The sequence below is a fragment of the Puma concolor genome, chromosome B3 (assembly GCF_028749965.1).
Source record: "Puma concolor isolate L17-30 chromosome B3, mPumCon1.1.hap2, whole genome shotgun sequence".
In the NCBI taxonomy this organism is placed as follows: Eukaryota; Metazoa; Chordata; class Mammalia; order Carnivora; family Felidae; genus Puma; species Puma concolor.
In genome coordinates, this window is record NC_141672.1 from 104,605,223 (window position 1) to 105,758,655 (window position 1,153,433).

The following is a 1,153,433-nucleotide window of genomic DNA, read 5'->3' on the forward strand; positions in this document are numbered from 1 at the left end:
TGGCTTCAGTTACATCCATTTACAAACCATGTGAGTGCAAATGTTCTGGTTCTTGATATTCTGGATGCCTCAGCAACCACACCCCTGGCTCCATACTTTAACTTCTATCATTTCCACATTGTTCTAGCCTGACTCCAAGCACATACTCCAAGATACAGTTTCTAGTATTTGCCTTTGAACACCTCTCCCTTCACCAGAAAAATCTTAGGTAAGAGGACCTGGAAATACACCTAACAGACAGATATAAAATAGAATCTCATTGATCTGTAATTAGCAAAGACTTCACTACACAATTTAAGAATTTCCACCTCTGACATTTTTCTCATATATGGCAACTCACAGGCAGCTACTTGTATCACCCAATAAGACATAAGACTTAGAAGACAATGTAAGAAACAGAAAATAATTATTTGTAAGTAGTAGATTATTCTTTTATAAGTGAAGGTTATCTAATGTGCTTGAGAATATGTAAGAACGGTTTCATTCATTCATATAGTGTACAATGAAACAACATTTGTTTGCCATCTTTATTATCAGAGAAGGCAAGTTTGTTCACTTCAAAGGAAACTAGAGATAAATTGTAACTTACCCAGTTTTAATCACATTATGAATGGCTAAAGCAAAATTCATGAAGTCTTCCATATTACAAATTACCAATTACAAATCAATGTACAATTTTTAAACTCAAGTTAAAGTGAAAATGTATACAATACATTGTTTAATATAGAATGCTGAAAAAAATAGTTAGAGGAGTGATTTTCTAAAATCATGTAATTTTGTAGAACTCGAGACATAGCTCTTGATGCGCAATGCTTGGGCTAGGTTAGTAGTTCTTACCCTAGCAAATTCCTGTCTAGCTTCTCAAAAGTGAAGGCCTTATCCTACAATGAAAAAAAGAAAAGACCTTTTGTCCAGAATATTCTCAACCCCAGTTAGTTTTTAGTATGTGCTGCTGTAACACCTTAAAGCATCTTAGCAACAGTCTAATCTAAAAAAGCATCAGCCAGCAAAACCATTGTATCAAGTGGCTTTGGGAAACGCAGTCCATCCATTTGTCTCAAACTCTAGCAGAAAATGAGGCAGGCACATTTATTATCTGGCCTTTAAGAATGGATCCACTCTAGGATAAGACAAAGGTTCATACCTTTCTCAGGGAGTCAGCATGAAAATTCTACAGAGTACTTCACAAAAAGAGTGAACTAAATTCATCAGCAAAATATAGGAAATTTTCAATTAACCAAATTGCTTTGGGAATAGGTTGTCCTTAAATGTCTAAGACTGCAGGATTAGTTAAATAAATTATGGTGCATATATACAATGCACTACACAGAAGTCATTAAAAATCATGTTCCAGAATGTTAATTGACAATGAAAGTCCTGTTATATAAAATATTATACGAAAAGCAGGTCATAAAAAAGTAGGATCAATGTTTGTGTTTTGTAAAAATATATATACAAACTAGGGGTCCCTGGTGGCTCCATCGATTAAGCGCCTGACTCCTGATTTTGGTTCAGGTCATGATCTTGCGGTTAATGAGTTTGAGCCCAACATCGGGCTCAACACTGACAGCACACAGCCTGCTTGGAATTCTCTCTCTCCCTCTCTCTTTGCCCCTCCCCCTCTCACATGTGTGCATACACACATGCACTCTCAAACGAAATAAATTTTAATTAAAATAAATATTCAGACTAAAAAAGAGATCAAAATGTTAACAAAGATTATTTTACAAGGCTTTTTATTTTCTTTACCTTTTTCAGAATGTTTTAAATTTTGTACATTTATTATTTTGATCCAAGAAAATATGAGAGAAAAATCAACTAATTAAACTACATTTTTTGGTTAACTAAAAAGTAAGCAAAGCAATTTGGAATTGTTTAAGTATTTTAGTCCATCTCTTGCTTACTAGTCAACACAAACCCAATGATCTGATGATTTTCAGTGTAATCAGTCAGCCTATCAATTTGGCAAGACACCCTTAGCATGTTTTTAATGTGATGTCCAAAAGAGTTAAGTTTTTCTTTCATTCTGCTATTACAATGCTAAGCTGATAACGTGACACAAATTTGAAACAGATGAACACAATTACATCTTTCCTTATTTAAATATCTCATAGGAACTACAGGTTATAAAGCTAAATATCACTCACTAATCATCACCATATGAATGAAAGTATAGAGGGTTTAATATCTACTGGTTCAGGTATCACAGCTGGGAATGCTGTTTACTGACTAAATTTCTCATTTACATTTCTTATTTGTATAGTATTTGTTTCAAAAGTTAAATGCATTTCTTATTCTATCCAAATATTAAACTTTTACTCCCAATCTTTTTTACATAATGATGTACCCTAATGACCCTTCCAAACCAGTATATAAAGAGCATTCTCATTCTTTTTTAGTTGCATAGTATTCTTTTTTTTATGTTTATTTTTGAGAGAGAGACAGGGACAGAGCGTGAACATGGGAGGAGCAGAGAGATAGGGAGACAGAACCTGAAGTAGGCTCCAGGCTCCGAGCTGTCAACACAAAGCCCAACAAAGGGCTCAAACTCACAAGCCACGAGATCATGAGCCGAAGTCAGATGCTCAACCTACTGAGCTGAGCCACCCAGATGCCCCGCATAGTATTCTTTTGTATGAATGTACCATAATTTATCCAATGGCCCCTGTTGATAGACCTCCAGGTTGTTTCCAATCTTTTGAAAAACAATGTTACAGTAAATTATCTTGTATATAAATTATTAGACAAATGTAAATCTGTAAGGTGAATTGAGAGAGGTTGAATTGGTGGGTCACAGAGTATGTACATTTATAACTGTCATACAATTGCCAAACTGCCCTCCAAAGAGCTATACCAATTTCTACTCGCACCAGCAATGTATGAAAGTGCCTGTTTCCCCACAGGCTTACCAATATGATGTGTTCTTAAACTTTTATATTTGCTGAACGGGTGAAAAATGGTAGCTCAGTGTAGTTTTAATAGACCTTTCTCTCTTATTATGCGTGAGGTTGGGCATCTTTACACATTACATTTAAGCATCATTTTTGTTTCTCTTTCAGTGAAATCTCTAATAAGTATCTTCATGTTGAAAATACTTCATATATTTGGAAAATTAGATCTTTACAATAAGGGCTTAAAATATTTTCCCCATTTTGTCATCTTCTGATTTTGCATACAATTTTTGCCATGTATGCAAAATATACAGACATTACACATTAATATACACATAAAAACACACAAATGCACACTTCCATGTATTGATCTTTTTTTCTCTTAAGGCTCCTAAATGTTGTCATAGTTTACAAAGCCTTCCTTATTCTGAGATATAAATCTTTCATGCTTTTTCTTTAATTTGATGGGTTCATTTATTCATATTAAAATTTCTAAACATTTGGATTTTTCTCAGTATTCAGTGTGAAGTATGAATACAACTTTATTTTTTTCAGATGCTACCCTGTTGTCTCTTTACCATTTTTTGAATGCTTCATTTCATCCCACTCTTTCTGTCACCTTTTAATGTATTAAAAATATTACAGTTATTTTTTAAAAATAGGAAGTTTGAGGGGCGCCTGGGTGGCGCAGTCGGTTAAGCGTCCGACTTCAGCCAGGTCACGATCTCGCGGTCCGTGAGTTCGAGCCCCGCGTCAGGCTCTGGGCTGATGGCTCGGAGCCTGGAGCCTGTTTCCGATTCTGTGTCTCCCTCTCTCTCTGCCCCCCTCCCCCGTTCATGCTCTGTCTCTCTCTGTCCCAAAAATAAATAAAAAATGTTGAAAAAAAATTTTTTTTTAAAAATAGGAAGTTTGAACAGACCTATAAGCAACAAAGAATTTGAGTCAGTTCAATCAAAAAACTCCCAAGAGGGGTGCCTCAGTGGCTCAGTCAGTTGAGTGTCCAACTTTTGATTTCAGCTCAGGTCATGATCCCAAGGTCTGGGATAGAGCCCCGAGATGAGCTCGGGGCTACAGGCTCTATAGAGCCTGCTTAAGATTCTCTCTCTCTCTCTCTCTCTCTCTCTCTCTCTCTCTCTGTTTCTGTCTCTGTCTCTATCTCTATTTCTCTCTCCCTCTCCCCAGTTTTCATGCTGTCTCTAAAAAAATAAAATGAAATAAAGTGAAATAAATCTTTAAAAAAACAAAAACAAAAACTCCCAACAAACAAAAGTTCAGGACCAGATGGCTTCACAGGCAAATTCTACCCAATATTTAAATAAGAGTTAATGCCTATTTTTCTCAAACTATTCCAAAAAATAGAAGAGGAAGGAAAATTTGCAGATTCATTGTATGAGGCCAACATCAAAACCAGATGAAGATACCACTGAAAAAGAGAACTGCAGACCAATATCTCTAATGAACATACATGAAAAATTTCTCAACAAAATACTGCCAAATTGAATCCAACAATACATTAAAAAAAATCATTCACCAGGGGTGCCTGGGTGGTTCAGCAGGTTAAGCATCTGACACTTGATTTGGGGTCAGGTCATGATCTCACATTTGATGAGTTCAAGCCCCATGTTGGGCTCTGCACTGACAGCACAGAGTCTTCTTGGGATTCTCTGCCTCTCTCTCTCTCCTCTACACGTGTGTGCGCTTTCTCGTGCGCTCTTTCTCTGTCTCAAAATAAATAAACTTAAAAAAATCATTCATCATGGTCAAGTGGGATTTATTTGCAAATGAGTCAACACGATACATCACATCAATACACAAAAGGTTAAGAACTATATGATCATTTCAATAGATACAGAAAAAGTATGTGACAAACTATAACATCATTCATGATAAAAACCCTCAACAAAGTAGGTTTAGAGGAAACATACCTCAACATAATGAAGGGCATATATGAAAAAACCATAATAAACATCATACTCAATGGAGAAAAATTGAGAACTTTCCCCCTGAGGTCAGGAAGAAGGACAAGAATGCCCACTCTCACAACTTTTATTCAACATAGTACTTGAAGTCTTAACCACAGCAATCAGACAACAAAAAGAAAGAAAAGGCATCCAAATTGGTAAAGAAGAAGTAAAACTTTCACTATCTGCAGATGACATGATATTATATGTAGAAAACCCCAAAAGGCTTCACCAAAAAATTAGTAGGACTTATAAATGAATTCAGTAAAGTCGCAGAATACAAAATCAATGCACAAAAATCTACTGTGGTTGTATATGCTAATAATGAAGTAGCAGAAAGAGAAATTAAGAAAATGATCCCATTTGGGCTCCTGGGTGGCTCAGTCAGTTAAGCATCCAACTTCGGCTCAGGTCAGGATCTCACAGTTCATGAGTTCAAGGCCCGCAATAGGCTCTGCAATGACACTCAGGGCCTGGAGCTTGCTTTGGATTCTGTGTCTTCCTCTCTCTCTCTCTACCCCTCCCCCACTTGCACTCTATCTCTCTCTCCTTCTCAAAAATAAATCACTTAAAAAGTTTTCTTAAAGAAAGAAAATACCTAGGAATAAACTTAACCAAAGAGGCAAAATACCTGTACTCTGAAAACTATAAAACACTGATGAACGAATTTTAAGATGATACAAACAAATGGAAAAACATTCCATGCTCATTGGAAGAACACTGTTCAAATGTCTATACTACCCAAAGCAATCTACAGATTTAATGCAAGCCCTATCAAAATACTAACAGCATTTTTCACAGAAGTACAACAAACTATCCTAAAATTTGTGTGGAACTACAAAGGACCCCAAATAGCCAAAGCAATCCTGAAAAAGGAAAACAAAAAAAGAGGTATCACAATTCCAGACTTCAAATTATATTATCAAACCACAGTAATTATAACAGTATAGTACTGGGCCAAAAATAGACACGCTGATCAATGGGACAGAATAGAAAACCTAGAAATAAACCCACAATTATATGGTCAATACATCTTCAACAGAGGAGGAAAGAATATGCAATGGGAAAAAAGTTTCTTCAAAATGAAATGGGAAAACTGGATACCTACACACCAAAAAATGAAACTGGACCACTTTCTTACACCATATACAAAAATAAACTTAAAATGGATTAAAGGCCTAAATGTGAGACTGAAACCATAAAAATCCTTGAAGAGAGGTCAGGCAGGAGTAATGTGTCTCACACTGGCCAGAGCAACATTTGCTAGATTTTCCTTCCTGAGGCAAGAGAAATAAAAGCAAAAATAAACTACTAGGACTACATCAACGTAAAAAGTTTCTACATAGTGAAGGAAACCATCACCAAAACTAAAAGGCAACCTACAGAATGGAAGAAGGTATTTACAAATGACATAGGCATTAAGGGATTAGTATCCAAAATCTATGAAAAACTAATACAACTCAACACCCAAAAAACCCCCAAATAATCCAATTTAAAAATAGGCAGAAGACATGAACAGACATTTCTCCAAAGACATATAGATGGCCAATAAACACATGAAAAGATGCTCAATATCACTCATCATCAAGGAAATGCAAATCAAAACTACAATGACACTTCACACATCAGAATGGTTAAAATCAAAAACACAAGAAACAACAGGGGTTGGCAAGGATGTGGAGAAAAAGGAAACCTCTTGCACGGTTGGTGGGAATGCAAACTGGTGCGGCCACTCTGGAAAACAGTACAAAGGTTCCTGAAAAGCTAAAAATAGAACTACCCTATAACCCAGTAATTGCACTACTAGACATTTACCCCCAAAATACAAAAACACTAATTCAAAAAAAATACATACACCCATATGTTTACTGCAGCATTGTTTATAATAGCCAAGATATGGAAGCAACATAACTGTCCATCCACAGATGAATTGCTAAAGATGTGGTATATATAAACAATGAAATATTATTCAGTCACAAAAAAGGATGAAATATTGCCATTTGCAACAACATGGATAGAGCTAGAGAGTATAAAGCTAAGCAAAATAAGTCACTTACAGAAAGACAAATACCATATGATTTCACTCCTCTGTGGAATTTGGAAACAAAACAGATGAGCAAAAAAAAAGAGAGACAGAGAGAGAGACACAAAGAAAGAGAGAGAAAGAGAGAGAAGCAAACCAAGAAAGACTCTTAACTAGAGAGAACTGACGGTTATAAGAGGCAAGATGAGTTGGGGGATGGGTGAAACAGGTGATGGGGATTAAAGAGTACACTTAACAGGATAAGCACTGAGTCATGTATAGAATTGTTGAATCACTATGTTGTACACCTGAAACTAATGTAACAGTGTACATTAACTATACTGGAATTAAAATTAAAAACTTAATTACAAAAAAGAATTTTACCCCCCCCCCCCCCCAATTATGTATCTCAATTATATTCAGATCTATTTCTGGACTTTCTATTCTATTTCATTGTTCTGACGACATGCACTAATAACATACCAATTTAACAACTAATGTTTTACAGCATACCTTGCTATCTGGAACATCTAGTCCCCCTAGTTTTTGCTCGTTTTAAAAACCTTCCTACCTCTTGTTAGAAAAAAATATTCACATATGTAGCAATAAATGTGCCTGGTTCTGAAAAAAATATATATCTTTTGGTATTTTAGAGATACCATGTTAAGTTTATAAATTAACTTTGAGAAAACTGACATCTCTTTGATGTTGAATCTTCCTAACCTAGAACAGGATGTACTTTTTCCCACCTCTTTCAATTATTTTAAGTCAGGAATGTTTTAAAGTTTTCTTCAGTTACAACTTTTATAATTATTGCTAAATTTATTCGTAAATATTTTATCTTTTGGGCTGGTATTACAGATTTTTTTCCTTCATTTTATCTTCTCTAATTGTTCTTTGTGTATATGGTAACTATTAATTTCTGTTTATCAGTTTTACACACTATTTTAATAAAGTCTCTACTCACTTTTTGATTTCTTCCCAAACATGTATTTTAAGTATGCAACAATATCATCTGCCAATAATGTTTGCTCCTTTGTCCTTTTAGTTCTATTTTAAGATGTTCAGGAGTAAATCCAGCCTCCAACCCAATATTAACCACTCTACATCTTTGCCTTACTCTTGACTTCTGTGGGAGTAAATCTAGGGTTACCCCATTAGAAATAATGCTTGTTTTAGGGGTACCTGAGTGGCTCAGTTGGTTGAGTGTCTGACTCTTGGTTTTGGCTCTTAGTCATGACCTCACAGTTTTGTGGGTTTGAACCCCATGTTGTACCTGTGCACTGACAGTGTGGAGCCTACTTGGGATTCTGCCTTTCCCCCATTCACACGGTCTCTGTGTCTCTCAAATAATAAATAAACTTTTAAAAAATTTTTTAAAGAAACAATGCTTGTTTTGGGTCTGAGATATATTTTATGTTTAAGAAATACCCCATTTTAGGGGTGCCTGGGTGGCTCAGTCAGTTGAGCGCCCAACTTAAGCTCAGGTCATCATCTCACGGTTCGTGGGTTCAAGCCCCACATCGGGCCCTGTGCTGACAGCTCAGAGCCTGGAGCCTGCTTCAGATTCTGTGTCTGCCTCTCTCTCTCTCTCTGCCCCTCCCCTGCTCACACTCTGTCAATCTCTCTCTCAAAAAATAAATATTAAAAAAAAAAAAAAGAAATACCCTATTTTATTAAGCGTTTTCTATCAAGGATAGCACTGAATTTTCTCAAAATACTTCAGTATTTGTCATCATATGATTGGCACAGCTAGAAAACAATATGATTTCTTAGATTTATCAACATTGTGCATTATGGTAATTTATTTTCTAACATTCAAACATATGTTTTCCAAATCAAACTCCACATGATTTGTTCTTTAAACATGTTTCTGGATGATATCTATAAATACTTTACATAAAATATTTACTTCTAGGTACGCCTGGGTGGCTCAGTCAGTTGAGCGTCCAACTTCAGTTCAGGTCATGATCTCACAGTTCACAAGTTCAAGCCCTGTGTCAGGCTCTGTGCTGACAACTCGGAGCCTGGAGCCTGCTTCAGATTCTGTGTCTCCTTCTCTGCCCCTCCCCTGGCTTGTGCTTTCTCAAAAACAAATAAACGTTAAAAAGATTTTTTAAAGAATTTTTACTTCTATATTCTTTTTATTTTTTTTAATGTTTTTATTTATTTTTGAGACAGAGAGAGACAGAGCATGAGCAGGGGAGGGGCAGAGAGAGAGGGAGACACAGAATCTGAAGCAGGCTCCAGGCTCTGAGCTGTCAGCACAGAGTCCGACGCGGGGCTAGAACCCACGAACTGTGAGATCACGACCTGAGCTGAAGTTGGGTGCTCAACCAACTGAGCCACCCAGGCGCCCCATTACTTCTATATTCTTAAGTGAAGTTGGTCTGTAATGTTCTTCTTTTGTGTGTAATTTTTTTTTTAATTTTTCCTTAGCGTTTATTTATTTTTGAGAGACAGAATGAGCGGGAGAGGGCAGAGAGAGAGAGAGAGAGGGAGACCCAGAATATGAAGCAGGCTCCAGGCTCTGAGCTGTCAGCCCAGAGCCCGACGTGGGGCTTAAACTCACAGACCGCGAGATCATGACCTGAGCCGAAGTCGGACGCTCAACCGACTGAGCCACCCAGGCACCCCTTTTGTGTGTAATTTCTAATGGATTTTGATAACAGTTTTACACTGACTTCTTAAAGAGAATTTGGAGTTTTACCTGATTGATGTTCTGGACAAATGAAATATTAAAATGAACTATTCTTTAATGGTATTGTCAAATTTCTCTGTGACACCATCTAGTCGTAACACTTCGGGGGACTGGTTCTTGAACAACCTCCTCTATTTGTATGCTGCATTGTTTAGATTTCCCCTATATTTTGAGGTCTATTTTGATAAACTTAATTTGCATTAAATTGAACAGAGTACATTGTTATTACTTTTTCTTTTTTATTATTCTCGTTTATTGTTTCCTATCTTTTGCATTTGCACTTTCTTCTTTTACTGAATCAATAAGCAGATGCTTATTTTTCCAAAGCTTTAGGATTTAATAGTTCTACTAAAGTCATTATTTTGTCTATATTCCTTCCTTCTTTCTTGTAATTGTTTTTCCTTTTCCAACTTTTAAGTAGGATTCTTATAACATATATTTCTACTTTTACCATGTGTGTATATATACATTTCTTCTGAGAAATGCTTTAATTATATCCCATAGTTTGATATATAGTATTTATATTATTATTTTCTAGCTGTCCCAACATTTGATTTTACATATCCTCTTTGACTTGATTGTTGCTAAATAGAGGATGTATTTAAAAAAATAATAGAGGATGTATTTAATTACAGAAAGTCATATATTTATATATTTTTCTGTTATCCTAATCCACACATTTGCCTTACTTAGTCTTAATTATACTGTTAAATATATTCAGTGCTCCAATTCTTTTACTAATATCAACCTAGCCATACTGTGGCTAAAATTTGTCTTCTAGTAGTTTCCTCAGGAAGGGCTAAAAACAGTGCTGTGCCAAACCATACTAGAGCCTGAGGCAAAAGGAAAAAATCAGGAATAATGATCCTGTCTTTATTTAAAATGTTAATATTTCATCATGGATGTTTTCCATTAATTTTTAGGTTAATACTGCATTAAATATTATTCTTTATTACAGAGCTTTTTGGTGTCCTCTTAAGCTCATATCCCAAGCACCTAATATTCCTAGGGTTCCTGCATGTTCAGCCTTTACATCTGAAGAACAGCTCGGCTGGCTCACTCTTTCCTTGAGGAACTTTTAGGTAGTGCTTTATAACATGCTGGTGTTAAAAAAAAATACTGTAGAAAAGTCTTATAGCCGATTTTTTTTTTTTTTCATGTAAGTGAAATCCCATCCCTCCCACCCCACCCCTGGTCTTCCCAATGGTTCTTCGTCCTTTTTTGTAAATTAATTTATTTAAATTCAAGTTAGTTAACATGCAGTTTAGTACTGGTTTCTGGAGTAGAATCCAGAGATTCATCACTTAGATATGACCCCCAGTGCTCATCTAAAAAATCGCCCTCCTTAACACCCATCTGTCATTTAGCCACCCCCACCTCCCCTCCAACAACCCTCAGGTTGTTCTCTGTATTTAAGAGTCTCTTATGATTTGCCTCCCTCTCTGTTTTTAATCTTATTTTTTCTTCCCTTCCCTTATGTTCATCTGTTGTATTTCTTAAATTCCACATATGAGTGAAAACATATATTTGCCTTTTTCTGACTTATTTTGCTTAGCATAATACACCTTATTTCCATCCACATTGATGCAAATAGCAAGATTTCATTATTTTTGATCACCATATTCCACTGTATGTGTGTGTGTGTGTGTGTGTGTGTGTGTGACATCTTTATCCATTCTTCAGTCAAGGGACAGTCGGGCTCTTTCCATCATTTGGCTACTGTTGATAATGCTAACATAAACACTGGGGTATATATGCCCCTTTGATTCCGCATTTTTGTATTCTTTGAATAAATACCTAGTAGTGCAATTGCTAGTAAGGTAGTTCTCTTTTTAGTGTTTTGAGGCACCTCCATACTGTTTTCCAGAGTGGCTGCACCAGTTTGCATTCCCACAAACAATGCAAAAGGGCTCCACTTTCTCCACATCCTTGCTAACATCTGTTCCTTCCTGAGTTGTTCGTTTTGGTCATTCTGACAGGTGTGAGGTGCTATCTTGTTGTATTTTTCTTTGTATTTCTCTGATAAGTGATGTTGAGCATCATTTCATGTGTCTGTTAGCCATCTGGATGTCTTCTTTGGAAAAGTGTCTATTGATGTCTTTTGCCGATTTCTTCACTGGATTACTTGGTTTTGGGGTGTTAAGCTTGATAAGTCTTAATAGATTTAGGCTATTAACCTTTATCCAATTTTGCAAATATCTTCTCCTATTCCATAGGCTGTCTTTTAGTTTCATTGATTGTTTCCTTTGCTGTGCAGAAGTCTTTATCTTGATGAGGTCCCAAAAGTTCATTTTTGCTTTTATTTCCCTTACCTCTGGAGACATCAGTAAAAAGCTGCTGTGGCCAAGGTCAAAGAGGTTGCTGCCTGTTCTCTCCCCTAGGATTTTGAGAGTTTCCTGTATCACATTTAGGTCTTTCCTCCATTTTGAGTTTACTCTTGTGTATGGTGTAAGAAAGTGGTCCAGTTTCATTCTTCTGCATGTCACTGTCCAGTTGTCCCAGAACCATTTACTGAAGACACTTTTTTTCCCAATAGATACTCTTTCCTGCTTTGTCAAAGATGAGTTGGCCATACATTTGTGGGTACACTTCTGGATTCTCTATTTTGTTCCACTGACCTATGTGTCTTTTTGTGCCAGTACCATACGGTCTTGATGATTACAACTTTGTAATACACTTTCAAGTCCAGAATTGTGATGCCTCCAGCTTTGGGTTTATTTTTCAACATTACTTTTGCTATTTTCTACATTATTTGGCTATTTTCCAATAGTTCTTAATAGTCCTATAACTTTCCTAAGATTTGTCTTGGTGTTGATTGTTCTGGGTCGATTTTCCACAGCACACAGTATGACCTTTGCAGATTCAAGTCTTCTTCTTTCTTTAACTGTATTTTAAAATACCTGTTCTGGGGCGCCTGGGTGGCGCAGTCGGTTAAGCGTCCGACTTCAGCCAGGTCACGATCTCGCGGTCCGTGAGTTCGAGCCCCGCGTCAGGCTCTGGGCTGATGGCTCAGAGCCCGGAGGCTGTTTCCGATTCTGTGTCTCCCTCTCTCTCTGCCCCTCCCCCGTTCATGCTCTGTCTCTCTCTGTCCCAAAAATAAATAAACGTTGAAAAAAAAATTAAAAAAAAAATAAAATACCTGTTCTGTATCATTTTTTTGATTTTCAACTTTGGGTATTCCATATGTTTGTCGGATCCTTCATGTAACTTCCATGTCTTATTTTCTTGTTATCTTTTAAAATTCTTTTATTTCACTGTGTTCACTTTTCTGTCTCTATCAGGATTTTCCACTGTTAGTTCCAGTTTTGTCTTGATTTCTGCATTTGTATTTTCCCTCTACTTCTTTCCTGAATCCTAGTTTATATTTCTTCCCTGCCTACTGCCTCACTGTCTTTTCTTTCAATTCTGGATTTCTACCTGGTGGTAACTGTTAAGAAAGCAAATTGAATCACTGAGATTTTGGGGTTTATTTTTTAGACTCATGTCAAAATATTCATTCATACTTTTCCTCTACTGCATGACAATGTCTTCCTGGTGAGGGCTGATCATCTGCTAACACACTTTGATGCACCTTTTCCTTCTTTTTTCTTATAGTATCTCTCACAGACATGTTTCTAGTTCCTTTACCATTACTTATTGTTGAATGAGTTATTTTTTTTAAGTTTATTTATTTTTGAGAGAGGAAGAGCATGAGAGGGGAGGGGCAGAGATAAAAAGGGAGAAAGAATCCCAAGCAGGCTCCATGCCATCAGTACAGAGCCCAATATGGAACTCACAAATCACATCATCATAACCTGACCTGAAGTCACATGGTTAACCAGCTGAGCCACCCAGGCACCTCTCAAAGTTAGTTTTTAATGGACCAGCCATTTGCACAGGTTCTTATGGGGAAGCCAGAGGAGTATTTCAGACTAGCTGTTTTTTTTATTATTCAAAGGCTCTCTTTTTAGCGGTTTCTAATTTTTCTGCATGATTCTTTATGCAGCCCCATGTCCCCTGTGTTTCTGATCTGATCTGCATCCCCAGGTCTTCTGTCAACATCCAACTACCCCTATCTCCACCATTGCTGTTTCAGGTAAAGGATATAAATTCTGATTTAAAGAGGGTCTCACTTTCAGGAAGAAAGTGCAGAAGGCTCATTAAATGGAAATGCAACTGCAAAAGTCTCATTAAATGGAAGCATCTGGAGGTGGGAACAAAGCAGGGAATTAAATAAGAAATATTTGTTTGAAGACCATTTAAGAAATAGTTCAACTCCCACCCAGATCTGGGCCATGGAACAAGCCCCCACCCCAATAAAGGGCTAAAAGCTTTTTGTCTAATGAGGGTAAAGCAAAACCCTCTGGACTAAAGTATCTGGGCTAAAAACTACTAGGTACAGCTGATGGTAGATGTACATTCACAAAATAGGGAGAACACATACAACTGAGACTCTCCCCCTACCCTTGCCTTACCTAGATTAGAGGGCCCTGGCATCCAAAAAGTCACCCCAAGGCAGAACCTAGAAAATTCTACATGGCCTTAACAGACCAAGAGCAAAGACTTACACATACTGACCTCAAGGGCTCCTCACTGAAGGCTCACAGTCTAATCATTCTAAAACAAAGCTCCTGATCAACAAGTCCATTTATCCATTTATGTGTTCCAACCTTCCAATCAGATTTTTAGTCTCTGTCTTAGGTTGCTCAAGCTGCCATAACAAAATACCACAGACTGACTTAACACTTAAAAAAATTTTTTTAATGTTTATTCATTTTTGAGAGAGAGAGAAAGAGAGTGAGCACAAGCAGGGGAGGGACAGAGAAAGAGAGGGAGACACAGAATCTTAAACAGGTGCTAGGCTCTGATCTGTCAGCACAGAGACCAACACAGGGCTTGAACACACAAATCATGAGATCGTCACCTGAGCCAAAGTCAGATGCTTAATGGATTGAGCTACCCAGACGCTCTTGGCTTAATAATTTTTTGTAAGACTATTTTCTCACACTTCTGGAAGCTAGAATTCCATAATCAAGGTACCAGACAATTCAGTTTCTGGTAAAGGCTCTCTTCCTGGCTTTTAGACAATATCATTTCACTGTGTCACCAGGTGGCCTTTGCATGCAAACAAATGGAGACCAAGTGAGTGAGTACTCATCTCTTCTGTCCTAGGGACACTAATCCTACTGGGTCAGAGCCACACCCTACAGCCTCATTTAACCTTTTTTTTTTTTTTTTTTTGAAGATGCAACTGGCTTTATTAAGCAATCATGAGATGGGAAGCATCCCATGTAGCAAGTAGAGAGCTTCTCCCCTTAATTACTTTCTTATAAGCCCCATCTCCAAGTACTGTTATATTGGGGATTAAGACTTTAACATCTGAATTGGGATGGAGGGACACACTCTGTAACAGTTCTCCAAGCCTTTTCAAACCAAACAAATTGTATCTATGGGATTTAAATATATTTCAATTTATGAGATTTTAATATATTTCAATATATGCATAGTCCTTACCAGCTATTACCTCTTTCCTTATTTGAATGTTTCACCTCTTGTTATGCTCAGTGAGTTTCCATACCAGGGTGTAACAAAATATGGCAACACACTTCCTGTTTTAGAAGCAGGGCATTTAGAGCTGTTGGGTGTAGAGCAGAAAGGATGTGGTGCTGCCTCCTGTGGACAGTATTACACCTTCTTTTTGAGTTTTAAGTCTGTTGAAGTCTTATAAAACTGGTACAGATGGAGAACTGAGGAATCTAATTAACTCCTTTTCACTGACTATAAATGTGCTCAATTATAAGGTATTGTTCAGAAATATCTATTGATTAGTATATAGAAATATGCATCTATCAGGGGCGCCTGGGTGGCGCAGTCGGTTAAGCATCCGACTTCAGCCAGGTCACGATCTCGCGGTCCGGGAGTTCGAGCCCCGCATCGGGCTCTGGGCTGATGGCTCAGAGCCTGGAGCCTGTTTCCGATTCTGTGTCTCCCTCTCTCTCTGCCCCTCCGCCGTTCATGCTCTGTCTCTCTCTGTCCCAAAAATAAATAAACGTTGAAAAAAAAAAATTAAAAAAAAAAAAAAAAAAGAAATATGCATCTATCTACACCCTGTAAAAACTTTGTCAGTTTGTTGTGCATACTCTTCACTCTCTAGTAGTCCCCTCTAGTATGCACAGGTGGATCGCCACCACCAAGAGAGGCTACTGATGTCTTCATATTGGAATGGGTGAACACTGCAAAACAACCCAGGTGGGACATGCATATACCACTCAGTCTACCAAGTCATTCCTTCAAGGCACCCTCACTTCTACTTATATAGGTACTTTCCTCCCTCCCATCTGTCTACAGGGCCTGGAAGAAAACGCTGATCCTTCAGCAAACCCAGCTCTGAATAGTGAGTTTATGTGAGATATGTTGTCCCTTTGTTTGTTGCTGACAAGCGTAAAGAACCACTTTCACTGCTGGTAATAATGGCTAATTTATCACATCCAGCTGAGGCTGACCTCTGGGTGTCCCAGCCCCTCCATCACCTTCACACCTGCTCAAGCTAATTGTTAGAGCCAAGTGTAAATGAAAATCAACTGGGCTAATAATGAATGGAGCCCATTACTCGCAACAGCACATTGCTTTACGAAGGTTTATCAAGAAACATTATAACCAGTCCTCAGTCACAGTTCCCTGTCTCATAGATGAGAAAAAGCAAGCCAACATCGGGGGACCAGCATATGAAAACAAGCACAGCGACTGGGAACAACATTTAGCTTTAGCTTCAAGAACCTATACTTTAGCAAAATCCCATCAAATACTCCCTCAAAAAGGGGTTAAGATATTTCTCCCAGTGTTGTCGTCATGTTTCTATAAGCAAATGAGATCATTACTAGATATGAAGACCTTAATTAATATGCTAATCTCATTACTCCATCAAAACCATTTTTTAAGGTGGTTATCCCCATGGCTACTCCAGTCACTGCCACCTGCCTTAGAATGGCCTTGCTGTGGTGCCTGGGTGGTTCAGTCCGTTAAGTGTATGACTTCGGCTCAGGTCATGATCTCACGATTTGTGAGTTCGAACCTTGTGTCAGACTCTGCTGAGAGCTTGGAGCCTGGTGCCTGCTTCAGATTCTTTATCTCCCTCTCTCTGTCCCTCCCCTGCTCGCACTCTGTCTCTCTCTCTCAAAAATAAGTATTAAAAACAATTTAGAAAGGCCTTGCCATTCCCATCTGAAAGCAGAGATCCAGGTCCCAAATGCTTGAAATAAAATAACCAGATCTCCCATTAAAGGAAATTGTCGAAAGAAAATTCAGAAACCTTTACTTGATATGAATATTTTACTGAGAGAGAAATTGTTGAGGAACAGAGACTTCCAAGCAGAAAGTGGTGAAGACATTCAGTAGTTACAACTCAGTTTATAAAGCATGGATGAGTAAGTTTTCTATTGTGATTTGTTACTAAAACTTATATGCATCAACTTACTTGTTTATACTTATCATAAACTTACTTGTAGCTGATTAGGTAGGAAGCTGCAAAGGCCCCACAGACATGAAGAAAGCTAAAGTATTGTTGATGGTCAGATCAGCATTTTGGGGAAATCAGGGCAGTTTTAGGTTTTGGTTATGACACTGAATATGTCCCTAGACTGAACACTCACCAACTATGGCCTCCATTTTAATCTCTTTAATCCCTGAGTATCTTCAAGAGGGAGATAGGATACTATCAGGAGTCACCTGTAGTTTGAAGATACAGCCTTGACATAGTGCAAGAAGTCACTTCTCATTGCCAAATCGGGGTTTTAATGTATTTAGGGAATGTTTTTAAAGTGTTTTCATGTTCTTATTTGTTCACTTTTAATGCATTTTAAGCAGTTGAGATCCCCATGTTAAATCATAAGTCAAAAGGATCATTCATACCCCAGAAAATTCAGTGATAGCAGGAAATGCTGATAACGTTGTGGTAAATGTGTCTGAGCACACACTTTATGTGGATGTCTAAGTGATCCTTTGGACTTAAAACATTTCAGACCTCCAAATCAGCAATTTCAGACCAATTTGGACCAAACATGGAGTCATTCCATATTAGATTTGCCAGACTTCCCAGTGGATTCTTTTTAAACCTCATTGAAGATCCAGGACTATGCAATAACAAGGCCCTTAACAATCTCATGGAGAGATATACTCAGTAATTTCTGTGGTATCTGCCTAATAATCTTGAGTTTTGGGAGCACCATTCCAAATTTATACTGCACACCATTTGCTTGGAATATGACAAGGCTGGATAGGTGAGCACATGCTGCTGTGAATAGAAGTATTCACCAGTTCTAGAGAAACAAGGTATGAATTGTTCTTGAGGGGAAAGGGTTCCATGGTCTAGTAAGATTGGGCATATTAAGTTAAATAATATCTAGCAGGAGTTCATTCTTCAATGAAGAATTTCTTAGAGCTAATAAACATTATCAGTCTTCTTGTAATGTCCATGAATATAGAATCCTTAACTGACAGAACACGAGTAAACATCCAAAATAACACTAGTATTCAATAGGACATGAGATGGAAAATCAATTAACAACTTTATCTACTCATACTTCCGTGGTAAGGGTCAAAAACAGTGCTAGCTTAATTTAAAATGAATGAGCTTTTGGACTTCGAGTTATGCAGCTATTGTTGCAGTAAGCCTGTATAGCAAACAATCCCAAATCTTGGACACTTCCAATAAAATAAAAAATTACTTCTCATTGATAGGTCTCTGGGCTGGCTAAGAAAGTTTGCTTTCAAGCAGGTCAAAAGCCAGTGTACTCCAGGTGTCTCTCATTCAGGAATCCAGGCTAAAAAGCAGTGGCTAACTTAGTTGTGCTTTTCTTAAGGAAACAAAACTGCTGGTAGACATTCACCCAGCCTTTTAAGCCTCAGTTCAGAACTGGTACAATCTCACTTTCATCATTGTCCATTGACCAAAACAATTCATATGGCTAAGCTTGACACCAGTAGGGCAGGAAAATATATTCCACCCACAGAGAAGCCAGGCAAGGGCAATGAAGGAGGAAAAATTAGTGAGCAAATGATAGCTACCACACTGACCACAAATTCCTACCCAAGGTTTTATCATATGTATGGGAATTCAATCATATTTCTTTTTTCTTTAAATACAAATGTCCTAGTTAAAATTTCAAACATACAAATGATGAGACTTGGCAACAGGAATATAGACTCTATATGTATTCTTTATTCTTTTTCTTCCTTGGGACAAGTCAACATTCAGTATCTATGTCAGCTAATCCAGGGAAGTTAGCATACTACGGCATCTTCCAGTTGACTTCTGGGTGTATATCCTGAAAACCAACACCATAATCAAGATTTTAGGTAAGAACAATGACTATAATAAGCATTTTCTATGTAGTGTAACAAATTACCAGAAACTTAAAAGCTTAACACATACTTATCATCTCACAGATTCTTTGAGTCAGGAATCTAGGCACAGCTTAGCTAGGTCCCCTGCAAGGTTATGATCATAGGCTGGATTCTCATCTGGAAGCTCAGGTGGGAAAGGATCCACCTTCAGACTAAGTCAGCTGGTTGGCACAAGTCATATGCTTGCAGTTGTAGGACTCCATGGAATTTTGCTTCTTCAAAGCTAGCACAGAGAAGAAGACTCTAGTACAATTGTTATCAATTCTGCTAGCAAGAAAGAGCTTTACATAACATAATGTCATCATAGAAATGATATCCTATCACCTCTGTCATATTGTATTGCTTAGAAATGGGTCTCAAATCTTGCCCACACACAAGGGGAGTGGATTATACAAAGGCATAAATGATAGAAGGTAGACATCATGGGGAACACCTTAAAGTCTGTCCTCCACAACTAGAAACCTAAAAAATACATTATTTGTGTCCTATTTTATTCCAACTTTTCTCAGGTTCTCTCAGTAAAGTCACTCTCCACCATGTTCTAGAACTGTATTTGAAATTAGATGAACCCACATTCACTGGCCAATTCCATTTTACGTTCTATTTTAAGAACTTTTCACAGAGGCTTCTGGGAAGATGGTGGCGTAGAAGGACGCTGGGTTCACCGCGTCCTGCGGGTCACTTAGATTCCACCCACACCTGCCTAAGTAACCCAGAAAATCGCAAGAAGACTAGCAGAACGGATTCTCCGGAGCCAAGCGTAGAGAGAGGCCCACAGAAGAGGGTAGGAAGGGAGGAGAGGTGGTGTGCGATACACGGACTGGCAGGAGGGAGCCGGGCGGAGGGGCAGCCCGCCGGCCAAGCAGAGCTCCCGAATGTGGCTCGCAAAAACGGAGGGGCCGGACGGATGTGTTCTGACAGCAAGCGGAACTTGACATCTGGAAGGTTATAAGCTAACAGCTCTGCTCCGAGAACAGGAGGGCTGGAGGACAATGGGAGGGAGAGTTGCTGAGCCCCAGACAACAGAGTGAAGCGTGGTGGGGAACAAATGCGCTTGCCAGCACCATCTTCCTCGCCCATCCCCCATCCAAAATCCCAAAGGGAACCAGTTCCCATCACGGAACTTGCTTGCACCACACAAACACCCAACGCTGTGCTTCTGCGGATCATCCCTCTGGCGGGTCTGACTCACTCCCGCTGCCGCAGGGCCCCTCCCAAAGCGGATCACCAAAGGAAAAGCGAGCTGAGCCTACCCCTCCCACCCCTGTGCACCTTGCCAATTCACCCCAGCTAATACACCAGATCCCCAGCACCATAGGCCTGGCAGTGTGCAAGTAGCCCACATGGGCCACGCCACCCCACAGTGAATCCCGCCCCTAGGAGAGGGGAAGAGAAGGCACACACCAGTCTGACTGTGGCCCCAGCAGTGGGCTGGGGGCAGACATCAGGTCTCACTGCGGCCCCGCCCACCAATGGCAGTTATTCAAGACAGCACAGGAGAAGTGCCCTGCAGTTCCACACCACTCCAGGGAGTATCCAAAATGATAAAACGGAAGAATTCCCCTCAAAAGAATCTCCAGGAAATAACAACAGCTAACAAACTGATCAAAAACGATTTAAACAATATAACAGAAAGTGAATTTAGAATAATACTCATAAAATTAATCGCTGGGCTTGAAAACAGTATAAAAGACTGCAGAGAATCTATTGCTACAGAGATCAAGGGACTAAAGAACAGCCAGGAGGACCTAAAAAATGCTATTAATGAGCTGCAAAATAAAATGGAGATGACCACAGCTTGGATTGAAGAGGTAGAGGAGAGAATAGGTGAACTAGAAGATAAAATTATGGAAAAAGAAGAAGCTGAGAAAAAGAGAGATAAAAAAATCCAGGAGCATGAGGGGAAAATTAGAGAACTAAGTGATGCACTAAAGAGAAATAATCTACGCATAATTGTATTCCAGAGGAGGAAGAGGGAAAGGTGCTGAAGGTATACTTGAAGAAATAATAGCTGAGAACTTCCCTATCTGGGGAAGGAAAAAGGCATTGAAATCCAAGAGGCACAGAGAACTCCCTTCAGACGTAACTTGAATCGACCTTCTGCATGACATATCCTAGTGAAACTGGCAAAATACAAGGATAAAGAGAAAATTCTGAAAGCAGCTAGAAATAAATGTGCTCTAACATATAAAGGGAGACCAATAAGACTCGTGAAAGATCTCTCTACTGAAACTTGGCAGGCCAGAAAGGAATGGCAGGAAATCTTCAATGTGATGAACAGAAAAAATATGCAGCCGAGAATCCTCTATCCAGCAAATCTGTCATTTAGAATAGAAGGAGAGAGAAAGGTCTTCCCAAATAAATAAAAACTGAAGGAATTCACCACCACTAAACCAGCCCTACAAGAGATCCTAAGTGGGATCCTGTGAGACAAAGTACCAGAGACATCGCTACAAGCATGAAACCTACGGACATCACAATGACTCTAAACCCATATCTTTCTATAACACTGAATGCAAATGTACTAAATGCCCCAACCAAAAGACATAGGATATCAGAATGGATAAAAAACAAAACCCATCTATTTGCTGTCTACAAGAGACTCATTTTAGACCTGAGGACACTTTCAGATTGAAAGTGAGGGGATGGAGAACTATTTTTCATGCTACTGGAAGTCAAAAGAGAGCTGGAGTAGCCATACTTATATCAGACAAACTAGACTTTAAATTAAAGGCTGTAACAAGAGATAAAGAAGGGCATTATATAATAGTTACAGGGTCTATACATCAAGAAGAACTAACAATTATAAATGTCTATGCACTGAATATGGGAGCCCCCAAATATATACAACAATTACTCACAAACATAAGCAACCTTATTGACAAGAATGTGGTAATTGCAGGGGACTTTAATACCCCACTTACAACAATGGATAGATCATCTAGACACATGGTCAATAAAGAAACAAGGGCCCTGATGATATATTGGATCAGATGGACTTAACAGATATATTTAGAACTCTGCATCCCAAAGCAAAAGAATATACTTTCTTTTCGAGTGCACATGGAACATTCTCCAAGATAGATCACATACTGGGTCACAAAACAGCCCTTCATAAGTATACAAGAATTGAGATCATACCATGCAAACTTTCGGACCACAATGCTATGAAGCTTGAAATCAACCACAGGAAAAAGTCTGGAAAACCTCCAAAACCATGGAGGTTAAAGAACATCCTACTGGGGCGCCTGGGTGGCGCAGTCAGTTAAGTGTCCGACTTCAGCCAGGTCACGATCTCGCGGTCCGTGAGTTCGAGCCCCGCGTCAGGCTCTGGGCTGAAGGCTCAGAGCCTGGAGCCTGTTTCCGATTCTGTGTCTCCCTCTCTCTGTGCCCCTCCCCCGTTCATGCTCTGTCTCTCTCTGTCCCAAAAATAAATAAACGTTGAAAAAAAAAATTAAAAAAAAAAAATAAATAAAGAACATCCTACTACTAAAGAATGAATGGGTCAACCAGGCAATTAGAGAAGAAATTAAAAAATATATGGAAACAAACAAAATGAAAATACAACAATTCAAACACTTTGGGATGCAAAAGGCAGTCCTGAGAGGAAAATACATTGCAATCCAGGCCTATCTCCAGAAACAAGAAAAATCCCAAATACAAAATCTAACAGCACACCTAAACGAAACAGAGGCAGAGCAGCAAAGACACCCTAAACCCAGAAGAAGAAGAGAAATAATAAAGATCAGAGCAGAAATAAACAACATAGAATCTAAAAAAACTGTAGAGCAGATCAATGAAACCAAGAGTTGGTTTTTGAAAAAATAAACAAGATTGATAAACCTCTAGCCAGGCTTCCCAAAAAAAAAAAAAAGGGGGGGGGGGGAGATGACCCAAATAGATAAAATCATGAATGAAAATGGAATTATTACAACCAATCCCTCAGAAATACAAGCAATTATCAGGGAATACAATGAAAAATTATATGCCAACAAACTGGACAACCTGAAAGAAATGGACAAATTCCTAAGCACCCACACACTTCCAAAACTCAAATGGAAAGAAATAGAAAGCTAGAACAGACCCATAACCAGCAAAGAAATTGAATCAGTTATCAAAAATCTCCCAACAAATAAGAGTCCAGGACCAGATGGCTTCCCTGAGGAATTCTACCAGACATTTAAAGTAGAGATAATACCTATCCTTCTCAAGCTATTCCAAAAAATAGAAAGGAAAGGAAAACTTCCAGACTCATTCTATGAAGCCAGTATTACTTGGATTCCTAAACCAGACAGAGACCCAGTAAAAAAAGATAATACAGGCCAATATCTCTGATGAATATGGATGCTAATATTCTCAATAAGATACTAGCAAATCGAATTCAACAGCTTATAAAAAGAATTATTCACCATGATCAAGTGGGACTCATTCCTGGGATGCAGGGCTGGTTCAACATTTGCAAATCAATCAATGTGATACATCACATGAATAAAAGAAAAGATAAGAATCATATGATCCTGTCAATCGATGCAGAAAAAGCATTTGACAAAATTCAGCATCCTTTCTTAAAAAAACCCTCGAGGGGCGCCTGGGTGGCGCAGTCGGTTAAGCGTCCGACTTCAGCCAGGTCACGATCTTGCGGTCTGTGAGTTCGAGCCCCGCGTCAGGCTCTGGGCTGATGGCTCAGAGCCTGGAGCCTGTTTCCGATTCTGTGTCTCCCTCTCTCTCTGCCCCTCCCCCGTTCATGCTCTGTCTCTCTGTCCCAAAAATAAATAAACGTTGAAAAAAAAAAAACCCTCGAGAAAGTCGGGATAGAAGGAACATACTTAAACATCATAAAAGCCATTTATGAAAAGCCCACAGCTAATATCATCCTCAATGGGGAAAAACTGAGAGCTTTCTCCCTGAGATCAGGAGCACGACAGGGATGTCCACTCTCACCGCTGTTGTTTAACATAGTGCTGGAAATGCTAGCATCAGCAATCAGACAACAAAAGGAAATCAAAGGCATCCAAATTGGCAAAGATGAAGTCAAGCTTTCGCTTTTTGCAGATGACATGATAATTATACATGGAAAATCCGATAGACTCCACCAAAAGTCTGCTAGAACTGATACATGAATTCAGCAAAGTTGCAGGATACAAAATCAATGTACAGAAATCAGTTGCATTCTTATACACTAACAATGAAGCAACAGAAAGACAAATAAAGAAACTGATCCCATTCACAATTGCACCAAGAAGCATAAAATACCTAGGAATCAATCTAACCAAAGATGTAAAGGATCTGTATGCTGAAAACTATAGAAAGCTTATGAAGGTAATTGAAGAAGATTTAAAGAAATGGAAAGACATTCCATGCTCATGGATTGGAAGAATAAATATTGTCAAAATGTCAATACTACCCAAAGCTATCTACACATTCAATGCAATCCCAATCAAAATTGCACCAGCATTCTTCTCGAAGCTAGAACAAGCAATCCTAAAATTCATATGGAACCACAAAAGGCCCCAAATAGCCAAAGTAATTTTGAAGAAGACCAAAACAGGAGGCATCACAATTCCAGACTTTAGCCTCTACTACAAACCTGTAATCATCAAGACAGCATGGTATTGGCACAAAAACAGACACATAGACCAATTGAATAGAATAGAATAGAATAGAATAGAATAGAATAGAATAGAATAGAATAGAATAGAATAGAAACCCCAGAACTAGATCCACAAACGTATGGCCAACTAATCTTTGACAAAGCAGGAAAGAATATCCAATGGAAAAAAGACAGTCTCTTTAACAAATGGTGCTGGGAGAACTGGACAGCAACATGCAGAAGGATGAAACTAGACCACTTTCTTACACCATTCACAAAAATAAACTCAAAATGGATAAAGGACCTGAATGTGAGACAGGAAACCATCAAAACGCTAGAGGAGAAAGCAAGAAAAGACCTCTCTGACCTCAGCCACAGCAATTTCTTACTTGACACATCCCCAAAGGCAAGGGAATTAAAAGCAAAAATCAACTATTGGGACCTCATGAAGATAAAAAGCTTCTGCAGAGCGAAGGAAACAACCAACAAAACTAAAAGGCAACCAACGGAATGGGAAAAGATATTTGCAAATGACATAATGGACAAAGGGCTAGTATCCAAAATATATAAAGAGCTCACCAAAGTCCACACCTGAAAAACAAATAATCCAGGAAGAAATGGGCAGAAAACATGAATAGACACTTCTCTAAAGAACACATCCAGATGTCCAACAGGCACATGAAAAGATGCTCAACATCGCTCCTCATCAGGGAAATGCAAATCAAAACCACACTCAGATATCACCTCACGCCAGTCAGAGTGGCTAAAATGAACAAATCAGGAGACTATAGATGCTGGCGAGGATGTGGAGAAACGGGAACCCTCTTGCACTGTTGGTGGGAATGCAAACTGGTGCAGCCACTGTGGAAAACAGTGTGGAGGTTCCTCAAAAAATTAAAAAGAGACCTTCCCTATGACCCAGCAGTAGCACTGCTAGGAATTTACCTAAGGGATACAGGAGTACTGATGCATAGGGGCACTTGTACCCCAATGTCTATAGCAGCACTCTCAACAATAGCCAAATTGTGGAAAAAGACTAAATGTCCATCAACTGATGAATGGATAAAGAAATTGTGGTTTATATACACAATGGAGTACTACGTGGCAATGAGAAAGAATGAAATATGGCCCTTTGTAGCAATGTGGATGGAACTGGAGAGTGTGATGCTAAGTGAAATAAGCCATACAGAGAAAGACAGATACCATATGGTTTCACTCTTATGTGGATCCTGAGAAACTTGACAGAAACCCATGGGGGAGGGGAAGGAAAAAAAAATGAGGTTAGAGTGGGAGAGAGCCAAAGCATAAGAGACTCTTGAAAACTGAGAACAAACTGAGAGTTGATGGGGGGTGGGAGGGAGGGGAGGGTGGGTGATGGGTATTGAGGAGGGCATCTTTTGGGGTGAGCACTGGGTGTTGTATGGAAACCAATGTGACAATAAATTTCATATATTAAAAAAATATAAAATTTAAAAAAATTTAAAAAAAAATCTTTTCAGGGTAGGAAACTCCTCCAGTCAGCTGGCCAGTATTGTTCAATCACTGAGTATTCAGCATCATTAATACCAGAATAGCCAAGAAATCATTCCAACCAGAAAAGGCCCAAGTACCAATTATTGAACTGTGATGATTTATGTTTGTGACTGATGTGACTAACATAAGTCAACTGTTTATGTGTGGAAATGCAACCAGTGATTGACAAGAACTGCAGCATATGACTCATGCTGTGTCTACCCTGAGCCAAAGCAGTCAGTCAATTCTGATGGTATAATCATCAATCAAATAAATGATTTGGCAGCCTAAATATTTAACAACCAGATGATGGCTGAAATGTTCACTTTTCAATCAGTCATGCAAACACAGTCCTAGTAAAAGGAGTAACTGAAATTCAGAGTAGTTTTCCTTATCCTAAAAGTCATTCATCCCCAAATATTCATTGAATGCCTACTATGCTCTCAGTACTCTGGTGGGAATACAGAAATGGAAAACCGATATAAATGAGAATTATTTTTCAAACTCTTTCTCTTATAACCTTTTGCTACCTACCCTGCTAAGCAATTTTCTTAGTGGTCATCAGCCATCAGCACTCAGTGACCTTCTATATTGATCCTTCCTCAAATACTTCTTATGGCTAAGAAAAACCTCCCATTTAACCAAAATGTGCTTTGGTATGGCAAAACCTCAGCACCTATACATTTCATTGACTAGAGTAATTGCAATGAGACTGGTACTTCCTGGATAGAGAAAGGTTTATGATAAAAATTCATTACTATCATGCCCATTATATAATTCTTTGTGTTCTATAAGCTCTATAAGCACTGTGCTCTATAAGCACTGTGTTCTATAAGCACTGCCAAAGATAATTTAAAATAGCCTCAGCAGGTCCAATACAACTTCTCCACGTTACATGTAAAGAGGAAATGCCACACAGAAAAAAACAACCTCAGACACCCTTGCCTTTTCTTTCTCTATACTTTTTCTGGAAGCAAATTTTTACATTCCCATGATACTTATATGCTAAATCTGGAGACAGCATATAGATGACTACCTTACTTTAATAATCATTTATCATAAGCTCGGTATTGGGCGAAATATAAACTCTTGACAAACTCCAAGGACTCCTCTATTCTTAAGTTCCCTTTATTCTCAAGGACTCCTTTATTCTATTGCAATGGCTCCTGAAAAACTTCCCTTTTTCAAGGGTAATTTTTTCAAACACAATCAATAATCTACAACCACCTTTGTAATGTCTTTAGAAGCCAAAACCTTTTCAACTTTTGAGTTTTGGTTCTTTTTTTTTTTTTTAAGTTTATTTATTTATTTTGAGGAACAAAGAGTGTGTGCATGGGAGCATGAGTGGGGGAGGGGCTGAGGGAGAGAGAATCCCAAGTAGGCTCCACTCAGCGTGGAGTCCGACACCGGGCTTAATCCCACAACTGTAAGATCACTACAGGAGCCTCTATCAAGAGTTGGATGCTGAACCGACTGAGCCACCCAGGTGCCCCAAGTTTTTAAGGTAAAGTGCATGGCTGGACTCTACAAGCCCAAGATTTAAAGTTTTGCATTATGGGTTATTAATGAAGTTATTAATACCCTTTCTGCTGTTCATACATAATAAGAAATGCTTAATTTACAATTTTTTCTTTAGTCTTAGAATTTCAGAGTTGAAATGAGTTTTAAGGCATATCCAGTCCAGAACTTGAGTGTCTTCAGGAACATCCACAATAATGTTGTTCAGCCCTTGCTCTAACGGTCTCAGCAATGAGGAGGTCACTACCTAATGAGGGAGATCGTTCTATCTTATCACATCACCTTAGAAATGTTTTCCCTATTCTGAGTCAGGTTTTGTTTTGTTTTGTTTGTCCTGTAGGTTTAATCCATGATGCTAGTTATACCCCTGGGGTCTTAGGGGACAAATCTAATCCCTTTATATGACAGCCCTCCATATATTTGAAATCCCCTACCTAGTGCTGAACACTTTATTCTAAAGATGCCCTTGAATCATTCCTCATAGAATATGATTTTGGTTCCATCACCATCCTGGTTTCTGATCTCTAAATCAGCAGCTTTCAACCATTATTTTGTAACACAGTCATTCTTGTGATCAGTAAGAAACAAAAGGGTAAAATACTGTACCAACTACACCTAGAATTAAGAATAACTTACCTTCAAATTTAAAAGGTCACAAAGAAGTGGAAAAACATTCCATGCTCATGGATTGGAAACAAACATTGTTAAAGTGTCTATACTACCCAAAGCAATCTATACATTTAATGTACTATCAAAATACCACCAGCATTTTTCACAGAGCTAGAGCAAACAATCCTAAAATCTGTACAGAACCACAAAGACCCCAAATAGCCGAAGCAATTCTGAAAAAGAAAAGCAAACCTGGAGACATCACGATTCCAGTCTTCAAGCTTCAAGGTGTATTACACAGTAGTCATCACAGCAGTATGGCACTGGCACAAAAACAGACACACTGATCAATGGAACAGAATTGAAAACCCAGAAATGGACCCACAAACGTATAGCCAACTAACCTTTGACAAAGCAGGAAAGAGGATCCAATGGAAAAAAGACAGTCTTTAGCAAATGGTGTTAGGAGAACTGGACAGCGACATGGAGAAGAATCTACCTGGACCACTTTTTTACACCACACAAAAAAATAAACTCAAAATGGATGAAAGACCTAAATGTGAGGCAGGAAACCATCAAAATCCTAGAGGAAAAAACAGGCAACAACCTCTTTGTCCTTAGCCTCAGTAATCTCTTACTCGACACTTCTCTGAAGGCAAGGGGAATAAAAGCAAAAAGGAACTACTGCAACCTCATCAAAATAAAAAGCTTCTGCACAGTGAGAGAAACAATCAACAAAATTAAAAGGCAACCAAAGGAAAGGGAGAATATATTTGCAAATAACATATTGGATAAAGGATTAATATCCAAAATCTATAAAGAACTTACCAAACTCAACACACAAAAAATAAATAACCCAGTGAAGAAATGGGCAAAAGACATGAATGGACACTTTTCCAAAGAAGACATAGAGATGACTAACAGACACATGAAAAGATGCTCAACACTGCTCATCATCAAATCAAAACCCACTGAGATACCACCTCACACCAGTCAGAGTGACTAAAATTAACAACTCAGGAAACAAGAGATGCTGGTGAGGATGTAGAGAAGGGGTACCCTCTTGCACTGTTGGTGGGAATGCAAACTGGTGCAGCCACTCTGGAAAACTGTGGAGATTCCTCAAAAAATTAAAAACAGAATTACCCTGAGACCCAGCAATAGCACTACTAGGAATTTATCCAAAGGAAATAGTAGTGCTGATTCATAGGGACATATGTACCCAAATGTTTATAGCAGTGCTTTCAACAATAGCCAAATTAAGAGCTCAAATGTCCATCAACTGATGAATGGATAAAGAAGATGTGGTATGTGTGTGCATATTATATAATTATTTATATACTATAAATATTATATATATACATATATATATATAATATGTGTGTGTATACATACATACACACACAATGGAAAACTAGGCAGTGAAAAAGAATGAAATCTTGCCATTTGCAACAACATGGGTGGAAATGGAGGATATGATGCTAAGGGAAATAAGTCGGTCAGAGAAGATAGGTATCATATGTGGAACTTGAGAAACTTAACAGAAGACCATGGGGAAGGGAAGGGAAGAAAAAAAAAATAGTTGTAAACTGACAGGGAGCCAAATCATAAGAGACTCAAATACAGAGAACAAGCTGAGGGTTGATGTGAGGGTGGGGGAGGGAAAAATGGGTGATGGGCATTGAGGAGGGCACTTGTTGGGATGAGCATTGGCTGTTGTATGTAAGTGATGAATCATGGGAATCTACTCCCAAAGCCAAGAGCACAGTGTACACTCTGTATGTTAGCTAACTTGACAATGAATCATATATAAAACATATAAATAAATAAATAAATAAATAAATAAATAAATAAATAAATAAAATTCAACATCAATTTAGTGCATTGGCCATCTATGGAAATCATCTTAGAATGTCCCTGCAGTCAGAGGTAACTTATAACCTAAAACAAAGGTGCCTCCCCAAAAGGTTCTCTGCATCAATCTAGTAACTACTGTCAAATGATGTACAAACTACAACATATGACCTAAGACAGTGTATCTTAAAAGCTCTCATCACAAGAAAAACAAAATTTGTAATTATGTGCATAGTGACAGGTATTATTAACTAGACATACTGTGATATTTTTGCAAATATATACCAATACTGAATCATGTTGTACATCCAAATACAAAGTTATATGCCAAGTATATCTCAATGAAAAGAAGAAATGATTAAAGCTTCTAGTTTACAGTAAAATTATTGTCCACAAGATTGTGCTCTAAGTCCAGATAACCAACACTGACTCCTATGACTCATATATCCTCAGACTGGAAAAGAGTGATTTGAGCTATTGCACAAGAAAGTTCAATTCCCCTACTCAAACTTGGGACTCATCTAGCAACTTTCTAACCTGTAATATAACCTCCTGAGTGTACAAACCTAAAGCAGAGTGTGCCTGGTATGCAAAGCTGATGCCAGTCACTCTCTCTCACTGTTGATATATCATCACTACAGTTTGAGCATTGGTCTCCTTTGAAATTTGTGCATGTGAATTGATTTCTCAGCCTCATCCCTGCTGGAAAAATGAAGTGAGTTTGGTGCTTGAAAAGCTGAGCAACGCAGTCTGCACTATGAAGAATCTCACAGTGGTGCTAACTCTAACATGCCTCTGATCCTATATTGACAACACATATATGTTGGTGCCTCATCAAATGTGTAAAAGATGGGGACTCTGCAGCCCCTTTTTCCCACCAGACCTTCCTCTGCCCAACTTATCAGCCCTGATCCCTCTAAGGTGCAAGGAGTTGCTGCTCAGGTCAGATTTAGAGACTTTGTCAGGCCCCTGAGAGAGCAGGACAGCATGACTGTCCTTAGGAGCCCAAGTGACATTCTCCTTACTGTTTTTCCCCATTACCTGCATCCCAGCTAATGCCCTCTTCTCTTCACCCCTTCTGGGATAGGAGTATAGCTGGGACTACAGACCCAATCACCTTCCATTCTACTCCACAGGCTCAACCTACCTACTGGTACCAATAGTGAATTTGGTGATGACGTAGATAGTGGGTTTTGAATGGAATAGAATGTATCACTTGTCTTCAAGTCTAAGCCATTTTTTTCTTTCTAAAGAAATTTTTTAAATTCTTTCTTTAAATTCTTTCTTCCTAAAACCTCTGCTGGTAGAAAAAGGTGTCTTTCCTCTTGCCCTGCCTCCCTTCACAATTCTGTTCACTTTTATTCCCCATGTACTCCAGCATTGGTTATGGTCATGGGAAAGTAACATGTTCACCAAGGCACACTGAACATGAAAGCATATAAACTTTTTTTTTCAGAATAGCAAGAGCTTTAATGGATAGTTACTAACCACTTCTTAGCTGATGACAGTTTTCTATCTTTTTCCAAGGGGTTCAAGCTAGCAGCATTTGCTACCCCACTGGATAATGAGGGGCAAGGGTTAACAGGATAAGGAATCGGTGTAGTACCTGACTCTCCAACTCCCCAATATGAGCCATTAGAACACTGTTGTGTGGAGATAATGGGCCATTCATGCTGAGGCAGGGCTGTTAGTGCTAGGCCAGGGTCTCAGGCAGAAAAAAATTTTTTTTTCTTCATATTTTTGCCACTTTTTTACCTTACCCACTTATGCCCTAAAAACCTGTGTCAAATGGTTTCATTTAGGTTAGTCTGATTTTCTCAAATAAAATGTAATCTCTCCCTGAAAGCATGACTGATATTCTAGTTTCTTCCTGTATCTATTTTCTCCATAGCACCAACTACTAAATATTTGCTAAGTGAAATCATTTGCCTTTCACTTGGTATGGATAAATTAGTTACACCTTAAGCTTCCAATCTGTTCTCACTAGTCCAAATCAATAAACATACTTGGGTTCTTCCTGCCAACACAATTATACATACAAATGCAACATGGGTTCTGACATTGTGAGAAAAGAGCTAGTTACAAAATGATCATCCCAGTGACTCAAAGTATAATTATATTAATATTTCCTAAGATTTTCTGGAAAACAAAAAATGTAAATTCCTTAAGACATAGACTCCCTAAAATTTACATGGAAACTCCAGTTTGAAAAACATTGACTACTACACAAAATAACAGAGAACATAAATATAGTGGATGAAGAGGTAGCAAATATTCACACTATCAAAATATAGACATTACTTGACCTCCAAGGACCATAGTGAATTTTCATTAGGTAGAAAGAGATAGTCAGCTTGAGGAAGGACAAACCAGGGCAACAAAGGAAATCCGAGTCAGAGCTATTGACACAACTTCCCGAAGCTTCTTAATTCTTGCCTGAGTCACTAGTCTGGCCTCCCTCATAAAGCAGAACATGTATTCATAGAGTAGGCTCTGGAGCTAGACTGCCTCTAAATCCCAGTTCTATACACCAACTCTGGCCTTGGGACACTAACTGGACTTCTTTGAACCTCTCTTTCCCCACCTACAGAATGGTGATTATAATAATTCCTTTATGTATGTGAATGACACAGTGCCTGACACATGGTTAGCACTCAGAAAACTACCCTGGGGTCTTAATTCCTACTATTCATCCTAGTCTTCAGCCATTCTTCAGTACTCCCCGTCCAAAGAGAAGAGGATTCCTTCTCTTGCTTAGGTGAATTCATCTCTGCCCAGGACTCCACCACCCTTCCTGAACCTTAGAGACCTGCTCAACTGGTTGCCTCCTCCCTACTAATAGACACACCAATCAGCATCTTAAGGCCTTCTTCCATCTTAAAACCTCCTCCCTCAACACTGCGTCCCTCTCCATCTACTCTTCTACATCTCTCCTTCTTCTTCAGAGAAACTGATAGAAAAAGTGCTCTATCATTTTTCAAAGGCCAACTCATAAAAGGTGATCTCCAACTCGTACACTTCGATTCATTCTTCCACTACTACAGTTGAAAGTCTGACACACACATACACACACACTGAAATTGCTCTGAGAAAGGCTGACAATGCTTCTCTGATGCCAAATCCAATGTGATGTGTCACTGAAAATTATAAACTTGACAGCATGTTAGACTATTTTTTTTAAAGAGAGAAAGAACGTGCACACATCAGGGAGGGGCAGAGGGAGAGAGAATCTTAAGCAGTCTCAACGCTCATCATGGAGTCCAACGCAGGGCTCAATCTCATGACCATGAGATCATGAGCTGAGCTGAAATTAAGAGTTTGATGCTTAACTGACTGAAGCACCCAGGCACCCTGAACCCTCTCTCTTCTTGAAATGTTCTGTTCCTTAGGATTTTATGACATCACACTCCATTTATTTTCTTCCTTCCTCTTTGAGGAGTCCCTCTGAAGGCACCTTCTCTCTCCTTGTCCTCTCAACAATGATATTTTTCAGGACTCCAATTTCGGCCTTCTCATCTGTCTACTTGTATGCTGATTTCACTGCCTCCTGGAATGATGAGGATTCCTAAATTTCTATCTTTAATCTGGTTTCATTCTTGAACTCCAGATGACCACTCTTTAGCCCGATGCCTGTATATCTTCACCTGAACTTCCTACAAACATCTCAATTCAATACATCCCAAACTAAACTCATAATTTTCTTCTCCAAACCTGGTATTCCTCCTGCTTCCCTATGCCCACATCGTGCAAATTAAAACTCCATTTTTACATTTGGGAATGTGGTTTTTTGGATCCTAGGGAACACATGTACATACATACCTCAAAATCTTTAGTGGGCTTACTCAAAAGTATTTCAAGTGTTTTAAAGGGGCCCACAAAAGAAAGGAATCTCTTTCCCTTTACCTCTATCTAAAAACAGACTCCTTTTTGTTTTATTTTGGTTTGGTTTGGTTTGGTTTTCCCAAGAAGTTTATTTGGGCAGACCTGGGGACAGGGAGGCTCTGCATCTAAAAGAAGGTGTTGGGCCTCTTGGTGGTGAAGCATAGCTTGTGCTGGCAACGTAGGTCCCACGTGGGGCTGTAGGAACTTAATCTTACTGTCATCAAACTGCTTGACTGCTAGCTGGCAGCACTTGCTGGCTATAATCTCTTCCATCTTCATGATCTGGATGGAGACGGCCCAGTGGGCAGTGCCAGGTGCCCCATCTTGGCAGCACCAGGTAACAGTGTCTGCAGGGGTCAGGTCTGGGTACTCCCAATATGTGTTGTGGATGCCACTGAGGGAGTCATAATGCAGCCAGATGCCAAAGGGGATTTCTAGAACACCTGTCCACAGAAGACAATTTCCCCTCAAGATTTCTTCAGCTTCTTCAGCTGAGACAAAAAGTACCAGAAGCAGGACTTAGCAACAACATGATTAGGTGCAAAGATTCACATGTGATAGAGAGAAGGAGTGCAGCATCTGAGTGTGGGCAGGCAGTACCCCACCACCGTGTACTCTCGCAGTGTGCCTAACACCTTCATGGTGCACTCTCCACACTCGCCACCACCCAAGCTCAGCTCCCTTTTTTTTTTTTTAATATATGAAATTTATTGTCAAATTGGTTTCCATACAACACCCAGTGCTCATCCCAAAAGGTGCCCTCCTCAATACCCATCACCCACCCTCTCCTCCCTCCCACCCCCCATCAACCCTCAGTCTGTTCTCAGTTTTTAACAGTCTCTTATGTTTTGGCTCTCTCCCACTCTAACCTCTTTTTTTTTTTTTTTCCTTCCCTTCCTCCATGGGTTTCTGTTAAGTTTCTCAGGATCCACATAAGAGTGAAACCATATGGTATCTGTCTTTCTCTGTATAGCTTATTTCACTTAGCATCACACTCTCCAGTTCCATCCACGTTGCTACAAAAGGCCATATTTCATTCTTTCTCATTGCCACGTAGTATTCCATTGTGTATATAAACCACAATTTCTTTATCCATTCATCAGTTGATGGACATTTAGGCTCTTTCCATAATTTGGCTATTGTTTCAGCTCCCCTTTTTTTTTTTTTTTTTTTTTTAATTTTTTTTTCAACATTTATTTATTTTTGCGACAGAGAGAGACAGAGCATGAATGGGGGAGGGGCAGAGAGAGAGGGAGACACAGAATCGGAAACAGGCTCCAGGCTCCGAGCCATCAGCCCAGAGCCTGACGCGGGGCTCGAACTCCCGGACCGCGAGATCGTGACCTGGCTGAAGTCGGACGCTTAACCGACTGCGCCACCCAGGCGCCCCTCAGCTCCCTTTTTAATGAGACCTACCTTTTTACTGCAACACTCACTCCCACTTCCTCTAAGAAGGCTTCCTGAGACCCTGAGAACAAGTTGAAATGTCTCTCCTCCATGCCCTCAGAGTTCTCTGTTTCAACCACTGCATTGTTAAATATCTTAGTAATTTAGTATCCTTACTGCCAGTTAACAGAACTTTCTCCCTCACCAGAATTTGAGGTCCTAAGAACTCTGTTTTAGTGATCTTAGTAAGTCCCAGTGCCTGACACACACTAATGATCAATAACGTTGGCAGAATAAATGAATGGCAAATATTACTAATAAGCATGAACTAGGCAAGAGAGTAGAGGGTTTGAGTCAGAGGCCTAGCATGTTATCTCTGATTCTAACCATGTCTCACCATGTAACTTTGAGCAACTCCCTTCACTCCATAAGCCTACGTGTCTGAATCTTTCAAGGAAATCAGAACAGCAGTATCACCTCCCTCACAAGGCTTTTGACATGTAAAGTGAAGTCCATACCATTTCTTAGTATGTAACAGGTTCTAAAACACTCTTTGTTGACTCTCCTGAGGGTGGATAGAAGATAATGCAGCTGGGGAGGAAGGAGAGAGAGGAAACTTACAAAGGTTTACTTATGTGGTATAAATTCAAGTTCACATGTCTCCATTTTAAAAATGAAAACTGTCAAGACAATATGAATAATCTAAAACATGGTTGGCTAATTATATGTATATATATTTAATGCATATAATAACTAGGGATTAGTGGGGCACCAGTGGGAGGAGGCACCTTAGTAGAAATATGGAGAAAATGTCTTTTCAGACATTTGTGGAGGCTAAGCTTTTTCAAGAGGTGGGAAGAAGGCTTAAAGACCTTGAGCATTATAATTTGTTTTCCTCCTGATAAAGTAATGATGCTATAATTAATCCAAATGGAATGAAAATGGTTAAAGTCACCAAGCAGCTCAGCATTCATTAGGGATTCAGGCTAAGGCAATGCACAAGCACTAATATTAACTATGGTCCTAGCCTTTGGAGTTGGTAAGATGAACCCAGCCAGCTTCCTGCAGACCAAACACTTATACTAATTGAATAGAAACTTTCTGGGAAAAGAAAAAGAGGCAGCCAAATCTAAGAGACCTGTCAACTCCAGGGTCATCAGTGAAGTGATAACCAGAAAAGAGCTGAAATCAAAGGCTGTCTCTGCCTCCCCCTGCACACACTGTTCAGTGGGAGCCCATGGTGGTCACAGTTCCTTTAACAATATTTATAATGAAGGAACAACGTTGGAGATGTCAACCTTGATTATTCATAAAGCTTCCTCCTGCTCAGATCCACCCTGAGGCTAACAGTAAAAGTACCTGATTCCCAATTCTCAAACACAAAAGCATACAGAGCTTGAAAGAGGAGCTGACTAATAAAGTTTGCATATCCCTAAGAAAAAGAGCATACAAGGAAGAAGAAAAGGAATGGCAAGATTAAACAAAAACAGTAAGCTTGGATGGGAAATGATAAAAATTTTAAAAGGCAAGAACTTAAATCTGTTTTCTTTTACTTTTTTTTCTAATGTCCTTGTTCATTTACATTTCAGTATAAGCCATTTGGAGAGAACAGCTGTTTCATCTCTGGACTAGAAAGCTGAGGTGCTTTGAATACTTACTGTGGGAGCATAATGTTGCTAAACTCTGTTCTGCAGAGTGGTCTAGTGGCTTTAAACTGAGAGAAATGGCAGAGGAAAGCCTTCATTGCTGGTTCTATTAGACAAGGAGGTAACCAAAGCAGAGGCTTTGAGGACTCGCTTAGGCAGACTACACAGAGGAAGAGTCCAAGTCAGATCTGGAGTTCACATCCAGGCTCTCCTGTCCCCTCATTCTATGACCTAGTTATTCACTTAAGCATTCTTTCTCATTTATTTATCAGTTTCTTCATTTGTAAAACTGAAATAATAATATTACCTTCCTCCTAGGGTTACTGAGAACTTTTAATTAAATAAGGAAAATAAAGCCCAGAGTTGGGATTATAGTAGGTACTTAATAAATGTCACTTACTTGCTGTTATTACCAATCCTGACAAGATATGTCAAATACAAATTAAACTGTTTACCTTTGGATTTGGTGGTTTTAATAGAGGTATGGTTTGAGCTTATGGTAATAACTGATGTTGATTACAAAATATCCTAGCTCTCCTCTCCTGGCACATGCTAGACTAGGAGTAAGTATACTTCCTGGCCCTTTGTGGTTGGATGGGGTCACGTGACTAGTCTAGCCGTAGTTGTGAAAGGAAGTGCCGTATGTCACTTTGAGGCCAGAGTATTTAACTATCAGTGTAAAACCTTCCAGAACTCTTGTCCTATGGCCATGATAGTTGCAAAACTTCCAAATGATATCTATTCCATCCACCTGGGCTCTGAGGTGCACTTGACTTTTAGCTGACTTAAGATATTTTGGCAGTTCTGGAAACTCTAGGTTAGTAGTAGTTCTTCAAATATTGGTTCTGCCCCATTATCTCTTTTTCTTTTAAAGTTTACTTATTTACTTTGAGAGAGAGAGAAGGGAACGCACGTGCAAGAGTGCGCACATGTGAATGGGGGAAGGGCAGACAGAATTCCAAGCAGGCTCTGCACTGTCAGCACAGGGCCTTACAGAGGGCTCGAACTCACAAACTGTGAGATTATGACCTGAGCCGAAACCAAGAGTCAGTCACTTAACAGAATGAACCACCCAGGCACCACTGCCCCATTATATCTCTTGCACGTGACCACAAAAGACATGTATAGACGTATTCTTGCAGCAATTATTATAGTTAAAAATTAAAAACAATCTCAAGATTCATCAGTAAGAATATCATTTGAATTATATTCTTTCAGTGAAGTATTACATAGTTAAAATATGAAATATTATATAATAGTTAATATACTGAACCCACCATATATAAATAGACAAACCATAGACAAATCACAAAACCTAATAACAATTCAAAACTATATATACCTTTTTGTAAATGCTTTCATGTAAATGTATACAGAAATGCTACATATGTTTAGAGACACATAAACATGTAGTTACAAGTATAAAAAGTATGCATAAGATTGGTCAATAGAAAACCAGAATACAGAGGTTCTTTTTATTTTTTCAATGTTTATTTCTGAGAGAGGGAGACAGAGATAGAGTGTGAGCAGGGGAGGGGCAGAGAGAGGGAGACACAGAATCTGAAGCAGGCTCCAGGCTTTGAGCCGTCAGCACAGAGCCCAACACAGGGCTCAAACCCATCAACTATGAGATCATGACCTGAGCCAGTCAGACGCTTTACCCAACTGAGCCACCCAGGTGTTCCTAGAGGTTGCTTCTGAGGGAAAATGAGAAATTGGGCTCAGTGATGAGTGTTAACTCTAAATATAATGTCATACTACTTTTTTTTTTAAATGCAAAGAAATATGAAACAATACTATAAAAACTGTAATTGTGTATGTTGAAAATGTCTTCTAATTTTTTAAGTAAGTGTGATACAATGAGCATATAAGGGTACATGCCAAGGCATGTTTCTGCTAAATAACAAAGTTCATAATCTTCTTTAAAAAGATATTTATTGGGGCACCTGCGTGGCTCAGTGGGTTGAGCGTCCAACTTCAGCTCAGGTCGTGATCGCACAGTTCGTGAGTTCGAGCCCCATGCTGGACTCTGTGCTGACAGCTCAGAGCCTGGAGCCTATTTCGGATTCTGTGTCTCCCTCTCTCTCTGCCCCTCCCCTGCCCATGCTCTGTCTCTCTCTGTCTCTCTCTAAAAAATAAACATAAAAAAAATTTTTTTAAGATACTTATTATTTAGGTCCAGTCACTACAGAGATCCAAAACTACAGTAGGCTGACAAGACACAAGTTTGTCTTCTGTGATCACAGTCTAAGATCCAGTGGTCCAGAGCTAGTGGCACTGCTTTGCCCATTCTCAACCCAGGGTTTCCATCTCTAGGTACAAGGTAGATACTCTAACACTCTCCATCACATCTACAGAACAGCCAATGGGAGAGGAAGAAAACGTCAAGAACAGAGTGCTTCATTCTTGTCATGGAACAACATTAAATTGCCATGAACTTTAATGCAGGACTACATCTTGTATGGAAATTTGAGAAATGTAGTCTCTGGCTGGGAAGCCATGTGTCTAGCTAACATTTGCAGTTCTATTATTAAAGGAAGAAGAGAAGAATGGATGTAGCTCACCACTAGCCACCTGTGCCACAGGATGGACTACACAGAGCCACAACAGAGGTACGGTAAGAGCATTTGCATAATGGGAAATTTGTCCTTCTGTCTTTAGGGGATCCAACCCCACAAACAGTCCCTGCTAAATCTTTCTTTCCATAGCTTCCTAATTCTAGTCTTACTCAGTTGTTCTTCATTCTCCAAGCATAGTTTGTGGAGATTCAAAGATAGAATGACACAGACCCTGCCTACAAAAAACAAAACAAAACAAAACACCATTTTGATGTCTATGATCAGCATTAAAATTGCAGCATGCATGGTTTAATCTGAAAGGGAGGATCTTAATCTCATGAAAGGATCCATGAGTCAGCCAGGGGAGTCTACGAAGACTTCGTTATAAAGTCTCTCCAGGCTTCACAGAGAATGTGGCTCTGGAATTAAGACTTGGAGGTTGAATAGGGAGCTGTTAGGGAGACAAATGAGGTTCTGACCAGGAGGAAATAAGATATGCAAACCTAAGAGAATGAGAAACTTAATACATTCAGGAAAACAAAGATGTTCCACGTGCCTGTAAATTTACAAGGCAATGAGCCAAAGATGAAGCTGGTATGTTAGATGAGATCAGATCATGGTGAATCTTTCATTCATAAGGAGGAGTTCAGATTTCATCTTGCATATACAGAGGGAGCCACTAACAAATTTTGAACAAGGAAGGAAAAGGGGTTTATATTCAATTTGTTAGAGGACTCTGAAATCAATGTGGAGGATGGATCAGGATAGAGAGAAATCTACTAATAGTTAATAAAGGCAGAGGAGACAGTTCTAGGGGACAGGAAGAGTCCAAGTCATGACGTATTTGAAGTCCCAGTAAATACTGGGACACAGTTGGACACACTGGAAGCTCAGGAAAGAGGTTCTGGTGTCCACGGTGTGCCACTCTTTTAGTTTGCAGTTTCTCAACTGGATAAAACACTAAGCCCCAACACTCAATTTATGCTTCTCATTTCATGGTGGCTGGTCTACCACTCTGTGACAGTCAATAATTCTAGTCTTCTGTGATCACAGTCTAAGATCCAGTGGTCCAGAGCTAGTGGCACTGCTCTGCCCATCCAGCTTGTGCTTCCCCTCACCCTAGTTAACTGGCCCCCTCCTTATACAGCATTGACGATGGCACAGGGCTGGGAATTCAAATCTAGTTAAACACCTTACTAATGGAACAATGTCAGCCTGAAGGGAGACCTCTGGAATGTGTACCCAGCTCTGCATTTGGCCCTGTCATGGTTAGCAGTTTTATAAGACAAGATGAAGGCAGGCAAGACATCTTTAACCAATTTCCAAATGACATAAAGACAACAGAGTTATGTTTGTGGATGTCAGCAGGAGAATCCAGGGAGAACTAAGTATGCTAAAACCAACAAAATAAAATGGACAAACATGGAAAAGCCTGTGAAATAAAGTTGTTCAAATAAATAGACTGCGAAAGTAAACTCATGGGGAAATACTGTTAAAGGTGTCTGCTACCCAGAATACTTAATTTTTATAAAACACTCTGGAAAACTTAATTCAGAACACAAAGACCACCGTTTCCTAGTGCTCAGTCAGCAAAACGAACCTGAATCCCCTTTCCAGGGAGATGGCTACACCTTAAATCAAATAGTCAATAATCTTCCTAGTTACTGTTCTATTTTACAGGGACTTCCACATTCACTCACCCTGTATCCTCAGGACACATAGTTACATTTCTCTGCAAATGCCTTTCTAAGGGGCACCTGGGTGGCTCAGTCAGTTAAGTATCTAACTCTGGATTTCAGCTCAGGTCATGATCTCATGGTTTGAGACAGGCTCTGCAATGACAGCACAGGACCTGCTTGGGATTTTCTCTCTGCCCCTCCCCTGCTCATACCCTCTCTTTCTCTCTTAAAATAAACAAACATTTTTTTTTAAAAAAGAAAGAACTGCTATTTCATGTACCTGTTAATTTATGTACTTTTAAACTACTAATCAAGACTCAATGCAGTATCCAGACTATAATTTATCATCCTTATCTGATCACCCTTAGAGCACACTGTACTTCCTCAAAATTTTATCCCCATTGTCATTCATTATTTCAGTAATTTTCAATATTTATAACTCCATGTCTGATTCCTTGCTCTATCTCCAGTGCCACGTACAGTGCCGGCACTTAGTAGGGGCGGAAAAATTATTTATATAGGGAGTGAAGAAATGAATGAAAAAATAAATGACAAACACCCAGCAAGAATGGTAACGTGTTTTACTAACACAACATAATGTCGAGTATCTTTCTTGTCTAAATTTTTCATGATGGAAACTGAATTCTTTTGGTCACTAATTGGTCATAATCACTAGTGTCCATATTGTCAGCTGTTTCTAGTGAATTAAGCTATATACCTCTAGGCACCTGCAATAAATGGCTTGCCTATCAAAGTTGCCAAAAAAATATGTAATATTGTCACATTCCCTCCTACAATGCAAATTCTCCTTGTATAAAATAGATATTCCAGGGGAGAAAAACTTAGTTCCTGATTTCTTTCTCCTTATACTTAAGGCATGAAAAAATGACTATTTGTTATACAAGGCCTGATTTAGCTACGAATAGGATGAAAGGTGAAAATAGAGAAGGTCAGGAGGTAATTCAGAGAATGCAGAGAGAATATAGGTGAAGCTAATTGCATCAATTCTCTTTGAAGCAGCTCCTATTTTATTACAGATACCACAGGCAGCTGGTGATTTTGTTCTGCTGTTACACTCAACTACAGCAATCAAAAATTCTTTCTGCTGAACTTTCATTGAGGATTCCACATAGTGTAAGTGTGGGCCATTTTATTTTCACAGTGGTCTAATTAAGGTGTTTCCTTTCACATTTGTTCTGTCAACTGTACCATAAAAAGCTACCATTTAAAATTTTTGCAATCAATTCTACTGCCCTAATAGGAGGAAAATGTGATTTAGAAATTAATGTCATGCAGGATTGATGAACAAGTTGTCAGCAACCTATTTCAAAATTCATTTTATAGAAAACAACCTGGGTGCTTGCCCACTGAGAGATTAAAAAGAGAATTTCTCAGGGGCGCCTGGGTGGCGCAGTCGGTTAAGCGTCCGACTTCAGCCAGGTCACGATCTCGCGGTCCGTGAGTTCGAGCCCCGCGTCAGGCTCTGGGCTGATGGCTCAGAGCCTGGAGCCTGTTTCCGATTCTGTGTCTCCCTCTCTCTCTGCCCCTCCCCCGTTCATGCTCTGTCTCTTTCTGTCCCAAAAATAAATAAATGTTGAAAAAAAAAATTAAAAAAAAAAAAAAAGAGAGAATTTCTCCACCAATTAGCTAAATTTCATAATTCTTAAAAGGCCAAAATTTTAGCTTTCCACCACCACTATTCAGCAAATCCAACAAATGATTTCAGAAGATAACTAATTCTTCCCCTACAGACTGACATGGAAAGAGAGAAAGGAGCTGTTCTACCCTCAGGAGGATTAACTCACTAATTGAGCATCCAAAGCTGCACATAACATCCAACATCAAGCAAGTATCCCAGCTATTGCCACTCTTGGCAACATAAAGGGAGGACTATCTTACTTTCACTGTACAGTTAGTTTAGCATACCTTTCGTGTTTTGTTCTGTTACAAATATGGAAGTTGATTACTCTGTAAATACAGTTTTTTATTTTTTTAATTCATTTCACATTTGGGTTACTTTAATTCTTGATTTGTGAGGAAACAAAATTTTCAATATCATTGCAGTTGATTTTTGGTTTTAAAAACTCTCCCTCGGGGAGCCTGGGTGGCTCAGTCGGTTAAGCGGCCGACTTCGGCTCAGGTCATGATCTCGCGGTCCGTGAGTTCGAGCCCTGCGTCGGGCTCTGTGCTGACAGCTCGGAGCCTGGAGCCTGTTTCGGATTCTGTGTCTCCCTCTCTCTGACCACCCCCCATTCATGCTCTGTCTCTCTCTGTCTCAAAAATAAATAAACGTTAAAAAAAAATTTTTTTTTTAAAACTCTCCCTCACTTCTTATTTTCCTCTTAAAACATCTTTTTCCAAAAAAATTTTTTAATTTGTCTTATGTTAACAAGTAGAAACCACATTCCTAAGTAGATGGGCAGCAAGGAAAGTAGGTAAATCTTCCTCCATTATGTAAGTGCTAGAGAGCAGAGTTGTCAAGTGTTTCACCACTAGGGCAGGTCTGAATAGCCATAAACACTCAAGACAGAAAAAAGGATTTCAGGGGCCCCTGGATGGCTGAGTCAGTTAGCTCAGGTCATGATCTCATGGTTCCTGAGTTTGAGCCCTGTGTCGGGCTCTGTGCTGACAGCTCAGAGCCTGGAGCCTGCTTTGGCTCTTGTGTCTCCCTCTCTCTCTGCCCCTCCTCTGCTCCTGCTTGGTCTCTCTCCCTCTCTCAATAATAAACATTAAAAATTTTTTAAAAAATATTTCAGTTTGATTTTTCTATAAAAACCTGTCAGAATAATCCAAAATTAGGAAACTATACAAAGTTCTCAGTTATCACTCAAAAATAAAGTCCCAACCACAACCTAGAAAGGCAGACTTTTTTTTCCTTAAAGAAACATATTATGTGGGGGCACCTGGCTGGCTCAGTCAGAAGAGCACCAACTGTTGATCTCAGGGTCATGAGTTCAAGCCCCACATTGAACATGGAGCCTACTCAAAAATAAACAAATAAAATAAAGTGGAGATAAGCTATACTGGGATGGAAGAGAAAATAAGAATTTAGATTCCTTTTGACATCCATGATGACCTAGACGCCTAAAGGATGCTCTTTGACATTTTTAATCCCAGTTCCCTAGAAGCAAAATATAGAAGTATCCATAGAAGAAAACAAAGAAAGGGAATAAAAACAATCATTTCATCCCAACACTATTATCCTAAGACATAAAGTGGCTAGTCAGGAGGCAATCCACATTTTAACCACTTTTGGTAACAGATGGTTCTAAATGTGACTAATTTTCCTCAACATTTAACAGCAACATCAGAAATTAAACATGTTACAGAAACCATTAGGTTCCGTCCCACCCCTGTTACTATCAGTGTTGTGTATTAGGAAAATCATATCCCATTAACGTATTTACATTAATTGAAGGAAGAAGCTTGAAGGAAAGAAAAGAATTAGCTATCACTAAACATTCTCAAGTAAAGGCTAGGCTCTTCCTTTTCCAATTCAAACCCAATACCTGCTTGCTGACCCCACTTCCTGTTTGACCAAGAAGGTTGGTGGATCATGTTGGGGTTTTAAAGTAAGTTTTTGTAGCTAGTATCCTGATCCATTCCAAGAAGCTAGAATTCCACCTCAGGTGAATAAAATATCCTGCTTATAAATGTCTTAGTCTATTAAATATTAAGAAGGCTTGAAGCAGCAATTCCATCTCCAATCCTGGTTTTGTCTGAACCTACAGCAAACAGTTGAGGAAGAATGCAGATTTACACACGGAAAGAACTCCTCCTAGTGGCTCGCTCAGCCACGTTTCAATGTACAAGCCTAGGCAAGTACTGACTTTGCTGACCTTTCTCAACTAAACAGCCTGCGTGAAAATCATTTTCCCAAAGCCCTTTCTTCTGCTGTAGGACTTTGGATTCCACAAGAATGTGAAGCATTTATAAAGGCTTTTTCTGAAAACCTTTTCGCCAAAGATATGATCATTATTATCTCCTGTCCTTCCTTCTTAAGAGATATATTAAAGATGCTCTATGAGTAAGGAAATATATGAATATCATATTATCACCTCAAAACGTCAATCTCAAAATGAGCAAAGGAACTATGGTGTCACCAACCACTCTCAACAAGAAGTCCTTCAAGCGGCCCTGGGTGGCTCAGTCAGTTAAGCATCAGACTCTTGATTTCAGCTCAGGTCATGATCTCACAGTTCCTGAGTTTGAGCCCCACATCAGGCTCTGTGCTGACAGCACATACCCTGCTTGGGATTCTGTCTCTGTCTCTGTCTCTCTCTCTCTCTGCCCCTCCCTCACTCATATTTGTTTTCTCTCTCCCCCCGCCAACTTCTTCCCTTCCTCCCTCCCTCAAAAATAACATTTAAAAAAAGAAGTTCTTCAAGAAAGGACCACAGAAATACAAACAATTCTAAGAGAGTATTATGAAAAAACTATATGCCAACAAATTGGACAACTCAGAAGAAATGGATAAACTCCTAGAAACATCAACTACCAAAACTGAAACAGGAAGAAATAGAAAATTTGAACAGACTGATAGACAGCAAAGAAGTTCAGTCAGTAATCAAAAAACTGCCAACAAACAAAGGCCCAGGACCAGATGGCTTTACAGGCAAATTCTACAGTTAATACCTATTCTTTTTCAACTATTCCAGAAAATAGAAAAGGAAGGCAAACTTCCAAATTTATTCCATGAGGCCACCATTACCCTAACACCAAAACCGGATAAAGACACTACTACACAAGAGAATTACAGGCCAGTATCTCTGATGAACATAGATGCAAAAATTCTCAACAAAATACTAGCCAAATGAAACCAACAATATATTAAGAAAATTCATTTACCATGACCAAGTGGGATTTATTCCTGGGATGCCAGGGTGGTTCGATATTCACAAATTAATGTGATATATCACATCAATAAGCAAAAGGGTAAGAACCATATGATCATTTCAACAGATGCAGAAAAAGCACTTGACAAAGCCTAACATTCATTCATGATAAAAACCCCAACAAAGTAGATTTAGAAGGAACATACCTCAATCTGATAAAGGCCACATATGAAAAACCCACAGCAAACATCACCCTTAAAGAAGAAAAACTGAGATCTCTTCTAAGGTCAGAAACAAGAGACGATGTCCACTCTCACCACTTTTATTCAACATAGTACTGAAGTCCTAGACACAGCCATCAGATGATGAAAAAAAATAAAAGGCATCCAAATTGGTAAGGAAGAAGTAAAGCTTTCACAATCTGCAGATGACATGATACTCTATAAAGAAAACCTGGAAGACTCCATCAAAACCTGCTAGAATTGATCAATTAGTTCAGCAAAGTTATAGGATCCAAAAATCAATGTACAGATATCTATTGCTTTTCTATAATCCAGTAATGAAGCAAAAGAAAGAGAAATTAAGAAACATTTCATTTATAATTGCACCGAAAATAATAAGATACCTAAGAATGAGTTTAACCAAAACAAGTGAATGACCTGGACCCTGAAAACTATAAAACACTGATCAAACAAAATGAAGATGACATAAAGAAATGGAAAGATGTTCCATGGGTTGGAAGAACACTGTTAAAATGTCTATACAACTCAAAGCAATCTGCAGGTTTAATGCAATCCCTATCAAAATACCAACAGCATTTTTCACCACACTAGAACAAAAAATCTTAAAATTTGTATGGAACCACAAAAGACCCCAAATAGCAAAAGCAATCTTGAAAAAGAAAAGCTGGAGACATCATAATTCTGGACTTCAGGCTACCTTACAAAGCTATAGTAACCAAAACAGTATGATACTGGACCAAAAACAGACACACAGGTCAATGAAATTTAATAGAAAATCTAGAAATAAACCCACATTTATATAGTCAGTTAATTTCCAAAAAGCAGGAAAGAATATCCAGTGGGAAAAAGACAAATGGTGTTGGCAAAATAGGACAGCAAAATGCAAAACAATGAAACTGGACCACTTTCTTACACCATACACAAAAATAAATTCAAAATGGATTAAAGACCTAAATGTGAGACCCAAAACCATAAAAACACAGGCAGTAAGTTCTTTGACATCAGCTGTAGCAACTTCTTTCTAGATATGTCTAGATGTGCCTTCCGAAGCAAGGTTTTTCCCTAACACAAGCAAAAATAAACTATTGGGACTACATCAAAATAAAAATCTTCTGCATAGCAAAGGAAACAATCAACAAAACTAAAAGGCAACCTTCGGAATGGGAGAATCTATTTGCAAATGACATATCCAGTAAAGGGTTAGTATCCAAAATCTATAAAGAACTTACCAAACTCAACACCCAAAACCTTTTTCTTGCCTAATGCTATAAAACACGTTACTCACGTAAGTCTGAACCCTTTTGTTGCCAATTTTAAAAATGGGCAGAAGACATAAATAGACATTTCTCTAAAGAAGACATTCAAATAGCCAACAGACACATGTAAAGATCTCCAACATAAAATTCATCATCAAGGAAATGCAAATGAAAACCTCACTGAGCTATTACTTCACACCTGTCAGAATGGCTAAAATAAAAAAAACACAAGAAATAACAGGTGTTGTTGGCAAGGATGTGGAAAAAAAAGAACATTCGTACACTGTTGGTGGAAATACAAACTGGTACAGCCACTGTGGAAAATGATATGGAGGTCCTAAAAAAGTTAAAAATAGAACCATGTTATGACCCAGCAGTTGCATCACTGGATATTTACCCAAAGAATACAAGAACATTAATTCAAAGGGATACATGCATCCCTAGGTTTATAGCGGCATGTATAATAGCTAAAATATGTAAAGAATCCAAGTGTCTATCAAATAATGAATGGATAAAATGTGTATACACACACACGTGCACACACACATAATGGAATATTATTTGGACATAAAAAAGAATGAAATGTTGCCATTTGCAACAACATGGATAGAGCTAGAGAGTATAATGCTAAGCGAAGTCAGAGAAAGACAAATGCTGTATGAATTAATTCATAGGTGGAATTTAAGAAACCAAAAAAGCAAAGGGAAAAATGAGAGGGGGAGGGCAAACCAAGCTACAGACTCTTAACTACAGAGAACAAACTAATGGTTACGGGGGGGGGGGGGGGGGTAGGATGGGTAAAACAGGTGATGGGAATTAGAGAGTGCACTTGTTCTGATAAGCACTGGGTGTTTTGTGGAAGTACTGAATCACTATATTGTACACCTGAAACTAATATAACACTGTATGTTAACAGGAATTAAAAACATACATACATGCATATATGTGAAGGCACAGAGCTATAAAGAGTCCTGAGAAGGGAGACCGGATTGTGGGAGAGGACAGGGAGCCTGTCTAAACTGCCTGAGCTAAAGATCTTGAGATCTGAGAAGATGGAGAACTAAAGGGGAATGACCAAAAGCTTTAAATTCACAAAGAGCAAAGACAGCATAAACATGAGATTGTTCACAAAATGTTAGAATTGGGGAAGGTGTGAAAAGACAGGCAATTTTAGTATTACAGACACACATTTAGGATAAAACACTGCTTTCCACAGTAAACTAATGGAATTAATTTGTTCAAACCTCCCCCCACCCCTTTTGGTTATGATTAAATGGACTAATACCTGTAAAGTTCTAACGGTGTAGTAAGTGATCAATAAATACTTATTGTTATCATCATCAATTCCTTCCAACAAATTAAAAGATCCTTACAGACTGGGATGTTATCTCACTCCCATTTTAACTGCCCTGCAGTACTCAGCCCATTGCCCTGCACATGGGATGTGCGCTGGAAAACAGTGAACAACCAGTTCTCCAGAGGTGGGAAAACTCTTGATTTATAGGGATAGCCAGGTTCCATGGTGTAAACATGCCCACTGTGGCCAATTTCAAGTAACCAAGATGATGTCACTGAAAGTGGTGCTGGGAAGAGATGCACATAATCAGTTCTTAGAGGTTGTAAAATCAATCCAGCCCATCACTGGATGCACTCAGTAAGTAATTATGGAATTGAAAATGGATCCAGACTTCAAGTGATTTTATACCATGGCCAGCCAAGAGCCAGTAGCATCCATTCACCATCACCTGCACTATCAATAAAATAACCGAGTTTTTCTCCCAACCAAGAGTTTTATCTCACTGCCTCTCAGAGTACATTGTTACTAAGCAATTCTAAGTGTAACTTTATTAAGAAAACCCTCTAACATGATAAATGTAAAGTGTATGCACCAATAAAAAAAAATAAGAGTCATAGTATTTACTGTTGCCAATAAAATGTAAAACGTACTGTGGGTTAATAAACCAGTAACACTCAGGGCGCGTGGGTGGCTCAGTCAGTTAAGTGTCTGACTTTGGCTCAGGTCATGATCTCGTGGCTTGTGAGTTCGAGCCCACGTCAGACTGTGCTGACAGCCCGGAGTCTGGAGCCTGCTTCCAATTCTGTGTCCCTCTCTTGCTCTGCCTCTCTCTCACTCATTCTCTCTCTCTGTCATAAGCATTAAAAAAATTAAAAAAAAATAAACCAATAACACTTAATAACTAGTAAATAATATGAATCACTCCAAAGCAGAAACCATAAAGCATTAGAGCACTTTTCAAATTCTCAATTAATGTAGTCAGTTATCTTGAAGATGTTTTTCTTTTACACAGGCTTACAGCCTAGTCAGCCTTAACTAGTCCAGCATCAATTCCTCCTACCTCCCCCACTGCTGGTCAAGTCCTGCTTCCAGCCCTCCCCAAGACAAGCTGTCTCAGCCACTTGGGCCACCTGTGGAAGGTCACCCGTGGGTGGCTCTGTCCCCTGCCCATTGCTCACTGAGCTCTTTCTATCCCTATCAAAAGCATAGCTACTGCTCTGCTTTTAGGCTTAGTAAAATTAGTCTCTGAATCAAGTGGAATCTTTGTTTTATTTTCCTTCTCTTTCAAAATCAGCCTCAGTTTTAGTTGCTTTCATCTGAGAAGAAGCCCTGTTTTTTTCTCATCTCCATTTCAATTTGCTCAGTCTTTCAGGGTCTTTTCTCTCTCAACCTCCTCTCACTCAACCTCTGTCAATCTGTGAGTGTGTATGTATGACCTTAATCAGAATGCCTCCTTTGGCAAGAGCTGTCCTTAAAATAAAAAGCTTCTCGGGGCACCTGGGTGGCGCAGTCGGTTAAGTGTCCGACTTCAGCCAGGTCACGATCTCGCGGTCCGTGAGTTCGAGCCCCGTGTCGGGCTCTGGGCTGATGGCTCAGAGCCTGGAGCCTGTTTCCGATTCTGTGTCTCCCTCTCTCTCTGCCCCTCGCCCGTTCATGCTCTGTCTCTCTCTGTCCCAAAAATAAATAAACGTTGGAAAAAAAAAATAATAAAAAGCTTCTCTCAGTTAATGCCTCATTACCTGAACTCTTTCCTCCCTCTAAGAAAAGTCTGCATACATTTGGGAAGAAACAGTCATGGTCTGCCTGCATACCATGTCTCTCTTAGTTCCACTCACAACCTCTCGACACCTGTCAGAACATCTTTCTTTCTCATCCCAGTTAGAATGGCCCATACCTCTCCTACCCTTCAAGATGACACATAGCTTTCTAAGTCCAACAGACAACCATGACTGCAAAAAACAAACTGACCAATTTAATCAAATATAATAAAATGTTCATGAGCTGAGATTAATATCAGAGGCATTCACAAAAGACTGTGTATCTTATTTCAGCAAGTTTATTGTCACTAATATCAAGTGATGTGATGTTAACTAAGTGATGTGATTGTCACTTACATCAAGTGATTCATCAATGGACCTGTCTACAAATCATTCAATCCCATCAAGAAAGCTTCTACACCCTTGCTTTCCTTAGCAGAAATAAATCCATTGTTCAATGTATGTGTTGAGACATGAAGCACCTGGGTGGCTCAGTCAGTTGAGCGCCCAACTCTTGATTTTAGCTCAGGTCATGATCTCACAGTCATGGGATGGAGCCCTGCCTTAGGCTCTACACTGAGAGTGTGCATCCTGCTTGGGATTTATTCATTCATTCATTCATTCATTCATTCTTTCTTTCTTTCTTTCTCTCTCTCTCTCTCTCTCTCTCTCTCCCCCTCCCTCGCTCTCATGCATGTGCATGCATTCTCTTGCTCTCTTTCAAAACAAATAAACATGACAAAAAATTTAAAAATATATTTATGTGTTGAGGCAAATTAATTCTTCTCCCTCTGGACAAGTCCTGCATGAGAGCTCTATGATAACAAATATTACGCAAATGCTTTAAAATACAGTGTCTTATTTTTAGCAGTCATTAAAAGCATTTTTTTTAATTGATTAATTTTGGAGTCTGCACAAGCACGAAGAATAATGGAACAAACTTATGAAGAAGCTCAACAAGGGAGAATCCAGGCTTTATCAGAATCTGTAATTTGGGAGCCTCTGTTTAAGAAAACGTAATAAATACAAAATTAGGTACAAAAGAAAATATTTTAAAAGGGTATGTGCAGGGCCCCTGGGTAGCTCAGTCAGTTTAGTATCTCACTCTTGATTTCAGCTTGGATCATGATCTCAAGGTTGAGAGATCATGCCCCACGTCACTCTCTATGTTGACAGCACAGACCCTGCTTAAGATATTCTCATTCTCATTCTCTCTCTCTCTGCCTCTCTCTCTCCCTCCCTGCCACCCCCTAAAAATAAACTTTAAAAAAAATTTTTTAACTAAGGGTGTGTGCAAGTGAGGAATCCTGACATTTAAGTTCCATAAGCTTCACAGTAATCCACTTTCCAACTAGGTTTTCCTAAAAGTGAACCCCAACCAGTTCTTTCTTAATCTCATTACATAGGGAAGCCTACTCAATCGTACCAGTGTTCTGACAAAGGTACTAGTTTCCAGCTTCTTTGTGTAATTGAGGAAACCCTGGCCAAAAAGTGCTGACTGACTTTCCCAAGGTCATACTGCCATGGAGGACCAAACCAAGACCCAGCTCAGCACATTATGGTTGGCCAATAGACAACATGAAGTCCTAAGACCCAAAGAATATTTATAAATCTTACTTCTACCTTTTCTAAACATTACTTTTATTCCATCCTACATTTCTTAAGAAAAACAGGCATAAAAGTAAGAGTGTTTATTTTAAAGTGAACACAAATTTGGACCTTGAAGTTGCACAGCAGATACTCCATCATTAGGTCTTATGTTTTCATCCCCAATTGCTCCAATTCAATCCTCCCCAACAAAATGAGCTCCTTTATGAGTCATGACCAAATGGGTTTTGAGTGGATGAAAGTTATAGTGCTGGTTGTGGGGTTCTCCAAATCATGAAGTTCAGATCATTTCAAATGTCAAACTGGCACTTAAGAGGCAACAGCTGAGAATCTGACTTGATTTTATTTTGGAGTAAAATCCTCTCCAAGCTAAGGTATTATTCTATAATTCCTCACATTACCTAGAAGTGTCATCAAATAGAAAATAAAGATATTTTTCACATCCTTAAGTAATTCAGAAACATTGGGGATGATCCTTCTAATGTGGAAGGCTCAGGAATAAAGTTGCTCACTTTCAATGGGGGCATTAACTTCCTTAGGACTCAGAGGCCTTCAGGTGCAAGGAAATAGGTAATTTAACAAATGGATACCAAGGCAGCAAGAGTTAATGTACTTAACATATTTACCACCAAATATCATTTAAAACTGAAATTAATGCCACAAAGAACTGTGCATCCATTAAGCTAATCAAGAATGTTTACCAAGTGTACTGCACTTCATATACCACCCCCCTCACACACACACACACACCCAGTGTGACTACAGCGCTAGTACTGTTTTATTACAACATAGGAGAGACCTCAAAACTGGTTTGTCAATGACAACCCTATTTTCAAAACAATTTGAAAACAGCTTATTTGTCTGACAATTAAGATGTAATTGTTCCCCTCTCCTCAGCTCATGTGCACTCTCTCCCTCTCTCTCTCAAAAAAAGATGTATTTGTTAAAAGCCAGTAACTAGGAAAAAAGAAACCGAAGGAGAAAAGCATTGTCTTCATAAGTGCTGGCTGGCACTTCTAGAGAACTAAAGGCCCTACTGCCTTAGCTATCTCTTTCCTCTAACACACTTTCCCAGTTTTTGTCTAGAGCCATGCTCCATGGAACAGTGTGGGCCATCTAGGAGAAGAAACTCATGAATAGGGAACCCAAAGTCAGGCTCATGTAAACTTCTTTTAATTGAACAGGCCCCAGATGCAATAGAATCTCAGAAGTCCTATCACTCCCCTAGGACCTAAATTTGGTATGGTATGGGGATATTTTGAGCCTTTTTTTAAATTTTATTTTAACTTGTTTTATTTTTTTTTAATTTACATCCAAATTAGTCAGCATATAGTGCAACAATGATTTCAGAAGTAGATTCCTTAGTTCCCCTTACCGATTTAGCCCATCCCCCCCTCCCACAACCCTCAGTTTGTTCTCCATATTTATGAGTCTCTTCTGTTTTGTTCCCCTCCCTGTTTTTATTTTTGTTTCCCTTCCCTTATGCTCATCTGTTTTGCCTCTTAACGTCCTCATATGAGTGAAGTCCTATGATTTTTGTCTTTTCCTGACTAATTTCACTTAGCATAATACCTTCCAATTATAAAAGCCATTATTTTTTCAAGAATCCAAAGACCTCCTTGGAGGTCAATTAAACTCTTTGAGCATCACTTATTCTTTTCCTTCAAATATTTACTGGAAATCTACCAAGTCCCAGACAATGGGGTAGGAGTTCTATGTATAGACTGTCTCTAATCTTTGACTGCCATGTTTAGTCTTTTGACTCCAGGACCTAGTATAGTATCTGGCACATAGTAAGTGGCTCAAAAATGGAAGTCATCATCACCATCACTCTTGTTAATAGTACAAAGGTTCACAAATGACATAAAATTCAGCATGTTTTAAAGGTGTGCTCCTGTAGAGCTCATGGAATGCTTAAGTCCTGCTCCTGGCAGCTGTCAACCTCCAAAGCAATGGTTTAATGGTTTAGAGAGTAGGACATAGTGAAGGATTTCATCAGAGCTTTCTCCCTCACAATTTTCCACATAAGCAGTAAAAGCATGTTACCATGAAGCTAAAATGAGTTAAACTGTTAGCTCAGTCGGTTAAGCATCTGACATCAGCTCCGGTCATGATTTCACGGGTTTGTTAGCTCAAGGCCCACCTCAGGCAGCTCAGTGCCTGCTTCAGACTTTCTGTCTCTGTCTCTCTCTCTGTCCCTCCCCTGCTTGCTTGCTCTCTTTCTCTCTCTCTCTCAAAAACAAAAATTTAAAATAAAACAGGTTTAACTGTTAACAGAAAAATTATTCTTGTGTTTCTCAATGGAAATCTACAGTGCAAGTGTAAAGGAAACCAACATATTTCATACTATTTCTAAGTCAAATTTTAAAAGGAAATTTAATTAAGAACATGATGGTTTTAACCACGACATCTCTGAGACTCCTCCATGCCTCACTCCTCTGCATTAGACAATTCATATCCATCAATTTACTCAAATCTTACCACCCCCTCTTATGAGGTTACTGGCTTTATTTCCCACTTTACAGATGAAGAAAGAAGTCTCAGACTATCATGAGGCCAGGGAAGATGAGCAGGTAACATATGCCAAACCCAAAAAGAAGTCCTTCTTCAAGTAGGGCAGAGAGCTAGACTAAGTCTTGAGAGGGGCACTGGAATGAGGGAGAGGATTGGGAATTTGGTGGACTAAAAATTTGAGGGCACTTCAGCCTGGAAAGATGAAGAATCAAAGGGGGAAAGATTAAAGGCTATAAAGTCAGGAAGGTTAAGGAGAGCGTAAACATGGGTTTGTTCACAAAGTGACAGACTAGAGATGGGTTGGGGGGGGGGGGCGGGTATAAAAAAAAAGAAAAAAAATGATAGGCTAGAGATGGAAAAATGTGAGGAATAAAAATAGATAATGGATTGGATGCAATCACCTAAGAGAAAATTACCAAAAAGAAAAAGATGAAGGCCAAAATCAAGATGCAGAAGGACCCAAAGAGGACACATGTCCCCTAGACCCACTTTTATTGATTCCCTACTAAGTTTCAAGCTTTGTGCTAAGCTCCTTCCCTTATGATCCCATCTGATTACAATAACAACTCCTCCAGGGAAAATGATAAGTTTTTTCCTAACTGCTGGATGATCCTTTAAATTCCACGCTTGTGACTGCATGTCGTAAGAGTAGCTGGGTTATTTTCAAGTTTCTATGTCTCCAAATTCATGCTCATGGTCATTGAATCTGTTGTGTTTACCTATTTCTTTGTTCCGATTTCACTCTACTTGAATGTGGAATCTAACTCTGCCACTATGAACAATCCTGCTCACCCAGACTCTTCCTTCTCCTTTCTAGGGAATGCTCTAGCAGTCTCCTCATCTGTTATGAACTGAATGTCTGTGTCTCCCAAAATTCTGATGTTGGAACCCTATGCTCCCATGTAATGGTATGAGCACGTGGGGCCCTTAGGAAGTAACTAGGATTAGATAAATTCATGAGAGGAAAGCCTTTATGAGTGGGATTAGTGCCCTGGTAAGAGTCATGAAATAGCTTCCTTCCCTCTCTGCTGTCAAGTGAGGATACAATGACAAGTCAGCAGTCTGCAACCTAGAAGAGGGCTTCACCAAACCCAACCATGATGGTACCTAGATCTTAGACTTCCAGCCTCAAGAACTTTGAGAAATAAATTTCTATTATTTATAAGCCACCTAGTCTATGGTCCTTTTGTTATAGCAGCCCAAGTTAAGATATCATCTTGCAGAAATCCAGGGTTTCCCCACATAAACTCAAACTATAAGCCAAGAAAACTATTTCTGTGGATCCAATAGCAAAGTGCAATGTGGATGGAACCAAAAGAGGTCTTTGAGAGCTAGAATATGAGCTGCAGCTATTTCCTAAGATGGTATTTAGCTATGATAAACAGAAGTGTCTTTACTTTTGGTTGAAAAAATTGCACACATAAAAAAATTGTAGATGTATAGGTTTATCCTGTCAAAGGAAAATTTAGGAGATCTCATCAATAAATCTAATCATCAATTTAATATAACTGCCAGAAAAGATAATGTGACTTAGGCCTCATTAACAGCTATTATACTATAGAACCCAACCCACACCCACCCCTTACGTGAATATTGCTTTCACTTCTGGAAGCTACATCTAGAACAAGAAACTACAACTTGTTCAAGGCAAGTGGCAAGTGGAGAAACTCAAGCCTAGTCATGTGAGGAGTGATGCAAGTTAGTGGGAATATTTAGCTTAAAATATGGGAAAGGGAGCTAGGTCAACAAGTGACAATAGTTGTTTTCAATTGTGTGAAGGAATTCCAAATGGAGGAACTGGTTTGTGTTATACAACTCCAAGGAGCAAAATAAGAACAGTAGCAAGAATAAAAGCAGTTATCTTTTATTATGTTCTTTCTTTGTGCCAGACACTATGCTAAGTATATTATATCCATTACCTCATTTGTCACAACGATCCAGATATTAATGAGTGATAGTTGCCAAGAAACAGATTTAAAGCCCACACAAAAAAGGATATTCTAAAAATCAGAGTAACCCAGAGGTGAAATAGGTGGGACTGGAAGATTTAAAGCATTTTGTCAGTGGATATGACCAACTATGAGCAAGAACAGAAAACCGTAGATGAGAGGACGTTCTTGAGAGAATTCAAGTATAAGGTGGGCAAATGAGTTAGATTCTACTTCATGTCCCTTCTAGGACTTGGTGGAATAAAAAAGAAGATACAAATAAGTAAAGGTTAACAAGTGCTTCTGAATGAGTGAAACAGAGGAACATGAACGGACTAGGAGGAGAAATCAAAATTATTTCGAGGAAAATGAGATAGTATTAACAGAAATCAAAACATGTTCAGTAACAACAAATTCTCATCTCTATGGGATGATTTCTTTCTGATCCCTTATAATGCTAAAGGTTAGGGGGCAAATGAGCTCTAGGGGCATATGCATCCTCCAGGTTTTATAGAAAAATTTCAGATGAGGTGCTGCCTTCTCTGGATCCCATCAGGACTTGACAGCTCCCAAATTGTAGAATCCAGCAGAAGGGAAGCCTCCAACTCCCAGGGTATCTAACCACTTCAAGCTGCTATTCCTCTCGTTGTAAGGACTAAAAATGTAAGCATGTCAAAATGGCCTCAGTTAATCTGCTAGGTAACAGCTTTGTGTACAACTTTGTGTACAGACTTGGGACAATCCAAAAATTTATACCGCAACAAAGAAAACTTTGGGAAAAAGACTAAATTGCAACTCAAGAATAGTAGTGGTGGTATCTAGAATATTTAGGACAAAATACATGATGTCATCAAATTTTAGAAAACCATCTCCAATGCCCATCTTTGTGCTTCTTCCTGGGTTTTTTTGGTGTGCTCATCAGAGCAACTGGATATATTCTCTAACATGTGTTTCCTACCACATAGGGAGAAAGAAGGAAACATGAGAAAGTGGAATCGAATAAGGAGGGGAAGGAGAGAGAAGAGAGAAGAGGAAAGAAAGATACAGTCACAGACCAATGCAAAGGGTGTGGGGTTGCAATCCCTTAAAGATAAGAAGGAGCCAAATGGAATGATTACACCTGAACAATAGGAATGTGGGAGCCAGTTATACATAAAGCAGCTCAAAAGACAAGTGGAAGACACATATGTCAACCATCACCAAACACCGCTTCTGACTCTTACCTCAGAAACAACACAAAGAGGGAGTTAATATCAAAAGTTAACAACAAAAACCCTCCGAGACTAAATTGTTTCCAAACTACTACTGCAGCACATCTGTTACCCCCTCTTCACCGGGAAATGCACTGTCCTGGCCTGTAGGTTTTTCTAGGAGGACAGAATTCCTATTTGCTAAATGATGTTTCTAAAATAAACCCTTGCTCTTGAGCAGCAGAAAGAAATGTATGGAAATTCAACATGATCAAGAATCCTCTCAAAGCAGTTTTTCTGAGTTCCCTTGCATCAAGCAGGTTTTTCCCTCCACATAAACAACAACAATTTGTTTTACTTTGATAGGTCTTCCTAAATAATGGTTTCATCATTAAACATCTGGCTTCTTCCTAGCAGATTAGGCCTCCAATGAGGAAATTGTGTTTATAATTCTAATTTGAAACACAGCACATTAATATGCTGATTCTCATAATGTTTGCCTTAACCTGTTTGGAGAAATTATGACTACAAATATCTTGTACACAACACCTCTAACTACCAGCTTGTACAAACAACATAAGAGCCGGAGTGCCTCATCCAGACGATTGGAACCACTTCAGAGGCGATCATGATTAGTGCTTTGGCTGGAAGCCATATTTTACACATAAACTCAGCATCTGTCTCAGAGATGCTGTCCCAAGCTAACAGACCCACCTCTACTGTTACTAATAAGCACATTCAAGAGAGCCAGATGGTCTGACGGACAGAGCTCTGTCTTTTCCTGAACTAGGCACACTGGAGGGAGGGAGCCCAAGCAAGCTCCAAGTCATATTTCCTCAGGCTCCAGATTCCTGCAATGCTGTGTGCAAACAGGCACCACTAAAAAAGAATGTAAATGAGGGTGCTATTCATTATTTACAGCTGGCACCTTGCCATCCCCTCCTCCTCTGGGCAATGCCTGCCTGTAGGAACAGGGAAAGCATCTGATGAGAACAGGGCAACCCTGGAGGCATGGAGCCATTGCGAAGCAGTTTCTTCCCTTGTGCTGAAGAACCTGCCGGCTCAGCATTTCTGGCCCACAGAACAGCTGAGCTTTTCACTTCCTTCCTAACAAAGCAATCGAGTTCTTCAGCTTCCACGTTTATACCAAGGGTGTTTATTTACAACCTAACCTAAAAAAGCAGAGTTGCTGCTCTATTCTCATTCATAGCCAAAGTCCTTTACTCCATGCCTAGGTTCAAGGAAAGAAGGGAAAAAATGATTAGTCTATATAATGGAGAGAATTCTAAGAAAGTTCTAGACTCACCTGGCTAGAAGTTGCATCAAGAGAATGGCTCCTTTCTCTTGGGTGAGTGCCTATAATTCTTATCATGTAATACTTAAATATTTCATAAGTCTACATGATCTTTCACTGATTTTAGGCAACATGAAAGCATCGATCATACTTTATACTTATTCTGCATTTCCCCAAAGTGCCAACCTAACACAGTGTCCAGAAGATCATAATTAAACTCTTAAATATGGGTTTTAACTCTTTAAGTAAACTTTCTGATTCAATATAAAATGTGTAACTTACAATTTTGAAAGGAATCAAAGTTATCTCAGCAAAAGTCATAAAACTAAAGATTTCTTATTGTTGGCATTGATCCAAAGCAGTTCTGGGTTTCAAATGTCAAACCATCAGATTACTTTCTTTTTTTTCTTTTTTTTTTTTTAATTTTTTTTTTCAACGTTTTTATCTATTTTGGGGACAGAGAGAGACAGAGCATGAATGGGGGAGGGGCAGAGAGAGAGGGAGACACAGATTCGGAAACAGGCTCCAGGCTCTGAGCCATCAGCCCAGAGCCCGACGCGGGGCTCGAACTCACAGACCGCGAGATCGTGACCTGGCTGAAGTCGGACGCTTAACCGACTGCGCCACCCAGGCGCCCCCAAACCATCAGATTACTTTCAATCCCATCTAAGAGTCTTTAGCTTTCAATGATATAATCCCAATTGTTTAAAAAAAAATTAAGCAGAGGGTAATAGGCATGTCTGTATGCTCTCTTTCTTGAACATGGAAAAAATTCTTCTTGCCTAATGCTATAAAACATGCTAATTACTCACATTAGCCTGAACCTTTTTGTTGTCAAGTGACAAAAATCCCAATTCTAAATAATTTTATCAAACAAAGAAAGAGATTTGTTGGCTTCTGAATTCCAATGACAAAAAGGGCAGGGATGGAGCTAGGTCAGCTGGATGCAAAGGCTCAGAGGTCTTCGGTCCCTCCGCACTCCTCCTTTCTGACTTCTTCCATGCCCCACAGTCTTTCTCATCTCTCTATCTGCCTGCATATTTGCTTCAATTTATTTGAAGAACTAACTTCACACATTGGAAATATAGCTACAGGCAGCTCAGGCTTACATCCCTATAGCATGTGGACAAGACTGAAAAAAAAAAAAAACTAAACTAAAAATCTGCTCCCACCAACAGCTGGTGGAAATGCAAACTGGTATGGCCACTCTGGCAAACAGTATGGAGGTACCTTAAAAATTAAAAATAGAACTACCCTACAACGCAGAAATTAGCATTACTAGGAATTTATCCAAAGGATACAGGAGGGCTGATTCATAGGGGCATGTGTACCCCAATGTTTATAGCAGCACTTTTAACAATAGCCCAGTTGTGGAAAGAGCCTAAATGTCCATCAACTGATGAATGAATAAAGAAGATGTGGTTTATATGCACAATGGAATACTACTTGGCAATGAGAAAGAATGAAATCCTGCCATTTGCAGCAACGTGGGTAGAACCAGAGGGTATTATGCTAAGTGAAATAAGTCAGTCAGAGAAAGATAGATTTCATATGTTTTCACTCATATGTGGAACTTGAGAACTTAACAGAAGACTATGGGGGGAGGGATGAGGGAAAAATAGTTAGAAACAGAGAGGGAGGGAGGCAAACCACAAGGGACTCTTAAATACAGAGAATAAACTGAGGGTTGATGGGGGGGGCGAGAAAGGGGGAAATGGGTGATGGGCATGGAGGAGGACACTTATTGGGATGAGCACTGGGTATTGTATGTAAGCAATGAATCACAGGAATCTACCTCCAAAACCAAGAGCACACTGTATACACTGTATGTTAGCCCACCTGACAACAAATTATACTAAAAACAAACAAACAAACAAAACCCTACTCTTCTCCATCACTTCCAGTTAGAACAGTAAAGTATCCTGATTGACCTAACGTGAGTTAGGTTCCCATTCCTAGGCCAGTGGTATAACCAGAGGGAGAATGAATGATGATGAATCAGGTCAGGCTTGGTCATCTGTAGGCACCCATCAGTACTGGCTGAAGTGGAAATAAAGCCATTTCCCAAAAGAGAAGGTGTGATGTTACCAGGAGCAGGCAGGAAAAAGGCCTGGGCCAACTAACCATACCCTCTAAATTGCTTTAGGTGGGGGAAAAAAAGCTATGCAAAGGGAAATCAATTTAATCATTTCAGATATGTTCAGCATCAAACAAATTGACTTCTACAGCCTTGGAAAAGGAAAGACAATAGGACTCCTGAACATATTTTTAATCATCCCCCAAACAACCTGTCAGATATTAAGAAAGTCTGCCATCTCAACTAAGGATACCTCATTTCTAATATTTTTTGATGGTTGTTTTTATCTTAATCAAAATTACCTATATATGCAAAAAGTGTAAAAAGGCAAAAAGTTCTGTAAAGACTAGTCATCATGGACCTCTCCTCCACTCCAGTAAAGCACCTTTATTACTTATTTTGATATCTATCTCTAATAGCAAGTATAAACTTTTTCCTCGAGTTTTTAATTTTAGGTATTACCTGCTGACTTCCTCTATAGAAAACAGGTATTTTATAAATACAACTCAACACCAAAAACCAAAAACCAAAACAAAACAAAGGAACACAAATGATCCAATTAAAAATTGGGCTGAGGCTCTGAATACACATTTTTTCCAAACACACAGATGGCCAGTAGACACATGAAAAGATGCTCAACATCACTGATCACCAGGAAAATGGAAATCAAAACCATAATGAGATATCATCTCACACCTGTCAGAATGGCTGTATCAAAAAGACAAGAAACAACAAGTGTTGGCACAGACGTGAAGAAAAGCAAACCTTCATGCACTGTTGGTACAATGCAAATTAGTGCAGCCACTATGGAAAAGAGTATGGAGATGCCTCAAAAAAATAAAAATAGAAAGAACTACCCCAAGACCTACTACCCTCCTTACCCAAAGAAAACAAACAAAAACACTACTTTGAAAAGATATATGCAGCCCTTATTACAGCATTATTTACAATAGCACAGATATGGAAGCAACCTAACTGTCCATCCATGGATGAATTGATAAAGAAGATGTGGCATATGTAACAATGAAATATTACTCAGCCATAAAAATGAAATTTTACCATTCACAACAACATGGATGGACCTAAAGGGTATCATGCTAAGTGAAATTAGTCAGAAAGAAAAAGGCAAATACCATGTGATTTCACTTAAATGTGGAATCTAAAAACCAAAATGAAGAAAAGAAATAAAAAACGAGAAACACACTCATAAATATTGAGAACCAGTGGTTGCCAGAAGGAGGAGTCGTGGGTGGATGGGTAAAATAGATGGAGATTAAACAGTACAAACTTCCAGTTACAATTAAGTCACAAAGATGAAAAGTATAGTAAGAACACAGTAAATAACACTGCAATAACTTTGTACAGTGACAGATGGCAGCTACACTTATTGGGGTAAGCATTTTGGGTTTTTTTAATTGTTTTAATGTTTATTCATTTTTGAGAGGGAGAGAGAACGCTCAAGCAGGGGAGAGAGAGGGGGACAGAATCTGAAGCAGGCTCCAGTCTCTGAGCCATCAGCACAGAGGCCAACACAGGGCTCAAACCCACAAACCACAAGACCATGACCTAAGCCTAAGTCGGACACTTAACTGACTGAGCCACGCAGGTACCCTATTTTGTAATGTATATAATTGTCAAATCACTATGTTTTATATCTGAAACTATATGTCAACTATACTACAATCAAAAAGAAAACTGGCATTTTGCATTCTCTCTATCCCAACTCATACATACCACACAAGGGCAGGCTTTCCAATCCTCTATGCCTCCAACATTTTTTATCATAATTTTGGTTTGATCCTTATTCAATTTTGTATTATGATGATTATGTGGATGTTATTCACTGCTAAGCCATGAAGTATACCACAATTTTTTTTCTTTCTCATACAACTCTTTTTTTCCCCTAGAGTTAATACTTCCCTTTTTTTGTTTTGCTTAGTTTTCTGGTTTGCTTAGTTTTTTTTGTTCGTTTGGTTTACTTTTTGTTTGTTTGTTTTATAAGCTCTCACTACTTTATCTTCAGACTTACCCCTGATTATCTCTTTTTCCTTTCAGTACAAACACTATGGATTTTATCTTTTAGAATTATCTCTTCCTGAACTTTCTGACTTGCTCCAATCTTCTGGTTGTTCTCTTAGTCTGCTTCATAGATTCATTCAGGAATCTCCCTCCACCATCATCCCAAAAATTATCTTCACCTCTCTCTTAAATCTAATTCTCCTTTTCTTAAAATTTGTATCTTCATCATTAGGAATTTGCTTTTTTGTTCTGATAAAACACTTCTTCTGGTTGCTTTAGGAGAAAAAGCTGCAGGGGGCATAAAACATTTGAGGCCCTACATGTCTGAAAAATGTTATTTGTTCAACCCTTATACCCCATTGCTATTTTGGCTACGTTTAGAATTCTAGTTGGGGAGCACATGCAAAGTCCCAAGTGATTTGGATTCTTGACTGTTTGTATATAACTCCCACCCACCCTGGTCTCTGGAAGTTTTAGGCCCTTCTTTTTGTCCCAAGAGCTCGTAAGTACTATCACGATATCCCTTAGTATGGTTCTATTTTCATCCATTTTGGTGGGTACTAGGTTCTTTTCATTCTGAAATCACAAGTCTTTCAAGTCTAAGAAATGTTCTGGAATTATTTATTTCCTCATTTTCACTCAATATAGGACCCCCCAAAAAATTTTAGGTACTTTTCTAAAATTTACCTAATGAAATTTGGGCAAAAAGAGATTATTTTAGAACTTTTCTTCAGCATTAAAGTGAAGACACACAACCTACAATATGAAGTTTCCCTTTGTGCCAGGAAACATTTGAGAAAGTTCAATTGTATATTGGGGGTATTCTTGTCCATTTTCTTCACTTAGAAAAAATATATAGGCTTGATTCATTAATTAATGAATACACTAGTATTCATAAGGCCTGGCACCCCAAAGCCTTGAAAACTTATCCCAAATGGTAATTAATGCAAGTTGCAACAAAAGACAAATACAGGGAAATGAAATGCTTACCTCTTGCTCTGTCTAAAGAAATTATGCATGCTTGCTACTTAATATTTCTGTTAAAAAATAAGGTCCAACTCTCAATATCTCAAAATAGATAATATTGCAAATGATGTCATCAATGCCAATTAAGTAAGAGGAGGTACAGGTAATCCACAGACCTGGATATAGAGGAATTGTTCTTTGGTCCACTCCTCCTAATACATGGGTTTCAGCTGCTCAACTATTAGGCCATGAGAAACCTTTTCAGCAAAGGCCTGAAAAAACAGTGGGTTAGCTGGTATTGCCCACTGAGTAAAAAAAAAAAAAGGGGAGGGGACTTTTATTGTCACAATTTTCTTTTAATTGACTTCTGTTCTTAGGGTTTGATTGTTCTATTTTCTGACTTAAATAAACCAATTTAGAGAAAAGGGATATTTGCATAGCCTCAAAGTATCTTGCAAAATATTTATTAATAATTGTGGTGGTATTAATATATATCCATAAATTCTTTGATATTCCTCACTCCAGGAAGTAGAGTTTAATTCTTTTCTCCTTGAGTATGGGCTGGACTTAGTGATTTCCATCTACTGATTAGAGTAAGGAAAAAGAAAAATTTTAACATTACAGCAAAGAAACCTGGCAGATACAGCCTTAAATAAATGATCAAGGTAGGTTCACTGATGGTAAGTCATGCTGATAGCATCTACCCCTCACTCAATGTTATAAGGACACCTTCACTTCTGTGAGGTTCTTCCCAAAAATCCATAATCCAGTCTAATCCTGAGAAAACATCAGACAAACCCAAACTGAGGGACATTCTACAAATACCTAACCAGTACTTTTCAAAAAGGTCAACATCACGAAAAACAAGGAATAACTGAAAAACTTTCACAGATTAGAGGAGACAAGACAACTATATACAAATGGTATTCTAGATTGTGTGTTGAATGAAGGGCATTAGTGGAAAACTAGTGATATCAGAATAAAGTCTATAATCTAATTCTTAGTATTACACCAGTGTTAATTTTTTGGTTTTCATAACTATATCATGGTTGTATAAGACGTTGTTAGTATCAACAGAAGCTGAGTGGAGGGTATACAGGCACTCTACATCTTTGCAACTCTTCTATAAACCTCAATTTATTTTTAAATAAGATTTTTTAAAAGAATCAATTTATTAAATAAGTCTTGGATAAGAGAAGGGATCCCTAAAATATTGCCTTATAGAGGTATTTCAAGGAACACAATTAAATTCATGTTGTATCCCAATTTATGATCTGCATGTTGTTAACAGGGCTTAGCAGTGTTTTGCTACTCAGAGAGTCCATCTGTGTCTTTCTCTGTGTAGCATTATAAATTTGTGGTGTTTACACCCATTCTCGAAATTTGTGGTGTTTACACCCATCTCCAAACTCCAGAAGATGCATTGGAGAAAGACGCACATGACAAGACAGGTTAGTTCCCAAAATTTAGCTCCTCTGTAATTTGGGAAAAGATTATTAACTGCAGTTGGAAACCCATTCTACTCTGAGGTTTCTGCCTGCTACAGTCATAATTTCAACTTCATTTTCCAAGAATCCTTTCAAAAGTGGTATGGGACATTACAATTATATCACTCCTATCTATATCATTATTAAAACGTATCATACTATACCAGGCTAAGAGCCCTATTCTATCAGATCAAGCTGGGGGTAGAAAAGGTCCTTTCTTTGACTTTATTTCCCAGAGCTATTCATACACAAGGGCTATGGCATAACACCTACTTTATCATCTGTTTTCACTCAATGGTTATGTATTGAGCAACTATGTTTGGCATTCACTATCTTAGGTATTAGGGAAAGCAAAATAAAAAAGATACAGTCCCTGACACAACTACTTTGACAAATGTTTGGAAAAGTCTGCTAAAGGTAAATCTGCATATATATTCTACCCAGATGTCCTTCTTCCAAGTATACATTTCTAATGCCAATCCTATCTCTGGGCCAGAAGACATGAGCAAAAATGTTCACAGAAGCCTTGTTCATAACTGCAAAACCTAGAAATAAGTCATTAACAATAGATTCGGTAAATAAAATGATGTATTTGTAAAAGGTAATTTATACAATCATGAAAAAATGAAACATGACAACACATAACCAAATAAATCTTATAAACATAATAAAAGAAGTCATATATAGACACAGAACAATTCCATTTTATATAAAGTTCAAAACAGACCCTATTAAATAATGTATTGCCTAGGAATAGACACACACACACACGTGGCATTTTTCAAAAACTACAAAGAAAAGCATGTTAATAATTAACATAAAATTCAAAATACTCATTACCTATAGGAGGTGGGGGAAGCAGAGGAGACCAGAGAGGGACAAAAAGGGGATTTCTGGGGATTGGCAAAGTCCTGTATCTAAGGCTAGGTGATAGACACCTAAGTGTCTGATTTTATAGTGGTTGTTCTTTAAACTGCACATATATATTTAACACTCTGGTATGTATGCTACCAGTTTATAAAAATATGTTTAAAATGTATTCTTATGAAAGTGAAAGACAAAAACGGCTCTTAAAAATTATGTACAATATAGTACTACCAGTGCTTTAACATTGTCATACAAAGTCAAAAGAAGAGAAGAGTCAACTCTGCCTGAGGAGTCAGGTAAGACTTCAAGGAGGAGGTGAGTTTTGAGCTGAGAATAGTAATCCAGACAGAGCATGAGGGAAGAATTCACAAAAAGGCCCAGACAATTAAGGATTATGCTCCATTTGGGAGAATAAAGTAATGCATTCCAGCTGATTTTGAGAGGCCAATGGATTTAGCTAGAGAGGCAGGCAAGGGAGGAACAATAAAAATATTTTATCCCATGATAAAAGAGGAGTTTGGACTCAATTCTGAGAAGCAATGAAGGTTATGCATGCTAGCACTGTTTAGTTCATTCTAGGAGTTTGGGACAAGACTGACAGGGAGACTGGAAAGGGATAGCAGTAGGAGACTCCAGAAGAGCAAGGAATGTGGGGACAAGGGAGAGAGGCAATCTGGAGAGATTTGAGGTACAACCAAAAATATTTAGTGAATTGTTCCATGTTGAGGTGAGCAAGAAGGAGGGGGTCTATGATGATCTGCTAGAATCTGGTTTATATCAGGTATTCCTAAGGAAGAAATTCACAAGGAAGAGCAGACGTATTGGTGGAGAAGGGTATTCTTGCACTGAGGGGAAATAAAAGTAGAGAGAGGAGTCCAAGTCAGCATCTAATGGCTCACTTAGCACTGAAATTCTGTGGAAGCAGCCATCTGATGCTCATTAGCCTAAACCCAAGTGGAAAGAAGGAAAACCACCAGAGAAACCATCAGCTCGTTTGTCTTTTTATGTACAGTGAGGGAAGACACAACCTCATAGCAATAGGGGAGTTCTTAAGTTATCTCTGGTTTTAGGTGTCTATGTCATCCCTGATCATTTGGGTCAACCAGACAGAGGGGCAGCAAATCACTGAAGGGATGGCACGAGTCTCATCAACACCAGAAGGGTCTCTCACTGGGTACTAACAATGTGGTTATTTCCATAAAGTTGTAAAATTATATAGACCAAATTATGGTCCTGATTTCATGTACCTTTAATAAATGCAAAAACGTACAGAATCCTCTAAGCATTTGGAGTAAATCCTTCAGTTAAGCTTTGATGGGCAATATCAACTTAGTGTTTGCAATGCAGCTATTATCCGTTCACTCAACCCCATCCTCCAAAAAAAGAAAAAAAAAAAAACACAAAAAAACACAAAAAAAAACAAAAAACAAAACCTGCTCTGCGACAATCTAAGGAATGTCATCCTTATTACAAGGACTCTAAATAGCTGCTCAGGACCCTGGGTTGTTTTCTTGGTGGGAGAATAGATGGAGAGAAAGGAGGGCTGCACCACTGGCTGCTGCACAGGTACAGGAAGGTCAAAAGGGATGAAGCAATCAGGTCCTGAAGTGGTACCAAAGGCTCAAATATATAGAGCCTCCATTTTCCTTAAAGTCATCAGGACAAAGCAGCTGGAATTACATACGTTCATCTTCCTTTCATTCCTTAATGTTTACTTTAACATTTTAGCTGCATAAATAGTTCTGGATGTAGAAAAACACAACAAGATCTTGGCAAACGTTTGCATACATTCTAAATACTGCCAACTGATAGAAAGAACTTTGAGGATGAGCAGCTCTAGTGAGTACACTGAAGTAAAATTATTTTCCCTGAGCCCCATACAAATACAGATTCAATTTATTCCAAATGCATTCCAAAAGTGGGGTGAAAGGAAGATGGAAGAACCTGGAAAGAGGAAGGGAGATTCTAATGATAAGTTCATGAGTGCTTTACACACTTGCTTACACATATCCCTCTCCTCACATTGTTGGAATGCATGACCACCTACGAGGTAGTACTATTTTTGACATGGCATTCCCCATCACCCCCCAAAAAAGTCTACTTCAAAACATTTACTGCTCTGCAAATTGTGGCAGTACCATCCCATCCACTGTTTTTCTTTTGTTTTGCTTTGAAATCTTCAATACTGTACAGCGCAGATATCCCATGAGAAAAGGCAAAATTCCAAGAGTCCTCTCCTAGGGAGTAGGGAAAGCATTAAATAAGCATCAGAGAATAAACTAAATAAATTTGATCCACTGCCTAGGTATGCATGGGGTCATCCCTCAACACAGTAATGCTATTACCAAAGCATTAAGTTATGGCTTTTAATCATCACATCGAAACTCTATTACTGCATTATCCCTGTTTTAGAGATCAGGAAATAAGCTCAAATGTGGTTAAATCAAAAGCATGGCCAACATCACACAGCAAGTAAGAGACAGAAGCATGACTCAAATCCAGACAGCTGGTCCATGGTCATGGGCAGCCATAACCACCAAGCTTCATCCCCTGGGAGGTAGTGTTTCACAACCATGGAGAACCAGGGAGTGAGCATCAGGTGCACAGAAGTAAATCAATAGAGTGGAGGCAGAGGAGACCTACAATGTATCAAGAAATATTTTTCTTTAACCTAAACAATGGTTAGCATTGCAGAAGACTGGGAGTTGGGAGATTAACTTATATGAAATCTTCCAAGCCAGCAGCAGCAAAACTTAAAGGGCCAGACTCTCACGACAATAGGGCGTATCTGAGGAGCCACTTGTTCTCAGAACTAAATAGCACATGCGTACAGACCAGGAATCGACTAGATTTATTGGCTCAATACTAAGGCTTCAGAGCTCAAAGATATCAATAGAATCAATGAACTTTCCAAAATTTGCTTTCTTCAGGGGTAAGTAGTAGAAAGAATGTTCATCCAGGATTCAGAAGACTGGGTTCAAATTCCTGTTCAAATGTCACTAGCTGTGTGTCTTCGAGCCAAAGAGCTAAACATCTCTGAGAGGCAAATATAACAAAAGAAAAATAAAAAATTTTTTAAAAGCATGGGACTTCAGGAAACAGGCAAAGTCACAGCTGAGCCTTTTTAATGGGATCATAATGCCTACCTCATTGAGCTATCAAGGGGGTAACAGGTCAACAGGCACCAGGATAACTACAAAACCTACATAAAAAGACAGCACATGCCTCCACCAAAAAAAAGGGGAGGGAGGAGTCAAACCAGGAAATCCTTCAAATCCTTCTCCGAAATCCTTCTTGGTCAATCTTTAGTGGAGATCCTTTTGGTGAGGATCCTTTGCTTGCTCCTGTGGAGTATCTATTAGGTGACAAGCAGGACCACCTTCTGGGTGTTCAATCTGTGTAGCCACACAGTGACCTCCACTGAGAAGGGATTAATTCACAATTAAAGGGAATTGGAGTTAATGCCCTGCTGTCACTGTCTTCAAATTCTTAACTTTGAACAAAGAGCCCTACATTTTCATTCTGCACTACAAATTATATAGCAGGTCTGGTACATAGCACTATGCTCAGCATCCAGGACACAGCAATAAAATAGACCAGCACCCTCAAGAGGTTCCAAGCTAGTGTATTACTTTAGAAGCAAATCCTACAAAACAAAAACAAAACACTTAAGGAAAGATATTAAGTTGGGTATTTTATTCCTCGCCCGAAAGTGAGACTGAAACCTCTAAAAATTAAAGCAGTTACTTACCCTTAGGACAGACCCTGGTTTGTCTGCACACGAAACACACACCTACCCCTAAAGACTCACCTGGCCATCCACTTCTGAGGTGAGAAAATATCTTCCTTGGACTGTTACAGCTCCTTGAAGCACATCCACCTAGCTACAGCATAGACAACTGAGTGCCTAAAGCAGTGGTTCTTAAATGTGGTCTTTAAGCATTATCGGCATCACCTGGGAGCTTGTTAGAGATGCAAATTCTCAAGCCCCACTCCAGACCTCCTCAGGGAGAAACTCTGAGTGTGACATCCAGAAATCTGGGTTTTAACAAGTGCTCCAGGTGATTCTGATGTGTGGGCTACAGTTTGAGAACCACTGTCCTAGACAACAAAATAGAATCACTTTGAAATTTGTTTGCTATCTTTTTTCTTTTCTTTTCTTTTCTTCTTTCTTTCTTTCTTTTTTTTCTTCCTTCCTTCCTTTTTTCGTTTGTTTGTTGTATTTTGTTTTATTTTGGCAGGAGAGAGTATGTTGGGAAATTGATGGGGTTGGGCCCTCCCAGCATCCACCCCTAAACCACAATCACCAGCAATTCCCAAAGATCCGGATCTCTTTGTGTGTTTCCTGCAAAATTCAATTTAACTCACACACTTTGTTTTTGCCTGTTCATTCAAGACACAATGTAGCCCGGAGTCCCCTGTGAACAAATATCCCATTTGCACATGTCAAGTATCTGATTCATTCTGACTTATCCCAATTGCTTAATGTTTGCAACAGAAGCCTCCGTGATACTCTTCATCTACACAGCTGAGTTAATGCCCTTGGACAAAGGGGGCCTGGTGTTTGGGTGAGCTCCCATGAGCCTGACAGCCACAAAGAGAAGCTTGTTGAATGCACACATAAAAAAGGGAAGAGATAGGAGGCAGAGACTCTGATCTTTATGACCCTCTGATTATTCTATCAGTTAGTTAAAACATAAATCCATCCCCCAACCTAACAAAATACTATTTTACTTCCTTTTACTCCATATTTTATCTTTTATAGCCAATAAAACATAAAAACCTTACAAAGGTTATGTTCTCATCAATTTTTGCAGTAAATGACAATAAATTAAGTGGAGGTTACTGCAGTAGCAACACAGATGTCAGCTTGAAACTTTCTGGAAAGACGATCCTCCCCTCCCACTATTGATGTTCATAGTTGCTACTCAAAGACTTCATTAAAATTAAAGCCCAATTTTAATCATATTGCCATTCTATTTCCTTAAGTAGTTACATGGTGTCTAGCCTTTCTCTTGTATCTTAAATATCTGCTATGGGGATATTAAAATAGCAAATAAAAAAGAATGTGAAAACATGAAAACTTAAATATTTGTCAGGAATGAAAAAAAAAAAAAAAGCTACATTCTGCTGAATCACGTTGAGTCCAAGGTCCTCCAGTTCTCATTGTGAAAGACAGTCTCCCAAACCTCCACAACACTAAATAGTTCCCAGATGTATAAACTCAAAGTTCTTTTCCATTTATATCAAAATCATTCAACCAATATTTGCCAGAAGTTCCAATACATGAGTTAGTATTAAGCACCTAGAACACTACCTAGACCACAGTAAGGGCTCTGTAAGTATCAGCTATCATTCTCATTCATTGTTGTTGTTGCCATTATCACTACATGCTACAACATGCTATTATGTGCTAAGTATCTACAATGACAAGCAAAACAGATGTGGCTATCCTGCTCCCATGAAGTTCAAAGGCTAGTGGCAGAGACACATATCGATCAGATAATCACACAAATAAAAGTAAGTCACAAACTGTTACAATTAAGATACAACCCATTTGGGGCTGGGGTAGTAAGAAAAATCCAGAGTACTTTTATATCATTTTATGATTTTGAAACCTCTTGGATATATAATTTGGACCAAATCATGACCCTTCCCCAGATGTTTTTCAAGATCTTTCCATATTACTATGCAAATTCCAACTGTACAGCAGTCAAGAAGATTTCTAAACAAATGTTCATATTTCATTACTATACTACTCCATACCAGAAATATTTCCTCAATTTTACAGATTATAACTTATTTTTGTATACTGTCAACATCTAGAAATACAGAAAATGGAATATCTCAAGAAACAAACCATATATATTCAATGAATCTTCCATGAATTCTCTCATGACTTTATGAATTAAAATTAATTTATAATTAAATTATAAGCCAAATTAAAGCTAGGGTTTACCTTTAAGTATGCAAACTACCTTCTTGAACTTTATCGCATGTTATTACATGAATTACTTTATTAAAAATATTTTTTATTCTCCTAACATTTTTTTGCTATAAAATAAGTTTTCTGGTGACTTCACTTAGACCCAAGAGCAAGAAAGAAATTACCTGACCCACAGAAAGCGGAGACCCATTCTCAAATAGAATCTAACAAGGAGAACTGGAGGCATTCAAAAAGGCCCAGGGACATCTCCACAGGCAGAGTCACACTGAAGTGTATTAGAGCAAGAGAAAATCCCAATCCTCCAGCTTCTTTATAACATGGCAGGAGGGCCTGGCTCTGGGTTCAGGGCCCCATGTCTGGAGTCCAGCTCTACCTCTTTGCGTCTGAACTTCGTGTCTGAAAAGACAAGTAGCTTAACCTTTTGCAGTTTCAGTCTCTTACTCTGTAGAGTGGGTACTTCCCTCATAAGGAAGCAATAGGACTGGATGAAAGAATGTTTGCAAATGCTTCTTAGCATAATGCTGAAACAGAGTAAACACTAGTTAGCAATACTTCAAATCTCTCAAAACTCTGTTGCCTAATGAGATAAAACCTAAAGTTACAACTAGTATAATAAAACAAACAAACCAGGACCTGGAAACCCAGTTTCCACTGCCTATTAACTCCCACTTGGGCACAATAGCCTAGGATTCCTCATGGGAGTAGAGGGTGGTTGCTCCTGGGAAGCACACTTCCTCTGAGCCTTTAGAGGCCTCTACAGCCTGACCTCCTTACACACATTCAACCCTAGCCCACACCTCACAGAACAATTTATTACCAGAGTAGAAACTGCCTCTAAACCAACATGTCAGACAGAACTTTGCCCTCCATAGTTATCTCATCAGGCACACTACTTATATGCAATTGCAATCAATTCCAGCATGCTAAGAACTTTAAACCACTCATGAATAAAAAAAGTCTTTAGACAGTCATCTATTCGTTTATCCATTTAAAACACTTGTTAACTGCACGCTGAGTGCCAAGCTCCATGCTAGGCCTACATACAAGGACGCTAGAGACTCAGTCTTTGTCATCCGTGTTCACAGTCTTGGAGGAGAAAGACACTTAATAGAAAGTTTCAATATAATGTACTCAGCATAGTGAAAAAGTTGCACACAAGATGCTAAAATGTTTTTTTTCTTTTAGGAATGTAGCCTTGGAAGAGAAATATTCAACATTTAAAGAAAAAATGCTCTTCCAAAATAATAACTTTATCACCACCTTTGATTAGCTAATACAGGTCAGTTGTAAATGAGCCATAAAATGAATATAAGCAAAAAAGAAATATATAACTATAATACCCTCTGAAGTAACTACTGTTAACATTTAGCTTTATGGCCATCTGATTTTAAACTTATATACCTATTTCTAAACAAGATAGGAGACCATTTTATACAGAGATGGTAACGTGAGTTTTTTACTTATCAACAAATATATGTGGAGCACCCTGATGGCTCAGTCAGTTAAGTGTCCAACTTTTGGTTTCGGTTCAGGTCATGATCTCACGGTTTGCGAGTTCACGCCCCGCATCGGGCTCTGCACTGACAATGTGGAGTGTGCTTGGGATTCTCTCACTCTCTGCCCCTCCCCCACTTGCACTATCTCTCTCTCTCTTTAACAAAAAAACAAAACAAAACAAAAAAAACCTTTAAAAAACATATGTAAACAGATTGCTGGAGTATTAAATGCTCCTCTAATTTATTATCATTTAAGTGAATGCATAGTATTTCTCTGTAGGTTTCATAATTTCCTTAACTATTCTCTACTATTAGATATTAGGCTGCTTACAACTTTTCAAGCTATCATAAACATTACGACATTCTTACATATCTTTTCAAACCAGTCAATTATTTCTCCAGAGTAACTTCCTGGAAGGTGGAATTGTTGAATCAAATGGGTATGTAAATTTTTAAGGCTTTGATACCTATTACCAAATTGCCCTCCAGAAGAGTTGTATCATTTAGTGTAACCATTTCCCCGAATCTTCACCTTTACTGTATAGCATCACTTTTTTACTCTTTGCATTTTTAAATTTTAATGTACTCACCTCAGCTAAAAATGTTGCTTACAACAGTGTCTTTTAGAAGTTGTTATCACACTTGCTGAAATTAGGCAGCTTTGAGCTGCCCAATCATTTTAGCTGGTGTTTGGGGCAAAGTGCTCCTCAAACTCTATCATGCATAGAAATTACCTAAAGATCTTGTTGAAATTCAGAATCTAATAAAGTAGGTCTAAAAGAGACTGAGAAGGTGCATTTCTAATAAGCTCCAGGTGATGCCAATGCTGCTGGTCCATGAACTACACTTTGGAGAACAAGGACCATAATTCTCTGATCTCAAGGTCCCTCCCAGTCCCAAAAAGATGTGCCTGTTTCCCCAGAAGCTTCCTCCTCAAAAGTGCCCTGCAGGAGCAAAATTATTCTACCACTAACTCCTTGCGCTAACTTGAACAATTCACTGAACTTCAAAGGGCCTCAATTCACCCATCTGAGAAATGAAAAGCTTGGAGTAGCTGGCCTTTAAGTTCCTTCCCATCTCCAATATCGAAGGAAGTTCTCCTTTGCCCAAATATGACTAGATGTATCCTATATTTCTTCCCACTAGGACAATTTTGAATATCTTCTTCCCTTCGTGCCAAAGGACTGCACTTAAAAGTGAGGCCAACTGAAGAGCTGACATTCAAGCAGCTGGTGACATTCATTTCCTCACCCCCAGGGAAAAGCATCACTGGAAAGAGGGCATTCTACTCCAAATGACATTTCTCCTGGTGGTGCCTATTCATGAGGACATACATTATTTTCTCTTCCCAAAAGGAACAGGTTTAACAAGAACCTAAGGCTAATTTGTCCATTAAAGGAACAAAGAGTGGAATAAGGGAGGAGGCTGACAGAAATACTGCATCTGTAAATACCTTGCCAAAGAGCCTCCTGAAGTCAGGGGGAGTTCCACGGTCCTCGATAATATTTCACTTGTAATGGCTACTCCCTTCTGTGGTGTTTTTCCCTCTCGCTTTTCTGCAACAATGGAAGGTGGGCAGAAGCAGAACATGATCCTTGATACCTGAGTTGACTGAAGTGGTTGCCTAAATAACACAGAATCAATAGGCATAGTTTCTTCTTTGCCAATAATATGACAATGCTGTGCTTCTCATCCTGTAGGAGCATCAACTATGCATTATCTACCCTAACAGGAGACAGATTTTAATGTTAGTTCAATTAAGTTACTGAATAAGACCACAAATGGTGCTTACTTCAATTCCTTATTTCTGAAAGACTGGACCAGAATGATTTATTTTTAATAACAGTTACCTTTCCTCCCCACCCCACCCCCCCCAACATTTTTCTCCTGCTTCTTTCCATTTACTAGCAGGGAGTTTAATTCGTCCACTAATTTTTTTTTTTTTTTTTTTTTTTTTTGCTCACTTTAATTTCCTTCAGCTTCCTTTAAATACTTCCTCAGTTTTGTTTTTTTTGTGTGTGTGTTTTCTTTTTTTTACTCCTAAGGGAACTTTTAAAAAAAGGTATCAAACTCTTTTGCTTTTCTCTTACATGGATGGTATCCTGCCCTACTTTCCAGGGTCTCCCACAAAGTCGGGAGGCTTTTGTTTCTTAAGTTAGACCTGAATTAGGCATGTTGATCAACTCTAATCAAGGACATTGGCCAAACTGCCAGAACCAAAAATACAATAAACAAAAAAAAATCATCTAGCATCTTGCACTTTTTTTAATGTTTATTTATTTTTGAGATGGGGGAAAAGGGGCAGAGAGAGGGAGACAGAAGATCCGAAGTGGGCTCTGTGCTGACAGCTGAGAGGCCGATGTGGGGCTCAAACCCACAAACTGTGAGACCATGACCTGAGCCAAAGTCAGACGCTTAACTGACTGAGCCACCCAGAGTGTTCCTAATATCTTCCACTTTTAATATTTATGCTAGTGGCCATTCCCCTGAACCCACTTCCATTCTTCAAGCCCTGAGCCCCTTGTTCTGAGCTGTTTTAAGTCTCTTGCTCTCCTATTTCGAGGTGGAGCCCCAGCCAGAACACATTTCTCTGAAGAGCTGCTGCCCTAATACCTCCCCATCACTTTGCAGATTGTCAGCAGGACCCAAGCAACAAAAAGATCAATAAGAAAACAAATCCCACCTTATTAGGTCTTGTTTGATCTTAAACCCATACCATCCAAGATTTCAGCTGCATAATGCTGGCTCCAGACAAGAGGGGCAGAGTTTTCTTATGAAAATAAATTAGACAAGCACACAGAAGAAAGAGAAAATGGATGTGCAACTACTAAAATGTTCGAGAGCCTTAAATATGGTCAGCAAGCTAAGCAAAGGGCAACGGTTTCTTTTCCTTTCCTCTTTCGCCTTCTATCCTCTACTCTCTATTCTCCCTGCAACAAGACAAATATCTTTTCTTTCAATGTACATTTTTAAGGTACTACTTTTCAGGCAGGGATGGCTTTATTTCTTTTGTATGCTGGGTTTTTTTTTCCACACTGAAATTATAATGTATACTAAAGATGGCAAATGCAAGCCCTAGGAGTCTCCTTGCTACAATCCATCAGCCACGATAATAGCAAGATGAATATATTGTCAGGAACCTGCACGCAGCATTTCATTGATTCCACTCCCTCCCCTAAGAGTGGCTCCACCAGCGATTACATTATTATTCAAGCTTCCTGGACTCACTCCAAATGCAGGTTGCAACTACTGTTGAAAGGCAAACTTATAAAAAGTGAAAGAAAATAGACATTCTACAGAACTTAAAAAAAAATTAACCTTTTCAGACTTTTATTCCATCCTACATACCCATAAATAGACCACCTTTCAGGAAATAAAGACTAATCCAATATTAATAACATAAAGCTCAATTTCTCATTCCATATGATCATTAATATTGCTTTAAAAATCACGAGAAATCTCTTGGTCTTCTTAAGCTTTGTAATTCATTTCTGTACACCAATTCAAGAAACCTCATTAATTTAGGTGGCCTTTTTGTGGTACATCTGAGGCACACAAATATTTGGATTTTTTACCTTAGGTCAGAGTTTAAGAAAAAATTAACTTATTTTCAGAAAAGATTTATGAATGTGGAAAAATCGTTTGACAGTAGCATGGCTTAGTTTTCTAATTTGCAAATAAGATAGGCTACACAGAATATAAAAAGTAAAAATTGAAAGAAACATAAAGAAAAGCTTTATATAAATAGAGGAGGATTTTAAGAAAGAAAAAAATCTTATTATATCCTTAACATTTGTTCCTATAACCTAGTTTCAATATTCCAATCAAACAGAAGATGGAAGAGCTTTGATTTAGAAGGGGAAAAAAATCCTTTGAGCATTGATCGACATGTGATTTGTACAATTATTTTACCTAGACTTAACTCCCTATGCTCTACTCTCTAGTCAGTGGATTGACTGAGATGCTATTTCCATTGAGCTGGGTTTACAATTATCCTTAAACAAGTGAAACTTCAAAGGCTGCTCAATAGGTATTTTCTGTTCTTCATTAGAACTCGTAAATGTATAACCTGCACATAAACAAGTCACTCTACCTAATTAAATAGAATCTCTTCATCTCTATTAAAAATTTAGAAGTGCTGCTTAAGTATAAACATGTCATCTGAAAGTGGGGGGGGGTGGAGAACCTCATAACATCCGTGAATAACCATCTGAATCTCCTTTAGGCAAAACCATGTTAATAATAGTGCACATGCCCATAAATTTTTCTAATTATTTTATTATCAGTAAAGATTGTTTAAATGTAAAGGATATTCATTGTTGGCAATAATGCCCTCAAGTATTATCTGTCCACGAGGGAAATGCAGTCCGAGTGCTTTAATTTACTTCAAAGACAATCACATAGCCTTTCCCCTACTTCATTTCTCTAGTATCTGTATCCTGGAAGAGGTAACACAGCACTTTCTCTGACAATTTTATCTAGATTAGAGAAAGGATTTGTTTGGTTGCTTTTGTTTTTTATTCAATTACATATCTAGATTCCAAATTCTTAGGAAAATTATCCATAAAGGATGTAGTTTGGAAATGAAAATGCTCTTAAAGTGTTTTGACTTTGTGTTTTTTGGTCTGTTGTTAAAGACAGTAAAGGTTTTTGAACTCTTTTGCCCCCTTTTTAGAAATTGATGGAGGAATTATAAAGCATCTCCAGCTAAACCAAGTAGTTTAACTTGTGCTCAGGGTTTACTTCTCAGGCTCCCAACATTCTTCAGAAAGTCTCCTTTCATAAAATTTGAAACAATATTTGTGACACTGAGCTTTATGTCACAAGACCAGCCTGAAATTGTAGCACGTAAATGTTTGAGAAGGTCGATGTAGATTTTTGAGCTGTGAGGTGTTTTGTTAGAGCGCTCTCTTGTGGTAAAATGCCATCAGCATGATTTCTGTTCCACATTTTTTTAAAGGGCACATTTAGCAATCCACAGCAACATAATTTTGACAAAGATAAGATGCAATATGGGGTTGAACCTTCTAGTATCTTGTTGGATTTTGGACCCTTCTCGCCCCCCCACCAAAAAAACTTAAAGTGCATTCACTCCATCAAAGAGGAATGTTTTAGAGTTCTTAGATTATAAGAACTCTTAAAATACATGGCGTTAAACACATACGGAAAGCAACATTCCTTACTCATTTGGGGACATAGAAAGTCTTCCTCATGAAATGACACCCATCCTGAATGTCCTTTAGCTGCCCATGTAAGGGATGGTTTCTTTCCCTAGAATCAATACTACTGTCAGATACTGACAGCATGAGATTGATATAGTGGCTGGGTGGATAACGTCACCCATCACTGCCCAAGATGTCTTAAAATGCTATGATGTCAAGTGCACACATCTGCAAGGAAAATATATCTTCAGTGCAGTGAGGGCCCACCTGCCTCAGTCCCTGAATGGAATTGAGTATGGCTTTTCTCTGATACCTCATCCTGTAGGACTACAGGAACTCAAAGTGAGGATACCAATACTGAAGGAGTAATTACATTCAAGTATTTCCGTAATTTGTTACTATGTAAAATATAAACCATTTCCATGGCTTCAGAATGCTCTATCTACAAGCTTCACTAAAAATAAATATCTCTGTGATAAATCCCACCCTTAACCAGGAAACCTGGTTATGAATGAGACATGAGTCCTTCTCTTTGATAAATCAAATTTCAGGCCTTGAAGAGACCCTGGAGAAGATGTATTTCAAAGGTGTTATTTCACAGAATGAAGAAAAAAAAAAAAAAAAGAGGTGTAGGGATTTTCCCAAGGTCTCATAGTAAAAAAACAAAACGAAACAAAAAAACCAGTAAGCCTGGAATTAGAAGGGAGTGTCTCAGCAACAAGTAGCATGACTTGTCATCCTTGGCTCCATCCTGTCAAAGAGCTTTCCAGGATCCAATTCCCTATCCTGGCCTGTAGTCCACCATCTGACTCAGTGGTTCCTGAATTGCTACTAAAACTTCTGTCCTGTTACTGAGTGGTCTTTCCTGGTTCTTTGCTCATACTGATAAATAAGTAACAACCATACTCGTTAAGACAAGACTAGCATGGATTGAAAACCACAACCAAACTCAATATAATGATAAATACAAAACATTCTCCCTGGAAATTTCTGAAATTCCCATTCCATGTAGGTTCATGTACTATGAAACTTGTCAGCAAAACTTCTTATACAAAATGGAATTTGAGTATGTAAAGGAACTGATAATATGCCATTTTTTATTTTAAATGCCCCTCCATGACTGGTTTTATAGGTTATTAGGAAGTACCTTTTAGTCATTTATGAAAATAAAAGTCCATAGAATGATTTAATATAGGTAAAAGAACTGAAGAGATGTCTTTAATCCATTGCCTTCAGCTGATACATTACATACAGATGTGTTCCTAGGCCAAATGGTGCTCTAGGGTTGATGGACTTCCCCCAGGATCTGATGTGATTGTGGTAGTAACAGAGATGCCCACAAGATGGCACTCTTCTTTATTTTTAATTCATTGTAAGCAAAAAAAATAAAATAAAATAAAATAAATGTATGTCTGATTTTCACACACTCAGATAAACAGGACTGTGAAGTATGTAGCTAATTTCATGCGCTTTATGTTGTAACATACATCACAGTTAATGAAAATCTGCTCCCCACTTCCCTGAGGTTGAGGCATGTGACAATGGAGAGCTTCTGTCTGACTCTCTCCAAGACCTGGAAAAGGGTATTGATGGTGCTCTTAAAGTTAGCCAAGCTTTGGGAGAAAGGCTGTGTGTGGGTGTGTGTAGGTGTGGGTGCGTGTAGGTGTGGGTGTGTGTGGGGGTGGGAGTGTGTTTGTGTGCACTTGCGCACACACAGGTGTATGTACATACTGCAAAATTCTTTATTTTTCCTAAGAGATAATGTTTGTCTCAGAAGTATGTTAATTAAATTCTATCCATCTTGAGAGTTTTCTATCTTCAAGGATAAAGTAGAGAGTCTCCAACCACTGCCCCTTCCTCTACAAACCTCCCCTCCCGAAGGGACTTTACTGTCTCTCTCTCTCTCTCTCTCTCACACACACACACACACACACACACACACACACACACACACACACCAGTTTCTCTCCAGTGTATTGAAATAAGAAAGTTTTTGTAGTTATCTTCAGTAGGCAGCAGCTAGCATTTGATTTGGCAGGAAGATGGGTGAAAAGAAAATAGCATATGGAGGTTACAAGAAGACTTCAGTGACTGGGCCAGAGTTCTCAAAGCTTGATTTCAAAGAACTCTAGTTCCACAAATTGGACAGAAATATTTTTCTAATAAAATAAATAAATGGCTTTCCAACAAATGGTGCTGGAACAACTGAATGTCCATATACAAAAAAAGATGAACCTGAACACAGACATTACACCTTGCACAAAAATTAACTCAGAATCGATCACAGGCATAAATATGAAATGGAAAAATATAAAAACTTCTTGAAGAAAACATAAGAGAAAATCTACATGACTTTGGGTTTGGTAATGAGTTTGTAAATACAACGTCAATAGCACAGATTATGAGAGAAAAAACTGATAAGCTGGGCTTTATTAAAATTAAAACTTCTGCTCTGTTAAAGACACTGCTAAGAAAATGAAAAGACAAGCCTGGAAGACTGGAAAGAAAATGAGAAGATAAACTGAAAGAAAATATTTGCATAATACATGTCTGATAAATGCTTCATATCCAAAGTACAAAAGAACCTTAAAAGTCAGTATTAAAAAAAATAAAAGGCAGAATAAAAAGGAGGCAAAAGATCTGAACAGACACATCACTAAAGAAGATCTACAAATGGCAAATAAGCATATGAAAATGTACTCAACATCATTTGTCCTTAGGGAATCGCAAGTGAAAACAAGATACTACTATACAACTATTAGAATGACTACACCCAAAAAACTGACAACACCAAATGCAGGTGAAGATACAGAGCAACAGAAACACACATTCATTGCTGACGGGAATGCAAAATGGTTCAGCCATTTTGAAAGACAGTTTGGCAGTTTCCTACAAAATTAAACACAGTCTTAACATATGACTCAGCAATTGCACTCCTAGGTATTTATCCAAATGACTTGAAACTTATATCCGACAGAAATCTGCAGATTGGAAGCAACCAACATGTCCTTTAACAGGTAAATGGATAAACAACTGTGGTTCATCCAGACAATGGAATACTAGCCAGTGATAAAAAGAAACAAGCTATCAAGACACAAAGGCATGGCTCAACAAAAGAAGCCAGTCTGAAAAACCTACCTGCTGCATGATTCCAATTATATGACATTCTGGAAAGACAAAACTGTATAGATAGGAAACAGATCAGTGGTTGCCAGGAGTCTGGAGGGTGAAGTTGGGTACATGAATTGCAATGGATTCTGGGGGGGTGCTGAAACTATTCTCTGTGTTACTGTAAACTAGATGCAAATTAGAAAAAAAAAATTACTTAGGAGGACAGAAGATCCCAGAATGGAATACAAATTGTGACAAGCAACCAACTATATTACAAATGTGTGAATATTGTTCACACCTCACTGAACGGAGTGGGGAAAATGGTACTGACTGAAGCAACTTTGGAAATGAGCAGAATCTGTAACACCAAAGTAAAAAGGAACTGTACGTGGCACTGTGCTCCAGCTGATAAAGCTGTTTTCCTTGGGGATTTGGGTTAAAAATTCTGATACTGCTATACATGTATACTAGAATTAAACAATTAAGTAAATGGATGATAAATGTCAGGAACCTCATTTCTCACTGTTGGAGAAATCTGTGAGAATTTACAGATAAATGAGGGGAGAAGGCTAGAGTGATCCGTGTAGTGACAAATTAGAGTTGGAGATACTAGTATGAATGAACTCATGTTTAGTTTAATGTAGATACAGATGGTTACATATAGAAAAATTTAAAGATATGTATAACGCATATATTTTCTTGCTCTTTTACAGCTGAAAGAACCTAGAAGCAATATCCCAACAGCAATGAGCACACTTAGGGCCCATATTTTGGTTTCTAATGCTAATTCTCCAATGAAGGGAACCAGGGCTGCTTGGAAAAATGGCAGATTCAAGGACTGGGGCAGGAAATATACAAGATGAGCCTGGAGCATCTTGCAGCTCCAGAGAGAAAAAAAAAAAAAATTTAACTTGATGCATCACAGGGACACAGGAGCCATCTAAAAGAGCTCCCAGTAGCCAAAGCTAAAACAATTTGAGCAATAAAGTTATACTGGATAATAATCCAAAGTATGAAATAAATATCCATGATCCCATACTAACATAAATGACCAAATAAATAATAGGAATGAATAAATAAGGAAAAGACACAAATCCACCATGATAAATTCCAAGTTAATTGCATAGATACTCTATCCTCAAGGAGGTGGTGCATAACTTCCAACTCCTTAAGCGTGGGCTGCACATAGTGACCTTCTTTCACAGAGAACAGCATGGAAAGAGAAGGAAAGAGTAACTTGACAGGGGAGAAACCTGACAAACTCTACCTCAGCTAGGTGATCAACATTAACATCAACAGTGACAGGTCATGTTGATAGGATGACCCTTGATATAAAATGATGAAAATGGCATTTTACCTCTATGATCTTCCTTCAAAAAACATATTACCCTAATCATGAGGAAAACATCAGACAAATTCCAACTGAGGGACAGTCTACAAAATATCTGACAAGATAATCCTCAAAACTGTCAAGGTAACCAAAAACAAAGAAAGTCTGAGGAACTGCCACAGGACTACTAAATGTAGTGTGATATCCTGGATGGGAACCTGGAACAGAAAAAGGACATAAATAAAACCTGAGGAAATCTGAATGAACCATGGACTTTAGCTAATAATGTATCAATGTTGGTTTACTCATTGTAACAAATATATCATACTAAGGTAAGATGTTAATAAAATGAGAAACTGGGTATAGAGAATACAGGTACCCTCTGTACTATTTTCACAATAATTCTGTAAAACTAAAACTATTCTAAAATTAAACGTTTAAGTTTTCAAAGGTTGAGTCTTTTCCCATTAACACATAAACACACACACACACACACACACACACACACACACACACACAATTAATGGCAAGATTTTTCTTCCATTTTTATTAAAATTCTGATGCAGAGGCAGTAGAGTGAGCGATTACCAACAAAGGTATTGGAATAATATATTTGAGCTCTGCCTCTCCTAGCTGTATGCCTTTGAGAAAGCTGCTTAACCTGTCTGAACCTCAGCTCTTTCAGTCGAATGGAATCATGATAACCTACTTCTTAGGCATAACGCAAAAATTAAATGTCATAATCTGTATCAAGCACTTAACACAGTGCCTGCCACAGAGTAACTTCAAAAAATATTACTATTACTGGCTACCTAGTGTGGAATGATTGACAAAACAAATGTCCTGGTTTACTTAGAAAAACTCAGAATATGCAAAATCTTTTTTTTTTTAAAGTACTTTTCCTTGTGATGAGAACTTTTATGTTTTTTGTGGGTTTTTTTTTTTTTTTTTTTTGAGAGAGAGAGAGACACAGTGAGGGTGAGGGAGGGGCAGAGAGAGACGGAGACAGAATCTGAAGCAGGTTCCAGGCTCTGAGCTGTCAGCGCAGAGCCTGATGTGGGGCTTGAACTCACAGACTGTGAGATCATGACCTGAGCCGAAGGCGGATGCCCAACCGACTGAGCCACCCAGGTGCCCCTATGCAAAATCTTTATATCAAGTCCTTTATTGTGGATGTGAGAATGATAAATTCTTTTTTTTCATTTTTCAGTTTTTTCTAAGTTTATTTATTTTTGAGAGAGAGAGAGAGAGAGAGAGAGAGAGAGAGAGAGAGGCACAAGCAGGGGAGGGTCAGAGCCACACAGAATCCAAAGCAGGCTCCAGGCTCTGAGATGTCAGCACACAGCACCATGCAGGGCCCGAACCCACTAGCCATGAGATCATGACCTGAGTAAAGTCCGATGCTTAACCGACTGAGCTACCCAGGCACCCCGAGAGAAAAAAAAAATTCTTAATCTTACTCTATCAAGTACCAACATCAGTTCCAGAAAAATATTCAAACAGCTATTTACCCTAGATTCAACCGATATATTCTAACTAATAGAAAGCCTTTCTGGTGAGACAGATTTGGGGGTTTCTTCTCTAATTTCCTCAATCTGCCTCCTGGGCTCAGCCCATACAAATGAGTTTTTAGTCCCTAGCTCTGTGAGGACAATCTGAAAAAGGTGTCCTCTCTCCCTTCTCTTCACCATGCCCTTGTGTCTTCTTTCGCTCTGCCTTTTCTTTCGCTCCATCACTCCCCTTCCTCTCCCCAAACCTGTCCATGCCTCTCCTTTGATATACATGGAGCAAGTATCTTCTGTTCTATCTCTGCTCCATGTTCAAGTCCAAAGAATGGAGGAGAAAATGGAGAGGACTAAAACGCAATCAAACTCTATACCCAGAAATGGTTAACTTCCACTAGCAAACCTTCTTAAATGTTATTGAGCTAATAGGGAAGTCCTCCAAAGGCTTACTTCTACAACCTAGCCTCAGCAAGAGCCAGTCTCCATCCAGGAAAGGAGGTGAGGAAAGATACAAGAAGGACCATCACTATAGATGACATTTCCTAGAAATATTTTATGTGTAAATTTTTGAGACATGGAACCTGTACACATATGATTATAGAATTTTCAATCAAGAAAATTGCTCCTGGTTTATATAACACATGGAAGATGGGTCCTTATTCTGTGATGTCCCCAGAAGTGACTCAGAGGGACTTGACCACAAGAACAAGTCTGAAAGTCACCTCCTAAAATTAAGACTCACCATGCTGGTTTAACATGTTCATACAGAATAGAAAACATGTCTCTGAGGGCTTCCTGGCCTTTTCTATGCTTTCTGATCTTGCGGGACCAAAACTCCCCCAAATCTAGGCAGCTTGATATTTCCTACAGCTTTTACTACCGTAATTTAATTGCAGTCATTGTCACATGGTTTCAGAAAGTAAGCCCTTAACTCTTCTCCTTAAAGGAACTGGTCTGATCTTTAACAAAGGAGGCAAGAATATGCAATGGGAAAAAGACAGTCTCTTCAACAAATGGTGTTAGGAAAACTGGACAGCAACAAGGAAAAAATGAAACTGAACCACTTTCTTACAACACACACACACACACACACACACACACACACACACACAACTTAAAAAGGATTAAAGACCTAAATGTGAGACCTGAAATGACAAAAATTCTAGAAGAGAGCACAGGCAGCACTTTCTCTGACACTGACTTTAGCAACATTTTTCTAGTTATGTCTCTTGAGACAAGGGAAACAAAAGCAAAATATATACTGGGACTACATCAAAGTAAAAAGTTTCTGCATAGCAAAGGAACAATCAACAAACTAAAAGTCTACTAATTGAGAGAAGATATTTTCAAATGACATATCCAATAAAGGGTTAGTATTCAAAATATATTTTAAAAAATGATACAACTCAACACACACACACACATACACACACACACACAATCAAAATAGAAAACAGGCAGAAGACATGAACAGACATTTTTCTAAAGACATACAGATAGCCAACAGACACATGAAAAAAGTGTTCAACATCACACATCATCAGGGAAATGCAAATTCAAACCACAATGAGTTATCACCTCACACGTGTCAGAATGGCTAAAATGAAAAAGACAAGAAACAACAAATGTTGCCAAGGATGTGGAGAAAGCGGAGCCCCGATACACTGCTGGTGGGAATACAAACTGGTGCAGCCACTGTGGAAGACAGTACTGAAGTTCCTCAAAATATTAAAAATAGAATATATGTTCCAGTAACTCCGCTACTGAGTATTTACCCAAAGAATACAAAACACTAATTTGAAAAGATATATGTACCCCTATGTCTACTCCAGCATTATTTACAACAACCAAGATATGGAAGCAACCTAACTGTCCATTCATAGGTGAATGGACAAAGAAGATATAATGTATATATATATATATATATACTCAACCATAAAAAAGAATACAATCTTGCCATTTGCAACAACACAGATGGATCTAGAGGGTACAGTGCTAAATGAAATAAGTCGGAGAAAGACAAATACCATATGATTTCACCCATATGTAGAATTTAAGAAATAAACAAAGAAAAAAAGAGACAAACAAAAAACAGACTTTTCACTTTAGAGAACAAGCCGATGGTTGCCAGAGGGGAGGAGGATGGGGAATGGGTGAAATAGGTGAAGGATTAAGAGTACATTTATCTTGATGAGCACTAAGTAATGTAGAGAATTGCTCAATCACTATATTGTACACCTGATACTAACATAACACTGTATATTAACTATACTGGGACTAAAATTAAAAAGAAAGAAAATAAAATGATTTGTGCTAGGTCATCAGATTACATGATTTTCAGGAACAGGAGACACTGGCCATAACAAAACACTATTTCCTACCCATCATCATATACATATTCACCAACTTGATATGGTCCAAAGTTGATGGAAACTTAAAGGACAAAACGTGGGGGTATCTGTCTCGCTGCCAAGAAGATGAATGATGTTAGCTATAAAATAAATTCAAGGACATCCCATACTACAATCCAAACACTGTACACTTCCCTGATGGACTTGTACTGTCAGGTCTTGTGATTTGTTGACAGATAGGAAGGAATGAGGTAGAAGGCACATCCCAAGCTAACTATATGACAAAAAAAAAAAAAAAAAAAAAAGGCAAGGGGCACCTGGGTGGCTCAGTCAGTTGAGTGTCAGACTCTTGATTTTGGCTCCGGTCATGATCCCAGGGTTGCTGGATTGAGCCCTGTGTCCAGCTCCACGCTGAACATCGAGCCTGCATAAGATATTCTCTCTCTCTCTCTCTCTCTCTCTCTCTCTCTCCCTCTCCCCCCCCCCCCCCCCCCGCCCTTCTCTCCCACTCTCTCTCTTTCTGGAAGAAAGAAGGAAAGAAGGAAAGAAGGAAAGAAAGAAAGAAAGAAAGAAAGAAAGAAAGAAAGAAAGAAAGAAAGAAAGAAAGAAAAGAAGAAGAAAGAAAAGAAGAAAGAAAGAGCCAAGAGAACCATGGAAGCTAAATTCCCAAATGGACACAGGCCATAGAAGGACAAGCCACATAGGACCCCTGAAACTAAAGTCCACTGCCCTGTGCAAATACCATACAGTGGAAAGTCTCTCCTGTGTCTATGAGGGGCAACTCTTTAATATTATACAGTATTACTTATTTATATATTATCTACCTGGTAACATACGAAACTTATTTATTTGACTAAATACTTCGGCTATACCAAACACTATGCTAGAGACATTACCCAAATTATCCCTTTTAATCGTCACAACAACCCTGCGAGGTCAACAGTATTATTCCCAGGGAGGGCAGACCCATCAGGCACAGTGGGGAAACTCCCCGGAAAGAATTCAGCTTCCGTGAACTGGCAGGCATACGCTAGGGTTCAAGGGAAAGAGACCCGTGCTGGGGACGAGCCAATCATCCTAACTGCCCCCATGGCCGTCTCACCAGGGACTTGCAGCAGCAGAGCTGGATCCAGACACAGCCCAAACCCTGAGCACTCTCACATCTGCATTCTCTGCTGGGGGGGGGGGGGGGGGGGGGGCGGAGGGTATTTAAATCATCTCTGAGGAGGAGCCCTCGAAACAATGATATCTAAGTCAGAGTTCCATTATAAAACACACCAGAAGTCTGCTAATGGAACTTCCGGTTAAATGTCTTACTTTGATTTAGTCCGCAGTTGAGCGCCGCACGTTTTGTTAGGCTCACGCCTCCTTCAAGACGCTTGGCCCGGCTTGCAGCACGACGACGGGCGGCGGCACGCGGGGCGGGAGAGGCTTGGTGGGCGGCTGCGGCCCCGCGGCGTCACACTGCCGAGCCTCCCAGTGGGCACCATAGCCACGGGTCCCCGCACGCCTCGTGGTACTCGACGGCTGCCCAGCCGACCTAGGCCCCCTCAGCGACGCGCCACTCGTTCTCAGCCCACCTTCTCTGGGCGCGTTGGTAGCCGGCCACGGCGCGGAGTCTGCGCAGTATGTGCTGCCCCGTGGGGCGCCGGGAGAATAGTGACTGCGTGGCGGCCTGACGCTGCGTGGGAATAGCTGCGCATGCGCCTGGCTCAGCCCCCTAGCCCGCAGACCGATGGGTGTGATTCCCCAGTGGGGCGTGCGAGACTTCCCACTTGGAATGGCCTGTTACGTGGGTGTAAACCCATTTCAAGAAAGAAGATGGAAACCGGGAGAGCGCTCGGTAGCCAATGTGCACAACAAGTGCTGGACATCAGCCACGGCGGGCTGGTGACCAGGGCGGCCAGCTGAAAAGCTTACTGTCCTGTTGCTTGCAAGTGCCCACCGTGCATCCAAGCGCGAGTTGCTCGCCCACCTGCATGTCACTACCCTGCTGAATGTCTCACGGTGAACCTCTGAGGCCCGAAGGACCTACCGGCACAATAAATGGATCCCCGTGGAAGACAGCCACTGACGTTAGCTCCCACTTTCAGGAAGTGCTAGATTTCATTGACCACGTCAGTGAATTGGGAAGCAACGTCCTGGTCCACTGTGAGGCTGGGATCTCTCATTCATACCTTATGAAGGCAAAGCAGTTCCGCCTCGAGGAGGCCTTCAATTAGGTCAATCAGATGACTGTCATCTAGCCCAGCTTTGGCTTCCAGCTCTAGCAGCTCCTGCAGTATGAATTTGAGATCCTACCTTCCATGCCCACTCCACGGCAGCCGAGAGGAAGCAGCCAGCTCTTAATTTACAGGCTTCTTGCAGAAACTGAGCCCTGATGTGCAACGTTCCTACTGCACATTCCCCACTTAAATGCGGGTGCCGGTGTCCACTCTCAGAGCTCTCCAGGAACCCCATGACCACAGCCACATCCTGCTAAAACTGGAATGGGGGAAACAGCGCAGCCCCAAGAACAATCATGATTTTGTTTTTTAAACTCACGGACATTTCAGGGCGCCTGGGTGGCTCAGCTGGTTAAGCTGTGGACTCTTGATTTCAGCCCAGGTCATGATCCCAAGGTCCTGGGATTGAACCCCACGTCCAGCTTCATGCTGGGTGTGGAACCTGATTAAGATTCTCTGTCTCAGCCCCTCCCCTGCTCGTGCTCTTTCTCTCTCTCAAAATAAATAAACATTTTTTTTTAAATTAAAAAAAAAACCAAACTCATGGACATTTCCTATCTGGGGAGTACTGAAGACCTCACTCTCTCACACTGCCCCAATGGGATAGTGAGTGGTCACCAGGCTTGCAGAGAACTTCAGACTGACCTCAGGGATAGGTTCCTGGGATACAAGGAAGGCCAAGCCTTGAGAGCGCAGCCTGTCTGACTACTGTACTTGCAGACCCCCTGTCTTCTCAGGATTGCGCAGTCCTTGCACCTCAAAATTCGGTTTTTCATTTCAAGTGTAAGGCAATAAAACCTGCAGCAGTGTGGGAGAAAGAAGTTGCTAGACCAGGAGAAAAGGCAGTTTCAAAGCCAATCCATTTTGAAGAAAGCAAAATTTCCACCTTTTTTTCCCCTTAACTTTGGCAGTCTTGGTACCTGTCTCTGTTGCTTCAGGACATAAGCTGATCACCATCTAGTCAGCAAAGTAACCCTGTAGGGTTTGTAGGGACATGATACATATGCTGATTTGAACCCTCAAATGTTTTTCAGACTCCCTTTTGGGTACAATGGAAGCAGTTGGTTGAAGTAGCAAAGATGTTGACGTTTCTGGGTTTTCTTTTCACTATGTGTTCTTCCCTGAGTTTTGACTTTATTATTCGTGCTTTCTCATTGCACCTCTCCACAAAGCAACTCTTGTGTCAGTTGAAAAGAGTTCTTCAGACCATAGGCCCCAAAAGACCCCTTTAAGGTGGTGGCAGTGGGTGCCAGGAGAAAAAGGGTTCCTATTGTCTGGGTCAGTGGCATTGAAACAGTGACTCCCTCAGCTTACTATCCCTATATGTGCTTGTCTCATCTCTTGTGACACTTGTATTCTTCCCTGACCCTGGGGATTGTCTTCAAGCTGTTGATTTCTGGGATTTACAGATTTCACAATGTGGTACTGCTTTTTTGTCTGTTAGTTCTCCAGGGGGAAAAAGCAATAATTTCTTAAAAACCCATACGAATGTGAAGAAAAGCAGTATATTACTGGTTGTTGTTGTTCATAATACAAAATAAAAATAGTAAAAGGAAAAAAAAAAAAACTTCTATCCCACATCCCATGCTTTAAGAGCCACATTTTCTTTTGAGGAAATGATAAATGGCTATAAATCAAGTATGCTAAAGGATTAATTAGAACCACCCCTCCCAAATAGCATGTTTGCATGGAGACAATGTCTAGATGCAAAGACTAATGTTAAGGGAGGAGTTTCTGGCAGAGCAGTAGGTGGAGGATGAGAAAAGAAAGAAAGAAGTTATTATCTGATCTCTGAACTTATGTAGCATGTTTTTTGTGCCAAAAAATTGTGTTATCGTCTCTGAATTTATCAGTGCCTGGCTGGTTATTTAGAGTAAGGCAAAGCAAACATGAAAAATGTTTGAAGTACAGGCAAACAGTTACCCATGACAATGGAAAGAGCCAGTAAGGCTCAGAAAAGTGAGGGGATGTTCCAATTGCTGGGCAGAGCTCATTCTTCAAGAATGGCTGCCCCTGTTATGTGGACATTCATTGAGGAGGAACTGAGCTAAGTAGAACTGAGATTGGAAGAAATGGTTCCAGGGTACTGAGAAAAAGATCAAGCCCAGGGTTTAGGGTAGCTGGGAGATGAGGTCAGTTACCAGGGCAGAAGACAAGTTACAACAATCTCAGCCTCTACAGGGCCAGGGTTATCATAGCCAGGCACAGTGCTGGGGACAGAATGTGAGCCCCAGGAACAGCTCACTCCTCTCCAGAGCAGTATGGAGGCCACCAAATTCCCAGGAGCAGCAGGAGACACAGATGATTCAATATTCCATGCTCAGGCCAGCATAGGTCTGAAACGAGGGTCAAGCCAGGCCTTAATTTCCATGTGGGGATTTGTAGACCTTGGCTAAGGGGATAAACAAAAGCTACAGAGGATGGGAACAAGACCGACATTTCTTTTTTCGTTTGTTTTTTATTATTTATTTTTTGAGAGAGAGAGAGAGAGAGAGCACAAGCAGGGAAGGGGCAGAGAGAGAGGGAGGCACAGAATCCAAAGCAGGCCCCAGGTTTGGGCTGTCAGCACAGAGCCAGTCATGGGGCTCAAACTCATGAACTGTGAGATCATGACCTGAGCTGAAGGCAGACGCTTAAACGATTGCGTGACCCAGATGCCCCAACATTTCTTATCTTACTCTGTATTTGTCAATATTAGAGGTCAAATAGTAACTACATGGAAACCTCATAATTAAAAACTGGCAAGTGCACCTGAGTGGTTCAGTCAGTTGAGTCCGAATCTTGATTTCAGCTCAGGTCATAAGCGCATGGTTCATGGGCTAGAGCCCCACTGTCAGTGCAGAGCCTGCATGAGGCTCTCTCCCATTCTTTCTTTCTCTTTCTCAAAATAAATAAATAAACTGTAGGGGCGCCTGGGTGGCGCAGTCGGTTACGCGTCCGACTTCAGCCAGGTCACGATCTCGCGGTCCGTGAGTTCGAGCCCCACGTCAGGCTCTGGGCTGATGGCTCGGAGCCTGGAGCCTGTTTCCGATTCTGTGTCTCCCTCTCTCTCTGCCCCTCCCCCGTTCACGCTCTGTCTCTCTCTGTCCCAAAAATAAATAAACGTTGAAAAAAAAATTAAAAAAAAATAAACTGTAAAAAAAAAATAAACATAAAAGAATTGGCCATAATCCCACTGACAAGCTGAAAATTTTTGATTCTACATCTTTCTTTTTTTAAACTGATGCTCTGAAATCACTTTCTGTTTTTTCCCTGTTTTTCTAGCAACCTGGAATATGAGATCCAGAGCACATCCTTCATTTTCCTCTCATGTTTCATGACTCTAGTAGGATCCTGTTTTCCTTACTGATTTACAAAATTTAGCTAACTTAGGGTCTTCAAAGTACAAAGTTAGATCTAAATTTAGCGCTCTGAGGTGTCAGGAATACTTAGTATGATTTACCTGGGATAGATATTGTAGGCCATAAAATGAAAGGAAGGAAGGAAGGAAGGGAAGGAGGAAGGGAGGGAGGAAGGGAGGAAGGGAGGAAGGAAGGAAGGGAGGAAGGGAGGAAGGAAGGGAGGAAGGGAGGAAGGGAAAAGAGGGAGGGAGGGGCCCCTGGCTATTCTGGTGATTGAGAAGATAGAATCAGGTAAGGATTGGAAAAAAAGATTTCAACATTGGGCAGGGCTTCATTCCTCATTCACCATGCCCAGCCACTAAGACCTTTCCGGAGATAGCCAATTCTGTTATGGGCAGTTTTTGATCCCCCATAAGAGCTCAGGACACTCAGGCACTATGTGGGGGCCAGGCTCCATCCCTATCACCTGAACACTGTCCTCCTTAGTCTCTGGAAAGCCAGCTGGCCAAGGGATAGGCTACTTCCTTCTTCCTTTCATCCAGAACCATCACCCAGAACAATCCAGGCCTCTATCTTCTTGAACTCGACTTTGAAAAAGCAAAAGCCACTTAACTCTTGCAGCAAAGAAAGCCAGACTTTCACTGCCTAAAGCCAGCTCTCCCTTTTGAGGAGGAGGAAAAATTGTCTCTTTCTTTCCTGATGTGCTTACTGCCAAGGAAATAAGACCTAATTCTCAAATAGGTCATCCTGCCAAAATGTTAACAATGATTGGTTGTGGTTGAAGTTGCAGGTGATTCAGATTTTCTTCTTTACACTGTTCTGTATTTTCCAGCTTTCTACAATTATTGTGTATTCCTCTTGTACATCAGTAAAAAACACTGCAACCCCCTTTACTGCAAATAAATCCTGCTTTGAGGATTGCCTGTCCCAGAAACCTTCAGATGTTTCATCCTGGGTGAGATTAGCTACTATGGACCCCCAAGTACCTCACCTGTGCCTTCCTCAGTCACAGCCCTTTCATTCTACATGGTCAGTGACACCTTGTTCCTTAAATCTCCAGGGCTTAGGTCAATCATCAGCACATAGTAGGTCGATCTGTTGATTAAATTAGTAAGCCAATGAATAAATCAGTGACTGAAGCCCCATATTACCTGCTCAACTCTAGACTTTAAAAATCTTTCTAAGTCATAAAGGAGTTCATATCTATTAGAACAAATGTGGTCCATTAAGACCAAGTTGGTTCTCCAAAAACTCAAGAATCCATGGTAAAATTTGAAAACTGGAAAACTCTCCAACATAAAAACCTAAAACTTGTTAGAAATATTTCTCAGGGTGCCTGGGTGGCTAAGCCGGTCAAGCGTCCGACTCTTAATTTAGGCTTAGGTCATGATCTTGCAGTTCATGAGATTGAGCTCCGCATGGGGCTCTGTGCTGATTGCACAGAGCCTGCTTGGGATTCTCTCTCCCCCTCTCTCAAAATAAAAAAATAAACAGGAAAGAAAGAAAGAAGGAAAGAAAGAAAGAAAGAAAGAAAAAGAAAGAAAGAAAGAAAGAGAAAAAAGAAAGAAAGAAAGAAGGAAAGAAAGAAAGAAAGAAAGAGAAGAAAGAAAGAAAGAAAGAAAGAAAGAAAGAAAGAAAGAAGAAAGAAAGAAAGATTTCTCAATTCCTGATCCAAACCCTTCCTAATCCCTAAATTAATATTTAGAAATGTACTTGCAAGTATGATAGTCTTAGGCTATAATGGATTAAAGCTAGGAAAGTTCCATTTGTCATCACCACTTGTTTAAAAATAACAGCCACCCCACAGCCAGGTAGGGGACATACTATGTCTTTTCTGGTTTGTTTCTTCTTAATGGAAAGCTGATTGTTCAACTATAGTAGTTCAACTACTACCAATTGGGGAGGCGGGGAGGGCCGGTGAATATCCCAAATACTTAGCTCATTGCTTCACTGTGATTCTAAGGGTCCAAGAAAGTCCTCTTGCACCCAAACATTGTGCATTTCCTTAGTAACTCCTCTCCTTCCTGTGATAGGGAAACAAAAGCTTTCATTCCAAGATAAGGCTGACCCTATAAACACATGTCCAGGAAAGGGACATGGGCTAACAGCCATACTAAAGTTTAAACAGCATCTGTTTAAAGTTTAAACAGCCCCTAAAGGAGAGAGAGGCCCTGCAGAAAGCGAGGAAGGGAAGTTTGGAGAACTTAACTCCATCTGGACCAGCCCCCTTTTCGCCCAGAGCTTGCTGAGCATTTAGACTGGGTACACGCTATTTAAGGTTGGAATGGTTGGGTTTGGATTTCACCTAAATAAAGTGGCTTCTGGTTTACTCTTCCCGTGCACTCTACTGTAGAGAACAAGACTAAGCAGACTGATTAGGGACACATAGCTGGGAACAGCACAAATGCAAAAGAAGACTTGCAAAGGGGGAAAAGTGTGCTTTTCTGTTTTAGGAAACCTGCTGACGTAGGGAATGCTTCTGTTTTTCTGCAGAAATGCTGCCTTCAGTGGACAAAATTCAGCCACAATCAAGCTAATTGAATGCACAAATGTAATATTTTTCCAGGGCACCTCCAATTTAATGCTTGATGAAATCGTGTCTTTCGCATATATTTACAAAAGCTTTTCTTCATCCAGAAATGTCTGTTAAAATTGCTTATAGATGCTGAGATAGCAAATCACTCTTCTAATGTAATGAGATAAGTCATCTCTATAAACTTTGCTTGCTCAAATGTACTCGCATAAAAGAAATCAGGCTACAGGCTTTTCTCAATAAATAGAATGAACAACTAGAACTTGATGGCTATAGCATGTTCTGCCTCATTGCTAAGGGATGTTTAAAATTGCACCCTCTCTCTCTCTCGAAGCAGAGTTTTCATTTTGGTAGTTGATGGAAAAAGGAGGTCAAATAAACTGATGTGGATAAGAAGCCAAAGCCGTTTGTCAAAACACGGGGAGACGCCTGGAGATTGGAGTCATTTAAAGACTAAAAATTGATTTAAAGGAGTTCTGTCCTCAAATCATTTTTCTTGCTAAATGTAGCCACTCTGTGAGTCAGGTTTTCCCTGTTTTAGCCATCTTTACTAATAATTTACACTACAGGAACTTCACATGCTGGGAAGATTCATATGCAGAGCCGTTCGTGTATAGCCCAATAAAACGGATCCAAATATCCGTTTGGAAAAATCTGTATGGCAAAATCGAGGCCTTCAGAGGTTTAGCCAGTTGTTTCCAAATAAAATTTGTCTTTAATCTGGAAGCCAACTCTGTGACAAAAGACCTAATGGGCCATCTTACACATGCCTAGGGTCACCATATAGGGCTGTCATGTATGGCCACTCAGGTTGTGTACTGCATAATTCAAAAGGAGATACCATTCGTATAGTATACAACGTGAAGGGTGCCATCTGGAGTTGTACGATGTGACAGCCTTGCTTAGTTCCACAACACAGGTCAGAGGGGGAAAAGGTCATCCTCTTGTTCACATAGTTCAGTAAGTTTCCATGGCTATACTACATGCATTGCCTTTAACTCCTCAAAGAATAAAATCAAAGTTCTTATTATCAACTGACAAAATGTTAAAGCCTGCCCGGTGCTCTCTTCCTTCTCTTTGCAAAGTAAAATTGTTTGGGAGACTATTCAAATCTCCAGATGGTTCTTTATTTCAAGAAATGCTTTGGACAGCTTGACCGAGGACAGACTGGAATCCGGAAGAGTATGAGACCAAAGTCCAAGTGCCCTATCAGTTTTGGATGATAATAGACAACCATTGCTCCATACAGGGGAGAGACAGCGGGCGGTGTTTGGAACACTTCTCCCAGAGCCTTTCCGGTGCCAGTCTGCCTTTTGAATTTTCCCTCACGCCTGCTAGAGGATCCGACCAGCCAGGATCCGACCAGCCAGGATCCGACCAGTGGCCAGGGTGCCCTAGGCCCGGTGGGGGCAGAAGCCTTCCCACAATCCGGCTGCACAGCCTTACCTTCTCCCACCACTTGCCCCCTTGCAGCCTGAAACACACTTTATGATGGAAAGAAACAAAGCCCAGATACTTCTTGATATGAAACATTGCTCCTGACAGCTTCTGCCCAGCCCTATCAATTTTGAGTTCAATACCATAATTTAGGGTTAAATGTAAACATCCTGCTTCTTACGCAGTTCCTTGAACTCTGCCCCATGCACACAGAAACGTAGATTTTAGGATTTGAACATCAATTCTAATATGCATAGATGGATACATTTGAGAAGGCACTACTTTTGCCTCACATCCTTTTTCAGAAATAGTGTCGTGGGCTTACAAGTACATCAAGGGCCACACAAGAGCCATGCTCCACCCTGAGTTTCTACCCCAAGTTTGACACAGGTCAAAACGGCAAATCAATCAGGCCACAGATATATTTTGTTTGGTCAACACTGTGTCATTTTAATGGAATTTGAAGTGCTCAACGTGGGGCAGACCTTCTTCATTTCTCCAGCACCCCCACTCCCCACATTCCGTCCGACTAGCCATTTTACCTGTTTATTGCCATTACCTGCGGTCCCCGCAGACTACTGTGTCCTATGTCGGCCAGGTTCAGGAATTAGCAGGTGACACAGAATCCTCTAAGGAGGAGGAATAAATACAGCATAAGGGTTTGGGGATAGCCATCAAGTCCCTCTGCCTCCAGCCCTATTCCCAGCTTAGGGGAAGTTCCTGGGTGAGCAAGCTGTCCACAGTGTCCTGGGCTAGCAGCCCATGGACAGCATCTTGACATTATGAGACACAATGACACACATCATGTTTACTGCAGTCTTTCCATGAAAGGGGGGCAGACCTGAAACCAGGTGGTGCCAGGAATGACCCCTGGCTGCCGGGAATTAGGGGAGACAGAATTCTTTCTGCCCTAAGTCTTTGTGCCTATAGTACCTTTAGTGCGAATCACCTATTCGCCATTAGCAGAACCAAAAGAATCTGGTGGAGAGCTTTCTCCCTGTGTTAAAACTTCACCTTGGATTTTCAGGCAGAGCTCAAATGCTTCCTTCTCCTCTGGGTCATCTTTCCCAATCCTCCCCAAAGCAATCACTTTCTTCTCTGTGCTCTCAGTCCACTTTTGTTACACCTCCTTCCAAGAATATTGTAGCCTGACTCACTGACAGGTGAGTCCTTGAGGTTGAGACAGAACGTTATTTATTTCTGTACGTCCGAATGGCTTTAGATATATTTACAATATTTGCTAAATAGAGCCCACAATGCCACCCCACTCGTCTTCCCAGTTTGAGGCCATCACTGATCATTTGTTTTCATGTAATTTACCTGCAGGAAGATGAGCAGATGGAAGTCTTTTCCCGTAGGTACTATTATCCCCTGGGCATGAAGAGCTGCCCAGTAGAATTTTCCCTTATAATGGAAATGTTCTCTGCCTGTGCTGTCCAATACATGGGCTGCTAACCACATGTGGATACCGAGCATTTGAAATGTGGATAGTGTGACTGAGGAAGTGAATTTTTAATTGTGTTTCATTTACATAAGTTTAAATGTAAATCGCCACATCTGGATACTGGCCACCATATCAAACAGCTGAGTCCCAGAGCTTTATTCCTCTAGCGGACAGCTTTACCAGCTGAGCGATACAGCCCTGATGCATGTCTGATTTTTATTTCTTATTTTATTTGTTTTTACACGTGTTTGATTGCTAAACAATTAAGTTGAAAGCAAGGTCCACAGAGTACTTGTTTATAAAGTAAAAATTCAGTTTATTCATCTGTTTATGACACAGTACACAAGAGGCAAAGTGTTTCACATCATAGGCTTCACTTCCAACTCCTTGGAATGTTCATTTCTTTGGCTAAAGAGACTAGACATGAGAGGCAGGCAATGCTTAGGCAACTGAAATAAAGATGGGGAAGGGGCAATGCTAACGTCATCCTCGCAGGGATGAGCATAAGGGGGCTGTTAGTCACAAGCTATTTTCTAGAACTGTTAGCTGAAAACAAAGGAACACCGCTCCTGGCGCTCATGCTGTCATGGGCTCAGTCATCCCCACCGCACAGGTACAGCAGCGCTTTCTGGTAGTCGCCCTTCGTGTCTTGCTATAAATGGCCGAGGAGAAAAAAGAAATTCAGTATCAGCAAAAAGACCCAAGGTCTGCAACAACATACAAGCAGGCTCAACGCATAGAGAGCCTCCCTGAGCAGCAACAAAGACAAGACTCTGAGGGACCTGTCCAGGCACAAAGACCCAAACCATCATCAGCAGACCCTCAGGGGGTCTGAAACTAGTTGGGAGGGTGGGGGGCGTCAAGTGACATGATTACTGCGAGGGCAGAAAGAATGTGAGGTGGTAGTGGATTAACACAGCAAGGAACCAGACCCACAGAACCCAGCCTGCTCTTACTGCAGTGAGGTCCTGTATGCACCACCACTTTTCTCTCTGGCCTGCGTGCTTCCAGAGAAGAGAGGTACTTTCCTGCCTCACCGTGCTGTTTCCAGGATTCTTAAGGTCACGTGGGAATAAGCTAGTGAAGTGAGGAAATGATTACTAATGGGCTCATTGGTCCCTAAACTTTAAACGCGTGCCCTAACAAACCTGGGTGTACCAAACCCACCTCAAAATTCATCCTTTGTAACCACGGACATGCCTTTGAAATTTGCAGGGTCTTCTGGAAAGGGGGGCTGCAATGCCTGTCTGAAGGACACGCCAGGGGGCTGATGTGTGTGCAGCCACTCCTTGCATGCAAATGCTCCGTCTCTCCAAAATAGAGAGACTGAATTGATGGGAGATGGAAGTTCTGTGTAACCAAATGTTGCCAGGCCTATCACAGAGGATTTTCAAAAAATAGAAACAGTTGACCCTTTAACAAGGCCAAAGTTAGGGGCACCAACTCTCACCCCTGCCCCGAGCTGACAGAAATCCGCATATAACTTTTGACTCCCCCCAAAACTTAACTACTAATAATAGCCTACTGTTGACCAGAAGCCATACCTGCAACATAAACATTAACACACATTTTGTATGTCATATGTATGATATACCGTATTCTTACAATAAAGTAAGCTTTAGAAATGGAAATATTAAGAAAATCAGAAGGAAAATACATTTACAGTACTGCACTGCATTTATTGAAAAAAATCTATCGATTTTCAACCAGTGCAGTTCAAACCTGTGCTGTTTAAGGGTCAACTGCATAAAATTCAAAATTTAATTGATCTCGGGCTCTTCAGGAGGATGTCAGCAAGTCTTGCAGGATCATTGTCATGAACACCAATTATCACTGTAGAACAGCAGATGTGGGAAGTGTAAAATATTTGCCTGTCTCTGTAAGATTCTAGGACAAATCATTAATGGCACTTTCTAAATAAACCGCTGATACCTGAGGACTAGCATCTCTTCCCCAGTGAATTAGAAAACCACCACTCTGTCATTATTCTGACAGGCCACCAGCCTGGGGCTCCAGGGCCTTCTAGATGGCCAGGAAGGGCCAACACGTCACCACGGGGCTTACCTGGATGCAGTAGTACAGGGACTTGCCGTACTTCCTCTTGAATTCAGACCTAATTTTCAACATGTCCACTTCACTGCGAGAGACCATGATTCTAATCAGGACTTTGTCGCGAGTCCCCTTGCCCTGAAAGTCAAGTACATGTTCCAAGTTACAATTCACTGACAACATTAACCCAGTAAGTTTTCTTGCACATGGAACTCATCTGGGTTCTTGAGGCTGCCCTTTAAGAAAGTGCAAAGGTAATGATGAAACTACTCCTTTAAGAAAAATGAGCATCTTGGAATTTCAAACACTCCAGGATGACATCAGCACAAACCCCCACTGTGTGCATTCAATAAACGTGTACGGAGCATTAACTACTGCATGGTTCAGTTTAGTAAGTGTGAGACTTTACATATGTAACAAACAGCTCCTGGCTCTCGGGGCTTAGAGGACACAGGCCACCACACTTTCACTGTGGCTCTGTGCCACTGTGAATGGTGTAAACAATAAAGACCACAGAATCTACTTTGAGAGTCTCAGACCAGAGGCACTGAGGAACATGTCCTATTTGACCAAAACCCTAGGAGAGATGGGAGAGGTGGTGTGGGCAAGGGATGATGCAGGAAGGAGCGGGAGGGCCAGGAAGGTGGAAAGCACAAGGGACATCTGAGGCGCAGAAAATGGGATGGGATTGTGGGAAGAGACAGTCGTGGGGCCGCCTTTAGAGTCGGACAGACCTAAGTTCAGGCTAGTTATTTCAGGCTAGTTAAAGCTTTCTGAGCTTCAGTCTCCTGATGTGTAAACAATATGTCACAGGCCAAATGGGCTTTTTGGTAATGATTTAAGATGAAGTAAGTAGCACAATGTCTCCTGCACAGTGGGTTGCTTAATAATCTCTCCCTTCCTTGCCCGTCTTTGCTCTGGGGTAATGGAAGACCATCACTGAGAAGTCTGAGCAGGAGTCAGACACGATTACCATCTGGTACTTTATTTTCTACCTGCGCACAAACACACGTTCAAGAAGGTAGGAGAGAGAGACAGAGAAGACTGACTTGTGGTTTTCTCACCTGTCCGATACAACCACAGCTGACTAGTACATTCCTGCACCCAGACAGCAGTGTCCCTTTCACCAGCCACTAGTCAAGGAGACTTATAGTTCGGGGCACAAAAGAAGAAAAGCCCATTGTGGAAACATGGGCCCCTCAGCTGGCTGCCCTTACCTTCATGGAGTCGTACAGTCGGTCAGCAAAATACAGGGGCTTGTTCTGAATGCACTGGACTGTGGAGTGAAGAAAAGGGGTCAGCTACTCCTCTCCTCACCGGGGAGGAGTGAGGCCCTGACCCCGGGCCGCAAATAAGATGACCTAATGTAACAGGAACAGGCTGCAAAATGGGAAACACTAAGGGAAAACCTGGGCTCCTCTGAAACTCGGCTCCATGGTGATTTTAAACCAGGGGATCTTGAGGGCTACAGGATATGTGAGTTTCCCCAACAGGGCCCCTTTTGTTGTTATTTTATTCTTCCTGGGCAACTCCTCGCTCTACCAACGTAAGCGTGCCTCAGTTTCATACCTTACATTTATTCAGTGAAGATTATACAACTACCCAAGTCGTCTAAAGGAGCCACACCTCCCAAACACACTTGAATTAACAGGATGGCCGCTTGTTACTTCTGCTATGGCAGTTTACTGAAAGCTGATGTCCACTATGGATGGGAGGGGAGAGCCACATGCTCACCCAGGTTCAGGAAAGCATTTTCCAGGTCTCCCTTGACCTCCTTCTTGATGCTCTCCAGCATGTCATAAGGGCTGTAGCTCTTGTACCTGTCAAACACTAAGGAAAAACAAAAAATAATTACTAGAACAGAGAGGCTGATCAAAGCCATCAATGGTCACTCACATGGTTATGCACCATGATAAAAATAAACAAACACATGAGGATGATCACAGCATCTTAGAGGGTTAGGGGTTGCCATGATGGACCAGAGCTGACCCTGCACCGGTTGACCTGGGACAGCTGTACTGAATGGCACTGTCCTGAATGGCACGGCCAGACCACATTTTTTGACCATCTTCAGCTCTGAGTGGAGCCTTCTATTTGGAAGCAACGAGTAACAGTACATAGTGCCCAGGAAAGTCCATTTACTTCAACAAATACAGCATGATAAAATGATCCTAGACAAGAAGGGGCAGCAAGATACAGCACCAAACATGCAAATAGGAGAAAGAAGGATCCAAAATGGAAGGGAAGGGCCAATGGACTTGGTGATGGAAAAATGAGTGAGATTATGGGCTACAAAGTAGAGAGTGAACTTTGTTCTGGCAGACCCACACCCCAACACACATAACCAGCAGGCCTGGCTGAGAGGACCATCCCGAGGCTCTAGGACCTCCTCAGCACAGCACCCACCTTTCTGGAGGTGACACACACTCCGCTCGGTCATGATGCTGATCCACTTAGGCACGTCTGTTCCTTTCCTCTTCACTCCAGCATCATAGAGGTCCTACAAGCACAACCAACCAGGAAAGTTGACTATGTGGTCCAGAGTAAGGTCATAAAAACTGTCATGCAAAAAAACCCCCAAAAACCTATACACTGAAAATGCCAAATGAGAAAGGACAGTTGCACTGAAGACACAGGCAGCAATGTAGTATTTAAGTCAAAAGTTTTTCTTTTTAAAGGGTCAAAAGTCTTAATCAAGTCTTCACTAGGCACAAAGTATGAGACTAGATTATTTGTGAGGTGGGTGCCGTACACATCGATGTCCTTGAATGCCAAAGGGAGAACCAAGAGCTTCTATTCCTACACAGAAGGACAAGCAAATGTTCATTAGTACATCCAGCCCTCATTCCTTTAGTACTTTGGATGGCAAATAAGCTAATGGTTGTCTGCTGAAGACAGTTGCAGATCAGGTACCTATACCCGTGCTTCTTAGAGACTCAGAAAGTCTCATTTTTAGTTTCTGGAAAATTTAGGGGCTACAAATCATGCTAAGAATGGCAAGGAGGGAAGAAGAAAGATTCATTCAAGGTTAAGATACTCATTAAGTGACCACCCACCATCTGGGGGTTGTAAAACCTAACTTCTGTCACTTCATGTAAAAACCTTCTCTACCTCCTGCTAAAAGTGCTGTGAGAAACACACTGAATTTTAAAACTAAAATGAATTAATTTTCTCTGCAGCTCTTATAAAATGCTTTGAGATTAGCTGTTGACCCTCTGGAAAAGGCATGCAGCTCACAGTGATCTGAACCAGCTTAACAAACAGTTCTCGGTGATTCGCGACTGGAACCATCGAAAGTGCTATTCAACCAGACAAGAAGGGTCTCTGCCACCCTCCCCTTCTCCCTCACCACAAAGGACAATAAGCCTTCCTATCCCTGGCTGTGCCTCCACCATTTTCTTCCACTCTGCTATGTTGTTTATGTAGCAAGTGCACACCAGTGCACACAGCCTTAGCACACTCTGCAGAATCTGGTACTTTCATACAAGCAAAGCCTAAACAAGCATATGTGACTCAGGTATTGATCCTATAATTCATACCAGCATCAAGAGGGAATATCTTATGATAACTACTGTTCCCAGAGAGTGAAAATGAAGCCCACAAATTTGACTTTCCTCCCTTCCAAAAGTGGTGCGGTGCCTACTTCCCTTTGCACTAACTATAGGCTACACATAGTGACCCACTTCTAACGAAGGGTATGACAGAAGTGACACTGTGTGACTCCTGACATTAGGTGATAATAAGCGTTTGGCTTCCTCCTTGCTTTCTCTCTTGGATCACTCACTCTGGGGAAAACCAGCTGCCAGGTTGTGAGGATACTCGAGCAAGCCCTTAGAGAGGCCCATGTGGAGAAATAGTAAGGCCTCCTTTCGACAGTCCTATAGATGGGTGACCTTGAAAGGAGATCCTCCTAATGCTGTCAGGCCCTCAGATGATGCAGCCGTGGCCCACATTTTGGCCCCACCCTCATGAGAAGTCCTGAGCCAGAACCACCCAGCTGAGCCCCTCCCCAATTCCCGTCCCAAAGAAACTGAGAGATGTAACTTAGGGCTACCACTAGGTTTGAAGGTAAAGTGTTACACAGGATCGATAATTACTAAATAGACTATCTAGAGATTTTCTGGAAAACAGAAACTCAAACCAAGAAGCTCGCTTACCCGAGCATCCTGGTCAATCAGTTCATAATCAATGACGGAGCCATCCTCTGCTCTTCTACCCTACGGAAGAAAACAAAATTAAGAACATCAAATAGGTTTCTTTGTATATTTTAAAGTTGAAAATGGTATCTTCTCCCCAACTCTTGTAAGCCGTTATTTAATCTACTGAGCAAACACACACTTAAAGTTTTTCTTCACTTGGGATGCCTGGGTGGCTCAGGTCATGATCTCACAGTTCGTGGGTTCAAGCCCCACATCAGGATCTGTGCTGACAGCTCAGAGCCTGGAGCGTGCTTTGGATTCTGTGTCTCCCTCTCTCTCTCTCTGCCCCTCACCCGCTTGTGCTCTCTCTTTCTCAAAAATAGACAAACAAACAAATATTAAAAATTTTTTTTTCTTCATTTTGAAGTCTAGACAAGACTAAGGATTGGTACAACTGAGGTAATGAAGTGGGGGGAGGGGTGGGCCTCACCATCATCAACGCCCCCCCCCCCCCCCCCGGGATAGGCACTTTACAGAATTCCCTCTACCTCCAAAAAAAAAAAAAAAAAAAAAAAAAAACAAAAAAAAAACTACCGATATTTAGTTCCCTCCCTCAGTGAGCTTACAGTCCTGATGGAAAAATAGCATGGAACAAAGATAAAACAACACAGTAATCCATGGCTTAAGAAGACATGAAATGCAAAAGAAGGGAGAAATCTGACAGCATAGTCAGCAAAGTCTGTGGACAATGGGGTAGGGCTGAGGTGAACACTGAAGGATGTGTCAAATGAGGCTAGTAAAGGGGATGGGGAGAAAGGCACTCCTCGTGGGAGGAACAGCACAGGAAGAGGCTGAGCGTGGCCACAGGTCAGTGAGGTGCCACGCAGCTACAGGGGAAGGGAGGCAGGGGGGAATCCTAGGAGGATTAAATTAGGGAAGGGCAGGATATAGGGACCTTTTTATTTACTGTTTTTAATGTTTATATTTGAAAGAGAGTGAGTGCAAGCAGGGATGGGGCAGAGAGACAGTGGAGACAGAGGATTGGAAGCAGGCTCTGTGCTCATAGCAGGGAACCCGATGCGGGGCTCAAACTCACAAACCATGAGATCACGACCTGAGCTGAGGTCTAACGCTTAGCCGACTGAGCCACCCAGGCGCCCCTGGATATAGGGAACTTTTAAAGGCAGCGGAGAATCTGGATTTGATGTAGCAGAAATGCATGTGATCAAGGGAGTGAAATAGTGAAGGCAGCCTTCAACAGATGGGTGGTTGGTGGTACACAGGGCGAGGAGTCGCCAGGGAGGGCTGTATGGAGTTGTTACAGTAATGGAGATGTGAGTGGGCAGGATGCAGCATGCCAAACAATCATCTGTCATTAAGGTTCCTGGAGAAAATCATTTCTCTTCCCTCCCCCGGCACAGAGGCTTTAAATTGCACACTGGTCAGGACTCAGAGGGAAATGCCTTTCATCCACATTTCTGCGTTAACATTAACAAACAAAGACCCCCTCTCCAGACAAAGGACTACCTGGGCAAATCCTCTCGTAAGATGTGAGAGCAGAGAGAACGAAAGAAAAAACAAGAGGGTCACTTCCCATCGAGTCCTATGTGGCTATAGATAGAGGCAAAGTGACCTTCCCCAAGTCATGTGGCAAGGGCTGCCACATAATCCAGGCCAGGACTTAAGAGCTGCCTATTCCTCCTCTGGCCCCAAAGTCCACTTGACCATGCAGTTTCTCAGGATAAGAAATCCTATTATACAAAAATGACATCTCTGCAGTGACAGTGCAAACCCACTGTCAGAAATGAAGCTGGCATTTCTGATGCAGGCACAGAGGATTGACTTAATTCGCTCCCAGGTATAAAATGCGGTATGTGACTTGCCTTGGGAGGAAACAAGGACAAAGAAAGAAACCGGAAACCAACCTTTGCAAGGGCAACCATCAGCTTGCGGAAGTCACCGGATGTGTCAGAAATGATGTCTTTCTCCAGATCAGTCTTGTACACTTTGAAAACAACACATCTGGTTTTATGCTTCCTGCCTGTGCAGCCAGCCAGCCACCCACCCCAACTGCCCCCTGCCCCATTAAGCCTCTGAGAAGCAGAAACAGTTGTGGCAGCATGGATGTATCCACCCAAATGAGGGCAGATGGTCTAAGATGATTTTTAGACTCATAAAATCAGAGCTAAATGTTATTATCAGTGACAGGAGATAGGCAGGGCTGGATCCAATCAGGCATTCTCAAGCTCACCTTTCATCAGTGACCTCTTTTGTAGCTAAAATACTGGTTCCCAAACTCCTTGACTAGGAATAATCACTTGGAAAAGGAAAAAAATTGGAGGGCTACACACACACACACACACACACACACACACACACACACACACACACCTGTGCTTTGTTATCCACTGAATGAGAAACTGCACAATGGCAAAAACTTGTAGGAATTAAATATTACTCTTAAATGAATCTGTATTTTATTATTCAAATAGCTTCTACATTGAAACCTAGTAACAGATACACATGTAAGCTGCATCATTTATTCTAGCCACAGCCTCCTGTAATGCTTGGTGCACACAGATCCACATGCCTCTTGCAATAATTATCCACAATCCAGAGTTGGGAACTTCTTAAGCAGAGACTGGAAAGCACCCAATACATTAAGTCCACGTACGCTGCTTTCTACTTCCCTCACCAGACCCTTAAGGAAAAAAAATTGTTTTCTCGCCTTTCCCTCCTGCCTATCCTTTTATAGAAGTTCTAGCAGAATGTAATAACCAAAACCCAGGCCACAAGAAGGTAGAAAAGAGGGACCTGGACAAGGGCAAACCCCTGGACGGTCCAGATGGCATTTCTGCATACGTAATCTGGGCATCCTATCCCCAGCACTAGCCCAGGTAGCCATGACGGGGTTACAGAAATTGGGCTGACAAGCTGCATCACAGAGCGGGAGCTACTCACTTTCCTTGTAGACTCTGTTAATTTCCTGAAGCTCTTGGTTGGTCCTTGAGCAGATGATCTCAATGAGGGAGTCCTCATCAGTCCCCAGCCCCTGTGAACCAGGCAGCACAGACATCAGCAGGGGAAGTTCTCCAGGCCATTAGCCTACTTCTCCGATCTCAATCAGGTAAATCGCAAACATGGATTGGGTCAGTGAGCATGCTCCTTTCTACATTCCTACCTAGGGGATCTGTACTATATTCCTCAGCACAACATAATGTTATTTTCTATGTCTATTTTCTATGTGCGAATGTTAAAAATACATATATATGTATGTATATCAAATGGGAAGAGACAGTAATGGAATACACCAAAATGTTAAAAGGGGTTGCCTTTTGGTGATGGGTTTACAAAATGAGTAACTTTTTCTTCTTCCTATTTTTCTTTATTTTTCAAATTATTTTAATAGATGGGAAATTTTTCTTTATTAAACGATTCTGCTCAGTAATTTAAAATAAAGGAAGAGAGAGAGTTTGTTGTCCTCTGCAGCCAGCACCACTGGAAGGGAGTAAATCTTTTACCAGGGAAAGGTACAGATAAGATAAAATTTTTAGCTTCACTTCTTTGAAATGTAAAATTGGGTTAATGTTAAAAATTTCATTCTTGTACTTCCACTTTCGCTTGATTACTATGCACTCTTCAGGCATTTTAGGGAAGCAAAAGGAAATAATGAAGTGCCAAATAAACCTAGACACCAACACTTTATTAAGGAATAAGAATCTGATGGGTGATGTATTCAAATTTAATATATACATTTTTGAACGTGCCAGATAGCTTGAAAGGACTCAATGAAACATGTATTTCAAAGCTGGCTTCATGATCAAAGTCAAGATTTAATAATCAGGATTCTCTAATACTTGTCTTTCCGAATATGGAAATATCACTTTGAACTAAGTAGAATTACAACTGTTTAAAATGTAAATCAATTATAAGGTGTTAATACAATACGAAACTTCCTTATCCACATGAAAAGTGTGTCAGCTATTAATTAAACTTATTAGAGTTTATATGCCCCTGAAAAGTGGTTCATATAATATAAGCTAAACCTCAGGTTAATGGTTAATTTTGAATTTTATTCATAATCTAATCTACGAGCAAATGCCTCTTCTTCTGAGTTTTTAATCATGACGTGTAGAGGTTCTAGCAAAGCCAAACTTTCTTTCCATCTTAGCAAAAGGTCTATGCAACATTCTACACAAATGTTATAGAATGACTACTGAGTGTCTTCAAATATTTTAGGGGGTAGGCTTTCAATCTCGAGATGATAAAAATATAGACTAGAAATAATTCATGTATTGGAAGAAATGCCATATCCTGACACTGTTGAAATATAAAACAGGTATATCAACATAAGATGTTTTCTTCCATCGCTGATACGCCAGTGTTAATATCTGAGAATTCTAATAGTGTTTTTATCTCCATTCAAAGGTGACCTTGGCAATTTCCAAAACTTGGCCCAAGCTTTCCACAGATTGTCTACAATTCCTATCACAAGGGCAACTTCTACCGTAACATATGGCTAATATTGCCACTGGTATTGCCAGAAGTCAAAACAGATTTTTTTTAAGCATAGTTCAGTTAATGTCACTTCGAGCTTTATGGATTTCAGAAGGGTACTCAACTGTAATAGCTAATGGAAGAGCTGGCACCAGGTCAAAGATTTAGTCGTCAAAGCACCTTTCATTGGGCCCAATTACAGAGATTACAATGGTGACTGACAGCTCGAACAGGTCTATTTCAAGTCACTAATACCTAGTCATCGATACTAGTAAGATTGTATGAATTACAACTAAATAGATTTTTGACGAAAATAAGATAAACTGATCTGAAGTGATGATGGTCAGAAGAAACCTAGGACAGGCTGACTTCCATGACTCCAATAAACCCACGATTTGGTTTTCAGGAATGCTCTTTTTATCAAGCAGGGTCATTAAATGTTGTTGACATTTTATCATTTGTAATTCTACCTTCTCTGCAATATAGCCCACTTAGGAAACTCAGAGCAAGTCAGCTCAAATAAACTGAGTACAGGTTGGACTAGGCTGGAGAACTGAAGGAAGAAAGAGATTTCCTAACAAATCTTTCAGCAGCCCTGAGCTATCAAGTCCTGGGCAATGGAAGTGCCCGGTGTGAGAAGCCGCCTCACTCTCGAGGTGTTCTCTGGGGAGAGAGATGACATGAACCGTGACATCAGCTCTGGTGACAGGCTTACAGCTTGGTCCTTCATAATTCAGGAACAGGCATCATAGAAAACGCACTCGGACTTAGAATAAAAAATGAGAGCTATAGTACTCTGGAGGCTTTACCCAGTTTTATCAGCAGAGGGCAGTATCAGATTATTCAAAGTGTTACAGGCACACACCACATATAAAAGGGGTTATATTTTGCTGTAAAATGCCTTTATGTTTATGCATCTATCACATTTATATAATACTGGATGTTTTAGGTATGCACAAAATTCAGGGAGTTTCTAACCTGGAATTTTTACTATCTAATGTAACTGAAAATTCTAAATTAACTTTGCAAAAGCAAAAAGCAAACAAGAGATAATCTGTGCTACAATACTTTGAACAAAACACAGGTACCATTCACAATCTGAAACCACCCTTTATATACACTATGATGTTCTGATTTTTTCCTGAATTTGAATCAAACAGTGGGACTCACAGAAGGTCAGAAGAAGAAACACTCAAGACCGCATAGGCAGAATTTGCAAGCTTCACTTAACAAAAGCTATGAGTTTTACTTTTGCCTCAACATCACAACAAATCTTTTTTTAAGAAGGAAGTGCAATCAAGGAAGTACTTTTTCCAAATGGTAATTCCAATTGCCCAGGTGCCGAGCAGTAGCAGCTGGTAAGTGACTTCTCAGCATCATGAAATTTCTTTACAGTCTTAAAAAAAGTAATTGAAATATTTTTGGTACAAATCCTGAGACTTATAGCTCCAGTTCATTAAAAAAAAATGGTTCCAAATGAGAATTCAACAAAACTAAAAATCACCTAATTATACTTAGAAAGCTGTAATTTACAAATATTAATGGCAGATTTGACAAAGATTACATCTCACACATGTTTACCTTCATGGAGGCTTTCAGCTCAGAAGCATCATACTGAGCAGGTGTTTTCAAGAGGCCCAAAATCACGGTCTCCAGGTGGCCGGACAAGGCTGACTTCAGTGCTGATGTAAGTTCCTTCAGAAAAACGGGCAAGAACATGGAAAAAAAACAGGTTGGTAACCAATGTTCCCTTTAAAACTGGTGAATGAAACAAAAGTAAGTGGGATATGTTTGTAAGGCAGGTTGTGATTCCTTAGCCACTCTGGGATCTCAGACCAAACTGTCCCTCAACTGCATTCCCCTCAGTGGACCCAGATGTCAGAAACAAAAAGATCAGACTGCTCTGACAAAATCCCTTCACATCCAAGCTGAGCCATCTTCTTCCAGTCATTAAAAGGAAACCAGGGCAGTATGCAATTTCTCAGAAAGCTAGGGGTGTGAGGACACTTTATAACACCCTCACAAGTGATAACCACTCATAGAATACAGGGCACTTTCCAAGCTCAAGACCTCTGCTAAGAAGGAGGTGGTTAGACTAGGGAGCCCCCTGTAAAAGATGTTTATGCAGCTGCACTAGAGGTGGCTGCTAAAAGTCTCCAGAGGAACCAGAGGCCCCACCATGGGTGGAAGTTGGATCATGAAGTTTTCCTATGCAAAACACTTCATCCAGGACTGAGAAAACATCTATTTGTCCATACCAAACTGGGGCCGAGTTGACAGAGCCGATGGGAGACTGAAGTCCCTCTTTCTCACCCCCTTGACTTTCCCGCTCTGTATTATATCTTAAGGTTTTCACTGTCATAATTAATGTAGATTTTAAGTCAGAGGTCTGAGTCAGCACCAATGCATGCAGACAAATACACCAATTCAATGTGTCTTTTATAGCTGCTTCCTTGACGATTAAACTTCCTACACATTATGAGCATTGAGTGATGCCTGAACTCTCCCAATGTAATTATTTTCCTTTCTTTTCACTTTTTCCCTGTTCTCTCCCTTCTTTCTTTCTCCCCTGCTTGCCAGCAGCACCTCACAGCATCTATAATGGTGCCAGGAGATGATGTACAGTCTGCTTCTGGCAGAATCTTTGCAAACCATTCATAGGTGGTGAGAGCTGAGATGGATCTCAGCAATCACCTGGCCCACCCCTTCCAAACCTACTCTCTTCTGATTCCTGGTGTTCTAGTAACACACAGCACCTAGAAAGGGACTTGAAAAGCAACACCTGCCAATTATAACACCAATTTTCCAATTTGGAAATTTGAGGTTAGGGAATTCCAAACTTAGCCTACCCTTGACACTCCTTGACCCATTGTCTGTTCAAACTCAAATAGCATTTGGGTAGCTACTGACTTCTTCCACTTCTATTATAAACTCCTATTGGCATTCAACTTCCTGCTTCTCACAAGGTCTAGCACAGAGCTTTGTATGTAACAGATACCCCAGAAAAGTTTGATTAAAAAAACATTACCATTCCTTATACGGAGAAATCTGGCATCTGCTTGAACATGAAAAAACAAAACAGAAGACCGAGATTCTCCCCCAGCTCCTCTCCACTTCTATTAGCTCTGCCCATGGTCTTCAAAGCTCATGACCTAGGCAGCCTCAGCTCATATCACTAACATACTCTACAATACAGGGCTTTCTCCTTGACTATGCAGACAACTCATTCAAAACACTAAGGTTCTACTTCCAAAATCTCCTTCGGAAATTATCTCAAGTAATTTATGTATCTTTCTGCACACAATGACAATTTTCCTTAGCCCAAGACTAAGAGACATCACGAATCAGTAGGAGAGTGAACTGTCCCCACCACACACAAAGCCTGTGTGATCAATGAACCCTACCATAATTCTGGTAACATGTTCCTTCCAACATAGTATGTGAGGGCTTTGTTCATCTATCTACTTGAAATCAAGACCCAGGCATCTCTGTTTCCATATACACTTATGTGTACACATCCAAGTGTGTTCTAACACCCCACTCTGTAAGTGACAGATGAGGAAGCAATTACAGGCATAGTGTCCAAACAGGTGAGACTTCTGCTCCACCTGGAACTCAGTCCTACCAGCTCCCAGATCCTTTTAAAAAATTGGAGAAATAAAGCACTCCCCTCATGGCTCACTACAAAAGACTGTGCAAGTCTAGTTGGAAAAAAGCATTCTAATGCACATGAGATAACAGAAGCCAGATTCTTCCAATTGTTTAAGTGGGGGTTGGAGCTATAGAAGGCCTTGACCTGCAACTCTCAGAACCCTGGTGGTCATGTCAACCCCAAGAAAAGAAATGTCTTTTCCAGAAGCCTTCCAGCTCACCTCCACTGTGGCTACGAGTGAAAGCCGTTAAGTCAAACAGGAGCTGCAGGAAGCCACGCTTACTGCACTGTCCAAGAATAAATCAAAAGCTTTTAATAGCAAGAAGTTAAAAATAAAACATCCCGTCCTTAAAAATAAAATTTCCTAACACTGCAACAAAATAAAGGATGAACAAATGCTGGGTTGTTCCTTAACCACTAGAGCACAAGCAAGGAAAAAGCTCACAAAGGCTCTTTAAATAGTGGGAACATGGCATATTGAAGATAGCCTAGTAGACCAAATGAACTACTAACTAAGCGCAAGAATTCAAGTATATATATATTTTTTAAGAATGAGGAGAACCTACCAGGATCAATCCTAAATGAAGTCTAGGGTCCTCAGATTAAATTAGAAACATCTTATCAAGAGCTAGCAGAAGTCATAAAGATGAAATGAGTTGCTACATATAAAGAACTACATGCCTGGCACAAAGCAAACATTCTAGAAATGAGACATGTTGTTGATAATCCCTAGTCCCTCCTAACTTTCTGTTCCCAGCAGTGCTCCCTCCATACTCTCTGGTTGGAGGAGGGCATATAGTCTTTATGGTTGAGCTCCAAGCACTCCAGGGGGCCATGAAGTGTGTGAGTGATGACTCTTACAAGGATGTAAGAGGAAAACCTCGGATATCCAAGGAAAACCTGGCTCTTGCTGGGATGAGCCAGAATCCATTAAAAGAAAAAGCAATGGCTGAGGAAATGAAATGGAACAAGGAATGCCCTCCATCCCTGAAATTGCTTGTACCTTTTTGGTCCTTCTCTGGTAGGCGAAGGCAATATCCTGTCTCTGTTCATTGCTGCGGTTGGTCAAAATGTTGACAATGGTGACCTCATCCACACCTACGGAGATACAAGTTGTGAGTAGTTAATAACCCATGTGCTCTAGTCTTCTGGGCTTATATTGAAGGTTTCAAGCAGTTTTTTCAAACTGTTTTCCAAACTGTTTTCCAAATACTGTTTTCCAAACTATAATGCCAAGACATCAAGGTTTGTTCTTTTTGTCAGTATCCTGCACCCAATGTGTTTACCAAATTTTTATCCTGACAGCCTCAAACCTCAAGTCTAAATGGACCTTTTGAATATCTGCATTTAAAAATAAACTACTTTATTCATAAATTGGTTTCTGGAATCAACCGTGGGAGGTGTGTTTGTGGGGCTTTGGCAGTCAAATGGAACAACAAAGATTTAGGAGGATTTTAAATGAAGGTCCCCAAATTGCCATTTAACTGGGGATTTAATAGACAGTAACTGTGAACTGAATTAATTGAGACAATTATTTATATTTATTGCAGGATTACAGCTATATAAGCAGCTAGGTATAATTTCTATAATTATAGAAACTGTCATGACAAATGAGTCAGATTTAATATGGCAGTTGTATTTTAATAGCATAATTGATTAATGCAATCATACTTATTGAAGACTAAATTGTTTTTTAAGGAAAATAAATGTTCCACTGCTTTTAATCTTCAATAGCAATTTTAATAATCAATTTTATAACTTTATTAAAAAGAGTAAGTGGTTTAATCTAAATTAAATCTAAATTGGGAGTTATGAAGTGCCACCAAAATATTTTAGTACCTATTTTAATTGGAACATGTGTATTTACAAAGATAAGCAATGCCTTCTTGTATCTGAAAGTTTCCAATTTTATAACAGAAATACTCCTAAAATGCCATTTAACTTAAGAAAGCACGATTTTAAGAATTCAGAAAGTGAAAGGCCTCCCTCCTGACTGATTCCAAACTTTGTTCAGTAAAAGCAAGAGTCTTTTTGCCATAACTGGATAGGTAATTCTTGGGTGAGGGAGAGAACAGCAAAGCCCAAAAGGTCACATGCGAACCGCAAACAGCTTTGCCTAAAGGAAATCAGAGGAGCCCCAAAACAACAGAACTGTTAGAACTATAATGCTTTGAGGCAGAGGCAATAAGCCAACTGATAGAGAAGGAGTCCTCAACTCTCAAGCATATTAGATCAAAATGCATTAGGTTAGATTTTCTGGGTATAAAAATAAGTAACATTTATTTTTGTATTTATATACTCATTTCAGAGTGAGTTCATACCAGTACGGTGGTCACTTATCTTAAGTGCAGCATCTATAACTTTAGTTCCGATTTTGAAAGTACCAATGTCAACAGAATAACGCAACTGCTATAAATGAGATGCAGTTTTAAAGATGCTTATTTCAGCATTAGAGAGAGTATCAAAAATTAAGGGGGAAAAAAAAGCCCTATGTCCAATAAGAGATCTATTACATAAGTGTTCTTCTGTCCATACAATGGGATACTACCATCCTTCAAAATGATGTCATAAAATATTAATTGATGTGGAAAATGTCCACAATAAACTGTTAAGTAAAAAAAAAGAGAGAGAGAGAGAGAAAACACAGATGGCAAAGCAATATATACAGTGTAACCCAATTTTTGTAAAATGCATGTGTACCTACAAGAAAAGATCTAGAAACCTTTATACCAAAGTTTTAATAGTGCTCCTGTGGGTGGTAGGATTACAGCTACTGAGATGGGGGGTGGGAGGGAGGGGAAGGTGGGTGGTGGGTATTGAGGAGGGCACCTTTTGGGATGAGCACTGGGTGTTGTATGGAAACCAATTTGACAATAAATTTCATATATAAAAAAAAAAGGATTACGGCTACTGTAAAGTTTTCTTTCTTTTGATTACATGTACCTTCAAAGTTCACTATAATGGCATAAAAAGGGTTCTTTTACATACAGAGTAGTGACATGCAGTCATTGATCTAGAATCGACTAGTGACCTCCCATCAAAAGATCCCTAGCATGATTCTAAATACCTTAATTAGAATGAAACACAATATGCATAATAATTACAAACTTCATCTACATAATTCTCGTCGGTTTCTAAAATATCCTAACACAAACTATCATTCTTCACAACTACCCAGTGAGGATAGGTATTCCTCTTTCTAGTTTGTAGATGAAGAAGCTGAAGCTCAAAGACATTCCAACTATTACAGGTGTAAACATATGCCTTCTTTGGGTCTCAGTTTCTACATCTGCACAAGTAAGGCACTTGAAAAATGACCCCAGTTCTGCTTCCAGGAAATACTAACAGATACAATCTTGCGAGCCTACCCACAACTGTGTTCTCTCTCTCACTCTCCTTAAATATTCTATGGCTCTAACTTCATGTTAGGGAAACCATTGTTTACAAATGTGTTTTTGCTTTACATTCAACTTTCTTACCCAAATCTGAAAATGCTAGAAAACAACAAAATCCATCATACCCTCAAACCTCAATTCTAGTATTTCCTGAAAACAATTTTAGGGCTGCTGACCTGAATGCATGCAACAACACTGACCCATAAAAATTCTTCTCCCTTGGGGCGCCTGGGTGGCTCAGTCGGTTGAGCGTCCGACTTCAGCTCAGGTCATGATCTCACAGCTCGTGAGTTCAAGCATCGAGTCGGGCTCTGTGTTGACAGCTCAGAGCCTGGAGCCTGCTTTGGATTCTGTGTCTCCCTCTCTCTGCCCCTAACCCACTCACATTCTGTCTCTGTCTCTCTCAAAAATAAACAAACATTAAAAAAAAAATTAAAGAAAAAAAATTCTTCTCCCTTGGAAACAAATGCCAAGTTTATGTTTGTCGTCCTAAGCCCACGTGAATCAGAATCACACGAAGCACTTATTAAACACAGAGCCCCTTGGGCCACACCTGAGATCTACTGATTAAGACTCTCTAGGACTTTAGACCAAGGAAGCAGCATTTCTACCAGCTCCCTGGTGATTTTTTATTTGAGAAGCACCAAGAGACGGATAAGTGTGAGGAATGGAAAGATCTTTAGTAATCTGCTTATGAAGAAGACTCTTAAGTCACTGTACCGACTGCTTTTGTGAGGTACAGGATCCACAACAATTTCAGGGAAAGAAATGCTTACCTTTGTCCAAATAACCCAGGTAAGAAATAACACCTGACGAGTTCACTGCACAAACTGCAGTGCAGTCCCACGCTCTTAGTCAATGAAACAACCTTTTGCCTTTCTGTTCACAATAGCTAAGCACCCAGCCAACAGAATCCGAACTCAATCCAATTATTGGAAATCCCCGTAAAGAGCCTGAGTGGTTGACCTGGATCTCATGTAGGTGGCAGCAGCTATGATAGTCTGAAAGAATCTAAATGTATTTTACTGAAATGATTTATCAAGCAAACAGCCTGCTGAGCATCCAACATGCTGGGACCCCTTACAAGTGAACAATCTGATCTATTACACAAATGCTAATGGAAGCAACTACAAAGAAATAGAAGCTATTTCTGCAAGTGAAAGCCCCCTCTCCCTTCCTAGAACCTCACCCACGTAAGCCATTTCTCCCATACCTTTGTCTGCAAGGTTCAAATTGAACTGGGAAGAGGAAAAAAATATCATGGAGTCCAGGATCAATTGCCTAGTCAAAGCCACTTAAGGCATATCCAGTGTCCTAACACCAGAATACACATTTCTGTCAGTGGGATTTAACCATCTTATCTTCAGAACGCTGCTGCTTCCTCTCAACTTGCTCTCATAATTAGTGAGGCAGTTTATTCCTGTGGAAAATACTTCAGTGTAGGTTGAAGCTGCAAGGGTCATCCGGTTACTCACCATTTCTGCCCAGGACACGGCTGAAGGATGAGGACTGAGCACTCAGCTACCTATGTCAGGACAATCATCGTCAACAGTGCATAGCAAGTGCCAGTACACGAGGAAAGCTTTGAATTTAATACATTTAACGTAAGTGCAAATGCTTGGAAGATGAGGTTCTGCCCCCCTAGATTTGCACCTTCAGACCGCTTAGGTTCCAGTACGTAAGGAAGTGTTTGCTGGGCAGAAGGACCCAGGTTCTAATAGAAACTGTGTGGGCAGGGCAATAGCATAAAGAAAAAACAACAACAACAAACTTGAATAATGTTTCTTTTCCGTCCCATTCCTCTTGTGTTTCATGTGGAAGGTCAAAGAAATGGAAGCCAAAGGCTCACAATGGGAAACAGTGATGTGGGCGGGGGAGCCTACAGAATGTGGCTGAGAACACAGTACATTCTGTGTTCCACGCTGATTTTTTAAAATCTCTTTTCAAAACTAATAGAAGTTGAAAGTTTCAAGATTGGCTAAGGAACTAAGACACAAATTTATTTGGCTCCTGATGGGAAACACTACAGTAAATTTCATAAGCACCGATGCCATTCATGAAAATGGTCGGCTAATCTCATCAGCTAACTAACTACAAACATGTTTCCACTGCTCCTTAGCTGGGGCATCCGAAAGGTCAGTCACTGTTCAAAATGCCAGTCAACATGAAGCAGTCAGCATGTTGCTTACGAAGAAGACTTGTAAGTCACTTCCACCAACTGCTTCTGTGAGGTATAGGGTCAACGACAATTTCAGGGAAAGAAACGCTTACCTTTGTCCAAATAAGCCAGGTAAGAAAGAACACCTGAAGCTCGCTGCACAAACTGCAGCACCACGTGATGCCACAGGGAGGCGCCGCTGACGGCAGAGTTCAAGCTGGAACCATCTGCCATATTTTTTTTAAACATAAAGAACACTTGCTGTCTAAAATAATGGCCAACTCCAAAACCATAAAATCAGCCTCCTGGAGTTCCCTCCTCTCTGCGGGTAGAAACCCCAAGTCAGCTCCACATCTGGCATTCCATGGAAAATGTGGCTTTATTGTCCATGGCAAGGAACCAAGAGGCCATTCTGAACAGGATGCTGACTCACATCTGCCAAGACACATTGACTGCACAAAGAAAATGGATTTCATTTTGTTTGATGAAGGCTCAGGAGTCCCTCAGGGCATGGCTGATTGGTTAGAAAATTAAACTGCCCAGATTCCCTCCTTATCTAGATGTGGGAAAAACCATGCCTCAGCTTAGATTACTGGAGATATGGGTATCAAACCTCAGAAGAAATCACCTTTGCAACATGAAGGTCAGCGGCAGGCCACAGAGAAAGGAGAGGGCCACAGGTCCGTGGGTGTGGACATATTTTTTTTTTATTATAATAATATCAGCCACTCATTGAATACCTACCATGTGCCAAGCATGTTCCTAAGTACTTCGCACAATTCTACCATGTACTTTTCACCACATCCCTAAGAGGTGGATGTTATTGCGCATCTTACCGATGTGGAAACAAATGCTCATGCAAGGCAAGGACATGCCCAAGGTCACACAAGCAAGTCACCTGCAGAGTTGGAATTCAAACCAGGATTAAAGACCCAGGCTCACCGCATCGGGCTATCCTGCCTCCTGTTATAGAAAATTATCCAAAATTTAATAAGATCAGAGGAAGAGAGCACGTCCTCCCAGTGTGGCTAACAGGGCCTTCCAAGGTGCTTCTCCATGGCATGCTCACACTCAACCTGCTAGTTACTACTGTAGGGCACAGGCTCCATGGGGTTACACGTTAACTTGGGAGATTATGGTCCAAAAGTTAGGGCTTCAGTGCCCTGTAGGACACTAAAGGTCTTGTATCCAGCCCAGCAATCCTTATCCCTACACTCTTTTCTCAATGCCTATAAACATTTACCCAGTCTTTCAAACGTCTCTTTGAACTAGTCTTATCTCCTTTGAGTTAAATAAATATTTGGCATATGTTCATCCCAAAGCTGTATGAGTCATGTTGGTACCTTTTTGAAATTACACTTCAATACTTCTTCATATCACACTCCTCCATCTAGCTCCTAAAAAGGATATGGGACAGTATTGTGCCTATATGTCTATAGCACTGGACTTACTATTTAGTACATACAAATGTACACACATTTAATAATCTGTAGACAATGATTTGCCACCCACTAACAGTGCATGGCCACTGAAGAGATATCCCAACTGAGGTTTTTTCAAAAGAAAGAGCTAAAGACTCTCTCTTCCAGATAGCCATTACTAACTTGGGGAGAGAAGTGCAGCCCCTTCCCAACAGGGCTAATATGCCAAGTCATCTGTCTCCTGAAAGTGACTTCAGGGACAGAGAAGCACACACACATGTACGTACACACACACACACACACACACACACACACACACAGTTGCCCAAAAGTATCCTTCCCACCATCAGCCACAGTGTTGCCTGGCCCAGAATTCCTGCTCTCGGAGGCACCCCGTGGGATCACTCAGCAAACGTGAGCACTCGGTGTCCAGAGGGTCCTGCCAGGAACTGGACATTCAAGTGGACAACAAAGACAAAAAAGGGAGATATCTAGATCAGTGGCAGTGACATATGCTTTGGAAATTATGTGGGGCTCAGAACTGTACTATCTGGGGCATGTTAGTTATCTCCCTGGCCTCGGTTTCTTACTCTGTAAAACAGATCATGAGAACATTTAGTGGGATGCAAAAAGAAAGGACAGGCTGAGTTAAAGACTGGAAACATGTCTACTACCTTCTCCACTCAGCTTCTGTCACAGGCCTGGCTCTTGTCTGCATTCGGTTTTGAGTCGATGACAATAAGGGCAAAGGGAGGACAGGGAACACTTTTGCCGTTAGCACTCATTACATTCGTTTTCATGATAACCTGTGGCAGCTGCCTGAGAGAGGAGAAAGAAAACAAGTACAGGGTGGAAGGTGGATGGGGAACCCTGGCGCCTCTCCCAGCACTGGCACCGACAGGGAATGGTTCTGACTCAAGCAAAGTGTGGTTTAGCTAAGCGCCTAAGAAGAAGGTTTGGCCCCAAAATCAATTTTCTTCTATTTCCATTCTGCTCTGGTCTCACCTCTGAGGAGTCCCTTAGAAAGTATGTCCGTGCCATCCATTGGTAATCCCAGTGTGCATACACTTCAACAATCTAGAACCCTGTCTGCCTTCCATGCATAGTTACATTTCTGAAATACTCTACAGGACCAGCAGGAAAACACAAAGTAGGCCACCATTCCAAATTCAAGCCAAATCAAAATGTAAATGAAGGACGACCTGTCAAGTGCGAGCACCATCTTGTATCCTGCTACTCTATTAGCCTCAGGAGAGAAAATTTTAAAATCTGAACAGATGCACGAGGAACCAGCATACCCACCCTTAACTTGACTGATAGTGAAGAAGTCACTATTTACTGTCTTAGCATTGCTAACACCAAAAAAAATCTGGTTCCTTCCATTGTCTCTAGGTAGAACTGATATTTGGATTTCCTCAGGGGAAAAAAGTAAATTTTTACAAAAAAAAAAAGAAAAGAGCTGAGAGGCAGGCAATCAAAGCTAATGCCTATGGTTAGACAGGCACCAGGGACTCCTGCACCCATGTTTTGCAGACTTCTTGGCTCAGATTTGGCATCTATACACCCATGTAGACAAGATCATCTTGAAGAAAATCACAAAATCTGTGCTCAGAGTAAAGGTGGCCATGACTCAGCACTGGCGCCTCTTTGTTCCCAGTGCTGCTGTAAGATGAGAACTCAGCCGAAAGTAAACTTGATCACAAAGGGAAAAGTCCTCAGTGAAGGGAAGGTTCCCTTCCTCCTGTTTCCTCACAGGAGGGTGGGAAGGCCCTGGGCTGCATGGGTCACAAAGACCTTCCTCACGAGTACAGTCTCCCTCAGGCTTAAGGGTTCTTGTAGTTTGGGCCCTCACCTCCCACTCCCCTCTTAAGAGAGAAGCCACCTTTCACAGCCAGTCTGCCTCCTGGCATCTTCGAGAGACTATATTCCTAACTGCTGTCTCAGCTGGACGAATATCCCTCCAGGTGTGCAGGTGAACCAAAAATACACGTCCCGGCCTGCTTTCCACTGGCATGGAATGTTAGTACTTTGGGCCATGCTGGAAAACATGGTTCCTTTTCAAAAATATAAGAGAAAAATAAGTGCAAAAACTTGCTGCAGTTATGCTTCTCTATACTTGTTATTAGGAGAAGGGGGAAAAATCACCCGCTTTTGCATCCCTTCCGGAGAACACAAATACTGCTAAAATCAAAACTGGCAATAATAACAGGGCAACTCATTTCCCTCCCCTTCTAGAGAGAGAGAGAGAGAGAGAGACCGAAGCTGTAGCCGTCTCTTGGCACTTACACTAACTCTGGGGTTGTGCTGCTTCTAATTACAATCTATTTTATGGAGTCTGGATTCGTCCTTTTCTAATTTAGCTGACTTTCCTTTCTAGTTATTTGGACCCATATGGTAAACCATTCACAGCTGTGTTGTACACTCTATAGTATATATTTAACCCAGGGCCAATCTAGACCAAGAGACTCCTACAGATTTAAGTCTCAGAAACCTCTTGTTAATTAACCAATATTACTACTTTTGCACAGCCTTATTCAGTTTCTAACTAGACGTAAATTAAGGTAAGTAATTGCATAGTCTACCTCAAGCCAGAGTATACACAAAACAATCATGCATTTGGTTTAGGTGACATACTCAAGAGATAGTAAGATCCCTTCAAACTAAAAACAAGGCAGACTCACGAGCGTGAGCTAAATTCATTTTGTGAAAACAGATCAAAGCTCACTAGGGAACTGTTATCCTTCCTGGATACTGTCCAGATTCTGGAATTGTCCTCTGCTGCCTCATCTCGCTCCCTGCTCTGCACTCACCTGTGTGTGGTCTGGGATCTGTGCACATTTGACTACACTTTAAATATAGGTTAAATATTTACCTTCTCACACAGTCTCAGGGGCCATGTTAAATCAGATTAAATAAGTTTAATGAAATAAAGTCCTTGCCTTCAAGGAACTCACATTCTGGTCGGAGAGACAAATCCATACATAAATAGCTACAACACAGTATGACAAGAGCTGTAAATGACTTACATGAAGTATCTAAGACAAAGACCAAGGAATAATTGATTCTTCCTCCTCCTCAGAGAAAACTTGGAGAAGAAGCTGTGTACGGGCTCATGCTGAGAGGTGAGTGGGAGCTGCTTAGGGATAGAAGTGGGCTAACACTCCCACTAGATGGGGACTGCACACTCCCATCAGAGTAAAGGCTCTGAACAGCCTGGAGAAGCAGCTAGAAAGAGAATCTGCAATGGATGAGGCAAGGTGACCCATTAAGAGGACAGATGCCGTAACAGGCCAGGTGAGAGAGGATATGACTGAGGGGAAGGAAGGCTAATAACTGCTTCTGGTCCTCACGACTAGTCCAGACAGTAGTAGCAGCCCACTGTTCTCACCCAGTCCTGCCCCTCCCTCAAATTCCTCCAACTTCAGGCCTGTTCCCGTTTACCATCTTTTTTTTTTTTTTAATGTTTATTTTTGAGAGAGAGAGAGAGAGAGAGCACAAGAAGGAAAGGGACAGAGAGAGGGAAATAGGATCTGAAGCCAGCTCCACACTGCCAGCAGAGAGAGTGATGCAGGGCTTGAATCCATGAACCGCGAGATCACGACCTGAGCTAAAGTGGGAAGCTTAACCAACTGAGCCACCCAGGCACCTCTGCCATCCTTTGTTCAACAGCAGCTGCAGAAGCCTCCCCCACAGGTGACTTGCTCCCAGCTCTCCTTCCTGAGAGTACCTGCACTAAAGGGAAGTCTGTGGTCAGTCAGAGGGAGCAGAACACGCCCAGTGAGCTCGGTACGTGGCACACACTTGCACATGTGTGCACATACACTGAGGTGACCTGATCTAGGAGGGGAGGCCCAGAGAGTCATCTTGTCATGGTCCTTTGCCCTTTGTTTAGGTCAGCATTTGAGGTTTACCCTTTGTTTCCACTGATGTCAAGGAAACAGCAATTACGGAACATGGTGTCCTCCCGATAAAGGGTTTGAGGTGGGAGTGGGGTTAAGGTGTGGCACGAGCTTCTTAATTACACTTAAGGTAGAAGGTATTTTAAATGGGAAGCGCAACTATTAATTAGCTCACTTTTTAAAAGTAGTGTTAGTTATCTACAAATATCAAGAGGAAGGAGAAAGGAACAAAGGGATGTTACTTTCCCAACTACTGACTTCATTTGTTTGTAATTAAATGTATTGCCTTCCATTTATGAAGATGATGTGTGCCACCATAGCAAATTTGGAGAATACGCAATGTGCTGAAAGTGCAATAGAGGAAAAGAATCAATTATACAACTGACACCTTTAAGGTGAATGTATGTTAAAATGGGCATTCCAGGGGCTCCTGGGTGGCTCAGTTCGCTGAGCGTTTGACTTCGGCTCAGATCATGATCTCACGGTTGGTGAGTTTGAGCCCCGCGTCAGGCTCTGTGCTGACAGCTTGGAGCCTGGAGCCGCTTCGGATTCTGTGTCTCCCTCTTTCTTTGCCCCTCCCCTGCTCACGGGCGCACGCTCTCTCAAAAATAAGTAAACATTAAAAAAAAATTAAAATGAGCATTCTAAAATGTTGGTGATGGTTGCAAAACTCGGTGAATACACTAAGAAACTGAATTGCACATTTAATATAGGTGAATTGTATGTATGTGAACTGTATCTCTGTAAAAATTGCTCATAAATCTCATTTTTAACATTTCTGTGACATTCTACAGATATTCTAAGTAACACAGAAGGAGTTACCACAACTTACTAAGTCATTCTCCAACTAGAAGAGATCCGGGCTTTTCACCACCATAACTAATGCTGATATTAACATCTTTGGTACACTGAGCTCTACATGAATATCACTTTCTTTCTTCTCAATAGTTTCCTGGATTTAAGGTTCCCAAACATACTGACAATCCACAAATTATTTTAAGGGGCCAAGAGAACTAACACAAGAAAATTCAGTTACTTGGTAAAATTACTAGGTACCAAAAGTAAATAATTAAGTGGTCCTAAGTGGAATCACTAGGCATTAAGTCCGGAAGAGAAGAAGACAGGGGATCTGAACCTGGACCACAAATATGACAGGTATCCAATATCGATAGAATCCCAACTACAAAATGTTCTTCACGTCTGAAAATAAGTTATGGCAAAGAAAAAAAGTCCAATCCTTGCAGGTGGGTGGCACGAGATCAGGGTGTTTAAGAACACAGGCCTGGGGCTGAACAAAGCTGTTCAAACCCCAGTCTGAACCAAGGCCAAGAGACCTGAAACATGTTAACCCTAAATTGTGTCACCCATAAATCCGAGAGGATACAACACTATGTCAGGATCAGTTTGAAGTTCACCTAAGAAGAACATTCCCTAAAGTGCTTGGTGCAATGCCTTCCCATAATCAGCGCTCAATAAATAGTGGCAACCATATTAGTGATGTCAGCTGCTTTTGACCAAACTGGAATGCAGGAATCCAATTCTTAGTCCTCCAGACATTTCTGTTTAGAAACTACAGTATTTTCCTACTAACTCAGAAAGGGCCTGAAGGTATTTTTATTACCATGGGAGTTTCAGCTGTTACCAGAGTTCATTTGCACAATCTTTACATTCCAGTGTGCTTAGAAGCTTTCTCATGCAGGGATGAAAGCAGCCTTTGTCTCAAGCTTGTAAAAGGCACCATCTTTGTCAGATGAGTTAACTGTTAGGTGAGTGGAGTGTGTTTCTACAGTGGCCTGTCAAGAATCCCCAGGAATGTAGGCACACCCAAATAGGGAGATAAGGTGAGTGTTAGGACAGTGGATCCTGTGTGTTAAGGTAACATGTTTTGCACATTTTGAGCACTGTCTCTATGGCAGGCCCCACTCTTACCTCACAACAACTGGAGGAGAAGAAAAAAAAACCGTAACTGTGTGAAGTGTAACTTTGATTAGCTCTACTTTATAGGAGGAAACTGAAGCTTAAGGAAGTCAAGTGTTTTTCCGGAGTCAGAGAGCTAGTAAATTAGTGGCAGAGCCAAGGTGGTAAGTGAGCCACAATGGCACATGCACTCACCCACTACACACTTCAGCTCCAGCGAAGAGAAAGGTCTGTGGTGAGATTAGCCCTGCAAATTTTTTTTAACTGTTTATTTATTCATTTTGAGAGAGACCACTGGAGTGCCTGCATGCCCACGCACTTGCGCAGGGGAGGGGCAGAGAGACAGAATCCCAAGCAGGCTCCCTACTCAGTGGGGAGCCAGATGAGGGGCTCCATCTCACAAACCATGGGATCATGACCTCAGCTGAAATCAAGAGTCATACACTTAACCGACTGAGTCCCCTGGGAGCCCCAAGGCCTGAAAATTTTAGTCTCATTTTCTGATTAGTGACTTCCTGACTTCCCAACCCAGCCTTTGACAAGTATGGTCATTTAAAAGCATCAAGAAAAGAAGACTCATATTAAACGTCTAATTTGGATGCTTCTTTACTCTCCCTCCAGTTGTCCAGGCAGCCATTCTGGGAGGTTCCCAGTGTCCTCACACAACGTAAGGCTGCTTCAGGCAGATGGTGCAAATCCTTGTGTCCTGTTAGAGCCACAGGATGTAAAAGATTTTTATCCTCTCCATCCTGTCTCTAGAAACAAAGTCACCAGTTTCTCTGAGGTTTTAGGAAAGATGACCATGTAATTTATCCCACAAAACAATTCTGAGAGTGACAAGGGGCACAATCAGTAAATAACGTAGACATAAATAAGCCAGGTCATATGATCATCCTCGTTTTAGGTTCCTAGGTAATCCTGTTTGAAGTTCCCAGTCTGTCAGTGACCTGAATGCAACTTGTACAAGAGTGTCCCTAAGTTAAAACACTCTACTGTGAAGAGAAAACCACTCATCAGCACAGGTAGGAACCAGCAACTGCTCTGGTTGCTGGGTCACATCCACATTTCAGTCTAGCCCCTCAGGGAAAGGAAGTGCTTTGTCCAAAAGGGGGAAGAACGCAGTGAATCACAAGCATCACCACACTAATCACAATGTTCCAGGGATTTGGGGGTGGGGGGACCCCAAAGACACGTGCTTCATTAGCATAAGCCAGAGTCTGAAGGGAAAACAGCACAATGATGACCTGAACAAGTTCTTGCTCAGCTCCGCCCAATTAAATGCTTTATCTGCTGTATTTCTAAGGGAAGCTCATATGCCCCCAGCCCTCTCTTACTCATCCTAGAACTTGAGGAAACACTCATTCTGACAGCTTTTCTAATTCAAGCTCCAGGCAGAAGAAGGGGCGTAACTAATAGGGTTAAAAAAAAGGTCTGAATTTTTTGTTCATTAGATCAATCTAAAAGCAAAGCAGTAAAAATTTCCCAGCATTTTTCCAACAAATGTAACAAAATTCAAGGGGATCCAGGACAAAAAAGGCTCTTTCGGATCACCATGACCAACCTCTTCCTTATAAAGGAGGCGCTGAGGACTCCAAGTGAAGAGTTGAGCCCAAAACACACATGCAGGGGATCAGGCCTCATGGCTCTCAGCTTAGACCTATTCCCATGTTACTGGGCTCCTTGCTTAAAATACTTTCTCATGTTTTAAGTCTTCAAAGTGGGGAAGGAAGAGGGAGGGAGGGAAGGAGGGGTGGGGTGGAGTGGGGAAGGCTTAGATCCACTCCATCAAGGCTCGATGACAATTTCAAATGGGCAGTATATGGAGATTTGAGGGAGAATGAAGAGACAACAAAAATGCCTCAATCAGAGCCTGGCAAGAGGAAGACAAAAGTCACCTACCTTTGGTCTTGATGGCCGTTTCAATGTTCAGAGCATCACGCTCAGCATCAAAATTGGTGTATGCTTTGACCGACCCGTATGCGCTTGGGGGAGTGGAGTGCTGAGGTTGAAAGACAAACACACTCAAGTCATAAACATTTCAAACCCTCCAGCTGAAACAGCCCTAAAATGGACTTTTTTCCATTGTTTCTTTAAACAATTCAAATCATTCGTAAACTAGGTAACTAGGGAAGTATCAATGCGCCCATCACACAGAGGATAAGAAACTTCATCATTTCTAATGAGAATTTGTCTTGAAAGGCTCAGCTACTTTAGAATACACCATGTGTATTTCCACTTACCCTATTTCTGGTGCACACTCAAAAGCAGACAACCCAAAATTGGGCCTCCTGGCTCTCAGCTTAGGCCTATTCCCATGTTACTGGGCGTTTATCTGGTAAGGCTTTGGAAAGCATGAAACTAGGCCGGCAACAATGTGAAACAAGCTGAAAATGTGGTAATGCCTGAATGACAAGTGTGTTTAGCCAAGTTTTTGCTACAGGCATATGAATTTCCACTGGGCCTGTATCACTGGGCTCACAATTCTTTAAAATATAAATGTAAAATGCTGACCTGCTTATTTTAGACTATCAGATAAGCGAGGGAAGCCATGGCACTAAGGTGGTCAGGCCTCATGGCCCACAACCTCTTTCTGCTCACCAAGTTCCTGCTCCTCTCTCTCTCCGTTCCCTCTCCTCTGCTATCCTTAACACTATGCCTTGAACCCTATGTCTACCACTCTTCTTATTTTCTTATCGCCTTTTAAACAATACCCTCTCCCTTTTCTAATGATCTGATGGCCCTGCTCCCACCCACCCCACCCCACCACCCAGACTGAGGGAAGGACAGTAGAGTGCATCTACATCACTTCCTTCCAAAGCGTTAACTTCTCTCCTTCCTTGAGAGCTCTTGGAGCTTTCCTCCCTGCTACCTGGTCCCAAAGCAAAGAACAAGCAAAAGAAGATGGACACTGGTTTATGCTGTCAGTGGAACCATCCACCTTCAACATCAAGACTAGTCCATCCCCACCACCTACCCCAAGTACATAATAGCCATCATGATGTGATGACTTTGCCTTGCTTCGATTTCTGGGAAGAGTCCCAGACCGAGGTGCCCTGACTTACCTTTCCACCCACGGGCAACACATTATGAGGCATCCCAGCACCCATTTCACTTGGTTTTATTAGCAGTGAGGTTATACAGGTAAGTAACTATGATGCCATCCTCTCAAATATCTCCCAAGGCAAACCAGAAATCTAAGCTCAAGACTGGACAGAGTATTTCAAAATGTACTTGTGATCATCTTGGCCAAATACTGAATCCATTTAATATTTAAAACTCTGAAACACAATGGATTCTTAAAGTATTTTCCATCTAATTTTCCTCAACACTCCCGTAAGATTGTATCAATGGAAATGAAACATATATTCAGGAAAAGGTAAGGACAAAATGCTATTCTGAAGTAATATATTTATTATGGTGGCTACAAAATGTGTTTGGAAATCTAAGAAGAACATCTTAGATTATTAGATTATTATTATTATTATATTAAAACATTATTAACAATAAACAATCAATTATTTACATCAATTATTTCCAAAGGCAAGCAGTCTGGTCATTGAGCCATATCATATAAGGCTTTATTTCTCAGGTCCTATGCTGTCTTATTCCAAAAACAACAGTGAGTAGGGAAAAGTTATAAATAATTTATAAATTTTCTGGAAACAAAACTAAATGGATAATTGAACCTATTACCTGTAAAATCCACTTGTTTGAAAATCAAATTATTGAGGAAAAGTGATTTTTTTTCTTCCTTCAAAATATGAGGGAAATCGGCCCCTGGGTGGCTCAGTCAGTTGAGCAGCTGACTTCGGCTCAGGTCATGATCTCTCAGTTTGCGGGTTCGAGGCCTGCATCAGGCTCTGTGCTGACAGCTCAGAGCCTGGAGCCTGCTACGGATTCTGTGTCTCCCTCTCTCTCTGCCCCTCCCCTGCTTGTGCTCTGTCTCTCTCTAAAATAAAAAAACATTAAAATATGGGGGAAATGTAGGACATTTTCTATTGCAGGCCCATCTCTCCACACAGAGAAATGCATCATACTAAAGGCTACAAGAGAAATCAACTTCTGAAATCTGATACTAAAAATAATCTAATGATCAGATCCATTAAGGAATAAATTATTTAGCTCTTGGACTTGTCTGGACCTCAACATGCAGCTTGTAAGTGTTGCCAACAACAGTGTGCACAAGTTCCAAGAGGAAAGGTTAAAAAAATACACTATTGGGGCACATGGGTGCTCAGTCAGTTAAGCGTCCAACTCTTGGTTTTGGCTCAGGTCATGATCTCACGATTCGTGGGTTTGAGCCCCAGGCTGGGCTCTGTGCTGACGGCTCAGAGCATGGAGCCTGCTTTGGATTCTGTGTCTCAGTCTCTGCCCCTCCCCTGCTCTCACTCGGTCTCTCTCTCTCTCAAAAATAAATAAACATTAAAAAAATTTTTTAAAAAATAACAAACGTCTAAGTCCTTGTCTAGAACAACTTCCTGTACACTGTAAGAAGTCCAAAACACACAAGGATCATTTTCAAGATGGCTGTAGCTTATGACAGTCATTAATAAAATGCCAGGGCATGACATTAAAAGACATGTATCATCATAACAATTACTACCATTGTCATGCTAAGTATATAGCAAGGTAAAACTCCAGCCACTCCAATGTCATTAGTGTATGTTCAATTTTAATGTGATGCCCAAAAAGTTTCCAGTGCCATAACATTTCTACCAAATTGAACTACTAGGAACAGCAAAAGTAACGGGGAAGGAAAGGGGAACAAAGACGGGGAATGACTGTCTATATTTTGTCCTCATTTTCCCTAGATGCACAAGGAAAGAGAGTAGCACAGTTATCCAGAGAGATGTCCAATTTGCAAAAATTACACAAAGTGAAAATGATATACTTACATCACCCTCCAAGCTGAGCTTGCAGAGAATTTCGTGAACAGTAGACATTTTGAAAGAAGCTGGGGAAAAAAAGTACAACAAGAAAATATTTATGAAGAGGCTTTCCTTTCCCCTGAAGCGCAGTGATTCATTATACTAATCTCTATTTCTTGGACCATTTCATCTGAGGATATTAGAGTAATTTTTGCAAATAGATTCAATTCCTATCTTATGATTGGGCAAATTAAAGCTGGGAGATGGTATGCCTTAGATTTGGGATGGACTACAGAAGTAGCCAGTCTTTCTCCTGTTCTGTATAAACAGAACCTGGGGAGACTGATTTGTGAATATAAAAACATAATGCTCCCCAAGGCTAATGCAACCTGTTCAAACAGGATAAAACTGAGTCTTCCACTTCTCATAAAAAGTGATAAGCTTGTCAAACCAGCCAATGCTTCTGTATTTCTCACCAGTAATTTAACCTATTGAAAAGGACCTGAAAACCATGAGTGTGGCCTGAAATCAATAGCATTTGCACACTGGCCCATTCTATCCATACTTATTACTATCCATAATTATTTTCTTAGCTCACTGATGTTTAGAAGATATTAAACTGTTTATGAAAAAGACAATGGACAGATTTTCTAACATTAACTCATTCCATAAAAGACTGATCCTTGTATTTAAGATTCAAAATGGCTGAAATGAAGTCATCTTCCAATTAATACACTTAATCGGGCTGTGACACGATAGCCTGATGAATTGGCTTTCCAGCTTTGCAATCACACAGTTCTCGGAATTGATGCACCAACCTCTGCCAATGAAAAGTGCCCAAGTAGCAGGAAATTTATCTCAACTGAGACAAGAGAGGTCATTTAGCACCATCATCCCAAAATAAAGAAAACAGAGCAGAGCTGTATCCTGAAACAGTGGGATCGACAATTGAATTACAGCAACGTTCACTTTGATCTCTCTGTGCTTAATATTCTTTGATCAAGGAAATTATGCTTATGCAAATCCTGCTTTCCATTCTCTTCCAACAGTTAGCATGGTCTAAGTATCTTCATAAAACTGGCTTGGAGGCAGTGTTTGGCACACACATTTGTTAACTCTTCTCAACACTTTGGACGAAAAGCAGGTGCCAGGCTCTGTGTTGGGTGGAGGTGTAAGAAATATAAGAAAAGAGGATTCACCTTTATTTGTGCTTATAGATATATTTTTGCAAGATTTTCATCCTGAGCTCTCTCCTAGACCACCCCTCTGTCTTCAAGAAAACCACCGCTATTCCAAGTACCCCCACTCCCTCAGCCCTCAGACACCCCCACCCGCAAATATGTCCCACCACTGGGATAGAATCCTGACTGTAAAAAGTCTTGCTCTACAAATAAACTGTGGTACCCAGACAATGGAATATTATTCAGAACTGAAAAGAAATGACCTATGAAGCCATGAACACACATGGAGGAATCTTAAATGCATATTACTACGTGAAAGAAGCCAGTCTGAAGGGCTACCTACTACACACATGGTATGATTCCAACTAAAATGACAGTCTGGATAAGGCAAGACAAAGGAGACAGTACAGGGATCAGTGGTTGCCAGGAATTAGAAAAGAGGGAGGGATGAACAGAGGATTTTTAGGGCCACGAAACTACTGTGTAGGATACTGTAATGGTAGCCACTATACATTTGTCAAAACCCATAGAATGTATAGTACCAAGAGTGAACTCTTATGTGAACTATGGGCTTTGAATGACAGTGATATGTCAAGGTAGGTTCATCAGTTGTAACAAGTATGCCATGCTGGTATGGGTGGTCATGCATCTCTAACTGAACTGTCCAAAACAGTGGCTACCAGCCACACCCGGCTATCAAGCATTTGAAAACTGTCCAGTCCAAGGTGAGATGTGCTCTAAGTGTAAACTACACCCTGGATTTTGAAGACTTACTATGAGAAAAAGAATATAAAATATCTTTGTTTTTTATATTAATTATATACCGTATTTATAATATGTTAGGTACATTGGGTTCAACCAAATACATGATCTAAATTTAATTTCACCTGTTTCTTTTCCTTTTTTTTTAAACGTGGGTACTAGAAAGTTTACAGTTGCATGTGCAGCTCACATTCTATTTCTGTTGGGCAGCACTGGTCTAAAGGATCCCATGGTGCCATGGTCCAATCCTAGTCCAAAAACGTCTGCAGTAGCCAGGTTACTGGAAAACCAAGTTTGAGATTTCTTGTCAAGACAAACAAGTTTGAGTCTGCCTTGATAGAGCAGGAAATCTCCTACTTCTACTTGTGGAAAGAAACATTCCAGAGGGTATCACCAGTATCCATCCGCCTGAGAATCACCTAAGCAGAATTCCCTAGGACACTAACCACCCAATCCTGACCTTGACCACCACCCCCGAGGCTTAGTCAGAACTGCAATAGGTCTGCAGTAAGGGATGAACTGTTGTCACTCACCTGGAAGAATTCTAGTCCCAACCTTAAACAGCTAAGAAATAAAAACACCGAAACAAAAGCAAAACCTTGAACAGAGGACCGCTAAGTCAGACTTGCAGACAGAATTGTTTCTCCTCACAGAGAAGTGTGGATTAAAGTCCACTTCTTTCTTAAATCAGTTACCTCACATTGGTTCTGATGTTTAGGGAATCTCAACCACAGAGACACAGTAAGTTTTTATTGCATAGTTCTTCCTCTAAGTTGCCTTTCCGGCCATGAGCACTGGCTTTGCAAACAGCTGCCTAAGCTTGTCCCACGTGGGACCCTCGTTACCGTATAAGTCAAAGGCAATCTGATACACACTCTCCATTCCTGTTAATTCTTCTCCCACAGCCACAACACATTGAGGAGAGCCAGAAAATAGGGCTTTTTTTAAGCGCCACAAATCTTCATCTCCATTTTATCGTCCACAGTTGTGCTGTTCTTTCATCAAATCAATCCTACATGCTACTATCAATTAAATTCTTGGGGCGCATGACTGGCTCTGTCAGTTAAGGGTGCAACTCTGGCACAAGTCATGATCTCACGGTTCCTGAGTTTGAGTCTGGTTTGTGAGTTCGAGCCCATCGGGCTAGCTGCTGTCATCACAGAGCCCACTCCAGATCCTCTGTCCCCCTCTCTCTGCCTCTCCCCGCCTCTGAAAAATAAACATTTTTTAAAAAATAAAATTCTTCTATTTCATCCTATTGAAATAGTTAAAAACCCATCCTTCAATGGTATTCTCTTATTCCAGCTTGGGGCAGCCCTCAAAGACTGGCACAGAAACCCCATTTCGGCGCCCTCTATGTACTCCCCAGGAAAAGCGGACTTGAGCCCAATAGTTACTTGCTTCTCCCCAAACACTGTACTCCTTTCATCCACAGCACCCTGATGCCTAGTTCCTCCCCCATATCCTTACCTTTACCTCTTTTTCTAGTTATGGAGACAATACCCATTCCTGAAGTTACCACTACTCTGGCATCTGCTAATGGGGTGGCTGTAGCTGCCATCCCACATGCTCTCTCCCACCTTTCAATGCCAAAAGCACTTTCTGATGCCACCAGACTTCTTTGCTGAGCAAAACGTACTGAGTTCCTGCATGTACCAAGTATTCAAATGGCAAATGCCTAAGTACCATTCAGAGTGGCAGGGAGTATGTTTTACTTCATCTTCCTCATCGAGTCTTGATCCCCCGCAAATTTAAGAGTGCCTTGCACACTCTAGATGCTAAATAAACTTTTAGAAATGAGTTGGTATTTGGCACAATTAGCATTTATATTTGTATTATTTATAGCCATTCTGCAGAAAAAGCAAAAAGATCACAATAACCACAACAGTATCCATGACATTTGCTATAACTCAATGCAAGTTCTTTTCTATCCAATAAATATTTCCTATTTCGTGCAAGCTTAATAACAAATACATTTTTACCTTACAAATAAAATATGGCCCTTGTTTCTTCATCCGATCCCCTGGCAATGCAAAGCCATTTTGTGAACGACTGACTAGTCACGAGAAGAAACAGTCGGCTCTGCCACTTACAATGCTTGTTAAAACATCAGTTAGCATAGTACGTTTGATTGATGAGAATGTGTCAGTGCAGCGCTACTCTTGAAAGCAGAGAAAGTCTTGGTAGTGCTACTGTAGGTTACAAACACGGGTAACATGCAAATAATCAATAAACCCCTAGCAAGCACACACTTGGTCTGCACTCACTGAGGGCTATGACAGACACACACAAAACTGTGAAATGCAGACTCCACCCCCGCAGGGCTTTCCAGCTCTCTTCCCTTCCTGCCCCAGTGAGACGCCTGAGACATAAGCCCAAGTTACTCAGCTAATGAGAACGGAGGCAGGGCCAGAATCTGGGTCCTCTGACTCTTGGGCCTTCACCTTTGCAACTTCACAACAGTTCTTCATTCCAAAGACTAAGACTCAGGCAGAGAGAAAGATAAAAGTAATAAGGGTGGGATCAGGTAAGAGCTTTCTGGTGAGGTACTGACTAGATGGAGAACAGCATTCACTCGGGAAGGTTCCAACCAGAGAAACATGGGGGAAAGGCTAGGGAGAAGAAATGGAAGAGACGGTCTATCCCTGGGTGGTGGGAGAACCAAGAGGACAGGTTTAAAACATGTCTAATGTGGTATCCTGTGGGAGGCCTAAAATATTGGATTCTGAATGGTGCAAAATTAAGATTGGCTGTGGAAATACTGGAGAGCCAGAAAGCCAAAGTGATTTGTTCACCAATGCTTGCAGTATCTGTTCACAACATTTGCTGTGGAGGCTGAATTTTTTTGGGGGGAGGGGGTGGTGCAGGGGGGATGCAGAAGGGGAGGGAGAGAAGAGAGACACACAGACAGACAGACTCTTAAGCCCTAACGTGGGGCTCAGTCTCACAACCATGAGATCATGACCTGAGCCGAAATCAAGAGTCAGACTAAGCTTAACCAACTGAGCCACCCAGGTGCCCCTGGAGGCTGAATTTTCTTACTTAAGCTCTGCCTTAGTTTACCTAGTGCTTTGAGAATAAAATGAAGTCTACAAGCCATGAGACAATTCCACTCTCACCTATTCCACATCACGGTGTAAAAATTCTGAAGTGTTTTAAAAGCAGAACAACCACTCCTTGCCTGGCAGACTTCTTACAGAACATGAAAATGGCAGTCTGCATCACTCTTTCCAGCACTTTGACCTCACCCAGATCTCCAACTGGTTTCAACTTGTAAAACAGAAGGGAAAAAAAAGTCAGCAAATACCATCTGTTGGTGAGTTAGGATCTGCACGCACCAGTACCTTCCATTCCCAGGGAAGGGCTGGCTGACGAGACAAGATCATTAAAATGGCTCTTTATCAGGTAAAGTTTTTTCGTTTAAGAAAATAACTGGAGAGGTACAGAGTGACTTACTGAAAGAGCCACACCTACTTCAAACAAGTCTGAAATAATTCACCACCGGGGTGAGAACACAGACTCACTGTGCCCCTCCCTGCCCCAGCCATAAAGGGAACAGTTTTTTCCTCTGGCCTTGAAAATATTAATGAATGAAGACAGTTAACTGCCTGACTGGAAAAGCTCTTCGAGTACAAAGCCAGACATTAATGAAATCTGTGCAGCTGTCGAAAAACAATCATTTACATTTAACATAAGGACTGTCTTAAAGATACTTAAGGGAGCGCCTGGGTGGCTCAGTCGGTTAAGCCTCCAACTTCCTCCAACTTCGGCTCAGGTCGTGATCTCACAGTTCTTGAGTTGGAGCCCTACACTGGGTTCTCTGGCTGAGCCCACTTCAGATACTCTGTCCCCATCTCTCGCTGCCCCCCTTCTGCTGCTCATGTTCTCTCTCTCTCAAAACAAGTAAAAAAGATTATTAAAAAAAGATACTTAAGGGTTTGTCCTTTTTTTAAAAAAAACCCTACATTTTAAAAAATATTTTACTGTTTCACTGCAAACATGCAGTAATAAAAATGGTACAAGTGAAACAGGTTTAACTATGCCCATAAAAAGAAAATTAAGGGGCGCCTGGGTGGCGCAGTCGGCTAAGCGTCCGACTTCAGCCAGGTCACGATCTCACGGTCCGTGAGTTCGAGCCCCGCGTCAGGCTCTGGGCTGATGGCTCGGAGCCTGGAGCCTGTTTCCGATTCTGTGTCTCCCTCTCTCTCTGCCCCTCCCCCGTTCATGCTCTGTCTCTCTCTGTCCCAAAAATAAATAAAAAACGTTGAAAAAAAAAATTAAAAAAAAAAAAAAAAGAAAGAAAATTAAAACAAAATTTGCAAAAAACAAACAAAAAAAAGTTGAAACAGACAAAGCAAACCCAAGAGTCAACACTACAAATCAAAAACAAGTCCTACTAAAAGGAATTAGGAACCAGCTCCAGAAAACCCAAATACTAATTCACACAAACAAACAAACAAAACCATGTTGCAACAGGGCTGGTCTGCACAACCAAATCTGAAATCTGAGTATAAACCAGCAGTTTCGTGGACACACCCACTTTACAGTTTTTACGTGGCATGTTGATGTGTTGCCACAAAACACAGCCCTAGCAACCATGATGAATCAATCAGGAACTGGATGATACAAATGAGGATTTTTAAAGCAAAAATGTGTGGGGTTGGGAGTGTGGAGGGTTGGGTTTCCCCACCAAAACCTTTCCTGTGCAGAGTTCCAGGTCCACAGGATCAGACTGGGATTTTAAACCAAAAGTGGGGAGGAGGAATGCATGAGTGGGGCTGGGCGTGGAATTCATATTGTACTCCGTCCACTCTTCACCCTACCCCCCCAAAGCATCTCTACTGAAGAGAACATTCCTGAAAACACATACTTTTCTCCTTGGTTTTACGGTCTTGATCAATGCCTGAGTCACAGGACCAAGTCATTCCGCAGAAATCCTGGAATTTTGCCCAGTGGCCTTGATCTAACTGAGCAGGGCGGACACAATAGCACTTGCTCTGGCTTGCTCGTTTGCTGCCAGACCTGTATCAGGATGTGTCTGTTTGCTACCTACAGACCTACGTGGCAGCCTCCTGTTCTCAGAGATTCTCTGTCAGTCCCCTCACATGGGTTTGGAGTGGGTGGAAAGAAACTGGCAGGAAGAATGAAGTCAGCTGGCATGAAACACTTTCAGGGTTGGGAAATCAAGGCCTGCACATCTACAGTTCAATTTCAATGTTTTATGACCCACTTATTATATTTCTAATGGGGTCCTGATGCCTACAGGAAAGAGTCTAAACTCAGCATTCAAGATCTTGACTCTGGACTCTACCTACCTTTCCATAAATATCTCCTACACAGCCCCACACGAATGCACGCATACAAATACGTATGTGTGTGTATACACACATACACACACACACACACACACACACACACACACACACACACACACACATATATGCACACACCCCTAGCACTGCAGTCACACTGGACTGGTAATCCTTCTCCAAATACACTGAGCACAGTTCTACTACGTTTATGCCCAAGTTCTTCAAGTTCCCTCCTCTGGGAACACCCAATCTTGATCAGCTGACATCCTCATGAGACTTCAGGATACAAAAAATCATGTACTTTTCTCCTGCACCTCTCCCTGCCCTGTGCTCCTGTCTCCTGTATATGAAGGTGGTCTTCCATTGTATCTGCTCATAGGGTTTGTCACCTTCACTTCTGTTTCCTCACAGGTCTGAGAGCAGTGCCTAGCTAACAGTTGGCGTTCAATCGCCCTTATGGATGGTTTACACACACTGGGTCTTTCCAACTTATGTGTCCTATTTCAATGCACTCTTGCTCAGTCTTCTTTCTCTCCTTCAGACTAAACAACCCAAATGCAGTTCCAGTTCCATATATTCTGAGCTGGATGCTTAAGCGGCCAGCTTCTGTGCGAATCTTCTCAAAGCCTGGCAGAGGGGCGCCTGGGTGGCTCAGTCGGTTGAGCGTCCGACTTTGGCTCAGGTCATGATCTCGCGGTCCGTGAGTTCGAGCCCCACATCAGGCTCTGTGCTGACCGCTCAGAGCCTGGAGCCTGTTTCAGATTCTGTGTCTGCCTCTCTCTCTGACCCTCTCCCGTTCATGCTCTGTCTCTCTCTGTCTCAAAAATAAATAAACGTTAAAAAAAAAAAAATTAAAAAAAAAAAAAAAAGCCTGGCAGATCACTTCAGGGGCAGCCTCCTTCTCGTCTTGACATACAGCCCCTTCCAACCCGCAGCACGCCACCTCTGTGCTGTTAGGGTCACTTGGACTCTAGCTCTGTCCCCTAGACAATGTGGAAATGTAACCTGCATCTCCTACAGCATGGAATGCAAGGAAGGAGGTGGAAACGAGGACCTGCAAGTGGCCTCTGGACTCCCATTTCCTCTGGGTTAAGAGTGTGCACACTGGGTGTGGCCAGGAGACAAAGAGCAAGGACTCTAGATCACGGCCACTCCCTTGAGTCGGAACTTCCCACACCAAAACTGGGATTAGAACTCAGACTACTTGGATGCTACTGACTTCTCTCTCATAAGACTGAGAGCAGAGGACTTAAAGTTTCAGGGTGTACCCCAGAAGGGAGATTCAGAGGCAATCTCAGTGGAGTCACTCAAAACAAGCCTGGGCATCTCCTGACCCCTACTGATGACCTGCTTCCCAACAAAAGAGATGGAGACCGTCTCTGGAAACAGAAGGAAAAGTATACCAGTGAACGGGTGGAAAGAACTTTTTTAAAGAACTGGAATTTCCTGAGGTAGCCTCTAACTAGAACTGGGTGTGGCACCAGGGAAAATGAGGGAGGTGGAGTCCTATGTGCAAAAAAAGAAAAAAGAGGAGCATTCCATTTCTATTTAATTCTAACAATCAAATCCAGAAGGCAGGTTAAGTCACTATAACTTTAAAGGTCACTGCCACAGGCAAGCTAAATATGATGCTCAGGTTTGTGGAACAGCTGGATTAAAGGGGAAATGAGCTTTCACCAAGTTTGGAAACTAAATATTCATTTGGGAAAATGTAAAGTTCAAAATCCAACTACTACCTATATAATTCACTTATTTTGTCTGTTTTCTTTCACTTCCTGCCAGACTTGAAGTCTTAAGAGCAGAGTTTGTTTTGGTTTTATTTGTTTGTTTTTGTCTGTTTTGTTCAGTCTTTTATACCCAGTACCTATACCTGTGAGTAGAACATAATAGATGCATAATAAATGTTATGGAATGAATGGATGTTCAAAGCAGCCCAGAAGACCCTGGGACTCCTTTTTGTGACCCGCCCACTCTCCATTAACAAAAAATGCCTCTGCAAGCCCACAGCCTGCAAGAGTGTTAGTGCAAGATTCCAGTTCCAACGGTGCAGAAAGAGCCTACAGCCCTCAAAATCAATAACAATTATAGAAGGCTACCTACCTTGCCAAGAAAACTACTTAAATCAGAAATTAGTCAGGAAACTAATGGCCGTGAGAGCCAGCATAATGTCAATCAATACAGTCCTTTAATAGCTGAAAGACACAAAATGTTAAATACTGAGATGCAATCCAAGACCTAGAACCTAATCAAAGCCAGTGAGCAAGCAGTATTTCCTGGGCATTTGCCACAGATAGGCTGTTTGGCTCTGTGGGAAATTACAAAATCCAGGAGGTCTCCAAATCACAAAAATGCACATTGATGGTCACACCCTTTTACTACAGATGTGATGGATACTTTTGGAGAAACCCCTGAAGCATCTAGATAAGAGATGGACTCAGAAGAAAGAGAAGTGCTAAACTGAAATGTGTTAATGTCACAGGCCAGAGGACTCCTCTCCAGAGGTTGCCTCTGTGAACTTGGCCTCATCTGAGATCTTCCCTCACAACGCCTGAATGTTGTTATTATGCGGCTCCTTAATTCCACGGCCTCTAACTTTATAAAGCATAGATGTGTTTAGGTTAACAAGCTTTTCTTGGTTTTTAAATAATACAACTCCTTTGGGTTGCTGAGGATTTCAGGATCACCAACCACTCTTAACTTCATAAATATTGGTTCAATTTGCTAGTCTCTAGCTGGGTCTAAGTACACTGATGTGGGAAGACAGGCCTGGATAAGCCTAATGGCTTCTGCAATATGTCAGAGAAGGGGGGCACTAAGGACACAGGAGGTAGGTGGAAAAAAAAAAACAAATTGGGGGATGAGAGGGGGCAAAGATCTAATTTTCCAATTAAAATAATTAATCAGGGCCAACCTTAAAATTATGGAAAGTTCCAGAATGACATTTCAGTGATTTATTCTTCCTACCCACATACCCTCCTTTATCTTCCCACCTTTCCTCCTCACCATCACCCGCCACCAAAGTAAGCATGTACTATCAGTACAGAATTTAGATACAACCCATGTTAATTAGGAACCTAAGCACCTCTCTAACATTGTTTCAATGAGAAAGTGCATTCTGCATTCTAAATCTCCAAGTTCCAGACCGGCACAGCAGAACCCACTTTTGGACAGAATCCATCAGTAGAGTCATTCTAAGCTCAGGGGCCCAGACTCCATGACTCTAGGATCTTATGGCTTTAGGTAAAGACCATTTGTACCCATGAGGCCACTGCTCTTTTAGATTCAGAATACCCACAGCATTAAAATGGCAAATCTTAACCGAAAAGTGACAATCTGCAATTGTGGGGCACTTCGTGTTTTCAGTATGCTTTACATATTTACTTTTGAATGTTTTTTTTGTTTTGTTCTTTTTGTTTTGAAATCTTCAATGATAACCCTGTGTAGGTAAGAGCAAGCATCCTGAAGCCACTTTCATGGGTAAGGAAACTGATGTCCTCCTCCCTACCTTCTCAACAGCCAGTTGATGGAATCCAGCCCTCCACTCCAGGGGCTGAGACCGGCCTCCCAGCTGCCTGGAGCAGCCCAGGGGGCCACGCCCTTTTCTGTATCCTGGTCCCTGACTCACTGCTGCATCACCGGGAGTAACAGTCAAGGACAACCCTCTTCCTTCCCTTCCCCCAAGCTTGGGGGACACTTCCTTCCTGACGCAAAAAATGGTCAACCAAGATACTCTCCAGATAACAATGAAATCAAAAGTTGCTCTCCTACAAGATAATCTAGGCAAAGGAGAATAAGCGGAGTTTTTTTTTTCCTTCTTTGTTTCGTGTTATCGGGTAGCTACTACAAACTCCCACACCTCAATCTCCCCCCCCCCCCCCCCCCCCGCCAGCTGCTTTCCTCCTGCGGGTCGGTACAAGTTCCACAAAGGCGAGGTTTTGTTTTGTTTTTCAAGTAAAGTAACTTGAAACTGCTGGGGGTTACTTTTTAGATGGCCGTAAAGCTTTTGTTAAACGTGGAGGGAAATGCCCCCCAGACCGCCCCGCCTGGGAGCCGAGGCTACCCGAGCAGCCACACCCTGCCCACCGCCCGCGCCCGGCGCGTCTGGAATGTAGGGCCTCCCTCCGCTCCCCTCCCTGGCGCCCCTCTCCAAGCTTCCTGGGAGCACTGCGGGGGGGATACCCGACCCCCTCCCTCTGCCCCCCACCCCCAACGCCGGGGCGCAACTGGTCCCCCTCACCCCTGCCCAGACCACCTTGCTACTGGCGCCGCTCTCCACCTCGTGCGGACCGTCCCTCCAGCCCCCTCTCCTGGACGGCCTCCCGAGGCCGTTCCCGTGGCCCAAGCCTCTTTGCCAGGCCGTCTGCCTCCTTTTCCGCCCCTCCCCGCCCCGCTAGCGCGGCGGCCCCGGGGCCATAGCGGGCGGGCGGGGCGCGCCCCGCTTACCTGGGCCGGGCGCCGAGAGCAGCAAACGTCCCCAGTTGTGCAGCAGAGCTGGCTGCCCTGGGTGGGGCTTTTATAGCCTCCACATCCTCGCGGTGCAGGCGAGGCCCGCCCCGCCCCGCCCCGCCTCCCCCGGCCCGCTCCCACCCGGAGTCCGGGTGACTCACCCTCCCCGACCCGCCCGCCCACTGGGGCGGCCTCGCCCAGGAACGTTCCGGAGCAGCGCCACGCGGGAGCTGCCCCCGCGCCCACGGCCCTGCCCTCCATTAAAACACCAATGAGGCTTCCTTGAGGCCCACGTATCAGCTTGTTTCTTCTTCCCTCCTTTTACTTTTTTAGCGCCACGTCGAGTCCCCAGCCCTGGCTTAAGTTAATAAATTAGCAAGTCTTTAGTAGGCTCGGAGCTTGGTTAAGTCACTTTTTCTTTCTTTCTTTTTTTTTTTTTAGGCATCAATGCAATGGAAGGAAGAATTGTTCCAAGAAACATAAATCGGGATTCCCCTGAACAGGGGCCGTTGGCATCCAGCTCAAGCTCTCCGTTACCGTCTGCAAACATATTAGCTTAACCTCTGACCAGCAGTTCCCGGGAGGAGAGTGGGGCGGGCGATCCGCCGGGTTCTGCCCTGCAAAGACTGGCTCTCCGGGGCCTCGCAGCGGGCAGTCGGGCCCGGAGCCAGGGTTGGGGTGGGAGGAGCGGGTGGGAGGCCGAAGCCAGGAGCCAAGATCCCACCCCGCTCGCGCCCGGGAGGAGCCCGTTTTCCGGAGCGCGGTCCGCTCAGCTTCTCTCCACGCCTCGCACGACCCCGCTCCGCACGCTGCGCGTCCTCGTGGCAGGCCGTCCGGACTGGGTGGGGCCGGTGGCTTTGAGCCTCGAGTTCCAACAAATAAGTTCCTCCCTTCCCTCTTTCATAACTGCCGCTCTTCCGCAGCCTTTTTGGTTTTGCTCAGTTTCTTGCTTTTTCTCCCCTGCTATTTTCCACAAGCCACAGTGGAAACATGTAAGCAAACGTGATTTTGTGTGTGACTGCTCAAATACTGCATTCAAACTTCAAACTAGCAGGAATATTTGACTAAGAATCCCAAGGACGTCTCCCTGCACCTTTGAAGTACTTCCTTTCTCACCAGTCACCGAACTCTTCTCTACTCCTCGTGCTTCTGTGTTTTAATCTTCCATCTACTGTAAGGTCTATTTTCACTTTCCAGTTGAGCCTCATTTCACTCTTAGGAATCAGAAAATGATAGGAAAGCCAAGAGACACAGGATGTCATGCTCACGGTCACCTAGCAGGCTAGCCACAAAGGGGCTCTATGGACACTCACCCCTGAGCTGTTACCCAGTTCATTCCCTTGTAATTATACATAATAGGCCCTATCAGAAGGACAAATAGAAAATAAACCAACTCTTTTGGTACAATTTCTGATTTACATTTTTTTTTTTTAATTATTTCATTTTTAAGTCATCTCTACACCCAACATGGGGCTCGAACCCACAACCAAGAACTCAGGCTGCCGGCCAGGCACCCCCCACCCTTTACATTTATATACAGCTCTTAAATTTAGGCTGAAAGCCTTACAGGCAGAAATCGTGTTTATCTGCCTACTCCTCAGAACATTTTGGAACAGAAAGGGAAACAGACTACACAGGTGGACAGAATTCTACCTCTTTTCTATTCCTTTCAGGGCATGGTGCACAGCTTCTTATTCCCACCTGTGTGTGGTGGGGCCTCTACAGAGCATAAGATTAAATTCAAATCATGGAATACATTAAAGCCACCAAGTATCCAAAAGAATGTGTTTGTTTGTTTGTTTTTTCTTATCTTAGTTACGACTTCAGCAAATTCATAAAGATCTGGGCAATAGCCAGAGTTTGCTTCAAGCTACAGAAATTTACACTGATAGTATCATAAAGCTGAAGCTATTAGAAGCCATGGTTTGCTATTTCTGAGGAGCGTGGGACCAATTCTGCCAGTATAAAAGAACTTTTTAATCTCTTAGTGCAAAGATTCTCTTTTTCCTTTCTATTCCCCCCATAGTTGGGGAGGATGTTTACTACAAAGGATCTCAGATGAGGTCTACTGTTGTGCATACTGACCCCTAAAGCCTCTATTTTACTCACACTTTGTCTGCTGTACCTCAACACGGCTAATAATACCTACCTAGCAATGATAAGCACTCACAAAAAGGATAGAATAGAAGAGAATTATTTACACAGTAACAGAATGTTAGAGCAGAGAGGGATCTCAAGACCAACTTGCCCATCCTTAATTTTTATAGATGAAGAACCTGAAACCCAAATAAAATCTCCTACCCAGTCCAGAAATTAAATAATGCACTCAAGTTATTTATTGCAAGGCATCAAATTACCACCAAAACTTAGTGGTTAAAACATAAATAACCACTTATTTACTCATGATTTTGCAATTTGGACAGGATTCAGTAGGGACAGCTTGACTCTGTTGCACATGATGCTGGGTGGGGCAGCTTACTAAGGTTGGAAAATCAAAAGTGGCTTTACCCATTTGTATAGTGACTTAGCAGGGGTTGCTAGAATGTCTGAGAGCAGGCTAGGTCTCTCTGTCTCTTGGTCTCTCATCCTCCAGGTCCTCATCTCTACACCAGGGTAGTAATGGTGCTGGCTTTTCAAGAAGCAAAAGGTGAAGGTGCCAGGGCTCTTAGCTTGCAGGCTATACAAAAACAGCAACAGGCTGGATTGGCCTCATGGGCTGTAGTTTGCTGATCCTTGCTTCAATCCACTGTCTTTTCAGTGTTGGGCTTTGCTTTTCAGCCTCTAGACTACACTGAGACGTCTTTCCTTTTCCTTAAGAATGGCCCATATTTGGGGTGCCTGGGTGGTGCAGTCAGTTGGGCATCCAACTTCAGTTCAGGTCATGATCTCACAGCTCGTGAGTTCGAGCCCTGCATCGGGCTCTGTGCTGACAGCTCAGAGCCTGGAGCCTGCTTCGGATTCTGGGTCTCCCTCTCTCTCTGCCCCTCCCCCACTCACACTCTGTCTCTCTCTCTCAAAAATAAAGATAGATAGATAGATAGATAGATAGATAGATAGATAGATAGATAGATAAATAAGAATGGCCCAAATTTGTGGCTGAGTAGCGCTCTCAATATACTTCATGCCAGTAGAAACTCAAAGGTCCAGAAACTTTTCGTTTTGTCCTGTTTGTGTCCAAGCTGACAGTTCTTTTATTAATAAAAATTATCTTTAAAACTCGGTGGATTTTCTATAAATCTTAGTGACGTTCATTCCAGGCTCCAAAATTTATATCCAATACAATCTTCTCAAAAACATTATGGGTCTTCTGTAAATCTTAATGAGGTTTAACTCCATGCTCCAAAATTCACATGTATTATGCTTGCTAAAAACAGACCTCTCTCAGGGTGTCTGGGTGGTTCAGTCAGTTGAGCATCTGACTTCCGCTCAGGTCATGATCTCATGGTTCATGGGTTCGAGCCCCACATAGGGTTCTGTGCTGACAGCTCAGAGCCTGAAGCCTGCTTTGGATTCTATGTCTCCCCCTCTCTCTGTCCCTCCTCTGCTCACGCTCTGTCCTCTCAAAAATAAATAAACATAAAAAAAAATTTTTTTTAAACAGACCTCTCTCTCTACTTGGTGCTTGTCAGGCTGGACCAAAGCACTTAAGATTCCTAAAAGACCTGAGATAGTCTTCAAAGTATCGCATTAAATCTCTCTGAAATCTTAAAAATAAAAGAAGGTTTTGTAGCCACACATGATTTGATCTTTATCCTGAGGCCATTTCTTACTTTGTAAACCTTGTACTGGCTAACAATTCTGTTTGGAAACCAAACATCTTTCTTTAGTGATTTTCCCCCCTCTTATACTTAATCTTAAGAGGCAAAAAGATGACCATTCTCAGGATTCTTCCTGGAAACCTCCTTGGCTAGATTCAGAGTTCATTGGGCACATTTTCTATCATTGATGTTAACCATAGGCAACAGTGGTGTTAAACATTCTGCCAATACATAGCCTTTTTCTCCAACCTCCTCACTACTCTTTCAACATCCACTAACCATCCACTGTCTGGTTACTGCCTGGCAATAAGGTCAATGCCACATATTTGAGGTTTTTGTTACAGCAACACTCCATATCTGGTACTAAGTTGTTTCAGTTACTGATATTAGGAAATAAACCATCTCTAAATCTTAGAGGCTTAAAACAACCACCACCATTTGCTTATGATTCTGCAAAGGGCAGAATTCGCAGGGTCAGCTCATCTCTGGTCTATTTAGCAGTGGCTAGGGAGACCCAGATGAGTCTGGAAGATCCAAAAGGGCCTCTCTGCAGCAAGGTAGTTGATAGTTTTTAGGAATGAAAGTGGAAGCTTCCAGGCCTAGACGGTAACATTGTCCGTTTGTCTGTATCCCACTGTTCAAAAAGCAAGTCATTTAACCCAAATTCAAGGGGAGGGGAAATAGATTCCACCTCTTCATAAAGGAAGTGACATGTGTTGAGAGGGGTGGAAGGAAATGTTGGAAATCATTTGTGCAAACAATCTAACACAGTACTTAAACTAGTAAGTAGCAGAGCTGAGACTAGAATATATGTTTCTGCCTTTCCATTACACCATATTTTTCACATACCACCATTTTTTCAGTGACACAAAGGCTGGCTCCAAGTCCTCTGTTATATGGCTTAAAGTCTCTCTAACCATTTAGCTGTTATTTTTCTGAGCCCTGCTGCATATAATCAGTACATAATAATGGCTTGTATTTGAATATGTGGCCAGAAGAAAAGAGTATTTGTAAAATCTAACATTCAAATAATACGCGTTCTAGCAAGAATAAATAGGTAAAACAAAGGGAAGAAAATCATCAAGAAATAATCAAAGACAATTTTCTAGAACTGATGGCCATGAGATTTTACACTGAAAAAGTCACAATAAATAGAAAAAAACAAAAAAGCAACAACAACAAAATAACAAGCCTAACACACAAAGGCACATTACCATGAAATTTCAGAACACTGGATGGAAATGGGGAAATTCCTAAAAGAGTCCAGAAATTTTTAAAGGTCATACATGAAGGGTAAGAAATAAGAATGGCATTATACTCAGCATTCAAATCTTGGTTTCTAAATACTATGTTCCAGTAAATGAAACAATTCTGCTAGGAGAAAGGGCTGGTTCCAGAAATGGGGCAGAGAAAATACATGTGAGCTTTGTGTTAAAAAACTTATCAAAAAGACACAAAAGCCAATTTTAAGGGGCTCTCCTCGCTAAATTTTGGGATAATCTGAGCAAATGACAGGAACTGATGGAAAAATGATAGGAACTTATTATAGTACACTGAATTGTCTAAATTGATAGTTTAAAAAATACACAAAAGATAGGATAAGGAAGCTCTTATTTACAGAGGAATGCCAACTTATAAATGTATTAGGAAAGAAATATGAAGTCATTAGTTTGCAACTAGAATTCTATACCCATCCCACTGTAAATCAAGGATGCATGCATAAGAAACATTTTTCAAAAATGCTGGCTAACGGACACATGAAAAAAATGCTCAACATCACCCATCATCATGGAAATACAAATTAAAACCACAATGAGATACCACCTCGCACCAGTCAGAATGCCTCAATTAACAACTCAGGCAACAACAGATGTTGGGGAGGATGCAGAGAAAAAGGATCTTTAATGCACTGCTGGTGGGAATGCAAACTGGTGCAGCCACTCTGGAAAACAGTATGGAGGTTCCTCAAAAAATTAAAAATAGAACTACTCTACAACCCAGTAGTTGCACTACTAGGTATTTATCCAAGGGATACAGGAGTGCTGTTTTGAAGGGGCACATGCACCCCAATGTTATAAGCAGCACTATCGACAATAGTTGAAGTATGGAAAGAGCCCACATGTCCTTTGACACATGAATGGATAAAGAAGATGTGGTATGTATGTGTGTGTGTGTGTATATATATATATATATATATATATATACACACACACACACACACAATGGAGTATCACTCGGCAATCAAAAAGAATGAAATCTTGCCATTCACAACTACGTGGATGGAACTAGAGAGTATTATGCTAAGCAAAATTTGTCAGTCAGAGAAAGACAAATATCATATAGCTTCACGATACAAAACAGATGAACATAAGGAAAGGGAAGCAAAAATAATAGAAAAACAGGGAGGGGGACAAAACATAAAAGACTCTTAAATACAGAGAACAAACAGGATTCCTGGAAGGGCTGTAGGTGGGGGGATGGGCTAAATGGGTAAGGGGCATTAAGGAAGACACTTGAGATGAGCACTGGGTATTATACATAGGGAATCAATCACTGGAATCTATTCCTGAAATCATTATTGCACTATATGCTAACTTGGATGGAAAGGAAGGAAGGAAGGAAGGAAGGAAGGAAGGAAGGAAGGAAGGAAGGAAGGAAGGAAGGAAGGAGAGAGAGAGAGAGAGAGAAAGAAAGAAAGAAAGAAAGAAAGAAAGAAAGAAAGAAAGAAAGAAAGAAAGAAAGAAAAAGAGAATTTTAAAAATGCTATTTATACCCCTGGACCCTGTGTTTGTTTCCTAGGGCTGCCATAACAAATTATCACAATCCTCGGGATTTAAAACAACAGAAATGTATTCTCTTACAGTTCCAGAGGCCAGAAGTATGAAATCAAGGTATCCGCACAGCCATACTCCCTCTGGAGGCTCTGGGAGAGAACCTTCCTTGTCTCTTCCAGCTTCTGGTAGCTATCAGCATAACTGGTGGCTACAATATTCCAGTATCTCCCCATTTTCACATGGTCTTCTTCTGTTTCTGTCTTCTCCTCTTCTTTTTAAATTTTTTTTAAGTTTAGTTATTTTGAGAGAGAGTGCATGTCCACGTGCGAGAGAGCATAGAGTGAGAAAATGGGCTGGAGCAAGTTGGGGAGGGACAGAGAGAGAGGGAGACAGAATTCCAGGCAGGCTCCGCACTGTCAGTGCAGAGACCTTAACTGACCGAGCCACCCAGGCGCCCCTACTAGTGCAAAGACCAATATGGGGCTCGAACTCATGAACCATGACATCATGACCTGAGCTGATATCTAATGTTTAACTGACTGAGCCACCCAGACACCTTCCCTACCCCTGGCTCCTGTCTCTTATTAGAACGCTTGTCATTGGATTTGGGACCCACGTGGACAATCAAGAATGCTCTAATTCTGAGATCTGTAACTTAATTACATCTGCAAACATCCTTTTTCCAGATAAGGAAATAATCACAGATTTTGAGGCTTGGGATATGGACACATAATTTGAGCATCACCATTCATCCCATTACACATTACACACCCTTTCTTCGGAGGCTCCTGAATGACGTGCTCTACCAAAACAAGAGAATAAAGCAAAAATAGGAAGCACTGGATCTAGACAACTGGGGACTGAATGCAAAAATATGTGAAGAGAATTCTCAGAAAGACGAGGAGGAGAGAACTCAGAACAACTATGCAGCAGGTATACAGAGCAAACAGTCTAGACTGGAGAAGGTAAATGGAGGCTCTAGCAAGGAGGCCTCAAAGGAGTGGGAGGAAGTAATTGCCCAAGGTGTTTGAAGGCACGAAGAAGAAATGAATAGCTTTACTGAGTGGTTTGGGAATGAATTAGTGAGACTGTCAAGAAAAACTATCAAATAAAAACCTCCAGGAAAGCAAAAAATTATTGTATTTTATTGAGTGTTTTTCTCATCCCAAAACTCATATATTGCAACCTAACCCTCCATGAGAAGGTATTTGGAGTCAGGGCCTTTGGGAAGCAGTTGGGAAATGAAAGCAGAGCACTCCTATAGGATCAGTGTCCTTATAAAAGATGCCACACAGAGCTCCCTCACCCTTTCTCCACATGAAGTCACAGTGAGAAGACAGCCATCTATGAACTAGGAAGTAAGTTCTCAACAGACCTTGATTCTGGACTATCCAGGCTCCAGAAATGTGAGAGATTAATTTCTGTTGTTTTTTTAATAGAGATTTTTAAAAAATATTTTTATTTATTTTTGAGAGAGAGAGGAATGAGCGGTGGAGGGGCAGAGAGAGGGAGACACAGAATCCCAAGCAGGCTCCAGGCTCTGAGCTGTCAGCACACAGCCCCATGTGAGGCTTGAACTGAGCCAAAGTCGGACCCTTAACTGACGGAGCCACCCAGGCACCCTGTTTTTTAATAGAGATTTTTAAAAATGTTTATTTATTTTGAGGTTGGGGGGGGGGAGAGGCAGGGAGGGAGGGAGGGAGGGAGGGAGAGAGAGAGAGAGAGAGAGAGAGAGAGAGAGAGAGAGAGAGAGAGAGAATATCCCAAGCTGGCTCCATGCTGCCAGCACAGATTCCAATCCCGATGCAGGGCTCAATCCCGTGAACCATGAGATCATGACCTGAGCCAAAATCAAGAGTTGGACGCTCAACCAATTGAGCCATCCAGTGCCCCTTAATTTCTGTTGTTTACAAGCCATACAATCTATGGTAGTTTGTTGTGACAGCCCGAAGACAGAACATGTTATACTCTCCAGAGATAACCACAACAATATTTCCCATCCCATATGCTCTGCTAGAACCTTGCCACTTCTCCATCAAGGGGAAGAGTGTATCCCCATATCCCGGAACCGCATCATGAACTATTTGACAAACAGACTAACTGCAGAAATCACTCTGTGTGACTTCTGAGGCTAGATCATGAATGCATTTCTACCTTACATACTTGAGATGTTTGCCTTTGAATCCAGCCATCATGCCATGAAGAAACCCAAGCAGTAACCTGTGGAGAAAGTCATAGGAAGAAGAACCAAGGTCCTCAACTGACAGCCAGTACCAACTTGCCAGCTGCGTGAGCCATCTTGAAAGTGGACCGTCCAGTCTCCAGTTGAGCCATCTCAGCTGAAGCTTCATGGAGCAGAGATAAGCCTTCCCCAAACTGCAGAAAACAGGTATGACTAGAAAATCTTCAAGTTCTCTTTGAGCTCTAAAACTCACTCCTTAATGTGCAAATGTAGTATATTTAGGCCCATTAATCATGTATGTGCACATGGATGTTACTAGACATAAACAGGTTTTATCTACTCATTAAAATAAGCATAATAGACTTTCTAAATGCAAGTACTTTAACAAAATTGTAACTCTTTACAAGTAGATCACTAGATCACTTTTATCAAATATGATCAGCTTTCTTCTTTCCATTCCATTCCATTTCTTTACATTCCATTTTTGTCCAAATTGGGAAGAGTATCCCTTGTGTAATTGAATATATCCATATATAGTTGTTGCTTTAGTTCACACGCTGGATCATGGATCCCAGCACGTTTTTAGTCCTTAGGTTACTCAAATGTATAGCTATGGCTGCGAAAGAAACATCACTTTATAGTAAAATGAGTCTGTGTAGAATATTATCAAAATAAAAATAACAGGAAACTGCTGAATATCTCTAATGCTGCAAAGGAACTTAGATTTCTAATAATGTGAATGTGTGATACACTCAGGTAACTAGATAAGGGGATTTACCCTGAAGACACACGTATGCAGATGCTATCACTACTGACAGTGTACAAATATTCCTCCCCACTCTGTAAGGGGACATTAGCAAAAAGCAGTATGGAGCCAGTTTTGTAACCCAAGAGACCAGAGACGGTGCAGGATGCTATGGTGGAACATCAGAAGTGAGGTAGATCTAAGCTAGGTACCAAGGGAGGGGCAAAGGACACTATGACTTGTTAAAAAGTCCACAGGACAAGAGCAGATTCTGGACAGGAGATGAAGCCAAGGTTCAGTAGCTGAAACAATACAGAAGCAAGCAGAAGGGAAGCAAGGAGTGTGGTAGAAAGGCTGTAGGTGGGGCCAAAGTGGCATGTGCCTGCCTCTGTGGCCCAAGGACATGTGATACCTGGACTCGGTTGACATGAAGAGTAGGCACCAGTGGTAAATCATTCATGCCATTTCTTCAAGTAATGCGAAAGACAAGGAGGAGGAGAGGAAGATGATGGAGGAGAGCACTGTGAGGGAGGATCCTGGGCTATTCTGACACAAAGAGAAACAGATTGGGAGGCCTGTACTCCTGACCTAGGCATACCTGTAATCTCATCATTTCCATCCTAATTTCTCCATCTGGGAACTGCACAAGTTAGCCCAGACCATCTGTAAATCCTTTGCTAGCTCTTAAATTTATAAGGTCTTACTAAAACAGAGTTTCAAATTCTTTAAGACTCCATTAAAATAATCTTTGGAAGATTCATAATCCAACTTTATTACTCAGGCAGTACAATTTTAGTTCAGCTTCTTAACACTTTGGCATCTGGTATTCCTGGGGCCCCTTGGAAAGAATTCCTGATTGTCTTCTAATAGGGTAGATCCCAGGATGGGGTTAGAAGCAAAAGACAGACAGATGGGTGAGCTGCTCTAATCAGCTCTAGTTGCAGTTTTTTTTGGGTTTTTTCCCCCCTTTTTGAATGAGAGGTTAGTCTTCCCCAAATCCCAAGCCTCCACTCCCTAATTTGGAGATGAACCAGATGATTTCACTGGTCTTTCCCTTCTCTGGTTTCTATGACTCATCAGCTATAGCAACTAGGGTGGGGTAAAGAAAACAATTCTAATATTCAGGTTATGCTGTAGCTCCAAAGGAAGGAATCTGAGAAAAACTGTTAAGATTGAAACAGAATGAAAAAAAAACAATGTAACTCACAATACTCCTAATTGAGAAACTGTTCCCAGGATGTGTCCCTACATTGAGTGCCCCCATCTTTCCTCTGTAAATATCACTTACATGAATGTTTTTTTCATCAAATGTTTTACACATCTTTTCTATGAAATTGCTAAAATGCTTATTAAAATAGTACAAATAAATGCCTAGTTGATTTTGATTGTCCATGTCTTGAAAAAGCAGCCAGTGCCTAACTATAAAATTCAAGGAACTCCCAAGACAAATTCACTCAATTTAACAAACAATGAGTATTCACTATATGCCAGGCACTAGGGCAGGACTACAGCAAACTCATAATAGGAAAAATGGTAACTCCAACCTTAAGGTGTAGCAGAGGTAAATAAGTAATTACAATTTGACAAATGTATGAGACATGAAATCAAAGTACAGGGAAGCCCAATGTGAGAATGACGAATACAGTTAACCATTAGAGAAAGGAAGTAAGACATTCTGTCTTGGCCAATCCATTCAATTACTCATAGCTATTTGAAGTCATTGTGTAACCACAGAAGAGGAAATGTAACATATACCCCATGTATTCTATATCTGTGGACAGTGTCAATGCAGAGGTGTGACTGTTTTTAGGCAAACCATTCTGGTATAAAAACAGGTAAGAAGGAATAGTCACTAAGGACGGTATATATTTATTTGGTTGATGCCACTAATGTGAAAATTTGAAAAAAATTTTGGAACTCCTCTACTTAAGTATTTTCCTCAGAGCCTAAGGCAAATCTGGGTCTACTGAGAGGAGCTGAACAGCTAGAGGTCATTCTGAGCCAAGGCTCATGACTAAACGGGCAAAGGATAGTAGGAGTTTCAACTGGAGTTAAAAATACAGGAAACCATGATTAAGCCCTTACTTACTTACATTGTTTGATGGAGTCAGCAGTATTGATTTTCTGGTTTTAAGAAGTCTGATCATTCTGATACGAGGTCTGAAGTGAATATCTATCAGTCCAATAAAGTTTTCAGAGTTCCTGAGATACTACATATTCAAAATCATGTAATACAATTTAAAATTACTTTTTTGGGGGGTGCCTAAATGACTCATTTGGTTGAACATCCAACTCTTGATTTTGGCTCGGGTCATGATCACAGGGTTGTGAGATCAAGCCCTATGTTGGCCTAATGAGCCCCGTGTTGGCCTCCACACTGAGTGTGGAGCCTGCTTGAGATTCTCTCTCTCTCTCTCTCTCTCTCTCCCTCCCTCCCTCCCTCCTTCTACCCTTCTCCCCCATTCACGCACACATCCCCCCCTCAAATTAAAAAACAAAAAAGGTACTTTTTTGTGAGAATGTCCAAAAATATAGTGGACTGAAATGGAATCTTCAGTAATGACATACCTATGGTTGAGGTACTTATACATCAAAAAAAGTCTGAAAAACCAATATTCCATGGGCAAGGGACTAGCCAACCAAGCTGGTTACAGTTTCCAGTGAATGACATTGGCATGATGTATGTCTCATTCAAAATGGATTCAGTTAATACTGTCAGTCCCTTTCCTCTTCCAGAGCCAGGGGCATTGTAGAGTATTCTGGATGGCTGGAACAAACTTAGATATGACCCCGGACACCTGGAGAGGAAAAAGAGAAGGCACAGAATTAGTGGATGCACAGTCGGGCTAGAGATCCCTGCCAATCACTCCTCACAAAGATTGAGCACTCTCCGCGAGCGGTACTCTTCCTTCATAAACAGAAATCTTTCTCAGAATCACTAACATTGATTCTGTTAGTTTTTTAACAAATTACTCTATTAATAAGTAATGCACATAATAAAGTTAACTGTTCTGTATTGTGAAAAAAAAAATACTTGAAGTCTTCATACCCTTCTCAGATATGAAACCGGAAAGGAACGAGGGGCAGGAGGCATGGTAGAGACCCACATGAGCTGGCAGAACTGGTCAACATGTTACTATTTTAACTGATTAAGTCAACTTTCTCATTCAAGGATATAGTACTCGTGTTAAACACTTACCATTAACATAATTATCCCACAAACATTAAAATGTTCTGGGGAGGAGCCCATAGCATGACTTACCCGGGCCCTCAAGCCTCTAAAGGGAGGGCAATTTGGGTTTCAGTTTGGGCATCTGGGCTCAGCTGCTTGGCTCATTTTGTTTTTCTTTCGTATACCCCAGAGTCCAAGTTTTAAAAGGTTAGGAAAGAGACCAACTAGGTAAAAGTGGCATTTAAAGAGCTAACCATTCTTTTTTTTCAAATGACTTTCTTGAGAGGATACCAACATTTTTTCCAGATTTACAGCGTACTTCCAAACGATATAATTAGAGTTTAATGCCCCAAAGAATAATTTTTTTTTTTTCACAAAGAAATCCTTACTCCATGTAACTTGGGGCTGTGGAGGAAGGAGAAAGCATCTGACCAAGCTCGTGTGAGGGTCTGCCCTACTTATCACTCCATTTCTGACTTGTCCAACTCCAGGAGATTTAAGATCAGGCCACATTCTCCCAAACGTGGCAGGTATCATTTAGTACTGCAAAAACAGAGGTGACAGATGGCCAAGTAAGATGGATCATCAGAACCTTCAGTTTAGACTGAAAAATAGCCTTCCCAGATGTTCCTGCCTTCAGGCTTCCCTACGTTCCATTCTGCCCCCAAATCCTTCCTACACATTATATATTGCCATAGTTTCCATGATAGAAGTTCAACCGTGTTGTCCACCTCTACTGCCACCTCCATTAAAAAGCTTTTACTGGGGTGCCTGGGTGGCTCAGTTGGTTGAGCGTCTGACTTCAGCTCAGGTCATGATCTTGTGGTTCAAAAGTTCAAGCCCTACGTCAGCCTCTATGCTGACAGCTCAGAGCCTGGAGCCTGTTTTGGATTCTGTGTCTCCCTCTCTCTCTGTCCCTCCCTGCTCACACTCTGTCTCTGTCTCAAAAATAAATAAAATACTTTAAAAAATTAAAAAGCTTTTCCTTATTCCCCACCTCAAGGCAATGCCACAGTCTCTAAGGCAATCAAAGCTTTTCAGTGACAAGTTCCCCAGCATGCTTTCTTAGATCCTTTGGGTCCCTTCAACCAAAGGCACCCTGGTCATGTCTTAGCCATACCAATGACCTGCCATTCCAACATGCTTTCCATGTTTGCACCAACGAACATTGACTCTACTTTGTCCCTGAGCTTGAAATTTCCCTTCCGGTCTGGCAAACTCCTTTCAAGTTTTAGATCAAAAGACATCATTCATTGATTTGATCTGATGATACTTCACATTTATGTAGTGACCTGCAGTTGTTTTTTTTTTTAATTTTTAAATATGTTTATTTATTTTTGAGAGAGAGACAGAGCATGAGCGGGGGAGGGTCAGAGAGGGAGACACAGAATCTGAAACAGGCTCCAGGCTCTGAGCTGTCTGCACAGAGCCCGATGTGGGGCTTGAACTCACAGACCGCGAGATCATGACCTGAGCCGAAGTCGGACGCTCAACCGACTGAGCCACCCAGACGCCCCAATGTGACCTGCAGTTTAAAAAGAACTTTTAGAGCCATTTTTTATAATATTTATTGGAAGTCCACTAGAGCCTATAGAATATGCTGGGAAGGTATAAATATCAGGATTTTACAGATGAAAAGACTGAAACTCAAAGAGGGGAGAGAGAAGGCCTTAGCAAATGAAGGAGTGGAGACTCTAACTCAGAGCTCCCTACTTCCGCCTCCTCTCCACACCCCATGCCTCTTCCAACAAACTCTGACTCTGGGCTGCCTACTTCTGAGACTCAATTTCTCACACTTCTCTCTGAGTTGCAGCTGACAGTCTTAACATTCTAAAGACTCCCCCATCTGCTGGATGAGAATTAACTCTAGCACCGGCTCCTTGGAGGCAGAAGGCTTGGCTGACAGCAAACTCAGCACTCCCTAATATGCAAAATGACATTTTGGCCTTAGGCACTTAGTAAGTTACACAGTCCTTCCTCCTCAAGAGTAAAAGTTTTCAGGCACTAGAGTGTAGCATTAAAAAAAAGCCAAACTGAATTAGGGACTGACCCACCACTTTATTAGCCTCCCAACATGCACACATACACAGAGACATTCAAGTCTCATGCACTGTGATTTCACTTTCCCTCACCCTCTTCTTGAACTCAAAAGAACTCATTGTGCAATTCTATGAAATTGCATTTTGGAATTGGACAGAGACTCGTGCCAGCTGCCCGTTGTGGCAGTTGGGAAATTATAATCTGCATCACTTTTTGTGGGGCAGAGGGCAGACATTATACTTGCAAAATGCATTCCATTATTTATTTTTCACATTAGTAAAACTGCTGTGTGCATAGTGTTAGAACAAAACACAAACTTTGTAAAATACATTCTACATCTTAGTCGTCGAGAAATGTTAACTTTAAACAGACTGCAGTCACTTGATCATTTATTCTGGACTCATTTCTCACTTTGAGTTGCACACTTCAGGAGGAAATTTAAATAATATCTCATGGAGAATAAGGCAGTCAGTAAAACTGGTTCTGGACACAATATCCTCTTTGTTTATTTGGAGTCTAACAGGCTAAAACCAAAAAACCTTATAGTTTATTTCTGGAGAGTAAGTTGGGCAAAAGGCTTGCTGGAAGAACACCTCGAAAAACTGTGGATGTTTACTTGGCATCGGGGAACATTACCTGCAGATGATCAGACCTCAGAACTGTGTCAAAGAGTAGCCTTTTTTTTTTTTTTTTGCCGCACCAGGAAGAAAAATAGATTTGTCCAGACAAGTTTTGGCTGCCAGGTAGAATGTTTTCAAGAGGTTTTGATATACGGTTTCTCTCAAATTGTTTAATCTGAATTTGTATGTCTTTTGTTGATCTAAAATGAAATAGAGTAACACTGAGTGAGTCAGACAGTAATATACCACCTAAATAATGTTGTGCTTTTCTTGGTGCATAGTAAGAAACATACATTGGTGATTTGTCTCATTACTGATGACTCTAATTTTAATCTCTTGGTTAAGATAGTTTCTGCCAGATTTCTTCAGGATTAGGTAAACAAATAGGTATATTATACTTCATAATAAATATCTAATAGGGAGATTCTTTAAGACTATGTGAATATTTCTATTTGCCATCAAGTTTTCACCCACCATATTTAGCACCCTTCAAGGATTCTTAGATACATAATTATTTCTATAATTATTGCAAATAGATTTTTCTGATTCCATCATTCCCTCTGGATTTATTGATTGGCAATAAATCAACTGTAGAACAGAGTATTTCCTTCTTCCCCATTTATTTATTCCTTTATGCCAGGATGAGCTTGTGGATTACTATTTTACTTAAAGCATTATAAAACATTACTGTCATCATTTCATGCTCAAATGTTCCCAGACATAAGAACTCCTTTAAGCTAGTTCCTGGGTTCTTTTGGCATGCACCCATCACTCTTTGAGCACTTTCTTATTTTCTGGTGCAAGATGATGCTTCAGGTTCATCTTGTATTCTCCCTGCTCAGTCTCGGAATTAATAATTTCTCCAAGGAGCTTTGATTTCTTTTAGTGAAGAAGAGAATTTAGAAACCAAGATCTGGGCACTAAGTGTGTTCATTGCTTCTAGAGTATCATTGCTTCTAGGCTCTATCAGCAGAGTTAGAAACTATGTATTCATACACACACACACACACACACACACACACACAGCTGTATCTGTTTCTCCCACTCTCTCTGTATATTAAGTACCATGGATTCATTCTGATACTTCCAATTCCAGTCCAATACTACAGGGTTGATTCTTGCCTTCCCCTTCCCCATGATTCTCAGTGTATTTATTAGCTCAGTTAATCTAGTATATAACCAGACTCCCAGTTACTTCGCCCTAGTAAAGAGGAAGTGGGGGAAAGAAAAGAAAGAAAAGGCCAGCATGGTCCCAGACATGCCAGCCCCAATTTCCTGGTTTATCAGCCCAAAAGTGATACTTCTCCCCTCTAAGTTGTAGACCCACATTTTGAGTTTACAGTTTCCATAGGACATCACCTTAACTGTACTGCTGACATTTGGTTGAAAACATAACTAGTTGTCTTTTTGCCAAATCCACATTCTTCCTCTGATATCTTCATTTAAGTCAGTGACAGCACTCAGGCTAAAAATTTCAGCTGTCTTTGAAACTTTCATTTCATAATTCCACACACACAAGCTATTTCATGTGCCATGACCTTTAATTCATCTTTGTATTCCCAACACCTAGTGTCTATTACCTACTTGTGACTATATTACATGAGTGAACATTCATTTGGGGGATAGGGTCAAATCTGATAGCTGCTAACTAAATGACTTCCCAATCTACACCTTTTCCATCCACTTGCTAATTCATAGAGTTTCCACCTCCTCACTGTCTTTCCTCTCTCTAAATAATTCTTTATATTGTAAGTATCCTAAAATTGATGTCATCTTGCTCAAAAAGCCTTCAACATCTCCTCACTGCTTTTGGAATCAAATCAAACTATCTGGGAATAATACTCTCCACACTCAGGCTCTAACTTACCTCTTCCACTTTATCTCCCATTTATCTTCTTTCCCCCTCATGCTTGTCACATGAGCATATTTGCTATTCTTGAAAATCAGCACTTTTCATGATTTTTACTCATGATGTAATGCTTTGCTTCCTTTTTCATTTTATTATTTTTGAGAGAGAGAGAGAGAGAGAGAGGGCAAGAGCGCAAATGGGGGAGGGGCAGAGAGAGAGGAGGACAGAGGATCTGAAGCAGGTTCTGTGCTGACAGCAGAGAGCCCCATGTGGGGCTCGAACTCATGAACTGTTAGATCATGACCCAAGCCAAAGCAGATGCTCAACTGACTGAGCCACCCAGGTGCCCTTCTGCTTCCTTTCTTGTCCATATTAATATTTTACTTGTCTTTCAAACCAAATATAAAGGTCATTTCTATCATGAGCTTCTCTTATTGTCAAGTACCGCCTTTTCTTATTCCTATGCACTACTGTGCTAAATTCTGCTCTGTATTACAGCTAATTGCACACATCTATCTCTCCTACAAGATTAGATACTACCCTTAAGACCAAAAAAACCAATCTTATTTATCTTTAAATCCCAAGAAATTGGCATAATGCACTACCCCCAATAGATGCTCAAAAAAGCATCATCAAATCATTTCCAAGTTTTGCTGATCAATTGGCAATGAAGAATTTCATTGTTCCACCTCACCTTCTAGTTAGTCCTTAATGTTTATAAACCTGATTTCCCACTGACTGGCCACTCTAATGAAACTTCCGATTGGTGATAATAAATCCAAGCAGGTACAGCTTTACGTGCAAAAGCATGCAGGCAGGGACTAGATGGCTAATCTGTTGTTGGTAAAAGCTGGCTAAAGAGGATGTTGCATTAAAGCAGGGCTCGGGGGAGCCGCAATCCCTGGCATCAGTGTAGCACTGCCTTACTGCAGTGTGATTCTTATGATTAACATGCATATACTCTCCTGTGCTGTACATTTCTGGGTAAGCCAAACCTAGGATAGTGGATGGAGAAAAGATTCCCCCTCCCCCTCCAAGAAATGCAGGTGCTCAAGAAAAGGGAAGGAGGAATTCAACCTACTAATCACAGACTCTTTAGGTTTCTTCACTTTCAAAACACTGATTAATTCACACTGTGGCTTTTCCTCCCATTCCTTAGAGAATTAACCAGGCTACTCCATGCATGGAAAGCAATAGCTCCTTGCTTGATCCCTTTCTAACAATAGCTCATATATTGAAAGCCAACGTGTATGCCAAGGCAAACCCTGTACTGTTTGAATCTTCCTATTTGATGAGGCAATCTAAGCCTCTCATCCTAGAAATGGACATCTGGGCCTCAACTCCTTCAGTAACTTTTTCTTGGCAGCTCAGATCCAATCCCCAGATAGATGCTTTGTGTATCTGCCCCTACATACCTTGATAAGTTTAGACATTAGCCAAGGTAACATGGTGAGAATGGATCAATGAGATACATCTCCTTTATTTCTACATACATCTCAGTGAGAAACTCAATAAATCTTGATATCAAATACTTTTTTATGCTTTTTTTTTTTAATGCAGTGTGCCTTATTTGAACGAGAGAGAGTGTAAGCAGGGGAGGAACATGGAGAGGGAGGACCCAAAGCAGGCTCTGTGCTGAAAACACAGTTGATATCAAACACTTATACGGTTTGATTAAAAAGGTACCACGTACCTGTAACACATAACAAACATCTTAGTATGCGAATTAGTGAGACACTTCGGATTTAGTGTGTTCATAATAAAATACTAAAGTGTTATTTCCCTTCTCTACCCTAAACCCATGCCTCCTTGTAATATGTCTAAAATGTTTACAACGTCCAAAGCCATAATCCAAGGAGAAATGGAAAGGAACAGGTTAACTTCCTTTGCAGTTGCAAAAGAAGATCCAACTAATGAAACTATTTCCAAGTTTTGGTGATCATTTGGCGATGAAGAGTTTCATTGTTTCCATCTCACCTTCTACTATTCCTTAATGTTTATTTATTTACTTGGTCAAGTGATACTTTAATAGGCTATAAATAAAAATCCTGTCTTTGGAGAGTATCAAGAGCCACAAGTGGGCTAGAGCAGAGAGCAGAGGCAGAGTCTAGAGGCCAGGAAGAATCAACAGGCTGTGAAGAATCCTTGAGCTTGGTTATATTTAAATGGCTTCATCCTGCGGGGACCCCTGAAAAGCCGCAGACACATCTCCTGGGGAAATTCCTTGGGCTCCTCCACACTGTCATCATGGCTCTCCACGTCCAGGTAGACGTCCAGCAGCACACACAGGCACTGCGGCTGGTTGGTCAAGAGCTGATGGCTGGACTGAGGGACATAGCTCCTATAGCACACGATGACCTCACTCTCCATGCCCTGAATGTTGTCATCATTGCTACTGTTTTTCTCCCCTTTCCAGTTCAGACAGAGCTGGAAAATGGGTGGGATGGAGGAGTAGCTGGGGTTCAGCACCACGGCAGCCTGGAGTTTGGCTGTGCCCCTTTCCATGAGAGCCAGGAGTAGAGATTGGTGTCCTCAGCTAGTCCCATCTCCACAATGTCCTTGGTGAAATGTAGCTGCAAGTAATCCTCATGGGCAATTGTGTGACCCACTCCACCAGGCAGGAGACAACCTTTGCAGGGAAGAGGTACTGTCAACCACTGGTAACTGGTTCAATGCCATGTTCCAAGGATGCAAACTTTGGAGGGCCAGGTGGGACTGCACCCTAGTCTTCAGCAGTTTCATGGTGGTCCCCATGTGGCCGGCGCTCGGCAAGTGTTCAGCAATCACCGTGTGCTGAGGCTATTCTTTGCGGGAAGAGGAGGTCACCTAGCTTCTGTACCCAGAAATATGGGTCAAGCACATAGTCTCTCAAAGTCAGGATGCCACTGAAACTGATACTGAATGGTGGATTCGGAGTCTTCTTTCTGTGATCTCCTGGATACAAACAGCTCAGGACTGAGTGAGGAGACAGAAAGTCACCTGCACTGATGGGGTGATCAGCTCCGTGGTGGTCATCACTTTGGCTTTAATCATCATGGTGTTGAGGTTCATGAGGTAGTAGAAAGTCAAGTGAAGCACACTGTCATCTTTGCACTTCAGGTCTAGCATGACAGGCAGCAGGTGCCTCTTCAGCATCTCCATGCACTTGTCATCAAACTGAACTTCCAGTGAGGGCCACTGGCATTTTGTGGTCTGTTCCTCCTCAGCATCAGAGTCACTCTCATCATCTTAGGAGTCTTCAGGAGGCTTAAACAGAGCCTTGGCTTTGTCCACACTGCCTTCAATCGCCACAATGTCTTATGACAGGCCCGCCTACATGCAGCGGCCTGGACAAAGAGGATATAGAGGGGAGATGGCAGGTGTTTAGCTGTCTCATATTGCTTGTGAGCCTGGTCAAACAGTAGGAATAGGTACTCTTACACTGGGAGGGAAGCCTGCGTGATGCTACTGAGGCAAGCCTGGAGGCTGCTGGGGTACCCTTCTTTACCTCAGTCTCCTTGAAGATCTCCTACTTGCTGGACAGGCACTGTACGTACTTCTCTGTCAGCCTTTTCCTCTGCTGCAGCTCCCAGTCCAGACATGCAAGGGTTTGCTGGTGAGGGTCTCCTATGGTGACTTCAGCCTTGCTAATATCTGGAGGAGCCTCTGTATAAAACTCTTCTAAACTGACCAGATCAATTTCTTCAATGCTTCGACTTAAACTCCAGACATTTGGTGATTTCTTTCTGCAGGTGTATCACCTCATACAACAGGTTCTGGAGCTGCACATGACAGGCATCTACTTTCTACTTGGCCTCATGGGTCTGATCTCTTGCCTTCTTCAATCTGATATGGGCTGATCGATTAAGCTTCTTCAGAGTCATGAAATGCACACAGCTCTGGATCTTCTAATCTTCCATCTCAGTCTTTTTCTCATCTTCTTCAGCTCCCGGATCTCAGCCATGAGCCTCCACAACTCCTGTGTGTACTTACACAGCTCAGTCTCTGCCAGGGTCCCACAGGTCTGCCTCAGCCTCCTTGCTCTAGTATTTACCTTCCTGTTCTTTGTCAGAATGGTTATGCTTCCTTTCGGATGGAGCTCCATCACTTTGGATCACTTTGGGCTTGTTTTTTGCTTGATTCTGATGACATGGTTGTTTGGCAATGTCAGGAGGAGACAGCAGAGACTGCATGCAGCCTCAAAACTGTCCAGCAACTTATTCCTTAATGTTCATACACTTGATTTCCATACTAGCCACTTTAATGAAACTTCTCCTTTTACTGAAGTTATATGGTTTTCTCTGGGGCTCCTTTCACGATCCTCCTCTCGTGATGCTCATTTCTGCTATGTTACCTTATCTATTTCTCTCAGTCACCACAGACATACCGATTCCCAAATCCGTACTAATGAGATCAGGCTCCTGAGTTCAAAACTCAAATTATCAACCCTCTTTGATGTCAACTACCTCTATTAGATTCAACATACTGGTAATAAGACACTAAACAGTGTCCTTTCTTTTTTCTCCACCTCAAACCAAATTCTTCTTCTGCATCCCTAAAATGTTCATGACATTTGAGATAGTTAAAAACATGTTCACAATTTTTTTCCATAGTCCTCCTTTCAAGAGGTGGAGCTTGAGTGTGCACTTACTGACTTGTATCTCATGAGGAGAATATGCCAGATGTGACAGTATTTGACTTCTAAGACAAAAAGACATTGGGTGCCCTCTTTGCTCTTTCTCTTGGAGAGCTCACTCTGGGGTAAGTCACCTGCTGTCATGAGGACAGTCCAGGAGACCTATGAAGAGGTACAAGCAGTGGGGATAAGGCTTCCTGACGACAAATAGTGGAACACGGGCTACACCTTTTTGAAAGTAGATGCTCCAGCCCCAGTCAAACCTTCAGATCACTGCAGCCCCAGCCAACAGCCAGACTGCAACTTTATGAAAGACCTGGAGCCAGAGACACCCAGCTAAGCTGCATCTCCTGACCCACAGAAACTCTAATACATGTTTGTTGTTCTAACTAAATTTGGGGTAGTTTATTTTGCAGCAATATATAACCAATACTGCATCCAAACCCAGAATCCAAGGAACAATGAAAGGAAACGAACATTTTAACTGAAATCTTTCCACTCCTATCCACATTTGTCCTCCTCCCTCTAAATGAGTAACATCACAATTTACCCAGTATCCCAAATGAGAAATTGGGATTTCTCTGGAAACCATATTTGACTTTTCCTACCAACTGCTTCACTAAGTTACCATTTTATTTTCCTGTCACTTGAGCCTAGCCCTACTCTTATTGCTTTAATTCAGGGCCTTTACCATTTTTTCAATTATTTGTAACACAGCTTTTCAACTTTTCTCTTTCCCTACAGTCTTTCCCACCTCTATTTCATTCTCTAGACTGATGCCATCAAGCTTTTTCAAAAGACTACCTGCTCATGTTGTCTTTATTTAAATTTACTACTAGTTCCCAAATGGCACAACATTCAAATGTCATGGAATGGCATGTCTCTCCCTGGCCAATAGCTTTTTCTCTCAAATCCCAAGTTCAGAGCCTACAATCTGGCCATCTTTCACCTTTGCATATGCTTCTTTCTTTTTATGTAGAAGATCTTTCATTCTTTCCTTATAACCCTTTCTCACTTCGAAAAGACTCACCTCAGGCTTCACCTCAGACAACTTGCCTTAATTATCAGGTTCAGGTTATATGACTTTTTTATGTTACTTTATCAGAGCACTTACCACATAGTTTAGTATTATGTCCTCCACCAGAATGTGAGCTCCTGGAAAAAATAAAATCTGTCCTTGATACCTAGACCTTCATTTAGGCATCCATCCAACTTCTATCTATTAAGCTGAAACTATAAGACAGAATACCAGGTTAGGTGTTTGTGACATAGTATGAACAAAACAAGTATGCTTCTGTTCTTACACAGCTTGTAGTCTATTCAAGAAGAAAGACAGTAAGTGAAATAAACAAATACTATGGTATATGAAAAAAAGAATATGAGAGTAACAAGGAGGACCTACTTAAGACTGTGTGACATACAAATACACTCAGACATTTCCTGAACTAAATGTTTTCCAAGAGGTACGTATAAATTATACCTTCACCATGGGTGTAGGGAAACCAGGTCCATCGCATTCTTTCCAACACTGACTCTGCTTGACCCAGGGTTGCCACAAACCTTCAATTTGTAAAAAAGAAAAAAAAAAAGTACTACCTGCAAAGTGCAACAAAGAAAAGTGCAACAAAAGGAGGTATGGTTGTACAAAAAAATCAAGGAAAAAGCACAAACAGGATCAAATACATGCTATAAGAGACTTGATTAAGCACAAATGAAAAACTAAGGCTGGATTTATATATTTATCAGGGTTACTCAAATTTATGGCTAAGATAATTTCAAAATAATCACTTGTAGGACCACCCGTTTTACTAAGTAAAAAATAATATTAAAAATTGAAAGCCAAGTCTTTCTGGAAGGCAGCTATGCTCACCACTTGCCAAGTCTTTCTGGTATTTAGAAGTCTGAAGAAATCATCATCTAGTTTTTTTTAAAAGAGCAAATTCCAAGGGAATCCCTGCCTCTCCCTTAGTTCACTGCCAAATGATTCACAACTAAAATATGTCTGGGATATGGAAGCATGTGACAAAGTTGAAAAAAAAAAAAAAAGCTCAAGTCCATTAAAAAAAAGCTCAATGTTTTAAAAAGGGAATGGCAGGGGGTACGTGGGGGGCTCAGCCTGTTAAGCACCTGGCTTCAGCTCAGGTTATGATCTCGTGATACGTGAGTTTGAACTCCACATCGGGCTCTCAGCTGTTAGTGTGGAAGGAGCCCGCTTTGAAATCTCTGCCCCTTCCCGGTGCTCTTTCTCTCTCAAAAATAAATAAACATTAAAAAAAAAAGGGGAATGGTAGGATGAGGAAGTTACATATTAAAATACATAAAACAATTTTACTAATAATTACTCATTAAAAAATATTTTATAACGGATTATAAAAATCAAAACAAAACTTGGTAGTTGAGAATAAAAATATTCAACTGTTACTTATAATAGTTAAGATTTCTCGAACTAGTTCTTCTACTAGTTCTTTTACTAGTTCTTTTACTAGCATAAAACACATTTAAAAATTCCAAAAACAAAGCAGATATAACTCTGGATTACAAAACATGTATTTTACAAACAGTGCACATATTTCTGAAACTTTCACTGCACATTAAAGAACGAGATACAAAAATTAAATAAGTCCATTCCTTCTTAAGTCCAAATTGGTTACAGTAACATCAGCTGATGACGAGCTTTTCCAAATTCATCTCCTGTGGTCTTAGGAAATTTAATCAGTACAGATAAGAAAAAAATAGCTTATGATGTATCACATATTAGCCTTATCAGTTGAAATAATGAGAATTTTTCAGGAAAACATGATCATCTCTGCTTTCAGTAGCATATTTTAACACTCAGCTGAAATTTGTGCCAAGAGATAGAGGTATTCATCACCAAACCTATAACGCCACAGTAGGTTTGTTTTATTTATTTTTTATTTTTTATTTTTTGAAGGTTTTTTTTTAAGAAAACTGATGGTTGACCAACAAGAAAACTGTTAACTTGTGACTTTTCAGAGGCATGGAGTTATTTATTTTTAATTTTTGGCTTCTGCAATAAAATTGCATCAAGTTTTTAAAGATATTAGCTTTATTAACTTGCAACAATCATTTTAAAATAGTATATAAAAACTGTCACAATGCATCAGAAGCAAGGTTTATGTCTCAAAATTATTTCTGACAGTGCCAAGATTCAGCTTTTTGAGCCAATCTCAACAGATTGGTGATATAATTCAAATTGTTAACATAACACACAATGATAAATATTGCTCTTGAAAAAAAGCAAATGATTTTCCTATTTACAGTTTTTGGAAAAGGTCTACTATAAAAATATTTTTCTCCTCTATATGTTTCCCTGCCATGATAATGTTAAAACATATCTAGATTCTCTTCAAACATCAAGTGGTAAAAGTATAACATTCCATTTTAGCTGAAACATTCCTTTACATAGCCAACATATTTTTTCAAGGCACTCTAAGAACTCTCAAGGACACTGAAAGAAAAATGTTCATCTTGTCCAGTGATATTCTGGGTATATTTCCCCCTCCAACTTTTCTAAATTGAACATTGTTAAAACCAGTTTTTCTTCATTTTCCATGGCAGAGTCCTTAAGTTATTTTTCTTTTATTTGGAGCTTCTCCTTCATTTTCAACTTGCTGAGCAGGCAGACTTTTGGTTTCCATGGAAACTGGATTCCTGCGGCTGCGTGTAGGCATTCTTGTTCCACCAACCTAAGAGAGGAAGCAAATAGTTTAATATGTTTACAACATATTTATATACAGTCAACTCCATATTATTTATATATGTACTAATTACCTTGCAAATAGTCCTTTATATATTTTTAATCTCCAGCCACCTGGCTGCTTCTAAACAAACTTTAATTTGACACAGTGTAAAGTACTAAACTTTCAAATGCAATCACAGAAGGAATAGATCAGGGTAGGTGGAGAGAAGTGAAGGGAGAAACTACTCTGTGTGTTAAACCTGGAAGAGGATGAAATGTTAAATTAGAAAATGATAGGATGACAGGCTTTTTGAGCAACGTGTTTGCAATAAAGACTGAAGGACAGAAGAAAGGTAGAAATGAAAAAAACAATAGGAGAGAAAGGAAATACAAGAAAAAGGTCGGAGGTGGTTAAGAGGGGGAAAAATTGTAAAATGGAGAAAGAGACAAAGAGTAAGAAAAATAGCCAAGTCTGCAGAGAAAACGAGGGAAAATAAATGTGGGGAAAAAAAAGGAAGGCAAAAAAAGAACCCAAGTAAAAAGGAAAACTTGAGAAGCTGAAAGAGAAGATTCTTGCAAGAAAGAAAAATGGGAAGAAAAAATTGGAAGGAGGCTACAGAGGAAAAAAGGAAGAAGGGAAGTGGGAGGAAGAAAGTTTGGTGGGGGGCTGGTGCTACCTTAATATCTACTCCTCTTCAGCAAAAGTAGCTGCCCACCCTCACTTTCTAGTCCACACAGCCTACAGAAGAGAGAAGACGTATTCTTAGGACACAATCCCTTGCTAACTGTAGTCCTGCTGAAGAGGAGATCTGGAAATTCTGTCATCTCCTCAGACACTAAGAGAACATAGTTTTGACAAGTGGTAATGGAGAAACTCAGGCCTTGCAGAGAAGGGCCAAGGCCATACAGCCTAAAACCATCTCCCCAGGACCTGTCCATTTCTGCTTCTATTTTCCCTGGCCACCTTGCACCCTTTGTATCTTCGCATCTTGTCCAGTGAATTCCAGACCTGGTGGTGATGGGTAATATTGTTACTCCAAGCACACTCATATTCCTAAATATGAGACATATTATTAGCATTGCTCTAAGGGGCTACTGGCTCACTCAGGATGCACCAGACTCCAGCTTCCCTAACCTAGTATGTTATCTCTTCAGGGCTATTTTTTAGTTTACCATCAGATGACCAGAAAGGACAAACTCCAGTTGGGATTTGAATCTGCCAGTGTCTGTCCGAATCTGATGAACTTTTCAAATGCACTGATTAGAAAGGGCTGTGATTTTCAGATTATCTATACCACTCCCTACTCAGCTGATATTTACTATAAGAGTATAGTGATGACCCTAAATTGTATCTACTATATCGCTGAGGAAAGTAAGCATTGTGAAACTTCCATCGTGAGATTTTGTGTGTGTGTGTGTGTGTGTGTGTCTAATGAGTATCTATTACCAAAGTTGTAGAAAGAGAAAAGGGATGGGCACAGAGCCTCTGCAAAAGTACTGGAAGTGGAAAAAGTCAGGAGTGGCATAGGAAGCAAGGGGAATCTTCCTATGAAGCGCTCCTCCATGAAGCAAGAGGCAGATAAAGACTCCACTGTGGTATCTCTCAGGGTTAGTACTTAAGGCACTACACAAAGATGAGAACTGCAAGTGGACTAGGGACTAAAGGATTGTATCAGAGACAGGAATATTTGTTATATGAGTTTTTACACCATTAAATATGTGGATGATTTTTGTTTCATGTAGGGTGTTACATCCTTAGGTTTCCTGAAGCTTTAGTGTTTTCCTATTGCTGCTAAGGCTAGAAACCCTGTCTGCTTACCTTGACTTGGAGTCCCATTCCCATGGCCTGGTTAGGAGGAAGTAAGGGAGGAAGGTCAGGTAATTCCCACCAGACATAAAGCTAGATTGTAGCGAGATGTGTAAGAGATGACCAAAAACTTTCAAGGACTTGAAAACATATCAAACCAAGCATTAATTATCTAACTGGACCTAACAGCTGCGTCTTAGATAATCTCACTAAGGGTTTGTCCTTGGCACTGAATACATGAAGTGTCTTAAAAAATACAAACCAGCAACTACTCGGTCATATACATATAAGTGAACTGTTTACTTTTGTATTTATATGGCCAAACCCTGAACATATGGAATCGTATTGAAGTATTAAACCAAAAAGGAATAAGTTACCCCCATAGAGAATTGTATGTCACAGGTGAGACACTATAATCAGGACTTCCAAATGAAATGGAAATCTTTATCCTTGAAAGAACATAAATCTTTCAAAAGTAGTTTTCAATTAGATTTAAGTTGGTGAAGAAAATTTTGCCTTAGGAAGTTATAAAAATCACTAGTCAAATGAAATTTAAACTGGAAATAACAAACCAGAACTGTAGACAAAATGATTTAAAATGTTAACTTTATCCATTCTTTCACTTATAGCAACTAGTTAACCATATTTATGTTTTCATGGCCAGAGTTAGCTAAGAATGAGCAAGGAGTTCTCATTTCTAAAAAGATCTTCCCATACAGTAACATTAGGGTAAAGAACTGAAAAATATAAACAACATCATTACTCTAAATTATAAAAAAGATCCTCAATATTTGCATTCCAGCCATTTCTAAAAGGATTTGAAAACACAGATTAATATACCATGGCGGGGGGGGGGGGGGAGAGAAAATATCCATAGAATATGTAACTGATAGCTGTTCCAGGACACATATACTGGTAAGATTATGGAACTCAGACAATAATTTTGACTCAAAGATTTTTGGCAGCAGGGAAGGAAAATACACTCAGTTTTTACTTCCTGAACATTCAGATCCACTTGTACAGAACAAAACTCTTCCTACAACTAAACCCAAACTGGAGTATCTTAAATGATATAAAGAATGAGTGACATGGTGAAGAGTTTCTCTAGCCATGGCTTTACAAAAGTTTCAGACAGGGAAAAGTCATTCAACTGGTATTTCCAGGAAGGATTCTACAAAGAGAGTAATGTTAATTATAACTCAATAAATATGGAGTTATACAATACTTTGTAAACACAATTTAGTCCTTAACAGTTCAGCGTACATTTAATAAGGTGCTGCATTCACTAATGGCTAACACTTGCTTTTCTATTTTTCTATACCCTACTTATCAATTTTCTTTTTTTTTTTTTTTTTTTAAATTTTTTTTCAATGTTTATTTATTTTTGGGACAGAGAGAGACAGAGCATGAACGGGGGAGGGGCAGAGAGAGAGGGAGACACAGAATCGGAAACAGGCTCCAGGCTCTGAGCCATCAGCCCAGAGTCTGACGCGGGGCTCGAACTCACGGACCGCGAGATCGTGACCTGGCTGAAGTCGGACGCTTAACCGACTGCGCCACCCAGGCGCCCCCTACTTATCAATTTTCAATTGTACCACCGTAATTTTATCGTATATATTCTTCTGCAAATTGTCTCAAATATTTAATGATATCAAACAGTATAAATAAATAAAAATCAGAAAAAATGTAACTTTGCTTTTCATAGGAACACAGGGATTTAACTAGGTGGATGCTCCCACTGGACAAGCTATTAGAATTTTCTTTAGTTGACTTATAAACCTTACAAAAATAGAAACTTCCACTGATAATAAATGGACTCAGTAAAGCATAAAACTTTATCTACTCTTATGAAAACAGTTTTTAGAATGATATTGCGATTAATGTAGCAAATGTGGACAGGATGTTAAAATACTGTACTGTCAATGAACAGATAAACAACCTAATGGAACATTTAATTGCCAAAAAGATCTTACCTTTTGTTGTGGTGTGGGACCTAGTGATTTAGGTGGAAAAGTACAAGGTATTCTTCCATGATGGATATGATATGGTAGTAACAGACTGGGATCTAAAGGGACCCAGGGAACTGAGAGACTGGAAGGTACACCAGGAAGGCTGCAATGTGTTTTATGTAAATTGTAGGCTGTCCTAGTAACTTTTCCATCAGATGTCTTGTAGATCAGGAGTGAAGAATCTTCTGCTGCGTGAGACAACAAGTAGGAACCCTCCTGCAAGCTAAATCATACAAGGAAATACAACTCATTGGCTCACTGTGTCAATTTCAACAGCATTTTCTCAATCATGATCTATTAGTAAAATTGAAAACAATTATGGGAAGGGAATACCACCTCTAAAAACACTTCTATGACCAAATAACTTTTAGTAAGTCTTATTTTTGACTATTTTCATGATTTTTAGGCAATTTTTTTTTATTACATTTCTTTATTTTTGAGAGGCAGAGACAGAGCGTGAGTGGGGGAGGGGCAGAGAGAGAGGGAGACACAGAATCCAAAGCAGTCTCCAGGCTTTGAGCTGTCAGCACAGAGCCCGACGCGGGACTCGAACTCATGGACTGTGAGATCATGACCTGAGCCGATGTTGGACGCTTAACCGACTAAGCCACCTTTAGGAAATTATTTTAATTCTTATTTCAAAGTTCAGGATATATAATTACTTTCTTTTTACTGTTATCTCGATCAATTTTTAAGTGTTTGGTAATTTAATGGGAAACAGTCTAATTCTCTAATCCATGGATAACATATAATGAAAACCATTTCAGGAGTGTACATACACAACAAACACAGAACCTGCTTTGTATCCAGTAATATAAAGATTAAGAGATATAGAAGTGAATATGATATAGTTTAAAAGAAAGTGGAAGGAAAAAAATGGAACAATCACAAAATATGAGGTGCTATTAGAAAAAAAATAACAGCAGCAGCTGATAGGTATGAATGTTTATCATGAGCTAACTATTACACTGCTTAAAAACCATTTTACTATTGAATTCTCAACAACAATTCTTTAAGGCATAATTTTAATTATTCACCCCATATTAGAGCTAAATAGAAATTAGAGACACTAAACAATCTGCCCAAAGTTCTGAGTGCAGGGCTTAGATATACACTCAGGGGGTTGAACTCCATAGGCCATGACCTTAATTATGATTCTCTACCATTACAATAATCACTTCTATCAAACAACAAATCTACATTTTCCTTGTCTCCTTAGAAAGCTTTAAGGAATTCAGTATATCAACATAAAGAGCCAAAAGGCTATGATTAACATCCTGTGCTTTCTTGGGATTTTATATTCCTCTAGCTCAAAGGTGCTAGAACATCAGCTATTTCCCATATCATTTAAAATAAGGATTAATCATACTTTAGTTAAATGCATCTGCCTACAAACTTGGTAAGTTATGTTCCATTAATTTCTTTTTAGAAATTAAAAAAAACAATTTTAATGTTTACTTTTGACACAGAGTGCAAGGAGGGAAGGAGCAGAAAGAAACAGAGACACAGAATCGTTCTGAGCTGTCAGCACAGAGCCTGACGCAGGGCTCACACTCATGAGCCATGAGATCATGACCTGAGCTGATGTCGGATGCTTAACCGACTGAGCCACCCAGGTGCCCTGTTCCCATTAATGGGATACTTCAAGAAGAGTGTCTTCAAAGCACCATACAGTGCAATGTACATGGATGGGTACTAACCATGGTAGGCAGAACAATGACCTCCCAAAGATGCCTATACCTTAAACCCTAGAGTCTGTGAATATATTACATTACCTGGCAAAGCAGAACTAAGATGGAATTAAAGTTCTAATCTGATTTTAAAATGGTAAGATTTTCCTGGATTATGTTAGTGGGCCCAACGTAATCAGAAGAGTCCTTCAATGTAGAATAGGGAGGCAGAAGGGACTCAGCGGGGAGATACAACTATGAAGAAGTCAGAACAATGTGATGTGAGGTCTTAACCTGCCTTTGAAACTTTGAAAAAGGAAGAGGTCAACAAGCCAAGGAATACAGGTGGCCTCTAGAATTCACAAATGTCCAGGAAAGAGATCATACCCAGAGTCTACAGAAAAAAAAAAAAAAAAAAAAAAAAAAAAATCACTCTGGCTGACACCTTGATTTTAGCCCAGCAGACCTGTTAGACTTAACAGAATTGAAAGATAATAAATTTGTATTGTTTTACAACATGAACTTTGTGGGAATTTGCTATAGCTGCAGTAGGAAATGAATACACAAACTAAGATATCGATAATAAAATTTCAAAAAGCATCTGACAAATGTCATGTATAAGTACTGTGCTTCACATGAAGAACCCAGTACACAAAATAAAATTTCTGCCACAGAATCACAGAACTGAACAGTACCTACGAAATTAATAAACTCAACACCATCATTTTATAAATAAGGAAACTAACATAATAAGTTGCATAATAAGTAGAAGACTCAGAAGTTTGAGATTTTTTCACTTTTAGTTCAGACTCTTGAATTGTTTTTTAGTTTATCTTTAGTAAGGGCATAACAGGAATGCAAAGGTTCACATAATGAAACAGTCTGATAAAAATACTCAGGTGGGGAATCTATATTCAAGATTTCTCTGGACTTACTGAGTTTTGAACACCAGCTCTATGTTGCTTCCTTATCCTGAATATATAAGCAATATAGCTAGGCTACGCTCCTTAATGGCCACCAGAATATCCACATCTTAATCTCCAGAACTTTGGAATGTTACCTTCAATGGCTTTCCAAATGTGATTAAGGTGCAATGTGACAAAGGAAGCAGAAATGTGAATGATGCACTTTGAAGATGGAGAAAGAGGCCACAAATCAAGGAATATGACTATGACCCCAGAACCTCCAAAAAGAATCAGTTCTGCTGACATGATTTTAGACCAGTGAAAATGATTTTGGATTTGTGACCTCCAAAACTGTAGAAGAGTAAGTCTGCGCTGTTTTAAACCAGTAAATTTGTGGTAATTTGTTACAGTGACAACAGGAAACCAACACAACAGAGCCTTACAGAAAAATGTTTATTTACTAGTAAGCTGGGTACTATTATATTATCCTTTTATTTATATTTTCATAATTTAAATCTTGACAAAATAGAATAAATGTTGCATTTCTGTTTTTTTTTTTAATCTACCCCTAATAGTCTATATTCCAAGTTTCTACGAATTTTCACCCAAGAAAATCATACATATCAACGCAAAATGTCCAAAAAATACTTACCTACTCAATTTCTTTAGAATGTGTTGGAGGATGTTAAATAAACTTGAAATCCTATTAAACAGAAGAAATTCATGTAAAGTTAAATGTTAAAAAAAAAAGGTATTCTTAACAATTGTGGCTTCTCAGAAAGAGAAATACCCTCATTAACAAAGCAAAAAAAAAAAAAAAAAACAAAACCCATAAAATAATAGAAAATAGAGAATGCCAAAAATATGATTAAATTAAAAGACTTGGGGCGCCTGGGTGGCTCAGTCGGTTAAGCGTCCGACTTCAGCTCAGGTCACAATCTCGTGGTCCGTGAGTTCGAGCCCCGCGTCGGGCTCTGGGCTGACGGCTCAGAGCCTGGAGCCTGCTTCCGATTCTGTGTCTCCCTCTCTCTCTGCCCCTTCCCCGTTCATGCTCTGTCTCTCTCTCTCTGTCTCAAAAATAAATAAACGTTAAAAAAAAAGTTTTAAAAGACTTAAAAATTTACTTAATTTTTGCCATTTCCTGATTTCTCTTCACAATCATAAAGTATTTGACCTGTGTGAATCAGATGTAAAGAGATCACAATTTTATATTCAAATTATAAACTTTAAAAATATTCAGAAGTCTTCAGCAGAACTAATCTGCAAAGAGCTTGCCTTTTAGAGAAGGTGGTGAATTAGCTTCCAAAGTAACTGAGAGGTATTTTAAATGTGTGATGCCAGAGAAGCCACTGAGTGGCGACAGGATAGTTAAAGGGAAATGAAATATATTTCTTTTGTGTCTTTTCTAGACCTAAATTCATTCCTCAACTATTTATTTAAAAATAGGTTTCATTGGGAATGGTGGGGCAGGCAGTGAGTAATGCATGGAAAACATTTTTTATTCATGTAAAGAAAAAAAATTACCCCTCAAAAGAGGTAGTCCTTATAATAGAAGTGGACATTTTTGAGAACAAGCAGAGAATTCAAGACTGAATCTGAAATCCTTCAAAAATTGTGTCAAGTCCCAAAGCTGGAACTCTGCAACCAGTCTAAGTCAGGACAGTGCTTATCCTACTGGTGAATCAAACATCTTCACTACCAAGGTTATCACTCTAGCTTGGCTGTGTGCTCTGGAGCAAATCACTCTAAGGCCCAGCTTCCCAACATGTAAAATGGGGATAATACTACCACCAGTCTTTTCTCGAGAACTGTGACATACAAATTAGATAACGTTCTTAAGTTATGTTCCTTTGCATTTTGGTACATGGAGTCCTGAGCACAATAAACTCATTTCAATCTGATGTACAGTCATCCGTGGCACAGGGGAAACTTTTAGAAGTCGGGATGTCTAAACAGAAAGCTTGGAGCTAAGAGTCTAGGACTGTACTGTTCTTTCCCATCCCTGAAAAGGAGTGACGTGTGCTCTCATGCACTTCCCAGATGCTGGGCTACTACCCTCCCTCTAGCCTTCTCTGTCTGAAGTAGAAAGACTGGAACCACTGGTATTCCATTTAACTGGAAAATGCAGATGATTAATACAGATGGAACACAAGCTGGGTCAGGGGAAGCCTCAATGTATAAAAGGTATAAAAGTCTTGAAAATAAATGATTTAAATTTAACCAATATTTAGAGATAAATGAAAATTAGTGATCATATTAACAAGTTTTTAAAATCCCACCACAAAGTAAACTTTCTTACTTGAGTGCTGAGAGTTTTTCTTTTAATTCTTCTGAGGTAATTTCTTCTAGCAGAAAAAGCTTTGAAGTAAATGCATCAATATGTCCTAAAATAAAATATCAAACTTAAAAAGAACAATTGCAGTACTGAAAAACAAAAAAAAGTTATCCAGTCTCCTTAAAGATGTTTTTACAAAAATGTAACCCCTGTAACAGGAACTTTACGTTCTAAAAGAGAATTATACATTTTATTAAGTTTATTAAGTAAAGCTGCATTTTAAAATGACACTAAAGTCAGATTATAAAAGAAATAGATATTAATCGTAAAATGTTTGCTGAATATAGAAAAGTTTACACATATGCACACCAAAAACTAACCTCTAAGTCCCAAATTTAAGAGTAACAACTGATAAGGGGCCTGGGTGACTCAGTTGGTTAAGCGTCTGACTCCTGTTTTCAGATCAGGTCATGATCTCAGGGTTCATTAGATCAAGCCCCATGTCAGGTTCTGTGCTGACAGTGTTGAGTCTGCTTGGGATTCCCTGTCTCCTTCTGTCTCTGCCCCTCCCCTGCTCGTGCACACCCTCTTTTTCTCTCAAAATAAATAAAATTAAAAAAAAACCCTAACTTAAAATATTGGTGTTTCTATTTCCTATTAACGTTGCATTTTCATAGAGATTAAATTTTTAGAGAAATATGTACCTATTATCAAAGTAAGTGGATAGTCAGATTTATAGTTTGGGTATGTTCTCCACATCTCTAACACACACCTGATTGTTAAGATAAGAATTAGATTATAAAAATCCAGCTTAATTATTCACAACAGCCAACATATGGAATCAACCTAAGCATACATCAACGGATGAATGGATAAAAATGTGGTATACATAGGGGCGCCTGGGTGGCGCAGTCGGTTGAGCGTCCGACTTCAGCCAGGTCATGATCTCGCGGTCCGGGAGTTCGAGCCCCGCGTCGGGCTCTGGGCTGATGGCTCAGAGCCTGGAGCCTGTTTCCGATTCTGTGTCTCCCTCTCTCTCTGCCCCTCCCCCGTTCATGCTCTGTCTCTCTCTGTCCCAAAAATAAAAATAAACGTTGAAAAAAAAAATTTAAATTTAAAATAAAAAAAAATGTGGTATACATAAAAAATGGAATATTAGCCATGAGAAAGAAGGAAATTCTGTTTACAACAATATAGATAGACTTAAGGGCATTATGTTACGGAAAATAAGAATGAAAAAGAAAATATTATGTGGAGTCTAAAAATAAAAGTCAAACTCATAGAAACAGAGTAGGAAAGTGGTTTCCAAGGGCTGGGGGAGGAAGGAATAGACAGAGGTGGTAAAATGGTACAAACTTTCAACCACACAGTCTGAGAATCCAGTATGTAGTGCGGTGACTATAGATGATAACACTATACTGTATGATTGAAATCTGCTAAGAGAGTAGAACTTAAATGTAAATCATCAAAGGGAAGAATCCTTTCACAGTGTACACGTATATCAAATCATCATGATGTACACTTTAAATATCTTACAACCTGATTTGTCAATTATACTGCAATAAAGCTTAAAAAAGTCTGGCTATTGAAGCACACCATAAGATTCCCCATGGTTAAAAAAAACAACAACAAACTCTGCTTAAGGTCCTACTTTCTTACAAGTATGACATAATTCCAGAATTCTAAGAAACAACGTAGCAAAAGACAACACTTCCATTTTAAAAAGTAACATGTACCTTATACAACAAAATAGGTTGAGACGGACACTTAGGTTTTAAAATGTACCAAGGAATGGGAATGCAAGCTGGTGCAGCCACTCTGGAAAACAGTATGGAGGTTCCTCAAAAAACTAAAAGTAGAACTACCCTATGACCCAAAAACTGCACTACTAGGTATTTATCCAAGGGATACAGGTGTGTTTCGGAGGGACACATGCACCCCCATGTTTATAGCAGCACTATCAGCAATAGCCAGAGTATGGAAAGAGCCCAAATGTCCATTGATGGATGGATGGATAAAGAAGATGTGCAGGGGCGCCTGGGTGGCTCAGTCAGTTAAGCGTCTGACTTCAGCTCAGGTCATGATCTCACAGTTCGTGAGTTTGAGCCCCGCATCGGGCTCTGTGCTGACAGCTTAGAGCCTGAAAGCCTGCTTCAAATTCTACGTCTCCCTCTCTCTCTGCTCCTCCCTTGCTCATGCTCTGTCTCTCCTTCAAAAATAAATAAAAACATTTTAAAAAAATTAAAAAAAAAAAAGATGTGGTATATATATACAATGGAGTGTTACTCGGCAATCAAAAAGAATGAAATCTTGCCATTTGCAATTATGTAGATGGAAGTGGAGGGTATTTATGCTAAGAGAAATTAGTCAGAGAAAGACAAATATCATAGGACTTAACTCATATGAGGACTTTAAGAGACAACACAGATGAACATAAGGGAAGGGAAACAAAAATAATATAAAAACAGGGAGGGGGGACAAAACATAAGAGACTCTTAAATATGGAGAACAAACAGAGGGTTACTGGCAGGGGTGTGGGATGGGGGATGGGCTAAATGGGTAAGTGGCACTAAGGAATATACTCCTGAAATCACTGTTGCACTTTATGTTAATTTGGATGTAAATTAAAAATAATAAAATTTAATTAAAAATAAATAAATAAATAAATAAATAAATAAATAAATAAATAAATAAAATGTACCAAGGAAGAATGATATAAAAGATAGCCCTGGGGGCACCTGGGTGACTCAGTTGGGGGCACCTGGGTGACTCAGTTGGTAAGCATCCGACTTCGGCTCAGGTCATGAGCTCACGGTTTTTGAGTTCAAGCCCCGCATCGGGCTCTGTGTTGCCAGCTCAGACCCTGGAGCCTGCTTCGGATTCTGTGTCTCCCTCTCTCTCTGCCCCTCCCCGACTTGTGCTCTGTCTCTATCAAAAATAAATAAAATGTAAAAAAAAAAAAAAAAAAAAAAATTTAAAGATAGCCCTGAGTTAAATGTTACGAAATCAAGTCAATACAAAAACCATGCTTTGTACCAGAGTTAAAAACATCAATTAGTATGACAAGAATGTAACACTCATCAATGCTGAAAATATCACTTTTTGTCTTTATTTTTTAACTTGCAATATTTAGTTATCAAAACACATTACCTGGGAAGCTGACGTCAATCACTGGGACAACAAAAAGTGCACGTCATTTTTATATATAGCTCCCTTTCATTTGCTTTGTGCTCATAAAAAGAATTAGAAACATTTTTATCAGATGCTCTACCTTAAAACAATGAATCCATTTGTCCCACGTCCATTTGTTATTTCCTATGCCAAGTTTTAGTTTCAACTCTGCATTTCTAACACTCATTATACAGTGGCATTTCTAATAACTGCTTTAATAACTGCAGAAAGGGAGTATTAAATATAATAAAATATATTTAGACATTTACTAAATATGCCTTTGAGAAGATTAATAAGTCATATCTTTTTCAAGAAATCTCAGTAAAAAATATAGTATATGTCAAATATGGTCAAAGATAACTCTATAGAGAAGGCCAGACTAAGTGCTAGGAGCCCTACTTCTTCAAGGAGTTTACAATTCTCTCAATATTTGAGCATTTTCACCTGTGGGCCTCAAATGACTCCTGTGTACTTGAGATATTTATCTCCTCAGCCCTTGGGGCAGCCGAGGAAGGCTGGGCTATCCAAAGGTGGGAAAAATTGCTTTACAGAGTACAAATAAAGCCTTTGTGTAATACAACTAAAGGCTTTCTATACATGCATCAAATCATACATATATTCAAACACACCTATACATGCATACATACATACACACAGGCAATCTTTGCTTTGCATGCAGTATGGGATGATAAAAATAACCATACAAACTGAAACCATGCAAGCAATTTTAATGATCAGCTGGAAAAATACAGTTGTTCCATAACCATTAAAACTTTTTGTCGGGGCGCCTGGGTGGCGCAGTCGGTTAAGCGTCCGACTTCAGCCAGGTCACGATCTCGCGGTCTGTGAGTTCGAGCCCCGCGTCGGGCTCTGGGCTGATGGCTCAGAGCCTGGAGCCTGTTTCTGATTCTGTGTCTCCCTCTCTCTCTGCCCCTCCCCCGTTCATGCTCTGTCTCTCTCTGTCCCAAAAAAATAAGTAAACGTTAAAAAAAAAATTAAAAAAAAAAAAAAAAACTTTTTGTCAAAACATTATGAATTCCCCATCAATTGTAAATGTTTAGGGAAATGAAAAAGATAGTAAAATTAATATTTATTTATATATTGGAATTTACAACATAACAAACACTGAAGATTATTTTATTTATAGAGAACTTATCAAGAGCAGTTTGAACACTGCTTGTCACCTTATTTTGGTACAACTTATGATAGAAAGCAAGCATCTCTTCTATGCTGTGAACTGTCATACTCCTTTCTAAGTTAGGATCAGCTTCCAACATTGTATCCTCTATACTTCTGATGTCAGGAAACATCTCCAAGAGTTCCTTTAATGTAAAATCTTATGCTGGTGTCACTTTTTCACCCTTTACGTCACAACCACTTTCCTCATTTGTGTCCCTAAGTTGGCCTTCACTTCATTCCCGTGGCGACACATCTGTGGTCTCTTGAACAGCAGCGGTGCCGACATTCCCACGGTTGGCTATTTCTCCTGCAACCCCACTTCTGTTCAATTCCAACTGTACTTCCAGCAGTATCGCTGTATATTTCTTGGCTGTGCTTTAATCGTGGTCGGCCAACTATCTGTGTGATTATCCACTTTTGTAAAATGTCATGAGTTTATCACTGGGAGGCAAGGAAGGAACACAACGACACACTTTGTTTTCTGTGTGTGAACTCGGGACACAGGTACACAGTGACCACTGACAGACTGGAAAATGTGACATAACCGGTCACTGGTCATGATGTGCGTCTGTGTGGACTGGAGAGTCAGCAGTGAAGTCTGGAGTTTATACGATTAGTTACAGTAAATATACCAAAGTAACTGAAACTGGTGTATCTTAAAACTGCAAATTCACAGGCCTGTCTTTTGTCATTTATATAGAACTGATATATAAAAAGGATTAGAAGGTAGATACACAAGTGGTAAGATTACTTCAGGAATTTTCTTTAAGGAGTAACTCTTAATGTTTTTATGGGGTTTGAGGATAAAAAAAATACTACAATTGAGGAGAAGAGAACTTGTTCATGGTAAAGAAGCAGACATATATTAAAAAACAAAAAAAACAAAAAAAACAAAAAAAAAAACAGTACATTTATTCTACCTGAAAAAGAGACTATGAGATACAGAAGTGGTTCTCAAGGGGCAGTCCCCAGACCAGCAACAGCAGCAGCACCGGAAAACATGCTAGAAATGGTAAGCCTTAGGTCCCCTCCCAGCCCTACTGAGTTAGACACTATAGAGTCAGGGCCAGAAATCTCTACTCTCACAAGCCCTACTTGTGATTCTGATGAACAATCAAATTTGAAAATCACTGAACGCATGTCCTACAAACCAACGTGCTCTTCAGTTAAAGAAAGTAACTCCGATCTTATATCACTGTCTTTCTTGTAAGGTAAGTTTTATCTGAATCGCTCAATCATGCAGATAAACTCTATCCTCACTGTTTTCTCCAAAAGATCTAATGCACTGTTCCCCAATTTTGATTTCTGAGGAAAAATCATCTTAAATTTCCTCAAAATCTTGAGATCACAGGGTTGGATGTGGAAAAAAATAACAAAATGCTTAAGTTAAATAGAGGAGTGGTTAGCAATGGTCAAAAGGAAAACTCAGGCCACATCTGAGAAAGGACTGTGGTGCATGAGTGCATGAATATGAGCATTTGGAAAGTTTCTAATCAAGACTTTAAGAATTCAGTTTCTAGAACACAGTAAAATCAGTTGTTTTAATTTACACTGATTAATATTGTCACATACAAAGTACTTCACTTTTGTTACATCTAACACCTACACCTCCCTCCCCCAATTCTTCCGTAGGCCTTTTTAGTGTTATGGCAAAGTTATTAACACTTAAAAACTGAATGAATCCTGGTCCTGCCAACTGAAAAACTCTGTATCTATGAATAAGTTACTTAATTATTCTGAACTTTTCTTTTCTCTTTTGCTTATAGCAGTGGTCTACACATATCAAAAACTTAAACAGAGCACTTAAAACAGAGCAAATTATTTTGGAAAAGTTAAAATAATATACAATGTATGAATAACTATGCTTTGTTTTGAGAAATCTTGGTTTAATGCTGTGTGATACAACTATTTGAAGGATGGATTAAAAGTTCAATTCATTTTGGGGTGCCTGGGTGGCTCAGTCAGTTAAGCATCTGACTTCAGCTCAGGTCATGATCTTGCGGTTTGTGAGTTCAAGCCCCACATTGGGCTCTGTGCTGACAGCTGAAGCCTGGAGCCTGCTTCAAATTCTGTGTCTTCCTCTCTCTCTGCCCCTCCCTTGCTTGCTTGCTGTCTCTCTCAAAAATAAGTAGACATTAAAAAATTTAAAAAAAAAGTTAAATTCATTTTACTACAGGTCTGTGAGAGCTAAAAAAAAGATCCAATGATACAAAGATCTAAATGCAGCAAATAGCTCATTGCTGGGCTTGCTGAAGAGTGACAGTGATTGTTTTTAACACCATACACCAATTACACAAAAGTCTTTGTCTGAATTCTACTAATTAAAGTCCATCTTCCCTGTTGTTAACCAGTTTTTCTTACAAACATTACGACAGGGCCTGCATTCCTATCCTTGAGGCTCTCTGGAAGATTTCAAAAGAGGTTTCTTTTTTTTTTTTTCTAATCTGATTCCAAGTTTTTAAAGTATACAGATATGTAAGTTTTTTGTTTGCTTTTGTTTACAATAAGTGACACTTTGGGGTGCCTGGTGGCTCAGTCAGTTAAGCAACCAACTCCTGATTTTGGCTCAGGTAATGATCTCATTGTTCATGGGTTTGAGTCCGTGTTGGACTCCGCACTGACCATGGAACTAGCTTGGGGTTTTCTCTCTTTCTCTGCCTAACCCCTGCTCTCTCTCAAAATAAATAAACATTAAAAAAAGTAACATCTTTCATTTTTGGCAAGAAAATCATACTTAACATACCCAAGGATGCTGTACGGCACAACTCTTGGGGTGGCTGTTTACAAGGAAGGGATTGAATACAATGTCTCTCTAGAGGTGTGCTATGTGGAGATAATGAAGATTATTTTCAGTATTATACGTGACAGGACTGTATGACAACATAAAGACAGAGTACGATTTATTAATCCACATACTTAATAATATAAGTAATGTTTAATTTTTCTTTAGAGAACAAATAAATAAGAGTTACAATATTCTCTTCCTACATCCCAGTGGCTTATCTTATGCACACCTAGGGACAAAAAGAACAAAGTATACAAATTCAAAGGTTTGTTTTTTACCATTCCCCTTTTCCTTGACTTTTACTGTTCCTTCAACCAGTAATCAAAGGCAACCTCATTCATTCTAAACATAAGTGAGTATCTCCATGTGCCAGATACTGTTTGAGGAGCTTGAGATATGATCAATCAACAAGAAGCCCAAAGACGGGCATCCGATACAATTAAAGTACAAAGTTTACTAGTGGCAACCAGGAAAAGGGATTGGGAATACATTTGTGTGGGGAAAGAGTAAATGAAGCCAACTAGAGGAAAGAAACCTAGAGATGTGAGCCTGGTCTTTGTGGTTGCTTTTCTCTGGAAAAAGCAATGAAAGGCTAAGAAATGAACCAGGGCTTTCAATAGTCTTTCAGAATCAGAGGAACAAAACTGTATTTCGGGATCTATCAATGAAGTGAACACCTAAACTCTGAGTTGGGACCTTGTGTAAAAAGGGGTCCCTGGATTTGGTGATTCTTTAAAAGAACTCATAGGATTTAGCATATAGCTGTACTCATGGATAAGACGTATTACACCAAAAGGTTACAAAGCAAAAGAAAAATGACCAAAAGGAAAAGGTGGGTGGAGTGAGGTCCAGAGGAAACCAGTTGAAATCTATGAGTCTCTCCCGAATTTCTGTTTGGGGATGATGAAAAAATTCTGGAAGTGGACAGTGGTGATGGCTGCATAACACAATGAATGTACTTCATACCACTGAATTGTACGCTAAAAATGTATTCTGAATTGGATACTACGATGGTTAAGATGGTAAATTCTAGGTTATTCTAAAATATGTATATTTACCACAATTAAAAAACAAAGAGTCCCTTCCTACTGAAGTCACATAGGATGCACCTTAATTCTTCCAGCAACAAGTTTTTTTTTTTTTTTTTGTATATTGGAAAAGCTCATCAGAGATTTAGCACTCAAGGTTTTTATTGGAGGTTCATAATGTAGGTGCCCACTGCCTACCACATACCAAAATTCACCTTTCAAAGGAAAGCAGATGTTCAAGATAAGCCATATTGTCTGTACAGTGTGGGTACTATGACCTATCCTTATCAGTTAGACAAAGTCTTCTATCAGTATAGAGAATGGTTTACTAGCTAAGTTCCCACATATCAGCTAAGAGCCAGCCTTGCAAGGTCTTACACAGGTCTTTCCAAGACCTTACACAGGTCTTGTACAAGACCTTACACAGGTCTTTCCAATGATTGGTAGTGTCAGTCCTGCTACATCAACTCCTATCTACACGGACCCCGAATAGCAATACCTTAGCAGTAAGTGAGAAACAGACTGGACTTTCTAGGGTCCAAAGTCAAGCTTTAAATGATCTAACTCCCTATAAGTGAATTAGGGTAGATTGCAAGTAATCTTGTCTAGGGCCATCTGGGTGGCTCAGTCTGTTGAGCATCTGACTCTTTATTTCAGTTCAGGTCATGATCCCAGGGTGGTGGGATCAAGCCTTGCATTGGTCTCCATGGTGAGTGCGGAGCCTGCTTGAGATTCTCTTTCTCTCTCTCTCTCTCTCTCTTCCCCTCTCTCCAACTCACATGTTCTCTCTCTCAAATAAAAAAAAGTTTTCTTTAAGTAGTCTTGTCTAGAGGAAGATACATTTTAGCTTTCTCATTATCTCTACAATTTTTCATATATAACAGCTGGCCCATGATAAAAAACAGCCTGGCATACAATGAAATAACATGGAAAAAAAAAAAGAAACGTGAGATTAATTGTGTCCCCCACAAAAGATATGCTGAATCCCTAATCCACAGTACCTTAGAACATGACCTTCCTTGGAAACAGGATCATAGCAGATATAATTAAAGATTAAGATGAAGTCCTATTAAGATGAGTAGGGTGGGCCTTTAATCCAAGTGACTGGTGTCTGTATAAGAAGAAGACAGAGACACAGGAAGAAGATGCCTTTTGATGAGAGAAACAAGAGATAAGGGTGATGCATCTACAATCCAAAGATGTCAACAACTGCTGGCAAATACCAGATGACAAAAAGCATTCTATCTTCTGAAGGATTCTCTCCTACAGGTTTCGGAGGGATGATCCAGTGACACCTTGATTTTGGATTTCTAGCCTCCAGAACAAGAAATATCTGTCGTCTTAAGCCACTTACTTTGTGGTACTTTGTTACAGTAGTCCTAGGAAACTAATACATAAAAGAAAATAGAAAAGATCCACAAGAAATCTAGAAAACAGAGGCGCTGGGCACAGATTTTAAAATAATTTTACCTAATATGACAAAGGAAAGATTGAGAATTTCTATAGAAAACCATAATCTGTAAAAAAAGAAGCAAATGCAGGGGCCCCTAGGTGCCTCAGTCAGTTGAGCGGGTGACTCTTGATTCTGGCTTAGGTCATGATCCTGGGTCATGAGATCAAACCCGTGTCAGGCTCCACACTGAGTGTGGAGACTGCTTAAGATTCCCTTTGCCTTCCTCTGCCCCTCTCCCCTGCTCACCCACGAGCTCTGTCCCTGTCTGAAAGAAAGAAAGAAAGAAAGAAAGAAAGAAAGAAAGAAAGAAAGAAGGAAAGAGCCAAATAGAAAATCTAAAACTGAAAAATACAATAACTGAAATTAAGGACTCAAGTCATGGGTTAAATAGTGTATCAGGGACAGATGAAGAGGGAATTAATGAAGTAGAAAAAAAATATCAAACATGATGCATGAAGAGTCAAAAGGAAAGGTAAAGAAAAATAAATATAGGACATTAGGGTTACAATAAGATAATAACACTGCAACTAAAACCTTGGAGGAGAAAGAGAGACAATGGAAAAGCAATGATGGTTGGGGACATAATGACAGAACCCTCCAAAATTGTTCAAAGTCATCAAGTCACATTTTCAAGGAGAAATATGAACCCCAAAAGGAATATTTACAAAGAAAATCTAAACTAAGCACATTGTGGGAAAATTGTTCAAAACCAGGAGGAAGATAAAATTTTGTCTGCCAGAGAAAAGAGACTTGTTACTTTCAAAGGAGCAAAAAATTAACATGGACAGCTGACTTTTCAAGAATAAAGTTGAAATAATTCATAACAACAACAACAATAATAATAATAATAAACCTTTTAGATGAATAAAAACTGGGATTCTCTGTCACTAACATATCTGTAATAAAGATAATATAAAGGGTATTCTTCAGACAGGGAAAAATGACACTAGTTTGAATCTTAAAAATATGAGAAGAAAAGCAGTAAATCAGGTAAATAACATGAATAAATGTAAATGAATATCAAAAGTATATACTAATAATAATGTATACAAAAATAAAATACTATTGTTTGAGAAAAGACTAGAGTACTTTTTAATGGAGGTAAGTCAGGGATGCATGTTAAAATTATTAAAGTAGCACTCTCCAATTGAGCTTTTTGTGATGCTTGGAAATATACACACTGTCCCATATGGTGACCAGATGCAGGTTTCAAGCACTTGAAATATGGCTGGTATAAGTGAGAAACTGAATTTTAAGTTTTACTTAATTTTAATAAATTTATAATAGTCACCTGTGGCTAGGAGCTACTGTATTGGCACACCTCTAGAGTAACCTTTAAAAGAGGAGTAAAAGAGAAAAGAAAAAAACAAGTAGCAAAAGAGTATATATATATTTATGTTAACAAAGAACTATTCTGTTAATAAAGGGGAATAAATGGAATAAAAATATATCCAATTCACAAGAAAGCACTAAGACAAAGGTCTCTAAACCAATGAGTCAAATAGAAGTAATATATAAACTCAAATTTATTACTAATATGTGGTAATTACTATAGGTACTACAGACATTAAAAGAGAAGAGGATATAATGAAGACCTTTATGCCCGTACTTTTCAAAATTTAAACTGAAAACATTTCTTAAAAGCATACACATACCACAAGCTACGAAACTGATGCAAGAAATTAACTATCTGAATGGCTCTAAAACTAATTTAAAAACAGAATTGATAATTAGAAGCTTCTCAAAAAAGAAAACTTTAGGCTCACATGCTTCCTAAGTAAAATTTACCATTTATAGAATTAACACCAACTTTACAGAAATTCTATCAGGTAAGAAAAGAAGAGGGAATACATCTGAACTCACTTTATGACATAAACATAACCTTAATATCGACATCTAGGCAAGGTATTACAAACCAATCTCACTCATAAACACAGATGGCAGAATATTAACAAAATTAATATTAATATTAAATTAAATCCGCAAATATATAAAAAGAATAATATATTATGAGCAAGCTGGGTTTATGGCAGGAACACAAGGTTGTATTAACATTTTCTTTTTAAATTTATTTATTTATTCTGAGAGAGAGAGAGAGAGTGTGTGTGTGCGTGCGCGCGCACGCGCGAGTGGGGGAGAGACAGAGAGAGGGAGAGACAGAGGATCCCACGCAGGCTCCACACTGTCAGCACGGAGCCCAACATGGGGCCTGAACCCATGAACTCATGAGATCATGACCTGAACCTAAAACAAGATGGACACTTAACCAACTGAACCACCCAGGGGCACCAAGGTTGGATTAACATTTTAAATTCATCAACAGGATATGTCACATTAGTAGAATAAAAAAGTCACAGCAACACATCAAATGCGAAGAAAATAACTGATAGTTTTTTTTTTTTTTACCCATTCATGATTAAAATTCTTAAACTAGGAATACTAAGGAACTTCTTTATTATAATAAAAGGTATCTACAAAAACCTATGCAAAATACCAAACACAATGGTGAAATGTTGAAAACCTTCCCTCTTAAGATTAGAAATATGGTTAAAATGCCCATTATTCACCCTCTAATTAAGTGCTAGGTAATGAAGGCAAGGAAAAATCGGTATAAAGGTTGGAAAGAAGAAATAAAATGGTCATTGTTTGCAGAAGACATGATTGGTTACTTAAAACATCTAAATCATTAGAATGAATAAGTGAGTTTAGCTAAGTTGTTAGATAGAAGATCAATATACAAAATCAACATGCAAATAAAGTTTATATTTTAGTAACAAACCATAAGAAAGTAAAATGTCAGAAATACCATTTACAATAGCTTAAAAATACCAAATACCAACAAAATGCACTTAAAATATATACAAGATCTCTACATACAAAATCGTAAAATACTAAGAGAAATTAAAGATATAAATAGAGAAATATACAAAATTCATAGATTAGAAGATATGTTATTGTGAAGCTATCAATTTGCTCCACATTGAGTCAATGCAGTTGCTAACAAAAATCCCAATCTTCTTGCTGTTGTTGGTAGAAACTGACAAGCTGATTCCAAAATTTGTAAATGCAAAGGGCCAAGAATAGCCAAGAAACTCCTAAAGAAAATCAATTGACAAGATTCACTTTACAACATAGAACATTTTATAAAGCTAGAGTGATTTAAAGTGTTAATTGTCTAGCTAGAGTAGGTAGAAAAATTAAGTAATTACTCCAGGTGGAGTACTTAAAACAGGTACTGCCTGAAGGACATACAGGGAGTGAGAATTAGATTCACATATATGATTTATAATACAAGTAGCATTGGAGAGCAGCAGAGAAAGGGTGGTATTTTCAATAAAGAGTGCTAAAAACTGAAAATATGATCTTGATATTCCATGTAAAAATACCACATAAACTGTATATCTAAATAGAAGGGGTAGAAAAAAAAAAAAAAACAAAGATTCTAGAAGATAATATAGGAGAGTATCTTCATGATCTTGCTGGGGGATGCAGTTTAAAATAGGACAAAGAAAGCACTAATCATAAAGGAAATAGTAAGTTCAAAAGATAGCATTAACAGACTGAAAAGGCAAGTTACAGAGTGGGAGAAAAATATCTGTAACATTTAAAACCAATAAAGAAGGACCAAACAAACAAAAATGTCACAACAGAGAAATGAGCAAGAAGTTTGAATAGGCAATTCATAAAACTGAACATCCAAATGTTCAATCACATGAAAGAGTGTCCAACTTCATAAACAACCAAAGAAAGGCAAAGTAAAACAATAATGAAATAATACTATCTACCTACCAGCATGGCTAAAATTAAGTCAACTGAGAAGCCCAAGTATGGGCAAGAATGTGAAAAAAACTGGAACCCTCACATATTGCTAATATAAGTGTAAGCTGTCTCAATCATTTTGGAAAACTTTCTGAAATTATCTACTGAATTTGAAAGCATACATAACCTAGTAATTCCACTCCTTGGCATATGCCCAATAGCAATATGTATGCATGCACTAGTAGACATTTACAAGTATGTTCAGAGTTCCATTAAAATAGAAACCACCCAGACAGGTTCCTAAAGTTAAATGGATAAACTGTAGTATATTCTTATAAAGGAATATGTCAAAATAACAAAAGTAAACTAGTGTTACATACAGTAACAATATGGATAAATTTCACACAACATGGATAAATTTCAAAAATTATGTTAACTGAAAGAAGGCATAAGCAAAAAACTACTATTTTATGGCTCCATGTGTACGGAGTGGGAAAACAAGACTATCACATTGGAATTATGACTACAAATGGAGAAGAGGAAGAAGGCAATGATTGGGAAGGATCACTTGGGGATCTTCTGGGTCACTGGTAGTTTTCAGCTTTTTGATCTGGGTACTAGTTGCAGAGGTACTGGCTTTGTTATAATTCCTTGATTTGTACATTTATACTCTTTCCATTTTCTGAAAGTGTATTATACTTAAAAAGTTAAAAATGGAAGACAAAAACACATCAAGTCAATGGTGTACTTTACAACTATTTTATTTTCTTAGAATGGAAAGAGTACTATGTAGATATTTAAAAATTATGTGTAAGTATAGAGAAATTATTGCTCTTTGTTTTAGGCTGCTTTTAATTTTTGGATAAGAAATCCTTTAACTCTTGTATCATAAAGATGATCTTCCATATTTTCACCTAATTCTAGCTTACTAGCTTTTTCCTCAGCACAAATATACAAAATCTTCCTTCATTGTCTTGCAGTTATCTATTTTCATCAAGAAGTCTACTTTTGGGGCAATATATTAGGTAATAATTATAATAAAAAAGGTTTGTATATACAGTCCCTGAAGTAAGTTGAACAAAATATTATTATGTTCATTATGTATAAGTGAAAAGGCTCAGGCAAACAATTATAAAATACATAGTAATCATACACACATATCTTCTCACTCCCACATTTAGCATGATTTCCACTACTCTATTTATAATGGAAAAAGCACAGGCTGTGGAATCAGAAGAGATATGGATATAAATTCTGGATTTCCCAGCAACTGTGTACTCTTGAGCAATAAACACAGAGAACCTTAGTTTCTTCCTCTGTAAAACAAAGATAAACATCATCTATTTCACAGAATAGTGAGGATTAGCAATAATGGATATATAGTCGTCGACCCACATTACATATTTCATAAATGAGAGCTCTATTATATTCTTTTGTTCTATTGTTTTACACACACACACACATGCACACATGTGTTTAATAGTTTCTAAGGATGATTTTAGAGCATTTCAAGTGCATCTGATAATATACAACTTGGTTTGTGAGTGGTAGATACATAATAAACCGAAGAAGAAAAAAAATACTCAACAATATTCTATAAGCTGTACTTTGGGAGGCTGGGAGAAGTGTAGTGAGGAAAACTAACTTATTAACAGGGAGGATCAAAGAACAGAATATTTGAAAAGAAACACATTACAGCTTTTAAGGGTATACTGTAACTCATATCTAGCAACTCATTTCCAATTTAGTCTGTTACCTGGATGTCAAAGGGCAATAATAAACACTTCTGAAGTGGGATGTCTTAAGTATTTTCTACACAGCTCCTTTACCTTTTGACTATCTGCAGACAGACACTCTTCTTAAAACCAAAACCACTAAGTCTACATTATATTAGGTGTAACTATAAAGAGATTAAGTAATGAGTCACACAAACCACTTTCACAACTGATATATAACTTATTTTAATTATATTCAGTCATTCTAGATACAACAATAACAAAAATGACTGTTGCTTTCTGTATTTCCAGAGAGTAATTATAAAAAAAACTTACTTAGGAGCCCTTTCTCCTACACTCCCTTCCTGATGTAACATTTTTCTGAAAATTAAAAGAGTAATACAGCAACATGAAACAACAATAAAAAACAACCCTCTAACCCATAGATGCTTTTAAAACACCATTTAAAACATATTCACGCCCACATAAAAATTCAAACCTATCCCCAACCTCAAAGAAAACACAACCATGCAACATAGGTTTCTCATCAAACAAATGTCAGAGAAACCAAATACACCATCCCATTAAATTAAAATGAATGGCTTATAAGTGGGTAAGATTTACGGAAGATAAAGAGCACATAGGACAATAAACTTGGACTTCAAAGAATACTTTAGATGAAGTAAGCCATATAAATGATGGCAGTTTTACCTGTTAGAGTACATCAGAAATCGAACAAAAAAACCCCACCACTTCGTACTGTTTTCGTCATGAGTCTCTATTCTTTCCGTGCTTTAAACAGGATTTAAGTGCTCAGTTTTTGTTTCATCCTTTCCTAAAATGGATGTGGCTAGTAACTGCTTTCAAGTAGCTTACATGAAGACTGTTGGTATGTTTCATGGCAAGAGGTCTTTTGGAGGAACACTGCAATTGTGGTCAGTGGCTGAAAACTAAAAGAACTTCGGGCACTGAGTATGAAACAGGAGGAGGGGGCTAGTGCACTACCAAGTAGGACATTTAGCCACTTGTGTTTTTGAGTTAAGCAGAGAAAGCAAATCAGTTATCTTATTAACACTCTTACACAGTAAAGACAAAATATTGATTAACCAAAATATGGAAAAAATTTTCAGATGAGTCTCCTTTTTCTGATTAAGCAAGAAAAACACACTCGTAACAGTTATTTCACAACCAGGAATTACGCTAAGCACTATGAAAATACAAAGTTTCATCAGACACTGACCTTAAACTACTTACTGTCTACTGGGAAGATAGGATAAGTATCAAAAGGAACAATACAATACAAAGTAACAAGTCATAAAAGTGGTGAAAAAAGACTACCTTAAAACATCAAAAGAAGGAAATGACTTCACAGAAGGGCAGCTTGAGATATTTGGGATGGACTGAGACATATGGTATGAATTAAAACATGGGATGAGACATTCCACTTGGAGGGAGCAATATCAATAATGACTGGTAAGTAATCCTTCATGTGAAGTATGTTAACTGTACGTGAACCCAGATAACACAAATCAAATCCCTAACCACCCCCTCAAATAGCAAAACAGAAACAAAGTAAAAAAATGTTATTTGAAAAAATTCAAATGTCATTATAATTTTAAGAAAACTTCAAAATATGTTCACAGTAACAGTTTAAAAGAAGCTTGTTAGAAAACACCTCTACAGTTTTAGTTTATTATACTGTAAAATAAACTAAGTATTTTAAAAATAAAAGGACTATGTTGACATTCAAGTACAACTGAACAATGAGTAAGAGGGAAATGAAAACATTTGATCTCACTAGTCACACCCCACCATTTAAGTCTGCAGGAGGAATGCTGTTTTAATAGAAAAAAATGTTAACACAATAAGAAAACTGAAAACAAAGAGTACAGAATGGAAGTATTTATAATTGATTAACAAAAGTATGTTTTTACAAAGGAATTAAAAAGGAGAATAAAGCCTCCTGTGTAACTTACCAACATAAAACGAGCAGTTGGAATGCAATAAACTTTCAGTCCATAAGCGACACAGTTCACTTTCAGTTAGAGCTTCAACTCCATAACAAGCTTGATATTCCACTTTGGGTAGTACATAAACTGGAAATTGCTGAAATGCAAGGTTATGCTTTTTCAAAGCTCCATTAATTTACTTTTCATAGCAAATACATTTGCCTATATAGTTCTGCCACTTTCAAAATACTTTCACGTCATCTTATTTCATCCGTTCGGATACAGTAGAATTCGAGGTGGACAGGTAAGACATCCTGAACCAACAGCTACCTGCCCCCCATCTCCACCCCAAATCCACATACCTCCCTACATATGCACACATTTTATCAGGCTGTGTAAGTGACATTAGAAACCTGGGAACAGAGCCTATAACACATATTTGCCCAAAGGTTCAAAGATGGATGCTAGGAACCAAAGACTTATACTATTAATTCTCAGAGGATAAAAAAGGAAAAAAATTTTTGGCCCTTTAAAGCATTAAACACATGGTCTCAGGCTCAAATGCTCTGACTAGCTTGTTTTCATTCTATGAATGTATAGGCATTAATATCTACATTAACACCTGTCAGTGTCCTTATCTTCATTAATACAAAGGCTTTGTTCCAAACATTAAATACCTGGTAAATTATCCATTTAGAGTTTATTGGTCAGGACATTAAATAGATTAAGTAAAATAACTGTGGCCATGACTGGTCTAAACGAGTATATGCAAAGATATACATGCTTCTGAAATAGTATGTTAGTCATGTTCACTATGCTCATGTTATCTCATTTCTGTCAAAGAATATTCTACTTTTAATAGTAGTCTCTTCATTTGCAGCTGCAGAAGGAGAAATACATGATTCAAGAAATTTATTCAAAGTGATATGGCTAGTTAGTACTTTTGAAATTATACTAAGCTGTCACTATTCATATACTTGAAAATATTTCATAAATGTTTCAGAATTCCTGATTTTCGCAAAGTGGCAAATTTAGTGTGCTTGGAACAATGATGGTGGTAAGAACAATTCAAATCCAGTAAAATTTTTCTTAACAGTAAGCTTGGTTCATAAGATTACCTTTGAATGTTGTAAAACTCTTAAAGCAGTGTTTCTTAGATTTCAAAGTGCATATGCATAACCCGGGAAATAGCTTTTTTAAAATGCAGAATCCGAGATGAAGAACAAGGTTTTTCTTTTTTTAAAAATTGAAGTATAATTAACAGTGTTATATTAGTTTCAAGTGCACAATATAATATTCCAACAATTCTGTACTTTAGGTTTTGCATATTTAATAAGCTCTTGTTCCAGGGGGCCAAACCTCAAGTATAAGGCTCCTACGTGTCTTCACATTTAAAAACAAATTACACTGTGATAAACATAATTTTACTGCTAAAAGCGTTTTATTATATAATAATTCTTTGGCAATTGGTAGTCCACATTGACAGTTGCTTATAGTTGCAACTATAAGCTAGAGATAAGGAAGGAGAGGCTAAAATGGTTGAGAAATTTGCTCAGGGACAGAGTCAGTTTACAGCAGAGTTGAATAACTGATAGAGAAGATACTCCTTTTGGATCGTGAGTAAATTTTCCTTGATAATACTGCCGTATCTATAAAACTAAGTCCTGAATCTGGTTTTAATTTCTGTGTGTATTCTACTGCCATCTCCAGGAAGCCAAGGGAAAGAAAAGTCTGGATATTTTATGGTATTATTCCAAAACTAAAGTGAAATTTTAAATACAAAGTTTTCAAACTATAAAAATTAAATTTACTGGAGCACCCAGGTAGCTCAGTCGTAGACTGTCTGACTCTTGATTTTGGCTCGGGCCATGATCTCACAGTTTGTGTGTTTGATCCCTGCAATGTGCTCTGTGCTGGTGGCGTGGAGCCTGCTTGGGATTCTCTCTCTCCCTCTCTCTGCCCCTCCCCTACTCACGCGCATGTGTGCTCTCTCACTCTCTTTCTCAAAATAAATAGGTAAATTAAGAAAAAATTATATTTACTCTTCCTTTCTACCTTGAATAGTAACTCCTATTTTCCCCAAATGAAAGTTTTTATTGGTTCTGTCTTTCAGTTACTCATATAAACCTTTCTAAACTTTTACATGAATTCCTAAATAGATACTTAATAGCTAGTATCAGAGGTTGAAGAGACCTTTAGGTATTTTAAAGCTTTATCTAAACAAGTTGGTTTTTAAGTAGTAAATATTAATGAGAATGTTTTCTTACCTAGAGTTTAAATAGGGCTACTTTAAAACTTCTCAAACTAGTGCTTAAATTTCCCTGAAATAATTTCTTCCTTAATAACACCCTCTTCTCTCTCATCCCTCAATTCTTCTTGTTTATAGAATACCTGTTTATTGTGTTTCTAGGATATAAAACATTTGGGAGAAACAAGTAAGTCAGACATGATTCCAAGGGAAATGCATTCTACTAAGGGATTTTAACCATGTGTACTAAACTATTACAGATAATAAAAGGTACAATATGATAAGAATTCACTGAAAATTTTACAGTTTTACTCTGGTTTTGACATAATCAAAAATATAAGGCTATTTATATTCTATATCTAAGGCTATAGATATTCTTTGGGGCTTGACTATTTTGATATATTTTGATGAAGGGTGAATTCTTAACTATAAAGTTGTGTCTCAATATTTACAAATTGCATTTTAGTCAAGTGAATGACAATGTCCTTAATAGGTTATCTGTTTCAAGAATTAACTAGGTACCCAATATATCCCTAAAGCTATTCTTTCTTAAGAGATACTGGCCACCAATAGTTACTAACTGCTGGCAGCTGGGAGATCAATACAAAGTGCTAAGGGTACACAGGGTAGCAAGTGAAAGAAATGAGGTTAGCTCCCAAATAAATCAGAGAGATAGTAAAAATTACAGAAATAAAACACTGAAAACACAGTCCATAGCAATGACACATATTTAAGACATTCATGCTATGGCCATTAAATTGATCACAGTTAAGTATACACGAGAAGGGAAAAAAATAGCAAATAAGGTAAAATCTTTTAATTTAGAGAATATTAGCCTTTATTTAGGAGCAGACTAAAATAAAATTTTTAGTATTCTGTCATTCCTTGACTTTCTCTTATAAAAAACCCTACTACATACATTTAATTCAAAACCATTTGGTTTCTAAAATTTCAAGTCTTAACCACTGATAAAAACCAAATTATGAAAAGAATTAAAAAATTTATTCACAATCTTCCTTCTATTTAACAAAGGATAACAGTATCATCAAGCAAAAGATCCTCCAAGTCCACTAGATTCTGCTGGACAAAGATCCTAGATCCTGATGGGTTCCTTTTAGAATTTTTTCTTGATAGACACTGCTATTAGCAGCTTGGAAAGGCTGGCACTTCCTCCCTCCCTTTCTTTTCTTTCTCTCTCTTTCTCCCCACCTCCCTCCCTCCTTCCTTCCTTTTCCCAGTTCCTCCTTAATATGACAAAGTAGTAATCAGGGACTTGATCCACAAGGGTCAATACTAAAGCATCACTAATTTTGATCACCTGATTCCTAGCTGCAACTATAATGACATTTTAAAGTGATCACTAAGGATTCTTATTAGGAGGTAGGTTAGAAAGCAAGAGACAGAGACATCAAAATTAAAAAAAATACACACACACACAAAATGACAAATGTACACAACGGAAAAAATTCTCTTATGTAAAAATGAAAGACATCACTATAATCAGTTATAATATAGAGGCTCCTCTTTACCAGAATTCAGTGATCACACAAAAAACAAACTAATCTCAAAGACAACTTCAAATATCAAATACAGAAAACTATTTAAGAACCAATTACTCAAACTGTAGTAAGAACTTCTTACCTGAAAAAAATTTTTTACATCAACCCTCCTCCTCCTCCCCCCACCAAAAAAAAAACAACAGAGGAAAAAGAAGACCAAAAATGTGGCCTTTTAACAACTCTGGGAAGACTTCAAATGTGTGTGAAAGTGCACCTGTCAAGATGTGGTACTTCTAAAATGAGTCAAGAAGATCCCCAAAGTAAGAGAGAAAGGGGCTAAGTCGTAATGGAACTCCAAATTCACAGAAAGCAGGAATATATGTGCCAGCCTAGGTCAAATCTATGATGGTGCCATTTTTCATAAAGTTTATAAATTCCATGCAAGAATGTTACGAGCATTCATGAATTTTATATTTAACACTTTCCATTTTCCCTTGTTAAAAGTGCTTTCAGTATTTTACTAAAAAAACAATAAACAAAAAGCCTCAGCTCAACCTGGAAAAATTCTAGAGTGACCAACAATTTAAAATTAAACTTCATAACAATGGCATGTTAAATATTTGCTGATTATCTACTTATACTACCACATCCTAACTCCCGAGGTAACAACTTACTCTTCTGATTTTCTTCCGTTTTTTAGAACGTGGTCTGGTCTCTATCCTCTGGACACTGCATCGCACAAGTAACAACAGGTCTTGCAGGCTAAATAACTTGTAAACAAAATTTCCTTCCTGCGGAGCTACATATTCTGTTGTATCTTCAACATAGTCCTGAAGTTCATATGGCAATCCTTTAAAAATAATTATATTTCTCATTTTTATTTTAAAATACATTAGCTCTTTATCCATCATAATTCAAAATAAAATAATTCCATTATCTAATTTTAGGTTTCTATCAACTATACTTTCTATTTCTCTGAGTTGAACATTCACACTAGTACCATTTCTGTTTACTTTTACAGGAACTGCAGCCAAGAGCTGAAGTCAAAACTTTTACTACCTTCATTAACACCAATGTTAAATTAGTGAAACAACATATGAAGCAAGAAGAAAAAAAGTTTTAAAAAAAGTGATGTCATTTTCCCTAACCTGCTTTTCAACTGAAAAAAATTTTTTACATCAACCCTCCTCCTCCTCCCACCAAACAACAGAGGAAAAAGAAGACCAAAAATGTGGCCTTTTAACAACTCTGGGAAGACTTCTCAGGCAGAGCTGAGATGCAACTTTATATCTATCTCAGAATGTGAAAAAGTATAAAACTCCGGTCTGACACCACAAATTAGTCAATTTTGAACTCATAAACGTTGATGATTATTTTTGATCACTTTCCCTTCATCATTCCAGTGAGCCATATCACCTGCAGCTACAGTAGCCACTGTACATGTTGGATAAACAGTACACTGAAAAATGAAATCTCAATGACGATGTAAAGATTATGAGACAGGGGGTGCCTGGGTGCCTCAGTCAGTTGAGCATGTGACTCTTGATTTCGGCTCAGGTCATGATCTCATGGTTGTGACACCAAGCTGCATGTGTCAGGTTCCGTGCTTGAAGTGGAGCCTGCTTAATATGTTTTCTCCCTCCCTCCCTCCCTCCCTCCGTCCCTTTCTCTCTCTCTCTCCCTTCTTCTGACCCTCCCCTGCACTCTCTCTCTCAAAAAAAAAAAAAAAAAAAGAAAAAAAATATATATATATGAGACAGGTTATAACAGAGAAAGTGAGGGAATGCGGGAGAAAAACTGAAGGATAAGGAAGAGGCAAAACAGTTAATACAAAGGTCTTTGTAAATATTTACTTACGTCCTTTTGGCTTCTGAAACGCAGAAGGCCAAACAGATTTTGGCCAACTAGAGGCATCTGAAGGAGCAGAGGATTGTTCAGAAGGTGGAGTTTGTTTAGAATTTTCCAAATTCATTAAGGGCAATTCAGGTATTTTTCTGGAAATTGGCTTTAGGAGTTCATCCTGCATTTTTAAAATTTCTCCAACTGGATCAAATTTTTTATATACTCGTTTGATAGGTTTTTTTAAAACACATGACTCTTCAGGACTACAAGTAGCATTAGTCTGGTTTCCTACAGAAGCCTGTGTGGAAGAAGAATTGGGGCTAGCTGGTTTAGAATTTAAATTAGAATTCACATCGGCTGTCTTTCCATTACTATTATTTTGACACTCTGTGTCAATGATTAAACAGTCTTCATCTGTATCACTATTGCAAAGAATTACATCTTCACTTCTCACTGCTTCTGATGTAACAGTCTTTTCCTTTGAATTGTCTGTGTTCTCTAGAATATTTAGTTTTTCAGGGACATATACTGTATCAGTAGCTATATCATTTTTATTAGAGGTTTCAATTTCTGTAGAACTTTCTAACTGTAAGGAATCAGACATTTTCAAGTCACTATCTTGCACCAAAGACTTCTCAGGATTTGATGCCTTTTCACCACATGGTACATATCCCTGATCTTTATTTTTGCACTCTTCAGGGCCACCATCCATACCAGTCATGAGCTGTTTCTCCTTTTGCAACTGTTCCATCAGAATCTGAGATAAACTTCTAGAATGAGCAGAAATGTCTGGAGCAGTTGGTGCCACAGATGTGGTTGCTGTGCTGGGAGCTGTGGGGGTATCTGTTGTGTTGGGTACTGTGTAAGTGCTTGCTGGACTTGGTGACTTTGATGGTTTGGTGGTGTTTACTCCAAAAGTTTCAAGTTCTGTGACGTCACCATCAAAATCCAGGTCCAAATTTTCAAGGGTCTCAATTTTTCGGCACTCATTAACTTCATAAGACATCTTAAGAAAACATATTGGTAAACTATTAATAGATATTCCAGGACAGTCCTCACCTATCTCTTAATGCCTCTACACATCACATAGATAGTTCATGCTCTTTAAAAGGAGAAAGAAATGTCTAATGGCTTTGAAAGGTTCTTGCTTAAGAGGATGATAAACTACTACCAACTAACTGATTCAACCTTACTTTCCTACTGAAATGTTGATGAAACAAAGACAAATTTGTGAACCCCCACATCCCAAAAGCAATTTCCACTCATCGAAAAGAGAACCACAAAGAACAAATGTGGGGCCAAACAGAAATGCAAAGGATTTTCACTGATACCCACTGTATATACACTGTAATGAGGTGACCAGGAGGAAAGCCTCTTTGCCCCTATGAGGAAGCTGCTTTCTACCGCAGCTGGGGAAGCGTCACCAGCCTCCAATGCATCCCTAACATCAACAATGACTTTCTACACCTACTCAGAGAAAACAACTCTTCTAATATGGACAGGAAATGATTTTATTGTATTCTGGGACATCAAATCATTTAGGTTATAGTTTTTCATGTATTGTTTTGGTAACGGAAGAACTATAAACAGGTCTAATTTATTCAAAAATAAACTGTCCTCTCCCCAAGTAGCAATAGATCTCTCCTCAATCTGGCAAAGGACTTTAGATAAATACCATAAAAATTTGGTTACAAGCTATACATACCCACTAGCCATACAGGTTAGAATCTGAGAGAGAAATATTCTGACAGTAATCATGCAGTAAAAAAGAACAACTTATGTCAATTATTCAACTTCTGTGAACCTCAATTTCTTCATCTCTAAATAGTGATAAGAGGGTCATCTTCTTGGATTTGTTCTAAGGATTAAATGAGAACTTGTATATAAAAAGTTCTTACCATAGTCCCTGGTACATAGTAAGGAGCTTCTCAGTAAACGGTAGCTCTTATTAAAACAGGCCACCAGATTTAGTAAAAAAGTAAAAAGTAAACCATAAGCTATTTACATGAGGCATTCTTAGACAGAAAGGTTAAAAACAAAACAATGGGACAAACATCAAGAAACAGAGATAAGAGATAGCAATATTAAGTGTTCAACAAAGCAGAATTCAGTGCAAAAAACATTAGACAGAAAAAGGAATCCTATGTTGAAAAAAGATGAAATCCATTAATAATGATTTTTCACATGCCAAATAACTTCAAAATATGGAGTCAAAATTGAAAAATAAAAGGACAATCTGACAGAAATACAATTGTACTTGGTCAATAATATACTATTTCTAAGTAAAAACAGGGATATAGAAAGTACATATAATATTAAATGATGTATGAATGACTGAAAACATATACACAGACTGCAAAGATATACCTTTTCCCTCCCAAGAATCCAAGGGGCATTTCCAAAGATGGACTATAAATTAACATACAAAGAAAACATCAATATAGCACAAAGCAGAATCTGCTAAGATCTTACTCTCTGTTTAGAAGGAAATAAAATTGGAAATCATTAAGAAAAATGTAAATAAACAACAATAAACCCAAGCACCTAGACATTAAAAAACATTCCCAATTATTGGATAAAAGAATTAAAATAATTGCAGAATAGTTAAAAAGCAACAAAGAATAGAACACTAGAGATTAAAAATCGGAAATATCATTCACAGCCTTTTCAAGATATAGAAAAATAATACTATTATAATCATAATAATAAAGTGAAGAAATTTAGTAACTATAAAACAAAAAATCAATGAACTGAAAAACAATGGTCTCATCTCTAATAGAACAAACTTAGGTAAAATTTTAAATATCATTTATCTGTAAATACTTCAGTATGTAGCTGTAAAAGGATTCTTCTCTAAAGCATATCATTAATTATATCAATAAAAATTAATAATTTCTTAATGTCATAAAATAGCTAATCAGTGTTAAAACTACCCAGCCTGATAAATGTCTTTTACAATTGTTAACTGGAATCAGGATCAAGATCCCTACACTGTATTTGTTTGACATATCTGTCAGTTTTGATTTGTCAAATGCCTCTCTCCCATACTCTGCCAACTCCCACATCACCAGATATTTGTAGAAAAAAAAAAAAATTAGTTATCCTACAAAAATTTCTAATTCTGGATTTTAACTTCTGCATCTCCCTGATGTCACTTAACACATTCTTCTATCCCTTAAATTTCCTATTAAAACAACCTAGTAGCTTGATTAGATTCAGGTACAATTTTTTTTTTTTAATTTAAAATACATATTTATTTATTTGTTTTTGAGAGACAACTTGCGTGCCCACAAGCAGGCACAAGCGGGGGAAGGGCAGAGAGAGAGAAAAAGAGAGGCTCAAGCAGATTCTGCAAGCAGTTAGCAGAGAGCCTCACATGGGGCTCAAACTCACCAAATGTGAGATCATGACCTGAGCTGAAATCAAGAGTTGGATGATTAACTGAATGAGTCCCTAGGTGCCCCACGGGCAGTTTTTTGTTGTTTTTAACCTGAATATGGTAGTATTGTGTACTTTCTACTTCAATCAGGAGGCTAATAATGTCTCTGGTTGTCTTTCTTTTTGTGATACTATAATTGATCTATTGAGTCATCAAGGGTCCTCAGCTTAATCTACCCACTATGAAACACCTCACTGATCAATTTTAGCAGCCATCACTGATGATCACTGTTCACAAGTTTATTTAGTGTGTGTGTGTGTGTGTGTGTGTGTGTGTGTGTGTGAGAGAGAGAGAGAGAGAGAGAGAGAGAGAGAGAGAGAGAGAGAGAAGGGGGGGGAGAGAGAGAGAGAGAGAAAGGGAGAGAGAGAATGCCAAGCAGGCTTTGTGCTGTCAGCACAGAGCCTGGCACAGGGCTCGAACCCACTAACTGTGAGATCGTGACCTAAACCAAAATCCAGTTGGACGCCCAACCGACTGAGCTACCCAGGTGCCCTGATGATCACTGTTTAGATTCATTCACTATTTTATTAGCTGAAAAATGGTGACAATCACATTCTATCATTACCCTAAATATAGATTGCACTGGAAAGGCAAGACAAATATCTGGTATTTTTTAAACCAGTTTTTAGCATGACTTTATGCACTAACACCCTCCAAAGGTGACTAGTACTTTTTAAAAAATTATCATTATGAATTCATGGGTTTTAACATATTTTCTATGTTTTATTCCATTGCAGCCATTCTTTGTCATGTCAAACTGACACATCTCTGGTCAACAGAAAACCTTTCAGTGGCTCTGACATGTTTGTGATACTATTCCAATATTATTACAGGGCTTTTACTTAACTTCTTTGATTGGCATTTACTATCTCTCGTATCTCCAAAATTCTTGGTTCCTAATATAAAGGAACCATGGAAATTATCTAACATGCTCAAAAATCACAAAAGTAGTATCATTACTAACAATATGGTTACTAAATGCAGTTTAAGATTTTTTGGCAGCTCTTTTTGAACTTAGGATATAAATCTTTTGGGATGTATGGTCAAATTAATGAGTTTCAAATCATTTAAAATAATTCACTGAGTGGTTAAACTACTAACTTGATATATTGTGGATTAATTTGTTTCATTTCAGCTTAGGTTGGCTTTTATAACATCCTAAAAATTTGTTTTACAGACATATAAAACAAAAGTGATTCAAAAGTCAGAAGTATAAAACAAAGTACATTTAGAGAAATCTAGTTGATATCCTGCTTCCCCTACTTTGTTCCATACTTCTCCCAGTTTTAGGTTTATTATATGCAGGATTTTTATTCTTTTTAATATAAGCAAGTCAGTTTATGTGTGTATATATTTGTATTTCCCCATTCATAAATAAATAGTAGTACATTACACAAAATGTCGTCTTCTTTGCGTTTTTCACTTAACAATGTATCTTGGGTATCACTCTGTAGATTCCTGTCTATAGTTTTTTCATTCCTTTCAATAGCTGCACAGTATGCTGTCAAAGACATACAGTTTATTTAATCAAAACCCTTTTAAGGGACATGTGGATGGTTTCCAATCTTTTGCTACTACAAATAGTGCTGGAATGAATACTTTGCATATACATTTTACTCTTTTCCTGGTGTACTTTTTTTCTTTTTAAGATTTTATGTTTAAGCAATCTCTACACCCAAAGTGGGGTTCAAATTTATAACCCCAAGATCAAGAGACATACGCACTACTGACTGAGCCAGCCAGGCGCCCCTCCTCATTTACTTCTGAGCTACATTTTTGGAATTGAGATTTTTATAGTAAAGGATGAACCCATTTCATGTTTTGTGGGTACATCTTTCTTCAGATGATTGTAGAAATGTTATAGCAATTATCTTTTTTTCTTGGAATACCTTTGTAAGAGCTTCCATCAACAATCTTCTTCTGTTGTTCCTCTTTAATTTGGATGGATTCTCCTGTTCCTGGACAATCCCGTGTGAGGGCAGGCCAAGTCAGCTTTCTGAGCTTCATGGCTCTAAGCTCATGTTCCACTCCTCTACAAAGTATGTACGAATGTATGTATGTATGTATTTATATATAAGTGTGTGTGTGTGTGTGTGTGTGTGTGTGTGTATAAAATCTTAAGTACCTTCTGATATCTGCTTTCTCTATTCCCCTCGTCCTCAGCTATAGGAAAACTTCTTTTCCTTACCTTTAATGTCCTTGTTATGCTCAGTATGGACTGTACTACCAGCCTGAATGAAGGCTTTTGTCTGGGAAAGAACTTTAGTTGGTTAGTTTCTAGAGTTTTTAGGGCCCAGGTCATCCCACAACTCTCTTTATTTCCTGAGTGTCCCTGTACTCACCTACAGATTAGAGCCTATCCACATTATTTTCACTTTTGTTTTTCTTCATTCCCTCCTGCATCTTTTACCATGCTCCTTCTGTCTGGTATTATTTTCCTTGTGCCTGAAGAACATCCAACAGAGGCGATCTGCTGGTAGCAAAGTCAATTTTTATCTGAAAATATCTTTGATTTTTTTATTTACGGATATTTTCATGGATTAGGTAATTTTAGTGTAGGGGTTATTTTAGCACAATATATTGTTCCCAGCGTCTTCTGGTTTCCCTTGTTGTTACTGCAAATTACTTGCCAGTCTAACTCTCAGTCCTGTACAAGTAATGTGCCTTTTGTTTTTCTGGTGGCTTTTAAGAGGTTTTTTGTTTCCCACTATTGCTTTGGTCCAATTATCTCTGTTACAATATCTTTCTGGGTAGAACTACATGTGTTAAATGGTCTCACTATATCCTCTATATTTCTTGCTCTATTCTCCCTATTTTCTTTCTGTTGTCCGTGCTTTATTATGGATAGTCTTTTCAGACTCATCTTCCAGTTTATCAATTCTCCTTTCGGCTTCATCTAATGTGCTAATAACCCCACTTAGAAAATTCTTAACTGCACTTACTATATTTTTCAGTTTAAAATTTTTTCTTTAGTTCTTTTTCAAATCTACTCTTTCAAAAGTTTCTAGTTCCTCATCAAAATTTTCAAGCATGGCTTTAATTTCTTTGAATGCTGTATGTTAAACAGAGTTGGCTAATAATCTGTGACTGATAACTGTAGGATCTATTTTTCAGTCTATTTCTATGGTCATTGTTTCTGATGGTTCTTGCTCTTCTCCTTGTGGGTTCAGTTATCTTTAAATGTTTTCTTGGGGCGCCTGGGTGGCGCAGTCGGTTAAGCGTCCGACTTCAGCCAGGTCACGATCTCGCAGTCCGTGAGTTCGAGCCCCGCATCGGGCTCTGGGCTGATGGCTCAGAGCCTGGAGCCTGTTTCCGATTCTGTGTCTCCCTCTCTCTCTGCCCCTCCCCCGTTCATGCTCTGTCTCTCTCTGTCCCAAAAATAAATTAAAAAAAAAAAAAAAAAAAAAAAGTTGAAAAAAAAATGTTTTCTTGATGCTTTATTTAAAAAGTTAGTGGTAGAAATAATTTGAGGCCCAAAATGACATTATGTTTCTTTAAGAATTATTTTCATTTGCTCTTACTAGGTGTCTAGAGACACTAGCAATCCAAAAGCATTTGAATCCAAGTTGAAGGCCTGAAAACTCGGGCTACAATCTCTGAGAAGGTGAATTTATTTCTAGTTCACTCTTGCTCCTGGGGTGCAGCCCTGTAGGGTTCAAGCCCTTGGTAGAAAACTAAACTCTGACTTTTTTACCCTAGTCCTGTGATCCTGACAAAAACAAAGTTCATTTTTTGCTGCCTCTTCAAAACTGGCAGATAACTTTCAGGGCAAAAATGACTCTCTGAGTGACAGACTTAGCTCTCTGAATGTTGGTCTTCTCTAGTATCTCAGCCCTGTAATTCCTCACTGTCTTGTTAGCTCTTTGATGATGCTAAGAAAGAAAATTTTATATTGTGTCCAGCGGTTTTCGTTGTTATCAATAATGATAAAGGTCCAAAATACTTGGTTTGTTATTACAGAAAGAAATTATTGTTACTTTTTTTTTCCTCTTAACCTACTTCATGTTTCTTCACAGCACTTGTTACTTCCTGACACTCACCTCACACCAAGTATAAGGTAGATTTAAAAATGTGTAAAAAGAGGGACACCTGGGTGGCTCAATCCGTTAACCCTCTGACTTCGGCTTAGGTGATGATCTCACTGCTCATGAATTTGAGCCCCGTGTTGGGCTCTGTGCTGTCAGCTCAGAGCCTGGAGCCCACTTTGGATTCTGTGTCTCCCTCTCTCTCTCTGCCCCTTCCCCGCTCATGTTCTGTCTCTCTCCCTTTCAAAAATAAACAGTAAGAAAATATTTAAAAAATGTATAAAAAGAAAACTTAAGAAATGTTGGAAGTGCTTTATGATATTACACCATAAATATATTAAAGGCAAATGTCAGAGAAGAACATATAAACAAATATGAAAGACAGAAGGCCAATATCCTCAAGATAGTATGAGCTCTTAGGTATAAATAAAATAAAAAACATTTTTCAATTTTATTTTCCAATTTTGTTTGCTCTCCCACTTTATTCGGGTCTCTGTTCATATTTCTTGTCATTGGAAAAGTCCTGATCATCAATTTAAAATAGACACATTCCCATATGTTTCCCCTTACCCTACTCTATTTTTCTGCATAGGATTTATCACAACCTGCTTGTTTGCTATGCTTTTATCTGCATCCTCCATCACTAATGTAAGCTGTGAGAGAAAAAGAGACTTTATTTTTATTCACTGCTGTATGCTCAGTGCAGAGAACAGTATCTGCTTAATAAATATTTGTAAAATGAATTGGTAAAGTTTTGTCTAAACAGAATGTCTTACTTTAAGAATCATAGAAAATATTTTTAAAGACACAAAATAATAAAAGTACTATTTATGGAGAGGCAAGCATTGTCCTAAATGTTTTATGTGTATTAACTCATTTAATCCAAAATAACCTTATGAGTTAGGTACTATCATGAAACCCATTTTGAAGATGAGCAAACCATATACAGAAAGAAATTAGAAAGCTTGCCTAAGGTCACGCTGCTCATGAGTGTACTGAAAAGAATTAACAATCTGGCCAAATACTTTTCTGCACCAATCAAACTCATCTATTCCTTTTCATACTTAAGAACTCCTGAATATGAATGAAGTCAATTAAATAAAACCACTATCATGATTACCACCACCACTAAGTTTTTAGTACATATACACTAAAGACTGTGCTCAGCATTTTACATGTAATATCAAACTTAATCCTTGCAACAATCTTGTGAAGTAGGTATTATCATCTCTCCTTTACAAAAGGAGAAAACTGAGGCTGAGGGAGGTTAAATTAGTTGCTCAAAGTCTAGCTTGACTTGGGGTTCAATTTTAAGTTTCAATATAGTGCTTGTATTTTAACTATTAGATTTAAAGACCTGCAGTAAAACTTTATGCTTCAAAAGGATAAACAAAGTACATTTCTTGGGAAAAAAAAAAAAAAAAAAAGGAAGCAAGCATTACATACTTCCATTTCAGACATATAATCTTCTGGTTTGTCCATAAATACTGCAGAAACTGGAACAGATGTGTTTTTGGACATCATGAATTTTAATGGAACTTCATGGTAGATTTGATTTCTCTCTCTCATTGTCATTTTCTTTTGAGGAAGTGGTGAATTAATATAAATTACTTTAACAGGTTTTGAACCTTAAAACAGAAACAGAAGAAAGAGGGTGATTAGTTTCTAGTAGTTATATTTAAAAGAAACAAACAAACAAACAAGATACAGGGCAGAAAGATCACCAAACAAAGCAATACAGGATAGGAAAGTGGTAGCACATGTCTCATGTATTTGCCACTCTTGAGCTTGTGATCTTTAGAGATATAAGGCTGAGAGAATTTGGCTAGAAAAATGTTCTCTAACAGATTTTTAAAAAGCTTTTCTGCTTTTTATTGTTATACTTTTGCTGTCATTATTATTCAGTTCTTACAAGACTAGTTCCAAAAAGTGACGAAGTTTTTACCACAGATAATATATTACATTTAGCTCTAAACTGTAGTTTTTTCATTAGACACAGTTCTGTATTTACTACAATTGTTACACAAAATAATATTAATTCTAGAAGATATTAACTTGACTGTCCAAAGAAAGACTATCCTATGCTTACAAGTACAGACCTACTTTCATTCTGAATTCCAGTACCAGACACATAAGTAAGTCCTGGAAACTGACCCATCTGAGGCTATCTAATAAAGTTCTGCATTCCTTTCATTTCAGTGAAAGAAGAAACTCATTATTGCATGTATTTTTGGCTACTCTAAACCGTAATTATTTTTCTCTTTCACCCCACAAAATGAGTACGGGTTCTGTAGACCGAAGAACTCATGCAGGAGTATCAATTCTAGAGTAGCACTATTTAAAAGTTCTACTAAGTATAAATGTAAAATTCACATTCTCCTTAAATCAAAACTTAAGATTTTTTAATCTGACAAATGATCATCTATGTTTAGAGAGTTGAAATAGAACTGGTCCAACTCCGCTTTTGAGAGCGTTACTTGATACAGCAAATCACAAACCTGCAACAGGTATTACTTGAATACACACTGGAATTTCCCACTGTTCCCTGTAGTTTGGTCCATGATTATTTAATAAGGTAAATAATGATTGACTAGTTAGAGCTATCTGAGGGTGATATCTTGAAACAAGCTTCTCTGCATTTGGATCTTTACTAATATCCTGAAAAACAAAATACAACTTGTTACTTGATTATATTTATTGGAAATTTCTTTGAGGAAGTAACAAAAAGAAGGGAGACATTCCACTAGGGGACTTTAGAACAGTAAGATGGTTATGTACTTTATGAGATACAGAAGATTACTTAGGAAAACTCAAAAGCACTTTTCTACTTACGTAATGCATAGCTGCAGCTGTTTTTTCTGGTGTTTCAGTGGTAGATATGTTATCTTTTGAGAGCTGTAACTTTGCAGGCATTGAGGGAAATACCGTTTTCACGTATTTTACACTGCCCTAAGTAAGAAAAAAGGGAATGTCTTATTCCAAATATCTTACATATTTTTCCCCTAAGTCAGGTATTCTTTTCAGCATATGAAACCCTCAACTTAAAATTCTTCACTCTACTTTAGGACCTTCTCAAAGTCAAGACTTCCATGATTTTGTTGGAAAACCTGCATACATGGGTTTTTCTTTTCAAAGAAGGTCCAAGACCAGGGTGCCATGTAATCTTCCTTACCACTTTAAATTCTAACCTCTCATTTAATGAGGTACAAATATAACAGAAACTCTAAAATATCCTCTTTACCCATACTTACTTCCAATGATTGTGAATAAAAACCTTTAAAAGAAAAAAGGTTACCTTCTTTGCATTTAGGAACATTACAAAAGGTGGGAATGAAAAGAAAATCAAGAAATAAAGTTGGTAGTGACATTTTAAAAAATATCAAGGACTGTTATCCACAAAATAAAGAAGACCCATTTGTATTGCATATTTTAAAAGTTCTATCTCATTATTGTTCAAAATCTAAACATAAATATTGTCTGTGAAATACAGATGATGTTTCAGACAAAAACAAGTTTATACTTTCATTGGTAAACCTTACCAATGCGAGAAGAGTTTTTTCTAACTTTAATCCCATCTCTATTCTGAATGGGAAGAATCCCATTAAGCTGGTGACTTCATGGAGAGTATAGAACTCTGGATACTTTTTCACTTGTTCAATGCAAGCTTTTAAAATTTTCTAGGGAATAGAAATTAAGAGACAATCATTTGTATCATACGTCTGCAATAATAAAACAAAAATAACTTAGTTACATGTGACTATATAATTGTTCATTGAAATATTAAATTCATCTCATTAATCAAACTTCCAAAAATCAAAGCATAATGTATATTCCTTTAGTTAATCTCTTATTTTTCATAATTCTTTTTAACCTAATTTCTTAAAATTGATATTTAAAAATATTAAAACTAGCAACTGTATTAAAATTTAAAAATAGAAAAGATGCATATTTTCTGTGCTATTTAAGAAACTGTCAAGGAAATAAAGTCACATGAAAATTTCAACACACTTTCCTGCAATAAAAGCAGTTATATGACTAATTAGAAATAAGTAAGTTTAATACACTAATGATTCCCAAGCACAATAAATTAACAAAGAAGTTATCTCACAGACCACTATAATCTACAATCTAAACAAATAAATAACAGGGGTTTCTGGGTGGCTCACTCAGTTAAGCATTTGACTCTTGATCTCAGGCTCAGGTCATGATCTCAGTTCGTGGGTTTGAGCCCCGCATCAGGCTCTGCACTGAGAGGACAGAACCTGCGGAGGATTCTGTCTCTCCTTCTCTCTGCCCCTCCCTACCACTCTCTCTCTCAAAATAAATAAAAAAACTTTAAGAACTAAGTAAATAACAAAAGTTATAAATGATGGAGTATTTAGTATTTTCTTTTCTCCAAACTTTTCAAAATACGAATAACTTACCAGGAAATATGATCAACAAGGAAATAAAATTCACAGCTTTACTCAAGCAGAATGTATGACAATTGTGATAACATGTAAATAACTCAAACATGCACAGTACTTTCGGGTGGGAGTGGGGTTATAATTAAAAAACATATGTACATAGGGGTGCCTGGGTGTCTAAATTGATTAAGGGCCCAACTGCAGCTCAGATCATGATCTCATGGTTTGTGAGCTCGAGCCCTACATTGGGCTGTCTACTATCAGCACAGAGCCCGCTTTAGATCCTCTGTCCCCCTCTCTCTCTGCCCCTCCCCTGCTCTTATACATGCGCTCACTTTCTCTCAAAAATAAGTATTTTTTAAAAAACCCACAAAACACATGTATATCATCTTCTAAGAAACTTAGTTTTTTTCTCCTGTCAATCTAATCTGAACCTTTTAGAATATATTTTACATCATAAGAGTAATTAGCAATAAGCATATCTTTGTAATATCTTTATATCCTCTTTCACTTCAGACATTTATGAAATTTGTCAAGTTACAAATCAATAACTTTACTCCAGTCTATCTTTTCATCTAGTTTCATATCCCCTTCTCCTCTTATTTAATTCTTACTGCCCCGTCTTTCACATTTTCTCCCTCAATCCATGCTTTTCAATGCTGACTTTGATATTTTATTCAGGATATACTTGCAACTAAGGCAGATGTGGGTTAATATGGAAAAATTCTGTTTGTTTTTAAAAATCCTAGTCAACTGCAAAGTGAAATTTGCATAAAATCTTTGTTCCTTATTTATATTAGTTAACTTCCACCCCTAACATTCCCATCTTATGGCAGTCATTATAAGAAGTTGAACATACGGGCAAAGGTAAGCAATATATAAGAACTGTATGACACAGAAACTATTCTACTTGGATGTTCACTGGCACATCTTTCTTGGTAAAAACTCTACTGGATGTTTCACAGGGTTTTACTGAATTCACTAATTAGGGATTCACAGAAAATCTAACACAGTTTTACTCCTATAACGAGATAGATTACTATATATTATTGTTGTTGTTATTATTATCTGAGAGAGAGGGATAGAGAGGACAAGCTGGAGAGAAGGACAGAGAAAGGAAATCTTAACCAGGCTCCAGGCTCAGCAGAGCCTGACACGGGGCTCAATCCCATCCTGGGATCATGACCTGAACTGAAATCAAGAGTTGGGACGATTAACCTACTGAGCTACCCAGGGACCCCATTTTTTTTTAAGCGTTTTGTTTTTTTAGTAATCTCCACACCCAATGTGGGACTCGAACTCACAATCCCGAGATCAAGAATCACATGCTCTTCCAAATGAGCCAGTTGAGGTGCCCCCATTACTATATATTATTAAAGATATTTCATAACTGGTAGGTACTAAGCAACTAAAGAATCATTATTTGATACATTTAAGACGCTTTAATAATTTGTCTTTGAAAAACAGCTATGAGGTTAAGAGATTCAGGCTATTTCCCATCACCCAACCTCTGAATGTTATTTAACACCCTAAATATCTTGAAAACTAAATACACCAAAAGCATATACATGTACACAATACAGATTTATCATTACAAAGAAAGGTGAAAATGATTCAGCTCCCTGAATTCAGCTCCCAAAATTTTATTTTGGGCCAGAAAGGAAAAACATAGTATCATACATGTTTGAAACTTAAAAATTTAAAGGACACTACTTCTGGCAGTATGGTAGGGTCGGTACTTTGAAGAGGACTTCTACCCAAATCCCACTAGATACGAGATAAGTCACAGCTAACAATTTTTATGCATTATTGGACTTGGTACAAAGCAAAAAGAATCTCAAGGACCCTAAGTAAATAAATAACCCCCAAACACCTAGAGCGAAAAGAAACAGGAGCAGTGAACAGTAAGAAAACCCATGAAAACTGAGGTGGCTTGAGGGCAAATGCCTCCACCTGTGGCAAGATCCGGTGAGGTAAGGAGCTGAACATGTGATTCTTACACTTACGCCTTACAAAACAGAGATGTGAACAGATATTTGTACATCCGTGTCCACAGAAGCATTATTCACAACTGTGAAAAGGCACAGTAACCAAAGTGCCCATCAATGGATGAATGGATAAAAAAAAATGTCCAAATACTTACAATGGAATATGTATTCAGCCTTAAAAGAGAAGATTTAGAAACATGCCATAACATGGATGAATCCTAGTTGAGAGTTATTGTTTAATGGATGCGATAAAATAAGAACTACTATTGGGTCTTTGTCTTGGTTCCTGACACAGGGCACCTAAAACCTTGGAATTTCCTGAGTGATAAGAAGGAAGGTCTTTTGTATGCTACAGAGATGACTCATGGCTCCTAGATAACTTCAGGGTGGGGGATGTTTGCCAGGAAAGTCCAAGGCCCATTACAGGGCTACAGGTTGACCTACTCACCAACAACCCATAGTTTATTCAATCATGCTTAGGAAACAAAGCCTCCATAAAAACCCCTAAACAATGGGGTTCAGAGAGCTCCAAGGTTGGTGAACACATGGTGGTACTGGGAGGGTGGTGTGCATAGAGAGGGCATAGAAGCTCTATGCCTCTTCTTCCATTTCTTGCCAAATGCATCTCTCTCCTCCATTTACAATCAACTAGAAATAGTAAGTAAAGTGCTTACCTGAGTTCTATAGCAAATTATTGAACTAGAGAAAAGGGTCATCGAAACCCTAGGCCTACTGTCCTGAGGTGGAATACTGGTTGATGTGGGGGAAAAAAAACCCACATAGTTGGTATCAGAAGTGTTGTTAGAGCAGAAACAGTTCAGAAATAGGTATAAAGTCTCAATTTTGCAAGATGAAAAGAATTCTGGAGATTGGCTATATAACAATATGAATGTACTTAATATTACTGAACTGCACACTTAAGATAGTAAATTTTGTGTTGTATTTTACCACAACTAAAAATAAAATTTAAAAAGGGGAAGGAAATTCTGACACATTCTACAATATGGCTGAACCTTGAAGAAGACATCATTCTAAGTAAAATAAGCCAATCACAAAAGGACAAATACTCTACTTACGTGAAGTACCTAGAAAAGTCAAATGTCAAATTCATATAGCTAGAAAGTAGAATGGTGGTTGCCAGGGACTGGGGAAAAGAGGGAACAATGAATTATTTAGTGGGTACAGAGTTTCAGCTTGGGAAAATGAAAAAGTTCTAGAGATGGGTGGTAGAATTACATTCACAAAAGTATATAAAAGTATTTCATGCCATTCAACTGTCCTTAAAAACGATTAAAATAGGGGCACCTAGGTGGCTCCGTTGGTTAAGCATCTGACTCTTGATTTTGGCTCAGGTCATGATCTCATTGTTCCTGAGTTCGAGCCCTGCATTGGGCCCCTGCTTGGGATTTCTCTCTCTCCCCTCTCTCTGCCCCTTTGCCGCTCACACACACTTGACTGTGTGCATACACTCCCTCTCAAAATAAATAAATAAATACAAATTAAAAAAAAAAAAAAGATTAAAATGGTAGCTTTTATGTTATGTATATTTTACCACAGTTAAAAAGTGGAGGCGGGGAGGGAGAGAGAAGGAGGGAGGGTGGGAAGAGGAAGGAGACAGAAAAATGGAAAAGAGACGGAGGTCTGACCTAGGCAATATGGGAATCTCGGGAAGACAGGTTGAGAAAATGAAAGAAAAGCAATAAATGAAAATGGCTGAGAATTTTTCAGAACTGAAGAAGGAAAGGAATCTACAGATACAAGAAACATAATGAACCAAGCATCATTTAAACACACATACACTGTAATGAAACAGTAAACCACCTAATATAAAGAACAGTCAAGACAGAAAAGAGAGATTCCCTAAAAGAAATGACAGATAACACACCTTTCTTTCTTTTTTAATGTTTATTTGGGGAGGGAGGGGGAGAGGAAGAGAGAGAGAATGAAAGAGAGAGAGAGAGAGAGGGAGAGAGAATGAATCTCAAGCAGGCTCCATGCTGTCAGCACAGAGCCCAACACGGGGTTTGATGTCACAAGCCATGAGAGTATGACCTGAGCTGAAATCAAGAGTTGACACTTAAGTGACTAAGTCACCCAGGTGCCCCCTGATAACACACTTTTTTTTTTTCACACTTTTCAATAACAGTAACATTCACCAGACAAAGAATTATTATCTTCAGATAAAGAAACAAAACAGTCAAATTAGAATTATGTATGGAGTAAAACCATCTAATCAGAAAAACAAAAAAAAATATTTTCAGATGAACAAACCAAAAGACTGTTTATCACCAAGAGACCTTCATCAAACAAACATCTAGAACACGTAGCGTTTGAGGAACAATGAAGAGGATCTCAGAATGTGATTTGAGAAGAGATTGAAAGTCAAAAAAATTATCAAAATTTGTGGATAAAACAAATATTGCCCATATAAAATAATAATGTAGATAGGTTTAAATAAGAGACAGCATTAAACAATATCAGTCAGGAAGGGTGTGATGAAAGTCAAAATGTTCTATGGTTTCTGCAGACATATAGACTGATAAAACTGAATAGAACCAGGAAATTGACCCACACATCAATAGTGACAAGACAATTCAGTGAGGGAAAAAATTCATTGTAAAAATTCAAGTGTAACCATTAAGAGAACAGAAAAACAATGAACAAATTCCAAATTAATAAGGAGGAAAAGGAGAAAAAACATCAATCCCCTCAAAAGAAGTAAAAATAGAACTGTAGAAAAAGACAAAAAGAAATCACAAACAAGTCTGTGTACATCAATTATCATAATGAATGTAAATGACTAACCTTTCCATTTAAAAGGCAAGAGAGGTCAAGAGTTTACTCAAAAAGAAAAGGAAAAAAAAATCTAGCTAAACACTATTTTAAGAGATATTTGTAAAATACACGTTCTACAGATTCAAAAAACCCCATTAAAATCCCACCTAGCTCTTCTTTAGAAATTGACAAGTGGGTTCCAAAATTTACAAGGAAATAAAAAGGACTAAAAAGAGCCAAAAACAATTTTTAAAAAGAACAAAGTTGCAGGACTTACCCAACATGGTTTCAAAACTTACTAGAAGACTAGGTGATGCTGGCATAAAGACATATATAGATTAATGAAATAAAATAAAGTCAGGAAAGTAACCCACATATTGGTGGCGACAAGGCAATTCAATGAGGGAAAAAAGAGCTTTTTCAACCAATAGTGCTAGGCAGAGTTTCTCATCATTGACAGTTTCAACATTTTGGACCAGATACTTCTTTGTGGTGGGCGGGGCATCCTATACACTTAAAGGCATTTAGCAACATTCTTGGCTCTACCCACTAGACGCCACAAGAACTCGTTTCTCAGTTGTGACAATCAAAAATGTCTCCAGAAATTACCAAATGTTCTCTGGGAGGCTAAAGCACTCTCAGGTGAGAATCATTATGCTAGAACTAGACATCCATTCAAAAGAAGAATAAACTTTGATCCCAACATCACATTTTACACCAAAAAAAACCTTGAACATTCACACTCAAACTATAAAACCTCTAGGTTAGGGTTTTTCAACACAAGCATTACTGTCATTTTGGGCTGGATAATTCTTTGTTGTGGAGATGTCATGTGCATTGTAGTATGCTTAGCGGCATCTCTGACCTTTAGCCAGTAGATACTGGTAGCATTCTGCCAGTTGTGACAACCAAAAATGTCTTCTGACATCGCTAAAGTCCATAGGGGTAAAGAAGTAAACATGATCCCAGGTGAGAACTACTTGGGGTCGGCAAAGATTTCTATGCTAGAATACAAAAAAGTCTTATTTTATATATATATATCCTCTAGATTGTTTAAAAGTGAAATGACCTTAAGTGTCAACTTGAGGATATAGAGCAACAAAACTCTCAAAACTGCTGGGTAGACTGTAAATTGGTATAATCCTTTGGAAAACAGGTTAATATTATGTTCTAAAGTTGAAATATGCATACTTATGACCCAACAATTTCATTCCTGGGTATATACCCAGTAGAAATGTGCACATGTGCACCAAGAGACATGTATGAGAATTGTCACAGAAGCACTATTTAGAATAGCTCCAAATAGGAAATGACTCAAATTGTGATCAATAGAATACATTGTAGTTTATTCATACAATTAACAATGCACAGAAATGAAAATTAATGAACTGTAGCTACACACATACATGCATCTCACAAACCTAATGAGTGAAGGAAGGAAGAATTCTGTTCACTTAAAACTCAAAAAAAAAAGGCAAAAGTGAGCTTAAAGAAGTACCAAAATAAAGGGTATGGAAATTATCAATACCAAACTTGTATCACTGATAACTTCTCAAGGAGGAAGAATGTTACCATCAGGAGGGATACATAGGGCGCTTGTGGGTTACTGGAAATGTTTTATTTCTTAACTTGGAAGAGAGTTACATAGGTGTTCACTATATAATTATTTGTTAAGCTGTTTATATTTGGTCTGTATACTTTTCCGTAAGTATACTGCATTTCATAATATAAAATTAAAATTTTTAAACTGTAAAAAATCAGGAAAAGATCAGTGAGCCTTTAGAGTGGAGATATAAAATGTAAATTAGACAAAATATGTTGCCAAGTCAATCTGACTAAAAAATAAGACTTAACGCTGATTGTTAGCTATCAAATAATGTACTTTGTCAACAAACATTTTTATATTCATGTAGTTAAATTCAGCACTTGAGAACTGTGTGTCAGGCATTATTCTAGTCATTGGGAACACAGCAGTGCACAAAAAAGTACTTACATACAAGTTGTGGAGAAAGACAATAAAAAAGAATCAACATGGTAAAGGGAACCCTGAAAGCGATGCTATGTTTTTAGGGTAATTAGGGATATCCCCACTGATACTTGGCATCTGAACAGAGAGAGACTTTAAATCAAGACACTATTCCACGCACCTCTCTGGGAAAAAGCTGCCAGAAAGATGGGAGGAGCCAAAAGCCTTAAGGCAGGACCATGCTTGGAGTATTCAAGTAACACAAAGCCCAGCAGGCTGGAATAGAACAACTGGGAGGGAGGTATGTAGGAGATGAAGCAGGCTGGTGTGGGGGGGAACTGAGAGGGTGTGATCACAAAGGGCATTGCAGAACTCTGTAAAGACCTCTTTCTGAGTGAAGTGAGAAACCATTTTAAACCAGTGACATGAGGGGATGTGACTTAGGTTTTAAAACCATCATTCTGGTCCTTTCAAAGGCACTATTAAAATAGGAAAAGCTACAATTCCTTTTCTATATGGAAAGATATGATACTTGGTTTGAGTGTATCACATATAGGTTCGGAGAAAAGAAACACGTAATGCTTCCTTTTATTTAGAAGAATCATTCTTTTAGTTGATATTAATAGCAAAATTTCACCTTAAAAAGTGTTCAAAAAATGGTAAAACTAAAATCCTCTGCTGTCCCCCAATTTACAGTGACCAGTTTTTTTTAATTATGGTAAAATACACAGAAAACTTACCATTTTAAACCATTTTTTACATTTAAGAGTTCAATAGTGTTAAGGGTATTACAATGTTGTGTATAATGACTAATTTTAAAGACTTTAAAAAAATTCAGAGCAGTGTTGATGTTTTTAGATAAACTCCAGTACAATAATACATATTATTAATAAAAACAAGTATGAATATACTACAGTATATGATTTTGAGATGCTAGTATTTCCATTATCAAAATATGTGATGAATAAAAGACCTATTACACACAATTTGTTCTCTAAATTGGTGACATTTCCATATGATTTTGGCAGGATCATCACACATTTTAAAATGCTGTTATTGCTTATTTCTCAGCAGTTTAAATAAATGTGATTTTTTTTTTTTTTTTTTACCTCTGTGAAGAGACGAGCATCATCAGAAAGCATATTATAATCCTGTGCACATTTCTTTGCAGAATTCTGCAAAAACTTTAGGAATTCAGTAACTTCTTCATTCACATGTTTTTTCATATCCTGATTTTTAAAAAAGTAGACACGTCTTGGAATAAGAAGCTTAATTAAAAACAATCACCTCTCAATCACTGCTCTAATAATCTGGATTTAAAGACTAATTAAAGTATCACATCCAAAGCAGAAATCAGAAAAATAGTAAGAATTATTATATAATAATGGCAAACTTGTTATTAAAAACACTACATTGTATATCAATGTTAAAACACTATGTTGAACACTTGCAACTAATACAATATTGCATGTCAACTACACTTCAATTTAAAAAAATTCATAAAAATAAAAAAGCAAATGACTATTGTACTACCTATTTAGGAATCATTAAGCTTTTTTATAAAATGCTCTAAATTAACATAAAAAAAGACAAACATCCAAATGGAAAAATGTGCAAATAACATGAATAGGCAAGTTATAAAAAAAAAAAAAAAATAGAAATGGCTTATAAGCACATAGGAAAGACTTACTTTCATTACCAAACACTGTAAATTAATATGAAACAAGGGATCACCATATTTTCCATATCAAATTAGAGGCAAAAAGGTAATGTGCTGCATTAGTGAAGATACATATTTTTTTAAAGAAATTTTTCATACAATAGTGATACAAACTGGTTTAAACTTCTTGTAGAACAATTTACTCAGGTATAAATACAGATTGAAGCCTTAAAAACATGTATAGTTTTGATCAGGCAATCATATTTTTAAGAATTTATCTTAAGGAAATAAGTATAAATGTGAACAAAGAGTTTGCAACAAAGATGTTCAATACAGCATCATTTATATAATTGAAAACTTAAAACTAAAGAAATTAAAAACTTAAAATTGTTTGTGAGCATTATAAAACTGTATTGCTAGTACTTAAGATGGACTGGAGTGAAATATGCTCAGAACCAAAGGAAAATGCCTATTATAAAAGAACCAACAAAAGAATGAAAGCACCAATGCTCTGTCAATTAAACTCTTTAAATTTCCATTTTTGTTAATAGGATTGTACCTAAAAACATAAAAGCAAAGTTAAAATATTTTTTACTGAAGCTGAAGAATAGCATACATACCAAATACTGCAAGTAGTCATTTTTATTTATTCCCACAGCTTTGGAATTTGCAGGAATTTTTGCGTATTTAACCAACAAGTCCACATAACTCCTCTGCTCTCTCTGTGAGAAACGAGAGAAACGAGGATAAGGAACTCTTGGTTTTGGAAGAAGAACCATTCCAACTGTGGTTTTAACTTTTTCCTTTGCTTGAGTTGCTGAACTAACTGCCGGCTCATTTTCTACAGAACTTGCTGAGGCATTCAAATTTTCTCCTATACGTCTGGAAAAAAAAATACAATTTACAAATATGTGCTTTTCACATGAAGATTACTATCATGGAACTTCATGATTCTCAATCACCAGGGAGAATATAGCGTGATTAACATAGTAAATTCCAGATTATTATCTAACTCTGCCACCTGCATTTTGATGTTTAGCCATTTGGTGTAAATTAAGTATTCTGCAGGATACGATCACATTACAAGTTTACCTTCAATTATCTGATGGAGAGGGAGAGGCAAACTCCTTAGATAAGTTATTCAATTTGGAACTATTTTCCCTTTACTCAAGAGGGGTAATTGCTCTTTCCAATCAATTATATATGCAGATATTCCATGTTTACATTTTATTACAATAGAAGTTGTTTTTATTTTTTTTATTTTTTTTTTAATTTTAGTTTTTGAGAGAGAGTGTGAGCAAGGGACAGGGGGAGAGGGAGAGGGAGAGAGACAGAATTTTAAGCAGGCTTCCTGTTCAGCATGGAGCCCGACTCAGGGCTTGACTGCAAGACTGTGAGATCATGACCTGAACCGAAACCAGGAGCTGGATGTTCAACCCACTGAGCCACCCAGGCACCCCAACGATGCGAGTTGTTTTTAAAAGCTTAAATTCTTCAGTAAGTGACATCCATTAATATAAACAAAAGCCACTAAAAGCAGGATACGATGAAGTCAAAAGTTCACAAATTGAAATTCTAAATTTTCTAGTTTCCTTTGCTTTAATTATCTCAAGATTTAAAAAGAAAATTCCAACACTGTGTGCCATATTTTATGGAAGCAACAGTGGTTTTAGAAAAGCTGTACAATTCTCTATCACTAGTACATGGCTGAATCCATGGAAATGTCTTTATGCCTTGAATGAATGCAAAAGAGAAAATCTGGTATTATCTATGATGAAATGCACTAGACGAGAAAGTGGTAACTACAGAACCTGTTATCATATCTATGAAACGATACCTGCAATTTCTAAAAAACCACCTTTCTGCCCCAGGGAGGTATATGAACATGAAGTTCTTATCTTATTCATAATCTGTTTCTATTCCTAGTATTCAAATGTAGTAACGTACATTTAAAAAAATATTTGTTTATTTATTTATTTATTTTGAGGGGGGTGGGGAGGAGAGAGAGAATCCCAGGCAGGCTTGGCGCCGTGAGCATGGAGCCTAATGCTAGGCTCAATGCCACAAACGATGTGATCATGACCTAAGTAAGCTGTGATCAAGAGTTGGACGCTTAAATGAATGAGCCACCCAAGTGCCCTAGCAATCTACACTTTTAATAAGAGAGTTTTAAAGTACACACACATACAACTACACTTCCTTAGCCTCTATAATTCTATTTTCCATAGCAGTTAACTGTTCACCGTGATCTGGTTCCAAATTAAATAACAACAATAACACAAGAGGAAGGGAAACTAATGAGAAGGATGGCTGTCTATTGATTCATTCTTCATCTCCCCATTCATTAATATTTACTGAGTGACTATCATGTGCCAGGCTAACGCTGGACACTGGGGCACAATACAGTCTCTATTCTCTAAAACTCTGCAATCAAATGGATATGTACATTAATACAATGTAACTATGGAGATCTTAGGTTTCCAAACTGGGTACATACTGAATAGGTGATAGAGAAGAATCCTAAGGATAATGGGATAAGGGATTAAGAGGGAGAAAGGAGAGACACAAGAAATATTCAGAGCTGTGGCTTGCAATCATGACAGTATTAATTTCTTCGGGGAATTTTAGAAGCCTGTGGCTACATCCGGGTTGTCACAAAAGAAGGCATGTAGAGAGAGATTAAGGAACACTAGATGCCTGTAATGTAACATACGAGAGTGTACTACACAACTTTCAAAGGTCCCTTTAGGCTTTCTCTGATCATATACAAACAAACCTGGTCTGTTATTACTTATCCTACCAATACATTTTATTCTCTTTTATTTTTATGATCTTCTATGGCACAGTTTATATTAACCTCTTTTCAATCTAACCTTGTTCATTTTAGCTGGTGCATCTGACTACTGCATTATATTTTCTAGTGCAGTAGTATCTATGCATTTACATATTAAAATATATAATATGTATTCTTTTCTTTGATTTCACATTTATATATCTTGGACGTTACTTTTAAATATAGTGTCGGAGGCTAATTCCATTTCAGGCTAGTAAAGGAGGTATCTCATCTCTTATAAATATTTGTTATCAAAAGTGGGACAGTGTTGGCCTGATAAAGCTAAGAATTATCAACCTAGATCTGTATCTGGATAAAAGGTGAGCCCCATCTAAAACCACTGCTAATTTGTTTTAAATCAGCTTTATAATACTAAAGCAAATACAGTAAAAATGCAAAGATTCTTAGAAAAAAACAAAATAAAGCAAAATATTCAAGAGTACTCTTCTAGAGCTAAACTAAAGATGGAAAACTAATCAAAAGAGCTGGTTAGTGGATGGGAAAAGAATTTTGGAAATTAAAATACAGATGCTTAGACTGGCTGTGAAAATAATACAGGTGAAAGAAGACATACTTAGCTACTAAAGTTTCTCCAATAACTGTATAAAAATAAGCATATTTTAGGTTAACAAAATGAATATTAACTGCTGATCTTGGGAGAAATGTATTACAGCAAATTGATTTCTCACTAGAAAATGTCTTGAGAGCTATTCAAACCTAACGGTATTGTGTCCGCAACTCTTAACAATACTGCTTCACAGCTGTCTCTCTGAATATGAGAACATGTCTGTCCTTGTGGCACAAACTGGCAAATTTAATTAAGCTGCTGCAGCAACAAGATGCTGACTCAGATATGCCAGAGTAGGAATGTCAAGAAATCCTAGCAGTTTAAATTGGCTACATTCAGCAAAGAATGAAATGGCAGTACATCAAGATCATTTCCATGTGTAGTGCTGTCAAAATCTTCAACAGGGCGCAGGCCAAAAGCATCTGACAGGGTTTCTCTATGCACATTTACAGCATTATATTTTATTTCAGTTGATGGTTTGAAGTTTTTCCCCTTCATTTTGTCAACTACCCACTCTCCTTTCTTAAAGTTTCTATGAAGAAAAGGCAGAATTCAAACTTAGTTTCCTATGCTTTAAGTCTACTGGTTTAGGTGGCTTCTTAAAGTAGCATTTGGAAATGGTGCTTCTAGCCTCCATCTAAAGTCTACCTGTACCTTCTGGATTGATTTACTTTTCTCTATTCGACACATTAAAATTTCATAATTTTTTAAATTGGAAGCTACTTTCCCCCTTGCTGGTTTAAAGCTCAGTTATAAATATCTACAATCAGAAACTTTGATTTAAAAAAAGGTAAATGTTTACTTTTCAGTAGAGGGAGAAGGGCTGAATAAAAATCTCATATTACTGAAAGCAGAGTAATGAGAGTTACCAATATTTTCCTGAATATGATGGGAGAAGGCAAAACACACAAAATTATGGATAATAAAAATTTTACATTTTTTCTAATGTTTCCATCAATAAAACAGCTGTAAATTACCACAGTCTGAAAACCCATTCCTTACTGTGACAAAACTTAGTAAAATTTAACGTGAGCAAAAAAGACTAGAAACATGAAATCAATGTCGTGTCTTTATTTTTTCTGTGCCAAAAGGTAAGTTACACTAATAAATTGTTTTGTGCTATACAGAAATCTAAAGAAAAACAAGCATATCCTAAGAAGAAAATATTTTAGGAGCTGTACCCAACTGCCAGCAAGATATCCTTTCCCTTACGTAATTCAGACTATAACCCACATCTAGGATATGCTGACTAGAACCAAACTTGAAAAGAACCATTAAAATACGGTGTGCCTGGGTGGCTCAGTTGGTAAAGTGCCCAATTCTTGATTTTGGCTCAGGTCATGATCTACAGCCCTGCGCAGGGCTCTGTGCTTGGGATTCTCTCTCTTCTTCTCTCTCTGCCTCTCCCCTGCTCATGCTCACTAGTGCTCTCTCTCAAAATAAATAAATAAATTTCAAAAAAAAAAAAAGAAAACCATTAAAATAATTAAGAAGCAGGATAAAGAAGATGAATATTAAAAATTTTTAGTCTGAAAAGACGAAGGCTGAGATAAATGTACATAAAACGGTGAGCAGTGGTTTTTTTTTTTTTTTAAAGATATATGTTCATTTTACCTTTAAGAAAAGGTAAAGATATACCTCTTTACCCTCCTCTTCCAGGATATTACAATTGGTAGGCATTCTTTGATTCAAATAAACATGGCAATTCTTTATTTGATAGTAAGTTTTAAGAAATTAAAAAAAGAAATTAAGGTATCCTCAAGAAATGGTACAAGTTGAGTAACAAAATCAGCTTGAAAAAAATCCATAGATACATTTATACAGGATTTACTCAACCTTCTATAGCTGATATTAGCAAAGACATTATAATTATGCACTTGGCAAGAATGTTGCTTTTAAAATTGCCTCTTTAATACAACATCTGCTTGCTTTTATGTGAACTTATTTATTCATCTGATAATCAAAAAAGCATTTTTAAAATGTTTTTAATGGCAATCTGGCAGCATCTATCAAAATAAAAAACATACATACCCTCCTCTTATAGGAATTTATCCTTATATCAGCACATGTATAAAAAGGATGCTCATTGTTTATAATTGGAAAGGGATGGAAATAACCTAAATAAATATCAGTGGGGTCAATTAATTGATTCCAGAGTCATCCTTAAAGGTTTGGATTCCAAAAGCTGGGTTGAGAGTACAAAATCATTATTTCTTAAAAGTACCAGAGTGAGTCTAATGAGCCAATATAATGAGGCTGAGGCAAAAGAGACAGAAATATCACTATCACCAGAAAGCCAGGAGAGTGAGATGTCTTCATAGTCAAGAGCTCATTGATGATCCTGAGAGGAGCAGTTTTAGTAGACTACCGAGGGTGGAAGCCAGATTACAGTGAGATGTTCAGTAAAAGCAAAGGCAGTGGGATGTGCAGTGACGTGTTTTCTTCTGTTTTATTCATCCATTCTCCTAATCTGTCTTTTGACTGGAAAGTTTAATCCATTTAAAAAGTAATTATTGAAGGGATGGACTTATTATTATTGCCATTTTGTCAAATGATTTCTGTACGCTTTACAACTTTTTGTCCCCCTTTTCCTCCCAGCAAACACACACGAGTTTTTAAAGAAGTCTAAGTACAAATGAGAGCAGAAGTAAGAAAGTAACATGGAATCCAGGGATTGAGCAGGAAAAACTTGAGCACCTTTAAACACTGAAAGATGAAAATACAGGAATAAGAGCAGATGCTAATTGACAGAAAGGGTACTGAGAAGGCAGAACAGATGGGGGCCCATTCCATATACAGGCTGGAAATATGCTTCCTCCACTGCAAAATGAGTGAAGAAAAGATGAACGTAAATGTTGAACTCTAGAGAAGCTCCCCAATTCCTCACTTGGCGTATTTACAGTCCATTCTAGTAAATTCAATTACTTGGTTTCAAGATTCATCCACAATAACAGCCAATCACAAAGGAAAGGAGATGTTACAGGCAGGCAAGCAGTGAGAAGGGAAAATTACCACTCAACAGGCATGTTCATAGCAGAGAGGAATTTGGCAGTATCTATCAAAATATAAAATGCATACACCATCTGACCGAACAATTCCATTTCTATGAATTTATCTTATGAAAACTATTACAAGAATTTCATCAACACACTGTTTATAATTACAAAAAAAGAGGAACATATTTTGCAAATTCAGACTACCTAAATGAATTGAAAGTAAATCTATATAATGAAGTATTAAGCAACAATTAAGATTAAGCTATGTGTAGAGGCATGGAAAACTACACAAAATATTATTTTAAATGAAAAAAGCAAACTGTAAAACAGTTTCTTAGTATTTTACATTATTTATAATATGATCCCATTTTTGTTTTTATATCTACGTGGAGAAAGATCTGAAAAAATGTATACACACACACAAACAAACCAAAGACCAACCATCCTTGGGTACTGGGTTCTTCCATTTTCTAATTTTTACATTTCTATAATTTGAATGTTTAATACTGGACACATTTATAACACTTCAACTGCCAGAAAAATAACAATCAAATATGAAAACAAATAGCCAAATAAATAAATACATTACCTGTTAGATAAAACACATAGTTCTTTTAAACTTGGAGCCATGGAATGATCTTTATAATTTTCTTGAGAGAAAAATGTCTTAAGGCCATTTTTTGGGGAAACATCCCTGTGAAACAAAGTAATTAACTTACATTTGACAATTCAGAATCTCATGCTAGACTAAGCAGCACACTGGTACAACTGTAGTTTACAACTACTATTGCCCCCTATACCCTTTTCCAAGACAATCATTTCTTTATAATTTCAGTTTCATGTACCAGATGTTTGAGTTTAGATGTTTTACTTGGGTAGCTTTTAGCCTAGGCTCATTCTGAAATTCTCCAGTTCAAATAATCAGCCTTGCTCCTTAATACCCAATTAAATGCCAGAAATACTTAAGAGTCAAAGAACAGACTGAAGTATAATAAGAGCCTGTCAGGGGCAGGGCTCACCCCAGGCTCTTAGTTTTGTACCATGCATTATTGTGCCAGGCCAAAAGACACTACAAAGACTGAATATCTTACCTATTTTCATTAACTTGGCCAATGTGATAAATGGGGTGCCTCTGCTAAAGCCACTTCAAGGTCTTATATGATTTTCCATAACATCATAATTAGAGACTAAGCTATTATAGTCAATGCTTTCCATATAGAAGGCATCTAATAAAAGCTGGCTGAAGGAATTAGAAAGTTAAAAACAATGAGAACCATAATCTATAAAGGACAAAGATTATTAGGACTCTGTGGAAAAAGGGCTACAATACTGTGCAAAGGTTCACATTTGGTTTCACAATGTCAATGGCATTTTTTTTTTTAATTTTTTTTTTTTTTCAACGTTTTATTTTATTTTTGGGACAGAGAGAGACAGAGCATGAATGGGGGAGGGGCAGAGAGAGAGGGAGACACAGAATCGGAAACAGGCTCCAGGCTCTGAGCCATCAGCCCAGAGCCCGACGCGGGGCTCGAACTCACGGACCGCAAGATCGTGACCTGGCTGAAGTCGGACGCTTAACCGACTGCGCCACCCAGGCGCCCCTCAATGGCATTTTAAGAGCATCTGTGCTGCATCTGAATACATCTTTATGGCAAGGAGCATAAATGTACATGCCTTCTACAACTTACAGTAGAACAGTCTATCAAATGGTAACTTCTGGCTGCCCATTCCCCAAATAGGAAATCTTAGCATATTTGCTCCACACTAATTTCTGTTTTTAAAAGTGTTTACCAAAAAAAAAACCCACTGTGATTAAAGTACAAATGATAAAAATTAGAATGTCTTACTTGCTATGTGCCAATGTAGTTTCTTATGATTCGTTATGGTACTCTATCTGTGAAATCTCATTAAATTATAAGGATTTTGGGGCGCCTGGGTGGCGCAGTCGGTTAAGCGTCCGACTTCAGCCAGGTCACGATCTCGCGGTCCGTGAGTTCGAGCCCCGCATCGGGCTCTGGGCTGATGGCTCAGAGCCTGGAGCCTGTTTCTGATTCTGTGTCTCCCTCTCTCTCTGCTCCTCCCCCGTTCATGCTCTGTCTCTCTCTGTCCCAAAAATAAATAAACGTTGAAAAAAAAAAAATTTAAAAATAAATTATAAGGATTTTGTATATCATACAAAAACAAAGTCAGAGACTCAGGGACAGTGAACTCCCTGAAGGAAGGGAGTACTGTTTGCAACAACAACAACAACAACAACAACAACAACAACAAAAACACTTACTGAGCACATACTGATTGAACCTTCTGAGTCAGGTACTATTTTAATCAGCTTTGTCATCTCTTGTAACTTTAGTATTCTCTTTGGCTAGCAAAGAGTGGATGCTCAGTAAATGTGTGTTAAACTGATCTAACGCGGCTATGTATTAGATCCCTACAAAACCACGCTTACTAAGTCTGCTATTTGTGAAGTTCTCATATATTTCTAAAACAGTCTATGCATTTATGTAACCACTTGACATAGACTCTAACAAAATGAAGCTTGTCTACTCTTAAAGAGGTTTTTCTATTACTTGTACAGATACAGGCAAGGTTCTTGGACACAAGAAAATTCTAGCCTGTCTCCTTCGCTGAGAGACCAACAATAAATACATGATGAAGCAATACCTAGTAGCAATCTGAGTGATGAACTATTGTCATTTTTAGGAGAGGAAGTGCAATCAGCTATAACTCAAAAGTGCTCAGTACGTGAAGACAAGATCCAGGTGCATTCTTAACCATTAAACTTGTATCATCTTTGTGTTTCCTCCAAATCTCTCCAGGCCAGAAACTCTCCTTTGCTAAACCAGCCACCAGTCCCACTTCACTCCTCTTTAGAATACAAACAGATGTAACTCACCAGTTCAGCCTGGGTTCACCCATGGCCATCATGGAGCTCATATTTCTAGATTTCTGCTTCACTCTAGCCCACAATTCTGCTGCCTGGCAGTGCAGGCTCCAACGGAGGCAGGATTTCTCCAGAATCTACGCTCAACCGAGGAAAAACCAAAGGTCAGGATCAAAAGCAGGTGACCGGCTGGGCCAGGGGCTGTTAACCTAGGTGTAAGAAGAACCTTTAACACCTACCCTCAACTGACAGGGACACCTAAAAGAGAATACAGCAGACAGATGAATATTCCCAAGGTTCTTTGGAGCAGAACAGCAATGCTGATGTAGGAGTCCTTCTCCATTTAACTTACTCCAGTAATGTAACTCTCAGGACACTCACTGAGGAAATAAAAGGGTCAAAACAGAATGGTGTTCTCATTGGTTACATACTAAATCACTTAGAGCATGGCGCTGTAAGTCCTAACTCAGACCCCCTGCACTCCCTTAATGCCCAAATAAACCTTGCTTCCGTCTTCCCAAACATACACGGCATGGGGCAGATTCTGGCAAGCAATGCTGGACAAAAACTCCCTGGTTATCAAGAAGCTTTCAAAAAGAATCTCACTTTTGAGGAGGCTGAGGTCCAGGTGACTTAAGTGACATTTCACAGGATCATACAGAGGAATCACTAGGACTGCGAATCTGGGTTGACCACTCTATGTTCACTGCTTCTCCTTCATCCGGAACGGACTGGTAAAGTGGTATGTGAGAAACGAGCAGTCACATTTAAGAGTCGGTCTCTCGGTACCTGACGGGCCTGACCTGCTCCTACATAATCCCACCTCTCACATTATGACCCGTTGTGGGGTTGGGGAGGGAGGGTCGATGAAGGTAAAAGGAATGGCTGGGGAAGGGGGCGGAAGGAGAAACAAGGTTCCAGAAAGGCAAGTTAAAAGGGTGAGCAAAGCCGTGGGAGGGGGCCGCGCCAAAACCCGGGGCAGAGGGTCCTAGTCCGGCCGAGGGGGCCGCCATGTTCCCTCCTCCCGCCCTCACGAGCGCCCGCCTGCAGGGCAGCGCCCTTCCTTCCGCGCCTCTGCTGCAAAGCAGCCTTTCCGCCCACCTCTTAGTCCGCGGCGGCTCTGACCCGGGCCGCGGCCCCCACTCCACACACGCTCCACCCCACTCCTTACACTGTCGCGCGCGCCTTCGGAAGGCCTTATTTAAAGGACGTAGCCGCGCCGTCTCGGCCCTGCGTAATGACGTATGCAACGACGCCGGGGGCGGGGCCCGAGTACTCCCTCTCGTATTCGGGATATTTCGGCTAGAAATTGCGAGGTCCGGTGCGCCGCGGCTGGCCTGAAGGAAGGAGCCAGGGGTTGCGTGTTGTCCTAGAAAGTCCTCGACCTTGAGGGGATGATGAATTAAAAGGAGGACGGACGACAAGTACAGTACTGGAAGGACCCAATCAGACTTGGTTGTGACCTTAGGCTAATAATGTCTTAGCTTCCTAACCCTGTCTCCTCATCAGTAAGGTGGAGATATTATTAGTACCTACTTGGTAGTATTTTTTCAAGGATTACATGAAATAACGGAGAAAGTTGTGCTCAACACGGTACTTTAGATGTCAGTTTCCCCCAGCAGCCCCTCTGGCTCTCCCACTAATTTTGTTCTCATTAAGGAAAGATTTATTGAGCACTTACAATTTGTGCTTGGTGCTGGTTACATATATAGGCCTAAGACTGAATACCAGTTCTTCCAGGAGCTTTTGATCATTGGGAATCTCATTCACATTAAATAATTATAAAACAAAATAGAAAGTAGTAAGCTACGTAAGAGAAATTGTACGAATTCAGAGGGAGAGAAATTACTAGTGAGAGGGACAAAAAGCAGCTTTTAATAGCTAATGATACCTTTTGAATACTTATGTATCAGTTACCACGTTAGACACTTGACATGTCAGCTCATTTGAAGAATTTGAAGTATGCGGATGATGAGAAAGGAAATTCTAGAAAGAGACCAGCACAAGGAGCCACATAAATCTATTGCATGAACAGAGTCCAGTGTGTGTGCTAACAGAAAAACATGTTCTAAATTTTACAGTGATTTATGATATTATGTAAAGCTATGTTCAGAGAGAAATCATACTTCTATTAAAAATCTCCCTTGGGAAAAAAAAAAATTTAAAAAAAAAAAAAAAAAAAAAAAAAGAGGCGCCTGGGTGGTGCAGTCGGTTGAGCGTCCGACTTCAGCCAGGTCACGATCTCGCGGTCCGTGAGTTCAAGCCCCGCGTCGGGCTCTGGGCTGATGGCTCAGAGCGTGGAGACTGTTTCCGATTCTGTGTCTCCCTCTCTCTCTGCCCCTCCCCCGTTCATGCTCTGTCTCTCTCTGTCCCAAAAATAAATTAAAAAAACATTGAAAAAAAAATTAAAAAAAAAAATCTCCCTTGGGGCGCCTGGGCGGCTCAGTCGGTTGAGCCTCTGACTTCGGCTCAGGTCATGATCTCACAGTTTGTGGGTTCGAGCCCCACATCAGGCTCTGTGCTGACTGCTTGCTCAGAACCTGGAGCCTGCTTCAGAATCTGTGTCTTCTTCTCTCTCTGCCCCTCTCCTGCTCACGCTTTGTTTCACTCTGATTCTCAAAAATAAATAAATGTAAAAAAAAAAAAAAAAATCTCCCTTGAATCCAGTGACCCTTAGGTAATTTATTTTATCTGAAATGCAAGGACTGTGAAAAGTAGTAGAGGAAAAGGGTTTGAAAAACAGACTGGGATGAGGCCACACAAGAACATATGTGTTAGATTAAGGATTCTGACTTTATTGTATAAGAAATGAAATGCTGGGCTGGGTGGGGGTGTTTATCAGTAGAAGTATGACACAGAGTTTCTGTGTTTCAGGAAAGTTTATCTGGCAATGTATTAAATGAGTTGTAGCACAGAGGCAGGTTAGGACACAGTGCTTATGAATACTTGCAAATCAGCCAGAGCAATGACTGGCACTGTGCAGGTAGCACTTATTAGGTGAGTGATGTTGACAGCCTGTGCTAGGACAGAGATGGACATCAAAGCAGTGTAGAATTTCAAGTGTTGGGTACTGTCTCTTAAAGCACGCAGAGAGAATTGGGAATCCTGTCCTACTGTTTAGCAGCTGCTTACGAAACTGTTCAAGAATAGTTCAGGCACTTATGCTGCTGTTATCAGCACATAGTAGTGTGATATAGTAACATCACCATATGTGGCCTGTGTTGAGATTACAAATTATCATCAAAGAGTATACTCTGGTTTGGTCTATTTGATTTCCAGTGGTTGCAAGATAGCACATAGAATCAGAATTTTCAGAGCCAGAATTCTCTGGAGATTATCTAGTCTAACTTCTTATTTTCCTGTTAAGGAAACTAAGGCCCAGGTTGTCCAATGACTTTTCCAACATTATATGATAAGTGATAAAGTGGATCCTAAAAATTAGGTCTTATAACTTTTGCCATTACAATATATTAAATGTATGTCTCCTTTATTCTTTTTTTTTTTTAATTTATTTTTGCGACAGAGAGAGACAGAGCATGAGCAGAGGAGGGGCAGAGAGAGAGGGAGGCACAGAATCGGAAGCAGGCTCCAGGCTCTGAGCTGTCAGCACAGAGCCCAACGCGGGGCTCGAACCCACAGACTGTGAGATCATGACCTGAGCTGAAGTCGGACGCTTAACTGACTGAGCCACCCAGGTGCCCCTGTCTCCTTTATTCTTTATGCTCTGCTTGTAAACCAGAAGCAGCTTAGTGAAACGAACATGGATTTTGGAGTCTAGCTGATATGGGTTTTATCTCAGTTTTCTTGCTTACTGGCAGTGTGATCCTAGACATGTTGTGTCTCCTCTGTGAGCCTTGGTTTCCTCATCTGGGTAACGGAGACTGTAATATCTCCCCTACAGAATTGTGAGGATTAGAAGTAATATGTAAAAAAAAAAAAAAAAAAAAAAAAAAAAAATGCAAAGAGTAAATATTCAACATAAAATAGCCATCAGTATATATTTTTTCTGCCGTACAAAACCCCACAGTGGTGGGGCGCCTGGGTGGCTAAGTTGGTTAAGTGTCTGACTTTGGCTCAGGTCATGATCTCACGGTTCGTGAGTTTGACCCCACAATGGGCTCCATGCTGGCAGTGTTGAGCGTGCTTGGGATTCTCTATCTCTCAAAATAAAAACAAACAAACAAACAAACAAACAAACAAAAAAACAGTGGAGGTGGCATTATAAACAAATGATTATAATACAAATAAGAAACAGTACACAGACACACACACACACACACACACACAGATTCTATGGGAACACAATGAGGAATAAATTCATTCTGATTGAGACAGTTTAGATACCACTTCAAGGAAGTTTATTTTACATTGAGTCTTGAAAGATGAGTAGGAATTCCCTGGGTAGAGAAGAGAAGAGACCTGTGGGTTTTCAGGTTTGGAAAAAATGCAGAAATGTGAAACAGCACTGTATGTTCTGGGGAAGGGGAAGAGCTACTCCCATATGGTGTGTGTGGTGTGGGGGGTAATGAAACTCATTGGACTGAAAAGGAGAGAAGGGGCCAGAGAGGTTCTTCATGCTATGTTAGGGAATTAAGCTGGGTTTTATGCTCTTGGTGATGTGGAAACCAGTGTGTGTGTGTAGTAGGTTTAAAACAGCTTTATTGTATCCATGTATCATAAGACATAATCTATGTATCATAAAATTCACCCATTTTATTTGTATCATTCAGTGATTTTTAGTAAATTTACGGAGTTTTGCAAGTGTCAGTCAACTCTGCCAAGTTATAAAACATTCCATTAGCCTGATAAATCCTTTGTGCCCCTTTACAATTAATCTCTCTTCCCACTCTCTGGCCCCAGGCAAACCCTAATCTGCTTTCCATCTCTATAGATTTGCCTTTTCCAGACAAAAATTATACAATATGGATTCTTTCTCTTGGCAAAGTATTTTCAAGATCATCCATATTGTAGTAGGTGTTAGTAGTTTTGTTGCTGGATTGTAGGGCACTTACAGATATGCCCCATTTTGTTTATCCATGCAACAGTTGACAGACATTAGATGGTTTCCACTTTTTGGCTGTTATGAGTAATGTTATGAGCATTTGTATACCACCCTCTGTGTGAAGTTTGTATGTTCATTTCTCTTGGGCAGACACCAAGGAGTGGAATTGTTGGGCTGTATGGTAAACTTATGTTTAACTTTTTAAGACCCTACCAAACTGTTTTCCAAAGTGATTGTGCCATTTTATTCAATGGGTTTTTAGGCAGAAGAAAGATGCGATTTTCCATTTTTGCTATATTGAAAAACAAACTCAGAGGTTGAATGAGAAGTCAGTTTCATATTAAAAGTATTTAGCAGTAGGTACTTAGTTTGAATTTACAAGATGTTTCATTGGACCAAATTTCAAAGAGAACTCTTCAAAGGGTGACCACTTGGTTAAGTAAAGTTATTACAGTCGCTTCTAGATTTGTGTTTCTTCTTGTGGACCAAGAGACAGAGAAATTTGCATGGTCATCTGTTTTTTATTAGTTCCAAGTCATTTCCTACCGTTCAGCCAATGAGCTTCCTTTGCCTGATTTGTGGTGAACTTAGCTTTAGAGAGTTTATTGCCTGGTAAGTACTTCACTCAGGAAATCGCTTCATGAACTTACAATCATCCATAAGGACCTTTCAAGATGGGAGTCCAGAAATAGTTCTCTAGCAAAGAGGTTTCAATCTAGTAATTGATTCAGGACTATGGTGGGGGGGGGGGGGGAATACTATTGCCAGTAGTAGTTTGTTCAAATTGGGCTTTTCAGCAAAAAATCCTATTTCAAGTGGGGAGGGAATTCTCATTACTTCTGAAAACCAGCTTAGCGCTCTGGCTCGAGATATCCTGTTTCAGAAGAGAATGGCTGAAGAGTTCAAAATTTCCCACTCAGAAGATAATTTGTGAAGTTTATTTTGTTGTGTTCTGTATGACATGGTTCCTGTGCTAAAACAAACAAACAAATAAATAGAAAACCCAGAACTAACTGTTCATCTGAATGCTGGTCTTCTGTAGGGAGCATCTAACTCTCCCACAGAGGGGTTGATGACAGAAGAGATAATTTCAAGTAGGATAATTAAGTAATTATTTATATTCGTCTTTAGAGCACAGTATGTATTTTATTGGAGGGATAAAGAAAGAAGGGTAGAAAAGGTGGGTGTGAGATTTGTTAGGAGGTTATGATCATAATTTTGGCTGAGGCCAATATTAAAATTAGTTTTTGTTCTCCAAGCACAAAACAATAGTTGAAACAACTTCTCCCCCACAAAGAGGAAGTCATCTTGGAGTGAAAAAATTGTCTGAGAAGCCCATCAAGTGGAAAAACAACAAATGCATTGTTGAGACATGCCTATATTTTACTGGAGTCAATAGTACCCCTCCTGAGGAGAAAAAAAATCCAGAGGCAAAGTCAAATGTATTAAGGCTAGCTTATCTCTTTCCAACATCAGAGATAAATGACGTTAGAAAAAAAAAATAAAACAGGATTTTTCTCCAGCTTACTACTGGTGGTACAGTGCAATTACAGAGTGCCTGTTAATCTAGTAGTAGACTTCTGCCCCTCTGGAGAGTCTAGGCTTGCATTAAGAAAAGTTGGGGATCCATCAGTGTGATTCTTCTGGGAAGAAGAAGAAGGAGTGTTCTCCTGACAAAAATTCCCTGCTTGCGCCCATGTTCCTGAAATCCCGCAGGCAAGAATGTTTTTATTCTTCTGGTCTCTGGTGGCTTATATGATATTAACCGCCTCTTTTAGGGCTTTGAATACCACTGGGGCCCATCTTCAGTTTCTTGTTCAAAAGGGGAAGTCGACGTGCTGAGCTGCATCTCAGCAAGTCAGCGGTTACCCTCCGCAGCTCGCGAGCATAGTCTTTTCGCAGACCTGTCGTGAGAAGTCAAGGCCTGCTCTTCACTGGTCCGTTTAATCCAAGTGCACATTAAAAGTGGAAGTCTAATTTTGAGGGGCTAGACTGATCTTGGCTTATGAGACAAAGCTTAGTAGTAATAGTACCAACCAAGAGACACACTGCGGTCAGGTCTTACTAGAATTATTACTTTTGCTTTTTCTCCAAGAGTTTTTTAACCAGATGTTTGTTTTCCTTTCTATTCCCCCATGAGACCATTATATACAGGAGGTAAGAAATTCCTCTTATACTCCTGTTCTGGTATCCCTCTGGAAGCTGGGCAAGTTAATACATGATGCGGAGGTGAGTGTAAACCATTGTTTTCAACAGAAGGAGGTTAGGCATGGGTTTGGCCAAAGGCCTGGATGTGACAGATTTCATAATTTGAACTCCATTATGTGCATTAATTCTTAATTTCCTGAGATGCTAGAAGGTGGTGAATATTTGTAATTATGTAGAACTTGACAGTCTACAAATATTTCTTTTTCTTCCTCTTCTCTGAGGCAATTGGAAATAAAAGCAGGATTAGGGACTCTCACATGAAGCAACTTTTGGGGTCAATTCACATATTTATTTTACTGAGTGCAAGAGACACTTAGGTATTATAGTATGCATGTAGAGGAAAATACCAACTCTGTTGCCTTTATTCTGACCTCAGGGTAGTTTACAATTTGAATGTTCTTGACATTACTTTCAAAATATTTTATTTTATTTAAGAGAGAGTGAGAGAGAGTGAGAAGGGGAGAGGGGCAAAGGGAGAGAGAGAGAGAGAGAGAGAGAGAGAGAATCTCAGGCAGTCTCCACACTCAGCCTGGAGCCCCATGCAGAGCTCTATGCCATGACGTTGGGACCATGACCTGAGCTGAAATCAAGAGTCAGACACTCAACTGACTAAGCCACCAGGGCACCCTCCTTTCAAAATAAATTATGATGAGGGTTTTTGCATCATTAAAATATTGTGATACGTAGCTGATGTTAAATTTATTAGTTTCCTTCTATATAATCTACACAAGTGGTGGTTGGGCTGGAGTAGGGCAAAGATAGCTCAGGTAAAGACAGATTTTTCTGTCTTTGGCATCATTTCTGACATTCCATTCTAATGATTTCTAAAGCAAAGATGACAACGTTTGGTGTGCATTCAGGATTTCTCCCCTCCCATACATCAGGGCAGATACCACTAATCAGTCGTAGCACCCTTCTTTGAGACAGCAAACAGCCTGAGAATCCTCAATGCTGCATTTCTGGTAGCTGTGTCCAATCAACAGACTGGTTAAAATTTCTTTCTTCGACTTCTCTGATCCAAAGGGTAGCTTGATCCTTCTATACATTTTCCCTCAGCAAATGGAAATGAATTAATTTTTTAAAAAAGGACTATACTACAGACCAGTACTGCTCAAACTTTAATTTGCAAACCAATCACCTGGGGATCTTGTAAAAATGCAGATTCTGACTTAGTAGGTCTGGGAAGGTGCCTAGAATCCTGCATTTCTAGTAAGGTCAAGGTTGCAGGTGATGCCAGTGCGAATGATCTGTGGATGGCACTTTGAATAGCAAGGTTCTTCTGGTCCATTTTCTGGAGACAAAATGTGAGCTAGCGAACTCAATGCAACTCAATAACCAAGAAAAAAGAAGAAAAACAGGCAAGTGTTCCATTAGAAGCTGAAGTTTTATTATAGGATAACAGTACATAAAGCACATCTAAAATTGATGTGTTCAATGCACTTTTAATAAAGGTAATGTAATATTAAAGGTACAGTTTCTAAGTACAATATAACAACATTCATATTAGAATGAAAATCGGAGTATTTAAAAGACAACATTAAATCTCTCTTTTTTTTTTTTACAGCTTGTATTTACAAAATGAATCAAAATATTTTTTTTTTAAATTGAGGACTCAATAAAATAACAAACAGCTGGAAATAAGCAGACTACCGTAAGAGTGAATTGAAAAGAAAACCCAATGTAAGTGAAAAGTTGGATGATCCTCTAATAAAGATCATTAGCAAAGTTTTAGTACAATACTGTTTTTAGGATTCCCGTAAATGGCTTGCATTTTTAGTGTGGCAGAAAAGGAGTTTTTACATACTGTACACAAAACAGACAGCATATATTTATAGGTACAGTATTACTGTTTCCAAACTTGCATGTATATTTACAGAAGGCTGAGTTTGTTACTCACAGAGTTTTGTGACATTTGTGTGCTTAATCCTTAAGACCTACACACAATTAGAATCAGCATTTCATGTGGTCTTTTTAAATGTGGCTTTATTACTTGGTTGTAGAAGAAAGTGTTAACCATAAGGCTTGACATACTTTATAAATTTACCAAAAAAAAAAAAAAAGAATCCCAGGAAAAAGTTTTAATTTGGGCACACTTGTCATTTAACAGTTATCAAATGCTGACGTGTGCTGGCCATTGTGTAGACGCGAAGAGATACAATCTCTACCCTCAGGAAGTTTAGGATGCTAAATGGTGCTGAAAAACAAAACAAAACAAAACAAAGCAAAACAAAAACAGGTTTCAATCTCTACGTGAAGCAATAAGGAATGACGTGATTTGTATTTAAAAGAGATTTCTCCCTAAACTGTAGCCAATTCACTTTAAAAGGTTAACTCTTAGCATTCGCTCTCATTAACCACATGATTGCATTTATAATTAAGGTAACAGCAACTCTTCCATAAAAATGGAAAATGTCTAGAATTGTGGGTAAATATGCAGTGCACGGAAGCCAATAACCATGGCTTGAGAATTTATTACCTTCAATTACAAAAAGTGCAGTAAACAGAAACATTTGCTCTATATTTATAAATTGCTCAAAAATCTTTGCTAAAGATCTTACAAATTCAGTAATATTACAGAACAATTCTAATCAATATTTAATAAGGTTAACTACATCCTTAGTCAGATATTTGATATACTTTGATTTGTAAGAAAGCCAATAGGTCTTGGGAGAACAGGTGAAAGAGTTTTAAAGTGAAGGTCTTTCACTCAGTTCATGGAACTGGTTGAGGTCATATTAAAACAGAACATCTCTTGTCAAATTTGCTTTATGGCCCATGTTCTGCCATGATAGTGGACATCTCTATGCTTCCCATGGCTCAGGTAGGAGGGGAAAGTTTCTGCCATCAAGCCACCAAGGATATTTTATATAAATGCCTATCATCTATAATAGGAGCTAAGTACACAACTCTGTCAGGTGCCAATAATATAATTCCTTCATAAGAAAAAACAAAAGTATTACTCCATTAAACTAGAGTGTTTCTTTAGGATCTTGAAGGCCTGGCAAATTATTTCTCATCTCAGGAGATACGGTATAAAGCCAAGTAGCAAACATAAAGTAAATGCTAATAAATTTTCATATATCCATATTTATAAACAAATTCACCCTATAGATGTCAAATATCCATACTAAGGAAGTAATTTTATCCTAATTAAATACACTCTAGAATAATTTATATAATGATATTATGTATTTAAAGAGAAAAGCATGTCCCAAATCCAGCACTCTGATACAGCTGCCAGTGGGAACAGGTAGATATATATATATATGTATATATATACAAATATATAGTTATACTCAGTGAAATTAACAAGACCCAAAGGTGGTATTGTCTAGGAATAAAAGGGATTTTTTTGTTGTTCACAAAAGTAACTTATCTAGCACCACACATCAGAAAAACACAAAAATAGCACACTCTAGTTCTAAACAGCTATGTCTAAAATAGATTATATAGTAAAACCAGTATTATACAGCATATTGTGGATTTGATAAACAGATAAATATTTGCACTGAGTAGGCTGTTTATAATATAACATTTTCTTATCTATACAGAATGAAAGCCAAAAAGTTAACTGTATAGAGATGTGCAGAACAACATTAAATATTATGACTTAAAAGCAGGGACAAAGGTAAATTTGAAAGAAGAGTAAGAGAGAAAATGTTTACAGGCCATTACAAGTTCTTAAGTTAATAGTAAATAAGGAATCAATTGCTCAAGTTGAAGAAAGCAGTAAACAAGAGATTGCATTTACATGCAGATGTCTAAAATTTGTATTTTTTTAAGTCTATGCACAAAAGTCATTTGTTTTATTGCTTGACATTCAGTTATGGCTAGATTATTTAACCTATTTTTTTTTTTTTGTACTTTGGAAACAAGAATATCGTTAAAGGTGCCATAAAAATGGACAACATTGAAAACGGTTTGCAAATAAACCACCTAACACTGCAGTTCTTTATACATATTAAAAGCCTTGTCTGGGGTTTGTCATATGTTAAATATATTTAAACTGGGAAAATATGTTGTAGCTTGAAGCCTCCCATTGGCCCAAACATCCAATACAAAAACACATCTCCACAAAAGGAGCAGGCAGACAATACAGGTACATTTAAAGAAGCAGCCAGCTAATGTCCTAACGTTTAAAATTTACCACTGTTTTATATGAGATTTCAAACCACTGTGGATAAGAAGAGAATTTCGGATTCAGGAAGATGTGTACAGTACATATGGATTTTTTGTGTGTGAAATCATATTCACTATATTGCTCAAGAATTATCTGCATTTACATATGCAATCTGTTTAATAATAACCAAGTTCCTAGAAATGGTATTCATCCACGTTAAAGTCATAATGAGTGAAAAGGAAACACACAGACATTGGAGAGAGTTTAGTTGCTCTTAGAGAACAACATAATGGCGTGTGCAGTGTGTCAATGCTAGTAGCAAGCTGTCTTTCATTAGTCCTTAGAAGGAAAGAAGTAAAAGGAAATGTGGCAAACACACTAAATGGAAACAGCAAACACAGATTCTATAGGCATCTATTTAAAATATTCATGTTCAGTTTCTCAACACAAGACTCCATTTTATGTTGCATTGCTGAAAAAACATCTCTATTTGGACTGAATATTCTGTCATTCATTTGTAAATAAGTAAATGACTGAATGAATGTATTTATTGCTCTAAGATCTGAGGGTCTGGTTAAACACGGAGATCCCTCTATCTGTGATGTTTCCTTGGTATAAAGCCAGGCTTCTGGATTATTTTAAAAATTATTCTGAGAGCCTGACAAAACTGATCTCACGCAAACAAGCAACAGACCCAGAAGTGAAACCGATTGCTATGTAGAGACATTTACAAATCTGCCGCCTTCTCATACCTTAAGAATAAACAATAATAGGAAGGCCTCTTTAATAAAAAATCAAATCTGGTGGCACCTCTTTAATAATACTAGTGTTTAGAGATAGAACGAAGACTTGTATTACAGACATTAGCAACAGATCAAGATTTACTATTGCAATTACATTTGTTAATCTGATCCATAGTATAAAGTTGTTTTCATAGGGTTCTGTTGTATCATATCTTTATAAGTAAGAAGTGGCAATCACATGAGACAGTATGTGAAAACGTCAATAACCTGTGTGTTTATATATATGCATATGTATGTATATATGTAAATGTGTATGTATATATACCTATATGTATGTGTGTGTGTGTATACATATATATAGGCAGAGAGAGTAAGAGAGAGAGACAGGGAGAGACAGAGATTTCTGCCATGTTCCATAGTCTTTAATATCAAAACCAACAAGGTCAAAGTTTCTTTTTCATCTACACAACATGGAAAGTTTTCCCAAATTATACTCTGCTATGGGAGTAAGAAAATATGTAAAACTTCTTCTGAATGTGTATTCCAGGTATGGAAGAATCAAAGCCAACAGTATACTGAGGTCCACTGACCTTATGAAAAGTAATACAAGGAAACATAAGAGCGACGCTCCAGTTCAAAAATGTCCAACGTAACCTAAAAGCTGGCTTGTGGTGCTGTTATATTGTCTTTAAACATTAGCTCTTGTATTAATTCAACGGATGAAAACTATAAATGTGGCAGTAAAAGAATGGTGTTACATAGAGGGATTTTTTGGTTTGCTTCTGGAGAACACAATTAAAATAAGTTATTTGCTAGCATTTGAAAAGACTTGTTCAAACTTTCACCTGTTTCACTGCACCAATAAGCAGGCTCTCATCTCATGAGTGGTTTCAACAATTTTTTGCACACCATGTAGAATTTGAAATAGTTCCTAATATATAATGCTATGAATATATTTATCATGGATGGTTTAATTATTAGAGAAAGGTAAATGGAGCATGTGGAAATGCACTTGAAGTGATACTCCCTGTTGGTATATCGCCTATGAATGTATCTTGTGAAGTACTGCTTTGGAAGTTATTCCATGTTTTTAACCACACAAGACTGAAGAACACATACATTTTGAACTCAACAAAACAAGACGATAGTGAAGAGTTTACACGCACGCACACGCAGTCCTACACAGTTCACTTGTGCCTTGAGGGATAGCATTATTATCACTATTATTAATAATAAAAAACACAATTTGTCCCAGTAGTACTGGCCACCCTGTTTGAAGAGTTTTAGGAGATCCCTGAGCACATTGTTTCTGACTCTTAACCCCAACTCCAAAGTGATAGGGTTTCTATTGTTGATATCAAGATGGATTGTCATTCACAGTAAGTCAATCATAAGGTGCTTATTTACCCTTTTTTTTCCACCAATCAGCACAAAGAACTGTCAGAAAATAACTTTTTTTATTATTGTTACCTTAAAATAATAGCACTGGAAGGACACGTGATTTAAACAATCAATGTTTGAAAACAGTGGCTTTAGGATTATTATCTGGCTGCCCCTCAACAATAACAAGTGATTCAATCGACATTCCTTAGCCAAAAACAAAAGGCAAAAAAAACCAAACCATACCAAAACAAAACAAAAAAAACAACCCAAAAACAAAACAAAACAAAAAAAAAAACCAACCAAAAAAAAAAACAAAACCCAAAACAAACCAAAACTGTACAAATATGTATTTTTTCCCTGAGGGATCAAGGTACACCCGCAAGTGCTCTATGTACATATTGCACTAGAGAGGAATGGAGAACATGTGCAAAAAAGCAACAATGAGAGAAGCTTACATCCTACTTAAACCTTTTCATTCAAGATTCCACTAGGTTGTTTTGCATTTTGGAATGTCGGAACACAAACAGCTATTCCTTAGTCTAAAACTAAAAACACATATTTCTACTATGGCACATTCAATGAAATAAAAAGTTTCCCAAAGACAGATAGACAAATTCCATCAAGAAAATAATACAAAGTTTGTTTGTTTGTATTTTTTTTTTTAGAAAATTACATTACTTTCTTTCTTTGTTTCACATTACAAAATCTTTTTTTTTTTCTTTACACAAATCACATTTTATTGCAGGAATATTTCAAGTGCCATCAAATATTTATAGAAGGGTTAAAAAAATAGAAGTCTCTCTAAAGTGGTCCAGACAAGGCTTTGTATAGAATAAGTCATTTTTTCCCCCATCTTCTAGTTTTGATTTAAGTATTTTGAATACATCTTCTTTTCCATTGACACTTAGTAGCCTAGAAGCGGTCCGACACACGCACATCATACACACGAAAACCACACCCACACCTGCATACACACCCACCCACACATACTCCCTCCTCCCTGGCCCTCAGCCCACCCCCATACGCTCACAGAGATCCGGGTATCCACACTATAAAGAACAACCAAACTTAGAAGCAGTGCCGTAAGTCATATTTTCCTTAAATTAGGAAGGGTGAATTAGGATGCTGAAGACTTTTTTTTAAAAATCCATAGCTTTAACGCAAATTAGGATGCTGAACACTTAAAAAAAAAATCCATAGCTTTAACACAATTTGCAAACTGTCCAAAAAAGCACTTTCATCTGCACTTTTGTTTTCATTGTGACCAAGGCCAGGTTCTCCAGAGTATAATGCAATCATTTGACACCATTGTAACCAAAGGTATTCGGGCTTTGTACAAAAGCCTTACGTACCTTATATGAAAAACTGTATACAAGACATAGCAGCTGGGATAACAATGATGTGATTCCAATCTTTCAAAGACTACTGGATGTTTTAGTTTAGGAAACTTTAGTTTATAAGCACTCTTAAGAATAATTGTTCTGTATCACCAAGTATTTTGTGTCATCACACAGGTGTTTCTATAGTAAGAAAGAAAATAAAAATGCAAAGTTTTTCACATCCTTTTCTGAACTTCACTTTTTAAAACTGAATTTATTGTTTAACTTCAGATCCCAACTTTTATCCAAATAATAGTTGTTCCCTCTGTTCACCGAGCACACCTCTCCTGCTCTGTCCCTACACTGTCAATGTACTTTGCTCTTAAAATCCTCACCTTGCTTTTCTTTCAGAAAGATCTGGTAGCAGCATCATGTCAATGTATCTTGGTTTACTCTAAAAGCAATGTCACCATGGTGGGACTACTATTGAGATTAAGCATCATTTTTTTTTTTTTTTTTTTTTTTTTGCATTTGGTACATGCAAAATCCCTTCTGGGAAAAGGAATTTCTTTTAAGCTCAACATTATGCTCTCTCTCACCCTTAGAGAAGTTCAATTAGCTCTTTTCATTTCACAAGTGGACACTGGAATTAGGTTTAGTTGCTCTTTAATGCGCTAGCACCTGAGGCTGGTCATATTCAGAAAGCTTTGGTTAAAAAGAAGTTAATATACTTTAATCAAACCACCCCCAAATTTAGTGAATCAGAATGACAAAAAGCCAAAAAACAGACCAAAAAAAAAAAAACCACCCCAAAAAACAATACCATACCATTTTCCCCCACAAGAGAAATAATAGGAAAAAAGATGGACAAATAAATAACTGAACTAAACGTGGTACTCTTTTCAGAGTATAAATACTATTGATCCTTACAGGAACTATGCTTATTTAAATTAAAATTTTGATTTAACCCTTCTTGCCCAAATATAAATACTATATGCTGATAGTTAACCTCTCTGTATAAACACTCACATAAAGTTTTATATACTTGTAAGAAATTTAAGTAAATATTACTTGCGTCTTCTATTTATGGTTAAACCCTTACTATATTTTTGAAAAAAAAAATTAAGATGTTATTTAGGCTTCATACACACTTTTGTGTGAATAATCCCTTCCTCTTCTCCAAATCCCTCAGGAAACAAGTCAGAAAATCAGTGGAGTTAAAGCCAGAGTATCGGGCTCTGGGAAGCCCATGCTGTTATCCACGTGACATCAGGATTCAGGAGGGACCCTGGTGGTAGAGACACTTTCTCTGCTATAAAGGGCTGCCTGGACACTCCCACCTTTATGCTATGGGAAGATATTTCCTTTTCTGTACAAACGTGGTCTTTGATGTCAGACCACAAGTTTGAATCCTACCCCCAGGGTGACTAAAATCATCTTCTAAATGCCTACATTTCCAAAGGGCACTTATTTTTTCAAATATGCACACCTGTATATCAGACTGTTCATTTTCCCTTCCCCCCTGGGAATTATTAAAATTAAAAAAACCCCAAAACATGAAATTAAACAAGAACATTCAATATTTCTCACCTGAACACAAAAGCCAAACAATCTTCTAAATATTTAATAAAATAAATTACAGTCCACAGTTTTCTAGTGAAGATAAATACAAGAGTAAATGTTTGCAGCTTAACATCAACTTCACTTTGAATGCTTAAAATATTTCATATTTAAGTAAGAGAAACTGGTTCTGCATTGCATGCCTCTCTCGCCCCTCTATCCAGGGTCTGTGAGCTATGGAGAGCAATATTCTAGAATTATAGCATCTAGAGGCAGCTAGTCTAGAACTAGTTTACTCTGAGATACCCTCTTAGGGTTCCTAGATTATACCAAGAACATAATCATTCACAAAGTAAATGCTTCATGTCCTCACATGGGGAGTGTGTATTTGCTCCAGATATAATCTTTGGGTCCTTCTTATAATAAAAGCTGAATTCCAATAAATATTTGGGTTACTGATTTGTTCTCAAAGCATTAAGAGTTCCAAGTTGAGATGGACTCCATATAACTATAGAATTGTGTAAAATGAGCCTCCCCTCTCTCCCCTGCCTCCATGAGGTGGCATTTAAAAAAGCTTTTTTAAAAATAATGTGCGTGATGGTGTAAGTCCATAGCACCAATCGATCATTCAACTTTGTATGAAGCATAAACACATCTATCCTTAAACTTACCACGAAGCAAAGTATAATTTAGGTAGAGTTCTAATTCCGAATTCACGTGTAAAAAAAAAAAATAATAATCCACATCGTGATTTCTAGATATGACCAGCCAGTCTTTTAAAAGTAATTTGTAAACAGCAGCATAAATACCTCCTGACGTACCTTCCAAGCCTTCTCAGTTAAACTTGTGTTTCTGGTGCACATGCGACACGACAGTGAACACGCTAGCATTTAATTTAAAGAAAAAGGTGCAAAATGAAAGTGCCTTATCAATTCAACAGGAAAAGCTACACCAGTAACTACATTTTATATTAATTAAAACAATATATAAACAATATCTCTTTTAGCTATATATAGTCTTCATGCCCATTTACCCTGTAATATATTATAATGCTATTGTTGCTAGTGCTATGGACCCTTTTCATGCCATCCTGCTGACTGGCAATAATCGGTGGAAACATAAAAACTTCCTTCATGAAACAGAGAGCAAGTTGTGCAAAATAATGCCGCAACCTCCGCTATGCACACCAGTCACCGATTATTGCTGGACTCTCTGTTGTTACCGACAGATTGGTGACTCTGCAGAAAGTCTGTGGGCAGTGAGCTACAAGAAAAGGAAATCCTCCGACTTTAGTACCCTCCTTCAGTTGTAAACAGAGGTCAATGATTGAGAAGTTGAGACAGAAAAAGGGTCCATATCTGTAGGCATAATGGAAATCATATGCATGAGAAAAACAAGTTCAACTTTTATTTGTTTTCATTGTTTCCCCTCCTTTGCCTGACCCCGATCACCAAAAGATGTGCAGTGTGTTGGCGCTCCAGGTCTGTGCAGGGCCATATAAAGTGTCTTGGTTAATTTGTTGTTGTTGTTGTTTTTCATGTTTGTACTTCAGACATTCTAGAAGTGCTTAGGTGATACATTTACCCATCGATTTGCATTGCTGGCTCAAATTCTGAAGTGAACAACTCCTTGTATAATGGAGGAAAATGAAGTCGCACAATGTCTGGGTATATTGCTTTAAATGCCATTAGCTTTTCTGTATGTCGTCCACATAAGGCTCTTAACGTAGACACCTTGCATATTAACTGCAAGTGGAAGAAAGGACATGTTGTGAGGAGAGAACAGACATGAGCATCACAAATCAGAGAACCTGGATGATCTTTACAATGTTGTTTATAACAGTGAAACTCACTTGAAGCGACTTACGTCTTCTTCAATAAGGAAGACTGGTAAAAACACATTTTAGGTACATCGTAGAGTATCAAGTATACATGAAATACAATTCTGAAGACAAATAATATAACAACCCGAAAAGATGTTCACGAGCAAGAGTGGCAGAGTTGAGATGAGAACCCAAGCCTCTCACCTCCTCCTCCTATTCCAACATGGTTTCTGCTCTACTGTCCTCAACCCTGCCCTCTGCCACTGTGGAGAAAGAAGACATCTGGTGACAGAGAAGAGGACAAGGAGGTAGTCAGGGGCAGGTGAGGTCACTGCAACTAGAGATGATGGCATCCCCCACGTATTTTAGGCAGCACTAGTACTAGCCAACTCCAGTGACAGCAAGTTTCTTCTGGGAAAGCCCTTTGCCTGAAACAAAGCAATTCTGGGTCTGAGCAAAAGGCCCTGAGTAAAATAAAAAAAAAAAAAAAAAAAAAGAAGAGTCAGAAGGCCTGGACGGAAGTCCCAGCATCAGCCATTTACCAGCTGAAGATAGTAACAGCTTGAAACCACGTTTTTTTAAAACTCTAAACCACCATACACACTATGTATCAGCTCAACCAGAATAATCCTCTCTAAGAAGCATGTTCCACGGATCGTGGATCTTGTCCACATGTTCGGTGCCCTCTATGATAAAAGAAGCTGACGGTACCCTTGCCTTGGGGCAAAAAGTTGGAGAAGAAAGTACGAGTCTAGAGACCTCTTCTTCTATTTTCTATTCCTGCCTCAATCTCTCGTTGAACAGGTGCAAAATAAACACAAAACAGCAATTAACCCCCAACCTCCCCTCTCTGTATGAACTTAGCTATTGGGAGAAAAGAAGAGAAAGCAGGAAGAAAAACCCAAACCTCTCAAATCAATCTTCTTGAATAATAAAACGCATAGAATAGTCTAAGAAAGAATTGGGCTGATTTTTTTTTAAAGACCAAATATATACCACTAAGCACTAGCACTGAAGAATATTAACGTATTTTAAATTGACATCCTAATTATATTTTTATTGCAAAAGGTAATAATTAGCAAAAATGAAGCCTTCTGCTTGGAATACAGGGTAGTAATGGGAAATTGATGAAGAAAATACAAGTCACTTTCTGTTGATTATGAATGAATGTAATGGAAATAGAACTAATATTAGACTATGTGATTACCCTGCTTGTTTTAGTCCTTTATAACTTCCTCCTTCTAAATTCAAAGATTCTTTCTCTAATTTATGTCAATGCAGAACATTAGCTCTGCTTTATGCCCAACTTAGATGGAATAGGAGGAGGATTTCCAGAATGTATTAAAATGCTTAAAAAAAAATTATACCATTGCCCTATTATTGCAGGATACTTCATAACCAACGATGGTAGAATGTAAACTGAATTTTGGCCCAATGGAATTTTTTGAAGTGGAGACATTTCTTTCTTATCAGTAGCCTACTGCTTATAGATACTTTTGGGGTCTGGTAAGATGATTTCCAAAGGTGGCTGGCACCGAGATCTATGGCAAGGGATGATTCAGGCTATGCCAGCCAGACCATCTTTTACTCTTACCTTTGTTAGGATTCCATCTTCTCGGTGATTCTTCTGCAGGACATGTTGAAGAGCTAACTGAATTTTCTGTTGCAGTTTTTCAATCTTTACCTTCTCCTGCAGCCATGAGCGATCTACACATGAAAAATGATACTTCTTAGTATTTCTCCTCCATGGTCTCGGGACACCCCAATTCCTCCTGACTCTTAGACACAACTATACCACAGTGCTGAGTTAGAGAACAACAGGCCAGTTTTACTCCTTGTTCAAAATTTGCTCCTAAAACAATGGAAAACTGATCTATGATAGCTATAAAACTGAGTGGTAAAGCTTTCCATTTTTACTGGTACTTAAATGAAGGGAGAGTCCTCTCCTTCCAAAAGAATAGTCATTTAAATTGAAGGCCATATTCACACAAGGACAAAAGAAACCATCACAGATGCTCAAATCTTTCTAAAATTTTTTTTTAATGTTTACATATTTTTGAGAGAGAGAGACATAGCACGAGCAGGGGAGGGGCAGAGAGAGAGGGAGACACAGAGTCCGAAGCAGGCTCCAGGCTCCGAGCCGTCAGCACAGAGCCTGACGCGGGGCTCAAACTCACAAACCATGAGATCATGACCTGAGCCAATGTCGGACACTCAACTGACAGCCACCCAGGTGCCTCGATGCTCAAATCTTTCTAATAATTACATTTCTGGATAAAATACTCATAGCAATTATGCTTGCCTTTCTGGTAAATAAGAAAATTGCCTTAGAATCCAAGGCAACTAAAATTGACAAGAGAATTCCAAACAACTGAAGGGTTGTTAATGTGCAGTCTTTAGGTATAAGAATTCCAAACAGAAGATAGTAAATTTGCAAAGCAGATTATCCCCAAGAGGCAGTACTAGTTGAAAACACAGATAAATTCAGATCAACTTGTGGGTGACATCCAAAAGAATCTTAAGAAAAAGTAGGATGCTTTAAAAACCATGTTATCTTGAAGATTTGTGTTAAGAAGGGCAGCCGTTCTCTCCCAGAGCATTTCCTGTGTTATGAGGAGGTTAATTATGGACTGGGTTTTATTCAATTCGCATTAAAAATTTTTTTTTTTCGTTCTTTCTTTAAATTTGATTTTAAAATATTTTTAATTTTTAAAAAATTTACATCCAAGTTAGTTAGCATATAGTACAATAATGATTTCAGGAGTAGAATCCAGTGGTTCATTCCCTACATATAATACCCAGTGCTCATCCCAAGGAGTGTCCTCCTTAATGCCTCTTGCCAATTTAGCCCTTCCCGCTACCCACAACCCCTCCAGCAACCCTATATGCTCTACATTTAAGAGTCTTTTATGTTTTGCCCCCTCCCCCCCAGCTTTTTATATTATTTTCGCTTCCATTTAAAAATTTTTTTTTAAATTTTATTTAAATCGAAGTTAGTTAACATACAGTGTAATAATGATTTCAGGTCAATTCTCATTTCTTAACATGTTCTCAGAATGGCACGAAGTCTTAAACACACATACATGTGCATGTGTGTGTGTGGGGTTGTTATTTGAAAAAAACTTAAGATTAGATTTAATAAGCGTGGCAACCTTTCTTTGTAGGCACCTCAATATTCTATAGCCATTAAAAGTTATGTACCTTGTAAGAATTCTTTACCTGACATTTCATTGTCATTTGGTTCTTACCTGCTGACATTAGTACAAATGCAGAAAATAATGCAATTTCATCTTCGGTCAGGTGCATAGAACATAAACTCTTTCCAAATTCAAATACAAAGCTAATAAAGTCTTCACAACCTGCCAAAGTTAAAGACAGTTTAGGATTTTGGTTATTATCCTAGGAGAAAAACAAAGAGTAAGATGAAGAAGGATGTAGTAGTTCAAAATCCATGGGGATAGGAATAACATTTCTACAGTTTAACAGTTTGAAATCTCAAAAGAAAAATTTGTTTAGCCATCATCACTATCAACACCATCATCATCATCATCCAAAATAATGACAGTGGACTTTCGTTGCAAGGTTACTACGTCATTAAGCACCACTCTAAAAGGTATCTTACTGCTTTACAACAGCTCTGTGAGAGAGGTATTATGATTATTATCCCCATGTTAAAGGTGAGGAAACAGACTTAGAAGAATTATGCACTTTAGGTTATACAGGTAGGAAGTAACAGCCTGAAGTTCAAAGTCAGGCGGCCCAACTTCAGAACCCGTGATCTTTTTTTTCTTTTTTCTTTAACGTTTTTTTTTTATTTATTTTTGAGACAGAGAGAGACAGAGCATGAATGGGGGAGGGGCAGAGAGAGAGGGAGACACAGAATCGGAAGCAGGCTCCAGGCTCTGAGCCATCAGCCCAGAGCCTGACGCGGGGCTCGAACTCACGGACCGCGAGATCGTGACCTGAGCCGAAGTCGGCCGCTTAACCGACTGAGCCACCCAGGCGCCCCTTTCTTTTAATTTTTTAAAAAGTTTTATTTATTTTTGAGAGAGAGTGAAAGAGAGACGGACTGTGAGCAGGAATAGGGGCAGAGAGAGAGGGAGACACAGAATCTGAAGCAGGCACCAGGCTCTGAGCTGTCAGAACAGAGTCCAATGTAGGGCTCGAACCCATGAACAGTGAGGTCATGACCTGAGCCGAAGTCAGACACTTAAGTGACTGAGCCACCCAGGCACCCCCAGAACCCACTATCTTAACCGGTAGACTCGAATGGGCACAATCTAACTGAAACATTACATTCACTGACTTTCTGTTTTCTACTGTATTTGATCTAAAGCACCCTTAAAAATGATAACAAATGACATATTATGGTGGTAAAAATCATTATAGCTATTACAGAATTGAAAACATAAAATGTGAAAGTCCCATAAAATAATAACCCATCCTCAAGAGATTGGTTAAGTTTGGGGTCTAGTCGTTCGGTTTTGCATATTATGTATACATATTTAAACGGCAATGGGCCTTACTAAAGTACATAGACCTTCTATCATTTAACTGTTATTAAAATCATTTAACAACATTATCTTGGATAGCGTTTCATTCTTAATGATTACATCCCACTACAAATTATAGAAATCTAAACTAATTAATTTTTATAGTACATGTCACAGTTTCACCTAGCAATACCTTGTTTCTATGATATCTGCATTTCATTCTTATTAATGGTTGTTATTGGAGAAGTACGGAAAGGGCAGACATTTAGCTATTTGCTTGATTTTATGTATCAAATCACATCCTCTCATTTACGTGAATAATGTATCCTTTGAAAATCTGGTTCTTAAAATCCAGAAGGGAATTGGAAAGTTAGACAATATAAATTTCTTCGATTTCCACCTAGATGAAATGAAACGCTAACCCTTTAAATGTAAGACAGACACGTGTGCATTTTCTGCATTGACTATAAAGTAACAGAAGTATAAAATCCTTTCATTTTTGTTTCCAAATAACAGCCTCCATTCCATGCAAAAGCTCTTTGGCGGGGTTCCCACATTTTCCTACGACCCCGGTTTAAAGACAGAGCAGCCAGGTTTCCTTACCCAAGGATTTGAAGACATCGGGGCTAGCATATTTCCCATCAAAGTACACGGTGTTGTTCTGAGAGTCGAAGGCACGGCACATTCTGATAAACACCACCTCTAGAGAACCTAAGCGAAGGCAGAAATGGTGTCGATTATTCTATCGTGGTGAAGATTCATCTAGCTTGAAGGCACGAATGTAGAGCCCCCCTTGCAATTCAGTGCAGCAGGGGCAGTATTTGGCAAACGGCTCCCTGTCACCTCAGCTGTCTGTTTAAAGGGGCAAAGTTCACGAGTGGAATTAAAGATGTGTGCTGAAGCTAATGAAGGCCTGTATTCCTGAAGACAGATGGAGTTACAAATTACTTCTCTGGCATTCTTCTGTCTTGCATTACAGAGTCTCAGAGTTGCCGGGAAAACGTATTGATTCCTATTTATTAAAACAAACCAAAAAACCAGGGGCGTACCTCTGAGTGCCACAAATAACCTTCCTAACAACTTACTGTTTGCTCCCGAGAGTCTGGAGTGGGAGAAACGAAACACACAAGAGACGGTAAGATGGGGGAACGCAGGTGTCCTTCAAATTAATTGTTTCATTCAGAGGAGAAGCAAAATGGAGGCAGTGTTTCCCACAGATAGCTCAAAACCCTTTCACAAGGACTCAGTTTCTGCTAAGAGAAACCCGAGCTATCATCGTTGGAGGAAAACTGTTCCCGACACCTTCCTTACCAAGCATTTCTTTAATAAGCGGGTGAAAGCAGGTTAGGAGGAGATCTCAAAATTCACTTGCAGAAAGCACATACCTGCTTTGAGAAGCACAATTTGATCATTTTGACACAGTTCCATAAATCCATCAATGCGTTTGGCAAACTCCACCACATACTGTATAGCCTCCGTGATTTTGATGGCACACAATTGCCACATCACCTCCCGCTGCTGTTGAGAAGCGAAGCACATTGACATATACGGTCACCCATATCCTTGACACACTCGTTTTAACTGTTCGTATTTTGTAAAATCCTTCTTTGGAAACGGATTAAACAAAGCTAGAGGATTAAAAATGAACATCTGGGTTCTAACGACTGCTTCCAAGCCCCTCTCGTCTCCTCCAGTTCCTCTTTTGCCATCTTGGTGGCAAAGGGACGGGAGGAAGGTGTTATGAGCAGGTGAAAACACGAGGCAGGAAAGCAACACATGCCACTGCTTTACCCTTGGGTCTCGGAGAGAAGCAAAGTAGGATCTTCTTTTATTATTATTATTATTATTATTATTATTATTATTTTGTAAGTTTATTTATTTATTTTGAGAGAGACAGAGCACAAGCAGGGGAGGGGCAGAGAAAGGGAGACAGAATCCCAAGCAGGCTCTGCACCATCAGTGCAGAGCCCAATGCAGGGCTTGAACTCACAAACCGTGAGATTGTGACCTGAGCCGAAATCAAGAGACAGACGCTTAACCGACTGAGCCACCCAGGCGCCCCAGTAGGATCTTCTTCTGAGTAATCATTTTACCTTGGGGAATTTAACACCACTTTACTGGGGGAAGGGAAGGAAAGGGGGAGTCAATTACATTCACTGTGCACCTGCTTTGAGCTAGATGCTTTATGACACCTTTGCCTTGTTTCATTTCCCCACGAACATTTTTCCGTTTCCCATAAATGGACATGAATGCTCACAGAGGTTTCACAGCTGGAGGTGTTGGAGCTGGGATTCAAATCCCAGCATCGCTGACTCTGAATCCCATTTCATAAGCCTTGCTGTTTCTTACTGCTTTCTGGTTTCCCTTTGTAACACTGGTTGGCCGCTATCTCAAAGGCAAACAAACTGATGTGTTGCCGTTCTTCAACCTTTCCTGTTTACCTGCTTTTACATACCCACTCTTTAGTTACAGGGTATCTATACCCTGGATCTGTTACACTGCTCATGTGTTCCCCCCATCTTAGTTTAACACTGCTTCCACCAATATGATGGGGGTGAAGGAAACACTGCATTAGAAGCCAGGAGTCACTGGTCTAGTCCTGATATCCTCAATCCCCCACCATATGCCAAGGGTTGTTAGTTTCCTCATTTGTAAAATGCAGGGGAGGATTAGCCTGGATAATCTCTATCATCACTCCTAGCCCTACCTTTCTATAAGTATTCGGAAAAACCACAGCATTTCCCTTTCCCACGCCAGCCCTGCCCTTCCATTCTGGGGGCTTGTTGATCAGAATGTGTAAAGAAAAAGGCTAGAAGCAGTGCTCTCTGTCAGCCTCACGTTGCTAGGTTCACTGGAGTTATGGCAATAGCTTCTAAACCTTGTTTTGTACACACTCTCTACTGCTCTGGAAACACGAGGCTGAGATTATTTTCTATCAGCTTCCAGAGCTTGAAATCTTCCACTGTGATATCAGGACAAATCTCAATTCATTTGGGCTTTTGGACGCTGCTTCCTCCAGCTCCCATGGACATATGATAGGAGATATGTGTAAAGTCGTAGCACAACAAAATCGGTTTGTTATTGCAGAAATTTCACACACTGGCATCTCAGTAAGACAAAGCCCCAAGTAGATGATCATCTCTAGGAGAAGGATTAAAAAAAATTTTTTTTAAATGTTTATTTATTTTTGAGAGTGAGAGAGAGACAGAGTGTGAGAGAGGGAGGGGCGGGGAGAGAGGGAGACACAGAATCCAAAGCTGAGCTGGCAGCACAGAGCCTGACGCAGGGCTCGAACTCAGGGATGGTGAGATCATGACTTGAGCCGAAGTCGGATGCTTAACCGACTGAGGCACCCAGGCGCCCCTCTAGGAGACAGATTTTTAAACAGACATCTGATATCTGATGAAATACATTCATTGTCTAGTCTGTTTGTGTTCTTGATCAGATCTCCAGCATAAACACCCTTCCCACCGTTGCCTCAATCCTGGGTAAAATTCTTCAGAGTATACCTTGTTTTGGTAGCTCTCTATCTCCTCCTGCAGAAAAGTCTGCCACGTTATCTGCTGGAGCTCTTCTCTCAAGTATTGGCAAGTTTCCAGATGTGATTTAGATATATTCTGTGCAAGGTGTTCTAAGGAGAAAACAGATCACAAACATGAAAAGCCAAGTTCTTCTTTGGATAATCAGGGTTTTCTGTACTTATGTGGTTTAAAAAGTAATATGTACAAAGTAATGAACCAGTTTTCATTATCTTTACATATTTAAATGAGCAATTTGGAACTATTCTGTATTTTCGAACATGAAGATGAAGGACAGGCAAAGCCAATATTTAGCAATAAGTCTTGGGGACTTCAAAGACCCTCCTGACCTTGACCTTCTTCTGTGGCCTTACACCGTTTGGGAGTGAACAATTATTGACCTGGACAAGAGTAGGAAATGACTGACACAGCCTCTTCTTGGCATTTTTATGAAGACACATCTGCTGTATACATTGACCTCGGGAGGATTTCTCTTGAAAAATTGGGAAATGGGATGTTTGTGTGAAAACAACGATTTCTTTCTTTTATTTTTCCAGCAACTAGCACAACAAGCATTACCGAGGGCCACTATGCCATTACACATAACGTGGTGGTTAAGAAGTGGACTCTGGCACCAGACTGCCTGCGTTTGAGACTCAGCTCTTGTATTCACTAGCTGTATGACCTTGGGTAAGTTCCTCAATGTCTTGGTGCTTCAGTCTTCTCATTTGCAAAAACAGTACCTATTTCAAAGAGCTTGTAAGAATTAAATGAGTTGAGCACTTAAAACAGAGAGGGTCACCTACTATGGCGCTACATAAACATTTGTTCTTATTATACTGGAATATAGGCAGTCTGAAGATATTAAAAGAAATATATGCCAAAGAAATTTCTCTAGGAACTTATAATCTGGTGAACACGTATGCACATGCTAAAAGGACAAGTCAAGACATTAGGCAATTCAGCATCAAGTTGAATTATATCAGAAGAGACAAAAAGATCACAAGCACTGTCATGGACGGGAAACGTGAGGGGAATTAGAGAATGGTTCTTGGCAGGAGAGGAGCATGTGACGTGGACCCTGAAGGATGAGGAGGGAGGATTTGGCAGGCAGAGGTCAGTGGTGCGAAGAGGTGGGCCGGTTTCGCATTCAAGGGAATGACAGATGAAGGAACAAATGATGGCATGTGCAGGGGACAGGCAGATGGGCTCAAGTGATAGTATCAAAACAGAAACATGAGTATGTAAGAGTCCAAATTCTGGAGAAGCTTGAATATTAGGAATGTGGGGTTGGACCTGCTTCACAGAAGGAGTCCGCAGAATTCTCAAGGTGGAGCAGACACACTGAGCACTGTATCTGGGGAAACAGAACAAGCAGTTTTGTGACTGGTGGATTAGAGCACGGGCTGGAGGCCGGGGCGTCATCAGAAGGCTGCTGCAGTCCACAGTGAGGGACTAAGAGCATGCAGGAGGTTGGTAATAAATGTTATGGAAGAGAAGGATGATGAAAGTATTTTAAAAGAACAGACAAGATTCCGTGAATATGAAACCATACCCAAAAGCGATCCCCTTCCACGGTCTTGATTATGTAATAGGAAAGCCCTTTAAAAAAAATGGTGCTGAGTGAAACCTTGGCAATCCCAGTAAGAATGTCTGTTTGGAAATTTGTTACTGCTTTCATTAGACAGAATCAGACTTGTTTGTGTGAAAACAGAGTGGGTTCACCTAAGTGAAGCTTGAAACCAGAATCTCCTTAGAGACTGAAACACAATAAATCTTAACAGTTGTATTTGGCAACACACAGACACAAACACAACATAAATGGATATCATGAAAACAAAACAAAGAAAAAAACTGAAGTGAAGAGACAGAGAGACACTGACCAAAAGAGGGAGAAGCCGATAAATGATGTGTCATAGAATCAGTGAAGCTTATGGAGAGAAGAGGGGAGTAAAGACAAAAACAATGAGGAGCCAGAAATAAGAAAATAATTGTGCAAATAGTCCAATGATTTTTGCAGATATGAAAAAAAATAAAGTGTTTGCAGGGAAGCCAGAAGACCCTATGAGGTAAATAATGGGAAGAGACTCATAATATTCCCTTCCAGATCATGCTTCTTTTCCAGTTAATATGGTCAGCATCTTGTTTCACTTCATCCCCAAAATTGTTCCCACCCCTCCCTGCCTATCTGAGCTGACAAGGAATGGCGTAATGTACACATCGAGCCAGTAGAGGGCAGTGCCTGCATTCTCACCAACTGCCTTTGCTTACATTTCACAGTTGATTTGGCAAGTGTAAGATTTCAGACACTACTATTTTTAAATCTCCATTTCAGCAAAGGACAATATGGTCAGACTGAGTAAAAGTTAAGTTAGTGTGGTCTCTCAGAGAAACACTCTGGAAGGGTTAGGAGACCTGGTTTCTGGTGTGAGTTCAGCAGATAAACCACTTCATGATGGGCAAATCCGTTCACCTTATCAACCACAATGGTTTCCTCAACACAGCTAAGGTCTAGGTACTTCAGATAGAAAATCCTGACTTCTCAGTCACAGATTTTCATAGCGGGAAGGGACTCTGGACATCGCCTGGTCCACCTTCTCCTCAGTTTATAGATAATGACACCCCATTAGTAAGGATGATAACAGTTAATGTTTATATAGCTCTATGTGCTAGACCCATACATATAGACACATATATTCCGAATATACAAATTTTCTTAATCTTCATAACAACCCGAGGAAGCAGGTGCTAGTATTTTGCCCTCTTACTGATGATGAAATCAAAAGGGAAGTGGCTTTTCCAAGGCATCACAGCTGGCAAGTGGCGAGTGATTCAAACACACACAATCTGGCACCAGAGTCTGTGCTCTTAATCTTTCTATTCTGCAGGCAGGGAAACTGCAGCTTGCAGAGGTTATAGGACTTAAAATGGGTTGTACAACCTATAGCAAAGCTAGGACCATAAACCATATGAGCTGACTTTTTGACTAGGGCTTTTGTCCAATAATTGTCTCTTCTGCACAAGGCTTTAGTTATCAATTATAGTGACACGTGCAGCTAGCTTTTTTTTTTTTTTTAAATGAATGTAGGTTGTTTATCTGCAATGTATAATTCAGGTACTAACTGTACCTCAAGGGCGAAATTTCCTAGCCAGGAATGCAGATGTATTTCCACTGAAAGTCATGGATTGTAGATACTATTGTTGAAAGATAGAACTGAGGTTAAGATATGTCAATTTACAATTTATTCTCCAACTGTAGAGTTGGTTTCATCTGTTTAAAATCTGATGACAAAATTTCGCCTACAATGAAGTCAGGAGTGTTAGTTAAGATAGTAAGACAGGAATCACTATATTGTACAGCTGAAACAAATATAACGTTGTATGTTAACTATACTGGAATGAAAAAAAAAAAAAAGACAGCAGGACTTAAGGCCCCAGAGGAAATATCAGGGAACCCCAGGTAGCTATGAAGAAGGAGCAGCAAAGTCTTTGGCCACTTCTATGCTACCCTTAGCTCCTCAAACTATTTTGTACATGTAAATGGGGAAGAAAATTATAACCCAATTATATTCTTTTCAGACAAATTCTTGCTTAGTTTTAGGTTTGGGACTAACCCTAGTGATAAGCTAATTTGAGTCATTCTGGAAAGGGCCACAGTACATGTGAAAAAGCCCTAATTTAGGAGAGCATGGAGAACATAAGAGGCTACAGGGCTCCCAGACGGCAGAGGGAGGTGACAACTGTGGAAGAGGACATGGACGTGTGGGGTCAGGGAGAAACGGCTTGGCCATTTGTGGCCCCACTTAGGTATTAGCGCACATTTAGCCCCAGGGCCATATTTAAGGGCAATGCTTTGGCTAAGCCCTATGGATTTATTCCAGAGTTGACTATTTGACAAGCAAACAGGCCAGATTCAAATGTATTTATGATAAGGTGGGAGCACACCGAAAGTGAGCCAGGTCAGTTTTCATGATATCATGTCAGCTTTCAATCAAATGCGTATTCATTTCTGAAAATTTCACTTTCATTACAGTCCTGCTTAAGTCTCGGCCAGCCAAGATTTCACGACAAAAACGGAAGGTTTTTGTTCTAGTTCAAGAAAAAAATATCAAACCTACCTCTGCTCAGCTTGGCTTCTAGTTCAGAGGTTCCTCTGTTAATCAAAAGAGCTGTGATACACCTTTAATGCTGTTCAGTGGTTAAAGACCGAGCTTAAAATGTCCCTGCTCTTGAGGATTTAAATTTAGACCCATAAAGAGGTGCTTGTGTAAAAACCGTAAAGAACATTCAATTTGTTCTATTTGGAGAAAGATTTTACTGGAAATATAAATTTCACTTAAAATGTTTTATGGGGTACAGAGGTGGAGAAACCATCTAAAGAACACAACCGTTATTTCTGTGAACTAAGAATGTCTGTGCTCAAGTCAGAACCTGCTGGTTCTTTTCCATCTGAAGTCTCCATTCTCTCCTCGTGTTAACTTAGTCACCTCCACAGCAACTAATTGAAATATCCCAAAGGACTGCAACCTTGTGTGAAGAATCGCAGGGAGGAGCACATCAAATTCTAGAACTGCAAAGTTTCTAATCAAAGTTTCTCTAATAACAGTGTTGTACCTAAAAATCGATCACATATTATAACGAGGGTTGTTAACACAACTTCCTTGAAATGGCAAGTCTTCCACTGTCTGTGTTATCAATATGGCTAGGTCACATTTCCCAAAAAGCAACAATGTCTCACAGGAATTAGGAAACGACAAATTTTGTTTTGTTTTGCATGGTGAGTCTTCTTCTATGAAATATACCAGTGTTGTCACCAATATCATCACCAAACCATTTTGGCAAATAAAGACGCCAATTTCCCTTTAACATTTATGGAATACACCACAGTTGCAAAACCTAGATGCCAACAGGAGCTGGGCAGTGATATAAAATGGGAAAACACGCCAAGGTGTTAGGGCCTATCTGGGGCCAGCTGCTTTATTGTCATTCACCGATACTGGTCCAGTGTACTTAGATCATTTTTTTCCTCTCACAAGAAGCTGAAAATGTGAACTTCTAGGCAGAATTGTCTAGGTTTAAAATTTTAGCAACCAATTCAAAAATCTTACAACTCTGCATGCGTATGGACCGGGCTCAGGGTCAAAAAAACATGCGTATGGACCAAGTTCAGGGTGTGGGCTGCCATTTTTATGACTCCAGGTATAAAGAAATACCTGGAATATAACTAAAGAAAATAATGAACAAAATTAATGGGGCTGTTTCCTGAGTTTATAGCCTCTGTGGAATTTAAAGACCGCTTTAAATCTCTGAACCGAGATGCTGTTCCCTCTCTGATACTGACAGGTCAGTGCGTTTCTTTGATATGCGATGGGAAATAGGGCATAGTCAAAAGCAAAGGGGCAGCGTGAAAATCTGAAGTGGCCCATATGGTAAAGGCGAATTTCTCTTTTAGTGCCATTTAAGTACCATAACTTATTACGGGAAAGTCCAACATATCCCACTTATCTGGAAGGGAATGAATAATGCATCACAATGGAAACATGGAGGCCATTACCTAGTTCCGCCATGGACACAGTTGGGGAAGTCTCTCCATTGGTGAAAGAACAGTAGGGAAAGAAGCCTGATGCTGGTGTGTAGTCACATATTGGTTCTGGCTTGATTCCGTTGATATCAAGACCTGACTGGTCTGGGGAAGGCTGTATGTCCAGGTAGAAGCTGCTGACAGCAGAGTCTGCCTTGCTCCCCTCAGGGGTGTGCCCGTCAATGTAGTTGCTGAGGTCCTCGTGAAGCTCTGTCAGCCCATTGGCCGAGATGTTGTAGGTTGGAGTCAGCGGCTCAGCCTCTCCAGGCTGCTGTTGGTGGTCTCGCTGCTGCTGCTGCATCCGGTGTTTCTGCACTTCTGCGTACAAGCTGTCTCTCTGCTTTTTGGACATTCGGCCAAATTTTACAGCTGGAAGAAAAAAGCCAAACCGCACCATATACAATACGTTCTTCTTTATTATTCTCTCCAGCACGCTTCAGGGGTTCCTTTTAAGTCTCAGACAATCTCAATCAAAAACCACATAACCACAGAATGAGGACATGATCCAGGGGTGAAAGCAGTCCCACCCCACACAAGCTTGCCGGCTCCACATCCCAGAGGAGCAAAGTTTCAGAAACAGACCTAGGACTCGCGGAAGGGCAATGACCATGTATGTTTTCCTGCTGTCATATAACCCTACGCCCAGTGGGAATCACTGACAGGTGACTTAATGGGCTTGTTCATTTTCCACCCATGCAGCCTGCCTAGACCACCTCTTTCTCTTCCCAGGGTTCAGACCAGTGTACAGGGATGCAGACGCATAGAGGTACAACGAGGCACAAGCAGCCAAACTTCAACTTTCATTCATTTCACGCATTCATTCATTTGCTCCTTCCCAATCCAATGGCCCGACACTGGGGCTTTGCTGAGAGACCTAAACAGACTGGATGAGACCTTTGCAATTCCCTGAATTATATCTCTGAGTCTATGTGACCTAAGAAGCCCCCCTCATCCTTCTGGGTCATGGTGACCCTTGTGAAACCCTTGGGCCCACCTTTAAGTGACTTTCTGCTGTTTAGCCTCCAGTAGAAAGAGTACTGGAATTTTGGGAAGGGCAAACAATGCGTAAGATCCCTGTTGGGAAAATTTGTGTTTGCAAATTTCTCCTTGCCATGTGTCCCCATATTTGAAAAAAGTTTTTATGTTCACTTATTTTTGAGAGACAGAGAGACAGAGTCAGAGTGTGAGCAGGGGAGGGGCAGAGAGAGAGGGAGACACAGAATCTGAAGCAGACTCCAGGCTCCAAGCTGCCAGCACAGAGCCCGAAGTGGGGCTCAAACTTGTGAACTCTGAGATCGTGACCTGAGACCAAATGAGCCACCTAGGCACCGATGTGTCCCCATATTTAAAGTAGAACAATGCGTGTAGTAACTATCCAGTTCATTCAGAATCCAAAATGATCTCTCTTAAAACACCAGATAATTGATAAAAGGAACCCTACGATTTCCTGGTCTGAACTCTCCCAGTAACCCATTTATTTGTTAGCCTGATTCTTTTTTTTTTTTTTTAATATAATTTATTGTCAACTTGGCTAACATACAGTGTATACACTGTGCTCTTGGTTTTGGCAGTAGATTCCCATGATTCACTGCTTACACACAACACCTAGTACTCTTCCCAACACGTGCCCTCCTCAAGGCGCATCATCCATTTTCCACTCCCCTCTCATCTTTCCCCCCACTGACCCTCAGTTTGTTCTCTATATTTAAGAGTCTCTAATGGTTTGCCTCCCTCTCTGTTTGAAACTGTCTTTTTCCCTTTCCATTCCCCCATGGTCTTCTGTTAAGTTTCTCAAATTCCACATATGAGTGGAAACATATGATATTTGTCTTTTCTATGACTAACTTATTTCACTTAGTATCATACCCTCCAGTTCCATCCACGTTGCTCCACATGGCAGGATTTTATTCTTTCTCATTGCCAAGTAGTATTCCATTGTATATATAAACCACATCTTCTTTATGCATTGTCAGTCTGATTCTGTGTATGCAGATAAATCCTCTGCTGGAGGGACTAAGATCTACTAATTGATTATGGTTACATTAATACCCGATCAGGTGGATGAATGCACCCATTTGGCTATCATTATAATACTTGGAGTTTCGGGGCAGGAGAGAAAATAGATGGAAGTGAAATTGGGATCCAGGGCCACCACCCAGACCAGCTGGGAGATTCATTTTCTGCCAAGGAAGACATGTTGTTCCTTTTCACATAGGAAACAAGGGAGTGGGATCCCGGTCAATTTCCAGTTTCCACGACTCAGGTAACAAACTTGGGTGGGGCTGGTTAGGCAGCGATCAAGCTGTTCTGAGCTCTAGGTTTCAGGCCTGTCATTGTATAAGCCCCAACATATTAGAATACCCAGTGGGACGGATAACCATAGGTACGCACACAACTTGTGATCTTAGCCTACAAGTTCACAAGAGAAATGCCTAACTTTGTCGGTTTAGTGCCATCGGAAGATGAGATCTGCAGAGCTGCCAATCACAGGAATTTCTGAGAATATAAATTCTGTGACTTGCATCTTTTCATGCCCCAAACTTTCTATTTTCTGTTCCCACACATTTTTGTTGCTACACAGGTGCCATCCTGTGCACCACTACTGAAGGACATCACAACTTGTGCCTGGACAGGCCTATGGGCCCCAAGAACATCTAATTAGGGGGAAAGACAGGCTTTCAGAATGCCTGCCCAGCGTTCTGAAATATTTTCCACACGCTGAAATTCCACTGAAAGAGATGTTTCCTTCAAGGGATCTCTTAAGAGAGCCAGCCAGCCTGTATATTCATAAAAGTATCCATTATACTTTGTGCCCAGTTTCCCCGTTTAAGAATAACTGTCTTGAAATCTGGGGTTGATTACTCCATGTACATAAGACAGTTTTACAGAAAGATCTTGAAATGTTTTACAATTGAATGATGGCCTCTATTTTTTAACATATTTTCTTTTAAGGAAAAAAAAATTGTCATTGAGCCATGCTTTGTACTATTTTCACACATTCTCTAGGTACAAATATATGACTTTTTCTTTTGTTTTGAGATATATTTTGATTTGCTGTTTGATTTCTTATTTGGCCCACTGCTTGTGCAGTAGTGTGGTGTTTAATATTTATATATTAAATACTGAATATTTACATAGTAGATTCTCCGGCTTTGTTTTATTATTGATCTTTAGTTTTGTACCATTGTGGTTGGAAAATATACTTGGTATAATTTCAGTCTTCTTAAATTTATAATATTTTTTATGTCTCTTTTTATGTGACTTATCCAGGGGATTCTTGAAAAAATGTAAAGAAAATGTGTATTCTATTTTTCATGGATGGAATGTTTTACATTTATTTCTTAGAACCATGTATCCTAAAGTATGCTCTTAGTAAAAAATGTTCTGGTTGAAAAAAGAAATAATAACTTTAACTGGAGGTACTCTTAAAGCCTATTGGAGGGTAGGAGGGAAGACGGACAGGTTAAATAGACAATGAGTATTCAGGAGTGCACTTGTCATGATGAACACGAGGTGTTGTATGGAAATGTTGAATCACTATATTGTACACCTGAAACTAACCTAGCACTGGATGTTAACTACACTGGAATTAAAAAAAAGTAATAAAAAAAATTTTAAACTCAAATATATGACGTTGGTATGTGATTCAAAACACCCAGTTAACATAAAAGCTAATTCATTCCAACTGCCAATAAGCTTACTAGTGTCAAGCACGTGATGATTAGCTCTGGCTTATATTTCTTACTGGGGAAAGTGCCTATAAGAGGTATATTTATTTAGGTCCTCAGATGACATTTACCCTCAATCAATTCATCAACCTGTAATGTCTTAAATGTAAAAAATCTGAAGGTGTTCTGACCACACCTGCTTCTCTTCCATGCCACTCCCACCCCCAGCTGACTCCAATGGATTACAGAGGGGGTAGTAACTGTTGTGGAACCCAAAAAGCCACCGGAGAAGGTGGGTGGTGTAGGGGAGGGGGAGGGACAGAGGGGACATCTTTTGGCAGATCTGGGTCCAGGTCTCAGAAGGCACTCTCACAAGCCCATGCATTCTACAACTCAAATTATGAGGGCTCACCATCTCGAGACATCCCTACGGCAAGGCATTTCTGCAATCGACAGTGTTGGCAGCGGTTTCTACTGGTTCGATCAATCAAACAGTTCTTCTGACGAGGACAGGAGTAGGTGGCATTGCTTTGCTGACTTCTCCTGAAAAAGCCCTGTGATTCAGTTATAAAATATAAAACAGGTTAGTGTCAGTTTGAGCCGTATGATACTAAAGGCAGTATACTAAGTGCTGAGCAGCATTAATGTTTAATGGAGAATTAAAGTTGTAGCAGAATGATCCAGGAGACCATTAATGAAATTAAAGTCACTTCTTTTGCTTGGGTAAAAGTGATCCCCAGAGCTTAATCCTCCGTCCCTTACACATGCGAAACTTTCTTTAACTCCAACAGATGGTTGCCTATTTGAAAGGCATAGGATTAGACCCTGTTGTCAGCTTCTGACAAACAAACCATGTTCTTGATGGATCGGTACAAAGTCACTTATCTTTAACCTTTATCTCCAAAATATTTTTAGTGGAATAAACACAAAACACTTCTCTGGGATGTCCAGAGATAAGGAAAATGCTGCCTCAGTGTAACTCATGGTGGCTGTAATCCTGCTACCGCGGGTAATCTCTACTAGCCCACTTAACTCCACCACACCAGGCATCTTGCATTTCCTAAGACAGAAGCTACTGCCCCAAGAACTTAAATGACATTTGGATGGATGACCTTGGTAGATCAATCAGAATGGGAATACTCCTCAACCTCTGACAGTTTGGAAATACCACGTGTTCAGGGTTATGGCCTTAATTTAGCAAATCCAATCTGATGTTCATCAAGTTCCACTTATTTGTTAAGCACCATTTTCGGAAATGAGAGGGTATTCAAAGATGCCAAAGAGGGGCGCCTGGGTGGCTCAGTCGGTTAAGCGTCCAACTTCAGCTCAGGTCACGATCTCGCGGTCTGGGAGTTGGAGTTCGAGCCCCGCGTCAGGCTCTGGACTGATGGCTCAGACCCTGGAGCCTGCTTCCGGTTCTGTGTCTCCCTCTCTCTCTGCCCCTCCCCCGTTCATGCTCTGTCTCTCTCTGTCTCAAAAATAAATAAAACGTTAAAAAAAAAATGTTATATAAAAAAAAAAAGATGCCAAAGGAAGTACTGATCTCAAGGATTTCATTCATTCATTCACTCATTTTTGCTAATTTTTTGAGCTGGATCCTCACTATGTCATTAATTTTCAGTGTTTATCATTTTCCTAAAGCTGCACATTTTCCTTTTTGTTATGTTTTATTTATTTATTTTTTAATTTTTAAAATTTTTTTAACGTTTATTTATTTTTGAGACAGAGAGAGACAGAGCATGAATGGGGGAGGGGCAGAGAGAGAGGGAGACACAGAACCGGAAGCAGGCTCCAGGCTCTGAGCCATCAGCCCAGAGCCTGACGCGGGGCTCGAACTCACGGACCGTGAGATCGTGACCTAAGCTGAAGTCGGACGCTTAACCGACTGAGCCACCCAGGCGCCCCTTTGTTATGTTTTAGAAGTAACCCACAAGTTTTGCTATGTAGCATTTTCATTACCATTCACTTGAAAACATGCTCTAATTTTCCAATAGATTTCTTCTTTAATATAATATTTAGAAGCATATTTCTTGATTTCTAAACATATGGGGCCGTTGGTTGTCTTTTTCTTGTTGACTTATCTCTTAGTGGTTTCACAAGCTAGGGAGGTAGTGAAGAAAAGGAAGGTAACCAGAGTCATTTCTATGATGTAGAGCCATGAAGGGTACAAAAGAGCATTATTATCCTCAAATCCTTAATGTTAAAGATACATGACCTCAATAAAGGGGACACAAGTGGAGAGGGGAGAGGTAAAATCCGGAAAAACTGACAGAGTAGTGGACAAACTGACAAAGGTACTATCCCATCAAAAGGTTTTTCTGGAGGTCAATTTGGCAGTTGTATCAAAATCCTTAAAAACATGTCTATTTATTAAATTAGTAATTATCTTTTAGTGAATATATTTAAAAAATTTTTTTAATGTTTTATTTATTTTTGAGACAGGGAGAGACAGAGCATGAACAGGGGAGGATCAGAGAGAGGGAGACACAGAATCTGAAACAAGCTCCAGGCTCTGAGCTGTCAGCACAGAGCCCGATGCGGGGCTCGAACTCACAGACCGCGAGATCATGACCTGAGCCGAAGTCGGCCGCTTAACCGACTGAGCCACCCAGGCACCCCAGTAATTATCTTTTAGCGAATATATTTTAAAGGAATATTAAGAATGGTACAAAGACTTATCTACAAGGATGTTTATCATACACAGTATCTGTTATATCAAAATAATTTAGAAAGATGCTAAATATCTTACATTAGTGAACTGGAAAATAACTGGATATCCATACATTCAGAAACCATTAAAAATGGAATTTCAGAAATACAAATACTGACTCAAAAAGATGATAAAAATAAACATCTTTCTGTTTATCTGCACTTTCTGAATTTTCTACAATATGTAGGTGGAAATGTATATGAACTACTTGGGAAGTGCAATCTAGTACATCTGCTTTCTTTTGTGACAGGTGGGTGACTATGGATTAAGTCAATAGGTATGATGGATATGACCTTAGTTCCCACTTCTTCGTTTTGGAAGTCAACCTGGGATGGGAGGGGGAAGGGCAATGACCTGTCACCTGCTCTTGGCTCTCTGCCAAACCACTCACTAACCTAAACATGGGCAAGGCTGGGGATCCCGGGTCTCAGACTGTCTGTCTGATATGCTTTAAATCTCCCTTATTTTGAGTCTGGCCTCTTCTGTGAAGCAATCTCTCTTTTCTCAAAAAAAGCTGTGGGCTTTTTCATTGGTTTTGTGTGTGTGTGTGTGTGTGTGTGTGTGTGTGTGTTCTGTGAAAAGGAAGTGAGAAGAAGTAAAGCTTTCTTTGGGACTTAATGGAGAGAATTCAGGAAAATATAAATGGTAACAGAGGCAGATAAGCCTTAGAAAGAGATACCGAGAGGTCACCTGGCTAGGTATTCAATTTGTCTGAGATGCATAATCTCTGTCAAAGCTGAAAGGTGTCTATTTCTTTCTTGAGACTACTACCGCTCAGACCAACCCACGTTCGCTGTCACCACAGGTGCCTAGGATCAGGAATCACTTGCTTTTCCTGCAGTCGAAGCTGAATTTTGTTGCTTCACAGTTAACCTGCTCCATTTTGTTCCATGATCATCGAATACGGAGAAATGTCTGAGTGATCTCCTTTTTATGTGAATGGAACCAGTACTTGTGGATGGCCACCCTACTTCCCAATGCCATGTCTGTAAACCAAATCACAGCATCTGTCACCTTTCTCTTCCACCTGAAGTATTTCTTCTCAGAATCCTCTCAGGTTTCTCCACTTTCTTCAAAAATATGAAATTCAGAACTAGATACAGCTCTCGAATAATGTTCGGGTCATTAACAAAAAAGGATGCCACTTTTTAGTTTGCACTTACTAAATTCAAATTAGTATCAACCATCACTAGTAAGTTCCAGAATGCTTGCATAGAAGCCATCAATTTGCTCTGCTACCAGAGAACACTGAGAGAGGATGGTGATGGTGATGATGATGATGATGATGACTGAAAAACTTTAATGAGTACTTGTATTAACCATATGTTTTTATTCCATACTTTTTATGCTTTGACATCTTGGGGCCTTGTGACCCAAGGAGAGATTACATTTCCCAGGGCTAGCTAATTCTTAGACATCTCAAACAACTTGCCTGGGAACACACTCTTCATAGGCAAACCAACCAATCCCGAGCCCGTATACCCAAACACCTCCTCTATAATGCTCTCACACTCTGGGCCACTAGTGCCCTGACCAAATTACCCCAGGACCAGGTACCAGACAACTAGGGCAGCCAGAGCTGGCTAAAATTATGAAAACTAGCCAATCTTAAACCTGCTTATCCTGCCCTGCCCATTCCTTTCTAGGGAAAATCACAACAAGGCTCTTGCCCACATTTTCCCCTTGCTCCCTCTACCCCTGACTGATCCTGGTCCTTCCCACTGTGGTCCCCCCTGCATGCCATGCTGCACCTCTTTTTCCTAGGGACCTGTGAGTATAAAATCTTCATCCTTCATGACATTTTTGCATCTGTGTGTCTTACCTACCTGATTAAAACAAATCGAAGGTATTGCTGAAACAGTGATTATGTGCTAGGCACCCTGTGCTTTACGTGGATGACATCATTTAATTATAACAAGGGCAGTATGAGGAAGGCATCATCAATTCCTTGGTTTTAGGTACAATGACTTGCTCAGAGCTCCACCTTTAGCATGGGGTAAAGGCAGGGGATGAATGCATGTGGCTTAATTCCAGAACTCACACTTTCATTCTTTTTTATTTTTCTGCTTCCCTTGCATGTCAAAAGGATTCCCACTTGCTTGTTCTCATAGAGGGCAACCATTAACTTAGGCAAAGAAACAGATATGAATAAAGCAGCAAGACTGATCTACTCTGAAACTGCTGTTTTCCTTCAGGTTAGCCCCTTTAGCAGACAAAAGGGCACTGCCCAGGCATTTTACAGATTTCTCTTCCACAGTCACCTCCTGATGTGGGTTAGAGTCAGATGAGAAAACCAGTCCCATGATCTCACAATTTCCCCTCATTTCTGACCAGAGGATCACGTCTCCTTTTATTCACCTTATTTAGGTCTACATTACTTCGGCTTACTTGGAAAACAAAACAACAAATAACAGCAAACTTACTTCAAGGACACTGAATCATTAAAGACATGTACCATTAAAGATGTCTGAGTAATTATGCCATAAATCGCAAGGAAAATCCATGAAGCATTCCACATGTGCTTTGAGCAATGGCACTGAGGCTGGAACTAATGTCTGGCTTCCAAGCTATCAGCTTGGAAAACAACTACACTTCCTTAGATGTGTCAGCTTTGAAGGGATTGGGAAAAGCAGGCGAGCAAACAGACATACCATGCTCTTCTCACCATTTATTCTTCATTGGGTCAGTTGAGCAAGTGTCTGCTGAAAGTTCTAGGAGTGGGTAAGAGCCAGAGAAGAAATGTTCCTTTTGGACTAAGACAACAGAGTCATGCCCACGAGGAGAGCTATCACATACCAGATGGGATGGGTCAAGTAGGGTTATAAGGTGAGAGCCATGAAGAGAGACAGAGGGCAAGCCTGTATGACTCAGATAAACACTGAACTCTGCATTTCAGAGAGAATTAGGACTTGGTCTTGCTTCCTTCCTTCCTTCCTTCTTTCTTTCTTCTTCTCCCCTCCCTTTTCTTTTCTTTTCTTTTCTTCTCTTTTCTTTTTTTCTTTTCTTTCTTTCATTCACTCATTCATTCATTCTCTCTCTCTCTCTCGCTCTCCCTTCATTTCAGCATTCCTTGGGGTTTCTCAGAGGAGGAGGACTGGAAGAGCAAGAAGGACGAGGAAGAAAGGTAGAGGTAGAAATACGTTCATAAATGTAAAAGGATTTTACTGACTGGGGAGTAATCCTGTAGAGGGTCCGAGTGAGAAATGAGTGACCTCTGACACAAGTTCTAGGAGTTGGGGGGTGTGAGGCCACACAGAGAGTGTAAATAGCACAAGCCAGCGCATGGAGCTTTGGGTGGAACTGAAGAGGTATGTATAAAGAAGAGAGAAAGTGCTGAAGCTATGCGTTAGCTAGAAAAGATATTAAGTTCATAATTTTGGAGTTGTATTGCCAAAAGATGAGCTCATGAATTACTTCTTTGGTTTTTTTAAAAGAAGACAATTTTTATGGATGTCAAAATACATGGAGATGTGCCATTGTGAACATGGTGGACTTGACCAGAGAGAACTTCAGGGTAGCAGAACTTGTTGTGACTGTGGCACACGATCACCACCTAGTGGCAGCATACCAACGTGCGGTTACTGCAAATAGTAAATGAGAGTAATACAAACAGGTCTTTAGAACTGGAAGGAAGCTGTGAGATTATCAGGTTCAGTAGTTCTCAAACAGATGGTGCATCTGAATCACCCATGAAGCGTTTAAAAAGTACACCTGAAATTTATTGAACCAGAACCTTTGGGGATATAGTCCTGAACACATATATAGTTTGAACAATATGAAAGTGCCATTTTTGCAGGTAAAAAACCCCAAAAGATATCACTTTTACATGATAAATATTTTAACAAAGGCTCCTGAAGACTCCACTGCCTTTCCCTTGTTAAGATCTACTCTAGTTTTCTTATTTTGTAGATAACAAAAATGAAGCTCAGAATGGTTAATGACTGGTTTAAGGTTGTCCCATGCCTGATTAAGTATTACTACTAAGACTCAAACACCACTGTCCTAATTTTAAGCGTGGTACCGTCTCACTTAAGTATCTCTCCCTCAAGTGTCGGGCTAACAAAAGTGATGCCACACAGTCTTGATTTCCTCATACACACCAACTGTTTGTATCAGTTTCAACAGCCTCAAAGACAACTCTCCAGTGTCTCCTTCCTGATTTTACCTAGTCTTTCAAAGTGCCTTTCCTTGTTTTAAAAAAAATTTTTTTTCAACCTTTATTTATTTTTGCGACAGAGAGAGACAGAGCATGAACGGGGGAGGGGCAGAGAGAGAGGGAGACACAGAATCGGAAACAGGCTCCAGGCTCTGAGCCATCAGCCCAGAGCCCGACGCGGGGCTCGAACCCACGGACCGCGAGATCGTGACCTGGCTGAAGTCGGACGCTTAACCGACTGCGCCACCCAGGCGCCCCAAAACACCTCTATTTTATGGTGAGTATTCAGTGTAGAGTATCCTGCTGGGGCTCCCTTCCTCTGTCTTCCTCCATTTCTGCTTCCATCCTCTGGGAAATTCTCTTGCCTAACTTTTGACTTTACGCTACGAAATTGTTCACCAGTCCTACTAGTTTGGAGTTCCCCAGGACTGGGACTGAGGCCATGATGTATGGGAGAAGCCTCACAGCAGGTTGCAAGAGCAGAGTGTTAAAATTTCAGGAATTCTGTGAACCAATTGTTAAACATAGCCATTATTAAAAATTAACTCATTATTTTATTATTATTTTGCTATTATCCATGCTCTTGAGGTTATTTACATCAATTATATCCAGATGGTGTGGCTGCTACAAATGGTGTGCTACTGTGAGTGAATCTTCCCTGCTCTGTCTTCAATGGGATGTCAGGTTGGGAGTCCTCAAATTGACCATGAGCTGGGAGTATTTATACCATGGAAACTGGCAAAAGCTACAAATCAGGGCTTGATTTATTGTTCTGCCTATTGTCTAGATTTAAAAAGTGATCAAGAAGGGGTGCCTGGGTGGCTCAGTTGGTTAAGGGTCCGACTTCGGCCCAGGTCATGATCTCACGATTCGTGGATTCGAGCCCTGCATCGGGCTCTGTGCTGACAGCTCAGAGCCTTGAGCTTGCTTTGGATTCTGTGTCGCCCTCTCTCTCTGCCCCTCCCCTGCTCATGTTCTGTCTCTCTCTGTCTCTCAAAAATAAATAAATGTAAAAAAAAAATAAAAATAAAAAAAAGTGATCAAGAAAACAATAATGTGGGTTAAAGTTAAAATATGTAATGTCTCTGGGGCACCTGGGTGGCTCAGTCAGTTAAGCATCCGACTTCCGCTCAGGTCATGATCCACTGGTCTATGAGTTCGAGCCCTATGTCAGGCTCTGTGCTGACAGCTCAGAGCCTGGAGCCTGCTTCAGATTCTGTGTCTCTCCCTCTCTCTGCCCCTTCCCCACTCACACTCTGTTTCCTTCTCTCTCTCTCTCTCTCTCTCAAAAATAAACATTTAAAAAAATAAAAAATTAAGAAAAGTACGCAATGTCTATACCCACCACATTGTGAATAGCACAACAAATGTGAGGAAGTATTCTAGTATTTAAAAACTATTATCTGATTCTGGAAAGAGGTTGCTCATGTCATCACTGATGAATGAGTGAAGTTCCAAAACACATTTTCCTTATTTCATTTTCCTCTTATTCACTAATGTAAATGAAAGTATCAACATTCATGTTGGCACTACAGTCTGTCATCAACTGCAACTGTACCTACAGATGGAGGAATTCAGCAAAGATCACTGGGGGCATTTAGTGACAACCATTTGTCTATACGTTTATAATGAAGAATATTGTAGATTTTACTACTTGTAAATTGTGTCACATATCCATGAAACATACACTGAAGTTTGGTATATACAGACAGACACTGTTTTCCAATGAGTCAGCTGTTAAAAACTGACCAGCAAGTGACTGGACTGAGCCCAGTCCTTCCCCAGATTCCCATCACACTATCTGAATGAATCTTCCCTACTCAGGATGGGCCTTTCGCCAAAGCTGTGGCTTGGCCTTCTATAGCCCTATCACCCCCAACCCTGTAACACACACACACTCTCTAGAAACTTCAGCTGAATGGTTTCTTCTTCATTCCAGAAGAGAACATATCCCAACCCACCGCCTGTTTCCTACCTTTGTCTCCTTCGGTGTTTGCTTGCTCAGCCAAGGGACCAACTTCATCCCAGTTACTTAAGGCAGAACGATAAGCTTCATTGCATCTCTGCCTCCTCCCCTCCCCCACCCAAGCAGTCACCGTATTAGGCTGTTTCTTGCCACTTTCATATTTCTCAAATCCATCTACTTCTCTCCATCTTTACTGCAATTTTCTCAATGCTCCATATCTGTAATCTCCTGAACTGGTTATTATACAGCCTCCCAAATGGACTTCCTGCTTCCATTCACACTCTCTCCAATCCATTTTCATACGGTCACTGGAGATCTCTTCTAAAACATAAACCTGATCAGGCCACTTCTCTGCTTATTAGCCCTTGAATAGCTCTCTACTACTGACCAGGCCACAACCACCTATCCAGGCAACTCTCTCCTGCATTCACTCCTCTTCTCAAAGTCATACTCTGGCCAAGCCTAAACTGCTGTGTTCACAGTTCTTCATAGGACAGCCACCCCCACAACCCCCCAATTTCCCCCCCATTTCCTAGAAGCTCGCCCCTTCTCTTTTTTTTAATTGTTACTATTTTTTAATGTTTTACTTATTTTTGAGACAGAGAGAGAGCATGAGCAGGGGAGGGGCAGAGAGAGAGGAGACGCAGAATCCGAAGCAGGCTCCAGGCTCTGAGCTGTCAGCACAGAGCCTGATGCGGGGCTCAAACTCACAAACCGCGAGATCACGACCCGAGCCGAAGTTGGACGCTCAACCGACCGAGCGACCCAGGTGCCCCTCTCCCCTTCTCTTAAGAATTCACTGAGATAATCACTTTCTCTGACTATGCCCCTTCCAAGACTGGTTGAGGGGCCCCTCCCATGTATACGCTCAGAGCCAGGTCTCCCTCACTGACTGCTTTGTTTCTTTCCAGTAATTAACCCAGTACTTCAAGTCAACAAATACTTGTTGAATGAATGACCAGAGGGAAAAAAAGATGGTACTGATTAAAACCTGTGGTGACAATCATATGCTGAACACCTATTCAATACCAGGCACTATGTAGGACACTTTGCAAACATTATGGGTCTGCAATTCACATCAACCTTGCAAAGTGGGTATTGCTGTATCTGTTTTACAATAAGAAAATTAGAGTGCACAGAGGCTAAGCCATGTGTCCAAAGTTGCACAGCAGGTAAGGGGAAGGGCTGAATCCTGGGTGCATCTTATTCTAAATGCCGTAGACTTCTTAATACAGTACCAGAAAAGCATTGAGGCAAACACATCGGGCAGATCAAACAAAAGCAGATAAACAACAAAACCAAACAAATAAACACAAAAGGCCCACTTTTCAGTTCTGTACTCAAAGCTCCGTATAATGGTTTAGACACAGAAGAGGGAGGTGACATTTCGCAGGGTACTGAATACCAGGTTTACATATGGGTAGGAAAACATTTTCATTTGCTGGATCTACTTAATAAACATGGCATTGCCTATGGGGGTTATTAATAGTTTTGCCCAAAGGTGAGGGTTGGCTGGACGGAGGCCGATGGGTGTGGTTGGAAAGGTGCTCAGAGGATCTTGCTCTGAGGGGGCTCCCCTCCTGTTTGGGGCTCCTTCTCAGTAAGGCATAGGCTGAAATGCTGATCCGATGTTTGGTCTTTTGACAATTTTCACTTAATGAATTGATTCCTACAGTTCATTAACATACCCACTTCCACTTCTGTATACACATATGTCTTAATTAGCTGTTCATTGGCTGTTTAATTACAAGAAAACAGCTGACAGCTGCCTTGCTGAATTCTAATGGCAGACGCTTTGGAACGGCTACACATTTGCTTTTGACAACCAAGATTTATTCATAACTCTATGATTTATTGTGAATGCTCCTATGCCTGCCTAAATTATTGTATTTTCCGATACAACTAAAAAATTGAAATTGGGGGGGGAGCTCTTGAAGAGAGTGTGTGTGTCCCTGTCACAGCAGAGAATCCCTTATGTAAAAGATGAACTGTTACAATTTTATTTCTCTTGGGAAGTTTCTGTTGAGAATATTCAGAAATATGGGAGCGAGGAAGAAGAAACGTCTTTGGATAAACATGGGGAGAGAGTTAAGTATTTAAAGTAAAGAAAGAAAGAAAGAAAGAAAGAAAGAAAGAAAGAAAGAAAGAAAGAGAAAATAATTGCCAACGTAATCTTACTGAGGGGGGAGGAGAGGGCATGAATAGATTAAAATCCGAGACAGGAAGAGGCAGAGGGAAATGATAGAATTAAGTTGCAGGGGGTGGGGTGGGGGCAGGAATAATATTCCCCAAGGAAGCAAATGAAGAAGAGAATTTGTTCTTCAGAAAAGAATAGGCAACCTCATTCGCAAAAGTTAGCTGGTACAGCTCCACACGCATACATCTGGTAGCAATAAATCATGGAATCACAGATCTCCTGAACAACTTTCTCCTTCAATAATGACTGGCCTCCCTGTAGAATTGTATGTGCAAATGATCTCTGATTAAAGCTGACCTCACGTGTCATGTTTGGTAAGCGTAGACGTCTGCTTTGGCATACTGTGATCTGTGACACTCAGACCCAATCCAAATGAACACATTGAACAGCAGGGATTCCCCAGGCAAGCATGAGGGGCCCTGCCCAGAGTCGGACACTACGTTAGAGCCCCTACTGAGGACAAGGCCATAAGCCCAGCACTGCCTGTGAGCCGAGGAAGGGCAGTAGTTACTGAGACATGATTAAGACCAAAACAAAGAAACAAAAAATACAACAATAAAAAAAAAAAAATCCAAATCATCTGGATGCACATTGGAATTTAACACACTCTATTACCAGTGTATTTCACCACAGGACTGGAAGAGTGAGCTACATACATTTTTTTTCTTATCACCTGTATATAACAGAACCGAAACCCTGATGTCACAGGTTGCAGAAACAGCCAAGTCTAATTTTTGTTTTAAATGGCTAGCTCTAATATTGGGTCCAGGTGTTCTAAAACACTAAAATAAGGGTTAGGGATGCCTGAGTGGCTCAGTCGGCTGGGCATTTGATGCTTGATTTCGGGTCAGGTCACGATCTCATGGTTCTTGGGTTTGAGCCTTGCATTGGGCTCTGTGCTGACAGCATGGAGTCTGCTTGGGATTCTCTCTCTCTCTCACTCTCTCTCTCCCCCTCCCCTGCACACATGCACACACATTCTCTCTCTCTCAAAATAAATAAACTTAAGAAAAAATAAAAGTGTTGGGCAGGAATATATCACTGTTGAAAAGTGGATAAAATTGCTCCAAAGCTAGTAACATTTCACAACTGAAATAAAAATATTAAAATCCTCTAAGAAACAGTTGGAGCCTAAATGGAATATTTATGGACATTTCTTTTTAGCCTAAAACATAAAAAGCTCCAGAAATTGCTTTAACTCTTTCAGGAAAAAAAAGAAAAAAAGAAAAGTACCAATTTTGCACTCTGGCTATCTTTGAAAGGCTTTTTATTGTTAACCTCAGATAGCATATTGTTTTTTTTTTAATCATTTGTTTTGAGAGAGTGCATATGAGAGAGCATGTGTATGTGCAAGGAGGGGAGGGGCAGAAGAAGGGGGAGAGAATCTTAAGCGGATTCCATGCTCAGCAGAGCCCAACGTGGGGCTCGATCCTACAACCATAAGATCATGACCTGAGCCAGAATCAAGAGACTGAAGCTTAACCAACAAAGCCACCCAGGTGCCCCTCAGATAGCATACTGTTAATGCAAAGATACTCCTCCAAATTCTCTGGGTGGAAAAGCAAACTTTGCATAAGACATCATCTTACATGTATTAATTGACGAATAAGTATGTGACAAACAAACGCTAGTCTGTTGTTACCCTATCAAGAGCAAAGGTCTTAAATGTAATCAGAAATCAATTTGCCAACTCCAACACTTGACTGTACATTATTATTTAAAAAGTTAAAGTTGAAACTGTATATCCAACAAAATCTAAAGAATATAGATTTTTAAAAAAACCTGTGTTTTTTATCATGAGATAAATTTTTCTTCATCATCATCTGAGCAGCCACTGTATCTAACAATGAAGCTGGGAAGGGAAGTGGAATGACAAATAGGGCCATTTCTCAAAGGAAACCTCAACCAGTGTCATTTTTCTATAAACACTTCAGCAGTTTTATTCACTTTGAAGACTGAACCTCAACCCTAATATCTGCAGCCTCTTGTTTTATTTCTGGCCTTTTCTTCTGCCTGCCCATTCCATGGCCTGGCCCCTCCTCCCAGGAAGGCCTGCCTCAGTTTACCCCCACACCCACCTCCTAACTTATCCAGTGCTAAGACTCAATTCTGTTCCAAGCCTTCAAAAGTATCTTTAGTGACAGACCCACACCCCTGCAGACCTATTATCGATGTTTTTCTGAGATGCAACATTCAAGGCATGACCAAGGCTGGTATACTGTTACCTCATTATTTCAAGAGAACAAGTAAAGTACCTTCGTAATAAAAACCTTGGCATAATGGACTCTTTATAAATTTGGGAATGGCGTACCTATTTGTCCTTATTATCCAGGGTCCACAGAAAGCTACCCTTTGCCCCACTTAAACCGGATTATATGTTGTCCGCAAAATACAACCAAGACTTTCCCGTCTGTGGGTTCTTGCTGCCTAGTGGGTATGTGCTGTTTGTGCCACATCATAGACTGTGACATTACTCCAGGATTTTGTTCTTTTTATGTGCATATATTTTTAAAAAACTTTTAAGTTTATTTATTTATTTTGAGAGAGAGAGAGAGAGAGAGAGCGCGCACACGGGAAGGCAGAAAGAAAGAATCCCAAGCAGGCTTAGTGCTGTCAGTGCCGAGACCAACATGGTCCTTGATCACATAAACAGTGAGATCATAACCTGAGGCTAAATTAAGAGTCAGACACTTAACCAACTGAGCCACCCAGGTGCCCCTTATTTTATTTTTAAATGTTTATTTCTTTTTGAGAGAAAGGAGAGGGATTGGCAGACAGAGAATCCAAAGAAGGCTCCGCACCGTCAGCACAGAGCCCGATGCAGGGCTCGAATCCATGAATTGCAAGATCATGACCTGAGCCGAGATCAAGAATCGGACACTGCTAGGAGCCCCATTTTTATATATATTTTAAATGAACTTCACTGAGGCATACATTAAATACAAAAACGCACCACTAAGTGAAGAGTCCACTTTGATGAATTCTGACAATGGGCACACCTGTGTAACTACCGCCACCTTAGAACATTGCCACAAACCACAAAAGTGTCCTTCCCTTAGCGGTCATTCCTCACCTTGGCTCTAGGTAACCATATCTGCTTTCTGCCATTATAGATTTAAGATTGGTACTTCTTCTAGAATGATTTCTGAGTGCAATTATACGGTATGTATTCTTCTGTTTCTGGCTTCTCTCATTTACCAGAATGTTGCTTTGTGCATACAGGGTACATTCTCTCTTATCGCCAAACAGCATTCCATTCGATGGATCTTCTTTATCCATCCACCACCCACTTTTACTTCTTTTTCACTTGACGGGCATTTGGGTTCTTTCCAAAGTTTTGTGGACATTGTGAATAAAGGGGCTACAAATACTCACAGGAAAGTCTTTCTATGACAGGTGCTTGTGTTTCTTTCCGGGAAACACCAAGGATCGGGTGTGAGGTCATATGTTAGGTTGATGCTTATGAGATGCCACCTTTCTTCAGAGGGGCTGTGCCACTTCACAGCCCCGCCCCCAGATGACAGGAGACTGGAAAATTCACCGGTTTCTCTGTATCTTCATCAGGTTTATCATTGGCAGAGTTTTTGTTCTTCTTCGCCTTGCTGCTGTTTTGTTCTATTTTAATTTTAGTCTCTCAGGTGAATATGTCATGGTATTTCCCTGCGGTTTTATTTACATTTCCCTAACGATTAGAGATCTTGAGACTGTTTCCATGTGTTTATTGGCTCCTTGTCCGGGTTTTGTGAAGAGATGGTTCTTGTTATTGTTCCTTTTTATTATTATTTTTGTCCTTTTATTTATTTTCAGATTTGGCTTTTTTTCCTTCTATTTCTTCCAGTACATGGCTTGCCTTTTCGTTTTACTGATGATAGCTTTTGAAGGGCACAAATTTTCAATTTTGATGAAGTCCAATTTATTATTTTTAAAAATAAGGTAAGGACTTCAGTGTGTGGTCTGAGGAAATATTTGTATGTCTACTGTTACAAAAACATGATTCCTTCTAGAATAATACAGCATTATGTCGTTTTCTTAGGATATTCTTTTTTTTCTTCCTCTTCTTTTAAAAAATGTTTATTTATTTTGAGACAGAGAGAGAGTGAGTGGGGCAGGGGGTGGGGTGAGAGATGCAGAGAGAGGGAGAGAGACAGAATCCCAAGCCCCAACATGGGGCTTGATCTCATGAACCATGAGATCATGACCTGAGCCGAAATCCAGTCAGATGCTTAACCAACTGAGCTACCCAGGCGCTCCTCTGACCCTTTTTTTTAATGTTTTATTTTATTTTTGAGAGAGACAGCGAGAGAGTGAGCACATGTGTATGTGGGCACATGTGAGTGAGTGGGGGAGGGGTAAAGAGGGGGACAGAGGGCCTGAAGCGGGCTCTGCACTGACAGCACAGATGCAGGGCTTGAACTCACAAACAGTAAGATCATGACCTGAGCTGAAGTCAGATGCTTAACCCACTGAGCCATCCAGGTGCCCCAGTTAGTACATTCTTTAAGTTAATTTTTGCTTTCAGGGAAAGGTATAAACGTGAAGTTAATTTTTTGCTTTTTCATATTAATGTCTGGTTGTTTCAGCAACATTGTTTGAAATGACCCATCTTTCTTTCATTGAATTAAATTGGCATCTTTGTCAAAATTCAACTGACCTTAAATGGGTGGATCTCTTCCTGAACTTCCTCCCCCTTTAAAATTTTTTTTCTGGCTTACTAAATCTAGGATTTAGTTCTTGCATTGCTATTTAGCTTTTCCTATGCAGACCTCATCTCTACAACTAGATCATAAACTGCTTGAGGGAAGGATCAGGTCTTCTGTGTCTTTGGACCCCTTACAGCTCTTATATGGTGCCTGGCCCCAAGGTGGGGGTGGTTCTCATTATTTTGTTTTTATTAGCAAGGTCTGCATAACAAATAGCAAATGGTCACAAAATTAAGACTTGACCCCTACATGTCCTAGAAATGATAGCTGACTACAGTAGCATGACTCAAGCATGTGGAATTTGGCTAGGAATGATTATAACAACAGCCAACACTTACTGAGTGATTGTTATACGCCTGGCATTTTTCTCAGCGCTTTACCTAAATGCATGTGATAACCCCAGGAAATAACTACAATCACTATCTTGATATTACAGACGGGAAAGAGGCACAGAGAGGTTGGGTCGGTGCTCAAGTCAGTAAACAGAAGAATTAGATTCAAACCCAGGCAGTCTTGTTCCAGAGTCAGATCATAAGTGACGCAATACTGTCTCTCCACAGGTAGCAAAGGGGACACGGAGAGGGTGAGCTGGGAACACCCAAGAAGCAGAGAAACAGCTATGAAACTTCTATCAGTTTTGCTGTTGATGTGCAATGCTTACCTGAGTAAATATGTGGTAAAATAAATGATCATTTCAGCAATTAAATAGGTTCTCTGGTTTCTAATGGTTTCAGGTGGTTGACTTTAAAATGCAATTTAAAATACATTCACAAAGTGATTAGCTCCAAAAATGACTGAGTCCCTTTCCTTCCTTTCATTAGATATCTATTTATATATATAATTAGAAATTATCCTTATGGCTAATGATCCTATCACAGAGATAAACTATTTACAATTTATGATGCTGTAACCACCCTCACCTGGTTAGAGCATGATAAATCATTAACATCAACGGCAAAAGCAGAAGTCTCTAGACTTCACCACAACTAGAGATAAAAATATTAATTATAGCAGAGAGAAATTATAATTGCAGAGCAAATACCATGCGCATCAAATATCAACACACACCACTGCATTGGTCCCAGGCTGGGCATAGGCCCAATCTGTTAATAAAACTAAGTTTTAATTGTTTGTCTTTGTGATTTCCAGTGTATAAAGTCAACAGGACAGGAGAATAGAACCACAGATAACCAAGAAACAAACAAACAAAAAAACCAAAAAACCCCTCACTTTGGCATTGAGGCGATATGAGATCCGGAAGGGAATCTAGAAAAGTGATAACTATGAAATAATAGCTGCCTTTTGCTTTCTTTTTTTTTTTTTTTAGTTTATTTATTTTGAGAGACAGAGTGAGAGAAAAAGAGAGCACACATGTGTGCAAGTAGGGGAGGTCCAGAGAGAGAGGGAGAGAGAGAGAGAATCCCAAGCTGTCACTGTGGAGCCTGATGTGGAGCTTGAACTCACGAACCGAGAAATCATGACCTGAGCTGAGGTTGGACGCTTAGCTGACTGAGCCACCTAGGCACCTTGTGCCTTTTGTTTTCTTATCGCTGTTATTTTTGTCATAAATAAACATTGGGAGTAAAAAGAAAACACACATTGTTTATGCCTATGTAAACCCAGTGGTTCTCAGACAATTCTGATTTTACTGAACAGCCTGTTGTTAATTAATCTTCTGAATTGTTGGGTATTCATACGAGGGGGCCCCCACCTCTACCCTGGCCCTGACTCAGATGCCACTCTTAGGTATTCACTCTGGCTGGCACAGAAAATGACACGTGGCATTACTAAGAGACTCAGAGAGAGTAGTCAGCTTCTCAGGCAGAATGAAGGGACACGTGGGTAATGCGCCCAGGACCCTGTCCACTTCAGGAAATACCCAGGCGCTGTGCAGCGCACAATATCATGTTTGCTTGGAGTTTCTGGTAGGGGGCATCGCCATCTATATTCCCTTCACCGAGAAAGGCTGGGTCATCTTCCAGCAGGACGAGGTGTGAGCACAGAGTAGGTGGGGGTGAAGTGTGACGGCTGCCCAGCCACGTCAGCTGAATTAACTTCGAAAATCAATGGGATGTCAGTCGTTGCAGGCAGACCACCCTCCCTTACATCCTGGGATGGCATAGGTCACGCAGTTGATTTCATTGTGTCTACTTTTATTTACTTAATTGATTAATTTTGAGGGAGGGCAAATTGAAGAAGTAAAAGGACATAATTTTTTTTCTTAGTAATCTAGAACCTGAGGCCTTGAGGACTGATGTAACGATGAACAATTCAAAATCCCCTTTAAGTAGCAAACCCCTTATTCCTAAAAGGCAGATGATTAAAAAAAAAAAAAAAAAAAAAAGCGTGCTTGGCGGTGTGCAGAAAGCTCAAGAGGCACCAAGATGGGATCAATACAGCGGATCTGTGTGCGTACAAAGCAACACATGTTACCATGATTAAGAGTAAAACAAAGACTTAAAGAAATTACGAGGCAAATTTCCCTGAAATCTCCCAGTAGTTATTTATTATCAGAAGGTGATTTTGTATTTTATGACATTATATTTTCTAATTTCACTGAAGGAAAGCTAACCAAATTTGTGGATTTTATTTTATTTTATTTTTTTGCCTTAGCCTCAAAACGCCTTAGGGCTAATCAGGCCTGGTTCAGTGGCAGTCAACTGTCTCAGAGGCCTCCTGCATGTTTAAATAGCTTCTTGCCTGTTTATTTTGCACTGTTTTATCCTGTAAGCTGTCTCAAGGCCCTTCCAATATAAGCCGGAGGATTTAAATCTTAATAAATTGAAATTTGAATAACAGAGGCAATCTGGGTTTGGAGGTCTTGAATGATGAGGATAAACATCTCTATTCCCATTCCCACATTATGCCTGTGCTGAACGTATTGCCCTCGATCAGCACCAGCGATAATTAAGTAGTAACAACAGCAATAAGAATGAAAATATTTCGATTTAAATAGCACTTTTCAGTTTGCAAGGACTTTTATTTACAGGTTTTCACGCTATCCTTGGAATAGTTCTAAAAGGTAGGAAGAACAGGTGTTATGCCCACTTTATAGATGAAGAAACTGAGTCACTAAAAGATTAAAACAAGCCCAAGCAAGAGGGACAGTGGTGGCATTAGGACCAGAACCGAGTTCTATCCAGTGGCTTTGCTGTAATTTGGCTAGATATATCAACATATGTGTGCCAACAATAAGATTCTGATTACATTCTGATTAAACCATTGGAAATATTTTCTTATAAAGTTTATAACAGGGACACTACAGAAATCCAGAGTCATTTCTTTAAAAAACAAAAAAAAACCCAAAAGGGATTGTTCATCAGTTCAATCAATTCCAGGATTGGAAGTGACAAGCAATGCTCAAATACTTTCCTCTAGCTTCCTGTTAGTTTGATGGAAGGCATAAAAATATATACGACTTCCTTAATTATAATTTAACACCAAAATATTTATTCCGTCCTGTCATTTCTCATCACTCAAAATGCCAGGGAGTTGAATTTTTAGACATAGCAGAAGTAACATCGCAAAGATACATTCCAGCATTAATAGAAACAACAACAACAATTAAAAAGGCTTACCTTGCAGCCTTCACATGTAATGACACCATAATGGATTCCTGATGATTTGTCTCCACAGATCTTGCAAGGAATAATTTCAATTTGAGCTGCAACAGAAGCACGCAACCAGTTAATTACATTTTCTTTTAAACACCTTATAAAAGCGTTCCCTGATCAGCATTTGTATAGTGAAAACTAATAACCTGCTAAACATTATACTGCATTAACTATTCATTGCTGAACTGTGAGGGTCCCCCTAGAGCCCTGGACTAAATTATGGCTGCTCGTTATATAATAGCTTTCGGGTTATTAAAATGGGTCATTTGAGAAGGTGTTTAAGAACCCACAAGAAGACTGGAATCAGCATTTCAAAGCCTTCAAGAACTGGAGAGCTCGCAGTTTAGGCCTCAGAGCAAAGCAGATACTAAAATGTTTCCTCCGATCTCATTTTCCACCATTATTTTTAAAAGGTCATAAATCTGTCTTGGCTGAGCACTGTAGCTCCACTGGTAGGGAAAAAATATACTCCAAAAAGTCAAGACTGCTTAGGAAAATGATTCAACTCAAAATATTAATAAGTTACACATGATGGCAAGATAAGAATGCCTTAATCATCTTTTTTAATTAATGTAGCTGCCATGTGTTAAAAATCAGTCCATTTGTGTATGATCAAAACCTTTTAACCATTAAGTTAATATCCTAGCTGAATTTAATAATGGTGAATCCTGACCAATCGTATATGTAGCTTCTGAGTTCTTCAAGTTGGAAATTGACTGCCTGGTACAGCGTGTGTGTGTTTCTATCCAACTGATTACTTGAAGATGCCTCATACTGGAACACCACCCAAAGACTAATATACATGACACCAAAGTTCTCAAAGATGACAAAGCACATTTCTGAGCAAACACAATAGATCTTTAGCACAGTTGGTTGGAAAGAACAAAATTAAGGACTTAAAAAAATAACCTAAGGAATAGAGTAATTAGGCAAAACAAAGTTCTTGGCTCACCCATTAAATATAATTTGTATGTGAAATAAAGATCAACACTGAGCTGGAGATACAGGATGGCAACGTTCACCAGTTTACCCGGAATGTTCCATTTTGCTAAATTTTATTTCTCATGGGCTTCACTATGGATATCATAGTATCATAGATTACTAACTCACACACACAAACACAATTGCAAGAGCATAAGTGGGCTTCATTTTCATATAGCCCCGAACTGGTTCCACGCCTTACACAAAGCAATGACTTAACCTAAGGGCTATGTTGCACGATGTAAGTAACACACTTATACATATAGCCCGCTCTTAGTTCTAATGTAATCCCATATCCTGGAATAATTTCCACAACCTCTTACTGCGGATTTGATGCAATGTTTGCATTTGATACTCAGAAACAGCATACATTAAATTACTGGATTTAACCTCATTATAAACCATGTGTACCTGCTAACTTCCTTTCAAGGGGACTACTACAGGACTGCAGTGACTTTTGGGGAATGCAAGCTATTCTAGAAGGAGAGGCCTTTTCATGTCGATCACTTTTAGTGTTGACATACTGGGCTTCATTGTCCAGAATTAAAGATTGTTTGATATCTTACATCCAGTACATTTTCTGTAATGGGGTTTTCTAATATGTACATAATGGTGTTTTCGTATATTGTCTATTCTGAGTTACACAGCTTAATGTGTTATAAGGTTGCATTTAACAAAAATGATCATTTCTAAATCTTCCACCACATCTTGATGTCTTGTTTGATTTCTTCAAGGAAATTCTTTATGAAATGTGAACTCTAATAATGCTTCACATTTATGGCTCCTCCAGTATTTTTAATATAGTCAAGGCCAAGTTTTGTGTCACATAGTGTCTGTAGATCTAGATAGAGTTATGTCCAACCTTTTTGAGACACAAAAGCCAAGTGGTAGTAGAGACATTCTGGAAGGTGATGTCAGCTGAGAGTGATGGCCTGGATTTTCCCATATGAATTAAGTAGTCTATAATGAGAACCAGCCTCCGCCCCCCCTCCCCCAACCCCTAAGGAATAGAATAATTAGGCAACACGAAGTATCTGGACCATCTATTAAACAAAATTTATATGTGAAATAAAAAGACGGACACTGAGCTTTTCCTACGTCTTACCTCAAGCCATAATCACAGAAATTAGACACAGATGAACCTCATTAGGCCCTATAGTTTAAGTCTGTGTCAAAACTACCTGAGGCAATTAAAGCAATGTTAGTGCTGAATTTGGACCTTTCAAGAGTTACCTTCCTTCCAGCTTAACAATAGTGAGATCAAGCACACCTATTTAGTTCTTTAAAAGATATGAAGGCCCTCCAATATTGGGAATGCTGAGTAAAGCTGTATCTAGATCGAATGGAGAATAACGTATTGCTGTTCATTTTGCCTGGGGTCACAGTGGATTATCCATGAGAAGTGAAATGATGATGTAAACATCACCTTAATAGGTAAGACCCAAACACCTGCCAGTGGCTCCTGTCATCCTGCAAGTGATATGTGCAAGGCACAGAGGGGTCTGCTCATGATGGGGGGAGCCCTGGGATCCGGGCCCAGAACTTCCACCCTCAGAATGACTCATGGCTTGGCTCGGGCTGGGGAATGGGTGGTTGGTGGAGGGTGGTTGTAGCACAAACCCAGAGTTTGGTACCAACTACTGCATAGCTCTGCTGGTCTGAGTCAGGCTCCCAAATTCTTGGGGTTCAGCCTTGCTTCAGCTCCCAGGTCTTCAGATCTGGAGGACACTCAAGCCCGAGACATATTTCACAAGATTTATGGACGCCAAGATGCTTAGTCTGAATGGACTCACTGTATATTGACCTGTATTTTCAAGCAGGGGTCATTTACCCAGACCTTTGACTCCCGCTGTGTTTGTGCTTAGTTCTAGGGGACAATGTTGGCCAAAGAATCAGAATTGGAAAAGCCTCACTAGGAATCTCATAGTAAGGTGATGGGAGCAGTCTCCAAAGCAAAATTCAGGTGTTCTGATTGGCCAGATTAAACTATTCTACTAGCTTACCCCCCGGGGGGCTCTCTTATCTCAGAAGACAATTTCAGTTGCAAGTGCTCTTTAGGAAATGATTAAAATCCACCTGCTCCAAAAAAGCAAACTGTCTGAATGTGATCTGATCACATGTGTTGATTATTTCCAGAAAGCAAACATTTGCAGATTGGAGCGGGGCACTTACTCAACCTTCCATTTAATCCAACAATGCATAAAAGCCACTTCCCTCCACCTTTTAGTCAATTCACAGAATTCAAATGTATCAATGAAGGAAAAAAATGCCTTGCAATATTTTTTCAAAAGGAAAGCAGTTTAGTTCTTTAAATTTGAGTTTCCAGACCAGTAAGAGGGAAAAGGACAAAAATCCCTTTTGCCCTTTGCTTTCTATCCCTCAGGCTTTTTCATTTTCTAACAGGCAGTGTTGTGTCTTTTCAAAATAATCTTCTTTTAAGACAAATTATGAGTCTTGGCCCATATATATACTGCACACATTAACTCAGCCAGCCTTTCAAAGGATGAGTTCTGTCAGACACCACTACTGTCACAAGTATATTGATTAAATTAGTCCACATACATATTCATCGCAGCAAAGACGTTCATTGTGTAGCAGAATATCTGAAGCAAGACGTACACATATAATCATGAATTGGCTTAACAATGCACAATCTTGCTATGAAAAATTCTAATTTGCCCACATTTTCTGCTCTATTGCCTAAATAATTTGCTCTCTCACGCACCCTAAGTAATTCAAGCACGCTCTCCACACCTGCAGAGGCAAATTTCTGCGGTTTCAAGGAGCTGACAACAAGTGGCAGCGGGGAGTCAGGAAATCCTGGAATGCAAGTGTGCTAATTAGCCAAGTGGTCCTTGGGCTGGGCTGTCATTTCACATTGTACTTTGAGAAAAGGCTGGCTTTTTACTTTTCATTATAAAAGGGACAAGAACATGGACAATGGCATTCTTAACACTTCACTTATTCCTCAGTACCTTTTTGGGGAGATATCTTAGTCCAGAGAAAAATACCCATTCTCTCAAAGAATTAAAAAATACAATTGTACAAGAGCTGTACCCATTCAATGGGGGAAAAGGTGATGTCATGATAATCTAATGGATTTATAACTAACAATAATAATATGAAACATGTATTTGGCTTATAATGTGTTAGGCATTGTATCCATTTCTCCAATAACCCTATGAGGAAGGTGGTATCATCACCATCACCATCACCATCACCATCTGCATCACCATCATCTGCATTTTTCAGATGAGAAAACTGAAGCTCAGAGACCCTAAATAACTTGCCCAAAGTCAGAGAGCTAGGGAGATGGAAGGCTGGGATTTGGACACATTTTGTCTTTTTTGTTTAACTCAAAAGTTTAGTTGTTTTTTTTTTTTCCCCATTTCCCACCATAGTTCACAGCCAAGCTAGCCTTCTCCAATAACAAACATCAGGAACATACTATGACTGGTATGCCACCACTCACCAAGGATGCAAAGGACACAACACAAATGATTTGGTTAAACTTACATAACTACTGAGAACCGATGTCAAGATATCTTTCTGGAAGTTATATGTAATTACTTTATAATCAAGTACTTTATAATTGTAAGAAATCATCAACCTTCTAGAACATTCTTCTTCATTTTATAGAATTGAGGAGAGTTTTGACCTTAAGATGACTAACACCAACGTTTAACAATTCTTAAGGTTGGGCAAATTACTTCACCTCTCTGAGCCTCTGTTTCATATTTGAAGATCCAGTGAAATAATGTAGACATGATACAGCACATAAATGATTATTGTATGTATGTATTCTATGTAGATACACATGCACATCATACAGAAATATTTGGCACTCAATAAATAGTAGTTATTATTATTGCTATTGTTGATAAGAAATCCTGCCTTATAGCGAAATTAAAGTCTTTTCTCCAGACTTTAAGCTCTTTCCAACGTGGGGATAGAGAAAAGCTGCTTATCCCCCAAATAATATGACAGGCAGTTCAGACCAGCTACCACAGCAATCCTTTACAGCCTTGGCACTTAAATGCTAGGACGCGGCCGTATATTGCCATCCGTTATGGTGTGTGTCGCAAGGAATTTGTTACTAATAATAGTAAAAAAAAAAATTAAATTTTTTATTGGTTCATATAAAGAATAAACTAATAGGGGCCTACGGTTACCTCAATAATATCTACCACTCTAGCTCACATACACAACCAGATACTTTCTTGAACTGGACTGAACAGGGCGGGGTTCCTGCTGGCTTGCCAGGAAAATGGCCCAACCTTGGATGCACCCGAGAGAGGAAGTTATATGGATGAATGTTAACGCGAGTTTGTGTGTCTTGCAAAAACCATCGAGAACTACCGCTTAAAAAAAAAACAAAACCCAAAAAAACAAAACAACCAAAACTCCCAAACAACTATCTTTTATACCAATCTGTGGACAGCTTTTTTTCTGGAGGGCTGAGAATGTGGAGGACTTAGTACTTGCCATGTTACATATTCCCCTAATATTTGAATTTTTTACAAGCAGCATGTATTACTTTCGTAAGCAGAAAAACCAATAAAGATTAAAAAAGAAAAACCCTAAGGCATTCGATTTTTTTATTTTCGGTAAAATGGCTTGAGTCCTTTATGGATTAGACACTTTATTTTATCCCCAGTTTAAAACTGCTGGGGTATTAAAAGCTTCTGTGGCTGCCTGGATGGCAGGCTGGCCTGCGTGTCAAGGCCGGCTGGTGGACGCTACACCTGCTTACCTGCTCCTGGCTTCTAGAGTTTCATGGCTCCTCTGGGTCTAGCCACCTCCTAGTTCCAGGGACAGTGTGCCCTGCCCAATGGGGTCCCACTGAGGGGACAAAAGTCGGGGCTGAAATTCACCTGGCTGTTGAGCCTGAAGGGTGTCTGTAATAGCCCGGAGTAAGGGAGTTTGCACGGATTTGTCTGCCCAGATAAGCACCTTTTTCTCAAACCAACCTTGCAGGCATGGTGCCGTCCTTCATAATGTGCAAAGGCACTGTGTGTACTAGTGGTGAACAATTCAGGGAGCAAAATGATTTTCCTCCACTCTCTCAGGGCTGCCGCTGGAGGCCACAGGCCGCCGCAGGATTTGCAGAGAGCTCTCATTACCTCTCCACGATGGCAGGGGAAGAGACTGTGGGCTTTGAATAGTTCGGCAAATTCTGTTTTCCTGGATGCACGGCTTGGGAGTACAGCATGGGTATGTTCCACAGCCCAGGCATGCTCAGTGGTCCTTCAGGGTGGGGAGGGCCAAGTTCCAGCTGCAGCCTATACAAACTAATGAGCAACTTGTTCTGCCATTTATTTTGTCTACTAAATATATACCAATACTAGTATGTTTCTCTGTTATGGTCCTTCCTTCTATGGACTTTGGATTCTTTCATAACAGTACTTAATCCTCCCTAAACATCACCAAAGCAATTAGCCACCTAATTAGAAAAGCCCTACCCCCTTTGCAGTGCAGCCTCGTGGTCATTTCTGGCAACAATAATAACATCTGATTTTTGCAGGGTTGTGTAACAAATTTTAAAGTTTTTGTTCTCATTAGCTTGTTTTGATTTTGATGCTTACAACAACTCTGAAGTAGGCTGCTGGGTATTATTATCCCCATTTTACAGATGCAGAGAATGAATCTCGGGAGGGTTAAATGGTTTCTTCTCTAGGTCTAGATTTCCCAGAGATTTAATCGTAGAGGCAGCCACGAGTAAGACTGACCTGGCGTCTCTTCCCTATTCAGGATTATTTGATGCCTTCAGGTTTATGCTATCATCAATCTGGGGCTCTCGAGGGAAAATGACAGGAGAAAGCGCTGTAGGCTGATTTACCTAAGAAGCAGAGCTTGCAACACTTCCAAGTCTCCCTCTGACCCTTGACTCCCTGGGTGGCCTCAAACAAGTCACCAAGTCACTCACACCCCCACTTCCTCCGTCCACAAAATGGGAATAATTCTTACCTCCCAGGCAGGTGGTGGCAAATGAATGCTCGCAAAGCTCTTTGAAGATGAAAAGACTTACATAAATGGGAAGCTTTAGGAAGCTTGGCATATCATTCTTGGCAAGGGCCAGGACGCCGTGCCCTCACTACCCACAACAGGCTTCTCCACAAAGCGAATAAAGAAAAATACACAGAACTGTAATTTTCATCTGCTAGCTAGACTTGAGTTCTGTTTTGTTTTGTTTTGGTTTTAATTGGTGGTTTCCAAAATGCCTTCTCGAAGGACGAATAGGTTCAGATCTTACTATTTTAGTCTCAACTTAAGAAAAAAAGGACACACAGATGGAGAGGTCATCTCTCCATCTCAGCTGTGTCAAGCAAAGTCACTGAAACTAAACTTTTATCAGGGCTTGTGCAGTGTTGCAGGGGCATCATGGAAACTGCATGGTTCCCACATGGTAAACAATAAACACACTTGTCATACTTTGACATCCTGAGCCTTGGTGTTAAGCTGATGTCTGACCCAAAGGACCTTGTCAAATTATAGACGTTAAAAAAAAAAAAAAAAACTCCTGCCACATATTCTGCTCTCTTACAAAACACCTATATTTTACCTACTATTTAAAGCTACTTCTTAAAATCTTTAACTTGATTGTTGTTTCTGCTGAAAACAGCTTAAAAAAAAATTTTTTTTTAATGTTTATTTCTTTTTGAGAGAGAGAGAGAGAGAGAGAGAAAGCACACGCACACATGCGCACGCGAGCATGGGAGGGGCAAAGAGAGAGAGACACAGAATCCGAAACAGGTTCCAGGCTCTGAGCTGTCAGCACAGAGCCCAATGCGGGGCTCGAACTCACGAACTGTGAGACCATGACCTGAGCAAAGCTGGATGCTTAACCGACTGAGACCATGACCTGAGCCGAAGTCAGATGCTTAAGTGAGCTACTCAGGTGCCCCAAAACTTAACAGCCTTTTAAAAAATGATTTTTTAATAAAAAAAGTACTGTATATACCCGCCAAAATACATACAAATAAACACACCTGAAACAGTCAAGAGCAAGCATCTACAAACTAGAATTAAAATAAGACAAAATTAGAATTTTGGGGCTTTGGCCATTTCCTTCAGACTTTATACATGTATGAGTTAGGTGCATAAGAGTTAAAACACTAGGCCAGAATGCCCCATATGAATTCAGAGAGCTTAGTTGTGTATGCAGGAAATCTCTGAAGAATAAGGAAGACAGGCATATCTTCTCATGTGGCTTTCTGTGAATATGCAGGTAGTTCTGACAATGGGAACTGAATATTAATCCTTTGTAATAGGTTTCTATCCTTACTAGATAAAGCTTTCCAGAGAAACTGACTCATATTCCCTGATGCTTATGTATCTTTGCTAAAAGCCCAATCCAGATGAGCGTTTCTGTCTCCAGACGGGGAAATTCTGTCAAATCAGAGAAGAAACAGATTTTTCGCATAGAGGAATAGTGGATGGCTTTGATTTTTAGATCCAGTTCCGTCTAGAACCCTCCTGCTACACAGTAATGTACAAAACACCTCCATTTAAAGTAATTGACTCTTGACCTCTTTGGGTAACTACCTGATAACCAACTCAACCCTGAATATAATACTTGAATGGCAAGAGACGCAGCTTCTTAATCTTCACTGTACTCATCCAGTGGGCAAATACTGAAGAAATTCTCAGTCACTAAAAGAGGATGCCGTTAATGTCAGCAATATGTATACTTTTCTCTGTTTTGTCTTCCCTATCCAACCTCTCTTACTGCCTTTGTAAACAGTGAAACATACTTGTTGGGAATGTGTGGGGTTCTATGCAATCAGGGACCAAGACAAAGGCAACTGGCCATTTGGCCAATTATTCTCAGTTGGGATAAGGTTCCTCTAAGATTCTAGAATTGACTACACTTTTTCAATATTTAATTCTTGAAGATTTTCTAGGACCTTGCAATCAGAAATATCTAATAAAAACTCTTCTCTTGAATCTCTCAGTGTGGGTTAACTGTCATATCAGCAGGAAAAAGAATCCATTTTATTTTACTAAGTGGTTAGACTATGATCAAATCAAGGTAAATCCCTAATAACTTCTTTTCCAACAGTAAATGTGTGTCCCTTATATTCTCCTGGATAATACTAGGCCAAAAAATGTCACCTGACTCACAGAACTGCATCTAATCTTTTCTAGCGATCAACCTCGCTCTAGATACCAATTCCTTTTTTCTCCTTAACAAGAACAACTGCGCCCCATTTAGGTTAAATCTTCCTTCGCTTGCAGTTGAGGGCAACGGGGTCAGCTCTTTGCTTTCATCATTTTAAAGTCTGTTTTTCACAATAACAGAGAAGAACATCTCTAAAACCAAACCAGACCAAATCTGGAGATCTTATCTAGTTTCTGCTTAACCAAGAACATCAGAATTACTCTTACTGCATTTTATGAAATAATCTTACTTTATACCATTACCCACCAATTTTCACACCTGACACTCCATTTGGCAGCTCTCTTAACTTCACACGTTTATGCATAACTCAAGCTATCCTCATTGCGCAATCTTGGTATTTCAACGTAGAAGCTTTTATGTTTTTTAATGTGTGCATATAATGTTACAAAAATAAACAAACCTGGTGATTCAATTACGAGTCCAAAGACAGAGCAATCTATGGACATAGAAATGGATCTTACAACAAATAGGACATTTGCTTAAATCTATCTGTTCTATGGCTTCATGTGAGTCTGAACCCTTGTATGCTCAGCATATAGCATCATAGTTTACTGAATAAATCAACCAAAACATTCTGTTTGCCTCATAATACTCCTTAAAGGGCCAAAATCTCCTGCCTAAAAAGTCAGCTATTGATTGTTAATTCCAATTGTGTAATTTCTATGCTCCCCCCCCCCCCACCACCACAGGCGCTATCACAAAAACCAGCTGGATGGAGGTGTGCAGAAGTGGGTCAAAATAAGAAGAATCCAGATTATATCATCAAAGCTTATCAGGAACCCATTGCTTCTTTCCATTGGCTTGGATTGTTTTTTGGATCAGTTACTATTCATTGAATAGTAGATTATGTCATTTAAGAAATATTCATTCTCTAATCAAATCAAGTTTGGATTCATGGCAAAAGATTGAAAATAACTTGTAACTTCAAACGTTGGAAATAAATTGATATTGCTTTATAGTAAGCCACAGAGGACTAAAATGACAATACATCCACAGCCACGGGTACACATTTCTTGGTCCACAGATCTAGGATGAGGGTAACAAAGAGGATCGTCCCACAGCCCAGATGCCCCTCCACCTCTGTGTTATTTCCTGCTTCCCAAAATCTCCCTAGAATTAATAGGGAGAATGGAGCTTTGGATAAGAAGTCACGGAAAGGTCTGGTTTTTATTAAAAGTCATAAGCAAATTATTTGGACTTGCCAGAAGCAGAAGTGTCGATGTTGTTACAGTAATCATTTTAAGACATTATGATCTTGAAGGATTAGCGACCAACTCCTGGAAGAAAAATTCGGCTGGTTCTCTACCTCTTCTTGCCAGGACATAGCCAATGACATCTAAACAATAGATATGTCAAGTTCTTTTTTTTTTTTTAATTTTTTTTTTCAACATTTATTTATTTTTGGGACAGAGAGAGACAGAGCATGAACGGGGGAGGGGCAGAGAGAGAGGGAGACACAGAACTGGAAACAGGCTCCAGGCTCTGAGCCATCAGCCCAGAGCCCGACGCGGGGCTCGAACTCACGGACCGCGAGATCGTGACCTGGCTGAAGTCGGACGCCCAACCGACTGCGCCACCCAGGCGCCCCTAGATATGTCAAGTTCTAAGCCTTCAACTGTATCACAGATGTATTTCTGGATTGCAGTTCAATAGTATTTTTTGCAATTATCTTTTATGGTGCTTTTCTTAGGCAACCAGTTCAGCCAGGCATGAGAATGACCAGACAAGTGACCTGAGGAGTTTTTTTCCTGACTCTCTCTCTCTCTAAATGCATGTTCTTTCCCTTTGCTTTTTAAAGTAACATTTCCATTCTTTATTATAATATAGGAGATCAACCAGAGAATGGTTAACAATATTTGCTGACCGCTGAAGCACAGTTGTTTCTGTGTCTATTCTCATGGGGAGAAAGCAGGCGCTGGTAGCGACTTCTTCGTAAGAAAGGGAAAAACGAAAAAGGCTGCAGAGCCTTGGGGATATTAAATTGCTGTGAGGCAGGAGGAAAAGGAATGTTCTGACCAAGTAAAGAGATTGTCAGATTTATTTTAAGAAGGTCTCAACATCAGACTGGGCATCAGTTCACAGACTGTAATACCTAATAAATGTCATTTTTTCCCAACAAAAGGAAATGTATATCGTGGGTGTTTATCTTGAAGGTACCTATTTTCATGTGAGTCAGGTACGAGAGACGAGGTAAGAAGGCCACAGCCATGGAGAGATAACAAAATAAGGTTCACGGCACTGTCCTTCTTACTCCACTTTCAGTTTCGGCTCCTCTAGTCCACGGAGCTGCTTTTTGCCTGCAGACAAACGTTTCAGATGACATTCTACAACCGTCCTGCACACACCCTCATCAGCCATCCAGCATTTGGCGATGTGCGCTTTTGCTGCTTAAGATCGCTTGAGTGAGTGAGTGTGACATTATCCTTGGAATAAGCGAATTCTTCTAATTTGCAGTAAAAGTGCACCATTCATACACTCTGCTACTTCAGTGTGGCAAGGTTTTGAAATCCACTTCACAAGTGATGGCAGCGCATTTCACATCAGATGGAAACACACTCTGATTGCTAACAGCTGCTACAGGCACATCTCACTGTCACAGCCTGAGCTCAGAATAGCAGGTCCTTTTTAATGCCCAGAGCTGCTACCATCTTAAATCATCTCTCTCTCTCTCTCTGACACACACACACCATATGCCACATGCCGCACACTCACACACAGGTCCATCCAGCTGCAAGTCCTACCACTACTTGCTGGCAACCTGCACGGCCAGACACCAGAGACGCAAAGAGGGCCCGTGGAACCCACCAACATCTCGCTGGGTCAGCTCCGCCGTATACAAATTAAGGATGGAAGTGCAAACAGGTTTCCAAAGGAGAAGAAAGGAAAGAGTTGGGGATGACCCTGAAGGTAAAGTGTGGAGGTTCATTTTGCAAGCGCTAGATCCTGGGGGTGAATCCCTACCCTGTCACTTACTAGCCATGTGAACTTGGGCAGGGTTCTTAATCTCTCTGCCTCTGATTCTCCTTGCCTTTAAAATGTTCGCTACCGGGGTGCCTGGGTGGCTTGGTCGGTTGAGCGTCCGACTTCAGCTCAGGTCACGATCTCACGGTCTGTGAGTTCGAGCCCCGTGTCGGGCTCTGTGCGGACAGCTCAGAGCCTGGAGCCTGTTTCAGATTCTATGTTTCCCTCTCTCTCTGCTCCTCCCCTGTTCATGCTCTGTCTCTCTCTGTCTCAAAAATAAATAACGTTAAAAAAAATAAAAAAAAAAATGTTTGCTACTTCATTATTAAAGCGGACCCGGCAGAGTGCCTGAAGAGCCAGTGCCTTCAGTAAGTGCTCTGTAAATGTTAGCAATCCTCTTCCTCCTCACCCATGTTTTAAGGGAAGTACTATCCGCTCAGGGCTGCAAGTGGAGTTGAGAAAACCAGCAGCAGAAAGAAGAACAGGTCAGTACACTCCTTTTAGATAAAGACACAGTCAAGGTTAGCAACTTTTTAAAAAAATTTTTTTAAATGTTTTTATTTTTCAGAGAGAGAAAGAGAGACAGAGTGTGAGTGGGGGGAGGGGAAGAGAGAGAGGGAGACACAGAATCTGAAGCAGGCTCCAGGCTCTGAGCTGTCAGCACAGAACCTGATGCAGGGCTCGAACTCATGAACTGTGAGATCATGACCTGAGCTGAGGTGGGACGCTTAACCAACCAAGCCATCAAGGCGCCCAAACAGCAGCTTTATTTGTAATGCAGAGGCCTAACATGAGAAGTAACATGAAGCAGATACAAAGCAGAATTGAAAGAGACCGGTGTGTATTATGTCAGCGACCCACTTTCTAGGTAAAGCCCACGGCAAGGCTGGCATCTTGGAGAGGTGGTAAGCAGAGGAAGTGGGAGAGGTTTCTAAGAGCTGTGTGGTGAGATAGCAAAAAGACTGAACTACAAGGGTTAGGAGGCTTCTAAAAGTACCTGTCACTGAGTGCAATTTACCAAACACCGGAGAAACTTTGCAACCCTCTTTCTCCAGGGCTCATCTGATCTTAGGTGCATTGTGGCACCAGACAATCTTCCCGATCCAGTCCTGCTCTATTATACTGTGATTTGATGATTAAGAGAGAGTTGAACTGTCATTTCTCCAACAGTAGGGACATCTTTTTCATGGCAAAACCCAGCAGGGTGTCATCTAGTCAGGGAAAAAGTTGTAATAGAAGTTGGAAGGGAAGACCACCTGGCAACCAAATTATCTGTTTTCATCGCATTTTGGTTTAGGAAAGAGAACAGAATGAAATGTTCTCCTCGAGGTCCACAGGAAAAGTTCTGCCAGAGCTCTTACCAGAGCTGGAACGCTTTGTTTCTATACACCTGCCCCTGCCCCACTCCCTTTTTTGGTCTTATGAAAGAAAAAATGTTTACTACTATCAGTCAAAAAGTATTTCTTTCAATATCATGCCCTGCCATTATAGAAGAGACAGACAGAAGAAACTGTTAGCAACACGATGCTAACTTGGTGTTGATAGAAAATAAAGTCCTATTTTCCCTTCAAAGTAAACAATTTGAATAGAATGTGCTGATACAGGGTAAGATTGTTTGTATTCCCACCCCCACCCTCAATAATTGTATGCTTTTGCTTTAAATCCAAAGCAGCAAAGCCCATGGCAAGTAGCATCAGTAATGCAAATCTATTTCCCATTGTTATTTATTTTTCACAAGAAAACCTCCAACAGCAAAGCATTTGAGGACCTCAAGCTACGTGGTTCCCAGCTACAACTGTCTAAGGCAATAGATGTCAAGGGCCAAGTCCAAGGTCATGTCAAGGACCATTAAGACATACAGAAGTAACCTCTGAGGAACTGTCTGGTGACAGCACAAAAGCGTATTCATCAGACAAGAGTCTTCTCTGTGAGATGCTGGGGAACCAATACCCAGAGGGGTGGCTGGAGTCAGCCCAGTGCTTTAGGAAAATCAACCTAACTACTCACGGCGACCTGCCTTTATTTTGATTTAGCTGTTATTCAAAGAAACCCGATGCAGCTACTGAAAGCAATTCCAAGAAACAAGAGTTAAAAAAAGAGAATTAAGGCTTAGAAAAAAATCATTTGAATAAGCGTTCAGGCTTCCAAACTGAAATTCTGAATGGGACAAGATTTTTTTCGGGTGCACAACCTTGGTATGTTGCTTGAAAAAAATCAGCCACACCTCAAACACACCTGCCAATAACCAGAAAGACGGCTAGCACCTATGAGGAATTAGTGTTCATTTAAAACATCCTTTAAAATACGTCACAAGATTAAGTTTGATCAGTCCTTACCCAACTCCACCCTCTAAAATAAACAAATATTTCTATTGAAGCCAGTTTCCTGTTCTTGGAATCAGCTTTTTGAGTTGTCAGTTAGACAAGATGAACTGATTACCATAAAACGTACCATTGTCAACAGCAAGACAGGTAACTCTACCAGAGAAGAATCAGTCTGTTTCTTTTTTTTTAATGTTTATTTATTTTTGAGAGAGAGAGGAAGAGTGAGAGCATGAGTGCAGGAGAGGGACAGAGGGAGAGGGAGACAAAGGATCCAAAGTGGAGTCTGTGCTGACAGCAGGAAGCGCAACGTGGGGCTCAAACTCATGAACCATGAGATCATGACATGAGCCAAAGTCAGACGCTTAAGTGACTGAGCCACCCAGGTGCCCCATTCCATTTCAAAATGTTTCTTGACAGTGAATTACTCCATCTATAATAGAGCCATCCTTTCCCCGTTTCTGGTCTGTTGAGGTAAATGGTCTTCAAGAGGGAGCATTTCATGGCCCACTCAGTACAATTCATTTCAGAGTGAATCTATTATTTGCCTTTCGTTCTTGAGTTGGATGTTACTAGTTAATTTCAAAGAATGTTTTCTTTGGGCATAAGTTTACAAATATTCTTTGAGTACCCACATTAAAGTTCAAGGCACTTTGTGAAAAACATAATGTCCTCAATAAGGCTGGGGGTTCTCAGGAACAGTGGTAACAATGATTTTAAAAGGTCTATCTCGTTTTTATATGTGTCATTCCAGGAGTTTTCCTTAATGAGGTTTTAAGGAAGAGATTAACATAGAGAAGACCAAACTTGAAAGTCTCAGACAGGCTGCCTTCAGGGTAACTCCCATCGGAGAGTCAGGAGGCTGGGGAGCCCTCAGTCCCACAGGATGCCACAGCCTCTCAGCCCTCTCCTAACCCGACAAATGGACAAGCAGCCGTGTGGCTCTCCACCCTGGTTCATTTGCCAAGACTTCCATTTTCTTTCACCTACAACTGACAAAATCGGGAGTAAGAAAGGAGAAAATGGAAAACCCTTGTTATTTGAATTCATGTTTGCTCTGTCTAGTGAGAGAGTAATTGCTAAAACTGGAGGAAACCGCTCACAAAGACTTTGGCCATCGGTGTAAATGGCCAGTGGGCCAAGGGGTCTGAGATCATGACTGGCAGATCGAAGAATGGTTTCCCCGGGAATACTGACACTCATCTCACTCTGGTGTAGCTCTTCCTCCCCCAACCGTAGCAAGACAAAAACGGTCCCTCGGAGAAAGGCACAGGGACCAGAAAACAGGCGGCAGTTCTACACATCCTTCAGCAGCATCTCATAAACCTTACAAAGTGAAACTTAAAGGAAACCCATTTAAATATCCCCAGACACATGGAACCACCCAATGGGACACAACATGGATTGTTCCAAAGGACTTCCCAGCGGGAATGCTTCGGCGCCCCACCAACACTTCATCGAAATCCCCACGGCGCGCTGGTCTTGAACCCCACCGCTGAGTACGTGAGGTCTGCCCAGCCCAGAATCAGGGAACTCTGTGCAGACTGCAGTAAAGGCACTGAGCTGCCCCACGACCAAACTTGGCGGCACCTTAGTGATTTCTGAACTGGTGGCTTACGTCAGAATTCTCCAGTGATCACTATCAGGTTATGACAATGAAAGTCACCATCTAGGAGTTTCCCTTTTTCCCCCCACCCTTCAGCTTCCCACACTCACTGCTCACTGTGCAGTTTTGTTAGTCAGGGAGGAGTAATTCTGACACGGCCAAAACCGCACACTCTCGGGAGGGGGGTGATATCTGGATATGGGCCGCACATTGTGTGTGTGGAGGTGCTTCTGTACTGAGGCACAGACGGCCTTTGAATGTCCTTTCTTTTTTGTCGTGGCTGTCACCCACCAGGTTGATTTTCTGGAAGAAGAGAAATGGCCGCCGATATTTTCTTCCCACAGAATTACTGGCACCGGCCTCTCACCCAAAATGAAGATTGGTCTTCATAGGAGTGAGGCTGTCGTTGTCATAGACTTCTTTGAACTGCTTCTCTGGCAACCACATTCAGTGCCAGTGTGCTGATAAAGACAAGTTTGTCACTTCGTAGTCACTTTTGTGGTTGTTGTTCTTAAGGGAAAACAGCTTGGCCTGGTTTCTTCTCGTCCCTTCCTCACCATATTAACCATTGGTTGTTTTCAGAAATCAAATGATGTCACTCTTCCAGGAGAACAATGGCCACCATGGAGACTATTAAGACATTGCTAAAGGAGCCGAAAGCAGTTCCAGAAGAGAGATTACATATTAGTTTTTGGCAGGGACAGCGTTTTTGGCACAGATGTTTAGCCTCCCCAGCGGACTGCTTTGAAGGGGGCAATGTTCACGAGGAAGCATACCTCCTGGTACATTTGTTAAAATAAAATCAGCCTCATTACCTAATAGTGTAAATGACTTTGGGAGGAAACTCTGAGTCTCATATTTTACCTCTCCTTACAATACTGTTCAATTAGAGTGGACTTTGTGGAAATTCTGATTTCATTACCCATCACCGCTGCATTAAAATATGCTTTCTGATGTCATACTCTGAAATAAGCTCGGTTGTTTGCTACAACTACCTACACACAAATTAGAAAATTATATGACAAGGAGTTTAATACAGCCTGTAGCTGGGACACAGGTTATTACTCAAAGTAGTTGTTCGCATGGTTTCTAGTTTCGCAGTAAAAGAAGACGACTTAAAAGGACTCCGTGGTTTTGATGCTCTTCTGAAATGAAAACATTTCGTGAGTGTGTAGCGTTGGGTTGTCATTAATGTCAGCCATGCGAAAACACTGTCTCCAGGAACACTCCAGTCATCCCCCTCATGGATACTAGGACTTTCCACTCTCTGGCGTTTCGTTTCGGGCATTGTGCTGGTACTTCTCCAGAAGAGAATCTTTGGGCAAGCCATTCTAGGTAATCAAACACATACAACACTCTTAAATGAATAGGTGGCCTCAATTTGCTAAAATTGGTCAAGAATTTCCACAGGAGAACGTGTTCCTTCCTGAGAAACACAAAGTTAATGAGGACATCCTCAACCTTGAAAAGTGAGAAGTTACGAACACTACACTTAAAGGTACATAGTGTGGGTTCAAAATGATGTGGTGGATAAAAATATTAAAATACCAGATTAGCTTTGCTCCTATTGAACTTCTTGATATGTACAGTTTAACAAAGTCTTAGTGATGAAAGCAGAAAAATCTGTGGCATTCTTGATGTGTTTGATGGTAGGTAGCACCTCTTAAGTACTGTGTCTGTTGCCTGATTGTATTGTAAACACACAACAAAACACTAGACTTAATCCCAAAGTTAGAAGGAATGAGGAACTAAACATGTTGTACGGAGTGAAATTAATAGCACAGCATTAAAAAACCAGAGTTGCTCTCTACTTTCTTGCTCTATGCAATCAAGTTTGGCACAAGAGAGAAGAAAATAAAGCTATTTTCTTAGGTAAGAAGTAAGCATTAGGAAGTGGTAATCACTATCATATCACCAGGGTATTTTGTGGTTGCTGTTATTTTCCTCTCCTCATTCATTGCCCATGAACTGATTTAAGAAACAAGCAACGCATAAGGGAATAGGCTAAATATAAAACGGTATTCGCTGTATTCTTTGGTTTCAAACACTTTAAAAGAAAGGGACCAAACCTGGGATAAGAAAATATTGGGCAATTTCTCAGGATATCACATATGTGTCATGCTTGCTACAGTGGTTATATACCATTTTTTAAAAATTTATTTTATTTTATTTTATTTTTTTTACGCTTATTTATTTTTGAGACAGAGAGAGACAGAGCATGAACGGGGGAGGGGCAGAGAGAGAGGGAGACACAGAATCCGAAACAGGCTCCAGGCTCTGAGCCATCAGCCCAGAGCCCGACGCGGGGCTCGAACTCAGGACCGCGAGATCGTGACCTGAGCTGAAGTCGGACGCTCAACCGACTGAGCCACCCAGGCGCCCCTGTTATATACCATTTTTAATATCACTTTCTTATTGCAATGGTTTTTAAACACCCAAGGTGGATTCTCAAAAAGAGATTGCCTGGGTGCTGGGAGGTGGGGCGGGGCATCTGGTGATACTCTCATGGTAACAATCTTTTCATTTCACTCACTTTCTGTGTTTTCTAATTATAAATTCAAACTGTAATGTCTCTCTCCATCCTCTCACGCTTCCTTTCTAATCTACAAAACAAAGCAAAAAAAAAAATGTATTTTTAACTTGTATTGTGAAATAGTCACAAATAGGACTCCAGGGGTTCATAAATTCTGCTGTTTGTGAAGTGTCTGATTTTCTTCCAGCTGTCAATTAAATCACAAGGACAATGTAGCTCATTTTATAAAATAAAATATAAATGATATTTGAAAACTCTATGGCCAAAGGTTTTATTTATTCATATTTGAGCTGCTTTTGACCTAGTAAAATGTATAAGAGAGGAACATCTAAGACTTGATGTGTGGATGGAAATTTTAATGTTCTAAGCTGTTCACATCCAACCCCAAACACACTCATTTAAAAAAATATTGTTTAGGGGCGCGTGGGTGGTTAAGCGTCGGTTAAGCGTCCGACTTCAGCTCCCGTCATGATCTTGCGGTCCGGGAGTTCAAGCCCCGCGTCGGTTTCTGTGCTGACTGCTCAGAACCTGGAGCCTGCTTCTGATTCTGTGTCTCCCTCTCTCTCTGCCCCTCCCCTGCCCCTCCCCCGCTCGAGCTTTGTCTCTCTCACTCTCAAAAATGAATAAATGTTAAAATAAATAAATAAATAAATAAATATTGCTTAAAGCCAAGAATTTATAGTCTATGTAAAGGGTTTCCCCCTTTAATGCTTACTTAAAAGGCATTAAAATTTTGTTTTTTTGCTACAGAATCCTATCTGGAAAATATCAATAGAAGTGTTATCAGTTATCAATCCTCCTCACTTGGACATTAAAGGGATTAAAGTTATTGTCAGCACACAACAAGCTTCCACTGGAAAATAATTAATCCTTTTTGATGCTGTTTGTTTTCCTCAAGGACAGTCAGAAGAAGATGTAAATGGATGTACAGATTATCATGTAAATGTTGGCTCCCAAAGGAGATGAAGGAATCTAAATAAGGCTACCTTCATTCTGAAATAACAAAAGTTCAAATAATGAATGGCTGAATTCACACCTCAAAATTACATTGAACACCGGCTTGCAAAAATAAGTTTTCAATTGTGTGGCGCCATTGCCATGCTGACAGAAAACAAAAGAAGCATTTTGCAGAACCATGCTGGTTTTGCTGCTCTTTCCGCTAATTTACTTTGTGCAGAAGATTCGCGGCGTGGACCACTTGTTCTTCATCACAGTAAACAAACCCCTTAAGAAGAAGACAAGGCAGTGATGAATTAAGTAGTACCTTTTCATCTTTCAGGTTTCTGCAAGGAGATTTCACAGGATTCCGTAAGTGAAATCAATTAAGTAAAAGCTATGGCTGCAAAGGGAATATACAACACGATGCATCCATGTAGAATAGATCACGCACATTTATTTTCAGCGTTTAGAAATTACTGGTGAGAGTGATTCAGTGCCCTTGCCCGTTGTCTTCCTGATAATCTAATGTAAATGTATACTGCATAATAGCTTTACCACTCTGACCTCAATATGGAGTAAATGACAGATGACAAGGAAGTAGAAGCTAGTCACTTACACAAATATGTGATTTTGATGCTTTGGCTCATTCTGGTCCCTGCTCAGTTGCCACAGGACTGGTCAGGAGATGTGGCTGACTTCACTAAAACCTACTATTTCTAAGGTTGAAGATATTAAACATAGTTTGGGCGTATGAAGAGTCATCTTTGTTCTTATTTCATTAATAATCTCAGTAAGAGTCCATTCTAACACTAACTGTCCTCAGGAAGGGAAGTTAAAAGGCTTTGAATAATTTCCCCCACTGCCCTGCAATGATATCTTTGCTGGGCCCCCTTCCTTCTCCGAGTTAGACAATAGAGGTAGAGGTGCTCTCTCTCATGAATCATAGTTTTTGTTTTGTTTAGCTTGCTCTAAAGAGCTAAACCAAATTACAGAGTTCCAGACCTGTAAAGACCTGTGAGATTGCTCAATCGAACCCATTATTTTTTAGCCAAGGCAAATGAGGCTCTCAGAGAGGCAAGGTGACTGTCCCAAGATTACCAAGCTGGGGGGAGACCCAGGAGAAACCACCACCCACATGTGCTCATTCTCCCGCCATCTTTCTTTCTTTTTTTTTTTTTTTCAACGTTTATTTATTTTTGGGACAGAGAGAGACAGAGCATGAACGGGGGAGGGGCAGAGAGAGAGGGAGACACAGAATCGGAAACAGGCTCCAGGCTCTGAGCCATCAGCCCAGAGCCCGACGCGGGGCTCGAACTCACGGACCGCGAGATCGTGACCTGGCTGAAGTCGGACGCTTAACCGACTGCGCCACCCAGGCACCCCTCTCCCGCCATCTTTCAACTACGTTTATCCCAACGTCCCCACTTCACAGATGAAAAGAATGGAACCAGAGTCAACAGAAATCACTCATGTGGGAGGAGTGAGCAGAGGTTAGTTTATCAGGGTGGCTACTTGAGGCCTGGCAGCCACAGGGGGCCTGACCTTGAGGACACAAAAAAGAGGATCATTCTCGATTCAGCTAGTGATGATAAGGAGAGGCGGCAAGCTTTGGCACGGCAGGCAGAACGCTGGGCAGCTGGAAGTGGAGATAGTGATCAGGAGAGAAGATCCCAACAGAGTGGGGAAATGACGCGGGTGCCAAAGAGGAAGATTACACTGAAATACAGTTGTGTCCACTTGACATTCTCCCCCAACCGCAGTCCTAGCCCTAAGTGAGCTATAGACGTATCTAGAAATACAGAACCTAAACTTACCTTTTATAGTCCCCCTTAATATTTGCCCTAGGGACCATAGGAAAAAACAAAAACAAACAAAACCAAAAAACCAGAGGCATTCCTACCCTCTCCCCACAAGTCATCTGTTATTGTAATATCTGGATTCATTCTTCATAACATCTATCACTCCCTGGAATGTTTTGTGTTTATTAGCTGTCTTTACACGTTTAGAATGGAAGGTATATAGAGCAGGACCCGTCTTTCTTCCTCATCCTATATTACCCGGGTCAAGCTCAGTGCCTGACATATGGCAGGTGCTCCAAAGGAATGATTAAATTAGGGAACCCTATTGCCCCCTTTTAGCATGTAATCTATTACTGTAGAGAGGAACAAGAAGGCTGCTAGAGATACCCTAGACAGACCTAGGCTTTTCCTTCTAGCATGGAAACTGTATGGCAAGGACCAAAATAAGTTAAAGGATACCTAATTTATTAAAAAAATGTAAAACAAAATCATCTGGGCAAGCATCCTTTTCTGAACTACATTTACTAGAACCTGTAACTCAAAGATGCCAAAAGAGTTCACAGGATTAAAAAAAGAAGCCAGGGGCGCCTGGGTGGCTCAGTCGGTTGGGCGTCCGACTTCGGCTCAGGTCACGATCTCGAGGTCCGTGAGTTCGAGCCCCGCGTCGGGACCTGTGCTGACGGCTCAGAGCCTGGAGCCTGTTTCGGATTCTGTGTCTCCCTCTCTCGGACCCTCCCCCGTTCATGCTCTGTCTCTCTCTGTCTCAAAAATCAATAAACGTTAACAAAAAATTAAAAAAAAAAAGAAAAGAAGCCAGGGGCTGGAGGTGAAGGAGAAGGTAAACTGTCATGGAGAGAAAGGTAGTAACTATTCTTCTGACATCAGAGGCTGGTCCACAATGGACAGCACAGAGGCATCCCACGTGTACTGTTAGGTGCCAAGGAATAGCTTTAGAGATAAATCTGAGCCCAAATGCTAAGTCAGCCACTTACCAGCTCAGTGATCACGGGCAAGTTACTTATCCTTTCCGGTCCTCAATTTCCTCGTCTGTACAAGAGACAGCAGTAACTATTTCACAGGGTTGTTAGGAGGTTCAAATGCAAGAATACATCTAAGCAATTAGCTCAGTGCCTGGCACACAATGGTAGACACTATTACTATTATTATGTGAGCTATTGGTATTTTTATCTAATCTCAGATAATACTCAATAATCAAAGTTAATCTCCATCTGCTTTTCTGAACCAAGAATTACTGCTTTATCCTGGGATTACGATAAGGTCAAGGTGGCAAGTGGGTTTCAGCTCATTTCCTAAGTCAGATGGAGTTCTCATGAATGCTTAGGATGCTGGTCGAGGTGCACTGTGCTGTGATTGATTGTGACGTCTGCCAAGGGTGTGGGGCCGGACTCGCTGGTTCTAATATTAGAATTGGTAAGCCTCTTCCAGTGTGACAGAGACTAACAGCTATGTTGACATTACATAACAAAGCACAAAGAAATGGAAAGAACGGACTAAGAGTCAGGTGGTCTGGGTTCTAATTCTAAGCTTTGCAACTAACTGGCCGGTGATTTTGTTACAGTCGTTTCTGCATAAAGTCACTTCCTATTCAAATCCTGTGATTTGCCAAAATGGATGTTTAAAATGTAAGTTAAATAGTGGGCAGGGTTTGTCCTACAGGAAGTCCTTGGATGGCTATTTGTTGAGATCATTTGAAAGAAAAATAAAAGGCCAGGGATATCATACAGAAGTGTAACAGTTAAATATTTTCTGTCCTCATTCAAAAAATTTGACTCTTCCTACCAGTGAAGAATATGTTGGAAAGGAGGGAAAAAAATTACAATATTTTTGGCACTAAAAAAAAAATCAGCTAATGCTTAGGGATGCTCCAAGAAAGACAAGGCTGTTGAGAATATGGCAGCTCTTTAATAACCAAGGCACCATTTAAAAATAGCTGGAATTAATTACAGAGCTAATGACCCATTGAAAGGCTTATTTAAATACCAAAGCCAGCACTGAACAATCATGGAAAATATGGCTTAAAAGGGTTTTAGAGAACAGAAACCAGGAACAGCAGTTGAAACAAAAAACACATTATCCTAGAACACTAGCTACTTTGGTGAGAAACATTCAGGATGTGAAAATCTCAGGGGAGTTCTCACACTGGGTAAGAGAAGCCACTAGGATCCACAGAAAGACAAGCAGATGACACATTCAGTCACCTGCTTGGAAAAGAAGTGCTTCTATTCAGCATTCACCCCTCGAGGAGAGTCCTTCACAAACAGCCCCCTAGCCCCCGGGCTTCCTTCCACCCTTCCAATCTGCTTTTCTGAGGTACCCACCCATTTTTAATGTGCGATAGGATAAAATGAAAATTTCCGCAGAGAGGCAAATATATATTTTAATAAGTCTCCTTGGCTATTTTAGAGCGGCATTATCTCCACGAGTTTCCTGTGTCTTAGTCCTCTGTGCCTCCCATCCACACCATCATAAGCCAAAGAGGAGGTGATAATGTTCTTCGGCGTGCCCTACTTGCCAGGCAAAAGTGATACCGCTGCAGTTCTTAGCTTCTCTCTGTACCAAAATGGCCTTTCTGCATGTCAGTATCCTGGGAGCACACCGGGTGGCCAGGGCTGGAATGGTTTCATTACTTCATTCATGCCCATTTATTAAATGCATTACTCTTACCCTTATTTACTACAGCTCAGACGTGCCTTGTAGTTGCCTTGCTAAGTTAAACGTGAAATGGAATCAAAAGGTTCCAAAGCCCTTGAGATCTCAGCGTGGGGATGTTGGGGGTGGAAGCGAGGCACTCTTGACGTATATTGGTTTCAAGGAGCAAATATAAATTTTAGTATAAATTGCTGCTCACAATAACGCTTTTAAACCAGCAATTATTTATACTGTACTACTCGAGGAACCCTATAATTATTCTGAAAGCGCTTGCCAACGTCTACCCTGTTTCATAATTGCCAACACAGCCTTGTTCAAAAGAATTAGTGGCTATGTTAAAATTCTGTTTGGTATTAGCTTACTGTTTGAAAGAAGTGATCGTGCGATCTTGTGATATTTAAGCAGAATGCGGCCAATAAAGGAAAAAGAAATGGTCTTGTATTCACAGGTGGGAAGAGGAAGAAGGTAGGGGTTCGGAGGACACTCCAATTGTTTGAAGGTTTTTTTGTTTTTTTTTTTTGTTTTTTTTTTTTTGTTTTTTTGTTTTGTTTTTGACTTCTCTTCTTAGAAATACTGTCCTCTGCTGAGCAAAATGACTTTTAAGGAAACTTTAAAAAAAATGTCTCAAGTGGTAGTTCTTTGAAAGAAGAAGGATAACCCACTTCTCCTTCTTCTTTACTCCCACCCGCCCAGAAAATATTTTTCCACTTCCGGCCTTTACTCCCAATATTCGTAAGTGAACCCAGGTAGTGACTGTGGAACCACAGCTGACACATCTCGAAACACCCATCTGTGTAGGTCACTCGACTTTGTTGACCTATTTTCTGCCTTTTCTTTCTGTTACATACATTTCCCCCACTTGAAAGAGTGGTCCCTCTCTACTTGCCAATGAGGCAAAGAAGGCAGAGGGATTTTAAGTTACCTGAAATTGAAAGCTTTTGGAGTAACTGGCATTTCAGGTGAGTTCTATGAAAAAACAAAAACAAAAAACCCAAAAAGGGATGCATCCTGGATGCTCCTTTTATTTCTACTTCATGCTCTCCCTCCTTCTAGACTCACTCAATTGGAGACCAGGGGCTTTGTGTTCCCCATCTGTCCCCAGATGAAATCTACCCTCAAAACCGAAGGTGTTGTGGATAGCTGCATAAATAGGAAGAGGGAGGAAGAAAATCTAGCCTCAGCAAAAAATTCTGACTTTAAACCATTTATTCTCACCTCCTCCCATGCCCTTTCTCTTTTATGAACCTATCATGGAAAAGTAGAGAACTAAAGCAGTTATTGATCTGAAAAAAAGTTTTTGTATTATCTATCTAAAATTTTAGGGAAATACGTTTCCTGCTCTGGGGTCTAGGCTATTTTCTTAGTTCTGTTTACTCTGGCAGGTGAGGTTGTTACCATTGACCGCTCCCCACACTTCTGAGAAGGTGCACTGGGTGAATGTGCCTATGGGCGTAAGCCAAAGTCAGCATCCGAGTCCACTGGCCACGAATGAAGTCCTCTGTGCCTAGAAGGTCATAGCTTCCCCTCTCTCTTCACCATTTCAGGCTCTCTTGCAGACCCCATCTTTGGTTCAAACCTCACTTCCTCCTTTCAAAGCCTTCTAAAATGAAGAAACCTTACAAATTATAATAAACACTTCTTTTTACCACTCACGTGTCCAATTTGAACTTCCTTATCTTCCTTTCTGTGAGTATGCTGCCTTGCCATCATCCTCTAGGAACACTAGTTTGTCCACCCCAATTCAAAGATAAACGACAAGGGAACAGATTTATCGGAGCATACATTGCTGCATCATCCCCAAATGCTTGAACGGCAATAAGTACCCAATAAATGCTCTTTAAATAGCCAATCCTGACTGGCTTAATCCCACTGTCACTGAACATGTCTTTTTCTCCTTATGTTCTAAACAAGTTTCTCCTCCTCCTACTTGCTGGCAGGAAGAATTTTCTGCTACCTGTATTCTTTCTGCCTAGTGCTCTGATCCTGTGAAGGTTGAGCTTCAAGTTGCCATGGAAGATTCTACATTATCCCTCTACAGTCACACCTAAAATTAGCCCACTTTCTTAAGTAAGATCTAAGATGCACATAGCTGTTACAATTACCCAGGAACTAGAAAGTAGGGCTTTCTGGTCCTAGAAGAAGATGTACAAGAGGACATGTATGGTTTGGCCTTCATTTGGAAGGAGCAAAAATCGCAGAGGTCATGGTTACATGACAGGAAGGGCCAGTGTAGTGAACAGCATGTTTTGGTGAAGTTACTTTGCACTGTTATGTAATGAGATACAAGCTCAGCCTTGGAGTTCAAATAACCAGAGTCAACTGTTACAAACTCTGGGATGGGAGAATAAACACAGGAAATTCTGTCCTTGGTCCTCCGGTTAGTCAAGCCCACCAGCCATCAGGAGAACATTCCCTTGGGCTACAAGAGAAACATCTTGCAAACTGGAAACAAACAGAAGTCATTTTCTAGATGGTTCTCTCAAAGAATTCGATGAAGTAAATTTTCCTAACTCCAAAAACTTTGTGAACATTATGTATTTTAGAGCATCACCACAGCAAACAGCAGTGAATTTCAGCTGATTAGAGCCCTAATAAGTAACCTGGCATTGCTGAATTTCCAAAGAGCTGAAGTTTTATCCAAGAAAGCACATCAAAACAAAGAGGATAGTTATCCTAAACATGTTTTATGGAGTATTTTAAAAGTGTGACATATTTCTCTTCTTTTTAAAGTATTTTGAACATAACTTGCTCTTTCTTGATGAAGTGACATTAGAAAACTTGTTTCAAGGGGTGCCTAGGTGGCTCAGTTGATTTGAGTATCCGAATTCAGCTCAGGTCATGATCTCACAGTTCGTGGGTTTGAGCCCCACACAGGGCTTTGCGCTGACAGCTCTGAGACTGCCTGGGATCCTCCCCTGCACCCCCCCCCCTTCTGCCTCTCCTGAGCGCATGCGCTCTCTCTCAAAATAAAACTTGGTTTAAAATGTATTAGTAACTGACCAGAAAAGCAAAATTATTCCATATGTGCTGTAATGACTTTAAGGACTTCTAAGATTTATATGACATTTTTTTCCCAAAGCTAAATGCCCCATTCTGTTGTCCTTCTTATAGTTATTTTCCTCTTTATCAGTTGTTTTCTTCCCATACATAGTCATATGCTAGCTCTTATGCGGCCCTCCTTCTACTTGTAATTAATATTTCATCTTGGAATTACTTATGTGCTTGGAACGTAACCAGATAGCCAAACTTGTCAGATGACCTGTGTAAAAGCCAATTATAAGTAGGATGTATTGGGTCCAAAGGGATTTCCTCTGAGTCAAGTGCATGAGCTGCAGTGCTTGAACTTTGGGACTCTGTTTTGGCAGCCCACGGGCCTATTTCCTTACTTCCTAAATTCTCAGATGGTTGCTGCTAGAAGAGGCTGCAAGAGGGCAGATCCATCCTAAGTGAAATACTGCTGTGGCAGGAAGGCAAAAAAGGTAATCCAAAGAGCACAGTCGTTAACCCTCCCAGATCAAGTGTGGTGCACAAGGTATGGCCATCACCTTTCTGTTATTTCCATTACGGCTGGATAATTTTACAGAAAGCACATTCAGTTTGAGAAAGTTTCTCGATCTCTTCTCAATGGCTTCAAGTAGATATGTTTTAAGAAATGGAAAAATGACTTAATACTAATCAAAACAAATTTGATGCTCTAAAAAATATTCTAAGCCAAATATCCATACTTTATAAACTTTGGCCATTTCCCCCCTCTTATTACAGACAGTCAAAAGTTACACTGGTTGTTTTTTCTTAAGGAAGCAATTTAAGTTACAACAAGAAGTCTGTGAATGATTTGAATTTGCGGTTTTGGTTCATTTTTGGCCCACGTCAGCCAATCATGTGTAATCCATATCTGGCAAAGCAAAAAGTTTATCAGAGCGACTCTTACTTGCGTTCCCTACGAGACTGTATTAAATTTAGATCTCTCTAGAGATTGTGACTCACTTCTTAAGGAGATTCAGGTTGAAAATGATCCTACAGCTATAAAATGCAGTCTGGCTAGATTTTAAAATGTATGTCACTTTAAAAAACACTGTGTGACAAAACTGCTTTTGTAAAATTCTTTTCTTTTTGTTTATTTTTGTTTTCAAGAGTGTCTTCTGAAACAGTCAAATTCATGTGACATAATCAGGGTCAGCTTGCCCTAGTCACACCCTTAATATTTCATTAACACAGGAACTGAACTGCCAGTCCATTTTTGTTATGTTTATGCTTAATATGTGTATTCAAGTGCATATCCTCCCTCTAATGTGGATGCTTGGGCAATCTGTCCATCTGCCCTTAGCAGCTGCTAATGTTTAACTGTAATTTTAGGCTACATTTTTTTTTCCTATTTAAAACTGACACAGGCTTATTGAACAGAATTTAGAAAATCCAGAAATGTATAAAGAAAAAACGTATTCACAATCTTCATTCCTCGAGATAATCAAGGCTTATAAAATGTACACACATTTGTATATATGCATCTTCACACACACACACACACACACATATTGGTGGTGATGTTTTAAAATATAAAAATTTCCATACCTGAGGAGGTTTTAATTTGTATTTTTTAAATATGGAAAATGCACATTAATTGTAAATAACTGAAACATAATTATAATTGTGATGATAAGAAAGTAATGAAGAAAATTTAAAACTCTGACTTTGAAACGAATACAAGAATTTCACCCAGTGTCATAGACTCAGGAAAACTTAAGGAAGAAGCCTTAACCACAAGATAGCTCCCAAGGTTTTGGACCCTGTTCCGTGACATAACTGATCTCAATTGCAAAATACCAACCCATTTAAAAAGAAATTGTTTTTAATGTTTTTTTGAGGGAGAGAGAAAGGGAGATAGAATGTGAATGGGGGAGGGGCAGAGAGAGAGGGAGACACAGAATGGCTTGAACTCACGGGCCGTGAGATCATGACCTGAGCCGAAGTCGGACGCTTAACCGACCGAGCCACCCAGGCGCCCCTACCAGCGCATTTTAAAGAGGGTCAAGGAAAAGAGAAGAAAAGTAAATGTCAATCCATAACTCTACCCATGAAAGTTGAAATTCTCCCCAAATGAAGAGTTAGCCTATCAAAGCAAAGCCAAAATGAGGTGAATATTCAAATACGCAGACAAAAATCCCTGTTACTGAAATAAACCACAAATATTTCCTTATTAGCACCTACCATGTGCAGGATTCAGACTATGCAAATATCAGGTATGCCAAACAACTGCCCGCCTTTTCTGCTTCTCTTTCCCTAATCAGATACATCTGTAGCATTCCACATGGGATTCCACTTATTGTATAGTGGCTCAAGAGGCATTTATTCTAATGGATAGAAGATATTAAACAGGCTTCTGAGTTAGCAGGTGTCTCGCTTCACTTCAAAATGAAGTCTACCTTGTAAGTTTGATTAGGGAAGTGTCATGAGATTTTGGTCCTTATGTATATTTCCAATCGTTGTAGTGGTCAAGAACACTCAGGATTCCAGTGCTGGCACTTATATAGATCTCAGGGAAATTTCCTTGAGCCTCAGTTCTTCATTTGTAGCAGGAGGATATTACCACTCACCTCACTTCACCTCACAGTGTTCTAAAAAGAAAATGAGATAGTACAGCGCTTGGGTGATGGGAGCTTCTCACGGTAGCTCTTACTGTATATGCCAAAGAGTCTATTAGGCAACTGGCTCCCCACAGGTCCAAATCATGAATTGCCCTGTGTGGTCACACCACAGGGGACACGGGTTCTAGTTCACGGTGGTTCATCGTTAGCAGCCACTGGGAAATTACTCCACTATGGTAAGTACATGCACAGGTAACGATGGCCTCTGTATCTATTAACCAGCAAACATGACACTCGGGATTGGGTAGAACACTCCTGGTATCCCACAGGCCTGGGTCCAGAGTTCACTCTGTGCTCTCACATGCAGCCTTCCACATACCTCCTAACTGGAGCATGCTTGTCACCACACACTTCTTTCCTTTAGCCTGTGAATGACATGTCGAGGCAATGAATCTACCGTCGGAGATATGCATGCTCACACAGGCACGCTTACAGCATGGCTGTGGCGGTGGAGACAGGGTTGAAGGGCTCTGGGGTCAGACACCTCAATTCAAATCTCAGTTCCCAGTGTTCCTCCAAGAACGCTGTGTGATCTCGTACAAGTCACTTCAACCTCTCTGATCCCTGGTTCCCTCAGCTAGAAAAGGGGGACAGCAACTGTTCCTACTTGGAGAGCTGATGAAAGTTAAGGGTGATCATGCACGTTGACTGCTTAGCTCAGTGCCTGGCATATAGAAAAGGTTCAATAAACGTCAGTTTGCGTTGTTACTATTGCTGACTTTATCCTAATCTTGTGCTCTTCACATCTGCTCACCAACTAAAATCTTTTGGAGCTGTTTTTGTTTGTTTGTTTGTTTGTTTGTTTAACTTGTAGTGATAATTTGGTAAGAATCATCCATACCCTTTCACCCTGTTACTTTTACCTTCACTTATGAGAGCTGGCTAGGGTTTGGGGTACCAACAAGGGCTGCGGAATACGCTTTCCTGTGTTTGAAGCCTCCTGTGCCATAATAACTCTGATCTTTTAGTATCTGTGACCATCCTCTAACCAAGAATGACAGGGCCTGCGAAAGCAAATCCTCTTCGACTTGTTGAACTTTTAGCAAGTTTATTGCTCAAATATATCGGGGGATGGGGAACCAGTGAGGGTTCTAGTTTAAACTATTTTCTCAATATAAACTAATCATTATTCTAAGAAAATCACAGGAGAGCAAAAAACATTGATACTTATTTTTTAATTGTTTTTAGTGTTTTTAGTTATTTTTGAGAGAGAGGCAGAGCGCAAACGAGGAAGGGTCAGAGAGAGAGGGAGACACAGAATCTGAAACAAGCCCCAGATTCTGAGCAGTCAGCACAGAGCCCAACGTGGGGCTCAAACTCATGGACCGTGAGAGATCATGACCTGTGCAGAAGTCGGATGCTCAACCCACTGAGCCAGCCAGGTACCCCCGAGAAGCATTAATATTTAAATAACTTGATACCCTAATAATACCAGAGTTAAAACCCTGTAACCAGTGCAATAATAACATCATTATACTTTGTTTTTCTTCCTACTCTTTAGGGCTTTTAAATTCAATGCCACAACCAACGGTTTACAAACTCCTATGGGCAAGCAGTGACCTCCCTGTGAGCTCGGTGAATATTATCTATTGTGTTCTACCAGTATCTCAGCAAAAAGACAGTGTTCCTGAAACCTCAGTCTTTGCCTTCCCCGCCAGAGCTTTGAAGAACACTGCCTTCTTTTCATGTGGGCTGATTTCAAGGGACAATAGAGGATTAACAGAAGACAACACAAGCAGATTTAGATAAAATTGGTGTATTCCTCAGAATTCTTCCATAAAGGTAACTTCCACAGCTAAAAATAAAAAGGAAGAAAAGTCGGTGTGTTATTTTTTTATTTTTTAGTTTAAATTTTAAAGGAGCTGCTTCCTGTAACCAGAGACTCAAGTACTGTTGCTGTTCAAACAGGATTAATTCCAGGCATAGTAGAGGTGGCAAAGATACTTCTGTAAGTGCAACTTACAGGGTGCATGTTACATGTAATCTATTTTTATGTATTCATTAGCAAAACCGTTTGGAATATCTCACTCCTGAATAATGAGATAAATTGCATTTGTCCAATATATTTCCATTTATATCACATTTATATTAGGCCTTGAGCCTAAACCTATGCTATTCAACAATTTACTCTATCTCACTCATAATGGATTTTCTCTAAATGGATCTGTTTCATGTTAAAATTAGTGATAAAGGTAGTATTTTAATGGGATAGGCAGCAGGCCATAGCAACTTCTGAAAGCATAACCTAATGGGGATAACTTAATTATTAGCTATATCACCTACACAAAACCAGGATTATAATAAAACTCAATTTGGCTCAAATATATATATGTATATATACATATATATATATCTCTCACACCCACCCACACATATATATATTACATATATTTTTTTATCCGTTTTCTTTTTAATTAGCTAATTATAATGTGACCTGAATTGAGAAAGTCAACATATCCCTTTGAACAACCACTCACACACTTAAGGAAAATGAATCGTCCTTGAACTCAGGCCAGGTATTTGATAGATTAATAAATGTCACTCGCTTCCTGGCTTCAAGACTGAAGTTAATTCTGATACGAATTTCTTGCCCACCTATCCCTTGATGTTGTTGGTAAATTATTAAGTAAGCATTTGGGTAATAGGATGCAAAGTTAATAACAGAGGTCTATAATTAATATACACTCATATGTGCACTCTAAAAATAGGGTACCAAGGAAAGTCTTCTTATTAGGCAATGCCATCAAGAATTAATTGGTTAATGTCTATATAGTCCAACTGTATATAAATAAAATGTATGATTATTATAATTATGGAGAGCACAGTTCAAAATCCACTTCAAGTTCAAAGAATACCGATTTATACATCTAAGTATAGACGCAAATATTTAACCATTTAAAAATACTTATATAATTGCTATTCCAAATGTTTTTTAAGTATTACCTCTCAAGTTTTACTTTTTCCCTCTTAACAAAGGGTCTGAGATAATACAAAAAAAACCTACATAATTCCATTACTGCCATTAATAACGTTATTTTAGTGTTATTTTAATTTGGCGGGGGGCAAATTTGGTCATACAAAGGGAAGGGAGAAAATTTGGTATTTCCTACAGAAACTGCCATGTTAATGACCATGCATGATGGTGGACGATTAAGGAGAAGGTGATTTAAATTTACTAAAGGCTAGGTTTACGTGGAGGAGAAAACAATAAATACAGCTGGGTTCCTAGCCTCCAACTCTTTTACATTACTTGAGGTGGGGAGATGAATATAGGAATGCATGCTAAGTTGTAAAGATCAGAATAACATAATACAGCAAACCCAGCTTTTTGAAGGAATTCAGGAAGATCATGTGTAATTTGATCTGGGTCACGAAGAGTGATTATCACATTTCAATAGGCAGTGGAAACTGGTTTGGGAGGGAGAGAAAGCTAGGCAGAGGTCCCAGTAAGAGCATGCATGGTTTGTTCAGAGAGGCATGCTGCATCTCAAAGGAAGGGTGGACAGGAGCCAGTGGGTGAAAAGTAGGCAGCTAGGTTGGTGAGTCCTAATCGTAAAGGATCTTGAACACTCTGCTAACGAGTTTGGACTTATTTTCCAAGTCACTTAAAGTTTTTGGAACAGGGGAACCTAGTGAGACCCATGTATTAGACCAGAGATTTTGTCTCATCTGCCCAATATTCAGCCACACAAAGCTTTTGAGTTTTCAAATTTGTTTCTAACAATTGGTAACCAGGGACTTTCACAGCGAAGCTCAGACTTCTAGATTCTCTTGAAAAATCAAAAGACCTGGCAATGGTGGACCAGTAATTCTAAATGGCGACAGTTGGTCAGAGCCAAGGGAGGTGGCTCGTCCCAGATGGCGTATGTGCTGTCCAGAGGTCCAGGTGCCTCTTCTATCTGCCACATTCATATCACCTGCCTGGAGACACTAAGCACTGAGGCTTATGGCTTCTCTTTTTTTTTTTTTTTTTTTTTAAATTTTTTTTTCAACGTTTATTTATTTTTGGGACAGAGAGAGACAGAGCATGAACGGGGGAGGGGCAGAGAGAGAGGGAGACACAGAATCGGAAACAGGCTCCAGGCTCCGAGCCATCAGCCCAGAGCCCGACGCGGGGCTCGAACTCACGGACCGCGAGATCGTGACCTGGCCGAAGTCGGACGCTTAACCGACTGCGCCACCCAGGCGCCCCATGGCTTCTCTTTTAAAGAGATGTTGTCTTTCACCACAGAGTCTTTCTACCAACGCAGGCAAGTATAAATGAACTTAACTGAGTTAATTTATGTGGATTATCTCTGGCTGTTTTTGCTAATGCATTACTTTCCCCCCTTTTTTGTCCCTCATGCCAATGAGGTCTCCCACTTATTCCTTTATTTAAAGGTGAAAGTAAGTGCTTTAATTTTTTCACTTCAATTCTTTATCTTTTGAAACTAAATGCTTTTATTTTAAAAAAAATTTTTTTTCAACGTTTTTTATTTATTTTTGGGATAGAGAGAGACAGAGCATGAACGGGGGAGGGGCAGAGAGAGAGGGAGACACAGAATTGGAAACAGGCTCCAGGCTCCGAGCCATCAGCCCAGAGCCTGACGCGGGGCTCGAACTCACGGACCGCGAGATCGTGACCTGGCTGAAGTCGGACGCTTAACCGACTGCGCCACCCAGGCGCCCCTACATGCTTTTAAATATAAGGTCTTTGGGTTGAAAATGAAGATGTTATGTGTGAGGGGCCCATGACGAACATGAGGTAAAGAACATGTTCCATGGCAGAAGTCCTCAGCCTCAGCACTACTGGCATTTTGGGCTCTGTGATTTCTTTATTCTGGGTGGCTGTCCTCGGCATCGTACAGAATGGGTAGCAGTATCCCCGGCCTCTGTCCACCAAATACTAGTAGCACTCTCCAGCGGTGATAATCAAAAATGTCTCTGGACATTGACAAATGTCCCTTGGGGGTCAGAACTGTCTCCAGTTGAGAACCACTGCTCCACAGGGAGAAGGGCTTCCAGAAAAACAAGCTCTGGGTAAGAGAGCAGTGCTCTGCTGGAAAACGGACAGGATGATGCCTCATATCTGCTGCCGTTACTTCCACCCCTGTGCACCCTTCTATTATGCCAGAGACAAAGGTTCTCCCAACCAAGGGGAGATGGAACAGCCGGGCCCCCAAAGGCCTTCCTGTCTGTGAGAACCTCCAAACGTACCCATGAGGCGGCACAGCAGTGAAGGCTCCTCTTGCTAATGCTCTTATTGATGTAGTTACATGACCCAAACTCAAGACCCAAACTTCCCCATTCACACACCTTGGCCAAGTGTGGTGTGAGAATACTTCTGAGAAGAGAAGAAGCCATTTCTCCCCACACCAGGCAGTGGTGAGGTCCGGTCTGGTCTGGTTGGGACAGGGGGACTTGTTGCTGCTAATACCTGCTGGTTAGAGGCAGGCTAGGCCCAGGTCCGAGAACACCTCAGACCACACTCCTGGGCTTCCCCGTCCACAGGCAACGGGGCCTCCGAGCTCACACATCTGAGAGTTCCTTTCATGTTTCCTGTAATGAAATTAATCTTGAATCTAAGCATTATTGTTAGATTAGCAAACCATCAGTATGATTCTGTATGCTTTCCTAGTATAAAGAAGAAAAGGCGAGCTTTTGTGGGGGAGGAGTGGGCAGTTGCTGAATGACAAAGCCAAGAAGTAGGTAAGAGGTGACTGGAGAGTTTTGATGTTTTTCATACGGATTTCGGGTTGGACTGGTTTTGAGCTAAGAAAAAAAAATATGAAGATTAGGGCATTTCCTGATGTGTAAAATGGACAGGCTGATGATACGCTTACAAAATCATATTTTTGTGGTTAGTGCCTTTTCACACTTCTTTTTTCTGGCACATAGTATCTGATCATTTCTCTGTGGTGAGAGTATTGTATTTAGAAAATTGGTTGAATTAAAATAATCAACAAAACAGGCTTGTTTTCCATCCCTTCTCAGAAGCAGCCAGACTCCATTTTTACAAAATTCAAGTCTTCTGAATGATATTAGCCAATATGTAGTAGATACTCAATGTGGTTTAGCTAATGACAACAGTGATTCTGGTCATCATGATAATCTGGGGGAGCGGTGGTGGTGAAAAGTGAAAACAGGACAACAGCAAAGAGAAAATGACAATTGGCCACCTCATTCACTGAATAATGAGTAAATGAAACAGCAGTACCTGCCCCCCTCCCCCCCCTCCCCCAACACAGACCGTGTTTATAGCAAGGACAGCTCAAAAGGATGAGCTGGCTAGAGCAGGGGGAGCAGGAACAATACCGGGGTAAAAGAGGGACAAGGACAAGGAGGGTTTGAGTAAGTTAAACCTACTGGTGACAAAGAACGGACAAAGAGCAGGGCTGGGCAGCTGAAGCATCCTTTTATTCACAAATCAATGGAAGCTATTCAAGCCAATATGGTTTGATTTAGCAGATATTAAGCGCAACTACAGAGATGCAAATACGTCAGCGAAAGGAGAGCAAGACAAACAGGAGAAACCCACACGGGCTAAAAAAGGAGCCGAGAACAGAGACTGACATTTAAAGACCAGATGGAAAGGATAGGAAAAACCAGAGAAAAGTAAGAGGATGTGCGCATGACACCCTTAGACTGAGGGGTGAAGGGGACAGATCTAATGATCCCCCTTATTCGTTGTCTCAGAGACAAGAGGAGAATTGATGATGGACCAGGGGTCACGCAAATACAAGCACAGGCATTTAGCAAATATTTACTGAATAACTAAATATACATGAAAAGTTCCTTCCTCTCTGAATTTGGCAATAAGAAGGTTTTACACGATATGGTATTAAGTTTCTGCTCTCTGGGGATGCTAAAAATCACGAACAGCTTTCAGGAGGATTTTTTAAAAACAGCTATCCATTTAGAGAAATTTCTGTGAACCTCATCTTGCACCCCTGACGCTGGTCGTGTCATAGACTCGATTCAGGGGTCACGCTACAGTTGTGAGAGCACTACACCAGGAGTCAAGAGACCAGGGTCCCCAAACTGGCTTTGCTGTCAAGTGTGTGATCCTGGGCCAGCCACTTAACCTTTCTGAGTTTCCCCTTCCTCTGGAGTAACAGCCTGGACTAGGCTGTTAGAATGAAGAACATGACCATGTTAATCATGGATTTTGCTCTGTGTCTATCCTGCCTTGTATGCCCGGAGTTGAATGGCAGATAAAAGTTCTCCCCCCTCCCCCGGCTCCTCATTTTGCCTGCTAGTGGCTTGTCAACAGTACTTTATATAATCAATTCTGGAAATGTTTACCCATCTGTATTATCTGAGGGTTGTTATTTACTGTTCTGCTATTTTTTTTTTCTTGGGGTGGGCGGGAAGAGGAGGGGGATTTCGCTGTGCCTTTCACAGGGGACCATAGCAAACAAGAATAGATTTTCACAGTGCTCAGCGTGAAGGGACACCGTTCTGCTGGCTTCTCTGACACAGTTTGAATTCCTTGTGATGGTATATTTGAAGTGTTTTTCTGTGCTTTTAAAGCCGACATTAAAGCTCTGGTGCATATGGTCCTCTGTGCTGTCACTCTTGGATGGGATTAATTTTTTGCCCTTTCCTATGAAAACACAAATAATTATGCAATCAAACCTTTTGATAAAAATGTACAATCTTGTCGCTAAAGAGTGAAACAGGCCTAACACATCACTTACAGCCCTTTTTGATATAATATCACATGTAAGCTGTTTGCGGCACTCAGAGGAAGCATGAACAGTGAAACAATTGTGGCAGGGAGCGGGAGACTGATTCTAGTCCTTAAAGTGTACTACTAACTTACCCGGGGCATGCCATTTGATCCCCCACCTCCCTAATTTGTGAAGTAAACACACCGGACTAGACGACCTCTGAACTTGCTTATAGGTCTAATATTCTATAAAATGCCCACTAGCTAAGGGACTGATGTTTTTATAGCTACATCACCTTCCACCATCAAAATTCTGCTCTCCTCTAGGGAGTTAACAAAATTCACTCATCACGACACTGGGCCGACACATAAATCGACTTCACTACTGTTCTGTCACCTCATTAAAAAGTTATCGTTCATGCAAAAGTGCAGGGTCTAAGAGTAATGTATATAAACAAAACAATGTCCTGACCGAAACATCCCAAAGCATTCTGCAGAGGTCATAAATCCCAGCATTCTGAGATGGGGAGAGGGAGGACTGACCTCTATGTTCCGTCTGCAGAAAAGACACTGGGTATACCCCATCTTCAATATCCACCATTTGAATTTCAGACCTTAAAACAACATAGCAAAGTTGAGTAGCTTTAAACATAGAAAGCCACTCAACAAATGGGTATAAAGTGGATTCACTTGTTGGAGATGTCCTGCATTTACACAGCCAAGACAGAGCAAGTGGGGAGAGTGACTTAGAACCCCATGAGAAACCAATAAAAGAATGACCGTGACGCCTCATATTTGTACAGTCTTGCACAACTTTCTCAAACACTTGAATAATTTGGGCAAATCCAACCACAAGAAATGCAGGGGGTATAACTCAAAGGGCTAATGAGCCCACAGCTATTACAGTTAGTTGCACTGTCCTGCTTTTATCATTGGTAGCCAGACAAGAAGAGTGGCATTTAAGTCATACTCTACCCTGCCATTAAAAAAGATAATAATAATACCAATAATAAAGTGACATTCTGAAGCACTTACTGATGGGCCAAGCACCTTAAATGTATTATCTTATTTAATCCTCAGAACTATCCACTGAGGGCAATGTCATCATTACCTTTGTTGGCAGATGAGAGCTGAGTCAGTTAAGGAACTGGGCTACTATGGAAAGGAAGTGAAATCACCTGCACTGTGGATAACTCTGCCGAATGCCAGTGTTTACCTTGAACGTGTGAAGGAGAAACAACCCGAGAGGCAGCTGGCAATGATATTTACTTCTCCATGGTGTGGGCATAAGTCCTGACTAATGTATTAAATTGCCAAGCATATCTTTAAATAAACGAGTGCTCCAGCATCTCAAATTCAAACAACAATCTTCAATGTAATAATTACACTAGCTGTGACACGAGCCTCGCCGAGAGTGTATTTTTATTTTAACAAGCTTGAGTAAGTGCACGAGTGTGGGCTGAGCTTTTTGCTCGACAGTCAACACTTGAAAGCTGGCTCCAACCTTTAATTTAAGCATTCGCTTGTAGCACCAACAGGGCTACAGGGTTTCTAATATCAAAGACACACTCCTTCATCCTTTCATGGCCCTACTTCTGTAAGCAGCGTGATTGAACTGCGGCACCACAGAAACTTGTTTTCCCTCCTCCTGACAGCGCAAGCCAAAACACTACTGCCCCATTCATCTTAGCGACATCATAATGAAGTCCCTGAATCAATTTATAACAAGCAAAGTGCAAAAATCCATTGAGGGAGTCTTGTGGCGGATGCCTTTCATCTCTCTCTCGAGAGCACACAAGAGGCAGAGTGTCCGCACAGAAACCCAAATCATACCATAGAAGGGTCCTTTGCTACATCCAAAAAGCTTTTTTATTTCTTCCCCCTGAAGTGATTAAGGGGGAAAAGAAGATGCCAGGAACATCTGATTGCTCCTAATGATTCCATGCGCCTTGAAAATGTTGGGCAACCTCCTTCAGTGGCTTCCCACCCACTTCCGGATAGAGAACAACTCCCTTGGAAGGCCAGCCAGGGTCTTTTGTGGTCTGAGGCACACTGGACTCCTCTACCTGTCTCGTCTCCTGCAGTCCCCACAGGCCACACTCAACTACCTGCCATCCACCAACTCACCTTACTCCCTGTCCAGCCCTTTGAGAATATTCGCAAGCTCTCTTCTTTGCTGGGAATACCTTCCTTCACTTCACAGCTCAGCCAGGCCTTTACCTCCTCCCTCCAGAGGGCTGTTCCTGCCCCAGCCTGAGGAGGGCTCTTCCTGTATGTTCTCATTGCATCTCTCCTTCTCTCAGCTGGCACTGCACTGTGTTGTGATTGTATGTCCACCTCAGGTCCTTAATGGCCTGGGAGATCCTTGCAGGCAGGGACTACACCTCTCTTCATCTCTCTGGGTCTAATACTTTGTACACAGTGCCTGGCACAGCAGAGGCTCAGTAAATATCTGTGTCTGTACTACCTACCCTCATTCCACCGAAGTGGTCTGAAAGAGCCCCCAACCCCAATGTGTATGATGACCCCATCTCCGAGTCTGGAACAATGTGTTTTTGTGGGATTCCTGTGGTGCTGCGATCTTGGGTCAGAATCACAAGGAGGCTAGAGACACAGCCTTGACAGTCAGATAGGCCTGGCCTCCCTAAGTGCTAGCTCTGTGATCCTGGATGGATGTTCTGTCTCTCGGAGTCTCAACTCTGTAAAAAGAGGGATGAAAGGCTCACATGAGTATTCAGTGTGGTAATAATGCACTGCACAGCGCTTGGCACAGAAGAAGCACTTTAAACATGGTAGGCTTAGGATGTGTAGTGCTGTTTACAGTGGCAGTGCTTGGGAGAATAAAGAATCAGAAGCCTCCTATGTTATATGATGAGGAATATCATCAAAGTGCCCCTTCGGTCAACCCCCATCTGATCAGATCACGTAACTCCTATCTCTGGGCACCAGCAAAGGCCTCTGTTAAGATGCCAGGGCACTGGCATTAAAAGTGTGCACCAGCTAAGATGGGGTGACGTCATTACTCCTACTGCAAACTTGTGTACGTGATGTGTACCATTCCCCATGTGAACAGAGTGATATTAATCACAGCACTTATTCAGCATCTACTATGTACTAAGGACTTGTTACGGGCAAGGCATTGTAGGAAGCACCGTCTATGTATTACTGTCTACTTTCTAAAACCCCTGTGAGGTCAATTTCTTTATTATTTTCTAATTGATGAAACGGAGGTTTAGAGAGGTATGCGACTCGCCCAAGATCCTTCAGCTAGCATGTAGCATTTCTGGGACTTTAACCTCCTATTTGGAAATATCTCCAAATCCACTCATGCTCTTACACCGATGCCAAATGTCTCACATTCCTTCCTATTCATTTCAGCCATGGCACCTGGAAGACCCAGGAGAGAAGGAAACGTAAGACCATAGCACTGAGTCAGGGCACAGGGAAGGGAGAGGTGCACTACTCAATATTTATGCAGAAGGAGGGCGACGCTGCCGTCGGCTGCTAAGTCAGGAGACCCCAAAGAGCATGAGAAGGGAAATGCTGGACCATGAAAACAGCCCATTTGCCTGAGGCCATCCTTATGGAGGGTCAGAACCTCTGGCAAAGAGCTAAAAAGCACACAGGAAGCATGAAGTCTTCAGAGAAATTCTTATTCCTGTAACAGCATCCCAGTGTCTTCTGATTGACTTTCTCCTTCTACCTTCCTCACAGGTCATTCAAGAGCCAATGCTGGAAGGAAGGAAGGAAGGAAGGAAGGAAGGAAGGAAGGAAGGAAGGAAGGGAGGGAGGAAGGAAGGAAGGAAGGAAGGAAGGAAGGAAGGAAGGGAGGAAGGAAGGAAGGAAGGAAGGAAGGAAGGAAGGAAGGGAGGAAGGAAGGAAGGAAGGAAGGAAGGAAGGGAGGGAGGAAGGAAGGAAGGAAGGAAGGAAGGAAGGAAGGAAGGAAAGAAGGAAGGAAGGAAGGAAGGAAGGAAGGAAGGAAGGAAGGAAGGAAAGAAGGAAGGAAGGAAGGAAGGAAGGAAGGAAGGGAGGAAGGAAGGAAGGAAGGAAGGAAGGAAGGGAGGGAGGAAGGAAGGAAGGAAGGAAGGAAGGAAGGAAGGAAGGGAGGGAGGAAGGAAGGAAGGAAGGAAGGAAGGAAGGAAGGAAGGAAGGGAGGAAGGAAGGAAGGAAGGAAGGAAGGAAGGAAGGAAGGAAGGAAGAAGGCAGGCAGAAAGGGAGGGAGGGAGGGAAAAAGAAAAGAAAACCACAGGGCTGCTCTCAAGTCGCTGTGATATAGTTATGGCTTTGTAGACATACTTGACTCATATAAATGTCCTATTTTCCCTTCTGTACAGTCATAGATTCAATTTTACGTTTGTGAGGTGGTGGTACAAAGGAATAGAGAATAAACAAAACGTGTGTTAAATGACAGTGAAAAATTCCAAAGCCTTGGGTCTAGAGAATTTTGTCAGTACTGAGTGTATTATTTACGTTAAAAATGTACTAGAATGCCCTAGCCTTTTAGTAAGCTTTTTACTCAGGTGCAACATGCCTACAGAAACAGGCCCACATCATGAATGTAAGCTTGATGAATTTTCAGAGAGTAAATACTCCTAGATCAAGAATAAAAATGCCTTTTGGTTTTTTAAATAGTTTCCTACACCTGGGTCAAGACCAGTGAATAAGGCCAAAAATAATGTGTAAAATGTATTATTTTAAGTTCAGTTCGCAAGAAAATGCTAAGAGTTTCAAGAGCCATTTCACCTCAAAGAGGATGATTATCTTGGGCATTTGGAGGAAGTTTGGTTTTCTTTTTCACCATGAGTAGGCATGTAGTTACTTCTCTCACCCTTTTTGCAAAGGTTACAGCTTCACCTTCTCAACAGCCCAGGGAGAGAGGATGCCATCTTCATTTCCTTCCTCTCCACTCCCATCCTTCCCCCACATTATCATTGCGAGCTGTTCTGAAACTAGGCCATCTCACTCCCCTTAGCCCTCCTCATTTTGGGCAGATCCAAGAGGAAATGAGGTGCTTTTTCTCACGGCCAGGCTAGCTGGGGGCCACTGTACAACCTCTGTTTACACAGTGAGTATGTTTCATCCGATGCCTTTAATTGGCTAATAAAACCGTGCCAGGAGCGAGGGATCCCGATACCCTGACACCAATCTGGCTCTAGGGGTGCCAACTCCTCCCTGAATTACCAGAGTCAGGAGCAAGACCCTGGAAAAGCAGAAAGTGCCAAAATGCATTTGCTCCCAATCAATGGACAGCTTGTTGATAGGAAACCAAATGGCACCTGAACCCATGTGCCCCCTATTTGATAACAACGAAGAGGCCAATGGCCCAGCCACAGAGGACAACGTAAATGCCTACGTGTTAGATGCCAACAAAGCGATTATAAAATTAACAAGTATTTGAGCATGGCTTTCTAACTGCACGCTCTTTTTCACAAGACATTTCAGAGAAGGTTGGACTTTGATACATTTAATTAGTAAATGGAACTGATTCTGCCAAGCACATCTGAAGTTAGTCGAAGGCTCAGCCTTCTTGCCACGCTCTCAGTGCCAACAGATACCTGGGCAGAACTCTTCCCTCCTAGAGAAGGTCTGAGGGAGCACAGGTGATGGACAGCGGGTGAGGGGATCCTTCCCTTGTGTGGCAAGACCCGTGAGCGTTTTCTTTCCATCACTGCAGACAGTAGTAAAAGTCCCCAAAGCGCCCCCATTACTGGGAGAGTCTCCCGTCTGTCAGGATTTGGGGATAGCTCTGGAAGTTGCACTAATGGTACAAAATATTTTTTCCTCAGTATAAGCCCAAACTGAAAAGACAAACAGCAGTAATTTACTACAGTTTTTGCTAATGTAGGTTGCAGATGATTAAAGATAAATCGTAAAGCCTCTGTAAACCACAATTTTACGCCAAATCTCTGGTGTGTTAAAAAAAGAAGACAACTCTGAAAATGTAACATCAGCAATGATTTTGGTCTTCTGTGGCCATTAAAGGGAAAGACTTTATAACGAAAATAGACATTAGAAAACTTGTTCTTGAATCCATGTTTGAAAGAGTTTTGCTTAATATAGAATTCACGGCTCATCAATTAAATTTATCTAAATTTAAAGCCCTTTCTATTATTACCTCGTGCTTTGGCGCAAAAGTCTCCTGTCTCCTAGAGTAAACCATACATCAGTGGTTCTCAAACTTTTTGGTGTCTGGATCCCTTTATGTACTTATAAGCCCGAAAGAGCTTTTGTTTATGTGGGTTATATATCAATAATTACTGTGTAAGAAATGGAAACTGAGAAAATATTTACTTACAACTAATTTAAAAATAACAGTAATAAGCTCATTACAGATTAACAAAGTATTTTTTAGGAAAAATATATTTTCCCAAAAATGGTTAATCAGAAGAGTTCCTTTTTGTTTTTGTTTTTGTCTTTTTTTACATTTTTACACATCTTTCATCTCTAGCTTAATGGAAGATCGCTGGATTCTCATATCTTCTTCTGCATTCAATCTGTTGTGTTCTTTTGGTTGAAGTGAAGACAATCAGGCCTCACACAGATTTATAGCTGGAAAAAGGAGATATATTTTATAGCTTTTTCAGATAATTTTGGATAGCCTTTGATACTACACCAAAACTCCCCAAGTACTGGTGTCTTTTTTTTTTTTTTTTTAATTTATTTATTTTGAGAGAGAGAGAGCATGAGCAGGGCTGTCACAGAGACAGAGAGAGAGGGAGAATCCCAAGCAGTCTCCTCACATCAGCACAGAGCCCACCGCAGGGCTTGTGAGAACGAATTGGGAGATCATGACCAGAGCTGAAGTCGGAAGCTTGACTGACTGAGCCACCCAGGCGCCCATTTATTTTTATTTTATTTTATTTTTTTCGCCCATTTATTTTTAATGTTTATTTATTTTTGAGAGAGAGAGGGGGGGAGAGAGGGGGAGAGAGAGAGAGACAGAGAGAGAGAGAGAGAGAGAGAGAGAGAGAGAGAGAAGAGAGAGTGAGTGGGGGAGGGGCAGAGAGAGAGGGAGACAAAGGATCCGAAGCAGGCTCTACAATGAAAGCAGAGAGCCCCACGCAGGGCTCGAACCCTGAGATCATGACCTGAGCTGGCATCAGACACTTAACTGAGCCACCCAGGTGCCTCTGTATTTTGTACTCTGAACGGATCTTCTACCCATGTATTGGCCACTTGGAAACCATTAGTTCATGGAGTTACGAAGCTCTTCCAGATGTTGACATATTTCATTACCAAATGAGATTATACCAAGTAATCACGTTTATTAATATCACCACCTACATCATCAGAAAAGTCTTTAAATACTGAGAGGCAGTCAAATGAATGGTGTTGGATGCACGTGTTTCAAACTTCTATTTGCCTGAAACCTTGAATTTATCGGGAATAAATACTGCCCGCTATTTTTCTTGAAATGATGGGTTTACTTGGTTCATTTTTGAGAAAATAAATGACCTATACCCAAGTCTGAATAGCTAGAGTCAGTCGTCCTAGTAAGTACAATGGCAGTCCACTCAGAAAGCAGCTAGTTCAGCTATTAACTCAACGGCACAGTACTTTTCCCTGGAGACAAACATCTTCCTTCAGCATGGAGCAGAAGCGCTTTTATGTGTGCTTCCCATTTGTCATAAAGAATATTAAAAAGACTTGGACTCAAGGGTCGAAATTTAATACACTTAATAATTGTTACTGCTTCATCAAGGACATTCTCAAATGAACCTGGCAATGTTTTGTTACCAGCAAGCCCGCAGTAATAACAAATACGATGACGACTTGTCCAAGTCGGTGTCCGTGCCTTGATTCCTGCAAAGATGCCAGGAGTTTTACCCACCAAGGCTTTGGCACTATTGACGCCAAATGGTCAGTACAGTGAAAAGGGCAAACGGTATCTCAGTATCATTATACAAATAGTTTTTACCTCTTGGAACCCGGGAAGGGCCTTGGGGCCCCCAGGGGTGCCTGGATCCCACGCTGAGGACCACTGCATAGAGGACACTAACAGCATAAATCCACTCTCTAATCTGCTCAGTGTTTATGTCCTTGTGGGGTTCACATAAAGAAGATTTAAAAGGTTTATTTCTGTCTCCACCCTCCTGCCCTCCCTGCTGAAAAAAAAAATTCCATTGTGGCAATTCAACATAAATTGTGTGTATAGAACAAAGAAATTGCAGTACTCTTGATTTCATCAGCATTTTCCTCCCTAACAAAGAAAGCTGCTCTAACAAGCTATTGGGAAAACTATCATGAGTTACAGGAAATACGACCTGCTCAGTCCCCCCTCTATCCCATCTAACACCCAACCCTCCCAAGCCTTTCACTTCAGGGGTATTTCAGATGAGCTCTTAGTAGTGTCCTCAGAAATAATTGGGTGTCCTAATTCAGCCACATGCAAATTACTGCTCCCCTAAAGAGGCCTTATTATAATTTCCAACCCTTGATGTCTACATAATCCCCTATAGTTCTTTAACTTTTTGCTTTCTAACTTCTGTTTACCGATGCACTACTTTTGTCAGCTCAGTATAGCATCAATTAGTAACACAGTTGTGTTTATTAGGTCTCCCCAGAGCCTTGAGAGAGCTGCTTTGTATTTATTAATGACTACACAGAGCACTACTATTTTTCAATAGCATTTAAAAATGAGTAAATTACTGAAGACGAACTATAAAAGAACTTCAAATTTCAAAGGCAAGCAAAAAAAAAAAAAAAAGGCACAGTATTTCAAATCACCCATAATCCTTGCATGGTTAATTTTATTTTCAATTTAATATTAAGGGTTGGGGGGGGGGAGTCAAATCTAGGCTATTCTTGTTTTACTTTTGGCATTGTGGAGTACCAGCCATTTGATTTAGAGAACTGAGGTACAGATCTGGTAATTAATTAAGAGCCGGTTTAACAGGTCCAGATTTCATTATCACACACACCTGTTAAGTAATGCATACCTGATTCAGCAAAAATCCACCCACAAGGTTAATTTAAAAAAATTAAAAAGCAAGCAAGAGAGAAAGAAAGAAAGGCATAACTCTACAAACTTAGGTCCAGTTTTCTGTTCTCAAGCAGAATTCAACACAACGCACTTGAAATATATCCAATTTGTACTCTCTTATTTTGTGAATAATTGCCTGTATTCTATTCGGTGACGTTAGAGCTGCCCACACTGCTACAGAAATCGTTACTTAAGGAAATCAGAGAGACCCATCTCTGTGCGATGAGTCTTTCCTAGCCAAACTTAAAGTGATGGGGAGCAATTACCACGCTCGTTTGCCCTGCTTTTTTATATTCCCGGTCATTTATGAAATGAAGACGCTGATCTGCAAAAATCACTTTGCATTCATGAAGGGAGCTATGGGAGCTCCCCCTGAGCATCTGGCTGTGAGGCAGAAACATACCTCAGTGCACTTCCTTTGTCTTGCACTCCCTCTTTGATGTGCAAGTCACTGGTGGAGTAAGCTGTGATCGCTTTGATGTTGAACTTCTAGACTTTATTGTTACTAGCATGCCTACAAGGAGAGCTGTCAGTCATTTCTTACATCTGAACAACCATGTTTCTTTACGGCACCCCTTTTACAAGCATCAACCCTTAAATACATGTTTTCACATTCCTGCTGATTACCACACTATCTTCGTTGGGGGAGGGCTGTGCTCAAATAGTACAGCACCCACATTGTCTGTAAACACCCTGAGGCATCATCAGATGGCTGGTAACCAACCTTCTTCAACAAGAGAAGCCTGAGCGCAGAACATATTTCTAGCAAATGAAAACATTCTGAAAACGCGCAAGCCATCTTAACAGTCAAAATGAGTAGTTTAGCCAATATTTCCCCTAAGCAGCCATTGAAATCACAGAGAAAACTTCCAAGCCACGTTAAAAGGGATTCTGAATGCAACACCAGCAGGAGGCTCAGAAAGTCGGCCAAAACTTTAAGACATCTTAACTCATCTTAGACAACTTTGTTTCTCCGCAATGGTGGAAACAAAAACGCTTCTGTTCTACATGATTTTGCTTGTGATGGAAACACTGCTTTTGAAATAGATTTCTGCCAAACCACTTATTTTATTAAACAGTATCATTTCAGAAGGTACTTGCTGTTATGGATGCAATTTAAGTCAGAGGAAGATGATTTTCCGTAATTTAATATGTAAGGCAAACCTATGGCTGTGTATACAATGCGTGTCCCATTTCTTAAATGTATACACATAAAGTAGGCAATATATTCATCTTTAAAAATCTCTGTTGAAAAAGACACGACTCTAATTTCATTTACCTGCTCCCATCAGATTTACTTTTCAAACTCCTTTATCAATTCTGGAACTGCTGAATATTATCAAACCCCACTGGGGACATTCCACACCAAAAGGAAATAAAGTTAAGGTGCTTACATCACACAAGCCTGGCTAATAATGAACTGCTACCTTTCTGAATAAATGTTTCAATGAAACCCAAGTTCTTAGAGATACTGGATTTCAAATGAGGAAGTACATTTAAGAGTTTATTTTTCATGACAGAGCTGAGTTCTGTTATTTTCCTTTTGTAAGCTGGCAACATAGGAGATACACTGTTTCTGCTGGCTAATAAACTGCAAATAATATATTAGGACAGACTCAAAGTTTTGTTGAGTTTCTGGCCTGGAATATTTGGTAAAGAATAAAATTACTGTGGTATGCAAGAGTTAAGACTCTTCCAGGGTTTCCATTTTTACGCAACCTCCCTGCCCCCGACCTCCTGGGTTTTAACTCAACCATCAAAAAGGGGGAAAGGCTTTGGGATAGAATTTGATAAATATTTCTGTAATTTACCAGAACTAAGTCTGGGCATATTTATTATTAGTATTAAAATGAAAGCTGGCTTGTGCTTACATTTAAATAGCTGGCCAAAAGTAATCACCTCTTTCTATCTTAAATTTTCTTTACTTCTGAAAGGAAGGGATTAGCTGATTAAAGCACTTACAGCAACTGAGGGTTGAGGTGGGGGAATAAGGAAACTAGAAGGCACTCATCTGTTTCTTCCAAGTCTTGAACAAGAAACCAGACCACCTTTTTGTTTTAATACAAACACTTCATCAAATGGGAGAGCTGGAAAAGACCTTGATGGCTCTCCGGTCTCTCCAACTTAACCAATGGGAAAAAGGAGCAACTGAGGTAACCCGAAAATAATTTGAGTAGTAGATCTGGGAGGAGAACCCACATCTTCCCCCACCCAACATGGAGCGGGAAGTGGTCTGCACCACTCAGTGCCGCTTCCCTGCAGTGGGGACCAACGACTCATGTGTAAAGTAAGGGTGTTGGACTTGGGGGTTTCTCAGCCCGAATCATACGGGAAGCTTAAAAATGAACAACACTTGATAAAATAAGAGCCTCGGAGACAGCCTGGGCTTGAGTATCTTTAAAAATCTCTGTAGACACTTTACTGTGCAGAGAAGGTTGAGAACCAAGGGACCAGATGACCTCTAAGCTCCTTCCTGAGTCTACTGCCAAACGTTCACCATCAGTTGCAAAAAACATTCTTGGATTCTGTTCCCTGAAATTTGCCCACGAGGCCATACGCATTTCTAAACTGTCGTCACACTGCCTGCCATGTCAGCCTTGTTGTTGTTACTACCTGTTCTTATCTGGCTCATTTATGTGTTCACTTACGTATTATCTGCCTCTTCCCAACAGAATGGACACTCGCCGAGGCCAGAGACTAAGCCCACTGTGTCCCCTGTGGCTCCCACAGTCCCAGCAGCACACGTGCCACAATGATGGGATATCACACTGCTGTTTTCCAAAGAAAGAGGGGTCTGGCATCGTGGTGTGCAAGGGAGCAGGCTGCCTTCCGCATCACCCAAGCAGTTCTAATTTTGTCTGTTTCATCATTCTAGAATCTAAGCTATATGAAGGCAGGGTTGCGTCTGCCTCATTCGTACTTAGTTACCTCCAGCGCCTGGAAGTGGGCAGGCCCGCCAGGTGTGCAGGGCCTGAGAAACACGTAAATAGGAAGCACTAGGAGACAGCCAGGTGCTAACACCTTAACTTTGTTGCCGAGAAAAGCAACACAGAAAAGACATCACTGTTGCCACTGGAGTTGGCCTTGACTCCTGTGGCACCATCCCTAACCTAGCCCTACTGAGTGGTCACCATGGTGGCAAGACCCAGCCCCGGGGCTCACCGAATGCCGGAAGGCCAGAGCTGCCTAGGAAGATTTATGCAGAAAAGGCACACAGTGTTTGGAAAGTATCAAAGGCATTTGCCACACCAAAGTCTCAGGGTGTTCTGCCTGCTTGGGCCACTTGGGTTAACAGATTTGGGTTATGTCCACTTCCTCCCACACGGGGGTATAGAAAGGCCGAGATAATCACAAGATTATCTCAAGTGTGTTAATTACATCCAAATAATGGTGGGAACTGCTCATGTTGGGCATCTTAAGCTCGAAAGGAGATTCCGAGAACTAAACAAAGGCTTGTGCTTTAGCCTAATATTGTTCACCTTTCCGAGCTCCACTTTCCACACTAGTCAAAGAGGGTTAGACCAGAGCGATGCTTCCCAAACTTACCGGATCCTCAGCCACCAGAAGAGCTTTTACAAATTCAAATTCCTTGGTCTTACCCCAGGACTATCAGAAGCAGGATCCACTCATGTGGTGATGGAGAACGGGCATTTGTTTTTTTGAATGCTTCCCAGTCGACTGGGAAGATCAAGGATATTTAGGAACCGCTGAAGGGCTAGAGAATCCCAGGCTCATCCCAGCTCCAGTAGGTGAGGACTATTTGAATTGGTGGTCTGAGGACCACCTGAATCCCAATCCCTGGAGACACTTGTAAACACAGGGCTTCCTGGGTCAGGAGGACCAGACTGACAGAGTGAGGCTCTCTCCAGGGGGGACCTAGGAATCGGCCTTTTCAACAGACTCTGTGGATTACATGTTGCAGTCTTAAGTTTCAGAACCACTGCTTTCGGCAGGATTTTAGAGGTAACCTATGGCTGATTTGGAAGGAAATCATGTTCACACAGAAGTAGAATGATTGGCTTTACTCAATTATAGTAACGTTTCCTGTGGGTCGCAAATTCTCCTTTATTTTAAATGGCGTGTAGCTCACAGAAGCTGCAAACGTAGAAGAGCAATGGTCTTAAAACAGCCTTCTCTGGCTAAGTGTGGCTGCCAATCTCCCGGTGCATTTTTTAGATGCTGATTCACGGCTTAAGAGATAATTGGGAGGAGGGTGTCTCTGCTCTATAAAAGCACACAGTAGGCACTTACTAAGTATCTGCTGAAACGAATTTATTTAGTTATTTACATTCCGTGTTCTGCAGAAGATGTGACATGAGATAAACAAATAAAAGAAGGTGAAAAAAACGCAACAACTGAAAAATGAAAATAACATTCTATGAAAGAGAATATTTCTCATGTGGTGAAAGAATCACACTTCTGGGTAGCGTCCTCTGAAAAACGGTTTGCTTCAATAACTGATCTGAAACCTAACCACAAGTCTTTACTTCCAAGCCACTATCTTATTTCTATGATGGAAAAGTTTAAACGGTAGGCTTTCCTTGCTTTTTCTCCTCCCTCCTTGTTTTTCACATAAAGATACAATTGCACCTTTCCAGTAGGAACAAATGAGCACTGTTACCCTTGAGAATCTTGGTGATTACCTGTCATTATTATTATCCTGGTTTTCAGCTCAGCTCTGAAGCCTTGACTTCTTGAGCAATGCAACATTCATATAAGCCTGTATCCTCATGCTTCTTTCTGCAAGGCATCATTTCCTTACATGATATTTAAGGATCAATACTTATTTCTGATTCCAACATAAGTATCAGATTGTTTTACGACTGTTTCACACTTGATAAACCACCAAAATCTGAGCCCACAATTCACTTGTATTACCTATTATCCTAAAAAATTACACAGACATATTTTTACTTCCATTGTTTTATTTATTTATTTTTATTTATTTATTAAAAAAATTTTTTTTTTCAACATTTATTTATTTTTTGGGACAGAGAGAGACAGAGCATGAACGGGGGAGGGGCAGAGAGAGAGGGAGACACAGAATCGGAAACAGGCTCCAGGCTCTGAGCCATCAGCCCAGAGCCCGACGCGGGGCTCGAACTCACGGACCGCGAGATCGTGACCTGGCTGAAGTCGGACGCTTAACCGACTGCGCCACCCAGGCGCCCCATACTCCCATTGTTTTAAAGCATAAGCTCTATATAATATTCTAAAAGTCCTGCATAACATATACTCTATATTTTGGGCAAACTGCTTACACTTATGTGAACCAAGTGATCTAACCACAAGTCTTCACAAATCAAGTGGTTAATAGTTTTGCATCCATGTTTAAAATTGTTTTATTGCCAAAAACTCCAATAGTTTGCTTATTTCTAAATGTTTATCTTTTTTGGAAAAAAAAAAGCTCTAGATTTAAAAGGGGAGAATGCTGATCAAAACGACGATCTCTTTTGGGGCACTTGGGTGGCTCAGTCAGTTAAGCGTCTGACTTCAGCTTAGGTCATGATCTCACAGTTCATGAGTTTGAACCCCGAGTGAGGCTGTGTGCTGTCAGCTCAGAGCCTGGAGCTGCTTCAGATTCTGTGTTTCCCTCTCTCTCCGTCCCTCCCCCCACTTGCACTCTGTCTCTTTCTCAAAAATAAACATTAAAATTTTTTTTTAAAAATGACAGTCTCTTTTGAAATTTTATTTGACGGTCGAGGAATAGAATTAAGGTTGAAACTAAAAAAAAAAAAAAAAAATTACAAGGATTACCATAAAGGTCATAATAATTGTTTATTCACAAACCAAATCTCATTTACATTTTAAAATTTACTATGGAGCCAAACAAAATTTCCTAATTCAGCTTTAAAACTTCCCTTTATTATCTCCCAAGCAAACTTGTGAAATTCATTATCTCCCCCACAGATACATCTCTAATAACCATTTAAAACAATGAATTACACTTTGGAATCTGATGAAGAATGCCCCACAGCAACTGAGAAAATAATTTCAACCTTTGACCCTCTCCACTAGCCTGATGGGAAATTCAATGGCACCATTACGCTTTTAGCTTTCCGTGAATAGGTAACCACTAGAGGGCAGCCTTATCTCAGCTCTGACACTACTTTGGAGAAAAACACCTCACAATGCTTCTATGTTCCATTAATTATTTTTGGAATATCTTTGGTTTTCCTAGATATTTAATAATCAACTTCAGCTCATCTAAAGGCATTTCTGAACAGGTCAAAAATCTACTTTCACACATTACAACAATATCACAGGAACCGGTCATGCGATGGCCTAAAGTTACAGCCTAGCCTGTGTATCTTCAAAAATTTTAAAACAAAATTAACAAGTCTTTAGTCTTTACTATGTGGTTAAGTGCTGAGTCAGTCATAACACAACTAGTACTCGGGTTCCACTTTTGGTAGCAAAATGTCAAGAGGTTTTAGACAAATTTAAGTATGCTGGAGGAAGAAATTGATTAAGATTGCAGGAAGACCTACTGTGAATGAGGGGAGCAGGGGACAGCAAAGATTAAGGGTTAGAGCTGTGTGTATGTGTGTGTTTCACACTTCTAGTCTTCAAATAGCTGACAATCTTTCACCTGAAAGACGGGTTAAACGTGCTCTCCATAGTCCCAAAAGAAAGGGTCATAATCAAGGGATTAAAAATACAAAGGAGAGATTTATGCTTGATATAGGAAGAATTTTCTAACTCAAGATGGAATAAGCTACCTCTAACAATTGGGAGTTTCCTGTCATAAGAGGTGTTCGGGCATAACCAGACAACCATTTAGCAGGAATGCTGTGTGTGGAGAAGAACCAAATGCCAATAGGACCTGTAACTGAATGACTTTTAAAGTTTCTTCTCCCCTCAAGACTCTATGAAATAATGTTTATTTGCTTTCAGACAAACACATCTCAGTCCAGTCACCAGAAAAGTAAACACCCATCAAGTAAGAAATGAGCTTTTGCAGATCTATCCACTTGGAAACTTTTACTCTCCTGTGATCTCCTAAAAGACAACAGATTTCTCAAGAGTTAGGTCCACAATCATGCCCTTCAGCTGTTATGGAAACAACCAGGACAACACTCACCAGCCCAAGGATTCATCAGCTTTCTACATAAAGGCATATTAAAATTAGAAGATGCATTTGTAAATGCTCCCTTTGCCTAAAGATAAGTGGAACACATACAGGTAAATCTCTAGCTCGATTCTCTCATAATGGAGATAGGTTAGCTGCGTTTCATAGTATTCTGTATTCTTTACAAAGGTAATGCTTACATTTCACCCAGATCCTCTTACAACAAGTAGACTTAATGAAAATCATGGATGAAGAGAGCTAATGATGAGCAAATAAGAATAACCCCATTTGTACCAAATTGATTTTATTAAATAGTAATTTAAAGATATTAGGCTCAGCAAAGCATTACATAATTGAATCTATTTTTTTCCTCTTATAAATGCCAGAGTTATAATTTTCACTAACTAGAGACAAAGTTATATCCAGGACATTTTTACAGCTTCCTCCAGGGGAGGCAGCATGAAAACAGTAGAAATTAGGGCTCTAGCCCTTGCTTTACCATTTATCCGCCGGAAGTGCTCGGGCACAGCACATAACCTCTATGAGCTTCATTTTTTCAACCAAACACCATGAGTATCAGTGACTTTCCATGGAGGATTAAGTGACAGAAGAATGTTTGTAAAACATAAAGCACAAAACAAATACAGGTTAACATCATCCATCTATTTATTTATGAAATGCCTAGTAAACTTCAGAGGCAATAAAAGTCAAAAAGCGAAATCACCGGCAAACGTATGGAATAGGTTGTAACATGACTTTTTATACTAATGGGAGCAAAGATTTTTAAATTATCACATTACCGCCTTATAATATGATGAGGGCTGACAAATGTCACTTTATTTTTATTATTGTTTTTATTTTTTAAAGAGGCTCAGCACCCAACATGGGGCTTGAACTCACAACCCTAAAATCAAGAGTCTCATGCTCTACCGACTAAGCCAGCCAGGCACCCCAACAAATGTCACTTTGAAAAGAAAATCCAGATAACAAACGTTTACAACTGCCTTCCTGCATTTTGCGCATGGGCTAATCATATGCTACTATCTATTTAGACCTCTTTGGACATAACACTCTGACAATTTAACTGCAAAAGCATGCATCACGTCACACACAATACCAACAAATACAGAAAGCTCCAAGAATCTCTAAGGCCATGACTCAAAGGTTGGGGTGGAAGGGAGGTATCCTCAGTGGAGGATCTATAAGTAGGGAGAGGAAACTTGCAAATCATTCCTCAGAGAGTCAGTATATAGTCTTGGAGATAATATTAAATGTTAATTCATACCTGTGTTGTCACTGGTGGATCTTTCCAAGTTATTTTTTTTTAAGTAGAGAAACATAAAGCATGATTTTATGCTGCTGATTCTGAGATTCTATGGTTCTAAAACTTACTAAATATGAACTATGTAGATTAAAGCAACCTTGAGTTCTTACTAATAAGGATTGGGAATATTCAGAATGCATCAAAACATTTCTATGACAAAGTATTCTTAGATTTGTTCCATACGATGGGTTTTATTGATGACTAAAATAATTTAAGAGAATTTTCAGAAAACTGAACTCCAACTCCACCTCTGCAGATCTACCTACCCATGTATCTAGTAACTTTTTCTCCCAGTAAATGGCCATTTGTAAATATTATTTCCTTCAATGCCCATGAGCAAATTACAAAGCGGCTGGGTGCTAGTGCAGGTGCTTTGCAATTATCTACTTGCTGATCTCATCCATTTCATTGTGATTCACTTGAGTGGAAGGGAAAGGTGAGAGAAAAAGGAGTCTAGTGACAACTATTACTATATATTTACTAATTTATCTACTAGTTATAAAACTCTCTAAGATTTAAATCATATTCATTTATCTATCTATGTATCTATCAGATTATTTCCATTTAGAAATTATTTTGTAACTGGGCAGCTTTAAAGAAATTACATGGTACTCAACTCAAATTGAGAGCAAAGTGGTTTACTTGAGTATGATGTTACTTTGCATTTCAAGTGAAGTGACTGATATAAAATTAAGAGGCTGCTCAAGAAAATGGTGCTTTAAAAATATTCTCTACTTCATAGAGGGTCTGAGCTTTGCCCCCCCCCCCCCCCCGCCCTCCCAACCCCCATGAACAAATGGATTCAGAGATCCTCTTTGTCTTTAAAAGAACTGACCCCTCTTTGCCCGATCAACTCTGCTCCGTGGAGCGGCCATTTACATTTTCTCTTTTCAAGATCTAGCCATCACCCTTCTCCCAATCCTACCCATCAAAGGTCACAAAAATGGGACAAAAATCCCTGCTAAAGGTGTCATTGATAGGGCGCTTGCAATAAGACCAGGGATAAAATTCACATTTCATTTGGTAAAAAGAAAGGCCACATTCTTCAAAACTATGAAATCAAATTTATTGGAGTTGGAAATACTACTCATCACCAACACCTAAAGTATTTTCAAAGCAGTAAGGTGAAGTTTGCATTTTGCACATGAATTGTGCTGGGGGAAGAATCTATTATGGGACAGAAATTCCCTTTAAGCCTCTCCCTTCACTCTAATTCCATTTACATGAGCACAGGCTGAGCCCTCAAGAAGCTAAGGGGTATATAATCTACGGAAACTGATGAAGTCCTTGCATTTCCTTTCAGCGCTCGGCTGCCGCCGGACATTTGGCCAATGCACTTTTCTGATGAGCAGAACTAGTGCTCCCCTGATTACAAATGTTATCTCTGGCTCTCTCTGTTTGCCCGAGAAGCAACCCAAAGGGTACTGGAATTTTGTTGTTAATTAAACAAAAACAAAACTGAAGGATGAGACGAGAATGGCTCAAATGAAGATGTATTACTTCTAAGCATGAAACCACTTTAAGCTTAAACTTACTTGACAACTAACACAGAGGCAAGGATTTTCTTCCTTGGTGAGTTCAAAGGGCCTGACTTAATGATGTTTAAAAAACACAAGTAATCAGCCAACAAAGAGAATGTTTTTCTTTTATGGTCGCTTGTTTTCTCCTCCCCTCGTCCACATGCATACACGTACCAAAAAGCTATATTGTAAACAGTATTTCTGTTTTGCATGAAAAATCTAATTATACAAACTCTCTTACATATGGAACCAATTTAACTATTAAAAATGAGAGGCAGTAGGGAAGTATTTAATATGATTCTGGGCCAGTTTTTTTCCCCTTAAATCTGATATGGAAACATTTACAGCATTCCTCATTTTCCCACAAACTACTTCGTCAGTTTAAATTTGCACCAAAGCAAGATAATCCCATTAAAACACAGGATGTTATGATATTGGAAATGAAATATTCTAATTGTCCAGATGCATTCTATTTCTCTCTCTCTCTCTCTCTCACGCTTATAGGAAAACTGCATCGCCAGTACTGAGCTACTTTTCTCAAAGCACATTACTATGAATCTATTATCTAATGGCAGCCAGAGGTCACTCCAAGACAAATGTGTGGGCTAGAGCTTTTGGGGGATGATGGCTGTGTGATTCTCATGATTATATTAGCAAGGGATAGTACTCGACTTTGTACTAGAGCTACAAAAGCAAAATTGTATGTACTGAGAGCATCACATTAAATTAAAATATTAAAACATACTTTCCTTACTAATTGTTTGGTAGTTACTGTTCATTAGGGGAAACAGTCTTAGCTTTTCACCCTTCCCTCAATCAACACAAATTATACTACATAAAATGGATAAAGACTGGCATTGACATCTTCCAAGCAACAAAATCTATTTTATAGCTTAAAGAAAAAAAAAAAAAGGAAGAAAATATCTTAACTACAAAAGCTATTTGGGTCGTTTTATTCTTAGAGGATTAATAAAACTAAGGGAATAGCATAAAAGTTTTTTTGAGGGGGAGGGGCATAGAGAAAAACTTGACATTTTTTCTTTACAAGATGATTTTAAGATGCTTAAGAACGTGTAACACAAGGAGGTTTTCCCTCGTTTACCCGTTGCATATTCCAAAAATGATTAAATCCCGTTTTCCGAAAGCCACAAGGGAAAGACAGAAAATTTGCTGTGGGTACGTCGTATAGAAAGATTTCATCTCAAGCAGCTCATCTTAGTGTCCAGCACGTTTCGGCCTGTTAATAATTAATGAAAGAGATGCCACCCAATCTCTAGTGGAGAAAGGCAAAGCTCGGTGATCCGAAAGTAAACGCAGCACAGACACCGAACTAGTGTCCTTCATCCTGGACTGCAACAAAACCTCAACCCACTGAACGTTTAAGGAGCTCCGGGCGCCCGCACGGATGGGCAGAACCCGCAGGACGGTCCGGGTCTGCAAAAACGCGGCGCATTAGGGGCTCCCTTGTGCGCCGCAAGCAGATGGGGTTCTAAATCCCCACTCGCAGAGGCCGGGTCCGCGAAGCCGCTCGGGCAGATTATCTCCCGGAGGAACCTGCTGGCGCACAAGCGGGCAGCGTGCTGCTGGCTGAGTTTCTCCAGGGCTGTTTGCAAGAGTCCTAACAGCGTGGCTCGGTTCCTCCGGGCCACACAGGCGACTTCCTGCACACCTCCAAACTTTGGCTTTCTCATTAGAAACTTCCCTAACTTGCCTCGGTTTCTCTCCTCCTCACCTGGGAACACCTCGAATCGATCCTCTCTTCAACTAGTCCCCCCTGCCATCCCCCACCAGCCTGCTAAGGAATCCTGATCTGGGCGGAAGGCCGGACGGGGAGACTTGACCGCGACCAACACGCGCGGGTCGGCCCTCACCGCGGTCTAACTTCCACCGCTGCCCGCGACTCCTGTGGGCAGGGTTGCCTCCCCACGTCCATTCCACAACGCAAAATATCCAGTGGGGGTGCGCTGCGGCTGCGGGCGGCAGCCGGGAGAGTCTTGGCACGCTCGAGAAGCCCGTCTCACTCGGGCCCGGGCGCTTTCGTAAGTAGCCGCGCCGGGACGCAGAGTGAAAACGGCCGCACTTTCCCGGCCCGCGGCCGCTCGGGGCCTTCGGGCCGCCACGGGGGGAGGGCGCAAGGCCTGGGGCGCTGACCAGTCCCCAGGGATGACATCGCGTCCCCGCGCGCGCGCACGGCCCGGCCCGGCCGCAGCGCCTTCCCTACGTAGGCCGGAGCTGTCTGGGGTGCGGGCCCTGGGGACCGACAGCGGGCGTCCCCGGCTTCCTCCGAGCTCCCCAGATCCTACCCTCCCTTCCAGAAGCGCCGCGACTCCCAGCAAACTTTCTTCCGAGAGCCCCGCCGGGTGCCAGGCGGACCTGGGCGGCTGACAGGAGTCAGAGGGGGCGGAAGAGGGGGGTCCAGCCCGTGCGCCTTTGCCCCCTACAGGAGGCAGGCTGATCCCGCGGCCGGGCTCAGGTGGCGCCGCTGCTGTGGCCCAGAAGGCCCTGGCGGGGCTCCGGCGCCCAGCCCGGGGCAGTACGTGCGCTCGGGCAGGCGCGCCCACCCCTCCCCCTGCGCGCCCTCCTCCCCGCCCCCCGGAGCAGCCAGCCCACCCGGCCCCGGCGGGGCTCCCGGCTCACCTTTCATCGCTGCGATCACAAAATACATCATTTAAGCCGCGGTGCGGAGAGCGCAGGGAGAGCCGATGGTCCGACCCCGGAGCCCCCTCTGCCGCCGCCGCGCCGCCGCCGCCCGAGCCACAGCAGCAGCTGCCGCAGCTGCCCGCCCGCCGAGAGCCATCCCGAGCCATAAGAGGCTCCATGTGACCGGCTGACATCACGGCCGCCGCTCTGTTTACACCGCGCCCCTCCGCTTCCTCCCCGGGCGGGAGGCGGGAGGCTGGAGGCAGGCGCGCCCCAGCGCCGCGCCCCGCCCCGCCCCCGCGGGCAGGTGAGCTGCGGCGGCTCGGCTGGCACACCCCGGGCCCGCGCTGCCCTGCCGCGCCCCCGGCCCGCGCCCAGGCCCCCAGCCTTCTCTTTGCCTCTCCGAACACCTGTGGTCGCCTGGGTGCTCTCTGCACGCAGCGCCCCGCGGAACGCGCGTCTGACCACTCTCTGTCCCCACCCCGTGGGTCAAGGGGCACGCAACCCCACGCCACTCTGCTTCCTCGCCCGAGCCCGCGGGGCGTTAAATGCTCCAGTTGGCCGGAGAAAAAGCGGGGTTTGGCCTGAAGGGGGGAGGCTGTAGTCACCCTCATTTCCCAGAGCGCCCCAGCTCTGTTCAGAAGGTAGGTCCCCCAGACGGGGCCGTGGAGAACGCTGTCACCCGGACCTTTCCGGGGAGTGGAGTAAGTGCCTCCTAAGTCTTTCCGGAGAGGCTCGGCCAGAGCGGGGGGGGGGGGGGGGGGGGGGAACCCCGCCCACCAAGAGGTTGGTAATCTCCCATCACACCAACACCAAAGGTCCCTGTTTACACCTCCCCCATTCCCCAGGAACAATGTTACCTGGAAGGAGAGCAGAAAACTCTTACGTGAATCACCTAAATGATAATCCAATCGCCAGCCAATTTGAGCCACTGAATTCCCAGGCTCTTCCATATCCAGCATTCTCTCCAGAGAACCCATTTACAGGTGGAAAAGGCTCTAGTGGTCACATCCTAAAAATGATACATTATGGCACTCTGGGCAGGAAAACAAAAATACCTCTAAAGGTCAACTCTGTGAATTTTAACTTGCAACTAAGAGTGAATTCCCTCTGAACTTTGAAGCTTAATCCTTTTTACTGGCCATATGGAAACTTAACTCTCGACAGTATTGTCAGATGGATCTTCTTAGGATGAATTTCAGATGCTTCGTACCCAGAGTTCGCATTATTTAAAAATTTGCCAACTGTGTCCATAACATTGAGCATAATAGGAAGAACAATTCAAAAGCCCAGTCTGCATACCTGCTACTGTTCCTTCACACAACTTCAATTCTGCTTTCTTTCCCGATGGTCTGTATTTCCATTTACAACTTAAAAGATCAGACAGTTTTTAGTGGATGCCTTCATGGTGATTAAATAAGGAGAGTCCTAGCTAGCATTCTTTTCCCATATAACTGAGTTGTCCTTGCCCCTGAGTTGGGCTATAACTTAAAACACATGCAATCAGCCCTCTAGAAAACTTAGGATTCATGTACTCCCCACCCTCCCAACCCTCCTTTTCCAGGCAAAATTTACACAGTCCTGATTTAGAAGGTCAGTAAAATTCATCACACCTTAAATCAAACCATACCTTAATACAAGTTTGATTTCAGCCAATGCCATCCTAGCAGTTTTTCCTTTAGATTTCTTTTTTTCAAATAAAACCACAAAAATCAGAAATTATGAAAGTGTGAAGCCAAGACCTACCCATGTTAATTCAGCTTTCCAGCCATAGCGAAGTGGACCAGAATTTCAAATGAATCAACCATATCCACTGTGATGTTTACAGTTATGAAATTAAATCACACCACATTCCCATGATGCAAGTGCATCTCCTAGTGAGGCAACGCCCCTCGGTTACATTGACGCCATCCTTCATATTTGGTTCTTGATTTCCCTTGGCCTAACAACTCTAACAGGGAAGAGTAAAGCCAAGCTATCCAGTAGGTAGGTCCCCAGCACAATTTTCTTTCCTTTGTACTGTTGAAGGATGGAAAGTCATCAGGGACTGCATGTTCATGGGTATGCTCTTCATACTCATTGCAAATGAATACAGAAACACAACTTGGAAAATTTGCAGGGTTCCTTTAAAAAACAGTATCCTGCTCTAGAAAACAATGCTTTGAAAATAACCAAATCCATTAGCTCTAGCCTGCCTGTCAGACATCTGACTCCAAGGTAAATAGTCTTACATTACTAGTAATCGGTATTTATTTCCAGACCATTTCAAATGAAATCGGTAATCGGGAATGACATGTAACCTGACGTGTGCTCCTGCAATTACAAGTAGTAGAATCACTCATTCTATAGATATGTCCCCAATAGAAATATAATCTCATAATGCTTATTTGAAATATTTACACATATATTCAACAAAGACATTTCCAGGATAATGTAATACTGACCTTAGCCTTTGGAAATGTATTTCATTCTCATCCTACAACTAATGAGCAACAGAATTTCAGATATTAAGTCTTAACCTTCCTGTGTGGCTAGATGCTATTTGTAATAAATGCCTCTATTAAATGTCATCAGCTGTTAACCCAGGGTATAATATTGTTCTTTATATTAACACAAAGCTCTCATGAAACTTTGAAAGTAAAAATGAGAGGCTATTAAAAAACACACACACACACAAAACTCTTGAAATATAATTTTTCTATGGAATTCTAAATCCTCAACCAAATAAATCAGTCAGGAATGAAAGGATCCATGTTCCCCTTCCATACTACCAAATTTGAGCCATAAACGATGCACATTTCAGTTCAAGTTTTACCATCTATATATTAACATGTAGAAATAGGTATTTGGATTATAGTAAACAAATGCTTAGAATACTATGGGGGAAATAGTGTTAAGCAATAAAGTCTTTCCATTTAAAGTTTTATTTTTTTTTATGTTTAAAAATTTTTTACCGAGTGTTCAGAAAAGAAAATAGAAAAGGAATATTGCTTACATGAAGATAATTAAACAGGGTGGGAGTTCTTCACCATGAACAGAATTAAGTTATACATTACTTTTTGATTCAGATGTTCCTGTTGGCTAATCTTGGAAAAGGAAGGCACACCACATATTTATCATGTAATTCAACTCAGAGTCCTCTAGAGATGGTCACCGCCCCATATTGTGTCCCTATATATTGGTTTTCACATTTGATCTGTCACTTAGCAAAGAAAGTGGAGAGACACCTCTGATGCCAGCTTGTTCCCAAATGCCTAAGAGGAAAGCCTGCTCTATTTCTTCAGGGTATCTAGAGAGGAGTGTGATCGGTAAGTTGGTGCCGATCTTCCCGCTTTCAGAGATTAAATAAAGAAATGATACTTTATGAGGGTACATTTGGTTTCCCATCAAATGGGGTTTGGTAGACCAACCTGAACCGCACCACAGAGCTGCTACTGCAGAGGGTGGCAAACCAATGGATCAACAGATTTATCATGACTGGGCAAGTAGCTCCTAGTACCAAGATGATTTCAAAGTTTGCTGCTGCATGTGAGAGAGCGTTTTGGCTCTGTGTCTCACCCAGGCCTGATTCTCCCTCTGTGGTGTGTGGCAGCTTGCTAATTCAATTAATTTCTTTCTAGCTGAACAAGAAAGGGATCAGTGAAAGGTTAATGTGGTCCTAGGCAGCTTGATTCAACTGAATTCTTAGCCACCACTAGACTGTGATCTGCAGGACTTGGGCCATTCTGACCGACATAGAGCCATAGGTCTCCTGCAGACCAAATGGATTCCGACCCAGAGAATTCTATATAAAGACTACTTGGAAAGCTACAGAGGAGGCACAGACTTACCTATAACATATCACAAATGTGCTTAATTTTGAGTCTGGAAAGTCAGTGTCTCATAAAGGAACGTTTACAAATGGAATAATATTGGTGAGACCTGGAAACCAAGGGTATCAGAGAGGCCCTCCCACCTATTTATGAGTGTAAGGGGAGGGGATGAACAGATTAATATAGATTGCTTGCCATTCATGACGTTAAACAATGTAGTTACATCTGTAACAAATATAGTTGTAGATGTAAACATACATGCATGTATATATATATATCTATATAGTCCATGAAATATGGTGAAATAAACTGGATTTTGGTGGCAAGAGATATCGTCAGTTTTACACACTCACACACACATACATATGTCACATTAACAAGCACATTTACTGAATGTGTATTATGTGCCTGGCGTCCTGGAGACTCAGACAAGAACAAGCTCACTCCTCATTTGACTTTGGCTTGGAAAACTGTAGAGAAGTCCACTCCCCAAGTCATCTGAGCAACCCTAAAGAAAGGCAGTGTCTGGTTGCCCATTGAAAAGATGTTTGCACAGCACTTTGAACCTCACAGTTGACAGACAGCTGCGAATCATTAGTGTGGCTATTAGCGTAATGGGATGTTGGAGGTGAAAGATTTGGCTGGATTGAGACAATGGTGAAGGGATTCTGAGATTTCTGGAACCCCATATCTCATACATCTATTGGGAAATTCAAGAACTGGCAGGTGTTTTGTAACCATCACAATGAGGGAAAGGGTGAAGTTCACAGGCGCACAGACATGAGTAACCTCCCCAGAAAAGGCAGGTAGCAGGTGGCTCACTATACACACACACTCACACCTGCCAAGGGAGCAAGGAAGGAGGTGCGCATCAGAGGCCAGAGAGACCTTCTTGCCTTGTGTTCCCAGGGGGTGTTCTCACCCCACTCCTGCAGCTGGAAGGGGAACAGGCCATGAAATGATTTTTTAGTTAAAGGAATATGAAAAAGAGAAGCAAACTCAAAACCCGGAGCCTGGGTTCAAGTTTCACACTCAACTAGCTGTCAATGCCACCTTGGGCACGTCATGTCACCTGCCAGGACCTCAGGCCTCTCACCTGTAGAATGAAGGAATGGGAACGGACCTTGAAGGGCTCCTACAACTCAAACATTCCAGAGCGACTTTCAGGATCACGTCCTATCCACTTCTCAGGAACACCATCCCTTTCTCCCTGCTGCACCACATCAACTTCCCTCTCCAAGGAGGCTTCTTTGTGTCACTGAACTCCATGGTATGGTAGAATGAACTCCAGCATTAGACAAACCTGGGCCCCAAACCAACCTTTATCCCACTCACTAGCTGAGTGATTTGAGCAAACTTTTGTTTCCTCATATGTGAAATAAGGCTGTTAGGGCCACTGGGAGGATTAAACAATTTGAAGAAAGGATAGAGTGACTACCACGTAGCAGGGCTTACGAGTGGGAATACCCTCACCACCACCACCACCAGTCCCTACATTGTTGTACACACAGAGCCTGTGCATGGCATAAATTATTGACCTTAATAAAGATGTGTTAAAATGGCCATTAGAATGCACTTTTGCTAAGCTCTTTACAACTCTGAAAACGTGTGTGTGTGTGTGTGTGTGTGTGTGTATGTGTAGGTGTATAGAACAAGCATTTATTAAGTGCCTGCTATATATTAAGAATACGAAGATGAATACAAATTAAATTACTCCTTGGTCTCAGGAGCCTTATGGTCTCGCTTTCTTATGTCTTAGCCATCAGAGTGGAAGCTCCCATCTGATGGACAATGTAAACCTCTGTGCATTACAATTTAAAGAATGTGTGTCAGGACACGGAGAGGGAAGCAAAAAGAGTAAAATGTCAGGTCTTCCCTCAAGGAGCTTGCCATCTAGCAGATAAACGCATGCAGTACTTAGAATGTAGGACAGAATAAGGTGCTATGTAAACCACGAGTAAGAGGGGCTACTTTGTGCAGGATTAATCCTAAGTTTTATGACAGGGCACCTGTGTGGTTCAGTCAGTTAAGCATCCGACTCTTGCTTTCAGCTCAGGTCATGATCTCATGGCTTGAGGGTTTGAGCCCCTCATCAGGATCAGTGCCAATAGCACGAAGCCTGCCTGAGATGTTCTCTCGCTTCCTCTCTCTCTGCCTCTCCCCTGCCCACTCTCTCCCTCTCTCAAAATAAATAAACTTAAAAAAAAAAAATTTAAGTTAAATTTTATGAGAAGGACTTCATGGAGGACGTGCCACTTGAACTCTACCTTGAAAGGCAAATAGAGGGGCGCCTGGGTGGCGCAGTCGGTTAAGCGTCCGACTTCGGCCAGGTCACGATCTCGCGGTCCGTGAGTTCGAGCCCCGCGTCAGGCTCTGGGCTGATGGCTCAGAGCCTGGAGCCTGTTTCCGATTCTGTGTCTCCCTCTCTCTCTGCCCCTCCCCTGTTCATGCTCTGTCTCTCTCTGTCCCAAAAATAAATAAATGTTGAAAAAAAAATTTTTTTTTAAAATAAAAAAAAAAAAAGAAAGGCAAATAGAATCTAATGAATAGAGAAAGGAATAAAGGACATCTTAACAGGAGGGCAGGACACAGATGAAAGTACAGAGACAGAAAACGCATTTCTTAAGAAACTCGTAGTGAAGGCTCATAGCAACATAAAGTACATATGGACAAGAAGCAGGCAGAGAAAAAGCTCAAAATGTAGGTTGTTACTATTTCTTCTGCTTTTCCTCACAGTGCCTAGCAGAGACCTTTGCAAACTATATACATTCAGAGGATGAGTTTTGAAAAAAATAATTGAGGGCAGAAGAAGAGAATTGCGCTTTAGAAAATAAATCTCTTTGCAGCTCACCCATTTCATAGGCTTATTGTAAGGATTAATAGTTGGTTTGATAGTCATAAAGTTAAATTACACTTAATAAAACACATAGAGCAAAAGAGTTCCACATCACAGCACACAGAGGGAGAATAAAACTGGAAATGGGTGTTATTTCATCAGAGTGAAAAGCTATGCGGGGCATTTTAGGATGAACAAGATAAATTGAATGTTATTTGATTCTGTATCTCATCCATTTAAGTTCTGAAAATTATCTGCGACAGTTCTATTAATATAGAGGCTTTGTATATGGGCCATATTTTATTTTTTAAGAAGTCTCTTAAAAATATATTTTCAAATAATGGAGAAAAGATAAGCAGTTACAGATGGTTCTCTCTATTTTTGTCATGCATGATCAAGGGCGGCAGAGTAGGTGGGCTTCATTGGGAAATCCGAGTCTCGCAGCTAGGAGCGTTCCAGGAGCAAATGCTGGCATTATTTTGCTTTCGCAGAGAAAATATGTTTCTGTTCAGTCAAGCAGAGTAATCAATTATTCTGCATTATGAAATACTCATTTTATAACTATTGACATTTCAGACAGTTGTGCCACATGTCAATAGTGGTTCTGATGATCACATTTAAGCTGCAGCTTATAGGATGGGATTCGTTTGGCTGACGGCATTTGATCAGAAGTCTTCTCTGCTCTCAGAAGTACAGCTATTATTTTTGTCCAGTCCTGCACTGAGGAAGTATGCTTCGAGTACTGAAACAATAATAGGTTGGGTATGTTCTTCTGTTTTAATGAAAAAAAAAATTAAATTCTTCTAACTATGTGAGATTCACGTTAAAAAAAATTAGCACTCTTCTTTTTCATTTTGTAAGATGGAGGGAGGTAGATGAAGTTAGGCGTTCTATTCAGAAGACTCCAAAATTCACATTAGATTTTGAGTATCTGGTTAAACCTTATATCCCCAAAGATAACTCTCCAAAATCAAAAGGGCTTTCCAATAATTATACAACACTGTTCCTATTGCTTCTTTTACCTCTCCCATTGGTGAGCAATTCCTTGGGACTTACTCTGTGGCAGGCACTTATGTTATGCTCTTTTTAACATTTAATTCAGCCTGAGCTCTCTTTTTACCGACAAAGAAACTGGGGCACAGAGACATTAAGTAACTTGCCAGGAAGAGAAGGCTAAAACATGGTGGGACCATAAGAACAACCTTTGTAAACTGATTCTAAGGTCTGTACTCTTAACCATCATGCTACAGACTCTCAAAATTAAAAAAAATTTTTGCCTTAAATCGAGCATTACTCAGTATTTTGAAAATGGCAAGTTGACTTTTTCAGGAATCAAGAATTACTACTCTAATAAATTTTAGTCATGTGTGCAAGAAATTCTTTTATCACTAGCTTCTATAATTGAGTAGACTACCATGTGTCATTATGAATTATTGCACAATTTAGTAAATTATTTAATTACTTACTAATGAAGAAGCATATTGTACACAGTTGTAATTATCCTGTTTGAAAACGATGTTGCCATTTGTACATTTAAGAAACACTTGCTACAAAGTTAACTCTTAAGGGGAATTCTTTCTTATTTTAGGATGATTAAACAACTCTAAATTTTGGTAATGGAATGTTCAATAGGGCCGCAAGGAAACTAAAAGCTACAAAGGCCAAGGCTGCACTCCTAAAAAGACTTCAAACAGAAGAACAAATCTGTTAAAAACGTAAAAAAAAATTTGTAGTTCACGCTGTTCTACAGAAAAAGCACAAGATAGGGATATTTACGGGTTTTGCTTTTCCAAAGAATATAATTGATGCTCTTTTCATAGTTTTTGCAACATATCACCTAGTATAGCATTTCCTTCACCTATTTGATCACCTAACAAATGGCTTTGATAGTGTAAAATATTTAGCACAATCACTTAATTTTCAACTCACTTTGAATAAATTGTTGTCCATATTTATGGACTATAGTCATGCACGACTTTGTTATTTATACAGAGACATAGTCCATGTATGGCCTTTAGACGTTTTGACAACACGTCTTAATTAAAATATAGATAAAATTAATTTTGAAAATGTCATAATACAAGTAAGAAAGAGTGACTTGTTTGTGTGAGTGATGGAACACATTATTGAGAAACTACTGATATGTATTACTGAATTTATTGTAAAGGCTTAAGTATACTAATAGCCACAGAAACCCCAACTTGCCCACTATTCCAAAGGCAAGGTACATATCTTATGGTGAAAGTCACTTTCATAAACTAAAATGTAATGGTGACTTGATTTACATCTTTGCTCCCTGAAATATAACAGAGGGAATGTGGCAAAGCCGTTATGAACAAGCAAGAATAAAAAGAAATACTAGAACTGGAAGACACTCAAGGTCAGGTGGTAGGTCTCCCTGCTTCCAAGGATGTGAGCAGTTAAACCGTCCATGTGTGACAGTTGCCAATCATTAAGTAATCACAGAGAAGCAAGATAAGTGATATTATCATATTTTTTCTATTGTCTTGTTTTCTCCTCTTTAATCCTAAAGTCAAAATGCCATCTAACTGGGTAATTCAATCAAACACAAGTTCTGTTCTATTATGAATAATGTATATATTAGAACTATAGTATAGATTGCAGATTTTAGCATTTGTCAAAAAATCAGTAAGAGGCTGTTTCCTGTAACCAGTAAGGGCCAGGTTAAATTCAAGCATTACAAAACAAGAGAAAAGAAAACAGGTTTTGTATGTTCATAGCCTCCACTGCTCAATTTATAGAATAACATTATTTACATGGTATTTATTTTACACTAGTTTTATCAACTGGAAGTAGAGTGAAGCCCATGGAGTACCCTGTTGTAATGGCATTTTCTTTCCTTTTTTCCCCATATGTAAATATAATTAACAGATAGTACTATATTAGTTTCGGGTGTACAACATTCTGATTCAAAAATTCTCTGCATTACTCAGTGCTCACCATGATAAGCGTCACCACCATCTGCCACTCAACAACATTATTACCATGTTATTGACTACCTTTCCTATGCTGCACCAAATGATATTTTCTGATGTTGTTCGTGGCAAACTAGAAGAACTGTATTTTGATTCATCACGTAAATCTCAGTTTTTGCGTCTCTTAGTAAAGTATAATTTACATATAGTGAAACTCACCCTTTTTAGTGTATAATTCTTTGAGTTTTGACAAAGGTATGTAATTGAATTACCACCAACCATATCAATATATGGGACAGTTCCGTCTCCTTTCTTCCTAAATTCTCCGGTGCCCCTCTGTAGCCAGAGTATTCCCCTTCCCCAAACCCTGCAACCACATAGCTGTTTTCTATCCCTATATTTTTGCCTATAAATAATATCACTTAAATGGAATAATATGTGGTTTTTTGACTCTGGTTTCTTCTACATGGCATGATGCATTTCAGATACATCCCATGTTGTTGAGCATATCAATAATTTGTTACTTTATTTTTTTTTAATTTTTTAAATTATTTTTTTATTTTGAGACAGAGAAAAAGCAAAAAGAGAAGGGGCAAAGAGAAAGAGAGAGAGAGAAAGAGAAAGAGAGAGAGAGAGAGAGAGAGAGAGAGAGAGAGTCCCAAGCAGGCTCTATGCAGTCAGTACACAGAGCCCAACATGGGGCTTGAACCCACAAAACCACCAGATCATGACCTGAGCCATAGTCGAACACTTAACTGCCTGAGCTACCCAGGCACCCTTGCCAATAATTTGTTACTTTCTATTGTTCAGTAATATTTCATCCCACAGTTTATTCATTCCCTAACTGAAGGGCACTTAGGTTATTTCCATTTTTTACCATTCACAAATAAATTTGCTAACCTTCATGTACAGGTTTTTGTACAAACATAAGTTTTTATTTTACATGGGTAGCTATCTAGAAATAGAACCGTTAGAGGGTATGGAATATAGAAGTTTAACTATAAGAAATGCCCAATGGTTTTCCAGAGTAGCTGTGCCAGCTTGCATTCCTATTAGCAATGTCTGAGAGTTCTAGTTGCCTCAAACCCTCACCAGCACTTGGTGGTGTTAGATATTTATCTATTATCAGTTCTTGTCATTCAATGCACTGAGGTTCTATAAAGTCACTAGGACCACTGAAGTAGCAAATACTGAATCACTGTCCCTAGGGGAAATATAAAGTTAGGTTTCTTGAGCCTGTGCTCATAACATTTTTGCCAACTCATCAATATATAACCTTGTTTTCTTTGTGTTTGTAAAGACACCTTATTTGATAAATACTGTTGCTTCACCAACATTGAATAATGCTTATACATCAGTGAATAAAGCTTATCCAACATGTTTTCTTTGTAAGGCACATCACAGCATTCTTGTAGTTGAGGACACTAGCCGACACTTCAGCAGTATGCTTGACGGCCATTGTAAATAGTAAGATCACTAACAAAAAGCACAAAATTAGCAAAATATAGCACTAAATAAACCGTCAAAAGGACACATATTTACAGGATGAGAGCTGAAACAAGAAGGCAGAGCACTGCCTCATCAGACCTCAGCTGGGATGTGTATTAAGATGTTCAACCCTTGAGCAAGTCTGAAAATGGCTCCCAGTATTGATTTGGGGGGTAAACACATTTTAGTGAGCAGACAAATGTGCAAATAAAGAATCTGCCAATAATGAGAATCAACTCTAACTATGTATCTATCTACCCACCTACATATGTATGTATCTGTATATCTATTTATCTATCATTTTTGCCATCCTACAGTCTCAGTTTAAATGTCACTGCCTTCAGGAAGTCTGAGACAAACTGCTAGCCTACATCAGATGAGCTTTGAGTTCCCACTGGCATCCTGTTCCTCCCTTTCCATAAACCTGATTCTTCATAACATTTTTTTTTTTTTTTTTTTTTTGGTAAAAAAACCTCTGGACTCTAAGAAGCAGGAAACACATCTGTCTTAGTCACCTTTGTATCTCTGGTAACACTAAGACTTTGTATCTCTGGTAACACGAAGACTTAGCACAGTGCCTGGCATATAGTAGATGATGGATAAAGAGTTGTTGAATAAATTAATACTTCTTTTGAAAGCAGTATGTGTGGTGGAAAGAACACTGGGATTGGAGTTGGAAAACTTGATTTCTCATCTCAGTTCTTATATCTAGTGGCTATGTGCCTGGTAACAAGTTACTTATATTCCTTGAGCCTCAGTTTCCTTACCTGTAAAATTAGAAAACTAATACCTATCTTTCAGGATTTTTAAAGACCTTAAAAGTGAGACAGTAAACGTGAAAACCACTAATATCTGGTATACTGGTGATATCCAATAATCAATGAATTGGAGTGGTTTATGAGACACATTAGATGTTTGTAGCTAGGTAGGTGAGCTACACAAAATATACTGATTCCAGTATGAGCAATGAATGTATTTAGCCATCTGGATAGTATTAACTCTTTACACATTTAGTGGTATGTAGTCAGGGAACTTAAATAGTTTGGAGAATTTTTCACTTTAGAAAATAGATGTTTTCTCACTCTGTCAATCAACCCCACTCTTCAAGATCAAAGGTTATGTACATCATCTACACTATGAATATGTATTCACAAGAATTGATGGTTTATCCATTCTATTTCAAAAATATCTTCTGGATGTTTGAAAGTGATTCTTCAATAACATAATTAGAGTTTGTATTCTCTGAAAACAAGATTTTTTCTCTTTCAAACACTCCTGTTAAACAAAGAATTAAATGCAATTAATAAGCATATGATTCTGCCTGGAATTTTTTTTTTTTTAATTTTTTAAATGTGTATTTACTTTTGAGAGAGAGAGAGAGAAGGAGAGAGCAAGTGAGTGGGGTAGGTACAGAGAGAGGGGACACAGTATTCAAAGCAGGCTCTGGGCTCTGAGCTGTCAGCACAGAGCCCGACACAGGGCTCGAACTCAGACCGCAAGATCATGGCCTGAGCTGAAGTCAGACGCTTAACTGACTGAGCCACCCAGGCACCCCTGAAATGTTTTCTTAAAAAGATCTACCATGTCCCTGAAGATTTTGAGGCTATAAACATCCATTATTTTTTCTTTTTCTTCTTCTTTTTTTTAAAGATTTTAAGTAATCTCTACACCCAGCGTGGGACTCAAACTCACAACCCCAAGATCAAGAGTCGCATGCTCCACTGGATAAGCCAGCCAGGCACCCCCAAAATCAATAATTTCTATAAAAGTATCACAATCCTCTTGTGTGCAACTAAGGATAATGATATAACATAAATGGTAAAACGCAGTGGAAAAGAAGCTGCATAAATAATGCAGTGGTTACATCACTCAAAATGTGTACATATTATTGCCTTACAAAATTATGATGATCAGATAGGATTAAATGACACTGAATAAGATTATTGGTCTTCAGTAGATGCAAAACACGATGATTCACTGGCAAAGGAAGCTAATGGTAGGGAGGGAGAGATGTTACATTTGTGCGTTTGATTACACAGCAGAACAGATAGGTAAAACCTCAGAATCAAGAATCATTATTTTATATGCAATATTGTTTCTTAACTTAGACGTATGTTAATTTTTCTTGAGATGACATTTTTTTTTAAACACCTGAATTCTTATAAGGAACCTACCATCAGGTCTAAATTAAACCTAGGGTTTAAAACATCATTTGCCGACAGGCATCCTGCGAGTGTTTTCCACAGAGGCACATCACATCCGATTATTTCCAGGCTATTTTAAATGGTCCTGGACAGGGCTACTGAATGACTGACTTGTCAGGGAACAGGAAAACATTATGACACCGCTTCTCCAGGTTTCTTCCCACAACATGAAATATTTGGGGTCATTCTAATGGAATCAAAGCTAGTTTAAGAGCAAGTGAAGCTTCACTTTAAAGCTTTCAGTTTTAACTGGGGGAATGCTTCTAACATATGGCAGCTGGGCTCTGACTGACTGCAACCTTCAAATTCTGGCCAAAATGTCTGTTTCCTGAGATTGTGTCTGATAAGCCTGTGCATTCCTGGTGGGGCTCAGCAGGCATTTGATAAATGCTATTGTTGGAATGAATGAATGAATGAAAGGGATTCCAATTATGAGTTACAAATTCCTCCATCAACAAAATAATCCCATAGGAAAGCTCGATGTTCTTGTAATTCATATCTGTGAAGGATTAGATCTTCAGCTCCTTTACATTTTTTTTTATCATTTATGCTCCACTTTGTCTTTCTTGATTTTTTTTTTAAACCAAAGTGTGAAAAGCACATAAGCATTTTCCAGAACATGACAGACAAGTATAGTTCTTAGAAAGTTTCATCTGTATGTAGCTTGTGCATGATAATTATGTTTAAATCTCAGTTAATCATCAGATATTTTCTGGGAACAGACTGTGGGTGAGGCCTTGTGTGAGCTATTTGAAAACGGAAGTTAAAAAGTTTTACCCTTGCTTACATGCAAAAAAAATCATCATTAAGACTAGTAGAACGTATGCCAGTATATCCACAAGGCAAATAGTTATCTAAGCTATACGAAATTAGAACTATTAAAGAAGTATAAATAACTGCTATACCACTTTTCATAATTAGAGATCTGTCATTCGAAAGCGCTATGGAATGGAACATGGAAGAAAGCAAAACAGAAGGAAAGATCTGCAAAGATACCACGAAAATTTTAAGAACTCAAGTTCCTATCTGCTTGAAAAGTCTCTTGGGCATTCACTCAGAGACTATTGACTCTTACGTAAGACACAATTCTGCAAACCTTGAGATCTGATTTTCCAGTGTATAAAATATATTAAAAAGTACGGCGAAAGGAGTGGAGAGTTCTGCTCATAGGAGCAAGGAGAAACAATAAATACTGAAGGAAGAGATGAAAAACGATAAAACGTATGGCAGCGTGGGGCCATTTAGCATAGGGGCAAACAGATCGCCACACCTCAGGGACTCTGAGGACATCCTGTATTACAGCATACTATACACACCATAATAATTAATGTTTATAATGATTTGGAAACATTAAGAATGGATTAACCCTGAACTAAGGAGACAAGGACTTACATCATCTATTTCGAAAGACCTCCCTCATCCCCACCAAAATAAAAGGGAAGTACCCGAGGCACTTACAGACATCTAGTTCAGAAAATTAAGTTACATGGGATATCCCATTTTTTTTGTTTGTTTTTAAATTTTTTTTAACGTTTTATTTTTATTTATTTTTATTTTTTTTAATTTTTTTTTCAACGTTTATTTATTTCTGGGACAGAGAGAGACAGAGCATGAACGGGGGAGGGGCAGAGAGAGGGAGACACAGAATCGGAAACAGGCTCCAGGCTCTGAGCCATCAGCCCAGAGCCCGAAGCGGGGCTCGAACTCCCGGACCGCGAGATCGTGACCTGGCTGAAGTCGGACGCTTAACCGACTGCGCCACCCAGGCGCCCCACGTTTTATTTATTTTTGAGACAGAGAGAGACAGAGCATGAACGGGGGAGGGGCAGAGAGAGAGGGAGACACAGAATCGGAAGCAGGCTCCAGGCTCTGAGCCGTCAGCCCAGAGCCCGACGCGGGGCTCGAACTCACGGACCGCGAGATCGTGACCTGAGCCGAAGTCGGACGCTCAACCGACTGAGCCACCCAGGCGCCCCAGGATATCCCATTTTCTAATAACGTCTGTAGGTGCAGCATCGCTATGCATAATCCAATAATAACTCTAATTACTAAAACCTTACAGTGAGGGTCTCTCAGTTATAACAAGCAGTACTCTGCAAACTTTCGGAAAAATAAAGAGATTTTCATAGTACGAATAACTGTTTTATACACTGGTATTTCATTCAATTCTAATATTAGCCAAATATCAATAAAATAAAAGCTGTCCAAATACCCTCTTTTTTTTTTTTTTTAAGCTACAGTGTTTTTGTAAATGTTTACTTGAATTTTGAGCGTTCAACGCTGAGGTTTAAATATGTATCATTATATTGAGATACTTGCTATTTATACAGTAGCAATTGCTATTTATACAATAATGTTTAACCTGCCAGAATTCTGGAGAAGCAAAGGTTAGCTGTTAAGTACGTTCAGCGTGGGGGAAAAAAAAGAAAGAAAAACAGAGGCACAACTGGGCATTGTTTTCACTCCGTGCAGGTGAGGTGGTAGGTGTTTAAAAGTACGCTTTACACAGGCACACACAGGATACCAACACCTCCTTCATGGCTGCAGCGATTCTTTTCAAAACTGCTAGCCTGTTTCCAGGGCAGCTGCAAAACATCCGTGAACACTAGTTAATTTATCGGAGTCATAGAAACTGCTGCCTCTACACCTGCCAGGCTAGATTCACATTGTACAGACTCTACAATGCAGGAACCGAAGGTCCCGAGATGAATTCTCTCCGCTCCAGGCTAGATGGAGCAAGGGGGAAGCCGCTGCTGTGAAGGTTCTGGGCCATACTTTTTGCATTATTGTGGCTTTCACTGCACATCCCGTCCAGACTCCAGAATAATGCTTTTTGTACTAAAATCATCATGATCAGGGGCGCCTGGGTGGCGCAGTCGGTTAAGCGTCCGACTTCAGCCAGGTCATGATCTCGCGGTCCGTGAGTTCGAGCCCCGCGTCGGGCTCTGGGCTGATGGCTCAGAGCCTGGAGCCTGTTTCCGATTCTGTGTCTCCCTCTCTCTCTGCCCCTCCCCCGTTCATGCTCTGTCTCTCTCTGTCCCAAAAATAAATAAAAAACGTTGAAAAAAAAATTTAAAATCATCATGATCACCTCTGAATTGCTATTAAATTTATCATCATCATTAGTAGCTGTACTTGGTTGTTGTTGTTCATGAAAATGCAGTCTAAATGCTACCACCTGACGTTTAACAAATGTCTGGGAAGAAGAGCAAGCAGGCAGGGCTCATAATCCCCACTCACCGATGGGGTAAATAAAGCTTGGGGAGGTTTTCCAGCATAGCCTGGGTCACGCTGCTAAGAGTAGAGCTGGGACTTCAACCAGGGTTTCTGACTCCTTAAGTCTAGTGCTTGATAAATGTTGGCACATGCTTGATACTGAAAACCGATTTCCAGTTCTTTAAGAATTTATATTCTGAGGAACTCAGATTGGTAACTATGGAAAGTTTTCCATTAAGAGGATTTTTGAAAGTAAAACAGGAGGCTGTCTTATACTTTTTCAGAAGATTTTTATCACGAATTCCTTTCAGTTTATATGTTTTTATATTATCTATTCATTCCTACCGCAAGAGATAATTTACATAGTTCAACAATATGCCACCGATAAGTTGCAGATTAATTGTTAATTAATTAGACAGGCTACAGAAAACTAACTCCTATGATGCAGAGCCTAAACCAAGCCTGGTCATAATTTCTAGTCCTTGCAGTGGGATAGGGACACACAGGGTGGTTGTTAGAGCCTGGTACCCAACATGACTCTGGCCTCAGAAGGGCCAGATTTGGTATTTTGGTAATACCAAATTTTGGTAATACATTTTCTAGTCACATTATGTCTAATAGTATCGATGCAGATTTTTGACTTATAGTTAGGCTTATTGTTGATGGGAGGCGGTGTATTACGATTGGAAAGTACCCTAGGAGGTTAGAGAACTTGAAAAGGTTTGAGGGATATTTGAATTTTAAGTTTTTGTTCTCTCTCTCTCTCTCTCTCTCTCTTATGGTTATCTTTTTCATTAATTTATTTAAGCCTCCCTTGTACCTTCTAATATGTTGTCCATTCAAATGGGGAAGGGGGGATCCATAGAATTGATTCCTATGATCAGTTCTAACACTGACCATCTTCCACACTTAAGGGACGCTCATCTGGCATCCCTATGCCATAGAACTTTGCTCTCACCATCCTTTCCTTGGTATGAAACACTGAAGTAGCTTCAAGAGAACCATAATAGGTTATATTACCTTTAAAAGTTGTATTATTTGGGACTAGGGCTTTTGAAATAAAACATGAAGTATGTAATTGGTCAAAATAACATGCAATAATTATGGCAAGGGATTTCTTAAAAAAATTTTTTTTTTCAACGTTTATTTATTTTTGGGACAGAGAGAGACAGAGCATGAACGGGGGAGGGGCAGAGAGAGAGGGAGACACAGAATCGGAAACAGGCTCCAGGCTCCGAGCCATCAGCCCAGAGCCTGACGCGGGGCTCGAACTCACGGACCGCAAGATCGTGACCTGGCTGAAGTCGGACGCTCAACCAACTGCGCCACCCAGGCGCCCCCAAGGAATTTCGATAGAACAAAAACATGGTAGCCACGGGAGTAAACAATTTACATCAAGTCTCAGGTAGAGATACTGACAGAGCCGGGATAAAATCCTCAAGGTCTCACTTCTATTCAGCGCTCTGACCATTCGGTCACACTCCAGGAAATGACAATAAATATCTATCTGTGGCAACTTCGCGAGATGGAAATGAGGTGGCCTAACTTTTATCGTTCGCAATGATCAGACATGAAGCCATTTATAAAAATGCCTGCCCTCCCGTCACAGAAACCACTGCATCTCAACTAAAAACGAGAAGACACAGAAGAGGTTGATAAAAACGAAATCATGATACACTAATCCTTATCCTATCACCAAAGTGGTTGCCCAAAGAGGGGCCTCCACAGCTGCAGGATAAAAGGCACAAATCATGGACTACCCACTGGGGCAGCCAGGCCAGAGAAGTGAGGGAACGGCCCTTTCTTCAGAGGGCTGAATGGCTGGACTCTCTCGAATGAATAGATAACACCATCGAAGAACAGACAGTCGAGATGAAAGTAGAAACCAACGAAAACAGAAGAACGGAGGAAAACCATCAAAGGAGTAAAAAATAACAAAAGTCCAGGGATTGATTTGATCAGCACCCAAATGCTAAAACTGCAGCACGGGAGAGCTGTTTGAAGCTGCTAAAGGGATTTAACACAATCTGGAATGAACAGAATTTGCCATCAAATAGAACAGAAGGGCCACCAAGAGACCTTAAGGAAGGACAATCTAATGGAATGTGAACCCTGCAAAGAGAGCTCACTTGGCAATGTCCTTTTGAACATCTCAATCATTCCAAAGTGCTGTTTAAAACACACACGCGCGCGCACACACACACACACACACACACACACACACACATGGTCTGGAGTCTGTGGGGAATTTTGATGGGAGCTGCTCATCAAAACTCTTAAATAATGCAAGGCAGTGGCAATCCATCCGATCTTCCACTCTGAGGACCCGAAGCAAAGAACAGACGCAGGTTTTATCAAAGCGGCTTCTAATCTTTCTAGCACATCTGCAATGTCCATCTCACCAGGGGCGACCTTCTGAGTGAACTTTGGGAGAGACGTGCTCTTTGGTTTTGTCTGGGTTGCAGTTTAATTCAGCAGGAAGCGGGCCGTGGCTGGGAACCACAGCACAAAGAAAACCACGGTAAGGAGGTAAAAAATGCGGGACTGATCGACAATAAGTGAGATGAAATAAACGACTGGTAGTTTTTTTTATGAGACCAGCAGAATAAAAAAAAAAATATGACAGGTTACCACTTTTAAGGCTTATTTCCCATTGCTGCTACTAAGTAGGTAATGATAGCAACAGCACAATTGGGCAACAGCACCCAGATCAGAGAGAAAGACAGAGTAAAAGAAAATGAACGGATCAGACAGGCTCCTTAAGACAGTATCCGATGCGGGGCAATCGCCTGAATAAAAACGTTCAATTTCACTCACGTACAATGCTGGTAAATTGCATCGTGGAGATAAAATATAGAGACTTTTGAAAAATTCTTGTTTTCATACAGATGGTTGTCCAGAACACCTCTGGACTGAGAGTGTTTTGGTTCAGGTAAGGTATAAAATCATCAGATGACCAAAAGTGGTGTATGTATTTGTAGAAAAGCTAAGAAGTCATGCTGTCTAATGTCTATGTGCCAGTGGTCTTTCCTGTACTAACCTTTAACCTAGTTTAGGAGAAAAGGGAGGGAGGAGGTAATCCCTAGTCCCTGTACATCAAAGGGACTTTGCATACGAAGGGAAATAAAATTTCTCTTCCCACTTGATTATCTTCCTTCTGTCGGGCTGGGCATATTATTACATAGGCAGTGGGGAACAGAAAATTCTTCTTCACTCTTGAACGGGTTCAATCTCTCAGATCTCAAAAGATCTCCAAGAGTCGCCAGAGCAGAAGTGGCCAGAGCCTTGTTCTGATTTCTTCTGTCTCTCCCCCTTGGCTGTTCATTCCATACCCCAGCAGGTGTCCAGCACTGAATGAGCATGAGAACGGGTCACACAAGGGAGGGAAAAGGGATTCAGTTCGCCATGGCTTCACCCCTTCTCAATGTCTTCAGCGTCTGTATATGACCGGATTCCTAGCATTGTGGGTTTGTTGCCTTATCCTTTCCCACATTTTACTTTCTTTGTCCTGGTAGGAAACAAAATCACCGTCTGTCTCCATCTCAAACAATCTGAAGTTTGGCAAAAAAAAAGAAGGATGGAGTCTTCTTGGCCTGAAGGGTCTAGAGTACTCTGAGCACTTAGTAGGTGCTCAATAAATTCCAGCCAATAGGCAGGGCTCGCTTCCTCTGACAGCTGGCCAGAGGCACAAACTGCTTTGGGAAACCTGATGAAGAGACCCGCCTTTCTGGCAGAGCCATCTCGCTCTTTCATCACTGCACTCAAAGATATTACTGATGTTGGTCCTCTGGTTTTGCTGCTTTTTTCCTCTGACTGGACTAACTGAGTCTACTCTGCTCACTAGCTGCCACTTCAGAATCCTGTCACGCAGCGGAAGGCCAAAGGACATTTTCCCCTAAGTCCTTTTAACTTCCTGGCATTCCGTTTTTCAACCCCACATTAAAGGTGCTGATGTTTCATCCTAGTCCTACCAGCCAATGGGTGGCCTCAAGTCAGACTAGGCAGGGCTTCTATCGGCTCTTTCCCTGTTGGGCACGGGGAGAAGGAACCCAGAAAAATGTTTCCTCAAGCTCATTTTGTAATTTTCCTTTGGATGCTATCACTGAAGTTATGAGATCATTTATTAAGAAACAGACACATTCTAAACTAACATACAACAGATGTCAACCTAGGGCCACTGTTGGCCAGCAAGACCTATTTCTTGCAAGTTCTCAAAAATAGATTTTTTTCTTTTTGCTTGCCTTTTCTCCCCCTTCTGCTCTCGCCCAACGCCCAATCATCTTATAATCCATTAAAGCCCGTATACCAATTCTGTCTCTTTTCCAAGACAAGACCTGCCAACTTGAAAAACAAAAATGAACCTCCCCTAACTTTGGCATGTTTCTCCAAGCCTCAACTAACCCTGGGCAGAAACTGGTGGATGTGCGCCCAGTTGAAGCCTGAGGTTAGAGCCATAATTTTTACCTGCTTTAGCGAACAGTCTCCTGGTATGTTCTTGAATTCTCATCCTTGGTATATTGCAGGCCTGGGCATTAGCAAACCCAGGAGACTGGTATTCTCTGCCACTTGGCAGAGCAAGTTATCTGTCCTGAGAAGCTGAGATGTGAGATGCTTCTGCTCCCATAAGAATCCCTCTCTGTCTCTCTGATTTACCCTGTTCCCGGTGGTAAAGTATTTTCTGCAAACATGAAATTACTTTATATTTTAAGGGCTTTGGAATGACTAATTTCGACTAAGTTAAGCAGGGCAGAGTAGTGACTCCCAAGTGACTCGATCTGTGATTCTTGGGAAGAGTTTAATGGACATTTTATTTTCGTTCAGGGTGACCTCACCAATCATTGTGCAAAATGCCCTCTCTTTGTTGTTTTCCTTCCCCTTAAAACAAAATAACCACAATTTTCTAGACATTTCCGAGGGAAGAAAACTCTAATTGCATTTTACTTATCTTTAAGGCCACCGTTCAGGAATTAAAAAAAAAAAAAAAACACAAAAAACTTCTATTTTAAAATTAAAAGTGTAGGTGAAGGTGATTGTATCTTTCCAAAGTCAGTAAAACAAATGTGTTGCATAAGTCATTTCAATTCAATTAAGAGAAACAGGTCAGATGCTAAAATATTAGTAAAATCAATTATGAGTAATAGGTCTCCTGTTAACATGTATCACTACAACTGTCTCTCATAATTTTTGAATAAATTTACATTTGTTTCATATTCTCTGTGTGCCTGTAATGTACGTGTGTGTCACTGACCATAAAACCTTCTCCATTTCCTCTTCTTTGTTACATTTGCTTGGGTATGCCTCGGACTAATGCTAACTTACAGAAGGTTTTTCCAAGAGGAGAGAAAGTCAGCTGGTAAGTTGGAAGGAGCTGTGGAATCAGGTGTATCTAACTTAGAATCTTGTCCCATCGCTTGTCACTTTGGCAGGGGGCTTCCTCCCTCTGAGCCTTGGTTTCCTCATCTGTACATGAGGGTAATGGTACCTTCCCCACAGGGCTGCCGTATGATTTAAGGCCCGCCACACGGCCAGGCACATGGTGTTCAAGCAATGTCTCTTTCTGATCTCCTTTTGAAAATCCTAAAAATGATTAATATCCGAGAGAGGATAATAATCGCAACATTTTGGATTTGATGTCTTGTTTTGTGTGACGATTAGGGTCACCAAAGTCCCCTGAAAAAGTAATGTCACCCTTTATCTTTACTATTTATTAAAGGGAGACCCTCAGATTCCATGTAGATAACTCATGCGGAGGCACAACGATGGGGTAATGAATTTGCTGCTGGGACCTCAGTAAGCCTGTCCTTCAGACCAAACAGGTGATGTCTGATGTGGAGAAATCGTGCAGGGAAAAAGAAAAAAGAATACAACATTGGATCTATACTGTAATTACAAAAACACAAAAGTGACATGTATATGATAAAAGATGAGAAAGGAAAACAGGAAAATCTTTTTGGCAGATGAGTGAGAAAAACAGGTATATTGTTTACCTCTTCTCTAAGATCCTTTTTCATTCTTAAAATGAGGTTAGACATTTAGGTAGAAACTAGAGAATTCTACGGGGATTCATCCATTTAGGTTGATGGGCTCTCTAGTCAAAAGGTAACTATCTCAGGAATGGAACTTAAATACAATTTGGCTTTAATGGAACACTTCCCTTCCAATAGCACAGAGGGAACACAAATGTTGACAGAGGTGAGGAAGAGGAAGGAAGGGCAATTTTGGAGGATGGTCACCAGCTGAGGGGGGCAGGCTTGGAGAGCGTGGGCTCTAGACAGGAGCTCGAGGAGGTGGAGGTGGTGGAATACATAGAAAAGGGAAAGTTGCAAAGGCAAGGCAAGTAATGTAGGTAGACGCATTAAGGGGTTGATTCTTTTGCGGGGGGGTGTGTCTATTTGTGAAGAAAAGAGGCATCCCTCAGGTGCACCAATAAGCTCAGTATCTCTCAAGAAAGCCCCAAGAAAAGTATTAAAAAGTTTGGAAGATAGCTCACTGACACCCTGGTTTATAAAGACATTGCTTCTGCCTTTGGCTCTATGAGCCTTGAGGGGAGGGGGACAGCAAGACTCAGTAGGAAGGACAAGGACACAGGGGTGTGACAGAACTAGATTCAAGCCCACCTCCGGGGCTCACTAGCTATGTGGGTTGCTGGGTAAGTTGCTTAACATCGAAAAACTTAGTTTCCTCCATTAATATTCATACTTCATGGTCAAGTTACCATAAGGTTTAAATGAGATTATACACACATGTACACATAATTGCACACATACAAAATGACTGGAATATAGTAATCTCTCAAAGAGTGTACCTAATCTTGCTATAGGGAGCGGAAGAGATAAGAACTCCCATCCTAAGATAAGAAAATTAATAAAGTTAAGGTTGTGGGTCCATCCAGCTTTATATACACAAGGAGGGACCAGAACAGCCTTCTCAGGGAGTCATGGTAAACCCATGCTGCCAGGGAAGAAGACAGCACTACCCCAAAGGCCCCCACTCTGCTTCCTAGAACGTGGTGGTGGATTAGCTGCCATTACCCATGGTCGAAAGCCCTAACGCTCGCTCATGTTTCTTCATCTTCGGGTTCGAGCACTCGGCTGAGGTGATGGCTCTGATACCTGTGTTTTGAATCCTGTAATACCCCATGCTTGGGGTCAGGGGACATGGATAAAGGGGCATAGGGCGGCTTCTGTTCTCTACTGAGCCCTTTGACTGTTTCTAAGTCCTGAAGGTGTGCCTAACCATCTGGGAAGCTGGTAACAGCAAAGCATAACACTGCAGCCAGTATCTCTAGCCTACAACATGGGCAACGTGAGAAAGGAGGGCAATTCTCCCCAAAGTCTCATGAGATGGGGCTCCAAGCACTTACTGGGATCAGGCAGGTAACTCTGTACCAGGGGCTCCATCAGCAACCGGGGAGGAGAAGGCTAACACCGGGATTTGAGTTTACACAGCAAACCCCATGACAGGCAATGCCTGGTAGGCAGAGGAAGAATGACAGCGCATGGTAACCAGGGTCTGGGGGAGCTGCTCTCCCCTAATCCAGCTAGCTCATAAGGAAACTGTTTATGTTTTCTGTTTGCCAAGAAAACCTTTGTGCGTTGCTGGAACCTGTTTGTCCTGAACTCCTAACAATAAACACATGGCAACCAGTTCTCCAGATGACAAGTCCTTTTGTTAATGAGCAAGGAATGACTGATGAGGCCGGGTGCTCTGAATACCCTTAGCTGCCTGGAGTCTTGTGACTCAAGGTTGAGAGGGGGAGAGGGCTGCTTTGGAAAGAAGTCTTGTTCTCTCACTCCATCCTGCTCCTTCGCACGGGGCAGCCCATGAGCACTGTTATGGTCATGTCTCATCTGGGTAAGCTGCTTTCATCCAAAGTGCCACTGCTGTGGCGGAAAGCAAATGCAGCTCCCCAAGACGCACAAAGCTCCGTAGAAAGAGTATTAAGAGATACTTACAATTTGGTAAACACATACCCACTCACATACACAAAACACTTTCCATCCCGTTTAATGTATGAGTGCATACGTATATATACATGTATGTATTTGTGGTCTGGGTATCAACAAGAACAAGGTAAATTCAACCACATGTGAATCGATAGTGTTAAACAATTAAATAGAAGTGTTGATCAAACCCCATAAGGGTGTGTGTTTCTCCGGGCTGGTGTAATGACGTGTCTTTGGCGAGTATGAGACTAATGCCAGCACATGCACCCGCTCTCTCCTCTCACCTCGTTGTCTATTAAAATCTGTCTCCCACACTTGCTGGGCACCCTCCCAATCGCACAAGGATTGTCACTGGTTGGCAAGGATTGAGAAATTCTGACTTCTGTTTGTTGTTTTACTGGTATCTGTTGTTAACTAAAAGTTAGAAAATATCCCTTATAGTCCTTAGAAAGGTTCAGAAAGAAATCCAGAGTTTGGAACAGCCCCAAAGGCGTGTTTAGGGGAAGTCTCAAGGAATTCCAGTGGTCAGAGTTTAAGAGATTCTAATCTTGGAACCAAAACAGACCCCAAATATGTCAGAACCTCGTTCCAGGAAAAGAGCTTGGAAAAGGAAGCTTGTCAGGTAAAAATAAACTGATTTTCCCTGAATAATCTTGCACTTTGCACAAATAAGAATGACCACACCTCTGTTCTACGGCTGGGGCAAATCCAGGTTCAGCCCAACTAGCTCAAAGGTTTGCTGAGTCAGTGGCAAGGTGTTAGGAAACCCCCCTGTTCCCAGCCCAGCATCACACGTAACTCTGGAGCTGTCCTCCAGGAAAATAACTTGAAGAAGACTGGATGGAAATGCTCTTACTGTGATAGATAGGCTTCATATTAAAAAAAGATACTGCATTTTGGGGAAGACTTCCACAGTATAAAAATGCATTAAAAAAACCCCAAACCTACTGGCAGCCCCATAATTTTTCCTTCCTATCTTAGCATAACTTATCAAAGGCAAAGTTTATATATATACTCCACTGGTCAATCCATTAGGAGAGGGGCTGTCGCTGTCTGGCTCAGTGGTATAGCCTCAGACCCTCACCACAGTGCTTTGCACTCAACAGATGCCCTTTTCATTGTTCATATTTGTTGAATAAATATGTCACGCAGGGCGAGGAACTCAGTTGGTCCTCATAAGTGGACCTAATCTAAACAAAAAGATTATACCTGGTGCCAGTGAAATTGGGGGCCTCTATTTTTATCTCCAAAATACAGGAGCAAAAGGTGAACTCTTGTACCAAGCCTTGAAGGGCAGCACAAGGCAGCAACTCAGCAAGAAGCAGAAAAGTGAGTGAGAATCCCACTCAGAGAACAGCCTGTCCACAGGCTCCCACAGAGGTATTACGGGTAGCGTTGTCATGGGCCAGTTTCAATGCCTGATGCAGTTTCATAACACAGTGGATGATAAGCCATATTCATCAGGAAGAAAGAATAAAGCAAAAAATATTTATACATATATTCATACATAAAAACCTGTAACAGTGAGCTTCTTCATTGCCCAGTCTTCATAAAGTCTGCAAACCTAGTGATGGGGGTTTGCCTCCTGGAGGGCGGAAAGCCTGGCTTCCTCCAGTCCTTGACAACAGGTGCTAAGCCCAAGTGGGGGCAGAGCTGTTTCAGGGGTAGTGTTCCACTGTGTTAGGGACTGAGTTGCCCCTGTGTGCATGGGGAAGACAGGGAGGCAGCTGGGGCTGAGAAATGCTTTAAAAGGGTGTTGTGCTCTCGAGAGTGATAATGGGAGTCAAACTCTGGACTCTGGTTCTTAAAACTATGAAGTCACAGAGAAGTGATTGGGGCTTATAGCTGAGGACAATTTCGAATGATTATATACATATAGGACCATTAGAGGCCACAGATAAGCTCTTCAACATTCTTCCATTACCACGTATCTTTCTTTTCTTAGCCATTAACATTTACATTGGCTGGTTTTCCCCTCTTGTTTTCCTCAGGTGTGGCAGAGGTAACCAGAGACTCCAAGAATCTGATGGCAACATCATGCTCGGAAAGAGCAGTGAAGCAATGTTTGGGTAGCAGGGATAAAGCCTCTCTCAGCTTTGACCAAGGTGAAAAGACTACCAGCTCTGCTACATTCCGCGCCCCCCCCCGCTGACCCCCACCAACCCCCACACAGCCCCTCAAAACACATGGGAGTACACACCGACATACAGCTCACACACACACACACACACACACACACCTTGAAACCTGTCCTGTCTGCACTCCAGGTACCTGGCACACAGTGGTGCCCAATAAATATGTTAAATGTTGAATGACTAGATTAAAGTATTAGGAAGCAGGTGCCTACTTCATGTTGTATTTGCGCCCCCCCCCCCCCCCCCCCCGCCAAGCTTCAACTCACCATAAAATTACATGGACACAACTTTTTCCCATGTATTTACTCTCCATAAAGGAACTGTGTGATACATAGATAATATGTTCTTTATACTTTGGTGACAAAAGTAAAAACAAATGACTTTCTCATTTCAAGAGAGCAGAAAGTCATCTTTCCTGTGAGTTTTTTTTCCAAGTAATCTCTATGCCCAACATGGGGCTCAAACTCACAATCCCAAGATCAAGAGTCACATGGCCTACTAACTGAGCCAGCCAGGTGCCTGTCCTCTGAGTCTTACCTTTTAAAGACAATCTCTTCCTGAACCCCCAGAATTACTTTTTGAATGTCACTTCCCCAAATTTGCATGTTATAGGAATGGACACTTTCTTTGGAATTTTTCTCGTTTCCCCAAATCTTGCTAATCTGCTGGATTTGAAGCTCGTGTATTTTTTTTTTTTTTTTTTTTTTGCATCTGTCCCAACACCTCCTGCTGACACATGCCCAAAGATGCTCAGCTTAAAAAGGGAGTGGTCTTCGAAAACACAAACTAGGTGTTCCCTGTTCAAATGAAAACTTGACAGGTATTCTCACAGGGAATACTGGAACCTTTCCCTCAGCAGCTGTACAAAGGTTAAAACTTGTTCCTGGCAAACGAGTTTATACTGATGCATCCTACATGGATTGTCCCTTCTTGTGGTTCACTACACTCTAATTGCAATCATGTTGGACATAAGCTGCTTACCGTAATGTTTCATAATGAAAAGTGTACTCTCCAGAATTCAATATCCAGTAATGGCTTCTTTGATGGAAAGCATGATTATGGTAATAAAACCACTACAAAAACGGACACATCTTCTTCAGTAGCTCATCTTTCTTTGGAGACAAAGGCAAGTTCTGATTCCTCTGACTGTTGGGGATTGAATTCAGTTTTGGGTACTGTCAGCAGCCATTCCAACTGCATCTGATCCACTGTGGTAGAAAATACCTTGGGGCTACAAATAGGGCCACCCATCTTCACAGCTGATGTATCATGATGATTCCTTTTGGGTGCATTCATAATCAGCAGGGTTGAGGGATAGTTGGCTTTGCTCTGTTGGCTAAAAAATTTTAATTTTATTGCATAAGAATATCATAACATATAAGGAAACCAAGAAACTCACTCCTAACTCTGGAACTTTAAACACATTAACTGGTTTTCCTTCATCCTTGCTCTCACAGCCGTGACATCTGTCTACACACAAGTTGTCTTGCTCCCATGCTTCTCTGTATCAATGCTTCATCATAATGGATCAAGATGGCTTATAACACAAGCATTAGCCATCCTGACCACCTCACTGTGTCTCAGAAGATGGCAGGACAACCCAACTGCCCAAGATTTCAGGGCTCTAGGATTTTTAAGGTATGGAACCACAGACATTGTTTGAGGTACTTTCTGCAGAAGATGCGTAGCTTTGCCTGCATTTTTGGGCCTCCAGGCACAGAAAGCCATCGTCCATACAAGGCTCCTCCTGATCCTATTTATCCAAAGCGGATTCTATTCCAGAGAGTTCCATCCACCTTCTTGGGGGCCTTCCTCAACCATTCCTGCCCCTAAGACTGTCCTCTGCCTTCCTTTCAACTCCAGGAGTTCCCATGGCCAGCATCTCTCAGCATCTCCCTTTGTTGCAAGAGGGTCCGTGTTTCACGCCACTGTTCCTAGAGTGAGGACTCTGCCTGAGACTTCCCTGGAGTCCCCAGGGTATCTAGAGCACAGGAAGTATTAATGGATATTTATACACTGATCTAAATAACATTGTGGATTGAGATAACTGCCCAAAGGACAATTAAGTAAGTGAAAATAACATAGAAAATGTGAAAGAGAAAAAAGACATTATGGTATTAGTTCAAACAAGGGCAGGGATCCACTCTCACCCGTTTATGTTACTTAACCTCTCCGCGTGTCAGTTTCCTCATCCAAAAAGTCAAAATAATAATAGTATCCGCTTCATAGGCTGTCATGAGGACTTAATGAGTTCGTATTTGCAAAGTGCTTAGAACAGCACCAGGCACGCAGCAAACGCCACACAGGCATTTGTTACATGAAAATAAAAACTAAATACCATCACAGTGCCAAACTCTACCATAGTGCCTGACACAGGGTAGATGATCAGTAAAGGCTGAACTAACTCCCTACTCTGTTTTGTGACATTGGAACCAGCTAGGCCTGGGAGGGAGCGGCTTCCAGGACCGATGGGCTGGTTGGTGACAGTACTTTCCAGGAGGTGAAGCCCTTGGGAACACAGCAAACTCCGTGCTCCACTTTAAGGGCCTTGGAAGGTACCAGGTTCTGCCACCAACTCGGTTCAGCTGGCGCACTCCCAGGGCTGCGACGTGTGGCTTTTCGGGTTAGCCAGAGGAGGAGCAGTTGCCGGGCACCCTGGCGCCCACAGGCGGTGGCTGCTGCGGTGAGGGGACAGCCCGGAGCTCCGCCCCCGGTCGGCCTCGCAGCCCGGAGTCGGCGCGGAAAGTTACTGCGTGCTAACGTGGCAGGAACCATGGAAAGCGCAGGTCTGCCAAGAGCTGAAATCCTGGGCTGTGTTTCTTAGGCTCACAGGCACGGCTCTTCTGAGAAGCTAGTCTACACACGTCCCTTGCATATAACTGTATTCTTTCAGCAGCTACTATATTTTGGGGCAGAGGGAGGAGAAAAAAAGTTGGAAGGAGTGGCAATAAGGCATGAGCCAAATCCCACGTATGATTTTTTTTTTTTTGCTTGCCCTAAGATGCATGTATATTTTCTTTTTTTTTTTTTTTCAACGTTTATTTATTTTTGGGATAGAGAGAGACAGAGCATGAACGGGGGAGGGGCAGAGAGAGAGGGAGACACAGAATCGGAAACAGGCTCCAGGCTCTGAGCCATCAGCCCAGAGCCCGACGCGGGGCTCGAACTCACGGACCGCGAGATCGTGACCTGGCTGAAGTCGGACGCTTAACCGACTGCGCCACCCAGGCGCCCCTGCATGTATATTTTCATCCACTGTATTGCATACCGCTGAACTTTGCATCTGATGGATTAAAAAAACACCACCACCTAACTCTTTATCAAATTCAACTCAGCAGAGGCTTGCATTAGTCTATTTGCTCATTCCTTTTTTTTTTTTTTTCCCAGCAAACATTTCCTGAGCACCAGTTATCTGTCAGTTACTCAAGTGGGCCCCAGGAACCCTAAAAAGCTCCTAGTCCAGTGTTGAGACAGACGGTAAATTGTTGCTATACCACATAAAGGGCTATCACCGCGGCCTGCACAGTGGACTGCCCGGCAGAGAAATGATTTCTACCAGGTGGGAGAGCAGCCCGCACAGGCTTGCAGGGGAGTCTTGTTAGAGCAGGTCTTTGAAGAACGACTCCAGCGAGAAGGTCACCAGGTGAACGAGTGGCCTAATTAGGCTGTGATGTACATGTATCATCTTTGTCCCACACCTGCTTTTTCAAGTGAGGCTTTAAAAATACAGAAACAGATTGTGGGGTGGGGAATCGCGTTGTATCAACATCACATTCCCTGATTATGATCGCTCTTGCTGTGGTCATGGAAGAGAAAGACCACATTTTTAGGAAATCCACCCGGAAAAGAGGTAAAGAGAAACATTTTCTTTATCTCTTATACATATCCATACACACATATGTGTATGTATAGATGTGTGTGTAAACGTGATAAAGGGGCATATAGGAGTTACTTGTGCTATGCCTGTAAATCTCTGGAAGTTAAGAAATACGCCGACATACATTAACAAAAAATTTTCGAGTATGAAAAATACTAAGTTTTAAAATTACCAAAATGACAATGCCTCTTACTACCTTTATTCTGAAAAGGAACAGCAATCATCAGAACATAATTTGGTCAGAGGGAAGCAGCTATTCTCACCCAAGGCCCTGGGAACTCTAAGGAGTGAAGTGAAGTGACTTCTGTGGTTCTCATTTTCCCACTTTTCCCCCTGAAACCTTGAGATTTGTAGGGTGACAGGGGCAGGACAGTAGTGAAAACCAAGACAGGTGCAGTCTATAGAGGCCCTGAAAGGGGAGGGGCTAAAAGATGCTGCTTGGCTCTCTCTGCAGGAAGGACTCCTTCCCACCTCCCACCCCCCAAGAACCCAGAAGTGGTGGCACCTGGGGTGGGTAGTCACCTTAGTAAGGATTTGGGATCTGTCTGACAATTCTGTTGTAATTGCTTATGATACATTTCAAGAAGCAGAAAGCAAAATTTAATAATAATAGGAGCAGGCAACACGCTGTAACATGGCTATCTCATTGATTCCTCATAACATTTCTATAAAGTGCATACTATTCGGATGCTCATTTTATAGATGCAGGGACTAAAGCCTAGTTGGTCAATGGTAGAATTGGGTAGAAGTGCAAGTTGCCTGGCTCCGCTCTCTGGGCTCTTGCCCACACTGGTTACTATGGTATGTGCATGAGGACTATGAATTTCAAAGGCTATGGAAGAGGGAGGAAAGCAGAATGTTTAGTTGGGGTGGTGGGATTGCAGTGATGTTCACTTTTATTTTGATCTTCCATATTATTTGTGCAATAAATCATTTAAAAATTAAAAAAAGGTCAATCCCATTGATAACTCTTTTTGTAGAAATAGTTTTTTTTTTTTAAGTTTATTTATTTTGAGAGAGAGAGTGTGATCAGAGGAGGGGCAGAGGGAGAGGGAGAGAGACAGAAACCCAAGCAGGCTCTGCACTGTCAGCACGGAGCCCAATACGGGGCTCGAATCCACAAGCCATGAGATTATGACCTGAGCTGAAGTCAGATACTCAACAGACTGAGCTACCCGGGCTCCCCTGATTGATAATTCTTGACCCAGTTGATGCAGTTTTTGATATGTGTGCCTAACATAGAATACTTACCACTAAATAAATTATAGCTTTTCTGTCCCTTGGTTTCTGTATCTGAAATATGAGATGATGTTTGCTAACATTCCCCCGCTAAACACTTGTTATATGGTTGATATTCTGTGTATGGTACATGTAGGGTATGGAGGGTGTGGAGACTAGGGGGTCAGAAAGGATGGGGAGGAGAAGGATGGAGTGAAGATGAAAAACTCTTTAGAAAGGCAAATACTCACTAGTGGAATCAGACAAGATGCATGACGTTGGGCTGGGCTTTCAACTCCTAAGGTATTATCCAACTCGAGAAGGAAACATCAGATCTGAATCAGGTCCTCCCCTCCCCTTGCCTTCCTTCTTTTTTTTTTTTCCCTTCTCCCCCCTCCCTTCGTTCTTTCTCTGGGCTAGAGGAAGTGGTGTTTTGTCATATTTATACATTTCCTCAGAGAAGATTGGCAGAGACTCAGATCAGAGAGAATGTAAGAGGCTCGAAGGCCTGAGCACACCTGTTTTTGCATCCAGGGACTCAACGCTCCTGATATCACTTAACCCCTTTACCAGATGCATATAACCCTTTTACCACATTTCTATTTGCTGCTTATACACAGACAATTGATAATTCACTGGAAATGTACCCACAAAAAGTGCAGAATTTGGAGTAACCAAAGGGACATGCTGCTAATGGCTAGAAACTACGTTGGTTGGTTTGTATTCTCTCCCCAGTCACTTTTCAGACAATCTGGATAGAAAGCAGATATTTCATTTCTGTGCATCATCCCTCTAGGTTCAAAGATTCTTTTGAGGGAGACAAGGGAAAGATGATTTAATGCTGTCAAGTGCTTTGAGATCTCAGACAAAGAAGCTCTGTAAATACCGAGAATTACTGGGCATTATCGGCCCTGGTATCAGTCCCCTCAGTATTATAAGGGCTTTGGAAAAATTAATGAAGAAATAGGTCCTGGCATACTGGCAGCAGCAATTGCTTTCTGGAAAGATTAAGAGACCCTCTACATTGGGGAATGCAAGATTCAGTGAAAACTTTCTTTTTTTTTTTTTTTTTTTTTTTTTTTTTTTTTTTGCAAATGAAAATCACCAAAGATGAAAACCCATTGCAATATGAAAAAGAAAGACTTAAAGCTTTTAAAAAATCAGTCTCCAATGGGGAGAGGGCAAGCCATTGTATGGGTGCACATACCTTCCCAGGAGATGAGAAGAGAGAGACATTCAGAGGGACAGACTAGGCTTCAGAAAAAAAGCCATGCAAAAGGCTTTTGCTTTTATGTTCATATGTGCTACAAAACTAAATCCTTTTAAGACAATAAAAATAAAAAAGCAACTATGCATTCTGTGTTGGTTATTATTCTGTGTTGGTGTATATGTTATTGGTGGACGTTTAAACTGGTAAATTCTCTATGGAGGCCCACATTGCAATACTCAATGACACTACAAGTCAACTTTCCCATTGTCCTAACAATTCCATGTCTAGGGATTTATCCTGCACATCTATCTGCGTGAGGGCAAACTGGTATATGTTTGAGGATATTCAATGCAGCACTGTTTGTGTTACTGAGGTCTGAAAACAACCTAAACACTGATTAGCAGGGGATTACATAGCTGCTGGTGTATCCACAAAATGTTGTGTAGCACTGTTGTTAAAAAGACTAAGGCAGGGGCGCCTGGGTGGCGCAGTCGGTTAAGCGTCCGACTTCAGCCAGGTCACGATCTCGCGGTCCGTGGGCTGATGGCTCAGAGCCTGGAGCCTGTTTCCGATTCTGTGTCTCCCTCTCTCTCTGCCCCTCCCCCGTTCATGCTCTGTCTCTCTCTGTCCCAAAAATAAATTAAAAAAAAACGTTGAAAAAAAAAAAAAAGACTAAGGCAGCTCTGTGTGCCTTGATATGGAATTAGCTCTAGGGTGGTAGTGGGAATCGAAAAACTCAATATGCAGAACAGAGTGTGTGTGTGTGTGTGTGTGTGTGTGTGTGTGTAGATGTAACTATGTGTGTTGGGATTCATCATGCTGTTATATCCATAGAATGGATTATTTCTGGAAGGCAGCATTAGAAAGTGATCATTAGTTAGAAGATAGGGCATACCTCTACTTTATATCCTTTTGAATACTGCATCATGTACCCATGTGACCTTTTCAAAAGATAAAGAATACTAATGTGTGTGAAACCACTGATTAAATGACAAAGTAAAAATACGAACTTTGTACCATTTTCTGGGGGTGGAGCCGGGTGAGATGTGTCTTCAGAAGGCCTTCCACGTTGATCTCAACACCAGGCTTTCCAGCCTTTGACTTCTCCAGTTGTCTACAGCTCAATTCAGGGTGAGTGAGCCTCGTGCCTGTGGCCTAACTCTCCCCAAACCAGGAAATCCTTGATCTGTACCAGATCTATCAGACAAAGGTCTTAGTATGTAGGGACCTTTGCTGTAGGACTGATAGAGAAAATGAGCCCTAGGGATTAGGGCCTCGCCCCCCCCTCCCACACACACACCGAGCTATGCCAAACATACTTGCTATAATTCTGACCAGGGATAATTTTGGAATTGTGTGTGTGTGTGTGTGTGTGTGTGTGTGTGTTTTGTTGTTGTTGTTTTGGTTGTAAGGAACAACAACTCACTAAGTGAGGGGACACTTATTGAAAGGATACATGTGAAGCAATGAGAATAGCACTGTTCTCGTAGGAATCCAATACAAATAATAAAACAACTTCAAAAATAATAATTACGGAGCACTTGGGTGCCAGCACTGTGCTAAGTGCTTTGTGGCAACAAGGGACCTGATGTTGCTTCTCTGTTCTGACAGCAGCTGGCTTATTCACTACCTATTGGGCTCACTCGGTCATTTTGCGCCTCTATAACACCAGCTCCCACAGGGTCCTTTGAGGCCCTCTCCTACCTCAAGGTCCCCTCTGCTTGTCAGCTGTCTCCTAACTGCTTCCTCATCTTCAGATCTCCTGTTCAGTCCCATGAGAGAGAATTTGAGAGGTCATCCTTCCAACAGCCACTTCCTGTGGGCTGGCCGTCTCATTTACCTGTGGTGAGGGCTACCAGGCCTCATGGGGTTAGTCTTGTCCTAGACTCACCAATTTCCTTTTTGAAGAACTGACCTTAAGCCAAGCATTGCGATACTGGGGACACAGCGCCAATAAAGCAAAGCCCTTGCTCTCCATGGATTTGCCTTCTACCTCCTTTACCTCCAGCTATGGGTGTGGCAGACATTCTGGCCTGTCCAGTTTGGAGACAATGGCCCATGACTGACCACTGAGCTCTTGCCTCAGTCCCCAAGTCACTGCCTCCTGTGGTTCTCTGCATTCATGTCCTTTCCCATTATCTATCCACCTCCAGAAACTGGGCATGTGCCTTGCCCCACTGTACTGGGGAGTCCAAGGTGACCAAACAGATGGCCTCAACAGCTGGTGGAGAGTGATGGGAGGGAGGCCTGGTGGGCTCCACTCAGAGGCCCTGTGGGTCAGCTGCCGTGGGCAGTTGAGTCCTAGCTACAAACAATGAGACTGCTAACTGTTGTACCATAATTTGTAGCAAATGCCCAAGCTGTTATCTGCTTTTCTCTCTTTCTTCCCTTTTGTCAAAGCTAAACTGCTTGAAAGGATTGTATGCCTTGTCAAAGGCGTCAACAGCCGCCCGGAATCAATCTTTTCTAGGCTTGTCTTCCTCGTTCTTCAAACTCCTAGTGATCCTTCAAAACCTAGCTCCAGGCATTCCCCTCCCGCCTCAGTGAGTCCTTCCCTAAATTCTCAGAGGTCAGCATGCCCTCATGTGGGCTCCTTCTGTACTCGGCATGTAATTTTGTTGTTGCTGTTACCATGCTGTCCTGCCAATATTTATTTAGATATATGTTTTCTTTACTGGAGTGTAAACTCACAGAGGCAGGGACCATGGCTTGGTCATTTGTTCATTCGTTTTTAATTTAAACAAATTATTTTGGAATAATTTCAGATTTATAGATTTATAGTATGTTTGTTACAACTAAGGAATCAACATGGCTATGTGACAAGTAAATTTCATAGCTCATTCAGATTTCACTCATTTTTCCTTAACGTCTTTTTCCTGTCCCAGGATGTCATCCAGGTACCACATTACATTTAGTTGTCATGTTTCCTTAGCCTTCTCTGGTCTGTGAGAATTTCTTGAACTTTGTTTTTGATGACTTCGAGAGCTTTCAGTCATACTGAGCAGGTATGTTGTAAAATACCCCTCAGTTTGGGTTTATCTGATGTTTTTTTTTGCTCATGGCTAGATTGGGGTTTATTTATTTTTAAACACTAGCCCTGAGCTAAATACTTAGCATGTACCACCTAGTGTAGACCAGGCATTTGATTAATGGTTATTGAACAGAATTAAATTCAAGTGCTTCTTTGGTACCTCCTATATAAACAGAACCCTGATTGATGCTTTTGGAGAGATGAAGTATGGACCTCAAGTTCTGTAAAGATCTTCCACACAGCTGAATAATAAAAGGCAACATGCAAACAAGTGTCAAATAAGTGGAACTGAGAGAATGACCTACGACAGCTCAGGAGATGGACTAACGAGGGTGAGTGGGTGCAGGCAGCAAAGATCTATGTGAAGGAAGGCCCTGGAAAAGTGGGGAGGATTTAGAGAGGCTTTTTTTAGTTTTCAAGCATACCAGGCTGGTTCTTGCCTTAGAGTCTGCTCACATGCTGAGCCCAAAACCTGAGAGACACCTCCAACTCCTCTTTTCCCCATGGCTGATGTCTTCTCATTGTTTAGGTGCAGGGCTAAATGCAAGTTCTGCAGATGACATTATCCAAAATAGGCTCAACTTGCCACTGTGTCCAGAGATCTTGTCTGTTTTCTTCACAACTTTTCTCAATGTTTCCGATGATTCATCGTTCCCTTTATTGTCAGTCTCCCTCCCTGGAGTCTAAGCTCCTTGAGGACAAGTAGTGAATTTTGAGTTACTCTGGCAGAGTGCATTCCCCGGCAAACAGAGGTACTTGAATTATCTTGTTGAATGAATAAAAGGGTGGGTGTTGGATGAGCCTGAGTGACAAGAAGACGCATGAGCACCTGCTGGTAAGAGGCACTTGAATGGAGCAAGAGTGAACCAGGCAGGCAGGTGGGATGCTGCCAGGTCATGAGACTGATCACAATGGTGTCAGGTGATCTCAAATGGGGTGGCATAACTTGGGCAAAGGCCAATGCTCTAGGTGTGGGCTGCACAGAGGTAGAGGTTGTCCAGTAATTTTCCACCTTGGGGAGGGCAACAAGGGTTCATAGGACAAAGAATGGGGAATAAGGGAAAACTAGGGTCAAGGAAGGGGGAGGGGCTGGAGGAATGTCTGCATAAATTGAGAATGTATCCCATGAATTAGAACAACACAAGAGCTCCTGAGAGGCCAGGGAGGTACCCCAATGAACTTCTCTGGTGTTGGCACAAACGCGAGGGAAAAAAGCACACTGTGGACAACACGGAAGGTGAACACTTGGATTTTTCGATAGGATTTCATACTAGGAAAGGACAGCCATTTCGGAAGCATGAGGAAATCTAGAAGAATGCAATTGTTTCCATTCTGGGCTCAGAATGGAAAGGATCCCAAAGAAATCTTTATTTTCCACCATGTTTCCTACATGGTTATAAAGGACAGAATCTGTGTATACACCGCCGACCTTGGAAAGTATGTATTTTCCCATCCAAATTCAGTTTCAAAACACGGACCAATGCAGTGTTTCATACAGATTCTGACTGGAATAAGCTCAGGGGGAAAAGGCCTGGAAAGCACATGGCAAAGAAACTCTGAGAGTCCAGAGTATGATTTAAAAACAAAAAACATGGGACGTGTCGTCTTTGTGTACCCGTGTAAATAATTATGATGGTTGAACTCTGCTTATTTTTCATCCAACCTAAGTAACAGCTTTGAAAAAGAAAGATAACAGTGACTTGTGTGTATGGGAGTCCAGAGGGACAGTCTGTGACAGAGCTCACAGGGTTCCCAGGAAGACCAAGAACAGGGTCCAACTGATCTTTCTCTGACAAGACAGGGCTGGGCAGAGGAAGGCGTAAAGAATGATTGCACTTGTACATCGGAAGGTCAGCACACGAGATCAGAGAGCAAGTCTGTTATTTCAAAAATATAGCCTTCGAATCCCCAGAGGGTAAGTGGATGAGTTCTGTTCACAACTGGTAACTCCAAAATTCGTCCTCTCCCCTGTGCCTCCTTACGTCAGAGCTAGAAGGGGCCATATTAGTATTAGCCTATGTAGTCCCTTCATTTGAGAAGGAAGGAACCTGATGTCCAGAGGACAACATAACCTGCCCAGAGTCAGTCTGGCAGACTGCGCCTGAGCCTGGTGAGACCTAACACTGCTTCCCATGACAACCCTAAGCAGCCCCTCTGAGGACTGACCACAAAATCGGCTCCAGTTCTACATTTTGATCTTTAGTCTCCATTTATTCGAATCTATGAACACTGTTCACCGTATTTTTCCCCCCTCGCATTACTTCTGCAACAACCTTGAGGTGGCGGCGGGGGGAGGGGGAGAATAAAACAAAACACCACACACATTCACATTCATTGTAATGAAAGGCACACCAGGTATCTGACCTAGACTCCTAGTTCCCTGCCAATCTTGAGCTCATCTAAATTCATTTCCCTAACAGAAAATAGGTGTCAACTTTGCAGATGGAAAGTAATTTCCCTGCAAATATCACCCAGAGAGGTTACTAGTGCTACTTGACAGTTTTATTATTACTTTTGTTTCAAGCTAAGGTGAGGAAATCTACATTTGCCACGTAGCATGGTGGGGGGAAAAATGTAGACTTTTAAACTTTGTGTCAGTTTTACCATGGGAAGGAAAAGTAAGAAACAAAGAACAATTGCGTTGGCTGCAAGCTGAGTCCATCAAAGAGCATTTCACAGGATCCTAGCTTTTCTCCTTACTTCCCACCCACAACCTTTCGGATCCTGAAACATCAGAGAGGGTTGGAGGGAACTATTCTGCATCACCTGAGCAGCCGGCTCAGAAGTGGGCAGCTGAGTGGCTCGGCAGGAACTACTTGTAAACACTGTGTATGAGCTCATTCATAATGTCAGCCAACTGGGAGCAAGGTAACTTCTTTTACTCTTCTCCTGATTCAGCTGAAGGCTGGTATGCTTTCGTGAGTACTCTATCACGCTCTCTCTCAAAATAAATCAATAAACATTTACAATAAAAAAGGAACAACGTATGTAATAAAATATGAATTGAAGTAGCCTCTCCCTATAAATAGCTATTCATGAAATACATGTAAGTGGCTATTACTAAAATACTCTTTTAGTTGTCTTTATGTTGTCTAGGTTTCATATCTAAATGTGAAATGTTTAGATGATAGAGTACCTATGTATTTTCTAAAGGGTCATATAATCTTGGATATAGGATTGCCAGATAAACTACAGAAAATCCAGTTAAATTTAAATTAAAAATAAACAATAATTCGTTAGTGTAAGTGTGTTCCAAATATTGCATGGAACATGCTTTTATTCTTGTCATTTGACACTGGCTGCATTAACTAGCCAGTTCATTTGTTATCCAGATTATTTTTTTCCTCTGCCTCCTTTTTTGACCTTTCACTTGCTTAATTTTAGGAACCCCTATGGTGGAGGGTAGAGACAGGAATACAGTTCAACCACATTGGGTGTCCTACTTATCATTGGCTGGGACACATGTTTTAGTAGGGAAAGAATGTGATATGCTAGGTTGAAAATGGCAATTATCTGCATCCTCCCTATTACCATATAGACAGAACGAGCCACAGACTGATGTTTTCCAGAGTTTGGGTTTTACAGACCAGTAAAATGTAAAAAGAAAAGAAAGTTGTGACACTGTGAGAAGATTAATATTATTTATTGTTGCCAAGTTTAAATCTGATCAAATAAAATGTTAAAAAATACCACACTGCCACTTTCAATTATTGTTAACTCATAAAAGAAAGTAACATCTGAGCATCTCCAAAGTAGGAAGGACACACTCTTAGAATAAAGAGCAGTACTTTTTTTTTTTTAATGTTTATTTATTTTTGAGACAGAGACAGAGACAGAGAGACAGAGACCACTGGGAGGGGCAGAGAGAATCCCAAGCAGTCTCCATGGTGTCAGTGCAGAACCTGGGGCTCAGTCTCATGAATGGTAAGATCATGACCTGAGCCTAAATCAAGAGTGGGATGCTTAACTGACTGAGCCACCCAGGTGCCCCAAAAAAGCAATGCTTCCTAAAGAAAGTTGGCAGCCTTCCGATGTATAGTCATTGGTTTTGTGAAAACTCCATCCCAATGATGCGCAGGCCCTGGGATCTGAGAACACCCAGACCAGGTGATGCCGTGGTAGCCCCAGTAAAATGACAGTACCAATATCACACATCACACAGGTTTGTGCTGCTAGGAGAGAACCACAGAGCACTTTCAAGTAAAGGAAAGAGAAGGTCAACTTTTGATGACCTTATGTTACTATCTAATTTAAGTATTTCATTTCGGAGAAGCTTATTGTGTGGAAATATTAGGTGACTTTTGTCAGACCATGAAGCACTTCCTCCACTTAGAATACACAGAAAACCTTTCTCTAAGCTTTTCTAAACTTCCTTTGATGCACAGCCTGATCTCTGTGCTCTTCGTCCCTATGTCCGTAAAACGAACGCTTAGCAATTGGATAATATGACATGGAACTTAAAGCCCCTTCATCAGAGAATCCAGAGATCTTTGACACTACAAGTAATTAGTAGTTATGAGTAATTCTGGCTCTTGTGAACTGGCAGAATGTGTGATCCTGGCCGAGAAGAGTTGGGTATTGGCCAAAAGGCAGGCGTCGTTGGGCAGGCCAAAAGGCAAGTCCCCAAGTTCAGACTTTCTATCATCCTTCCCATTTTACACAAGGAAAAACTCTAGTGTAAAAGTGGAGAATCGTGTGAAATTGCTGAGTTATTAACAGAAACCATGATTAAAATCAACTTCCCAACCCAAGTCTTGTATATAGTTTCTTCTTGAGAAACACATATAAAGACTTTTTACCAGGGAAACTTTAAAGATTTTTATTTTTTAATTTTTTTAAGGTTTATTTATTTTTGAGAGAGAGAGAGAGAGAGAGAGAGAGAGAGACAGAGTGTGAGACGGGGAGAACAGAGAAAGAAGGAGACAAGCAGGCTCCAGGCTCTGAGCTGTCAGCACAGAGCCTGACGTGGGGCTCGAACTCGTGAACCACGAGATCATGACCCGAGCCAAAGTCAGAGGCTTAACTGACTGAGCCACACAGGCACCCCTGTAGTGACAGAGTTTTAAATTGTAATTGTTTATCTTACCTAATAAGTAAAAAAAAAAAGATATGAAACACATACACTCCCATGAAAAATCACTTCAACTGGAACTCTAAGGAGGCCAGTTAACATCACCTCCCAGTTGCAACCCCTCAGAGTCCTGCCTGAGAGATTCAAAGCCACCAGACGGTCACATTCAGAAGGAGTGCTACCATTTTTTTTTTTAACTTCTTAAATCCCACCCCTTCTGTAATGACTGAAGCTTAGGTATTTTGCTCTCAGCTCTATTTAACATCAGCTTGTTTTCATTCCTCACTTGCTGTTGTTTGCCTTACTAATTCTGACATGATTATTCTTTTCAGGTCCAACTGAAGACAAGAGAGAGGTTTTGGCTTCGGGTCCAGGGTGATGTTTCACAGAAAGTCAACTCTTGTTCCAAGTACTTGATAAACCTCTCACTAACTAATTTCTCACTGTCTTTAAGCCATTAACATTTTGGTTAGTGAGTCCAGAGCCCTTCAGACGCCGTTTTCCTCCTACACAAGTAAGCTAATAAAACCCACGAAGGGCAGCTGGGCCCTGTGCTTGTCTTTAATGGTTTCTGTCACCCAGACCAAGCAGCCACGAGCATGACCATGGCATTGCGCATCGGGGTGTGCAGCCTCAGGGCAAGGGAAGAGTGCGAATAACTGTGGCCCTCAAAGTGCAATTTAAAGATAGCTGTTAGGTTATCCTCTCCCCACGTGCTTCTCTTCTGAACCACCAAGTTTGAGGACAATGTGCTATTTTTACTTATTTTCAGTGGAAAGAACATTAAACCTTAGGGTGATGGTGGCATATTGCTGAATTATGTGTTTTAGCCTGACTAGAATAAATTTTTTTGTTGTTTTTGGGGAGAGGGAAGAAAAGAGAGCTTCAAATCCAGAGAGAGAGAGAGAGGAGAGAGGAGAGAGGAGAGAGAGAGAGAGAGAGAGAGAGAGAGAGAGGAAAAAGCTAGATTTTCCTAGTTTCTGGATTCTAGGTATAAAGAAAAAGAAGAAAATAGCCACAATTAGTAATATAGTAATTTAACTGGAGGAAGCTATCATCCTTAAAAAGGCGTTTCTTGATAGATTTTGATTCCATTTGCCTCTACTGATTTAAAATGTGCTTTCTGCAATCAGAATACAGCTATGAGACTTAAAGGGGAAAGAACACCTTAAAGGCTTTGCAAATGCATGCGAAAGACAGTGACGCTTTCTCCCAAGGATGCTTTGTTGCATCGGGGAAATGAATCAGAGACTTGGCCCTCAATTCCCTCGGCAACAGAAACACGCTTGAAATGGTTAGGGCAAATGAGTTAGGGAAAGTACACCCTGCATTTTGCTTTTAATTTCAACAGAACAAAATAAAACCTTGGACTTGGCTGGAGACACATTCTGAGCCTTTGTGTCTTCTATTCTCTGCCTGAGTCAACTCCAGGCAAGACTGCATTCTTAATGCCTTTATTTTCAGATCTGCCTCACTTAGAGGTTGTGGTGTGGTAGCATTAGTAGTCACGGGGTTTGTCGCCCTAAGAGTTACCCTTGTGAAATACCAAAATATTTTTGTTCAGGTTAAACATTCCCTTCGTTTCTTGGATGAACTCCTTCAGGAAGTGTGTTCGGTGCATATCCAGATGCAGTCTACAAGAAGAGGGTTGGAGAAGCTCGTCCAATTCCTTACAGAGACCATTCCTTCTACCCACGTAGGAAACCCGTGTTCTTCTCCTTTTCAGGTCTATCTTATCAGACTGGGAGAAAGAGACGAAAGCAACCCTACGTCACCACTTTGAGAAAGGAGTTGAGGTACGGTGCTCATAATTCCTGGCTTTTACTTGGATCAAGTATGGGAGAAAGGAAGAAAGAGAAGAGGAAACTAAACCTGGAGGAAGAAGAAAAAGAAGAAGGGCAATAGCTATCCACCCTCTTCCCCAGAACACCTAGCAATCTGCCCTTTTGAGTAAGCTGACTCGTAGTACATACTAGTGCCTCTATGGGCTTGGAGGTATCCAACTAGGCCTGCCATCAAGTAGAAGGCAGTCTGAAGCTGCTGAAGGAGAAGGATGCCTACCATTGGTTCTTTTATTATCATCATCATCATCATCATCATCATCATCATCATTGTAGTAGTCTGTAGGGGAGGAAAATTTTTCTTTTTCTTCTACCTGTCTTGGGTTCATTCCTGCAAATTAGATTGACAAAGGACAGGCGAATGAGAGAAAAACAAGCAAGTTTATTGATTCATGCAGCACACAACACGTGGAATACTTAATGAGGAATAACTCAAAGAAAGATACACCTGTGGAGAAGTGACAAGACGAAGGAAAAGGGTTTTAGACTTCTAGGGGCGGCAAACTGTAGGAAGAGATATATGAGGGGAAACCGACAGAAGATAAAGATTGTTTTTAGTAAGGTTTGTTATTTAGATTCCTTTGGTGCAGACTCTGGGCTGATAAGAGGCTAGAATAGTCTCTGGTGGTTAAGAATCCTCCAGCCCTCAGGGGTGGCTGGGTGGCTCAGTTGGTTAAGCGTCCGACTTCAACTCAGGTCATGATCTCATGGTCTTTGAGTTCGAGCCCCACGTCGGGCTCTGGGCTGATGGCTCAGAGCCTGGAGCCTGCTTCCGATTCTGTGTCTCCGTCTCTCTCTGCCCCTCCCCCGTTCATGCTCTGTCTCTCTCTGTCTCAAAAATAAATAAACGTTAAAAAAATTTTTTTAAGAGTCCTCCAGCCCTTCCTGGTAGAGAGGGGGAGGCCAGAGAATTTGTCCTGAGTCTGTTTCTCCTCAATTGTCAAACTGAGGCTCAAATTAAGCCTTACCCCAGAATGGCATGTCTTAGGGTGGCAGGCTCTAAACCCCTTCACATTCAATTTTTCTTTCTTTTCATAAGGTTCTAAAAATAATACATACACATGGTAGAAAATTTGAAATTTAGAAAGACGTTAAAAGAAGCATGCAGAAACATCACCAAATCTTATCCTGTTAGTCAAATGCAACCACAGTTAAGAATGGTTCCAGTATTCTTTCCTAGGATTTATCTTCATGTAACTGAGATCATTCTTTACAGAGAATTTCACACACCATGTTTTGTTCAATCCATCAAAAGTATTTCCTCATGCCATTATTAATTCTTTAAATATTGTTTTAATGGCAGTATAATTTTTCATCATATGACTCTGCTATAATTTGTTAATAATTTTCCTAATTTTGGACATTTAGGGCATACCTAAATTAACGTTTTATGTGTATGCATAAATGTTAGCCTTTCAAATTCTTTCTTTTTTTTTTTAAGTTTACTTATTTATTTTGAAAGACAGACAGCATGCATATGTGGGAAGGGCAGAGAGGTGGGGGGAGAGAGAGACTCCCAGGCAGGTTCTGCGCCGACAGCTATGACTGACCCAGGGCTCGATCCAGGAATGGTGAGATCGTGACGTGAGCTGAAACCAAGAGTTGGATGCTTAACCCATTGAATCACCCAGGCACCCCTTAAATCAATACCTTAGAATAGTCTAATAGAAGGAGAAACACCAGATCAAAGAGTGTAATCATTTTTAACGTTGTATTAATTTGTATTAACACAGTGTATCAGTGTCTTCCTGAAACTCTGACTGCACTGACTAACGTAATTTGAAAATCTTTGCTTCTTTGTTAGGTCCCTATTATTTAACTTGGTATTCACTGGTGAGGCTGAAAATTGTTTACTGTATAATTAGCTATTTGTATTTTCTCTTCTATGAATTGTCAGCTCATGACCTTTATCTGATACGCTCATTAATTTATATAGACACTATATAATAAGATGATTTGTGCCTCCATTTTGGAAAAAAAAAATACATTTTCTTATCATTTGGCTTTTTGGCCTCTGATTTTGTTATGGTTATTTTTGACACATGGAAATTTTGTATTACTCCATATTTCCACTTATTGACCCTTTACTCAGTGACCTCTTCCATTGCTTTAAAGTACAGAAAAATCTTCACCCACCTAGAATAGATAAATATGTAGAGATTACTCTTTTAGCTATTTAACTTCTGAAAAATAATATTTCTTTATCTAGATCTTGTTATATGGTATGATAAAAAATAATTCTTTTCCTGATAAGCTAACAATTATCATAGGGTCACTTGCTGACTACTTGTCCCTACAGTTTTTTTTATGTATTCCATATATAGATATTTCAGTTTATTCTTACATACGCAAGATTATATCTGGGGGTTTTCTTTTTTTTTTTATTTAAAAAAAATTTTTTTTTTCAACGTTTTTTATTTATTTTTGGGACAGAGAGAGACAGAGCATGAATGGGGGAGGGGCAGAGAGAGAGGGAGACACAGAATCGGAAACAGGTTCCAGGCTCCGAGCCATCAGCCCAGAGCCTGATGCGGGGCTCGAACCCACGGACCGCGAGATCGTGACCTGGCTGAGGTCGGACGCTTAACCGACTGCGCCACCCAGGCGCCCCAATCTGGGGGTTTTCTAACTGATTTCTTTGCCTATTCTTTTGCCAGTAGTTTCATCACCCCCAATTTTTTTAGAAGTTCTTTTTAGCTCTTACACTGAATTCCTTAAAAGATGGCCAAGATGATATACAAAGAAAACTGTTTAAAGAGGATGTCTGCCTTTGAAGTTTCAGGTCTTAGTTGAAAAATATAGTTCTTCTTGTGTCTATGAAGGATGGAGCTCATGCTATGACACAGAAAATCAGGAAGGACTTTCTTGGTTTCTTGATAGTCATGGGAACAGTGATATAAAAAAGAAGAATTATATATCTTTTTGTTCATCTCAAGCAAAGAAAATGTCCAGCGAGGAGATTAAGATATTTAATGCTAGAAGATCACCTCTGCTTGGACTCCTGGGGCACCAGTAAAGATACCAACCCATAGACCTGTAGAAAATTGCCAGAAACTGTCACAAAATGATACATGAGAGAAAGCCTGAATTACAGTGGTCCCATTAAGGTTCTAGAAAGGATGTGCCAAATAATTTTGTTTTGTTTTTTAAGGCTTATTAACAGTGAAATCTTAGAGTGTTGAGGTTTTAGGTGACTTTTTTCTTGCTCTTTTTAAAAGTTTAATTGTGTTTTCATTTTACCCCAAATTCCATACGTTTTTCCTGCCCCCTTAATAATGGTCTGTTAATTAATTAACTTCTGGAATACAATATGGGAAGCTTTAGCCCCAAGAAGTGCAATGGTACAAAAAGTGGGTTTTCTACTTCTCCATCTCTCTTCCTTAGTAAATATAGCAACACTAAAACTCCTCTCATTAGAAGAGATTTTGTGAAAATGAGACAGGACATTTCTAAACTAAGTGCTTTTCCTCCGAATAAGATTTAACCCAAAATGAAGTTGGGGACTTGAAGCAGGTATGAAAAAACCTTTTTTTTTTTTTTTTTTAAATTTCTATTTCTAAAGCTAATAAAAACCCTTTCACAGTAGGTTTTCTTTCTCTTGACAACCAAGGATTGATACATCTTGCGTGTCAGAAAGTAGAGGGCTGTGTGTAAGTAAGTGCTCCCTGGACACAATTCTTTTCCCCTGTAAATTCCCTTTCTGTGATCCAATTGGCGCTCTCTCACTGTCTTGAAAATTCCCATTTTTCTTTAATGGTCTCTACTATCCTGTTTTCTTTGCTCTTCTTAATCGTTCTGCTTTTCATTAGTAGATAATTCTCTCTGGCTGACCAACAGTGAGGAAGGTCAGAGTCATGGACAATATACCCTATCTGGTTTAGTCGGGCTCCAGAAAAGCTAAACTGTGCCTCATCCTCGAATGAAGTTACTTTAAGTACAAGTGATAATCAGCCTCCGTGGCAATGATTTCATCATACTAAGCGCTTGAGAATACCTGCTGCACTTTTTTCACCTCCCCACCCCAGGCAAGTTTATCTTTGCTCTTAAACCATCAACGGCACTTTGTATTTCTTTTCCATGCCACATTGAAAAGCAATAAAAATCAAGCGCGGTGCGTATCACTTAAACACATAAACAATTATGTAATAGTCCATTTCCCCCTCAAACCTTCCGTGCTTGTTTTCCTGTCTTAGAGTAACACTTGAAAGTCATCAAAGTGCCTACAGTGCCAGCAGCTGTTGGTGTTGGGGGTGGGGGAGCACGGCGCATGTCACATCTTTGCTCTAGGATGGGCGTCCACGTAATTTCTTGGAACAAGGCTTCTAGTGGATAACCCGGTGAGATGGAGGAAACTTCCTTCCACTCAGATACTGTCAGGGCCAATGTGCCTTTCGGGAGAGATGGTCTGTGAGATTCTGAACATTGAAGCTGTAAAAAAAATTGAGCTGGACAGATCCTTGCGACCACTTTTTCTGCTAAATATAGATAAGTTGTCATCGGCCTGCACGAGCAATTTCCAGCTACAGCTCCTCAGGAAGGGAGGCAGGTCCAGGGGCTCGTGTCTCTGGCAGTTAAACTGCAGAGAGAGGAGTGGACCTCCACTCAGAGGTTGAGCTGCAAGGGAAGGGGGCAAGAATGGAAAGAGGAGAGAGGCATCTTAGCTTTGGTTGAATATAATGGCACACTGGGGCATCTGTAGCAAATGACGGTAGTGGCTCTCATTAAGCATCAGTAACTTTGAAGAAAAGGTGTGTAGAAGGAGCTCTAACCCAGAGTCTGCCCTCAAGGTCCCCCCTCTGCCATCACTTTGGAAAACAATGTGGTAGAGTGGGAAGATACTATGAGATACCTAGTCAAAGAGTCCTGAGTTTGGATCCTACCTTAACCTGACCCTATGTCTGATTTGGAGTTACTGAAATACTCTGAGCCTCAGGGTCCTTCTATATAAAACGTAGGTAAACTACTATCTCTCTCACAGTATTATTAGGACTAATGATAGGATTGAAGTACATGGCACGGCTAAGTACTTATCTTTGCTCGGTGCCCTTCTCCTTCTTCCCTGTTAGGCAAGTCACTTAAGCTTCCCTGGACTCCAGTGGTTTTTCTCTTAGCAAGTCCTACTGGTTGTACCTCCAAAATATAATCAGAATGTACCCACTTCTATTTCCATGGCTACTGCACCAGTACAAGCCACTGTCATCTCTTGCCAGGGCACTGCAATAGTTTCCTGACTAGTTTCTCTCCCTCTGTTTTTAAACCCTGTATAATCTGTCTCTGCACAGCAGGTAGATAGAACTTTAAAAAAAAAAAGTAAGTTAAATCATGCCACTCCCCTATCTAAAGCCCTCCAAGCGCACTTAGAATAAAATCCAAGCTTCTCACTACAGCCTTTGATGCTCTGTGCGATCTAGTCCCTGCTTATCTTTGTCTTCTTTGACTCCCATCTGCTATCACTTTCTTCTTCTATTAATATTTTCCAACTGTACTGGCCTAATTTCACTTCCCAGAACACATCAAGTTTGTTTCTACCTTGGGGACTTTGCTTTTGCTGTTTGCATAGCCTGGAAGAAGCTTCTTCCAGCTTCTGCAGCGGTTGAAACCTTTTCAACGGTTCGGGCAGGTGGTCCCTCCTAAAATTTGTCTTTCCTCACCTAGTGTGTCTATCCTAGCCTATTTTACTTTCCTCAGAGCACCTATCACGACCTAGAATTATGTGAAATTTTGCTTGTCCGTTTTCCTCTTGGGAATGTAAACTCTGAACAAAGGGGACTATATATATATATATATATATATATATATATATATATATCTACATATATCTATATATCTATATATCTATATCTATATCTATATCTAATCTATATCTATATCTATATCTTGAATAAGCCTAGAACAATGCATGGAGCAGAGTAAGTACTCAGCAATCACTTGGTGAATGAATTAGGAATGAATACGTAAGATAAGGTGGTAAGATCTTCTTAAAAGTTTGTGACTAGATCTGACAGTCTTTCTATGCCCTTTCCATTTCTAAAAGATTCTAGGATTCCTTGAACAGAAAGTCTGAATCCCAGAATAATTTTACAGAAACGTAGTTTAGAAATTTTTCAAATACTCAACATAGAAAAAATTATATTAGGTTTGCCAGACGGAGGCACTCTGGGTATCTGCTTTAACGAAAAAAAAATAAGAAGGACTTATAATTTGCATGTGGAGTATTTGTATGTAAAGGGATCCTTTTAAACTATTTAAAAATTGTGTTCCTTTAAGTAGCATTTAGATTTTCTGAGCAATCCTATTTACAGTTGGCTTAGCATATCCATTCTTCACAGATCTTGAAAGGGAATATGATTCCACAGCATAACACATCTGCTAAAAGAAATGGCTCAGGTAAGCTCGGGCTTTGTGACTTGTATGTTCTTCGGCTCAGGGAGGTATTCATACCATTGTGCTCTGGGCAGGTGAGTCCACTTCTGGGCTGTGTTACAAGAGGGACACTGTGGGGGCACCTGGGTGGCTCAGAGCCTGGAGCCTGCTTTGGATTCTGTGTCTCCCTCTCTCTCTCTCTGTCCCTCTCCCTGCTTGCACTCCATCTCTCTCTCTCTCTCAAGAATAAATATTAAAAAAAAAGAGGGACACCGTGCAAACTGGATCACATCCTAGGGAAGAAACTGGAAACCGTGTTAACAGAAGAAAATGGGAAGGCTTAAGTGAAAGGAGAGGAGATTGTAAAGGCTGGCAGTTGTCAAATATTTGAAGGTTTCTCATAAAAAGGCATATTCTGTGCTGCAACCGCCATGGGACAAATCTAGAACCAATGAGTAGAAGCTACCGGAAAGCAGATTTTGACTCAACAAATGGAGAGAATTTCCAACAGTCTGTCTTCATACATAAGCAAAAGCCTGCCCGTAAATACAACGAGCAGGTACCATCACTGGATGTTTAAATTTGGGGGCAGGCAGAGGAGCAAGGATTCCTCTTATTGCAGGTGGCCAGCACAGACACTTCCAGCAAGCTCTCACGGAAATCTCTTCACACATTCCAGGCTGGCTAGCAGGGACTAATAATACTATGTGATCTGTATCACATACCGTTCTACCAGTAACATATGGGATACGATGAGTGCCGTTTAAACAACAGCTCAAGCCCAGAAAACTTTGAGTTTCGGAAGTTAACTTAGAATTTCACAGATCCGTGATTTTATATTCTCACCTGGAAGCAAGTTACTGGCTATTTCCTGCCCAAGAGATTTCTTCTCTGGAAAGCTGAAGGAGGCTACTATTCTTCCATATCCTTGGTGAAAGACAGGTTGTGTTCCAAGCATAACCCTGGGTTTAGGGATAGCCGATAAGGCTGGAGAGTACAGGGTTGAATTAGATCACCTTTTAATTTGTAGCCTAAGAACGGTCTGTTATTTTTACCTATCCCTTCTGGCAGGGGCAGCTGGTAACTGGAGGCAGAAGCTGACCTTCCACAGCAACACCCCCAGCCTGACCCCTCTTTTCTCCTCCTTTCCTTCCTTTGCCTTTCTTTAGAATTCCTACGAGCCTTTGCATGCTTAGCATGAAAATGAGCCCATTTTATTTTTGGAACCCACAGAGGCAGCCCTGAGGGGAGTTATTGTGTTGCTTTTAGCAGCTAAACAAAAAGGTGTGAAATCATTTGCTGGCTGCTCTAGAATGGGAACAAATAAATAAATAAACTGAGAAGGAAGGTTCAGGACAGTGTGGGGCAACTTGGACAGAACCTCGTGACAGGCTTCTCTGAGACTTATTAGTAACCAAAGTGGCTGTAGGAATGTCTGTGTATCTTTCTCACCTTCCCAGGAAGTTATGAGAACAGCAGGGAAGCCACCGGGATGTTTTTTGTTTTATTGATATATTTTCATACCATTTCCATGTTGCTTTGAAAAGGACATAAGGTCAGGACTACTTTGAGAAAATTCCTTAAAGTCCTTTGTAACATTTCCTGTGCAGAGAGAGTGAGGTAAGAAGAGGGGACAATTCACCAGGCTGTTCTAAGAACTGGGGACTCCCCCTGAATGCTTCTGTGGACACATATTGAAGTCCTTACAGGCCTTTCACGACTTAATCACATAACAGTGGTAAGAGACACAGACCTCAAGCAACAAAGACTTCTTGTGAATCTTGAGGTTTTGGTCTTATGCTGATAACAGTGGTTGAGAGCAATCTCCTGTTTGGGGTGCCGAGGGCCCTAGATACTTCTCTTCTTGGAAGAGCATCATATTTTGAAATACCTCTTCATTAGCAGGTCCATTTCAATGGGCATCTATGGTACGGGATTGCCTTTTTCCTTTGTTTTTTTTTTTTTTTTTTTTTTTTTGCAATTTTGGAATCTTTTTTAACCTACAAAATATTTAAAGCATATAAAAATGCAGAGACTTGGTAAATGTACATCCTTATTTCCAAGATTTTACAATTGCTACTTGGGCTCTTTTTTAAAATGTTTTTATGTTTATTTTTGGGGGGGGGGAAATGAGTGGGGGAGAGGGAGGGAGGGAGGGAGAGGGAGAAAGAGAGAGAGAGAGAGAGAGAGAGAGAGAGAGAGAGAGAATCCCAAGCAGGCTCCATGCTCAGTGCAGAGTCCGATAAGGGGCTTAATCCCATGACCATGGGAACATGACCTGAGCTAAAACCAAGAGTCAGATTTTCAACCAACTCAGCCACTCAGGCAACCCTAGGCTCTTTTAAAAAGAAACTAAATGTTATGGTTGTGCCTGCTCCCATGCTTCTTTCTTCCTCTTTCCCAACAGGCAAACTCTCTTCTGCAGCTTATATATGTCCTTCCATTCTTGGCCTTTATGCAGGCTTGCCCACGTAGCAGCTTGGCTTAACAAATGTGGCCTTGGGAGTATTTGGGCAATCTGGCTTTAGTGACTGGTGGGCATCACCACGCAATGGGGACTAACAGGGCCTGTCTTATTAAGGTGGTTAAACCTCCTTATATCCAGCATTCAGGGCAACATTACAATATAGTCAAACAGCAAGATAAGACAGATCTTTTAAAAGCACTATTTAATCAATTAACTAATTCAGAGAACAGATAATACTGATTTTGCCCACTTCTTGTCAGGGACTAGGCCATGTGTAGGGATATGGTGAGTCACACACAGACAAATGGAAATTAAAACCACTGTAATATCAAAATTTTTCTTAGGAAAAGAACTGTGTTTCTTAGGACAATTCCACAATAAGGGGTGACCTTGAAGATGCAGGCAATAAGAACCAAGAGACAACTCAACTGAACAAAGCAGGGCTGTGGGGGAAGGGGAGGAAGGAGAGAGAAGAGGGGGAGAGGGAAAACTAGGAACCTCAGGGTGAGACAGAGAGGAGAGACAGGAGTGGAGGAAGGGACAGAGGCAGAAGACAAGAGGGCATGTGGCAGTGTGACTGAAGTGCAAACAGTCCATGGTGGTCCACCTATGGTGGCTGGAGGGCTGTGACAAGAAGGTCCCTCAGGAGCCATGTGAGGTTTATGTTCCTGTAAGAGAAATCCATTGTTTGCTACCCATCCTTCCCCGCCGCCCCCCCCCCCCCCAGTAAAATGTTCAGTGAAATAGATTTTTTTAAATCAAGTAGGAGGTGGATTTCATATACATGTGTACATACGCATATGTATGTATGCACATATATATCCATGTATATATGCACATATGTGTATATATAGAGAGACATGTACATATTGTAGAAAAGACATCAAATGAACGGAAATGAATCAGTGGAGTGCATCAATTCAGAGCCAGGGATGACTGGAAACACAGCCCTGGGTGCCTTCCCCTTAAACTCCCAAACCTCGGAGCTCTCAGAAGTCCTGGCTTTCCGTATGATACAGGGAAAGTGCAGTGAGAGACTTCTGAAAGGACAGAGAGACCTAATCTGACATTGGAGTTGAGGGCTGAGCTTATTATGTGTTTTAGTTTTACACTGAAGGTTATAGGGAACATGATTTGAATATGGGGGTGGATTCTGAAGCCATAATTTATCACACCTCTACCAAGTTGCCCGGATGCTCTTCTCCCTTGTTTCCAACTAGCAAACTCCTGCTTCTTTCTTTAGGTTCCATTTAAATGTCACTTTATCTGTGGAGCGTTCCTTGACCCCCAGGGAGGGTAATTTTCTTCTTCCGGACTCCCATCTGTCTCCATAAATATCTGTATTACAGCACACATCACATGGTATTACATGGTAACGAACCTGAAAACAACAGAGTCGACCTCATGGTATTGCTTTGGAATCCCCACTGGCCAGCAAGATATGTGGCCCCTTTGCTGAATAAATCCTGGGTACGTGAGCAATAAAGGGAAACTAAGAGGGGGACACATAACTTCAGGAAGAGCAGAACCCCAAGCCCCTAAATAGTTACACCTCTCTCCCCCAACAGCTTTGCTGTGACATACCATTTGTTTTTCCCCTTGTACCTATTTTGAATAAGAACCCATCGCTCCCCAGAAGTAAAAGCAATGTAATAGTCATTTGTTTGTTTACTTCTTCCCCGTGCCAAGACCCAGGGTGACGAGGCTGGATTGCATATGGGGCGTGGGCATCAGAAACTGGGAGTCTCACCTTGCCCGGCCTGTCTGGCTCGTATGCTTGGGCAAGTCACATAGCTCCTGTGGGACTCCGATTCCTCACCCAGTGGTAATGACCAGCCTCACAGGGTGGCTGCAAAGCTTAATTAAGGATTGAGAAGGAGGCAGAAAATACAAAGTGCCTCACACACGCAAAGAATTTTCTTCCCGTATTTATTTTTGGGCTCAGTAACCTGTGGTAGGAAGTGTTTATGACCTAGAAGAGGAACCCAGTGAAAAAATGCGACTACTATTCTCATTCATTCTAAAATGGCTCACTTGGTACGGACGGGGAAATGGACCACACACTTATTTCTTTTATTCTAGTTCGTTCTGTGGCCCTTGCTGCCAACTTTGTGTGTACAGCTTGCTACCTCTAGGTCTCAGTTTCCTTGACTACAAAGACTTTCTCCCTGATTCCCTGATGCTCAGATGTGTTGTGAGGCCTTCAATTTTTATCCCAGTCCCTATACTTTTAAATCTGCTCAGAAACAAGGTTCGCGGATGGGACGCAATGTTTATGAGCAAATCCACAGCGGTTGGTTCCCTGAGCCCAAAAAGAGGGTCTTGTAAACCTTTGCAAAAGCGACTCCCCAACTCAGCCTGGCTCTGTGACACCTACCTCTCTTCTCAGCACCTGGAGACCTTGGCAGGTCCAGGGTTTCCATCACTGCCAGGGCCTTGGCTTTGTTGCTAATTGTTGGCTGGATGATTGAGCAAAAGGACAAGTAATCCCGAGGCAAGAGTGAGAAGGTAAGAGAGAGACAGAAAAGCACACCGAACAAGTGGTTTGTTACCAAAAAGCCATATTGTTACCACAACATTTTTTCTTTCTTTTTTTTTAATGTTTATTTATTTTTGAGAGAGAGAAAGACAGAGACAGAGACAGAGTGTGAGCAGGGGAGGTGCAGAGAGAGAGAGGGAGACACAGAATCTGAAGCAGGCTCCAGGCTCTGAACTGTCAGCACAGAGTCCGATGCGGGGCTTGAACTCACCAACAGTGAGATCACGACCTGAGCCGAAGTCGGACGCTTAATGGACTGAGCCACCCAGGAGTCCCACATTTTTGGTTTTCTAATCATAGAGGCTGTCTCTGTGCTAGGGATGTTCAAAGTTCAAAGTTGTTCAGAAAGAGAAAACACGTGTCATATGCTGTGTTTGTTGCTGAGAGAAGAATAGAGGCCACAAGGTGACCATTATTTACACAGCGCCTCTTCTATACCCTCATCCTGCCCCAGCTGTCTTCAGAATCCCTGGCATCACACCCTGGAGGCAGGTGGGTCAGCCACATGGATCAGGTGAGGAGGAGGAAGTGTGAGATGGCTATTACAGGCTGCCCAGCCAGGTGTGGTGGTGGCTTTGGAGAGGTGTGGGGCCACTGAGGCTTATATAAGGAGGAGGGAGAACGTAGGCCAAAGGGGAAAATGTAACGTTGACTTTGATTGGCTAACTGAACATGAGGCCGACTGAGGGAGGTGAGAGAGGGAAGGATGGAAGACTTTGGAAAGCATGACAGTGTCTCATTTGTATGCAACACGAAGGTACCTTCCACATATAACACAGAAGCAGGTGGAGATAAATGGGAAACTTGATAGGCAGTAAAACCACATGCTATTTTAAATATATGCAAACATTAAAGAAGATTGGTATTAGTAGAATATGTTATATATCCTAATTACATCAACATTAGATGCGCTGTTAATACCATTACTCAATGTCATTTAAAAATCACTTGGGGGCACCTGGGTGGCTCAGTTGCTTAAGCATCTGACCTTTGACTTCAGCTCAGGTCATGATCTCACGGTTCGTGGGACACAGCCTTGTGTTGGGCTCCATGCTGACAGCACAGAGCCTGCTTGGGATTCTCTCTCTCCTCTCTCTCTCTCTCTCTCTCTCTCTCTTTCTGGCCCTTTTGCCACCCCCATCTCTCAAAATAAATAAATAAACATTAAAAAAAATCACCTGAAGAAAATGCAAAAATAATTTTTGGAACTTCAACCTTAGGCGCTCACACATCATTTTCTTAGGAAAATGTGGCCGTTGGAAATGTTGGACAGATTTTTTTTTTTATTTATTTATTTTTTTTTATTTATTTTTTTTTTTAAATTTTTTTTTTCAACGTTTATTTATTTTTGCGACAGAGAGAGACAGAGCATGAACGGGGGAGGGGCAGAGAGAGAGGGAGACACAGAATCGGAAACAGGCTCCAGGCTCTGAGCCATCAGCCCAGAGCCCGACGCGGGGCTCGAACTCCCGGACCGCGAGATCGTGACCTGGCTGAAGTCGGACGCTTAACCGACTGCGCCACCCAGGCGCCCCCAGATTTTTTTTTTAAACCAAAGCATTATAACTTGTCTCCAACATGCCGGGAGTAAAATTTTCTATAGAAGCACTATTATAGAAAAATGCCGCACGCTACGGATTAAGCACAGCTAATCACAACACATGAAAGCAAATGGAGCATGTTCTGAGGGGTGCAAATACGTTGGAACCTGCCTATCACGAAACACGGTCTGCACAATCCTTTGAAAAATAGCCCTTTTGCAAAGAGAACTTATTACCAACTTCACGCAAGTGTCTCAATTTCAAATGGGGTTAATTTTATATACATTGAGAATGGAAACAAAAGACAATAGGAAAATGTCCTTTTAGTTCTAAGCACCCCTCTTATTTGGGGGTGGGGAAGCTTTCAGCGATTCCATAGGTATCTCGCACTTAATATATGGGAGGCAAAAAGCAGTGCCGGCTAATTCCAACACTTAAACTACTACTTAACCATCCAGCTGTTAAAAGGAGTCCAGAGGAATCGTTAGCTACAGTAAAGAGGTTTCTCAATCGACATCCCACTCTGAGGTCAACTCTCGTCACAGGTGCACTTGGCTGTGAGGCACTTGTAATGTCAGAAGCAGATATGGCTGCCAAGTTCAAGTTGCCATGACTCTGAACGTATTATAACATTCCACTCCAAGCCAGAGCCCGTAACTCTCACGGCTGTTCTGATGAGGGCCCTTCTTGGTACCACTCTGGCTCACACCCACTGGCTACAGTGATGCAGCAGGTGAAGGACTTAAGTGTCACTAAGTTGGTTTCCAATTGCTTCCAGGAAAAAAAAAATCCATGGCATATACGATTCTTACATCTGACACCTGGCAAATTTCCCCTGTGTTCACAGGCTACAGAGATGGGATCTGACCATTGCTGTCATGGCCTTAAGTGCTGTCTCCCACACTTTGAGGGGTCTGAAACACAGACACCAGGGAACATTAGCGTTTTGGAGACAAGGTGTAGGAAAACACTACATGTACCTGAAAACTCTGCCAAGCACCTCAGGCCTGACATGCCGTTTCTTAGCTCTTCCAACATCAGAACATTCTGTCTTAGGAACTGTCACCTCGACATCATATGCTGGTTTTATGGTGTTGATACACATCTACCAGAAAGGAAGCCAAAAGGAAGGACTCACCACTATCACTGTCTCCTGCAAATGATCCCCCTGCTTTGCCCCTGGGCGTTTTTCTCCACGTATTGTTCTTGGGCTGTCTAATTTGGACGGAGCATCGGTGGAGCTGAAGTTCCACAAATATTCCAATAATAAACAACAGTGCTAATTACCAGAAGGGCCCTCGAAAAGTAACAGAATAACAAACTCACTTTAACTTGGTCTTTGTGTCTTTGGTGATTAAAAGGTCAGAATGCTACGGTTTTGTTTGCAGCGTCATTTATGTTGACATTTTCCCCAGCGGGGTCAAATCTTCAATGTGAAAATAAATCTAGAAACTTTCTGTCACACGCTTTTAGGCTGTGTCTTCCCAATGCCACCCTTTGGGAGGTAGGCACAAGTCATGGTAACTGGCCACATCCTCTATCTGTGGAGGTCTAAGAGTTAGCAGAACTTTATCTTTATGATGAAATGGCCTTTAGAAGTGGGTATTGCCAAGTTCAGAACGCGAGCATCATTACTGAGAAAAGAGCACTTTCCTTTTAAACAGAGAAACCAACAGCCATGCACTACAAGGCTTGAAAAAAAAAAAAGGGAGCTACCGCAAAACAAACAAATATTCAGCTCAGTTTCAGGAAGTTTCCAGAGGATCAAACAAGCCTTTCTCTATTGAAGTTGTTGGGGGAACATTTATGCTTACTTGAGCCTTAGTTCCTATTTATGCGCTGGCTTTTATACATCGACCTCAGGAGGGCATAACGACTTCAGGTTACTCACAAAGTATCTTCAGAAAAGGCAGCCTGGAAATCCCACCCCCAGCAAGGGGGAGGGGATGCATTCAAATCTGAATTTGTTTCCAAACCACTGCTCTGTCCTTGAGGCCAGGATATCTCAAAAACCGGAGAGAGGAATTCCACTGAGAGAGGGTGAGAAAGATGGCTCATGGTGTGAACATGCCTGCTAGGAGAATGCCTTTTCTCCTGGGTGAAACTGGGAGACCAGAGAGTCTATTTGGGGAGCCCTGTTTCCACTCAGAAGAAGCTTGCCATTTTCTGCTGGTCCCTGGGGAGAGGATTTGGTGCACAGTTGAATGGTCAAGCAAATTCTCTTCCACAATAAAGGGGGAACTACACCACCCCTTGGCAAACAATACTCCTGTTTTATAAACCTATTACTTTTTAGTTCTTGGTGTCATTCATGCTTTTCACAGTGTTCTCGTTGGTGTTTTTACCCCCATTTGACGGATCAGAACATTGAGGCTCAGACAGTAAGTCCCAAGTTACACAGTAAATATAGTACGTAGGAAAGCTAAGATTCAAACCTGGGTCTTTGAGCCTCTCATGCCGGACTTCTTACTAACATGCCAGATCGGCTCCTAACTACATCCTTTCTAATAACCCACATTATGATTGGTGGGAAGAGAGAGAAACGTTTGGAAAAAAATACTAAAGAATTGAGAACGGGGAGTGGGCATGCAGTAGAGGGAAATGTGGTCACTTGGTTGTTGTTACTATGTCCCCATCTTTTCATGGGAGTATTCCTTTTAAAATCTGCATGTTGGAACTTGCTGGTGAAATTTAAGTCACATCCTGCATACGGTGCAAGTTCACATCAGAGAAGCCGAAGATGAGGAAACAGCTGGCTCTAGAGGCATCAAGCCTGAAAGATGCACACACCTAAACAGAAACACCAAATGACGCTTGCTTCTGGAGACAGTCTCCTGAAGGTTATCCATACTTTAGCAAGGACAAATCTTCAACAAGCAGAGTCTTCCTATTTAGGTATCTCCTACTACATACGTGCCTAATTTATACAGATATCCACTTGGCTTACTTTGGAGCTTAGGAAAAGCTCCCTATGCTGAACAGCTTCCCTTTTTTCATTACAATACAATGGATTTTGACCATACGATATGTGTGACTATTCAATGGCACAAAATTGATGTGCCTCCCCCTACCTGGCCCTCTTCTTCCATAACATCAATACCCTCAGGCACACAAGGCGGCTCTCACTCCAGGAGGCTTCTGGGAGCAGCGGCTCTCTGTACCCTCCTCCCACCCTAATCTTTTTTAAAGTTGGTACATCATGTCCATAAAGTCGACTACCCCTTCCAGAGTTTCAAACAGCCATTTTAGTCACCTAAATCTGAGAGAGATACATTTACAATCCACTTTAGGTTTATGTGGGGAACCATAAATATCAGGCTTGAGCCCTGAGGGCTAGAATTTCATGGGCCATTAAGCATGTCACCAGGTGGAAAGCTGTCAATAGCTGGATGTGAGTTATAGTCAGATAACCACAGTCAGCCTGGCTTAAGAAAGTGTAACCCCAATCAGAGAGGGGTGTCCTCCTGCCCGCCTCCATCTCACTCGCGCTCACCAGTTTTTCCCTCCCTCCTCTGCACTCCGCTCTTGTTGGGTCTTTAGACTTGTCCCCCGTGCTTGATGGCAGGCTGCCTTTCTCTTGCCTAGATTGAAAGGCTAGGTGACATATAGAAAGAACAGGAGATTTGCAGTGAGGCGGATCTGGATTTAAATCTCTGTTCTGCCATTTGTAGCTATGACATGATGTACAAGTTATGTGACCCCACCTTGGCTCCAGTTTTTCCCAGTTGCAAAATTATTAAAGATAGTCAATAGCGTAAGAAAGGTAGGAGTAGGGCCAATAGGTAGAGATTATAGGGAGAGAGATTTCCTGCCTAGTAGACAGAAGAACTTTCTAAAAACCAGATTGGCAAACCATAAGAGACTCTTAAAAGCTGAGAACAATCTGAGGGTTGATGGGGGGTGGGAGGGAGGGGAGGGGGAGTGACGGGCACTGAGGAGGGCACCTGTTGGGATGAGCACTGGGTGTTGTATGGAAACCAATTTGACAATATATTTCACATTAAAAAAATTTCACGAAACTAAAAAAATAAAATAAAATAAAACCCAGACTGGCTCATAAGTATAATGGGCTGCGTTGAAAAGAAATGAAGAAGGTAACATCTTCTGTTGCAGGTTTTGTGCCTAAGCTGGATGCTGAGTGGAGGGTCCTGAGAATAGATGGGAGTTTAGCCTGGCTACTTCAAATTTCCCTGCTAATCTTCAAATCTGATGATTCTTTGATTTGCATATGTGTCCTTCCAGAAAAGCCAAGATAAATCTTCTCAAAATCCCCAACAGAGAATAGAAGTAAAGTGACATGATTTTTTTTTCTCATTTTCATTTTCCTTCTAGAAAACTAATCCCTCCCATGTTTTTCTCCTCCATTCAATTAGTTGGCAGAGAATCCCATTTCCACCGAGTGCTAGAACACATTTAACCATTGTGAAACACTTAACACAAACCACATGGCCATAAGTTTTCATGACTCCCCACTACACAAATAGTTCCATTTTTAGAAAAATCAAAATTCTCTGCTGCCTCTTGCTCTCCTTCTCTCCATTGTTTCTGTTTGACCAGCTCGGCAGTACTCTCCCATCCTGCCCTCTTGCTGTCTGAGCCCGTGGCACCTGCCAATAAAAGTGATGACAGACTTTAATGTTCACGCAGGTTTCCAACAACAGAGTTCACTTCATAATCACCAGAGTTCAGCTGGTAAGCCTGATCTGAGTGACATCGGATTTTTTTACCTGAGATGTTACACTGTGCGCTTTCATTTCTACAGGTTATGAACCACTTTGAAAGTGAATTTTTTAGCTTGCTAGGGGCAATGACCTATGAGCCTGCAGACAAATCCCAACTGATTGGGTAAAGCCCAAACCCTTGTTAGAGTGCTTGAGTTTGCTTGGAAAATTGGCTGCCACGTATGAGTCACAGACACAGGGTCGACCTCTGGGAGACACTGTGTGTGTGTGTGTGTGTGTGTGTGTGTGCGTGTGTGTGTGTGTGTTTTGAACATGCCTGGGACATGAAGCAGATCATAAGCGTGTCTTGCAAACAATGACTTCTGTTTGGCCAAAGTGAATATCAAGGGCAGCCTTACACTGGAGGAGGGCCATAGGAGATGAAGGCCATCGTGCCCACGGAGGGATAGGCGTGCCAAGGCTGCTCACAGAGCACTGTCATCACTGACTGCCCATCGATCAGCCAGATCCTGGGGAAGCATGGGCTTGCACCCACACGATGTTAGTTATTCAGCTCTGTAGTATTGTCCCTATTTTACACACGGAGCTCAGAAAGGTTAAATAGCCTGCTCACGGCCACATTACTCCTCCGTGGTTGTAGAGGCAAAATGTGACCACATGAGGATGCCTCTGGGCCTTGGGACTTTTCATGACACTGTACTCTTTGGGTGGCTTTTAGTGCAGAGTCTGACTGTACGTGTCTATCAGGCCATGTTTTAGACACCCGGCCTCATTTTTGTTTTCTGCCTCTGATATTATATTTCTTGCTATTTGTAGCCAGGTTATTTCTCCCGCTCTAAGTTGGTTCTCTTATTTGCTTAATGTTATAATTTATGTTTTGAATTCCCCAGGGCAATATTTTTCATGTTGACATTTTCAAAACTACAAAGAACTTGAGGGACAATTAAAGTCTCAACGAGAGCATGAACTCTACCAGGAGAACCCTGGACTTTGTGGCCAACACTTGAGATGAAGAAGTGTGTTCTCTTCTCTCCCTGTGATAGCTGCCTTTTGGGATGGTTGGGATTTAGAATGTCTATCATTTTAATCAAAGTAGCTAGTGACTCATGACTTGTTGACCAAAGTTTCTCACAGGCTAAGGAGAGAGAAGTCTTATTTCTTCCCTTTGCAAATAAAGATTCCAATCATTTCATGCTGAAATCTGGATGATGCAACAATTTAGATGTATACCGTAAGACGTTGGATGATATGGTTAATGTTCTGTTTTGAAGGTAGCATTTTATAAGAGGGAGATTTAGTTTTAACCTTGATACATTTTGAATTTAACAGACATACCCTCCCTCTCCATACCTATTTCCACTGAAACTTTATGGCTAGAATAAGGCATCAAAACCAAACAAGCAGACAAGGAAGCAAGCATACAAAAAACCTACCCCATTTTGTCTTGCCTGTGCAACCAGAACCTATGCTCTCTAAGGTAAGCAAGGCCGTGTGCTTTGCTGCAGTAGGCTGAGAAATGGCCCCTCCTCCCCCTAAGACAGCCACATCCTAATCCCCGGAACCTGTGATTATGTTACTTTAGATGGCAAAAGGGACTCTGCAGATGTGATTAAGTTAAGGACCTTGAGATGGGAAGATTATTCTGGATTATCCTGGTGGGCCCAATGTAATCTCAAGGGTCCTTACAGGAAGGAGGCTGGAGGTTTCAGAGACACAGAGGTAAAGTGATTATGGAAGCAGAGGGACAGAGAGAGGCTGGAAGATGCTATGTCGCTGGCTTTGGAGGTAGAGAAAGGAGCCATGAGGCAAGAAAGGAGCCATGAGGCAAGGTGGATCTAAAGCTGGAAAAGTCAGGAAGCAGATTTCCGTAGAGCCTTTCAAAGGAGCCAGCCCTGCCAATGCCCTGACTCTAGCCCCACTCCTATCAGACTTGTAGGAGTCCAGAACTTTAAGAGAAGAAATCTGTGTTGTGTTAAGCCCCATACTTGTGGTAATTTATCACAGAAGCATTAGGAAATGAATGAATTTGCTTCCTATTTACATCTCTCGTGACCAGCATAGTCCTTGGCGTATAATATGGACTCACAAGTTAATATTTACCGAACAGATTGAAAACGTAAGGGAAGGAAATCATGAACACAGAATGTACCAGACATGGCAACATTGAGTGGTTTAAAAAACTCCCGATTTCTGAGGACAAGAAAGACATTGTTTTTAAGGCTCCACTGGGTGTACAAGCTACCCAGTTATTCATGACATGACCCCAGAATTTAGGCAGCTGTGTATAAGCTCTTCAGGTCCAGCAAGCTCTTTCCTGGGGGCAGGTGGAAGAGACCACAGGCCACGATAAAAAGCGTTTAGAGGCTAATTCCTTTGCAAATATCTATTCAGTGCTTCCAGGGGTTCAAAGCACCAGGGAGACAAGGAGGAAGAAAAGGCAGCATCCGTACTATGCAATACAACTAGCAAATACCAGCACCTTATAGAATATACAGTAGGCACTCAGCAAGTAAATAGCAGAACGAATGACATGCGGAGCCAGTGTATAAACATGAGCGCTCCCACACCCCCTTCCCAAAGCCTTCTACAGCAGAAGCCGGTCTCCTCCCAACTCGGCCTTCTATGCATCCCTGGATGTTAACTTCAACCAGATTTCATAAACGAAAGAAGAGCAAAGGAGAGAACCCTCCACCCTCAGCCACAGATGCACATACCACACATATTTTGGCCACAGAGACGGCAGACCACAGCGATATACCTCACCTTTTCTGGGACTCTCTTTTGTTCGGGTATTGCAAGTCTTTTAATTTAAAGAAAAATAAATTAAGCTACTCTGGCTGACGAAAGAGAATAGTTTCCCCAAGGAACTTATTAACACTTAATGGTTATATTAGTGATTTACTTCTCATCCAGGATTCTTTTCGGTTTATCATAGAGGTAAAATCAATACCTTCTACCAAAGTGGAAAAACTTAGGTGATTCATTGGTGAGATACAGGAACAAAGGAAAATTAATGATAAAGACTGAAAATAACTTTAGTTCTTCCAATTCAAGATCTAACTGACTCTCCGGATCATAATTTAGGAAGACGGAGACCTTGGGGATCATCTAGTCCTGTTTTTTTCACTTCGCAGATGAGGAAAGGTGGGGCCCATTTGGAGGCTGCCAGGTCACACTGGCTAGTGGACTCAGGCCTAGGGCCCAGGTTCTGAGTCCGGGATCCAGCATGCATCCCCATCTGCCTTGCTGCCTTAGATGACTGTACCAGGAGTTTGAGGCACACAAAAAGAAGCAGACACCAGTCTTACCTTCAAGGTGTTTACAGTCTAGGGGAGATAATACATGTATATAGAAAATATGAGCTTACAGAGATAAGCTCAACATAAGAGTTATAGATTAAAAAGGAATCTTTAGGGGCACCTGGGTGGCTCAGTCAGTTAAGCGTCCGACTTCAGCTCAGGTCATGCTCTCACAGTTCATGAGTTCCAGCCTGCATTGAGCTCTGTGCTGACAGCTCAGAGCATGAAGCCTGCTTCGGATTCCATGTCTCCCTCTCTCTCTGCCCCTCCTCTGCTCGCACTCTGTCTCTCTCCCTCTCAAGAATAAATAAACATTAAACAATTTTTTTAATAAAAAAAGGAATCTTTAAATCCCATGAAATTCCTTTGTAATTTTTAAAAAAATAGTAATCAAACTTGTTAAACAGTGAAATTATTCCTTTTTCGAGATTCCTTGGAACCAAGTATTTGGACTATAATTTAGTTAAGGATTTCACAACGTGCCCTATTTGAGCATCTGATTTGAAAAAAATAAACAAGCAAGCCAGACCACACAATGCCCGTTGAATGAGATCTTCTGGGCAGGTATCTCCCCATCTGCCCAGGCAAGTCAAACCAAATGAGGCACTGGGTCAAAAAGGAAGGAAGAGTAAAGGATAAATCCATTGACCACCACCCCAGGAGGCCAAGAGAATCTCTCCTCCCCGTTAGTCGTGACTGGCTCTAAAATAAAAATAACGTACTCAAGCTGTGATAGAGGAAAGGTCTTGGTTTGGAACCCAACTACAAAGTATTAGCAAAGAGAGATTATTACCCACTAGAAACTCTCTTTTTGGTATAATTAGAAGAATAGAAAGACCACTGAATAATGGGATTTGTGAGAAATATGGGTCATGTGTCGGCAGCACTACTTGCTTGCAAAATTGGCTATGTGAGTTGGCACATAGCACCGTGAATATTAGAAACCACAAATCTCCAGAGTTTCCTGAACAAAAAAGTAAAAGGCCTTGTCTATGGATTGACAGGTTGGAGGTCAGCTCATGTAACAAGTCTCTGGGTAAGCTCCAAAGCTACCTATGAGTTTCCTATTTTTCTTTTTCTTCTTTTCCCCCCCTCTTCCTCCTCATCCTTCACCTCTCCTCTCCCCCTTCTTCTCTTATTCTGGATATGGGCATCTTAGTGGGTCCAACTGTGGCTTATGACGCTTCTGCCAATCCCCCAGAGAAAACAGGCCCTCTCCATATCAATGACCTAGGAATCCACAAGCAGCTCTGGATAATGGGAAAAGCATATTCCCACGAACAAAACCAAGGGAAGCTGATTCTTTTGCCCCTGGAAGACTAGAGGACTTACTCCCTAGTTAGATTACACTGCAGATGAAAATCCTGAGAAGGAACAAACCTCCCTGTACTGACAACAAAGCCAATCCTTGAGAAGCTTAGCCATAGTGGGGACCTCTGAAAAACTTCCCTTTGGGAGCCTGAAATGGCAATCAAGTACTTCCCTATTTTTATCTGTCTAATCATAGACTCCTCTATAGGATTATGGTCTTGAGTTCTAAGTAAGTTAAGTCAATGTCTTCTAGGAGGTATAATTTATGAAAAGGGTAAAAGATTAAGTGAAATTTCAAATTCTCAGGATCAAGTCTACCTTGGACGCAGACAAAGAGCCAAGTGTTCACATCATTTACCTCTGCCTAGAGTGCTCTCTCAGCTATTACTTCACACTCTGCAATATTTCTTGCGTAGATCTTCATGATTTCTAGGAGCCCCTATGGAGGGTGGATCCTATACTTTCTCTTTCCTTAGCACTCATATTCAAGGCACTTAAAATTTTGCATTTGTGTACTTTTCTGTTTCTGTGTCCCTGTCTCCTCCAAAAACATGGGGTGATGGTGGTGGTAGAGAGTCAATATTTTCTTTCTATATCCCCAGTGCCTTCTACCTATTAGGAGCTCAGTAAGGGCAGGATGATTAATGAATGAATACATGAAATCTGTATTTCTTGGGCATCCAATAGACAAGAGAATCCAGAGTTCTGAGTAATGGATAGGAGAAAGGACCAAACCCTGTGGATGGTCTCCTCACAGACCATATCAACAGGGCAAAGTCCTTCTGTCTCTATTTCTATTTCCCCATCTATTTGTATACTTATGTTTTCAGGAATCAGAGGGTTGCTCTTTGAAAAATTCTTGAAAAGACTAGGTAACAATTGTTTTATAATTGCCAGTCTGACCCTCTACTTTACCCCAGTGAGCTACTATTAAGTATAATGCAAAGAAGACAACGTTTAGCAGGGAAGTCTGTGCTTAAAGGATTTGGCCACAAATGCAAAACAGAATTCATTTTTGCACTTGAAGATAAACATCCCTATTTCAATTGTGATGTTTGGAGTTTCGGCGTAAATTATAAAATGCCTTCGGAAAGGCATTATTGAAGCAGCTGATGGTCCCGGCGGAATTACTCAGCCAAGTGTATCCTCCTGTCAGCCCAGACTGTCATTCGAGTATATTGACCCTCCCTGACGGAAAGTCTATGAAAAGCAGAAGAGGAAGCACATGTTGTAAACCCACTGCTGAACATTAACAAGAACAGAATTAAAAACTATCACTTCTGGGACTTATCACACAACTTGGAAATAGTGTTCAATAAAGGAAAAGATAATTTGGGGCCACACTACCCGGAATGAACATCTCCCACGCAGTCGCTGGTCTGGATTTAGAAAACTGCTTGGCTCCCCAGAGAGTAGATGGTTAATGAGTATTTTAAAGGACGAGATTGAGGTGGTATGATAGAGTCGAAGGGTTCCAGCCTTGCTTCTACTTCTGTAAAGGCAAGTGGAACTGCCTTTGAATAAGACACTTTATACCTCCTGGTGAAAATGTCCCCCCCGCCCCATCTCGAATATGGGAGGTGGGGACCACCAGACGAACTCTCTGGTCCACTCTCAAATCTGGGTCTACACGACCAGAACACTGAAAAGGCAGAAGAACAAGAGCAACTAACACTCCTACCTTTTTTCCAACCTGAAGCGAAGGTGAGGGAACCTTGTTATACGCGGTAGTTTTTATTCACATGGATGCTAACAACGCGGAGTTTTTATAGAGATGCAGGGATTTATGGAGTATGAGAGATCACCATCAACCTTCTGAACTTGAGAGGCTCATCGGTGTCATTTTTTTCTCATCAAAGACTAATTACCCAAATGGTCAAACCATCTATGTCAATATAATCATCTCAGAAATCACAGATGACAAGAAGGTGAGAAAAAGGTAATCTGTTAAAAAATTTTCAGGCTTATGCAAAACTTGAATAGTATTATACAGCTCCATGCACTCCCCCTCTCCCTCCTGGTAAAACAAATGTTTTGCTACTCCTGCTTCACCTGTGCCTAGTCTCACCTCAATATATTTTTCCCGGAGAATTTTAAAGTAGATCTCAGATATCCTGTCATTTCACCCATAACTACTATAGTGTTCATCTCTGATAGAGACTTTTCGTGCATGCCCAAGTGGAGGAGGGGCAGAGAGGCTGGGGGGGGGGGGCGGTGGATGGCGGGCTGGGCAGAAGACCTAAAGCGGGCTCTGCACTGACAGCAACAAGCCGGAGGCGGGGCTCAAACTCACAAACCGTGAGATCATGATGTGAGCCGAAGTCGGATGCTCAACTGACTGAGCCACTCAGGTGCCCCTCTGATAGAGATTTTTAAAGAAACATCTACCAAGCCATGATTACACCTGACAGTATTAAAGAAATAATTCCTTAGTATCATCTAAAATAACAGTGCATATTTAAATTTCATCCATCACCTAAAAAAACTATTTTTTTCAATTTTTGGCTTGAATCTGCTTCTAAACAAGGGCAGAGGTGAAAGTGATTGCACTCAATTCACAATCCTTTGTCTTTCAAATATTTATTTAAGATTCCAACATCACTTAGGCACAATGTATCTGGAACACAGATTGTGTGAAGCCCAGCTTCAAAGCTACTGAATATTTCATTATTTGAAATGTCTGATTCTAAGTATCAGATACAAATGAAGTTAAAGACTCTGAACTGGAAATATATCAACTAATTCTCACAGTTTTCTCAAATGCATGAACTATTTAGGCAACTTTACCCACTCACCAGAGAGACCGTATTTTTACATTCTGTAACATTCCCAGGAAGAATACATCTGAGAAAGCCTAGCAGCCCTCATTTGCCCATATAAAAGCAGCAGAATTTCTGGGACTGTAGAGCAGCCCAATAGTAGATGTAGTTTTCAGATGTAGTTTCACCCAAACTTCAAAAAAGAGACATGCGACTGAATATGGCGACAACGGGGCTAGCTTTGCAAATAGGGCTAAGAGCCCTAAGCTGTCATAGACTCTGCCTGTTGGGAAGGAGGAAAGTGAACAGTTTCTCCATTCAGACTTCACACAGCCTTTCTGGTAATGCACAGGCAATGCTGTGACTCATAACTAGAAATACTGTTTTATAACACCAGTCTGTGTTTTGTTACACACGCTGAAACAAACAAATAAAAAAGAGTATTTAGAAACCCAAACCAAGCCCTGCATCTGGGCATTGGTATCAAGATCTCAAGATGTCAGAGTGGGTATTTAATCCAGATAAAGTAGGCAAGGCCTTATCCCTTTCTTTGGCAAGAAAGTGGAGGCTTCCTGCCTGTTGCCCATGCCCAAAGGAGGAGCAACCATGAATTTAATTTTCTTAAAAGAGAAGCACTTTCAGACTTGTGTTTTCCTGGACAGCTGCCTGGTGGCTGTAATACATAATAAGGGCGTGTAATTGACAGTAATGTGAATCACTCACTGAAATTCAGGCAAAAAAAAAACCACACACACACACACACACACACACACACACACACACACACACATATATATATATAGAGAGAGAGAGAGAGACAGAGAGAGAGAGAAGAGAGTCGCCCCCCTGCAAGGAAAAAATTAAGAAGCAGATTCATCCTGTCCATTGAAATAGCAATCATAATGCATTTCAGCTCATTAGCTACCTTTATATTAAAAAAACACTGTAATTTACACTATCAGTATGTTTTCTAAAGAAGTGGAGTGGTTACACAATGCATGTCATTGGATGGGATGGATTAGACATCTGTGAAAGGGCAAATTTAGATGGGTTACTTGGTAGAGCATACAGGGGACTCCACTCCTCTCCCAAGAGTGAGTTACAGGAGACTGTCCTCCCAATAATTTTGCCGCTTGAAAAGCTGCTGTCAGGACCTTGTAATTATTATGGTAATACCCAGGCCAGACGGATCAGGCTGCCACTGATGTCCACGGGCACCATCAGAATCGCTTTCACAGGGCTCAGACACAGGGATCTCCAAAAGAATGGCTGGGGATGTTCCCAGGTAGGAGCTGTTGGAACCATGGAAGCTTTTAGACCAGGTAAAGAGTTTCTCCAATCTATTGGTTCTCTTTGAGTAAAGGAAAGAATAATCTGAATTAACTTCATTATCAACCTGAAAGGGCCCCTCCTTTCCAAGCAGAGGCATAGAAACTAAATCCAGGAAAGCAATACAGATTGAATTCCATTTAGATAAACCCTGACTCTATCTGAACTCTACAAGTTCAGATATTTGTCTGAAACTTCAGGATCTGTGAAACTGGAAAGCCCTTGTTCAGATCTGCAAGGTGTCTCAAGCTTCTGGTTCTGGAGGGAAGAGGGGTATTCTAAACTATGGCAATTCCATGAAGAAAAATTTGGAGCTTTAGAACGTTGGCGTTGGTGTTGGGAGATGTATTTTGAAGCAAGGTGGAAAGAGTGGAAACACTCAGTTCTTTCTACAGTACTCCACGAACACAGTTTGGATTGGTTTTTCTCATATTGGGATCTCTTATTCTTTTCTTTTTTAAAAAAATTTTAAAATGTTTTTATTTATTTTTGAGACAGAGAGAAACAGAGCACGAGCAGGGGAGGGGCAGAGAGAGAGGGAGACACAGACTCCAAAGCAGGCTCCAGGCTCTGAGCTGTCAGCACAGAGCCCTATGCGGGGCTCAAAGTCACAGACTGTGAGATCATGACCTGAGCCAAAGTCGGACACTCAACCAACTGAGCCGCCCAGGTGCCCCTGGGATCTCTTATTCTCAGAATTAAAATTGAAGTCAAATTTCACTAAATCAGACTTTATGTGAAAATTCTGAGGAATGAAACAAAAACTCATTCTGTACTTTATCACTAATTACTACTGAGAAGCTTTTTCTTAGAAGGCAATAGTTGGGAGATGGGATTATTGGCTCATGATGGTTCTCATCTTTGCAGCCACCACTAATCTCCAGCTTAATCCTGCAAGTAGTTGCTAACAGGCAAGGGTGGAATTTCATAAAAAGAGAGATACTATATACACAAATAGGCCCTGCAATATACTTCAGATACTGTACCTCAAATGTAAGACAGTAGACTGTCAAAATCCAAAAAGTAACAGGTAATATGTATAACTAGTTCTTTGTAAGCATTCTCTTTATTCCTATATGAATTCATTTTACATGAGCCAAAAGAGTTGGAAATGTGTTATTTATTTTTATAATTGAGAAAAATGTGTTAACTCTCTGGAATGTCCATGTGTGGAAAAATAAAACATTATGTGAAATTGCACAAACATATGATTTATAACGCACACATCCAGGACCAGAAATTCTAACGAAGAATCTTATTCAACAGAAAAAAAATACTATTTTTTTCTTCAGCATTTGCAATTCTGGTATACCATAATGCTGAGGCCAAGCATATATTTTTATTAGTTTACATCCTAGCTAAGCAATAAAATGTGTGTCATTTCAAACACAGAAAACATTTTTCCCCAAAAGTGAAATTTAATGTCTTTTTTGGCCCCTGTATAATGATACTGTGGCGTGCCACCCAAATCCTTTGCTGCCACCAGGACTGAGATCCTTATTCTCCTTGGGGGCCTTGAGTGTTGACTGTCAGTGGCTCACAACTGAGACTTGCTTTTAGCTAAAGGGAGCTGCCTTGCCCAACATTATGTCTTTCCCTGTGGGCAGCTGGCATCCGGTGGCTGGGTGATGCAAGGTAAAATATACAGCCTCCTTGCCTCGATTTAGGACATCTCTCAAAGGTTACCCCTGCTTCTCATCTCCCTGCTGCATCTGCTGAACTCAGGCTACAAATGCATGACAGTTCAGTTTCTCCTGCCCAATGCAGCGTCCTTCACCCCTCACAGGTGTTGTTCCTAGAAGCACTCCCTGATCAACTTCCTCTATGCAAATCTCAGAGTCTACTCTCTAGGGAACCCAATCTCAGCCCAATTTATTTAATGGTAGGGGTGACAAGCTGGGAGAAATTGTGAATTTTAGATGAGATTATGGGAGAACTTCACTTTATTCAGTGTGAGGTAGACCCAGCCCAGCCTCTGTGCCAAGAGGGTTGGTTCCAGAAGTTTCCGAAGTCTGGCATCACAAGGTGAGCTTACTCAATGGTGATCATACAATGTAAAAAACTTTATGATGAGGTATTACCATTGTATTAACATAGACGAATCATGGACAGTATGTAGATCCTTTGACCATACGCAGAATGTTAGAAGCTGACTCTTCTGTGTTCCAGGGGCATATTAACTCAACCCTCTAGAATTTTTCCTTAGAAGTAAAACTCTGAGATGGAATGAAGGAAAGCTCACTGACCATTAAAGACTAGCTTAAGCACTAGTAGAATCTCTGAGAAAGGGACCCATACTGGTCATTTTGTTCATTAGAAATCTAACTTAAGTGAAACATACCAATAGCATCTCAGGTAAAGCAATTTAGGGCAAAAAGAACATATTCTTCTCAATGACACTGTCCCCCAGTGACTCCCATAATGAAAATGAGAACATTTTCCCGTCTCTCAAATCACCCCAATTATAGGTAGGATTAGGTAACTTCCACAAATCAGGCCATGGAAAGTTCTTTGATTTAGAGCTAACAGCCAGAACTTTTTTTTTTTTTTTTTTTTGGTGGGGGGCGGCAGTATGGGGACACATGTCTACGTGTGATGGTGTAACAGCTTTCCCTTTTCCAACCTGGAAAACCACAGGTTGAGCGCCTTCTAGGACAGTTTTGACTTTTGATTGCACTTTGCTATGTGAAACCGCAGCACAAAATGAAGACAGCTCCTTTGGCTGCGTTATTAAAGACGCCCATCTGAGAAAGGAGAGGGATGAAAGAGATGGTGTTTCAATCAGAAATCACAGATCTTTCTTCCCCCTGTTCTCTGTTAGCTTGCTAATAGAAGCCTCACGAGAGAAAAGCTGCGCTTCGTAAAGCTGCGAAAACCAGACTTTACATTTCATATGAAGAGATGGACTTTCCATTAGAGGCAAGAAAACATTTACTCTCCTGTCATAATGATTCCAACGTGCTTTTTGACCTTGGAAGAAACAAAAAAATCAGTGTTAAGATAGAATTGGTTAGGTCATCGCCTAAGGAGGCATAAAGGGCCACCAGGAAATAAATTAAAATTAAAATAAAAATAGACTCTGTTATTGGGTCACATCTCACCCTCTCATTTACAAAGCAAGGTTTCCACTCAAGCAATTGATACTGCAGGGGATGATTTGGCTCCTCTTGTTTGGACTCCAGAAAGAGTTACAAACAAAAGAAGTGAGGAAGCTGCTCAGAAAGCTGAAAAGGCAGAGGATTCCAAGGAAGAGCAGACGGAAAGCATGGTTGTGTGCAGCTACTTCTGAAGAGGGCCAGCGTTGTGAAATCAGTGGTCCCTGCGAAGCTAAGGAAACATACTTACATTCCAGGCCAGAAAAACATAGCCATGTCACGTGTTTGCACTTTGAACAAATAAATGCCATTTACTTCTGGAATTTACCTTAAGACTCAGTGAATAATCTAGGATTATCAAGACATCCACTTCCCAAATTGTTTAACACATTAGGATCGCTTTTCCCTCCATAGATCAGACAAACGTAGGATATTTTCCTTGATAGAATGTACTCTCTCCATGGGTGGAAAGAATGGCCAATGCTTTGCTCTCAAAGATATGTTTTCTCCTCTGCCTTTAAATAGATGCCAAAGGTAAGTGAAAATGACTCTTTACTTTTTACTCTATCGAGTTGATCATCCGGTTTATAAAATCTTGTATTGATAATGCAAACAAATGGTGCTTAAGAGGTCACTCAGAAAAGTAACATGTTTTTCATCTTAGACTAAAAATAAGTACTTTTAAGCCTTCTGGATGAGATTCTGACTTAAATATTAAGAAAAGAAACCAAAACTTTAAAGCAAGCAGTGCTAAAACTGAGACTCGAGATACATATGGTAAGTTGCCAGACATCAAGAAGCCCTTTGAGTTGCAGTATTGGTTTCCAAAATAATATAGTACGAATCTCACAATACAATTTCAAATATTAAATATCTGTTCTTCCTTTCAGCTGTTAATAATGAAAAGATCATTATTCTTCCCTGGCCTCAAATTTGCAAGAAGAACGGGAGGTCATAATATTGTGTCTGTACACACACACACAGACACACACACACTTATTTAAAATACACAGATATTAAATGAACACATAGTAGATACCAATCATTCTGCTAAGCCTAAGGGATAGAAAGATAATTAAACCATATCTAGGACAAAGCTACATAAACAACAACGATTTACAATATACTTTCTGTACTGCCACCTCAATAATGTACTGTGGGAGCAAAGAAGCTGCAGTTAATAGTTTAACAAAGAGGGTGGGGGTTGCAGAAGGCTTTCCATGGCAGATGCTATTTGTATTGGCCTTTGGTGGAGCAATAAGAATTCTACAGGTGCAGCAGTTGTTGCAGGACATTCCAGGACAAACAAGATACAACAGAAGCAAAGGCACTGAGGTATGCCCCCTGCACAGTCATGTAGAAACTGGTCACCGAGGATGGCAGAAACTGCCAGCCTACAAGTCAAGGAAGGAGCGGTGGAAATATTAAGATCAGATTGCTAAAGCCCTTGAGAGCCATACTAAGAAGTGTAGACTCCCGAGGCAATGGAAAGCCCTACGAGGTTATTAAGGAGGGGGAATGAGAAGGTCCTGCTGGCAATGGGAAACCAGAGCAGGTCATCGGTTTTCTTTTTCTTTTCTTCTTTTTATTTGAGAAAGGAGGGAACAGGACTTGCTGAGTACAAAAACAGTATTTTCTAACACACCTGGTCTTGGAGGACAGAGTTTAGCCAAGGCATGTTCTTAGCACAGCTTAGTGCACAGTAATTCTTAGCACAACTGGACCACACTGATCTCTCCGCTAAAAGACTCACGATGGTCCCTCTGACTCTCGGTGATGTACTGTACTCACAAAGCCAAAGGAGGGCCGACCTGCATCTTGAACACTCTGCTCTGTAGATTTACCGCCTGATAAGCTTTCGAGTTAGAAAAATATTTCAAGCGGCATCTGTCACTAACAACTTTATATGGTTTGCCGTTTCCTGAGTCACCTGGCCATTGGGACACCAAGTCTGAAGTAGATGTTCCCAATGGTAAGCCCTATTGACATCTGCTTTATCTTTCTTTATATTAAATACACGAGCATATTGAAGCCTCTTCAAGCCAAAGAGCCAAGCCGATGATGTGGACAGCAACAACAACAACAACAACAACAACAACAACAACACCCTGATTCTTCCAATTGCCTACATTTATTAGAAGTCTTTGAACTTATACAGCACATGGATAGAAAAGAATGCACTACTAATTTTTTTATTATTATTATTTGATTCCTCTTCATGACAGTTCCTCATGGCAGGAAACTGGTTAGTTTGCAGATAGGAGAAATCTAGGACCAAAGAGAGAAAATAATTGGATATCATTGTCATGGAGTCAGGGGCAGAGTTAGCAAGAGCATTCCCCAGCCACTGCTCTTCCGGGGAAGCCCGACAGCCTTGTTCCCACTGCAGACTTAAATGTCCTCCATCCATGTAGATCAATTCGATTCCTGAGCCCAAATGACAAGCTTAACTACCAATAATGCCTTGCACAGGGTTTTAAGCGACATAATCAACCGGAGAGGGACTTGTGTCAGTTAGACTTTGTCTCCTTAAAAATCAAGAGTAACAGTGGTAAGACAGAAGTTTTTAACAAGGAGGAAAACCCTAGACAGTTGTCTCTAAGATTCTTCACCACAGCTTCAAGGACAACCAGGAAAAGAGCAGCTATTTGAGGCAACTTCATTATAAAATCATTTTTAATAAGCAATCTTAACAAAGAGAGGGAATACTCTTGTGGAGAAACCCTCCAGGGACCCAGAGGCTGCCCAGTTAAGTTATTAGGAAGTTTCACACAAGGGACCAAACAGCGATTTCATTGGCCTCGGGGGACAGAGTTTAGTTTTTACCCGTTCTCCAGAGGCACTGGTGTTATCTTGTCTACTAACAGCAGAGACTGGTAACAATCAATTATCCCGATGCCCCAACTTGGGGAGGGAAAGTGAATTTTCAGTTTTGTCGACACAAAAAGATAGATACCACGTTCAGAGAGACAGAAAAGGTAATGCGCTATAGTTCATTATACCCCGAAGACTTCTGTGAACATGCAGCTGATGAAAATGCCTCATTTGAATCTTACTGTTCTTTAAGTGAAACAATAGAGACTCATTCTGGGAAAATTAAGAAATACCCACAAAGAGAAAAGGAAGTACAATCATCCTCTTGTATTGTCTAGCCGTGTGAGGGAGAGAATTCTTTGTGCTGATGAAAACGTCACAGTCAATACAGTCTACTTTGCCTGCCTAAGGTGTGAACAAGATGTGGAACCTGGGCTTCAAATTTTTACCAAGCTACATATGGTCGAGTTATAACGGGTCGGAAAGACATAGGCTCCTGGTATTACAGTAGGATCCAATTAGCAGTAGGAACAAAAGAAAGCAAGGAGAACCATCAGCCACACAATTCAAAGTGCACATATATTTTTTAGGCTTATTTCATTCCTCTGATTTCAATGAAATGGCAAGAACTGGTCTTACAATTAGACCTTGAAACTGGGAAGATGGAGAAAAAATAAAACACTCTTTTTTCTTTAATAATCAGAACAGCCTTCTCTTTTCGGACTAGATCTGTCCTGCTCAATGAGCATTTCCGCTATACAGTTAATCAGAAGAAAGGCCAGAGAAGAACCTCTATCTAAGGATGAGAATTCTGTCTGATTTCGGAGACGGGACTGAAGTATGGAACGTCTGCTTTATGTAACGCTCACTAAATGACCGTGGCAATAAAAGCATTATTTAAAGGTCAGTGTATTTTTCACACACATTCTGTGGCTCCCCATTGGTCCTGAGATAAAGCCAGAACCTTACCACTGTTCTTCTTGTCCTTCCTTTTCCTTGTTAATACTCTATTCTAGTCAGACAGGTCTACACAATCATCCTCCACTGCCCCCCCTCCCCACCTTGATCCACCTGATCAAACACCTAATCATTGCTACCATTCCAGAACAAGCTCAGCTCACTACTAGCATCCCCAATGCATACAGATAATCCGACTTGCATCATAACCCTGCATTTTCCTGCAATTCCTTCATTACTCCAGGTTGCTCAAACAGGTCTGTCCTTTCTCCTCAGATGCAGACTAAGCTATTGGAGAGTGAGGGTTATGACTTAAACTTTCTATACCTAACACAGTGCTAGGCACAGAAGAGGGGTTGGAAATACCAAGCTAAAAAGATCAGTCTGACCCCTAGCCCCATGCTCTTTCTACAGGGCGTGCCTGTGGTCTGCTTTCCAGCTTTCCTTCCTTAGATCTTAGTATTACAGGTATCTGGGTTACCTACCATACAATTTCCTCCCTCTCTCCTACAAAAACAAATTTTATTTATTTTATTTTATTTTTATTTTTTAAATGTTTATTTTTGAGAGTGACAGAGAGACAGAGTGTGAGAGGGGGAGGAGCAGAGACAGAGGGAGACACAGAATCCGAAGCAGGCTCCAGGCTCTGAGCTGTCAGCACAGAGCCCGACGTGGGGCTCAGACTGGCAATCCACAAGATCATGACCTGAGCCGAAGTCAGATACTTAACTGACTGAGCCACCCAGGCGCCCCCAAAAAACAAAATTTTAAGCAAAGATTTACGGAGTCTCTTTTGCTGAATCTGAAGCTTAATTCTACACACTCGAGCATTTTCTACTCCTCAATATGCCTTCCAGTCATTACGCTTGGCTGTTAACTACTTAAGACATTAGGAGTTTTACCTAGGAGATCAACAAAGTAAAACAAGGGAAAAGCTATCACTCCTACATAGACAAACTTTACTCAGAGGTGGAGGTGAAGTAGGTGGAGAACTTTCCACTGTAAAGAATCCTGGGAAGCCCCAGGAAAAAGGGTAATTGGGTAGGTTGGAAATCAGAACCTTAGTTACCATAATATGCAGATACAGGCATCAATTACAATCAAAAGGGACCATGTGACTACAAATAAACTAATTTCCTGGCAGAGTAGCTGACAGTGTTACTACAAAAAATTTTGTGTAATTTATAAAGAAATTAATGTACAACAATAACTTTTTCATATTTCAAACACATTGGCATCTGTTTTTCCTCTGTTTTTATTCCTTTGGATGCAGATCCCAAAAAACAGAGAAGCTGATATAACCATAAATCCAATTCTAAATTCAGGTATGCATAAGCATACTCAAAACCTAGATGTTTAATTCTCGTGTGGATGGTTTTGATACATATTTCAACCCTCTGGGCATTCTTGTTGCCTTCATGGTTTTGTTTGTTTTTGGTTAGGGTTCAGGGAAACCACAGTGTCCTCAATCATACTACCTCTTAGTGGTAATGAAAGCTATACATGAATTATCAGTTGGTCTGACAAAAGAATAATGCACAAATTTAATATATATGTTATTAAGGTCCATTATTAAAGACTTAGTTACAGTGAAAAATGGATTCATGCCAAAAGAAATACACTTTACTATTATTGTGGGGGACATAAGTATCTTAGAATCAAAAGTAACCATTTTGAGCTATTATAGAATCAGTTGAGTTGTACGAACAGTGATATTAAGTGGATGCCAGTTCTTTGCCAAATTAGGTTAGATTGTTAAAAAGGGAAGTAATGATCATTTTAAAGTAAGAAGGCTGCATGGTTTTATGTACACTGCTTTGTTTACATGAATTTTTTCATATAGTAGGAATAACATTCCCCACCCCCCCCCTTTTTTTGTTATCATCAGTTCGTTCACCAAGCTTAGAAGCCTTTACAGGTAAAATAGTTGTAAGTTTAAAGAACCTGAATCAGTTGTAGGAATGGCTGTTACACTTGACTTTCTTGCTATAGTCTAGAGTGGAAGTCTACTCTGTTACTGTAGGAGCATTTAGGCTCTGTGGAGTGGCTTTAATCCTGTTCCATCACATACTAGCTAGTTGGAGACGTCCGGGGCTCAGTTTTTACCTAGAGAGTGTGGTAGCAGCAAGGCCTACATCACAAGGTTGTGGCAAAGATGAAATAAACGAACATGTGCAAAGTGCTCAGAAAAGCATCTAGCACTTTGTAAGTGTTCCACGACGTTACCTAATGCTGATACTGGAGATAATGGTGTGGCATTTCTATGCGTGCGAGGACTCAATCTTCTCTGCGTCCCGGCTCTGCCTGTCACCAGCTGGATGAGTTTGCAAGTTTTTTTGCTCCTTTACTTGCTGATCCCTCAGATAAATTTTCTCATACAAGCTGGGGACATACGTGGTACAGAGCTCATGGAGGTGATGAGAAGATTAAATGAGATAATGCACATAAAGTGCTAAACACAACACCTGGAGTATCAGAATTAATTGCTCAGGGGTGGCAGTTCCTTTTTTAATGTTTATTTACTTTTGAGGGAGGGAGGGAGGAAGTGGAGGGAAAGGGAGGGAGGGAGGGAGGGAGAGAGAGAGAGAGAGAGAGACAGAGGATCCAAAACAGGCTCCGTGCTGACAGCACAGAGCCCGATGTGGGGCTCGAACTCACAAACTGTGAGATCATGACCTGAGCTGAAGTCTGACGCTCAACCCATTGAGCGTCAGCCAGGTGCCCCAGGGGTGGCAGTTCCTACCCTGCTGTTACTACATCTACGGGTACTTCTACTGCTACTCCATATTATTGCCATGACTAAAACAAAAGTAACACGAAACTCTGTGATAGACACCCAGCCTTCTTTAAAGATCAACCCAACCATGTATCAGAGTTTTATTAAATATATAATCTATCAAGTACCTACTAGCACCTGATAGGCTAGGCATTTGTGTCTTCCCCCTACAGTGACCTCACCATCTCAATACACCCTTGTGAACCTGTGTTAGGAAATGCGAACACAAGTACTTTTCCAAATTCAATTCGTGGATCTGATGTCTACGAACAGAGCAAATTTGAGTCAACTGGATGCTCTGATGGAAACACTTAGCTAATATTCTGTTGTTGTTTTTTTAATGGAATGAACTGTGGGTTTTCAGACTATGTAAATCTTCTACCTTGGAAGAACTGAGTGGCAGGGCCAAGTGCAGTCCATTTATATCTTAATATGATGAGACAGAAATCCTGTTAAGCTCAGGCAGGGTTGGCTACAGCCACACAGGCTGAGTCTAAACAAGGCAAACATTTTCAGGCAGGACGAGGGATTTTTACTTCCCTGAACTGGATGATCTTGAAGGGACTGAACAGGTGTTACTTTGGGTGAGAATGGGAGATGTGCAGCAGGGAGAGCCTTCAGCACCCAGGGTTAAATCTATCCCTTTCCTTTCATCCTTCTGTAGGCTTGGATCACAGTAGCCGAATCCCGGATCATGGAATTCTTTTCTCCTCCCCCACACGTCCAGCTACCAGTCTGCTTTCCAGTTGTGAGCTGTCTCTTTTACAAATGGTACACTAGGTGTTTGTGTTTTCAGCGACTATATAAGCCCACTCACCCCACCCCCGCCCCATCCCCACTTTCAGCCTGGTCTTTGAGGTCCTCAATAAAGGTCCATAGTAGTTAATCAATAAACAGCTGTCCATTTGGTTAGCCCTCTATGAGGGCAGCATCTACTTCTGACCATGTACCAGCCAGCTTTATGTCCGGGACAGAGAGTAGCCTCAGCAAGCTAAGAAATGAATCCTCTGGCTACTTTGTGAGCACTGGGTTATCCCCTTTTCTCTTTCTCAATGGGTAGATGGAATCTGGATGAAAGCCTACGAAGAGAACTTCGGTGTGGCTTCTTTTCAGGCCTGTCCTAATGAAACACCCTGCCAGCAGCAATTGAAATTCTACTTACTATGAGTCACACCCTGAGTCACGTGGGTTGCCACAGCAACCTATTAACTATATAACCAAAGCACCTTCCATAAGCTTTGCCCAGAATGGTTGCTGCGTCTTCCTGGACTGTGAAAATCCTATGGGTGAGCCCCAAGTTTGGTGGAGTTAAGAGTCTACAATCAAAAGGAATGGCCTCAAGGACAAGAGAAGAAAACAGCAAATAAGGTTATTTTAGTTCTCAGACCTCCTGAGTAAATGGCAACAATCGTGACAAATTGTTGGGTTGGTTTTGTGATATCAACAAATGCCTAAGGAGAGGAGGTTGAGGCCTCGAAACTAATTTTCTCTGAGTCAAATTCAAAGCCAAGTCTCTAGGGGTGAAAAGTGAATACATTAACCTATTCCACTTTAAATGACTGTGGTAAACACTTTTTTTCTTTTTACGGATACAAAGGATTATTTCTCAAGGAAATATTCTGATTTGTACTACAATATTTTTACTCTTGAGAGCTAGAATCTCTTTATAAATAAGATAGCACTTTAATTTTATATGTTAGGTATTAGCCCACCGTAAGCAAACGTTGGAAAGTGTCCTCAATTACCTTTAATGGCTATTCATGTTAAAATTGAAATATTTCAGAAGATTCAGAAGCATATTTTATTTTGCTATTTATTGGGGAAAACTGACATGAATTCAGATTAAACAGATACATTTTTCTGACTGCGCACCGAGTCCCCTGCAATTTTCATGTGACTGTAAGTGCCTGATCCTGAGGGAAGAAAGCAAGCAGAACAGACTTCAACGGGAAGAATGAAGAATATAAACATGAATGAGAACAGGAAGAAGTCACAACCATCTGTTGCCTCTGCAAACCATCCAGGAGCCTACCTGGTGTCTTTTGGGTCTGCGTTGGGGTGATTGGCTGATAAATTCCCTTAGGTTCCTGACTCCATGATGCTCAACTTCCTAGCAGCTCGATACAACTAAGATGATCTGTTGCATTTTTCTTTTACTTTTTCACCTCCAAATTTGCCATCTTCTATAATTTTAGTGTAGGCAGAACTATCCAGGTAGATTTAGATTAAAAAGTCAGGGGCAAATGACCGGTTGTCCTTGGCAAATAAAAACCAAAACAGCAGCTGATGCCATGAAAAAGATACTTCCCCAACATGGTACGATTTCAGCAGGAAAGAGACCAAAACAAACTTGTGAAATACCGAAGTAAAACCAACCTTTAAAGTGTCCAACCAAGCACAGGTGCTATATAATCACCACAAAGATTAAACTGAAATTCTACAACAGGGTGTAAAACTTATCTGATATATCCCTACCCCACAAGTAAACACTTCCTTTTCTATTCACATACCAAAACCGACAGCAACATTTCCTATCAACAATTGCAGAATATCACAAATGAAAGCCTTCTTTGACCAGTTTGGTCATGATGACTTAGTACTAGAAGGCCCAAAACTTTGCCTTCTCCCACCGGCCAAGTAAAGTTAATGACAAACACCACCAGTGCCTTTCTCGAGAATTCAGGAGAATCTGAGTTCTCCAAACACCCCGCTTGTGAATTCCTCTGAAGCTAATAATCAGATTTTCCTTCGTGGAACTTTCTGGCTCAACTCACCCAAAGCACTTTTATTTATTTATTTTTTTAAAGAAGCAATGTCTATGCTTTCCAGATAACAAGGTGGCCTAAAATATGATCAGGTGTCACATCTACTCAGGTTCATTTTGTAGTTCTCACACCTCTGACTGGTGTACCTGTGAGCTGACACTCTAGTCTGATAATATATTCTGCAACTGTACATGTTAATTTGTAAGTTGAACCATCTCTCTGTGAGGGCAGTTAGGAAACCCAGACTGAAATTGCTAATGTGGGGTGACTTTAGCTGTCGATGATTATGTAGTCAAGCCCTGACCAGGGTTTCCAGAACACTGGCTAAAAATGGAAGTCTTGAGACAGTACAAAAATGAATTCATATAGTTCACTGATAGTGAAACTTTTTGAAGAACAGATGTCAAGATGATTTAAGAGGAGCTGGAATTTAACATCTTAGGAAAACTTATAGGCAAGTTAGGACAGTTCAGTTTTCAAGAAAAATCCGACAGATGCTAAAGAAGAAGTCATTTGGGTGACTGTTATTGGAGAAAGAACTGATTGATTTTCTTCCTCCTCACAAGTTGTAGGCCCTGTAGAGATGCTAAGATCAGAAATATGATGGGTTGTCTGCTGAGTTGGGTGACAAAAACAATCTCCACATTTAAGTGGCATAGAAGACTTTCACTAACACGCCAGCTTGGACAATTCAATTTCTCCTTGGCATGTGCAAAGTCTTGTGTCAACTGTCTGTTCAGATGCTATTCTTCTCAAGTCGTCATTGATCTGTTTTATCGTGGGCCCTCTCCCCTCAATCATCAAAGTAAACACCAAACAAAAACTAAGATGATTTCTGATATCTTTGGGTCAATTTAATATTTAAATTACATAAAGCGAGCTTTATTTTAAGTCTCTCTACATTTATTTTATGCTTAATGTCTAAGACTTTTCCTGCTGTTTTCCATAGTTAGAAAGGCAGTCAAAATCTACACACTCTGGCTACATCTTGATTTTGTTTTAAAGCAGGTATAGCTGATGGAGTTGGTTAAGCCTTTGCTGCAGGGCCAACCTGGTTCTATTTCCTCTTCCTGGAACACCAGTTTTTCTTTACTAGCCACCAATCTCATGCTGTCATCCAAATCTTTCTATGATTTTAAATGTGACCACAAGTTATTGTTTCTGCAATAGGCCAAATGAAATTAGTCTCAGGGATGACAATTCCTTGAAGGTCCTCATGGATGGATGGTCTATATAGTTACTAACATCTCTGGTCTCTGTCTTATTGAGGAGCACTCTTTGTATCCAATGGAGTTCAACTAGTGGTTTTATCCACTTATCCAAGAGCCAAGTCATAATGCAAATAGTCAGTGACTTTCTGTGTATTGCCAGGTGGCCAGGAGTCCATACCCCAAACCACCATAAACAGTAGGCATAATCATCCGCTCCTGTTCGGGAGAGGCCCAGGACTGAGCTAGCAGAAAGACTGAATTACTTACCACCTCTAGAGTGGGTCCCTCCAGGCCAGGGACGAGCTCATGGGCAAGGCTGTGCAAGGAAGCGCTCTGTACCATGCCTGCCCTGCGGATATACAGAGGACTTCAGTCTCCTGCACTGTCAATCTCTCAGTCATCATGAGCTCAATTATGCACCGACAACAGCAAGAACAACAACAACAACGACGACAAAACAACCCCCAAAAAGCTAAGGGCCACAGACTACCGTGATGGAGGGACAGCCAACTGGAACTGTGCATTGAGAGATGGAGGTGCTGTCCTGATCATGTGTCCATTACGGACCCGACCTTTACATCTTTCCTCAAACAAAATTCCATTGAAGCCCATGGGAGAGCCACGTGGAGAGACTGCAGCACTGGGCCCTAAGAGTCAGGCAACCATCAAATTTGGTGGGGTGTTCTTTTGTTTGTTTGTTTTTGTTTTGTTTTGTTTTGCTTTTTTTGTTTGCTACAAATACAGATAGACAGACAGACAAACCCAAGAGCAGATTTCAAGAATCAACTGAGGCATAAGATAAACTACTTTGATGTTACACAGATTTTCCCCCAAATGTTTCACATGAAACCAAAAATTTTAAAAGCGTAATTAGGAAATATTTGGGGACACATCTTTGTCGGCCCTAAATTGTGCCATAAATATCTCCACAGCTTGCCTTAGAAGGATGCCCAAGCACATCTCATGGGTAGCACATATCTGTGGTCTAAAATAGTTATCTAATTCTGATGACACTATTAATTCAAAGTCTAAGTATGCTGGTCAAGTACAGTGAAAGTTGACTGCCTGCATCAATGACGGATTAGTTTCATCCTGAGGTTCAAAGCACAGTCAAACATTATTGCTCGGATTGCAAAATCACAACACTTTACATTGACGTGAGTTTGTAAACTTATGGTGTAGTTCGAATGAAGGCAATTGATGAAAGCAGTTGAACCTGAGAAGTGGGGATGAATACAGAGTGTAATTCCAGCGCACATTTCCACATCAAACTACCAATGCCATTTACCAGGGCCCTCACGGGCCACACTCATGGTCGAGCGACAGCACCTATATTCCCAGTCAGTATCTCTGCTCCACAGACACAAGTACAAAACGGCCTAAATCGTGAACTAGTGGTGAGGAAAAGGAGACCAAAGTTTAAAAGAAATCAAGGTGATGTTTCCTAGAAACATACCAGTTGAAGGATCCAGAATAGGGGTGATCAGTAAGTAATTAATTGATCCTCCTGACTAGGTTTGATGATTTTTCTGAAGACTAATGACTTGAATCACTAGAATTCATCAGACCATGTCTAGACTCTCTTTAACACACACTCAGTACAAACAGGTGGAGATGTACCACTTCCGACCACTACAGGTAGAGAAGTATGACCTCTGTTGACCATGGATCACAGCTGAAACATTAGTTTATACTTGAAGGGTCACAGCAGCCAGACATATGCGAATTCCAACTCTTCAGAACTTTGGGTTAAAAAAAAAGGCATTACTTACATGTATGCGTCTTCTTCGTTACTGAGATACCTAGAAGAGAAGAAACAATGACAAAGGTAAGAAAGCGTCCCGTGTGTACTTCTTGAGACGCACATCATTCACAGTGTACCCAGGAACGCATTTGTTGAGACGGTGATGCAGAGGCAGGATCGGTCTTAATCTTGGCTGCCAGTGGCACTGGACCCTACCCCAGAACAACAGAACCGTGGATGACAGGCACGGCCAGCATCGCCTACTGATTTTCTGTGGTAAAAAGCAGCAGCGTGGACAGTAATTAAACAGGGTGAGAGAAGACTCTCAGTTTTCATTTTAAATAGGGGAGATGACGGCGTTTATAGGCAGAGTGGGGAAGATGTGAGGCACGAGAGAGTGATGCCAACCTACTCAGACAAGAGTGAGCTGAGCGCCAGAGCAATTAATTTGCTATGGCCATTGATTCTGTGTTTACTTTTTAATGAAAACGACTCTGCCGGCTCACATGAAGCATAACTTCTTATGGTGAAGGAAAAAACCTCCACAAAATGTACCTATCTGTCCATACTCATTAAAGTCAGAAGGGGAATAACTGCTGCTGCTCCGTGAACGGCACCAAAACGAACACAAACGGTATGAAAACACGAGGGAATCATGAGTCAGCACCCTGGATGCTTCCAAGATGATTTACGGAGAGCAGGTGACAGATGAACGGGGCTAAGCAAGATTCAGCACATAAGACCACATCAAGATAACACGAACGCATGCTTCAGTGCAAACAGCGCCATCTCTGTTTCAGAAGGACTCCATTTTGAACTCCTTACACACTGTTCTTCTTGGGGGAGATTCTTGAGACTAAATAGCTCAAAGTAATACAACTCTTGAAAACGTTTAGCCTGTGACTAAGAACTGTGGTAAACCTTGACATTTTTTTTCTTTCAAGTTATTAAGAGAACTATTTAACCCTCCTCTGGAAAGTAAAAGTTGTTGAAACATTTGGCATCCACATCAGACCCATTACTTAGCTATGGAACAAATCGTACAGGGAAGAAATCCGTTATGAAAATCCATGGTAGACATAAAAAAAAAAAAAAAAAGTTAGTTCCAAAGTTGTGTGCCAAGACCAAAATCACACGCTTGCTCCCCCCACAACTTTCCAAAGGGCTTATTTAGGGAAGCTGAAATTACATAGCCCAACTCGAATTCTTTTTTCCCCCCCTTTTTATTGAGGAAAACTAAACCATTGTTTTTCATCATGTTTGAGTTGGCTTCTCAAAGTGAAGTTAGAACCTTCTGTGAGGAGCCTTGAAGGCTCTCTCACATGGGAACTACAAAAATGTTCCAGAATTTTTTTGAAATAAGCTTTATCATGGGAAGGGAACTTCCCCCAACAGCAACTGCGAGTGAAGTTGAAAATCTGAATACAATTTGCAACTCCAGCTCATGACACCAGCACCAATAAATTGATACATTAGTGCTCTTTCAGCATTATGAGGGCTATATGTGTACTTTCCTTAGGAAATAATGCTTTCTGTAAAATCACTTTGAAGAGAAAGTGCTTATGCTGTCACTCCTGATTATTCAGAACCTCCACACAATTGGATTTAACACAGCCCCAAACAGACCTATCTATATTCGCTGAGTGTGGAACTATTTTCTCCTGACATCCAAAGCCCTGATGAAAATACCACTGCTTTGACTTTTCTACTTAAATTTATTATACAGTGTGATGCGGTGCTCTCATCAAATATTTTCATGATGATTACGTTGATAATAGATTCTGAAAATCTTTCCAGGAAAGCCGCCTGATCTTTGGGATCGCGGTGGCACAGAGCTAAAACTACTCACACCTGTCTCCAGGAGAAAGCGTGACCCCAGCATCAGTAGCGACTCGGGCCCTCAGTTTGATTAGCTGCCACTGAGCGCTACCAATATAATGAACTGGGGGGATATACCTACAGACAAGTTGCCAGATTTAATAGATAAAACACAGGATGCCAGTTCAATTTGCATTTTGGATTCTCCTTCATTGTATATTTGAAATTCAAATTTCACTGGGCATCTTGTATTTTATCTGGCAACGCTAATCCATACAAATAAAGCACAAATTATATCTCTTACCTACAGTGAAGAACATAACAATAAATTAATAGTACATTTTCATGGGGAAAGGCTTAAAAACATACCCCTCTTGTGAAAGCAATGTTTTTCTTTTTCTTTTTTGAGAGAGAGAGAGAGACAGTTGAATGCATACACGTGAAGGAGGGAGAGGGGGCAGAGAGACAGACAGACAGACAGACAGGGAGAATCTTAAGCAGGCTCCATGCTCAGCTCAGAGGCCGAGTCGGGGCTCAATCTCACGACTGTGAGATCATGACCTGAGCTGAAATTAAGAATTGGACGCTTAACTGAATGAGCCACCTAGGCGCCCTGCAAAATTTTAATAAAAAGTGCATTACTGCTAATTACAAGACTGGACTATACATATCATTTAAATTTTTTTTTTTACTTAATAGCCTTTATGAAGACAAAATTCTATTATCCAAAAAAAGTAAACAAATGAAAACAACGTGAACACTCAAAAGATAAATTTAATGGAATGATGAGAAAGTTTACTGGCATTCCCCTCCTCCTCCTATCCTGAAAAATAACATTGGTGATCGCACTAACATCTCGAATTTGTATAGCTCCTTTCTCTATAGAAGCTCTAGTATTTCATAGCAACTGACTCCACAGAAGTGTAAAAAAAAACAAAACCAAAACCATAAAATATCTTCATTTCACAGATGGGTCAAATGAGGCTCAGGGAAGTTTAAGTAGCACAATAAAAAGCTTTCTGTGGGAAGTTAATATCCTTCTGGAAATGTATCCACGGCTCATATTTAAAAACCCTGGTACAAGGCAAAAGATTTATATGATCTGAAGAGAACTGAAGGTTGGTTGATAGGGGGTGGGGGAGAGGGGGAGTGGGTGATGGGCATTGAGGAGGGCACCTGTTGGGATGACCACTTGGTGTTATATGGAAACCAATTTGACAATAAATTATACATATAAAAAATAAAATAAATAAAAGTTAAAACTAAAAAAACAAAAACAAAAACAAAAACAAACCCAGAAACAAACCCTGGTACAGACAGTGCCTCTCAAGAGTAAATATTCAAAAAAAGATTTACACCCAGGACCATACCACTCAGCAGTCAGCTCTGTAAATGATTTAAACCTATGGGGCCCCTGTCCTTTAGTCTTTTCTCAACCAGGAAGCCCCACCAGGGCTTGGGTGAAGGAGGTCCTCAAACAGAGAGGCCCATATACCCTGGTTTTCGACCAGCAGCCATTTTCTTCACCCTTCAGTGGGGGTGAGGTGGGTCTTCCCTTTTTCTTCTCATTTCCCCAGAGGTTGCAAGATTCCTGCCTTTCTTGACAGAAAGTGCCTCCTTAATGAGATCACAGCAGTCATACATTGCCCATTTTTGTCCTTAAGCAGATCCAAACCTAACGTAACCAGCAGCCGTGGGAGTAGCAGCTCTGAATAATGAATTGTTGGAGAACTGGTTTTCCAAAGATAAATTTCATGAGTATTTAGTAGGCAAACAGCTCTAATTCTACCCCGGAGTAGAAAAGAATTGACTTTTTAAAGGCAGCTCTTAAGATAACTAGATTTGGAGTCTTGCTGACCTGAGCTTGCATTCATAGCCCATCCACTTTCTGCTTCTTGGCTGAGAGACCTTGGCCAAGTGACCTAACTTCTCTGGGCTGAATTTACAACTGTCTATAATCATAATAATATTCAAAAGGTTGCTGTGAAAACTGAAAGGAAATAAGAATGTCAGGGTGCCTGGGTGGCTCAGTCGGTTGAGTGTCTGACTTCGGCTCAGGTCATGATCTCATGGTTCATGGGTTCAAGCCCCGCGTCGGGCTCTGTGCTGACAGCTCAGAGCCTGGAGCCTGCTTCGGATTGTGTCTCCCTCCCTCTTTGCCCCTCCCCGACTTGTGCTCTGTCTCTCAAAATAAATAAACATTACCAAAAAAAAAAAAAAAAAAAAAAAAAAAAAAGATATAAGGATGTCAAAGAGCTTTCCAAACTGGGAAGCATAATAAGAATGTTAAAAGGGTGGGGCACACACGGTCTTATTTTCACAAAGCAGAATCAGAATGTTCTACTGAAAGCTATGTCCTAGCTATCCTGATGTCCCTAGGTTTCACACTGACTTACGGCCTAGGACTCTTTTTCAGACCCAGTGCTCTGACTTGAACATTCATACTGGTTGGAGGAGAGTTCCTCAAAGTAAGTGTGTGCTATTCTAGACCCTGAAATCCCCTGGACTCTTCACTCTCTGAAATCCAGGGAAGATACTTGCTCATTGGCAAGTGTGCTAAGTGTGCTGCTGTTTAGTGCAGGCAGAGGACTTTGATCGCCACCACCAAAGGGTGTCACACAGAGTCCAGCTGTTGTGAAGGTTTTGATTCGCTTCCAAGTGACTGGGAAGAACACCAAGATCCTTCCACTGAGATCTGCAAACAGGCCACCGGGCAGAGTAGTGATCTCTACAGAGACTGAAACTTCACGGAGCTGTGGGAGAGTCACTACCCTGAGCCAACAGTGAACTCACTGGTTGATTTGGGCGAGTCACTCAACATCTCTCTGGGCCTTAGTTTTCTCATCTGTAGAATGAGATAGTTGCACTGCATGGTTTCTTAATTTCCTGTCTAGTTCATCGATCCGTGGCTCCTTGCCCTGCTTTCTAGCTCTCAAACCAAGCCTCCTCTTTCTAAGCAACAGGCTTCCAGATCTATTTCTCACTGTACAAAAATCTAATGTAGCTCACAATCAAAGGTAACCCCCTGAAACTTTTTTCTTTTTGCCTTTAAAAACCAAAGAAGAAAGAAGGCAGTACCCACAAAAGGTTATATAAGTAAAAGCTACACTTCTTTTGGGTGATATTTTAAAATTATCTGGGCTAGAGAAAAATGGTACCTTTTGATAAAGTTGCAAGACTCCTTATATTTCACCCAGATCATATATATATATATATATATATATATATATATATATATACACACACACACACACACACACACACACACACAGAGAAGAGAAGAGAAACATTTCTAGGTGACGCTTTAAGAGTAATTTTTAATTTAACAACATGACATCAGTTTTAAATTGTCAATTAATACCCTTGAAATTAAGAGGAAAAATCTCTACAAACACTCTACTCAAAGTAGGGCTTCTAATACAGCAAGAGTGCCTGACTCTATTTAGCCAACCATGCTTCAAAGTAAAGCAAAGCAAATGTCATGAAAATACCACAAATTTATCACTGTCACGGTTATCAGTAGTTTCAGAGTTATAGCTATCACAGAGCAGAGCACTTTAGGAATGTAATCTGATATTTCCAATCAGTGCCAAATCTTGGACCAATTAACTTCCTTGATGGACTTCTTATTGTCTCCTGGTTTCTAGGCAATTGTCTGGGTACCAAGTTTACTTTAACTTTTTTTTTTTTTTTTTTTTGGTAAGAAATGGCATCTTTCTTATTCCCCAGACATGCCAATTATTAAACTAACATTTCCAGAGGCCCTGCATTCTAGACAGGTCCCTAACTACAGAGATGTCCCTTTGCCACTTTGCTATTATTCAGCTTGGGTGTCTTATTTTCTTGCATAATGGGATAACAATTGATGAGATGCAGATATTTTCAACACGGATAAGTTCTGTGTTAGCATAAAAAACAAAAACCGGGCGCCTGGGTGGCTCAGTCCGTTAAGCGTTGGACTTTGGCTCAGGTCAGGATCTCATGGTTCGCGAGTTCGAGCCCCGTGTCGGACTCTGTGCTGACAGCTCGGAGACTGAAGCCTGCTTTGGATTCTGTGTCTCTCTCTCTCTCTCCCCCTCACCAGCTCACACTGTCTCTTTCTCTCTCTCAAAAATAAATAAACATTAAAAAAATTAAAAACAAAAACAAACACAACAAAGACTACTGAAAATAAAATGCAGCCAAGTTTTCTTTTTTTCTTTTTGTTTTAAAATATGTCAATGCTTCCATATTTCAAGTGAGCTTGTGTGGGAGGGAGGAAGGAGGAGATGTGCTACTTGATAATTGACAAAATCTTCAGGGGCACCTGGGTGGCTCAGTCGGTTGCGCATCTGACTCTCGGTTTCGGCTCAGGTAATGATCTCACAGTTTGTGGGATCGAGCCCCATGTTGGTCTCTGTACTGGCAGTGTGGAGCCTGCTTGGGATTCTCTCTCTCCCTCTGCCTGTCCCCGACTGGTGCTGTCTCTGTCTCTCTCTAAATGAATAAATAAACTTAAAAAGAATTAAAACAAAACAAAAAACCCCCATCAAAACCCAAAATCTTTAATTGTCCAACTCATGCGTCTACACTAGACCCACACATGAACTCTTAGTTTAATCTCCAGAAAAGGAGGACTCCAAATCTGAAGGCTTTCACAGGATTTATTCTCCCTCTTCACAAGGTGAATGAGTTAAATAAGATGCCCATTATTCAAGCTGTGAGGTCTTAGGCAAATGACCTAACTTCTCTAAGTCTCCGTTTTCTTATCCATAAAATGGGGACAAAATTCTCAGCGCTGGAAAAAATTATCAGGCTTCAGTAAACTAATTCACGCAGGGCATGTAGCATAATGCCTCTTTCCTACTCATGATGTTTCTAATCGCACTTTGCATTGGACAGAGAGATATCCCTTGGGTGGACACAGGCATATCCATTAGGGCAAGGTCATTAAGAAGACATAATCTGGCAAATGAGTGTTTGAACATTCAGGCAGAACTTTCAAAATACAATGTTGAGCATTTAACCTCCCTCCTGCCATATTATCAACAAGCATAGTGCAAAGGTTGCAATCTGCTGGGTCTGCTTGCTCCCCTCGTGCACTTCCTTTTGACTTCCTCATTGTAAGGAGCTCGTAGTTAAAACAGTCATTTATATGCAGTGAATGAACAGTAGCTAAGAAACATGGCCCCCAGCATGTAGGTTGCTTTTTCTTTTTTCTTTTCTTTTCTTTTTTTTGAATGGCTAACAATTGTTTCATAAAGAAAACATCCCAGTTTGTGCTGGCCCCCTGCGCCCCGCCCCCCCATCCTGAGCTGTCCTGTGCGCTTGCTCTATTCCATACACAGCCAAGGAGAGGATCTATGCAGGAGGCAGATCAGGAACACAGCCCAAGTGTGGCCTCACCAAACAAAGTGGTGTTACAAAACAATGTCCTTGTCTAGGACAAAAGAGCTATTAATGATAATCAGTACATATTACTGAAAGTGCTCCAAGTAATCTCTGGACTTTGTTTCAAAAATTCTTAATGGACACTAATGCTTAGAGTTCACTCAAAAGAGAAATAAATTATGTGCCAGGGTTGCAGGGACCAAGGACAACACTCGGAAGGCATCAAAGCATTAGCAATGTTACGACAATCAAGTATTTTGTAATTGCATAAAAAGCCTTTAAAAATCATTTAGAAATACTAATTACGAAGATAAATAATACTTTAATGTGAGATTTCTTTTGTGTTGATTTGAGCCTAGGTTGAGCTGTTTCAGTGATAATAATTCAGCTCTTTTACCAATCAAGGTGCTTTATGCTACACGAAAAAATTTCCATTTTAGTGTGAAAAATGGATATGGGCATTGATACGAGGAATTTTTTTTTCTGTTTTTTGAAAAAAAAATGTGTGTGTGTGTGATTGCCTTCCATCTCTGGGTCATATTTCCTGATATTTGTGCCCAGAAATACCTTTTAATTTGGGGCAGGCAGGCAAGAGCTATACCCTCTCTCAAACCCTGCTTTTATCTATGACAAAACCATTCTAAGAACAAAACCTTATTCCCAGTTCCTCAGCAAAAGCAACATAAAGACACCATCAGACTATCCTAGAAAGAAAACATGAGACTAAACTTAGTTGGGAAACATCCATCTTGTCCCTTAGAGATTACTAGGTAATGCGTTACGACAAGTCCATACCCAAGGAGGGTAGTTTCTCCTCTTGTGGCCTGCTGGTGCCAGATGCATGATTAGCACTAAAGGATAGTTAAGAAAAGTAAGAAGCCTTGTTCTTTCAAATTGATTTCCTTTTATCGCGTCCATACTGAAAACGGAGCTACCCATTAAATATTACTCCGTTGACTTCAATTTGCTCTTGGAGCTCTGAGCAGAGATCTGAGCTGACAAGCATCAAACACTTCTAGCTTAGCCTTCTGGGATTGAGCAGTTTCATAAGTGAATAATTCAATTCAGGTAAAAATCAACAGCTCTTATCATGCTCTTCCAGGAAATGCTTTACTTTGGGTGCCTCTGAAATCTGGTGAATTGTTTATCTTTGCCACTAATATGGACACGTCCTGACTTGAGGTGCGTGTAGGGGACTTGCCTAGATGCCGTCAAACACGTGGCGATAGGTGTAACGCCCGAACTCAAAGCTACCAGAACTGGTTGGATGAGGGTGACTTGGACATTATAGAGCTGCGGCCCCAAAAGCAAGTCAGGCACCATAGACACTGTTCACGTATTATGCCCTTGTGTGGACAACCGAAATCTGACCTCCACCTCCGCAAATCCTGTGGAGCACGGACCGTAGTCAGCATATCAGGTCAAGGTGAGTAATGACTGAAGAAATCGCACCCAGTCTGCTGTCACCCCAAAACCAAAGTCCGCTGCTGATGGCACAAGCATGGCACCATCACCTTACCATCACCTAGTAAGGAGAGGGAATCTGAAGTGGAAACAATGGGATTTCAGTTCTACATTGTGAGGAGCTGAGCTCTACTGTCAGAACCAGGATGAACACTAAAAGTCACACGATCCAGCAGGATACCAAATAAATAGTGATATGTACTTTCAGTGGACAGGTGGCTTCAATTATTCCTTGTACAGATAGGCTACTAAGGCTCTGTAAAGGATTCCTAAAATTGTCCACATTAATCATCTTGAAAGAAAAAAGATGAAAACTCCAATTAAATATGTTTTGTAGCTGCTCCCGTGAAGACAGGATTTTAAGCAGTTTGTCTGGATTGGCTGCTGCTGGGTGATAATTCAAGAAAAGAAAGTAGTCACCAAGGTATTTCCTGTACATTTTCCAACGTACAGAATTTATCGAGTAGGTAATTATTAGATGAGACTAATAAACTGTGTTCCCACATGAGATTTAGAGTCAGGAAGCTTTGATTCCAGGCTTAGCTCAGTCACTTGACAGCTATGTGAATTTGGCCAAGATACTTAATCTCTCTGACCTTAGTTTCCTCATCTCTTAAAGAAGGGGGAAAAAAATCTTTTCTTCTTCCATCTGGTAATGTGACCACCAGAAATGTAGGCATTAGGAAGTGATTATGGATGTACATAGCGTTTTTGTGGCACCATTGGTGTCATCAGTGAAAGGTTAGGGAGGAACCACCCAAAAGTCAACAGTATAGAGGATGAGTTAAATAAACCATAGTATATCTATGTAATGAAATACTCTGTCATCATTAAACTAATGAAAACTTAATTGCATAGAAAGATGTTGTAGCTGTCTTTAGAGAAACAAAAAACTCAAACCAACTACAGCATGATTACATTTCTGGGGAAAGAAGAAAAAAATCAAACAAAACTGCATAGAAAAATGACTAAAAAATACGCACAAAATAAATGAGAGTGGTTATCTCTGAGTGGAGGGATTGTGGGTGATTTTTCATTTTTTTTTCTTTGTCTCTTTCTAAATGTTCTTTCTTTTTTAATTTTTTTATTTTTTTAAAAAAATTTTTTTTTTCAACGTTTATTTATTTTTGGGATAGAGAGAGACAGAGCATGAACGGGGGAGGGGCAGAGAGAGAGGGAGACACAGAATTGGAAACAGGCTCCAGGCCCAGAGCCTGACGCGGGGCTCGAACTCACGGACCGCGAGATCGTGACCTGGCTGAAGTCGGACGCTTAACCGACTGCGCCACCCAGGCGCCCCATGTTCTTTCTTTTTTTAAAAAAAAATTGTTTAAATTCAAGTTAATTAACATACAGTGTAGTATTGGTTTCAGGAGTAGAACCCCGAAACCAATGAAAGTGATTCATCACTTACATATAATACCCAGGGCTCATCCCAGCAAGTGCCCTCCTTAAGGCACAGAGGAGTTGAGATGGCGGAGAAGTAGGGGGGACCGTAGGCTTTCCTTGTCTCTCAAACACAGCTGTACTGAGGTCAGATTACTTCTAATTATCTATGATAAAACTGTATAAATAAAAGTCTAAGGGGCGCCTGGGTGGGTCAGTTGGTTAAGCATTCATTCTGGTTTGGCTCAGATCACAAACCCCTCAAGGCAAGAGTGAGCCCTCTGTCAGTGTCCCCTGAGAATTCTCTGGGTGTTACTGCCATGAAATGTAAAGAGCAGGGTTCTGGAGACAGGAAGACGCAGGATGCAAGCCTGACTTCATCACTAGCACTAAGTGAACATCATGGAGTCATTTCCCTTTGGGCAAGTTACTTAGCCCGAGTCTCAGTTTCAGTTTCTGTAGGATAGAGATAAGGAAGAGGCACCTGGGTGGCTTAGTTGGTTGAGTCCAACTTCTGCTCAGATCATGATTCATGGGTTCGAGCCCCACATCGGGCTCAGTGCTGACAGCTCAGAGCCTGGATCCTGCTTGAGATTCTGTGTCTCCCTCTCTCTCTGCCCCTTTCCTGCTTGTCCTCTCTCTCTCTCTCTCAAAAACAAATGTTAAAAAAAATTTAAGAGGTAAGGATACTTTCTTATTGGGGTTGTTGTGATCATCAAATGGTATAGACAGCATAAAGCTGAAAGCTGTCAAGGGTCTTTGAATTCCATTACCTAAGCAATGTATCTTAGCAGTGCAATGGAATGCTTCCACAAAAAATGGAAGGGAAAAAGGTCTCTGTGTCCTTGGGTTGTGGCACTGAGGTGCCTTCTTCTTCTTCTTTTTTTTTTTTCTTTTAGCAGGTTCCACACCCAGCCCGGAGCCTAATGTGAAGCCTGAACTCAGCCTAATGTGAAGCCTGATCTGTGAAGCCTGAGATCAAGCCCTGAGCTGAGATCAAAAGCCGGATCTTAACCAACTGAGCCACGCAGGTACCCCCAAACTATGGCTTCTTTTGAAATTGACACACTGTCATAATTTGTTTGATTTCAACTAGCACAACTCCTCTCTTCTATATTTTCTTTCCCTCCCTCCCTTTAGTCTTAAGAAGGTTGTAATGGCTTGGGTTATATCCCTCAAAAAGTTATGTTCAAGTCCTAACTCCGGGTACCTGTGAACGTGACTTTATTTGGAAACTGGGTCTTTACTGATGTAATCAAGATGATGTCCTACTGGATTAGGGTAGGCCTTAAATCTAGTGACTGCTGTCTCGATAAGAGAAAGGAGAGGGAGGTGTGGACAGAGAGACACAGAAGACACAAGAGAAAGTCTGGTGAAGATAGAGGCAGAGACTGGAGTCATGTAGCTGTAGGCCAAGGAGCCAAGGACGGCCAGCAACTACCAGAAGTTAGGAGACAGGCTTTTAGAACTTCTTCTCTAGAGCCTTCTGAGGGAGCATGGCCCTGCTGACACCTTGATTTTGGACTTTTAGTACCCGGAACTGTGAGAGAATACATTTCTGTTGTTTTAAGCCACTCATTTGTGACACATTATAGCAGCCATAGGAAGTTGATACAAAGGTTTAGGAAATTTTATGAGCTTACGGTATCTTGATAATACCTTGGGATCTTTCAAAAATATGGTGTGGCAATTCTCTTGTTTCCCCTCCATATCCCCGTATCTCCCATTCTTCCACAGCAGGCACCTTTTTGGTGGGCACACAGTGGCCCAGTTAGAGACTACATTCCCAGGATTCCTTGGGGCTGGGTATAGCCATAAGACTATGTTCTCACTAAGAATGTGAGCGGAAGGGGTATGTGTAAATTCCATGTCACTTAAAAGGAAATTGCTTGCCTGGGATATCGTCTCTCTTCTCGTGGACTGGAACTTGGATGAGCCTGTGTCCCAGCTCCAACCATGAGGGCTGCACCTTTGGAGACAGGACCCTGTAAGCTTGTAGGCCTGTCTCCTTCCCTGGGAGTTTCTACCGGCTCAAACACCACAAGAGAGAGAAGCAAACTTCCACTTCACATAAGCCACTGTGTTCTTGGGTCTCTGTTATAGCCGTTTTTAGCCTTTACCCTAACACATACATAGGGTTAAGAAATAACTCTAGTTTATAGCTTAATCACCAAATGTCAGATCTGGAAGAGAGAAGAAATTATATCTCTTCCTGGGAAAGGACAGAAAACTGGGCCCGAGAGGGACTAGGTGACTAGTTCCAAGTCATCCAGCCAATTAGAGGCCGAGCGGAGAGCAGCACTGAGCTCTGTCAGCTCCAAGGCCTGGTATGTTTAAGTCTCCCTGTTATCGTACAGAACATCTCAGCTAGACCTAAGGAGGTTTCACTGGCATCATTTCAAAGCATCATTTAGGCCAAAGCGAACTGTTTGAACTGTTAATCAGATAGTGTCAGCCCCTGCTCAGTTTCCTTCCGTGGCTCATGAGCTCCTTCACAAGCCTCCCTGGGTCTCCACCTCATGTCCTCCTCTCTCTGCCTTCCCTCACACCTGATCTTCTACATGGACCTTGCAGGATTGTCTCTAAAGATCTAAGCTTGCTCTGGCCTCGAGTCCTTTCAGTTTAGAATTCCCTTTGCCTGGTTCAATTTTCCTCCACATCTCCCCAGGCCTTCCTCACAGCTACTCAGATCTCTAAGGCAGAATGCTCACTCCCCTCCCCTCACTTTATTTACAATGGTGTTCCTGCTCCATTCTCCACTTTGCTTTACTTTTCATGACAGGATTTCTCTCCCTGTGACATTCTATTAAATAGCTATGGTGTGTTTTTCCAAAAATGCCAACCCTTAAGAGTCAGGGACTTCATGTTCTCGGATTATCACTGTATTTTAGAATGCTGACAATGGTGCCTGGCACATAGTGGGAGCTCAAGAACATTCGTCAAATGAATGACCGGGGACGGTCTCCAGAGCAACGTGTCTAGTCTATCGATTGTGACCTCAAAACCTAGTCCTCTGGAAATGTATAGAGAACACAGGAGAACAGAAATGGTTAGGCAGAGGCTAGATGAAATGGTCTGGGGACGGAAGGAAAATTTTGCATGGGTGGAGAGAAACCAGCAAACTACACACAAAGAGAGAAGGGGGGGGGGAGAACACATACCAACCCCAGGACCCAAAGCAGAGGTCAGGCAATCAATAGAAAAGGTAAAATGGCGCTCTTAAACACTTTTGATAAAATCAATTTGGCCATTACCACAGCTGAACACAGGGCACGTAGGCCTCATCTGTTAGAAAGATCTTTATGATCTTGTTAACGGATCCCCGACACAGAAGCTGTAAAGGTTATAACCCAACTTGTAAAGCTAATCTCACATTGGCTCTGGGATAACAAAGAACCGACAGAAAAATTCCCACTTAACCATATGCTACAGCAAGAAGAAGAGCTTGTGTGACTTCTTCCATGGCAATTCAGAATAGTTTAACTTTCCCATTTCTGAGGCTGAGAAAGCAGTTTTAGAAACAACGATTTTAGGATGCAGGGTTCTTAGATATAGAGGTTAACTTGGGTTTAGCAATCTCCCTTCTATTCAAGGTGATTTAAAAATAAAATTGGTATTTTTATTTTTAAAGATAGCTCTGTTCTATATTTGTGTATCCTAGATGAAATCCTTGGATTATTATTATTATTATTATTATTTCATATGTGAGTTTAGGGTCTTTCTTTTTCTTTTTAAAAAAAAAAATTTTTTTTTAACATTTATTTATTTTTGAGACACAGAGAGAGAGAGCATGAACAGGGGAGGGTCAGAGAAAGACGGAGACACAGAATCTGAAATAGGCTCCAGGCTCTGAGCTGTCAGCACAGAGCCCGACGTGGGGCTCGAACCCACGGACCACGAGATCATGACCTGAGATGAAGTCGGACGCCTAACCGACTGAGCCACCCAGGTGCCCTGAGTCTTTCTTTTTCAACAGAGTAATGCAGCATTATTTCTTGATCATACTCCTCTGGACCACACGGTCCAGATCATGCCTGTGGAAGTAGTGTAGAAAGGGAAAACAAATTTATGCTACATAGCAGGTCCAGAAGACAAAACAAAATAGCAATCATAAAACCTTTCTGAGTGGCCTTGAAAAGAACACAGGGGAGAATGTGAGTGTATCAGGCATTTAATTTCAGACTGAAATATGAAACATGTAGGGATGAAATGATACAATGTCTGAGATCTGCTTTAAAATGCTTCAGGGCACCTGGGTGGCTCAGTCCGTTCAGCATCGGATTTCAGCTCAGGTCATTATCTCGTGGTTCGTGAGTTCGAGCCCCGAGTCAGGTTCTGTGCTGACAGCTCAGAGCCTGGATCCTGTTTCAGATTCTGTGCCTCCCTCTCTCTCTGCCCCTCCCCAGCTTGCTCTCTGTGTGTGCCTCTCTCTCACTCTCTCAAAAAAAAAAACCAAACAAACCCAAAAAACGCTTCAGCAAAGGGGAAGGGGATAGCCGAAGCACGTGTGACAAAATCTTGAGAAGCATTCGATCTTATACGTTTGGTATCCAGGAATTCACTCCACTGTTGCCTCTCTTTGAGTATATGTTTGAAATTTTCATAATAGAAGGGTTTTACTGGCTTGGAAAACTTTGAAAAGAGGCCGAGTCTATCTCATATATAGTGTGTGAGAGATTCTGCCCACACATGTGAATAGGTAGCAGTCGTAGTTCCCCAACCACTGAAGAAAGTGCTACTCACTAGAGCAGGTTTGAATGCTGTGGAGAGCAGATACCTTCAGAATACATATTTATTCAGCCATTCATTTGATTTTACTTACACAAAGAAATATTTAATACCTTTTATTCCTCCTCCTTAAGTTCTTGTTTTCAATGGGGTCTTAATCTTGCCAATAGTGGTTTTGTCAACCATGACACGTTTTAGGAACCTAACCTCATTGGTTGATGCCAAAGTAGTGGAATTTGTTATGGCCACGTGAAGGGAGCATGTGGTAGAAAATAAATCAGAAGACCTGACTTTGAATTCCACCTTCCCCTCCTGTGGCTCACATCCATCTTTTTTTTTTTTTTTTTTAATGTTTATTTATTTTTGAGACAGAGAGAGAGCATGAACGGGGGAGGGGCAGAGAGAGAGGGAGACACAGAATCGGAAGCAGGCTCCAGGCTCTGAGCCATCAGCCCAGAGCCTGATGCGGGGCTTGAACTCACAGACCGCAAGATCGCGACCTGAGCCAAAGTCGGACGCTTAACCGACTGAGCCACCCAGGCACCCCAACCATCTTTTTACTATACTTTGATGAGTCTACCCTCTTGGACAATCTTGTGCTTGGTTCTGTTCATTCTCAGCAGCCCATGTTTTTGTTGGTTGGATGAAAGTCCCATCAGTGGCATATAACAGCAGCCACCCTTAAAAGCAGGCCACTTCTTCTACATAGAAACCTAAACAAACCAGGGGTCCCTTGGTTAATGATTCCAAACAAGAATCCAAGATATCCTGGCTACTCTCTGAGTGGTTATTTTAAGGCAGATGGTTGTTGCTAACTTACAGTTCAGTCCCTTTACAGGTAATTTCAATTCATCATTCAGAATAGCAATCTGATCCTCAAACAAGATGTAGCATTTCCCCATTAGTTGTTTGTTTGTTTTATTTTATTTTATTTTATTTTATTTTAATTAATTAATTAATTAATTTATTGTCCCACATTTTCAAACTCCCTTGAAGATTACCCAAAGGGCAGGGGCACCTGGGTGGCTCAGTCGGTTAAACCTCCAACTTTGGCTCAGGTCACAATCTCGTGGTTCACGAGTTCGAGCCCCGCGTTGGGCTCTGTGCTGACGGCTCAGAGAGCCTCGAGCCTGCTTCAGATTCTGTGTCTCCCTCTCTCTCTCCCCCTCCCCTGCTTGTGTTCAGTCTCTCTCTTTCTCTCTCTCTCAAAAATAATAAAAACATTAAAAAAAAAAAAAAAAGAGATTACCCAAGGGCAACTTGTAGTTTGCCACTATAACAACATATTCATTGTTGTACGGCTGATGCAGATTTTCAACCCACCTTCTGATGTCCTCGTCTCCCTCTGTGAAGCAAGAGGTCAAGAAGATACTGCTGAACCATTTTCCAGGGAGGAAACTGAATATCGGAAGGTGAAGGGGCATGCTCAATGTCAAGTGGCTCCTGTATGACAGAGCTGGGGCCAAAAGCTCAATCATGTGATGTTTTTCAGTGGCCATTGTAGTTATTTCCTTCTCTGGTTGAAGCCTTTAAGTGCACCTCCTGAGCCCACACCAAGAGCCAAAGGCATCCAGCAAAAAGCATCACAGACAAACATCTGTATCCCAGGTCAGTGAGTTCCCTGTAGTCTCCCGTCCCTTCTTACCAGCATTACCTTTTTCACCAACAGGCTCTTCTCGCTTTACAGTCTGGTTGTCCTTTCCATTTTGTGCAGTTTGGACTGGTAAACCAGTGTTTAGATGGTTTACAGTTGTGTGAGTGCCCTTCTGTTCCATGTCCTGTATTTGTGAGCAAGAGACTAGAGGAGCCTTACCCAAGCGTCAAGGACACTCCTAACCTCCAGGTGAGAGACTGGACTCCCTATGACAGTACATTATCCAAACGCATGTGCATCAATTCTGTCACACACAGCCCTGTCTTCCACCCTCTGGCTTTCACCCACACAACATAAAAACAGCACTCTCAATGCCTTTATGATTTTGGAAACCAACCCATATGCAGCTGAGGTAGCTTTAGTTACCTTTAATTTCAAAGCTGTCACTAATGTAGTCCCAGAGCCGAAGGAAAGCCTGAAACTATTTGAACATCTCACTAATGAACAATGTATGAATAATATGATCTTTCAGCTCAAAGTGGAATTTGCTCAAGGGTGAAAACTCAAGACTTGCCATCTATACTGGCCTCTGATTGGCTGTCTGACTGCTTGTTCCCTCCTTGCTCCCTGTTGTCAAGTGCTATAGTAGGTGATGGAGATGGCCAACAAGATAGCAATGGTCCCTGTACTCATGGCGCGGAAGGGAAAAGCTTACAGTATGGGTATCAGTCAGAGCCTCAACCAGGGGCCCAAATCCCATTCTGGCCATCCATTTGGCATCAGCCCCACACACGTTCCTAGCTGTCATCACTTCTTCCTCAGGAAGCACAAACATTGCTCAGCACATCCATGAGCTTCAACAGCAAAAAGTGTTTTGGGGGGCGGGCAGTGAAAACATGCAGACTTATGTTAATTCGGTCAAACTCTTGGCACATTTCTCTTTTCATCCTTGGTCATTTGAGGCCCTGCTGACTTTTTTCAGGAGCCTATGTCCACAAAGAAATGCATGCGAGAGGAACCTCTTCCCCCCTTCCTGCTTATATATTTTCCCCTACAGACATCCTTTTCTCCCCCCCCCACAGACATCCTTGATAATTTTTTTTTTTTTTTGCATTTCGAAAGATCCTTACACACAGTTTAAATATTCCAGAGAGTTCCTACAACTACTATATGACTATGATAACAGGTTCTGTTAAAAAAGATAGCAGATTCTGTTACTCTGTATTTGCACACGTGAAACTCGTGCCTCAGTTTCCAGGGTAACAGAACGAATAAAACAAGCCGTCTCCCAGATGCCGATATGGTCAAGGTCGGATAGCTTTGAGCTCAGACATCAGGAACCTCTCAGCCAACTCAACATCCTCCCGATTCTTCATATTTTTCCCCCTGTAGTCATACTCGGTGTCGCTTACTGAAGAGTGCTTTAGATACGCAGGGGAAGCAGGTAAACTTTCAGGATTTTAATTGCAGCAAATGAAGGCAGAAGTGACTCATCAGAGCGAACGTGACTGCGTCAGGGCCATCAACGTCAGACGGACTCAGCCTCAGACAGCAAGTCTGGCACCAGGTACGGCTTCCACGACCACCACGCCTCCGAGAGACGGCGGAGCTGCAGAGGATTCCGACATCGCTTCTAAGCTGACAGAAGTCTTCTTCTTATTATATACTACGCTGAAACTCTGAGCCTTGCCGTAAGTCATCGTTTTACGGACTTTTAACGACGACGGTAACATACCACCACGCGTGGCACTGCCAACTTTGCCATGAGGGCTACCTTCCCCGCACCGTGACATTCGAAGTACAGAGTCTCCTTCATCTACAGGAGCTGTCCTATCAGCCCGCTAATGGGAACAATTCATTTAACCTGCTCTCGAAGTACAGCCAAGGAGTGCAGTAATGCGTATAGGATCCGGGGGGAACCGCTCCTCCCAGCTGGCCCCTCCTGCCATTTGATTCATTGACGAGAGTTCCATTTTCTCTCCACACAGGCCGACTTACAGAAGAAAAAAAAAAAAAAAAAAAGGACATTCCAGAAAAATTAAGTTAACTATTAGCCAAATCCCCTCCGGCTGCTGGCTTGGATTATGTAACAGCTCCTTAATTCCAGAAGCCACGGAAGAGGAGGCCGGCATTTCTCTGATTTCCTATCCGTTTCACGCGGCTTCCGTGCCCCCCTCCTCTTCGCCCGGCCCACCGCCCAGCCACATATGTCTTCGGCGGTCTATGCAGCACATACTCCTCATCCATTTTAATTAGGTGGGAGGCTCCTGCTTACACTGCAGGGCATGCCGGCTTCATAAACTTCTCACTTTACACGACCCTCGCTTCCTGCCTTTGACCCACTCACCACACAACATTTGCAGAGCCGAAATCCTAGCAACAGCACCTGCGATCATTAATGTATTAAACCGTTGCTCCAAAATGACTAAACGCATTATTTCTGCTGCGGAAGAAAATGCTGAGGTGAAGCAAGAGCAAAGGTAAAAGACCTGGTTTTCCTAAAATGGATACAGCCTCGGAGGCCTTTATATCCTCCAAGGACACGGTCTCGATTCTTCTGATCATTTTTCAAATCGACTTAATGAGCGTGAGATGGTCCTCTCATTAAACTGATATAATAGATAAACAGTACCTGCATTTAGGGTGGGCAACTGAAATAGGGAGCCTGGTTCTTGAGATTCTAAAGGGTTTTTCACCAGAGCAAAAGGAAGGCTTGACTTCTGAAGGCGGCTTTACACCCTCTGCCATCACTCTGGCACATGAAACAGAGGGAGAGAATTTTGAGCTCTCTTGAACTAAAAGCAATTCCAGTTGGTATGGATTGTTTCTCATAGGATTTTGAGTAATTTCCGTATCATAAATTTTAGCTCTGCTCACGACTTCCTTCAAAGATAACTAAATGCCAAGCCAGTTGGAAAAAATAAACATTTAAAGAGCTACATAAACCCCAACATTTTTTTTTTTCAAAAACCGCACAAGCCCAAGTTAGATTCTCTACGTCCCACACAACTGTCCAAATGAGGCTCCCCTCACCCCCTTCTTCCAAGTACGGCCCCAAACCCAAATCTTATCTTTCTAAAGATCTTTTACAAAGTAGATGTTAAAAGCAAACAAAGTTATCATTTAACCAGCTGTTCTTATTGCCTCAACATACAGAACTGTCCACATTTGCTACTTCTTTCCAGAAAAGTCTGCTTTCTGTCTCCAAACACGGGAAGCTTCAGAGCCACACACTGCTATGCTTCTGCCTGCTCGGGAGAAAATAAGGCCTGATCTCATGTTAACGAAATCAGGCCTGTTAGTAGCATCTGTGGTCTACTGTGACCCTGCAGAGACATAAATTTCTCATTTTTAGACTTTCCTCAAATTTCATAAGCTATTTTTTGTTATTGCAAAATCCAGTCCTTTATAATAAATTTATAGGGTGCCTAGGGGGATATCCATTCATATTATATGGTATCTCATTCTAGGTTCCTCCGAGATAGAAGCACGGAGTGAACGCCACTCAGTCAGATAGCGACTCTCACTTGTGAAGCTCCTGTGCGATAGGACCAACAAGGCTCCTGTGGGATCTCACACACATGCAGAATATAAAAGCCTACAAAGTGAAAATGATGCCACCCCACTCCTGAAGTAGGATCACCCAGGTAAGCTGGAAAAACGCTTTGGTGGTGTTTATAGCCGTGAAGTGATTATGTATTTTACTGTAGAAACTGGCATAAGTACCAATTTTGAGGGATTTTTACGTACTAGATGAGCAAGTTAAGGTGCCACCCCTTCCTCTTTCTTTCCAGAAGCATCAGAAGTCACAGTCATTTATTAAGGAGGGGAGAATGCTGGGGGAGCAGTGGCCCAGTGTGCACATAATGATTTAAAGAGCTGGTTGGTTTCTGATTATTACCAGGGGCTGACAATCCTAAGCAATGTCAGTTATAAAATATTCCTGCCCCCAGGGCCAACCACTCCCACTGCCTGCCTGTTATTTGATATGCCACTGTGAAAGCATTCCACCATCTTTCTTAAGAAAGATACATCACCATTTTTAAAAAATGAAAGTAATACATATTTAGTGTAGACCATCAAGGCAAATTTTTTGACGGTTAAAATTTCCATCAACTCTACCACATACTGATAATTGTAGCCCTTTTATCATTTCCATCTTTTTGTTATTAAAAATAATTACACTATAGAGGCACCTGGGTGGCTCAGTTGGCTGAATATCCAACTTCAGCTCAGGTGATGATCTTGCGGTTCATGAGTTTGAACCCCACATCTGGCTGGCTGCAGTCAGCCTGTCGGCATGGAGCCGGCTTTGGATCCTCTGTTCCCCTCTCTCTGTCCCTTCCCTGTTTGCACTCTCCCAAATATAAAGTATTGAAAAAATAATTCTACCATAAATATCCTGGTTATGTATATTTCTGCTGACATTCATGATTTTTTTTAAAAAGTACATTCTTGAAAGTTTAACTTTTATTAAAGTTTATTTATTTTTAGAGACAGAGTGAGAGAGAGAGAGAGAGAGAGAGAGAGAGAGAGTGAGTGCAAGAAATAACAAGTGTTGGTGAGGCTGTGGTGAGCTGGGGAGGGGCATAGAAAGAGGAAGAGAGAGTTCCAAGAAGGTTCCGTGCTATCAGTGCAGAGACTGATGCAGGGCTTGATCCCATGAATCCTGAGATCATGACCTGAGCTGAGATCAAGAGTTGTACACTTAACCAACTGAGCCACTCGGGCACCTAAAAAGTTTAACTTTTAAAAAGAATTTAATATATATCATTAAAAGTGTCCTGTAGAAAGTGTTTGTCAATCTCTAATTCCTGCACTAATGTCTACTCTCACCAATATGAACATTATCCTGGAAAATAAGACTTGATACTTAGTTGACTCAAAGGTATCTTCTTTTAATTTACATGTCTTTGTTTACTTATGAGATTGTCTTATCTAAGATTGCTGACTTTTTTTTTTTTTTTTACTTTATTTATTTTGAGAGGGGGGTGGGCAGAGACAGTAGAGAGAAAATCCCAAGCAGGCTTCTCACTGTCAGCGCAGAGCCTGGTGCAGGACTTGAAATAATGAACCATGAGATCATGAGCTGAGCTGAAGTCAAGACTCAGTTGCTCAATTGACTGAGCCACCCAGGTGCCCTTAAGTTTGCTGACTTTCGTATTTTCTCTTTTACTAATTGCCTGTTCATATCTCTGCCCATTTTTGTAGGTGATATTAGTCTTTTACCTACCAATTTGTAATAATTCTGTAAAATTAATCAAATATTGCTGTTTTCTTTCTAAATTTTGTGTAGGTTTATTTTTATATGTGCAAAAATAAAAATGCTTCATTTTATTTAAGGGGATGGGATCAAATCTAGTGGTCTTTCACTAATGGTTTCTGCCTTTGCTTATATACCTATAAAGACTTTGTCTATTCCAAAAACATACTCACCTATATTTATAAAAATTATTTTTACGAGGGCAGAGGACCTGTATAGACATTTTTCCAAAGAGACCTACAGATGGCCAAGGAATAAATGAAAAGATGCTCAACACTCATCACCAGGGAAAGGCAAATCAAAAATATAATGAGATGTCACCTTAAATCAAAAAGGCAAGAAATAACAAGTGTTGGTGAGGATGTGGAAAAAAAGGAACTCTTATGCACTGTTGGTGGGAATGTAAATTGGTACAGCCACTGTGGAAAAGAGCATGGAGGTTCCTCAAAAAATTAAAAAAAGAAATACCATATGATCCTATAATTCCACTACTGGGTATTTACCCAAAGAAAACAAAAACAATAATATGAAAAGATATAGGCATCCTTATGTTAACTGCAGCATTATTTACAATAGCCAAGGTATAGAAGTAACTAGAATATCCACTGATGGATGAATGGATAAAGAAGATATGGTACATACACAAACACACACACATACACACAGAGAGGGATATTACACAGCCACAAAAGAGATGAGATCTTCACATGTGTGACAACACAGATAAACCTATACTAAGTGAAATAAGTCAGACTGAGAAGGACAGATACCACATGATTTCACTTACATGTGGAATCTAAAATATAAAACAAGTGAATCTAAAATATAAAACAATCTAAAATATAAAACAATTTTATATCTAAAATATAAAACAAAAAGCAGAATGAGACCCAGAATCGGACCTATAAATACAGAAAGAGAAATGATGGTTGCCAGAGGGAAAGGTGCTGAGGGTATGGGAAAAATGGGTGAAGGGGAGTGGGAGGTACAGGCTTCCAATTATGGAATGAATAAATTATGAGATTGAAAGTCACAGCATAGGGAATACAGTCAATGATATTGTAATAGTGTCGTAAGGTGTCAGACGGTAGCTATACTTGTGGTGAGCACAGCATAATGCATAGAGACGATGAATCACTCTAATACACCTGAAATGAATATAACATTTTATGTTAACGATACACAAATAAAAAATTTTAAAAAATTTTTATGATTTTATTCTTCATATTTAATTTAAAAACTCAAAGTTATCTAGATCAATTTTTTCTTTTTCTTTTTTCTTTTTTATTTTAGAGAGTGAGAGAGAATCTTAGGCAGGCTCCATGCTCAACAAGGAGCCCAATGCAGGGCTCAATCCCACAACCCTGGGATCATGACCTGAGTTGAAATCAAGAGTCGGATGCTCAACTGACTGAGCCTCCCAGGTGGCCCTATCTTTCTTTAGCTTAGTTAATAGATAAATTATTTCATTCCACTTCTTGTGATTTGAGTCCAAACAATAGACAAACTCTCTCATGTCTTTCTTTATTCTTTTCCCAAGGGAGGTATGTCACTGTATCTGTCATGTAAGAAAAAAAAAAAAGATCAGGAATATCAAAAGGCTTGGAAGCAAATTCTAGCCCCAAAACTTTATGTACAGAATTTGAGTCTCTGCTTCTTCTTTAGAAAATGAGGACAACATTAAGATTTGGAGCATCCGTTTCTTAAATTTGTTTTTACTGAGTAAACCTGGGAACATTTCCTGATTTCTATGTAAAATGGGGATTATGTAGAGAAGCAAAATGCTTAACACTTTCTATAACAGATCACTGGCATCACAGAAAGTTTTACTTTTATCTTCAATATATTTAGTATTTACCCACAATGAAAATTACTGGTAATGTTTTAATACCAATAGTTTTCCAAAGAAGGCTGATTTTATCAATAAAGCTCTGTGTGCTATTTACCTAAATTTGTTGAGATTAGAGTTATATTCCAGAAGCTAAGAGGGCTCCATTCACTGACCTCACACAAAGTATACACATAGGACATGACGTGCTGCTCTTGTGGTACTCCATGAGCTGATTGGCTTTTTGTCCAGGAGGAAGGCTGGGGAGGTCAAAGACACAGGAAGCACATTGTAGAGAGGGCTGACCTGCCCACATGTGGGAATGGTGCTCATCAGAAGAAACAGGGGTTGGGGGGGGAAGGTGGATGGGCAGGGGAAGCACGTATTTGATGAAAAAACTAGAGCATGGGAAGAATAATGTGTGCACACAGGCCACCATATGGGCTTTGAATAACAATTTACCACTCTACTCAAGAGCGTCTAAAATATAACAACCCTTCCTCATTACTCCCTTTCGCCAGGGCAATTGCCAGCAAAGATGTATTACAGCACACAATTTTCCTTAAGGGAAGGTAAAGCCTACTGTAGGAGAAGGGGACAGGGGTGGTTGATCTTAGTCCTGCCTGACCACAGCCCCAATCACAGAGCTCTTTGGCCTTTTGGCTTTGCAGAAACTGGAGGAAGCAGAGCCAAGGTGATGATGCTTAAGGGAAATCTTTCATTCCACACACAGAGAACAGAAATCCAAGGGACACTTTCAACATACTCCATAAGGATGTGGGAAAGGAGTATAATCTAGTCATCCTCTGCTGAGTGTAGGGAAAAGAACAGCCCAGTAGGCAAAGCAAGAACAAAAAAGTCAGGGATTTTTTCAATGTATTTCACTTGCACTAAGTGTTTTTCCAATACAGTGCTGTATTTGAGGCATCAAGGAAGTTACTTAATGAAGAAAGGCACCTGATTTCTCAGCCTTTACAGCTCCCCAGGTGCTCCTTGTTCCTAAAGACCTCTTAAAGACTTGGTCTTGTTTCCTCTACCAGGAATGAGATTCCTTTTTTCTTTCCTGGGCTAATTCCCACTAAACCTTCAAGACTCAGTGCCATCTTCACTTCATCATCATACCCAGGCTATGTTGGCTGTCGCTCCCCAGTGCGCCCTCAATCCAGCCTGTGGTCTCCTGCGCAGCTTGTCACAGCTTAAGGGAAGGAATGATAGCTCAAGCTATTACCTGGCTTGGAATATTTTTATAAGGATTAACTAAAACAATACATGTGCAAGTGGTTGCCATATAGTAGGTCATTAAAAAAAAAGTGAGTTCATTAAGATTATTGGAAAGACATTTTTCTATGGTGCTATGTTTAAAATTCTTAATTCAGTTTGTTTGGGAGGAAGCCCTCACCTTCTGTGACAACCTTGTTTGGAATGGACCTTTTCTCTCTTACCATTTTCATTCAAAATATCTGTGGCAGTGCTGCGGAATATTCCAATTCGTCCTCTTGACCTCTATCCATAAACAGCCTTTCTCACAATGAGATGTTCCGAGTTTAGGAGCCTTGCTATTTTCAACAAAGAATTAATTGCAAAGTAATTAAGTTTAGAGCAGGGGAATAGATGAACCCTGTCTATCATAAAGGAACAGTGTGGATGGTGACATAATGAAGCAAAGAGACGATGCTTTAGATTAACACACACACACACACACACACACACACACACAATCTCTTTTCTAAAGCACACAAAGAAACCTCCCATCACTTATATTGACAAGATAAATCTAAGCTGCTTAAAGAAGCACTTAATTTTGTTCTCATTAAGTCGCAGGGTTAAGGGCTTTACCCTCAATGTCCATGGAAGCAATGTTAGGTTTTCACCTTGGAAAGTTCTCTGAGGCCCTAAGTCCATTGACAAATATAGCACTAAGATGTGTTACAGAAACATGCATCTGAAAGCCACTTGCATTGCTGGCCACATTCCCACTTGGCTGCATTTTCCTCAATGAACATAGAATGCACAGAGAATACCAGAGAGGCACAAGTGTTCCCCTCTCTGTCTCGAAGCATGCAAATTTGCAATTAATCAACAGTGGCTATGGAGGGGGGCAGATAAGGACAGTCACTAGCAGGTTTTACCATGAGAACTAGGAGGCTTAATCTGCTTAAGGGCAATTAGGTTGATGCCATCCTAACATTTTTTCCCAGTTGCTTCAGGCATGGAGAGGATGCCAGCTCACATCACACATCCTCTCTGACCAGTGTGAATGGAGAAGGTGTTGGAGGAATGCTAAGGGGTCATTTAATTTCATCCTTACACAGCCTTGTGTTTAGATTAAAACAGTTTATTTCCAAAGACCACATACTTGAGCCTGGAAACATGGTTATCGAGGATCTCAGAAAGATTTGAGCAAAAGAAAGAAAGAGAGAGAGAGAGAAAGAATGAAAAAGAAAGAAAAAGAGAGAAAGAAGTAAAAGCAAAGAAGCGAAGAAAGGAAAAAAAGGACGAAGGTCTATGAGGAAATATAGCAAAATTTTAACTGTGATCGCATCTAGTATTTTTCCTCCTTTCTGCTTTTGCATCTTTTCCAGATTAAAAAAAATTTTTTTTAATGTTTATTTATTTTTGAGAGACACAGAGAGAAAGGCTGGAGGAGGAGTAGAGTGAGGGAGACAGAGGATCTGAAGCAGGCTCTGCACTGGCAGCAGAAAGTCTGATGCGGGGCTCGAACCCACGAACCGCGAGATCATGACCTGAGCCGAAGTCGGACGCTCAACCGACTGAGACACCCAGGTACCCCTCCAGATTTTTTATATGACTATTTTGTTTTACTTTTTATGGAGGGGACATTAAAATAAACTTGATTTTGCTAACTTATTAAAAGCTCTAAAAGAAACCACATCAATTCTAACGAAATGGCTTTAAGAGGCTTCCTTACCCTCAAGGAATTTTACCTCTGACTTTAGGCAACACGGCTGTGACAAAGATGCCGGACTCCAAACTCGAATGGCTGAAATACCAAATTAAGGTTGCTTTCAAGGTGCTTACGTGCTGGCTCCTTTCTGGTGCTTTTTCAGGGTATCAGGTTGGAGATGAGTGGTGGGAGGGGCCACTATCAGCGTGTGGTTACGAGGAAAGAAGGGTGTTGCCACCATGCTTTCATCACACCCATCCTAGAAGCAAACACAGCCCACAGACCCTGTTGTCACACTGCCTGGGTGGCGCCCCGAAGTCGCTACAGGCATCCTCCTTAGAGGGTGGGGCAGAGGAGCCGGAGAGGGTGAAAAATAACAACCGCCAGAGCTCTCTCCAGCCAAGTCTTCTGTCGTCTCCTTTCTCCCCGTCCCTCCTGGCCACAGAAGTTGACTGGTTTTGCTTAAATCCCTTAGAGAAGCATGAAGCCTTCTCATAAAATCAAATACACAAAATGGAAACGATAAAAGCTTGAAAAAAGGTGGCTAAGAACGCACGGGAGAGAACGACGAGGTAGAACTAAAGTGGCTGGCACTTCAAGTGCATAATCTAGGTCAGATGGGCGCTAATCCACGGAAAACTGTACGAGAGACACCGACACGGGGCCTTGTCGGCGACTGACTGGGTTCACATCGTGGTTATCTTATGGTGTCCTACACCATGGGCTTCAAGCCTTCCACACTGAACACCCCTGACTCCTATTTCTCTGGGTGGTGAATGAGCTTGCACACGACACCACACGGCTCTCCCCGCTGACCTACATTACATTTTCCTGTGAATGAGTTTAATGGATGAAAATCTGATTCGCATGAGCTTCCACATGTGACTGCTGGGGGCTGGCAACACTCTTCGTGTGAGTGTGTGTGTGGAGGCACTACAGACATTTGCTCTGACTTTTCTGCTCTAAACTCGCTCAACACTCACTTCAAGGGCTCCGGGGTTTAATTTCTGCTTTGTGTTTTCTTTTGCTCTCCCCCCACAGCAAGATGATCCTTCTTAACATGGTGTCTTTGTGCCAGCAGAAAAAAAGAAACACAAACAGTGAGAAGTTCTCTACCTACACAGTGGGGCAACCGAGGCAGTTTGGGTCTCACTGTAGTAAGTGAATCCGAAATACATGGCACGCTGAACTGGTTTCATTCGAAGACTGGGCTTCGATGGAATGCCAAATAAGGAATTTTGATACAATCTGGAAAACGGGGCAATGATAAGATAAATACTGGTTTGAGTTTTCCCCGAAATTTCTGTGGACTGGAGTTTAGATTTAAAAGTTTCCCCTCATAATTTACATTATCAATTTGTAACATATCACCACAAGTATGTGCGCAATGATGACCCTGTGATTCTTGAACAGCTACTTAACTATAATGTGATTTAATCAAAGTATTCAACAATTGTAAGGTCACAAGGCCATAAAATGAACAGGCTTAGAAATACAGTCATTTTATTATGTAATTATTGTAAGGGAGACAGGGCCATTTAAAAAAATCAGAAGGAAGGGGATGGTACTATTTTCTTTGGTGACAGAGTCCTTAAAAACAACTTCTCGACTTACGGTTAGAAATCCACCCCGTTCTCTTTCACCAAACAACCTCCCCCCCCGCCCCCTGCTTTAGACTGTGTATTCTGTTCTACAGACTGTAAGATGTAAGAATTAGGAAAACTGAGAGATAATTTCTCTAAAGGGAAGCATAATCTATTTGCTTAATGATCCTACGAAGAGCTAATAAGTATCATCCCTCTTAGAAATAATACTTTGCTTTTACGTAGCATCTTTCTCCAAGGAGTGCAAAGTATATTATAGATGCTACCTAATTAATCCTCCTAGGGTCCCCAGGTGGAAGGGAGGTGGCAGGTATTATGAAGGTTCATTGGCACCATCCACACATCTCAGGTGAGGAAATAGAACTATATAAATAGTAGAATGGGTGCGCACCTTGTGATTTAGGCTAGGTCTGCATGACCTCGCGGCACCTAATCAACTCACTGAACAGAAGAATCCATCCGGTAGATGCTGGTTGACAAACTAACACCAGGACAAGTTCGTTTGCGTGCTTTGCCAGTACCCCCCCCCCCCCCCCAGGTGTGCTCATGTGGCATGAGTTTTATTGCCAATGGAAGAAACTGCATTTCCTGGTGCTTTTCAGAAGGCAAAAGCATGGACAACATTGACAGTGTAGGTAACTCGAATTTTCCATTTACTACTACATACACTACCCTCAAATAGCACATCGGCCAAGCGTCTTTGTTTTTTTTCTCATTCCACTGTCCTCTGCAATGTGGGTTTGTGCGTGGTCTTTGGCGGGAGGCTGGTAACAAGGCGGGAGAGGGCTTGAATGGTCTTCTTGGTAGTCCCTATCTAATAAATGGATAGGAGACAGGCCACAAGTCTTCATCTCTTGTATCAAGAGAGATGCGAGCCTGGAGCCCTGAGAGAAGGAAGTATTGGCCCGAGGGCATCAGGTCCTGCTCCATTTCATCTTGAAGCATTCCATGCGCAGAATTCAGCTTCCCCTTGTTGCATACCCTCTCTGGAGACAGAAGCCTATACCAGAATGCATCTGGATCAGTAACTGATGAACTGAAGAGGGTGCTTCTGCAAAGAGTTTGCGAGCCTTAAAATAACAGCCGAAGTAGCACTTCCGAAACTTCAAGCTCTTTTAATGCCAAGCTCTCTGGGGAACCGGGGCTCAGCTCCAATCACTTCCCAAAAAGGAAAAAACCCCAAGAGAAAAATTCAGCCAAATTAATAAACTGATGTGCCTCTGATGTGAACTACATTTCTGACACGTTGTGATAATAAAATTTCTGATTCTTACTTACCTAACTCAGGAGTAGTTGTTACTTGTTGTTTTTAAAGACACTAACAATGTCGTTTGTTTAGCAAATGGAGGCACTCGGTGGGTCCTGAGGGAAGATACCACTTTGCTCAACCTTGGACTTAGTGTGTCAGTCGAGTGGCCCTCACTTGCTCACTGGAGGCTGTGGGTCTTGGTTTGCTACCAGCACAGTGGGTATCTGCTGGCTTCTTCCCAAGCCCCGAATTAATTGTCTGACTGTAGCAGCCCCCTCATACAAGCAAGAGTAATTCCCTTGAAGCATCCCGATCCTCTCTTGAAGTCACTCAGTTAGTTCCTAAGACCTCTCCTTTCCCTTCCCCCAACTAAATCCTCCTTGAATGTTTTTTTGGGGTCCTTTACTGCCACTTTTGTCTTCTCTCATCAAGTTCCTGCACGTGCCCAGTTCTTAGCTGGTGCTCTAGCACCTGGAATGCCACTCTGCCCCTCCAAGGTCAGCCTCTCCCCTCTTTCACACTGGGAGCCCACTCTCCTATCTGCCAGATTTGCTCCTCGTTCCCATCATCTGCATAGCCCTGTGGGATTTACATAAAACTAGTTGCATACATATGTGATTTCATGTTTGTCACCCATTTGCATAGTTTCTGTGGATGTTTGCTTAGCCTGCTCCTTCTGAACAAACTCTTAACTCCTTAGACTGAGGTTTAAACTTTAGGCTTCTTGAGGGTAGAGAGGCTATCCTTTGAACTTCCCCATAGCACTCTGGGCCACAGAGGATCCTTTTGTATTACGTGTATTTATGGCCCAATCAGGACTTTCCTTGGCACCTACCTTCTTTTTAAAACCAAAATGTCACTAACTTCTCATCCAAGTGGCATTCAACTGTGGCTTAGCATTAGAAGTGGAGCTTCTTTGTCATTTTATGCCTGTGTGTGTCCCAAGGTGGGTGGGAGAAATACTTAGAAATAGCTTCTATTATGTAAAGGGCCACGAAGGAATTTTCCATACTATTTGCACAAAAATTCTTTCACTTAACTCCCCAGACTCTCCATAGAAATCCTGACATCCTCCCCTCCCTCCCAGGCCCTTTCAATCCTCCACACGTTCACCCTTCCCGTTCCCAGGGCATAGCAGCACTGCTGCGGCTACGTCTGTTTGGTATCAGAGTAGGAATTATTTATATCTCAGAGCTTAGGCTTGTTTATGCAGGAGAATTCTGAGAAGGAAGTGGATCAGGAGATCTATCCCCTAACAGAGCATCCAGAGGTCAGGCTGAAAACAAGTACTGATGATAAGGTAAAACCCCACACTGTACCACGGGCCTCGCTGCGGACCTCAAGCAACACCAACCATGCAAGGAAAGGCCTTGATGTAGTGCCAGTGCAGCTAGCAGAGGCTGTGTGAGCATGGAGACATGGTTATCTCAGGGCCACTTCTCAAAGTCCATGGGGGATGGGCAGAATCAGAGGCCTTTGAGAAACCACTGAGATTCATCCAGCTACTTCTGCCAGGTCTGCCCGCGCCAAAACTTACTTCAGAAAGATCAGCGGTGGGATTCTCTAAGATAACATACCCTAATATTTCCTCCCCTGGCTTGATGAACTTCAGGTAAACTCCTCTTTGGACTAATTATATTTGAGCTTCGTAAGTTGCGGTAATTAACAGCTACTGCCATTCACTGACTTTCTACTCTGCGCCAGGTATGTTACATACAGGTATCATTTAATACTACAGCACTGAGAAATCACTATTATTACTCTCGTTTCACTGGTTAAGGAATTCAGAGAGGGAAAGTAACCTCCTACAATCTCATAGCTATGAAGTAACAGACTGAGGATTCAAGCTCAGGCCTGTTGATTCCTAAACCCATCAGTTTCCTTTAGACCCTGCCTCTGCATGCTGCAGATGAGGTAATGGCCACTTCTAGGGGACAGGGTCGGAGGGTTTTGGTGTGGAAGAAGTGACTTATATATTAAGTGTTTGGTTGGGCAGAGGTTTTACTTTGATTTTACTGCCTCAGGAACACTTCACCATTGGAAGCTCAGTAACGTGGAGATCGGATTCTAACCCAGGCTCTTCCGTTTTGGACAAAGCCCTATCTTGCCTTGCACTTGAACTTGGGGAGGTAGACTCCTCCTGACCTTAAGAATTACCCATAGAAAAACAGTATGGATAACCCTTCCATTGGAAATGTTTGAGTAGATCAGAGAATCCACCAAGGATTTGTATAGGAGATGTTTAATAAAGGCAAGAACCATGGCACAAGGAGCTGGCTATTAATGGCTAGTTGGCCTTCACTTGGTGCCTTTACTCATGTTTTCATTGCTGAAGCCCAGTTTCCCCCTGAGCAGTGGGAAGACCATGATGGGCTTTCTGGATGACTCCGTGGTGCCTAAGGAAAGCCCGGCTCTTCTCACTGCACTGGTCTCAGGTGGGAAGAGAAGAAGGAGGACTAGCTGTGCATGAGGAATCCCAGCAAACCTTTGACCCTCTATGTGCCAGAGCACCTATCCAGGCAGGACCTGTAGCCCTTTCAGCAGAAAGGGGCCTCGGGGATGATTCCCACAACTCCATTACTTATAGATGGGAAACGGAGGCAATGAGAAAAGAAGTTCCTTGTTGAGCTGGCCACACTGCTAGGAAGTGCTATGCTGGCCCTACAATTCTGGAGATCCTTCTACCCCAAAGCGCCAGGATTCTCCAGCCTCACTCCTCCCCTGCAGCCCAATTTAGGCCCATTTATTCCAGAGTAGATTTTGCCTCCAGAAGGCCTCTTAAGGATGGATCACTCCTGCCCTTCCCACGTGCAGCTCCTAAAGCAGCCTCTGTGTCTTCAAGGTCATGTGTATCTCTTACTTGACCTGGAGTTAGGAATGAATGTACATTTTTCACTCCTAGTTCTAAATGCATGCTTCTATATACCTGGGACTATATGTATTTCTTGACTTCCAGCTTCTTTTTACCCAAATTGCTGCCAGCATAGAGCAGGCAATCAAGACATGTTTATTAAATAAATGAATGTATAATGAATAAATGTCAAAAGTTGCCTACTGTACTTAAGAAGATGGACAGCTTGAGGCAGCAGTTGATTAGAAGCCAAGTGCTTAGGGGTGCCTGGTGGCCTAAGCATCTGACTTCAGCTTAGGTCATGATCTCATGGTTCGTGGGTTCATGCCCTGCATTGGGCTCTGGGCTGACAGCTCGGAGCCTGCTTCAGGTTCTGTCTCTCTCTCTCTCTCTCTCTTCCCCTTCCCTGCTCGCTCTCTCTCTCTCTCAAAAATAAATAAACATTAAAAAAAATTAAAAAAAAAGAAGTCAAGTGCTTAAATAAGGGATGACATAAGGTGACAGACACTTCTTCCCCATTATTGTGCTCTGCCCTCCATGAACACACACACACACACACACACGCCATGAACCAGAAGGGTTTGTTTTTTGGGAGCTATTCTATGGCTGAAGAAAAAGTTAGATTAAAGGTTGCCTATCTTGTGAGTAGCACCCCTAATGGTGGGTGTAGTTCTCCCATTCATTGCTTGTTCTTTTCTACTGTTGTCGGACCCTATTGTCTCCTCTGGTCCTCATGCCCTCTGGGTCAAGGGCTGTGGGGGGATGACACTTTAGGGCAGATGGCTTAACCATGGACTGGTCCTCCGGGTTCTTCAAAAGCTCCTAGCAACATCTTTGTACCCATGACTTGCCAGAAAAATCCAAAACTTAAAACACCTTTATTGAAACAAATTATACGATAATAACATGCCAAATTCCTTAGGCTTCCCACGCTCACTCTCAAGATGCTATAAATTATAATAGCAGTGGTTTCAATTTTCTTTTTTTTCCTGCCACAGTATAATAAAACTATTTTGTGATATGTAATCTAATAATACATTGAATTTTTTTTCAGAAATGAAATCTGAAATGCCAATGACAGTGTATTTTTCTCCTATGAATATCAGAAGTGATGTTTCTTATCTTAGGAAGAGGGGTTGATATTTTCAAATGGAACTCGTACCCTAAACACAAGGTACTGAAAGTATCATTGTGTTGATTTAGAGATGAAGACTTATTCCAGAGGTGACATTCCAGAGGTTCCCTGCATGTTCTATTTGGATTACATATGGTCGTCAGCACTTTACAAAGTATTACTGAGTTATCTTCCAATATTTAAATATCCAGAGGTCTCCTTTAAGACACATATATTTCTGTCTTTTCTTAAAAAGAGAAAACACAGCAACACAAAGCATGTGTTCCATCATTATGCAATTATGCTAGATCTGAATGAGCAGCTGCCTGGATTACAAATTCTCTGGCTGACACAATCCATACCATTTCCTACTGCTAGCAGAGGTGAGGTCATGTGTCAGTTACCATTTATTATCAGGTTTGTACCATGGTTTGGATTCATTTTGGTTTATCTTTTTTTTTTTATTTTTGATGTTTATTTATTTGAGAGAGAGAGAGAGAGAGAGGAAAGAGAGAGAGGAGAGAGAGAGCAAGTGAGCATGAGTGGGGGAGGGGCAGAGAGAGAAGGACACACAGAATCCAAAGCAGGCTCCAGGCTCTGAGCTGTCAGCACAGAGCCTGACGTGGGGCTCAAACTCACAAACTGTGAGATCATGACCTGAGCCGAAGTCAGATGCTGAACCGACTGAGCCACCCAGGCACCCTGGCTTATCTTTTTAATATGCACCTAGTTGGCTTAAGGTATGCACATAGCCTCAGTAGTTATTTGCATTAAAGATCTGAGTCTACTGAGAGGCATTATATGATGGATGGGACCCAATTTAAGCTCTGGTAATTCTGGAAGCTTGAAGGCTAGCCTCAATTCCTAGTGCTTCCATGATGCCCCTCCTGACTACTGGCACCCAGCTTCTTTCCCTGATATGGGATGTCCCACCATTAGAGTTAATGACACTTCATGTGAGGTTAGAATTCACGCTGTCCTACAAATGTTTCACTGAGGACAGACTGCTCTCCTCTGAGGGAGAAAAATCCTGATAATGGAAATTCTACCTCTCAGACTAGAAAGCCTGAAATCTCTCTGCTCACGGATAGTGGACTTACACCCTCTTCAACAGGCAGGGTGGATACTTTGAACCTGCATTAAGCTGGAAAAAAAAAAAAAACAGTTTAGGTTACATTAATCAGCAATGCAAACAGATTCTCATTTCTTTTACTTTCTTCTGACTGTGGCCAGGGCTTCCGTGGCAGTACATGATCACACTAAATTGTGGTAAATTATGTAGGAAGATTATAGTCATTAATACCATCATCTCCTGTAAGAAAACAAATGTGCTAATGCCGGCAATCTATGCCAGGGTTAGCCTAGAAACTGCACCTCTTATTTGGGTGTCCGGCCACCCCCAAAAAAAGACATATGCAAGTCCTTACTGAGACCACGGCAACAAGGGTGAAGAGGAAGGTTATCTGGCTCGGGGAAATGGCTTCTTGCCTCTTCCTACCCCTCCTCACCCACTAAGTAAACCGGTGGCCCCTTCCATCAGTTTGGTAAGAAGACAAAGGGAATGCTTCATTCTGTCCTTAAAATCCTTGGTTCCTACTTGTCAGTGCCCCTAGTTCTAAGACAACACCATGTAGACATTTGTAGCATTTTGTGAAATGGAAACTAAACAACAGCAACGACAAGAAGATCCAAAATCAAAAGAACAATTTAAAATACACTCCCACGTACATTCGGCTTTCTCTCTTTGCTTTTCTCTTCTCCCCAACCAAGTCATCTTTAGCCCTCAGGAATAGTCCCAAAGGAGGGGAGCGATGAATGTACCACATAGTATGCATTCAAATTCCTGTCCCCTAACTAGCTGTGTTGTCTGAGGTAAGTAACCAAACATCTCTGGGCCATAACCTCCACATCAGCAAAGCACAGTTAGTTTCAGTCCTGAGATCTAGTACCTGCCACAAAGGAAGGGCTCAATATATATCAGCTACTATTATCATTTTAATTTTCTATGGAAAGCACCCAATATCTAAGACACGCCGCTTACAACAGGATTCACGGTGTTGAGTAACAGGCTGGCAAACCAATGACCCCCAAGCATCTCAAGCGAAGATGTCATAAAGTAAGGAACTAAAGCTCTACGACCATCTCAAACGGATGTGGTCCTTTCACTCGGCAAAACTGGGCCCTCAAGAAACCCAAGAACAATTGAATCAGCACCTTTCAAATTTTCTTTCTGGTTTAAAGAAGGACTTTTCTTTGCACATAGAAAACGTGTGTCTATGGGAAATCCTGGGATGTCAAAATGGGCTTCTATGTTCTCCCTGGGAGAATACGTTGATATGAACTGCGACCAGATAGAAAAGGTGAACATTAATGAGCCCAGCACTGCCCTCAGAATGTGGGCTCACTCTTTGGTAGACTGAATACCAGAATCCTTCATTCGAAGGCCAGAGGAGGCCACCTGTGACCTTCATTTTGCAGAAGTGCCATCCAAACCTCAAGAGGTGAAGAGAAAAGACCAAACTCTCCTAACCAGTTAGGGGCCAGGCTGGGACTAGAACTCTTCTGATTTCCTGTCAGATGAAGTTTTCACTTCACAAGCTGCCTCCCATATCTGGGATGATCTTGGTATTGCAAAGTACAAGGCCTTGCAAGACTCTCCAGTTCTAGCTCTTTCTTGTGTCAGAGGGTCAGCTTTAACAACTATAGGAAATACCCCATTCCTTCTCGAGCAGGCTCTGTGATGCAGGGTCTTGGCCATGCCTCCCAGTAGATAACTATTTCCATAGGAACTCCTACAAGGAGCAGAAATCCAACATACAAGGATACAGTGAAAAGAAAAGGAGCAAAGATGGGAGAAAAGAATCTCAGTTGAGTGGAAGTTTAAAAACACTTCGAACCTCCCAACAAGAAAGTGATGTGGCAGTCAGCTATAAAACACCTTCCTCTTTTGCTAACTTTCTTGTAAAGTTTCCCGGCAACAGGTAGGTGGTAACCTCTCATGTTGTTTTTCCAAAGACCGTTGCAGGGTGACTCATGGCTGACGGAAAGAGCTTCCCTGGAGATTGTCTAAGGAGAGTAGAAGCCTGGGTGAACAAAGCTTATGAAAACCACAAATTTATTCATTCCTTAAGGTTTGCATTCGTATAAATTGGGCGAATTTTTCTGCATGTTGAGAAACAACAAAACCAAAATAATATTTTTAGAAAGAGAATGTAATGAAAACACAATTGAGTTTCCATCAAACTTCCTAACAGTGCTCAACAACGATTTCTAATAACTTCGCAGGCTAGTTTTTTTTCTGTGTGTGTGTGTGTGTGTGTGTGTGTGTGTGTGCGCGTGTGTGTGAGTATGTGCACACATTCCTGGTTTAGTAGTTAAAAAGCAATCTAAATGTGGGAGGAGGGAAAGATCCATTTCCTAGTTGAAACCACCATCTTCAGATTCACGGTTGGAAGAAATTCTGTTACCTTTTTTTTAAATAAAAAAATTATGACTCTTCCTCTCAGACTAATACAGGAGAATAGCCTATACTCCGAAATGATCCTGCTCTACACTAGAACTACTCAGTCAGCATCTTTAATTATCATTTCCCACAAGCCTCTAGGCCAGTGCTTCTCAAAGTTTAATGTGCATACGAATCGCCTGCAGATCTTGTTAAAAATGCTGATTCTGATTCAGTGGGTCCGGCATGGGCCCTGAGATTCTTGAGTTTTCACGAGTTCCCAGGTGATGACAAAACTTCCAGTCCATGGACTAAACTCTGAGTAGCAAAATTCTAGACCAAACCCTCCTAACACTGTTCTCACCAGGTCAAGAAATGGGTTGCAGACAATTAGAGTATAAGCAGGCTTCTATAAGTTACTATGTTCCTTGTGAATCTTCCCTCATTCCCTTCTGAAGACACTTGCAATTGCTAACCTAAAGGAGGCAGTCTATTGCACACGCACGGGAGAAGAACATGCAACTTTGAGGTTCCATTTCAGTGAAACCACTTACTAGCCAGGCAGTTCTCATCTCTGAGCCACATGTGTACTATAAATCTAAGATGCACACCCATGCACTTATTACTGTGGATAAATGAAAAGATACCCACCCAGGTGCTTGTTACTGTAGATAAACAAGAAAAGGTACAGAATCCAGCCCAGTGTCTTGCATGCAGGAGGGTTCAACAAGTATCAGGCCCCTTTCCTCTTTTTTTTTAAAGTATTATGCCCAGAATCAGGACTTCTTGGATGGCTTAATCAGCACAGACTTGAGGAGGAGATGGGGTCTGTAATATGTAAGCATATTAATAAAGTCCGCCCATGATGTTGTTGGAAGCTAGAAGGTAAGGTGGCTGAGCATACAGGTACAATCTTCCACTCTTGGCAGTAACTTATAAACCCCTTGCCTTGCTTTGTTACCTTCTGTCATGACTCCTCAACTGGTATCTTTTGGCCTCATCAATTACTTAGGTAACATTTTTATTAGGCTGTCATGATATGCCAGACACTGAATCAAATGCCCAAAGGAAGCCTCCAAATAGAACCAGCTTCCAGTTTAGCTGGATTTTATTAGCAGAAAAACTCTGAATAACTGACCAAAATGTTGCATTTCCATTCTGGTATTTGGTGTTGTGTAGATGGGGCCTTCCTATCAATGAGGATACGTGAACACGGTGGAGTTGGCATAATGAAAACAGTTTGACATACATGCAGAAATAAATGGTGGTCAGAGTGTCACTAGGCAGAGATTTGCCCTTCTGTTCATCCATCAGTCACTGATGGAATCTTTCTAGAATGCTCACATTTCTCACTTCATCCCTGATGCTACATTCAGATGAAGCCACCACCGCCGCCGGCTTCCTAAAGGTTTTTCTCTTGTTGTGGAATTCAAGGTGAATATGACAGCAGGAAAGTGAAGACATTCACCTAGAAAAAGGTGATCTCACTTTCATGAACTAGTCCAGTAAATGAGAAAAAGATAGATTTACAATCTGAATAGGAAAAACCACTTTAGAAGAAGGTTTTCTGGCTAGATATGAATGAAAGTCTTTGGTTTAATCACATTTGAATAATGCTCATTTGCTAAGTTTGACTTTGCTGTCAAAATTGTCACCATGTTGCAAACAGACTTTAAATAGATAGCTGGAGCCAGAGAGGAATACTGAGAATTTAATACACAAAGCTGGGGTAGCAGGAAATTCATCTAAACATCCACGTCTTGACCTCCTTCTAATCCAAAGTACAGAACTTGGCAGAAAGCAGGCAAGGAAGTCATTAATATGTAGAAAGGGGCTCTCTCAAAGGCACACCAAGACCAAGTGCCTTTCACAGATGAAAATCAAGAAAAATTGTACAAATATTTACCACAAGAAAATAATAAGTTCTGCCACAAAGCCGAGGTACTTCCACAATGGACACAGAGCACTGTGTCATTACCAAGGCAAACTTTCTGTTTAGTACAGCTTGAGATGCATTCTGAAAGCGAAACGTAGAGATCAGAGGTCAAGGACTGACCTTTCTTGAGCTTAAAAAAAAAATCACCACTGTGTGTGTGTGTGCATGTGTGTGTGTGCATGTTTGTGTGTGTAGCATTTCCAAATGATAGTGAACAACCCAGTTAAAGCTGCTAAAAGTCCTCATGGAAACTCCTCAGTTATAATTCAATGCTTTTCTTCCTTTGGATCTTTATTTGAGCAAATCAACTGTAAATTTGAAAATGGATGCAATATTATACAATACTAAGGAAATATTAATTTTCTTCCATTTTGATAACAGCGTTATGGCTATATAAAAATGCTTCTAAAATGTGTACCTTGAAATCTTTAGTGGTGAGATGGCCTGATGTCTGAGGTCCTTATCAAAATACTCCAGCAAAATTAAAAAGTGTATGGGTGTGGGGGGGAGGGGGGAGTGGGAAATACAACTATGGTAAAATGTTCATGGTTGTTGAAGCTGAATGAGAGGTCCATTGGAGGACTGTGGGTATTTTTTTTCCCCCTGACTCTTGAGTAGATTTGGAAATTTTACAGCAAAAATGAAAAAAAAAAAATCCAGCCCCAAATAAAGAAGGTTAACTTTAAAAAGCACTAGAAATGGTTTACACAACAATACTGATTTTTGTGGTGAAATACAGGGGATATGTGCAAAAACCCGAGAGCAATAATTAATGGCCAATCCTATGTGCATTCCATTAAGCACAAGCAGCTGTCATAAACATCTTAATTTAAAGAGTTGGGGTTTGGGGAATCACGGCACTGCAAAAAGCGACATCCTGCTGCTGCTCCACAGAACTGGTACATATCAGACCCTTAAATTTTTAAACACGGCTTTCATGTTTTTGAGAGCTGAAAAACCTTTGAAAAGTCAGCTTGTTAGGAAATTCACCTTGCAGACTCCTGCTTCGAGGATTGGCTGAGGTGCTTGGTTGAGGCAAAACTGATTTGGGGGTTGGGGTGGGTGTTCACAGGTAAAATAAATGTGTTGTATATTTAAGGAGTAGTGAGAAGGCTCAGAATGTATGGGCATGGCTACACCACCACAGCACCTTTTAGTAATGCAAAATGTAACACCTTGCTGGAGAGGCATTTAGAGTCTACAAAGCTTTCCCCCACCCTTTGTTGTTCCTCTCCCAGTGTCTGTTGGAAAAAAAAAGTGGAGACAGCCAGCATTTTGAGGGTGGAAGAAGTGCTAATCTAGAAGCAGGAGCCTAGAATTTGGTCCCTCTCCTGCTACGTGCTAGTGTAAACCTAAGGGGATGACTTTGCCGTGGTGCCTCCTCTGGGACATGGGAATAACATCCCAATCCGTGGATGTCTCTTGGGTCCCTTCTGGACCTAAGACACCTGAGTGCATGGGCTGTGATTTGTAGGAGAGCTAGTCTGATGCCCGCCCCCTGCCCCAACTACCCATATCCTCCTCCCCTAGAGCTAGACGGCAAACAAGAGTCCTATTTGGGTTACGAAGTTTAACATGAACAGAAAGGTGCAGAAGATACTAACGCAATCTAAGTCAACAAGCTAAAAGTCCAGACTCTCCAGTCAGAAGTATCTGAATGTGCCTAATCACCTTTATCAACAGTAAATTTAACAATCCCCCTTGGTGTTTGCCTCCATTCATGGTATGTTTACTCTCTTCCCTCTTCCCTCAGCAACTGCATTTTTGTGCAAGTAAGTGTCTTGAGATTCTATATATTAATGGCTCCCCATGAACTTAAAGACACCTGTGTGCAGGCTGAACTTGGCAAAAAAAAAAAAAAAAAAAAAATGAAGCATGCTGGCAGCACAGAGCAAGGTCTCCTATTAATTTCTTGAATCGATCCTGGAAATATTATTATCCGGTCCAGGAAAGAGCACCTCTTTACTCACAGCGTCAGATTTGAATTTTTTAAAACAACACTATTGCCCGTAAGAATGACTAATAACTGTCGGCTGTAATTTCCCAGAGTTTGTGGGTATGACTTCTACAGTGTTCCTTGCGTTTGATTTTGCCGTACGTCGTCTGGGGGCTCGCGAAGGCTTTCAAACACAATTTAACCAAAACCCCCGGCCAGCTCTCGGTTCAGCCGGCAGAACTCTGTGGTACTCTTGAACTTACTACCTCCGCCCCCACACCTGAGAGTCTCCCTGAACGCTGCTTTCCCTGCATCACACATCATCAATCAAACAACTAGAGAAACGCAGAAACCTCAGTTCTCAACTGCAATCAATACAACCACCTTTCCTGGGGTAGTGCTGTCTTAGTTTTGAAGGTCACAGAATGAGTCAGGGGCAGAAGAGAGAAAAAGAGGCCATGGGTTCTCTGACTCTGTGTCTCAGAGAGCTCAGCTCATACAGAAGAATCACCTCATTAAGCTGGACTAATCACCGGGGAGAGGATAGTCCAAATTAACAAAAATTTTGAATGATCAAAATACTGTTTTGTTATTGTATGCATAGTGTCAAGAGCTACACAAATAAATTTGCCTGGTGTGGGTTTTGATTCACAAACAGATAAGAGGAAATTGAAACCACAATAGCCAAGAACCTCTCTGAGGACAGCAAGGCTGTGCTTCCATTGCAAAAATACTCTTATTTCTGGATTCTTACACACATTATTTAAGTATATATTTATTCACTCATACAAACCAGATTTGTTGAGTACCACTAGGTACAGTTCCTAGGAAGACATGCCATGGGGAAGGCAGAGATGGGTATTCTTGAAGAGCTTGGTAATAGCTATTTCCTTTTTTTAAATTTTTTAACGTTTTAATTTATTTTTGAAGGAGAGAGAGACACAGAGCATGAGTGGGGGAGGAGCAGAGAGAGAGAGGGAGATACAGAATCCGAAGCAGGCTCCAAGCTCTGAGCTGTCAGCATAGAGCCTGACTCGGGGCTCAAACTCACGAACTGTGAGATCATGACCTGAGCCAAAGCTGGACGCTCAACCGGCTGAGCCACCCAGGCGCCCCTGTCATAGCTATTTCTTACATGCCAGCAAACAAGTTTCTCTTCTAGTAGGAAAAAATAATTGCTGGAAGTCTTACTTACACGATATATTTACACACACACACACACACACACACACACACGGCCATTTAAACAGACCAGATACATGAAACATTTATACACGAAGTGCTTCTAAGACCAATCAGGGATCAGCCTCCTTTATTAAAACAAAAGATGATTTCTTCAAAGGGACATCTCCAACAAGACATACCTGCTCCCTAAAAAGAGTCTCAGTCTTTGTGGGGGGCATTCCTTACAGGCTGGTGATTTCTTTCACTGAAGGATTCTTCATAGAAAGTATACAAACACCTCTTTAGAAATGCACCATGGTCTAACAAATGATGCCTATATTCATTTGCTTAGCAAATCATTTTGTTATGGATTTGTCCAGCCAGAGTCTAAATGATCACCATTGGTGACATTACACCAATACCTTTTCTACAGAGACCCTATCAAAGAAATAAAATTAGCTCATGTTATCACTATTTCTTCTTGACCTTTTTTTTCTCTTTACTCCATTCTCTTCTCTCTCAATTTTCCAGATACTATTTATTTTCTTAAGTTCTGAAATCCAAGGAAAGCTCTAATGGTTGTCAGCATAATGTGTGTCATTAACAAAAATGCAAGAAATTATCCACATATCATTAAAGAACTGAGCTTATGTTGCTGTTTGCAAAGTGAAGGGGAAACAAAATCACAAAGATAACCTAGCAAACCAAGGTGCAATTAAAAGATTTGCCCCTTCCCATCACCCACCACCCCCTACCATACTATTTCTTACAACTTTTATCTTTACATATATACAAATAAACAGAGTGCTTCTGTCCTGCTTCATTCATGTAGATGACTTACCTGAAACTTTCTGGACTTCTTCTAGCTTTGACTAACCCCCAGCAGACAGGGGTACCCACATTCAATAGGCTGATGACACCAGCAGAAAGTGGCCTATCTGAAGAATGAGAGTTCTTGGCTCACTCATGCTGCTCTCGTCACCTGTCTTACCTCTTGGACTCTAGGCCCTGCCCACTAGGGTATCACCTCTACTTGCCTCTTCCTGGTTCAGCGGACTTCCCTGGATGAATTTCCTTTTGGTTTGGACTGGTGCTATATATGCCAGATCCCTGAGAGAGGCTGGACTCTGGTCATTCCTGCGCAGCCTTGTCCTGTGGTCATCCAAGGATAATGCAGGAAAAGAGGACCACACCCTCAGCCGACACAGACACCTTGTTCTTTTTCTTTCCCAAGATTTTATTTTTAAGTAATCTATACCCTCAACTTGGGGCTCGAACTCACAACCCTGAGATCAAAAGTTGCATGCTCTTCAGACTGAGCCAGCCAGATGCCCCTCAGACCTTCTTGTTCTGATGAACATTTCCAACACTGGACATGAGTCACCTCCTTCCTATTCCTTATCCCTCTCTGTGCCTGACAAACAATGAGAACACTTCCAGAGAAGTGGTCAGGGTACAGTGAGATGGGAGCCACAGGAATTCTGAGCGTGAACATGTCACCACGGACCACTGAGTTTAACCTCTCACCAGATCTTTGAAAAGACTTCCTAAGACTAGTTTGCAAGAGGCCCCGAGTTCTCTGGATTATCTGTCCTCAGGCTGCTGAGGTCTTTAAGGGTATGGAAATAATGGAACTTTTTTCAATAATCGTATTATGGTAAAACACAGAAGTTTTCTTAGGACACAGAATTCTTTACTCAAGAAAGGAAACCAAGAAATAATGTCAAGACTAGATTTTATAAAAAGCCTAACAGTCAAGCATAGATTAATATGTGACATTTTACTTAAGTAATGGCAGCTACCCTTGCTCTAGACAAGCATAGAGGTTGAAAGGTTTGCTGAAAGAAGAGAAAAATAAAGGCCATTTGTTACCTCAAAACTGGTTGAATTTGACAAATGTGACCCTATCAAACCATTTACACCCACACGCCGCCATTCTCTTTGAATATTTTTGGAACGACACTCTCCTCAGGTCAGGAGAAGAAAAAAGCAAAGGAGAAGAAGGTAAGTTGGCTTAGGTGAAAACTTTCTAGTGAAATTATCTGAAAACTGATTTGATTAAAATAAAATAAATGAGAGATTCTAAACACATCATTCATTCTGAAGGTTTTCACACCTAAAACAAATATGATATGAACTCTTGAGAGGTTAGCAGGGCCAGAGTTACAACTCTAGGCAGGACTGTATCTGACGCCATGCATCCATGAACCCATGCGTTCATTCACCCAACAAATCAAGAAGTATTTATTGAGTGTTTACGATGTGAAAAGTCCTGTTCTTGTGGCTTGGGGGGTACAAGCAAGACCAAGGCAAGATCTCAGTCCTCAAGGAGAGGTGAAAGGAAGGCGTAAGAACATGTGCGTGTGAGCATATATGAGCACGGCTCTCCTCAGCCAACCAGGCACCAGATGGGTCTATCTATGCAACACAATGAACTCTGGGGCCTTAGTTTTGTCTTAGAGAGACTATGTGCTTAGGTAAAGGTATTAATTCTCTCTTAATTTTTTTTTTTTTTAATTTGAGTACAGGTGACAAAAGGTGTTAATTCTCTTAAGGTTTGCACCACATATGTACCAAATGTGACAACATGCCATTTGTATACTTACTTTGCCTCTGGTTTTATCTTATTATCCTTACCTGGGTTTTCTTTCCACCATGATTTATTCACTGAATTTTTACCTGGGTATGGCATTAGTATAAGTCACCTCAGATCCTTTTGGGAAGTAAAAAGGCCTAAATTCTTAAGAATTAATACATTACCCTACTACATCCCATAATAACAATAAGAAAGATACTCATTTTTGCTATTACAGGCGACTTTCACTAAAAACTCATCTGTGTCAGGCATCAAACTAAACACTTTACAACCATTTTCTCACTTAGTCTTCGTAATAATCTTTTGCAACTCTTAAAACGATTATCCCTATTTCACAGGAGAGGGAAGCAAAGCAAAGAGAGCAATGCATCATGCTATTAAGCAGTGATATCAGAGCTTGAACCTTCCTGCTCTGCTTGCAGAAGAATCCCTTGTGGCCTATCCACATACTTGAGCTCTCTAGGTCCCTTGATGGGACAGAAGCCCTTTGCTTACTAGTCTGATTTACCAGTAAGTGCCCCATCTAGTCTTAGGGGCCTTCTCAAATACTGGCTCCATCTTGTCTGTGATGCCTCCCTGACCCCATGGCTGCGTTATGAGGAGTTCCTCATCTGAGCACCGGTATCTCTGGAGTGTGAGTTTCTTAAGAATCTCAAGTGTGCCTTCTCACTTTCAAGCTATCAGGGCCTGGTAGCATATATGAGCCATAACAGATATTTACCAAAAGTTGGTGTAGGTTGATGGAATGAATGAGGGCTCCATCACTTTCCTGTGAATACTCTCCCAGAGAAGCACTGGTCCCTTCATGGTGGCTTTGCAGCTTCACCTACTTGTATTTGATAAGTCTAGGCGATGCTTCTAAAATTAAACCACTACTAATCTGTGAGTTGTAAAGCCTATGCATTAGGTTTTGTCAAACAGAGAGAAACACATTTTACAAGGAAAAAAGGTCTTCGTGATCAGTGATTACAAAATGGACCCAATTTAATCTAAGTATATTCACAAGTGCCACATTCAAATTTGGACTGGGCACTTTTAATTATCTTATGAATCCAGGTATTTCAGTGTCTTCTTTTTTTCCCCAATTTGCCTGAGAGCAACGCTACCAGCACCAAAGCCCTCTCTCTCTTTCCTATTTTGGCATGGTCTTTCCTTTCATCTTTTATACTCTTATTACCTGGGTTATTTACTTGACAATCGTGTTTTGCTTAGAGAAACTTATTACTGTATACAATTATTATTTGACTCTTGCAATGTTAATTCATGGTCCCCATGTTCAAGAGACCACTGTGACTTGTACCTCTTAGAACGGTTCAAAGAATCTAGTCACTCAAGTTATTGGTTCCATGTGCTTCAGGAAAGGCCATAGAGTATCATAAAAGTTATGTCCCTCAAATAAAGTGAATATAAATGTCCTCCACTACTGGGTCACCCACATGTGAAGTGTGTGAAGTGAGGGAAGTTCTATAGAGCAGTCTCCAGGCAGAACTATAAAAGTTCTTGTCAAATGGCAAGAAAGGTGGGGGTGAGGGTCGTAGTGGGTGGGGTGGATGGTGGTAGGGGTTGGGAGGTGCACATGCACAACATTTCCTGAGTAGACACATATACCAGGCACTGGGCCAAATGTTCCACACACTTGAATTCATTTAATTATCACAACAAACATTAGATATTAATAGAATGTCCCCTCGCCTTCTACCCATGATTAAAACGAAGCTCTGAGAATTTAAGTAACTAAGCCAAGGTCACACAGCTACTAGGTGATAGGGTTCAAGTGGGACTCGAGGTTTATCTGACTCCAAAATTATCCTCTTTCCTCTACAGTGCTTCCCGGAATCACCTTCACTCTTAAATGCATGCATTGGCTAGAACCCACCTTTAAGCTCAGAACGAAGGAAATAAAGGTTAATAAGAAGCCAAGCTGGCAAGTCTAATAAATTAACGGGTACAGGACCAACAGGGAAGGGAAGCTGAAATGTTCAAGTTCCTGGTTATATTCTAATTGCAAAAACAAAGATGGCAAATGGTTCTAAGCACGTCATTAATGGGCAATTTTGAGCACCTACTATGTGAAAGGCGATGTGCCAGGGCACACAGATGGAAATGAGTCGGGACAACGTCAGAGCATCCAGCCAGCGACTTACACTAAAGCCAGCTAAGCCGCGAGGGCTCCTTTTGCCTTCCACTCCTGCTTGAAAGTCAGCATCCAATCCTGTCTTCAACAACCCAGTAGCGGTAGTCCCCAGCCTCCGCGTGGCCGTGTAGACACCTCCCACGGGGGGGGGGGGGGGGGCGGGCTGCAGACACGCCTGGGCGTCTGGGGGGTGGCGGCTGTGCAGGGAGACGGAACCAGACTGCAGGCAAGCAGGGGGTTAATAGCTCATAAAATAAAACCCTCTAACACAAAAATGTTATTTTAATTGTATTACATTGAGGAGCCCTGAGGGTCGTGGGGTAGATAATCAAAAAGGACAAGGAGGAAATTAAAAAAGGGAAGAAGGCAATCAAAAAGGCCATTTAGGAGAGCCCCTTAATCCTCCATAGAAAGAACACTAATTATACTCCAGAATCTCCTTATAATTAACCCTGATATAAAGTGTTTTTTGAGCAGTAATAACTTTCACATTCACAATCGTTTTGATCGCAAACTCCCGTGAACGCCTCACAAACAGCAGCCCGCACCGGTTGGTTGGCCGGTTTTCTTCCCCACCCAGCCGCGCTATGACACAGCCGGCCACAAGGAAAAAGACAAATATTTCTGCCCTCAGCTCACTCCACGGCTCCGTTGAACTCAGCCCATTGCTTTTTTATTTAAAAAAAAAAAAAAAAAACAACAAAAAAAAAACACAACCATACCTCCTTTCCCTTCTTGGTAATTGCTTCCCTATGGTCGCTGTTAGCCTTTAATACGCCTTGGACTCTCCATAGGTTGCAAACCCACTAGATTCCCAGCATACCTTCCTTCACTAACAGGCCCCTGCTTAGATTTACCTGCACTCCTAGGCCACTGGGCACGCATTGCTGTAATCGTTCTTTACGCTGCCAGACAAAAGCAAGGATTCAGACAGACTCTGCCCAAATCCCGTCCAAAACAAGAGCCTAACATTCCTCTCCCTGACAGCTGATCCCTTGTGAACCAAAGCTTCTGATTGTCCACTAGAGAAGTTCAGGAGCAAAACAGAGCAGGAAAAGAATGCGGACAAGTTCTATGCTACAGGGGTGAGGGCATCGCTGGGAAAAGAGATGCAAAGGAAAGGCACCTGGGACCAGTGCTGTGAAGGGAGAAGGGCCTGGAATAGGTTGTTGGGAACTTTTTCTTTCTTTCTTTTTTTTTATTTAAATGGCATTCAAATGAAAAGAATCTGTCCCTGTCCTCACATGAACTGGCCATTGCTCTCATCCCACCAAGTAAGAGAAGGAGCAGGATCTCAGAGTCCATGAGATCCCTGGGGAGATAGTTTCAATGGAGCACCTGCCTGCCAAGTGAAACCCTAGGAGAGGTTCGCAGGGCTTCTGACATTCACATGCCTCGGCAGGTACTCGTCCCTCTTTGAATGTACTCCGGGGCCTGGCTTCGTCTCCTCTCTACAAACACAGCAAATGCATTTGAAAGGTTTGCCTGCTCACAATGGGCTATATTCCCACTTTAACCAGAGATGGTAGATGGGGAAACCAAGGTCCGTGAAACACTGAGCCCAGTGTTTTTCCTCTGCATCAAGGGAATGCAGGCCAAAGGAATTTTTCCATTTTTTCTTGCATGTTCTTGGAACTTGAACCTTACTTCTACTTCCCATCTGGGTGATTATTCTTCATGTAGAATTTAACAAGATAAGAAAATGCTTCCTTTTTTGTTTTTTTTATTATTTTTCATTTTAGAGGGAGCAAGAGAACATGGGAGCAGGGGAGAGGGGCAGAAGAAGAGAGAAACAATCTTAAGCAGGCTCCATGATCAGCATGGAGCCCAATGTAGGGCTTGATCCTACGACCCTGGGAAAATGACCTGACCCGAAACTGACCTGAGCCAAAATCAAGAGTTAGATGCTCGGGGCGCCTGGGTGGCGCAGTCGGTTAAGCGTCCGACTTCAGCCAGGTCACGATCTCGCGGTCCGTGAGTTCGAGCCCCGCGTCGGGCTCTGGGCTGATGGCTCAGAGCCTGGAGCCTGTTTCCGATTCTGTGTCTCCCTCTCTCTCTGCCCCTCCCCCGTTCATGCTCTGTCTCTCTCTGTCCCAAAAAATAAACGTTGAAAAAAAAAAAAATTTAAAAAAAAAAAAAAAAAGAGTTAGATGCTCGAACGTCTGAGCAACACAGGCGCCCCCTTTTCTGTGTTTTAAAACAGATTCTAACACTGTATGTTAACTATACTGCAATTAAAATACAAAACTTAATAAAAAAAAACTGAATCCATAACTGAGAAAGAAAAATGTTCTCTTATCATTCAACACTATTGATTAATGATCTCCAATATTCTCATCCTGTTGGACATAAGCAACTTGCAATAGATTATACTGCCCCTGCTTATGCAGGGACTAGGCTGTACCTCATTAACACAGACAAACCTAGGATGTTAGTTCATTTGAACTTTAAAATATTACTACAAGCATTCTTCTCATACAAAAACAAATTCATTTATAAAGGGGAGCAAACAGCTTAAAAATGAAGAACGGATGATGAGTCTTCCACTTTTAAATTTTGTAAGGACAATGCATTTATAAGTATCATACACTAAAGACAATTAAAAAGATCTGTGTTAACATCCCTGATCCATGCATTAATGCAAGGACATATTCAATGCTATTAATTTCTTAATACCTAAAGATGAAGCAGGCACGGAACCCACCCTCAAAAAGTTTAGAGATTAGAAAGTGCCATAAGAAAGGTGCAGATTAGAAAAAATGATATGAAGCTTTGGTTCATAAGGGATCAGTTGTCAGGGAGAGGAATAAATTATAAATAATAAATGATATTATTTATTTATAATAAATTATAAAATGATAAAGTTGCTATATTAATGTAAGATATTTTTCATTTCATCTGGTAGGGGTCTCCCCTTAAGTTAACCCATTTGAACACAAATTGACACTTTAGTATCTCCATAAGTGGGTATTTACAACTCCCTTTGATGGGGCATTTATTCTAGGTTTAATTAATATTAGTAGACAGGAACTGGAAGCCAACACGAAGAGGTGAAGCTGATGCTGACCTTTATCTCCCATGTTTTGGTATCTCTACTTTGGGATGCAGGTCTGTACACTGGGCTTTCCCCCAGATCCCTTCACCCCACCCCATATTCTGGATGCCTCCACCTGTATTCCACTCCATCAAAACTTCATCACTAAAGAGCCCTAGTGTTGACTCTGAAGAAGGCAGCACATTGACTGGAAAGGCTCATCTCTTGGTAACTTTCCTTATTCCAACCTCTAAGAAGATGTACTTTAACAAGGTCTTCTGGGGATGGGTCTTGAACCAAAAGACACACCATATTAGCAGAGTTGAAGGGAACAGAGTCAGGATTCTAAGACTTCAGTCCCAGATTAGTCACTCACTACTGTAACCTTGAGCAAACCCATTTACTCATCTGAGCCTCCATTTTCTTTGCTGTTAACATTCAACAGTGACAGACACTGTCAAGGCTGTATATAGTGTGTGATACAAAACTCTCATGAATTCTATAAATATGTTTTAATACAATTGTGGGTGGGACTGTTAGCTGGGTGTAGGGAATCTTTTTGACAGGAACCTTGACTGTAGTGCCTCGGTTTGTCCTACTATCCCAATAAGTGGCATAGAATCCATCCCAACTGGATTGTGATTGTTTAATATGGTTCGTTCACTTGTTTCTCTAACTGCATCAAATCTAAAATCTAAGGACTAATCTAACTTGCACTTTACACAGTCAAGGGGTAGGGCTAATACTATAGTATTTTCTATGTAACATCTTACCTCTGCTTTAAGGCTAATTGCTAACTACTAGTAGAAGTAGTTTGAACATGAAAAAAAAAATCCTAGGTTCCCTCCTTTCCAGTTTTATCTGTGCAAGAAGCAACACTGAATAGCATTGAAATGAAGTGGCCCTTGTTGTGACCCGTCACTCTTTACATCTTTCTCTTGTTATACTAACATAAACAAAGCCTCAAGCAAGAACAGACAGCTAGTGTCTGGGAAGCAGTTTTTAAAAAGCAGACCTTGGGATCATATTTAAATAGTCAGCAGTTGCCCAAGAGGCTCCCAGCAGCTTATCTTTCTTTAGGTGACCAAAGGAGAGGGCCTGAAGTAGAAGGTGCTGGAAGGCGTTCCTCACTATGGGGGAAGATGGCTTTCCGTCCACATTTCATGTGTGCACAGGACCCTTGGAGACGATCGTTAGCAGCTGGAAACTTTGGGGTTATCAAGGACAATAGGAAATGCCATTCTTCCCACTTGGAATAATTGCATTTGATCCAGTGGCCTTAACCTTTTATGGCCTGATGGCTATTGCTGTTGTCTTTCCAACAATTTAAACCATTCTTTCTTTCTTTTTAAACATTTTTTAAAAAACGTTTATTTATTTTTGACAGAGAGAGAAAGAGAGACAGAGAGAGAGAGAGAAAGAGACAGAGAATAAGTGGGGGAAGGGCAGAGAGAGAGGGAGACACAGAATCCGAAGCAGGCTCCAGGCTCCGAGCTGTTAGCATAGAGCCCAAAATGGGCCTTGAACTCACAGACTGCGAGATCATGACCTGAGCTGAAGTCGGACGCTCAACCGACTGAGCCACCCAGGCGCCCCTAAACCATTCTTTCTTTAAATTATAGAAGTAATATATGCTGGCTATAAAAAGCTATAAAATGCAGTTGAATGTGAAATAAAAATAAAAAGATGCCATTCATTCCCCCCCTCCTCTACCTCAACATTCCCTAATCCCTCTCCTTTCTTCTGAGCTAAAGCTTTTTAATATAATTTCTTCTAGGCTACTTTATATGCATTAAGAATAGGCTTAAAAATATGTATATATGTGTGTGTATGTGTTCACCTGTATTTTTCTTTGTACATTATTCTATGATTATTTTACTTAATACATCCTGGATTGGTTTCCAAGTCACTGTATCTATGTTTGCATCCTTTTTTCTAACTGCTAGATAGTATTATATAGAATACATAAGAAGGTATACTATGGTCTGAGTTTTTATGTCTCAACAGTTGGCTACTGTTTTTTTATTTATTTACTTTGATAGATGGGGGGCAGGAGGGGCAGAGAGAGAGAGGAAGAGAGAGAGAATCCCAAGCAGGCACTGCACTGTTAACACAGAGCCTGATGCAGGGCTTGAATCCACCAACTGTGAGATCGTGACCTGAGCTGAAGTCAAGAGTCAGATGCTTAACTGACTGAGCCATGCAGGTGCCCCAACAGTTAGCTACTTTTATGTGGAAAAGGGATGCTGCTTTTGACAGAAAGAACAGAGGAAGGAGAGTATTTGCATTGCTTTTTGATAATAATCTGGCATAGACTGAGGCTAACCCAGTAAGCAGTGAGGCAGCCCATCATTTCTACCTTGAGAGACTTAAGAACTCTGATGGGCCATATGGGGTGAACAACTATCAGCAATAGTGAATATGGTCATGTGAGTGGTGTAAAGGAAAGGGCCATGTCCCAAACCTCCAATTAGTATAACTGAATTTCACCATTAGAAACTCATTCCTTTGGTCTAAACACGGCCAGCTCTAATTATTCCCTATAAACACACATATGTTTTAGGAATAAGCAACCACTTGTTTTGTTAGGTGCTTTCCTTCTCAGCAAGCACGATTCAGTCAGAAAATGTTCAGTGAGTGTTTCTGGTGGCAAAGAATTCTAAAGTTGGGGAGGGGAAGATGTAAGAAAGAGAGAGATTCTAGAAGAACACAGGAAAAGAAAAACAACATTAAGAGTTCCAAATTTGCTGAAATATCAGTCACGTGTCTAGAGATGGCCCCAACTTCTAAGAGCAAAAAGTAACTTTACCAAGCAAATAAAAATAGGCTTTTATAAAGGTGGTGGCTTTCTTCTGTTAACTAGAACAGAGGGGGGCGAGTACAGCAAACACCCCAACACCCCCAACTCCTGGTTATGGCAGACATCACTAATCTATTGTGGTATTCTTTCCCACTGAACCAGGACTCAGCCTCAGATTTCTTCTGTAGCCAACGCTCCAGGCAGCCACTACCAACTGACTATAGTCGGCACCCCAAACAAAACCAGTATGGCATTCAGTCACGGGAGTCATCACCTCCACTGTGACCAACCACAGGTCTGAATTTCACAAGCAGACATGAATTGTATCAGCTTCGATTTGCTGGTGGGATGCTTCTTCAGCCAACTGTCTGCAGAGGACATGTCTCAGGGAAAACAGGAGGTCTCTCTTGGCTAATGAATGAGGATCCTTCCTTACCAGATGAAAAGTTCCACGTCAGCTAAGGCTCGGCTCCCCATATAGTCCAAGAGAACCTGCAACTTACAGCAAGTGCCAACTTGAAGGACTGTCTAAACTGTACAGTGGAACAGAACGCATCTCTGGCAGACATTCAGTATATACAGAGTTGAGAATTCAAAAAAGAAAAGTTCGCTTGAAACATCTTGTTTGGATAATGTGGCCTCTGCATATGTACCCCCGCCAAGCTAGATATCTTTGAAAGAACGTATTATCTAAAAATCTGAAATACACTAACCATCAAGGAAAACAAAAATGGGATCTAACAGGAAGAGGATGTGACTGTCAAATTGGTGGGTTATGTAAGAGGGAAAGGTAGGTGAGGGCAAGCCGGCACCTTCCAGATTCCTGTGAGGCAGCAAAGTCAGGCTGCTTGCACAGAAGTCAGACCAAAGATTTTCTCCCTGCAGTGAACCTTCAGGAAGCAGCCGACTTCCTGCACCCAGGGCACACTTTAGAATCTACCACCACATTTCAGGAAGCCTTCCTGGTGAAGTTGTCCCAGTCAAAAAAATTAAGCAAATAAAATAAGCCTTTGCTTCATTTGGCCGGCTTTGTTCAGCTGTGTCAGACAGAGGTCAAGCAAGCCCATCCAGCCCGTCTGAGATGGGATAATCGTCCACATTCTCTCTCACTCACTCATGCACACACCCACCCACACAATCTCACACACATGCATGAAAATACACATACACATTTATTCACTCACATAAACTCGCACACACTTGCACATGAAAACGTACACACTCACACACACTCACATCCAAACACCTATTAACACACACGTATTTACATGCGTCTACTCACACTGGCCTATTAGCAACCCCCTGCAAAGCAGACTCAGGTATTTCCCCCTCCCTCATCATACTATTTTCCTTCCAGACAAAAACAACCCTCTTTGGATGGAAATCTTCTTGCAAAGGGACACTCTCATAAACACCAAGCCCCGGGGACTGTGCAGAAAATAAGAGCACAGTGCTCCGCTGCTGGCCCCTTTATTGCTGAGATGGTATTAGCTTGTTCCTCTGGAGGAATTCTGGCTCAGAACTTTTATAAGTAGGAGACTCAATTATGCTTCTTATGAGTTCCCTAAATTTGGAAATGGAGCTAAATAAGGAAATACATTAGTCAATGTCCTTCTCAACCTCCTCCCCTATTCATTTCTCAATCTTTTTTTTTCCTGCTGCTTTCTTGGGGTGATTTCTTTGAATTAGTAAAACTACCAACTGGAGCAACCATAAATAAGATGCCACACTCTGATGGAAAGGAGGATGAGCGAGGAAACAAGTGCCAAACTCAGATAGTATGATCGGTGCATGGTTAAGGACCCATGGGCAGGTGGGTACTTGTGTGGGCCACAATGAGTCACTTGAGGGCTGAATTCTACTGAAGAGTGGGCAGTGTTACCGTGAGAGGCCAAAGAAAGAACTCATTTTAACATAGGAGACCTTTATACTTTAACTAAAATGCAAATACTAATGTTGTCAATATTTGGGAATTGCAGAGGTGACCCCCAAGAATGAGATCTAGGGAGGAAAAAAGACCATGGCCAGAGAGTTAAACTGTATGATCCCACATCAAGGGTCATGGCAGAGATATACAGTTCCCTTACGGAGCTTTCTGGAAGACAGATTTTGGAGCCTGCTTGAACTTATAAATACATCAAAAGAACGTCTGATAATCAAGTCTGGCCCAGGAAGCACAAAGAAAGGAAGGTCATGGGGACAAACACAGCAATGCCCTTCTAGGGGTTTTTCATGCCAAAGGATCCAATGAGTCTTTCCCAGAGGCAGCAAAGTTGAGTATGCAACTATCTGCATACAGGTGAGGTGTTTGAATAGGGAAAGGGGGAGGGATGAGGGGGAAAAGCAGGAGGGAGGGAGACAGAGAGAGAATTAGGAGGAGAATGAGGAAGAGAAAAAGAGAGGAAAGCAGAGGGGGAGGAGGAGAGATAGGAGAGTGAGGTGAATACAGGAAATGTGACTCCACACATCCTCCAATCGGCCCTAGTTCTTGAGCCTGTGAGCATCTCTGTGTGTTTGATAGGATTTTTAGTGTTTAATTATAGCTATGCATTCCACATGACCCCTAACCAGTGTTCTCCAAGTCTGATCCTTGGGCCAGCAGTATCAGCATCACTTGGGAATCCCTTAGAAATACAGACTTGGGTCTCACCCCAGTCCTACTAAATCAGAGATTTTGTGGGTGGGGCCTGGCAATTTGTATTTTCAAAAGTTCTTCCAGTGCTTCTGATGCATGATAAAGTTTGAGAACCACTGCCCTAACCACAAGCCAACTACTATTTCTGGAGTTCCACTGAAGAAAGAGCTGAAGAAATCTCTCATTTAAATAAACAAAAGGAACATTCTGGTTTTATACATCAGTTGTAGGAGCTTGTGGTATTTGAATCTTTCTTTACATTTCTGAACATTGCAAAGACAAGTCTTTGAGCCTGTAGGGCTGAAAGCCAGTTTTTGCCAACAGGAGAGAGTCAAAGGTAATGGTTCACTATTAGGATTCTTGGGACACCTAACCTCACCATGTTCTGGGTGGGTCCTTCTCCAATCTCAAATGCTGACAAAAAAGTAGGTTTCCAAGATTGGAAAGAGACTCACACCTTGATACCATGCTTCAAAGGGTACAGGTGCATTCTTCCAAAAGGCCATCCAGCTCTATGTGTAATGATGTGGTAATCATGTAGCCACTTTGAGGTGATGGATGGGGCTAGAAATTTCTGTAATACTTTTGGCAATGGCTAACAAAATGGCTTTCCTACAATCCAATACATCAATCTGGCGTTTGTTTCTATACTGTTTTTATTGTTTCATTTTCTCTGCTATGTGCACTCAGACTTGACTTGTAGACAACTGTGGGCAGCACAGTTGGGTATAAAAGAGAGTTATTTAATGGTGTTATTTAAGGTGTGCACCTTAGCCATGCAGTTTACAAAAGCAAATCCCTGTGAGGAATAAAGCATCAGAGAGCAAAACAACAGTCACTGACATCTCTTTGGAGGAGAGAAAGAAGCTGAGTCACTGAGCCTGTAATTCAAGAGAAGGCAAATATATCACAGAACAAAGGATAAACCTCCACCCTGGGTCACAGGACATCTGCTTCAGAGATGTTCACCAACACAGAAAGATTTGTTGCTTATGATAAAAGACATCTGTGACAAGACATACTGAACAAAGCATCATCTGACCCCTAACTAAACATAGCTTGCTTTATAAAAGGTTGTTTTTTTATATAATATTGCCAAACACTATTTCTGTAGCTCTTTTAAGAAGAGAGAGACCAGTTAGTGTTATTGAATCTGTGGCAGACATCATTCTAATCTGTGTCTGGGAAAGCAGATCACACCTATACCCTACCTGCCTAATTTGCTATTTAATTAAACAAATCAAAACAGTTACACTACTGAGGGCCTACCATCTTTCGAACTATGCTAAGCATCCTAAGGAAAAAGAAAAAGAAAAAGAAAAAGACAGGCACCACTTTGGCCTCCAGAAGAGATAAGGTAAAGAGAAGTTCAGCACTGAAATGTTTGTGTTTAGAGAGGTCCATGTGAACTGGAATGTGGAAGGAGAAACCTTTGTGGAAGGCAGGAGCTTTGCTTAGTGGGTAAAATTTCACAAGGACGTTTGGCAGGAAATACAGGCAAAGCAGAACAACAAAGTCAAGGCTCAGTGCTTTTAAGATAAAATTCAATTCCTCACTTCCATTTGGAATGAAATACTGGAAAGCGGCGAAGTCACCAATGGGAAGGGTGATTCACCATCAGAGAAAGATGTATTGACTGGACAGGCCGAACCCGATTTAATCCCCCATTCCCAATTCTGAACACATAGTAGATTAGATGTATCCATGCCCTTCACAACAGGGTATTATCTATCACATTTCAGCTGTCACCTCTCCTCATTATCTTGCTTGCTTGCCTTGACTCTAAGAAGTCATCGAAGTTCTCAAGCAGATGCTATCAGAAGCAGGGGCTGTCTGGGGGAGGCTTTAAGCAGATTGTGGGGGTTGGCGAGTGTGAAGAGGGATGTTGGCTCACTGCTGGCTAAGTGTAGCTACATTCAATCTTCTGCTTTTCCCCTGGTCCCAAAGTATGCAGGAACAGTCCTTTCTGGTTGGGCTAAGAGCTTTCATGGTGGCAATCTCAGCTGGTACAGGTTCTCAAGGCAGATGACAGGCAGCAGCATGGCAGGAGGTCATAGTTACTACGGAAAACATCTCAAAACACAGCCCCTTTGGTCTCCCTCTCCAAAAAGCATTGAGAAGAGGCACCCTTTGGCATTTAGGATTATTAGGTAAAGGACTCCTGCACCCAGAGGAAGCCCTCTGCATGTGCCAGCATCCAGCTGAAGACTTCTGGCTTTGGTGTCTCAGTTCATAAACTCTGATTTGGTATTATCATCTGATTTGAACACTCCGATCTGATTCTTTTTTTTTCCCCTCCTGAGTAATAACTATGTTTGATGTATGATGATTTCTGGAGCATCTTTGGCCCTTGTGAGTTTGCTTTTGTGGCACTGTCTTACCACGTATGATGATTATGGGACTGCCTCACTCTCCCCGCTAGAACTTTAGCTTCCCTGGATGAATCCCCTTGGTGCTCTTCCCCTTGCCCAGCACAGATACTTGCACACAGACAGTGTTCAATAAATACACCTTGGCCGAAGGAACAGAGCAGACAGAAGTCACCTTTCCACTGCTCAAAAGACTAAGGTCTTGCTAAGACTTTACTAACTGCTCCATCCCCACGCTCTGCACCCTTTCTTGGAGCCCAGTTGCGCAGCTGCTCCTACGTGCTTCAGCCTCCAAATGTACTTTCACACCTCTACCCCTGCAGGGTCTCTTACCTGGGCCAACCTGCTCCAACCGTGGAAAGGAGGATACGATCATGTGGATCACGTTATTCCTGCTGCATGTGTTTGTAGCCAAACTGCATAAAACCCTCCTGGAAAAAGGCAGCACCCACTCCTACCTATTTCCAGGAAAGAAGATTCCAGAACTTCAGGCAGCCCATTCCTATGTTAAAAATTCATTATGTCTCCTGGTAACTGCAGGATGGTGTCCTTTCCCACCTTTTAGTGATAAAGGCCAATTAAAGGCTAGTGGTGCTCTATGCTTTTAACAAGCCCTCCAGGTGACTATGATGCTCCCTACAGTTTGAGAACCGCTGGGCTATAGACCAGGGGGGATATGAGGGTCACGGGTACACATCATCTGTCAATGTAGAATCACCTGTCTGTTTGACATAAGTTTCCCCTGTTTATTGCTGCTTGTCAGGAAGAGATATTCACTTTCATTCCACAGTCTGTGTGAACTGTCAACTGGCGAGGACAAGACACAATCTTCACAGGCCACTGGGCTCCTGGAAACTCAGGCTATTTGACTTCGAAGAACTACACGCCAGATCCTAATTAATGAATTTGTCAAGAGCCGCTCCCCTTTGTGAGGATTTTAGCAGAGACTTCTGTGACAGCCGTCCACTTTTATGGATTTTAGCTGAGTAATTAATAGGGTAACAGTTACAAGTGCAAGTTAAGTGCATATTATTTCTACTGGATTGGGTCATAAATAAGTAATAGAGCTTTTGAAAGTGAATGGGAAGAGACGGTGGAAAAGAAAGACCTATTGGGAGCTGAATGAGGGAGGCCAGACTTAATTTGAAGCTCTCCCTTCTCATTTTAGTGAAGCCAGCAGTTCCACAGGGGACAGACAGAGACAGTGGTGGATTCTGCCCCACTTCATGCTTCAGCTATATCGGCAGGCAGAGAGCACCTATCAAATGGAAACGGTCTTGCGACTCTCCTCCCACAGAAATTAGCCATGAAAACAACGCAATCTGCTGGAGGTAAAGACGTAGGTTGAGCAGCAAAGTTTGAGGAATATTTTGCATCATAGTTACACAAGGTATCGGGTGGTTTATCATTTTTGGAGGTGGCGGGGGCGGGGGTGACACATGGATACCCAGCCACAAATTCCAGGGATTTTCTAGCAATGGAGAGACCTCTCACCTGTTCCAAATCAACTCTGGGCCTCAGGGCCGGAGCATTATCTTTTGTGGGTCCTGGGCACTTCTGCCTTCCCAGGCCCCTTCCTCCATTACAATAAAAAATAAAAAAAAGTTTATTTTATGACTGCATTGGCATAAAGACAAATATAATGCAGGTTGGACTTGTTTACTATATATTCATTATTATCATATTCATGTTTCCTTCTGATTTTACAAGAGATGAAAGTGGAAAGATTTCAGAGGGTCCCTAAAAGTACCATAGGCCTGCAGTAGCTTCCTACGGCTGCTGTAACAAAGTACCAGAAAGTGAATGGCTTTACCAACAGAAACGTATTGTCTCACAGATCTGGAGGCCAGAAGTCGGCCCCTTCGGAAGGTTTCTCCCCCAGCTTCTGCTAGTTCTTTGGCTTGAGGGGGTAGAACTCCAATCTTCACTTGGTGATCTCCCTGCGTGCACGTCTGTCCACAAGTTTCCCCTTTTTTATAAGGGCATCAGTCGTGTTTCATGAGGGGCCCACCCACTCCAGGATGACCTCATCTTAACGAATGACTCTGAATGACCCTATTTCCAAATAAGGTCACAGTCTGAGGTACTGGGGATTTAGGATTTCAGCATATGAATTTTGAGGGGACACAAATGAACACTTAATAGGGACCTAGGTCCTGGGTCTAATGGAGAGATCATCCCTGCAAAGTTTTCTCTGGGATTCTGGAAATGATTGGGGTCTCCAAAGTATTAGAAATGAGATAAGGTCCTGGGGGTGGGGTGGGGGAGGAGATGTTTCATGTTTTCTTTTACCTTTTTATTTTTTAATGTTTATTTGTTTTTGAGAAAGAGAGAGAGAAACAGAGACAGAGTGCAGGCAGGGGAGGGGCAGACACACACACACACACACACACACACACACACACACACACACAGAATCTGAAGCAGGCTCCAGGCTCCGAGTTGTCAGCATAGAGCGCGACGCAGGGCTCGAACCCACAAACCATGAGATCATGACCTGAACCGAAGTCAGATGCTTAACTGACTGAGCCACCCAGGGGCCAGTTGTTTTACCTTGTTTTTAAAGGAAATACTTAAAGATTCAAAAACTCTTCAGGGAAAAGTTTCTATGGATCAACTTAACCTGGAGGAAAGTTAACTTCTTTTAATGGCCCACTTCCAAGTACAGGTGAGTTGCTAACCCTACCTCGGCTCTGGGAGTGAGCAGCCAGCCTCCAGAACAGGAGCAAAACCTTCCTCCACCGAGAGGTTTCCATCCTGTGTGTTTGCCACTTGCCTCTTGGAACCGAGCCCTCTTAGGAACCGAGGAAGAATACAGTTTCTTTTTTTTTTTTTAAATCTGATTTTCATTGAGGCAATGTACTTCTCATGGTCTTCACCCCCCGCGCCACCCCCTCCCCCCCCACTGGTCTTTTATCTTCCCCTGCAAGAAACATTCAACTGGCCTCTAGGTCTTGACTGACTACCCAGAACAGAGGGGAAAGAAAGAGAGGCTCCTTCTGAAGACAGAGATTTGCCCGTTACCCCCAGACACCAACATTTCCCCTCTTCTCTATTGGAAAGGGGAGATAAAACGTGAGGGAGACTGGAAAGGATACCTGAGATGATCACTCCCTTGTTTTGCTTCAATTTTTGTTGCTCAGTGCCACAAAGGGCTCCAAATTCTTTCTCGGTGGTTCAATGGTTTAATTCCCAAAGGAGTCTATAAACCCAAACAAAGTGTGGCTACCCTCCTCCAACCTCCTGCCCTATCCCCTCCCCACACATTCAGAAGAAAAATCACCTCACACACACACACAAAACAGCCAAATAAAGCAGCACAGCCCAAGGGGGCCCATAAAGTAAGAACTGAAACAGTACATGAACTTGGCCTGTCCATTTAAATTGCAAAAGCTCCAGCTTATTCCCAGACACACAATTGGGTCTGGCAATACCATTCACAGTCCTGGATGTGAACTGGAGCCTAAGACATCGTTAAAGACACCAACGACAATGCCAGTTAGGCTCTGTTGAAAGCCCAACTGTCCCTGTGAAATAGTTCTCTTAGAGGGCTGGGGTAAATAACAGTAATGGCTTTGAGGGTGTGTGTGCCAAAGACAAAGCACTTGATGTTTACGTGGAGGAGCTGTTGAAACCACCTCAAGCAGGTTTCTTTTTTTTTTTCTCTCAGCACAAATTATAATAAAATAATGGTGGTGGTTTTCTGAACCCTAAGTCTCTTAGGCCTTTGTTAACTTAAAAAAAAAGGAATAAAAAAGAAGCAATATTGCTACATACATATACAAGACCAAATGACTTGTGGAAGAAGCCAGCATACTCCTCCCTTCTTTTCAAAAAAGACCTGCAAGTTGGTGTACCGACCAGACGCAGCCCAAAGTCTGAGCAAACCCTGGGTGAGAAAGAAACTGAGGTACTTCTTGAGTCTATACACTCCGATCATGTATATTTCCTACACCGTGTTCAGAAACTGCAAAATCTATGCCCCAGGCATTCTTCTTGGGTAGGGGAAAGGGTGTGGTTGAGAATGAACAGACATTCTAGGCTCTTGGTCAGTGTGTGATAAACCGCTAAAGGTATCCCCAAATCCTCTCCAAATGCCTCAGCTGACTAATCATATTAGTAACACCCACCATTAGCAAATCATGTGGGGCAGGAAGAGAAAGTTCAGTGAGCAAATGACTCAAATTCAATTCTTAGGCAGAAACTTCATATGGCACAGAATGGATTTCAGAGGACAGTGTCCTAAGGAGCAGCGGTTTCTGCTTCATACGACCCTGAGCTTTTCTTTAACTTGGAGGAGCTGCATGCACTCCCACGCTTCTCCCTCCCCAACAGGAATTAGACTCTTCACTCTCTATCCACATGACCTCTGATAATATGGCTTCCGATAGGCCACAGGCTTCAGGCTTTCTTTCTAGAGGCCATAATAACCAGGATCAGGGCAAAGTGAGATGCGAAAATGCCTCCTTGGGGTGAGAGCTCCCAGACAATGGAACAGGGCAGAGGGTACAGTCAGACCGACTGTGAAAATGCTCATCAACACTGCTCAGAGGGCAATTTTCCAGGGCAGAGATTGCTGCTGCTTCTTTCCTGTCTGGCCCTAGAAATATGGAGATTTACACCTAGGGCACCGAGCAAGTGCCCACAATTCACTACAGCAGGTGCTGGTACCTCAGCTCAGTGCAGAGATGGGGGTGTGGGGGGCACAGCCACTGCCTCACTGACTTAACGGGGTCCAGGGACTTGGCCGCGAGGATGCCTGCTGCCTCTCCTTCAAATCTCATCTTTAGAGCCTCAGGGCCCTTCTCCATCTCTTCACCTCTTCCTTATTCACTGGGAGGCCTATGCAATCTTGCTTTCCTTGTTTTCTTTCCCCACTTCCTCCATGGCCACAGCTGACCCCCATCCCCCACATGCCTCAGACCAACCGCACAAATCTCCTTGGGAACCAATATGCCACTCCTTGCCAAGCTTCCTCAGAATGCTGCCTTCCAGTTCCTTCCCTCCCAGCTGAACAAAAGTTTCTCTCACAGCATTTATGTAACTTCTGAAATCTGACCTCCTCCAGGAAGCCATTCTAGGTTGATTAGAAAAAAATACAAATGATTCTCATGGCCCCAACTGAATCTCTCTCTACAGATATAGATACAGATATCTGTCTAAATATATCTATTGTGGAGTAGAAGATGAGAAAGATGCAGTTCAATCCCATTATCACTTTGTCACAGATACTGATGAGTCGACTAAAGGTGGGAAACATTGGTTTGAGGAGAAGAGTGATTGAGGTTGACAAAAAGAAGTCTAAACAAGGGATACTGAACGAATCTGCCAGTCTTTCTGCCCACCATCACACAGCATGAGTCTGACTCTAAGCCCAAAGTCAGGCGAGGCTCTGCTCTTCACATCTGATGCACTGCCTTCTTTGGTTTGAAGGTTCGAGGCCACCCTCGTTAGCTCACAGACACATGTAACCAGAAAGATAAGGCACACGGCTTTCCCCTCCCTCCCACCATCCAGGGAGAAGACAGCCTCAGTCCAATTGGATCTTGGGTCTTGTTATTCCAATCAGAGTAATGGGTTGGGGATGAAGGAAAAAAAAGGGAGCGGAGACTGACTGGTTTACGCTGGAGAAACCAGACTCAAAGAAGAGGAAATAACAGATTTGGAAGGTAAGAGGTAGGCAAAAAGAAGTTATAAAATCAGAAGGCACTAGGTTTGAGAAAAAGTGTGGGGGAGTGAGGGAACTTCTATCTATCTATCTATCTATCTATCTATCTATCTATCTATCTATAGCAGAGGGGGAGTGATAAGACAGTTGTCATATTGTGATGGGTGGGGTTGTGAGGAGGTACATGGATGAAGAGATATGTCAGAAAATCTGCCATCAGCTATATATGGAATCCTTCCGTTAGCATTTTCTGAGAAACTGTAATGAAGATACAAATTGCTTTTAAGTTCTTTTTGGAAGTCAATGTGTGCTTCTTTGTAAGTGACACTGGGCTGACACTGGGGACATGAGGCAGCTCCATTTAATATGGGTTACATAAATATACCTCTGTTGTTTGCTTTGCGTTTGCCATGTCTGGAGGGCAGGGACCCACATCCACCTAGCTGATTGGGTTATAACCCAAGAGGAATCTTGCCGTAGTTTTAAAAGCTCTGAGTCTGAGTCCTGGTTTGTCTTCTTGCTAGCTGTGTGGCCCAGGACACGTCACTTAACCTCCCTGAGCTCAGCGTCCTCACAAGTCCACCAGGAGCAATGATGGTGGCACCTGCCCGCACTGTGGGCAACTAGGAGGGTCAAATGAGATAAGTGTATATGAGCATGCTTTGTGACCCATGAAGACCCACTCAAATTGTCACTTAGTGTGGCCTCTTGCACAGCACAATGTACAGCAACTTCAGTAACTGATGACAGCAATGGTGCTGGAAAGCCCCAGAATCGATTCTGCCCAGGGCTATCATTGAATCTTCTCTGCCCCTTCCTGGTATCTCCTCCATGGTGGGAGCCAGGAAGGAATAAACTCAGTCCTAGGAAACCTACTGGGAACTGCACAACTTCCCTACCTCATTTCACCCTGGGCCTCCGCCACTGATTAAATGGAAATGCTGGAGGGTGTGATGGGCCCAGGCCAGGGTTCTGTTGAATCCAGCCTATGCCTGGCCACCGCACCCTGTGCTGATGGTGACTTCACCCGCTGGCTCCCATCTCAATGGATGGCTCTTTCTGAAAGGCCATTTTGTGACTCGTCCCGGGAGCACTTCATTCATGCTGGCTGAAGTCCTTTCCCCTTCTGCTCAAACTTAACCCTACTCAGCCCAAAGCATCCCAAAAGAATCTGAATGGAACAGTGGCAAGTGAAGGCCTTGCACACTCCAAGTTCATTTCCCGGGGAGTTTTTGCTGCTTTCCAGGATTCTAACAGAATCCCATCTAACCGCGGAGGCCATGGCTTGGCTGGAGCCAAGAGCTCGCCTTCCATGGAGGTCTCTCCCCATATGTTCCTATGTCTCCAAAGATCTGCACCTCCCCATGGAAAGGAAGCCAGACGGGCGTCTACCTGCTGCCTCAGAATCAGATGCTGCCTTTCTGTTTCTGGTAGCTGAGACCAAAAGGCTAGCCCGTTTTCTTTTTGGTTTGAGGTGAGAGTCCTCACAACTGATTTTCCTGAGAGGCAGCCCAGAGGCTAGTGTAAAAAGCCGCTGGCCTGCGTTCCTTGGCCTCCGCACGGCCAGTTCTGCCCTCAGCCTGAGCCGGGCCAGCAGAATTCAGGGCCCAAGGCAGTGCGAAGACCTTGAATTAAGACACAGGCAACTCATTCCACTTTCCTGGCCGCCTCAACGCATCTGTCTTGTCGGCCTGTGTCTAAACCTCTTGAGCGATTCCAGCTGCCGCGCTGGGCCCACGGACACAGTGACATTTGGTTTCTGTTAGAACACAACAGACCAGTGTGTTCACCTGTTTCATTTTTTCCCTCCTGCACAAGGTGGGGGACAAAGGCAGCCAAAACCTGATGCTGCTGATCTGGAGATTTCCCATTTTGTTTCAGTGACTTCATGCCTTGGCCTGGCCTCTGCTGGATCTTCCAAAACCACTTTATTTCCTGTGTATTTCCAGCACTCGGCCAAAAAGAATGTACAGTATGAAAAAAATGTCTGCTACCCTCAATTGCAGAGACCCTCTGGAAAAAAATATCTGGAGGGCTTTTAAATAAAAGAAATAATTACAACCTGCTGAGTGCCTTACAGAATCTATGAAACTCGACCTTTTCCAAAATATCATAGTATTTCCTGTGGCTTCTGTAGGCTAAGCCTTCACGGATTTATAAATATGTGTCCAACACAGTCTCTGGGCTCCATTTTTTTAATCCAAATGTCAGATTTGAAAAGCACAAATACATTCTCTTGGAAGACAACGTCCCAAAAGGTGTTAAGCTACAATCCAGCTGGAAAAATGTAGGCTGCCAGCTGTCAGGGGTGGTGGGCCATGTGCATTTATTTTATTTTATTTTGTTTTATTTTTAATGAATGGAGGTTTGATTTTCCAGCTTGCTGCCCAGTTGTAGCTTCTCAGATGCCGAACACGCCAGGTATGCCTTGCAGATGGGTACAGCCAAAGCTTATGACTATACGGTGGGTGGAGACTGGTTTATGAGCCTTGAGATTCATAAATTCTAGTCTTTAGCACTCTCTGTATAAACATGGTTAAAGATTGGAAAGGGAGAGAGAGAAAACATTCTGACCTTAAACTACCTGTGATCAATGATCCAGACTCCCGCTAGCCTTTCCCAAGAGAAAACTGAAACCTTTTGAAAGAGAAACTCAAGGAGACAGAAGCCTCTACTGACTTCCCAGAAGGGGTAAAGATTCCAGGCCTGGGTTCAGCGTGTGGGATTATTTCTTGCTAAGCCTATGCGTGGACAGACAAGATGAAATGGCGGGCAGTACAATTAACTGGACACTTCAACCTTCACAGACCATCTCAAATATGTGGTCATAAAAATATTTTTTCCCTTGGTGGCTTTGAGACAAATAATTCAGAGGATTATTTTAACTTCAGATGGTAGGTTGCCCACTTTAGTTAAACCCGTGGAATTAGGGACTTCCTTCCCAATAAGGAAGAGTCGAATTCCAGATCCAATGATGCCGAATAAAAAAGTGAGCACACACTCACTGAATGACTCCAGTTAGTGTCAGTCTTGGGCTGAACTGTGAACTGGTGACCATTTTCACAGCCCATGGCCCTCTCTGCTTGCACCCCTTACACCCCAACATTAATGACCCTTCATTAAAGCTTGGCAGCCTCCCAGGCTGGGAAAAGCTCCTCGCTCAAATTAAAGCCTATCCAGGAGTTCTCTTCTTCTCTAAGACACCAACAAAGAAATTTCTGTTGAGGTGAGAACAGCTGAGTATGGCCCCTAAGGGAGATTCCAAAGAAAAGCCAGAATCCTTGCAACCAAAGCGATCTGGTTGGAGAGATATTTTTAATTGAGAGATGGCCATGTTCAACCCCTCTCATCCATCAGCTTCAGGGGAGTCGTGGAACATTCCCTGAGAGGTAGACGCGTAAGGCTGAGCTTGCTTTTACTCTATGGTGCAGAGTTCAGGTGTATGGAAGTAGAGGGAACATAAAGGAACAGGTTTGAAATAGGTGACATTTCTTTATTTAATCTTGGCCTGCTCGAGAAATACAGGACTATTTTCTACAGAGAGAAAAAAAATGCCGAAATGCCTCCATGTCTCCTTCCAGAGACACTTTATAAACCACCTATGGCTCAGGCTTGCCTCCATCATCTCAGGACTGTAGAATGGGTGAAGCTTTACCATATGGACCGTGAGAACGAGCACTGTACATAAGCAGAAGTATTCTCCAGACACATAGCGCGTGATGGCTGCAGGACACAAGCAAGGCACAGAGGCGACAGTAAACAGACCACGGGAAGTTCTTGGATGAGTTGTCTTAGGCTCCCAGGTAAGCCACAAATCAAGTATTGGTAAGAAGGTAGAGCCTTTCTTGTTTCTATGCCTTTACTTTAGAGATCTAATTCTTAGTAAAGCAACTCAGGAAGAAAAATGAATACTTCTTTGTTTCTAGGACTCGGCTCTTTGTTTTATAATTAATATGGATTCCCACCCAATGCATAAATGTTTAAAGCATCATTTATATTGCATCACCCACTTGTTAAAGTTTAAAATGCTGCAAATCGCCAAGAGTCTGTGCTTTAGTTACAAGCAAACTTGCTCACCCCATGGTTTTAATCTCTGGCAAACAGTGGCATAAACTGACCTCTAGGTCAATTTTGTATTTGCTGCACATTCTTCACCGTTATAAAATGAGATATAAAGATCTGGTTTTGAGTCCAAGCCTAGCTTAAAATATTTTAAGTATATACATACACATGTTGATCTGAAATATGTGTGTGCACGCACATGTGCTCATCTATGTGATATATGCTATATAGAAATGAGTGGGGAAAAAATGGTCCTAACCCCATATTGGTACAATCAGTGAACAAGCATCTAAAGAAACATAAGCATCTAAAAATATAAATCTTGACTACACACACACACACACACACACACACACTTTTTTTTTTTTTTTTTTTTTTTTTTTTTTACAATAGGCTCCACACCCAGAACAGAGCCCAGCGTGGGGCTTGGACTCGTGACCCTGAGATCAAGACCTGAGCTGAGATCAAGAGTTGGATGTTTAACTGACTGAGCCACTGAGGCACCCCTGTAATAGCTATTCTTAAACTTTAGTAAACCTGTGGATCACCTAGGGAGCTTGTTAAAATGCACATTCCTAGGTTCCACCCCCACAGATCCTGATTCAGAAGTTTTGGGGGATAGTTCAGGAATCTTTGACTTTTTCTTCCTCCTCATGATTTTATTTGATGGAATTTTGAGAAATGTTGCTCTCTGCATTCACTGAACAACACCCATGTATGAATTATAAATTTTATTTTCATACGAGCATTATTGTTAAAAAAATACTTGCTGTCTTAAAAAAGTTTTGTATATCCCCTACAATCTCATTTACACCATTAATTCTTCCAGTAAATTATTTCTATAAAACATAGATGTAAAAGTTAATGTAGCCTGATCCAGACTGAATTACCACAAATTGCCCTAAGAATGGATGAAATGCAAATTAATGGGATTTCTGTAAATGCTTGGTTTTTTTTTCCTAACTAATATTCGATGGTAGTCAGTTTTGATATATAGTCAAATATTTAACTGTTTTAGTTATTTTAGCATATTAATTTAAAGGCTATTTTCATGAGTAGCAAGGAGAGAGAGAAGAGTTGATAATCACTTTAGTAACCCTCACCTTAATGACCAAGTTTTGCAAGACAAAGTGGATATGAACTAAAACTGCCCAGATGAATGAATGTTTCAAGGTCTCCTTAATACGTTTAGCCAGCATCTCTTTTACCAGGAGTAGGAGAGAGAAAATCTGCCTTATGAGTTTGGGCATCTGAAGATCCAAATCTCAACAACAACAATAATGATAACAGCTAACATTAATCAAGCCGTTTCTACGTACCAAGTACTTTCCATACCATATTGCACACTGTCCTTACACCAGCGCTGTAGATGGATCCGATAGCAACCAGTTTACGGACGAAGAAATTGAGGTTCAGAGAGGCTAAGTTACTTGCCCAAAGTCCCATATCTAGAAAGTGGCAGAGCTAGAGTCTGGCTCCAAAGCCCAAGAGACCACAGCTGTGTCTGTACCTGAGAAAAACATTCACTCTCCCCACTGCTACTGGTCTCCTGTGCCACTGTTTCCTTCGCTCGAGGTACAAACCAGCTAGCTAAAATGCGCAGTTGGAAAAGTTTATGTAGAATGAAGTGGTACACAGAAAAGAACTGTCCAGATAATTTTCTTTAGGAAAAAGGAAAAACAAAATCCCTTTAAAATTGTACTCGCAATATATTTTTACAAACATATTTTGGCCTGGTTGCCACAGAGCCAGCCAGCTTTGTCTGGATCTGGTGACCGAACCTCAGTTAGCATTTCTTCCAGGTGCCATGGCTGCTTTGGGCAGCCTGATCATTAGACTCTCTGCAGAGAAAATCTGTAGTGCAGGAGGACATCAAACTGAGATTAGACTAGAAGAAAAAGGGTGAAAGAGGACTATGGGTAGTGATCTGTTCCCTTTTGTGACCAGCGTGCAGAGAATAGTTTTAGAAATAAATGTGTATGTTTTACTTAAACAGTATTTCCATTCAAGGGAGGCAGGGGAAAGCAGCACTCGATGTCCTAGTCGATGCTTCAGAAACAGGGGACTGGCTGGCACTCCAGGTGACCTGGGCTATACCCTTGCTGTCCATGTGCACAGATAAAACCACCAAAATTTTCCAAGAGGTGAGGACAGGAAAGGATTCAAGGTGCCTAACCTGCAGGCTGGGTGCCCCTCATTACGCCACGTTCGTTCTGAGGTGAGGACTTGGTTGGTGGAAGGCACTTCAAAGCAGGCAGTGTTCAGAACAGAGAAAAAAGGCAGGAGGGGACCCAATAAAGAACACGGCAGAGGACTGTGGAGACTAGGGGAGCAGGGAGAGGCCCCAGAGACTCCAAGGAGAGAGTCTCCTAAGATCCTTCAGCTGAGTGTCTTTTCCCTCCCCATGGAGGGTATCCCTCCTCACCACCCGTCCATGTTTTAAATTGTTCTGTCTCCTTCAACCTTATGTCACGTCTTGATAACTTATGGCAAATAACACCAGGAGCGATTGGCAGTTGTGCAGAGATAAGTGGTGGGAATAAGAGGTGGGGAGAGTAGGAAATGGATCATCATTATGATTATTATTTTTGTTTAATTAGGTTTTGCTATTATGATAATAAATAATAATAACAAGAATGATAACAATGCCAAGAAACTAACATTTAGTAAGCCAGGCACTATGCCAAACATTTAAAATAAGCAATCTTGTTTAACTCTCTGCTCTTCTGATCAGTATTATCATGATCCTACTTCACAGATGAGGCCACTAGGGTATGAAGAAGTCAGCACCCTGACCAACAACACTGGCCGGGTAAGTGGTAGTCCACTCTGACTGCATATTCTGACCCCAGAGCCCACATTCTTGACCACCGTGTGCTGGACTTTCATAGGGGTTCCCACCTGAATCCTCACAGCAATGGACTGAGCTGAGCACCCCTGTCCTTTCTTACAGATGAGGGAACTGATGCTCAGAAAAGATAATCTGCCCAGGATGAGGAGCAGAGGTTAGCTTTAAAACAGGACTTGGGGGCGCCTGGGTGGCGCAGTCGGTTAAGCGTCCGACTTCAGCCAGGTCACGATCTCGCGGTCCGGGAGTTCGAGCCCCGCGTCAGGCTCTGGGCTGATGGCTCAGAGCCTGGAGCCTGTTTCCGATTCTGTGTCTCCCTCTCTCTCTGCCCCTCCCCCGTTCATGCTCTGTCTCTCTCTGTCCCAAAAATAAATAAACGTTGAAAAAAAAAAATTTTTAAACAGGACTTGAAGCCATGTGCCCTCTGTTCCATAGACCACTCTGGGCAACCCACTGTCAGATAAGGATGGGACTCTCCTTCTCCTGTCTAGCACTCTATGACCAGGAAGGAGAGCAGAGATGCTTGGGAAGAAGAAAGAGAACCAGACAGAATGTGGGAGAAGGCAGGGAAGCTGTGACCGTTTAGCATATGTTCCTGTGACCCATTGGGGGGGGGGACATCAACAAGAAGCTGCAGGGGGCCACCTGAGTTAGGCTGAGGCTTCTTTGACTTACTAGATAAAAATGGGGAGAGAGAAGGCAATGGGATAGTTTGGGGCAGGGGGAACAGGGAAGACAGGGAGGCAGACATAGGAAAGAACATCAGGCAAAGAGAGGAGTCTCTTACAACAGCATAAATGCCACCAAAATTCCAGCCGTCACCCAAGACCCACTGACACTCAGACACCTCCAACTCGCTGCTTTCCTTCCCCGATGGCAGCCATGGAAGCTCCAATTTCATATCTCCTCTTACTTCTGGATGATGCACACGGACAAATACAGTATGTAAAACGCAGGGACGTGTGAAAGGGGAGTGTGGCGGGGGTTGTTTTCCATATCCCAATAATAGCGTCTCAATTTGGTACCTAAATAAACAATCTATTTTAGTGGCTCCCCTTTGATACCGCGAATGTTCCCTTCTGTTATTTCTGGCAGTTCCCAATCCTGTGATGTGATTAGAGAGGATGATTACACTTACATAACAGCATCAAATTAATTTGCCGCCGAGAACAACAGCGGCAGAAAATCATTGGAGTCCTCAAATCGCTCCCCTCCCCCACCCGCCTCGAGTTTATTTAAGTGACATCAAGGGATTAGAGCGAAGTCGGTCAGTAGAGCACTGCTGGAAAACAACCAAAACATCGACTCTGACCTTGTAAACCAAAGAGGAACAGAGCAAATAATGAAAAGTGCTGGTCCCAGGCCTGGTGCAAGGGCCATGGGATGAATCAGCTTCCCAAACACCCATTTCCGTCTGCAGGAGAAAGAAACAAACTGTACCTTTCAGTGAAGAGTATTTTCCCGAGCTAGTCCAGCCAACTGAGGACTGTCAAAACCCAAGACTATTTGAGATTCTGCTTATGTTTTTTTTTTTCCTTTTCTTTTCCTTTTGGCCCCTTTTCAAGAAAAACAATTTAGAAGTTGACTTGAATTTTTTACTCTCTGGGCCCTGATTGGAAAAAAAAAAAAAAAAAAAAAAAAAAGGAGGAGGGAAGCAGAGGCAAATAGTATTGCTTCAGCTTTTCTAAAAGATAAGACAATAACAGCTCTCAAAACTGAGCTCACCAGCAGCCAGAGATTTACAACAGAGGGCAGCACAGGGATGGCCTGGGGAAGGGGCTCATGACATGAATGCCGCCTGCAGATTTTAGTTCTGACACTAAACCTTAGACATTTAAACTCTCTGAGCGTTGCTTTCCTTACACAGGAAAGCAGATATTACCTTCTTCTGTGTCTGTTACAGAGTCGGTGTTCATCCATCCATCCATTCTGTTCATCCATCCATTCAACAGATACTTACTGAACACCAATTCTGTCGCAGGAACTCTGCTGGCCACTGGGCTTACCAACCGGCTGACAGCGTCTTAGCCCTACGACCTCGTATCCTCATGGAGTGTGAAAATAAAGCAGACGCTGTGCACTAAGGGTCCAGGAAGACAGGTGCTAACCATGCTACCCTTCATCCGTCACTGGATTTAAATCTTACAACCACCCTACCAGGGAGGTAGTGCTATCCCTATCTTATAAATGAGGAAACTGAGCCTACATACTTTAAAAGATCTGGGTGCCAAATCACATTAGCGAGTGACGAGATTGATATTCAAACCCAGGAGCTTTTTTTTTTTTTTTTCCCGGATTTAAAACCACACTAAGTTCCTTCATGTGTGTGTGTGTGTGTGTGTGTGTGTGTATGTGTATATATATGTATATATACATACATATACATATGTACATATATATGTGTATATATGTACATATATATATTTAGAAGCTGATAAACTCAAACATTCTGCAAATACAAGGAATTATTTTAAGTGTGTTTGCACAAGCTGTTCATATACCAGACAGACATCAAAAATGCACAAATTTCTGTTGCCTCATCCCAGCAATTCTAGCACTTGACTCTTTTTAAAGCAAATTCATTCCCATGATCTCACTTGATCCATGTAACAGTGTTGTGACACACACAGAGCAGGTATTATTATTATTATTATTCCCATTGCGCAGATGCAGAAACCAAGGTCAAGCAACATGGCAGAACTGGACCGGAACTGGAACACTGGTCAGTGACTATCTGCACCCAGTGCCAACCTCCTCTTAATGCGTCTGAGCCAGTGCAGGTTGATGTTTCCAGTTTGGGCTTCGAGAGGTTTCTAGATGAGGGCTACATGGGTCAGTCTTTTGGGTCTCACTGGCTTCCCTTGTTAGGTAGAAATCCACGTTAGAAATATAACAGGGGCTATTTTTACACTTGTCCACTTTGAGAATCACTGGCTCCTATTCCACCTTATAAGAATTTATAGCATTTTCCCATTACCTTTTATTAACGTCATCATCATTCCCTAACATGAGATTTCGCTGTGTATTCTCTCACGTAGCTGTTCTGCAAGATTGCTTTTAATATCAATATATGGGGTTCCCAAAGCTGGTACTACTCCAATTAGATCTTTTTGACCCTCTGTTTCTTGTATGGAAGCGATAAAACACTACAACAAAGAGAGTCATGCTAATTCCAACTTTAGCATGGAATACATCATATCATTTGACCCTGTTTTTTCATACCTCTCTTAACTAATTTATAAAGTGGCTGTCAAACAAAAACTGTACAGTTTTACCCACATGGCTCAGTTCATTGCTAGTCCTTCTGCCTGAAGTGCTCAGCCCCAACTCTGATAATCTTCCCCCACCCCCATCCTTCAAGGCCAACTCAAGTGCTACGTCCTTGTTGCCAACACCAATAACCCCCTGTGAATTTTCCAAGCTGTGGACTGTGAAAGGTTTACCGGGCAGGCACCTTAGAGGAGATCGTAATCCCTTCTAACATAGACTAGGAGACTAGCATCCAGGGAGGTCGGATGACTTTTTGGTTGATGCCAAAGCAGGAGAAGTTATCCCAATCTCCTGATTCTTGAGGCCGACATTGCTTCTGTGAGATCCCTCTGCTTCTCCCTAATGTCTGTGGACACGGTCCACACTATGTACGCGGTCTAGAATGGATATTTGTCTCTTTACCCCGATAAACTTGGTGAGCTTCTTCTGAAGGCAAGGTTGAGTCTTTTTCTTTTCTGAATACTACAGTATCTTTCACAAGCCCAAATGCATAGTTGTTTAAGAAATTGTTTGAGGATAAACGATGGTCCTTTATGGATACTATGTCCTCTATGAAACTTGGCCTTTTCACCTCTAATGGTGTTTGCTAACCCATCCCCTGTTGCTTCCCTCTCTTGTTCGTCCCTTCTCCTCAGTGCCTCTTCCATCCCATTCTACACCTCCATAGAAGACCTGGCCTTCTGCTTCACCATGCATTCATTCAACTGCTTATTCACTTATTTAGCAAATATCTGTTAAGTGCCTGGCTCATGCCAGGCACTGTCTTAGGTCTGGATTTGCAGCAGTGAGCAAAATGAAGTCTCTGCCCTTGTAGTGTTTATCATCCCTCAATGTCTACACCTTCCTCTAAGTAACGGTTCCCAACTTGAAGGAAACCAGGAGTGGCATATGTTTGTATTTAAAGTTTAAAAAAACTTTTTTATCTATTTGAGAGAGAGCGAGAGGAGAGAGAGAGAGAGAGAGAGAGAGAGAGAGAGAGAGAGAGTAAGTGGGGGAGGGGCAGAGAGAGAAGGGGACACAGAAGACATAGAATCCAAAGCAGGCTCCAGGCTCTGAGCTGTCAGCACAGAGTCTGATGCAGGGCTCAGACTCACGAATTGTGAGATCATGACCTGAGCCAAAATCAAGAGTCAGATATTGGGGCGCCTGGGTGGCTCAGCTGGTTAAGCATCTGACTTCAGCTTAGGTCATGACCTCGTGGTCCATGGGTTGGAGCCCCACACCGGGCTCTGGGCTGACAGCTCACAGCGTGGAGCCTGCTTTGGATTCTGTATCTCCCTCTCTCTCTGCCCCTCCTCTGCTTGCTGTCTCTCCCCTTCAAAAATAAACGGACATTAAAAAAAAAAAAAAAAAAAAGAGTCGGATGCTTAACCGACTGAGCGACCCAGGAGCCCTCAGAGTGGCATATATTTAAATCTCCACTTAAATTATTGAATAAAGGTAATGATTATCAAATATGTTTTCCATTTAAAAGAGAAGAGATTGGGACCAGGCGTCTTGCTCATCACTCGGTCATTCTCCAGTACTGGGTAGTGAGTTGAGGATCACTGGTCACGGTGGGGATCTCCCTGTCATACAGTTTTAATGTTTATTTTTTGTTAGGTGTTTACTTGATTAAGCTGTCTGATTTTTACCCATAATGGGCCTTTGGGTAAAGGCAAATAGAATTCTGCAGTAAAATGTTGAAAAGTTTATGAAGAGTATACACATGACAGCAATTCTGCAATTCCCTCTTCACTAGTTTTCAGAATTCCGTATCATCGACTGACCTCTCCTATAACCCACTGAGCTCGCTCCATAATTTAAAAAACCAGTGTCGATAATAGGAAAGTTGGTGTTGCTTATATCCAATCTGGCTTTTAATTATTTGCATAGAAGGGTCTGTCAATCTTAGTAGCCAGAAACCTACTTTTTAAAATTTCACTGTTTAGAAATAAAAGAAACAAAGAATAAAAAGAAATAATATTTTTTTAACCCAAAATGCCAGGCTTCCTAACGTTACTTATGAAAGCAGATTTTGCCTGTTTTTGTCAGTATTTGATGCTGTGATACACAGTTACATTTCAAGCCTCGGCTTAATATTTATTTGGTTTCCAAACTAAGTACACTGTTAGATGTCATTTTAATGTATGTTTTATAAATTGTCGTTTCTTACATAATTAAAGCAAATTAAACCATGCGTATCACTTGTTAGATGGAACTCATTTGGAATTTATTACTATAATCCATGAATATTAGTAAATATTGTATTCAATTAATTTTGTAATAAAATCCTTAATATATGCTGATCTAAAATGACACATATATTTTAAAACATTAAATCACTTCATTTTGCTTTGCATGCGAGATAATCAGATGATTAAAAATTTTTCCAAATAATATATATTACTAAGAAATGAGTTTACAAGTTTAAAAATGGTTGGAATATGCTTTTCTCAACTGTGTATCTGCTCTCACCATCTCAGCTCCTTCTCCCAGATGAATGTTCTTCTCAGCACCGTCTATCATGTTTTCTCTCTCCTATAGTCTTTCCCCTTTTCCTCAATGTGCAAACATTGTCAAGTTTCTCCACTCTAAACTACCAGCCAACCAACTATAAGCAGCATCGGGACACCTCCTCAGCCCTATCTTCCCCTAACACTGCCCCCTTCCACAGACGAACTTCAGAGAAGAATATTTTTCTGCCATCTCCTCTGTCTCAGGGCCTTTGCACTAGCTGTTTCTTCTGCCAGGGATTCTCTTCACCTACTCCTTTCGAAGAGCTAGCTGAGTCCTGCCATTCAGGTCTCAGCTTCTACAAGAGCTGATCAATCTTGTTCCAGGGCCCATCCAATCCCTGTCCACCACGTTACCCTCTTCTGATTTGGAGTATTTACTACTATCTATAAATTTTTTGGAACTACTATCTGGTAAATTTTTGGAACAATTCCAACAGAGAGCATCGCCTGCTTCCTGGATGAGACCCCAGTGTGTGAAATAGCACCTGGCACATAGAAAGTGCCCGATATTTATTTGTGAATAAATGGACTGAGGGATAAATGATGATCTGTCTTAGCCTCCTTGGCTGGTTTCTTTTTCCTTAAATGTTGCTTTGTGCAGGAGTCGGCCTTCCAGCCTCTTCCTTTCTCCCTTCTCACCCCTTCCCTGGGTCATCATAGCCACCTTCAGAATCTGAACACCCATCTACATATGAAGACGGCAAATCCAGACCAAGGTACTGCCCAGGGAAGACATCACTAGAGGAGGTCAGCTGGCTTCTCCAGTCTAGTTCTGGTAGGCACGGTGCTCCAGGCAGGCTCTGCCGATTGATAGGCATTAGCACTCCAGGAGAGAGCTATTTCTCTGACCTGTATGTCAACGTCTCCCCAGATCTATATTTGGAGCCCTGGAGTTTTGAGACCCCCTTTCCAAACTGCCTCCTTGACACTTGCATTTGTTCCCGTCTATCTCTAGCCTCGGGCATGGTGAACGCGCTCAATAAATGCTTTGTGTAATGATAAGCACATATTCAGTGACACTATCAACTCAGATAGTCTCAAACTGGCTTGCCAGGTATAAAAGTGAGACTCACCGATTTGCACTTCTCTTCTTTCAGCGTTGCGGTGGCGATTTGCCAGGTCTGGAGCACAGTACCCATTTGTAACAAGTTACACATTTTGGCCAACAGCTCCACGATTTTACCCTTGAGTTCCTTCAAAACTCTTGGGTGGATGCCATGAGTTCCAGTGATTTATTTACACCTAGAGTGTCATTCTAGGACATCCTGTCCATTCACTGCAACTTGTTCTAATGCTTTAGACTTTTCTGTTTTCAAATACAATCAGGGAGTGGGAATTTTCCTTTTTGTTTCTTCAGGAACAGCTAAGGCAAAGAATTTGCCATGACTCTCTCAACTATTTTTGCTCATCTTTTTTTTTTTTATTTTACTTTTTCAACGTTTATTTATTTTTGGGATAGAGAGAGAGACAGAGCATGAACGGGGGAGGGGCAGAGAGAGAGGGAGACACAGAATCGGAAACAGGCTCCAGGCTCTGAGCAATCAGCCCAGAGACCGACACGGGGCTCGAACTCACGGACCGCGAGATCGTGACCTGGCTGAAGTCGGACGCTTAACCGACTGCGCCACCCAGGCGCCCCTATTTTTGCTCATCTTTAAAGTAGTGATGACCAAACAGGAAGCACCTGGGTGGCTCAGTCGGTTGAGCATCTGACTTCGGCTCAGGTCATTATCTCACAGTTCGTGAGTTTAAACCCCACATCGGGCACTCTGTCAGCACAGAGCCCCATTGGGATCCTCTATCCCCTTCTGTCTGCCCCTCCCCGGCTTGCGCTCTTTCAAAAATAAATAAAACGTTTAAAAAAGAAAATAGTGATGACCAAGTGGGTCCAAATGACCCAAATGACTCCCTCATTTTCTTACATTCACAAAAGAATGCTTTGTGATTGACTGGCACAGAAGTTCCCTGCAAAGCCACCCTCAAGTTATCTCCTGTAGCACTATGCCAGCTAACTATAAAATTTAGGCTCTTAACTCGAATTAAAGAGCTTTCACATCCACCAACTCATTTAATCTTTATTAAAACCTTGAAAGATTGATAAAAAGAGGCCAGATAATCATTTCATAGACAAAGAAAGCAAGGTTCAGAGAGGTCAAGAGATTTAAATGTCGCAGAGCAAGTCAGCAGCTGAGTCTGTAGCCGCTAGAGGGATTTACAATCCAGGGCTTTTGTCCTCCCTTCCGCACCTTGATGTAGGCGAACTCCATCAACCCATCCTAATCCAATCAAATGTTCAATGAACAGTCATGAGGACAACTGGAAAGAACTAACTGATGTCAAAATGGTTGATTCAGTGGCCACACGTAGCTCTGACGTCATGTAACAAAAATGTGTCCCCCCACGAAATATTCCCCAAGGAGTGCCTGAGAGAACTCGCAGAGTCCTGACCCACAGAGGCCAGTCCAGACTATGTGTGAGAGTGATTATCATATCACACATAAATATATACACAGTATTGTGCATTTCAAGGCTTAAAAGTCCTTGTTGCTGGGTTTTATCTTGAGATTAAGTGAATTCTCATTACAGGACCCTCAACTGGAATCCAGGCTTAGGGGAGCATTGGGGCCATCTCTAGCAATTAACACATCACCAAACAGAGGGGAGGGGAGCAGCAATGAGACAGTAGCAACCATAATTCCCACAAGGGAATAAGGAGGAAGCCGAGGAGCTGGAAGGATTAAATACTGGCATTTCATTTTTGGATCACGTTTTGCATGCAACCACAGCTCCAGACCTGAAAGACTGGCCGTCTCAGATTTGTCCATACACACAGAGGACCTGCCTCTCATGGAACCTGACTTCTTCCCTAACTCTCTGATTAACCACTTCTGGGTAGGCCTGAACACGGTGAGAGCCAAATGGTGCCCTGCAGAGCCCAGGGGCTGCAGATTTCATTCTTCCATCTAGTTTTTCCCCAAATATCACCTTGCCTGTTAAGCCAATCTGGTTGAACAAAAAGGAGTATTTCACCACCTTTGATACAGAACTTTGGGGGAAATGACCATTTGATATCTTATCCACCCCCCACCTACCCATTCAAAGAGATACTGAATAATTTGTTATTTTTATTTCAATTTCTTTGGTACAAAGATCAGCCTGACAGTATTTTGGACTTGCTAGTCACTCAATAACTCCATATTTAACAATCTGTAATGTGTAACCTGGAACTGTTTAATAGTTTTACATTTCAAGCCCCAAAACATTTGTGAGTTAAAAAAAATTGTTTCAATATGCTTCACTGTAAGTTCTCCTTGAACTTTCTTTCTTTTCTTTCTTCCACCTTCCTTCCCTCTCTTTTTCTTTCTTCCTTTCTTTCTCTCTTCCTCCCTCCCTCCTTTCCTCCTTTCTCTCTCTTTCCTTTAATCTTCTAATGTTTCCAGCCTTCCTTTGGAAGAATAAAACACTCTTCTAACAAATGTCAGTTGAATATTGGTGCTTAAATAAAATTCAAAATTTGTTGGCGTGGCTGAATGTGGGCTGAATGTTCTCTGGGCACCCAGTTGATTTGTCTCCCACATTAAGAGTACTTGCTAATGAAGGGAGCATTGGTATGGGACCAAGAAAGGATTCCCTAGGTCTGTTAATTTACTTGGAATAATTCATTAGCTGACACTTTTAGCTGTGAATTTAGCTGGTAAATCCCAGGTCACCCCAACATTATGTGTAAAGAGGGTAGAGCAGTTTTTGTGCGAGAACTTCATGAGGATGGATTAAAGCCCTCTCTCCCACAGTTACCCTTACTTGAGGGAGCTTGTTAATAAAGCGCTCTTTGGAGCCTTTCAGTAACAGGCACTATATGAATATTTATAGAATATTCCATCTGTAAACAGTATTAAAATATAAACAGAGCACACCAAGAAATAGGAAGGCCATTTCCACCTAATACATAGCAGTGCTGTGACACACTGGGGTGCCATTCCTGGAATGGCTAAAGATCATCACAGAAGGAAAAATCATTTGCTCAACCAACGAGGGGGCAGCACATTGAGCGGCCGGGGAGGAGCTCTGATGTTCTTGTTAACGGAGTCCTCTGAGTAACAGAAGGACAGGTGTATATCTGCATGCGTAGTCGTGCACGCACACATACACAAGGGCACCTGATATTTGTGATCACTGAAACTGGTCATATGGAAGTGCTGCCGTTGTAGATGGAAGGTGGTCAAATAGAAGAATTTTCATATAGTGCACCCTACTTAATGCCATCCCGAGTTTCTGGCTCTTCTCCTTGTGGGCACAGGGAGTGGGGGGGAATGTAGAATTGTGTTTCTACGTGGGCTCCAGCCAGCCAGCTGAGCAGGAAAGTAAGGAAGAGAGGAGTTGCGAGGAAACCTGAGCAGAGAAGAATTTCTACAGATTCCCTGGGCAGCAATGCCTGCTTCCTCTGAGGCAGCAGGGTGGAAAGGGTGGAAGACGCGGGGGTGGCTACCAGCCTGAACACCAAAGAAGCTTCCCACTCCCCAGTGGTGGCTGCGTGCTCTTGGTTGCAAACCTCTGGTACCTGTCATAGGTGTGTTACCAATTTTCAAAGGGATTAGTATACAATAAAATACGCTTAACAAGAAAACCACCCAGAACGCAGTGAATCATTCTTTGATGATTCAAAGGGCACTTTGGGATCCTATAGTGCCTTCGGGTCAGCATTGCAAACATCAATTATTTTATGGTAAATGTGGATGAGCCAGTTCACTAGAAGTACTAGTTAAGAAAGTGCTGGGAGCCCTTTTCTTGTAATATTTTTAAAAATACTGTTCTATCTGAGGCCTTCTCTATTTTCACGCTCTTACCCAGGCATTGTTTCTATCCTCTGAATTAAAAAAAGGTTCATTTACCAGCTTGGAGAAATACCTATTCTACCGTGTGACTGAGTAGGTAAAACTGAAAGCCCTCATTTTCCTATGAACCATTTTTTAGGGAGAGTTTCTGTCCTACTCCCTTAACTATTTGAAAAAAAAATAATTTTGGGGGCACCTGGGTGGCTCAGTCGGTTAAGCCTCTGACTTTGGCTCAGGTCACGATCTCATGGTCTGTGAGTTCGAGCCCCGCATCGGGCTCTGTGCTGACAGCTCAGAGCCTGGAGCCTGCTTCAGATTCTGCGTCTCCCCCTCTCTCTGACCCTCCCCCATTCATGCTCTGAATGTGTCTCAAAAATAAATAAACATTTAAAAAAAATTTTAGAAATAAAAATAATTTTTTAATGTTCATTTAGTTTTGAGAGAGAGCGCACGCAAGCAGGGGAGAGGCAGAAAGACAGGACAACAGCGGATCCGAGGCGGGCTCTGTGCTGACAGCAGAGAGCTACATGCAGGGCTCGAACTCAGGAACCATGAGATCGTGACCTGAGCTGAAGCCTTACCCTTAACCGACTGAGCCACCCAGGCACCCCTCCCTTAACTCCTTATATATGCTTCCAATTAAATTCAAATCACAAACTTGAGAAACTTAACAGAAGTTTCTCTGGGGGAAGAGAAGGAGGGAAAAAAAAAACAGTTACAGAGAGGGGGCAAGGCAAACCATAAGAGATTCTTAAATACAGAGAACAAACTGAGGGTTGATGGGGGTGGGGGAGAGGGGAAAAGGGAGAGGGGGTGATGGGCATTGAGGAGGGCACTTGTTGGGATGAGCACTGGGTGTTGCATGTAAGCCAATATAGCAATAACATATTAAAAGAAATAAATAGGTAAATAAATAAATAAACAGATTCAAATCATAGAAGTTGGTCTGACAAAGTTGACAAAATTATATATCTATATCTATATCTATATCTATATCTATATCTATATCTATATCTATATCTATATCTATATCTATATATCTATATATAGATATAGATATATATTTAAAATCAGAGTCAGAGGCACACTTGTGCTTTGTTTAGCTTCAAATGCTCCTAAAAACCAGGAGGAGGTGACTCCACTGCATTCAGGACAACCACGAGGGGGGTTTCTCCCTCCCTGCAAACCACAGTGGTTGGTAATGAAGAAAAAAACATCTAGTCCTTGGAAACCAAGTTCTTGGGCACCTTTGAAAACAAATTAATCCAAAACATCTGCAAGAATTTTATCTTTAAAAACTCAGGTGTCTAAAATTTAAGGGGAAAAATACACAGACTAGGTTCTGCCAAACAAGTTTTTGAAGGACAGGTTCCTAGCAGCAACACAGCGCCAAAAATAAAATGCAACTGGCTTTACGAATCTTTATTTTCCACGATGATTCCTCCTTTTGGCCTTCCACAAAGAATGGAATTCCTAGGTGAGTCTCTTCAGATTTTCCAAAGGGCTAACCTACATGTAGAGAGATTCCAGGCTTGAAATAATGTCTCCTGGAGGCTCTCTCTTCTGGATGAAAAAAATTCTGGTTCTTCTTAGTTTAAATGTGAGTGGTGGTAAACCTGAAGCAGCCAGGTACTGAGCTTATGTGAGGTATCAGGCTTGGCTAACTGAAAACATGTATGTTGTCTTCCTATCAAATGGCAAGCTTCGGTCTCACCCAACCTGGGGAGGAAGATCACCAAGAAGTCAAGGAAAGGAGGCCATTTTACTGCACTGGTGGCTGACTGTGTGTCTTTAGGGAAACACACAAAACACACACACACACACACACACACACACACACACACACACACACACACAGAATGAAGAAGCAGCTCCAGGTCGTTTGCACACATATTTACTCCCATTTCTATGAACAGGTGAGCCTCCACACCATCTTCTTCACAAATGCCATTTCGCTTGAGGCGAGTACAGCTTCGCAGCTCCATTCTATAACATCTCCAAGTTGGGTACCGTTAACTGCTACCCTAAAATCATGTCTCCAAGAGGGACACTACTGGTATTGTGTAAACTGTTGCGGCGTCTCCTCTTTCTTGGTTAGACATGGTCTAATAGGTTTGGAAAATGACATTCAAGATGCTTCTCTGCCAACTAGAACTCCTGCTACCTGGTTCTTGAAGGACATAAGCAGGTCTAATTGTGTTCTCAGACATTTTATTAAGTTGTTTTGAGTGCGGAAAGTCTCTTAACCTTCAGAGAGACCCATATTCATAAAAAATAAATGGTTTAGGGGAAAAAAACAACTGGAGGAAAAAAAAAGACATTTAATTCCAAATGGAAGTTGTATTCATTTCCAAGATGCACAGAGTTTCACCAATCTACCAAAGCAAAAGCAGGCTGCACATGTTGAAAACTGAGTTAGAAGACTTGGACGGATATTTTCCCAAAACTTTTTCGACAATGTGGTAAATGCTGTTCTGGGCAGCTCAGGGGGAAAGACAGCATCGTCTTGCCAGGGGCAGGAGTTCCAAACTGTTTCTGATAGTGATTGCTGAACAAATGTGACTTTGATGCATCCACCGCCCTCAGTTAACCGGTCCTTGGGCAAATATAGGTCCAGGGTCTCTTACTGGGGAAATTATTCCACTCCCTCAGGATCACATCCCTTCTCCTTAACTTTCTTTTAGAAAGTTTCCTTTGCAAAATTGAGGAGGTTGCACAGTATGTTAAACTCTTGACAAGTTTGAAGGCAGACAGACAAGATAGGCTGCTGCCAACCCTCCAAGAGGGCTCAAATCATTAGCCAAGCCCAACTGTCACCAATCATATGGGTCCCCATGTGGGACATACTTAGCGCCATCACAACCTTGCCTCAGGAAGTGTGTGAGGCGAAGTGTGCCAGACAAGAGCTCCCCAATCTCCTGGTCCGTTTCAAAGATGCATCCCATAAACCACACTGACGTGCCCATTCAGGAGGACCCAAGCTCCCACCAGACCTGCCCCTCCAATGCTAGATCAGCCACGTGTGTTCCCCACCTCTGGAGGATTTCTTTTCTGCTTCCTACCTTCTCGCTACAGTGCCAATCACCGCTGTCCCCCTGTCACCCCCTCCCCAAAGGCTCTCCGAGGCTGATCCCTTTGTGATTGGCATCTCATTAATGAGGAAGGGCTGGTGTCTCTCTCATTACAGTTATAGTGAGTGAGAGTACCTCAGAACTAATTTACTTGCTCTCACTAGGGAAGACACTTTCCTCCATCAAGAAGTTCACTTTCCTGCTGCCTGTGGCAATAAAAGAACCCGTTTTGTTTTAACATTAATAAGGTGAGAGAATAGAGAATTTCCAAAAGAAATTAAGAAAGCCAAAAGGGTAGGTGTTGGCCCGTGGAAGTTTCCCCAAAGCAGGCCTGATACTGGAGTTCAGTGAGGGACTTTTGATTCAACAACATATGGACGACTCCAAAAAGCCTGGCAGGCAGATGAGAAATGGGCCACACAGGGAGTCTGGTGAGCGCAGCAGGAGACATGGGTTCTAGTTCTGGTTCCTAAGTCCCCAAGTGACCTTGGGCCAGTCTTTGATTTTCTCTGGTCCTCGGTTTTATTATCAAGAAAATAAGGGGAGTGAATAAAGCGGTCTCATAGGGTTCTCCAAGCTCTAAAATTTTAATATTCTATAAATGGGACTCTGAACTATTTAAAACTTTTTTTTCCCCCCTGTTTGGAGTGAGTTTTTATCTCTGGCAACAAATTAGAAATTCCTCCAGAATTAAAGAGCATGGAATGGAAATCATTTGGCTTCTCCAGCTGAAAAGGTCAACTAGATTCAGAAATGTACTCCAAGCCTGCACCGTCTGTGTGGAAACCTAATTAGAGATCATACTTCATTGGCTAAAAGGGATCAAACTTATCCAAGCTTTCATCTGGATATGTATTTTTTAAAAAATTACTCTGAGTTACTAATTCATTTATCTTTCTACTTACAGGAAATTCCACTCCCTGATAAAGCTCTGCTTTGACACTCCTGCTCACATAAAATACCTTCCTTTCCATCCACATTACTTTATGATCGTGCCCCTTCATCACGTTGTGCTTAAAATGCCTTGTCATCTAAGGAACCATAAAAAGGACATCTTAAAAAATGTGTTCATTATGTAGCTGGAGACGTCCTCTGCGCCCTCAACCAGAAGCTTGCGCTCTCGGGGCCCTGCCTCTGTGCGCGGACATCAGCCCAGAGATTGTCCGCACAAAAGTTGGCATCCTGTATTGCCTTGGTTCTCTTCGAGTGTGAATGTTGGTGCCAAATTTCAGTGTAAGTGACCGAGAGGTGGGAATCAGAAATGTCTACGTGAGGGAGAGGGATGCCTTTGCATCGGGAAGACCCTAGAGTCCAGAGCACATTGCTCAGTCCCACGTCTCTTGCTGACACAGACTATTCATGAAACCAGAGAACTCTAGCTCAAGTCTACGGTTTTGTTGCTTACCTTTTATACCTATGGGCTGAGCTAGGACTCTCTGCTCCCATGACCCCCCACCAAACCAAATGAAAATAAGCTCTCCATGTGCCCCCCGGAGGCTGGGAGCCCTTGAGTCAATTCAGAATTGTGGTCTTCCTGCCATTCTCAAGACGTTCCCACCAGGTCTCCCTGCTCCTCAGTATTGCCTTAGGTACTGACAACCTTTTCTCCTACTTACAGCTTTTGAATGAAATTAAAACTAATCCTCTGTGGTTTGGTTAGGTCTTGCGTAAGATTCCCACACCCCACAATCAGGGCTTTGCAAGGTAGTGTCAGAAGAGATAGCCAAGCTACCACACCTCTGCCACGATGCAGACGAGGATAATATTTTTTGCATCCTATGTGGCAGCTTTGAAAAACCTGAGTCAGAGAACCTCCCTTATGCAAATCCTTGCACTCTCTTTCTTACAGCCAGGACAGTGGCACCTCCTTTTAAAAATGAGCAGAGATGGGGCGCCTGGGTGGCGCAGTCGGTTAAGCGTCCGACTTCAGCCAGGTCACGATCTCGCGGTCCGGGAGTTCGAGCCCCGCGTCAGGCTCTGGGCTGATGGCTCAGAGCCTGGAGCCTGTTTCCGATTCTGTGTCTCCCTCTCTCTCTGCCCCTCCCCCGTTCATGCTCTGTCTCTCTCTGTCCCAAAAATAAATAAACGTTGAAAAAAAAAAATTAAAAAAAAAAAATGAGCAGAGATGGATGAACAGGAATCTGTGTACCAGAGAATGAAATTTAAGATCTTCCAACTTCCACCCAGAATTTCACCAGGCCAGTGCGGTTCAGCTTCATTTTTGCCCGCACCATGGGGGTGTAAACCCTCTACTGCTGGTATTTTACTCACGCAGCTAGTATGGAGAATAAGAATAAAAAAGAGTATCAAAGGGAAGAAGGCTAGAGACAGGGGACCAATTTCCAGGTCATCCTTTCCTTCTTAAAAGAAGGAATTTGCCTGCAGTGTCTGTAATTTGGAAGGTTTTAATGAATGGCTTCTAAATTATTTATTACTCAAAGAAAGCCATAAACATCCCTCCCTAAACCATTATGAAATTATCTGGGCAAGAGTCAAATGGTTCAAACATTTGGCACTTTTTACTAGACTGTTGTTGAAAATAGTTCTGATCTGTGAATAAAACTTCTTTTCTTCCTCGTTACATGGGATTGCGTGTGAGCATGTGAGTCTGTGTTTGATTACTGACTTGAGATTGTCAAAGGTATCTTAGCTTTGTAACTCGGTCTTTTGCAGTCTTGCGACTTCATAAACGATTCCAAAATTAGGAAAAAAATAAAATAAAATAGAAATTTTTTAAAAAAGGCATCAGCAGAATATACAAACTGGATATTCAAGCAGAAGTGTTTGAAATGCCTCAGCCTCATTTCAAAGAGCTTCCTGCTGTCAAGCCCAAACACCCAGACAGGTAGACTGCTGTGAAATATGTAGGCGATGCCTGCTGCCTGATTTTCAGATGGCGAGCAGGCATTTGAAAGCATCAAAGTCCCCTGTATAGATGTGTGTACATGAATCCTAGCCTCTGTGATCTCTGCACTTGCCTATTGTAACTTGATGTTTAATAGACTGCCAAACTTTGCCCTTCACAGACTGCACATTTTTTTTTTCCCAAGGATCTGCTCCTCCCCCAGGAGCTTCTTGCTGGGGCTGAGTTTTAAAAGTTTTCATTCCTGGGCTTGTGCTATGGCGCTGGGTCACTCTTTGAATTCTGCATTTTTGAACACCTCACTTGTTGGCTGGCTTTTCCTCGCTCCTGGTGCCGATGTCTGGATGTGGCTCAAGTCAGTGCCCTCCAACCACGAAGCATCCGCCATGAGCCAGCCCTGATACGAATCATTAGCAACCACAGCCCTTGCCCCGTAAGAGCCTGTAATGTGGTGGGAGAGAGAAGATAGACATCAAAGGCCCTAAACTGGCAGCCCACAGGTGGTGTGTGGCCCAGAGACATGTGCTGTTTTGCCTGCACTGTGTTTTAAATTTGCACTTGTGGCCAACACAGAGACACTGGGAAAGTTCACTTGGAAATCTGTTATTTCCAGCTTCTCCTAGAAAATCGGAGGATGTGATTGTGAAGGAAGGGCTTCCTTCCTGGGTCTGTTTCAGATAGGGCATATGTTCCTTCTCAACTGAGATGGAGTGACAGATGCCATTAAGCCGTTTAGACTTGGCTCTCTTGACATCTTTATGTAACCTGCTGGACCACAGGCCTTTTGGGTTTACGACCCATGATAAGGACACACACAAAGGCAAGTAATAATAACTGGCATATTTGGGGGACTCTGGCAGGTACTGGAGATATGTCATCTCAATGGATTGTTCCAACATATCTATCAGGATTCTAATACCCATTTTACAGATGAGGAAATTGAGGCTCTCTGCTTTTAAGTACCTTGTCCTAAGGGCTGGATCTTGAAACTAGGGCTATTGGCTTTGAAGTACTACAATGCAAGAAAGTCCCCGTGAAGGGCATATGACATGCTACTGGACCCCACACTCTTTTATTCTCATTCAGCTCTGCTCTAGTCTAGCCACGCCAGATATTCTAGATCATTTTATCACTTCTTGACTTTGCATACTCTTTTCCCTTTACCTTGAATGCTCTTTCCTTCAGTACCTGCCAACTCCTCTTCATCCTGTAAGACCCAGGTTAACTGCCAGCTCCTTTGTGAAAATTTTTGTGAACCCGAGTCAGTTTTTCTGACCTTACAGCTCCTGCCACCTCCATCCTTACTCAAGTGTCCTGTGGTAGAAAGAAGGTCCATATACATATCCCCTCTCATGCAGCTGTAGGTTCCTTTAAGGTCATGGTCATATCTCATTCATCGCTGTATCTCCCATGCCCAGCACAGGTGCCTGACGTGCAGAAAGAATTGGTCTATGGCGGTGGAGGATCTGAACCACACACCTTTCAAGGTCTCCTTGGGGAAGTGAAGTTACATGGAAAGGGTCAACTCCATTCATGTTTTGGTCTTTTTCCTCACAGCCATCACTGGACCCTCACATATCCTCCACACTCTCTACTTAACAAGGCTTTGCCACTCATTCTTCTGTTGTCATATGGTTGGGTTGGACATACTACTTTGAATACCCTGATAAGTCCATTAGTGGCTTTAAGTTTGAAACACACCAAACACTTGCTGGACACTGTATGGGTAAGAAAGACCTGGCCTATGTGCACTGCAGGATCATGACATGGCTGTAAAGCCAGTCAGAAAATGACCAATCCCAAAGAGAGCCTGTGAAAATACCTGAAAACATGGCGGATTTGCCTGGTTGTGGATGGGGGGCTGGCTCAAAGTCTGGGGTATGGGAAACTCTGAATATAAAACTGATTTCCCTCCAAATCATTGGCTGGGCCTGAAATTAACTTCCCTTTTTTATTCTCTACCCCATCCTGATTATAAAAGTGTAAAATAATTGCCACCACAGCTGACCTCATTGAAAGAAAAAAAAAATTAATATGGCACAGCATCCTTGTGAAATAAACTGACCCAGGGGCCAAAGCTTAAACTCTTATCTCACACTTGAATCATACATAAGTGGTAAAATCAAGAGCAGGTGCACTGATAAAGGTAGAAGACTGTCCTGATAAAATGAATTTTTATTCTTTCTAATGAACTCATCACATGAAGACAATGAGAAAGCACTGACTAGGTGGGAGGGAGGAGTGGACTTCGGCAATGAACTACTTAAGATGAGAACTGTGTCTTCTCACAAAATGATTATTTCAAGAGATAATATGGAGTAGAGGTTGTAGTACATTTAGAGAAGTTTTAACCAACATGTTTTTGTTTTTCATCCTGAACGAATCTTCACTGGATGTGCACTGAGTGTGTGGCTATTTCTAAAATGTAAACTGTGAGCACAGCCTGCAAAATTCCGGGCATCACCATAATCAGGCAACTGATATCCTATTCAAGATGGTGGATGGGAGAGATCGCACTATTTGAATGACTTTTCCTGGTGTGAAAGGAGAGCAAAGGAAGGCTTCCCCTTTCCATGAATAATAGGTTTGTAACTATTAGCACCAGGAAGTCAAGTGCAAAAGGAAATTAACTTCCACGATCAATGTTGGTTAAGAAAAATACTCTTTAATTGAGTTAGAATGGAAGTGAATGTGCCAACTGCAATTTTATTTCATTTATTAAAATTTTTAAAATTATTTTGAGACAGAGAGAGAGTATGTGTGTGTGTGTGTGTGCGTGTGTGTGTGTGTGTGTGTGTATAAGAAGGACAGGGGCAGAGGCAAGAAGGGGAGGGAGAGGGAGAGAGAGAGAATACCAAGAATTGATGCTTAACGTGGATCCTTAGCTGTCGCAGGGATGATCCCATGACCATGATGTCATGACCTGAGCCAAAATCAAGAGTCCAACGATCAACCAACTGAGCCACCCAAGTGCCCCCAAATCTCAATTTTAGATAACTATCTTGATAAGCCTTTTGCAAGTACAGTGTGAAGCAGAAAACCTGCTATTTTTGTCTCCATTCACCAGGGTCAGGTGCTCAGATGGGGTGGGGGAGGGAGGAGGAATCTGGACTAGTAATATCTTGATGGAATTGCAAAAAAAAAAAAAAAAAAAAAAAAATCCGTTTGGTTGAACATTGCAACATGACGTCTGAATGGCTAAACCAAAGTAATTACGGAATGGCTCTACAAATTTGGTTGGAGTTTAGGAGATCATCTCAGACTTAATAAAATCAACACCCCTTGACTATTCTAGTCACTAGGTAAGAAAAGTGGATTCCTCCTTTTTGGTCTTGTTGGGAGTCTGTTTAGAATCACCTTGAAAACTCAATTATGAGCAAGTTTATATAAAACTCAGCCAGTTCCACATCTGTGTTCCTGAACCTTTTCTGACCAGGCTGGGCCTTTTGTCATCTCCTCTAACAACTAGCCATTTGGTGTCCTCCTCAAATTTCTTCCAACGCTGCTTCCTACCCCTTGCGTTTTTCTTGCTTTTTTCATTTTTCCTGTGTATGCTGACTCCCTAGTTCCCCCTCTACTAAATTATGCTCCATTATTTCCACAGCCTGAAGAACTCACAGCTGAAGCATTATTTCTAACCTTATTTTGTATTCCTAGCATGTGCTATAACCTGTTTTGAGTTTTATTTGCAGCCAAGATGCTGACACAGCTCCAATTTTGTTTTCCTATTTTGATTGGGTAGGAAGTGTTCATTACTGCGGGTACCAGGGTAAGGAAGGAAAGTCATTTTAAAAGGCACGATTCACACCTTCGTTAAAAGGCTTTTGTTTCTGAACGCTGCCCACTGAAATTCTAAAAACTACCAATGTTCAAAAAAAAAAATACACTACTTATTTCGTTGGAGAAAAAAGATTTTAATGCAAATTGTAGTGGCCCAATATGATTTTCCTATTACGCTTTTTAATGTCATGCTTATCATATGTTTGATCTCCCTTTGTGTTTCTTAACTGCCCAGCACACACAGGCAGGTACAGAAAGCCTAGGAGTCAAGGGTTTGTAAGAAATGATGTTTTCAAAGCCCATTTCAGCTGCACACCAATCAGCCGTCCTAGGGACAACCGTTTCATTGGTGATGCTATTGAATTCATGGCCCAAGTTCAGCTCATGTCTTATAACCAAGTAATTCATGCATTTTAGCTACAGGGGGCCCCTTACGTGGGGCATGAGATTTCCACCGAGCTTTCCCATACAGAAAAGCATATGATGAGTAAAGTTTTACAGTTCTTAATATTTGATTCTTAGACTTCTCTGTGGAAGAGATTTACCTTCATGCGACTCTTCTACTCCAAAACCTTCTTGAGTTCCATGGTTAGGCTTGCCAAATAAAATACAGGTCACCCAGTTACCTTTGAATTTCAGATAAAGAGTGAATAACCTTTTTGCTATGAGTATGTCCTGTGCAATATTTGGGACATATTTTTACCAAAAAATTATTTTGCTTACTGAAATTCAAATCTAACTAGGTGTTCTTTGGTTTCGTTTTGTTTTTGTTTTTGTTTTATGTGTGTGTGTCTTTGCTAAATCTTGCAACCCTCTCTGCACTGTGCAAAAGGATGGGCCTTAACTTTTTAAAAAATTTTTTATTAAATATAATTTATTATCCAATTGGTTTCCATACAACACCCACTGCTTATTCCAACAGGTGCCCTCCTCAATGCCCATCACCCACTTCCCCCCCCACCCCCCATCAACCCTCAGTTTGTTCTAAGTATTTAAGAGTCTCTTATGGTTTGCCTCCCTATCTCTCTGTAACTTTTTCTTCCCCCTCCCTCCCCCATGGTCTTCTGTTAAGTTTCTCAGGATTCACATAGGAGTGAAAACATATGGTATCTGTCTTTCTCTGCCTGACTTATTTCACTTAGCGTAATACCCTCCAGTTCCATCCACGTTGCTGCAAATGGCCAGATTTCATTCTTTCTCATTGAGGATGGGCCTTAACTCTTAAGCCAGGACTCCAGGGGGGTCCCCCAAACACTGACTCTGACCCTTTTCTCTTCTGCCTTCTTTTCTGAGTTATCTGACCTCTCCACCCCACTCCAATCTGTGTGCTATTTACCACCTTCTGAATTTGGATGAGTTTCCCATCTGGAATGCCTCCTTGCTTCCACTCTCCCTGGATTACTCAAACACGCCTCTTCAGGGAAGCCTTCCCCGACACCCAAAGTCATTTCTTGCTCCATTTAGATCAGAAAGCTCTTTCTGTCTGACACCTCTCATGCACCGCCTGGCAGCTTCGGTTATCACTTCCTATGTATTTTGTATTTGGGGGGAAGCCTTGTGTGGAAGTGGCCTTGCCTAATACCCCTGGGCGCACTTCACAGAGTCCTGCCCTAGCCTGTCACATAGTCGGTGCTCCAAGATACCTACTGATTTAAAAGATGACTATCGATGGACACTGAGCCATCCTCCTTTGCAGCTTCAACTTGCTCTTACTTATTTCTCACATTGAGGGAAGGCTCAGGGCCTCCCCCACAGTGTGAACCAGTGGGCACATGGGGAAGCCTGCACACATGCCCTCAGTCATATAGAAGATCCAAAGTTTCATGGTCAGATTCATTCCTCACGGACACAGGAGTAAACAATGCAAAACCTTGTCTTACATGCACAAGGCAGTTGCTCTCAGTGTCAAGTGTGTATCTGGGAAAAGAGCTTGGCACCCACCTGTCTCCCGCCCATGAGGATCTATCTGAACTTGGAAAATCAGAAGTGGCACGGTGGCTGGCATGCACTTAGAGACAAGGAAGATGGCATGGAATACACTTCTCTAAACTATACTGTTGAAACTGGATGCTTGGTTTCTCACGAGAGTTGGGGCGAACGCCAGCATCAAATCTCCAAATCATGGTGGACGAGATGGGACTTAAGAATGACACAGCTGGAGACACAACCAGCTGGAGAGCAGGTGGCAGGATTCTCTGCCTAACCCAGGGTACCAAGTCATGGTCCTTGGGAGTTAATACTTACAAATATCCCATGATTGTCTGGATTTAGAAATATGCAGAAAAGGAAGTTTTAGGAAGAAAACAATGCAGTAATGATACTGGCTTTAACTTTCCTTGAAAACTTAAAAATTTTTTTTCACCTCTGTATATTTTAAGTATTTTTAAAAAATGTTCATTTATTTTTGAGAGAGAGAGAGAGCACGAGCCGTGGAGGGGCAGACAGAGACATACAGAATGTGAAACAGGCTCCAGGCTCTGAGCTGTCAGCATAGAGCCCAATGCAGGGCTCAAACCCACGAACCGCGAGATCATGACTTGAGTCAGGGTTGGATGCTTAATCCACTGAGCCCGCAGGTGCCCCTTCACTTCTGTATTTTGCTTTTGCTTATGTTCATATTGGTTCCCACACCCTGAGTGAGTGTCACTGATAATCTCATGACCCAGGGCTTTCAGAACAGTCTAGTGAGGCAGGTAGTATTCTGTAAGTCTCGTGAAGAATTTGCTTTGCTTTTTTGCTCACTTACCTGTGAGCCTTCACAGTAGGGCGAGCCACACAGTACCTGTGCTAGCCAAGACTGCCCGGCACTCTTGCAAAGGTCATTTAGCAGCTGGCGGAGCAGGCCATCTGCACACTGTGGTTCCTCCTCCTCACACCCACATTCCAGGCGCAATTAGTGGAATCCCAGTCTTCTATCCACACGGCAGCAGCACATTAAAATGTCTCCGATTAAACCCTGGATTAGCATGCGCCCTGACTTTATCTTAATTGCCGATTAAGATTAATCCCTCCAGGGAGTTCTCCAGGGCTGCTCTATTACCATGGGGTGAATCATTACATATTTTGGGTTGCTAGTTCCATTTACTTTCTTTGACTAAAATGGGAGACCCAGGCTCTCCTGGCCTCTAAGGAAGAGGCTCTTTACTGCGCTCTGAAAACCTCTCCTGACAGCTCATTTGCACCTGAAGGCTCCGGGGTCTCCATGAAACCTTAATTCATCTTGACAAGTCTATGAAAGCTGGAGCACAGGGAGCCATGGGCTTTTGGGCTTTTGGGTACACTCTTTGCTATAAATATCTATGGTGAACTTTGACCTGAAGAGTGATATTCTTGATACGTCCAGTGTTAGCCTTATGATTCACAGTGATTTATGTAAAATTTTCTTCTCTCTCTCTCTCTCTCTCCAGATATACATAATTTGTTTTCCGAACGTTTGGGGTTTGGGGATGAGGTATACACAGCACGATCATCTATGTCTAGATACTTCCATATGTGTTTCCTAAGAATAGGGATATTCTCTTACATAACCACCACTGAGTTACCAGCTTCATAAATTTACAGGGCTACAATAATTGTATCTACTCTACCAATACTGATTTACTCTGAAATCGACTTCACTAAACAAAACCCCGGGTACCTGTTAAGATCTGGTTACAAAAGAGGCACAGGCATCAAGAGGAGGAAACGACCTTTTCAGGAAGAACCTTTCCATCTTGGAGACAGAGAAATGGGACCCAAAGAATGGAACTAACTATACATTGGCAACAGCATCAAGACAAACTCAAGAACTCAGGGAGCCAGCCTATCTGTCCTGCTAGGGCTTCTCAAACAGTGTTCTTTGGAACCCCAACATCACACAGGCACCTCGGGGGTGGAAGGTGGAGGGCAGGGGTGGGCACAGTGGCTGTAGTCTTCTCCCACCCCAGGGCCTCTGTATTTCGAAGAAAAATATTCTACTGCTAACAAACATTTCAAACTGGTCACGAGAAGCAAATGTAGTTAAATAAAAGGCCAACATCTGGTCACTGAACTGATACACACATAAAGACTCAAGAAGGCCAGATCAGTCTTGACCCAAACGTTGAGAGCTATTTGCCTAACCAGATTTGACATGACCTTTGCCTGGCTATGGAGTCTTCCCGGAACAGAGGCCAAGAACTCTTTGTTTTGTTCTGTTTTGTTGTCAGGGCCATGTTCAGCACTTATGCAGTGTGTAATAAAGACCCGCAGTAAAGACCCATTCATTGAAATATGCCTTTTCTCCCACACGTAAGATTCTAATGGCTCTCTGAGCAGGCTTAAATCAGGATCATTCAGCAGCAATGGGAAGACCACTAAGACCTCCCAGCTCAAAGGCCCTTGGATGACAGTAGGTGCCTTGGGCCTAGGTCAGATTCAAAGATCTGAATGAAAACCATAGCTATGGATTCCGGAGATACCTAATAGGGCAGTTCCCTTTTCTTGACCCCAGGGAACCTAATCCTGTTATTGCTCTGGATGGATTAGCTTTCATCAGATTATCTGGGTCAGATGAGTTACTATTGTGCTTATCAATGGATGTCAAGGCCCTCTTCACACTCATCTTCATATATGCTGCCCCCTTTCCTGATGTCCTCCATCTGAGACTCTGCCCTGATCTAGGAAGCATCACTGGAAACTGCCTCCTCCTGAGAGGCTATCATCAGAGACCATGGAAAGATCACGGAGGCCCAGTCTCTTTGGATCCTTCATCAGACGTGTCTTTTGACATGCCCTTCGCGCATGGAGGTTGCTACGGCTGCATCTACTAGGACAGCTTACTCCTAGAAAAGAGAAGAGCCCCTGTCTTGTTTCCTTACTACACCACTACCTGCCCCGAGGAGCCACCAGTGTTGGTAGCCCTTGAGAGACTCAACGGATGTACCCGTCATCCAGGTCACTCAAATGCCTCAGCCTTTGCCTTTCTCCACAATGAAGTCCTGAGATACACCACATTTATCGCTAGCATTTCCTTCTAAATGTTCTAGCCTGCCCCCTCCCATGGTAATCTTATTTTCATCCTGAAGCAGAGCATAAGAATTGAGGACGAAAGCTTTCTCTTTGTTGAACCCACATTATAACCATGTTCCTCAGATTCAATTACAAAACAACCCTTGGCTTAACTGGAAACTTGAAAATTTAGGGTAATTGTAGTATCAATTCATGATTACTCAACACATTTCCTCAACTTCCTTTGTGACTGATATTTTGAGTCTATTACTGTAACATTGCCTGAATAAAGTGTGCTGTCCTGAAACAAGCTATCACTAGGGTCTCAGATACCGCATACCTGTAGGGTTTCTTCTCACCTGTAAATCACACGGCTGCCAGATTATCTTTACCCTCTTCTTTCTTCTTTCAACACTCCTCCCTTAAGCTCCCTACACTTGTATTGGACTTCCTGGGTCTGCCTTCAGCATCAGTAGTAACACGACTCTAAACGAATGGGATTTCCACATTATTCTGGTCCAAGCTGCAAATGATTAGATTCCCTACTGAGCCCCGATGGCAGTATTACTAGGCTTTAACTTGATGGGACTGACTTCGTTAATAGAATTCTCTCTTCAGTCGTTTGACTATGTTAATGTTGCTAGAAGGAAAAAAACCTGACTTTCCTATATGTAAGCTGTTTTCAAATTTGCGTGGGGGGTTCTCCTGAACAGATCTGCAGTTTCCTTCCTATGGAGACACTACAATTACATGTTTGGTTTTCTCTTTATAAAAACTAATATCTTGCTAGGCACTCCGCCAGGGGTACTTAGATTTAGTTCTGATAAAAACTCTTCTTGGATATATCTGGTCTAAGCTCTAAGACCTCGTTTCCTTCTTTTCCTCTTTGCTCTTTGTCCTTCTGTATCATCCCTCCTGAAGGTGCACAAGCGCACATGCACACACTTCATTTATACCTACCTTGGAAGGGATCTGAGCCAACATGTTCCCTGGGGGGAAACAATGGTCTCTTTTCCTATTAATGAACAGTATGTTGTTGCAGATTCATGGAGGGCTTAATTTAATAAACATGGAAAGATGAATCTGCTTATGGGACATCAAACCTCTTTAGGTTTAAAATTCCTGACATAGAAGAATTATCTCGGGCAGCACCCCCTTGCGTTCATGGCTGGGTCATTATGGCATACGATGTGGCAGGGGAAAGGTCCCCTGCACTGGGCTTTGACTCCAACCCTCTGACTCCATCTCCTTCATTACCAGGCGCCCCCAGGGAGGTGTCATTTCTGCAGAGGTCAGCGCGTCTGCGTGTGAACTAGTTCAAGCTCAGATTCTGTAGCTTAGTCCTTATCGGTAATTCAATGGGAACCTGAAACTTTGTTGAAGGGGAGGGTATTTTGCTAGCTCAGTTAGAACTGAGTTTAGACAACACCCAGGATATTGCGATCATTAACCAGTTTGAGGTAAAGGTACTCATGGCCAGCTTGCAGGAACAAGCCTCTCCATTCCCTGCCATTTTCCATGGATGCACTTCAGACTGTATCCTTCTACTTCTCACACTTGTGGGGGAAAGAGAAAAGACTACAGTAAGAAAATAGGAATTGAATTCCGCTAGCACATTAACGGTTGACTTTACAGTTAATTAACTAATCTATTTTTTGACTTTACAGTTTAATTTAGCAGAGACCAGCCCCCAAATATCTTCCTCACTGGCTGTGACACAGGCCTGACTCGCGAGTACTCCTTTTGGGGTAAGACAGGGAAACTGTCCATTTCCCCATCCTGAACCCATGACTAATCAACCCACAGTGCTAATCAATCACTGAATTCTTTCCAATTAACACTAAACACAATCCCAAATCTTTCTCCCTATAGTACTGCAAGCAGTCACTACCAATGAATGGGAGTTGACAGGAAAGCTGAAGCCTATTTATACTCCAGGGTTAAGGCACTGAATAAGCCTGGACTGCCAGAGTTTGAATTCTAACCCCACCACTTAAAAGCAGTATGACTTTGGGGACCTTTCTCCATGACTCAGTTTCATTAACAGTAAAATGAGGATAATTACAGTATCATATGGTTATATTAACTGAGTTAACATTATGGGATGCCTGGGTGGCTCAGTCAGTTGAGCATTCGACTTCAGCTCAGGTCATGATCTCACGGTTCGTGAGTTCAAGCCCTGCATCGGGCTCTGTGCTGACAGCTCAGGGCCTGGAGCCTGCTTCGGATTCTGTGTGTCCCTCTCTCTCTGCTCCTCCCCTGCTCACACTTTGTCTCTCTCTCTCTAAAATATAAATAAAAATTAAAAAGAATATATTTTTTAAGTGAGTTAGTATTATCAAATGATGAGAACAGTACCTGGTCTACATCAAAAGGGATATATGTGTTTGCTATGGTTATTAGAGTTCAAATGCAAATGTCACCCAGGAGGGATATGTTACAGTGTTTCAGCTGCTTCCCTTCATCTAGCATTAGTCTACCAGACGGCTAGGTAATCTCCTAGCAAAGTCTTTAGGAGAAGGAAAAAGAGTAGGGCAACTTTGTTCAGGTCTTTGGAGATGCCAAAGAGATGCTGGTGGGGAGCAAAAGGTTGGGAAGCTAGTAGGAGCACCACCCAAGAGCTCAGGGCTGGGGAGGAAGAAAGGAGGGAGCCATCAAAGCCTTCACAAGCAGACTTCATTGAAATACAGGTGCTTTTTCTGCTGCTTTTAAATTATGCAAACCAAACCGAGAGAGCAGAGAGCACAGATTCCCCAGCCAAAAGGGGTGCAACTGAGTCATGAATGCAGAAGGCAGAAATCAAGTGTGAAGCCCCCAGAGTTTGAGGCCCAGATCTGATGGGGGGAGATGAGTTACTGGAAAGAGTCGGAATCTTTATTTGAAGCAGCCTGTGTCCAGACGCTTTGTCAATAACAGTAATAGCTGTGTCTGGATCTATGCAGTCCTATCCTGACCACCCCGTTAAAACCTGCCATCTGCCTCCCCTACCTGTTCTACTTTTTCCTTCTTAGAATGTATCGCTTTCTAAAACACCACATAATTTACTTATTTCTTATATTTATTGCTAATTGTCTTCTCTCTGCAGGAAAATAAGCAACTCAAAGTCATGGATATTTGTTGCTGTTTACCAATGTGGTCTTAGTACTCAGAACCATGCCTGGTTAATAGTAGCTGTTGCTGAATAAATATTTACCAGAGGAATGAATGAACATTAGTTATTAAAAGCAGTTCTCCTACTCTACAACACGGGGGATGCTTTAAGACTGTAGTCAAAACATAATAAAACAACACAAAAAGCAGAAGTATCTACTGTTTACTCCTCTCTAACAAAGTGTCCTCCAGTTAGTTAAATGAATAGCTGGAAAAAAAGAGAGAGAGAGAGAGAAAACCTGGAACATTAGCTCAAAATAAAATTCAGGTCTGTTTCCTCCCAAGCTAATAAACACACATCTCCGCTTCTCAAGGACAAGCCTACAGTATCATGGAAAATACACTGGCTTAGGTGTATGTGAGACCCTGGCTAAAGACTCAGTTTTGCGCACTCAGCAGGGTGACCTTGGACAAATCACCTATTCCCTCTCGGCCTCAGCTTCTCCATTCAAGTTAAGCTTGATTTGATTCAAATATTTAACGAGTGCCCACTGCATCACATCTAGCCCTAAGACGGCAAAACCCTACCTAGCCCCCCTCGATATAAAAATGCTAAGTATGATCATTCGTGGGAGAGAAATTACAGTTGCATCCCCTCCCCTTGTCGCTGTGGGCTGCAGCCCCCAAGTGGATTACACCTTCATTTAGACATCCTTACTCAGCAGAGCAGGCATTTACTCTGAAAGGTGAGGTGCTGAGAGCCCCCAGGGCAGCAGAGCCCAGGCGCTCATCTCTAATAGCCACTTTGGAGAACCGAGAATCAAACAGCCATCTCACCAGCACAGCGAATGAGGAAAACGCCAATAGCCAAGGCGCGTATTGAACTGCTGAGCAAGGGGTGTGCAAATGCTATTTCAAATGGCTTAAAAAAGCAGCACAACAATGTGAGTGGGTTACAACCGCTGCACAAAAGCACATCTGGAGGATCTCTTTGCTCTCTTGCATCCTTGAATACTGAATCCAGAAAAATAAATTGACTTACTGTTTAATCCAATAGTCAATACGAGCTTCTGCTGTATAGACTCGATTGACTTAAAACTCAAGCCATAGCCTCCGGCAAGAAAAATCTAACGCAATCACGCAGGCCTGGTATTGATACATATCACAGGTAGTTGTTTCTTCAGTAAGAAACAATTATCCCAAACTACATTTGGTGGGAATGGCCAGTGCTCAGGAATCAATGTGGTTAATAATTTTTGATCTGGCTTACTGAAGAGTTGGGCCCAGGCTTGTTATCTTTATGGTTTACAAAGGCTTTCTAATAGGATTAGGTTATCCCTGTTTTGTTCTTCCTCCACACAAGGACCCATCTTTGTCTCCCTGCTCCAACAGAATGGTTAAATACCCCAGGTTCTAAGAGCTGGTGCCCATTAACGCGTTCTCTGCCATGCATTCCTTTGGCATTGCGCCTTGCCTCATAACACAGCCTGATTACCTGGTTGCAGACAAGTGTCTGTATATGACTATTTTGCTGCTGAGTGACAACAGGAAAAATTAAGAGAGCTACAAATTAAATTATTGTGAGTATGCTTTAATGCCTTACATACAAACCCTTCTGCCTGGAACACTCTGATTGGCTTCCTCAGGATCTTACTGAAGGCACAAGGGTCAAAAACTAAATTTTCTGAGAAATGATGGTTCCCTTTACCAAAGAACAAAGTCCTTCCCACTTTACTCCTTCTCAGTTCGAAGAACTGCTTCCTGCTTCTTCACATCGAAGATGGCTACTCATCTTTCCTTTCTGCTTCAGGATCCCTTTAGAGCCTCAGAGAACACATTGTGTGCTGGTTAAAGGGGAGCCATTTCCAGGGAATCTGCATTAATCTTACTACATTTTATCTCCCCTCTGGGGGTGGACAAACTGTGAAGTTTCCTTTGAATTTCAGGTTTAGACGCACCCCAGAACTCAAAGTAAAAATGATATAGGCTTAATAACAACTTCTAGGGAATCCTTTTCAAGTTCAAAGCAGATTGTAAACGTTAATTAATCAATTCCCTTCCCAACACCGTGTGAGGTATGAACTAGCCCCATTTTATACCATTTTATAGATGAGAACATTTAGGTGGGGGCATGAGTAACTAGTTTCAAGCCCAAATGGACTTTAGCCGGTGAAAGAATGAACCATGGGGATTCCCATGTATAGTAAGGGCTCATGTGACTTTTCCTCTTCCAGAAAACTGACGAAAATCCCATCTCAGGATCAAGGACCTGAGCCCAGCTTAGATGTCGCTGCACACGTCAAAGATGGTCAGATCGGCATCTCTCTGCTCGGCATAGCTTCCCCCTATTTCCATCCTCAGTTTTGGGATCGCCTCCCTCCAACACCAGTGAAATGAGCTCAGATCAAAGGCTCACCTGTAGGTCATTTAAATGCCTGAGCCTGTCCAACAGCTCCCTCTAATAAGACTCCGTGAACCGCAGGCTTGAGTTTTACTAGCCTAGCCCTGCTGTGGAAGTTGTCTTCAGTCCAGACTGTTTGCTGCACCTTGCACCTGCAGCCACGGGAGGTGTCAGTGGCAGGACCGTGTAAGGGGAATGCTATTTGGCACAAGCATATAGATGATAAAGGGAGAGAGAGACAAAGATGAGCAGGCTAACACACTCTGTAACCTTTCCCTCTATAACCCTACTGGCTAATCTTTCACAAAGACCAAGCTGGCGGACAAGTTGTAGGAAGCCGGACAAGTTTTTCCTCAAAACACTTCTAGCAGCGGAGCTTCTGACAGCTGTGAAATGGTTCTACATTTTCCCCACACGTGCCTTGAACTGATGAACACTGATATTTTTCTCTATTGTTATGGCATGGTCAAGTGAGACCCAGACACGGGGGTGGGTGGGTGGGGATTATCAGTGTGGTTCAAATGCACTAGGGAAATTTGCCTCCATTGGGAGGGTGAGGACACTCATATTATCAGCTTTCCCTTATCAAAATCATGTGGATACATGTTTTCCAAAGCACTTGGGGATTTTTTTTAGCAAATTTTTAGACCTCTAAGCAGTTTTTTTTTAATTAAGAAATTTTTTTTTTTTTTTTTTAACATTTGTTTACTTTTGAGAGAGACGGAGTGCAAGCAGGGGAGGGGCAGAGAGAGAGGGAGACACAGACTCCGAAGCAGGCTCCAGGCTCTGAGCTGTCAGCACAGAGCCCAATACGGGGCTTGAACCCACAAACCATGAGATCATGACCTGAGCTGGTCAGACACTTAGCCAACTGAGCCACCCAGGTGCCCCAGTAAAGTGCTTTTGGAAGCAACAATAGTCATACTTCAGAGAACACACATGATATGTGTCTCTTAAGTGAGGATATGGCAGTTGGAAGGCGGGGGTGGTTAGCTGAGACATAATGAATGCGGAATTTAAAGAAAAATAGAGGGAGAGAAATTTCTTTCCTTACTACCATGCTGGGTGTGGAAAAGTTTAGCCTAGTGGACCTCAACCCTGGCTACTTACCAGAACCATCTGGAGAACTTTTGCAAATTCTCATGTCTATTTCATTCCTAACACTGCCTCCCCAGGAGTAGAGTAAGACAGGAGTATTAAATTAAAAAAAGTTCCATTTATAATCCTGTTGCACAGACAGGTCTGGGACCCACTGGGCTGGTCTCAGGAGCACAGTGTGGACTGTGAACATTCTACCTAGGAGTTATGTTACCTGTAAAGAAACATACAAGAGAGAGATATTCCTTTACAAAGAATAGGGCATGGGGACCTGAGGTACTTGCTTCCAAACAGCATCATTGTTCAATTACTAATTTAGTTTTACTTAATGCTTCATGTGAACAACTATTTTATTCTTATTTTTTTCACTTTTAAGTAATCTCTACGCTTGACGTGGAGCTCAAACTCACAATCCCAAGCTCAAAAGTCACAGAGCAACTAATTTAAAATAAGAAATCCTCGGGGCGCCTGGGTGGCTCAGTCGGTTAAGTGTCCAACTTCAGCTCAGGTCATGATCTCGCGGTTCGTGAGTTCGAGCCCCATGTCGGGCTCTGGGCTGATGGCTCAGAGCCTGGAGCCTGCTTCCGATTCTGTGTCTCCCTCTCTCTCTGCCCCTGCCCCGTTCATGCTCTGTCTCTGTCTCAAAAATAAATAAAACGTTAAAAAAAATTAAAAAAAAATAAGAAATCCTTTATTCTTATTTCTATGGACCCAGAAGAAGCAAATTATTTGATGAGCAGAATTAGGGATTATAGTACTGACCCTCCAAAAAATGAAAAAAATTATTAAAAAGAAACAAAATGAGGGGCTCCTGGCTGGCTCAGTCGGTTAAGCATGTGACTTAGGCTCAGGTCATGATCTCGAAGTTAGTGAGTTCAAGCCCTGCAATGACTCTGGGCTGATAGCTGAGAGCCTGGAGCCTGCTTCAGATTGTGTGTCTCCCTCTCTCTCTGCCCCTCCCCTGCTTGCACTCACTCACTCTCTCTCTTTTTCAAAAATAAATGTTAAAAAAATTTTTTTTTAAATAAAAGGACAAAATGAAACAAATCCCATCCTGCTGCATCCATGATCCCTGGGTCCAAGTTTCCTAAGAGAGCTCACATCCACACAGCCTTGCATGCACCAAACATACGGAGGGTCCACAATGCGTCGGGAAGTGTGCTTGCTTTCAGCAGTACTGAAATGAAGCAGAAATAGGTTCTAGGTGCTAGAGTCATCCAATCTAGCAAGGGAAGGGTTAAGAGAAAAAAGTACTATAAAAAACGTGGTTTTTATTTGTCTCTTTCCATGGGTCATGCAATATTTCAAGTGCTTTCCAATCCATACCTCATTTCACCCTTGTAACAGCCTTATCAGGTGGATTGCGTTATTATACCCATTTTACAGATGGGAAACCTGAGATTCAGATGGCTTAACTAACGTCTCAAAGATCTCAAAACCTGTAAGAGCTGGACCTTCCTGATTCAACAGAATCAGATGTATATCCCCAGCTTATTCTGCTTTGTAAGCACATAGGAGGTACATGGGGGCTCAGGCATGTGGGGTGCTCACTTTGACCTTGCAGGGATGGAATGGGGACAGCTGAGCCTTTCCTCTTGATAGGCCAACACTGACCAGGTGAGAGTGAACTCAGCCATCACGGGTGCCACAGCTTTCAAGACTGGTGTTAAGGAATCTCCCTCCCTTGAACTTGCACACCCAAAGAGCCTGAAGAGCTTTGTCGTCAGCAGTCCGTTGGAGGCCACTCTCTTGAAGGGGAAAAAATCTCAACCAGGCAAGGTTTCTCATGCTGGGGCTTAATTTGGTACCTGAGGGGCCATTTATGTTAGGTACCCAGAGCAGGACTCTGCTGGGATAGCTTCCCCACATTCAGGCAGCATGGAGTGGCCCAGCCAGCTCGCGGAGTTAGGGGCAACTGAGCTGCAACCTGAAGTCATCTATTTATCCTCTAACTGGACTCCTCCCTGGCAAGTGCAGGGACGAGAATGTAAGCCTTGCCACAGTTCAGTGAACCGAGCTCCCGTACCTTGGCTGTGGCGGGCGTCAAGTCACAGTTATGTAACCACTGGGCTGAGTGCCTCCCTGGAGGGGGGGAGCGGGGGTGGGGGGGGGGCGGTGAGCAGGAAAGGCACTATTAGCGTAATGTTAAGAAAACAGACTTTGAAATCTTCCAGAGAATTGAGAGTTTGGAGCCGTTTGTTTCCCATTTAGTTCCACAATCTTCAAATCCTACGCCCTTGAGTCTGGTCAGCTGTGGGTGGGAAGGCCAGCAGAGTGAACAGGGCTCAGACTCTTTTAGGCAGTGAGTTTATTTAGTCTTAAAATATGCCTGTTGTACGACAGTTTTCAGTGGACCCAACCTGATGATGAAGGAGCATGTGAAGGTTAACGCACAGGTACATCCAAAGAAGTGGGCCTCGCCATGGGCCTTGCAACTAATTGTTTGCTTCTAAAGTCTTCATGTGAACAACTGGAAACACTGAAAGACCTGAAGACTGATGGACTTCCAGAAAGTCCTTGAAACTTTTCAGTGAGGACACCTTGGTAAATGAACGAGTGCTTCCTTTGGCTGCCTACTTTTGGGGGGGGGGGTTCTGTTTCTTTTGCCCACAAGAGTCACAACCATCCATTTTTTCAACTGCAAGAAAGTGGTCATACGATGTGCAGTCATTTCATACCCCAAAAATCACTTCAAGTTTTATTCATATAGACTCATCCACAGCTGTCATCTGCCCCTCCAGCCATGAGCCCATCCTTTTTCCCCGCCCCACATGTGGCCCTAAAACATCTTTAATAAATAGTACTAAATAACTGCACGTGTGGGAAAATGTTCATCCATGCTAGTCATAAAAGATGCAAATTAAAGCAACTTTGAAAAGGTAGCATTTGAGTCTTACTAAATAATACCCTAATGCTGGTCAGGCTGCCGTAAAACTGATAGACTCAAATGCTGTGGGCACTAAGTTAAATCAGCATAATTCTTCTCGAAAGAAATAAGGCAACGTGTAAGAAGAATCACAAAGATGTGCTTACTCTGACCCAGTAATCCTTCTCTTGGGAATTTATACTAAAGAAATAATCTGACAGAAGCAAAAAGCTGCACAAATTGTAGTACTGTCTCTAATGATCAAATCTAATCACACACACACATGAAATTTCAGAAGGAGCCTAATGTTCAGTAACTGGCAATGGCTTAACAAATTATCGCATATTGACGATGGAATACTACGCAACTATTAAACTCCAGAACACGAGGGGGAAATTTAAGATCTAATATCATGAAGATGATGGGATTTTCTTGAATGTTTTTCCTGACCTTTTTTAATATATAAAAGAAATTAAGGGCATTATAGAGAATGTACCCGGAGGTCCATCGGACAATTATTTTCCTACCCAGATCATCTGTGCAAAGGGGCTTTTATTAAGGATTTCCCAAATGAAAACAGTGAAATACAGAGGGTCACCAAGATCATGCTGGATTACCAGGGGAGGGGCTTAAAACACTGCACCCTTGACTGTAGTCTAAGCCAGGTGCTTGGCCTTTGACTCTCACCTTTGAGAGAACCTCTTTCATTTTTCCAAACGGGATGTCTTGGAAGGAACTAAAATGGGGTGCTGCTACCCCCACAGCAGCCATATTAGTTTACATCCATCATCATTATATCTGGAAGCACCTCCAAAGAGACCCTGAGGAAACTCTCACTGCCAGGGCTTCAGAACCCTCCAGATCAACAATCGGTCTCATCCATCCTGAAATTAAGGAAACTCAGGGCCATGTGACTGATCATCTTGAGAAGACTGGCAGAGAAGGGAATCTCTACTGGTGGTAATAAACCAGTCTCACCACTGGTGTAACTTCGTGACTTCCAGTCAAACCAAGTGCAGCCATACTTTGCTAACCAACAGCAGCTTCCCCCTGCCTGTCAGTAAACAACGTGGGCAGATTTGTGTTTTGGTTTTCACTGTGTTCAACGGGGGAAAATAAGGATACCGTAATGGGTTTTCAGGAAGTTGAATATTTTCACAGTAAAAAACTATTCCTGGGGTGCCTGGGTGGCTCACTTGGTTAAGCGTCCAACTTTGGCTCAAGTCATGATCTCATGGTTTGTGAGTTTGAGCCCCGCGTCCGGCTCTGTGCTGACAGCTGAGAGCCTGGAGCCTGCTTCGGATTCTATGTCTCCCTTTCTCTCTGCCCCTCCCCTACTCATGCTCTGTCTGTCTCTCTCTCACACAAAAATAAATAAAAGTTAATAAATTAAAAAAATTTTTAAATTATTCCTTATTCTAAGATAATGTCCTTTCTAATTTTTTGACGTAAAAACTCCATTCTTTTGGGGTGTCTGGGTGGCTCAGTTAAGCTTCTGACTCTCTATTTCAGCTCAGTCATGATCTCACAGTTTGTGAAATCAAGCCCGGCATCGGGCTCTGCATTGACAGTGTGGAGCCTGCTTGGGATTCTCTCTCTCCCTCTCTCTCTGCGCACCACCCCTCCCCCCGCCTCCTCCCCCATCTTGTACACACACACTCTCTCTCAAAATAAACAAACATGAAAAAAAAACATCTTTTTTGGAAAAGACGGTGAAAATAGATGGGAGTTATATTTTGTTCCTGTTGTTTCTTTATAGTAAAATACAGGAACCATATATTGGCCTCCAAAATGTTAGTGAAATTCCACTACTTTATTACACACATTAACGTTAGATCCCCATTCAACAGAAAGATGGAGATTCTGGACACTTTCAGTGGGCCACACCAAACAGTTTGACAGAAAGTTCTGGTCCCCTTGACTCTTCAACATGTGCTATATGATTATTAAAGAGCTTTACTTCCAGCACTGTGTTTGTCTGCTCTACTGAGTTGTGAACATCTTTGCTCAGAAACCACCACCTTATTTGTCCTTGTATTTTTGGTGACCAACACAGCATGGACTATTCTATTGTTTAACTATATTCTGTAGTTGGACAACGTGACATAAAATCTAAAGGACAGTTGCAGAATTGAGGCGAAAGCTCTCAATGTGGATTCAGAGGACTGGATCAGAAACCTGGTTCTGCCAGGGCGCCTGGGTGGCTCAGTTGGTTGAGTGTTGACTTCAGCTCAGGTCATGATCTCATGGTTCATGAGTTCGAGTCCCACATTGGGCTCGCTGCTGTCAGCGCAGAGCCTGCTTGAGGTCCTCTGTCCCCTTCTCTCTGCCCCTCCCCCACTCATGCTTGCTCTCTCTCTGTCTCTCTCAAAAATAACTAAACCTTAAAAGAAAAGAAAAGAAAAGAAAAGAAAAGAAAAGAAAAGAAAAGAAAAGAAAAGAAAAGAAAAGAAAAACCCTGGTTCTGCCCTCTAACAGCAGTTACTTGCCTGCTCCAGTGCTAAGAGTACAGCAATACTTCTCACACCCTCCCGGCACCCCGGCTGTGTCATTGTGCGTGGGTCACGTGAAAGTGCCTGTGTGTGTGTTAATTTCATTTCATTCTCTCCGTCTTACTCCCCGACTGGGTGCTTCTCATATTTACACGCTGCCCCTACCTCAGCTCTGGCCAGAGGGGATCACAAAGCAAAAGGCCAGGTCCTCCCATCCAGGGAGGTGGAGGGCCAGAGGCAGCTGTCAGCATGAAGGCAAAATCAAATACAAGCAGCATCCCGTTTGCATTTACTCATGATTGTGGTGTTTGACAAGATAGCCTGTACCCGCTTGTACATTCATTACAGAGCTTCTGAAATGATTTTTCTTTGTCTGTTTGAACATAGGAATTTTTAATGAACAGTTTCAATGTCTGGTTTCATGCACTTAAAACGTAAACACCAGTGAGCATTTTTCTAACAGGCTTGATCCATACCCTCAAATGGTTTACCAGAGATTCCAGCAGGGGGACTCGTGTGGGTTGGAAACCGGTGTGGCTTTTCTTCTGTGGTCACTGATGCAAACAAAGACAGGAACTTTCAGCCTCTCCTTTCCAGTGATAAATATTTTAAGTAAATGAAGAGGTAAATGGAGAAGGGATTTGAATTGTAACTGTTAGTAAGTGAGGCATGAAGGGGTAAAGAGTTATAACTGCCAGGATGATCCCATAAATTCTTTTGAGCAAGTTAATTTGCAAATTATGTCACATGTGGCACAAAGACATCAAATGTTCTGCCTGTTGTACTGTAGAAAGCTTATGTAAGACCCCCCCCCCCGCTCCCCCCCCTCCCCCACCATTCACCTTTCTAGCTGCATCTCATGCTGCTTTTCCCATGTTTCTGGGCTTTGGGCCTTAGTAGCCCTCACCCAGTTCCTCAAACACATATTCCTCATCTCTCCACAGGGCCTTTGCACATGACATTCCCGTTGCCTGGTTCAGTCCTATTCATATTTCTGACCACTCCTTCCTCAGGGAAACTTCCCTTCCTTTCACGTAAGACAAATCCCCTACTACGTATCCTCAGAGGACATATCCTTCATCACACTTGTCACTGTTTGTTATTTCACATTTATTTAGTGACAATTTGGTGAACTCCATCCCCGCCCCCACAGTACTGCTAGCTCCTCAGAACAGGGATTACATCTGTGTTTGCTCCCCATCCTATTCCCAGCACCCTGCATGACAGGGCTCAGTAACTATTTAGGCACTAAATGCATGGAGTGAATGGATCCTTGACAATTACCCTCACCCAAATCTTTTTTAATGACCTGCCTATGCAAGGCATCCTGTGGAACAAGGTAAAAGTCATGGTTCCAGGCCTCTGAGGGTTTCGTCACCTGGAGACACCGCTTTCACACATAAACGACATCACTGAGGTTGAGAGCTGGGCTGTACGTGGCATTGGTGAGTACAGGTGTGTCCCAGATGGCACATACTGCCTGGGACAAGTCACTAAACCTTTCTTTCCCTCTATTTCCCCATTTGCCAAATGGGATACTATCAGTGTGCCCTTTGCTAAATGGCCAGAAGGTAAAACCAGATTACCCACATGAAAATGCCTTGAAAAGGTAAATATTGGTATTCCTTTTTACTTACAAGGAACCACCTCCTTGGCCACCTCTATAAAGAATCTTGGACCTTCCTAGGAAAACGTGATGGAAGCCATGCTCTTGGGTGAGATGCGGTTGGTAGAACAGGAGAGGTTTGGGCCGATTTAGGGGCACAGGCCAGTGGAAGGCAGGTAGAGAAGGGGGCTGTTCTGTGGGCTGGCGAAGACCACCCTCCTGCCATCAGGGCCACCCGGAGGATGCCCACCCTCCAACAGGAATACTGAACAGTTTTGTGATAGCGGAGGACCAGGGGAAAGGGACAAAGGGGGCAGATTCGTCTGTAAAACTATCTACCCTAAGTTTGGTTGTTTCTCTAGTGATTTTGAGGCCCTGTCTCACCTGGGTTTGGCAAACAAACAGGAAGTCTCCTCCCTCCCCCATGCTCACCTGACGGGATCCAGCCCTCACTCAGGGGCAGCTCCCTCTTGGAGTCTCCGAGTGTGATAATTATTTAGCAACCTATGAGCACAGGTGTGGAGACTCCTGTGTAATCACAGAGTGAGAACCATGGCTTTTCTCAGGATAAGGTGACTTGGGAACAGCGGGTGGGGTGTGAGTGGAACCTCATTAGTGTTTTCTGAAGACACTGAAGGCTTCCAGTCTGTATCTCTCCAAGTGCAATGTCATCCCATTTTGCAAATGAGAAGCAGAGGGTAAGTCTCTAGTAAGTCATGCAATGCTCTTAAGGTAGGGACAAGTTGATCAAATGAGACCTAAAAGGGAAACTGGGCAGAAGTGCTGGATAACCGCATGGGACTATGAAAACAGAAGGCCTTGTTACTGCTCAAGCAGCTGTTACAACGTCTGGGGGCTTGGGGGCCCTGGCCCAGCTGAGAGCTGGAAGTGGTGGTCCCTTTATTATTGTCTGGAAAAATTATACCTTCATCAAATGGTAAAAGGAATTATGAAGGATCCCGTAAACATGGCATTTGCTCACAACCTCTCCCCTTCAGCTGTGATCAACACTGAAGAGGGATGGCTACATCCCGTTGTCTTTTCTGGGTATCCCTTTGCAAGGGGTAGAGCGGGAGAGCCTACGTTAGTGACAAAGAATTTGTTCATTTAACTGAAATACTGTGGAAACTAGGGATACCTAAAATTGTTGGTTAGTTCGCTTTTACTCATTCTGCAGTCCCATACTGAGCACTTACAAAGACCAGGTCCTGTGCCAAGCACTGAGGACCTAAAGGTGAAGAAGACACCATGCCTGCTCTCAAAGAGCCATATCCTAATTGGTTACAAGAGCATATAAACCAAAATTACAGTGACTCTTTGGCAAGCCTAACACTACAATACACAAGGTGCTGTGGGAACTCAGAGGAAGAAGAGATTTAGCCAAGGTGCCTAGGAGACCTTTCTGAAATAAGGCATTGATGAAAGAAGAGGAATTCACCGGGCATGAGAAAGACCACTCATTCATTCATTCATTCATTCATTGACCCATCGATTCATTCTTCACATTTAATTGTGCTGGGAACCCTGCCAGGTGCTGGGGATATTGTGGCGAAACAGCCCAGTCCCCACCATTGCGGAGTTCACAGTCTAGGGAGGATGGTGGGTACACAGTTGGTCATAAATTTGGGAAGTGCTGTGAAGGAAAAATACAAGGTGTCTCAAGAGTCTGTCTGGGGAACTGATCTTGTCAGGAGGCGCTCTGGCAACGATGTGACTTTTGAGCTGAGATGACAAAGACACTCAGCAATGTGTGAGGCCAAGGGGCTAGAAGATGAACCGGCAGGGGGAGATTTCAGGCAGAGCGAGCACCACGTGTCTTCACTCATTCCACTGACATTTACGAAGCTCCCATGTGCTCAGCACTGTGGTCACCACGATAAGCAAGACATCTGTGACCCCAAGAAGCATGCAGTTGACTGGAGGAGGCCAATCATAGCTGGGCAGGGGAAACACTTTCCCGCCAGAGCAAAGAGCAGGCACAAAGGCCACGAGAACAAAGCTGAAGACATCTTAGTCTGAGATGGGGGCTCCTAGTTCCCCGGGGTGGCTGCTCTGTGGGGTGCTGCTTGGCCCGTCACCTTGTTCTTCCTTGCTTAAATGAAACTACTTTCTCTACCAATGGCAGTGATATCGCCCTGGGAAGAAGCCGCCTCAGCAAATGCTGATGTGTGCATTTTGCAGCGACGTGGAAGTGGCCGGCCTGGCTTGGCCTGTGCATCCCTCCCCTCCTCCCCCGGCAGGATCCACACAGTCATCAGCACCACGGGGCTGACGGCTTCACGAGGGCACCCTCCCTGCCTCGCTGCTCTGAGCCTGCCTCGACCTGGGCGTCCTGGCCACACCCGCGGCCCTTCCAAACCTTCTATCTGAGGGTTGGGGCCCCCTTCGAGGAGAAAGCCCCCATCTCGCTTAATAACATTTTCCCTCTGCCTGTCTAATTAACTCCGTCACTGTATCTGCAGTCAGATAAAATGCTCATTTCACACCACATTAATTTTTATCAGCTGAACATTAAGCAACACAAAGCTATCTATGCTTGGTTTAATTTACATACTGACAGACCTACAAAGCATTACCCACAGTGGCTGCGAAGCAAATAAGCAGAACTGGCATCAAACAAGGCTCTTCAAAATGAAATATTGATTTGCAAGGCTGACAGTATAGAAGGGTTGGAGGGATATGGGAGAAGAAGGGAAGAATAAAAGGGTTATTTTTCCTTGAAGAACAATTATTGATGTAGTCAACTAACAGGTATCCTAAAGGTCAAGCAGAGGGGCAAGCTGGGCTCTGGGATGCTGAGGGATCAGGTGTGCTCTGGGAAGACAGCCTCACGGTCCATGTGGTTTTCCGGAAATAGAATCTCTTCACTGTTCTGCTATTGGAGGTTCCCCTCATCTAAAGGGAATGCCTCAAATAACAAAATGTTTTAGTATCTCACCGCGCCCCCGTCGACATACCTCACCTCTGTGACCTGTGCTCAAGCTCCTTCTTTGGAAGAGTCTTCCTTCCCCTACTTCATGGCTAACATCAGGCATCACCTCCTCTAGGAAGCCTTCCCCGTTCACCTTCCTTCTGACAAGTATGTTCCCAGAACACCCAGAAGAGGGGCCACACTGTACCTACCACACTGTATTTTAATCATCCATGTGTTTGTCTCTTTCTCTCACTGCTTACTTATAAGCTCTTTATAGGGGCAGATACACTTTTGATGGGGTGGCTGGAGTTTACCTAGTTGGGGTACTTTCTTTAAGAAAAAGAACTTAAAGAGGAGCCTGGGTGGCTCAGTCACTTAAGTGTCTGACTTGGGCTCAGGTCATGATCTTGCGGTTCACAGATTCAAGCCCGGTGTTGGGCTCTGTGCTGACAGCTTGGAGCCTGGAGCCTGCTTCAGATTCTTTGTCTCTCTCTCCCTCACCCCTCCCCTGCTCACACTCTGTCTCCCTCTCTCAAAAGTAAACAAACATTAAAAAAAATTAAAAACAAGAACTTAAAAGTCTAAGTTTGAAAACTATTACAAAAACACGTAACCATGACAACATACTTGGAGGATCCCTCCCAGGACCTTGGAAGAAGCCTATGCAAGAGAGGAGTTCTGAAGTGTAAGCTTTCTTCGCTTCGAGTGAGTCTGCTTCTGGAGCCTCGGGCACAGTACCTCGCACGGAACAAGCATGGCATAAATGTAGGCAGCATGAACTGAACAGCTACGGGAAAAGGAGCTACTTGTGAGTATACGGTCTGATAGCTTCAGCCAAAGCAAAGGTAAGGGTGGTTTCCTCGAGCATCACAGCAGCTCAGATGAAAAGCTGACTAGGGCTGGAGACAGAATTGGTTTCTAAGTATCAAGTTTCTCCATCTGAGAACCTGTGACCAAAAAGTAAATAAATGAAAAAGAAAGAAAGGAAAGAAAGGGAAGAGAGGGAAGGAAGGAAGGGAAAAGGAAAAGAACGAGTGAACAAACATATGCCCCTCCAGGAAGCGGACAGACACATGGCTCGTTACAGGTCAGTCTTTAGACTGCAGATTGCTCTTGGCATTCCTCCTTTCACCAAGATCAGTGGAAGAATCTTCCACTTTCACGAGCACTGAAATCACCTGGATCACTTCCTACATGGCAGATTTCCTGGCCCAAACACCAGAGTGTTTAATTTCTTGTAACTGGAGTGGTGCCTGAGAACCTGCATGTTAAATACGGGTGCCCACTCATGATCTTTCCCTAGAGCTTTATTGAGATGTAATCCACACACAATATTGTGGAAGTTTAAGGTGCACAGAATAGTGATTTGATATACATACCTATTGTAGAAGATTTATCACAATAAGGTTAGTTAACACATCCTTCACCTCACAGAATTGCCATTTTGTTGTTGCGGTTGTTACGGTGAGAACATGAACGCTCTCTTCTCATAGCAACTTTCAAGTATACATACACTGTTATTAACTATAGTCACCACAGTTATAGAAAGCACTACGCTGCTCTGCCAGAGAGCCTCAGAACCACCTGTGATCTTGCTGCGGGTTTTCTAAGACCACTTTGAGAAACCTTGACCAAATACGAACATTGACGTGAAAGGGAGGAATTGAGTGGGAGCCGGATGGGAAGGCTAGTAGAGAGTGATATTTCACTCAAGAAGTTGGAATCTGACTTAAAGATGGTGTAGCATCATGGCCTGAGGAAGATCCAGGACTGACAGAAGGTACAGAAAACATTTATCTAAAACCTGGAGAGTAGAGAAGGCTGTAGATTGACTATAAAACACCTCTGCAGACCCCAGCTGGACAACTCGTGTCTTCCTGTGAATGTCAACCTGTAGATACTTTGTGCTGAGTCCCCATGAGAGAGAGGAGCACAACACTTTCCCCAACCACAAGGGCCAATGCAGGGTGAGTTTTCAGCTCTATTACACTAACATTTTTATTAGGTAGCCCTGGATAGTTAACACATAACATTCCTGCCATGGTTGTATATGGCTTCCCCAAAAAGAAACTTCTGGACTGGCTTCAGTTTCACAATCATGCATGCAAGGGCTTGCAGGTATCAGTTGGCTCTAGGACTGCTGCAGGTATTTTGTTTCCAACACCAGCATGGCACAGTCTTCTTAAAGATCTCTGTGATCCATGGAAGCCCCAGATCCTTCTTTTGGATCAAAAAGTTTCAAAAAGCCAAGATTGTCATTTGTTTGTTTAGTAGTGATTAGTGGGAAGAGAAAGCAATAGGAGCTTTGGCATGGGAAAAGTCTGGCTCATTTAGAATGAAATTTGCATAACCCCAATTATGGAATTGAGCCCCGGCCAAAATCTTGGGATGTGGGTTCCATGGCTAGTTCAGCTAGTGTAAAGCTCTATGAACTTGGACAAGTCATTTAACCTCCCTGAGTCTACTTCCTCATCTGTAATATTTGTTGTGCCTCACAGAGCTGTGATATGGAGCCAATATGTGAAAAATCTAAATGTAAATATATAGAGTACTGGCTTCTTGTAATGGTCACTAATTCTCCTATAGATAACAATGAAAATGTCTATAGAAAATAAGTTTTAAAAAATGATTTGAAGACAGTGGAGTGCAACCAAAAGGTAACAGAAAACTGGGATAGAGTCTTCAGCTTGAAAAATATGACCTCCAATTGGTGAAATTTGTGGATTTATGAAATTTCCCCTGAGAACACTATCTAATCAGTTTTTGGCTCTGGATATCTCAAACTGTCAGAGAATAAAGTTAGGTTTGGAAGAGGAATAAGAAAGTTAGGGGACAAAGTCTGTAAGGGTGGAAATTGTAGATGGAATGGGTCACAAAATAGGTATATAAAATCTGCCTGAATCTTTGACTGACTGCTAAACTACACATGCATGAAGGAGATCTCAGGGGGGACAATACAAAGTAGCAGCTGAAAGACGAAAGAACAGAAAAGAGACTTTAGCTGCTGCTGACTACCCCCAAGACAGGGCTAGAGTTTGAGTTCAGCCAAGTTAACTGGCTGCTAAAGTAATTTATCTTTGGAGGAACATAACAGAACCTACAGCTTCAGCAATGGTTATTTGTATCATCTATTATCCAATCAAAAGTTACTAGACATGTAAAGAAAGAGTAAAATTTAACTCCTACTCAGGAAGAGAAAAGCACTCAATGGAAACTAACCCCAAGAATACTTGGATGATGCATTTAGCAAATAAGGACTTTAAAGAAGTTACTATAAATACATTCAAGGAACTGAAAGACCTATATGCATAATAAATGAACGGATATGGGACCCCAGTGGCAAAGAGAAACTATAAAAATGACCCGGAGGGATATCCTAGACTTGAAAAGAGAAATGACTACAATGAAAAAAAATTACGGTATGAGCTTAACAGCAGCTTGGAGATGACAAGAGAGAGTCTGGGGACTTGAAGACAGATCAATAGAAAGTATCCAATCTTAAAAACAGAGAGGAAAAAAAAAATGAAGACAAGTGAACAGAGCCTCTGGGACCTGAGCATTGTAAACCATCAAACAGTCTAACATAGATGAAACTGAAATCTCAGAAGGACAAGGGAGGGAAGATGGGCCCAAGATACATTTGGAGGAATGATTGAAAACCTCCCAAATGTGGTGAAAGACATTAGCTTACAGATCCATGAAGCTCAACACACCCCAGGAAGGAGAAATACAAAGAAAATCATATGAGGCACAACACCGTCAGTTCTCGAAAATCCAAAGGTGAAGAGAAAATCTTGAAAGCAGCCAACGAAAAACACATATTAGTCACAAGAGAAGCAGCAATGTGAATGTCAGCTAATGTCTCTCAAAAAACAACAAAGGGCAGAAGATGAGGAAGTGATACCATTAAAGTACAGAAAGAAAACGATTGTTAATCCAGAATTCTACATTTAGGAATAAAGGCAACAGACAGTCATTTTCAGGTAAATGAAAACTGAGAGCTTCATTACCTGGAGACCTGCACAAAAAGAAATGATAAAAGAAGTTCCTTAGTTTGAAGGGAAATAACAGTAAATGGTAAGTCAGATCTATCAAAAGGAATGAGGATCGTTAAAAAAATTCTTTTAAGTAAACAGTTATTACTTTTTCCAGTGGGTAGCAAACTTATCCCATATAGACTAAATGCCATACGGCCTCTAAACAAAACCCACAGATCCTACAAATTCTGTTTTTTTCTGGCATCCTCCCTAAACTCCAACACCCCCGCGCCAAAAAAAACCCAAGAAAGAACGAAAACAAAAATCTGTATTTATTATCAGCTGTGTGATCTTAGGCACAAAGCTAATTCTGTGCATTTGTTTCCTTATTTATAAAGTGAAAAGATGGAATAAGTACTCTCAAAAGTTCCTTTTGGCCTGAAGATACTGTGGTTCTGTGTCAAAATTGGAGCTGTTAAGTTAGTAATATGCTCCATTTAATTTTTATGAATATTATTTATATTTCCATTATTATGGTGAAGGTAACTGAGTCATATTAATGGTCAGACAAACTCATAAAATTCACCCAAGGACCAATGAGCCTCAGAAGCTTCTGAGACATACCAGATCCTTTTGTGCCTCACAATTCAAAAATAACCCAAAACATACTCCCATTGCTAACGTAAGAACATGAGGTAAGTCATAGCATAGACGCTTTGTCAACTGCACAGCCCTAAGCAGATAAAGGTAAGGTGGTTTTGTTATCCCAACCGTCAGATTTCCTTTCACATTTGCAATATACTGATGCTGGATGCCCCGTTTCTTAGTCATCTTGAACACTGAGGAACTACATTAAACCACATCAGAATGTGCTTAGCCAAGCGCGAAAGTTCAATGCACAAGTCCTGCCTGTGTGAGAAGCAGAGAGTAGGGAAGCCAGGACGCCCCAAGGTCTGGGAACAGTTAATTAAATATTCAGTGTGTCCATGTTTCACTGGAGGGAGAATCTGTGGAAATTCAAAGAGCTTTCTGGTGATCTGCCACAGAGACGGACTGAAGCCAGGCTAGACTCTAAGGCTAGGCCACCACGTTCCAGGAGGTTGCCCCAAGGGTGGCCTTCCTCAGCTGTGATGCTCTGTGACATTTGAGCTGGGGAGCCTTTCCATCCTTGCTGAGACTGCTGCATGAAGCGAGGCCCGGGAGGTTCATGACTGACCGGTGCACTCTGGAACAGCTCCTTGAGGACCCGGGTCCCAGCGGCCTCTCTGAGGTGGCAGGGGAAAGGTAGAACTATTCGGTTCCTTCACCAGCAGCAGCTTTATGATTCTGCTGAGTGCAGTGTGTGCGACTGTTTCTTTGCTCCCCAGAAAACAGCCACTGTGAATAACATGCTGTTTGGAAACAGGTCTACTTAAAATGTCACGTTAATATAATTATTTACAAATACTGGTGTAAATGAAATAAAGGTCTGACTAAAACAGAAAATTTCCAAGCCTAACACCATTACTTTTTAAAAAAAAAATTTTTTTTTCCAACGTTTATTTATTTTTAGGACAGAGAGAGACAGAGCATGAACGGGGGAGGGGCAGAGAGAGAGGGAGACACAGAATCGGAAACAGGCTCCAGGCTCTGAGCCATCAGCCCAGGGCCTGACGCGGGGCTCGAACTCCCGGACCGCGAGATCGTGACCTGGCTGAAGTCGGACGCTTAACCGACTGCGCCACCCAGGCGCCCCTAACACCATTACTTTAATGAACAGAGAAATGCTGAATAATCTTCTGCTTATTTCACGGCATTCTTGATAAACCTTTTTTTTTTTTTTTTTTTTTTTGCCTCCGAGTCACATGTCCCAGGTTAAATTCCTTTTTTCAACTTGCTCCCACCTCCCAACTGATAGTACACAATGTGGAATGTACGTCCTTTATATTTTTGAATGGCTCTTAGATTTGAATTTTGAAACCTCAAGACCATCATACCTGCCTTTACCCTGTCCTTTGGGCAAAAACGATAACAAAGCCCCAAGGGAAAATTTAGGGTACACAGTCAGTGAGAAAGCCTGCTTTCCGACATCCATATCCAAATATCCACTGATGTCAGAGGCAACTGAGTCACTGACATCCCTGTGAGTTGTCTGTGGGTTTCTGACAGCAAAATCCAATATATTTTCAAAATGACAACCAGAGCCTTCTAAGCCATTGGCCACTGGATGTCGAATAAAATAACTTCTGATAGTGCGGAGTTGTCATTTAATTACAGCCCAAGTAAAAAGCACCTGGCTTCTTTCCCCGCTTTCTGTTTAGATGGGTGCTTTGGCCCATCTGCCCAGATCCTTGGGTTTACTGCTCAGAAGCAGCTTACATGTGGAGTCCTGCCTTTCTACCTCAACTCCTTCAACAAAGCAAATGTGAAAAATAGGAGGTAGAAATGAGGGATTGCTCTCAAAGGGGTTTGTCTAAAACCAAATCCTAGACCTTAGTTTCTAAAATGGGACACCCCCTTCACTGCTTGCCAACCACACAGAAGCCTCAAGAAAACACTGCCATAAGCATCACAACTTCTGTCTATCACTATTTTGGCACACATATCCTGGAGTGTTGGCAGATATCCCAAATCCCCACCCACTAGATGTCTTCCCGTTCTGGAATTGGAGCAAAGAATTCTTACCTATAAAGAGCCAACCTGGATTCTGAGGCTGGTAGTGGAGACAAGTATAGAGAGAATTCAAAATGGCACCCTCAAACCAATGCTCAGGGTGGGCTAGTCACCATCTATCTGCAGGCGGGCAGCAACTTCTCACTTTATTCCTGTACTCATCACAAAACAACAGCAGCAGCAACAATAAAACCTCAGCCCTTAGATGGGTTGCTTGAAACACAAAATTTGCTTCCCCATTCTTCTTCTTATGACCTATCCCAGAAAAGGTGGCCAAACCCGGGGAGAGTATATTTTGAGTTAAAAAGCTGACAATTGTTTAGACTGCAAGCTCCCTGAGAAGTGAGCTTCCCTGAGAAGGCTCAGTCCTTCGACCTCACTGCTGTAGGGCACAGTATGACACCATGGTGGAGCTAGGGCATCTACTCTTACGGTGCAAAGAGGAGGGAAGGTTCTGGAGCAGCCACTGCCTGAACTGTTAAGATTGTAACTTCAAATAACTTTATCCTTCCCTTCCCTCCATAGTAAGCCAGCAGAAACAGCTGGTTTATCTGTCATCCTCAGACTATAGGGGGAGACTTTCCTAATGACCACCCCCCACAAACACATTGTATGCCAATTCCTCTCACCTGGATCCCCATCCTTCCCTCTGTTCCAGCCTCAGTTGACATGAAGATGCCATGCGGACTGTATGGCACTGTAACACCATGGAACATGATTTAGGACAATATATTATAGTGGAAACAGCTCTGGGCACATACCTACATGGTGCTATGCCTTGCCTTCTTCAGCTTTAAAATGGGGGCATACTACCTGATGTCCGGCCTACATCACAGGACTAACGTGAGTATCAAAATGTTTAAAGCCTGTGTAAATATTGTCATCATCATCATCGCAATATTTTTCTCACCTCTGCAACCTCAAAACAGGAAGTTGAAATGAATCTGGTTCGTGACAGAGTGCAAAGAAGCCTGGAGTAGCAGTGAGCCGGGGTCTGGCGGTGGCTCTGCCACTGTCACTCTGGCCACTGCTGTCTGTGACTCTGTATCACAGAGAAGGTCAAAGTTTAGCTCTGGTGAGAGCCAGAGACCACTTAAACTAGGAGAGACTCAAGAGATGGCATAAGCTCATGAAACAAGGCGAGCCCTGGAGAGTTCTGATGTGCACTGCAATTCTGAAGGTGACCCTTTTGATGTCCCCAAATGCAGGAGCTCAATCCTAAACCTAGAGGTGTGACGAGGAAAACGCTGAGCTGGACTGTCAAGGTGATCTGGCCTGCACAAGCTTTCTACCACTGGAAATACATAAACAGTTTTGAGAAACAAATCCCTCCAAAAGAAGGCCAGACAAATACCATTTCATACCCACTAAGATGGCAATTAAATAGAAAAAAGGAAAACAACAAGCAGTTGGCAAAGATGTAGAAAAACTGGAACCTTCGTACATTGCTGGTGGGGACGTAAAATGGGGCGGCTGCTTTGGAAGCATTTTGGTGGTTCCTCAGTAAATCAAATACAGAATTATCATATACATCCAGCAATTCCACTCCTAAGTATATATGCTAAAAACCTAAAAACAGGTGGTCAAATAAAAACTTGTGTTTGAATTTTCATCGCAGCTCTCCTGGCAATCGGCAAAAGGCAGAAACAACCTTGACTATCAGCTAATGAAAGAATAAAGAACATCTGCTATATCCATATGATAGGTTATTATTCAGCCACAAAAAAGGAATGAAGGCCTAACCCATACGACAAAGGGGATGGACCCTGAAAGCATTATGCTAAGTGAAAGAAGCCTGACCCAAAGGCCATATAATAGTTGATTCCATTTACATGAATACCCAAAGTAGGTACACAGACACCGAAAGCAGGTTAGTGGTTGCCAGTGGCTCGGAATGGGGAATGGCTGTTTAACGGGAAGGAAGCTTCTTTTGGGGGTGATGATAGTGTTCTGAAACTAGACCGTGGGGATGGCTACCCAACTTTGTGAAGGTACTAAATGCCACTAAATCATACAGTTGGAAACATCTAGGATGGTAAATCTTATTATATGTGTTATAGCACTATATATAAAAAAAAAGAAAAAGAAAGCAGACAAAGGTGGGGATAAAGTGAATGAGAGGGAGCATTCTGGAGCTCCAGTAGAGGGAGGACCTTCCAGAACTATCTCTGCCGCACTGTGGGTGCCCTTCCAAGGGTCTGCGTTGTTGGCTTAATTGAGAAATTATTCCTAATAAGTCCCAAGGAGCTACAGGTCTTTCCCTTATAAACGGGAAACGATCATATCTCATGGCAGCTCATTACGCATTCTTTTGGTACCATGAGTTGTTTTAAAACCGTGAAATTAGTTCTGGCAGAGTTTACAGAAAAACACCCATGAGATGAGACTGAATGAGTTATGTAAGACTCCTCACATTCTGCAGACAAGATGTTAACTCCTTACTAGCACCGCTAGGGACACCGGTGTCATTTATAAAGTAACAGCACACTCTGGTTTTCACCAAGACCAACACGTGGTTGATGAGAAGAAGCAGTTGTCCGGATGTAGATCTGGACAGGCCCATCAAGCAAGCACCGGGCCCAGCCAGGTCCTCCCTCTCCACATGAGGTCTTGGAGGCCCCCAGACAGGTGCAAACTGGTTTTACTAACAGTTCCAGGAGCTAGGCTGACACTTTGGCACGGTGAAGGCTTTAAAATTAGCCAGATATCCACAACATTAATATGATCCTCACTGCTCTATAGCTCTGCCACAGCACCAGCCCCCGCCCAGCTGGGAGCATTAGTTTGATCAACTGGCTTGAATTCTGGCATTAAGGAGACACACATTAACAAAAGGTTGCACCTGGCAGCAGTCATGAAGCCAATTATTGTATCTTGGGAAAAAAACCCCAAAACTTTATTTAATGCATGAGGCCCAAGTAAGTTGCTAAGCTGATGAGCTCTCGCTCTCTCTTCCTTCTCTTCTTCCCATAGACAAACACACATACACGCACAAACACATACTTTACCTGCAGTGTACCTAAAAAAAAAATCTAAATATACATAGAATATTTTACCAATAAAATGTAATGCTTCATAATTTAATTTATTTAGAAAATAGCAAAGAATTCAAAAGTAAGTTAACTACGTGTCAAAGACCAAGCACTCAAGCTTGGGAGATGCCATTAGGACTCTACTCAAAATCCATGGACTCTTTTTCTAGAGACAAACAACAAGCTGAGTTATCTGGTTCCTAAACCGAAACACTGGCTCCTCCTTGGAAGGGGGAGAGGGAGCCTCTCCCCCCAGCCCCGGGCAAGGTACCTTGACTGCCACAACATGTGGTCACTGACCACCAAAGTAGGAAGGCCTGAAACAAGTGAAGGCAAGCCTAAGTCACACAAAATCGAACTGCCCGAAGCCATGTGAAGTGCTACCCCGAGAAGCACCACAACAGAGTGATGAAGCACAGGCTTAGGAGTCAGACAGACCCAAGTCTGAAGGCCAGAACTGGCCACCTGTTTGCTGTGCAATCTTGGGTAAGTCCCTTCCCACCTGTGACCCCCTGGTTTCCTTCTAGTAAAGGAAAGATACATCCGCACTTTAGAGTAGGAAGAGGCTTATCGAACTTACAGGGTTACTGTGAAAATGAGATAATTATGTAATGAGCTAACAGAGGTATCTAGTTATTGCTCAGTGAAAAACTTTCTTTTCTTCTTCTTCTTCATTTTTTTTTTAAAGACCTGAGGACATAAGGGTGTCATGGTGTGGACTAGAGGACATCAGAGTGTTGTGGAGTGGTCTGGTTATTCATGGTCATGATGAGTCATCCAGAGAGGGTTAACATGTCGTCTGCATGGTCTCAGGGAAAAGGCAGGGACCTTCCCTCCAATGAGCTCTTCATTTGCCTACTTCCCCCAGGATCCCTGAAACCTCCGCCCTCCACCCCTTTATGCCCATCTCTGGAGCCCTGCTCAGTCTCTCTCCCTCTCTCTGGAAAACCCACTTTTAGCAAACTCTTCTTCTTCAAATTATCTGATAAACTGCTTTACCCTAAGGTGTCAATGCTTGAAAACAGCAAAGTTTTTGTGGGTATCCGTTAGCAAGAGGGACTGCCATCAATGAAAGGAGAGTGACATTTCAGCAAAGGTGTCCCCTCTCCATCACACCATGTAAGCAGTTTCTTCTGTGCGGCCAGCCTGAGACCTTACCATAAGGAGCCTGAGGCATGTATAGGGCCCAACGCTGGCTGCTGAAGATACCTGGTGTTCCTTGTCAGAGTCACAGCTTGATAGGTGTTCTTTCAAAGAATCACAGCCCTCCTTCTGTCTGATTCAGAGTTATTGATTTATATTCTGCACTGGTCCAAAAATACCAGGGAGGGGAGTGTAGAGTCACTAAAGGAAACAAGGTCTTAAGCCAACAAGATCCCGCCATCAAAATACTAAGTTTATCATGATGCTTTCATGTGAAAACACACTGAGAAGTAGCCTCGTTTCTTTTTTCTTTTCTCATTTTCCCCTGCAATCTGATGTTCTTTTAAACACCTGTGTGTTGGAGACTGCCATAGCAGAGAGGGAGATAAGGAGGGAGGGGCACAAAAGGGACAGATGGCTGAGGCATTTTAGCTCTTATCAAGATGTGTATATTGGAATGTCTCAGCTCTCTCTCTCTCTCTCTCTCTCTCTCTCTCTCTCTCCAGCTCTCTGTCTCTGTCTCTCAGTGCCTCTATCTCTGGCTTTCTCTCTAAAACAGTAACAGAGGGGCGCCTGGGTGGTTCGGTCATTTGGGTGACCGAATTCAGCTCAGGTCATGATCTCACGGTTCGTGAGCTCTAGCCCCACATGGGGCTCTCTGCTGTCAGTGCAGAGCCTGCTTCAGATCCTCTGTCCCTCTCTCTGCCCCTCCCCTGCTCCTGCTTGCTCCCTCTCAAAAATAAATAAGCATTACAAAATTAAAAATATATATTAAAAACAGTAACAGACATATTGTTAGGACTTCATCTGCCCAGTGATGGGGATCGTGACTCCTTAGAGAGGACAGGCATACCTCCAACGTCTCACCCAGTGCCTGTGCCGATTCTGCATCTCCCCTCCACCCTGCCTTCAGAGACATTTAGACAGGTTGCCTGAAATGGGAGAGTTTACACCAGAGAAGTTGGCAAACACTACAAATCAGGATTTTTTTTTTCTTTCTTTCTTTCTAGAGGGCCAGTTGTTAAACATTCACCAGCTCACCACTGATAATAGGCATGCCATAAATATTTGCTAAATAAACAAAGGAAGAATGATGAGCTGTCCCCTTGAATTTAGCCATTTCCGACACCTCTCTGGCTCTACTCGTAGCAAACCCCCTGTAAGGTCTTCTCAACAAGATGACAAGCCTTAGGATTTAGTTATGAGGCAGAGAAAGAATTGCCAGGAAGACTAATTTAAAACAAAATTTCTCTTTGGTAATAGTGTCTCTGACTCAGCTCTGGTGGAAAGTAACAACCTTATAAACCCACAAGGAAGAGGTGAAGATTTCACATCATTTCTCATTTCTTTTGATGTTAAGAAGAGAACCGTATTAAAGGCTGGGACAGGGGTCGGGGGGGGGGGCATGCCAGGCTCTATGCGGCGGTCACATATAGCAGCATCCTCCTCGCGACCTCAAGGAGGGAGTGACTTTCTCTAAGTGCAAGTTCCCTTGTTATTGACTAATAAGTAATGCTTCCTCTGCCTAACCTACAGGGTGACTGCCCCCCCACCCCCACCATCCCACTCTCCCCCCAAGCTGAGCTCCTACTCCTCTGGAACCCAGTTCCCATGCTTCTGCTCCCTCTGCTGCTTTTACAAAGCAACCCCACCTCCATCAGAAGAAGAGGGCCTGCTCCTTGCCACGCGGGTCCCTCAGCACATCACTCCTGTCTCGATTCCAGCGTGTGGCTGCTTAGAGATTTGGTGCCCCCAACCTCTGCTGCTCCGTGAACCCCGCAAGGGCAGGGGCCACACTGAGGGTGCATTCCCGGTACTTTCTGCTGTGACTGGCACACAGTAGTGGATCACGGCATGTTTATTAAAGTGAACTACTAAAAACTAGAAGCGAAGGGGCTTTTAAACCGGGAACACAATACAAAAAATATAAAGAGTTATTATCAAGGGCAGATCACAAAAAAAGGGTGCACAGTACCGCCAACCCTTAGGAATAGGCTTGGCCTGCACAGACCCTATAAAAGCATTTAATCACATAGCTGCTAGACAAAATTCGTGAACACCTGGAGGCCCTGGGTGGAAAGGATCAGTTAGGAACTACAGAAAGCATTCTTCTACTTGTGGCCCCCTCTTCCTCCTCCTCCTTCTCGCAGTGTGTTCCAACCGCTTTATTCCAGGATTCTGAACCCTCCCTGCCCAAAGGGCTCAGAGGTAAGAATATTATATAAGGAACGAATGCTGCCTTCATTTGTTTTAATAAAAGAAACAGCCCATTTAAAGGAACACAGACTTTAGTGGCTCAGATATTTCAGAATGTGAATATGACCCAGAGGCTCAGGAATACAGAACGGCTGTCTTGAGAATGACCGTTTTTTTCCTATTTAAAACATTCTGGAAAATTGCTCCGTGTCCCCGTGCCAAAATGAAAAAATGAAAAACATAAGGGCTATTTGGAATGTCTCTTCATTTTACAGATGACTTTAATGCATAATGTTATAAAGACATGAAGCTCTCTGGCCTCAAATGCCCCTGATGCAGCCGCCCAAAAGCCCGGGAGAGGCAGCTCGCCACAGTGTGGAATTTGTGAGCAGACCCTTGCAAAGAAAACTCATCATTTCAGACGACTTTCAGAGTCATTCATGGGCTTTTTAGTGTTTCCTAATAAAAGAGAAGCTTGCGGGTGTGGGGCAATAGAACTTACGGCGTAAGACAACGGCGATGATGATGGAGGTGGCATATCTCAGTGTAAAAAGCTGTTTTCACCTACGTTTTCTCTCATTTCATTTGACACAGCAACCGTGTCAGCTAGGCAGGGAATAAATCACTGACTGAAGTCACAGATGTGGAAAACGAAGGCTGGGAGAGGTACCACGGTCTCCTTGCTGGGGGACGGACGGTCTTGCAGTAAAACCCAGAGCTCTTCCAAGATGTGCAGCGGGAGTGAGGTGGGGTGGGGGTTGCATATGGAGGGGCACCACCGTTAAGTCCGTAAGTGGAGACGATTTGGAAGAGCATGCGTGCTGGAGTCAGAGACCGGACAGCTCTCCCAGCGTTAGGTCCCTCGATTGTGGCCAACTATGATCCCTCTGGCCACAGTTTCCTCATATGAACATGTGAACAATTCCCAACTCAAAGACTGTTGGGAGGGTCAAACGGTGGTGTGGTGTGGTGGTGGGGGCGGGGGTGAACAGAAGTACACCGTAGGGACCAAATGATAGCCAGGAGTACTTACCATTTCTAGCTTTACTGAGGGCTCCTGGCCCCGTGAATGGGGCTAGTTTCATTTTTTTCTTTGGGACTCTGCTGGGTGGGAATTCTAAATATTTCACAAGGTCCATCTCTCTTTTCTTCCTTTGGGGCTTAGTGAGTGGCCTGGCTTCCATGTTCAGAAGGAAAAAACCAGGCCCGTGTGTGTATATGTGTGTGTTTTCATGAGCCTGGCCAATTTCTTCCATTCCTCTTTACTTTTGAAACGATATTCACCTGTTGTTGACAAACCATCCGGTTTTTTTTTTCAGATATCGCTGTGTCTACACAGATAAAAATCTTTGCCCAGATTCAATAAGGCAGGAAATCAATTAAGGTTTTCATTTTCTGCTTAGCCTCAAAAGACAAGAAGATGAGGGAAGGCCCAGGTTAAAAAAAAAAAAAAAATGTGTACAGATTCCTGCAGGTTTCATTCTGGGCAATATGTTCTGAAAAAAAAAAAAAAAAAAAAAAAAAGAACAGAAAGGTTTACATGTCCTACTTGAAACAATTTCTTCTTGGTTGTTTTTTTTTTTTTTTAATTTACAAAGTTATTCCACTCTGTTTTGATTGATATGGACAACTCTAGACAGAGAAAAGACACCTCAATTTTTTTAAGATAACCCTAAACCCAACAGCTTGGTTTTTAAATGGCTACATTTAAATATTTCTTCCTCTGTTCATTTCCAAACCTGGGCCATAAATCACCCTTATGAACACAATGGCCTGTGCCTATAGCAATTTATCATTTGGATGATGTCACCTGTTCAGGTGTGCATTAATTTATGCCTCAAATTAGAACTCGGGTTGGCTGAAATCTTCCCTCCCATCTCCACATCCCGAGCAGCAGTCCCTTAGGACCACTGTGCACAGCCCAGGGCTGACTCATGCAGTTCTTTGTTCTCAGGGTGGAGGAAGAAGCTGGTGGAAGGAAAGTTGAGGCCTACCAGTCCTCTCCAGGGCACTTGCTTAGTCTCATGTAGGTCGTCTATGGAGGCAACCTATTATGAAACGTTCAACAATTGCAGCCTGGAGAGGAGGAACACACATGCAACCTGTGTATCCGTGTTTGTCGCTCTAAGAAAAGACAAGCACTTGAAGAGGAGTGGGATTGACAGATACGAAGCCCATGAGGGAGCATCTCAGAGTGGAAAGGATTCCAGAGTGGTTGTTGGGAGTACGGGGTCCCATTGTTTCGCTGCCCATTGTGCATCCCCTTGGTCAGGTCATATCCTCTTCCTGGGCCTCATTTTCCTTAGCAGTAAAATAAAAGATCTCCGAGATCTTCTTCCTTCTCTGCCTTTCCATGACTCTAATTCAAGAGGAGGGAGATAATTGTTATTACTACCTACAAACCCCACAATGTAACTACTTTCTACAGCTCTTCTAAAATAGGTTGGGGTGGGGGAGGGGAGGGTGATGATTATAAGATTCTGACCCATAATATGGAGAATTGATCTTTATGAATCTGGATGGGGAAACCTGTACTTGGGCTTCTCCTTTTCTAGCTCTACTTTTCTCTCTTTCTCTCTCTATCTCTGTTTCACTGTCTGTCTTTTCCACCATAGCTCAGGAACAGACAAAATACTATCTAGAACTAGCATTAATATTAATAAACATTCAAGATGGGTTTGCTCTGTTTGGGATTATATCATAATTTTTTAAAGTTTATTTATTTGAGAGAGACAGAGATAGCACAAGTAGGTAAGGGGCAGAGACAGACAGACAGAGAATCCCAAGCAGGCTCCACACTGTCAGCACACAGCCCAATGTGGGGCCTGAACTCACGAAACTGCGGGATCATGACCTGAGCCGAAACCAAGAGTCAGACGCTTAATCAACTGAGCCACCCAGGCGCCCCTGTAACATAATTTTTGAATAAAACTATTTCACTTAATGCTCCAAATAACGTAGAGAGGTCCACATTAATCCTCTCTGTTTGACAGATGAGGAAACTGAGGCACAGAGAGGTACTTTGCACAAGATCACACAGGGAACGGCAGAATGTGAATCTGAACCCAGGGCCATCTGACTCCCACATGAGTGCTATTTCCATAGTGCAGAAGTGAGCAAGTTCATGAATCAGAGACCTTTAAAATGTGATTTGGTAAGTTTGATTGCTTAAGTTCCACTAGTGATTAAGATCACCTGTAGCTAAGGGGGATTACAAATATTTTTGAATTTCCACAAATGAGAGAGCTGTGACTAGGAAATTACATATGTATGAGATTAAACAACTGATTTCAGGAGCTACACACAAAGACTAGTCTCCTTGCATTTTGGCCAGGGTTTATATATATTTGAATTGCAGATTCAGAGATCCTGGCTCAGTTTATTCCTCTTTATAAGCCTGCGATCACAGTTCTTAAATTAAAACAGTCTCTCCCTTTCAAGAGAAGAAACCTAAAATCCAAATTTGTTCATTGTTCTTTTTTAATGGCCTCTTTATGTGTGCAGTTTCAAAAATGATTTCCTCATCACCCAAGTAAATCGAAGGAAAATGACTTCCCAGCCACAGTTTTTAAATGCACCAGTTTTGTTCAGGGTGTGAAAATTGTGAGAATCCCATGGATCCAGTCCTGAGCACATCCAGGGTGATGAATCACTGCTTCCACCAGTCACTTCCCCAGTATGCAGCCCAAGTTGTCCCAAGGTCCTCTCTACTCCCACCCCCCCCCCCCCCCCCCACAAGCCGCCCCATCTCACCATGACGCCACTCTCCTCTGACAGGCATGGGAACACCTGCCAGGGGTGACTTCACTGTACCAATCACTCTGACAACAGCCCAAATAAAACGGTGTCATTTAAACCACAAACAACAATCCAAGGAGGCTGGGGAACTCAGAGTCACAGAAAAGGGAAGAGGGAGAGGGGGAGAGGAGAGAGAAAGTGAGCACTGTTGCCACAAGCAATTAAAATACAGTCACCCATGTGTGGACTTAGGAAATGCGGGGAGACAGTGCCACTAGAGGGAGGCGTAAGGAGTTGGAAAGAACCGGGTTTGAACCCAGTACTTCCCCTTACTGGGTGGAAAACTTACTTCCCCTCTCTTATTTGTAGGATGGAGTAGTAATAGGGCCAACTCATAGGGCTGTTACAAGATTCTGAGTATTTACGTAAAACACATAGCACATAACACTCAATTTGTGTTAGGTGATTTATGTTACTGTATTAAAATATAGGACTACACAGTAGGTCTGCCTTCTCTGTACATTAGTGAACATTCTAGAAGCCAACGCACCCCTCTCACTCTGGCAAACTATTTGCTACGTGATTAAGAACGATGTGAAAGAGGCCTGGGTTCAAGTCCTAGTTTTGCCTCTGACCAGATGAGGGACTTGAGGCAATCACATAACTTGGGATCAGTTTCCAGTTCTGCCACATAAGAGTGCCATTGTCTCTATGTGGTATTGATTCTTCTACTCACTGTCCAACACCAAAAGGTCACACACAAGAGGCGACGGTTTACATTTTAGGTGTCCAGGAGTCTTTTCCTTCGGGCACAGAGTCCTCTTCTCTCCAAGCCTGCCCCTCCCCCCAGGAATGTCAAGGGTGGACTGGGCAGGATTCAGTGCCTGGGAATTGTTTGTAAAGCCTCCCTCTGGAGTGCTCCAGCCAATTCCACAGCATCTCTAATAAGCATTTTAGGCAGGGACGTGCTGCTTTGCAATTTTTCCTTTCAGTAGGAAAGTCAAAACTGTCAGAAGGAGTCTAACTCTTCTGCTTTTGATTTCCTGGTAAGAACCCAACAGGAAAAGTTGCAAGGGGGTTAGAAAACAAAATAAAAATTACAGGGACAGAGGAAAGTCCACAGTCTAGTGGATGGCTGATCTGGGTGCCTGACCAAAAAGCACCCAAAGTGACGCACGCCCTGACGCTAAGCTCACCTCGTGGGAAGGTATCTATGCGCCCCCCACAGACAGCAGCAGCACCGAACAAATGCAAGGCCAGGCCACAAGAGAATGGTTCGAACATCCCTTGCCATGCCTTCTGAAATACCATTATTTTAATACTGCCCAAGAACTCTCATCAGCATTACTAACGGGAACTCTGAGATGGTCTTTACTGCTGTCTCTCCCAGGGAGTGGCAGTGGTAATGAAAATAATAGCACCCCCTGGTATCTGTAAAGGCTTTACAGTTTCATAAGGTGGTTTCATCGCTATACTCTTCTTTGATCCCCACAACAATGCTGCTGCGTAGGCAATATGGGCATTATTATCCCCATTTCACAGATGGAAAAACAACCAACCTGTTCAGTGAGGTTAAGGAGCGGCAGGTCAGGAGCAGAGTGAGGCCTGGAGTCCCCGCTGATTTCCTCCACTATCGTCACCTGTCTTGTCCATTATGATGGGGAACACGTTCTCACATGTGAAAAGGAGGGAAGTGGAGTCCTTAGGGTGTTAAGGAAAGCATATTGGGCCAGGGGTGAGGGGCTCTGGTTTCCAGTTCTGATTCTGCTGTAAGTGAGCAAGTTACTTGTCCTTGAGCAAGTTACTTGCCTTCTTCCTAGGGAGGTTCTTGCCTATAAAATAAGATCCGTCAGCTGTAAATTCTAGAACCAATCCTATATACCTCCTTGAAATGACCAAGCTGACATCAGATTTGGATTGGTAAATTTGACGGTCATTGGTCACAGCAGCCTGAAACTCAAAACTGGTCGAAATGTGTACAGTTAATTCCAGTGCTTTTAAAAAAATTCATGTTTAACCACTATACCTGTACCTTAGAGAGATAGTTCTAGAAAGTTTTGTAGAAAAACCAACAGTCTCCTCCCTCCATTTCCCATGCCCCACGGACAACCACTTGCTACTCCTTTAGCTGATTCTTTTGATATTTACGCCCATATCTCTAAATAACATGTTTATGTAACTACTTGACTTTTCAGTTCTAGGCTTTATCTATTGACCTTCCGCTACGGAAGATGAGGTTTCTGCTTTCTTTCAAGATCTCCCACCTCCACCACACACGCACATTTCCTGTCCCGCATCCTGCCAACGTAGTCCTCTCACAATTTGGTTGGATCGATATTCTGTGCTTCTGTTTTTTTTTTTTTTTTTTAACGTTTATTTATTTTTGAGACAGAGAGAGAGCATGAACGCGGGAGGGTCAGAGAGAGGGAGACACAGAATCTGAAACAGGCTCCAGGCTCTGAGCTGTCAGCACAGAGCCCGACGCGGGGCTCAAACTCACGGACCGCGAGATCATGACCTGAGCCGAAGTCAGCCGCTTTACCGACTGAGCCACCCAGGCGCCCCTCTGTGCTTCTGTTTTAATGACAACAAAAGAGCTATTCACTGCTAGGTCATGTTGTAGCCCAGGAGTATGCTTCCTTTTTTGTACAATATTATCTTTCTCCTGGAGTTAGTTACAAACTGTTTTTGCTCACTTAATTTTCTATCTACTGATCATGTATTTAACCTCAAACTCTCCCTTAGTTGCATGTTTCGATATATCGAAACCTATCAGATATTCTGCCAATTTCACCTTCTTGAAGCAATTTCCTTAGAAGCCTTCTGACCAGCTCCAATATGGACTTGTTCTTCTCTGGGCTGCTGTACAGCTGTTGTCTTGTAATTTCTCTTTCTCGTGATCCTGGGGACTCTCTTCACTACTTTGTTGGCTTCCTTGTTCTTACAGCCTGTGTCTTTCTTGGTTTTTGTCCTCGTTTTGATGGAGCTTCTTTTTCAGTAGTCTCTTGAGAAAGGATGTGTGTGAGGTAATATTTTGGAAACCTCAAATACCTGAAAATATTTTTATTCTCTAACCTCACGTGTAATTGGTGGTTTGGTTAGATAGAGAATTCTACACTGGAAGTCATCTACCCTCAGACATGAAAACCTTATTCCATCACCTTCTAGTTTCCATTGTTGTTGGTCTGAAGCTTAACATCCATCCAATTCTTCATCTTTAGTATGAAACCTGTTGTTTCTCTTTGAACATCAAGGATCTTCTCGTCTTTGGTGTTTTGCAATTTCATAAAGATCCTCTCTTAGTATGGATCTAATTTCGTTCATTGCACTAGGCATTTGATACATTCAATGGGAGACTCATGTCTTTCACCTTCCAATTTTCCTGAATCATCTCTTGAATTATTTCGTCATCCTTTCCATCCTCCTCATTCTCCTTTCTCTTATTTTTCATTTCTACATTTAGATTTTGTTAGAGCTCATTCTTGACCTAAAAAAAGGAACATTTTGGGTGTTCCTTTTTTTTTTTAGAGGATCCCATTATTTTCATGGATGTCATATCTCCATTTATCTTTCTGTATTTATTAAAGACAGAGATATTTCCCTCTCTCCGATTTTCTTTTCTCCCTCTATAGTTTCTGTTTCCTCTAATTTGCTACTTAAGAAAATCTTTTTCATATTAGATGCTTTCCTCAGATGTCTGGTAATTCTTGGTTATCTGCTCCTAGGTAAGAATGGGGCACAGAGAGGCTGAGTATGATTTCTGGGTGCATGAAAGGAGTTCAATTGCTATTAGAATCATTGATTTGGCGATTTCCTTGGGGAACCCCAACAGGAGTTGTTTTTTGTTTTTTGTTTTTAGTATTTTATGCCTCTTAGTCTGGTCAGGTACTGTAGTGAAGATTCCATCTCCTGCCAAGAGGTGTACATCTGGCTGCCACTGTGTGGGAGCCAAGCTGGAGGAAGAAAGCAGGGAGTCTTCAATGAAATATGAGAATGTATCCTTAACCCCACTGTTTGCACATGGTGTCCCAAGCAGAAGGACCATGAGTTTACAGTATCCAGAGAATAATTCCAGTCAGAGGAGGGGTGGAACAGTTTTCTGGAGGGAACTTGGGAACAAATTGCTACTTGAATAGATTTTTATTCAATATTATTGTTAGCCCACCTTGTACCTGACCTGTACCTAACTTTCAGAGGTAACTGGTACCATCAATTCTTGATGGGTTCTGGGATATTCTGGGTTTTCTCCATTACTGGCTCTGGATTTAGCTTTCTCATCTGGTAAGTGTGCCACTTCTACTCCACTGGCTTCCTAGCTTCCAAATGTCGTTGCTGAGGCGTTCTCACATGTAGCCTGTGGATCATCCTTTAAAAATACCTGTTACAAGTTACTGTGGTAGATTTTGAGGAGAGAAAAGAATTAAATATGTGTGTTTAATCTGCTATCTCTGACCATTTTGTCTAAACTCCTTCATTCCATTTTCGACATAGTAAAAGAGTCAAATATACTTTGGACTGACAATATAATAACATTGTCTGAAAAGAAATCTTAATCCTCTGGAAAACTGACAGTTTATTTATGTCTTTTATTAGTGCCTAGATCTCAATTCTCATTTCTGCCTACTTACATATCTGTAGTCTGGTTCTGCCCAATGCATTTGTAATCTGAGCCTTTTAAATATCTATTTGACCATCAATCCATGGTGAGCAATGTGCAAAGCCAGCCAAGAGCCAAACTATGTCAAGTTCATTTACTGCCTCTTGGGCAGCTAATAATTTTCCACCTCAGGTTATTTATGAAAGTGGAATCATTTGCATATTCATTATGTTAATACTGAAATGGTTATTCCCTACTTGTCTAAAAACCCCTAAACCCCAAAGTTGAATCGAGTGGTAGCATTCTTTAATCTTGAAGAATTGTACAGATTGTGGAAAAGCATAGTGTGTTGATAAACATGACCTCTAATGTCATACTGCCTACATTTGAATCTCTGCTTCCCCCTGTTTGATCTTGAGAAAACTGATGAACTTCTCTGTGCCTTGGTTTTCCCATCTGTAAAATAGAGACAACAATAGTACCTACCCTATAAATTTATTGTGAAAATTAAATGAAATAATATATGGGCAAAGTACTTGTTTCAGTGAAGGACACATAGAAAGAGCTCAATAGATGTTAACTAATTCTATGCATTATTATCCCATATTTTGAAGTACTTAGGAGTAAAGTTAATAAATATGCAGTAAGTGTGGCCTGACAAAGAGACAGCCCCTCACCCCTCAGGGATAGAAGAAAAGTAAGAGTGTCATCTGACAGTTAAACTGTAAATTCAGCACCAAGTGGATCTGAACAAAAATCCCCAAAGTCAGGTATAAGGGGGCCTCAGGTCAGAGGGCTCTCAGATGTGATGCGATTGATGGGACGTGCACACTGGATGCATGAATATCACCCAGGGGCATGGTCTGCTATTGTATTAAAAAAGGATATTGCTAGAGTCTGAACTATGGTGACGATAGCAAGGCAATTCCACCCCTCTGACCAGAAAAGGTTGGGCTCTGTGGTAACAAAAGAGATCCCTACATCTCAGGAGCTTAACAGAAAAAGACTTCCAATTCCACCAAGTCTGATGTGGATCCACGGTCCTCCATTTTGTTTCTGCTATCCACAACACATAATCTCCAAGGTCTCCACAGGAAGGGAAGGGAAAGGGAAACCAAAAAGGCACATCAGTTCTCAAAGGCCTTGTCCTAGAACTTACACCACATCAACAGTCCATTTGCCAGAATTCAATCTCATGGCCCCAACCTAACTGTGAGGAGCCAGAGAAATGTCATATCCTGGGTGCTTTGAAGAGCAGACAGGGTGGTGAGTACAAAGCCTCACACGGGCCACCCCCCTTTGTGGAGCTGTATCTAGACAGCCAGCTGCTTTCTCCAGTGATCACTTTTCTCTTTACTGAGCACCCTCAGTCATGTATCATGGGCTGCCAGTCTCTCTTTTCCTTATGTCCCATGGAACACATAAGCAGCCAAGACTTGAAACCTGTGTTCTTAACTCTCCTGGTCTTCGAGGCAGTGAGAGTCTAGGCAGACAATGTGATAGAAGCTCTACCCCTAGTGGTGAGCGGGCTCTGGAATTTGTTGACTGAAACCTGGTCTTAAAATGAGCCCCATTTGGGGCACCTGGGTGGCTCAGTCAGGGAAGTGTCCGACTTCAGCTCAGGTCATGATCTCGTGGTTTGTGAGTGTGAGCCCCACGTTGGGCTCTGGGCTGACAGCTCGGAGCTTAGCCTGCTTCCGATTCCGTGTCTCCCCCTCTCTCTCTGCCCCTCCCCTGCTCACGCTCTGTCTCTCTTGCTCTCTCTCAAAAATAAATAAACATTAAAAAGTTTTTTTTTTTTTTAATGAGCCTCATTCAATTGTATCCTTTGCCCATCTTCCCATCGATGCTGCCTTGTGGCTGAACTTTTCTAACTGGTGACAGGTGAGGGCACAGAAAGAAAAGAAATTATTCTAGAATGTTGTATCTTTATTATAATTATTTATTATATTAGACTTAATGATAATATTTTGTATAATATAGCTTACAAATAGTTTTGTCTTTATTGTGTTATTTTATCACTGAAATAGTGTGGGAAATAGCAGAGTTATAATTTTACATAGGAGAAGATCAAGGCTCAGAGAAGGGAAGCAACACACTCAAGATCACTCTGAGCTGGTGCTTTAAGTGACCCTTCAGCCTGGGTCTTCCAACCTGTGTCTAACTTTGACTTTTCCCTTGTACGTCTTAGGTAGATATTAGATACTCAATGCTGCTCAGTCTTGTGTAATGGGGGGAAAACGAGGCCTCCTAACTTAAGTAATTTATAATCTACCTGGATAAAGAGGCCTATTACATTTTATAAAACAATCTATGAAAATCAGGAGAGAATATGTAATTAGGGGCTGCTTTTGCACAGAGGGCTTTCTCTTGGTTTTCAGTCCAATAATCTCATTTTTCTAATGCCGGCTGACATGCCACCCCCTCCCTCAAAGTCTTCTCCAACTCCCCAGGTAGAATTAGCCAGTCCACCTTCTCCAAGATGCCCTGCCCGTGTCTTGTCCATCCTGGAGCACAGATCATGTATTTGTGAAGGCTGTTGGTTTTTTGGTGGTGGTAGTGGTGGGGTGGGTAGGTGGGTGGTGGGGTGGGTGGGTAGGTGGGTGGGTGGTGGCTTGTATGACATCTTTTCCTCCTTCAGATAAATCATCAATTTGCTGAGGGTAGGCATCAAGCCTTTCTCTGCTCTCTATCTCCAAGGTCCCGTGTGGTTCCTGACAGGAGTTAAAGGATCGTGGGATGAAGATATAAATGATCTGGAAGAGTGGACACAGCTTGCTGAGATGCCCAATACTGTCCCACAGGTGTCTTTCCCAAGCTCAAATCCTGGAAATTTGGAGGGAGGAGAGCAGAGCTGAAGAAAGTGGGCAGCAGAGAAGAAAACGGCTGCACCAACATATGCTTCAGAATTTCTGGAGTTCGTACTCCTGCCACCAGACCACGAAGCCCCTGGCAACCATGACCTCTGTTCTTCCATTCCCCCTTCCCATGCAATGTGGCTTTGTTTGCCCTATCTGATGGGCGCTGCGATTCTCCTCCAAAAGTCGGCCTTTGGCATGGCAATGAGTCAGCCTTTCTGTAGGTACCGAGGCCCATGACGATCTGGAGGAGCAGAGGGCACAGATACCAGAACTGATTCTGAGCGCTTCTCCCCCTCTCCTTGAAGGTCTGTCCCAACCCTGAAGGTGAATTCTTTGCTTAGGCACTGGGAAAATCTGAATCTGTGCTCATAAGCAGATGCATGAAGCAGAAGGGGCTGATAAACCGTAAAAATCCCCAGTTTCTCTTCCCACGGTTTGACCTTAAGGAAGCCAACCAACCCAACAGCGTGTCAGTTTACTTCTCTATAAATGAGTCTAATGATACTTCGCCTAACTCAGGGAGGAGTGGAGAGGCTTAATTAACCAATGCTCATTTCTCTCAGCCCTTTGGACGTGCTCCATGGGCACAAAATTATGTTATTACTTGGAATAATAATAATAGTTTCCCCTAATAATTCTGTGTTATTATTACATTTAAGGAACTGTATTAGAGGCCTTCTGGATCTAGTTTAATACCTATAAATGTCTCTCCCTGGCAAAACAAGGGAGCATTGCCTGGTGATTATGGTTTGTCTTACATTTCAAAACTAGGCGGTTTAAATCCTCAGCAGAGTCCTTAACACAGCGCCTGGCCAAGGGGGAGCTCTTTTGATCTCAATTCACTGGACCACTGAAAGCACTTAGCTTCAGCAAGACGGCTTGTTTTCAAAGCTGAGGACTTGGCAATTCTAAGGGCCCAAACTACCACTGTGAAAAGATAGGCACGCAGCCAAGATACGGAGGCACAGCTCCCCATCCTGCAGCCAGAGCAAGGTGCCTGTATCACAAACCTGATCACGGCCACCCCCTATTATTTCCACTGGTTTCCTCTGGCTCTTAAACTCTGAAGTCCTCCCCAAGGGACCCTGGCCACCTCTCCACCTCATCTTTACAAACTCTCCCTTGCACCTCCTGTTCCTCCCTCTTGATCTCTTTTATTTCTGCAAACACACCAGGCTCTCTCACTCGCTCTCTGTCTCTCTTGGGTCTCTATTCGTGCTGTTCACGGCCTTTGCAGAGGCTCTCCTTCTTTTCTTTGCCTTCAGCTTTCAGGTAGATGCTACCTCCTTCCTAAGTCTTCCTCAGGTGTCACAACATCCTCTGTTGCTTGGGCCAAAGCCCCCGGCACAGGGAATTATACTTGTGTCTTGCCTTCCAGGTTTGTCCACGAAAGGCCGTGGGAGCGTGCGGTGTGCCAGTCCTGTGCGCTAGGTCTGCACACAGCAGGTGCTTAATCAGTACGTGTTGCACGTATGAAAGAATGCAGACTCTCACTTTTTCTCTTATATTCTGTTCTCTTATATTCTATGCCCCACCCTAACCTTAATCCTTTCCTAACCCGCCCCCCCCCCCCCCCCGGCCACCATCACCACTTCCATACCAATCCTGGGCAAGTAAAATTGATAAAGAAAGAAGGAAAGAAAGGAGGAGATTCCTGAAAGGAGAGAAATAGTGCTGGAGGGAAGGGTTAGGAACAAAGCAAAGTGAGAAAAGAAAGAGGAATATTTGGGAGGGGAGGTCCTGAAATAAAAGTAGGGAATAGGTACAAGGATTCTAATATGTTAAGACTACATGAAAATCATCCTTAAATTTTCTTTTCCAGGAATTTTCCACATAAGTGAAGTGGGGAGGGTGGGAGGAAATGTTGGGATTCTTTATATACTTTATCTCCCTTATTGCCGATGCTTACCCTTGAGACAGTAACGAGAGCCACATGTGACAGCGGAAGGCACGGAAGCTAAGAGAGGTGGAGTACCTTGCTCAAGGTCACATAGCTAACAAACTGCAAAGTCTAACAATCAGCCCAACTATGTCTGAATCCCACCTTGACCATTTGGAAGAGCAAAGTGTCCATTTCACTGATGGGGGTGTTATTTGCGACGCTGGGGTCCTTAAGGGCCCATTCTCTTCAGGATGCCGAAGAGAAAGGGGGTAACTAATAACTAAGAAAAAACAAGGAACTTAGCACCCAGTTGGGCGTTGACTGCTGTATTCTGAAGAGTGGTTTCTTACTTTTGCAGGGGGAAAAAAAAGATTCCTATTTTCTTTCATCAGAAGGAATATGAATTGATTTGCCTTGGCTCTCGGTTGGTCTTTCCTGGTATTACATACGTATCTTGACGTCCTTCTTTGTAAAAAAGCCCAACGAGCAAGTTGTTAATTCCTCATCCCAGCAATACTTCCCTGCACTGTGTGGGCCTGGCAGACAGAACTGTGCTCATGGACTTCTGCAAAACCAGCACAACAAAGCCCAACAGACACGCAGAAGAATAAACTCTACACCATCCTTTGCCTCTCTTAAAGGCTCTGTGACACCAATTAACAGATTCCAGCAGTCCAGATGCGTGCTGACATCTAAATAACTTCGTCTCACTCTCTGCTTTTCTACATCTAAATTCCCCCTCCCTTTGGGGAATGAGATTAAAAACAAGAGTCCTATGCAGAGCAAGCAACTGGCTTGTCTTTGATTTATGCTATTACTGGAACTGCGGTCCTTGAAAGAAATTCCATCACAACCATAATGAGGAGGAAGATTCAGTTAACTAATAAATCCTTCAGGAGTGTGCCCTGATGCTGTTGAACTTTTCATTAAACAATGATGTACAATAAGGGAAGAAAGATTTTTAAACAGCATGATACAGACACACATCCGCTATGGAACCAACCGGTCAAGGCCTGGAACTATCATGGGGAAGACAACCAAGTTTACAATCAATAATAGCACATTTCTCCTGAAAATGCCAGGTAACGTAGCCTTTCTTCATTCCTGGGACTATCTTCGTAAAGGGAAGGGAGAGAACCAAAACCTATCTGTGATTCAATCAGAAAATGCAAATGAGGTCAAGTTTCTTACAGGCTTGTGAGATTTCCCTAGAGAAATTTCCACGGGGTCTAGGCTGCTGCCGGAGCCCTTCGGAGGCTGGGGCCAGTCTGCGGAGTGAAAGTAAGGCGCTGATAGTTTCCTCCTCCTTCCCTTGGACCTCTGGCTACCTGGGCACTTGAATTCCAGGAAGGGACTTCCAAGAGCTTTGGGAATAACACCCTGGGACTGAGACCAAAGCTAGACACACACATGAAATGGCTGCTTTTTTGTGGGTGGAGCTCATGGCCTATCTCAGAGCGAGGACCCTGGATCCCAAATGAGACAGCAGGGAAGCTCCTTGGGCAAACCCTCCTAAGAAGGGACCCTACAGGTCCCAGGTCTGCTTCTGGGACTGATGGCTCCACCCCTGTGAATGCCTCAGGGCAACCTGGAAGAAAGTCTCTGTCACACAACCCTCTCCTCCCTAACAGCCTAAACTAAAACTGTGTGTGTGTGTGTGTGTGTGTGTGTGTGTGTGTGCACGCGCGCGCATGCATTTCACCCAGCCAGGTCCTCCCCTGGGCCACAGAAGCCTGAAGCCAGTCTGCTACCCTGTGACTGGGAAACCAGCAGTTGGGGACAAGTTGACAAGTGAGGCTGCCAAATGAAGACGCTCCTCGTTGCCTCCCAGCAACCTGAGGGTGGTTCGGGGAATTTATAGGGTTTCTCCTTGCTCAGCACAGGTCCTAGCACGTGTTTTCAAAGTAGTTTTTTTTTTCTTTCTGTCTCTTCTTCTTCTTCCCAGAGATGGGTAAACACTGCTGATCAAACCGATATGGCAGTTCCCTTAAGTTGAAAAAGAGTAGACAGTATCAGGAGCTGGCTTTCAAGGGTTGAGACGAGGAGGGAAGACGGAGTCCTGGCTCTCGGCATGCTGGAGGTCTCACGCAAAGCAAACCCCGGATCAAACATTTCACGCGTGGCGCAGGGCTGGTGGGAACCAGGCCTGCACGGCATCAAGGGGGGGGGTTAAGATTTGAGGTCAAAAAGGTGCATTCTCAGTCCTGTTAAACTTCTAAAAGTTATTTGTAAGCTCAATGTTGTCCTTTTGGCTGGCAGCTTTCACACTGAGGAGGAGGACAGGGGGTGCAGGGGAGGGAGCAGGTGCCCAGGTCTTAAAGGAAACCTGGAGGAAAACAACACAGGTTTCCCCTAAGTTGTGAAAACTGCAACTCGGGAGGTCCCGATGAATGCGTCAGTCCGCCTGGTCTGCGAGTTTCAGCGCTGCGCTCCCCTCTACCGTGTGTCTCTCCAGGTACAGCCAGTCCCAGACAACAGACACCAGAACCATTAGGGAAGCTTGTTAAAATGCAGATTGCCAGGCCGTGCCCTGAAAGGGGCTGGGTGTGCTAGAAGGTCCCCACACCCCACCCCAGCCCACACCCTCTCTGCTACTCTACAATCCCAGACTCTTTGGAAAGGAGCATCACCGGGCCCCGCAGCTACCCCACTGCCAGAGCACGCCTCCCCTCTGCCAGGCTATTCCTGAGTCCTCCCCGCAGGGCCTAGGGTCTTGGCCAAGACTGGCTCTTCACACCAGCCCTAAAAGCAAACCCAGGAGCAGGGTCAGTGGCTGATAAAGAGATTTATCTTCCACTGAAGATGTCTTCAGGGCTTTCAGGTTCTCTGATCATCACTCATGGTGCGTGCTTCGCTTCCGGCCAGCTCCTCCTTGCTGTGCCTCCTTTCCGTCTCCCTGTTCCATACTGTCTGCCCAGCCCTTTCGGGCTCACTCTTGCCTGGCGCCTCTGATCAGCATGGTACTCTCCGCCTCCTTAGCCATTTGGATCAGAGGCTCCTGAACTCTGTGTATCAAGCTCGGTCCACTCCATGAGCTGCCCATGTCCTAGTGCTGGTGGTTTTCCCCTAGAAAATGGGGCTCATGTTAAAAAGGTTCCCCACCCCCCGCTCCTGAAATAATCACTCCCTCCTCTGCATTCCCCAAAGGCGTGGGACACAATTCTCCTATGGTTCACATCATATCCTAAATATGTTTGCCCATCTCCCTTTGCTGCCTAAGCTGTAAGCTCTATGATGCCTAGGAGGACGTCTCATTCATCCCTGCATCCCTAGCAACTAGCATGGGGCCTCATGATGCTGATAACAAAACATTTACCGAGAACTTACTATTTGGCAGGCACTGTTCCAGGTACTTTCAGGCAGTATGCCACTTTACCCTTGCAACGACTCTACGTGAGCGACGTTGTTATTAATCTCATTTAAATAAATGAGACTAGTGAGGCCAAAGAATTCAGGTGACTTGACAAAAGTCATATCATCGCTAATAAGTTTAGGATTGGAATCCAAGCAATCTGACTCCCAAGTCCCAAATTAAGAGCTCACTCAAAATTTGCTGAATAAATGAAGGCAATATGAGCAAGGGGTGAATTAGAAATATCCAAGAAGCATTGCATTTTGGATTTAGTCCAAATCCTGATTTCACTGCTGGAGAAACCAAGGGTCAGAGCAGTGAAACAAACCGTTTGAGGTAAAACAGGATGGTGGTTAGGGGCTCCCGCTGTGGAAGAGATGGCTGGGTCAGAATACAGCTCTGTCACCTGCTAAATCTGTGCATCTGGGCTAGCCACTCGGCCCCTTTCTTCCTCAGTTTCTTCATCTATAATATGGGGATGATAATAGAATATATCTCACTGTTTTGTTGTAAGGATGCAATGAGACAATGCAGATTTCTCAAAACAGTGCCTGATATATGTAAATGCTCTTTGAATGTCAGCTATTGTCACTGTTGGTAGAATCATAGCACCTGGGGCTGACAACAGTCTTAGAAGTCATGAGTCTAGCTCTGATTTTATCGAGGAGGAAAGTGGGGTTCAGTTTCATATATACTTTCACAACTAGAATTTGATCATTTAGGTTTTTTTTTAAAGTTTATTTATTTACCTTGAGAGAGACAGAGACAACACAAGTGAGGGAGGGGCTGAGAGAGAGCGAGAGAGAGAGAATCCCAAGCAGGCTCCACACTGCCAGCACAGAGGCTGACGTGGGGCTCGAACCCACAAAGCTGTGAGATCATGACCTGAGCCGAAACCCAGAGTTGGACACTCAACTGGCTGAGCCACCCAAGCACTCCAGAACTTGATCATTTCAAAGAGGCACGATGATCTCCTAGTTCAATGCTCTCATTTTGTAAATGAAGGACCGACAGCCCAAGGAGGTGGATGACATACCAAAATCTCTACCTCATCAGAGCCCGGTTGGGAGTAAGCCTGGGTCCCCCGACTCCAGCTGCACCACCATCAACCCATTAGCCAGCCCATTCCCCAACACCCTCCTGCTCCAGGCTTCTCAGCTCAGGAACAGAAAGTCCAACTGGCCATGACTTGAGTTTATTAGAAACACTCCATGCTGGAGCTCAAATTCACAGCAAGCGAGCCCATAAAGATCCGGTTCTTTCATATGACAGGTGGGTAGAATTACAGCATCACATTGCAACCGGGCATGTGTGAGGTCCACACTGGAAGACGGCAGAATTCCTTACCACTAGGCTGACTGGTGGGTGAGTGAGTCAGCATTTGTGTTGCAAACCACCCGAGGATATATACACTAGCCAGTGCTCAGTAACCAACACCCACCCTCTCTGGTGCCATCTAGCATCAGTGTTCTTTATCCCCCATGTGCATTAGGTACCTCTGAAAATGCTGATGCCCAGGCACCAGCCCAGACCAACTATAACAGAATCTCTTGGGATGGGGTCAGGTATTCGTATTTTTTAAAGGCCTGCAAGTGATTCAAATGTATGATGAGCTAACCCATAAGGCAAGTGAAATGTCCTCCACTCAAAATAACCAGGGCAGTGGTTCTTTGAGTGTAGTCTCCAAACCAGCAGCTCCTGGGAACTGGTCAGAAATCCAAATTCTATATTAGGTATGCTCTACTGTTTTTTCTGACAGCACTCTATCATTACTTTCCATCAACATTTAGCAAGATGTGAAATTATACATTCATATAGTGTTATTTGCCTATGCCCCCACTACCCCAGAGGGGAGGCTTCATGAATAGAGAGTCTAACCAGGTCTGTTGTGTCACTCAGAGCACTTGGCACACAGGGGACACTTAATAAATAATCGATCAAATTGGGGCACCTGAGTGGCTCAGTCGGTTAAGCATCTGACTTCAGCTCAAGTCATGATCTTACAGTTGGTGAGTTTGACCCCATATCAGGCTCTGCACTGACACAGAGCCTGGAGCTGTCTTCAGATTCTGTGTCTCCATCACTCTGCTCCTCCCCCACTTGCACTCTCTTTCAAAAATACATAAACATTAAAAAAATTAAAAAAAAACAGATCAAATGAATGAATGAGTGTATGTGTAGGCAGGATATATATATTATTGCATTTTTCATTTTTCAGAATTCACTGCCAGAGTCCTCTAGAGACAGAACACAAACATACGTAATACATACTTTACCTCCCCTTGAAATAAGAAAGTTAAATTCAGCTCAGCGTAACAGGTAAGCAGACAACTACCAGGAAAAGGAAAAGACGAAAAAATAATAAACAATGGCTACGGACAAGAAAAAAAATCCATGTAGTAACTTTGGCTAAAAGCATAGCTTTGCCTAAAACACAACACCTTCTTTAGGTCGGATTCCTAAATATTTATTCAATGTAGCTAGGCGTGGCTAGTATATTAATAAGCCCTTTGTGAGCAACAATGAAGTTTAGGACATCGTTCATAGCTGTTAAGTTGTTGTGAAGACAGAGCTTCTGGTATGGAATTATAAGAAGGATAACATAAGTCAATAAGTGGTGAAGCATTATTTCCAGTATGCAGGTCTGTTGAATGCTTACATACACGTGCCCTGGTCAGATCAGCAGCCCTCATTTAGGTTCACGGGAGATTCAAGGAAGCGATCCAGAGGGAGAACGCATGACATGATGGGATAATGGATTGGGGGGGGGGGCGGTGCTTTGTAGAAGAGGAAGAGGTCTGATACTTGGAAACATTTTTGACTCAGCTAGGCTTTTGGAAATTAATAGAGTCAACATTTCTCCCTAGCTTTGTGTGGAGAACAGGCCTGATCTATGAAGTTAAGACAAACTTTGTTCTTGGATGTGATCTGGAGTTCACATGAAGAGAAACAATGCAAGTTTTAAATATAGTTTTGCTGACAGAAACCTACTATCTCTTTTCACAGACATCTTCCCTTGTAAACAGAATTCTAAAATGCCAGAAACTGGGATGTTACATTTAATCGTAGTATCCATGTTTCAAAACTTAGTGTACTAGTGGCCATACCCCGTAGTGATTAAACCAGACTGGGTAGATTGAAATCTCAGCTTCTGTCATTCAATAGCTGTGGGACCTTGGACAAATTAAACAGCTTCCCTTACCTCAGTTTCTCCATCTGTAACACGAGGCCAATAATGATCCTCTGTAGTAGATTGTTGCTCTGAAGATGAGGTGAACTAAGGTACGTAAAGTTTCAGAACAGCGCCTGACACATAAGAAATGCTACAAAAGAGTGAGCCATCATCCTTTAGAAACCTCATCCAATCTCAAACCCATGCAATCCCTTGTTAAGATCTATTTGCTTATCCAAAAGACCACCCAGAATGAACTGCGACTCTGCTAAGAGACAGGACAGCAGCTGGCAAAGGACAAAATAATCTGATGTTTAGGAAAAAGATCACAAGAGGTGACTTCAGAGGCGGAATATAAAACATCATAAATAAAGAGAGTCCAAACGGGGTAAAGTAGGACTGTGTAGCCAGAATTTCTGGAGTTGTCTAGTGCTGATATCTCAGGATTAACTCAGGTGATTAGAGCCTTGTTGTAAGGAAGGAAGGGTTACAGAGTTAATCCTAATTGGAATCAGTTGACTTCCCTCCTGTGCCATGGTAACGGGGATATTTGGCAGCCTTCCAAATTTCTGTGCCACTGTTAACAAGCAGAACTGGAAGAAAGCATAGTGGGGATACTTGCCACGATGCGTCACTGCTTCTAGCACACGCTTAGGTACATCTGTACCTTCACCATACAAACGCACAGAAGGCATTAATGCAATTATTGTATAGAAAAGTCAGGTCTGATAGAGTGGTAAAAATGATGTAGCTCTTCTGTAGAAGTCACTGTGACATTAATAACTATGTTCACTATTCATTAGAGACCAGAATTTGAACTATGGCAAACTATCTCAGAGTCTCATTCAGGAGGCTTGCTTGAATCACTGAAGTTCCACAGGGGGGTTGATTCAAGGTGGCCTCATTTATAAGTCTCAAGGCTAAGTAATGGAGGCAACATGGTGAAATCCGAGCACAACACACAGTCAGCTCCTAGTAGGCCCGCTTCCCCCTCATACATCCTATTCTTGAAGCGGTGTGCTACTGCTCTCCCTCAAGTGCAAAGCACAGGCAGGGAGAAGGAGCAGACACTGCACAGCAGGGGCTTGACTTTTCCAGAATTTTCTCATCTATAAAAATCTGGGAATTGGATTAATTCTTAAGACGTTTCCACTCACAAAATTTGAATGTAAGATAATCTTTGATATACACAGCTTATATGTAACTTAGATGATTCTTTTTTTCTTAGGTTTATTTATTTATTTCAGGGCGGGAGGAGGGGAGAGGCGGAGAGAAAAGACAGAGAATCCCAAGCAGGTTTAGCGCTGTCAGCAAAGAGCCCGATGCGGGGCTTCAACTCGCAAATCGTGAGATCATGACCTGAGCCAAAATCAAGAGTCAGACGCTTAAACGACTGAGCCACGCAGGCGCCCCAGAAAATACTCTTGAGAGTACCTTCTGCATCTGATCTGGTCAGTAGGTACCCAAGGACACCTTTTCAACTTGAGTCTCAGGCGCTAAAAACATCCCCCCACCCTCAGGGACAATTTCCAGCCTCACTGCTGACTTCCCTCAGCTCTGAGAGGGCGCTGGGCTATCACTGAGGACTATTCAGGGACTCGGGCAGACCAGCTGCTGCTATTGCTGAGCCCTGCACCAGTTCTAGGCGCTACACTTTTTTTAAGCACTTGATTTAAATGAAGAAAGAAATTGGCTTATATTTTTAGCAGCTCCTGCTACTAAAACTCATTTGACAAAAGTGCCAAAGGGACAGTTAAGTCTGAGTATGATTTTTTTTTTCCCATGGAGGAGGAGGAGGGTATAATTTATCTGAAAATGACTGGTACTTTCCTGGCCTGGGGACATTATTCTACCTGCTCTCTTTTTTTTAAAGACATACTCTTTTTCTTCCCATCAGATTTAAAACTTAAGATATTTATTGTCTTTAGCTTTAGTTCCCAAGCCCTAACGCAACCACAGAAAGGAAAAGGTGTGCACTCTCAATTCAGAAACCCAGAAACTCCACAACCTTCAATTACATTTCAGAATTAAAGGCATCTCATTGGGCAGACCAACACCCTCCCCTTCTGCCTGTGATACAGATAACATGTTAAGTACTTTGGAGAAGTAGAACATAAAGCCTAATTGGAAAACAATATTAATGCTGTGTTTATATATACTGGGTGTGAGACTCAAAGTGTATGATTTTAGAGCGCCCCAAATCCCTTCTTCCCAAATGTTTCTCTTCTTGACTTGCCTTAAAATCTATGTGAGATCCTTCCCCCTACCCACCCCCCCCCCCTTATTAGAGCTATGGAGAGAAACACTGGAATGAAAAAAAAAAATCTTTTCTTCTTTTTCTTTTTTGAGAGTTAAGGCATCAGTCTATCAGAATCCTCTGCTAAAATGCCTGTTACTTATAAAAGTAACATTTTTAACCCAATAATACCTTGACATAAATGACTTCAAAAGGTGAGTGAGCTGGTAGAAATGGAGCCCGGAGAGAACGGCAGAGTTCAGGGGTTTAGGGCTGGTAAGAAAATATCTGGTTTATATAAAATCTAAAATGAACTCATTTGTTCATTTGCTATTTGGAAGCTTTCTCCCAGAAATGCGAATTATGAAGGGTGGTTATATTCCCAGAGGACAGGTTTCAAAAGTTATGTTTTAACCGTCATTTACTTGAAGCGTAGTCCCAAGGATATCCCCAAACCACCCTTTATGGCAAGGCTTCCATAGGAATGAATGTGTGCTCAGGAACCAGCTTGGGGGTGAACATCCTTCTTCCTGCTGCAGTGATATGGGAATGTGGAGCTGCCTCGTGGGAGAGAAGGGGGTCTCTGAAGGAATGGGGTTTGGGAAGGAGCTGCCTGTGTTGGTCCCTGAGAACAAGGGACCATCTGCACAGGACCTGGGGGTTACCATCTGCCTCACGATTGCTGCTTCCAGTCAGGATTCAGGACTATTCAGTGACTGCATTCTAGCTATCGCCTTATAAGCAGCCAGATTCAGCTTGTTCATATCCATAACCTCTGCTACAGTGGGTGCATGTATTAGGTGCTCACTGAGAACTAGACGAAGAAAGAAAGATTCATGTACATTGCAGAGGCAAATCAGTACTAACTATACAAGGCATTTCATTGTAGAGGATCCCTAGGGTGAAGGACAGGCAACACCAGGAGTGGTGGGGAAAGCAGGACAGACTGAAGAGGCTTCCTGAACAACGTTTGGAGGGGAGGGAACAGAGTTGGAGAAGAAGTGACAGGTGTGAGACTCACTTCCTCTCCCCTCTCGGCCTTGCCTTGGACCTGAGCCTGGAGCAGGAAGGGGAAGAGAGGCAGGCAGGGGAAAAAGGCGGTCCTGCCAAACTAGTGATCAGTTCCAGGTAAAGGAAGGTTTGGGCCAGGGCTCAGAGGGCATCAAGAGGCTCCCGGAAGGAAAGAGAGCCCGAGAGGAGGACAAAGGAAGGGAAGGTGGAGGAGACACTCTTTGGTGACTGTCAAGTCTGGGCTCAGCCACCACAGTGGTCTATTCACTTCTAGGCACCTCCGGGCAGCTTCTGACTGAGGCGCATTGGGTGCAGCCACAGCCTCTGCACAGGGAATGGATGTACCCCTCACCCCGGCCCAGACCCGTGGGGATGTGGGACCCTCGAAGAGAAAGCTCCAGGGAGGCACTGGGCAGAAACCACCTAGGGTATTTCTTAGGAAGAAAGGAATAAAAGCCAAGCCTTGGCTAATGGCTTCTCCAAGGACTACCACTTTGCATTTTCCTTCCCTCTCTTCTTCCTGATTCCCATTGATTTTGAGTCTCTCTCATGTTCAGACTAGTCTCACCACTAGTAGCTCTGCTAGTCTCTCTCAAACCTGTGTAAAGGTGCAGAATTCATTTGCATTCATTATGGTCTCAGGGCAGCTCATTTACTTTCATCTTGCACTATCCAAAGAGTTACTCATTTACTTAGATCGCTTAAGGATTTCCAGGAGTCCTGCAAAAAAGACATCAGGAGTCCTCCTCCACACAGGACTTTGAGGAGAACTGCAAGCCCCACTAGGGGGAGGTAGTGTGTCCCAGAGAGTGAGAGAGACTGCCAGAGCATTTAGTAAGAATCTGCTAGGGAGGAGATGTCTTTTCCCTGGTCCGACCTGGTTCACGCCTCACCTTTGCTTACCTGGATTACTGCCAGTCTGGAGACACCATATGCCCCAGGGAGTTCTACAGCAGGAAGTGTTAGTCTCCCTTGGCATTTATTTATACCTTAGGGCTATTGGAATTCAGTGGGTCGCTGTTCCCTGGGGCACTGGCCTGTTAAACTCCTCTCTCACTGGAATGGAAGAGGCCTCTCTGCTTAGTTCCTGCATCAGTGTTGGGTGCGGGGGTGGGGGTGGACAGTGGGGGACAGAGGGCCTTTTCTACTTCCTGCTGGGTCCAATTCTGCCAAAAAAATACTGGTCTGTTCATGCCTGTAGCTTGAGTTCTTGTCCCACAGGAACCCTGCATGAACTAGGGAGAAGTTTTGCACATCTGGAGGCCTCCAGCTCTGACTCCTTCCAGAATCATCCATTCCCTAATCAGTACAGCCTCGCCAGGACAACACATGGAAAGAGATGGTCAATTCTTCCATTTGCCTTTGTTGTTTTATGAAGCAATCGACTCAAAGGGCAGAGCCCAGACAGTTGAAATTCCCATAAGGAGATGGGAGAAATCTCACAGGGTGCCAGAAAACCCCTAAAGGAAAGGTCAGACCTGGTGACCAACTCTTGCTTCTGTTCATCCATTGATTGATCCATCTACTAATTCATCTAATGAACACATACTTTATTCACAACTCCCTAAGACAATCAACATATTGCCTTATTAGTATGAAAGTCTCCCCATTGTAGGGCAGGCTTCTTAAGGTTGGGACCCAGGCCTTACTCAGTTTAGCACTGTGCCTGGCACACAGTGGGAGCCCAATAAATAGATGATGAATGCATGAATGAACCACACAGATCTGAAGCTATCCTACTGAGCACACGACTGTGTTAGAGCTCTTTCAAGGGTGAGGAGTCCCAATATTTGTCTTGGACTTTTGCAGAAAATGGTCTATTTTCATCAACATCATCACATAGTCACAAAAGGGTATTTCGGTCTATATTCTTCTAAAAGTAAATAACTTTCCATAATTATATGTGTAGTACACGTTTGCATTAAAATACAAGGAACAGTTGTTCATTTAGAAAATGTGGAAAAGATAGATGGCTTTAAGCATAAAACCGTGGTCTATAATCTCACCAACACTGTTAACGTTTTGGAGAATTTCCTTCTAGTCTTTTTTCCATACACAAATTTACAAAATTGGAAACGTGCTGTAGATGCAGTCTGAGATCTTGATTCTTCCACTTAACATTATATCATGAGCATTTTACCACACCATTAAATATTCTTTGAAAATGTTATGCTTAATGGCTGCATAATATTACATTATAGCTCTTCAATTCTTAACTAATGCAGATTTATTGTCCTTAATAACTCCCTGAATCACTGCACAATCAAAATTGTTCCCAGGCTTCTGTAACCATCACAGTGGCTGATGCTGACTGAAAACCTTTACAAAATGACAAGTAAGTACTTCCAGGCAAGTAAAGCTGTTACAAGTGCGGTTGGATCTCATTTCAGCTTTTTCCCTCCTCAAAGTTACTAATTCATACAAGCATGCTAATGCCTTTGGAATGTTTATTCTCTTAAAGTTGGAAGCTCCAGGGTACACAAGAAAACAGGCATAGAGCGTGATGAGAAACACATGGCCAAAGTCTAGTTGATTCATGAAACACTTGAGATTCACTTGGGCAGGAGGGACCACGCCTCAGTTTAGGAACAGAGATATTTTAATTCCCCACAGTGAAATGATTTTGCTAAAAAAAAAAAAAAATATATCATAGGACATCAAGAAGAGAAACAATAATTCAAAGTTGACACATGGTCACACGCTTGTATCATCAGTGTGGAGACTGGGAATACCCGGGAGGCTAGGATGATAGAGGAGGTGATGAAGGGTCTTTACCAGACTGGGATATGTTACATAAGTTGTGTCCTAGGCTCTCTTCTACTGAACAACTGATTTCCAAACACTGCCATATTCTCTCTCACTCCTTGGGTCCCTTCCTATCCCAATCCAGTCTTCTTGTCCTTGGAGCTGGAATGTTTGATGAGATGAATTTCAAACTCTAACTGGGTGGGTTTTGTATGGAAACCGCACTCCAGCACAGCAAGAACAAGGCTGGAGAGCATGTCTGCCGGGACAGAACTGACTACCTGTGCACACAGGTTCCCTCCTTCATGACACGTCAGCTGGACGGTCGACGCTATCTCCTAATAGTGGGGAGCAGGCGGCAGACCTTTGGAAGTTCATCTGGGGAGCACTCAACACAGAAGCTTGTTACCTTTTGTGAACATTGTTATACCACCAAAAATATTTCTGTGTTATGGCGGAGATAGCTAGTTATGGCCCGGTATCTCTTGCCTCCTTCTTCCACAGGAAGATTTTAGCTGGGCACATGGCCACCCAGAATAAAGACTATATTTTCCAGCCTCACTTGCAGCCAGGTGTGACCATGTGACTAAGTTCTAGCAAACTGGATAGAACTACAAGTGAAACATACAACTTTCAGGTGCGGCCCTACAACTAGCACGACAACTAGCATGACAACCCCCTCATTTGCCAGGGACTTTCCTGATTTTAGCGTTGAAAGTTTCATGTCCTGGAAAATCCCCTAGTACTGGGCAAAAATGGAATGTTTGGTCACTCTCTTTCCACCACCTCTCTCTTCAGCCTATTTCCTGGAAGATGGACAAGATGGTGAGCCACCTTGGGGATGCGGGTGAAGGAAAGCCCAGGATTGGCAGGAGAAGCCTGGGTCCATGCCAAATTCTTGTAGCTCAGTTGCCACATCAGCCCAGACTTCTACGTGAAAGATAAATCGGTTCTATCTTGTCAAAGGTCTCTTCTTTCTCTCCAGCTAACCTAACTGACCAAGCCCCATCTCTTTTACCACCATGATTTTTTGGCTACCATAATAATTTTGGCCATTTTCTGGAACCTGGCAACACCGGTCTTAACCACGCATTTGATATTTAATCACAGACTTCTTTATATAGTCATTTGTCTTATTAGCTTATGCCTCATCTCCTGGGAAGATTCTTTAAGATCCAGGGACGCAGTAGAGTATGGTTGAGAGAACAGGGCTTAGAGTTTAGCAGATTTGGGTTCGAGTCTGGATTTCAGCACTTGCTGCCTGCATGATCTTGAGTGACAGTTTTGTCATTTATGAGGTAGAAGTGATTATAATCCTTCCTCTGCACACTGCACTGTGTTGTTTTGAGTTTAGATATTATGGGAATACTTCATCAGCCATCAGTGCACTATAACCATGTTAACTATTCTTAAGAATCAGTCCTCTCTCTAATATTCACCGGATATCGTTAGCAGGCTCACCACAGTTCCAGGGACATAGTGAATGCCAGCTCTGTGAATCTTTGTAGAATAAATAAAGGAGAGGACAAAAAAGGTAAAAATAACAGTTCCTTAAATATTATGAAATTGCAAAGAAGAAGGCTCTGTCTGGACATCTGCACCTTCAAATACAAAGCAGGCAAGAAACACTGGGCAGATAACAAGATAAGGCCTCAGATACAAGTTTTCATTCATGAGGGGTTTTTCAGAGCCACGTTACCAATTAATTCTTGGCAATAAAATCTAAGTCAGCAATGCTGGAGATAGGAGGTTCGATCCTAGGGACAGCGGCACCACCCTTCACAGCCTCAACGCTATGTGTTCTGTACCTCAACACGAAAATGAGGAAAAATAAAAAAGGCTCCAGATATAGTTTATGTCCGGAAAGAAATGGCTTCTACTCAGCAAGCTGCTAAGACAGTTGCTATTTTCAGGCGCTCTATAGCTTAGCAGATTACCAAGGTGATGACATTAAGTTTAAGACTCCCTATTAACGGAAGGATAAATGTGAGTAATTCAGGGAGGCCACTTAAGCAAACACCAACTGAAGGATAAAAATCGCCATGAAGCCCATGGGGGAAGAACAGAGACGCAGCTTTCCCCAACAGCTCAGACGATGGACCTGACCCAATCACACACATGGAGCTCCTGCAGGTTTGTCGAGAGAAAACCATTTTGTTCGCACCCTTTTCAGACAGCTCCTACTCCACAAGACTGTGAGCTAGCCCCCAAGCAGCAAGGTCCCCAACTTGTCCCCCTTTCCCCCTAGCACCTCATGATGGTGTTATTTTCCCTCAGGACCCTTACCTTGCAGGATATTCCCCCCCCCCCCCAAAGAGTTATCTTTGTACTCAGAATAGGAGCCAACCAATTCAGCACCACCAAGCTACAAAGGACTGACAGTTTTCCTAGAAAGATTTACGATTTCAAAGGGGTGGGAGGCCTTATACTCAGGAAGCGGATTTGTCATTGTAGACCTCAAGTGTGTCTATGCGGCCAAGGTGGGAGTAGGGCTGTAAGGCCAGGTGGTTTTGGAGGGAGAGAGAACCCCGCCATCTTCTGAATAACACCATTCGGCTGCTGTATTGCTGCCTTTCCACAAAGTGGGACCAGAACACTGCACACAAATTGCTCTGATCAAATCAAGGGGCCCTAAAGGAGATCAGGCTTGGCTTAAAAGCTCTTGGGCTATGAGTTAATAAGAATTTTAATAAAAATGGAAAGTATAGCTCTGGGCCGTGCTACAATATCTCTCTGGGTTGCTGGTGTTCTATCAGTCAATCAGATAATCTTTCTGACGTTCGTAAAGTGGAGAGGGTAAGCAAAACTGCGGGCCAAAGAAGGTTTCAAAAACATAACCTGCACAAAGACCATCGGCTCTCTGAATGGCCCTCCAGGGACCTGAGACATACCTGAAAGTGAAGTCTTCCCTGCAAGATAAGACACCAGTCAAACAGCCTGGGCCCAACACACTTCCCATAACAGAACAATTTCCAGGAGCACTTGGGTGGCTCAGTGGTTGAACATCTAAATCTTGATTTTGGCTCAGGTCATGATCCCAGGGGCATGGTATCAAGCCCCAAGTCGGGCTTCCGTGCTGACAGTGGAGCTTGCTTAAGATTCTCGATCTCCCTGTGCCCCTCTCCCCCGCTGGCACACTCTCTCCCTCTCTAAAAAAAAAAAGATCCAAAAAATCCATACACAATTCATTGTCATGACAATCTGTAGAAGACTACCTGTGATGACCGCACCCCCCCCCCCCCCCCCGCAAACTCTGACAGATGAGGAAGGAGCCTGTGGGTCAGAGAGGTGGTGACGGGGGGACCTGATCCCAGGTCTTCTGACTCTTCTGTCCTTCCACAAATTTGTCAGTAGCTTACTTCCACTTTAAACTCAAACTTCCTCTTTAATCATTATGATGCTCTGATTCAGTTTACTATCCTCAGATACAACCTAGAAGATGGCTGGTCTGCATCATCTGATTCACCTCCAAAGGTAGGAAAAATCACTGACCCTTTTTTTTTTTTTTTTTACCTCCAAACTGCCTTTGAGATGAAAACTTACTATCAGTTTAAAAGCAAACAGCCTCCCTGCTATTTATCTATTTTTGTCTAAAGGACTATCAAGTTCTGTGGCATTCAAGGCACAGTTCAATACCTAGGGTGCTGCTCAATCACTTATTACTCCATTACACCAACCTCTTTTAATATGCCCATCAATAGGTATGTTTCTCATGGTTAAACATGGGTCCTAACAGTTGATAGGCAGGATTGGCTTATGTTTTTCTTGTTTTTTGTTTGTTTGTTTTTTAATAAATGGCATTCAGCTGAAAATACAGGTGACATGGTGTGATAGTTGTTTACCCAGAACATGTGGGAACAAATGCCAGCCCATGGGAAGGCACATTCCTGTAGAGAACTACCAGGAGGCTTCAAACACCACTTAAAAGTTTGCGCTGGTCCATTCTGTTTTCTGTGCCGAAGGACAGAGGAGACAAAACAGAGAAACTTCATTCTTGCTCTTGGTGTTTCACACACTGGTAATGACATCATGAGGAGACTTGAAAGTTTACACTAGCTGTCCTGACCATTCTCTCTTCATCTTTGCCACATGCTCCCCCTGCCCCTGATGACAGTCCCACAGGTTTCTTTCTTCAGCAGGCTGGTAGGTCTAAACTCCACACTCTTCCTAGGCAATCGATAACCTCCCAGTGTCCATCTCTAGACCAGAGCTCTCTTCCCAGTTTTAGACTCACTCTCCTTTGGTTCCCTGAACATTTCTACCCCCATGTCCAGTGGGGACTCCAGATGCAGCATTTTGAGAATTAAATCTGTGGCCTTCTTGCCTAATCTACTGCCTCCTGGGTTCTCCATTTAGCTGGAAACACCCCCATCCAACCACAACAGAAAAGCTGGGACTCTTTTTGTATCCCATCCTGTTTGTCATCACTCAGGTTCATTGGTTGCTAAGTCCTTAAGGGTGTATCTCTGAAAGACTCCCCAGAGACTCCCCTCCTCCCCTCCCCTCCCAGCCCCTCTGCCCTAGGCCATGCCTTCCCATGTCATTCATCTAGTCTAAACCTCAAAACCTTGGAAACGCTGCAGCCAGTGATGCTTCTAAAGGTAAATCTGACCGGGATCTTCCCTACTGAAGAAATCCTTCAATGGCCCCCTGTGCTCATGACCAAGTACAAAATCTTTACCTTGACTTTAAAAGCCCTCTATCACCTTGTCTTTGCCCCTTGCCCAGGCTCCCTGAATGGGCAATTAAGGGACTTGGAATTTTAGAGGCAGATCCCAGGCCAGAGCCCAGCAATCTTATTTCTCCATCTTGAATTCTTGTCACAAAAACCACACCTTTCTATCCTGTATTTCCTATTTATTGGCCAATGGATGGAAATAGGAAAACAAAATGACCAGGAAAAAAAAAAATGAGGCCTGTCTGATTGAGGTCATTCTAGATGTGCCCTGAAGCTTGGCTCACACGAGCTTCTCTCCAGGTGGGGCTCTAGAATTACGCAACGGCGAGGATGCACGTATATCAGTCAATGGGTACGACACACTGCCAACCCCATCCTTCCTTGCACACGTCAACACAGGCTTGGTAGCAGGTACTGCAAGTTTAACATGTGAAAAACAAAGCAAGAAAACAGTGACCTCATTACCTGTCTGGAATGTAGAGACAGTGGGGAGCCTGTCTGGAGGTAGAGGTACACCCACTTTACATCCTATCTAATGCTGGCCGGTAACCTTGGCCTTGGTTTCCATGTTGACCACAGAGTTAGGAAAAGCGCATGCACCATTTACTTCTCTAAAGAGCTAACTGGAGGTATAGCATTCGCTGTATCTATTAGCTTTGAAATCACAGAAGGCCCTACCAAACGAGTTAGCTTTTGATGGTCTCCTCTCATGATGCCCCAAACTGGGATATCTGGAAACCTTTGGAAGCAACTAGCTGTTCACTTTGTATGCAAGCATTTGGCATTGTGAAGTTACACCCCGAAGGAAAGGGATATCTCCCTCCTCTTTGTGCCCTTTGGGTTGGCACAGGAAATGTCTATGAACACTCCAGAAGGGATCTTATGAACAAATAACACAGGCCATATAACGTGAGGTGGAGGACAGTTGATGCTCCAAATTTTTTTAAGATTTGGCTTCCCAGCCCTTCTCTAAATAGAGATTTTGTTATCATTGCTTATGATCATCGTTGATATACACTTGAGTCTTCACATGCTATGGGATGATCTGGATTCAATGTCTGCCTGTCTCCTCTGACACCATCTGTCTCCCCAGCACATGCTCCAATGGAACCACACGCCACAGTTTGAGTAATCTGCTGGTAACTCTAGAAAACAGGTGCAATTTTCATTCCCATCAGCTTGGGCCAGATCCCTACCTGCTGATTTAAGCCTGGTCTGGCCTGTAGAGTCCTGGACCCTCATCCTGCTTTTAACAATGAACACAAGCTGACCCACACAGGGTCTAGGTGTGGGACTTTACCCTGGCTGTGACAGCACAGCACCAAACATCGAGAACATCATGAAAAAAAGAGAAAGCTCTCCAGCTGTATCCAAACATCCAGAAGTCTGGCATGGGGAAGAGGGAACATCTTGGCACCTGCCCCATCAACCAGGGTGTGCTGTCCAAGCAGAAAGGCAGCAGGTCCCAGGGCCTGGCTGACCAGTGCCCTGGGTTGGCCATGGAGAGAGAAGCCTGTGGCGTACCTTGTCTGTGCAGGATGAAATCTGGCCTGAAGACTACAGACCTAAGGCCCATCCTTCTGGAGGTTTCCTTTAGAAAAGAAGCATGAGGCCAAGTGAAGGGGGGAAACAACAGTGTGTTCATAAATAACCTCACCCACACCAGATAACAACAGCCTCATACTTGCAGGTGTCAAAACTGTGGCCAGGTCAAGATTTCCCTCTTTGCTTTCAGTTCCCAGAGAACACGATTTAACCAAAACCACATTAAAAAAACTCAGTGTCTTCTGGTTCTAATTCAGTTCCCCCAGACAATTTTCTTCTTTTTCTTATAACAGGGCATTTGGAGCCCCACCTGACTGATCATCCTTGAAAACATTCATTCAACACATATTAAGGGCTTGTGTTATTGGGCACTGTCAGCACAGCGTGCCCTACCTTTAATGAACATAATGACAGTAAGACTGAGCAATCAGTATATTAACAACAATGATAATAACAGTTGCTAATATGTATTGGCCCTTTATGTGCCCCACTGAAAAATCTCTTTAGTTGTATTTTTAACTTAATTTATCAAGCCACCCTAAACATAAATACCATGATTATCTCATTGGGAGCTCTGAGAGATTAAGTGACCCAAAGCCACACAGCTGATAGACAGTGGAGCCCAAATCTGAATCCAATCCGCTGGGCTTTTGAGATCGTACATTTACGTACCATATTATATCCTCACACCTCCGCACAGTACATGTGGCAGAGGGGACCCTGGGTCTATACAGTGATCTCACAATTCCGGGGAGCACCGTTCATGGTATTCCATGAGATTGGTACCCGTGGGAGTGCAGCTCCATAGGATACAAGGAAAAGTATGGCTCCTGCCCTGGTGAGATAAACTGACCTTGTCCTGGGCTCTTAGAGGCACTAGAAGTATAGGTAGAAAAAATCTCGTACAGGGACGGCTATGTGTGTGTCTGTATCACTGGTAGCGGCTTATACAGAGGCTGGCAACCAGGAGGCACTATGACAATTTTTCTGCCTGCCTAATTGAAGGAAAACATTTTAGAAGGTAAATAAAGAAGGAAGATTCCCAAACTGGAAGAAGATGAACTAAGAGTCTGTCGTGCTTAGCAGGCTGGACCAGGGTCAAGCAGGAGAGTCCTCCCTGTGGGAGGACCATCTATGGTACATGAGCTATGACAGTGAGAAGGGAGCTGAGTGTGCTGAGCTGGCCCTGAGATGGTTCCAGTAGGTAGAGGAAGGCCTGAGTCTGTAGCAGCAGTTAGAACTGCTTCCAGAGTGAACTCTACTCGCTGGGGACTGACTACTGCCATAACATGGGGGGGGGGGGGTTGGTTTCTTTGTGGGACATTCAAGCCTAAGAGAGCCTACTTGTAATGGGAAGAAGGAGGTGCCTGTTTCTGCGACTCACTGGCTCCGGGTGACCTGTCCTCATCTGTGTGTCCTCAGCATCTGTCCCAGAGGGCTCTGCAGCATCCCTGGAGGGCACGGAGGGCCTGGCATGGAGCTGGGTGAAGACGACATCTCCTGGGTCCTCAGGCTGGATTTGGTCCAGGGCTACCTCTGCAGAGCCAATCTCTCTGCGCTTCACCAAGAAGTGTCTGAACACTGAATGCAGAGCCAATGACACCTCGAATCCTGTTGTAGCTCTAAACTGCAGCGGGGCTTGACCTGGGGAAAGTTAGTTCAGCCTCAGGGTTCCCATTAGGAAGAACATCATGACAGCTAGATGTTTGCTAAGCTGTTTTCTTCTCTCTAAAGGGACCCTGCACGTGTCCAGCCACTGCCAGACTGGCAGAGGAGAGATGGGAAGGAGCTCTGGGTTAACCAGCACACTTGTCACGCAGCCCCCCTCTCCCCTTGTCCCAAGAACGAGTGGGTCTAGATTCTGATCTGTGACAAAGAAAGGATGTGCTCATTATCCCCTAAAGCCTGCATCCGTGGCCTGCAGCATGCCCGACAAAGCAGTCTGCCTTTCTGCACTGTGGTAACTGCCCTTGAAGCCTGACTGGCTGGAGCCCAGTTGATGGTTTTGTGAAAGCTGTTACCCCCAAAAAAGCAACGCTGAGTTAGGTGTAGAGATAATGATCTCTGCGCTGTCACACCACACGGGGAGGGAGGGTGGCGATAATACCACCTTCTTCCTCGACAACAATAACTTGCGGAAGCCAGAGAAATTTGGGCATTGAGAATAAAAACATTCACTGCACTTACCAAGTGTTGAGTGACTCTCCATTAGCACTGTCAGCAGAGACCTGCAGGAAACAACTTTGCCTTGTTTTCTCCCCACGCCACCCAGCAGCTGACAACAACTGCCCAGAGACAACACTTGGAAACACTTGCCCGGAGACTCCAAACATTCTGCGGTGGCTGGGAACGCTCTCACGGGCCTCAGGCACTGCAAGGTATCCTCACAGACCTCTTGCGTTCTGAAACCCAAGAGGAATCTAGGGCTGAGTGATTCTGTGCGACTAGAGAGAAAGAAAGAGGAAGCAAAGCCACAAGCTGGATGGTTCTGCGGCAGCCGCCACGACCACCATCCGACCAGCAGGTCACCTGGCGATGGGTTCTCTCTCTCCCTTTCTGTTGCTCTTGCTTGCTTTCCCTCCCTCTCATCCTTTCCTGGGACTTTTACTGCTTCTGGAGAAGAAGGCAACTGCCCTTGCTTCTGCCATTACAAAGAAAAGGAAGATGAAAAATACCATTGAGAAATACCCCACTGTTATTCTGGAAGTTAGAAAAGAGGTCAAAGAACCTGCTTTTTCTGTCCCTTTGGGAGGGATGCTTCCCTAAGGAAGGGGGTAGGTGGGAAATAATAGAATTCCAAGGCCACAAGTTGACATTGTGGGACCGACACCACCCCTCCCATCCCTGTGTCGTCAGTCATCTTATTCCTCATTCTCTACTTCCCGACAATGTTGTTCTCGTTTCCATCTCCTCTTCCCTTTGGTCGTCACTGTCTCAGTTCGTTTTTCCTCACGAGGAAAGTATAGACCATGTAAAACCATCTCGAACCCTTTGTGCACAAAGCACGACACAAAATGTACAACCAACCAATGTGCCCAAAACCACGGTGTTGGGACCTGGGTCGACAGTCACCCCCACCCCCAGGACAGAGAACACTCACACCCCAGTCTGGGTTGATGCCATTTTTGGTACATCCTCCTTCATTTTCCTCTACTGCCTCTCAGCCCAGGGACCAACTCATCCTCCTCAGCCATCTTCCTTTTTAAAGGTCTTGATTCTGTTTTTCCATTCCATTCCCTTTGCTACCTCCCTGGGCCCTCATCCGTTTTGCTTGGACACCAATGGAGCCTGAGCAGGGTCCAACATTCCTTCTTGCTTCCGGTGCACCCCAAATTGATGACAGGTGGAGATTTCCCCAAACATCAATTTCTTTGATGCCATTCCCTGCTGGAGTATCTTCAATGGCTGCCCATGGGCTGAAGGACAACATCTAAATCCCTTGCCTTGGCAGAAAGGAGCCTCTATGTTCCGGCCCTAACTTACTTTTCTAGACCTTAATAATACTAGGTTTTTTTTTTTTTTAAAGCTACCATTTATGGGGCACTTACTACATGCCGGGCACAGCACTAAGACTTCATCTGAGTCTGTTCTTCTGAGAGTCGTACAAAGTCCTGTTACCTGCCCTTCGGAGATGAGAAAATGAGGCCCACAGAGATGAAGTGACCATGAAAAGCTGTATGCTGAGTCAGTGGGCCCAGCACTTGAACCCATGTCATTTGTTATGATACCAAAACCTGTGGTGAGGATGGTAACAGGTGCCCTGTGCTGCAGCCAGACCATCCTGGGCTCTGCCATCTACATATGCTTTGGCGGCCATGGATCACCTCCGCTGAAACCCAACTGAGGACCATGTGCAGAGGAGCCCTCAATGCATATGACTTGAGAATGCTCAGCCTTCAGAGTAGAAAACAGGGTGACAAACATGACACGCAGTCTGGGAGGCACTGAGTGGCCAGGCAGTGCAAGCAGGCCACAGCATCTGCCGGGTGAGGGCAGTGGTGGTGGGGCTGGAGCTGGTTGGATCTATCTGAGCCAGAGGACAACTGCGTGCTGTAGCCCCCTCCCCCTCACTCCACCCTCCTTTTCTACCCACTGCTGCTGTGTGGCTCCCAGAGCCCCCTTCCCAGGGGCCATTCTCCGAACCTCCACACCCAAGGACGACTCAGGTAGGAAGCTGGGTTCTGCCTCCCTCCTTCTCCAGCTGTTTTGCTGCTAGGAGATGGAGGAAGGGGCATCCTCACTGGGCCTCCGGGTGATTCTTATTCCCTCGTCCAAGGCACAAAACTCCCAGAGCCCCTATGTTAACATGAAATGCTTCTGGTCAGACTCTTCCATCATAGAACACTCTGAGTTCCTAAAAGTTAAAGAGGTAAGGCAGAATCAGACACAGAAGGAAGCCATGGAGGCCAGCCCCTCCATGAGCAGGTGAGTTCACCGGAGCCTGGACAGAAAGTACTTGTCCAAGGTCATTCAGCCTGAGAGTGGCAGAGGCCAGGCAAGGCCACGAGTTCTAAGTCTCCCAGGCACAGAGCTCTTTGCCTAGCCTGGCACTAATGTACTGCCACCACCCAAACCAATGCCTGCTTCTACTGTCCCTATGGAGGTCATGGTTAAGTGCCCATTGAATTCCCAAGAGCCACATGAGCTATAAAAGCAATTCTTCCCATGTGTCTTTCAAGGTGTCAGCAGAAGTCAAGGACACTTTGAGGATTCACACTCTGACCACAGCAAGCCAGGTACTAGGAGGGTTAAATCACTTGTGAAAGGAAAGCCACAGGCTGAGTCAGAACCAGGGAGAGACTGGCAGGCACAGCCCTGTCTGGCTGGGGAAGGCCAAGGTCTTCATTTTGGCAAGGACCCGTAAGGTGTCCTCCTGTCTTCCCGGGGGGTCTGGTGCACTCATTGGGTTTAAATCTTAAGGCGAAAAATCCTAGTACACTAAGTGCTAAAAGTGCTTACAGCTGAAGATCCCAGGATGCTATCCCCGGTGCTAAACATCCCAGGACAATGCACAGAGCCCTCCTCTAGCTGGGTCAGCCCACCTTTCTCCAGCCTCACCTTTGTATACCTGCTCTGTTCAAGCCATACTAAACATAGCCCACATGTCCATATCTTCCTTATCTCTTTTGCTATTCCCTCTGCTGGGAATACTTTTTCCCTTTTTAACTGGAATACTTGTACTTGACTTTAAATATGGATTTTAAATGTCTTCTCCTTTTCATAACCTCCCCTGGCTCTTCGTTTCTAGTCCCCCTTGTCTGTCTTCCTTCAGAACTGCATTTATGGCACCTCTCGGCCCTTTCTGGGTTAAATCCTAGCTATTTGTTAACATGCTTTCTCTCAACGGCTACGGTGAAAATCTCTCAAGGACGCTGGCTCAATCATATTCATCTTTGTCCCCTAAGTAGTTGGGTCAGTTCCTGACACACAGAGGGAAAAAGAGAATTCCCTGCTTAAATTAAATAGAAATACGTCTGCTTAAGGAAAACTTTGCTCCAAATTCCCAAGTGAAAAGCCAATAAAGGTTTTCTTTTCTAAGAGTAGAGCAAAGGCCTCATTATAGATGAATGGCAAGGTATCATTTTACAAGCTGCTGCCACGAGCAAACCTCCCTCCACACACGCCTAAACGCACATGTGTGTGCATGCACACACACATAAAAGCTGGAAGGAGGTGGATGTTCTCTGGCAAGGTGCAACAAAGAAGATAAGATCACCCTGCTGCAAAAGAAGGTAAGGCACGTGACCATGTGGGTAACCCCAGGCATAAACGACACCCTCAGCAAGGCCCAGCTTAAATCTAACCACATCATCTTTTCATGAAGCAGACATGAAAAAGTACGATTAAAATAATTACAAAAAGGGTGGTTTAATGCCTTCTTGCCTCGATGGTATCAAAGCTACACACTCTGGAGCTACTTGGGGAAACAATTCTCTGAGATAAGAAGATGAACTATCCGCTCAGGAGAACGTGCAGGAAGCCAAGGTAACTGGGCAACACATAACGAAACAGTTTGTGGCTAATGAGCCATCTAAACCAAAGAGTCCCTGGGCGGAATCAGTTGTGTAAGCGAAGGAAACCAAACCCATCCTTGCCTCAAAGTGAAGACTTTGTGGGTGCCAGTGTGTGTGTGTGTGTGTGTGTGTGTGTCCTAACCAAACATTATGGCTAAAGTGAAATTCACAGCTCTTCCACCTGTGGCTGAGACTAGTATAAAATGAAAATGTTGAAGAGTTGAGACTTATTTTCACGCAGCAGCCCTGAAGTCCCCTTCTGGTGACTCCGCCTGCTGTGTGACTTTCTTGCCGAATGACCAGTGCTGCATCAGTGCAAACTGAGACACCGGCACTGGTTGATCAGCATATCCCAGACGGAGATGCAGAATTCCAGCATCACGGTGTTCTGATACAGTTGGGTCTGAATTCTCTGAGCCACAGCGACAGGTGTCTTTCTCCCTCTGGAGCTCTGCTTACATCCGGTCCATGTTTTACTGCAACATGGTTTTTCCATCAGTCTTCACCCAGTAAGCCTCCCAAGTAATCTTCCCATGATTATTTCAGGTCCCGGAACTAAAGAATGTGATAGCTGGGATGGGTTGCAGGGCATTTAGATTCCAAACTTACAGACCCAATGGCTTGCTATTGAATCTCAGGTCTGCATTAGTCAGTACTCTTTGCTTTGGGGTAAGTTACTTAGCCTAAAACTCCGTTTTCTCATCTATATAAACGGGGAAAACTTTACTTATGTAACGTATGTAGCACAATCACGAGCACAAAGTTAGACGTCACGGTGTGGAGCCATTATTATTATTGCCACCATCATAATCTATCCAAACCCTTTTGATTTCTAGAAGATCTTGAGGTCCAGAGAGGTAAGGTGCCTTGTCCTAAGGAAATGAGTCTTGGGCGATCCAGTAACCATTGTCCCTGCTAGGTGATGACTAGACCACAGGCAGTAGCACTCAGAAGTAACTGAGTTCGTGGCAGAACTTCGATCTACTGATTCTCAGGCCAGAACCTGACCCAGTGTACCACAGTGGTGCCATGTACTATTATTTATTGTTGCACAGTTATTTTTTTTTTTTTTCTCCAGCCAGGTCTTAAGTCCCTGGGTAGTAGGGACCTCATGCTGCTTAAGTTCCTCCAGATTGTAGCACTTCACAGGTAGTAGACAAATATTTGTTCACTGGCTGATTGCAAAGATGGCTGCTGATTTTGAAAGCAACAGGTTTCCATCGAGGCTGATTCTCTCCCACACCATCATGTCCTAGTCATTTTGGGAAACTCACCCAAGAATGTCTTGTGCTAATGTGTTATCACAGGGAAGCATTCCACCCCTTTTTGGGATGCAGATATAGATCGCTCCAGATTGCAGGCACACTAATTAGAGCCACTGGTAATTTCACTGCTGCTCTAAAGCCCCAAAGCACTCACTGTAGGCACCTTTGTCCTTGCACATGAGAGCTTCTGTCCCTACATGTCAAAACAGCCAAACTGTCTTTTGATGGTGCTGCTGGTACCCACAGCCCAGATGTCCGGGTCAAGGTGCCAACCCACCAAATCCATCATCAGAAGGGAACCTGGTGCCATCCCTTTTCCGGAAAGCAGTGTGGCACAGATCACTGGCTCTAAATAGGATATTCTAATAAACGTTGCTGTTATTTTTACTGTCTTGTGCAGTGTTGAATATGCTTCTCCTAAGCTGGCCTTTATGTAACCTCCATGACCTACCTTTTTAATTCAGATCTTTATTTTCTATTTCATAAACCCTTTTAATTTAATATCACTGTAAAAACTCTAAATGAATATACACGGTGTTATTGTACTAAGCTTTTCGGGCTAGACTTTTGTGGCTAGTTAGTATCAGGGACGGGTCACTGTGAGAGCATAGGAAGGCATGGGTACAGCTTGGGAGCGTCTGAGATACAGTTCTTGCCTAGCAACTGATACCCTCTTGTTGCTTCATTCAATTTTTCCCATTCTTGACCTCTGCCCTTGTTTTCCATAATATTGGTACAATGAGTTGAATAAATGGCCCTGTCTATAAAGAAGTGGGGAAAGTGTGGCTTGGGCTAAAACTCTCAGGGCATTAAAGGTATGAGGGGTAGACAAAGAGGTGAACTTAAAGACCACTCAAATGGATAGAGATAGGTGTTCCTTGGAGGTTCCAGCCAGGCAAGAGTCCACTCAGAGTGGACCAGGGGACACATTCCTGTCTAGAGTCTATTATATTCTTCTTATGAAGTTGGGAATGGCTAAGGGCAATGACATGTGCCCCACATTCTGTGTGACACCCCACTGTTCACTGCTTTTTCAAACATTCCCTGAGTAGACTTTTCACAGGATTGTGAGGACCGTGTCCAGAGGTGCACTGTCCAAAACGGTCGCCACAAACCACAGGTGGCTATTGAGCGCTTGAAATATGACTAGTCAAAACTGAGATGTGCTTTAAGCATAAAACATACACCAGAGGTTGAAGACATAATACTTTTTTAAAAAGAAGGTAAAAATATCACATTCTTATGTTCTTTATATTGATTACATGCTGAAATAATATTTTTGATGTATGGGGTTAAGTACATGTTTTATTAAGAATAACTTACCCCGTTTCTTTTCACTTTTTAAAAATATGGCTACCAGAACACTTAAAATTAGAAATGTGCATTGCATTATATTTCTACTGGCCAGCACTGCTTTAGACAATTGCCAGGGAAGTTGTTTCCATTAAAGTATGGATCAACCCAGTGAAAAACACAACTCTTGAGTCCTCTGCCAACTCCCCATCACACTCAGAATGAAGTCCATGCTCCCACTCTGGCCCCCATGATGCTGAGGCACCTGGGCCCTGCCTACCTCCCTGGCCTCCCTCTGGATGCTCATTCGAATGAGTTGGAACCTTCCTCAGAAACTCTAGGCTCAGGCCAGGCTCATGATGTTTGCAGGATGTTCTCTCTATCTGGAATACTCTCCCTCATATGTTTTTGTTATTTGAGTGTCATCTCAAATGTTACCTCCTCAAGAAAGCCTTCCCTTGGGAGGCACAATAATGTCCCCTGATGACATCTACATCCTTTCTCTGGAATCTATGATTAGGCCACCTTATAGAGCAAAAGGGACTTTTCAGTTATGATCAAGTTTAGGATTCTGAGATGGGGAAATTATCCTGGATTACCCAGGCAGGGAGGATCTTTATAAGGAAAAGAAGGGGGTAAGAGAGTCAGAGTTGGAGATGTGATGACACAAGCAGAGGTCAGAGATGTGCAGGGCCAGGAGCCAAGCAGTACAAACAGACTCAGAAGCTGCAACAGGCAAGAAATGGATTCTTCCCTAGAGCCTCCGGAAGGAACACAGGCCTGCCAACCCATTTTAGACTTCAGACGTCCCAAACTGTAAGATAATAAATATGTGTTGTTTAAAGCCAAAAAGCTTGTGATAGTTTGTTACAGCAGCAACAGGAAGCAAATACACATCTCAACCTGAGATTAGGTACCACCCAATTTCCAGTTCCTCTATTCCATCCTTCTAAGTTATTCTTTTATTGTTAACAGACGGCATCCAATTTATTTGTTAATTTGCTTACTTGTCTATTTTTAGTCTCTCCTGACTAGAATGTGAGCTCTCTGTGGGAAAAGACCTCCTACTGCTTTTACTATTAGGGATTCTCCCTTTTGAACTAATGCCTGGCACACGGTAAATGCTCCTTGGTCTGAATAAATGGTTTATGAATGCATAAATGACAATGGGCTATTTAACAGATTTTCATGCAACCAACTGGATCGAAAAAAGTACACCCAAGGAAATGAGATGAACAGTACGGACAGAGTGCTCACTACTTATAAGGTACATGAGGTACTGCAGAGATGTAAAGAATTTGATGACCCTACAGTCTCTGTAGTGAGACATGTATAGGCACATGATAAAACAATGGCCTGTGGGGTATTAAATGGCTGGAGTCAAATGGGGGTAGGTCATTGGGTATGAGCAGTGGTGGGCTCATAAATGAGCTCTCAAAACAATAATGATGGCCTGATGTGTAGTTCTTGCCAGTTCTGTTTAAATGCTCCTAAAGTGACTGCCTTCAAGCTGCCACTGCAATGTCTCTGAATGTGGCTTGGGGAAGAGTCAAGTAGGATCTTGCTGGGGGGGTGGGATTTCAAGTGGACCTAGAAGAGTTGAGAGGATGAGGATAGACTCAGGAGAGGGCAAGAGGCATGGAGCACACAGAGGTAAGGATCACTTTAAGGCTGGTGAAGTGGGGGGATCAATGGCCTTTGTGGCTCCAGGGGGTTTCTCTTCATTGACACAAATAGAAATACGAGATTAACTAGAAGTCACCATGAGAAGGTGGCTAGAGACATGTGGGAACAGAAAATCTTATTGTCAGAAGGATCTTGATGATTTTTCCAGCCCAGCACCGATTTTAATGAGTCGAGGGTGGAGTTAAGAGACCTGGCTAGCAACACCCAGAGAGGAACAGTGAATAGTCCGTGTTTGCTGAGCTGGTTTAGAGGATATCTTGCCCTGAACTCAGGCTGATGTCCTCACTTATTCTGCCTCTCCAACATTTGATGATTGACACAACATGCAGCACCCCTACAATCCTATCATAAAGATGTGCAGTCAAATGAACTTGGATTCCCAAAGTAACTCTCCCTGGAATTCCCATTGTTACCCAGGTGTCACTTCCTCTAATTCATAAGCCTGGGTGATTGGATTCTGGGGATCCTAGGGTGGTGTTTAAAAAGTTGGTATAGGGGCACCTGGGTGGCTCAGTTGGTTGAGCATCTGATGTCGGCTCAGGTCATGATCTCACCATGCGTGAGTGACTTCGAGCCCCGCTTCGGGCTCTGTGCTGACAGCTCAGAGCCTGGAGCCTGCTTCGGATTCTGTGTCTCCCTCTCTCTCTGCTTCTCCCCTGTTCTCTCTCTCTCTCTCTCTCTCTCTCTCAAAAATAAATAAACATTAAAAAAAATTGGTATGTATGTTGGGGGAGCTGGATTGGCTCAGTCAGTTAATCATCCAACTCCTTCTTGGCTCAGGTCATGATCTCGTGGTTTCTGAATTCCAGCCCCATGTTGGGCTCTACACTGACAGCACAGAGCCTGTCTCAGATTCTCTCTCTCCCTCTCTCTCTCTTCCCCCCTCCTTTGTGTTCTCTCTCTGTCTCTCAAAATAAATAAATAAACGTAAAAAAAATTCAAAGAATAGTTGGTGTGTGGGGTCAGACGGTATCTGGATTTGACTCCTGATTCCACCATTTCCCAGTTGAATGATGCTGGGGAGGTGACTTGATCTCTCGAGACTCTAGGTTCCTCATAACTAAAATGGGGACAACAGTCCTCCTCAGAGGTTTCTGAGAGGATTACATAATACATAAGAGACACTCATGTCACACCTGGCACACAGCATGTGCCTGACCAGTGTGCACAATGGCAGGGATAACAGTGAAAATCATGTTTTTCCCCTTCTCGAGATCCTGCCAGACAGAACCTCATCTCCAAAGCTGTTTTCCTAACAAGCCCCTTCCCGCCATCCACATCACCTGTCCGTTGTCTTTGCTCTGAGCAGAAGCCCTCTCTTCACATACCCTCTGGATACCTGGTCCAACGGCCCTCTCAGACCCATGCCTTCCTTGTTGATCACTTTCAGAACACACATTTGTTTGTGTGCAGGGTGCAACGTTTTCCTTGCTTTGGGCGTGTTTCAATGAAGGACAGGATAAGGCCATTATGTGAACACCGGGACAACAATGAAGACAAGACTGCTTTCTGAAAAGCACTAAAAAGCTTTATTTTGCCTCAATGGCCATTATTTTCATTCTTTTTCCTCCACACAAAGCAGCGGAGCACATTTCATTCAGTCCGTTGCTGAGCGAGTGGGTGTGAAGATGCCATACAAACAAAAGAGGTAACATATTGCTGTTGTCAGGTCTCTTTTTAAGTGCTCTGCGAGGTGGACTGAGCTTCCCCGCCAGCCCACTGCTGGACTCATCAGGAACAACAATGCCCACGTATATATAAATACAAAAACCCTACCTAATCCTTGACATGGTTACACGACAATTTACAAGCAGGAGCCGGATTTCAAAAATCGGCACAACATAAAAGCGCAGTGTTCTTCTAAGATGTTGGCAACCTGTCACCCCCTCCGACAATTTTAGGCGTTAATCCTGCCGCCATGGAGATCTCGTTCCCCGTCTCCCAGGAAGAAGGCATCATGGCTCTGTTCCTGACACACCAGGGCCCATGGGTGTGCCTGTGAAAGGCTTCAGTGACGTGAGCTTGGAGCAGCCATGAGCCTGGGGAGCGGGTAAAATTCGAGATACCAACCCAGTTGGGGTGGTCTGGGTCCCAGGCTGTCCAAAGCACACAGCTCAAAGTAAGAGAAAACCACTGACTCCTACTCTGAGTTTTCCGAACATAAAAAGCAACTTCAAATAGCAGGAAGAAATAAATCTTGGTATTCTGTAAGTTTTACTTTATGAAGGACATTTAGTGGCTTTGGTTCATGGCTGTGTGTGTGTGTGTGTATCCCCCCCACCCCCGCCCCCGCCCCCACAATGGTTTTCCTCCCTCCTTCCTCCTTTTTGCTCAGAACGTCACTGTGAACTGTGAACTGAACAGTTCTCACTGTGAACTGAGAACTCTTCTTCTGGATCTCTGGATGGTTCTGAAGGAGGAGGAAATGTTTCTTGATAATGTCTCAGCTCCTGAAGGCCAAGACTCCGCCACATTTCCCGCAGGCTCTCCCTGGCGTCTTGCGTGTGCTCTCGTTATAAATACTAAGGGAGCCAGTGAAGGAGCAACGTCATCATGACATGTCTTCCCATTTCACCATCCCCATCAGGCCTTATCAGAAGGACCCCTGCCCTGGCTACACACCAGTACCTGAGCTTCAGTCGGAGGTCGAGGGGGCTGTCCCGGTGTATTTCAGTAGAAGAGGGTCATGTTTAAGAACACCATCATGGGTGTTCTTACTGAACAACCATGTGCCTGGTGCTGTGGGGAGCATACTACATGGGTAATGTGATCTGTGTCTGGGGGCCTCCTCTCCCCACCCATCCCCCAGCTGTGTCCATGGCTGGCATCCTGCCTTGGCACACAGAAGCTGCACAGCACTCCCCCACTTACCAGCCGTGTGTGACCCTTAGAAGTTTATAACGTGTACAGTGTGTGTAAGTTCCAGTCTCTCGGGTGTAAAATGAGGAGAGCAACACCTGACTCCCAGATGTCTTGAGGATTAAATAAAATTATGTAAGAAGCACCTAACACAGGGCCCGGCACAAAAGGAGGTGCTTAGAAAATTCTGGTGGCCGGCTTCTGTTTGATAAGCAGTAAAAACCAAACAAACAAACGAAAACATTTGAGGGAATGAGATGAACACGTGGAAAGTAAGCTGGGAACATTATAGACTTATTAAATAATAAAGAACCAAACAGAATAAATAACAAGATCTCTCGGGTGCCTGGGTGGCTCGGTTGGTTGAGCGTCAGACTTTGGCTCAGGTCACGATCTTGCAGTTCATGGGTTCGAGCCCTGCACTGGCTCTCAGCTGTCAGCACACAGCCCGCTTCAGATCCTCTGTCCCCCTCCCCCACTTACACTCTCTCACCCTCTCTCAAAAATAAATATATATTTAAAAACATTATTAAACAAAACAAGATCTCTGCTATGGACTGGAGCTAGGCACAGCTCAGGGGGAACTAAACACTCTGGCTGAGTCTGCAGCAAATAGTTTCATGGAGAAAACAAATCTGAGAAGGAACTTGCAGAAATGGCTTAAGTGGCTATGGTCCCCTTCGAATAGTAAGAGTTCTGGTACAATAAAACATGCCGTTTGAAAAAAAAAATCCAAGTGCCAGATTCATCTCATGAGATCATGGGGGTAAAATGAATATGAGAAAGAGCATGGGCTGGGCCAGGTGGTACAAAGGCCCTGTTCTGCTAACAGCATCTTCCCCCCGCCCCGGAAAGGTCACCCATAATATCCTTTGTGTCTATAACTGTGGCAATTAGTAATAGCCCCCAGCTTAGCGGGGAAAGCATTCCTTTATGACAAGAGCCAGCCAGACACAATCTTTCTACTCAGAGTTCAGGGTGTATATATGGGGAGAACCAGGCAGATTCACACTGTACATGCTTCCAATTAAAAATACAGACACTGAAAAGCAAAATGAATGTCACAGAAAAGAAAGTGCTGCCACCCACTCTTGGCCTAAAGGTCACTGTGCCTCAGCCTTGGCCATTATCTCCAGCCGCAAAGGTCAGGGGGGCTGTCTGCATTTCTGGGGAGTATGTAGGCTTTCATGAAGCCTCAAAATGACTATTGCTCTGACACCAGAATTAGTGATAAGCTCTCAGGAGAAGATGATAATAGAGAAATGGAGTGACTGTAACCTTTTCTACCATCTCTCTTGTCGGCTCCATGAAGCAGAGTCACAAGACATAAAACGAGAAGTTTCCACATTCTACAAAAGACTACAAGACTGCTGACTTAATTGGGTGCGTAACAAATGGCTATACCATTGCCAACAAGAAGACATCAAAGAGGAAGAAGCAAGCAGCGATTAAAACATCTCATGACAACAGCCTGGTGTGGAAACGGGCTCAAAGCGTATCTGGCCAGGTCTCGATATGGCAGTATAGGGCGTTAGCCACGTGGTTCTGTGCATACTCGGATCACTGGGGCCTACCGTGAGCAACAATACCAGATTTAGTCGCAGAATTTCAGGAAATTTAAACATAGAATGCACTGGACTTGGAGTCAGACAGACCTGTGTTCAAATCTCAACGACTGTCCACATGTGATGGGCAATTTAAATCACCTTTTATCATCGCTGTACTCTGCTTCCATAGCTTTTGCACCCACAAAGTTGGAATGATCTTAGTATCCACAGCCTATAGTAGAAGGTTAAATTCACTGACGATTAAATGTGAGAAAAGATGGAAAAGTCCTTTATAAATTAACAGGTACAATAGAAAAACAAATAGTAGTTATTATTATTCATGGTAACATCAACTCAGAGATTATCCATATATAATGTTGAGACAATGCTGCTTCTCTGTATTAGACCCTTCTAGGAGAGAAGATTTTCTGCTGTTGATGATTAACTGGAATCTGGGAAATGCTACACATACAACTATTTAGGTGAGACTATTCATAAAACACAGTAAGAAAAGTAAACCAAGGCACAGAGCACGTGCATGAGCATATAGCTGAATGCGGCCTTTGACGGGTCGGTATCAGAAACAAAATTAGCAACTTGTAGCAGTTCAGCTAAGCTTCCTAGCAACAGAGATACATAAATAACAACACCTAAATGGAGACTATCAGAAAACCACCGCAACCTTAGGATGTGCTATTAATCCCTCCACGTGGGCTCTTGCTAAAGGCATCTGACATTTTTCAATTCATCCAGTGTTAACAGGAATAGGGAATTTGATGTTTACACCTGCCAGGTATAGAGGATGAACAGGAATGACAGTTTGGTAGTTCAAAATATCTGTCCCATTTCTTCCCAGCAGGAAACATATTTTAGTATCGCCCACACCCTAAAACATAGAGAATCCCTGAACATAGCAGTAGGGATTTTCTTTCTCAAGTTCTATACCTGACCCTGGTGAAAAAGTCTGGAAAAGATGCTTGTAGTCATTTTGAGCATAGCTTAGTAATAAAAAAAGTAGCTGACTCAGGCTCAGGGTCTGGGACAGAGCCTCAGATCATGTTCCTCTGCGTGGCTGACCACCCTGACGATGTTCCTGGCACTGCTTTATTGGCCTGCATGTAACTCATTGGTAGACACAAGCTACTTGGTAAGATGTGGGAGAAATCTGTTCTTTAAAGTTTCCCGGAGCACTGGGTATCAAAAGAATGAAGTGCCTCTTGGCCTTTCATGTTGCAAACTAGAGAGAAAGACACAGCCTAGCAGGGCGGCTGAAACTTAGGATCAACTTTTATGATAATACAGAAACCACATGACAGATCATATAGGCGCCTGCCTAACTTCTGACTCATTCGCCAGGTGCTTCTGCTCTCCACAGCTCCAAGAGAGCGTGCTGAGGAGATAAGCCACTCTTGTCATGGGCAAGAGATTTCACTTGAAGTGTTCGGACCCCCTATGTCTCCCCTCTCTTCTTTGTTAAAGAATCTAGGCATAGGTGTAAGATCATTGTGTTTCCACCAGATTTTCCAAGGATTTTTTTTTTCTTGCTGCTCTTCCCCCAAATTCCCCTCCAACATGAAGAACCAGCACAGTACAATTCCACCTGGTGGAACTGGGCAGGTTTGGTGATAAGTTCAGGAAGGAGGACAATGGCAGAAACGTTTGTTGCTTTACAGTTAGTCACGTTTGTGTTTACTCTGCCGCAGTTCTCCCATGGGGCAAAAGCAGAATTTGACTCCGGTCTTGGAGGGCAAGTGTGTGGTGTCGTACATTTCATCGTTTACCCTTTTGCAATGCTTGCTTATTAAAAAAACAAACCTGTCTCTGTCTTAAATCTGAAGTGAAAATAAAATACAGATTTGTGGGCTTGCTCAAGAGGTAGTGAAATCGGGAATCCTGGTGAAGGCCTGGGAATCTAAGCTTTCAGCAATATCAAGCGATTCTCAAACTCACTGCAGTTGAAGATGACTGTGGCGACACATCCCCAACAATCACGGCCCTTAACGGGCCAGAAGTTTCTCACCACCAACCGAGGATATGGCTCAAGGGGAGAAGGAAATGTGGGACACAAGGAGAAAAGCTTGGGTAAAACGCCGTTCCTGGCATAGTTGAGGCCACAATTAAGTAGCATGATAGATACTGTCTCTCAAGAAGGAAGCCCCCCAAATGCTTCCCACCACTCAGCGTTTTATTTCCCTTCCAACTCTCTCCCTAGCAGTATTCACCTTGGTGGAGTCTCCCTCACCAACAAGTCACCTGTTAAGACTTGAGCTCCAGTGGCAGATCTCCTGAATGGAATCTCTTGGGGGTGAGATCCATTCTTGGTTTATAGAATTACCTACTTATAAATTGTTTCTAGAACTGGAAGGGTCCTTAGATAGTATCAAAATATATTAGCTTGCCAATCCAGATTTGATTTGATCTGATTCGGTGTTTTGAGAGACAGAGTGAGTACATGAGTGGGGGAGGGGCAGAGGGAGAGAATCTCAAGCAGGTTCCACGCTCAGCACAGAGCTTGACACAGGGCTCAATCACACAACCATGAGATCAAGAGTTGAGCCAAAATCAAGAGTTGGATGCTTAACCGACTGAGCTACCCAGGCGCCCTTGGACAAGCCAGATTTTGGAAGCCACTGACACGATGCATTGATACTTTTACAACTTGAGAAATGAAACAAAAAAAGTATATTCACACATACACAATATTATATTATGTACGGATCAAGGGGAAAGAAGAGTATTCTGTGAAGATAGGCTAGTTCTGGCAACTGCATGTTTATCTCAAACAGAGCGACAGAAAAAGTGTCCCCTCTTCTCTGGCCAGAGAACATGTGGAGAAGGAGCAGAGTTTTAGGTGTCATTTCAGAGATGGAGGACAGAGACCCTGGGCCATCAGAGAAGTAAACAAGAAGGAAAGAGAGAGAGAAAGAAAGCTGTTCTGGATATAGATAAGCTTAGGAGATGGCTCAGAGGAGGAGGAGGGCAACTGGGCAAACTGTGAGCAAATCTGTCAGAAGAGGAAGGAGGAGTCCTAACAGCGGAATATCAGAAAGACAAAGGAAAATCTTGCTCCTAATCTGTATGTAGAACTCTGCAAGGATGAACAACAGAAAGCCATTATGGCTTCATTCATTCATCCATTCTTCATTCAATACACATTTAGTGGGAGCGCATCCAGGAATGGGTGACATATGGCTGGTGCCCTCAGCCAGGAAAATAATGAGAGACATTTTCATTATGGTGGGGCAAGGGTTATGATGGATGGAGGTTCGGGGACATGTGGGCAAAGCGTGAGAGCAGACAGAACATGTCGGGGAAGGCTTTCTCGATAACGTGGCGCCTCATGAGGCTTGAAGGGAAACAGTGAACAGAGGTTTCATTCATTCATAGGGGAAGATACCAGGAGACGGAGGTATCATGGAGAAGCCTGAGACTGAAATTCTCTTCGCTCGTGCACGCAACATGGAAATAAATGTATCATATGTGACCCTTTGCTCTCTGCACCTTGAATACCCCCTCTCACGCACTTGTGAGGCTTTGGAATACAACCAGCAGTGTACCTTCAGCCAAAGGTTACTGATGTTGCTTTCTGGGTATTTGTAGCTGAAGGTATGCCTACTTCTTTCCAGTATAAACAGAGGAACTAAGGCTGGCACCAAGACAGAACACGGGAGCACGCAGCCAAGTTGAAGGCCTGCCTGGCTGCTGAAGGCGTTCTGCAAAATGGCACACAGGTGCTATCATCTAGCTATCAACGTCGGCAGCAAAACGAACTGAAGTGTGTTGACAGCTGCAGTAAAACACACTCAGAGTTAAACATAATTAAGCAAAATGATTAGCACTGAATAGAAGCTGGCAGGGAAGAACTCTGGTTTCTGAGACCAAAGTACAGGATCACAGCATGTTATAGCTGGGAAGAGGTCTCACAGACCACAGAAAGAGTCCCCATTTTACGGATGAACAAACAAGGTCCAGAGAGGTGGGCAAAGGCAGAATGGACCGTGGAATAATCTAAGAAGCTATACTGCATCAAGGGAAGAGTGAGGATGCAGTGATCTAGCGGGTGGGAGTCTGCATCCCAAGTGTGGAATTCCCTGACCTCAGGGAAGTCCTTTAGTCTCCCTCGGCCTCAGTTTCCTCTTTGCAATATGGATTGCTGTGCGAACTGATTGCAGAGCCTATTCATGGTGAGTATATCATGTTACCACACAGAGTCAGAACACGAGATTCACATCCTTGGTCCACCACTTGTGAGCTGTGACTCCCCGGGCCTCAGTTTTTCCACCTGTGAAATGGGAATAAGAATGCTGGTATGTGCCCTAACTACTTGCCAGGATAGGTGGCAGTCTTAAAAAGGAGAACTGTGTCAATTTCTACGCAAGCCGTTGCTATTGTTTTACCGTAATGGCAAGACGTGTTCTGGGCCTCCCTACCGGTTAGAAGCAGGGCCAAGACGGAACACCCAATGAAAGAGAAAGACCAGCTGAGGGCTTTCTTTCTGGGCCGCTGTTGGATTGCAATGCTTGGATTCTGCCAGCTAGGATCAGAAAGACTGATGGGCCAGAACAGAGCTGAAGAGTGAGAACAGGTCTGCAGCACGGGCAATGCAAAACGGTCTCATTTCTGGGTGGAACCCCAAGGGACAGTCGGGATGGAGGGAAGCAGGGTGGCAGCAGGAAGGAGAGGAAAAACCCTGGGGAAAGGCAGCAGCCTGCCTGAGTTTCACTCAGTTTTCGGATTCATTAAAGAGAAAAAAAATACACCAAAAAAAAAAAAAAAAAAAAAGCAAAAAGCAAAACCCCAGTTTGGTCAATCCACGAGAAATAATAGCAAGGCTGCAGAGAGGGTGGGAACGCCCGACATTTTCGCAGCTCCGGCTGGCTCACCATCCCCCCAGCTTGGTGCTCCTCCCGATCCCACATCTCCAACACTCTCATTACATTGTGCAGCAGAAAGAAGGCCCGGTGCCCTTGGATGTGAGCGAGTTGTTACTTGCCACAGGAATGTTCTGTGCTTTCATATGCTTCACTTTTTTCCCTCTGAGGCTTGGGAATGAACTGGGCAGTATTTTAGGTGTCTGCTTTGCAGAAAGATGACAAGCCTATATGTGGTTTTCCTTCTTACCCGGGCCCTTGCTGCTGCCTACAACGCTCTCTTCTGGCCTCCCTGCCTGCTCACATCCCGCTCACCTCTGAGGCCCAGGGCAGGGCTCCCACAGGGCTCTCTTCATGTCAGTCTCTGCCCTGAGCACTTGCCGAAGAGTTACCGTTTACCTGTCTCCCCACCACAGAGTAGTTCCCCAAGGGCAATGGCCTTGTCTTCCTCAGCGATTCACCTCTGAGTTCCCTGCACTTGATCCAGGGCTTTGCATATGGCGCATTTGCTCAGAACATGTATGGCTTAGGGACCAGCAGCATGAGCACCACTTGGAGCCTATGAGAAACACAGAATCTCAGACTCCACACAGCCCCTTCTAATCTGAATCTTCAATTTAACAAGATGCCCAGGTAACCTGTGGCCATGTTCAAGTTTAAGACACTAGACGAGGTAGGGTGGGAAGCAGTGAATCAGAGTTTGGGGAAGAATCGAGTTATACCCGCTAAAGTCCTCCCTCCTCCGGGAGGACAGACAGTTGAGGAAAGGCTGACTCTTCAACCCCCTCTCCTCAGCCCTGCAGCAGATTCCTAGTGTGAACTCTGCAAAGCTTGGGGGCCTGTTTGCTACCACCTACAACCTACTACTTTCAAAAAAACCACAACCTGGACCTGGAACAGAACCAGACCTGCCAAAATGCCTGAGGACATTTCACCGAAATGTGGCTGGCCTGATGGGAAGCTGGCGTGACCAGAAATATCAGAAGTCTTCCCTCTTGAGGTTTGGAGCTTTGCGTTGCACGTTCAATGGTCCAGATTGAGATCAGATGAGTCAAGTTCAGATAACCATCCAAACCTTTGAGATGGGGACTGAAACCAAATCTGTGTTCTCAAACCATTCTAAATGTGTTGATCGCTGGTTCTGGCTTGCCATACAAACCAACCCAAGAGCATATAGTCATTTCTCTAATAGCAGTTGCATAATTTGCTCAGCAGTGGAAAATCTTAAGTGTAGCACCAAAGGTCAAAAGTTGCGAGAAACTTAACACCTTTGGGCCAAACCTCAAGCTTCTAATAACAAAGGCTCTCAATCGAACTCTCAGAGGAAAACAGAGGCCATTTGGCCCAAAGTCCAGCATAAATAGGTAAGAACTATGCTGTCCCTTAAAAATGGCTGAACTATGGGGCACCTGGGTAGCTCAGTAGGTTAACTGTCCAACTTTTGATGTCAGCTCAGGTCATGATCTCATGGTTCATGGGACTGAGCCCCACATCAGGCTCTGTGCTGACAGCACGGAGCCTTCTTGGAATTCTCTCTCCCTCTCTCTCTCTGTCCCCTAAATAAAAAAATAAACTTAAAAAAAAAAAAAAAGGCTTAACTCTTTGCTAGAGCGTTAAGGATAAACACCCCAGAGTACTGCCTTCTGTCCCCAGAAGACTAAAGCCCACGTGTGGTTCATGAAACAGTAACCCATAGCCATGGCCAGTGGAGTATGGAGATACTGAAATCCAGGAAGTGGGATCAAAGCGCTCAGCCTCATCTCCTAAATTCTCTGAATTGTGACATGCTAAATATGTTATTATCTGAGTACAAAATTCTAAAATGTCTGCTGCGTGTCAAAGCTATTAACTCAATGTATATTTACTGGGAATTCACTGTGTGCCAGGGAAGTGTTGCGTATTTAGAATTCAGTGTGGAACTTCCCGTTTTTTTAACCCTCACTGCCTTTCTCTTTTCAAACATTTAGTGACCATCCACTGGGTACTAAAAACTGTGCGGGGCCTGGAGCGGGAGATTTGCTGTCCTTGAGCCCCTGGTGCCCGAGCTGGGAGTAACAGAGGCATCAACCAATTACGTGGTGGGAAAAGTCTTTTAATAATGATGTGCAGATAGTCCTTAGGGATATCCTTAGCAATCACGCTCCAGCTTGAGCCCCTGGGAAAGACTTTGGGCTGTTCCCAAGGATGTCAACAATAAAACTAGCTCCTAAAGACACCATTGGCAGTGCTATATCCTTTTTGGAATTGAAAATGCATGAGGGAATCACACGCATATCACGGTTGATAAAGAGGTCAACCATCCATAGCAGAGATGGCTTAATGTCAATCACATGTCTCAGAAAAATGTGCTTACCTCTTAATTTTTGTAAATCAACTCCCACTAGAGAAGCTGGGTCTGTCTGTAGACTCAACCACTTACACCGGTTAAGCACCTTTCTGTTTCAAAGCACCTTCATAAATGTTTGCTCATTGGGCTCTCAGAGTCACCCTGGGGGTAGTTGGTGGCTCGTCACAATGTGACATGACTAGTATGTGCAGCATGGAGATGACGACTCTTTTTACACTGTACTCGCGGTCAAGCAAAAGGCAGCCACTTCGTACTTTTAAACTGTTAGAATTTTTTTTTTTAATTCCAAGGAACGAAGGGTCTCCCTAAACTGCCTTTGCCTTTATGTAACTTGACATTAAGTATCCTGGTGTGTTAGATTCCCCTCCATTTCAGTGGCCCTGCAGAACGCCACACCACTCAGATTTCAAGAGATGAAAGGATCTAAAGAAATTCTAGGTCACTGGGCTCTTCTCAATCCATATACTAAGCTGCCCTCGAAATAGGTCCTTAGTTTTAGGAAAGAATATAATTCATGGAGGTGGTCAACTTTTGAAAATTATTTTCACTCTAGATTTTATCTTAGCTCTAGATGATGCATATGGTAACCTCCATTAGCATGGCAGGCAACCAGCTCAGAGAGATAGGAAGTGGGCACTTGAGGAATATCTTCTATACACAAATCTTTAACTTCCTTTAGAATTTTTCTAGGCCTCTGGATTCTTCATTATTCAAATGGCAGACCTTGAGTTTTTACCCCTCCTCCCAAGGTTACCTCCTGTGGGTCTTGGCATCCTTCTTCTCTGCAAAGGTCAGGACAAGAAGGAAAAGGATAAAGCACAGAGAAACTCAAAACCGTCTATATGTCAAGATCCTTAGCCGGGATGTATATATGGGCAAAAAATTTAAAAAGTGGGCAAGAGAAAGTAAAACTAATATATGGGCAAGAAAGCCAATTATCCAATAGGGAGAGAGCCTTGCTTGAGAGTACCAGACAGGACTCTCACAGACCCACAGTCATATATATCAAGACACCGACGGAGGGCACTGTGGAGAAATGCAGAAAGTGACAGGGCAGATGCCACTGGAGTTGGCAAACTGCATCCTCTTCTACCAGACGACACATTCCCAGCAGCGAAAGGAAAGAAGTGGGAGGTGGGAGGTTGCTCTGGGTTAGGAAAATAAACAAAAAGAGGCACTTGTATGAGTTTTCATGTTATTCAGTGAAGTTACAATAGGACAGATTCTCTTCCCAAAGCGTGCCCAGAACAGCTATTTAAAGGGGGATGGGGAGCAGGAACTGTATAAGCTTCTACTAGATTCTGAGGTCGGAGCCTTAATTAGAGTCACGATTGTATTGTACGTCTATTTGTGTAACTGTTCAATTAGAAGTGTAATAGCTGGGACAGAGATCTTAATGAGCTTTTAGTGTCGTGATGCTTTAAGACTGCCTTTTTGTGGGTTATTGTTATTATTAAGCTTTCATATGGGCTTCTTCCTCACCGAAGTCCAATTATACAGCTCTCCCTTCCGACAACTTGAAATACCAGGCTGAGTCTCTGTATATCAAATGCCGGGCATTAAAGATGGCCTGTTTTTCCCTCATCATCTTCATGATTAGTATGTAAATGGTTCCGTGTATCTACCCTGTGGTCAATACAACCTCTGGGAATGTTGGAATTGGAGGGCAAATCTTTCACAGGGGGGAGAACTGAGATTCAGACAGATGAAGTGACCTACCTGTTATGGCACAAATGGTTTGTGACAGAGCTGGGGCTGGCACCCCGGTAGCCTGACTCTACAGGAGAAAAACAATGAGAATGCTTGTACATGTCATAGACTAATGTTACAACATATACAAGCAACTGGTTCATTTGAAAAAAGAACCAACTGATTCATTTAAAAAAAAAAATCCTCCCCCAAGACTTTGTTTTGTTGGTTTTAACTTGATAGGTACTTTCTCTCTGCCCTTCATTACTTTGACCTGGGTACACTTAAAGAGGATACTATATTTTCTGTTATATAAAGGGGATAGCACTCACATGCACCCTGGTTTAAGCAAACCTGATCTATGAAACCAGTATTCATGAAGCATCATAAGTGGAAATGGCATTTCTTTCTGTTTTGTTTGTTACTTTAAAAAAGTGATTCTCTGGGGGCATCTGGGTGGCTCAATCAGTTAAGGTCTGACTTCAGCTCAGGTCATGATCTCAAAGTTAGTGACTTTGAGACCCGTGTTGGGCTCTGTGTTGACAGCTTAGAGCCTGGAGCTTGTTTTGGATTCTGTGTCTCCTTCTCTCTCTGCCCCTCCGTCCCCTGCGTCTCTCCCTGCCCCTCCCCTGCTTGTGTTCTGTCTCTCTGTCTCTCAAAAATGGGACAAAAAAATTTTTTTTAATAAAAAAAAGGATTCCCTGCCTCAGTTTCCTCATATATAAAATTGGCATAATAATGGCACCTACTTTATAAGATTATTGGGGAGACTCAACAGAATACAGTTAACCTGTTTAGCATCCTACTTGACAGACAGTCGATTTCGATCAATGCTAGCTGCTTTTGCTCTACTTCTCATGATCACAAAGGGAGGGCCAGAATATCCTGTAGCCAACCAGTCAGAATCATTTCTGTATTTGCAGGAGGAGGTGGAGAGGCCTGGGTGGGATGCTGGGGTGCTGTATTTGCTAATATTGTGAGATGATTAAAAAGAAAGAGAAAATTAATGCCAGAGCTTGTAAAAATGGCTGTTGCGACAAAACAATTATTCTATTATAAATTAATAATGTGATTCATTTATGATGTGTTATTGAGTGCTTGAAAAATGAACTCCCCCCAACTATTCTCTTCAAAATCCATTTATTGTCCAAGATAAATTTAAGAGTAGTGTCACATTTTGAAAAATGTTATTTTATTGGCCATAATTTTTCATGATTCCGATGGGGACCTGGTGACAGCCCAACACAGCAAATGTCCTTCATGTTGCCATCCTTTCTGTTTCTTCAAAGCTGAATTGTCCTGGGACCACTTGCAATGTGATTTATTTGTCCCTGGGCCAGCGGAAGGTTCCATGTAGGTGAAAATGGATGTTTGGCCAGTCGAAGAGAAATGAAATGAGACCCGCAGGCTGACTTATTTAGTGGAAAGAGGTAAGTAACTAAGGAACATTATATCACTCTACATTCTGACTACATGGAGGTCTGGATGATTCATGTCCCTCAGAGATACACATGGACTTACATATGATCTATGAGAAGGAAGAAAGCAGTAACACAGTAAAGAGAATGAGCACGTATGAGCCTCTCAGTGCTATGCCTCCTGCTATACACTTTACATATATTTACTCACGTAGTAATTACAATAGTCCAGTGAAGCTTAGGTTGAATGAGATCAGAAAATATGTTCAGAATCACAGAGCACGAAGTGCCACCAGCACTTGGTTTGTGCCCAGTTTGGGCTGAATCAAAAGGACCATGGTGTTGCCCGTGTTGCAGACATTTTGCTTTATCTCGTCTCTTCCTTTGGGGAATACTGTCAGGCACCCACTCTTACAATGAAATTGATGTTGTACTGAGAAAATAAGAGTCTAGAGAAACTCAGGATTAAAATGAGTAAGAGATGTTTAAGTCCTGCCTCTCCCAGGACTGATCCAATGTTCTTTCTACCACACTCCAGTTCTCAGGAATAAGGCAGGAGGTTGCCAGCCATATCCAATGGACCAGGTGCAGGGCTGGCCATCAGAGAAATGGGTTCTAGCTCAGTCTGAAAATCTAACTATCTGGAAGCTGGCCCTTCACTTCTTTGCACCTCTATTTCCTCATCTGTCAAATGAGGAAGCTGAACTAGAAGATCTCCAAGGTCCATTGTGGCTTGAACATTCCATTATCCTATTATCTTTGTGCTCTGATAAGTAGAAGCATGTAGCCCTGGGCTTATTAATATTAACTGGGACAAACAAGTGAAATTACTTTATGAAAATCGAGCTGTGGTTGCTGCTTGGAGCCAAATCTGCCTTATGAGACTCACTCTACGCATTGGTGATGGGATTGCTGATGGCTCCTTGGCCGGAGCCCATGAACGCCCTGCAGTTTCACTTTCTAGTTGATGCCAAGGGTGAGTGTCCTCCACAGACACATGAAATTGAGGCACAGCACAGTTTAAGTGAAAGGAATAAATCAAATCAGTCACGTTTAGCCTGACTCATCTTTCATCCATCTCCTTCCCAATGCTTGCTCAGTGCAGCTCAGCTCAAAGGTCATCCCCTCCTAGAAATGGCCCCAGAAGGCTCAGCCCACAGTGATGAGTTGGTTCTTGGAAAACTCAAAAGAGTTCCTGCTCTCTATGCTCTTATCATTCATAGACTGGGACTCAGGCATGTCTATATGTTTCAGTATCTGAGATCTGTAATGAAGATCCTTTGTGCCAGGGGCAGGCAACGTTTTATGCTTTGGGGAGGATAAAGATGGAAGGCCACAGATTTCCTATTCGACCTATATTGACCTGTTCGCCAAGTTTATTTTAATGCTCTGCTCTTGGGTTCTCATAGAAGACGCTTCAAGAACAACTGCACAAAGTATTTTAAGGCATATCCTATAGGAATTTTGCTAAGGCTACAGCTAAGTTGATCTATCTCTCAATGCCCCCAATATGAAGTCCTATGAGAGAGATTTCTTTTCACCGTTTAATTTCAGGAAAATAGCTACCCTATTTTGACCATCATTTTGTTAATAAGACTTGTAAACTGACAGTGTCTCCCCTTTTGTTCTGGCTTCTGGGAAGCCCAGGTCAAATATGAAACAAATCGATACAGTGTTGCTTATTCCATTTGATCTGTGTAATGTATTTTTCATTTGGTCATGGTAGTTTTCAGTTTTATTTATACTTTCTCTGATCCTGGTTCTCTAGTCCTATTTATATCCTCCCATTGTGTATCAGAAGTTTCCTTTTAAGTTGCCACAATATTTTTTTTTAAGTTTATTTATTTATTTTTGAGAGACACAGAGGTGGAAAGCGAGAGAGAATCCAAAGCAGGTCCTGTGCTGTCAGCACAGAGCCTGACATGGGGCTCCTTCTCACAAACTGGGATCATGACCTGAGCTGAAATCAAGAGTCCAATGACCAATCGACCAAGCCACCCAGGCACCCATGCCCCAAATATTTTTTAAAAGGAGGTGAAATACAAGTAAACACATAAATACAATCCATTATTTCTTTGAATTTGCAAGGCCTAGCATCGTGCCTGAAATTTGGCCAGTACTCAAAAAATGCCCACTGCTTCCTTCACAGGGAAACATGTTTCACCTAAGAGGCAGTTCCTGAGAGTCAGAGCTGTGTCAAGATCAGCTGTGTGGTTCCAGTCACTAGGGGTTCTGTGAATACACTGGAGAAGCACCTCAGCCAACTCCATCTCCGTTTCCTTAGCTATAAAATAAGGGTAGTAATATCTCCCTTTGGGGTGAATAGTATAGGAGCTGGTGCGCATCAAGCACTGAAGCTCTTAGCACAGACACCTTTTGGGGGAAAAGAAAAGTAGCCTTTATTACTGAAAAGGATTCATGCATTGAAAGCGATCTTGTTAGTTTAAGATTAACTTCCAAACCTGACTGTCCTGTTGAGTTAGCCAGCTCTGTTATCAGAAGAATCACAGACTAAGGGTCAACAATCAATCCTGCTTGCATTGCTATTGTTAGGGGTTTTTAAAAAGCTGATGAGGGGCTGAATGAGGTAATTATTAAGGCTTCCTTTCAACCTCAAAGTGCATGATACTTGGGTTTCAAATCCATTCAGTCAGAGGTAGCACAAGGGTGTTGTGTGTGTGTGTGTGGGGGGGAGGAAACCCTAATTTCATTTTATTAGAAGTTTTTAGGGGTGCCTGGGTGGCTCAGTTGGTTAAAGAGCCAACTTTGGCTCAGGTCATGATCTCACCGTTCATGAGTTCAAGCCCCATGTTAAGACTCTGTGCTGACAGCTCAGAGCCTGGAGCCTGCTTTGGATTCTATGTCTGTCTGTCTGTATCTCTCTCTCTCTCTCTCTCTCTCAAAAATAAACTAACATTAAAAAAAAAGTTTTGGGGGCACTTGGGTGGCTCAGTCAGTTCACTGTCCGACTCCTGATCTAGGCTCAGGTCATGATCTCATGGTTTGTGACATCAAGTCCATATGGGCTCTGTGCTGACAGTATGCAACCTGCTTAACATTCTCTCTCTCTCTGCTTCTCTCAAAAGAAATGAAGTTAAGAAAAAAAAAGAAGTTCTCTCTTCTTTCATGTGTATATTTTACTAGAGATCTTAACAAGTGACTATTAAAGCATTTTCCAGGGCAAAACACCCAGGAAGAGACTTGAGAAAATGTCAGAGTGCTTCACGCCTTGCTATTTACCAGTAAGTAAAGAGCTGCTACCTTTATGGCTTGCCAAAAACAGGTTGGCAACGTGATTATTTCCACTGAGGCACAGACAGCACACTTCAAATTATGAAGCTGTCTAGAACGCATGCCAAATGTGATGGACATTCAAGTTTCATTATTGTCAATCTCACACCGAATTGCTCCATTATGCACCCCCATTATTTTACAATCTTTTGATGGTGGTGTCCTTCGGAAAATGTGCCTCATCTAGGAAAAAAAACACATCAGCTCTCTACATTTTGGCTGGAATGACCCTAAAATTGCAGGTCCCCAATGCAACTATGGTAACTGTCTTCTACTGACCTTTGTCTGAGGAGTTGACAGGCACCTGAAAGCGATAGAATTAAGGGGTGGGAAATGCTCTAGAGATCTAGAAGCCATCAGGTGATTTCACTATTTCAAAAATGGATTGTTCTTTTCCATGAAAATCCCAGAAGGGGTATCTATTATAGAGGTTGGGGTGGTAGGTTGCACCCAGGTAGTCCACAGTGTAGACAGTCCAAATGCACCTGCAGCTGGAGACAAAATGGCAGTCTCTGTAATAAAGGACAGGTTTCACTTTAACATTCCCGGGTCAGTAAATACTTTGGCTGGACACAGGACTGGCCATCTCTTGTTGGTAGAGACTCTTGAACTCTGAGTGGGCAGGACTCGTGGCAAGCAGTGGCAAACTATGCCCACTATGTGGGCTGTCTACATATACCACTTGGTATAAACATTTAAGAGCTTCAAGCTGGCTCAGCAGGTCCCAGGTTAGGGCTTTCATAAAGCTCTTTTTCTGGGAGATTCCCCAGTCTCTTGAGGGAATGGGAAGAAACGTTAGAGGGCAGGGGTGCCTGGGTGGCCCTGGTGGTTAAGCATCAGACTCCTGACTTCAGCTTAGGTCATGATCTCATGGTTCATGGGTTCAAGCTCCGCACCAGGCTCTGGGCTGACAGCACTAAGGCTGCTGGGGATTCTCTCTCTCCCTCTCTCTCTCTCTCTCTCTGCCCATCCCTTGCTATCTCTCTCTCTCTCTCTCTCTCTCTCTCTCTCAAAAATAAACTTTAAAAAAAAAAGAGAGAGAGAGACATTAGAGGGCAAGCTAGCAACTATAGCTCTTTAGCCTCCCTGGAAAATCATAAAACAGACAACTGAATTCAAGTGATGCTGGTCCCAAGAAGAATGCTGGCCTGACAGCCATGGTGTCCTCCTCTGGTCCCCTCTGGCTTTTGTGTGTGCTGCCTTCCCTCCTTGCTCCACACTCTCCATGCTACACCTCAGAGAGAGGAGGCAATTCAGCTAGGATACAGTGTAAGACTCTGGATTTGCAGCACGGTCAAGAGAAGGTGACTATGGGGTTGTCTATTTTCTTCATTTCCTGCTTACCTTCCCTTACTTGGGGCCAAAAGCTCATCATGGTTGATCAGGCCAAAGAAAAGAGCCACATGAAGTGGTTCTTGCAATAGTGACATTAGAATTCATCAGATATTTGGCCAGGACTTGTTATTATTCATAATTTCACTGATAAGGTGATGAACAAGTCTAGGGTTATTGTCATCAGCTGAGTAACCAGGTGGTATATAGTGAGATATTAATTTATTTACATATTATTTAATGTTTACTTATTTATTATTTTGAGAGAGACAGCACAAGTGGGAAAAGAGCAGAGAGAGAGGGAGACACAGAATCCGAAGCAGGCTGCAGGCCCTGAGCTGCCAGCACAGAGCCCGACGTGGGTCTCAAACTCACAAACTGTGAGACCATGACCTGAGCTGAAGTCGGATGCTTAAATGACTGAGCCACCCAGGCGCCCCTACTGAGATATTTATTGAATTACTATTATGTGCCAAGTCGCATGCTAAGCACTGCGAGGATATTTAAAGGTGAATTAAATGTAAATCCTGTGCTCAAATTAATTGAGGAAAGATTAAGTGAGGAGAGATAAGGTACCTACTTATATAGCAAGAGGGTGAGAAGCGCATCTAAGAGTTATAGACAGAATTTTGGGGGACTTTAGTAAGAGCACTGATATCTTCATACAATTATCTCCCAGAAGTCATGAAAAAGGCCATTTATATGCTGGTCCTTGATGGATAAAAAGAACCTGGCCTTGAAACAGGGGTGGTGGTGCCGTGACAAGTGGCAGCAATGATAAGGCACAGACGTAGTTAGCCAGCAGGTGTCTGTGTCCTGAAGGCTACGGAGGTACTTTGCTATTGCATCACACAGTCAGCTTATGACTCTGTGTGTGTGTGTGTGTGTGTGTGTGTGTGTGTGTGTGTGTGTGTGTGTGTGTAAGTGATGCTACTTTTGCACAGAAACCTGCTTAATGTCAGGAAAGCCTAAGACCTGGCCAATGGCCTGAGCTTCCCACCTCTCCCATAGCCACTCTGGTTCTCGATGGTTACACTTTTTTATTTTTTTTTATTTTTTTTAATGTTTTTATTTATTTTTGAGACAGAGAGAGACAGAGCATGAGCAGGGGAGGGGCAGAGAGAGAGGGAGACACAGAATCTGAAACAGGCTCCAGGCTCTGAGCTGTCAGCACAGAGCCTGATGCGGGGCTCGAACTCATGAATCGCGAGATCATGACCTGAGCCAAAGTCAGACGCTTAACCGACTGAGCCACCCAGGCGCCCCTCGATGGTTACACTTTTATGCTGGCTCAATTCCTTACCATCGGGAGTCACAGATGGGTCACTTACAGAGTTGGGTCACCATCCCTGTGACATTAGAATATGCCTGCCTCGGTCACGATCTCGCGGTCCGTGAGTTCGAGCCCCGCGTCGGGCTCTGGGCTGGTGGCTCGGAGCCTGGAGCCTGTTTCCGATTCTGTGTCTCCCTCTCTCTCTGCCCCTCCCCCGTTCATGCTCTGTCTCTCTCTGTCCCAAAATTAAATAAAAAAAAAAAAAAAAAAAAAAAAAAAAAGAATATGCCTGCCTCTGGCCCTCATGGGAGACAAGTCCCAATCACAGTGTTCTTTTCCAAGATAGTCAACACCATCTTCTACAGGAAATGATTTTTTAAACAACATTTTAGAGCTTTCATTTGCCTCACCAGTCCTATCATGAAGACATACCAGAGCTTACTGGTTTGCCAGAAAATTCAAGCTGGAAAGGTTCAGCCAGATTCTCTTTCCTCCAAAGTGAGAACTTTTGGAAACGGCACATTAGAACAGGCAAGGGGAATGGGGATTATAATGCACTTCTGTGCACGATAGCTCAGGTCTAAGAAAAAAGATGGGCTAAGATCCAGGCAACAGAAGTTTTGTCCACTTGCCCAAATTACACTCCTGCCATAGATCAAAGTTGGGTGTGTGTGTGTGTGTGTGTGTGTGTGTGTTTTCCCAAAACCACACCAAAGCACACATTTGGAGGCCAAACTCTTCAAGGGCACTTAAGAAGTATTTGGTAACTTTCCTGTTAAATTTGGAGTTCAGTTTGCAAGCCCAAGGTGTACTAAATAATGACCTCATTGAACCACTGCCCTAGCAAACAAAGCATTGCTTATGGGACCAGTATCCATAGGAGGTCTGAAGTATTTTATGAGCACCATTTATTTCAAGAAGTCAGGGACAGCCAGATTACCCATAATGCCACTCATCAAATAAATACCGTCAAGTCAGATTTTGACTCATCCATTTTTCTCCTACCTTGTTAAAACCATTCAGCCTAGGAAAGCTGATGAGGGGAATGTTATCCCTACATCCTATAGGCTGGCTGGTTTTTCGACTAAAAAAGGAAAACCTTCCCCTTTTACAGAAATGGCTTTCCTTTCCAACTTCACCAGGTTCAGAGGCTCTTATGTAGTCAGTTTCTATAAACCACAATCATGTGTACTTAAGAACTTGAAGGATGCAATGCAGCATCCTAGGTTGTAGATCCTGAAATGGAAAAAGGGCATTAGTGTGAAAACTGATGAAATCGAAATCAAGTCTTAACTTTACTTGATACCTACGTGCCAATGTTAACTTCTCAAGTTTGACAAGTGAATCACAGTTATGTAAGAGATTAACATTAGGGGAACTGGGTATCAGCTTTGCAGCTCTTCGTAAATCTAAAATTATTCCAGGGGCGCCTGGGTGGCTCAGTCGGTTAAGCATCTGACTCTTGATTTGAGCGCAGGTCATGATATCATGGTTTGTGAGTCAGCCCCAAAGCGGGCTCTGCGCTGACAGCCGGGAACCTGCTTGGGATTCTCTTTCTCCTCTCTCTCTCTCTCAAAATAAATAAATAAATAAAAATATTTAAAAGTTTTTCCAAAATAAACAGTTTATTAAAAAAACTTTATGGATGAACTTATGTTTTGGACAGCAACTCACCGGCAGTGCTCTAAGGAACTCACCATATCAGGAAGCGAATATAACATAGCAGAGAGGTCTAGGAGGAGCTCAATATCTGAGGCCCAGACACCTCAATATCTCCTGAATGAAGATGTGGTTCATTCATAGACAGAGGGACTCCTATTGCCCCCAATGTCAGTATCACCGCAGGCTGAACTGTCATTCCAGTTAGTTCCCTCCTACTGCAGGATGTATGGTCATTTTTCTGTGGCTCCCCAGCACCCAGACTATCAAATTCAACTCCTTAGCATGGCACACAGGTCCTCAACTCTTGTTCATCCCCTGTATTCTTCTATCTCACAAGCACACGTATTGTTCAATGCTATCTGCCTTTCACCTGCTTTTTTGACCTCTCTGAATATCCTTTTGTATCTTTCTTACCAAGGTACCAGGGTAAGCCCTACTCATTTTTTGTTTTCTATTTTTTCCCAATCCTTTATTTATGCTCCCTCACCTTTCTCCATCCTTCCTTCTTCTTGGTTTTCAGGTTTCAAGGGTCAAATCCTTCAAGATTCTTCCCTCATCTTTCCCCTCCCCTAACCTCAGCTGGGTCCTCTCCCCAGTCCATGATCAAATTGTTTATCCCACATCCTAAATGTCTACCGAACATCCTCTGCACCAGATGGTGGTCTTTTATGGGTAAAGGCTGTGTGTGTGTGTGTGTGTGTGTGTGTGTGTGTGTGTGTGTGTGCGCGCGCGCGCGCGCGTTTTCCAACATCCTAATCTTTTAGCCAAGTATTCAGCACAAAGTAGGTTACAGTAATAAACGAATCAATGAATAAAATGGTCAAACCACTTAGATCTATTCCAGAAGTGCGCATGTACTTCTAAGGCCAGGAGAACTTGCTATTAAACATTAAATATTATTTCTACAGGAATAATTTCCAAATACGCTCACACGATTAGCAGTGAGCTCACACATTTCAGTAGTACTAACAATATGTACAGAGCATTTTGCAGAATGACATAATGAGAATGACAACATTTTATGACTAAGTACCAGATAATGAAAGAAAATTAATTAATGCACTGCTAAGATAAATGACTATAAGAACTTGGGGGAAAAAAAAACCCTGCCATAGCTATTATGTTTCCAAGTTGGATCTAGAATATAAAGTAGCTTCTACTGAGCAACTCTCACATCCAATTAGCTGTATTAGCTCTATTAAATTGGGATACAACTAGAGATACCCAGATGCTGTTTTAAACATCCCCAAATAATACATTCTGGAGCAAAAAGCAAATTCTGTAGGTAACTTCCAGGTGTAAAATAGTAGGGAATTGATCTTTGCATAGTAATTCATGAAAGAAGGGGCAAAGACAGAATCCAAAGCAGTCTGTCTATCCTTTTAGGCATATTTGTCCATTAGTTTAATGAACAATCCACCTAAAACAAATAAAGTAGTTTTCAATGTCAACATTAATTTCACCAAGCCAAGGCATCAGGTCCTAAAGGTAGTGAAGGGGGTTGGGGGGAGAAAAACCTAAACCAACTTTATTTTGCAGCTAGGATCCCACCCCACCTTTGGTAAATGCTCAAGAAAATTGCTAAAAATCTCATTTTATGAGTTCACTGCTCATAAAATTTGTGTATTTGAACATTGCATTTCATAGGTTTTGGAGGAAGAGCTTATTCTAAAATTCTGCTTCTTTCCAGAATAAAGCCACATTTACCAGGGCATAGCTGATGAAGTTACAAATTTCTTTTTATGTCATTCATTTTTTCAGAACCATGCATCAAGCACCTATTATGTACTGAGCATTGTTCTATGTGCTGGAAACACAGGAGTAAACAGAATAAAGTTCCCAGCACTGTAGCCTTACATTCTAGCTTAAGTGTTGGCAAATCTCTTTCGTAAAAGGGTCAGGAAAGTACTTTTTTTTGCTTTGCACCCAGACTGTCTTTTGCAGTACTCAACCTTGCCATTTTGGTAAAAGTGCAGCCACAGACAATATGTAAAGAAATGAATGTGGCTGTATTCCAAAACTTCTTTATTGACATAAATGGGCAGGGGCCCATACTTGGCTTTGCAAAAATAGTTTGCCAACTTCTGTTCCAGTTCATGAAATTTCTTATCAATCACTCGAATCAAATAGTAGTGCTACAGAACTTATGGAACGACTTAAAGAATTATAGAAATTGAGTGCTGAAAAAGGACATTCACTTATTTTACCCTTACTTTCCCCTAATGTGGCAATATCGAGGTTCAGAATGTGGCCTTTACAGTCAGTCTGCCCGCGTTCAAATCCTGCCTTTTCTACTTACCAAAGGTGATCTGGGGCAAGCTACTTAATCTCTCTAGGCTTCATTTTTATCATTGATAAAAGGAAGGTAATAATAATATCTACATCTCAGGAGGCTCTTGAGATAACCCAGATAACTATCAGGGCACAAGGCTCACAGGAAACCCACGAAAAAATTCTAGTTATGTATGACACAACAACAACAACAACAACAACAACAACAACAACAACAACAACAACAACAGTGAGGTTCAAGGGAGGAGACATGACTGGCATGTAAGTACCCTGAGGGGAACCCAGGTACTGTGCCTTCCAAGGCAAGGTCCTGTCTGAACCACATGATCCATGAGTAATAAAAACTGGGCATATCTACAAATGGTAGCAAAACCTAGTCCAGTTCTCCAAGAAAGCTTAAGGCTGTCCTCTGATGTATGGAGAGGGATTTGGGGGAAAAAAGACTACCCCAAGCCCTTGGTTAGAAATGTATGTGCTGTTGTCCCATCAATATGTTCAACAGTGAGGCTTCCAGTGGTACCCTAGAGAAGATTATGGCCATTCAGAGAATAAATTTCTGCAGTAGAGGCCTAAGGCAGATGAAAGAACCCAATTCCTCCATGCACAAAGGAAGTCAGGGCTTCCATACATTTACTGTAAACTGGAATGCCTCTATGAGGTTAAATGTTTTGGCTTCTTCTACCTGGCAGTGTGCTCCAGGGGACCACCCAATGAGCCTTGTGAAATATTATTTTTCATGGTAATTATTTTCAACCTTTTGCTTGTTTCACTTAAGGATCAGGTTCTCCAAAAACTCTTTTGAAGACCACAGTTGCTCAGGATATTTAATGAAAGTTATCCTTAGGGAAAGAGAAAAGCCAGAGCCGTGAGAGCCAAGAGTTTTGTGCCTTCATCCACCACACCCTTCTGGAGGCCCACATAGTTCTACTATTTCAAGCAAATCAATCCACAATAGCATAAAGGTTCTCTTAGGGAACTTGAAGCTAATTAGTTGTTGAGTGTAACAGAGTGACGAAAATTAATTTTCTGAGGTTGGTCCTCCCCCCATAATTGTTTTTTTCTGAGGTTGGTGTTTTCTGGGATCTATTATTTGTGGGTTCTGACAGGAAGTAGGAGGGCTAAAAGACCACCACACAGTTAGAGTCAGTAGAATTATCCTTTTGACAAATGGTTTAGCTGACTAGAGACATCTGGGTCACATGGCCTTGAATTGGATTTTAAGGTCTTTCTTCCCAAGCCAAAGACAATAGTCGCTTTGGAAGTCCTGTACATCACTTCACTGGTGCCCATATACACTATCCCCTCACCCATTTTTGAGGGGGGGAGGCTATATACTTATCACATATAAGAGACTTCACTTAATGGTGAAAAGATATTTGGACACCCCTCTGCGAACTACCTCCATGGTCAGTTAAACATCCACCCCAGAGACTCTTCTTCCCAACCTCCTTTCAGAACAATGTGGCAGATACACATTGCGGGAGCTCGCAGAGGAGAGGGGGCATTCTGGGTGAAGGGGACAGAAGGGCAGGGCACAGAGCTGTGCATGAGAGGCACATGGTCGGGACCCCTCAGAACAGTTCTGCAGGGCAGGTATGCAGGGAGAAAGTCAGTCTTCAGGTGAGGCTGAGTAGTTCTCCCTGACCGATCACTGAGAATTGAGAACAGTACATTATGTAGGATCAACTGGGAGGATGAAAGTTGAAGACAGTCATAGAGGAAGGTGGGAGGTACCCAGAGTAGGAGGTAAGTCCACAGAAGAGTCTGTGTCACCCAGATCCCTGTGCTGGAACACTTTGCCAAAGGTGGTGGAGACTGGGTATTAAGCTGGCTGACCCTGTCACCAACCAGAGTATTGCAAGACATTCTTGCTTTCTTTCCTATTTTTATTTTTATTTTTTTTTCTGTTGCAGTTTTATTTACTTTATCTTACTTTAATTTTATCTATCTATCTATCTATCTATCTATCTATCTATCTATCTATCATCTATTTGTTTATTTAACTCCAAGTTAGTTAACATATAGTATAATAATAATTTTAGGAGTAGAACTTGGTGATTCATCACTTACGTATAACACCCAGGGCTCATCCCAACAAACACCCTCCTTAATGCCCATCACCCATTTAGCCCATCCCCCACCCACCTCCCTCTAGCAGCCCTCAGTTTGTTCTCTGTATTTAAGAGTTTCTTATGGTTTGCTGCCCTCTCTGTTTTTATCTTATGTTTCCTGCCCTTCCCCTATGTTCATCTGTTTTGTTTCTTAAATTCCACATATGAGTGAAATCATATGACATTTTTCTTTCTCTGACTGACTTATTTCCCTCACCCACTTTTGAAACCTTTGTTATCAGATCAAGGCATTGTGGGAGAGTCACACGACTTCAACCGACCTATGCATTACACTTACTGAGATGTTTGATTTTCTTTTCTGAAATTGTTTGGAGGGTTTGCATATTAGCACTTCTAGGAAGTTTTCAAAAAGCAATTCTATCTAGCATTCATGATTCAAATATTAACCTGTTCAATATACATGTATGGGACATCTTCTACATCTAGGACTTATGCCATGAAAACACAGTTCTTTCCTCAAGGATGAGTGAGACTGGCAGACACCCAGTTACAATTCAACATGCCAAGATGCTATTACAGAGGTCTGTACAACTCTGGGGATTATGGCTAAGACCTTTCAGAAGTAAGGTCATCTGAATCCAAGGGTGAGAAGCAGTTTAGAAGCAAGGCAACTAAATGGGAAGAATGAACATGTACAGAGATGCTAAAATTTCTTGGGACCTAATGTAGTCTCATTAAAACTGAAAGCTTGTATGTCCTTCACCCTGCTTCAGTGTGGTTCTCTCTTATCCCTCTTATTAAATATCCCAGTCTCCCCAAGGCCTACCATACTGCCTAATATTTTGTAAGAATACTAGAATGATGGTGAATGAATGAATGAGTGTTCTTGTGCCTTTTTTTGGCAAGCATTTCTCCCTAGGAGATAGCAAGTTCTCTGGGAATAAGGACTGGGATTATTTTATGTGATTCTAAGATATCTTGGGATCTAGTTGATTTAATTGGTGATTAAAAACAATCAAGATTTAGACAAGGATTACAAGCCAATTCAATGGACGAGGAAGAGCCTTTGAACAAATGGTTCAGTCACAACTGTGAGTCTACATGCAAAAGATTTAAACTGGACCCTTACCTCACATGGCACACAAGAATTAAAATGAATCACAGACCTAAACGTAAAAGCTAAAAACTATAAAACCCTTAGAAGAAAACAAAGGATGACTTTTTGTGACTTTGGAAAAGGCGCTGGTTTCTTAGATTTGACACCAAAAGCATAAGTGGCCAACAAAAAATACAAATTAGACTCCTACAAAATTAAAAGTATCTGTGCTTTAAAGGGCACAATCAAGAAAGTGAAAAGACAACCCAGAGAACAGGAGAATATCCTGACAAGTCACATATCAGATAAGGGATTTATTTCCAGTCTATATGAAAAAACTCTTACAGCTCTTTTTTTTTTTTTTTTTTTAATTTTTTTTTTCAACTTTTATTTATTTTTGGGACAGAGAGAGACAGAGCATGAACGGGGGAGGGGCAGAGAGAGAGGGAGACACAGAATCGGAATCAGGCTCCAGGCTCTGAGCCATCAGCCCAGAGCCTGACGCGGGGCTCGAACCCACGGACCGCGAGATCGTGACCTGGCTGAAGTCGGATGCTTAACCGACTGCGCCACCCAGGCGCCCCTTACAGCTCTTTAATAATAAGACAAACAACCCAGTTAAAACATGGGTAAAGGATTTAAAGAGACTTTTCTCCAAAGAAGATGTAGAAATGGCCAATATGCGCATGAAAAGATACTCAACATCATTACTGATTATGTAAATCAAAACCACAATAAGTTCCCATCTCACATCCATAAGGAATGACTAAAATAAAAATAACAGATAGTAACAAGTGCCAGAGAGGATGTGAAGAAGGTGAAACCCTCATATGTTGCTGGCAAGACTGTAACATGTTATAGCCACCTTGGAAAACAAGAGGGCAGTTTATGAAAATGTTAAACATAAAGTTACCATATAACTCAGTAATTCCACTTGCAGGTATATACCCAAGAAAAATGAAAACATCTGATCGGACTTCTTGGTGACTTTAGCCCACGGGACTTTTTTTTGTGTTTTTAAGAGTTTTTTTTTTTTTAATATTTATTTACCTTTGAGAGAGAGAGAGCACACACGTGGTCTAAAGCGAGTCGGGAAGGGGAAGAGAAAGAGGGAGACACAGAATCTGAAGGAGGCTCCAGGCTCCGAGCTGTCAGCACAGAGCCTGACATGGGACTCGAACTCACGAAGTGTGAGATCATGACCTGAACCGAAGTCAGACACTTAACCGACTGAGCCACCCAAGCGCCCTGGGGAGTTGGTTTCAAAGCAGCCTCCTCTGTCTTCCATCTCATTCACCTTGGCCCAGAGTAGAATTCAGTATATATTTTTTCACTATCCAAATGCTACTGTCTTTTCTCAATTTGAGAAGTAACCAAGCATTTTTAATTGAAAACACCAATGTTCAGCCTAAAATGCACGAATCCACTCCCAAGTCTAAAAACTTAACAATTAGAGATCATACTCACTTGTGCTCATTCCTTGAAAGCTCAAGTAAACCCAACAACTAAAATCCAGCAGTCAAAGCAACTAAAAGGGAGATTTCACTTTTATGCTATGGAATTACATCTGAATGTACCCACCATTTCTTTTCTTTGCAGATAATGGTAAAATTGCCTAAATCATACCAGCAGTGCTCTAATGAGACCTGATTTGGGTTCATTTCTATTCCAGGCAAACTAAACATGTAAAATGCCCTACTTCTAATGGCTCACCATAGTACACAAACCTTAAAAATGGATACTACTGAAGTAAATTTGGGCTGCTGAAGAATCGAGCATGGAGCCTAAATGAATAACATTTTCCAATGTTAAGGAGGACGGAGTGACCTTCTCCTCACCAGCACTCACCCTCTTGGGACACAACCAGAGCTGCGTATTCGGCGTTGCTTTGTTGGTGGCTGGTGTAACTGAGAAGGGAGGGAAATTGGAGCTGAAGAAACTGAAGATGTGATGAAACCACCTTGCTCCTTTGTGGGTTCACCTGCTTGTCCTACAGTGGTTGAGTACAAGTCATTCTCTGAGGCCAGTCCTGGTCCCTGGAAGGCTGTGCTTAGAAGAAAGCTCTGTTCCTCTACAAGTACTCTGTTAAGCTACATGACTAAATCCCAGCTTCCTGTCACTGCTCAGACCTCTGTCTGAAACTCTGGACCCCACAGAAGCAGCAGCTATCAGAAGCAATGTTACTATGGTGACCTACTGTGCCTCTTTTTCCAGATGAAGTAACTTGTGTCCAGAGGTAAGGTCCCCAAGGAACTGCAGCAGACTTGTTAAAAGAAAATTCTCATTATGCAGTCCTCCCTGTAGGTATCTAGAAATGGTGCTTTGTCTTATAATCTTTAGTCTTTGTTTCCTTAATTTGAGCTCTTTGGATTCCAGAACTCCAGACCTCCACTGTGTATCTCCCTGCTCTTTCAGTCCCAACCCGGCCGCTCACCAGTCAGCTTGAACAGGTCTCAGGCCAGTACTCAAACACCTCTAACGACCCTCTAGTTCTTGAAGTCAAGATTTTTGAGGTCCAGTGGCCCTTGGACCTCTTGGCTATGTAGTGCCTCTACTGCCCATGTGCCTGTGTGACAAGATCAGGCTGTTTCCACGTGTTAGAAGCACATGCTTCATCTACACTAAGCAGCAGCAAAGAATAATCACCTGTGCTGTGGAGTGTACCACCATCAAGAACAAGGGTGATCCCGAGGGTCTCGGGGTCCACAGTGCTGAGTTTAAATCCTGACTTTGCTACTTGTTAGCCAGGTAGCGTCAGGGAAGTTTTGTTTGTTTGTTTGTTTTCTTTTTAGCTTTTTCTGAGCCTTGGTTTGTTGCTTTGTTCATTGGTAACATGAGAATAGTTACAGTACCTACTTCATGGTACTATTGATTAATTAAGAGTATGTGAAATGATGTATATGAAGCACTTAGAACAAAGGTTGGTGCACAGCAAACGCTCAGAAATATTAGCTGTTGGTGTTATTTGGAGAAGCAAAAGCAAACAACTCTCAAAAGTCAGTAAGACAACATGCCAAGCAACTAATTAGATGCAACCTCATCATCTTATAAAATGCACTATTTATATAATTTCAAGCATTTTCCCACAAAGGACATTCAGTTTCTACGATCAATTATTTAGATTACAGACTCCAAAGTGTGAGGGCTCACTTTAAGACAATATGAAGTAACATCAGTGGACAGCAGACAAAAGAGATCAGTAAAATCTCTCTCTGACAGCCTGATAGAATTGGGGTTTAGGGTCAGGCTCTGGAAATTCCTCATAGACTAAGAGGAAATGTTTTGAAATGTTATTTGGCAGAAACAAATAATTTCCTTTTTCACCACTTGTAAAATAGGACGCAAACCTAACCCTTCCACCCCAATGTGTCATTTTAGAATACTATTTCCTTGAAAAACAAATATACATCATCAGGATTGTGGCATTGTCCTCTGAGTCACTATAAGGAGATTTATGAAATTTGTGACTGCATTCCCTGTTAACGCGTTTGAAGAAAGAAATCTACGCCATCATCCATGGGTCCCCTAAGAGGGCCTGCACGCAGGATTTCTTTTAGATAAGAGTGTAAGAAGCAGATTTGCCTCCCTCCAAGACTGAAATGCTTTCTTTTGACCAATTACACCTCATATTACTCTTCAGTGTCCAGGAATATTTAAGGCTTAAATACTGGCAACCCGGGAGGGCCCACAGACCTATATATTTCCATTCTTCCACACCCCCCACCTCCCTGGAACTGGTCCTAATCCAAACAACAATCTCCCTGAGGCTAGAGATGTTGCCATTTCTGTAGGTTAAAACCCACTGAATTGCAACAACTTCATTTCATTCAACCTAACTTTACCATTTATTTTTATTTTTATTTTTATTTTAGTTTATGGATGTGTTGTAGGCCAGCTCTAGGCCTCTGTAAAAGGAGAGAAGGTATAAATAAAATAAAAAATGGTCTGATTTCTACAGACATTAAAATGATGAAACAAAAGATTAAATTTCATATATTTTTGCTTTGAGAAAACCAAAAATACAAAATAATTCTGCCAATGGGGTTAACTTCCCCCCCCCCCCACCCTTAATTACAGGATTCCCTTCCATAAATGAAGACGGAGGCAGATAAAAATACACACATTTTGCCATTCACCCGCTCAATCAACACCTCAGCCACCACCTTCTAACCCCCATTTTAACCTTGAGGCCTCTTCCTTGGCTCCCCCAAAAGGGATCCTCAAAACACCTCTTGAAAAGCAATGATGTAAAAGAATAAACATTAATTAGGAGAGAGGTGGGAACAATGGCCAGCACTCCACTTTCCTACAATGAGTCTTACTGACTCTTAACTTCACCATGACCTTCAGACCTTTGGTCTGTTTATTACTGTCAGTCTGGCCTCTGCTTTTTTAGCTGTCCTTGCTTGTCTTCCTCCCTGAGACCCTGAGCTCCAGGGCCCTCCCACAATGCACCCTTCCTGCGTACACCCACCATGGCTGCCATCTTGGAGAGAGATCTTTCCAGGACAGGGGCCCAGGCAAACACACTGAGCAGCCCCATCACTGGCCCATCACTGCTCCAGAATGGTGCAGTCAACACATCCCACCCTCCAGAAGTCCCCCATCTCAACCACTGGATGAAATAATCATTTGAATATTCAGGAGAATTCAGCACCATTACTAAAAAACTGGGACCCCACTTCCACGATAGGCTGGCCGTTAAAGCTGAGGCTCAAAGACACTGCAAAACACAAAATGGCCACTTTGCCACAGTCGTCCCATGTTTTAATAAACCCCTAGGCTTCCTTTCACCACTAAAATAAGAAAGGGAGCAAGTGAAAGAGAAAGTGTTAGAAAACAGGGTGACTCCTCGGCTGAACAATAATTGCATTAAAAAGTGTCCTTGAGGCAGAGGGACCACTTGCGAAGGAAATAACACCTCAAACCAGGGGGCCATTCACCAAAGGGAGGCAACATTTGAAGCTCTTTGCAAAATGTTTGCCTGCTTCTGTCTTCCCTTGTTCACCACAGGACTGGTGAAAAAGAAAGATGATAAATATGTTTATAAAAAAAGAACCCATTCAATAATTCATCACCTTGCTGGCGCACAATATAACTACCACAAAAGAAATCTGTTTTCCTACCCACTGACCATGAATGGGCACCTGAGACTTAAGTATGGCTCAGAGCATTGTCCTCATGTGCACGTGTTCCAGAACCATCCCCGGCACGCTATCCAGGCCAGTACTCAGGTGGTGCTTCCTCCTCAATTAGCCCTGCTGTTCCTGCACCTACCACCTCTTCTGCCCCCCCAACACAAAGCATGCTGGGTATCAACCAAAGTTTTGCTTTGCAGCAGCCAGTACAATTGACTAGACACAGAATTGTCGCTTGTTTTGCCCTAAGGTGGTGCTTTTCAACTAGGGGCAATTTGGCCCCCAGGGTACATTTGGCAATGTCTGGTGACAGTTTTGATTGATACATCTGGGGGTGACAGTGGCCATTGGCAGCTAGTGGGTAAAGGCCAGAGATGCTGCTAAATATCCTACCATGCATACGACAACTCCCACAACAAAGCACTGTCCTGCCTTCAATGTTGATAGTGCTTACGTTGAGAAACTCTGGCCTAAAAGAAACACCATAATAAAAATCTGGTGGGCCAACCTCTCATTTCACAGATGAAGATACTGAAGCCTAGGGAGGGATAGTTAGACTTGGAGAATTCAGCCAGGTAGTAACAGAGCCAAGCATGGCATCCAGGTTAGCTGGTTGTATGAGTCTTCCCTAGAGCACGTTTTTTTCTGAAAGGAATTGCTCTTAAAATGGCACTTAACCTCAGAAGAAAGGATACGTACCTAAATGTAATCTGTGATTATCTGTAAATAGGAGTGTGCTCATTTTTCTCCTTTGTTCTGAGATGTCCAGCCTGGATTTATTTGGTTTGTTATTTTTGTTCTGCTTTTACAGTAAGCATTTAGTGCTTTTATAAGCAAAAAACACAACACACTGTTTTCACTTTGAAAGACTGTATGAACTAAAGTGAAAGTCAGCTTGACTAATTAGTATTCATTGCTGGCAAGAGTATGGCAAGACCAGCATCGGAGGTGGTAGGGTGGAGTTGGGTAAGTGGTACAAATGGGGCTGTTTCTCGAAAACGAACCGGAAATATATATTCAGAGTCTTAAACATATTCAGTTTTTGATCATCCTATAGGAAATTTGTCCCAAAGAATTTCAAAGATTCACTTACCAGAATATGAAGTGAAGCTTTATTTATAATAAAAAAAACACTGAAAATAATACAAATATCTAATAGTATGTGATTAGTGTAATAAATTCTAGCTTGGCTTGATAAAACAAATTATGGAAAAAGACAGTGTTAATCAAACCCCACATATATACAAACGATGGAATGCTATACAGCTGCTCAAAGTCATGTTTTTATTGTTCTAGCATTGGGGTCCCCATTAAACTAAAGTCTGTGAGTCCAAGGATCTTGCCCTTTTTGGTTCCTTCTGCACTTCTGTATTCCTGGTACGTATCTCAAAATTAATGTTGAATGGATGAAATGAATGGATGGACATGACTGCCAATGAGTGACATTACCATAATCTGTATCCTTTTATTTTTCTCTGTTTTTCAAAGATTCTCTAATGAGTTTGTATTACCTTTATAAACAGAAAAGAATATGTAGATTATTTTGCTGTTGCAAAAAAATAAATAAAAGAACATAGTAGAACCTAAGTAAGGAAGGGGAAAAATGCAGTAGGCAAGGGCATATGAAAGGACATTCAGTGCTTGGGAAGCCCGTTCCATGACGCAACTGAGGGATGCAATGATACAGCTACCATGGATTCAAAATATGGGGATTATAATAACCCACTGGACCGGCAGCAGTCAGTCCTTTGTTATAACTGGTTTACTCTTTCTGCATTCTTCCCTCACTTGAGCCTTTCTCCCACTGGTAACACCAAGAGCTAAAACAACAGAGAAGCCACAAATCAACAGACTCATGTGGTCAGAGGCTCCAGTGGCCACAAGATCAGAGGCATTGTGGCAGTGGAGGCTGGGGGTGCTTTTCAACTGGATGTGCGTCTGCAGCTGACAAATGGAATAAAAGAGCTATGCTGTGGTGCTCAAAATAGAACAGAAAAAAGTATCCCAAAGAGAGAGAGAGAGAGAGAGAGAGAAGAAGAAGAAAATGACACAGACATGAGAGGCTAGCTTCTGGAACAACCTAAAAAGACCAGTGTTAACCCAGACCCATGAATATAATTCTCACAGCCTTTGTAGAACTTTTTTTTTCCCTTTTCACAAATGCCTCATTGGGACAGCAACCCTGAAAAATGTCATCTGCCCTTTTCTTGGAATGGTTAGATCCTTATGTCACTTCGGTAGGAAAAAAAAAGTGCAATGATTTTATATATTTGACTACTTGTGGTCATCCTGGTGGGGCGACTGAAGAAAATAAACAAACCTAGAAGTATAAATCAGCATGTGTGCATGGAGAGAGAGAGTAGAAGAGTCACAGAAGGAAAGAAGAGAGAAACAGAGAAAGAGAGACAGGGAGCATGTGCACACCTTACCAGAAGGAGCGGACTCAAGCAATCACTCTCTTAAGGTAGCATAAGCTGGAGTTCACAGACTGTCGAGGACCCTCTGCCCAAACCCATTCTCTCTTGCCTTCTTGATTTCTCCAAAACATAGAGAAGCAACACATTCCTTTAACAAGAAAAAAATCCTCTGTGCCCCGATGAGAAATAGAGCTCACGTTGAAAACGGTCCCCCAAAGGGAATGTGAGTCACAGGTATCTCATCTTTCTTGAGCACAGGTTTTAGGGACATAGAGGAAGGGTGAGACAAAGGCAGGAGTCACTGAAGGTAGCAGGCCACAAAAACGAATGTGGCTTTCTTCACAGCTGGCCCCCAAAAAGCAGTCTTTCACTTGATTCCATGCAAAGAACATATGGGATTGTGGTAGATGAAGGATGGCTCCAAGTTCTTTGGCATTCCCTCCATTCAGAAGTGGGGTGGATTTCTTCTCTCCTTGGATCTAGGCTACCCTGTGGTGCTTTCACCAGGAGGGTAGAGCAGACATGAAGCTATGCCTGTTTGGGGCTCATTCTTCAAGAAGATTGGTGGCTTCCACCAGCTTTTCTTGGAGCCCCAAAGTGACATGTAGTAAGCCGACTACTCTGTGGTAGGGCCGTGTGGAGATAACTTAGGAACACATGAAGGAGGGGAGCCCAACTGAGCCCTAGATTTCCAGCTGTCCCTGCCAAGCTACTGAACACACAAGTGAGGCCACTATAGACCCTTCAGACCAGCGCGGCTGTAGGTGAAAACCAGCAAGTGACTCCATGTGATGTCACGCAAAACAGCACAAAATTGCCTTGCCGAGCTTTGCCTGGATCCCAAACCCACAAAAAACGTGAGATCGAATAAAATGGTTTTATTCTTCAGTTCCAAAGTTTTGGGGTAGCATGTTACATAATAATAGATACTCTAGGCAAGAGGCTTACAATGGCTGTTAGTTTTCACTATGAGTTTTGCCTCAGAAATAAATAAATCCATCTATCCATCTACCTATTTGTCTACCTACCTACCCACCCATCTGAAATAAGAGATAAAATATCGTCTGTGCTTGAAATGCAAGACAATGCAAGTAGTGTCTGTCCTGCTCGGCCACTTGGCTAGCAGGTGACTCAGGCAGTTATAATCCTCTTTGAGCCTCAACTTCCTCATCTGCAAAACATGAATAATGACCCCTCCTTGATGGAGTTGTTCTGAGTGTTATAGGAGAAAGCAAATGTAAAGCACGGAGCACAGAGCGTGGCTCACAGGCAGAGGCTTCCACAGGCTGTGATCCCCACAGCACTCGACCCAGCCCTGCCTCTTGTGTCTGAATATCAGCTTGTTTCTCTGCCACCTCATTTCCTGGACACTCTGACTTTTCCAGGCAAATGGCTGCCTATTTGTCTTGTTTATATCTCAACCCAACTCCCTGCTAGAGCTTCCCCAAATAGAGGGCATCTTTAAAAGAATTCCATCTGGTATGCAGAAGGTCCTTAAAGGGAAAGGCAGACAAGAACTTGTTACGTACAGAGACAGCATTTCCCCCAACTACATCAGACAGCGTGATTTGATAGAAGGCAAACCATCTAAACATCCATAATAGAGACATTAAAACAAACAAACAAACAAACAAAAAAGATGTAGAGAGGCCCTGAAAATGGAGGAAAGAAAGAAAAAGCCAGAAGGTTCTTATATAGGATCTAGTTACATGACTAGGCTGGGACCCCTCTGTAACTTTCCTCCCTCTCATCTCATAGCTCACCAGGGTTGAAGCATAAGTAGGACTCAAAGGCTTTACGCTGCAACGGTTTTGCCTACAACCGAGTGTAGGAATATCCCACATGAAAGGACCAAATTCCATGCCTGGGTGGTTCCTGTGGAACCTTTCCTTACACTTGCTTATGTTAAACTCCTTATAGAGTCGGCCTGCCAAGGGCCACCCAGTTATAACCATGGATTTCAATTCCTCCTGAAAAACATTTCAACTCATTTGCTTAGTCAATATAGACAGCTTTGATCTCCACCTGAGGTGGGTCTACAGTAATGAAAAAAGCAAATTCTCCTGCATAAACGATTTATATGGGTGATGAAAGGCTTTATTAAAACTCTTCAAGAACAACTTAAGTCATTACTAAAATTAGTACGCCATCATCTAGGTTTTGCAATGAATGTGTTTTACGGCCACGACTTCTTCGTAGACAACTGGGTCCCTTCTGGAATGGTTTGGCACAGACTTGCTAAGTGTTTGTGGCACAGACTTGGAAGACAACTAACAACTCTAAAATCCCTACCATTTCCAAAGTCCAGACGAGACTTGTGGTCACCACATTTAAACCTAACAGCCTCCTAGAACAACATCATCTGTGACTATCTCCCTTCTGCTCCTGGACCACAAGACTGCCTTCCTCAATAGTTTATACTGCTTCTGGAAGTGATCTGCTCTTCATCAGGTTGTAGCAAATAAAAACCAAGACAGGTCAAAAGAAAGCTGGCTTCTTTGTCAGCACCGTACTTTCCTGTGCCAGAGCTGAGAGGAGAGAAAAAAAAAAACGAGAGAGCGAGAGTGAGAGCGAGCTGGAATTAGTAAAAAGGTTTCAAGTGCCTCTATGATCTTTTAACAGAGATGTTAAGCATATCAGATTTGCAACCCTTCACGGCCTGAAGGGATCTAGTTATTTGGTCAGTTGTGAAGACATTCTCTTGTTCCTACTCTATCATGCTGTCACTAGGGTGCACGCCTGGTTCATGATAAAAGGCAGCCAAACTGCGGTTTTAAAGGAATTTCAGAAGGCTCAGCATTATTGAAGACCCTTGCCAGGATTAAAACCAGGTTCGGGAAAGCAAAGTGCTCTACATATTATAGACAAGAGCAGAAGAGCAGAAAGAGAGACAAGGAAAAGGCAAAGGAGCACGAGTATACAATAGGTAGAAAAAAGTATCTTTACAGGCACTTTTGATGTGACTTCGGGGCCATCTATTTCTTTCTTTAGGGTTATACGCGCGTGGTTATTTGGCATTTGGATGGGCAGAAGGTAGGGAAGGAGCTTTTAAAAATAGCTCACTCTCTCTGGTGCAAGACAGTGCTAGCTTGAAAGGCTGGTTGTTCTCACGTACTAAGGCAGGCTTGGAGCTGTTCCCTTGCAAGTGCCACACCACGGCCTCACCTGTGCCTGGCTGCGGTGATAAGCAAGAGATGACATTGTGTCTCACCCAAGAGCAGCCAGACTCCTCGGAGCTTCCTTCATATGGTCTAACACTTCATGGAGTCTCATCATGACCACTTACAAAGAAGGCTAGTGAGAACTCAAAATGAAGGGATCCCAAAACACAGCCCTACTCAGACAAGAAAGGGTATCCCTAGATAACTCAGCCGTGCTTACGGGGGGAGCTCCAAGATGGTCTCTCTCTGTCCCTGTCTTGCTCTGCAACCCTCACCTCATCAACCAGGCTCCCGCCCTGGAGCTGTTCTCTCTCCCCTGGCTTCATACACACACCCGGTCATGCAATGGTTTCACTGGCTTGATTCACAGCACTTCCTCTGAGCAAGTGTTCTCGGGTTTTGTTGCTGTTGTCTCACCTGTCCTCCAGCGCTCCTAACGCTGGGTGCTTTTCTGGCTCACCTCGAGATTTTCTTTCCCTTTAAGCTTCCAGGCAGGTGTGTGTCAATTCTAGACAGCAGCAAAGACCAAAGCTGTCAGTGCCCTGTGTGATGGGAGCCCGCCACTTTGCAAGTCTTTCCTGAGATGGCAACAAGCCTCCTTCCCTGGGGGTCCCGGGGCAGACAGACTAGCCCCTAACACCCCTTCCGCTCAGAGGAGTGGGATGGTGGCAGCAGGGAATGGACCTTCAGCACAGAAAGAAAGACAGTGTATTGTCAACGTATACCCACTGGAGCCCAGAAGATGATCACACCTAAGAGATGCTAAGAATAAGAGGGCTACCTCAGAGGTACCTTTCCTGACCTTTCCTTGCCAGGCCTCCGCCCTTGGAATAAGTCTGCCTCCCACGCACGGTCCCATGAGCATCCTATGTATGCCCCACCACCACCCTGGAAGGAGCTGGCTACTTCCCACTTTGCTACGATCTTCTTGGCAGCAGGAACTAGGTCCTCTGGGGCTGTGCATCCAGCACATGCTCCACGGTTCTTGGTAGAGAGAGATGTCCCTAACTGTTGGCTGAGTGACTGATTGCTTAGTCCGGCCTCCTTTGGCAGAGGAGGAAACTGGTGCTGAGAGTGAAAGCGAGACAGGGCGGGAGGGAAAGGAATCCACCTTTCTGGAATACCCACAGACCAGCAGGCATCGTAGGCATGTGACCCTTATTAGTTCATTTTCCTCCCAGAACCCCAGTGAACAGGCTTCACCGCCCCGCAGACCTGCGAGTGAGTACTGGGACACACATGGATTTGGGAGACAGCCAAAGTCAAGGTTCTAGACAGTCAAAAGCTCACGAGTTGGGGAGAGGGACTGCTGCACCAGACAAGCGTCTGAGGCCTCGTGGTGAGCTGAAATGGGAGCACCTCTGTGTGGGGAGGATGCTCAAGAGGCACCACGTCCCCCTGGAATTTAGATCTGGCCTCCCTTGCAGGCAACGATACCAAATCTCCCAAGTCAAAACGTCTAAGGGCGGCAGACGCAGGCCGGGAAAACACACAGTGCTGTCTTGCCTCCTTCACCTGTGTCCGTTATCTTAACGGACTTAAATTTATACCAGGTGGAACCCACACACAGAAACCAATATACACTGCTGCAGGAAATGTGAATCGTAACAACCCCGATGGATGGCAATGGATGTAAAAATACCTTAAAAGTATAAGAAGATTACTTCTGAAACCTGGGAATGACTTATAAAAGGTAAGAGATTATAAAACATTGTCAAGTAATTTCCCGATTTTGAAAATAGAGGGAAATGTATCATGCATATATACATGGATTCTAGAAGGTTCACTACTCACGGCAGGGATTAGGATTCTCAGGCTCCATCTTCCCACAATGAGTAACTCAGATGTCACCGTCTTATTTTCCAATGATCTGTGCTGGACACATAAGCATCTGTGCATTAGGTCAGTACTTGTTTCGAGTTGCCTGCTGTTAGAACTGAAGGCACTTTCAGGATCATTTATCCTAAACTCCTGACTTTACATCCGTGCAAACTGGGAACTCAATGAGTTTTCTCAAAATTAATTGTGGACATGGGCCTAGAAGACTGCATGTTTCTAAAATGTCTCATTAATACCGCTTTTTAACTATTGGCCATCCCAGCTCCTCTCAGAAGAATGCGGGTACACGTTTTAAGAAACGATATGTTTGCTATTCAGAAGGATGCTGCCTGTCCACACCATCCCAGCTTTTCTCTTGCCCGGAGGCCCCAGCAGCAGAAATGTGAGCATGTGAGCCATGGAGGGTGATGCTTCGGAGAACATGTGCTCCCATGGTCAGGGCGCTTGGCTCCGGGGCCCCTTTGCAGGGACCACAGAGAGCAGCTGAGATAAGGTGTGGCCGATGGCTGTTCTGTTTGTGCCATTTTAGCGGAGCTGGGATGTTATGCAAGGAAATCTTTGGTATTGCAATAATCCTGGATTATAAATAATTTAGCATATTTCTTTGTAAACTGCAGTCCAGAATCCTTGCAAATAAGAAAAGGATTAACTTTTTTAGAAGTACTTGCTCTTGAGACTTTAAGTTCAAGGCAGAACAATGCTTGCCGTGGTAATTCCATCTATTTTAAGATCACAAAACCATACCAAGTTGAAACCAGAGCAGAAGATATTAATGCAGTGCTCTCTCTGAAGTGCCCAATAGTGGGACGAGAAAGCTTTCAAAGGGAATTAAGTAGACAGAGAAAGCTCCCTGTTCATGTCCAAATCACAAGGAGGCGGCTGAATAGGATTCACAGTTCTCCGTGGGAAGGACCCACACCACAGCTAATGTTCAAAACAGGGGGGAGATGTCTTGGGAAGATCAAGGACCCAGAATTCTGCTGTCAGAATCAGCTGCCTGCCCATTAGAGCCTCAAAAGACCCTCTTCCATGTGCGAGCTGATATGATCCTGCAAATGAGCCCATTTTTCTTTTCTAACTGGCCCAAACTCTATCTGAAGAAAGCTGTCATTATGTAATATTTCTTAAGTGCCCTTGATGTAAGCTTCAGATCTAGTGTGTGTGCGCGCGTGTGTGTGCGTGTGTGTGTGCAGTGGGAGAGAGTAAGGGGTCAGCGAAGAATAAGATGTACACAGAAAGTAGAGAAATTGGATGCGGAGCTGCTCAGAACGTTGAAGAACAGACAAGCATCTGGGGTGGGCCTCCGGTCAAGGGGTCAGTACCTGGTTAGGTCACATGGACAGAGGTCAGGAGAGGAACAATGTTAGCCGCAGAGAGAGTCAGAGCCAGGGACAACTGAAGGGTCAAATGGGTAACAAAAGACAGAAGCAGAGAGGTACAGACTCAGAAACCACCAGCCAGCATGAGAGGGGCAAGGCTGGGGCATGAAAGACAAGAGACAGGTCAGCAAAACCACACCTCCAAAGCTTGGTCTCCAAGACCCTCCTTGATCTGGTCTCTTCCCTTCTTTCCAGCCTCATCTCCTGCTGTCCCACATGTGACACCTTATATACCATCAAAATAAAAATGCAGCAGACTCTGTGTTTTTCTCCATTCTTGTCTTTATTCCTTGTGTTCTCTGTACCCAGATGACCCTTTCTCCCAAGCCCTGGTCTTTCATTTTCCAAGATTTAGCTCTGGAGTTGCCTCCTCCTGGAAGCCTTCCTTGCTCCCCAAATCTCAAGGCCTAGTGAAGTACCACTCCTACATGCTCTGGTGACATCACGCCCATTTCCAAGCTTCTAAGAAAGATGGCAAAACATTTTCATGCAAAGGGTCAACTCTGAACTCTGAAAGGGTCATGGCTGCTTGGAGGCACTGTGTTGAGAGGGATTCTGAGGCCTCACCTGGAATCACAAGGAAAGAATGCTATACTCTGGTTAAGGAGCCACTTCAGGGCATGGGCCATCATTTGCCATTTGTGCTCTAGACCAACATCCTCAACGGGCAGATGAGGAACCCGAGGCTGAAAGGAAAATACCCAGCCATCATCACAAGGCTGGTTGACAGCAAAATCCCAACAGAAAACCAGGTCTTGTGATTCCTCAACCCAGTGCCCCTTTGAAATAAGATTCTCAAGGACTCTAATCCGAAATACTGCAACTCTTCATAAATTCCTAGCTCTTTTCAGAGGAGGGGAACAATTACACGGCGATGGAGCCAGCGAAGAGAAACGAGAGTTCAGTGCTTGGACACCACCTGCCTAAACCCGTGTCTTACAATGTTTCCTAACGCCTAAGCCTCCCCAAGTCCCTGCCCTTATGCTTGTCTCCAGTCGGCACTGTTGGCACTGACAGGGCCTGTTACCCAATGTGAAATGAAGACTTCGGAGCTGGCGGACTCTCCCGGTATATCACAAATACGCTCCTCCGTGTCAGGGAAAAAGCCTAAAGCAAGTTGAAGCTACCTTTCCCCACTTTGTATTTCACCCCTCACCCGGGAATCGGAAACTTTCCTGAGAAGGAAATAGAATGGTTTCACGGGAGGAACTCTTTCCCTGCCTTATCGTGAAAGGAATTTTCCAGTGGCTTCCGGTTTCGGGAGGTTACAGGGCATAAAGAGGAGGAAAGCTGGCATGCGCTCAGTCTGACAAGAAGCTGTCCTGTTACTACTGTCCTTAAGTTTACCTGGGACATCTTATAGGATCGTGAAAAGCACTTTCCTGAGACAGTAAGTGGCGATACGCAACACATGCTTGACGACCCCCTCTCCTCCCATCTCATGCTCCCGTGAGAATTTGGGATGTGAGATGAATTCTCCCAGCACGGCCCGAGCTTGCAAAGGGTCGTCTAACCTTTAACCTTCAGTTTGGATACATGGGCTGAAGGGAATCAAGAGGATGTCTGCCTTTATGCGCTTCAACAGCAAATGGCCCGCTTGGCCAGGTTACCCAAGGACACGGCTCTAACCAAAGACGGGAGAATTCCCAGAACTGGAGGCAAATGTGAGATGCTGATAGGACATTCCCTAAACCCCCTCTCCCAGAATGCTCAACAGCAATTAGCAACCATGTCCTCTGTCTCACCTCCGCTGTGTTTTTAGCAGCTCGGTTTCTTCAGAGGACAGGGCAAGTGGGAATGGGATTAGGCCGGGAGTCCTGATTTTCTGAGGGAAGACAGTATTATTGTATGTTTTCATTTCAAGTTTCTCTGAAGGACTTTTGGATAATGAAACCCCTACCCTGCCCAACTCAGACTCTGTCATCTTTGGGGGCCACCTCACCCCTCCGTATGAAATTCAAGAAGCCGATTTGCAGGTGACTTCTGAGCAGCTGAAGAGAAGTGTCCACTGTATGTGTTTTTATTTTTTTTTCAAGCCCTACAAGAGGCTCTCAAGGGACGAAGGGGCGTAGAGGAAGGAGAAGTGGGTGACACAGCCTCTGAGGGATCAATAAATTCGACTGCTTCTGCACACAAGGGGAAGGATGGTGCAGGGAGGCAGAAGGGAGAAGGAATCCCAGAGTCATAAATTTTAAAGCTGAAAGGACCCTTAGAAGTCACCTGGTATAACCTCCTCTATTTTGTACATGAAGAAACCCAAAGTCAGAAACGCTAATGCCCAAGGTCACGCTACTTGTGAAGAGAGAAGCAGGACCCGCATCCTGCCCTCCCAGGTCTCCAATCCAGTCCACAGAGACTGGGCTGCTGTCACCCCGTCAGGAGCGGCGTGAACGCTGCGGTGCCTACAGGGTGACCCCATGCTCACCCCCAAGAGGCCTCCCATAATGCTCCTCTCCTCAGAACCAATGTCATGGCTGCTCACTTTCTCTAAAAACTATCTTCATTGGCCACATGGGCCCAGAGACAGCTCTTCCAGGGAAGAGCTCTCACGGCTGACTTTCCCTGTGAAGCTGGCAAAGCTGCTTCGGCGATCATTTTTTAACTCGGCAGCTCCCTGACAAGAGGATTAAAGCAGGCGGCTTTCAAAAAAGTCCCAAGAATAATTTAAAACTCAGTATGTTAATGCCCGCCTAGAGTTTTGGCCACTTTTGTGAAAACTCATAAATCTCTCCTGCCACACCCTAACAGCAATCACCATGTCACTGGCACGGCTTAATAAAATTTAGAAAAAAAAAAAAAGTACAGTGAACTCAACCATAAATTAGGACCAGAAACCTAACTGTGCGGATGAAACTTTCGAAGTCACAAACCAAAACTGAGTGTGGAGTCACGAATGGGGGGGGGGGGCAGTTTGAGGGAGTGGGGGGTGGTTCTTTAGGAGGGTGGCTCCTTTGCTCTTTCCTTCCTGCAAACAAGACAGGCCGAGGGACTAGAAAACAGGGCCTCTCAAACGTGAGCTCGAGTCAGAATCCCCGCGAAAGTGTGCCAAGCCCCAGACTGCTGGGTAGGCCCTGCTCCTTGGTTTTCTGATTAAGCAGGTCCGGGGTGGGGCCTGAGAATCCACATTTTTTTTTTTTTTCTTAATTTTTTTTTTTTTTTTTTTACATTTATTTATTTTTGAGACAGAGAGAGAACATGAACAGGGGAGGGTCAGAGAGAGAGGGAGACACAGAATCTGAAACAGGCTCCAGGCTCTGAGCTGTCAGCACAGAGCCCAATGGGGGGCTCGAACTCACAGGCCGTGAGATCATGACCTGAGCCAAAGTCGGTCGCCCAACCGACTGAGCCACCCAGGCGCCCCGAGAATCCACATTTCTAACCAGTTCTCAGGTGGTGCTGATGCCGCCAGTCTGGGGAACCACACTTTGGGAACCTGTGGGCTGGAAAGACCCACCGAGGCCTCTGCTGGGGTGGGACTCAGCGGCAAGGTGGGAGATGGGAGGTGGGGTGGAATTTCAGCATCCCTTCACAGCCACAGCAGGCAGGGTGGGAAAGGGAAGCGCAAAGACGTGAGGGCCCCGTTGTCATAGCACCAGCGGTCCCTTGAACAGGGAGGTGAGCCGTGTGCTCCGGCTCCTTTAGTCACCTCGGAAAAGATAATGCCTATCTGAGCAAAAGCAAACACCGGGAGGCTTAAAAGCCCGGGGTCCCCATGCTCGTTCCTCAAGCAGGAGGAAAAACGTCTTTATGGAGAGAAAGTGCAGTCTAAATAGAAAGTGGGGCTCGATTTCCATGAGCTCGAGTCAAAGAATCTGCTGAGAAGGCCACATGACACACGAAATGAAATCCAGGTCCTTGATACCCAGAGGCAAGAAAGAGAGCGGAAGATCCAAGAAAATCCAAACGTTCCTGAATTTCTACAGTAAACAGTTCTGATCGGATTCTCTTGCTATTTTGGAACATACATGAAGTTCATTAATTGGCACACATTAAACAGGAAAAAAAAATAAAAACATAAAACAAGAAGGTGCTGGAGGACAAATCGGTAATTGCTCCTTTAGAGCAAACCAAAGTTACTGAGAAAATCTCCTATAAAGGCTCTGTCAAAACAAGTCACTTAAGGATTAGCGAGAGCTAAATCCTCCGTCAGAGAGATTTTCCTCAACAGTCGTAAATGGGTTTTAGTATCGGAAAATCTTAGAAAATATACTTTCCCTGCCCCCACCCTCCTCTCAGAACGGCTCTTTCAAGAGCTTGGCATCCTGTGGAAGCACAGCGTTTCCTTAGGCTGAGCCTTCTTCTTTAAAAAATAAAATAAAATAAAATACACTCTGTCATTCACGGCCAAGTCAGTGGCTGGAAATAAACTGTGACAGGCACCCCGTACATGTTCCAGAGTCTTGCCCATACAATACACAGGCTCAAGTACTGTCTTCTCCTCCTTCAGCAATTTCCCCAAGAACAATTAATAAATGGCTATTAAAAGCTAGTACTCTTACTTCAGCTTTCCACCTCTTTCCGTGTGGTCTCTTTCCTCAAGATTTAACTGCTCAATTTATTCTTTTAGCGAGGAGAAGAGCTTAAACTTCTTCCTTAAACATGTGTAGGTGATTACTTTTTTTAATTAGAGAAAGGTAAACATTGATAATATCGAACTTTTTCACAGGCAGCCTTCTAAGAGTACACATTTTAATTCTCTCAGTAAAGGGTCACCTGTTTTACGCTCTTAAAACCATCAATCAGGACTTGTGTTACAGTTCTGAGCAGTGTCTGCGGCTCCTATCACTGGATTAGGGAGGTCTGGCTCTGTTCATTAAGCTAGTGCATAGAAAAGACCCACTCACACTGGAAACACTTGGAGACGCTCTGGCATTTAGCCCCGTGAGAGGGTGACCTGGCAAGACCATTTTCAGATCTGCCTCCCAGATGGTCACGCTCCACTTTTTCTGCCCAAACCTTTGTTCTCCCATCAGCTCTCAAAGCTAACGCACCCTGGACATCACCAGTGCCAATCAGTGGAAAGCTAACACACTTGCAAAAAGCTGCACGCGTGAATAAAGATTGATCTAACCCCCTTGGAAACAGACTACGTTTCTAAATTTCCCATTTCCACCATGAGACCCCCCAAAAAACAAATCCATTGCCAAATAAAAATATTCTCCTGATATGCATACAGCAAGTCTTATTACAGACCTGGTTTTAGGTTATTCCTTCTCACTGTGTGATATGAGGGAATGACCCCAAATTCCAACCCCCAAATAGTTCCCTTCCCAATCTACCTCATTCCTAAAATTTCATGACTAAAAACTCCTTATGATATTTTAGGTACAGCTATACCCTTTTTACATTAAATTATTCCAAGAGGCAACCCATTAAATCTATTTAATCAGCAAGACTCTCTGGAGAGTTTAGCCAGTCTTATTTTGGTTACCTCGCCAAGAGAAATGTAGCCTTGGGGTTATACAGACCTGAGCTGGAAGCTAAGACCCTTTCCTAAGACTGTGAACTTGGGCAAGTCATGTCACCTCGAAGAAGCTCAGCTGTGTCACTTACAAAAGAAGAAGAGGAATACCTACCCCTGAGAGGTGAATAAGCAAACAGGAAGAGCATACTGAGTGGGGTTTGCCATCCAGACAGGGCTCAGTCATGTGAGTTCCCCTAATTGCAGGCTGGTGGGTCAGGGAAAGAGAGGTCAGGACAGATTATCCTCCTCAGGTGGAGGACAGATAAAGAAACAGGGCACATCCTGGGAAGGGCAGCTCCAGGAGGGGGTCGCCATATGCACAAGTACATGTGCGTGTGAGCGTTTGTGTGTGCGCGCGTGTGCATGTTGTTTAATGGCAGCAGTGAGAACAAGGAGAATACCAGTCACCTGGGAGAGAGGACCGCAGAGCTTAAGTAACAGTTATTAAAAGGAGACAGAAGGCCAGAGGAGTTCCCCAAGGGCTGCCGGTTGCCTCTTCTATTCATCAGCCGACAGGCATCTCTACCCACTGCCTTACCAGTCTCCCTCTAGGTCTGCCCTGACTTGATTACATATCAGGGCCTTGTACTCATTACCTACCTCAAAAGTGACATCTCCAGATTTTTGCCCATGGGATTAATGAGTACTCAGGGTGTATACACAATCTCCACTTTGGTAAAGATCACATTAAACAGTTGCCTCAAATCTGGTTCTTGTAGTGGAGGGGGTATGAGTGCTAGATGAATAGGCAAAGGAAAACATGAACTAATGATCTTGGTGACACAAGTGCCTATTTTTGGGGGGTGAGGATAAGTTTCCCCCAGTCCGACAGACCATTGCTCAGAGAAGAGCCTGTGTTTTTGTGTTCCACATCCACTGGCTAGATTTGCTGTGGCTGAAGACATATTCTTGGGCCCCAAACTGAGACACTTGTTTCCAAGTGATCTGTGAATTTTATTTATGTGGAAGTTCTTATGAAAGTGTACTTTTTTCGCAAAAATGAAGCTTACATGGAAGAGATAAACCTGGAAATTTTACAATGCCTGCCCAGAGATCAGACGACACTTACACACACAACACTTACTTGGTCCCCTAAGAGTTGGCAAGGATAGTCCCACATCTTAGTTCATTTACTTCCTCTCAAACACAAAGGCATACAATTGGGAAAGCAGAACTGTGCCCACGATAAAGAAAGGAAGGCAAGACCCTTTGAAAAGAATAGGCGAGGCCCACTGAGTTAGAGACAAGATTCCAGGCTTCCTTACACCCTTACTTCCTCCTATCCTTACCTTAGATGAGCAAATGTTGAAGATGGATCCTAATGAGTAGTCAGGAAATGAAGTTTAAAAAAGGAAGCTCTAATTCTTTTTTTCAACGTTTATTTATTTTTGGGACAGAGAGAGACAGAGCATGAACGGGGGAGGGGCAGAGAGAGAGGGAGACACAGAATCGGAAACAGGCTCCAGGCTCTGAGCCATCAGACCAGAGCGTGACGCGGGGCTCGAACTCACGGACCGCGAGATCGTGACCTGGCTGAAGTCGGACACTTAACCGACTGCGCCACCCAGGCGCCCCAGGAAGCTCTAATTCTTGAGTGTCTACTATGCGCTAGGTATTTTACATGCAACAACTCACCCAACATTAGACGTAACAGCACAATGAAGCAGCATTATTTTCTCTACTCTACAGGCCAAAGAAGCAGAGGCTCGGCTTGGTCAAGCTGTAGATGACTGACTAACAGAGCTCATATTCAAGTCCAGTTCTGGTGACTCCAAGGCATGAATGGGGGTAGATTCAGGGTGAACTACAGGCTTTGGAGGCCTTCTGTTTACTGGAGGGATGGTCTTAGTTCCAGGTTCAAGAAAGAAGAGTAATCAAAGCTGATAAACCTCTGTATAGCTCAGGTCCTATAGGGTTAAAATGGAGGCAGGAAGGCTGACAGGGTAGAACTCTTCAGAAAAATGAGGCGATGTTTTTTGGGAAACATCACACGCGGTTAGATGGTGAAGCGCTCCGAGGACAGCTATTCAAAATTACTGTGAAGAAGTTCTATCTAGTGTCCATTTTTCAGGGATCTGATAGGAGGGCATGGAAGTAGGGAATGGGGTGAGGGGCAAGGCATGATCTCAGGCTTACTGAAGGATGAGACTACAGTAAATGGTCCCTGGAACTTGCAGACGACATGTGGCAAGGAGTCTCATGGGCAGCACCTACCCTTCACGCCATCTTCAGCCACCACTGGGTTCGGAGGCGGTCAACATCCAACTTAAGGGGAACAAGGAACAGCATTTCATCTCCAGGCTGCCCTGGGCAGGCCAAATACAAACATGTTGTTACACATGCCATTTTCCAACCCCCTCTTCTATCCTGCTTTAGGATCTCCTAGGCAAGATCTCAGAAAAGTAAACACAAATGCATCGTTTTCAAAAGTCCTGAACAAGAACGGCACCGACCACCAGGGCAGGACAAAAGCAGATTATCATGCAGTATGCTAAAGTATATGTCCCAATATGGACACGGAGCCTTCACAGCTCTTGTCTGATTGAATGCACAAATATGGATTGGAAATGACATGATTACTAATTTTCTGAGAGGAAAAGGGGAAATCCAGTATAATGACTGGGTAAAACGTTAGTAATGAAAGGTAAGTAACCCAGACAGGGAGTTTCCTGAGCAAGCATAACCCGGCAGTTTTTAGCCACACTCCTTTCATGGGGTTCTCTTAAGGTTAGGTTGATAGACATCTGACGTGCTTGACCATCTACTGGAACCGCCTCTCGCCATCTCACCAGGTAGGGACGTCAGCAAAAATCCTTTTCAGCGCAAGTAGCAACCCACTTTCCAAAACAACTCTCCACCCTTTAAACTAAACAAACAACTAAGTAAACCCAGATTAAATACAGCTTTATCAGGACGGAGTTTGAGTAATCTCTGAATCAACAAAATGTGGGGAACGTGTGTACAGAATATCTATTATACAAATGTCAGACCACAAAGTCAAACTCTTTTTCAAGATGCTGTTGAGGACTCCCTAATCTAGCCAATACACGACAGCAAAGGAAGCCCAGAGTTATGCTAGCTTCCACCCGACAGCCTGTTTTTCCTTATGCAAAGATCAGGAAAGCATATATGCCACAGAATTATTTTAGTTGTTTCCTGAAAAGAGTAAGATAGCCTTTTCCCCTTAGTCTGAATGGAAAGTTCTTTCCCTGAGCTGCTTTAATTACTGTGGGTTAAGCTTGAACATCACACAACCTGACAATCACAACCCAACTAGCATCATTTGGTACTTTTTAACTTTGTTGGGTACAAGTCACATAGACCAAGATTAAAAGGGTCATTTATTGTCTGCCAAATGAAATGTTTCAAAGTGAAATGGTTTAACCACATAATTAGGGGGAAAAAAATTAAAATATTCACTCACAGAATTAAGTATGCTCCCACACGGATCAACACAGCAAATTATAAACACAGTATCTTGAGAGTACACAGTTATTTGGATTGTCACGGGAGTCCTAAAACAGCATCTTCTTGATTTGTATTGAGACACGTGGACTGCTATTTCGATCTTGCTGTGACAATAGTCCCAGATACTGATAGCACAAGGCTGAATATGCTTCAGAATCAAATAGAGCTGGGTCAAATACTAGCCTGTTTACTCACCACCAATGTGCGGTTTGGGCAACTGTCCTATTTCTGAAACTATCTTATATTCTACAAGATGACTACAGAACCTTCCTCATATGCTTTTACACACATATAATAAGATAACACGTAAAGTCTTTGACTCTGGCACATCCTACATCCTTAATATTGTTGCTTCCCTCCTCCAGCTTTGGGCAAAGGGATCTCACATATATGTCCCTGTAGTTTTAAAATCACGCCTATGTGTGATAAGCACACAATAGATACTTCTTGTCATTTATTCAATAACAAACAATGATTATTTATCTTGTGTACTGTCTAACCCAGAAGTTCCCAAGCATTCTTCTTTTATGATTAATGCGGCAGTAATTTTTTATAGCACTCCTAGGCTAAAAGGGATAACCTAAAAGTTCTGTGTGTTAATGAGGCCCCAATAACTTAATAAGTATGTCCTACCAATTGGGCAGTTTTTTTTTTAAACCTGTACGCATATATAAGAATAGGATTTTCATTTCATTGTTAAGTAATCACAAGCACTTACTTCACAACTTCTGACACCCTGGCATTAGAGTGGAAAGGCCCACCCGCATTTCCTGCTCCACACTGCACCACGTGGTACCATTTTATATTATACCAACTGCCAAAACCTCACTTCGCAAAGGTATGACATCACTGCAAAGAATGTCGTGCATTCCAATAGTGAAACCGTGAACGGCCTGGAGCTGATAGTTCACACGATGTCTGAGAGATGTCAGGAATCGATACAGTTCCCTCAGCTACTTGAAAATATTTCCTGGCACTCTTTGGAGTTTGCTGCAACGCCCAGGGTGCCTTGGCTCACTGTCTGGGAAACAAAAGGCTAATCAGCCAGATCAAATCAGATTCTTCTTCTTTGCTACTGTATCACAGAATTATGGATGGGACAACATTACAGGTACATCCGAATAATAACAAGAATTCTTATATCAGAGCTCTGGCTGTATTTCTATTCCACTTTTTCACTCTGAGCATTTCACTTATTAAAAGCTATCCTAGTAGTGTCATCTGGTCGCCAGATAAATTCTGCAGTGATGGTTCTGGGAATTCAAACGGATAAACATCTACTTATCTCAGTATCAAATGTTGACTTACCTCGAAAACCATAGAGTGGTGCAAAGTTTACCTGTCGATCTTTCTCATTCATAGGCATTTGTGAGCTGTGGATCAGCTTCCTGGAGGTTCATGTGCGATGAAGGAAGGGCCTCTCCTTGGACATGTGGGAAGAGCTCATCACTGAAGAACTCTGCGTGTTTTCTATCTGGCATCTAGAACCCAGGCCCAGGAAGCAGGAGGGCTTGCTGCTGCTCCTATGTAGACTCTACTCTACCTTGTTTTGTAGGCATGCTGAAAGATGATTAAAACCTTGCTCAGGAGAGTGGTAACGAGAGGTAGGGTGGGGCAGCGGGTATATGCCTCGTGTGCTTAACAACGGCTCCCTGAGAGGAAAAACCCTGCTTTGCAGCGTTGGCTGGTTTCTAGGTTACAAACCCCCCCACCACAGAGGAGTTAAGGTCACCGAGTTCAGAATCGGGGCATGACACACACCACCAGCTCTGGGTCTCTTCTCATCTATAGCTGCCTGCAGAATGCTCTGAACTGAGGGACACACTTTTTTGCTACAAGGAAGATATGCAAATGTTCAAGTTTATGCTCTCCTAATTGAGGATTTCTCTCAGGCGCAAATAAATAAAGTTGGGGGGAAAAAGGGCTTTGGAGAGAAACTAGGCTAATGTGAAGCATTTTAGGCAGGGGATGGATTCTGGCAAGTCCCTCTGGGTATGGGGAGACTATTCTGACCTTGCTGGCTGAGACTTCCAGCTCAGGAAAATCAACTCAACAGGTATTCATCAGGTATTCATCAGGCAGCCACCAGGGGCTCGATGTTTCTAGTAGTAGTAGTAGCAGTAGTAGTAGTAGTAGTAGTAGGGTCCCAGGAGAAGACAGTGTAGACTCTGTACTGACAATGTCACTGGGGAAGGGTGAGCAAACCTGCCTCCAGTCTCTTCTCACTGCAACTTGAGAGGACATCCAGTAACACGGTCTTCCCCAGGGCACCCTTGAAAGAGACCACCGGGGTCCACGGTTTCTACCGCTGGACATGTTTATGGGCCCTATGTGCCTATTTGGCAAGAAACTTTACATAAACGCCTTCTGGAATCATTCTGCCCAGGGGGAGTCAGCAGCCTCAGAGTCCTGTGCACGCACTTTGCCTCGGACCTCCTCGGTTTCTCTAGGCCCCAGGCACATGATCTGGTACTGATTTTCAAAGCTCTGCTTCGTTTTGAAGTTCATTTGGCAAACTAATATATTCCACCAACTCTTTCCTCCAAGGGCTGTGCAACTGGAGGTGGCAAATTCAGACACTCACCACTAAGAAGGTACCATGCTATCCCAACATGTTCACAGATGAGGACACAGAGAAGTAAATAAATAGCAATACGGTAGTTATGACAAGGGGACTGCCTTCCCAGGGGCCCTAAATTTAGAATTATGCAAAATACAAGCCAGTCGAAAAGTTCACATAACAGAGATTTTAAATGAGGCAGCAGTGAGCAGAGTATCTTCTATCATGTTAAAATTTCCATGGCAAACTCCTGTTACGAAATGCTTTGCTCTTGGGGCACCTGGGTGGCTCCGTCGGTTAAGCTTCCAACTCTTGATTTTGGCTCAGGTCATGATTTCACAGTTTCATGGGTTCGAGCCCTGTTGTCGGGCTCTGCACTGACAGTGCAGAACCTGATTGGGATTCTCTCCCCACTCCTCCCCCCAGCTCTGTCTCAAAAATAAATAGATAAACTTAAAAAAAAATTTTTTTTAATTTTTAAAAATGCTTTGCTGTCCCAATGATTTGTTAAGCCTGCAGGGATACATTTTGCATTCTTATATAGTGATATATAAAGTATCTTGTTTGCTTTGAAAAATGAAAGGTCAATAACAACAATCCTTGGGCTGCTATGATTTCCCTATTATTTATATTGAGTGTCTACTAATTCTGAACCTTAAGCTCAATGTTCGGTGCAGCATTTGTTTTGCCCTGAGGGGTTGCACAGTCCTTACAAGGCATCCGTTCTTTGTAATGTTTCAAATACCACATAACCATAGAAAGAGAGCTGAAACAAGGTAACCATCATGCCATTGCCACATTGATCCTTCCCCAGATTTATCCCGGCTGTTACTGAAGGCCTTCTCTCTTACTAGGTTGATGTTTAGGATTTGGAGGTCCTCACTGGGAGAGAACAGAGCTTCAGAAACATAGTATGTGGAGTAAGAGGAGACTTTTCTTTAAATATTTATTTGCATGGGGGCTGAGAACCTTCTTCGGGATGAAAATGAAGCATCACCATGGGAGAATTCAGCAGGGCCAATCAGACCGAGCCACAAGGCTGAGAGTCCGGGGGGAAGATGTTCAGATAGGCTGGATGTTCTCTTCCATTATGCTAGCTGGAGTTTCAACGCATCCAGTCCTCATCTTCCAGGGGCTGTATACACCTCAGGGAGAAAGGGCTGTACATATAAACTGAAAAGCCTCCCTCATCAAATTCTGGAGTACTTTCAGGTTCTAACTACTTTACTAAGGTGAAACCCCCCTAAATGAGTCCAGAGACAGAAAACACTTTTCCTCACTTCAACATAGGCTACTGCTCTGTCCTGGTAATGAAAGATATGAGAGGGTTGGTGGCGAGAGCCAGAAATCAATCATGAGAAGAGGCAGAAGTCCATAACTAACAGTTAATAATAATAATAATAATAATTAATAATAATAATAATAATAATACAAGTGTGGCATGCTTTGGGGCCAATATTGATGGCCCCAGTGGAACTCGGAATAGCAAGCAGAATCCAGCGGTGAGTAAAAGCCCAGACTAATTCCTAAACAGATATAAAACTCTACCTTGGCAACTCAAAGTGACACTGAGTTTGGAATGAGCTTTATAAGGGGCTGTGTTACCTACATTAATAGGTAAGGACTTGAGGCTCTGGTCTTAATATTAATGAGACTTACTTATACCCATGGGCTGGAAAGGCTTGGAAACATTTTGGTTACATAAGCTTAAATCAGCCCCTACTCTTCTTTTAACTAATAAGCAGTCTTAGCTGTGTAAGTTATCCTCTCTGATCTTGGACCACTTCTCTGAGCCACTGTGCAACCAGATTCTCTGAAAGTTGAGGAGAAAAGTAAATTCACTCGTTTGCTCCAGATAAGCCTGAGATTCCTTACTTTGCATAGGTAGGTGAGTGCAAAGCACCATGATAAAAAAATAGAATTCTAAAGACACATCCAAGACAGCTCGTTAGATCAACTTTTTTTTTTTCTGTGTATCTGTTTTTTGGGGTTTTGTTTTGTTTAAAAACAGGGACCACTATGCTTTCTTTTAAGTGACAAGCGCTCTATAAGGTATTCAATGGTTAATTAAGACACCAGTGTCATTGCTCAGCTCTTTTGTGTTTCGTAGAAAGCAGCTGCTAAACAGATGAAAGTAGGTCTGAGGCAAGCAGTAGCATAACTATTATTTCAATTAATAAATAGCTCTAAAAGTGAAGGAAGTGATAAAGGCCTCAAGAGTGTCTGTATCTGCCCTGGTTCTGTCAGGAAAATTAAACAGAGCACTAGTGATTGCCACTGCTTCTGTTTAAGGGAGGCAAGCAAGTTGGGTCACCTGTACGGAGCAGGTTAGAGTCTGCCCGGTTCCTGGGGCACCCCCTAGTGACACATGCGGATAATACCCTGGCACAGCCCACTTCACCGCAACGGGAAGAAACTGTGCCAAATTCACCTCTTTTTCTTCCACCGGCATCCTCTCCTCCAGTCTCCCCCTCCCCTGCCTTCCACCAAAGAAGCCCTAAAATGTATTTTCAGACAAATATCAGGGAAGCATTTATAAATATTTCAGAGGCGTTTCATAAATAAATAAGCAAATCTACAAAAAGACTTCCCTCTTTTAATGAGATCTTGGCTGTGGTATATGCCTTTTATTTGAGCATCATTAAAACCAGTTGGGGAGATTTTTATACTGGACTCTCTTTGGCGGGGGGGGGGGGGGTGTTCAGAATATATGAAAAAGCCTGCTATGCATCTCCAAAACATGTAGCCGCGTCCCTGACAGATTAGGCAGCTTGAGCACGAGGGAATAGCTTTTACTCTTTTTAAAGTAAATACTAATCAATAGCAACCGTACCGACAAAAACCCTCTTGCCGTCTAATTGCACCACAGCTACTCATAGACCCCAACAGAATTTTCCCCTGGATGTAACAAAATTAACTACCAGGGGCAGAGCTAGTGAGTTATCACCATGTCTCTATTCAAATGTAATTAACACAACCCCCCAACTGCCACATGTACCATTAAAGAACCATTTGTATTTATAATTTCCAAACAGGGTCTGGAGGTCACACCCACATCAATCTTTTCAACACACTCGTCTGCACGGGAAATCAAACTGGCGGGGAGGTGGTCCTAGCAATTATAGGAAATCTCTCCCTCTCTGAAATCTTGTTTGTAGTTCCTCTTCTGGAGCTTAATGCCCTCTGCAGTCTCTTTGGCCACGTCAGAAATAGCCAGACTGTATCAGAGGCAAACGAGTGATTTAAGCTGACTTAGCAAACAAATCTAGTACCCAGTTCTGGGCTGATCCAGCTGCTAGATATGTAGGAATCTTAACAACAGCTTGGGATGAATACTAGGGCCGTTTTAGTTAATAATAACTAATATTTTTATCACACAATCATTAGGATTTGTGTTAGGACTTTTACCTACATTTTTCTAACTCATTATTATAGTTGGCAATTACAGTAATAGCAGTGGCCATTTATTGAGCACGTGGGCTGAAGAGTTTTACGTATATATTTTATCATTTAGTCTTTACAATAACTTTGTGAGTTAGGTATTATTACCCCTATTTTAAAAATAAGGAAACAGAGGCTCAGAGAGAGTAAATGACCCAAGTGCTCCAAGCGCTAAATGAAGGAGCATCCGGATTTGAACCCATGTGTCTGACTCTAAAGCTCATTCTGGACCACTTAGCACTTTGGGAGGGAAGTAACATCAACCATCAGCATCAGCTTCATCTGTGTTTTACACAAGTGGTAAATAAGGTACAGAGAGGGAGAGCAACTTCCTTAGGGCTGCCCAGCACATAAGAGTTGGGAAGAAGCTATAAGAGGCAGTCACAGGGAGGTTTTACTGGCATCTCTACTCCCTACTCCCTACATGTACATAATGCCACTCTGTCTGTCTTCTTCTTCCTTTTTTTTTTTTTTTTTTTTTTTTTTTGGTCATCTGTCTTCTTCAAGGAACACTGGAAGGAGCAATAGAAGGGTCCAGAGACATAGTCCATGAACCTGTACAAGACACCTGCTGGGTGATGTTCAGCCAGCGACATCCCCTCTGTGGACTCAGGGACCTCAACTACATAACAATGAGTGAGATAAAGTATCTCTTAAGTCCATTTCAGATCTAACATTTTTAGGCTAGTTGTGAATTCTTTAAGCTACAAGAGACTGTATGTAGAAATCTAACACAGCATTACTTTCTTACACTTGGCCTGTAATGTCCCTGTTAGAACCCAGATAATCATGTTGTCACACAGCCATCACTTTATAAAAGCAGCGATGATCTGAGAATGCCCATATATAGCTTTCTTTCAGGAACAATCAGCCACCCCAGGAGCCAACAGGTAAAGATAGCATATGCTACACTCCATCTAGTTCCCATGTGTAATTTGGCAAAGCGGCCCAGTTTATGAAGAGGTGTGTGCAAAGTCACTGAGGTCTGAAACTCCAGTCAGAACTCAAGTACTGTGGGGCACCTGGCTGGCTCAGTCAGTAGGGCATGCGACTCTTGATCTCGGGGTAGTGAGTTTGAGTCCCACATTGGGTGTGGAAGCCTACTTAAAAAAAAAAAAAAAAAAAAAAGAATTATAAAGAACTCCAGTATTGTCACTGTTAAGCAGCAGACTCCGCGGTCATATTTTTGTTCCCAGGTGCATGATCGACCCAGAGGGTGCTTCTACGAGGGCAGTTTCTGGACTTCCTCATTCATAGACTCCCTCATTCTGGCCTCTGAGACTGTGCATGGGGTCTGATTGCTCAGAACTCCCCACCTCCACCAAGAAACACAGAGGCCACATGCTCATGTGGTTTCTCCTGCTCGTAGCTCAGCCTGGGCAGGGTTGCCTTCTGTAGTTGAGTTTATAGTTGATCCATTTTGGTGAGGTCCCTGTGTCAAGGCCTTTATCAGCCCAGCTCCGAGGGGACACCCGTGCCTGACCTAACCATGTTGTGTTTGTGTGTGTGTGTGGGGGGGGGGGCAGTGAGAGGGGCTAGGGGGACCTTTAGGGTCCAGAGATCCTTGGCATCAATCTATTTCCATTTAAATATGTTTTCCCTTGATTCAGAATGAACCAGGAGAAGCAAAAATACTAATCAAATTGGAATGCAAATATCCAAGACGCTTTTCTCTCAGAAATGCCCTATTTCCGCATCCCCCCCTCCCCCCCCCCCCCCCCCCTGCGCCTTCATGGTACTAATGTTGTAGAAATAGAAGGCACCTCTGGAGGGACAGGATAATACAAAATTTTTAAATCTGTAGAAAATGAGTACAGGGGTAGGAGGCACTATTAGTGCTACTAAAAATAAGCTCTGGGAAGCTACAATAAATGGAAAAACCAGAAGAGTCATTCCTTTTTTTAAACTGTATTGAAAATCCTGTATGTCCGGGAGCCATTTTCTCCAGAGATTCTAACAATAATACTTTGGATTCAATATTCATTTCTATTCTCTCTCCCATCTTGTTTCCCCCTCCGACCCTCTCCTCACCAGGGCCTCAGTAACGCAGGCTGAATATTGAGCTTATTATGCATGTAAGACAGTGTGGTTTTTGCCAACTGAATATTGTGCCAGGTACCACAGCACTGGTGCGATTACACCCTGCTTGCTGCCTGGTATACTAAAGATGGGAATTATTTTCCTTTACTTTGATTTTATTTTTTACTGAGAGCTCGCAGATTACCATAGACCAACAACCCAGTGCTGGAGAGAAAGGATGTCCCCTCAGACTCAGGGATTCTTTCATGAGTACGGCCCACTATACTGCCCAATCTGTGTTGCCCTCAATGGGTGAACCTCCTTGCCACTGTTACTTCAGGGTGCTGGGAGGTGGACGGGTCTGCTCATGCCACTCGTGTCAGTGCAAGGTGAAACGTGTCCCAAGAAGCCATGTGAGCCCTCGACAGCTTTACTGGACTAGAAAAACGACTGCAAATATTCACACTGCAAGGACATGGGCTCCCAATATTCTAGCTGCTTTGGGTTCTATTCCAGATGTTATGCTGGACACATCTGCCAGCCTTGGGCACAAGACTCCCAGTTGAGCTATTCTGAGCCATCAGGGAATTTCTGGGATTTGAACAAAAGAGCAGAGAGTATCTTGCCAAGGCAAGGTGTTGATGTTTCAGAGACTGGCTCCTTAACACCTAAGTGGGCCAAGAGGAAAAGCCAAAGTTAGCAGAAAACCCAGGATCACAGTTTATTCCTGCCTTTCCCTCTCTCACATTGAGCCTTCCCACAATATTTAATCGCAACATGCACCAATAAATGGAGAAAGATGTCCTGTAAGAAAATCTGAAGAAACAGAGGCACAGAACATCAATAAAGGGGGCATTTACAAAGCAATCTGTCCACGACCTTCACTTTACACATGAAGAAACTGAGGAATAGAGGCTAAGCAGGGTCCCGACTCTGCATGTGTCAGAGTTGGGGACAGAGCCCCAGCCTGGGCATCCGGCTTCGAATTCAGAGTTCTTACCACCACCCAGGGCCCTTGTTTTGTTTCTTGTTTGATTCATGGAGCCTCTGGGAAGAGAACGGCCTCTGGTGGGGCAGGAGTGAAAGGCTGAGATTCAGAACACCTCCTTCATTTTTACAAGGCCATCTGGAATGTATTATTATTTTTCCCTTTTTTTTTTTTTTCAGTCTGGGCATTTCTGTCCCTTAAAAGCATCTAACCCTTCACCGTGGAGGTGATGCAGAAATCTGCCAATAAAGTAAGCCTGAAAGCCCTTTGCTTCCTGCAGAAAAATCTATATGTGCCCTTCAGCCTTATAATTGAGTTGCAAAGGGGAAAAATAAAATTGTTTCCTAGCTGTGTGGAGCCATTCCACCCAACATGCCAATAAAAAGCAAGTGGTGTTTTTGTCCATGGGATGTCCGGGTTCAGAGTCAGATCTATGAAGCTAAACAAGGGCTAGGTTATTACCAACAAACGATTACACTCTGGGTTGTATTGAACAGAGAGATATTTGAACTCTTGAGACTAATTGGAAGGGTTCTGAAATGTCAGTGTCGACGTTCCCTGTCTAGATTTCCTGAACCACAGTAGAAACTAACCCTGAACTTGAAAATGTTGCCTCCCACAGAGCCACATGTTTCTATCAGGAGATGCAAATATTAATCCTGGGCAGGCAGATCACTTAGCTACCAGTGTGCCTTTCTATGCCATTGAGTAGACAGATAATAACCATCTGCATTATCTTTTTCTTGAAACTTACTGGGAAGGTCGAGTGAATAATAATACTCTCGTTTGTAGAGTACTTCAGCTTGTAAAAACCCCTTCCTTCAGTCAATCTGAATTACTAGCTGTAGTATCCGTGAGCAGAGGAGTATCACCGGCCTCAAACCAACCCTGTGTGGCTGGGGATGACAGTCCCATTTTAGAGATGAGCGGAAGGAGGTTCAGAGCGCTGGTTAAGTGGATCATCTACATTCATACAGCTAGACAGCAACAGAGAAGGGACAAGCCTAGAATGGCTTCCCACATCCAATTCTCCATGGAGTCACAGTGCTTTCTTCTTGGTGAATGCAAGGTGCTTTACAAGGTTGACAAGAGTGACCCTATAATAAGTGACTAAATTTATTCCTACCCTGCCCATCACGTCAATGTTAGGGGGCCATGCTCTTCTCCACGGACATAAATCATCTCTAAGTCTCAGGCTGTCTTTATGACCACAGGGGGCTGTGGAAGCACCTGGCTGTGTCCTATTCACCGATGGACAGAAATATGGAATGGCCGGGCCAGCCTTGTAGCATACCTTCTGCTCCCAAAGCCATCTACGTGGCCAGGTCCAAGAACATCGGACCAACTCAATCTGTGGTCAGACTTGGTTGGTTGATCTCATTTGTAGACAAAATGCTGATGGCTGCCTTCCTGTTGTGATTTCCAGATTCTCAGGGGAAGGCATCCCTTCTTCAATTCTATTCTACCCTTCCTGTAAGGTTTGAAATCCCCTGAGTGGGGATTTAAAAATAATCATTCGACAATGAGAGACAAATTGCAAGGGCCAAAATATTAAAGAATCAATTCAGGGCAATGGATTCATTCACTAGCGAATAGGTAAAATACTAAGCAATTCTTTGGGGGAAAAAGAGAGGAGGGTCTCAGGAAACCAATGCTGGGAAGGCCACAGAGGTGGGAAAGGGGCAGAAGAGGTATGCCAGGAGCCCTGACCACAGTCCTGTGACTGTACTCTTTTGCTTCAGGATATGCCTGTTAAGTGTTCTATGCTCTAGAGAAGTGCTCTGAGGACCCTTTAATGGATCTGATTTTAAAAAGTTTGAAAGCAGCTTTATTAAGATAAAATTTACACGCCATAAAATCCACTCATTTTAAGTACACAATTTAATGATTTTTAGTAAATTCACAGCATAGTATAACCATCATACAATTTAGTTTTAGAAGTTATATTTGAAGAAATAATACTCTGAAAAGGTAATGTTTGCTCATAACAGCACTTTATAGGATTTCTTCTTATCAATATCTGCTTGGATTAGGTTCCACTACAATACTGCATAAGGGCAGCCAGGCTTTGGAAGATCTGCCTCCTTTTCCTGGCTTCTAAGTGGCTGCATGCTGGGATGTGGGGGTGAGTTAAGAGCCCAGCCACCCAGTACTCAGACTCCAGTGTTGACAGCAAGGTCCATGGTCACTTCCACAGCCTTCATGACCACAACTTGGAAAGTTACAGAGGGCTCCTGGCCACACCTCCAGTTTCCAGAACCAGGAAACCAGGCTATGATCAGCCTCCTACACCCACCTCTCCACGGAAAGCATGAAGGAAATTGGCTAACAACTTGGCATTCCATTTGGGTTGGCCAAGCCCCCTTAATGTTTTTGCACTTCTTAGCGACTGTCAGCACAACACCCCTCCCACACCCACTGACTGCCATGTGACAGGCTACTCTGTCCCTTATCTCAGTGCACCAAACGACTTACCTCATTCTAGGGCTTTCTGTTTCACTGTGAGTCAAGTGGAAGACAGAAAGGCAGCCCTATTTTATTTAAAGCAAACGTTAGAACAAAGACTCTGCTGTGCATTGATGGCATTTGTTAGTAGCAGACACGGGTAAAGAAGGGTGTGAACAAATATTTGGTTGAGTGTAGAACACACTTAAACACTATGGATTTACTGTTTAGGGTCAAAATAACAATTGTGAAGTTAGACTCTATTAAAGAGTCTGAAGAAATTATGTATACGCCTTTACACGTGCTGTTCTCTCTTTTGAGAACCCCCTTTCCTGCTTTTGTCTGCCCTTCCATGTCAGAGCTCTCCAAACCCAAACTGACCACTCCTTTGTTCTGTGGCATTCCGTCCTATGGAACTTAGTCTGGAGGACCGGGTCTTTCTGTTTTATGTCTGTATCCCTTCCACACTGCAAGTCTTGTAGGAAGGGGACCGTGTTGCATTCTTCTTTGTAGCCCTGACGTCTAAAACCCCATCTGGCACAGAGAGGACGCCCAAGAGATGATCTGTGCTCAATCAACGAGGAAAGGACCATGAAGATAAAGAGAGGCTCATGCGCAGAACAAATATCTTCTTCTGCAGGCAGCTGTGCTAATTTGCCAGACTCTACATGGCCAGGGAGTGATTTGTGACAATCTGTTGAATTAAGAAATTGTTTTGGGCTCAAGAAGCACCAAATGTAAACTGCAATGTTGGATTCCAAGAGAAAGGGCTGGAGGCTATGGGGAAGGGGCTTTCCCAAGTATGTGCCCATGGAGAAGGCTGGGGGAAGGTAGCTCCCAGCAAAAAAGAAGAAATTCGTATGTAACTCCACAGCCATGCTTTCTGAGGCTAAGCAACCCCTCCTTCTCACAAATATCTACCCTCAGAACTGGATCCACAACAAGGAACACAAATGTGTGCTTTCAACTTGTGGTTTATGAAAAAGCTTGCACAATTTTGTTGAGCGTGTCCACTGTTGTATCCCCAATGCTTAACACGGTACTCAGAACACAGTAAGCACTTAGTAAATACTTGTGACGTGAATGAATATTTCAGGGTCTGGCTGGCTTCTTTCACCAGAAAATATGTTATTTTATACTCCTGTGCTCTAAAACACAAATTTCCTGAAATGAATTTTCCATGGAACATCTCACTTGTCCAGGAAGCAATCCATGAGCGTGATTAACAAGTAGAAAATAAGGTAAATCCATGGGAACCCAGGCCTGGGGATTCCATCATTTAAAAAAATAAGTAAAGACTCAACATCTCAGGCATCCTAAAGTGATAATCCACCTTCTGGCTGACCCCAGAAATGTCAGGGGACTCTGGGGGCTGGTGGGCCATCCATGAAGAAGCAGCAATGGTGGAGAGAGAAGGGAACTAAGGTTTCTTTGGTACCTGCTCTGAGCCAGGTACCAGGCCAAGTACTTCAATCTCTCATTTCAGTTCTGACAAGGGAATTGGCCATGACAAATGTGACTTTACAATTAAGGAGGAGAGGATCAGAAAGACTGTGTATGATACCCAAGGGCACCCAGCTAGCAAGTGGCCATGCCAGAAACTGAATACAGATCGTTCTAAGCCTGGAGACGGAACTCTCTCCAGTCCACATCACTGGCCCCTAGTATTCCTCTGGTTTTGGAGTCCCACAGGGGAGAGATTAGTCTTTACTCATTTCTGCAGCCTGCTCTCCTTAGTGTGGCCCAGAAGCACCACCAATAAGTGTTCCCTAAGCTGAATTCCAGATCACAAGCATTGTCACTTCTTTACCAATAAGCAGTCTGACTACAGCCTGGATACCACCCAAGGGAGGGCACATACCTACAAACTGTTGGCCCCGGAGGAAGTACCCAGGCAGCACTGATTTCACTGATAGAGCATAGAGCACACGCTTCTCTGAAGACCCTTGCAATTCAACCTTAGCAGCAATAATCCCAGGGGCTTAGAGAAGGCCTTCTGGAGCTTTGATTAGCAGCATTTAAAGTCTCCTCCCTCTGTCTACCTTAGCTGTCTAGCCCAGCTGATGCACAGTCTCCCAGGTTTGTGCCCCAGTCTTCCTTTGTTTAACATTCAAGAACGGTTTTGAGTGGCAGGTATGGTCGTGTGTAAAGGTTGCAAGAGATCAGCATCAGGAAGCCCAGGTTCTAGCCTGTACTTTATCCTCTGGGTAACGTACAGCCACAGAGGGCTGGTTCTTGAGCAAATCACTTTTCCTCCCTGGCCCTTAGTTCCTCATCTGTAAGCTGAAAAGACTTGACAGATTATTTCTAAGTACGACAGAATTTTCTATGATGATGTAAATGCTCTATTTTCTACATTGCCCAATACAGTAGTGACTAACCATAAAAGGCTACTAAGTACTTGAAATGTGGTTAGTGTGACTGAGGAGTAATTGAATTTTTAATCTTACATGATTTTAGTTAATTTAGATTTAAATGTTAACAGCCACTAGTGGTTTCTGTATTAGAGAGCCAAGGCAGGAAACTTCAGTTCTAAGAAGCTAAGAAGGAAGCAGTGTAAGGTAGGATTAAGAGTTCCAGCTCTCAAGGATGTGGGTTCAAATCCCATTCTGCCACTCACTAGCTAGGAGGCCAAACCCAAGACCTTTACCCTCCTCAAGCCTGTTTCCTTTTCTATAAATTGAAAATTAACATAATAAGGCCTACCACACAAATGTGCTGAGATAAGTGGCAGAGATAAAGCTCTTAGGGTCTTGTCTGTCACATGAAGTCTCCCTACAGGAAGGGAGGGGGAGTTTCTTTGATTAATCCATTATTTCATTCACCAACACTTCACTTAAAACTGAGTGGAAGGAGAGAGGTTTAAAATCCACTGGGTGGGGCCCTGGGGAGGGGGGGGTGCCCAGGAGAGAGGGGTGAGAGAAGGAAAGGCAGTTTTGCCTACATTTTTCCCAGGGCCGTCCCCGCATGTGTCTTTGATTGGGTCAAATTACACAAGATCTAGCTAGATATTCAGATTCCCTCAGATGCATCTGTGTTGTGCAATCCCCCTGGCCTTGGAAAGGAACAGATCTTACTGGCCAGGGATTTGACGGGAGGCATCACCACTGAGATATACAGATCAAGGGAAACGAGGGAAGGGTCCTTGACATTCTACAACAAATGCACAGATAGCCGGAAACATCAGGAAGGCACTTTCTGCGCTGGTCAGCTGATATTTTCTAGTTAGAATAATTAAACAGAGAACCACCCACCAGGTTAAAAGAGAGAGCAGTTAATGAGAAAGTCAGTCCCCAGCTCCTTTTGCCCCCAAAGATGCCAACTCTGAACAGTTCACCTCAGCTCCCTCTTTGTAAACGGCTTCCTCCCACCCCACCCCAGAAATCACTGGAATCACCTGGAAGGTATTTTGTTCAAAAATCCCAATGCCCAGGCTATATAAGCCACATACAATTAAATCAGAAATGGTGAGGATGGCAGCCAGGTGCCAGGGATTTTTAAAGTCTTCCGGATGATTCTAACGCGCACCTATGTTTGAGAACCGCGTGTCTAGAGGGAACAATCAGGGGAGAAGCTCAGGAGTTAACCGCACCGGGGGTCCTGGACTGTATCACACGCTCTGGGCCTAATCAGACTACGCTCACATTTCACGTTTCACTTAGCACACTCTGCTTCTCGCGACTAGAATATTTCTCAACCAACATCCTCTTTAATAAAGTCTAATTTGGGCCGTTTCCACATTGTTAGTGTTGACAGGGAAATTCCCCACTGACTTGGTGATGGGCACGGGGGTGGTGCTTTAAAATCAAGCCTTGAAGCAAGTTCATCTGAAGCTAGCCGAAAGCCATCAGCAGAAGTGCTGTTTCTACAACTTCTGCACACTGCCACCTGGTGGGAGCTGGTCCCAACTGGGCCTCTGCTCCTCATCCTTGGGCTCCTGCCCCCGCCCCCAAATAGGGGTAATTTAGGAAAATGTCATGCATTTTCAATCCAATTTGCTGGTACCTTCCACAGTGATCAGACCTCCCTCTCTTTTTCCCTCCCATCTGGTTAATATAATTATTGCTTTCACATGGTGAAGCCATTTTATGTAATAGCTTTGTTTGTTACTATGGTTACAAGTTTAGCAGTACTTTGGAATATAAATCTATCATCCCCAAGAGTAGCTTTCTATTTGTCAAGGTGCAGCCCTTATGCACATCAAAAAGCAAGATGAGCAGCGGCATTAGTTTTCCGTCTTAAGGAAAGTGGCCTTTCTTGGTCTAATTACATCTGAAAGTCCTCCGAGCCTCGTGTAGACACTCCTTGGAAATCGCTGGGTGCTGTCCCACTTTCTCCCTCCCGGGGTTTTCCTGCCTGAGTGAGGCACCCACAAGGAGAGCTATCTGGGAGAAAGTCAGAAAAGTTGGCTGTGGGGCAGCTCTGGCTGCCCGGTCAGAGCCCTCCTGCTGCACAACTGGAGCTGTTACTAGACTATTTACTCTCGGCTGATTATTTCCCCGCTAAAGGCAAGGGCTGAGAACATAATCTCTCGGGAGTTAAATTTCTTTGGGTGTAATCCTTTCCTCTCGTGCATCTGAAGCATCACCCCTTATTTCCTGATGGAAATGGAGTTCTAATCTCCCTTTAGAAAATGGCAAAAGTTCACAGCCGAGTTCAATCTGCCACCCTCAACTGACAAAGCGTGACAGTGTCTGTGCTGTGACGGTGTTTCACAACCAACTGAATCAGACCCAGCCCTCAGAGTACAGAAGCTGAATCGCCTGGGAAGCAGGGCTTCCCTCCCATCCTTGGTCAACGACAACAGCTAACCCTGGAGAGGGCTGGGAGTTTACTGCACCTTCCATGTGCACACCCCATCTAATCCTCCTGCCAACCCCAGGAAGAACTCATCGTCATCAGCACTGGCATCACTCATTTTACAGAGGAAATTGAGACTCAGCGGGATTAAGTGCTGTCTCCCAGTCATACAGCGAGCCGGTGGCTAACTTGGGATTCATCATCTTTGGTCTCCAAGTTATGTTTTCGTGCCAGGGAGCACCCCCTCACTTTCCACATTCAAACAGCAGGGACCAGGAAAAGAGAAAGAACAGGCGATACCAATGCCTCCACTAAGGCCTTGATTACATCAAACCCCAACCATCCCCTTCCCTCTTGAGGAGAAAGTTATTGGTTTGGTAGCCCATCGGTAAATTTCCAGTGGCTACTAATTAACGAGCCATGTCATTCAAATTTGTAATCACAGAGCAGGAACGTACTTATTTACACCACTCACATGGCAGGGTAATTGGCAGTTATGTAATTTCATGGTAATTATGATTGGAATTGCCAGGTAGAAACTAGGCACTTTGGAGGTGTGTGTTTACCAACAACTGGCTACCTTGGAATTACCCATTAATGACATGATGGGCTGTGGCCTTGTAAGAAAGGTTATTAAGGTAAGGGACTTTATCTTTTGATTCCTCATTCACAGAAAAAGCAGGAAGCTTGGAGACACCAGGAATACATAGATTTTTTTAATTTCTTCTTCTGGCAGCACAGGATGCCATTGTGCAGGTTTGTCCTGTTTCTGGGCAGGTCTGGGGTGCCCCGGTGACAGGGAGGGGGCCGAAAGACACACATGAGCTTTAGCAAAGGGTGTGAGCATCGAGTTCTGCGAGGCTAGTCTGCACAACTGTTGATCCAGGGCACAGGTGGGAATTACCAGCGTGTTGACTATGGAGTGAGGAAACTCGGCTAAGGGGCTGTTTGGTCATCGACAGTGTGGGGACCAGGAGAATATCAGTTGCAGAAAGGAGGCCCAAAGGAGGTGGGGTGAGGGATTCCATACACTAGGAACAGGGGTGCTGTGAAAAGGCATGCAGCTCATGTAACACATGTGGGCGTGAAACCCCCACCCCACTGAAAACCAATCTGGTATGTAGGCTGATTTTCTGGGCAACAGTGTCCTCCCAGTTCCTTCTTCTACATCCTCTAGAGCCGACTATTCTCTGAAGTTGCTCTTGCTGTTTATTTTCAGGGGATATCCAGCGGATAGGGAAAGAAGAACCCTACGTGATATGATGGGTTCTCAGCCATCCAGGAGCTCCACGCGTGGCACGTGTAGAGTAAGAACATTATTGCCTCTTAGAACTGCAAGGGGTTCCTTGTTGAACAGAGGGGAAACCCAGGGCCCAGAAAGGGGTGAACGTGTGGTCCAAAGTCACACGGCAGGTAAAGGTCAGAGGTGGGCCTAGAATGCACCTCCAAGTGGTTTTCCATAAGGCAACTCCATCACGAGGGACAAGTTGCCCACGGTCTCCAACTGAGAGGAGGCTAATAGAAACAACAGCCAAACTGGAAGTGTTTCTCCATCTACCAGGAAAGGGACTCTGGGATGCATTTTTTTTTTTTTTTTGCCTTTTAAATAACCTTTGCATAGTAACCTTATGCAAAGACTCCTGCAACAGATTCCTTTCAGTGGTCAAGAACAGGCAGACATTTGCTCTTCCTGACCTGAACTGCCTCCTACTATGAGAATAGGAGGCAGTCCCCTCTTCCTCCCCAGCTGCTAGGAGGCTGAGAGCCACATTTTGTGCTCCTTTGTTCAGATTTCCTCAGGCAGGCATTTCCATTATACTTTTCTTTCCTTCTTGTTTTCTTAAAACCTGCTTTTGCATTAGGTAGATTGTCTTGATCTTTTTGTACCTGCGTTGTTATTATAAAATCTCTGGAAGAAGGTGGGACTATCAGCCAATCGATAAACAAAAACAAATCGTAATCTTAAACCTGAGAGTTCAACCATTCAAGAAATAAAAATCTTACAGGATTTACAGAGACAAGTTGAGAAGGATGCCACAGCGTCCCCGTGCTGTCCACATACACAGTGCAAGGGGAGGAAGGCTTCCTTTCAGTGAAAAAGAAGAGCGGACAGAAAAGGCCAGTTTCTTTATCAGCCTTAGTCTAGCCTCAGAAGCACCATCTCGTCCCCCCAACCATTACATCCAGAAAGACGGAGGCAAAATAAAAAGGCTTCTAGAGACCCTGGAGTGATGCAACCTGGGGAGAGAACTCTAATAACCTGGAACACATTTGACAAGCAGCAAAGAAAGGCAACAGTTAGGGGCCCCTGGTTGGCTCAGTCAGTTGAGCGTCCGAGTCTTGATTTTGGCTCCGGTCATGATCTCATGATCCATGAGTTTGAGCCCTGCATTGGGCTCTGCACTGACAGTGTGGAGCCTGCTTGGGATTCTCTCTCTCTCTCTTTCTCTCTCTCTCTCCCCCCCTTCCTCCCTCCCTCCCCCTCCCTCCCTGTCTGTTCCTCCCCAACTTGTGCTCTCTCTCAAAGTAAATAAACTTAAAACATTTTAAAGAAAGGCAAGTGCCATTTCCTGGATGGCTACAGTGTGGCTGATGTGGTGTGTGGTACCTCTTCCTCTGTGTCTGTCTCATTTCATCGTCCACCTCAAACATACAGGAACGAAAAGGAAAGACGTGGTACAGGCATCAACATGGGAGAATGTTAGGGGGAAGAAAACCCGTATGTAAATGTATGATTCCATTTATACGAAGTTCAAAATATATGCGAAACTCATCGAGGGTGCTAGAAATCAAGATAGTGGTGACCTCTTAGGAGGGACTGTGACTATCGAGGTCATGAGGTGGCTTCAGGGATGCTGGTACTAGGCCATTTTGGGGGTCTAGGTTATTTGATGCGGTCATATAAAAATTCGTTGGGTTGTACAACTCTGTTTGTACACATTTCTGTAGATGTTCTACTTCAATCAAAAGTTAAAAAGGTCAGGGTTCAATTCCCAGCCCTGCCACTGACTATGTGACTTGGAATTCACTTTAACTTTATATCACAGCTTCTGCATCTGAGCAATCAGCATAATACAACCCACTTATTAGGATATTGTTAGAATATAATAAGACCTTGCATATAAAACATCTAGCCCAGGACCTGACACATGGCAGCTGCTCAATATATAGTCATTCAATATTAAAATGTTTTAATATGGAAAAAATTTTGAATATACACAAAATTAAAGAGAAAAGTATAGTAAACCCCATGGGCCCATGACCCAGCTTCAAGAATTATCAATCCATGGCCAAACTTGTTTACCTAAACCTGTATCCCCAACCGTTAAAAAAGAGGGCACCTGTTGGGATAAGCACTGCATGTTGTATGGACACCAATTTGACAATAAATTTCATATTAAAAAAAAGTATATTTTACTGCTATGTATATATAAGATGTATCAGTTTGCATCTTTAAGAAATAACTCTTGAAAACCATAATCACAATACTATTATCATTAAAAACTACTGCTATTAACCAAGCTTCCCTGATTACCCCCAAAATGTCCTTATAACTAGTTTGCTCAAATCAAGATCCAGACAAGGAAGATGGATGCATATGTCTTCGTTCATGATTTGTTCAGTTGTTTAACAAACCACAGGGCAATGGGCAGAGAGGCTGTCTGTGTCCTTTGCCACCAGCCACAGGATCCTTTGTGGAAAAGGGAAAAGGGTGCAGTCAGGAAGCCTCCTGGAAACACCCAGAGCTTCTGTCTAAAGCACTCTTCTGAATTCTTCAGAACCATCGATGGTTGCTGTCCTGGTCAAAGCAAGATCTAACACAATAAAGGACAGACCCTTTAACTCAAACTGTGAACACAAGCAGGAGAGCAGCTACCATCGTCACGTGACATACAAAGGAAACCCTGCGGTGAGTAATTCTGGGAGACACAAAGGCATGGTGTCCAGCCTCAACTGTTTGCATGAACCAAGAGTTCAGAGCTCCTCAAAGGAGCACACTGCCCGGATGAAGGAGGAAAGCTGACCTTCCTCTCTTTCCCTTCTGCTCTTTCATCTCCATCTCTGTTAACTTATCTGTAGCCTGGATGTCTTCCTCTGGGGTCTGAGTAATGGTGGCATCACACACCCAAGAGCAGGGTTTTACCGTGTGCTGACTCCTTTCAAACAGATCGTCTCCTGGGTTCTATGTGTCTCATGGTCCTTCCTTTCAGGCAGGCATCTCAGTGCATTTTATTAAATAACCTGCTAATGTGCTCCTCCAACCAGATTATGAGCACCCTGAGGAAAAGGGCCCTCATTTTATTCATGTGTGGATCCCCCTTCCCCACTCAGCGCCCAGCACCCAGTCGGCCCCAAAGTAAATGTGCGTGGGATAAATTAGTGAATGAGGGTAAACAGAGCCAATGGGGAAAGCCCTGGACTTGGGGGCTGGAGGCCTACGGTCTAGTCTCAACTGTGTTTCTGACCTTCGGGGTGACCTGAAGCAAGCCACTGACTTCCATGGGCTTCCGGCAGCTTCTAGGATCTTTTCCAACTCTTAAAAGAATCCCCAATTCTAGAATGTATTTACTTTTGACGGTGCCGTGTTGATCCATCTATTCATTTACACCTAAAAACTAACTGCGAGGCAAAGCGCTGATGCCTTTCAGAACACGCCACAGCAACAAAACTTTGTTTAGCCGGCTGCCCTACACCTTATGCGCCTGCTATGTTCCCACCACAAATCACAGTGGCAACGACCTCACCCAGAATGGCCAGAAGGAACCCTCCCATCTAACTCACCCAACAGCATGCTGTGTGCTAGATGCAGTTAAATTGCCCTGGAAGCTGGAGTGAGCAGGGACTAAGAAGGCTGGTCCTACCCCTTCATCCGTGTCTGACTCTGCTCTGAACAGAGCCGGTGATTGGCCGTGATTCTGTGTGGGCACGGGCACTGTGTTTCAGGAAGCCAGCACAGGTCGAGTCAGCCCACTGGGTGACACTCACCCTGGTAGTTGTTCTCCTGCCCCCTGCCATCCATCCCATCCCTGCTGCATACTATCCCACTCCAGAGACAAACTCTGGCTCTTAGCTTGTTGACGACTCATCTTCTGAAAGGGTTAGCTGGTGACTTCTCTGAGGCTTAAGGTGTGACCAACGTGGATGCCAGGAGAATGGAACAGAGGCATTAAGTTATATTTATTCCATCCTTTCTCACTCACCGAAAACAAAGCACACAACTGGAATGAGGAGTCTCTTAATTTTTAAGAACTAGCTTACTGTGCTGCTATGACGAATACATGTTCATGGCATATTAAAATGCAGGGGCGCCTGGGTGGCTCAGTGGGTTAAGTGTCCGACTCTTGATTCTGGCTCAGGTCATGATCTCATGGTTTGTGGGGTTTGAGCCCTGGATCGGGCCTTGCACTGACAGTGTGGAGCCTGCTTGGGATTCTCTCTCTCCTTCTCCTTCTCTCTGCCCCTCCCCTGCTCACTCTCCCCTCCCTCCGTCCAATAAATAAACTTAAAAAAATTCAATTATATAAAAATACAGATTGGAATAAAGAAGAAAACTAAAGTTACCGCATATGACAGCCCTTTTAAACTGTAGAGACTCCAGATATTTTTCACATATTTATAAGTAAGTATAATTCTTATGTGTCCATAATCATACTTCTATCCATGAATTCTAGTTCACGTCTTTTTTAAAGTTTATTTTGAGAGAGAGAGAGAGAGAGAATACACACAGTATGAGTTGAGGGTCAGAGAGAGAGAGGAGGAGACAGAATCTCAAGCAAGTTCTGCACTATCAATACACTGAGTTGGATGCGGGACTGGAACTCACAAACCCTGAGATCAAGAGTCAGATGCTTAACTGACTGAGCCACCCAGATGCCCCTGTGTTTTGTTTATAATAGAACATAAAGTCTATTCTATTCTAATCTATTCTATTCCATTTCAAATGGAACAGAATTATGTGGTTCCATTTTTATTTTACTGAAAGCCTTCAAGATACAAAGGAATGAACCTTTTGTGGTACGGACAAATTGTCTAAGGCAAAGGGTCTCTCCTAGCCCATCTTAAAGTCTCTCCAGGCACAGAGGCCTCTTTCTGTTCTGACTCTCTGCTGGCCATTCATGTGGCTGGTCGATGTACAAACCCAGGAGCCAACAAAGGCACAGGTCTGGGAAAAGGATGGAATTAGAAGTAAAAAAAAACAAAAAACAAAAAACAAAAAAACCCAACAAAACAAAACAGCATCCTGGTTGCAAACTCAACTCTCTTTTTAGCTCTTGGACAGGTCACTCAATCTTTCTGTTTTCAGATGCCTCATTGATTAGTACAGCATGAACACATAGCAAAATTAATTAGTGGAGCGCTAATACACAGGGTGGTGCAGGGAAGGAAACAGCTAATGTGCTGAAAATACCTTGTAAGCTCTAATGATCGTAGAGATTTGAGGACTGGTAATTGATAAGATGTGTTACCAGCTTCAAGGATTCAATGGTAATCTAACAACGGAGAAGGCTCCTCCACATCACGTCATGGCAGGTGGATCCTGGCCACAGCCACAATTATAGGACGCTCTCTCAACAGCAGTTTTGAAATGTTGTCAGCTCCTCACCCCTGAAACATCTCTCAGCCCAGAGTTTGTCGCCTTCAGACTATCTATACTCTCTAAATAGAAATCACTTCCAAAGGAACATTTTTTAAAGTTTATTTTAAAGGAGAGATAGAGTACAGCAGGGGTAGAGAGAGTAGAGGAGGTGTAGAGAGAGAGAGAGGGAGAGAGAGGAGAGAGAGAGAGAGAGAGAGAGAGAATCCCAAGCAGGCTCCACACGGTCAGCACAGAGCCCAATGTGGGGCTCGAACTCATAAACCCTAAGATCACAAACTGAGTTGCAACCAAGAGTCTGATGCTTAACTGAATGAGTCACCCAGGTGCCCTCAAAGGAGATTTTAAAGACTCTCACGGGGTGCCTGGGTGGTGCAGTCGGTTAAGCGTCCGACTTCAGCCAGGTCACGATCTCGCGGTCCGGGAGTTCGAGCCCCGCATCGGGCTCTGGGCTGATGGCTCAGAGCCTGGAGCCTGTTTCCCATTCTGTGTCTCCCTCTCTCTCTGCCCCTCCCCCGTTCATGCTCTGTCTCTCTCTGTCCCAAAAATAAATAAACGTTGAAAAAAAAAATTAAAAAAAAAAATAAAGACTCTCACATTCAAAACTAAAGGATATGGCTGAACCAGGCTGATGGCTGATCTCAAGACCAGCCGAGAAATGTCAAGTTACCAAACTGTTAGAGGCCACAAAGCACTGCTCCGTTTCCTGTGCTCGTTTCCCGAGCCCACAATAGTTAGGACGCGGTGTCTCTATGGCGCAGTCATAAACACTATGGTCCTGCAAGGCTACCTGTCCTCAGAGGGGACATTCATGGCATTCTGGCTCAGCTGCTCCAATTTAGGAAAAGTATACTCCACACCTGACTGGGGGAAATGATATGCAGAATGACAACTGGAGACAAAACTCTCACTTCTCTGGACCTCAGTTTCCCCAACAGGGATATGAGGAGGTTGGACCTGACAAGTCTCAGGATTCCTCTTTTCTCAAAAACACCATGACCCTCTAAGTTCTTACTCATTTTTGTGTTCTGCCCAGGACCCAGCACGGTGCTGGCAATAACACAAGTTCTCAGTAATATATGTTGAATAAATGAGCAATGAATAAAGAGATGGAAACGCCATGCTTGTCATGAATGGAAACACAATGGTTGGGCAACTCCACTCAAACTCATCACATGGTGTCAAGTGATGAAGCCATACCTGGCCTGCATGGTCTGCCATGCATGGAAGCCTGGAGTATACTGAATTGGACCTGTCCTTGGACACCAAGGACAGAAGGCTGTGGTATTAGAGACCGGAAGACACTGCACTGGGGCCCAGAGAAGGTAACATTTCAGAAAGGTAGACACCTGTGGTTATGAAGGCTTCTCTGCGTCTGCATTTCTTCCAGCTTGTGCATGTACTGACACGCTGTTATTCAGAAGCCAAATGTCCTGGGACCTAGGGTTAGCTACTCTGGAGAGGAAGCTGGAAGGCACCCTATTGACCTAGTGTTAGCTGGCATCCTGACTCTCCAAAGCTTTCTATGAGCCCTTGGCAAAGTCTCAGGCTCCCATCCGGACTATGGACTCAGCGGTGCTTGGTAAAGAGAGTTGTGGGGCACACCACAGAGTCCCCCCGCACCCCACCCCACCTCGTCTCAGTCTCGTCCCACCTGCAAGTCCTGGCACACTGGTTTTCCAGCCAAAGAAAATGTGTGTTAAATTACATTTTAGGCACAACGGTAACTCTTCCCAGGGAGCACATTTCGTAATATGTAGCCAAGCTTAAAAATATGCATAAACTTTGCCCTTGCAGCTTCGTTTGTAGGAAATAATATGACAAATGCACAAACATCAATGTACATAGGTATTCTTTAGCCTTGTTTATAAAGGAAAAATTGGTATCAACCTACATGTCCGTTAATACTGATATATCAGCTGAATGCGTTATGATCTATCAATGAACGAATACTCTGTGTCATAAAAATGATTAAGCATGAAAGTATCACAAAAGATGTCCCCAAGATATTACTGCCTGAATAAAACAGTTTATGGGACCTGGCCCATACATGTCAATATATCCAGATTATTACGCACAGAGAAGATGCCTGGAAGGATCCTTACAGATACATTGATTTATTACCTGGATTTTGAGATTTCAGGTCAATTTTATTCTATATATTTTTTTAAAACAGTTTGGTGTTTTCACAATGAGCATGTTCTTTTTTGATATCAGAGAAAGAATTATTTTCATTTTGGAATAAAAAAGTAATTTCACTGGAAACCGTGGGTGGAGAAAGAGTAGAGATCTCTTCAAATGGTTGAAATGCCTTTCTGAGCGTGTATGCACTCGGCATGCTGATCCTTCTCACCTGACTGACGAGGCAGAAAGTACTCAGCATGTGTGGACCAGTTCTCCTGGGTGCTGTCCCATCTAGCTGCCTGGTAGTTGATTCCTAAAGCAGAATGTGGGTTCTACAAACCCCGAGTTTTGTAGGAGTCTTAAGGAAGCCCTCTCTGTGGGTTTTGGAATGGAGGCAAAGAACTTGGCCTATCACCAGTTGTAGCATTCATTTACCACGGCCCACCTATCTTCTTAGCAGGAAAGAGCTGATAAACATGCCTCCCGTTACTACTAAATAAAATTTCCCTCAATTTTAAATACTGGCCCCTTATCTTCCTCCCTCTTCCCGCTTCTAACTACAGGGAGTATATAGGAAACCCAATCCTTATAGAAGGTCAGAGTCAGGTTAGAGAACAGACAGTCACACGTCTTGGAGAAAATAAATAATTCACAGTGGATACCAACAGAGCCTGGATTAGAATCAAGGCCTTCTAGTTGCCAGTCCTGTGTTCTCTCCACCTTCCTCACAGCCATGCCCTTGCTTTGAGCCCATGTATTTGCTCTTGCTTGGACTATTGCAATAGTCATCTAGCAGGTTTTTCCTCCACTGATCTCCTACACATGAAAGCCCGCTCCACCCTGGTACCAGAAGTTCTCCCTGAAACATTGATTTTACTATACCTTTCCTCTGAATAAATCTCTTCAAGTGTTTCTCATAGCCTTCAGGACAAAGTGCAGGCTCCTCGGTATTTCACACAAGCCTCTTCAAGATCTGGCCTAGTTCCAGCTCCATCTTCCACACTTGGCCTCCCATCTCCCGAATTCATACTCGACACGAACCAGACTGAGTTATTTGTAATTTCTCAAACAGCTAATGTGCATATTTGTGCTTTTACACACATTCTTTGCTCTATGTGGAATAATCTTCTACAACTTGTATGCCCAGCAAACTCCTAGCCGTCCTTTAAAACCCAATTTCATTATCCTGGAAGCTTTCCCCAGCACAGTTAAGCTTCTGTTCCCACATGTTCCCATAGATTCTAAGGAAACGACTATAGGAGTACTCAATGATCATGGAGTGCATTTGCCTTCCCACCAGAGTGTAATTTCCTTGAGTTTGGTTTCATTCATCTTGTGAACACAGATTGACACAAAGATGTGAGTACATGCTCAATAAAATACTATAGAAAAAGAAATAATTAAATGGATGAATGAATAAATACATGAGGGAAAACATGCTCCCATTCCTTTTATTCAGACGTTATTTCTACAGGATAGAACCTTCTGGAAGGCAACAACAGGGAAAATGCCTGACACTTTAAAAGAGAGGCCTTTCAACTTAGCCATGGACCACAGTGGCACCCTGGGGAGATAGCCTTTCACACAAAATATCTGGAAATACTGCATGTTACCTTACTGTCAAGTAAAAGCAAGCTTATTCTAAGGGGCTCTCCTGTAAGTACTTAACTGAAGGATTCAATTCCTCCTTAAGTACTAACCAGCCCCTGAAAACACAAATAAAAGTCTACATTGAAAACTCATGGAAGCTGACAAGACTATACATAGCCAGTATGCCTGCATCCCCGCCTTGGAACTGATACATGACAGGATCTCTGTAAATACTATTTGTCAAATGAATAAACAAACCATTAGTCACCAGAAATGGAGGTGTTAATACAATAGGAAGTGAAGAGCAAACGGTTCTTTGTTTTCTTGGACCCTTTAGAAATATAAAAGACTCTGAGATCATCCAGTCTGATACCTTCACTTCATAAGGGAAAAATCTGAAGCTCAAAGAGATGGATTGGCCTCCCCAGTGTCCCACAGCAAGTTCACGAATGACCTAGGGCCATGTCTGGGGCCTCTGAGGGTCTCCATTATGGCAAGCTGACTTTCTGGGCAAATCTAAAGCAACAATGGCAATCGTGCACAGAGCTCTAGGCACAGACTTCTCTAGAAGGAGCCAGACAACAGCACAGGCTGGGTGTGAGGTACACAGCTAATCATCCCCAGAGAGGTTCACCTGCGCTTCCCCAGGTTTTTTCTTTTTTCTTTTTTTAAAAACACATCTTGAAATCTCTGTATTTCAAGAGTGTCTCAAGCCAAGAAGCAGACACATTTGTGTGCCCCCTCCCCCCTCTGCCCTCCTTTGTTCTTCTCTTTGAGCTGGGTCCACTGGAGGAGCATTGTAAGGTACCCCTGCTGGGTCTACAAGGCCCCTTTTCGGTTCAATTAATGAGCCATAAATAACCCAATGAAGGTGTCAACATACAGGGTAATTTATCATACCTTGTCAGGAGGGCGAGCCTTGTGAGGCAAACGCTCATTCACCGTCTGGTGCAACATGTTAAGATTTATTCCTGGCCAGGTCCCTCCTCCTCCAGGCGCCCCTCCCCCAAACCAAAATTTATCTTCCACAGGAATCCTCACAGGTGTGCTGCTTTGACAAATAAGCTATGAAGTCTGGTATTCATCACTGGCTGGTCTTTGTTGGGATGAAGGCAGCAGGAAATAAATTTATTTTAGAGGAAGGTACTTGTGATTCAAACATGCTCAAGGGGAACAGCGAGGTTATTTCCATCCTCCTGGTTCTGCAAGAGGAGAAAGGGAGATAATGCTAGGACAGCCTCTTTCTTCATTATTTACTGCTTGGTGGAAGCTTGGGCAGGACTTTACAGAGACAGTGCCCTTCGCTGCAATCTGGGAGCTCCAGTCGCATACTCTTGGAAATGCTGGGTTAGGAAATCTTACACTGGAGTGGAATGGACTATAAGACATCTCAGATGCTCAGAATTGCTATACCAGGAGGTTTTTCAGGTCTGCTATTCAACTTCTGGCTTCCCTTGGAGGACTGATCCTGAAATGTGAGCATGCATAATAGCCATCTGGGGGTACTTGTTAAAAGACAGATTCCCGGTTTCCCCAACTCCTTCCCTCCCAGAGATTCTGACTGAGATCTAGGGAGGACCCTATGAAGGTTTATTTTGATAAGCTCTTTTCTCTACTTGCCTTCAAGTAATTCAGCTGGATAGGATTCATGGCATACAGTTTGGATCCAGAAATGCTACTTGGAAGAAATGCTGCATCCTGGGGCTATCCATGGGAACATTCCACAGTGATAGACATGTTCTGCACTGACCAACCCTGTAGCTGATAATCACTTGTGGCTACTGAGCACTTGAAATGTGGCTGGTGTGGAACTGAATTTCTTAATTTTATTTGATGGAAATTTAAGTCATCAACATGTAGTCAGTGGCTGCCATATTGGACAGCAGAGCTCTAGCAAATCACTGCATATTTCAATTCTGGAGAGCATGTACAGACTGAAAAATTCAATACGCACCTGGGATCTGATATACCAGTCTCCTCCCACCTCCCATTATTTTGCAGCTAATAAATACTGTAAGCCCTTGGGGGTGTGCCCTATTTAGTCACAGTGGAACAGGAGGAGGGAGGAGCACATCCTCCCACCTCCACTCCCAATGTCGACACAAGTGGGGAAACAGAAACATTCAATTCCTTAGGTACCTTCTATATGGGGCTGCGAGGGATGTCTTTGAGAAGAAGATATGGCCCTCGTCCTTCAGGATGAAGTCCCTTCCTTCCCAATACAGAGAAGATAAACACACAGGTGACCCAACACCAGATGGCACAGTGTGATAAAAATGCCCTAGGAAAGCCTTGGGATTGTAACAGAAAATACTTAAAGAAGCAAGGGGCCAGGAGTCTGTCCTCTAGCTAATGTTGTGAACACTTTCAGACATGAGACGTTCCTTCCTTACTTTGGAATTAATGAGACAGCTTTGTATTTAATCATCCCCCATTCCCTGAGAGAATACAGACTTCTAAATCCCTTCCTTATGTGCCCAAGGTAGATCCCCCACTACCTCTGTCGTGTTGAGATGAGACCCACCCTCTATGGTCACACTTAGCATGTGTGACTGTCATCACCTACTCCCCTGCTATCCTGCAGAGACTGAGATCCATGAAGATCAGGATTGATTGATCTCTGAGGCCCAGGGCTTATTAGCCCAGTGGCAGATACTGGTAGGGCACAGCAGTATGAACTAAAATCCAACAGCCTCATATTTGCCTAGGTAAGGCCCCTTATATTTTCCTTAAGGCTGCACATCAGATGGGCAAGCGGCCCCTGAGAAGCAGAAAGTATTCTGTTCTCTGATGTTAACAGGACACTGGTGTTCTCTCTTAACGGTGTTGTGAGAGGGACTCCCCCCACTATATGTATACATATATTTTTAAAGGGTAGGGGACAAAAAGCCGCTTAGAAGGGTGATTGGCCAAGATCTGAGGCAGAACCCCCCATCTGTGAGAAAATTCTGCTTGGGAACGTGAAGGGTGTGTTTGACTGCAGCAGCAGCAATGTTCACGTGGGCCAGACAGGCCCAGGAGATGTGAGGCCTTGGCAGGCGGGCTGCCCCGACCAGAGGCACAGAGACCCTGCTCCGGAAGGGAAGGGGCAGCCCACCAGCATTCACCGCCCCCTCGTCACCATCAGACATCCCATCCCTGCCCAACCTCCTTTCCCTAACTCACTCCCCTAACTCCCCACAGAAGAGAAACCCAGCTCAGAGCCACAGAGCGACTGGCTCAGGAGAGGAGATGCCTGGCTCCAGCTTCCAGAGGAACAGCTCTGCCAATCTCCCAGACTCCGGGAGCTTTGCAAGTCTCTGACATTTGACTATCCTTTCTTTTCATCAAGTAGCCTTATTTTGCCTCCAGAAAACAGGCACTGATATCAAAAGTGTTGAGGCTAATGCCAAGATTTAATGCTCCTGAGTATCTTGCACAGGGCCAAAACTGCCTCGCCTTGTGGGCCTGCGCCCCCCCCCCCCCCCACACACACACAATGAGAAAGGGACAGAAAGAGACAGAGATAAAGATCTACAAGAGAACTCCTTACAGGTCACAGGGCACTGTGACTTCCTCATAACCAAATTAAGGGCAGGAAAAGAAGGGACACGGTCTGGCAAAAATCTCAACCTTCTTTGCTTTTCTGCCTTATGAATGGTTAAGAGCTTAGACTCCACACAGCTAGCCTTGATCTCCAGCTAAATATTCATTAGATCAACATTAGCTCAATGTTAAGGAACCATGTTAACCACTGTATTGGCTTAGCACTTCAACTTCATACATGCTAGGAATCCATGCTCACTTGCTGGCAGCTAGGTACTAGACTTCACCAATAGGACTGGTTCTAATCCTGAATCCTAAAAGCTATCTCGAAAAGGATACTGAATCAAGAGATGTCTTCATTAAAACAAAGATCCAGTGGTGGGGGTAGAGGAGCAACTTTTATTCGGAAGAACACAGCAGTACCAGTATCTTTGAATTCACCCTGAAAAACAAACTATGGTGTATCCCTGAGTGCAAAGATTTCTCGGTACTTGAAATTTCTAAGACTACTCACGGTAGAAAAACATGAGAGACTCAAGAAGTCAAAGCTGCTTGAGCAGAGGTAAATAAAGGTGTAAGGAACGGAGGTGCCAAATTTGGATGTGGACCAAATTCCATTTCCACCAGGATTCTCAGGCAACTAGTCTATAGGGGAAGGCGGATTCGTGCAAAATTTGGAAAATTCTGGACCTTCCTCAAGAGAAACCAACGATTCTTTCAGAAATCACAACTGTCCATGAGTAGTTGTTCATTCGTAGTTGGGGAAACTGAGACCTCCTTAAGATCGAGTAACTAACAGGTGAGTAAAAAGAAGTTTCATCTGTTTATCTGTTACTACCAAGTGCCAAGTTTCTCTGTGCAGAGCAAGGAAATAATTTCCATGCAACAGTTTGAGATATGCAACTTGCATTTGCCTGAAGCCATGGCACAGTCAAGTGCGGCTCCCTTCAGATCTTGCATGCTACCAGCCATTCGGCAGGGTGGGTAACTGGTTGGAAAGCCTCCCGGGAAACCACAGCTCCTGCAAATGACTCAGTAGGTGGTTCTGACTCCTCTGAGTCAGAACCAAGCCCGTGACTCAGCCCCTTGCCAAGGCTCCGTGGCATTGTTGAGATGCTCTGGGCTTGGCTAGCACGGGATATTAAGGACCTCTGGTGTTCATACATAAAGGGAGGAATGTTTTCTCTGACAGGTGACCAAGAACCATGGACCAGAAAAGCAAGTGGCATCACGCAGTGACTCTTCTCTCTTCCTCTCCATCTGTGGAGAGTTTTGATGGCTTTCTACATCAGGAAACCTTTGATTTAAAGCTCAGTCCTCCTTCTTACTGGGAGCATCCAGGTTGCCTCCCACAGCCATGAATTTGTTAACACAGAAAACTTCATTCTAGCCTAGAATCTGCTGATTCCTATGGCTAGAACCCTGAGCACATCGCTTACTAATGGCCTCAAATCCTTCCCATCCCGATTTCATTCTCAGCCCAGTTGCCCTGTAGCACCATGAAGCTTACACCAACCTCCCAACCTAAACTCTCCAAGGGCTCCCCCACCTATGGAATCATGTCTACATCCTAGCCTGAGATTTGGTATTCACAGTGCCATCTATCTTTCAAGCCTCATCTTCCTCTAGTACGCTACTTTCGGCATCCTGGGCAAACCGGACCCCTGGCTCTTGTGGGACCACCCCACCTCCCATGCTCTTGCAGTTCTCTTCACTGGAGATCCCTTCTCCCTACCTCTTGAAAGTCTTCCCAGATCGCATGCTACCCCCTCTCCCATGAAGCTTCCCCAGATCACTCCAAGGAAGCCCCATTGATTTCTCATACCACCCACTGTTGGCACTTTCCCACTGACATACAGCACGCTATTCCAAATTGCTGGCACTTGTGTGGATAACTTCTACCTCCTCCTGGGTGGCATACTCCAGGGGTGAGCACGGGTTGAGGAAGGAGAGGTCTTAGGGTTATTTCCCATCATGCCAGTGTATGTGAATTTGCACTAATGAACAAATGAATGAATTCAGAAGATCTAGATGGATGTTCTAGAATCATCCACAGCTGTGGTATTTCGTCCCAGAGGTGGCAGTACATCAGGAAGAAAAACCCAGCCCAGCCACAAGCTTTTCATATGGGAAAGGGCAGAAGCATTTAATGTGATCCATTCTGTTGGTCATGCAATGACTCTGGGTGTGTGCGCGTAGACTCCCAGGAGCCAGATGCAGCACGTGCTTCACAAGGGCCTAGAACACCTGGGCTCCCTCATTTCTCAATGTCATGAGAGGCACACTGGAGTCTTGCAGCTGACAGTCTTTCTGGTAACAAAACACCTACTTAGCATGGCACCACTTCAGCTCTACACCATATGTATCAACAGGGGTGGGTCACAATGCTTTCTTGGCAGTGAGCCAGGCAGAGATTTGAGGTTTGGTTTTGCTGTGCTCCACAGGTGGCCTGGAGCTGTGTTAACAAGGCTCCTGCTTCTGTGTGACCAGCTAACAAGGAGACTGCCACCTGGCATGCCTTTGTACGTGGAGACCCTCCCCAAAACTTGTGCACCTGCCCTATGCTGACCCAGTGCCATCTTAATGTGTGGGTGGGTGGGTGCGTGGGGGGAAGAGGTTCTAAATAAAGCTCTCCTTTCCACTTGCCCTCAAGAGACTTAGACCAATGTTCTCAAACTTCAGCAAGGACAAAATTACCTGGGGAGCTTGTTAAACCAACAGATGGCTGGACCAAAACTCTGTAGTCTGGTTCCTGGACAGGACCCAGGAATCCGCCTTTCCAACGAGGTCCCAGGTGATGTACTAGTTCAGGGACCACACTTTGAGAAGCACTGGTCTAGGCGATCCCAAGAAAGGCAAATGAAAGCCATGAGAGGCAGGACAAGAGGACAACAGCCTTTCTCCCTGCTGCTAGGCTCTGCCCCACTAAGCTCTGCTCCCTACCCTACTACTGAAACCACCTTTCGGAAGGACTCATCTGCCTATACCATTGGCTTCATTACCTCTTTCTTGCCTTTAAAATAAACTCGAACTCCACAGCCAAGCTCATATTGACTAATCCCCGACAGTGTGCCAGGCGCTGTTTTAAACCCTTTACACACATTAACTCATTTAATCCACATAATTCTATGCAGTAGGTACTATTATTATCCCCATTTTAGAAACAATTAATCCCACAGTGAGCCCTCAGGAAATATTTTCTGAATGAATGGCTAAAGGGATGCTCATAAGCATTTATACCATGTACTACAGAAGGCTGTTTCCATGCCAAGGGAAGCCATCAAAAAGTGAAGAATTGGCTTGCCAACCAGTTATTTGTTCCTGTCCTACACCAAATAACCCGTTTGCCTGGAATTGGCTGGATATTCTGGCTTTGTGTAGACATCTCCTAGCTGGGAGGAAAGCCAGAGTTAATCCTTCACAAAGGGTTGTTTAATAATAACCAGAAACTGGAGAAGAGCAGAAAGGAACACGATGATCCCACACAACCCGAGGAAAATGGACTGCTCAAGCTCATGGTTTCATGCTGCCAACAAGGGCCCCTGGTACAGCCTGAGGTTTCTTAATTTTTATTATAAAAATAGAACATGAATATGTCTCTCCTGATTATCACCACCAATGCACCGGCAGAAACATCTCGAATGCATATTACTCTAATGCAACACTAATGCTTACATTGGCACAGAAAACCAGGTCATCTTTGAAAGTCTATAAATGGACAGCCCTCTCTATTACTTATTTATGTTTCCTGCCTTTTGCTTAACCAGCCTTGAGGCCCAAACAGAGAAAACACACCATACATAAAGCTACCAGTACAGATAAATAAAACATCAGACTCAAACTGGTAGATTTATCCTTCACTGCTTTGGAAAGAGTGGACTTCACGAGCTACATTTTGCACAGATGATCAGCAAAATGCGACCCTTTGAGACCGGGGGCAAGCAGTGTGGTCTTCCCAGAAGATACTCAGCTTTGCCCTTTTTGGAAATATTCTTGTTTGCTGTGGATGAAAGACAATGATGGCAAAGTGGGTTGAACCCAAATGTCTTTAAGTTGGGTAAACTGACACTGATGCTGAATTCATCACCAGCTCAAGTTTCTGGGTTACCTCCAAGGGTTTCCCCACATGGCCTGCCCTGCAGTTACGCAGCCTTAGAGTTCACCATGGCAATACTAGCCATGAGGAAGTCTACACGTGAGAAAGTCACCAGAACATCCATGCAAAGTTCCAGCAGAAAGACAGCTATGTCAGATTGAAGCCTAAGTGATGTCGCTGTGGTATCTATGACCCTGAAGGAAGTCCTCTTGGGCAAAGGGCAGATCCATCTCTGGGAGCAACACCATGTGATTCGCTCCTTACAGGTTTCCTCTTAGCTGCTCACAAAAGCCCTCTCTTAGCTGGAACACACTAAGTTACTCTCCTCCAATTCTCGGCTTAGCCTCGTGCTAGGCAACCCGTGGAGCGGCTCTGTTGGAGGGATCTGGTGTTATTAGCAGTACAGGGGTATGTTTCCAGAAAGAGCCTGCCTGGAGAAGCAGAGGGCATTCCTTAGGCACCTGTCAGGCCTTCAGCCTCTGTAGCTACCGAAGTGAGAACGTCTGCCTCAGCATTCTCCCATCACCATCTCTACCACCTTGTACCTCAAATGAGGATCACAGCAGTTCTGTCACCCCCGAAAGCACCTGTGTGGAGTGACCAATATAGATGGCTCTGCCTTAGCAACAGGCACTGCTCTTGACCATGAAGTGGTCAAACAAGAACAAGTTTGTTCTCAACATGCTTTTTTTTTTTTTTCATGCGCAGAGAATCAAATATCTCTTAGCTAGTTAGGAAAAGGAACAAACAGGTGATATTGATGAAAGGTGTTTAGGCAGGGCAGGGAAAGATGATAGAAATCTCCAGATGCCAAAGACTCTGTTTCTGAAACCACTTCAATAAAGATTAAACGCTGTGTTGAGGCGGCTATGCTTATTAGATCTTACGTTCTGTGATGGGAAGAATGTATATTTTACATTTTTCAACTAATAATAGCAATTGCAAACATTTACTTATTACGTGCCAGACAATGTATGGAGTGCCGTTATGTTGGATTATGGATATGGAAACTGAGGCACCAGCTGTCAAATGGCAAAGCTTAAATTAAAACCCTTGGACTTCCCCTTCCGCTACACAGCCCTTCGCTGAGCTCAGAGGAATGCTATGCCCAGCATAAGCACTCTCTGAATACTTCTAGATGGTCAGCACTGAGCTTGAATATGGTAGTTGCTCAAGAGTATTTCCTATCTGAGTGATTATTATTGTTCATTTCATAAGGGCTTTATCTTGGTGAGAAAGGACTCACCCTCATCTAGCTGGAAAGCCAAGTTCTTCCAAGCTTGGGGAAATCCTGCTTCATTAAACCCATGAGTTACTAAGCAACACAGGAAAAGCTTATCACAGATTTCCTGAAACTGGGTGTGACCATTTCATTCCAAGCCTTGCTAATTCAGTCTGTACACACTGGGGACAGAAAATGTATCGTTGGTTCTTAGAGCCCATTTGCATCGGTGACTTCTCCAATTCTCCCAATTCCAACTGAGGTCTTCATAACCCAGTAGAACCTAGTACCACTACAGGCAGCAAGGCGCACCCAAGAGAGGTCCAAACAAGAGAGTTCCGAGCTACAGCTTGAGCCTAGGTTCAAGTCTCAGCTCCAACCAATGTTACTGTTTGCATGACCTCGAGCAAATCACCGAACCACTATGACCATCTGTGTGTGATCTAACTGGTAAAGGGTGGATGATACCTGTAATAATGTGACATAAATCCACATGCCTGAGACGTTCACAATTAGAATCAATCAAGATATTCTATACGGAAACATGTACGAGTATAAATAACAATAAAAGTGATGACAACAAACATCTCTTCATTGCCTCTTAGGTCCCAGAACCCCATTAAGTACATATTAATATCTCTATTGCTGGTGACAAAGCAGGTGAGGCTTACAGAGAAAATTAGCAGAGGGAGAACTTGAACCCAGGTTTTCCTAACTTGTGCATTTTCAGCAGAGTTGATATCACCCCCAAGAAGGTAAAAACTGGTTCTTGGGGTCCAAAAAATCTTATTCTTTTTATGTAAAAAGACAAATATACATACAGCATGAAAACAAATACACACTATTTCTGGGGCGCATGGGTGGCTCAGTTGGTTAAGCGTCTGACTTCAGCTCAGGTCATGATCTCACAGTCCATGAGTTCAAGCCCCACGTCGGGCTCTGTGCTGACAGCTCAGAGCCTGAAGCCTGCTTCAGATTCCATGTCTCCCTCTCTCTCTGCCCTTCCCCTGCTCATGCTCTGTTTCTGTCTCAAAAATAAATAAAAACATTAAAAAATTAAAAAAATACCAAATACACACTATTTCTGTGACACTAAAATTTCATGGGGAGGACAATTAGGAAAAAACAATACCTAAAAAGGCTTCTGAGAAAGCAACAGTCAACAACTTGAGAGATACAGGTCTAACTTCACTATATCATTCCATTTCCCATAATTAATGGAGGTTATTATTAATACCATGCCATTAGGCTTCTACAAGGAAAGTCTGTATGCTGGGTTCAAACATGGTCCCAGAAAAGGTGGTGGCCACTTTAGTTGTCACTGTGGACCGTCTAGCATAGAGGCCATGTACAAATAATTAAAATACCTCCACATTTAAATTCCACAGGGTAAATCTTCTATCAACCAAAACATAAGATTAATGCATCCCTAATGCTACCCACCCTCTAACCTTGATGATACATATTTAGATCAATATTCAAAAAAAAAAAAAAAAAAGGAAAAAACTCATTTAGACATTTTAAAATATTGGTAAAAAATAAAAAATAATTGAGTGTACTTAGAACATTATTATAATTCCACCTAAACCTTCCAATAGGGACATGGATTGCTCTCTCTCCTCTGGCTAGTGGAAAAACTGGAGATTTAGGCACTAATTCCAACCAATATCTATAGATTCAAAGAAAAGGAACCGGTCCATCCCACACTTCTGAAGTGAAGCACACGCTTTCAGAAACATGTAGAAGTCGAGTTACCGGCAATGGTTTGACCAACTGTATTCGCTCAGGCCACTGTCCATTGGTCCATTTCAACTTGCTAAGTCTGGCTTGCCTCTCCTGGCGAGGCATTCCAGCTCCTGATACCCACTATGGCCTCCCCACCCTCACTTTCCCACTATGTCCTTAGCCTGGTCTCAGAAACCATTCCACTCACGGATTCGCCCGGTTCCTTTATTTTATCGTATTCAACCAACAGCGGCCCTGCCATCCCAGCGAACCGGACATTCTTTTCACAGGGTGGCTCTACTTCCCTAGTCCTCAGACGAGGCCTCAAGGCCCTGCCATCCTGGCCAGCCTCGTCCAAACTCCCCACCGGAGGGGGGAGCCGGAGAGGAGGGGCGCGCAGTCATCAGGGACTTGCGTTTGTACAAATGGCCTGTGAGGCTTTCTTCTGACTGAAGCACGGCAGGGGCGCACGTGCTCACTTGTACCGCCGGGCCGGGCTGGGCCTGTGGTGGCTGCAATAATCAATCCAGTTGCCATAGCGGCCGTAAGTGTTCATTTACCACTACGCGACCTGGAGCTATAATATATTATGCCTTTCGCCAGCGGGAGCCGTGCCAGCTGCAGCACGGGGCGGCCGTGTCGGCCATCAGTCACCACTCTCCTTCACAACCTTTTGTTCCCCGCTCATTACGGTGAATTATAACAGGGGACAGCACATTTTTCAGGAGAGTCTCTCCCGTTCGCTCTAAGCGCTAACTCATCCCGGGTTGTTCCAAGTCGGCTGCGCTAGCGTGGGACGGTGTTGCCCACGGGTCTTCCCTCTTGTCCCTCTGCGAGCACTTGGAATGGGTGAAAAACAGACGGGGGGGGGGGCACTTTTCCACAAGGCAGGATAAAAAGCCACTCAACTCTCTTTACTATCAATATTGGATACTGCATTTTGTTGCACTCTGCCATGTCCCTGAAGGCCTGTCCCGATGGCAAATGACATCATAGCACACTAAAGAGGCCATCATGTCAGCTTCGGGCCCTGGGTTACTACTTTGAGATGAGGAGATCACTTCCAGAGTCACCGATGGGAGGAAGAGGAGCAGTACCACCAGCCCAACAGCCGTTTCTGAAAATGTTTCTCTGTAATAGTGAGGACAAACACCTAAGACCACACAAATCAGAGGATCAAGATATTAAGTCGGTAGGAGAAACCAAGGATACAACCGTGAGCTGACATGATTCCTGAGAGCCCCCAAATGGAAGCGATCCGGTCGCGGTCAGGTGGTGAATGGATAAACGGATTGTGTGTCCTATGTCCTGTATACCGGGGAAAACGACTCCAGCAATCAAAAGAAACAAAATATTAATATGCAACTACAACATGGATGCATCTTAAAAACATTACGCTAAGAGAAAAAAAAGTTGGACCACAAAAGCCCATGTACTACATGATTTCATTTATATGAAATTCTAGAAAAAAGCACAACAATAGTGACAGAAAGCAGATCTGTGGTCGCCAGAGGCGAGGAGGTAGGGGAGGGAATTGAGAGCACATGGGCCCGAGGGAGCTTTTTAGGATGAGGAAACCGTTCTATATATTGACTGGTGGTGGTTATAGGGCTGTACACAATTACCAAAATTCATCAACATGTACACTTAAAGCTGTTGAATTTTACTCTATGTAAGTGCTGTCTTAATAAAGGGAAGCAGGAAAAACAAACAAAAAACAGAAGAGCAAAGATTGTTAATGGAGGGGAATTGCCCTGACTGCTTCCTCTGTGACAGCTAAGAAAGAAATGGTAGTATACAGGAAAATGAGTTACACTCATTACGTAAAAAGGAACAAGCCACCCTTGTGAACCTGACCTTCAGAGACTAAACCCTTTGTAATCTCTGCAGTATGGTGATCACCTATACGCCACCAGCCAGTTTCAGCTCCACTTCTGGTTAATTCCAGCTAGGTCTAAAAAGCACTAAATGTTGGAGTAAATAATTAACCAGAGATGTGATCTCATGTACGTGGTTTTCACCTCCCTGGGCTTCAAGGGTTTTGTGGTCTCTAAAAGTGAAAGAGATGGACATAACAGCTCTTAAAGATTTTAAATGGTGTAATTGTGCCATACTTTGATCTCTCCAAGTTCTTTAATGAGTTGGCACCTTACGATCCCACCTAGCTCTTGGGATCCCCCACTTCAACTCCAAGTTAAATCTGGCTAGTCTTAATGTCAACATTTTGTAAAATGGGGTAAAGGGCTCTAAGACACTTGGGGGAAGATTAAGCCGTGGTCAACAGGGGACCCTAATGATATGGTACTTCCCTGGCTGATGCTGATGTTCCCTTCCGGAAACAGTAGCCAGTTTCTGTGATGCTCTTATCCAGAGGTGCTTTTGGAAGATCTCCAGTGACTTCTCTGCTTTATTTTTAGTTCCTTGGTGAGTACTTACTTTGTAGCCCAAGAAAATGTTCAGATCTTAAGATGAGGCTTTTTAAAAACTGTTTATTTATTTTGTGAGACAGAAAGAGCGAGTGGGGAGAGGCAGAGAGAGAGAACACCAAGCAGGTTCCAAGCTCCCAGCACAGAGCCTGACATGGAGCTTTATCTCACAAACCATGAGATCATAACCTGAGCTGAAATCAAGAGTTGGACGCTTAACCTGAGCCACCCAGGTGTCCCTTAAGATAAGCACTTTTTAGGTCACTTTTTTTTTTTCAATTATGAGTCATTCAACACATTAACATCTATAACCCCAAGACTCCCTCTCATCATTGATTTATTTTTTTCTTCTCTTCAAAGATACTGGAAGTAAGGAAGGACTTCAAATGTTTGCTCCTGAGAAAAAAAGATGGGAAACCCCAAAACCAGTGACAAGCATTGCAGTTATTGCCAAAGCAGTTTTTACAAAGTTAATCACTGATTTTTGCATCATTCACCAGTCCAGTGAACGGGTATACCTCCTATGCATAAAACCTGCTACGTCTTTGAGCAACCCCTCCTTCCTAAAAGGCTGAATAAAAACTTAATCCATAGTATCTTGTGAAGATTCCTCTTAATTTTCCAGAAGCAGTGTTTTTTTTTTTTTTTTTTAATTGAGGGGTCTGGCCAGAAACTACAATACCAGCAAAAAGCATAGCTAATGGTAAATAACTATTTATGGAGGCCCTAGTAATGGTCAGGTACTCTGAGCACAGTGGATTTTTCAAACCTTCTAACTGGATGTGGAAACTGCGTTGTAGTGAGCTCATGTCACAAGCTCAAGGCCACCCGGCTTGTAAGCAGCAGAGCTCAAATATACACCCATGTCAGACCAAATCCAAAATCAATGCTCTTTCCCCTATTGCTTGTTTGCAAATATGAGAACCAGGCTTCTGTTTACATTTCTATTCACGAGGCTCATTATGTGTGTTAAGCAAGATGTTCTGCAATTATTTGCCCACAAATAAAAAAGGTATGTGTTTAGGGTTCTCATGTCTTGTACTTTGCTTCACATTAGTGATGTAGCCTCAGGCACACATTCATGTAAGCAGTGACCTGTAATCAGTTTGTAAGATTATCCGTTAAAATAATTTCCCTGTTACCGATGATGCTTAGTGCGCAGCTGTTAGAACACGGTGCACACCTTTTGTGCTCATACACACCAACACTTAAGTTTTCTCTGTACCTTGGGTCTATCCACCTCTAAGACACTCGCTGTCCTTCATCTTTAGATTTATGTGCACAAGTGATAACAGAGACATACACCGGGGCGGGGATGGGGAGGCCAAAGAAAGCTGCGCGTAACGAGAGAGAAAAAGACACAAACATTCACAACTCCAAGGTTGGACCCTGCTGCCCTTACACATTATGGAATAAACAAGGCTAATCACATTATCAAACCCACAGAGCCCTTTTAGAGTTTAAATAGCAGCTCACTGAAGGCCAAATGTATTGTATTTTCTTGTAGTATGGTTGAATAACAACTTTTGTTCTCAACGTGCCCTCTCTTTTGCTACTGCTTCACCCAAATGGAGATAACTGGAGACACAGGGTACATGTAGCCGTCTTTGCTGCCTTCGTGCCCACATCCAAGCTCACAAAGTTACACACAGCAGCATCTTCGGAGTTTGAGACCTGCTAGTGGTCGAGAAAGAAAGGTGCCTTTGCCACAGTGTTGTGAGGAAAACAGCCTGTCAGGTTCTGTAGGACACTTGAAAAGGGGACTGACTGCCAGGCTTAGAATCCGATTTTTCACGTTCCTTCTATTTTTCACATTTTGAATTAGCTTAAGAGCGTCATTTCTGATCTATTCCATCTTGTTCTGGCTCTCGTCGTCACTTTTCTGAGGAGCTCTTAGGCTTTGCTGTAATCAAGGTCATACTTTAAAAGGGGTGTTATTTCTTGATCAGGATTCTGAGATGATTATGTTTTCAGTGGGAAGGTTCAGCTACTGTCTCAGAGGACAGGGCTAATGAGGGCAAGACTGAAAAGGGCCTCAGCCCAGCAAGGGCCTGAAACAGTCCCTATTCTCCACGTATGACATTTTTAACCACAGCTGGCTATCTCGGGGACCCGGCAAGTGTGTCTATAACACGAGGATAAATAGATCACCGCCGCTCGCTAAACAAACCATAAAACAGAGAGGCCTTTGCCGCGGTCGATTGGCCGACCATCACGGTGAAAGGAAAACCACACACACACACACACACACACACACACACACACACACTCAAGGTCATCCAGCTGTCAGGGAAATCCTATAAACTGAAGCATTGCAACACAGACTGAACATGAGAAGTACCTGGGGAGCTTTAAAAATTCCTAAAGCCCAGCCCCCGCCACTCCCATTCCCCAGGAGTCTGATTTGGAGCTGAGATGGGGCTTGGGCCTCAATATGATTTAAAAGTCCCCCAGAGATTCACATGCACACCTAGAACGAGGCACCCTGCTCTAGACCCAGCCGGCCTCTGTGAATGCTGCACCAGGCACTCGGCACATACTGCTTTCACGGTCACAGCCGTAGGTGGATAAATCCCAAATCGGTGCATGGTAAACAGCACTGCCCAGATTTCCTGAATCCCGTATTTCTAGAGGGCAGGAAACCATTTCCAATGGGTGTCCCTGCAAAAGGCTAGAAATATGTCAGCAACAAGAGTAACACTTAAAACCGCATGCCAGACTCTGTGGCCGAGGGTGCTCCAGGCCCGAGGTGGTCTGAGCCCCCACTGACAATGACCTGGGTTTACCACCAGGCAGACAGACCATCAGCGCCTCCACGGGGTCCACCGCTCGGAGGTGCAGATGCTCGAGAGGAGCACGATGTATAGAATGAAACACAACCAAAGCCAAATAGCCCACTTTGGCTTTAGGACAGAAACTGCCCAGAGCTGGTCGGCTTACAGGCAGAGGGGAGAAAGGTTATTGCTGGATATATGCAGTGAATTCAGCAAGTGGGAGCTGGGGTGGACAGAAACCTATAAAGTAGCATTTGCCTCCCCACACTCACTTTGAAAATCCTAGCTCATCATCATATAAACCGCATGTCATGGGGGGAAAATGGGAATTCTCACGTCTCTTTTTTAAGGGAACTATGTATTGCAAGGTTCCTGCTGGAGGGAGCTGGGCACCGCAGGACTGACATCTCTGGGGACGGAGAAGAACGTTGGCTCCCTACATTCAGGCGGGTAGTGCCATCTGGCCAGCACATGGCTGGCTCGCCTCCAGGAGACAGTGGCTTGCCTGAGCTCCTGTCAGGGGAAATGTTGTTATATCGTGGCTGCTGCAGATGAGAAGGTGAGGGAAAGAATGAGGCTCTCCAGGCTACAGCCGCCAAGAACAGAGCTACTTAGAAGAAATGAGGCTCCTCACTGTTCAGGGAGAAAAGGGGCTCTTTCTTAAATTCCTTCCATTTAATGCTCACCCCTCCCCCACTCCCCAGCAACATACACAAAAAGATGTTCCGTCAAGAAGTGTTAGCAGACATGAAGAGATACAGTCAAACCTGTATTTGGGAAAAGGGGAAATGACTGGTTCAGGCGAGGGGCATTTCCTTGGCAAAGGAAGACAATTCACACTTAGATGAGCTCTGCTCATCCAAGGCAGTGCATGTGGCGAGGCCTGAAATCACGAGGTCACCTCTGTCTGTGAGGAAGACAGGACCACCTAAAGTCACCTCATCGGCCAAAAGAGCTAGAGACAAACAAAGTTGTCTACCCAGTTTCTACTCCATGAAACCAACTGGGTCTGAATCCTGTCCCTTTTCGCCCAGGAAATGGTGATCATGAGGTCATCCAGCAGCTGGACACTTTGAAGACTCAGGGGTATATAGCAGGGTCCCCACTTTGAGTTCAAGGAGGGCTCACCCTAGGATTCAAGCAGGTCTGGAAGAGAGGTGACACTTGGTGTGAGTTACACGCAGCATGAATCGAGCCTCCAGGATGGCAATCTATTTTCCAAAGGAAGAGTGAATCAAATACACCTTTTGAGACTGGGCCAGGATCAGGGAAAGGGGTGATTCTGAGTGGAGCACTTCATTCTTTGCCCCAACTGTCATGTGCCTCATGGGAGAACAGCCACGACTGCATGGTTGACTAGAAATGAAATAAAAAAAAAAAGAACGATTTCCCAAAAATCATGAATGGCACCTAGCAAAAATGAGGGCATCTTGGCTGCTTTGCTGCTGGCAGGCTCAGTGGTGGGAGCTGGTACCTGAGCAAGGTTACTGGCAGGAAGTACAATGGTGATGGCCATTCTGAATGCCAGGGCACAGAGTCTCAAAGCCCTTGGAGCAGCCATCTGTGGGCATCAGAAGTCAACAGGCAGCAGCAACACCACCCCCACAGTCACCCATAGGCATCTCTGGTGGTAGATGATGTTTTGCTTGGATATTAGGTCCACACTGCTATATTTCAGCATCAACAGCTTCAGACAATGTCACCACTAAGAGCCATTGGTAACATGAAGGCAGCCAAAATGACCAGGTTGCCTGAAATATGCCGCAAGATTAAAAAAAAAAAATCAGGGAAGGGGAGGAATTAAAGTTCTTTCCAGAATAGGTCGGAGCAAAACTATTTGCAGACCCTATTTTTTACTCCCAGGCAAATATGACCCAAGAAATACAAGTCACTAGTGTTAAAGAAGAAAAATAAAACTGAAGGAAAACACTTGTCTCCTTTTCCTTGTGATGCAAATGCGAGGCATCATCCATTTAAAAGAACCAAAATCCATTTCTTCTTTCCCCTCCAAAATGCCAACACTTACAAAGGAGTTATAGGAGTCACTTCTGGAAGGCAAAATACTCTCCATGGTTCATTACCTCAGCCACTAAACTAATAGTCACTAAAAATAGATGAAGTTCCCAGCTAGTGCTAGCCTCTGTCAGGGATAAGTAACAACAACACTTAATTTATGCCAGACATTTTAACGTAAGCAACCTCGTTTAATCTTATGACCTCACTGTGACAAGCAGCATTTATTCCTACTTTAAAGATGGGAAAATTGAGGCTTAGAGAGGTTGAGTGGCTTGGCCAAGATCATCCAAATATTAAGGGACAGAACCAGGTCACACACTTGGATCCAATTGTAGCCCCAGATGCTTTTCATCCCCTACAACCATTCCCCCATGTGGAGTACAAAGACATGTCCCTACTTACTCCCTGCTTTTAAGAAACCCTATTAACCCCTTATTGGACAGAGCACTTGCAAATATCTTCTCTCGCTCCATGGGTTGCCTTTTCATTTTGTAGATGGTTTCCGTTGCTGTGGGGAAGCTTTTAAGTTTGATGTAGTCCCAGTAGTTTATTTTTGCTTTTGTTTCCCTTGCCTGAGGAGACAGATTCAGAAAAATATTGCTAAGGCTGATGTGTAAGACATTACTTCCCAAGTTTTCTTTTACAAGTTTTATGGTCTCAGGTCTTACATTTAGGTCTTGAATCCATTTTGAGTGTATCTTTGTGTATGGTGAAAGAAGGTGGCTCAGTTTCACTCTTCTCCATGTAGCTGTCCAGTTTCCTCACCACCATTTATTGAAAAGATTGTCTTTTCCTCACTGTATATTCTGCCTCCTTTGTTGTAGATTAATTGACCATGTATGCATGGGTTTATTTCTGGGCTCTCTATCCTGTTCCATTGATCGGTGTGTCTATTTTTCTGTTAGTGCCATACTGGGGTTAATATCCAAAATATATCAAGAATTCATACAACTCAACACCAAAAGAATAATCCAATTAGAAAATGGGCAGAGAACCTGAAGAGACATTTTTCAAAAGAAGACATACAGATGGCCAACAAACATATGCAAAGATGCTCAACATCACTAATCATTAGGGAAATGCAAATTAAAACCACAATGAAATAACACTTCATACAGTCAGAATAGTGAGCATCAAAAAGACAAGAAATAACAAACGTTGGCAAGGAAATGAGAAAAGGGAACTCTCATGCACTGTTGGTGGAAATGTAAATTGGTGCAGCCACTGTAGAAAATAGTATGGAGGTTCCCCCACCCCCCCAAATTAAAAATAGAAATACCATATGATTCAGTAATTCAACTACTGGGTATTTATCTGAAGAAAACAAAAACACTAATTTGAGAAGATGTATGCACTCCTATGTTGCCTGCAGCACGATCTACAGCAGTCAAGATACGGAAGCAAGCCAAGAGCCTACTGGCAGATGAAAGGATAAAAAAGATGTGAGACACACACACACACACACACACACACACACACACACACACACACACACACGAATATTACTTAGCCACAAAAAGGAATGATATCTTGCTATTCGAGATGTCATGGCTGGACCTTGAGGGTACTGGGCTAAAGCAAAGTCAGTCAGACTGAGAAGACATGTACCACATGATTTCACTTACATATGGCATCTAAAAACAAAACAAACAAAATCAGAAAGATTCAAATGCAGAGAACATACTGTTGGTTGCCAGGAGGGAGGTGGGTGGGGAATGGGTGAACTAGGGAAAGTGGATTAAGAGGTCCAAGCTTCAATAATAAAATAAAGAGGTTGTAGGGGTGTAAAGCACAGCACTAGGAATATAGTCAATAATACTGTAACAACTCTGTATGTTGACAGATGCTAAGTATACTATTGTGGTGAAATTTCACAATGTCTATAATTGTTGAATCACTATGGTGAAACTAACGTAATATTGCATGTCAACTACACATCAATAAAAAAAGAAGTCATGAGACCCAAACTCATGTAAACAATTAGAAACCAGAGCTTGGTTGTATTTTCCCCTAGCTCCAAAAGACGGGTGCTAAAGGGAATGATACCATAATTCAGGCAAGAAGAGATCAATGAAGGCTGCAATTGTCAGAGAGTTGTTCTAGGGAGGGTGAGGTATGAGAATTTTAATAGGCAAACAGAGAGCAGGCAGGGTTGAGTTGAAGTGTATTCTGAGCATTGAACGAGAAGAAATATGAGCGGTCTTTCTAAGCGGAACCAGCACTATAATACAGGATAATGGTGCTGTCCACTCATTCATTCTCTTACAAAGATCTGCGAAGTCCCTAGCATGTGCCAAGCACTTTGCTACACCCAGGAGGACATGCATCTAAGTCACGGTCTCTCCCTCGAGAAGCTCCTAGCCTACTGCAGTGAGGCAGCTGAACCCCACGTGATCCCCAGGCCAGCCAAATTGTCTTGCACCATCCACAATGAAAACGTTGCAAGCTGCCAGTCCAAATCTTGCTTGGCTTCTCCAGTCAGGCTGTTTATCAGCACTGCCTCACAGAGATAAAACCTCTCAATATAGAGCTAAAGGGGAAAAAACTCAGCATGTAAAAATAAACTGCCCAAATAGTGTTCCCTCGCCGCTGTATTTGGCATCCAGTATTACTACACACCAGAGAAAACCACACAGCTCTGGACTTGCTCACGGAGCAGCTGTGAAGTGTGGGGACACAAAGCACCAACACAGAGACCCCTCCGCTTCTGTTCTAACTGCTGCAGCCTCATCTGAACTCTGGAGCTAGACTAGACGCTCCGCCGCAGGATACAGATCGAGGGGATGCTTTTTAACCTCCTTGTCACATGGTGCCGTGTTGCACTTGCCACAGATCCCACGGTAGGGTGTTAGAGACGGCACTGACACACTCCTACCCACCTTCAGTGTAACATTTCCCGCTCGGCGGCTCCTTACATCTTCATCTGAACTTGGTTTGTAAGTGAAATCAACTGATAAAGCTTCCATTTCATACCATCTGCTGTGTGCCACCAACACTGGTTTTGCAAAAGGGATGAGAAGGATCTTTTAAGACTATGGGAATGTTCAGGATAGTTTCAAGCTCTGTAGGCTAGAAGGTGAATCTTGACTCCAAGAGTTTCTGGGCACACTCAAAGGGGAGACTTTCTATACACACCTAAGGGTAGGACTCTAATCCTCCTTACACATGGATGATAAAAGCTTTTGCTTTGTTGAGGTTACGTTTTAGGAGGAGGGTCCTTATTTGGATTTGCTACCCATCACTTATTGACCTGTGTCTTCTAGATTTAATGCCACTTCTTCTGGAACATTCTTCTATGACTCCTCAGGGAGAACTAGTTATTTTCTCTTGGGAATCTCAAGTACTTTATGAGTCTTATTCAGCTCTTATCACATTCTGAGGCAAATGATGAGCTCTTTGAGGGAACAGACCAGTTTCGCTTCTCTTTGCGACCATTCAGTAACTGGCACATTTTAATTCAATCGGTAATTAATGAAAAAATTGGGCATTTCTCTCCCGTTATTTCTTGCATTGACTTGCACATTTTTTTTCCGTTTTTTAAACTTTATTTATTTTGGTAGAGAGAGAGGGGCAGAGAGGAGGGGCAGAGAGAGAAGGAGAGAGAGAAACCCAAGCAGGCTCCACATTGTCAGCAGAGAGCCCGATGTAGGGCTTGAAGTCATGAACCATGAGATCATGACCTGACCTGAAATCAAGACTCGGTCACCCAACCAACGGAGGCACCATGACACCCCTGGGTTTTACATTTTTTAAAAACAGTCTTCATTTATATGTATTAAGTATATTATTACAATTGCTGGGATTTCAGATTAACAACTATTAACATGATTCCACAATACATCTAAAGCCTATGTTGGTTATATATTCGATTCTCAATACATTTTATTTTTATTAAATTTGTTTTAATGTTTATTTATTTTTGAGACAGAGAGAGACAGAGCATGAACAGGGAAGGGTCAGAGAGAGGGAGACACAGAGTCTGAAACAGGCTCCAGGCTCTGAGCGGTCAGCACAGAGCCCGACGCGGGGCTCAAACTCACGGACCACGAGATCATGACCTGAGCCAAAGTCGGCTGCTTAACCGACTGAGCCACCCAGGCGCTCCTCGACTCTCAATACATTTTAGCTGTTGAACTGTTATCATATAGAAGTTTAATTGGACATTGACTTTACACCTTCAAGATTCCTGGTGCTAACTGTCATGCAATTATTTTCAACAAGATGCTAAATACTCTTGTGAATTCAACACAAAGAACTCACATTTCTACAGTAAGAACTCACATTTCCACAGTAAGAACTGTTTTCACCAAGTTGTGACTGTTGCATATTGCTGGTAAAGCAGTGGAGGCTCACCCAGTCTATCAGAGACTACAGAGGAAGCTCTTAGTTAGGGGCATGAGTCTGTGGCCCAAGCACTGGAAGTCATGGGTATGAGGCCTGGCTCTTTATTAGACATAAGGTCACGAACAAGTTACCTAAACTTTCAGATGGGCAATTTCTGCATCTACAAGATGGGATAATAACCCTTGTCATCGAAGCCCAAGGTCATGAAGCCAGGATGTATCTGAAGGAGGATGGGACCCAACCAAGAATCCCAACTTTCAATCCTGACAGTCCCGATGCCTCTCTAGTTCTTCCTTGTGGCACTGTTTTTAGTTTATCCATTTTGTTTATTCCATTGAGAACAGAACAGTTTACATACATATACACTCCAAAGGGGCCAGAGGACGTCTGAAATTACAATAATGGTAGGCAAGCTTTTACGTAGGATGGTGCATTACTGAAAACAGAAAATCAGAAAACACATTGTAATCACTGGCACCATTTTAAACAAGATTGCTTTACATGGTTTTGTTTTCTTTCTTGTTAGATAATTTCACCAGCAGGTTCATAACAGAAGGAAGCAGGGGAAGTAGATTCTCTGGCTGGAAATTTGATAGCATTATGTTCAGTGATGAATAGAAGTATTTCTCTTATTTTGATCATGCTTTGCCCACAGTATGAACTCGATAAACACTTGTTCAATAGAATTATTATCACAATAGCTTGTTGCCTTTTTTTTCACTAAGCAATAATAACTTTCATTTGTATAATGCTTTATAGCTTACAAAGCACATTCTTCATGTATTACCATTTTATCCTCACAGCAATTCCAAAAGGGAGATATTAATTTCTTCATTTTACAAAACAGGAAGCAGAGGCCCAGGTAAGTTAGATAATGTGCCCAAGGTCAAAATTACTCACAAGGTGTTGGCCTGTTAGGAAAACAATGACAATTTAGAAGAAAACTGGTCTTTCAAGGGAAGAAGTATAGGAGAGCGGTTTAAGAGTAGGGGCTTTGTAGGACACCTGAATGGCTCAGTTGGTTAAGCGTGACTTCGGCTCAGCTCATAATGTCGCAGTTAGTGGGGGTTCATGGGTTTGAGCCCTGCATCTGCTTGGGATCCTCTGTCCCCTCTCTCTCTGCCCCTCACATGTTCCCTCTCAAAAATGAACAAACATTAAAAAAAAAAAAAGAGTAGAGGCTTTGAACACCAACTGTCTAGGTTCAAATCTTGCCTCTACTATGAACCAGCTCTGTGACCAGGCACATGTTATGTAAACATCCCATATTTCAGTCTCCTGTGGGAAACAAAATTAACAATAGTAGCTACCTTGGAGTGTGTTAGTATGACTTGGGTAAAGTGCTTGGCATTTACAACATACCCAATGTAAGGACTCAATAAATAGTAACTGCCGTTGTTATTATAATTACTCCTCCTATCCTGGGAAAAGTAGCTTATCAAGTCCCATCATCTCTTCAACCACCAAATATATAGCCAGTCTATCAGAAATTGTAGAGGGAACTATGAGTTAGAGCCATGAATCTATGACTCAAACACTGGAAGTCCTGAGCCTAAGTCCCATTCTTGATCAGATATGAGGTCATGAACAAGTTATCTAAACTTTCTGATGGTCAATTTCTGTATCTAGAAGGTGGGCTAATAACCCTAGTCACATCAGCCCTATAGTATTGCTGTACAGATTAAATCAAGTGAGATCTGCAGAGAAGGTACCATAAAGTCTATAAGGTATGATACAAACGGCTTCATGTATTTTTCATGCATTCCATCCACCCATTCATTCATAGACTGTTAGCAGCATCCTTGCCAAGTGCCAGCCACTGCACTAAAGAGTGGTGATTCAAAAGTGAGTTAGGATCGCAAGGGAGACAGACACGCACAATGATAAATGACTGACTATACTATGATATGAATTCAAGTCAGGTATTATTACAATGTGCCTATTACTGAAATAGATACCGTGGGGGCTACACGAGCACTTAAAAAATGTGAACACAGCCTACGATCCTTTTGGAGAGAAGACTAACATCCTCTCAACACCCACGGTTAGGAACTTTGCCAGGAAAGGCAGGTGAGGACTCCACTGTGCCTACCATCTTTCTTCCAGCATGAAAGAACTAGTAAATCCAAGAGGTCTTTTTAGAAACGGTTCCATCCATTCCCTGACACCATTTAACCCCTTGGCTCTTTTTCCCAGCAATGCAATGGTGGAGCCCACCGTCCAGGATTTGTTGTTTCTTTAAATAGACACTTACTGATGACCCACTTATTGATAACCCGAGTTATTGTGCCTGGTAAACAAAGACACAAGGGCCACTTTGCTCAGGCCCTGCAGAGAGCTGCGATTCGGCAGAATAGACAGACTCACACACTAATGATTCCAGAAGAAGGCGCTCATGGTTGAGATACAGGTAGGCAAAGGGCTCAACGTGAAAATGGACAAAGTCCACCTGGAGGCCAGAGAAGGGTTCCTAGAGAGATGCCACTTCATCTTGGTCTTCAATGGTAAGATATAATTAGATGGGGGCAAAGGGGAGGGTGATAGAAAAAGGAGAAGCACCAACAGGGACAGAGACTACTCTGAAGAATTACCCATTTACCCCAGGAAACTGCTACACGTTCCTCTCAAATGTAAATACTTGGTCTCACAATATCATCCCATCAGGTCACCTGCCTTTCATGGTTTGTCTTATAAGGAGCTTTATAAACATAATAAATATTCAAAAGTATCTACGTGATATGTTTGATTTCAGAGCCCTCTTTTATTTTCCGCAACCAGAACACTTTGAGAAGGGGATAATGAGTGATCTGCTTTGATTCAATGTCTCCTTTGAAATAGTGCATGTACTTTATTTCTCCAATTGGATAAAGAAATCATTCCGAAACCTGACTATGGGAGCATGCAAATCTAAAATCTGAGCTAGATTTCTGGGTGGTCAAAAGTTCCTATCTCATTACAGAAGATGTCTGGTATAAATATTAACTTTCTTAAAGTGGTGATGGCAGTGATTTCATGCAAAGGATGTTCACACTGGATTAAACATCAGACTCAAATTACCTGAGCCTTTGCATGTATGGACAATCAAATTCCATTTCATCCTGATAAAAAGAGCCATTCTGGATTTAGCAGACTAATGTGGTCTGCTGCCTCTTTACCCAAACTTATGACTATCTACAATATTACTATGGCCTAACTGCCTTGGCTAGAGGTAGGGAAGGAGGAAAATGGGATTTTATAATATCCTATACAATATAAATTCTGCCCCAATAAATGACTATTTATTAAGTGCCTACTATGTGCGAACATGAGATAGATGCTCTTTTAATCCTACCTCTCTGTACTCAATCTTCCCAACCCCCCTGAGGAAACTCAAGCACAAAGGGTTTAAATTGTCTTATTCGAGGTCAGGTAACTAGGACTTGGCAATGGCTGTCATGAGGAATAAATGAGATAAAACATATGTTAAATGCCTAGCATGGGAACTCACAGCTAAGCAATAATGGTGGCCATTGCTGTCATTAAGAAAATCGAACTCAGCTTACGTCCACCAAATGAATTACTTGGAAAATGTACTATGCCCAAAGGGGCCTCCTGATTGTTGGTTACAAGAGGACACCATCCGAGTTGTCCATTCAACAGCTTTGCAGAGCAACTTGGCTCAGGCACATTCTTGGGTGGCTGGCAACATATGACAGAGAAGCGAGGACGCTGACCATTCTGAGCCATGTGAGCTGGAATCTCTCCCAACAAACCAGAGTACCAAAACCCTTCGGACACTGCTCATGTCTGCAAAGTGGCACACCCATTAAAACTCTACCTGCTAATAGATCGTTATGAACGCATTCCAAGGCTAATAATGTGGAGGATTGTGGAAACTTCAAAACCAGGATTACCAGCCTCTATAACAGAGCCAATCTTATTGGGCACTTTTGTGAAGAAGGAATAGAAATTAAGTGATCCTTTTCTCTTTTTTTTTTCGGTCTATTGGACAGAGGACTGTATTAGATATTCTGTGACCACTTGCCTCTCTATGACAGGTAGAGTGACAAATGGAAATATAGATCCAAAGAGGCCAAGGTAAGTGTTTTTAAAACCATGGTTTTCCTGAAACATTCAGCTAACTGCAGATAAAGTGGGCAGCTTCATCTGCCTACTTTGAGTTCTGCAACTCTGAAGGAGGCTCAAGAGACCTGGGCTTGAATCCTAGTTCAATCAGGAATTTGATAATGACTTTGTGCCAATATCCTCATAGGTAAACTTAGGCAGTAGACAAAATCAGAGGGTCTGAAGCTCTACAGAACACAAATACTAAGAAATACTGCCAGGAGCCATAACATGAAAGAGTTCTTCACAAAAATAAAAAAACAACACAAAGGCAACAACAACAAAAAAACCCCATAAATTGGGCTCATGCTTATATCCCTTTCTTGGAGAGTCACAATGCTAATGGTAGCATATTAGAGACTCTGAAATTCCTGTGGCAAACAGACCCATTATTGTCGCTCAAGTTATCATTTCCAAATTTAGTAGACTGTGACACGTAACACCTTGAAACATCTTCGGAAACTGGTAGAACACACTTTTAAAAATACTCGATGATCCTGAAGTTTCCTTCTGCTGCTGGATTCCATGATCCTCAGAAGGAGGGTTCCCTTTTGCCATATATGTGTATGGTAGAGACACATCTAGGAACATCTTTCTCAATTCCTCTCTCATCCAACACTTAAGACCTCATCATTGCTCATTGCTGGGTTTGGAAATGGGGTTTGTGGGGCTCACCATAGGAGAGGCTGCCCTCTCCTGCAGCCTTTCCTGCAGCCAATGAGGACTGTAAAAGTTTTCCTTAAAAGTCCTCAAAGCAAATGGAAATAAGACTTTCTGTGGAATGACGAAGACATTTTCTGAAACTAGGATCTGAGATTCTGGACACTTCTTCCCAGGTTATGGAGACATCTGGCTTCCTATTTCTTTCACTGCTACAAAGACTAGTTTTTTGAGGCCCATTCCCACTCCAAAATTACAGGATTCCATAGAGACAAGTTAAAGAAAGTTGTTTTTTTTTTTTTTGTTTTTTTTTTTTACTTTATCATAAAATCATCAGCGTATGGCTGATGCATTTGACAAACATGTTGGGTCTTATGAAATCCCTGTGACCAAGACAGCCGCCAGAAGCAAATACACCAGTTGTTTCCTCCTCTGTCTTTCCAAAGCAGCCACAATGCTGGCCGACCCTCATAAGAAGTAGGTGCTGGAGTTTCCTAGTTGGCACTTTATCACTAACTGAGGTCACACATTTTCCATCTGATTCAAAATAAAACACCCGCTCCAAAAGATGTCCAACTGATGCTTTGGCCCACTGAGATGGCCGATTAGATGTCTGCCCATCGGATCTAATAAGGGGGCCGGCGACTGCAGGTTCAAATGACCAGGAAAGATGAACCAATGCCACACTAGTTTCCCCTGGCAACACATTTTCACCAGGTTACAATATGCCCTTCCCATTCGACCAGTTCTGTTCTTGGCTTTCCCATGAGCTTTGTATCACCAGCCACCATCACCACATTTTAGCCACGTGCTTTCTAGGTGGTATTTTGGGGAATCTTCAAGACAACCTTATGAGACAGGCACTATTATTATCATTTTACAAGTAGGGAAACTGAGGAAGAAAGAGGCTAAGTAACTTAAGGTCACAGGGATAGGAAGCAGAGCTGGGATTTAAGAACATGCCATCTCTCTTCAGTCTTCTCTCATAACTACCAGTTTCTATAAGCTTTATTTACCGTGTCTTCCTCTCTAACATGTGACCACATCATCAAGGTCAAGTGCCAATGTCACATCCTTCAGAGAACACTTTTTCCGCGTTCTTAGTCCCCCCACCCCACCACCACCTTTTCCCTCTTTGCTACCCTCTCTCACTCACCTTCTAAGCCCTGGGCTGTGTCATGCTGATGTTGGTGTCTATGGCTTCCATTAATTTTTTTAAAGTTTTTCTTCCAGTAAGTTAGCATACAATCTTAGGCTCGTTTCATTTTTTTTTTTAAGTTTTTATTTTAATTCCAGTTTGTGTATGGCCTCTGATCCAACAGTGAGCCTCCTCAAGTCAGGGATCAAAAATTACTACAATGTCCAGCATAGTACTACATGCACGGCACAAGCCACCGAACAGAAACCTGTTCACAGATGAGTTCTCTGAGGCCTTACGAAGGTACTGGACCCTTTTCAACCTTCCCATAGCTGCCATACAAACATACCTGGTCCTGAAAGCCAAGATCCACAAGAAAAGAAATAAAAGTTACCAGGAGGAAAATGTTTGCCATCCAATTATGGACATGACAGAGACTTAAAAGTTGAGTACTGATCGTACGAAGCAACCACATTTGCGCCCACGTGAAAGGTCTGAGCCGCTACTTTCGATCTGGCCTAGGATATATATGGGCACAAGCCTCTTCCCTTTGAGAGACGTCTCTGACTATGAATGAGCCAAAGCAAGGAGGAGGGAGGAGGGGGAAGAAGCCGTTACGGCTTTAATGGTTAAATCCACAGATAGATGTTGTCAGCCTGGCCTGGCTCCAGGAGCACCGAGAACCGCCAGCGCAAGCCGACCACGAGCACATGCTAAGTTGACGGGCAGAGTAACAAGACACAGATTGTATAACTGAAGGTAAGTGCAAAGCCCTCATCAAGTGTATGTTCCCTGGGGTCCCAGCCTAAAAGCAGTAACTGATACGGCCACCACGCGGATGGATTTACATATACATACATGGAAGGTCTGCACATAAGTAAGTAGCAAGGTGCCGGGGTTTGGGTTTTGCTTGGCACGGAGCACCGGCTGCAGGTGGGTGGATCGTCTCGGGACACGGAAAGGAGACCTGGTCCTGACGAAGTGCAGCTTTCTTCCTAGAAACTGGAGGATGCGAGCAGCCTGATTTGAATTCTGAGTGCCTTTGCCTTTCTGGAAGTTTTTCAGTTGGGCTTTCTTCTTTAATGCCTTCAATTATCACAGTTCAAATGATTATATTCCCAGCACCTCCACCCAATAGCCGCAGAAGTTTGGCATTTCCTGTACCGACTAGAAAATGACCTGGCAGCGGGCTGAGCGTAAGCCTGGCTCTTGAGCTTTTTTTCTGATGCAGCCTTTAATTTATTTTTTCGTCCCCTCTCTCTCTTTCTAACTGCTAGGGAAATAAGAGATTAGTGCAGATGGATGGAAATATTTTTTCTGTCTCAGCATTTGCTGTTGAACCCAAATACTAGGAAGGTTCTCATATGGTGTTTCCAGCAGCATGGAAATTCCCCAATCCATCCTAAACTGTAATCACCTGGTCCCAGAGGGAACACACAGCTCAAAGCTGGCCTTTTCTGAGTATAGTCCCTGGACGTGGCCCTAAGAGTTCTATTTGGCGCTGTAGCATTTCTCCCTCTTCCATTTTATCTTGGCCATTTCTGAGCTGTCCTCAGCACACTAGTACACTGCCTCAGATACCAGGACATGAACACTTGCCAACCTGAGCATGTCCACCTGCCCAAACACGGGTGTTGACATGCAATGATATTCACAGCTCCCGTGAGCCATTACTGAAACACTCACTAGAAAGGGTGATTTTAGTCTCGAAAGGCCCTCGACTGAAAGGGCCTATAGTCAAACCAGGAAAACGGAAGAGTTGCTCAGAAGAACTGGCAACAAGAGGCCAAGAAATGGCAGAAGGTAGGTGTGACAGGCATTCAAAGGGAATTAGACGGTTGCAGGAGATGGTGAAAACAATATGGAGACGATGCCATCCATAGGCATGAAGAACAGAGAGGGTCTTAAAAGGTGGGGAGAGCATTCCTGGTACGAGTGAATGCCTCTCACACCTGCCACGCTTCCTACTGCCAGGACACCTATAAACAGTGACCAAACCATCTACCATCTCATTTACTCACACTTGTGAGGAAGATATAACGATCTCAGTTTACGCTCAGAAGACACTGAAGCTTTCCGAGGGTAAATGGCTTGCCCCCAAGTTGAACAGCTAATAGGGGAGAGCAGTTCTCATTCTGGTCTGGGCTTTTGTACCCTAAGGCACGAAGTCAGAAGCCTGGGTAAGTGTGTCTCATGTGGGTGGTGATGGTGTAGGAGCGCCTCTTTTCATCACAATGCAAGCAGGGGACATGGGTCACAGGCACTATCCACTATGCAGAGATCTCACACAGGAACAGCGGTAATGCTGAGCGGAGGAAGTGGGCAGTGGGAGCAAATGGCTGAAAACTGCCAAGTTGGAAGAAATCTAAAGACGTTTATGTTAATTTCCCTTAGACCTAGAGCAACGAACCACCTCTGGGTGGTGCTGGAAAGGAACTTGGCATCCTCTGGTTAGCAGCCTCCTGGCCAGGAGGTTGTACTCACTTGCGAGGTTTCCCTTCCATTCCTCTGCTCCCTGCTCAGCTCAACTTCACCTGTGGTACCTCCCTCAGCTTCATGGGAAACCCTTTCTGAGCATCTTAAAAGAGTTCTACCGAATGCTACAGAACTCAGCAGGAATGGCCCAGTTAGCTCTGCAAGCACATCCCGAGAGGCTCAGTGGGCAGTTGTGGATTTCAGCCCTGGTTAGTACGAAGCAGCTCAGATACTTATGCATTCCAATGGCAGGGATGGGGATTCCTTGATGGGGCTCTCCCGCTAGGATATTCAAGGGGAGGTCACCAGTGGGTGGTTTAAAGTCAAAGATCTGTATCAAGTTATTCCTTACTCCTAACTTAAGGGAACAGGAGGAGAAGAAAAGAAAGATAGATCTAGTACCTACTATCTTCCGGCAACGCCCTACCCTCATTTCCTATTTCCACTCATGTAAACCTTCTAAAGTCTCGTGAGATAGGAATTATCCCATTTAACATAGCCCATAAAGTCTGAGTAACTTGTTCACAGTCACACACACAGCAACTGGTACAGTCTGGTTTGAAACAGAAGTACCTCTGACTCCCACCCCTGCTAAAGCCTTTTTGGAGCTACATGGATTATTTTTGGTAACTAAGACATGAATACGCCCATCTGGATCGGTTGAGGTGTGGCCTCCAGCCAAGGAGGATACCCTTGAGCTAGCAGCGTAGGAAGCCTAACTGGAACTCACCCTAGGATTCAGGTTCGGCTGGCGGAGGGTGGGATGAGGCGGTTTTCCCATTGCAGGAGGCTCTGGGGAGCTTCCTGGGAGAGCCCCCAACCAGAGGAAATGAGCCTCAACAGTCACAGTATTAAGAACCAGGGTCAGGGTCAGAGGGAACAGTCTTTCTGCACTTTTATTCAGTCCCTTTTCCTGTGGCCTCATACCTAGGTCCCAAAAGTAGAATAAAAGTGCTAGTAAAAACTCATGGGGCCCGGACAGCCTAAGGAAGGCAGTGCTGCCTTGTGGCCAGTGGAGGTAAGTGCAGCCAGCAGGACTTGGGGTGCAGTGTCCTGTTGGTGGAGAACACAGTGGCCTGAGTAGTTTGCCAGGCGAACGCCCTAAGGATCAGGAGAAAGTAGGGGAGAACCGCTGGTCTCCGTCTCCAGGCACTGTGGAGGTTGGTGGCCTTTGAGTGGCCGCTGGGAGGACTGGCTTCAGAAGCACACCTGAGTCACCTTCTTGGTGAAGCAGTTATCAGGGGGTGGTGGGCAGGGAGAGGTCCTACTTGAGATTCTTGGGAGCCTTAAGTTACACAAATTATACTGAATTATGCCACGTTATACCACAAAGGGGTGTTGCTCAGACCAATAATAAAGCATTTTTCCTCCCTTTCTCCCTGGAGCCAACATTTACTGAGTGCCAACTATGAACCAAGCAGAGACCGGGTTCTAAGGATACAGAGAACATTACAGGATGATCCCTGTCACTGAGTGTTTTCCATCTTGGGGGAGACAGAGAAGCGATGAGCAAATGTAACACAAGAGTAAGCGGGGACAGGCCCCTTTACTCCTCCCAGCATGGATCCCTCTCAGAGGCTGGAGCAACTGCTCCTCCCTTTAGTCAAGTCTTTCTGGAAAGCAGTGGGAAGGAGGTTCAAGAGACTAAGGGAACAGGAGCGAAGGCATTATGTGGTGATGGACAATGGACTTCCAACTAGCACTCAAGGCCATCCATCAGCCCCTTGCACAACAGTGTGTTAGAGCCCTCCATGAAGATAGCTCTCCAGGCTGACAGGATCGATGCAGGCACCTCACCTACTACAGCAGTTTCTATGCCCCCTGAGCACCAGCACTGCATCGCCTCACACACAAGTGTTGATAGTGTCTGACTTCACCTCTTTGAGCTCATGCCCCAACCTTCCTCCCAATCGTCCCTGAGCTTATCAACAATGGGACGGCAATGGGAAAGCATCAACCTGTCCTCAATTCTATTGCTTCTCTCACTGCCTAGTATGTGTCCTGATGTCCCCAGGGCCACTGATGGTCAGGGCACAATACAAACACAGCAATGGTGAGGACTTCTGGCCTTCCTGGGCCTTCATCTCTAAATCCCAGCCTGAAGGAAATGTCTAGGCTACATTATAAGGAACAAACAGAGTCCTAAAATGGAAGAGCTTAACATATCCGAGCAAAAGAAGGGAGGAGCCCAACCTGAAGCCATTGTGCTTTGCTGAAAAACAAAACAATTCAATATCCTCCGTGGTGACGTCAAGGGGAATGCGTTCTCTGGAGAGGGCAGAAGCCTCTTTCACACTGATGAAGCTCTTAGGATGCAAAGAGACTTGCATCTTGATTTCTCAGTTTGCAGGAACCGTTTTGTTTTGTTTTGTTTTGTTTTTTTTCCACCAAGCACCGGTTTCTTTTCTTTTTTGTTTTCCTCCCTGGAACACTAATTAAGCCATCCTTCCTCGCTACTCAAACAGTGTAACTGATTTCGCCCTGTCCCTACCCAATCAAGCCAGTCCAGTCCCTGTCCACATTTTAGCATGTAATATATTTGCACTCATTTGTTAGGACAGATGTGACAATGTACTGCAGACTGGGTGGCTTCAATCACAGAAATGTCATGTCTCACATCTCTGGAGGCTAGATGCCTGACATGAAGTAGTCTGCAAAGTTGAGGACCGTGAAGTAAGGACCTGTTATGGGCCTCTCTCCTTGGCCTAGAGATGGCCATCTTCTCCCTGTGTACTCAATTTATCTTCCCTCTATATGTTATCTTATCCAATTTTTTTCTTCTTATAAGGACACTAGTCATGTTGGATTAGAGCGTATTTTAATCACCTCATTTTAACTTCATTACCTCTTGAAAGAGCCTGTCTGCAGATAAGGTCTCACTCAGATGGCTGGGGATGAGGATTTCAACACACGGATTTTTGAGAGTATACAATTAGTCCTTCACAATATTCTACAGAGATGGCTTTCTGGAAGATGAGTCTTACCTCCCAGCTAGTTTGCAAGTTCTACCAATGCTGTTCGTTTCTATTTTCACCAAATTTAATGGTTGGTTAACACATACACATTGTAAGTTCCATAAAAGAAGAGATTGTGTCTGTCTTACCAACCACTGTTCACTCTTAGAATAATATCTGGCACAGGTAGAAATGTATTAAATAACTAGCTGAGTGAATAAATGAGCAGAAAGTTACACATTGGGATTATTTCCCTCTGACCTTCCAGAGACCTGCCATGCCTTTAGAGAACAATCTGATCTTGGCTTTGACTCTAAGAGGGAATGCTTCTATATTTTCAGTAAACCTGATATGTTCTAAATATGTTGCATCAGCCATTGAAGTAAACACCCGCTAGCAATCCATCAGGCAGTCAAAAATACTCTTTGCGTGTGATTGAACAGAATTCTGATTATACAGGTTCAGCTGAGGAAGTCAGTCCAGACCAGCACCAATTTTCACGGGTCAAACCCAGTGTGAGCGCTTACTTGGGACTGAGATTTGTCCTCTCTCGAGTGCAAGGATGTTTCTTCAGGGCCATGCCTCCCATGCCATACCTTTAGAATATTCTACTCACTCTTCTGTCATCTCAGCAGAACGGTCTTGGAAGAGTCCTAAAGCAATGCAGTTCACAGAACAATTTTCCTGGGGTCCAATCTGGGCCACCTACCTATCTTCTACAGGGCGTAGATATGGATTCTAATCAGTATTTTTTTCAAAGAGTGTGACATAATTATCGATACGCATATGCATATGTATTTATGCACGGACAGATGTAGGTGGATTTATAGGTATGTGTTTGTCAATGAATGTCTTAATGCACTGTGTGTTCCTTTCAGCCTCTACTTCATCATCCCCACTCTGAAATCTTACCAATCAAGACAGCCGAGTGCCTCGGGAGTCAGCATCAACAAATGTGACGCCACCAAATGGAACTAGAGGAGTGAGAGGCAGCTCCAGTGAAGAAGTGCCCGAGTCCCTGGTTGTGTCGATCACTGTGACGTGCTGCTCTCTGCATCCAAAATGACTGATGGGCCTGTAATTTGTTGTTGTTGTTGTTTTGGCATACATTTGCAGAAGCAAACTTGTTCACGGTTCCCCTGCTGAAAGCTCAACCATCTGAGTGCCATAGGAAACAGACTTTGGCATTTTAGCTGCTCACAGACTGGGTCATCCATAAAAGTTTAATTTTCTAAAAATATTCAGCGAGGTGCTTTTCCTGAATGAGATGGTTTCTGGCTCATCAACGAATTTATGTGAGTAAATAGAAGGAGGATCAGTACGTCAGGAATCTAATCAGCTATCATCCAGTCCATCTGGTTTAATTAGAGAGCCCAGCAGTTCGCAGGCACCTTTTAGTAAAAGGCTTCGGAACCAGCTCCCCTAAGGGTGGGGGTGCTTCTGAATGTGGTTTCAAATGCTTGTCATCTTCCCTGCCTCCACGGAGCCCCCTTATCCAATTCCCATCACAGAACAACGTTAGACACATCACTGCGTGTCTCCAAAGGGCATGCAAATGGAAGCAAATGTGACACAGGGGACACCACTGAATGTCCCTCCAATCATCTGCTAAGCATCAATTAAACAGGCATGCACTGGTGTCCACTCTGTGCCACGGACTGGGTAAACAGCGCTTGGACCAGCTCTAGTGGCGGTGACCAGCGTGTAAACAGATCATTTCTAAACCCTGAGGCTACACTAAGATAGTGAGATAGCCCCAGAAATGGTATCTGAAGAGGGTCTGAACTGACTCTGGAATGATAATTGGGAGCAAATACGGACCGAAGAATGAGGAAGGTTCCAGGTGAATGGTCCTAAAGCATGAACCAAAACTAGCTGGATGGGCTTGTTAAAATACAGATTTCTGGGCCCTGCCCTCAGATTTTCTGATTCAAGAGGTCTGGAGTAGGGCCAGACAATCTGTGCTAACACATACCCCACTGATTCTCACTCCACTGGTTCTGGGACTATATTTTGAGCATCTCAGCTCAGGCTCACAATGGATTCACCTGGGAATTTCAAAAGCAACCGAACCCTGGGTCTCCTCCCTGGAGATTCTGTTTTAATTGGTTTGGTATGCAAACTGGACATCAGGGATTTTGTGTGTTTGCATTTTAAGAATTTCAAACTTACAGAAAAATTACAGTATAAGTAACTTTTTTTTTTAATTGCACCATTTGGAAGTAATTTGATTTGGTGTCCAATTACTCCCTTCTTTGCAGTGAGTATTTTCTTCCAAATGAGAACCTTCTCCAACATAATTGCCATGTGACCATTAACATCAGGAAATCCACACTGATATGTTATGATCAAGTTCTGGCAAATGCTAATTTTCTTTTTTTTATAGTAAAAGCCTCCGGAATTCATAATTACACGTCACCTTCCACTCTCTCTCTCTTTAGTTGCCATGATCCTGGAAAGTTCCTCATTGTTTCCTTAGCTTTCATGATGTTGACACTTTTGAAGATTGTGGAAATGCTGCTCAGGTTTGGTTGGTCTGATGTTTCCTCATGATGGGATTCAGGTTACACCTCCCTGATAGGGCTATCACGGCAGTGCCTGGTGCCTTCTCATTGCCACCTGTGAAATGGCACCTGGTCTCTATTTGTCCCAATACCGATGATGTTCACTTTGGTCACTTGATTAAGGTGGTGACTGGCAGATTCTCTACTGTAAATTCACTCATGTTCCTCTATTTGATCAGTCCTGTTTGGAGAGGTGCTTTGAAATTATATAAGTATCCTGTTTATAATCAAACTTTCAATCCATTCATTAGGTAATTTATCAGTATGAACTCATACTATTCTATTTTGTTCACGTTATTATCTGTCATTATCATGATTTGTTTGAGGCTCAAGGGAGCCCTGTACTTCGGCTCTGACTCTTGATTTTCCTCAAGTTTTCCAGGTGATTTTTTTTTTTTAAGTTTATTTACTTTGAGAGAAACAGAGCACACATGTGCAAGCAGGGGCAGAGGAAGAGGAAGAGAGCAAATCCCAAGCAGGTTCTGCACTGTCAGCACAGGGCCCAATGCGGGGCTCATACTGTGAAATCATGCCCTGAGCTGAAATCAAGAGTTGGACGCTTAACTAAGCCATCCATGCGCCCCTCCCAGATGGTTCTAATGTGCAGGTGAGGTTCAGGGCTACTACAGTAACACAGAGCAAAGCACCGTACTCAGCAGGTCAAGGAGCAGAGAAGCCTCAGGGAACTGCAAGGTTTTCAGTATGGGGGGGAGCAGGCAAGATGCAGATGGTGTGGCAAGAGACTCCATTTTTAGGGTTCCAGACTACCTCATCATTATCATCTCCAACATCAGAGTCCTTTCCCTCCACATACACTAGGCTGTAACTCCACCCATCATGGAAACGATGCCTCACAGTGGAAAGCATGGGTTTCAGGGTAAAGGGGTTCAAGTTCCTGTTCCAGATGCTTCTTAGTCGTGTAAACTTGAGCTGGTTACTTATTATGGACTGAATGTTTGTGTCCCTCTCACCCAAAATTTGTATACTGAGGCCCTAACCCCAATGTGGCTGTTTACAGAGGGGGCTTCTAAGAAAGTAAAATTAAATATAGTCCCAAAGGGGGGCCCTGATACTAGAGGATGGTGTCCTGTCAAGAAGAGACACCAGACCTCTCTCCCTCCCCAGTGAGCATGCACAAAGAAGAAATCATGGGAACACAAATCAAGATGGTCACCGTCTACAAGCCAAAAGGAAAAGAATAAAATCCACCCTGCTGGCACCTTGATCGTGGACTTCCCAATCTTCAGAACTAGGAGAAATAAATTTGTGTTAAGTGACCCAGTCTGTGGTTTCTTTTATAGTGGTCCTCACAAACGAAGACATCGCTTATGTGATCTGTTTCCCGACTGTGAAATGGATACTAATAGTTCTACCTCCTGGAGGTCTGCTGAAGGTCAACAGAGAAGAAAGCAAAGTACTTAGCATGGAACTGGCTCTCAGTAAATGCTTACCAAGTGTCAGCTATTTTTCGTGTCCACAAACATACCTTGCACCTTTCCCCTTCTCTGCCTTTGTCATAACCGGTTCAGTCCCACACACACAATACGCGCAAGTCACTGTCCTAGGCCCTGGAAATAGAGAACGAAACGCAGCATTGTTTCAAGTCCAAAGCCAAGAGTGAAGGTGCTGCCCACTGCTGGCCTGTGTTAGAAGTTGTTGCAAACTCCGCCTGTAAAGGGGCTTGTTCACAAAAGAAACAGGAGCTTGGTTTGGAACCTGTTTCACAGTATTGGGCTACCAGGAAAATGAGTAAATCACAGGATGAGATCCAACAACCCTTCATACTCCCCTTGGTTTTATTATATTCATATGGTAACTAAGTCTTCTCCCAGATCATTGGCAATTGGCTGGGGTCCTCCAAACTAATTGAGGTCTTTTTGTTTTCCCCCTTGATGGTCAGAGATTTTTTGACCTCCAAAAAATTGGAGGTTTGAGGTACTAGACAGTACTTTTAAGGGAAAGCAACTTGAAAGCAATTAAGCAAAAATGGGAAGGCCTTGCTATGCTCCACTGAAGTTCAGACAGGAGAACAGAAAAATTCCTGAGCCACATGCAATCACGACTTAAAGCAAGGGTCCAACTGACTCATGCTGGAAAAAACACAGTTATGACTTTATACCTCCTCTGAGGGTAGAAACAGACAATTATTTCTTCTCCTCCTACTCCTCCTTCTTCTTCTTCTTTTTTTTTTTTTTGAGAAGAGCAAAGTTAGGATAATGGAGTCCAAATAAGTTTGATAAGATACAATTTGAAGAATCTAAAGTTTCACCCAAAGTTCACACTGAAGGATTGAAAAGAACATCATGCATTAGAGGAACCTCACTCTGGCTCAGGTATTTTCACAGAAGCTCCTCCTCTGATCTCCCGTAACTTCTCCAATTTTATCTCCCTTACTGCTTTTCCAGATGTCCTCGTGGATTCAGAGTTTTTGAGTAAGTCCCCTACTTGGCAGTGAGCTCGTTAAGAGAGGGATCCTCGCTGGTAGCCCCAGGACCTGACGCGGAGGAGGTATCCCTCCTGGTTTTGCGTGCCCCTAACTGCAGTGGGAGGCTGGACACATCAGAGAACGCAGCTGACATCCAACATTCAGCCGGGGATTCAGATGCATTGTGCTTTTCACTTTCTGCTGGAAATCCCCACTCTTCACGCTTTTTCTTAACATCTTTGTGATGCTTTTCCTCATTCCATTGCAATCCTTAATTTTTTTGTCTCCTCTTCCACCATTCTTGACCTCAAAACTAGCCTTTCTATTTATAGCTGCCAAGCTCCTTCTTCTTTCCTCCTTAAAGCATTCTGCAAACCTCTTACGGCTCTTCTACAAATATGAGTGGTGGATTAAAGACCCCAAGGCCTTTAACAAGCAGTGTTCATCCAAGAGTCATGTTCACCTACCCTGCAGCTGGTGAGAACTTGAAGGAGACACAAATATATTCCTTCAGTTCATGGACAGGAGTTGCTCACCCCCAACCAGTGAGAGGGCAAGGGGCTCTGACACTGCCCCACCCATCACTGGGCAGCCTGGGTGAGGGCAGTGGTTTTCAAACCGGGTCCCAAGGAACTTGAAGCTTCCTTGGTGGTACCATTCTAGGCCAAGGAGGAGAACAAGGAGGGCAGTTAAGAAGAATGGATGGGGGTCATGCCTTAATTTATGCTTCAAACACAGACTCTACTTTTATCTGCCTTACACATCGGAATCTTCTCTAAAAGAGACCACCAGAAATAAAAATGGTTCCACTGCTAAAACACTTTGTGAGCCACCGGAATGGTGGGAAAACCTCCAGTCAGACTGGTTGAATGGTGGCAAATCTTTCAAGGGTAGATTGGATTTGCATCTTGTAAAGAGCCAAAGGCCACTTGGAGCCCAAACTGGTGAAAAGTTACATTAGCTCAAGGAATGATGCCACTGGAAGGTAAAGAAAGACGACAATAACAGAATCAAACATAGACTGTAGCTATGACCTAAAAATACTGTGTGTGTCTCTGTGTGTGTGTGTGTGTGTGTGTGTGTGTGTGTAGCTCATGAGGAACCCCAACACACATGTATAATGTTGTTGGAACAAGTGCATAAACCAACCTTATAAGGTGATGGCGTTGAACTCTGGAACTCATTCACATGCATAAATTCTCCCGTTTGTTAGGATTCTGGCCGTGTGTGTGTGTGTGTGTGTGTGTGTGTATTTAGTTTTGCTACTTTAAAATCAAAGTCAAGCATTTCGCTAGTCTTTGGGGAAACAAATGGCCTCACAGTGTTGAGTATGGATTCCAACATTGCTCCAATACTTACTGGCTGTGTGACTCCAGCAAAATTAGTTAACCTCTCTAAACTCAGTTTCCTCACCTATAAAATGAGAACGATATTATTATTTACCTTGTAGGGTTTTTTTTGGGAGATTTAAATGCAGTAAACCATGTTAATCCCTCGGCACAGGGCCGGGCACAGAGTGAATTCTCATAATAGGTGTTGCTGTTAGTCTTGTGATCCTCTGACCTGAGGACTCTCCAACAGAGCTGACCAGCATTCACTCAATTATCCCCATCTCTCTTCAAATAATAGATGAGGACCTGCTTTAATTGATGAAGAAGCATCAAAAACAGAGAGCTTTGCTAAATCGTCCCATGACTCATGGGAAATCTGGGATTAGAATGAAAAGAGAAGCACTTTGGCAGCTGGGCATGGGAGGACACAAATTGAAGCCCTGTGTGTCTCAGAGGGCGGGGACATCAAAAAGGAGGTGGGCAGGGTCATGCAGAGGAATGTGGAAGATGACCAACTCCAAGAAAATTCTCAAATCACAGGTTCACGGAATGTCCAAACAGAATCTAGGAGAACCCCGGTCCACACAACACGGTGCAAACCAGAGAGGTTAAGTCACTTGCCTAAAGTGACACAGCTCAGTGGTAGAAAAGCAGGATTTAAAGCTTCTGTCTCCTGTTTCAGGGTCCAGGGACTTTCCCCTGCCACTTGCCCAATTTTACTTAGAATGGGCTCTGTCTGAACTTACAGGGCTGGTAAGGGACAGACAGGGTGGCTGGGCAGCCTTAGCCTGCTGCTCTGAAAACGCTCTGATTTTTCAAGTCTGCGGCCTCAAAGCGTAGCCTGTGGTTCTCCTGTCTCACCTTCTACTAAAAATGTTCACTCTGAAACTTGTAACAGCAGTGACCTCTGACAGACTGGCACAGCCCAGCTGTTAACATTATTCTGCTTACAACAGAAGTTGCCCTCAAGACCCTTGTAGCCAGGCCCAGGGAGGAGGTGATGTTGTCAGGCCGGGGCCTCAAGAAGAACAAAGACAAAAGTCACCTTGGCTCCGAGGGTCTGGGAACCGCCAACAGCTCAGTTCGGCTTCCGGCAATCTCTTCCTTCTCTAACTATGCGTTGGAGATGGGAGGCTGTGGCAGGACTGCCCCAGGAGACCCTTCTGCATGGAATCCCTATCAGCGATGAGCCGAGAAGGGTCACCGTACACGGGGACTTATTTTTAGCATTCCATACAGGACACTGCATTTCAAACTTCTTTTAATTGATTTCATCTAGTTGACACGCTGCTCCTTGAATCCTGGGAGTGAGTTAACCCAGAGGAAGACCCTTTTGGAGAAAGTCTACACGACATGGAAGGACCAATGCCCTGGCCTCCACCCTGGCCCCCACAGAGCCGGCCCATGAAAGTAAGCACGGACTTGCCATTAGTCACCTCCTGAATCCTATAATGGGCTTGGGTTCTTTCATATCCTTCCAGGCTGCTATTAAGGGAGGTGTGGAAGTAGAGAGACTATACCGAACCCCAAAGCAACGCTTCTCACGGGCACCCTTGGCCGGCTCATCTTCATCAAGGCGCTTCACCTCTCCAGTTCCTTGTCTGTAAATTGAGGAAAATCTCTGCCTCATCATCTCTTTCCTTTACAGTCACCAGGTGATTGTGTCACAGAGCTCTCTGCCCTAAGAAAATATTGCCACCTTCTCGGGTGGCGAGGATTTTATTCATTCTGTGCTTTACTTTTGAGGCTCCTGAGTTACCAACACCCTTAAGAGTCAAAATATGTGAGGGGCTCCTGGGTGGGTCAGTTGGTTAAGCAACCAACTCTTCATCGCAGCTCAGGTCATGATCTCACCATTGTGACATCAAGCCCTGCATCGGGCTCTTCTGCGCTGACAGCGTGGAGCCTGCTCTCGCTCTCTCTCTCTCTCTCTCTCTCTCTCTCTCTCACACACACACACACACACACACACACACACACACACACACACACAAACACACACACACACACACACACTAAACTAAAAAAAAAAGGAGTTAAAATATGTGCAAAATACGCTCTGGGGTGTCAGTCCTCCAAAAGGCTTCATTCATTCCAGGGGCACCTGGGTGGCTTAGTCAGTTCAGCATCCAAAACTCTGGCTCAGATCATGATCTCACAGTTCACAAGTTTAAGACCCACGTCAGGTTCTGTGCTAACAGCTGAGAGCATGGAGTCTACTTCAGATTCTGTGTCTCACTCTCTCTCTGCCCCTCCCCTGCTCCTGTTGTGTCTCTCCCTAAGATAAATACACGTTAAATTTTTTTTTTAATAAAATAAAAAAAAATAAAAGGCCTCATTCATTCCACATGCACTAAGCCTCTTCTCTGTCCCAGGTTCTGTGCAAGGCAACGGGTAAAGAGAAGTCACAAACAAGGCCTCCATGGAGCCTACAGATTAGTGCCAGCACTGTGACTTAAATGCCAGGGACGAGGTCTCATTATAGGACAACCTCCGCTCCTAGCCTGGAAGTGAGGGGATCAAGGTATCAGACAGTTTCCTGAAGGAGGGGAAACTTGAAGCTACTTTGCGACTTGCCAGGACTCAGCCAGTGAGGAAGGGAGAAGGGGGCTGTTCTAGACTTTAAGAGGATGGGAGAGGCTTGCATGTCTGGCTGGGCCTGGTGAACAAGACTGAGCCTGGAGAGAACAGGCCAGCAATGTGGGCCACAGCCAGACTGGCAAGGGGGAGGGCATGGGGATTCAACCAGAAAAGCGAGAGCAAGTGGGGTGAGGAGCTCACTGTGGGGAAAGTGGAGGGAGGAAGGGGACAGGGCACATGAGGACAGATGGCCCTGTGGATGCCCGGTGGAAGCTGCTGCACTCATCTGGGCAGGGAGTAAAGAGACCTAAGCAAATACCAATCTATCATGCCCCAGAGTGTGAAGACAGGCAGGGTTCACAAGTGAGGTCTGCAAACAGAAAGCAGGCAAACCAAGCGTTGGATCCCTGTTCCTAAGTCACCCCAGCCTGCCAAGTCCCTTCCCAGGCTTTCTTAAGTCCTGCCACCAGCAGGACATCTTCTTAGATTTGAAGGCAGGTTCTTCAAGACCTTCTGGAAGGAGTCCATTTCCAGTTTTCCAGACTCAAAAGACAATAAGAAAAGCTGACCCTCACAGCTCATTATGAAGAGCGTTGAAATACACACGTGGATTGTACCCAGGACGTGTTTCTTTGAGTGTGTGGGATCAGGGCTGCCTTTGATGACACCTGCTCCCCATCTAGGCTACGCTGGATTCTGGGAGCTCTTTCACTCTAGTCCAGGAAGTAGGGATGACAGCACACATATCTGAGGAATCAGAGGATTACAGGAGCAAATGGATGTAAAATAACAGACTCGGTACAAAACGAGGCACAGAAAATGTTGACACCTCTAACGTGGTTCCTTGATTCTTACGTGTCTGGCATGTGTCCCCTCTTACTTCACTGAAGCCACCACCACTAATAAACACACACCCACACGCCCATGTACCCATCTTGGCTTCAAACTCAGTTAAGAGGATAGGCAGTCTGCAAGGTTTTCTGGGGCAGGGGCTTTAGAAGCCATGAAACCCGCCTGCCTTCTCTCCCCACCTCCAAGTAGGGCCTGGTCCTGAGTGATGAGATCAGCAGGAAGGGCTCAGGTAACCTCTCCTTCTTTAAGGTACTTTCAGAACATCAAGCAATTAATCCACAACCCAGCCCAGGGAGGCAGAGGATCACAATTTCACTAATGAGACTGCTGAGCTGTAGCCAGTAGTAAATGGGCTGGGCCAGGGCAGGGCAGGAGGGACAACAGAAACCTCAGCTCCCTGGCATGCCACACAGCAAAAGCCCTGTGGGACTAATGCCTTGGACTGTCCAGATTCTCACCCACTACTTCCACAAATCTCTTTCGTTCCAAGAGCTCCCCTTCTCTCCCAATTCCCACCCCCGGGGAAAATGGAAGCTGAATAGTAGGGAACAGTTTCTATTCCAGGAAGGGGAGGTGTTCAACAGAGAAACCTGAACCACTGCTGAGTGTCAGCTTTGTCGTTTGCAATCATGAGCAATCAAATGAAACGGTCCCCAAATGCCTTCAGGCAAATGCAGATCAGAATAGAGCATGTAGTGAAGACCAATTCTTTGATCCCCACCCCTTCTGCTGGTCAGTCTGAACAGCCCAGGACTGCCAACAAATGCAGCCACAGTTCCATTCTACCATTCGATCTGACCACATGCATGTTCTCTCTCACATAAGCCCGTTGAAAATGGACAGGTAAATGTTAGCACAGCAACCCAGGCTGATCCCCAAGTCCTTATTCAGATGCAGAACAGGAAAGGAGGTAATAATCTCAGGAAGAGACCCCACACAGGCATCTAGAAGGCAGACCCCGACCCCTACCTTTCCCCACCTCCACTGAAACCCTGGGCCCGGTGTGCCAGGATTATAGTGGCCTCTACTTGAGCCAGTCCTTCCTGATTAGGAGAGAGGAAACCTCACAGCTCACCAACAGCACACCTATTACCTTGGAAGCAATCCTCATACCTACCCCAAGTACTTTTTGTTAAGTCTCCAGCCATGAGTCTCTGCTTGGAATTTGATGCCACCTCTGCTCAAGTAGCCGTATGTCCTGGGGTTCCCAGAACAATCTGGCTTATGCCAGCTGTGCCAGCATCCTATATGGTTAGTGCCCACTCTCATGCTCAAAAGGATCCTATGTGGAAAATAAATAATATAGCTAGCCAGGTTCTACCAAGTTATCTTCAAAATTTGTTAGAGGGAAGGGAAAACACCTACAAAACCATCAGTAATCACATTGTAAGATGACTTTTCCACTATTATGAAGAAGGGAAATTTTTGCCCAGTCATTACTATATATTTAGTTTGAGGTACAGGTGGAGAGGGGACAGTAAACGTAACTTAGTGTCTTAAGATTATACAACAAGAACAGTATTCTGTAGCCTTTTTTAAAAAACAGATGTCAGTTGTCAGCCTAACAAAACAGTTTAACAATAAAATTCTGTGTTAAAACCAAATGAGTGTTCGTTCACGCTCATTTAAAAATATTCTTCTATGAAAAGTTTTCTTGTTTGAGAACACATTCACACAACATAAAATTCGCATTTAAAAAAAGCCCAATTCAGCAGTTTTCCAGTATTCACAGTTTTGCACAACCATCAAGACTAACCCCGGGACATTTCCACGACCCCACCAAGAAACCCCATAGCTGTTAGTAGACCGTCCCAATCCCTGGCAGCAACTTCGTTACTTTCTGGACATTTCGCATAAACAGAATCATGTAATATGTGACATTTCATATATGGTTTCTTTCTCCGAGCATAGTGTTTTGAAGGTTTTTCTGTGTTGTGGCACGTAGATCATTCCTTTTCATAGCTGAGTAACATTTCATCATATAGATATTCTACCTTTGGTTTATCCATCATTAGTTGATGGACACTGGATTTGTTTCTACTTCTTCGCTATTACAAATAATGCTGCTATGAATATCCATGTACAGGTTTTTTGTGGACACATTTTCAATCCTCTTACGTGTATACCTAGGAGTGCAATTACTGGGTCAAATGGCAACTCCAAGTTTAATTTTTGGGGGTACTTCCAAATTTTTCCACAGAGGTGAGGCCATTTTACATCCCCACCAGCCATGTATGAGGGTTCCAATTACTCCATATCCTCTTTAACAGTTGTTATTTTCCATTTGTTTTCAGCAGCAGCATCGCCAACCTAGTGGGTGTGTACCAGTATCTTATCACGGTTTTGAATTGCATTTTCCCCAATGAGTGCTACTGAGTGTTTTTTCACAGGGGTCATTTGTTAATCTTATTTGGAGGAATGTCTATCCATATCCTTTGCCCATGTGATTTGATTGTCTTTTACTGTTGGATTGTGTAAGTTCTTATATATTTTGGATGCCAGGTCCTTATGAGATACATAATTTGCAAATAATTTCTCCTATTCTTTGGGTTGCTTTTCACTTTCTTAGTTGTATTCTTAGCTGCACATAGTTAATTTTGATCTGATCAAGTCTTACTGAATTTTTTCTTCTGTTGCCTGTGTTTTTGGTGTCCTATTTAAGAAACCACTGCCTGATCCCAAACCCCAAGATTTACAACTACCTTCCTTTCTAAGAATTTTATAGTTTCATCTCTTACATTTAAGTCTTTGATCCATTTTGAACTATTTTTTTGTATGTAGTGTAAGCTAAAGGTCCACAACTCCACTCCCTTGCACCTGGCTATCCAGTTATCCCAGAAACACTTGTTAAGACTATTTTCTCTTCACTGAATTCTCTTGGCACCTTGTTGTAAGTCAGTTGACCACACAAGTAAAATTTATTTCTGGACCCTCAATTCTATTTCATTGGTTTATATATGTTTATAAACCAGTATCATCCTGTTTTGATTACTGCAGCTTTATGACAAGTTTTTAATTTGGGAAGTGTGAGTCTTCCAACTTTATTCTTCTTTTTCAAGTATATTCTGGCTATGTCCCTTGCATTTCCATATAAATTTTAGGATCAGTGTGTCCATTTCTGTGGAAAAAAACAGTTGGAATTTGATAGGGATTGCAAATAATCTGTAGATCCATTTGGAGAGTATTGCTGTCTTAACAATATTGCATCTTCTGACTCATCAACAAGGGACATATTTGTTTCAAAACTTTTTTTTTTAAATTCTCAGTATGCATGACATACATTACCTTGGTTACATTTATTCTAAATATTGTCTTTGATGCTATTGTAAGTGGAATCATTTTCTATATTTCATATTTTTCTACTTCTAGTTTGCAAGTGACACCTGCAAAAATAATGCAACACTGCATATAATAATGAGTGCTACTCAAAGTACAGTGCACTGGCCAGAGCTGATCTGCAATCTCATTACTGGTTCAAGACAAGGTAAGCACAGAAACTTACAGCACTTTGAAAATGGGGCGCATCCCCTCCAAAATGAAGTTCTGTCTGTAAAATTTAATAATGAATGCAGTTTTTTGTGTTGTATGGGTTTTTTGTATTATTTCATTTTTTCTGATAATTCATTTTTATTGTGTTTTTTTTTTAAACAAAAGTATTAGTCGGCAATAAACCAGAAGGGTGTGGTGGGGGGCAGGGGAGGAAGTAGTCCTTCACTACAGACAGTTTGAGAAGTGCTAGTTTAGACAATCTATGCTACTGGGTTTGTGAAATGAAAGGTCCAGGTAACAGTTGTGTAAATTCACATTTGGACGAACAGAGAAATCACTACGTACTACAGTGGTTTGAGCAGGATTTATGGAACAAGAGAATTATATTGTTACAGATTATGGGTGAAAACAGGGGAAACTCCAGAATCAAGTTTCCTTAAGATTTGGAAATAAAATGTGTGTGAATTCTCCTACAGTTTTACATCTCTCTTGTCTGAATGTAGGCATCTCTTTCTTTTATGATGGGTAAAATCTGGAAATGGATTAAAATCTTTTAATTTCCTCTCTGACTCTGAAGTTCCTTAAATAAAGGATTTAGAGTTTAAATAGCGTGATTGGTAGAATCTTCGAGTGAAAGAGAAAACGTAAATTAAATGTCTTCTCATTTTCAAAATTAGAAAAGCTTGCCTAAGAGAAAGCAGAACTAAATTAAAATGTTTGGCACTGAAAGTTATCAGAATATTTGATCAAATTGAGAAAAACTAAATCCTTCTTGAACCTTAGTACCTGTATTTTCAAAAGCCATCATTCTGTTTGGAAATGGGGTTAGACAATATTTATCTCCTATGTGACAAATTAATCTTCTGCTGAGGCTAGGCAAAGAGCTTGCCTTGACATGTTTTACTCAAATCAAGGGGGTCTTCAAAAATCAAGAACTTACATAAAGCTTTAAATTAAAACAAGGGCTCACTAGGTGTTTAAATGAAGATATAGGCTCACTAGGTGACAATTTGAGACTGTTAGGGGCAGCGCAGTGACTTCTGTTGAAGCTTGCTCTGCCCAGCAACACACAAACTTGGAATCTTTGAAAGGCTCTGAAAGTGTTTGGATCATAAAACACGTCACGGTTGCCGTTACTGATGTGTACTGGCCTCGAGCTGCAGGACAATGTTCTCAAAGCCGGGTGCGTGTGGGTCTGCTGGAGCCAGAAGGGTTACATAAGCAGTCCAAGTTCTACTTTTCCCTGAAACACCTGCTCTTAGTATAAGGGGGGCACAGAAGTGCCCCAAATCATCCGGACTTCCATTGAGCACAATCCTCAGACTGAGTGATTACGGCACTTAGGATTCGGCTACTTCTAACATGCAGCAATGCCTAATATTCCTTTAGTGGAGGCTAAAGGAGCCTCTCCGTGGAAAGACTGTAATCACATGAAAAGGGACAGACACTGCTGGCGACATGCTGTGGTCAGCTAGGGAAAATAATGCTCTGAACAGACTTTAAGACTGAAGATGTGGGTTGTGATGTCTCATTATTTCCTCCCACTCCACACGGATTGTGTTTTCTTATAGTTGGCATTGTCACTCTCCTCTCCTTTGCCTCTGCCCAGCTGTACCTCCTTGCCTGGAAGATAGTCTATCTCATCATGGCTACCCAGGAGACTCATGGTCTATCCAAGTCAGCTCTTCTTCAAGGTCCAACTCAATTAATTAATTAATTTATGTTTATTTAATTTTGAGACAGAGAGAAAGAGAGCATGAGCAAGGGAGGAGCAGAGAGAGAGGGAGACACAGAATCCTAAGCAGGCTCTAGGCTCTGAGCTGTCAGCATAGAGTCCGACGTGGGGCTCAAACTCACTGACTTTGAGATCATGACCTGAGCCGAAGGCAGAGGCTCAACCAACTGAGCCACCCAGATGCCCCAAGGTCCAACTCAATTTCTACCTCTACAAAGGCTTCCTTCCAAACAGTACTGAGGAATAAAACCAAGGCTTTCAGGTTGACCAAACCTGAGGTGGGCAGATTACTTACCCTCTCTGAGTCAAAGAGGCTTCACTGTAAAATGCTGGTTTGTTGTGAGGACTGGGGCTACAAAAACTGGTGAGCATTCAGACTTCTATTACTCCAACCATCTATTTGGCTGGAGCCCTTCTCTTGTGAAAATCAGGACACAAGAATCAGTACTACCTCCTTGAGCATTTGTCTGATTTGTGCAATAATTCAGAACTTTTGGCCTTATCTCCCTAAGAATCCTTGAGGGCAGGGATGGTATCCCACATCTGTGAAGCAGAATATCAGTTATATGGAGTGTCCACGTACAGAACACTTGCTTTCTGATAGGCACTAGGGAGTTGTCACTAAATTCTCAAAACGTTCCTGAGAAGAGATTTTTACCTCCTGCTTTCAGACGAATAAACTGAGGCCCAGAGTTACAGGTTATTTCCAGAGGCCACAGAACTAGTAATTGGCATGTCTGGCCATGAACTCACATGCTCTCCAAACAGTACATGTAATAGCTGCCCAAGGGCAAACACCGACTGCCTGATGAGCTGGAACACATTTCATAACTCCCATCACCACACACCCCCCGACCCTGCCCGACCCCCTGACCCATCAGATTGTAACCTTCTTCCCCACTGCATCTTCACCTGCCATCCACCTTCCCACCCTGGCTCTGCTGTCACACCTGCCATTACACTGAGCATCGGCACAATGCTGTACAGCTCTTGAGGACCCAGGCAGTCAGCAAACCATCTTTCGGGGGGCAACTAAGTGGTATGAGGGAGAACAAGGTGGTGGGCAGAACTCCCAAGCACGTTTGGAGAGGTTGAAAGGGGGCTTTGGAGAGAGCAGATACTGGGGGAGAATGACACATTCCCTATTTCTAGAATCAAGTAGAAATATTAATTCTCCTGGGGGTAGAAAATCAGGAGCAAATACACTGGCTATCAATCACAGCATGCTAATATCAGGGGAGTCACATTTGATGCTTCTGGAAATGAACTGATAACCTCATAGGTCAGAAGGCAATTACTTTCATTCAGCTCAGGAAACGCCTATTTTTCAACCAGTGAATGCACTATTCGGGGACTTGTGTTGTTCTGCCTCTGTTGGAAAGAATATATAAAAGTCATAGCCAAAGGCAGAACACTTGCCTCACTGACAAACAGCCTATCGACCATGGCAAATCCTCTGTTGCTAAACTATTAGAATTATGACTCGCTGCTTCCTTGGCAAATGCCTGCCCTAGATGAAGGGCTCCAGACAATGCAGCTGTCTCTGTCCTTTCCCGCCCCTCTAGGATGGTTAAGGCCACCTGAAACACTCTCAGCAAGTTACACAATGTGGTGTCACAGACACAAACACCTTAAGGGCAGACCTAGATGCACAGAAATTGGCATTTACATCCCTTCCTAACTTCCACCCACTACTCAGTTCAAAATGCTATTATCTCATTCAAGAGGTGAAGGTATTGCCCAGAAACAGAGGAGTGATAAAGACAGAATGAGGAAATGAATACCTATTGTTCGAGTGCCTACTGTATGCACATCACCCGCATTTAATCCTAGTAACCTTGAGGGTGAGGTATTCTCATTGTACTATTTTTTAGGGAAGTGCCATCCACTTACCATACAGTTAAGCCCTTTAAAATGTACAATTCAGTAAAGTTTAGTATATTCACAACATTGGGCAAGCTCTCTCTCTGGTTTCAAAACATTTGCATCACCCCAGAAAAACACCCCGTATCTATCAAGAAATCATTCCCATTCTCCTATCTTCTCGTCACTAATCCGCTTTCTGTGTCTATGGATTGGTCTATCCTGGATATTCAGATGAAGGAAATCACGTAATATGTGAACTTTTGTGTGTGGCTTCCTCCTTCATTGGGCATAATATTTTCAAGCTTCATCCAAGTGGTAGCAAGTATGAGCACTTTGTTAGTTTATGGTTGAATAATGTTCCATTGTATATACTTGCCACCATGGGTTTGCCCATTCGTTAGCTGATGGATCGACCTTTGGCTGTTATGAATGATGCTGCTACAAACGTTCACGCATAAGCTTATGTGTAGACAAACAATCTGTTTCTCTTGGGTAAATATGTAGAAGTGGAATTGCTGCTCTAAGCACAATGGGGAAACTGAGGCTGAGAGGGAAGGCACCCTGCCCAGGATCATCCAGCTTACCAGTGGCAAAGCCAGGATTGGGACCCAGGTCTACCTAGTTCCCACTAGTCCAGCCACTAAACCTAGAGCTTCTCGAGCTAAAAGTTCACTGAATAATTACTTGGTAGAGCATTATTACTTTTAATCTCAACTCAAACACCCTGAGGTCATATGATTAATAACACTAATTTGAACTTGAGGAACCAAAAGTTTCATTTGGTTCATGCTGAGATCTGAGCTTTTTGTTTCCCAGGCAAATCAATAGCAATGGACTTTATCTTGTTAGATCAAATATAACTTTTATTTTAAAAAGCTCCAATTATGCCCTAATGCAGAGTTTATGCACTCAGAAGGCTTAATGAAATAATAAATGAAATATTAATTTGTCAATTAATAGTATAAAAGTGTCAGGATACTTTGGAATTAGTAAGGCTTGTGATTTTTTTTTATTAGCCATTGTTTCAAGATATACTTGTCTTGCACTATGATTGGGCAGTAATTCAGTTACTAAAAGGTAGAAAGTGAGTGAATTTCTACTCGTGTGCTTTTTGCAGTAAACTGAGAAAATAAAATAAAAAGTAAAATATAATGGTGAGTCCTATAGACTGTTGAGAAGTGGTTCAAATTCCTTCAAAGCTCATTATTCCTGGATAAGAAATGGCTGATTAAACAGCCAGCACACTTATCTTGAACATTCATCAGGAATGTAACACTGGCAAGAGAGTGAATTCTGGAAGAATTTTGGTTCTCTGAATGAGGTAACAAACACATTTACAAGTGTATAATTTATGTGTATACAAAGTTATTTCCTCACAAACCTGTATGTGAACATACACCCACCCATACCTTGAATACTCATGGAGAACATGAGCAAATTTCCCAGGCTTCTCCCAAAGCAAAAACACATGTAACATTATTTTAACGTGCGTTTACCCAACACCTGAGGGTAGCAAGCACTAGATGATATAAAGGAGTTAAAACAAATGGGATCTCAAAAATATGATGAAGGTAGAAATCAAATTATAAACCTTCAATCTACTTAGCTAAAATGAGTTACAGACAACTATGTAAAAGTGCTCTGTGTCACCAAATCTCAGGTGATCCTTGTCAATGTTATGCCTACTGAATAATCCAACTTTTTCAAACTTGCGAGGAACAACATTATTTACATTCATTTTTTTCATTAACTACTGGATGTTCACTGTAAAAATAAAAATTCTGTAAATGAATGGAAAGCCTGTGGAGAAGACATCAATTAAACCCCACAGATTATAACCACCCCCTTCTTCCTTACAAAACTAGTAACACCGACAAAGCAAGTAGAAATGGATGGATGGATGGATGGATGGATGGATGGATGGATGGATGAATGGATGGATGAGAAAAGATCACCAACAGAATAAAGTTTGAAACTACAGATTGGGTGAGCGATATTTCAATGCAGGTTTTCAAGGAGATTACAGGCATGCATTAGAGTGGATAAGAGAGGACATTTCTGGTCATTCTAGACATGTAAAAACTCACCTGACAGGCAATGCACATCAAAAGTCCTAAAAGTTTTAAAAGTTTTTGCGTCCCAGTAATTCTATACCTGAGAGGTTTTCCTGATAAAAAATGGCTCAAAAAGATGAAAAAAGTTGTAACTAGTAAAGTTGGTAAAATGTAAATCCTACTGTCATTTAAAATGGTAAAACATTAGAAACAACCTAACAGTAAAAAAAATAACTGAAATAAATTAACACTAAACATTTAATATTAATAAATTATAATAAATAACTGAAAAAATGGGAAGAAAATCATGGAAAGTAAATAAAATCAAGTCTTTGGACTCCAGGAGAAGCAGCTATGAGACAGTGAAATGGATGAGTGTAAAAAAAATCTGCAAATACTACAATGTATGCTTCTAAATGTTATTTTCTTAGGAAACACAGGAGTTTCAAACTGGGGAGAAAAATGGATTCCTGCTGGAGGAAATACGGCCTAGAAGGCCCACGGGTTTGGGATGACAGGGAGGAAAGGGAAGACAAAGAAACTGGACTGAGAGAGAGCTCCTTCCGACAGGATGTAGCCACTGTGGTTAACTCACTGTGGTTAAGACATGAGCTGGGATGAAGTTAACATAAGCCTCCACAGGGAAGCTAACTGCAATCTTCAGGTCTCTTGTTGTGGGGAGGGCTCTCAGTCCCCGAAGAAGATAACACAGTCCCTACAGTTGGCAAATTTACAATTTAAAAGACATCCCCATCCAAGGAAATACAGCAGATACAGAAGGGAGTGGGGCAAGGTGGGGCTGGAATAAACTAAACTCACAGCCTGATTCCAAATGCCTGAAAGGAGAAGGCCTACCCAAAGGTTTTTATCTGAAACCACTAACTCTGGAACAAATTGGTCAGCCATCTGCAAACCGGTGCTGTGGAAAAATCTTTTGTGCTGAGAAGCTACTGTCGCATCCCCAGGCTTGGGGACACACGTAGACCAAACTCTGCAGATGAAATCTAGAAACTGGGGAGCTACAACAGAATTTTCCTGGCACAATCAAGCCATTCTGATCAACCATCCTTGTGTAAGCTCCAGTCACACAGCAACCCCACCGCTGACCTCTCTTCCTCCTCAAAAATCTGTCCCAATCAGCTCTGGACTGAATAACCCCTAACAGTAAATATGGATTCCCATGCGTCTCCAGGCAGAACGCATTATGCGCTCATGGCAAAGATACTATTTGTCCATGGCAGATTTAAACCCACAGCAACACTGCTGGCCCCTACCATGTTGGAAGATCTATGTTCTATGTGTTCATCATTCATCAAAATGTTCTCAGACAGTTCAGCAATTAAGTAAAGTATATCTTTGTTCCCATAAGGAACCAAAGAAAGATGGTACTCACAAAGCTAAGGTATACCCAACCCAATTTTGTGAAACCTTTCATTTTAAAATACTTTTGAGATCTACACAAAAATTGCAAAGATAGTACAGAGTTCCTGTTTACCCTTTAACCTGCTTGACCTAATAAGTAACATCACATATAACCACAGTATACTAAGTACATTAACTATTAACTAAACTTTAGACTTTATTCTAGTCTTGCCAGTTTTTAAAAAATATTTATGTATTTTTGGGAGAGAGCAAGCGGGTGAGGGGCAGAGAGAGGGGGAGAGAGGAACATCAGAAGCAGGCTCTGCGCTGATAGGCTGATGGCAGCGAGCCATGTGGGGCTCGAAGTCATAGACCCGGAGATCATGACCTGAGCTTAAGTCAGACTGAGCCACCCAGGTGACCCACGTCTTGCCAGCTTTTCCATAAATGTCTCTTTTTCTTTCCAGGGTACCATCAATAACCCACATTGTTTTCAGTTATTCACATCTCCTAATTTTCTTTTTTTCAATCATTGACAGTTTCTCATCTTTCTTGTTTTGCATGACCTCGACACTTGAAGAGTCTCTCAGTTTGGGTGTGTCTGACGTTCCCTAATGATGGGACTGAAGTTGCAGATTTTGAAAACAAAACAAAACAAAACAAAGCAGAAAAAAAAAAAAAAACAGCTCAGAGGTCAAGTGCCCTTCTCATCACATCTTATCGGGGACACAGAATATTAACATAGATTATCACTACACAAGCAATCAAGGTCAACATCACTAAGGTGATGTCTGCTCAAGTTTCTATACACCCTAACTCTTCTGCCACAGAGAATCGCCAGATTTGGCCAATAAAAACACAGGACATCAAATGAGACATACTGATGCTAAAAAAAAAAAAAAATTACTTCTTTATCATTTAAAATTCAAATCTAACTGGGCATCTATATTTTACCTGGCAGCTCGACTTTGAGAAGTCAACTCCAAAGAAAAGAAAGACATAAACGTTTACTGAGCCCCTATCTTGCCCATGGGACTCTCCTCACCCCATTTTCCACAGGCATCCCTTGACCCAAAGCCTGTAGTATAGACAGGAATCTTATTTAGTGCTTACGCCAGTAATCCTCGAACTCTAATATCCACTGGAATCCTTTGGAAGTCTCGGCTCTACCACCAACTTTTTCTGACACAGGCCCAAGATCTCAACAACCTCTGCATTACAAAGCTGCCATTCCAACTCAGGTCGGGTGGGTGCCAATGGACACTACATACTTCCAATGTTCGTATGATTCATACATAACCATGGGAACAGAGAGTAGTCAGAACAAGATCCTCCCAACCCTGTGGGTCAGAAACCCTCTGTTCCTCGGGGAAGGTGGGGACACCAGGCCTAGATCCAGAAGCAGAGCTACAGGGGAATGATTTCCCTCCCCTGTGGCTGCCTTAGGTGTTGAGAGGGTTCAAATTGATCTCATCAGCACCTGCCCATCTGTTGTCATGCCTTGTCCGGCAGTTAGAGTCTCTGACACCAGAGAATGGGTCAGACAGCCACTCACACAGGTTGCAGAGATGTAGAGGAAAGGCATGTGTTTGAAAATCAGGATGCAGTTGTTTCATAGAAAAAAATACTGCAGGTACTAAGCAACTCAAAACACAATCTGTGCTGCAAGAAAAATCTACCATGGCTGGTTTGGGTACCTAACTAATTACTTAAACACTGTCCCACAGTCCTTATAGGAAAAGGCTTTCTTGGACCAAAACAAACAAAGAAACAACTTTCAAATGCTTCAGCAGAAATTGGTCCATAAATTGGAGGTGTCCCACCCACCTAGCTACTCTAGTTACTGAACCAGTGTAAACGGGCAGGCATGGGATTCTGGTCAAGCTCTCCTGCAACACTTACCTATCCTCGGCATCAGTTACCAGACAGTGAAGTACTTGGTTATCTACAATACTCTTGCTCTGTTAAGTTCAGCGCCTACTTGGATAGGGGTAACTTTTCTAGGTTGAAAAATCACACTTGCAGGTCTTTGAAAACGGCTGGTCAGTGCACACTTCCAGCATGTACCTTATGCCAAGCATCCTATCAGGCACTGCATACCCAGGAGCTCATTAACCTACGCATTATTGTAAGGAAGGTATTAATGATCCCCTGTCACAGACAAGCCAAATAACTTACAAAATAAGTTACAAGCCGGAGATCTAGCTTCACTGTTTTAGACATGCCTTTAAATCAATAACCCATTTAATTTTCATTCGACCTAGTCCAAGTGTTTCCAAAGGACTTAACTTCAGTCTCTTAAACCACCAGGAAGAGCATTTGGTATTCTTAGCTAGGTAGCAGCAAAGAGAGCTACCAGTAAGCTGGTTATGACAACTGAAAAGCTGGATCTCTGTAACACCACCCCCACCCCCACCCCCACCACCGTCATGAAACATTTGCCCCTGTAATATTCCCCTAGACATAAAATTTTCAAAAGGAAATGAAGTACAATATCTAACAGTCCTAAAACCCATAAAAGAGGGGACCAAACCTTAGTGTTACCCTCATCTGATTTAAGCCTACCAGAAACGCTTGGTAACACATCGGGTTCATCAGGTCATCAACCTGAGGGGGAAAAATCTAGTATTTTGTTTGTATTGGACAAACAGTTTTATTTCTAAAAGCCACCTTAGAGAAACAGAGGTCACTAAGAGTGGTTATCTAGCCTATGTGGCATTGATTTCTTTTTGAGCCACAGATCCGAACAGAGGGAACAGAACAGAACATCACCAATCGTGACAGGAAAGGACTAAGGCCTCTCATCATTTCTTCTCTATGTTCTGAAGACTTCAGTGGTTGCAAGACTTCCAGTGTCCCTTAGCTTCCTAAGGCCCTCTTCTTGGGGCACGTCATTTCTGGATCACAGCTGGTACACTCCACCACTCCTGGGCTTAGCCTCATACAGGTTTCTGGGCAGAGGATGGGATATCATCCTGCCAAACGCTCCCGAGATGACAGAAAGAACTAAACCCCAAATAGGCAGGGAGAGCCAGAGAGGCACGCATGATGCGGGAATGCACGATGATCCCATTCCTTCCAGGGCACGTGCACGGGGAGGTCAGAGAAGTGCAGCAGGTGACGTTGTGATTAGAATGAAGACATCTCAATGCACGTCTTATTTTGGGTCCCTCCGTGCCCTGGTCCATTGTATCCACAGGCTTGAATGAACTCACAGGCCTCCTTGAGGAAGCCAACTTTATCACCCTTTTGAAGACCCTTCGTTTTAACAAGTGTGGTTACTCCATTGGGGCACTGGGGTGTCAAGGGCCAGAAGCTTTAAAAAGGGAAAGAAAAAGAAGAAAATCAGGAAGTGGTGTAACAAAGGCCTAATTATAAGGGAGGAGTATCTCTCTATAGACAGGTCACTGGAAGGATGCCAAGGGCCCTCACCACATAAAGGAAAAGATGGTTATAAAAAGATTTTTTAAAAAAAGAAAGAAGAAGAAGAAAGAGGCATGGCAGTGGAGAGTGCGAGGGGGAGGGGCAGAGAATAGGGAAATGAATAAGAATAATGACTTAAAAGCTTTTTTTTTTTTTTTTTCTGGTTCTCTGCTTCCCTTTCCGCAGATGCTCAGCTGAGCCAGTGCAGCTGGCTCCCTGACAAATGTGGAAAAATCAGCCAATTTGAGCTGGTTGTTAGCAGTGCCGGCACAGAGGCTCAGATAAATGAGGGGCTGCCTCAGGTGTGGTAGCAGATCTTCCTGAGCTGATGCTGAGTCGCACCAGCGGTGGCCTTCCGGCCCCGAGTATCTCACCAGTGCCCCTTCTACGTCCTGGCTCTGTGTTCCCAGCAAGGTGACCTTGAAAGAGGTTTCCCCTCTCTGCTCCTTCCTCCCTTCCCCAACATCTTCCCAACTAACAATCTCTCCTTCCTTCAAAGCGACGGGGTTGCCCCCTGCCCACTCACAAGACTCTTGTCCTCAAGTGTCTGAGCACACACCTGATGCTCACCTCAACACCCCTAGAAAATGCCTGAAGTGTCTTCACTGTGCCTCACCACAGTCTCCAGACACCCTGGCAGAATACCCTGGTATTCCCCACAAGGCAGTAAATGTTCTGTGCGAATGTTCACTAACATCAAATACTATGCCACCAAAGTTTATTTACTCATTGCTATGTTTACACACAGAGTAGGAACATGGATAAAAGAGGGCAAACCTGGCCCTTCAGTTCAAGAACAGCAATACTTTGAATCAAGTTCAAGGTAAAGAGAGTGTTCCTGCAGGTAAAGGTCCAAGTTTTATGAACGTGTCCACTTTTTCACCGATTCTTGTTTATGGACTGTTTGATAATTAAATAAAAAGGACCAAAATGAGAAACTAAGATACTAAAATAAGTGCTTAAAGTTTCCAGAAGGATGGACATGTTCTTTATCTTGTTTTAAGCGCTGGTTACATGTCCGTATACAATTGTCAAAACTCATTGAATTGAACACAGAAGATCTATTTTGCTGTATGCTAATTATATCTGAGGAAAAAAGTTTAAGGGTTTATGTTCCTGTAACACTCATGGTGTCTATACAAAGCATCTATACCAGCTGACTAACGTAAAGACACAAGGGGAAAAAAAAAAACATACTTTGTGACACTTTATCAGTCTACTCTTTACATACGGAATAATCTCAAAAGATCCCAAAGTAATTCCTATGTGATCCTTAATTAAGTCTTAGGAGCCTCTAATAATCCAGAGTGGCTCAGAAAGATTTTTTTGAAGGGAAAGATGATATTGTTACATGTTACCTACGAGCTGACTAGTTGTTGCTATTCTTATCATATGAAAGTAAAATATGTTAGGTGCTTGAATCAGTTGGTGTCAAACACCTTGATGAGGGGCATCCTGGCTGGGAATGGGGAGGGGAGGGCAACAAAACTGGTCTGATTCACATTCCATCTGATTCACAGATGGAATGAGAACATTTGTTCAATTCAGAAAGAGAAGGACAGAACTTCAGAGGTAAAAAGGCTCTGGATCCTATGGTTTAAACCCCTCTAAGCCACTATAAAAACTGAGGCTCAGAGAAGAAAAGCAGTTTTCCCAAGAACACACAGCCATTTTCTGCCAAACGCAAATCTTCTGGCTCTCAATTCTGTTTCTCCTTCCAGTTTTCTTTATCCTCATTTTAAATGCCGTTTCCTACTAGTATTTTAAAGCAAATATGACATTTATATCTGTCATCAACTTTCTATAAAGTAATGCTGTTACTAAATATTATGGTAAAGCATCTTCAGACAAACATTCTTTCTCCCCTCCCCCTTGAGAATGGTTGCTTCCAAGAGCATTTTAAAAAATTAGGTAGTCTAGCATTACACTCAATTACTCAAGTTTAACTTCTTACAAAGTACTCGTGCACTCATCTATCTTCCCTGTAAGAGTTATGGCTTTTAAAAACTCTCACTCATGTTTGCTAATATCCAATCCCTAAAACAGAAGATTCTCAAAGGCATTTTATCACTTCAAACTCACATTTTCTCCTGCTTGGACCTTAATGTGTCTTTTAACTTTGCTTCAGTGATTGGGCAAGCCATCCTTCTCTCTGGAGCTGTAAGAATTGGCAGTGATAAGGTAAAAGAGCCATAATCCCAAGGAAACCAATTATTATGTGCAATAGAAAAAAACAAAACACTCTCGTTCATGTCTTCAACACATTGTTCGTGGAGTGAGTGAACCCCATGAACAGAAGCTAATAGGATATGCCTGTGTCCCCACCAGCCACATGGAACACGGGTGACTTACAGCTCACAAGCAGAATTGAACCCATTAGAGAGATGAAACTGGCATGACCCTGGCATGGCTGCAAAGCCTTAGAGGAAAATTCAGAAGGCCACGTGGGTTTGCTCTGCTGTATCATTTCCTTTTAGCCAGAGCTACCTTCACTGTGGGTATTGCTAACAGGTGTTTTTGAAGGCTGATGACAGCGATGCTTTTTACAGATCCCAGACATCTCTCTGAGCCTGGCCGGGGCCCACCCCCCTCTCCAGGTGGTGTAGACCCTCCTGTGGGTCTGGACACCTTAGCGCCAGTGGAGACAAAGATGATCATGCTCATTTTATAGAGCCCGAACCAAACAGACAAGAAACTACAGAACAAGGCTCAGAGGAAGAATGGCCACCTTATCAGAACTATCACCCTCCAGTCAATGGGGAGGTGAACGTCCAGAAAAAGTTGAGGACCGCGAATCCAGGGTCGTGCTTTTGGGGGCTTTAGGGGCCCAGAACCTGATGACCAACCATCCTGGATTCTGCTATAGTCACAGCACCCCAGAGCTAGAAGGGGGCTGAAAAATCATCAAGTGTGGTGGTTTTCAAGTGACTTTTTTTTAACAAGAATTCTATCGGAAATTAACTCTACATGGACCCTGAGATAGAAAACAATCAAAACTGAGGGACAGGCAGCTGGGCAGTTAAAACTCCTTACTGTTTGATGGAAAGGTTCAGCTCATTGCTCACGGGGTCCTCAAACACGGCTGTGGGAGGTTTCGCAGAGCACATGTGAACAGGGGGGGTTCTCAAAAGAATCACAACAGGAAGATTCCTACCACTGAGGCCATTCCACCACTGGTAGCCCAGATTCTTAGAGGATTTCTTCCGTGCACGGAGGTGATATCTGTCTCCTGGTAGCTCATAGTCATGGATGTTAACTTCCCTTTGAGGCCAAATAAAATAACATATCCCCATTTCACATGGAGGGCTTTTCATGTACTCAAAGGAAGCAGGTATGTTGTATTTTCAACACGCCCTTCATTATATGGCCTGCTGTGTACACATTTCCTCCCTGTCGCCCAGGTGTTCAGACTTAAACCAATGCTCCCTACTACTGATCTTAACAAGGCTTCCTGTACATATGGATGCTGGGGACTTAGCCTTCGGAAGGGCCCAGGGTGTCTCTGACTTTGCGTGTGGACAAGAAGGGAAGGATGGGATTTTGCTGCCAGGCTCTTGTTGTTTGTCTGCCGGCTTTAACCCTTTCTGAATAGAGGGCCACAAAAACTGGCTTGTGGCCATTTAATGCATTACATCCTAGGGGCAAATTCTGAATAGACTTCTTATGTTCAAAGAAAATGAAAACAGCTGAATTGCAGACCAAAAATTAATCTGCTCCCCATTCCCCGCTCAAAGGCATCCGAACAGAACTACTTTGAGCCTGCGAAGAAGACTTCCTGTACAGTAATTCTCAGTGTTCAGAGCAGATCAACAGCTGGAAAGGCAAACTGTTTTTCAGTGTGAACATTTCACAGTTCAAATCACTTAACAGATGTAAAATTATAGGATATACTTAGCATTTAGGGTTTTTTTTATTATTAGCTAAAGAAGATCTTTTTGGAAAATACATTTGATGTTTAGTACTTCTTGATGATGATGGCAAGAATCTTTAAAATGTTCTGTTCTACTAAATCATACTTCAGTCAGCTTAACGTGAATCTCTAGATTCACCTAACATTAACTGGACATTTTAAGACGCCAAATACAAGACATTTTAAGGTTGGGGAACAGATTGCCCTACTGAGCATCCAACCAATGTAAAAGATGAGAGGCATCAGGACAGAAAGGACATCGGATGCAAAGTGAACATTTCATAGCTGAAAATAATAATTATGCTGCTCAGAGAACTCTGAAGTCAAGGGATGCCCGGGGTCATAGGCTCAGAGGCAAGGAGGACCCCGTCCAGGGAGAATGTTTCGGAGAGTAGGGAGAAGAGAAGGCTGGCCGCTGCGATCCAAGGAGGGGCTAAAGGGATAGGGAAGCTGCTAACTAGACGGGAAACAGACCTAGTGAGGCAAGAGCAGTGGATTTAGGGGTGGTTTTGACTTCAAAAGAAAAGAAAAAGGGCAACTTAGTATCATCAAGCACATGACTGATTTTTAAAGAGAGGCTTTAAGGAAATTAGGTGACAGCAAAAGAAACCCAGGTGGGCATTGTGGAGGAGGTGCAGCAGCCAGGCAAGAGGGAAATGATCAGTGAGGGAATTAGGAGGCCAGGGTGGCCCACGTGCCCCTTACAGGTGAGGAGGCCTTGGATAAGCAACTTTAACTGCTGCAGGCCTCCTCAGTTCCCACATCTGTAACATAAGAATGCGGCAAATGATTTCTTAGGTTCCTCCCAGCTCCAGAGGATCTTTTAATGCAAAATAAACTTAAAAACAAAAACATAAAAACCTCTCTCTCCAATGCTGAGGACATTCCATTTTAAATTTCTTTAATAAAAGACACATGTCTTACCCAATTATTTCTTAAGGGTCCTTCCCACATTCTGGTTCTGGCCCATGTTTTCACTGAGGTGCTGGTTCCTCACTCCATCAGTCATTGCTGAGACAGAGATAATACTTACCAATTCATGGTTTATTGGGGGAAATGATGCTTTTGAAAAACAAATTACAAATCTTTGGGGGACAGGAAGAGCGTGCTATAGAAAAGTCATTAATAACTCAACTTACAGCCCAGCTTTGCGTTTGGGAACATCAACCATATTAACTTGTACGCATGCTGGATGGTGAAGGTATGGGCCCCAAGAAGCAGGAAAAGCATTTGAAGATTAAGTCTTAGAGCCCAGAGAAGCAAACTAGCATGTGTCATTGTTCTGGGCTCATTTGCTTTTAAAGGATTTAACTCTCAAGGGCCACAGGAAGATGGCCATTTATTATCTCTACACCCTAAGTTCAGAGAGGTCAAGAAGCCTGCTCTAGGTCACGTGGGCAGACTGAGGAGTCACCCTTTCATCCAGTATCTACTGAGTGCTTGCTCTGTTCTAGACATTGTGAGATACAGTGGGAGGAGCCCCTGTGGCACCTGCCTTGAGAGAGTTTACTTTCTATTGGAGGGAGAGATGAGCAGCTGTAAACACATAAGCTAGAAGTGAAGAAATAAATGGTGATGTGAAATGTGACAAAAAATAAAACCAGGGAATATGACAGAGAGTGACTGAGGGGCTACTTCTACATGGTGAAGGAAGAAAGATGACTCTGAGGTGACATTTAAAACAAGAGCAGAATGATGAAAATGACCCAACCATGTGGAGATAAGGGAAAGAGTCAGACGGAGTGAGCAAGAGGAAAAGACACTAGTTACACGGGGGAGGCAGCAGACATCACACAGAAAGGAGCCAGACGAGGCAAAGGATGGACAGGAGGGGCAGCTGGGAAGGTGGCCGTTGCACAAAAAGCTCCTTTCTCTGGACTGTGGAGCTGAACTGGCTGGTTTCAACCTTGTCTTTTAATGGAACCCATGGGAGGGAAGTGGAAGTCATGTCCTGATTTACACTAGCACGTGTATCTACAACGAAGGAAGGACCTAGTCTACAAAGGCTGGGCACCGAGCCTTACCACCCCACAAGGTTTAAGTTCCTTTTTGTTGTGTGTGTCAACCGTAACTCCCAGCTCCCACCTCCCAGGGCAAGTTGAGTGAGTGTGTTAGAGTGGTACCATCTGATACAAGGAGCTGCCTCTCAGTAGCACAGAAGCAAGGTAGGAAGGGAAAAAAACAACATCCCACTGCGATCTCAGCCGTATTTCTTCCACATGGCAAGTTTCATTTTGTTTAATTTAACAATAAACTCATTATATTAACTCAATTCAATAGAAGCAGCAGGGGGATTTCTCCTAATTTAATCTTGGGCTTTGAGGAGTTGTGCTCAGTGCTAAAACAATGCCATGCAGAGAGATTAAAGGGCTTGTATCATATTGAACAAATACCTTCGTGTTTCTGAACACAGCCTACCTGTAATTTAGGAACTAGTCAGCCCACTTCTTACTTTATCCAAAGCATCATCTAGTGAGAGAGTTAATCTCTGCCAGCAAATCATTCTTGTGAATGATGCTGCTTTAGGGTTTAAACTCTGAGAAGTGATCCTTTCATCCTTGGAGCTGATGCTCCCATTTGAAAAGGAGTTATTGGATGCACCCAGCCAGGGAATATAAATACCTTGTGCTCACCAATGTCAGAAAACTGGTTTTCTGTAAATCACTTGAAAACACAAGGACATAACTACCCAACATCTATCACTCTGTGTACCCATTATGATAAGCTACACAGGATGCAGCCTACAAAAAGGGTCATTTCTGATTATTAGACATTATAAGAAAGAGTATCTATGTTTTTAAAAAATCTTGAGAGACTGAAGACACTATCTAATCTGCTGATCTAGTGATTTGAAATCTGGAGATTCCAAATTCACACACACACACAATGGCTGGAGCCTGGAACAATGGTTTTTGTCCCCAGCTGGCAAGAAGAATTACCCAACTCATTAATTAGGATCCCGTTTATGCTCGTATTGAATATATATGAATGCAACCCACTCGAGGGTTCCAGCTGGGAGATGCAAACTTTCGAAATTCAAAGACAAACTAGATCGCATCTTTGGTGCCCTCGTCTGCTTAGTGTAGTCATACGGACCATGTGGGCTTGGGTATATCTGTGAGGCCTGTGAATATTTATCTCATCAAGCAAGTTTTAAGTTTATTTCATGTTCTCTGGACAAAATGCAAAGCAAGGTCAGGCATGGGAGGTGAGAGAGCACAGAGCAAGCTTTGAGGAAGAAATGACGCGTATCCCAGACCACCTTTAGAAGAAGGAATGGCTGAAATGAGAGCGAAGCCACGGGTGATAGTTCCAAGGCACTCCAGCAGCGGCTGACGAAGCCTGGCTGTTCTCCCTGGTGGGAAGGAAATCAAACTCAGAACTAGGAGGAGGTGACACAGGCCTGGCCTTTGCTCCTGCTGTTTTCCATCTGTCTGTCTGCCTCTCTCACACACAGACTGCCTCTCCGTCTCTCTCTTTCGATGAGAAAAATTTTCCCATGGTCAAGAAAAACAAACAAAAAAACTTGGGGGGGGGGGCGGCGGGGAACCCAATCTCAGTGTGGAGGAACAAAAGCGACACGGAGACCTGTCACAGCTTTCAGATCCCAGAGAGAAGGGAACTCAGACAAGAGGAGGTTTCAAACTCCTTGCCAAGGGAGAAACAGCCTTCTCATTCTGTCAATTTGCAAACAAGATTTTCTAGGTTTAGGACATTTTCTTCTATTATTTAAATTCCTTGTTAGACATTTGCTTTCTTTATTGACAGTACCTCTTGTCATGGAAGAGGATAATTTGCCGGCGAGAGGCAGGGAGAAAGGCAGAGAGAGACAGAGAAAGAGAGAGAGATGAATACTGGAATACAAATAACACAGCAAGAGGGCACATCCTATTACAGGATCCTTTAGGCTTAAAATGGAGTCTCATTTTTCCCATCTAAAAATAAGCCTGTGACCTTTTGCATTCTCCAGACCATATGTATTTCTGCAACGTCCAGAGTCCCATGGCACATTGGGCAGAGTGAGAGCTGAGGGCTGTCTGGTCCAGGTCCCTGGAGCTAAGAAGTACACCTGTCAGAGAAGCAGCAGCCAGATTCAAAGAGAAAGAATCCATAGAGACCTGGGAGGGAACTCTGAACCCCCACTTCCTCTGTCAGTTATTGATTAAACCTCTTATGCATACACACCTGCCCTGGGAAAGTTGAACTTTAATTTTATGCCTCCTACAGAAAAGAGATGGATACAGACTGGGAGTAAATAACACTAAGCATCATAAGAAGAACAAACACCTGCACACATCCTCATTGTTAGGCTGTTTTTTGTAAGCCCACAGAAATAACAGAGAATGTCAAACCTCACTTATAATCAAAGAAATGCAAACTAAAACATGTACACTTTTTAAAACTTATCCAATTAGCAAAGATGAATAAGAAAGATAATATCTATGTTGGTGAGGGTTTATGCAAACAGGCACTCTCACATCCATATAGAGTTGGAATATAAATTAGTAGAGTTTTCTGAAGTTAAATTAGGCAACATGCTGAAAATGTCTTCCACGTGTGCATTCCAGAGCAGCAATTACACGTCTATAGTTTTACTGCGTCAATCCCCTGCAATAGAGTGTTTCATGCAAGGCTGTTTAGAATAGCAAACTGTTGGGAACAATGTGAGTGCCCAACAGTAAGACAACTAGTTAAGTCAACTGTGTTATATTCATACAACGGATGTGGTTAAAGGTCATGCTTACAGCAACACACAACTAAAGAGATGGAGAAGTGTTCAGCAAGTGTTGTTAACCCAAGAAAATTTTAACCTCTACGATCTGCCATCCATCCATTCAACCATCCATCCCTTCATCTGGTGTCCTGTGGGGTAAGCATTTAGCTAAGCATACTTGCACTATCTCACGTAACACAACAACTCTATGAAATATGTATTATTATTGCCTTTCCACAGATGAAGAAACTGGTGAATGCCGAAGTGCACAATGAAACCCAAGTGGGGGTGGTGTAAACCACACAAAGTTTCTGTCTCTGCTGTGACAAGGACTGTGTGCACGTTTCTGTACATTGTCCTTCCTCATGAATATATACACTCTAAAATGCTCACAGTTATTGGAGTGGTAGGCTTAGAGATGATTTTTGTTTACTGACTTTGGCCTTCCTGTGCTTTTCATGATTTCTACACTGAGCATGTGTTTCTTTTGCAACTAAGAAAACATAAAATGGACTCTTCTTTCAAGATGAGATTCTGACTATCATCACCTGACTCCCTAGGCCTCAGGTGGATTTAGGAAGAGGCAGAAAGCAGCTCACACACACTTCTTCCCAGACAGACTCTGGAGCCAGGCATAACCACTCACTGACCATGTTCTCTGAGAAAGGTCACTTAACCTCTCCAATGCAAAGGGAGAAATAAATGTGTTAAGATATACAACCCCTCCCGACCAACAATACCTGTTCAATAAATACTGTTTCCCCTTTCTCTTAGCAGTTTTCTGGAACTCACCAATCCCAGGAGTACCCTTTCTCCAGGTTCCGCCTAACACACGGTTTTCATGGTCTTCGGGAAGATCATGGACTCAAAACACAGGGAAATATATTTTGCCTGAAAAATGCCTTATCAGTACCTTTACATGTGTGTCCTGTGCCTCCCCTCCCAAATTATAGTCCCTTCTGAATGATAGTTGGTGTGTTTTATTTGTTTTTAAGGGTACTTCTTTCTCCCTTACAGTGGTCTTCAAACTAGGGAACATATATACCTGAAGTGTCACAAAAATCCTTCCAAGAAAGATATAGACACAGGTGATTTTAAGGGAATAAACTTACAGAATCTCTATTCCCCTAGACTGTTGCCTGAGTTTGTCTGAGAACGCATCTGTGCTCAAGGGTGCCTGCCAGCATACTCCCCAGCCTCCTACGACCATGCTTTCATGGAAGAAAGCCCTGACTCACCCCCTCTCAAATCCCCTGTGTCCCATACCCTGCAGCTATGACTGGCACTGGATGCTCCAGAAAGAACCAACTTGATACATGAGTGAAAAGTAAGCCTCCTGGAATCAGGGTGGTAATGAATCCAAGGTGGGTAGGCCTTTGGGTCTTTCATAAAGAGTCAGAAGTAGTGTATTTTGACCACTTTGGAGATTAAGATAGGTGGAGTGGGATGAGGAGAAGGATGATAATTGTGGTTTCACTACCTCTCCTCTACCCCTTGACTATTATTGGAGACCCCATTAGAACAAAGAGAGTCAGTAAGACCTAGTGAACGTCATACAGACTTATCACACCCAGGTCACCAGGTCATGGCTTCAAAGCGCAATTTCCCTCCCTCTTCCCCTCTCCCTCCCTCTACCCCCCTGACAAATATTTATTAAGCAATTACTGCCTCCCCAAATACACACTTTTAAAAACCCCGTCCTTACAGAGCTATATTGTGGTCAGAATTCTATACTAAAATTCGAACGCAGATGATAAGGCTGTCACAGGGATGCATATTAACAGTGAAAAACACATCCATTGGAAAATGTAGTCAGACTCTTCTGACACAAAATAAATCTGACTTGGCTGGTAGATTAAATAATGGGCACAATTAGGGTATATTATCTATGCATTGCATGAACTAAATCTGCAGATCCAAGGTTTGATGAATACGCATTTCAAAGATGTGATAAAAGCATCCTTACTGTAATTGTATAAAAATATTGTTTGGCAGGCAAAGGTACACTGAAATTTCCAATACGCCTAATTACCAACACTTTCTAAGTAGATCAGGCGAAGTAGCCACTAAGTGAAAGAGCACATACGTCTTTTAGTCATTTCCTACCTTGATAAAGCAAATATGATACACTGTTTAGTATACAGTGAGAAAGTGGAGGACGTTAAGAATGGTTACAAACACTTTTGGAAGCCAGGTGCCCACCAACTGTTTGTTTTTCACAAAATCAAAGGAGGATCTAATCAATTTACCTAGAAATCATTAAATATTGCTGTGAGTGGTCGTTTGTTTTTGGCTTATGATTCCCAAGTTCAAAAACAGAAATGCTACTGCTCTAACATTCCTGCATCTGTTCCCATCTCATAATATTAGACAATTTATATTTCTATATATATTATATTCACCATATTGTAGAAACTAAAACCAGAAATGGAATTGATGTCGAACCCTTCGCAATAAATAGTATTGATCCATAAGTTGAACTAACTGGAAATAAAGCCCTATCCATCTCACTAAGAAATGCATTTCCAATAAGTTTTTGTTTCTTACATTTAATAATTATTCATCAAAATGTTTCATACGGTTATTTTGTTTTGATTAACTTTGTACTAAAATTCATTATAATGATAAATCAATCTAGAAGACTTTACTACTTAGAGCTTTATGATCATTGGGTTTAAAATTTTAATTTATTTTTACACATTTTTATTGCAAAGAATTATGACAGCATAATCAATAAAAGACTTTTAAGCATTAAAATATATAACATTAGTATAAAATTCCACAGGGGAAATATAATGGAAATACAGTTCAAAGAAAAAAGATACACAATTTTTGAATGTTAAAGAACAGCTTGTTCGTGTATTTAAAAAAATGAATGACGGTGGATATTCACTCAAAATAGCATTTAGACTTAACTGCATGCGTTTTCCAAAGTGATCAAACAGTTTTATTTTAAAATGTCAATATCATTTGCCAGGAATTTATATCCTTTGTAACTATTTAAAGTTACAATGTAAAATTTTAAATGTCAGGTTTTAGGAAAGCATGAGGAAGGGGATACAAAAAACTTCAAAATTCTTATTTTTTGTGGGGGGAATAAATGGCCAAAAATTGAAATTCACGGTCTACTACATGTTAAGACTATACTTTCTCATTTATGGCACCCCAGAAAATGACATTTATGTTCCTGGGTTTAAATGGTCTAGGGGTGGGGCACCTGGGTGGCTGAGTCGGTTAAGTGCCCAACGTCGGCTCAGGTTATGATCTCATGGCTTGTGAGTTGGAGCCCCAGGTCGGGCTCTGTACTGACAACGTAGAGCCTGGAGTCTGCTATTGAATCTGTGACTCCAGTCTCTCTGCCTCTCCCCTGCACACACTCTGTCTCTGTGTCTCAAAAATCAATAAACGTTAAAAAAAATTTTTTTGGGGCGCCTGGGTGGCGCAGTTGGTTAAGCGTCCGACCTCAGCCAGGTCACGATCTCGCGGTCCGTGAGTTTGAGCCTCGCATCAGGCTCTGGGCTGATGGCTCGGAGCCTGGAGCCTGTTTCCGATTCTGTGTCTCCCTCTCTCTCTGCCCCTCCCCCGTTCATGCTCTGTCTCTCTCTGTCCCAAAAATAAAAAAAAATAAAAAAAAAAAAAAGTTGGAAAAAAAAATTTTTTTTTAAAGGGTCCAGGGGTGCCTGGGTGGCTCAGTCAGTTCAACATTCGACTTCAGCTCTCAGGTCATCATCTCAAAGCTCGTGGGTTCAGGCCCCATGTCAGGCTCTGTGCTGACAGCTCAGAGCCTGGAGCCTGCTTTGGATTCTATGTCTCCCTCCCTCCCTCCCTCCCTCCCTCCCTCTCTCTCTCTCTCTCTCTCTCTCTGCCCCTCCACTACTCACTCTCTCCAAATGAATAAACATTTAAAAAAAATTAAAGGGCCTCAAGAAAATATATGATTTTGTCCTCTCATGCGATCAGGCCACACTCCACCTCAAGCCACAGGCCATGTGTTGGTTGGTTCTTTCATGGAGGAGGTGCTCAGAGCACAAAAATAGGAATGAGCACAAAGCAGTCTGAGGACAAGGGTTGTGTCTGACAGTGGGTGGTTCCCTGATGGGTGGGATATACCTGACTCCCAGAAGGCAAAGGAAAACTAAGCGGCCCACTGTGACTTATAGCTACAATGAAGTAATGTATGTTTATCATTTGCAAGAATGGAAGAAATCCTATCAAAAAATTAGCATGTGAACAGAATTTGCTTTTGTCCATATCTGACCTTATAATGCTTATCCTTGATTCCATGAGGCAAAAATTCCACAGCGAAGTACACTATGTTATTTAGAAAGCTGCATGCATACACCCACACCCAAACCATGAAAAAGACTTGAAATAAATTACACCAAAGAGTTACCGGGGACAGACATACTATCTTTCCACCTCTCTGCCAACTCTGCCCAGGGGCCACTTCAGGAAGTTACCCACTCAACACAATTAGAAAGACAAGGGTGAAGAATGAAGCAGGTCCTATGACTCCCCACCTCAAACAATGCTTTCGCCATTCAGGGCCTCAGTTTCCTTATTTTTCAAGTGGAGTTCAAGAGAGACACCTTCCTAATACTTCACAAGACTCTTGTCAGTAGCAAATTAGAGTATGAATCCAAAAGTTCTTTATACACCATTACGGATTCATCACTTTGAGTCTGAAAAGCTTTTCTAAGCCGACACTTTCGGAAGAAGAACTTTGACCCATCCTTCTCCATTCTATTCTCTGTCCTGATGTCACCTCTCTTTTCCTATACAACAGCCCATCTGGGTAGAAGGATGGGTATAAAAAGTCACTGATGTCATACATATAGAGCAAAAAAATTATTACAGGGAGAATTCATTTTGCAATGAAAAGTCTGGGCGTGCAGCCCTAATTTCGCTCTAGTAAAGGAAACAGCCATGTCTCTGATCACCGTTTGGCGGAGGCAGTTACACCACGATAGAAGATGTCTCTACCTGGATTCATCCTTGTGACACAGGGAAGAAAAGGGGGCCAATTAATTTTCACCTACAAGGTCAAGACTAATCACTGATTTTAAGTCAGATGGACTCTCTCAATAAAGCTGTTAACGACAATGAGAAAAGGAACCATCTGATTTACTCTGGTTAGATCTCAGGAATCGTGAAGTGCAATTCAGGGAGCCAAGATCACTTAACGCTCCCTCACTCTGATTTCTATACATAATGCCAAAGCTCTCTCTTGCGGTAAAACATTACAAGCCCTGAAATTATTAACCTGGACAATTGACACATAAAAGAGTCCTAACTCATTAATTTGGTAATTGATGTTCATTGCTTTGGACATGGACTTCAACACTGTCTAGTGTTTATCTGTAGGAAATAAAGACCAAAATAGAGTACATAATTGTGCAGATCTGGCTGCATCTAGGAGGAAAAAAAAATCAGGTCTTAAAATTCTCTGAACATGAAAATGAAAAACACAACTAATAAACAGTTGTGTCGCCTTTTAGTCTTTGCCCCCAACTGTACTGCCTCATTTTTAACATATGTTTAACTGCTATTTTTTTTTTTTTTATTAAACTCATATTTAGGCAGAGAGGAACAAACTTACCACATATGCTTTGGGTTATATACTAACTATTCCCTGTCAGATGGTGAGTTAAGAAGAAAAGACACAGGGAGAGAAGAATTAAATTTAAATCTAGCTTATGAAAATTCCTGGCTTTGGGGAGAGAAAAACCTATGCTTGAGAAAATTGGGGGTACTTATCCATGTAGAATTTTTCAAGGCTGACTGGAACCTGAATCTAACACTATCATCGAGAGGTTCTGTTTCATGTAGAGTTATCTTGAACCCATCCCAAGGTGACTATAATACCCGTTATCATCCCTTTAATGTGTCTATCCATTAAATGGTGCACATAAGAGATCCTATTCCTGCCTTTGCCTTAGAAAGTTCTGGTCAACATTAGCAAGCTGGTGATATTAGGATTTTGTCGCAAGGGGGTACTGTATAATCCACAGTAGATACGAAGAATGTTCCATGGCTTTTCAGAGCTTGGAAATGAAGACTTGGTTGAGAACACCTAAACAAACTGACTTCCTGAGATCCTTTTCCCCCATTTATATCATGAGCCTGGTCCCTTGGTTTTGTTCCGCTGCAATTCCAAGACACATAGATTCCATACACCTTTCTTAAGCCAAGTGACTTCATCCACATCATGTCACTTAAACACCCTTTAGAGCTTATTATTCTAGCATGATATAAAAGGAATCTGATGAAGGTCAAGTTACAAGGTAAAGGTCAGGCAGTCAAGTAGCAGAGCTGGGAAATGAACTCATATCTTCCGATTCCAAAGCCAGGGCTCCTTCCCACTTGTTCATTCCACTGCACACACACCTGGCTTCTTCCCTTCCCTTCCTACGATCTGTATCTCTCACATTCTCTTCCTTTATAAACATTCATTATCTCATTACTCAATCTATTTCTCTATTGTATAGGTATTAAACTTCCTGAAACCCAAGAGAAGAATGGAAATTTGGGAAATTCTAAAAATAATGATATCCTAAAACTAATGATGTCAAGACTAATAAAATGATAAAAGGTTTTGCACTGTTTGTTTTAAATGCATAAATCTCATCTATTTTAAGTATGTGAGAAGAGGAGTTTGAAATAAAATTGTAATCTAAGGAGGAAATAGAACTGGCATTCCCTTCTGTTTTCTCAGTGAAGATACTGGAAAAAAAAAATCTCATTGAAAGTCTATCTGTAAAAGCTTTCCCCTGCGCACACACACCCGCCCACACACAAATGTTAAAAAAAAAAAGTATTAGGCTACTTGACACTTATAAAGTAGATTGACACTTATAAAGCAGATTGAATTACTTCATCCATTGCTGGGTACCTGGCATTTAGTAGGGTCACTTGAGCTATTCTGATTTATGAGGGTTTAACCCTGAGCAGGGTAGGTGTATCTAAGCTTGCTCCAAGGGCCCACTTAAGGATTCTTTCAGCAAACAAGAGGAAACATTCTTCAGCCATAGTTCATGCCATCCGGCCCGGCCAGGAATGATGCATTAACCTGCAGACTGTGTGCCCTCTGTTTTCTCCACAGCTTACCTCAATTTACATCTCTATCAAACAAACAGAAAGAGCTGTGCCATCACCTGGTTCAGCCAACTGGAGTCAAAGCATGGGTACACAGTCTGCATTACGGTGGTGTAAGGGGTTCCTTGCCTGAGCTGACCAAGAAGGACAGGGAGCTTTAGCACATGATATACAACCTGAGTTTTATGTGTCCTCTCCACCATACGTATGGTGAGCCCTTGTGCCTCAGTTTCCCTAACTCTAAAATAGAAATAAGAGCACTTATCTTGCAGGATTGTTTGGAGAATTAATCCAAGCACAACTCTTAGAACATGTGCCCCACAATGATATTAAATACCCAATAAATTTAGCAGATAGTAATGTTTTCACCATTTGTTCATATCGAACACCTACACTGGTAATCTTTCCTCATGACCTTATTCCCTACCCCAAATTGCATACACACTAACTTGTTATGATGCCATATTCCTTCTCAATCCTGTTTTCTTTTTGATTTTTTAATTTTTTTTTTTTTTATTGTAGAGCAGGGGAGGGAGAGAGAGAGCGAGAGAGCATGCGCACACAAGCTAATGGGCGGGGGTGGAGGGAGAGAGGCAGAGGGAGAGAGAGAATCTTAAAATGTTTTTTAAGTTTACTCATTTATTCTGAGAGAGCACGCGAGCAGCATAGGGACAGAGAGGGGAAAGAGAATACCAAGCCACCCCTGCACTGTCAGCACAGAGGCCAATGCGGGGCTCTGACTCACGAACCCCGAGATCATGACCTGAGCTGAAATCACGAGTCAGATGCTCAAGTGACTGAGCCACCCAGGTGAGACAGAGAATCTTAAGCAGACTCCATGCTCAGTGCAGAGCCCAGTGCAGGGCTCAATCCCACAAGCCTGGGATCATGACCTGAGTCAAAATGAAGAGTTGGACGCTCAACCAACTGAGCCACCAGGCACTCCTCAATCCTACTCTTTACTAGCTAAAAAACAGCACCAGCAAGCTAACTGGAAAAAACAAACAAACAAACAAACACCTAGAAGTCATCTAACGTATTTTCTCTCTCAGGTACAGGAAAGCTGTAATTCACTGCAAATTTACATGTCTCAAGAAGATCCTTAAGTAATTGCTTTAATAATGGAAATGTCCATGATGGAAAAAGTTATGTGACCAGATACCCCTTCTCAAGTGCCTGGCAAATAACATTTCACTACACCAGGTAGTCACTTAACTTCCTGATTAGTCTGCTCCAAATTTCAATCACCATCACAAGCAAATGGTATCCTGGGATGACAACCTTTCCCCAAATCTTTCTGGGGACATGTCCTCTATTTAGCGCCTTGCACATCAAACTATGAACCAGGGAACCAGGATTCTAGCTCTATAGCCAGTGTTGACTCACTGAGTTGCATCAGACAAGTCACTACTTTTTCAAGCCTCTGTTTCCTTGACTGTATCACCGGAACAATAAGGTATAGTCAATTACTATAGCCTACAAGCCAAATCTGGCCTGCCACTTCTTACTGTAAATAAAGTTTTATCAGATCACAGACACCCCCACACGTGTAGGAACAGCCCAGGCTACTGGGCTATGACAGCGGAGCCAGGTAGTTGTGACAGAGATCACACGGTCTGCAAAGTCAAACATATTTAACCCCCTGACCCTTTACAGAAAAAGTTTGCCAACTCCTCCTCTGGAAGACCGTTGTGAGAGACGAATAAAATGACTGGTCTGGAAGTGCTTTGTAAACTGCAATCTTTATGTAAAATGTAAATGAATCTTATTACTGCCTTTTTGATGTTTATAGGCAATTACTGTGCCACTGACCCCACAGATGCATTCTTCCCAGTTAAGCAATCCCTAACACCTTGAGTCTCTCCCTATCAGGCCAGTTTTCAATTTCTTTCCCTGCCTTTGTTGCTAGGTGGGTATTTTTGGACTTGCTCCAGTTTCTCCTGTTCATTTTTCTTTTAAATTTTAATTAATGTATAGTATACTAGAAAGGTTATTATCTGGTTCTCCAGTGAAATCCAAGTTAATACAGCCAAGAACTGGGTTGGCTTTTTAAATAACAGCTCTGTAATGAAGTGCTCTTGGTCAAGCATGGTCCAAAAACCAGATAGATCATTTACTAACTGTGAATGCTCGGGCAAATTATTTAACCTCTCTCAACCTCAGCTTCCACTTGTATAAAATCAGAGAGCACATTATGTAGAGCTCAGACAGTTAGTGTAGGGAGATTACGACAGTGTGTTCGTGAAGAAGTTGACTTATACAGAATGACCAGCACGCAGTAGGTCCTAGGACAAGGCTCCAAATGCCCTCCTCACGTTGTTGACCAAGGCCGTTTTCCACCACGATAGGGCTTGGACAATTTTAAATTTGTGAGTCCATTTATTGGACCTAAGTATCCTACCTTACATTTGTCCCTATTGAACTTCAACTTGCTTTTGATTTATTGAGGTCACTTTGACTTCTATTCCTGTCTTCTGAGGAGTTAGAATTTATGCCTTTCTGAATTTGTATTCTGTGGACCTCATTTCCAAAGGATGAAAGAACAAGAGAAAACACAGGTTAAGTAGGGTTATAAGGCTAGCTGTCTGTGGCAAAATTAAGCGTAGATTTGGAGCAATTATTCAAAACACATTACAACAAAATGTTTTGGCTGCAACCATCTAAGCCTTAAGAAGCAAAAGAGGTTTTCCTCTCAATTTTTCACTGCACACTGCTAACGCAGACCAGACCAAACGGGTAGAAAGACAAATGGGTGGTCAAAATTAACAGCATGGTTGGAGGAGAACGAATGGCAAACGTATGACTTTTTTCGCCAGAAGGCTCTCACTGATTCCTAAATGCTGCTGCTTTAGCAAGGTTTGTTTTGAGGTTGTTTTAATCTGAGGCATTTTAGCTACTAAGACCTTAATTTTTCTGCTCCATTTTCTGCATTTTCCTCCAGCATCTCTGATTCTTAGCATTTACAGCAAGCACCAGACCTCCCTGCTAGCCTGAAGCTTGTTAAACTACCACAAAATAAGATATAAGCATTTCATTAATTACCATCGTCAAGAGAATTAGTGTGCCTATCGATAGATATTAAAGTTGCAGATTCTACCTCTAAAGAACGTACTTGCCATGCACAGGTATTGGAAGCCTTCTTGCCTAAGACAGATCTCAATCACAGGAGACAAGGAAAGCCCTGGCGGCAGATTCTATTTTAATCCAAGGATTTGGGGAGGGGACTTGCCTGCCAACTAAGGATTAGGGTTTTTTTTCCACCCTTAGAGTCTTGCAACTTTGAAAAACAGCCACAAATGCACATAAAAATGTGAAATGCCTAAATCAGCATTGTGGGAATCCTTTCAAATGTACTGACAAAGCTGCTCTTACAAACAGAGATATTAATTCAACATTTTTAAAGTAAAGAAAAATTTAATTACAATAAAATACACAGAAAAACGGGGTGAGGGAGGCTTTTTGCTTAACCGCCATTTCAAATTTTCTAGTAACAGCAGTAACACAATTATACCAGTTAGTATGTATTGAACAGTTACTACACATAAGACGCTGTGTCAATGACTTCATGTGTTCATGTGTTGCCCCCCACAGGTCCCAGGAGGTCTGAACCGCCATTCTACTCACCAGGAAAATAAAAACCTGAATCTTTAAGAGGGTGAAAACTTGCTTTAGATCACCCAACTCAGTTGCTAAAAAGTGGCTGCATACATACGAGCCACTGACTATTAGGCCGCATTAACTGAAGTACAGCCTTTAGGACAAGGGAGGTGGGGGCTCTGCCTGACTCCTTGAACCTCAGCATCCAGCTGGGGGTCTGCGTTCAGTAAAGCAAGCACAGTTTACGTGGGACATGGATAAACCATGGGGGAGGTGGCTGACATGGTGAGGGACTTGCACGACATGTGAGGAATGATTGCAGGGACAGGTAGTAACAGCCTGGAAAAGAAGACACCAGGCTTTGTGAGGGCTCACACAAAGCACAGTGAATAGGAGAAGTGCCCTGGGTTCGAGGGTGGAGTAACATTATTTAACCTTCCTAGGTCTCAGTCTTCTCATCTCTCAGCACTAATATGGCACTTTAACCTTCTAGGGTTCTTGAGGGAATCAGCTGAGATAACTTAAGTACAGCACTTACCGGAGTACAAGCTGCTCAAGAAGCTCTTAGCAAATGCCAGCAGCTATTATTATTGCTGCTATCCTTGTTGTCCTTAAAATAGAACAGTGATTTCCAAAATCACTGCACAAAACCAGTCTCCCAGGGTAAATAAGTGGCATGCCAACAAAGGCTTCCATGGTCCCCAAAGTTTGGGAAATACCAACTTAGAGCAAATTAAGCAAGATTTTCACTTTAGACATTGTGGATCTCCAGGAAGAGATAAAAGTACCTAACAATTCCCAGATGGGCTTGGTTAGAATCGTTATTAAGAAATATTCCCTGGAAAGAGTGTGTTTCTCAGAACAAGCTTGGGATCCCATGACTATTGAAGAGACCACACATCACAAGCTATGTCTGTCGTCATGTCATGTCCCTAAACCACACCCCAGAGAGCCAGCCCAGAGGTGGCCCCTTAAAGGGGAAAGAACCGCCCAACTGTGATACACTTGGGAGGGGAACCGCTGGGCAGGTCCGGAACACAGGAAATGTGCCCAGTGGACATAGAGGACACAAGGCAAGCAACAGCTCATTTTGAGAAAACTGGTGGGGCAGTCCCCTGGCAAGGCTCACTTTTAAAGCAAATTGGCCCAGATAAACCTGAGATTCATTAAATGAGACCTGGAAATAAGGTTGCCCCATATAGACTCATCTGAATACACATGAATGAATAAAGAAATGAATGAATACTTTTCTTTCAAGGTTGTCCCCTCTCTTTTAAAACATATCACAAAAATCGTGCCATTACTACTACTGATTGTAATTATACAATCATTACAAAAGCACAAAAGATTATAAAAGCATCAGGAAGAGTATCAATTGAGCCTTTCTTTCCCTAGTTGAGTATATCACAGACGTCAGACGACTGTGATTCAGAAGTCCTTATTTGCTGGCTTGGCCTCCAGGGCTCCACCGGACTGTGTCACACACCAACAAGTTCTAAATGAGAGAGATGCGACAGAATCCAGGACAGGCTTTGTGTAGCCATGGATTTTCACATGCTTATTCAAAATATTTGCTGTCAACGGTACTTGGTTAAAGTGATTGTTACATACAGCATGGCTAACTTTTTTATGTAAATGAAATGCAAATGTATGCAACGTTATCTTTAATGCAGATGTAGCAGAAAGTATTAAGATATGCCGAGAGCCTAATTAGGTCCTACATCAAAAACTATATATAAACTTGACTCCAGTGTCTCAAGAACACAAATTGAGTCTAGAAATCCCAGTTTGCAAGCTTAAAAAAAAGATGTACATATATATTTTAAATCACAGTTCTTTTTCTTCTATCGTCTCTAAGACTGTGCACTTAAAAGGCTGATCTTGGACAGATATTTTAGCTTGGGAGAGGGGGCGGGGAGTGGGTGGGAATAAACAAGTTTCTTTCTAGCAAAAACCAGGAAGCAAGAAAAGAAAATCAACCACAACCCTAGAAAAAAGGCAAAACAAAGCTGTCTCGTGCTTTCCGTCTTCGTATTAAAAATGATGACTTTCCAGAAAAGCATATTTTTGCATTTATTTCCATTCCTAACCTTCCCAGAGACAAGCACGTGTGCATTCCTTCCTAACTGCTGTTACAGTTAAACCTTATGGATTCCGGTTCCACTAATTCCCCATGTTGATCATTTTGATGGGGGTAGGGGAGAAGTTGACTTTTACCTGAAGGGTGCAAGGGCTGACAAAACAAATGAATACCCTAAGACACATACTCAGCCTAAATAATGGAATATGCTCTTCCCAAGCATTTAGAAGCGTTGTTTACATACAGAAAAGTGGTTGAGCTATTCAACCGCCTCTTCTATTGATTACAACGGATTCCCCCAAAGAACTCTCCTATGGAATGCTTGGTTGGTCCGTTTCATTTTATTTCACTACACACGGTACAAAAGTGATAAACCAGAGTGTCTTATAAGTATCAACGGTCCAGGCTCTTGACTAATTCAGAGGGACCTCACTTTCTGATTCCTCGACAAAGTGTAGTGGGCTTAAAGTCGCAAGTTCCTGGGGCCTCTTCTGTCTGGCTCTAGCTGCACCTTGGTCCAGTACAGCTCAAACAGCTCAGAGGCCCTGAGCCTTGGCAGATTTATTTTCTCTCCCCCCCCCACCACTCACATTCCAGGATTGCCTTAGGAAATCAAAGTAGGGAGAAAGGAACGCCAAAACAATCCAGACAAGTATCTAAAGTACTTTATACTTTTTTTTTAATGTTTATTTTGACAGCGAGAGAGACAGCATGAGTGGGGAAGGGGCAGAGAGAGAAGGAGACACAGAATCTGAAGCAGGCTCCAGGCTCTGAACTGTCAGCACAGAGCCCAACGCGGGGCTCGAACTCACAGGCCATGATATCAGGACCTGAGCCGAAGTGGGACCCTCAACCAAATGAGCCACCCAGGTGCCCCTAAAGTACTTTATAAATGCAAAGTGTCACAGGTCTCCAAATGGTAAAGGGGAATGTGCAAATGAAGTAAGTACTCTCCATCACTTGTATACACATGTATGTATTTGCACTCATGAATATATATATCTGCATGCATGTGTATACTGATGCATACACACACATGTATAGATCCCCAGGGATAAGTACAGATGTCTCTATGGTGACCTCAAAGATACATTTGGAATACACATGAGCTTGTGTGTATATGAAAGACTCAGGTATGTACTCATCCTACACATATAAGCTCATGAGTACATACTTATATACACACGTCTATATGTGTGTGACTATACACATTAAATGCGCATGTATCTGAGCCACTTAACCTGTGCCCTGTGCAACAGAGGCTACCTGAAATCACCTAAGACTAAATCTAGACCTACATGTCCAGGCTGACGGGCTTCAAGCAAGCACAGCCTGTCCAACTCTGTCCCCCCCTGAGTCTTCTTCCATCTTATCTAATACACCCTCTGAAAGGAAAGATCCTTTTTTAGTTCTGCTAAGATCCCCAAATGCTCTTAACATCTCCAAAGCGCTCTAATACAAAAGGACCCAGTTGCTGCGAGGCACAGCTCCACAGAACATGCCCAGCGGAATACATTACGCACTGCTCCACACAGCTCCTCTGAAATTGATATTGCCGGCATCACTCGCCCCAAATTTCTAACATTGTCATGATAACCCCATTTGTTCTCGGGCTGTGCTTCCCTCATTTTCAAGTAACAAGAATTATCCCCATGTCTGTCCTTCATCATGCCCTTTCTTTCAAGAGGGGAAACGTCATCCCCTGGGTTCCTCCTCCATTTTGTGTAGTAATTCCTGGTGCGGTTTGTCAATCAGCTATCCAGTATGTAATAAACACCGCTGTCTACTAACTAACCATCTGTGAGATTTTAAGAGATCAAACTTGTAACCCCAGACAATCAGAAGCCAATGGAAGATTTAATCTTACTGCTCAGTAGTGTGATTCAGATGATAACCGTTACTGATGCTCAGAAACCATAGTGGTTGCTTGGGGCCAGAGTGGTTGGGGAAGAGGTGGAAATGCAGCAGTCCTCCTGCCCCATCCCTGCCCCCCCTTTTGAGCGTTGCTCTTCTTTTATTTTAGTGTTTGTTTGTTTTTGAGAGAGAGCAAGCAAGCATGCGCACACAGAAGGTGCGGAAGGGCAGAGACAGAGAGGGAGACAGAGGATTTAAAGCAGGCTCCGTGCTGACAAACTATGAGATCACAACCTGAGCTGAAGTCCAACACTTAACCAACTGAGCCACCCAGGCGACCCACTGAGTACTGGTCTTCAAAGAGTAAATCATTCTGCAGCTTCAAGTCCCCGCCCCCCCCCCCCCCCCCCCAGTTCTCTCTGTAACTTCAAACACCTGAGTTCGCCTTTTTTTCCCACACCACTAATGATGGCCTACCCTCTTGGCCAGGTTCCTGATCGTGTCCCCACCAATGCCTCCAATGGTCTGTCTACCACCCTGAGCCTTCAGCCCTCCATTCACCTCCACAGCAAAGTGCGTTCCTGGCTCCTTTCCCACTTCTCAAATATCCCCTTCTTGTTCCTGCTCTGACTCTGAATGTACTCCAGTGGGGGACCTCTGCTCTGCTCTCTTCTCCCTGCTTCCCTCACTACCCCTCCCACGGCACCACCATCCAGGGTTGTGCTAACTTCTCTCAGGAGCACTACATTCATATCCCCGAGCGTCTGCTGGATATTACCATGGAACGTCCCCTTGTAAAGTATCAGGAAACCAGCTCTGAAGCCTGGCTCTTCCTTCCAAACCCCATCGGGGCTACCACTGTCAGAGTTCTGCAAGTGTGAAATGCCTTGTTTGGCCCTCTCCTGGCTCCCCACGTTAAGTCAGCTTCCAAGTATCACCTCCACACAACTCCTTACATCTGTTACTTACCCTCTCCCTCACCATTCATTCACCTTCTGACCTTTCCACATGAAGCCCAGAAGCCCAGAATAAATATTGAGCCCTTTGTTTCAGAAGTGGGCATCTCACAAAGGCCAGCGTGAGCGCGTGTGCACGTGCGTGCGTGCAGACACACACACACACACACACACACTACACAAAGATGAGCCAGGATTCTAATTCACAATTGCTGCCTCTTCAAGAACTAACTTTGGACACTGACTTAATCACTCTCAGGTTCAACCTTGCCATGTCTACAATACAAATGAGACTCCTTTCCTATGGCTTACTGAAAATAAGGATGTCTGGCTGTTGTTACACCACCCAGGTCTCCCTCCTCCAGTGCACGTGTTCCTACACCTTCACCCCCCAGAGATTCTGGTTCAGAGTATTGACAAAAGACCCCTCAAATCTGTATTTTGTAAAGTTTCTCAGGGGATCTGGGTGCACAATTAGATTTTGGAGACTCTGTTCTAATCCATCATAGACCATGAAGACAGAATTACCTTCCAAAAGCATAACTCAAGTCATATTATTCCCAAGGTAAGAAACCTTCAAGGGCTCGCTATCATTTTCTGAGGACATTCCCCGCCCCCCACCCCTCCTTCTCTACTTGTCAAATGACAACTGATCCTTGTGCCAAATTAGGTTCTCATTCCCTATCAGTTATGATGAATTTAGCTGTAAGTACCAGAAACACAATAGACAGGGGGATAAACAAATAAGCATTTATCTTCCTTCATATAACACAAAATCTGGAAGCAGCTGACTTTGCAGTTTGCATTAGAGGTCACACAAGGGCAGGACTCCAGCCATAGCTGGGAATTCTCTTGGTCATTCCCTCAAGGAAAACAGATGACAGGGTACCTTCAAGTATAAAGTCCACACCAATACTTCAATGCAGGAAGCGGGAGGGGCCCGTACAGAGAACTTCTCTGCAAGGGCCCCTCTGTCTTGCCTCATTGGCCATAAATGGATCACTTGGCGACAAGGCAGGCTGGGAAAGTGATTTTTATTCTTTGGTCTCTATGGTGGGAGACCAGACAGGGAGCGGGCAGCTTTACAAATGACTCTTAAGGTTCCCTCAGTGCATCCCAAACGTCACTGCCTAAACCTAGAACATCTTTCCTTCCTCCTAAGTAATGATAACAGGTATTTATCAAGCACTTGCTCTAGGCCAAGCAAAGCTACAGATGCTTTATGGGAATTAGCATTCATTCTTCACTATAACACTGAGGTAAGAGCAGAATTCTACCCATCTCCCAGGTGAGGACACTGAGGCCAAAAGGGATTTGAAACAGGCAGCCTGACTCCAGATCTATTCTCCCAGCCACAGCACCACACTACCTTGCAAAGAATGGCTTAAGTACCACCTTCTCCATAGACAGTATCTTGCATGTAAGCCCGTGACCAGATGCACCCTTTTCCTTCCTTAAACACTCAAATGTACTTCTATGGCTAGGACAATGATACCATCCAAAGTAAGGCATGAGAGTGAAGAGAAGCACATTTAATAACTACACCAGGAGGACATGCTGTCCCCAGGAAAAGCACAAAGTGTGACCATCCTCCCTGTGTTTTTAACTTCCAACAGAGTGCTCACAGACATGCCACATCACAACTTACAAGTACAATGGGGTTGTGTGGGCAGGGACTAGAAGTGAATGGCGTGTGTATCTGCTTGTATGTTTCATGAGATGCCCTGCTCACAGTAAGCGGTCCTGGTCAATTAACTATGTGCTGACCTCGGGGAGCCTTAGAAAGTGAGTAGTATTTGCTTAGGAAAAGGACCACAGGCTGGCAGTTATGAGGAGTGGGGGAGGTACAAACTCAGATCGCATGTATTCAAATACGAAGTAAACCACTGTGGGATCTGTGATTTGGTACAACTTACTTCACTACCTTGTTGACTCAGTTTCCCTATCTGGCAAATCGTGATAACAAAGGCACATACCCTACAAGGTGGTGAGAATCACTGTGTAAGCTAATGCATGGAAAATGCCTGACACAGAACCACTGAAAATTTTGGTAACAATTAATACACGTCCATTTGTGTGAACAAATGTATACAAGTAGAAATTGTGCATGACAACTATGTCACAGGCTGAGATGTTGCAGGAATAGAAATTTGGATCAGATGTGTGGCCACTGGGCTTGGCTTGAAGGGCAACGGCATTTTCCCAGTGCTTTTAAGAACAGAGTTCAAATTTCAGAGTGCCATCTTTGTTTTCATGCCAGTACCGTCAATGGTGCCCACACAGACACACTGTGTTAATGTGACATCTGCTACAGACTCAGCAAGGCATAAACACAATACACTTAATGCATTCCACTTCAAGAGGCCTTAAAAATGAACTGAACAGACGACACAATAAAACTGATACGGCTCAGCGCTGCAAACTGGGAGGTGGGGTCACGTTCAGAGCCCTGCCTTGTTAAGTAAGACAGCTTTCCGTAATTTTGCGTTTTCTTATTTTAAAGCTGGGTAAAACTACAACCCCCGGGACACACTGCAGTGAGGACCATGGAGGTTTAAACAAAATGGTTAAATGAGGATTAACTGGTGAATTCCATTCTACACCTTGTTTGTGGTTTGGCTGTCCAGATGAGGGTAGGAGAAAACGGTGTCTTGAGCATAAGCCTGAGTTTTCAGGTTGTCCTTGGCTCCTCAGGGAAGAGATGCAGAGTGGCGACAGGACACCTGGGGGTAAGCAAGGTTTAATAAATGACAGCACTACGTGCTCCACTTGTGCGGAGCTATGAGGTGTCAGGACTACCTCAGGATCAGCTATGAACCTTTGAGATGGCTGGCTTGCGGCTGGTATCCCTACACTATTCCAGTTAAGAGCTTTGGCAACTTTTGTCTAAGCAAATTCCCTTGGAGTGGGAAGATAGGAAAATGGACCAACAATCTCTACAAGACACAACTTCACTTGTCATAATCACAAACCGGACTCCTTCCCATTCATGATTTTCCAAGGGATATCGTCTTCATCAGTAGTTAACTCCCCGGGACTTGAGAAAAAAGATACAAGTACCCAATGTATACACATGGATAAATATAACCATGGTTCTCTTCTACCTGCTTTGATCAAGCCCAGTTCAGAAGGCCCAGTTACACTGCACTGGGGGAAATGTAAACTGGTCTCTCACAAGTCTAGAGGGAAAAACAAGATGAGAAATGATTTAAAAAAACCTAACCTATGTTGAGAGTTGATTCCAATATGTCTGGCACCATACAAAGTTCATGACAAACTTCTGTTTATTTAATATGCATGATCCCTAGAGAGGGAGGTGGTAATCCCTCATGTTGAGTTTCTACGTAAAACCTAAGACCCAGGTGGAGGGTACCAGCATAGCAAGGGCACAAGCAGTATTTGGGTGAGAAGTAATTTGAAAGTAAAAAAAAAAAAAATCATACAAATAGCATTCATTTTGGGGGAAAAGAAATCTGTCGGCTCTCCTTATAGTAACTTTGTGGTTTAACTTTTTATTTTTTGCATGACGTGGACTTATTATGTGTGTGTGCATCACAATCTTCTTGGTGCTGAAGATGTTCGAAGTTTCAGTCCAAGCCCAGATCACACGCCTCACGGGTTGAGCCGCCAGGACTCAGACCTGAGGCTGTGTCACTCCAAAGCATCACCCACCCACTGCCATGTGTAAAGAAGTCCTTATCAATCCTGGGATGCTCTGGAATGTTCTGACCATTCTCATGGCAGAGCACGACACACCGGGACAGAACTTACCTTCTCCTCAGATTTCTCAAGTCTGAAGATGCGTGCCTCCGACCATATGTAAGGCGGAGTATCACAGAGCCCTGTGAAAATGTCTCTCCTGAGAGAGCTTTCAGCTCCCAGGAAGCCACGCATCCCCTCGAAAGGCTTCAGGCCAAATTCCCAGGCCCCCGCTGTTCTTCCGTGACACAATGACAAGATCCAGAAACATCTTCTCTGAGACAGTGGGACAAATCTCGCCCATTTCTGAGAGCAGGGATCGTTCAGTTATACTTTTAGGACTTTCCCAACTTCTAGACATGGAAATGCAGCTCACACCATCTTTGTGACCAAGGACAAGAGAGAATATACAGGAGACCATGGGACGCCCTGGCTATTGGGAGGAAGACACAAAGTTCTAAAAAGTCCCTAGGCTTAACATTTTAACTCAAAAGAGCCACCAGAGATGATGCTGAATTTAAAAGCAAAAAAACAACAACAACAAAAAAAAACAAAAAACAAAACAGTCCAGTGTAAATCAAGCTGATTAAGATAAGGAATTAGTTCAGAAATATCAAATGAAAAGACGAAGAAAAAGTCTGGGGAGAAAATTCGCCCTGCACCCTTTCACCAAATGCGCACTGGCAACACAGGATGGGGTTGCCTTTGTGCATATAATTTGCCATGCCTACATTCTTTCAGACCCTACCGTAATGTTCCTAGCTGTGTATTTGAATTAACCAGACCCAGAGGATAAAACTTTCAAATTAAACACATTCCTAAAGGATTTGAGGCTCATTGTGTATGCACCAAGGAAACATAACATCCTAAAAATAATACATACACACAGAGAAGCACATTTTCCACGAACATTAAAGTGGAATATGAATTATGACCCAGCTCATGGGAATAGACATCTGATTACATGCAAAATGGAGCTTTTGTAAATAACATCAGTCTTTGTGAGCTACCACAATTATTATCAACCATTTAATTTTACTCCCTAGCAACTCATCCATCATTGTTAAAACTGTCCACTTTTGTTTTTTCCCTTCTGATTCATGAGGCTCCAAATTTTATAAAGTTCACCGTTCAAGCTATGTAGATTACTAACCCAGAAGCGAAGGAGTTCACGAGATTATTAGATTCACCAAAGCATATGCTGCATTGTATATCTGCTATTTCGGGATGTATTCTGCTGGTGAATTGCTAGAAGCAGCAGAATTACAATGGTAGCCATTCTGTTTGCTTTTTATTCAAAAGAATTGTGAAAATGTGTTTAAATATCTGGTATTTGGGTATTTAAGAACAAAGTGACTCCAGAAGAAATCAAGTAAGTATACTCTGGCTCCTGGTCTGTCCTGCCCCCGATATTTAACACTACTACGTGAAACATCATTCACAATTCCAGTTGGTCTCTGTCATATTTAATATGCTTGCCTCATAAATAGTGAAATAAACCGCTTGCTGGCCTCACAAATTCTAGGTCACAACAAAGTAATTGGAAATGTGTATCAATAAAATTGAACTTTTCAAGTTGGCCTCTAAACTGGTCCTTAGTCTATTCCTGTTTTAAACTCTTAAAAACCAGATCCCAGAAGTACCTATGGCTGATGACCTGTATTCCTATAGGAGTTGTTGGGTGGGACATGTGCCCAATACTGTCCTTTAGCACCTAATGGAGACTTGGCCTCATTAAATACCCTGCATTTCCTCTCCCTTGTAATTATGCTGCAGTGGGGGGGGGGGGGGGGGGGAGGAGGATTTTCACTGGCTCCCGGAGGCGTTTGAGTCTTAACTGCATCAGAAGCAAGCTTAGAAAGCCTTCTAGCCTGCAAAAAAATGTTGACAAAATTTCCCCACGCTGCTTCAAAGACATTTGTAGTAGTGAGTGAGCTGTATTTGGTTGAATTGTAAAAGCCTGTTTGTTTGTGTCTCTTCTATTGGAATTTGAGCCCAAGGTGGGCAAAGGACCATGAGTATCACATTCATTCCTGTGCTCCAACAGGACCAGTTGAATGGACATTCACTGAATAAGAGAAGACCGTTTAAGGTGAGAAGGGAAGTTTCTTTTTCCAACAACCCTTTTAACTGCGAAGTACCTAGTTTCTTTCTAATCCTGGCCTAAAAAGAGCATTAGTTCAGTGAGCTAGCTGAAACTTTATACCAAAGACAATCATTTGCATACTGTAATAGGCCACTTAGGAGACATGAAAAGGGGAGGAGGCTTGTTTTATTTTTCAAGGATCTGCTTTGTGTCAGACACTACATAGAGATTTATTTTGTTTCACTTAACCGCTAACTAACCACCATGATGGCTATCATCACCCCCACTTGTAAAATTAAAAAACTGGGGTTCAGGGACAGTAAGTAATGCACTCAACTAATAAACATTAGAGGCAGGTGTGCAATCCAGATCCATCCAGCTCCAGAGCTTAAGTGATTTCCTCTTCTCTAATAGTTATTTTTGTTGAGACATCATCATCAATAGCCTGTGATTTTCTAGTTTAATTCTCTACTTTAAACTTTCCAGTTAAAGAGAAACCCCAGATCTGCCAAAATCAAATGCGGTGGTTAACGTAAGATTCCAAATTAGAAAACACTATGGAATGAATGCCACGTTACTTTTTTCTCTCAAATCCTCAGTTTACCCATCTGTAAAATGGTAACAGTAATGCCTAGCTCAGGAGGTGGTTAGCAGAATTAAATGAACCTCTAAAGCTCCCAGCACTATGCCTAACCCAGAGTAAGTGATTCAGGAAGAGATACTAGCCATTCCAGCCAACTACTTGTTCAAGCAAAAAATGTTTACCATCAACTATTTCCCACACTTTAATGACAAAAAGGAAATGCACCAAAAAAAGTTCTTCCCTGGAGGCTCACAGAAGCTTGCTTCTGGAATCCCCTTTCTCTTTAGGGCTGACAGTCACCTGGACTTTCCCAGCTCTGCTACTGCCTCACAGTGCGTTGGCTTTCCCATGCTTCTCTGCGTTTGCCTTTCACAGCCACTTCTGTGTTTTTGCAACTTAATTCAAATAAATATATACAATAAATGCTGAATTCTATTAAGAAATACAATTGAGTAAAGGCGTGCTGGAAGCAAGAAGAAGAAATGAATGGTTTATAGAGGGCCCTTCTCATCTAAGGCATAATAGAGGTTATGCCAAGGAAATTCATACAAATGGTTCAAATATCTAGACTGCCAGAAACAATCTTGTTTCAATGAACAGAATTAGGATTCATTCGTTTAACAAATATGTAATCAGTTCCTACTGTGTGCATGCCCCTGTGTTAGCTGTTAGCACACCATGTAAGTCAAAACAGATACGGTCCCTGCCTTCTCTTGTTTACAGAATGGTGGAAAAGACCAGCACTTATTTAGCATTTAGGCCAAGAAATATGCAAACAAAAATGGCAGCTCTGAGAAAAGCTACCAAAGAGAGAGAGAAACTACAGTGAAACCCCACCTGGCAGGGTCTGCACAGGCTGGGTTGGTAAGGGAAGTTCTCAGAGGAAGGCATACTTGATTCAAGATTTGAAAGTTGGCCCAAATGTCCAACAACTCATGAGTGAATAATCAAATATGATATATCCAGAGCGAATTATTTGGCCATAAGAAGGAATGAGATACTGATTCATGCTACAGCATGTATGAACTTTGCAAACATTATGCTAAGTGAAAGAAGCCAGGCATAAAATACCTCATACTGTATAGTTCATTTATATAAAGTGGCCAGAACAAGAAAATCTACAGAGACAGTATATTGTAGCTGCCTAGGGTCCGGCAGGTAGGGGCGGGTGGGATGAAAACTGACTGCTAATAGGTATGACTGAGGAGTGGTGGCTGATGAGGAGGGGATTTCTTTTTGCAATGATGAAATTATTCTGAAAGTAGACAGTGGTGATGGTCACAGAACTCTGAATATAATAAAACACACTAAAAAACATAGAAATGTACACTTTAAGTGGTATATGAATCATATCTCAATAGCTCCCTAAAAATACCAGAAGGCTGGGGATGCCTGGGTGGCTCAGTTAGGCATGCGACTCTTGATTTTGGCTCAGATCGTGATCTCACAGTTCGTGAGTTTGAGCCCTGCATGAAGATTCTCTGCTTGGGATTCTCTCTCTCCTCTCTCTCTCTCTGGCCTCCCCCTGCTCTTGCTTTGTCCCTTTCTCTTAAAATAAATAGATAAATAAGCTTTAAAAAAAATACTAGAAGGCTGGGAAGATGATGGGCTGGGGCAGTTGGCAGAACCACAGGGCACACAATTGCAAAGACAGAAAGAAGGCCAGTATGTATGGCTAGAATATGGTTGGGCTTGAGGTCAGGCTGAGGAGGGAATCGGGGGCCAGTCCACACAGAACCCCGTGAGCCATGTTAACATCCTGTCTCTCCAAAGCACAATGACATACCATTGGAGGGTTTTATAAGTAGCCAAGGGAAAATGACAACCAAATTTCCATTTTGAAAACAACATTCTGGTTGAAATAAGGAGAATACACCAGAGGAGACAAGAGAGTGTATGTACAGACCAGTTAAGAGGCTGTGACAGTCCAAGGCAAGGGATGAGGTAGCACTGATGGACAGAGGTGGACCGATTAGGATGTTTAAGATGTTAAATCAACAGAACAAGGCAACTGACTGGAATACAGTATTCAAGAAGAGAAATGAAGAAGATAGTGGGTTCTAGGATTCCAGAGCTCCCTGGAGAGGTCTGAACTTGAGATATGAATTTGTGAATCACCTAAAGAGTGGTAAGTGGAACCCTGCATGTGCGTGAACTTGGCTCAGCGAGAAGTCAAGAAGAAGACAACTGGACCATGAGGAATTCCAACACTGAACAGCCTGATAGTGCATAAATGGAATCTAAGCAAAAGACAAACCCAAACAGAGAGTCATTCTATAAAATAACCGGCCCCTAATCTTCAACTGTGTCAAGGGACAATGGAGAAAGTGATCCACATGAAAGAAAACCAAAGACACATGACAACCAAATGTAATCTAGGATTCTCAACTGGAACCTTTTGCTACGAAAGGACATTATATATATTATTTATATATATTTAATATACACATACACATTATATATACATATTTATATTTACATAATATACCCACATAAAGATTGGGGCAACTTGAAAGGGGTCAACAGGTTCAAAGGCTGTGATGTGTCAGCACTTATTTCCTGATTTTTGATGTTTCTACCAGGGATATGCAGGAGAATATTCTTGTATACAGGGATCATATACTAGGTATTCCAAGGGTGATAGGACAAGAGGATGGCAACTTACCCCCAGGCGATTCAGAAGAAAATAAAGTTCTTTGTATTAGTCTTGCTACCTTTTCATAAGCCAGTGGGCATGACCCATTTGGTACGGAGGGAAGAACATAAAAGAGAAGGAAAAATCAACGATGCAGTGGTGCAAGAAGGAAGTGTGAGAAAAGACCAAATGGTTGCTGTTTTACATGGGAGAATGAGTTGATCAGAGAGGTAGAAAAAGACTGTCAAGCAAATTTAGGGCTCAAATCAAGATGGTGATTATGGACAAAACAAAGCCATCCATGCCTTTGAATCCCATTCAAGGGCTTCAAAAAAGTGGCATTTTAAAATGATTCTTTAACTGATATGTATATGTAATTTAGCAAACATGTTAATGTCTAATTATAGACAAACTATATTTTAGGTCATTCCTTCCTCATTTTTATTTGAGAAAAACTCAAATTAATAATTTTGAAAGATATCAGAAAAATCTGCTTTAAAACACACAAGACAATTTAGTATATGTGCATATGTATGTATACATTTAATGTACATTTTAATAAAATAATACTATTTTAATAAAATATTATTTTAATAAAATAATAAAACATGTTGTTTAAAGTATCATCCTAGGGGCACCTGGGTGTCTCAGTCGGTTAAGCATCCGACTTCTGCTCAGGTCATGATCTTGCGGCTCGTGAGTTCGAGACCCACATTGGGCTCTGTACTGACAGCTCAGAGACTGGAGCCTGCTTCGGATTCTGTGTCTCCCTCTTTCTCTTTCTCTCTCTCTCGGCCCCGCCCCTGCTCACGCTCTCTTTCTCTCAAAAACAACCATTAAAAAATTTTAAAGAAATAAAATATCATCCTAATACTTCAAGCAACAACAGTTAATTTGCTTTACTAACTGTTCAATATATAGTTTCTGGACGCAACTGAATTTCATTACAAATTATTGGCCTCCTGACAATATTTGGGCAAAGAATAGGTAAAAATACAACTGAATAGAAATCTTAAATCCAAAGTTGTTCCTCGCCAGCTGAAACTCAACTATAATATAAATAAAAATTCTCTGAATATCAATCTCCGTAAAATGAGGTATTTACAAAACTGTCATTTATATTCTTTCTTTTCCAGATCTTGCTAGTCTCCAGGTAAAGAGTACCTTTACTTGACACATGTTTACCAAGGGACTATGATTCTCATAAGCTACAATGAGTCAAGTTTATTTATCTGAATTATTTATTTTCTGGTCTACACCAAATGGAAATACGCTTTTGATGTGGTTTTAGCTCAGATGCATTTTGAACTGAAACACGGCTTGGCTTAGCAAGCAACCAACTTCGAGGACTACTGTCAGGAAGGATTGGGAATGTAATGTGGTTGTGTGTGTTCTAAACGTGCAGGCAGGAGGCAGCTAAAGATCTTGGCAATTTAGAGGGGGGAAAGACAGTGTTGGAACTCTATCTACTGAGTTTTCAGAGTTTCAGGATGTACTGTGAAATGCAAAACAAAAATGTGTAGTAGGATCCTATTTCCAAACCAAAAAACCTCCAGAGAGACCCCCTCTATCAATGGGTCCATGTATGTATATACATCTCTATTAGGAGAAAGGGGTAAAAGGTAACAGTTGTTATTTCTTGCTCCATCATGATGTGGGGGCAAGGACACATGGGCAGAGCCACAGAAATGGTTAGAGAAAGTTTTTATGTAACATATTAAATGGAGACGTTTCTGTGTAATAGATAAAGGTGTCCTTAATTTTGTTCTCAATATTATTGGCTTCCTTTCTGAAGAACTGGAGGATATTTGTCCCTCTGACTCGTCTTGCCAAGAATAGTCACTTTATCACTGATCTCCTGAAAAGGTTTGCCTTTAGAACAGTGTCTTTTTGTGTCCCAGGAGAAGTACACTGTGAAAGGGATACATTTTACATAAGCCACATACATCAAATTCAGCGCATGCTCTTAAAGAACTCTTCAGTTAATTGGCTGGTTAGCAAAATTACATGCAGAGTACTTGAAACTATGCAGAATTACAAAGAAAACTCGTCCAAGCGGCTCACATCACATTTAACCAATTATGGTTGCCACTTTTATGGATCATAAAATAAGCTATAAAATGTGGCCCAAACATAATCTAAAGCAAAGAGTTTTGAATAGAAGAACACAGATCCTTACCACCCACTTCCCACAAATGAAAGAGAATCCTGCAAATAGGGCCTGTCTGGCCGTAAGAATGAGTCAGTGGGAGATTTGGCTAACCTCGCCAACTTGAAACTTAATTGGAGAATAGAAATAATAAAAAGTTGGCTTCCAAGAAAACTAGACGCCCCTAAAATGCAAAAACCAAGAATTTTATCTATATTTGGTCAACAGCGTAGACCAAAGCATGCTCTACCTTTTCAGAGGACAACCATAAGGAGTTCTAACACAGAGTGATGTACCCAGGCTGCACCAAGTATAGATGTTAGAAACATTTTGCATTCACATGGTTAAAATCATTCTGGGCGAAAAGAAAGAAAAAAAACTTTTAAAGAGGCAGGAGCTAAGTTTGACCAATACTTAGTTTTCTAACAGTCCAGACAGCTAACGATTCCTACCCCAGCTTCACCAAAAACGATCTTCACGCAGATCATAAACTAGAGAACATTACTTTCATTCATGGACCCTAGAGTAATACAAAAGATCTTTCTGTGTAGGACCACGACGGCAGCTTGAGACAGAAATGAAATATGGTAGCATTATTATTTATGTCTATACAAATACTGCACATTTATACAATGTTTACATCATGATGACAGCTATCTTCTATTCACTGCCTACTATGTGCCAGGCACTCTGCCAAGGGCTTTATACACCTGATGGTATTTACTCCTCGAACAGCTCTGCAAGGCAGGCATTATCTTTCTTGTTTTACAGCTGGAAACAGATTCAGATCTGCAATTTGCTTCAAGTCACCGAGCTGTTCAAACGGAGATTCTAAAAGTCCATGCTCTCCTGGCTACACCCCAAAGAATCTGCGTGTGTTTATCACCAAGCTTGGAACGGATTTAGGCTCCAGTCTATGGGTATAATACAAGACAGAAGAGACACTGTGAGTCTTCTGTGTAGCAGGAGCTGCCTCAGGCAAGCAGGAAAGAGGAGTGCCGAGCTTCCCTTCAAACCAAATGTCCCTTCTGTTCTGAAATTGTTCAGGGACAACCAATTCTTCCCCACGATCCTTCTAGTGAAGTCCTAGCTTGCTCCTAACAGAACGTCAAGCCCAACAAGACAGTTCTCACTCAAGTTAAACCTCAGCTCCAGATTTGCAGCTTTGTGCTCAAAAATCACGTCATGTTTTATCAATCGGACCCTTCACATTACTGAGACCTCCTGCCATTTCCTTTCTCCAAACCCATCACCACCCAAGTGAGACACAGGGTGATTCGTCCTTTATCTCCAAACTGACCTAGATAAGTAACTTCATATAAACATGACACTCAAGCCCCAAGATTTTGTTAATTTCACACTGGGTCCTTTCTAACTATTATTTACAGTGATGCTGTCCAGTGAAGTCACCACCAACCCAATCAGCTATCGATCGGATAAAATGTGGCCAGTCCAATTTGAAGTGTTACAGTGTAAAATACACACTGTGCTTCAAAGACCTAGTATGAAAAAAAAAAAACCATAATGTGAAATATGTCATTAGCAACTACTTTATATTGGTTACATGCTATAATTAATATATTTTTAAACCTAAGACATCCAAAATACTGTATCAAAATTAATTTCATCGGTTTCTTTTTACTTTTTAAAGTATGGCTACTAGAAAATTTAAAATTACATAAGCCACTTGCATTACAGTTCTGTTAGACAGTGTTGGTCTGGAATGAAGTCTCACCAATGCTGTTTACAGACCTGCGGAAGTTCTGAGTCATATACACGTTTTTGTTTTAGTTTAATCCTAGAAGGAAGGGCTGTAGTCAAGTTTCAGCTACATTAAATCCTTGGAGGATGGAGACTAAGGGAAAAAACAGAAAGTAGCTGGGTTTGACAAAAAGAAAGAGAAGAAGTCAAAAGAATAACCCTGTACTTTCTCTTAAAAATGAAATTTCGTATCTGGGTGGTGGCATGAAGTCATTTTCAAAAGAAGGTCAAAAGCAAGTGAGAAATACGTTCCTTCCTAATTTACAAAGATAAGTACAGTATATGCAGAGGCTATTCCGGGACCTTAGTTAAAAGATACTGCCTTTCCACTTGTTTAGCTAATCACTTTCGAATGATAATTATAGCTCATTGTTGTTCCCTCTTAAAGACCATTGACATTCATCCAAAAAATTATAGCTTACAGTTAGGGAATATTTATGGGATATTTATAGCCTGTGAAGAAAACCCTGGGGAACTGCCAGTAGGGAGGATTATTTATCAATTTCTCTTTCTTCAAGTTTGAATTTTCTATGAATTTTCTATCTAGAGATCCATATCCAAAGGACATTCTGTAACCCTACGTAACACTAACGTGTGAATACAATTTGGCATATTGGTCAAGCTCAAAGAAAAACCCGTTTTTCCTTTGTAGAACGACGGGGGAAAATATCTGGTTGACTCCGCTGAAAACACAGTAGAGCAAAAAAAAAAAAAAAGTCCACTCAAGGAAACAGTGTTACATACTTGAACAATTTTCTGAAGTTAGCCAAGAAAAATAAAGTAAAATCAAGAAGGAAAAGCTGGAGTTTCAATTTCTGGAGATTGTACTTCCTGGTGATACAAAAACAAAAGTTAAATTCAGAGAGATTCTAGACTCTGAAGTTAGCGTCGCATAAAAAACAATAGAAAATATTTAACTATGTGCATATGTTTGTACACAAACAGAAATAGATATAAACAGACCTTAATTAGCGTTGTAGACTTTAATTATCTTTGTACAGTAATTGGGAATGGTTTTGTTCTGATTTACTCCATAACGCTTACTGTGTTCTGTTAACAACTAATTTTTCTCCCCTTACAGCCCGTAATAGAAGGCTTTTACCGCATACTTTATTGCATCTGCGTCTAATTTAATGACCATTGTTCTGGTCTGTCAGAGCAAGCAGCTACACAACTTCCTGAATCTGCAAGATTAAGCAAATATTTTGACAATGCCTGGATTTCTTTCTTTCTTTTTTTAAACAGAATAAAAATAAAAAGAATCTTTTACTTACCCACACAATGTTAGTAGAGTTCTTAATCGAAAGAGTATAAAGAACCAAGCGGCGGTTAAAGGTACTTCATGTGGCAAAATACATCAAGCAATTTTCTGTTCCATTTCACTTAAGAGTCCTAAGAATCCTGCCTGAACCACACAGCTGGGGTCACAAGAACCATTCTGGGAGTACAGGGAGGTCGCTGGACCCCTGGGGCAAAGCCACCTGGAGGCTTTTCAACCGTGACTGGCTTCTGGAACAAAACAGAGGTCTCCTGCTCCCCTTGAAAGGCCACAATAGCTAAAATGAATGATAGGTGTCTGAATCACTAATAAATACCATCTAAGCGAAGGTATTTTTTATTTAACAAACTTTTTTTATGCTACACACAAACTGTAAGAACACTGATGGGCATGAAGTGCTACATACAAGCACGTGGCTTACAGACAGTGGCAACGTACAAGAACAGAAGCATTTCTAAGTGTCTGGGGGAGAGAGGGGGAAGATTGGGGGAAGGGGATATGGAGAAAATCCATTAACCCCCATAAGCATGCAGGGGTTCCATAAATATTCTAACTGTGGAAGACAGAAAATAAACCAACAGAAACATGAAAAAGAAAAAAAAATGCTCTATGTGAGGTGACGATGTCAACTAAAATTTTGTGGTGATCGTTCTGCAATATATGTATTACCAAATCATTATACAATCCTATATGTCAACTGTATCAATGAATCCAGGGTGAGGGGTGGAAGGATAAATTCTAAGATGTAATGGCAGCCCTGGTATATGGAGGTGCTGTGGTTGTCAATGGAGTGAGGAAGAGGGGTAAGAACAGGAGAGCTTAAAAGACACAGTCTCTGCCCCTTCCAGCAGTTCAGGAAACAAGTCACAGAAAGGTAAGTAGGAAGGGAAAACAAAGTTAAGACCAAGGACCGAATTAGCCCCAGAGGCATAGGCCTAGTGAACTTTCAGGTGGGAAGCCTCCCCTCGGAGGATGCGATGCACCTGGCAGAGAAAATTCCTCCAAGGAGGAGTTGGGATCAGAATAGGCAAATTCTGCTAGAAAGAGAGGAAAGATGACGTGACGCAGGTGGCCCATAGGAGAGCCTCAGCCAAGAAAAAGCAAGAAGAAACAACCCTCTGGAGGAAGTCAAGGTTTTCCTTGTTGCCCTCAGACTGTTTGAGGTGTCCCTCCACTGGTTTGCATTTACCATGGAGGAAAATACAAAGCAGGATGCATACATCAGAAGGCTCAAGCATGAGGGCATGAAGTTCATGGATAAGCCCCCCGCAAACTGCTTGTAGTCGTGAGAATCCCATGGAGGGTGCCCCTTGAACAGTCCCTTCACGGCTACCACCACTGGCTGAGCCATTAATTGGAGCAAGTCCGTACTTCTTCATGCCCATCTTTGGTGACTTCTCTGGACTGTTCCATTAAACACCCATTCTCTTTAAAAAGACAGGCCCAGGGGCGCCTGGGTGGCGCAGTCGGTTGGGCGTCCGACTTCAGCCAGGTCACGATCTCGCGGTCCGTGAGTTCGAGCCCCGCGTCAGGCTCTGGGCTGATGGCTCGGAGCCTGGAGCCTGTTTCCGATTCTGTGTCTCCCTCTCTCTCTGCCCCTCCCCCGTTCATGCTCTGCCTCTCTCTGTCCCAAAAATAAATAAAAAAAAAAAAAAAAAAAAAAGACAGGCCCAGTAATTTTCTTTAAAAATGCTGTCATGTTACCATTGGCAGTTATTTATAAAGTTAGAGGACAAAAAAACAAAAGCCCAAAAGCCTCAACTTTAATTTCGAAGTCTCAAGGAGTGTGGCTACCTTAGAGCAGAGATTCATAAAATTGTGATACTGAAATTGCTTATCCCTCTTACAAAACAAGACCACTAACCAACGCCAAAGATCCTCAAGTACAAAATAAAACAACCTGGTGCAGAGTCACTGCCCTCACTCAGAAGCATTTTAATTAGTAGGTCAGAGGATATGTGTATTTTTAACAAACACTCTAGGTTATTTTGATTTTTTTTTAATAGGATTACTCGACATGATTCTGCATACTTTCATGCAGGTGGTGAAGGAACTAAATTTTGAAATACTTTTGCCAAGATGCAACCTAGTAAATGTTTTAGGAGTGGGGTTTGGAGCTCGAGAATTGTCTCTACATGTCCTGTGTGACCTTACAGAAATTACTTAACCACTCTGTTGTAGTTCCCTTATCTTCAAAATGGGATAATGGCAGCAATGGGAAAAAATAGAAAAATATGTAAAGTACTTAGCACAGAACCAGGCACATGGTAAGTGCCCCAAAAATGTTAGGTGCTATAAATACTGGATTCATCCAGAAGTGCTTTCAACCTAATGAGCCAAATTTGGGGGGCGGGGGATGGGTATGCTGCAGCAGAGTCCAGCTGAAGAAATGAATGAGCACAGCTAAGCATAAAACTGAATCCTTACTGGGTAACCTTCCCCCGTCACCTGAGCATGGTCAGTGCTGTTCTAGAAGCTTGCCAGCCTTTCCATGCAACGTGAACCTCCTGTAGCACAGTATTTCCTAACAACCCTCGTGGGCACAGACATGGCTGGAGGGCAGGACACAAAGCCACTGAACCACCAGGCACACGCTCCACTGCCTCCCTTTGTGGGAATCCCATTAAACATCAGTCTCGGAAGAGATGACCTCACAATGCAAACCCACATGATTCAATCCAGTAAGTGTTTATTGAACCCCGGTGATGTCTCAGGAACTCCACTAGATGCTGAGGATGACATAAAGAGAAAGAAGAACATGACCCTGTCCTCAAGGAGGTCATAATCTAGAGGGCAAGAGAGATGCAAGCAATTTTAAGGCAAGGTCGCCTGAGGTGAACGTTCCAACAGGAGGATGGAAGAAAGCCACCGGAACACAGAGGAAGTAGTAATTAACTCTGATGGGGGCAGTTAGCAAAGGCTTCCCTGAAAAGCAGACGAAGCATGCCATTGTAAGAGATCAATAAGCGAGTCTCCGAAATTGTTTAATGACTTCTTCATTTGTGGAAACAACCCAGATAAAGCCCGAGGGACCATCCCTGTCTTTGCATTAACATGCGTGTGCTTAAGACTTGATTAAAGGTTTGTTGTTACCGTAACATACCACAGTTTTTAAAAACAAGTATGAACATTTATTTACAGTTCTGATCTTCTTCAAAGAGGAAATAAATAATCCTAGAATAGTTTTCATTTGTAAAAGCAAATCCTCCAAGTGAACAAAATAAAAATGGCAAATTAGTGAATGTACGAAGGCCCGCATTTTGAGTTGCAATAAGACAAAACATGAGTTTCCCCCCCTTATATATGGCTGCCTCTTTCTACTACAATCGCTAATAATTTCTTCAGACTAGCACAGGAAACAGGTATTGATCACAATAAGCCACTGCATCCACTAACACCTGCTACAGCAGGTTATGGTCTCCATGGAAACCCTCCAATAGAACCAATCTGAATTCAATTTCAGAAGTAATGAGAGCAGATAATTTTACACTCAATCAATCACTGTCAGCCACCGTTATCAGCCAATCAGTCATTATGTCAGTCAGTCACACTTTCGACAAACTTCTTCTGTGGCATGGTCAGATGAGAATGTTTTGACAACCAGAAGCAACACAATCAAATTGGCTCGTCTTCCCTGGCAAGAAGCCAGAGACATAGTAATGCATTGTGTTTGCAAAGGCAATAAACAGGCCAACCAAAATACACTGTAGTCATGGAGGAATTTAGGGAGCAATTGTTAATTTTAATTGTTATGATACTTGAGACAGAGAAGTATGTTAGACCCAAAAGTCACATACAGATCTTCTTTGTCTTACAACAGGGTCATGTCCCAATAAACCCATCATGAATCAAAAATATGTTAAGTCAGAAGTGAATTTAACACATCTAACCGACCGAACACCAAAGCTTAGGCTAGCCTCCTGAACATGCTCAGAACATTCACATTAGACGGCAGTTGGGCAAAATCATCTAACACAAAGCCTACTTCATAAGACAGAGTTGAATAGCTCATGTAACTTACTGAACAGTGTACTGAAAGTGAAAAATAATGGTTGTAGGGGTACAGAATGGTTTTAAGCATATCAGTCATTTACACTCGTGACCACATGGCTGACTGGAAGCTGAGGATCATTTGCTGCTGTCCCACATCTGAGAACGCTTTCAATGGTATATTGCTAGCCCAGGAAAAGATCCAAATTCAAAATTTCAAGTATGGTTTCTACTAAAAATGCATTGCCTTCACGCCATCCTGAAGTTGAAAAATCTTAAGCTCTGAACCACTGTAAGTCAGAGGCTGTCTGCAGTTTAATCCCCTCCTTTTAAACATGAAAAAGCAGAGAACCAGAGAGGTTAAATAATCTGCCCAAAGCCACACAGCTAATTGACAGAAAACCCAAGACTAAAGCATGATTTTTCTCCAAGAGCCCCTGCTCTTCTGGGATGTCATGCTGCCATTATTAAATGCCTTCTTTTTGAGTCAAGAGAGCTATTTGAAAGTTAGGTTCCAGTTCTAAGCAGAGTGCCCGGAGCCTGTGGGAGACTCACAGGATACTTGTGGGGCTTGTGTTTTGGACCCAATTCAAACTTCTGTTTGGGGTTAGTATGTTGTTGGGCAAATGCAACTTCCGGTTTTGGAAGGGGGGGGACAAAAGACGATGACATAGTATGGGGCTACCAAATTATTGTTACAAAAACGATATTTTGATGAATTTAGGGTAAAACTATCAAGAACACATGGATTGAATTTCCCTAAAAATGCATGGGAGGGGGAGGTAAAATCTGAGGGGGAAGAGCTGCTTCTGGCCAGTGTATCTGGGCTCTTGTCAACCTTAGGAAACCTTAGGAAAATCATCTTGGACTTCTAAAGAAAATGAAAGGCATTTGGTTCAACGATCCTTTTTAAATATAGGTTCAGTCTTAGAAATCCCAAATATTCCAAGATTCCTCTATATTTTCTCAAACGGATGCTTTATTCGTTTTTTTTCTTTTTTATCTGGCATTATTTGTATCCTGCTTTGCCCATTTCTCAGAGACACAGTTTTCTGAGATTGATGCTCACACTCTTTCTAGGTAAAACGGATAGCTTGATGGGTCCCAAAGCTCGATGTGCACGAAAACTTACCCAAAGCTGTTAAAAATGCAGATCCCCAGATCCTACCTCTAAATATCTTCACTTACCAGGTGCCTTTTCAGCAAGGTTCCCCGATGCCTTTTGTCTGCCAACCACGTTGGAGAACATTGGCAATGAATGACATTTGGTAAAGGGTTTGCGTCATTTTTTGATCATGGTTTTTCAGTCATGTTTTTTCCCAGCCACTTTCAACTTCCTGACTTATATCGCCCGTATCCCAAGAATACACTTTTAACGTCTATGATCACAAGCTTTCACACATATACAACCATTTTCTATTAGTTGTAAGTAGACTTTATCTTAAATGAGTAGATGGCCTATGGCACACTCTAATACAGCCATCTACATTTGTCTAGGGCAAGAAAGGTGGAAAAGTAAGGCAGATACAGGTTCAGGCCTGAAAGGAGACCAGTAAGGCATCAAGAACTATGTGAAAGCTTTAATGGGAAATGGTTGCTTCACTTCTCTGTTCTAGTCATCTTGCATGACCTTAACTCAAGCTACCAACTTTATCTTCCTGCAAAACACTGATAAAAGGCTTTTGCTTATTTATTTCTAGGTTAGTAATACTGATCCTTTCCCTGTATTTCATTCTTAGCTCAATTTGTGTTTTTTACTTGTGTGTTTTAGGACATTTAATGGGCCTTAGAACGTGCTTAAATGATGGCAAGGAGACTGTGTAAACACTATGTAGACCTTATAATCTGAAGGTACTCTTCCCGGCATATAGTAAGTACTCAATAAATAATTACTGAAAATATAAATGAGGGACACCTGGGTGACTCAGTTGGTTGACTATCTGACTTGGGCTCAGGTTCTGATCTCAGTTCGTGGGTTCGAGCCCCACATTGGTTCTGTGCTGACTGCTCACAGCCTGGAACCTGCTTCGGATTCTTTGTCTCTCTCTCTGCCCCACCCCTGCTTGCTCTCTCTACCTCACAAACATGAATAAACAGAGAACTTTTTTTTTAATTTTTTTATTTAAAAAAATTTTTTTTAACGTTTTATTTATTTTTGAGAGAGAGAGAGACAGAGCATGAAGGGGGGAGGGGCAGACAGAGAAGGAGACACAGAATCGGAAGCAGGCTCCAGGCTCTGAGCCATCAGCCCAGAGCCTGACGCAGGGCTCGAACTCACGGACGGCGAGATCGTGACCTGAGCTGAAGTCAGATGCTTAACCGACTGCGCCACCCAGGCGCCCCCAGAGAACTTTTTTTAAAAAAAGAAAATATAAATGAAAGGATGGCTGAATGATAGGTAAGTAAAAACTCATCTATGAATAAATCAAGCTGGTCTGAAATATCCATAGTTTATAGCATTAGCCAATGACTACTCATTTTTTCAAAGAATGTCCTTATTGATAAAGCTCTTGATTAGGTGCTGTATACCCCCAAAGAAACCGAAAGCAAGTATTTTAAACACAGCCTCCTTTGTAATACCAGCTCCCATACAGATTTCTCTTCGCAGTCTCCAGCTCATTTCAGTATTATAACCTAAACAGAAATGTCATTGGAAATCAAAATAACTCACCCATAGACACTGGGGGAGAGAAGGGGGAGAGGGATGGTGAAAGGGGATGGGAATAGTAAAACAAAAACAAACCACACCTCACCAGGGTATGTAGCAATGGGTGCTCTAGAAGCCTATAAACATTGAGACATCTTTTCAACCATTCTTTTTGCCATCAACACTACAGTTATCCCAGGCTCAGAGGCTCTGTGTATTACTGATGTGACAGAAGCAACCCTTGGGATATTTATTTATCTCGCTGGTAGGCTTCACAGCCTCATGCCAGGCACATCACAGAAGACCACCTCAAACAACCAAGAGAACAGATGGGCTCCATGAGCTATCAGACCCCCTTCCCATCTTAATAGGGCAAAGGAGAGAGGGAGGAGAAATTAACATTTGTGGAAAGTCAACTGAAAATCGGGTGCTGCACTAAACTTCAACTCTTCACGTACATGGCCCAATTAGATGTTTCCTACGTTTCTAGGAAGTAGAAAGTAGTATGTTCAGTTTACAGGGAATCAGGACTCAGAAACCTCCATGCCTCCTGGCCAAGCAGCCAAACAACAGTAAAGCTGGGGCGAAAGTAATAAGAAGTATTTATAGAGGGCTTAATCAATGTCATTGTTTCTTGTGTGTTAACTATGAACTCACTTAAACCTCATTTCAACCTATTGAAGTAGGTACTTCTAGGTCCTTCTTAGAGGTCAAATACAGAGAGGATAGGTAACTTGCCCAAGGAGTCAGAGCTGGTCATTGGCAGAGGGCTGGAACCCAAATGGCCAGCTCTGGAGGCTACTCTCTTAACTACCACATCCAAACTTCCTGTGTAATAGGGTCTCAGTTGCCCTGTTTTCAAAGGTGACCTTCTTTCTAGGATACAACTTTGATTTATATTTCTAGAGAAAACAAAAATGGCACACCTCCACAACAGCCAGTTAGGCTCTTCCAGCACCATCAATCATGTGTTTTTATTACATATACAGACATACTATGTGGTTATAATTAAGGCAACCAAGTACTTTACTGCCCAAACCAAGACTCATCCAAGAGAGTGAAAGGGGGTGGTATTAATAATTACTCAAGGACTGCCATTGTAATCTGGAACTGACCCAGGTGACCTGGGTGCCTGGCTACCCTGGTAACGAATATGGGTCTATACACACACGATTAGATATAGTCACTTTCCAACACCTTCTGGTAAGACTAGCTGGACGATAGCTGGGGAAGTTAAATGCCTTCCGACTCGGCAAGCCTACCCCCTCCTCCTACTCTAAGAGCAGCTACTCCTCTCTTTACTTAACGCATTTCTTTGAACTTGTTTTCCCACATAAGACTGTGCATCATTGGTCAGCCACGAGAGATTAATTTGTACTTAGCTGGCTGAGCAGACATGGTGGTATCTCAATAGCAGATGGTGCCAGCGAGGGAACCAGTAGCTTCTCCCTGTAAGCCTTCCTACCAATGCTCGATGCCATCCTTCCCAAGTGTGCTTCTTTGGGAACTGCTGGCCAAGCCCTTTTTTACCCCATTTTGCCTACCTGGAGGAACTCTGATGTACAATTTTACATTTCCTCATGAGCCATTTTTCTTTTGGAAATGGAAATATCAGCAAAGACACCCAGACTCTCCCCTTTGAAACAACGCAGGGAAGAATCAGAGTATCAAACTACATGGCTAGCAAGGAAGCACAGGTGGGAGCAAGAACAAAGTTATCTAGATCCTTCCACTCATTGACATGGTTCACAACTGTAGTCAGACATGGAGTGTAGGCCTTGGGTGGTAGTGATGAGAATGATGGAAATACTTCCAAGAACTTAGTACGTTCCATAGATTATCTCACCTAACGCTGTGTGACATGTGCAATTCTCACTTTCATTTTAGAAGTGGAGAAACTGAGACTTAGGTTAAAAATTTTGCCCAACGTCCAATCTAGGCTACGTGACCTCAGAGCTAACACTCTCACCCAGAGTCCGATGATTCAAATGCACAAACCAACCCCAGATAAGAGGATATCGGACTCAAATGGGACTGGAGAGATCCATGCCTCCCACCTCCTGGCCTCACAGATGAGGACTCCAGCTCTGTCGTTTTTCCTCTTCTAGAAAACATTTACCTTTCAAGAGCTTTGTGAAAATGAAATGAGAGAAGATCAAAAAGCTATATAAACTAAGAAGGGCTATATTAATGTTAACTTCTATCACTACACCAGCCCTTAATCCCCACTTTAAACTTTATTTTTCTCTCATAGAGCCATTTAATACTTGGACATCAGGCACAGGGCCTGGGTGAACTCCAACCCCCATGAAAGTGCACAGCATCCTGGGCTATGACTGTCCTGCATTATCTTCCAGGGTGGCTTTATTTGCCACATCCAGATCTGCTACAGGATAAAGTACCTTCGAAACACTATGAAGGCACACAGTGCAGGGGATGAAGTACACAGCAGAGGACAAGAGTCAAGAAAGCCAAAAGAATTTTTTTTTAAATGTCTCCAAGCCCTCCAACTCGGGCCCTTTCCTCCAATCGGCTGGTAGGTCAAGTGGAGGTGGGGACTCATAAGCAGCAGGCACCTGCTCTCATCTCCCAGTTTTGAGAGCAAACTAGACAAACAAGAGAATCTGCAGTAACACGAAGTCAGAATTTGGTTCCCAGAGCAAGGCTGTGCTCAAAGCACTTGACGTCAAAAACAAACCTGGTGGGGCGCCTGGGTGGCGCAGTCGGTTGAGCGTCCGACTTCAGCCAGGTCACGATCTCGCGGTCCGTGAGTTCGAGCCCCGCGTCGGGCTCTGGGCTGATGGCTCAGAGCCTGGAGCCTGTTTCCGATTCTGTGTCTCCCTCTCTCTCTGCCCCTCCCCCGTTCATGCTCTGTCTCTCTCTGTCCCAAAAATAAATAAACGTTGAAAAAAAAAAATTAAAAAAAAAAAAAAAAAAAAAACACCTGGTAAGAGCCACAGAAGGGGAGCCGGACCCTTCCCCACCCCTTGCTCACTCACCAGTGGAGATGAAGGAGTTCGATTTCAACGAAGCAGAATGAGCATATTTGGGATGGAAAGGGAACCTGACCCACTCAAGAGCAGTCCGCTTCCTCTAATAGGAAGAAACCACTTAAGCTGAGAGGTTTCCATTTCATTTTTCTGCAAGCGATTGGGAAGTGAGCTGGCCTAAGATTCATGTCACTGATGCTGCTCCTCACAAGAGGAGACCATGGGGCTCTGCTATGGGAGTCCCAGGCCCTGGGGAGGTGCTTTCTGCTCTTCTCAGAGTCACTGTGCTGAGCCACCCAGAGATGAGCACATCATGTGCACCTGCAGTATCTGCAACAGATTTCAGCCCCATGTGGCCACCGAGCACCTGGAATGTGGCTACTCCAAACTGAAATGTGCTACAGGTGCAAAATCCACACCTGATATTGAAAGCAAAGTGGCTACCTCCATAATTTTTATATTGGTTCCATGTTGAAAGAACAGCTTGCACACACTGGGGTAAATAACAGATTTGCTCCAAGTTAAATTCAACGGTCTCTCTTCACCTTTTTAAACAGCCATGAAAAAATTTCAAATCGTACGTGAGGTTATCCTATCTGGCTCACATCTTATTTCCATTGGACAGCTCTAGTCGACACTCGTCCCCATTATGATGTGCTCCGTGGACCAGCCACACTGCTATGGACTGGGAGCTTGTGAGAAATGAAGACTTTTGGGTCCCACCCCTGATCCACTGTGTCAGGAACTTCATTTTAACAAGATCCCCAGGTAACCTGCATGCACATTTAAGTTGGAGAGGCACTGCCCTAGGGCCGAGAACATTACTTGGCCCTCTGCAGGTGCTTGAGAAATGGTTGTAGAACGGATAAATGATTTGTCTCCAGGAAGCTGCTGCACACAGGACACTTGGGGAAAGGGGAAGGCCCTTTCCCAACTTTTCCTTTAGTTGATTAATACTGATGTGCTCATCAGATTAATCACCTTTCACTTTAGCGTGACCACCAAATCAAGCCAAAAGTGGTCCTTGAGAAAGCACAGTCCATAAATCCTAGGATCTGTCAGGAACGTAGAATCCTAGATCCTTCCCAGACCTACTGGTGTGGAATCTGAATCATAAATAGACCCCCAGGTGAAACATAAGCAGCTTCACGAGTGAGGGGCTGAAGTATCAGGGACAGGAGTTCTTAAGAAGTGAAGACCAGTACTGCAGGGGGCACGGGGCAGTGGGGACTCTGAGGCACCCAGACCATCCAGCAACAGACACAGGGGAGAAGAAGGCCTTAGGGCCATGGGAACAGACAACAGGCCAGCAGGGCAGGCCTCACAGCACAGTTCCACAAACAAAGACCTGACAAAGGACTGCTGTGCACCTCAACTCTCCATTTTGTTCCTTTACTAGACCTAACATCCTTGACACAAATGGAATGTCTGATCACATGAGCTATAAAACAAACACATAAAGCTGATTTTTTTCTTCTTAATCGGAAGCACATACTCAGGAAAAAGGATGCCACGGCTTGCAGCATACAAAGGTCGCAACCACAGTCTCGGTCTCCGAGCACTCTCTCCCGGTCACACACCACCCCCATCCAGCCAGCCTCAGACTGGATGCGCTGTGGGCTAGAGGGGCGGCGGGAGAGAAAAGAGAAACCAGAGACTGGGAAGTCGGGGAACAAAGAAAGAAGAGGAAGAGGAATTGAGAACAAGTGAGGTCCTGCAAATTCCATCAGAAGCTGTGCCTCTGCAAGGGAGGGGTGGATGGAGGGAGGAGAATGTGAAGGTGAGTCTTAAATAGATCTCCCTCTTGGGGCACCTGGGTGGCTCAGTCAGTTAAGTCAGGTCATGATGTCACGGTTGGTTTGTGGGTTTGAGCCCTGCATGGGGCTCTCTGTCATCAGCACAGAGCCCACCTTGGATCCTCTGTCCCCCCTCTCTCTCTGCCCCTCCCCAGCTTGAACACACTCTCTCTCTCCCTCTCTGTAAAATAAAGGTCCACTAGAAAAAAAATTTTAATAAAACAATAAATCTCCCTTTTAATTAGCATGAGGAAGAAGAGGCATCTCCGTGTGGCCAGAGAGCTGTACAAAATAGGAATAGCTCTTCTGAAAGCTCATCATTCTTCCACCCCATTTTGCAAACATTACCAGCTTTTTCTTAGCTCTGACAGTTATCTTCCAGGATACATCCCCCTCAGGAGAGGTGGTGGGATAGAACCAGTAGGTTTCAACTGGTGCTAAGCCTCTCGTGAAGGGGAAGGTGGGCCTGGGCACACTGCCACCCTGCCTGCTGCCACAGCTGGGGCAACTTGGAGTTCCACCTGAGCCACAGGCAAGCCACGGAGGTCACGACAGAGGTATTCAGGTCAAGTGGAGGGTTATCCCCAGACCCTCCCATCAAGCAGCAGGACTCCTTTGTCAGCTCTTGCTCAATATTTTAAGAAAATCAACAAACTCCAGCTGGACTGGGTGGGGTGTTATGTAGTAGGAGCAGTACGGGAGAAATGAAGCCAGAAGGGCTCTCAGCATAAACTCCTAAAGGTCTTCAGCAGAGAGGAAAGGAACAGCCTCATATGGTGTGAACTCTTTCAAGTTCTTGTGACTTCAAGGCAGCTCTGACAAAAAAATAAAATAAAATAAAATAAAATAAAATAAAAAATAAAAACAAAACAAGGACACTCTCGGGTACTCAGAGCCAGCCTCCTGCCAGAAGGCACATGGTGTCAAGGAGGAGTTCTGTTTTCAAGCTCAAGGCTCTTCTTTGAGAGAAACTTTTGCTCAAAATGGCGGTCTTAGTTTGATGGAGTCTTCTGGGGCAGCCTGACCTGCTCTGTTTAGACAACTCTGCCCAGAGCACGCACAGTCCTTCGTCAGCTTCTTACTTCAAATGGGGCAGCTGGCCATACTGTAGCCAACTGTGGTATAAACCTACAAACAGTGTCTCTTTTATTCTAGAAGGGGTAGGGGGTTCTCCAGCGTGCTGAGAAATGGCACCCCATGACCTTGTCTGGGCAGCACAGAGGGTCTTTGATGTCCTAAGTAAATGCATTCTACCTGTCCTCAATTATGCCCAGGATGTGAATCACCGCTCTTCTCGTCAGCTGGCACATGGCCTGGGTCCCCCTGCAGAATCCTTCGCTGCACAGGACTTAGGACATAAGGCAGGTTTACTAAGGGACCGACTTGTGTCCCCCGGCTTTTGAAGGATTTCAAACGGAAGACCACTTTTCTCATTCCAGACCCACATTTTTCCTAGACAGGCAAACAAAAGGCCTTGGGTTTTCACAAGGAGGAAGGAATAAAATGCATTAAGACCACAGAAGTGCCTCTAAAGGACCTGGTGATAGCAGCCTCCAACGCAACTCTGCCTTCTCAAAAGGGCAATTGGAACTTCTGCTTGGAGCATCTCTTGCCTTGTTCTTGAGAAATAAATCACAACGAGGGTGTTGAGAGTGGTCAAGAAAAACGTCAATGAAAAATCAGAGGCGTCTTTTTTTTTCCTGCATTGTTCCTTGCAAAAAAAAAAACAACCCAGTTTTACGTTTTTCCTTTCCTGTATGTCTGATAGCACACAAAACATCCCACTCCTTTCTTGCCCCGTAATTGTTCATATCCTGAATCGACTTGGAAAGAAAAGTAGAGAAAGCATGGGCCTCTATCCACAACTTCCTGCCTCGGTTTCCCCAGTTGCAACAAGAGGGTACGGTCACGTACTCAGCAAGTATTTCTTGTAGACCTATTTTCCAGGACAGACCATCCAAACCAAGATACTCGCTCCCACAGTGATAAAATGAGTAACTTGAAAACTCCCCAGAAGGCAGACGTGATTCATGTGTTTATGTAACCAGGGCTTTAGATAGGGCTTTGGAAAAGAGCACAGGCCTACAAGGGACTACTGGCATCTTAATGAAGGGTGTGACCCGTGGGTTCTAAACTGCAGAGATTCACTGACACGTGCACTTTCAATCAGCATCTTTCATGGCTTCTTCTCTTTGTATTGAAGCTAACGGCCATCACCAACACTTGAAAGTGCAAAGTATGCCTGCGTCCCCAGTTAAATCGTATACAGGTCCACCCTGCCACCCTGCAGGTTCTCATCCATAAGCCTTTGACAATTCGTTCCTACCCTATCCAGCTGCACTCACCAGAGTGTCCACTCTTCCCCAGGAAGTGAGAGCTGAACACTGCATCTGGGTTTTCTCTTCCCCATTGGCCTCCAGAGAGGACAGTAGTCCAGCAACACCAGTAAGGGAGAAACCCACTGAGATACCTCCCACTGCAGGGTCTCTGTCCTCTGGGGAAAGCCACACAGAGGAACGACATGACCCTTTCCCCGGGAGAAGTGTTCGCCTTGCCCCACACCCCAAATCTGCTGATGGCGGGCCTCACCCCCAGAGCCCAGGGAGCACCACGGCCCAGCAGCCAACCTGTTTCTGATTATTCTGCCTGACAGAGACGATCTTCCGGCATGTGTAGTTGCTGACATTTCTGAAGCTCAGGACGCAAGGAGACTTTGACGTCAATCCCAGGAAGGCGTATAGAGTCCCCTCAAACAATTCTCATGTGTGTGGGAGGCCTAAGGGAAGGTTTGAAAGAGAGGCTGGCGGTGGAGGGTGGGGTCTGAGCTTCCCGCTGACAGGCTTCCTGCTTCAGACTCGGCTCTCCAAGCACACACCATACCCTGAAGCTTAATGGGAGGCCAGACCCACATCAGGCCCCAGAAACAGCCAGGGGTCAACCCGCTGCACTACACAGAATCACCTCAGTTTCCCCTCAACCCTTTGCGTGCTGGGGGAAACTCCAGCCACAAACCTTTACTCTGAGGAAAACGCCCACCGAGGCACCCAACTCCAAATCCTTCTCTGGCTGGGTGCCCCTGTGTGTCTGAAAACCCTCTCGTCCCAACACCACGTCTGCTGAACTTGACTGGACCGGGAGCACTGGCGGCTCAGTGTTTTCGCAAACTGTAGAGAGTTCTCTTGCCATAATTCTCTTGTTGTCGTCAAAAGCAATTACATGTTTCAGATGATGAAAAGCACTGTCATGAAAAGCTGGCACAGCCACCAAGGAGACAGATGTATTAAACCACACGGCTTCTAAGAACTCCCACTTATGCTGGAGCTCAACACAGAGATGAGCACTGCGATACACCCTTCTCCAACATCCTCCCGTGCGGATTCAGGGCACACGGCTCCTTTCCGACCAGGTGCTCAACTCCTTCGGTGGACAAACAACTGAACTGCACAAGAACGGGTCAGCATGTAAGTCCACGTCCTCGAACAAAAGTAATAATTTCATAAATGTGACTAGCCCACCATCAAAAAAATACAGGGTTGGTTGGATTGAGTCAAAACTTGAAAATCCACCTTTTGTAACTGGTGATGTGAGCAATACTGGTCTATAAATGATAATTGATATGCTGTAAAAAGCACATCCTGGTGCTCACAGAAGTAAAAAAGCTGTAGGTTACATAAAGTCGTAAGTGATTTTTATTTTTATTTTTGACAGAGAGAGCACACGTGAGTAGGAGAGGGGCACAGAAAGAGAGAAGGAGACAGAAGATCTGAAGCAGGCTCAGCGCTGTGAGCGCAGAGCCCAATGGCGAGATCAAGACCTGAGCCAAAATTGGACGCTCAACCGAGCCACCCAGGTGCCCCTAAAAGATGTTTCTTAATTGCAGGATTTCTCAGAGCTTTTAACTGTGAAGCTTAAAGGCTCAAATCATACACACATACATTTATTTTTTCCCCAAACCTTTCCCGATTCCTTCAGAGTTCAAGGATGTGGTGCTATCCCATTTTGTGTCTACCCTGAATGTCTTGTTCCTCTTTCCTTCTCTCAACCTTCTAAAGCCGTCTCAGAGGCAGCCTTCTTTGTGACTCATCCAACCCACAGTGACCTTCCCACCACCCGAGGCTCTTGCTGCCCACTGCATGGCTGGTCCATCAGGAGCTGAGCATCTGAACTTTGAGAACATTACCTTCCACATGCTGTCTTGGAGCCGGGCGTGCTGTGGCATCCTGCTGCCTGCGGGAAATGCACACGTCAAGTGATAGCCCTAAGGAGAAGCGGTTATTACTTGGTGGCTACCTGACACACATACCTGTTTTGGTCCTTATTTACCACTTCCTACATATGCGCCTTGTTCTGCTAAGTAGCTGACCGGAGACTTCCTTTCCTTATTGATAAATTGGAATAACAACAGTAGCTACTTCCAGGTGACAAGAAGCAGAAGAAATTCATGTTCTTAAGCCACTGGGATGGTGTCTGGCACATAGTAAATGCTCGATGAAAGGTCGCTTTTACTGTTATCACAGGACCAAGTGTCACAGCCAAGACTAAACCCTAACTCTGGTGGCTCTAAATCCTGTGTTTCACTCTTCCCCACTCCTGCATTCTCGCCACTCTGTGGTGTCTCGCATGCCTTCCACACTTGCTTGTGAGCTCCCCAAAGACAGACCTCATATATAATGGCACAGCGCCCTTCTATGTTATTGCCAAAATGCTTTATGGTCAAGGAGAAGGGTATTTACTATCGTTATTACAGAAATTCCATTATCCATGAGAAGTGTCTCAATGGTGACTTAAGAAATTTATTAGAAATATTGATGATAGGAATGAAGGTTCCCCAAACTGTATTCTAGAGGGCAAGAGTTAGCAAGATTTTCCTGTAAAGGGCCAGAGAGTAAGTATTTTAGGCTTTATGAGCCATGCAGTATCTGTCTCGTTACTCAGCTGTGCGGCTGTGTGAAAGCAGCCATTGACAATGAACGAACAAGGTTGGCTCTGTTCCAGTAAAACTTAACAGGCAGTGGCCAGATCTGACCCCAGCTATAGAGAGGATAACAACTATGGCTCAGGGAAATGAGTTGGTGGCCCAATCAAATGGATTTGTTGTATTATGATTTGAGTCTTTAAAGGCCACAACACTCATTATCAAATGTACACACATGCACATATATATGCTTATATATACACGTGTGTGTGTGTGTGTGTGTGTGTGTGTGTGTGTGTGTGTATGTTTTCCCCAACCTTCCTGGTTTCTTCTAAGTTAAGGGTATGTGTGTGCATATGTGTGTGTGTGTGTGCACTCCTGTATACACACACATATATCTGGGAGGAGGAGGGGCTGGTGGGGGTGGGTCATATTGATTCACGAACTTGAAAGCCTGAGCTCTGCTCAGCGGCTCTGCCTCAGCCACAGCCTGAGCAAGATGAATTGTGCTGTGCAGGTGTTTGTGGTGACAGATCCTAATATGTGGCTTTTTTTTTTCCCCTCCTGGAGTCAATCCAATGATCCACTGCTAATGGGATCTTCAACTTGATCAGAATAAATTGTATCGATGCCTCTGGATAGGAATCCTATCCGGTAAATCATCAAAGCATCCCACAGTAGTTATAAGCCTGGCTCTGCGAGAATAATACACCAGGGCAGCTATGCCACCTAGTGATGCTTGCATGTACTGTTCTCATCCCGAAGAGAGCAGGAGAAGCTTCGGGGAGGCCTGGCATTTGCTATTTCTGGCCGACATTTCCACGTGCAAGAAGAGTCTGAAGTCTCGTCTTGGCTTCGAAACATTCCCTGTGGCTGCAACTGCCATTCCCCAAGGGGCCCAGAAATAAGCGACGTCGTGCTTAAAGGGAGCAGCCCAAACCTGTAGCGCTAATTATGCAAGAGTATACAGCAGACACCCACTGGCCCATCCCACCTTCCAGCAGTGATGGAAGAAAGATCTTCTCCCACATCCTTATGTGGCTGCAATAACCTGTTTCCTTTATTGTACATCCTGGAAGTCTTACGCATGCAGCATCTGCTGCTTTCTCAACTAGACAGAAATGCGATCATCTGCAGTCAGAAACAGAAAAGACACAAGATGGGTGGTGAGGATCTGTTCCCCATCCCACAGTGGCAAGAGTTAGAGGTGCTAAACATTAGTGCTATGTGGGTGTAGTTTATGCACACAGAGACCATCAGTGTTTTCATTAAACTGGTCCAGTCCTCCACCAAGCTCAGTGGCGGAGGGGAGGGTCTTGTAAGCCTTCTCAAGGCTGTGGACAGACTCTGGGATCAAATTATGCTGGTTTTTTTCTTCTTCATTTCAGATTCCTCGCAAGAGGCCCACTGAATATAGCTAGGATTCTAGAAGTCTGGATGGCAAAGCATCATGCATAATGCTTTTCATCCTTCAAAATACAGCTAACTATAGCGGTAGCACTAACCGTGCTTTCAAGAAGTGGTTCTAGTATCATACAAGGCTATTATAATAAACTATGGCTGTGTGTTTCCTGTAAGGAAGGAAAACATCAGTCCAGGAGAGAAATGGAGGGTAAATGACATTTATCAGATTGTAGTTTGTGAAAATGGATTTGCTTCACTAGATCAAAGACAGCCCATTTCTACACATCATCGCCAATTCTGCAGGAACCATTCCAAATATTCTGAGCGCATGTTGTCAGACTGGGTAGTTGGTCCCCCTCACTGATTGTTTCCCTTCTAGGTCAGAGTATATTTCCATGCACTCCTGATTGTATTTATACAGCTCATCCGTAGGACAAAAGCACAAAAGGTATACGGAAAGCCCAGAGGGAAAACAGAGGCTAAGATGACACTTCAGGCAGCATGCCATGGACAGTTGGTGAAGTTGTGCCCTGCACAAGTATCCGGTGTGTAGCCTACTTACCTAGCTGTGTATCTGTTACAGGATTACAAAAGGGACATCTTTTTCTAACTCACTGAAAGTACATTTTGGGGATAAATGATATTCTATCATAAAGAAAGTGTTCTAAAGAAAAATCTCCTATTCCAGCTCATTACTTTTTTAAGATTAAAGATTTAACCAAATACATCACTTTTGTGTTTGTCCCTGCAACAACCAACGCCTGTGCTGTGAGAGACGGATGTGATTGGATCTACTCAATCACTTGATCCTACATCACTGGGTTTTCACCCAAAGCCAATAATCTTGACTCCTCCTATTTTAAAATGCTCATTGCAATGTACTATTACTGTTTGCATACAGCTGTCAGCTGCGAAAACATTTTTTTTTTTTAACAAAAATCTAGCTTTTGCCCCTCTTCCCCTGAGACTCAATGGTGGTCTACTGACTCACGCTGACAAAAAGAACAAAGGTTCCCTTGGCTCCCACCCCCCTGTCCAGACGTAATTAGGCCTTGCACAGGTGACCCCACTGCAGCAGAGAGCTCAGTGACAGGGTTCAGTGCTGGGGACACAGCTGCACGGGGGCCACCAGGCAGGCCGTGGGCACTTATGAATGGATGGACGCCAGGATGACCCTTATTTCCCTGTTACTGGTGGCCCTGAAGCTTGTGTCCAGAGAAGGCAGAACTTCAGTAACAAAGCTGCGGACGCACAGTCTTTGAGAATGCCTCTCAAAAACAAAATTCTTGCTTCTCCCCTTTTGAGGGGTTCCAGGGCAACAACACAGCTGATGGTTATTTTTGTAGCCAGAAAACAACTATGTAAGAGTCGGGTGTTTATTCAGACAAATGCTTCTCCCTGAAGGCGCTTGTGGGATCCACACAATAGTGAAGCACGATCGAGCTCCATTGGCTCCTTTAACACTCCCAGAGCATAATACACCTATTGCATTCTTGGGGGAAGGTCTCCTTCACAAAATTCAATACCTCAGGAAAAGGGGGAGTTTTGTTATTTTGTTTCCTGCAAAGCTATTTCTTTAAAAGGAATCCTTTCCAAGTAAAATGAACCTTAATAACGTTTTTATCCCAAAGCTGCTGGGTGGTAGATGGGACCTGGAAATCTGTAGTGTATTTTAAGCACACCCATTGGAGTGGAGCATGAAGGAAAAGGAAAAAAAAAGCAAAAGGAATGGGAATGGATAGGGGATGGTTTAAGGATGGACTTAGCCAGCTTTACATGTGTGCAATTTCTCCTGGAGACTAAGATGACAGGTATTGTCAACTAAGGAAAAGAAAGAATAAGGGAGGAAGCAAAAATAGGTGTCAGGTGTGGTGTCTCCCTGTGGCTCCTGGAAACATTTCAACTTGTATTTTCTTTTTTTGAAGTATTTTTTTTCTTTTTTTAAATTCTTTTTAACGTTTATTTATTTTTGAGACAGAGACAGAGCATGAACAGGGGAGGGGCAGAGAGAGAGGAAGACACAGAGTCTGAAACGGGCTCCAGGATCTGAGCTGTCAGCACAGAGCCCGACGCGGGGCTCGAACTCACAGACCGCGAGATCATGACCTGAGCCGAAGTCGGACGCTTAACCGACTGAGCCACCCAGGCACCCCTCAACTTGTATTTTCCAGCCAAGACATGGAAGAGTCCATCGTCATTTCTTGCCACGGCCATACCCTGTTTCTAAAAGGTCTCCAACGGTATCCAGTGTCTTCCCTTAGAGATGTGATCGGGGTAATGCAGACAATGAGGCTGAGGGTACGGCATCAGGACTCGAACGGCAGCCAGTATGTTCCTCATCCCGACGAGGCAACGGAAACACCTGGCCTTCTGACTTCAACTCCAAGCAACACTCAGGCTGCCCACAAAGTCCGTTCACTGAGTATTTGTATCTTTCTTGTTATTATCTGTATTCTCTTAATACTCTGTTTTTGAGCAGCTTGAGGCACCTCAACGGGATGGCTAAAGGACACCCGGTCAAGCAACACACTGTTTATGAAAAAGGCCAAATTTGCCAGACTGTGCTAATGAAGTGATGGCTGACTCTCCCTTTAACTTGGCCATGTAGAAAATCCTTACCTGAGCTTTCCCACACGGTGGCCAACACTGCCCCCTTGCCCATCCGAAGCCTCCTCTTCTTTCCGGGTTTCTCTTTTCTCATTTGAAGTCTGAATTCACCCTTTCTGTAGTGGAATTCAATACTGTAGGCTTTAATATATTTTACGGATTGGTTTGCCTTCAGAATTCCCCTCCCCCTTCATTACAGCCATTCCTAAAGTAAGCATGGCTTCCCTGAGCGACCAGGGCCACGGTGGGGATTAATATTTATTTTGTGGCTAATGTTTACAGAGTACCTTAAGCTGTTCAGCAGAAAATCACTTCATTTCTCAAAGGAAACACATATGCCTTCTTCCTTCTTACACCACCTCACCGGCAATGCCCGCACAGTTACTGCGTCTTCTTACGGCGTTTCGAATGTTTGGGTCATCAGCTGGACCACCCTTAGGGTCACCACTCAAAGTAACTTTAGAAAGAAAATGCTGCTTCAAAGAAATAGTCCAGCTGGTGTTTGAAAGCAATACTGAACACAAGTACACAGGCAGAGAAGGTTGACCATCCTGAACTTTTATCACAATTCAAAATTTCCTTTCTATATTTTTAGAACCAACTCAAAGTATACAATAGGACTGGTAATGACTACAGGCAGCAAAAAGAATCCTGAGGGTTTGAGAGATATTTTCAGAAAAAGTGGCTTTAAATAATTAACATCATGGTACTCTCTTCCCTTCTTCATCCAGTAGAGCAAATGTCTCTTGACAGGTAATACTCTTTTATGTGAGGCCATAACTCCAGATTGTTCAAGGTAACCGTTTTGTTATTAAAAACCACACTTTAATTAAATACTTGTCTTAGAAAACCACGCTATTTCTAAGTAATAAACAACTCTTAAATATTCAATTCATCAGTTATCAACTCAAATGCATAAAAAAATCCATCTACTTCTATTTTTTAAAGTATTTTTTTAATGTTTATTTATTTTTGAGAGAAAGAGACAAGACAGAGTGTGAGCAGGAGTGGGGCACAGAGAGAGGGAGACACAGAATCTGAAGCAGGCTCCAGGCTCTGAGTTGTCAGCACAGACCCTGATGCAGGGTTTGAACTCACGAGTGGTGAGATCGTGACCTAAGCTGAGGTCGATGCTTAACCGAGTGAGCCACCCAGACACCCTACTTCTATTATCTTTTAAAGCAGAGGAAAAGGAAAAAATTAAGAATGAAAACAAGACAAAAACTAAGAAAACAACAAACAACAATATCAAGAGTGGACACCAGTTTGGGGCTGTGTACTATTAATTTCCTGGCTCCTGTGTTAGGTACTCTTCTATGGGTTCGCCGAGTTAGCCCTCCCCTAAATCCTATGGTAGGTATTAACACCCTTAGGTCAAAGGAAGAAACCAAGGTTCAAAGAGGTTGAGGATCTTGGCCAAGGGCAAAAGCTCTGAAGAGCAAAAGCTGAAACTCCTATTGGGGTCTCTCTGAATTCCAGGTCCCTTCCACTATTCATGATGCTTCTCAAATTGAAGAAAGGAAAATGGGAAGAAATTAAAGCCTGACCTGTTCAAGGCGACAAAATCCAAGATTATTCAGAGACATCAAATTAACCATATTTCGAGTAAATATGTGTTTTCCTGCCATTGGATCAACTACGATGTGATTCAAACTGGCTTTTATGAAAGCCAAAGATACCAGATGGACCGTCTTTCAATCTGGTGTTTTTGTCATCTAAACACGGTCCTAGAAATCAAAACAAATAGAAACATAAAAACCATTTTTTAAAAATATGGGCCATCTCTGCCCTAGAATCAAGGCACAGAATGAAAAATGGTTACCAAAGTCAGCCTTAGAGTAGACTGGGCCTATTTGACCATTAAAAAAGGCAGACACCCATCCAGTTTCCTTCTGCAGTAAGTCAACAATCACTGCCTCTGTTGAGAGGAGATAAAAATACCCCAATGTGGTTGTCCAAAGGACTTCTGACAGTATCCAGCCTGTTCAACCTTTGTATCTGCCCTTCCTTCGTGCCCCCTGACGTTTTTTTGGTGTGCCACAAAAAGGTAATGCCTTTAATGATCCACACTTGACAAGACTTGAAATTAACCTTTCAGTGAATAATCCGCATTCAATGTGAAACAACAGAACCAGTGGTGATGTGACATTTTTGGTAGGTGAGCACATCAAAGGCGTCTGCCTCCAACGATTTCCATGAACACCCAAGGGGATGTCAGGCTGCCAGGTCTCCTTAGACACGACAGGCAGAGGAAGACAGAGGAAGGGAGCCCCAGCAGGATACTCTACACTGAATACTCACCATAAAATAGAGGTGTTTTGGGGCGCCTGGGTGGCGCAGTCGGTTAAGCGTCCGACTTCAGCCAGGTCACGATCTCGCGGTCCGTGAGTTCGAGCCCCGCGTCGGGCTCTGGGCTGATGGCTCGGAGCCTGGAGCCTGTTTCCGATTCTGTGTCTCCCTCTCTCTCTGCCCCTCCCCCGTTCATGCTCTGTCTCTCTCTGTCCCAAAAATAAATAAACGTTGAAAAAAAAAAAAAATAGAGGTGTTTTAGCCCACTTCTCTAATTCACCCTTATGTACTTCACTCTGCCTCGTTCTCTAATATTCAAGTATAAAAGAGAACCCAAGAATATTATTTCTGCCTGCCAAGTCCCAACAGCAGAAATTCACGAACACATGATTTCTAGCCCCTATATACTCAACCTTGATCTTTCTGCCAGCATTTCTCACAATGATTACGCTTAGTACTTTCCGCTAGGAGGGCAGTGTCTTCAGCACTGTAGATGACATGAAGCATTTTTAAACTGAAACCCAAGTGAATCTGGAGTCGGCTCACCACACTGTCATAGAATAATGTAAGTAACAACAATCATGCTCATCTTTAAGGCACCCACCTTCTTGTGCACCCTACACTGAGTGTATAAAGGCCACCTCTGATGCACGGACGTCTATAGAAACCTTTAATGTCTTTGCCCCTTCTACTTTTCTTCAAGCAGGGAACTCAGGGGATAAGAAACCACACAGAAAATACACTTTTGTACAAGGCCACTTCCAGGACCTATCGCTAACTCTTGAGTCACCCCAATTTACTGAGTAACAGTGATTCCACTAACAGTAGGTAACTTGGGGACCCTCACGTTCCCAAAATTTCTCTCTCCGTTCTGGGAAAACCCCTGTTAGAACAGACCACCATAGACAGGGAAGAACGAACGATGGGCAGTTATTTCTAAGTCAAGTTTTAAGAAGAGATTCACTAACAGATTCAGTGGGACCAGGGGTTTCGTGGGCCATCGTGGCAGGAGTATGGTTTGCTCCTGACTAGATAGGGTGTTTTGTATACTCTTAGGACTGAGGAGTCAAGGATGCCTCCAGGCAGACGATGGATTTCACTTAGTCCTTAATGGGGTATCAGGATGGCCTGGAAGGGAATGAAGTAAGAGCAAAGGAGGACACAGGAACACACAAGGCATGGCATGAGTCAGTGAGAAAAAAGCGCCAGCTGGAAGGTCATGCTGACAGTGCAGCCAGACTGGAAGTCAGGCCGTGGTTCAGAGTTCATCCCCAACGCCATGGGGAGCGTCCAGTGATTCTAACCCCGTCACCATTTGCCGAATGAATGAATGTGCATGCGATGTCTGCTGGGGAGGAAAGAAAGGTTTTAAGAAACACTAACCTGGCTACATCGTCTGGGATGGACTGGAAGGAGTCAGTTCAAGGGCAAAGAAATCAACTTTGGAAGCAAGGAAAACAACACACAGGGAGGAGGCAGGAAGGCCCTGGTTTCAGACAGAACAGAGGCAAGCAAGGGAGGAAGTAACGTGACGAGTGCCAGGAAGGTTTCAGACTCACCAAACAGCACCAAGCGACTCAGGGAGCAGAGGACAAAATTACCGATAACCCAGTTTTCCATTGGGGTGACCAGCAGAATGATGATGGCACTGACACAGACAGGGAGTTCAGAGACCCTTTGTCCCTACTTGCAGGACTCAGCGCTTTAACCAGAAAAGACACACTGTATTATGATTAGTCAGTGTGGCCCGCTGGACGGTCAACCAGGCAAGGACAAAACCTGCATACTATTTGCCTTTGTATGTTTCAAGCTCCTGAACCACAACGCTCAACACTAAGGAGACGCTCCATAAGTACTTGCTGTATGAGGCAGACCCCAGTTTGGAGGAAGAGGAGGTTGGCGGTGGGAAAGCAGAGTGAATTTACCGTGATAAAGCATTCCCAGAGAGGAGATCCATGTTGAAATGGGAGAAGTCATCTTTGATTTCTTAACTAGCACGCCCCCTCCCCTCCCCTCTTGCCCCAGTAATACAGTTATTTGTGCATCTTGCTTCCCAATGTCTGTTAGTTACAGCCTTTATTGTTGATGGAGAGATGAATGTTAAGGCTAGGAAGGTAGATCAGTCTCCTAAAGAAAGAAGAGAGAAGAAACAACAAAGAAAGCCAATAACTGAACCTCAGGGGAGCACAAGGGAAAAAAAAAAAAGAAACAATTCACAGTTGTCTTCATAGAGTCAAAACAACCAAGATCCCTGCCCATCGAAGGAACACATAAAATGCAGGGAATCTCGCATTTTATTGGCAAATGAGTCCACTTAGATGTCCACTGCATATTAGAGTGATGCTTACTCAACTCAAAGTCATGATATTTAATTGTCACGGTGAAGGGTAGTTTATTTTATGTTCCCTGTCTACCAGAAAGTTATCACAATGTACCTATTACAAGACCACAGTATGAACAATTACTCTCACTTCTGGAAGAACAGAGGCTTGTAGAAATCTTCCTTACTGCATTCAAAATCTGCTCTGAGACACCCTATTGTAATTTACATCAGCAGAATCTTTCCTCCCGTGGGGAAATTAGAGCCCAGAATTCCCTGCTATTTATGGGATATGATAAAAGATCCTCCTTCTCAATTTTCTTCACTTATACCATCCCTAAATATGAATTAAGCTAAAAGCTGGGACAAGACCAATGGTATTGAGGAGAAAAATTAAAGTAGATTCAAAGGTCTAGTTTTTCTGGCAGCCAGTAGGTCTCATCACGAAAAAGGGATTTGCTTACTTTCAGTAATAATGTAGTTCGTAAAATATAAAACATGGAAACAAAACACCACAGTTCTGTATTTGAAAAAAAAAAAAAAATCTAGGCACACCTGGGTGGCTCAGTTCAGCGTCCGCCTTCATTCGACTCAGGTCATGATCTCATGGTTCTAGGGTTCAAGCCTCGCGCCAAGCTCTCTGCTGTCGGCACATAGCCTGCTTCAGACCCACTGTCCCTCTTTTCTCTCTGCCCCTCCCCTGCTTGTGCAAGCTCCCCCTCTCAAAAATAAACATCAAAAAAAATCTATGCTTTTTTGGTAAGTTCTGGAAGCAGAAGAGCTATTATGTGATTAATCCTCATCTCCTAGTGCAGGATGTGGTTCCAGAGAGGTACTCAGTTATCACTTGTTAAGTGAGTGGATTGTAAACTAACTTCTTGCAGTTTACACATTTCTTAGGCTCCCCCTCACTCACAGCTGGCATCCCATGTTGCAAAAGTGAGCACCTGATAATCCTGTTCCCTGGGCCTCTGGCATCCAGACGCACATTTCACAGACCCTCTCAGCTCACCTCCTCCTCCCCATTCTGCTCAGCTCGAGTTGATGCACTGTAGGAGTCTGCTTCTCCCTGGCCTGGTCCCAGGTGGTTGCCATGACAACACACCCTCTGAGCAGGCACTTGACAAGAGCCTTCCCGGGACACAGGAGAGCAGGAGGGAGTGTGGCAGACCCTGAGGCCCATAGCAGGGAATGAAGAGAGGAGATTCCAAGCAGAGTTGACAACGCTTTTCTTGGCCACAGACCACCACTGGCTGCTCAGGACCGAGGACTCTGTTGCCCAAATTTCTGGCTTTCTCACCCAAAGAGCACATGACAAAAGTAGCTTAGGAGAGGCCAGTGGTCACATCAGCTAGCGTTTTTTTTTTTCTTTTTTCAAAATATTATTTAAACTCTAGTTAGTTGGGGCGCCTGGGTGGCACAGTCGGTTAAGCGTCCGACTTCAGCCAGGTCACGATCTCGCGGTCCGTGAGTTCGAGCCCCGCGTCGGGCTCTGGGCTGATGGCTCGGAGCCTGGAGCCTGTTTCCGATTCTGTGTCTCCCTCTCTCTCTGCCCCTCCCCCGTTCATGCTCTGTCTCTCTCTGTCCCAAAAATAAATAAAAAACGTTGAAAAAAAAAATAAATAAACTCTAGTTAGTTAACATACAAGCATCTAGCGTTTCTTATTTAAAAAGGCAAAAGGCTAGAATCCAAATCAAAGATGATCTAAAACATCCAGCCTGAGTGTAAGAGCAGGCAGCCCCCAAGGGACCTTAAGAGGGAGGAGCTACCTTCCCTCCCCCTGGAGTTGGGCCTTAAAGGACCGAGCAGAAAGTGCTATCAGGGTAATACTGCTCTAAGTGGCACCCATACATGTCATGTGCTGATGTGAGGAACGGATGGTGTTACTCGGGTGCTGCCGGCAACGGGCAGACAAGCTTCTGGCCTCATCCCTCATTCTACAGTGTAATCCCAGATTTTAAGTTTTCTTATGCAACAGCCCTGAAGCCCTTTGTGCTTTCTTTGTCCCTAGGGAAAATGAAAATAATGCCTATTTACATAGGTTTTCTCCAATTCCAAGAGTTAACAGGAAATCTAAGGCTTATTTCTTTATTTGGAGAGAGAGAGAATCCCAAGCAGGCTCCACACTGTCAGTGCAGAGCCTGACGTGGGGCTCCAGCCCACGAACCGTGAGACCATGACCTGAGCAGAAACCAAGAGTCAGATGCTCAACTGACTGAGCCACCCAGGTGCCCCAAAAGGAAATTTAAACTGCTGCTTTAGTTGCCAGGCAGAGGACGCCTGCAGAGAGGTTATTATGAATCACTGTATCAGCCCCTTGCATACAGCAAGTGCTCAACAAACGTCAAGGAGTTGAAGACAAATACTAGAGGGGAAGTCAGCACACCCCCACCCTGAGGGACAATGCCACCCGTTCACTAGGCCTTCTCTGCTCTGAACACTGTAGCACAAGGGCAACAGCCCATCAACAGGGACAAAGGCACTCAGGGCTTTTTCTGTTCTGTTTGGTAAAAGAGAACTGAGTAGATGGCCCTGGACCACGCATGCCACTCCTCGTCTCTTTCTTAGCCTTGACCTCAAGGTCCAACTCAGGTTCTCCTTGGGCCCCTCTGCTCCCAGCTCCGGTCCACATCTCTGCACTGCTTGCTGTTCACATTTCATTCGGAACTTCTGAGGGGGAGTCAGTAGCCCCTTTGACCCCATTTAGAGGGTGCCCCCGCCCCATTTGGGTGATCGGCTCCACCGGGCCACACCGCGGCTCCTGGCCAGGCATGCCGATCATCCCAGTCCCCAAGCAAGTGACCAGGATGCTAACAAAGAGAAGCCAAGTATCCACCTCTGCTCCCTTGGCTGGAAAAGGGCATTCCTCTGGATTGCTGTATCCCTGGAGAGGCCTCTGGGAACCCTGAAAACCACTTCTGGCCAAACAGAGAAACATTCTAACGAAGCCCAGTGCACAAGCTGCCTGAGGTCAGCACAACAGTGAGGGTGGGTTGGGGCGGGGAGCACCTACCCACTCCCCCCTCCACCCCCCCCACCCCCGTCTGGATGGAATCAGGGAAGAGGTATCAGAGAAGGGGGCCTAGGGTGGGTGTTGAAAACCAGGAGGAGTGAGCCCAGTGGAGCAGAGCTGGGAGGGTGTTTGAGGCGGAGGGAACAGCTTGGATAAAGTCTCGGCCTGTTTGTAACTACTGCTTCTCAGATGAGCAACCTCAAGGAGTCCCTGGACAGGATTTGCATTCCACGTGTATAATAATTTATGCATCCAGTGTCCACATGGCACTCCTATCTGGGGTGATGACAGTGATTACACCCTCCCCTCTCCCAAATGCATGGGGACGGACAGGAGCTCTGTGTCTGCAGGGAAATGCAGTCTCCATCTCTGAGCGAGGGCATTTCCATGCTGACCACCGAGGTGTAGGGAGATGCTCCCCGCATCCCACTTCATGCGGCAGAATAAGACATCCCACGTCATGTGAGCTCTTTTTCCATACTTAGCTTTGCTAATTTATGACCATCATCGGAAAAGGATAGAATTTAGGGTCTGTGTAAATTACCCAAGGCGGAGATCCACAGCACAGGAGGACAGTCACGGAAGGTGTCAGGACTGGGCACTCTCATCCCATGTGTTAATCAGTGTGCTTGCCGACCTGTACGACATACCAGCTGGCTTCGCAAAGCCCATAAATCAACCAATGAACGGCACCACCAACACGGCTCCCCCGACCACACGATATTCAAAGTCTTCACTTTGTGGAGCTGTTGTTATTTCTAACTGCAAAATCAGGCTCCACAGAAAGTCCAGATTCTCTTCTTCTTGGGTTATTTTACTGAAAACAAGCTTCTAGAAAACATGGCGGGGTGGCAGGGCGGGAGACAGACGGAAGACAACCACTGTCTAGTGAGGTCACGCTAGAGTATTTATACTCTATTAATATAATTTGATAAAGCAAAAAGTTATGCAATCTAGGACCCAGGGGAAAGTAAACATTTATTACAGTTTGTCTCTCATCATCTAAAAGTAAACAGCAATTCAGATAAGGTTACCTAAGCTTCGACCTGCACTAAAGGCATTTTTGTCATGAATCCACATGATCAACAGTGTCCTAGGATATAAAATAATGTCCTGGAACCAGACTGGCCTGGTTGAAATCTTTGGTCTTCTATTTGCCAGGTGAATCTCCTTCAAAAGGTTCTTGAAAGTTTATCAAGCCTCCGTCTCCTCATCTTTAAAAGAGGGATAGTTACTTCCATAGGTCCGCTGAGAGGATCAGATAGCTAACGTGGATAACGTGTCCGGGACATTGTCTGGCTCATGGTATGTACTCAGAAATGTTAACTACCGTGGTTATAAAACAGTAAGAACACTAACTAGCAGCTTTTCACCCGAAAAATCCCACAATACCTCCAATCAGGTTTGCTGTGGAAAGACTCGGAAATGAGGCAGTGTTACAAAAGAAAGCAACAGCACGTTTAGCCTAGCTGGTGGAAATGCAAAGACCATGATCAGGGCTGGTCATGGCCCTCCCTGCACATTTTTGCGAAGCCTTGGGCACGGTACTTCACCTTGCTGGGCCTCCCCCTCACTTCACTATAAGGTGCTAGTACAGTAGGGTTGGCGATGTCTCGAGGCCCTTCGAGCCCTAACATTCTGGAGTCAACCTCGAGGGCAACTGTGATGGCAAAGGTCATCGCAGCACATTTTATGAACCATAACTAGAGGACAGAGTGATGGGGCCCACTGGCCACGTTGTGTAATTAGCCCTCTGCCTGGAGGGAGGGAGCGCCTGTGTACAATTACACAATCGCACTCTGAAGGGAAAGGCACCAACTCACATCACATTTTTGAGAACAGCTTTGATTCGCCTGAGCCTGAGCCACTGTTTCCACCTAAGAAGGCTGTCTAGGTAATTTTAGTCTGTACTGTCTTGGCACCAGATATGTGAACAGCTCCTTTTATTTTAAGAAAGGGCCCGTGGGCATGGCCCATTCTTAGTGGCTTTATGTTAGACTGGTGAGCTACATCCCATCATACTGGGGCTACAATCCAGTACTCACACATAGCCTAAAATCCTAGTGCAAATTCTAGGGGTCACCAACTTCAGAGTGTGTGAGTGTAGGGAGCTTGTTAAAAATGCAGATGCCTACCTTCTTACTGATTCTGTAGGTTTACTGTGGTGCCCAGGGGTATGCTGTTTTAACAGCCTCCCCAAATTCCTGTGATGTCAGTGGTGCACAGTGTAAAAAACATTCTCTGGGATTCATCATGGAGAGTTTGGGAAACAACAGACAGATGGCTGAGTGACCACCCTTACCTGACCTATGGCTTCCCCTGGTCATCAGGCAGCAAGAAAAACTATTGCACAATCTCCCTTTCCTGGCACAGAAGTGAAATTCTAGGGTTTTCTAAGATGCACTATGACTGGGGAGCGATTAGCACTCCCCAAGTTCCCCACCCCACCCCATGTCCCCTCATACTTAATGCTGCTTCACTGCTTGCCCTGAGCTAGTTACTCACTCTTCCTAATCTGCCCCCATAGATACTAAAAAAGAATCACTCAGTGTTCAGAGTACATCAAGTTTGGAGAATCAGAGTCCAAAGCAATTTTGTAAAGGATGTATTTAAGGCTCCAGGATGTTTCACAAACTATCAGTAGTGCGATCATTCAAAGCTCAATTCAAATGTCACTTCTTCCCGGAAGCTGTCCTTGATGATAACCCCTCCCCGGTAATATTTTCCACTTCCCTTGTAGGTGCTAACAAAACATCCCTAGGAAAACCTCTATCACAGGTAGCGGGTATCTAAATGCACCAGAACCACTTTGCAGGTAGGCACCTTATTAACTTTATAGCCTTGGCTTCCATCTGCCTAGCCAAGGTCACTTAAAAAAAAAAAAAACTTGTTTAATGTTTATTCAATTTTGAGACAGAGACGCAGAGTGAGAGAGAGAGAGAGAGAGAGAGAATGAGAGAGAGTGAGAGAGTGAGAGTGAGTGCAGGCTGGGGAAGGGGAGAGAGAGAGAGGCAGACACAGAATCCGAAGCAGGCTCCAGCTCTGAGCTGTCAGCACAGAGCCCACACAGGGCTCGAACCCATAAACCATGAGATCATGTTCTGAGCCAAAGTCAGGCGCCCCTAGCCAGGTTCACGTTGAATGATCTGGGTTCAACTGCCATTTCCCCCCAGTGAGCCTGCCCTGACCCAAGTCAACGTTCCTCACTAAAGCTCACGGCACCTTCCACCTCTCCTTTGCAACACCTGATGCAGCTGCCATCTCCTAGCATTTCAGTGACTGATTGATCCATGACTTGGACCTCCGTAAACTCCATAAGCGCAACAAAGGGAACTAATATAAAAAACACCTTATATGTTAAAAACATCCTTTGAATGAATGAAAGCATTCAGAGGTCAATAATGTTGCCCTTAAAGAGGCTGGTGAGAGAATATAGGGCAGAGCTGGATACCTGGACAGTTCCGCCTCAGACAGACTGTTTGATCCTGGGTCCTTCCTGCTCCTGCATTCAAGGAATCCAGCATAAACCTCATGCTGGTCCCAGTTTGACTGCAAAATTGGGAAACAAAGGATCTCTGAGAGCACAAGAACGCTATGCCAAGATCTTGTTTTCATTGCATAATCCATTTCCTTCATGCAAAACTCTGGTCTGACTTTAGTCTGACTATATTTCATATTCTCCAATGACTTCTCTGTTCTACCCAACAAGCACAGAATTTCTCTCTCTACCATGGCTGGTGTTTTCCCTTCAAGATTAGCTGCGGCTTGGTTGAAGTATCTTCATATAAAGCCAATGACTGACTCAATGTCCCTGTTATGGAGGATCTGGGCCTTCCTCTTGTGCCTCCTTGTCTGAGAAATTCACTTAGCATTTTGTTGTTGTTGATTTATAAGCGCTCGTTTTGCCAGAGTTTAATGGCTCTCATCTTACATTCCAAGCCATCCACCAGCTTTTAAAAGAGGTTAATGATTCCATGGTGTCAGACAGGCACTATGGAAGCAGAAGGACACAGAAGTGTCCTCGTCACTTTTCAGAACATAAACTTGAGAATGTTAAGTATTTACTACAAAACTGAAGTTCCACCAGAAGAAATTGATTATTTGGGGTTTTTTTGTTTGTTTTGGTTTTGGTTTTGTTGGAACAAATGGTAAAGCTCTAAGCAGCCCAGGATATGTATAGTACTAAGAAAAGGCAGTATATTCCTCAAAAATTTAAAACATCCTTTCAAGAGGTTCCAGGTGTTTTGTTTTAGAACCAAGTAATTAAGGTGTGTTTTCTCAAGCCCAGAAGATCCAAACCTTTCTTCTTCTAGATCCACATGCCATGAAAGAAAAGGCTTAATAAGACCAAGAAAAAGTGGTAGATAGGACAGGCCTGCTTCCATTGAGGCACAGTCATTTATTTCTGGCAGCCACATTAAGGTAGAGTTGCGGAAGCAGTGAGTTCTCACTTGACTTCATTATCAAAGGGCCCAAGACGTAGCCCACATACCTCTAGCTCTTCCCAGTTAACCATTATTGACATGTCATCTACGTATCTATCTGAACTTGTAAAGTCTAATTTTTAACCTGCACAAGGTGCTTTAAATGTGCTTCTATCAAGCTTTATTAACTATAATAAAAATAACAGTATCAATGATGTGGTTGATGACAGTGAGGGTGACGATAGCCATTTGTTAAATACAGCACAAGAATGATGGCAGGCATTCCACATTAGGCCTCTCGTTTAATGATTGTACAACTCTATGACGATTGTGACTTCCTCCATTTTGAGGTTAAAAAAATAATCATAATAATTAGAAATGGAGAAGAGTAGAACGAGAATTTGAACACTGGTGTTCTTATCCAGTACACTGTGGTTTTACCCTCCAAGTCTATACTGCCACCATGTTGGGTAAGTAAGCCTAGGTTCACACTCTCCTACCCAGTCTGATATTAGAGATCTCCTTCCCATTCATTCTCCACTTCCTAAATAAAGGTACTAGTTATTTATTTACCTCAAGTGGTATAGCTCAAATCCCTTAGTTTCTTTAATTATCTCTCTCAGAGCCTTCCTTGATCTGGTCAGAGTGTTCTTAAGGTGCACAGGTCCACCTAAAGGTTATATTATGTATGGGCACTTTTCACTTTGATTCTAGTACCCTCCATGATTACATCCAGTACTTGATCTGTCTTTCTGGCCCTCACCAACTTTTGGTCAGTCTTCAGAGAACTCTGTGCAATGATTTAAAAGCCCATTTACTGGGTTAGCACCTATAACTCTGGCTACTCATCTACAAATGCAATTTGTGTTATTTTTCCCCATATGCTTTGTTGATGCAGATACTCTCATGCTTCTTTTGTGCACACGTGGCCCATGACAGTTCAGTGTTTCACTATTAAAAAGATCCCCAAGTTTCACTACACATAATACCATTATGTAAGAATTAAATCGGATCAGCCCTCACCAATGCCCAAGTGCCTGTACTGTTTATAGTTCTCCATTCAGAGAAATGACATCGTCTATCTACCCATTGTTTCCTGTCTGTAAGATAGTCTCCGCCCCCAAGTATTTCCTCTGATACCATGCTCATTCATGATTGTAGCGGGAGGAAACATCTGAAAAAATTCACTATGTCAATTGCTTTTATTTGCCAAATTCTCATAACTGCTCCGTTGTTCCATATGCTTTGCCATGTTAGGCTGGCCTTCGACTTCAGAATATGTAAGTGTGCTGTGCATCTAGGTCTGCACAAGCAAGGTGGAGGGAGGGAGACACAGAATCTGAAGCAGGCTCCCATACATCTGAGCCAACCATTTGGTCCACGCAGACCAAGGGTCTCAGCTAGTGGGAATCATCACACGGACCCATGTACCTATCCAGGCAGTCCTGTTCTTTGGTTTACCTGTTTAGCTCTAGATCTGCAACCCATCCCCCAACAAAATGGCAACATTTTATTGGGCACAGAAGCAGTTAAAGCTTTTCCTCCACTGGGTAAGATGTAGAAACAAGTACTCTTGAAAAAACAAAGAGAAATTAGTCTGATAATGAAAAACCACTGAAAGCAATTTGCAAACCATTCCCCTGACAGTATATAAACTCTTAATATACTGTAGGTAACTCAGGGTTGGTCTTTTTTTGATTCTCTCCTCCTCATCATATGTCTTTCTAGCAGCGATACAGACACCTGAATCTCCCTTTCTCACGGTTTCAGAGGGACATACAGTAGCAAACATGGCTAAGCACTGAATGAAGTTAATGACTTGTATTGTTTATTCAATGGGATGCCTCTGGTAATTAAAAAAATAAAAATGTTAATCAAGCAGTTGTGAAACCAAATATTCAAGGACTCCAAGCACTTGTGTAAAACCCAAATTTGTTACTGTGTGCCCTTAAATAAATAGCCTAGGTGATCACCACATAAGAAAGAGAACTGACATGGTAAAACCACAATATCCTGAAGAACTATGCAAGCCAAGAAAAAAACGTTGTGCAAAATAAAACTGAGTGGAGGATGTAATAAATGGGGAGCCACGCAGAAATTTCAAAAAGGATAACAAATTAGTTTAGCAAAGTCACAATGAGATAGAGCCGGCAAAAATAAAGGCAAAGGATGTAGCGTCCAGGGAAAGAGGAAGGGGCGAGTGGAAACAGCTGGAATTGTTCAGCTGTGTCAACATTCGGCTGTTTCACAGATTGACTAGCAAAGTGTCATCTGAAACCAATTACATTCCCAAAACCCCACGGACCCAGTTCATAACATTGATTAATCCACATTGTGAAAAAGTCCCCAAGCAAAACTAGAACAGCTGTCAGCCCTTGGAGCTCAAAATACAGCAATTGCTTAAGAAAAAAAAAAGAAGATGAAGAAGAATAGTTCCTCTTGAAATTTTAAGGATTTTTCAGAAGGTATGCCTACTGAAATAGAAGATAGATTCACAACTGCTCTTACCCATCTGTTTGAGAACTGACTGTAATTAGAAAAGCAGGGGTCTGTTAAAATAAACTTAAGTCCATTCCCCAAATCAGAACACAACTGCCTCCAAGTCTGTAGTACCTTGTGTCTTTTTGCTCCCTTCTGGGAATAACGCGATGCATTTCCTTTTTTTATGCTTATTTTTTTCCTTCTCATTATTTTAAATGTATTAACCTACCTCCTTTGGGCCAATCAAAATATAGGTAATATATTTTCAAATAAACAACTTTTTTATGCCCTTTGTTACATTTCACAGGGGTAAATGTGTACACAAAGTTCTTGATTTGCTAAGATGTAGCTTGTGTGTGAATCAAACATACAAATGGCCACCATGCCCTTTGATGTGCGATGTGCCTGCTCGATGTACAGGAGCCTGTAAAGGTGTTCCTGAAGCCTTGGCCTTGCCTCTGAAGCTGCTGCAACTAGACATCCAGCCGCCAGGTGCTTCAGAGTAAACCCGACACCATGTAAATGGTCACGAAAGGCTTCGTAAGAAGTCTCCATTTCTGTAGATTCTGGCCTCAAATCTCCACCATGAGGCAGCAGAGACTGTAGAAGTTCTCATCCCTTGTACATATTTTTCCCCACAGAAAAAAACGTGCTTACTCCTTTGTTCATTCAACCAGCAAACATTCAATGAACGTCTAGTCTCTATCAAACACTGGTTCTCAGCATGTGAATGTTGGGTACGAACAAACTGAAGCACATAAAGCTTCAGTGACCTGCCTAGGGCCAAACCAACGAGTAAGTGCTAAAGTTTGGACTCAAACCCAGGGCCATATGATATCTAATTCTGTGTTCTTTCTAAAAAACCACATTACTACATTATGCTTGACATAGATTTTCATGAGCTGGCCAGGGAGCCCAAAAGCATGCAAAATATAGTTCCATGGGGAAATACATTCTGAGTTACAAAAAAAAAAAAAATTACTGGGTACAAATTGGACTTTAAGAACATAAGCGGTTTATATATTGAGATTACACTCTACTTGTGCTCCTTCCTCTCTAAATACCCCATTAGTAATCTACTGGTCTCCCCTCTGTCGAAATGCCTCTCTGTAACTGCATGTTTTAGGAAACTGAAGTTTGTCTTTGATAGATTGGTCCTTTTCCTCCAACTACTTTATGCTTGAGTCTCCTACCACTCATCAGTATCACTAGGACCGGTTGTTTCTAATTCAAACCATTCAGAGAAATATAAACCTTGATTCCATTGGTCTATCCTTGGATAAAGCAAAAAAAAAAAAAAAAAAAGAAGAGGGAGGAAGCCCAGCCCAAAACCCACAATTCACTGTGTTAGACAAAGGAATCCAAGCTTATTCTTGGGACTTCAGAATTGGAAGATCAACATTAACAGCAACAAGTTATTTTAGATGTAAAGAAATACTATTATTAAATGCTGTTCTCTAAACAGTAACATTTTCTGAGATTTGTATTAGGCAACATCCACACTGAGTTTTGAAGAATTTGGAGGTGTCTCAATTCACAGAGATTAGGGTGGGGGCAGGACACTCAGACAAAGCAGTAAGAAACAGTCTCTACACAGATTCTTCAAGTCCTTCTTTTTACTATTTTTTTTTTTTTACCCAAGAGGATATTTATAATTATAGTTTTTTAAATGCTCATGATGTCACAGATAAAGAACACCAATTACTCCCAACAGAACTCTAACTACAGTACAAGTTGGTAAGAGCAAATTACTGTTTATAAATGGACATGATTGTAAATGAGGGGAAGACGTTACAAATGATATGTTACCGAAAGAAAGCCAAAACATTTCCATTTCTTTCTTTCATGAAAAGATAGTATTACCTGCAACCTGCCCCCTTCTCTCAGTCCCCTCCATGGACATTGGCAGTGATAAGCCTACAAGAAATACGGTAGTAACTTTCTATTTTTATGTTATGATCTTACAACATCGAGTAATATTCTGAGTGGAAAAAGCACATTCACCCACATTTCTGTATCTCAAGCTCCTCTAAGAATCAGTATAGTGGAAAGATTGTAATTTTAAGTGCTGAATGGAGAGATTATCTGTCCCAAGAACTACATACATCTATGACCTTCAAGTAAGTTTATCCTAAAATGTCTACCATTTAACAAAAACAAAAAATTGAACCTTAAAAGAACCCAACAGGGGTGCCTGGGTGGCTCAGTCAGTTGGGCATCCAACTTTGGCTCAGGTCATGATCTCGCCTTTGTGAATTCGAGCCTCATGTTGGGCTCTGTGCTGACAGCTCAGAGCCTGGAGCCTGCTTTGGATTCTGTCTCCCCCTCTCTCTGCCCCTCCCCTGCTCATGCTCTGTGTCTCTGTGTCTCTCAATAATAAATAAACATTAAAAAAAAAAAGAACCCAACTGGAGTTCTGTATCAGGTGGGGTCTTTCCTCTGCATATTTTGACTTAAAAAAATGTTAATGTAAGCTATACTGTTTGCAGGATTTTTTTTAAATAAATAGTTTCTACTTTATAAAGCCTAGCCCCCCACCCCCCCACCCCCAATGGAAACATTATTTTTGTGAACTCTTGGAGGATCAAGATAGGTATCTCGGCAACCATAAAATCCTATGAACGAATGAGAGATCACACTTACAGTATCTTTCTCGTTGATTCTAATCCTGTTTTTGAGGATTAAATGAGTTAGTACTCAGAATGATCCGGGCATGGGGCACAGTAAAAGTGTTGGAATAAGTGTTCAAAGTCAGTGTTTGCATTTCATCAGAGTTCCAGGAAAAGTGAGTTCCAGGAATTTAGGTCTGGGCAGACCCAATGTGGTTTGTAACAAACGAAGAAAAGACTTTTACAAAGGTGTGGCTTCCTAAAAAGAAACAAAAAAACCCCAAAGGTGTGGCTTCCTATCCCCTCCTTACCACCATCATATGCACCTTTTCTTACCTCTCAGCAGAAAAGAAGTTAAGCTAGAGCAGAAAGTCCACGTCTGCGTTGAACTACAACTGGCAAAAGCCTGGAAATGCTCTCTGCTCTCTTACTTCTGTGCTATAAATGGCTCCTCTGAGCAGCTTGTTGAGATTCCTATGCTAAAGGGCTTTTGTTTGATTGTGAGGCAAGGTAGAGGGCAGCGAGCAGGTGTACTATTTGTCACAACAAGCTTCCTTACTGCTCCTGTTTTATTTAAAACCAAGACACTCAATGACCCTGTGGGATTATTAGCAGCTCACATCTCGAAAGCATGGACTCTCTCAGGGTTGGAATGGTTATTAAAGGTTGTCTGGGCTGACTTCCTTGTAGCGCTATCACTCATTGCTCAGTGGTTCAAATATCTCAAATGGAATGAACTGCCTGGAAAGAGCACCACTGCTTATATTGCAGCGACTCGCCTCAACCCAAGGGAGTTTTGATGACATTGGCCTAGGGGATAAAGAGAAAGGGACTTGTGGAGAAAGTAAAAAAATGTCCAGAAGTGAAGTTCTCATCTCAGTTTACCAGGTACTCCCTTAAAGTAAATATTAAACAGAAACTGTGTTGCCTCTTCAAGCTACGTCCTATATCAATATAATTATGCTTTACCCGTCATTAGATTAGGGACAGGCATTCCATGGTAGACCTACTTTAAAAGAAAAAAAAAAAAAAAAAAAAAACTACTGGGTTTTTCTGGAGCTCCTCAATTTCCCCACTGTGTTTGTCCCAGCACAAATGCCAACCATTGCCGAGTTCAATGCTGAATTTCAATGGTATATGACTCATTCATTTTCCAGAATATCAAGCATTCCGTTTCAAAGAACATAAGATACTGTTTCTTGGTTTCCTGCCACGAAAACTTTGCCTTACTGCTCATAACTGAACTTAACCATAAAATGTGGAATGGCGTTAAGGCTCCAATGGCCACCTACGGAATGGAGTCTATGTACATGTTGAGAATGGTGTGCTTGCTATTATCATGAGGAGCAAAGAAAGGTGTACCAGGATCTCCACAGCCACACCAATACACTTTGATCTCCCTTCTCTCTGGCAACTCTCGAAAGGATAAGCCTATGCCTTTAAATGCATACTTAGCTGCACTGCTTGATGTATTCATGCTACCTTTTGACTGCAAACCTAAAACAAAACAAAAAAAAAGACCAAAGAATGACAAAGCTATGTTCATTAGAGAAACTACTTGAGGAATAAAAATATTCACAAGTCATCTATAAAAGCGTTACATATTTCAAAAACATGCATTAAACACCTAATCTATACCAGTCCCTGCCCTGAAGTAGCCAAAGGTCCACTGAGTGACACAGACTCAAAAGTACTCAGGACATGGGCAATGATTCTGTCATTCCAGAAAGAAACTAGTGCTTCTAAGCTAAACTACAGGAAGCACATCTGCCAATAGGTCCAAAGGGATTCTTGGCCAGGAACTGTCTTTTGGCCCAAAAGTGATCCTGATATTGAAACGCTTGTTAAGGAAACTATGTCTACCAGTTCCTTACAATTTATCAAAATCATCGTCTTTCTCCAACTTGCCTTCCTTTCCAAACGACTGGGTAAAAATTTTCATTGTTTTACTGGACTATTCCAAGGCAAAGTGACCTGCTGGTGGCAGACTCCTGGCAGACTCAAGTGTTTAAGTTCTATCCTCTTTGCCTCATATGTGGTTAAGGTCATGGTTCCCAGACTGTGTGCTGTAGCAAATTCACAGGAAAGCCACAGGCTATTTTTACATTTCCAGGGTCACACAGTGACCTATGTCAGGGAGCAGACTATGAGTATCGAGTTTTTTGAAACTAGCTACACATAAATGAACTTCTAGGTATTTTTCTCGGTCTAGGGGGTAAAAAAATTACTAACCAAGACACAATAAACTGACAAAGTTTGGGGACCTTAGGAATTTGGGGTGAGGAAGCTTTCGCTTATCAGACCTTAACATCCTCAGGTAGCAGGCCTGAGAGTCTATTCCTCAAGATCACCTCTAAGGGAGCTGCTTCATAGATTTCATCTTTGTGTAACATGTCACTTTGGATTTATGAAGAAGTGATGGTTCTGCCATGTTGCAGTTAGAGAAAGTCTTGGGATGTCCTTCAACCGTGCATGTGCCTGGCATGTAACAGGTGCTCAGGAAGTGTTAGTAGTGACAAGGGAGGTGGGCGAATAATGATTGCCATTATTAATTCCATCCAGACTTAGTTGCTGACCTAAAAACCTATGTCTGAACTTAATCTTACCTCATTTTTACCCCAAGAGCCCAATCATTGCAAGGAGCTGTGGAGCAACAAAGTTAAATTTGTCAGTCTAAATTACAATATGCAAAAAAGGATGACAAAAATCACATCCTGTCCATGGAACTCAGGGCTACCAGGTGTGTTTACACATTACCTACATAGGCCACCATCCAGAAAGCACCCTCCCAAGTTGTCCAGATACAACCTGCACAACCGTATGCAGCTGCCATGCTCAGAATACCTCGAGTCCTACCTGACAGATGGAAGAGAATAACGAGTGAGTCCAGTCAATGATTATGGTTATTATTGGGCAAGTTTTGGCACTGTAGAAGTTGTAAAAATGGAATGTACAATGAGAGAGCAGGTTTATGGGACAGGGCTCTCAGGATCTTGCTCAGGTGTGCTGGGGTGAGGAAGGGCCCCAGCCCTGGCAGGTGGTAGACCACCACGGTTTAAGCAGAAGGGAAGTTGTGGGGACCAGGCGCACACACAGCCTTGGGTGGCTACAGTCTGCAGGCTGAGAAACAGGAAGAGGACAGGGCAGCATCAATACACAATCAGGTCTTACCTAGGGGTGGGATTAGGTTTCTGATGTGCTACCAGGTCAAGCCAAAATTCGTTCATCCCTAGCATTTTAGACCTAGCAAATGCATCCATTCAACAGTCCTGAGCCCGTGAAGCAAATCACAAATACCAGCCACTGTTCAAAGCACTCACCCATAAGCCCCCTCTCATCTTGTTTTGATACATGCCTCTTCCTATTTGAGGACTTAAATTTCCTCTTGGCCTCCATCTTTCCACACCATTTTCCTTTCTGCCTACTCCCTCAGAACTGGCTTAGCACCATGGGCCCAACCAAGCTGAGCTAGCTTGCTGCCTACCCCTGTCACCAAGCCCCATCCCTGCCCACTAGGCAGAGAAGAGACAAACCTGACAATGAGAGTCCTCGGGGCCCGGTGATCGTCATGGCACTGGGGGACTAGAGCAAAGAAATACTGAATATAACATCTCACACACATAAACTGTTAACATTTTCAGAGTGAGTGCTTAGCTAATGAGGAAGAAGAAAATTCCTATTTTCTTCCAGTGTTTGCACTTTAGGGAAGGAGAACTCCTACCCTGGAGAGTAGAGTTTGAGCATGCTCATGTTTGAGGGGAATCTTGTAGGGGTTGCTTCAGACATGCATCTCTACAGTCTACTCCTTGCTAGGTCCTCCCATGGGAGGGAACATGCGCAATGCACTGGTTGGAGCCTGGCCATCTCTGGGCCATGGTCACAATGGACAGAACTGCTGTCCTCTCATGCAGCCTGCTAGACTCTCAACCACCCACACTCATTCTGGCACTTGTAGTGGGCAGGCTCAACTTAGGTCCCTGCTTGTGTGTGGTCATGACACCCAGACTTTAGTCATGCTGGGGGTCCTAGCTGCTCGTGCCTGGGCTGGTGGGGTGACTGGACATAGGGTCTGACCACAAGGTGGAGATGGAAGGCTTCACTCAGGCTGACATGACTCGGCCTTATGTTTTATTATCCTTCACTAGAGAAGCAACACAGCGTGTGTGCACTTGTACACACACATGTATGTAAATGCATCAGATTAATACATTAAAAATACTTTATCCCCACTGAGCTTTTTGTGTTGGTAGGGCACCTTCATCCAAAAATCTGAGTAGAGAAGTGAGTTTGGGCAAAATCCCATCCTGACCCCTATCTCCATTGAGCAGAACGTCCTATGAAGCAGATAGGGCAGATATAATTAACTCTGTTTTTAAGATGGGGAAACTCAGGTCCATCTAAGTTTAGCAAGGTTAATGGATTTTCCCAAAGTCCCAAAGCTTCTCCACAAGACCTATGCCTTGACCCAAGTCTTTCACATCTAAACTTCTCTTCATGCCATAGCTGCTTCGATTTTGAGCAACAAGCAGTGCCCTTCTGTAACTCAACATGCATACCCAGTAACGATGACATTCTCTTCAAGGCAAGCATGGTCAAATAGCACATCACGTAGTTGTGTCAAGCTCCTTGGCTCCTTGAGCTTCCAGGCAGTCCTCAAACCTCCGATGGTGGCAAGTAGCCACATTGTCACCCTGTGGAGGAAGCTGGGAGGCTGTGTTAAAGCTTATCCTCATCTTATAAGAGGAAGGGTTCTCCTCTTCATCGAACAAGGTCTGTGGAGGTGCCAGAGGGCCAGGAGGAATTTATTAGACCACTCTTTCTCAAACATGAGCACATGTCAGAATGTGCTAGAAGGCTTAGGTAAGCACCAATTGCTGGACCTGACCTCCAGAGTTTCTGAGAGTAAGGCCAAAAGAGCACTCATTTCCAACACATTCCTAAGTGAGGCTAATGATGTGGTTGAGGGGCCCTCTCTTTGAGAGCCACTGACTTGCAATGGCTGGTCTCTCCCCCCTCCCACCCGAGCCAAGCTTACTGCTCCACACAGAGCAGATATTTACTGAGAAACATCAAGGAGGGTACCCAGGGATCATCTTAACAAAAACGTTTGAGCAGCTTCTGTCTTTAGACCAGGATGGTCAAAGATAGAGAAGTCTCTGCCCTCCACCAACATACAAGCTAAAGATGGACACAACTCACGTAGAAGAGCATAGATAGGTAAGACTACCACGTTTATTATAATAAATCCCCCTGAATAAAACAAAAGGCTTATGATGGAGACTGCCATGTTACTTAGGAGGTCTCCCAGGTTTCCACTTTTTAATTTCCAAAGACACCATCATCCGGCTGTGGATTTCTGTACAGCTGGTACAACCGTATTTAATCAGAACCCTAAGTCGGACGGGGCTCTTCCGACCTTAGGACATGTGAGTCCTTGACCCGCCCTCAAGTGTCTCTGACAGCAAGAGAGGCTGCAGAAGGCAGTTACGGAGATGGGTTTAAATGTGGGGGGACTCATGCTATCAAAGATCTGTGAACTGTTCAGCTACGCAGAGGACTCATCAGAGTAATGATCATTTTTCACTCTACCCCCTCCCTTGCTTGTTCGAAGAAAAGAGCCCTTAATTGCTTCTTGAACTACACACAAGTGGGCCATTGACTGTGACTGTAATTCAGCATGGAGAAGCAAAGAAAACTCTAAAACAGATTTTGTTGAGGCAATGCCTTCAACGGAGAAAACACTGCAGTGGGATCAGCAGGCACAGGGCACTGCTAAGTGGAGTGAGTTCGTCTTAAAGAACAGCTTGGGACATTGTCAGCAGCTCAAGTGATCTTTAATTGTAGATGATACCAGGTGTGAGCAAGGGGGATCTATTTTTTTTAAGTGGGGAGGGGTGAGAGAGAGAGAGACAGGGGGGAGAGTAAGAAATCATTTTAGAAGGACTGCACTCTATGGATCATCTAGCAGATTCAGATTCCTAATGAAAAAGACGGTGTTTGAAGAAAGTGAAGGATTCTGCATTTGGCCAGCTGTTATTTATTATCTTTCTACATGTGTCCCCAGGTAAACAACTGTATCTTGAAGTCTCAATCATTTCCTTCAGTCTAGACTGCCTGTACCTAGCAAGTGTTACGGGCTCCGGGAGGCAGAAACTGTTTGCCCATACTGCCTGATTCACCGCGCTAAGAAGTCATGATCACCTCTGTGTTGGGTGGCTCCAGCACCCGAAAAGAGAAGCCTGCCCTGGGAAGTGCACTGCCAGCTACGTGCCTTCTGTCCACGTTTCTCTCTGTGTTTATCTAAGAAAGATGCAGGTCTTCCAAAGAAATCTCCTTTTCAATAATGTGCTTTCTTAACTTCTATGTGCTATTGGGTCTCTGGAATAAAAATAAATGCCCAGAATTCCTCGGAAGCCTCCAATCCTACTCCTATAGAGCAATCTCTGCTTTCCTTAACCTCCTTTTATGGTGCCCTATGTGGGTACTTCTTCCATTTCTGTACCTTCCCATGCAGATCTGGCCTCTTACCTGAGTGCCTCTGGACTGGGAAAGAGTACAGCAACGGTTCCTGCTTCTGTCCCCCACAGAGTGGCTTTCACATCCTCAGTAATACTGGACTGCAACCTTACTTGCAGAGCAAGCTTCAGTGAACAGAGCAAGCTCTCTTGTGCCAGGGGGAGCCTGATACCCACTTCCTAGTAAAGCAACACTGGGTAATAGGTAGCTAATGATAACTAGCATCTGTTGAGTATTTATTGTGCACCAAATCCATGTTAAGGGCTTTGAACAGCTTCTCTCATTCAGTCCCAATAATAACCCTCCTAGGTAGATAGTATCATGTTCCCCATTTTATAGAGGAAAAAAATTACGCACAAAGTAAAATTGCAGAAGTCAAAGTGATCGTGTTAAAGCCATCATTTCAATCCACATCTTTCTGAGTTCGGTGGCCAAGTTTTCATGCTCCATTTATGGCCAGAGACCTTGCCACAACCAGGGCATATCCTACTCGGGGATAAGTGGAAGAAAGGCATGGGGTTTTCACGTATCTCATAGAATTAGGGGCTTAAATGCCTACCACAGGTTGGGCAATGAACTGATTATTCTTTATGAACTACTTCTGTTAAACCTTACAACACCTCTAAAAGGAAAGCTGTGTTTTCCTCATTTAATGAACAAGAAAACCCAGAGTACAGGAGACTAACTCACCCACACTTCCCTAAGTGGTAGGTATAGGAGATTGAATTAGCCCACACACTTCCCACTCTGACTTACTGGCACCACTTGTCCACGATCCCCTTATTAACCAATTACAGATTTATTATTACCCTCCTCCTAACCAGTAAAAAAAAAAAAATACTGTAATCCATACTCTCTTAAAACCCTACCCTTGAAGATTTTAAATAGTGTGAGCATCAGAAATGATAGTACCAATTCACTGAGACATTGTCTTCAAATTACTTAAAAAGCACTCACTTAAAAAAAGCAGTAAACCTGAAATACGTTAATATATCATTTAAAGAGATGTAGATGACTGAATTCATTAGCAGATCTTTGACGCAGCTCTACATGGTTCATCTAGTTTGGAGAACTTTTTCCACAACATAAGCCTGACTTTCTATCTCTGGCGGCAGGGTAGGCTCTCTCCCTCTTGAGCATTAACGACCTCACTTGCAAAACCAAGTACGAGGATTTCAAGGGTCTCTTAATAGTCACTACATCTCTCATACCATCAACCAGTCCATCCCTACTAGGTCACCTACCTGGTTTCAGAAGAATTAGGTAACAAGTGCGTATGTCCACAAGTCACTGGACATTGAACGCCTTCTAAACTCTTCAGACAAGGATGGAAGAGGGCAATGTGTGATAGAGTGGCATCTGAGCTAGTGGTGTTTCCAGAGAACGTACCACGGGCCTGCTCCGTCACAGGCACTGCAGTGGTACCTGAAGAATAATCCTGCTCTTTGTCCTCACAGAGCTGGCAGGGAGCTGAGACAGGGAGACACAAGACAAAACGGACTATCAGGTTCCACAAGCTTCACTCCTTCCGGCCTGGACGCTCTGGATGGTGGTGGCGAGACAGTAATATTCCTAGCAGGGGGAGGAGGAGTATGCAAATCATGTATATCAAGAGGACGGCACGTGACCAGCAGAGAGTAAGGATCACTGAGGTCCAGGATATGGCACAGGCGAGTAGGAGGGCACTGGTCCACTCTGCCACATCACCAGCAGGCCTGGAAGCCGGTAGTGATTCACAACTTCCCTCTCTTACCTCCCAGGGCTTTGTACGCCTTCACTCGATTGCAACTTCTACTTCTCTCCCTGTGGACTCCGTGCAAATTTCACCTGGTTCACCTGTATTCACCTTTAGCTTAACCTGCACCTCTATCCCCGCTTCTTCCTGATACTCTGTCTCCATGAAAAGGTACAGGACTCATACCCTACTCCCTTCAACACCTGTTACCTACATCTCAGGACCTGTCGCTGGTGTTTTAAAGTCGCTGTTTTCTTACCCGAGAGTAAGAAAGTGGAAGCCAGGACCAGGTGCCATTGCGCCCTCTGTAGATTCTAGTACAATAACGGATAGTAGCAGGTGTTCTGTAACCATTTGTTTAGCAGAGGAATGAATGGACACAAACAGATACCATGTCTAAACCTGCACAAATCTTCCCTTAACATAAAGTATCTGGCTCAAATGTGGCATCAAATTCTGCTGTCCCATCTTGTGCCTGGTGTCATGAAATCTCTGGATAAGGAGCAGAGATATTTGTGGTGTCACTCTAAGGCCTTTCTACCATGATATCAATTGCTTGTCCTGCACACGGTGGGCACAGGGCATGTTGTGAGGCTTGGCTGACGCGCTCTCTTAATAAGAACACCCTCACTAGATATGGGTGTTAATGTGGATGTGATTCAGATGTTTATTCCGACGGTTGGCATAAATAAATGTGGAAAGAATTCAGGTCAGTCCAACCATTAGTAACAATATCTTTTTGCTCTCCTGGGAGCTGTTTCAGATTTTGGCTTCATCCCATCCCTACATAAAAAGAGTGGGATGGGACTGCAGCTTCTAGAATTACAACCATTTTGTCAACTTGTCATTTGACTCACTGTCTGGCTGGTGCCTCTCCCTCTGGGTCCGGAGACATTTTGCACAGGAAGAAAGCAATAAAGTGAACAGTCACAGGGCCGACAAATTCTCCAATCTTCAAAGTACCTTGTTCTGTCCCACAGTAGATACATATTTCTGGTAAGCACCTGGAGAGCCTCACATCTGTTACCTCCTGCACTGCTGGGAATCAAAGCATTTGCCCCCATGAGACGTTTTCTAAAGGCCCAAGGGCACTGGGCCATCTTATCCTCACTCCCTTGGCGAGCTTCCCTGACTACATGAAAATACCTGAAAGGGCTAACTTTGTCTGTTCCTTATTGCCTGAAAAATAAGAGTACGCTGAACCTTTAGGGGTTTATATTTGGAAGAGGAAAATGAACTAGATACAGCTTATAAAAAGGCAAGAGAGTGACTCATTTATAAAATTATTTACAAGTTTGGGACTAAAATATATATATATATATATTTGGAGATGCTGAATATAAACTGGTCTTATTAATCATTTCTCAGCATATGTATCTTGCCTTGGTTATATTTTACTTTCCAAAGAAAACTGAGCAGGGGGTGGAGGGGGGCTCCATAGCAGGTGCTAAAAACTTACTCAATTAGCAGAGTAACCAGGATTTATCATCAATTAGTTAGAATTAGCACTAGGAATATTAACTAGAATTCTAGAAAACTGGAAGACAGAAGAACCCTATTTAGGTTTTAGTTTTACCATTTACTCATCATTTCCAAAACGTGGATATAACGCACAGCACTTCACAGGTTTGCTTTGAGGATCATATGTGAAACAATTCTGTAATGTACTGTGCTTCTTAGTAGTAATTAAGATCTTTCCAGTTCCTCATCAAGATTGAAGGGCAAATGTCCATTGGGTTGCTTTTGCAGGAAAGAGTTAACAATAGGATTTCTGTGTAAATCTTTACCTTTATAGGGAAATCTCCATCAATTTTAAAAAATATATATTTTTGAGAGAGAGAGAGAGAGAGAGAGCAAGCATCTTAAGCAGGCTCCATGCTCAGCCTGATGGGGGGCCCGATCTCAAGACCCTGAGATCATGACCTGACCCAAAATCAAGAGTCCAATGCTTAACCAACTGAACCACCCAGATGCCCTGTCCATCAATTATTTCTTTAGGTTTCTTTTGGCTAAGACATTCTCAAATCCTAGGAGAAGGTAGAATACACACACTGTACTTGGTTAGTTTAGTACAGACTCAAAAAATTGGAGTGTTGTCATTAGCAGATACTTAAGAAGCATCTAATTCTAATCCAACCTCACTGATGGGGAAAGGGAGGCAGAGAAAGGCTGAATGAGTCCTTTAAAGAGGACACAGAGAATCCCAGAACCAGGTTTGGATCCAAGAGCTCCTGACTTCCATGGTGTTCCAGATCTGCAGCGCCCCATGCACAACAAAACCTTCCTTGTCAGCTTTCCACATGAAGCCAGCATCTGAGACCACAAAAGCATCCTTCTCAAAAAAGTGTGGAATTGCTGTGGAAGCTGTGTCTGGCGGCTGAGGGCGGTGCCTGACTGTTCCCCGGAGGGTCCCTTCTCTGTACCTCCACAATGGGCAGACAGGACGTGTGTCCCTTCCCTGAAGCCCAACATGGCTTCCCTCTCCAACTCCTAGGGCATCTGAACAGGTCACCTCAGCTTCACGGATAGTGCCGGTCTTATTAAGATCCCAGGCAGAAAATCAAAGAGGAAAGATCCAGATTATGAAACGTCTAGTTCCAGTAGGTATCAGAGAAAAGAAGAGATGTGTTCTTTCAGCTTATTTGGCCTTGAAGCAGCAATTCCCCAAGACAGAGCCACGCATACCCATGGGCATTCTGGAATGGGGTAATCTCTCAGCCCCTTCACATCTGAGGCTGGAAACCTCTCCTTGTCCAAAAACACGACATATTTCCACAAAATCCTTTGGTGCAGGGTAAGCTCAATTTAAACAAACCCAAATAATCCCAGAATACACGACTGCTGACACATCTGTTGCAGCATTTGTCCATCTGGAAAAGGATTCTGTAGTGCTCTAATGCTAACGGGGAGGATTTGGAAAGGGAGAGAAAGCCTCCTCGGCCTGCACCTCCCCCCACCTTCTCACTTCTGGAACTCCTCCTCCTCGGGAAGTAAAATAAAGTCAGTCTCATTACGCAAAACAACAACAAGATCTCTCTCTCAAGTCATAAAGCATGAAGAAGACTGGAAAAAGACTATAAACATAAAGGTAACTTTTTAAATATGAAATTGTCAAATCGGTTTCCATACTACACCCAGTGCTCATCCCAACAGGTGCCCTCCTCAATACCCCTCACCCACCCTTCCCTCCCTCCCACCCCCCATCGACCCTCAGTTTGTTCTCAGTTTTTAACAGTTGCTTCTGTTTGGCTCAGAGTGGTATTAAGAGCACCTACACTTGGAAAGCCTGGGGCCATTTCCTTCCTGGTTTAACCCCTGTTTAAGGCCTGGGACTTGCTTAGAAAGAAGTAGCAGGAAGCCTCTACCATGGAGATAATTAATTGCCTCGCAGCCAACCTCAAGTGAGAGACACACGAAGGGTGAAGGGAGCTCTCACTTGAAACTGGCCCCATGAGGTCTCGGCCGTGCCCCTCAGTGGAATTTTCTGCCAAGACTCTCAGTGAAGGCGAACAAATTATTTCCCCTCGCTACTTTAGATTGCTCTGGTCTATTTAGCTCTTTCAGAGTTGATCGGAAAAGCACAGGATTCTTCTAGACTCCATTTACCATGCTTAGGGAGAATCCCGTCAGGCTGGACATTCACGTCACATGGTGAGAAAAGACATTCTTGGTACAGGCAGCACACACCCAAAGAGTGTGGATCCAATTCCACACTGTCTCTGGGAAAAGCAAAACATTAACTGGCTGAGGTCTCCTGTTTCAGTCCAAGGACAACCACAAGAGATGGATAACGTATTTGACCTTCTGCAGAGGCACCTGATTCCGGGAGATAGGCGACACTTTCCTTCGGGACTTGCTGCGTCTTTTTAGAAGTGTGTGTGTGTGTGTGTGTGTGTGTGTGTGTGTGTGTGTGTGTGTATCATTTTCTACATTTCAAGTATTCTATTGCCAGTTTGAGTCCTCTTGGCAGAACCTTCAAGTGTTCTCAGGAACAGATGCCTGGAGGAGAAGGGATGCTGGTTCTGAAACAGAGCAATGCACAGAGTTGGGGAAGCAGCTGCTCTGCTATAGTCACTGTGTATACAACTTCCCCCAAAGTGTTTAGGAAACAGATCATTCTGGAGCCTATACCACCTATTCAAAATTCAGGCCCTTTCAGTTCTGCCCATACTTGTTTTCCTGCGCTGTTTGTTTCCTGCCAGGAGTTTTAGCAATATGTTTACGGGGTGTGTGTGTGTGTGTGTGTGTGTGTGCGCGCACACGCACGCGCGGGTGCGTATTTCCCTCTCCAGCCTGGCTGAATTATCCCCAAGTGACTCTTAATCCTCAACCGTAATTCCCAGTGATTGCACTGACATGATGATAACGGGGGAGCCTTTCTCCTCCCGCCCCTCCTCACTCCCTCCTCCCTTGTTGCTAAGCTCAGCGGAGGATGCTCTAGGGAGCTGTTTATTTAAAAGAGGAAGTTCAACAGCAGGGTCACCAGGCTCTTCAATGGAGAAAGGCTGCCCCGGGTTAGGAGGAGAGCTGGCAGTCACCAACTCTTCCACCTCTCCTCTGACCAGGTCTCTCCACCACAACATGAATGGCACAGTGTGCAGACATTGGTCCCAAGTCACCACTCTGTTTAAGGCCCTTGGCCTCTTTGTCATCTACCTAAACTGGCACTGTCTTGGACCCTGGCCTGGGAATCAGACCACCAGGTCCCCACCCCCAGGCTTCACGTTGGGCAAGTCACGTGCCCTCAATTTCCAGAACCATAAAAAGGTACTAGATGGAGCTAACTGGCTGGCGAATCAAGCAGTGCTTCTTGAACGTTCGCAGGCAGGACCATCAGCATGAGACCTGCTTAGATCAGATTCCTGGACCCACCTGCCAAGATTCTGATTAGTAGCCTGGCCACAGGGCCCGAGACTTTGCATTTCTAAAAAGCTGGTGATGCCGAAGCCGCATGTCTGAGGACCATGCATCTTCCCCTGCAAACATCCCACTGCTGTATCCCCAAACTGGTCACGTGAGAAGTCACAACTGTCTGGCTCTGATCTTATGAAGAATTCCACAAAGTACTCCCCGCTAGATGGGTCACAGGCCTCTCCTACAATTACACAGTTTTTCTCTTGCCCCCAACTTCTGCTCGCTAATTTGCAAAGCTAAGCAGCCAAGACCTGGGTGGGGAGGGCTACAGGCTTAACGTTAAGCTGTCAGCAGTTGCTACACTGGTGAGGACGTCTTGAAAACCACTTGAAACTACAAGGTAGAAACACTGCGTTGAAATAAACAAATAAGGAGTAAGAATAATTTATATAGGCTCCACTTGCTTGGGCTGTTATCCTGGGTCACGGTTTCGCCAACTGCCTCAGTCACCCAGAATAGTGCAATGCAAATTGGGTCATCTCACATACCGTTTGGAGAGGCACAAAAAATAACCTCAAACAAAGAGAAAAACAAGTATGATAAGGTATACTCTCACTTATCTCCCTTGCGCCTAGCTCTGTAATCCTTTCCAAACTGTGAAACCAGAAACCCTCCTGCCATTCGGAAATCTGACCATCACCCGTAAGATATTTGCAAGTTCCAGCATACGTCCATTCTCAAAGGTTCTACGGCCTGGTGTGAAATGGAGAAAGCCCTGTGTCAGTGATGCTGACATTAGGTTTCAGAAAGGAATTCTGATTCTAAGCTCTTGCTTTCTGACACCTATATATTTCTGCCCATCTGAAATTCTACTTATCTCAATGCAATGGTTCATGCTCATACGGTTTTAGAAGGGAATTTAGAGAAAAGAATACAGAGTAATGCCACCCTCTTAAAACTTTTGCTGTAACAAGTCACTGTTACTGGAGATGCATTAAATGCATTCGATGAACTAAAATCAAATATGTATTAAGAATCACTGTGCTATCATAAAGAGCATATTTTGATTTAAAGTTTTATGTTTTAACTTAAAATCTAATTTGGCCACTTTAGACACTGGCCAAATAGAACGGGAGCCAGAGGAAAGGTCCATTTGCAAAAGGTCTAAATTTTTTTTTTCCTAAATCTCCCAATACCTTCTAGAAAAATGTATTATTTGCTTGAACCAGAGGTTAGCAAAGTATAGCCCATTGCCTATTTCTGTCAATACAATTTTAGTGGAACACAACTCCACTCATTTGTTGCTGTATTCTCTACCTTCACCTTACAGTGGCAGAGAGGAGTGGTTATTACAGAGAACCCAGGACCCACAAAGGCAAAAATATTTACTATCTAGCTCTGAACAGAAAAATTCTGCTAAACCCTGGTCTAAATAAGAAGGAGATAATGACAGCGATTTAAACCTCGAGATGCGTCATGTAACACATACACTCCAACCTTGTAAATTAATTAGAAAGCTGTTACATCAAAAACCCTATCAGCCAGTACCAGCATCTATCCCCTTTTCCTGGCTCTCAGTAGTGTCTTCAAATATAAAGTCATAATGCTTTGCAATTTACTTAGCTGTTTAACAAACTTTTGAGAGCCTAGTCTAACCAGGATGCTAAAAATCAATTTAAGTACTGAAAATTTATACACACCCGTATTCACCAAAACACAAAAGCAGAGCCACACTCATCACGATTTTCTGCATGTGATTTGAGTCATATAAAAACAACATATGAGAAAGGGAGCGAATTGGGTTTTTAGAAGCCATAAGTCTGCAGTTGGCAGATAAAATGCCATCTCAGATAATCACATCTGATTGTCACTAATGTTAATATATGTCGATAACAGTCGAGCAGTGCGCACCAGAGGTTAGCTTTACTGCTCATATGCAGATGTTTGCAATACTGAATCTTTGCCATAACCCTGTGGGAATGGCATTCTTTATGTGTTCTTCAGTGAATTTATGGCCAGGGAGCCATAAATGTTATAGTTCCTCAAACCTTTTGCTTGTGGAGATTTTCACAGTGCTTGGAAAGCAGGAAGGCACAGACGTCTTCTGTTAGCAGGCCGTTTCTAGACCTGCTCGAGTACACAGGCTATGGGCCCCCCTCAAGTTCAGGTTACCTGTATCATCAGTGCCATATAGGTTTCAAATATCCCGCTATCGACTTCATTCCGTTCACATTTAGAGAGTTGGCAAGGTCTGGCGTAGCAAGTTCTGCAGGGCCACAAGTTCTCAGGGTTAGGCCCTGAGACAAGGCCCCTGACCTTCAGGCACGTACATGCTGGCCAGAGGGACAGGTCCTACACACAACAGGACATAGTAAGTGCTGTAACAGAGCTGTGCAGAGTGCCACAAGAGAGCAGCAGGGGTGAAGAGGAGGGTTCATAGAAGAAGCTCGGCTGCAGGAGGTCATGTCTGAGCCAAGACTTGAAAGATCAGTACAAGGAAACTAAGCAAAGCAATCTACGTGTGTATGCGTGTGTGTTCATGAGTCTGTGTACACATGTGTGTCGTTCACGCGAGAAAAGCATGAACAAATCCACACTTCCAAGGGCCAGGACAATTTGTTCTACAATGTCCACCTAGTGTAGTACAGGTCAAGCTTCATGTGACAGGGGTTGAGGGACACACCCGTACAGTGTGTTAAGAGTACAGGCTTGGGAAGGGGTTGGAGTTTAGTTCAAGTGTAACGTATCATTGACTAGCAGTGTTACCTTGGGTAATTTCCAGAATCTCCACAACCTTCCGAGTACTCGTTAGTAATACATACCTCAGAGGTCGGTATGAGAATCAAGGGAGGTAATGGCTGGGTGCTGAGACCAAGGGGGCTAGTAAACTGAAGAAGAGCAAAGCCACCAGGAAGGAAATACACCCACGATCAACAGCAAGAGAAACATTTCTTTCTTTTTTCAAAGCATTCTTTCAGAAGCCTCTTCCCTCAGCAGTGAATAATGATGGAAGGAGTCACTTAAGAGAGCAACTCAAAGGCTCAGCAACACTGCTCACATCTCCTGTCTCCCTGTGTCATCATCATGCCCATGAAAGAAATGCTCTCAGGGAGATGATGAATCACAAACACAATGGACACCATTCAAAATGGCAGCCTCATGAGCACCTTCACAATGTCAGCCCAATACAAGCTCTACTGGCGTCCTGTGTCCCCAGGACCGTTGGGGGTGTCAAACAGATTTCCCCTCAAGTAACACAAAATCTGCCTTTGACTCGCCATGAGCTACATGACAGATGCAAAGTTTGTTTCAAGAGAAATCAATCGGCACCTCAAGCATAACAGAAGGAATTAATTTAGAATATTCTGTTAACATGGGCTTTTGTGGCTCCTCCTGGGGAGGATACAAAGCCCCTCATGATTAGGAGTAAATGCCTGTGATCTGGGAAGAAGTCAGAGATTAGCGGCTACTCTTCACCAGGGCCCTCCTTAATTCTGTAGGAGAAAGAATTCCATAGAAAAATACAGGCCTTGCTAACTTGGGATATCATCCCGTTTCATGAAGCTATGGCTTTGTTCATGCTTTTTCTTACATGAACACACACACACACACACACACACACACACACACACACACACGGAAAAAGGAATCATCACATATGCAGAGCTGAGACCCCTATCTCTTATAAACATGGTGCACCATGGAAGACTTCCAGAGCAGCCACAAATGGCTAAGATCCCCCTACTCAAAGTCTCCTGAAAAATTTCAGAGGTAGTGTTTTTTGTGGCAGACAGTAGACTCATCCAGCATCAACAAAACCATCACTGCAGGCTACGGGTCCCTGGTGGTGGGATGGTTTGCTGGGTTCCTCTGCAGCTCACTAGCAGACAAGCAGCGGGCTCCAACTATGCCAATGCAGAAGCAACCACACTCAGCTTTCCAAAACTTAATGGTTACAAAAAAAATTAATAAAAATCCCCATATCTACGCCTGTGACCATTCTGAGGACAGATACAAATAAAGAAAGCTACAGAAGGACAATCCGTAACTATACGGTCTGGGGGCTGGTTTTCACTTCAGTTCTAGCCCCTGCTTCTAACTTTCAAAGCACCAAATGGGGCAAGCCCATGGTCTTCTCTGAAGGCACTCTTCCCCCTAGAGGAAACTCCCCATTCTTGACCTTTAGTAGGGGAGAGAAGGACAAAGGAGCTGTGTAGAATGAGGCACAGCGGAAAGAGCTCCAGACATGAGCCTGGGTTCTGGGAACCAACCCTTTCACCAACTGCCACGTGATGCTAGTGGAATCATTTTTAGGAACTTCTGTTTTTCAGGTGGATCTCTAAGGGTTTTGGACTACCTAGACGATTCTAAAGCTTCCTTCCAGCTCCAAGTTTGTTCTAGGATACTGAGTGAAAATAACCCATATCAAGCTGTCCTCGTGTAGATGTGAATGGGGCAGTTGCCAAGAGTAGGTCATTTGAAGTCTCTGAAAAAACACCTAACCCTCCATTGGGAATCCCTGAAAATCTTGCCAACTAGCGACTCTTGGATGAAGGATGGAAAGCTGCTAAAGCATACTCATTGTGTAATCCTGCAAAGTGTGACCATTAACTCATTACTAGCCATTTAGTCATCTACATAAATTAAGCTACCACTAAGTCAGCCAAAGGTTAGGTAATTTTTGTTGGGGGCAGAACAGATCTTAAATCTCTAGCCCAAGAAGATGACAACAGCCACAATCCATCTATATGGGGATGACTATGGAGCCCTAGACAAGATGGGACAGGAGTCAAGCTATTTAAGTAATGAGAAACCCAAATCTCTCCCTGTGAGACAGCAATCGCTGGCCTCCTGCTCATTGTGATCTCCTACTGTAATTCTTCTCTCATATCCTTTGTCACCCCCACTCTGTCCCACCCCCCCAAATTCACTGCCTCAAGAGTCATTTTTGAGTTTCAGAAGAGCCACCAACAGGATCTGAAAACCTCATGATATCATTCTGTCACTCCTATTACCTAAAACGGTCCACTGTTCCATTTACGCAGGCTTTTCTTCAGCAGATTTACAAGGTAACAAAACATCTGCTTCAGAAGCAGATGTTTATGCCAGAATTCTCCTCTGCTCATTAATGCTTTTCCGGTTAACATCTAACTATCTCACTCATTAGTTCTTAATAATACTTTTTGTATCCCAGCCATGCCAAATACGCGCTCTTTAGAGCTCTGTATTATTGTTGCTTCTGTTGCTGTTGAATTACGCTGCTGAATAAAGGGAAAGTAAAAATAAGCCTCTCTAAGAAGGCTGCTATGTGTCAGAGCTCTATCTTTGTGAACTGAACAAGCTGAAATCAATTAAAAGTGTGTGTTTAGAGAATGCATCTCAGCTGTCTAATTGCACCACCTCTGCTTTAGGGCCAAAGTTTGACTCCCTGCCAAATTGCCATCAAAATGGGCTGCCGTTAGCACCACCACAACTACCACTGCCTGAGCCTGATTCAAGGGCTTGTTGAATGAAGGAGGCCCAGGGCTCTCCGGCTCTCCAAGCACAAAGACTCCCTCTGCCCAGGGGCAGGCCTCCCTATTGTGTTCCAACAAAGGATACCACAAAGCCCTCTGGGAGGTTCGGGAGGACTGAGAAATTTAGCCCCACCCAGCTTCTTCAGTCAGATAGCCTTAAAACTGAGTACTGGAAGGGTGCCTGGGCAGCTCAGTTGGTTAAGCCACTGACTCTTGTTTTCAGCTCAGATCTTCCAGCCCCATGTTGGACTCTGGTCTGACAGCATGGAGCCTGCCTGGTATTCTCTCCCTCTCTTTCTCTGCCCCTCCCCTCCTCTTGCCCATGCACTCATGCACGCATCATCTCTCTAAATAAATAAACTTAAAAAAAAAAACACAAACTTTTGAAAACATTCCCTTGATGTTCTCTACTGACCCACAAGCAACTTCACATGAAAAAAACATCAGGAAAAGCAGAGTCAACATACCCTCGCTCAATGTCTAATGGTATCTTGGACTGCTGAGGACCAGTACCCAGCCATTATTAGAAACGTAACCACTGTTTCTATGGATCCATACTCATTAGAAAAAAAAAAAAAAAAACTCAAAGTCAGGTTCAGTTTTCTTGACTTGTAATATAACGGCACATGGTAACATTTTCTTTGATTCACATTTTAAAAAGACTTCTAACCACTTAATGGTGGTCCCCAAACTGGCTTTTACGTTTTAAGAAGCCAATACCATCATCGAACAATAGAAAAAAAACCAAGATAGAAATAAGACTAAATTCAGTCTATATGATAAGGGAAAAGGCAACCCTCCAGGGAACTTGGACAATACACGATGTATTGTTTGGGATCAGGACAAAGAATGCTTAATAAGTCATCGACAATAGTTTCCATGGTTACGATATACAGTCACCTATAGTGTTTAGCTCAGTGTGACCGTCCTTCAGGGACGAAGTTATCAAATGTGTTGGTGATAAGCAAACATGAAACTCACTTTAAGTTAAAGGTTGACAGACTGTCCAAAAAGAGAAAAAAAAGTTAAATGAAATTGAAATTTAAATCAAATCAAGCAAACTTTTAGTCTCTAGACCTTTGGTAGCCAACATCTCTTGGTCCCAATGAACTCCAGTCCAGCTTCGTAATATGTTCTTTTTATAAGAGGCTCTTCCCTTTCTGCCAAAGCGGCTGCGTTTCAGCAAAATTACTTGGCTAACACTGCTTTATGAAGTATAGATCAGATACGCTACTCTGGAATCTAAACCCACAAAGAATATGCCCCATAACACTACATAATAATGAAACACAGAAATACTGCATTATTGCTGCCAAAAGAAATGAAAAAAAATATGAATGAAAATGATCTCTGGGTGTGTCTTCCATGAGATTTCACTTAAACAGCATTCTCCAGTTACTTAAATCTCTACCATCAGAGGAGCTTACATATTGCCAAGTGAAAAAGGACACATTTTAGGTGGAATTTCGAATGTCACAAACCGCCCTGGGAGGTGCTGGCACCGCGTACAGAATGGTGAGTACTAACCACATTAGTAACCTCCTTCCCCTCCAGTCAACAGATACCATCTGAGGTTTGGAATCAGTGTGCTAAGGGAATTCAAACTAGAGCTTCAGGGGCTTCTCCAGAGCTCCTCCCTCCAGATAAACTCCAGAGGAGGTTAATGCACTGTGCAGGTGAATGAAGTGTGTGCAGACCTACTGGGACGTTTACCCCCCAGCTCCCAGATCCACCCCTTTCACTTGCTGTGAACACTGCTGCTTAATTCTGTTAGAGCCTTCCTAAAGACGTACTACTCTTGTTACTTTCTTTGACTCCCTGGTTAGACTAATGACTGACAGCTCTCTCACGTGACTAAGGTCATAGTATTTACTTGATCATCTCACCAAGGGATAAGTGAACATGAAAAGGCAATGTTCTTCTAGGTGTGATAGGTTTCTTAAATTCCCACTAGATAGTAAAGCTTCCCTTCCTGTGACTGGGTTCTTTCAGTATGAATACAAGACGTGCCATTAGAGACCAACGTGGACTGAGAGCTTCCCCAAACACAACTTAAGGTATGGCACTACTTGTGCATCACATATGGGTCTGCCAAGGACATGAGTCAACCAAATGATGTAGGCACAAAGCCACATGGCAGATTATCTGCACATTATCCCCGAAGCCTGGAGACACAAGCAAACAATACATTCCTCCCTCTACCACCAAGCTGAGCGGTTGATATTTTTTTTATTCTTATGCTCAGAGCTTACCTCAATCGTGGGGATGTCGACATCCCATCTGGGAGAGTGCATCACACATACGAAATTCCATGACACAGTGGTGACGACAGGTGGGTCAACAGTAAGGCAGAGCGCTCATCTGGACTTGGGGCTTTTCTAGAGGGAAGTACTTTCACATCAACCTCCGGGAGGTAGTGGTCGTAGCAAAACTGTTCACATCAGGACTGAAAACTTGACAGCCATCTCTGAAGCTAACCAACTCAGAAAGCAACGATCTTTCTTTGGCTCCATCACGTCTACAAGTAGTTTATGTCCTGTTATCCTTCACTCACAGTCGACAGAGATGCAGAGCTCCATGAAATGGGGTTTGAGCAGGGAGGCACTAAATCAAAGGGAAACCATGTCTATCACACTCCCAGGGCCACAGACGACAGAAATTATTTCAGGAGGAGAACAACGAACTTCCCTGGCTCCAGTGCCAAGTCCTGTGAAGCAGGTGGCCCGATATCCTCACCACCATTCAGCTTGGCCGGGGACTATGCCTCTCACATGTAGGACTTGGGCACAGGAGATGCCCAAAGTTCACATGCTGATGAACTTTGCAGGTCATGGTGTAATATTCATTGAAAAGACCTATCCTTTCCTCCTAAGGATAAATGATCAAGAGACACGCATTGCTATTGCCTTAGGGGAAAACAAAAACACTGAGGTTTCTGCAAATCCCAAGGCGATCTCAAAATATTGAGAATTATTGCCCCCACAAAGACCTATAGACTTATGGGGCAGAAATTCACCCTACAGTTACAGGAAGGAAGAGCTAGACCATTAAATGACCTCGGAGCGGTATTTTCCTTTTACCCACTCTAATCAAATATGCCTACAAGATAGAAAGCAGCAGAACCCATGTAGCAGATATTTCAGTGGTTGGCGGCTGATCTATTTTTAACAGTCACCAGTACAGGGCCCAGCCTTTTCTCTGCCCCATCCGCAGATGATGTCCGTCTACTAGAGATAGGACAACCCGGGAATGCAGCTCACATTCTCGGGAAAAGAGCCTCCAATGCAGTCATACCAGCTCTCTGAACCAAGATGTGCCCAAGCCCATAAAACACATCAAGCACAGTATAGGCTATGACTCTCGAAGGAAGACGAAGGTGAGTGAGACAAGTGACTAGCCTCTGGAATCTCAGACTCCAGTGGGAAAGAGGAGGCTACCATTTAAATACGGACAACTATTTAAATTTTTTTTCATGTTTATTTTGAAAGAGAGAGACAGAGTCCAGGAGCAAGCAGGGGAGGGGCAGACAGACAGGGAAATAGAGAATGCCAAGCAGGTTCCGCACTGTCAGGCCAGAGGCTGACGTGGGGCTCAATCTCACGTCCTGTGAGATCATGATCTGAGCCGAAATCAAGAGTTGGATGCTTCATCGACTGAGCCACAAACAACTATTTTTAAAAGTAGAAAGAAATAATGTCATAAAGAGGAGGGTAAGTTATTTCCAGCCCAAACAGAAAAGACCAGGAAGTAAAAGGAAATATTTTTTGGACAGCTAGGAGATATCTGGGGCTGGGGATACAATGCTGGTGTGAGCTGGTCTGACTGTAGTGAAGGCTCCTTTTCCAAGAATGTGACCTGCATTCCTGGTTTCTCCTAGCTCCAGTAGATGGACATCATCTGGGGATGGACCAAATGCTGGGGATACAATGACCAGTATGACCCAGTTGATACCCTCCAAGGGCAGCGTCCAATGATAGACAACCAGCTACCATAATCCTGATGACGGAGAATGGATAGATAGATGTGCACAGAACGTCCAAAACCAGAAAAAGGTGCTCCTTTGCTTACGTGAAGAATTCACAGGAGGTGCCATGTGAGCCGGTTATGGAATGGTAAGCCCCTATTTCTCCATGCACAGGATTCAGGCAGAAATGTTGGAATCATATGGGATATTCCATATCCCATGGAATTCTGGAATTCAGGGCCCAGCACAACACCTGAACCATTACAGGCATTCAAGAAAGGTTACTGAATGAAGCAGAGAATTCAGGGCATGGATGGACAGCTTGTTCTTTGGGCATCAAGCTATGATCAGAGGAGTCAATGGTCAGATCCTCATTGCCAGAAGATTTTTTTCCAGTAGGCTGCAGAGGGGGACTGAACTGGCTTGTCCCGGGATCCATCAGAATCCCGGTAGGAGAATAACTGCACATGTCTGAAGGGCAGGGAAAACTAGGATGTGCAGAGATAATCACACGGGGCACTTTCCAGGAAGCATCTATTATTAGAGAAATTTGTTTATCAAAAGATACTATTATAAATACTTTTTAAATGAGAACACCTTTTAAAGGCTTATTTTCTGGAAAGAGTTTTTAATAAAATGTACTAATGATTTTAAAGGAAGCCATATACAAAACCACTAACAAAAAGACTGCAAACAACGAAGCAAGGTCGATGGCTACCTGTCTGAGGAATCCTGGCAACTGTGTAAATATCAACTCAGTCTGAGGGCTGGGCCCGGGTGACAAATGCATTTTCCAATTTCATGGAGAAAAAGATAAGACCGCACCAAGGCTGTGCAAGGATACAAAATCCCAGAGTGCGTGAACTAGAGGTTTTAAACACTCTTTTTTTTTTAAGCAGCAGAACCCTTTTCTTGTATCTTATGCAAAAGCTTGCAGGCAAATCAGGTAACAAATAAGGATGCTTGTTTCAACAGAGTGTCAGGGGCCTGGGGACCCAGGGTCCGTTATTTTCTGTACCCTCCTTATCCGCTGGAGGCAGCCCTGAGAGGCCATGAACACCCAGCAGTACCCTGGGACACAAAGTATTCTCCTTAAGTCAGGCAAACTTCCACCTTTCACATCAAAGACCTGGTCCTCAGAGTAAGGAGATATACCCCAAAGGCATCTGGATTGTTCCTGTTGCTTATTTTACAATAACCAGAAGGTTTGGAATTAGGAGTCACAAACCACAAAGAAAAAGCCCAAAAATTCAATGCCAACTACGAGAAGTTAAAGCAGCAAAGATCGGCTCTTCCGGACGAGTGCCAGAGCTGAGATTCTGCAGATGAGAAAGGAAGTCTAGTGGGCAGCATCCCGCCCAGGCCCCGCGTGGGGGCAAGTCTGCGGCAGAGCCAAGTCCAAAGGCTCCCGAGGCTTCTACGTGGCTCTGGGGAGTGGCTGTGTATACCAGTGTCCCTTCTGGAGCTGCAGCCTTCTGGGGAAAAATCAGAATTGGGCACATTCCGTATTTAGCACTCCGGTGTAAGTGCATAAAGCAATGCAGTGTGGGGTAAATCCAAGGACATTTTGTTCTTTAGCAGAGACTGACAAGCTCATTTAGTAGCAACAATTCACAGTCCACAAGAAAATGCTGAATCTCACTTACAGGCATAGAGAAATTCAGGCAAAGACAGCCAAATAGCACCAGTAGCTATTTTAGACGTGCATATTTTAAAACCATAAATCTTTATTTTTCTTAACAAAATTATCTGTTGCCACAAAGGCCTCCTGCGAGGTTATAATCCCCATTTCAGAGATGGAGAAACTGACATGGGCAGGCACGCAGGGACAAGGGGAGAGCCGAATCTTCCTTACACACAGCAGCCTGTGAGCTCACACAAAGAGCTTCCACAGTCAGCAAAACGCAGCCTCCAGTGCCTAGGGAAGGCAGTTCAGAGTCATTAAAAACCAGTCCTGTCCCATCCCAAAAGGACATCTGGATAAATAGGCACTGGGGAGACATGACTAGCAGGCTTACCTGAGGAATTTAATCCAAGGTTGCTTTAAATTCACAGTACTTATGCCCTGGTCTGCGGTTTCCTTGCTGATGGAGTAGCAATTCTATAAGCACTTCACAGGAGAATTTACCTCACATGTCTTTCTCTCAAACCCTTTCCAGGAAATAAAAATTAAACCCACTAACTGTATAAACCACCCCATCTAAACAGTCTTCTCCCATTCTTTCTGAATTTCTTTTCCTGATCCCTTTTTAAATGGATTTCACACTCTAAAGGTTGCCAAGCTGACATCCTTGGGGACCAATCCTATCCATTTATGTGCAGAATCCACAAAAGATGCTCGGCCCTTCTGCACGGTCTCCACACAGAGGGAGAGGAGGGCGGGAGTGGGGGAGAGAGCAAGAAAGATGTTGCCCACTGCAAGGTCACCAGGACTCAGGGGCTGTCCACTGGAAAGCACAGCTTACTGGAAGAGCAACTCTACACTCAGACTGGCTTATTAGCAAGGCTGCCGTGACAGAGCAGGGAACTCTTCTCGAAAACAGCTCATTATACTGTGGCTTTGAATATGCAGCAGGTCTTGCATATTTGCATTAAATGCAGTGGAGTGAGAAAGGGCTCAGGAAACACGCCCAACTCATTCTTACTCAGGTTTCTTTCAAGTCCCTTCACGTGGCACAAAGGCCTTTGCAGTTTGGTCCTGGCCTACAGCTGCTGCCCCATCTTTTCCTCTTTGCCCTCTCTCAACATCCTACATGCTGGCCACTCCATTCTCAGTGCTTTGCTCTGTTCCAGAAGGCCCTTCTCGACACCCTCCCCTCCCCCCCACCTTCAAGCCCAGCCCTCATTAACAGAGCCCTTTCTGACACCCACCAGCCCACCTGATCATTGTCACTTGGTAACCACGACACCTGACGCCTCATACAGCTCTGGAGTCTAGCTTTCATTACAGTGGATTGTTAGGTAGGTAGAGCCAACTGTCCCAACCAGGCTATGAGCTCCCTGACAGCACAGGCAATACCTAATTGGTTTTTGTGTGGTCTGGCAAACTATGGAAGCCAAGTGCCCGACACACAGTAGGTAGTCAAGACGTGTTGAGAACGGGTAAGGTGCTCATACTCTGACTGAGCTGACCACACCATTTGGATAGTAGCAAGATGTGCCAAGAGTTCACTGCAAAGAGTAAGAAACTGGAAACAGTATCAACAGATCTCAAAGGAGGAACATGTCAATAACACGCCACATTAGGGAAGATTACGCAATCAGTAATAAAAAGAAACACATCTGTAGGTACTGACATGGACGAAGGGAGATGTACTATCAGGTGAGACATTCTTGGAGAATAAACAAGGAATTATGCGCAACAATTACCTCTGAGGGAGGTTAGTACCAGGGATAGGAGAGAGGTTGATTTTAATTTTCTTTTTTTTTTTTTTTTAACTTCATGTACTTTCTTAATGGTTTGAATTTTTGTAATTATGCATTACGTTTAGAATTTTAAAAATGAGTAACATGCCCTCCTTGGAACTGGAATTTAATTCTAAAGGTTTCCAGGTTCACAATCCTCTCGATCCAATCCATCTAGTAAATGAAACCATCTATCATGGACCCATTAAGTTCCTCGGCAAGTCCGAACAAATACAAGAATGAAACCATTTTGTGGGTGCGTATGGTACGTTCCCCATTGTGCTCTCAGATCAGCTTCTCTCCCGTGCAGTGCTTTGGGCAACTATTCCCTGCTAGCTTCCTATCCAGATTTGAGTGGTTTCAACTCGATAAATATTTATTGGGCATCTCCCATGCAGAAGGCACCTGTGCATGGCAATGGATGCAAAAGAAAACGTGAACAACATAAGGCCCTGGCATCCCAAGGCTCCCACTTTACCAGGGGGACCAACACCAAGAATTTTAAACAAGGCAGAATGTGGAAAGTACTATAAAAAGGCCAACAGGAAGGGAAATGTTATAAACGGGAAGCCGGGAGGATCTTGTGGTGAAGGAAGGCCGGGGCAGGGTCCAGAAAGATGGGCAAGACTGATAAGTGGGGAGTCACGAGGAGCAAATGAGACGGGCGTCTGCCCCCTCCTGTGCGCTGTTCGGATACACTGGAGCTGCAGCTTAATGTCTGGACTTGGAGAGACTTTCTGCATGCAAAGTAAATAAAAGGAACAGCCACAGAACAGGAATAAAATCCAAACCCTTTCCACTAAATCCTAAGGCCCACTTGTCCCACCTTTCTCGGACCTCACTGCTGACCACCAGCTCCCATGCCCTCGCGGCGGCCGCCCAGCCCAGCTTGCTCCACTGAGATATCCCACTCCTGGTCTTCCCCCTCTGCCCTGACAGTCAACTCCTTCAGCAAGGCCCGTGTCTCCTCCTTTACATTTTATCCTCAGTGCCTAGCACACAGGCAGTGCATGAAGACAAGCACCATAAACATCTTTGGAATAAATACATCAAATACAGTTCTAAAGTAGAAAAGACCCAAGAGAAGTAGAAGGTCTCCTTGTGTAACTCACTTGGATTTTTTTTTTAACTCTGAATAAATCTATCTGGGCTATCCATCACTTGACTTGCCCTCAACCACAAGGACTTGAACAAGTGTCAAGGTTGGTGCCCTTGCCTGGTACCGTTGTGGCTTTGGATGAAGTGATTGCCGCAGTCCACATAAAAAGCCTCAGCATTTTAATTCTTACTTCGCAGCTGAGAGGAGGATCTTCAAGGCAAACGACCCTCTAGGCAGTCACAAAGTCCGTAACTGTAGGAACTAAGACTTGAACCCAAGTCTTCTGCCTCATCTAAACCCTATTTGCTTCCACTAAGCCCCCACTGAAACACTGTGGGCTCGGACGAGAAGTGTTGCCGCTATGCTTGAAAGCTGTAAAGGGTTGCCAGTCTCCACGGATCTAAAAAAGACCAGCCGTGAAATGTATCAACAAGGGGATATGGTGGGATCTGAGGATCAAATCTCCCCCCAAAACAGCAAATACTAAGCAAGTTTTCACAATTACTCCTCATGTGTTTGGCTTTTAAGTGAACCTAACTCCTCCTGATTACCGTTATTGGAATGTCTATGCTTTTCCAAATAATAAGTACCACTTAGGAGCAACTGTTATTTTAACTGTGAATTAAGATCATAAGTCTTTTGTTTAAAATGCAATCGTGTGTTCTGCTGAACACTTCCAAAGGTGCAGGACTGTAATTCCCTTGCAGGCAACGCATGCTTAAGTGAAGTTTTTCATTTGCAAATTAGGTTAGTTTGCAGGGGAAAATGAAAAGGCCTCATCAGACAGACCAAAAAATGGATCCCTTCTTTACCTAGAAGAACGATTAGCTGAATCCTCTGTGGGGAATATTTTATCTTCCACATATTGTCAATTTTCAAAAGGTCTGAAAATCTCAACAACACACCTAATTATGGTCTACCCCAGTGACCCTTCATATCTGCCTGTTTACTCAAATGGAAATAGGAATTGCAGACATTCCTTGGATGAGGCCACACCCCAGGACAGGAAATCCCATGATGTATTTCCAGTTCCTAACTTCCCAGGGCAGGGTTTGGGCAAATTCATTCTGTATCAATCTATCCATTCAGACCTTTCTCATCTTACTATGGGCTACATCCCAATGAACTCACCATAAGCTGAAAATAACACAAGTCAAAAATTCATTTAGTACACGTAACCTACTGAACATGATCACTTACACTAGCCTGCCCTAAAGGTGCTCAGAATATTTACATTGGCCCACAGTTGGGTCAAATCATCTAACTCAAAGCCTATTTTACAATCAACTGTGGAAACTAAACAGAACTCAGAGCAGAGTTTCTACTGAATGTCTATTGTGTTCGCACCATCATAGCTGAAAACGCGAAGTTGAACCATCATGAGTGGGGGACTATCTGCACGTAGACCCCTGTCAATGTGGGCCACACTTATCTCTAAAAGGACACTCCATCATATCCTCCCTCCACTAAATCGCCAGCAGGGAGGGGATGGCTTTCTTGGAACATTACCTCGCTAGTTTAATTTTCTAGATCAATTAGAAAACATACAAGGAGAACAGGAGGGCAGGCTCATACTTAACAGGAATTCTTAATAGTTATTGGACACTGGGCTGTTAATCAGACACATGTTGCTTGTTACTTATATAATGTTACTACTTGAACACGAACACACACACACACACACACACACACACACACACACACACACAAACCACTGTCTTCAAGATTGTGTGCCATGTTCCCTCTGACCATTTTTATTTCCCCCAAGTTGGATTCATTCCATTTTGAGAGGCAACTCCTTTAGGAAACATGCTTTTAAAACCTGCGTTTTGAGAAATGAAGTTAATGGGCCAGAACTGGTTTATCATGAAATACTCATCAAGTCAGGAAATAAAGTTCAAACTCTCGTAGCCTTAGGTGAAGGGAACCTATTTGGAGGACACCGTCAGGGTAACGAACTAAAGGTCATTTCTCTAGAGTTAGTGAATTTTAGAAATGGTAAACTTGGATTAGGTAGTATTACCTCTTGTCATACATAATTTAAAAAGGAACAATCATGTTTAATTTACTAAATCCAATAAAGTCTTCTATCATCTTCAATCACAGGCAGAATGCAAAAGAGCCAGAAGCCACCCTCTTTCTTCTCCCACCACACCTTAAGAGCAGTCAGTTTTCATATGTCTGCTAATTTGTAGCAGTACTTTGAAAGGCTACATACAAGGACTAGCCTCTTCTGAAAGAGGCAGAATGGTCTGCCCTCCTCCACTTCAGGGCTACCAGCATCTGGAGAGTGCAGCCATTCATCTGAGGGGAGAGTCTCCATTCTCCCAAAGGGTGAGGGGTCGATGACACATTCCGGCTCTCCCAGGCTCTGGTTTTCAATATTCCTTATCAGCCACCATATGATCTGCCACCAGCACGTGCCCTCATGTTGCCATTAACTAGACCACAGCTTATCTCACACCCCTTACAGTTTAGGCTAATATCTTTCCATTGAGATTTCGGAATGGTTGATCACTTCCCGATCCAGTGACTCTGAACAGCTTTCATTTCAGAACATTATCCTCAATAACCCACCCGGAATGCCAGGACAAAGACTGTGCATGCAGGCCTTTTCTAGGAGCCTACCGGCATTCCACCCAGCCCTCTCCGGTGCACAACGCCAGCTTATGAGACCACTGTTTCCACTGTTCCCCTCGCACAGGAACTGTGCCTTTTTCTCGGCTTGCACATACTCACCACTCATTAAATGTTGGTAGAATGAACAAATTAGGTAGATAACGAATAAATGCTTAAAGTCGTCTACATGAAGCACAAACAGGAACACAGAAACTTGCTGTAATATATTCCCTCAATCATTCTTTTATTCAATCAACACTTAAAAGTGCAGTAGATACATCTAGATGACTAACACAGCTACACTCCTGCTCTTAGGACGTTTATGGTTAACGGGCAAGACAGACACTGAATAATCACACGAAGGAACAGCCAATTGCAAATTGCCACAAAGGGAATCAAAGGGTAATAAGTAAGGGTAATGAGAGACCATGAGACACTGAGGAAAGGATTGTATTTACCCTGCGACTGGAGGAATGAGTAGAAATAAGCCAGACGGGGAGAAGAGGGGGAAAGGAGAGGGAATGCGATGACAGTTTTCCCGGCAGTGGGAAGAGCATGTGCAAAGGCCCTGAGGTGGGATAGAGCTTGATGCATTCGAGAAATGGATAGATGGGCGTGGCTAAAATTTAGCAATAGAAAGGTGAAGCGGGAACGACTGTGGAAATCTCATCTCTGCTTTCTCATGAGTGTCCAGCATATAGTCTTCCTTTAAAACAACCAAATGAAGCCCTGCAAGGCTTTGGTAGACCCGTCGAGTGGTTTTTAATTTTAACTCCAAAAGAAAGCATTTCAAAGAGGAGAGTGACAGAACCAGATCTGCATTTCAGAAAGAACATTCTTGCTGCAACAGCGGGAGGCTGGCCACAGGGCCACTCAAGTTCCTGGGGCCTGGGCCAGACAGGGGATGGCGGACAGGTTTGCTATGAATGTTGGAGCTAACACCTTCAAGATCTTAGGTAACGGATTCGAAACGGCAGCGAGACATAAAGACCATGTGTGCCTGTGGCTTTATGCATTCCCAAAGCTAACCTGGCCCACTGGGCAAAGTGGTAGCAGGCCAACTCCCACACCATCTCCCAGGCACGTGTCTGGGTAGAAGCTTGGGCTGAGAATGCTCCCTGACAAGCCCCGGATTGTCCCCCTGGACCGTGGTTCGGGCACAAGCTGCACATACACTCCTCCCAGGCCACATCACAAGGTCCTATCCCCTGGTCCAGGTCCTGACCTCACTGAAGAAAGTGTTTGCTTGAGAGAAGCCATGCACTTGACCTTGTCAACAGTTGTCAAGCAGGGTGCAGAACTCCACGCCTGGGGCTTCCATAGGAGGAGCCCCGTCTTCACCCCCACCAACTTGACATGCTCCAGGGCTGCCAGTGACAGACTTCATTCAACATGTCACACAGACGGTGAAATCTAATCTCTCCTCTTCCTTCAGCGCCCTGTAAACATCCTTCCTCTAAAATAACAAAATAAAAGCTCTGCTTCCCACTGTGAGTTCTGGCCTTGGCTGCCCTAACTGTCAGGGCCACAGCTGAGGACCTCTGGCCTCCCAAGCTTTCAGTTTCTGCTCAGTATTCCCTCTACTCCATTCCCCTGACATCCAAAGCTCTTCTGAAAACATCCTTTGATATCCAATTTCCCTTTTATGTGGCCCCTACTGTCAAAAGCACAGTTTTGTTTTCTTGCTGGCAGACCGCTCCGCATTCACCGGCTATGCACCCACCCCTTCCTGGTTCCCCTCCCACATCTCTGCACCCAAGTGTCTGACCATCACAGTCCCCTCACCTGTTCTTCTCCAGTGCCACCTTCTACTCGGAAAGATGCAACCACCTTTCCTTATGCTCATGGGAAACAGGCCTCTCTACCTTTACTTGCTTGACTGCTCTTTCCCCTCCAGGACAGTTCTCTACAAAGTGAGATTCCTCCAGTGAACGGGCCAGATGATTTCCTAAGGAGGGACCACCAGACACTTTTCTAAGTCCCAGTGCAAGACCCCATTCTCCTATTTCAGATTCAGTCTACACTTGCAATCTGAATGCCCCTTAGTTTTCAATGCTCACCCAGGGTTAAAGCTGGACGAAGACTGAGTGCCTGCTCTCTGCGTGGCAGAGAGTTATCTATAGAATAGGTGTCTCTATTCAAAAAGTCTCTGATCTCCCTTGCTCCTAAGTCCTTCCCCTGACTTTAGGTGGGTAATTGGGTACAGCGTGCTCTGGAGTAGCAGTTAAGCAGCATGCTGGGTAAGCACAGGAAGGCACAGTGAGACATGAGCTGCCCTCCCCTCAGTGGCAGGGCTAATTCGGCAGCACAGGACCGGCGCTGAGCATCATGGGAGGAGGGCATAAAGCATGACTGCATGGGTAATCAGCTGCTTGGTAATTCACCCTTAACTGGATGCAAAGTTGAGGTTATTCAGGCCCTCTTCTGCCCCTCCCTCTCCCTTGATCCTTAAACTTTGAGGACTGAGTCCACAATGACCCCCACTTGTATGATGTGAACCATGGGTCAAGGGCTTTCTCCAAGCCCTAATAGGGAGGAAGGTGCACCCCAGAAGCATGGTCCTCCCCATTTCCAGGTGAACGTCACCACTACACAGACACCAGGACCACAAGAAGGACCACCAAGGTGGCTGTCAGCACCCATACCTTCCTCAGTGTCTGGTCCTGTCCCCTCCCCCCATGGAGACTGTCAGTCACTCTGCAGAGATCTCAAAGACCCAAAGGCAGTGGGCACAGATGCTTGGGGATCGATTATAATTCCCATGGCATTCGCGCTGCCCTGGCAACCTGTCTCTCAGAACAGATCCCAGATCCAGCAAAGAACTCCACAAAGGCAATACCCAGATTATTTGCATGCAGGGGAGAGGCCACCCCCCATCCCATCCACTTAACACAGGCAGAAAGTGCCGTGAGACTTGAATCTCAAAGGCCCTCCGCGAGCACCATAACTTTCATGGAACCCCAGGGGAACAACAACAAACTCAGTCAATCGGAGAACAGAGGAGGGGCTTTTCCCCCCTCCCCGGACGTTCACACTGTGCCAGTTACAAAATAATCTGCCATCGTGTTGAATTTCCTTGGAACTCTGAACACCCTGAGTTCATAAAAGTTAATTCTGTGCTAGAAGAAAGACGGATCTTAGATAAACAAGGTTGCATTTGGGAAGGTGGGAAAAGCCACACCTGTTCTCATCCCCCCTGTCCCCTTCCTCACAACTCACCTGTCATCGCCCTGCACTTCCTCACTGCAAAACCAGCATTCTGCTCACGGTTGGCTATGCACAAAATATCCTTCTGTTCTCCTAGTCACATCAAAGCACCTTCACGCTACGCAGACGGGTCATCGAGGGAATGAAGAAAATTAACCAACCCACCTAGGTTATTTCTATTAAAATTAGCCCCTCAGCCTGTAGGCTCTGTCAGTTTCCACACAACAGAAACTCTGACAAGTCTGTGGAAAACTCTTCACCTTTGCAGGTTGCATCAACAGCTTGCAAACACAACAGGAGGATGGTGCCTCTGAGTTCTACCTGTTCTTTTGAAATAGAGTATCAGCATTCAGTCACCAGCATTTTTCCCATTTATCCTTCACCTCCCTGTGTATCACCCACTGCTGTGTAAGGAGCATGCAATCACCTTACTTGACATCCTTCAATTATCTGTAAGGTCCTGAAAGCATTTAGCTCTGGTCTACTTCTCTATCCATACCCTCCTCCCTGCTCTTTCCCTCATTCTACTCAGCCCCCTCACCAAGGTTGTGGCCTCAATTCTTCAAACTGTCAAGTTCCACCTGCCACAGGGCCTTTGCATATAATACTCCTCTGCATGCAGCCCTCTTTTCACTTAGTTAACCCTTTCTAATCCCTTTGGGTCTCAACTCACAAGTCACTTCCTCAGACTAGGGAAGGCCTCACATTTACCCTCTCATAGCTCCTGTACATTTTGAAGCATGTTGTTCTTGTTCAATTGTTCCTATACATTCTACAATTGCTTGCTTATACATTTCGAAGCATGGCCATCTTGTTCAATGAGGAGGAGTTTTGAGGCAGCACCCATTCTGTGTTCAACGTTCCAGTCACTACTGTAAAAGACGCAGAAATATTAAATACAGGCCTCTCCCACACGGCACTAACAATATAGCCAGAAAAACAAGAATTGCCTTGATAATATGAGCCTATACAGAATTCAGTGTGAAATTGGTGGTACAGGCTAAGTTCAGATGGATCATCCGTTCACTTAAGAATCATTCATTCATTTGATTGGCATCTTTAAGGAGTTATTAAACACTAGCACTGATTTAAAAAACGAGCACACACCTTCATTTCAGGAGCTTGTAACTCTCACCACCTCCGATCCCTTCCCTTCCGGTCCATCCAGATGCCGACTCACCCATCAAGGCCTCCGTCAAATCACACCTTACCCATGAAGCTTCCTTAATCATCTTGGACCAGTTCCACCTCCTCCATCCGCCCTTTTAAAGAATGTTCTATTTTGGATCTGATTTCACCACTCACTTAACATCAGCATGGCCTGTGTTGTTCACCAGGTGTCTTGTCTAGCAAGGCTCTCATTTCAGTTTTCCATCTGGTTATGAACTCTGGGAGGCCATGGCCTTTGCATCTTCTACAGATTTTCAACAACTACGTTTTTATTTGGATTACAGTGTGCCTTCCGAAAAGCAACGCAAAGCTATGGGCCTGGTCCCTTCTTCAGACCCATTTAAGTCTTAAAAATCCTGGTAGAGGGTACCAAGTCTTCTTGGAAACCCTATTTCCCTCCTACACACTTCTTCCTGAGCATGGTCACTGAGCAGCCAGAATCTGCCCAGCTGGGCCCTGGCTACATTCATTTCTCAGGTGGGTGTGGATTTAATGGTTTCCAAAATCACACAAGTAATGATTTGCTGTATCCACTGAGCTGGAATCACCTCTGCTTTGCTTGTTCCTAATACACCCATCAACCAAATCTAAATACATAAAGAGATCACTGATAGAGAACACAAGCTGTTTTTGCATGACTGCCTATGTGAACAAATTCACAAGGGCCTCGAAATGCAAGGCCCTCTAAAGACGTAGAGGTTTAAAGGGTAGTTTTTTCAGTATGGACTAAAGCACAGTATTTTTTTTTTTTTTTTTAAGGAGGTCCACTATTCTCCATTTCCCAAAAGTTCTTTGTTCTTCTGTTCTAACAAAGTAAATTATTCCTCACCTTGGGCAAGTTGATAGGAACGTGAGAAAATTATATTAAATCAGACATCCTTGAGATTAAAATAGATTGGAACAGGGGTTCTCTTTGTTTAAAATAATTCTTCAAAGAGAAAGCAAAAGAGCTTAAGGGAAGAAAAAGTTGTCAAACACCCTCAAGCACTTTGGAAGCACCTAAGATCTACAAACTATTGATATGTTAATTAACTTTACACTTTTATCCGGGATAGGTATTTTTGAGTCATGGTCACATTACTCAGAGACATTTTTGGCCTCTTGAATAAAATTCATTCTTGAAAGACATTGGAAACGTCTCTTTTCTCCATTTCAGAGTGCCTTCCTCTTCCTTATTATAATTTAGCGAGACATCAATCTAGTTGGCTAATATTATAAAGCTGACCACCCAATCCCAGGGAGAACATACAATCCATTAAATTCACACACCATCGTCCTTCTGTCTGAATCAGGCATCAAGCAACTCAGATTAGAGAAGGAGAAAGTCAGATTTTTAATCAGTGAGTGATTAGTAATTGTGTATTGAGTAGCTGCCAAACTGGGTCCTATCTAGAATTTAGAATGTCTTGAGTAAGGAGAGGCTTTTCAGCAATAACCCTCCTCAGTAATCTATTTCAATATTCCCAAGGCCTCGCTGCTGAAAATTCTTCCTTGCACCCAACATAAATCCCATGGGGCAGTTTAACTCTGATTCTATTCCAGGAAAGATGCCCTTTCCAAGTTCTTGAAACTTCTTCCTTGCACTGGTCTTGGTCTTGAACCAAACAGGAAAGGTCACGCAAAAGAGGAAATTTAAACCATCAAGAGTCAGATGCAAACTTAAAAGTGTCTAAGGAGTGTATTTTAGGTTTGAAGTGAGTCAATGTCATTTTGCTTTGTCAGTTCACGTTTTCTCTTAAAAAGCTAATGCTGCATGCTGTGTTATCGCTAACAGAATTCTTACTGTCTTCTGGAACAGAGGTTGGCAAACTATGACCTATGAGCTGAATGCCTGCTTTTATAAATAAAGCCGCACTGGAACACAGCGATGCCCATTCCTTGACATATTGTCTACGGCTGCTTTCTTGCTGCAAGGGCAGCAGAGTGGAGTAGTTGTAACAAAGACCACATTGCCCACAAATCCTAAAACGTTCACTCTCTGGCCATTTACAGATACTCTTTGTTACCACCAAAGGTAACACCTTTGTTACTACTCAAACATTACCGCTACAATGCACAGCACCAGAAACACTAGTTTAATGTCCCAAGAGAACGCTTTGCTCATCTTAAAAACCGTGGCCAATGGCTGTATGACTAATTCAACAGTGGTTATTAGCAGACCCCCACAATCACCTTGTCCTATGATCCAACTGGCCATTAGCATCTACAGATGCTGTTCTCCTATCTCATTTGACATGCCTCCTCCGATTAGGGATGTGCCAATACCGCCTGTATAAAGCACTAAACAGCAGCACCATGTAATAGACTCAAGTGGTACCACAGCCCTGTGCTGTGCATGAGCATGTTACACACATTACCATGTAACCAGGATGTAAGCTCTGCAAGGGCAGGGTTTTGTCTGCTAGGTTTACTGCCCAATCCTCAGTGCTCAAAACAGTGAGTAGCATATTGGAGCTACCCAATAAATATTTGAGGAATGAATGAAAAAGTCAGTTCTCACAAAATGCCACAGGGCACATCCTGGTATGAGGCAAAGTAGCAAGGAGGAGATTTGAAACCAGGTGGCCTCTAGCTCTTAATACCTGTTAATACATAGTTCAATCAGCAAACCTTCCTCCAGCCCTTCTTGTTCTCAATTAAATAAAGACCCTTTGACAATAGGGTAACTCAATCTAACCTCATTAAATGGTAAGCAGTTCTTTGGGGTTGACTTACTTAGCACTGCATTGGAAACTACAAACCTAAAAAAGAAACAGAAAATGCTTTTTGCCTCTAGCACATGCCTAACAGTATAGTTGTTACGAGCATGAACTCTGAGAGAGTGCCCAATGTTCACTTCTTGACTCCATCGCTTATTGGCTATGTAACTGTGACCTTAGTCAAGTTATTTAACCCCCTAGTGACTCAGTTTCTCCATCTGTAAATGAAGATGTCCATAGTACCTGAGTAAGTTGCTGTAGTTACAGTGCTGGTCTCTGTCTCTCTGTCTCTGTCTCTGTCTCTCTCTTTCTCTCTCTCTCACACACACACACACACACACACACACACACACACACACACCTGACTTACTTTTATTTAATTCTATGATTGGAAGAATATGAAGTGAGAAACTAGTGAGAAACACAGTATCATATTTTATAACCCCAGGTGTTGTCAGGGCTGATAGTTACAGAGTAGAATCATCGGTCGTCCTAGAATACTCTCCCCCTTCCAGCCCATTTGTGGTTAATTTCGACCCATCTTTCATGTCTGAGTTTAAATGCCACTTCCCTGACCAACCCATTCTCCCATTCGGTCAGGATGCAGTGTACAACCCCCACATGTCCTATATTCTGCACTTCCTCTCTGGAGATAAAATCACTCTTGGAATCACTTGTGCAACAGAATGTCAACTTGGTGTGTAGAGTTGTTTGCTTCTGTGTCTTGTTTACCTCTGTACCCTTTTTACACACAGGAGACCTCCATAAATGTTTGTGGGCTGAATGATCACACAGTGTGGACCCTGAAGGCAGGACAGATTACTATGGCCTTGACAAGTCTGAGACCGGAGGTAGTGAGGGAGTAAAATGAAGAAAGTTGAATGGTTTTGCACGTCTTAATATTTTCCTTTTTTTTTTTTTTTTAAGAAACAACAGCAGTGTGTTATTTGTAGGAAAGAAATGTATACAGCTTATCTCCAAATCTCAAAACCTCCTGTAAGTGGTTATAGAAGAGATCAAGCTGGGTTGGTCTCTGTTCAGAGAGAAGCAGAGATTACTGGAAAGCATCCTCCTAGCTGGTTCACTGGTTCCTTTTTATGTCTCTGAGAATTACCAGGGTGCATTCCTCAAGGAGGAAGAAAACCTTGGAAGGGAGATTTGCTTTTCATCTTTTCAACACTGATTTGGTGACTGAAGGCAATGCTATAAAATAAACTCTTACCCTCTGTTAATTCAAATATAGTTCTTCAGTTACAACTTTCCTTGTCAAGTTCATATACATATAAGTACATACTGCCTTCCTTCTGCTAATTAGCAGTTATTAAACTGAGAAATTCGGATTCTCACTAAAGCACAGGTATGCGTTCTCCCTCAAGATTCTAATCTCTCTTCTTTCTCAGCATATTATCAACTATGCCCCTATTCTGGGGAAAGCATAAACCTTATCTTGATTCAGCTATCAGAGATGGAAAAATTTTAAAACTAAGGAAAAAGAATGAGTCTTAATATGCAATGCAAATGAGTAAATTTTATAAAAGGCAAAGATAAAAAATTATAATCCCTTTGGCGTGCCATTCATTAAGAAAACTCTTCCTGAGGATTATGAGTTTTAAATACGCTCTGCACATTCAATCACATATTCATTCATCCAATTCAACTAATATTTGTTGTGCATCCATTTATTCATTCACTCAGTTCAACCAATTTATCAACAATCATCGATGTGAAAGGCTCCTGCCAGATGTAGGAGGGTGAGGTCACTGGCATGGTCATGTACCTCAAGATCTGTACCCATCGACAAGACGTAACCCTGCACTTTCAGAGCGTGCTTTGTGGACTGAGATGGTCCTCAACCTGCTCAGTACTGCTCTGGAGCAAGAGGAGTACAAAAACAGTGTTAGCCTTTAAAAGCTTTCATGTAAATTTCGACAGTATCATGTCTGGTAATTTCAGTAATAAAAAAAAAAGCGGGGCTTTTATTTTGAAATTGTTTTCTTTTTAATTGTATCTTATACAAGTATTCATCCACAAAGGACTGAACACAGAACAAGTCTGAAAAGCCTTGCTGGAGGAAAGGAAAAGTAGCATAAAGCTCAAGAGAGAGAGAATGGGAGACAGAGAGCAAGGGAGTAAGTGCACTTCTAGAAGGGAAGGGAGGCAGGAAGCAGTCCATAAAGACTTCCTGGAGGGAGTGGCATTTGAGCAAAGGCTGATAGGACAGCAGAATGTGGAAGTAAAGACAAGAGAAAAAGCCTTTTGAAGCAGCATGAAATGTGAAATGACGAAGCCAGGAAGGGAAGAGTTCATAGAGGCTACAGTGTGTAATTAAGTCTCTGTAAAGCAAAAGACAGGTGAGTAACAATAGCGGCTAACGTTTACAGAATACTTACCGCAAGCTGGGCTCTGTTGCTGAGAAGATGGTGGCAATCATCTCATATGTTCCTTCCAACCGCCTGCAGGGACCCTGATTTGTGAAAACACTTCCCAGACAGATGATGGCTCTTAAATCAGAGGTGAGGGTGCCCCTTAGGAAGGCAGGGGACAGGGCTCATTCACAGACAGAGGGGCACCAGCTCTGTCCGCTCCTGGATGAGGTTGTGGGGCTAAGTTTGGTTTGTGAATCATCTACTTAAATGAAGGGCACAAAACTGTCCTCGCAGTTTAGAATGGTGATGTGAGCCCAAGGAGGAATAAGCAGATGAGTAACACGCATGGGCTTCTTAGGTCCAGCTAGACCCCCTTTCCTACACATCCCTTCTTAGCGACCTAGGAAAAGCTCCACTGAGCTGGTGCATCTGGATCCTGCTAAAAGCAGCCACCTGGCAGTGGTAAGATTTTGTGCTTCTAGCTAATTAAATATAGACCTGAATCTAAGCTTATGAGATACGTGATCTGCTCCTACCAGTTAGTACAGACATCTTGCAGTTGTTTTTAAGTAAGTGTGGTGTGATATGTATGGATGATTCGAACTCAGACCTGACTGCCTCCAGAGAGGCAAGAGATAAGGTTGGCATGGTGGGTGGGGGCCACGAGACACCTGTAGGTCCAATTCTGGACTGAGGATACAGACTTGGAGCCTGAAGACAGTAGCGGGTCAATGCAGACGGACGGGGCAAAATAATCCTATGGGAGGCTCCTTACCACCACAGAGAACAGCCTTTGGCTTAATAGGAAGATACTACGGAAAGGGACCAAGTTACTCATGTCGCCTGATCCTTTAAGGAAAAGAAAAATGGGCTGAAATAACTGAGTCAGGTCTTCCTAAACCAGCTGCCTACAGAGCCCACAGTCATTCTCAAGTCTACATGTTGCAGACAGGGTATTAAAATGTCCAGCTAGGGAGTTCTTGAACTCCTGTTAAAAAGGTTTGTTTATGTATGTATTAATATTTATAATACATAAATACAATTCGTAATGCTAAAAACATACACACACAGGCGACACATACATACACACACCTCCACCTTGAGGTGCAGGACCCTTGAGATACCGCACATATGGAGGCATATTTGGTCTGGTCTGTTTACTAGTGTGTGAGGCACTTCAGCAACTTTTAAGATGTCAAGTGCCATAAAAAAAATCAAAGTCCCTGTTATCCTGGTAAATTGGCTGTTGTTGCCAAAGCAAAACCAGAGACAGAGTTAACCATGGCAGCCACGAAGAGCTGTTCTTTGAGGGCCAAAAATCATGATTTGCAATGTTTTTTCCATCCAAGAGGGGAACGTTAGTCACTAAGGCCTGTAACGGTTTCCTGCCCCATGAAGCTCAATTCCTACACCAGCAATACGGTCCCAACAGAAGCCCTTAAAACAGAAATGTCACCCCACAAAGTTCTTACTTCAGCCAACACAGATTTGGATTTAAACTTAACTGCGAGACTAAAAATTTGGCTCACCACAGAGATGACTGGAGACATTTAAAAAAAACAAAAAACAAAACAAAACAAAACAACAACAACAACAAAACAGTCCTGAAGACTAATGTCACTGCTTTATCCAGTATCACCACTTTCCTCTTCCCTAAACCCAAATGAACTGTGGAGAGAGTGACCAAGTGCTGAAATTTCAGCTTTAACCACACGGCTGGCACACGCTTCCAAACATTTAATACTCAGGTGGGTTTCAGCTTTATTTTTTTATTTTTTTTAATTTTTTTTTTTCCAACGCTTATTTATTTTTGGGACAGAGAGAGACAGAGCATGAACGGGGGAGGGGCAGAGAGAGAGGGAGACACAGAATCGGAAACAGGCTCCAGGCTCTGAGCCATCAGCCCAGAGCCCGACGCGGGGCTCGAACTCACGGACCGCGAGATCGTGACCTGGCTGCAGTCGGACGCTTAACCGACTGCGCCACCCAGGCGCCCCTGGGTTTCAGCTTTAAAAAAAACTTAGTAAAGATAAAGCCTAGACCCTTTACTCCACTGGCATCCATTCCACAAAAGGGGGAAATTTGTATTAATAGAATTTTTTTTTTTTTTCCAGAAAAGAAATATGCTGCTATCAGGCCTAGTTCTCAAATTTCTTCACTGGATTCTTATTTACTGAAGGCTCTGTTGTTGTGACTGAACAAAACTGGGCCTTAACATTTACGTCTGTCGCCGAAAAAAACTTACCAGAGTCTCCACAAGTGAAAGCCCTAGAGAAAAATACTACACCGTCACATGGTTTCAGAAGCTTCAAGTCTATAACCCCCCTCAGAGGAAGCTGTTTACCCTACACCTTGCTCGTGTCATGGGAATCTGCCAAAGAAGCTTTAACCCCTTCTGATAGGGAGTCCTGGCCAGCATTTGTCCACACACACGGCCACAGACAAGCCCCGGGATCTTGGTACACTGGCAACTGGCCTGGAGGATGTAAAAACTCCGGTGTCACGTCAAAATATCACGTCGGCTCCCATGTTACTCAACTTATAATTTTAGCCCGCTAAAAAAAAAAACTATTTAGCAGTGCTTCCAAACAAGTATTTGTCTATAAATCCCAAACCATCTAAATTTATTTGCGGAAGAGTAGTATAGAAGCTGCAACGTGTGAAAGGGGGAGGCACTGTTTGATGGTGGGAGGTATGTGGATTCCCACACCCCTAGAGAGGACTCAGAGGTCTGTGGGGATCCAGCACCCACAGGTTTGGAATCTTGGGTTTGGCCCAACGAAGACACTGCCGTCTTTCATATCTCCAGAATGTACGAAGGAGCTGGCTTTTGAGACTTTCAATTTTGTCCCTTTCACTGGGAGGCGCTCCACTATGAAGGCTTTCTAACGGATATTCCAATGAAATGCAAATACAAGCCACAGTCAAGGGCACCATTTAAAATGAAAACCCACACAAAATCTCTCAGCAAACCACTGGTTTTAAAGGGAGACTAGCTGACTTGAAAGACAGGACACTTGATCCTGGACACGCTGCTCTACACGGCTGCCACTCCCCACCCCGCAGCAGACCTGCTGATTCTGACCATGGAATTTCCAAAACAGATTCCCTCCAACAAAGCCAAGAGCACATTTTTGTGGCTGCAAAGTGAAGTGAGGTTTCTCTTTATTAGAGAGAAAAGGCATTGCTAAATGGATTCCTTTTCCCTTGTATGATACCAGTCTTAGAAAATCAGCCTCCCCCTAGAAGTGCGTCAGGAAGGGAAATGTCTCTTTTAAGGTGCCACATGGTTTGGGAGCCTTAGGTTGACCCTAAAGAACCTTGGGAAAGAATAAGCAATTTCAGGAGCCTAGGTTTTCTGAAGCCAGAAGGACCTGGATAATGTAGGCACAAAACTCAACAATGCAGTCATTATTCTATAAGGAGCACTCACAGGTCAGAAATCCAGGAAGTAGTCAATGAGGGGGCTTCCTTGATGGGAACGTCACGAGCTCAGTTCTAAGGGAAGTTGAGGCAAGTTCTCAGTGGCAAAGGGAAGCTACTTGGGTGGGGTGGGCAACAGTGAGTCATGGGATGTAGTGGGTACAAGGTACATTGGTGGGGTGGCTCAGTCGCAAAGAAATGCCCACGACTAGATCAACAGCCTTCGTAATCCAGGCAATTTAGAAGCACCCACAAAACCCCACTGTTGGTCCTTCAACACTTTCTCCAAAAAACAGTCTTGATGGAGGATGAACCATTTTAGCAACGATGGCAACAAGAATTGAGAAGGCAAGGCAACTAGCTATAAAGGAGCGGTAATCACTCAGGTGTCACGCAGATGGCATCAGAAAGGAAAGAGGGGGTATGGAAATGAAAATTACTAGGCACAGCTGAGAGATGGTCTCTTACTGAGCAAGTTGTCAGACCTGCCCAACTGGGGAATTTCGGAATTTTAGGTATAGACCAAACAGGACAGGGGTTGGCCATGTATATACACTGGCCTGAAGCAGGACCTATCTGTTTACCCTAAAATCAGAGTAGAGGGGCAGGTGAGGGACCCCCACTCTTCTTCTCCAAATGACCTTACAGCATAGTCACCTACCCCTGGACACCTCTTCCTGGACATCCCACACCAAGCACTCATTCCTTGGAGACCAATTGACACAAGGTAGGATAATAGAGAAATTACCCAGATGAGTACAATTACCAGCGAAGCATGGTATTTTCAAGTTGGACAGGATGTAAAGCTCTAACAAGGTGCTCATTTTATGGAGGCGGAGGCTGAAAATGAGGGAGTAGTTGTTGTTTCCCCAGGTCCTGAGGGCTGGACCCAGTGATGCTCAGTGAGCTCTGTTACTGGCTCTTCCCCGATACCCTGGATAAAGCTGAGAGCTTTCCTTCCTTCCTTCCTTCCTTCCTTCCTTCCTTCCTTCCTTCCTCCCTCCCTCCCTCCCTTCCTTCCTTTTTTTTTTTTTCTGAGCCTCAGATGCTGCATTGTAAATAGAAAAGATAGAACTAAATGGCTTCTAGGTCCCTGCTAGCACTAACTTCTCTTGTGATCAATGCTTCTAAAATTGCGATGTGTCCAGGTGGGGAAGTTCATTTACCCCCTATCTGGTTTACGCTCACTTAAGGGAGTGATTTCTTTCCTCTGAGGCTCTCATCTTGCCCATTATTCAGAGTGAGCTGCCTCCTGGTGTGCTGTCAAAATACATCAGCTTCAAAGACAAACACACACCTTTCAATCCAAGGCCAAGATAGTTTACTGTATAATTTATGATAATGTTAAGTCTGTTTCTCATAAATGTTAATGGTGCCACTTTTTTCATAGATGGGTAATTCTCAGCAAAGCAGCTGGATGTTAAAAGTTACATTTTCTTTTTAACAACATAACTGCCTCAGCCAACAAATCCGATTAAAACAAAATAAAACTCCACTGGGTTGCAGGCACAAAGATTCTGTTAATGGCAGTAAGTAAATCCAAAAATAAAACCATTCAAAGATTCTGTTCTCATAACTGTTTATCTACCATGATTTGGTTAAGTTCACATTCATAGACTTTCCTCCATTTTAGGTGTACGTATTAGAGAAACGATTTTTTTGCCTTAATCCACATTCTTTCTTTCCTGTAAATGCCTAAGTACCTCCCAAAGTAAATTCTTTCCCACTAAAAAGATTTTGATACTAGTTTTTCAACTTTTTCTCATTCACAGAATTAACAAAATTTAATTTGAAACAGAAGTGCTGTGTTTCCATCTTTTATACCCTATACAATTGTTTTGACTGCTAAATAGGTTTGAGAAGCTTTGCTTCAGATACTGGGAACCTGGATCTTGAAATCGTTGGACCCTTTCAAAGTCATTCCCTGACAAAAGAAATTGAGTCAGTAATTTCAGTTCAGCGAGTGTACTGGGGGGCTTCCGAAATTCTCCATTTTCTATTTTGAAGCACCGTACAATCCATCAAAATAAGAGTTTAAGTATTCTTAATTACGGGTATCATAAAATAAAACAATGGTAACATAAAAAAGGAAGAGTTCCAAAAGTCCACAACAACACAGCCACAAAAACCATAACAAAGTTAGATTCAATGCCCTCAAATCGAGCGCCCTCAGGATGCCATGGTTCTAATACCTCTCCACCTCATCACCTTGCAACCTTCCTGATTCTTTCACTCCGTAGTTGAACAAAGAGTGAATGTGACCGCGAGGTACTGTGCTGTACACTGGTTACAGAGAAGTAGGAGACAGTCTCTGCCCTCAGAACCCCCAGTCCAGGAGGGAAAGAGCCACACAGGCAGATAACACTCCAGTGCACGTGGTGCTGACCGAGAAACAGAGAACATCAGGAATCAAAAGAAGGGGAGGTGACGAGGGCAAGGTCAGGGTTTCAAGGTTTCTTAAAGGAGGAGATGCTTCCCCCGAGTCTTAACACCTGCCCTGTTCTGGCTCCACGGGACCGTTGTGGGGCTCTCATGAAGTTAAGCCCGGAAAAGGGCCTTGGGAACAAAAGCATGAAGAGCTAAATCGGGGTGATGAAGGGAGCCCCAGCAGAGGGGGAGTTCTTCTGTCTCTGGCTATGGAGGAAAACATCCAACGGTGATTTGCGGGAGCGTTTTTAAAAAACCACTTTCAGCTGATTTTCTGAAGCTTATTTCTGTTTACAGATTACTTCCATTTCACCGATGAGGAAGTTTAGGCACAGGGCCCAAAGAGCTAGGGCAGACTCTGCTAGGGGGGAAAAGAACCCAAAGGCTCAGTGAGAGGTCTGAGAGAAGCTGGCCCGGGGCTGTGATGGTAGGAAAGGCCATTTTCCTTTCTTTCCACTCCCCTTCACAGGAGCAGTGGGGCACCTGGGTGACTCAGAGGGTTAAGCATCCCTTATCAGCTCAGGTCTTGATCTCAGGGTGCCTGAGTCACGATCTCGCAATTGGGGAGTTTGAGCCCCACAATGGGCTCAGTGCTGTCAGCACAGAACACACTTCACATCTTGTCCCCCTTTCTCTACCCCTCCCCCTATCATCCTCTATCTCTCTCCCCCCAAAAATAAACATTAAAAAAAAGAAAAAACCAAGAGCAGTTGTTTTCTATGATATTACTTCCCCTCATAAAAACAAGTCAGAAGGCAACAAAATCCACATTTAAAACTTCCAAAATATTTCCAAAACATTTTTTCCCTCCGTTTCTTTCCAATGCAGACAGAGGAGGTATCCAGGCTCAATTCATGTCTCACGTGAACCGAAGGGGGAATTGACAACCTTGTCCTGAGCGACTGTAACGACACCCGTGCAAGAGAAAGAAAAAAAGCCAGGAATCCATGGGGGTTGGGGTCCTTGGAAGACACTCTCAAGAAAGGACGTCAGCACAAGCCGAGCAATGAAGTCTGGGAAGATCCAGTCAACAGAGGAGGAAGGACAGCCACTATGGAGAATGAGTAGGAGGTAAGATGCAGGGATAGTCAGTCACTAGGCCTGCCTGGAGAGAGAACAACTTCCCAGGACGTCCTCCAAGATCACGTGCCATTGCAGCTCGTCCCGTGGCTGCTCCCCAGACTGGCCACACGGGCTACCATCAAAAATTAGACTTAACTGCATCTGCTTTGTGCCATCATAATTAATTCTTAGGAGTGAAGCAAATGGCAGCAGATGGCAGGGGGGCTCCAGAATGAACTCATTTATCCTATACAGGCTCGGTGTACTTGCCCTGGGGGACACGGAGAGCCAGAGAAATCTAGTCTTTGTGCTGGAGAAGTTCCTAGCTCCAAGAAAGACACCTACCCACTCACTGTGTTGTACAAAGCGCCGAGGCAGCAAGAGCTAAGTATGCTAGCTGGGGGCATGCCGACAGGCAGGGAGAAGAGGTTTATGAAACTGAGCCGACAGGAGGGGAGAGCATGGGCACAGGGTTATGTAAATACACTGCATTCTGGGGAGGGAGGAAAAGCCAGGGACAGATCCAAGTGTGGGTGGCCACTGCCAGGGCTGTAGTTATCAGCCCTGGCCACCCATTTGAAACACCTGGAGAAAACAAAAACACACAGATGCTAAATGTCCTACTTGTGGAGTTTGGTTACAAGGAGTGCTGGTTACAAGGGATGCATTCTTATGTAAAAATTCATCAAACCATACATTTAAGATGTGTGTACTTTATGGTCTTAAATCACACCTCAAACAAGTTAAAGTATTAATCTCAGACCCCACTCCAGACCAGTTAAATCAATCTAATATATAAGGAGGGCTGAAAACCACTGTCCTATGTGGAGAATTAAAAAAAAAAAAAAACACCCATTCAGAGGTCACAAGTCTTTTTATTATTTATTATTTTTGAGAGAGAGAGAGAGAGAGAGAAGGGCAAGGGGCAGAGAGAGGGGGAAGGGAGAGATAGAAGGCAGGGGAGTGGGGGTGCGGGGAAGAGAACTGCAAGTGGGCTCCACACCCAGCACACAGCCCTACATGGGGCTCAATTCCACCACCCTGCAATCACGACCCGAGCCAAAGTCAAGAGTCAGATGCTCAACTGAACCACCCAGGCGCCCCAAAGGCCACAAGTCACTTTAACAAGAATCAAAGTCTTATATTCCACTATCTTCTAGGGACAATTAATAAAAACAAATTTACTGGGGGTCCTGTAGTGCTCTTTGTTAAAACTAGCTTTATCTAACAATTTTTTAACACCATCTTGTCAAATAAGCTGATTGTAAGAGTCCCACTTTATAGACGTGGAAACTGAGTCTGGGAGAGGTTATTCTCTTGCCCAAGGGAAACTAGTACAAAACAGAATTGGGAGGTTGCATTCAGTGCAGGGATACAGATTTCTCCCAAGGAACCCACAAGTGCTTTCTGAAGTGAATTACTAAATACCATCAAATGACCTTGAGAACCCACTACCCTTCTTACTCAAGCTCTACCCTACTTCTCAGAGTGGGAGCTTTTTGCTACGGGAAGGATTTCGGCAAACCAGAAAGCCTAAAGTCAGCAATGATTCTATTGCCCCTTGAAGCCCTCGGCCACTTGCAGGCGTCTTTGTCTTTGGGGTCTCACCTTAAGCGGTTCATTTCAGCTTTAGTCTGTACCAGAATCAGATCTCTCACGCCAAGGGCAAGAAGAAATGCCCTCCTAACAAGACTCTGGGCATCACTAGAGCTGCCTGCAGTCCAAATTTCCTAAGAGCCATATTCTTCATGAGCAGATAACGAAGCTCATAGGAACAGGAGAAACTGCACAAAAGCAAAAAATGACAATTCAGGACACACACCCATCGAGTGATGGCATTAAGGAAATCCTCAAAGCCCTTAGCAATGTAGCTGCCAAGAGAAAAAAAAAAAAGACTTCATATAAAAAAAAAGGCCCAAGTCCAAGTTATAATAAGGACCCATATACATCCTGCATGTTATGAAAATTATTGCAGCATTAAAAGTGATAATAGCATCATGTCATCTAGCGTGTATGAAATCCCGGACAACATAAGATGGGTTGCTTAAGCATAAAGGCTAATACTGCCTAGAAACACCAGGGAAATAAGAACTGCACATAAGAAGAAAAATATTTACTTGGTGCTTCTCCATCACCTTTCTCGGTGCTTGCAAGGGAGTAAAAAGTGTTTCCGGATGGCATCTCAGCAGTTCTCGGCACACACAGAACTTTCTTTCTTAAGCCAAGCTCTGCTGTTCGAGGTGCGAAGTTCTGATGGTCTTTATTCCATGTTATTCCTTCACTCCCTGTTCGAAGATCTCACAATGGATAAGGGGAGAGTGAGGAACAGAGATTGAGAACTAAGCAAAGCGCTTGAAAAAGGGCACTTTTGGGAAATGGCATAGAATTCCTTTCCACAGAATGCAGGCACGAGAATTCTAGAGCTAGAACGTATTTAAAGGTGTCCACTCCAAACTCCGAATTTTAAAAATGAGCCAACCACGCTTAGGGCACTGAAATGATTTGCCTGAGGTTACAGAGCTGGCTTCCTCAGAGAGCTGGGTCCTAACTTCTATTTAATATATGGCTCCAGAATGCTTAAAGCCCTTTCCCAGGTATGATCTCCTCCTGCACTTCCCTTTTTTCAAGTGGAAAAACTGAGGCTCAGGAAATTTATTTTTTTCCTAAGCTTATACAGCTAGTAAGGGGTGGTTCTTCAGGGCAGATGTCTGGAACCATTCTCCCATTCTCAGCGTATCGCCTGTGTGAGATGTGTGGGTACAGGCAAACATCCATACCCGGACCAGGCTTCGTTAGCCCCGATTCCCCCCAAATGGAGCTAAGCCTTCACCCTCTGCCTGCACCCCAGTTAAGGGAGCCTGCATTGCTGGGTCAAATATATTCAGGCAGCTGCAGGCACATGGTGCACTGAGAAAATTGAGACAAAGGCCATGGATGTTTGGGCTCAGGCAAGAAGCTGTATTACAAAGGTACATCACTTTCATATTCATTTGCACATTTTTCCTCATAAGAAAATTAGGCTTTAATGTAACCTCAATTTCAACCTTGTTGCTTTATCGCCTAAAGCCCATTAGAGAGCTATTTCCCAGGGCCAGGAACTTATGATTGGAGGTCAGGAGGCTGGGGTTTTAATCGACTCATGATGAGGCTTCTTTCCTGGGGCTCCACTCCTCTGTCTCAGCTCCTCTGTCTCTGTTCTCAGGGGGGATGGTCCTCCCTACATGGGTAGGGAGGATTTTTCTTAATATACCAGAGGCTGACTTTAACCACTCTGTGTGTGTGTGTGTGTGTGTGTGTGTGTGTGTGTGTAGCTTGGGGTGGGGACAAAGCTTTTCACTGACTCACATCCCAATGCATGTCAAAACAAAGCAGCTAATCCATCATCCCAAATAATACAAGATCCAGTGTCATCCTGTCTGTCTCTTCCTCCTCTTCCTCCCCGTGGGCTACATCAGGGTGTCTAACTGACGGCAGGGTGCCTGAGCAGAGCCTCTAAGGAGTTTCCTGCGGATCAAGACAACCAATCTCTCCCAAACTCTTCAGATAAAACTATTTACAGAATGGGAATCTTCTACCCACCCTGATTCTTAAACTCAGATCCATACTGAAAGGAACCAGGTAGTCTTAAAAAAAAAAAAAAAAAAAAGCTGATACTTTAGCTCCCCCAGTCCTACAACAGAGTCTGCTGGAACTGGTCTGGGGTACTGCTTAGGCATTGGGATTTCTAAGCGCCCTTTCTCCTATTTCCTTGGGGGTTGTTCTATGCAGGCAAATCTGAGAAGCACGGCCCCAGCCTAGGCCTAAGGGACATTTCCCCGCATGCCCTGGACCTCAAATGTCTCCCCACCCTCCATGTCCATTCCCACCAGGGAATAGGGAAGGCTCTCCCCACCCTCCATGCTGGGGACAACCTTTCCAGGCACTGGACATCTCCAGGTGGGATGCTAGGGAGACAACAGGAACAGTTTCTTATGACTGCTGCAAAGTCCTCAAAGTCTCTCGCTGTAATAAATAAAATGCTTATCGGGCCTCAGACTTCCCCAAGTACAGGCAAACAGCCGTGGGAGGCCTTGTGAGGTTCCTTACCTCTAGGGGTCCGGCACCATGCGGGCTCTGCATACTCCCTTCAAAGCACAGCTTCCTCACTGTTCCCCAAGGCCAGCCTCCTGCCTCCTGGCCCATTATGCAGCCTGTCCCCCACCCCCTCCAACACCATTAAAGTATCGGCTCCTTTTCCTTTAAGCCATTCTCTTATCAGGGCTCAGAGATAATGCAATCACTAGGAAAATGCTGTTTTTATATTCTAGTGGGTACAGCTTATAATAATTCATGCTGGTAGGTTTTGTTTCCCGTGTATTCGGGTCCTGACTGTAGTCTATCTCCAGGCGGGAACAAAATGGATGCAGGTGGAGGCAGGGAAAGGCTCCTGCCTGCGCCAGATGCCGCTTCAGCACCCTCTCCATCCGATTAAGAACAGAGTGTGGGGTGGCTCACAGGTCTGCCTTCTCATAAAGCAGCTCAGAAAGACCAACAGCAGAAGCCCGAACTTGAACATGGCTTTCTAGCCGGAGAATCTCAATAGACGAATAACCCTTTAGCTTCTGTATGTAACTGAAAGCAATGCCTCATCTGTATTCAACCAGTTTTTAACCTTTTGTTTTCTTCTCAGCATTATTTTCCCTGAATTCTCCTACTTTTCAAATCCTGCCTGACCACAAAAAAAACCTTGATCCTAATCTGGGACCTGCTGCTCGCGAGCCTTGTAAGGGAGTAACACTGACCTCCTCTTTGGGCCTCAGTTTCCCCATCTAGTAAGGAGATCACACTTCATTAGATGACTGCTAATTTTCATCCTGACCTCATAGGACTCTACGACTGTAATCCCCTTTGACTCCATTCTCATCTTTAGGTTTTTCCAGCATCTAATTCGTAACAGGCATTATAGCATTACTATCTTTCCATCCCTGTCCATCCCTGAGAAAAAGTATGTGTTTGGGCTGGTGGGAGAGAAAGGATTGAAATAATTCAAAAAAATTTTTAGCTATTACCAACATTACCTATGATTGAAACATCGATGGCATGAAAATAAATTAGCTGTAAGATATAACACTGCCTTTTTCTGCACTAAATGTCCTATTTTACATCTATTAACATTAGTATTCTCATCAAAAGCCAATTATCACATTATTGTAAAAAGCACCTCTTTTCAGCACAAATAGGGACAAAGATACTATAAAACGTGACATTAAACACCTTATATATGTTTATGTAAAGTGACGGAGTTTGGGTGTATTTTTGATATTGCAGGCGGAGAGGCTTTATCAACTTACACATTGGGGACCACTGCTATGGTTCACCCACAGAGCAGGCCAGTCTTTTTAGTGGTACTATTAGATTATAAAATATGTATACTCCACTCTTCTGAATGGTGTTCAAACAAGAAGGCACAGAAGGTTTACTAGTTTTGTTTGAATTCATGCTTACTTCAATTCTCTATCAAATCATTCCGGCTGTTAGAGTGTCAGGGACACGAGATGGTGTTATTTGATCCCAAATATTTTAAAAATTAGGTTAGAACAAAGTATCTTTGTTATACTATTTCACTGACCCTTCTGTGAACGGATTTTTTTTTAATTGGCAATGCTTCTAATTCCTTTGTTTGGCAAATACTTTACAATTTTGCTTGTTTTCGATCTTTCCCCATTTCTCTCCCTAGCTGAATCCAAACTGACAAGGATCAACCTAAAATTTCTGTTTTCCATCAAAACACTGCTATCAAATGCTCTTGTGAGTCGAATAAAACCAGTGCCATTAGTACAAAAAAAAAATCAATTAGCAAGAAGGTAGTGAAAACATGTCCCATTTACTGTGAGCAATATTATAACCACAGGAACTATGGCACCTGATCCAGAAAAAGCTACATCTCACATTGAGAAGCCATACTGGAATGCCAGTTGACCCAACCATTAATGTTGTGATCTCTTTGAAGTCTCATATTACCTTAAATTATAGTTTTGCAGCCAAGTAATGAGAGCTGGGAAGATTTCTGGTCACTTTTCTTTAAAAAGTCCCTCTTCCGAGGCTTCAAGGCATTAACCTTGGCTATCATTAACCACTCCTCCGGTCAACTACCAGACCTTGATTCTCCATATCCACTGAATCAACAAAGGCTCTCAACAAATTTTTTATGATTAATATAGTGGGGACAGGGAGGAATACTAAATGAGAATTATCCAGAGTTATAATTAAGTTACTACTTGTTAAGAAAAGTCACCTTCTATTCTAGGTGCCAGATACGTTTCATGCCTTATCCAATTTCATCACCGTTAACACTCCCCTGGCCAACACACACACCGGGTCAAGACTGCATTCCCATCTTACAGATGGGAAAACTGACCCTTCTAGAGGCCAAGTAACTTGCACAGGGACTCGAGACTAGGGAAGGGCAAAGTGGCTATTGGAACCCCACAGCCTGCGATGCAGTACGTGATGCCTCCGCCATGCTGCATTGCTGGGCTAAACCACCAAACAAGATAAAATATCCAGGAATAAAGGCACTTAGGTGGTTAAGCCAATAAACTAAGGCAAACAACACTGCGTGCATTTTATTCCTCAGATATATTTTTGGTGGAGAATAAATTGCCCTGGGAGAGGTGTTCTGTAATTTCATTTGGAGCACTGTCCTTCTGTAACAGCAAACTGAAACACACACACTAAAATCAGATTGCAATTAAAATCCAATTATAAATATATTACGATATTAGACACCTACCCAGGAAAGATCCGGCAGGGGACCTCCTCTGAAAGGCAGTGTGTCACAGCCTTCAAACTGCTGCCATGTGTACTTCTGACTGTGCCCTCTGACCTTGAGTGTGTGTTGAACAGTATCTAGCAGCCTTTTCCGGAGAAGAAAAGGACTAGGTTTATGTCTCATGACAGAGAAAGTTTAATAACAACATTATTACCAATTTATTTCAGAGGACAACATGCGAGGAATATTAAGTCTTCCTCGTGCAGATTATTAAACAAATTAAACACAGCACTTAAACTGATGAGATTCGAGACATGGAATTTGTGTGAGGTCAGCAAACACAGGGTTACCACATAGGGTCTAGGTGTGACCTTCACAACCTTTATACTTTTTGTTTCAACAACTTGTTATTCCACTGACATGAGATGTTTAGCAAACATTCATCCAAAGGAACGGGTAGTCATTTCCCCACTACCCAAAATTATCTTATCTCATGATTCACAAACCTCATCAATGGCAATGTCCAATATGCAGAATACCTGATGATCCAGGAACGTCCTCCCAGTTGCCTTCTTGGAGACGCACACTGCGGGCCCGTGAGCTGATTCTCTTTAATTGGACAGAACATTTCAACTACAGAACTCTGGTGTCAGTATTTTTCAACAGTTGTATTTAAGTTCATTTGTCATCATTACCATGGGCCATTCAGATAGGTCACCCAGCACAACTGCACTCACCCCTCCGGCTTTCCACAGGAAGACAGGACCAGGCCTGGTTCTCAGTATTTTCAATTTATGAAATGTCTAAGGGCCAGACATCGGACACACTCTCCCACCCCGGCTCGTTTTTAACTGGTCTGGCATAGACTACAAGCCCACACTATGCACCAACTTCTTACAGCTATTGGACAGGTGCTAATTAATTTACATAGCTGTGCAATCAGTGACAGAGGCTTACCCATATCGATTCTAAATCTGGAGGGAAAAAATGGGAAGGGGAAAGGAGGGAAAATGCTTTTGGTTTCACACTGAAACGTCATTTCAGGAGTCAGCTTACTTGTCATTTCTGCTTAAGTTGGATTGATTCCTCTATTTCCCCTATATCCCAAGTGTGTGTGTGTGTGTGTGTGTGTGTGTGTGTGTGTGTGTGTGTGTGCGCGCGCGCCTGTGTGTGTGCACATGTCTGTTTCCCCTCCCCTCCAGGGGCACACTTAAAAAGCACTAAGAAAAAATGATAAACTGACCTGAGAATGATTGGCTTACCTTTGTTTTATTAACTACAAATAAAGAAAAATAAACCCACATACTACATACATTTAAGATTAGTCACATAAAATGTGCAAGACCCCGAACGATACTGTGATTCCAGCAAGCTCCTGTCTGCAGTTATCCAGTCCACAGGGCTCGTCACTGGAATCCCCTGGGCACCTGTACAAATGAATATAATTACAGACAGGATGAGCACAGACCTATGAGGCTGTTGATTATGTTCGATAACTCAGGAATATCGGGAGAGAGAAATCCTGGGGTGTGCAATCGATTTTGTCACATACACTCCCTTGGCCTTTCCAGTTTCACACAAAGGTTGAAATGGTTCTTTCTCTTGTTCTCAACTGCCAGGAACACATACGAATGTTGTGATATCTGTCAGGGAAGACAACAGGAAAACTACTTCCAAATTTCCTCCAAGGAAACAAAAGCAGAGCACAAGGGATCTATTCTCTCAGGGCACTATCCAATACTGGCAATGCAACTGGAGATAAAGGAAATCAAGTGGTAAGTGGAGTCCAATGGGTAACAGCACATCATGGCCCGGGACTGAGAACAACCCATGTAAGTCCTCCACGTTAACTTAATGCCGGCCAAGAAGAAACATTGGCCATCACAGTGTGTCTGTCTGAGTCCCATTCTTTGAATGCCCCTGACCCTTTAGAATACAGTAATTTAGCATCATGAATTAAAATAGCTGAAAATAATTCTTTTTAAAAAATGAATAATTTAAGAATTCACATGTCTCGTTAACAGTAAATGACTTTCCAGCTGGGCAGAAAATCAAAATCTGCATTTGGCAGTTTTACAAGTCATTATGGAAATAGGTCTACTCTTTATTTGATCTCCCATTTCTAGATAATCTTCTTCACTTCTAGAGATTTTCCTTCTCTGTAGGTTACAGAAGGTATTGGAAGACGCTAAGAAAAATCAGGTACCGTTTGTGATTTTAGGGCAAAAATAAATGATAAAATAAGTATCAATCAATCAATAAAAACGAATAAAATAAATAGATGATGATTTAAAAGCCCAATGTTTTCTTGAAACAATAGGTTAACTTGAAGAAACCAGATACAAAAGGCCACATACTGTATAATTCCATTTATGAAAAATGTCTTGAAAAAATACTTAGGAAGTAGACTGGTGGTTGCCAGGGGCTGGGGGAAGGGTTTCGTGGGGAGTGACAGCTACTGGGTACACGGTTTCTGTCTGGGTAGGTAAAAAAGTTCTGGAACTAGATGTTGTGGTGGTTACAGAACGTGGTGAGAGTACTTAATGCCACCAAATTGTACATATTTAAATGGATACATTTGTCAAATTTTTATGGTATGGCTATTTTTCCACAATAAAAAAAGTGATAGTGTTTTAAATGGTAACATTTGAAACTTGGGTTTTAATAAATGTTAAATGAATCAAAGGATCAGAAACTCTGGGCACTCTGCTCACCCTGTCAAGGACTTCATGAAGGAATTCGAGAATGAAATGCCTCCATCTACCTGCTCTCCTGCTCTAACCTTCTAATCCCTACATGTGTCTGCCTAAGAAAGAGATCCAAGACGGAGAAGTGGGTCATGAGGACCCAGATGATCATTTCTCTCCCTTGTAAGCCAAAAAGTCCTCCAAGTCCAACCAAGCAGATGACCAACCCACAGTCAGCTCACAATGTTTCAGATGTATTCTATTTCCTAAGACTATCTGCAGGGGCGCCTGGGTGGCGCAGTTGGTTAAGCGTCCGACTTCAGCCAGGTCACGATCTCGCGGTCCGTGAGTTCGAGCCCCGCGTCAGGCTCTGGGCTGATGGCTCAGAGCCTGGAGCCTGTTTCCGATTCTGTGTCTCCCTCTCTCTCTGCCCCTCCCCCGTTCATGCTCTGTCTCTCTCTGTCCCAAAAATAAATAAACGTTGAAAAAAAAAATTTAAAAAAAAAAAAAAAAAAAAAAAAAAAGACTATCTGCAAACAATAAGAAATAGAAGATGACTGCTTATGCACTCCAAAAATGCTCTGGACAGTTACATCCTGATCATCTCTCTCTTATCAAGAAATAAAGAGAAAAACACAAAGGGGGTAAAAAAAAAAAAAGCAGAAAGATGACAGAGGGAAGGAGGGAGAATATTATCTGCAGAAACCTTCTTTTGAACCCTGAGTGACTACTATTTTTTCATTGTTCTGAAGAGGTTTAACAATATTGGTTCTAATAATATTGGCATAGAAATGTACTGGTTTTTCCATCCATAAAAAAGAGCTAATTCGGCTTTGTTTTGAACGGGACCACAGATACACGCATCTGATTTTTGGTAATGGTAGTTGGTTCTACATGATCTCAGAGCTGGCCGATGCTTCTAAAGCCTCTATGACCCTCTCATCTCATGAGTGGAAAGAGGAGATAACGTAAGATCTCTGAAGACCTGAAAAGACAGTAACTTATGTTGGGCTTTGAAGATTCTGATTGTATAAAAATGGCAGAATCAAGTCAAAGTGTCCTCATCAGCAGCCAAAGAGGTTTTTGGCAGCAGGGTGGTAGCTAGATGATTAGAATTTGTGGTTACCAGACTTGGTTTCAAATTGTGTTTTGCCACTCAATAGAGCGAAGTACTAAGAGTAAAAATTTCTTCTTTTGGCTTTTATTTCCTCATCTACAAAATGGATGAAAGTATATCTACCGTCATGTCACTAAGAGGATCAAATGAAGACACTACAGGTAAAAGTTTAACACAGGACTTAGACCCCAAGTACTCAGTACATGATGGTTGTTAAGGCATGAGAACTATTGAAATCCAATCTAGGATGGGTTTTCCATATAAATCTCGTCCAACTATTCTGTGTGTTTCAACACGCTCAAAATGAAATGGTAGGAAATGCATTAAAAAATAAGTTAGGGCTTCAAGAAGAAACAAACAGAGTGCTGGCATCTCTCTTCACAATTCAATTATGGTACCACTGAGGACCAGCTCATCAGGAGTAGCTGAAACCCACATCTCCTGACTTCACACAGAAAAATTTCCCAATATTTGCCTGTATTTCCCAATATTCCGTGCATATAAATAACCTTAACACAGGTATTTAGTTCTTACTATGTGCCCGCTAGTCAAACCTTCTGTAATACCCAGTGAGGCAAAAACACAGATCACCAAAGAGCTGGTTCACTAATGTGTTTTGTGGAAAGCATTAACATGCTATGCTTGGTCAGCAAGGTCATACCAGTTTTGAACATTTGGTGTTAATACGACGATCACAAACATTCTGTCTTTGCTTTTATCAGAGCCTATTTCAAGAACTCTCCTGGTGATCCAATCTTGCTCACGTCTCAGAATATTTTTTTATTTGTCTATTTACCCATTAAAAATAAACAGACGTCATGGGGTGCCTTGGTGGCTCAGGTCATGATCTCACAGTTTGTGGGTTCGAGCCCCACATCAGGCTCTGTGCTGACCGCTTACTCAGAGCCTGGAGCCTGCTTCAGATTCTGTGTCTCCTTCTCTCTCTGCCCCTCCTCCACTCATGCTTTGTCTCGCTCTGTTTCTCAAAATTAAATAAAAGTGAAAAAAATAAAAATAAAAAAAAATTAAAAAATAGAGGTCCTGTAAGTTTTTGATTCATCTGTGGGAAAATGAGTCTAGACTTTGTCCAAGAGACTAGTACAGATTTAAGCAGCACTGTCTGCAGACAACACAGGGACAGTGTTTTTGGAAGCTATGCATGTGTTGAGTGTAGGAGGGCTGAGAGCTTACTGAGCAAGGACCAAGGGAGATTATAGGGCACTGTGGCCATTCACTGGAAAGCTGGAGAAACGAGGATTGAATTACTTATCTTATAATAATAATATAACTAAGCAAATGTGCTCGGTTTAGTATTAGACAGTATCCTAAATACTTTTCATGTATTAAGTCACTACATGAAACTCAATATTCTAAAATGTCAATACTGATCTGGTACAGCAGAAAAACACACTGAGCTCACATTCCAACGTTGCCGAGGGAGTCCAAGGGAGGAGAAAAAGGAGACTTGATTGCTCAGCTCTATCACCGAAAGCTTCTAGGCCAGTCACTTCTGTCAAGTTTCATCACTGGCAAATCGAGAAAATGTCATTAGGAAAAAGCACTAAACTGGCACTGGGGCTGGATGCTGGGACCCAGATTCCCACTGGATCTGGAATCTCTGTAGCCTTCATGTCCCTCTGGGCATTCCCCATCACTTACCTCTGTTTCTCCTTCCTGCCCTCCCTCTTTTTAGGAGAGAAATCAGACTTGCATTCAAGCCCTTAAAAAAAGAAGGAATTTGCCACTAATCTATGTATCCTCAGTATAAAACGGAAGGAGGAATGCACTGCCATGTGGAACTCAGAGTGGTTTACAGAAACCATGCCATTCTGGAAAAATACTTCCAATTCATCTTAATTTCCCCAAAGTATAAACCACATTAAATGCTAGCATATATGTCAACAGGAAAATTATTAATTTTTTATTTCTTAAAGGATGTTTGAATGATCAAGAAACCATGACCTCCATCATGGCAAACAAAGACAATTCAGGCAAGTGTCTCATGTTAGATTGTTACTGCTGTTTCAAATTTTTTCGACCACAATTAAGTATAATCATTCTTGTCCCCATTTGATAGGCATCAGATATCCCAGTTCAGACCTTTCCCCTTCTTTCCAATCCTACCCTTAATAATCTCAAGAAATTGTAATAAATAATGTCAAAAGATGAATAATGAAAATGTAAATTTCAATGTGCTGTAATTACAATTCTAAAAAAAAAAAAAATGAAGCGCAATAATTAAGGCCTTGTTATTTTAGCAATTACAAACGCAAATAGCATTTCCTTTGGCTTTTGGATACATTCTGTTGTAACAGTACTGCTGTCCGAAATGTACACAGCTGAAAGAACAGATACCCACTCTATCTACCGTTCTGTAAATAAGGTCAAACTGTATTGGTAGCGGGAGATACACAGCCCACAAGTTCGGTACCACCATTTGGTGCAGTACATCTATTATGAATGACCTGTATAAATGTGTGCTGTTTTCACTGTTGACACTTTTATAAATATAAAGAACTTGCTGAATAAATCCTGCTATAGATCTCTTTGTATCAAAATGGAACACTCGACTGTTGTGAAATCTGGCAGTTAATAAAAATAGCCTGCTTTTTATTAGATTCTCCCAAGGATGGGAACATAATAGTTTAATAGTAACTAAGCATGCTTCAAAAGGTAAACTCTTTCAAAGTAAAGTAGTAAACACTAGAAAATGTACAGAGGAAACCAGAGCTTTGTTCCTCATAGCCAAACAAAAGTTACCTTTTTAAAATAAGTACTCTTCAGGGGCCCCTGGGTGGCTCAGTCGGTGAAGCATCGGACTTCGGCTCAGGTCATGATCTCACGGTTCGTGAGTTCGAGCCCTGCATCAGGCTCTGTGCTGACAGCTCAGAGCCTGGAGCCTGTCTTCGGATTCTGTGTCTCACTCTCTCTGCCTCTCCCCTGCTCACACTCTCTTTCTCTCAAAAGTAAATTAAACATTAAAAAAATAAAAATATAAAAGAAGTACTCTCCAAATCATATATGTCTATAGAACATAAGGTCAATCAGATTATATGTAAGGTTCTGCAAGGTAACCGTTAATTCTGAGAGTGTAAAGGGAAAGCAGTTTGGACATCTTCCTGAATCTTTTCACTATGGGATAGCCACCCGTTTGCGTTGTAGAGTTCCCCCAAGATTTAAGATAATCATTGTAGTAACAGTAAAATAAGTTAAATTTACGCATTCAGCAGGTATATAGAACACTCTTATTGTAAAAAAGTGAAAAAGAAATGATAAAGCACAATGAATCTGAGCGACATATATGAGGATCCAGAAACCCAGAATGCAAACGTCTGCTGATTGATCAGAGGGAAGAGAAGGTCAGCAGACTGTGACGTAATGAAAGCCAGGGAAGGGGCTGAGTCAGAAGTCAGAGGAGCCACAAGGAGAGGAGCCCAACACACAGGAGGCTCACGGTCTCCAGTGGGGGCACTCAGGCCATCACTTCCACTACAGCCATATTCACTCTAGAAACTTACTGTCTCTGCTCTTCTCCAACCTGAAATAAACCAGCCTCTTGTTGAAAATGGACTGGTTGCTCTGGCATCCTATTTAAGGTTCCTTTTTAGTTCCAGAAATCTGGGAACATTTGCCTTGATGCCACAACCTCCACCCCCACCCCACCCCACCCCCACCCCCACCCCGCCACGTCCGTCTTTTCTGGCACCTTCCCTTTTTCCTACTGCAGCATGACACTCAATGAAAATAAATCTCTGACTCCAGCAAAACATACTTCAGTTCCCCCACAGGAAGGGAAACTCTCAGACACACCTTAACAAAATGCAACTGAAAGGGCAAGGGTGGTTTTTTGAACCATTGTCTGGTTTCTATTCTAATATGCCTACTTTCTTGCAGGCCCAGGAAGGTGAGTTGTGGATTTCTGAAACCACAGTTGGCTCAATGGGCAGCTCTGGGTTCTTTCCTTGAGCATCAGAGCTCTTACTGGGCACCCACATTTAACCATTGATTTAACCACCCTTATTTAACCATTTATGACCCATTGAACCTTTGTACCCTTCCCTCCAAAACCTTCTCAAGTCTGAGAATGGGCTTGACTGAGTTAGTCTGAAAATGCAGAATGGTCTGAACTGGTGAGGAGGTTAACACTACTCATCGTCAATACACCCTCTGTACACTTTCTTGATGGGTTTGTCTTAAAAAAAAAAAAAAAAAAAGATTTCCTTTCTTACATAGAAACACCTATTCTCTTGCTAGGAAAGGGCATGGACTCTGCAGCCTACTACCAGGGTTTCATTATCAGCATCCTGTGTGCATAACTTTCTGTGCCTCAGTTCCTCCTTCACAAGGCCTGAGGACAGTGATAGTACCTCACACACACTCTAAGACAGGACCGGAAGAATACACATAAAGCACTTTGAAAAATGCCAGAACAGAGCAGCCACTCAGTAAATACTGGCTTTTCTAATTAGCCAATGTGGAATTGAGCAAAAAACCCTCTTTTCAACCTCTCGGGTAGGAATAATATAGAACTCTGCAATGACCCAAGTTTGATTTCTCGCTCTTTTTTTTTTTTAGCTTTTTTTTTAATGTTTATTTTTGACAGAGAGAAACAAAGAGTGTGAGCAGGGGGGTGGGCAGAGAGAGAGAGAGAGACGCAGACACAGAATCAGAAGCAGGCTCCAGGCTCCAAGCCGTCGGCACAGAGCCCAACGCGGGGCCCCAACTCAACAAACCGTGAGATCGTGACCCAAGCCGAAGTCAGACACCCAACCGACGGAGCCACCCAGGCACCCTGACCCAAGTTTGATTTCTAACAATGTAAGTGTGCGTTTCATTTCAGATTACCAAATGCACAATTTTCAAACCTAATTCAGACCTGTTCTGGTTGTCCTTGGCCCAACAGACACAACCTAAGTGTCTGACAGGTGTGGTCACACCTTGAGACATCTCAGAGTTTCATGGGCCTTCTGGAAAGCAGGCATTCTCCTTCATCAGTACCTTACTCCCCCAACTCCCCATCCTTCACTGATTACTGCCTCAAAAAATATGGCCCCTGCCAACAAAGCACCGTCCTGTGAGATTTCAGAACTCACCACACAAGGTTATTTTCCCCTAGGGTGATAAAGTTGATACTTTAAACAATTATTTGGTCTATTAGAAAAAGCACATGAGAATTCTTCTTCTTATGGTCTTAACTACCTGTTTTCTCAGGGGGGATTATTATTATTATATATATGTTATTACATATACAGTTAGTTTCTTTATGAAGATGGGAACCATTCACATAAACAGGAATCAAAGCAAAGGACACCACAAGTGGAAGTCAGACCAGAAACTTCAGTTGATGAGGAGACAGACGTAGATCACATCCATTTGTGAAAGCAGCCAAAAATCACTTCTTACCCAACTTTTAAAAATAGCTTGAGCGGGGCGCCTGGGTGGCGCAGTCGGTTGAGCGTCCGACTTCAGCCAGGTCACGATCTCGCGATCCGGGAGTTCGAGCCCCGCGTCAGGCTCTGGGCTGACGGCTCAGAGCCTGGAGCCTGTTTCCGATTCTGTGTCTCCCTCTCTCTCTGCCCCTCCCCCATTCATGCTCTGTCTCTCTCTGTCCCAAAAATAAATAAACGTTGAAAAAAAAAATTTTTTTATAAAAAAAAATAGCTTGAGAGACTTAGTATCTTCATTCCTTTTTCATCTAGAATGAACTCCATCAGGGCACCTTGATCTAAGTCAACCAGTTCCTGAGTTCAGTCAGAATTTGTCACAGGGCCTCCCATTGATTCAGCATAAAAAAAAAGTGTTTAGCTGTTAATTTCTTGAGGAGAAGGCCACTCTTGCAGATGAAATTGAGAATTCTTATAAATCACAAAAACTACCTGTCCTCCCTCCCATCCCCTACCCCCCACAACAACAAGTTCATAGTCTTCTTTATAATGTTTTGTTTCTGGCAGATGTACCAGTTAAATGTTTGCTTTAACAAAAGTTCTGTGTTATCTGTTTATATCATAATTTTGGAGGGATCATATATATTCCACTCACAGCAAGTGCAGACACAGCCTACCAGTAAAGCCTATTTTATTCCCCAGAGTGTGAGAATAATATCTACGTGTGAGAGCTTTTCTCACACTTTGATGTTATTCTCACATTTGTAACGTCAATGTATTTCCACATTTCAAAAAATAAAATAAAAACCTACCACCAAATCTTAAAACCACATAGCTACAAAATGCCAGTACATCCCTAGGCCCCACTGCTTTGCCAGGTAACAGGACGACAGAGCAGGACGATTGCTACGATGGGTGGTAAACTAAGAGAGGCAGCTCAAAGTGATAAACCGGTCCATTGGAAAATCTAATGGACACCAAGACACGGGGAGCCACACCAAATACCTCATTTCAGATTAAGAGAGACAAGCAAATAAGCAATAACCATGATCTTGACTCAACTGGCCACCTTTCTGCCATCTCTGAAACATCAGGAAAACCACCCCATGGTTGTGTATACAGGTTGAGCGAAGCAGCAACAAACTGCACTCTGGGGCAGGGGAGAGGGGAATAGCTTCTAGCTCCTCAAAATCTCAAGGAAAAGAGCTACCAGAAGGTGCAAAATAAATACTACTTGGACACCTTTATCACCTGTCCCCCTTTCTAGTGATTGGATGACTTAAATTCAGTGTGGCACTTACGGAATTTATTCCCCACTGTTTTTTTTATTCATTCTCCACCATTCTTCAAAGGGTATTGCATACTTCCTCGTCATCCAAGTTCAGGGTATGTGGATCTTGTTTTCATTTCCCCTCCCCCAGAGTCTTACTCCAGAAACATTTGGCCACAAAACTGTTCTAAAATGTTGGAGAAGTATCTGCACTCCCATGTCCACGGAAGCATTATTTTTAATAGCCAAGACACGAAAACAACCTAAGCATGCATTGATGGATGAAGGGATAAAGAAGTTGCAATATACTGTGTACACACACACACACACACACACACCAAACAAATGGACTATAATTTAGCCATGCAAAAAGGAAATCGTACCATATGGGACAACATGGATGGACTTTGAAGGCATTATGCTAAGTCAAAGACAAATACTGTGTAACCTCACTTTATGTGGAATCTAAAAATAAACCCATTTGTGCTAACCAGAGGCAGAAGAAGGAAAGAGGAAAATGGAATGGGGGTCAAAAGGTACAAATTTCCAGTTATCAGGTAAGTATTAGATAGGGAATATCCAACATGATGACCACAGTTAACATTGCTTATGTGGTATATGTGAAAGCTGGTGAGTAAATTAATCCTAAGCATTTTCACCACAAGGAAAAAAATTTTTTTCCTTTTTTTTTTTTAATCTTTAGTAGATGAAGGACGTTAACTGAACTTACTGTGGTAGTCCTTTCACAATACATGTGAGTCATTACACTGAACACCTTAGACAATGCTGTATGTCAATTATAGCTCTATAAAACTTGGAAAAAAGAATTCACTCGTGGCAGGGAGGAAGGCAATTATCCCGATTAAAGAGTTTCAATTAACACAATTCAGAGACACTAGGACTGAGGAACCAACCCACGAGTGACATTGAGGATGCTGATCACAATAATGGCAATTATAACCCATTCTCATAAAGCACTCGAAACTTTGTTCACAGTGCTTTCACAGGATATCAACTCTTCCTCAAGGTTATGCTCTTAAAATAAATGTGGTATTTATGACCCTTAAGTCCAAAGTCAAGATGGCCTCGGCTGTGCCTATGATTATTTCTTAGCATTTGCCACACTGGCATCCACCCATTCCACAAAGGCATGGTCCACATCCAATGACTGGAGACCAAAGCTAGCATGTGTCAATGAAGGAGGAATAGTTATTGCTCTAGATCTAAATAAATATGGCCATCACTTCGCAATATAAATGAAAACTAAGATTCCGATGAAATCTACATGTATTTACTCTAAAACTTTGGAATACTACAGACTCTGACATGTTTTATTTCTCTGCAGGCTCTTCATCATTCATTTACTGTGCAGCACATACAATACAAATAATTATCAACTATAGCAGTTACCAGTCTTTCAAAGATGTTCTCTATCAAGAGAGAAAGGCAGCCCATACCTAGAGATGGAGGTTCAATTGCCTTGTGCTTTCGAATTCTACACTTTCTTAAACAGACCTTATGCTCTACCTCGCAAAATTAATTTACCGCACACCCACGTCATTTATAAAATGTCCCTTTTCTAGGCACTGTGTACCTACCTACAGCTTGGACCTCACAGTTCAAGAGGCATTAGCCTGCAGCAGTGAACCCCAGTGCTCTTGTCAGTGTGCTGGACCTTGCCAAACACAGACATTCTCCAAAACCACAGAACGCACCTCGTGTCAGCACTCATAACGGAGCTCAACTACAGTCAGCATTTCACCATATAAAACATGTGCGCAGATGAGGGCCATTCTTGCTGATCCGTTTATACATTATGTTAAATTAACATAGTAATGGACAACTATAAAATTACACATTTCATGCATTAAATTTAATGATGAAATAATAGGTAATAACAGGTTACAATTCTGATATAAATATCACACAATCAGTAAATTCACTCAACAATAACGAATAACTTTCAACATTCCATTTCCTGGGCAACAATCTTGAAAGAGGGCCATATAAATTGAAAAGTCATTGTCCAACCGGACAACATAATTACCCTGGAAAGAGAAATACAAGAGGCTGTTAACCTGAGGCACATGGTTATAGAGACTTCTACATGCTTTATTTATATTGAGTCATTTGGGAAAATTTAATACAGCATCACCTCTATTTTGACATGCTGTTTTCCTATCATTCATATTTATGGTGAAAAAATGCTAACTCCCAAGCTTGGAATAGGACCAGAACAAAGGTGGTAATTCTTGGTAATCCAAGAAAGTGAGAAACATATGTATTCGGTTCTTAAGATTCATTTGAGTTTTTAAAATAAAACAACATGATTTATTTTTGCTCGTTTTTTTTCTCTCTCTCTAATTATCTATGTGCATGAGACATTTTTTAAAAAAGAAGTACTTAAAAAAAGTGACTCACGTAGACGTGGGATGGAGCTAGATGATTCTGTGTATGCTGAATGATGTATGAATAAAAATATTCAGAGAGCAGACTTTACACAATATGAAAACCTACTGCTTCAGGTTAGCTGTCATTACTCCCCTGGGGGCAAAGAAGACCACTCTGAAAATGCTCCAATTGCCAAAGTTGCCTGTTTTAAGCACAGATCTTTGGAAATCCTTTGCACGATGTATGAGCTTTTTCTATCTCAAGAAATCCAAGTCCCTTCATGACTCAAGATCAAACTACTACCATCAGCAAAAAGCTTGTGAGCCACAGAAAGAAACTCCTACAAGATGCGGGGGCGGGTCTTGTTCTGCACAGTCTAGACTGTTCTGTGAGATACTCATGTCCCTCAGACGTTAAGAGGTACTGAGGGGAGGAAAAGAAACCTAAGCAAAAAAAAGTTCTTGCAGACAAGTTAAAAAACTTTGTTCTAACTGCAAACTTGTCTGTCTTTAATATGCTAATGTGCACTGGAACGCAACCAAGAGCAGATACAGCAGGCAGTGTTTCGCCAAACTAAATTGACCAGGGAAATATTTTCCACAGAACTACAACACCCTCACCAATCACCAGTGTTCCATAGAAATCAGTTTGGAAACACCTGTCTAAAGTTAATAGATTAGAAGAATTAGAACAGATTAAAAGAACATTTTGGGGCACCTGGGCTGCTCAGTTGGTTAAGCAGCCAACATCGGCTCAGGTCATGATATGGGAGTTCATAGGTTCGAGCCCCGCATCAGATTTTGTTCTAACAGCTCAGAGCCCGGATCCTGTTTCGGATTCTGTGTCTCCTCACTCTCTGCCCCTCCCCCACTCCATTCTGGCTCTCTCAAAATTAAATAAACATTAAAAAAAATTTTTTTTAAAAGAACATTTTGCCTGAAGAGACCCAAAGTCTTATTTTTCTTTTTGGAATAAACACACATCAACAAATAAACACTCTTAGTCAACACAAGTCAGACAGGGACAAAGAGGAGAATCCTAACATGTCAACTTAAGGAGAAATTAGAATAAAGCTCTCTGATTTTCAGGTGAGGAAAGGTGATCGTGTCAGCCTAGGGGCCACCTAAGCTAGAAGCTGGACAGAAACCCTGTGGCTTTAAGGGACTGCATTCTTGTTGGGGGAAGCAGATCATTTAGGAAAACAAGGATGATTCTGCAGGGAGATTTCAGGTGAGCCCCCTTGTTCATCCATCTCTTGATGAAATCCAGAAACTCAACTAAAAGACAGCTTTCACACCTGCTATCCTACCTGTGGGGCTTAGAACAAGGGCTAGGTGGGACAGAGTGAGCCTAACATCTGACTGGGAAAAAAAGAATTTAAAAATAAATCACACATGGGGCGCCTGGGTGGCGCAGTCGGTTAAGCGTCCGACTTCAGCCAGGTCACGATCTCGCGGTCCGTGAGTTCGAGCCCCACGTCGAGCTCTGGGCTGATGGCTCAGAGCCTGGAGCCTGTTTCAGATTCTGTGTCTCCCTCTCTCTCTGCCCCTCCCCCATTCATGCTCTGTCTCTCTCTGTCCCAAAAATAAATAAACGTTGAAAAAAAAAATTTAAAAAAAAAATAAATAAATAAATCACACAAAAATAAAAACATGCAGGGGCGTCTGGGTGGCTCAGCTGGTTGAGCAGCCGACTTCAGCTCAGGTCATGATCTCACCATTGGTGAGTTGGAGCCCTGCATCGGGCTCTGTGCTGACAGCTCAGAACCTGGAGCCTGCTTTGGATTCTGTGTCTCCCTTTTTCTCTGCCTTTCCTGTGCTCACACTCTCTCCTTCTCTCACCAAGATAAACATTAAAAAAATTTTTTTTAAATAACATAAAATCAAAACATGCTTTCTCAAAAGCTATTCATTCCACCACCCCCCCCAAATTCTAGTTTCTCGTCATACATTTTCTTTAAAAATACAGTTAAATACATTGGACTGAATCAAAGTTACCTGACGAAGTCGCTCGCACACCAGAAAAGTTCCCCTAGATGCTAGAGGACACCGTTTGGCACTTCCCGGATTTCATTTGCACATTTTCAGTTGTATTGCTATAAATGTACCCACCGGTATGCATATACATTCACAGTACACTTCATGTACAATGTTGACTTGTTTTTCAAGAAAAATTCTCCTCAACCTGTCAATTGTGTCCTTTGCCAAGGTCTGCTCCCTTCCAAAAATGCAAAGACAGAAGAATATAAGTTGATGTTGACTTCAATTGCTTTAGGTTTGGGCAAAAGGCCAAACACAGTGCCTTAAATTTTCACCAGTACCATGATTCCTTCAAGGTCTCTGGGAATAGGTGTTTTTAAAATCAATTAGGAATTATGCTGTGTGATAAGTAACTTAAGTGACGCACCCAAGTATGTGTGCCTGCCTGATCATCTTCTGTCAAAATTCTATTCCCCTTAAAGATCCCGTTTCAGTGTCCTCTTTACCCCATATTCTAGGATGTTCTTCCTGGAGGTGACCTCTCCTTCACTCTCTAATGGGTCTCCAATGAAATTCCCAGACAATAGCTTGAAAGTGTTATGTTAAATAAACAAGGAGGGCATTAGACTGAAGTAGCTTTAAGGCAGCAGGGACTCTATGAAATAGACCAAAATCTAAGTCTGTAAATGCCTCCATGTTAAGAAATCAACAGGCTAAGGACAATCAATCATCAACAGCCAATCAGGCTTACATTACAGCCAACAGAAATTTTCTTCCTCTGCTTCCACACCTTCTCTGTATCGTCTCTTCCCTGGCTCCTGTCAACCAAGAGCTCCTAACCACTTACAGTTTAGCGCTGCCAGATTCAAAACCATTTTTGCTCAAACTCTAAGGATACAAAGCAACGGAACCAGGAAAGGGACGTTCCAGTGGTGGACAGAAGAGATGAGAAATGGTTCCAACAGTTGGGGAGGGGCTGGTGAGGCAGGGAACCCCAAGAGGAACCTGCAATCTTCGAAGGAATAGTACACGTGGAGCCAGGGGTGGGGAGCACAGGGAACCCAGAGCAGAGGCACAGGGTTCAACCTCAGGCCAGTTTTCCCGGGGGGTCAGCCCTTGTGTCTAGGTTTTACCACTCATCCCCGGGGGGGGAGGGGGGGCAGGGGAGAGGGCAAGCAAGAAGAAGAAACTACTGTAAATTCATATTTGGAGAATATTTTTAGCCTTGTGTTTTTGACGTGTGAGCTGCCAGCACAAAATACACCAAACACCTTCCTAACTCCCTCAAACCAAATAAATAAATGAGAAGAGAGGCTGCTGAAAACCTTGACAAGCAGCTTGTCAAGAAAAGCTGTTTTTCACACAAGAAACCTCCTTTCAGGACCCTAAATCCTACCGACTTCATTCTATTTGCAGTCTTCTTATCTGTTAGTATCATAACGGCAAAGTGTAAATTGGACCCAAAAAACCATCTTTGTTTTTAAAGCCAAAAACTGATCAAGGACTTCTGTCCACATTTCAAAAGGCTATATTCATATTTCAGAGATTTATATATATTTTAGAAAGGGGTGCATACTGACTTCTAAGATTGAAGCAATATTCATGGCTTTGTGTTATGTACAACGTTCTTCAGTATAGGTCATTTGAAGTAAAGTTTTAAGATCAGTTAAGTTTGGAATCAGTGTAGATATTGGAATGAACATTTTATCACAACTATTTGTGATGTAAAGAGTGTGAAGCCGATACACGTTGTAACATCTTCTATTCTGTTAAAAACTGTAACACAATTGCTCAGGACTAGTAGCTAGAGACCCAGAGAGAGGGGGGGGGGGAGCTAAAAACAAAACAAAGCAAAACAAAAAAGGGGGAGGAGGCGGCAAAACGATCCAATTTCATCTCTCCAGCATGAGAAAGAGGGAAAGAGAAACCAGAAAAAAAATTCTTTTTAAATTTTAGAAACCTGCTGGAGAAGAAAACTAACGACTTCACAAAAGCAGGCAACAGCTTCAAAGATTAAGACTGCCTAGGCTGAATCAGATACTATTATGGTTTGATTTCTCAAATATAAAGTAGACCCTACGCATAACAGCCAGAGCTACAAGTGGGGATCGTGGCTCCATCCGTCACACACAGGGGCCCTCCAAACCTGCCTGGTAGGTCACCACCCACTCCTTTGGTTTAAGTTCTGTCAGACTTCCCTGAAAAATATCAACAGGTCACCTTCTGGAGGCACAGAGACAAACCATCATCACCAATCTCCACTTGAGCTTGGATCAGTCTAATAGTTTCTTATCAAGAAGCTGCCAAACTAAGGGTAGGGGCTTTCCCGGGGGAAGAGAAATGACAGAGTCCTGGTGCCCAGCCATTCAGGGCCAACAGGGGGATCCTGGGCTCTGTGGGAAGGAGGAGAGGCAGGAGGCTAAGACAGAAGAATACTTGCAGATATGGTTACAAGAGGGAAGCAAAATGAACTAGGACAGCATTTACCCTTCCCATGTCGTGTCACAGGGTAACTGGGGGAATACGTCAAGATTCAGAATCTCAGACTGCACACAGTAGAGACCAATTTATAAAGGTGTTTTGTTGTTGTTGTTTTTACCCTCAAGAGCGCCAAGATTTTTCAGTGGATCCCAGTGTTCCAGCTGAATTCTATAGCTCCCCACCTTCTCAGAGCACCTGCAGGCACAATTCTCAGTTCCTCAGGGATGTGTCTGTTATCTGCTTTTTTCAGCTTGAATAGTAGAGGTCCAACCCTGGCAATTATTCTAATTCATCAAGTATTTTCCTCCAAAAATGTATTTAGGAAAGACACTAACAATAAGCCGTTTCATACTGACTCACATTAAAATACTTAAATATGTATTCAGGAAATGAAGCTTCCAAGTTATTTTTTCAATACAGCTTTAACATATTTCAAACCCGACAAAAATAACCCAAGAAAGAAAATTCAGATCAATCTAACTTATAAATAATGATGTAAAATATTAACTCAAACATCAGCAAACACAATCTACCAGCACAATAAAAGCTTAACACACAACAGCTAACTAGTACTAATTTCAGGGAACCCACGATCATTCGAGAACAGAAATTCTACTTCTAGGATTCATAATAGTAAGCTAAATAAGAAAGACCTTACAATTATCTCTATAGAGGCTAAAAACGCATTTGACAAAAATCAAAGTCTACTATGATTTAATTGGTTAAATTGGGAATCTATGAATACTTCTAACTATGGCAAAGATATTAATAAAAATGTATCTCAGCTCAAAATCCAGAATCAGGCTTTAATGGTGACACCTAAGTAGCGATGTTATTGGGACAAAAATGGCCACTACCAACACTCTATAATTTTACACTTTCCAATTAACAGCAGCCCATGCAGTTAGGAGAAAGTCATTGTTAGGGACTTAGATTTTGTACCCTGCCACCCACAAAATTCGTCTGTGGAAGCCATAACCCTCCCAATGTGGCCAGGTGAAGAAAGTAATTAAAAGAGGTCCTAAACGGGGCGCCTGGGTGGTGCAGTCGGTTAAGCGTCCGACTTCAGCCAGGTCGCGATCTCGCGGTCCGTGAGTTCGAGCCCCGCATCGGGCTCTGGGCTGATGGCTCAGAGCCTGGAGCCTGTTTCCGATTCTGTGTCTCCCTCTCTCTCTGCCCCTCGCCCGTTCATGCTCTGTCTCTCTCTGTCCCAAAAATAAATAAACGTTGAAAAAAAAAAATTAAAAAAAAAAAAAAAAAAAAAAAAGAGGTCCTAAGGGATTAGTGCTTGTAAGAAGGGATACCAGAGAGCTCATGCTTTCATCTACCTCCCTCACCTCACCTTACACTTTCAGCCTCCAGAACTGTAAGAAATCAATGTGTGTGGCTTGAGCCCGTCAGTCTAAGGTATTTTGTTGTGGCAGCCCGAGCAGAGTCAGACAGTCATGAATAATAAAAACGGGAAAGGAAGAGGCAAAATTATCATCTTTGCGGATGATACATCTATCAACCTAGGAAACCAAAGAGAAGCAACTGAAAATGAATGAAAACACTGAGAAAATTAGAGGGTTACAAAACCACTGTACAGCAGGTTTTCTTATACACACCAAAGCCAACAAAATATGAAGATCCAGTTTCGAAGAGCAAAAGGACATACGTTCTCGAGAAAAGTTTTAACGTGTATAGAATCAAGAATAAACCTTAAGATCCTACAGTGAGACATAAAATATGACAAATTAATGCAAAGATGCAGTTTGTTCACAGATCAAACTCACTGTAAAGATGTTATTCTCCCAATTACTGTAAATTCAATGTCACCCCAACAAAAATGCCAACAGGAGTATTTTGGAAACTGGGAAATTTAATTCTAAAATGTGCATGATAAAAAACAAAAATAAAATGTGCGTGCAAAATTAACCTCTGGGAATTGGTGAGGAAATATGGGGGTACTGGCCCTCCTGGGTATTAAAACATACTATAAAACTAATGTAATTAAAACAGTTTGTTACTAGGCCAAGAATAGTGAGAAAAGTGGGGCAAATTTATTTTAGAAATAGACATAATACACACAGACTTATTATATAATAAAGCTGGCATTTCAGATGTGGGACAATGATGGATTATCCAATAAATATGTTGGTACAATTGGCCAGTTATGAGGAGGGGTATGTAATTCTGGTTCTATTCTCATGTCCTACATCAAAATAAATCCCAGATGGCTCAAAAATTTAAATGTAAAAAATAAAGTTGTTAGAACAAAAAAAAAAAAAAAAAGAGAGAGAGAGAGAGAGAGAACATAAAAAAAAAAAAAAATTCCCATAAGGAAGGCCCTACTAGGCAAGGGACAAAAACCAAATGCCATAAATTAAAATATAAAATAAAAAGGAAAGAGAACTGATAAATTTGCATTAGCATTTGAAACGTTTGAAAGGCTAAGAATACCAACAACAAAATGAAAGACAAATGACAAAGAGGCAAAAATACTTGCAGCCTCTAAATTAGACAAAAGGTGAATTTCTCCCCAACAGAATGCCTTCAAATCATTTTGAAAAGGACCAAGAACCCGGTGTCAAAATGGAGAAGGTTGGTTTTGCACATTGGGCTCTCTCTCGGGAAGCAGTTAGAGATGCAGAAGAAGGTGCAGGAGGCTCCCAGGGGAGTGTTCTCAGGGTCAAGCCCCACAGGGGAGAGAAGGAGCCAGGGCCGCACAAAAGCAGTTGTTCGGCAGTGAAATCACAAGACACCTGAGGGTCTGAAGCAAGGACAGGGACTGCCAAACTGGGAGTCAGGGATTGAGCCCTTAGAGTCCCTTATGCACTAAGAGTTAGACATGGGTACTCCCTGGAAGGGAGTGAGATCTGAGGCCAGCAGGCTCTCTTAAGCGGAGGTGGGCCTGAAAGGGGTGGGCCTGGAGAGGAAGCTCCTTCCGCTACAGCCTGTGCAGCAGCTGAGGGAACATGAGCTTCTTTCTTGAAGGGCAATCTGAGTAGCACAGCTCAGCAACCTCCAGGGTTAATAAGAGCCGGTTCATAGAAAAAGACAAGCCAATGGCTACTGAACACACAACAAAGATGTTCAACTTCATTCACAACTAACACAATACCAAGAAAAAATAATGGTTAACACAGAGTTGTTAATATTGAGACTCCTATACCTTGTTGAGGAGTTCGAATCCCTAAAGACCTCTTTGGAAGACCATCTGGCTTATATTTCTAAATTCGAAGTGCATATATACCCTTTGACCCAGTATCTTCACATTCTGAATCTGTGAGAATCATTTGTGTGTGTATCCAAAATAGGTACAAAGCCCATTAATGCTGGTTACTTGTTTGGAGTCCATGTGGAAGGGCAAGGATAGGTCACATGTTTCACTTTATTTCCTTTCACACTGTGATTTTTTTTTACCCTATATATGTATTAATTTTTAAAACAGTGGTCCAAAAGAAATTCTAAGCATGAAATCAAAGTATCTACCTATACAGTTAAGTTTATGACCTCTGCTCAAGATGTTTTCTGTATCTAGACAACCCCTCTTGTTTTCATTCTACTAGAGCTAGACTACCTCCTGGATTGTTTTATAGTATCATAAACATACTCCCACATGCAAGCAATCTGTATCAAGTCTCTAGATGTATTTGTCCTCTATACAGGAAACTACACCAATTAAACTCAAATCCAAGCAGTTATTAACACTTTTAGAAAGGAAACTGAGCGACTTAAATACTGTGTACCAATTATATTGAGTGCTCATAGTATCCTAATATAGATTCTAACTTAATCCCAACAACCCTAGCAGTTATGTCCTATCACTCCCCAATTATCAATACGCAAAGGAGTGTACAAAGGTTAAATGACCAGTTCTATGTAATACAACTAAAAGTAGCCAATGTCCAGTCCATATCTAGATGTTTACCTCTTTCTGTTCCAAAGTATTTTGTAAGCATCTACTGGTAACTTAAATGGCTGGTATGATTAAGTACAAGTGGTCTGATTTCCAATTTATTACTTTTTTTTTTTTTTTAAGATTTTTAAGTCATCTCTACATCCAACATGTGGCTCTAATTCACAACCCCAAGGTCAAGAATCCCATGCTCTAAGCCAGCCAAGCACCATGATTTCTGTTTTAAAGAAGACTGATTAATAATAACTGGGAAATGTGTCTCTCTAGCTCAGAAAGCTAAAATTTCATATATGAGCACCCCAGCCTTCATCTTCCTACTACTATCTCCTTTTGAGTAGCCTTTAACCTGACCCTAAAGCTTTACCAAGGAATTGAAAGCAGGTGGGATCTCTGCTCAAGTTTTCCTTTTTGGATTGCCATCAAGAAGATTAGAGGGAGTATGTTCAGCCAAAAGCAGGGGTAGGAGTCCAGCACTATTGTTTTCCTTTTCGTCATTAAACTTGAGGCTAAATAAAGGAAACCTATGTATGTTTGGATGAACTATTTGAATATAAAGGGAGAAAGATCCACAAAATTCTGAGACCAAAAAAATAAACAGAAACCACCACACAATAAAATCACGAAGGGAAAGATGGTGTTTCTCTTAAATGTTGAGATAATTTATCTAATGACTTCGAGAAGGGTGGATACTTGGAGTGTGTTCCTGATTTTCTAGGGTAACTGCTCCCCAAATGACAAATTACCATTGCTACCAAAAATTATACTGGAGTCAACAGTAGGATCTTTTTAAAAAAGATTTTAATTGTAAGTAATCAGGATGAATACTGGTTTGGCTTAAAAAAAATATATTGACAATTCTGAACCTAGAGAGTTTTGCTGTTATCCAGAGGAGAGATGCTATTGCTTGTGCTTCACTAACACGGTTTATCATTTCACCCAGACCCTTCAATGGAGATTTCTGTTTCTCACTCCTGACCATCTGTTGTCATCTACACCCAGGATCTACATAAATCCCTACTAGTTGCTGTACCTCAGAAATGCCCCCCCCCCTTAAAAAAAAACACGAGTTAATCATTGCTGCTTTAGAAGTCTGAGAAAGGGGAATGCGTCTAAATATACCTCCCTACCCCCCAATGCATGCACACGCACACACAGCAACTTTCATCTATAATTTAGGAAATGGAAGCAGTTCGGCAACAGTTAAAGACTAATTTCTTATGCTTTTTGTGCATTTACATAATTGATTCGCTAGATAATGCACTCTGCTTCCTTATTTAATAAACATGTTAATGATTTCAGACAATTACTCAAAACTGCCTACAAGTGTCTGCCTAAGAAAAGCAACAAAAAATAATTAAAATGAAAATACACACCAAAAGGCACATCCTTCATATCACATTACACAAGATATTAAGTCAATATGTCACCCTGTCACCAGTCACTTGCTACCTGCTGTTATACATTTATTCAAATTCTAATGTATTAGCTGAGGCTGATACATCGGTTAGACACCCAAGCGGGCCAACACACAGAGCCAGAGAATAAACCTGGTGCTTTGTCAGGGTAGAGGCAGTAAAATAGCAGCAGCAGAAGAGGGGGGGAGACAATAAAACACGGGCTAGAAACAGAAGGTTGAAGCAGACATTTTCACAAGAAAACCCACTTCAGGCTATTCATGGTGGGGGGCGGTCACGGGGGAACTAAATGGATTCTATTTCCTCTGCCCCCCTGAGCACTCGAGAGCACCAACCGGGACAAGTGTCACAATAGGTCCGATTTGGGCAGATGCCTCCTGCATTCTGGCCATTTTCAGGCCGTCTTATTTTATTCCCCAGGGCGGTCATGTGAGTCAACCACAAAGCCATGGCCTGAACCAGAGACAGGTTCATCACCAGAGGGAAACGGAAGCCCACAGGCTGGGTAGCTAGAACTCGGGCCCTCCACGGTGCTTGGTCAAACCACTTGGGCTTGGTGCTTCCAGCTCCTGATGGATACTAAGTCTCTGAGGTACTGCAACTCACAGCCATCTTCCCCAGCCGTCCAGGTAGAGAGAGGAAGGTCACACTTGACAGGTGCAAAAGGACACGGAGGACAGAGCGTGGACGTTTCTAGCCCGTGCTGGAAGCTAGCTGATTCTGGCTCAGGAAATCTTGGCTCCAGTACTCCCACAACACAGACTAGGTTGGAGACCAAAGGAAAAAAAAAAAAGAGGAAATTATTTGAAAAAAAAAAAAAGGGGGGGGGGTCTTCTACTAGAAAGTAACTTCTTATTCTGCTAGAAAGGAAGATAATAAGGAAGACTTCTTAACCAGATGATCCTCCTTTCTCAGCCCAGGTAAGGGAGGCACCCATGATCTCAGTTCTCAGACAGGAGTTACCAGTCAGCAGCAATTGTGTGTGTGTGTCTCCTACCTTCAGGGTTTTACCTACCTACTTTGTTATAAATTCTACCTGCTTACAGCCTGGGGATCATGTGGAGGAAGTGGTGAGAAACAGGACATGGCAGAAACATAGCAGTTCATTCAGAATCACCTTAAGAAATATATACACTTTATCATCAGAAAGGTTAAGGAGAGCCAGCAAGGAATTCCAAACAAGTGTTGCCATCACTCTGGCAACAAGGTGGGAAATGATGTGAAAGGGATGGAGACATGAGTGAGGAGGTCCTATCAATCTGGATGAGAAGGGGACCAGAGGCAGGGAACAAGGATGTGGCAGTGGGGACCGAGTGAAGTGAGCTAAGTGACAGGGGAGGATCAAGGTTTGGAACCAGCAGACCAGAACAGCTAGGAAGAAGGTTGATGCTGGTCTCCAAAGGTTGGAAGTAAACAAGGAGAAAAGTAAAAGGTAGAAGAGCAGGCGGGGATGAGGGGGAGGTGGGGGTCACTAGCTCTGCTTTGCTCATGTGGGGTTACAGATGCCTAAGGCACATCCAAACACAGGTGTTCAGAAGCCAATCCTGGACTTCTGGCTAGTAGTTACCCCTTCCCAGACATTATACAGTTCACTCAACTACAAAGGCAAACAAGGGTGATCTGTTAGCTAGCCATCAAATCACCTCACTTATTATCTGGAAGCCTGTCCCTAGCCTCTGTAAGGAAAGAAATCACACATCCAAGGCATGAAATACAAGGGATCCACTCCTATGGAAGATTATTAAAAGACCTAATAACTTAATTCTAACCATCTCTCCTCTCCAAAAAATGCAAGGACAACAACAAAAACAGGGTGGTGAGGAATAGCCTCAAGAACTTTTTAGCATTCTTGCAATTTCAGGGCCAACTTATTCAGGTCAGAAAGTGAAACAGATGATGCCCTGACCAAATGTTCAGTATCATTAAGAGGTCCTTATAAATCTACTCAGTCGTTAACTTAAAATCAGATGCTAATGGTATCACATGGTCTGACTGGTCCAAGATGGAAGGAGGTTTGGATGATATTTTGTATGGGCAAGAGTCTACCCAGGTGACCCTTTTTGAAAGCTGATTAAACAAAGGGAACTCAGAAACCCTGCTTACAAAACCTGTGATATAGAGAGGGGCTCCTGCTGAGTCTGTGGAGGCACCCTTTGCAGATTCCTACCCACGTGCTTGTTAGATGGAGACTCCCTTGCTAGCTCTGTTGGGGCGTTACATTAGGCAGCCTGCTCTGTTCCCCCTGATGATGCTTCCAACAAATGAACAGAAGTTCCATCTGGGGTTTCCAAATGCTGGAGTGTGGTCTGCTAAGCAAATGTAACTCTAGTGCTAGGAACTTCATCTAGTCAGCTGACTCTGTTCATGTGCTATCACCTACAGAAAAGATAGTCCCATCAAGAGCTGCCATGAGAAATTCAACCATCCCCAGCCTGTTGTGATCATTCATGTTACAAAGGACCAGTGGGCCTGAAGGAAGAGTCCCCATTAGACTGCTTCCTCCCACATCTCTGTGCTCAGTTCAACTCTCGATGGTCCTTTCTGTCCCACTTCATCTACCAAGAGATCTTATCTTTGGTTTGAACCCTGGGTCCTCCAAAGGTTTCCTTCTCTCCTGTAGAATGCTCATCACACAAAGTTCGTCAAAAGAACCCCACCACTGCTACTACAAGTTATTCCAGCTGCTAGTAAGATACCATTCTAAAAAAGTTTTTTGTTTTTTTTTTTTTGTTTTTTTTTTTTTTGTATTTAGTAATTTCTTCTCCTTCCTCCCTCCAGAGAGAATCTGAAGAAGCTTACAGCAAAGGGCAGATAGGCCCTTAAAAAAAGTCAGTTCTGAAGAAAACAGGAAGCCAATACACTAAGCCCATAATGATCAATACAAAGGTGGAGACTGGACATCAACATTATCCAGGAACTTGTAGGTAACCACAACAAAAGGGAAAGTAGAAGTGATGATGCATACCTATATCCCAGAGAAGAAAACTTCAGAGCAGATTTGAAAAAGCATTCACTTGGAAAGCCCAATCGTTGGATAAGAATGCCCATTTCTTGTGTGACTTCCATATGACTTCATCCTGTTTTATACTCTATTTTCTTAATTATTCGGGAGAAAGAACAGGCATTTGACTGAGTCCAGAGTTCATCCTGGGATGCCTAGCTCTGCCATCACTAGCCAGGGATCCTTAGACCAACAGCCCTACCCTTCTGATACAACAAGAGGAAAGAAACGTATATAACCCTTCCAGTTCTAATTTTACATGGTTTTAATCAAGGGGTTTTAACATGTTTGAGAATATCACACATGGTCAAATCCCTGTACATGTGGAGAAATAGGACGGAATCCTCCTTTTCAATTACCTCTTAAGCTTTTAAGTTTTTGGACCTATCACAGGACTTAGGAGTGTAGTTCTGGGTAGCAGTAAGCCGCATGTGACAAGGGGCATTCTATCATATTTATTAGAAGTAAAAGAAAAACACTTTAGAAAATCACTTGTGAAGCACTTACTGGCCTCATTTAGTTGATCCTGTTGAGGCTTCTAAAGCTCTGTATCAATTGCCGTTCTTTAAAATGGAATGCACAATTTAAAAATAATTATTTTAGAGCCATCATTTGATTGCATATGTGCACACAAACAGATCATCTCATAAATTTGGTCCATATTTAACGACCTTTTTCAGCCCTCCCTAGGCTAACACTATTATGTATAACAACCTTAATTTAAACCCACAGTCAAAAGAAAACATCCCTAATGAAACACAATTTCAAATTAGAGTTAAATCTGTCTCCTAGACCAAAATATACAAAAAGGCTCTTGCTTATATTTTTAAACTTCATGTGACTTATTTAAAGATTCAAGGTTTTCACTGAAATGAGGCATAGATGACTAAACTTTCATTTAGGCTAAATAGTAACTCAGGAAGAATTCTACTGGTGCATTTGGATTAGTTTCAGCACTCTTCTTCAAAATACATGGAAACAGGAATGACCAGGAGAACTATACCTTTGCTTTGTTCTGTTTAAAGCCATTGACCTAGGGCAGAGAGGTGCTTGCAGGAAAACTGCCATATCTCCACTTAAGAGAGGGATCTGTAATCATGATGTTGCTTCAGTTGCCATTCAGGGATTTTTAAATAAAGTTCAACAGAACTATACCCATCTGCAGAAGTTTTAAGTTCTTAGAAGGCAAAGATTCAACCTTATGGAGCAGTACTATACAGGCAGTGGAACTTCACAGGTCGCCTGGCCCAGAATGGCAATTAAGTTGCACACGTACTGTAACTTTCAACCCACTGTCCATAGCAGACATCACCGGCCAATCACAGATAGCACCAATTTACTCTAGACCCCAACGTGGCTTCATTTCTCTTCAACCTGGCACTTTTAGGCAGGCAGTATCAATTGCGCAGGAGGCGAATGCTTTTTGCGTTCTTTAAGGTCATCCAAGGCTGATGTGGAGCTGAAGACACCAAACTCCAAGTTGGTTAAGATGCACAGTAGTTAAGCAACGAGCCAGGATTACACCCTGAACTCTATATATACTCTTTTACAGAGCACTCTTCTACGACACACAAAGTGCAGTGTTGTATACTTACTACGCAATCACAACATGGAACAAGTGAATAAATCAACACTTCCCTTGTGTTCTTTAGTGCCTTCCCCTCTTCTTTTGTGAAGACACGTGTGGATCAATGCGCTTACTCATTACCAAGTCATTATATTTGGGTCCCAAATGAAGCTTAGTAGGCAAACAATAAGTACTGAAACCTACCCCTGGATTCAAAAATACTTAAATATCCCACTTTAACACATCTCACAAGTTAGCTCCCAGAGGACGTATACTGCACACCAGGCCTGGCATGGCTACTATATACCTTAGGCTGACTATTCCCTTCTCCTCTTAAGGTTCCGAGATCTGATCCCCAATACCTTTTTTGATGACACAACTCAGCGAACATTTACTCTAAATACAGCACCACTATTTAATAGGCTCCTGTAAACACAGCGCTGATAGGTACGAGGCAAAAATCAAACAAAACATCGCTACTGCCCTCCATGGCCGGTGTCCACTGTGAGCTGACGGTTTGTCCTGCCACTGGCCATACTCATCATCAACAAGGCCCAGTCTGCTTTGGAGCCGGTGAAAGGGACTGTTCCTCTTTCTCCTTCCAGCTGTCAGTCAGAGTAGCTTGGGAAAAAAGCCAGGACTATTTCCAACCCTCTCTCCAACTCCAGAGTTTCCCTCTAGATACGCAAACTAAAAACGAACAACTGTACCTTCTCATCTCTGCCAAAACTTCCTGGGAGAGAATCATAAAACCAGGAAAGGCGGCAGCAGCAGAGAAGTACTTGTTAACAACACATGTTCAACGGACGTCTTTCTGAAATCAACACCTAACACTCCTATTCCCGTAAAAATTCCCCAGTTCTTAAACTGGACCAACAGCTGAGCTCCAGCCAACGCTCACTGTTAAGAGGCCACCAGAAGGAAGCAGTGAGAGGCAAAGTTCTGAGGAAGAGGACAAACATGCCAACCCACTCTGAGGAGCAGAATCATTATGGGTCTAAAGGGATACTTTTTTGTAAACCACATTAGGGGGCAACAGTCTAATTTATCTCTTTAAGTTGTATCCTTGAAAAAATTGTGTTTCAAGTATTTATTGAAACCTATTAGGTGCTAAGTACGCTTCTAGGTGGTGGGGCATTCACCAGTGAAGCAAGCCAACTAACATCTCTGCCCTTGTAGACTTCACATTTATGTAAAAAAACAAACAACAACAACAACCAAAAAAACCATGAGAGCAGGTTTTTGGTACATCTCTCTATGCATCTGTCCAACCATACACTCAGTTGTTAGGTAACTACTTCATACCAGGTTCGGTGTTAAGCATGGAGGAAAAAAACAAGACCCTAACATGCAATCACTTACAGATAAATAAGCAATCCATTACAGAATAATGGGCTCTTTAACAGACGTATGGCCAAACTAGTGATCAATGTACCTTACATTTTAGAAGACAAGTCCCAACCGAACTGGCTTTTGATGGATGAATACAGGCACAGCAAGGAGACTACGGGAGCAAAGGCTTCCCAACAGAGAACCGCATCAAAGAGTCACGTGAGTGCAGAAAGTGCTCGAAGACCCACTGCAGCTGGGGTAAAAATTGGGACAAAAGGGTTCTGGAAGGGCAGGCTGAAGCCCCAAGGGGCTGGGTCTCAATGCCGTGTCCAGGTGTTTGCCCGTTAATCTGGGAGAATGGCCTGAGGAACCCATCTCTGGTTAATACTGTGTTCAAATAAGCTTACCCTATCACTTCTCAAATGGGATGAAGTGATTTGTCCCTCAATATTTTGATCCTCCTTCAATCCCCCCATGAATGAGAGAAAATTTTGCTAGCTTTCACCAGGAAAAGAAATGTGGGTGTGACTGGCCCAGGCTGGATGGGGCCCAGCAGAACCTAAGCAATAGCATTTTCTTCCTTTCAATCACTTCATCCAGTGAGCAGCTGTTAACCCACTAGCTGCGCCAGACAGACTCTGTGGGTCTGATGGCTGTTAATAGGCTTTATTACCTTGTTGAGTACCTCAAACTCCAGTTAGTAATTACAGGGCACCGATGTGCATGTTTGGCTATATAATTTTTGTTAATTGATTTGCATGAAGGGATTTGGCCATGTCATACTCTAAATTTTCTTCCAGCTCTAAAACACCATGACTCTGCTCTATGGCTACGTGCATCAGTAATGACCTTGTGTATTCTGGATTGTGGGTTTCATGCATGGGCTCCCTCTTCAATCGCTCAGAACCCTCAGGAGCAAAGTGCTATACAAGGACACACAAGGACATGGAGGGCCAGGCTGTGGTGGGACTCTGCCATTGTCACTCAGGTTGGCTAGTATTTACTGCTCTCTCAGTAGTGAGCAGACTTGGTAAGGCTAAGTCACTTCCAGCCACTTGGACATCTTGCCCACAGTGGGCTCACATAGCTTACTGATGTAAGATTTCAAATGCTTACATCCTACAGTTCCTAAGGAGATTCTCCACTTCTCCCTCCTGTCCCAACTGCAAGCTTTTAACCTACCCCCCTTCTCTCACCCCCAGTTCACCCTTTCACCTCCCCAAAGCCCACAGCTAAATTTGAAGATAATGCTCCTTGCCAACATTTTGCTTTATTCTGTGGGGTCTTTGAATGACATTCTTCCTCTTAGCATATCCTCTTTATGGGATGGAAAGGGTTACAGATGGAAAAGGCAAGACAGGAAGGACCCAGACATAAGCTCTCTCCATAGTTATATATTGGACATCCCTGAGCCCATGTGCAACCAGGCAGGTTGCTCAATCAGACCCATAAAACTTCTCATGCCCCAGCTTTCAAGGTGCAAAGTACCATTACTAAGAAACTGTGAGGCCACAGTACTCCATTACTAAGCGAAGTTCTGGGCAAGAGGTCCATGCCAAGTATCTGGAATGGAAAGAAGTGGTTCTCAATGTCTCTAGATGACCTGTCATTCCATGTGTGTCATAAGCCATTTGTGGCTAAAAATAGTACACATTCTCAAGTGTTCAAATAATCAGGTTTCTAATATAAATTAGAGGGATTGAAGGTGATTACCTAATAAAGCTCTTCTCACAGTCCTACATTCTGTTAGGCTTCCTCCAACAGCAAAGAAAGCAGTGGTGTTAGCACTCAGACACCCATTGTGTCTATGCCGCCAGGTGCATGCAGCCAGGTGTATGCAGCACGGAAAGGTCATTGGTGAGGTTATTATGTCTGCCATGTCTTCTGACAGAAAACACACGTTGAGACTTCTGGCTGGCTCAGAAATAGACAGTGATCTGAGAACTGTGAAAAATGGTGGTTTTGCTTTATGTATGACCAAGGGGGCATCCACCTGGGCAGAGAGATCTTTGGGCAAATCAATGATACAGATACTATCACTTCCCTGGTTCAGAATAGGAGAAGAAGTATTTCTTTAGGCATGCATATAAACTTTAAATAGGCACACATATAAACCTTAAACACAGCCAAATTCAACTCAAAAGAAAGCACCTAGTGTTTCCACATTGAAAGGCAAAAAAATGGGGATGGAGAGAGAAGTTCAAGATTAGAGCTCCAGTAGGTGCTAGACTTCCCTTCTTTAAAGGGATTCTGGCAGTTTAGGGATCTGTAGCCTCAGGCTTGGGAAGATCTTTGGAGGTAGTCCTTGGGCTACAAGGTGACGGAGATCATTCCAATGGGAAAGACGAAGGAAAAGACTCTTGTGTATGATGCCTGACAAATCATTTCATCTTCAGCTGTGGGAGGAAAAAGTTCCTCACCTCCTCCAGTAACATGAATTGCCCAACCACAGCAGAAACTTGACAAAGGCTGATGATGTGTTTAGATATAGCAAATGTAGTGAATCACTGGGCACAGCTTCAAGGATTCAAATACCTCAAGAAAAAAAAAAAAAACAACAAACAAAACAGCTGTTTCTCCTCCTCATATTCAAGGTGAAGGGAGACCCTAGGGTTTCAATCAAGCCATGGTACAAATGGGCAAGTGTGCCTTCTGACCTTTGTTTTCTGGAAAACGGGGACAATCATATAGAGAAAGATGCTACTGATGGCTCAGAACCCAACTGGCAGTGCATTAACCCAGGTGCAACTCTTCACCCTCCTCACCCATGACTCTTCTGGAACAAATTCCCTTAAACATCTGAAGAAAAATCTCATGAGCTACTCAAAACCCAAAGGGCTGTTCTTACTCTTCACTGGGTGAGAAGCCAGTTTCCTGTCACTTTTTTTTTTTTTTAAGAGCATGAAGCAAAGGGAAATAGTATAAAACAAGTGGGTAGGGGGGGACGGTCAGAAGTATTCAGATATTTAAATATCTGTTCCTGTTACCATTTTTAGGATAATTCTACAGTTTTGTTTTATAATTCTTGTAAATGATCCAATAGTGAGGGGAAGCAGAGTCCACTTGAGATAGAAGGTTCCTTGAGTAGGCACGAGTCCCTTCTCCCTCCACACAGGCCAGCACCACCAACCCCCCCCCCCCCCCCCCCCCCCGGCAGTCCATGAGTCATAAAATAGCTCATGGAAGAGGCAGCTCCATGGAGTCTTCTCAGCTCTTCTCTATTATCTTCCCCAGAGACAGGGTGAGATGGCGCCAGAGAACAGCCCAGCAGGAATCTGTGGGCGTGAAGAGCAAACAGGAAGCCTGAGCCCCCAGGAGGTAGAGGCAGTTTGGGAAGGAGGAACATCTGGGTAACTGTGGCATTCTAAGAGGCCACCATTTAGGTTTATAGCCAAGGCTTGGAACTGTAAAGACCCTTAGGAAGGCACTTCTCCAGACCCCTCCACTTTACAAATGATGTTAAGAAAACAAAAGAGGTTCTTAAGCTTATTCAAGATCACACTTCTAGGACTTCATACTGGCCCATATTAAGGCTTTGCTTTCTCAAAGGATTTTCCAGAATGTACAACACAGCCAGGGCACACTGAGCTCAACACCATCTATCTTTTGTAATGAACGTTATATGGAAGAATCTGGGGACTATCAGAGCCTCAAGTCCCCTCTAAATCACCCAAGCAATAGTATGATCAATACATTTTCAAGGTAGAATTGATCATTTTCTAAGCTTCAGAAAAACCAAAAAAAAAAAACCTTATGATACACATAGTAAATCTTAAGCAGAATACTTAAGTTAGTGTCTCGTACATAGTAGGTGCTCATTATGTTTGTGTGATAAACAAATAACCAAAACCAAGTACTTTGGCCAAATAGGAATACGTTATGTCATCGGAGACATTAGGTTTTAACGACCTAAAGGAGGGAAAATGGCCCTTTGGGCATGATTGAGGATATAGGTAACGCCATCAACAGAAAAAGGGACTTGAATTCAGAGAAATTCCATGATGGGCATGGTTAACAAAGAACTGTGTGATGCTGGGGAATTAAGTTAGCATCTCTGTTTACCTACCAAAAAGTACATTATCTTTTAAAGTTACTTGTGGAAACTAAGTGATGTGTGACTATGAAATGAAGTTGAAAAATTAATACTAGACAAAACTAGGTATTTGTGCTATACAAATACCATTTATCTGGTTCTGCTAAGCATCTTGCATCCAGCTTCATTGTTAACACGTATCGCATCGTTCTCAAATAGCCAAAAGTTAAGGGGTACCCTCCCCACACCATGTGCTAAGCACTATGAAAGGCACTGAGAGAGGGCGCCTGGGTGGCTCAGTCGGTTGAGCGTCCCACTTCAACTCAGGTCACCATCTCACGGTTTGTGAGTTCAAGGCCCGCGTTGGCTCTGTGCTGACAGCTCAGAGCTTGGAGCCTGCTTCAGATTCTGTGTCTCCCTCTCTCCCTCTCTGCCCCTCCCCTGCTCACATTCTCACTCTTTCTCCAAATGAAATAAAAAGTCCTTGGGATTGATTTTATGTAGATCTGTGCCACTATTCTATACACCCCTAGCCCTAGAGACTAGAGCCCTGTAGACCAGCCCTAGCTTAGTGACTGCCACACAGTAGGCCACTCTTAAACGGCTGTTGAGTAAGTGGATGGATAAAGGCATGCACAGAAGAACAGATGAAAATGAAAGCAGCACTGGGACAGTCAGTCCATGCCTCACACCCACACCAGTAAAATTCCATGATCCATGGAGCTGCAGAGAACAATGTCAGGCCTCAGAGGCATGTGTATGTTCCTTGCCTAAAGCCAAATCCCAACCCCTAGAGACCAGGAGAGCCTTAGTTCAATTCATGGCAGGCAGTGCCAAAGCCCTAAGCCAGCTGTACACTGCCTTGTAGGATGACTCCCCCATTCCCCTACCAGAAGAGTTTGCAGTGACCACTATCCCTAATGGGGTGTTGATCACATGTTAGACTTAGACGCCAAGCCCCTGTCCACAGAGTGTGGGATGAGCAATCCCATCCTGACAGATGTGATCTCCAGAGTGCTTGAAGTGACAGCGGGACTTTTCCACTCCTCCAGACAGCAGGGAAATACGTGCTCATCTGACTTGGCTTCAAGGAAGGTCTGACAGCCTCTTCCCTTGGCAGGGTCATCTCCACTGCACATCAGCCAGGTTGTTTTTACAAGTCCTGGGTTCTCAACTTTCTAGAAGGGGTGGGGATGGACAAACCGCTGAATTGGGTATTAATCTTCCATTCCACTTCTAGGGTAGCAATATTGCTTATTAGCACAAAGTACTGCACATTTTTTGACCTCCTTGATGTCTAAATGGCTAAGTACCTCTTTACTTCCTGGGTAACTATCTTTGCCTTTATTGAGTAGCCCTTTCTCAGCCCCTGCTATGTACCAACCACTCTTCTAGTGCTTTAGAAACACCCACTTACTTACTCCTCATCCAGTCCTTTGAGAGAGGCACTATTGCTTCTTCAAGTTTGCAGATGCAGTAACCGAGACCCAAAAAGGCTAAGGAACAGCTCACCATCTAGATGGCTGCGGGAGCAGTCCTGACAGATCAAACTGTATTTGATGCAAAATTTGAGAATAAAACCACCCCATTCCTGTTTAGGGGTGAGTCACTGGGAGACAGTCTATGACACTTAAAGGATGGTGGTGGGGCCGGAGAGGGGAGGACCTCATGAACGATGTACATCGTCAATAGTGCATTCACATTTTTATCAGCATCTTTAGCTAGGGACAGAGGATACAAAGGGAAGCACAGGACCCAAACGTAGTAGGGGCTTTGTCCGATTCAGCACAAGTCATTTCAGAAGTAGACCTGAGTACACTGTAAGCGTAGAGTAACATATATAGATACACAGAGATATATAAAGATAGACAGATAAAAATAGATAAAACAGGGCCTCTGTGTAAATATGTTAAGAACCTCCTACCCTTTGTTGATTGGAAAAAAACCAGCTCTTACTGGTCCTCCTACACAGAATGAGAGGGGGTAACTCACTCCACATGAAGAGTTCCAGTGATTAGCCTTTTCCGAGAAAAGGCCACACCTTTGGAGACCCATGGCTTCAAAGAGGTGGCTTTGCCTTTTTCTATATATCAAGCCACTCTCTCTGAACGTTGAAACATTAAGCCATCATCTAACCGAGGTGATCCAAGTCAACCCTGAAAATCTACTTGCTACCTTCTTATCCCTTTATCACCTACAGCCATCCCTTTCTTCCACCCAAAGCCCTTGTCAAAAACTGATGGTTATTGCATGCTAATTTCATCACCAATACCTGATCTGAATTCTAAGTAATTAGCAAATCGGGTAACCTGCGAGATGCTGATCTTTTTTTGTAACCACAAAAAAAAGCTTCTCGCGGAGGATATTTTAGTTCAAGAGCATTTCCAATCAGGATACCTAACGTCGTGTTCCAAAATACCACAGTTTATTACTGCATTCATACATTTAGGCAACGTATTGACGGAGGTTAATAATGTACCTTCCCATCCATCACACTGCACTTTAAATGCAATGGCAACAAGGTGTACGTTATGCATGTTTTACCCGCTTGGGCAGCTGTCCATAAACAGGGACCAGCAATTACCAAATTCATTTTGCGAGATTCCCTTTTCTGGTGTCAATGAAAAAGCAGTTGTTCAAGCAGGAATGCATCGTGTGTTCAGGGAGAAATTTCATTTTGTGAGGATCTGAAGATACACCCAAATGATAGAAGACACAATTCCTATGTAATTTGGGGGTGGGGGATGGGAAACGAAAGGATCATGTAGTGAATTCTGAGATAAGGATTTGTTCTATCCCTTCTCTGTCCTCACCAGCTGCAGACCCTCATTTTTCTTATTTATGAAATGGAGACACTAATATGTACCTACATCAGAAGGTTGTTGGGAAGCATCTTTTGTAAAAATGTCAAAGGGTTATATAAACTTGAAGCATCACCTCTACTGTTACTGACAGAGATCACTAATCCAACAAGAGACAAGAAGGAATTCAAGCAAAAAGCAATCGCAGAGTAAAAAACCTGCCTCCAATTAGCAATGCCAGGAAAAGCTGTTCCTCGTTTATAGACATTAGCTTGTTAGGTCTCTAGCCTTAGGTAACATATGTAAAGTAACTATGAGGTGAGAAAGATAACTTTTATAATTTACAAGTTCATGTTATATTACATATTTTTTCACAGCATTGTTGTTTTAACGCTGAACCACATTTCACACTAGAGTATCTTACAGAGCTTTAACATTCAGTAAATAAGTTTGTTCTTAGTACTTCAAATAAATGTAAAAAAAAAAAAAACCTGCAAAAAACAGCATTCTACAAATGCTGAGAAAGGCACACTAGAGAGAATGGAGTAAGGCCTCATGCTTGGTCCATTGCTGGTGCTCAGGACGTGTTTGATGAATAAATGGATGAATGAGGGCACTGCACGGCCGATAAGAAACATAGGAGCAAGTGGAGAATTTCAGAACTGCATGCTATTTTAGAGCTATCATAATTGATCATAGCGAAGACAGAATTCTGAGTGGGAACTCTTTAGGGGGTTATGAAGAGAACCGTCTTCATAAATGAGGACATAAAAGTCAGTTAGACAAAGGGAATTATTTTTTCATTGAGGGCCAACCAATACAATGATTTGTTCCATTAATGAATATTTCCATTGGAAATCTGGGGAGGATGTTTCTGGGAGGTATAGCAATCTAACAAGCCACTTTACACTGGGGAGGAGCATAGATCTGCTTTGAACCAAGTTCCCAGAAAAAGCCATTGCATTGCAAAGATTCACCAGGGTATCAATTTTGCTACATGGCGGGGGGGGGCACACAAGCGGGGGTCAACTTGTAAAACTGGGCAAAGAGGAGTTGCTCTGGCTGAAGCAGGAGAGTAGATGCTAGGGATCCCATATGAACCCCTTGGGATCCCATAGGAGATCCCATATGAACCCACACCCTCCCAGGCCCTATGTGGCTCTGAGGAACAAGGAATCCACAAGACCCATAGTTATCTTTCTGAATTTCTCCCACCAATTTAGAGTGACATGGGGCAGGCAGCATTTCATGGGACTTGGGCAGCATGGTGTAACAGAAGAAAAATACCAAATTTTGAATTTGACAGACCTGGTTCAAAAGCTGGGTCTGCCATTTTCCAGCCAGGTTAACCCAGGCAAGTGCAAAACCTCTCTGAGCTCAGTCCATCTTCTGTGAAATAAGGATACATAGTATTTATCTCAGAGATTGGTTTTGAGACCTTCATGAGATAATGTATATGCATCCACATAGCATGTGCTCCATGAATGTCCATTTTCACCCTTCTTGTCCTCTCTTTATGTTTCATGGTTTTCATTCTTTCAGCTCTACTATTGGGCTTGGTCACACTTAAGTGCAAAAATACTAGCTTCCAAATAAGTCTTTATGTATGATTTGAATCTTTAAACATTAAGCATCTTAGAATGTGGCTGCAATACAACATTTGAATATGCTAATTAAATGTCATTTCTTCTCACAACCAACATGAACTTCAAATGTGTTAATCCAAAGACATTCGTCTATCTACTAAGGCCACTTCACAAGAAAGAGTTCCTGGGGTCTAAATAAAAACACAGTGATCAACTGTGGCAACCGTTATATTCTAGTGCAACCAGTATGGAGTGTATATGCAGCCAGTGAAAATCATTATTTTGAACTATTTTTAATCATATAGGAAATGCATACACTATAATGTTTCATGCAGAAAGCAGAATACACAAATAGAGAATGCATACCAGTGCTCATTACTAGGACTTTTTACTGTTATATTCCAACATGAGCATATGATTTGCCTATAATCAGAAAAAATTAAGGATGGCTTTAATAAATGCTTCACGGTATAGTAATGACAGGCTTCCATGAACTTCATGGAGTTTGCTCTGAAAGAGCTAGTATAGTTGACTCCTATCACATGTACACATTTACACGTGCCCTGGGTCATCAACAGCCCTACAGGCCTAAGTGTGTAGAAGCCATCTGGTTAAGTCCTCAGTTCTAGGTCATTATGGTGGTAATAGCTTTCAACAGCTGATTTTGTTCTTTAACCATTAAATGAAAAAAAAAAAAATTAGAGCTAAAAAAGAAACCTTGGCAAGTGAGTATTTTTACAGAAACCAGTCTTGGCAAAAATCCTGTCAGGACCCACACAGTAGCCACAGAGGGTGAAATGTTCATCAAGGAGATGCTGCCAATGGGGGCATTTCTGGTGCTCCAACTCCTAAGGATCTTCCGCACTAGGCTTATGTGGAAAGGTCTTGGGAAGGAATCCACTATCAGTAAGAGAAGAAGCAAGACAAAATCAAGTCACGGCTCTTCTATTCCTGACATTCCAAAGTGTTTATGAATTAACAGATTTCCAAGAGTTGGCTCACCTAGACCAGGTGCTTTTTTTAATGGCTTAACAAAGAGGTCTAAGCTGAAGGTTACGTGTTCGATCTATGGTCCCACAGTCCAAGAGCAGAGACCATAAACAAGGTCTCCGGACACAATGCATACAAGCTACTTTGGCCAGTTCCACAGCTGGGCTTTCTCTTACCAGTTTTCAGCTACTGAAACCCACATTACAATTCTTCAACCTAACACCAGAACCAAGCCCCCTATTACTGAGGAATATGAGAGGACACAGAATGGTCTCATGCTTCATTTAGTGATGTCAGAACAGGTCTTCCAAACTATGTCACTCACTGCACCCATCAGAACAGCTAAGGTGCACAGACTCAATATATGTTGGATGTTAAGTCAATGAATGAATGAAATGCCAATGGCTCCAAGTAGCTAAAGAAACACATTCAGCATGGTTACACATCATTTCCTCCCATGTAGTTCAGTGGTTTTTTCAAAATTCTACTTACTGTTTTCCAATTACCTATTCCTCCATTTATTTGTATGTATAATGGTATTTCTCTGTTGCTTCAGTATCAGTATAGCAAAGCATGGAAGGCTATCTAGGAATTAAACAGTCAAGCGTCCTGGGGCCTGAAGGACAAAGGATGGCGATTAGTGTTCCCGTACACACCAGTTGGTCAGGTAAGTCAGAGACTGGAAGCCAGTGCCACGACAGGGTAAGCCATCTATGCCTATCTGTCCAGAGACAAGTCAGCATTCCAAAACCCCGAAACAGCAGGACATGCAGAAGGCTGTATAATCTGACGACAGGCAAGGAAAGAAAACAGCACAGCCACCAATATATAGACACAGGCCCCATCTTCAAGTAAGAGCGACTCATGCTTTGTACTTCCTACTCGAGTAAACGGGATGCTCAAGGAACAGACACAAGGAAACGGAGACCAAATGTGTGGAGACTGGGGTACACAGGTAAGACATAAAAACAATGGTAGCTGGTTAGGAACTACAAGATTCATAGCTATTCACGTGTCCACAGCTCATCTCAAAACATCCCAGGGGCACCTGGGTGGCTCAGTCAGTTAAGCCTCTGACTCTAGATTTCAGCTCAGGTCATGATCTTATGGTTTGTGAGTCCAGGACCCGCATCGGGCTTTGTGCTGACAGCCTAAGCCTGCTTGGGATTTTCTCCCTCCCTCCCGCCCTCTCAAAATAAATACACATTAAAAAAAAAAAAAAAAAAATCCCACAGCTAGCCTACCACCACACATTCTTGGAGGGCCTTTGATATGCAAAGGATTGCAATGAGCTCCTTCAAGACTGTTTCTTTCCGAAAAGGGGCTGTTAACCCAGTGATTCACATGGAGAAATTTAAGGCAAGGCTGAAAGAAAATGACTTGCCTAAGGAGACAGAGACTAACTTGATCCAAATTTGTAGCATTAGAAGGTAGGCTCAAATCAACTGCTACATAATTCAAGTACATAGGTACCAAAATAAGCCAAAAAACAAACAAACACAAACAGAAAAAAAAAAAAAAAAAACCTCTTAGAACTGGAGATCTCATCTCTCAAGGGAGGGCAGATGTCTCTATCACTGGAACGGCGAATACACTGGCCAGATGGCTCAGTGACCCTTGTCAGATCAAAAACATGTGGGAAATACATTCTTCAATTTAACTCCTACATTAACATGTGGGTTTTCTTCTGGCTAAGTAGAAGATCTCCTCAGCACCTGAAACATTGTCCCCGTATTTGTTGTCTTTCTGTAGTCTCCAAACCCCAAAATTGCCAGAGTTGCTGGCAGGCTGCTGATTTTCTTATGTGGTAAAGTCTCCCTACTTCAGACTTATTAGGGAGCAAGGGGGTGGAGGATCAGCAGATTACCAGAAAGTAAGTTTGCTTTTTCCTGAACCATCAGGTGTCACTCTTCTTATCAGGAAAAGCACAAACCATCTAATACAACCTTGCCTTGCAGAGGTCCTGCTTGAATGGAAAGGTAGAAGGCTTTGTAATTAGCACATCATCTTGCATGCTCTTCCATATCCCGCTCACACTCTACCCCTGAGCACTGCTCCGGAGGGCCCTTTCCTCTTGAGCAGAGCTAGTGACACTTGGCTCTACCTCTGACACAGTTATCACCAGTTCTGCATCAGTAAAGCCTCAATTCACACTTTTTTTTTTTCCCTGTACCAGATCTGCAGATTATATAGAGGTTTCCTGTTAAGGGCTAAAGAGTTCTGGAAGCTGAAAGACCGTTTCTGAAAAAATGAGCCTAGAGGTATGGAGGTCTAAAAGAAAAATAACCCATGTTGCAGGTAATTATTGAGCGCTTTCCAAAGAAGCGGCACAAAACCCTGAGTGCCCATCAATACTAACGACTACTGAGCTTATTGTAGAGCAGAGAATCTTTTCCAAGACAAAGAGTTCTGCCCCAAGTCACCCTACACTCTGTACTATCTCCACCGACTCCCACTGCCCTTCACAGCCCCCTGCAGCTCCCACTGAGAGGTAGGCTTCCCATTTCTCTTCCCAGGCCCTCCTCACAAAGCCCAAGAAGGAGCTGTGACTGTGAACACACCATCTGTGAGTTGAAGAAAGCCCCATTTCCTGCTTTTTGTCATCCTGCTGCTTCAGCCTAGAGGGTAGCATCCCCTTGTCAACACCATACCAGGCATCCAGGGACAGCATCCAGCTTCTAATGAGGAAAAGGTCTTCAACTGCAAATGGAGTGTGGATGGAACTCCGATGTTCGTCCTTTGGGGTTGTTTCTTGCTGGAGTTATAGCGCCATGTTCTCAACAGGTCAAAACCCACGCTGCGTATCCAGGTCTACTCTTATTCTCGAAGCACTTCTGTGATTTTATAGCTGCTACTGCTCTGAGTCTAGAACTTGGTCTCATTCTTTCTTTTGATCCAATGTTTTTATCCTAAACTTATGGTGGGGTTTTCAAATTCTTTTCCTAAAGAACTTTTGCCCAAAAGAAATCCTATTCCAAACTCCAATATGTAAAATAGACCAAAGGCAGGCTACCTGCTTACAGAGTAGAGCTCACAGAGTACAGATGGGGTGGGAATCCCACCACCAGCCCCGACCCTGGAGAACCCTAGGGTTCCATGGATCACGAAGATCCCTGAGAGTGCAAACACATGATTAAGACTTGGAGAAGCTGGGGGAGGGGGTGGCGCACGGAATTCAAAAAGGGGCCATCAATATTCCATCTGAACATGGAAGCTGAGGGTCTTTAACCAATTCTTAATTGTATAGGGCAGCAGAAACATTCAACTCCTAGGCCTGCCATACAAAAATTAAAATTACTGCTTAACCCAGGCACTTGGAGATAGCTCATTTAATCCCCACAACTGCTCTCTGCTTTATAGATTTTCCTCTTAGAGATGAAGAATGTCAAGCCCAGAAAGGGTAAGTAACTTGTTGAAGGTCATAGAGACCTAAGTGGCAGAACCTTTATTCAAGCCCAAGGCTGGACTCTGAAACCTTTATTCTTCATACATACTGGGCAACCATCAGCAGCAAGCTTTCAAACTCCTCTGTATGAGGATCATTTAAGAGCAGACCCATCAACCCAATGGGAGAAGATTCTAGTAACTAATAACTGGAGAAGAAATGTAGCAAACCTAAAGACTGGAGGTTTTAGGACAAGCATTTTGACAACTAATGGCTTAAAAGGTTCTCAAGGACCTTGATGAAAAGAGACAAAAGTGACACTAACACAGTTTTCAGTACCTGTTGAAGTGACCAGTTTCTACTGATTATCTATCATATGTCCAGGCACTAGACAGATGACAGATGAAGACAACCTGGAATGACAGAACAATCGTCCTCTGTCCTCGATCTAACTAGAGAAAAGGGCCAGGGCCAGAGACAGGAGCAGGAACAGACACAGAACGGGAGCACCAACAGTACAGAGGGCAAGGGAGAATAGAGAAGAGTAAGTAAGTAGTAAACCTTCCAGAGCATTTGGACTTTTCCAAGAAATTGTACATCCACTAATAACTATTAGGCCATCTTGCATTTACCCAGTGCTGTTTGAGTGAACCTCACCACACTACTATAGTATAGGAAGGGCTTACATAAAACCGAGCTTTGTGGCTGAGGAACATGTAGCCTCAGAGAGGTCATCTTCCCCAAAGTCACAGAGTTAATTAAGGGTAGAGTCAAGTCTACATTCCAGACCTCAGGACTCCTAACAGAGTGCTTACCTCACCACACAGAGGGCTCCATGTGTGACACAGAAATCCTAGGTGTTATCCACAGCTACTTTGTCTGCCAAAATCTAACATGGTAATCAAGAATGTTTTCTGTCACTTTTATCTCCATTATCAGATTTATTCCCCCCCCATCATCCTTACCAACAGTTACCTGTGCCCAAGTATGCTCACATCTTCTAAACCCTCCTGAGAATCCCAGAAAATAAAAAAATATTTGCCAAAAGAGGTCTCAAATTGGCTGTAGGGAGCACCCTTCTCAAAGCGCCCCCCCCCCACATACACACGCACGCGCACGCACACACACTCGGCAACATCCCCAACTCTTCTTCCATTCAAAATCCAGTCTTTGTTATAATGACATCTAATCAGGCTGTGGAATCAGCTGAAATGCGGGCTTCCGTAAAAAATCACTGCTCATTCGGCACTCAGCAGTTAAGTCTCTTAAATGCCAACCTGGTAGAAATTAAGAAAGTTTTCTTCTTCATTACAAGTCTCAAAGCTATTGAGTGCTCTCCATTTCCAGCTGAACCCAGGTATTTGTGTATTCCAAGAGGATATAAATGTTCTTTCTCTCTCTACTGGATTTTAACAATTTTGAGTTACTCAAAGAAGCAGTGTCCCTATCATTTTAGAGACGTGTAGTTTAACACGAAGACATTCACCTCCTTTTCCAGGTATTTATAAACCTTTAGACATCTTTGGAGACGGAGGTAAGTCGTCATTTTTGGCTTTAATAAGTTACTCTACAAACAGGACTCTGAACCAACTAGCCCTACAATTTGGCTGTGAGAGCACAAGGTGGCGATAGTGTGCCACAACCCAGAACAGGCAGGGCTGGGAGCAGGGGACATTCCCCATGCCTCCCGTACCCTAACAAAAACCACCCCTTCAACAAAGCCCTCACATAATCCCCTACCACATTTAAGGTGTTACTTTTAGGATAGCATTTCAAAAATCCACTTCTGGATTTGGTTCCTCAATCTGTAGAACTCAGCACCAAGCCTTACACCTGGCATTCTGGATACTCCAAAGAGACAGGACCCACACTCAGAATCCCCACTACTTTCCCACAGAGTCCTCCTATTACAGCCACGCTTGGGTCCAGGTTTCCTGCACATACACACAGACACAAAAACAGTCCTAACATTTCCCACTTCTACACATTTGCTCTCGCTCTTGTCAAGTGCTTCCAAGTGCTAGGACAGCCGCCCATCCTTTCAGGCACCAGTAAAGTCCATGGAAATGTTCGCTCAGACAAAACTCCTCCAAAGGGGTTTTAAAACCCAGCATTCCGTTAGTATTTGTGAATCCATGAAGCGTTTTTCCCTGTAGAAAATTTGTTAACTACAGAGTAGCAAAAAGAATTTTAACAAAATACTCCCCCAGCTTCAATGTTTGGAGGTAGCCACTTGATGGGATTAGGGTGTGTTATCTATTCATCTCCATATTTTAAGGTAAGTGTTAATAAGAACTGGGTCACATAACCTGCTTTATCCACTTAGCTGTATCTCTTGAACATCTTTCCATGTCATTAAAAAACACATGAGGCATGTTAGGATTCCTTCCCCCCAGGAGGCAATGCAGTGGGGTGGAAGGCACGCTGGGCTTGAAACCAAAACACGGAGTTTTCAGTGCTGGTTTTGACGTGTACGTGCTGTGTTTGGGCAAGTTCTTTAACCTCTCTGAGCCTCATTCTACATGACAACGCAGTGTTTACCTCCGAGTCTCTGGCTGCCTAAAGGAGAGAAATCACTTGAGTATGTCTACCATGGAACCTGCCTCACAGGGACCCTCAATCATTAGTCATTTCTTTTCCTCTCCACCGTCATCAGTGTGATTTCTTCATGCTTTCAACCTCCACTACTCTTCACATGTCCCTGGGACTGTATCCCTCCTGGTTCTTACCTTCGAAGGATTTCTGAAAATGCTGTATTCTTCCTACCAGGGCAGAAGACAACCTGTGAAGGTGGGGCTGCCTAGACTCCTCCAACCGGCCCCTGGAGCCCCTAGCACAATGCTGGTCCCTGCACTGGGCCTTCTTTTGCCTTAAACATTGCCATCCTAGGCCCTTCCCTCTTGCATCTCTGTAGATACCTTCAAAGACAGTCTGGGCTTCTCTGGGGCCTTGCTTTGACTTTGATATTAAAATATTCAGTCTGGAGCTCGGCTCTTTGGGGTCCTGACAATGCCTCTGTGCCTGGCATCCTCCCCAGCCCCCCCACCCCAGCAGCTTCTCTCTCGGCAGTCGTTTCTGCAGCCTCTTCTCCAGACTCCTGGTCTGTCTGCTCCCAGAGGGCAGACTTACTAAGAGAGAGAGGAAAAACAACATCTCCTCTCTGCCCCTCTCCTCCACCAACAAACGAACAACACACTTCAGGGGGATAGCTAAACCACTCTGAGGCTTTCTTCAGCCTTACAAGGCTTCCTTGGCCTCAGTGTTTCTCAGTTGTTGTTTTCTCCACCCCATTTTCATGAAAAAGCACTTTCTTTTTTGGCTCTTTCTCAATCAGCTGATGGATCTGTATTGGATGCTAAAACCACTTCCTGTTTTTCCCTCAACACCACCTCCAGAAACTGCCTTCTTTACCAAATGCCTTAGAAGAGAGTAAACAGCTCACATTAAGAGTACAGTACAGAAAAATTCACCTGATTTCATCACCAAGTTCAGTCGGATGTGAACCTTTATGCCAACTCTGCTAGGACAGTGTAACAGAAAAGAAAGTCCAGAAGGCAGTGTTCCAAGCAAGACACCTACTCCTGTAAAGGTGCTGAGTATCACACGAGCTCCCAAGTCTGGGCTCCGGAGCCAGATTTGGGCACAATTCCCCCTCACACTGCTTCGTAGCTGAGGGACCTGTGGGAGTTACTCTGGTCTTTCCGAAAGCCAGTTCCCCCACGAGTCCCACACGGGGAGAGTAAGAGACCTCCTATACCACTTTTGGATAGCACCAAAACAGATCACCACAAACTTAGTGGCTTAAATCAATACAAAAGCATTACTTACGGTTCTGGAGGCCCTCAAATCAAGGCGTCGGCAGGCTATGATCCTTCCGGCGGCTCTGAAGAAAATTCACCTTCTTCCCTTTTCCAGTTTTGCAAGATCACCTGCAGTCCATGGCTCACGGCCCTTCCTTCCGTTCTCAAAGCCAGGGGTGTAGCACCTTCAAACTCCTCACTCACACGCTTCACCGCACACCCCCCTCCCCGTTTCTGGCTGCCTCCACCATGATATCTCCCTGCTACCGCTTACAGGCCTCCTTCTTACAAGACCCTTGTTACGTGGGGCCCACCCAGATCTTCTAGGATAATCCCCCATCTCAACCTTAATTTACCACATCTGGAAGTAACGTAGTCACAGGTTCTGAGGATTAGGGTGTAATCATCCTGAGAGGGCATAATTTTGCCTACCAGGCTTCTCTCACAGGATTGTTGTGAAAGTATACGAAAAATACGTGGATAGTCGGCAGAACAGTGCCTGGCACGCTGAACGTGCTCAAAAGATGTCAGCCATGATAGCAGTATCCCAATACTAGCACTGGCAGCAGTGAGAGAAACCGATGTTAATGCTGACTGAGGAAGGTGAGGTCATGTGGTTCAAATTTTAACGGGAACAAAGGGAAGTATCACTGGAGCTAGATGATGCCCAGAGACATCCTTCATAGTTTTATATCCTCAGTATCTTCAGAAACAAAAGCGAATGGGGCACCGGCTACTTTTCATTCCTCACAGTAAAACTTAATGTTATTCGCTTGGTTCAGGCAGCTAGTGACAAGCAAAGGCAGGATCTGAACCTTCTTTTGTCCAACCCAAGAGCCTATCTTCCTTCCAGGCACCGGGACACGGCAATGTACCGGCTCCTACGCACCGCGACCTTCAGAACTATACCAGGCTTGCCCCGCTGTCAGCCGGCACACTCTCTCAGGGCAGAAAGCGGGTCTGTGCCTCTTTTTTGTCCTTCACAGCCCTACACGCATCAGCGGGCACACAGGAGGTAGGCCACGACGCCTTTGTTATTTTGCGAGGAACCGAAGAGCCCGATGAGATCGGTAAGTGCCTCTCAACCCTAAGCAAGCATCAGAATCACCTGCGGGCCCCACAGCTCGGGTCCCAGGCCCCACCCCTAGACTTCTGGAGGCGTGAATCTGCATTTCAAGGAAACACCCAGATGTTGCTGCGGCTGCCGGTCCCGGCCACACTTTGAGAATCGTTGTTCTGGAGTGATCTGGAGGGAACTTCATTGGAAGAGAACACATTGCTCAGATGTGTGGTATCAGAGCTCACTGGTCCCCACCCCACCCTTCCCACTTGATGATTTCCACAGAGCTGCTAGGGCCATTTGACTGATACTATCCAGCGGGGCGGAGGTTGGAGGGGACTTCTTCCAAGAACCTACAACACCCTGCTCACTTTCCCCCACTGCTCCTCCTGACGGCCTTCAGCAGCAGCCTTGGCTTTATCGCGTCTTCTGAAGAGAGGTCTGGATCACCTGCCCTCCCAGTCCCTGCAGCTGGGCCAAACAATGAGAAACAACACAAGACACCAAACATCACCTTTGGAAATGAGGTAGTGGGGACGAGAAGCAATTCTTTAAAAGGGCAAAGGTTCTTCGGGCCGTCAGTCCTTTGCACCTGACCCACAGCTCAAAGCCACGAGCCTGACCGGGGTCGAAGGAATTCGGGAGGCAAGTGTGCAACGGTGTTCCGCGGGTGTTCTTTAGCTATGACCCCATAGGCTGAAGGGCACGCATATTAGCATATTTTGGAACAGCTGTTGATGAAGATTTTTAAGTTTTGCTCAGGGGACTGGTTGTAATGAGGAGCATTTTATGAGAACAATACATATTGTAGACATCTGAATATATTTCCATGAGAAAATAAGGGTGAAGGAAACAAAAAGATAGTATAGTGTTCTTCCACAGCAGATGAATATTTAATATGCTAGGGCTTATCTTTAAGAGAAAAAAAAATACCCTTTGGAATTTTACATGCTTCCTACGATTGCAATCCATATACGAAATGACAAACACTACAGCCGCTGGTATAAATACCATGTATTTCGTTATTCCCTTATTACAGCTGCACAAAGACCAGCTGTTACATGAAGTATCACGAAAACATAAATTACTGGTTATAAACAGTGTATTTAAAGCAAGAGGCCATCCAAACCCGGCAGGTCTAACATAGGCCACCTAGGACAAGTCTGAGGAGTGGATGGGACAGGCAGGGCAGCCCGGGCAGGGTACGCAGATGGCAGGACGGCCGCCAACAGAAGCCGCAAGAGGGTTAAAAGGGGGATGAAGTGGAGTCCTCAGGGGCCCCGAGGAACAATTCTACTTTCAGTTGACCCTTGCCACCCCAAGAGGGACCGATTCACAGATTGCTTATCACCACTATTTTTAACTTCTTGGCAGGGTAACACAGCGCGATGGGAAAATCGCCCAAAGTAAATACACACTCTCATTGGATTCTTCTCCTGGCAAGTAGTTTTCTATTATTTTCCATTAGAACCACTTCCAGGATAAATCACGCTCCAGAGGCAGAGCTTAAGCGCGAGGGTCCTCCGAGGACCATCTATCCTAGACTAGGGGAGCTAAGGAAAGGCATGTCTGCTCTCTGCTCTAGATGCCGTGGCCCAAATAAGCCCTTTGAGGAGCTTTCCAAACTTTTCACTTGTGAGTCTCCTTTATTGTTATTATTACTCCCCTGAGTTTTGCTCCCAAACACAATTACACATAGTGATATATAATTATTTTTCCATGAGACAGCTTAATAAGAATAGCATCTTTTGAGCATTTTCTGCATGTCAGGCATCGTGCATCATTCTCCCATGGAATCCTCCCCACACCCCCATGAGCTGGGTACTACTAGGAGTATCCCCATTTCACACTCGGGGAAACAAGATCACACAGGTGAAGTACCTTGAGATCTTAGGGTTGGAAGGCCATGAAATAAATTGAAGAACTCAGATCTGTCTCCAAAATCTGTGCTTTTAACCAGTGCACGGTGCTACCTCACCTTATCCATGTTACCACACTGTGTTAATACAGTTCCACACCAAAAAAAAGGACTAAACTAGTTACAAATTTATGAAGGATAGAAAACTGCCTAACTTGCATTGAATTTTTAGAAACACCTAAAATAGCTTGAAGAGACCCATTAAAGTCTTCATGGACCCCAAGCTATCCTTGACCTCACATTAGGAACCAGTGACCTAGAACCACCCAGATATCATTTGCAATGTGAATCTTCTAGGTCCGCACAAAAAGAGCTAGTTAAAAATATTATCAGATGCCAATGGGATACAAAGTCAAACAGTCAAAACTCTGAATGATATTCAAGGCTCTTCTTAAACTGGCCCTCCCCATCTCTTCAAATCCATCGTTCAGAAGTGCATTATTCACACTGAGTCTGAGTCAATAGGTGAGAAGCCAGGGAATCTGAAGTTTTAGCAAGCTCCCCAGGAGATCTGTACTGGCAGGTGAGACTGAAAAACATTTCCATCCTGATCATGGCCATTCACAGACATGGTAACTCTGATCTCCTAGGGCAACTCACCGTTTACTAGGCACACTACCTACTCTACCTACTTATGAGCTTCACACTTTGCTCATGACTATTCCCCCAGCGAGCAATGTACAGCTCACCCTTTCCCCCAGGCCCAGCTCAAAGGCCTCCTCTGGGAAACCTTGCCTGCTGTCTCCTGTTAGAATTTGTCATGTCCCAGCCGCCCTCAGAGGACCCTACTTACATTCTGCCTTCTCTTATGATGAGCTGTCTCTCAGTCCAACCCGGTAGATAGTAAGGCTCTTTAAGAATGGGACTCCGGGAGGGTGGGCATCTGGGTGGTTCAGTCTGTTAAGCGTCCAACTCTTGGTTTCAGCTCAGGTCATGATCTCATGGTTCGTGGGTTTGAGCCCCACGGGGAGCTCTGAGTCGAGCTTTGCACCTGGCTCAGAGCCTACTTGAGACTCTTTCACTCCATCTCTGCTCCTTCCTCGCTCGCTCGCACACACACGTGTACACGCAAACACACGTGCTCTCTCTCAAAATAAATAAACATGAAAAAAAAAAAGAATAGAACTGATGCATACTGACATTGCTCCCTTGCTCTTAACACAGGCAGTGGCCATACAAGGCTCTTAATAAGGATTAGCAGGTCTAATTGCCACTGGAGACCAGGAGTCGCTACTGTACTGGAAACAGACTTCTCCCCTCACTGGCTGGAAGGAGGAAAGGGGAGGAAAAGGAGAGGGGCTCATAGAGCAATTAAACAAAGGGAAACAAAGACCCAGAATTAATAACACACAGATGATTCTTAGGAACCAGTATTTGACCGTGATCAAAACTTTCTGTAATAAACTCTGACATAAAGTTCTAATACTTGCGTCTGTCATCATTATCAACCAACTTCAATCACACCAGAGATGGAATGACGGTCTCCTGTGCCCAACAGCACCTTCCCAGACCCAGGTAAGCTTCAGCCACCCAACTCCACATTTTCAACTTGCATCTATTCCCTGGGGGGAGCAGAATTTTACTGATTAATAGCCAATGTTTATTGACGACCTCCTATGTTCCAGGCACTGAGGCCTCTATTTTTAAACATAATATCTAATCCTCACAAAAGCCCCCTGAGGTATTATTACTGCCATTTTCTAGATGAGAAAACTGAGCCCAGAGAGGTTAAATAACTTGCCCACAGTGACTCAGTTAGCAACGCTGGAATTTGAGCTCAAATGGGCCTGACTGCAAAGCCCATGTTTTTAACTACTCTACTAATTTATTTTTTTATTTTTTTATTACTTTTTTTTGGAGAGTCAGAGAGAGACAGAGCACGAGTGGGGGAGAGGCAGAGAGAGAGGGAGACACAGAATCGGAAGCAGGCTCCAGGCTCTGAGCTGTCAGCACAGAGCCCAACACGAGGCTCGAACCCATGAACCATGAGATCATGACCTGAGCCGAAGTCGTATGTTCAACTGACTGAGCCACCCAGGGGCCCCTCTACTGATTTTTAAGATAAGAATATCCTTAACGATTTTACAGAGTATAAACAATGACATCAACATACCAGTGGAAGAAGGAAAGACTCTGGGTCCGTGCTATGGCTGGCAAGAAAATACTCTTTCAGAGGACATAGCTTAATTATGTGAATGCACACTTGCCAAGAGCACAGAGCTCATCAGGCAAAAGCTGGAGCCGGCCTCGGGGAGCACTTCTAACTGAAGGCATCATTGGGGCCACGCCGTCAGCCCTGAGAACGCTGGGCTTACGGGAATCTGCCACCCAGGCCTCAGTGAGCACAGGTACCTACCTACCTTGCCAGCACAGCACCTCACTGTGCTTCACAAAACAGAAGAGCCAGAGAGACTCAGGATACCGCTAGTCTTGTTCTCTCATTTTAAACATGGGGAAACCAAGGGGCACCTGGGTGGCTCAGTGGGTTGAGCGCCTGACTTCAGCTCAGGTCATGATCTCACGGTTCATGAGTTCGAGCCCTGCGTCAGGCTCTGTGCCAACAGCTCAGAGCCTGGAGCCTGCCTCAGATTCTGCGTCTCCCTCACTCTCTGCCCCACCCCTGCTCACTCTCTGTCAAAAATAAATACCTTTTAAAAATTTTTTAAAAATCATGGGGAAACTGAGGCCCACGAAGGTAAGTGTTCACCCAGGTCACAGAGTCGATGAGCCGCTAAGTGGAGGGGCTCAAACTTATGTTTCCTGCTCTGAGTCAGGCTTTTCTTTTGTGCTTACTTTTTCAATCACAAAAGAAAATAGGATCACTGTAGCAGTAAAACGAGGGCTTACATAAAAATAATGCTCCTCCTGTCTCACTCTGACTGAAGGCTTCTTCTGCCTTCCAGAGATCACCAATGTCAATGGTTCAGTTTGTATAAGTCGTACATCATCACACCATTTACTAAACTCATACACACACACACACACACACACAAACATTCTTTCATTAACAAAAATGGAATAAACACACACACTCATTTCTAAAACTTTTAGCACTTAACATATGCTGAATCCATTCCCAGGTCAGTGAGGCCCAACACCCCATAGTCCAGAGGCTATACGATGTACTCCAACGTTCTCTTACTGGTGGACTGTGGGGCTTGCCCTCTGCTTACCACCCTACTCTTATTTAAGTAATGAGCTCTGCCAATATTGGGGGGAGGGGCTCTAACTCATTTAGTTTCACTTGGATCAAAATGAAAACCTGGTCTTCTAAATGCAGTGACTAGGGGGATATTTGGTTTTCAGAGAGTAGGTTCCGTTTCCTGGCATATCAGAAGGCCAGCCATTCCAGTAAACCTGTCTGGGAAGATGAAATATTTTTCCCTGCTAATGAAGCACTGTGGTCTTGGGCAAGCTGATATTTCTTCATCTGTACAATGGGAAAATAATAATACTTACCTTATAGATTTGTTCAATTTCATAATTAAAAGAGATAATAAATATAAAGTGGCTAACATGATGTCTGGCACACAACAGCATTCAATAACAATGGCTACTATTATCATTGCTGTTATTGAAATGATGGCTGGCATCCATACACGGTCCAAAGATGTACAAAAGTCTTGATAGGAATGTTAATGCTGTGTAAGTCTTGACCTGTTTTTAAGGTTACCAGCCTCCGGATCATTTGCCACCCTGCATCTACGGAATGCCTGTTCCCACAGTTCGGGGTTCAGGGGGCTGGTGAGGAGGAAGGGAACAGGGTTGGTGGGATTTAAGATTTAAGAGACACTTCAAAGATAAATCCCTACACGACCATTCAGTGCTTATAACCTGCCTTCTGTGAAATGGCAGGGGCTCTGATGTCTACATCTAGAACATTTCAGCATGGGCCAATAATGTTCCTTCTGGCAGAGGAGGGGGATTCGATGCTCCAAGGGAACACAAAGGGACTTCGAGGGAAATGCGCTTAGAAAAGCAGGTGAGTGAAAACTTGTGTTTGCAGAAGTCTGTCTTTAAAAATACTGATAGGCTTGGGTCTCTCACCCTACGTCTTCAAATATGTTTATAATTTTTGTGGTCTGCACACTCAGACTTTGTTTTGAAACTGGGCTTGTATAAATCACTGGACCATTACTACAGATAGTTGAACCAAAGACTAATTTGTGGTTGCACACATGTTCACAACTATGTGAAAAATACTGCTGTCAGCACCAGGGCCCGCTTTCCATCACATCATTGTTTTTACATCTTAATGGGCTTTTGATTGTTGCAAATCTGAGAGGGAAAGTATGAAGAAATTTCTTAAAAAACAGAAGTAAAGAAAAAAGAGGAAATTGAGAGAAAGAAGGAAGACAGGAAGGGAAAGAGTAAAGGAGGAAAAAAAATTTTTCCTCCCATTTTCTAATTTGTAGCCTTAGAAGGACTTCCAAGAGCTCCACCGGAAAGAGTGTTTAGAATACTCTGATTCTCTGTTACTGGTATTTAAAAAAAAAAAAAAAAAGAGTAACAGACCTAATATGTGTTCTTCAAAATCCTTTGATTCTAAATCCATTCAACTATAAATCTAGGTTATTACTTCAAAAGCTGGATACATCCTGACTTTCCTAAAGTGACGTAAAATATTCAATCCCAGGCCAAGAAAAACCCCAAACCAACCAACAGAAGTCAAGGAAAATTGAATACAGAGGCTTTCAACTTGAGCTATTCAAGTCCAAGGAAATTAAGTCTTTCATCTTTTCTCCCTCGTTAACTTTTAAAACATTTTAACTACCTTGCCCTAAATATTTCAAAATATAATCCAAGACTGACCAAATTCCATTTTATGAACTAAAGAGTACAGATAAATATATCAATTTTGTCTAGAATTCTCGTACCGGTTTCTTTCATGGATATAGGAAAAATACTGATTGTACTGTGTTCACCGGAATGCCTGTAAAGTATCACTGCAAAAAGCTGTTTTTGGTATTTTGATCAACTTAACTCTAAAATAAACCATCATCCCAAAAAACTTCTTAAAGGTAACAGCTTTTCTCTATGAAGAAACTATGAACAATTATGAATTGGTAAAAACAGAAAACAAGCCTTCATATAACTGACAAAAACTAAACAAACTACCAAGATGGGGCACCTGGGTGGCTCAGTCTGTCAAGTGACCAACTTCGGCTCAGGTCATGAGCTCACAGTTTGTGAGTTCAAACCCCATGCTGGACTCTGTGCCGATAGTTCAGAGCCTGCAGCCTGCTTCAGATTCTGTGTCTCCCTCTCTCTCTTTGCCCCTCCCCTGCTCACGCTCTGCCTTTCCTTCTCTCTCAAAAATAAACATTAAAAAAGTTAAAAAAAAAAAAAAAACACTACCAAAAGATATCTGATAAATAGAAACATCACACCAACGACAGAGTCCTTGAATAGCTAACTGTATGAATACATACAATTTCTGAAATATCTTTGGTTGGGATGAAAACATTTTGGTATACCCCATCATTTAGTGTTTTTCCATGACCCTGTCTCATCCACATACTTTTTTCCTTTGGCAGAAGAAAACCTAAACACGTGCAGTCTCTCTTCTTATGTGGATTTAAACCTAAAGAAACAGAGTCACATGAAACTTCTGTGGCCTGATCTTTCGGAGCGCAATGCAGATGGGAGGTCATGGGTCTGCAGCTCTGCCTCCCCGGGCTCCCCTCGAGCCATTTCCAGTGTGTGGGCATCTCTGCTCTACAGACGGGAAGGGCGCAGCAGTTCCCGAAAGTGTGGTCCCTATACCCCTAGGGGTCCCCAAGACTCTTGCAAGGAAATCCATGAGGTCAAAACTATTTTCATAATAATACTTATCATAAGAAGCAGAGTTTTCCAGAGGCTTCAGGACGCGTGGTACCGAGACAGACTGAATGTAGAAGCAGAGTTCAGAATCCAGCTGTCTTCTATTAAGCCAGACATAAAAGGAATTATGTGAAAAATTAAAAAAAAAAAAAAGAATGCTACTCTTTTGTTTTTGTCTTGGAAAACAGTCATTGTTTTCATTACAATATGTTATTTGTGTTAGAATGAGATGGCTTTATTACTATCTTAACATAAATATATTTTAAAACTTTTTTTCCCCATTTTCAGTTCCACGATGGCAAATATAAGTAAATATAATTTATATAAACAAAAGCTCTTAAAGGTCTTCGATAATTTTTAAGACCTGAGACCAGGGAGTTTGACCACAAGGGATTTATTTAGCACAATACCAGACATATAATAAATGCTCAATATGTGTGTGGTGAACTGACTGATTAAAGGGATTCAGTGATGACTTTTAACTGTGCAAGAAATGTCAAAGTTCAAATAAATGGATATAGCCGGTAAAGACCCTTGGATGGTCACCTTCAGGTCCTCCTGACTCACTTACAACATGATATAAAAAAAGACAGTGAGAACACAAAAGTGGAGGGCCACAATTATTACATTATAGAGGCTACAAAAGTATGCCTTAAAAACACATAAAGGCAAGTAGAGAGTGGCTGCATGGATATTGGTACAAATGGGTTCGGATTATCAGTAGACCTCCTTTATCCTGGCACCATTTATTTCTAATTTATTTCTTATTTTCAAAGAAACAATATCTTCTCTGACGGTGAGAATGTCTTCTAAAAAGGGGTCTATAAGAATTACACAGGCCAATTAGACTATGCAACATCCTGCAGGGTTCAAGTGCTTAAAACCCCACAAGGTCATGGGGCCATGTGTAAGTTGGGTTCCATGGCCATAGTGTTCATGTGTTCCTCCCAGTTTTCTTCCTGGTAATGTTGTCTTTATCATGTAAAATCCACCTCGGACAGTATCTCCTTCAGAAAGCTTTCTTTGAATTCTTCTTTCCCAGAGGTGGTTAAAAATTTCTTCCTCTGTCTTACCTCTTTATTTTTGTGCGTTTGTCTGTGGCAGCATGTAGTACATGGCTATTGAAATTCTTTATTTTCACTGTATTGCTTAGCAGAACATGAGCACCTCGAAGGTGGAGGGCCCATGCATTGTCTGCCTTTATGTTCCAGTATCCAGTGTAGTGCGAAAATATGGTTAGACCTCTCAAACTTCGTCAGCCATCTAATAGTATATAGGAGAATTACCAGAATGAAGTAAAATGCAAAAGAGTAATAAGGAAGTGGTGAAATTTCATTTGTTTACAGCCTGGCCAGAAACCCAGCACCTGTATCTTAGTGATGCTGAGTTTGTCTTGCTCTATTTGAGAATAAAGAACAGCCCATTTAAAGAGAGCCCTCTCCTAAAAACACATCTCCTGGAAGAATATTTAGCTCTCTTTTCATCCTTCTGAAAGGATACAAATTGCAAATGATACAGGCAAGTACTTCAAATGATAAATTAAACCAAGGTAAAAACTCACAAGGCCGAAAGCAGTACTAAAGTGAAAAACAGTCAACTAGCAGAAAAGGACTGGAGGAGACAGGATTCTAACCATTCCAGTGCTTACACAACAGCAAAGAAGGTTGGAAAGTCATGCTCTAAAATCAGTCAGGACTTTGTTGCCATCTTTTAAGTGACATGCCTATCAGCAAAGAACACACATTTTCATAAGCAGAGCCAAGAAAGAATTTGCAATGCCCAGGGTTAGCTTTGGCAAAGACATAGGTAAAGTAGGTCATTTCCATGTTCAGCTTTAAGCATACGGCCATATGGTAGGGATGAAGATGTTGCCCACAATCTACTGTGGAAGAGGTATCTACACGCCTCCAAAGAAAGAGGGCATTACAGTAGTACTGGAGTGGAAATTTCAGATTGGGTAGCTACAGGCAATCTAATCTTCTGAAAAGCTACAGAAAGTAAAAGTCTTGAAGCATAAAGAGCTCGTCCACCCTTACAACCATCCAACATAATTGGATGTGTATCCTTTTGTTAGACTTTGAAAATAGCAATTCACTTCCCATTCATTAGTCTGATTTCAAACCACCCTTATCAGATGTCTCAATTATCGGACACTCCAAGGTCATATAACACCAAGACGCTCTCCATATTTGTTTTCTTTACTCCATTATAACTCACTTTTTCCTCATTAGAGCTAGAGTCTTAGCCCTGGGGGCAATTTCACCAGGGGACCACAGAAAGGTAGAGCTGAAAGTCACCCCAGGAATTATCTAATATGGCCCCCTCCACTTTAGGAAAACCAAGGCCCAGAGTACTGAAGTTCCTTGCCTGGGGTCACACAGCCAAGGACTGTCAGAAGCAGACAGGACCCCATGCCTTGCTTCCTCCAGTTCAGTGCCGCTTCCACGATACCAAAGCCAAGAATGTTCATTGGAAAAGTGCATTTGGACAAACTGCTAGCCCTGAGCACCGTTTCCTCCCTACATAAATAAAAGCAATGCTTTCCACCTGCCACCGTCACCCTAGGAACATCCATGGTGTGTGTGTTTATTTCCTCCAGCCAAATTGTGGGAAGATGAAAGACAGAGCATCACCATGAAGCAGCAATGCTGAGTCTGGAAACAGAGGAGGTTGGAGTGAGCCAAGGCACAGATTTGAAAGTGGCCTGTGCTGAAGTCTAAAGAGTAACAGGATCTTTGCCTCCCCAAAGTATTTGTTGATTACAAAGGCAAAAAATAAATGATTTTACAGCAGAAAAGCCCAGCAGACAGGACCTTAAGTAGGGGATCAAGGCCCACATCCCTGGAAATGGGACAAATCAATATCCTGTTCCTCTGACATAATGTGCTGCAAAGGGCACTTCACCACGATGGTCTTCCCCCAAATCCTGGCCTCCACTTAACCATGAGAAAACACCAGATAACCCAAGCTGAGGGACAGTCTATGAGATATGTAACTAGCATTCTTCTCAAGGTCAAGATCATGAAAAAAGAGGAAAACCCAAGGAACTGTCACAGGTTGGGAGAGACCACGGGACAAGACAAGCAAATGTAATGTGAGATCCTAGGCTGGAATTGGGAACAGAAGAAGGACACTGGTGGAAAGACGTGAAATCTGAATGAGGTCTGTAGGTCAGGTGGTGACATTGTGCCAACGTTAACTGCTTAGTTTTGATAACTGTACCATGAGGATACTGTGTGGGATGTTAATTTTGGGTGAACTTGTTGAGAAGTGGACAGGAGCCCTTTGTACTATTTTTGCCACAGTTCTTCAAGTCCAAAATTACTTTAACAAAATTTTTTGGAGCGGCTCATGACTGGCAGGAAACATAGCTAAAGACTTTCCAGTCCCTCCTCTCAGCCCCCAGTTAGAATCACTTTTCCCTCTTCCTTTCAAAAGCACTTTGCACAGGCTCTTTTTTTTCCCTTCACTTATTCTGATTATTTGTATATCTTTTAAAAATGATTATGTTCTAAGGGCAGAGACCAGAAAGAATCTTCATCACTGTTAAGAGCACCTCATCCTATGTTATTCACGAAAGAAGTGCTCAGGATGGAAACAATCTAAGTGTCCATCAATGGACAAATGGATAAGTAAGTTGTGGTGTATACACAACGGAATATTATTTGGCCATAAAAAATAACGCAATCCTGGCATCTGTGCCAACACGGATGGACCCTGAAGCATTTTGCTAAGTGAAATAAGACAGATCTCACATACAGTGAGAACTGGAATTGGAACTGGTGAAATTGGAATCTAAAAATAAATAAGACAAACTCACAGAAAAAGAGATCAGCTTTGTGTGGTGGGGGGGGGGGGCGGGTATTGGAGGAAGATGGTCAAAAGGTACAAATTTCCAGTCACAAGATAAGTCAGTACTAGGGATATACTTCCTGTACAGCATAAGGCCTACAGTTAACAACACCATCATTTCATCTATCTGAAAGCTGTTAAGAGAGTAAATCCTGAGAGTTCTCATTACAAGGAAACAGATCTGTTTTTCTTTTTTTTCCATCTATATGAAATGATGGACGTTGACAAAAATCATTGTGTTACTCATTTTATAACAAATGTAAGTCAAGTCACTATGCTGTACCTTACACAGCGCTGTAAGTCAGTTACATCTCAATTATAACTGAGGAGGGGGGGAATCAGCTACATGAATAAGGAATATTCAACTGTCATGTCCTCCTTTCATACGTCTCCTTGCATGCATGTCAGACACACGTCTGGTCTAAATCTGTCTACCCTTGGAATTCACAGAGAAGAAAGGGTCCCAGTGTTCCCACACCCCACTGTCGTGACAATAATGACTCTCCTCCTCTGGGAAGGAATAGACACAGAGCATCTCCTGCTAAAGCCCCATCCCCACCTCCACAGAACTCACAAACACATCTCTGAACAGCTGATGTTAGAATGCACCTGCTTCGCATGGATGAGTTATATGTATTCTGTTGCATTTCATGATTTTGCCCCAAATTGCCCATTCCGTACATGAAACCATACCAGCTGTGTTCGCAGTCACACTTCTGTCTCTGCCCAGCCTCCAACCAGCACGCTGCCCTCACCCACTGAACGCTTAAGAAGCAAGTGCTGCTCTGTATTCCCTGTGCTCTTTGCCTGGGCTAGAAAAGTGTTGGGTCATCCTCCCAAACTTCATGAATTGTATCACCTCCTCCGGGAAGCCTCCCCTGGACACCCCTCAGCCTCCTCCTTTGACAAGCCTCCTCCTCAGGCTTAATCACTTACTGCTCTGTGGTACCTACGTGCCAGGTACATAATTCTGCTTTAGTACTTATAACACTCTATTTTAATTATCTATTTACAGATCCACCTCCCCAACTATGTAACAGGAGCTCCTTGAGAGCAGTAACTTTGCTTTATTTATTGTGTATCCTTAGCCCCTAGGACAGTACTTGGCATGGAGTCAGTGATACAGTGAATGTTTGCTGAATCAAAGAAGGACTGTTCTTCCCACTCTCTGGCTCCTACTGCTCAGCAACTTCTTGAGGTGGCAGACACAGGGAACGTGCAGGCATTACCTGCAAGAAGCGAACCCAGGCTGCAAAGACACTCCAAACATCTTCTGGTCGCTGTAGTGAGCTCGCAGCCTGCGAGCCTGGGCACAATGACGAACCAGAGAGCATCATCACTACTGACACCGTGACTTCACTGAGCCTCTGCGGCCGACTAAATGGTAGTTAACCTCCTGACCTGTTGATCTGATCTTGATTGCCCTATGAGCATTAACAGGCAACCAGACCACAGGGTCTGGGGCAACCAGACCGGAGGGTCTCTCATGACACCGGGGCTGCTGTGGTACAAAGAAGTGAAATCTGCCCAGAATGCTCTCATCAGAAACTCCCTATCAGCCAAGTCCGTGCTCAGAGTGGTTCTTCTCTATTCCCTGTGTTGGCATGTGTTACGATAGCACCTATAGTTTGGCTGCTGCACTGCTAGCTCTCTGGTCCCCAGAGTAGACACCTTACAGTGGTGTCCTCGTTTCTCCCGCCCTCAGCCCACACAACCACGTGAAAACCTCATGTCCCCAATCAGCAACTGAAATAACCAAAACTAACACGCCTGTCCATACTGCAGGAGGAATCAAACCCCAGCCTTTGCCGTCTCCTGCGTGGACCATGACAAAGGCCTCACTCGTGCTGGCTTCCTGGCTTCTGGGGCATCCCTATCTGTAACTTGGACCCAACCAAATGGCAGCTCCTCACCGCTCCTCACCGCAGCTCTGATGGCCCCAGAGAGGGGAGTCTGCAAGTGCCTCCCTCCCTCTGATCTCTTACCAAACAAGCACTTGGACATGCACACTCCCTTTCTCTACCCAGTAAACTCCTATGTATCCTTCATCACCCAGCTTCAAAGTACACTGGTTAACCTTCCCCAGGGAAATACAAGCACACTATGTTACTTAGTACCCAATACTAAAGTTCGTTCTAGGGTTGGTCCCTACTAGAAAGGGGGAGACCTGTCCATCTGTGAAATGTCTGTATAGCACAATTCGTTTGTTGCATTTAATTATTTAACTGTTACCATCTAAGTTTCCGTGTGCATTTGTGTTGCATCTTTGACTAGACGAGAAACTCCTTCCCCCCTGGTCTCTCCTAGCATAGCACTCTGCATACTTGGGTCATTTAAAAAGATGTTTTCAAGGGCACCCGGGTGGCTCAGTCTGTTGACCATCCAACTTTGGCTCAGGTCATGATCTCACAGTTCATGAGTTCGAGCCCCACACCAGGCTCTGTGTGGACAGCTCAGAGTCTGGAGCCTGCTTTGGATTCTGGGTCTCCTTCTCTCTCTGCCTCTCCCCCACTCTCTCTCTCTCTCTCTGTCTCTCTCTCTCTCTCTCTCTCTCTCTCAAAAATAAATAAACATTAAAAAAATTTTTTTGTAAGATGTCTTGGTGAATGGCTGAAGAGAAAAACTGCCCTGTACCAGGAGCTGAAAGCACCTGGATTCTATCTGTGGTTCTCAGCTCCTGGTGTGCATCAGAATCCACTAGGAAGCCTGTTGAAAACGCAGATGCCCTAGCACTGCCCCTGGTGATTCTCACTTAGAGGACTGGGGAGAGTTCTAGAAATCTGTATTTTCCACTAAGTTTCCCCACTTCTGTCAGCTAACTGTGCCACTCCCATGAGGTTCCATGAGAACCTGTCCTCCTACACACTGAGAGTGTGATGAGAACTCCGGTCCTAGGTGCGCTCCTGAGGCTCCCTCCCTCTGGGGTCAGAGGTCAGAGGTAACGTCAGAAGGAATCACTGAGGCAGAGAATGTTCAGGACCCCTGGAGCAGGCTTCTCTCAGGAATCGGCTCCCCATGTCGGAGGCAGCCGAGAGGTGATTGTATCTAGAGAGCACACAAACTACTTATCTGCTCTCTCCGAAATGCCAGTGAGTTTGAAAGGCACTTTGTCCAATTAGAAGTGTGGAGAAATATTCATCCTGTCCGTGACAGAGATGAAGTGCTTCTTTCAAAAGCAGCGGTGGCAGCCTGCCAGGTTTAAGAAGTCCAACTATTGCACACCGAGCCAGCAGTTATTAATTAGTTTTATTAGTGGCAGGTCTTTAATGCAAAATGACAGAGGGAGAGAGCGAATATCCCCGTCACTACTAAAATACAAATTGTCCGGATTTAGGCTGTGTTGTTCCCCAACATGTACAGGCGGCCCGCCAGGCCCAAGTGGGGAATGGAGAATGCAGCCAAATGCCTTTCTGCAGAGTTCCGGACTATTAATGGCATGACAAAGAGACTCGGATTCTTACCTCAGGTAGCTCTCTAGGGGAAAATCCACTGATTTTAATTATCAAGGAGGGGAGGATGGGGAGAGCTGAGGGAAAAACGAAGAGCAGGAGGGGAAGCCAGACTGGGGTAGGGAAAGGGGCCGCCATCACCCACGCCGTTCAACAGGCCTCTGTAAGGAACAGGCACTTCCAGAGAACAGCACAGGGGCTACTTTGCTGAGAATCAGTCTTACACTGTCAACCTGCTTTTTATGACCATTAATCACATTTGTATTTATAAGCGCTAAGACAGGATAATCAAATCTCATGCTTCAAAGCATATGTTTGTCACCACAGGCATAAAAAGGAAGGAAAAAAAGTTTACAAGCCTGCACTGTTGGCAAGAGCTGCTGTTTATCTGGTTGCTTCCCCAGAAGCACCCTGGGGGGCTGTGGAGAACATTCTGTGAGGAAGAAGACAGAACTGCCCAATGTCTCACTTTGTCAATGTTTCTATTTCTTTCTGTGCTGGTCCTAAGGAAAGAATTCAAAGGAAGTTCCCCAACTGTCCTCTCTTGTAATGCTCAACTCACACAGCCCTGAACTCCTTGCCTGGAGGCCTAGCGACCTTCACTCCTTTGCCCCTCAGGAGGGAAGATCCTGACAGGCTCTGGGCGATGCCTTTCTCCCTGAGCCTTTTCTTTTAGCAGCATTCAGTACATTCCCTGTGGTGCCCCCAGCTACTCCAAAACCCAACTCCAAGCTGTCTTGCTTTGAAGGGGGTTTCCTATTCCACACACTTTAGCAGCATTCCCCTAGACCAGACCAGAGATGGGGGAACGTTTTCTGCCAAGGGCCAGAGAGTAAATATTTTGGCCTTTATAGGCCCCACAGTCACTGTAGCAACTATTCAACTCCGCCCTTGTAGTTTGAAAGCAGCCTCGGATAATATGTAAACAAACGGGTGTGCTGTGTTCCAATAAATCTTTCCCAAAACAGGCAGGCAGTAGGTGGATGGGTTTGACCCCTGGCTTGTAGTTTGGGGATTCTCACTCGAGGGCAGCCCGTGCCCAATCCAGGATCCCCGGTACTACTGAGTTTTGTAGAACTGCATGAAATACTTCAAAAGTTCTGAAATAAAAGGTACCTTTTGCTTTTACCACACTAACCCAGGCTAACCCAAATCTCTGGGCAGGAACCATATCAGCTACTTGTTTTGGCAGGAACTAGGACCTCATGTTGTGTGAGTAACAGAAATTGGGAAGTAACCACTAATAAATACAGTTGGGTGATCAAAATCTTTGAAAACATGAGGTCTATGGTAAGAAGAGAGCAAATAATAAAAAAAGGCCCTACCGTTTATAAGCAAACAGGGCATCTCAAAAGAATCCCATGGTTCTCTAGGGCACTCCCTCAAGTAGCTCAAAACACTTTTAATGAAGTAGGACATCATCTCCCAACACATGAGTAACACAAGTCAGTGTGAAAAACAAACAAACAAACAAAAAAAAAACCTTACCACCATTATCAGTATTAAGAGCTAATATCTGGAGTACTCGGAAGGGAAATGTTTTACAAGCTTCTCAGAACTAAAGGCACCTAGGAACCCAGTCCTAAATTTTTCAGAACAAGGAAAAAAAAACAAAAAACAAAACACAAAACACAGCACTGGGGAAAGAAAACATGAGGAAGGACACCTGGGTTCTCTCGGTGACCTACTGGGGGGTAGGAGGCAAGCCAGAGTCTGGTTAAAACCACATCTTCATCATCTTTGACTTTACAGTGTTAACACAGTGCTCAAATTGTTCTTGAATGAATTTTTACATCCATGCTTGACGTTATAAAAGATTAAAAATGAATACGAGATGATCTTTGCTTTCCTAGGGTTAACAGGCTAATAATGGAGAACATAAAGGACGAAGACATAAATAATACACAGCATTTCTATGCAGCCACTCCATTTGCAGGTTCCCACTCAGCATCCACGAACTCTCGTCCTAGAGAGGATCTTCACCAGCCCTGCTTGTTTGGTGTCCCAGCCCCGAGTAGATCTACAGTAGGTGATTTTAAAAGCTGACGGAGGGCACCTTTTGGGATGAGCACTGGGTGTTGTATGGAAACCAACTGGACAATAAATTTCATAAATTGAAAAAAATAAAAATAAAAAATAAACTTCAAAAAATAAAAATAAATAAATAAAAGCTGATGGAAGGAGGAGCCATATGGGACCAGCACAATATCAACGACCCAGCAAGAAGGAGAAACACTGCCTAAAAAGGGCCCCAGACATTAAAGGTAGAATTGATACCTATAATTACTCCAGCATTGTTTGCACTGTAAACCACGTACATAGTCATCAATAGGGATAAATAAATTAATGTATGTCTATACCATGGGAAACTTTGCAAATCTTAATAAAAAGAATAAATTAGAGGGGCACCTGGATGGCTCAGTCGGTGAAGCGTCCAACTTCGGCTCGGGTCACCATCTCACCATTCATGAGTTCCCGCCCCACATCAAGCTCTATGCTGTCAGCGTGGAGCCTGCTTCAGATCCTCTGTCCCCGTCTCTCTCTGTCCCTCCCCCACTCACACTCTTTTTTTCTCTCTCTCAAAATTAAATAAACATTACAAAAAAAAAAAAAAAAAAGGAAATTAACTTGAAGTCTATGATACATTTTAAAGTTTATCTGTTCCTCACCCCAAAAGCCTGCTGAGGCAAATTCGCACACATGTCAATCAAAATTATTTTCTCCAAAAATTAGCACTTGGTCCAGAAAAAAAAAATCACTGTGTCCTGCTTTAAGAACATCAGTGTACTCAGACCTAAAATTAGGAGGCACACACAAAACTAGCTGTAACTCTTCACTTTACAATGAGTGTTTTCCCATCCACAAAAGCAACACCAATGGATTCCCCGAAATTGAACGTTTTACAGGACCTATGGAAGGCATGATATATCATGAAAACTAAACTAACACAAATTTTGCATAGAGAGTGCCTGCATAAGGCGAGGCTTACCTTTAAATATCCGAAGATGCTTTCACTACAAAATAAAGCCATGAAAGATGTTGGTTACATAAACAATTCAAGGAAGAACCTATATATCACCCAATGGGTAAAGTGTTGAATGCTTGCACGTATGTGTGTGTGTGTATAATTTTACATATAATTTATACAAAGTATAAATACTTTCATTTATATATATGGATCTGTTTTCCCCATTGGCATCCTTAAAACAAAAACAAAAACAAAAACAAAACCACACCTGATTGATCTTCAAAAGCTTATGACCGTAGAGTTTTTAGATTCTTAGCCTTTCAGCTGATAAATTAATGATCTATAAACAAAGACTAAATGCATCAGGGAGATATTTGGTACGTCTGGGTTTTCACCTGGGAAGCAGCGTTGCATAGTGGAAAGAACATAATCTTTAGAGTCGCAGAGACCTTTGTTGAAATGCTGGCTCCACTGCTGTGGCTTTGGGCAAAGCTCTGAACCTCTGTTTCCTCATCTAAAAATAGGAACAGCAGCACTTCCCTTGCACAATCATCACACAGGATGCAAACACGATACAAGAAGCCTCTGGTACGACCCTTGGTGCAGAGCGCACGCTCGCTAATTACCACCTACATTATTATTTCACAAATTGAAATTTCTTAAAGAAAGCACATCTGTACTGCCACCGTTCTCATCGTAGCAACAGCACAGCAATCAGTTCTGATGGAGGGGCACGCCTAAGACTTGGAAGTGAAATGGGAAGATGACGCCACCACGCAGCCCCCTTCTCTTTCTTTTATTAGATGCGTGCCGGGAGGACTAGGAGGCTGGCTACTGTATTTCTGAGGTTGTGTCCAAACCATTTTAGTCAAAACCTGCGCTTTGCAGATGAACACACAGTCAACCTGTAAAATATTCATCTTCCCCTCCTATCCTTACTTCCAGGGGGACAGACAGGGTGACTGCTCTTCCGGTCTCTCTCTCCAAACAATAAAAACAACAACGTGGCCCTCGGGTGGACATTACGCACACAGAGTAACCCGAGGGCACAGCGTGGTACCCCAAGTACAGCTATGTCCATCAAGGCAGCTCCAGCAAAGGCCCAAGGTGCCACTGGGCCGGTCCATTACTTCTAATTCCCCACATTTTGTAGTCCTGCAACTATTCTGAAAACCTGGTGGCAACAAGAATCTTCAAAAGTCAGGTCTGCACAGGGCTGTAAGGTCTGAATGCCAAATACTATTGCCATTCAAGCTTCACTTCTTCCAGAAAAGGCTGCCTAGAATGAAGATTACAACTGCAATCCAGGCCCAATCTAAACCTTGTTTAGTGGTGCACAAGGTTGGTTGAGGGCCCAGGGATACGCGTGGCTCTTGAGGGGTTCGCTCCCCACAGAGCATGTTGTGTGCAAACGGAGGTCACATCAGCACACGTTGTCCTTAACCAACACGTTGCTATTTAAGTAAGTGCTAACCTGCAGTTTTAGCAATTGTGATTTATTGAGGAGGGTGGTGTGAATAATGCAGAGGACTTGACCAGTGGCCTTTAATTCCCCTCATTTAGACAGGCTGCTCTTCACCATAAAATAGTCATTCCGTAAATTAATGTGTTTTATTTTAAAAGTGACATGTTATACTGGCTTGTGCTTAAAGGCAAATCACTCTGGACTGCCGGTTTCCCAACCAGCTACAAGGGATCCAGCTCACTCCACCCAGGGTAGAGGAGAAAATCTAAAAGGGTGGCACAAAATGACAAACGTACCATCCCTACCTGAGGCCCACAGGTATCCCGTTCACCACCAAAGGTATACTTGCTACAAAAAAAGGGGGAACATGCCCAGTACCTGCGGCCTTGTTTGTAGCTCAGGGCTGGGCCCAGCCTCATTTACCTGGGAGAACCCTTAAATACAGGTGTCTGCCATGATGCAAAGAGGCTCTTGACTTCCCTGAGACCCAAAGCCAGTTAGGCGGCGAGTGAACCTATTGTTTTTCCTTGGGTAGCACTCATTAGTGATTTAGGGAATGAATAAATGATTGATGCCTGTGGCTGCCAGTTCACATCCAAACTCACCAGGTTCCCACCCTGGGTGTGTCATCTGCTGAGCAGAGACCAGGTGACCTCCCAGCTCTGTGACTGTCAATCAGGGACCTCCAGCAAGCCCCTTAAAACCTCAGAGTATGTATTTTCTAATCTATAAAACAGAGCTAACACCTGCCTCACAAGGCTGCTGGGAGATCAAACAGACAAGGTATCTATGTCAGTGACTGGCAAACGGAAAGCGTTCCCAAATATCAGTTATTGCTATTACTATCATCTTACAACTTCGTAGCAGTGAAGCCTTCCACAACCCTCTATTACCAAAAGAATAACAACCAGCCACAAGCCCTGCTGTCAGAACCCACCCCAGCCCATATTCCCTCTCCTAACTTGCATCTTCTTCCCCCCCAGGATGACCCATCTATTCCAACCACACACTTCTTTATTTTTTAAAAAACTTTTTAATGTTTATTTATTTTCAAGAGAGAGAGAGAGAGAACAGGGCAGGGGCAGAGAGAGAGGGAGACCCAGAATCCGAAGCAGTCTCCGGGCTCCGAGCTGTCAGCACAGAGCCTGACCTGAGGCTCGAACCCAAGAACCAGGAGATCATGACCTGAGCTGAAATCAAAAGCTTAACTGACTGAGCCCCCCAAGTGTCCCTCCAACCATACACGTTTTTATTAATCCTTGAACATTATTATGCTGATTTCCACCCCTTAAACTTTTATTCATATCATCCTGAAATACTTGTCTGCATCTCAGCTCAGCCTATCTGAATTCTATTCATTCAAAAACCAAAAATATATTTTTACTCTACTACATGTTCTGCAAGGATTGGCACAAGACCCAGGCTGGTCATTAAGTGTCATATGCCCCCTCCCACACACAGTTAATGGTGGAGGGTGGTGGTGGGGGCGGGGGGGTTACATGATCCAGCCTGAGCCAATGGGTATGTTTTTGAGGATTCATCTAGGGCCCAGAGCAGGGAGAGTTGAATTTTTTCCTTGGATCTCTTGCTAGAGAGAAACTGCCTGAGAAAAGAGAAAGGCCAACTCAGAAACCCTTTGACTCTTAGGATTTTCCCGTGAAACTTTATAGTTATGTAAGCCCATTAATTCCCATTTTTTGTGAGCTTGAGTTTTCTCATTTGAACACCAAATAATTATGACCAACATCAATATTAATGGCAGTTCCATTTGAGTATGAAGAAACATCATGTTAATTGTTTTATATATGATATATTTCAGCTCTCCACTTTTACAGTTGTAGACCTATTGAGACCCAGAGTCGTCCAATAATTTCCTCGGGGTCACACAAGCAGTGACAACGTCAAACATCGAGACCTTAATGCTCCATTTCCACCATATGCCACCCAGAGACACTAACCTTAGTGGATGGCTTCGGGGGGCATGTAGAAGAGTCGCCGGTCTTACAATGGCCCCATTTTCAACAACAGACGTAGCGCTTTCCTACAGCCCTAAGAAGTGTGCTTTTACGAACTGTACCTCTCGCTGCCCTTCACTCACCCTTGCAGCAAGGCCAAGACTCATAATGAATGGCCAGTGGGAAGTGCACTAAAGTCAAACGTGAATCAACGAGGGCACTAATGAAATTGCTTCAAGTTCTAGAGCAGAAGGTAAACTGAATGCCTTTCAGAGAAGTGTGACTCTTTGTCCTTCCAAGCTCCCAGGAAAGAAAGAAAATGCACAGGGCAGGGCAGGGGAAAGGACAGGAACGAACCAACACATATTCCTTATACTGACCTAAAATGTGCAATAATTTCTCATTTCAACCATGTTGTTGGAGAAGGCAATATTCCATATAAGTGATTTCACAGACATTGAAAACTCACTGTTTATTTTTTCACTGTAAGATTTGTGAATGAAACACTGGACATTTCAATGTGTTGTCAAAGGGCTGGTTTCCTGAACATCAGTTTATTGTGACCTAAGGCAAGAAGGTTATTAGGGAATATGGAGTATTTGTTAGAAGGCAGAGCCACGCTGCCCGGGTTTGTATCCCAGTCACACGATTTTCCAACTGCTGTGACCTTGGGCAAGTTAATTAACCTCTCTAAGCTACATTTTCTACATCTGTGTACAGGGACAATTTAGCAAGACCATTCTCATGGAAGTGCTATGACAATTAAATAAGATAATGCAATAAAATGCTTAGCACTGTGCCAGCCAAAAAATATTAGCCTTTTTTTGTTGTTACGCTTAATTATATTGTTAATGTTGTCATTTTCATGTCATCAATTATTGTTTTGTAAGATAGCGATCTCCTTAGTATCTACAGAAGTACACAGAGAGTCATTCTATCTCTGACCCCAGGCTGTTTCATAATGTTTTTCCCGCTTTCTGTAGCTCCTTTGACTCTGTAAGAGATTTCAGGCTGTGAGCCATTACCGCTGTCAGCCTGGACGTTATTTACATTCTGCTTCCAATTTACAATATAGCCAAGCTCATGAGAATTATGAATTAAACAAAATTCATACCATCAAGCTTTGCAGTAACTCTCTCGGCCACCAGAGGTCTATCGCTCACTCATGGGTTCACTGCTGTGTTGGGCTTCCCAGAAGCCTGCTGGTCTATTCAGAGCTCCATGTTTTAATAAACCAAACCACATTAGATAATGCAACAATTTCCTTAATCTGGTATTCAGGGCTCTCCACAGTGGGGTTCATATCTATATCTATATATATATATACACATAACGTCGTATTCCACCATTTACCACATATAAACCATCACGACCAAACAAATGCATATTCTCATTATTTCATAAATGAGCTTTCAGCCTCTTCATCTCTGTGCCTATGCATAACCTGCCACCACTGGTAAGAAACTGACATCCCCATGCGTGCGAGCGCACGTGCACGCGCGCACACACACACACACACACACACACTCCCCACTCATCTTTCCATCTATCTAAATTCTATCTATCCTTCAAGGACTGATCAAAGTCTACCCTGCTTTGAAGCACCGTCTGTATCTCAACTTACTGAGAAGAGTTCCTCTTCTCAGCTCACTGAATTTTAGGTCTATACCAATAATTAGCCAATGAGTCCCAGACTATTTGGGACAGGTCTCACATGATCACTTTGCCCTTTTATTTAACTAAGCACATACTGGTGCTTTGCCTCTTCCCTGACACAGCAGTACCCTGAAGCTACTTGTATCCCTCTATCCCGCATGAGTAGACAAGACCAATAAAGGGAAGATGTGACCATTTACTGAGCGTCTGTTATGCGTCAAGCATATTGCTGGTCACTTCATAATCTTCGTCAATAGGCCCTTTAGTGGGTTATTTCTCTTCCCTTTGTTGAAACTGAGCCCGAAGGACATAAAATTACTGGGCCGAGGCACTGCAAATAAACCAAAAGCCAGAATTCAAAACCAAATCGGACCCCAATGGCCATGTAGTTTCGCCCCAGGAAATGACATCTATTTAACCTCACGTGCACTGCTTCCTCAATAAGTATTGTGGGACTGCTTGAATAGTTAAGGGGTGGCTTGTACCAAACATCTGTAACATTAGCCTCTCACCCAACCAGCAGCCTGTGTCGCTGGTCCACGGACCCACTGAGTCTCTTTGTGATGACTCGGGCAGCTCAGCAGTTCACCCAGCAAGCCAGGGCTGCTTAAAGATGGAAAAGCCTCCTTCTGCAGCTGAGGTGGCCCAGCCCGTCGGCCCACTGCAGCCTGCAAGGGTCCAGAGATCTTCCCAGATGAACACTGGGGAGGCGACAGTCACAGAGGAGTTCTACAAGCTGCACGCGAGGAGACTATCAGAGAGAGGGAGCATGGAGGCTCACACGCACATTTTTCCTGCTAGCAGCTTTACAATTCTGGGAGCCTTACGATTCGGTTAGCCATAATATTATGAAATACACTGAAAACAACTGGATTTCATTTCAAACAGCATCAATTAACAAATTGCACATGTGCGCAAAGCATCTGCTAACCCGATAATTAAGATATTAAAAAAGTCACCTAATGGCACCAAAGTCAGGATAATGGGATAATTGTTCCAGTGTTTAAAAAAAAAAAAATAAAGACACATAATCCAGTCACCCATGCAGCGCACCGAACGGAAGGTTGCTTTTTCACGGGCTCTTTGAGCACGGTGTTTGGATTAGCACAAAGTGAAAAGCAGCAACTGCTGTTATGTAACTCAACCCTGCATATACAGTTGTCAGTCTGGGTAAATTTAACTCTGCAGGTTTAAGGCAGAGCTTGCTTGCCAGAGCAGAACTTAGGAAACAACGAACATTTAAAGACACATCGCCCCACAGACCACAGGGAGAAAGTGGTCAAGGAGTGTTCAGGCAGAGAGGCGGAGAAGGCCACCGTGCCAGACCAGGGCACTGGCCCCCTGCAACAGCTGGTTTGAAAATAATGGGTACTGACAAGAGCATGGTTGTTGTTCAAGTACAAAGCCGCCTGCATTTTCCCTCTCCCTACCTGGCAATAAAGGCACTTAAGGGGCCTAATGTAGTTCGGAAGGGAAGGCACTGAAACCCAGAATCAGAGGGAAGCTTTAGTAACAGGCTGCTTTACAGAGAGGACAAAGTGGATCCCACCTTTGCCCCGGGCATGGGTGAAGCCTGCTGAGAGCGGGACTGCGTCCTGGGTTCTAGTCCTGCCCCTCCATTGCAGGCTGTGTGGCTCAACAGGAGCCCCACGGCCTCCCTGTGGCTCCGGTTTGCCTAGTGCAAAGTAAGGGATGAGGGTTAACTGTCCTGGAGGCCCTTCCAAAGCTCTCATGTCTCCTTCTAGATTCATCGGCGGATGTTTATTCATTACAGACAAGGAATAACTCTGCAGGGAACCCCTCATTCTAAACCGGACTATGTCAGGTGAGGCTAAGAGAAGGACATTCACTGGGAACTGTCAAGATGTCAAAAAATATAAATCCACCGGACCATGTTTCCAATCCTCTATGCTCCCCAGCAGATCTCATCATGAAGCAGGTTTGTCCTGGGCCCCTTCCAAAAAACCTTGGTGAAGTCAGCCTCAACAAGGAGGTTCCCATTCATAAGATGTGCTCACCGTGCACAGCTCAAAACCTTCTGGTGAGGGGCAAGGGAAGAGCCCACCACAGGTACAGGCAAGACACTCCCAGTGGGTTCAAGGAAGACCTGAGAGTTGTGTCGGTTTGTTTGCTGTTTGTTTGGTGCGGTGTGAGGGACAGATTTACAAGGATAGGAGCAGACTGGAAGAAAGGTTGAGAAACCCCACAGCACTGAAAAGATTTTCCACTCTGCTTTGTAAACTCAACAGGAACAGACTATACAAGGCAAATAAGGCACTCAGCTTAGGCACAAAATACAAAGGTGCCAAAAAACGCTGTAATCAAGATAAGTCATATTTTAACACAGTATCCTAAAAGTTACTGTGTATACAAAAAAAATCATGATGAGCAAAATATCAAAATTTTAAAGAAAAAAGAAGAGCGGTCAAGGAATGACCACACAGCCAGGTGCTTTCACAAGACTGGGCCTGTTTTGTGTAAAATAAACCATCGTAACATCTTCTGATCCCACTTTAAATTTCGATCTAGGAAAATAACCAGGATAAATTAGCATGAAAGACTTCTCCCCATTCTCATCCTTGTCACGTCCACATCCACATTGGTGAAACATTCCGATCATGGATATTCGGGAATGAGCGTTACAGCTGTGGAATCAACTCAGTGGGACAAGCCAATGGGAGTGTATGTGGCTTCTATCTTCAAAGACTAGAAGAAGGGACAGAAATTCTCAGGGATACCTCCAGAAAAGTCTGTGTCCTAGAGGAAAATATTGTCTACATTTTTTAAAATCCTAGAATGAGGGGCGCTTGGGTGGCTCAGTTGGTTGAGCATCCGACTTCAGCTCAGGTCATGATCTCCTGGTTTTTGAGTTCGAGCCCCATGTCGGGCTCTGCGCTAACACCTCAGAGCCTGGAGCCTGCTTCAGATTCTGTGTCTCCCTCTCTATCTGCCCCTCCCCTGCTCATGCCCTGTCTCTCTCTCTCTCTCTCTCTCTCTCTCTCTCCCTATCTAAGAAAAAAACATTAAATTAAATAAATAATTAATTAATTTTAAAAAGGATTTAACATTCTAGAATAATAATTCTTTAAAATAATTACTATCTGAGTAGTGATAAAGCCTTGGCCTGCATAATATTTTCCTCTAAAAAGGAAAAGATGGGGTGCCTGGGTGGCTCAGTCGGGTAAGCATCCAACTTCAGCTCAGGTCATGATCTCACAGTTTGTGAGTTCGAGTCCCGCGTCAGGCTCTGTGTTGACAGCTCGAAGCCTGGAGCCTGCTTCAGATTCTATGTCTCCTTTTCTCTCTGCCCCTCCCTGACTTGTGCTCTGTCTCTCTGTCTCTCTCTCTCTCTCTCTCAAAACTAAATAAATGTAAAAACAAAAAAAAAGAAAGAAAAGATGACTTTACATACTGCTGTATGTTTATTTTCTGGAGGTGGGGGGAGACAGTTCTGACGATGTAATCCCTCACTCAAAAACCTTCCGTGGCTCCCAGCTGCCCGCAGACTTGAATTCAAACTCCAAAGCCCAGCAATAAGGAGTCTTGCTCTCTGCACTAATTTAGACTATTCTGTTTATTCCCCTTTCCTCCACCCACATGCCAGCAGGCCCTTCCCTTTTCCCCACGGGGCTTTCCAGCCTTCCTACTTTTGCTGAGGCTGTTCCCCCGCTAGCTGCAGAAACACCCTTCTCTCACCTGCCCCAACCCATCTCTCCTCTTCCAAATCTTACTCATTCTCCCATTCTAAAACTGTCTTCTCCATGAAGACTTGGAACTGTTGAGTACTAAATTACAAGACAACTTAATGTAAAAAATAGCACTAAGTAGCTTTTGCATTTCAGTTTAACCCCAAATTGACCAAAAGACCCAATTTACCAAAAGACACCCCGTTGTCAAAGCTTACTGATTATTCCTTCTCTGTCCTCAGGAGGAGTGCCATTGCAGGGAGGAAAGAAAAGAACAAATGGAAACAATTAAAGCTCCTTTTCCTCACTGACTCTTCCTGGAATAAAGCAGGCATTCCAACTTTCAATAAAGACAAAGTATGGAAAAGAGGTCGGTCCAATAGCCCCAGATATAGATCTAAGACGAGTATTCTCTGGATCCTGAAGAGCACACACACACAAACCTACTCTTGGCCCGTGCAGGGGGAGGAAAAGAAAATTCCATTTCGACTCCAGAAGCTTAACTGGAGCCCCCAGCTCTCCCAGGCCTGTGCCGCCTGACCGGGGCGATTTGCTTCCGCAGCTAAGGGCTTGGGGCTCAAAGCCTGATTTTCCCCGAGCAGAGCAATTCAAAACCATCTTAGTCACACAGATAGAAGGTGAAAGTATATTCCAAGCAAACTACTGGACTGAGGTCGAGTTTATCAAACCAATTACACCGAGATGTTATGGGAAGGGGGGGAAATGTAATCACACATGACAGGGATTATCAAAACTGCTTACACAGTAAATCAGGAAACTGATAACAGGCTGACAACGGCATATACCTGACTGAGAAATTTCAGGCTCAGATTCCCCAGGCTTGTAAAACAGAAATAACAACCCAGAACAAGCTGTGCAGCACCACCGGGCACCTGGGAGCCTCTGGGGCAGAGGGCAGAGGGCAGAGGGCGAAGAAAGCCTGGCACAGGGGGAGCAAAGGAGTCCCTCTGAAAGGCTTGCCTCACAGACCTTGTTTTGCAGGAAGCCATTTCTCGTCACACTGTGCAAAAACATCTTAATGGGTCCTGACCTTGGACACCACAGAAATCCGGCACTAAGTCAGGAGCATCTTCGGGGAGCAGAAAGAGACAGACAGGAGTCAAAGTTGCACATTGCGGTGAGGACTGGAGATGATCAGAGCTCCGCCCTGGCAGAGGAGTCAGGGAAGAGTCGCTCTTGCACGGTTTCTGGTGCAAATGGACTTTCTGAGGGGTGGCCTAGAAAGCTATGCAGGGCTTCTTCATGTACGGAGGCGCCACCTACGCTGGGAAGGTCTCTCTCCTTTTCGGACCCTGCCCCTCAGGTGTTTTGAGGGCCACCCAGGGTAGGCAGGCCGTGCAGAGTAGGGTCATCAGGTATCCCAAATAGAACGGTAATAAATTAACTTTTCGGACTATACAGTCGCCCCAGGATCCGTGGGGCCCAGAGCGAAAGCAAACTGCTGGAGATACCTCATGAATCACTGACAGACAGGACACCAAAATAGAGGCCCTAAATCGAGTGACTGACCTGGAAAAGGAAATAAATACCTGCATTTTAAAGGCAGGGCCTCGTTTTCTTCTGCGCATCACCATCGCCATCACCGGGTTTTGTTTCTCCTTCACACTGATGTGGTGCCTTGAAACACCCTCACAAGTTCTCGGTGGACTCAGGGCCCAGGCTTCAACTTTATCAACGCTGGCGACAGTAGTGATTTGCATCAAGTACAATGCTGTCCTTTTGGCAGTTGTTGCACTTAATTGAGTGAAAAAAGCTGTCAGTCCAAAGCCCCAATCCCAGGGTAAATTCACTCTGAACTAACCATCTGCTAGGGCTTCTCCCGGGGTAGTCAACACTTATCATCCAGAGGACTGGATTCACTTCCTCATAATTAGATCATTCCTGAATTAAATTGACGGTCCCAGGGAAAAAAAAAAAAAAAAATGCAAAGTGTGGTCTGAGCCCAGAAAGCAGAATGCAAGAGACCACGTATATTTTCACAGCAATAGAGTGGCACGGTAAATGATCTTTCTAAATTAGGCTTTACAACAATTATTATCTTCCGTGCCACCCTCATAATTTACATTTGGGCTTTTGTTTGGAAAGTTGAGGCATCTCTCAGAGGCACCACACGCATAACCCGAAGGATGGATAGCTATTGTTTTCAGACCCATGGGCCCCAGCAAGGTCAGGCCAGATTGACCAATCTGATTAAATGCTGGGAATGTCAAAGTCTCTGAGAATTTGTTGGCACATCCGTGAACCTGCTGCTTATTCAAAATAAAGGGAAAGAATCACCAGCAGTTTCTCATATCCCACGATAGCCATGATGGTTAGAAAGGCCGGGGATAAGAAGGCAGGTAAGACCATCTACCAGGAGATAAATCTGAAACCAGGCCCCAAGAGGGACACAGTCGTGCTGCAAGCAAAAAGAGGTGAAGAAATGAAACGGGCGGGTGGGATTCTGAAGGTTTCTCTGTAAACATGATTTCACTCCCTGCCAGTAATTGGGTGATTTGCCTCCAGTCAGATTCGGTCCCGTGGGTACTTAACTGCACAAGGTTTTTCAAACACTGCACGTTAACTCGAAATTTTCCAAGAAATATTTCTGAATTAACTGAAGTGTTTAGTAATTCCTTTCCATTGTTCTTCAGAAATTTGCACACCACTTGGTTATCACTACCTTTCTGATGAGACAGAGACAGAAAGTAGTGAACCAGTGTCTCAGAGGGCCTCCTCTAGCCACGGGCCAGGAAAGATTAATGTAACTCAGAATAGAATGAGACCAACTCATTTTTGCCTGAATAGCCAGATTAGACATTTCAGTGCCCACTTCTGTAGGGATGTGATGGGAGAGGATGATAACGGGAGACAGAAACACAGAAAGAACCACTAGGTCTTTATAACGTCACAGACTAAACAGAACCTAAGAGATTACCATATGTAACATTTCTCAAACTTGCCTCATTTGGACAGCCACCCGGAGCATTTCATAAAAATACAGGCTTTAGGTTCTTCTGGTACAATTTTAAATTCAGTAGGTCTGGGCTGTGCCTCAATTATCTTTTCTTTTGCACAAACTCACAGAAGCCAAAACTTAGTATAAAACATAGAGGGCAGAAGCAAAGCAAAAATGTTAAGAGCCAGAAAAGTGATGGCCTCATGATGCAAAGATGGTCTGGACACAGAGGGGAACACATCCCTAAAAGGATATACCCCTGGGCTGGGGGGGGAGGGGCAAGGGTACTAACACACTCACAGGGACAGGAGATGAGAGATACATCTTTACTAGGCCAGAAGCTAGAATCGAGGTTCTTATTGAAATAGAGATCCATGAAAATCTGCCACCTTCATGACAGCAACACTAGAAAAACTCTACTCTTTACCCAGGGAAAGAAACTTGTCATCTACCTAGAACCCCAGATGGGAAAAGAAAAAAGGCTCCTATAGCAAGTTGAATTTATGTGTGTGTGTGTGTGTGTGTGTGTGTGTGTGTGTATACATATACATACATATATATACATACATATATACATATATAGACACACACACACATCCCTATATAAATTTTTTTTTAAAGAGAGAGTGAGAGCAGGAGAAAGGGGTACAGGGAGAGAGAGAATCTTAAGCAGGCTCCACACTCGGTGTGCGTCTGATGCGAGGCTTGATTCCACAACGCTGGGATCATGACCTGAGCCAAAATCAAGAGTCAGATGCTCAACTGACTGAGCCACCCAGGTGCCCCATCCTATAGGAAGTTGAAATCCTAAAGCTATGCAAAGTGCAAATGTATTCAGGTTCTGAATCTACACCATCCTTGTGCTATACGATAGGGATACTTCTAAACTCAAAATACACAGGACTCTCTGGGGGAAAACAATCCTGATGAAGACAAATTCGCAATAAAAAATTACAGTCCCGTAAGGAAAAGTGCCACTATAATAAGGTACCAATAACAAAAATCAACACCATAAGAATCTGACATAATAGGATACTGTGGAAGGTTCTATAAAATAAGGAACTCTGAAGTGATTAAAGAGATTAAAATAAAGAAGAAATAAGGGTAAATAATGAAGTATCAGAACATTATTGCAAAACAAAATAGACAAATTTGGAAAAAAATTATAAAGGACAGATATCAGTCATTTAAAATTAAAGATGTGACACAAAAGAATGTATTTAGTGTGTTTCCATTCATATGAAATTCAACAGGAGGCAAGACAAATCCATGATGATGGAGGTCACAAAGCATTTAGCTTTGAGAGGGTACTGCCTGGGAGAGATTATTCAGGTCTCTGAAGACTCTTCTGTCTTGACCTGGGTGATGCTTACAAGAGTGTATTTTCATGGAAAGCCATCATTTCTCTGCTACATGTATCTTAAACCACCATTTTAAAAATTCAATGGGCAGTTTATATAGCAAGTTAGAGACTAGTGAACACAAAGAAAAACCAAGGAAAATTGTCCAGAATGCTGAACAGAGAGAAACAGAACAGATACGAAAGAGAAGAGAAACGGAAAATAAAATGAGAAGGTCTCTCATCTACCCAACAGGAGTTTCAGAAAGAGAGATTAAAAGACAACATCAGAGAATTTTCCAGAATGCAAGGGAAGCATGAGTTATCAGAATGAATAAGCACACCAAATGCTGAGCAGAACGAGCACATAAATCCACACCTAAACATATCATAGTGACCCTGCAAAACGCCAGAGAAAGAGAAAATCTTAAAAGCAACCAGGAAGACAAATTACCTATAAAGAAGCAGTGATGTGACTGACAGCAAACTTATCATCTGCACACTCAGTGCCTCCTGTTGGTCAAAGGCCACTGCAAAGCTGTTGAAAATGCGGAGAACGGGTTTTGTTTGAAATGACTGCACAGAGAATGTATTTTCTTCACTAAGGCCTTCCGTGTTAAATGTACCACCATCATTCATTCTTCAACAGGTCTTTATTGAGCACCCACTATGTGCCAGGCTAGTCAAGGAACTTCCCTGCTACTCAAAAGGTCCAAACGCTGAATTCTGGTAAGTTGTAAGTATTGTGACTGCCGAAATACAGAGGCTCCAGAAGGCAAAGGAAAGGTGTCGAACCCAGAGGCGAGAGGTCAGGGAAAGCTTCCAGGAAGAAGAAAATCCGAGCTGAGATCTGTCAGATGAACAGGATTAGCAAGTAAGGACTGTAAACTCCCTGGGACAACAGGGGCTTGTCTGTCTGTGCACAACTGTATCCCTAGGATTCAGAGCAGTAGCTGACTCCAGGAGGTGCTCTATCAGTGCTGACTGACTGACTGACTGAATGAATGAATGAATAAGTGAATGAAGTAGCTAGAACACAGGTGAAAGGGAAAGCAGGCGGAGGCGGGGAGAAGGCACAGCATGTTTGAGCAGCACAATTCAGTAGTGCTGGAGAACAGAGTATGCAGGTAACTACTGTGGGGAGGACAAGTGAAAGATGAGGCTGCAAAGCTAGACAGGAGCCAATTTAGGCTGTGTTAAAGGGTTTGGTTTTACTGTAAGAGTGATAGGAATTCAACGAAGGGTTTAAGCAAGGAAGGGATATATTAGATTTGCATTTGCAAAAATCACTTGGGCCCTAGTGTCAATGTCAGCGAAGTTAGCACTGTTCTATAAAGAGAAAGAATACTTGCTCACCAGTAATATGATGAGCAGCTTTCAGATTTCTACCCAAAAGAGCTGGAGAGAGAGGAAGGGAGGCAGGGAGGGAGGCAGGAGGAAAGGAGGGGCAGAAGCAGAGAGAGGGAGAAAGGAGGAGGAGGAACCGAGGGAGGGAGGGAGGGAGGGAGAGAGACTATGCGTGAGCAGGTCTAAGAAATAAACATAAAATCCTGGCTATCCAAATCCTGCAGTGGGTGTGTTTTCCAATCAGCCCCAAGGCTTATGGCAGAGATAAAATAGGAAAGGAATATGTCCCCAGCTCCAGCTGAACATTCTGTTCAGGCTTTTCAATCTAAAAACTTCAATGTGCTGGTCGGCACCATGGCTGTTCTCATGTTGTTTGCCCTACACTGGGCCAAACCCTGCCCCAAAATATCAACGTGTCACATGTGGGCCCAGGCAAGGCTTCCTAACTTGCATGAAGTTTGAGTTTCCCTCTTTCTTGCAAAAAAACAATGAACCAGACAAGGGTCCATGGTAATAATTATGACTCTCCTTGTGGGGACAATCTCCTGAAAGGGGCAACAAGCCCACAAGAGTCTGGCTTAATAAAACCATGCCCCAGCCAATGCCAAGTTCAGCAACTTCTCTGCTGGCAGTTCCTGTCAGGGCTGCAAAGCACTGGACGAGGTGGGGAGGCCCTGAGGATGTGTCGACCTTGTGTTCACGTGCTCTGATGTGTGGTAAAATCTACATCTCTCGTATTCATCATCCACGGCACACACATCTGCGAAGCGGCAAGCACAGGTTGCTTTCAACAATTGGTTAAAGTTACTTGTCAGGATTGCACGCAGGAGCTCCTCCAGCAAGATCGGAGTTTCACTTTGTCTAGCCAGCCGGAAGTCAGCTAAGACAGCAAGGAAGACAGCTAAATCTCAAGGAGTTCTCTGGCGTGACCATCTCAGGCCCAGAAAGGGCAACAGGATACCTAAGGAATAAAAGGAAAACCTGCAACCGGAAGGATAAAGGAGCTGCCACAGGAACAGGCAGAGGGCAAGAGAAAGTTAGAAAAGAAAAAAAAAAAAAAAAGCAATCTCCAGGGGTGGCTGTGGTCAGCTGACTTGGCTGAACAACCCCAAGGAGCTGCCTTTGCCTAGACTAAAACTTCCTGCCTCGGCAGATGGAGAAGAGCATAAACAGAGATGGGAAAGGACCCCAGGGCACTGGGGCTGTTAGGTAGACACATTTATCACCATTAGGGGGAGGGAGGGGGCTGCACTGGTCAGTGTGGTATGGACATTCTGGACCCTAACCCACTCTTCTAGGCCTCAGTCTTCTCATCTGCAACATGGGGGTCTTAATTCTTATCTCCTAGGGATGCAAGAGACTTTTAAGGATGAGCTAGTGCGCCTCGGACCTGGAACAAGGGTTCAATAAGTAGGAGGCTTCTAACTATTGTGAACGCCTATCAAATCACATCGCCCGTTCCAGGATACGTGTTCTTGCAAACTCATACAAGACACACATAGTATTTTATTCTTATTTTGTTAACCTCAGCCCCCAGCACAGTGCCTGGCAAGCACAGGAACCGGATACGTGGTTATACAAGGAAGGAAGGTGGTGCTGAGGAGGTAGAGAGGGAAAGAGCCAGAGATTCTGTCTTTGATTTCTCTCTTTGGTGCCCAGCAACAGTGCCAGGGGGTATTGTGAATACTAACATACTCACAAACACGGTTTGCTGGGTCAAAAGTATTTATTCATCATCCTGACTCACAAAACTATAGTGGAGTGCTTGTTGTATGCAAACCACTGTGTTGAGTTTCCTGAAAAACATAAAAGTATTCCACTGCATCCCGATCCCCAAGGATCTCACAAGTTACATTCATACGTAAATAACCTCGTAATGATCAACATGATGATACAGTAACACAGTTCCAAGTAAAAAAAAGTGCACCGGTCTTCTCTCCCCCACTGCACCACCAAAAAAAGTAAGAGATGGGGACACTTTTTTCCCAACTGGTTTCCTCCTTACTGAGAGAAGGAAAATTTTTCCCTCTTTAAAGCTGTAGGAGAGAAGGATAAAAACGTGGTCATGACTGGATGCAGCCTGCTCATCTTCCGGAAGGCCTAGAGGCACAGAGCCTTGGGCGGCCCTCTCTGCCCACAGCTACCTTATCCCAGGCTCTGTACAAAGGAGGGTCTGGCGTTGACTACAGAATGCCCTAGTTTATCTTTCTGTACAACAACCTACCATATGGGGCGCTTGGGTGGCTCAGTCAGTTAGGCATCCGGCTCTTGATTTTGGCTCAGGTCATGACCTCACTGTTCACGGGATGGAGCCCCACATCAGGCTCTGTGGTGACAGTGCAGAGCCTGCCTGGGATTCTCTCTCCCCCTCTCCCTTTGCCCTTTCCACCCCAAAATAAATAAAATGAAACTTAAAAAAAAAAAGAACACCCTACATACGGATTCAACCAAGGCAAAGCCTTCCCAGGACCCAAGAGGCAGGGTATGATGCTCTCAACATCATTTCCATCACTGGGAAGAGTAAACAATCTAACCTAAATTCCAAAAGATATTGCTGATGCTATTCATAATTTGAGTGCTAAATAAAACTAAGTCCAGTTGCTGGTTCTCATAAGTCAAGCCCTATTAATCAGCTGGAAGGATATGTTGTATGTGAATATACACAAATGTGCATGTGTAGACATATATATACATCTTCATGCATGCACACACATGTGCACACACACATCACCCGTGATTCCAACCTTTCTGAAATGCAGAGCACAGCATGGCGACAAAACACGTCTACCGTATGGAGAGGAGGAAGCAAATGGAGCAGCCTTTCTCTCTCATTCTACATAAGGCACTAGCCAAGGATGGATTCCAGGAAATTGAATGGACCTGGGAGCAGCCGAAGATGGAAACATACTGCAGATTAACCACATTTTCAGAGTAAACTCTAAACTGGAGAACAATTTGAGGAGCATCTGGGATGCCACGTTACTACCCTCCATTAGCTAGGAGCTTACCGACTGGAAATGCACGCCCCATCTTCACCCACAGAACAAAACCAACACCGAGCATAGAAATCACTAGAGTCCTCTCGTGTATGGCATCTCTTTTAAGAAGTCAATAGCCTGGGAGCGCTGGGTGGCTCAGCTGGCCGACTTTCGCTCAGGTCATGATCTCACGGTTCCTACGTTTGAGGCCCCCTTCGGGTTCTGTGCTGACAGCTCAGAGACTGGAGCCTGGAGCCTGTTTTGGATTCTGTGTCTCCCTCTCCCCACCCCCCCTCTCTCTCTCCCTCCCCCACTTGCACTCTGCCTCTCTGTGTCTCAAAAATAAATGCATTTTTAAAAATTAAAAAAAAAAAAAGTCAGTAGCCTGAACATTTAAATTAGTCCCCTTCTCCTTCTACCTACCTTTTCTTTGCAATTATATTTAGTAGTCTTTTTGATTCACAGCTGAAAAGCAAGGCACAAATTTCTCTGCAAGTATTTCCCTCTCTGGATATGTTGTTGCTCATAATAACTCCGATGACTTCCAGAGGAAAATGCTAAAAGTGACATTACTAAGTCAGGGTAACAGCCAGTGTCTTTAACTCTTGCCTTCAAGTATTTCATTACCCAATGTGTAAAACAAATATAAAACAACAAGCAGGCTATCATTGGGAAAGGTTTTGAGTCACATTTCCTAATGAGGAAACCTCATATTTATGTTAGGTCTACATCACAGAAAAGAATGCACAGAAAAGAATGAAAGTACTTTCACATTTACTGATGGATACTATATACTGCTTCATCACATGTTCATTGAGCTCAGGCCACTTGGGAGCTTTCAAAGAGTTTAAAACACAAAACTCTAGCCTCCTCCACGAAGGAAGCCAGGAGATAAAGAATTAGCATTTCTCTTAAAGAGATGCATTCTTTCCTCATTTGAAGCAGGCTACAGTGAGAAGTGCCCACACAGGAAAAAAAATGAGAGAAAGAAAAAGGAGCCCATCAAAGGATGACTGCAGAAACAAAATGAAGTCTATCCATACAACAGAATAGTACACAGCTCTAAAAAAGGACCGAGGTACCGACACCTGCCATAACATCGATGAACCTCAAAAACATGATGCTAAGTGAAAGAAGACAGACACAAAAGACCACACATTATATGATTTATTTAAATAAATTCCAGGAAAGGCAAATCTGTAGAGATAGAAAGTAGATTAATGGCTGTCTCAGCTTGGGAGTAGGAAGGGGTAATAAAAGCAAATGGGCATGAGGGCTCTTCCGGGGGAGACAGAAATGTTTTACAACTAGATTATGCAGGTAGTGGTACAACTCTATAAATTTACTAAAAATCATTGAATTGTACAATTAAGAAGGGTGGTTTTATGAGATGTAAATTATGCTTCAACTTTAAAATAAGGTAAAGACAATAAGAAAAGTGTATTCTCTGCTGGACCCTCAAAAAAGCTGGGTCTTTGGGGGCACCTGGGTGGCTCAGTCGGGTAAGCGTCTGACTTCAGCTCAGGTCATGATCTTGTGGTCTATGAGTTCGAGCCCTGCGCCAGGCTCTGTGCTGAACAGCTCTGAGCCTGGAGCCTGCTTCGGATTCTGTGTCTCTCTGCCCCTCCCCCGCTCAAGCTCTGTCTCTCTCTTTTAAAAATAAACATTAAAAAAAAAAAACCTATTAAAAAAAAAGCTGGGTCTTCGTCACGAGGTAATAGAATGACAGAAATGGCAGGAACTTGTAATTCAGTGCATCCCTGAGCTACACGTGGAGCGCACCTGAAGAAGGTGAGGCAATGGGTGGGGGTTGGGGGACAACTAGTTGCTCGAAGCCACTTATGTAATTAATGGCGGTGATGGGATCAGAAACTAGGCCTCTCAATTATGTGTCTGGTGCACTCTCTGGTTTGATATCTTCGTTATTTTGCTCCATGCAAACTCCCAGGGCATTAACCATGCAAATAACAAAATGTATTCACAAACAGATATGCCAGAGTCAAAGACTGATATGCTCTTGGAGTCTATACCATACTGGATAATCCATGATTTTGTTATTCTTTGCTTGCAGTGAGTGCTTATATATTTCATTTTCTTGTTGTTTCGATATTTTCTTTCACGTGAACTCTATGCCTGTGTATACCTTTAAATCAAAGATTCTTTCCTGACCCAAAAGATTCACAGGTGAGTTTTTTAGAAGCTGAATGAACTCTGAAAGTCTTGCTCCTTCAGTACAACCAACAGCAAGCATCCTAATTCAGACCTAGCCACAGGGGCTTGTCTTTCTAATAGAAATGTAAAATAGATCTTTATTTGCCACAAAATTAAAATGTGATCCAATTATGCAGAATATGAAGGAACTTGTTGAATTACAAAAAAAAAAAAAAATCACACATGCTAATTTAAAACAATGATACCATAGCCTTAATTACCTTGGGCTTTACTACTGCAGCTTTCAAACAGTACCGGAATATGATGGGACACGGCCATGCCGAAGATAAAACATACATAGAAAAATAGGACTCTGTTCAAACAAACAAATGAACACGTTAAGAATGTGCAACAACTTTTTGGAGACAAATCGACCGCCCTGAAAATTTTTAGCAGGTTTTAAGCCTCAACCGGTGTTATGGATTACGCGTATGTGTTTCCTCCAAATTCATACATTGAAGCCCTTAGCCCCCAGTGTGGTGCTATTAGGAAGTGAGGTCTTTGGAAAGTAATTTAAATTGAAATGAGGTCAGGAGGTTGGGGTCCCCATGATGGGATTAGTGCCCTCATAAGGAGAGGAAGAGACACCAGAACTTTCCCTCTCCACCATGTGAGGATATCATAAGAAGCCAGCTGCCTGCAAGCCGGAAGAGGGCCCTCACCAATAATCAGCAGATCTGCCAGAACCTGGGTCTGGAACAACCCAATGTCCAGAACCACGAGAAAATGAAGTTCTGTAGTTTAATGTACCCAGTCTCTGGTATTTTGTTTTTGTGGCTGGAGTGAAGACAACCAAATACTTACAACACAGCTAAGCAGACTTCTGTACTATTCACGACAGCGATCAAGGTTAAGTGGTTATACAACATCCCTTTCTCAGGAACTGGATCAGGGGTTAGTTATTCGTGTGCATTAAAGTATGTGAGAAAATATTTAGCCTTCCTAAATCTGCATTTTGCAAGGGCTATTCTTGCAGTGACTTACTTATACATTTATAGCCTATCTCCCAATGCTTTTGCCTTGGCATAAAGTGAAAATTAAAATAGAACTGCATATTTAGCTCAACTTCCCTGTCACAGAACCAGCCCTCAACTTTCTAAAATGTATGACTTTAGCCTTAAAATGACGCCTATCTCCAAACCACTTCACTTTTTAGTTGTCTGTGTACACAGGGACCAGTGGCATGGTTGCTCCCAGGAGGCTGGGGGATCCCCAAGAGGCAGAGATCTCCTCTGGAAACACAAGAGAAAATATGCAGTGAGCGAGGAGGGGGTGGAGCGTCGCTGACCAGTGTGTGTGGAAGCTGAGAATTTAAATATACCGATGACCTCATGCTCGAGAGGCTCCAAACTGCCCCTAGGGATCTAACTTGTCCAGCCAGTCTTTCTTTCTCTAACAAAGACCAACACTCTTCCCCAGGCCACCTGAATGACCCAGGTGATCTCTCGAGTGGGCAGAAAAATTCCACAAAGTGAAGGCAGTACTTGTGCAATGAGGCCCGTCTGAGCCCTCAACCAGAGGATCTTTGGTTTTGGGGAAGGAACGAAGATTCTGTTTCAAATCACAGATGCTGGGCCCATATCTATTATAACAGAAGAAAATAAAATAACCTCATATGCATAACCTCCAAATTATCAAATCCTACACATGCCCCAGTGCTCTCAAAGGACTCAGTTTACCTAATTTGTGGAAGAAAAGGGCAGAAGTGGGAGTCCTGGACCTATCTGTGGTAGGCTAAAGCCATCGATAACCTTTTTCTTTGAAAAAAGGCAAATGAAATCGATTAATTGAATAAACGTTAATCCTCCACGTTTTTGCGAGCTGACACAGGACCCTTTAAAACATAAACCAACCTACGCCTCTTCACCAAGAGCCAGAACTCTCTTTCTGCATCTCTGCACAGAAAGGCCATGACCCTCAGCGTTCACTCTTGGGATGGCGGCCAGAGCAAGAGAAGTCAAGCTGGAGAACTCCCCACGGTGGTTCTCAGGTAACCAACTGGTTAGATTTCATCTTGTGGGTTTAGCTTTGCCTCGCTAGCAAAGGAGGCGCTTGGCCTGGGTTTAGAACAATTTCTAACTAGGTTTCTTCAGGGCTTGATTCTAAACAGCCCAAATAAAGACTCTGCTGTCCTGAAGGGCACCTTTCAAGAGAAACAAAAATAGGACGCTCGCTTAACAAAAGGGGACTGTTTGGCCACCAACGTCCTGAATGGGGTCTGACCGTAGAACTGGAAGGGCTTTCTGCAAAGTTAAAAAGACGGAGAAGAAAAACAGCAGCGAGAAAAGAATCATCGCAGAATCACCCACTCCAAACCTTCCTTTCCCCTCAGAAGTGCCAACGGATAAAATATAAACCTCTTTGAAGAAAACTCCAGCCGGAGCTCAGCTTTCAGATTTTAGAAGACACTGGCATCCCAAGGCCTCCCCACTGTCAGATCAAACACACACAAAATGGTTCCCTGATATTTGCCCGGTTTCCCCCATACCATAAAAAACAGGCTTTCGTTTTAATCTGCTTACCACACTGTGGGTGAAGGCCTCTAATTTCACAGCACAGAGATAACACAAATAATTCATAGGATATATTAGTGGAATATCTACAGGGAAAGTATTTAGCCAGAGCTCACTGAAAACAATGGGGAGCTCTGCTATCTGCCTCAGAAGGCAAAGGAACGGCCCTTCCAACAGGCAAAGCCCCTCCTGTCACGCTCATTGGAGTCCGAGATAAGTTTGGCCTATCAGTATCCCACTTGTTTTAAGTCAACAGGTCTCCCTAATGACACAACACCTCTCTGGTCCCTCCGTGAGCTGTGACACTATCAACTCCTTTCCAGGACCTCCAGAGGCTACCGCATACGTGGACGCCCCCTGAAAAGTTACGTGTCAGAAACACAGAGCGGCAATTCCACCACACTCATAATCAATGCCAACAAACACTTGTGCCCTTCTGTTTCTCTCTCAACTACAAAGAAAAAAGTCTCCCATTTAGTTTCCCATGGCCAGACCCCATCCTTTGAAGATCTCACACCCTTTCTCAAGACCCTCTTTCAACTCTCTCTCCCACGAAGCCTTTCTCCCAGGGCAATGTGGAGACCTCTCCACGGCTACTATTCATTCCATTTCTCCCAACCTTGAGGTTCTGCCAAGTGTGAGGCAGATTCCCTTTAGAGACAGGATAAATCAATGCTGAGCTGTGTAGAAAGTTAAGAAAAGGGGGGGGTGGGGGGGGTGGGACGGGAGAGGCGAGCAACAAGTCTATAGTCATCAATTAGACATGATGGGAAGGAGACCACCATCAAAGCAGATAAAACTCAAATACAACCAGCAGCAGCAACACGTATCAGAGCCTCACTCTGACTTTAAAGACATTCTTGGTTTGTTTGTTTTTTGTAATGGCTTCAGTAAATGTAAAATTGCCAAGTCTGAAGCCAGTCTTCTGAGACACTTTTCTCTGTCACTGCAACAATCCATCCCTTTTAGTTTCGCAACCACACCCACTTGGACCTTGGGCTTATCTTCTCTTGATGTAAACATGTACACATGTCCTGGTATAAAAATTTCACCTTCCAATCCCCTGTTAAAAACACTGCTCCAGAACGCCTCCAGCCCAGCTGTCCCTCCTAAGCTCCAGGCCCTTGTTAAGAACTGTTTCTCCCGATTCCCCGACTAACACTCTCCCTGCCAGCCCCAGATTTCCAGTTGCCCATCAGACACTTCCCCAGGACCTCCAACTAAGCCTGGGAACCCAGGCCTTCCCCCCTTTCACATCCCACCCCAGACTGTCCCAGCCAGTAATTCCACCCAGCTCAGGTACTGACTCCTGACACTACCTCCCTCGTGAGCCTTCCATTCTACCTCCCGAGAAATGCTACCTCACAGCCCAGCCCGCCTCCATCCGAGTCCTGGCCTGCAGTATGTCTCTGCACAGCCGACACAGAGACGTCCTAGCTTGGCTCCTTATCGACACCGTCGATTTTCCATCCCAACTTCAAACACACTTGTGTTTACGGATCTTATGAAAAAGAAAGCTCGTATTTGTCACTTGCTCAAAATTTTGCATAGGAAAATGTCCAAAAGGCTTACCTGGCCCCTGCCCACTTCGTCCAGCTTCATCCCCTCGTCCTTGCCAACATACTTCATGCCGAGCTACACCTCATTCACCCTCCCTGAATGCGCCATGAACTCTGATCTCCTGTACCTTGGCCTTTTTGCCTCCTTGGTAAATCTCTCCCCATTTTCCCTAAAACCAGGCAAAGCTACCTACCTGTGAGCTTTCCCTAACTCCTCATGAAGAGTTTCCTCCCTCTTCTGTATGCTATATATTTTGTAAGTATCTCTGTTATAGCACTCTCCACGTTTTTTTTGAAATTACTGGGTCTTTCCTGCCTATCACTTCCCTTTAACTCAACTTGTACCTCCACCGACCAACATGTGAGTTGGCACATAGCAAATGTTCAATAAATAGTTGATGAATGAATGAAAGGAGGCAATATATTGCATCACATTTAAACATCTGAGGCTTTCGAAGAATATTAGATTTTTTTGCCTCATCCTAGTCTTCCCTCTGCTGGCTCATCTTACACATATTGATTCTAAACTGCCCGGTCACTGGCTTCCTAAAGGCATTCACTGAATGTCCAAGTAACAGAGATAGGGGACCGAAGATTCAAGACAGTCTACAACACTGCCCTCAAGGAACGTCTTGGAGACCAATGTGGAGATAAACACGTCGAATTAGCAAAACATGAATTCAATAAGGACTATAACTAATGAGCGATAAAACCAGAGTGTATTTGCTACTAAGAAATAGTAATGAAAAAGACTAATTAATAAAGGGATGTTGTCAAACATCACGGCAATTTTCATTATAACATTTTATTAGGCACAATATGATATTGATATTTTTTTCATTGAGGTTTGCAATAAAATCTCTCCACTAAATATATTCTTTTTTTTTTAAATGTTTTTATTTACTTTTGAGACAGAGAGAGACAGAGCATGAGCAGGGGAGGTGCAGAGAGAGAGGGAGACAAAGAATCTGAAGCAGGCTTCAGGCTGTGAGCTGTCAGAGCCCGATGCGGGGCTTGAACCACAAACTGTGAGATCATGACCTGAGCCGAAGTCGGATGCTTAACCGACTGAGCCACCCAGGCGCCCCTCCACTAAATATATTCTTAATCCACCCTCCAGGCACTGATGCTGTGTCCTCTCTCCTCAAATACTCAGAGACTACAATCAACATTGTTGATCTGTGACGCAGTGAGCACACCGTTGTTTATGCAGCAAATTTGCTTTCAACATTTTGGTCATCAGAGCAAGTATTATATATATTAAAGTTAAATATATTCTAAGCTACATATAATCTCACCTCTCTGGATGAGGTCTTTCTGAGGTTACAGATTACCAAGTGGTGGTATTGACAATGCTGCAAAGCAAAATTCTGAAGCAAGTGAAGGGGAGAGATGGAGACTACAATAAAATGCCTTCTAGATGGCCACTGCAGGAAGATCTCTTCCAGAAGGCTATTGCACAAAACCACAGCAATCCAGGCTAGAGACGCCCGAGGGAAGTCTTCAGCACCTCACTGGAAATACCACCCTCTTAGTTAGAAACTCACACACAATGCCAAACGACCCCACCCACGCCAGTGCTCCCAGGAGTGAAGGGCTAAAGTTACTGGATCCATGGCAAATGTGATAGATTTGTGGACTTTCTAATTTCCATGTCCCACTGGGAGCAACCACACTGGATGCTGCCTTCCCAGATCCTGTTTCTGCTCTAGGGTTGGCTTATGACTTAAGGCATAAAAATATGCCTCTACCTTTCTGCTGTGGAGGAAGTTCTTTGGCCGATGCCCTTCCTTGGGAGATCAATGACAGAAAATAAAATGACCCTAGTTCCTGGGCCTTAATGTTTCTTCCCCCACCTGAGAAATATCAATAAATAGAGATTCTCAGACACCATAATAAGAACCAAATGGTTGCAAAAAATACACAAAGCTTTGTTTTCAAACCCTGTCCTTGATACCATTATTGACTTGGCCTGCCATAACAGACACCTCTCCCCATGCAAGCTAGCCAACTTGTTAAAAGGCAACAGAAGGCAAACATTTCTAGGCCACAGTCACCCTATATTTTCTTGATCACCCTGACAGTCATAACATATGCATGTGCCTGTGTATATGTGTATATGGATGCATGTGCATGTGTGTGTAAATACGTACATACACAAAATATGTTTATTTTATATAGACACGTAAGTATATTATACATACATTATAAATACATAAAAACTTTTTCACTGAACAATGGCTTATTTTCACTGACTGTTCATTATTATAGGATCGGGGCTTCTCAGCTACAGTTTGTCTCTTAAAAAGCAGCTACTCTACGTCTGTGTATGTGTATCACCCACACTAGCACAATACAAATGAGACCAAATAGATGCTTAATTAATAGTGTAATTCACTTTACAACGGCATCATTACTACAGCATTACTCTATTTTCATTACTACTGCATATGAGAACTGGCTTCCAACATCTTCGAGTAAAGAAATAAAACAACCTAATCAGAGTGTCAATTAATTCTGTAAAAGTCACGTAGTGTATCCAAACAAAAACATTTTCACAGCCTCCGAGAAAGACAGGCTTCCACTCTTGGTCCTCTTCCTGTTCCCTGCTAATGCTTCTACCGGCTATACTTTGACCGATCCTAGTCCAATTATAAGTCAAAATCAATACCAGACCCTCAGCGAGTTTAATTGATTCTCTAAGAAAGGATATTATAATCCATCAGCACACCTTCACCTTACACTAATATTATTTTCCTGGGTTTACCCAATACCATTGTGGTCCCCATAACTACTCTTTCTCACACTGCTCTCTCTCATCAGTTCAACTGCTGTAACAGCAGAGCAATTTCAAGCAGGTTGTGAGTCTCTGAGAGTATTGCTTGCAAAGTGCATGTAAATTATTAGATTACATTACAAGTGAAAGACTCAGCAGTGGGTCACCGTAGTGGAGCATTAATGTAGAACAAGTTGAATGGAACCCTCGCAGACAGGCTTCTCCAACGTGATTTTTGGCAGGGAGGAGAAAGTGAGTAAAGGGGAAGGGAGGGCAAGGAATGATGACGGGTCGCTGAGAAATGAGGCGGGAGAGAGCTCCGGAGCATAGTGGGAAGGAGGGTGCTCCCACAGCCTCAATGTCTGGAGGGGGCAGCCAGCGGGACTGAACAAATAGTACGGACGGGGGAAGGGGACGGGCAAACATAGCCCTCTTCTGGTTCACTGGAAGGTGTGGGGTGTAAGCTCCGGAAACCCAAGTGGCTGACAGGGTTGAGCTTAAGTGATTCGTCCTCACAAGAATCCAGCCCATGGTAGTTGAGCTGAGCGACTGGGGCACATCCAGTCAGGAAAAGGAGGAAAAGGCTTTAGATGCCTTCAGATGCTCTTGCTTGTTTCATAGAGCAACCACGCGGAACCAGGGAGAAATGCTCTAAGGAAAGGGAGCCGAAGACCTTGAGGAGGAGACAGGCGAGAGGGGGCAAGTGGACCCCCTGTTTCTGTATGTGCCCATCATCACCACCATCACTAGAGTTACACTTGATGTGCACCAGGCATCCTGGCAGGTGCCACGCACGCATGATCACAGGTGATCCTCAACCACCTCGGGAAGCCAGCATCATAAACATCTCTAGTTTTTAGGTGATAAAAGAAACAGACTGAGCAGTGAATTCACTTACCTAAAGTCACACAGCCAGCACCCAGCACACCCGGGCCTCTGGCCCAGGTCTGTCTCACTCCCAGCAAGGAGCATGTAACAACCATGCACGCTTGTTTCCCGACACGTCCAACCTTCCTTCATCTGCGTTGCTCAAGACTGGAGCAGGCCTGAACCTGCTACTGAGGGGAGGACTGGCGGATCCAAGAGAGAAAGAAATGGGACAAACAAGGGCAGCTGGGTCCAAACCCAAGGCCCAGCTGGAAATATAAGCAAATAGAAGCTACGCTGGCAGAGTTGGGAAATGTAGAGGTGAATCTACTGAAAAAGTGACCAGTTTGGCAGGGCAATGTCAAAGGGATTCGCTGCACAGTTAATGAGCACTTCCTCTGTTGCAAAGCGTTGTGCAGGGGTAAAATAATAAACCATGGTGCTGGTCTTCTTGGACAGACTAGACACCTACCCAGGAAATTCACACCGTAAGACAGTATAAAGGAACCTGGCAAAGGAAGAGGTTGAGTGCTTACTGCGTGAGCAAGGCCCACATGACTGACTACTGTAGAAGGCAGGGGTCACGAGAACTGCAGGAGGGAGAGGGTGAGTCTTACCTCACAGCCTTATCTGAAAATGACTGCAGACTTTCAAGAAGCCAAGAGAGATTGGGACGTGAGATGGGAGACTGGGCTGGGAAGAAGAGGGGAAGGGTCAAAGCACGTATGAGGAACTGGCTGAAAAAGGCAAAGTCTAAGACACTCATAGCAGAGAATCATCAGAAGTGACCCGAACCATGGGCTTCACTGAGAGATGCCACCACTAGAACATAAAATCCCAGAAGGCAGGGATCTGACCTCTCGGGTTTGCTGCTTTCTTCCTGAGCCTAGCACAGTGCCTGGCACAAGCAAGGGGCTCAGAAAACAGTTGCTGAATCAAAGAATGCCACCCTCGTGCCTTGACACAGTGACAACAAACCCCAGCAAAGGGGATCCCAGAATTTACATTCTAAGCCAGTCTAGACAGATGCATGTCTAAATGCAACAGGGTATTGGGGCACCTGGGTGGCTCAGTCAGTTGAGTGTCTGGCTTCAGCTCAGGTCATGAACTCACAGCTCATGGGTTCGAGCCCCATGTCAGGCTCTGTTCTGACCGCTTGCTCAGAGCCTGGAGCCTGCTTCCGATTCTGTGTCTCCTTCTCTCTCTGCCCCTCCCCCGCTCACGCTTTGTCCCACTCTTTCTCAAAAATAAATAAATCTAAAAAATTTTTTTAAAAATTTTAAATGTAACAGGGTATTAATGAACATGTGCTAAAAGTGGCATAAAGATACCATATGATTACAAATAAAAAGTATTTACATTATTTTCCCTCCCCCACCTCCTCCCTGAAATCATGAGTAACACCTGGAGTCCAACATCAGTTACTGTGGAAACAGTCCATCCCTCACACCCTCCCTCCTACTGCCAGGCCACCCGTTCATACCCAGGACAGGGTTTTTAAAACTGTTAAGAGGCAGCCCATAAACAGATCACGAAACCAATTTGGTGGCTTGAGATTTGTATCTTGCCTGTAAATAATAGAGCAAAAATAACAGCACATCGTAGGTAAAGGATAAATATTTTATGTGAAAAGTTTACTGCACCCATGTGCCGTGTGTGTGTGTGTGTGTGTGTGTGTGTGTGTGTGTGTGTTGTCTGTACTGGCTCACAATGTAGTATGTTTCTCGGCTTGGAGGTCATGGTATAAATACTTAAAAGACAGTGTCCTAGAAGGGCAAGAAATTCCACTATCTGACACTTTTTTTCACATTCAAGCTGAACGACCCTTGTCTTCCTGACATTCCTGGCTGAATGTGACCATCAAAGGTACTACTCTTTGGGCCAGTAAACTTGGCCTATCCTGAAACACCCAGAAATTCTGTATAACATACTAAGCTCAGAATTAGTTCCTTCAAAGTACCCCCAGTTTCACAACACACAATTTTTGAGAAAAAAAAATTAAGATTTATTTTTTTCTAGTTACAAAAGTAATACATGTGTCACACAGGAAAGTCAGAAATACAGAAGAGCACAGAGAAAAAAAAAAAAAAAACTAACACCAGAGGTAATCAATCCAGAAATAACCATCTTATCATTTCATTATCAAGGTGTAGATGGGTCCATATTAATACACACACACACACACACACACACACACACACACACACGGTAATTCCTTACAAAAATGATGACATTCTGTGTATACTACTATGAAAGTTACTACTCTTCACTAATAAGTGACTGACATTTTCCCGTCAAAAGCTATTTTTCTACTACAACATGATTTTTCCTGGCTATATAGCATTCCATTGACAGACTTAATTCTGAGCATCTGTATAAATCCTCTGCCTCAAGGAAAGAGGGCAGCGGCTGAGAGACGCCTCCCCTGTGGCCAGCTCCAGCTAGCGTAACCGCCCGCGCAGGCGCTAACGACAAGATATTCCCCTCCATAGCCTCTATTTTACTTCGTACTGAATCAGAGCACGGAGCCACAGGCAGCAAGGTCACTGTGCTTTAGAATGGTCTTATTGGACACAGCCACAAGTTCACAAGCTCATTTGTATATAATAAAAATGCCTAGTGGGATTTAAAAAAAAAATAACAATTACTGATAATGTTCTATTATTGCTGTAGAACCCACATGGCGCGCACTGACTTTCATACGTGTCAACTATCTCGTGCTGGGTTAACTTGTGTACACACTGTAATATCCTCAGGGGGCTTTCCTAGGAGGGCAGGAGCTTGGTTTTGCACATTCCTGGAATTTCTGAGCATCCTGGCACAGCATCCACGTGGAAGGAACACTGGGTGTGGAAGCAGAAGACCTGTACTCTTCTCACAGCCTTGCTATTTACTAGGAACGGAACTTCGGGCACATTATTACACCTCTGTGAGCGTCAGTTTAAAGCAGGAGGGCCAGGGTACATGATTCATAAGGTCCCTTCTGTCTCCAACAGGCTTTGGGCTAACAGAACATGACCAGCGACAACGCCATGAGTGAGCACCGCGTACCCAGCACACACCCTCACAGCTCAAGGTTAGAACACGAGCTTTAGGACTTCCCAGAGCCAATCAGTGTAGTTACCAGTTCTTCTACGGATTCTTTGTAGGGCCTCAAGAAATTTTAGTCCCTCACTAATCTTCAACCCTCATCCTTCACGCTGTGAAATTTTACATCTTCTGGGTTAACAGCCTGGTCTATGGAAATTGTCCGGGTTCCCACTTTCTGCATAAATGCACTCAACAGAAATGGGCCATGAGTGCCAGAAATGGTAAAAATACAGCTCACAATTTCACACTTGTCATCATCAGTCAACTAATAGGATCACTACAAGAAGCATCATTTTTGATTATCAAAGTATTTCATTTGCCTTTGCTTTCCAATGCTTCATTACCTGGACAATTGAGAGTTATGGGCAGTTCATCCTCCCAGATGCCCTGTCCTTTCAGATATAACATCCCCATCCCACACACTTCCTGGGAGTACATGCCGTGTCATTACCACGGCCTTCTTACCATCCACTGGCTTTATGACCTTACGGTGCAAATGAAAAGCAATGCAGTTTATCGAAGAGGTTTTAGACTTGCTAAATATACCCTTGTTTCTTCTGTGATTGGTATGTTGGAAATCCATTCACTTCTACACAGTCAGTCTTCCCCAGGACCGGCATCGATCACATGGGATGAGATAAGCTCTCTGCTTCTGGAAGGGGAGAATCACATCTGGTTGGCTTTTCTCCGTCATTGTCCATTTCTTCAGGTTTCTTTAAAACTAATTGGAAGAGTCAATAAACATGCCCGCCAATTCCCTTAACACACTAGGAAGAAGATCATCATGCCCTTCAGACCTGTTCTTGTTCTGTTTTTCCAAGTATTCCCTTACCTGCCTTTGTCAATTGGCATTCTCGACAAGTTCGTCATAACTTCTCAAAGTGTCAACTTTTCCTCTTTTCATTGCCCTTGTTAAAGATAATTTAAAATTAGAAAGTCACATTCCCAGCCATTTCAGAGTCAATGCTAATTTCATTTTCTTTTGCACAGAAGTCTCCTTTCCCTCCAGAGATTCCTTTCTTCATTCACTGCCCCCACTCCCCAGCCCCAAACAGACACTCTTCATCCCTGTACACAGTGCTCCGTTCCCCTGCTGCACCCTCCTTATCTCTCCCCCCAAAATACTTCACCCAGTGAAACACACTTTAGCTTGTGGGTTCTCCTTCCTTCACTCCACTTCGGAGAGAAATGTCTGTGTCTGGAGATTGTAAAGTCACCTTCAGGAAAGAGGCATACAGTTGGCTGTCAATTAATCAGGATAAGACAGAAAAAATTACATCGTGTGCAGCTTTCTTCTCAGTGCATGCATTTATGCTTTGGGGATCAAGAGGATTTCTCCCACACAACCTCAAATTCCGATTTATGCCTTTTGTTGGGCTAACGAATTCTCTACCTAGCAGCATGGCAGTTAATAGTCTGGATTACTTAAAACAGTGATTACCATACCTCCTCATAAATTCAAGTGTTGGTCCCTCAGTTTTTCCCCCCGTTTATCCTCAGGAGCATTCTTTGCTCACAAAGTATGTTCAAAAATCTTATATTCTCTAATTGTTAGTCCCGCATCTAGTTTGACATATAGATTTTAAGCCAGTTTACTTTCCCCCATTAAGCACAGACCCAAACGTCACCATTCCTGTCACGTATACAATTCCATCAAGTTTCAGAGTGTCATTTATACACAATTTTATTTCTTCTTACTTCTTTCACACACGCCTACCACTTACGTACAGCAACTTCACTACATTCATATTTCATAAACTTCATCAGTATTCAGCCAAATCCTCCCCCGAAGTAAGCTAGGTATTTTTAACAAGGCGCTGCCTCTTTCACAGGCTTGAGGATCCTGTACTAAGTGGCACCCTTCCTTGTGCCCCAGAAGAGTTTCATCTATCGCTGTCTGTTCACGGACGGAGGGACTTCCTGATTATTTCAGGAAAAAAAAAAAAAAAAAAAACTTTAAGATAGTTCACAATCAAAACTCAAATGCCCAAATAACACTGCTAGAGAGGATGCGAGGCTGGGAGATCATGAGGCTTCTAAACCCCACAAGCATTCCTACTCAGTTCCAGCCTCTGACTGAGCTTCAGGAAAAACAGCACCTCCAGCACCTTCAAGGGAGTGGGAAACCTGCACTCTCAACTGGCGGTGGCCACCACGGAGGGCTCTGCAGCTGGCCACAAGCGCTTCGGTTCTGCGCACAAGACAATCACCAGGAGGCCACAGGCCCAAGCCACTGTCAATGTGCCACGGCACATAATGTGATAAGACAGTCTGTAATGGTGACATGTCAACAGAGGCCATAAACATCTGTCAGGAAAGCAAACAAAACAAAACAGTTCTTCCACCAACACAAGGGAATTGTTACCTGTAATTCTTTTTAACCTCAGCATGTAGAAGTGGGAGCAAAAAGCCAAGCCACGAGCTGTGGCACACGTATTCCTCATCGTGCCCCCTCCCCCTCTTCCGAGGCCTTCTCTAGACAATCTCCTTGATGTCCTTACTCCAAAAACAAAATAATAATAATTGGGCTGTCACAGAAGAGCACCATGACTCCTAAAAAGAATCTGCAATGTTGAGACATCAAAGATACCAGAAGATAACCGCAGACTATCATTAAGTCAGGTGGGGCGGCCCTGAGAAAGTCCGCCTCTGATGGCACGGTCCTGGGGAGGCTTTCCATACTGGCCCGGTGAACAAAGGCCCAAACTTTAAAGGAGAATCTCCTTTAGGGGAATTTAAATGTTCTTTATTGATATTCTTGAAAGTCTTCTCTCCAACCCAGAATTTCCTAGCTTTTAAGATTTATTAGATACCCCTCAGTATATCTAAGGAAGAGGCAAAATTAGCTGATATTTCTATCCACCATTATTACACGGGGGAGAAGTTATATAATGCTACGGTAATATATCACATAACTTATTTGTAAATACAACAGTCTTCTTAAATATCTGAGAATGACTTTACATCCTCTATAACTGTAGGGAAAGAATTAGGGCTCTAGATTCAGGGTGCAATTTTCCTAGAAAGTAAAAACCTCAATTAACCAGAATTAACTAATTAAAGGGAATTTTCGTTTTGGTCTTTGCAAGTTAGAGAACAAAAACGGCAAATAACAAAACATACTGATATCGAGGACTTAATGGAAAAAGAAAACAATTTTCACACCGGGATCATGGCAGATTTAGTCCAATCTCTGGCACTGTCTCCATTCACAGTTCTATAATGTACAATCAGAATTCATCCTCAGAACAGTGACCCTGTGGCACTGTAAGATCCTCAAACCTCAAAGAAAGATTCAATTACATTCCCAATGTTCTTTCCGGGGTAGGAAAGGGGGCCAGCACATTTAAAAAGCATATTCAACAAGAAAAAGACAGAAAAGATTTCTGGTTAATCTACCGTTAGCCAGAAAAACGAATTCATTAGTAATGCCTTGGTACCCTTATAGAAAAATAGAAATATCATGATTTACTGTATATTAATCAACACTTGAACACTGATTATCTGGAGAATTTTTTTTAAAGCACTAATTCAAAATGATTCACTTTTATTTCTCTTAACATACAGTTTAGTAAGATGAATGAAAAACTGAACAGCTCATTTCCAAACCAACACTTCCCATTATGAATCTCTCTCACACACACACACACACACACACACACACACACAATCCCCCCACACCCCAAAAAGCCAGAACACTACTTTAAAAATGACAGAAGGGAGAACAGAGCGGGGAGGGAGGGAGGGACAGAGAGACCGTTCGTAGAAGTTCTCAACAAGGATGACAGTCTTCATATTCAGATAGTCTTCATATTCAAACTATGGTATTCCACGTTCTAAGTTAATGTTCACTCTGGAACCGGAAGGCCTTTCAAAGCAGACTCTTGTCGCTCTAGAAGAATCTATCACTAATCTGGGATGACTGGTCAGGAATCTCTTTGAGGGAGCAGACGATGTCTACCTCAGAGTTCCTGAACAATGGCTCACGGAAGACAAAGCGGGTGAGCAGAATGTTATGTCACATGGAGAGAGCTGGATTTTCTAGAAAACGTAGTCTTTTGCACACAGGGCAGTCACATCATTATTTCTTCCCAGACACGTGAAATGTAGTTATGTATTTCGCTTCTCTAGACACGTAAGTACAAATATAACCTAAGAAGCACAATCCATCAAGTAGACTAAGAAGATGAGGGCACAGAGAAGAGCACACTCTTAAGAATTTTCAGAGACATCCAACCCAGTCTGCACTTCAAACATCACACCACAACATCCTGGAGGCAAAAATGGGAGAATGTAGAGAAATAACGCGCATCTTAAGTCAGACGTGACAAAAGTGTGGCCCAGGATCAGAACCCATGGGTTTGTCTCACTCGCATTCCAAAAGTTAGCTCTGGATAGGGGTCAGTTCACTTCCAAAAGAAATTCAGCCGTCACCAAAAATCCTCAGAACATTTCATCTGGAGGTACAACTACAACAATGAATATTCTCACACCTCCCTACATCCCACTTAGGAACCTGGTGTGGAACTAGGCGTGTACCGCCTGTCACCTCTGCTGCCTTGAAAACACCAGCTGAAGGGTCCCATAGTTAGGGAGCTTCCATGCAGGCTCCATATTTCAGCTTTGGAACGGGAGACATGTTCTACAGCCAAGGCTTCTCATCATGCCGGTAGGTTCTGGAAAATTCCAAAAGGTGACTAACATAAAATGAGTCTGCTACAAAAGTTTTTAGCCATTCAGGATTTGACTTTTGGATTAATAATACAATTCTTTTTAAGAAATAAGGGGGGAGCAACAAAAAAGGTTATCACAACTATCACCAAATGCATTTTCTAAAATTATTCCATTGCATTTTTTAAGGCTCTAATTATAAATGTTTTTTATGAGCAATTTACCGGAAAATTAAAGTCCCTTAGTTTAAAAAAATAATTATCCCATCCCTCCAGCAAAGGATTTTATCCCAGCCAGTAGCTCTTTCAAACTATGGGGCATCATTTATTTGCTCACGGTGGAGAGCCAGGACCATGTTAGAAAAGCTGATCTGCGAATCAATCTCCAGATAGGGCTCTAAATTGCCAGGCAAGAAGGACACCTCCCAGAAAGTGAATCAGCCAAGACTGAAAGCGGGGTGTGGAGGTGAAGCACTTGGGTTACGTGGTTCTAGAAGTCCTCAGGGCTACAAATAAACTACAGGCCTTGTTAACGGATTTTACGTCAATCTAAACTGAGTTTCCAGGGGGTTCAATCTCAACCCAACTGAGCTTTTCAGTGTTAATCCCATCTTCTGGTTTCGATTTTTCCCTCAGGTTGGCCTGCCCTAAAAGCCTTCAACCTACTGCACGAGTGTTCCAAACCAACCGCGTGCCACACAGCCCTGTGAGGATAACTTTAGGGAAGTACAATATGTAAGCTTCTGGCATGCATATAATAATGAGATTCTGGAAAAGGGTTTTTAACAACAGTTATGTCACAATGCTTATGGCTCCCTGAAGTCTCTGAAAGCCTTGTTAAATTAAAGATTCGCTGTGTTTTTTTCCGCCTCATTCTTACTTCCCCTGTTGTCTCTTGCCTTTCTTTTTTCCCTTTCATTGTGCTGTGAAGATGGTACTGAATGACACCAGCCATCATTAATACCACCTAGAAAACAGGACAGTTTCAGTACAAGTGCTAAGGATCTCTGCTAGTTTTAAGGACTGGGGGAGGTCCGAATTTCAGATTACAAAGTCACGCATCCGATTTGGGCAGCTCAGGCGCTTAAGGATACGCAGTCCATTCACACGGGGATTCCCAGGAGCGTGGCATTCAGCAACAGCTTCAAGTGCACCTAAGTCATGTCTCATGAGGTCACCTCAATGTCGTGCGAATCCAGACCACAGTTTCTGTGGACTGCACAACATCGACTGGCTGGAAGCTAACCCTGCTACCTCTCTGGAAAGCATCTCCCAAATCCAAAAGCTTCCCACTTCACCCAATGCCAAGAACTCCATTCAATCCTCCCTGAGGTTGAAAATGCTAATTATAAGGTGATGATGTTTGCTTTTCCTTTTGAGTTGTGTGCCTTTATGTTTTAAGTATTAAAAAGGCGTAATCACCTAGTGTATAGGTTAATTTCTCTCCGATATTGTAATTTATGCAACATTAATACTGGATGCCAGCTCCAATTTTCTTGCTGCTTACACTCTGGGAGCCGGCTTGCATATTCTGCCAACTCCATTACATCATCTGAAAACCCAAACATTTCCCATTTTCAAATCACTCTCCTCTACCAGGCATACTTACACATTCTCTCTTTTTCTCCCTAGGTCACACACACAAAGACTGGTATCCCTGAGGAGCAGACACTACATCTGAGGTTAAAGTCTGCAAATGCATATAATTTCTGGAAGCTATTACCACTGCTGTGTTAGCTAAAGGATGCCTCCATCTCTGACCTTCCTTTTTCCATTCAGACTGTTATATAACCTAGTGCCTGCGTGCAGGATGTGAGTTGAGTGTTTGGGCCTTACCTCTTCTCCCTCCCCCTAGTAAATCCTGGGAGGGATGGACTAGGGGATGGTTCAAAGAAGAGTGAGGGGAAGGGGTGATCCTCTAGGGGGCAAGGGGATAAAGGTCAACAGGTCAGCTGTGCAAGATGCATCCCACCCCTACTTTTTCCCTCTCCCCTTTTTGCTATGCCTGGGGTCTGGTGGTACTGAATGCCCAGCGTTATATAATTTGCAAGAACAGCAAGTTACAGATTTGTTAGTCAGTTCTGCAGCCTGTCACCCTGGTCTCTTGCAAGAACACCTTCTGGCAAGAATGACACCTGAAGATGCTAATAACACACGGAAGGGGGGAGGTTAACACAGAAGGGGGTGGCAGCACAAACCAGAAATTAGTGTGGCTTCGTATATACTATGTTCCGCCCCACCCCCCCCCCCCCCGCTTTAAAAAAAAAAAAAAAACTCAGAAACACATGAAGGGGATTTTCTCCAGTGTTTCTGATTAACCCTGTTACATAACCCGCTCGCATTCCAAATCCACCGTCTCAGGGTCTAAATATACTCTTTGCAGCCAAAAGCTTTCCACACACAAACTCACCAAGCTGGCGGCAGGACCCGGCCCCCAGCCCTGATCCCCCTCCCTGATCCCCCGGCCCTCGATCCACCCCCCCCCCCTCCGCTCAAACCGCGGTTCAGCGTGTTCACTCCTCGGAAATCGCCTTTAATTAAATGTTTTTCGTGTGTGTCATCCTGATGGCTTTTACTGTACTCGAATTCCGTGAATGGGAAAGCGCCTGGACAGGGGGTGTGGCTAAGGTGGGGGGGGGGGGGTGAATACTGTAAAACAGCCAGCACATGATCAGCCATATTCCTACCTCCAACTATAACATCGAGAGGAAGGGAGCGGCTCCCGGGCCCCCACTCGCCTCTCCCCAGCCCTCCCCAGTCGCCGCCAGAAGCCGAATGGCAAGAGGAGGGGGCGCGCTGGGCCAGTGCCCAAGCCTGGGCTGGATGATCCTCCCGATCCCCAGCCCCGGGCTGCTCGAGCGAGCCCGCTTCCTCCGGAGTGACAGGCGTGATTTATACATTATTTACAACAGTAATTAAAGCCGTAGCTTCCTCCGGTTCTTTGCAAACTCCAGGCGCAATCAAATAAATAATCCCCCACCCCCAAGACCCCCCCGCCCCACACACACATCAGGTTCCCACACCTTTAAGAAAGAGAGTTAGCTTTCCCGAACACTCGACTTTTAACTAGAAAAAAGCAAAGAGGGGGCAATGGAGTCCACCCCCCCCCCCCACCGCACATACTCTCCAAAATGAAGTGTAAAAATCGCTCAGGGTAGGTGTGGGGGGGGGGACATCTCTCGCACTATCCAACCAGCATTCAACTCTCGCTGACCATTCCCAGGTTCTTACAAAAACGCTTGAACCTCGGAGAGGGAAGGATTCCCAGGGCAGAAATAAGTTTGGGTGCATTTCGATCTTTCTGTTTCTGCTTGTTTGCTTTTGCAGACGCTCACTCCGAATGCGCGTGGAGCGTCCCACACCACCACCGCCCTCCGCGCGCTGGCGTGCACACGCCCCCCGCCAGCCTGGGCGCTGGGTTGCGAACCCGGGGTCTGCAAACTTGCGTATCTCCCCTAGCCGCGCCCGCCAAACAACTTGGCGAACACCTCGCGCGCCCGCACCCCCCTTCCTCCAGCCCTTCCTCCAAATCCCAAACCCACCGCCGTGGTCCAGAGAAGGTGCCCACGTCGCCCCCAGATCCAGAAGCGCCCCCTCTCCACCCTCGGGGCTTCCCAGGTCGCTCACTCCTCCCGCACCCCCTCAGCTCTGCGGGGGGCTGAAAACACACCCCGTCTGGGGCAGCCGGGGCCAAAACTGTCAAGAGGAGAAAAGGTAACGCCGGAGGAGGGTGGCCATAAACGGATTTTTTTTCCTTCTTAAAAGGACACTGCCGCTTTAAAAGTTTCTTTCCCGGGCCCCCACTCTCCGGTTCTCCGTATTTTGGGGGAGCGTATTTAATTTGGGCTACGCATCTTTCCTCCTCTTTGCAGAAAAATCAAGCCTGGGGGTGAGCCCGCCGGCTGTCAACCCTCCTGCCGCCTCCCCCGCCCCCCTCTCCTCCTGCAACCCGAGAACGGGCTGCAAAAGTTTGCAACATTTCTGGGGGGCGGAGGGGGGAGGGGAGGGGGGCTCTCCGGGCTCGGGGCGCCGCTGCAGGCTCGCGCGCGGCCCCGGACCCCGCGCTCCGGGCGCCCGCTCCCGGCCGGCCCCCGCTCCGCTCCCGGGCTCCCGCCGCCCCCTCCTCAGCCCCTCTCGCAGCCTCCTACCTCTGCTGGTGCTGGAATAGCTCTGTCTGCGCACCGGGGCGGGCGGCTCGCTCTTGCGGGCGGATTCCTGGTTCAGCGGGGTCTCCCTGGCGCCGGCGGCCGCGTCCGCGCCGCTGCTGCCCGGCTCGCTGGCGGCGGGGTCGGGGGCTGCCGGAGCTGACTCCATGTTTTTTCCCAATGTAGAGATCGCTGGAGATGGCGAGCTCCGAGACTCCCTCTATCTTCTGTTTTCAGAGCAACTCTATGGTACCAAAAAAAAAAAAAGGGGGGGGGGGAGAAAGAGACCAGGGAGAGCAGGAGAGAGAGAGCAGGCGGCGGCGGCGGGCGAGCGAGAGCGCGAGGGAGCGCGCGGAGTGTGTCTGGGTGGACGTAAGTGTGCGCCCGAGAGGGGTTGGGAGGCGGGTCTGGCCACAGGCAGCGCTAGCGAGAGCTTCTCCAGCCGGCCCCCACACCCACATTCCCCACCCTCCAGACCCCAGACGGAGAGCCACCGACTGGCTGCCAATTTTGGGAGGCGGGGGGGGGGGGGGGGGGGGGGGGGGGGGGTAGAGGGGGCCAGGAGGGGAAAGGCTCCCTTGCCCCGATCCTCCCCTTTCCCCAGCCCAGGGACAGAAATTAAGATCGGCGAGATGATTCCGTGCCTACTTCTGAGACTCTCTCGGGAACACAACTCGTCCCCATCTGCAGCCAGCCTGAGAAGAGACAAATGATTCCACGTTGGGGAATCGCAGGTAGCTTCCTGCCAGCCCACCCCAGGACTGAGGAGAAACTAAAAAGGAATTCGACCTGGGATGACACCCCAAGGAAGGAGGAGGAATGGGGGGGGGGGGGACGTGGCACTTATTACTTCGGGATGGGACGTCCAGTGGGTTTCCAGTCTTGGTTTGATACATTGGTGTCTAAAACAGATTTTGAGTCCAGAATGGCCGTGGACAGCCAATTTCTGGTGTGGTTGAAAGAGGTGGCTTTCAGCTCCTTTGCTGTTTCCTCTGAGAAGGATCCAGAAACCACTTGGCAGGGTAGTTTCTACTGAAGAAAACTTTGGCTTGTTTGGTTGATGACTATCTAAGCTGATTCAAATAGGCCACACCGCATCTAGTTCCGTGTGGCCGCTAATTGCCAATTCCCACTGGTAATTTTGCTCTTAAACATACAGTCTCGGCCATAAAAGATATACTGGAGAGACATAAATAATATCTGGATGATAAAATTCAGATAATGAACGGTTGCTAGTAAGTCACATCATCATTCTACACCTCCCTTCCATTGAAACACATCCATCACATAGTAGGTGTTTAATGAAATCCACAGAAAGTAGAGAACTGCATCGACCCCAACTTCTATATGAAGGAACAATACAAATTGGATAAGTAGAAAACATTCAGGTGGTAGTAGCCTGGCTTCTCTGCCTCAGTACTCAATCTACCATTTCCTTTTGCATGTGGAGACAGTGATGGAATCATTACTTTTTTTTAAGGTATTTATTTATGTATGTATTTATTTATTTATTTATTTATTTATTGAGAGAGAGAGAGAGAAAGCGTGAGCAGGGGAGGGCCATAGAGAGGAGAGAGCAGCTCCAAAGGCAGGCTCCACAGTGCCGGCACTAGCCCCATGCAGGGCTCAAACTCCCGAACCCAGAAAGGTGAGATCATGACCTGAGCAGATATCAGACGCTTAACAGACTGAGCCACCCAGGTGCCTGAAATCAGTACATTTTTAACACACACACACCTTCCTTTCAGAAAGCTCACAAATTTTAACAATACAAAATATTATTATATACCAGAAGGTGGCATAAATATGTGTATTTAGGGGGTTGGGATGGGAGAGAGAAGAAGTAGGGAACATTTTGCTTTTGCTACCTTCCTGGTTTGGAAAAATGTTTTTTTAAAAATAAGGGGGGGGGGAACCTAGTTAGATAATAGCTTAAGAAAAACCTCCATGTGCCAAACTTCACACATGGTTTGTGTTACTGTTACTGATCTTGGTCTGATTTCAAATACACAGTGCTATTTGCCATGGTCTGTGTGCTAATCAGCAAAACGTGTGGTCCACTCTTCGGAGCGATGTAAATGAGATGTGAACGGTTCTGATACCTTAATCCAGTCTCTGCAAGGATCCCTGGCTTTAGCCTGTCTGTTGGCGCCTACTAACAGAGCCACGATTGTGTTCTCCATCCCAAATCAGATGCATGTGTTTCCCCATACATCAAAGCACAGATTTCCAGAACAGCCTTCACACCATTTACAACTGGTTAGCCTGTTAATAATGTTCTTGATGCAATTGACCTAGCATGTCACTCTTGACTTTTCTGAGTAAACAAATATATCAAAGTGCACAGTTTAATAAATAAGCAAGTTCCTCTGGGGAAGTGAATATCTCAAAATACATTCACTGCCCCATATTTATTTTAAAATATTTTTTTAAAAACCTTTTCATCTTAAATTTCACCAATAATTCTATTGGGGATACAAGTGGCTCAAAAATTATCCCTGGCTCCTTTTTAGGTACCAGTAGCAACTCATTAACATTTTTCTGGTTAAGTCTATTCCCCAGAGTCTTCAAATGGTTCCTTTGCTGTTCCCCTTTGTCTAAGCTGGTATTTGTTCACCCTGGAAAGACCTTCCTGAAAATGGCCCTAGTGACCTTAGTCAATTAAGATAGAATCCATATTCCCTTCAGTGGTAAATTCCAGCTCTAAAAAGCCATTCCTCCTAACTCTCTCAAACAATTACTGCTTCTGCAATTTAAAACAATTGGGACCGAAAGTGCTTTCCCCAAGGGAAAAATAAAAGTGAGTTAGATACATTCCTCAACTGTCAATCATTGTTACTAAAGTGTAAATTACCCGGATTGGGGAAGCATTTGAAACCTGAAAAGCACAGTGATTAGGTTTGTATTTTTTTCCTTCCCTCCTGCCCCTCACCTGCCTACTAATTAAGGCTTTCCAATTTTTCAAATATTTGGAAAGATGGAAGCCTTCCTTAGACTCCGCTCATTGACAAAGGGCAATAGTGTTTGCTTAAAAATGGTTATTTCACTTTGCACTACTGAGATCTCTGTCAGACTTAGAAATGGCTTAGAAAACCCCTGCTTTGTAGAAGAGATAAGCCTAAATGCATTTTTTGCAGACTCTTCTCTCCCTCCCCAGATTGACCAGAACTCTCCCTACCTCCTTGCCAATCCCAGACTCCCCTCTTTACGGTAACACTAGTTTGGGTTTTCTTATTCCAGGATAGTTACTGGGAACCTCAGAGTTAGCTTTGACTCCTCTCTCTCACCACTGCCCCTACCTAGCTCTCCACATCTTAACATACCTGCCAAGTGCTTTAAATTCCACCTCTGTGACTTCTGCCCTTCCCTTTCTACAACGAGTGGTCCGGTTCCACACATTTTTGCTCACCTAAACCATTACAATACGCTTCCAAGTAACTGGCCTTTGGTCTTCTAACCATTCTAATCCATCCCAGATAACATTGCCAAGTTAATTACCCTGAACTACAGCTCTCTTTTCCTACCATGTCACTCCCCTGCTTATAAGACTTTAATGGCTCCCCATTGCCTATCCAATTAATTACTAACTAGTCTACACGGTATTCAAGGCTCTACCTCGCTTATCTCTGCACTCCTGCACCAGGGATGGCACATCGATCTCCTTTTATGAAGGAATTCCTGAGGTTGGTTGGAAAGGTGTGGGCTGTGATTAATGAATGCTGTCTCCCATGGGTGGAGGATTGGGAGTGTGACACTCGTGTGGAGTTTGCCAAACTGCCTTACGTCCTTTACATAATCCCTCACAATCCATGTGTAATCCTCAGACCACACCACCATGTGCTGCTTCCTACGCTTCCTCCTGCTTGTAGTGCCAGAGACAGGGACAGTTAGTTGCCTATGCGTCTTCTCCCAAAATGCTCTGCTTGCCGTTCTGTTTACTGAAACCCTACCTTTCTTTCAAGGTCCATTCTAAAAGGCAGCTCTTCTGTGAAACTTTCTCTGATTTACCCCAAACCAAATATTTGAACTGTCTTGGTACTGTTGACCCTTGAACAACGCAGGGGTTAGGGGCACTGACCCACCGTGCAGTCGAAAATCCACTTATAACTTCTGACTCCCCCGAAACTTCACTAATAGCTTACTGTTGACTGGAAGCCTTACTTATAGCATAAACAGTCAACACTTATTTTGTATGTTATATGTTTTATATAATGTGTTCTTAAAGTAAGCCAGAGAACAGAAAATGTTGGTAAGAAAATCATAACGAAGAGAAAATACATTTATAATATTGTACCGTATCAAAAAAAAATCCTCAGGTAAGTGGACCCGTGCTGTTGAAACCCGTGTTGTTCAAGGGTTGACTATACTTTGCACCCCTCTTAAGGCATTCAGCATACTTTACCTACTTTGTGTTGTCCTTGGTTGAACATTTGCCTTACCCTTCCTGGTGAAAGATAGGTTCCTTGAAAACAGGCGCTCTGCCCTTGCACATAGTAGGCACGCATTAGAGTTAGTGGATTTGGGGAATGGAATTAATAAACTAATCATAACATGGCATGTCCGCACAGTGTTCCATTACACAACAAGAATGAAAACCTAAAGCATTTCAACTTTCAATCACTTGAAATAAGCCTTTCCTTCCTGGATAAAAGATTAGTTGACATGTATGGGCTGTTAAAATTTATATATGCAAAAAAGTTCACAGTTATTTTCTTTGCATTTTGTGGAGAGGGAGAGCAGGAAAATTATGGAAATATATAGTAGAATATCCTTGGGAGAGGGGAACTTTCTACAACATGCCTAAGAACAAAGAAGACAGAAAATTAAAACTGAGTGCCCAGACAACAAGTTTCTTTTCTTTCAAAAAAACATCAAGAAGCCGAAGCTGGACTCTATGCTGAAAGTAGAAGAAACACAAATGAAAATGTAGCACTGCTTTTGGGTATGGGAGGGGCTCCATCCTGCTGCAAGGCTTGATGGTTTGTACACGGGGCAACTCCAGCCACTTAAGTCCAGGGTAGGAAGGGCCGACTGTTCACATCGGAGAAGGAAGCATATAAAACTGAAGTCCTCACAGGTAGGAACAGGAGAGACAGGCTTGCCAGATGCTAGGAAATAAGGAAGATCCAGGGACCCAGCATCCACTCTGGATGATCCACTGTAACTCTCTTCCCATTTTGTGAAAGAGGAAACTAAAATGCAGAGAACTGCCTTGCTTAAGACCACCCAGTTAGTTAATCTGTTCCCTGACCTGGTAGAGTCAGAGCATGAATTCAAGACCCAGCTCTGCCATGAAGAAGCAGTGGGTTGATAGTAAGTCACTAATCTTTCTAGGTCTGTTTCCTTTCCTATGTATGAGGGTTGTTAGGAGGGTTAAATGAGATGATCCTTCTAGAATGCTTGCCACTCAAATGTTTGCTATTATTCTTACTCATCTTGTAGGAGTTTTTGCTTTTTTTAATTTTTAATGTTTATTTATTTTTGAGACAGAGACAGAGAGTGAGCGGGGGTGGGGGGGAGGGGGAACAGAGAGAGATGGAGACAAAATCCGAAGCAGGCTCCAGGCTCTGAGCTGTCAGCACAGAGCCTGACTAGGGGCTTGGACCCATGAACCAGGAGATCATGACCTGAGCCGAAGTCAGATGCTTAACTGACTGAGACACCCAGGCACCCCTCATCATATAGGATTTAATAAAATACTATATAAAGTTGGGGCACCTGGGTGCTCAGGCAGTTGAGTGTCTGACTTTGGCTCAGGTCATGATCTCACATTTTGTGAGTTCAAGCCCCACGTCGGGCTCACTGCTGTCAGTGCAGGGCCCACTTCAAATCCTCTGTCCCCCTCTTGCTGCCCCTCCCCCACTTGCGCTCTCTCAAAAACAAAAACAAAATACTGTAAAAAGCTGAACTGTCCAGTACAGTAACCACTACCTACATGTGGCAATATATTGAGTACTTGAAATGTGGCTAATCCAAACTGAAATATATGATAAATGTTAAAACCCACATTACATCTCAAAGGCGGCACACAAAAATGTAATGTCTCACTAATAATTTTGTATTGATTGCATGGTGAAACGATAATAGTTTGCCTGTACTATTCAATAAAATATACTATCAAAATTAATTTCACCTCTTTTATCTTTAAAAAGTCTGGCTACTGAAAATATAAAATTAGTATATGCTTTACATTATACACTTATTGGATAATGCTAATATGGAACATATATGGCACATAGGTAAGCATCATGATGCTTTAGAGTAATCATTAGAGTTCAACTGGGGAACCACTGGGTCAAGAGTCAAATGACATCTATCTTGTCATTTTACAAAATCTTAATTGTGCTCCTATTATTTTCAGGGCATTGAGCTAGATTCTAAGGAAAATACAGATAAAACTATTATGTCTTACAGTGAAGGTAAGAAGTGCACACCAAAACTAAGGGGCATTCATTCCGTGATGAGGCTTCAACTGCCCTAAGGATCAGCATGCAAGTTACTAAAGATCTTTCTAAGGGAATAGAACAGGAGGGGCTCTGCCCTGGGCAGCTAATGTTCACTTTGTTACCTTTTGACCTAACAAACCGAGTATGTGGACTTCAATAAGCATAAGACGTTTCACAACATGCAAATGCCAAGGAACTTTCCGAACAGGTCTCCTGTAGCCCCATGTTTCCAACCAGAAACACCCAAGTTTCACCTGGACGACTGAGGTGATATGCTGGGTCCTTCACAGAACCGTCATGATCCTACTGACATTGAGCTCACAAATATTTTTGGCTGGCTTTGAAAAACATAAGGGTCGGGGCGCCTGGGTGGCTCAGTCGGTTAGGCGTCCGACTTCAACTCAGGTCACAATCTCGCGGTCCGTGAGTTCGAGCCCTGCGTCGGGCTCCAGGCTGATGGCTCAGAGCCTGGAGCCTGCTTCCGATTCTGTGTCTCCCTCTCTCTCTGCCCCTCCCCCGTTCATGCTCTGTCTCTGTCTCAAAAATAAATAAACGTTAAAAAAAAAATTAAAAAAAAAAAAAGAAAAACATAAGGGTAAAGAAGGCCAGATTGGAAGCTCCTTGAAGGCAGGGACCCTGTCTCACTTGTTCACCTGTGCAAGCACTGTGTCCAACACACGATAAATGCAATTTTCGTCAACTGAATTAGTGAATGGATGAGGTATGGTTGGGGAAAAAAAGGAAACTGACTACGTCAACAAAGGAGTACAGTTTACTTACTAAGCACGTTCTCTTGTCTCCTAGTTATTTTATAGATTAGATTCCTCCACGTTGCCATAAAACAATTCACTCTACTTCTTTAAAGTTCCATCTTCGCGTCTATAGAACGGACATGATGACTTTTTTTTTTTTTCTAACTACTTAACTTACACGAGAGTTGCTGAAGTTCAGATAATATAGATGAAAGTGACTTGGAAATGCTAAGAGGAGTATTCCTGACAGAACGGTATTTGACAACAGTCCCATATGATTGCTACTAGCCACATGTAGCTATGGAACATGTGAGATATGGCTAATGTGATTAACAAACTGGATTTTTTTCCTTTTAAATAGACTTTATTTTTTTTTAAAGGTTTATTTATTTATTTTGGGGAGTGCAGAGAGAAAGAGAGGAATGGAGAGAATCTCAAGCAGGCTCCTCGCCATCAGTGCAGAGCACGATGCAGGGCTTGATCCCACAAATGGTGAGATCGTGACCTGAGCTGAAATCAAGAGTCGGGCATTTCACCAACCGAGCCACCCAGGCACCCCAACTTTACCTTTCTAGAGCAGTTTTAGGTTCAGCAAAATTGAACAGGAAGTACGGAGATTTGCCATATACTTCTTGCCCCACACATTCACTGCCTCGCCCTCTACAACATTCCCCACCAGAGTGGTACATTTGTTACAAGTGATGAACCTACATTGACACACCGCTGTCACCCAAAGTCTGCAGTTTACGTTAAGGTTTGCTCTTGGTGTTGCAGATTCTTCAGGTTTTGATAAATGTATAATGACATATATCCACCATTGTAATGTCATACAGCGGAGTTTCACTGCCCTAAGAATACTCTGTGCTCCTCCTATTCATCCGTCCCTAACCTCTAGCAACTGCTGATCCTTTTACTGTCTCCATAGTTTTGCCTCTTCCCGAATGTCAAACAGAAGGCAGCCTTTTTAGGTGGGCTTCTTTCACTTAGTAATACACATGTGAGTTTCCTCCAAGTGGTTTCATAACTTAAGAGCAGATTTCTTCTTAGCACAATATAATATTCCATTGCCTGCAGTTTATCTGTTCACCAGTTGAAGGTGATAATACTGCAGTTTGTCTGTTCACCAGTTGAAGGACACCTTGGTTGTTCTCAAGTTCTGCAATTATGAATACATCTGCTATGAACACCCATGTGTAGGTTTTTGTGTGGACATAGGTTTTCACTTCCTTTGGGTAAATACCAAGGAGCCCAATAGCTGGATTATATGGTAAGAGTATGTTGAGTTTTGTAAGAAACTACCAAACTCCCTCCCAAAGTGGCTGCACCATTTTGCATTCCCCCAGCAGTGAATGAGGGTTCCCTGTGCTCCCCATCCTCACCAGCATTTGGTGGTGCTGGTGTTTTGAATTTTGGCCATTCCAATAGGTATACAGTAGTATCTTATTGTTGTTTTAACTTACATTTCCCTAATACCTGATGTGGAGCAACTTTTCCTATGCTTATTTGCCATCTGTATATCTTCTTGAGTGCGGTGTCTGTTCAGGTCTTTTGCCCATTTTTTCCATTGGGTTTTTTGTTTTCTGATTGTTGATTTTGAAGTGTTATTTTTATACTTTGGATAACAGTTCTTTATCAGATGTGGCTTTTGCGAATCTTTCCTTCCAGTCTGTGGCTTGTCTTCTCATTCTCTTGACACTGTCTTTTGCAGAGCAGAAATTTTTAATTTTAATGAAGTCCAGCTTATCAATTATTTCTTTCATGGAGAGTGCCTGTGATGTTGTATCTAAAAACTCACTGCAGTGCTGAAAGCCCTCTAGATTTCCTCTTGTTACCTTTTAAGAGTTTGATAGTTTTGTGTTATACATTTAGGTATATGACCCATTGTGAGTTAATTTCTGTGAAAGGTTGTAAGGTCTGTGTCTAGGTTCATTTTTTTTCCATGTAAATGTCCAATCGTTCCGGCACCTTTTATTGAAAAGATTATCTTCTCTCCATTGTATTGTCTTTGCTCCTTTGTTAAGGATCAACTGACTGTATTTATGTGGCTCTATTTCTGGGCTCTCTATTCTGTTCCATTGATCTATTTGTCTACTCTTCTGCCAATACCACACTGTCCTGATTACTGTAGCTTGGAAGTGGATTTTTAATTCTATTTAACTTCAATTAACTGAAACGACCACATGTAGCTAGTGGCTATTATACTGAAGGTGCAGACTTTTCATTTCAAGTTTAATCTTTTGAACCTTCCAAGACACCCTCATGTAGATATTCACTCTTAGATTTGATTCTGTAAATGTTTATTTTGCATCTTCTAGGAATGATGCTGTAAGATTCTAAGATGAATTCTTTTCTTTTTTAATTTTTTTTAATGTTTGTCTATTTCTGAGAGAGAGGGAGAGAGCAAGCGGAGGAGCGGCAGAGAGAGAGGGAGGCACAGAAACCAAAGCGGGCTCCAGCTTCTAAGCTGTCAACACAGAGCCTGACGCGGGGCTCAAACCCATGAACCGTGAGATCATGACCTGAGCCAAAGTTGGACGTTTAGCCAGTTAACTGAGCCACACAGGCACCCCTAAGATGAATTCTAAGAGGTAGACTATACATCGTCTGTGAGGAACTGAGGCAAGCCGATCAGCACCTATACTTTAGATATTAAGTGTTGAATGCCTTAGGACAGGTTCAGATAAAGTTCTAGAACTTCAGAAGGAGGAGCCAATGTTGGAGAAATCAAGGAAAGCTTCCTTGGAAAGAAGGTATTTCATGAGATGTTTTTCCTGGAGTCAGGGCTGAAGATAAACTTTTGGCAAGGGGTTATGGGAGTAGATAAGCTATTTGCAAAAAAAAAGATGAGGTCCCGAGGTCCCTGATTCCATTTATGTCCCTCAGGTGGCCATGTCCTTAGTGTGGTATGCAGACATCAGAAATCTCTCCACTGAGAAAGAACATAAGAATCTTTCCTGTGCAAGGCAGTGTCCCGCAGAGAAGACATATCACACATACACCCTTTTCATTCTAGTCTAGTGGTTCTCAAAGTGTGGTCCTCAGATCATTAGCACTAGCCTCACCTGGGAACTTGTTCGAAATACAAAACCTCTGGTCTCGCACGTAGTCAGAGTCTCTGGAGATTCGGTCCAGCAATGTGTGTTATAACCAGCCTTCCTTGGGATTCTGATGCAAACTCAAGTTGAGGACCCCTATCATAACACAGGCCCACCTGATTTATAAACGCACATATATCAACAACTATGAATCCTAAAGGAGGGCTCTTCTTATGAGAGAAACAAACCCATGCCCCGTGTGCCTAAGTTGACCTATGATTCCAGGACAACCACAGGGTTCCCCGCCCCAAGTAATGAAAGTCACCATAACTGAGTCTATACCTGTCTGGTTATTTGGGTGGGAGTTACATAGAGAGTGTTTTTCTGTTCTTCCACAAAAACATGGATAGAGTTTAAATTTAAAAATTAAAAATAAGAAAAAAAGTAAAAGTAAAAAAAAATTGCTGTCCAACTAGCCTGGGGCACTGATGAGTCAGAATGCCAGTTCTGCCCTGGTGAAGATAGATATTTAGATGGAAAGCCTGTGTGAAACTAAGAAATCAGCAGGAAATATTTTCTGCTTAATAGATCAGAAGGGTGACAAAGACATTAGCACTGTTCCAAAATGCTCCATCATAGTAGATATTATGGGTCAAACTTTCCTTTAGAAATAGTTCTACGTTGACCCTCTCTCTCATGCCAGAAGAAATGTAGTTGGCTCCAAAATGTATTGGTCTTCTTACTAATTATTTTCTGTATTTTACGAATCTCAGTTACTGATTATACATAGGCTGCATAACAAATCATCCCAAAATTCAGTGGCTTACAGCAATAAGCATTTCTCATTTTTATGTCTGTAAGCAAGCTAGGGTTCAGCTGGCCTTGGCTGTGGTGGCTGACTGGGTTTGGGTCCGCTCCGTGTATCTCTCATTCTTCTCGGGACAATGGTTGACTGAGGCCTGCTCTGCTTATGGCCAAAGGCAGGTGGCGCACAAGAGAGCAAGCCCATCAACAAAGCACAGGTCAAGCCTTTGCACCTATTGCATGTGTTAACATCCCATTGGCCAAAACAAGTCACGTGATCATATCCAAGCTCAAGGCATGGGGAAGCACCTCTGCCCACCAAGAGAGTAGCTCAGGGATATCAAGGAGTGAACAATGGAGGCCAATAAGACAGTCGTGGGGGTAGCAGTTTCTCAAGCTTGGCTGCACATTGTAATCACAAGATAGTTGTTTATTTTTATTTTTATTTTTTTTAAAGTACAGATGCCTGGGTCCCACCCCCAGAGATTCTGGTTTAAGTGTTTTAGGGTATGCGCCAGGTTGGGAGTAGTGAAAGCCCTCCAGGTGATTCTAATGAGCCTCCACGTCTGAGAACCACTGGTGTTAAACCAAATGCTATCGATCAAACAAAAAATTTTGACCACTGCTTTGGGGAGCTCCTTTTCCTGTTCATTTTGGGAACTCCCTATCTTTTAAGACCTTTTCCAGTTAAAGCACATTACTGTGTCAGATGCAATTTCTGTTCCCTCCAGTGGGCAGCCTTGGGTCAAATTCATAAAAAGGGATCATCAGAGATTTTCTTAGTGGGGAATTCTAATGAATTGCGGGCGATTCTGCTTGTCACTTATCTATCATTAAAGTGAACACACTTTTCTGGAGAATCTGTGCATAGGAGTATAGAATTCCACTGTTATTAGAAATTAGCATCTATAGTCTCAAGGCATAGGACACTGGCATAGATACTGTACCCATTTCTTTTCCTTTTCATATTTTCTTTTATGTATGTACATTGAGAAAGCATTTTGTTGTTGTTGTTTTTGGCACTTTCTGGCATTCCAAGTTCTGTAAATACGTAGAAGTTATAAAGGATCTGTTCTAGGGCATTTGTTTTCTGCCATGTATTTTGGGGAAAGGATACCTGGGGCTAATTAAAATCAGCAACCTTACTTAGTCTTTTGTATACCATGTTTCTTCTTAGCATAGTGTTTGCCACTTAAGGGTCTCTGCATATTTTTTAAATGTTTGATTTATTTATCTTGAGAGAGAGAGAGAGAGAGAGTGCAAGCACACAAGAGAGTAGGGGGAGGGGCAGAGAAAGGAGAGAGAGAATCCCAAGCAGGTAGGGTCCCTGCTCTCAGTGTAGAGCCTGGAGCAGGCTCGATTTCATGAACCTCCAGATCATGACGTGAGCCACAATCAAGAGGGGAATGCTTAACCGACTAAGCCACCCAGGCGCCCAGAATCTTGGTATATTTTTATTTTTATTTTTATTTTTTTTTAATTTTTTTTTTAATTTTTTTTTTCAACGTTTATTTATTTTTGGGACAGAGAGAGACAGAGCATGAACGGGGGAGGGGCAGAGAGAGAGGGAGACACAGAATCGGAAACAGGCTCCAGGCTCTGAGCCATCAGCCCAGAGCCCGACGCGGGGCTCGAACTCACGGACCGCGAGATCGTGACCTGGCTGAAGTCCGACGCTTAACCGACTGCGCCACCCAGGCGCCCTCTTGGTATATTTTTAATCTTAAAACTCTCATTTCATTTGTCCCATCACTAAATTTATTTCACAGTGTTCAGTTTGGGATCTTCCTAAATCTCTTTATGACACTGCAAAAAATAAAATTATTGCGTTGTGGCCCCCTTTCTGATTTTTTTTTTCTGCAAGAAAGATAATATTTCAAGGGCCAATCTGTGTTTTAGAAAATCCTTCATTTCATTTAGGGATCTTCTAATATAGTGATAATCAAAACACTCTCCCATAATCTTCTAATAAGTTGTCTGGCCCAGAGAAAGCTCATTTGTTGGGGAAAAAAAACAAAGATAAATCATTGTTTGCATATTATTCCCCTCCCCCCCTTGGCTGCTGGTTGTCAGGATGCTTGAGATTTTGAATAACCAATAAAATTATTAATTTGGGGGTGAAATTCTATAATGCTGCATATGCAGATTTTAGGGGCAGCACTGTGTAGAAAAACAAAAATGTCAGTGTGGAAAAAGAAGGAAAAAAAAGATACATTCGCCCTGCTGATGAGTCACTGGGAACATATTGGATACATTTATCAGAGTAGGAAGCACCATTGAGTCAATAACATTTCAGTTTGACACTTACTTCACATCCAAAAGTTAGATCCACAAATATTTTCTTCCCAGGGACATGTTGTCATAATAAAGAAAATAAAGCCTTGGGTCTACACAGCTGTTACTCTTAACACTTATTCCGTGATGATATGACCAAAAAGGATGCCATCATCATGCCCCAACCACCGCATCATTGCAGGGGTGGAGGGCAGGAGTCTTAAAACCGCTGCCAAAAAGCTGGGTGACTTTGGAAAAGTTGCTTACCCTCTCTGAGTTTCAGTTTTCTCATCTAATGAGCTAGATGATTTCCAAGGCCCCTCTGTGTTTCCATTTAAGTGCCTAAATACTCGGCCCTACAAAAGACACGGTGTTGGGGAGCTGTGTTATAAGACAGGGATAAAAGCAGATGTTCACTGTGGAAGATGGATGGTGGCATGTTCTGTTGCTAAAGAAGTTCATTAAACGGAAAAATAATGTTGTGGACCCAGAGAACAGGAAGGGTCTTAATTGCCATGAGGAAACTAGAGAAGTCAGGGAAGACTTGGCCAAAGGCACTCACAGAGCTGGCAGTGTAATGAAAGAAGGACCCGGCGCTCCCAATTCCCCATTTAGTGCCTTTCCTCTGCCCCAGGCTGCTCCACTGGACCAAGTTTAGCAGCCTGAAACTTCCCTGGCAGCCTCTCCTCATTTGGCTGACCGAAATGTCACTTTAAAGCACTATTTGTTTTAGCGTGAGCAAAAGGATCTTTGAGGACAAACCTAGCTTTTAAGATGAGAGACCGCATGATCCCAGTGAACGTGGCCCCAGCTGTGGTCGACATTTCATGTACATCGTCAGCCACAATTTACCGACACAATTCTGCAAGGTCAGCAATCTGCCCTAGGCTTAACCGAATGATCAGGCTGGATTCGAGTTAATTTGGATTTGGCCCATTTGCGGAAATAGTGCCACTATTCGATTTTAGGAGTGTCCCAGAGGAGATACAGTTAAGACTTGGAACCTTTGCACACTTACTGGGCTGTGGCTTTCGGAGAAAAATCAACATGTCCTGGACTATAGTGGGAGTGTTACTTACATTATCACAGTGCTAGAAACTGGGTGATGGAATCCCTCCTTTCCAAAGAAATCTAGCTCAGATTGGTAACGGGTTGGGCCAAAGCTTCAGAGTTAACATTCACAAATAGAAGCTCTCAACCTAGGTCTAACTCCAGTGCCCATGTTCTTCCTATGACACATTTTCTCTCTAATGCAAACGATAATAAAATGGAAAACAAAAATGAAACTTAAATCTCAGGCTAGGGAAAAGAGAAAGAAAAAGGGAAAAATGGCTGGGTTAATGGAAATAAGCAAGAATTGAGAGATTTGGGTCCAAATTCCCAGTCTTTCTTTTGCTCACCATCCCGTCCTCCTCATCAGCACATATTAGATATTATTATATGACCCACAGCCACTGGGCACTCTTCAAGAGCTTTAAACATACTTCCCGCATGGTACATGTATTCCCCATAACAACGCAGTGAGCGGCTAGTGCTGCTATCCCCATGTCATAGCTGAGGAAACCGAAGCAGAGAGAGGATCAGTAACATGGCCAAGACCATGCAATTTATGATGGCAGAGCTGATATGTGACAACCCTGCCCCCCCGCCCCCCGTTTCAGATTGATACCAAACCTGCCCTTCACTGTCCAGTGCACCTGCTAAAAATGCTCAGAGCCCTTGGACAGTCACTTTCCTCTCTCTGGACAGCAGCTTCTGCATCAATCAAACAAGGAGGCCAGACCAGCTGACTTGTAGGGGCCTTTCCCAATCCAACATTTGCTGATTCTGTGTGAGAAATGAGTTTATGTGCAAAACTCATAATTGGAAAGAAACTAGAGGAAGACAGGAAAGGAGAGGAAGAGGAGTTTCTTCAATTTCCTTATTTCTGAAATAATAGTCTCAGTAACCACAAAGTCCCTTTCTATTTTATAGGCAGTGATTCTATGGACAGTTTAAGCCTCTCCCCTCTCCAGTGCTTCTTCCCCTGAACTCTCACATTTTACAGTCTGATTTAAGGCATGTGAGACTACCATTAAACTGACTTTTTTTTGGGGGGGGGGAGGACATTAAATGTATATATGCCATCACCCCTCAATAGTTAGTCATTTATTCATGCAATTATGTGGCCATTCCCTTCATTGACAGACATTCTAAAATGTATGTATTTATATCTTTATATATTTATTATAAAAGTACAAGTAATATTAGTTACCATTTATTGTGGGCCAGTCATTTTGCTAAGTAATAGGGATAAAAATGTGATAGCCTTGAGTTTAGTTCAAGAAAATAGCAGGTGGAGTGGGTGGTGGAAGGGATGTGGGATGCAATATGAGGTAGGACAAGCCTTACTGTATCAGTTTGCCCTATCCAACAGAGCTATCATCCGTCAGCAAGTTACATTATCAAAAAAACAGCCATTTAGGACCTCAGAGCATGAGTTCAGATGGCTAGCTCTGTTACTGTTTGCCAATCTTTCTCCATTTGGGAATTTATCAGGTTATGTTTCATTTCAAGGAACAGAAAGCCCAACTCAAAATGGCTTAAAGAAGAAGGAAAAAGTGTTATAAGAGGTCCCATGATAGGGTGGTACTGGGGTTGCCTAATCCAGCCCCTCAGTGATATCAACAAGGGCCTTCCCATCTCCCTACTCTACATTCTCTGAATGTCAGCCTGGAACTGGTGCTTTCTTCCTCGTGGTGACAAGATGGCTGCTGCTGCTGCTGCTGTTGGTATCTTGTCCAGCAAGAGAAGGCCATTTTATGTGTGTGCTCTGTTTTTAAAAATGGAGAAAATCTTTAGAAATCCCTCAACAGATTTTCTTCAGGCCTGTTGGTCAGACTGAGTCAAAAGCCCGCTCTTAAACCAACCACTTAAAAAGGTATTGGGATTACCATAATTGGCTTCGCCTACATGAGATTTGTCCTGAATTATTGTATGGTCGCTTTCCCTGAGGGATGACCCAAGCACAAGTTCACTTCTGTTACTGAATGAGCCATTTCTGCTACAGAATCTTCTATTTCCTCAGTTGAAAATAGAGGAAATAACCCTTCCTCCTTTGCATGGGTGTTGTAAGAATTAAAAGCATATAGCAACATTTTATACATTTTAAGCCTGCCTTCAGGTATAAGATACTAGTATTCTTCTGACATAAAGCATACGCTCTCAAACTGAGTGAGGGTCAGAGTCCCCTGGAGGGCTAATTAAAACAGATTGCTGGGCTCTAGAGTTTCTGATACAGTAAGTCTGGGGGGAGTGTGAGAATTCGTATAGCAAGTTCCCAGGTGATGCTACTGATTGTGATCAGGAACAATACTTTGAGAATCACTGTTCTAGACTATGAGTATCTTGAGGATAAGAACCAGATCTTATTTATATTTATATCTCTAGCACTTCGGTCTCTGACACATAGGATGTGGTAAATCAGATAGCTAATATTTATTCTGTGTTCAACACTTTATTAAACTTTCTGCATATATTGTTTCATTTAATCCTTGCTGTAACACCACTATTACCTCTGTTTTACGGATGGATAAAGTGAGGCATAGAGGCAGAAAGCCAATAAATACTGGAGTCAATATTTAAAATCAAGTCCATCGAAACCAAAAACTGGTGTGATTACCTAAAACTTGATTGTGAATACAATAAGTGGTTGCTAATTGTTTTTCGAATGAATGAATACATTTAATACCCTGAAAGAAGGAAAAACAAGTTATATGTTGATGAGACGAGAGAGACGAGGCAGGACTACGACCTGGGAATGTGGTCCAAGAAAAAGCCCTTGACACCTGAGACCCTGGGCAACACAGCAGGTCCCTTGGGGAGGGACCATCCCCAATGGAGTTGGCTGTAACCAAGGGGAAAAGGCATGTACTCAGGAGCTGAGCTCCCGTCCCTCACTCATTTACCGTGGCTTATCTTCCACTGACACAGCACCCCAGCTGAGAGCATGATGGGAACAGAGGAGGAACTAGGGGGGCCTCACTCTCTCCATTTCCACCCTTGGCTGTCCGCACATTGCAGTGAGAATTCTGAGAGTGCATCCCTGGATGCAAAGGAAGTCCTTTTACAGATGTGCACTCACTCCCTAAGTCACCAGGGTACCATTTGGCAAATTGCTGCTGAGAAGCAGTGAATGGTACCCTGGTGGCCTCACAGACTGATTGTATCCCTAAAAGTGTTTAATTTATCTCTGGGGGGAATTTACACCCTGAGAAAATCTGGTTAAGTGTATAAATGAATCTTCTAACCAGCCAAGATTGAACATATAAAATCATAAAGCCAGAAGGCACTTCCTGAGAGCAACAGGTGCACCCCCACCCTCCTGGCGCATTCTCACTGCACAGTCTCAGGCGAGTGTGACGTCTCTGATTTCAAAAGAGCATCACAAAGGAGATTCCAGAATGTCATCCCACCCTTTGACCTTCAGAATATTTTCGTTCATCTAATTAAATCCCTTTCATGGTCACTTGGGCTCATTTCAACCTTCTCTGCCCAAAGCGGGGACAGAGGACAATCCGCAGCACTGTCCCAGTCAGAACTTTTTTAAGCCTGATGGTAGTTACCAAGCTTCTGTTGGGTCTAAAGCTTTTGAGGTGAAGCCTAAATTTCATGACTCTCCTTCTAGCTCCTCAAGGTAACATAAAAATGCCAAGAATCACTCCACTGGAGACTGTCAGGAGTGTCTAAGACAGGACAGACTGTTACGCTGCGGTAAACAATCGACTGCCCAGTTTTTTGTTGTGTTGTAAGTTTATTTATTTATTTTGAGAGAGACAGACAAAGCATGGGTGGGGGAGGGGGAGGGAGAGAGGGAGACAAAGAATCCCAAGCGGGCTTTGTGCCGTCAGCATGGAGCCCGACACGGGGCTTGAACTCGTGAAACCGTGAGATCGTGACCTGAGCTGAAACCAAGAGTCCGACACTTAACTGACTGAGCCAGCAATAGGGGTGCCCCTCAACTGCTTGCCCCTTAACAGCTAAGAACAACTAAGCTTTGTGTCCTACTTACCCTACTGTTCACTGCAGGTCGGAGGTGGGGGCTCAGTTCTTCATAGTCTTACTTGCATTTCAAACACTGCTTATTACCTTACCAGTGAGAGATCATATGCACAGGCTCTTAGGGCTTTCACCTTGAGGCTCCACTTGTCACTCTGCCCACATTGCATGGGCCAAAACAAGTCACACAGTCTCAACGGACTCAAGGGGGCAGAGAAAGGAAATCCTAACATGTTTCCAAAAGGGAGCATGCTAAAAACTTGGTAAATCAGCACTGATGATGACCAGACCATAAGGAACATGCCTAGGCGGGAATTCCTTTAAAAGACAGTTTTTGTTCCATGTTTGGAAGCATGTGGGAAAAAGTTCAGTCAGGTTGTGAGTCCGCGTATGCCCCAGGATGATGAATCTGTGGTTCTCCATTTGCTCGTAGGTGTATTTTTTTTTGGAACTGTGTCCATTCCAAAAATTAATATTCCCACCTCATGTAGTGGTAACACATGCAAGGACCAACAAAGGAGGCAGGAGATTTAAATCAGATGAACCAGTGAACAGTGTCATAGTGGACTGCCTGCTGAGAGTACAAAATGAGTAAGAAACTGTGCCTGGTATTGCAGAATTTAGAGTCCAAGAAGGACACTGTCGAATTAGAAAATGAATGTCTTGGGGCACCTGGGTGGGTCAGTCCATTCAGCATCCAACTCAGGTCACGATCTTAGGGTCGTGGGTTCGAGCCCCACGTTGGGCTCTGATCTGACAGAGCAGGAGCCTGCTTGGGATTTTCTCTCTCTCTCTCTCTCTGTCTGCCCTTCCCCCCCCAAAATAAATAAATAAACATTTAAAAAAATAATAAACGTATTGTACCATAATGGTTAGGTGCAAGGTCTTCAGAATCAAAAAAAAAAAAGGAAAAAAAAAGCCTGAATTTGCACCCTTGGCTCTATTTGCTCAAGTTTCCTCTTCATAGACTGTCCCCAATCATAGTAGCCTCCCTGGGAAGATTAGTTGACATAGAAATAGGTAATCCATGTAAAACATTTACAGCACATAATAAATGCAATGCTGAAAATAAACATTTTATTGGAATAAAGATGTGGGATGTTGCAGGAAAGATGAATTAGTGGTTCATGAAAGAAACAAGAAGGTTAAAGATCCTCTTAGCACTAAAGGTAATATATCCATAGTCTGGGGCCTAAATCATAACCAGGGCAGAGCTGGGTTCAAATGTCTGCTTTGCTGCTTGTTAGCTGCGTGGCCTTGGGGGAGGAGCTTCACCTCTCCAGGCCCAGGCTTTCTGACACCTTCCTCCTTGGCTTGTTCCGGGTATTACATTCCAAGCCAGTACTCGATAAATTGTAGATGAAATAAAGGAAGGCTAAGGGCATGTATGAGGAATGGGGGTGTGAGAGGCCAGGGCTTTCGTCTTTACTCCATCTTTACCGAGGCTTCGGTTTTACAACAGAAAACATGAGATGCTGGCTTCATTACTCCACGAAAGGCTGTTGGAAGACAAAACCGGATTCGTTGGGCGGTGTCGAGGACAAAGGCAAGAATAGAGCTGTATGTTTGTTTTTAGTTATATGTGGTAGGCTCTTTGGTAGCAAAGGAAGGTAATTGACTTATAGTTCCCCCTAAACTTAAGAGGCTTCAGTTTGTGCCAGACGAAAATTAAATAATTAGCAAGGAATGTTCAGTTCCAACATTCTCAGCCAACTGCCTATTTCTCCATAAAGATGGGCCCCAGGGAATGGAGAAGGATGTAACTGCAATTAAATAGGCGCATAAACCTTGCAGAGAGCTGTCACCCGGATGCCAGAACTTGGCAGGGATCTATTCTAGATAACTCACCATCCCCCACTGACAGTGTGCTCCAAGAGAAAATGCATCAAAATGGTGGTGAGCACTCCCCGATTTAAATATTCTTAACAAATAAAAGTCAAAAGAGGTCCTTCTAAGGAGCTGTCTATAAAAGACAATAGTTACACAAAACATCACTGAGAGGGCATGATGTTTTCCTTTAGGTTTCAAAGTCACAGGTCCAAATACAAAAGATGGTAAGTGGAATGAATAGGTTTCAACTTACCTGAAATTCTCAGAATCCCTATAATGCCTATATAAAAGGAAATATATGCCTCCTACATTTATTGAACACATACCATGTTCTAGGTCCAGTGTCAAGCCCTGAGAATGTAATGCTGAATAAAACATAAGACCTCCCTGTGTTTCTGTATTATTCAAGTTCGGCTACATTTATCTCCATGACTGAAATGGCAGGTCCACTAAAGGACCCTGGCTACTTCTGTCTCATTGTTTTGGCTTCTTTAACATGATGCCATATAGTCTAATATGGCTGCTATAGCTCTGGCCACCAGGTCCACAGCTGAGCCAGCAATAAAGAAGTAGGGACAAGAAAGGTCATGCCTCCTACCTTAGAGGACATTTCACAAAAACCAGACACTTCCCAGATTCAAGGAAGCTAGTGATTATATAGTCTTTATCCTGGTTGACCTTGTACCCCAGCTAATAATTGAGAGTTCTGTTATTAAAGAGGAAGGCAAAAATGGATAGTGAGGGGCAGTAAATAGCTTTTGCCACACAATTAAAAAGCTAACTTGAGGGGCGCCTGGGTGGCGCAGTCGGTTAAGCGTCCGACTTCAGCCAGGTCACGATCTCGCGCTCCGTGAGTTCAAGCCCCGCGTCGGGCTCTGGGCTGATGGCTCGGAGCCTGGAGCCTGTTTCTGATTCTGTGTCTCCCTCTCTCTCTGCCCCTCCCCCGTTCATGCTCTGTCTCTCTCTGTCCCCAAAATAAATAAACGTTGAAAAAAAAATTTAAAAAAAAAAAAAAAAGCTAACTTGATTTATTATCTCCAATGTCTTATTTATAACCAAATCATTGAAGTAGGGACAGTCTCCTCCAAGAAGAAGGAAAAGCCAGGTACAAGTGTGTGACGGGAAAAAGTTGCCTTGATTGTCTTCCTATCTTTCAGATAGCTAACAGCTGAAAGTCTTGTATGGGAACCAGAATGGGAACATATAAATATCTCAGAGAACTTTTAAGGATGTCCCTTCAGGAGATAACTGTTCAAGTTCTTGAGGAAAAATAAATTCAGATGCTTAGCTAATGCTGTATATAAAAAGGAATTCCATAAAGATTAAAAATGTAAACATTAAAACAGAAAGTATTCTACAATTAACTTAAGTGTTACATACTTAATCTAGTGGGGAGGGCCATAAAAAGAGCGCACGCACACACGCGCACACACACACACACACACACACACACCCTGTAGCATGCACAAAGATGGCATATTAGGAAACATACTTTTAAAATACATGTGATTAAAAACGTAATCATATCCTTAATGTAAGAAAAAGAAAAGAAAGAAAGATGAACACCCCAAATTAAAAAATGACAAAGGCAATTCACAAAACAATTATATTCAATTTACATGAAGGCAAAGATAATTCAGTTAAAAACAAACAAATATAAAAGGAGAGAAAAATCACAAGGAAAACAATTGGGATTATTTTGCCGGCCATCCCACCCGATGAACCTACACCCTAGACTGCACTTAAGACACAGAGACCTATTTCTCTATACTTCGTGCACAATGTAAGCGATCTGCCAGAGTCATTTGGACTGTATCTGATTTTTTGCTCTAAGTGCTATGTTTAAAATCTAAACATCATCTGCAATGCAACTTCTTTTTATCCAGAACTGATGAGGAGTTGGGGAGACAGACTTTCTCACACACAGCTGGTGAGAAATATAAGTTGATAGAAGCTTTCTTGATGATAATTTGGCAATACATGAAGCTCGACAGCCCAGGAGGTGTTTGAGAACTGTAGCTTGTTCAACAAGCAAGGGGACAGATTGTTGGCAAAGTTGGGTAACAAATTAGTGAAGCAGTTCAAGAAGATACGTTTGCTCGTTGGCCATTTTTAAACATTTTGGTTATCTGTCTCAACAGAGACAGAGGACTATAAACCAGAGTTTCCCTAGTTGGTTTTGAGCATGTCGGTAGTCTCTGGTAATCTATCAAATGTTCTTTGGTCTTTTCATCGTTTCAAATCTTTAATTTTTTTAGTGTCTTTATTTACATTTTTTTTGAGACAGAGAGAGAGAGAGAGAGAGAGAGAGAGAGAGAGAGGGAGAGACTGACAGAGCGTGGTGGGGGAGGAGCAGAGAGAGTGGAGGACACAGAACCCAAAACAAGCTCCAGGCTCTGAGATGTCAGCACAGAGCCCAATGCAGGGCTTGAACCCATGAACCATGAGATCATGACCTGAGCCAAAGTTGTACGCTCAACCAACTGAGCCACCCAGGCACTCCTCATGGTTTCAAAGGAAAATATTCACAACACTTCTATTTACATATGCTTGAAATATGAGCTTAATTATAATTTTCTAGAAATCCAGTTATAATCTTAATAATCTTTATATTCTTAAATGCTGTTCATGGGCTACTAGAATTGTACTAGTTATTCTGTCTTGGCTAATTTCAGATAACCAGTATAGTTAATGTCGGCTAAAATATTTTGTATATCTCTTATGTGTTATTTTTGTTTAAGAAATTTGCAATTATTGTTGTTATTCTACTGTTGGATTATACTCTCAATAAACCAAAACGGTCACTAAATCAGAAGTCAGTGACTGACATATATGAGTGGTGATAAAATAACATAATTCAAAATAATGTCGAAAAGATGAAGAGTGAGGAATCCCAATGCGTACACAAGCTGTGGGTGCTGGGACACATGTAAATACAAGTGCGATAATTTTTCACAGTCAAAAAAGAAAGAAAGGCAATAGAAGGAATTATGATGAATCTGAAAATTAAGTTTTATTGAGCCAGCCAGACACTCACTCTCAATTCTAAGTGTTGGTCTGATAAGAAACTGTCAAATAGTGGTATGAAACCACCACATTAAAAAAAATCTCTCTAAACACTGTGACGACTCTAGTCAATACATTTAGATTCTCCATAATAAACACAAAATCATGTTTTCTGGCACAAAAATTGATGAACATTGTTGCTAAAGGCAAAGAAGAGATGAAACATCCTTTGTGTCCCATTCCTTACAGCATTAAAAAAATAAGTGTCACTCTTGGAAAGCTTCTCAAATGATCCCAATGTAATAAACATTATACTTAGAGAGAAGGAAGAACAGCTATTGGTGCGATTTCTTTATCAAATGATACAGATGGACATAGCATAACAATAGAGTACAATGGGAAAGAGCAATCACTCCCACATTCAGGCTTGCAGTTGGAGAAAACCGACGAGAGGTAACACACAAATCAGGGCCTGCCGTGTTACGGTATATGAGGAGGGACAAGGGCTTGATGAGCTTTTGATTGCTGATCACTAAAAAAATGCACATACAGGATTTTAGTTCATGGCATTTTGTGAACTAAGATAGAAACGCAAAAGGTACATTATAATAAATACTGATGGAGGACCAGACACGGATGCAACAACAAAAAAAACCGCATTACTACATCCACACAAAGATGTTTTACCTCAACACCAATCCAGACTAATTTATTTTAAAAAGGCAATTAGGAGCGAACACTATTCCTTCTGATCTTGATTAAATCCCGAAGGAAATGTTGACTTCTGTGAATACAAGCACATCAGAGCCACCAATGTCTATTATGCCCATTCCAGTTTCCCAACTTGCTATGCTAAGAAATGGGTAGCAGGTAGGGGTGCCCGGGTGGCTCAGTTGGTTGGGCGTCCGACTTTGGCTCAGATCATGAGCCCACGGTTCGTGGGTTTGAGCCCTGCCTCAAGCTCTGTCCTGACACCTGGGAGCCTGGAGCCCGCTTCACATTCTGTGTCTCCCTCTCTCTCTGCCCCTTCCCTGCTCATGCTCTGTCTCTCTCAAAAATGAATAAACGTTAAAAAAAAATTTTAAATAAAAAAGAAGAAATGGGCAGCAAGTAAAATAATGCTCTTCTATGCTGATATATGCTTGATGTGAAAGGAAAAGGTACAAACCCAAGGTTTTAAAAGCAAGGGGTATAACTTAATCCAAAGTGCTCTTGAAAAAGAGTGAAGTTAGAAAGCTTACTCTCACTTCAAAGCTTACAATAAAGCTACAATAATCAAGACAGCATGGTGCTGGTAAAAGGAACATATAGATCAGGGGGGAAGACTAGAAAGTCCAGAAATAGACACACACATACTATCAGCTGATGTTTTAAAAATGTTTCTGCTTGAGATCAAATTCACACAACATAAACTTCATTATTTTATTTTTATTTTATTCCTTTTTTTATTTTAGAGAGAGAGTGCGAGAGAGCACACACACGAGTGGTAGAGAGGGGCAGAAGGAGGGAGAGAAAGAATCTAAAGCAGGTTCCACACTCAGTGCAGAGCCCGATGCTGGGCTCAATCCCAGGACCATGAGATCATGACCTGAGCCAAAATCAAGAGTTGGATGCTTAAACAATTAAGCCACCCAGGCACCCCAAATTCATTATTTTAAAGCATACACTTTTAATCTGTGTGATTTTTTTCCAGTATATTTGCAATGTTGTGCAACTATCCCCATTACCTAATTCTAGAACAGTTCCAAAATTCCAAAACAAAATCTATACCCGTTAATAGTCACTACTTGTTCCCTGTTCTTTCACACCCTGGCAACCACTAATTTAGTCTCTGTCACCAAGGATTTGCCTATTGTGCATATTTCATATAAATGGAATAACACAATATGTGGACCTTAATGGACGGCTTCTTCCAGTTAGCGTAATACTCTCCAAGTTCATTCATGTTTTAGCATGTATTAGTACATTCTTTTTTTATGGCTGATAATATTCCACTATATGGACATACCACATTTGTAAATCTGTTCATACAGTGATAGATATTTGGGTTGTTTCCACTGTTTAGCTATTATGAATAATGATGCTGTGAACATTTATTTTTATATTAACATATGTTTTCAATTTTCTTGGGTATATACCCAGGGAGAGAAATTCCTAGATCATATAAGAACTCTAAGTTTAACTTTTTGAGGAACTGCCAAACTGCTTTCCATTTTACATTTCCAGCAGCAACGTATGAGAGCTCCAGTGTTTCCAAATCTTTGCCGATACCTGTTATTTTCCATTAAAAAATTGTTATGATTATAGCCATCCTAGTGGGCATGAAGTGGTGTGTCGTTATAGCTTTGATATTCATTCCCCTAATGGGTAATAACATTGAGCATATTTTCAGGTACCTATTGTCTATTTGTATATCTCCTGTGAAGAGATGTCTACTTAAATTCTTTGATCATTTTTAATTGGGTTGTCTTTTCATTGTTAAGTTATAAGAATTCTTTAAATGTTTTGAATATTTGGGGCGCCTGGGTGGCGCAGTCAGTTAAGCGTCCGACTTCAACCAGGTCACGATCTCACGGTCCGTGAGTTCGAGCCCCGCGTCGGGCTCTGGGCTGATGGCTCAGAGCCTGGAGCCTGTTTCCAATTCTGTGTCTCCCTCTCTCTCTGCCCCTCGCCCGTTCATGCTCTGTCTCTCTCTGTCCCAAAAATAAATAAACGTTGAAAAAAAAAATTAAAAAAAATATTTTAAATGTTTTGAATATTAGACGCTTATCAGATATATATAATTTACAAACACTTCTCCCATTTTGTTGGCATCTTTTCATTTTCTGGATAGGGTCCTTTGAAATGCAAATGTTTTAAATTTTGATGAAGTCCGATTTCTGTTTTTTCTTTGGTTGTCTATGTATCTTTGGTTGTCTAGTATCAAACCTACGAAACTATTGCCTACTCCAACATCATGAAGACTTTCATCTATGTTTCCTTCTAAGAGTTTTATTGTTTTAGCTATTTAGGTCTTTGCTTTTTTGAGATAATTTTTGCGTATGGTGTGAGGTTGAGGTCCAAAGTCATCCTTTGTCTATAGATACCCAACTGTCTGAATACCATTTGTTGAAAAGATCTATTTGTATGATTTTGGCCCCCTTGTCAAGTATGATTTGGTCATAGATATCTGGGTTTATGTTTTGACTCTCATTTCTACTCCGTTGATCTGTTTATCTATCCTTCTGCCAATAACGTACTGTCTTGTTTACTGTAGCTTTCTAGAAAATTTTGAACCCAGAAAATGTGAATCTTCCAATGAGTTCTCTAACCTTTTTCTTTCCTTTTTTTTCTTTCTCTAAACTTTTTCAAGAATATTTTGATTATTTGGGGTTCCTTACATTTCTATGTGAATTTTAAAATCAGCCTGACCATTTATGCAAAAAATGTGAAGCTGGAATTTTGATAAGGATTGCATTTAATTGCAGATCAATTTGGAGAGTATTGCCATGTTAATAATATTAAATCTTGCAATTCATTAATATAGGATATAATTCCATTTATTTGTCTTTTATTACTACTTTCAGCAATGTTTTGTAGTTTTCAGTGTACAAGTTTTACACTTCCTTGATTAAACTTATTCCTAAGTATTTTATTCTTTTTGATGGCCTTGTAAATGGAATTGTTTTCTCGACTTCATTTTTTTGTTTACTGCAAGTTTATAGGAGAATAACTAATTTTTTATATGGATCTTGCAGACTGCAACTTTGCTGAACTTATTCATTGGTATTAATATATTTTTATGGATTATTTGTGTTTTTCTTTATGTAATGTCTTGACATTTGCAAATAAAGATCATTTTACTTCTTCTTTTCTAATATGCACATCTTTTATTTCTTTTTCTTGCCTAATTGCTTTGACAAGAACTTCAAGTATAATTTCAGATAGAAGTGTTGAGAGCTTACATCCTTCTCTTATTTAAATTAGGGGCAAAGCCTTAAGTATTTCAGCATTAAGTATGATGTTAGCTGTGAGTTTTTCATAGATAGCCTTTGTCAGGTAGAGGAAGTTCCTTTCTATTCCCAGTTTGTTAAGTGTTTTTTTCTTGAAAGGGCATTGGATTGTCTCAAGTGCTTTTTCCTGCATCTACTGAAATGATCATTTTTTTCCTTTATTCTTTTTATATGATGTATTACACTGATTGATTTTTATATGTTGAATCAACCTTGCATTCCTGGCATAAATCCCACATGGTCATGGTATATAATCCTTGTAATACACTGCTGGATTCAGTTTCCTATTATTTTGTTGAAGATTTTTTCATTTACATTCACAAAGAATAATGGTCTTTAGTTTTCTTTTAATATGATATGTCTGTCTGGGCTTGGTGTTTGGATAGTACTGGCCTCACAGAATGAGTTGGGAAGTATTCTTTCCTCTTCCTTTTTTTAGAAGAGTTTGAGAAGAATTGGTGTCAGTTCTTATTTAAATGTTTGGTTGAATTTATTTATTTTATTTTTTAAGTTTGTTTTTTATTTATTTTAAGAAAGAGATAGAGCAAGCAGGTGAGAGAGAAAGAAGACAGAATCCCAAGCAGGTTCCACACTGTCAGTGCAGAGCCCGATGTGGGGCTCGAACTAATGAACTGCAAGATTATAACCTGAGCTGAAGTCAAGAGTCAGACACTTAGCCCAGGAGCCACCCACATGTCTCTGGTTGAATTTAAATTCACCAGTAAAACTACCCGGTCAAATGCTTTTCTGTATTGAAATTTTTTTGATTCAGCCAATCTCTGTACTTATTATTGGTCTAATCAAGTTTTCTTTTCTTCTGTTTTGTTTCATTTTGTTTTTTGAGTTAGCTTTGGTAGTTTGTATGCTTCTAGGAATTGTTCATTTCATCTAGGTTATCTAATGTGTTGGTGCATAGTTGTCTATAATAATTTTTTGAATACTTTTTATACCTGTAAGTTTAGCAGTGAGATATTTCAGTCCTAATTTTAGTAATTTCATTCTGTCTTATTCAGTCTAGCTAAAGGTTTGCCAATTTTGTTGATATTTTCAAAGAGCCAACTTTTGGCTTTGTTGATTTTCTGAACTGTTTTTCTATTTTGTTTATCTCTATTCTTTACTATTTCATTTCTTTCTGTTCCTTTTTTTTTTTTTTTTTTTAGAGAGAGAATGAGCAGAGGAGAGGGGCAGATGGAGGGAGGGAGGGGAGGGAGAGGGAGAGAGAGAGAAAGAGAGAGAGAGAGAGAGAGAGAGAGAGAGAGAGAATCTTAAGCAGTCTCCACACTCAGCATGGAGCCCCATGAGGAGCTCAATCCCATAACCCTGAGATCATGACCCAAGCTAAAATCAAGAGTTGGGTGTTCAACTGACTGAGACACCCAGGTACCCCCTATTTCATTCCTTTTCCTTGCTCTGGGTTTAGTTTGCTCTTCTTTTTATAATTTCTTGAAGTGGGAAGTTGGATTATCAATTTGAGATCTCATTTTGATATAGGCCTTCACAGCTATAAATTTTCTTCTGAGTACTGGTTTTACTACATCTCATTAGTTTTAGTATGCTGTGTTTTTGTTTTAAATTATATCAGAGTATTTTCTAATTTTTCTTCTAGTTTTTTTTCTGACCCATTGGTTATTTAGAATTGTGTTGTTTGATTTCCATGTATTTGTAAATACTCTAATTTTCTTTTTTAAATTGATTTATAATGTAATTCCATTGTGATTAGAGAATTTACTTTGTATGATTTTGACATTTTAAAATTTATTAAGACTAGTTGTGTGGCTAACATATGGTCTACTCTGGAAAATATTCCATGTGCAGTAGGGAAAAACTGTGTATACTACTATTGTTGGATGGAGTGCTCAATAGAGGTTGAAATGATTTTTAACAAAGGTACCAAAACAACCCAATAGAGAAAGCAAAGTCTTTTCAACAAATGGTGATGGAAAAAGTAGATACCCATATGGAAAAAAAGGAATCTCTACCCCTCCATTACACAATACACAAAAATTAAATCAAGGTAGATTGTAAGCTTCATGTAAAGGCTAAAACTTTAAAACTTTTGGCAGAAAATATAAAACAATATTTTTGTGACTTGGGGTTGGTATAATTCTCCTAGACAAGTAACATAATAATCATAAAAGGAAAAAATGTATATAGACTTGATTGCAATAACAATACTTCTGTTCCTCAATAGACACTGGAAAGAAAATGACTAGACAAGACATAAACTAGGACAAAATCTTCACAAATATATATCTGTGAGAAAATTGACATTCAGTAAATAGAAAGAAGTTCCACAACCCAATAATAAAGGATAATTCACTCAGTATAAAATAAGTAAAATATTTGAATATTCTATATAAGAAGATATACAAATGGCTAATAAGCGCATGAAAATGTGCTCACCATCATCAGGTAAATGGAAGTTAAAGCCATAATAAGATACCACTACATACCCACTAACGTGGCTAAAACTAAAGAGACCAATACCACCAATTATTGGCAAGGCTGTGAAGCAACAGAGACTCTCATGTACTGTTGATGGCCTGAGAAGGGCTTCTATCATTTGGGAAAAGAGTCAGGCAGTTTTTTATAATAAAGTAAATAGACACTGACCTTATGTCTCAGAAATTCCACTGCTGGGTATTTACCCAAGGAAAACAAAAACACATACCCACAAAAAGACTTATACAAGAATGTTCATAGAAGCTTTGTCCATAGAAGTCCCAAACTGGAAACAGCTCAGGTGTTCATGAACAGAAGAATGGCTAATTAAACTGTAATTAAACAACGTAATAGAGTACAGCCATGTAAAAGAATGGGCCGCTGATATACCCAATGGCTTGGATGAATATTTAAAACATTATGTTGAGTGAAAAAGTTCTTATAAAAAATAGTCCATAGTGTATACTTTAATATTCCACTTATATGAAGCTCTAGAACAGGTAAAATTAATATATAGTGAAAAGAAAAGTCAGACTATGATTTTCTCTGGAAGATAGGGATGAAATTGTTGGGAAGAGATATGAGGGAGCTTCTTGGGATGATGGTGCTTTTCTACATATTAATAGGAGTTTGACTTAACATAGATGCTTCAAGTTGTCACAGCTCATAGAATAGTACACTTAAGATTTATGCACTCAGGGGCGCCTGGGTGACTCAGCTGGTTAAGCGTCTGACTCCCGATTTTGGCTCAGGTCATCCTCTGGAGGTTTGTGAGTTCAAGCCCTGTGGCGGGCTCTTTGCTGGCAGTGTGAGGAGCCTGCTTGGGATTCTCTGTCTCCCTCTCCCTCTGTCCCTCCCCTGCTCTCTCTCTCAAAAACAAACAAACACTTAAAAAATGATTTGGGCATTCAGTAAATATAATGAGTTTTATTTTTATAAGGAACTGTAAAATATTTTGAACTCTAGTTAATGATAAGCATGTTGCAATTGACTTTCATTTGTATCAACAAGGAGATGAATTAGTGGATGAATAGTAGTATGGATGAATGAAAAGATATATGATAAAGCAGATACAGTAAAATGTTAAATACAGAACCTAGGTAATATGTGAGTGTTCACAGTACAATTTTTCCAACTTCTCCACGTGTTTGAAAACTTTCATGATAAAATATTAAAAATGTGCAAGAAAATAAATAGAATAGTTGTTTTCATAATTTTTATAAAGACCATTTCTGTGATTTTAGATATTTAATCATGTGTTTTCTAAGCAATAATTTAAGTGTTTTTAATAAGATAAAACTATTATTGCAGGGGTTTTTTTTAATACTTTTTTATGTCAAGGACAAAAGTTAGCATGTGTTACAAAGACCAGAGGGTGGTGCAAATAACATAATCACCACGAATTTGACATTTCCCATCACTTGATTTTCTACTCTCATCAGAAGAATGAGAACCATGAGGACATGAAGAAATACTCTCCAAAATCAAACGCACCAAGAGCAAAATTGGTACTCCATTTGCTGCTATGTCTCGAGTTGAAATATTCAACCTTCTGGCTTTTGAATGTGATATGCTCATTGATTTAGCATCTGACTGAATGATAAAAGTAGTCTTCAGTGGGAAATCTCTTCATAACTTCTATGTCCATATTCAATCCAGAGCCATTTGTCAGAGCCACCAAAAACTTGCTGCCATTCCTGACAACCTGTGACTGTAAATTTGGATTTTTCTAATATAGTGAAGAGAAAGGGCAAAGAGAGAAATTGACTGGTTAGAGAACATGGCCTATGGCTCAAGTTATCTGTCAGATATTAATTAACAGTCTTAGCCCAGGTTCCCTAGAAAACAGAGCCTAAGGCAAAAGATTATCTGCTAACATTTCATGGGGAAGTGCAATTCCAGGGAATTAACGGTGAGAGAAAAAGGGAATTAATTAAGAGAACAAGAGAGATCAAATACAAAGGAGTGCATGAGTGAGATGGCCAAATTCCATAACACAGCTCAGTTGTTCTTTCTTATGGAGGTATCAATGAGGCCCCATGAAACTTAGGTGTTCGAGAACAACCCTGGGTAAGGGAGAGGTAGAGTGACGGAGCAGGGAGAAAAGATGACCAATGTATATTCTCATTCCCTTTGCCTCTCCTCTTCCAGTGTCTGAAGTCCACCTTTCCTTTAGCCAAAGTCTCTAGGGGTCCATCGAACCAGTGCACAGGTGTGGAGTCCTCTCCTTGTCAAATGACACCATACACAGGAGCTCGTTAATTGTGAACATGGTGGTGTAGCTGGGTTTAAATCTTGGGAGCGGAGGGAGGTGTGGGTAGAGCAGCTTTGGCCAGGAGGTAAAGCAAGCGGCCACTGTGACTGGGAATGGGTCGATCTGGGAAATTTATAGCGAGCCTGGCACAGATAAGTTGTTGACAGATTTTAATACACACTTGACACAAAGTGAACTGACATAAAAATACCATTACTGTTTTCTTATTAAAATGTTAATATTTTATAAAATTTATGATAAATCTTCTAGAAGTTAACCTAATGTTTGCTGTCTTTTAAAAATTTTTTTTATTTTTATTTTTTTTTTAATTTTAACATTTATTTATTTTTGAGAGAGAGAGAGAGACAGAGACAGAGTGCAAGCAGGGGAGGGGCAGAGAGAGAGAGAGGGAGACACAGAATCTGAAACAGGCTCCAGGCTCTGAGCTGTCAGCACAGAGCCCCATCTGGGGCTCGAACCCACAAACCGTGAGATCATGACCTGAGCCAAAGTAGGATGCTTAACTGACTGAGCCATCCAGGAGCCCCTAAAAAGTTATTTTTTTCTAGTTATTTAAATTCTAGTTTTGTTTTTTTTTAATTTTTTTTTTCAACGTTTATTTATTTTTGGGACAGAGAGAGACAGAGCATGAACGGGGGAGGGGCAGAGAGAGAGGGAGACACAGAATCTGAAACAGGCTCCAGGCTCTGAGCCATCAGCCCAGAGCCTGACGCGGGGCTCGAACTCACAGACCGCGAGATCGTGACCTGGCTGAAGTCGGACGCTTAACCGACTGCGCCACCCAGGCGCCCCTAAATTCTAATTTTTTAACATACAGTTTTAATATTAGTTTCAGGTGTACAATATAGTGATTTGACACTTCCATACAACACCTGATGCTCATCCCCACTTTGGTTGGCTATGATGAATAGCCTTTAAGTGGTATATATATGGTGGCCAAAAATTGGAGAAACCATGCTACATACTGAAGTCCTTGATGATTCATGTGGAAGAATTCCTAAGTCACATAGTTCTTTGTATTGGGAGTATCACAAGGCATTTCCCCCCATTGTTTAGCTATGTATACTCTATAAGTGTTTCAAGAAAAAACGAAGCTAAGAAAAATAACCCAAGTGTTAAAATAAAGCATGTAAACTTGTCGTAACAGAAATACGCCACAATACTCCATAAGAGAACACCTCATGTTTCTTAATTTCACTCTGATGGGTCCACCACATTTTTATTTTCCCTGAGTACAATTCAGTACTCTTTCTTGTCTAACAATTGAAGTCTTTCTTTAATGCTGAAAAATCTCAGTTAACATCTCTTCGGCACTGCCTTTCTGTGATTTTGTCCTTTATTTCTTGAACTGGTCACATATATTATTACAGCTTCCCTTTCTGTTATCTGTGACTCCTAAGTTCTCTTTCTTAATTTTTTTTTTTTTGTCTTTTCTTTCCACTCTGCAATCTGGATAAATTCCTCACTACTCTCTTTCTAGTCATTAATTCTCTTTTCAGTTGAGTGTGGTGTTTATTCTACCTTGGGCATTCTTTCTTTCCATGGCTGTATTTTTCATTTCCAGGATTTTTAGTTGGGTCTTTTATAATCCTCTATAACTTGTTTACTGTATTTATGATCCTTGTGCTTCCATAGTCTTTTTCATAGATCTTAAACCTATTTATTTGTAAATTGGTTTCAGAATTCTTTATTACATCCATCTCCTTGAAGTTAAATAATTTCTGGCTGATGAGGTATGATGAAGTCATACCTCAACTTTCCACATCAGCTTTGACATTTTGCATGCAAGTTCATTTTTTTGCGGGAGTTTTGTGACATCTTACTCTCTGCACTCAACCTTTTATACTTGAGAGTTTTTGGTTGTCTTCATAGGGGCCCCCAATGTAGAGTCCCTAGTTCAGAAACAAGTCTCATATTTGGAACCACTTAACTCCACATTACTGTATCTTTAATTACTTGTCCATTTAGCAGATCCAGGTAGGAGTTTACACCTTTTTCAGTCTCACTTCCCTGGGAGAGCCTTACTCTGGAATTTTTTTCACAAAGTGAGTCTAAATATGATCTATCACCATGAATGGGTGTGTTTGTTTCCTTTCTCCTGGAGCAAACCCTGGCTGCCTTTGCCTGCTTCTATTCTGGAAGTCCAGTAGGACCAAGGTTTCAGCTTCCATTTGCCTTTGGATATTTCTGACCTACAGAAATTTTGATCTGATTTTTCAGTGATAGGTCTTTTTTAAATTATTTCAATGGAAATATATTTTGAACCAATGTTATGCATTTGGAACAAGAATGTACAAGTATGTATGGATTTGTGATAACACATCTCAATATGTTGAGTAAAGTTCAAAACTATGATATAAAGTGGCATTACTCTGATCTGAAACATGTTAGATTAGAAATGCAACTTTTTATGCATTTTGAGTTTATTTTTGTGAATGGTGTAAGAAAGTGGTCTAGTTTCATTCTTCTCATGTTGCTGTCCAGTTCTCCCAGCACCATTTGTTACAGAGACTGTCTTTTTTCCATTGGATATTCTTTCCTGCTGTGTCAAAGATTAGTTGGCCATACTTTTGTGGGTCCGGTTCTGGAGTTTCTATTCTATTCCATTGGTCTTTGTGTCTGTTTTTGTGCCAATATGCTGTCTTGATGATTACAGCTTTGTAGTAGAGACTAAAGTCTGGGATTGTGATGCCTCCAGGAAACCATCAAAACCCTAGAGGAAAAAACAGGAAAAAACCTCTCTGACCTCAGCTGCAGCAATTTCTTACTTGACACATCTCCAAAGGCAAGGGAATTAAAAGCAAAAATGAATTAGTGGGACCTCATGAAGATAAAAAGCTTCTGCACTGCAAAGGAAACAATCAACAAAACTAAAAGGCAACCTATGGAATGGGAAAAGGTATTTGCAAATGACATATCGGACAAAGGGCTAGTATCCAGAATCTATAAAGAACTCACCAAACTCCACACCTGAAAAATAATCCAGTGAAGAAATGGGCAGAAAACATGAATGGACACTTCTCTAAAGAAGACATCCAGATGGCCAACAGGCACATGAAAAGATGCTCAAAGTCGCTCCTCATCAGGGAAATACAAATCAAAACCACACTCAGATACCACCTCACGCCAGTCAGAGTGGCCAAAATGAACAAATCAGGAGACTATAGATGCTGGCGAGGATGTGGAGAAACGGGAACCCTCTTGCACTGTTGGTGGGAATGCAAACTGGTGCAGCCGCTCTGGAAAACAGTGTGGAGGTGCTTCAAAAAATTAAAAATAGATCTACCCTATGACCCAGCAATAGCACTGCTAGGAATTCACCCAAGGGATACAGGAGTGCTGACGCACAGGGGCACTTGTATCCCAATGTTTATAGCGGCACTTTCAACAATAGCCAAATTATGGAAAGAGCCTAAATGTCCATCAACTGATGAATGGATAAAGAAATTGTGGTTTATATACACAATGGAATACTATTTGCCAATGAGAAAGAATGAAATCTGGCCTTTTGTAGCACCATGGATGGAACTAGAGAGTGTTATGCTAAGTGAAATAAGCCATACAGACAAAAACAGATACCGTATGTTTTCACTCTTATGTGGATCCTGAGAAACTTAACAGAAGACCATGGGGGAGGGGAAGGGGAAGGGGAAAAAAGTTAGAGAGGGAAGGAGGCAAACCATAAAAGACTCCTAAAATACTGAGAATAAACTGAGGGTTGGTGGGGGTGGGAGGGAGGGGAAAGTGGGTGATGGGTATTAAGGTGGGCACCTGTTGGGATGAGCACTGGGTGTTGGATGGAAACCAATTTGACAATAAATTTCATATTAAAAAAAAAGAGAAATGCAACTTTTTTTTTGAGGGAGAGAGGGGGTGTGAATGAATGCGGGAGAGGGGCAAAGGGAGAGAAGGAGGGAATCTTAAGCAGGCAGCACGCTCAGTGTGGAGCCTGATGCAGGACTCAATCTCATGACCCTGGGATCATGACCTGAGCTTAAATCAATAATTGGACACTCACTGAGTCACCCAGACACCCCTAGAAATGCAATTTAAGTATTAAATATTAAACCTTTTAAGCACTGAAATACTTTTTGAGTAAGAAATAAACTTTTAGGATGAAATCCAGGGGAGGTTATTAGGACTGTACAAAAAATTGTCTCCTATGATATTCATTGCAGAAATATTTAAAAACAAACATATAAAAAAGAAACAACCTGAATAATGAGCAATAGAAAATTGTAGGAATAATACATGCACATGTAATTTTCACATAGTTATTGTAAGAGTGTACAAATTGTTCATTTAGTATGATCCCATGTGTGTATTTGTGTATTTACTGAATGGAGAGACAGCAAAGTATTCACAGTAGTAACCACAGAATGGTGGAAATATGAGTGATTTAAAAAGTTTCCTTTTTTGACATGTCTTTGTGTTATTTGTTTTTTGTGTATTTTTAACTAATTCTAAAGTTTCTTAGGTTGAACACTTTATTATCTGAATTTCCAGTTTCTTATCTGTAAAATGGGAATAATAATAGTCAATTCTTCATAGTATTATTATGAGGATTAAATGAGATAATTTGTAACCATCAATTCTACATTTCTTTTGTATCTTGGAGAAGTGATTTTGTTTCTTTAAAGTTCTGTTTCCTTGGGGCGCCTGGGTGGCGCAGTCGGTTGAGCGTCCGACTTCAGCCAGGTCACGATCTCGTGGTCTGTGAGTTCGAGCCCCGCGTCAGGCTCTGGGCTGATGGCTCAGAGCCTGGAGCCTGTTTCAGATTCTGTGTCTCCCTCTCTCTCTGCCCCTCCCCCGTTCATGCTCTGTCTCTCTCTGTCCCAAAAATAAAAATAAACGTTGAAAAAAAAAAAAAAAAAAAGTTCTGTTTCCTTATCTGTAAAAGAGAAATAATGATAAAACTACCTCCTAAGAACGTCAAAAGGATGGGATTCTGGAAAGTGATTAGTATACCCTGTGCCTAGAGTAGGTACCTAATGCATGCTAGCCAATACTACCACTGTTGCTACTGCTATTACTTTTATGTTGTTTTTGCTATTGTTTTTAGCGCCTTCAATGTTGTAGCAGCACAGCCTCATTAGTCCTAAGCCTCATTTTCTCGGAGCTTTGCTCTGGTGTTGAACTGTTTATTGATATTAATAACTTAATGTGCCTCTTCTCCTGATAGTATATTTATAACATAAGTATTTAATATCATTAATATGAAAAATTAAGAACATTAATCTTAATACCATTGATTCTTGGTGAAGGGCAGGGGGAGAGAAATTTAGCCTATGAGAATGGAAGCAACTCTGCCAGATTGTTTGCTCTTCCTCTGGATTGCTAGATGAACACTGAGATTTTGTGACTTGCACAAATATTCGAGTACTAAAACCTGACAAGTCCTTATAAAGCCACTAAATAGAAACAATAATGTATTAAAACTGAATAGCAAAAGCAAATAATAGCATTGTGGTATGATACCTCATTACATTATAAACAAATTTATGTTAAATCATGCCTGGAACTTTAACTTAAAGGAAAACAGGTTGGCTAGTAGGTGTTTCATATCACTGAGAATGAATATTTAAGGCAATATCCATGATGTAACTATGAAATCAGGAAATATGGAATTACATCTTTAAGAACCTCTCATTGTTGGCTTCATTGCTGGATCAATAAAAAGATGTCACATACTTACAAAAGTGTCATAATGAATAGTTGGGACTTCCAGGTTTGCAGAAAAATGGTATACATCTGATTATCAATCTTCTTTTCCTCCTTCATCCCCCAAACAGAAAATCACCAAAGAGAAGAAATAAAAATACACAAAAACCATCTTCTGCATTACTAGGAAAAAGAGAACTCTGCAACCTTCAAACGCGTTGTGACTAGAAAAACATCCCTTGGTGATGGTGCAGTTAAGAGAAATCAGGAAAGAAGAGGAAAATTAAGGATTCTGAAGAAATAAAAGAGAAACAAAACATAAAACTCTTGCCCTTCCTCTGCCCAACAAAAAAAAAAATCATCATTAAAATAACCTACTCCAAAGGACACAAAACTGACAGAGAGTGTTGTTCTCAAGCTAAGAACTCTTGTTAATGAAATGAATATGACCAATAAAAAAGCATACTACATCTACACAAAGTTACTGTAAAAAGTAAGATGATGTGAATAAAACTCTTCTGCTGATGAAAATTCTCCATTTCAATGAACCATGAAGCTGAAGTAAACTTTAACACCTCATTCTAAATGGAATTAAATATCCTCAAACAAGATTCAGAGATATGAAAAAAAAAATCCCTCAAAACACCTTGAATACAAAATACAAAAACTAAGAACACACATAGACAGAAAAAGAAAGAATGAAACATGAGTTACTGGAACTCAGGAAAGAAACAGAAGAAAAAGGGGTACCTGGGTGGCTTCATCGGTTGAGTAACTGACTCTTGGTTTTGGCTCAGGTATGATCTCACAGTTTGTGTGATTGAGCCCCGCATCAGGCTCTGTGCTCATAGCAGATTCTCTCTCTCCCTCTCTCCGTTCCCTTTTCCTGCTCATGTGTTCTCTTCCTCTGTCTCTCTCAAAATAAATAAATAAGCTTTTAAAAAAAGAAATAGAAGAAAAAAAGCAAGAGCTAATCAGAAATAAAGACTTCATAAAGGGCACTTAAGCCAGCAGATAAACAACTGAGAATGAAAATAAGATTAAGAAAGAAGCAACACAGTTCCAGAGAGAAAATGGTTGAAATAGAAGTCAGGCAAAGGAGATTGAGCATAAGTGTAACTAGTGTCCCTGAAGAAGAAACTGGAAACAACAGATAGTATGTAATATTTAATACTAAAACCCAAGAAAACTTTCCATAAATAAAAGCAGACCTGAATCAGTGTTCACTGAGTACTGTGGAAAATGACTTGGACATCTGAGAAAGAACCTGGTAAAACCATTTGACTTTAAAGATAAAACTCTTTAAGGCCTTCAGGTAAGAAGATAAAATAAATTACCAAAGGCAAAAGGATCAGAATGCTATATGTTTCATAAAACTATGTACAAAGCAAGGAAACAGTGAACCAGCATTTTCAGTAAGCTTGAGGAAGAAAGTATAAACCAAGGCTATTGAATCCAGCTATACTGTCCTTCCACTATTGAGGCCATATGAAAACAGTTTTCAATGTGCCAGATCTCAGAATACTGAAGGTCAAAGAGTGTGATGTAACATTCTGTGTTCTAACAGAGCAGAAAGAATGCAAAATTAAAGAGCATGAAAAACAGAGAGGAAAAAGAGAGAACTTTGAATAGGATCACTGGTTGTTGTGTAGGTGAGAGATGTTACACGATACCACTGCAACCAGGGAAGACAATAAGTAAGGACATTAGAAAAAGTATTCATACAAATAAAAGTAGCCATTAGGACAAAAATGTCATCCTTCTGAAATACTAGAATAAATTTTTGAAAAAACAAGGAAGATATCTCAAATAGATAAACGCAGTAAACATAACATAATACACCCAATAACTACTAGTAAGATGATATGATAGCACTGAGACCAAAAATTACATTTGTATAAATAACTATGAGTAGACTTTTCTTGCTTCTTAAGAGAAAAAGGTTTTCAAATTTTCACATGAAGTAAAATGCAGATCTCTGCTGTTTTAAAAGGGCTTCTTATGGTACCTGGTTCTTAATAATAAATTCTAAATTCTAAATTCTTGAATTCATAAATTCAAATACAGTTACTATTAGTCTCCAATCTCTTATTTTCAATTCCACGTCTGAAAAGCTCTGAAAAGTTTTCCTGTAACTCATCTGGCAGCAATAACTGATCTGAGCTGAACTCATTAGATAGCAAAACCTGACCTAAACTGATGAAAAGATATTTACAGCCTTTATTTCCCCTACTTAGAGTGTATATTCATACATCTCACTATTGAAATATCAATGGGATCGATTATGGGGTGTTGTTTTCAGACACTGAAACATGATACACAGTATATTCACCATACAGCCTTTCCAAAATCTAAATGATTCTAACTTCCAAAATGTAATTGCTAAGGGTTCTTGTGGAATACTTCTTTTTCTACTACTGCTTTACTACTAGTTCTATTAAATAATCCCCCAAATAAGGCCAGCCAGGGAGAGGGAGAATAATATATTTCAGCATTTAAAAATGTTTATTTTTGAGAGAGAGAGCAAGCAGGGAAAGGACAGAGACAGAGAGGGACAAGGATCCGAAGCAGGCAGAGAGAGAGGGGGACAGAGGATCTGAAGGAGGCTCTGTGCTGACAGCAGCAAGCCTGATGTGGGACTTGAACTCAGGAACTGAGATTTCATGACCTGAGCCAAAGTCTAATGCTTAACCAAATGAGCCACTGAGGTGCCCTATTTCAGAATTTTTTAATTGCAAGGATTTAGAAACAACCAACAAAAACTTTCAAAAAATGATTAAATAAAATAGTATATAGCAATTGATAGACATTTTTGTAGTGATTTGTGGTGATTCTGTAACAACATGGAAAAATTACTTATACCACAACGTTAAGCAGAAAAAAAAAATAGAATATAAGAATTCTAACTAGGTTAGGAGCGCCTGGGTGGTGCATGTAACTCTTGCTTTCTGCTCAGGTCATGATCTCACGGTTCATGAGTTTGAGCCCCATATCGGGCTCTGTGCTGACAGCCTAGTGCAGAGCCTGCTTGGGATTCTCTCTCCCTCCTTTTTCTTCCCCTCACCCATTCGTGCTTGTTCTCTCTCTCTCTCTCTCTCTCTCTGTCTCTCTCTCAAAAGAAATAAACCTTAAAGAAAAAAAGAAGTCTAACTAGGTTAGAATTTAAAATGTACTATTATTTTTAGTAATGCAAATGATATGGACTAAGGTGGCGTAACAAAAAATAAAAAGAAGTGACTTGTGGAAAAAATGGTAAGATTTTAGGTAATTATTTTCCTAACTCAAACAGGAAAATCTACATGTTATAAAACTGTTTAGGAATTACTCAGCTTGATAGTGTTAGGCTTTGTAAGCTCTATAGTCTCTGTGTAACTACTCAACTCTACCATTGTTTTACAAAAATCAAGAAGAGTAAGGCAGCACTTAAGAATTTAACAGTCTGAGGGGCATCTGGGCGGCTCAGTCAGCTGAGTGTAGGACTTCAGCTCAGGTCACGATCTCACAGTGTGTGAGTTGGAGGCCCACATCGGGCTCTGCGGTGACCGTGTGGAGCCTGCTTGAGATCCTCTGTCTTCCTCTCTCTCTGGCCCTCTCTGCTCTCTTGGTCTCACTTTCTCTCTCAAAAATAAATAAATAAATAAATAAAGAATTTACCAGCCTGAGGACCCTGTACATTTTATTGAGATTTACAATCACAAACAGAAGGGCCAGTTCTCTGTAAAAGTCATAAAAGAAGCAATTAATCTGTCAGAACCTCTCAGTCTTCCTGGTCAGTCCAGTCCTGCCCCTTGGACTAACATAATCACTGTGGTCACCGTTAGCCAGAAACAGGCCTGCCCTCACATTTGCTGGGGTTAAGGCAACAATGTAAGTGGAGGCCCATATATAACAAGTCTAAATACAGATATTCCTCTGTATCCAGATTACCTCCTGATAAACCCATCATAAGTCGAAATACTGTAAGTTAAAAATGCATTTAATACTCCTACCTCACCCAACAACACGGCTCAGCCTAGCCTGCCTTAAACATGCTTGGAAAACCTAGGTCAGCCTACAGTTGGGCAAAATCCTCTAAAGCAAAGCCTGTTTTTTTTAAAAAAAGTACTGAATGTCTCCTGTAATTTACTGAATACTCTCCTGAAAGTGAAAAACAGAGTGGTTGTCTGGGTACAGAATGGTTTTGAGTGTCTCCATTCTTTACCCCCGTGATGGCATGGCGGCCTGGGAGCTGTGGCCACTCACCCAGTGTCACCAAGACCCTATGCCGATCACCAGCCTGGGACAAGAGCCAAAGTCAAAATATGAAGTATGGTCTGTACTGAATATGTATCACTTTCACACCATAGTAAAGTCAAAAAACTGTAAGCTGAACCATTGTTAAAGTTGGGGACCATCTGTATTTAAAGGGATCAATTATTTCACCAACAGTTAAATCAAGTATAGTTTGACAAATAATGATGGGACTTAAAAATATGTGAAAATTTATAGTCTCATAGACCTAAAAATAAGAAATTTATTGAAGACAAGTAATTTAATGATCGTACGTGTCTGGGTGATCTGTTGATAGGCTTTCAGCGCTTGGGAGAGCAATAAAATACTGACATGCACATTTCATAAATTATTACGCATCAATTTCATAAAATTTATTTTTCTGGCCTTTACGCAAAATCGTTTAATTATGTGTTATCATCAATATTTTGATTTAAATTGTGTCCTATGACAGTAATGATGTAAAGGATGACAAAAATAAAATTATATTCAAGCATACAAAATGAAACTGACGTAAAAAAAAAATGGCCAAACTGGCATCCAGACAAATTCTTCCCTAAAGCGGACCTCGAGAGTGACGCAGCCCGCGACTGTGGACATCGAGACATGTACAGACTGGATAATGTGCTGATGATGCCTGCTCCCCACGGGCTGGCTGAGGCTCTCCGGAGCCCAGTGGTGTGGGCTGTAGACTTCCCTACTTAGTTTACATCAGCTGTCTTTGAAGTGTTTCTCACCAGCCCAAGAAAAGCAGGAAATCAGTTTAGCAGAGGGAAATAAACAGATGGACAGAGTCATTTATTTTGAGGGGAACTCTGTGCTATTTGAATTAAAGTAATGAGCACTTTAAGATGCAGTGAAGCTGTTTTTACATTTCATTTGAGTAATTCAAGATGTAAACAGAGCCCCATGGCAGATGAGCAGTACCAAACTTCTTCGGCTTCTGAATATTCTAATAAAGGATTGTGGAAGGGAACATCTTCCCTCTTACAGAAAAATTAATAATAATAGTAATAACGATGATGATGCTATCAACAATAGCATTTTCCTTTTGAGCATTACTATGCACAGGCCCCATGTAAGGCACTTTTACATACGTTGTCTTCAATTCTCACCAGATCTTTGCAAGTCCCTACTTACAGATAATGAAACAGAGTCCCAGAAACTGAGAAATGTATTAGAGTAACAGCACTTGCAAGTGAAGTGATGCAGCTGGGATCTGAACCTACTTCCTTATGATTCTAAAACTCTTACTCTTTCTGCCACACCCTGGACTGAGAAAGTTCTGCTGTCACTCATCCCTCCACTCTGGCAGGTTTGCTTTGTTTTTTATTTGAATTTAACTGCTTTGCTGCTAATGCTCTGTAGCTAAAGGGCCAAGCGGAGCATGAGCCTGTATTCTGGCTCAGGCTCTAATACTCCCAGTTTGGGATAATCAGCAGACGACCTAATGTTTCTGGGTTTCACTTTCCCATATTTAAAAGGGGGTAATGCCATCCTACCCACCCAGGGTAGTGAATAGAAAAGCATTTTTGTTTTTTCGTAGACTTGCCGCTAGGGCAAAAGTAGACCAATTACGTGACAAGCTAATCACATGGTACTAAACATAGTAACATAGCATAGTAAAAGTATAGAACAGACTAGGATAGTTTAGCATTGAATAGACTATGACAGTACAGTATAAAGTATAGTAAGGGAACTTCTGTGCAGTGTTCTCTGCTTGCTAACATTAAACTGCTGGGGAATACGTTATTTTAAAATGCACATTAGTTTTTTTCCCATAATTTTAATTTTATTTTTTCTTCACTTTCTTTTTTTATTATTTATTTATGTATTTATTTATTTTTAATTTTATTTTTAATTTTTTAAAATTTACACCCAAATTAGTTAGCATATAGTGCAACAATGATTTCCGGAGTAGATTCCTTAGTGCCCCTTACCCATTTAGTCCATCGCCCCTCCCACAACCCCTCCAGTATTGTTCTCCTCAGTTTGTTCTCCGTACTTATGAGTCTCTTCTGTTTTGTCCCCCTCCCTGTTTTTATATTATTTGTGTTTCCCTTCCCTTATGTTCATCTGTTTTGTCTCTTAAAGTCGTCAAATGAGTGAAGTCAGATGACTTTTGTCTTTCTCTGACTGACTAATTTCACTTAGCATAAGACCCTCCAGTTCCATCCGTGTAGTTGCAAATGGCAAGATTTCATTCTTTTTGATTGCTGAGTAATACTCCATTGTGTGTGTGTGTGTGTGTGTGTGTGTGTGTGTGTGTGTGTGTGTGTATCTCACATCTTTATCCATTCATCCATCGATGGACATCTGGGCTCTTTCCATACTTTGGCTATTGTTGATAGTGCTGCTATAAACATGGGGGTGCATGTGTCCCTTCGAAACAGCACACCTGTATCCCATGGATAAATGCCTAGTAGTGCAATTCCTGGGTCATAGGGTAGTTCTATTTTTAGTTTTGTGAGGAACCTCCATACTGTTTTCCAGAGTGGCTGCACCAGCTTGCATTCCCACCAACAGTGCAAAAGAGATTCTCTTTCTCCGCATCCTCACCAACATCTGTTGTCGCCTGAGTTAATGTTAGCCATTCTGAGGTGTGAGGTGGTATCTCATTGTGCTTTTGATTTGTATTTCCCTGATGATGAGTGATGTGGAGCATTTTTTCATGTGTTGGTTGACATCTGGATGTCTTCTTTGGAGGAGTGTCTCTTCATGTCTTTTGCCCATTTCTTCACTGGATTCTTTGCTTTTTGGGTGTTGAGTTTGATAAGTTCTTTATAGATTTTGGATACTAACCCTTTATCTGATACGTCATTTGCAAATATCTTCTCCCATTTTGTCGGTTGCCTTTTAGTTTTGCTGATTGTTTCCTTTGCTGTGCAGAAGCCTTTTATTTTAATGAGGTCCCAGTAGTTCATTTTTGCTTTTGTTTCCCTTGCCTCTGGAGATGTGTTGAATAAGAAGTTGCTGTGGGCAAGATCAAAGAGATTTTTGCCTGCTTTCTCCTCGAGGATTCTGATGGCTTCCTGCCTAACATTTAGGTCTTTCATCCATTTTGAGTTTATTTTTGTGTATGGTGTAAGAAAGTGGTCTAGTTTCATCCTTCTGCATGTTGCTGTCCAGCTTTATAGCACCACTTGCTGAAGAGACCGTCTTTATTCCATTGGATATTCTTTCCTGCTTTGTCAAAGATTAGTTGGCCATACGTTTGGGGGTCCACTTCTGGGTTGTGTATTCTGTTCCATTGATCTGAGTGTCTGTTCTTGTGCCAATACCATACTGTCTTGATAATTACAGCTTTGTAGTATAGCTTGAAGTCTGGGATTGTGATGCCTCCTGCTTTGGTTTTCTTTTTCAAGATGGCTTTGTCTATTCGGGGTCTTTTCTGGTTCCATACAAATTTTAGGATTATTTGTTCTAGCTCTGCGAAGAATGCTGGTGTTACTTTGATAGGGATTACACTGAATATGTAGATTGCTTTGGGTAGTATTGACATTTCAACAATATTTGTTCTTCGTATAATTTTAATCAAAAAAAATTTAATGTTTATTCATTTTTGAGAAAGACAGACAGGCAGAATGTGAGGAGAGGGGCAGAGGGAGAGGGAGACATAGAATCCGAAGTAGGCTCCAGGCTCTGAGCTGTCAGCACAGAGCTGGTCGCAGAGCTCGAACCACGAACCACAAGATCATGACCTGAGCAGAAGCTGGCCGCTCAGCCAACTGAGCACCCAGGCGCCCCCATAATTCTAATTTTTTAAATGTTTATTTATTTTCGAGAGAGAGGGAGAGAGTGAGCGGTAGAGTGTCAGAGAGTATAGGGGACAGAGGATCCAAAGTGGGCTGTATGCTGACAGCAGAGAGCCCCAGTGTGGGAACCGTGAGATCACGACTGGAGCCGAAGTCAGTCACTTAACTGACTGAGCCACCCAGGAACCCATAAAATGCATATTTAACAAGTAGATTGCAGATTCATGTATTCAGATAACAATAATTGATTTTCAATCAATCTATAAAATTTACTGAGTACTTGCTATGCATTAGACTCTATAGTAAGATAAGGAACATAAGAGGAGGAGAGATGTAAGAATGTCTTACTTATATTTAGAACTGGAAACCAATTCTAAAGATCTGTGGGCCTTTGGTAACTGTGTCCTCAGGCTGCTCTGACAGCATCTTGCACACCAGTTACTGTCCCTGCTCCATAGACCTAAGAGTTCAATCCTTGAAATCTTGACTGGTGTCAGGAAGCAAATCGGGAGTATTGTACAGGAGGTAACTTCATGAGGGATGGGATGCTAACTGCCTTACTCAACTTGTGTGTCCCTGATACTCAGCACTGTACTGGGGTACAGTAGGCACTCAGCAAATGATTACCAGTTATGATTATGATTATGATTATAAATACATAATAATAAAATGTTCTGTATCCATCAGAATAGATTACAGAAGTACATTCATTGACATGGAAATAAATGTGCTATTATTAATTAAAAAGTGATTAAATAGGGGGCACCTGGGTGGCTCCGTCAGTTAAGTGTCTGACTTCAGCTCAGGCCACGATCTCATGGTTTGTGAGTTCTAGCCCCGCATCAAGCTCTGTGCTGACAGCTTGGAACCTGGAGCCTGCTTTGGATTCTCTGTCTCCTTCTCTCTCTGCCCCTCCCCCTCTTGTGCTCTGTCTCTATCAAAAATAAATAAATGTAAAAAAAAATTTTAAACAGTGATTAAATAGTAAATAAAATACTATCTTCTTTTTGTAGGAGAAATATATTTAAATAAAGAGAAACATACATACACACATATAACCAAAGATAAATGTATAGGAAGATAGACAAAATATTGATAGTAATTGCCACTGGGGGGTGAGATTTAAAACTTTTAGATGTCCTTAAATTTTATTTCATTATCTTTATCTTCTTAATTTAAATAGTAACTATGTGTAGCTTCTAATAAAAGTGTACGCTATTAGATGAAAAAAAAAAACCCTTTTTTTCCTTATCAATGTCACACGTTTCAACAGCCCCACATGCCTGGCAATGGGGGAGTCTACATCTCCATAGGCTGGTGGACATTGTTACCGATGTCCCTGAAACTCAGTAATAAGGCGGAAGAGGGAGACTTTGCTCAGCACGGAGCAGACAGTACTCAGGCTTTGAGCTTGCTGGTTGGATTTTCACGTCCGTATGGGATTGAGTGCTGAGCATTCTTAGTTTTAGGTTCTTCCTCAGGGGAGGACTCTCATAAATAATACCTGGGTTTTAAGACTCAAATTAGTTTGGTTCTCCAGTTACCAGTGTCTCCATGAGAGAAATCAGGGAGAAGAGTGGTGGATAAGAGGACAGATTAAGTTGAAGGCTAAGTGTTTATGTGGATGTCGGCATGCTTTTCACATCTCCAAACCTGAATTTTCACTGGTATAATAAGGGTATTGGAGCATGGAGCATGTGACACCAAGTTTTTTTCCTGGAATAAATGTTTTTGGGATTCTCTTTCCCTGTGATATCCTCTTGGGGATCTGACTTCTTAAAAGAAAACAAAACAAAAAAGCAGAACTGATTGTTTTAGAAGATGACTATTTTCACCCAAAGTCGCTGCCTCTCTGGGATCAGAAAGCATTCTTACCTTGTGGACAGGCATCCAGCACTTCCATCCTGGGTTCAGCCAGGGTCTGGAGTTCTCACGAGAACATTCTTGACATGAAAAGGTGCTCAACATAAATTGTTATGAGGAAAAAATAAGATATGAAGCAAATGTTAACAGAGGTGGGCTGATAGAGACGTCCAGAGCAAGGGGATGTTGGAAGTTAATTTCCTCTGACCTGAAGGCCTCTATTTGGTAACAGTAGCTGTGCACAGGCTGCTCATGTAGACCTCATGGGTGATGGGGTAAAATGGATATTGTACAATTTCCCAGAAGACTTTTTGTGAATAGTGAAAAAGTGAACGCATATAAAGCATTCAACACAGGGGCTGATAACCAAAGAGTACCAATAATGGTGGCTATGACCATCATGCCTTGCAAATGTGATCTATACTCTTCTTTCTTCCCTCTGACCACAATGAACATTTCATTCCTGCCAATGCTCAGACTTCCAACCTTCCCCTTATCATTTTCTTACACTGAATGCCTTTCTCTTCTGAATGCACAACATTACACTTGGAGGCCAATGGGATCCAAATGGTTAACCCAGAGCAGAAAGTACATCATGTCAATATTTAGAGTGGCACTATTTGATCGGCGGTGGTTTTTCCCTCCTCAGAGTAATTACTCTGTGTTTGGATTCCCGGTTTTCATAAAAGAAACTTGGCTTGCTAGCTATTATATATACCAAATGAACCTAAGCTTGTGTAAATGTTGAATAATGAATTAAAATGAAATTTCTGCTTGTGACAGGCTTTCCATGACTTCGTGTAGTTTTGGAGGCATCGGTCCACCATGTCAGCTTCCGTGAAGGAGAACGCCAGGACGGCCACAGAGCAACAACCTCGTCATAGCCCCATCTGGCCGGAAGATGGAGACAGCCCTAGAGATAAGCAGAGGGTAGTCCTTTCTGAGCTCCTCCTTCCTGCAGACATGGGCCGTCCAAATTGTGGCACTTGGGTAGCAGCAGTTCTCATAGTTCTTGGAGTTGCTCGCAGATCCATGAGGCAGAGCCACCGAATGTTGATAGCACAGATTGGAAATGGTCACGTCTCTCAGGACACACTCAAGGGTTTCTAGTATTTAGCAAAGAAGATTTCAGACAAGCATGTGGAAGGGAGGGCTGGTGTAGCCACTTCAGCCAATATATCAGAAGGCGCTTAAAGTCCCCGTATCCTTTGGTTTGGTTTGTTTCTATAAGGCGAGGCCACTCTCCACTACAGATCACTAAAGGGGCAAAAAATAAGTGTCACACAATAATTATCCAAATGAGTGTGATTTTAGTTCTCTGGCAAATTAAGAGGAGGGTGGGAGGCAATAAACAGAGGGGTCTTCAGAAGAAATGTTAAGTGGAGACGTGGGGACAATTTATTTGGGGCATGGTAAAGTGTGTCCTTGGTCTAGCTGGAATTAAGAGAGAACTTAGTTCGGGGACACCTGAGTGGCTCAGTTGGTTAAGTGTCTGACTTTGGCTCAGGTCATGATCTTATGGTCTGTGGGTTCGAGCCCCGCATCGGGCTCTGTGCTGACAGCTCAGAGCCTGGAGCCTGCTTCAGATTCTGTGTCTCCTTCTCTCTCTGCCTCTCCCCAACTCATGATCTCTCTCTCAAAAATAAATAAAACTTGAAAAAAATTTTAAAAAAAAAAGAGAGAACTTGGTTCTAATATGTGGACAGATATTCCTGGATTGGATCAATCAAGATTTTTTTCTTGAATGAAGATCTTTGCTAAAAAGAAGATTAATGTGTTTCTCTTTGACCACAGCCCTGCCCTGACCCTAAAGCCCTCTAACCTCTGCCAAAGCCATTTTTTCTACCATCAACCAAAGCAGCTGAATCAGGAACTGAGTTCATTCAGCTTACTTACATTTGGCAAACCTTTATTGCACATCTTGTATTCTGCCAGAAACTGGGGAGACACAGGTGAAGACGTATTTATGCTTAAGGAGCTCACAGGAAGACAAACACATAATGAACACTGAGCTCATCTCTGCGCACTAAGTGAAAAATTAGAAGTATTCCCAAGTTACCATGGTGGTGTGGACAGTGCCTGCTCTGGGATTTGTGTGTAAAAGAGGTTGAGGAGTAGCAATCTAATTGTAGGGGCTGGAGTGAGGTGGGAGGGGAAGGTGGTAGGAAGCAATGCCAGATTTAGCAAATAAAAGTAAAGGATACCAAGGTAAATTTGAATTTCAGATAAAGAACAAATATTCTTTTAGCATAAGGATGTTCTATGCAAAATACTAAAAATTTCTGGCTATTTATCTGAAAGTCAAATGTACCTGGAAATCTCGGGTTTGATCTGGTAATCCTAGTGGTAGAAGACTTATCCTGAAGCTGCAATTGCTTAAAATGTTCCCGAAGACTGAGACAATGTCAAGTTGGTTAGAAAGCCCTCCTACAAGGAGGCCCAAACCAGAGGAAGGGACTTGAGGACTGAAAATTAGTAATTAAGTCCTAGTTATTCAAAGCGGGATCTACAGACCAGTAACATGGCATCATGTGGGAACTTGCTGGAAATTCAGAATGTAGGGCACTATCCAGACCTACAGAACCAGAATCTGCATTTTAAAAAGATTCCCAGTGATTCATATGCACATTAACAGCTGAGAAGCCCCCCACCTAGGTGGAAAAGAGCAGAGAGTAAATAAAAAGAAATGGCATGTGCAAATGCACAGATACCCAAGATAGCATGGTGGGCTCCTTATGAAAAATCAATCACTTGTTTGATCCTCTATTACACACAGCATTAACACTATGGTACTTTATATTTCTGCATATATTTTTCTGCTCCTCCCCGTTAGAGGAAGCACGAGGGCCCCTATCACTCTCATTTAGCAGGCGTTATACCCTGGTGAATAGTTAAAAATCTCTAGACATAAAAGTTACAACACACTAACTTATTTTCACTCATGTTCAAAAAGCACACAAAAAGCTAGGACTCAGTGTGCAGTGTTTTACATCCCTTATTTGCATAATTATAGTGCACATTTGGTGGTATTTCTGCATTTTACAAATGAGGAAATGAATACATTAAGAGGTTGAGGACTTGTAAGTTTCAAAGGCAGGATTTTAGCCCAGGAATGTCTGACTCCCCAGACCTCTGTTTGTTGCCTACTGCTTTCAAGCAAGGAGTGATTATAAACAAAGTGAAAACATTTGTAATTTTTGAAAACTGTTGGAAAGTTCCAGTTAAGCACACTTGGCCTTGAATATCTAGATATTTCAGGTGGTAGGTACTTTGGGTTTGGTTTGGTGCGGTGTTTTGGGAGGTGGCAGCATTAACTTGCTAATTGCAATTCCCCGTCCTTGTCCTTGGGTGTATCTATAAGGATGGGCCTCATTACTGGCCTAACATTTCCCTTCTTTTCACTTGTCCTGATTTCACCCCTCTTTCAAGGCCCATCTAAGTCTCTTTCTCCTTGTTCCCTCTCAAAATGTTTTCCTACACAACCATAGCTCACAGAGATGCCCCAGACCCAGCTCCTTCCTCCAATTCATTGCTCCCATTGATTCTGTCTGCAGTTCTCAACATGAAAGAAAAAAGAAAGAAAAAGAAATATTATGTATAAGCCCAATTTGTAAAAGCAAGTGGATCTCTGGGAAGTCCCCCACACTCTGCACTCCTCTCGGCTCCCAAAGAACCCCTGGGACACACAGGGCACAGAGTTTGGGAGAAAACTGGTCTGTGCTGCTTGTATCGTCATCTCAATTTGTTGCCCTTCCCACCTGTGTCTATCATGCCCATTAAATGAAAGTCCTTTGAAGGTGGAGAATGTTATTTATTATGGGTACCACATCATTCAATCCCCAAAACAGGGCTTGCATACTTCTGGGAAAAAGAGGGCTGGATGACTTTTTAATGTTTATTTATTTTTAGAGAGAGAGAGAGAGAGAGAGAGAGAGAGACTATCCCAAGCAGGTTCCTCCTTGTCAGTGAAGAATGCAACACGGGGCTTGATGGTTCATGAACCATGAGATCATGATCTAAGCAGAAATCAAGAGTCAGATGCTTAACCAACTGAGCCACCCAGATGCCCCAGAAGGGCGGAATATTTAAAGGTCACCATGAAAAACCTAAATTATGGTCATTTTCTACTTTTCTGTATCTTCCCATGATTTATAGTATAGTCCTTTCCATGTAAAATGTTTACTCAGTTCCCTATGTGCTGATTAACTGACTGCTCTGTGGAGTTTAGTGGATCAGTTGAATCCTGTTGGCTGAAATATATTTACTTAAATTGTATAAATCAACTGTACTCTTTATAATAGCATGTTGTCACTGAACAATGTGTTTAAAATTTAGAAATAGCAGGAATAAGAACAATCTACATGCAGACAGCAAAATAGCCACCATCCAATTTATAGGTTGTGGTACTTCTACAGAAATAAATATGTAGCTAGAGATAATGAATTATACACATTTAAATTGTGAGGAGAGTTTTTTTTTTGATATTTTCCTTCATTTAAAGGTTTCTCCCCATATCTTAATGATACATAATTAAATCCAATAAGATGGGCAATCACTGTAACAAAAGCACTGCTGAAAATATTGGTCGACATAGGAATTGGTGTCTTAGTTATAAATGGAAGGTTCTCTCACATACAAATTAGGGCTTCTCTAAAGTTAGGTGGGACAACTAGAATTCTTATTCAGCCATTCATCTATTCACCAAATATTTATGTATGTATGTGTGTATGTATTTAATTTACTTAAGTAATCTCTGCACTCAGTGTGGGGCTCAAACTTCCAGCCCCAAGATCAAAAGTTGCATGCTCCGACAACTGAGCCAGGCAGGTGTCCCTCACCAAATATTTATTGATCAACTTTTGAATGCTACATACCTTGCTAAACACAGATGGTTATGCTGTAATACAATATATGCATTCCTAAAAACATTCATATCCTGTAAACTCACACGCTAGAAAGATAAAAGGACTTGGAGGTAAAATTAGATTGGATCAGACCATTCAAAACCTAGGCAGTTTTGGAACCAGAGCGCTTGCAAGATAGCATGAAGACAAAGTCAAGAGGAAGAATGAGGCGTATTCATTGAGCTTTCCTCCCATACGGACGTTGAGAACAGGATTTTGGTGCAAGTCGTCGATTGGGAGGTGATCCCAGGAAGAACAGTGAGGGAGCATGATAATGAGACAGGGGAGGAAGGAAAGTTGCTTCACCTTACTAAGTGGCATCAGTGAGCAGAACCACCCTGAGTACCTGGGACGTAGCCCCCAAGTGGGACCCTGTCAAGTTGTAGATCATTCCTGGGCCACTAATTCCTTGGCACTTCTTGTGTTATATGCAAACCAAGCAATCTTTCTTGGAAGACAGAGAATACCCTCAGTCAGAGAGATGCAGAAAGTGACAGGCAGGTGCTGGAATCTTCTGCAAGTGACCCCAATAGAAGTAGATGGGACTGAAATGATTCAGGCAGGAAGCCTAAAGGTCTGTGAGTGGGTAAATGGGGATCACAGACACTGAGGCATGGGCCCTGGCTTCAGCACTGTATTCTTTCGTGACTTGTTAGAGTTGCTGGGTTAGTCTACATTGGCTGCTGTTTGGTGACACACAAAAAGATAAGTGTTAGAGCATACTGTCTACAAACCAGTGAGACTTCCACATTATGCAGACATCATACCCCTACCTATGATATGTGTATAAGTTAATTTGTCATCACAGAAGCCATGTCTTCTAGAAGACATTGTACTGGGGACACCACCTTTGAATAAAATACTGAACAGTCCCTGACTGTACAAAACTTCCAGTCTAGTGAGAGAAATGGTTCACAGTTCAGTGATGTGAGTGCTATGGCAGAAGATGCATTCCCCCCAAGGTAATCCCCTTTCCACTCGTGTGGGATCAGGGAAGAGACATCTAAGCCATGGCCTGAAGGACGAGCAACTGAAAGACAGGAAAGAGAGAGAGGAAGAAAGGTTAGAGAAATGAATGTGTGAGGATACAGGGTAAACTTCCAATATCTGTGAAGCCATTGCCTCCCACTCCTATACGTGTCACTGAAGAGCCCCGAACTTCAAGGGTTAGGCTTAAGGAAACGGGGAGCATTAAGACTCCAGAAATTTAGGTCCCCAGAGAATAACCTTAAGCCCTAAGGAAGGTGCTCAGACGGATCCTCGTATTGTGCCGAGCCTGCCTGGCTGCCAGTGTTGGATAAATAATAAATACCAGTCCCTTCTGTTCCTGGGATCAGCGTCCTGCCTTGACCTTGCTTATCAGATCAGGTAGGAAACCCAGGTCCTTCTTACCACATGTGGTCATTACATTTCCCATGGCATTTTCACAAGAGGCCCGGGCTGCTTCCCTGGCTGCTGTCCAGGTAGGTAATTATCTTGCCTCCTGTTCTAACTCCCTTGTGGTTTCAGTTGTAGGAGACAGCCTCCTTCACTCCCACATGATTGGCTGCTGTTGCTGAAAGGTTTCATTCTGGAAATCTGTTACCTTCTGCCCTGGAGCTTGGCTAGCGTTCAGGGCTGGGAGAGGATGTTTGAGGACAACTTGGCCAGGTCTATACGTACTAAGAGAAGTGAAGAGTTGGGACTCATTTCCCGAGAAAATGAGCACCAAACGTAATTTTTTAGCATATGACTTCATTGTTTAAAAATATTGGATCAAAAAAATTTACACTGTTCACAGCAAAGAGAAAGTCCCCAGTTCAAAATTACTGACATAAATTTGTAGTCTTTAGCCTTACCACAAGAGCATGCTGTTTGGGCGAACTGGGCAATAATTATGATGTTCAAATTGTTAAAGAGGGCACGTGTGAACAGGATATCTGAGTCAAGAGGTACTAGAAAGTCTATCTATCTGTGTACCATCTATTACCTATCACTATTGCATCCATAGCCTTTTACCTCCTTATAACTATACAAGGAGGTATAAAGCCACCAGGATGCAACCTCTGTGTGGTGGGGTTCCTGGCAGGTCAGCCAGTCAACCAAAGTTTTCCGAGGACCCACAGCGGCGTGGCCAGATGACTTGGGAGATATGAGGACCTAGAATGATAATACCTTCCCCTGGCTTTCTGCACAGTTCTGAGCAGTAATGCAGAATAGGACCAGCCCTGAAAACAGTGAGACCTGTTTTTAAATCTGGCACCGCTGCCTGCGTGACTCTGTTACTAAATCTTAAGAATTCAGTTTCCTCGTCTATAGAATGGGGACAATAATACTGGTACCTAATTTACAGAGTAGTAGATGGTATGAGATACCGCAATTAAAGTGCTTAGCAGAGCGTCTGGCGCTTAGTAGGTCCAACAGATGTTTGTAATCATTACTATAATAAAACTCAGCAGACAGATACACAGAAACAGGACTGACCTGCCTGGTCCTGCCCTCCTGTTTCTCCCCAGCAGCTCAAAGAAGAGCTTGTACTCTTTGTAGCAATGAGCTGATAATTAAGAACACTGACTTTGTGTTCAAACCAACCTGTGTTGGAATCCTTGGAATCCCAAGTTTGTTACTTGTTAGCTCTGTGACCCTAGACAAGCTGGATAAACTCTCTGAGCGTTGGTTTCCTCGCGGTAAAATAGGAGAGCTGAAGGATACAAGGCAATCACTAGTCAGAGTCACACAGAACCTGCCACGTAGAAAGCACCAAATAAATGTTAGTCAGTACCATTAGACATAAGTAATACAAAGCTTTAGATGATGTGGCCATAGGAATCTCTCAAAATATAGCTACTTTTATCTTGATCAGCCTAAAAATATGTTACTCAACATTTACCAAAGACTCGGTCGATAGAAGTGATGTCTGTGGAGGTTTCGCGAAGAGTGACAGTCCCTCTACGTTAGCAGCAGTCCATCTAGTGTGGAAGTAGATTTTTACTAGCTTTATCTTTGGCATTATGTTATTTACTTGTATTGGGGAATGCAGCAGTTACCATTTGCATGAAACTCACAACTGAGTTGAAGCAAAAATGCTGTTGAAATAAAAAACACCCCATCAGATAGTGTTCCTATTTGAGGACTCATAACAGAAAAATCCCTTATGCTTCAGTTCCTTGAAAAATTGGATCCAGCTCTTGACTTTGGCTCCAGTCATGATCTCATGGTTCGTGGGGTCAAGCCCTGCACTGGGCTCTGTGCTGACAGCATGGAGCTTGCTTGGGATTCTCTCTCTCCCTCTCTCTCTGCCCCTCCCCGACTCACGTTCTATCTGTCTCTCTCAAAATGAATAAACATTAAAAAAAAGAAAAGTTGAAATTTTGCATTACCTACAGTGACTTTGTTGAAACATATAACATGCCTAACTGATATTAACCTTGACTTTCTTACTAGCTTCTCTTTTGGTTCTTTATTTTGTTCCCCCTTCCAGATTATTTTATCATATTTTTGCATTGCACATATGAAAGCTGTCTCAACTTCTTTTGGGAACAAGGCTGAGGATAAATTAATTAATAACATGAAATGAAATACTCTTGTAACACTAACATTGTGCTCTGGAGTGCTTAGAATATTGTTCAAACTGACTCAATCTATGACCAGAAAGAAGCCTAAATTTGTAATGTCTCTTCTCTATATTGTAGGCTCTTAACAGAGCATCCTGACATAAAGTATTTTGTGTTGCTTATGGAAAGTTACTTAATTGATTAGGACTTATGTTTTTTTTTTAATTATAAAATTAGAATAGTGTTATAATAATTACTATAATAATGATGATAATAAAGGGTAACAAGTTGTGAACACTTACCACGTGTCAGACACTATGCAGAGGACTTCATGTGCATATTTAACTTAATTCTTTTTTTTTTTAAGTGGGTCTCTTGCCCAGCATGGAGCTGAATGCAGGGCTTAAACTCACAACCCTGAGGTCAAGACCCGAGCTGAGATCAAGATTCAGATGCTTAACCGACTGAGCCACCGGGCATCCCATTTAATTCTTCATAATTGTCTTATAGTTAAGCACTTTCCAGATATATTTAATCTCATAATAACTTTATAATGAAGCCACTGATCTGTTTTACAGATGAGGAAACTGAGGCTCAGAGAAGTTATCTGCCCATGGTTATCAGCTAGGAAGCGACATATTGGCTGAACCCAGAAGAACTTTCACTATGGCACTCAGAACCACATTCACATTTTTGTTGCTGATATAGTTTCAGCAAAATGACATCATCTGTCATAATTAATTTCAGCAAAAGGACATTGTCTGTGACATGCTGTGAATGTGATTTTGGTTATGAGATTTTGTTTCATTTAATCTATAACTTTTTATAAGATATAAAAATGTACAGGACTTGTGCTTTATTTTATGGTTGGATATTTTAAGTATCATCATAAAAATAATTTAAGTTAACATTAGGGATCTGAAAGGATTTTTTTTCCACCTGAGGGGTTGATATGTTTTTCAGGTTTGGGAAATACTGATATAGGCAAGTTTTTATCTTTTGTGTGTTTTATCTGAAATCTACAAGATTTATAACCACTGAGAGGAAAAAGAGATCCCATTAAGATGGGCTGGGAAAGGTGAAATTTGCACTAGCTTTGAAAAAGATGTAGAATTCAGAAAGTGAGTGACATCTGGCTGCAACACCCCCCAACCAGGTGATTCTAGATTGAGTTGGCTCACCTGGATGGCTAAAGGGTGTCCTTCATCTCACATTGTTCCAAGTAGAGCTCTTCAAAAGCTGAGGATTTGGTCAAAAAGGGAAAGCCTTCCAAACAGGGGAGCGCCTGTTTTTAGTCAGAAAGTAGGATTCAGCTAAGTGGATGTGAGAGAGAAACCTCTTTTGCTAGAGGAGTCCCGGACACACAGAGGAACGGAATACAATGGAATACATTGAAACCACTGTATAAACCAGGCTGTCAGAGCAGGGGCCTGGGAGAGATAAACCGGAACCAGAACCACACACTCGATGGCTCTGAATGCAGAAAAAGGAGTTGAAAGGCTCAACGATGGGAAGGCACTGCATATGTTTGAGTAGGAGATTGGTATACACAAATGGCGTTCTAACACCATGGCCGAGGATAACTAGAAAAATTTGCTGGACTGAGAGGAACATTGGCTGATTTGCTTCACCAGGGCAGAGCTTAAACAAATGGAGTGAGGCAAGAGGTGAATAATATCCCTCCTTTACTCCCCAGGCAACGGAGACTCTGCTATCCCCATCAAGGTGTAGCTTATAGGCACTGGTGAATTCAGACTAGTTACGGCTGGAGACTCAGCTACCCTGATGGCTTCCCACATTTTGGTCAGATCTATAAATATAATGGAGAGATCTTAAAATTTTCCTCCTGTCCTGCTGGCAAAGCTTGTGTCTACGATATCCCGCTGGGACCAAAACCACACTGAGATTGACAAGTACGTTTTTGACGATGCGGGGCCACAGTTTGTTCAGAAAGACTCTGCCCAGGGTGGCTAGTGCAATCAACTTTCTCACTTTGGGTTTCTATAGTAAGGAACTTGACTGAAGGACTCATGCAGAGAATTCAATTTATATCATCCAAATAGGTAAAACATAAAGTGTACCTAACTAATTCCTGGGAGGGGGTCGCAGTCACCATGTTTACCTTCACTTTTTTCTGGTTTCTGGGAGAAAACGAATTAAAATTCATATGTTACAATTAAAAACCATTAACGGCAAACATCAGAGAGAACAAGCAATTAGTTAATGTATTATTTAAGGCTTTACTACACTTCAGCTATCAAAGGCAATCATTCTTTCTGAGTAAAATGTTTTTTGGTTTTTTTTCCCCCCATTATTAAAAGCTTAAGTGTTTACCAATAGCTGAAAATTATGTTTGGATTTGCTTGAATTCTACTCTAGGGAGCAATACTCTGACAATATTTCCTGACCTAATACCTCAAATTATGGCATAGTGTCTAAAGCTAAATGTATTAACTTTCAAACACAAATAAAAGGAATGAGTCTATAAATTTCTCTGTGGATCTCTCCTGGACATTGATCCACCCATAGTTTCTAAGCATCTTTTCTGTTCAGGGCACTATGTTCAAAGCTATAGGCTAGTTGAGATACAGTTTCTACCCCTCCAGGAGTTTTAGCTCTTTTCTCCTTTATGGTATATAACTAGTCATTGATAATGACAATAATAGCAATAGTTAGCTGTCTGTAGATATTTCTAAAAAATTAAGAACTTTCACTTATATAATATAGTCTTTTAATCTTCCATTTAATATTCAGGGGGGATTCTTTGAGATAGGAGGTAGATACAAGCATTACTAGCCACATTATATGAAGGCAACAAGTTTATCCCAGAAAGACTCGAGAACTTAAAGTCACAATGTTAGCTATAGAACCACAACTAAGACATGAATTTCATGACACTTGGTGAAGTAGTCTATCTACCAACTGAATTTCCAGTCATATCACACTGCAACCGCCACCCCCTCCATATAGAAGTAGAAATGCTCTGTAACGGTAAGGGATTTAGATCTTAGGATCTTCCAAACTGGAATGGAAAATTTTCTAGATGTTACAAGTTTTCTAGATTTATAGAGCAGGTTCAATGGGTATAATGAGCTAAATATGGAGGACACTATCCCACTCCAAACATAATAAATTATAAATAATATATTTAAAAATTAAAACTCTCTCTGTCTATATATATATATATGTATGAAAGCAAGAGGTGAAAATGTCAAGATGGTATAAATAAGAAGGACACTCAAAACTAAAAGTTGAGTGATAAGTTGAGTGAAAAGTGATAAGTTGAGTGAGAAAACAATTGCCCAAGAAAGAAACTGGAATCCCATGTTCTTTGTACTATATATGCTCATGGGGGGCAATTCATATCACTTGAGAGACATGGAAAGTCATTTGAGGGTATCTCTTCCCAGAAACCAAAGTTAAAATGTTCCCTGTTAAGACTTTAAGGAATCACTAACAGAATAGAGAATATATAATTTCCCAAACAGTAGAGGGAAAAATGAGGGAGAAAAAAATCTCCTCTGAAACCTTGACCAATTAAAAAATTAATAGGGAAGAGACAAAAAGATAGAAAAGGGAAATAAAAACATGTAATAACATAGTATAAACAGGTCTAAATATATGTGTTATAACTATAAATGGCCTCAATTCAGTGGTTAAACATAGAGATGGTGAAATTAGTTAAGAAAATAAAAACTGACTACATCTAAAACCTAAGAGCACTAAAAAGATGAAAATCAAAGAATAAAAGAAAAAATAAAAATAAACCACATAAATACATATTATATAGATAAATAAATATATTTATATTTATATAATATAATTGATATCATACAATATAATAATATAAAACAAAATATAATTGTATATAACATAATACATATAATAAATATTTACATACAAATAAAACACTACCCTAATAAAAGCTAGGTAACTTTCTTAAAAACAGAAGGCTTGGTAAGATCAAGAGCATTATCAGAGATAAAGACATTATTTACATAATGATAAAAAATGCAATTCACGAGAAAGCTATAATAATTCTAAGTCTGAACACCCAAATATACAGAAAAGGAAAACTGGACAGAATTACACAGAAAAGATGAGTTATCCATTATCTTTGTTGGAGGTTTTAATATATAACTCACTACAATAACTCTAGAAATTAGAAATTGGTAAGATTAAAGAATATTTGAACAATACAATCAACATGCTGGACATAATGGATGGAAATATAACCTTATGCCCAACAACTGGGGAATACACATTCTTCACAAGCATTTGTAGATCTTCAATGAAAACTGACCATGAAGTACACCTCATAAAGCAAGACCATAAAGCAAGTCTCAGTAAATTCCAAAGAAATGATATTGTGCAGATCACATTTCTGAACAAAGCGTAAATAACTTGGAAATCAATAAGGAAAAGAAAACTAAACAATCCCAAATATCTGATAAATTAAAACCTTACTTCTTAATAACTCCTAGGGCAAGCAATAAATCCTAGTGAACAATTAAAAATATTTAGAGCCAACAAATGAAAACCACAATGAGATACCACCTGACACCAGTCAGAATGGCTAAAATTAACAACACACACATATAAATGGATAAAATTATACATACACACACATATACACACACATATATACACACACACATACATACACAAAATGGAATACTATTTGGTAATGAAAAAGAATGAAATCTTGCCAAATTTGCAACAACATGGATGGAACCAGAGGGTATTATGCTAAGTGAAATAAACCAGAGAAAGACAGATATCACATGATTTCACTCATATATGGAATTTGAGAAACTTAACAGAAGATCATAGGGGAAGGGAAGGAAAAATAAGATAAAAACAGAGAGGGAGGAAAATCATATAAGTACAGAGCACAAACTGAGCGTTGATGGGGGTGGGGAAAATGGGTGATAGGCATTAAGGAGGGCACTTGTTGGGATGAGCTCTGGGTGTTATATGTAAGTGATGAATCACCGGATTCTATTCCTGAAGCAAAGAGTACACTGTATGTTAACTAACTTGAGAATTAAAAAAATATATATTTAGAACAAAATACTAATGGAACCATGATGTATACAAACTTATTGGGTACAGCTACAATTGTATATGAAGAACATCTTACCTTAAATCCTTCTATTAAAAAAATGAGAACCAATGAGCCAAGCATCTACTCAAAATCTAGAAAATAGAATAAACTAAAATTATGTATAAAGTGACTTCTATTCTTGTCTATGATGAAAAAGATTGCATAACACTAACCACACTACCAAGAATAACTATACAAACTGGGTAAAATTTTAAAAAGAACTGTTTGCAGGCATCAGAGATCAACCCAAGTAAACAGGACTTGAGAGTTCAAGATCTTCAAGAGTAGGTAAGGTCCACTGAGGGCAAGATCACATTTGCCTCCATTTGGTCCCCTGAGGGGTTTTGCTGATTTGTGGAGCAAGGAAGAGAAGCAGAAGAAAGCAGCTTACAGTTTGCGGAGTTCTCACTGAGCTGGAGAGACAGAAGTTAGAGTTCAGGTGGCCACGGTGGCAGGACCCGAGAAGCCCAGATCTCAGAGAAGTAGAAGCTGCTGAAAAGCGAGCCTGAAATTTGACCTGTACTTTTCCTTAGAGCTGATTTTTACCCCCTAGGAAGCTGCATATCCACATAGCAAGGGGCCAAGAATCTAAGCGGAAAGCAGCTTCTGTGAGGCAGAAGAGCTTGACTAAAGGCTTTGGTTGGAGAGAAAGAGGTTGGAGCTGAGACCTACCAAATTGGAAAAACCCGGGTTAACATCCCAGGCGTCCAGGGGAGACTCCTGAAGCATCTGCTCCAGGAGCCAGGGCTGTGCCCTAGAACAAAGACAAACTGGAAATGGAAACCCTTGTCCCAACTGAGCCTGAAGCCCAACCTCAGGTGCATCAGTGGGATCTCTCTGTATTCTGTGCACATGCCAGAAAAAATTAATGTCCTCTCTGTAGAAAGACAACATCATCCAGACCCTTTACAATTTTCTATTGCTATGTACAATGTCTAACATTTAGTGAGAATTATCATAGATAGCCAGAGAGAGAATCAAATGACCAAAAACAAAGTTAAAAATAAAAGACAATAGAAATAGTCTCATGGTTAATCACAACATGATTGTACGCTCAAGAACATGGAGGGAAAGAGGGAGTTTTCCTCAAAGAATATATCAGAGAACCTAAAAAAGTAATCAAATAGAAACTTTAGACACAAAAGTGTAATAATAAATACTTAATCTATTAAGAATTTAATAGATTACTAGTGGATTAGATACAGTAGAAGAAAAGATTAGTGAATTTTAAGATAAGTCAGTAAAATAATCTCATGTGAGTTCAATATGCAACTATCAATTACATTTCTATACATCTGTAATACCTACAGGATATAAAGTATGATTAAAAACACAGCGTCTAGCAATAAACCTAACAAAAAAGGTACAAGCCCTTTACAGACAAATTTATAAAGATTTAAATAATTGTAGAGGGCTTCTGTGTTTAGGGATTCCACCAGGGCATCCCAAACTTGAATGTGAATACGAAGTCTTTGGGACTTTACTCAAATGCAGATTTTGATTCAGAAGACCAGGGTGATGTTCTAGATTCTGCATTTCTTTCTTTCTTTCTTTCTTTCTTTCTTTCTTTCTTTCTTTCTTTCTTTCTTTCTTTTTAATGTTTATTTATTTTTGAGAGAGAGAGACAGACAGAGTGCAAGTAGGGGAGGGGCAGAGAGAGAGAGAGAGAGAGAGAGAGAGAGAGAGAGAGAGACAGAATCTGAAGCAGGCTCCAGGCTCTGAGCTGTCAGCACAGAGCTCGACACGGGGCTCGAACCCACAAACCATGAGGTCATGACCTGAACCGAAGTCAGATGCTTATCCAACTGAGCCACCCAGGTGCCACTAGGTTCTGCATTTCTTTTTTTTTAAAGTTTTTATTTTATTAAAAAATTTTTTTAATGTTTATTTTTGAGAGAGAGACAGAGCATGAGTGAGGAGGTACAGAGAGAGGGGGTGACACAGAATCGAAGCAGGCACCAGGCTCTGAGCTGTCAGCATAGAGCCCGATGCAGGGCTCAAACCCACAACGTGTGAGATCATGACCTGAGCTGAAGTTGGATACTTAACTGACTGAACCACCCAGGTGCCCCTTTTTTATTTTTTATTTAAGTAATGTCTACACCTAACACGGGGTTCAAGCTCATGACCCCAAGATCAAGAGTCACATGTTCTCTGGACTGAGTCAGCCAGGTGTCCCTTAGATTCTGCATTTCTAATAAGCTCCCACATGATGCTGGTCCACAAACTACACTTTGAGTATCACAAATTTAGAAGACTCAGTATCATTATTTATACTAATTTACATAATCACATAATATAATTAGTGTAAAATGCATAATTTACACTGATATTTCAGTACAATTGCAATTAAAAGGGACAGTTCTTTGGTAGGACTTGACAAATTGGTCCTAAAATTTATATAGAAAAGCAACATACCACAAATAGCTAAGGCATCTTTGAAGGAGAATAAGTTTGAATAGGGTTTACCATGTCAAATATCAAATCTTTTTATAAAACTATAATAATCAAAATGGGTGGCTTAGTCAGTTAAGGGTCCAACTTCAGCTCCAGTCATGATCTCGTAGTTTGTGAGTTCGAGCCCCTCTGTCAGCACAGAGCCAGCTCAGAGCCTGAAGCCTGCTTCAGATTCTGTGTCTCCCTCTCTCTTTTCCCCTCTGCTGCTCACACTCTGTCTCTCTTTCAAAAATGAATAAACTTGAAAGATAAAAAAAAATGATGTGGACTTAACACAGGACAGATAAGGCAATGGGATGGAAAAAAAAAGTAAGACGCAGACCTATACATAAATGCAAAGCTGATATGGAATAGAGGTGGAACTGTAAAGTAATTAGAAAAAAGAAAATTTAATAAAGGTTACTCGTATAATTAATTATTCATGTACAAAAATAAAATTGAATCTTATCTTACAGCATACTCAAAATAAATTCCAGGTGGGTTTAAGTGCTTAATTTAGACAGCAAAACCTTAAAATTAAAAAAAAAAGTAGGAAAATATTTTTATGACTACAAGTGTGAAAGGATTTTTTTTTTTGTAATTAATGGAAGGATTGTTTTTAACAAGGCAAATAAGCACAAATGTTAAAGTAATAGATGGAGAGCTTTGATTATATTACAATAAAAACTTTTGTAGGCCAACAGTCACCATGAAAAAAAGCAAAAGCTAAGTCAGACTGGGAATTAGCATCCTGCTAATTCTAAAGCATCCCACACATCAAGAAGAAAAAGAATTTGAAGAAGAACAGGAATAAAAGGGAAAAACTCAAACAGCAAAAGGTAAAAGCATGAAAACATGCTTCATCTGAACCACAGAAGTAAAACACAAATGAAAATCACAAGGAGATAAGATTTCAAATCCATTAGAAGGGCAACTATTACAATTCGGATCATTCTAGAAATTGATAAAGAAGAGGCACGTGAAATGACTTGTAACTTTGGAGCACAGTTTGGCAAAACGAATTAATTTGTCACTACGGCTTCCCCCTTGCCCAACAATTCCTTTCCTGGGGATTTTCTCTGGAAAAAATCCTTGCACATGCGCACAAGTTGGCAAAATTCTTGCACATGTGCACAAGTTGGGAAGGGCAGGAAGGTTGACAGCAGCATTTTTGGCAATTGCAAAATACTGTGAAAAACTAAATATGTATCAACAGCAGAATAAGTCATTAAATTATATCATTAGTAAATACAAATTAAACTCACGTAATTGAGTATAATACCAAATTGAAAATAGAGATTTATGTATTAACATGACCAGACAAAAATTTTAATTGAAAACAAAAAGTAGCAAAAGGTTAGTGTGATACCATCCTAGAAAGTTTAAAAATATCGAAGGCAGCACTACGTTTATTTGCAGGAATACATGGACATGCAAAAGATCAAAAAACCACCAAATTCAGCTCAGTGTTTATTTCTGGAGGTAGCAGGGGAGTCGAAATTGCAAATGAAAGAAGATACAAGGAGGGGGGACCCTCAAAACTACTTGTAACATTTTATTTCTTAAACTGGTTAATGGTTACACAGGTATCCACCACACTATTCTTTATACCTTGTGGTATTTCTGAAATATTTTAATATAAAACAGTTTTGAAGGGGTCCAGAATTGGTCAATGTGCAGGGCACTGTTGGAGGCAAATGCTAACCTGCTCGATCAGATCGCCTCCACAATCCAGGACACCACTGAGAAACTACCGTGGAAGACCACTGTTGAAAGTAAGCTAACAGTAAAAAGATATGAAGCACATCAGGAAATCCATTCCCATAAGAGAGAGTCAGCAGACACAACAAATGAGAGAATTTCCAGTTGAGAAACTAAAGAAAATAGAGCAGTTTCCGAAGAGCTTCAAAATAAGTGGTTTCAAAAATGTTCAAAGACATAAAGGAATCAATTGAACTCATGTCAGAAGAAGACATGATAAAAACAGAGTAAGCAGACTCGAAAACAGGTAGATATCTGAGAAATCAAAAAGAGTGCTGTCCTAATTGTAAAATTCAACATAACATGTCAAAGTAGACCAAAGCAAGAGTTAATAAATTGGACGACTTTAAGAATACAACTAGAGTATGACTAGATGTATGATAAGAAAGAGGCAACGAGAGATGTGAAGAATAGAATAAAAAACTCCAGTGTGTCTAAAAGAGTTCCAGAAGGGGGAAAAGAATGTGGGAATGGTAACACGCAAATACACTGATGGAGAATTTTCTAGCAAGACATGAATTCTCAGATCAAAAAGTCGCACACCAAATCCCAAACTGAAGAACACACACACACGCACACACACACATACACACACAGAGCAGGAGAGTGTAGTCTATCAGATATAAAGAAGAAATTTTAAAAATCACCAGAAGTGATAAGACAGATAACCTGTGAGGAAAAACAATAAGGTTGACAAAGGACTTCTCATCAGTAAGAAAGTAATCTGGAAGAAAATGGAATAATGCCTTCAAATTCTGTAGAGAAAAATATTGCAGCCAATGCAGAATCCTACACTTAACTAAATTATCACTCAAGAATGAGGATGACATAAAGATATTTTAAGATATAAAGTTTATTATTCATTGAAAGAACTTTCTGACGAGGGAAGCAGAATCGAGTGGCAGTGATGAGAAGAGCATTAGGAAGCCTGTTAGCGCATAAAAAATGAGGGGTGAGAGTGAGAAAAAACCTAAATAATGTAAGCGTCAAAATATACTAAATGAGGGGCGCCTGGGTAGCTCAGTCGGTTGAGTGTCTGACTTCAGCTCAGGTCATGATCTCATGGTTTGTGAGTTCGAGCCCCACGTCGGGCTCTGTGCTGACAGCTCAGAGCCTGGAGCCTGCTTTGGAATCTGTGTCTCCCTCTCTCTGCCCCTCCCCAACTTGTGCTCTGTCCCTCTATGTCTCTCAAAAAATAAATAAATGTAAAAAAAAATGCTAAATGAAGTATTTTGTTAGTGGGAGTAGTACAGATAAGGTTTGCAAATTTTATTCTCCTTGTGTCGTTTGGGTAAACAAAGATGATTAACTTTAGACTTTGCTGGAAAACATCCAGACTTAAAATTTTAAGGGCAATCACATAAAGAATAAAAAGGGAAACTCATAACTTGCAAACTAGAAAACGGCTAAAACGTAAACGGAGAGACTCACAGTTCAACACAAGGCAGGAAATGAAGAAAGAGGGAGGGGAGGTGGGGGAGAGTGAAAGGAGGAGAAGCCGCAGCAGCAACTGAAAAACAGAGTAAATAGAAAATCCAAGGTTAGTTGGTAGGAGTTAATACAGATATGTTAATGGTGACAAATACACTATTTTTCATCAGTTTTGATCAGTTTTGATACACTATTTTGGTCAGTTTTATTTATCCACTTGACTCGGCTGCAGTCCACAGTTACTCAAACACTGATTGAGATGTTGCTGTGAAGGTATTTTGTAGGTGCGATTAAAGCCCATAATCAGTTGACTTGAAGTAACAGAGATTATCCTAGAAAATCTGTGAGGGTCTGTTTCAATCAGTGAAAGGTCTTAAAAGCAGGGCTGAGTTTTCCCTGAAGAGGAGGAAATGCAGGCTGTGGACAGCAGCTTCAGCCCAGGCCTGACAGTTCCGGCCTGCCCTTTCTGACTCCTTGCAATAAATCTCTATTTCCTACCGGTTTTGTCTCTCCAGTTGAACGCTGACTGATACATACAGTATGGAAATGGCTTCAACTCACATCTTCACATGTATAAATCCTCAAATTGCATCAAGATCAGATAAAAACTGCTCTTTATGAGAAATACACCTGAAACATAAAGGTTGAAAATTAAGGGATAAAAAGAATGCATGTAGCAGGAAAGCGCGTGCCAGAAGGAAACGGTGCCAGGGTTAAAGAGGGATATTGCATGATGGCAAGAGTGCTCTGATAAGCAGGGACATCAGGACCCCTAAGAAGAGTCCCCCATGAAGTTGCCTATGCTTCTAAGGAAGCCCCGGCCTTTTGAGTTTCCGGTAGATTTGATGATGCCTTTTCATTTCTCAGAAGAGCCCAGGCCGTTTCCAAAGTTGAAGCTGTAAAGGTTTTAACTTTGAATTTTGAAATAATTAGATTCAGAGCAAGTTGCAAACACTGCACAGCATACCTGTCACCCTGTTCCCCCAGTGCTCATACTTCACATAACGACAGCACAGTTGTAAAACCAGGAAATTGACGAGGCTGCACTGTGTGGATAGTTCTGTTGGTTTAGCACATGTGGAGAGCCCTGCACTCATCACCCCAGCATATACTGAACTATCCCATCACCAGAGAGATCTCCCTGGTGCTACTCTTCACAGAGACACCTCCACCTTACTGTCCCTAATCCCTGATGTCCAGGGATCTGCTCTCCATCCTAATAATTGTGTCACTTTGAGAATGCTATATAAATGCAAAAATAATGTTGCCTTTTCAGATCTGACTCCTTCACTTAGCATAATGGCCCTGAGATCCATCTAAGGTGCTGCCGTATTATCAGTTCATTCCTTTTTATTGCTAAGTACTATTCCATAAACCGGCACATGTCCTTTAAGTTTGAAGAAAAACTAAGAGTTTTGTCAAATAAAAATAAGAACTTTTAAAATATTTTTTAAAAGGTGGGGAGCTTTTAGGATTACAGGGCTTTTAAGTTTTGTCTTAACAATAGTCTGAGGTTGCTAATTTCACCATATTGGATCTTAAGCATTCTCCCAGTTTGGGGAAAAGAGACGATTTATGTTCCTGCCAAATCATAAATGGAATAGACATAACAATCCTTTGTTTTGACAGAAGGTTTTTTGACAGAATGGTTTTTTTTTAATGTTTTATTTATTTTTAAGAGAGGGAGAGAGAGAGAGAGAGAGAGAGAGAGAGAGAGAGAGAGAGAGAGAATGAGCCGGGGAGGGGTAGACAGAGAGGGAGACACAGAATCTGAAGCAGGCTCCAGGCTCTGAGATGTCAACACACGAGGGCTCAAATTCACGAACTGCGAGATTGTGGCCTGAGCTGAAGTTGGACGCTTAACCAACTGAGCTACCCAGGCCCTCCAATTTTGATACAAATGGTGGTTAAGTGCCAGCTTTAGATGTATCTGTGCTGGATGCTGGCAAGCGCAGAAAGAGGGAAAAGATGCTTCTTGTGCTCAGCAAAGTGTCCGGCACGGAGCAGGCTCTCAGTGGCTGTTAATTGAATGAATAAATCCTGCTTCAAAAAGGAATGTGTAACATGGTTATGGAGACAATACATGGATACAAATAACTGTGTTAGAAAACGGTATCCAGCATAAAGAAGGTGGAGGTGAGTGAGGCTGGACATCTTACAGGAGAAAAATTGTCCTTTGAGTTATGGGAACAAGAGGCTTCAAACAATTGACGACATCTGTGTGTGGCCTTGAAAAAATGATACAAATTTGGATACAAATAAATCAGGGAGAAAATACTGCCTCTTGGCACGGTAATAACAATACTGACGATTATTTCTACTTTCCTATATGCTGGGTATTTTGCTACGTGTTTTACATACTTAAATCATGTCACCCTCACAGTGCCTGTGTTATCCCCGGTACAAACAAGAGGCACAGACAAGTTATGTGCCTTGCCCAGTACAACGGCTGTAACGGGCTGAGTGGGGGAAAACCAGGCAGTGAAAACTCCAGAAATCTCCCTCTAATGGAGTCAAGTGGAAGCAGGGAGTAAAAAATAATGAGCTTTGACTGGAGTCTAGACTATGTAATCACGGTTAGGAAGAGAAGCCTAGGAATATTAGTAGGAACCAGGTCCTGGAGAGCTTTGAATGCCATACTAAGTCATATGCACACAATTTGGGAAGACTTTGAAGGTTTTGAGCACAGGAATGACTTGAACAGAGCTGTTTTGTGTGTTTGGTTGGTCCCTGGGTTTGTGGAACGTCTAGCGATGAGAAGGAACACATCGCATCCTTTGGGGGAAAATGAGTAACCTCCATCCAGACAGGTGCTAAGAGGGCACCTGTGAGAATGGAGACAGGCAGGCAGTTGAGAGACACTGTCAAGATGGACAACTGAGGACCTGGGAAATAGCTGAAATGAACGGGGGTGGGGGGGAGTGGGGAGCAGGAATGGGAGCATCACACGCGTCTTAGCAGCTTTTGGCCTGTGTGCTGAGGCAGATCATGGCCCTCTCACCAAGAAATGGAGGAGGAGGAAGGTTGCCAGAGGAAAAGAGACTTGACCTTCAAATACTTAGAATGAAGGATTCCAAGGGCACTTCCAGGGTTCAGGTGCAAATGTGAAAGCACTAAAAGTCTTACCCTGGCAAGACTCTGGAGGGGTTGCACATTAGCTGTTAGAGTGGATGAACTTACCTGAGAAAAGATTTTTTAAATAGCCAGTTTTTAAAGAATTTCTTAAAAAACTTTTAATGTTTATTTTTTTTGAGAGAGAGAAAGAGAAAAAGTACTAGTAGAGGAGGGGCAGAGGAGAGGGAGACACAGATTCCAGAGCAGGCTCCAGGCTCTGAGCTGTCAGCACAGAACCCGACATGGGGCTCGAACTCAGGGACTGTAAGATCACGACCTGAGCCGAAGTCGGACGCTTAACCGACTGAGTCACCCGGGCGCCCCTTAAAAATTTTTTTATAATGTTTATTTATTTGAGAGAGAGAGAGAGAGAGAACATGAGTAGGGAAGGGGTAGATTGGCGGGGGGGTGGGGGGGAGTGGACAGAGGATCTGGAGCAGTCTCTGCACTGAGAGCACAGAGCCTGCCTGATGCAGGACTTGAACTCACAAACCATGAGATCATGACCTGAGATGAAGTCAGAGGCTTAACCAACTGAGTCACCCAGGTGCCCCAGGTTTTAAAGAATTTCTAATCCACAAAGGCGTCTCACATTGAATGAACCAAGCACTTTGATTATGAAGCCCAAGCACCACTGACCCAAGACTTTCCTGGATGCTTTTTTTAAATAAAGGATTTACATATAGGCTATACCTAAAAAATGGTACAGAAATGTTGAGACTCAAGGCTTAAAGGAATTGTCGCGGGAATTTACACTGAGTTGTAGGAAAAAAAAAAAAACCCACAACTGTAGTTCTTTCCAAAACTAGACTTGATTTCAATTTATAAACAGGAGACTAAGCTATTCTTGTTAGTTCTCGTTGACCTTGTGAACCACCTGCTGATGCTTTCCTGAGCAGTTTTGAAAATTTCAGTGTTTTACATTTAGCTACCCTACTACTATTACTTTTGTAAAATCTTAGATCTGGAGAGAAAAATGATTAGAACTGCAGACATGGTAAGAATCATTAAAAAAAAAATAAAAGCAGGGGCGCCTGGGTGGCTCAGTCGGTTAAGCGGCTGACTTGGGCTCGGGTCATGATCTCACGGTCCGTGAGTTCGAGCCCCGCATTGGGCTCTGTGCTGACAGCTCAGAGCCTGGAGCCTGTTTCGGATTCTATGTCTCCCTCTCTCTGACCCTCCCCTGTTCATGCTCTGTCTCTCTCTGTCTCAAAAATAAATAAACGTTAAAAAAAAATAAAATAAAATAAACAGTAGTAAACAGTAGTTTCTAAAGTTACTAACTTACTGGGCCTCCTTGAAGCCTTTTAAAAGTTGGATTTGTATCTCTAAAGTTTTGACACTTCTTGGAACAGGTGCTTGGACTAAAGTCCACTTTCTATTTTCCTGTTTTCAAACTCAGATCCTTTTTGAAACTTGTGAATTAGTTGAGGTATTATACGTAACAAAACAAAAATGACCTATCAGTTATCCCCTCAACGGTCAGTAACGTTTCACCTCTTTGCCTAGAACATGCTTCTAAGTACAGCCTAGAAGAGGGACCCAAGTCCAGACCTGCAAATTGACTTCAAGCAAGCCCTTGAACATGTGTACTAAAACTGTGAGAGAGGGGCGCCTGGGTGGCGCAGTCGGTTAGGCGTCCGACTTCAACCAGGTCACGATCTCGCGGTCTGTGAGTTCGAGCCCCGCGTCAGGCTCTGGGCTGACGGCTCAGAGCCTGGAGCCTGTTTCCGATTCTGTGTCTCCCTCTCTCTCTGCCCCTCCCCCGTTCATGCTCTGTCTCTCTCTGTCCCAAAAATAAATAAACGTTGGAAAAAAAAAATTTAAAAAAAAAATAAAATAAAATAAAACTGTGAGAGAGTTGCATGCAATTTCCTGGAAGCTGATTTTAGTGAGGCTTCATCACAATCTCAAAACAGCCTCTTAAGACTCAAAAAGCTAACACCCGTCTCCTGGATCCTTTTTGGTTCAGGGACTGTGGCACCAAGGCATACTCATGCGTGCCTGTTAATACAGCAACGCGTGCTGTTTTGGAAAAAAGCGTCCGGCTAGGATTTGCGAGACATTTATTCTAGTTCTGGCTGTACTCTGGACTTCCATGGACTTCAAACAAGTCATGCAATCTCTGTAGGCCTCAGTTTGTTCATTGCTCAAATGGAATAGAATGTCTATCCTATTTGGATGGACTCAGCCAGCTGCTGGGAAAACAGCGAAAGGTAGCAAATGTGTTTTGAATGATGCAAGGTATCGTAAAGAGGCTATTATTGCTTGGTGCCTTTGTATCTGCTGTTGGTTGTTTTGTTCTCTGCTTTTCTTTCTTTCTTTCTTTCTTTCTTTCTTTCTTTCTTTCTTTCTGCTTTCTTGCTTTCTTTCTATGGCCATTGGTTTCCCTCAATTCTGCATTCTCTGCTCTTTCCTCTCAATATTTTTTAGATGCTCCTTCCTACAGTAGATACTGAGACAAAGATGCTGATAAGGCAAGGGGTTACTGTACAAACTCGCTTCCAAGAGGTAAATATTAACACTTTGGTTTTGGCAAGTGTGTTATAGTTTTTCAAGATATTTTCCATTAACTGTCATACATTCACCACACCCATTTTATTTTTTCTGGAAATGGAGGCACACAGAGGTGAGGGGTCCAGGTCACTCCAGCTGTCTGGGGTGGTGCTAGGGCTAGACCCTGGGTCTTCTACCACTGGGTTTTGCCACAATTCTCCTCATCTTAGGTGGGAGATAGGGAATCAATCATGACAGTATTATTTAGTCACACAGTAAGAAGGTACTCATTGACAAAGGAATGAAACATCCCTTTTCCTTGTACAACGATCCAAGAAAATCTTTCCGTCTTCCGTCACGCCTGTTTTCAGATGGGGTATGACCTTGCAGCTAAGTCTTTCTCTCACTGCTGACTCTGCTCACTCTCCTTCAAGTTGATTCATTTGGGCCCCAGTGGGCCCTGCTTGGGGAAAGGCCCATCTGGGAGTATTCAATACATTCCCTTGTCAAGCAGAGGAAAAGAGCTGCACTTGCAGAATAAGGAAACTTCCAAGAGGGCTCTGGCCAGAAGTCAATTTGCCATTTTGAGAACGGCACTTGATCTGGACACTGACATAACACGCCTGTTGTGTATTACCTCACAAATGTTGCTACGTATCTTTTTACTCCTGCCCTCAGCCATGAATTCTCCAAATCAGTACGCTGCTTAAATTTTCAACCAATCACTCGACATGCAGACATCTCACCTACTTTTCTTGGGCACCTACTGTGTGCCAACTGCTCTAGGAAATAAAAAATGAGAGTGAAAACAGGGCCTGCTTTAAAGCCTCCTGGGCTGCAGGAGATAGCCACGACCTCGTGGCCTATGGGGGCTTCTGGAGAGGGTGGTGCTCTGGGGCCAGTGGCTACAGACAACAGAGACTAAGTTGCCAGGCTTACAATAGGAGCTGCCAAGAGAAGATGTTCCACTTTACGCCTCGTTAGGGAAATGCAAATTAAAACAACAGTGAAATACCAATACGCACCTATTGGAATGGCCAAAATCCAGAACACTGACGACACCAAACGCTGGAAAGGATGTGAAGCAACAGGAACTCTCATCCATTGTTGGTGGGAATGCCAACTGGTACGGCTGCTTTGGAAGACAGCTCAGCACTTTCTGATGAAACTAAGTGTTTCATCATGCATTCTTCACCACGCATCATGCATTCTTCACCATGCATTCCAGTAATTGTGTTGTCTATTCTTAACCGTACCGTCCAGCAATTGTGTTCTCTGGTATTTACTCAAAGGAGTTGATAACTTACATCCACGAGAAAACCTCCACGTGGATGTGGGTTTATGTAGCAGGTTTATTTATCATCATCAAACCTCTGAAGCAACCGAAATGTCCTTCGGTCAGTGAAGAGATAAATTACGGTTACTGAGACAATGGGTTATTATTCAGTGCTAAAAAGCAACGAGCTATCGAGCCACAGAAAGACACAAAGTAGGCTTACACGCATACTACTAAGTAAAAGAAGCCCATCTGAAAAGGCCACATACTGTATGATTCCAAGATAGGACATTCTGGAAAAGATAAAACAATGCAGACAGTAAAAAGATCAGTGGTTACCTACGGTTCGTGGGGAGGGAGGCATAAATAGGTGGAGCACAGAGGATTTTTAGGGCAGCGAAAAATACTAGTATGTTACCATAATGGATACATGTCATTATACAGTAGTCAAAATCTATAGAATGTACAATACCAAGAGTGAACCCTAATGTAAACGATGGACTTGGGTTGATAACACAACGTTCATACAGGTTCATCAACTGCAACAAATATAATGCTCTGGTGGGGGCTGCTGAAAACGGGAAGGCTATGTACGTGTGGGGGCAGGGGGTAGATGGGAGATGTTTGTAACCTTCCTCTTAATTTTTCTGTGAACCTAAAATGGCTGTAGAAAACAAAGTCTATTAAAATTTTGTTTTAGCTTCACGAGAACAGGGGTCTTGTCCCTCTTGTTCACTGCCGAATTCTTAGCTCTTAGCCTAGTGTGCTGCTTGGCAAATAATTATTGACTGAACAACTGAAGAACCCCTGCCTGAATTAAGGAGAAGGTTTACCAGACAAGGTGAGAATTGAGTAAGCCTGACGAGGAATAGTGTTTCTACTGACAGGGAAGTGGGGCCCCATATGAAATTAGAGGCAAAAAGAATAATTCCATAAAAGCACAGAAGCCTGGAAACAATGAACCACGTGGGAAACCAAATGGCCACTGTGGCTACAGCATAGGCTTTTCAGGAGAAAAGTAGAACAAAAACATTGACTGGTAGCAGATATGAAGTTATTATTGTGACCCCATTTTACAGAGGGGGAAGTTCCAGGCTCAGAGAAGCTAGTTAGGTGATTCATCAAAGGTTAAAATTTATAATATCTATGGCCCCTTCTGTGTGTGGGCATTGTAATAAGCACTTCCTGTGCATTATCTCATTGAATTATGAGATAGCTGCTATTATTTTTCTAATTTTATAGATAAAAATAACAAAGCTTAGAGAAGTTAAATAATTTGTTTGGAGCTTCCTGTTCAAGGTGGTAGATTGATCACCTCCCTACAGCTTCTCCTTCCTGATCTAAATCCCTAGAAATGAAAGAAAAAACTTAAAAAAAAAAAAAAAAAAAAAAAGAGAGGGAGAGCGAGTGAGAGAAGACATCACAGCAACATTTTGAAAGTCATGATGGCCTAGAAGCAACGATGAGAGATATTGGGAAGAAAGCACAGAATCTAGACTGAAGAGTAAGACTGTTCCGGTAGAGCTCTCTGATGAAGGTCTGGGATAACGCCGAGAGCTCCACTTCTGGGCATGGCGGTGCCCTAGCAGGGGCCCAGGGATGCTGGCAGGCTGGTTAGTGGGACCAGCCAGGCTGCTGCCTTTCTGCATGCCCCTTCCTTTCTCTTGGCAGGCAGCACTGACTGAGTATGGGGAGACGTGTCTGCCTCTAGTCCTGGAGCAGGGCCTGTGGGAAACTAGATCTGAGACACAGGACAGGGCACCCCATGGCAGGCAGAGAACATCACTCCCTGTCTAGCTTCAAAGCTTCCATGCCCATTGCTGCACACACCACACCCCCAAGGCTTCCACTGAAACACATCCTGAAGGCGAGAGCTTCAGCAGCACATCTAAGCCTCCAGTTGTTCATGCAGTCTGTGCACCTGGATGGAACCAGTGGTCTCACTGGGGATCTGAGCACAAACATGGCTCCAAATAAAGAGCTGTCAATTTGTGGAGGAAGTCTCTAGCCTTCTGTCACCTCAAATTTCTTTAAAATACCTGATAAGTAGCAAAGGCTTTGGGTCTCCACCTTAGGTCTCCAAGGAGACTTTGCTTCCCACGATGCCAAGCCACCTTCTCGACCTAATTTACATGTTTGGGTCTGCATTGCAGTGCCAGAGCTACCCCCTATATGAAAAGCTACACAATTCCTTGTTGGGCTGTTGATCTACCCGGCGAGTAACACACCTTCAGCACAAATTCAGTGAGCGTGTCTTGTACGTGTGGGGCCTTCCAGTGCCGGGTGAGCCAGAGGTGTCTGGAGGAATGGCAGGAACATGGAATTTGGAGAGGGCTCCAAGTTGACAGAGGTGGGCCCAAACAACCGATATAAACAATTAATAGAGGAGCAGAAAGACAACCTAAGCGAGTTAGTTGGAACCTGTTGAGGGGCTGAGCAAGGTCTTGAAGGAACCAGGCTTGGTGGTGGGCATGGAGAAAGGGGAATCCCAAGAGCATGAGCCAGAGTCTAAAGGGAGGAATGAGCAAAGTGGACTGGAGGGCAGAGAAGGCACTTGTGTGACTTGGGCAGCATCTTCATGATGGGTAGCAGCAAGACAGGGAGTCTGTTTTTGCTGGTTGTGAAACAGGTTTGGGTGGTGTGTTAGTTTCTCAGGGTTGCAGGAACAAACTACCACAAACTGGGGGCTTAAAACCACAGAGCATCCTTCCTTGTCACTCCCTAGCTTCCAGTGGCTCCCAGTGATCCTTGATGTTTCTTGGTTTGTAGCTACATCACCCTCATCTCCGTTTCTGCCATCCACGGCCTTCCCTGTGTGTCTTCACATGGCTCTCTTCACATAAGGACACCACCCACTGGATTTAGGACCTACTCTAATCCAGTAGGACCTCATCTCATATGATTACATCGGCAAGGATATTATTTCCAGATAAGGTCACATTCTGAGGTTCCAGGTGGCCATGACTTTTTAGGGAACATTATTCAACCTAGTATATCCTTTCTATAAATGGTACAATTTACAAGGTGGTCACCAAGACCCTGCTTCTGGACACAGGGACAGCTTTTCCTGACACAAAGGCAGGTGGCCCATCAAGGGGATGGAAACCCTTCCTGTGACCACAGAAGCTCTCCTAAAAAGTGTCTGACCAACATCATTTCTCTGAGATCACTCCAAGATGCCCAGCAGGGGACATTTTTCCTCCCCTTCTAATTTGTTCATATTACGGGCGTTGGGAATGTTGCTAACCTCCCTCAAACAGTTTGCTTCTGCAGACAATGCACCGCTTTCCCGTTTCTATTTTAAAGCTGCGCACGCATCTGTAAGAAGACGGGAGTGTTATGTAATACCTACCATTTTTGTCAAAACCTCATCTCACCCCATTGCCTGATACAGGAGGAAGTTACTGGTGTGAAATTTGCTAGTTTTTTTTTAAGGTGAAGAACATATTCAGATGGATTTCATACCTCACATTCATAAGCAGGTCCATTTTTAAAAGACTATAGGTACTGTGCTAATAAAAGATGAAATTCACATCTGTCTTCCATATAACACGCCAGCAATGATGGGCCACATTTAGCTGAATACTCTGCCTTTGCCTTTATAGGTGTTTGAAGAGGTGCCCTAGAGGGAAGCATGCAGATTGATCAACAGAAAACATCTTAAACAGAGGAAGATGACCAAGAATATTTTCCCTTGTAACAGGTTATGATGCTAAAGTGTTAGTACATTTGGAGCTTGTCATCTGGACCATTTCAGTTTATAAATGAGAGCTGCAACAGTCACAGGGGATTTCAGGAAGAGAAAAATTACTTCAGGGAAAAGATACTTCTCTGTTAGAATCAGATCTGTGGGAGGGGTGAGATGGACCAGCCTGGGAATACGCCAGGACGGGGAATCCATCAGACCTGCAGGCCTAGGCAAGGCCAGGCATCAGAGTGTGGGAGCCAGGGCAGGCTTGGGGGGACATATGTAGAACATGAGTCTGTGGTTGCTCTGAATATGGGAGCCAGTCTGTAAGAGGAACAGCAGGAGGCTCAAGTTACCATTAGACAAAAGTCCAGGATGAGGCCATTCTGTTTCACATCATCATCCAAACAGAAGGAAGGAGCAGGAAGTGACTGGGGTGCACAAAAGGAGAGATTGATAATAAGAAAGTCTGGCATTGGTAACCGGGGTCCCAGTCATAGGACAACTTGGGTGTTCAAAGGGAAGATATCCAGTCTAAGTTCTTCAGACATTCCAACTTAAGCTGGAGAAGTGGGTAAAGTTGGGTTTTGGGAACTGAGATGTAAACTGTACCATCTATAGAAAAGACTGAGAGATACCTCCTATACCAGGTTGAAAATTCAAGCCTACTGGAATACCAGAATGCTACCTTAGTTGGAAATATGGTCTTTGCTGATATAATTGGCTGAGGTGAGGTCATACTGGATTAGGGTTGGATCTAAATTTTATTACTTGTGTCCTCATAAAAAGAAGGCCATGTGAAGACACAGGGAAGAAGACCATGTAATGATGGAGGCAGAGACTGCAGTGATGTGGCCACAAACCCAGGATTTCTGGGAGCCCCCAGAAATTGAGGGGGAGACCAGGAAGGACCTTGCCCACCACCCGGGGCCTTCAAGGGGGAACAGTGCGGTGTGAAATCCCTGAGCACTTGGTGCAGTGCCATTGGCTGCCATTCCCCACTGTTTCTGGGTCAGTGTATCCCATGTCTGTGTTGTCTCAGTTTCTTCAGCACGAAGCCCAGGGGGGTTGTTGTTGTTGTTGTTGTTGTTGTTGTTGTTGTTGTTGGTGTTGTTTTTGTACTGAGCTTTGGCATATTGAAAAGAAAACTGGGTTTAAATTTAAGAGCCCTGCAGTGTGTTTTATCGCTAATTTAGGTATACATTTATCAAGTCAGCAAATGTTTATTATTAATGTGGATCAGACCCTGAGCTAGGCTCTGGGGAGACAAAGATGGTAACAGAGCCTCTGATGTGAAGGAGCCCCTGACTGGCGACATGTCCAGGCAATGACATTTTCATGGGATAATATATCAAGGATAATAATGGAGGGTTAGGAAAGCCCTGGGGAGGCACAGCAAAGCTAGCCAACGGGAGATCTGACTGGGCAGGGAAAGGTCCTTGGAAGTTATAACCTAACAGAGTCTTGAAGAGTAAACAGAAGTGAACCAGGAGAAGAGGGGAGGAAGGCATTTTATTTATTTATTTTTTTTTTTAAATTTTAATTTTTTTTCAACGTTTTTTATTTTATTTTTGGGACAGAGAGAGACAGAGCATGAACGGGGGAGGGGCAGAGAGAGAGGGAGACACAGAATCGGAAACAGGCTCCAGGCTCTGAGCCGTCAGCCCAGAGCCTGACGCGGGGCTCGAACTCACGGACCGCGAGATCGTGACCTGGCTGAAGTCGGACGCTTAACCGACTGCGCCACCCAGGCGCCCAGAGGAAGGCATTTTAGAGAGCATGAGCAAGCTAGTGGAGGTGACATATGTAGCATTTGCAGATACCTACAATCAGACTGTGTGGCTGGGATTAAAACATGCAAAGCAGGGAGGAATGAAAATAAGGGTAGAGATGTATATGGAGAGCAGATGGTAGAGTCTTAATACATGTGACAGAGTTTGGACTCTACGCACTGGTAATGAGAAGCCCCTGATGGTTTTGAACAGAAAGTGGTAAGGTCAGATTTGTGATGCATGGATGGCAACGAGGCTGGAGGCAGACACAAGGAAGAAGGGGTTGCCTGATGGCTGGGGTGAGCGATGGTGCTGTGCTGAACTGGGCAGCTGGAGGAGAAGGGGGAGAGTGGTGGGTTTAAAAAAATACATAGGAGGGGGCGCCTGGGTGGCTCAGTCGGTGAAGCGTCCGACTTCAGCCAGGTCACGATCTCGCGGTCCGTGAGTTCGAGCCCCGCGTCGGGCTCTGGGCTGCCGGCTCAGAGCCTGGAGCCTGTTTCGGATTCTGTGTCTCCCTCTCTCTGCCCCTCCCCTGCTCATGCTCTCTCTCTGTCTCTCAAAAATAAATAAAGGTTAAAAAAAAAATTAAAAAAAAAAAATACATAGGAGGCCAGCCCAGCATTCCAGCCTGGCCATGCATTATTAACCTTGTCAGCTTGTATAAATTCGTTCATTTTCCGAGCCTTAAGTTCCCCATCAGTAGAATGGGGATAATGACATTCCTGGCCACAGGTTGTCGAAGGATTAAATTCTGTTACCCTTGCGCAAACACTCGGCAACTCATCTAATAGCCTCCAGGGTTTAGCCATTAGTAAGTTTTTCATATTTGTGGAATGACCCACCCTGTGTCTCAAAGATGGCCTATATGGAGAAACCGGTAAATACTGAATAGTTTCATACACTGGCTTAGAAATTCAAAAAGTGATTTTTTTAAAGCCTGAGTTTATAAGTATTTCTATGCTCTTTCTAAAATATATAATTATGTTCCCTGCTCACATAATTTTATCCATTAAAAAAAACTGAACATATCACTGTCACTTTCATTGCAGGATACTGGCAGAACTTGCTTTACCTAGCAGATGTGTTCCTGAAAATTTTACTTGTAAATTGATTTTAAAACGAGTCAAATCATCCTTTACTCATACGAGGCAGATGAGCCATTTTAAAGAAGAACCCTCTGGTTGTGACTCCTTTGGTAAAATTAATAATGACTCTTAATTTTGTGAAGGGGGTTAAATATGAACTTCCATATATACCTCAATTGGGTGGTAGTGGTCTCCACAGAAGGATATTTATACATATTATCACATACAGAAACGCAGGATGCTATCTCTTCAAATATGCCAGGCAGAGTCTCTCAGCCTGTTGCTGTGTGGTTGTACTTTTTAAACACCTATCCATTGCAATTTAAGACATTCCCCCACCAAACATGTCAAGTCAGCATCTACATTAATCTTCTTCACGCTTGACACAGATCTAGTCTCAACCTTTCCGTCGCTGACGCGAGATCAATTCACATTCACAATGTAATCTTCTATGAGACAATACATTATAAACTTTCTATTTAGCATCCAGTCAGCATCTAATTGCATTTTGATTTGTTTCTTGATGTGCGGGTGGAGTGCTGAGAATTGGACATGGAAAGCCGGATGAGTCATATTTGCCTAATTATAACTTGTAATTGTAAGACAGAACAGCATTAATACAATAAGTGATGCAAATCGATATTGAAAATGTTCAAGCAGGGAAGATTGATGGCAACGTGGATTTATAATAATAATAATCGCCATTTAGGAAGCAGCTATTATGTTCCAGGAACTGTACTTGTTACTTTATATATATATTATTTCTATCTCTCCCCTGACTCTGGCAGACATTATTATTTTTCATTTTGCAGATGTCAAAATGGAGCCCCAGCAATTTTAAGTACCTTGCCCTAAGTTAACCATCTAGGACCTGGGAGAGCTGAAACAGGAGCCCTGATTGAGTATCATACCTCGGGTCCTCTTAGTTAGGAGACCTGGTGTCCAGCCCCGTGTGGGTCACTAACTCACCTTTGTACCCAGGTCCCTCATCTATCACAGAGGGGTTTGTTCTCTTTAACTCTAAGACCCCTTCTGCTTCCTGATGTTTTCAATGAAGTTTCAAGAAGGCCTTGGGCTACTTTTAAACAGCCTGGCATTCCACCTCACCTCCCCATAGTCAATGAAATCCAACTTGAAATCCAAGAATAGCTAAACCTCTACTTCAGTCCCAAGAGCCATTTCATTTACTGAAATACTTACCACACTACCATCCAATTACTATGTAAAACACCTTGGGATACCATTAATACAAAAGGTTATATATTCTAAAACCCAAATGTCATTTTGTATTAGACATTTTCTTAAGGGCTACTTATCTCAGGATGAATTCCAAGAATGAGTGCTTAATAATTATTTTGCATTTAAACAACCTACTTATGAATTCCAGGGATACATTGTGTCACAGTACGGCTTCTGCAGGATACCGCAATTATTATAAATGCTGATGGATTAACTGCTACAGTATTGCAGCCTTAAAAAATGACACACCTGTAGTAGATCACTGGGAGGTCATCAGGCAAAATCCTTTCTCTCTCTATACCCCAAAACTCACCCCAGAAAATAGGACTGTGTGAAAAGTTTCTTAATCTAGTAAGAAATACTATAAAACCCAAAAGAACCAAATATGTAGAACCCCAAATATTAGTGCTGGTCACAGACATTTTATTCTTTATTAAAACCCATTGGGTGGGTTTCGTGCAAACACTTCTCTCTTCAAAGCTGTCAGGAAGATTTTTAGAAGCCAAGGTATCTTTACATAGACTCATGAATGTGACCTAAAAGCCAACTCAGGCACAGAAGTTTGGAGTTCAGACCTATTTAGCTTTATGAAGTTGGTCTTTGAAAGAATAGGCCATGATTTGGGAGAAAGGAGGGTTTAGATTTGTTTTTGTGTGCACATGTGTGAGAATGTGTGTGTGTGTGTGTGTGTGTGTCCAGGGCTAGGGTGGGAAGAAAAGTTCAGTTAACCTCCTATGAACCCAAATAACAAAGCGCCATGCAGCTTTAATAAGTAACCACTTAGTGATGAACATTTAACAGTCTCATTAAATCATAATTTAAAAGATTGCTTTTTTTTTTGCCCCAAACAAATAAAACTCTGTTAAATTCTAATAAGGATCTTTGAAACAGCTGTTTTGTGCTACAGAATGTGTAATGACCTTATAATTGTATTAGATGTGGCATGGAAATGTTTATGTTTTCTTTCTAGTCTGAAATGTGCTAAATAACAGAAGCCAAAGAAAAGGGATTCATTATGAATTCCAAGGGCTCAAGGGCCGTGTTTCTGGAAAAGGGGGTCCTTAATCAAATTCCAATGTGAATGCTGAACTGGGCTGGACCAAACTGAGGCAGGCGTATTGGTTTCCATACAGTTGGAGTCCCTTCCTTGTCTTCCATGATACCACACCTTTCATCTCAAACATGTAAACGTCTGCCTGGACCCTTGAAAAGCCTGCCCTGTTATCCCAGACCCTTGGGTGGCAAGAGCCTCAAAATTCCCAGGGCCAGCCCCTACCTCCACTCTCATCACAGTGCTAGAGAGCATGGGAGTTGTAGGACTGCTACTTGCTCTCGGGGTCTGCTCTCCAGCCCTCACCCTCAACCCCAGGAGACTGGCCTGTATAAATTCTATCCACTGGCTTCTGGACTTGTGATTCTCATTGGGTTTGGTCAATGGGAGCCCTGCAGGAAGGAGAAGGAAATTTGGTAAATATTTCTCTGGCTTCTTCCCTGTGAGGTTACCATGGGTTATGCCAGTCTCTTCACCAAAGACTCAGCTCCTGTCTGGAGGCCTTGGCCACACAGCTGTTTGCCCAGATATTCTGGTAATTGCTGCCTACCCTAGTTCCTTCAAGCCCTGTTAATAGCTCTGGGATGCTTCTTTATAGTGATGCGCTAGTAAATTGGCTCTCCAAAAACAAAGACATGAAACAAAAACACAAGCCTGATTTGTCATGTTTACGGATTTCCATTACACAAATGATCCATCGTGGCCAATTTTAAGCTCCCGACATGAAGTCACCCAAGGCAGATGGAAATGGGAAGGGGCACACCCAATCGACTATGATGGGCCGCTCTGAGCACACTGCAACCTGCCCACGCCTTTGTAAACAGCCTCTATATTCAATTCTGCACCTGATTACCCATTTTCACTGGGCCATCTGCTTCCTCTCAGGACCCCAGATGACACAACCTTCTGAAATGGCGGGCCCTGTAGTCACAGGGGGCACCATCTCCACAGAAGCAGTTTCTCCTGGGCCAAGTCCAACAGAGGTTCATCATGAGCGACAGGTGTTTTTTCTCTCCCTGGGTCTCCCACTTGCATCCAGTTTGCTTCCAAAATACAGATACTTGAGCTCTTCCCTCCCACAACTAGAGTCGTTCCTTGCAAGTGACCTAGGGTGTTCTGGGTGGATTCACACTGTCACTGAACCTATGGTGGGTAAATCACATCCCAAAACACAGGTGCAGATGCCCAGGGAGCCCTCCTCTGCCTGGGTCTGGGGTGGCTCCTTTCAACCAGCCACTGCTCTCAGGGCCCCCCACCCCCCACCCCAGCAGGCTTCTCCCCATCCTCTGGTTCCAGCACTTGCTGTTGGGTTATGGGCTCTGTCTTAGGAGGTTTCCTATTCTCATCTGTCCTTTTTCTCCTGTCAATATTAGTTCCCTCTCTTCTTAATTCCTCCAAATCAAATGAATGTTTCAGCTCATCTGCTCCCACCAGAGAACCCAATGGTTCATCAGGCAGAGCTTCATGCACTGGAATGGCTCAGATAACAGAGATTTTAAAAAAGCTTGTCTACGTCCCTTGGGCTTAGGAGGGTCTGGGCTTTATGACCACTATTACCACCACCACCGCTGCTGCTCATAATACTCCCTAGCATTTACCGAGCACTTACAATGTGTCAGGTGCTAAGCACATTAACTTCCCTACAACTCTGCATCAGTGTCCCTGCCAAAAAAAAAAAAAAAAAAAAAAAAGTGGCCCATTCAAAGGGTATAACTTAAGAGAATTTAGTAAAGGAGCTATTTACTCTTGCAAATGTGTAGTATGGATTAAGAGAACCAACTAGGGATGGCCCCGCACCCACAGACTACCAACAATTATGGCCCGTCACAGCAATGAGAAAGGACAAGGGGAGGTAACGGTGTACATAGAATCTAGAGCTGAGAGCTGTGGCCTCCCCTCAGGAGCTGTGGCTATAGAGGAACGCATTCACTGCCCAAATTAAGATCTCAGTGAGTGCAGGCTGTGGGGAAGAACTGAAAGGTAGTAAGTATCCTGGCCCTTTTCTTCCCACCTTCTGTTTGCCAAAGTCTAATGGAAGTCAGAGGGCCTGAGAGCTGGGTGATACAGTCCATAAATTTCAGCCTCTTGGGTACTGGTCATGGCAGAGAGGGGTGGAAATGGATCTGACATGGTAGCTGAACAGCCAGTTGGATCCCAAGAGCTGAGTATTACCACCATCCTCAGTAAACAACAGCAGCCAGATTTGAACCCAGAGAATTTATTGGTGGGACTCATTCCAACAACACTGGGCTATGCTGCTTTCTAAAGGCATTTCATAATGGAGGCAGAAGGGAAGGAAAATACTCCATTTCCTCCAAGTCATCTTCCTCTTCTCCATCCCATCTCCAACTCCCAGAGATGTCATAGCCATGAAAATCAGAACACAGGTTTACTTCTGAGAGGGCACACCTAGGAGTTTCATCTCCAGCAGGAAAATGGTTACCGTATGTTGTGACAGAATCACTGGATCTGTGGACAGTTTCCACTTATTCATCTTAATTCTGTTCCATGAGGACACCGAAACCATGCCCATGCCATTTCCACTTGGCAGCTCCTTGGGTGTCCAAGAGGAGAAGTCCTTTCCTGTTTGTATGTTGGGAGGCAGCAGGAGGAATAGTTGTAGAGAAATTTTGGACTCCTACCCTCAGAGGAAAAGGCTCTATATTTAAAATCCTACCCTGTTGCTGAGAATAAATAAAAACTCTTCATCACAGAGATTCTATTTCCCTATGAAGGTGGTAGAAAGCTACACACGCACTGACTGCCATATTGTTTTAACTCACTGGAACATGTTCCTAGAATGACAGGTAAGCCCTCAGTTTTTATAAGGAAGATCACTCACAAAACTTCCCTGGTTTTTAGAACATCATCACCATTAGCCACCTCTATTGTGTTCTTTAACATCCTCTAGGGAATAATAAACGAATAAATTATCCTTAGAATGCACTGCAAGTAGCTGGTCTTTCCTGATAATGTGGTATCACTCCTTTGATTAAAGGATCACGAAAGCATTGTTTTCTTTCTTTCTTTCTTTCTTTCTTTCTTTTCTTTCTTTCTTTCTTTCTTTCTCTCTCTCTTTCTTTCTTTCTTTCTTTCTTTCTTTCTTTCTTTCTTTCTTTCTTTCTTTCTTTCTTTCTTTCTTTCTTTCTTTCTTTCTTTCCTTGGCTTATGGGAAGCTCCAGGCTAATGAGTTCAGGGCTCAGTTGCTGCAACTCACATTAGTCTAGCCTCCTGCTACTGTTTTTGTTCCTTTATTCTCATTTTAATTGCCCTACAATAAATACATCATTTGTTATTTTTGTAAGAAAGCTAGCAATAATAGTAATTAGCTTTGTGTGTAGTAAGTTAAAGTGGTTTTGGTTTTCTTTCTTTCTTTCTTTCTTTCTTTCTTTCTTTCTTTCTTTCTTTCTTTTTTTGATCCCTATATCAAGGCTGTGAGGCCTGCTGAACTACTATTATTTGAATGTTTTCAGATGACATTCAGAGAGGTGAGTAATTTGGCCCAAGTCACCCAGGTTGTAAGGAATGGTCCTTGCAGACAGCACAGCAAACTAAGCAAAATGGTTTCAAGCTCTGGGGTCTGACTGTTCAGTTTATATCAATGCATCTGACCTTGGGCAAATCGCCTAACTAAGCTTCAGTGTTCTCATCTTTAAAAAATTTTTTTAGGGGCGCCTGGGTGGCTCAGTCGGTTGAGCGGCTGACTTCGGCTCAGGTCATGATCTCAGGGTCCGTGAGTTCGAGCCCCGTGTCGGGCTCTGTGCTGACCGCTCAGAGCCTGGAGCCTGTTTCAGATTCTGTGTCTCCCTCTCTCTCTGACCCTCCCCCGTTCATGCTCTGTCTCTCTCTGTCTCAAAAATAAATAAATGTTAAAAAAAAATTAAAAAAAAATAAAAAATAAAAAATTTTTTTAGACATTTATTTATTTTTGAGAGAGAGAGAGAAAGAGAGACAGAGTGCTAGAGGGGAAGGGCAGAGAGAGGGAGACACAGAATCTGAAGCAGGCTCCAGGCTCTGAGCTCTCAGCACAGAGCCTCATACGGGGCTTGAACACATGAACTGTGAGATCATGACCTGAGCCGAATTTGGATGCTTAACCGGCTGAGCCACCCAGGTACCCCAGTGTTCTCATCTTTAAAACTCAGATGATAGTCATATCAGATCCATTGGTCTCTTTGAAGGACAAAATGAGATAATCCCTACAAAGCAATAGCATAATACCTGATACTTGGTAAGAACCCAGTGTCAATTATTATTATTAGTATGGTTGTTACTATTGTTGTTATGAATCATATTTAAATTTAAATGGCGATGCATTTTTCTAAGGCCTATTTCTACCACTGTGCTACCTTTTAGAAGTTATAAATATATTCTAACCACACTGAAAAAATATTTCTTTTTTTTTTTCTGAATATATATTTTCCTCCCCAGCCCCTATATTGACTTGCAATCTGGCAGACTCTTTGGCTATACAATAGAATTAGGAAAAGCTCTGGCCAGGAGCAGGTTTTAGTCACATATAAATGGTGCAGAAAAATGGCCTGCATCAGCACCCAGGGGAGGGGCTTGCTCATTGTCACTGCCCAGGACAGGTGTTCTCACCTCCCACAGGCACACTCTCCATCTCTATGGCTCAGCCCAGAATTCAGTTTTCCTGAGCCATATATATGTTTTATGAAAAAACCTGACAGACCCATTTCCCCCAATTTCCAAGGCAGTCTATAGACATGACGCAACAGGAAGTAGACAATCATGCCCAAAGATGGATCCCGCAGAGGCGGCCTGGAGGCAGGGTGATGTTGGAGCAAGCTGATTAAATTCCGTTTTCACACTGTTGCCTTGACTTTCAAAGTGGCTCTAATTACGTCTGCATAATCCCTACCCATGGGATCCCATCAGTTCCTCGGAGGTTTGTGGTTGTATGTCATTTCAGAGCTGAGCGACTGGGTTGTGTCTCTGCAGGTCTTGCTCACTCAGGCACCTCAAACTGTCCAGTGGTGTGTCATGTCCTAGCAGTGAGTCACACAGGCATCGCACCCCAAGTGCTGCGCAGGCTTTCCGAGAGATGTCGTGGTGAAGATCAATGGTCCTCAAACCTTAGCATGCATCAGACCAAAGACCAAAATCTTTGCTAGACTAGAGTTGCTTAGTGATGCTTTTCCACAAGCAGATTATTGGGGGGTCAAGGTCGTCTAGGAAATGAGCTAGTTCTGGCATTTGCAAGAACACAGGAGCCTGATGATTAGGGAAACAGCCCTCTGGGCTATACATCTGACATGTTCAACAACTTTGTAAAATAGATAGTATCACCATTTGAGAGGAAGGAAGCCAAACCTCCCAGAGGTTTAGGAATTTGCCAAGAAGCTGAGCCAAAGTTGCACCAAAATCTTGGTGATGCTAAAGCCCACTTGTTTCACTTCCAGATTAATGGTTCTCGAAGTGTGGATCTCTGGGGCAGCAGTATTAGCATCACCTGGGAACTTGTTAGAAATGCAGTCTCAGGCCCCACCCCTAGATCTACTGAACCAAGAAACCCTGGGGGTTGGGGACCAGCATCTGTGCTTTAATAGACCTTCCAGATGACTCAGCTTCTTGGCAAATTCCTAAACCTCTGGGAGGTTCGGCTTCCTTACTCTCAAATGGTGATACTATCTATTTTACAAAGTTGTTGAAAATGTCAGATGTATAGCCCAGAGGGCTGTTTCCCTAATCATCAGGCTCCTGTGTTCATGCAAATACCAGAACTAGCTCATTTCCTAGACGACCTTGACCCCCCAATAATAATCTGCTTGTGGAAAAGCATCACTAAGCAACTCTAGTCTAGCAAAGATTTTGTACAGGACACAGAAGAGGAGGTTTACATCACACCCCACAACCAACACTGTGAAATCCCTCCTTCAACATTGCTGTTCTCTCAAAATCCCATTGGCCTCTTGGCCATGTCCTTTTATCCCCAACCCAGATATTATGGAGCTCACACGTGTCACTGGATGTCTTCTCTGAATTCCCCCTACAGGTGCATGCCTAAACTGGCTGTGATACTTGTAAACCAAGGGAGGAGCACACTTATCTCTCAAGCTTGCTTTTGGCCTCTTAGCCTTCATCATGAGCAGCTTATTAGAGCACATCCCCTTCCTCTCCCTCCCAACAGAAAGAATAAAATGTCTTCCCTGTTACATACGAGTTATTATAAGACCATTCTCTCAAGGCAGTGACAGCTAAGGAAGGAGCCAAAATAAGCAGTGGCTACTAGTGGCATCCAGGTCTCCTCAGACTCAAGCACAGTCTCCCCCACCTTCTACTAAGGGCTCTGAAGGCATCTGCTTTTGACACTTCTGTTGAAATATTTCTTCCTGGAGCTGAGGACTCATGGGTGAAGAATGGTCCTCAGCCTCCATGCTGACATCCCCAGTCCCACCGAGCATGTAGATGTCAGCGGGAGCTCTGAGAGTGAGCACAAGCTGAGTGGCATTATAGGCTTTACAGGGTATTATTGCCACCCCACCCCCAAAAGTTGAACCCACAGCTCAAGGCTTCCCCTAAACTCACTCCCCGATAGAGCCAGGACCTGCCCCTGGGCCGCTCACCCCCTGAGCCAAGATGATGCCTATGTCTCTCTCTAGTGCTTCATCCTCTATCAAGATAACAAGATTCTCCTGCCTACCAAAACATTCCCCCACCCCCACTTAGAATAGCCTGATTCTCCATCCTTTCTCTTATATCTGATATGAAGCTCTGGTTCCAATACACTTGATCTTATCCTCTGAGGACTGTCATTTTCACCTGTCTTTTCCTCTCTAAAGTTAGTTTCACTAAAAGCAAGAGCTTTGGATTTCCTGATCCCCACCCCATTGGGAAGTGAGGTATGACCCTCTCCCATCATGGTTGTCATAGATAGTTCTCACTCTAACTTTCCCCACCAAACCTCATTGTTCAAACCACATTTAAAATCTCCATGTCTCTTAGTTTGTTGCCACTCTCATGAATCTCAAAAATGAAGGCAAAGGTCTGTTTTCCTCTGAGCGTACACTGACAGCCAAGATTTGGAGAGTCCTCACATTCCTGAGTACCCATACGAGCACACAGCCATAGCAATTGAGGTGGTGTTGTTGACACTGGGGCCATGTTTAATTCCTAAGGCTGGATCTAGTAAGCTTTTCATTAATCTCTTCTGATTATAAACCCTTGCATCCCTTTGCTTCCCATGCAGCCCCAGTTAATTATCTTATTTTTCTTGTGGTTGGAAGAGCTCAGAATCTAGGTTCAGAAAACCCTTGAGTTCAAATCTGAGTGTTGTTACTTCTGCATCTGAGTCCATGTCAAAAAGGGATAAAATAGGGCTCATGCTAACATCTGCTTCTTAAAGAACTGAATGAATGTACATGTGAGATCCTCTGCAAATATTTGGCACTTTCAAAACATGCTTCTCTTATTTTAAATGCACCCGCCTATTCCTTTCATCCTAGGTTTCCTCTCCAGCTGATACTAACAGACTTTGGCCATAACAGTAGGATATTTACTTTTTTTTTTTTTTTTTTAATCAATTTCACTCCAAGTGACTAGGCTGCCCTTGCTTCCATGGAAGGAATCACATCCAAGCTGTTGTCATGTTAATCACAGGCCAACTGGGAGTAAGCTATTTACACTTGTGTCACTTCCTCCAAGATTCGATTACTGTGATTGCCTATTGACTATGGACTCTGCCTGCTTCCACACCAGCTCCAGCTGTTGCGATACGGAGTGGTGGGCAGCTTGTATCATCATGAAAGGGGAAGTTTCCAACGTGCATATAGAGCCTGCTTCTGAGCCTGTCTGTCCATCATCCCCAAATCCTTGTTCAGGGTGCTGATCCTCAAACTGCTTCTTTTATCTTTCTTTCTTTCTTTCTTTCTTTCTTTCTTTCTTTCTTTCTTTCTTTCTTTCTTTTTCTTTTGTCTATTAAAATGTGTCGCTGGCTAAGGGTAGCTCTCTGAATTTTAACCATGGATTTTACGGTCAATTCCTGCTCAGTATAATTGCCAACATTATTCAGAATCTTGTTTAAAGATATTTATTTTCATTTGAAATTGTCTGACGGCCTAACTGCATTTTCAAAAATTTAAGCTTTCTGCTTATCTCATGCTGCTTAAAATTGATTTTTATGAATCATTTGGCTTCTCTACTGATTTTTCCATTTTCTTTCATTAGTATTTTTTGGGGAGGGTAATAGTGGTGGTTGATTGTTTGCTTCTTCAGTCAACCAAACCATGGGCTATCTGACTTCATTTACAGATCAGAGGCCAGGTGCAAACTTCCATTTTATTCAATATATAAATTGGTTTGAAAGAGGATCCATGAGTGAAATTAATTCCTGCTATTTCAGGTTTGAGTGCACTGTTCAACATTCCTGCTGATACCTCAGCCTAAACTTTACACAAGTTGTCCCATAGCTCAGCTGTCTTCCAGAACTGAATTTAGCTTAAATCACTGCCATCTACCGCGATTGCCCCAGACAAATCTTTTCAGCCATCTAGCTCTCAGATGAAAAGTGCTTCCTCACTGCTCATTTGATGGAGGGTAATGAGGTGCTGTTTCTACAAGATTACTTACCTGATGAGACAGGAGGACTCGATTGAAAACCCAGGCAGGACCCCAGATGGCTCTGGCTGAGCACTTCTGGAGGATTGAGCTAGCATTTTTGTAGCAAGAAGTCAATGCTTTCATCTTCCCTTTTAGCCCCAAGAAATGAATGTGGCTCTTTGTCCCCCATAAACTATTTTTTCAACTTTCTCTTTCTCCCGAGTGCCCAGAGCAGTGGTTCTCTAACTTCAGCATCCATCAGAATGGATGATCTTATTAAAACACAGATTCCTGTGTCCTATCCCCAGGGTTCCTGATTCAATAGGTCTGGGGTAAGACTTAGTGATTTGCATTTCTAACAATTTCCCAAGGAATGCTGCTGCTGCTGGTCCATATACACATCAGAGAACCATTGGGCTCGAGTATATAAAGCCAACAAGCCACTGTGCTATGGAATGCCCTTAATCATTTGGCCCCTTCCTCCTGTTCCATCCTTTTTATCTATTGTTATTGCGTACTGACATTCACTCAGTCTTTCATTCATTCAGTTAGTTAGCAACTATGCGCCTGATACTAAATCCCTTAGAGTTCTTTTTTCTTTTTTTAAAAAATTTTTTAATCTATATTTTTGAGAGAGAGACAGCATGTGAGCAGGGGAAGAGCAGAGAGAGAGGGAGATACAGAATCCGAAGCAGGCTCCAGGCTCTGAGCTGTCAGCACAGAGCCCAATGCAGGGGTCGAACTCACAAACTGTTGAGATCATGACCTAAGCTGAAGTCGAAAGCTTAGCCGACTGAGCCACCCAGGTGTCCCTCCCTAAGAGTTTGTGAAAGCAGCAAAGCACTATCTACACACACTATCTACTTCCTTGCTTTTGCTATTGTTGACTTTTCTGAAATAATGTCCTCCATCCTGGCCTTTCCTATCTGGCTCACCTCCAACTCATCCAAGTTCAGGGTCAAGCACCAACTTTATAAGTTCTTCCCTTTGGTAGACTATGACTTCCTGAGGGCACATGTTGTAATGAATTTCTCTAACCCCAGAACCTCATACAATGTCTGGCCCATGTTTGCTGATCAGTATTTATTTGTGAGCTTGATTATTTCAGGGCAAGGACATTCACTTGAATTAATTAGCCAGGAACTTGGGTTTAAATATGATTTCGGGATGCTGGGGAGGCTCAGTTGGTGAAGCGTCTGACTCTTGATCTTGGGTCAGGCCATGATCTTACGGTTCGTGAGTTTGACCCCAGTTCGGGCTCTGCACTGATAGCGTGGATCCTGCTTGGGATTCTCTCCCTCCTCCTTTCTCTGACCCTCCCCTTCTCTCTCTCTCTCTCTCTCTCAAAGTGAATGAATGAATAAATGAATGAATGAATGAATAAATAAATAAATAAATAAATAAATACATGAAAATAAACGTGATTTCCCTCCAATAGATACAAATAATGTTCATTTGGTTGCTTAGAGTTGAGTGTGAGTGAAAATGATGGAAAGGTATCTAGTCCCACATAGGTCTGGTGGCTTCACTTTATACCATGATCCCAATATATATCTATAATCATGACACAGGAACCAAGCCACAAAATAAAGTCACTTTGCATACTTACATTTGAATAGTATTCTATGTTAAAACATTTTCACATCCTTTACCTTAGTACATCCTTAAAAATAATACAAAAAAAGGTGTTCCAATATATATAACTTGTTGTTTCACTAGGAAAAATGATTCCAATCAGACAGCCTCCTGCACATGACCAGGATATAAAGTAGTCCCAGACAGGGATAGAGAGCATCGTTAGTAGGGGATTGGGCACTACTTTGGGTGAGGAAAGAGCTCAGCACTGGACTTATAAGGTTTGAGTTCTTCAGCCATGATCCCACCATGACTGATCACACAACAGTTAGCCTCAAGTTTTTTCCTCTATCAAACTGACTAAAGACCCCTCAGGTCACTTCCAGCCTTAAACTTCCATGATAAGATCTTTAGATTAAAATAATAGAGTTATTAACAATTCCCCCAATTAGCTCTTTGAAGGCAACGTTGCTCTTTAGAAGGATATCCTCAAGAATTGTCACAGTTTATTCTCCAGTGGCCATCAGGCCCCTGTATATCTTCCAGATACCTTTCTGAGGAGGAGGCTATAAGAGTAGAGGTTAGTACCTAGCCGGAGTACTCACTCACTGAGAGTGTTCTTATAAGCAGACATTGGTACACAAGTCAGATCCATTCCAGACCTTGTCATGCCCACTGTTAGAGCTGGACATGGTTTTCCAAAGGCTAAGACCTTTACAGTGGTTTCCTCTCTGGGGACTCCCACGGATGAACGCAGAGCCCAGATTCTCTCTGGAAGTTTCTCCTAATTCATGGTTTCTGTGAATAGGCCATGCTTAATGACTGCCAGATCTTAGAATAAGATCTCTAAGCCTGATCCCTTCTGCTGGCTGCTCGGCATTCATACGATAATCTTGATATTCGTCTCCTGTTACTGTAAAGGCAACATCTCCAAACTGAACCTGCCTCCTTGCCCAAATATGCTCTTCCTTTTGAGGTTCTCCAGTTCCTTTCACAGAATCTTGTTACCTAGACTTGAAATTATTGACTCTGGCTTGACTCCTAATTCTTCCTCTCTATATCCTGTAAAGGTCTTGTCTATTTGTTTTTGGAATATTTCTCCTGTTGCTTCCCTGCCTTTTATAACATTGCCACTGTCCTCGCACTGGGCCCTGTGATCTCTTGCCTGTAGTTTTACAGCAGCTTCCCAATCAGCCACAACTCAGCATTCTCCTCAGTACAACCTATTCGTCAGAAGCAGGCTGAGATGAGGGTTCATGAACAAGCACTGTGTTACAGAAGGGCTTCTGGGAGAAACCGGTAGGAGTGCAGGAAGCAAGATAGGGAAGGAGAAGAAAATAAGACGAGATGAGTCTTCTCATGAAGTCCTGGCTCCAGCCCAATCCTGCAAGGAACTCTGGAACCTAAATTGCACTTCTGAGGCAGGAGAGCTGGGCCTTCATATCTCCATACTATCAATCATTGGCTAAGGGCTGCCCAAAGCGATGTCAATTCCCAGGCATTGTCAGCACTCGGCTTGTTTTGTCAAAGTGCTCCCTGTTGCCCAAAGGCAGGTAGGCAGCTCAATAAAGTCACAGGTGTTAACTGTTAGAAGCATGTGGAAGCTGGGAAGAAGGGCACAAAGAAATAGTAAAAGGGATCTGAGGGAACGTGGACACTTGTGAGTGCATCAACAGTGTCCACTACACCAACTTCCACTATATGGCCAGCAAAACACTGCCCGATTACCGCTCAATCGTTGTTTTACTTAGCAACCATCAATGACTTCCTAAGGTCTCTAAGCTCTTTAACTACATCAGAGTCTCAATAATTTAGCACCAACTGCTTACCCATGTTTGCCTTTTTTTCTTCAAACATTGTACACTTCTGACAAACTGATTCAGTATTTTATATACATACATATGTACATACATTAAATATTTTCCAGGTTCTATGCTTCACCCATTCAGTTCCCTCTGCCTAGAATCGTCTTTTAACCATATCTGCAAATCCTACTCCTCCTTCAAAAACCAGAAAGACTTTTCTGATTACCATCCAAGATATGAGGTCCTTCCTTCTATGGAGGAAGAGAAGGAAGCACTTCATCTGTCCCTCCATACATGTACTATGCATGAAAGCAGTTGTCTTATGTCTCCTCTGGACTAACAGCACTTCTCTCTGAATTCTTCTAGATCCAGCCACAGTGCCCCTGTGCCTAGAACATAAATGATGCTCTCAATACCTGCTGAATAAATGGTTGAAACTTCTTCATGTGCCAAAGTCAAACAAAAGAGGGTGAATTGGGAAGTGTCCCTTCCTCAACTGAGATCTCAAAGTTCCAATTCTTTAGATGAGGGTGTAACCCTTTGGAGGCAGTGAATCCCCTGTGCTCCTTTTTCATGCCCTTTCTGGCCAATCTCTGCTGCAGGGGAGATGGCGGCACAATGGTGAAGCTGGGGTGAATAGAAAGCTCCATCGAGAATGTCCTCAAACAACCCTTTCTTTCAGGGTAGTTCTAGAAATAGCTTGAGAAACCACTTAATATGTGTGGCATATCTAACACTCAAGAGTATTTTGATGAACATAAATGTGAAGTGTTTCTCTATCAGGAATAGCACTGAAATGGCATTTAAAGACCTGGGCTCTAGTACTGGCCCTGCCATTTTGTAGTGTGAGGTGCTGAGCAAGTCAGTTAGCCTTTTGGGGTTTGTTTTCCTCATCAATTAGTAGTGTGATTGGATGAGAGCCTCAAGAGCTCTAATATTCTGTGATTTCACTAGGACCTTTTAATGTGCCAGTCACCGTGCTGAGTACCGGATGTATGAAGACAAATGTCATAAGTTCCCTTGATCATGAAAGCCTTGAGAAATTGGCTATTTAAGACCCACAGGGCACCTAGGTGGCTCAGTCATTTAAGTCTCCTACTTCCGCTCAGGTCATGATCTCATGATTTGTGGGTTAAAGCCCTGCATCGGGCTCCATGCTGACAGAGCAGAGCCTGCTTAGGAATCTCTCTCTCTCTCTCTCTCTCTCTCTCTGCCACTCTTCCACTTTGGCTTTCTCTCTTTCTCCAAAATAAATACATCTTAAAAAAACAAACAAAAAAAAAGACCCCCTACAAGTCATTCAGCTGCCCTGGAAGGAAACTTGTTCTAGTGTTTAAGTTTCATCCCTGTGTCTTTTGCACTTTGATTTTAATCAGCCCATTTATTAGATTGAAGCCTCCTTCCTCTTCTGTATGGCAAGTCTTTAATCACAGGAGACCCTGAGGTACTTTGAAACTTTAAAATTGCCTACACAATTTGTCCCATAAAACACATACATAGATGTGAGTAGAGAACAAAAGTCTATGTCAAGTGTAGATTCCAGCAGTCTGCGAGGTGCACTCAGGAGCCATCTGATGAGATCATACACATTAACTCATCAGCACGTGCAATACAAATTAGCGCCAGAGTGAAATGAAAATTCCCTACACTGTGGACCAGTGAGCTCTCTCCTGCATAGATGAAAGTGACCTGTTAAATCACGAATGCTTTAGGTCTTCTCCCCTACGGACTAAACAAACATAATCATAACCCCATTAACCTATCTGATTCCCCAATCTCTCCCTCTTCTGATTGATTCTGTTCAGATCCTCTGACTCATTAATGTGCAGCTTTTGTTAACTTATTAAATACGTATCTATGCCAGGCATTGCATAAATCCTAGCAGGTAGTTAGATACTGATAAAAGGTGTGTAGACTGGAGGAGAGTCCATCTAGTACTTCTGACGTGTTCTGATCAGTTCAGAGTTATTTCCAACTTCTGGATGCTTGACCTGTGCATTTAGCTTAAAGCTATGTTTGTGGTTTGCTGTACCCCATATATCAAATTCCTTGACTTATAACATAGAAAAGCAAAATGTGTTTCCTTTTATTGTTGCCTTAACTGTGTTCCTTTTCTGGGCCAGTTACCAGTGCATGGTATGCCAGTGGATTCACAGAAAGTAAGCCAGCAGCTGCCATACATTATGCAAGTTGTCACACATTTATGCAGAATTGTTTCTTTCAAAGGCCTCTTGCCACATACTGGAATTTTTGAGGGGGAAGGAACACTAAGAGATTCCCTTGTCAAGGGTTAAGAAAAGCTTGGACTTTGGATGGGAAATCTCCTCTATGAGAAAAGAGTTTCCTCTCCCCAGCACTCCTTCTTATAAGCACAATCCTAGGACTTGGAAGCGTGGGCCAGTCTGGAAGGACCATGCTCCAGAGTGAACAAGCTCTAGGAATGCATTTCCGCCCCCACTCAGCTACAGACCAAGTGCAATGGGCCTGTTACATGGAGGCCTTACTGTTGGTGAGGGTAAGGGGGCTCAAGATGTGTGATTTTACTAGAAATCACTGAAGAGGGATGTGAGGCAGGTGTTGAAAAGTCCCACTTAGAGTTGAGGAATCATCCTTGGGCAGCAAACTTCCAGCTTGTTAGGGCACCACAAAGACGAGTATTCCATTCCTTTGTTGTACCATTTCCTCTCCTTGCACGCATCTAGCTGGGGTTTTTTTTGTTGTTGTTTTTTTGTTTTTTCACTTAAAATGCATAATGAACATGAAATTTTCAATTAAAGGAAAATGGAGAGAAAGAAAACTTCGGAGGAAACTGATTAGTTTTGTTAGAGAATTCATTTTTTGGGGAAAAGTACTCTCTTAGTTAACTTCTTTACTTGGGAGGAGATTACAAATCAATATCTAGCAAAAATAATTCTATAAGAGAATGTAATACTGATTCTAAGCAGTAATTTGGCTGTATCTCTGACTAAAAGGAAGATGACAAAGATTTTAGGTAGGTTTCATATTTAAAAGTGCATTCACAAAGCAGCTGACAATGAATATCGTTGATTAATGTGTCTATTGCCTGTACATTCATCTGGCTCAAATCCAGCAAGAGCACTATCCTGGAGAATGGATACCAAGGCCCATGTTAAGATTCGAGACACTTTACAAGAATGTCCAGAGGCTATTCAGCTAAGGGAAGGTTCTGATTATAGTCATGAGGGGAAGTGTCTGGTCTGTTGGGTAAAGGAAAGGAGATAAAGGGGAAAAAATAACATGGACAGAAATGAGGGTGTCTGGTTGGAAAAGCAATGAACAAAGTCATTGCAGGTTTACAGTTGAGAAGTGATGTTACAAAGAGTAAGAGGTGCCCAGATCCCATTGTTCATGTTGCCTTACCATTTTCTTACCTGCCAAACTCACACCATCTGTCTCTTCTCTCATGTGGTTCTTCCTTCCAAAATGGCCTTCTAGCTATCTCTATTTTGCTGGCCCTTCAAGATCCAGGTCAAGTTCTGTCTTCTCTGTGAGCCTCCCTTCATGTTTCCCTTCCTCTCAGATCTAGTCACCCTGTTAACTCTTTCAGAACCATGGGGCTGAAATGGTAGAACAGATGCCATCTGACTTTCTGATAGTCTGTATTGCTCTGTTTAGGAATTTACCTCAGCATATGCTGCTGACAGAGAAAATGTTTTGTGCCCTAATTATCTCATATGAATAGTAGTTGTCTCTTTCAATTAAATACCTTTGAGGGAAGCAACAGTGCTGTATAATTTCTTTTATCCCCAAATGTGTAGCATAGTGCTAGGTTTTCACAGTGGCCAACATTTTTTGAACATTTGTCACATACTTGGCAGTATTCTAAGCTCTTTGTGTGTTTTAACCCATTTAACCTCACAACTACCCTGTGAAGTAGATGCTAGTGTTATCCTTGGTCTACAGATGAGAAAAGCAAGGCTTAGGGAGATTCAGTAAATTGCTCAAGACCACACAGCAAGGAGGTGTGAGAGGTAGGGTTCAAATACAGGCTGTCCAGACCCTTGACCACTCATTGCAAGCGGTCCGTGCTAGGTGATCCATAAATGTTTTAATACTTATTAATGAGTCAATTGACTTTGTCTTAAACAGAAAAAAGTTAACTCTACAATAAAGAGTCCTTTGTACAAAAAAGGAACTCCTGCTTAATAGGGAATATTACTAATTGCCTGGTACTTGGATTTGATCTGAAAATTGAAAAGTTTCATCCTTCTCAAGCTACCCTTGGGCTTTAAAAAAAAAAAAAACTACAGGGAGCACAGAGTCTGATCAGGGCTTTCAACTGGGTTCTTCCTCATCTGAAGGTGAAGTGGAAACTGGGAAAGGGTCCAAATGCTTTACCAAACCAGCTAATGCTACTGGCAGCTCCCTAGAAACCATTTAGGGGCTCACAAAGCCCACAGTACACAGGGAAACCTGGGCTGCTCATTAAAAGAGGAAACAGGAAACAAGCATCAAAGAACAAGCGTTCTGGACGATGTGTTCATGTTACATGTATGAATCATCTCTGAATGGGAGGGACAAAGACTGTTCTTTTCGTCCAGGCTTGTTATGTCCATGCCACATCCAAAGTGGTAACGTGGTGTTTGTTAAGACTGCCCTTTGAAAAGATCTCCAGGTCTCCCCAGAAATGCAAGCCAGCAACAGAACTGATGGGGAGTATAGTGAGCAGTCTCTTGTGGAACACAAGGATGATTTCCCCCCGTCATCTATTTGTATGTTTATAAATGAGTAACGAGGTCAATTTGGGACACGCAGGTTTTGTGCCACAATTTGGACAGATGTTCAGAGCCTCTGGAAATCATAGCTGCCCAGTCCAAGTGGTGGCTCTTGCCAAAAGTACTAAGTGTTCAAAGGAGAACATGTCACTAGGGGCCACTCAGAAGAGCCCACTAATCATCAGGGAATGAGCTTGTATCGATTGTTTCCAACCACATTTATACTTGTAGAACCTGTAGCTCTCACTAAGTGCAAACGCATGAAATTAAAAGGCACTTTACGACTGACAAATAAATATTTGATTAACATAGTTGTCAATCCTTGTTTCTGAATATAAAAAAAAATCACATTTGTATTCTCTTCAATCGTACAAAGTGAATTTTGAATTAGTCACTACTGAGGTGTCTGAACTCTGTTCTAAATGATCATACACAACTTAGTCCTTTAGATAACAGGCACACAACTGGGACGTGGAGTGGGAAGATTTTTTTTTTTAGGATATATGTAGCTCACATGATATTGGACCTGAAATGGCTGACCATAAAACTTCTGTGCTGTTTGCTACATTGGTGATATTTAATGAAGTTACACAGGATATGACATGGTATTAATGTTTCTGTCCAAAGGCTAATAGCCATTGTTAGCTAAAATCATATTGCAGTTTTTTGTTTTTGTTTTTTTGCAATTACAAACCATGCTAGCATGTACATTTTTCTGTTTGGCTCTTTGTGCACATTTGTTGTTGTTTCCCTAGCATTCATATTAAAAATGGGAGAGGTGAATTGTAAGGCACATACATTTTCAACTTTTCTAGATATTTTCAAATTGCCCTCTCTGGAGGCACTACTGATTTATACTATTATCAGCAATTATATGAGAGCCCCATATCCCTACATTTTTGTTAACATTTGATATTGTCAGGCCTTTTAATGTTTGCCAGTCTGGCTGGTATGAGGTAGTCTCTGGCTGTCTTGTTTTGCCTTTCTCTGATTATTAGTAGGCTTAAACGTTATTACCTTTGCTTATTTTTCATTTGAGGTTCCTTCTCCCTGAACTCTTATTTGCCATTTTCCACCTTGGGTTGTGTTCCAGATCATTTCTAGAGTTCTTTATAGCTTCTGGATACCCATCCTTTGCAAGTATGTGCATTGTGAGTACCATCTTCCAGTCTAGGATTTGGTTTTTGTTTTTGTTTTCATTTTTCTTATTGTGTCTATTGTCAAACACAATTTTGTAAGTTTTGTGTAGCTACATTTTGTGTCTTGTTTATATAGTCCTTCCCTAACCCAAGTCATAATGATGTTTTTCAATGTTTTCTTATACAGGACCTAAAGTTCCCATTGCCCTCCATATTTAAGTCTTTAAACCACTCGGAACTTAGTCATGTATGGTGTGAGATAGGGATCTAATTTTACCTCCATATAGATAACAAATTGTCCCCACATCTTATGTTTTAACAGTCCATTTGCTCTCCTCTGATTAGTAATGCTATCTCTGTTAAATATCAATTTTCCATTTTTAATGGCTCTGTTTCTGTTTTATTGATCTATTCTCGTCTTTATGCCTGCCATGCATTGTTTTTCTTAGTATACCTTTATAAAACATCTTAGTACCTAATAGGGCAAGCACCACTGACAACCCCAACCTTGTTCTTTTTTCCAAAACTGTATTGGCCACTTTGAGCTAGGATTGTTTTATGGTAGAAGGATCTTCTAAAATCTCTCTTAGGAGAGTGATGGTAATATTCTGAAAACTCCTTCTTCCTGTTTGGTCTCTGTTTCCTTCAAGTTGCTTATTTCTGTTTATTTGTGTCTTCATCTTCCATTTTAGAGGCTTTCCTTAGATGTCTTGTGTCATTATTGTCATCTTACATTTATGTTTAGATATTCCCTCTTGGGCAGTTCAGATCCTTGAGAATTGATCTTTTTAATCTCTGGGTTATACCTTCCAGGATGCCTTGCACTGTTTTGGAAAAAACTGGGGTGAGGGTAGGGGGATTGTTCTTGGCATTTAAATATCCATGTTTTCTTAATTGCCCCCATTTCAGTTCAGAACTCTCATCCTCAACTGTCCTGACTTCCCCTAAACTAGAGACTGTTTTACACTTTTAAGTCTTTTATTGGGGTTGGGGAAGGACAGCAACTGGGCTGTCAGAGGAGCAGGGAAGGAGATTTGGAGATCTCAATGTTCCTTACACTTCCAGCCCAATGTCCTTAATTTTAACCTCTCCACACCCACTTCGTGAAGTTACTGATGGGATGAATTCCTGAGTCTTTTGGAGATTCTGTGAAATCATATAAATGCTTGGCAATTTCCTTTGCAGTTTTAGAATCAGTTTTCTGTTGTTTTATATGCCTTGCCCAAAAGCTTTCCAGCTTCCAGAATTCTATTGCTCTCTGATTATTCACCCCTGTATTTGTCTCCAGGTTACTTCTGATATCAATTCCACCGTACTGTAACCATTATTTTCTTAGCTCCAAAGACCTTATTTTACTATTTTTCAGATATTAATAAGTTTCTTCAAAGTTATTTTTAAATTATTTTGTATGTAATATGATAGTTTTTCTTCCAACTTGATTAGAAAGCTGTTAAATTCTTTTCTTTTTTGCTTTGAGCATTTTCCCAGAGTATCTAATATACTTCACATATCTACAACTTGATGCTTGCAGGTAACTATTAAGTTATTACTAAGTGACACAATAAAGGTATCACCATAAGGCACTCTCAATATACAAACACAGTATTTGTACAGCACTGCATCAGCTTTTTTTCTGGTCATTAATGTGTTATAAACAGCAACCAACTGGAGATTTATTAAATGAGAATAACCATGATAATGATAAAAGAGAGATGAAAGTAGAGAACATTACAGATGTCCTGATTTTCTTTTTTTTTTAAAATTTTTTTTTTCAACGTTTTTTTTTTTTTATTTATTTTTGGGACAGAGAGAGACAGAGCATGAACGGGGGAGGGGCAGAGAGAGAGGGAGACACAGAATCGGAAACAGGCTCCAGGCTCCGAGCCATCAGCTCAGAGCCCGACGCGGGGCTCGAACTCACGGACCGCGAGATCGTGACCTGGCTGAAGTCGGACGCTTAACCGACTGCGCCACCCAGGCGCCCCGATGTCCTGATTTTCTAAAGGAGTGTTTCTTTAAGTGTGTTCCATGTAACTCCAATGCCATAATATATATGAATAGGCACTCCTGAACAGAGGATTCTTGATTGAATTAATGTGGCAAATAATGGGTTAGGCAAATTTAAAATTTTTTTAAGTTTATTTATTTGTTTTGAGAGAGACAGAGACAGTGCAAGTGGGGGAGGGGCAGAGAGAGACAGAGACAGAGAATCCCAAGCAGGCTGTGCACTGCCAGCTTGGAGTCCAATGTGGGGCTTGAACTCATGAAACCACGAGGTCATGACCTGAGCCTAAACCAAGAGTCAGACACTTAAATGACTGAGCCACCCAAGTGCCCCATGGATTAGGCAAATTTAAATAAGTTTCTTTAACAGAGGACTTCTCAGAGCCTTTAATATGCTTTCATGCATGGTACGGCATTTTCCAAACATAATCTCCATAAAATTCTTTTGTTTATAGGGCACCTTTTCATGACTCTTAGGACTCACTTTATATACAATGAGCTTTGTAACAGAGTATTCTCAGGTTTATTCAGGATTCTTTTGTTTGTTTGTATGTATTTGGTCATTGCTATCACTTATATTTTTAAAAATATACTCAGTCTCCAAGTCAGGACAATCATATGAAATATTAAGTATTTCTTAATCAGCAAGAGATGAAGGAGCAAGGCCCAACTCCTGTCATACCAACATGCTTTCTGATTAAGTGCAGGGCTCAGAATAAAATCACAGAGCACAAAGCAATAACTATGTAGTTCTTACTGTTGGTGGCAGGAAGATGCAGTGGAAATGTTTCCAGGGAGGATCCAGTGGGCCAGCCCACTATGGGGAGGGTCCAGAGTAATGTCAAGTCTAAGAGGGGAGTGTATGGGAAGGGGCAGACCGGAGTCATAGGATTCATCGCCAAGAATCCCATATCACCATTGAAAAGACACTTTAGCTAACAAGTCCCGAGCTGTGAGTAGCTAAGAAACAAGGTTGGACAAAATGAAACAAATAAGGATGTGGACTGTGAGTTATGTAAGGGATGCAGGGTCTCATTATCATTGGGTTTCGGCTGGGAAACCTGGGATGAGTTGACTGGTTTAGAGTAATAGGACTGAATCAGGTAACAATTAACATAACTTAAAAAAATTTGAAATAGCTCTATTCCCATATGATAGAAGAGGAACTCAGATCCTGGAAGACTAAATGACTTACCAAAGGTATACAAGTGAGCTGTGGAGTTTCCAAGAGAATACAGTTCCTGGACATTTAGTTCAACACTCTTGCTATTCTACCACCTTACTTTCTATCCATGCTTCTTTAGCATCTATGGAGCAATGGAATTCATTTAGATTTGCTAAGATCCTCATCCTGAGAGCCACTGTCTATCACCTATTGGGCTGCCAATGCAAAGCGACACACTCAAGGCCTAGAATCTTCCACCTGCAATCCGTGTTGATATAGACATGCTCCCTGGGATTCTGACACATGACATTCGTCAACAGAAGGGCTGCCTATGTGGATGCCTAATGTATGTCACTTATGTATGATAGAGACCAGTTTAGTTTCTAAACACACAACTAAACATACTCTCCTGGTGTTAACTTGTGTTCAGTGCAGTGCAGCCAAACCACCAGAAGCCACAGCACCCTGATGGAAAGCTGATGTGCAGAGATGCTGACATAATGAGGTCTGAGGCCATCATCCCTGGTGCTACACACAGATGGGCAATTCTGCTTTAATAACTCTGGTAGTTGCACAGACATCAGCTTGAAAAGGTTGATTTCCTGGCCCTGAGTGTCCCCCATCACTTAGTCATGTGGGCCTTGGAATCTTGGGTAACATGCAGGCCTCTGTGATGTGGGTCCCGTGCACTACCGAAAATCAACTGAGACCTTCTGATTTTCTCTGGGTGTCTCAGTATTCTCCAAACACATCACCCTGAGAGGCCATTCTGCTTCATCCTGTTGGTGCTCCTTGCCTAGAATGCTTCTGTTCTTGTAAGCCAGGCCCCAAACTCCATTTCCTTCCACTCTACCTCCATGCATCTGGTCAGTGCCCTCCACTTTTCAGATCAGTCCAACAAAACAGATTTGAAAGAAAAATTATTGATCACTTTTGGAAAAGCACCTTGAAACATTTCTACTGTTTTCAAGGGAGAAAGAGCAGCAGGGCCCCTATGCATGATCAGTTGTACCTGCTTAATTAGAATAAATATTCTCCTTCTGATTCCTTGTTCTTTAGGTTCACACCATTCTTGCCACCCCCCCTTTTAAATTAAATGTAAAAATGACATAGCAATCAAAACTCTGCAAATAATTTTTTAAAGGCACAAAGTCAACACCCTAGGTTTTCTCTTTTTTAAATTTCCCTGTCTTTCCTTATTCACATATTTCATATTTTATATAAGAATACCCATAGTGTAAGAATGATTGCACATTATTTTTTAGTAGTCTATTATGGAATATTTCTTCACATATAATTTTTCTCAATGTTGACGGCTACTTGATATTCCACAAAGTTGATGGGTCAATCACAATGTTTATAGAGGACAGAGTCACTTTATTAAATGTGTGACATTTCACTAGATGTGCTAGATGCCCATAATTGAGGCAGACATATTAAACACCTTTTCCTAATGTTAGATTTTCAAAATGGATGAAATGAAAAGGAAAACAAGTTAGGTAAGAGGGCGAGATTCAGTGGTTAGCAATTGCAGATCAAAACCTAGGCACCAAGAACTTTGGGTGGGGTCTATGGAGTCAGAGTTTAGGGTTAACTAGAGGCAGGAGAAGGGAAAGCCCGAGAGCGAGGTAGTCAGGAATGCACAAGACCCAAAGGGTCAAAACAAAGGTCTACAGTGTCCCAGTGATTCAACAAGGTAATAACTTACATGGTCAGATGTTATTCTATTGAGGATGTTTGCTCTTTCTCCCACTCACTCTTCTTGCTATGTTTGGGTGCTCTTGATATCATCAGGAGTGGGGTTGCTTAACTTGTAGTACTTGTGGCTAAGGTAACTTTATGCATATTTGCTGTGTCCTGACTAAAGCATGGGTCAGAGGGGTGGAATTATAAGGATGTGCCCTGGAATTAGAAGTTCATGCCCTGCCCACGAGTGTCTCCTCTGCTCATGATGGTCCGTCCCTCCTGGAAGGAGGAGACGGGGAGCCATAATCAGAATGGACCAAGGATGGGCACTTGACCTAAAGCCAATTTAATGCACGATCTGTACAAGCAAATTTGACCAATCAGACTTATCCTCTAGGATGTTTATCTTTTGGAGACTGAGAGACTGTTAATGAAGCCTGAATGTAAAAGAAATTGCAACTAAATGTGACGGAAATAAAAACAGAGCAGGCATCCTCATGAAAGAATAGTGAGTAGAGAAGAAAAGCTCTTCTCCAAAGATAGTACAGTTTGTGACTTTGCTATTGCCTACTTCTTCAACTTTTCCTGGATTAGCATAAACCTGTATCTTTTCATTTAATCTCTTCTTTTTCCCTCCCAGAGGCACCTCAACAAGTCTGTTTCTTCTAACTAAAAGATTACTGTATCAAAGATCCTAACACTGAAGTCCCAATAAATAAATTCCTCAGAAATCCTATATGAGGTTTCCTTTAAGTCACATCTCCAATGTGTAAAAAATTTGGCAAGAAAAGCCAAAATGGCTCGCTGCCTACCTTTACAGGCAGACAATTAAACCAATTAAAGAGTGAAGTACGGTATGCCTTTTGCCTTCAAGGTCAGGCCTTGACTCACTAGAACCTTGGCAAAGTCTTGCAGTCTGGAGGGAGTAAGAAATCATCCCCGTGGATGACAGACTTCTAAGCAGATGGCTAGTAAATCAAGGTCCTGATGTGAAATGTTGATGCTTTTTAGCCCAGGAAGATGTGGGTGAAATATTACCAAGTTAATCACGTAGAGTGAGCCACTGGTCACTGTCCTTAAGGAAAAAGATCATTCATTGTGAGATGAGATCCTAATTGCAATGAGCAGGATCATAAAACCAATTTAGAGCCCCAAGGCCAGTGGGATAGAAATGAGTTATAATTAAGGAGACATCATTTGTATTTACAAAAGTGCTTAAACAAGAAACTCCTTATTTTGGTGAATGGACTATGTATCCTGGATGTGCATCAAAGAGGAGAGTACCTTACTCCAGGAATGGTACTATTAGATTTGTGTCATTAAACTTCTAATTACAATGATGGGTACCTCAATGTATCCCCAATAACTGTCATATAGTTTTTTAAAAAAGCACAGATTTGGAAAGCTGTGTCCAAACAGCAGGTCTGTGAATGTCGGCTGTGGGCTTTGAGTCAATCAATTCTCCTTTCTTTGTCTAACAAAGGGGACTCATGATTCCTACTCTTCAGGGTGGGATACTGTCTCCCAGTTGGTTTCCCTTTGGGGTAGAATCAAGTAAGAACGTCCTGGCTGATTTTTGCTTGGAGAGATGCTTCAATGGCAAACGCCCACATTCTCGAGAGCCCTGGACGATTAGTGACAGTGCCTGTGGTGACTCTGGCATCTGGTCCATAGATATACACCATTTCTAGATCCACCTATGATCTAGAAATGTCCATGACAACTAGTGTCTTTCAGTCAAAGACCAAAGCTAGTTGTTTAGAAATCGCCAGACTGTTTCATTTCTTTGTGGGTCATTTTAACATACCTCATTTCACTCCGTCCTCACAGCAAACTTTTGAGATGTATGTGCTTATTTGCCAAATGAAGGAACTGAAGTTCTGAAAGGTGAGGCAAGCTGCCCAAGGTCACGCGACACGAGTAGCGGAGCTAGGAGCTGAACCACTCATCAGATTACAGGGTGCACACTCTTCCCATAATCCCATGGAAATTCTGCCAAGTGAGCTGGCAGCACGGTACTTCTCCCTCAGCCACTGCAGGCTGCCCGCACTGCTGTCCTCACAGTTTGTCCTAGTTCAGTGCCTCTCAAACATCAAAGTGCATACAAATCACCTGGGGCTATTAAATTGCAGAGCCTTATTCAGGAAGTCTGGAGTGGGGCCCGAGCTACAAGTGCTCAGGTGGTCCCTATGCTGCTAGTTAGCTGACCACACTTTGAGTAGCAAAATCCTAGCTGACACCCAGCCCTTCCAAATTATGCACTGGATTCTGAATAGGACCTCTTTTCAAAGCTCAGTACCTTCCCTTCTCTCACTGAGTAGTTAGTGGCCAGATCTCTGAAGCCATCCCAAGTAGTTCTTAATGAAATTAAAACCAGACTGACATCTCTAATACTCTCCAGCTGTTATCCAGTGTGTACCATTAGGGTAATTGTGTGGGAGAGCTGAGAGTTGAAGCTAAAACAATAATCTAACCAGGGTCTATTTAAAGCTACAGACAACACTTGGTTAGTAAGGTAAGGAAATTTAAGGTGCAATTGTAGAGTGCAGGCAATAGTAGCTGCAGCAGTAGAATCATTAATTGAATACCTTTTATATTTTAAGTTCTGTCTACATTTTCTGGGTAATTCTTACAGCAGGTCAGCAAGAAAGAGACTATAAATATTTATTCACACTCTACTTTCCAACAAAAGTCTAAAGCAATGTCCAAGAATATCTAACATAAGACACACGAGCACAAGTTTACATGTAGGTACAAGAAGAAAAAATCTGGGGGTAACACAGTAGAGCCAGAAATCTGGCTCTCAAAGAGCACATAATGATGGCATGCCTTTAGGGATAAGCCATACTTAGTTCTCAACTTTCCAGAAGCCAACAGGAAAAGAGGAATCTGGTCAGGTGAACAACTCACCGTGACCATATAATTATAAAATCAATTTTCAAACCTCCCTTAACACCCAGATCATGTGAGGAGATCTCCTATGGCCTCTCCTACAGAAGATATGGTGTGCTCTGGTGATGAATGACTTTTCAACAGTTACTCAGAACAGACCCGAGGATGGCTTTTACAGAGTTACGTTTACAGAGATCCCCAGGGGAAGCTGATGCATCAAAACCAAGCACAATTCAGAAATGCAGTCTTTCTGGGACAAATGTGACATGGTCTAGTACCTAGCATTTGGCTGCTCTGGTTTGATTCAGAACTATAGCTTGGACAACTTGGAGAAATGGAAGTGTTGTATTTTTCAAGAAACCCCTCTCATTGTCAACCTTCAATGCCATTTTCCTAGCTCAGCCTTGGAAGGTGCTAAGTAACAGTGGGTTAGAGATTGCTCCAACAGCAGGGAATGGTAGTTGACTGTAGATCCACATAAGTTAACTGAAAACTGGGCACAGTTGATTAACAAGGACACAACTAGAATAAAATCCTTCCCAGCCCCACTCTGAGATGAGTAAACTTCAGGGAATATTCTTATCAGGTACAGAATTATTCTCTATAAGTGCTCTTCTGATTCCTTATAGTTGAATGATGAGGACTTAAATTATACTTCACATGGCAAGGAAGCAGCCTAAATGTTCATGGCTAGATAAATGGATATAAAGACGTGGTTATATATGTATACCAATCTGTCTATCCATCTATCTATCCATCCATCTACATCAGGGAATATTATTCAGCCATAGAAAGGATAAAACAGTTTTACTTTGAAAAAATTGAAGGCCATTGTAACTGATCTTCACTTGGCTAAAAGAAAATCTCAATAAGACACTGATAGAATACTTATATTTGGGCAGTTATTTCTTCTAAAAAATTATTTGTGAAACATGTAACATTCATCCATTCACTGAACCAATGCATATCTGGGGATACCTGTCATGTACTAGATATACTTTGGAGAGTAAAACACAGTCACTGTCCAAATGGAGGTGGAAGACCAGTTGGGAGACCCAACAGTCACATAACCACCTAATCCCACAAAAGGTCTTCATGATCAAGATATTAAGATTCTCCAGTTTTTTTCAAACATTCAGTATAAATTTGATGGTTTCCATCATGATTCCATATAGGGGATATGATGCTAAATGACACACAAATAAAAAGTGCTAAGTGCCAGGAGGAAAATAACAAGAGTGTGTCTATGAGAGAGACTAAGGGTGGGGATGGTACACAAGGAGGAAGGGAAGGGGTCTCCAAAAAAGTGGTGAGATCAATAGGATGAGAAACTCTAAACATGGGTGGATCAGGGAAGAGCATTCTGAATGCAAAATCCCTGAAGCTGGAGAAAGCATGCTACTTAGAAGGACAGGCAACATGCAACTAAACAAAGGGTCACATCTTACGGGATTGGTTTCTACCATGCAGTTACGACTAGAAATGTCCACCAAAATAATTGATTTCAGAGTAGTTGATCCATAGCTCTTCCTCTTTGCAATAATTATTCAGCAAGGCCATTTGGACACTCCTCATTTGACATAATAAAACCCTATCACTTATGTGTAAGGTGATGCATGACTTTCTCTTCTCTATAGCAGGACATGTGCATTCTGCTTATCCAAAATGGATATTAGATATCTAAGAAACATGTTAAAAAACAATGGATGTTATGGTAGATTATGTGGCTTCTCTGAAGCCTCAGAGCCTTTTATTTATTTATTTATTTATTTATTTATTTATTTATTTATTCAATATCTGAAGTTTGTTGTCAAATTGGTTTCCATACAAAACCCAGTGCTCATCCCAAAAGGTGCCCTCCTCAATACCCATTACCCACCCTCCCCTCCCTCCCACCCCCCATCAACCCTCAGTTTGTTCTCAGTTTTTAAGAGTCTCTTACGCTTTGGCTCTCTCCCAATCTAACCTCTTTTTTTTTTTCCCTTCCCCTCCCCCATGGGTTTCTGTTAAGTTTCTCATGATCCACATAAGAGTGAAACCATATGGTATCTGTCTTTCTCTGTATGGCTTATTTCACTTAGCATCACACTCTCCAGTTCCATCCATGTTGCTACAAAGGGCCATATTTCATTCTTTCGCATTGCCACGTAGTACTCCATTGTGTATATAAACCACAATTTTTTTATCCATTCATCAGTTGATGGACATTTAGGCTCTTTCCATAATTTGGCTATTGTTGAGAGTGCTGCTATAAACATTGGGGTACAAGTGCCCCTATGCATCAGTACTCCTGTATCCCTTGGGTAAATTCCTAGCAGTGCTACTGCTGGGTCATAGGGTAGGTCTATTTTTAATTTTTTGAGGAACCTCCACACTGTTTTCCAGAGTGGCTGCACCAGTTTGCATTCCCACCAAGAGTGCAAGAGGGTTCCCGTTTCTCCATATCCTCACCAGCATCTATAGTCTCCTGATTTGTTCATTTTGGCCACTCTGACTGGCATGAGGTAATATCTGAGTGTGGTTTTGATTTGTATTTCCCTGATGAGGAGCGACGTTGAGCATCTTTTCATGTGCCTGTTGGCCATCTGGATGTCTTCTTTAGAGAAGTGTCTATTCGTGTCTTCTGCCCATTTCTTCACTGGATTATTTGTTTTTCGGGTGTGGAGTTTGGTGAGCTCTTTATAGATTTTGGATACTAACCCTTTGTCCGATATGTCATTTGCAAATATCTTTTCCCATTCCGTTGGTTGCCTTTTAGTTTTGTTGGTTGTTTCCTTTGCTGTGCAGAAGCTTTTTATCTTCATAAGGTCCCAGTAGTTCATTTTTGCTTTTAATTCCCTTGCCTTTGGGCACGTGTCAAGTAAGAAATTGCTGCGGCTGAGGTCAGAGAGGTCTTTTCCTGCTTTTTCCTCTAGGGTTTTGATGGTTTCCTGTCTCACATTCAGGTCCTTTATCCATTTTGAGTTTATTTTTGTGAATGGTGTGAGAAAGTGGTCTAGTTTCAACCTTCCGCATGTTGCTGTCCAGTTCTCCCAGCACCATTTGTTAAAGAGACTGTCTTTTTCCCATTGGATGTTCTTTCCTGCTTTGTCAAAGATTAGTTGGCCATACGTTTGTGGGTCTAGTTCTGGGGTTTCTATTCTATTCCATTGGTGTATATGTCTGTTTTTGTGCCAATACCATGCTGTCTTGATGATTACAGCTTTGTAGTAGAGGCTAAAGTCTGGGATTGTGATGCCTCCTGCTTTGGTCTTCTTCTTCAAAAAAAATATGGAACGCTTCACGAATTTGCATGTCATCCTTGCACAGGGGCCATGCTAATCTTCTCTGTATCGTTCCAATTTTAGTATATGTGCTGCCGAAGCGAGCACTCTCACAGCCTTTTAAATGGAAGCCATAGGATCTGAAACACCAATTTCTCCATAGCCTAGACCTTTGCTTCTACAGAATATGGAGTATTAGAGCTGGAAGACATCTGGGGGGTCAACTTTAGGCCAACTCTTACTTAAAAAATTTTTTTAATGTTTTTCTTTTATTTTTGAGAGAGAGACAGAGTGCAAGTGGGGGAGGGGCAGAGAGAGAGGGAGACACAGAATCCAAAGCAGGCTCCAGGCTCTGAGCTGTCAGCGCAGAGCCCCACACAGGGCTTGAACTCACAGACTGTGGGATTGTGACCTGAGCTGAAGTCAGATGCCCAACTGACAAGCCACCCAGGTGCCTCAGGCCAACTCTTATTTAAATGAATTATTTCCCTTGGGAGCTCTGAAAAAGGATGGCAATAACTCAGATATTGGTACTTTTAGCCCTGTCCTGGAATATCAGCCTTAAGGGAAGCCCCACAGGTTCTCATCACAAGCATGCAACCCATTCTACTAATTACCACCCCAGAAAAAATAATTACATTGTGCCCTAATTCACCATACAAATGCCTACTTTCCCTCAAGACTGCAACTCCACAGGGCAGGGAGGTTTCCTGCACAGCAATTCCCCGCCCGCCCCCACCTCCCCTTTGGCCATCTAGATTCCTGCGTTCCTTCTCTACTTCTTTTCTTTTGCAAAAATCTCTGCTTCTCACTCCCTCCACCTTATTAATCAGACAAGACCCCAGCTTCTGGTGAACTCTACCTTCACCTTCTCTGAGCTTGTACCCGGGCTGCTGAATGTGGATAGAAAAATGCAATAGAGCTGTAAGAGTCACTTTAAATTCATGATCCCCAGCTTCAAATGGACACTCAAAAACTGCCCAGCAGGCTTTTTATTTTTCTTTTGTTGATTTACTTACCTATTCCCTGAGAGGGCTATTTTATACCTCCTTTTCCCTCCTGAAGCCTCCTACATTCCTTCCTCTCTACTCTCAGATGATGACTTCTCATTTCATGGATAAAATTGAAAAATCATCTTCCTTTCACCAAACCTGCAATCTTCATTGGGGCCCATTTTCTCTTTCTTTGGTCTGGTTAAAATGGAAAAAGTGCCCTTCAGCCTATCAAAGTCCAGTCGCTTCTACATGCACCCTGGATTTCCTCCCCTCAATCACTGTCCTCCCTCGGATGTTCCCTCTTTACACATTATCAGTCTTCTCTCTCTTACTGGATCAGCACTACGAATAAACAAACATGCTGTATTATCTCCTATATTTGTGAAAAGCAAACAGAACAAAATAAAAAGTCTCTACTGACCTCATAGCTCTTTCCATGTATCACCTCATTTCTTGACTTCATAGCCTAAGTCTTCACAAATATAGTTGTCCACACAGTGGTCTCACACTAACTTTTCCCACTTCAGTCTGGCTTTTGCCCCCTTCCACTCACCAATGATTTCCACTGGAAAAGTACATGCCAAAGTTTCCAAAGACTTGCAGGATGCCAAATCAAACGGAGAACTTCAATCCTCATCTTGTTTAGTTTCTCAGTAGCAGTCAACCAAACCTTCAAATGCTCCCTCTCTGACTCATCACACGATACTCATTCTTCCCTATCTGTGACCTCCAGGTTACAGTGTACTCAGGACTCAATCTTAACTCCTCTCCACTTGCCATGACCAATCTCATCCAGTCCAGTGGCTTGTGACTTTCAAAACTGGTTTTAATTTTTATCAAAGAAGCATATGCACAGAGTTAAAAAAGCCAAACAATACTGATAAATGCCTATTAATATTTTTCTCCCCAAATCAAAATCATCAGACAATCTGACAGTTCCATATCTTTCCCTGGAGTTTTACCTCCTTAGCATCTGCCCTTCTGCATCAACCCAACCTGATTCTCCAGCACTGGTGACATCTCATGACTCCCCTTCACCATTCTCCTGTGCTGTGTGAAATCTTCTCTGGATCCCTTTCTCTTTCTTGGTTTACAACCTTACTTTGCTAAAGACTATTCTTCAATAGCTTTTTCTTTTAACTGAAGTATAGTTGACAACATTCAATACCTTTTTAAGAAAGACTACACCCATTTGAATCCTTGTAATTAGGGATTTATTATATCTTCATTCTTTGGGTTAATAATATACCTAGAATCTTATTCTATGTGAAAAATCATATCCAGTCAAAATTTTGAAACACTGCTCCATTTTCTTCTATTTTTCAGTGTTGCTGTTGAAAAGTCCAAGGTCATCTTGATTATTTTTACTTTGTATGTCATTATCTTCTTTCTGTCTAGAAGATTTTAGGATCTTCTATCTGTCTCTGAGCTCTATTTTCCACGATGGAAAATACCAGGTCTTTTTTCATTTATGGTGCTGAGCACTCAATGGTGCCTTTTACACTCAAGAAATGTGTCTTTTAATTTGGCGACTTTTTAATGAATCAAATTAGTTGGATAGTGAGTTTCTTACATTAATCTTCTGATTATCTTCTCTTTTCTTGCCTATTATCTATCTTTTTAGCTGTTGCTTTTATATGATCTATGAGACTTCCTCTAATTCGTCTTTCAACTGTTCTGTTTTTTAAAATTTGATTGTCAAATCACAATTTCAAAAATTCTTACTTATTTCCTATTCCTTTTTCATAGCATCCTGTCCTTTGTTATGTATATCATACCACCTCTCACCATTCTAAGAATATTAATTATCATTTGATCTTGAGGTTCTTTCCCCTGCTTCTCCCTTTTTTAGATTGTATTATTCTTTTCTTTCATTTTGGAGATATTCTGAAGATGTCTGCTCTTTTTGTTTATTTATATTCAAAACTAGTTAATAAAAGCTGCTTGCAAGCTTTATGAGCTTGGTGGGACTTACCACTTGGTGTATTTTATTGCAAATTGCAAAAGCTAGATGTTTTTTACATTTCTGGAATCTGTTAAGATCTTTTCTATCTCAGAGGCTTTGGACATCAGGATTTATCTAGAATGTTCATGCGTGAGTGCGTGCGCACACACACACTTGTTTGAAGTCTTCTTATCCTTTAGATCTTGGCTTGTATATCATTTCTTCATAGGGGCTTTCTCTGACCATCTTATCTAAATAAAATAGTTTTCCATTATTCTCTCCCTATTTTCTTCCTCTATAATATTCACCATAATTTAATTTATATAATTGGTGGATTTAGGTATTATGTAATTGAGTACTTTCCTGTCTATTTCCTACTGTCTGACAATAAACTCTGTGTGGGCAAGGACCATTTCTATTTTTGTCAATGCTCTCATATCAGGGTTTAGCACTGGAATACAGCATGCTCAATAAATATTTATCCAATTAATCAATAAGTGAATGGATGGGTTAATGAATAGATATTCTAGGTTTCGGGTCAATCTCAGAATAAGTAGTTCTGTAATCTTAGGCAAGTCACTTAACCTTTATAAACTTTGTTCTATTTAGCTTCTTCACCCTCAAAGTAACAGTGCTTATCCCACCAACAGATGAATTTATGATGTATTTCCACCAATGAAATAATTGATGTATAAGTGCTTAGTAAAAAAGCTTGTATAAATATGATATATTATAAAAACTGAATGTGGCTTACTCTGTCTTTTCTTATTTGTTTCCTCTTTTCATATTGAAACCTCAATTTAACACTTCAGGGATCATACCTTGAGAGCACCTTCTAAGTGGTGTTGTTATTAAGAGTTCTTTTTAGAACCAAATTAACTAAACTCTTAGACGTGATTCAAATCAGACATACCTTAGTCAGACTCCTGAGCAAATAATATCATAAGAAGGTTCCAGTTTCTAGTTCCATGAAGGGAAATGAGCAATGTCAACTCATGTTCTACATTCAAGTACGGGATGGAAGAGATAATAGAAATTTCTGTTCAGGCATAAGGATTAAATCATCCCTATGTTTGTACCATAATTGTCATATAATATTTGTCAAACTAACCAAAAATAATGATACCTTATTTTAGTAAGTGCATGGGAAAACTAGAAGGCTTTTTCATTGCTGATAGAAATGTAAATTGATATAATCCTTCCAGAAAGTTATTTCAAAATACACACAGCATGCCTTAAAGGTATTTATATTTTTGGTATCATAATTGTTCTTCTGAGAAATTATCCTAAGAGACCAAAACTTAGAAAATGTTATATATCCAAAATTATTTCAAGTATTAGATGTTTAAGCTATTAGAGACATAAGTATTTCCAATAATATATCAAAGGTTAAGTAAATTTATGGTGCTCATTTGGTAGAACATTATACAGCTACAAAAATGAATATTATAAAAGCTATAGGGTGGGGCACATGGGTGGCTCAGTTGGTTAAGCCTCCAACTTTGGCTCAGGTCATGATCTCATGGTTCCTGGGTTTGAGTCCTGCATCGGGCTCTGTGCTGACAGCTTAGAGCCTGGAGCCTGCTTTGAATTCTGTGTCTCCCTCTCTCTCTGCCCCTCCCTCACTTGTGCTCTGTCTCTCTTTCAAAAATAAATTAACATTAAAAAAAAATTTTTTAGGGGCACCTGGGTGGCTCAGTTGGTTAAACATCTGACTTCAGCTCAGGTCATGATCTCATACTCCGTGAGTTCAAGCCTTGCGTAGGGTTCTGTGCTGACACAGGAGAGCCTGGAGCCTGCTTCAGATTCTGTGTCTCTCTCTCTGCTCCTCCTCTGCTCATGCTCTCTCTCTCTCTCTCTCTCTCTCTCTCTCTCTCTCTCTCTCAAAAAATTTTTTAAAGCTATAGGGCAACATGGAGGAATATTTATGATATAGATTATAATACCAAATTGCATATATACTTTGTTACTGATTTTAAAATGTTTACATTAAAAGAACATCTAAGTAAACATGACAAAATGCATTCTATTTAAATGGTGACATAATGGAGGAATTGTTTTCTCATGAGTACCTGAGGATTAGTCATTTGTTCAAATTCAAAAGGATCTACTGAAAAACTAGGATGGAGAAGGGAAAATCAGCTTCAACTAGATGTTAAGCTTCTTAAAACTAAACAGGAATCCTCTTGCACTGTTGGTGGGAATGCAAACTGGTGCAGCCGCTCTGGAAAACAGTGTGGAGGTTCCTCAAAAAATTAGAGGGGCGCCTGGGTGGCGCAGTCGGTTAAGCGTCTGACTTCAGCCAGGTCACGATCTTGCGGTCCGTGGGTTCGAGCCCCGCGTCAGGCTCTGGGCTGATGGCTCAGAGCCTGGAGCCTGTTTCCGATTCTGTGTCTCCCTCTCTCTCTGCCCCTCCCCCGTTCATGCTCTGTCTCTCTCTGTCCCAAAAATAAATAAAACGTTGAAAAAAAAATTAAAAAAAAAAAATTAGAAATAGATCTACCCTATGACCCAGCAACAGCACTGCTAGGAATTTACCCAAGGGATACAGGAGTGCTGATGCACAGGGGTATTTGTACCCCAATGTTTATAGCAGCACTCTCAACAATAGCCAAATTATGGAAAGAGCCTAAATGTCCATCAACTGACGAATGGATAAAGAAATTGTGGTTTATATATACAATAGAATACTATTTGGCAATGAGAAAGAATGAAATCCTGCCATTTGCAGCAACGTGGATGGAACCAGAGGGTATTATGCTAAGTGAAATAAGTCAGTCAGAGAAAGATAGATATCATATGTTTTCACTCATATGTGGAACTTGAGAAACTTAACAGAGGACCATGGGGAAGGGAAGAGGAAAAATAGTTTCAGAGACGGAGGGAGGGAGGCAAACCCATAAGAAACTCTTAAATACAGAGAACAAACTGAGGGTTGATGCACCGGTGGGGGCGGGGAAAGAGGAAAATGGGTGATGGGCATTGAGGAGGGCATTCGTTGGGATGAGCACTGGGTGTTGTATGTAAGCAATGAATCACAGGAATTTATCCCCCAAACCAAGAGCACACCGTATACGCTGTATGTTCGCTAACTTGACAATAAGTTATATTAAAAACAAAAACAAAAACAAAAACCTAAGACATTGCTCTGACTTTTCTTATACTCCTGACAAGGCCTACGCCTTGACTGGGCACACAGTAAACACAGCTCTGATTAACAAATGTACACTCTATTCACCTTCCTTGGCTCTGGTTCCAGTTCTGAGGCTTTCTAATTCTTGCATGTTGTAGGAATGAACATTACGAGGAAGCAAACAGGCCTCTTTCTTTTATGAGCACCTCATGATGTAGTGGACTGAAGTAGCTGTCTCTAGCTCAGGGATCAATAAACTTTTCTATAAAAGACCAGATAGTAATTATTTTGGAATTTTTAGACTATGGGATCTTTATTTCCAGTAAATTTTCATACAGAGCAAATGAATGGGCATGTACTCTAATAAAACTTTATTTACAAAAAACAAGTGACAGTTTGCTAATCCCCACTAATATATTTTCTTTTCCATGTAGCTTTGATGCCTCCATTTGTCATCACTGTTCAGTTAGTTCCAAGTGTTCCTCACTTTTTTAAATAGCTCCACCTCCACTCATCATTAAGTTAATTTAGTGTCATATCCTGAACCCATCCTCTGGAGCCTTGCTTTTCAAAGACTAATCAACTGACCTGCAATATTGGCATTACTGGGAAGCTGGTTAAAAATGAGAATCTAGGGGCACCTGGGTGGCTCAATCGGTTAAGTGTCCAACTTTGGCTCAGGTCATGATCTCACTGTTTGTGATTTCAAGCCCCGTGTCAGGCTCTATGCTGACAGTTCTGAGCCTGGAACCTGAGCCTGCCCCTGCTCTCCTTGTGCTTTGTCTATCTCAAAAATAAATAAACCTTAAATATTTTCGTTATCTCAGAAATAAATAAACCTTAAAACAAATTAAAAAAAAAAAAAGAATCTAGGGCCCTACTCTTGATGCAATGAGTCAACATCCATGTTTTAACAAGCTTCTGAGGCAATTTATTTGCATATTATACCCTGAGAAGCTTTATTCTACAGGACAAAACACAGTGGCCTGTGTAGAGCTCCCTATAATAGCAGTAATGCTCTGTGGTTCTTTGAATAAGTTAAATTAGAGAGGCAAGTCAGTGTGTCATCTCACCTGGTCTCCCTCTTGGATGACTCCTCAAGTTCTCTGTACCTCCACTAAGGCTGGCAAAAGTCTACTGACAAATGACAATGCTAGGGGCTTTTATTTTCTTCCCAAATATAGGGCCCATAATTCTATCCTGTCAAAGGCTGAACTCATCTATATGACAATACTTTCACATTCTCTTTATGTGGCTCTCCAACAAGGTACTGTCCCTGAAATAAAGAGAGCTGGGGATCTTTCTGTCTCTGTCCCATGAAACTTCTGGAATGGCTCTCTGCCATATGCTTCTCTCCTAGATTCTCTCTTCCTTGGAACTTTCTCTTGGTTTCTCACACATGGGGTTTCTCCAAATTGGTGCCATTTTCTTAGACAGCCTTGTCCCTCTATACCTATAGAAATTCTTGATCACAGCCTTGGCTTTAGTCTTGCCATTTCTTCCTCTTGTGGCTTTGATGCCCTAAGCTTGCATTCTCTTCAGGTTCCCATGCCTCTGGACAATAGATATAAATAATGGCAAAGCATGATTTTTTTTCCCTTCATTTTCTCTTGTTTCTCAAGTACACTTGTACATCACACCTTCAAACCACTCTCTGTCCTAGGATGACAAAAGTTTTCATTCATTCAATATATAATGTGTTGAATGGCCTATATGGCAGGTAATGTGTTAAGTTCTGGGAAGGCAGATGTATTAACATATAATATTTTCCCTAAATAACACCCTGTATTTCACTGAAATCATGAGTATACTAATGCTGGAAATCAAATTATTGAACACCAGAGGTTTTTTTGGTATGTGATAAACTCAGACACTAAATAATTATATTGATCACTGTCTGACTCAGGGTCAGCCCAACTCATGAATGAAGTAGGGGTGCCTAAAGTAGCATGATCTTAGAGATTCCTTGCCCAAGGCTGCACAAATTCTCCTATTCTCTGCTTTGGTTGTGGTGAACAAATATGAGTGATTTGGGCTCAGATTAATTCAGATTCTGTTTTTCACTGTCTTAAGAAAAAAGATATAGGTCCAAACAGCTTTTATGTGGGAGACAAGGTGGAGGGTGACATCATAAAACTTGGGTGCATGAATCATGGCTCAAAGACCAGGAATAACAAAAGGGTTTATTAAGGACTCCAAACCAGCCAGGAATTATCTTGTGAGGGTTGAGTATCTGGCAGGAGATGGGGATGAAGATACAGACTAGAAAACCCTAAAACTGAACTTATGTGAATTTTGACAAGACTTTTTTTTCTTTAATGCAGAGGTTAATCTTACTTGCCAGACCTGAATGCATATATATTTTTTTTCATTTTGGCTGAGAACCCTTTCAAAGAGATACCTTTAGTATCCCAAAGTGAATTTCAAATGACTATTTCAAAATCTGGGTGTAGAATCTAGAGGAGAAGCCTCCAAACCAGGAATTAAGAGTTACTGGGCATATGAGCATATCAGTGGAGAGGCTGGCAACTGAATTTATAATTATCAACTGTCCAAAATACCTTTATAAAACATAATGGCAAAAAATTCAAACCATGAAAGTAATGACTGTCAGTTCTCACTGTGAAAAATTTAATATTTTTTTTTGGCATTCAAAATGCTATGAAGACAATTTTAAAGTGTAAACAACAAGCTAGGAATATTTTTGCAAAACTTATGACAAAATTGAATATATTTAATAATAAATATAGGGCTTTTAAAAGTCAGTAAGAAAAATCCAATATGCTAACATAAAAAAAGTATATTAGTAGGGTAATGCTCACAGTTGGAAAAATCTCAGTGGCTTAGTACAATAGAAATTCTTTTTTTTCTTGTAAAGTCTAACACATATAAGTATTCCTTATTGGTGGGAGGCTTTTCTCCCTGTAAAGATTAAAAGACCAAATGTTTTCCATTTGTGGCTCCATCATTTTCAACACGTGGCTTCCAAGATGGTGCATTCCAGGGTACCAACCCATGGAAGAGGAAAAACCTAGAGGGCTCATGTATAGGAGTTTTTACAGGCCTGGCCTGGAAGAAGTACGTGTCATGTTCACTTGTATTCTGTTGGTTAGAACTAAGTCACACTCACATGGGAATATTTAAGTCCAAGGGAAGCAGGAAATATTGCATAGTTATATGTCTAGGAAGAAGAGGAAATGGTTGGTCACCATGTATCTAATCTCTGCCACAGTCAAATTACATGCCTTATAGGAGACATATGTCATATATGTGTATATAAATATAAATATAAATATAAATATAAATATAAATATATAATAAAACTAGATTAGTCTCAATTTAAGCCATGACCCTAAGACAACAGATGTGAAAGCACCATGTAGAATCTGCAAAGAAAGTGTTCACAACAGTCTTGCAACTCAACCTCACATCTGGCTCAAGAGTATAAAAAGAATCTAAAGTTACAGATGCAAAGAGGATTTATTTAGAGAGAAAGAGAGGCACTGGTGTTCTATGAGGCCCATACCTCTCCTCCCCACTTGAAAGCCTCGGAGAGAGATTTCAATGAGACTACTTGGAGAACATAATCTATGTCCTCTGGAATGTGTCTGACTCATGCTTGAGAAGTCTAAAGAGAGAAAAGCTGGAATAAGTACCTGGCAGAAGAGGACTAGGGGTTGCAGTTGGGGGAGTAACTTCATTCCTTTCACAAGAAGATTTGTTTCTTGTGGGTCAGATTGGAGGGCCACATGCCAGGGAGAGCTGGTAAGTGGTTGTCTCAGATCCTGTCTAAATATGGGAACTTCAGCAAAGCAAGCTGGAGATATCCTGCCAGATCTCAGAGACTCAGAGAGGCCTCTTAAGTGAGCAGCGAGAAGAATGCACCCACTCATATCAAGGGGATTACAAGTAAGATATTCTCAACAATAAGGTGGGGTGGGGATCTCCAAAAAACCCATAGCAATGTTCTATGAGTGGGCTACCTGAGTGGCTCAGTTGGTTAAATGTCCAACTTCGGCTCAGGTCATGATCTCACAGTCCATGAGTTTGAGCCTTTCATCAGGCTCTGTGCTGACAGCTCAGAGCCTGGAGCCTGCTTCCAATTCTGTCTCTCCTTCTCTCTGCCCCTCCCCTACCCACACTCTGTCTCTGAAAGATAAAAAAAAAATTTTTAATTAAAAAAAAATGTTCTATGAGTAAAAGAATAAGCTTAAATACTTGCCAGGACCAGATACAGGGGAGGCCAACTCGTCAGCATTAGTAAAGTAAGAATTCTCCTGTGTCCCTTTCCCCTTCTCCCTCCACACACTCCAGCTTTGTAGGATCAGAAACCCAGTAGGTAAGTCAGAGGAGAAGTAGAAGAACTTGATGAGGAAAGAAGAAAAAAAGGTTACCTAACCACCATAGACTGTGGACCTACATGGGGCAAACTGAAGGAAAAGGAATGAGTGGGGTTGGGGAGGGATATTGCCTTTAAGTGAAGACTGATGTTTATATTATCACTCTGGGATTGACATTATTTACTGATCCAAACTGCTTTGTGACCAAGAGTAGCTGAAGGACTTCTCTTTATCCGAAGTGACCTGGTTTTCATCTGGGGGGAGGATGAGTGAGCTTTAAATGTGCACTGTGAGAATGCACACTGTGACTTCAATGCAGTCGTTTCAATACACATGAAGCCATATGTGAAAAGATAATGGCAACGCGCTACAAGGAGACTCTCTGGAAGGTCGGATTGTGGCCAAATGAGTTGCCTCTGTGTGTGTGTGTGTGTGTGTGTGTGTGTGTGTGTGTATGTGTCTATGTCTTTCAAAGTTTTGACAGTGCACACTGTATTACCATATAATCAGGACAGTGGGTATAACTGTGAAATGCCGTAAGATGTACATAACTGTAAGATATTTTACCACCCTGTCTTTTACAAGATGACTATTTCTTGGATACCTAAACTCAACATCGTTGAAAGTAAAAGACATCGTTATTAGATGTGTGAATATTAAATTGAACATTAAATTCATTTTAATGGCCATATTAGTATCAGTGTATATCTCATAGTGTTATGATATATGAATAGAGTGATCATTTCACAGTGTGTCCATATCTTCTACCATTTTGCTCTCCAAACATCTGTGCATAATTTCTGTATTTCCTCCTTTACTGAGATCTTTTAAAAATTCTCTCTCTTAAAGGAGGAAATATTTGCCTCCACTTCAAACCCTACATTCTTCAAGGAGATTTCCATCATATCTACCTAAATTTCTTCCCCCTACTGACTCCCATAGTTAAGTGAATCTGGACAACATAACTGAAAAACTAAGTGTATTTTTTGACTCTTTCCCGGATATTGGTCTTATTCTCTTAACTAGATAGGAAGTTTCTGGCAGCTAAAGAAAGCTTATAGTTCTCCAAATGCCTCGAGCCCCCTAACAACCTATTCCTAGGCACACATAAGGTACACGGACACATTTTTGCATTACGCAGATTTAGGTATATAAACAGTCTTTCTTCAGTCCTGTTCGTCCTGTGTGATAACCCTTCAGATCTTGAACCACTCAGAATGTTTTTCCTAGCCACATTTAGAAGGCTACGTTGTTTTTCTGGTTTGTACTCTCTTGCCTTCTGGTTTCTCTCCTGTCAACAACATTCTCTGATGGCCTGCATCTGGGTAGGTTTACTAATTCATATGCCGAGTAAGACTTAGAAAAAGAAGGAAGAATGAAAGTAAATATCTGCAAGTACTTTAAACGGCATACACCTGTTGCTTGTTTGGGAGTTTGAGAATGATCAGTTGACTATTTTCTTGTGCCAACTCTGTTTGCCAAATAACAAAGTATTTGAGGAATTACCTACTACTATACTACTATTACTATCCTTAGCTTGAATGGAGAGCCTTCCCTATAAACTTTATCTCAATAAATTCTTGCAACATTGATAAAATATACAGTTATTTACTCCCATTTGCAGGTGAGGAAACAGAGGGGTTAAATGACTTATCCACAGTCACTCAGCTGCTCAATACCAGGGGCAGGGTGTCGGTTCATGTTTGCTGGCGTCTAATGACTATATTTTTTCCACTATTACATGATGCTTCTTAAAAAGCAGTTTCTTAAAATATCTTTTAAGTAGTTTTCAAATAGCAGTTAAATGTGCACTCATTCTAATGACTCACCAATTCCATTCCTATCTACCTAAGAGAAAGCACATGTCCATATAGACTTATAATACAAATGTTAGCAGCAGCTTATTTGTCATAGCCATTATGTGGAAATATTTCAAATGTCAGTCATTAGATGAAAAGATAAATAAAATGTAGCGTATTTATGTAATAGAATACTACTAAGAAGTAAAAATGTAGGCACTACAAATACATGCAAAAACATGGATGGACCTCAAAAACATTATACTGAATAAAGGAAGTCAGATATAAAAGACTATTTTATCATGTCATTGATACGAAATTTCAAGAAAAGGCAAAACTGCAGAAAACAATCTGATCAGTAGTTCATTAGGGCTAAGGATGTAAATGGGGACGAGCTACAAATAGGAAGAGGAATTCTTTTAGGGTAATGAAATTGTTCTAAACCTGGATTGTAATGATGGTTGTGCAGCTGTTTAATTACCACAAATTATCAAACTACAAATTTACAAGTGGAGAACTATATGGTATTTCTACCTCAATAATGTAGTTAAAAGTGAATATAACCATTTTTAACATAAGGATAAAAAATGCATCACTCTAGTCATGACATAGGCATTTCCTCACTCCAGAAAGTTCTCTTATATTCCTTACTAGTCAATCCTTATTCATTCCATGGTTTAGGCAAACACTGACTGATTTGTTTTGCCTATCCTAATGTTTATGTAAATTAAATCATACAGTATTTTCTCTTTCGTTTTGATTTTATCACTCACTACAATGGTTTTGGGATTTATCTATGTTGCTGCATGTATCAGCTCATTCCATATTTCATTGTAGGAATGTACCACTGCTTATTTATTTGTTGATGGAAACTGACATTGTCTCCAATTTTTGGCTGTACTGAATAAAGATACTATGAACACTCATTTATAAGGCTAAACTTTAACTTTGTTCATTTTCTCTATTATTTGTTTTATATTTCACTTACTTCTGGGAATTTTTACTTTCTCCTACTTATTTTGTTTTAATTTGTCTTTTCTAGCTTCCTAAGTAGGAAACTTGGATTGCTGATTTTATACCTTTCTTCAACTCTAATATATCCATTTAAGTCCATAATTTTCCTCTGAGCACTACTTTAGGGGCATGCCATTAATTGTGATATATTTTTATTATACTTCACTTTGCAAATCTATCTCATTTCTTTTATGCTATCTTCTTTAACCCATAGGACATTTAAAAGTGTTGCTCCAATTGCAAATGTTCCAAATTTTAGATATCTTATTGCTCAGTTTTGATTTAATATTCCTATGGTCAGAAAACATGTTATAAATTTACCAATTTATCTCCTTTAAAATGTATTCAAACCTGTTTTATAGACCAACCGTTGAAAAAGATGTGTACAATACAGTTGTTGGATATGTTATTCTAGAATGTCAACTAGGTCAATTAGATGATTAATATTGTCAGATCTTCTACAGACTACTTATTGTTTGAGTACTCATTCTATTAATTACTGAGAAAGGAATGTTGAAATTTCCAACTATCATAGACAATTAATCAATTTCTCTGTATAGTAATAAAATTTTTGCTTTATGTATTTTGAAACACAATTATTAAGTCAACATATTAAGACAATTATGTCTTCTTGATGACTTTATTCTTTTATGATTATTATATATCCCCCTTTACCCATAATACTTATAATTTTGATTTTGATTTGCCTTATATTAATGTAACTGCTATAGCTTTTTGATGCTTATTATTTATCCAATTGATTTTTGATAATTTTATTTTTTATCTTCCTTTGTTTGATTTTAACGTGTGTTTCTTATGAAGGACATATATTTAAGTCTTAATGTTTTAATTTAGTATGACAGCCTCTACCTTTTAATTGAAATATCTAGTGTATTTATATTTAATGTAATTGCTGACAGGGTTGGGTAAGCCTGTCATCTTAGTATTTGTTTTCTATTTGTCTCTTCTGTTGCCTTTTTCCTCTGTTATGTCTTTTCTGCCTACTTTGGGTAAAGTGAGTAATTCTAAGTATTCCATTTTATCTTCTTTATTCATTTTTTAGATATATTTATTTTTTAGTGTATTTTTTTTAGTTTTTATTTTTAGTTGCTGCTCTAGAGATTCAATATGTACCTTTAATTTATAACAGTGTACCTTTAAATATTATACTTATTTCCAAACCACGTGAGACTGTTAATATACTATAACTCACGTTACCCTTTTACTATCCTCTTTATGTTCTCATCATATATTTTACTTTCTTCATATGTGATGAATGTCACAAAGCACTACTGTCATTTTTGCTTAAATATTAGTAGTCTTGTGAAGATATGAAAATACACATATAAATATAAATAATAAATATATATTTTAAAATTTATATTTACTTCCTGTGATGTTTTTCATTCCTTCCTGAAGATCTGAGCTTCCATATGGCATAATTTCCCACTCAGTTTGATGAACTTATTTTAGCACTTCTTGTAATGTAGGTATGCTGTAGTTAATTCTCTCTTCTTTGGTATATTTAAATATGCCTTTATTTGTCTTCACTTTTAAGGATTTATTATTCATGGGTTTTGAGATTCTAGTTTGACAGTTTTTCCCCCTTTCAGCACTTTCAAAGATGTCTTTCCACTGTTTTCTGGTCTCTACTATTTCTTATGGAAAATCAGTCATAATTCTTATCATTCTTTTTGGGGATATAATGTGGGGTGTGTGTGTGTGTGTGTGTGTGTGTGTGTGTGTGTGTGTGTGTGCATGTGTTTCCAATTTGGCTGCTTTAAAGATTTTTTTTAACGTTAGCTTATATCAATTTCAGTATCATATGCTTAGGTTTGGCATAACTGTCTCTCTCTTGTTCTTCAATGTATTAGGATGGGGAGCTGTGAATGGCTTTAACAATTTACTTAGGTGGTTAAATGAAACCTGGATGTGAAGGTAGCTGACACTAATTGAAGTTGGAATGCCATAACTTCCTTAGTATGTTGTAGAGGAAAGTATCTAAACTTTGAGAGAGGCTGGAATATCATCTCTTGATTTCTCTTGCTTGCAAGGGACACAATTTGGGACAATTGAGTTCTTCAGCTATTGTCTCTTCAAATATTTTTCTACCCTTATTCCCTATCTCATTTGCTTCTAGAATATCAATTACAAAGGTATAGATCATTTGATATTGTTTCTTAGTTCTCTTTTGCTTTGTTTCTTTTTCTTTCATTCTTTTTTTCTTTCTACATTTCAGTTTGGTTAATTTCTATGGACCTCTCTTCAAGTTTCCTGATTTCTACCTCTGATTCTCCTGTTGCTATAAACTCTTTTGAATAAATTATTTTCATGTATCTTGTTTTTTATCTTTGGTATTTCCATTTTGTTTTTTATAATTCTCATGTTTCTGCAAAGACTTCTCATATGTTAATATGTATTGTCTATACCTTTTCTACGAGATTCTTTAACATGTTTATTGTAGTTAGTTTATTGTCTTCATTGAAAATTCCAACACTGTGACCATCTCTAGCTATGCCTCTATTGACCATTTCCTTTTTTCATCCTAGGTCACACTTTGTTGCTTCTTTGCCACTGTCTTTATTACTACTATCATATTCCAGACACTGTGTATTAAAAACAGTAGGAACTTAACTAAACAAGATATACTCTCGGAAAAGAGCATGTCTCTTTTCCTGTAAGACCCCTAGTTGAGGAAGCTTATTCATCTCTTATGTAGTTTATGTGGGTCTATAATTTGATAAGGCATTTTTGTTAGATTCAGTTTTCCACTAGCTTTAAATATTTTGAGAGCAATACCAGGAATTTCCCTTCAGCTAGGCCTAGAATTACTGATGGTTCTTTATACTTTACATCCCAAGTTGCAGGTTTCTGGTGAGCTCTTTACGCTTTACACCCAACATTCTAGCTTTGTGAATACTTCCAAAGAAGTATTTCTTTGCTTAGTAGCCCACTGTATACACCTTTATAGGTTACTGGAAAATTCTTTTTATTCTTCAGTTCTACTAGGGCCATGTCTAGGGTAAGTTAAATAAGGCACCTAGATGCAGAACTTCAGAGGTGTACAAGTGCAGGGTTGGGGTCACAGATTCAATGTATTAGGATGGGGAGCTGTGAATGGTGTTAACATTTTGCTTAGCTGGTTAAAAGAAACCTGGATGTGAAAGTATCTGACACTAAATGAAGTTGGAATGCCACAACTTCCTTAGTATGTTGCAGAGGGAAGTATCTAAAATTTTAGACAGACTAGAACATCACAGTGGATTTCATATAAGTTAAGACCTGCTCGCCCACTCCCTCATCATGTCCCTTGCAGAGTTATAAATGCACCCTGTTTATTAAGGCTGTGAAAAATACATTTGCAAATTTAGGGGGCATCAGCCTCCTCAAAGAGATTTCTGGTGGTTGTTCTCTAAAGGCCATTAACGACAGTGAGAACTGCTACCACTAAAAGAGGCCTAGAATGCATAATTGGAATAGAAATACTAAGAAACTGAGAGAATTTCCATATTGGCTCCTTGACCCATTAACTGAGAGATATGGTAATAATGGCCAAGTGGTAGCCACTGAAAATAGTGAGTCAAAAGCAAAACCACATTTCTAAGTGGATTATGGAGATTAGTGACACCACCAAGGACCTGAAAGATAGAGGCATGATGATTCCTACCACATTTCCATTCAACAATGCAGAACATATGTATATTTTGGAATAACTGGATCATCACAAACTTAATCAGGTGGATAAGATAAAGTGTCCTGTGGACATCAGTGAATCTCTTCCCTCAGCCACCTCCATCCTTGTCCAATGGGCTTACAAATAAAGTAGCCCTGGTGACAAAGATAGAGGTTAAGCTTGGGCTCAGTCACACAGACTTCTATTCATGAAGTCCAACCTGGCTTCTACCCCTACAGAGTGCCTAATCTACCAACAACCTGCTGAGCCCCTGATATGGCATCATTCCCGAGGGGTATCATCCAGCAACCTGGTGGCGGGTTGTTTACACTGGAACATTTCCATTATGGAAGGAGCAGAGCTTTATTCTCACTTACTGGAGAATAAACACTTACTCTGAATATAGATTTGCTTCCCATCCCTGCAATATTTCTGGTAAATCCACCATCCATTGACTAGTAAATGCTGTACTCACCATCACAACAACTTAAATAGCCTAGCTTCTGATAAAAAACACATTGTATAGCAAATGCAACGTAGCAATGGGCCCGTGTTTGTGGTATCACTATGTTTCCCAATTACCCCTAAAATGGCTGTCCTGACAGAATAGTGGCATGGCTTTTAAGGCTTAGATGCAGTGACAGATAGGTAAAAAGACCTTGTTTAGGACAATGTCTTCCTAGAGGCAGTAGGTGCTGTAAATCAGCAACCAATATGTGGTGCCATTTTTCCCATAGATAGGCTTCATGGCATTGTGACCAGAAGTGAAAATGCAGAGACTGCTTGCTCTCACTAGTGATCTACTAGAACTATTTCTGCATCCATCCCCACAAGTGTGCTAGAGGTCACAATTTCCAAAGGAGGGATGCTTCCACTATGGGACACAGCAATAGTTCTCTGAAAGTGGAAGCTGAAACTGCCACCTGGCCATTTGGGGTTCTGCAAGACACGGAATAAACAGGCAAAAAAGACTTTTTTCTCTCTACTAACTGGGGTGACTGAACCTGACTCCTGGGGTGAAAATGGTTTGCTACCACAACATGAGGGAAAGGAGGAATATGTTTGCAATGCAAGAAATCTCCCTGAAGCCTCTTAATACTCCCCTGTCCTATGACTAAACTAAATGGAAACCACAAAAACCCAATATAGACAGAACAGCTTATGGTTAACACCCTTCAGGAAGAAAGGTTTGGGTCACTCTATCAGGCAAGGAAACATACCCGCCAACACACTTGCTGAATGTAATACAGAATGATTAGTGGAAGAAAGTAGTTATAAATGGCAGCCACAACCATCCCATTATGTGAAGACTGTAGCAGTTTTGAATATTTCTTCCTTATTTTTACACGAAATTATCTGTGTATATAAAAAGCTAAAAGCAGAGGCTCTGGCTGTCTAGATTTTGAATCCCATCTCAGTCACTTACCTGTTCTGTGAACAGAACTAAGTGTTCAAAAGAAAAAAAAAACCCTCTTCATTTGTCTCTGCAAAATGAGAATAATTATGCCATATTCCTCAAAGGAGTTATGTAGATTTTAAATGGGTTAATACCTTTAGAGCACTCAGAATAGTGCTGGCCAGGAGGAAGCATTCAGTGGTTGCTGTCAGTATCAGGAGAGGCTGCAGGCATCAGAGAAAGCAGACTCTTACAGATTTGGTTGACTCTCATTGGAAACCCTCCCCAAGATTATCCCAAGTCCCAAAAGCCTGCATGGAAAAGGACACATTTCCAGGCTTTCATTTCTCTCTGCTTGTTTGTCTTTTTTTTTTTTTTTTTTTTTGAGGGACCCTCCCCAACAAATGCCAACAAAACCCTGGCTTTCTACTCCAGTATCCTCTGGCATTTTCATGAGGATACTCTGAGAATAGCTTATGCTTGAGAAAGGGACTTAGGGGAAGGATAAAAATACTAAAATTTGACCAAGTCTGCAAATGAAAAATACAGCTTTAGGGGAAACCAGAGACATCTCCTTCTTTTTCTTTCACTCTCAAAATGCATTATGATGAATAATGCCCCAGGGCTGGTGTATGCAAACCTCTGCTGTGCTTATGGAGAAAGATTATAATTGAATCCTCTATAATGATGAGCCAAAAAAAAAAAAAAAAAAAAAGACCCAGACAGACAAAGCTCAGAGGCTGCAGATCAGCTCAGTTTGGCTTCTAGCCCACAGCACCTACAATTAATCTGCAGTGATTTTTATTTATCTATTTAGTGCTCCCACTAGGCAAGGAAAGAGAGAAAGAGAGAGCAAGAGAGGGAGAATCTAGTCATAATTCAGCCTTCATGGTTAGGCAGCAAGCTCGAAATTGAAAAAGTTATTCAAATGGATAATGAAAAGGGGCTGAGTTTCTAATGTCCTCCTCTATGGGAAAATGGCTTAAACTGTGGGACTTTGCAAATGGCTTACACGTTATTTGTGATGAGATTATTTAAGAGTCAGCTCAGTAATGCTATACAACAGCATTATCATCGGGTGAGTGGTAGACCTCTGCACTTGCATCAGAAGGCAGAATGGTATCTCTGAACTTGGTCTCAAGAATCAAGTGGTTCTTGGCTGTCGATAACAGCCACCAAGTGGAACCAGGGCCCTTTTGTGCTACTCAGATCTGCAATGGTGAAACGGTAGGTACAGACTGTCCTTAAAGACTGTGGCCCTGGACAGAATGTGTCAATAGAGTCAAGCAATCAGTGTATGTCCCTGAGTACAGCTGGGTTGAGAGGAAAGTTTGGTAATCTGACCTGTCAAAAACAGCATGTGGCCAATCCCACGAGTTGGCGGAGCTGTGGCCACTGCCACATCTCTCTCCCTACCTATTGTGAAGGTCAGCCCTGAAATACTTTCGTCTGTCTGAAGAGTTGGCAATAGACACATGGTGATCACTTGTCCTAACATGCCCTACCTGCAATCCCCAACAAAATGCGATGTGACTTTTGCAGTTACAAAGCACTTTCATGTACAATAGCTCAGGGAAGTAGGTAATACATTTTATCACAAATACACATTTATAGATATGAAATAACTGAAGTTTAAAGAAGTAAAATAATTTGCCCAGGGCCACATGGTTAGGTGGCAAAGCAGAGGTATGAACCTGAGGGTCAATAATTAATTACCATATTTAAACCCATATTCCTTCCATTATTGGAATATTGACACTCTGCTTTTAAAATTTGATACTTTGCAACCTGGAGCAATACTATACAACAGAACTCTCTGTAATGATGGAAATATTCTATAACCTATACTGTCAAATATGGTAGCCACTAGCCAAATGTGGATAGTATGACTGAAGAAATGAACTTTAAATTGTATTTATTGTAGTGAATTTAAATTTAAAAATCACATGTGGCTAGAGGCTACCATATATAGTAGCCATATTAGGCAAAAGAAATCTATTTATCCATTCAGTACTCAGGAAACCTAGCCCTACTCCAGGCAAATACAGTGGTTTAGAGCATGCAAGTCAGGATCAGATAGACTATTTCACACAATATCCAGCTGAATGAGGTAGTGATAAGAAAGGAGTGGGAGCTTTGAAGAAATTCAACAAAATGGCTTAGAAATCTGAGAAACTTGAAGTCTAGGTGCTTCATATATATCAATGTTACTGTATTAATAATAAAACTGGGAAAAGAAAAAGAATATAAGAAAAAGGAATTGGAAAGGAAATACAAGCATTTGTTAAAGTTTTCCCTGGGAGTGTCCACCTCATGTAGAACTCTGGAGAAATTGCAAAACGTGGCATTTAGAGGCTTCATCCTGCCTGCAGAGAAAGGAAGTGTAGCAGGTAAGGGATCCTCATAAGGAAAGTCACAGGAGCAACTATGAAGGAAACCACAGGACAGAAACTTTATGCCAACAGCAGGTCTGAGACAAATATAGGGTAGGCACTCAGCTCCAGGATTTAGATTACAAGTAGAATAGTTGAGAGAAAGGAGCCATGGATTTGCCTCTTTGAAGCAATTAAAAAGAACATGAGGTAAGAATTCAGGAACATAATATTTAAGAATTAGAAAGAAAAGTTACAGATTATATAAAGAACTTATAAAGCTCAACACCCAAAAACAAATAATCCAATTAAAAAATGGGCAGAAGAAATTAACGACATTTCTCCAAAGAAGATACACAGATGGCCAACAGACGCATGAAAAGATGCTCAACATCACTCATCATCCGGGAAATGCAAATCAAAACTACAATATCACCTCACACCTGTCAGAAAGGCTAAAATCAACAACACAAGAAACAACAGGTGTTGATGAAGATGTGGAGAAAAAGGAACCCTCTTGCACTGTTGGTAGGAATGTTAACTGGTGCAGCCACTCTGGAAAACAGTACGTACGTTCCTCAAAAAACTGAAAACAAAACTACCCTACAATCCAGTAATCACATTACTGAGTATTTACCCAAAGAATAAAAAAACCACGAAATCAAAGGGATACATGCATTCTTATGTTTATAGCAGTATTATTTACAATAGCCAAGATAGGGAAGCAGCCCAAGTGTACATTGATTGATGAATGGATAAAGAAGATGTGGGGTGTGTGTGTGTGTGTGTGTGTGTGTGTGTATGTATGTGTGTGTGTGTGTATGTATATATATATTATTCAGCCATAAAAAGAATGAAATCTTGCCATCTGCAACAACATACAGCTAGAGAGTATAAAGCTAAATGAAGTAAGTTAGAGAAAGACAAATACCATATGATTTAATTCATTTGTGAAATTTAAGAAACAAAACAAATGAGCAAAGGGCAAAAATGAGACATGGGGGTGGGCAACCAAGAGACAGACTCTTAACTAGAGAGAACAAACTGATCGTTACCAGAGGGGAGGTGGGGGGAATGAGGGAAATAGGTGACGGTGATTAAAGAGTACACTTGTGATGAACACCAGGTGATTAAAGTAAAAACGTAAAGAAAAGAAAATGGGGTGCCTGGGTGGCTCAGTAGGTTAAGCATCCCACTTCGGCTCAGGTCATGATCTCAATGTCTGTGAGTTCAAGCCCTGTGTCAGGCTCTCTGCTGACAGCTCAGAGCCTGGAACCTGCTTCGGATTCTGTGTCTCCCTCTCTCTCTGCCCCTTCCTTGCTCATGCTCTGTCTCTCTCTCTCTCTCAAAAATAAAAGAAGAGAAAAGAAAGAAACAAAAAGAAGAAAAGTTCCAGATTCTGCCAGAGGTTTACTGTCAGGATATAGAGGAAGAAGTAGGAGGACCCATGGATGGTCACTGTCCCACAGGAGAATCCTGAGGACAAAGCAGAAACTATTGAAGGACAGCTCTAGGGGCTAAAGCAGCAAAATCAAATGTGACACATTGATCAGGATACTCTTTATTGTGAGCAGAAAAAACCTGTATTATGTTTTAAACAGTAATGAGATTAATTATTTCACATGAAGAGAAGTCCAAGTGTAGAGTGGGTTCAAGTTTGATTACTTTTTTTTTTTTTTAATTTTTTTTCAACATTAATTTATTTTTGGGACAGAGAGAGACAGAGCATGAACGGGGGAGGGGCAGAGAGAGAGGGAGACGCAGAAACGGAAACAGGCTCCAGGCTCTGAGCCATCAGCCCAGAGCCCGACGCGGGGCTCGAACTCACGGACCGCGAGATCGTGACCTGGCTGAAGTCGGACGCTTAACCGACTGCGCCACCCAGGCACCCCAAGTTTGATTACTTTTATTTCATTTAATTGTCATGACAGTTTCATAAGGAAAGTCCAATGCTTAGCCATGAAGGTGAGGCTTTGGAGGGTTAAATTATTTGTCACATAAGGTGATAAGAAGCAGGGCCAGGGTGAAACCCATAAAGCCTTGGGTATAGAAAGTAACTAAATACTACAATCTGGTGAGGTTTTATTTATGTAAAGAATTTTTAGTGTTTTATGACAGCAGTAGAACAAGGTTATTTGGTATAACTTCCATTTTATGAATGTCAGAATGTTGGAAATATACCCTAAAATACCTCAAAATACAGAGCTTCTTATCAGAGCTACCAGGTATCATTTCATGGATTTCCATTCCTGAGAAAAGAACAACAAACAAACAAACAAATCAAACAATGCATCCAGTGGTGCCTGCCTTGTCTCCCTGCAGCTCTGTGCCCACCTAGTGACCAAGAGCTGTGTTCTCTGATGCCAGTCTCACTGCTTTACCCACACATTCCCAAAGGCTCCTGGTTCTGTGAAAATGAAGACATAGTGATGGGCATGCTACAGATAAAGGGCAAAATTAGGAGGAAGACCCAGCATCTGCAGCTAATGGGTGTGGGGATGACCAAACCAGGAGAAACTGACTCTCCGTTCCTTCAAGGACAAAAGAGAGTCCTGTTCAAATCTAAGCAGGTGCAGTCTCAAATGTTGAGCCATCTGACTTTCCCATTCTATTTAAAGTCTCAAACTGGATTTTGCATCAAAAAGTAGCCCATAAATCAGCAAAAAAATGAGCCCGTAAGCCTGCATGAAAAAGACTTCAAAACATATGCAGCCTGTATATAATGTAGTGAAAAGGTATTATTTTTGGTTGTAGAGAACCTCCATGACTGGAAGGTCTAAAACATATTCAGTGCATAGATCCAAGCTTAGCTTAGCCTATGTGAAGAGCTAACATATTTTTCAGAAGATAATTATCCAGTTATTATCTTATCTGTTGCCAATGTCACGTAACACTGAGAAATTGATCAGCATACAGCCTAAAATGTCTAAGACTTTGGAATGAAAATAACTGCCAAATATGGATTAAATTGATAAAAATAATTCTAAACATGATTAGAGTCACTCTGTTGTATATCCTGCACAGCAGGTGGGAAATCCTTGAGAAGAATTAGGGAAAGGTTTAGGGAAAGCAGATTAATGGAGAAAAGATTAAATGTGTTTCAAAAGCAGTACAAAACATATTTTAAATGACAATCCTTCCATGGGCAATGTTAAAAGGTACTTGGGTCCATGCAAAATTCAAGCACTTGGTTTAAATGTAGATCATGTAGTAATAAATGGAAATGTGTCCTTGTAACAAACTGTGGACATGGAAGACACTTGGAAGGGACAAATACAAGTGGAGATTAAGCTTTTTTTTTTTTTTGTCTTTTCATTTAATTGTATAAGTGACATAGAAAAGCATTCTTACTGTAAAAGATTCAAACAGTACCAAAGTATAAAAAATGGAATGTAAAGATCCCTTTGGATGCCATAACTTTACATACATATATAAATGGTTAACACAGGATCTTTTATGTTAACATACGGCTAACATATTGTCTTACAGCATGGATATTCCATAATTTATTTAGCCAGTATCTTATTGATGTTATTGAAAGTGTTTGCAAATGCTTTATTATAGCAAAAATTCTAAAGAAGGCTTGTCTGCGTATTTTCTAAGAAATACCTGAGAAGGCATCATTTCTAATACATTCACTAAAAACGTACTCAGGACTATTATAGATTGCAAGGTAGTGTATAATGAACCAAAATAGATGCCAATTCTGCCTTTATTGATCAGGGCCAGGTAGCCCTTACCATGACCCCTCTTCTTTGCTTACTGGAGTTTTAATTGGTGGGACTCAGGAAGGGAGGCCCATCACATCTCCATCTCGCTGAATGTAAAGCCAAGCTAATTACTCAATGTCTCAAGCCTTCAGTTTTCTTTTGTGAAAGATGAAGATGATAATCCAACCCTGTAAGTTTGTGTGAAGATCAAGTGTAGCAAAAAGGCATATAATGTGACAGAATAGTTAAGACTATGGGCTGAAGGAGAGAAGAGACCTAGGATTGAATGGCTGTTGCACATCACTTACCAAACGAGGGGCTCTGAAAAAGTTTTTTAACCTCTTCAAAGCTCCATTTCTTATACACATAATGAAGATAAAACTTTATAATCTGATTGTGAAAACTAAATAAGATAGCGTGTGTTAACATTCAACCTGGCATGTGGAAAATACCTAGTAATTCACTTACTCCCAAATGTTAATTTCCTTCTTGTATTCCTTTCCTTCTTGTTGATTGCAAAACTTCAAGTGAAGCATATAGGGTGACTTCATGAAGGACAGGGGGTGGCATGGTTACTAATGCTTCTTACTTTGCAGTTTTGCAGTCAGTTTAGCTTACACTGTGTTGTTTGATCCTCATAGAAAACCTCAGGATAGCCGTAAAATTGCAAGGTTGTTTTCCAGGGTTTACCACTATAGAAAGACAATTCCCTCTGGGTCTTTCGTATTTTTGCACATTTGTGAGCAGGGCACTCACAGCCTTTTTTGTGGACTGTCTTATTAAGGATATTTCTATAATGAGTGTCAACCTCTCGAACAAAGAGCAGATTTGCTTGTCCAGTAAAATAAAGATCATATGTCTTTCTAGGACAAGGGCAGGTTTGTGCCAACCTGTTATAAAGGATTTGCATTTCCTAAGCTTGGAGGTTCTCAGCTGTGATAGGAACCAATGTGTGCTCAGCACCCACCTGGGCCACATCATGCACCCTCATGCAATTTTGGGGCAAGAGAAACTGATACAAACATGAAACTGCCTGTACATGAGAAGAAAGTCCTTTGTCTCTGACCCAGGAATCTCATGTCTTCTGCCAGTACCATAAATTTGTAGTAGATTAAGTTGTTAGCTTCCAGTGGAATAAAATTATAGACCCTTTAAGAAAGTTTTAAGTTTTTTTTTAATTTCAGAGAGAGAAAGAAAGTGAGCGCAAGTGGGGGAGAGGGGCAGAGGTAGGGAGAGAGAGAGAGAGAGAGGGAGAGAACCTGAAGGAGGCTCCATACTCAGCACTGAGTCTGACATGGGATCATGACCTGAGCCAAAATCAAGAATCAGATGCTCAACCGACCAAACAACCCAGGCACCCCAAGAAGGGACACATAGTACAAGGCTATCATTCATCCACTAGAAAGCAAGGAGCCCATTATCAAACTTTAATTTCCTCCAACTTTCTATATAATCCAATACCAAGTCTTATCAATATACCACATAAGTATAGAACCTTTCAAAATGCTGTTCCATTTTCCCAGAATCATTTTCTCTTCCTTTTTCCAGTTCACTCATACTGGTTCTTCAAACCCTAGTTCAAAAATCACTTCCTCAGGGAGTCAATCTTCTCTGATCCCATAACTATGTAAAATCCTTCTGTTATATCCCCACCACCCCTTTCTCGTAGCACCTGCCACAGTTGATATTTTACCTTTATTTTAAATCACATTTATTATTTTATATTTATTTACATTATTTGTATGAATTTGTTTCCTCCTACCCTGGACTATAAGCTCTGTGGAGAGAATGACCAGGCCTATTTTCACACTCACTACAGTGTACCTTTTACCTAGTACGTTGTTCAGCACATATAGGTTGAATGCTAAATAAATAGGGTAAGAAGTGTCGTTTAGATAAGGAAATTGAGGCACAGAGATGATCACTGTTTTTCACAGTCACACAGTGATCAAGGGAAGCATCAGGTCTAACATTCAGGTTTACTAAAAGTATAAGTTTCTTTCTGTAATGTTGTGTCTATGAATCCAGGACAGACTAGAAAACTCTGCATAAGGGGGACAGTATATAGGAGGAGAGTCTGGAGGGTGGTTTATTTCAGAAAGGAAGTTATGTTCATGTAAACACTGAACAAGGAAGTAAAAGGAGAATAGATAAGAAGGAAGGACCATGGAACCAGATGTTACATCCAAATGGAAGGGAAGGAAAGGGCTTAAGTGGGATAGGGGCAAGAGACATGGTAGCAGGAGGCCTGGGTAGAATAAGGACTGAAGACTGGGTGTGGATGAAGTTAAGAGATTCAGGATTTGATCTCAAAGACTGGTATCCTGGCACTTGTTCTAAGAACACAGGCATCTTCTTAGGGAAATGAGACTTATATAAAAAAGTAATGATAGTTGTCATTTATTGGGTATCTGGTGTGTGTCAAGCATTATGCTAGATGTTTTACACCTAGAAGGTTTACATCCATTTTGGCTTGTCCTCCAGACAATCCTCTGAGGAAAATGCTAATGTTCAATCCTGGCTTGTCCTTTCTCCTTCTATTTGTTTCCAACATTCTAATCATTAAGTGTGTAAAATTTTTCTCACTTCTTGTGTTTCTTCTCACTTTTCTACTCTCTGTGTCTCCTGGTCCCTACTCTCCCATCATTTTCACAGTGCTCGGGGCCATACAATATCCACCATGGAATTCCAACAGGTCTGCCTGACTATCCCCAACCTCCCGCTATTAAGCTAATTGCCACTAAGGTTTAAATGACTCATGGATCCTTACTTCTCCCAAGGACCTCTATATTAGAATAGAGTACTCTGGAAGAAGTATTTAAGGTATTCTTGTACCCAGAAAAATGAAGCTCTAATGACACAGTTTCAGGAAAAGATGCAAGATATTTTTGAAGGGCAATAGGATTTACTAGACATTTGAAACTGCATTCATACCTAGGTCTCCACTAATTCAAGCTATTGAAAGATTATCCCTTCTTGGTCATATAGCTTTCTTTTTTTCTCCCCAACTTCTGTGTTAAAATTCTGTGACAACACATGGCCCGGGGGCAGATATGAACAATTTTCTTCATATACAGATAAAAGTTCTCTCCTCTGTCAACTACACCTCCATGGTATCTCTGGGAAATAGGAAAGTTGAGCTGTCCCCAGGGTCTGGCGAGTGAGGGCAATTGTTTTGTTCCCTTTCCTACTGTGAAATGATTGGGAGCAATTGGAAGAAAGATGGCAGGATAAGACTCACTTTTTGAATGTGTATTATATACACAGTCCAAGAACCATTACAGGTCTTCTGACAGTAATGATTGGTTGATTTATAGTTCATTGAGGAATTGGCAGGTGACGTGGAGAGCTCTTTCCCCTGTCATAGCTGACTGCCTAGTAGCTCTATGAACAATTTAGGTATGTTCTTCAGGACCCCTTTCCTTTTCCAGTGGAAATCATTTTATTCCTAAAAGGACTAGGATTCCTGGTCGCTGACCTATTTCCTCATTATTGGATTGTACCTCTTTGCCTAAATCCTTTGTACTGGCACTTTAGTTGAACTGTCTACTTGGCTCATGATGTTGGTTTCATTTGGGGACATAGTCTCTTGGACTTTCTTTATTCCTGTACTGTGTAGACCCAAATAGTGATCCTGCTATACCCTCTGCCCAGAGCAGGCTTACGGGATTCCAATGTTCTGGACTCCCATTTGTCGGAGAAGAGAATTTTGACAAAACTCAGCTAAATGCCTTGTTTTGCCCTCATACGACAATAAGAATTATTTAGTCAAGTGAATCCAAAAAAAAACTTACCATGAGAGTACTGCTTAAGCCATTATTAGCACACTGGGTAATTCTTGCTTAGTCTTTCTTCCCACATAAAAGGGAAGTCAGAAATCATGTCTCAGAGTTTGGGTTGAGTATGGAGATGTGGTGGGACAGGTGTTGAGCTACTGGTATAAAATTGAATATCATATGACAGAGTGTCCAGCTGCAATCAAAATAAAAAGCCAAGCTGTTGGGACAACCATGATGAAAGTCTGCATAGCTGGGCCAAGAGCAAGAATCTGGGTACTAAATAATGGAATTTGAGGAGACCTTACCAGAGAAAGAGAGGCCTGGAGACCAACTCTCAGCTGCTGGAGGGAATCTCCCAGTACTTTTTTTTAAATGTGAAATTTATTGTCAGATTGGTTTCCATACAACTCTCAGTGCTCATCCCAACAGATGCCCTCCTCAATGCCCATCACCCACTTTCCCCTCCCTCCCACCCCCTACCAACCCTCAGTTTATTCTCAGTATTTTAGGAGTCTTTTATGGTTTGCCTCCTTCCCTCTCTGTAAACTTTTTTCCCCCTTCGCCTCCCCCCATGGTCTTCTGTTAAGTTTCTCAGGATCCACATAGGAGTGAAAACATATGCTATCTGTCTTTCTCTGTATGACTTATTTCACTTAACATAACTCTCTCCAGTTCCATCCACGTTGCTACAAAAGGCCAGATTTCATTCTTTCTCAATGCCAAGTAGTATTCCATTGTGTATATAAACCACAACTTCTTTATCCATTCATCTGTTGATGGACACTTAGGCTGTTTCCATAATTTGGCTATTGTTGAAAGTGCTGCTATAAACATTGGGGTACAAGTGCCCCTATGCGTCAGCACTCCTGTATCCCTTGGGTAAATTCCTAGCAGTGCTATTGCTGGGTCATAGGGTAGGTCTATTTTTAATTTTTTGAGGAACCTCCACACTGTTTTCCAGAGCGGCTGCACCAGTTTGCATTCCCACCAACAGTGCAAGAGGGTTTCCTTTTCTCCACATCCTCGCCAGCATCTATATTCTCCTGATTTGTTCATTTTGGCCACTCTGACTGGCGTGAGGTGATATCTGAGTGTGGTTTTGATTTGTATTTCCCTGATGAGGAGTGACGTTGAGCATCTTTTCATGTGCCTGTTGGCCATCTGGATGTCTTCTTTACAGAAGTGTCTATTCATGTTTTCTGCCCATTTCTTCACTGGATTATTTGTTTTTTGGGTGTGGAGTTTGGTGAGTTCTTTATAGATTTTGGGTACTAGCCCTTTGTCCGATACGTCATTTGCAAATATCTTTTCCCATTCCGTTGGTTGCCTTTTAGTTTTGTTGATTGTTTCCTTTGCAGTGCAGAAGATTTTTATCTTCATGAGGTCCCAATAGTTCATTTTTGCTTTTAATTCCCTTGCCTTTGGGGATGTGTCAAGTTAAGAAATTGCTGCGGCTGAGGTCAGAGAGGTTTTTTCCTGCTTTCTCCTTTAGGGTTTTGATGGTTTCCTGTCTCACATTCAGGTCCTTTATCCATTTTGAGTTTATTTTTGTGAATGGTGTAAGAAAGTGGTCTGGTTTTATTCTTCTGCATGTTGCTGTCCAGTTCTCCCAGCACCATTTGTTAAAGAGACTGTTTTCCTTTGGATATTCTTTCCTGCTTTGTCAAAGATTAGTTGGCCATATTTTTGTGGGTCCAATTCTGGAGTCTCTATTTTATTCCATTGGTCTATGTGTCTGTTTTTGTGCCAATACCATGCTGTCTTGATGATTACAGCTTTGTAGTAGAGGCTAAAGTCTGGGATTGTGATGCCTCCCGCTTTGGTCTTCTTCAATATTACTTTGGCTGTTTGGGGTCTTTTGTGGTTCCATACAAATTTTAGGATTGCTTGTTCTAGCTTCGAGAAGAATGCTGGTGAAATTTTGATTGGGATTTCATTGAATGTAGATTGCTTTGGGTAGTATTGACATTTTAACAATGTTTATTCTTCCAATCCATGAGCATGGAATGTTTTTCCATTTCTTTGTATCTTCTTCAATTTCCTTCATAAGCTTTCTACAGTTTTCAGCATACAGATCTTTTACATCTTTGGTTAGGTTTATTCCTAGGTATTTTATGACTCTTGGTGCAATTGTGAATGGGATCAGTTTCTTTATTTGTCTTTCTGTTGCTTCATTATTAGTGTATAAGAATGCAACTGATTTCTGTACATTAATTTTGTATCCTGTGACTTTGCTGAATTCACATATCAGTTCTAGATTTTTTTTAAGAGTGCCTATAGCCTCAGTCATGGATGTACAGAGAGCTGTGTTAAGAAGCCAAACTGGTACCAACAGGTTGAGCTATTCATGTGTCGTGGTTTTTCAACTCTTCATCTTATTAGAAGAGATTTTACTAGGTACCTATTATGAATGTTATCAGTAACTGCCATGTAACAAACTACCTCAATAGTCAGTAGTTTAATTCAATTTTTTATATACTTACAAATAATACTTATTATGAGAGCTAATGTTTCTGGGGGGTTGGGTAATGTAGGCTGGCTTGTCTGAGTGTCTCAGTTCACCCTGGGTGAACTTACTCATCTGTCTAGGGGTTGGCTGTGGCAGGGGTGTGGTGAGGGCTCTGCTCTAGGCTGGGGTAGCTTAAGTAGAGCATTTCCACCTTACATGTCTCTTATTCTCCTGAGAATAGCAACCTAACCCCAGCATATTCTCACAGTGATGGTCAAGAAGCAAGAGAAGAGTAGAAACAGATAAGGCCTCTTGAGGTCTCAACTAGGAACTGGCATGCATCATAATCTGCTTCATTTTATTGGCAAAGCATGCTGTATGTCCAAACCCAAGTCAAGGGGCAAGGGAGTATATTCTGTTCACAGCAGGAGAACACTGTAAAGGCACAAAGCAAAGAGTTTGTGCACACAGGGAAATTGAAGAAATGGAGGCAATAATGCAACTTATACAATGTGCTAGGAACACATCTAAGAGCTTTATGCTCTTAGATGCTTAATCATCATATGTATAATGGGTAGGCATTATCATGATTCTATAGACAGCTCAAAATGTTTAAATCTCTCATTAAGGGTCTGTGTGGTTTCAAATCTGGTATCATTCCTTCTTGAGATCAGAATTCATCAAACAACCCTCCTGCACTCCTGTTAGTCTTCATATAGGATATACATGCAAATATATATTATATTTGACAAACACTTTAATAATTCAATAAATAAAGTGAAAAGTGAAAATTAAAAACAGTCCTAATTTCATTGCATGTTCATTGCATACTACTATTTGCTGACAATCTCCACATATCTCTTTAATATGTTCTGTCATTTATTCTTTCTATAATTTTCTATATATCTATATCTATATCTATATCTATATCTATATCTATATCTATATTTATATATCTCTATATATCTATATATATATCTAGAGTTGGTACTCAGTATGTTTTAACATGGAGCTCATTAGTAAGGCAATTCTTTTACTCCATGAAAAATATTCCATTACTTAAAACAAAATTTTCAACACCCTAGCATTAAGTACAGCAATTAGCTATGAAGATGTCCCTTTAAAACATTTTCAGAGGGTTCATTTAAAGTCCTTCTGCTGCACCAGGCCTGTGGGATCTGTAATGACTAGAGTGGGTCTAGAGAAATGATGGCCTGAATCATCACACTCAAAGGGATTATTCCTATAGACAAATGAGCTTTCTCTTATGCAAAGTCAAACAAAGCGGGTTCTTATAGTTATGCTCCACTACCACTATTCTTTTTTTTTTTTATGTTTTTATTTATTTTTGAGACAGAGAGAGACAGAGCATGAGCAGGGGAGGGGCAAAGAGAGAGGGAGACACAGAATCCAAAGCAGGCTCCAAGCTCTAAGCTGTCAGCACAGAGCCTGACGTGGGGCTAGAACTCACAGACTGTGAGATCATGACCTGAGCTGAAGTCGGATGCTCAACCCACTGAACCACCCAGGCGCCCCTCCACTATCACTATTCTAAAGGGGCCTTATCAGTTCGCAATTATTTAGATGTCTTCTGAGAAGTAACCAGACAATAAATCTCAATAGCCACCATCTGACCAAGTCAAGAAACTACAAAGAATCAGTTATAGCAAGTCTCATCTCTATTCTCTCTACTAACATGTGTTAAAGCCTGAGACCATGACAAATCCATTCTCACTTCTGATCATGGGAGAATTATTTATCCAAAGACAGTCTATGGGCAATTTGTGAGAAAAGCAGTACAAGGTAGGGGATGGTGAACTGAACCAAGAGTTGAAAGACCTGTGTTTTGCTTATCATTTTGTGATAGCAGCAAAACCCAGACTGTATTTCTTCCTCTTTCTGTTCCTTAGTTTTCTCATCTGTCAAGTAGAGAATAAAAAGCTAATACTTTAGAACAAGACAGTCTTGAGTTCTAGTTCTGCATCGACATAAAGAGCTGGGAATTCTTGAGCATATTACTTAATCTTCCAGAGCCTCTGCTTACTTATCTTTTTAATAGAGCACTACTAATCCCCACCTTTCTTTCCCCAGAAGGCCGAGTGGGTGCTCAGTAACTGTTAATTTGCCCCTCCACTCTGACTGTTCTGTAACCATAATGTTCTGTAATTCCAAAAATCAGATTATTCGATGACTTGAACAATTCTTTTATTCTATAAGACATCTCTTCCTAATAAGTCGCTAGTAATAATACATTCCTGCACAACTTGTTTTAAGACTCCCCCTCACCTCATACCCCAGTTTTCAAATTGACAAAAGACATATATCCTTTTTGGACACATTTCCAGAGAAATCATCTCAAACCCATAGGAGGATAACCTTGGAAATTTTTTTCAGTCATTTGATCCCTCTACAGGTTCTTCATATGCTTAAGTCTCATAAGACTGTACAAGATCACAGTAGGTTTCACAGGAGTGAAACTAAAAAGCACACTGAACAGCCATGCTTTGGTTTTATTTACCAAGGCCTCATTTAAAAAACAAGCAGGAACGATCACATTTGGGAAAGGAAGCCTAATCCTTATTTTTTCCCTTAATTATCACATTTCTTGAAAGTTTGAGGGGCAAGGATTATTCTTTGAGACCAATTTCAATTTTGAAAAATAAAATACATTTGGATGTAGAAAGGATTTGGCTTGCCTGACTTTTGACACTTCTGCCACTTGAATCCCATTGGTTTGGGGAGCTACTGCAGAGAGGCACAAAAGCAACAGAAAATACACCCGTCTGATTGGCAGGTGCACTAAGAAGTCACCTTCAACAATGTGCAGGTTCTTTTGGGTTAACCAGTTCAAAGGAAGATATTGATCAGTGGTCTGCAATACACGGCACACTACGGATAGCATTTACTTGGAGATTTTAAGTAAGTTTTCTCACTTGATTCTTACATCTTCCAGAGCAGTGATCACAAGGGAGGAAATGAACATATATTTGATTCTTATAACTTAATAGCTGTCATATATATATAACACTGTTGTTAATACCACGAACAATTAATAATGATAATATTAACATTACTGAGACAGTTATTACATGCCAGGTATCATGCTAAGACCATTACTTTCATTATTTCATTTAGTGCTCCTAAACAGAGATGAAGACTCTCCAAGACCAACTAGCTAACAAACTTCTAAAACCAGTGCTATCTAATACCAAAAGTAGAGGATTCTATTAAAGAAACACTGAGGTTCAGGGAATTCCAACATTACACAGAGAATAAATACTGGAGGTAAGAATTGGGCGTTTTTTTTTTTTTTAACTTTTTTTTCAACGTTTATTTATTTTTGAGATAGAGAGAGAGACAGAGCATGAATGGGGGAGGGTCAGAGAGAGGGAGACACAGAATCTGAAACAGGCTCCAGGGTCCGAGCTGTCAGCACAGAGCCCGACGCGGGGCTCGAACTCACGGACCGCGAGATCATGACCTGAGCCGAAGTCGGCCGCCCAACCGACTGAGCCACCCAGGCACCCCAAGAATTGGGCGTTTTAATGTCAACACCATTGCTCATTTCAGTACATCAAAGCTTGGCTCATTTTGCCCTGGCAAGGTACACTGAAATCATCCTACTGGGAAAAGGCGCAATTAAAGTGGGGGGTAAAAATGTGGGCAGGTATAATTCAGTCAAAAACACGGAGGTCTAATTTTCAGGGTGATCTTATGCTTTCATGTGGAGCATCACTTAAAATTAAATGTATCATGATTTCTCTCATTCCACGAAAAGAGCTCTTTAAAGTGATATGGAAAAAATAGCATACATAAGGTTGAATTGTGTGAAATTGCCCATTTCCAATCAACTTTTAACCTATAAATTTCTTGATGCAGTTGACTGTGTAGAAAATTATACTGAAAAGCTTTTGAAAATTGTGGGGAAATTAGCAATATATAAAAAGACAACTAATAATGTGAACACACACACACACACACACACACACACACACACACACACAGAGTCCACTTCAGAAAAGATGAAAGGCAAGGAAGAAAGCAAACACAGTACTCAACAGTGCCAAGCTGGAAATATTTGCATAGGAATACTGTGGTAATAGATGACTAATGATTTATCCAAATATGATGGGGAAGGAGAAGCAGAGAAGAAGGAGCTAAGTCCTCATCTATGATAATAGAAAGTCAGAGATAATGCTTAAAATTCATTAATCCAAGGAGAGAAATACATGCATATTATTTAGAAATGTATATGCTTAAATGCCAGAAATAAAAACTAAAAGAACAAAATAGTTGCCTGTGAAGAGGAAGGCTGGAAAGACTGTGGAGTGATGGGACAGAGAATTATTTAGAAATTGTTTCAACCTTTTAGCACTACTTGACTTTTAAACTGCATGCATGTATTATTTTGATAAAATAAATATTAATTTAAAAAATCCAAGTTCAGTGAGTATGATGATACTTTGAAAACAATTTTTTCCCCAGTTTTGACACAGGCCATTTTATCATTACTAACACTTATAAAATGCACACAATTTTGCAGAGCAGTGTGTTAAATACTGTTTCTAGAGTCAGAATAATGCATCATTTTAAGCAAATTCATCTTATGAAGTTCAAAGCTTTGACCTTACAAGATTAGGTGAAAAGGAAGGGTTGACACTTCATTGTGTGTTAACCAGAGCTGTAAACTCAGAAGCACTTAGGCTAGAGAACATCATTCATGAGATAGCAAATTTTGGTAAAATGAACATTAATTGCCAGTAGATAACTTTAAGGGGGAAAAAAGTTATACTCTGCTGAGCTTTAAATCTTCATTACTTCCTAAAGTGATCTTTGTGTCTGTGGGACTTTGTTAACAAATCATTTCACATCCTGTGGGTGGGTCTTGGAACATGCTCTTTGTGCTTACAAGGACAACAATAATCTTGGCAAGAAGTTCTGTGTGTACTAGCATTATTTCTCTTAGTCTGAGTGGATGTCCCTCCAAGGGCCCTTGCTCTGGGCCAAATGTGAATGGGTGAAGTATGACGTAATTCTTATTTTTGCATATGATTACTTGATAGAACTTGTCTTTGTCCTTCAGGTTCAATTCTGACAGGTCACTTTCTGGGGATCTATCTTTAAGGACAGCTGTTGAGAGACACTCTCTTAGCATAAGTGCTAGACATTTTGCTGGAACTCGCCCCCAACTCCCTGCTTTTACATTCTTCATCATAGGCACTTTTGATCTTGGCTTTTTAACTCACTTGATGTAACTCTCCTCATTCTTCTGTCCAGGTCTCTTGTTCACCCACAACGCATCAAATGTCCGTGCATTTTGTGGGATTTCATCTGGGCATGCAAAGGGTTCTATGGCCAATACTTTACCCTGATGGATAGGTCTCCATGGATGCTTTTGGTTCTGTTATCACATTTACAAGTTCAGTGCTGTCTTTTGCTATTCCTGCAAGCTTCTATTTGCAGTTACTCTTTTTCCTATTATCTACCCAAGGGGCGGTTATCAGATGTTTTCTGCTGCCTTTAGGGAGATTCTGCTATTGTTGGTGCCTTCTCTGTGTTCCTGTTGGCTTTCTATTCCTCTCTGGAGTTGTAATATGATTTTGTTTCCTCAAAGACTGTTTCCTACTTCCCTCAAATTTACACATTGGTTTTTGGGCTTAGATTCTGCATTCTGGCTGGTGCATTTCTTCATTTCATGTGTCTTCATTTGGGTTGTCTGTGGTGTATTTATTCTCCAAGACTGCTTAAGTCGGGAATCAGGAGAGGAGAACTAAAACCACTAGAGCTTTAGGCTCAAGAAATGATAAAAGATAGAAGACATATGCACAGACCTGGGGAGCCCAAGGGGATGTGGAAAAGCTTGGAGAGTGGAGGGGCCATGGAAACCAAGTGCGTCCCACTCAGATGCAGACACCCATTGCAGTCACAATGATGGAGCTCACCTCCGCTCTTTCCCTAGCAAAGGTATCCAAGTTAGTGTCCTGAAGAACCTCCCTTTCTTGGAAATTTGCAGTTAGAAAAACTAAAATGAGGGAAGAATATCTGATTCTCAGAAATTCTGGTTTCAGTCATTGTGACTAGAATACATGCATTTAATAAAGAAAGGCCAAGTCTTTTTTCCTGTAAACAGTTTATATATTCAGCAGAAGATTTACATATGTTGCTGATGGCATCTGTTCATGCATTCATTAAACATTTATTGAGCACCTACTGAGATCTGGGTACTATATATTGGCCTATCCTTTTGGGTTATAATTCAGCAGTACATATTTAGAGTCATTACTATTTTTACTTATTTTGTATGAGTAATTTGACTCTTGGGAATTTGTTCTAAGGTAGTAAGTCAGATGAAAAAAAAGTGGTATGTAAAACATATTTATAGCAGCATTATTTGTAATGGTTAAAAAATCCTAAATGCCCAATAATAGGGGAATTAAGATAACTGTGGCATATTCATTCCAAGAGCATGAGATACATACTGAAAATGATAAAGACTAAGTACATTATGGATGTTAACTGGACATAGGGTGGGGAACATTTTGCAATATATACCAATATCAAATCATTAAATTGCACACATGAAACTATATAATGTCAATTATACCTCAATAAAGAAAAGACTGTATATAAAATGGGAAAGAGTATATGAAATGTTAGGGACAAAACTGAGACAAAAATTGTATAAAAGTGTAACTGCAACTATGACAATGCACACAAAGTGTGAAAAGCTATAGAAATCAATGAAAAATGTGAATAGTTAATGTGATGAATAGTCAGGCTATGCCCTTATTTTCCTTCTTGAAATACTGTAAATTTGTCTTAATAATAAGTAAAAATAATTAATAACATAGACTGAAAAATACTTTGAAACTCTTTTTGTAGTCCATGATAATGTGTACTGAAGGCAGGATTCTTAAGGTCCTTAATATTAACAGTTTGGTCACATATGGAAACATTTTCAGCTAAGATGTCAAGAAAAAAGATATTTTCAGAAGCCAGTGGTGATAACCAATATCATTCAATACTCAAGGCCAAGGAGCTCTGGAGTCTGGGCTAGTTCCTTTCCCAACCCACACTTTACTGGTTTCTATAATTCTTCATTCCCTAGATGCTTTTCTCCTCCTCTGGTTCTTTCAGAATCTTGAGCTCCTTGGGGAGTAATCATTTGGGGTTATGGAAAATTCAGACCAAACTGAGTTAAAACTTATTTTATGACTGAGTCTCTGTGTGACACTGAATGAATCACTTCTGATTTCTAAGTCTCAGTTTCATCAGCTGTAGAATGGCAATGATGAGAGCTCTTCTCCCTTACGGCTGTTATGGACTGTAATGACATGGTATGTGAAGCTTCCAACACTATGCCTGCTCCTTAGTAGAGCGGACCCAATGAATATGAGTTTCCTGTGTTAAGGCTAAAAAGCCAAGTAGGGTTCCATGAATTTCGACATGAGGGGGTTGGTACGAAGTTTTGTAAATAGCTGACTCTCACTCAGCTGGCACCAAGCACTGCTCATTACAGAGTGACCTCAAGCTGAAAAGTGGCGGTGTCTTGACAGCAAGTGTCTGGCAAGACCATTTTACTGCTTATTTTATCATTATAAAGGCAATATGTGCTTAGTAAATAAAATCTGGAAAGGAGTAAAAAACGGAAAACAATCCTCCGAAGTCTCCCTACTAGAAGAAAATGGCTGTTAACATTTTGGCATATTTCCTTCTAGGCTTTCCCTATGCATAGATTTTGGCTCGTTTTTGAACAAAACTGCCATTATGCTGCACATAAAATTTTGCGTACTGAATTTTTCATTTAAATATAATGGATAAGCTGTTTTCATGCCATTTCAGTTTTCAGGGCCATCATTTTTAGTGGCTGTATAACATTCCAGTTTGGAAAACTTACAAGCAGTATGCATGCTCTCCATTCTTGTGCCAAGAAGCCTTTTGTACAGCCTTTTCATTTCCAGGAAGACTTAAGAATTTTCCAAGTGGCCCCAGATCACATAGTCAAAGGCATCTGGGAGCAGAATAATCTTCCTGGAAAGGGTGGAAAAAGTGGAAGTGGAAAAAGGAATAAATAATAAAAGAGAATGATAAGAAGAGGAGGGAAGGAGAGATAAATGGAGATAGGAAGGAAAAAGAGGAAGAAGAGAGAAAGAAGATGACAGAGGGAAAAGAGAAGGAAAGGAAAAGGAAAGAGAGGGGAAGAGAAGGAAAGGAGAAGGAGGAACTGGAAGAGGAGGAGGAGGAAGTTGAGAGGATGAAGAAGAGGCAAACATCTGGTGTTTTCAGATTAAACATACCTACTCTAGATTTTCATATAATAGATGCTTTCTAAGGAAAATAAAAGTTTCATTGGGTTCTCATCCCATCAGTGGCTTCCAACACATCACCAGCCTCTGACATTTTTGTTCTCAATCATTCATATTTAATGTTATGGCCACCGGACCTTTTGGCACTTATTAATTCTTAATTCTGAGTCACAAACACATTAATCTGGAATTCTTCTTTCTAAAGACTCATCATTACTCCACTAAGCTCACGAAGGTCTTTGGTAATTGATTCCCTGGGTTTCAAAGGGCTGGGTCCTATATAAGGTACCCCTTAAGTTCTTCCTAAGTGGATTTCATTTTTTTCCTCTTTGATTCAGTGTTTTAGCTGGGATGAAATTTATTTTCCCAGTATTTTTCTCCTGTCACCATAATTGAATTTTAAGATCTGTGGTCCATTTGCCATGTGCTGGCATTTTTACAGTCCTTGATGGGGCTCTAGGTCTTTGCGCTGCCTTCAGTTTTGAGGAAACTATGGTTTGTGGAAGACCCTAAAAGCCCCTATCCTTCTACCTGTTGAACAGTGCTGCTGCAGTGACAGACCTGTGCCTGACTCCGCCAGTGCCCATGGCCTGCTCTGGGGATCTTCTGCATATTGTGAGTCTGGGTCCTGCTATCATCCACAGGATGATTGTGAATATCAGAGGCACTGGCAGGACCTCCAGTAAATGGTTGAGCTGTATGTAAACAGCTTGCCCACGTACCCACACATTTCATCATCCCAGGAAGCCAAATGCTGTTCCATGGTGCCTTTGCAGGAAGACCCTCCCACTTAGTATGTTTGCAAGGCCCTCTGTTATTACAGCAGTTCAGGCCCAGCAAACAGGCAGGACCCCACCATACCTCATAATGGGAAAAGTGGAGACATGGGTGCTTCTCTCCCAGGGAAGAGGCATGGTCAGAGAACCTGAGATTGAAAACTGACTCTCCTACTTAGGTACTCTATGGTTTAAGCCAGCACAATGCTTTCTGGACTCAGCATACTCATCTGTAAAAAGGGGATAAGAATCCCTTTCCTGCCTACTTCGCAGAGTTGCTCTTAGAATCATAAAAGAGATAATGGAGGTTAAAGCACATGATAAATAAAATGTCCTTCACAGGTTATCAAAAAGGGAGAGAACGCTATAGTGCTAGGAAGAACATTCCTTTGGAACCAGGACCCTTGGTTCAAATAACGTCTCTGCTATTGATGTACAACTTGCCTTTGCTCAGTTCCCTCATTCTGTAAGTATGCTAACTCACCCTTCCTCAAAAGACTTTTTGTGAAGATCAGTGGAAACCATGGAAGTAAAACTGGGACATGCTTTAAGTGTGACATTATTAATATTCTTACTCTCCCTACTATTGTCAGGGGCACTATTATCAGAAGCAATGCTGACCCTTGGTGTCATGGACTGAATGCTTGGGTCCCCCCAAATTCGTATGTTGAACCCTAGCTCCTAGTCAGATGGTATTTGGAGAAGGGGCCTTTGGGAGACAGTGAGGGTTTGCTAAGGTCATGAGGGTAGCCCCCTGATGGGATTAGTACCCTTAAAATAAGATACATCAGAGAGCTTATTCTTTCTTTGTCTCTATCACATGAGGACACAGGGGAAAGAGCTGTCTGCATACCTGGAAAATAGTTCTCACCTATAAGCTGACCACGTTGGGTCCCTGATTTCAGACTTCCAGGCTCCAGAACTGTGAGAAATACAATTCTGTTCTTGAAGTCCTTGAGTTTGTGATATTTTGTTAGGGCAGCCCAGCAGACAACACACTGAGTGTTGAGTCAGGCAAGATCCCTTCTTCCGTCCTAGAGAGTGGGCTTGCTCACATACTCCCCATAGCTGGCAGTCACATAGGGCTGGGACAAGGGGAAGAGTATGAGGCACTTGCATTAGTGTGGTGACAAAAACTTAGTCATTAATAGAAACACTCCCATGCAATATTTAAAAAAATATTAAGCTTAATGCAAAAAAAAAAATCCAGGATGAACAAAATACCAAACTTTTCAGAAAAGACAAGATCAGTGGCAGTTCTGTGCTGAGCCATATTGAAGCCTGAGGCAAAAGGAAAAATTAATATACTGATTTTATGTGTTATTGAACAATCTTGATATTTTGTTTAGCATGGATATTTTGCATAAATTTCAATTTTTAAAAATTTGCACTAAAATATGATTTATCTTGATCACCGAGTTCTCTGAGCCCTCTAAAATTGTGCACCCAAGGCCAGTGCCTCCCTCTAACTTCACCCTTGCCATCACCTCACCTTGTATCATTTCACAGGGCATGCTGGCTCATAACGTGGTCTCTGTTTCCTCCCTGACAATCCCAATTTACTGTCTGCTACCTGGTTTTTCTAGACTCTATTCAGTTAATCCATACTGAATGTTAATTGCTGACAAAGGATTTATTCTCCTTTTAGAAATTAGCAATTGAGCAAAAGTGTCCTTAAAATACAATGTCTGAAGCCAAAAGAGTGACTGTCTCACTGTGGATTCTTAATCTTTTATTCAACAAATACTTATTAAATGTCCAGTGGTTGTATGTCTTGGGCTGAGAATATATAGATGAAAAGACACTGCCTCTGTTCTAAAGAGCTCCTAGCCTCGTGAGGAAGCCAGATAATTACAATACAGCAATAAAAGTGCTCTAAGAGGGCCATGGGTAATGGGAGGGCAGGAAAAGAGCTCTTAGGGCTTGTCTTTGGAATCAGATGAAGAGACACCTGAACTCTCCAAAATGCTAGCCGTGTTATTCTAAGTCATATATGCTCATTGTAGAAAAATTGGAAAAGAGAAAAATGGAAAAATTACAGTTAAAATATTTACTCTCACAAACCAGAGATATCTTGTGTTAACATTTAGGTTAATTTCTTTCCATTCTTACCCATGTCTACAGTATATATATGTCTGTAATAGGTATAAAAATCTATGCTCACAAATAAGATGTGCTCCTGATACAGAACTTTCAAAAGCTACTATAATTGTCTTTACCTGGCTGTGGAGCCTCCATTCCAAGTGATGGTGTTAAAAACAAAAAGAAAAAAGAAAAGACAAACTTAGCCTTCATACTTAAGGGACTCTATGACTTAAAATAGTTTCTCTTTTGATAAATGTTCAGTCAATTCCAAGTTCGAACTCCCTGTCTGTACCTTTCCCTCTTTTCAAAGAGACTGCCCCATCTCCTCCTTGCGTGGCACCAGAGTGCCTGAGGTAGTGCACCTGTTTTCTGGGTTTGCCCTGGCTCCCATGAGAGGACATGTGACCTCAAATGCTGTGCCTGCTCACTGGGGATCCTGCTCTGGTGTCCACTGAGCTGCACCTGAATCTTTCTGGCCTGAGTGTGCTGATGGCACCACTGCTGGGGGTCAGGAACCTTGCCATTGCTCAGATGGTCATGTCCCTGCCCCTTATCCTGACCTCAATCCTCTTCTGTGTCACTGGTCCAATCAACACTGCTGTGTCCCCAGACCTAGTATGAAGCAACTTCTCTGACACCACCTAGTTTTATGGCAAGAAGTAGAAAAGGCCAGATCATACAGGGCCTTGCCTAGAGGGGAAGAAATTTGGATTTTACCCTAAATGCAATGGGAAGCCATGACAAGGTTTAAGTAGATGTGATGATGTGATCACAGTCAAGCAGATGATTGACGTGATGCAATTCTCATTTTTTTAAAATGCAGTTCCCATTATTAACAGATAGTGTTTTATTAGCTTTTTGAGAATGGATTGGGATAGGAGTGGAGGCAGGGTTACCGTAGGAAACTACAGCATAGTCTACGCCAGAGATGATGGTGAGCCTCAATTCAGGAGGTGGTCGTAGGGATGAGAAATAAACGTTGGAGTGTGAACATCAGCGAGCTGATGGATTGGATGTGGAAGAAATTAAATGTGATGTTTCGGAGGGCAAAGGGCAGGTGATGGCTGTAGTACTGCTGAGATGAAGGAAGGTGGGGACAGGTTGGGATTAGGAGTTCTGTTTTGGACATTTTCAGTGCCAGCTGTTCTTGAGATCTCCAAAGAGAGATGCTAAGTTGGATGTGAGAGTTTAGAAAACAGGTGTGGGCATCATCAGCACACAGTGGGCATCTACCCCTGCAGGAATGAATGCAATCTCTGAGTGACAAATCATAGGGAAAGAGGGAAGAGGATCCAGTCGAAGACCCTGAGGAATCTCACCATTTAGAGCTTGAGTAGAGGAGAAAGATCCTGCAAAGGAGACTGGTGAGGAAGGAGCAGTGAGCGAGGGGAGAGCAGGGGATGGAGGGTTCAAAGAAGACATCAGTTGAGGGTCCTGCTGAGAGGTTGACCCAGATGAGGGAAGCCCTTCTAGGATGTACCCCACCTGCCTTGGCTCTCAGGGCTCTCTCCTCTGCCCCACTCCAACCTTGATCCTCTCTACACACTTATGGCACTGAATGATAGTTTCTGTCTGACAGTGACCCTAATGCATCCCTACATTTTCTCCAGAGGTAATTCAATGTCTGGCTGAGTGTATCTCCCCATTAAATGTTAAGAAAGTTAAAAAAATTAATCACACTGACTGAGGAGACTGTGTGTAGTATTTGAACAAATACTCATTAAGATTACAATGGGGCCATGGCTTGTTTTGGCAAGAAACAAGCAGGCTGCCACCATTGTCATAGAGACATGAACACTACTGGTGAGCACAGCAGCTAGGCTGCTCCCTCTGACCTCCTTTGGGAGCTCTTCTTTACAGCTGTGAAAAGGAGCAAAGGCTACAAAGCAGCATCCATACCAGGCCACCCTTTCCCTCTGGGCAGTGGAAAAGGTTATTTCCATGGCACGTACAGATCAATCAAACCTTTGTTTTTAAACTAAACTGAGTATGTTGATTACTTCCTTGTGCACTTTTCTGACACAGAGTTAAGCCCTCTCTCAATTACTCTCTAATATTGCTCCAGATGCTATTCCCATAGCCAATAGCCAGAAACTTAAACCCATATTTTGCTTCCATACTGACTGGTTATTTCTTTGAGGTACTTAGTAGTTATTATAAAAGGAAGAAGAAGGAAACTGAAACTCACTGAGAGTCCAAACCAAGGCAGGTCTATTCTATTATCACCTTATCTCTTTTTCCCTCTACTACCTTCCTGGTTGGATTTCCCTCCCTTCATTTCCTCCTCCCTCGCTCCCTTTCTTTTTTCCTTTTCCAGTATCATTAACATATAGTGGTAAATTAGTTTCAGGTGTATAATATAATGATTCAATAATTCTATACATTTCTCAGAGCTCATCATGATAAGTGTACTCTTAATCCCTATCACCTATTTCAATCATACTCCTACCTGCCTTCTGGTAACCAGTCATCTGTTCTCTACAGTTAAGAGTGTTTTTTTTAGTTTTGTCTCTTTTTCCCTTTGTCCACTGGTTTTGTTTCTTAAATTCCACATACGAATGAAATCATGTGATATATGTCTTTCTCTGACTGATTTATTTCACTTAGCATTATACCCTTTAGATCCATCCATGTTGTTGCAAATGTCAAGATTCATTCCTTTTTTAAGGCTGAGTAATATTCTAGCGTGTGTGTGTGTGTGTGTGTGTGTGTGAGTGTGTGTGTGTGTATGCACACACATACATACCACATTTTCTTTATCCATTCATCTACTGATGGATTCTGGGGCTGTTTCCATAATCTGGCTATTGTAAATAATGTTGCAGTAAACATAGATGTGCACATAGCTTTATAAATTAGTGTTTCCATATTCTTTAGGTAAATACCCAGTGGTGGAATTACTGGATCATATGGTAATTCTATTTTTAATTTTTTTGAGAAATATGCATACTGTTTTCCAGAGTGGCTACACTAACTTGCATTCTCACCAATAGTGCAAGAGGGTTCCTTTTTCTTCGCATCCTCATCAATGCCTATTGTTTCTTGTGTTTTTGATTTTAGTAATTCTGACAGGTGTAAGATGATATCTCACTGTAGTTTCGATTTGCATTTCCCTGATTTTAAGTGATGATGAGCATTTTTTCATGTGTCCATTGGCCATCTGTATATCTTCTTTGGAGATAGATCTGTTCATGCCCTTTGCCCATTTTTAACTGAATTATTTGTGTGTGTGTGGGTGTGTGTGTGTGCGCGCGCGTGTGTTTGTTGAGGTGTATAAGTTCTTTAGATATTTTGGATACTAACCCTTTATCAGTTATGTTATTTGTAAATATCTTCTCCCATTCAGTAGGTTGTCTTTTAGTTTTGTTCATTATCTCCTTGGCTATGCCAAAGCTTTTTGTTTTTTTAATTTCTTAAAACATTCATTTATTTATTAATTTTATTCTTTCTTTCTTTATTTATGAGATATATATAGAGAGAGCATGAGTGGTGGAAGGAGAGAGAGAATCTTAAGCAGGCTCCATGCCCAGCACAGAACGCGAATCAGGGCTCCATCTCATGACTCTGAAATCATGATCTGAGCCAAAACCAAGAGTTGGATACTTAACTGACTGAGCCACCCAGGTGCCCCAGAAGCTTTTTATTTTGATGTAGTCCTAGTAGTTTATTTTTGCTTTTTTTCCCCTTGCCTCAGGAGACATATCTAGGAAAGTGTTTCTATGGCCAATGTCAAAGAAATTAGTGCCTATGCTCTCTTCTGGGATTTTTATCATTGCAGTCCTCACATTTAGGTCCTTCATCCATTTTGAGTTTATTTTTATGTATGGTGTAAGAAAGTGGTCCAACTTCATTCTTTTGCATGTAGTTGTCCAGTTTTCCCAACACCGTCCCGGTTGCACTTTATATCCATCTTTCAGAGGAGAAAACGGAGGCTCAGAGAACTGTACAGGCTCAGCATCAAACACCAGCCAGGTGATAGAGCTGGGAATTAGTTACAGAATTAGACGTCCAGACCTCTTAACCTTTGCCTTTTTGGCCAGCTTCAGTGCAGCATATCTCTGTCATGATCCTGACATTTTCAGGACCCCTATTCATATTGGATAAGGTTGAAATGTCCATAGTACCCATTCCCACCTTCTTCTGATATGCCTTTCTGCACTGCAGAGGTCGGAAATTGTAATTACAATTTTCAGATCCTTGCAGCTAGGGTTCTGTCTGGGAATTAGTTCTATCAGTTGTTCACACTTGTAAAAGATTTGGGAGGCGAAGGGAGGCACCTTGGCTGCTCTCTACTGGTAAATAAAGGTAGAGGATTTGTAGTCCATGCTAGAGTGTTGGGGGTGGGCAGTGGTGGAGGCAGTAGCTTTATATACTTGGATCTCAGTGACCTTCAGCTTGGAGTGGTCTTCAACTCCAGAAACAGCCTCCTGATTTGAGCAGAGAAGGTGGCACCAGCTCTTCAGTGCTCTGGGAGTCACTGGCAGGGAGGACTCAACCTAGGGACCACTCCTCCTTCCCTCTAAATGGTCTGATAAGCCAATTCTCTCTTTGAAATGTTGCTCTGTTTGAAATCTATAGGGAATTTCTCCTTGCTGTTCCCAGCCCTAACTAACAGCACTACTCCCTATCCAGCCTCATAACCTACAGCCAGCAAGGGGAAAGGAAACAGGGAAAGGAAACAAGCATTATAACCCTGAGACAATCCCCTCTTCCTACATCTGCCCAACCAACTCCTTTTGGGCACAAAACTCAGGGAGGGATTTACTCAGAGTTGGTCCCTCAAATGGAAAACCATGAAGAGTATGGAACTGGGTAATATATGCTAATGTGAGGGTCAAATAGGAACTCAGAGATGAAGGTGAAAAAGACAGCAAGCAATTCTGTGTGGGACATTCTGTTCAGGCCTTCAAATTAAATGGAAACAGTAAGGATTAATGAAAGGTTCAGAGCAGAAATTGTGAAATGGATCCTGGCAGCAGCCTCAAGATACTCTGCTCTCTGTCATGATGCCATTGTCTGGGATTTATGAATTTTGCTTGTACTAGGTTTATTTATTTCTTTTTTTAAGCGACAGAATTCCAAAAGACAAGACAAACCAGGGTTCAAGGTTCTTTGTAGAGGCAGTAGCAGCTGGAAAGGGAAGGCTTCCTAGTGGTACATTACGGGTACTAAGACCTGTGTAATAAATGAGGAATGTTTAATAAATAACTTCCTACAATCCTCATTTTTTCTTCTACTATTGCTCTTTGAAGACCTTCGCTTTCACTGAGACCATCTCCTTGCCGTCTGATTGCTAATGTGGATCCACCGTCCCTTCCCTGTCCTTTCCCACCTGGAATATCTTCCTCCCTGCTTTCTTCCAAACCACAAAGTCTACACTTGGCAAGACTTGGATCACAGCCTACCGTCTCCTTTAAGCCACTGGCTTTCTCAGTTTCTCTACAGTGGCCTCATCCTCTCTGAACCAGTAACACTTTGAGTTTGTACACCCTTTAAATAGTATCATCCTGCTGAGTCATGAATCTAGGCTGAGTAACGTTTATGTTCCCATGGAAGGGAAACCAGCTTACCTGGAACACATTTTATCTGCCCATAGCTTAACAGGGCTTCACACCTTTATTCAACTCTATGAAGGACTCAACAACTCTTGGAAAAGTTACTTCTCCAAAAGTAACTTTTCCAAGAGTTCCTGGCTTATAATTGGTCAAGCTGGGAATATGACTTGGCTTGGACCCAGATCTGTTTGATTCTCAGATCTTGGTGTTCCTACTATTTTATACTGTCTTACCTGACATCAGGATGCTTTTCACAAATAAATGGTAATCACAAAATAAATGGTCTTTGCATACTGGTGTCCCACTTCTGCTTAGAAGTGTCCTGCATATAATAGTTGCTCAATAAATATTATTGGGCTAACTGGGATTATATACCAATTACCTTATAGTTGCACAATATTTTAACCTTTTAAAAACATGTTTATACTTGCTAATTCATCCCCTGTGACAAGGATGCTGGTTAAAAACTCCCATTACACAATTAAAAAAAAACACCCCAGAAACAGCATTGAGGGCAAACAAATTGCCCAAAGTCAAATAACAAGAAATCTTGTCCTCTAATTTGGTTCTACTATTGAAGTAGCAGGCACAAATACTATAAAGGGATACTTCTGAGACTACTGGGAAAAATTAAGTATTAATTATATATATTAATTATATATTAGGTGGTAGTAAGGAAATACATTAGTTTCCTATTTCTGCTTAACAAATTATCACAAATTTAGTGGCTTAAAACAACACAAATTTATGGCCTTAGTAGAATTCGAAATTCTGAAAGGGATTCCACTTGGCTAAAATCAAGATGTCAGTAGGACTTTGTTCCTTCTAGAGGCTCTAGGAGAGAATCTGATTCCTTGATTATTCCAGGTCCAGAGGCCATCTGCATTCCCTCGCATATGTCCACTTCCTCTATCTTCAACACTCACTTGGCTCTCCTCATCATACCTCCTACTCTGATCCTTCAGCCTCCCTTGTACTGAAAGATGCAGGATAATCTGCCCATCTCCAGATCCTTAGTTTAATTACATCTGCAAAGTCCCTTTTACCATGTAAGGTAACAAAGTCACAGGTTCAGGGATTTGAACATGAACATCTGTGGTGGAGTGATATTTAGCTCACCACACAAGTTATTGATAATTTTGGTCAATATGAGTGACCAGTATATGATGGGTCAGTATTGTGATTATGTTTTTAAATGTCTTCAACTGTTATAGATGTTTGCTGAAATATTTATGGGTGAAATAGCATGATGTATGCTTTTGTCTTAAAAATTCCAGAAAAATAAGTGGATGTGTGTGGATGGAGAATGGATAAAATATGATTGGCAAAATGTTTGATAATTATATGCTAATTATTGAAGCTTGGCATTAGGCGCATGGGGGTACATTTTACTATTTCTTATACTTTTGTGTAGGTTTGAAATTTTCTACAATATCTTTTTAAACTGTAGATACTATTGAAGTTTCCAGTGTAACTTTCTCTAATCCCAACTTCCTCTCTTCCTCCCCAGAATGGTAGCTGCCATTCTGAATTTGGTGTTTTTTACCTCCTTCCAAAATTTTACAGTTTTAGTACACATACATGTCTAAAACAATATATAGAATTGGTTTGCACATTTTTTCCAAATGTATATAAATAGTATCATAATGCATATTTCAACAGAGTTCTTGAGATTTATTCATGTTGATACACGGATACTGTAGTTCATTCTTTTTTAGGTAATATAAAGTATTCAACAGTATAGCTCTATCTAAATTTATCCCTTATGTTGATGTATATTAAAGTTGTTTTCAATTTTTAGTTACCATGAACAATGCTGCAATAGACCTTACAAATATCTCCTTGTACTCATGTGTGAAGTTTCCTCTAGGATACTAACTAGTGGAATTGCTAGCTTGTTGGGTATGTGTATCTTTACTGTTACTAAATCTTGCTAAATATTTAATAACGGGGTTGTGCCAATCTCTCAGCGGTATATGAGATTTCCCATTTATATTCATATCTTTGTCCACATTTAGTGTTTTAAGATTTAAAAATTTTTGCCAGCTGAATGGATGTGAAATAGTACACCATTGTTTTAACTCATGAATCTCTGATAACTACTGAAGTTGAGCATCTTTTTATCTTAGTGCCCTTTTGTTGTTCTCTTTTAATTTTTTTTAATGTTTATTTATTTATTTAGAGAGAGAGATAGAGAGTGAGCAGGGGAGGAGCAGAGAGGGAGGGAGCCAGCCTCCCAAGCAGGCTCTCTGAACCATCAGCACAGAGCCCGATGTAGGGCTCAAACCCATGAACTGCAAACCACAATATCATGACCAGAGCCGAAATCAAGAGTCAGACTCTTAACTGAGTGAGCCACCCAGGGGCTTCTCTTTTGCTAATTCTTCCTTAAACTGTTCAATCTAAAATTTGTCTCATCTATTGAGCTTTTAATTTTTATACTATTTTTATTTCCAAGATTATATTTCCTTTCTAAAAAAATTCCTTTGGGGGGCGCCTGGGTGGCGCAGTCGGTTAAGCGTCCGACTTCAGCCAGGTCACGATCTCGCGGTCCGTGGGTTCGAGCCCCGCGTCGGGCTCTGGGCTGATGGCTCAGAGCCTGGAGCCTGTTTCTGATTCTGTGTCTCCCTCTCTCTCTGCCCCTCCCCCGTTCATGCTCTGTCTCTCTCTGTCCCAAAATAAATTTAAAAAAAAAACGTTGAAAAAAAAATTAAAAAAAAAAAATTCCTTTGGGGCGCCTGGGTGGCGCAGTCAGTTAAGCGTCCGACTTCAGCCAGGTCACGATCTCGTGGTCCGTGAGTTCGAGCCCCGCGTCAGGCTCTGGGCTGATGGCTCAGAGCCTGGAGCCTGTTTCCGATTCTGTGTCTCCCTCTCTCTCTGCCCCTCCCCCGTTCATGCTCTGTCTCTCTCTGTCCCAAAAATAAATAAATGTTGAAAAAAAAAATTAAAAAAAAAATTCCTTTGTCTTTGAGCATTCTAAACATTCTTTCTTTTTTTAAAGTCTTGGCAGATTATATGATCTGAGTGAAGGCATATTTTGATGGTTGACTACTGATTTTGTTGACTCTTAGATTTCTTTGTTGGTTTTTGAACTTAGTCCACGGGCTCAGTTTGAAAGCAGGATTTCTGGTTCATATGTTTTTTTCTTACTCTTTCTTCCTCTGTGCACACTCATTTCTATTCAGCCTTTCCCAATGGCTCCTTCTGAGAACCCTGGGTCCTCAGTCTAGAATCACGTGCTATGACATTTTAGGACTCCTTTCCCAAGATACTATTCAGATTACTGCAGATCCAAAGATGGAGAGACGGACGTGCTTGGGTCAGACCCTGCTTGTCAGATGTGTCAATATCCGTGCCATTCAGCCTTCAAAAACTTGCAGCTTATTAAAGGCAAAAATGTCTGGGGGTCAATAGCAATTTTTCAGGCTCCTCATGAGGAGGGCAGCCTGATACCTGCCCCAGGCTTCAAGAAGCAGCTTGGCTTTGGTCCCCTCCTTGACATGGAACAATTTTAGTCTCAGCCTCACTCTCTGATTATCACTTGGAATTTCTTTTCTATTTCTAGTTTACAGATACGCTTAGCCAATTCTCCAATCCAACTCTGACTTTTCACTTTCTTGATTTTCAACTGTATCTGTTATAGATATATACTGAGAACAGAAAGTATGCCTCACATGGATTTTCCATAGTCACTGTATTAGAGATACAGGTTAACTTGTTAGGGAGTTACTTTTTATATTCAGTTGTAACTCGGGGTTGTTATGGTAAATTGCTGATAATTTGTCTTGATAAATTGCTGACAAGTCTGATGCTAATCTGATATTTGTTTTTTTGTATGAGCAACACAAATTCACAGACACATGTGACATATGCCTCACTACACTCTTATTTCCATTTGAAAGTATTTGGGACCTTGTATCTAGATTCCTATCTATTCCTCTTTCCTTCCTTCCTTCCTTTGTTCCTTCGTTCGTTCGTTCGTTCCTTCCTTCCTTCCTTCCATCCATCCATCCATCCATCCATCCACCTACCTATAATCTACCTACCTGTATGTATTATACATTTATATTTCGACTTGAACGTTTTTACCCTTTATTTGAATTTTTTTAAAATGTTTATTGATTTTAGAGAGAAAGAGACAGAGTGTGAGTGGAGTGAGGGGCAGAGATAGAGGGAGACAAAGACTCTGAAGCAGGCTCCAGGCTCTGAGCTGTCAGCATAGAGCTGGATGCGGGACTAGAATTCATGAACCAAGAGATCGTGATCTGAGCTGCAGTCAGACACTTAACCAACTGAGCCACCCAGGTGCCCCTGGATCTCCTCTTTCATCTTAATGTTCTGAAATTGTATAAAGGTGAATCTGGGTGTGGGTCTTTTTTTTTTTTAATGTTTAGTAATTTATTTTGAGAGAGAGGGACGGGGGAGGGAGGGAGGTAAGGAGGGAGAGAGAGAGAGAGACAGAGAGAAAGAGAGACAGAGAGAGACGGGGGGGGGGGCGGGAAGGAGGGCACAAATGGATAAGGGTCAGAGAGAGAGGGAGAGAGAAACCCAAGCAGGCTCCATGCTGTCAGTGCAGAGCCCAACGTGGGGCTCGATCTCACAAACCATGAGATCATGACCTGAGGTGAAATCAAGAGTCAGATGCTTAACTGACTGAACCACCCAGGTACCCTTAGGTGTGGGTCTTCTTTATTCTTTCTGACAGACACCCAGTGAAGAGTTTCATTCTGAAGACTGGAATCTTTCTAGTACTGGCAAGATTTTCCTATTATTCTTTTATTACTCCTCTTCCATTACTTTGTTCCTTCTTTGATGGATTTGGCCTTTCTTGATTGATTTTCTGTGCCTCATACTTTTTGCCCTTCTCTTTTTCTATCTGTGTGTTTTTTGCTCCATGTTTAGGGACACTGCTTAATGTTTACTAGTAGCTCTTTAAATGAACTTGTGGCAAGTGTATGTATTTTTTCTTTCCATGAATTCTTTCTCCCTCTCTGACTGCTTCTTCACAGTGGCCTGTTCTTGCTTTACAGGTGAAATACATTCATAAGTCTCTCTGAGGTCACTAATAAGAATTTTTTTAAGCTTGCTTTATCCCTTGGATTCTCTCTGTATCTCCTAGGTGATTCGTTTTGAATTTTCACCTTTTGCTGTTGGATTGCCTCAGCTGTCTAGTGCTCCTTGGTTCTCCCTCCATATTTACAAACGCAGGATCATGCTGAGCATCTGACCTGAGAGAGCACTAAACACAGACTTTTTAGGACCAATGTCGCCTCTGGGCTTCTGTCCTCAACAAGAACTCTGGCCTTCTGCCTCCTGCCCCAGAGCCACTGTGGGGGACTCCACACAAAGGAAATCCCCTGCCTTCCCTGCAGCCTTTCTGACTTGGTCAACCCTTCTTTCTGGTTGACCAGTTAACACAATTCCATCCCCCTTACAGTCCTCCAGGAATTTAACAAGATCTCTGCTATGGATATAACTCCCTCAATTCCCAGTTTCAACACTTGAAAAAATGTGTTTATTCCATGTTTCCTAATCCAGGTAGATTTAGAAAGTGGGGTGGGTGACAGGTCATTTAATAGGTGCATTCAATCCACCATCTTGAAGCAGAACATCAGATAAACATCAATTGATGTTTTAGGCAAAACACTGGCTACTGTGTGGAGAGAGGGTTGAATGGAGGCAGAAGTCAGAGCTAAGCGTCCATTTAGGTCCCTGTGATTCAAGTGCAAGGTGATGGAGCTGGGTCCTAACTGAGGGAGTAAAAAGAAAACAGCAAAGTAGAAGACTAGGGGATATATTTTGGAGATATGTCTGACAGAGGACTCCTTTCACTTCTTCTGAATGTTTCTGGACTTGTGTGGGCTCCTAGGATAAGAGGATCTTTGAAGACGAATCTAGGGAAGTGGCATGGCATAGTAAATTGGCTTGGGACAAAGGCAGGCTTGAATTTGAATTACATGAGTGATTTTTAGAGCCTTAGCATCCTCATCTATAAAATGGGGTTACTAATACTTACTTTTGTTAGCAAGGCAACAGAACTCCCTTGGACCATCTTAAGAAAAAGCGAATTATTGCAAAAATACAACCAGATTAGCCTGAAAGTAGGAAGCTGCTCAGAATCAAGCCTATAGATCTCTGCATTCTTCTCTATGGTCCAAATGATTTCTCTTGCATAGCATTTCCACTGCTGTGTACCAACCGCAGCTCTATTTTATCAATGCCAACTTGAAGAAAGAGGTAGTCCGGTTGGATTATCTCGTTATTATCAGCTCATTTGGAGAAAGCCTTTCCCAACAGGTCACTGGTTGCTGACCATTAACAGAGGTTTTTCTCAAATCAAGTTACTGCCTTGCCCCAGTCAGGGCCAGAGGGGGCCCCATGTGTTAAGATAAAAAGGGACCCAGGGAGGAAAAGCACTATGACTAACATGCCAATACTTCATCTGCTAGGGTTGATCTTACGATGTTATGATGGGAGCAAATAAAACAAGACATATAAAACACACAGAGGGTAATACATTTAGACAAACCCACCTTATTATAAAAAATGCCCCCTTGCAGTACATAAAAGTGTGTTCAATAAGTGTTAGATTCCCCAGCATCCCATATTATGGGGGCATTCTAAGTAGCCAAAAATAGCCTAATTGAAAGTGAAAGTAGGCTTTGAAATGCATCTAGGAATAAAGACTGGAGAAATGAAAGAGCCCAGGAATTTGTGAGAATTACTTCCTTTGGTTTTACTTCTTTGTAAGAATCTCTATTGCAGATTAATTATGCCTGATACATGCCTTCCTCTCTTTATATGTCTTGAAACTCCAAGTCAAAATATGATTTATATTTTCAGGACCATGACTGTTAAATATCTATTTCTAAATCTGTCTGGTTAAAAATGTATATGAAAACAGAAGCTGTAATACTGTCATTTAATTAATAAAGGCAGGAGTTTCAGTTTTCCACCGTATGCATTCTTTTGTTCAGCTGCAGCGTAAGTGCTATTTTCTGTGCTCCTTTTTAACTTTTAATAAGCTTCCTTTCTGTAGAGTGTTGATAATGTTGTGAAAGAGTAGCTAAAACATATTTTCAAAAGAAAAACAATCCTTAACTGAAAAATGATCCAAAGGAAGGGGAGGAACAAAGAGAGCTTCCACGACATATTCACGTAAATTTAACAATCCTTATTTGACAGAAAGTGGAGAAGAGAACAGGCCTCACTTTTTCTGAGGTCGCATTTTGTCACGCAGCCCTTTCCACACTGCTACACTGACATCTGTACTTCCATAGGAAATTGGAGGTGTACAGGAGAGAGAATACAGACTGGGGAGTCAGAAGACCTGGAAATGAGCACCAGCACTGCTGTTCCCTAGCTGGGGACACTGTGAAGGGCATTTCCCTCTCACCCTTCAATTCATCATCTGAGGACTAAAGAGAAGATTTAGACTAGGCTTCCCAATGGAGCAGAGTCCTAACACTGCTGACGTGGGATTTGGGGGATGTTTGATAATGTTGAATCGCATTTTAAAAAATGTTAATCTCTTTTGCAACTTTCTCTCAGTATATATATATATATATATATATATATATATATATATATATATATATTTGCATTGTATTGTGGAGAAAACCTCAGTTTGGTGCTGATATGTCTTCAACACCTCTTTGATTTCTTACTGATTTTCTCTTTTTAAGAGAACAAACCACAGGCTCAGAGACTTTGGCAGGAAGCAATATCTAGCTAGAATTTAAATTTCATACCCCCTCTACTCCTGCCAATGGTATATGAATTTGAGGTCATTTTCTAATGATGGCAGGAGATCCTGGTATTCCAGTGATATTAGTAATGCGATGTTTTCTTTGAAAATAAATGGAATTACATGTTTTAGAAGTATATCTATTGAATACCATTATTTGTACAAGCGACAAATAGACATAGCCACAATCGTTAAACGACATGACTAGAGGTAGGAAACACTGGTCTGGATACCACCAAGAGCCCCTACAGCACCTGAGCTGGGTGTTATCACCCACCCCACTAGTGGCTGTTTCCATTAATAATGCCAACAGATTTACAGAGAAGAATAAAACATCCCTGAACCATTCTCCTTATATTACAGTTCACCTGGTTCAATGGTTCCCAGAATCTTTATTTAACAAACACAGGAACAGTTTATAGTTCATGACACGGGACTGTAAAGAGAAAGTGAGAAAACAGTTCTTGGAATTATAGGAAGGTTGTAGATTGCCGGTCAAACCTGAAAGATTGAACATATCTACTATTTTGGCTCTCTCTCTAAATCTCATTTAGAAAGATAGTAAAGGAATAAAACTGTTTGGAGTCTACAAGGACAAGGAGAATGGGACAGGAGACAACAATGGACCGGAGATGCCAAAAGGTATTTTGGAAGGTGGAAAAGTTGTGGATGAGAGATAATTGGGACATGAGTGCCTGCATAGGGAGGTACTTGTGAAAAGCCAGCTGATTCATGCTTTAGTGCTTTGGAAAAGCTCAGGGATCAGAGATGCCAGGTTCCTCTGGAGACAACAGAGGGAATGCAAACAGGATGACTGCTGGAAATTCTGTCTAAAGCAGGGTTTCTCAGCCTCGTCCCTACTGACATTTTGGGCAGGAGAATTCTTTGTGTGGGGGGCTATCTGGCATTGTAGATTTAGCAGCAGCCCTGGTCTCTATGCACTAGATAGGTCTCCCTTTCCAGTTGCAACAAATGAAAATGTCTCCAGACACTGCCAAACATTTCTTCAGGGACAGAATCCCTCCCAGTTGACAATGAATGGTCTGAAGGATCCCTCACTCTTCTCTGAGCCCATGCAGAGAAGTCTCTGTTGTTTTCCACCCAAAAAGGAACCAGAGGTTTATCTACAAATATGGTGGAAGAGAGAAGCCCCAGACCTGGGAACATGAGCACAGAGAAGGGAGGGGTGAGGCAGGGTAGTGAAAGTCAGGGGAGAAGGTAAGTCTACATACAGAATCCTAGTCCTCTTTCTGTGCTTAGGGTGGTGAAAGTACCCAGAGGTGGAGGGATGGGTGGGTGAGCACCTGAGCCTCCAAGAGGAAAAAAAAGAAGAAGAAAAAAGAAAAAGTGGGCATTGAGCCCTGTAGATTTCCCAAAGGCTGGAAGAGGCCATGAGGATCCCAGCTCCAGCAAAGCAGCAGGTGAGAAGAACTTCTTTCTTTTCCCTCTTCTAACCCTGGGAATGGCCACTTCCACTGCTCTTAGACAGAAAATGAAACTAATTTGTTATTATTGTTCAAATATTTGATATGAACTGGTTGTATTACACATATTTTGTTTTATTATGATTATTTTTCAAGGCAGGAGGTCATAGGAAATTATGTAACAGTTTCCTAGCTATAGTGATAACTCTTAACTACAGAAACACATGATATGTGCAATTCCATTTGCACTCTTGACCTCGGTCTGCTAAGAGTAAATAATCCCTTCTGTCAGAAATGTGGTGTTTCCCTTATGTCAGATTATTTAGTGATAGGACTCAGAAAATTAAAGATAGTTATTAATTCTATGAAAAACAAAAATATGGGAAATTAAATGTAATCATTCTAACCCACTAGACTAAGCTATAAACAACATATATGTATATACACACACACACATTTTCTATCTAGCTAGCTATCTACATACAAACATACATACATACATACATACATACATACATAATTATGTAACATAATAACGGCATTATGTAACTGTGTTTGTAATGACACAAAGATCAAACACTTTTTTCAAAACTGTGATATAATTTAAAGACAAGGATGTTGTGGGACAGTCTTGTGTATGGCCAGGGTTGATGGCTATTTGTTTAACCCCCATGGAAAGATGTCAATAGAAACATTATTTTTTTAAAAATTGAAGAACAAAGAAATACAGCATATGTGTATTATTTGAAAACATAACAGTAAACTCTAGAAAAAGATTTAAAGAGGTGAAAGTAACTTCCTCTTAAGAACAGAGCTTGAACATGGGGCAGAGTGGTTAGGACACTGATATCCTTCAGGATAAATCTTTTAGTACTGTTTGCCATTTCGAACTACATACATGTTTTACAGTAATACAGATCATTTTTTGTTAAATAAAGGCTACAGAATGTCAGGAAACTTAATGGGTGAATAGAAAAGGGAGAATATTTATAAAAGAAAAAGCACGATACATTTCTATGAGGAATGAAGAACAGGTAGAACATAGTGGGCACATGTTAACACAATGAACACAAACGGAAAATCACAGAATATATGTGGTTTTAATAAAGGAGGGAGTCCAAATGGACATTTGTCTGCAGTTTACTAAACAGCAGGCAGAGCATCAGGGGTTTTATATACGTTATCCTATTTAATTCTCATAACAATTCCATGAGGTGTATTGGCCTCAATTTACAGATGAGAAAACTGCGAAGGAGTGTAAATAGGGACAGGGAAGCAGCACAATGCAGGGGTGTAGACTGAGATGTCAGAGTGTAGATCAGGCCTCTGACATTCATGAGCTATCACAACGTTAGGCACATGCCTCATCTTCTTGTGTTCTATGTTCTCCTACATAACATGGGAATAGAGATGGGTGGGAGATTATTATTGTTTTATTATTTCATCTTCTAGGAGTATTGTGAGGAATTTATGAAAGACTATGTGTAAGGCACTTATAAAAGTGCCTAACACATTATGAGAGCTATTATTATAAAAGTCATTCGGTCAATCAAGAGCAAATGAAATAATTGGGGAGACATTTTCCTGAAACTGAGTTTTCTCATTCTATTTGGCATCTCGGGACATTTGGAATTCCTGACCACTTGACCAAGGTTATATAACTGTTAATTCGTGACGCTGGACTTTGAGCTCAAGTCTTTCTGCCTTCAAAGCTCAGGCTCTTTTCTCTATAATCCGTTGCCTCCCATTAGGTAATGAGACAAGTAGTAGAAAGACTAGCTACAAAAGTAAAAAATATCAACACTAGAAAACAGAAAGAGGAAAATGAGAGCGTTGACCAGAGGAGGAGTTAAACAATATGATATTGAGTTACAAAGAGAAGGAAGTGTGATCCATTAGGATAAAGATAAGATGGCAGCACAAGTAGGAGAGGGTAGAAGATTACATTACTGAGACAGAGATAATACCTGAGCAAGCTCATGTAAGTAGGACATTATGATTGGCAGAAATGAATTTAAGTAGGGATGGTCTCAGGAGAAACACTTTACTCAATCTATGACATAGCTTACTTTAACTCTTGGAATGCCAACAGAAAGTTCCCAGCTAGATTTCCAGAGTTTTCCACTTTAGGAAGCATGCACTTTCCCTCTGCGTCATGCCTTCTACTCTGGCTTTCCTACCATTCACAACTGGAATTGATTTTTCTATTTTGGGATTATCTGTTTAACAACCATCTCCTTAACTGTAAGACTGTAAGGTCTGTGAAGGCAGGGACTGTGTCTGTTTTATTCAATTATACTTAACAAGGTGTCTGTTACAGGCTAAAGGAAAGGAAGGAGAAAGGACTGCTTCCATATTTAATAAATTATACTTTAGTGCTGTTCTCACAGACCAGGAGGCTATGCTATAAGTAGCAGAAGGGATATTTGAAATAAATTAGCCAATATTTTGGTATAGGTATCAGAATGTGCAAGCTGGGAGGATCTTAGAGATCACCCATCAATCACTCATCAATAGCTGATTTAAATAATGTTCATTAAGTGTTTATTATGCGTGGAGTCGGGTACTAGTCACCAGGGACACAGGAATAAGATATAACTCCTGCCCCCAAGGAAGGTGCTTCTAGTCTAAAGGGGAGAAAGAAGAGACAGATCAGTGCATTAGGAGGTGATGAGGGATATGGTGTCAGGAAAAAAGAGAAAGAAAAATGGAAAGTGACAATCCACTCTTGTGACAGTTCGTTAAACGTTGTTTGTTTGTCCATTTTCCTCCTAGGGAATAACAACTCTGTGATGCACTTGGGAATCTAGCCACTCCTAATGAATAACAGCAAGGGGGAGTCCCCAGGGTCCTTCCTTCCAGTAGGCTTGGGGAGGGGCAGGGACTCAGGTAATAGACAGCCATCACTAAGGGACTCATGTTGTCCCCCAAATCTTATCTAGTGCATCTCTTTTCAAATTGGGGTTTAAGAAGTTCACACGTGTAGCAGCAGAAACTATCAGCTTTACTTCTGCCTCAAAATGGGCATACAGGCAAACAATCCCTTCAAAGGGATACATGAACCCCTTTGTTTATAGCAGCATTATTTACAATAGCCAAATTATGGGAATATCCCAAATGTCCATAGACTGATGACTGGATAATAGAAGATGTGATAGATAGATAGATAGATAGATAGATAGATAGATAGATATAGATATCCACAATAGAATACTACTTAGCCATAAAAAAAGAATATCTTGCCATTTCCAACAATGTAGATGCAGCTAGAGAGTATTATGCTAAGTGAAATGAGTCAGAGAAAGACAAATACCATATGGTTTCACCCATATGTGGAATTCAAGAAACAAACAAAAAGAACATGGGGAAAAAAAGAGGGGAAAACCAAGAAATAGAGTATTAACTACAGAGAACACACTGATGGTTACTGGAGGGGAGGTTGGGGGGGGGATGGGTTATATAGGTGATGGGTACTAAGGAAGGCACTTGTGATGAGTATTGGTTGATGTATGTAAGTGATGAATCACTAAATTCTACACCTGAAACTAACATTACACTGTATATTAACTAACTGGAATTTAAATAAAAACTTGGAAGGAAAAACAAACAAATAAACAAATAATCCCCAAATAACCTAACTACTCCGACCATATTTTTTGTGCGTGGTTTTAGAAATAAAAAAATAATAACATTTTTAACATAAATATCGAAAGAAGTATTTTGGTAACTGGAGCTTTTCTTTAAACAGAGGTTCTGTTCTTTAGTGCACACAGGAGGACACAGGGAGCCAGGGAGCTGAAACAACTTGCCCAAGGCCACAGAGCTGGTGGCAGAGCTGGGGGTCAGAACATGGCAACTCCCCCAACCTGTATCTCATCTCCCACACAGCAGCATCTAAACCATGATAAGCAAAACTCAAACAAGCCCTTTTCAGTTTAGGATGTATCTGACGATACAGGTTTCCACGAAAATGCCAATCTTGCCTTTGGATGTTACAGTCAGTAATGGCACAGGCAGAGACATGAGGAAAAGCAAGTCTTCTCAAATGGAAACCCCGTATAAATAAACTAGCTGATGGCAAATGGCTTCTGAGATAGGAGGGCTGCTGCCCACTGACAGTATTTAAGTTTACTTTCCTTTGGCAGGTCTTTACTCTGAGCATGAAAAAAGAGGCTCTTGTGAGATAGCGGACAGACAAAAAAAAAAAAAAAAATGTAGTCATAAAAAGAATTAACCATTACATGCCAAGCCCTTCATTCATTATCTTGCTCATTTTCCCTGCATCACACCCCATGCGAAGCTGAAGCAGCTGTCATTTCCATTTTAGAGAAGACAAAATGTGGCGCAGAGAGGGTAGAGAACTTGCCCCAAGTCACTAAGTTGCTAAGAGTGGAGCCAGACAGGATTTGAACTCAAGAAATCTGACTGCAGTTCACCATCTTCTCCACTATGCAATAGAGAATGCATTATTATGTGGAGCATTGTCCGACATGCATCACTGCCCAGAGACATGATTGATTTGTGTCAATCCAGAAAAGAATACAAGATCTCTCACCTGATGACAGTAACTACATTTTATCCGAAGCATTGAACAGTTAACAAAGAACTTGCCACATGCATTCTCTTATTCAATATTCACTCGAAACTACCAAGGAAATGTAATTAATCCCATGAGGAGCTGAAGCTCAGGGAAGTCAAGTAAGATGCCCAGGTCACCCAGCTGCGACCCAGCTGAGCCATGATCCCAACTTCATGTGTCTGGCACCCCTCACCTGGCCTGAGCTCTTAGCACTAGATATGCTTTCTCAGCATGTGTCTCCCTCTGACTTCACAGGGTAAACTCTGGTGGCAGGGATATTGTCCAAACACATCATCTCTTGTTAAAATTTTGCAGTTTGCTGAGAGTTTGGATGCATATGACAAACTGAACATACTAGTAAAAAGGGATTCATCCAGAAAAGCTCACAGAAATGACAATTTATTTCTCCAATAATGTATGATCAGCGTAATAATCTGTCTAGAAGAATGATGCTGATTAATTTTAAAATCTGAAAATGTCAACAAAGAATAATTCCATTATATTCAAGATTATTTAAGGTTATCATCAAAATTAATAATATCTTGCTCAAATTTGTACAGTTCTTTGCAGTTTACAGAGCACTTTCATGTTCATTATCTCATATGACTTCCACAAGAAGATGGGCATCTTCAATGATTACTCTCCCCATTTAACAGAAAAGGATATTAAAATTTAGACAGGTTAAAGCTTACTCACAGTGGCTCACAAGAGATACAACTGGAACTGAATCCAAATCACCCGACTCCTAGGTTAAAGCTCTTTCTACAACCCCAGCTGTAGCATCCCCACTGTATGCTCTGAAAATAAAAGTAGACTCTGAAGAAGATTCCAGGTGCAGTAAATGTGTGCCCTTTCTGGCACATCTCATTGCCTGACTCTCTGGGAAACCAAGTTTGTGGAACCTCTGGCAAGCATCCCTGGGGGATAGACGGTGCCCTCCAGGACAGGAATTTCTATCTTCACTGTGGATAGACTGCTGATAGATTTGGTGACAGACATGGGAGCCTGGGGCTTCTGGGGGAGGATCTGCTCTCTGCAAAAACACCCACCGCAGAGACGTGTTTGAAAGGCGGGGAGGTGTTTGAAAGTGACTGCAAAGAGGTATGATGAGTATGAAAGATACAGCTTAGGGAGTGACTCATCTGCAGATATTAATCAAAAGAAACTTAACACTTGAACAAAGAACAAAATCACCCAGAACTGCTGCAAACTTGGTGAACATAACCAAACCTTGCCCAAATTTGGCCCTCAGGACGGTCAGCTGAGAACATCAAATAGGTTCCTTCTCAGGGCCCTAAGTGGTCCTTGCCCCCTAGCCTACAAAATCGAGTGGAACAGAAGTAAAATGACTACTTCTTGGCCTGGGAGCATACTGCTGCCTAGTCAATAAGTTCTTTTCTTTCTGTGGTATCTTCTCTACTCTTCTGCACAAGGATGTCCTGGCCCTTTTCACAAAAAATAGCCTTGTTTTCCTTTAGACCCAGATGAATATTACATCCTTGGTCAGGCTTTCACTGACCCCCCTAGGCAGAATTTAATGCTACAGCTTTGGGTTTTAACTCACTGCCCTGTATTATAATATTTATGTGCCCTGATGTCACCACCGAAGCCAAAGTCCAACAAAGTACCTGGCCAAAACTAAGTCCCTGAGAGATTTTACCTGAATGCATGGATGAAGTGAGTAGCACTGATAAAAAAATTACAGTTAATTTTCGTTACCTAGGACACTCAGTGAATGGAAACTGGCACTTTCTATTTAAACGAAATTTGAATGAGTTTTCCAAAAAACAAAGTATTTTGTATTTAGTTGTAAATAATCTTAATTTTGCCTGCCCTTGCTCCTGCTTAATCATAGGAAATCAGTGAATATCAGGAATTTGTCCTTGCTGGCTGAAAGCAGAGGAGAAAATAATTGATTCTAATCAATGAGATTACACTGTGTTACAAAACTAACTTCCTTTCTTCCAGCACTGGTCTTACTCGGAATGGCTTGTTTAACACCTGTCTCCTGTATCAGCCTCTGTAAGCTTTGCCAGGGCAGGAGTGAGGCTGAATTGCCGAGTGCTGTATTTCTAAACTCTAGTACAGAGCCTGGCACAGGGAGATTTCGGTAGGCTTTTGTTGCTGTTTGATGAATACATAAATGAATTAATCACTTAAGGACTTCTCAGAAAAGGTGGCACGGCTGAGTTTTCCATCATTAATCAATACCGACTGTAGAGCTACCATTTAAAGCGTATCTATGTGGATCAGCCACTGGGCTAAACATCTTAAAATTTATGTAGGGTAAAGATTAGTGTCTATGTTTTACAGATGAAGAAACTGAGACTCAGAAAATGAAGTAACTCACTTACACTCACATAACTAATTTTTGGCAGGACAACCCATCATTCAAACCAAGCTCTGGTAGATTCCAAAGCCAGCACATAGATGAAGAGGAAAATCAGTTTCTGGCTGAGCAAAGAGCATGGACAACATATGGATGTGGAAGTGCCCGATGGGTTCAGAAACTGGTTGGAGAGGAGACTACCCAGGGATGAAGAGGCTAGACAGGGAGGTTGGGTGGGTCTCACAGAGTCCGGGACTGAGGTCTACACTGGAGGCAAACTAACTCCAGACCTTCCCTGGGAAATGAAATTTCTGAATAAACCCCATGTAACAGCTTAGTTGCAAGCTCTTCTGCTAAATGCAGAGGTATAGAGAAGAAAATTTCCAACACTTTAAGGTTCCGGTTAGTTGAGTTGCAATTAATCAAATTCCACTGTGAAATAAAATATCCTAGCTGGATGCTTACTTACAATTAAAGTTTTTTTGTTTTGAAATAATTATATATTTTCAGAGTATTTGCGAAAATAATACAGGGACCTCCCATGTACACTTCACCCAGTTTCATAATGTTAATATCTTAAATAATTACTGTACAATGATTGAAACTAGGAAACTAACATTGGCACAGTGCTTTTAACTAACTCCAGACTTTATTCAAATTTCACCAGTATTTCTTCTAATAACCTTTCTTTGTTTCATTTCAACCCAGGGTCCCACACTACACTTAGTTGTTATGCCTTCATAGCCTCCTTCAATCTTGTGACAGTTCCTCAAAATTTCCTTGCCTTTCACAACCTTGATCAGTGGTCAGTTAGTTTGTGGACTGTCTTTCAGTTCAGGCTTGTCTGATGTTCTATCATGATTAGATTGAGGTCATACACTTCTGGCAAAATATGCTACAACTTGCCACCTTGGCAAATGCATCAGAGTGCATCATACTAGAGGTACATGATATCAAAGCTGACCTTGATCACTTGGGTGAAGATGGTGCCCTATAGGATTTCACCACTGTAAAATTATCATTCTTATTCCCTTTGTAGTAAATAAAAATCTTAGGAGACATACTTTTAGACTATGCAAATATCCTATTCTTTCTCAAACTTCTGTCCACTGGTATATCTTGTCTGAAACAATTATTATTATGGTGTCCTAATGTTGATTTTGTAGTTTGCACATTCCTTACAACGGCTAATTGGAATTCCTTTGTAAGGAGAAATTGTCCCTTCTTCCCCATGTATTTATTTATTCAATTATTCATTTATATTAGCATAGACTCATGAATATTTATTTTGTTTTATGGGCTATCATCCAATACTATCATTATTTTTTTATTGTTGTTGGAATTGTTCTGACTTTGACCACTGAGGCTCCTTGACCTAGGAGCACTGCCCCCCATCCTCTTTTTGAGTACTTCTTACTTTGTGGCACCAAGATACTCCAGGCTCATCTTGTGTTTTCTCTGCCCCAGCCCTGTAATCAACCACTTCCAAGGAGCCCAAGTTCTTCCTTTTATTGGGAAATGGCATTTAGATACCAAGATCTGGGTACAAGGTGTGCTCATTAGTGCTTGAGTGGCATTTCTTCTAGGTGCTCTCACTGTACAGAGCTAGGAAATACATATGTATATTAACCCTTATGTATATATATTCACATACATATCTATAATTATTTCTATATCTATTATTTTGTATATATTATAAAACCATGAGTTCATACTGATACCTCTGATTACAATCCAACACTACAGGGCTCAAGCTACCCTTTCCCCTTTTCTAAATGAATGCTTACTTTGGGGACAATTTTTTAACTCTCCCTATATCTAAATACTGCGACACATAATCAGAATTCAAAAATTCTATTATGCTTTCTGAACTGACAAGAAATATCATCTAGAGCAGACATCAGTGAAGGTATCTTTTTAAATTTTCATTGGCCAATATGATGTCACCCATAACTAACATAAAGAAAAATTAGCCACACCTGTGGCAACTTTAAAGTCATGGACAAATGAAATATTTAACAACCACTTGGAATTTGAAAGATCCCTTCCCCAGCTTTCTTATATACCCCCTTCCTACAGCCCCTTGGATTCAGGGTCATGCTGTTCAAGGGGAGAGAGATGAGGAATCTATTTGTTTTCAAAGAAGGCCTCTTACCTGAGGCCAGGAAAAACAGGACCTTTGCAGATTCTTGACTTAATTGGACCTAATTTAGCCTCTCTGGATTATAAATGGGCTTCCACAGAAGAATTGAAGCATTTTTCCAAAAGCAGTAAGGGAAGTGCTTCTAGGAGAAGCCAGACTGTTTGGAAATCAAAAGAGGCACAAAGGGGAGGGAATATGAAGGGAACACTAAAGTGTTTCAGCATACTGCATTTAGATACCAAGAGAGTAAATGCCTCAGTATGAGGTAATTTCAGCAGGACCATGCATTAAATAAGAACCTATTATACCCAGTTTTATTGGGGATATAGACAAACAGAATACTAGTTTTATTACAAAGTTGGTACATGAATTTCAGGAGGAGTTGCTTCTGTACTTAAAATATGACCAAATGACAGACTTCCTGAAATCAATTTTCAATGAATCCCTAATGGGTGTCACCTACCATGATGATAGTCAGTTAATGAGTTTATAATTTGAGTTCTGGGTTCTTTTTCCTGCCACAAATATCATGAAAGTAGTTCAACTAAATGATCTTCATGTTTTAGCTCCAAGAGTTTCTCAGTGTGGTCCAGTAGAATAAGCAGGCACTTTTGGATGTAATCTCACCCCTGCTAACTGGCACAACTTGAGCAAACCGTGTGAATTTTATTTTACATTAAACTTTGATAATTTTAAAGGAAAAATAAGAATGCCTAAATATTTGTTAAGGCACTTATACAAGATGAGGGACACCTGGGTGGCTCAGTCGGTTAAGTATCTGACTTCGGCTCAGGTCATGATCTCGTGGTCTGTGGGTTCAAGCCCCATGTTGGGCTCTGTGCTGACAGTTCAGAGCCTGGAGCCTGCTTCAGATTCTGTGTCTCCCTCTCTCTCTGTCCCTTCCCTACTCATGCTCTCTCTCTCTCAAAAATAAATAAACATTAAAAAAAAAGAGAGTTATACAAGATGAAACAGATATACTTCTAGAAGAAATCAGAAAGACATGGAAAAATATACTTCTAGTTCTCCAAACTAGCTGTGTCATGGTGGATGAGACACTTAGCCTGCCTGCATTTCAGTTTGTCTGTAAAATGATGAAACTAAATTAGATTAGTGTTTTCAAACTTTTCTTCAGCTGGTGAACTCTTTAAAACACAAATGATGTTTTATATGGCTCTCTGCAAGAAAAAAAATGAATCAAAGGAGGGTGACTCTGAGGTAGCTGGCTTAGAATCCCTTCCAGGCTGACATTCCCTCTCACTGTACCCTTCTACATGGCACCTCTGAGCATAATTTAAGAGATCATGGAATATATGATGCCTAAGCTCCATCTAGCTCCAAAGAATTTCAGCATTCTAAGTATTCATCTCAGGTCTTTGCCTTCTAGGGACAAGGGAATGAATGGTCACACCTGGTGCACACAGTGGTGGGCAGTACCTAACTAAATGCAAAGTTGTGGTATGCAAGCTGCAGGTACCATTAGGGTTGAAGAATGAAAACAATTCAAGGTGGATAGTTGTCCAATGAAAACATTTGGGGAATGGGAAGAAACAAAATAAGTCAAACCCAGGAAATGGGAATGAATACGGTGGGTCTTGGACAAGGTAGATTATGCAGTCCTACCCAGCAACTTTATGCTCACCTTGACCACAATTTCCTCCAGCTGTTATGCCTTATATTATGTCTTGAGTAAATCTCCCTCCCAGGTAGACCTGCCATTCAGGACTCAGTCTCTTCTTCATGGTGATGTTATCTCTGGGCTTATCTGTATTGCATACTTAGAACCACACTGAGGCTACATGTTGGAAGCTTGGGATTTTAAATTAGCTAGGTCAGGTGTGACTACTTTAGGAAGATCTTACAGGTTGAAAAGTGCCTCCCCTGCCAAAAAACAAAAACAAAAACACACAAAAAAATGGTATGTTGAAGTTCTAATTCCTGGTACCTTAGAATGAGATGTTATTTGCAAATAGGGTCATTGTAGATGTCATTAGTTAACATGACGTTCCACTGGAGTAGGGTGAGCCCCTATTCCAACATAACTGGTGCCCTTTTAAGAAGATGGCCATGTGAAGACATAGACATACAGGGAGAGTGCCATGTGATGAAGAAGGCAGAGATTAGAATTATGTAGCTATAAGCCAAGGGATGCCAAAGATTGATGGCAAATCACCAAAAGCCAAGAAGAGTCAAAGAAAGATTCAGAGGAAACATGCCACTACTGACTTCTTGATTTTTGAACATGCAGTCTCCAGAACTGTGAGACTATAGATTTCTGTTATTTTTAACCACTAAGTTTGTGGTATTTTGTTATGGCAGCTGTAGGAAATGAATAAAGAAGGGGATGGGTCACAGGGATTCTGACTGACAATGAGAAAGCTGAGGGAGAGGAGACATGCCTGAGAATGACATGGTGGCAGCCATGTTTCTGAAGGTCAGAGTCCAGGATATGTAACATAGGAGGAGGCCAGAGAGAAAGACCTTGGATAAATCGGTGAGAGACTTGGTAAGCATGGAGGCAGCAGGAATCACACGAGCAGAAAAGCAGAAAAACTGTCAAGAGCACTCTAACAGATTGGATAAGAATGGGGAAGAGGAGGACTAACTCAAAAAGACTCTGTTTCTTGGGGTGCCTGGGTGGCTCAGTCAGCTGAACATCCCAACTTCGGTTCAGTACATTATCTCACAGTTCATGGGTTCGAGGCCCACATCAGGCTCTGTGCTGACAGCTCAGAACCTGGAGCCTATTTCAGATTCTGTGTGTGTGTGTCTCTCTCTCTCTTTCTTCCCCTCCCCAGCTTATGCGTGCATTCTGTCTGTCTACCTATCTCTCTCTCTCTCTCAAAAATAAACTTTAAAAAAAAGACTCAGTTTCTTGCTTGCACAGTCTCCTAGCTGTGTGATGTTAGGTAAATCATTTCGTCTCTCTGTTTCTCTTGACTTCATCCATCAATGGAGCCCACGATGACGAATTTGAGTGACTAAGAAACTGAGAGTCCTATAGATGTATACTTGATCAAAAATTTTAATCCAATTTTGACTTAATTCTCTTTACTTGGAAGCTTGGCTGGGTAATATATGATTTAATAATAATAACAATTATAATAAAAGTTGAAGTCCTAGAGGCTAAACTGATCATTTCATGTTCTGTTTTTGCTAGCTTTTTTGGTTTTCTGATTTGGTAGGATAATTCATCCCTTTCATCCTCTGTTGAAAAGTGGGCACATGCTGCAGCCTGTATTCTGCCCAAAGAGATCTTCTTCCTTTTTCCCCACGGTACCCTCTTGATAGTCTAATTTTGCAAAACTTTTTCTCAGTCCCTAGCACACTTCCTGCCGTGATCCCAATTACACACTCCTCACTCTGTCTACATTGCCGATGGGAATGCAAAATGGGGCCCTTTCCTGCATTAAACACTGAAAAAAAAACTGACCTAAAAATCCTTTTTAAAAAAATATGCATTCAATATTTCCATGTCTTTAGAGGCTTGATAAGGTTTTCTTTTTGGTAAGATATCGGAGGTGGAAGAGAGGGGCTGGAAGAAGAGAATGAGCTCATGAAAATTCAGAACGCTGGTATAAATTTCCTCATGTAAAAACAGCAACCTTGACACCCTGGTCAGCCTGCTGTCAAACAAGACTCAAGATATCCAGCCACTTATACATCTTTATATTTTTTTAAACAAGCCCATATTCTTAAAAGTCCCACAATAGGGGAGACATTTATCTGTGACAGTGCCGTTTTTCAAGCACTTTTATGGAGGCTTAAAAAAAGAAAGCAAACTTTAATGTATGTATCAATGAAAACTGTTTACAAGGCAGAAGATTGTACCCGGCATGAGCTTTCTGACACATTTATCACTTCATTCCAAAGCTGGGTGGGAAGGGGCGACCTTCCTGTGACAGCTGACGCCTGGCAAAAAGGATGAAGAAAGTGTCAGAAATTTTATGAATCTTCTGCAGGCAGTTGTAATGGTGAAAATGATCATGATTCTTTTCTCCATCCCCATTCATAAATCTCCGTCAGCATTTGAAGATAACGCTGACAATCTATTGTAGTCTTTCAACATAAGGTACCATTGTGGCAGCTTAACTGGGAGCTCAGGAGTGGTACCTGAAATTGGAAGCCTTCCAGGTACAGTATGTACTGATAAGATGCTGAAGAGAGAATAATGGGAAAAGAAGCAGGAAGGGAGTTGGGGTGGGGGCGGGAAAGGGGAAGGCTGTAGCCCTTGCTGGGTGACAGTGAGCAAATCACTTACCACTTCTGTGATCTACCTGTCTCTGTCAAATACAAATATTAATGTTTGCCTTTTCTAATGCACAGGAGAAATGTGAAGAGAAAAACAAGATAATGGATGTAAAAACACTTTGAAAAGTTGAAAGCACTATGCTAATACATGGTATTACTATTCATATTATTGTGCTTTTGTGGTGGGAAAATGTTCAAAAGAGAAGTATCTAACTAATTAGCGGGGAATGGGGAGCTTGGAAAATAGACGATGGGGGTGACGTGAGGTTAGGAAGAGAAGCTGACACTTGTGTTGGCAAAGTTGAAATATGACATGAACTCACTATTCCACAGAGCCATGCTGACAGTTTATGCTCAACAAATATTTATTGGCTGAGGGATTACTTTTAGCACACTGTATAATGGTTACTTGTTGGTGTGAGTGTGGCCCTCACTATGGTAGTTCCTTAAGACAGGAATTACATTTACTTAACCTACTGCTATTTCCCAGTACCAACCACCATGTCTGTCATAAGGTTGACATTTAAACATTTATTGAATAAATGAAAAATGAATATTTGAAACAATGGCAAATGTCTCTATAATTATGGCAAGTCAAATGAACTACTAGTTGCTTAAAAACTGAATAATTAGAACCATGGCAGAATGTTGCAATAATCAAGATAACAGGGTACTGAGAAAAGGATAAGTGAATGGAATGATGGAACAGAACATACAGGCCGGAAACAAACCCACATTTAGGCAGTGAAGTAATTTTTGGTAATTTTTTCTTTGACCAAAGCAACTCAAGGAAGAAAGAAAGTATTTTCAAAAATGGTTCTAGAACTATTGGGTATCTGTATGACAAATGAACCTCAATTCCTCCCTCACACCATACATATACAAAAATCAATTTACAGTGGATCATACATTTAAACAGAGCTAAAACTACAAAACTTCTAGAAATACACATAGAAAGGTATCTTCATGACCTTGGGGGTAGGCAAAGATTTCAGTGAGCGGTCACAGAAAGCACCAACCGTAAATGAAAAGTAAAAGATGACTTCCATCAAAATTAAAAACTGTTCATTAAGAGACACGCTTATGAAAATAAACTATTAAGCCTCAGGTTGAGAGAAAATATTCACAACACATTTATCTGATCCTTCTGCAGATAGGATCAAGGCTATACAGCTCAGCTCTTCCCTCCACAGACAAGCTTCTTGAAAGAGTGTTTACTGGTGCCTACTCCCCACAATGTCTTGCAATGCTCACATTGCAGTCCATGCCTGTATGCAGATCATTCCTTCTAGAATCACCTTGTTGTGAAATCCACTGAACAACTTTGTCCTTAGTTTAGGCGTCTGCTCTACGACCTTTTGAGAAAAGTGACTACTCTCTCTTAGACTTGGTGTCCCTACCAACTTTCCCTCCATCTTCCTGGTTTTCTCCCTCCTCTGGGTTATCCTTCATAGGCTCTTTTTGGGCTCTTCTTCTTACCTCTTATATTCAGTGTTCTTTGGGGCTGTATTCTTGGATCTCCACTCCTATCTTCTGGTGATCTTATTCCAAACCATGATTAAAATTCTACTTATAAGCTGGTAACTCCCAAGTCAACATTTCTGACTCTATTTCTCTCATGAACTCCAAGCCCATATATGCAACTAGATGTTCTCCAATGTTTTCAAATTCAAGGTGTTCATCACCAAATTTAACACAATCCACTCCCCTTACCCAGATTTTCCACTGTCGCTATCATCAACTTCATTACAAAGAAACAACATTGCCAGGTCATCTCCAAATCCAATCATTCCCACGTCCCCTACAGGTTCTTTGTCCTAAGAATTTCCTCAAATTAGTACTGTCCCAACCATTTTCTCCACCACTGCTTTAGTCTAACCTATTATAACATCTACTTGTATTATCACAGGAGTTTCCTACCTCTTTGCCTCACTAAGAGTTTGAGTTCAGTTCATTTCCACACCATACACTGCTTGTTGCAAGAGTGGTGTTACCCAAACATAAATCTCATATTATTACCCTGCTCAAAATTTTCCAGTGGTTTTCCTATTACCTCCAGGACAAAATTCAAACTGTAACTGGTTAGCTCAATGCACAAACTTCTATTAATTTGTTAGCTCCACTGAACACCCTCAGTTTTGGTTCCTTTGACCATTCTCTGAGAAGGCCAACCATCCATCTATTCACTCGTTCATTCTTACATGCAATTACTATTGAACATTCATCATGTCTAGAGACCTATGATGTTTTGCCTTCTTGTATCTTATGCATAGTATAGCCCCTGTCATTAATGTATTTCTCTCTCTCTCTCTTTTTTTTCCTGCTGATTAAATTTCAAACATCCTTAAAGACTCAGTTCAAGGCCATTTTCTTCTGGGAGCTTCCAACCCCCAAGTTTTATTTTGATATTCCTCAAAAACCCCTACTGTTGCACATTGGTTTTGGTTCTCAAATAGCCTTTATCATAGGGGGTTACAACCCTCTACTCTTGCCTATCTGCTTTCTCAGCTCAATTAAAAATTCACTGGAGGCAGTGCTTAGCATTTTGACCTCCTGGAACAAAGTGGGTGTGGTGTAGATGTTTGCTGAATGAGATCAACCTCAGTTTGCATCCCTATTCTCTCACTTACCAGTACAATCATCTTGGGAAAGTTGCTTAATCTGGGAAATGTCTCTGAGTCTTGTTGATAATAATCCTATCTCACAGAATCATATTTCAAGGGGATTAAATGATCTGATGGAATCAAAATGCCAAGCACTGTCTTGGCCTCTGCTGGATGGCTTACAAATATTAGTTAGTTCTAGCAGTTTAACCATCACTCCCAAAGGCATGAGCCCACTCCAGCTTCCAGAAGAGACCATGAAATGTAAGCTATTACAGAAAGGCTATATATTCTATTCCTATAACCGGCCCCCAACATGTGGGAGAAAGGTCTGGAATCATTTGGAAAATCAAGGCTATACAAACTAACCACATACAACACATGAGATGAAGTATAAATGGAGAATAAAATTGGATAGGGCATAGTTTATCATGAGATATCTGAAATGACTCCTTTAAGAAACTTCAGTATGAAGTTTACTTTCTTCCAAAAAAAAAATATTTATTCCTTCACCAAATAAGCATCTGCTATCTGCAAAGTCCTGTGCAACATGTAATGAATGAGACAGGAATGAACCAGACATGGGTGCTGGTTTGGTAGGAAGAACACAGAAACTTTGTCCAACTGCTGGTTTTATCATATACTAGCTATGTGACCCTCGGCAAATCTCTTACTTAACCTTTTAAAACTCAATTTTCTTAGTTGTAAAATGGAGATAATCTTAATAAATGCCTTCCTTAATTTGAATAAGTGAGATAATGTTAAGAGGCAATCTCACTACAAACCTTGAAGTGTTACAGAATTATAATAATTATTATTTATGCCCTGCTCTTAAGAAACTTAAAGTCAGAAAGACAGGACATACCACAAAATGTAGACAATAGGTCACTGGGTGAGGGAGTTTGGAGGAGCTGAAGATGCAAATACCCTTTCTTCAATGTGCCTCTGCTCATCTGTTTTTTGTATCTTGCTTTCTGTTTTTCTTTGGTCTTTCTCATTTTTATGTTTTTGCCTTTGCTCTTGCTGCCCTGCTGAGGAAACCATCAAATCTCCAAGCCATGTGGCCATTCCACCAAATCCTACTTTTCCAACCTTTCCAATCACACATCTTTCTGGCTCTGACTTCTTCTGAAACTAGCCACTATGAGTATCGGACTGCAATTGTGGCCAGAAGAGAAAGAGTGGAGCCTTCACAATGATACAGGTTCTTGTTACAGAAATCCAAGACTGGGTGTCTGTCACCAGCTTTTTACTCTACTACATTTTCATCTGTCCTAACACACTTGGGAAAAGTGTGAACCAGAAACTCTCAGAGAATGAAGAAAATAAGACAGGACATGCTCACTTCAGCTGTCTTTGAACGTGATGTGGTTTGTGGATACAGTAAGTATAATTTTTTTAAAGACCAGACTGCTTGATTAATGAAACGAAGCTTCTTTCTTCTACATGCCATTTATAATTCAACTTACAAAGTTCCATTTTTTTTTGCTTAATATTTAAACAATTTTAAAGTTTATTTATTTTGAGAGAGAGAGAGCACATGCACATGAGCAAGGGAGGGGCAGAGAGAAAGAGGGAGGGAGAGAGAATGCCAAGCAGGCTCCAGGCTATCAGCACAGAGCCCTATGCGGGGCTCGATCCCACAAACTGCGAGATCATGACCTGACCCAAAACCAAGAGTCAGACACTTAACCTGCTGAGCCACTCAGGTGGCCCTGTTTAATATTTTATTAAGAGATAATATTTTATTATAAGTGATTTACAAAAATTAACATGCACTTATATTACATTTTTTGCATTCTTTAAGGTAATTTTGCATCCTGGGACCATACTGTTTTTCTCAAAGAACATAGCTCTGATATTACAATGAAAGTAAGTGGGAATGTAGGATTTGGTTTACATCAAATGCTTCATGGGTCTAGCTATTTTAGAAAACAAGTTACCCTGCATTTAAACTTAAGAGAACCGTATAAATACATAGCCTTAAGTTTATGTTTAAACCTCATTTGTATTTACAAATAGGAAGTCAAATGCCTCAATAGCAGAGATACTATCCTGAATTTAACATCCTTCCTTATGTCCATCTGTGGCATGGACCCAGTCTAAGGAGAGAAGTCTGACCGTAGCAAGCTATATGAAGTTAGAATTTCTTTCTTTTGAAAATCAGGAGTTTGGTCAAGATTAGACTTTTTTTCCAAGTGTGACCTGTGTAGTCCTATAGGTCCCAGCATGTTTCTTGGATGCTGTCATGAAGACTAAGAAAAACTCGAAACAGGTGGAGTTCTGGGCTTGCCCAGCTACAGCCAGAGAAATCCTGATTCTGATTCTATTCTATTCTTTTCTATTCTATTCTACTCTATTCTATTCTCTTAATATACTGAGGTTCTACAAATCATTTGAAATAAGAGTTGTTGTGTTATATAAAAAAACAAATTGATCTAGGTTAATTAAACTTGTGGTCCATATCAGGGAATTTTTAATTTTTTTTTAATTTTTTTTAACATTTATTTATTTTTGAGACAGAGAGAGACAGAGCATGAGCAGGGGAGGGTCAGAGAGAGAGGGAGACACAGAATCCGAAACAGGCTCCAGGCTCCAAGCTGTCAGCCCAGAGCCCGACGCAAGGCTCGAACTCACGGTCCACAAGATCATGACCTGAGCCGAAGTCGGATGCCCAACTGACTGAGCCACCCAGGCACCCCAGTTAAATATTTTTTAAAACACCACCTGCTTCATGACACCTAGAAATACAGGATAAAATGCAAGTTTTATAAAGTTTGGCTAGGGGCGCCTGGGTGGCGCAGTCGGTTAAGCATCCGACTTCAGCCAGGTCACGATCTCGCGGTCCGTGAGTTCGAGCCCCGCGTCAGGCTCTGGGCTGATGGCTCAGAGCCTGGAGCCTGTTTCCGATTCTGTGTCTCCCTCTCTCTCTGCCCCTCCCCCGTTCATGCTCTGTCTCTCTCTGTCCCAAAAAATAAATAAACGTTGAAAAAAAAAATTTAAAGTTTGGCTAAGTTTATAACAAGGTAAGGGAAATCTTTAGGGGCCAAACACTAAGAGGGAACAGGAAGCAAGAACGCCTGTAACTTTGGCTGCTGTTAAGGTCTTTGCTGATTCTTGTGACAAAGTGGGGTTTAATGGCTGTATAAGAGGATATGAGATAAGACTTGGGACTGTGAAAGATAGAGAATTGAATTCAGGACTCCATACAGAATCAAGAGTTTCAAAAGGAGTCTAATTTCAGTGAAAGATAGTAAACATTAGCCTACTGGCAAGAGGAGAAACTTGTTAATCTGGGTGTAAGCTCTTGTGAGGAAAAAATGTCTCCTTTGAGAATCTGTGAACACAGGTCTGTGCTCACATGGGTTTCAGGTTTATTTCTACGCCACTGAGGTGATCTAGGAAGCCTCAAGTCAAAAATACGAATTTACAGCGATCATGTAACAAGTGCTGGGCAGAAACAGAAGTAAATTCTTCCTGTAAAGAATCAGTCTCAAAGTGGACTTTGCAGAATTTACAAAGCTATTACTGAAATGAACAAGAGTTGAAAAACCTAAGTTATAAAACTCTGAGAATCAAACCAAAATAAGTAGCAACCACAAACAAAATTACAAACAAAACCAAACTGCAAACAAAAAATTTAGGTTCCTGTGGACCTCTGGGAGCAATTGTCAAAATAAATGAAAGAATAAATAAATAATTGGTATGTTTAAAACATGTAAATAAATAAAAGAAGGAATTGAAAATATGATCAAGGAACAATTTGTTATGAAAAAACACTAGGACATCTTGAAAAAAAAAAACAAATGAATAGATATCTAGAAATTTAAAAAGTTACATAACTTTTAAAATTAATTTAATGGATGGATCAAAGAGCAAATTAGAGTTAAAGGGAGAATTAGTGAACTCAAAAATAGCTCTAAAGAAATTTCTTACTGTATACTGTTGTGTACTGAAGTAATTACTGTTTAGAGAAAAAGATGAAAATGTGATAGGGAATATAAAGAAATAGGGAAGATTGAAAGCAAAGTCTAGGAAACATTTTTTCCAAGTTCCAGAAAAAAAAGACTAGAAAAAGTAGAAAAGGTAGCATTTGAGAGATAATAAAAAACTTCCAGAATTTAATTCAAGTCACACACTGTCAGATTCAGGAACCACAACAAATCTGAAGCATAAAAGAAATCTGTATCTATAAATAAAATCATAGGATAAGGAAGATAAATAAAAACACCAAAAGTAGTTTGTTTTTTTTTAAAGATTACTCACCTGCAAAGAAATAACAGTTGGACTCCTATCAGGTTTCTTACAACAATACAGAAATCAAAGTATAGTAAAATAATATTTTCAAAATTCTGAGGAAAAATAACTCAGAACTCACTGTACATTTGTACACTGAGGACAACTATCTTTCCAAAATAAGGATGAAACAAAAACCTTTTCAGACAAACAAACTTGAAGTTTACCAACAACAGATCTATCCTCAAGGGATATCTAAAACATGTACTTTAAGTAAAAGAAACATGATTCTAGAAAGGATATATGTCTCCAAAAAGAAACAACGAGCAAAGAAATTGCTTCCAGACCTGAAATGCTGTGATTCTGTGAAATTTGTCTGTACTTAATCAAAGGAGACTATTTTTGGGTGAGAAAGAAGCAGGAAAGGGAAAATAAAATTTCTTCCCTCCTAGGTTTAACGCAATGTTTCACTGCAGGAGGTTTGCCATAAATCTCTATAGAATCCAATCTATAAAAAATGAAGAGAAACTGGGATTCACAGGTAACACCCCTGCTAGATGCAATCATTACATCCCAGTAGGTGCCCCTGTGTCATACTGCACATAAATACTAATTCTTTACACTCCTTAATATTCCCTCATGCATTTCCTCCTATGTGTTCTCATCATTTCAAATTAGGGTGCACACCAAGGAGATATCCTATCTCTGGATAGTTTTGGCTTGGGGGGCTGCCCTTAGAATCATCAGGAACCATAAATTTGAAAGCAGCCTGCAGTGGTGCTAAAGGCTGTGGAGGAGTTGTTGAAGAGCACTGGAGGACTCTGCAATGAAAGAGACCACTGTTTACCCTTCTTCAGTTGCTTTAACTCAGACAATAAGTAGTAAAAAAAGAGAAAAAAATAAAGCTTTAAACGATGGTGGGGGGAGTTATAAATATAAACTCATCATTTCAGAAAGTATCAAGCCCAGTTTGTACACTCTTCATTAGAAATACACATACAGTTGGGGCGCCTGGGTGGCTCAGTCAGTTGAGCATCCGACTTCAGCTCAGGTTATGATCTCACGGTTTGTGAGTTTGAGCCCCACGTTGGGCTCTGTGCTTGACAGCTCAAAGCCTGGAGCCTGCTTCAGATTCCGTGGCTCTCTCTCTCTCTCTCGCTCTCTCTGCCCCTCCTCTGCTCACATACACACACACTCTATCTCTCAAAAATAAATAAACATTAAAAAAATTTAAAAAAAATACACATACAGTCAAGGGTAAAGGTTCAGTCAATTGCCACATTGCCTAGTCAGCCCTGCCTATGATGAGTTGCTTCTTATCTGAGCTAGCTCCTGAGTTAATCCTAAAAATGAAAGACTGGATTTTTTGAAATAAGCTCAGACCCACCAGCCCGTGGATTCTGGAAGTAGCTTTATTACAACTGGCTGGATATTCATCCAGAGTAGATGTACCTCCTTCTATTCTCTTGACAGAGACCTGATTCCACTGCCTGCTTTCACCCCACTCCTACTTTCTACTACCCATGCCTACGTAGGGAAATATGCTGCTAATGTGACGGTGTAGTAGCCTGGGATACTTGTTGGGTTGCATTAACTGAAGGCATTGTCACTCAGTATTAGAACCCCAGACTCACTCTCCATTTTGCTGTCCTCTCTTCACTGCAGCTGGAGAATAAGTAGACACAGGCTTTGCTCTTCTTTTCTCACACATTTCCAAACACGACGGTCATTTCTTTAGTTTCTTTTTTTAAAACGTTTATTTCTTTATTTCTTGGGGTGGGGAAAGAGATAGAGGGAGAGAGAGAATCCCAAGCAGGCTCTGCACTGTTAGCATAGAGCCCGATGCAGGGCTCAATCCCACAACCTGTCAGATCGTGGCCTGAGTTGAAATCAAGAGTCAGATGCTCAACTGACTGAGCCACCCAGGTGCCCCATTCCTTTAGTTTCTAATAATAAGCCAGGTCAGACACTGTTAAGACCCAAGATTTGGATTTAAGCTTTAGAGAATGGTGAAAATCCCTTGACTTTAAACCCATGTCATGTGCTCTCGAGTGCTCTGCACTGGGCTTCTTAGTCACTCTTGCAAGCTAACAGCAAAGTGGTCCTTTGCCGCCCTTTTGCTTACTGTTCCCTTGTATTTTCCTCTTGAGAGGTAGTATTAATTGCTAACATTGATTCCTTAATACTTGCTAGGAACAGTTCTAAGTGCTTAATGTGTATTAATGTTGTTATTATTATAATAATCTTCTATGGTAGTACCAAAACATTCTCTTTTTTATAGATGAGGAAAATAAGTAATATGGTATTATATAACCTGTTTAAAGTCATAGAAGTAGTTAATAGTAAACCTTGCATTTGAACCCAAGTAGTCTGCTCATATAGATTATACTATACTCTTCTATTGGAGTGAATGGGGTGAATGGCAGAACAGGATTCTGCCATTGCTGGGACCCTGACCTTAAGTCCAGTAAAGAGTGTCACCACCCACCCCAATACTATACAGGAAGGAAACCAGGCAACTTGCATACCTACTGATCTGTAGCCTTTCTGAGAGCCTTACAGTTTGCTCATTCTGCATCACTGGCCTCTGCCTTCAATTCCCTTATTCCTTGATGTCCACCAGCTCCTACATCCATCTTTAAATCAGGATGACTACCCACAACCTACCTAGCAGTCCATTAATAAAAACATGCTGAACAGCAGCCTCCTCTGGGAAATTTGTTCAAAAGCATTCACTTGGTTCACATCCTTTCTCTTGCCTCATACTCTGTTCCTTTGATTCTTCAGTCTTGGACCACTTTGGTCTCTCATTCCCAGTTCTGGATTCTCCACAAGCCTTTGCATATGAATGCTGAATTTTGGTTATTGGCTTGTCCCATGACCCTTCCTAGTATTGTAGCTTATACTCATCATCATGTTCACCCGCTCCAGGCTGTTCTGGGTAAAGACCCAGAGCCCACTGTAAATTCTAAGCTCTGGGTTCTCACAATGACATTGACCAGTTGGCTGGTAAATGTCTTGTCCACACAGAAAAGCAAACCAGATCTCCAAAGAACTACAGACTATTAGACTGGAACTCTGCTGAATTCTGGCCAACTGGAACTTGGCACCACATCTCACACCTCTAGCTACTAGCTGACACTATCCCTTCCGCCCATGGATTAATCTCCTGGAACTATAATTCTCCCATCTCTTCTGACTCACAGATTCATCCACTATTTATGCTCTGTCCCTTTGCCTCACTCCTGTATTGGATCTCCTCTAATTTTGAGACTGGCCCAAATCTAGCTCTTATGTGGTCTCCTGAGTGCTCTCCTCAGTCAGTCCTATAGTTACATAGGTTCCCCTGAACTTGGTCTCATGAAAATATCCTGCTTTGTCTAACCCATCTGTGCTGCTAAGATCCAGTGAGCCAACCCCCTGAGCCCACCTGATTTTTGCCAAAGCACGGCGAGGGGACTATTCGAATCACAACAGCTAATACTGCATGTTTTATATTTTCACCTCCCAGAGGACTGGGTTCATGGCAGGTTTTCCTTCTTTACAGTGCTTAGTATGGTGTCAAGAAAAATTTAACCGAGAGAGAGAGAGAGAGAGAGAGAGAGAGAGAGAGAGAGAGAGAGAGTGTTTTGAATGGTAGGTTTGTTGGTCAGGACTCTCTTTGCTTCAAGTACCTAGAAACAACTCAAAACACTGGAAAGTCTAGGATTAGGCTTCGTTATAAAACTACCAGGAATTCAGACAGTGCTACCATCCTTCTCTTTCTCTGTCTTGTTTGTTCTGGGTTTGGGCTTCATTTGTTTTGCTCCACAGGTTTTCTCTTTTGGCAAGAGGAGGAAGGCATGGACACTAAACAAGTTCAAGTTTCTACCATTCCAGCTTAGGTAGCCAGGAGAAAGTGAGGTCTTATCTCACTTAGTCTATCCATGAAATCTGGAGAAAAATCCTGCACATTTGGGCATGAGATCATTCCTTAGCCAGTCACCATGGCCAAGGGTTCTGGGGATTAAGGTTACCCAGGCAAGAATAGTATGTATTTTCCTGTGGTCAAAGGGATAGATCATGTAATTAGCAGAGTCTTCAGAACCTAATGGACTGGGGAACCTAAAGTAACTGGACCTTCAGATCTTTATTCACACTTGGACAGACTTGAGTGATGCTTAAATTGCCATATTCTTTTTCCTCTTCCAAACCCCCAAACTGCTTTAAACCAAAATTTCCAGACATACCTTTCCCTCATTTGTTGGTGTAGCTGCTTATTGTTGATTTTAGCTTTATGGTTCTACTAAAGGGAATTCTAGCCTTTTCTTTCTCCTGCACAATTACCTGTTTAGCATCTAATTTTAAAGAAATATTGTTTTTCTTAAAAAAATGCCATCAGTCACCAAACATGTAGCTGTTTCTTCCGATGTTAATTTTTGTTTCTTCCTGACAGATACCTCTCACTAAATGTGACATCTTTCTTCTGTTCACACCCTTTTTCTCCCAACGTAGACAAATTTCTTTGAGGTTCATCTGCATGCTCTTACAAGGCTCTTGGTGAGAGTGAGGATAAAGAGAGAGGATATATGTGAGCTGAAGCCCCAGTAAATTATGTGGATGAGTAAAGCATTGTCCCCAGGGTGGGCTTGTTTGGCAGGAATCACCATATCTACTTAAAAGGCCCAGTCTATCTTCATTGATGCAAATGGGCATTCAGGACAAAAGGACTTTGAATATAGTTGCTGAGCTGGCTTAGCCTTAGCCTGGGCCCAGCTAGGAAGCAATCAAAATTTATATTCAGTGCCATGAAGGGTGTAGTGCTTAGATTATAGAGTCAGATTTGGTTTCACATTACAGATCTTTCACACTATAAAGGCATTCTGTGAAATGAATTCTGTAGTAAATGAGATGGGTACACATCCCACCTATGTTACTCACTAGCCATGAATTCAAACCCCAGTTTCCTTATCATAATAATGCCAGTCACTCATTTATTTAACAAATACTAAGTGCCTATTATGTTCCAGACGCTAAGTGCTGAAAAATCATCAGTGAATCAAAAATCCTTGCCCTCCAGGTTCACTCTTTAGCAGGAAGAGAGAAAATATATAAAATAATTAATTATATAGCATGATAGCAAGTGATGGCATGGAGGACAAAAAGCAAAGATGGCTGATGAGGTACAGACTGGGTGAAGGGTTGAAATTTTAAGTAGGATAGATCAGATTAGGCATCACTGAGAATACATTCAAGAAAATACTTGAAGGGCATAAGAGAATAAGCCATGTGAGTATAGTCCAGGCATAAATAAAGATCTGGACACTAGGAATCTTTATTCCTACTTGTGTATCATTGCTTTTGCCCCCCTCAGCAAACAAAGCTAGATAATATGTGTCAAAAATCTATGACATATAGATGTGCATTTATATATGATATACAATTATTGCATGTGTATACACGTATGCATATATACATGTATATATATATGGTATATACATGGTATATACATAAATACCAATGTGTACATGTGTATATATGTGTATATATCTCAAGTATTTTACATATGTTAGATATAAAATCTTTCCATTTCTCTCTACTTCATCTATCCATCTACTCATCTATGTACCTACATTAATATCCATTAGTTCATATTGATATCTCCAATTCCAATCCAGGAGCACAGGGTACATTCTTGCCTTTCCTTCCCTTGATTGTGACTCTTCCCCAACAGTGAGAAACCTTTCTTTATACTTTCCTTATCTGCTCATTTTATGCGAGCCTGCAATACACAAAAGGCAGTGAAAAGGCAAACTACTAATTTGATTTCAATTATTAGTTTATAGTTTTTTCTTAATCTAAAATTTACATACATTCAAATGCACAAATCTGAACTACACAATTTGATGAGCTGTAACAAAAAAATACCCCATTAAACCACATTCCTGTCAAGACATGAAACATGTCCACGAAAGTCCCCCTTGTCCCTTCTCAGTTACCAGAGGCAACCACTTCTCTGATTTTTTTTTTTCAGGATTTATTTTGCCTATATGAATGTAATCATCTCTCTCGCTTGCTCTCCCTCCCTCCATCCATCCCTCCCTCTCCCTTTTGCTCTGGCTTCATTTGCTCATCTTGTTATCTGTGAGATTCAAACAGT

At 41.9% G+C, this 1,153,433-nt stretch overlaps 3 protein-coding genes, 5 long non-coding RNA genes, 1 other non-coding gene and 3 pseudogenes across 22 annotated transcripts; 3 read left to right on the plus strand and 9 right to left on the minus strand.

Moving 5' to 3' along the window:
* Positions 1 to 33,992: 33,992 nt before the first annotated feature.
* LOC112856311 (large ribosomal subunit protein eL20 pseudogene) lies at positions 33,993 to 34,563 on the minus strand (annotated as a pseudogene).
* Positions 34,564 to 89,131: 54,568 nt separating this feature from the next.
* Positions 89,132 to 89,912, plus strand: LOC112855562 (dual specificity protein phosphatase 5 pseudogene; annotated as a pseudogene).
* Positions 89,913 to 98,702: 8,790 nt separating this feature from the next.
* ANXA2 (annexin A2) lies at positions 98,703 to 142,240 on the minus strand. 2 transcript variants are annotated; one of them, XM_086710829.1, is made up of 13 exons: positions 142,104 to 142,240; positions 130,433 to 130,491; positions 127,437 to 127,536; positions 113,751 to 113,845; positions 110,677 to 110,790; positions 107,560 to 107,650; positions 106,524 to 106,603; positions 104,617 to 104,676; positions 102,866 to 102,959; positions 102,194 to 102,289; positions 101,677 to 101,735; positions 100,475 to 100,597; positions 98,703 to 99,062 (listed from the first exon to the last, which is right to left on the minus strand). In XM_086710829.1, the coding sequence occupies exons 2-13, from the start codon at positions 130,478 to 130,480 to the stop codon at positions 99,003 to 99,005; spliced, it is 1,020 nt and encodes a 339-aa protein (XP_086566955.1). In that variant the 5' UTR covers positions 130,481 to 130,491; positions 142,104 to 142,240; the 3' UTR covers positions 98,703 to 99,002. The 2 variants fall into 2 exon arrangements, with proteins under 2 accessions (XP_086566955.1, XP_086566956.1); XM_086710830.1 differs by lacking the exon at positions 142,104 to 142,240 and adding an exon at positions 139,761 to 139,832.
* An 11,924-nt stretch (positions 142,241 to 154,164) lies between these two features.
* On the minus strand, positions 154,165 to 165,343 carry LOC147580252 (uncharacterized). Its single transcript, XR_015252682.1, has 2 exons — positions 164,976 to 165,343; positions 154,165 to 154,363 (listed from the first exon to the last, which is right to left on the minus strand). It is a non-coding gene; the product is annotated as an uncharacterized LOC147580252 (long non-coding RNA).
* Positions 154,165 to 165,441, minus strand: LOC147580251 (THO complex subunit 5 pseudogene; annotated as a pseudogene). The gene is made up of 2 exons (XR_015252680.1): positions 165,342 to 165,441; positions 154,165 to 165,016 (listed from the first exon to the last, which is right to left on the minus strand). The product of XR_015252680.1 is annotated as a THO complex subunit 5 pseudogene (transcript).
* Positions 165,442 to 166,386: 945 nt separating this feature from the next.
* Positions 166,387 to 229,628, minus strand: ICE2 (interactor of little elongation complex ELL subunit 2). 9 transcript variants are annotated; one of them, XM_086710831.1, is made up of 18 exons: positions 229,497 to 229,592; positions 228,635 to 229,126; positions 228,408 to 228,532; positions 226,101 to 226,205; positions 219,735 to 219,996; positions 218,564 to 218,683; positions 209,859 to 209,996; positions 209,152 to 209,268; positions 208,818 to 208,977; positions 207,766 to 207,947; positions 201,223 to 201,264; positions 198,871 to 199,861; positions 197,688 to 197,863; positions 193,294 to 193,423; positions 176,252 to 176,336; positions 174,605 to 174,655; positions 171,342 to 171,600; positions 166,387 to 167,568 (listed from the first exon to the last, which is right to left on the minus strand). In XM_086710831.1, the coding sequence occupies exons 3-18, from the start codon at positions 228,446 to 228,448 to the stop codon at positions 167,446 to 167,448; spliced, it is 2,982 nt and encodes a 993-aa protein (XP_086566957.1). In that variant the 5' UTR covers positions 228,449 to 228,532; positions 228,635 to 229,126; positions 229,497 to 229,592; the 3' UTR covers positions 166,387 to 167,445. The 9 variants fall into 9 exon arrangements, 8 of the variants coding, with proteins under 8 accessions (XP_086566957.1, XP_086566960.1, XP_086566958.1 ...); XM_086710834.1 differs by having other exon boundaries at positions 228,635 to 228,775; positions 229,497 to 229,586; XM_086710832.1 differs by having other exon boundaries at positions 228,635 to 228,775; positions 229,002 to 229,573.
* A 7,342-nt stretch (positions 229,629 to 236,970) lies between these two features.
* RORA (RAR related orphan receptor A) lies at positions 236,971 to 959,742 on the minus strand. 4 transcript variants are annotated; one of them, XM_086710838.1, is made up of 11 exons: positions 959,501 to 959,742; positions 426,484 to 426,513; positions 283,120 to 283,205; positions 264,225 to 264,366; positions 260,118 to 260,513; positions 254,555 to 254,676; positions 252,431 to 252,563; positions 251,649 to 251,756; positions 249,801 to 249,911; positions 248,147 to 248,259; positions 236,971 to 246,475 (listed from the first exon to the last, which is right to left on the minus strand). In XM_086710838.1, exons 1-11 carry the CDS (start codon positions 959,664 to 959,666, stop codon positions 246,311 to 246,313), a joined length of 1,572 nt encoding a protein of 523 aa, XP_086566964.1. In that variant the 5' UTR covers positions 959,667 to 959,742; the 3' UTR covers positions 236,971 to 246,310. The 4 variants fall into 4 exon arrangements, with proteins under 4 accessions (XP_086566964.1, XP_086566965.1, XP_086566967.1 ...); XM_086710839.1 differs by lacking the exon at positions 959,501 to 959,742 and adding an exon at positions 585,007 to 591,151; XM_086710841.1 differs by lacking the exons at positions 426,484 to 426,513; positions 959,501 to 959,742 and adding an exon at positions 343,729 to 343,747.
* Positions 297,779 to 316,996, minus strand: LOC147580253 (uncharacterized). The gene is made up of 2 exons (XR_015252687.1): positions 304,081 to 316,996; positions 297,779 to 303,842 (listed from the first exon to the last, which is right to left on the minus strand). It is a non-coding gene; the product is annotated as an uncharacterized LOC147580253 (long non-coding RNA).
* LOC147580254 (uncharacterized) lies at positions 378,843 to 386,807 on the plus strand. The gene is made up of 3 exons (XR_015252688.1): positions 378,843 to 379,806; positions 383,295 to 383,371; positions 384,689 to 386,807. It is a non-coding gene; the product is annotated as an uncharacterized LOC147580254 (long non-coding RNA).
* LOC147580255 (uncharacterized) lies at positions 700,551 to 707,554 on the plus strand. The gene is made up of 2 exons (XR_015252684.1): positions 700,551 to 700,968; positions 704,592 to 707,554. It is a non-coding gene; the product is annotated as an uncharacterized LOC147580255 (long non-coding RNA).
* On the minus strand, positions 814,158 to 833,825 carry LOC147580256 (uncharacterized). Its single transcript, XR_015252685.1, has 2 exons — positions 828,509 to 833,825; positions 814,158 to 828,014 (listed from the first exon to the last, which is right to left on the minus strand). It is a non-coding gene; the product is annotated as an uncharacterized LOC147580256 (long non-coding RNA).
* Positions 959,743 to 1,070,656: 110,914 nt separating the features above from the next.
* Positions 1,070,657 to 1,070,763, minus strand: LOC112856525 (U6 spliceosomal RNA). Its single transcript, XR_003223100.1, has one exon. It is a non-coding gene; the product is annotated as a U6 spliceosomal RNA (small nuclear RNA).
* Between the last annotated feature and the right edge of the window lie 82,670 nt (positions 1,070,764 to 1,153,433).

Bases quoted from the DNA above. Each gene is read 5' to 3' on its own strand.
- ICE2 (XM_086710835.1), bottom strand. From the start codon at position 228,448: ATGAGCTCCATGATGGCCATGGGTGAACCCAGGCTGAACTG. The intron at 199,862-201,222 runs GTATATCTTTGC...TGTTTTCTTAAG, and splicing joins GGATTCTTGGGAGGGAAAAG to ATGTCTTATGAAGTTAATGA. The intron at 174,656-176,251 runs GTAAGAAAGTTT...TCTGTTTAATAG, and splicing joins GAAAAACTCTCAGCACTCAA to GATTTCAAGTTTATTTAACA.
- ANXA2 (XM_086710829.1), bottom strand. From the start codon at position 130,480: ATGTCTACTGTTCACGAAATTCTCTGCAAGCTCAGCTTGGAGGGTGAT. The intron at 110,791-113,750 runs GTACAAGCAATT...GTTTTTCTGAAG, and splicing joins ACCAGAGAAGGACCAAAAAG to GAACTTACATCAGCACTGAA. The intron at 104,677-106,523 runs GTTGGTTTCCGG...TTTCTTCCGTAG, and splicing joins TGATGGTTGCCCTTGCAAAG to GGTAGAAGAGCAGAGGATGG.
- RORA (XM_086710838.1), bottom strand. From the start codon at position 959,666: ATGGAGTCAGCTCCGGCAGCCCCCGACCCCGCCGCCAGCGAGCCGGGC. The intron at 254,677-260,117 runs GTAATGGCCTCC...TTTTCTCCTTAG, and splicing joins TGTGTCCATGGCGGAACTAG to AACACCTTGCACAGAATATA. The intron at 246,476-248,146 runs GTAAGAGTAAAA...TTCCACTTGCAG, and splicing joins AAGATGGAATCCTAACAAAG to TTAATATGCAAGGTGTCTAC.